Genomic DNA, 1,153,433 nt, shown 5'->3' with positions numbered 1-1,153,433 from the left:
CATAGACATTGAGGCAGTTCAAGTATCCAGTAAACGTATTGTGGTCATAGGACTGAACGCGCAGGGGTGCGAGTGGAGGACTGTGTTATGCATAGACCCAGATGTAATGCTACGACACATTACAGATGAGGAATTGTTCACCGATGGTGAGGATGATGGAGAAATAATAATGGAAATAAGCATACCATGTGATATTATGGTCCAATACAGAGAGGTACACAACCCATTGATGGCTAACGTTAAAGCGCCACTGACTATATTTGAGGAAGACATGACAAAGGTAGCACCTGAAATTTGGACTACTGGGCCCCACGATGTAGGGCTGCTGCATGAGGTGACACCAATAAAAATAAAACTCAAACCAGGTGCAATGCTGCCGAGAGTAAAACAATATCCCATATCAAAGGAAGCGGAGGAGGGAATTAAACGATAAATGCACTCCTGAAACAAGGCATTATAGTGCCATCAAACTCCCCATGCAATACAGCGATTTTTCCGATCAAAAAAGCAAAGGGAGGGGCGTGGAGGATGATCCAGGATCCCCGCCCACTCAATGACGTCATTCAATAAGAGTTCCCTCTAACTCAAAGCACCAGAAGAGTTCAACCACCTTCAGAAGAAACAAGACTTAGAGGGGGCACATAAATCCACTTGTAGTAAGAAAACTTTTATAAAATTACAGGAGGCTAGGAAACAACTGGCGTCTCTACAATTTAACCGCACAGAATTTCTCTTTCGCAGGTCGGGGACTAGATTTTACAAAAAGGCAAACAAACCATCTAAACTCCTGGCGTATCAATTAAAAGTGAGCCAAAACAATAAAAGAATAGAAAGAGGTTAGGGGTTGCAAACTACATAGAGAATCGGATATTCTGCAGCTATTTCAGGATTTTTATGAAAGTCTCGAAACCAGTGAGATAAGCAGAGGGGGAAGCAGTAAACTTTCCAAGGCTGCCCACTCTTTCGGTAGAGGAAAGGGAGGAGCTGGAGGGACACATCATGAAGGAAGAAGTACTGAAGGAAGTTGGGGCACAAAAGCTAGGGAAATACACTGGCCCTGATGACTTTACCCTGCTTTTCTATAAAAAGTTCCAGAAACTACTGCTTCAACCTCTGGTTGAACATATATGATCTAGGAAAAGGTGTCAACCACGATGGGTGAGGCAACAATCTGAGCACTGATGCCATTTATTTTATTTTTCTCCTTTTTTCATGTGGGACAAACCATACCTCCAACCCCTGAACTCTGGTATGATGCCTATTTCATATTATTTCACCATTCTATACAAGATACCATGTAACTTTTGATTTGCTTTCTTTTTTCATGTTGCATTTGGATTCTATGTAATTTGATGTATATATAATTTTGGTGCAATGTGCATTTTCTGACTATGTTTTTTACCCTTGTATGTTTCTAATGCTATTTTATTTTTAATTTGGTCTTCTGTGAATTGTACAGTCTTGAGAACGACCCAGGAGTTCGAAACATGTGTCAGCTGTTTCTTTGTGTTTCATTTTGGAAAATTAGAATTAAAGACTCTATATATATTATCTGATTCAAGACCACCTTTGATACTACTGATTTATCAATAACCACAATCATGAAGGATTGCGTGCTGGACTTTCCTTTCAATTACACTGTTCAGTTTATGTTTCTGGTACCACTAGGGGGGTCCTAATGAAAGTGAACCGGCGCAGCAGTCCTACCATTACTTTAATAATTGGTGTGACTTTTGAGATACCTTACATTTACTAACGGTATTATTTAGCGCACAGTCCATATAACGATCCCTAGAATTATGTCGAACGTTGAACTTGTGAAAAGGGGCATCTGAGCCGGTATAAGTAAAACATTGCGAATATTGAATGTCAAACTTGATAATAGGAGCTACTGAACATGAAAAAGTAAAACTTGCATCTATTGAATACTGAATTGTTCTAAAGAATTTTTTTTTGAGCTCCCACAACGTAAAGCTACATCTTGAATATTGAATAAGAGGAAAGCATGGTTAAGAGAAAAACCAATGAATGCTGAAATATTGGAAATATTAAGTGACAAGAAAGTTGCTACTTGAACAAGACTACAAAGTGTTAACAACTATAAGAACTTAGGGGCGTGGCTACGAGGGCCATGTAGGAGGACGTGTTCTGGAGGAGCTCCAGTGATCCTGCAACGATCCTGACAGATAGTGCATTAATAGATGCCTATGAACGTAAGAAATCTACATGTTGGTGTATGAACTGTGTGAGAGGAGCCGAGACAGAGTTCTCAATATCACGGAATTGTGAGAGCCGGGAAGAAGGAGGAGGTAAAATGGCCGACTGATGGCCAGAACAAAGGAATCAGCCGGCTGTGGGATGGCGAGGCAGCTGCAGCGGAGGGAAAGCAAAGCAAAGTCGCAGGGCGCAACGAACAGGGCCGCCCGTGACGAGCTGCAAGCCTAGAGGTGCCTGAATGCCCGAAGTGCGGTGGATGGCGAGCTGTGGGGAGCCCGGCACATCTGCAGGAGATCCCCCAGCACATCGCAGCAGAGGCTCTCGGGCTGCTGGGACGGCTGCAAACTACAACGGTAACATCTGTGACCTCACGGGCTAGATGGTGGCGGGGGCGGCCTGGGAGCATGACCGCTGCTTTACAACTTGTGGTGTGCTGGGAGGATAACAATGTTTCCAGTGGGCACATAGCCTAAGGAGACGAAACAAGATAGCGGAGACCCTGATCGTGAGGATAAGGGACAGAAGCAGTGACCCAAATTGAAGAAGCGAAGCGGAACCACGGTTAAGGACGGCAGACCGCGGAACAAGAACGACCGCCAGCTGGGACGAAAGAGACCTGGACAGTCACGCAACGGCAGCGCAGGGTGAGAGCGCGAGGCAGCAAGCCGGAGAATCGTGCCCAGAGGGAGTACATCCTGTAACATAAAGTATAGGCACAATAAGGAACACGGGGCGCACGAACGTACAAGCTGCACAAGACACGTAGGACAACCCAGATGAAGGGAGGCCCGCAGCCCTGGATCTGAGGGGAAGCGCATCGGCTCCGCAGTCAGCTGATGTGGATGTTCGGCGGCGGCCCCCAGGCGAGTAGTGAAGCGCCCGGGCCGTGCCACAATATAAAAAAGCAATGGAATATTGTGAATAGAATGCTGTACGTGGGAACCTAACAGCATTCTGCCCCGCATCACATACCTCCTGGCACAATCACAGCACATCCAATGGCGCAAATGCTACGGCCAGATGTATGACCATCACTAGGACCCTGGCACTGCCCTAACAGCAGAGAAGGAGGGAAAGAGCAGTCCGACAGGCCACTGCAGGCCACCCAAGACAGGTTGAGGGGGAGGCTGGATGAGCCTTTGTGGTGCTGGTGCCCTCGTGCCTGGGTAGCGCTGGCGACATTGGGACTAAGTGTGGGTCCCCCCACCCCGAGGTGAAGCAGAAGCACGTTGGCCGGCTTGCATGTCCAGTGAATGGTAGATCCAGGATGTAAACGGATACTGTAAGGACCAGGGGTATGGCCTGACATCCGGAACCGGGTGCCTTCAATTGCAGCAGTCTCCTGCTGGTGAACAAGACATGAAATATAGGGCATCCCATGGGATGCACAGCGGAGTTGAAGAGGGGATTCATACGGCTACGTGGGAGAGCACAACCCATTTCTGCGAACAACAGCTAGGTGTGAGACACTCCTAAGGTGGCCCCCTTGAGCGCGGGCGACTACAGCGGGTTGCTCCTGCTGGAACTGCAGACTACAAGTGGGAGACTGACCTACGACCTATAACTGCGATGCCATGTCCAACAAACCTCCAAGACTGAAGGGCAAGCAGCCTACGCTGGATGAATACACCAGGACGCCGCACGGAGGGTGCCAGGAGCAAGGACAGGCCTCCTGCTGGGAGCATGGCTGTCATGGGCACGAACCAGGAGGTCCTAGCTGCGATTGCAGATCTGAAGGCGGCTTGGGAGGCCAAGCCTGAACTGGCTGTGACTGAACTGAAAACAGCGCTGGACCTCAAGGTCGGAGAGGTGCAGGAGGAAGTGAATCTTCTCCGGCAGGATGTCAGGTCGCTGGGGGAGCGCACTAAGAACCTCGAGAAAGAGGTGAGCCCGAACACAGCGTACTGTGCTTCACACAAGTCGGAACTACATGCCCTGGTGCAGCGGGTGGGCAATTTGGAGAATAGGGCGGAGGAAGCGGAAGGACGCGCCCGGAGGAATAATATCCGCATTGTTGGCTAGCCGGAGGGAGCAGGAGGCCACAACCCCACGGAGTTTATTGAATCCATGTTGTTGCAGGAGATACCCGGAGGAGTTCTGTCCCAGGGATTCACGGTGGAGAGGGCGCATAGGGCTCTTACGAGGAAGCCGCCACCGGGCAATCAACCTAGGCCTGTGATCGCCAAGACCCTTAACTACCAGGATCGAGAAAGGATCTCGGAACACTTCCGTAAAGGCGGAACAATTCAAAGAGGGACGGCAAACATAACGGCCTACCCGGACTATACCCTGATGGTGCAGCGGAGCCGAATTAACTTTGGGGCTGTCAAGAGGAGGTTACGGGAAGCGGGCCATAAGTACATGTTGAAAGTTTTCCACAAGAACAGAACTTTGTTTTTTGAAACTCCGGCAGATGCTATGGGATGGCTCGACACGCAAGGCTGCCCCCAGGAGTCGGACATCCAGATGAGAGGGGGAGAAGGAGAAGATAAGTAATGCGCAGCGGGGGCACCTGAAGGTGGTACAGCTTAAGACTATGGGACTTGATTATAGTAATTGATGCTGCTCGTGGGCCGGTAGGATCAGATTGGATAAGTAAATGATCCGCGAGCACTGTGACTATCGCTTCTTTAAGGAGCCTTGCAGAACTAGTCTTTGTACCCCCATCTAGAGTTTAGTTAGGTCACCAATAGTGTGGTGACACCCTGCTGGGGTCTTGGCCTGGGGTTCCAGGGTAGGTCCAAACGCGGGGGAGCCTGAGATCCAGGGATGGAGCTGGGCATTTGTTGGGGTAGGGTGAGAAGGGGGAGGGAGGGGATTGTGTGCAGTGGTTTGTTGTAGTTGAGAAAGGGGAAGCGGGAGGGAGAGGGTTAGGGGTGTTTGGAGTGGTTGTAGTTATAGGAAGTTTGAATTGGGGAATGAGCCTAGGTAGACTGAGACGGAAGTGGGATCTGAACTGTACCGGTGGGAGGGGAAAGGGAATTCTTATGGACCATGGGGGATCTTAAAATAATTACGTGGAATGTCAGGGGACTTAATAGTTATCTGAAAAGGAACAAGGTTATATTGTACCTGCGCAGGCAAAAGATAGATATTGCACTGTTGCAGGAGACTCACCTGACACGGGGGAAGATGGAGATGATTGCGAAGAAATGGAGTTCTGTCCCAGGGATTCACGGTGGAGAGGGCGCATAGGGCTCTTACGAGGAAGCCGCCACCGGGCAATCAACCTAGGCCTGTGATCGCCAAGACCCTTAACTACCAGGATCGAGAAAGGATCCCGGAACACTTCCGTAAAGGCGGAACAATTCAAAGAGGGACGGCAAACATAACGGCCTACCCGGACTATACCCTGATGGTGCAGCAGAGCCGAATTAACTTTGGGGCTGTCAAGAGGAGGTTACGGGAAGCGGGCCATAAGTACATGTTGAAAGTTTTCCACAAGAACAGAACTTTGTTTTTTGAAACTCCGGCAGATGCTATGGGATGGCTCGACACGCAAGGCTGCCCCCAGGAGTCGGACATCCAGATGAGAGGGGGAGAAGGAGAAGATAAGTAATGCGCAGCGGGGGCACCTGAAGGTGGTACAGCTTAAGACTATGGGACTTGATTATAGTAATTGATGCTGCTCGTGGGCCGGTAGGATCAGATTGGATAAGTAAATGATCCGCGAGCACTGTGACTATCGCTTCTTTAAGGAGCCTTGCAGAACTAGTCTTTGTACCCCCATCTAGAGTTTAGTTAGGTCACCAATAGTGTGGTGACACCCTGCTGGGGTCTTGGCCTGGGGTTCCAGGGTAGGTCCAAACGCGGGGGAGCCTGAGATCCAGGGATGGAGCTGGGCATTTGTTGGGGTAGGGTGAGAAGGGGGAGGGAGGGGATTGTGTGCAGTGGTTTGTTGTAGTTGAGAAAGGGGAAGCGGGAGGGAGAGGGTTAGGGGTGTTTGGAGTGGTTGTAGTTATAGGAAGTTTGAATTGGGGAATGAGCCTAGGTAGACTGAGACGGAAGTGGGATCTGAACTGTACCGGTGGGAGGGGAAAGGGAATTCTTATGGACCATGGGGGATCTTAAAATAATTACGTGGAATGTCAGGGGACTTAATAGTTATCTGAAAAGGAACAAGGTTATATTGTACCTGCGCAGGCAAAAGATAGATATTGCACTGTTGCAGGAGACTCACCTGACACGGGGGAAGATGGAGATGATTGCGAAGAAATGGAAAGGGGCTGTGGGGGGGCTCAACATACTCTGCTTACACTAGAGGGGTACTCATCTGGGTGGCACCACACATCCCATTTCAATTGTTGCAGGAAGTGGTGGAAACGGATGGGAGGATGGTCATATTGCGGGGATTATTGGAGAATAAGGAGATAAGCATTGTAAATACATATGCCCCAATCCGAATACGGGAGCGTATTTCAGAACTCTGTGCAGCAATCTTAGCATGTGCATGGGTAGTGCGGTGATTTGGGGTGGGGTCTTTAACTGTGTATTAAACCCCAGGGTAGATAGATCTGATGGCAAGTTTGATAGACTTGCCCCAGCGGCAAAAGCACTGCAGACACTGCTAGGCGACTTTGGTCTGGCAGATGTGTGGAGAACGAAACACCCCCAGGAAATGCAATACTCACACTACTCCGCCCCGCAGCAGTTACACACGAGGCTGGACTATGTCTTTGCCACGCCGGAGGTATTAACAGAGATTACTCAGGCAGAATATAAAGCGAGTGTCCTCTCGGACCACTCGCCCGTGGTTCTCGGGTGGCAATATTGCCCCCCGAGGGCAAGGATTCTGACATGCCGACTCCAGGGAGAAGCGCTTAGGGATCCCGTTTTTAGGGAGGATATAAGGGAGGAGATTACAAATTACTTTGAGATGAACACGGGTAGCGTTGACTCGGCAAGCACATTATGGGAAGCTTTCAAAATAGTAATGCGAGGGGTAGCCATAGCTAAAACAAAAGGCCTGCAAGGGGGGATTGTGGCTGACCTACAAGAAACAGAAAGGGAGCTAGAAAAGGTATTAAATAGCGGAGGCGAAGACATGGAGCTGATACTCAAACGGCAACAGAAATGTGCAGAACAATGGGAAAGACTGTGCAACCTCAACTATAAAAAGTATATAGAGAGACAGCATGCGGGAGGGGATAAAACAGGAAGGCTTTTGGCATGGTTATACAAGAGCGAAATTCCCAGACCAACGATCAGAACCATAACTAGAGAAGATGGTAGTGTAGTGGACACCCAAGAGGGTGTCAACCAGGAGTTTGCAGATTATTATAAATTGCTATATGGGGATGAGCAGGGAAGTTGTCATGGGGAAATTACGGAAACACCGGAAGACATAGGACTGCCTATGATAAGTGTTGAGGAAAGAAAAGAGCTGGATGCACCGAATATCTTAGAGGAGTTAGAAGAAGTGGTGAGGCAGCTGCCTACTAGTAAGACTCCGGGGGCGGACGGGTTCCCAAGTGAATTTTATAAAGTACACAGGGTGGAAGCGCTCCCCCCAATGTTGAACATGTTAAATGAGGCGTTTGAGGTGGGACGGTTGCCGGAATCACTCAGAGAAGCGATTATAATACCGCTCCCCAAAGCTAACAAGCCCGGGCATAGCTGTGGCTCTTACAGACCGTTGTCGATGTTGAACCAGGACAGCAAGATATTGACGGCTATCTTAGCAAACAGACTGAGGAAAGTTATTGACAAACTCATACACCCCGATCAGACAGGCTATGTCCCGAACAGAAATATAACTCATAACCATAGACGACTCCAACGGGTTGTCGAATGGGGAAGTAAGAACGAGGGCGAAATGGCTATTGTGTCCTTGGATGCGGTAAAGGCTTTCGATTCGGTCAAGAGGCCATGGCTGCTGGCAGCCCTGGCGGGCTATGGAATGGGACCTGGACACATAAGGTGGGCGAAGATGCTATATAGTGAACCGCTGGCTAGAGTTCAAACAGGATCAGTGATATTCGAAAGATGGCAACTCAGTAGAGGTACCAGACAGGGGTGCCCATGGTCCCCAATGCTCTATATACTTGCCCTAGAGCCCCTAGCAATATTCCTTAAACAGTAATACGACACGATAGGTATTGAGGTGGGAAGGGAACAACACTTGATCTCCTTATATGCAGATGACTTGTTGCTGTACTTGTGGCACCCGGAGGAAAATCTCCAGTATATCCTGGAGGTAATGGGCAGATATGCGGGGCTGTCTGGGATAGCGGTGAATCCTCAAAAGTCTAGTATTTTCCCGTTAGGCAGTTATAAGGGAAGCCCTGTGGAGCGGTTACCGGTGCTACAAATACCGTGGGCGGTTAGTACCTTTCGGTACCTTGGAATAGATGTGTACCATACGGTCGAGGAGGAACATTAGCACAATACCGAGGTAGACATGGTGAAAATCGAGAAGTGTATGAAATTCTGGGTGAAGTTGCCTTTAGCAATGATGGGACGAGGGGCTATGCTGAAGATGGTGGTCCTACCTAGGCTCTTGCATTATTTTGGGAATATTCCATACTTGATACCTAAGAAGTTTTTCACTAAACTGAACAGCATGTGTAGGGATTTCCTGTGGCATGTTACCCGCAACAGGGTGGCGCTATGGAAGCTGCAGAACTTTTATGAAAAAGGGGGGATAAAATTGCCTAATTACGAGGTTTATTATGTAGCGAGCCAGCTGCAATATATTGCCAAATGGCTCTCGGATGAAGGGACCCCCGAATCTAGGCTGTTTGGACATGATTGTGCCCCATTTTATTTAAGAGAAGTGAACTGGCTGCCCAAGACAGAAATGGAAGAGCGCCCTAAAATGATGATGCTTGGGTGGAAGATGTGGCGCCAGGCATGCCGAATGATGGAAAACCCATTCCCATGCTCCCCGCAGATACCGTTAGCTACATTGGCAGGGGGAGATACTCAGTTAAGGATGATAATTAGGAACCACTGGGAATCGGTGGGGGTGGTAACGATGAGAGATATCTGGCGAGAAGGGACTATTATAGATTTTGAAGTGCTAAGGGAGGAGACGGGGTTACATACGGGCCAGTATATTACATATCACAGAATGGTGCAGAGAATTAGGAAAACATGGCCAGAAACAGTACTGGAAGAAGAACCAGATGCTATCATAGATGTAATATATGATATAACGGAAGGGGGACATGAAATTTCTAGACTGTATGAGATGGTGATGTCTAAGGTCGGGAAAGAATTAACACAATTGAGACTAGACTGGGAAGCGGAAGTAGGGGCCTCGATAGATGATGGGATGTGGGAGCATGCCCTGGGATAACACAAGAAGGTGTCAAGGAATGCCAGACTAAAACAGATACAACTGTATATTACGCATAGGGCATATATGACACCTCAGAAAATATCTAGGTTTGATAACGCTGGATGACAGACATGCCCCAAATGTGACGTAGAAAATGCTGACATGGTACACATGTTTTGGTCATGCCCAGTGATTGAGCGTATCTGGGGTGAAGTAGCACAGAAACTAGCGGAAAAGGGGGTCACGATCATCATAGATACAGCCTGGGCCTGCTTGCTGGGGGGGGTTCCCCAGAACACAGAAACTTAAGCACGTTAGTAAACTGAAGGATTAAGCATATGTGCTTGCAAAAAGGAGGATAGCCATGGGATGGAAGACATGTCATAGGCCACGGGTGGAAGCGTGGTGGAAAGAGTTGCAGAAATGGGCGGAGGCAGAGACCATGGTTTGGCAAGAGGCAAGTAATGTAGGGGGAGAGGAAGAGGCCGGAACCCTGATGGCATGGAGATCATTAATAGCGGAACTGTTTGGAACAACACAAGATCTGACTGAATCCATGGAAAGTGAGACCCCACCACGGGAGGCAGATATAGTGTGTGTGGAATAAATAGGCTCGTAAGGGGGGATGGGATATGGGGAGCAGTGACCGGAATTAAACGATGAACAATCGACCTGTTATTATATGCACTGCGTGTTTGGTTTGTATTGTTGTTGGTTTGAATAAAGTAATTTAAAAAAACATTTTTTTTTAAACTATAAGAACAAACTGGGGAAGTCAAGTGTCCCATGGTTAGAAAACACTTTGGAAAACATATGAAAGTCCTACAATGAAGTGAAAACCTTGTCTTGTGAGCTATTGAGCATCACTTTGGGAAACGTATGGTTGCGTGACCTGTGATGGGTGGACCATGCCGTCTGACATCTGCGCCTAGACCAGAAAGTTTCCTAGTATCAACATTTCCAACATCAAGACTCAAAGCACATGTGGTTGCTGGTTGCATGACCTATGATGGGTGGACCGTGTGGTCTGACAACTGCGTCTAGATCAAAAACCCCTAAAGTTTGGAAAGCAGCAAAGAGGTGAATCATTGATGAAGTTAACCAAAGAAAGGGTCAAGTAGATCCTATGATCTTTTGCAAACTAGTAAGCCGAAGAAACAAATGAACTGTTTAGCGTACATCTTGGGGAAGGCGATCCTGAGAACAAAACTTGGAGAATATTCATCTTGGGGAAGGAAATCCCAAGATCACAGTGTTGTGTGAACTTTGTTACCTTTGGAACTTGGGGAAGGGAGTCTTGAGACCGGCAAGTGATGTGAATTGTCATATTTGTGAATCTGCGGAAGGTAACATCAGAACTTGATCAGTCCTTAGTGGCTCAAGACTACATTGGAACTCTATTGGGTCTTGAGACAGAGAACTTTAGAAAAACTTAAATTGCCAATCATTGAACATTTACTTTGGAACACTTATATTTGGTTGAGAACATTGCCCCACTAGTTTTGTTGTAGTTGTGAGAACAAGCATAGGTTTTTGACACTTTTGTTTTTGTTTACTTATAAACACAGACTGTCCTTAGTTTTCTTTAGGCAGGGAAATCCTGCCATAGCATAGGGTTAGTTAGGTGTTATACCATCCTGATTATTAATAAAGCTTTGTTTAAATATACCTCTGTTGTCTGTGTCATCTCTCTTGATACCATGCCTGTCTCAGAGTAGCCATTCAGTTGGTGATGGTGGAGGGTGTAGAGTTGTGACGGGGATGAAATTTGCAAGTATATTTGAGTGTCATCTGCATATTGGTGGAAATGTATGTTGCGTTTGCCCAAGGGTCTGTCCAAGGGATCAACATATAGGTTGAAGGATACTGGATATAGGAAGGGGCCATGCGGGACCGCATACTTGACAGAGATGGGGTCTGATCGATAAGGGGGCATGGTGTCCAAGTGTTTCCTCTATATGAATAACGAGTCGGGTACATTTTCTGAGAGATTCATCCTGTGGGCTAGGATATCTAGTAGAATAGTGTGGTCCATGGTGTCAAAGGCTGCAGAGAGGTTGAGGAGTACGAGCAGTGCTGTGGGTCCTTTGTCTGTAATGCTCTGAAGGTCACATGATGTCCAAGCATGTTTCAAAGTTAAAAATGTATATTGTTTACATTACGGGGGAAAGATCTGTTGAATTGGAAACCCAATAATAAGATTCTATACAAAAAAAGAATGACAACTAACAGCGTATAACAGTTCTTGGTTCACATTTGCTTGTCAGCGCACCTGCACTCAGTCTTTGGGGGGCTAACACCACAACTCCCAACGTGCAACAGTTCTTCACTGTTCATTCATGGCATTTTCCACATTCTCTTCACTTACATTATCATCATCCTTCCCAGTCTTTTTCAACCACCTCACACCCCTTTCGGTACTTTTCGCTGCACCAGCACCTGCAACTTATCTTTTGATTTTATTTCGTTTGGAGCGCAAGGGTTGGTCAACCTCCTGATGACAGAGGTATTTTGGAGCAGGTTTTCCTCTCCTGTTTGCATCAGCTGGATGGGCGTCTGCTCTCTGTAACTTTGTTTCTAGTACCTGCTCGCTTGTCGGCAACTTTGAGTTTTAGGAAGATTTTCCTTTGGCACTGTTTGGGAAGCTGATGTAAATTCACCTCACTTGATTTACAGGGTTACCTTTTGAGTTAACAAGGCTCTCAAAGGGGTAGGATTGCAGAGTAGAAGAGGTGTAACTCTCAGAAGGTGAGTATTGTGGTCAAAAGGTAGGGCAAATACTTTGATTGACACACAATAAAAGATTCTCCCTCAATATAGTCTTAGAAAAATATTATATTTGTATAGATAAGGAAAAAGGAAAAAACCACGAATGTTTCAGGGAAGTAAAACTTTGTAAGTTACACGTGTGAACCAAACACACAACAGGTTAAAGTCTCTCAAAGTTCTTGGTAGTACTGAAAAGTCTTTTTCAGAGGATGGAGGGAACTTTTAAGAGGTAAGTAAAGATGTTCCTATCTTCTCAGTAAGAGAGGGCAAAGACTGTTCAGTGGAAGTCAATGGGCAATAGACTTGGGGGAAAGCTGTGCTCTTTGCGGAAAAGGTCTATCCCTTGCAGAAAGTACAAACAGTTGCAGTCCAAATTTTCTGGTTGGATTTGAATAATGGCAGACTCTTGGATCCGAGGGGACCAGCAACTGCGGGTCAAGATGAAGAGATACTCCAGCAGAAAGATGAATGGCAGATTCCAGGAGCTTGTCCCAGTGCAGGTTCGGTATGCAGTACCAGGGGTGGTTCAGATGGAAGGCACTCTAGAGAGCCCCAAAGGCATCAGCACTGGTGCACCCACGCAGAGAGGAGCAGTAGATCCCTGGGAGGAGGGATTACTCAAGATTCTCCTCCAACTCAACCATGAGTCCGAGCCAGCAGTACAGGAAGTAAGAATCAGGTTTTCTGAGCTGCGGTTGGTTCGCACCAGAGATGCTTGATTCTTAACACATCCATAGGGTAAGAAGCAGGATTTCAATGCTGGGATCGCTATTAGGAGACCTCAGGGGTGAAGGATTATTGACCATTCTTCCTCAGAATCATCCCAGAGAGGAGCCAGTGACCTCAGAATCTTTGGGTTGCAAGTTCTGCAATGCGGTTGGGAAACAATGGGCAGCCCGAGACACCGGGGCCTTGTTGATGGGGAGATGAAGCCAAGGCGTTTGCCATGTATTCACAGATGAAGAAAATCAGGTCCAGCAGTCTCAAAAGAATGCTGGGTTGTCTACAACAAATAGGCTCCCAATTATAAAACAGGCGATGAAGGTACATCAAGGAAATAGAGGGAAACTGAGCCTTTGAGCAGGCTAGATTCTCCAGCTGTCCTTGATGGGTCAGAGAGAAGAAGCGCCATATTCAGTTCTTGGTCCCTGGAGAGGCAGTGCTTCGCTGCCGGACTCCATGGAGTGCTTGAGATGCTGGTTCAAAACTTCGACCCACTTCTTTGAGCAGCAGAATATCGAGATGTGCAGATTTGTGTTCCAGTAGCAAGACAAGGTGAGTCGGTGGGGGTCTTCTTTTAGCCCCAAATGGGGGGCTGGGGTTGACCCTAGTCTCCTATCAAACACTAAGCTACATTCAAACAATTGGCAACCAGCCCATTGTTGTCCGTCAACTCAGGAATCTTCAAGCATTTATTCTCTCCAGACAGGCATATGCATATATCATTCAGAATTGGTTCAGGCTGCTACAGTCCAAAGTTTAGGAAGAAAGGCATTCTGTGGCCATATATGGACACTTCTCCCATCTCAAATACATAAAGGGACAAGGTATGGTTATGTGACCACTGAGGATTTGGAAGAGGACTAAGACCGCCTCCATTTTAGATAGCTAGTAGAGAGGGTAAAAAAGAACCCAGTTAGACAAAATGGTTTCACCAGGTGGGGGCCATTTCTCACAAAGGAATGTTGCTACCAGCTCAACTTGACTAACATGGAGTATACGGGAACCCTGCAACACTATGGGGCTCCTTTGGCGTAGCCCAGCTTTAGGAGACTTTAGGAACCCTAGAGCAGATCAAATAAAGCACAGAGCTACTCTCACAGAAGGGCTTTAGATTAAGCCTGGCTGGGAGGAAATGTGAGAGTTATAAACCAAACAGTCCAGCAAAACCTGGATGGGGCCACCATATCAGGTTAAAAAAAGGACTTTCCACCTAACATCGCGTTTTGAGTAGTGTTGCAAAATCTTCTTTCTGCTCCCCTCCATGAACGTAGTTGGACAGTCTGTCAGCTCCTTTCCTACCTTTACCATCAGACTTTACTATGCATGCTCTTCTCCGCGCCTGTCAGTTCTGCCCAGCTCTCTTGTTGTCATGGCTTCATGTGGCTCCCTCAGCCATTTACTTCTGATAGGCTACACAACTATCTCCCCTCTCAGGTTGTCTTCCATTTGCATTCCAAGCGGCTCCCTGGTTCATCATGTCATCTTTGAATAATGCCTGTCAATAATCTTTTTCGCTCCCAGGTTCTTTATTCCCTTTTCACCGATACATCCTGGAGATACATTTTAGTAGGGATGCCATTCATTGGGTAATACTATCTGCAGTGCCCTTGTGACCACTGGTTCAGGAATCATGAGAGCTGCAATGTAAAACAAAATTTGCTCTAATGATACCCTTGCCCCTTTTCCTAGTTCCTCAGTAGCTTCCTAATGTGTGCTGGAGGGGATGGATGATAATTGGAATGGGAAGTGCTCTTGAGCACCACACTAGCCAGTTTCTGGCATGGTGTGTGCAGGCAGATGAACAACCCCAGAAGAGGAAGGTGCTGTGCAGTTTGTGGGTCCGGGGAGAAAGGAAACTGGTGGGTGGCAGAAAATAAGATGAAGCAGAAAGTTCCCTGTCCTTGGAGCAGAGCTGCAGGTAGCTGGAGTTTCACAGGTGCTGTCAGAGAGAAGCCGAAATAATAAGCTGTAGTTAGGATCCAGGGAAATGTCAGCGCAGGAACAGGGCAATGTAAAGCTGCACACATTCTGATTCAGCTGCCTCATCCTTGGTGCTTTGCGGGTTGGTATTGTATTTGGAATTATTCCAAGAACACATATGTCCATTTCAATTCAGAAATGAGTTGAAATGACACATTTACAGATAGTAAATGCATTCCCCCGAAGGGTGCGTGTACAATAGCACAAGGACGAGAACAAGTGGTGAGACATTTTATGAGTGTGCACAAAGTGGGACATAGACCAGAGACTAAACAAAAAAAAACAAATAAGACAGGTGACTTACAACAGTAATATTAACCTAGTGGAGCAACTGCTGCAAACTAAAGAAGAGCAGAGTACAAATATACATAATTGCATGATTACTCCTGTGAGAATCCTGAAGGTGTCTCACCCTCTAGTCCCCAGGGATCTGTCATCCAGGTGGTCAGGACACAGCTGCCACTTTTGGATCGAGTACCTGGGAGTGGACCGGTGCAGGAGGATCACCTGGATGAGGGGTCTTCAGGGAGTGGAAGTGGGACACCGGATGGTGACACTTGCCTGTAACACCTTTTCCCCATCCTACCAGGTAGGATACCTAGGAACTCAACCCCCCACCCTTTCCCAACACGAACACATTCTCACGGACATCTTACCATGATCGACAACGGACTAACACCAGAGCCATATACCTGCCATGTCCCGATACCGTGGTTAGGCAAGGTAAGGCAATTGCTGATGATTACACACACCTGACTTCCATCACACTTCGCCACACAGATAAAAGGCATAGCACGAAAGCACACTCTGAGCGAGGAAAAGCACACGCGGAAACAGCAGTTCCAAGATGGCAGTTTAATACAAGGAGAAAGACGGCGAGACCATAGAGGGTTGCAAGGAGGGAAGTGCCCTTGACCTTTAAAGACTGTGGGCCTCATTACGAGTCCAGCGGTAACCTGCCGGTTTTTCCGGCTCGGTTACCATCGGACTCGTCTTACCATTCTGCCTCTGTGATTCCCGGAATTACCGGGGCATTACGACCCCGGTGTCCTGGGAATTCCGGATGCAGAATTTGGTAAATCCCCATTCTCATTGAGTCCCATAAGACTCAATGGGAATGGGGAAGTGGAAACACCGGCATCATCTCGTGATGGTGCCGGTGTTTCCATGTCCGCCTGCAGGCGGGCGGTGTTAAACCCGCCAGGTCAGACCTGGCGGGAACGCCACCTCCCGCCTGCAGGACTCGAGATCGGGCGGTCTGGAATTAACAGTGGCGGCGGGTTTACCGCCACTGTTATTTCTGGACCACCCGACCCGTAATGAGGCCCTGTTACTTTTGAGAACCTTGGAAAGTAAGAAACCTAAGACCGGGAACTAAAGCTGAACAAACCTACACTGTGCATCAAAGGTACCAGGGGCTCTCCTGCATCGATAACCAATGCAGGAAGGAGTGATTGCTGCTGTGGTACTGTCCTTGGCTCCTACAACAAATCAGCGCCAGTAAAGACAGCAGAGCTGGTGAGTCTGAGAGACTGATACCAAACCACTTGTGTTTGAACCAAGGTTGCAAGCAGCAACATTGTATGAAGAAATCCAAAGAAGACAGTGTGTGAAACGCATGTGATGAGTGACGCAAATATAATTGTAAACCAAAGAAGTGAATGAACATTGGGAGGCCAAGTGAAATACTGTCTAGCTGTTTTTTATATAGCCTTAAGAACCCATGGATATTAAGGCACTGGATTGAGTAAAACAAGTCAGAAAGAGACATGATATATTCATAGGTATTGATTGAGCTTCTTGTTCGTCGTGGTTCCCCATATCCTAGCCCTGTGCCTGGGCAAGTCTGCACAGAGATCTCTGCATCGTTAATGCCTCCCACGCCCATATCCAGGGCCTGCCAGGAGTAAAAAGGAAATTATATTTAATGGATTTAATTTGCAATTGATTGAAGCGTGTTCGTTTTTTTCTTCCGGTTTCTTAGCGTTTCATCCTGGATCTTATTGTCCTTAGGTTGCCTGCCACAGCAATCACCATCATCCACCTGAAGCAATGTCCTAATCGGTAATGCGTGGGAAGGCCATTCATTTTAATACTGATGTAAAACTTCTAAAATCCAGGTAAATACGGCTGCGTCTGCTGGCACATATGCAAATTAGCATTCAACAGAAAACAAGCGTTGGTAAAGCCAACTATTGTGGCTGTTGTATAGCAAGCGATTGGATAGGCATTTTCCGTGCTACTACATGGCCAAAAGATTTCAACAGTTGGCAAGTGGTGTCAGTTCCTGGGACTACTATGGCAGTGTCCGGCAAATGCCTGTAGAATGGATAAAACTGTTGGCTTTGAGGTTTCGAGTTTCTCCAGTTGTATGTCAAATCTGGTTTCTTTCAGGGCCTGATCGATGTTGGGGAGAGATTGACGTATTATGATAAAAGTGCAACTTGGGAGAAAATGGTGAAAGGGTTGATGAGGTTGTCCCCAAGTGGGAAGAACAGTGGGGATTAGACACAGGTGCTATTTTCAGTACACACATCTCCATCCGGTGTGTGTCCTGCTGCACGTTAGCATCCTGGCACCTCGCCGGCAGAATGTGTTTCTGACAGGACTGGGCCTGTGGGTCCAGTCATCAGCTGGTAATGCTCATGAATGATTCAAGTGCCCTGACACCAATCCACAAACCTCAAGTAGGAATCCTGAAATCAACTCCATTCCGGAATCCGGTTCCACATTTTACAGCGCTGGCATGGCCCTTAGTGATCCGTGGCTTTGTGAAATCTTGGAACATCTGAATGTGCAAAGGCTGTGCTTGATTCTTGATTCATTCTGTCATGCTCCTTGCACTTCATAGACCTCCTGATATTTCTCAGCATACCTACCTGATAAATTATAGACAAAACCTCAGTCCATAATCCGTTTGAGCCGTTGCAGCCCTGCCTTTCATCAAACCAGGCATAGATCACGGTCAGGAAGTGGAGTTCTTAGTGGCTGTAGCTGGGCCCATGGCAACTAACTGTTGCTTTTAACTGTGAACTATATACCTTTAAAAGCCCTCACATTTTTCGGTTCATTTGTTCCAGCAGCTGCCGTTCTTCCGGGAATTATGACACACTGAACCAGAGGCTGACTCTGCGGGTTTGCGGGTTCTACTTTGTTTTCCGAATAGGAGGGCCAGCTGCGCTCCTCTCATCAAGCTTGAATGCTACTTTCCAAACTCCCTGTTTTGCAGCATGATGTCTGGATTGCAAGCTCCCTATTTCCAGAGTGAAGGCTGGCATGGCCAGTGATGGCTCATCTATAATGGGCAAGGGGGTGCCAACCCGCCCATTATGGAGGAGCCGCAATTTGAGCTAACAGTTTCTGTCCCCCAGTGCACATGTCCAATAGACCATGCAAGGCTTCCCCTGCCTTGCATGGCCCATTGGGAATGCAGGCTGGCGAACTGCATCTCTGAAAGTGCGAGGGGCGTTCCTGCACCTCCAGAGACGTCTTTATGGGAGGGCAAAGGGGGCACTTGTCCCAGGCCCCCACCTTGTAGGGAGCCCCCACAAGGCTGGCTGAGATAAAGAAGTCAGTTTCCATTGTTCACCAAACTTAAATAGCTCACTACAGGATATTGTATGGCCTGCTGCTGAGGCTCTAAACCTATTACCTGTCTTGTTGACAAGCACATTTTGCTTTGATCAATTCATCCTGTAATGCTTTCTGCGTTCACTGTGGGGTACATAGTTTGTGCATTCACTACGTCTCATGATTGCTGCGAGGTAGCATATGAAGCTATGGGTTGTGATCGTGATGAGTGGGGCGCAACCAGGTATTCTGGATCCATTTATGAATTTGGTTCAGTGGAGGGGGCCCCAAAGAGGTCTGTTCCCCGGGCCCCAAAAGTGCTTAAAATGGCCCTGTGCACCTCCCTACACATCCAGACTTAACAGCACACTGCCAAAGTGGTGCTCTGGTTCATGCGCGCATGTACACGGACCAGGAAGGGCTCTGGGATGCTTCTTGGTTCCTGTTCTTGTGCGTTGAAGCTGAAGGGCCCTTATTACAAGAGGTGGCATCGGAACGGATCAGGATCTGGTCCCCGGTTGAGGTAAGTGTAAAACGTAATTTTGCATGTGTATGCTGTTATGTGTGCGTGTATTTATGTGTGTGGGAATGAGCGAGTATATGATGTATGGGTGGTTGGGTGCATGCCAGTGTGAATGAACAAATGAATGCTGTGTGAAAGAGTAAGTGAATGCTCGGTGAATTTGTTTTTGAATGAGCAAGTGATCGTTTTTGAAATTAATGCTGTGGGAATGAGCCAGTAAATGTAAATGTGTTTGAATGGGCAAGTGAATGCTGTGTGAAGGCTTTTTAAATGAATGCTGTCTATGTGAATACAGCATGAACGTGTGTTTGACTGAGCGAGTAAATGCGCCTGTGCTTGTGTTGTGTTTGTGCCGGTCCAGGAGGCTGATTTGGGCAGGGGGGTGAGGGAGAGTTTTATCACTGGGCATCTATAAAACTGTATCGTAGATGCCCCGTAAAAAATGTCATGCCACAGTAGGAAATGTTGAGCTGGCTACATCATAGGGAAGTCTAGCCAAGTAATAAAACTTGTCTGGACCTTTCCGCAACCTATGTGACTCTCTCTCCCTCTCTATTCTATCCTCTGGCTCCACTCATACCGCGGGACACAGATTGGATGCTCTCATCTCCACTGACATCCCACTCCCTATCCCTCTCACTACCTCTCTCTCTTGGACTGACCATTCTCTTCTATCAACTCACCTGAAGCTCAACTCTCCTCTGACAGCAACTCACCCGGCACAGCCACTGAGCTTGAAGATCACCAGACCCATGAAAGAAGCGACAGTGGCTGCCATTGCCTCCTCCTACTCTCCACCTCCCTTTTCCCGTGGCTGACTCCCACCCTGACACAGCCCTCACTTCCCTTAATCTCTCTATCTCCAACACTCTTGACATTCTTGCCCCTGTCATAAGGGTCCGACTGAAGCCTTCCAAAAAGTGCAACTCTTGGTATGACTGCTACCTGGCTGCCCTTAAACGCAAGTGCAGGGCAGCTGAGCAGAAATGGAATTTGTCTGGTAGACCATCTGACAAACTGGCCTGCAGCATCCTTCAAAGGCAATATCGACTCTGCATCCGCTCCAAAAAAAGAGTCTTTACTCAAGCCTGCATCTCTGCGGCATCAAGCAACACTACCAAACTTTTCAAAGTCTGCAAGGAACTGGCCCATCCTGCAGCAGTCTCCTCCTCTGTCACTCCCACCCAGGACCTCTGCTCAGCCCTGGCAGCACACTTCACCACAAAAACCCAAGACATCCTCTCCTCCCTTCCCCCTACACCACAGTACACACCAGCATCTGTGGCTCCCTTGGCCCCACCTACACTTCCACTCTCCTCTCTCTCTCTCTCTCTCTCTCTCCCGTCACACCTGATGAAGGCCTCATCCAAGTAAGTTGACCCCTGCCCCTCTAAAACCATCAAGGATAACATGGACTCCCTCGCACCAGCCTTGGCTGACCTTTGCAACATCTCCTTTTCAACTGGAGTTTTCCCAACTACTCTCAAGCACTCCCTTGTGCTCCCTTTTCTCAAGAAACCCTCTGCTGACCCTTCCATTCTGTCAAACTACCGCCCGATCTCCATCACTCCTTTCCTGGGCAAACTCCTGGAGAAGATGGCTATCTCTCTGCTGAACCTCGACACAGAATCAATCAGTTGTTTCCACGACCATCGGTCTGGCTTTAGAGCATCCAATGGCACTGCTCTTCTGAACACCTGTGAAAACCGGCTCTCAAATCTTGACACTACTACTACCTCTGTCCTCATTCTCCTTGATCTCTCCTCTGCGTTTTACACTGTTAACCACAACATCCTGATCTCACGGCTTCGGGATACCTTGGGAATCACAGGTCAGGCTCTGGTTTGGTTAACCTCTTTTCTCTGTGACCGCCCATCCCAGGTTGAACTTGGTGCCTTTCTCTCAACTATCACCCTCTCAACCTGCAGCACTCCCCAGGGCTCCAACCTATCTCCCTGGTTCTTCAACGTCTATATGGCTGACCTGGCACGTGTGATTGCCACTTTCACCTCTAATTTCTAGTGTTATGCGGATGTCACACAGCTATCCTTTAGGCTACCCTCAGCCACCTCCTCCTCCTCACACATACCTGACTGTCCAGTCATGGTGTTCTGCAAACGACCTTTGTCTCAATGCCAGTAAAACTGAGATTGTTTGCATTGGGACACCTGATACCGCTTTCCCACTCTCACTCTGGCCGGCCTCCCTTGGCCCTGTGCCTACACGCACCTGTGAGGCCACAAACATTGGGTTCTTCTTCGACTCCACTCTTTCCTTCTCCTCTCACATTTCTGACATTTCAAAAAAACCTATCAACTACACCTCCTTAGAGGCACTCTACCTTTTCTCACTTTCCCTCAGCGGCTCACTTTCTCCAGAGCCCTAGTACTCTCCAGGCTGGACTATTGCAACAGCCTCTTCCTCAACCTCCCTGCTACCGCCCTGCACTCTCTGCAACTCATCCAGAATAGAACCGCAAGACTTATCCTTGGCCTCAAACCCAGGGACCACATATTACTGGCGCTAAAAACCCTTCACTGGCTCCCTGTGGCTGCAAGGATCAAATTCAAGACCCTCTGCATTGTCCACAAGGCCTTCTGGGGCCTGGGACCTACTTACCTTCAATGTTGCCTTCCTAAATACTGTCCCACTCAAGTCCTCCGCTCTTCTATCTCCAACCTTCTGCGTGTGAGCCGGTATTCCAAGCAGAGATTTGGAGGGAAGATCCCTTTCCTCAGCAGGTGCCTAACTCTGGAACAGCCTCCCTGTCAACCTCCGCCTTGAGCCTGAAATTCTCAAGTTCCAGAAACTCCTCAAGACCTTCGTCTTCTCCTCTTCATTCTCTCTCCCCCTACCCTGCTAACCTAGTTCTCTGCTCTTCCTTCTTCACTTCCTCCACTCAGCTTATTGACTGGCCGCCTGATGTACCTCAGAGTCCCACAGGTCCCAGGCACCCATGCTAGTCTTTCTGCACTTGCCGAAAGGCCCCACACCCCACTGCACTTGTAAGAAAACCTAGAGAGCTTCTCTCTCCACACTTCACCAGTCTCTACTGACTGGGGACACTTGGTCCCCTGCCTCTCCCTTACCCTCCCGCACTCGCACAATCTGTATACAGCCCTCCCTGTAGGCCGTTCTGTCTGTTCTCCCTTGTCTTCACCCCTTAATGTGCACTTGTAAAAAACTACAGACTCACCGGCAGGCCTATTTTCTGTATCTAAACTGTTAAATGTATATCATTCTCTTAATCTGCCTGTGCAGACCATTACCATCTCAGAAATTCAAGAAGCGACTGTTATTTTTTCTCCCTTGTTCCTTGCCTCCATGAGTGCTTTGAAACACTTGCCTGTGTGTAGGTGCTATATAAATAAACATTACCATACCATACCATACCATGGTTTCAGCAAGCATGATCCGTGTTATTACGTGGCTAGACTGGCATTTTGATGTAGCCAGTGTCGCCATTTCTTACTGTGGCATTCCATTTTTTACTGGCCATCTATGATAAAGCAAGCATGATGATTGTTGTTACGTGACTATACTGGCATTTTAACATAGGCAGTCTTGTCATTTCTCACTGTGGCATGGCATGTTTTACTAGGCATCTATGATACTGTATCCCCAGAGTGCTTTCTGGTTCTTGCATAACAGTGCAGGGGCTGGAGTGCCACTTTGCCAGTGCCCTGTAGAATCTGGATATACGTTGAGGTGCAGAGGCACCTCTCCTCAAATATTCAGGCATGCAGTTCTAGCATGACATTTTCGGCAGTTTTAGCATGTTATCTTTTACTGGGCATCTATGATACAGTTTCATATTGTGGCATAACATTTCTGGGCATACAGTATCATAGATGCCCAGTAAATAATGTCATGCCACAATAAGAAAGGGCCAGTCTGTTTGCACCAAAATGCCAGTCTAGCTACATAATAACACATTTGGATGTAGCTAGTCTATGAATATGTACTGTTCCATGGCATTTATTACTTGGCATCTATGATAAAGCAAGCATGATAACTGTTATTACGTGGCTAGACTGTAATTTTGGTGTAGCCAGTCTAGCCAGTTCTTACCATAGCATGGCATTTCTTACTGGCCATCTATGGCAAAGCAAGCATAATAAGTGTTATTATGTGGCTAGACTGGCATTTTGGTACAGGCAGTATACCTATAATATCATACTGTGGCATGGACGCTTTTACTGGGCATCTATGATGAAGCAAACATGATAATTGTTATTACATGTCTAGACTGTCCTGCATTGGAGCAGCCAGTTTGAACATGTTTTCTTATTGGGGCATGACATTTTTAATGCCAAAGCCAACAGGCTTATGTTCTTGCGTGCTGGTACTTGCATATATTGGCAGAGTCAGCTTGGACATGTCTTATTATATTAGCATTACTGGGATTATGTGCAAAGCAAACATGAGTATGTTTGTATATGGGAAAACTGGCATATATAGGTGTAGCCAGCATGGAAACGGAGGGGCACATGCAGTGTGAACATGTTTTTTATACTGGCATATATTGTGTTGCAAGGCATTATGAAAATATGTTGGGAAAGGCTCCTGTGCACTGTTGGTGAACTTCTTCTTTGGTTTAATGCGTGAATTAACCTACAAAACCGGTTGCAAACTGGCTGGCCTTTTACCCAATTTTTCACAGAAAGTGAGCTGTATAATGCACCATTTCAACCCATTATTCAAAAACATTTCTCGGGGGGAGAACCCGTCTGAACCACCCTTGCTTGTTTCAGAATACCTCGCTATGCTTGGTCGCTCTCATATATTTGTGCCAAAAAACACCCCTCCAAAAGAATTCACCAGCTGTCACTAGGCATGCAAGGTACCTACTTGCAGACTGAAGTCTGGCGTGCAGGCGCATCTTTCGAGCTTGAAGCCTGGGTTGCAAGCTCGCTCATTTTACTTGTGGATTCCCTATGCACTGCTGACGGCTGTGCGATCATGAATCTCCCATTCAGCACAGCTTTCATGGTTCCAGATTTTAGGTATTAGAACAGATTTATTTTCCCTGTTGCCGTTAGGAATATCCAAGCTGCAGCTTCCAAGCATTGTGATAGCCCTGCTGTCTAAACTTGTTTACTGCTTGATGTTTTCTTTCCTTATAATGCCTTTATCTTCCCTTGTGTTGTATTTCCAGCATCTGACTTAGGTTCCACTGTGCCTACTCCAAGATCCAGTAGAGCTTTTTCTTAGAACTCTGTCTTAGATCCCCTATCAGACTTCCCCTCTCTCATGAGACATTTCCGATCAGTGTTCTCTTGTGATTTGTATAGATTTCAAAGCACTACCTATCTTTGACCAGGAGTACTAGTGAGTAGGCGCATTGTAGTGCCGTGCACACATATACACAACCTTAGCTCTCTTTCCCCATAGAGTTGCTGGATCACTGTGGAAAAGCAGTGGCTGCAATATGATTTGTTGCTCTCTCTAGAAGTTCAAGGTGGTCAAATTACAATTTCTTCCTGGTCGTTTGTCTTGTGTGCACTTCATTATGCTCCATTGTCTTCTTCCTATGCTCTAACAATTGTATGCGTGTCTCTTCTTCCCGAGCAGAGGCGCCTCAATACAGTCCCATCCACTATTGGGTGGTGCAGTTATTGTCTCAGTCCAGTACGCTGGTATTTTCCATCCCACCCACTGCCTTATTGCTCTGCTATTAGTGACTTTAATTTGGTATGAGGTAACCTATCGCTCCTTATGAATTCCTTTGTTAAAGCTATGGCGGGGGCAGCCTCTCCTACCCTGTTTCTCCTCTTGGGTCCTAAAAAGCATGAGTTTTGATTGGGTCTTTTCACTGGTTGCCTGAGATGCAGGACACCGAGGTTTGCTGAAATAAATATTGTAGCTGCATTGTCCTTATGTACGAGTCAAAGATAAAAAAATTGCAAAATGGCAAAATGTTTGATGCTCTATCAAGAGGTTAGCAACCGCATTCGCCCATTTTGGTGGATGTAAGCAACTTAATTGCAGTGACTCACAATGGTTACGAACAATAAAATCAGAAGGTGGGACAGAATTGTGGACAGTGATGATCTACTCAGTATGAAATTATACAGAAATAGGTCTCTCTGAAATATTACCTCACCCGAAATCAAATTATATTTAATGAAATTTCCCTCCGAATTATTTGTAGCTTATGTAAGGAAGGCATGGCATCAAAGTAAGACAGACGCGCGTGATCACAGTTTAAGGGTGTTTATTAAACTGCAAAAGGGGTGAGATAAACGCCTAAACCAAACCTAATTCTAAGATGGCAGCAAGCTACGACCATCAAATAATAATAGTACTGTCCAAGTGGAGTCTAGTCAAATAAAAAGGGCCTATACTAAGAAATCTATTGCCAATCCTTACCACTATGTTAAAACATTGTGTGGGATAATGTTCATAAGAAAAGAAAGAAGTGTACACAAAAATGATAAGTCATGATGTTATAGCCGGGGTCTCCCTTCCCCACGTTTTTAGCGCGGTACAAGGAGGGACTCTCGAGCACCGCACCCTCCACGGCTTCTCCAGCCCGAGGTTACACTTCCTCTTCCAGTAGCAAGGCATTCTGTGTTTAAGTCTCTTCTCAAGCAAAGTCTCTTGCTTCAGAAGGCCTGATAGGCCAAAAGAACAAAACAAATGTTCCTTCGGTTAATATTTACGTGGGGTGAATACCTGTCACCCTTGTATCCCCCTCAACCGGGTTCAGATTCCTTCGCTCAATCGTTTGTCTCCCTCAGTCGGGCTCAGACCAACCAGAGCGCTTGCCATTTCAAACAGAGACTTCAGATGGGCGATCTCGTCTTGCTGGGTCACTTCTTTAGCCGACTGCAAGTGCAGGCTTTTTACCATCACAATTCGCACAGCATTCCCCTCAGCCGGGCGCAAACGTCAACCTGTAACAACAAAAACCTCTGCAATGTGTCAAGGACTTTCTATTTTACAAAGGATTTGACTTGACCTTTGTATGAGCACCTTAACACGTTATAGCACAGCCTTCCCTATGGCCGCTTAGTATTCGTAGTTTCCTTTATCTTTAATATTCAACATAGTCTCTTTGTTTAGGAGAGGGGTACCAGCCAGAGATCTTCGACTGAGCGCCTGCGTGAGACTGGACCACTCTGACTCTGGTACCCAGTTTGTTTGTTCACAAATGACCTTTGTTTCTTTATCTTCTTACGGCTGCTACTGCAACCTTGAGTCTAACACAAGCCGGTCTACTATCAGGTGCTTCTGACTCACATGCTGTGTTGAACTTGCTCTGTTCTTCTTTCCGCTGGTACCTGGATGGCCACCACGCCTCTCTGCCCTGGCAATCAGTGCGGAAGGGGGCCATGTACTGCTAAGATCCGTTACACCACCTGTCAGCTGCGATTCCCGGTCTTACGTATCTTTCATCAGAGGTTTTGCGTATCTGGGTTGGAAAGGGCCATGGCAACTCCCACCTTGACGTCCTTTCAGGTCTCGCCACTTCTCCTCTGTTTGAAGTGCCGGCCTGGAATGGCTGCTTCCTCGTGCATTCGGCCTTGCTCGGAGTGTGCTTGCGTGCACTGCCTTTTATCCCAATGGGAAAGGGAAAGGGTAGTCAGGTGTGTGCAGTTGTCGGTAATTGCCTCACTCTGCCTAATGCTCCTGTTGGGACATATCAGGTAAACAGCTCGGGTATTGGTCCATTGTCGTTCACACCGTGAGAAAGTGTTCATGTCGGAAAAGGAGGGGTAGAGTTTCTGCATATCGTACCAGGCAGGATGGGGAAACTGTGTCATAAGGAAGGGGAAACCGCATCTCACCCTTCGGTGTCCCACTTCCTCTCCCCGGGGACCCCTCATCCAGGTGACCCTCCCCCACTGGTCTACCCCCAGGAACTGGATCCAATAGCGATGGCCATATCCTGGCCACCCGGATGACAGATTCTCTGGGAGCTAGCGGGTGAGACACCTTCAGGTTTCTCACACTTGGCACATAAGATTCCAATTGAATTGTCTTCTGACTTTGAAGGTTATTGTTCCAAAACTGAAAATTGCCAGAGAATTAAGATCTTGAAGACTCTGCAAAGCCATTTGTGTAGAGACTTTGTTTCATGTAGTTATGGAATGCCCGTCATTAGTAATTATTAGCAGCAGTTATTGCATCAAATCTGTGTAACAAGTTAATGAATGGAGTACAAGTGCCCTTAATACTTGCTTTGGTAAGATTTGTAATGGTTATTTTTACCAGATTAAAACGGGTTGTAAAACAAATACATGAACACTTACAGCAAATTTGTGGAACAGACTTATGAACGATATTTAAATGTCCCTTATTTTTTAATATTTTGATTGATCATATTTTATGTTTATGTTTAAGGAATTAGAAATTCATTATGTTAACATGAAATGATATTATGATGTGTTAGATAATCAATTGTTGTATTAGAATGAATGAGAGGATTTTATTCAGAGAAGTATTTTTTTGTAATGTGATTTTATGATTGTTTTTTGTGATTACATTTGTGTAAGGTATGATGAGTACCAACAACTGAATACAAAAACCAAAATAATCTTTTATTTATTTTAATTTGTTCTTATCGGTAAAGTAATGGGAGTCCTGATGGATTCACCTCACAGATATTGTGGTGTATCACCCATTCCTAGTTGCAGTCTGCCCATGGGTCTGGTACAATCTGATTTGTTGGGACCCACATGCCCTTAATTGGACCCTTTGCTTGAAAGGTGCACACCATTAATATGCATTTCCAGCTGCTGTACTTCCATAATACTTCCATGTACTTCCATAATCTTCTCTATCGCCAAGTTCTGCTGGTACTCCAGAGTTACTGCCAAGCTCATGCGGCCACACATCATCATGGATGCTCACCAACTGATCATTCAGGAAGCATTGGAATATGGCTCAGGCAAAGTCCCACTGAAATTCGACATTGTGATGTTCACAATTAGTGTGGTTAATATGTCCTTGATAGTAGAGCTGAGGGCAGAAATTGTGTTGAGTTTGCCAATACTGGCATGAGTGTACTTTAGCTGTGACCTTGCGATAAGCTTGTGACTCACTTGAGCCACCCTAGATGGTCACTGAGTGACTGGCCCCTATACACACTCCACGCTGCAAGGACGCTGTTAGCTCCATCCCACACCTTGTCCTCCACATCTTCCTTACTCATTGTTCACAACAGAACCTGCCATTGCTGAGCCAGATGGATAGCTGATCCCCTTGAGCAATTGGGACACTGAGGGGGTTACCTGGAAAGCAGATAAAGGTAAAGCAGTGAAAACATTATAGTACCTAAGGATGCATTGATAATTGTGAGCCTCTTTACACTTGATGTAATTATTGTTATTGCCATGGTGTTCAGTGCAATTACGACCAAGTTATGTGTACACATGCATGCACACTATCCATCAGCAGTAATGGCAATTACTTTCAGTGGAATTAGCACCAAAAGCCAACACTGATCATTAATTCCTCCAATTGTTGGAAGAATTAGCATTACCGCTGGAATTAGCACCAAGTGGAAACAGCGCTGTAGAGGAGCAGACATGCATGTGACTGATAGACCTCAGCCCCTCACCCCCGACCTATTGGATGAATAACAAGGAATCAATGTGGTTGACACCAGGTATCATCCCAGTTCCGCATCGAGTGTATGAGAGACGTTAGGCACTATCACAACCCTACCAAAAGTACCCTTGCACTGAAGTGGTAGCAGGAGAGTTGCAACCACCATATCGATGAGCTGTAAAGAGAATCTGACACCTGTTTTTTCTGAGGGCATTTGTTAGATCGTTGGACTTGTGAATGGTGGCTAGACCAGACCGTGCCTCCCATACTGTGATTGAGACCTTTTAATAAGACTCGGAGTCACCCTCAAGTAAGTGGGCATGCATGATGACCTTCCTGAGAATAGTAGACAAATGCATAGTCTTATGTGAAGCTACTAATCAAGTGGCTTGACGGCATTTGACCTTTATGTCTCCAGTTACTTAGATTGTGTCCGATATGAACTAAACATACATAGATCGGTTCCTTCTCCACACAAGAGCACCCAGTTAATCTGATGTTTGAGGTATCCTAGGTAAGACACTGGTGGCATTTTGAGTTTTAAATAATATCAAAGGTCAGTATAGGCTCGGGAGGATAGCTTAGCAGCAACATGCTTGCCTTGGCAGCAAGACAACATGGAGCATACCATTATTCAGTTTGGGCTATGTTATTCATTTTATTTAGGTCAGAAAGAGGAAGTAGACTGACATTCCTATACGAAGGAAACCAGCCATAGCAACAAGTAAAGGTTGCCCGGAGGCACTGGCAATAAACCCCCAGTTGCCGTTAAGGTATTTATAAAGTACTCCTAAGCGATCAGGGACTTTACGTATCTAATTAGAAGATCATATTTTAAAAGTGTATTTTATTCAACAGGGTTTGACAGAGAGACTAAGAAGAAATAGTTGAACACATCGCCGAGCCTTATAAACAGCACACACAAGTGGAAATGTTGCCCCTGATGAATGTCCAGCATTGAAGTGCATGGTTAGGACAGAAACTTGTACAAGTTGGCCTCTAAAAGCATAAAGACTAATTGCATGAACAATAAACTGCAGTGAGACGAATCCAGTGTAAAGCGTGTACACAGATTTCTTGCTGTAATTTTGAGAAATTGTTTACATGTTTGTATGCACTTGTGGTTTGATATAACTTTGAGATTGTGTGTTTTGTGACTAATAAGATTGCACTTTTAAAAATAAATAATACAAGGTTGGGAGTTAGCCAAAGGATGTTTAGGTCTCCCTGTCTCTCATGAGTGATGACACTTACAGGCCGATTCATGGAATTAATGTGCACTGAAAATTCCCGAGCAAGCGTGCGAAAGCGTGCGAATCGCAGCACAAGTGCGAAAATCGCAGCGAAACCCGCACACAGCGATTCATGGAAGTCCGTGCGTGTGTAAATCCATGGATGTGCGCTAAAATCCTGCGTGGCGCACGCTGGCGCACATGTCTTCAAACAGCGTGAGCTAGGTGCTACGCGCACAGCTAAAGCGCACATAGCGAAGCACACACAACAAAAGTAGGTGTAACACGGGGCGTAACACACAGAATGGGGAACAACGTACGAAAATGTGGGCGTCACGGGGGAAGTAGAGGAGGCAAATGCGCGGAACGCCCACACGCACGCCTACAACACGTATTCATGGAATCGAACAGGGCTAACGCGTGTGCCAAAAAAGACGCGCTAATCCGGAAACACGTACGCCAGCAGGAAGCAGGCGTACGTGGACCCGCGCAGCATAAAAGTGCGCGCAAACAAGCTCAGACGCCAAGATTAATATACCGTTCCTCGCAGCAATGGTCGTGGGATACCGCAGGAGGAGGAGGAGGATAGTTAGAGCCAGAATGTTTACACCCAGAACCAGCCTTTTTCGGATGCCTGATGACCAGGTGTATGGGAGGTACAGGTTTCCACCTCACATAACACTCGACCTGGTGAGTGAGTGGGAGGATGACCTCACATCACCCACCCTGTGCTCCCAAGCACTGAGTCCCTTGGAAAAGGTGCTCAATGTACTGCACTTCTTGGCCACTGGTTCATTTCAGCGGACAAGTGCCATAGTGGGGGGGGTGTCACAGGCCACGCAGTCACGCTGCCTGCACCAGGTGTTGGCCATCATGACTGCACGCCATTCAGTCCGCAGGCACATATACCTGCCCGGAACACCTGCAGAAAGGCAGGCTGTCGTCCAGGATTTTTACTGGGTGGCACACTTCCCCAAAGTGCTAGGTGCCATTGACTGCACCCATGTGGCTCTACGTCCTCCCAGGGCAACTGAGCACATCTACAGAAACCGCAAGCACTGGCATTCCATCAACGTGCAGGTAGTATGTGATGCCAAGGGAATCATCACCTCAGTATATGCCAACTATCCAGGGTCCACCCATGACAGTTTCATTTACAGAATGTCCACCCTAAACCGGGACGTAGAAGCTGGGCGGCATGGTGATACATGGCTGCTTGGTGAGTATAAATGCCCCTGCACATGTATGCATGTCAAATACTGAGTAATGCCACAACCCCACTAATGTTACCCATCATCACCTCCCCAGGGGACAGTGCCTACCCTCTGAGCACCCACATGATGACGCCAATTCGGAACCCCACCACACCACCCGAGGTAAGATACAACACGGCCCATATTGCAACCTGGGGCATAGTGGAGCGCACGTTCGGAGTGCTCAAGTCACGCTTTCGCTCCCTTGACCGCTCTGGTGGGCAGCTGCTATATGCGCCCTCAGTAGTGTGCAGGATCATAGTGGCAGCATGTGTCCTGCACAACGTTGCAACACGCCGGGGCCTACCGGTGGACATGGTGGTGCCCCCACATCCCCAACCACAAGCACAGCCGCTGCGCATGGGAGGGGAAAGGACACGTGGTGAGGCAGCCCGTACGCACCTGGTGGCTAATTACTTCACCTAAAATCACACCCCTGTGGAGTGCACACAGCCCTGGCACATACCAGCTGACAATCAATGATGATGACATAAGGGACAGTCAACTGTCGCAACCATACCAGCCTGAGATTGGTCACCTGGAAGTGTTACATTGTGTGCATCCCTACCTACCGAAAGACAACCAATGCTGTGTCACAAAAAGACACACATTTATGCAGCATGAATTACTACCCCGTTGCAAAATACAACATGAAAATAGCGCCATGTTACCCAACCCCTCCCCATCTCCGCCACCCAACACACCATGGGATGTCCTGCAAAGTGAAAGCAAACAAAGCAATGCACAACACATGACACAAGTGTCACAAAGTGCACTGTCCCCAATGAAAACTGCCCACAGACAATATGCTCCCAGTAATCAATGACAAACAGCACACATGACCAAATACTTACCAGCAACACAATACAGCAACACAGCATGAAACATCGCCAAAATTTGACAGTACAAACTCAAAGTAATGTAAGTCATACAGCCTCAATAAACCAGCACATCGACCCCTTCCAACTCGAGAGTGTTGCTGCCACACAAATGTGTCAGTGTACTGCATAGAACATGAACTCCATCTGCAAAGGAAACGGCCTTGTGAAGACATGAGGAAGGAACCTGCAAATTAGGATGAAGACATGGATGCACAAGCACATATCAATACACCATGCAGTGTACAATACAACAACAATACCCACTAGGGATGTCCACACAGTATTGACTACAGACTGCCCACACAGCTCATGGGAGCCCAGTGTCACTGTGTAAGTCACTGTCACTTGGTCATACCCTTTGCAAGCCCATGGAAACGGGAAGCAGGAGGGGTGTGTGTGTCACAAACCCAAGCAACTAACCCAAACTCAGGACAAGCCTGCATGTACCCACCCGGAAAATACAGTGGATGCCCACGGGAGCCACACAAAGCAACACACTGTAAAAAAAAAAAAAAATGCCCATGTGACCCAGGAGGTTCGAGGACAGGGTGCACACCAACACACACCTGCGTGGATGTTGCAGAAAAAAAATACCTCCATGGGCTCATGGCCTGCACAGCTATGCCATTGTGGGAGAACTGCTGTCACTCTCTTCACCCTCTGCTGTTGCCTCAGGAGGTGGTGGCACTATGGGAGGTAGCCCACGGAAAGCCCTGGTATGGTCCTCCATGGCAGCAAGCATGCAGGTCTGGAAGGTCTGATTCTTGAGGATTAAAGTGTGGAGATCCCCATGCAGCACCTCACGGGTTGCCTGCAGCTTGCACTTCTGCACGCATGGCCTCGTGTGATGCCCGGATCTCCTCACGTGTTGCCTGCAGCTCAGCTGAGAGAGAACGTGTGAGCTGCTCCAGCTGCTGTTCTGCCCTAACATTTCGGGAAGCCTCAAGTTCAAGCAGACTCTGCCTGAGGTTATGGAGTTCTACCCTCAGGGCTTCCCTGTGGCCCTGTGACTCTATTGATATGGATTTGCACAGAGTCTCCAGTGCCGCCCGTCAGTCCCTGTTGGACACCAACATGTCTTCCCTGTGTGATTGGCAAATGAAGTCTATTGCCTGCTGTTGTTGCTCCATCTGCCTTTCAGGGTGGATAAAGGAAGTGGCCACCCTCTCCATTGCCTGAGCCATCATTTCTACTGATGCTGCCTGTTGGCTTGCCATACCGTACATGGGGTTTTCCCATACAGTATTGCCCGGTGGCACACGGCCACCGCGTCAGCGGGCACCACACCTGTTTGGGGCAAGGCGATCTGCACCTTGCTGTGCTGGCACTGCCTGAGGCTGCAGGACTGCATTCCCCCTCTGATCTGCTGGCCCAGGAACAGGATCAGATGCTGTGGAGTGTGATCCTGCATCCGTAACCGCCAAAGGCGGACCTACCAACACTGACATCCCCATAGAGGGTTCTACCCCTGATGCAGCTGGGTTGGACAGAACAGAATCCCTGCCAGAAGCACTCACCTGTGACAGCACATAAGTCTCATCATCCGACTCAGCACCTGAATAGAGGTCTGGGGAGTTGCACGCAGAGGCACCCCTCGACAGTATGGTCTGCAGTACCAAAGTGTTTTCACCCACCACCACACCACGTCCCCCACTGTCATGATGCCTACCCCCAGAGCACCAGGCCAGGCCCAGCACCCCCGGAAGCAGGCATCATGCCCTCGGGTAAAAGCCCAGCGGCCCCTTATAGGGGCTCTTTGGACTCAGTCCTGGCGCCTTTGGCGCCAGGCTCATATTGGACATCAGTCCTGGCGCCATAGGCGCCAGGCTCATAAAGGGAGGTGTTTTGTGCACTCACCTGATGCAGACCATGCTGCACGCTTCAGGCCTCCCTGAGACCTGAAAAGGACTATTTTTTCATAGGGACTATTTTTTTCACTTGGGCGTGGTCAGGGAAGGATACATACCTAGTTGGGGAAGGATACATACCTGGGACTTCTTTGGAGGCTATTTAAGCCACGCCCAGACAGCAGCTCATGCTTCGCGTTGTTCTGCTTCCTGCAGCTTAACGCTTACCTTGTCTGCTCCTGCTCCTGGACTCCAGCCACGCCCGCCTCGAACCTGGAAGACCTGCAAGGAAGGAAGAGAAGAGAAAGGTGAAAACCAAGGACTATTTCAAACTTCTTACCTGCATCCGGAATCTTCTCGCCAGCATCCCTGAAGAAAGACTTCCATTTAAAAGCATTGCGTTGCTCGCTGCAGCGCCACGCTTCACTCACCTGTCCTCGAGACATCTCCCGGCTCCATCGCGGCTGTCAGCATCGGACGCCACATCTCTGCACCTAGGGGAGAGAGGAAGAAACAAAAGGTGAGCAGAAGGAACACAGAAGGAAAGCCTGATTAACAGCCATAATACTTACCGGCTTTCTTCCACATTTCGGGTCGGCGCCGCCCCGTTGGCAGGTACCGTACCCCGGCCCCTATGGGGAAAGGACAAGAGACATTTCTGGGGAATGATAAGGACATTTAGAGGGATCGCCCTCATCACTACTCACCTCGGCAGTTTAACCCCTTGACGCATCGCCTTCATTCTGCACCTGAAATAAAGGACAGATCACAGGTTAGAAAGACAACATAAAGGGGGCCTCACTTGAACTTTGAACTTTCATACTTACGGCGCATCGCTCAGGAAAGTCAAGTGGATTTTGCCAGCGCCATTCTGAAAACCAGTGAAGTAACTGGACGAACACGCGCCCCTGCACCACAAGCAGGATGGAGAGTTCATCCTTCCAAACCATAAGGTGAGCTTAAACCGAGGTTTGGAGGAAGTTAGAGAGGAACGAAGGGGGAAGGGGGAAAGGGGGGAGCTAGCACACTATTCTGCAGACTGTTAATCCCCTTTCTCATCTGCAGAAGGATATTCCTACGAGCCAGGCAAGCACGATTTGGAGGTCCTGTCCAATCGGTGTTCCGGGTCCTGCGCATCATGCTAGAAGAGGCCACAGCAATCCAGACTAGACCAGCGCCCCCGTGGGAACCAGGTGAGCGTTACAGAACGCGAAGCCTTCCTACAAATTCCCACCCAGGCGCTATGAAAACTTCCGAAACTGATCAGTTGGCCCAATTACTGGGGGAATTACGGGCCGCAGTACACGCCGCTCATCAAGAGACTAGTGCCCTCAGGAGGGAAGTGATTGTAATAAAGGATAGAGCTGATGACCTGGCTAGACAGCTTTTGCAAGGTCAAGCTGGACAAACTCCTTTACCTGGTTCCGGGGGAACCCCGCTCCTGTGGTTTCCAGTAACCCGGTGCAGATTAATCTACCTGGAAAAATGCCGCTGGCCCCACCTGAACGCTTTGCTGGGGACCCCAAACGATTCGCCGTATTCATGAATAAGTGTCGTTTGCACTTCCTATGCAGACCTGGGGCCTTCCCTAATGATCAGACCAAGGTAGCCTTTGTGTTGTCATATCTCAGCGGCTGTGCTGCCGATTGGTCAGTCCCACTGGTAACTCAAGATGACCCGATTCTTCGTGATTTTCAAGGATTTCAAACAAGTATGGAAAGGTTATTTGCTCAACACTCCCAGGGACAGGCTCTGGATGATGAACTTCTATCTCTGCGACAGGGCAATCAAGACCTTCTATCCTACATTGCAACCTTCTATAGACTAATTGTGGAAACTGGTTGGCCAGAGGATAAAAGAATCACGTTATTCTATCGAGGTCTACGCGGAGAACTTAAAGATGTCCTGGCACAAGTTGTAAATCCGCCCCAAGAATGCACTGAATATATAGACTTAGTGGTCCAATTGGATCACAGGCTGCAAAACAGAAAAGCAGATCGGTTCAAGTCTAAAACCCGGGTGTTGGCCAAGACCCACGCTAACCCCAAGGGGGCTGATGCCTCGGAGCCTATGCAAATCGGAGGTGTTAAAGGACCCCTAACTCAAAAAGAACAGGAAAGAAGACGACAGATGCAATTATGCCTTTATTGTGGGTCCTCTGGACACTTTCTACGAGATTGCCCGGTTAAGCCGCCCAAGAAGGTAGTAGGAGCCGCTGATAAAATCCATGGAAACTCTGTATCGGGAAACGACCACGCCCGGCAAGCGTAGGGGTCCGCTTGCCGAGCTTGAAAACTAACTCTCAGACCTCACATTTCATTGTGCCAATGGTCCTCGTAGATCCGGAACAGCCTAAACGGTTGCATGCTATAAAGGCATACATCGATAGCGGGGCGATAGGAAACTATGTGGATGGAGAATTGGTCTCTAGGATAAACCTCCCTCTGCGTCCTAAAACCAACAAAGATGTCATCACCACAGTAGATGGAACCGAAATTGCCTCTGGACCGGTAACACATTCCACAGCTGAGGTGACACTTGTAGGTCCGGATGGCCATCGGGAGGCAGTTGTGTTTGATGTAATCAAGGCTCCACAGTTTCATCTTATTCGCGGAATACCTTGGTTAGAGACACATAATCCTCGAATTGATTGGCGAGCGAAGAGAATAACCTTCCCGGATTGTGCACAAACCTGCTACCCAGAAAATCCAAAGATTAATCTAGCATCAGTAACCTCTGTCCCCGTGCAACTACCTCCAGAGTACCAAGACTTTCAGGACGTCTTTCAAAAGGAACAGGCCAACACGTTACCTCCCCACAGATCGTACGATTGCCAAATCGATCTGGTGCCCGGTGCACAACCCCCTTGTAGCAGGATTTACGCCCTTACTGAACCAGAGAATCTGCATTTGAGACAATATTTAGATCAATACCTCGCCAATGGTTTCATTCGCCCATCAAAGTCCCCGGCATCCTCAGCTTTGTTCTTCGTGCCTAAAAAAGAAGGCGACCTTAGAACTTGTATCGATTACCGCGCATTGAACCAGATAACTGTTAAAAATCGTTACCCTCTGCCTCTGATCCCTGAACTCCTTGACCAGGTGAAGGACGCTTGCGTATACACCAAGTTAGATCTCCGGGGGGCTTATCATCCGGTACGAGTAAAAGAAGGCGACGAATGGAAAACGGCCTTCCGTACAAAATATGGACTATTCGAATACCAGGTGATGCCTTTAGGGTTGTGCAACGCGCCTGCAGCCTTCCAATTCTTCATGAACGATATCCTTCGGGAACTCATCGATGTCTGTGTTGTCGTGTATATCGATGACATTCTTGTGTACTCCTCTTCGGAATCTGATCACAGAAAGCATGTCAGGGCCGTCCTAGAGAAACTGCGCCAGCACAAACTGTTTGCCAAGCTAGAAAAATGTGTTTTCCATACCACCGAGGTTGAGTTTCTCGGATTCATCCTGACACCTAAAGGGGTCCGAATGGATTCACGGAAAGTGAATGCCATCCTCAAATGGCCATCACCTAGTTCGGTGAAAGGTGTCCAAAGCATGCTTGGTTTTGCCAACTTTTATCGCAGGTTTATCCCGGAGTTTTAACGTGTGGTGCAACCCATCACTGCACTCTTGCGAAAAAATAAACGTTTTGAATGGACCGAGGAAGCCGAACAGGCCTTTCAGGAGTTGAAAGCTAAGTTCACGTCCGCACCTATTTTGAAGCACCCGCGTCCCGATCTCCCATATATAGTCGAAACCGACGCGTCCAGCTTAGCCATGGGAGCTGTCCTGTCTCAGAGAGACCCTGAAACCAACCAACTGCACCCCGTAGCATTTTGGTCCAGAAAGTGTGCAATCACCGATAAGGAACTATTAGCCATTAAGTCCGCCTTCAAGGCTTGGCGGCATTATCTCCTCGGCGCCCGGCATACCATCACCGTGATCACTGATCACCGAAATTTACAAAATTTAAAAACTGCCAAGGCTCAATCGTCTCGACAGCTCCGATGAGCTTTGTTTTTAGCTGAGTTTGATTTTGTAATCACCTACCGCCCCGGCTATAAGAATGGTAAGGCGGGCGCACTATCCCAAATTGGAATGGAAGAAATAGACACAAACTCAGAACCTGTGCCGATAATTCCCGAACAAAGAATTTTGGGGATAACCACTTTACAAACCCTTGAAGACATTCAAGCACGAGTGAAAGAATTCCTGGACTCTTCAGCCTTGCAGGATTGGATCGAAAGGGGGTCTAACATTTCAGTCAAGGATGGCTTACCTTACTTCCAAGGACGCTCATTTTTGCCAGAAAAGGAATTGCAAGAACTGGTTATTTCCCGTCATCATGATACCCTGATGGAAGGACATCCTGGCATTGCCAAAACAGAGGAAAAGGTTAAACGACAATTCTGGTGGCCTTCCTGGCGAAAGGATATTAAATCTTTCGTGATGTCCTGTGAAGTTTGTGCCCAAAACAAAGGTCAAAAGACAAGACCCGCCGGTCTTCTTCAGCCCTTAGACATTCCACCAGCACCTTGGCACACCCTGTCACTAGATTTTATCACGGACCTGCCCTCTTGTAATGGTTACAATACTATTCTGGTCGTGGTGGATTTATTTTCCAAAATGGCCCACTTTATTCCGTTGAAAGGATTACCTTCAGCCTTTGTTCTTGCCAAAGAATTCCTCGAAAATATCATCCATTTGCATGGATTCCCGTCCATACTAGTCTCCGATCGGGGAAGCCAGTTTATTTCTCATTTTTGGAAAAAGTGTTGTCAACTGGCACAAATCGACGTAAGACTCTCTACCAGCCACCACCCACAGACCGATGGTCAGACTGAGATAACGAACCAGACCCTTGAACAATAACTACGATGTATGTTGCACCAATCGGAGGGTAATTGGAAGGACATTTTATGGGTGGCAGAATATGCATACAATAACTCGATACACTCTGGAACTGGTCAAAGCCCCTTTTATACCCTATATGGACATCACCCTCGTACTTCAGACTTGGACTCACCTCTGAGCCTTGAAATGCCCGCAGTGGACCATTTGCATTCTACGATTACTCAAGCCTTCAAGGATGCAACTGCACATTTGCAACATGCGAAAGGGAAATACAAAAAGAATGCGGATCTGCATCGAAGAGAGGCGCCTCCATACCAAATAGGGGATCAAGTATGGTTGGCTACCAAACACCTATCACTCAAGGGGCCTCGAACATTTAATCCAAGGTATTTAGGCCCTTACTCGATCAAAGCTATAATGAACCCAGTGGCAGTCAAGCTCGATCTACCAGCTAACATGCGGATTCACACCATTTTTCATGTGTCACTTTTGAAACCAGTGCACCCAGGAACTAAATTAACAAAGCCACCAGAACCGATTCAGATAGATGGGGAGCCTGAGTTCGAGGTGAAGAACATTTTGGATTCTAAGATCTCAAAATCAAAATTTTTCTATCTAATTGATTGGAAAGGGTACGGGCCTCAGGAAAGGTCTTGGGAACCCAGTGATCACGTACATGCATCTCGGCTGGTAAAAAGGTTCCATCGGAATTTCCCAAACAAACCGAAACCTCCAGAAGGAACGACCTTGGGAGGGGCCTTGGGGGGGAGTGCTGTCATGATGCCTACCCCCGGAGCACCAGGCCAGGCCCAGCACCCCCGGAAGCAGGCATCATGCCCTCGGGTAAAAGCCCAGCGGCCCCTTATAGGGGCTCCTTGGACTCAGTCCTGGCGCCTTTGGCGCCAGGCTCATGTTGAACATCAGTCCTGGCGCCATAGGCGCCAGGCTCATAAAGGGAGGTGTTTTGTGCACTTACCTGATGCAGACCATGCTGCACGCTTCAGGCCTCCCTGAGACCTGAAAGGGACTATATTTTCATAGGGACTATTTTTTCACTTGGGCGTGGCCAGGGAAGGATACATACCTAGTTGGGGAAGGATACATACCTGGGACTTCTTTGGAGGCTATTTAAACCACGCCCAGACAGCAGCTCATGCTTCGCGTTGTTCTGCTTCCTGCAGCTTAACGCTCACCGTGTCTGCTCCTGCTCCTGGACTCCAGCCACGCCCGCCTCGAACCTGGAAAACCTGCAAGGAAGGAAGAGAAGAGAAAGGTGAAAACCAAGGACTATTTCAAACTTCTTACCTGCATCCGGAATCTTCTCGCCAGCATCCCTGAAGAAAGACTTCCATTTAAAAGCATTGCGTTGCTCGCTGCAGCGCCACGCTTCACTCACCTGTCCTCGAGACATCTCCCGGCTCCATCGCGGCTGTCAGCATCGGACGCCACATCTCTGCACCTAGGGGAGAGAGGAAGAAACAAAAGGTGAGCAGAAGGAACACAGAAGGAAAGCCTGATTAACAGCCATAACACTTACCAGCTTTTCTTCCACATTTCGGGTCGGCGCCGCCCCGTTGGCAGGTACCGTACCCCGGCCCCTATGGGGAAAGGACAAGAGACATTTCTGGGGAATGGTAAGGACATTTAGAGGGATCGCCCTCACCACTACTCACCTCGGCAGTTTAACCCCTTGACGCATCGCCTTCATTCTGCACCTGAAATAAAGGACAAATCACAGGTTGGAAAGACAACATAAAGGGGGCCTCACTTGAACTTTGAACTTTCATACTTACGGCGCATCGCTCAGGAAAGTCAAGTGGATTTTGCCAGCGCCATTCTGAAAACCAGTGATGTAACTGGACGAACACGCGCCCCTGCACCACAAGCAGGATGGCGAGTTCATCCTTCCAAACCATAAGGTGAGCTTAAACCGGGGTTTGGAGGAAGTTAGAGAGGAACGAAGGGGGAAGGGGGAAAGGGGGGAGCTAGCACACTATTCTGCAGACTGGAATCCCCTTTCTCATCTGCAGAAGGATATTCCTACAGGCCAGGCAAGCACGATTTGGAGGTCCTGTCCAATCGGTGTTCCGGGTCCTGCGCATCATGCTAGAAGAGGCCACAGCAACCCAGACTAGACCAGCGCCCCCGTGGGAACCAGGTGAGCGTTACACCCACTGGTGCTTGGTCGTGGCTGAGAATCCTCCTGGGTCTGCACCATATCCTGAACCTCACCAGCATCAAGTGCGTCGTCACCTGCAAAAACATGAAATACAACAAATGGAAACGGGAATGAACACCATAGCACACACATAGGCCTGACAAGACAGGGATCCTGTACATGATCAACACATGTCCCTCATGACTATAACCCTGGCATGCATGCACTGTCAATGAGTTTGAAGGGGAGTCAAAAAGGCAGACGAGGACACCAAGATGGAAAAGCAACACATTTGCAGCATGTTGTGTAGCACTGGCATCACACATCAGCCTGTGAGTGGCATGTCCAATACACATACATGACACATGCCAGCACATAGATGTCATGTAGCATAGCCATGGTAAATTAGACAACTACAGCGATATGTCAGTGAATGAGTACTGTCACACATCCATGTCACATGGACATGATGAGACGATTAATGCAGAATAGTGTTGCAAAATATGCATGTGCCTCACACTGCAACGCATCCCGTGTACAATAATACAGTGATTGTAGGCAGATGCACACATCAATGGTTGCTCACTTCAACATGACAGGAAACAACTATCATGTTGCACATGCAAACAGGCCCTAAAAGTAAATGTCAGCAGGCCAATACTCTCTCACCCTGAGTGGTCTAATCATTCACATAAGCAGGTAACAAATGTGGCACAATGTGGGGTGTAAACAATGACAGAAGCATGTCACATATGTGGCATTAGTGATGATAAAAGCACATGAAAAATGGGATGATCTAAACAATCAGCCTGAATGAACACAGAAAAAATCAGAACAATATTGTTGCAAGATGATAGTTCAAGGGCAACAGCAGTAATGTGGGGCTAATTGGCTACTGTGGGCAGAAGGGATACTGTCATACCCAAATCAAAGGCACGTGAATGTATCGGAGGAAGCACATGGGTGACCCATAACACTCAGGAGTACACACCCTCACCTGGCACTCAATCAGAACCCGTCACCCAAACAACATACACATGGATTACACACACATGCATGGGCACTCACCGGACAATGCGTCGTAATCAGGTAGGTCTCCCACGCCTTGGATCTGTTCCTCTGTGACGAAGGACCCAGCAACAGACTCATGTTCAGTGAGTTCGTTGTCCTCTGGTGGAGACCCACCGCCAGTCACCAGAGTAGCGGCATGATTTGAGGCCAGCTTGTTCTTTGCTCTGCGTTTCAGGTCATTCCACCGCTTGTAGCAATCATCAGTTGTGCGCCTCACAAATCCAAGGGCACTTATGCGGTCCGCGATGGTCTGCCAGTGTGCCCTACGTTGACCAGGTGTGGTCTTGCACCCTGCAGTCACCACCATTTCGCGGCTATGTGCCGACACATAGGCCACAAGTGCTTCAAGTTCAGCGTCATTAAAGCTAGGCTTCCTTGACATGCTGGAGTGTGTAGCCGTGTCTGGGGTCTCTGCCTGTAGTGCCAGAGCACCATTCTTCCTCTTTTTCAAAGGTGGAGACGAGCCTGAGTGGCTTACGCCGCTCTGGTCAGTAGGGGCAGAAGCGCCGGTGGACTGGGTACTAGGAGTGTGCAAAGGCACAATGACCATAGGTCTTGGTGTAGGCATTGGCTGAACTGTGATGTTGGCAGGGGCAACGTCGGTTTGATGGACCTGGACCGACACTGTCCCGGCTGGGAGACTCAGAGCTGGGGTGGATAGAGCTGCAGCTGCCCCTGCAGCCTCCCCACCCTGCCTACTTGGGGCAGCAGATGGCATTGCTGCCCCATATCCATGTGGCCTGGTGACACCAACTTGCACCACCACACGTGGCTTAGACCTGCTGACCTGGAAGTCAGCCTGGGAGTCATCCTGTGCCGGTTCAGGTGTCACAATTGGCTGGTCCAACAAGGGCTGAGCTGGGATGGTGTCAGCTATGTTTCCCACAACCATGGGGGGGGCATGGGTGTCCCTGATTGGTCCTCCACACATGGGGGTCTAGGGGCACCCTGCAAATCCTGGCCACATCCCCTACCGCGCCCACCACAGCCACCTTTTTGAGGTCAGCCACCTTTGCCTCCCTTACCGCTTGGTCACTTCCCAACCATGGCACTGATGTTATTGTGCGTATGGGATTAGCAGTAAACTATTGTCCTGGGCGATTGGGGGTGAAAGGGGTAGGGTACTAGATGGAATTCGTACCCTAGTGCTCTAGCAAGGCTGTCTGTGACCCCTGGGGGACGATGACGGGTCACGCAATGCACAGGCACCCCGAAAACAAAAAATAACGTGCATGCAACCCCTCGTAGACCACGTGCGTGGAAAAATTAACCCGCACTACGCTGTGGCACCCAGGAACACTAAAATAAGCGTATGCGTGTTACACGCAGCCTACAATGACCTCTGAAGGGGTACGCGACACACGGGGCAAGCACAGTTGGTAAATGCGTGCGTGTCTCACCGTCTGCCTGGAAAAAGAACGTGAAAAAAAGGCACATGTGCGCGTTGGCAACATCCCCGCCAAAAGAAGAATTGTACGCTGTCTGAGGAGACAGGACAAAAGAAGAAGTGAACGCTGTTTGAGGAAACAGGCCCAACAAAAAAAATGAACGCTGTCAGAGGTAACAGGGAGTACGAACTTGAAACGCTGTGAAGTAATCGCGTGTGAACCGACAATAAGTACAGAATTCACCCACTCGCTCTCCACGAAAAGCACATACAAGGAAATGGGGTCCTACACGTACCTTTTAAAGTGGCCCACACGTACAACGTCACTTATGCGTGTGCGCGCTAAGGCCCTTTCCTCGAATTACACAAGCTGACACCCGTACGTGCAGTTTTTGGACGTGTACGATGAACATGCACCCGTGTTGATGGAAACGCCTGCGCGTGTCACGTCACAGACGCGTAGGCCCTTTCCTCGGATTACACGCATTCACATGCGGACGTGCAGTTTTTTCACGCGCCATGGCCACGTCACGAGGGAAACGCCCGCGCGCGTCATGTCACAGAAGCGCTTACGCACTAAGGGCCTTTGGTCCAATGAAACCATGTACGTGTGCTGCCACGCTTACGTGCTAAGAGTCTTTCCTCGAATTACACGCTGACGTGCAAGATTTTCACTTGCCAAATCACTCCGTATCAAGCTGGCCACGCAACAACACACAGAAGACCACACTCCTGCCCAGAAGGCCGAATTACTGCCCCCCAGGGCCCCGAGCACGTTCCCACCTGCCATCTGCTGCTGCCTGCCTGCCTGCGGCCCACGTGCCCTGCTATTTGCTGCCTGCACATCATCCATCTGCAGGGGTGCAGTTGTTGTGACCACCCCTGCTGGAACTGAAGACTCCCGACTGGGATTCCATCGCTCCACAGCCCAGCCCCAGGACCCAGTTGCCCACCCACACCTGCCTCTGGGGTTGCCATGTCGGGCACACCACCATCTGGCACCACTGGCAACCCCCAGCCAGAGAGGCAGAGGGCCACCAGCTTCAGTGCCAAGGAAGTTGGTGTCCTGGTGGTGAAAGTCCTGTGGCAGTATGATGCCCTCTTTGGAAGTTCTCGCGCCGACTATGAAGGCCGGACCAGGATCTGGATGGACATTGTGACTGCCATCAATGAGGAGGGGGTGGCAGTCTGCAACATCAAACATGTCAAGAAGTGCTGGGAGGTCTTCAGGTCCAGGACCATCAACAAGGCCCGGCGCCTCTTGAAGGCAGCGGATGCTAAGGGGAGCCGGGGCCACCTGTCCGACCACCAAATCAGGGTCCTGGAACGCATATGCCCAGCGCTCCACGTCCAGGTCCTTGAGAGGCAGACTCGCCTGGAGTCGAGCAGTAAGTGTACATGCATAATGATTGGACGCTGTGCGTGTCATGGTGTGCCAGTAGTGTGCAGGCTGCACATGTGTTTTTGTAGGGCCATGTATGGATGTGTATGTACAGGGGCGTGAGGCTGACACATGCGAGTTCATCTTGCTTATGGCGTGAATTTTCCCATATCCTGATCTGACATGTTGGCACTATATGGTATGGTTTCTCGAATTTTCTCTTTCTTTTTTATGATATATTTTATGAATGTAATGATTTATGCAGCCTTGATAACGACCAAAGGTCGAAACACGTGTCGGCTGTTCTACACTTTGAAAGTCAAAATTAAATAATATATTTGACAACTGTTATGCAACTTGAGGAATTTTTTGTACCTATTCAGAAGAATTGTAGCACTAGTGATAATAGGGTTTACAAGAAGTTGTTGGTGTGAGCGCGAGATATCCTCCCGAACTCTGAATTTTTTTGTCTACTTTGTACAAACTTTGTGGGAAGTTTGAGGGAGTGATATCACTTGCTGCCGACCCCTCCGTATTTTTATTATATATATTTTGTTTGAAATTTGAGAGTGGAAAAGAGCGCACACAACTTGTTAGCGATCCCACAAATTTTTTGTATTTCTGTTACGATTCGCTCTGTGTGCCTGCTGGAATCCACTACTGATTATGGCAGATTACATGTGTAATAGGGATGAAGACCGAGCAGCTCTTTTTGCACCAAGGGGAAGCATGTCGAACCCTTTTAAGAATAGCTACACTACAGCAGAAACTCTCAAACAGAAATTTATTAGATTGGAACGTTTGTCGAAAAAAGAAATTAATAAGTATTGGGAACATGCGTCTTTGACGAATTATTTAGAAAACAGTATTATCCCTCGAGGTTTGAGAGTTTTGATTTTTCCTAATTTTGACAATGATGAGGATGCTGATCTGGCAGAAGATTGGGAGAAGAATCTAAATCAGAGTTCTAAAACTATGTTAGAATTACTAATAACCCATGCTACAAGAGAGCACAAAAGAGTCATAATATCAATTAATAAACTTAAGGAAGAAATAAAAACTATGCCTAATGCAGAAACTACTAAAATAAAAAACTATGAGAAAATGAATGAAATTTTGCGAGAATATCAAGACGACATTAAATTGAGGAAATTTAGAAAATACTTCAGAGATGACAAGGATTACAGACAGCAATGTGTATATACTTTTCAAGCTAAATATGATAACATAATACCACAAACTAGACCTAGGTCTTCCAATACTACACCTGCCAGCTCAGATCCTGATTCAGAGGAAGAAGTTAGAGAAGGTGAAGCTAATAATCAAGAAGATATAGAATCCACACGCAGTGGAGGTCAAAGTTTTTTAGAACAAATTCGCAGACACAAAAAGGGAAACATACGATTTATAAATTCAAAACAAGTCAGATTTACAATACCACCAATAGGCACTACACCAATACCAGGTGCCACACAAGGGGCAGGAGAGGGGGCAAGCGGAAGCGGGAGTGGAAGCTCCGACGAAGATCAGGGTCGGCCAGGAATTCTGACCAGATCGAGCAGCAAGAAACGTCAGATGAACTAGTAAATTGTGACTTGGTCATTAATTTATCAGATAAATGTCTTTCGGAGGCTGAACATGCTGTGTTGAATAAAGGATTTTCTTTTGCACCAGGCGTCAGAACAGATTTTGTGAATTTTCAGATAGATATTTTCAAATTTATCAGGAAATTAAAACTGAAAAAAATTTTTGCAACACAGGTACAAACATTTCAACCTAAGACCACTCTGAGCCCACTTAGTTCATATACCATTTCAGACATTCATAATATTACCACCTTGACTGCATTAGCTGAAGAAAGGACAGTGGATTTTGAATCTATTTGTTCATCACTTGGTGTTAACACTAGACACCTTAATCTCAAAGAATTGAAGCTTAAGTCTAAATTCACACCTAATTTAGGAACAGAAAATGTAATTGAAACCTTTCACAAGGCAATCATTAAGGATATATACAAGCATATGGATAGCAGATCCAAGAAAATCAAGCGACTTAAAACTAATTTGAGTCAAGAGGAATTGGTAGCTTTAGAAGCTTTAATGAATGACAAGAGCATAACTATTAAAGAAGCGGATAAGGGGGGCAACATTGTGGTGATGAATACGCAGGATTATATAACTATTGCAATGTCCCATTTGAACACTCCACAATGCTATACCCCTCTAAAATCTAATCCAACGAAGAGAATTGTTTCTGAACATTTGGAATTAATTCAGTTATGGTATGACAGTGGCTTTCTAACAGAGGATGAAAAGAGTTTTTTGACTAATACAGAACCCACCATGCCCACTATGTATTTTTTACCTAAAATACATAAGAGTTATGAAACTTTACCAACAGTCAGACCTATAATGAGTGGGATAGGGTGGGTCACGGAGGGTATGTCCCAATATTTGGATGAAGCCTTAAAACCCCATGTTCTCAAAATGAAATCTTATGTTAGAGACAGTGCACATGTTTTGAAATTTTTCAAATCCTTTAAATGGGAATCAGACTATCTTTTGGCTACTCTTGATGTTTCAGCGCTTTATACTAGCATAGATCATGATCTAGCAGTTCAAACAATTGACTACACCTTTGGGAATTCTTCTGCTTCTTATATGCAGCATATACAAATGCTTAAAAGTTTTCTTAAATTTACTTTGCAAAATAATGTATTCATTTTCAATGGACAGTATTATGCACAGGCCAAAGGAGTGGCCATGGGAGCTAAATTTGCGCCATCTTTGGCGAATTTGTTTATGGCCCAATTTGAAGAAACACATATTTACAATCAGGAGATCTTTCAAACGAATCTAATAGCATGGAGAAGATATATAGATGATATTTTAATTGTATGGAAAGGGTCTCCTGATTTATATGACACCTTTGTGCTACACACTAACCATAACAAATTTGGTATTAGGTTTACAGGTCTAGTGAGCCCACAAAGCATTGACTTTTTAGATTTGCACATTTTTGTGAATAATGGGCAAATTGAAACACATACATATCGTAAACCAACAGAAGTCAATTCAATATTGTATGCAAGAAGTAGTCATCAGAGATCAACAATCGATAATATCCCGGCTGGGGAATTTTATCGGGCCAGGCGGAATTGCAGTTTGGATTTGGATTATCAGAGGGAGTCTGATCTGCTCACGCAAAGATTCCAAAAGAGAGGATATAACCTGAAATGTATTAAGAAAGCGGTAGACAAGTACAAAGAGTGTAGTCAATTGGAGCTTTTATGTGACCGTGTGAAAGAGAAACCTGAGAGTGATTGTATCTCTATAATAACTCAATTTTCGCAAGACTCATCCTTACTGTATAAAATGGTGTCTAGACATTGGGATATTTTGAGACTTGACAAGGATTTGTTACCTTTTCTGACTGAGAAACCCAAATTTATTTTCACGAGAGCACACAGTATTAAACAGAAATTGAGTCCCTCCTTTTTGGATGTTCAGACAGATAGTACTGATGGTACTTGGCTTAAAGGCAAGAAGGGATTTTATAAATGTGGTAATTGCAACCAATGCAAATATGCGCATGCTAATTGTGACTCCTTTACAGATGATAATGCAATGACAATTAAGATTAAGCAGTTTATTAACTGTAAAACGAGCTTTGTTGTTTATGCCATTATATGTACATGTGGTAAGCTTTATATTGGTAGTACTATTCGGCAACTGAGAATACGAGTAAGGGAACATTTGGCTAGTTTGAAGAGTAGTGTCCCTATGACACCAATGTCCATTCATTGGCAGCTGCAACATCAGTTGGATAGCCAGGAGGATATAAGATTCATTGGTCTCATGCAAGTGAAGATGGGTAAACGGGGTGGAAATCTTAGGCTCAAACTCAGGCAACAAGAGAGCAAACTAATTTGTTATTTCAGGAGTACTATAGTCGGTCTTAATCAGGACCATGAAATGCATGTTTTCTTATAAAGTAATATGATTGACAATCTTTCTCCTTTTTGATTTACAAATGAATGTAATCAGCATTATCGGTAATGTCACCAATTGTAATTATCACAACCTGTGATGCTGTTCCTGCCTTACCAGAGCTTTGAAAATATGGGATCTGAAATTATAGGATCTCATGTACTCATTAGTGAAAGTATAGATCATTTAAGTAATTTCAGGGATGTAATGAAATTTATGTGTTTGGTGGACGTATACACATCATGAGGATGTAAGTGCAGAATTAGGTATGGTTCTATTGTATTATTTTTTATTAACCAATACGGCTAGTTAAATTCGAGTGGAAGTAGCAGCCAAGGAATAAGATTTAAATGCTCGTATCAGAAGATAGGATCCCATGTATTCATTAGTGAAAATGTAGATTATACAAATAATTTAAGGGTTGTAATGAAATTCATATGTCTCATGGACGCATATACATCATGAGGATGTAACTGTAGAACTAATTGTGGTTTTATTGTCTCATTTTGTATTAACCAATACAGCAAGTTAAATTCGAGTTAGAGTAGCCTTATCACTATTAAGACATTGGATATCCACAATTGATCGATTTAGTTAATGAACAAGAATTATTTATTTTTTCGTATCACGCTAATTGTGCGTATATGAGGCGTCGTCACGCGGACGTGCGCGTGACGTCATCGCGCGATTATGCGCGTGACGTCATCGCGCTTGCGTGACGTCATCACGCGTGCGTGCGCGTGACGTCATCACGTTGCGGCCCGCGACCTCGCGAGTGGCAATACATTTAAATGGAAGGACAACCTCGTGGGACCACCTTAGTATATTGAAGTTCGGGGATCCAGCCCATGTATAGGTAAACCTATGGAGATTCATAAACAAGATATAATGAACTTTCCTTTTGGTATGTTTGGGGGAGGTCCTTTAAGTAACTCATGATGTGTGTAAGGGAACTAAACACAATAAAATATAATTTTGCTCAAACAATATATTTGAAATGACAGCACATGGGGGATCTATAGTTAACCCTATGAAGCACAATTACCATAATACATTTAATTTTTTGTAGGAGAAAGCCAATATTGGATAAAAAAAATTTTTGGAATGTTAAAACCATTGGAACATATGGCATGTTAGCAACATAGACTTTCAGGTTGGTGAATATTTTATTTTTTAATTTATGTTCCAATATAGGATAAAATGCTTATGTAATTCATATTACTCAATTTTAACCTAAAGGGTCTACTATACAAAGACAGAAGATACAATCTATTGATATAGAGAGGGTAAGTTGCAACTTTATTGTTCAATGATGTATTTGGAATATTCACATACTCTCTAGTCATGTTGGAATGGCGTCACAGGGTGATAACCAGTAATTTGTGTAAACTAATATATTGGGGTTGAGTATTATTATACAATCAGATGATAATTGGGTACCATGTTGAACACAGAATTAATGTATTTATTTACCTATTTTTATTTTTTTCTATGTGGAAAAACTAAACTATTGCCTTTTGTTTATTTTTCTTTGAATTTTCATTTTACATCTTGCTTATGGCGTGAATTTTCCCATATCCTGATCTGACATGTTGGCACTATATGGTATGGTTTCTCGAATTTTCTCTTTCTTTTTTATGATATATTTTATGAATGTAATGATTTATGCAGCCTTGATAACGACCAAAGGTCGAAACACGTGTCGGCTGTTCTACACTTTGAAAGTCAAAATTAAATAATATATTTGACAACTGTTATGCAACTTGAGGAATTTTTTGTACCTATTCAGAAGAATTGTAGCACTAGTGATAATAGGGTTTACAAGAAGTTGTTGGTGTGAGCGCGAGATATCCTCCCGAACTCTGAATTTTTTTGTCTACTTTGTACAAACTTTGTGGGAAGTTTGAGGGAGTGATATCACTTGCTGCCGACCCCTCCGTATTTTTATTATATATATTTTGTTTGAAATTTGAGAGTGGAAAAGAGCGCACACAACTTGTTAGCGATCCCACAAATTTTCTGTATTTCTGACCCCAGCAAAGAGTTCCTTGTGGTAGCTGACGAAGTTCAGGTAAGGATTTGGCTTATCCTATACAGTTCAATAAAATAAGGCCAGAATGTAACCTGTTGCTTGCTCCCTTATTCAGATGTGGAGAGAAAATATGAAGTTTGGGAATAATGCCTCCGGCGGTAAAATTAGGTAAGTCTATTGTGGTGAGAAGAGCTCCCCTTGTTTGTCCTTTTGTCTCACCTTGTTGTCCATTTGTTCCCCTTAGGGGCCGGGGTACAGCGAGGATGCAATGGAGACTGCGCCGACCCGTGAAGAGGAAGAGTACCCCCGGCGGTAATCAGGTGAGTCTATGGGGGTAGTTACTATTGCCTTTGTTTATTCCCTTGGCTCACCTTTGCTGTTCTTGTGTTCCCCTTAGGGGCCAGAGTGCGGCGGGAACGTGCAGAAGGATGCGGTGGATCGTGAGGATGCTGCGAAGGCCGGTGAGTTCAGCGCGGCGCTGCAGCAGGCGAGGCGGCACCCGTAAAATGCTTCTTTCTTCCAGCTCGAAGGCGCAGTGGATACGGAATTCAGGTAAGGATCGAAGGCTTTGCTCTTATTCTAACCTCTTCTCCTTCTGTTCCTTCCTTTTTCTAGGAGCTGCAGACCCGAGGCGGGAGTGGCAGAAGACTGGATGCAGGCTTGCAGACACGGTGAGCGTTACACTGCTGGATGCAGAATAACGCGAAGTGTGTGCAGCTCTTCGGGCGTGGTTTAAATAGCCTCCAAAGTAGTCCCAGGTCAGTATTCCTCCCCAGCCCCACCCAAGTAAAAAATAGTCCCTAGGTAAAATAGTCCCTTCCAAGCCTCATTTGGCTTGGAACTCTGCAGCATGGTCTGCATCAGGTAAGTTCTACTCTATGAGCCTGGCGCCTATGGCGCCAGGACTGACTCTCCATATGAGCGGCACCAGGGCCGCACCCAAACAGCCCCTAGGAGGGGTTTTTGGGATTTCTCAAAATAACTTGATGCCTGCTTCCGGGGTTGCTGGACCTGGTCTGGTTCCCCGGGGGTAGGCATCATGACAGCACTCCCCCACAAGGCCCCTCCTAAAGTCGTTCTTTCCCGTGGTTTTGGTTTGTCTGGGAAATTTCGGTGGAATATTTTCACCAATCGAGGTGCATGCACGTGGTCACTAGGTTCCCAAGACCTTTCCTGTGGCCCGTAACCTTTCCAGTCGATTAAATAAAAAAGTTTCACTTCACCATCTTGGAGTCCAGGATGTTCTTAACTTCAAATTTGGGTTCCCCGTCTATAAGGATGGAGTCTGGTGGCTTGGTTAGTCTTGTCCCTGGTTGCACTGGCTTCAAAAGTGACACATGAAAGACGGGGTGAATTCTCATTTTAGCAGGTAAGTCCAACTTGACGGCCACCGGGTTGATAATGGCCTTAATAGAGTAAGGTCCCAAATATCTAGGGTTAAAGGTCCGCGTTCCCTTGAGAGATATGTGTTTAGTGGCCAACCATACTTGGTCCCCTATCTGGTAATGTGGAGTATCACTTCTATGCCGATCAGCATCTTTCTTATATTTCTCCTTCGCCTGTTTTAAATGTGCAGTTGCCTCCTTAAAGGCTTGTGTAATCGTAGCGTGTAGATGGTCCACTGCAGGCATTTCTAAGTGTTGGGGTGAGTCAAGGTCTGAGGTTCGAGGGTGGTGGCCATATAGGGTATAAAAGGGGCTTTGTCCAGTTCCAGAATGTACTGAATTATTGTATGCATATTCGGCGATCCAAAGAATATCCTTCCAATTACTCTCAGTCTGATGTAACATACAACGCCGGTATTGTTCAAGAGTCTGGTTGGTCCTCTCCGTTTGACCATCGGTCTGGGGGTGGTGACTGCTTGATAATTTCACGTCGATTTGTGCCAATTGACAACATTTCTTCCAAAAATGTGAAATGAATTGACTGCCCCGGTCAGAGACCAACACGGATGGAAATCCATGTATGCAAACAATGTTTTCGAGGAATTCTTTGGCCAGGTTTGAGGCTGAAGGTAGTCCTTTTAAAGGAATAAAGTGGGCCATCTTGGAAAAAAGATCCACAATAACTAGAATGGTGTTAAACCCATTACAAGGAGGTAGATCGGTAATAAAGTCTAACGATAAGGTGTGCCATGGTGTAGGCGGAATGCCTAAAGGTTGTAAGAGTCCAGCTGGTTTTTTCTTTTGACTTTTGTTTTGGGCGCAAATGCCACAAGACATCACAAATGGTTTAATATCCTTTCGCCAGATGGGACCCCAGAATTGTCTTTTAATTTTAGCTTCAGTTTTTGCAATACCTGGGCGCCCCTCCATTAGGGTATCATGATAACGGGAAATGACTAGCTCTTGTAGTTCCTTGTGTGGCAGAAATAGCCGCCCTTGGTAATAAGGCAGATCATTGGTGACAGAGTCGTCCGGGCCTTTCTTTACCCAGTCCTGCAGGGCAGTAGGATCAAAGAGTTGCTGGATCTTTACCTGAATGTCCTCTAGTGTCTGTAGAGTAGTCATGCCAAGAATCCTTTGTTCGGAAACTATAGGTACTGGTTCTGGGTTCACTTCTGCCTCTCCCATCCCTATTCGGGATAAGGTGTCTGCTTTACCATTCTTACAACCTGGTCGATAGGTTATCACGAAATCGAACTCGGCAAAGAACAATGCCCATCGGAGTTGACGTGACGATTGGGCCTTGGCTGTTTTTAAATACTGTAAGTTCCGGTGATCAGTGATCACAGTAATGGTATGCCTGGCACCGAGAAGATAGTGCCGCCAAGCCTTGAAGGCGAATTTAATGGCTAATAACTCCTTGTCGGTAACCGCATAGTTTAACTCGGGTGCCGAGAACTTTCTGGACCAAAATGCTACTGGTTGAAGCTGGCCAGTGTCAGGGTCCTTTTGAGACAGGACAGCTCCCATGGCTAGACTGGATGCATCAGTTTCCACTATGTATGGAAGTTCAAGGCACGGGTGCTTTAACACAGGTGCAGGCGTGAATTTCGCTTTCAGCTCTTGGAAGGCTTTTTCAGCTTCTTCAGTCCACATAAAGCGTTTATTTTTTCGCAAGAGTGCTGTGATGGGATGTACGACATGTGAAAAATCTGGGATGAATCTGCGGTAGAAATTAGCAAAGCTGAGCATGCATTGTACTCCTTTAACTGAACTTGTTGATGGCCACTTAAGGATTGCACCCACCTTTCGTGAGTCCATTCGGACTCCCTTTGGGGTCAGGATAAACCCAAGGAATTCAACTTCTGTGGCATGAAAAACGCATTTTTCTAGTTTTGCATATAGTTTGTGCTGGCGCAATTTCTCAAGGACTGCTCGGACGTGCTTCACATGGTCACATTCTGAAGAGGAGTATACTAGAATATCATCGATATACACGACAACACAAACGTCAATGAGTTCACGAAGGACATCGTTCATGAAGTATTGGAAGGCTGCTGGTGCATTGCACAACCCCAAAGGCATCACCTGGTATTCGAATAACCCATACTTAGTGCGGAAAGCAGTCTTCCATTCGTCACCCTCTTTTACACATACCAGATGGTATGCCCCCCGGAGATCTAATTTAGTGTATATACAAGCGTCCTTCACTTGGTCTAGTAGTTCAGGGATCAGAGGCAATGGGTATCGGTTCTTAACAGTTATCTGGTTCAATGCGCGGTAGTCTATGCACGTTCTGAGGTTACCTTCCTTTTTGGGCACAAAGAACAAAGCTGAAGATGCAGGGGACTTGGATGGGCGAATAAAGCCATTGGCAATGTACTGGTCTAAGTATTGTCGTAGGTGAAGGTTCTCAGGTTCCGTAAGGGCATAGATCCTGCTACAAGGGGGTTGTGCACCGGGTATGAGATCGATTTGACAATTGTACGATCTGTGAGGAGATAAGGCGTTTGCCTGTTCCTTTTGGAAGACATCCTGGAATTCTTGGTATTCTGGAGGTAGTCGCATGACTGCTGTGGTTACTGTGGCCAGGCCTGCGTTCTGATTTTTCTTTGGGTAACAGGTTTGTGCACAATCCGGGAAGGTTATTCTCTTCTCTCGCCAATCAATACAAGGATTATGTGTTTCCAACCAAGGTATCCCCACTATTATTTGGAAATGAGGGGCTTTGATTAGATCAAACACAATAGTCTCTCGATGTCCATCCTGACCCAATAGTGTCATCGCTGCGGTGGAATGAGTTACAGGCCCAGAGGCAATTTCAGTTCCATCGACTGTGGTGATGACACCTGAGGTGGTTTTTCGGCAGAGAGGTAGATTCATCCTGGAAGCCAATTCATAGTCCACATAGTTTCCTATGGCCCCACTATCAATGTATGCCCTTACTGCGTGCATACGTGATGGCTGCCCTGGATCTACGAGGACCATTGGTATGATGAAATGCGAGGTCTGAGTATCCTTCTCCAAGCTTGGCAAGCGGGCCTCTACGCTTGTCGGGCGTGGTCGTTTCCCGAGTCTGACTCCATATGGCTTTTATCAGCAGCTCCTACCACCTTCTTCGGTGGTTTTACAGGGCAATCCCGTAGAAAATGCCCAGAAGTTCCACAATATAGACACAATTGCATTTGCCGTCTCCTTTCTCTTTCCTTCTGGGTTAAGGGTCCTTTAACCCCTCCGATTTGCATGGGTTCTGAAGCATCTGCTCCTTTGGGGTTAGCGTGGGTTTTGACCAACACCCGATTCTGAAACTCGGCTCAATCAGCCTTTCTGTTCTGAAGTCTGTGATCTAACTGGACCACTAAGTTTATATATTCAGCGCAGTCTTGAGGTGGGTTCGCGACTTCAGCCAAGGCATCCTTGAGTTCTCCTCGAAGCCCTCGATGAAATAACGTGATTCGTTTCACCTCAGGCCATCCAGTTTCCACTATCAACCTATTAAAGGTTGCGATGTAGGATAGAAGGTCCTGGTTGCCCTGTTGTAGGGACAAATGTTGGTTATCTAGGCCCTGTCCTTGGGAGTGCAGGGCAAATAGTTTTTCCATGCTAGTTTGAAAGCCCTGAAAATCCTGAAGAATTGGGTCATCCTGAGTAACTAGTGGAATTGAGCAATCAGCTGCACTGCCGCTGAGATATGACAATACAAAGGCTACCTTGGCTTGATCGTTTGGGGAGGCTCCAGGTCTGCATAAAAAGTGCAAGCAGCATTGGTTCATAAACACGGCAAACCTTTTAGGATCTCCGGCAAATCGTTCGGGTGGAGCTAATGGAATATTTTCTGGTAGGTTTATTTGCACAGGGTTACTCAATAACACAGGAGCTGGATTTCCCCCAGAACCAGGTAGGGGTGCTTGTCCAGCCTGGCTTTGCAATAGTTGCCTAGCAAGGTCATCAGTTTGCTCCTTTGACAAAATCAGTTCTCTACTAGGAGCGTTGGTTTCTTGACGGGCGGAATGCATTTCAGCCCTCAGTTCCCCTAGTAATTGGGCCAATTGGTCAGTCTCTGAGGTATCCATAACGCCCGGGTGGGATTTTGTGGGTAGGCTTCGCGTTCTGTTACGCTCACCTGGCTCCCACAGAGGCGTCGATCTGAACTGGACAGCTGCGGTCTCCACCAATGTGACGCGTAGGGCCGAGATGACGGACTGGACTGGCCCACCTAGATTTGTTTGCTTGGCCCGTAGGAATATTCTTCTGCAAATGGAGAAAGGGGATTAACCACCCGTCGAGTTGAGCGTAAATCCCCCCACCCCCGCTGTTCTCCCCACAGATCACCTTTGAAGTCCCCTCTTATAGTCTCACCTGAAGGTTTGAAAAGATGAGCTCTCCATCCTGCATTGAGCACAGGGGCGCGTTGATAGCAAGTTGCTTCACTGCTCGAAGGAATTGGTGAGTTCCAGAACAATACTGACTCCGAAAAGTATGTAGATCGTAAGAGTTCACATGTCTGACTTTCACTCTCGTCGGATTCCTTGCAGTTTGCAGCTTGCCCCCAGCGAAGAGTTCCTTGTGGTAGCTGACGAAGTTCAGGTAAGGATTTGGCTTATCCTATACAGTTCAATAAAATAAGGCCAGAATGTAACCTGTTGCTTGCTCCCTTATTCAGATGTGGAGAGAAAATATGAAGTTCGGGGAATAATGCCTCCGGCGGTAAAATTAGGTAAGTCTATTGTGGTGAGAAGAGTTCCCCTTGTTTGTCCCTTTGTCTCACCTTGTTGTCCTTTTGTTCCTCTTAGGGGCCGGGGTACGGCGAGGATGCAATGGAGACTGCGCCGACCCGTGAAAAGGAATAGTACCCCCGTGGTTAATCAGGTAAGTCTATGGGGGTAGTTACTATTGCCTCTGTTTATTCCCTTGGCTCACCTTTGCTGTTCTTGTGTTCCCCTTAGGTGCCAGAGTGCGGCGGGAATGTGCAGAAGGATGCGGTGGATCGTGAGGATGCTGCGAAGGCCGGTGGGTTCAGCGCGGCGCTGCAGCAGGCGAGGCGGCGCACGTAAAATGCTTCTTTCTTCCAGCTCGAATGCGCGGTGGATCTGGAATTCAGGTAAGGATCGAAGGTTTCGCTCTTATTCTAACCTCTTCTCCTTCTGTTCCTTGCTTTTTCTAGGAGCTGCAGACTCGAGGCAGGTGTGGCAGAAGACTGGATGCAGGCTTGCAGACACAGTGAGCGTTACGCCGCTGGATGCAGAATAACGCAAAGCGTGTGCAGCTCTTCGGGCGTGGTTTAAATAGCCTCCAAAGTAGTCCCAGGTAAGTATTGCTCCCCAGCCCCACCCGAGTAAAAAATAGTCCCTAGGTAAACTAGTCCCTTCCAAGCCTCATTTGGCTTGGAGCTCTGCAGCATGGTCTGCATCAGGTAAGTTCTACTCTATGAGCCTGGCACCTATGGCGCCAGGACTGACTCTCCATATGAGCCGCACCGAAACAGCCCCTAGCAGGGGTTTTTGGGCTTGCTCAAAATAACTTGATGCCTGCTTCCGGGGTTGCTGGGGGGTGGGGGTGCTGGGGGACATGAGTGGGATATGGGTGGGGGCCTGCTGGCAGGTGCCCCTCACTGCTGGGGGGTGTGGGGGGCTGGGGGACATGAGTGGGACATGAGTGGGGGCCTGCTGGCAGGTGTCCCTCACTGCTGGGGGGTGGGGGTGCTGGGGGACATGAGTGGCGGCCTTCTGGCAGGTGCCCCTCACTGCTGGGGGTGGGGGTGCTGGGGGACATGAGTGGGGGCCTGCTGGCAGGTGCCCCTCACTGCTGGGGGGTGGGGTGCTGGGGGACATGAATGGGACATGGGTGGGGGCCTGCTGGCAGGTGCCCCTCACTGCTGGGGGGTAGGGTGCTGGGGGACATGAGTGGGGGCCTGCTGGCAGGTGCCCCTCACTGCTGGGTGGTGGGGGTGCTGGGGGACATGAGTGGGGGCCTGCTGGCAGGTGCCCCTCACTGCTGGGGGGTGGGGGTGCAGGGGGACATGAGTGGGGGCCTGCTGGCAGGTGCACCTCACTGCCGGGGGGTGGGGGTGCTGGGGGACATGAGTGGGCCATGAGTGGGGCCTGCTGGCAGGTGCCCCTCACTGCTAGGGGGTGGGGGTGCTGGGGTGCTGGGGGGGACATGAGTGGGGGCCTGCTGGCAGGTGCCCCTCACTGCTGGGGGGTGGGGGTGCAGGGGGACATGAGTGGGGGCCTGCTGGCAGGTGCCCCTCACTGCTGGGGGGTGGGGGTGCTGGGGGACATGAGTGGGACATGAGTGGGGGCCTGCTGGCAGGTGCCTCTCACTGCTGAGGGGTGGGGGTGCTGGGGGACATGAGTGGGACATGAGTGGAGGCCTGCTGGCAGGTGCCCCTCACTGCTGGGGGGTGGGGGTACAGGGGGACATGAGTGGGGGACTGCTGGCAGGTGCCCCTCACTGCTGGGGGGTTGGGGTGCTGGGGGACATGAGTGGGACATTAGTGGGGGCCTGCTGGCAGGTGCCCCTCACTGCTGGGGGATGGGGGTGCTGGGGGACATGAGTGGGACATGATTGGGGGCCTGCTTGAAGGTGCCCCTCACTGCTGGGGGGTGGGGGTGCAGGGGGACATGAGTGGGGCCCTGCTGGCAGGTGCCCCTCACTGCTGGGGGGTGGGGGTGCTGGGGGACATGAGTGGGGGCCTGCTGGCAGGTGCCCCTCACTGCTAGGGGGTAGGGGTGCTGGGGGACATGAGTGGGACATTAGTGGGGGCCTGCTGGCAGGTGCCCCTCACTGCTGGGGGGTGGGGGTGCTGGGGGACATGAGTGGGGGCCTGCTGGCAGGTGCACCTCACTGCTGGGGGGTAGGGTGCTGGGGGACATGAGTGGGGGCCTGCTGGCAGGTGCCCCTCACTGCTGGGGGGTGGGGGTGCAGGGGGACATGAGTGGGGGCCTGCTGGCAGGTGCACCTCACTGCCGGGGGGTGGGGGTGCTGGGGGACATGAGTGGGCCATGAGTGGGGCCTGCTGGCAGGTGCCCCTCACTGCTAGGGGGTGGGGGTGCTGGGGTGCTGGGGGGGACATGAGTGGGGGCCTGCTGGCAGGTGCCCCTCACTGCTGGGGGGTGGGGGTGCAGGGGGACATGAGTGGGGGCCTGCTGGCAGGTGCCCCTCACTGCTGGGGGGTGGGGGTGCTGGGGGACATGAGTGGGACATGAGTGGGGGCCTGCTGGCAGGTGCCTCTCACTGCTGAGGGGTGGGGGTGCTGGGGGACATGAGTGGGACATGAGTGGAGGCCTGCTGGCAGGTGCCCCTCACTGCTGGGGGGTGGGGGTACAGGGGGACATGAGTGGGGGACTGCTGGCAGGTGCCCCTCACTGCTGGGGGGTTGGGGTGCTGGGGGACATGAGTGGGACATTAGTGGGGGCCTGCTGGCAGGTGCCCCTCACTGCTGGGGGATGGGGGTGCTGGGGGACATGAGTGGGACATGATTGGGGGCCTGCTTGAAGGTGCCCCTCACTGCTGGGGGGTGGGGGTGCAGGGGGACATGAGTGGGGCCCTGCTGGCAGGTGCCCCTCACTGCTGGGGGGTGGGGGTGCTGGGGGACATGAGTGGGGGCCTGCTGGCAGGTGCCCCTCACTGCTAGGGGGTAGGGGTGCTGGGGGACATGAGTGGGACATTAGTGGGGGCCTGCTGGCAGGTGCCCCTCACTGCTGGGGGGTGGGGGTGCTGGGGGACATGAGTGGGACATGATTGGGGGCCTGCTTGAAGGTGCCCCTCACTGCTGGGGGGTGGAGGTGCAGGGGGACATGAGTGGGGCCCTGCTGGCAGGTGCCCCTCACTGCTGGGGGTGGGGGTGCTGGGGGACATGAGTGGGGGCCTGCTGGCAGGTGCCCCTCACTGCTAGGGGGTAGGGGTGCTGGGGGAAATGAGTGGGGGCCTGCTGGCAGGTGCCCCTCGCTGTTGGGGGGTGAGGGTGCAGGGGAACAGGATTGGGGGCCTGCTGGCAGGTGCCCCTCACTGCTGGGGGGGTGGGGGTACTGGGGGACATGAGTGGGGGCCTGCTGGCAGGTGGCCCTCACTTCTGGGGAGTGGGGGTGCTGGGGGACATGAGTGGGGCATGTGTGGGGGCATGCTGGCAGGTGCCCCTCACTGCTGGGGGTGGGGGTGCAGGGGGACATGAGTGGGGGCCTGCTGGCACGTACCCCTCACTGCTGGGGGGTGGGGGTCATGGGGGACATGAGTATGACATGAGTGGGGGCCTGCTGGCAGGTGCCCCTCACTGCTGGGGGGTGGGGGTGCTGGGAGACATGAGTGGGACATGAGTGGGGGCCTGCTGGCAGGTGCCCCTCACTGCTGGGGGTGGGGGTGCTGGGGTCATGAGTGTGACATGAGTGGGGGCCTGCTGGCAGGTGCCCCTCACTGCTAGGTGGTGGGGGTGCAGGGGGACATGAGTGGGGGCCTGCTGGCAGGTGCCCCTCACTGCTGGGGGGTAGGGGTGCTGGAGGACATGAGTGGGACATGCGTGGGGACCTGCTGGCAGGTGCCCCTCACTGCTGGGGGTGGGGGTGCTGGGGTCATGAGTGTGACATGAGTGGGGGCCTGCTGGCAGGTGCCCCTCACTGCTGGGGGGTGGGGGTGCTGGGGGAGATGAGTGGGGGCCTGCTGGCAGGTGCCCCTCACTGTTGGGGGGTGGGGGTGTTGGGGGACATGAGTGGGGACCTGCTGGCAGGTGCCCCTCACTGCTGGGGGTGGGGGTGCTGGGGTCATGAGTGTGACATGAGTGGGGGCCTGCTGGCAGGTGCCCCTCACTGCTGGGGGGTGGGGGTGCTGGGGGAGATGAGTGGGGGCCTGCTGGCAGGTGCCCCTCACTGTTGGGGGGTGGGGGTGTTGGGGGACATGAGTGGGGACCTGCTGGCAGGTGCCCCTCACTGCTGGGGGGTGGGGGTGCTGGGGGACATCAGTGGGACATGAGTGGGGACCTGCTGGCAGGTGCCCCTCACTGCTGGGGGTGGGGGTGCTGGGGTCATGAGTGTGACATGAGTGGGGGCCTGCTGGCAGGTGCCCCTCACTGCTGGGGGGTGGGGGTGCTGGGGGAGATGAGTGGGGGCCTGCTGGCAGGTGCCCCTCACTGTTGGGGGGTGGGGGTGTTGGGGGACATGAGTGGGGACCTGCTGGCAGGTGCCCCTCACTGCTGGGGGGTGGGGGTGCTGGGGGACATCAGTGGGATATGAGTGGGGGCCTGCTGGTAGGTGCCCCTCACTGCTGGGGGGTGGGGGTGCTGGGGGACATGAGTGGGACATGGGTGGGGTCTGCTGGAAGGTGCCCCTCACTGCTGGGGGTGGGGGTGCTGGGGGACATGAGTGGGACATGAGTGGGGTCCTGCTGGCAGGTGACCCTCACTGCTGGGGGGTGGGGTGCTGGGGGACATGAGTGGGACATGGGTGGGGGCCTGCTGGCAGGTGCCCTCACTGCTGGGGGGTGGGGTGCTGGAGAACATGAGTGGGGCATGAGTGGGGGCCTGCTGGCAGGTGCCCCTCACTGCTGGGGGGTAGGGTTGCAGGGGGATATGAGTGTGGGCCTGCTGGCAGGTGCCCCTCACTGCTGGGGGGTGGGGGTGCTGGGGGACATGAGTGGGACATGAGTGGGGGCCTGCTGGCTGGCTCCCCTCACTGCTAGGGGGTGGGAGTTCTGGGGGACATGAGTGGGACATGAGTGGGGGCCTGCTGGCAGGTGCCCCTCACTGCTGGGGGGTGGGAGTGTTGGGAGACATGAGTGGGGGCCTGCTGGCAGGTGCACCTCACTGCTGGGGGGTGGGGTCCAGGGGGACATGAGTGGGGGCCTGCTGGCAGGTGCCCCTCACTGCTGGGGGTCGGGGTGCTGGGGTCATGAGTGGGACATGAGTGGGGGCCTGCTGGCAGGTGCCCCTCACTGCTAGGTGGTGGGGGTGCAGGGGGACATGAGTGCGGGTCTGCTGGCAGGTGCCCCTCACTGCTGCGGGGTAGGGGTGCTGGAGGACATGAGTGGGACATGAGTGGGGACCTGCTGGCAGGTACCCCTCACTGCTGGGGGGTGGGGGTGCTGGGGGAGATGAGTGGGGGCCTGCTGGCAGGTGCCCCTCACTGCTGGGGGGTGGGGGTGCTGGGGGACATGAGTGGGGACCTGCTGGCAGGTGCCCCTCACTGCTGGGGGGTGGGGGTGCTGGGGGACATCAGTGGGACATGGGTGGGGGCCTGCTGGTAGGTGCCCCTCACTGCTGGGGGGTGCGGGTGCTGGGGGACATGAGTGGGACATGGGTGGGGTCTGCTGGAAGGTGCCCCTCACTGCTGGGGGTGGGGGTGCTGGGGGACATGAGTGGGACATGAGTGGGGGCCTGCTGACAGGTGCCCCTCACTGCTGGGGGGTGGGGTTGCATGGGGATATGAGTGTGGGCCTGCTGGCAGGTGCCCCTCACTGCTGGGGGGTGGGGGTGCTGGGGGACATGAGTGGGACATGAGTGGGGGCCTGCTGGCTGGCTCCCCTCACTGCTGGGGGGTGGGAGTTCTGGGGGACATGAGTGGGACATGAGTGGGGGCCTGCTGGCAGGTGCCCCTCGCTGCTGGGGGTTGGGGGTGCTGGGGGACATGAGTGGGACATGAGTGGGGGCCTGCTGGCAGGTGCCCCTCACTGCTGGGGAGTGGGGGTGCTGGGGGACATGAGTGGGGGCCTGCTGGCAGGTGCTGGGGGACATGAGTGGGGGCCTGCCGGCAGGTGCCATTCACTGCTGGGGTTGGGGGTACAGGGGGACATCAGTGGGACATGAGTGGGGGCCTGCTGGCAGGTGCCCCTCACTGCTGGGGGTGGGGGTGCTGGGGGACATGAGTGGGGGCCTGCTGGCAGATGCCCCTCACTGCTGGGGGGTGGGGGTGCTGGCGGACATGAGTGGGGGCCTGCTGGCAGGTGCCCCTCACTGCTGGGGGGTGGGGGTGCAGGGGGACATGAGTGGGGACCTGCTGGCAGGTGCCCCTCACTGCTGGGGGGTGGGGTGCTGGTGGACATGAGTGGGGGCCTGCTGGCAGGTGCCCCTCACTGCTGGGGTGTGGGGGTGCTAGGGGACATGAGTGGGGGCCTGCTGGCAGGTGCCCCTCACTGCTGGGGGGTGGGGTGCTGGAGAACATGAGTGGGACATGAGTGGGGGCCTGCTGACAGGTGCCCCTCACTGCTGGGGGGTGGGGTTGCATGGGGATATGAGTGTGGGCCTGCTGGCAGGTGCCCCTCACTGCTGGGGGGTGGGGGTGCTGGGGGACATGAGTGGGACATGACTGGGGGCCTGCTGGCTGGCTCCCCTCACTGCTGGGGGGTGGGAGTTCTGGGGGACATGAGTGGGGGCCTGCTGGCAGGTGCTCCTCGCTGCTGGCGGGTGGGGGTGCTGGGGGACATGAGTGGGACATGAGTGGGGGCCTGCTGGCAGGTGCCCCTCACTGCTGGGGGGTGGGGGTGCTGGGGGACATGAGTGGGGGCCTGCTGGCAGGTGCTGGGGGACATGAGTGGGGGCCTGTCGGCAGGTGCCATTCACTGCTGGGGTTGGGGGTACAGGGAGACATCAGTGGGACATGAGTGGGGGCCTGCTGGTAGGTGCCCCTCACTGCTGGGGGGTGGGGGTGCTGGAGGACATGAGTGGGACATGGGTGGGGTCTGCTGGAAGGTGCCCCTCACTGCTTGGGTGGGGATGCTGGGGGACATGAGTGGGGTCCTGCTGGCAGGTGCCCCTCACTGCTAGGGGGTAGGGGTGCTGGGGGACATGAGTGGGACATTAGTGGGGGCCTGCTGGCAGGTGCCCCTCACTGCTGGGGGGTGGGGGTGCTGGGGGACATGAGTGGGACATGATTGGGGGCCTGCTTGAAGGTGCCCCTCACTGCTGGGGGGTGGAGGTGCAGGGGGACATGAGTGGGGCCCTGCTGGCAGGTGCCCCTCACTGCTGGGGGTGGGGGTGCTGGGGGACATGAGTGGGGGCCTGCTGGCAGGTGCCCCTCACTGCTAGGGGGTAGGGGTGCTGGGGGAAATGAGTGGGGGCCTGCTGGCAGGTGCCCCTCGCTGTTGGGGGGTGAGGGTGCAGGGGAACAGGATTGGGGGCCTGCTGGCAGGTGCCCCTCACTGCTGGGGGGGTGGGGGTACTGGGGGACATGAGTGGGGGCCTGCTGGCAGGTGGCCCTCACTTCTGGGGAGTGGGGGTGCTGGGGGACATGAGTGGGGCATGTGTGGGGGCATGCTGGCAGGTGCCCCTCACTGCTGGGGGTGGGGGTGCAGGGGGACATGAGTGGGGGCCTGCTGGCACGTACCCCTCACTGCTGGGGGGTGGGGGTCATGGGGGACATGAGTATGACATGAGTGGGGGCCTGCTGGCAGGTGCCCCTCACTGCTGGGGGGTGGGGGTGCTGGGAGACATGAGTGGGACATGAGTGGGGGCCTGCTGGCAGGTGCCCCTCACTGCTGGGGGTGGGGGTGCTGGGGTCATGAGTGTGACATGAGTGGGGGCCTGCTGGCAGGTGCCCCTCACTGCTAGGTGGTGGGGGTGCAGGGGGACATGAGTGGGGGCCTGCTGGCAGGTGCCCCTCACTGCTGGGGGGTAGGGGTGCTGGAGGACATGAGTGGGACATGAGTGGGGACCTGCTGGCAGGTGCCCCTCACTGCTGGGGGTGGGGGTGCTGGGGTCATGAGTGTGACATGAGTGGGGGCCTGCTGGCAGGTGCCCCTCACTGCTGGGGGGTGGGGGTGCTGGGGGAGATGAGTGGGGGCCTGCTGGCAGGTGCCCCTCACTGTTGGGGGGTGGGGGTGTTGGGGGACATGAGTGGGGACCTGCTGGCAGGTGCCCCTCACTGCTGGGGGTGGGGGTGCTGGGGTCATGAGTGTGACATGAGTGGGGGCCTGCTGGCAGGTGCCCCTCACTGCTGGGGGGTGGGGGTGCTGGGGGAGATGAGTGGGGGCCTGCTGGCAGGTGCCCCTCACTGTTGGGGGGTGGGGGTGTTGGGGGACATGAGTGGGGACCTGCTGGCAGGTGCCCCTCACTGCTGGGGGGTGGGGGTGCTGGGGGACATCAGTGGGACATGAGTGGGGACCTGCTGGCAGGTGCCCCTCACTGCTGGGGGTGGGGGTGCTGGGGTCATGAGTGTGACATGAGTGGGGGCCTGCTGGCAGGTGCCCCTCACTGCTGGGGGGTGGGGGTGCTGGGGGAGATGAGTGGGGGCCTGCTGGCAGGTGCCCCTCACTGTTGGGGGGTGGGGGTGTTGGGGGACATGAGTGGGGACCTGCTGGCAGGTGCCCCTCACTGCTGGGGGGTGGGGGTGCTGGGGGACATCAGTGGGATATGAGTGGGGGCCTGCTGGTAGGTGCCCCTCACTGCTGGGGGGTGGGGGTGCTGGGGGACATGAGTGGGACATGGGTGGGGTCTGCTGGAAGGTGCCCCTCACTGCTGGGGGTGGGGGTGCTGGGGGACATGAGTGGGACATGAGTGGGGTCCTGCTGGCAGGTGACCCTCACTGCTGGGGGGTGGGGTGCTGGGGGACATGAGTGGGACATGGGTGGGGGCCTGCTGGCAGGTGCCCTCACTGCTGGGGGGTGGGGTGCTGGAGAACATGAGTGGGGCATGAGTGGGGGCCTGCTGGCAGGTGCCCCTCACTGCTGGGGGGTAGGGTTGCAGGGGGATATGAGTGTGGGCCTGCTGGCAGGTGCCCCTCACTGCTGGGGGGTGGGGGTGCTGGGGGACATGAGTGGGACATGAGTGGGGGCCTGCTGGCTGGCTCCCCTCACTGCTAGGGGGTGGGAGTTCTGGGGGACATGAGTGGGACATGAGTGGGGGCCTGCTGGCAGGTGCCCCTCACTGCTGGGGGGTGGGAGTGTTGGGAGACATGAGTGGGGGCCTGCTGGCAGGTGCACCTCACTGCTGGGGGGTGGGGTCCAGGGGGACATGAGTGGGGGCCTGCTGGCAGGTGCCCCTCACTGCTGGGGGTCGGGGTGCTGGGGTCATGAGTGGGACATGAGTGGGGGCCTGCTGGCAGGTGCCCCTCACTGCTAGGTGGTGGGGGTGCAGGGGGACATGAGTGCGGGTCTGCTGGCAGGTGCCCCTCACTGCTGCGGGGTAGGGGTGCTGGAGGACATGAGTGGGACATGAGTGGGGACCTGCTGGCAGGTACCCCTCACTGCTGGGGGGTGGGGGTGCTGGGGGAGATGAGTGGGGGCCTGCTGGCAGGTGCCCCTCACTGCTGGGGGGTGGGGGTGCTGGGGGACATGAGTGGGGACCTGCTGGCAGGTGCCCCTCACTGCTGGGGGGTGGGGGTGCTGGGGGACATCAGTGGGACATGGGTGGGGGCCTGCTGGTAGGTGCCCCTCACTGCTGGGGGGTGCGGGTGCTGGGGGACATGAGTGGGACATGGGTGGGATCTGCTGGAAGGTGCCCCTCACTGCTGGGGGTGGGGGTGCTGGGGGACATGAGTGGGACATGAGTGGGGGCCTGCTGACAGGTGCCCCTCACTGCTGGGGGGTGGGGTTGCATGGGGATATGAGTGTGGGCCTGCTGGCAGGTGCCCCTCACTGCTGGGGGGTGGGGGTGCTGGGGGACATGAGTGGGACATGAGTGGGGGCCTGCTGGCTGGCTCCCCTCACTGCTGGGGGGTGGGAGTTCTGGGGGACATGAGTGGGACATGAGTGGGGGCCTGCTGGCAGGTGCCCCTCGCTGCTGGGGGTTGGGGGTGCTGGGGGACATGAGTGGGACATGAGTGGGGGCCTGCTGGCAGGTGCCCCTCACTGCTGGGGAGTGGGGGTGCTGGGGGACATGAGTGGGGGCCTGCTGGCAGGTGCTGGGGGACATGAGTGGGGGCCTGCCGGCAGGTGCCATTCACTGCTGGGGTTGGGGGTACAGGGGGACATCAGTGGGACATGAGTGGGGGCCTGCTGGTAGGTGCCCCTCACTGCTGGGGGGTGGGGGTGCTGGAGGACATGAGTGGGACATGGGTGGGGTCTGCTGGAAGGTGCCCCTCACTGCTGGGGTGGGGATGCTGGGGGACATGAGTGGGACATGAGTGGGGTCCTGCTGGCAGGTGCCCCTCACTGGTGAGGGGTGGGGGTGCTGGGGGACATGAGTGGGGGCCTGCTGGCAGGTGCCCCTCACTGCTGGGGGTGGGGGTGCTGGGGGACATGAGTGGGGGCCTGCTGGCAGGTGCCCCTCACTGCTGGGGGTGGGGGTGCTGGGGGACATGAGTGGGGGCCTGCTGGCAGATGCCCCTCACTGCTGGGGGGTGGGGGTGCTGGCGGACATGAGTGGGGGCCTGCTGGCAGGTGCCCCTCACTGCTGGGGGGTGGGGGTGCAGGGGGACATGAGTGGGGACCTGCTGGCAGGTGCCCCTCACTGCTGGGGGGTGGGGTGCTGGTGGACATGAGTGGGGGCCTGCTGGCAGGTGCCCCTCACTGCTGGGGTGTGGGGGTGCTAGGGGACATGAGTGGGGGCCTGCTGGCAGGTGCCCCTCACTGCTGGGGGGTGGGGTGCTGGAGAACATGAGTGGGACATGAGTGGGGGCCTGCTGACAGGTGCCCCTCACTGCTGGGGGGTGGGGTTGCATGGGGATATGAGTGTGGGCCTGCTGGCAGGTGCCCCTCACTGCTGGGGGGTGGGGGTGCTGGGGGACATGAGTGGGACATGACTGGGGGCCTGCTGGCTGGCTCCCCTCACTGCTGGGGGGTGGGAGTTCTGGGGGACATGAGTGGGGGCCTGCTGGCAGGTGCTCCTCGCTGCTGGCGGGTGGGGGTGCTGGGGGACATGAGTGGGACATGAGTGGGGGCCTGCTGGCAGGTGCCCCTCACTGCTGGGGGGTGGGGGTGCTGGGGGACATGAGTGGGGGCCTGCTGGCAGGTGCTGGGGGACATGAGTGGGGGCCTGTCGGCAGGTGCCATTCACTGCTGGGGTTGGGGGTACAGGGAGACATCAGTGGGACATGAGTGGGGGCCTGCTGGTAGGTGCCCCTCACTGCTGGGGGGTGGGGGTGCTGGAGGACATGAGTGGGACATGGGTGGGGTCTGCTGGAAGGTGCCCCTCACTGCTTGGGTGGGGATGCTGGGGGACATGAGTGGGGTCCTGCTGGCAGGTGCCCCTCACTGCTGAGGGGTGGGGGTGCTGGGGGACATGAGTGGGGGCCTGCTGGCAGGTGCCCCTCACTGCTGGGGGGTGGGGGTGCTGGGGGACATGAGTGGGGGCCTGCTGGCAGGTGCCCCTCACTGCTGGGGGTGGGGGTGCTGGGGGACATGAGTGGGGGCCTGCTGGCAGATGCCCCTCACTGCTGGGGGTGGGGGTGCAGGGGGACATGAGTGGGGACCTGCTGGCAGGTGCCCCTCACTGCTGGGGGTGGGGGTGCTGGGGGACATGAGTGGGACATGAGTGGGGGCCTGCTGGCAGGTGCCCCTCACTGCTGGGGGTGGGGGTGCTGGGGGACATGAGTGGGACATGAGTGGGGGCCTGCTGGCAGGTGCCCCTCACTGCTGGGGGTGGGGGTGCAGGGGGACATGAGTGGGGACCTGCTGGCAGGTGCCCCTCACTGCTGGGGGGTGGGGTGCTGGTGGACATGAGTGGGGGCCTGCTGGCAGGTGCCCCTCACTGCTGGGGTGTGGGGGTGCTAGGGGACATGAGTGGGGACCTGCTGGCAGGTGCCCCTCACTGCTGGGGGGTGGGGGTGCTGGGGGACATGGGTGGGGGCCTGCTGGTAGGTGCCCCTCACTGCTGGGGGGTGGGGGTGCTGGAGGACATGAGTGGGACATGGGTGGGGTCTGCTGGAAGGTGCCCCTCACTGCTGGGGTGGGGATGCTGGGGGACATGAGTGGGACATGAGTGGGGTCCTGCTGGCAGGTGCCCCTCACTGCTGAGGGGTGGGGGTGCTGGGGGACATGAGTGGGGGCCTGCTGGCAGGTGCCCCTCACTGCTGGGGGTGGGGGTGCTGGGGGACATGAGTGGGGGCCTGCTGGCAGGTGCCCCTCACTGCTGGGGGTGGGGGTGCTGGGGGACATGAGTGGGACATGAGTGGGGGCCTGCTGGCAGATGCCCCTCACTGCTGGGGGGTGGGGGTGCTGGCGGACATGAGTGGGGGCCTGCTGGCAGGTGCCCCTCACTGCTGGGGGGTGGGGGTGCAGGGGGACATGAGTGGGGACCTGCTGGCAGGTGCCCCTCACTGCTGGGGGGTGGGGTGCTGGTGGACATGAGTGGGGGCCTGCTGGCAGGTGCCCCTCACTGCTGGGGTGTGGGGGTGCTAGGGGACATGAGTGGGGGCCTGCTGGCAGGTGCCCCTCACTGCTGGGGGGTGGGGTGCTGGAGAACATGAGTGGGACATGAGTGGGGGCCTGCTGACAGGTGCCCCTCACTGCTGGGGGGTGGGGTTGCATGGGGATATGAGTGTGGGCCTGCTGGCAGGTGCCCCTCACGGCTGGGGAGTGGGGGTGCTGGGGGAAATGAGTGGGACATGAGTGGGGGCCTGCTGGCTGGCTCCCCTCACTGCTGGGGGGTGGGAGTTCTGGGGGACATGAGTGGGGGCCTGCTGGCAGGTGCTCCTCGGTGCTGGCGGGTGGGGGTGCTGGGGGACATGAGTGGGACATGAGTGGGGGCCTGCTGGCAGGTGCCCCTCACTGCTGGGGGGTGCGGGTGCTGGGGGACATGAGTGGGGGCCTGCTGGCAGGTGCTGGGGGACATGAGTGGGGGCCTGTCGGCAGGTGCCATTCACTGCTGGGGTTGGGGGTGCAGGGAGACATCAGTGGGACATGAGTGGGGGCCTGCTGGTAGGTGCCCCTCACTGCTGGGGGGTGGGGGTGCTGGAGGACATGAGTGGGACATGGGTGGGGTCTGCTGGAAGGTGCCCCTCACTGCTTGGGTGGGGATGCTGGGGGACATGAGTGGGACATGAGTGGGGTCCTGCTGGCAGGTGCCCCTCACTGCTGAGGGGTGGGGGTGCTGGGGGACATGAGTGGGGGCCTGCTGGCAGGTGCCCCTCACTGCTGGGGGGTGGGGGTGCTGGGGGACATGAGTGGGGGCCTGCTGGCAGGTGCCCCTCACTGCTGGGGGTGGGGGTGCTGGGGGACATGAGTGGGACATGAGTGGGGGCCTGCTGGCAGATGCCCCTCACTGCTGGTGGGTGGGGGTGCTGGGGGACATGAGTGGGGGCCTGCTGGCAGGTGCCCCTCACTGCTGGGGGTGGGGGTGCAGGGGGACATGAGTGGGGACCTGCTGGCAGGTGCCCCTCACTGCTGGGGGGTGGGGTGCTGGTGGACATGAGTGGGGGCCTGCTGGCAGGTGCCCCTCACTGCTGGGGTGTGGGGGTGCTAGGGGACATGAGTGGGGACCTGCTGGCAGGTGCCCCTCACTGCTGGGGGGTGGGGGTGCTGGGGGACATGAGTGGGACATGGGTGGGGGCCTGCTGGCAGGTGTCCCTCACTGCTGGGGGTGGGGTTCTGGGGGACATGAGTGGGGGCCTGCTGGCAGGTGCACCTCACTGCTAGGGGGTGGGGTTGCTGGGGGACATGAGTGGGGGCCTGCTGGCAGGTGCCCCTCACTGCTGGGGGGTGGGGGTGCTGGGGGACATGAGTGAGACATGAGTGGGGGCCTGCTTCCAGGTGCTCCTCACTGCTGGGGGGTGCGGGTGCTGGGGGGGCATGAGTGGGGGCCTGCTGGCAGGTGCCCCTCACTGCTGGGGGGTGGGGGTGCTGGGGGACATGAGTGGGGGCCTGCTGGCAGGTGTCCCTCACTGCTGGGGGGTGGGGGTGCAGGGGGACATCAGTGGGGGCCTGCTGGCAGGTGCCCCTCACTGCTGGGGGGTGGGGGTGCTGGGGGACATGAGTGGGACATGAGTGGGGGTCTGCTGGCAGGTGCCCCTCACTGCTGGGGGGTGGGGGTGCTGGGGGACATGAGTGGGACATGAGTGGGGGCCTGCTGCCAGGTGCTCCTCACTGCTGGGGGGTGCGGGTGCTGGGGGGGCATGAGTGGGGGCCTGCTGGCAGGTGCCCCTCACTGCTGGGGGGTGGGGGTGCTGGGGGACATGAGTGGGGGCCTGCTGGCAGGTGTCCCTCACTGCTGGTGGGTGGGGGTGCAGGGGGACATCAGTGGGGGCCTGCTGGCAGGTGCCCCTCACTGCTGGGGGGTGGGGGTGCTGGGGGACATGAGTGGGACATGAGTGGGGGCCTGCTGGCAGGTGCCCCTCACTGCTTGGGGGTGGGGGTGCTGGGGGACATGAGTGGGACATGAGTGGAGGCCTGCTGGCAGGTGCCCCTCACTGCTGGGGGGTGCGGGTGCAGGGGGACATGAATGGGGAGCTGCTGGCAGGTGCCCCTCACTGCTGGGGGGTTGGGGTGCTGGGGGATATGAGTGGGGGCCTGCTGGCAGGTGCCCCTCACTGCTGGGGGGTGGAGGTGCAGGGGGACATGAGTGGGGCCCTGCTGGCAGGTGCCCCTCACTGCTGGTGGGGTGTCTGGGGGACATGAGTGGGGGCCTGCTGGCAGGTGCCCCTCACTGCTAGGGGGTGGGGGTGCTGGGGGAGATGAGTGGCGGCCTGCTGGCAGGTGCCCCTCACTGCTGGGTGGGTGAGGGTGCAGGGAGACATGAGTGGGAGCCTGCTGGCAGGTGCCCCTCACTGGTGGGGGTGCTGGTGGACATGAGTGGGGGCCTGCTGGCAGGTGGCCCTCACTGCTGGGGGGTGGGGGTGCTGGGGGACATGAGTGGGACATGTGTGGGGGCCTGCTGGCAAGTGCCCCTCACTGCTGGGGGTGGGGGTGCAGGGGCACATGAGTGGGGGCCTGCTGGCAGGTGTCCCTCACTGCTGGCGGGTGGGGGTGCTGGGGGACATGAGTGGGACATGAGTGGGGGCCTGCTGGCAGGTGCCCCTCACTGCTGGGGGGTGGGGGTGCTGGGGGACATGAGTGGGGGCCTGCTGGCAGGTGCCCCTCACTGCTAGTGGGTGGGGGTGCTGGGGGACATGAGTGGGGGACTGCTGGCAGGTGCCCCTCACTGCTGGGGGTGAGGGTGCAGGGAGACATGATTGGGGCCTGTTGGCAGGTGCCCCTCACTGCTGGGGGGGGTGCTGGGGGACATGAGTGGGGGACTGCTGGCAGGTGCCCCTCACTGCTGGGGGGTGAGGGTGCAGGGAGACATGATTGGGGCCTGTTGGCAGGTGCCCCTCACTGCTGGGGGGTGGGGGTGCTGGGGGACATGAGTGAGACATGTGGGGGGGCTTGCTGGCAGGTGCCCCTCACTGCTGGGGGGTGGGGGTGTAGGGGACATGACTGGGGGCCTGCTGGCAGGTGCCCCTCACTGCTGGGAGTGGGGGTGCTGGGGGACATGAGTAGGTCATGAGTGGGGGCCTGCTGGCAGGTGCCCCTCACTGCTGGGGGGTGGGGGTGCTGGGGACATGAATGGGACATGAGTGGGGGCCTGCTGGCAGGTGCACTTCACTGCTGGGGGCTGGGGGTGCAGGGGGACATGAGTGGGGGCCTGCTGGCAGGTGCCCCTCCCTGCTGGGGGGTGGGGTGCTGGGGGACATGAGTGGGACATAAGTGGGGGCCTGCTGGCAGGTGCCCCTCACTGCTGGGTGGTGGGGGTGCAGGGGGACATGAGTGTGGGCCTGCTGGCAGGTGCCCCTCACTGCTGGGGGGTGGGGGTGCTGGGGGATATGAGTCGGGGCCTGCTGGCAGGTGCCCCTCACTGCTGGGGGGTGGGGGTGCTGGGGGACATGAGTGGGGGCCTGCTGGCAGGTGCCCCTCACTGCTGGGTGGTGGGTGTGGTGGGGGACATGAGTGGGACATGGGTGGGGGCCTGCTGGAAGGTGCCCCTCACTGCTGGGGGTGGGGGTGCTGGGGACATGAGTGGGATATGAGTGGGGTCTTGCTTGCAGGTGCCCCTCACTGCTGAGGGGTTGGGGTGCTGGGGGACATGAGTGGGACATTAGTGAGGGCCTGCAGGCAGGTGCCCCTCACTGCTGGGGGTGGGGTTGCAGGGGGATATGAGTGTGGGCCTGCTGGCAGGTGCCCCTCACTGCTGGGGGCTGGGGGCCTGCTGGCAGGCTCCCCTCACTTCTGGGGGGTGGGGGTGCTGGGGGATATGAGTGGGACATGAGTGGGGGCCGGCTGGCAGGTGCCCCTCACTGCTGGGTGGTGGGGGGGCAGGGGGACATGAGTGGGGGCGTGCTGGCAGGTGCCCCTCACTGCTGGGGGGTGGGGGTGCTGGGGACATGAGTGGGACATGAGTCGGGGCCTGCTGGCAGGTGCACCTCACTGCTGGGGGGTGGGGGTGCTGGGGGACATGAGTGGGGGCCTGCTGGCAGGTGCCCCTCACTGCTGGGGGGTGGGGGCCTGCTGGCAGGCTCCCCTCACTGCTGGGGGGTGGGGGTGCTGGGGGATATGAGTGGGACATGAGTGGGGGCCGGCTGGCAGGTGCCCCTCACTGCTGGGTGGTGGGGGGGCAGGGGGACATGAGTGGGGGCCTGCTGGCAGGTGCCCCTCACTGCTGGGGGGTGGGGGTGCTGGGGACATGAGTGGGACATGAGTGGGGGCCTGGCTGGCAGGTGCACCTCACTGCTGGGGGGTGGGGGTGCTGGGGGACATGAGTGGGGGCCTGCTGGCAGGTGCCCCTCACTGCTGGGGGTGGGGGTGCTGGGGGATATGAGTGGGGGCTTGCTGGCGGGTGCCCCTCACTGCTGGGGGGTGGGGGCGCAGGGGGACATGAGTGGGGGCCTGCTGGCAGGTGCCCCTCACTGCTGCGGGGTGGGGTGCTGGTGGACATGAGTGGGGGCCTGCTGGCAGGTGCCCCTCACTGCTGGGGGGTGGGGGTGCTGGGGGACATGAGTGGGACATGAGTGTGGGGCTGCTGGTAGGTGCCTCTCACTGCTGGGGGGTGGGGGTGCTGGGGGACATGACTTGGACATGGGTGGGGGCCTGCTGGCAGGTGCCCCTCACTGCTGGGGGTAGGGGTGCTGGGGGACATGAGTGGGACATGAGTGGGGTCCTGCTGGCAGGTGCCCCTCACTGCTGAGGGATGGGTGTGCTGGGGGACATGCGTGGGACATGAGTGGGGGCCTGCTGGCAGGTGCCCCTCACTGCTGGGGTGGGGGTGCAGGGTGACATGAGTGTTGGCCTGCTGGCAGGTGTCCCTCACTGCTGGCGGGTGGGGGTGCTGGGGGACATGAGTGGGACATGAGTGGGGGCCTGCTGGCAGGTGCCCCTCACTGCTGGGGGGTGGGGGTGCTGGGGGACATGAGTGGGACATGGTTGGGGGCCTGCTGGCAGGTGCCCCTCACTGCTGGGGGGTGGGGGTGCTGGGGGACATGAGTGGGGGCCTGCTGGCAGGTGCCCCTCACTGCTGGGGGGTGGGGGTGCTGGGGGACATGAGTGGGGGCCTGCTGGCAGGTGCCCCTCACTGCTGGGGCGTGGGGGTGCTGGGGGACATGTGTAAGGGCCTGCTGGCATGTGCCCCTCACTGCTGGGGGGTGGGGGTGGTGGGGGACATGAGTGGGACATGGGTGGGGGCCTGCTGGATGATGCCCCTCACTGCTGGGGGTGGGGGTGCTGGGGGACATGAGTGGTACATGAGTGGGGTCCTGCTGGCAGGTGTCCCTCACTGCTGAGGGGTGTGGGTGCTAGGGGACATGAGTGGGACATGAGTGGGGGCCTGCTGGCAGGTGCCCCTCACTGCTGGGGGGTGGGGTTGCAGGGTGATATGAGTGTGGGCCTGCTGGCAGGTGCCCCTCACTGCTGGGGGGTGGGGGTGCTGGGGGACATGAGTGGAACATGAATGGGGGCCTGCTGGATGGCTCCCCTCACTGCTGGGGGGTGGGGGTGCTGGGGGACATAGGTGGGGCATGAGTGGGGGCCAGCTGGAAGGTGCCCCTCACTGCTGGGTGGTGGGGTTAGGGGGACATGAGTGGGGGCCTGCTGGCAGGTACCCCTCACTGCTGGGGGGTGGGGGTGCTAGGGGACATGAGTGGGACATGAGTGGGGGCCTGCTGGCAGGTGCCCCTCACTGCTAGGGGGTGGGGGTGCTGGGGGACATGAGTGGGGGCCTGCTGGCAGGTGCCCCTCACTGCTGGGGGGTGGGGGGCAGGGGGACATGAGTGGGGGTCTGCTGGCAGGTGCCCCTCACTGCTGGGGGGTGGGGTGCTGGTGGACATGAGTGGGGGCCTGCTGGCAGGTGCCCCTCACTGCTGGAAGGTGGGGGTGCTGGGGGACATGAGTGGGACATGAGTGGGGGGCTGCTGGCAGGTGCCCCTCACTGCAGGGGGTGAGGGTGCTGGGGGACATGAGTGGGACATGGATGGGGGCCTGCTGGCAGGTGCCCCTCACTGCTGGGGGTGGGGATGCTGGGGGACATGAGTGGGGGCCTGCTGGCAGGTGCCCCTCACTGCTGGAAGGTGGGGGTGCTGGGGGACATGAGTGGGGGCTGCTGGCAGGTGCCCCTCACTGCAGGGGGTGAGGGTGCTGGGGGACATGAGTGGGACATGGATGGGGGCCTGCTGGCAGGTGCCCCTCACTGCTGGGGGTGGGGGTGCTGGGGGACATGAGTGGGACATGAGTGGGGTCCTGCTGGCAGGTGCCCCTCACTGCTGAGGGGTGGGTGTGCTGGGGGACATGCGTGGGACATGAGTGGGGGCCTGCTGGCAGGTGCCCTCACTGGTGGGGGTGGGGGTCCAGGGGGACATGAGTGTTGGCGTGCTGGCAGGTGTCCCTCACTGCTGGCGGGTGGGGGTGCTTGGGGACATGAGTGGGACATGAGTGGGGGCCTGCTGGCAGGTGCACCTCAATGCTGGGGGGTGGGGGTGCAGGTGGACATGAGTGGGGGCCTGCTGGCAGGTGCCCCTCACTGCTGTGGGGTGGGGGTGCAGGGGGACATGAGTGGGGGCCTGCTGGCAGGTGCCCCCTCACTGCTGGGGCGTGGGGGTGCTGGGGGACATGAGTGGGGGCCTGCTGGCAGGTGCCCCTCACTGCTGGGGGGTGGGGGTGCTGGGGGACATGAGTGGGGGCCTGCTGGCAGGTGCCCCTCACTGCTGGGTGGTGGGGGTGCAGGGGGACATGAGTGGGGGCCTGCTGGCAGGTGCCCCTCACTGCTGGGGCGTGGGGGTGCTGGGGGACATGAGTGGGGGCCTGTTGGCAGGTGCCCCTCACTGCTGGGGGGTGGGGGTGCTGGGGGACATGAGTGGGGGCCTGCTGGCAGGTGCCCCTCACTGCTGGGGGGTGGGGGTGCTGGGGGACATGAGTGGGGGCCTGCTGGCAGGTGCCCCTCACTGCTGGGGGGTGGGGGTGCAGGGGGACATGAGTGGGGGCCTGCTGACAGGTGCCCCTCACTGCTGGGCGGTAGGGGTGCTGGGGGTACCCTTCACTGCTGGGGGGTGGGGGTGCTGGGGGACATGAGTGGGACATGAGTGGGGGCCTGCTGGCAGGTGCCCCTCACTGCTGGGGGATGGGGGTGCTGGGTGACATGTGTGGGACATGAGTGGGGACCTGCTGGCAGGTGCCCCTCACTGCTGGGGGGTGGGGGTGCAGGGGGACATGAGTGGGGGCCTGCTGGCAGGTGCCCCTCACTGCTGGGGGTTGGGGTGCTGGGGGACATGAGTGTTGGCCTGCTGGCAGGTGCCCCTCACTGCTGGGGGGTGGGGGTGCAGGGGGACATGAGTGGGTCCTGCTGGCAGGTGCCCCTCACTGCTGGGGGGGTGGGGGTACAGGGGGACATGAGTGGGGGCCTACTGGCAGGTGCCCCTCACTGCTGGGGGGTGGGGGTGCTGGGGGACATAAGTGGGACATGAGTGGGGGCCTGCTGGCAGGTGCCCCTCACTGCTGGGGGGTGGGGGTGCTGGGGGACATGAGTGTGGGCCTGCTGACAGGTGCCCCTCACTGCTGGGGGGTGGGGGTGCTGGAGGACATGAGTTGGTGATCATATTGCAAGGTGACATGTGGCTTGGCTGGGGGGCATACCATGGTGGATGGGCTGCCTGCGGGACATGACCAGGGGTGCAGGGTAGTCCCCTGTGGTGTGGGCTGCCTGCAGGGGCCGTGGAGGGGGTCGAGGGGACACCTGGGAGGACCCACACTGCCAATTCACGTGTAGGACTCCCCGCGCACCCCACTGGATACACGTACCCCGCTCTGACAGCAAAATCGCTTGTGAAACTTCACGGGCACCTCCGAAATGCACGTACCCCACTCTGACAGCAAAATCGCATGTGAAACTTCACACGCACCAAAGAAATACAGGTACCCCACTCTGACAGCAAAATCACATGTGAAACTTCACGTGCACCCCAGAAATACATGTACCCCGCTCGCAATGGGCCAATCGCGTGTGACTCTTCCCGCAAACCCCAGAAATACACGTACCCTGCTCGCACGGGGCCAATCACGCGTGACACTTCCCGCGAACCCCAGTAATACACGTACCCCGCTCGCACAGGGCCAACGTGTGAAACTTCCCACGAACCCCAGTAATACACGTACCCCGCTCGCACAGGGCCAATCGCGTGTGAAACTTCCCACGAACCCCGGTAATACACGTCCCCCCTCGCACAGGACCAATCGTGTGTGAAACTTCCCGCGAACCCCAGTAATACACGTACCCCGCTCGCACAGGGCCAATCGCGTGTGAAACTTCCCGCGAACCCCAGTAATACATGTACCCCGCTCGCACAGGGCCAATCGCGTGTGAAACTTCCCGTGAACCCCATTAATACACGTACCCCGCTCGCACAGGCCCAATCGCGTGTGAAACTTCCCACGAACCCCAGTAATACACATACCCCGCTCGCACTGGGCCAATCGCGTGTGAGACCACCCGCGCAGCAGGGTACGTGTATTCGGAGGGGTGCGCGGGGAGTTTTACAGGCGTTTTCGAGGTTGTGAGCCTGTGCGCCATGTATGGGATTTGTGCGTTGTACATGGCTCACGGGAAGGGGTTCGGGGCGTAACTGGCTCTGCTGCAGGGTCGATGTGCCACTCTGCGCCACGGCTGGTTTTGGATGTTAAAATACATGAATACGCTGTATGCGGAAATAGATTTTAGCGCACGCGGCTGGCACAGAAAGTCGTATGCGCCACATGTGCGCTGAATTCTATGAATTACCCCCTTAATTACCTTCCTTTTGTATATTTAATGTGAATACCTGCGAAGTAGGAAGGTTGTGTTTGCCTTACATGGAGCAAGCCGTTCTGAGGTCAGTGCAGTAGGAAATATAACATGGATGAAGTGGTGAGTATTGCTAACTGGGAAGACCCCGGGATAAGATGGGCTACCAATTGAATTTTACTAAGAATTAATGAGAGAGGTGGCACCCCCAATGCTTGCCATATTAAACGAAGTGCTGGAAACGGGCATGTTATCAATGTCGATAAGAGAATCCATCATTGACCCACTACTGAAACCCAACAAGCCGGTCATAGAATGTGGGTCCTATAGATCCCTGTCTCTGCGTAACCAGGATGGGAAAATACTGACCGCTCTAATGGCCAATAGGCTCAGACCAGTGATATCGCAGCTGATACATGTGGACCAATCGGGATACGTCCCAGATAGAAGTATAGCATGCAATTTGAGGAGGTACATCATATTATAGATTCTACCCAGAATAGTTCGGCTCTTTATGCAATGGCCTCGCTTGATGCGGTCAAAGCATTTGATTTGGTCAGATGTCTATGGTTGCTGGCGGTACTAGAGAGGTTTGGATTTGGGCCCACATATTTAATGTTGGTAAAGCTGTTAGATAGCCGCCCAATTGCGAGGGTTAAGACAGGTACCCACATCTCTGTTCGATGGGAGATCAACAAAGTCACAAGGCACGGCTGCCCATGGTCTCCCATGTTGTTCATACTGGCCTTGGAGCCATTAGAGGTATATTTGAGAAAGGAATAAAAAGATGCAGGCATAGCTATAGAGGGAATGGACAATCTAATTTTGTTATATGTGCATGATATGCTACTGTACATGCAGCATCCAGAAACCAACCTCCAGTATATTATAGATGTGCTTGAACCTTAAGCACAATTGTCAGGCATCACGATTAATGCACAGAAATCATGCCTGTTTCCTTTAGCTGGGTATAGAGGTAGATCCCAGAATGCTTTGCCAGTGCTACGAATTAAGTGGGAAGTAGAGACATTTAGATACTTAGGAGTGGATATCTTCCATGAGCCCAAGATAGAAGACTTACAGAACACACTCAAGGCTATAACCAAAATAAAGCAATCCATGATTTTTTGGGTCAAACTACTGCTCGCAGTGATGGAGGAGCGGCGCTGTTAAAGATGGCGGTGCTTCTGAGGTTGCTGCACATTTTCACGAATGTACCATACAACATCCCTAAGTTTAAAAGACTAGATACAATTTGTCGACGGTTCCTATGGCATAACTCGAGGTGTCAGATGGCGCTATAGAAACTGCAAAGGCTGTATGAGCAGGGAGGTATTTAAGTGCCCAACTTCGAGACATATTTTGTAGCGTGTCAGTTGCAGTTTGTCACGCAGTGGTGGTCCGACGAGCAGACCCAGGAAATGCAATTGCTGCAGTCAGCATGCACCCCGTTATTCCTGAGAGAGGCGATATGGACCCTGGAAAAGGCACTGCCAAACTCCCCTATGCTTTTGAGGTTAGGCAGGAGGATGTGGCATAGGGCCTGCCGATTTCTGAAAATAGAGTCACTCTATTCCCCCTAGATCCCATTGGTGACATTTAAAGAGGAAGACCCACAACTCAGATTAAATGTATGGAAATATTGGGAACCTATGAGGGTGGCAACTGTGGGAGATATACTGCAGGTGGGTAAGCTGCTGGATTTCAGGGCACTCATATCAGAGATGGGTAAACACGTAGGACAGTATTTAATACATGCTTCATTATTTGCCAGGCTACAACAGCTAGGCACAGGCGTAGATGGGATATTACATAAAGAAGTCAGAATAGAAACATTATGTTATATTTCGGAAGGGGGACATGCAGAATTTATGAGGTTTTGATGTCAAGACAGGGGGAGTTGTTGGCATAGACGAGGCGCAAGCTGGGAGGGGGATTTGCAGGAGGAATTAACAGAAACAATGTGGAATAGAATAGTTATGTATCACAAGAAAGTGTCCAGAAATGCAAGGCTCCAGCTTATTCAGCTATACGTAACACATAGGGCATACTTGACTCCGGAGAAGATAGCCAAATTTAGTAATGTAACAGAACAGTGCTGCCCTAAATGCGGATGGGTGAATGTAGACCTGGTGCATATGCTTTGGGTGTGTAGCAAGATACGACAATATTGGGCAGAGTTAGCACTGGTTCTGACTAAGGCAGGCATAATGTTAGACACAGGATCTCCCATTGCCTGTTTGCTAGGTATTTTTGCACGCCCGCAGCAGGCAAGGCATGTTAGCAAATTGAAGGATCTGGCATACATTTTAGCAAAACAGAGGATAGCAATGGGCTGGAAGGCAAATAAAGGCCTAGATGTACACTATTGGTGGAGAGACCTCCAGAAATGGACGCAGGCAGAAACCTCAGTGCGGCAAGAAGCGGCCCGTAGGGGCGAGGAGGAACAAAATGTGAACTTAGATGAGTGGAAGCAGCTGGTACAAGAATTGATGGCTTCGGCGCACATTGATGTTTGTAGAGAGATGAATGCCCCGACGTAAGGGGAGAAGTGACAGCAATGTACACAGGTAATACAGTCAATTGTATAAGAATGGAACAGTGTGGGAGGTAGGCTGGGGGAGGGTGGTGGATGTTTGGGAGGTGGTTAACAGACATGCAGACAGAATTGGTCGTACAGTGATAAGTCAAAGTACAAAAGAGTCTGTAAGTTATTTTGTGTGAATAAAACAATAAAAACAGTTTTAAAACAAAACATGGATGAAGCGGCCATGTTGAAAAGATGGACGCTGGCTCTCAATGATAATAAGCGAAGAGCTCAAACGAGCGAGGCCAGTGCTGCAAAGCTGACAGAGGAAGAAAATACAAATGTGTGTATGAACAAAGAATAGCTGTTGGCCAGTGATCAAGGATGCCACAGCGTGAATCTAATGAAAGGGTACAAGGGGAGTTAACACGGTTAAGCAATGTACGCAGGACATATTTTTCTTAGTTACAGTAAATTAGCGAACATTTGTGAATGTCAAGTATTGACACTTGAAGATGCAGAAAAGCATTTGTGAGACGGAACAACCAAGTCTCCAAAGGCCAAAGAGGTTAATGACACCCAGGATAATTGAATCAATTAGCATTAAATAAAAGGCGAAATTGACAAAATCGTGGTCTCTTCACACGTGATGTAAGCCCAGAAAACAAGGCCTATTCATAAGCCCTGGCCAAGGATAACGATGTACCTTAACTCCCTTAAAGTTCCAGCAAAGTGAAGTACAAAAGAAAAGCTTTGGCTGAAGGCTTGGCTTATGAGAGAGCGTAGACTAATTGGGCAAGGGGGCAGAAGTCTGACGTTCTCTGCAGCAGAGTTTCAATTTGCCATATTCTTTGAGTCTGTCTGGTCATTTGGGTCCAAGCCTGTTTATTATGGTAATCTAGACATACCCAAAAAGTGCTACTGCACATTTGGTAGCGGTGCGGATAGTTCTGATCCAGACCCTCAGATTCTCAATATCTTCTACCATTAGCTAGAAGACTGCAGAGCTTCCTGCAAAAATTGGTGCTATAAAACGTGTCACCAGAGACAGTTTCAGGTGCCCCTTTGAAGAAATTCCTGTCCGGTCCCCGTAGGCACCCCGTGGACTGAAGACAAACTGGTCAATTGGGGAAGAGTTGATACCAAAGTCCTCGACCTGAATAACGGATGTAAATAGAAACATCGAAAGTGGCAAATAAAAGGGCTGGGGCTGTATTACATATATATATATATATATATATATATATATATATATATATAAAATGGGAGAATGTAACAGGATTTGTTAGGGAAAAGGAGAAACCTTGCTATCTCGATACCTGTCCTCAAGGAGGGAGAAGAGGCTGAACTAAAAACTCTGGATAAGAGTATTATTTAAGGGATTCCTGCGGATGCAGCCAAGGAGGAGTGTGCGATACACTGCAAAATGGAGTAAAATAGAGATGAGATACGTCTATAAGGAAGATAGGACAAGATGATCATAGAAAAAAAGGGCTCACGTATTTTGGGGGATTTTTGAAAAAATAATCGGTGTAAAAAATATATTGACCTGTTTTGTAATAGTAATGATAAAATAAGTTGAAAGCTCAAAAATTATAAGAACTATAGCAATAAAATTAGACAAATTATCAGGCCCTAAAAAGTAAGAGATTGGTGCAAATCAAACCTAGGAGGGATAACATCTGAGAAAAAATAAGATAAAATAAGATTTTTAAACTATCAACAATAATAACATGATAGTATGAATTGATAACAACTATAAACGAAGAGATGGGATATCATTGTATAAATTTGAAAATTGTTTGGAGAAATTGGTTTGTTGGAGATGGGCAGCGATTGATGGTACTAGCCAAAGTGATTGTTGAAGTTTGATTCGTTAATTAAATAATAAATGAGGGGAATAAAAAAACCTGGTCCGTATTGACAGTTCAATGCAGCTTGTCATTATGGGGGACCCTCTCCTTTTACATCTATGCAGGACATTACCAAGATATACACCTAAGATCGGAATAATACAAAAACGTTGCCCCGAAAATTGCGACATGTTAATTATTGCATCTTTGCGCGGTAATAACATGCCGACCCCCACTACACCGACTAATGGGAGCAAGGGTTGCGGGAGTGACCCCTGCTTACATTAGATGGTAGCTGGGGACAGTAAAGAAAAAAAAGTAAAAAGAAAAAAGGACCCTGCGACGCCAGTTCAGATCCACGTTAGTGGGCGAAAACTGAGCCTGCCGGGTCGGAGGAGAGACAGTGGTGCACTTCACGGTGTTCCACCGAAAAAGGTAAGTGGGTAGGGGTGAGATGGCTATGGGGATGCATGGCACATTGATCTATGTGATCACTGTGCCGCGCCATAATGTTAGTCGTCAATTTAATAGCTGACATTATGGGCGGTGCAGTGATCACATAGATTCCTAAGATCAGGAAGTACCACGCTGAGTGGGTAAAAGGCACAAATAATAAACACTTATGCCGTGGCCTCTAGAAGGCTCATTATCAAAGGTAGTGCTGTGACACATGACATCACACTTGGATGCTACGTACAAGGGGAAGAAGCTACAGAAAATGTTAGCTGTTTTAGAACTCTAGAAGATGTATCAAAATGAGATAGAAGACCCACCAGAGAAGGAGTGATTGCTTAATCAGTATTAAGATGAGGATGTAATGCCCTCCGCTCCTCTTTCTCCTCCTAAAGATAATAGCACGATAGAAGACAAACAGAGTATCTATCCTCTAAAAGAACTTAAAGCATCGATGGGTATGTTAATCCAACACCTGCTTATAATAGCGAAGACAGTATGGAAGAAAGTAAGGAATGCAAATCTATGTTCACACGCGACAGACATAAAGAGCGTGATGAGAGAAAGGACAGACCAATAGAAATAGAAAATGAAGCAAGAAAAAAAGAGAGAAAGACAAAGCAAGTGGAATGACAATAGTACAAAACATGTCGATGGGAGGACAGATATTACTTAAATTAGACAGAAAGGGTATTGACGATGTTAAAGAAAGAGAGGAAAGATAAAAGATGGAAAAGGGCATTTAAGTAAGAGAAGGAAAAGGAAAGGAAATGAAAGGAAGAAAGGAGAAGGTATGAAGAACAGAAAGAAAGAATAGAAGAGAAGAAACATGAGGAAATAGAAGCCCAAAGATTGAAAGCATGTAGGATTCAAAGAAGGCAAGAGGAAGAAGAGAACAGGGAGATGAGATGGGAAGAAGAAATACAAAGGAGTAGGGCACAAAGAGATGATGAATTGGATCATATTATTAATAAAAGTATGATACCTATTGAAGCACGAGAGCAATGGGAAGAAGAGAGAGGTTCACAACAGCCCCGCAGGGAACTGCAAGAAATACCGAGAACACAAACATGGGCCAACGAGCATGAGGCAGAAGGCACAGGGAAAAGGATTGGGGATTAGACAGATGAGAGAAGGGTGGTTACGAGGCTATGTATGGTGCAGAGTCAGTGCATGCACTTATTTAAGAGTGCTCCCCTTGGTTCTTGCTGATTGGAGGCCAATCTGGATACCCCATGAAGAAATACTATGTCCCACCTTGGCCCTCCATAGTCTTGGCAGCTGATCATTCTTTTCCTAAAACAAGAAATGTGTACTCCAGTTTCCACCTTTCTGGGGCCAAGGGTTCCCATTTTGTTTAAGTCTCTGTCCTCCCATGCATTATACACAATCTTCGAAATCGGGGCCTTAATGGCTTCCCTAGATATATTCCTCTCAGGGCGGATTGCTCATTTTTGGTTAGTGTCACATGAGTGTATGCTTTAGACTCACAATGGGTAGTGACTTGGGGATGTCTCACAACGTCAGGTTTGCGGCAATCGGCCTTCTCTTCAGTGGTCGATTGACTGTGTGTATCTAAATTTATGGGGCTTTCCGGGGGGAATTGCAACACCCCTTTGCATCCTGTGGGTCACTGTGTTGATCTCTCATAGTTCCCCTTCCTCCCCTCCCGTGAGCTTCAATCAAGACCGATAGCAAATTTGTAATGTCTGCAAGTTCAGAAAGGACTTGTTTGCAGTTGCATCCCTGAATAATGTGATCCTCCTTGGCAAATTAATCTGGGTTAAATCGAAAGCCTTGGCTGGTTGCCTTGGAAACCCTAAGTGGGGTTAAACAGAGGAAAGAACTGTTCCCTGAGCACATGTTCTTCATGTTCTCACTCCATGCGCTACTAGTGAGGTTAAGAGAGGGCTTATTTTCAGGCGCATCATCAATCTCCAGGTCCATCCGAGCCATTATGTCCAGGGGGCCAACTTTCTCTGTAGATGTAAATCGAGAGTTAACCACCTGCGTTCAACCAGGCACAGGCAAGGGTTCGGGGGGTGGGGTTTGAGCATTTTCTTTTCAAAATGGACTTAAGTGGCTGATCCCCCACCCCTGAGCCCATGAGGGATAATAGCTTGCACGGGAAACTGGTCTGGCATTTTCCACTACTGGTACTAATCCTAGCTCCGACCCATGGCTGGTCGGTTCTGATGAGTGTGAGGAATAGTCACAGTGGGAGCTACGAAAGGTTTATGAAGCAGAGAAATCTCAGCCAGAGTTGCTTGCAGAGAACCAATTCCACTTTTCCATGGTTCAAACAGTCTCAATGTCTTCAATGCCTTGCGGTTCCCTTCCCCCAAGTGTTAGTCCTTCCAAGTTCAAAATATAACCAAAAAAAAACACAGTTCTTCTTTAAGCATATCGGGGTTCCTTTCCCCACACTTCAATTCCTTCAGTAACACCAAATAATCAAGATTCCACTTTGATAGGCCTCTTAGGGTTCAGTTCCCCAAGCCCAGGCCTCTTTCAAGTTCAAACACAAGTTCAGCTCTTAGGCTTCTCAGGGTTCCCTTCGCCAAGATTAGGCCTTTTTTGAGTTTCAGAACACAAGTTCAGCTTGTCAGGATGTAACTTTCTTTCACATATAATTATTTCAAGGGATAGCATCAGAGTCTTTCGAAAACACCAGGTTCTTTGCTCCCCCTAAGCGTGACCACTCTCTTTAATTTCTTGCTCTTCCTTCTTTTAAACGTTTGCCTTCAGGGGCTTTCTGCACCTCTTTCTTGCTCTCCTCTATTTTCTTTCCTTCTTTCTCATGCCCACTGGCACCTTCTTTATCTTCCACTGTGCACACTTCCACTCCCTTTACCTTTCCGTGCCCAACTGGCACCTTTATCAGCTTTCCCGGGAACAAGCAATGTTCTGACCACCAGTAGCGGCCTGCAGGGTGCTCCAGCTCCCTGGAGACACGGCTCCCTAGCCACGCTGCAGCCCCTCACCAACCCCAGGCCAGTGTCTCGGCATGCCGTTCTACTCTGGGTTGTAGATCCTGCTGCGCTCTACTCCTTAACTTCTCTGGTCCAGACAACGTCCGCAGCTAGCTATGCTTTACTGTCAAAATCTGGCTTGAGACTGAGAAGGTATCCCCTTCTGGAATCAACCACGGTGCACTGTTTAATACCTCCTCTTTTATTCACTTGTGGCCTGTTAAAGGGCTTGAGGTGTGAGGCCTCTCTTGTCTTAACTTCATGGGTCCAATTACTGGGACATGCCTGGCCCTTAGGGCCCCTTGTCAATCTTGAAGTGCTGTTTAATAGAGTGCAGGTGTGCAGGAAATCTGTCAAGTGCCTGACCTCGCCTGACTCTATTAACGGTACAGCCTTATGGTGGATTGTAGTAGGCCTCTCCCTGCACAGTGTTGTTCCTATGGGTAATCCTTATAACTACCCACGCCTCTTACTTGTCTCAGTACATGTTGGAAATGGGGAGGGGGAAACCGGATGAGATTGAAGGGAGAGTGTGATGATCTATTACTGGGAAGGGGGAAAAGCTGTGTATCTGTACCAGTAGATGTTACATGTGGGAAAATGAGGGAAGATGTTTTACCGTAATCTAAAGAGGTCACGGGAGGGGTAAGGGTAGATTTACAGTACATAGGAAAAGGGGAATACCGCGTCACACCCATGGTTACCCCACTCGCAATCACCAATGACCATCCACCCAGGTGATCCTCCCTCGCTTGTCCACCCCCAGCTCTGGATCCAACAGCGATGGCCGTTCCCTGGCCACCTGAGCAGAGGATCCAGGGGGAGAAGGGGTGAGAATGCCCTCAGGTTTCTCACAGTATCCACAGGGTTAGGTTATTTTAACAAGGTTTATTTCTGCACTGTTACTAACTCTCTTGCCTCCCAACCTCAACGGTTGGTTTACAAGTTCCATTGAGTGTTTTGAATCACCTTTCAGTTTGGAGTCCTTTACAAAAGCTTCAAATAGCCTTGTGGCCATCCTGTGATGCAGTGAAAGTCCCAGCTGCAAATCTCTCTCTTGACCACCCTCACGTAGCTTATGGTACCATGCCAAGTGTCTTTATAGGCTGGCTTTCCTGGTCCACAGAGTCTTTCCCAGCTCTTGGGATGGCATCAAGACACAGACTTCATCACAGTGTACATTTTCTCCCTGTTATACGTCTTCTGGCCAGAAACAAATTACTCAACTGTGTATTTTATGGGGTGCAACTAAGCTGCTTAGTTTAGGAGGGTTTTCATGTTTTTTTCCTGAATGGTATGAGATTGGGGCTGGTTCAGTGTAGGTGAGTATGAGGTTCCACACACAGTCTGGTGGCATAGACAATATAAGCTAGTTTCTTAAGTCTTTCTTTTTGTAGTTTCTCTTTATGTAGTCTGGCCAGGACCTGGCTTCTGGCGATGTGCTGTTTGTCAGAGATGGTGACCTGGTCTACCAGGTTCATGGGAGCATGCATGCTGACAGATTTGTGTAGTATGCTGCTGACTTTGAGGGTGATGCATGCTGGCAAGGCTAGCCAGTGAGGTTCGATCAGTGTGAACCTTATGTGGTCATTTTTGGGATGCCTCTGATGAGATGGAGCCTCTGATGAAGAGTGCTTCTCGTAGGTGCTAGGGTGCTGAGGGAAAGGCTGTGGAGTTAGGGCATTTCCTCCAACAGAGTGAGATATTACTAGGGACTGCTCCATGGGTCTGTAGGAGGTGTCTGAAAGGAAGTGCTTGATTTGTCTAGAGGTGAGATAGATGATACAACACTATCTGAGCATTCTTCTCTATTTGTGTTTTTAAGGTGGGGTGGTTGTTTATGTGGCAACCAATAATCTTGGTACAAGGTGTCAACTGTGGCATAAAGCCATTGCGGTTCATAGTTGACAAACAGGTCTGGCTGTGGGGGTTTTTGGTGTTGCTGGTGGGGAGCAGAATTTCATTTTGGAGATCAATATTAATCCAAATAAGATAACATATAGCACTGTAGCACCTTGAGACCATGACAAGGGCAGTGGTGTGTGGTATACATCACAATAACATAACACTATACATGATCAAGATTTAGATAGAAAAGCTACTCCTCTAAACTGCTCATACTTCACCATACATGAGCTGGCTGACTTTAGACAGCAGAAGTATCACCTAAATTACATCTACTTCCCCTTACATGGGCAGGCTTTAGACAGCAGAGCTATCCCCCTAAATTGCACATATTGCACCATTCCTGGTCAGGCTTTTGACAGCAGATCTGTCCTCCTAAACCACACACACTGCACCACACATGATCAGTCTTCAGACAGCGAGCTAACCCCTCAAATTGCACATATTGCACTTTACATGGTCAGGCTTTAGACAACAGAGCTAGCCCCCTAAATCACACATACTGAACCTTACAGAGTCAGGTTTAGATTGCATATACTGCATGTTTTATGGTCAGGCTTTAGAGGCAGAGCTAACTCCTTATGTCATAAGGTTACTAGGCTGACTTTGTCAAGAGGGGATGGGGGCCGCTCTCAGCTTTACATGGGAGGCCTACCAGTGTGGAGCCAGAGCTATTCCTACCCTGTGGGAGAAGGTGGCAGTTGGGAGGGCCCCAGTTTCTGTCCCCAGCCTAGTGCCAATATGTGCTTTGGCAGTACCACTCTTAATCACCCCATACCTATACATGAAGATGCTGGTCAATCCCTTATCATTTCAGGCAACTGCAGATACCAGAATTTCCTGCGGATCGCGCACAACCAAAAACTCACCAGAGCTTCCCGTTAAACATCTCCTGTCAAGAGAGACCCACCAGCAGCATGGAGAGAGTGAACAGCCATGCCACACAGCAGAAATCGTACATGGCAGCGAGAAGCCCTACTCGCTGCCAGTAGATCCAAGTGTACGCAGCGATAGAGCGGCCGTAGTTTGGCTCCCTGAAATTAACTTTACCATACCACTTACTAGGAATTCAGCTGCTGAGCAGCTCCCGGACATTAATTGGAGAAGGACTCAACAACTAACCTGTAATCTTGCCATGGTGGGCTCCCTGATACGAACTGGAACATTACTCAATGTGGGCTGCCATTGACCAGGTTTGGTGGATCTGTGAGGCAGAAATGGGCAGGGCTTAGCACCCGTTTTATCTGTTCTCCTTTCTGTAACACCTCCCAGGTGGAAACGGAAAAGGGCAGGCAGGCTTGGCGCAGCGACCCAGTGGGAGAAGACCAATGGGAGAAGGAGGGGGAGGATAAAGCTGGGACAAGAAACAGAAAGTTATGGGTTGTTTGGGTGAGGTCAGTGGAGGACCAGGTGGCAGACCAAGAGACCAGAAGGAGGAAGGATGGTGGAAGGTAATTATCTGAAAAGGTGAGGGGTTGGTTGGTGAGAGAAAGTGGTACTGTGTTGCAAATGTGCTTGCATGGTGGGTGCTTGATAATGTTATTGAAAGAGTGGAGCGTGAGAGCAAGATGACTGAGGGAGTCAAAGGAGGGTGACTGAGAAGAAGGTGGGGTGAGGTGGAGCAGTAGTGGTGTGGAATGTAGTAGTGTTGTGGAGAGGGGAGAGTAATAGTGGAGTTCAGAGGGGAGAGTGGCAGTGGTACAGAGATGGAAGAGTAGTATTGGTGAAGAGAAGGGGGAGTAGTAGTGTTGTGAAGAGGGGCGAATACTCATGTTGTGGCGAGGGGAGAGGAGTAGTGGTAGTGAAAGTAGAAAGAGAGAGTACGGTTGGAGAGTGGAAGTAGATTGTGGAGTGAGGGAAAGATATATGAGGGACAGAGGAGAAAGACGCATTGAGATAGAGCAGAGGAGGAGGGTGGAATAGAGAGAGGCGAGTAAGTGTAGGAAACGAGAGTGACACAAAGACACAGGGAAAAGAACATCAGGGTGCAAAAGGAAGAAGATAGAGTGGAGCTTGAGTGTCTGGAAGGCGTCCCCACAAACCCTAGAACTAACCTGGGAGTAAAGTAGGTCAAATCTAGAAAGTTCCAGAAGGAGCTACCTAGATACGGCACTTGCCTTTAGGACCTCATGAACAGCCAGTTAGAACATAGATGATAGACCCCTATATAAACAGTAGCGACTAACCTGGGCAGTAGGGACGCCTGGTTTAGGGAGGGTATTGCTGCTTTTAGATGAGGGTGAGAGGAACGGGCCATAGAGCCCCATTTAAGAAAAAAAAATCATTGGACTGTCTTTGGAAATTGGTGTCTTATTAAGGCCTCTTGTGACATCAAATATGCAAATACTGCACCATAAGTGGTCAGCAGAACTATTCCCATAAAGTGCACATTCTGCATCATACGTGGTCATGCTTTAAACAGCAGACCTATCCCCCCATATCACACATACTGCACCGGTCATGGTCAGTCTTAATATAGAAGAGCTACACTCATAAATTGCCAAGAGTGAATATCAGTAACATACATATCACCTGCCAACAAAGACCATTGTGCAATGGACTCACCTGGGTGTAACCCACACAACTGGTAAGGAATTGACCAGATTCCACCACAAATTTCTAACATACCGTCCTAAGAATGTTCCCAGAGAACACCTATTACATTAAAACACGCAGGGTTCGAAATTGTGGGGAGCTAGGAGCTATTTCGCTCCTGCCTATAGCCTAGAAGAGCCTGGTTAAAACCAAATGTTAGCAGGAGCTACTTTTGGCTCCCCTGGCCTACCGATGCTGAACAAACACAACAATGTGAATTTAACTCTGCATTTGGGACAATCTATAAACATTAGGACACAGCTATAAGACATTTAAAGCATATGGGGTCATAAATAATGGATACAATTACATATTTGCATTTTATGTGGAAGTAAGATTGGCATAACGCTATGTACTAGCTCTTCAGTCCCCAGCGGTAGCTCCTGCTGACCCGTTACTGCTGGTTACCTAGGAGCTGCTTGTAGCTCCTGCTTATCCAATCTTCATTTCAAACCCTGCAACCGGATGGTGGCCAACACTTCTTTCACCCTTCCCTTGTACCCTTTGTTTGTCTACTACTCTCTTCCTCTTCTCGCCGACTAACTTACTCACTGCTAAAATATCTCACTACCTTACACTACACACACAATGCACCCGCCTTAGGCCTAGACATTACTGCATGAACATTAATCAAGCTTTGACTAATCTCTGCTCTGTAGCCCTAATACACTCCTCTACATGGGCTGCTAACTAAAGTGTGTAGTCCATCAGCTCTTTGGCTCTCTCCTTAGGATAACATATTCCCAAGTGACTCCACCAATGTAATAGAAGCAGAACAGCACTATGGTCACGCATACTACCGACCTGCAGTCATCAACACCACTGGTTTCACTTCTACCCCTCCCACAATCACACTAACAACCACCCACCTTTCTTACACACACAGTGAGGCCAACACACATATCAGAAGGGCCCTACATAGCATCACTTTAAATGACATTACATTACAGATTTGAATGCTTCTGAGGTGGTCATATCTTCCGCTACCGTAGAAGTGACTGAATCCAAAACTTTCATATTGTTTTTTTTATTGTTTTACCCCAAAAAACGTTCTTTATAAAATATGTCAGGTGGGGTAAGGGATATGAATAAAGGTAGGGGAAAGGAGGGGGAATAGCAGGGGGTCTCCCCCACAAATAAAATAAAAACCCAATTCGGTCACTTCACTCTTTCAAAAACATGAATTCGGTCAAATCACCTACATCCCATATCTTCGCGGGTAGGACTTGGCAGACCTTTCCCTCCTGTTGGCCCCACTGTTAGGGTTTATCAATAGGATGCAAAGACACCTTGCAGTAGATGGGGTCCCACACCTGCTGTAGAAAATAACCTATGGCCATGGATGTAGCACAGACGTGTTTGGGGCTCGCTCCTTTTAGAGGAAAAGGTCCATGCTCCTATGCAAGGTGTCAAGCCCTTGCCAACAGACTGGGGTATGGTGGGTAAGGCCATGGGATCCTCCTCACAGCCCTCCTCAACCCAGCCTCAGCACCATATAGTAGGTGGCAGCACCCGGCTCTTGAAACCATCCCACCTTCTACCTCAAGAGTAACGTAGGGGACATCATTGCAGTACATTACACATTTCCAGTCTATGGCTTTCCGCATTTAGAAGTTACATTGTGTGGAAGATCCAGGATTTTGAGACACTCCATGTATCAGACAGTGACATTTAATGGTGTTTTGGGATGCGGCCGGCTGCTCGATGGCACTGCAGATTACATGATATAACATGAACATGTTTTGTTAACTACATTGACAACATTACGTCTTCCAAACTATCCTGGTTGTCAGAGTTTCGTCTGCATTTGGGGCTTTGTTAAAATTCCTGCAGTTTTGGCTGCACTAGTTATAAATTGCCATTACTGCCGTGGGTATCCATGGCGGTACTGCCAAATTATGGGTTTGAACTCATATTTGATTGTAGTAGCACCAAACAACCAGCTATACATCTCATAGTGAGCTCATCAGGGTCTACTTGATTTCATAGCACCGCATCTGCAGCTCCTATTCCATCCAGAGCAGCCATGCACAGGATGCTAGAGGCCTTCTCCTCCCAGGGCTGGAGGTTTAGTGGCTCCACAGTGCCACCTGCAGCGCTCACAGTCTCCTGGTGGTGGTTGGACAGGAGCCTGGAGACCTCGATCTTGAGAGAATTCAACTTTTCTGTAGTCTTCAACATAACGTGGCATGAGCCCCACAGCCACCACCCAGTTCCCGACCTCACTCCAGATCTGTCTTCATTTGAAGCTGGGTTTTGTGCTGCTGGCCCCCAATACGTTCTTCAGCATGGCCCACCACCTCATCTGCAAGAACTTGCTGCTCTTCTTCTGTAACCAACCTGCAAACCTGGGACCTTGAACCCATTCTTGTCGCTCAGCATGATTGTACCACTTTCATCCTTGGATGGCTGCAAAAAAGGGTGACCTTGTCTCGATTGTTGTGATGAAATTGTAATTTATTTTTTTATTTACATAATATGTGTATAGCTAGATTTAGCTTTGCATTTGACAACATACATACATCATTACAAAATAAAAATAACAAATCATAGTTAAAAACAATCTACCATAAAATCATATATACGCACATTAAAATATCCAGAGGGATAAGTTGATTAACATTTCCATACATAAAACAAAGAATTTCATCATATGGAACATCAAATTAACGCCATTACCTTCCAGAAATCGATGCCAGTTAATTATTACATTTTCCTCCCATTTCAGATTACAATATGCGTTCATATGCTCATTTCTGAGGTTATTTAGACTATTGCACTGAGTGATAATGTGTTCAGCGGTTTCTATTTCTATCTCGACGCATATTCGAGATATGCCAAGCTTTGCACCCTTGATAGCTAATATACTTCAGAGGCATTGCATTTAAGAATAAGGCTTAAGAATAAAGTATGCTCTGATAGTGGCACTTTGTGGAAAGGCACTAATGTACCTAGGAATCTCGGTTCGTGCACAGACTGTTTGAATGAATTCACCACTATTAGAGTGGGTAGACAGGTGCATGATAGCACATTCAATACTATGCCTATTAATCTTTGTTTTTAACCATAATTTTTTGTGACATGGCAGATATAGGAGAATTGGCGGTTACAGATCCCTGCATCCACCTTTGCTGGATTGTCTGTAAATAACTTATTCTGCCAAAGGTTACACCGTCAAAGTTTTTATAGGCGGACATCACCTCTTCCATTATGGTCTGGTTGTCTAAAGGTATTAAGGTCTCAACAATTGTATTTGCAATTGGTTATTGATAACATGCTTACTACCAAGAGGTTTCTAAGCGAGGACCCGGGATCGAACCTGTGTTGCTCTGCGTCGTCTTGCTTCCAAGGTGAGCATGTTGCCTCTGAGCTATCCTCCCGGCACTACTGACTACTGCTTTGCAGGAGTACAGGGATGAATAGTGGCTAATCTGCTGACTCAGCTCCACAATACTTCTAAACCCGCAGTCATCCTAATCATAAAGGTGAAAGAGACAGCATCTGAAGTATGTACATCTTTTGCCTTTTGTGGTAACCTCGGGCAAGGGTAGACTACACTCTCAGGTGGGGTGGAAATAATAACAGTGCAACCCAGATATCAAACAAGGTTCTATACAAATATATATACTTTCAATAAACAATCTAAAATGCAAATCACTAAATGAAAACACCAACAAAACCCCACCCCAGTGGAAAGCCACAGAAAATGCAGAACTGGTATGGAATAGCACACTGGCTACTTGAGCAAGGGTGCCTAGGCAAGTAATTGCAGCAATGCCACTGTTCAACAAATATGTCTTTCAAGAAAAGGATTGAAAAGGCGACTTATAAGTCCCGAAAGTGGACCAGGAAGACAGGGTCTCTTAACAGTACCTTGTTCTTGATCTTGGGTGGTTGACAACCTTGAACTACGCTTCACTGCGCTTTCCTTGTGGTCGAACCAGGTTTTAGATGCAGCAAGTTTGTATTGTATTTATTTTGTTTATATAGCGCTTTACACCAAACCGCTGAACATTTAATAACTTGATACATATAACATTATAACAGTAGAAGCAAATTACAATTATGAATCAGTCCAACAAAACAGTAAGAAGAGCAATTAAACTGAAGGGAAGAAGGAGAGTAGTGCAGTAGGACTGAGAGGGAGAGGGAGGGGTGAGGAGGAGAAGGAGGAGGGAAACGGAGGGGAAAAGGGTGAGAGTGGGGTGGTAGGGGAAGGGAGGGAGATGATCAAGGGGAAAAAGATAAAGGAAGGAGTGGGAGCAAGAAGGGGGAAGGGGTTTCATGACGGGAAATAGAGAAGGAGAGATTTAAGGGAAGTGTGGAATGAGGAGAAGGTAGGAATAGAGCCGATTGAGAGAGGTAAGGAGTTCCAGTGAGAAGGCGTCAAGCATGGCTGAAGCAGTGTGAATGCAGCTTAAAGCGACAAAACAGGAATCCAGGTTGCTTTGGACTTCTTAGCGTTACTGTGAATCCCAATTCAGTGGCTCTTGGACAAAATGAGTTCTTCTGATGTACTCCAACTCCTGAGAATTTGATTGGCACCTACAGGGGTTCCCTCCCTCCAGTGACATGATCTGGTTGCAGTGGAGCCAGCAGTGAGGCCTTGGGACAGCAGTCCACCCCAAATATGCCCTCGAGAAAGTTAGGGATCAGAGCTTTCCTGTGTCTGTCAAGATCACATCTTAACTTAGATCTTGGTAATGATGTCTGTTGATGAGAGTGGTATCCAGTCCCTGAGGCAGCCATGGCGACCCAGGAGAGGGTACTTGTTCTTAGCTCTGCCCAGGGGACGCAGAGTCAATAAAGTGGGAAAAACCCTTTTCAGGGAAAATAAAACACTGGATGTTGAGGCCAAGGATCTTCAGAAGTATTGGCCAATCAGAAGGTAGATTAAACTTCAGAGTAGCAGGCTCCGGACAATGGGGAAACACAATGGGGAAACACAGACAGAGCAGACTCAGAGTGAAGGGAACACACTGATGTTGCTGGTTCAGATTGCAAAAAAGACACAAGTCCAAGGAGGAAAGTCAGGCACAGAGAAGCACCATAGACATGAAGGACAGGAGCCGGTCCACAAGCAGGGAACAGCAGGAGCGAGAGTAAGCAACAAGGAAGGCTGAAGGTAGGAGAAAGAGGGTATGCGAGGTTGAATGGAAGAAAACAAGCATTCTGCAACGAAGAAACTATTGCAAGGCATAGCTCCCCTGGGTCCTGACATTGAAATAGACTGATAACTTCCTTTTTGCCCGGGCAGGTCACGTAATGACACTGCGTAAAATGCTTCCAGGATGCAATCCCCCATGTTGGAATGGGAAGTGGCAGCGAATCATGACAGTGTCTTGGATAGCACCTGTATTCATGTCTATGGATGAGGACTTCAGAATGAACTGCACATCCAGAGATATATTCTTCTTGGTGTCCAAGAAGGAATCAAGGAAGTAGTGGTAGACCAAATCCTTATTTTCACTGGGCATTGCACAGAAAGCAAGCCTGCAATAAGGGGTTCAATATGTTGCTGTAACAAGTGGGCTTTGCCTTCTTGCATCATACCCAGAGTGCAGGAAAGTGAGGGGAGAGGAAGGACACTAAGATGATGGAACTTCTTCTCAGCTCCACCTTGCCCTCTCTGGTTACTCTAACCACACCCCTTCCCAATCCTGCTGGATTCAAAGGTCATTTGATGTGCAACCCTCCTGGTATGAGGCTGGCCTTTGTTATGTGAGTTCCCCTTTGAAGCAGGGTCCCCAGATCCTGGGAGATATCCTGGATAGAGCTCCTGTTCCTGAGGGAAGGTGTTAACCTTCCTCCTTGGGAATCAAAGGAAGGCAGCATCCTGTCTATTGCCCCACTGGGACTAGTGGAGACTACCAGCCTAGTCGTGAACATACATCTTCTTGGCATCACTGACCTGGGCTCACATGGGCGACACTTGTATGATATGAAATTGTTGTGGCTTTAATAATTGTATGCTCTTATCAGTCACCATACCATTAAACATGTAAATGTGTTTTTTGTATATTGTGCTTCATGCCAGACTCCAAGCTCAAAGCCTGCGACCAGGTGCTGCTAAGCGCCATCTTGCCTCCAAGACAATGGGGTTGCCCCTGAGCTATCCTCCAAGTCTTGGAGGAAATAATCAAGTATGGCTTACTTTTAGGGATTACTCTTCCACAAGACAGATAAGACAGAAATGATGATATTTGGAATCAGAGGTGTGCAAGTTAAAATGCCACTGCTGGCTGCAGTGACTTTGGGTCACTGCAGCTGTCTGGAATACACATGTGACCTTTGAACGTGCCCTCTGCCACTGAAGAGCAGGTGCTGCACTTGTCAGGTGACTACTGCATCAAGGGCACAGGTAAGCACTATGCTTTTGGCTTGGAGCTTTTCATGAAAGTGGAGGTCTGTTTAGCAGGCCTCCCTTTCAGAAAGAGGGTTACTGCATCATATTGGATAAAAATCAAAAAAGCAAGGACTTTCCCGTCCTCGGCAGATGGCATCCCGTCTAAGTATTTTCAAAGATGGCTGCCTTTCAGCCTCCAGTATCCGGATTGATGATGTTCCTGCCAGGGACTCAGTTTGTTACTTTTTTGGGAATATTTGCTGGTTCAGTAATGCCTCCAAAATCCTGTCAGTAACAGTAAATCCTCTAAAATAAGTGCACTATTAGGGTTTCAGCATGCATTCTGGTGTTAATGCTGACACACAGAATTACTGTTATTGATTGCGCTAATTTCGTACACCAATAGGTTCCTAAAGAAGCAGTAAGCCCTCCAACCTCTATTGCAGTACCAGTATTTCTGCCCTGCGTATTTACCACCATTTTCAATGCGGAACTCATAATGAGGATGCAAGTCTTTTGATGCATCTGGTTACATCATTAAGTTGTGCGGCAAATAAGCGGTTTACTGGACACAGAGTTGAAGGTTTTTAAATGCTCAGTTGTGATTGTGTGCACATAAAATATGTTCAATATTTTTGATTAATAAAACGAGAAAAGAATGTCCCGCCCACCACAAACACGTGGGCCGCAGCCCACCAACATAACAATGGAAATAGGACGGTATAAATGAGTCGCAGCTGGCGACCATAGTAATCGAAACAGGACATTACACACTCTGCTTACACATTTTTCATTGGTGCCTTAAGGCTCATCTTCTACTTCTATTTTCCTCTTCTGGAACTATTTCTGGCCACATGACTTTATAATTTTGCCGTTCTTGTTACTCTGTAAAGCGCCTTGTCGAAAGAATGCTATAAATGCTAATAAAATATCAATACAAATAAAATAGTCCTGCCACCAATAATAAAGTAGTCCACAATCTCAAATGGAAATGGGTTACTTTTTGTTACAAATTGTTGAGTACTACGAAGCATGCGTTTTTGGCCACATTTGTTGCAAATTGTGTGTTTTAAAGCACAGCTGGTCAAACCTTTTCAAAACGACCAGCTGCAAAGTGCAGTAACTCATCTAGTTAACTTGGCCCAAACAAGGAACCATTTGGGGAGGACCCTTGAGCATTGCCCTGTAGTCCACTCGAAGCCTGGTTACATCTGCTAACATTTGTAATGGCCATATTCCTGCGGTCTAAGGAGGATGCACTCATTTTCCGGTTCTGCCTGCTGATAAAAAAAAGTGTCCTATCCCTTGAGCCTCGTGTTCTGGCAATAGTGCCAAGAATGTTAACTACTTTAGGTAAAAAAAAATATATATAATTTTGAGTACTTTGTGTCAACTCGGATTGTTAGAAACGTTACGGTTTGTGAACGTGGGAAAACAAGGAATAAGGGGTGTAATCTGCAGCTGCCAGAAATGCATAGCTGCTTACCAGTAAGGAATTTTTCTTTCATGGTGTCCTGCTGGGCAGAGTCCCCCCTGCCCCCCCCCCACCAAACCCCCTCCGTGCACAGCTGGAATGCTGACCCGGGATGCAGAAGATTGTACCCTTTGCATGGGAGTAGGGCCTTCAACCGTAAGTGGAACAATAAAGCGAACTGCAAAGATGCGCAGTCGTTGTGTGTCTGACTGCCCTCTTCTACAAACCATTGACGGTATGGGGGGGTTGAGGAGCAAACAGTTCCGAATGTCTCCGGGGTCAGTATAAACTAAATTTTTTTTTTTAAGTGTCCATTCCAGATGAAAACATCTGGTAACCCTTCTTAAACTTCCGTTTTAGATTCTGGAAGGCAGAAAGCCAATGGAAATAAGTTTTACGAGTTTCCACTCCACCCTCGCAGTTGTGCGAACATGCTACTTCAAGTTAAATGCTTAACTGGTCATTGTAATTACAGCTGTTGGCAGGAGGATGTTATCTTTTTTTTAACTGTAGACGGGGAGGAAAAGCCCAGAGGCAGACGATTGCTGGCCTTGGTTCTTGCTTATTGCACTTTTTTCTGACCAATATCTCTGATTGGCTATACATAAGGCTTTTATTCCTGGAGGCCTATACTGCAACCATGTGTACTAGCTATAGTTACTTAAGACTCACCCACCATCGTGTTAAAATCAACATAGAAGGCTCTTCTGGAAGGGACATATTTGCTATAGTGACCGGAGGAGGCACATGGTCTGAAGTACAATGAACATTGTACACCGTTAGCTTTTGCTGCATGCATATAACATTAACGGGGACACACGGCAGAGGCAGTGTAACTCGGACCTTTACTTTATTTCTAACTGCCTCCTCCTCCCTGAGGTTCCTCCTCTTCCTCCTCTTAGAGCCTGCCTCTTAAGGGCACAGTCACATTCCCTCACAACACCTCACACATCTCCTTATGTCCCAGTCATGTTTCTTCAATGAGCCGGCGGGGTCTCTTGACGACTCGTCGGGGGAGGCCCTCTGGCTCATTGCCTTCTCTCCTTTCTGGCGGCTCGTGTTGCTCGCTCCCGTCTTCTCTCCCTTCCGCGTCATGAATCCTCTGTTTCTGGACTGGGTTGTTGTCTACCACGGGGTCTCCATCAGGAATGAGGTGCCAAAATCCACCCAAAGACAATTTTTTGAATTGGCTCTCCAGTATGCGGTCACTTTGAAGCTCTATTAGTTCCTCCTGGAGTTGTATTGAGAGTTGGGCCCCTATGTCTGCTAGGAAAGGCTGAACCACCCAGTCATTCAGGTTACAATTGTCCTCTGGAAAGTACTTTTTGAGACTGGTTCTGAGAGCATTAAAATGGTTTCCTATTAGTTCAGCAACACATGAAAGATCATACTCCGTCTCCTCAAGAGCATCTGCTAATAATGGAAAAGCATTGGTAATGCCGACATCAACCCTCCTCCTCCAAAGCTCCAGCTTCTTCTTGAATGCTGATACTTTTGTATTCATAGCAAATTATGTGGTTTCTGTGCATTGCAGGGAGAGGTTTAGAAAATGTAGCTTTTAGTAGATGTCGCCAACGTAAGCTAGTACTACAAGCCAGCATGAATCACACAGAGGGGTCTGCTTTCGTCTGGTCTAAACCCAGGAGAAAGTGTCTCACTTCGTTTCTGAGTTCATGAATGCGATTTAAAACCTTGCCCCTGGATAGCAACCGGACCTCCGTGTGAAACAACAAAGCATCATGGTCAGCTCCCATTTCTGCAGATAATGTGGCAAACAGACGGGCTTTTGTGGGGTGCATCTTAATAAAATGTACCATCTTTACAACACAAATCAGCACCTGTGTGAATTCATGCCCCATATTGCGCGCAGCCAAAGCTTCCCGCTGTATCATGCAGTGTATCCACTCAATATGTGGAGCTGCTGCCAACACTTTTGCGTTTTACCCAGCTCACACACACGCCGCCCAATTTAGGCAGTGGGAATTTAGGAACTTGTTAACAAATTCAAAGAGTTCAGGTGCAGTTGCTCTGCAAGGAATTGGCTTACAAAATAAGAAATCCTCAATATTTCTTTTCCATGGCAGTACCTGACATAAGCAATCAAATAACCTTCTTTTGAAATGTCAGTGGCCTCATCCAACTGTAGGGCGAACTGGCTGTGTTTCAAGCACAAAATCAATTCTGTACTGATATCAAAGGACAGGTCAGCAATGCAGCGGCAAATTGTTGTGTCTGACATAGGGATACTTTTGCATCTCTCTGCTACACAGTCAACAAGCATCACCCGGTCGACAGCGAGAATTGTTGGCAGAATCACTTTCTCAGCATCTGTAAAATGCTTTTTGTTTTTGCCCAGAAAGTATGCAGTGTGCTAAAACGCTTTCAAAGCATTTGCAGGTACTGAGGCCACATCTTTAACAGCGTCATTTTGTTTTTTTATGGCTTGCAACTGCCATACAAAGAAATCCCTGGTCTTTTTTGCTAAATTAGCATGTTTTGTTTCCAAATGTCGTCTTAATTTTGTTGGCTTCAGGCTGTCATTTGCTAATGTAGCACCACAAATTACACACTGCAGCTTTACTTCCCCAACAACTGCGATCTATGTGAACCCAAAGTCCAAATAAGAGTCATCATAATGACGTGTTTTTGCATTTCTTTTGTCTGTTTCCACCTCTCCTTCTGCTTTTCGCTTGAGATCCCTACCATATTTGGGCACTAGGAAACGATCCATCTAAAAAAGGACCCCAAATCTGTCAAAACATTGCAAACTGTTTTGAAAAATTAAAAATGCATCCCAAAAAAGAGTTAAAATGGCAAACACCACATGCAAACAGTTAAAATGAACCATGTGAAAGGGATGGGATAGGCGGGAAACACCCTATCCAAAAACGGGTCAGAAATACTGGGTGGGAAAAAAAGTCCAAGAGATTTTAAAAATAGCAAACATTCAAAAGTAACTGTCTGAAAAACGTGGGGAGGGAAGACCCATCCAAAAATGGGTCAGAAACACTGGTTGGATTAAAAAAAAAACATTGATACAAGTCTCAGAAGACTTCCTATTCAGATCATGCAGTCTTAGCTCGAATTTCTTATTGAAGTGTGGTCCCGGACTAGGTTTCAGGCAGAAACCACACCTGGATGCACATTGCACATGGTTGATATAAACCTTCAGCACATCTACTCATCCAATGACACAGGGAAAATTAATCCTTACCTGCGTTACTGGGGCAATTGCTTCAGTGGATTTTTCTTGCTGGGATACAGGTGGTTAGGTTGATAGACTGAAACTTGGAGCAATGCTGCTGCAATAAAAAACAATTAGTCTAGGATACATGGGTCTACCTGAGACTTCAAAATTAAGATTAGATGAGCAGGAGTTAAAACCAGTTCTTGGGTGATAGGCATCAGAGAAAGGCATCAGAGAAAGTAACAGCCCCAGAAATAGGTTTGAAATCCCTGATTCACACCCCTCGGCCTCATGGCACTGACACCCCTGTCCCCAGGAGGCCCTTCCCACCCACTCTTGATTGGCACTGGCACTCACCTGGGAAATACGAAGATTGGATGAGGGGCTGAAAAAGACCCGTCAAAGTACAGGAAGGCAAAGGTCTTCTGGTGCACGTTCTGCAGTAGGGTGGAGGAGTCTGGGCGGGGGAGAAGAAAGGCGTTAGAGCAGAGGTGGGGAAGCCATCACTGTTAAAAGCTGGGTTTGTACATACTGAGCACACTATTGTTCCCAAAATGTGCATTTTACAATTTCATCGAGAAAAAAAAGTCATTTCCAACTCAAAAATGCTTTTTAAACTTGCATTCACTAGTTTGCCTTGAAATGCGTTTCTTTTTTTGTCAGACTACCACACAAATCCCTGTAATTTCTGTGCTCCATCCTTTGTGTTTTATCACATGTTATATTTATAAAGATGTTAAATGCTTGTCAAACTACTTTATCACAAATAAATGCTCCTGTTATGCTGACAGCAGTTATTAGGAAATGAAACACTGGGATCACGGGTGACAACTTTTGATTTTCAATACAGGGGCAGAAATACCCCCACATCCACCCTGAATATAAGCAAGTGACCAGCCCAACACATCCCCTGGTGAAACACATTTTATAGCACTTATTTTTTTTACAAGGAATTTAAAAAAGTCATACGATTAACAACCAGCAACATGTGCCGGGCTCTGTAAACTGTGCAGCAGACACCTTCTCTCATTCACAGTTGTCGAACTTACATTTGTTGACTCCAGGTACATGGGGTGACGAGGCAGAGGGGCAGCCAAAGCAGGGAGACTGGTTCTGTATGTTATCCAGCTCCCCCACAATAGATTGCTGGATCCTAGCAACCTGCCGTGGGGGAGCCGCGTTATGAATACAACACCGGCAATTTGAGTTTTGGTCCTTCTCGCCTCCTCTCCCCTGTACCCACCAATGTGGGGGCGCAGAGGGTGAGGGGTGCCGGGGGACCTGTGTTGTATAATACCCAGCTCCCCCACAGCAGATTGCTGGAGCCTAGCAATCTGCCGTGGGGGAGCCACGTTGTGAAAACAACCCCGGCAATTTGAGTTTTGGTCCCCGCTTGTCTCCTCTCCCCTGTGCCCCCCAATGTGGGGGCGCAGAGGGAGTGGGGTGCAGGGGGACCGTGATCACTTACCTCTGTGAAGCAGAGGAGGGCAGAAGCAGCAGAAAACTACATTGCAGCCTGGACATGCAATCCAAATGCAGGGAAGTACACGTCCAGGCTGCATTTATTTCCTGTTTCGTGGCCACGCGCCCATCACGTTGCAATGACTGAGCATGTGCATGGGGGCCAGTGGCTCCCCATTGCACATGCTCAGTTCAGTGCAGGAGAAAAAAAATAACATCTCTTTTTTGCCGTCCTCCATCACGCGCCCCCCCCAGGCATGTGGCCTCGCCCCCTAAGGGGGACACTTCCCACAGATTGAAGACCTCTGCTCTAGAATGTCCCTCTCTTTTGATTGATCCCTAGATTTTTCCACCCCCTGGGGGGAGTCGTGTTCTGGCTTGGTATGCTCCCATCAGGTCGCCGGGCGGTACTCCTGTCACTGAATCTGGTGTGTTCCTTTAGTGGAATAGCATATAGCACAGGGCCAGCTGGATTGGCATGTCCTCGATTGTGGCCTTCTGAATGGTCCTCTTTAAGGACGACATGAGTCGCTCTGCCATGTCATTAGCCTGGGGCCATAGTGGTGTTATCCTCTGATGTACGAACACCATGTGCTTCACAAATCTGCGAAAGTCCTGGCTGTTAAATGGCAGTCCATTGTCTGTCTTTACTGCCGTGGGAATGCCCCACTCGCTAAAGACCTCATCTATGACTTCTACCACCTGGGTGAATGCCATGGATGATGTCTGCTTGACAAATTAAAATTCTCGAGAATTTGTCCACTATTACTAGATTACTAGATGGTGGTCCCCTGAAGTCCATCGCGACTCCTTGCCACACCTTTTCAGGAATCCGTGTTGGCTGTATCAGCAGTGGCAGGTCGCTTCTGGCTGCACATTGGCATGGGAGCAGTTTCTTGGTTGCTTCCACACTTTGGTGTCCTTCGTGTGCGAGCTTCACCACCCCCTGTGCAAGGATGATGGCATGACAATACAGCATCCTCTCAGCAGTATTCCCTGTTCCGACACAGCGAGTTATGTGCTTACTTTAGCCAGACATTCCAGCTCCTATATGTTTGCTTCGTCATGCCGGTGCAGTAGCCTCTTATAGTCTCTCCACCTGTTGGAGGCTGATAGTTCTTTGGCCCAGCTGATGGATGGGTAAGCATGTGTTGCTGGTGCTAGGTTCTCAATGGTAAGGGCTGGCGGTGTGGCCTGTTCGGTGACATAGCATCGGTATTCAGGGTCTTCTTCCCTTGGTGGCTGTGCTTTCTTGGTCACGTGTCATGAAATATATAAAAAGAAAAGAAACCATGACGTACATCAAGATTTTCCCTAACAAAGCACTCAGAGGAACTTTTATGAGAGCCAGGTTAAACCTCCTTTAGACCAGGGAAATCCTGAACATTTGCTTACAATCGAACCCAAACGAATGTAGGCTCTGCCCGGGCAGCAGTCAAGTAGATACTACAAAACACCTGATGATGTCCTGTCCTGCTACCATAGAGGCCCGAAAACTCTACTTGCTGCCTCTCTTTTCGGACAGCGATCTTCGAGACATAGAATCCTGGTGGTCCCGACTCATCTCCGGGGAAATAACAGATGGACTATTGCTGCGACTAAGATCCTGGAGTATGCTTTGAGCAAATTGAAATTGACCAACATGGACCTTAACCAGGAATGAAAACACAAGCAAAACATAAGAAAACAGCAACTGGCTCTCGTTGCTTCTACTATTTTTTTCTGTCTGAGACTTTTCGCCTACATGCTTCTTTGTAAAAGCCTAAATTGGCTAAACACAAATAAAAAGAAAAAAAAAGTATGTATTTATACCCTCATGATCTCCCCCAGCAGCCCTCTTAAATTGGATAATTTGTTTGTAAATATCAGAGAAAATATCACTCGTGCTTTTGTTAGGGATAAAAATGGATGTCTCATTGCTCAACACTTCATCTGCATTATTGATCATTATTTGACAAAATGTCATAATAATAAGGAAGAAAAGACAAATCATTGTACAGAATGCGGTTACCAAAGGTATTCCAAATAAACCTATCAATCTTCTTGCTGGCAGTGTGTCTCTTATTACTTGGAAAATTCACATTCTTTTTTATCATTGTGTAATTTTTAGCACTTTTATAAACCACACTTTTTTATAATAGGAATTGTAAAATGATCGCAATAATGATCCTGAAAATAATAAAACTGTTTTTAGGATTTCCCAAAAATGTGACAATATGAATGTGTCATCTCACCAAAGCTGGGTAAGAGCAAAATATGTAAGTAAAAACAGCCTACAGAAATGTGTGCAACGTTATTGTTATAGGCAACATAAAGTGTCATGTGCAATCTTTGTGTTTTATCTGCAACACATTGGTCCTCATTAGGACCCAGGCAGTGACCATGGCGCTACTAGCGCCATGGTTGCCGCCGGAACCTTACCGATTCCGCCATGGTGAATGGAGCAATTACCGCCCCATTCCAAGGTTGGCGGGGGCGGTAATTCCCCATTCACCATGGCCTTTCCCCATTCCCATTTTTGCCCCCATGGGGCTCAATGGGAATGGGGAAGGCGGTAATAACGGTACCACAAATTGCGGTACTGTTATTACCTCCAAAGTCCCTTTGCGGGTCCTGTCCTTAACGCCTGGTAAAACCAGTCGTTAAGGGAGGACCCGCAAAGGGACCTCGGAATAGGGCGGTAAGGGATTACCAGCACCAGTGCCGTTACCGGTACCGGTAATCCCTTACCGCCCGGGTCGTATTGAGGCCCATTGTCTCTTTAGCCTAACTGGAATTGTTCAGTTGATACTTTGCAAGGTTCATTCATTTTCCACATTAGACTTGGGAATTTTTGAAAGTTCAAATGGTCTTTATTTAGATAAGTCATTGTTTTGGCTCTTGAGAGCCGATTTCGTCATCATTCGTGGAACTTCTTCTCTTGCTTCACTGTCAAGGGGTGCAGGAGGGGGTCAGAGTCTCTCCTTTGTAGAGTTTTACATCATTCAAGTGTAACCAAGTGCTTCTTCCTTTGATTTTCTCTGCAGTGGGAGTAACCCCCTCTACTAGGTATGGTCCTTCAAAACTGGACTTATTCGAAGTGCGGACAAAGCTCCTAACAAGCGTTTGGTCCATTGGGTGCAAACTAGGTTGCTTTAGTAAGTCAATAGAATCAACCGTTTGGCTATCTTCATCAATCTTCTTTGACTCTTACCTCTGATTTTTGATCTGTTTGGAAATAAAAGATATACTAGCAGCCATATTTGTTAAATAATCATGCATCTCATTCCCCATTTGTTTTTGTATACACTGTTGGCATCAGTTTCTATTTGAGTGGGAGGAGCATGGGATATTCTCATACGGCGTCCAGTCACCAACCCATGAGGAGTTAAATGGTGATCTGAGCCAGGCTGATTTCTCTGGGCAAACAGCAAGGGGTAGGCAATGTAGCCATCCCTTTTTCAGGATTATTTTAATATTGGCTATCCTCCCTTAAGTCTGTTTAATCTCTCACAAATACCATTCACCTGTGGGTGATAGGCAAATGAAAACTTGTGATTTATGCCTAGTAAAAGATTTACCGGCTCAAACATCTCTTTTACATGATGCAGCCCATTATCAGACCGCAGGACTTCGCACACACCCCATCTAGGAAACACCTCACATACGGGAAACTTGGCAGCACATGTGGCATTGGGGTGCGTAAATGGACCTGCCTCAATCCATCTGAAAAAGGGACATACTACCACTAACATGTATCTGTAACCATTGCATGTTTGCAACATATCCACATAATCTATATGTAGATGCTGAAAAGGACCATTGGGTCTAGGGATTGCTCCTTTCACTGTTCGTAAAGGGTGTCCTGCTGTGAACTGGCATACAATGCAATTCACAATAAACTGTGACACATGTTCTAACAAATGTATTAAACAACATATTAGACAACATATTAAAACCTTCCTACACCATCATACATCGCCCTGACATTTGCTTAACACTTTCTACTTCAAATTCAGAAATATTTTGGAAATATGCTGCCCTTTTCGCTTCAACATCTGCAGCTTTGTTACTATGAGAAATCATATCTGCCTTTTAGTATGAGCTGCCCATTTCACCATGGTGATAAACAATGGGAGCATTAGTACCTTAATGACTTTATACAATAGAGACACATGTTGCACTGGTGTGCCGTCTACGTGGAGGAAACCCTTCCTTTTCCAGCGTGACAATCCTGCGTGTACGTTTGACATCACATAGGCACAGTCAGAGTACACTCGCACTTCCTCATTCTCATGTCTCTGGAGTGTGCCAATAAGCGCCACTAATTCTGCAGCCTGTGCTGAGTAATGTGAAGGCAGTCTTGCACTTGTCACTTCTTCAAATCACCATTCTTTTTTAACTTCACTACTGCTGATCCCATATGTTTTTCTCCTGTCGTTTGGGCAAATTTTGAAGAACCGTCAATAAATAGAATTTCCCCCTTCTAGAGCATATTCTCTAACATGGGGAATATCATCAAAGAACTCAATATACGTTGTCAGCCATGTACATAATCCTCCTTCCTTATTGATTTATCTATGAATGTTGCTGGATTCACTATTCTACATCTAACAATTTTCACTGCTGGGTTTGAAATAATTACCTCATATCCTGATGCTCTTTGTTTAATAAATGTACTTTTGGGTTTCTCTTAAATGGCAAATCTTGAATGCTCGACGGATAACGTCATTGAGCACCCCATTGTAACACTTGCAGCTTTTTCAATCTCGAAAGCAGCAGCAGCTAATGATTGTTCACAAGGATAATGCCCATTCATTACTGGGTGTAAAGTCCCACTAAAGTAGGCTCATTGTTTATTTCCATGTCCTAATGTCGTCTTCTGCATGAGGACTGCTGTCATTACCTCTCAATTTAAATGTGAGAATAAGTAAAACATTAATTATAATGTGGAATCCCTAACACAGGGGCTGTACAAATCACCCTTTTTAATTCTTCAAAGCCTTTAGTCAGCTGATCTGTCCATGTTATTTCACTTTTACCTATCTGTAATTCCTTGAGTCCTTTTCAGAAGTGGTTGTATATATGTACTGTAATAAAAACCCAGGCCTGCAATAATTACATAGGCCTACTAATTGTTACATTACTCTCACTGTCTCAGGTTTTGGAATCTCCATGATTGCTTCTGCCCTCTCAGGTGTATGTATTTGTATTGTATTTTGTCCCTTCTCTCCCTTCTTGAGAGATCATCTGTCCTATGTAAAGGACCTCATCCTGGCAGTACTGGAATTTCGCTTTGTCCACTTTATATGCATTCTCTGCTAGTATGACCATTAGTTGAACTGAAACTTTTCTACACTTTTCTTCTGTCTCGCTACACAGTAGTATATTATCTACGTACTGAATTATTGTACTCTGAAGTTGTACGTTACCTAGGTCCATCTGAAGGACCCTGTTAAAGATTGGGGGGACTCACAGTACCCCTGAGGTAATCTTGTGTGTTAGCAGCACTGGTTTCTAAACAAAAACGAGGTCAAATCTTGTGAGTCCTCCTGAAGGAGGCATTTTTTAAAATCTATTACTGTAAAATATTTGGCTCTGGCTGGGATGTTGCATTATATCGTAACTTGATTTGGAACCAGAGGAAACTCTGCTTCACAAATATTGTTTAGGTGACGTAGAACCTGAATACTTTTCCTTGACCCCCTTGTTGATTTCTTCACTGGGTACACAGCCATGTTACATGGGGATTCTGATGACACCAATATTCCTGCTGTACTAAAGCAGAATTTATTTTTAAATATACCTTTGTCTGCTTCTCTGGACATGGGAAACTGCTTTGCTCGTGGCAAAATTGCTCTTGGCTCGAGCTTAAGTTTAACTGCTCCTTCTCCACTCAATAGACCCACGTCATATGGACTAGTAGTCCATAAGATACTTGGCACCTTTTCTAAATCTTCCTGAAAAAATGACGGTTTCTTTTTACCAATGTCATTCTCTCTGGTATCTCTCTATTCTCAACTTTAATACAATAAGTGAGACTTATGAAAAATATTAATTCGTCATCTGAATAATCATCTCTGAAAAATTCTTCATCTGGCAAGTCTGTTAGTCTGTATCCTTCACCAAGAGCTATTACTGCTCTCCATCCTCTTCCCTCAACATCTGTCCCATGAACAACCACCCTTTCCTCTCTTTCTACTGCTGCTTCTAGTTCTAAAGGAATAACCTGCCCTTCTTCATCATCCATAGGTATTTCAGGCCTAAACAAAAGTTTGTCAGGTATTCTCATCAATTTACCAACCAGTCTAGAAAGCCATGTTAACAAATATTTACTCAATACAAAAACTCTTCTGGGTCTAAAGGGACACCTCATAATGCGTTTTGGCCTGTAAATGCTAATATGAATTCTCTTACATTCATCTAATGTATCCCTGGAGTTGAACACACTATCTCTTTGTCAGTGAAAGATATCATCATGTTTAGTTTTGTCATCAAGTCACGTCCTAATATGTTGACTGGTGTCTGCCGAGAATACAATAGCGGCATAGACATGTCATGTTATCTTATAGAGATCGGTAATTCGTACGATAGTCAACTGTATTTCTGGCCATAGCTTCGCTTCCATTCCTACCTGTTTCTTTATCTGCCATTGCACTGGCTCGGGCAGTCACTGACATAGAATATGATAGACTAATGCTACTGTTTTATCCCACGGTTCCCTCATCTGAAGATGCCAATGATCTTGAATCTCCGGAATAAAAGCAACAGGATCTTTGTCCTGACCCATTTTGCTTGTTATAATTGCACCCATGTCTGGTGTGTCAGGATATTGTACTCTACGCGCCCTCCATAGGTCTGCTTTACAATTGTTAAATGGCTCTCCATCGTGTATTGTGCTGTCACACTCGCATATCCTGCTCGTCTCCAGATGATATGATATGATATGATAGTTTATTTATATAGTGCCTATACACAACGTGTTTCAAAGCACTTAATTTATCAGCTTAAAATGTCATCAGCTCTCACCTCTAGGATAGCTGCTAGCAGGCCTTTTATGTCAGCCACTGCTAACGTCATTGTTGCAGTCATTGTTTCTAACTCATAAACCCATGTTCCCCCACCTGCAGTCAAACTCAGTCATTTAAATTTCTAATTATCTTTATCCATTTGTGGCCATAGTATATATTGTGGTCGTCCTCCTCCTTCTGTAATGATGGGAATTGTGTAAATCCTGATCCACAATCCCACCCACCTACACCTCTTGTCTTCCATGTGGCGCTAGTTTCATCCTTTTGTCGTATCCTGGCAATTACCTTAATCTATTTACATAAGGTGGGGATATATCCCCTGCGCTGCCCAATCATATTTGTGGTCATTCGGGATAGGGTCTCGGTTCTGGTGTTTTTTCTTTTGGGTCTTCAAAATCTGACCACTTTACCTCTTTTTCTATACTTGCATCTGTCGAAAAACTGCATAAGCCTTCTCTTTATGCTCTTTCATTTTCTTGCTTTTCTTCGTCTGACATCATTATACCTCAGCTTTTATGGCTGTCATCCCTTTCCTCGTCATCAAGGTGCAGTGTACTTAAGGACAGTGTTTGATGCTCGCCCATCATTATGTTATCCAATCTTTCTCCTGTTTCCTTTGGTGGAGATCTTTCAATGCTCCCTTTGGTTTTATAACCATCTTTCTCCCTCATTTGCCTATATAAGTCCCTTCTGCCACATGTTCATCAGCCCATGTCTGTATTCTCGCTATCCCTTTCAGCTGCCTTCGGGGCTGCTCTGACCCTCTCTCTTCTTCCCATCGTTCTCACGCTTCGATTGGTATTATACATCTATTAATGATGTGATATATTTTGTTATCCCTTTGTCTCCTACTCCTTCTTATTTCTTCTTCCATTCTTCTCATCTCCCTTTTCTCTACTTCCTCCCACCTTCTTTGCAACCTATGTTCTTTCAATGTCTGTATATTCTATTTCATCATGTTTCTTGTCTTCTATTCTCTCTTTCTCTTTCTTTTGTTCTTTATACCTTTTTCATTTTTCCTTTTGTTTCCTCGTTTTCCTTCTCCTCTTTGTTTGCCCTTTCTTGTTCCTTTTCCTTCTTTCCTGTTCCTCTCTTTCTTCTCATTCTCTAACAATGTTGATACCCTTTCCGTCTAATTTGAGTAGTATATGTTCTCCCATCCACTTGTTCTGCACTATTGTCACTTCCTTAGCTTTGTCCTTCTTTTTGTCTCTTAGCTTCTTCTTTTACCTCTATCTCTCTCTGTCCCTTCTCTTATCACGCTCTTTATATTCATTGTGTGGTAACACATATTTACGTTCTTTAATCTTGTTCTCTTCCATGTTGTCCTCTCTATTATAAGTGGGGGGGCGCATATGTCCGATTAACATACCCCACTACTGCTTTTAACTCCTTTAAAGGATAAAATCCCTGTTTCTCAGTGCCTGGAATCTTGTTTTCAGAAGAAAAAAGAGGAGCTGAGGACATTGTGTCTTTCCCTTTATGCTAATTAAGCATACACGCCTTTTCAGGCGGGTTTTCTTCCTTGCCTAATACATTTTCCATAGTTCTAAAATGGCGAATCATGTCTGTAACTTCTTCAATGTATAAGCGCAATGGAACTGTTGAGCTATTCTAGAACTTTGCACACTTCTTTAAAGACTTGACCAGTAAAATGAGTGCCTTGATCACTGTCTATATTAAGGAGCAGTCCAAGTCTGGTATAAATTCTGTCAACCGTTTTTTTTCCACTGTAATGGCATCTGCCTTTCCACCTGGGTAGGCCTCAACCCACCCACAGAATACATCTACCATCACTAAATAACAAGAGAAGATCATGCATGTGGTGCACTGCATGAAGTCTGTCTGTAGGACAGGAAGACACCCTCCATTACTGGACACGCAGACAGCCTCGTGAGTACCACTCTCCCAACATTCTGTGTTAAACGTGCAACACAGTTCTCATAATAACCTTCAGCCATAGAGGCTAAACCGGGGCCATCATCCAATCTCAATTCAATAGGGTAATGATAGCATTTTTACCTGAATGGGCTAAGCTATGAGGTTCACGGACCAGATAGAGAAGGAGTACCCTGGGTGCCACCAGGCGGCCTTCTGGGGAACACCACAGTGAGTCTACTCCCAATTTACAGTAACATTGGTTGGCAGTCACCTTTTTGGCTTCAGGGACTTGGTGAATGACTGGCAGGGATCATGTCCTTTACATTTAACAAAAGCTACAGCTGCGGGAAGTAACAATGCATTCAATAAAGCTGACACATATTTTCCATTCAATATTGGGGTGCCCGTGGATGTTAAATACCCATGTTGCTTCCAAAGGACAACAAAATTGTGCATAACCCTGTGAGCATACCTGCAGTCGGTATGGATCATCGCCGATCTATCCTGATCCAAGGCACAGGCATGGGTGAGAGCCATGAGTTCAGCGACCTCTGCAGATTTGGCAATGGGCAATTGATATGCATCTAGGCTGGCATGGGCGACACATACAGAATAACCGGAGACCATTTCCACAGTTTCTGGGACATGTATACAAGAGCCATCCATGAAGAGGATCAGATCTAAGTTCAACAGGAGCACATCTGATAAACCAGCACAGGGGCACATAAACGTCTGTACGACTGTGTGACAGTCATGAGGTTCCCGTCCTGTGGGGTTGGCAGCAAAGACGTAGGATAGGATTCAAGATAGAACATCAATTAATTCAAGGTTACATTAGCGGCATAAATGAGCAGCTTTTCATATCGGGTGGGATGGGAGTTAGACACAGGCTGTGTTTTCCCTTTCAGCAATAATGACAATACGAAATGGGGAACTTTAATCGTGACAGTATGGCCTTGTACTAGTGAGTCAGTCTTTACTATCTACAAAGCAGCAGCGACGGCTCACAGACAAGCTGGGAGCCCCACAGCTACTGGATCTAAGGCTACACTGTGGTAGGATACGGGCCAATGCTTGTCACTGTGTAACTGGGTCAACACACCCTGAACTCATCGCAGTACAGCACAAAGTGCTTAATATAATCCGGCAAACCTAAAGTCAGAGCCATTATGAGTGCCTGCATAATGATGACAAAGGCATCTTCTGCTTTGTGAGGCCATGGTAGGGGCTCAGGGATTGAAACGTGTATGAGGATTTGAAGGGGCTCAACTACGATTGCATATCCTGGGACCCACTGTCTGCAGTAACTAATTCATCTGTTTGCTAGTCTGGTTCTAGGGGACGTTTTAGATTGCTGCCATCTGATCTTGGGATATATGTCTTTCCCCAGCTCAAATCTCATGGCCTAGGTATTGCACACGGGGCAGGCACAACTGTAACTTGTCGTTAAATGCCTTGTGACTCTTTTCAGCAAGCACTGTCAACAGAACGAGAGAGTCCTCCTCTCATGCTTCCAGGGAGGTGGAGGCCAGGAGCAGATCATCTACATCAGAAGTCTCCAACCTTTAAATTGGCTTGAGCTACTTTCAGTGGACGGCCAACAGTGGAGAGCTACTTGCGGGCCATATTGGAGATGGGGGATGTTCATAAACAATGGAACGTGTTCTCATTTTTTTAGCTGTTACTTTTCCCTTCATAAATAGAGGGAATAAAATATGCCTTCACAATTATGTTAATACATTCAAAAACCTCTTTATCACATTCATTTTTATTTAAGCTCTCTCATGAAAAGACTTTCACAATGTAGGTAACCGATTGGGACATTCATTGTAAAGGTTGACACTGCATGCCATCCATCAGTGCTCTGTAGTCTGGTGTATAACTTGATACAGCAACTTGGATGGAGTCGCTGAAATGCTCATCGGTCAGGTGGGTTTGAAATTTCAATTTTTCAGGAAGTTCACATCTGAAAATGCAGATTCACAGAGATAGGTGGAACCAAACAGAGAAGTCACTTTTAATGCTGCTGTGCAAACGTTACTGTACACCTTGTAATCAACAAGGCTCCAGAAAATGGTGTGAGATTGTCTCCTTTTCAACTGAATGTCCCCTTGCAGGCTGTCAATCTCCATTTCCATAGCAAAACTGTTCAGGTTAAACAGCTCACTCGTTTCTTCAGTAAGTTCACAGACATTGATTTCCATGAAGGGGTTTGCAATTAACATCACACACAGTTCAATCCTTTAGAAATCCCTGAACCAGTGTCAACTTCAGCACTCTGTTTGTCTGGTACGCTCCCTTTTCCCTCCTCCTCCTCCTCACCTGGTAAATCGGCGTCCGTGGCGACTGTTGATAGTGATCTTCTTGCCCGGTAGTCTTTCTTGTTTCTAGCCTGATGACAGAGTCTCCCTCAAAGATAAGCCACAATGAAGGTTTGTCCGAGAGCCCACCTTGTGACTCCTTCCTGAGAGGGACAAGAATTGGGCAAAAAGCCAGGAGTGGCGTAAAAAACCCCAACGGAATTTGCAAAGAGGATCCTTGATGGAAGATGGGCTCTGCCGGTAATTCCAATGTAGCAACAATGCAGGAAGCGGGAGACGGGAAACTCGGACCAGAACAAGCAGGAAGAAAGTAAACAGGGAGGATCCTGAGGAGCAGACCCTAGCCAGCGGGACTTGACGTAAGAGGAACGAGAGAAAGCAAGGTAAAGTACGAATGAACAGACAAGGGGAGAAAAGGGTAGAGACGCAGCAACGCTGAAGGCAGCTAAGCCGTTTAGCAGCACAAAAGCACAGAAAAATAGAAAAGACGTTCCTATGAGGAAGACAGAAACAGAGAAAAACAAACAGCACAGAGAGTTGAAGCAACAAGCGGCAGCACGGAAGAGAACAGCTGACCGTAAGAGGTTGCAACACACTGTGGGAAAGACAGGGCGTGGCTAATAAGCTCCGGGTGAATAACGGAAGAGAAAAACAACTAGACCGCTGCTGAACACAATGACGTACTGCATTAACAACAGCCTCCTAGATGGATGCGAGACCAAATGCGCCAGGATATGCGGGACATGTCAACAGGTCACTGAACTGACACTGCTGTATTTGTCAATGTTCAGGAGTTCAGAACTAGCTCTATTCTCTGTCAGCATTTGGATTACAGAAGGGAAATGATACATTTTCCTTTTCACCACTTGTTCACTGAAAAGGTTAAGTGTTATGCTCTGTCTTCCCCTTTAAGCAATAGTGACAATACGGCATGGGGAACTGCAATCGTGACAGTATGGTCTTGTACCAGTGAGTCAGTCTTTTCTATCAACAAAGCAGCAGCAGCGATGGCTCACAGACAAGCTGGGAGCCCCGCGGCTACTGGATGTAAGGCTACACTGTGGTATGATATGAGCCAATGCTTGTCACTCTGTAACTGGGTCAACACACCCTGAACTCATCGCAGTACAGCACAAAGGGCTTACTATAATCCGGCAAACCTAAAGTCGGAGCCATTATGAGAGCCTGCATAATGGTGACAAAGGCATCTTCTGCTTTGTGAGGCCATGCTAGGGGCTCAGGGATTAAATCGTGTGTGAAAATTTGAAGGGGCTCAACTACGATTACATATCCTGGGGCCCACTGTCTGCAGTAACTAATTAATCTGCTTTCTAGTCTGGTTCTTGGGGACTTTCTAGATTGCTGTAATCTGATCTTGGGATAGATGTCTTTCCCCAGCTGAAATCTCATGGCCCAGGTATTGCACACGGGGCAGGCACAAATATAACTTCTCTTTGAATGCCTTGTGACTCTTTTCAGAAAGCACTGTCAACAGAATGAGCGAGTCCTCCTCTCATGCTTCCAGGGAGGGGGAGGCTAGGAGCAGATCGTCTTCATGAGGAGTCTCCAAACTTTACATTGGCTTGAGCTACTTTCAGTGGACAGCCAACAGTGGAGAGCTACTTGCGGGCTATATTGTGAGTGTGGGATGTTCATAAACTTTGGAACTTGTTCTCATTTGTTTTAGCTGTTAATTTTCTCTTTATAAATAGAGGGAATAACACATGCCTTCAAGATTATGTTAATACATTCAAAAACCTCTTTATTGCATTCTTTTTTATTAGAAGCTGTCTCATATAAAGATTTTCACAATATAGGTAAACGATTGGGGCATTCATTGTGAAGGTTGACGCTGCATGCCATCCACCAGTGCTCTGTAGTCTGGTGTATAACTTGATACAGCAATTCGGATGGAGTCAATCAAATGCTCATCGGTCAGGCGGGTTTGAAATTTCGATTTCAGGAAGCTCATATCTGAAAATGCAGATTCACAGAGATAGGTGGAACCAAACAGAGAAGTCACTTTTAATGCTGCTGTGTAAAAGTTACTGTATTCCTTGTAATCAACAAGGCTCTAGAAATTGGTTTCAGATTGTCTACTTTTCAACTGAATGTCCCCTTGCAGGCTGACAATCGCCATTTCCATAGCAAAACTGGTTAAACAGCTCACTCATTTGTTCTGTAAGTTCACAAACATTTACTTCCATGAAGGGGTTTGCAATGAACATCACACACGGTTCAATCCTTTCAAAATCCCTGAACTGGTCACTGAACTCTTCCTTAAGCCTGCTCAGGAGACTGCTGTATTTGTCAATGTTCAGGAGTTCAGGACTAGCTGTATTCTCTGTCAGCATTTGGATTACAGAAGGGAAATTATGCATTTTCCTTTTCACCACTTGTTCACTGAAAAGGTTAAGTTTGGGCTTAAATGTCTTTACTGCTCTTATCATGTCAGCAATGGTTTTACCTTTACCTTGCATTTCACAGTTTAGGGTATTTAATTTTTCAGTAACATCTGCCAGAAATGCTAAATCAAGTAGCCGAGAAATGCTACATAATTGGCCGATGTCTTCATTTCTTGACCCCATGAAGTCTTTGACTTCTGGCAAAAGTGAAAGAAAACGACGTAGCATTTTCCCCCTGCTAAGCCATCTGATTTCCATCTGTAGCAATAGATCACCAGGGGCGGCAGATAGTTCTTCCAGGAATATTTTGAACATTCTGTGCTGTTGGGCGTTTGCACGAATCGAATTGCTAATTCACACAACAGGGGCCATTACATGATTGCATGATCAAACCCCATCACTTTGGCACAAATTGCCTGCTGGTGGATGATACAGTGGTAGTGCAATAATGGAGGGAAATCAGGGTCTGCTTTACAACATGCAACAAAACCAGAATGACGCCCAGTCATTGCTGGTGCACCATCAGTTGTTATTGTCACCAACTTGTTCAATGGAATTTTTGTTTTGACAAAATAATTCTTGACCTCATTGCAGATATCAACACCTCTGGTTGTGGATTTCAGAGGCAACAAGGTCAAGAATTCATCTTTGATGGTGAAGTCTTCAAACACCATTCGAGCAAACAGTGCTAGCTGGGCAGTATCACTTGCATCAAGTGATTCACCCCACTGAATGGAAAAGAAATTGCATATGCTAAAATCTTTTTCTAACTGCCCCATCACATTGGCTGATAGTGCAGACACCCTCCTTGCCATTGTATTTGCACCTGACTGCACATCTGAAATGACAGTTTTGCTACCAACGTGCTCACCTGCAGCACCCCTGTTTAACACCTGCCATACTGCCTATGCTTTACCTGCTACGCTCCCTCATTGCGCCTGCCTCAGACTAATGTGCGCGATTCTTGAGTTAGTCTGCCTACCTCCTGCATTATCCAAACCTGCTGCGCACATATTCTGATCTGCTCTTCATGTATGCTAGATCGCTCTTCTGCCTGATAATGCTTGAGGTGCAATGCCTGCTTGACGTGCTACACTTTTGAATGGTGCCTTGTGTACTCTGCACTGCTCCTTACTTGATGTAAGTGTAGTGTACTTGCATAATCTAACCTGCTGTGCCTCACTACTGATTGGTGCCCCATGTATGTTGCATTGCTCTTTGCCTGATATGCCCACATTTGCTGCAAGCCTGGTATCTGCTTTGCCTTTTGTACCTCTGCTATGAATGTGCCCACTCATTCACCCAGTACTGCCTAGACTGCCGCATTGCTACAACTGTACCCTGTGACCTTTTTGAGACCCTTTTGGTTGCCTACCATTGCACCCTGTGACCTATCCGAGACCCTTTTGGTCGCCTACCATTGCACCCTGTGACCTATCCGAGAACCTTTTGGTCGCCTACCATTGCACCCTGTGACCTATCCGAGACCCCTTGGTAGCTTGCCACTGCATCCTGTTACCTATTTAAGACCCTTGGGTCGCCTGCCTTGCACGTTGCTAACTTCTCTAAGTCATGCATTTTAGTTCATATTTTGATTCTTGAATATCATGATCCATATCACTAGATGAACCCCTGGCTATAACTAGCCACCCGCAATCTATATTGCGACACCCTAGCCAGACATCCTAGCGAAGTAAGGGAAGTAACTTGAACCATTTAACTACTCTAACTACCATGTGTAGAAACCTGACCTCCCTGACCCTCCTAACTACAATCATGGCCTTTTCTACCTACAGAACTAGCCCCCCCACAGACAGAAACTTGAGACTTAGGGCAAGACTACCTTGCATTTATGAACCCAAAAGAAATACCGCAAACAATACTGTCAGATCCCCAACTATACAGACGCACTTGGATAAGCAAATTCAAGCCACGAAACCCACAACTCCGACCCCGAATCCCACTCACTTTCATAAAAAGAAACACCCAAGTCGAAACAAGCACACAGATAAATCTGAAAGCTATCCTATTCCTAAGAATACTTTATCACTTACTGGATCCCTTATCAACGCCAGATCCATGGTAGCCCATACAACTGAAATTGCTGACATACTAAACAACAGCAGCATCGACCTCCTTGCCGTAACAGAAACTTGGCTCCACGAGGCAGCAGGACCCTCCCTGATGCTAGCTGCACCTGACAATTACCAGACCCACAGAGTAGATAGACCCAACGCTAAAGGCGGTGGACAAGCTATCATCGCTAAAACTAATTTGCCTATCAGACTCACCACCTCACCTCCCTGCGCTTCCTGCGAAGTACTCTCAGCAAAATTGCAACTCTCTAATAACCGCACGCTAACTATTCACTTGATCTATAGGCTCCCAGGTCCCTTGGGAACCTTCGAAGATGACCTTATCACCCTCATAGCTAACAATACCCAAAATCACTCGCAAATGCTGTTGCTGGGCGACTTTAACATTGGCTTCAATGAGCCAGATAATAAAAATGCCCTCTCTATAACAGCTATCCTAAACAACCACGCCCTTACCCAAAAAGTCCTCAGCCCCACACATGTTAAAGGTAGAACCCTTGACTGGGTATCTGAACTTAACTGCAACATAGTCATTACTGACATCCTTCAACCATGGACCGACCCTATCTAATAAATTTCACTGCCACACTTGACCTCCTCAGCCCTAAAATTATCAAAATGATACCACCACTCCCCACCAGAAGTAAAAAAGACATTACTACAGAAAAACTCATCCCCCTCCTCCTGCCTACCATCAATGGCCTGGAGAACAATACTAACCCAGACACCCTAGTAGACACCTTTAATAAAGCTATGCCTCATGCACTAGATACTATTGCACCACCCAAACTATGCAAAGCTAAACAAGAAGCCCACCTTAATGCTTGGTGCACACCCCAACTTAAGGACCTTAGAAAGCAGAAACGAAAACTCCAAACTATCTGCCGCAATTTCGCCTACTGACGACAACAAAGTTAACTTAACCCAATTCACCAAATATTACAAGACAGAAATTATCAATACAAAAAAAATGATTCAATGACAGAATTACTAATGCCAAATCTAATACCAAGGAACTTTTTGCCATCCTCCGGGAAATGGAATCCCCCATCCAACCAATTGACACGGTCCCCAAGGACAAGATATGGTGCACTAACATACAGAACGCCCTATCAAATAAAATGTCCACCCTCCAGCTTAAAATAACTAATAAAAAGGACGCCCTCTCTCATACTGATCAACAAGCACCTCTAGTGACTGAACCTAATACTATCCCCCCTTTTAGCTTCAAACCTATCTCCATCATCGACACTGAAAAGGTTATCCTCTCACTGAAGCCCTCCAACTGTAAGGGCGACAGTTGCCCAGCTCAAATAATAAAGGCCGCAGCCAGAGATTTAGCCCTGTTTATCTCGAAGCTCATTAACTCCTCTTTCAAATCTAACACAGTGCCAGCTAACCTAAAAGAATCCTGGGTCCTCCCCCTTCTTAAGAAACAAACCCTTGATCCATCCATCCCACCTAATTATAGGCCTATCACCACTGTACCTTTCCTACTAAAAATCATTGATAGAGTAGCCTATCTCCAAATTCAAGATTACTTAGAAGCTAACCATCTACTAGGCTCGCGCCAATCGGGCTTCCGCCTTCTCCATGGCACTGAAACAGCCTTGATAGATCTTAAAACTAAAATTGAGGAATTCAAGGATAGTGGGAAAACAGCGCTGTTACTCCTACTGGACTTGTCAGCAGCTTTTGATTTGGTGGATCATGCAGTTTTATGCAACCACCTCAAGCTCGCTGCCAATTTCACAGGGGAAGCTATAGCATGGGTCCAATCCTTTCTAGCCAACTGGACCATGAGAGTCTTTTCCACCTCTACCTGTGCCGATCCCATCCAAATTACATGTGGAGTCCCACAGGGCTCCTGTGTCTCACCCACTATGTACAACTTTTTCACCAAGCCATTGTTCAACAAGTTGGACAGACTGGGTGTCACCTACACAAATTATGCAGATGACACCCAGATCCTCATACCCCTTTCGGGCAACTATGAAGTGGACCTGACTTTGGTGAATAAAATATACATCCTCATTCAGGCATGGATGGCCACCCATGGCCTCTGCCTGAACGACGATAAAACTGAAATCCTGCTCCTCGGATCAGACCATAACCTAACTAAACTCACCCCGGACTATGCCTCATTTAACATCAACAATAATACTATTAAGGTTATTCGAGAGGTTAAAACTCTAGGTTTTTACCTCGACTCAGCTCTCACCCTTAAAAAGCAAGTGAACTCCCTCGCCTCTACAACCACTTACACGTGTAAACTCATCCGTGCTGCCAGACCATTCCTATCCAGTGCCAGCTGCCTCACCTTGGCCAATGCAATTGTCATGTCCAGACTGGACTATTGCAACGCCCTATACTCAGGTGCAAATAAGTCGGTCATTGACAAACTCCAGAGATTACAAAATAATGCCCTAAGAGCAGCTTTGAATATCCCACGTAGAGAGCATATCTCCAAACACCGGACTGAGGCCCACTGGCTAAAGATAAAGGACAGAATCTTCCTTAAAACTATTTATCTCACATCCAAATGCCTCAACAATCAAGCACCCCTATACCTAGCTGAATGAATCAACTGGAGACCCTCAAACCGACTGACGAGATCTGCCAACACCTTCTTACTTGAAGTCCCGAGATTCAAACTTACCACAGCGGGTGGATCTAGCTTCCCTGTTAGAGCTGCACAATCATGGAACATACTCCCACCTGACTCAAACGCCCATTACCCTACACTAGATTTAGATGTAACGCTCTCAAATGGCCGCACAACAATGATATGTAACGATATTCACCCTTATCTAGCTGATCATGCTATACATATGTTACGACGGTATTCTTCTACGCTTACCCATCTTGATCCTATATGTACTGTATCACTTGTATCATTTGTTGTAAGTTACCTCTGTTTTGTAATAGCCTATGTCAGGCACTGTAACTAAGTTTTGAGTCTACTTGTATTGTTGCGCCCAGCTGCCCAAGGGCTTGGAGCGCATTATCAAATAAATAAACAAACAAACAAACAGACATAATTTCAGGGCAGTTTTTAAAACTGACTCAGCCACGAGTGCCCTCGCACCTTTCACAACTGCACCATCTGTAAAAGTACATTTGTGTTTTGCCAACGTGCCATAGTGTGTTTAAACGGCACTCATCGACAAGTTGGCACCCTAAGTTTCCTATTACTGACAACACCCTAGGTTGATTGTGCAACACTCCTATATATTGTGGTAACTTTGATTGTGGTGGTAGCACTCCTGCACATATTAGCAATTGATTTGTATTTCATTAACTATCACAGGAACAATATGGCCACTATTTCCTGCAGTGTGGTTTTTAACATGAAAATAAGCATATCACCTGGCACTATATATTAAACGTGCAGAAGTATATTGCATAAGGTGTCTATATCTAGCACATAACCTTCTGATGCGCACATACATGGCACTAGCATGTTTCTGTTTGCTATTTGCCACCTGGCACCCAAATTATTGGAATAGCTTCCCGTGATGCAGTCCATCTCACCTATTTTTTGCACGCATTCCCTCCCCACCTATGGGAAAGATTCCTAGCTGCCGCTGAAATTTCAATTAACGTGGGAGCTATAGCTCTTGTGGCAGATAATGGCAGATAATGAGATAGGGCAGATAATAAGCCCAGGGCGAAACAGAGGAATTTTTGCTATCATGCTGAATGTCTCCGCTTCACCCTGGGATCATGTTCAGGTAAAGGAAGAACATTAAGAATGGCGGGGCTATGTGAGCAGGCCCTGCTCATTTCCTAAGTGTGGCAAGCTAAAACAGTGTCCGTATGACAATCTTTCACACGGGCACCTTTTTAGCCTGCCACACTTGGGAAAGGAGCAGGCATGCTCGGACTGGCCTATAGGGCAATAGGTCCATGGCTGAACCAAAAACAAAACATGCTGGTGTGGCCCAGTTTTTTTGGGTCAAAGTGGGCCACTTTTTTGGCCAATTTGGGCCAGATTGATGAGTTAATTAACTCTGTGGCTCGTAGTTTTGCCAGTATTGCTGAATAAATATTCTTTATAATGCATAATTTGCATTACACTTTATCAAAACACTCCCCTTTGGTTAATATTCAGTGTCACAAAAGGAATGATTTGCCATTTGCTACTGTGGGCCCCTTTTTCATTGATGCTCCGAGACAATAGTATGGCGCAGTCCGACCCTGGGAGTTGGGCTTGCTCCCAGAGCCCTGCCGTTTCCAAATTTAGCTTCTGTAACTGAAAATTAGCCCAGGACAAAGTGGAGACATTAAGCGTAATAGCTAAATGCCTTTGTTTCGCCCAGGGCTAATTTTCAGTTACAGGAGCAACATTTGGAAACGACAGGGCTCTGGGTGCAAGCCCTGCTCATTTCCTAAGTGTGACAAGCTGAAACTGTGTCCGCATGACAGTCTTTCACACAGACACCGTTTTAGATTGCCACACTTGGAAACAGCAGGGATCCGGCGAGAAAGTCCCGAGAATGCTTGCTTGCCAGAGCCCTGTCATCTAAAAGTAAGCTTACACGATTTCAAATGAGCCCAGGGTGCGCGGAGACATTAAGCATGATAGCTAAATGCCTCTGTTTAACCCAGGGCTCCTTTCTGCCGAGCTGCCTGCCCCTCCTCCGACAGCACAAACAGCTGTGCGCACATGAAAGGAGGAGGAGCAGCAGTGGCTCAGCAGTTAGCACACCGACCCCCCCCGACCCAACCTCACTTACCTTACCTGTATGCAGCTTGTCAGCCTCCGTCCTCCGATTTAAGCCCCAATCTCCAAGATACAAAACCTGTGCGCTGCTCCCTGGTGCTTTTAACAGAAAAAAGCCTGGGCAAACTCACCTTAGCACAAAGGGAAACCACTGTGGCCAATGGGAGCACAGTTTACAGCAAGGAACTTGCGCTGGCCAATCACAGGGCGCATTCTATATGCTATAGACATTTGCAGGCCTGTGATTAGTCAGAGCACTTCCTTGCATCATTGCTTTTCCCTTTTTTTATTTTTCTGAAAGTCGAACGAGAGCAACTTCAAAGGCTCAGGCGAGCTACAGGCCGCTCGTAATTGACTGTTTGGCGACCCCTGGTCTACATAATGCATCAGCGTCGACCCTCCTGGGAACTGAACTGAGTCAAGCTCTCTCTTTAAGATTTGTTAGAATAGGGTAGGGCTCTCTATGTATCCCATTGGAAGATGAGTGAATGTATACTGTGTGGATTTATGGGTAAATGACAACAGATACTGGCTGTCAGGATGTATTGGATGGAGAAAAATACAGAACACAGATCTACAACATTGAAATACTTGGCTGTGTAGGGAATGCATGACAGGATGGTAGCTGGGTTAGGTACAATGGAAATGCTGGAAGCATGGCTGCATTAACTGCATGTAGGTCCTGAATAGAACGATAAACATCTTTACCAGGTTTCTTTGTGGCAAAACCAGAGTATTGCAGGGACTACGAGTTGGTACAGTAATACCTTGTTGGAGAAGGGATTCTATTACAGGGTGAATACCTTCTTTAGCCTTTCGGGAAATAAGATACTGAGGTACAATTTTGACTGGCTCAGCATTGATTGTATAACCAGCGTCATTTGCGTGGGTTGACCATAATTTAACTGGTAATTGGTCCAGCAGTCCCAGTTGTGAGCAAGGAATGTCAGCCTGGTCTTCAGGGTTCAAATGGGTACTTTCCTTGTAATACTGCAAATACTGCATGCTCTCTGTGAGCTGGGATATCAAGGTACACACCATTGGGGTGGGGGGTACAGTAAATGTAGAAACTTAGCTTACACAACAAATCTAATCCAAACAAATTCACAGGAGAACAGGGACTCAGAAAGAATACATGTTGATCAGAAATTGGCCTATCGTTGCCATAAGCAGGGTAAACACCGTATGGGATATTCGTGTACCGTCCATACCTACAGCATTAACAATTTCATCAGAATGCATCATTTGTGGTAACTCAGACACTTTTAGTGTGGCGCGTGATCCTCCTTCATCAACCAAACATGAAATCTTTTGATCAGCAATATCACAATCAACGTATGAGGCAGTAGAATCAATCGGTATGAGTGGTACAACACGTTTGGACACCCCTTGGCAATCCTAACCATTGGTCTGCAATGGTGTCGGTGGAGGCTGGGACCTAGTCATTCCACCTGGCGCGGTTGGTGGTTAGCCCCAACCATCCTACTGAGGCTGATGTGGACACTTGGCTTTCCAGTGTCCAAACTCTTTACAGTAATTACACTGATCACTGTACATGTTCATGTAATATCTCTCAGCAGTTTGCCTTAGTTCATGTGATTGGGGTGCTCCTCTCCCTCTTCCCCATCGTTGCCCTCCTAGCATGGGGCAGAACCCTCCCCTTCCCTGGGAAGGTTGTAAACTATGGATCTGCAATGCCATAAGTTTGGCTTCAGTAGTTTCTTGCTGTCTTTTGACCTTTTCATGGAAGTGCTGTGCAGCCAATAAAACCTCTACCAAAACCTTTCCTTCTCACCCTATTAGCGCTGCCATAATTCCCTTCAATACCTTAGGTTTCAAACTCATAACAAACTGATCTACCATGGCTTGGGGCGCTATATTGGCTGTGTTAATGGTCCCAGAGTATTGTTAAAAAACTATTTGAAATGTTCAGGATATTCAGCAGAACTTTCACCCGTAACGTGTATTTGTAGAGCACACGTTCATCCCCCAAGGGGCATCTTGGTGCTATTAACAGATAACAGATGTGTATTATTACCCAATTAATGGTACTCATTTTATCGACCTCAGAAAGATGAAGGGTTGAATTAACCTTCTGGGATTGGAACCTGTGGCAATGAGGTCAAACACAGGCCTCCGTAGTGGATGCATTAGTCCACTGAGCCACAGACCCTTAGCTTGCTTGCACACATTTAATTTAGACCAATCTGTCTTTCGGGGGAAGATTTCAAGAATAGTTTACAGCAGTCCATCAGTAAATGTTTTCAGATCCCTAGGGGTGGCAGGTTCTTCAGCTGGCCAGATGGTGTGTCCTTCAAAGGAGGGTAAACGTGTCCGTGGGCAGCACGGCTCGCAATAATTGACTTAAATCAACACACTTGGGGTGATAACAGTCTATTATAACCTGACTCTCTTAACAGGACCTTCCAGTATCTTTGAGACTCTCTGAACGAGATTCAACATATCAGTAGTGCTCCAGAGGCCATGTGCAGTGAATAAGGAATAGCCTCCTCCAGGGAGCTGTCTGAGCAGGAATTCACCAGTACCGGTGGTGGCAGTCAAATTCGGGAACTCTTCAAATGTGGCTGAGGAAGGTAAAAGGTGTGAACAGGCCGACCGTAGGACTGATGATAGGTTGGCGGTTGGTTGATGGTCGGGTGCAACATTATAAAATGGCAGGGTTGTAAGTGTTGAGAAACGAATTTCCTTTGGTGGGGAATCTCCTTGGATTACGGGATATATATGTTTGTACGCGGCTTTGTGGACCAGTACCAACTGGTTAGATTATTTGGTTTTCAGTGATTTGACTTGGTCCTGGAGCTTTTCTTGGGTGCCTTTCAATGCCGGGTCTTGTACTCAGTCTGTTTCGTAGTAGCTTTGGTATACTAGACTAGATAGAGGTCCCATATCTGTTGGTATACACATGCACCTTTCTTTTCTAATGCCTAATGCCTTATGTAGGTTAATTATCTTTGTCAAGCAAAATGTGCTTTCCTGGTGGAAGTGTCTAGTTGACTCACTCAGTGTATATTCATGTCATTTATCCAGGTACTTCCATGATTTAGGAGAGTAGCGAGTAAACATGAAGTGTGCTGGACTTCTTTTAGGAGGAAGTGGCACTTGTCTAGACTGAGCTGAACTCATTCTCACAGTGGTAAAACAAGGTATGGCCTATTACGGATTTCGGTCCATTTCTAATGGTGTCTGCATCGGGACACTATCGTGTCCCATGGCTGGCGGAGTTGGTACGGCTCATAGCTGACCACTGTGCCACATCTATCGGTGGCTCAGTTATCACCACCCGACATCCGTTATTCCCCTGTACAGAAATTTCAGTGACACTGCAGGTGTTTGTCAGGTTCAGATGAACGATGGTTCACAGCCTATATCCCCTGTTACGCTACCCACAATGCATAGCAGCATTTCAGCTTGTTTCAGAGATTTGGGTAGGTAAGAGTCAAAGGCAAGACACATACTCAGTAGAAACAAGGCCTGATACAGCTTCCATTCTTGGATAGAGGCGAGTGTGAAATATACAGAAGGGGTGCAACTGAGTTGCACAGTTAGGGTTTCAAGTGTCAAAGTACGGGTTTAGACAGGACAACTATTGGGCTCTCATCCATAATATGTTCTTCACATTAATACAGAAAACATTCATCCTAGTTCCTGATACATATTACAGTACTCTGACCGGTGCTCAGTAGGTAGCATCGATGCGCTGCTTTTTACTTTTTATTCTAAGCGGCAGTGGCGAACAGCTTTTACTTTTTCCTATTCAGATAAACCGTTCTGTAGGCAGCGAACCTTCCCTCCTATATCCTTGAATATTCACAACAGTTTTGAGACTTCAGATTTCAGAATTCTTTATCCAGAAACAAACATTTACCCCAAGCCGTTTCAAAGCAATACTTATACAAAACATGACAATGCACCGATGCAATTACCTGCATTCACTAACCCAAGATTTTCAGCTCTTCTTCCACATCTGCTCTGGCCACCTACCCGAGACTCTGGGCGCTCCAGCTAGCTCTCCCGCCCAACAAAATCATCTCTCCTGGACCCACGGGGATCACTGGAAGGTGCACCCATCGACACTTGGTCTTGGCCACAGGACAGCGGGAATCACAGGCACCAACCTTGTCATGGAATAAAATGGAATAAATGGAATAAAATGGCCACTGACTATGCTGGTGTAATGGTGAACAATTTATTAGTAAAAAGCAAGCGACCGGACAGCAACAAACCAACAACAGTACGAGACATCGACACAAGTTAGAACCCCCCTCCCTCAAAGCACCATTCTCTTGTACCCGAAGGAACATGTGCATTTCAATGGAAGTGGCGTGTCGGACAGGGCAGGGAATTATACTGAAACATTGTTACAAGCAGGGAACAAAGCTCCAGCATACAGGTCTTTGATACCAGCTAAAATCTCACGTGGAGAAAGTGTTATCAGGAAGGACCGCAAAGGTGATACATTTAGATGAGCTGAATATACTCCTCAAAGATTTCACACAGTCTGAGACAAGCAAGTACACTTGAAGTATGACTTCCGCCTGCTAAAGTCTCTTTAACTAAGCGGGAGCCTAAAACACCCTTACACATGCCAAAAGGGAAACACATCAAAAGCAAGAGATGTGGAGGCGAGCATAATTACATACTAGGTGAAGAGCCTTCATTGAAAGGACATGCGCACTAAAGCCTAAAGCCTCACCTCTTATGGGCAAGAAACTGTGTTTAAACATGACAGTTTGCAGTACCTAATGTGACGAATCTTGCAGAGTCCTCACAAAAACCCTACCTAAAGTCTCCTCCCAGGTGGCCAGGGGAAGGCAGCCACCACCTGATCCTGACTCTGGTGGTGGTGTTAGCCGGGAGGATGAATTGGTAGGAGAAGGGCCCCAGGGGAACAGGACGAGTGAGTTGGGTGAGACGCGGTATTTATCTTCATCAGAGGAAGAGATGTGTCAGTGATGCCAGAATATGTAATCGCTTGTTGTCACAGTGAGATTTCTTGTCTCAAAGCTACTCATCATGGGGGTTGCAGAAACTATCATAATCAATCATTTATTATGTATAAAGCTCCCCATCATAAAGGTGCTAGGGAGAACTATTGTATCCAAGAGAATGCTAAACACCAGTACGTTGCCATCTTAAGTTCTGTTAAGGCTGGCTCTCCTTTGAGTCCAAAAAATCATTGGGGGTCATTAGGACCTTGGCGGTAAGGGGTTAACGGCGCCGGTAAAGGGGCCAGTGCCGTTAACCCCTTACCGCTGCATTACAAGTTCCTTTAGCGGGTCCCGCTAAAGGCGCCCTTAGTGGGAGCCGCTAAAGGACCAGCATGCTAATAACGGGCCCGTTATTAGCATGGTCCCCATTCCCATTGAGCCCTAAGGGGGCTCGAATGGGAATGGGGAAGTACCGGGTCCGGTTTCCCTGAATGGGGAAATGCTGGGTCCTCCAAGGTTGGAATGGCCTGGTAATTCCCCATTCAGGGAACCCGGCCCCAGTGGGCCTCATTACACGTAGGTGGTGGACCAAGGTGCTATTAGCACCTTGGTCCATGCCGGTAAATTACCGGCACCGCCTTAGAGAAAAGGGGAATTACCGCCCTATTCCAAGGTTGGCAGGGCGGTAATTCCCCCTTCCTCCATTGCCCTTCCCCATTCCCATTTTTGCCCCATAGGGCATAATGGGAATGGGGAAGGTGCTAATTACGGTACCGCAAATTGCGGTACCGTAATTAGCACTCGGGTCCCGCAAAGGGACCTCGTAGTAAGGCGGTAAGGGTTAACGGTCACCGGTACCATTACCGGTGACCGTTAACCCTTACCGCCTTCAGTGTAATGAGGCCCAGTATGCGGTATGGGGGTAGCCATGGCGCTAATAGCACCATGGCTACCTCCAACCTCGTAATGACCCCCATTGACTCCTTTTAAATTTCCTCCTGAAAACATTGTCAATAATGGAAGTGAAGTACGAACATGTAAAAACAATGTTCAGCAAGAAACAGTTAATTTGAACATTGTGGACTTCAAGTCCCACAATGCCCAAAGAACTGTGCTGAGAAAGAGGGATTTGGAGGCACTGGACTGCAAGATGCAGTCTCGTGATTGCAATGACCCACACCTCAGAGGGTTTAGTGAGTATAAAGGACACCCTCAGTGGCAGGCCATTAGGAGTAGCAGAAGTAGCAGCAGGAGAAGAAGCAGAAGGGGGAGTAATGGTTGAGACTCCACATTGCAGTGGCAGCTGAAGTTGAAGGGAAGCCGAGACGCTGGAGCCGACGCTAGTTTTGAAACGAATGCCGGCTTCGTGAGGGTCTCTACCCTTAATGACCTTGTATGCAGATGTTGCTCGGCAGGAAGCCTTGCTCTAGAAAACCTTCGCCTTCAGGTGCGCTTATGCAGAGGTTGCGTGGCGGGATGCATGAATCCAAGAAGTTTTCCCCGCTGTAACTTGTACTGACTGCAGTGGCAGGCGAGCATCGGAGTGCTTGTGGAGTGAGGAACGCTCCTCTCCTGACTGGTGTGGGCCATGGGAAGCAAAGAGAAGCAGCTTTTAGCAGGCGTTAAAATCCATGGCGCTAAACCGCCTTGGTGCTAATTACGGCACCGTAATTTATGGTGCCGTAATTAGCGCCTTCCCCACTCCCATTATGCCCTATGGGGCAAAAATGGGAATGGGGAAGGGTAAATGGGGAATGGGGATTTACCGCCCCACTCACCTTGGAATGGGGCGGTAAATCCGCCATCCACCTGGTAAAGTTGGTGTACTTACCGCCTGGGTCGTAATGACCCCAATAGTGTTGTACGGCAAAAGACTCTGTTGTGGCAGGAGAGCAAACATCCTGATAGAAAGCATTCAGGAGGAGAGGAGCATAACCTGCATTGCCTGTGTCATAAACAGTTCCAAGCGGTTGCATGTCTTTTACAGACGAAGTAGCCTGATATTGTTGAAAGCAAAAGGCTTTGTTGTGGCAGGAGAGCAGCTCACCTTATAAAAAAACATTCAGGAGGAGAGGAGCAAAAACTGCATTGCCTGTGGCATAAACAGCACCAATGTGTTCATGTCTTTTCAGAAGTTAGAAGCTTTTTGACTTGGCAGGCGAGTGTCCCAGGGCAAGGGAATTTGTAGTAGTAGACCTGGCGGGTGAGTGAATCAAGTGTTGTTGAATTAATGTGTTGTGGTTAAAGACTGAGAAGAAGAAGAAGAAGTGGCAAAGACCACTACCTTATTTTGTGAAATCACCCTGACAAAACGTTGCTAATGCTAAATTTGAACTGTGGAAGTGATTTTGTTTCCAAAGAAGAAGTTGTGTTGAACTCTTTGCTACAAGTGGAGAGACAAAGAGTTATTTCTTTGAACTGTTGAAAAATCCAAGAGAGAGACTTTTGGAGTAAGAAGAATTGTATCATCAGAACTTGTTGCATAATGTAACATTTCTAATCTGGAACTGTCACTTCGAATTCCTGCTGTGATCTGCGGAAGGGAACATTACCCAGGTTACAAGGGGAAACAGCTATTGAGTGTATGTTGGACATACCTGTAATATTAGTTATCTTTGAAATACCATATATTTCCTTCACATGTAGGTTTTATGTATGAGTCTGAGGGACAGATTCCATTTGTTAAGAGTGTTTCCTTTAGTTTATTTTGATAGGCAGGGAATCTGCTTTAGGGTAGGGTAAAACCCTTTTAAGTTAATAAAAAGGCATTTTATGAAAAATCTTCAGAAAGTTGTCTGCCTGTCATTTCTGACCCCTCACACTACTCAATGTTATAATGCAGTCGTGTGCTAGGGGAGTACATATCATTTTCAATTCCAAACCTTTCTCCCACAATGATCAAATGCTTTCAGAGAAAAACACTGTAAAACCCTTGAAAGACCCAATGCCTTTGGACGGTTTGTTAGGGCCTTTTTCTAAACCTTGAACATAAGTTACATTTTGTGGGTGTACATTAACTAGATGCAAACCTTTTATTGTCTTAAACCTACTCTAAACATGGCATATCAACTTTTTGATAAATACAAACAGCTGGGTAAAATATATGTTCCTTCCTTTCTGCCCCTTAAATAATAATTTCTGGCGACACCACTGGTCATGGCCCAAAACTTGCGTATGCGTTGGCTCCCAACACACTGGTCGGATCACTGGATAAAGCTCTCCTTCCATGTCGGCGCGCATTGGTTGTTATAGGTCACTGTCATTTGCTATTTTCATTGAAATCCTTGCTTCAGGGGTAGAAACATAAGAAAATAGATAACAGATTTTGATGATTTGTATCAGTGTTTCTCTCTGGGTCTGTGGAATGCAGACAGCGGACTCCAAAGAGCAGACCCAGAGGAAATAGCAATAGGGTGAGCCACAAGGACAGGGAAATCCCAGAGTGTTTCCCTTCATCTATCAGGGATGCATTTTGGAATGGTCTCACACATCCAGGGCACAACTCCCAACTGAGCTTTCTGAAAATGACAGGTATCTGCCACCCCAAAAGCATTAGCAGCAGATTCATTTTTGTGAAAAGGGTCTCTTCCTTGAGATCATGGCATTACTCAAAGCATTTGCTTAGAATGAATGACATGGGCGCTCTTTTAAAATCTGCATAGCCACAGGCCATGATTGCGACTTGATTTTCGTGTCCATCCCCCTTGTACATGGCCAAAGGTAGTAGATAAATGACTGGAAAGGTTTCTGCTCTACTGCACATAAGAGGTATTTTCCCCCATTCTTGGTTTTGCCACATCTGGTGGGGAAAAGTTCCACCATATGGCCAAAAACAGGGTTACAGGCATGAGATAGAAGGGGAAGTGTGTTGGTAAGCAGAATATCTGGTTGGCATAGCAACTGACAATGCACATGTAATGTATTGCTCGGACCACATATTTCTTTTGTTGTTTTCCAACATATACACCAATGAGGGCTTGTTTTAGACATGTTTGTGCAATCAGGAGTTCCAACAGAGGTGCCAGGGCTTTCTCATTCGGGCATGCACAGCCATTGCTCTTTAATTTGTCTTCACTCTGGCAGTGTCACTGCCTGACCCTGCAATGGCATCCGAACACACCTTGATGAGGTAAGCAGCAGCATGACACAACCTGCTAATCCACAGCTCCTTCAGCACTTGAGTACCACTTGTGACCACTTATGCCCCCACTGATGCCGATCCCCCCCACCCCCCAACTTTCCCCGGATTGATATGGCCGCTGGAGATCAGCACTCATAACCAGGCTGCAGCCCACTATGATAACTTGGATCCATTGGAGGTCACACAACACCCCGGGAGGCTGATTTGGTTGGGGTGAGGAGAGGGGTGGGGTGGAGATGGGAAGAGGAAGAGAGATTTTCTATTGGGCATCAAAGATAATGTTTCATAGATGCCCAGTAGAAATTGTCATGCTTGCTTTAAAAGCATGATAAAGCAAGCATAACAAGTTTTATAACGTGGCTAGTATGCATTTTGATGCAATCAGTCTAGCCATTTCTTACTGTGCATGACATGTGTTACTGGGCATAGATGGTCTGAGTGTTTTGTTCCACTCTCTTCGTGACAGTAGCTACACCTGAGCTCACTTCAGGCTTCGTGAGTGTGTGCAACATATTAACTGGCATCTATATAATGGATACATGTAAACCTCTGCTGTCCACACGCAGAAGACATACCAGCAACTGGAATATACACAGAACACATTGCAGATTCTAAAAGGACATGTTGCTTCAAATGTGCACGTACACAAACTTGGTAGCAACTTCTCATGTTATGAGGGTTTTAGAGCCCAAATCCCCCCACACAAAAGCAGGCAGAAAAGCGAGTTTTGTTTACGACACCTGTGGTTAACCAGAGTGGTAAAGCACCCAGTATTCTTCAATATCCGATGCTTTACCACCACAGCTAACCTTGTAATCAAGCCCGCAGATAAGATCACTGCCACCAATTTGATTGCTATGGCATGCTTTGCTCTGCCCTCACAGTGACTCCCCTGAGAGCTGAGACCTCTGGGAATTGCTGCCAGAGAGACTGGATTCTAGCATAAGGCATGGAAACCATTAATAAGATCTATAAATGGGGTCGGATTTCTGTCGGTTTTGCTGAAATGTAAAGGTTCTGTTCCATTGGGCTGAAGACGGCTGAATCAAAGAAGGACAGAGACCCTTCCACAATGTCCCTGGGACACAGCAGGGTCACTGCTGGAAGAGCTTTGGAGCCTAAGTGCACTAAGGAACATTTGACCTGGACACTAGGGTAACCAGTGTGGCTACCTGTAGGTTACTCGTCATAATTCCCACGGCGTGCTAGTGCAAAAGAGAATCACAGCTCTGTGGGGTTCCCTTTACAGAATCCCAGCACATGGTCTGGCACTGCTACAGCGCAGCATTTCATCTGTGGACTTTAAGTGTGTTTTGGACCGTCGTGCTGCCTTCGAATCCGTGAGCCGTTGCATGCAATTGAGGCATCCTAATTTGAAGGCATCCCCACTGATCGAGTCTCTTAGAGATGACTCGACACCTTGGGATGCCTGGTCAGAATTGCCTGCTCCTACTTTCAAATCCATTGAGATAGGCAACTTTAACCACCGCCTGCAGAACTCAATCGCCGTCGAGCCATTCCCATTGCTTGAAACATGTGTTAGTATTCGCATCTCGTCGGACCTGCTTCCTGCATTCGAAAGGTGGCACACACTGACAATAAAAGCCCATAGAAGACGTCATTGCCGCAGACAAGCCTTTTAGAAAATACTAAGCTAGTGAACTGGTGGACAAGGTGCACTTTCTATGCCATCCTCTGTATCCTTGTCTTTCACGTTAGACCCTAGAAACTGGCTTCTTATCGTAACTTTCCCAAGTTAGGACAACGAGACAGCTCGAATTTACTGTCCATTTCATTACAGGGGTGGGCTTTATAGAGTAATTGATTACCGTATGTGTTTGAATACACACACACACACCAGCAGCTAATCAGCTTGTCTGTCTCACTCCCACGCACGTTAATCCTCTTTTCAGACTGCCATCTTTTCCTTCTGACCATTCGCTTTGGAACACTGTTTCCCTCTTTGCAGCAATGTATTTTCTGACTTTTTTAGCCAGTCAAGTCTTCACAGACACTTGGATGGCAGGTGGCAAGGTGTGCACCACGTGTGGTCTCAGCCGCCTGACTCCTTGCAGGTTGCTGCGCTCACAGGTGGTGAGGAGTAGGGGCAAGTGGTGTGGGCCGAGTGGGGCAGGGACCAGGTTGCTGCTTGTGTGTGGTCTTGGCGGCGGACAGAGCAGTGACTGGCAGTGATGGAGACTGAGAGTGTGTGTGTTAACAGACCATTTGGGCCTTGGGGCCATCACCGCAATGCTGCATATATATGGCTTCAGCCAGGCTGTAAGGTTGCTTGGACGTTTGAGGGCCTTTTCCCCCAGGAACTGGCCTTTACACCCTGGTTTTTGGGGCTTCTGGATCCGTGTCCTGACTCATTGCTTCTGCGTGCTGTGCAGGATGTTTTTCTCAGGGTGGCTGGCTGGTTGTGCCTCCATCTTGGGAGGTAGGACCGTCATTTTGGGGAAGATCGAGACAGACATGACAGATTGTTTATTTGTCATCATCATTTTAATAGTACAAGGTGTGTTTTTGGTTACTGTTGGGTAGTGACTAGTTAAGAGTGATTGGAGGCTCAGCAAGGCATACATGGAAAGCTGGTTGGAGAACTTATAATGTTGTGGTGACAGAATAGGGATCTTTGAAGGCGATATAGCATGAATTGCTTTTATTTCCTTTCTCCATAAAAAGGTGTGGGAGGTTCTGTTTCTGAAGGTCTCTTTTGGTTCTCCTCGACCTGTCAGCCATGCTCTTCTTCTTTGCTCACTTTACTCTCTTGGTTTTAGGGATTCTGTCTTGACATGGTTTCATTCCAATCTCACCAACCGTTCTTATTCTGTTTCATGAACTGGTCAAACGTATCCAGTTTTTCCTCTCCAATATGCTGTCCACCAGGGTTTCGTCCGTGGCCCTTTGCTATTTTGTCTCTACACAACACACAGCTCTTTCTTTCTTTCTCTTCCTTTTGAAGAGGGAGTCAGGATCCTGCCACCACGCCCACCCCTCCGACAAAGTTCATGACAAGCTGAAAGGACTGAAAATACTGAAACCATCCATTCTATTTCGGACGAATTCCTAATGGAACAATGATTTATAAATATACAGAGAGGTGCCCACTCAGCCATCCATACAGGCCAAGGGACATACAAATCTATCCATGCATGGGAGAAGAGCCTGAGACAATAATTAAGGAATCTTATATGGACAGCCTCGACTGAACAATGAAGAGTGACTGTGCTGACATCGCTAGAGACAACGCCATGATGTAGCAGCGTTGGACATGCAGCACACGTGCAATCTGCACAGCGCAACACCAACACACACTCGAATACATGAAGAACACAAGCGCACAATTCTATAGTTAGTGAACAGATACATATGCATACTGCCATTTATTATTTTGTCATTAGCCAAATGCAGCAATGCAGAAACCACAATACACAGGAGATCCTGAGCAAAGCTTGCAGTTCCTTAACGCAAATAACTCAATGGAACTGCAGGAGAACCTATAGGTAGGACCTGACAGAGCCAAGTGTGACTAACCTATGGAGAATATAGTATAACGTGGACAATGTAGAAAACCGCATTATAAGGTTAAGGAAAATTACAGAAGGCCTCAAATCATTAAGCAGGAGACGAGCTGAGCCGATTCAGGCTGGACAGGGAGCAAGACATGTGAGACGGCACCTGCATGCCCAGGTTAAGAGATACAAAGACATTCCAATCCCCAGATGACAAAGGGTCCAGCTGCAGAAGAAAGGAATACATCCTCATAATACGGCGTTGTAGAGCTCAATTTCGTGGTTTCCAGACATTTGATGCAGCTGAAGCAGACAATGGACAGTGATTGGTGGTAGGAAAGGGATGCCGATCCCAGTCCACCAGTTACAGGCTGCAACAAATGTGCAGCGAAGTGTTGCGACGAGTGGGACATGGTCACAGAGGCAAAGGTGGTGTACACAAGTTACAATACAGACACATAATTGTTTGCATCACCTTGAAAAGTTGCACAGTTAGCAGAGAACCGTTCGGATCCCAGGCGTGGGGACGTCAGTTGTAGCCAATCAGAGAGTAGTACCCTATGGGTAGGTAGCAAAGGGCAAGAGCCCCTACATTGTTTCAGAGTAGTGCTCTGCAACAATGTAGTAAGTTAGATTTTGAGGAAGAGCAGGCCATTCACCTGACATGCGAGAGCCAGTAGAATAATACATATAGGTACCTATATAGGTTATTATGCTCCTGACGGCCAATCCTGAGTAGAACTAGGTTTTTGGAGAGCAGCCCAAGTAATGACGGAGTAATGACGCATTTGCTGAACAAAAGTGGCCTGCGTGCCATTTACTGTGTGACATGCTGAAATCTTTCAGAGTTCTTGTATCGATCCCTATTGCTTTTGCCTGTAATACACTGCAATTTGAACTTGCTGTTGACTGAGTCCTTTGTGTATACTGGCGGAGGGAGTGGGGCCTGCTAAAACCGCGAACTTCCAGTATCGCTATGGCATACCTGGGGGTTCTCTGTCTACTTGCTATCAAGTCTTGGATGGCGGATCATTATCTTCATCTTAACCTTTCCGAAAATGCATCCATGATGCAAGCCTGAAACATCTATTTAACACCACTGCACATTCACCACTTTAAGAAACATACGGAAAGAGGTTTCATAATAATCTCTGTTAGGTATGGGGATTATCATAAACTTCCAGCTCGCTTTCATGAGGATGTTAACACTATTTCACTATGGATATAAAGCCAACTTTGTTTGTAAGTCAAGCTAGTAGACATCATGGATCTAAACAGATTTTTAAAAAGGAGCGTTATAATATTAATCACTTTAACCTATTTTGAAGTGGACACAGATGTGCTAGGTAATTGGTGCTGTTGCAGGTCTTTCAACTGTAATTGTCTAATCACACATGAGAAAGGCGCTTCTGATAACAAAATAATTGTGTTTGGGAGGTCGTTATGGTGCTGGCTGCAGAGCCATAGACACAGTGGGCCTCATTACGTCTGTGGCGGTAAGTCAACAACAACGCCGGCATGCAACCGGCACCATTGTTACCATGCCGCCACATTACGAGTTCTGCTTGCGGTTGCCGCTCTGCACGCCTGGTCAGACCACCCGCGAGCAGAACAGGATGGTAGCGATGGTACCATTATGAACGGTATCGCTGCTACCATCGTCCCCATTCCCATTGAGCCCTATAGGGGCTCAAATGGGAATGGGGACATACCGGCTCGTGAAAGGGAAAGAATGGCCCAGTAATTCCACTTTCGCTGGACCCAGAGCCGGACCCGAGTTTGGGGGTCATGGCTACCTCCAACCTCGTAATGGGTGTTTCTCAGTCTGAGCGTGATGTGGGAGATGGGTAGCGCTTACTCGTTGGAGCCCAGCTCATTTTTAAGGCTCTTGTGAAAGAAAATGCATCCACAATGCTGCAGCTCCTCCTCTCACTGTGCAAACAGCTGTGGCCATTTACTTTGCATTGAGAAGCAGGGGTAGAGGAGCATCTGTGTTCATGGTCAGGGGAGGGGAGGGTCTGCAGCCCTGGGACTGACACCTGGAAAGCCTCAGGTGAGTTACCAGTGGCTCTAGATAAATGTCTTGGAGACCCTGGATCTACACCCTCTGGCCTCTCCTCCTCCTCGTTTTCCCTCCCTCTCTGTCCTCTTTCTCTCTTACTCTCTCCCTCTTCCAATCTAAACTCTCTTTCCTCCCACCGCTTTCCTCCTCTGCCCCTCTGATCTTCTCACAATCTACTCCCTATTATCTCTGCCATTTGCCTTCTTCACCTACCACTCTCTCTGCTCTTCTACATCTCCTGCCTCTCGCTTCCCCTCTACCAGTCACCTCTCTTTCTATACCACTCACCTCTCACTTCCACCACACTCTCTGTAAGCTCTACTTCACCCTCTACATTCCTCATGCACCCCAATCTACTACCACTCTCTGTCACATACTCCTGCCACTCACAGCTTCACTTTCCCCAATGGGTAGTACTCTCTCTCTCAAACAATACCGCACCTTCAATCCTTTCCAACTTCTTCACAGACTCTTTTGCATTCTGCTTCACCTTTCCGTCCTTCTCTTGATCTCTCGTTCCACCTCCGCACCTCCTTACCTCACCCAAATACCCCTCACTCTGCATTGATCTCATGGCTCTTTTATGCCCATGACTTTCTGCCTTTAACCTCCCCTCTCCCTCCCATTCCACATGTCTTGGGCCCAATCTACTGCTGTCTTTTCTATCAGAACGGGCCACTGTAGTGTGTGGCTACATAAACCCGTCTTAGCTCCGCACCCTTTTTGCATGTGGCAATTGGAACCATGTTGGTGCATTTCTCCTGTGGATGTCGGGTCAGTGTTCTGCTTCATCTACGTTGCAGTGAGTGATGCTTCCTTCTGATGACAGGCAGCAGAATGTCAGGATCGGTATGAGTGCTATTACCCTCTCTCGCAGTCTGCTGGGCTCACTTGGTAGTTGGTGTGTGCTGGTCTTGGAAGTTCTGAAAGACAATAATGAGAAATTGGGCTATAATGGAGGCTACATGTCATACTCAGAGGGCTCAGGGTCTGGAGACCTACCAACTCACTCACCCTAGCTGTGGAGTAGGACTGGCTCTGGCATACACCATGGTAGACCCCCTACCCCAGGCCTGGCATGATCTCTGTTATGCCCTGACAAGGGCAAGCCCCTGACCCTGTCAAATACCCCTATGACATACAGAGGTGTCCCAGGCCATTCTCTTTGACCTGGGGTGGCCCATTGAATGCTGGAGAAGGTGCCTGTGAGCTGGACTGCAGTACCCAGCAACCGCCATGCATGGGTAGGCTAGGGTTCTCTAGCCTACCCATGTGTCCTCAATCGGCAGCTGTCTTGCAGGGATTTGGGGGTTGGGGGGTTATTGCTTTTTATAGTATACAACAGAATAGCTCAGTGTGTTGCAGTGCTTTCTTCTTTATATGCAGTGGGCCTCTGGAATCTTGACCATGGGACATCTGGGTTATCTTGTAAGTTGCTTGTTTGACTCTGTTGGTCTTTGATCTTTGCAAAGTTTCCGAATTGCTGTTGGATCTTTCCGTGTTTGGGTGGGGACACTCTACTTCCCCCTTGTTTTCTTCTCTCCACCATAGGGCCCCAGGTATTTCTTATCGTGAACATTTCATCCTCTGTGTGCCTTTGGGTCCATGGACTTTGTTACTCTCATTATTTCAGTATATGTGTGTCATTTGGTCCGTAGACTTTAGTCTTCTCTTCTGTCCCCCAATTCCACAAACTGATTGACTGACTCTTTGACACTCGCCTTGCTGGCCACAATACCTCGGCCCTTCTGTTTCCACCCATTGCTAAGGATTCCCAAAAGAAGCCGGAACAAGCCCCAGAGTAGGTCCCAAAAGGGAACTGAGGACTTCAAGAAACTGCATTGAGAGTATCTTTTTAACTTATTGGTACCTTGGCTTCTTTTCTACAGCCTTGGTATGATTGTTGACTGAGTCTATAACTCCAGTCCACCGTTCACTATGACCGCCTCGGTCTTCTACCATTTTAGGAGTCTCAGGAAGAGTGAGGAGTGGTGATTGCACGGGTCCCGAGCAGAACTGTGGCACCAGCCATGGTAACTGTAAAACTCATTTGGGGCTGGAGAAATAGTCATCTTATGGAAAGAGCACGGAGCACTGGAGGAAGCGCTTAGTCAGCCGCTGGCACAGCACCGTGGTCATCCATGAGCCACAGAATACCTCTAGGGAAGCCTGTTTTTTAAGAGGAAAATGTTCACCGGCAATACCTGCAAAGTGAACCGCAGACCCTGCTGCTGGGGTCCTGCACATAGCCAGACCTGAAATGTTGAATGAGAGACAGAGTAGAGCAGACTGATGAACAGTGTCACAAAGTAGCAATGCCCCATGTGTATCCGGAGTGCCGTCTGGCTGAGAGTAAGATTGACAAGGCCTTAACACTAGAGCCAATCAGACTTCCTGCACATATGACCATAATAAACATTGGATCGATGATCCAATCAATTCAAAAGGTTTGCATTAGAGAATGGTAGGAGAACAACAACTTCAAAACGGATGCTAAGAGTCACAGCCATTGTGCCTTGGTTTATTGCTGAGGAGAGGAGTTTGCTGAGGAAGCTGGAGAGCTCTGGAGAGGGGGAAGCACCTTGATGTCCAAGAGAGTAGTTGTCCACCAGTGAGGGAGGAGCCCCTTGATCTCCAGAAGAGGGTGTGTGCAGCAGAGAGGGGAGAGACCCTTAGTCCGTAGAACATGAGGTGACCACGAAATATGAGGGACAACCTTTTGATCCATTGGAGAGGGGGTGAGCACCAGAGAGGGGAAAGAACCAGAGAAGGGAGAAAGCCCTCTGATCCCCAGAAGATGGGAAGGGAAGCTGAGTGGAGGAGAGGCTCTTGATCCCCATAAGAGGTGGTTAGCACCAAGGAACTGGGAATGTCTCTTGCTCAAGAGTAGAAGGGGTGAGCACTAGAGAAAGGGGAAAGCCCTTTGTGTTCAGAGGAAGAAAGGGTGTGCCATATAAGGAACTGTAGCACCAGGGAAGGGAAGTGCCCTCAACCTCAGAAGAGTGGAAAAATGTTTGGACATTGTATTGAAGCGAAGAATTCCTAAATCTAGCGAGTGGCACAGAAGCCGTGTGGTCCCCAGCAGAAGAGGAGAGAACTAAGCACCCAAACGAGGTAGGCAGGAAATCTGCCTCCCTGGAACCTTTTTTGTGCGCTATATTGTCCCTTTTTCTCCAACCCTTGGTCATGTGGACAGCATACTCCAAAGACTCTAAAGTGACAGCCATTCTGAACTAATTCTCATGCATCATTCTTATGGTTAGAAAGGGGTTAAGATGAAGGAAGCAAATGTTTTGCAGTGACAGAAGAGCTGCTTCAAAGTCTGCAAGTGCATTGCTGAGCGTGCAGCATGCTGGAGCCCAAGGTTCCAAGCATAGGTGGGGATTGACTTTGTAGTAAAAGGCACCCTTTCACAAAGTAATAACTGTGTGTCTTAAGGCCTTGGTGGCACAGTAACCTTTATACATAACCCCTGGTTGGCTTTACAGGGTTGCTACTAAGATTACACAGTTATAGACCCACAAGCAATTTGATGTCATAATTGTCAACCTGATGATCAGTGATCGTCCAGAGCAGTGCTTTGTGGATTCAGGTTGTCTGGCCTGTGTCCCACCTAGGCACCACTTTGGTGGATGCCAGGAAGCTTTTCCTTCGCTGCCCCTGAGAATGGATGCCTCCTGCCCAGTACTGGGAATCCTCCCTCCAGGGAGGTGGGCAGTAAACAGGCGTTCAAAGACATGGCTGTCAGGGTACAATACGGAGTCCTCACCAGAGTGCTGATTACTGGAGTCCTTTTGAAGTAGGCAAACGGAGGAAGGGGCGCAGATGAAGTAGCCTGGGGCAGTGGTACAATACACTGAGGGGTTCCACTATCTTGATTCCTGATGTGGCTTCTGAAACGTCCTGCCCCCTTCCCATTTCCTACAGACAATAACAGGGCAAATGATATTTGTCAGAGCATCCCTGATTGGAGCCCTTATAGAAGGATTCAAGGCAAGCACACAACAAAGGCATTTAGCCTATATAAGGGGGGGACTCGCTCCTTATGGATTCATCTTTAGACTACTAAGGAGGAAGGATTCACCTTGGGTCACCTGGAACTTGCTTGGTAGTACAGTCCACTCCAAAGTCCTCTACCAGATAGATGAAGACCAGGGTCTCCCATCTCCCCAACCAACCCTGGAGCATTTTTGGGGGAAGCTCTTGTTTGGACCAAAGCCGTATCTGCTTCATGAACACTGTAACCAGGATCCTGCTCACTGGAAGTACCAGTTCCTGCAGGCACTCTCTGGTAACCCTCCTGTCATGGAAATGCAGAATAAGGGCTACCCTTCCCTCTGAAGACCCTACCCTGGACAGGAGCTCCCGCCAACCCAGAAGTCAAGGAACTGCTCTGGGCCCTGATTCCTGCATTGTACCACTTGTGAGCTATAGCGACCGGGACATTGCATGCCCGTCGCAGACTTCTTGATGCCACATGCAGTTGCTGCTTTTGAACCGCACTGTGTGTTGGGTCCAGTCACCCAGAGGACCAACCCGACACCGAATTATGACCTCAGAAAGCACCTTGAAGCCTGTCTTAATGCTATTGAGCTGTAAGAACAGGATTAAAAGGCATTTGCATTGGCCCTGTCCCCCTGTCCCGCCATGGAGGGCTCTATTGACTTGTAAGACCACACTCTACCTTTTTCCAAAGAGATATTCTTCATTCAAATATTGCTGCTGGACTGATTGCCTGTCTAGACCTGTCTTCAAGACCCACAGTGCCCTTTCATCTCCGCAACAGTGATGAGGTGCTAGTCTTTTTATTATTGTGTGCATGTTTAGTTTAATTAAAGGTCCAATGTTGTAGGATTTGATTGGACATTCTTTTATTTTTGATTGATAGTTCTAATGATGATTGGATTGTTACTGTCACCAGCTCACACCCCCTTCAGAAAAGTTTTGCTTGTTACCAGTTTACACTACCCTAAGAGGCGAAGGAGTTATACCGCTCCGGTTGTGCCTTGTTCACCTTTATGTTAGGGATCACAGGTGGGTTGGTACAATGTGTTAAGTGGGCGTTTTGCCACTACTCATCCCTTTACTCCTGCAGAGCGACAGTTATTTCTTCACAGTTGTTCCTGTTCTTATTCTGGCGTGTTGTTGCTGAGTGGGAGTGCTGGGAAGTCAGGCTCCACAGGGCCTTTTCAGGAATTTTTCCGAATGGATTTGATGGTTGCTGCTATGAGCAGCACACTGCTTAGAGTCAAGATACTTTTGAATTTGGACTTTGTTCATGGCTTTGGTTGAAGATTTGTGGGGGTGAGCGGGAGGTTGGCATAGGATTGGGATTCTTAGGTCGGCTGTTTTTGGATTGTGGGGTGAAGGGGGTGTCTGCAGCGGTGTACAATTCACTGCTTATGCTGTTATGATAAGAAATAACAGCATGCACTATCTATCTAATGTGGGATTCTAGGAGGGGCCGGTGGGACATGAAGCTGGAGTGGGCTGGATTTCAATTCATTGGGGAGTAATGGGCAGATCGCAGCTGTTTCAGGGGCCGCCCTCTTCTGTTGAACCTGGATCTTCCTTCTCTTGGTCTTGTGTTCTCAACTGTGTGCTTGGCCTTCGTCTGAGGGAAAGGTAAGGGGGCTTGGTGATGTGATTTGGCACAGGAGCTAAAATGGCGAATTTTGAGTCCTCATGGATGGCTTTGGAGGGTTTGGGGAGAGGCGGAGACAGAGCTTTGAAGGGGAGAGAAGCAGTTGGAGGGGTGGTTGTGGCAGTCTGGGGTCTTAGCAGGCGGTTTCTGGAGGAGGTGTGTCTACTCTGGGAAGGATGAGCCAGGATAATGTGGGGAGTCGGGAGAGTGGCATGTCTGCAGTTGGGACAGGCTTCACTGAGGAACTGGCTCTCGCCTTTGGCTCTTAGCATGTTGGAGGACCTTGCCCTTAACCCTGTCTTTGCCCCAGTCCATGACCTCTCCCCTGCAACTCCTTTGCTACACCCACCACCCTTGCATCAGCGGGAGTGATGGGGGGCAATAGGGATGAGAGGTTCCTGTCTTGATGGATGCCACTTTGCTCAGCTGGGCCTCTGCTCAGGAGCATGAGCTTTCTTGGGGTGGATTTGGCATCATAAATCGAGAGCGATCATGGCCCTGGGCAGCTGCCTGGCAGGGGAGTGTGGAGCCCTGGTTAATTGTGACTATAAGGTGGGGCTTTAGCGCCACCTATAAGCCAAAACTACAGCTAGGCGAGATGGCTTATGGGGAGGGGCACAATGCTTGTAGGTGCTGTTTGGTTATTTAGCCACCCATTGTGTGCCCATGGCCATGTTAATCCCTGTGGCCATTCCCAAACACTTCCAGCCCCTCGCCGCCCAAAGCACACCATCTGGGGTTCTCATTGAGCTAACTTTATCAAGCATTAAAATCAAACTTTGCAATCTTTGCAATCTCAGGCCCTGATTCATGGAATTCTTTGCGTGTGAAACAGGGATTTGCTGGCAGAATGACACGCAAAACCCCGTATCACACGCAAAGAATTCTATGACTCAGGGCCATGGTGCCTGCCACGGTTTTTTTAAAGCAGTCTTCTGAGAGCTAATAGTTTAATTGGCACTCTTGTAATAAAAATGTCTTAACCGGGTCTGCCTTTAGCCACTTGATTTATGCAGGATGCATGTCCTTCACATTCATCTTGTTAAAGGCAAGCATTAGCAAAGCCAACAGTTTCAGCTTGTGTATAGTTATTATACCCAATTACGTGCAACATTTTCAAGCTGCTACCATTAATGGCAAAACGCCTAGAGACCACTGTATTACCGTGTAGTGCCTTATGGTCGCCTAGAGACCACTGTATTACTGCGTAGTGCCTTATAGTCGCCTAGAGACCACTGTATTACTGCGTAGTGCCTTATAGTCGCCTAGAGACCACTGTATTACTGCGTAGTGCCTTATAGTCGCCTAGAGACCACTGTATTACTGCGTAGTGCCTTATAGTCGCCTAGAGACCACTGTATTACTGCGTAGTGCCTCATAGTCGCCTAGAGACCACTGTATTACTGCGTAGTGCCTTATAGTCGCCTAGAGACCACTGTATTACTGCGTAGTGCCTTATAGTCGCCTAGAGACCACTGTATTACTGTGTAGTGCCTTATGGTCGCCCAGAGACCATTGTAATATTGTGTAGTGCCTTATGGTAGCCCAGAGACCACTGTGATACTGTGTAGTGCCTTATGGTCGCCCAGAGACCACTGTGATACTGTGTAGTGCCTTATGGTCGCCCAGAGACTATTGTGTTGTAAACCACCTACCCACCAATCCAAGTACTAGCTACGCACAATGTCCAGCCTACTAAGCTTCTACTGCATCATGGCTATTGCTACACTTCCTGCTACTAGCAAGCTGGGCAGCTACACAGAGACCCCACTACACTTACTTGCACCTCTATTACATATATCACCAGATATTATGACTAACACGCATGCATATACTGACTCCAAACACCAAGCTCTGCCAGAACCTCTAGCTTACACTTCCAAGCCTAGCTCCACCCGCGATAGAAATAGCAAACTACGCGCTAGACTTAACAAACTCCATGATACACCTAGACGACTCCTCCTTCTTACAAATTCTGATATGAAACACCAAATTGGCAATACAGGCTACGCCTCCAACCGCACCCGAGCTTCAACGCTCACCCAAATACCTGTGCCCAAGACTAAATCCAGTGCTAAAAACACTCCTAATCCTACACTTACCAAAGAGGAAACTAAGGACCATTCCTATAAAGGAGCACTTCTCAATGCCAGGTCACTAGTTGCACATGCCCTTGAGATAGCTGATTTAATCACTGAGAATAACCTGGACTTCATTGCTATAACTGAAACCTGGCTACACCAGGCAGCAGGCCCATCACTTATGTTAGCCATACCTGACGGCTACACTATATGCAGACAAGACCGAGAGGGCACCCGCGGAGGCGGAATTGCCATTATCTCTAAATCAAGCCTCTCACTAAGACTAGCCCCTGCACCAACGCTACAATCCTGTGAAGCCCTCACTGCTAAACTCCTTATAAATAATAATCAATCCCTAACTATTCACCTAATCTATAGACCTCCAGGCCCGCTTGGGACCTTCGAAGAGGATCTACACAAGTTACTAACCCTCAATACTAAAACCACCTCTCAATTGCTGGTATTAGGGGATTTTAACTTAGGATTTAACGACAAAACAGATGTGCATGCCGCGACCATCGCCCAAGCTATTAATTCCCTAGGCTTCTCCCAAAAAGTCAACAACCCTACCCATACGAAAGGTAGAATATTAGACTGGATCGCTGACTCTAACTGTACTACAGTCATCTCCTCTATCTCGCCTTTATCATGGTCTGACCACTCATTAGTGTCCTTTGACCTCCTAACCTCCCAACCATCCTCTACAGTCGTCCCCATGGCACCTTCATGCCCCACAAGAAATAAAAAGATTATGACAATACATAATGTCATACCCGCTATTCTTCCAACCTTAAACGCCTTGCCTGACAATCTAGACCCCGGCACCTTAGCTCACGAGTATAACAAAATTATGACTGATACCTTGGACAAAATTGCCCCACTTAAAATGCGCACAAGTAAACCCAAAGCCCACCTAAATAAATGGTTCACGCCCGAACTCAAGGCCTTACGCCTCACCAAGAGAAAATATGAATCCAACTGGAAAATATGTGCAACTGCTGAGAACAAGGCTAACCTAATATCTATCTCCCGTCAATACAAAAACGCAGTCTGTCTGGCTAAGAAAAACTCATACAACGATCGTATCGCCAATTCTAAATCAAGCATGAAGGAACTCTTCTCCATCCTAAAGGAACTTGAGTCACCTATTGCCATACCAGACACTTGCACTAAAGATCAGACCTGGTGTTCTGACATCCAATATGCTCTATCTAATAAAATCACTACCCTCCAAAACAAAATTCAACTGAAAAAAGACTCGCTTAAACTCCCCACACTGTCACCACCTAAGGCGATCCACATGCCTCAACATACCAAATTTTCCTTCACCAAAACTTCCACACTTGAGATTGAAAAAATTATCCTCACCCTCAAACCATCTAACTGCAAAGGTGACATCTGCCCAGCACAGCTAATAAAAGACGCTGCCAGAGACCTATCACCATTTATTTCCAAACTGGTCAATGCATCCTTCTCTACAGGCATCATCCCAGCTAATCTAAAACAATCCTGGGTGCTCCCGTTGCTTAAAAAGCAAACTCTAGATCCTCTTATCCCCACCAATTACCGCCCAATCACTACAGTTCCGTTTCTGCTAAAGATCCTGGACAAAGTGGCCTATATACAGATTCAGAACTACCTTGAACTGCACAAACTACTAGGAACTAGACAATCTGGCTTCCGCCCACTACACGGAACGGAAACAGCCCTGATTGACTTAAAGGCCCAAATAGACGAACTGAGAGATCAGGGCAAGACAGCCCTCCTCCTCCTACTAGATCTCTCAGCTGCGTTTGATCTTGTGGACCACAAAGTCCTCTGCAAACACCTGGACGTTGCCGCTCACTTCTCCACCCAAGCCATCAGTTGGATAGAATCCTTTCTAAGTGAGAGAACTATGAGAGTCTTTTCCCCTTCGGCAGCAGCTGACCCTATACCTATTACTTGTGGAGTCCCTCAGGGATCCTGCGTCTCTCCGACCCTCTACAATATATTCACCAAACCTCTGTTCGACGATCTGGACAATCTCGGTATCACCTACACTAACTATGCAGATGATACACAGATTCTCTTCCCACTTTCTGGGGATCACAGCAGGGATGGGGAGTTGGTGAATAGAGTGTATCTCATCATTCAGGCATGGATGGCCACTCACGGTCTTTGCCTGAATGATGATAAGACAGAGTTGATCATTCTGGGCACACAAGCTAATATTAACAAATTGGGCCCGGATTACTCAGCCTTCAGCATAGACGGAAATGCCATTAAAGTCTCGAGGGAAGTAAAAACACTTGGTTTCTATCTCGACTCTACCCTGTCCTTCACTAAACAGGTAAACTCCCTAGCCTCCACTACTGCCTACACTTGTAAATTGATCAGAGCAGGCAAGCCCTTCCTGTCCAATACCAGCTGCCTAATCCTGGCTAGAGCCTTAATTCTTTCCCGACTAGACTACTGTAATGCCCTATACAGTAGCGCCAATAAAGCCACCACCCTAAGACTTCAAATTCTACAAAATAATGCTCTCAGAGCTGCATTAGGAATAAAAAAGAGGGAGCATATCTCCTCGACTAGACGGCAACATAAATGGCTCTCTACGGAGAATAAAATCCAGCTAAAAATGATCTCATTAACCCATAAGGCCTTAAATAATGCAGCTCCCAGCTACTTAATGGACAAAATAAAAAGAAAAACTTCTAATAGACCCATGAGAGTCGCCAATTCCAATTGTTTGGCAGTACCTAGATTCAGACTCGCCAAAATTGGTGGCGCCTGCTTCCCTGTGAAAGCTGCTAACCTGTGGAACGCCCTGCCACCTAACCTAAGAGCTGACCAACCCTTCCCCCATTTCAGAAGGAACCTTATCAAACACATTATCGCCAACAACGACTTAACACCCGAACACTCACAAGTGTAGTTCGACCCAATGCACCCTGACGTGACATCAACCTTTATGCTTATTACCGCAAATCCTGTATATTGCTAACTGTACATTCATGTAAATACGGCAAATCTTTATCTGTACATTCTTGTAATTTGTGCAATATGGTGTAATATTGTAAATTCATTTATATAACATTGTAACATTGTAAGCTTCGCATATACTTGTTGCTGCGCCCGGTAACCTAAGGGTCTGGTGCGCAATATAAATAAATAAACAAACAAACAAACAAACAAAAACTGTTGGCAATGTCAATGCTTGTTTTTAGCCTTATGGGCATCCCATTCTTCGTCATGCTGGGCAGCTTTGTTCGCTGATGTGTGTCCCCGCTCGGAACTTTGGGAACTGATCATTAGACCCTTTCAGCCATCCCGCACAAAGCGCTGTCATGCTGTGCTTGCCTCCTGTTCTCTATTTCCTATCCAACTCTCACCATCACCCTGCAGTTTACATGTCTGTTTACCACACCGCGATAACGCGGATGCTGTAGTTCAATTCTCTTGTATGTGATGTGCAGGGGCATGGGAAGGAGATGGAGATGGGGCAAATGCCCCTCACAGTCCAGAGTGGACTGCCCCCCTAGAGGTTTACCCCCTACGCGGATACACGTTTCTGAGCTAGCAGGGCTCAAACCGTCCAAAGGACCCTCACCTGGCTTTTCTAATATGAATTATTTTTCAAACCATAAATAACACTTCATGATACTGTATAATAGTGTGCTGCCCTGCTGCCTGACTGTTGTTTAGATCTGTAAAATATATTCTAGAACCGTTTAGGGTCCACAGTCTTACAAACAGTTTGTGTCTTTGCTACAGCAAAACTCCTCTATTGTTTATACTTTTCTTTGCGAAATATGCAGATCATTTGCTATATCCAAAATTGAAATGCATATCGATATGGTTTTGGTGCCAGAAAAGGTTAAGAAGATCGCGCAGTGTGTCAATCACCTGTTGCGACATCTATGTGATCACTGCACCGCCGTAACTGCACCGACGAAAATGTTGACGCCAAATACGGCGGGCGCAGTGATCAAATAGATCACTTTACCCACATCCCCCGTCGCGCATTTCCTTACCCAACCCCCCACCCCACTTACCTTTATGGCGGCACACTTCTGTGTGCGCCGCCGACTCCCCACTCTCCCTGCAGCGTCGGTTCGACCCACTCTCATGGAGCTTTTCCTTTTACTTTTTTTTTACTTTCTTGTCCCCTGCAGCCCCACGACTCCCGTTACTCTGCCCAAGGAGAGCAGGGGACACCCCACATCCCCGCTCTGCTTGAGTGCAGTAATGGGAGTCAGTATTTTGTGCACCCCCAAAGTCGAAGTAACTGCAGGGGCGCACTACTGAGGGTGACATTTGTGTATATTTCCCTCGTTGCAGGGATCTACAGTCACATGGCCGATCGCCGTACTAGGTTTCTTCTTTCTGAGGTAGATAAACTTGACTATATGAACTTTGGTGATGATAACACAGTGGGCCTCATTAAGCACATGGTCGTACCTCACAGGAAATATCACCATACTCGTTTGCTGTTTCCATCACTCTCATCAGCAGCAAACCCACCAAATGACAAATGGTGGGTTGGCAGTGGTAGCTGTCTTTCGTGGAGTTCCATAGGACTGCATTGGCGATTGGGAGTGTTTACAGTGGGCGGTTATTGCAGATAGCGGCAGGTTTCTCCTCCACATCATTCACAGCTCAGAATAGGTTAATGCCGTAAAAATAGCGATAACTCCATTACTGACACTTTTCTTTACTGCACGACCATACTCGCAATGAGGCCCAAAGAACCTACACCAGAAAGAAATAGTTATAAACAATAAGATAACAACAGTATGGTGCTGGGCTAGAGTTCGTCCCTCCAAACCGGAATCAAACAATCTGGGCAGCCATTAGCTGATAGAGGTGATTTGGTAGCCAAATCCGAGACAGGGCAGCCATAGTGTCGAGACTCAGATCACGACGTCTTACTCCGTAATGAATAACAACCCACAAAGTACTGTCGAAAAATGACTATAAGCAGAGCACCTTATTGCACATTTTCTTTTGCTCAGTGTATTTAAATCTTTGAAATTCAGTAGTAAAACCAAGATTAGATTTCTTTAGGCTCACATCAATTAGGATTCTGGTACTTCAGGACTTCCATTTATGATGGCAAAAATAAAGCTACAACCATGCTCCTGTTGCACAACATATTTTTTTAAATGTTCATGTTGATGTTGATATATCCTGTGATTTGTGTACAGTTTTACAAAACTGGATATCATTTTAGATGTTGAAAGTCCAACATTCAGAAATAAAAGCTCCTTGCTGTCAATAAATGGAAAAGAATGTGGTTACGTGTCAAAATCACAGACTGGGCTTAAATCCCAGAAATACCACTTAACCATAGTATGTGATCCCGGCAACTTGTTTACTCTCATAGTGAATAAACAGTTAGCATTCCCAGTCCATAAATATTTCAAAACTGTCATTCCCTAAGAGGCATGTCGTTCTCATGGTATCATCTTCGAGAAAGGCCCACACATAGTTTAACTGGGTTTGTGTTGCTTCATAAATATTAAGTGACCATTGTAACAGCAGACGGGATCAACAACAGAATGGAAGACCACACTGACATTTTATAGGTGATTTATTCTTATTACCAGGGGGGTCAGGATTGGATAAAAACGGATGGGGTAGGAGCACGTGTGGTGGTAAATTCTCTGGTATTCTTTTTTTTTTCACAACATTTTATTGGATTTTACAATTCTGTACAACATACACAACAATGAATTAAATTGTTCATTGCAACACTGTATAGGGTCTATCGCGGTGTTTGGTGGGTGAGGGGACTGTCGGTGCTCTTGCGTCCATTATCTACGGTTTGTTCCATTGGTGAGTGGAAACGGGTTCTGTTCCTGAGGTGATTTGCCTGGGGGTTGTTGTCTAATAGAGTGGGGTGCATTGAAGCCATCTGGTGAGTGGAGGTCTCTTGGTAATGGTTGGGAATTTGGCTGCGTAGTCCATGAATGGGTCCTATATGTTCATGGTTCTATTTAGGGAACCCGTTCTTATTGCAGTGATTTTTTCAGCCACTGCTATGTCCCAGCATTTAGACCACCATAGAGCCACGGAGGGACCACTTTCGTGTTTCCATAGTCAGGCCATTGCTATTTTTGCTGCCAGAAGAAGGTGTGTGCATAGACGGGGGATTTGACCGGAGATTGGAAATGCGCCGTCTCCTGTTTCGGCCAGCAAAATTATTCCTCGGTCCTAAGGTATCGAGAGACCAGAGATTTCTTTGATGTGTTTTAATATTTCTCTCCAATATGTCTTAGCCTTTGGGCATGTCCAAACCCTATGGAAAAATGAGCCAGGGACCAGGCATCCTCGCCAGCAGGTTCCAGGGATCTTCGGGTTGGCTTTATGGATTTGGGCTGGGGTGACATAGTACCTATAGCAAAGTTTATATTCCCCTTCCCTATTTGAAATGCATTGAGAGCTTTTGTGTAATCTTGCCCATATTTTTGCCCATTCCTCCATCTCAATCTCCTGCCCCAGATCCTTTTACCACTCCAGCATATATCTTTCTTTTTTCCCGGGGTCTGCCCTATCTAGTAGGCGATAGATGGTTGAGATCCTACCTCTCTTGGTTGGTGTTGTCAGTGAGAGCTCCAGCGCTGTTAGCTCTCTGGAGCATTTCTCTCGGGTTACCTTGTGGGAGATCCAGTGCCTGATTTGGGTATAGCGGAATCTCTCACGCTCCCCTGCCCCAAATTTTGTTTTACATCTCTCAAACGAGATGGGGGCTCCTTCTTCTAGAAACTCGCTAGTTTTACCCAGCCCACCCTCTATCCAGGCCTGAAAGAAAGACGGGGACATTCCTGGTGAGAAGTCGGGATTATTCCAGATGGGGGTCAGGGGACCAAGAGAACCCCGGAGGCCCCATTTACAGGCTGCTGTTTCCCAGCATCGGACTGTTGCTAACGTAGATAGGAGGGGGCCGCTGTGTGTCTGTGGCTTTATGTTTGGTAAGTGTGGTAGGTTAGAGGGTGTAGTCAGGGACCAGGCCTCATCGATTTGTGTCCATTTCAGGGGATCTTCCACTTGTGCACAGGAGAATGCGTGAGATAGTTGGGCGGCTAGTGTGTATCTGGCTGGATCGGGTACTCCTAACCCTACCTGTGCATTCCCCCTCAGCATAATGCGCTTGCCGATTCAGGGTTTCCCCCCCACCAGGTAAATTCTTGTATTTTCTTTTGTAGGGCCTTTAGAGCCGGACCTGGGATATGGATTGGTAATGCTGTGCAGTGGTACAGCCATCTGGGAATTATATTCATTTTAATGGCGGTTATTCGCCGGAACCATGAGATTTCTTGCTGTTTCCACCTTTTAAGGTTGTTTCGAAGGTCGCTGATTAGTTGCAGGATGTTGCTTGAGTACAAGCGCAATGGGTCTTTTGTAATGTGCACCCGAGGTATTCAATTGCTCCTGGCGCCCATGGAATTGGTGTTAGGGGGGCTAGAGACTCTTTTTCCCGTGTGGAGATGTTAATGGCTAAGGCCGCAGACTTGGCCAGGTTTACCTTAAACCCTGTTAGAATGCCAAAAGCTTTAATTTCTTCCCATAGTGCTTCTAGGGATGTTCCCAGATTTGATGCTGTAATTAAAACATCATCTGCATATAGTGCAATTTTATATTCTTGGTCTCCCACGGTTAGCCCTGTTATTCTATTGTTTTGCCTAATCCTAGTAGCAAAAGGCTCCATAGACAGGGCAAAAATGAGAGGTGAGAGTGGGCATCCCTGCCTAGTGCCCCTGGATATATGTATATTGCCCGACCTAATGCCATTGACCCGCAGTTGTGTTTTGGGAGCTTGATAATTAGCCATTACCCATGTGGTAAAGTTAGGGTCAAAGCCGAAGTGCTCAAGAACTGCTCGAATGTATCCCCAGTCAACCCGATCAAAGGCTTTGTGGGCGTCTAGTGAGATAACGGCCATTCCCACCCCCATTTTATGGGCGCTTTCAATTATGATTATTGTCCTCCTGATGTTGTCGTGAGTCCCTCTTCACGGTATGAAGCCTGTTTGATCTCTGTCGATTAGAGATGGGAGAACCGCCCCTAGTCTCCCGGCTAGAACTTTGGCGAAGATTTTGCCGTCATTGTTCAAGAGTGAAATTGGGCAGTAAGAGTCAGGTGACTCGGGGTCCTTCCCGGGCTTATGAAGCAGGATTGTAAGTGACTCAGCCATTGATTCAGTGACCGATCTTGCAGATAAGAAGGAATTGAATAAGGCTGCCCTTTGGGGTGCTAGGATTCTGGCATATTTTTTATAGAAGTTTGCAGAGAAGCCACCTGGCACAGGCTGCGTCGACTTGAGAGATTTAATGGCTTTGATGACTTCTTCAGTATTGATGGGGGCTTCCAGGGCTTCTAGCTGAGTTGAGTTTTGGGGGGGTATAGCCCTCAGGTATTCTGGCAAGTCGTCTAGAACCATAGGGTCCCCGGACATTACAGATTTATGGTGTCTAACCAATTAATTAATTTTGTCTGTCTCAGAGTAGTGTAGTTTCCCATCTTCTCCGCGTAGCTTAAGAATATTGTTTCGGCTGTGAATCTTTTTCAGCTTCTGTGCTAAGACTTTATTTGCTTTATTCCCTTTACTCTAGTAGAATTGTCTTGTGTATGCTAACGATTTGGCTGTTCGGTCGGCAAAGTGCATTTCTAAAGCTATTTTGGCCTTCCTCAGGGATCTTTCTGTTTTCCTGGTATGGCGCACTTTCAGTTCATTTTCTAGTTGATACACTTCCGATTCCAGTTTGGTTGTTGCAATGTTCGCAATCCTTTTCTGTTCCGCCCCTGCACCAATCAGAGTGCCTCTGACTACAGTTTTCATTGCGCCCCAGATGATACTAATGGGGGAGTTCTCTGTGATATTTTCTTTGAAATAGTTAGATATTGCGGTTTCCACTTCTTATCTGATACATTCGTCTATTAGTAGGGAGCCATTCAATTTCCAATACCTCTGTGTCGGGTTTTTTGGCCCGATATGGCTACATTTGCGGAAACTGGGGCGTGATCCGATATCATGCAGGTATGGATATCTACAGAATTTAGGCATGGTACAGCACTCCAGATATTAGGACCAGGTCTATTTGTGAATATCCCTTCTGCACATTGGAATAGTGAGTATAGTCTTGTGAAGTGCCATTGAATAGTCTCCAGGTGTCGACAGTCTCGGTTTCTCTAAACAGTTTGGCTAAGGATAAGGCTTGTGTATAGTCTGCATTCGTGGGGGGAAGAGTCTTGTCCAGTTGAGGATTTGGTATGGAGTTAAAATCCCTGCCAATGATAAGGTGCCCTTTGCGAAAAGCCAGCATTGTCGTGATTAAGTTCGAGATGAAGCTAGATTGGGATGTGTTGGGCCCATAGACAGTGACGAGTTTGATGGGGAGTTCTTCGAACAGGTAAGAGAAAGCGACCTTCATTTTCTCTTTTAATTGTGATCTTTGATAAGGGTACTCTGTCGCTTAATAATATGGCTACTGCTCTTTTCTTCTTCCCTGCTGTGGCAAAATAGGCTTTTTTATATGTTAAATTTTATTCGGTGCTCATCTTCTTGTAGTAAGTGGGTTTCTTGGAGTAGTACAATGTCCCCGGCCAATTGGCCCAATCTGTGTTCCACGGACCAACGCTTTCTTGGCGAGTTAATACCTTGGACGTTCCAGGAGAGGATTCGTAGCTCATTTATGTCAGCCATCACCTGATACTTTTGCATTGGATCTGCATCGTATTTTGACCCTCAACAGGGGGAGTGAGCTTGTTAGGCGTGTTGTGTAGCTATGTCGGTGTTGAATATGCCTCGCTGTTGCTGTTGTATGTTGTAGCGTTGGTCGATAAGACGAAGCTTGAGATGGTTGAAGTCCCAAGCTTTTGATCAGTCCATTCGAAACCCACTTCCCCCTCCCCCTATGCCCCCTCCCTGTAAAGAACTGGTAGGAGAAACGTCACCCTACTGCCACTGGGAAAACTGGTGGCTCCAATGCACTTGCTGTTGGCCAACCGGGCTGCCGAAATGAGATATGATGATGCTTAAGCATTGCTCCCGCTTTGGTAAAGTAGTTGTATGTAATTTACCCTGAGAGATTGCCTCAATATCGTTCAGGAGGAATAATTGCCTGTGGCCGGAGAGTCTGTAATCACTGGCAGTCCTGGAATCTCCTCATCCCGCGTTGGTATCTTTCTTAGTGGGACCCCGGGGTCTGCGTTGTCCGCTGTCTCTTGACCATTCGCTGCCCGAGGGCTTGCCCGGGGAGGGTTGATTTGGATTTTCGGGTTCAGAATCCTCCTCTGTTCTCCTACGGCCCATACATTTGTATGCCTCTTTCAATGACTGAATTTGCTTCTGGGATCCCTCCCATATGAATCTTACTGAAGTTGGGAATCCCCATTGGTATGGGATCTTCCTTTCGCGTAACCATTCTGTTAGTGGACGCATAACTTTCTGTTTTTGAAGAGTTGAGTTCGCCATGTCCTGGTATAGCGATATTGTGTCTCCTTGGAAGGTGATTTGGTGCATCTGTCCCGCTTCACGCATGATTTCCTCCTTTATTTGGAAAAAGTGTACCCTTGCTAGGACATCAGGGGGGAACTTGGATGTCCTCCTCAGAATTGTTCTGTGCACACGGTCCAACTCCAGAGGTAAGTCATCTGGGAGAGTGATTATGAACCGGAGAAGATCCAAGACATAGGATTTCAGGTCTGGGATAGATGATGGAATACCTCGTACGCGGATGTTGTTCCTTCGCGATCGGTTTGCTGCGTCTTCTTGTTTTGCTTCCAGGATGGTGCATCTCGCCTCTAGGGCTGATATTCTATCCCTGTCATGTTCAGTTTCAAATCTTTGATCACAGACCTCGGATTCCAGCTCGGAGGTTCGGCGTTCTACTTCCACTACTCTTTTGTCCCGAGAGTTGATTTTCTTTGTTACTTCCTCTGTGCTTTTTTGGATCTCCCTGGTTAATGCCGTTAAAAGGTCTTGAAGATCGGCTTCGTGGCTGCTTGTGATGGGCTCTGGTCAGGCGCAACTGAGGAGGACGTAGTGTTTTTAGTGGAGTCTTCTGGCGGGTCCATCTTTCTGGATTTTTCAGTGGATGAGTTGGCCATAAGGGTGGCAATACCTGTTTGTTTTGCCGATTTCCCGCTTCTTGACATTTTGCCACTGGGGGACCTGTGTAGCCGCCCTTCTTGCTTGATGGAACTGCTTATTTTTCATGCAATAGGGTCTTGCGCTGACTCCCCATGCACCCGATCCTCACCGGGTCGACACCACTGGGAAGTGGGGAAGATTGGTGCCAACACCTAGAGCTTTAGTTCCTGCTAGGTAGTCTGGAGGCCAGTGCGCTGCTTGACGGGCTCTGGACTGGCTGTCAGGAGGTTGATTAGGAGGAGACGATGTTGGCAGGGCTCTGGGCCGGGCGGGATTAAGTGTCAATTGTCTCTTGGTGCCGGGGGGAGGCTGCTTACAGGTAGCAGTATCAGGCCCCCATGGGGCAATGGTGATCCCCAGACCCTCACTACTCCTCACCTTATATAATGAGAGCAGGTGTGGATTCCGGCAGATGCAGAGCCACTCTCCGCCCCAGGAGGCTTCCTCCATCCAATATCGGTCCTAGTGGGCCAGGCTTGCCGTAGTGCCCACCTCGTGGGTGGATAGTTGCAGGGGGAGGGGCCCATCGCGCCCGACAGCCTCGCTGATGGTTTGGCTTGTTCCCGCTCGTGTACCGGGCGGCGATCCCCTCCGTGGGCAGGACCCTCCGGTGCCAACACAGGCGATCCCGAGGAGGAGATCCAGCTCCAGGTTCTGGGGCGGTCTCTCCGGCGAAGTTACACAGTGCCCCGCCGATCGAAGTGAGGGGCCGCTGTCAGGCGTGAGCAGTGGGACACCGGTTGGTGTCACTCGTGTGCAATTCCCATGGCGGGAGCCCCGCCAAGCACGGTCCAGGGCATGGGCAAGCAGCTAACGGTGAGGAGCCCCGGGGCCACGGACTGAGGTGACTCCATGGGACCGCGCTGCAGAGTCTGTATCCCGCTACGACTCAGGAAGGCAGCCCGATGATCCGTCGATATCGGGAAGGGATGGTGCAGTCTTGCGTTGCTAGGAATTCGAGACTGGTGTGGTCATAGCCATGTAGGAGAGTGTGCTAAAGGCATTCGGCGGCCGAGGACATGTTTAAATCATTTGCCGTTCACCCTTGTTGCAGAAGCTTTGCGTTAAGGTGCGCAGCGACCATCTTGGTCTCGATCAGGTCCGATTAGAAATAGAGCCGATACCATGCTAAATCAGCCACGGGACGGGGATCCATTCCAACGATACCCTCAGGGAAGCTTCCAACGCGATCTGTATAAATTGTGACTCTTAACGGGGTCTAGAAGCGGAGATATTATGTGTGGCGCATTGGGCCAGACAGGAGGTCCTCGGAAGCCATGCCGTACGCAGCAGCTCTGAGCCACTCCCCTAATTCTCTGGTATTCTACCAGATCTTTCACTTCCTTCAGGACTGCAGTTCTAAGTCCTTCCTGCTATCCAATGATTCAGGTTTGCATCTCTGGGAAAGTTAAAAAGTCACTTACACTCTCTTGGAGTTTATACTCTCCCGAAAACGTTTTTCTTGACTCTGTATCTTTCTTGTCTGTTGTAGTGGTTGACTCTGTCGCGTGTTAATCCTCCTGGACTCTTTAACCGGTACACTGGTACCTTAGGTCATCCGATGGGGGTCCTCCATCAGAAACTGCTCAGACAATTGGATGACAGGGTACTGTAAGATTTTCCCTCCTGTTTGGTCTTGAAAGCACGCTAGTTAAATTTAGGGCTGGATAATCAGTCACCTCCACTACAGCCTTATTTCAATGTATCCTCGGCCCCTCCTCAACTGATAAGGAGCACCTTCCTAGCTCCCGCCCTGACAAATTATTATCTCAACAGAGTCCTCCCATGGTGACGAAGATTATCGTGGAGCACGGACTTCGCCTTCTCATAGAAGAACTGAGGATGCAGACCACCTGTCAAGACATACCCAAGTTCGTCGGAATAGGAATCCCCATATGTGTAGACGATCAGATAGGTCTCCAGACCGGAAAGCTTTTGAATCAAGGCCGGCAGAAAATCATCGAGTAGTAAGCCCTAGGAAAGGAATATGGGCATGGCTGCCGAAATCATTCTATCCCACAAGATAGAGATAGCAGCTACAGCCTCTTCGAAAAAATGTCGACAGACCAAAGGACCAACTAAAACAGACTAGACTAAATTTGGGATCGGGGAACACGAGAGGGCACCAGCATCTAACAAAACCGGGAGGAATTGACTTAGGTGCATTTAATATGCTATGCCTCCAAAAACTTGGTTGGAAGGGACCCCACTCCTTGACAGCTTCACGGTGATCACTTCTCCCGCCAGTAGAGGCCCTCTTGGTAGACCCTCATCTGGCTTACTTCTGGCTGTTCGCAACGGCTCTGAGATTACCCTTATTGATAAAACATCAGAATCCTACAGCCATTTAGCTGCACTCTTAACTTGGGACACCTGTGACAACCTGAAATTGGCACCTAAGAAAATAAAATTGGGGATAATCACGGTTTATTGGAACCCCCAGAGAACTACAACCAAAGTTTTCTGTGCAACTATAGGAGAAGTGATTGATGCCTTTTTGGCCGATCACCAATTGTCCAATATTCTCATATGCGGCCACCTGAATGCCACCTGTTCCAACTTGAGCGCCAGACCAACATCAAAATTTCCAAGATCAGCTGCGGTCGAAGGAGGCTTTGAATGGCAGGTGCCCATGACTTCAAGATCCTTCCATAACGCCTCGTCTATTGTCCGAGCAGACCAACTGATTCCTACTTGGGAACGAGCGCCATCATTCGCAACCTTAGACTACATATTTGTCTCTACAACCCTATTGGAAAAACTCGACTTGTTCGAAGTACTGAGGTTCGAAGAAAGTGATCACAACCTTCTGTCTATAAGTTGGTTTGCCAGTTGTATTCAAAAGCCTTCATGAAACACCATTATTGAACCAAACCGGCAACAAACGAGGCTCAAGCTATCATCGGCAAACATCATTGAACTGGCAAAAAAATACAAGTGCCAGTTGGAAGTTAATACAGACGAGGGAAAAGACCCTATAGTGGACTACCAACGTCTCCTTTTGAAACATCGTTTACGGAATAAACCCAGCCAAGAATAAGGTCCCCACATCTATAATGCAACCCTTGTTGAACGCCGTCGTAAGCTAAGGCAGGTTAAAAGACTTAATCTCAAACTAAACACTACAGAAGCATGGTCCCATCTTTTGACCAAGCGTAAGAATTACAGTAGTTGGCTCAGATCCCATAAGATCATCCTATACCAACAAAATGGTGAACGAATGCTCCAGGTTGTTGCCCAAAAAAAACAAAGGAATTTTGGACGCTGGTCGGGCCCTCGGCCCCTCAATTCAACGAGACACTAGTGAACTCTGTAAGCGAAGATAATTGGATACTTCACTTTAAGAACCTCTTCGCCCGAACTGTTGAGGATTTGACATGGTCCAAAGACCCCATTTTGGTTCCTTGGGTGGACATTACAGACAAGGAGGATATCCTTGGAAAGATCCAGAATCTAAAAGTTTCTAGAGCACTGGGGCTCTTGATTAGCCAAATATTTTCATGCTGCAATGAATATAAAACCATTCCTTCATCTTGAACTACAATGGTGGTGGTCCCCATTTTTAAAAAGGGCCCTAGAGAGGACCCGTCCAATTATCGGCCAATAGCGCTCTTGGACATCATCGGCAAGATTTCTGCCTTGCTATTACTCGAAAAATTTCAACATTAGGCTAAATCCTCGCCCTGTGCAGACCTGCTCCAAACCGGCTTTTTGAAAAATGCTAATACATCTGCCAACCTGATGATTCTCAACATTCTAAAAAGTAGAGTTCACGCTGGAGCTCCTAGAGTGTACCTTGCCTTTGTGGATTTAACAGAAGCATACAACCGGGTCGATCGAAACAAGCTGTGGGCAAAATTAGCGGCCTGGAATTGCCCTTCTTCCATCTTGGCACCTATTAGAGCTCCGCACACGGGATCCTCTATGCGAGTCCGTTTAAGTCAAAACGGCTTGCTGTCTGCAGAGATTCCATCGTTCAGGGGGATCAAACAGGGTTGCCCCCTGACGCCTGCACTTTTCATTGCCTTTCTTGGGGTCTATCAAGACTCAGTACTTCAAGTTCGAGCCTTTCCACCAAAAATTAGTTCTTCAGTGATACCGTACCTATTGTAGGCAGACGACACGATCCTGATCGATCAAACTCCGATCGGTCTCCAGCGAAAGCTTGACCATCTGGCGCACTACCTATCTCTTAACAACCTGGAGATTAACAAGAACAAAACTAAAATCTTAACTATTGAAAAAGTGCCGTCAACAAAAGCAAAACTATTATGGTTCCTGGAAGGATCAAAATTGGAGTCAGTCGACCACTTTAAATATCTGGGTGTTACCTTCGGCTGCTCAAAATCCGAAACCCAAATGCAGCGAGTGCTTTGGTCCAAGATTCGCAACCTCGCTGCACAAACAAGATTGCTCGACAAAAAGTATGGAAGGTTTTCTCTCTTGCCGGCCATCCAATTTTATAAAACCAAAGTCATCGCGTCAATGGTATACGGCATGGACGCTTCCCTTACAATGCCACACACTATGTGGCCAAAATTGGAGGGCTTTTTTTGGCGCTCAGTTCTGCTAATCCCCAAGTCAACATCTATCACAGTGATCAGACGTGAACTGGGCCTGCTTTCCTTAATGGCGGCAATAAACAACAGCAGGATCCAACTATTTCTATCTATCTACGCTAAGATCAAAGAGGAAGTGATCAAAGGGACATGTGCTCAACTCTCTGATTGGTGCGAAAGGAATACTACCCTGTTAGACTCAATAGCCTCCACAGAAGAGGAGCTGATAACCAACCCGCTGAGGATAAAAACCAAGATGGAGGATCTAGATTGGATTAAAACTCTAGATCAGGCATCATCAACCAGATTTCTGTCCCATCTTCCTCAAATAGTGCGTAAACGAAAAGAGGTAGCGGAGTATATAAAAAGAATTCTGAACAAGTCCTTGAGAGCAACATTCCTCAGAGCACTATTTAACCTGTTACCCACTGGGGAAATCTTGAAAATTCGATCTCAAGCAGCAACGAATGTATGCAGACTCTGTCAGAACATCGACCAGCCGGAAACCATTGACCATCTAATGATGAGATGTCCCGCAACCCAAATCCTCAGAAAGACCTACCTCACCCCTCTGTTTTTGGATAGCGATCTCCGGGAGGAGGGCATTTGGTGGACACGTCTGCTGTCCGGCGACAATACTAAATGGACGATCGCAGCTTCAAAAATTCTAAAACTGGCGCTGGATAAAACAGCAAATCTTTGAACTTCTATCTCCCAACGTAAACTAGACATACATACCTTCTCCATCTGATTCACAGATTTTTCAGACTGCTTATTATATACGGTTTTAACTAACCAACACTGAATATTAAATTCTAAAGTTCTTCCTTCTACACTTCGTTCTTGTAAAAGCCTTAATTTGGCTATAAACAAGTAAATAAAAAAAATAAAAAATACAAATTATTCACTTCTCTTCTTCCTTCAGTACTGACTCCCCTTTTCTGCTGCTTCTACACTTTATCTCTTAAATGTTTGTCCTCCTTCTTTCTTTCCACTGTGTTGTTGTTCCTCTTTTTTTCCTCCCTCTCACTCCGAATGTTCGGCTAGTGCCTCCTCTCCTACCTCTATTTGCTCCTCCACATTCCTTTCTCCTTACCTTTTTCTCTTTCACTTCCTCCTATTCCTCATTCCATTTATGTCTCCTCCTTCTGTTCTTTTTCTATACCTCACTCCAACCCCTACCTCCTCTGTCTCCGCATTGAACAGCTATCTCCTAACTCCCACACTTCCCTCTTGGGTTCCATGTCATTTCGCCAACATGAAACCCAACAGTTACTTCAAGATAATTTACTTCGAAATAATTACTTTGAAATGTTACTTTGATTGTTTTTTTTTAATTGGGGGTTCCCCTTGCCCCCCTTCCCATTTATTACTAGCCCTCACCACCCAAACCTCTCCCCACGCCTTTTTACTCCTTAACCTACAAATAACTATATTGTTTTGAAGTCATTTTGAAGTAATTACTTCCAAGTAAATTACCTCGAAGTAATTACTGTTGTTGAAACCAATGGATACGTCCTCTTGTTTATCCTTGTTTGTATATTCCGTATGCAACTGTAATTGAGCTAATGAGCAGGAATCACAAAACAGGTATGAACTGATCGAGGGCAGACTTTCTGATTGGCAGAGACTGTGACAAAATACAATTTCTCCATGCGTTGCTGCTTGAGTCGCAGCGCATATCATGGCCCCCCAAATCAAGGACATATAAGGGTGGTCTGCCATCTTGCAGGCAGCCGGCCGATCAACCATGGCTGCCCCTGTCTCAATATGGGGCTGAGTCACGGAACCCACCACCAACTACGGTCAGGCTTCACGAACCTAAAATTTGTTTAACTAGGTTGTTCGCAGTGCCCTGTGCCGGTTATAGGTCAAAGTTTCGACTCAAAAGGATAGAATGACAAAAGGGTCAAGTCAATTCAACCTAAAAAAAGAAACACCTTTTTTTACCTATACTAAAGCAAAAAAATATATATATATTTTTTTAAAAAATTCTATCCTTTTGTTTTCGGTCGAATTGACTCGACCCTTTTGTCATTCGACCCTTTTGAGTGGAAACTTTGACCGGACACCCCCTGTGCCCACAGTCTTCCAACAACTCTCCTTTCAAACTGCTGGGGATACCTCAGTGGTCGTTGGGCCTGCCTGGTGGAATAACATATTAGACAAGGAATGGGATTGAAGCCCTGGGGGTTACCCTTTATACTGCCTCAGGAGACCAGCAAAGAGAGCAAGCAATCGTCCCAAGCCTCATCCCCTAGCCTCTCAGCATTGACTTTGTCAAACCATTTATATATTGCATATCACAAAGTCATTTGTTTCTTGGCTCAACTAAGACGGGCCTACTACTTGAAAACCTTAGCCCTCTTTTAACCTGTCTATGGTTGTATATGTGCACCTTCCTGATAAATTCGAATACATATCATACTATATAATAAAGGGGCAGATGTATATTTGTCCAATGCCATCCTGCCTGCTTCGCCTGTTCTCACCACCTTATGCATTCAACAATAAGACTTCAATTTCATCTTCCAGGTGAACAAAATGTGTATTTCAACCCAAGACAGGGATATCACTTTGACAGCATATTTCAAGTTGCATACACTAAGAAGATAAAGACATTTAAAAAAAACATATAAACAGACATTCTTTTGATTAAGCACTAGTTCTCTAACAAAATACATAACTTTTTTAAATGTACTTATGTTGTATGTAATTATTCATTGTAATATTTCTTGTTATGTATTATTACATCAATAATATTCTTCAAGTACGTTTTAAACTTTATTTGACTTCAATTTACTTTATTTTATGATCTCATGTCTACTTCAAATCATGCTGAACGTGAATTTATTTTTGTTTTTGATTAGAAAATGTTATAGTTTACAAAGAAACTTTTCATTTTATAAATCTTTACTTTTCACCTTTTTACATATACACATTTATAAATTAAAGTCAGCAGTTTTCTTATTTAGAGAATCCTCATTTCTCATGATTTTATTCCAGAAATGGATGATGGTATAAATCAGGTTTTTTTCATAGCCTAAGACAATCTGGGTCCATCTTGTTTCAGCATCTGTTCCTGTCTTGTTAATTTTAAAATAATGTTTGCATAGTGCTCTCTCTTGTTGTAACTCAGGGCATTCCATGATTAGATGAAAGATTGTCTGAATCTTTTCTTCATTTTTACAGAATCTGCAAAATTGCAATCCAGCATCCAGCTGTTTTATTCGTACCAGTCTGGATCTTGTGGGAAGAATATTCAGCCTTAGTTTCATAAATAGAGTTCTGATTGCTTTATCTGGAAAAATCCTCAGGTAATAGGGAAGTTGGTTCAGAGCTCTGACATCAAAGTCACATGTTAGATTCTCTTGATAGTTTGCTTTTGCCTTCAAGGTTTTCATCCAATCATTATGCATAATCTTCCGCTTTGCATCTTGAGGACGATGTATTAGCATTTCAACTGTGATCTCGTCTTTTTCTAAAGTTGCCATCATCTGCTCCTTCCATTACATCAATGCTGTAATGCATATAGCATTGGGCTTTGGCGTCAAGATCTCGATCGTTGGAATCAAATTTTCACTCACTATTTTGCGGTAGAGATCGAATTTCTTCCAGACTACAACTGAGGCTAGAGATTGTGTCGTAATCTCAAATCGAATTCTTGAGACAGGAAAGGGGGCGGGTAACATCATGAGTTTTCTCCAGAACACAGCTTACATTTTTGACCATATGGTGGGTGCAAGATTTATCAATGTTTCACTTCCATAGGATACGCATGGAACCACTTTGTTTCTATAGAATGTGACAATAGGTTTAAATGAAAATGTCCCATATTTTCCATTTAAGATACACCATTGCCGTGCAAGTGATTGTATTTATCTTTGCAATTCTGCTGCCCATTCTTTTTCATCGTTCGTTCGATTGATTAATCAGTATGCCTAGATATTTAAAAGTCGATACTACATTTAGTGATGTGCTTTTTATCTGTAGAAACAGAATCTTTGCTTTTAAGGTTAGCTTTGTCACTGACAAGATTTTTGTTTTAGCAATATTGACTTTTAATTAGTTCCAGTCCATATAGGCTGCCATCATGTCCAGACTATGTTGAAGGCCTCTAGGTGTTTTGTCAAGGAGGACAATATCGTCCGCATACATCATTACTGGAAGAGGTGTAAAATATTATCTTGGAGGATTTAAAATGGACGACATCATCTCCTCTTCAAACTCTGCTGTAAAAAGATAGAAAAGGGTTGCCGCGAGCGGACAGCCCTGTTTAAGGCAATTCCAAGTTTCTATGTAGGCAGTTTGGACTCCTTCTTTGGTTAGTCTAACCCGAATCTTTGTGCTCAAATATAATAGTTTGATAGGTTCGAGTATGTGAGATGGACAATTACATTTTTAAAATTTTGCCCATAACAATTGGCGGTTCACTAGGTCAAAAGCCAGATGCAAATCAACAAAGGCTGCCCAAACTGCTTTTTTTTTTCGATAGCTTCACGTTTAATGAAGTTTAGCAGGATCAGATTCATGTTTGTCCCTATTTTCCGGACAAAGCCTGTTTGTCTTATGGCAAACCGATTTATGGTAATAGAAAAAAAAATTGAAAGGATCTTGCTCCTTTTACGTGTAGTAGTAACCTCAAACAAAATCGCACTGAATCCGTTGAAAGTTCAACATAATGCATACCGCCAATTGTTGTATCTGCTCCTCATTATCTTGGATTTCACTTATGGGTTTTAGATTCAAATATATAATGTTGACGGGTGTGAGAGTAATACAATTCACGTGCAGTGGAGTCCGGACGCTGAGAATTTGGGTCTGTGTTACCTGTGCCTACCTACTTTGCCTGTGGAGTCCTGAGCAGTCCTCTTTCCATAAATTATGTTAAAATACACCACATAATATATTTACACTCAGAAAATGTATTCCTCTACGGACATTAGCCCATGTACACGGGCGTTTCCACTAGTTCTCTATATTCTGCGATGTGTACCTCCCTTGTTGCTTCCCATCTGTCTTCTTTATCTATGCTTGAGCACTTGATCATTCTGTGAGGCTGCTAATCTGAGCTGTGTATCAATGTGTCCGGCTTCTTCGGTTCTGTCTTCCTCTGATATTTACATTTTTTACTTCCTAAATCTCCCTGCTACTTTCAGCATTCCCCTCTGCTCCCTCTACACTTGTACCTTCCCCTGAACCCTTCTTTTCCATTCAGACTCAGTTCCAGCACCCTTGCCATCTCCTACTTTTTCTTCCTTTGTAACTCTTTTTGTCCCTGACACTGCTTCCATTAATGCACGTGCCCACTTTCCTGCTTCGCCCTTGACTTAATCCCATCTACTTTTATCCCCTGGATATATCCTTCTCTGATTCCCTACTTGACCTCCAACTTAAATATTTCCTTGTCTACCTCTACCTTTCCTGAATCCTTTGAACATGCTACAATCATTTCTATACTAAAAAATAACCTGCCATTGACCCTCCTCTGCTCTCTAACCGACAACCTGTTCCTCTTCTCCCTTTTCCTTCTAAGCTACTTGAAAGAGCCATCCATACACAAATCTCCCAATATCTGAATTTACACTCAATTCTCCCTCCAGCCTAGTCTGGCTTTCGTCCTGCCCACTCAAATGAATCTGCTCCTCTACATATCACGTGTTCAATTCTCACAGCCTGGCACAACAAATCTCCCTCTATTCTTATTCTTCTGGATCTTTCTGGGGCCTTTGATACTGTTAATCACCCCCACACTGCTTTCTGCTCTCACAGCACAGCCCTGGGATTTTCTTTTCTTTTCTTTTTTTTTAACTCTTTATTTCTCAGATTCCAACAAGATATCAAAGTACAACAATAAACATGAAGCAGGTCATTGAATAATTAAAAAAATCCAAAATCATGAAACAGGGTCAAAGAAAGCACTTTACAGTTTAACCATAACTCATCTGCTGACCCAGACCTAGCTTCAGACACAAACAAGAGCAAAAACCTAAACTATACACTCAACAAAGACACTACAAGACAATAGACAATAGACAATAGACAGAACAAATACAACGCCCATTCAAAACCCCAATATATCGTGATCACAATCCTACTTCCTGTTTCAATCCAGTTTCACCCATAGAATTCATTAAAAGGCCCCCACAGTTCATCATACGCTTTTTCCTTGTTTTGTTTACAAAACATCGTTTTTTCATACTTAGAAAGAATTTGTATATCAAAGAGCCATCCCTTGACCATTGGTTTCTTCCTTGTTTTCCAGACTTTTAAAATCTGTTTAGTCGCCACCAGCAAGGCCCTACTAATCCAACAGGATGTTTCCCAGTCATTATCAGTCATCCCCAAAGCACACATACGCACAGGGGTCTCATAAACCCTATCCAGCACCCTTTGATGAATGTAACGTAAGTGCAAGTCTATTTTAGCAAGGAGGACTTTCCAGAGCTTTTCCCAGTCCTCCACCGGCAAATCCCTACCCAACTCCTCCGACCAGGTCAGCCTTAACTTTTCCCATGAAGGCAACCAACTCTCCTCTAATGGCATAAATTTAAAAAAACAGGACACCTTCTGCAATCCAGAGGCAAACAATTTACAAACCTCTGTTTTTTACAAGAATGAAGCATCCATCATCTGTCGCCTCTCAGATATCAAAGCTTTCAAGACATTATACCTTCTCAACTCCCTTCTGCGCAGACTACAATTCTCCATTAGGCTCCCGAAAGACACCACTCCTCCATCACTTCAAACTTCACCCATCGTTAAAATGCCCTTATTAATCCAACTTCTCCAATGCAGCATTCTATTATTAACCAGTAATCCCGGGTTATACCAAAGCGACGCCTCCTCATATATGAACAGGCACGCATTGGTTTCACTCTTATCTCTCTGGCTGCGCCTACTCAGTTTCTCGTGCAGGGTACTCATCCGCCCCGCCCTCTCTCCTTCAGTGTCCCAAAATGTTTGTTACTAGTACCCTTGCTCTTCTCTATTTACACTATTCCTCTCGTTTCCCTCATTGACTCCTTCAAGCTCTCCTCTCATTTCTACGCAGGTGATTCACAGATCTTTTTCTCCCTTTTTTCCTTCTCAGACACACTTCATTACTTCCCCCTTCTTTGATACCTTTTTCATTTTCCAATCGTAACCTGGGTGTCATCTTTGAATACTCACTTTCCTTCTCTTCTCATATTTCACAAATTTCCCATATCTACCGCTTCCACCTGCACAACATCTGCCATTTTCTGTCTCTCCGTACTGGAAAACTTCGCATTACGTCCTCTATTGTCTCCTATATGTCCCATAGTCTCAGGAGGATAGCTCAGGGGCAACACGCACTCTGGAAACAAGACGACACGGAGAAACACAGGTTTGATCCACGGGTCCGTGCTTAGAAACCTCTGGGTATTAAGTGCTTTATAAATGACATATTATATATATATATATAGATATATTTTCGATCATCTTGATTACTGTCCTGCTCTCCTCGTAGGATTACCCTCTTCTTACCTCACCCCACTATGCTCAGTCTTTAATTCTGCTATTAGCCTTTATTTTCTACTTCCACGCAATCTTCTATCACTTCCTCTCTTTGCTCTCTTATTTCTTCCCCACGATTCGCGCCTCTTTTTCCATTGCCACTGCATCATCTTTAAATCCTATCCTGGCCTGGCCCCCACTTATCTTTCTACTCTGATGTCTTCTTATTCCCCTGATCGACCCCGGGGCTCACAGCATCCGTTTCTCTTAACCTCACAGAAATCCCTTTTTTCTCCTTGCATCTAAGCTTTGGAACTCCCTTCCACCTAATGTTCGTTCCTCCTCTTCTCTCAGCGTCTTTCGTCTCCTCCTAGAAAGCCAATTTTCTTTCCACCCTTTCCTAACCTTTTGCATTTTTCTGTCTGCTGATTAATGTCTTTTAAAAAAACAAAAAACAAATCCTGAATGTGTACCGTTTTGTATAAATCTGTGCAGTGTTTTCAGTGAAATTGCTACATAAATATCAATAAGATACAAACACAAAAAGTGACAGTACCTTTTTCATACCGCTTCTGGTCTGTATGCGATGCTCTATACTATGACCTGTATACCTTCCTCTTGGCTGCTGTTGTTAAATTGTGTCCTGTCCTGCACCTATGATGGAACATACGTACCCTAATTTCAGATGGCTAATGTTGCCATTTACATTTTTATTATTCTGAATCCAGCATGGATGAAGGGAGACAGGAGACCTCAAGGTAGTTCCCCTGCTTGTTTTGATTGTTGCCTCAGAAGCCTATAAAAGTATAAAGCTATGGGTTTTGCCTGGGATGAATATGTGGGGGTGGGGGAATAGAGATCCTGCAATCCTTTCACTTCTTTTGTTGGGGGGGTCAAATGTGCTGTACAAAGGGCTCTGTTGTCAATGGCGTAGCCAGGACCCTTGCAACCCCAGCAGTGCTTGGGCACCAGCACACCATGCTCTGGGGGGAGGGGGGAGCTTGGGTCAAGTTTCAGGAAGAAAATATGTATTTCCAGTACATGCACTAAAACTTCAGGAAGAAATTGTGGTGCAGGATGGAGGTGTTCCGGCTCCACTGTGCATGACAGGAACCAGGAAGCTCTCCCTACTTCCTGTTGGTGTGGTGGAAGCTGGAAGCGTCCTTCCCCTGGATAGAAGTCCCTCTAGGAAGATGGATTCAGGAAACAGCAGGTAAGAAAATAAAAGGTTTTTGTAAGTGTGTGGCCTGCAAGGGTGTTGCATGTTTATGATGAATTGGGGTGTGTTTTGTATTATGTAATGTGTGTGACTGAGTGAGTGTTTGATCTATGGGCTGCTGGGTGCGCGTGTGAATGAGTGAGTGATTGGACTGAGTAAATGAGTGAATTAATGTTATGTGAGTACGTATGCACCTGCGTTTGTGCCGGACTGGCCACCGATTTTGGTGGGTGGAAGGGCTGGGGGTCGGGTGCACTTAATGAGCATCCATCCATTAGAAAGCAAGCATGATAAGTGTTGTTATGTGACCTGACTGGCATTTTGTTGCAGCCAGTCTACCCATTTCTTACTGTGGCATGACATTTTTAATGGGCATCCATCCATTATAAAACGAGTATGATGTGGCTAGACTGACATTTTGGTGCAACCAGTCTAGCCACTTCTTACTGTTGAATGGCATTTTTTACTGTCCATCTATGATAAAGCAAGTATGATAAGTGTTATTATGGGGGTAGACTGGCATTTTGGTGCAGCTAGTCTAGCCATTTCTTATTGTGACATGGTATATTTTTTATTGGGCATCTACAATAATGCAAGCACGATATGTGTTATTATGAGGCTAGACAGGCATTTGAATGCAGCCAGTCTAGCTATTTATTACTGTGGAATGGAATTATATTCTGGGCATCTATATTAAAGTAAGCATACATGTTATTATTACATGGCTAGACTGGAATTTTGGTGCAGCCATTTTAGACATGTTTTATTATCGTGGTATGGCTTTTTTAATGGCAAAGCCAAGAGGAGCATGTGCTTATGTGGGGATACTGCCACATATTGGCAGAGTCAGCCTGGACATGTTTTCTTACAGTATCATTACTGGCATTAGGAGCAAAGCAAACATGAGTATGTTCTTATATTTGAATACTGGCCTATATAAGTGCAGCCATCATGGACATGTATTGGTACAGCCAGTGTGAAAACCTTTTTATACTGGTATATATTGTAGGCAAAGAGATAATGAATAAAGGACCCAGGTAAAGGCATTGAAGCATGCATGTTTTCTTCCATGTTTTACTGGTATTTTTTTTTTCTCGCAAAGGTAACTTCATGAATGTTTCTATTCTATAAAATGAATAAACATGATTATTAAAAGATACATTTAACAGTCATCTGTTCGAAATCGTACTCTCACCTATCCACATTCCTTATCTTCCAAAAGAAAACAACAAAAGAAACTCTGGGGCTCTTCTTCTTCTCACTACCCATGCTGGGGAGTTCTCAGACTCTCCCCACTCTGGGGCTCCTCTTACTCTCATTCCCACTCTGGGTTTCTTCTTACTCTCACTCCCACTCTGGGGTTCTTCTTACTCTCACTTCCCACTCTGGGGTTCTTCTCATTCTCATTCCCCATTCGGGGGCTCTTCTTCATCTTTCCTCAATTTAGGATTTTCCTGCTCTTTCTCTCTTATTTGCCCGACTTCCGGTCCACTGGAGCCACTGTGTACTTGAGTGTCTCAAGCTGTGTTACTCAGGGGGGCCGTTCAGTCTTGCCGGTTCTTCAGTCGGTGGGGAGCCAGTTACGCATCTCTTCTGTCTGGCTCTGCATCAGTCTCCCGGGGTACAACTCTCTCATCTTAGCAACTCAGTCAGCATGGACTCTCATATGCAACTTTTCTTCTGGGCTCTGTATGGGTATTCAGAGATTCTAACTTCTTGTTTCCACAGCTCAATTCATGTAGAGTCTCCTATGCAACTTTCAGCTGAGCTACGCGTTGACCCTGCAATCCTTCTCGTTCTTGCTCTCATAGCTCAGTCAGTGCAGAGTTGCATAGTGACTTCCCGGCTGGGACTCTTTCTTGTTCTTGATCCAGAGGGATCCCCCTTACCCAATCCCATAGGGGGTATTAAGCACAGGGGGGGCTCACCTTTCTAGTCCGAAAGGAGGTGGCTCCCCCTTGGGGAGAGGTGACGATCTCCCTGGAACCATCACACATTGTTTACTTACATAAGGAGCAGGGCCAATATGATACATGGGTAGGGTGGGGGTACTTATGCAGTGAGCAAGTAAATGTTGTCTTACTGTGGCATTGAATGTTTTACTGGTGTTGAGGGCAAAGTCAAAACAATTAGTATTTTGTATGGTGGGTGGAGGCATTTGTGCGTGCAGCCAAACAAGGAAATGGTTCCTTACTGTAGCATGGTGTTGAGGGCAAAGTCAACTTGAAGAGTATTCTTACATGGTGGTACTGTGGTTGGGCAAGCCTTTGTGCAGAAGCAATAACATGTTTGTTTTCCTGTGGTTTCCTGTGGCAGGAGATTTGTACTCCCATTAAGGACAAAACCAGCAAACAAATGTTTGTACATTTGTCCCCCACCCCTGCATAGTCAATCTGACTAAGCTGAACTGACCAATAACCTACCAGCACACGATTTGACACATGCTTCAGAATACCACCTTCCTAAGTCTACACCACTCACAACTAACCATATCCATCCCATAACCTGCTTATATAATAACCTGACCTGCTTTGATGAGAGTAGAAGGCAGCCTTGAATAATTTTGGGTTCTCTTAAAGATCAGTTTCTAGTGTCATTGGACCATCACGATTTAGAAACTACTCTCAACCTGTCTTTCCCTACTCCCTATCTATCTAGCAGCTCTGTGTCCCCTCAGAGCCCAAAGTGCTGCATAGCCCTCTTCAACCTGTGTGTCCCAGGGGCCCCTCAATCAGTGACAAGGGCTGAACTCAACCACAAACCTATATCTCTTCCGAACCCTATTCCTATTTCACCACCTCTATCCATGGCTCTTCAACATCTACCCCCCCCGCCCGACATGATCTTCTCCTTCTCTCTTCATTTCCAGTGTATGCTGACGACACTCAGCTTTCCTTTAAACTTCCTTCCTCTACCTCCTCCCCTTCCTCTCTCATTCCTGACTGCCTGACTGCTATTCAGGCGTGGTGCTCTGCTAACTATCTCTGCCTTAATACCAGTAAGTCAGTGATCCTTCTCAATGGGACACCTGCTCTCTGTTGCCCCCCCCCACTCTCTTTCCCACCTCCCCTCACCCTCTTGTGGGGCTATAAACCTTGGGGTCATATTTGACTCCTCTCTCGTTCTCCCCCCGCACATTACGGACCTTGCCAAGAAGTCCAACTTTCAGCTCCACCTCCTCAGAGGCATTCTCCCTTTCCTTACCTTCCTCCAAAAGCTCAATGCCTCCAGGTCTCTCTAGGCTGGACTACTGCAACAGCCTCTTCCTCAATCTGCCTCTTTCTTCCCTTCACCCTATTCAACTAATCCAGGATAGGGCTGCAAGACTTATCCTTGGCCTCAAGCTCAGGGACCGTTTCTCTCCTGCCCTAAAATCTCTCCACTGGCTCGAGGTGACCACAAGGATAAAATTCAAGACCCTTTGCATCATCCGCAAGGCTGTCTGGGGCCTGGGACTTCTCTACATTCAGCTTTTTCTCCCTAAATATCTGCCTGTTAGTGTTCTTCAGTCCACTAGCTCTACCTCCCTGCAGGTCAGACGCTTCTCCAAGCAGAGAGTGAGAGGCAGAGCCCTTTCTTTGGCAGGAGCCTCCCTCTGGAATGGCCTCCCTGTCCCTCTCCGACTTGAGCCGGATCTCCTTAAGTTCCAGAAACTTTTATCCTCCTCCTTCCCCCGCCCCCCTCCTGTGCTAATGTTCCCTCTGCCACTGTGACTGGTGCCTGGTCCCTTATGAGTCTTACAGGGACTAGGCCCACCTTGACCAGTCCCCCCCCTGCATCCATACCAGCACTTGCCCTCTGGCACCCCTCCCAGGCTAGCCTAATCCTGGACCACCCCTCCTTCGCACTTCTCCCTTTTTCACTTCCCTACACTTGCCCTTTCTGGCTCCCCTCAGCACTTGCTCTGCCCCCTGGGAACCCCTTTCCTGGACTACACCCCACCCCTCTACCCCCGCCCCCTCCCCAACCCTACCCCCCACTTCCTACTTCCCTTGATCTTTTTGTCTGTGCGCTTGCACAGTAAGAATGGTACAAGCCCTAGTATGGCTGTTACTGTTGGTTCTTCTTTCCCTATGTCCCCCTCCCCTTTTTGTCTTGTGGCACCTGGAAACACTTGGGTATAGATCCCATACAATTGTCCAATAAATAAAATAAATAAATACTGGTAGTAGAAAAAGCATGAAGCACCAAGAGCTAATACCTATGGTATACTCACTCTATTTAGCCTGGTGTCATACTGTCAATCCAAGGGCCACCCCCAGACAAGAAATAGGCTCATCCTTCAATAAGGCAGTCCAGACCAGACAATCATCCACCTACTAATATGTTCACACATCTTAACACTAAAATGTGTAACTTTGCCCTTACCTTGAGCCACAACTCACTCGAATGTCACATACTGAAGCGAGCCAGCAACTAATTCCTAGATGGGATCAATAATACATCGCCTCATTCAAGACAGTCACATGCAGCAACAGTAAAGACCTTGTACAAGAAATCCAGACTGAGGAATGAGCAATCATATTGTACCATTGGACTTCTGTGGCACTAACATTGTTCCACTCAGCGACAGCACTACCGCATTGACTGAACTCTCAAGAAAATCCTGAGCCAACAGCCAGTTTGAGTCTTCCCTCTGCTGCCATCTCAACGAACCCTTCTAAGGGCCATCTTTGACTGAGACAGTATATCACACTGACAAGGTAAGACTATGGGCATCATTACGAGTTTGGAGGTAGCCATGGTGCTTTTAGCGCCATGGCTGCCTCCAAACCGGGCTCGATTACCGGGTTCCTGCAATGGGGACTTACCGGGTCATTCCCACATAGGAGGACCTGGTAATTCCTCCTTGCAGGAACCATTCCCCATTGTTTTACCAGATGTCTGATCCAGGTCCCGCAAAGGTAACATCGTAATCGGCGCTCCCGTAATGAAGGGGGCCGGTCCCGTACCGGCCCCCTTCATTACGGGAGCGCCAGGGTCGTAATGAGGCCCTATGTCATTTACCCCTTCTGCTTTGATGTATCAATGTTACAAGCGGTTTATGTGGCCCTCTTGCGCTCAGGATTCCATGTGTCCTAGATTTAAACTTCAGTATGGATGGAATTCATCACACACCAATATTAAAATTGAATTGGATATCTTAGAAGCCTCTAAATCCCGGTTGCAAGATATACTGTGAATCACCTAGAGCGATAACCCATTCCTGTGACCCACTGAGCCATCCTTGCAGGAGACTGACCTTCATCTCATGCTCCCAACACCTTGAACTACCCCTTAAACCACTCTGCGATCCAACATCTATCGCAGTTGGAAAATTCCTCCACCCAATCGAACTCAACCGGTATATTCTTCTGACCCATATTTGGACTCATTCCTTGACAATTTCACCCTTTCATTCTTGGAAATTCTGAACACTTGCATACAGTTATAGAAATGATTACTTGCTTCCAACCACCTACCACTCAATGCGATTACGTATCAGAAATAATTGCATAAAGAACCCTAAAAGTGTAACAAATTGCTTGTGGGGCCGATCTAGCGACCTATTCTAGCTCTTTCCACAGCGCTACATCGCACAAAATACAGCTGAGTCCCACGAAAATATGTGGTCCAGCTGTCACATAGTCATTGATACCTCCTCTTTATTTTTATTCTCACCCCCACCTCAGTCTACTACTTGCTTTTACACTATTCACTATTCAGTGTAAACTATATCAACCGCCTGTATGCAATATGATTGTCGAATGTTTCACATCTGTTCAGGCTATGGTCTGGCCAAGGTCCCGGTTCCATAGTAATGAGCCCAACAACTAGACGGCTCATGTTTCTTCGTCCAGCCTTTCCTCTGTTTCAATGGTGACCTCTTCGTCTCAGTACCTAAGTGGTGTGCATTGGGAGTCGGTTGTTCAGAAAAATAGGGAAGGAATTGATAATACCCTACAAAGACCTGGGGAATATTAGGCTCATTGGAAAAGAGAAATGGGGAATACCATGTCTCACACAAGGGTGCCTCATCCCCACTCCCCAAGTCTCCTCCACCCAAGTGATCCTCACTCGCATATCCCCTCCCATGGCCAGGATCCGAAAGTGACAGCCTTACCCAGGCCACCTGGGGGGAGGATATGTTGGGGAAAGAAGTGCATACGTCCTCAGATTCCTCATAACACACACTTACATATTTCACCTAGTGCATTGAGTGACATACCCCTGCAGAGGAATGATCATCATGCGCATTAGCATGCGTGGTGGTCCAGGAAGGCATGGATTGTAACGCAGCCTGTGCTTTGTTGCTGAGCTTGGACCAAGCCATATTTGCATGTTTGCATTGTCCACAAGGCCTTCTCGGACCTGGGACCAACATTTCTCCAGCTTTCTTCAGAAGTATCTTCCCACTCAAGCTCTTCACTTCTCCACCTCCAACGCATTGAGGGTCAGTCGCTTTTTGAAGCAACGAGTTAAGGGCAGATCTCTCTCTTCGACTGGCACCTCCTTGGAACAGCCTCCCTGCCTCTCTTAAACTTGAGCAGAACCATCTCTGGTTCAGGAAGCAGCTCTAAACTTTCCTCTTTGCTTCGCCTTCTCTCTTCCTCTCCCTGTGCTGATCTCCTGTCTGATACTGCACTAGTTACCTGGCTACCCTATGAACCACGGGCCCAGGTCCCTGCCCCACCAGTTACTCACCTGCACTGCCTCCTGGCAACCCTGCACTTGGGGCCATATCTGCAACCCTACAGCCCCCTACCTAGACTTTCTAACACTTATTGTCCGCACTTAACCCCTGAACTGTCACCTGCTGGCTGCACTTCTTGTTTTTTGATGTCTTGATCCTATGTCTAGCACTTGCTCCTCCTTCCCTTCCCCTGGTACTTTTTCCCTTCCCTCTCCCCTGCACTTGTGCGATCTCAATTTCACTTGGCCTAGTAAGATCATTGTCCTGTCCTCCCTTGCCTCTGCGCGCCTTGAAACACGTGTGTATAGGCGCGCTATAAACATCATATCATATCATATCATATAGTCTTTCAACTTTTGTAATGGCTTGGCAGGCAAAGGTCGATGGTCTGGACGGGGGCACTGAGCATTGCCAGAGGTTAAGATTAATTCTAAATCTTCCAGCCATCGCCTCTTTTATTTTGTTGTAGTCACCCCGAGTGAGATGGGTATGCCCAGACGTGCGTCCCATGCCTGCTGGGCCTAGAGACCCAAGCTACTCCTCACTGATGAGCCCCAACAAGGGCGAAACATATTTGTGGATGCTTGTGGTCTCATGTAGAAGGGATGTGACCATGCAGTTTGGGCTGGACTGCCCCTTTGGGCTGGGGCCCAGCTGTATTTGCTATGGTCTTTCCCGTTTCTGTAATGGCTTGGCAGGCGAAGAACGATGGTCTGGAGGGTTGTCCAGAGCAATGCCAGAGGTTAAGATTACTTCTAAACCTTCCAGCCATCACCTCTTTTGTTTTGCAGGGGTGCCTCCACGGGATGGTTCGCAGGTGTGTTCTGCCACTGCCTGTCAGTGCTTCATCCCGTCAGGTCTGGGGAACTCCATAGAGAGGGTTCCTGACAAGCATCGCTCTGATGGAATTTCAGCCTTTTGTTTTGAAATGCACCCCACAGCCTTGAATGCTATTAATTTTCAGGAGATCAGGCACTGGCTCTGGTGAAACACAAAGTCCCGCTATGGTAAATACAAAAGTAAACGTTAAAATAAAACTGCAGTCAGTTTATTTTGAAAATACAAAACCCGGCAATAGATCTGTGTAGTGAGACGAAACTGGGCTACGCATTGCTGCATTCCGCTGCCTAAATTAGCTGATCCTTTGGCATGTGTTTGTCAATCATAAATTTTCCCTTGCCACACAGGGTCCTGAACTTTACGTCACTAGCCAGAGCTGCGCCACCACGGAAACAGAAGTCAGGTCATCGATCAAGTGTGTGACTCGAGTTACACTCACACACACACTGCTGGAGAGATATCCTCTCTGATTTAAATCGGAGCCCCTGGAACCAGAAGTGTGTGTGTGTGGACATCCCCAGCTTGTGTGACACACATGTCAGTCTTTTGCTTTCCGGGCTGCCCGGTTAGCTGCAGGTATCATGGATCTTACCACCCAGCCCTTGTCCTCTGTCAGGTAAATAAATAATATGGGGCCTTGCTATTTCTCTTGGAGTGTGATTGTGCACTATATACCCAACACGAATACACACAACGACTAGACCAACTACTGCACTATAGGACGATAAGAGTTCATGCATTTAGCGCTCAGGCAAATGGGTGAATGTTCTTGTATATTGCACACGTTGAGCTAAATTGAATTTTGGCGCTCCTTGGATTTGGCGCCGTAAAATGACCGGATGGGAGAGGCAGGACTGCGGACTCAAGTGTGAGATTCTAACAGTTAAGTTGTTGGGGGCATGTTCTTGGTAGGGAAAGCGTTTCCATGGCAAATATTGTACATAGATCAACAAGCGCCACACGAGGCCCTGAAGTAAGATGGTTGGGATCTAGGAAGGTGGACAGGAAATATGGATTATGTAACAGAGGAGACCAGAAAATATCAATAGACCTATCCTGACAATGAGGCCTTTCTCCTGAGACTGACAACGGGGATCAATGCTGCGCCAATTATGGCAGTGTTCTGTGGCAAAATGATTTGGATACGGACACATAGGGCAAGATGGTAAAAAAAGCAGCGCCAAGGAGAAGCGCTCATTTTATGGCGCTGCTTTTAAAAATGCTTAGTTCACCTTCTTCAGAAAGGTGGCATGAGCATTTCTGGAGGGGGGGGGGGGGCGGGCGGGACTTTAGCGCAAAGATGCGCTGTCCAGCCCGCTTGCATACATTAATGTCAAGAGAGCTCTATGAAATCTAATGTATAACGGACTCCCAGCAACCACGAGGTTGCTAGCGGTGCTATTTCACCGAGACAGGCCGTGAAAGCGCTGTCTCTGTGAAACGCCTGAAAAAAAGAAAAGCATTTCCTTCACAGTTTTGGGGGTGGAAATTGTCGCGCGACCGCCGCAGTTTAACCCACGGCTGTCACACTTAAAAGAAAAATCATGACATGGTCACTGCCATGATTTACGTCTTGCCCTGCGCCTGTTTAAAAAAGACGGAGGGGGATGACATGACCCTCGTTTCAGGGCATTTAAAAGCGCTTCCTATTTGTGAATTCAGGACGCACTTTTAAATGCCCTGAAACTCCCCCGCCCGCAGTATTTGTCCACATGCGCAAAGGGGGAAAAGGGCATCTGGATGAGCGCACCTCAGATGTGCTCATTCAAATGCCCAACATGAATTGCGCTTCTCCTTTTGTGGCACAAGTGAGGAGAAGCGCCAGTGCGTCTCCGCACCTGCGCCAAAAATGATTTGAGAGTCTGGCCCATACTCTCTTTACACGTGATGGTGGTCCCAGCCGCATTCAAGCCATCCCAGTGGGACAGAACCCAGTTTACCCGATAATGCAAATTAGAGCAGTTTGATTGGACAAGAATGGCAAGCTAAAAGCACGTCTCCACACAGCTCCTGTCCAAGAAAGACAAAGTACATACGTGTATGGCTTCCCAATCCAAAATCAGGGTTCCCAGAAGGGGAAATAAGTTTGGATGTTCCCCAAAACACTGAAATGTTTTCTTTAGTCAAGAAATACCCTGAGAAAACGTGTTGTGCAATTTCCCCAGACCAGGCTGTGCCTTGGCCCCTCCAGAAGGCCAGTGTCCCCTACCCTCATCTTTAATTGTCAATTTCCTACTTCCTTGCCCCATGGTTGCAGATTGCAGCTACAGCTCTAACTGTGGGTCAGGCATAACTCTCAACTCACCTGCTTTTGTGGGTGTCACCCACCTTGCAATCACCTGACTTACCCCCCAAGCCTCATGTACGTCCATTCACTTCCATGGGCTCTCACACGTCAAAAAATAGTCGGGTGTTTTCACCCGCCTTAATGACACAAAGGTTGAGAGCGACGGTTAGGTGGTGGGGGATGGGGAGGGTTGAATGGGGGAGACCTTAAGCATGGAGCATGGAACTAGAGAACAGTGGCGGGTCATATTGAAGATTTCTGTGGGGCGGAGTTGGGATTTAGAGCAACCTCCAGAATCACTGTTGTGTTTGGTTTCTTGTGTGAGAGGGTGTGCTAGAGGTGGTGACAGAGAGGTGTTTTGATGTCTGAGATGGAGTGGGGAAAGAAGGTAGGAGCAGATGAAGCTGGCTACGGGGCCTGAAGTGCACATTAAGACTGTAAACAAATGGGAGATGATGAGAGCTTATGGGACACAGGGGTCGAGGTGGACTGTGTGACCCGCTCCACTGGATGTGCCCGGGGCCACTTGCTATTGGGAGAGGTCAGAAGAGGCCACGGGCTGCCCTTCAACGCAGGCTGGTGGGAATTACGTAGCAACTTTAACAAATTCCCTCTTGGGAGGGTTCTTGTGGGATACATTTTCTTTACTCTACCACCAGTAGCAATCTCACCTGCAAACAATGGGCTTGCTGGGGATGATGGGATGGGCTCCTTTAGGACTGTGACTTTTTTAACTGTTTTTTCTGGGCTGTGTCTGGGTGAGGGATGTGTTGCTGCCCATTGGGTGGCTGTCCTATATAAGACGTGGAATGATCGAACAGTCCTGGCTTTTGGCACAGCTTTGTGTTGCATTTTGGTACTTGTAGTCCTGCACTGGCCAGCTCTGCATGAATGTAGGATGACATGCGCGTGCAATTCTGACTCATGCACAGCCTGAGTTCTGTTTCAGCAGGTTTAGGTGGAACAGGAGTGTGGAGCAGGTAGGGTGGTGAGAATGCTAGTCTGGCTGGCGGACGGAGGAGCAGGGGCTAGGTGGTGAATGGAGAGTAAGAGAAAGAAAAAGGTGAGGGTGAGGGGGAGGTCTGTGGGTGGGCAGGCAAACTAGAAGGGTTGTGCCTATGCGAGTGAAATGGCTGTAACATGTACCCTTATGCCAGCGCGTGCACCTTGAATAAAGACTTCATGGTCGATTCCTCTACTATAGATGGGTTCACAGTTCTACTTTTGTATGATCTACTCCCAATTACTGCCACTTTACATCACGTGGGGGTTCCGAAAAGTTTCTTATTCTATCCCCCATTGCAGCCCTCTCATCACTGGAGGCAAGGAGAACGTCTCCCCAAGCAGTAACTCTGGCAAAGGATACTCGCCTATCTTTGCAGCATTGAATAATTGTATGGGCTCATGGAGAACCCTTGTAGAGATGCATCCAGGGAGGACTCGTCATGTGACACAGTAACTGGACGTGTATATCGAGGAAGGACTACACGTGAATGAAAGCATGTATTGTACTAGTGAGGAAGGACTAAACGTGAATGAAAGGTCTGAATATCCGGTCCGATAGCACCGCGAGTAGCGTGCTCGCGCTTGCTTTGACATCTATGCAGAGCCTGCTGACGCAGGTTCGAATCCCAGCAGCTCCAAACTCAGCATTTCATCCTTCTGAGGTCGATAAATGAGCACCACACACCGTGGGTATTAATAAGCAGCGCTCAGATGCCTGAGGGTTTGTAGCGCTATATAAATGCTAAATTATTATTATTATTATTAAAGCATGTATTGTGCTAGTAGGAGGTGGAATAGTTCTGCCGGAGGGACTACTGATGATTTCCAGAAAGTTGTTAGGTTTCGTATCTATCAAGTGACCAGTGATCTATAAAGGCGAGGTGCCTGGAGAAAGCGTTAGGTTAGAGTGGTCAGTTTCTGCTGGATTCAGGATACTAGTTTTATTTGTCTTGCAAGACATTTATACAGCTGTCTTTGTCATCACCAAAAATTGATGTGCGAGTCTCCTTTCTCTGACAACTATCACACAGTCTATCCTGGCCTTGGCCACGCCTAGCCACTTGGCAGGCGCAGTAATACTATACTGATGTTTGGCTCCGAGAATAATTGCATTCTCTGACAACAAAAGCTCCCACACTTAAAGGGGTTGTTTGAGCACATCCCAAATCCTTATAATATTCTAATGTTCTTCAGCAGTCCAATCATGATGCCTATGTAAATTCCAATCTGGTTTTCGTAAAGGCATGAGCACTAACCTAAACAGTATGATCTTGAATATCTTGCAACACGTGGCAGCTAGGCCCAATACACCAACTATTTTTTTTTGGTTTCATTGATTGAATGTTGTGTTTCTTATTGTTTAATGGAGTTTTACTTACCTTTTCCTTTGTGGGTCCAGCACACACACCCCCTATGTGGAGTGTTGGGGGTGACATAGTAACTCCGTCATCCCACTTCTCATGTAACATTCTGTTACACTAACTAACTTGAATGACTGGTGGCAGTGGTTTCTTTTTTACTACCTTGTGCCATGTGTCTGCAAGCTGATTCCTCAGCTGCAGTACAGCACCCAAGGGTGGCCATTTTCCCGAAATGGCCCATGTCTTCTTTTTTCGCCAATTCTTGCCAGTTCGTTCCTTCTGGGCTTTTAATCCGTTGTTTGAATCGGGTTTGAGTCCTTTGGGCATGCAGCCCACCCAGGCTCCAGTGTGTCTGGATAAGGCAGGAAGTGAGAGAGAGTTCCGAAACGTCCCTGTCCTTTGTCTCTAGGTATGCCTGAGTGAAACCAGTTCTGATTGGCCAGCCACTCTGCTGGGTGATTGACAGCCTAGGGCTGTGAATGAATGGGAACTTGCTTAAAAGGCAAGGTTTTTGGGACTAAAGGCAGAGTCGACCACTGGAGGACAACATCCGATGAAGACGACGTGAAGAGACGCCAGCAGCACCTTCCTGGTGAAGCCCTGCAGCTGTGCAGGCCCCATTTTAGTTTTGACTGAGAAGACCCGTATTTCCTCCCTTGGGCTGCTGGAACCAACTAGCCTTGAGACAAGCTTCACTTTGACACAACTCCCGACTTGCTGTGACTTTCCAAGGCTGCAGAATCCCAATGCCGGGGACCCCTGACCATCTGTGAGTGCATTGTCTTCCGAAGTGCGAATCCGGCCAAAACTTTGTGGGCATCCAGAGGACCCTACAGAAGCAGGAAACGTCATCCAGAGTCCCCTCACCAGAGTCTAGGACTTATGGATCCAGTAACTTCTAACCAGAGATGTTTGTTCTTCTTTGGTGCTGAGAAAAAGGTGCCAAAACCACAAAAGGCCGCTGAATCAAGGAGAACCCATTGCTGCGGAGCCCCTCTCTTCAGTGCTGTCGCAGAAGCATGCCAGACGTCCTCCCTTTTGTCACCACAACCAAGGACCAGGAACATGGGTCTGCTACACTGTAAGAGGAAAGCATCCAGCTGGAACACATTCTTCAGTTCACAGGTACTGTGGGGTTTGGGGTACATCTACCGTTTGCCAATTGTGGTGCTTCCTAGCTTATGGAGTACTATTTTACCCTCTTTTGAGTTGACCTCAACTTACTTGCACTGGCCCTGCAGCTTGTGCTTCTTCAAGGTGGCTTCTCTTGAGCTTCTGGGATTTTCTATTTGAACTACTGACTTTTCAGAAACATTTTCTAAGAAGAGTGCATCCAAACGTTAAACTAGCCCATTGACTTTGGCTGTCCTGGCTCCCTAAAGGCCCCTTCTGAACCTATTGGCTTTGGCTGTGCGGGTTCCCTTACAGGTTTTAATTGTTGAACACTATTATTGCTGGGATAAAAGACTGCCTACATCCCTCTGGGAGAATCTGTTTTTCAAAGTACAAAGTATGTTCTGATCTAACTATAACTTTTCCCTCCTTATAACTTGATATTGCAATGGTGATCACAATTAAGTGTTATTACTGACCTCAAATGACATCACTCAATGTGCTGCAATATGTAGAATATATGCAAAGTAACTCACCTGCTTTATTGCTCTTGTTGAATTGAATCCTAACTTTGGGATTAATGTTAGTAGTTGCTGCTTTTTAAAGATTGTCTAATTATCCTTGTGTATATATAAATAAATATATATGCTATAACTCTAAGTGTGTGTTTACTTGGATACCCATGTTTACTGATTTCATTTTACAAGTCTACAGCTCAGATTACTCTTCTCAAGATATGCCTGGCTCCCCAGTCACACTACCAACTTGTGTAGTACAGGCCTATATTAAAAGGTGGTTGACCTAATACCAAGAGGCAAGTCTTGTAAAGTCCCACACCAGTTGGACCACAACCATTACCTAACCATGTGATAATGGTTAAAGGTGAGGTTGTCAGATATACTATACTGCAAGTTTGACCTTTACTGCACTGCTCTTAATGGAGCTCATAGTGTATACTTTTAAGGAACCCTGCCTGGACAGTACCTTTTATTTTGGTACTTATTGCACACTTGTATTTGGTAACTTCTGCTGCTCACGTCCATTCCTGCAGAGTATAGCCTGAAAACACCTCTGAGCAGAGTTATGGTAAAATTGTAGGCACAGTACACTGAAGCTTTGCTCTCCCTTGTACTACTTCTGACCAGAATAGGATTATGACATACTGCGCTTCTTTCCAAATGTAAAAGTGTGAAAAAGAGGTGTGGGGGGGGGTGTGGACACTGTGAGGTGCGATCAATGGAATAGGGTGGAAAAGCACGCGTTGTGTGGTTATTAGGATATTAATTATGGTTACATGCAGAATTCTCTTCAGCAATAAGCTAAGTCATACGACCTTGGATAGATTCTCCATTGCTTTAGTAATAAAAAAACAGCAGTTTTCCAAGTGACATTTTGAAATTGACATCCTTTCTAGAGAGGATAACACGTTTCTGGCTAACCGGGCTATGGTTTTTACTTAATGAAAGTGGCTACGTGTAGTACGTGTTGTGGGTATGACGACATTTTACCAACAAAAAAAAAGAGTGCCAAGTTAGCAAGAGTCCAAAGTTAACTTGAAATTGCCCTACGTTGCCAGGCGGGCCGCTACTTGTTTGGGGGCAGCAAGTGGTATCACTGGCGTGTTTGGAGCAGTGGGCGGCGCCGCCTCTCCCCTGGCCCTCCACTCTTCCGGGCTCGGGGCCAGTGACGGAAGGAGACGGTGATCCCCGAGCGCCCAGACCCTCACTTCCGACACATTCCCGGCGTGCACCGCAGCTCTCCCAGCCCAACCCTAGTCACACAGAGAGGGCAGCCCGGCGGCGCAGAGCGGAACTTTACGCAGGAAAGTTCGGGCTGCGAGAGGGTGGCCGAACCGCCGCCTCAGGGAAGGACGACGAGGAGGGCGACACCATCAGCCCCGCAGCCCTAGGCCTTCTAGAAGGCTAAAGCTCGCCACCCGTGGCCTCAAAGTTAGTCAAGAGCTCGCTCGAAAGAAGTGAAGAGGAGGGGCGCTAGACATTCCACCTCCGCCCCAGAGATTCGTGCGCTTGAGCCCATCCTGTAGGGGAGCGCGCGGCGGCTACGAAACCTCGGTGCAGGGGCGAGCCCGTCACCCGTAACCTCGCGGAGTTGTGGGAGTTGGCGCCGCAGCACAGGGGAGAGGTAGGGGCGCAAGTCCGGCCACGGGAGCGCGCGCCTCCTGGAGCACCCGAGCCCCGCTGCTTGTGCTCCGTGTGGGGGCTTTTCCTTCGGTGGGAGCAGGATGCGGCAGCCGCTGCTGCTACTACTCCTCTGCCTGGGGCTGCAATGGACTCCCGGCCGGAGCGCTATGGACGAGTGCACGGCCGACGACGGGCGGCCACAGCGCTGCATGCCGGAGTTCGTCAACGCAGCTTTCAATGTGACAGTAGAGGCCACCAACACGTGCGGCACCCCGCCCGAGGAATACTGCGTGCAGACCGGGGTCACCGGCGTCACCAAGAGCTGCCATACGTGCGACGCCCGCTCCCCCGCTCTGCGGCACGGCGCCGAGTACCTGACCGACTACAACAACCCGCAGGACACCACCTGGTGGCAGAGCCAGAGCATGCTGGCAGGAGTGCAGTATCCTGGGAGCATCAACCTCACCCTGCACCTGGGTAAGTACTAGGGGTACCTCTCCAGACGCTGTAAAGCGGCCAATTGGCAACATGGCGGAGTACTCGCTTTCCTTCGTGTCATGCGATAGTCAAACGCAAAGAATGCCACACGCATCCCATGGTATTTACGTATCCTAAACCTGCATGCCCATCGGTGCCAAAGAGAGTGCAGGGGGCTTTAAAATCACAGCACGCATGGCCATGCACACGAAACCCACGCTCATCATGGTTGAGAGACGCCCCCGGCACTAGATGGCATCCCATCCACAAGCTGGCAGCATTGGGGACCTTTCGCTGATATTCCAAATGTATAGATGACTCCCAAATCCACTTCTTTTGACGTCGGGGTCTGTGTGCTAATCCCAGCGTGAGATCAGCATGCCTTACACTTCTTTGTGCAACACCTGTGTGTATTTCACTCCTGGGACACGCCAACCCCCAGTAATTGGCTTCTCACGTTTGCCTTCTCCATGCGTCAAGACCCCACTATGGGGGACTAATCGAATAACTGAGCCATATTACAGCTCCTCGCCTCGAAAATCTAGTCAGAACAGTAGTTTCAAATGGGACGACTTCCGTGGTCTCTGTGCATGCGCTGAATGTTTAGCGGCTTTTGTGCGCTGTGGGTGACGGAGGAAAGTTCCTCGTGTGTGATACGGGGACTTTAGAAAGTAAACCGATTAAAGATGTGTATGGACAACTCCTGGATTGCGGCAGGCAATCTTGCAACCAAAAAGTTCTTAAATTTAAAGCCAGTGTAGATGTAGCACTTAGTCAATCGGTGCTAGGGATCGTGGCACACAGGGTAGGTGGTTCGTTACCGGAAACATAAAAGTGGCACATTTATATTAAGGACAGTTCATGGGTAGAGCATTATTTTGCATCCTGAAAGGAGACCCTGATCAAATGCCAGTATGTTAGATCATTTTAACGCATCCTTAGGTCTCGGAATTACAAGTCCCAAAACAGTATTGGCACAGTCCACGTGTTTATTTTAGTTGTTTGTACCCCTCTACTTTTTCGTAAGCCATAACTTTTGCATTCGAATACGGATAGGGAGAAACGGTATATGAGATGGGATACCCAACTTGTATATGTTGTTTGGTTGTGTTTTCCCCATCCCTTTTGGACTACCCCATGCCATGCTTATCCCTATGGCCTTCTCACCCAGTTCCTGCCACCCCATGTCCAAAACACCTCCTCATAGGAACTCTTTGAGCTCACTTTAAGCCAGGTCATCAAACTTTTCACTCAAGTGCCTCCTAGTGTTTTTTTTAAAGCAGTGGCTCTGGAAACTCGCTACTAGTGTGATACAAATGTCTTAACCAGGTCTGTCTTCAGCTGCTGGATTTTATAAGCACTATGCCTTTCCTTCCCTGAAGTCCTGCTACAATCACTGAAGAAGGCAACCGTTTTGGCTTGTCTAGAAGTATTAGGCATTTGCCAGGCACTTACTATTAGATGCCCATGTACTCGCACCATTTTGCACCTGCTACCACCATCAATGGCCAGTTAATACCACTATGGTAGTGCCTGGCAAGTACCTTTCCCATGCCTACACAAATACACAAACTGTTGCAATTGTCAGTGCTTGTTTCTAGTTGCCTTTTGCGTGTGCAAAAAACGAAATAATAATTCTGAACCAACTCATCAGGTTCAGGAAAGAGCATTATAGCTACCAGTCAGACTGGAAAGAATCCGGCCACACAAAACCAAGCTCCCTGTATCATCCTGATTCGCAGTGCAGCAGCTAATCTCCTTCAAAATTCCTTTCCTGATTCACACAAGCCTTCTGGGGCTCATGCCCAGGGCAGGTATCCTCGTATTCCCAGTGTCGTGCAGAGAAAATGGAACGTAGCACAGGGATTGGGCTATATTTGAAGATGTATGCATTTGCTGCAGATACCCTACTCTTGGCTGATCACCCCCTGGTTCAGACGGTTGGAGTGTAGCAAATAACCTACCCCACCCCCCTACCCGAGTCTGTACATGCATCAAATGGATAAGAAAGGCATGGCTCAAGGCCGGGGCGGAAGCTGGCAAATACTGCGAGCCTTCACACCACCACATCGGTTGTTTGGTGACTCTTGGCAGGCATCGCTCAGCTCAACCATCGCGTAGATGTTGCAAATTTTTCACTATATAAATCGGATATGAATTTAATTTAACACTGGTTTCATGTGTTTTGGTTGTTTTCAGAAGGAGTTTGCATTAGACTATTTGGGAGGACCCTTGAAGTTAGCCCTATATTTGTGGCACATATGCCGACTATTTGTTTGCTCTTTGGGGGAGCCCTCGCTCATTCGCTGTCTTTGAAAAAGTGCAGTTTACGGTTAGATGTGGGGTTTTGTAGTAACCTACACTTTCTGAACTGTTACAAGGCACAGCATAGTTTCCCGTTTAACCAGAAGTACTGCTCAATTCTGGGGAGTCTAATATCCAAAACGAGAATGATTTGAGGGTCCCAGAGCAATGCTGCCAATGTAGTGAAAGCTTTTAAAATTAACCTTTCAATGCGCATTGATTTTTGGTGCAGATATGTTCAGTTTTCTAGTTTCCACTCTTTCTTTCAAAGGATGTTTGACAGCTTACGTTTTGGTAAACTAGTTTCCCTCTGCACTTTTGTTCAGAAGAGAATTGCCTAGAGAAGGGTATTTGACCCATGTTCGTTCTCAGTAGATGGGCTTCCACACTGCTATTTAATTAAGAAAAACTTGGGGTTTCACCGGAAGGGTAATCCAGACGTGGACCCCTTGCCCACTGTGCCTTAGAGAGGCTCAGCTTCACCTCACTGAGGAGGCCAAACAAGGCTGAAACACATCTGGGTTTCTAATGGTACTCTTGTTCAGAGGAGAATTGTCTAGCATTTTGGTGCTGGACTGCCCTTCTGGGTAGGACAAATAGGTATTTCTCTGCTGTGAATGGAGCAGTGAGCTAAAACGTGGTTGGAGACCCTTTAGCAGTGGAAGAAATTCCACAGAACAGGGTATTTGACCCATGTTCGTTCTCTGTAGAGGGGCTCCCACACTCCTTTTTAGTTTCAGCACTTGGCATTTCTTGCAGAAACTAACTTAGAAGTGGTGCAGGTAAGTAGCCTATGCTCGGAGGAGTCATCCATGCCATGTCATGTTGCATTGCAATGTGACTTTGCAAACGTAAAGACTTTGGGTGTGGCGCTCGAGTAGCGTACATCACTTTTGTTTCACTGTTTGGGGTATGTGCGTACACCCCCTTTTCACGACTTGGTGTAGCTGAAAAAACGCTGAGTTTACAATTTCTCGAATGCTGAAAAGCTATCTTCTTAAGTAAGAAATACAGCTTGCGTTACTAAGTGCTGTTTTTATATGCGGTGGTGAGATGTTAAGACTGGTTAGGTATGATTGTTAAAGCAAGCTCATGGATAAGACTCTTTGCTCTGCACGTGCTTTCAGCTCCTCCATGTAGATGTTTGGTTGCGTTCATTTTGAATCTTTCATAATTTTCTTTAGAGCAGCTTCTTGAGGTGGCCTTTCCTACTTCTTCGCACGCAGCACTAGATTGTTCCGACCCCCAAAGAAACTTCCAAAGCTTCGTTTCCCTTCCCTTGCTCCAGCTTGGGAAAATCGAGCCCACTTCCTGTCGCTGGGAAAGTCAAGAATGGCTGGGGAGAGAGCCGATTGAAAGCTGCGAAGACAGGCACTTTTGTTTGGGAGGAGGGGTTTGACATAGTTGTGCTCTGCGTTTAGCCGCTCCGTGTATAGCTTAATTGTGACTACACCATCGGGGGTGGGGGCCCCTCTCGAGGGTACTAAATCGCTGCTTTGTGACGTCCCAACTTAATTAAGGCCACAAAGCTTGAGCAGTATTAATCCATGGCACGCAGACAAAGGCAATGTGTCTGGACGAAGGCAGTCACAAATAGCTGAAGCGCATTTCTCTTGCGACTTGAAGAATGTGCTTTGTGATCTTATGGCCCCTAAGCCTTTTTCCAAGTTGTGAATTAAGGTTTGCGGCTTTTCGATGTGCCCTCTAGACTTCCTCTCACCTCGTAGGGCAGAGAACTATACACACGTTGGAGTAGTACCTGCTTGTTCGTCTTTGTCATACTTTGGTGCAGGTGTGATGCCTGCTCTAAATGGAACTTCTGTATCCTTTGTTGGTAAATGTAATATAAAAAAAAGCTCGTAATCTTTTATGGTGATGAACATTGGTGTAGATTCTATAAAGATTAGAGTATAGCTATGCTGACGGTATACTGTTCACCTCCACCCTCTTATGGAACAGGTCTAGGATCTTTTTTGGGGGGTGGTCTGTGCCTCATATGGAGCTAGCAGGGGTTCTGTGATGGTGGTAAATGTAGTATACCTGTAACACTGGCTTTCCGTTGTTGGTATTATTTCTGGCGACCTGTGCTTGCCCCTTATGTTTATTTCTGATGTTTGGGCTCTTAGACGTCATGTGCGGAACAAGCTTAAACCAATAACAAATTGTGTGCATTAAAGACCTAGCCAATTGATCACGTTTTTCATCTTTCCTGCTCCTCCTTCAAACTACCTCCTTCTATTTCGTTCGACCGCAGTCTGGTTTTTCCCTGCAGTGGTCCAAATGCGCCACTGTGCGGACAATGCTCAGCGCTATGAGGCCACTGTTGTGGTGAGGTGTATGCAAAAACATATCCCGGTTTTGTGTTGGGTCCCACACAGTTCAGTATTATCACCCACTCTTTTTAATCTTCATGTTGAACACCATGGTCATATTATTTAATTTTTCCATTCATCAGTGTGCTGATGACACTGCTGTCTTCGCTTGATATCATCTGCAATCTCAAACTTTGTCTACTATAGCGAAATGGAGGACTTTAGCAAATCTTAAATTTACTTCTAACAAAACTGAATGCCTCCTTTGTTAAGAAGCTAGTATTTACTCTTATCTCTCTCCTCTGTAGCAATGGCATTGGCAGTATAAATATGCCCTAACCCAAAAAATCGTATATCTCAACAGGCGCTCTAAATGCCCATGCCACAGCTCTGGTATTCCTTGTTTTCTCCATTTTGCTGCTTCCCTGTTTCATAAGGAAATGGATCAAGACTCCACTGTTTCCAACTTAATTCTCAGATTTATTGACCTTCATTTCTCCTCAACTGAATTCTTTTTATACGTTTGAGGTGGACAACTTTGTGAAGGTTTCTCACAAATGCCATTTTATTATGTTAAAAGGTTGAACGCCTCACTAGCCCTACTCCGACAAGGATTTCCCTGCCTAAAATAAACTAAAGGAAACACTTGAACAAAGGATCTCTGTCCCTCACGCTTATACATACAATAAATCAACAAGGAAATGTATGGCAGTTCAAAACAATAGTGATTGAATTCGTAATGTAACTAGTCTCTCTTTTTAACCTGGGCGAATTCCCTTTGCCCAGGTTTAAACGGGATTCTTCTTCACAATTAAAGAAAATAAGGGAGTCATTGTTTGCAACAAAGTTCCAACACAGTTCTTGTGCAAGTTCAAACTTTCAACAGAAAGTTCCAACACAGAAACTAGAAGGCTCTAGCAATAATGTGTGTCTTAGTCAGGATGGTTTGCCACAACAAAGACATTCTCAAGAAATATAACTTCTTTGTAACAGCTTTATACAGCTCTTCCTTTAGCACCACAAACATTAATCATCCTGTCAGGGCCACTTTGTTGCACTTCTTTAATTTCCTCCTCGTTTACTTCCATGCCAATCCTACTCCTCCAAAGGTTTGTCATCCGGGTGTACTCCCCTGCCCGAACAGTGTTTCACAAGTGCTTTTGTGGTTCAGATCAACAGACAAGAGGTCCACAGTATTCAACAGTTTGCAGCTTCAAAACTAACTCTTCAGGGAAAACAAGATTCACATTGGTGCTTTTTAATATTCTTTTGTATATAATGCTCCTCTCCTTCTGGATTTCCTTATCCAGAAGGGCAGCCTTTTTGCCACTATTGTTTCTCTGCTACACAATTAACCAAAGACTGATGGGTATAGGGTCTTTTCCTGCTTCTCCCTTCGCTTTGGCAATGCAAGTTTATATCAGCTTTTACTGCATGTTGTACAAAGTATGGGCAACACTTCACAGCTTGGGGAACTTTGATTAACTCCCTTCTGCTGTTTGCAATAACTTCTGGATTGTCTTTTGCCTTGGTTTTAGTCTCTTGGCTTGGGCAATGTTTGTGGGTTTCAATTCTTAACAATGTCGCCCCATGGGTTGTTGGGTTTTCCACAGACTTGCACTTGTAAAGTTAGTCATTTGGCTTTATTTCAATAACTCTTTGCCGCTTTTCACAAGTTCGGTATTCAAGATTGGTTTCACTCATACACAAGTGCTGCTGTTCAATAGTTTGGGATACAAAATTGACTCTGTACTACTTTCACTTATACGCAACAGTTGCTACTTCTACAATGTTGCGGTGTGAGGGCCTTACCATTGGTTCTTGCCCACTGCTATCATCCCGTAGGATACTAGACTGTGATTGGTTAGAGTTGACGTCCCCCAGGCCTGAGATCTGAAATGGTTCTCAGCTCTCGGTGTACCTTCTCAAGGTAATACTAAAAATTGTGTCTGCATTGTAACTTGTGTGTACCAGCATAGACTACGAGAGTGCCCGTCCACATCATGCAACACTGGTCTCCATTGTAACAACTTTGTTGCAAGCTTCTTTGTCTGGCAGCCTGAGAGCGCTCATCTTACCAGCGCCGGTTTTGGTTTGTCATGACAGCAGGCTGAACCACGTGTTCAGTGTGTGTGTTTTGGGCTTCTGCAGCTCTGAATTATGAAGAATTATTAATCTTTATTGCCTTTGGTGTTGCTGCCATTCAGGGAATGGAATGTCACTTGTATCTGGTGGCCTTAGCCGCGGGCTCTGTCCCACACATTTGCTTCTCCTGTTCAGCCTGAATTCAACTTGGCTGGGCTCTTACTGAGTCTGTGGTCTATAGTAATTGTCCTGAGCCATAACATGGCTCCTACACGTTTGTACTATACTACACTTCCCATATGTTAGTCATACTGGCTCTGTCAGGTCCCATAGCTGCTCCTGCAGCCCAATATGCTTAATTGCGTGTAAGCATCTGTAAGCTTTATTCTGGGTCTCTTGCTTCTTGCGGTTTCCGCGTCTGCTGCGTTAAGCTAATGACAAAATAGTTAAAGCCATGACTATGTATATCGAACCGTCCTCTTAACTTTACTGTTACGCATGTGTTCTTCGTGTAATCGGGCGCCTGTTTGTGTCCTGATGTGCGGATGGCACGTGTGCTTCCTAACGCATCTGTCATGATGTCTCTGAAAATGTCAGTGGCTTTTGCTTCTTGGCGCTTTAGACGATGCTGTCAATTGAAGTCTCCTTGATTGCATCACGAGGCTCTTCATCCACCCTGGGTAGTGTTTGTACCGCACCTGGGCTATATGGTTGATAGAGTGGTTATTTCTCAACATACTTATCAATGAGTGGAGCAGTAGGAATTGGTCCGAAATATGGGTGTCACGGTATCTTCGGCTTCCTTCGTGCCATGTACCTTAAGAATAGAGGGAGAATTCGGCCATCCCCCTTCACCACTACCCAGCCTCTGCACTTCAGGTTTCGAGAGACACAGGCCCTCTCCGGACAGGCAGATGATATCTGCCAAACAATGGTCCCGGCGTCTTCTCTGTCCTCCAGCTTCTGCCTGGGATGCCTGCACGAACCACTCTGCTTCTGCTTCTTGCTTCCTCTGCTCTCCTTCTCATTAATGGCCTGCACCTGAGGGGGCCTTTTTAAACCTCTGTCTCCCTCAGGTGTGGGTCATTTAGGTGTGGGTCATTTGAGTTGACCACTCCTGCAACATTGTACCCTTTTTAGCCCTCTTCTTCGTCCCACTACTTGGGGGGGATTATTGAAGTCCCAAATAGCAAAGTTAGATTTTGTAATTACTGTTGTTTTGCTTGTAAACCCAAGTTTGTTCCTTATTAAAAAAGGAACACCATAAAATGTAGTCCCCAGACATGATTGAAAAGACATGGGCAGTTCTTTTAAGCCATTATTATTTGCACTTTTCCTTTCACTTTAGACCTCTCAAGTCGCCAGACTTTTGGAATGTTTTTTTTTTTTTCTTGCAATTTCTGGTAGTTTGTTTTCAACCCTATTTACATTGGTTTCTTGTGGAACAGCAAGATGTTTATTACAAAAGCCGTTACATACTTTGGCATTGCGAAGCCATCCTTCCTAGAGGAAGACAAATGCACGTCTTTCATTTCCCTGGGCCTTTTCTCCACCCATGTGATCCTCCTGCAGAACGCCACCCCTAAGGTCATGCCCAGAAAGCGTCTGCCTTTCCCTGGCCACCCCGGAGGAGATTTTAGGCAGGGAATTAGTGAGGGTCATAGGATTCATCACAGTAGTAGTAACTGACCAAATTAACCCTTAACAGTGGCCGATGAAGATTGCTTGTGTGCATTTTTAGAAAGGTCCAACAATTTGACACTCGCCTGCCTTCTCTCTTCGATTACAGGCGTAGCCCAGCTGCGCATTTTCCCTGTGAAAACTGTGCCGACTGAGTGCACCATGGTATAAATGAATGCCCAAAGAGGAGAGGATGACATTTGGATAGAAGGACGTAATTGAGGAACTCCCTATGAAAATCTAAGATGTTTAGGTGAAGCGAGAACCCAAATGAGGAAAGATTAGTCCAAGTGGAACAATTGCGTTTAAATTCTCCCAGCTTTCGTAGGCCAAACAATGCCGTAAGCTATTTGTAGAAGGTAGTCACATTCCTTCCTGGCATGTCTGATAGAAAGAGAACTCCGAAATGGTGTTTGCTTCAGGCAGACAGATTGGGATCTAGTAAAAAAAAGTGCAGTGCGTCTCTCATCAGAGTTTTTGAAAATGGTGTATTCTTTTGCGTGGTAGCCGCTAGGCAAACGTATTGAGTGTGCCGCAAGTCCAGTTTAACTGAGGTGATTTTCTTTATTTTGATTTTTTTACATTTTCTGGGGTGATTATTTTATTTTTTTATTTTTTTTTTACTTATGGCGGTCTTCCACCTGGGACCGATTTTTGTGACTTTAATAGACCATAACTGCATTAAAAAAGTATTTATTTGGGCCGTATCCCACATACATTATACGGAAACAGTAGCATGTTGGTCGTTTCTCCTTTGTCGGAAAAAGAAAGGATACCTACTAGTAAAAGTATACTGTTGTGTTTTTGCCATTTGTGATGCAAGACCTCCCTTGCTTTCTGTGTACAGTCTGAGTTGTAAGTTCGACGTTAATACTACCTGTATCACTGTTTGATGGTGTGAGGTGCTAGTATATTGTATGCTACAATAATATGTTTATATAGCGCTTTTATCCACACTGCTTTACATTGAACATTTTTATATACCATTTTTATTGACCTACCGAAATTGGTACTCATTGTATTGCCCGCGGCAGGATGAAAGGCTGAGTCTGCCTTGCCAGGATTCAAACCCGCAACTTACAGACTGCAGCAGCGAACGCTTGGCCCACTGAGCTATCTTACCCAGCTTATTCACCCATAGCGCCAGTTGCTACCAATATATGTTAGATGTTGCCACCATGGCGGGGACCATGGAAGACTGCGCACATGTTTTGGAGCATTGTAAATAATATGACATGCTGTGGCAGTATGTAGATATTTAATGGCACTGCCTGGTCCGTGACTTGTCAGTACACGAATTTAGGAGGGCACACCGGGTCTTTGCTGGACATGACACATCAGCTAGGCACGTGCAGGGGCACATATCTCCATCCTCTGCTTATCCGTTTTACTTGTTTTTACCCTCCTTCGTCTTTCTCGATAGCCTAAAGCAATTTTCCATTAGGAAATGGCTATGCCACATATTTGCGGAGTATTGGTGCACTCGTGGGGTTTGCATTACTTTGTGTGCGCTCGATGTTGTGCTCTGCTGTTGTCAGTACAGCGCTTTCGCATTTGTGTACTTATACAGGTTTTTATCCCTCGGGACTCTCCCAAGTTCCCTGGCTACAGTGCAAAAAGTGCACTGGCCGGGCTGTAATGGAGGATAGAACGTTTATTTTGAAGCGCGTTGTGCCAAAGGAACACATTGTATGACGCTTTTATGAGCCCGATTTATCAAAAAAATGGGCACAAGTGAGGAGATGTGCATTTAAACGCGCATCCCGATTTCCCACCCGGAGGCGCTTTTAAATGCGCAGAAAATGACGGCAACCCCAAGCACTTGCTTGGAATAGGTGCATGGGATGGCGCATTGACTCTGTCATAGTATTCATTTTTTGTGTGCTTCTGCTCTCGTTTGCATTTCTATTCCCCGGTCACCTATACCACCTATATTAAGTGGAATTTATGGACCATACTCGAACAGATCTGGCAACTTTACATTTAACTGCACAGTGAAAGGTTGTGGCCCTAGAGCGGTGACCTTTGTAAACCATTCCATCAAATCCACAGGTGTTATGAATGATTGGTGTTGGTGGGCAAATACGCTCTCAGAAAAAGTTTCTCTTTGAATTCCAAGGTTTAGCCTGCTAGTTTACATTTCTTGGAATTCACTGGGTCATGCAAGCTTTCTTTGTACCCACGATGATAAGTTGCCAACTTTCCAAATATTCCTTTTTGCAAGTTTGGGCGCTTGAAGCTCCTTGCATAAACGGCTATTCAGTATGTTTGACAAAAGCTAACAAGGGCCCGGTAGGAAGACCATACGTGGGCCTTTCAACTGACATCAGTAACTCCCTTTGTCAACACATGTGGGAATGTTAGACAAAGACTCACCTTATGGCAGTGATATGCTGCTATTGATAAATGTCTATTTCGACCCTAATAGCGAGAATGGTTTTCTTTTTTCAAGCACTTCATGAAATCCTGGATGAGTGGTTTTTACCAACAAGGTCTCATCTCATCTTAATAGCTGGAGATCTTAACTTAGTGTTTTTACATGGGCACAGTGAAATAACTGTAGAAACAGATTATGGGGGGGTGTAAGTGGTACTAGAGGTCTTTGTTGGGCTATGAATTAAGTGGCAATAGACTGGGAGATGGCCCAAGTGAACCATCTTGGTGCAAAGATGCTACGCATCCATGTATAGACTATACATTGCGCACATTCATTGCTGTGCTATGACCTTTTTTTAATCAGTATTCTTGAAATCGACAGAAGTGACCACAATTGTTTGGTCCAACAAAATCAATAGCTATATCATCATCGATGGAGGCTGGCTTTATTGGCCTGTCAGTAACTCTTCTTTTTCTCGAATTTGGCGAGCTGGATCTTTGATACAAAGAATGGATACTCCTTTTATTTGAATTATTCTTAATTGCTTCACAAGAATGGAGTACTATTTTCCAACCAATCTACAAAATTGATTGAAAGAATACATGACTGACTAGTCTGTATCTTCTCCACCAAATTTCATCAAAACTCCGATATATGAAAACAATGGAACTGTTGCAGCGTCAGACTGGTTGACAAAGCTTAAGTCCTAACACGTTGCAGACAAGACATACATTAGTTTTAAAAAAAAATTGATTAGCAGAGTTTGCTAACTAAAATGTTCTTGATTACCAAACAAACCTGTTTGATTAGCAATGATGTACTAATATGTTTAATGTCACCAGAAGTTATTTATCCTCGGGACCTAAAATGAGCAACAATACATCCTTTGTATGTACTGTTGAAGTAAGACACAAGTGAGATGATCCAGGCCTTGCAAAATCTTTGAAAATCGACTATACCTGCAGGTTGAGTATCTTATTTTACCTAATTAACCTAAGATAAATGAACTTGATCAATGGCAACGGATGACAACCCATTTAGATGTGCTGGTTCGTGTCACCACAAACCTACTTTGTTTGACAAACTGTTGCCATCCATGCACAGTGACTTTTCCTGAAGACTAAATGTGAAATTAGTTTAAAACCTCTGATGCTACTGGTACACACCCTTAATAAAATCTACTCGACTATGCAAGTGGGCGAAACACTTGTGATCCTTGGATGTGTAAACTGTGAAAGGTTAGCTGCATGAATTGACATAAATAAATATAAGGCTTTGAAAACTGTTTGGACATTTTTCTCCCACAGGTGCTAATATATAATGCAATCATTATCATAAAGCAATGCAAGCTCTAGCGGCTGTATGGTAGTGCAGTAGATCTGTAGATATACAGACGGGGCGGAACTATCGATCACTACTTTGCATAAGCATCTAGTTAGCTTTGTGTGTTCATTATGTAAGACTAAAGAAAAGAGACGAAGCAAAGTGGATGTCGTAGCCGGTAGAGGACTGGGCAAACTAGCTGCAATATTGTAGTTTGTGGCCATCTCGCTTTCAGGGGAGCTGGTATAAAGCAACCCGGTGATAAGATATAATGTCAAGGTGTATGGAATCCTCTCATGGATTGAGCACCAGTTTCAATATGTATGCAATTAGCAGGTTACAGAACTAGGTTTGCCATCCAAATAATTTGGCCGTATGATCTACATTTTCAAAAGTGTTCACTCGTCCGATGATGCATCTTCCCCAACAAAATAAAATCTAGTTGACCCTGAGATTTAGGAACACTAACCTACAATGCCATACAATTTTAAGAATCGAATTGCATGACTGTCTTAACATGCTGGTCTTTGCCAGACAGGATCTTAATACAAATATCAGCCTGATTACTTCTAGTTTGCAATTATTTAAAAAAGAAAAACATCTGCCTAGCTCTCCCACACAGGTCTTTAGTGTGGAGAAGATGATTACTGCTGCACTCTTTCTCCATTAGCCCCTTTGAACATGCAGTAAAGAGAGAAATGAGGGTGGGAAGAGCCCTGAAGGAAAGGGAGGAATGCTGTGTGAGGTGTGCTTTTATTGAATCAAAATACTGACTCCCATTACTGCCCGCAAGCAGTGCGGGGGTGTACCCTGCTCTCCTTGGGCGCAGTAGCGGGAGTTGGTGGTTTGCGGGGTGTCCCCCGCTTACGATTGTGGTAAGCTGGGAACAAGAAAGTTAAAAAGTAAAGAAAGGCACCCTGCGGCGTCGGCTCCGACCCACGTTAGCTGGAGGAACTGACGATGCAGGGATAGCAGGGTGTAAGCGGTGCACACAAGTGTGCCGCCGTAGCGGTAAGTTGAGCGGGGTGGTGGGGGGGCTGGTATAGGGAATGCAGGCCGGCGGATGCTGGCAAAGCGGATCACTGCGCTGAGCCGTATTGGCATTGACATTTTCATCGGCGCAGTTACGGGCCGCGCAGAGATCAGCTTTAATAAACAAGTGCCACTTTAATTAGCATACCTACAGAATTGTATAGCAAATTGCTATGCGATGCTTATGCCTTTCCAGAGTAGGAAAAGGAAGATAAATCAGAAATATAACTACTGGATACAACTGTATAGGTTAAATCTAATTACATATATTTTGATTGCCATGATTGAGTAAACAAATATAGTACAAGCTCATATCTCCCGCGTTTTTTGGAAAGTTCTAAATGGTGGAATCTCCACACCTGACAACAGTATGGTGACAAATGTGATAGTGCAATAGCCATACGGCCTTGGCAACGTGAAGACATTTGGAACAGCCTTGGGCAGCGTGCTCCTCTTTGAGCCAAGCTCATTGCCTAAATGGGAAGGTCCCTTTCCCAGATGGGATATAAGAGCAAAGATAATTAAATAAAATCGATATCACTGGGCCCAGATGGCCTCCCGAATTTGGTCCTCAAAGAAAAGCCTCGATTGTGGCCGGAGATCGTATTTGTATTATTTCAGGAGTTGGCACGTGTTGGTACAAGTTCCCTTCCATGGCGTATGAGCTACGTCGTCTTCCCTTTTTTAAAAAAGGGAATCTTGCCAACCTGAACAATTGTCACCGCATCACCTTGTTGAACTCTTACCTCCAATATATTTGCTTCCTTGCTTTTAGATGATTTGAATTGGGAGACCTACTAAATTTCAAACAGGTTTCAGACCCAATGCTGGGACGAATCTAAACGGCTTCATTCTTAAATTTCTCCAGCAAAAGGCTTGGATCACAGGAAATCCACCCCTACACTTGGCTTGTGGTGTTCTCTCAACAGCATTTGATTGTGTAAATAGAAACCAACTATATGGTCCCGGAGTATCCCAGAGGGCCTATTGAAGTTAATTATTGATCTTGACATTTGAGTCGCAATGCAGATGAGGCCAAATTCTAGGGGTGACCGAAGTAAAACCTTGTTTACAACGATCATCCTAAAACAGAGATGATTTAAATCCTCTTTCGCCCCCAAGATTGGATTCGCGGATGACATTTTGTTTAATGCTACCCAAATGGGGCTTCAGCATGCCCTATTGTCTGGGAAAGTTCATGTCATCTAATGATTGTTTCTTGCCAAAACTGGTACTAACATCTCACCTAATTCATCTAGAACATCTCACTTAATTCATCTAGGTTTCCCAATCAACGACAACCCCAATCCATCTGGTCATATATTAAGGTTGAAATCTAAATTGTACCCTTTATATACACAAATAAGGAAAATAAAGGCAAAATAGTGCAGGTACTCTTATAGACCTAATTGAGTACTATGAAGTCTTGCCCGTACTACTTTATGGGTGATGACCTATCCGAAATGGGATACTCTGTCCACTTTGTAAAAGAATCTTGAATCGGCCATTGTCCTGGCCAGAGGCACAAATCATTTTTTTCGGTGGAAATTATTAATTGAATGCATAAACTAAAAATGTGTTCATATTTTTGTTCCACCGAAGAATTTGCTGAGGATTTAAATTTGGCACTACGAAGCAATCTCTGCAAATGGTTTGTGAAACAATGTGACTTCATATTGTCAACAATAGATTGAAATGGGCAATCCCTTTTGCGAAAAATCCTATAAAAGTGGGGGAAAAAAGATGTTGCGAGTGTCGCAACCGAATAGCTCAAATAGCATGATATAAATCTTTTAATGAATATGTTTCTGTGCTGTTCCCCCTTTAATTTCTTGCCAGTATATGTATCTAAATTTCCTGACGAGTACGCCAGAAACCTCTACATGACATTCTGTTTCAAAATGCTAGGTACTCTTGGCCAGCGTGGCTCCTATCGAGATCAGCGTGGCTCCTATCGAGATATCGTCATGGCAGAAACATTCTGCCCACTATTGGGGATCAGGGGGAATTTGAGACTCTCAAGCATTTGTTAATGAACTGTACTGCACCAGAGCAATTTGAGTATTTCCAAAAGATTTGTTCGTGATCTATCCCTTTTACTGTCTTCTTTTGGGGGCACTTGATGAAAGGTCGGCAGGTTGGGTGGCTTCTGGCTTTGGTAAAATGCTTATTCGTCATACACAAATCACTAAATGAGTAATTTATTTTTTGTTGAATTTTTTTTTTTAGGCATGCTCGTTTACACATAATACAAACAAGGTTACTTTGTAACGTTTTAGGGATGTATGTGTTATTTTAAATGTAATTTAACAGTATGAATGTAAAATTGCATTTGAATTTTGTGAAATGGTTTAATATACCAACCACAGAAAAGAAATGTGATAAAGAAAATGTTTTACAGTGACCGGCCCTTCCAAGTGCCTGCCACGCTGAAATGTGCTTCCAGCACCAATGTGGGTGCTTGGAGTCTGTAGAACATTACTGTTGGGAGAGCGCTCCTGGCACTAATGTATTCATGGCGGCTATTAATTTGCGCTACAGTTCGTACATCTGGAAATGTGCATGTCACCTTTGATAATTAAGGTGACCTGCTCATTCCCAAAAATGGGGCATCTAAAAACAGCATATCCTCTAGATGCCCCATTATTTGAGGATCTGTCCCAAAAGCTACATTTAAAAAAGAAGGAAAAAAATGTAAGTAGTCGCAGTATGAGAGGGAAAGGAGACGGTGGCAGAGCAATGGGGAGTGACGGGCAGAAAAGCAGAGGGGAGAGCAGCGGGCCAGAAAGCAGAGGTAGCAGCTGGCTAGAAGGGAAGCGATGGGCCACAAAACAGTTGGCCGGAAAGAGGCAGGGAGCTGCAGATTGGGAGAAAGGATGTGCGAAGCGTGTGATAGGATGTGAGAAAGCATGAAAGATTTATAAGGAGCGAGAATGAAGGACTATATACTGCAGAAGGAACTGGGGAGCGTAAGGTGCTAGTAGGAGTGTGGCTGGAATGAAGGAGTGCGAGTTGTGACTTGGCAATGTAAATGGGCATGTGACTGCAGGACTGGCAGAGAGAGGTTTGGGGAGTGTAAGTTGTGATGGGGAATTTGTGAGTATGTTATAGCCTCTTTCACCATTGGTATGGTAACACGCTGTTGGTTGAACGCCCTCGGGAACCGCAGTCTAGATAACTGTAAATGGTCAGAGAAATAAAGTGCGTGTGTGCACTATGTATGCAGGTAAGCTGAATTTATCGTGGAGGGATAGCTGCATTCTAATGGTTGTTGTGATGTGCAAGGTGGTAACAGATTGTGTGCAGCTAGACCAAATTGATCATGGGGGGGATGGCTGCATACTAGTATTCGAGGTAATTCTATCTAAATGTGACGCACAATGGCTAACTATCTGACAAAGCACCATTCAACACAGTGGCTAGCTATAGGGCGCAGCACTGTTCAGTACAAACTAGCTATGGGGTGGAACACAATGGCTAACAGCACAGTTGTATTTTAGCGCAGCAGCAGAATATAACTAGCCTAAACTAACTTCGTATGTGAAGTGTCGCTACACTACACTACTAGGCCAAATGCAGAATATGGCTACCTTACACAGTTAGGCTATATTATAATGGGTACAATGAGGCAACACTATTCATCACCAGTTACACGCCTTCCCAACACACAGGATGTAGAATGACTACTCCCAGGTAATAATAACTATCACCCTACTGTGTATTACCATGGATTGGGTATCAAACAACTATGGAATACGACATATATTATAACGGGTAATAAGATTGGTGGGGTTTTAATGGAGTACAGTAATGGCTGTACTTCCCGCCCACACCACACTTATCCGTCGCTGTTGGTTGTCTGCCTCAGGCAACCCAGGTGAACAGTGGCCAACACAGAGTGGAGCTGCTTAGTGAGACACTGCCCTTTCCCTTGTGGCCCTTTGGTTTGTGGTCCAGGCAAGGCTGCCCCTGGAGCCTTCAGTGAAGAGGGCCCCTTCCTTCTGAGCCATCCAATCGTGGGTGCGGGAGGGTACAGAGGAAGGCGTGGGGGAGGAAATAGTGTGTGGCGCAGGTAAACGGAAGGAAAAAAAAAGGCGGGAGCTGGGGCATACAATAAATATAAATAACGTGGAAAAGGCCACAAAACGAATAGACGGGAAACAGTGCAAAAGAAAGTACATGAGGGGAGGGGGGAGGGTGGGTGTTTATTCGCCTCGCAGCACGAGGAGTGTTGATGAGTGGTATGTGTGGGTTGCTTGGGGGGGATTGAAAAACATAGAGGAATATTTCATCATTACAACTTATGATCAACAAAGTAAATATTAGTTGCATTAATCGAAAGTAGCGAAACCTGAACACCGTTCTGTCAAGCCTGGGACTCTTCCTGTTAAAATGATACTAAGGTGCAAATAATGACAACCTGGCTCTCTTGTAGTCTCACACACTGCCTGTCTTGCAACCAGCCAACCGTACACCCTCCAGTATACAACAAATGTGCTGCTGCAATGAATACATTTTTTGTGTTGCAAAACTTTTTTTAATGCTGCAAAATCCTAGATGGTCTGATTTCCATCTCCCAAAAGGGATGGAATTTTTATTTTTTGTATAACCCTGAAGCATTTTACTAAAATGGGCCGGGCCCTCTAGCAGCCTCTAGCAGTCTGTCTGTGACACCTGCATACGCTGCCAGCAACCACGTGGTTATGCAAGGGCGCTGGACAGCAGATCTTTGTACCACTGTCCAGCGTCTCCTGAAATTCGCAGGTCGCCTTTGAGAATGAGCTGAGCTGCGTGTTTCAGCAATGACCACAAGCGCTTCTTCAGTGCTTTTTTAATTTGCGCTCGACAATCGGGACCCGTATGTTTGACCCCATATGTTAATGACCATATCTAAATATTCCTTAAAGTAATCTCACTTATCTGCGAGTCGTAATGGTGCTGTCCGTTATTTTGTCCCACTGCCACCATACCAGATAAGGGTAATTTTAATGCCACTGCTTTTAATGTAAGGCACCCTGCAAAGGGATAGCTGGCTGGGTAGGACCTTCTGTACTGAACTCCGTGTCTAAGCTCTCCTTACTACTAACAAGTAAATACAAATACAGTATCCGCAGAGGTACCACAAATGTATATTGTCAATGCATCAGAAGAGCATGCAGAGCTTAAACATTACTAAAGTGGTTTTGAAGCTGTATGTTGCTTTTGTGATCTTCCCTCCTATGTTTGTGATCTGTTTCGCGGGTTCTGGGCACAGTTATTCTTTTTGTCCTGAGCACTGGCTTTAGTGCAGTGGGCCATTGTAGCTAAACAACTCTGCTTAGCGTTTGTTGAAGATGGGCTGTTTACGGCCATTGGCATCGCATGCAGGAAGCGGCATGTACATTGTTGCAGCACCTACGTGTGATAGGTATGCCCTGCCCCTTTTCCAATCGCCACATTTTAATTGTATACAAAAGTACGCCCCTTAATTAAGCACAGTCGTCTCCTGTTTTCCTTACCAGCTCGCCCCACCGCTATTCCTAGATCGGCATTCTCTCACCCAGTTTCCTTCTTCCCACCCGCAAAATAAAGAGTTCTGCTTTGCAATTAAATGGGCCACACGTTTTGTTGGTTCGGAAGAGAAACGCATCAATATTGGCCGACTCTTTAAATTCCAATGTTTCTCAAACAATTTGTCTTGTTTTCTGTGTTCAAGATGCATTTCTAACAAAAATGTCCAGCGGTGACTTGGACACAGGGACCTTTTTAACGAAACGCATGTATGTTTTTTTTTTTTTTTTTTTAGCAAGGCTAAGCACAAACTGGGATTATTGATTTTTCTGTAACTTCAAACTCCTTTTGTGCAATCCGATACCAGACGGAATACCACATAGTCCGTTTTGCTAGGCACTTTAACATATTTTGTATTATTTTGTGCAGTCTGCCGTTCCCAGCCAGTCCAAAGACTTTGCTAGTTTACACCCAACCCTCATAAAAGGTTAATTTTAGAAAGAAACCTGAGTTTTTCCTGAAGTTTTATGGCAGATTGGAATGTAGTGATGACATTGCAATGCCCCCTCTTGGAAGATTCCATCTCTAACAGCCAGAGGTAGATTGTACTTGAATTTTATTTATTTTAACTGAGCAAGAATATCCTAGCTTTCCATTTTACCTGTGTTTCTACTTTTTAAGAAGTATTGTGTTGCATGGTTTCATAAGCAGGCATAGCAAATTCTTCAAAATGCCACTTGACCTGCAGGGCGAGAGCCATTGTTTACATACTCGACCCTACCGTGATAGGTGACAAAATATTTACCAATGCTTTCTGTAAAATGGTGCTATAAACGTACTTCATATTTGGTGCAATGCTGCCAGCCATGTACACTTTTATTTGTCATTTACTGGAAACTTAGTTTGTTTGAAAAATTCATTCGCCATTTAATGCAAGTATCCCCATACTCTCCAGCAAGGTCTAGTACCATACCAATGGTACTCGCCCTTCATAAAATCTCCTCGCCAATGCAAGTGGGCTAGTAGATTTTCTGAGACTGTGATTCTAAATGACTCCTAATTTGGAATTTTAAAGCAGTCATGGCTGCTTATTATATTGCTGTCCTCCAATATTTCTTTAATTTACCACCACACGTTGCATGTAATGGCTTCACATACTGTCCATTGCTCCAAAAAAGATTTGAAAATGGAAACGGCATGTCGAGAGAAATAAATATGTAGTATTAACAACCACTGCCTATTTTTAGACACGTGGCATAACACTTTTATCGTTCAAGCGTCCCATTTCTCTAAATACATTTCATATTGAGAATATTTGCACCACTGTATTTCTCAATTGAATCTACTTGGTTACCTGTCACTTATTTGTTCCATGCTCCCCATTCTCTGGATGAACACCTCTAACCTGCACTCCACGGTCACCCATCACTGTCTCCGGTTTTTGCATGCAAGGCTTCCATAAATTGGCACAAACCTTGTTCCAGCTCCTGTCCTTTAATCACAAATGCCTAGAAGTCTCTGCACCGTACTACCATTTTAAAAGATGGCCAACCATTGGATAATTCCCAAAACAAGAAGGGGTACACGATTCCTTGTAACTGCTCCCAGCCTCTGGCATAACCTCCAGAGGACATAACATTCCAGCAACCTTACTGCTGGGTAGAGGTCAGAGTCCAGAGTACCGGGAACAGCTTACAAATCGGGACAAGCTAAGAAGACATCTGGACACCTGTGATAAGCCAGAACTGGAATGTATCAAAAGCACCAGTAAACAATTGGGTTAGGCATTGACCTCTTTACCCAAAATAATACGCAAATTTCCCCTTGGGGAACACCTTTTTATATTTTAGTATTCACAGACACCATGTGCACCCTTCTTCCACAAACTACGGTCTGGTTACCCCAGGTAGGGGCCGAAAAGACCACTATTGTGGTGATTGGCGCAACTCCCAGCATGGAGTGGGTGTCTGTGTAGTAAACGCTCTGACTAATTTGGGACATGCTACCGTTGCAACGTTATGCTAGCTTATATTACTATTTGATATGCTACCATGTTGCAAGTTTTTTGCTATGTTATGGCTCTATGCTACCTTATATATGTTCGCTTGCTCTTTTAGGTTTAGTATGCTACTGTTTTCTGTTATTGTATGTTAAAATTGCGAGGGCATATTGTGTGTACATTGTTGGACTGTCAGTAAGTGTTCGGTTCCCAAATGGATTTTTGCCAGAAAGGTGCACTTGAATTTGTGCTTTTGGTGTACACCCTCATTTTATGAGGGTGCTCTTCTCCCCAAACCTGTACACCGCTGTTTGGACTTGCATTTCGTCCATCATTGCTTTTAAACCTAACCAAGTTCCACCCCCAAACTGAACACATTTGCCCTTTTAATGTTTATATTGTCCTATGTTGCTGATATCAGTTGACTTGCTCAATTGTGAAAGGACCACCAGGAACTGGTCGTTTTTGGGGCTTACCCTGAATGGCAGAATGCATGCCTAACTTTTGATTAGACACAATTCATATATACAAGTATGGAGAATAACCCAATAGCAGAGGATAGGCAGCCCCTTTTTTCCCTGCATTGTTTTGCTTTGGCTGACTCGCCTCTTGCTGATCCTAAATCGCAATACTGAATAATGAAGGCCCCCTCTGCCCCCCAACACTCATGCCAGAAAAAATACAACCCGCTAGGGAAAAAATGCCAACAGTCTTGCAAGGATAAACCAGTTTTAATTGCAGAAAAAATAGGTAGGCCAGCAAAGAACTCTGCTGCTCGAGAACGTTATACCGAAAAATAGTACAAGCAGAATGTTGTAAGGAAAGACATTGTCACTAATGACGTCACATATACAGTAGAAAGCCTGTGTGGCTGGTTGGTGAGACCATATACATGGGCGTCCTGTTCCATAGGGGCTACCAGGCTATTGGTCCCAGCCCTGTCCATCTTCATTGCATGGGAGCAGCTGAGCTCATCTCCAGGGAACCAAGGTTGAGTTCGCCATTTAGTTGCTATGTAAGACAATGTTGTTCTATCATTTTGGTGTGCACCTGGGAAACTCTGCGACTGGCACAGGGGGAGGCTTAAGATCATGCTGACGCACACATTCTTCACTCAGTTCATATAGCACTCTCCGCACCCAAGGCTTCCACCCTCGCCTTTTATGACCTCTGGGTTTATGGTTGGTGGTCTGAGGTCACCTACTATCGTGGAATTCCAGGGTTTTGGACAGGGCCAGTTGTGGGTTTCATAACTCATGGTGGGCTGGGTGGGGGTTGGAGGTCTGCTTTTGGCGTGGCTGTGATAAACGTACATTGCAAGGTGCCTGGTACTGCCTTGTGGCCTTGCAGGGCGCATTGCTTCTTGGGAGAACGGGTATTAGCAACAGTTACAGAACAAAGGAGAGATTCCATGGGAGCTAGCAGCGTGGGTCTCCCTATCATCAGCGCTTGGGCCTGTTCAAGATTCTTCATTGGGTCTGCGTTTTACGGCGCAGCCACCCAGGGCTGAATGTTTCTACCATAGCTACAAAAATGGCGCTTACTTATATGTGCGCAGTAAGTCTACGCATTTATAATATTGTGTTTGTGCAGGGTTTCTTAGCACGCAAGTGTAGTTACGGGATTCACCTTACTTATAAAGCGCATAGGCCAGTGGGAGAGGTTAATTTACTTCCCAACAAGATCATTAACTCTGTCTCAATAATCTGGCAGTATCTGTTGAACATTAGTTAATATGTTTACTTGCCGATTATTAGAGGCTGCTGGCAGGTAATAGTATGTTTAAAATGCATAGGTCCTTTGAATCAGTCAAGATATTTAGGGCATAGGGCTGGCCGCTATATCGAGTTTGGAGATAAATCGATATAAGATGAGACACTATCGTTAACATCGAGATATAATAAAAAACACCTTCCCTCCATCCTCTCGAGCCCAAAAACTACCGCCCATCTCAAACGCAAGGTTCCTTGCCAAACTCATCAACCAAACCACCTACTCCGAGCTAAATGCCTTTGTCGAAGCCAACAATCTTCTAGACCCCGCTCAAACAGGTTTTCAGACCCCGACACGGAACTGAAACCACCCTAACCTCAAACTGGGATTACCTTAAAAACACTGCAAACTCTGCGGTATGCACCCCATTAATCATTCTTGACCTATCCGCCGCCTTCGACACAATTAACCACTCAATCCTCTTTGACTGCCTCCACTCCCTAGGAATTCGAGGAACCACCCTCAAATGCATAGCATCCTTCCTCAAAAATAGGAACCATATAACCCTACTCTCCACTTATTCCTCCCACGTCCGACCAGTCGACACAGGAGTTCCACAAGGAGCATGCCTATCAGCCCTCCTGTTCAATCTCTCTACATGGCCACCCTCCCACGAATAATTTGTTCATACAACATCCTGTGCTTCAGCTACACTGACACTCAACTAATTCTAAAACTTCTGAACGCAAAACCCAACTGCCGACCTGACCTTGCTTCCTGCCTCCTCGACATAGAGCTCTGGATGACCACAAACCACGTCTTGCTAAACCCCTCCAGAACCGAAATCATGGTATGTGGTAACGCCAAACTTCTTCCACACCCACTACCCTGGCCATTTGCAACGGGCAACTCACTGACCCCATCTAATTCAGTAAAAAACATTGGTTGCAACCTAGTCTCAGACCTAACACTCTTGCGACAAGTCAACGTCTCAAAGTCCTGCCACTACCACCTTAAAGCTCTTGGGCGCATTTTCCCATACCTCTCCTTTCCCAACAGACTCTCCGTGGTCCAATCAATTGTTATATCAAGACTGGACTACGCTAACCCCCTCTACTTCGGAGTCCACACATACCAACTGACTAAACTACAAAGTGCACAAAATGCTGCAGCCAAACTGCTACTATCGCTTGGCCCGAGGGACCACATCTCCCCAGCCCTCAAAACTCTGCACTGGCTTCTGGTTGCCTGAAGAGTGACTTTCAAAACCATATGCATTTCTCACTGAGCACTGCATAATACCGGACCTAAATATCTTCAAGACAAACTAAAACCCTATCACCCTGCACGTACTCTAAGATCAAGCTCAGCCGGCCTCCTAGTCATACCAAAAACAAACTGTCAGGTTAGGCGGCTCATCTTTCTCAGCCTTGGCCCCCACGCTGTGGAACGCACTACCACCCCACATCCGACTCACTGAAGACCTCATGTCTTTCTGAAAATTACTGAAAACTTGGCTCTTCCCCTAAAACCGACCCTAAAAACTCAAACTAACTCAAACTGGATGCCAGCATTGCAATGACTTTGCCAAATGCTTGATAATAAATAGCAATGCAGCATCATGATCCGATCAAAAAATCGAAAACTAATAACCTCTATTGTGAACTAAAAAGGACAAACAGAATAGAATAAATAAAGTAGATCAAAGCAGTGAAGTGGATAAAAGAATAAGTTGTACAAAAGCAGTTGAAATAAATGAAATGGTTGAAATGATTGCAATGGACGAAAGGAACAAAAATGGATGAAAAGAATAAAGTGAAGAGGATGGAAAGACGAATACAGGAGACGGATGAGTGCACAGACAGATGGCATGGAATGTATGAGTGCATGGTATAAATGGAAAGTACAGAATAGACGATTCCAGTACATGTGACAGGGGTAGTGCATGGGACAGATGGAGAGCACGGAACGGATAGAGTGTGTGCGACAAGTGACATAGGCTGAACCGATAATGCAGGATGAATGAACGAAGTGAGTGGAGGGGATGGAGTGCACAGTGGGGACATAGGTTGTGGTGCGGATGTAGGGTGTGAGTGGATAATGGAATGGAGCGGATCTAGGGTACTGAGCAGATGTAGGACGTGATGGTGTTGAGTTGATGTAGGGTATGGTGCAGGTGCGGAGCGGGTGTAGAATGCAGAGCGGGGAGCGGGTGTAGAATGCGGAGAGTGTGGAGCAAACGGGTGATGTATGACGATGGAACGGGTGAAGTGGTTGGAGCGAATGGGTGAAGTAAGGCAAAGAAACGGGTGAAGCGGGTGGTAGGAACGGAGGATGGATCTGAAAGAATGGGTGATGTATATGGACAAGGCGAGTAAAGTATGAGGAAGGAACCGGTGAAGTATTTGGACAAAATGGGTCAAATATATTGAATAGAAGGATTGAAGTATGTGGATGGAACGGGTGTAGTGGACGGATCAAATTAAAATGTGGTTGGAACGGAGGAAGTATGAGGTTGGAATAGGCGAATTATGTGAGTGAACTGGGTGTAACGGATGAACGGAACGGGTGAACTGGGTGGAACGGAACGGGTGAACTGGGTGGAACGGAACGGGTGAACTGGGTGGAACGGAACGGGTGAACAATTTGGATGGAACGGGTGAACTGATGAAGAGTGGGTGGATGAACGGGTGATGTGCTCGGAACCGGTGAAGTGGGTGAAACCAGTGAAGTGGATGGAACGTGTGAAGATGACGTATGTGGATGGATGATGCATGGAAAAAGGATAACGTGGCTAGAACGAATGAAAGGAGCAGTGCTTGGAACGGGTTGGAGTGCTTGGAACGGGTTGGAGTGCTTGGAACGGGTTGGAGTGCTTGGAACAGCGCGACTTACACGGAATGGTTTGGAGAGCATGGAACGTTTGAAAGAGCATTGAAAGGAACGGTTTTGACTGCTTGAAATGGTCGGAGTACTTGGAACAGTCGGAATACTTGGAACAGTCGGAATACTTGGAACAGTCGGAATACTTGGAACGGATGGAGTACATGGAACTAATGAGTGGGCTCAATCTCAAGCACCTAATGTAAACCACCATATTCACATCTCCACGATTACCCTCTTCTTTACACCACCACTCAAATAGAACACAAAGATACTATGACACCATTTGGTATAGCTGTTCTCATACCATCATTTGCCACATACTCCCCATCACCCTAACTAAACACTGCTGGTTACACACCCACCAGCCTAGGCGTTTCTCCTCTGGCGTAACGCAGCCAAAATCGGTCTGGATAACAAACTGCCAGAACGAACACATACTCTTGATCTTTCAACCTCCACACCTACCGCTAAGAAGCAGATATCGCACAAATGCCACACCAGCTGCACACATACCCGGTGCTCATACGCACCTTTTGACTTTCTATTCTCTCTACTGACCTGAACTTCTGTTCCCGAGGGCGTTCAACCTACCAGCACCTTGAGACCATACCAATGGTACATAAGGCGCTATATAAATACAAAGTAACATAACATATACATTATTACATATACTTTTTTTAAATGTACATTTTGATATTTCCACAGCTTTGTGTATTCTCAAACAGGAGGGAGCACCCTGTATTTGCACTTTATATTGATCAATGTCTTATAAATAAATGTGTTTGTGACATTTCACATTTAGTTGGCGGCTTGGAACTCGGCATTTAACCCACAAAACTATATCGAGATATATATTGTATATTGCTATTCAGCTAAAAAATATTGACAGATGACTTTTGGTCCATATCGCCCAGCACTAGTAGGGCATGTGTGTTTTTGATTGACAGGGAGCCCAAAACTTTACAGCTTGAGTGCAGTCCTTTTTTACAGTTTAATGCAGGGAGGAACATTGAAGTCTTTGTAGTGGCTCTTTGTAACAACCTGAAATTGAAACCAGTCTCATTTCTCTATGGCCACCTGGTCTGAATTTTATTTGATCGCATAGATTATTTGAATGCCATTTACGCAGTTTTATATAATAGTAATCCAATTTTCAAATGTCAAACCACCATATATGTATTTACTCTTCTAATGGTATTGTAATAAAAAATGGCAGTGACAGTAGACACTAGTGGTGTACGTTTATGCATTTCGAAGAGGTGCCCACTCCTTTTTGCAAAATATATTTCTGCTGATTTCCAGACTCTCCAGTTCGTAGTGTCAGAGCATAAGAATTTACCATTCCTAACCCACCGTGATTCAGTTTTTTCCATGTGAAACCTCGCTTTAAATTGGGTTTAAGTATTCCTTCCCTTGCTGTTCAGAAAGAGTGGTTGTATAGCAGTGCTCCTCTGCCTAACACAGGTTGCGAGAGCACGCTGTATGCCGGTTTATGCTTTTTCATACAAGTTGGGTGTTCTGGTGCCTTTTTGGATTAAATCCTAGGAAATCCTAGGATAAATAGTATTTTCTTCCTCGCAATTAAAACCTTAGCGTTTTCCTGAAGAACACAGACGAAGAATTAAATGCTGTAACTAGGATTGGGCCCACCCAGAGCATCCTGTTGTATGACACAATCCTCCGAACTTAGTGCAGGGATGGAGCTCCTTTTATATTTTTTTCAGGAATTTGCTCTGGTTTGCGTGGCTGATGATCTGGCTTCCTCAAGAACAGTAACATGCCGTGAACTCTAAGCAAAACTATGCTAAAAGATAGTCTGACTGTATTCTGGAACCAGCATTGTTAATAATTAATTTGAGTAGTTTTGCAGATCTTACCACAGTGTCACAGATGCCAACTGTAAGCCTTGCTGTTTGGTCACGCATTGTGGCGTCCATGTTTTGGTGCCTTGCTCCAAGACTTGTTGAACAGGGGACCAGCTGACCTAGGTTTTCATTGCTTATTCATTGTGCTCAATGTGTTGGTTTGAAATATGATTCAACAGTGCACATTCAAGTGGCATTTCAGAATGCTGCCCGATTAAGTAAAACTTTCGGCAGATTTCTTAAAGTATTTTGCACTGCTCTGCCCAACTAAAGAGTTTTTGTTTAGTGAGGTTGTGTTTAAAGATGAAAACATGCTAACACTGGAGGGAGCTGGCAGAGGGGGCATCCAGGAAGCAGGATGGAGCTTGGTGGAGGGGCATTGCTATGAAGGCGAAGACTTTGTGGAGAATCTCACTGGTGGTTTGTTTTTAAATTGTTTTTTTCTTGGCAGAAGATCCTTGTGTACCATCTGTGGGTCCTTTCTGCAAAACAAAGCACACAGAGCATACAACACCCAGGTCCCAGCCTGGAAGCCACCTGGGGCACTGTGATTGGCTCCTAGAGGGTCATGTGACATGTTGTCATGTGACATGTTGCCTCCCTTGTTCAGTCTTCCCCTTGGCATCTGCAGCGAAGTATAAAAAGCAGCCAAGGGCAAGTCTCTGTTTGGGCCTCTTAGGGATTGGCAGGGCCTAGGGACAGAAACCCTGCTCAAGCCAGGACTTAACCAAGCTTACCCTTTACCTGACACCTGCTTCCGTGCATAGGGATCCTTCCACCCATTGACTATCCAGTCACTGGAGCTTCTGTTACCTCACAAGACTAAGAAACCTTCCTACTTTGGGCCCGTTTTGTGTCTTTTTCTTTATTTACCTACAGCCCCATTCTAGCCCGAATCGGAACTTAAACTGGATTCTTTTCAGCCAACCATCCACACCTTCCCTTTCCACTCACCCAACTACCCCCTCTCCCTTGGTCTGTGCCCTTTCTTCCTTGTCTTCACTTGCCTATTTCTTCTACCCCTGCATCATGCACCTTAGCTTCACTTCATTCCTCCTTCTAATTACTCTTCTCCTACCCTTCAGCCTCGACTCTAACTTCCTCTCTCCAGCTTTCCCCCCTCTCCTTCCTTTCCCCAGGCCCCTTCAAACAAACCTTTCTTTTCACGCCACTTAACTTCTGATCACTTCCCTGATCTTCTCACAGATTATTGTTCTGCCCTCTTATTTTATTTCCCTGCCTCTCACTTGCCCCCTCGCTTTGTCTTTAATTCATTGATCCGTCGTCTCTTTTCTCTCCCTCCTTGTTCTTCTATCTCTGATTCTCTGCTCTCCATGTCGCCGCTTCCCTTGGAAGAAAAAGTAAGATTCAATTTCTTCTACATTGTTTTCAGATGTATCTATCCATGGTCTCACCTTTTTCCTCACTGATATCACTTTACCCTCCCAGTCGCGAGTTGTGTTCTTAATTTGTTTCTTCTTTGTTCCTAAATCCCCTTGAACCTCCTCTCATTTCTGTTACTTTGCCCTTCTTGCCACCAAGCACTGCAACTCTCTTCCTCCTTATGCATTTTCCAAACCAACCTCAGATTTTGGGTCTGATTCATGCAACGTTTTCCTATGGCATTGCGCCATTATAAAACACTTCCATGAATCAGGTCCTTTATCGCCGATCTACTCTAACAATTGATTACTTTCTTTCCCTCTGTCTGTCCATTGCCTGAATGTACTGCCTCCTTTTTATTGTATTTTATTTTTATTTTTTTTAACTGTTCAGCGCTTTGGTAAAAGCGCTATAAAAATGAAATAAAATATAAAAACGACACCTCCTTTCTGCCAGGATCTCCAACCTCATTTATCCCCCTCACCCCCTGTCACTCCTTTCACTTTGCCACCTGAATGCACAATCCCTCTGCAAAGTGCATAATTCAGCTGACCCTATAGCAGTTCCCATAGGAGTTCCCCAGGGATCATGCCTCTCCCTCACCCTCTACAACGCATATACCAAACTCCTATTCTCAGCTCTAGATGATATGGGTGTCCTCTACACATTTTGCAGATGACACCCAGATCCTCATCCCCATTACGGGGGACTACACCCAAGATACCCAAACCATCAATAAAGTCTATGCCATCATTCAAAATTGAATGGCCCTACACAGCTTTTGTCTCAACGATGAGAAAACTGAGGTTCTCATTGTGGGCTCACAAAAAAAGAATAAGCACACTCCACCCCGACTACTCACACATAAACGTAGACGGCACCCGGATTCCAGTACTCAAGCAAGTCAAAACTCTTGAGGTGTGTATATATAGACACCAACCTCACTATGCATAAACAAATATCAGCCCTCTCCTCCTGAACAGCATATACAGCTAAACTCATCGCAATCAGCTGCCAATTCCTTACTCCTACAAACTGTATCACTCTGGCTAGAGCGCTGATTTTAACGAAACTGGACTATTGCAACATCCTTCTTTTAGGAACATCAAAAACAAATATCAATAAGATGCAACTATTGCAGAACAAAGCTCTTAGAGCAGCTCTAGGTATAAAGAAATCCGAACACATATCCAACATTAGGCGAGAAAATCACTGGCTGCCTATTGAAGCCAGAATCATTTTCAAAACACTTTGTGGTGTTCATAAATGCATCACAAACAAAGCCCCTCGCTACCTCAACACTATCAAGAAAAAAACTTCCTGTTGGACCCTTGGATCCAATAAATTGGCTCTCTTGGAAATACTGCAATACAAATACAACAGAGCAGGAGGAAGTAGCTTCAAAGTCCTAGCCCCAACTCATTGGAATGCTTTAACACTTAGTGTTAAAAATGAGGACACGTTATTAGGGTTCAAAAAAGTACTGAAATCTTGGTTGTTCAACAAATACTAAATTCAGCTACTCCCAATCAACCATAGCACCAGAATGTCCCTGACTTACCTAATTGCAATATCAAATACTGGTCCTATGGCCTATATGTATGCCAGTGGCCTAACATGTCCGTAACAGCAGTTTTAAAATGAACTGCTATTCACCGTTTGATGGATTGTAACATTGTATAAGAAATTTGATAAGCTGCCTGTAATTTCGCCGTGATACCTTCGGGTCTGGGCGAGTAACAATTTGTAATAAAATAAATAAAGTCTAAATGCACCACTGACCACCTTATCACCCTCAACTTTCACTTCTACGTTAGCAGCTCTCCACACTGACTCTGCTACAATCTCCCACTCTCCCCGACATGGGAAGGGTGGCGGTTTCTCGACGCTGCCAACCTCTTTCTCATTTGAATAACGCTATTCAACTTTTCCCTCTTGCTGCTCTCACTGTTCTGGTTTTCTATTTAACTCTTTCCCCCTCCTTTCAACTCCTTCCCTGATCTGAGGCTTTTCCTTGAGTCACTTCCTGCCAATGTACCTATTCTCATGCTGGGGGATTTTTAATATGCCCCATCCCTCTTCAGCCACCTGCCTTGAACTGCTCTCCTATCTGACCACTGCCTATTCAACCAGCCTGTCCACTCTGGTGGGAACTCTCTTGATCTTCTCTTCTCTAATACTCCTCTGATGCCTCCATTTATGCCTCTCGCTCTGGTCACTGTTCATTTTACACTATATTCCTTCTCCCCTCTTTAATGACTGAGGGGAAAATCATGCGGCACTCTTGTCACTTAACTTTGATGTATGAGGACCTCTCTCATGTCTCTCCTTTACTCCTGCCACTTCCATTGACTGTACTTTTTCTGACTTTCACTGTGCACTTATGACTCCTTTTGAGCAACACTATCCTGCTAAAAATGTCACAACTTCCCGCCTTGGATCGTCCTTTCAAATGAAGACCCTAAAAAAAAATGGCACGTCACACGACGACACTGGCTTAAATTACGGACCCTTACCCTACTCCTAGCTTACAAAAATTCATATTCTGCACTGACTCTGCCAAATCGATCTACTTCACAAAACTCATCTCCCTTTGCAAATCCCCCCCTGAAAATTCCTACCCTGCAAGCTTTGCTCACACTTCCTAAGCTAACACCAATCTCCTACTCCCTTTCTGCTTATGCCTTTGGTCACTATTCAAATATGTGACACTCGCAGCCCTTCTCTCTCCCTCCCCATCCTTCCTTCTGTCCACCACCTCTGCACCTACCTCTTCTACTATAGACTAATTCTTTTCTACCTCCTATTAAATTGGCACCCTTCCTTTGCAGCACCATCCCATCTTGCGCACCTATTGACCCGTTTGCTCTGCAAATGGTCAGACATTTTCTCGATCACCTGCCTTTCTCTCTCTGGACTCTACCTCTGGACTCTTCCCTGCCTCCTTAAAATCTGCAACTGTTTGACCATAATCGAAGAAACTCTCTGCTGACCCGAACGTCCTAGCAAACTATCGCTCAATTTCCCTCCTTCACCATTATTCAGCGATCATTACGTGAGTTGCCTTCAACCAAATCACGAAGGGCCTTGGAGATCCACTTCAATCTGGCTTCCATAGTAAACACACCACCAATACTTCTCCTGTGCATGTCGCAATATTTCTCTATGATGCTCCCCACTCCTAACTTTCTTCTCTGCTGCTTTTGACACGGTCGACCACTCCCCTATACTCCTCATTCTCTGGGACCATCGTTTTTGCATTTCTGCTCTCTCCTGGATCACCTCCTACCTGAAAGACTGATTCTTTAAAATCTCCTGGAACTTGCAAGACTTTGACCCCTCCCCTCTGCCCTTAGACTTCTCATCATTTGGCTTTTACCATCTGATCGAAATTGATATCCCTTTTATTCTTCAAACAAATACAAATGTAGATTTTGAAAGACATGAATCTGTCTCATCTGAGAAGCATTACAAAACCCAAGTAATTATAATACAACGGGCTTATTTTTGTCACTACTATATATTGCAACGAGACGTCCTCCTGAATATACTTACTTAGCAACCCATGTCTGCAATTTTGATTGATGTTGCCCATGAGTTTTAACTCTGCACTAAAAACTTAGGTCACGTTTTTCTATCCAGATTGTAAATTGATGTATGATCTCAACTGTAAATGCTGCCTGCAATGTTTGTGCATTGAAGATGGCAGTAACATGATTCCCTAAGAAAGCAGTTAAGTGATTCCCCAAGCAAACCACTGCCGGTGCAAAAACCAGGCAGCTTTTCACACAGAATAATGCCTCTACGCCTGTATTGAAATCCATGTGAGGGGAGATGCATGTGCATTTTCTGCACTGTGCAGCTGTAGCAAGTTGCGAGCTGTATGCACCTCCTGTACAGAAGCTGCAGGAAGATTGCTTACATCATAATTTACTGGTGGAGGTATTAACGATCAGTGCAGGGATTCAAATTACCCCATAGTTACATGTGCACTCTTGGTTTCGTCCCAAATGTTGGTCTTTATTGTGGCGTGATGATCCCATTTTTAAATCTATGTACAAGAATGAATGTGTATTCCAGGTACGTTGTAACCAAGTGTTTAGGTACGGCAAAGTAGCCGACTTTTATTGGAGGCAGGTCCATCGGTATCATTCCTTTAGTCTTGCCAAAATATCTGGAAGGGTGGGGGCTTGCAGCAATTGTCCTTTATGTCCCCTCCTCCCAATCCTCCTCAAAACACCCCACCGCTCCTGACCCTGGGAACGGCTCCAATGCTGCAGCAGATTCTCCTTCACAACTCCTGGTATTTTGCAGTGCCCCGGGCTACTCTATTTTAGCAAGTCTCACAAAGGGCTTGATTTACACGTTTGCAGGTTGCAACACGATTTGCTTGGGAGGGAATTCTTTTTTAAATAGCCAGTAGTTGTTCAGAGCTCTAGCTGATGACTAAATCTACAATAAAGCCTCCTCGACCCTTTCATTTATGCTTTTTAACTTCAGACTGGAATTACCCTCCCCTGTCTACAGTACCCTCCTCCACTCACTAACTCGGTCTCCTCTGTCCGTGGTTGAACTCCGGCAAGAATATCGCATACTGCCGCAGCTAAGCATTTATTTTGGGGATTGGGATCGCATGGCGGTCTACTGCAAATCATGGCTATTTGCAGTTCGCTGGGTGGTGCCCGAGGTGGGGAAATCGAAGACCTTTTTACCAGTTGAGACAACATTTTAATAGGGGCGCGCAGGAGGGAGGGCACCGCTTTCCGGTTCTGTCACCACACTAAAGGTAGATTTAAACTGAAGATAACTTTGCATTTTCTCTTTATTTTAACTCTTTGGTTTTTCCTAGTTGCCAGACTAGAGAAGTGTCTGGCCTCTGAGTGCCACGGTGAGCCGAGGAGCTAGCTATAAACCGTGCTTACCATAGTGCCACACTGCACTGAGAGATCGACGCTCTGGGGTGACCGGTTGCAGTTGTTTAATGCAGTTGCGCATCTGTCCTTCCTTGTTTGGCAATGACTTGAGACGGAAACACGGAGGAACCTGATCGCACGCTGGGAGGGCAGCCAGCTTGTTAGTGGCAGGGTACAGACCCCTGCCCTTACTTGCCAAACCGTTCTCTGTTTATACAAGCATTGGGGGCAAAGGACAATTTAGAGCAAGAGTAGCTTTTGTGCCAGGAGAAAATGGTGGCTGGCAGAAGTGTCCAGACTTTTACATTTTCCAAAACGGAAAGGTACACAACTTTGAAAACTTTTAACATTACCCTGAAGGCTCATTCTTTCTCTCCTAAACCCCATTTTCATTTATAGTAAAGCAGATCCGTTTGTTTGTATATATTTTGAAGTGTGTTAAGCCATAAATCAAGGCTCTACAAATGTTGGGAATGCCAACGTTAGGGTTGCTACACGTGTAGTATGCGATTTCCCACCTATAAATGTGCATCGCACTACAAATCAAACGTGATCTCTCACTACTTAACAAGGCTTTCACAAACTACTACATTGATGTAAGTTAACTTCCCTTTTGTAACTGTGGTTGAAGTATGTAGTGAGTTAAGATTTGACTTATATGTACAATGGACTTGTATATTTGGGGAAATATGGTTTGCAGTAACCATATGATGTACATAATTTTTTGTTTTTGTAACTCTGGCTGTAAAAAGGTATTCTGAGAGAGAGTGCACGAGTAAGATTGATAGATTTTTCTCTACTTTTGTTTAGTCTGCACTCGGTCTGATTTGCAACTTTTCCACATATTGAAGTCTTCTGTTATTTTGTGAATGGGAAGCCATTTGACTGAAGCGGACTGATTCGTAGTATCCCATGAGTTTTTGTCTCTTTGATCTGATCTACTAACAGTGGGGTGACTGAGACTGGTGAGACAGATTAGTCTTCACTTGATTACAGTGATGGCAGACAGCAAGACCAATAAGATCTTACACGCATGCGTATATGATGGACGTTTTTTTGGTTTTGGCGCAAGCGCTGGGGAGTAGCAGCCCGATCACACGGCCTGTGTTGCCCTGCGCATGCGCAATGAATAGTGGCTGCATTATAACCACAACATCCGGCCGAGAGTCATTACTTGGACGCAAGGAGTTTTCGTATACCGGATTTATCTCCCACAAAGAGGTAAGAGCAGCGTACGTATTGCGCCACAGGGGCCGCACTAACCCTGCGGCCTGTGCACCTAAAATAAGAAGAGCAGCTATAGCTGCAGTGGTCTAGTGACTAAGGTGTCACAAGCTCATAGGCATGTAGACCACGCAAGGGATGACTTGATCTCAGAGACTTATGTATGAGATACTACCATTCAGGGTTGTTTTAACCACAGGCATGTACTCATTAGACATCACCACGTAGGGGAATGCATAAGGTTTGTTTAATGGCTTGACCCAGTATACACGTGCTATTTATCCATGATGGACGGTTAACTAAAAGACTTTGGTCCCCCACAGATATAACTAATAAACTAGATACACATTGTATAGGGGCGCCTTTAGGTGCCTAGAATCTCCCTAACATGGCAACTAATCCATACCTTTCTCTGCCTTGTCTTTAGAAATTTGTTTCTGAGGGGGCCTGTGTGAGGTGGAATCTAATGCACATAGTGGTGCACATGCATAGCCACGTCCTGTTACAAGGGTGTGCCTTAAGACTGGAAGTAGAGATCCCATCAATTTGAATATGAGGTGGGTCATGTGCAATTATCCAACCTTTAATAGTTGTAGTTGAGTTTGAAAGTAGTATTAATAGTTGGAATTGTTCTGCATTTTCACCTTGGGGATTGAAGGTGCGGATATATCTACATTTGGGGACCAATAGTATCACTTGCCCTGAGGATGGACCTTTGTAGGGTCCGAAACGGGTTGGCAACACAGTAAAAGAATTGGTGCTATTTGGGATTGGTGACGTTTAACCAAGAAGAACTTTTGTTTGTGTTTTGGTATTTACAACGACCAAAAGGGGACAATGTGAACATTTGTTAAGAAAAACACAGTTTTATGTTATGTTTTGAGAGAATTATCCTGTTTACCTCACAATTGAATTTCTGTAATGGAAATTGCATGACGCTAATGTACTTCCTTTTTGTTTGAAAACACACACAATAGCTCGGTGTTTCAATTGATTAAAAACGATCCATAGAGGACCTTATTTTTTTTCTTGAAAAAAAGTTTGTGTGACTGAACTGCTTCTTTAAAAACATTGTGTGTAAATGTGTTGAACAGAGAAACCCTAAAGTTTTGAATTTAAAAATGGCTTATATAGGTTAACTTGCAGTGAAACTAATGCCAAGTCTAGGATTGGACATTTTCTCTTTCACAAACTGAAGTACATTAACCATAAAGTAATCTAATGATCAGAACAAAACACTGATTGAATATAGCTAGTTGTAGGGTCTATCTTATACTCCGCCAACCGGCTACACTAATATAATTGGGAGTCTTCTCCCCTTGGAGTGCACTGGGGGCTGGCGTGTAGCAATACGTCTTTTCTTCTACCGATTCTTCTGTGCACATCTTCTCAGCCCAAGCTGTGAAATCGCATGCTTTCAGGTCCTATTTCAGCAGCAAACCTATGTTTGCAAATGCTGCACTCGCGCTCAATACATTACACAATGTTAACGCATGTTTACACAAACCACTTTATGCTTCAAATGCACATACTGTTTGCAGTAATCCCTGTTCGACCTTCTGGGTCCGATTAACTGGATGGGTGAATTTTTAGCTCAAAAGTACATTTAGCCTTGAAATTTCTTGGAATTGCTTTTGTGGGGCAAAGAAAGAAATAGCCTACAATTTCATAGTGCCAATTCAAGTTGGGAGTAGGGTCTGTTGTGTCTTGTTTTAAAAAGTGTTGGCTTTTTACATTTCATGGCTGTAAGAATAAGTTGATCGTGTGTGCACAAATGGCATCATGGGGGCTGTTATCTGCGTGCACGTGTATCTGGCCCAAAAAAATGAGGATTTTTATAAATGTAAGTCATGCAGTCCAAAATCACACCATTTCATTCCATCAGCGTCTAACCTTTTTGAAAATAGCAAATGGAAAATGTTGTGTATTCTTTAAGGATCGCAACAGATCTCTCCTACAAAACAGCAATATAAAGAGTATCATTCATATACGGGCTAGGAGAATGGTAGCCTTAGAAAAGATCAAAACTAAAGAGGGACCTTAACCCATCTTGGTGTCACCAGAAAGGCTTCCAATGTATATTTGCCATTAAAGCACAGACAGGCGTACTTTATTGAAGATGTACTATTGTAAAGTGACTGAGTCGGAACTTGAACATACAAGTTCAAAGTGTTGCAACCACTAGACCACAGGAATGAAAACTGTTGTTCGTTGCCTCCACAGCTGTAGCTTTTTTTTAACCAGACAAGAGGGTATGTGAAAGGCTGGCTAAGAAATAATCGGTTTAGCGGAAATAGGGGAGCAGCTATGCATCATGTGGGGCAAACAAATATTCCCTCCCAAGCAGGCGATTCAATATTAATTCAAATCTTGGGTCTAGTGAGAATAAAAGGTATCTTGATGGTATGGGAGAAGGCATGTCTTTCTGGAAGCTAGCATCCAGCTTTTTAATAAATCCAATGGCCCACCGGCCCCCTTCTTAAAATGTATGGATGTAACTTCATTGATTATTCTACGTCAAGTTGGAAATCCCATGTTACTTTTAACGACACACTTCTGTGCTCTGACTTTTAAGGCACTGCATATGCATTTAACGGGTGATGTAGGACAGAGAACTGGCAGTGCCATATGCTCCCCCAACAGTGTAATTTTAGCCAAAGCTCTTGTCCCTCCGATTACCTACTACTGTGGTTGGGACACTCTGTTAGAAGCTGTGTTGGGTTGGGCTTGTTGGGAGTCATGCTTACCTGGGTCTGATCACTGAGGGGGGGTGGGGGGGGATAGTGCCGCAGAAAAGTTACTTCATCAGGAAAGTAGAGAATGTGACGATGTTGGGCTTAATACAAAGCATGTTTGGACTCCCCAATTGTAAAGTCTTGTTTTCAAATCAACATTTCGCACTCATACCCTACTGTACTGTATGAAATTAATTGTATGACACTACTTCAGATATGTTTCCATAGCAAGAAGTTTACTGTGATGAGGTACAGCTTGTTGGCGAGAAGATAAGTCTATGGTAGACTTGCAGATAAAATGTTGCTGTTTTTCTGCTTTTGAAAATAAGTTTAAATCTTGTTGTGTGATATACCAAAATATTACTTTAATTACACCAAAACCAGATTTCCCATTCATGTTTGACCACTTTCACAAATATGTTAACATTTTGAGAAACAAAAATGACTTTAATGACCATTGATTTGTCGGCATTACAGCCTGACCTGAATCAACCCTTCCACCTGGCCTCTGAGCAGAAGAGCTCTTATCACTTTTTCTGCTTAAGTTTAATTGAATCCTACTCTTCTGTTACCGATTAGTATGATGGAGATTTTAGATTTGCACCCAAGGAAGGGCGCTCAGCCAATCAGGTGGCTGGAAATGCCATAGAGAACAGTGCGCACCGGCCCTTCCCCAGACGCAGCCATCATCATTGTGGGAAGGCAACAGAGAGCTTTGCTCTGGCCTACCTACAATCGAGAGGGTGGCCTGTTACCAGCCCTGTACGATCCCCTAAACGGGGTGATTGATACAATCATAGTTTGCTTTACAGCCCAGTGAGCTTCCACACGAGGGCTCCATGTTGATAGTGACTTTGCAATTTCCTGCGTTTACTTACTCTCCTATTTGCTAAATTGTGCCAGTTTGGTTTATTGTCCAAAAATTGTGATTGACTGCTTTAAACTGATTCAGTTGATCTTCCAAGTTTTTCTACAAAGCATACTGATAATACAGTGCTGCCCTTTTTGTAGTTGAATTGTCTGATCCTTTGTGACTAAATTAGACAGTACTTTATACAATCCTACTTCAATTGTACAAGCTACTATGCTTGTGGTACTGTTAATGTATTAAATCTTACATAATTATGGTAACTTTGGCATGACTGCTTACTTGGTGAGCCTTGGCAATTTACATCACCCTTCTGTGTCGGCTTTTGTGTGATAATTGGCATTCCAACTCTTTTACACAGACTCATTGTTTTAAACAATGGGGGCTGGACATCCTTCTTTCTGTAATGGATGACCTCTCTTGAGAGACTGGCAGTGCTCCAGATGTTTGAGGTGGGAGTATTTTACTCTCTATTTTTAAACGTTGTGTAAAAGTGATTTCAAGAGTGCAAATGACATGTCTCTCTCCTTTGCAAGAGAGTAAAATGTATGTGACATCCATTCGATGTGTGCAAAAACTGCATGGAAATCATTACCATGCGGCTGCTTTCTGCATTGTGACAGACTACACCTTTCATTATTTCTCCAAGGTCTGGCCATTTGATCTCTCATGTATATACTTAAATGTTGAACCACAACATACTAGCCAATTACATAGTAAAGAAACCATGAATTGTATTGTGTTTTGAGGTTCGATAGCAGAATTGTCTTTTGACGTTTAATGAAAGTGCTCATTTCCTGTAGCTATTACTACCTAATGTTATGATACAATGCATAGAAGCAAGGACTCCATGCTAAATGATATACCTAATCTTGTGGTCAAGTTATTTGTATAGCGCTTTTGGCAAAGTGCTGTACATGGAACATATTTATCACGATTGTCACCAAACTGAAGTTTGTACTCCTTTATCGACCTCGAAGGGATGAGTGGCTGAGCTGACCTTGCTGGTATTTGAACCTCCAACCTACAGATGAGCGCACAGATTGCAACAAGCTGCACTCAACCGGCTGAGCTATTTTATTGGCTAACATCCTTGAGAGGTCGGTAAACGGTATCGACTGAGGTTTAATAATCGCAGTGCCTCGATGTTGGACGAACCATGTATGAAGCGCTACAACAAATTAAATGCCGATCTGGTTTATCATAGGGACAGGTGTTGCTGAGTTTGTATGTGTTTGTTTTTGAACAGCACTTGCACTTCCCGTAGAGTCAGGTTTTGGATGTTTTAATTGCAGTCTTGAAGATTTGAGAGGCTCTAACACGAGTGATTGGTATAATAACAATCCCTCACCCTTGAGCAGACTTTGCTGCCATTCACCATTTATAGTAATGTACAACATTGACTTGCAAGGTTGAATGGATGTAAACTAGACTGTGCATACTCGCCATTTTACACACTGTTTTATAATCGGAGTGTAAATTAAATTATAAGTGTAAAAATGATCTGCCTCTGCATGATTATGCACAGGAACTCTGAAAAATACAATTTTGCAATACTTATTTGCTTTCACTGGGGGGGAAAGCATAATTTGTTACAAACGATTGCAACTTAGTTTTCCATTTTTATTAATATTTTCCTAAATTGCTAGGAAAATGAATATGCACAGTACTTCTGTTTGCTCCATGAGCATATACACACAACACAGCAGAAGCTGTATGGAAAGAAACCATTCCTTTTCTCACCGTGTGCAGTTTCTTTTTTGAAAGGATTTAGAGAAATACTTTGTTACAGAGGCTTTTCTCCGTGGCTTGCAATTACATCCATGTAGATAAAAATCAAAATAAGCCTTCTGGTTTATGTCTAGTAACCTGACCTTTGCACTGCCCTCTGCTCTAAACTTCTGTGTAAATGTATGCAGGAAAACAATAAAACTGTCGTGTTTACAAGATTTTCATGTGTAAAAAGGCCTGGTACGACCTTTATCTGGAGGCCGGTACCAGTGGATCTGAAATCCATGGAACATGCATTATACCTCTTAAAACTAGCTAGATTTCTTCCATAGCTTTATCCAATTATACGTTTTTCTTTTTCATGTTGGTGATGTATGTATTTTCTCTTTCTGTAGCACAGAATTGATAGAGAATCGACTGAGCACTGGAGTGGGAGTGTTGCACAGCGAGTACCAGATACGGCCATTAAACGCCATAAAAAAGCTTTTTCTTTTTTGAGAATGGTCTAAATCGTTTGGGTGGGGTATTGGAGGGGGAGGAGTTGGAAGGGGGAATTCAATCTGAAAAATAAACGTATTTCTGACACTTTAAACCATACTGCTGGTAAACCTAGTTCGTTAAAGGGGCGTCAAGTTCATGTGTATATACCAGATTAGTTTCCGGGCTTTGTCTAATTGTGTGCTCTTACTGCAGCTCGGAATACCTATTTGCGTTCTCAGCAGGAATGTCTTGATGCAGCTTTTCCTCTTCTGTTGATTATCCTGGCTACTGTACCCGAGTCGCGCTTCGCGCCTCATTCTCGCCAGTGTTGCGGAACCTCAGTGTATGTTTAATATCATTGTCGGTTTGCATGCGTGCGCATAGGGGCGGCAGGAAGTATGTTGCTCTGCATAATGCTCTGTGGTTGAACATTTTTCCTGGTCAGCGGCAGCAAGGGAATGGTGGTGGCAAGGGCACTTGGTTAGAGCAGGTTCAACAAAAGGTAAATGGTGGGTGGTGGATGGAGGGACTGTAGAGATCATGGGGGAGGGTTGGATGTTGTGTAGGGGAGAAAAAAGGCATGCAGTGAGGGGGCGGGATGAAAAGTACCAATCAGTTGGAGTGCCTCCAGCACCTGAAAGAGTGGACTGCATATAACCAGCAGCTAGTGGGAGCGGCATGAGGTGTGCAGCTTTATGCCACCGGGATTGGGGGACATTAGCAGTTTCACATGCATCAAGTGGTGTGGCTCGATGGATTTTAAACATTCGGAAAGCACTTTGGAAACTGTGACAAAGGTATGTGTAGTGGCTAAACCACCCAGTTACTAAACCAGCAGTGATTCCAACCCTAAAGGTAAAACAGTAGAACCCGATGGGTATACAACCTTTTTGTTTATTTTGGTATGGTTGGCTAAGGGCAGGCTATACTGTGCAGGAGGGGTGTGAACTTTTTTAGATACAACACAAACAATAATAGTATGGTGGTACCAAATAAAAGCATGTTCCATCAAGGTTCTGTAAAAATAGGAACTTTTAACAAAAACTAGTCATGCATGCAACTAGTTAAAACACTAAGGATCCTGCCGCTGTAAAAAGTAAACAGAGAATTTCGACTTTGGAATAAAGGGGCACTCTGGATGAAGACTGGGGAGGGGGGTGCAGGCAATTTAAGCAGCAAATGTAAATGTTTATAGAAGTGTTTTTTTTTTCCCTTTTAAAATTGAACTTTATTGTCATTTCAGATAGTACAATATAATCCCCCTCAACCCAAACTGACCCGCCAACCCCCCCCCCCCAACCATGACCTCCCACCCTTTCCCTCTCTTGCAGTAGATGCTAATCCACTCCAATTTCTCTGACCCCTTCCGGGTTAGACCCTCCCATGCCCACCCACACCCCGCCCCCTCTCCCCATCCAGCTCTCAAATCCTAAGGATAACTTTACAGCTGACGCCCATTGGGTCGCCCATCTTTACCGCAATTTTTACTGCCCATAGTTCTTGGAAAAAGGGCCCCCACTGGCCTTCGATATTGGACCGGGATTGGTCGAGAAGTGTAAGGAACTGCATATCTGATATGGCGTGCACGTTCGCCACCCATTCATTTTCCACAGGCATGTTTTAACTTTTCCACTGCTGCGCTAGGCAACATCTAGCTGCCACCAACATAACCTGCACCATATGCCCATCCTCCACCCTTTCTCCTCTAGCTGCACCCCAAAAAGGTTAAACCACGGTGAGAACCCACTGTGTATCCCAACGACCCCCTTAATCTATGACCGAACTTCTCTGCAGTAGGCTTGCACTCTGACAGCCCTGCCACTAGGACTTTAGTCCCCCTTCACCTGATTAAACTTCCAGCAACGTGAGTCCTGCCCCACCTATCTTGGCCAGCACCGCCAGTGGATAGTGCCACCTGTGCAGCAATTTCAGGGCCTGATATCTATACTGCAGGGAAGCTGCTGCGCAGGAGATGTGTGCACATCCCTGCCTATAAGGGAGGGGGTGCACTGCCACGTGGATGGCCACCTATTGTCCCCATACTTTCCAAAGGGACCACAGGACTTAAAGGACTGGCTGATGCTCTCGGGATGCGGGACCCTGGCACCCATAGCCATTCCCCCTAGGGAGACTGGGGCCAGGATCGCATTGTCCATCAGCACCAACTTTTTGTCGGTTTGTGGGTCCAGATGGTCCACCACTACCCGAAGTTGGGCAGCCCTGTAATATGTCGAGAGATCTGGAAACCCCACCCTTCTTCTTTCTGCAGGATCAGTGTCTTGTATGCAATCCTATGCTTGGTCCCGGCCCAAAGCAATCTTATCAGGGCTGCCTTGATGTCTTCAAAAAAGGACCGCATGACCATCACCGGGAGCATTTGGAATAGAAATGTGGGCAGCACCACCATTTTGATACAGTTTAGGTCCGCCATCCACATAAGATTCAACCTTGCCCACCTCTCGATCTGTCCGCACCATTGACCGTAACGGCAAGTCCTTCTTGGAGAAAAGGTCTTGGTACTGTCTGGAAACCTGCACCCCTAGGTATGGAAAGGAGGAGTCCTGTACCTGAGAAGGCAACCCACTTATATATTCCCTCTCTGCTCCAACAACCCTCCTGCAGCATAGGCCATCGATTTCACCCATATTAACTCTAAAGCCAGATAGCTCCCCCCTGGCCATCGGTTCAGAGTATAGAGCTGCGATTCACCCCCCACGCCCACAATCTCTATGGTTGAGAGAACCTCCTCTTCTCCCCCCTTCCCCCCGAAGGCCCAACTCGCCCTGTCTAAAGCCTTTTCAGCATCTAGGGCCCTCTCCTTTTGCCTCCCCTGGCACGTTTTCGGATGTGCAGTGTCTTGCAGAGATTATCAGCACCTTGCCTACGCATGATGAAGCCTGTCTGGTCTGCGTATATCAGTTGCAGGAGGCATAACTCCAGGTGCAACGCGAGCACCCTGGCAAAGATTTTAGTGTCCATGTTTAGTAGGGTGATGGGTCGGTATTAAGTACAGTTGGTTAGCTTCTTCCCTGGTTTAAGGATTACTGCTATTGGGGCCCGGAGGAACATCAGCGGTATGGTACCCCCCCCCCACAATTGAATTGAACAGCTTGGCCAAGGGTGCTGCCAAGAGCGATTTGATACGGTTTGTAGAAGTCTGAGGCGAACCTGTCCTCTCCCCAGGGCCTTGACCACTTTTAGATTTTGTATCGCCCATAACTCCTCTGCCCGCGAGATCTCCTCTTCGTGCGCTTCCTTTTCGGCCACTGTTCGCACCCTCTAGATAACTACGCATCTCTTCCCTCATTGCCTCCTCCGGCCTGGCATAGAAGTCTTGATAGTATTCTGCTAACTGGCCCGGGATATCTTCGCGCCTCTACCATGACCCCATCAGCCTCATGTATCTTATCCACTCTCCTCTCCGCCCTGCACCCCCACCCTGTTTGCCAGTAATGTGCCGTGCGACTGCTTCTCCTTTTTCATGGAACTTTTGTCGTGCAAACCTCATCCTCTTCACCAACTCCCCTATTGATACTGCATCTTCTCCCTCATCTCTCCCAGGAGCCTCTCCCTATCAGCGTCCTTCTGGATCAGCAGGGCTCATAAAGCTTTCAAGTCCCCTCTGAGCCTAGCCTCAATCAACCCCTTTTCCCTTTTCTTCCTCGCCCCTTCTGCAATGAGCAGTCCCTGAATGTGGCCATACCTACCTCCCCGTTATCATTGGTTTCAAAATGCCCCCTATCTTCTCCAGGAATTCACGGTTCGCCTGGTCTCACCAGCATGTCATTCCACCTCCAGCGTGGTTGTCGCTGGGTGATTTCACCAACCTCCAGTCCACAGGAAGATGTCTTTTTAAAATGGGGATCCTTTAAGGCTAACCTGCGTTATATGGCCTCTTCAAATGCCTTCTAATCTTGCTTTTGGGGCTCAGCGGTGTCTGAGCCCCAGTGTCTGGGAGTCTGGGCACTTTCACCTCTTGCCAGTGTCGAGTCGGGGAGTGGCGGTGCCAAGTCCAGCTTTTCAGCATGGTTGGGCGTCGGTTTGCTATTCAAAGATGCTGGGGACAGCAAGTGATGCTGGGTCGGAGGTGCTGTAAGACGGTGTTCGTAATTGCACAGAATGGCCTTTACCGGTGAGCGCCTCACCATGCCATTTGGGTATTGCAGCAGCAATAGCTTGAAGCTGGTGACAAGGTGGCGGTGTAGAGTTCGAGATGTTGGGAGAATCAGCAGGTCCAAGATGTGAAGACTAGCTTTGGTGAAACTCTGAGAAGCTGAGGTGGATGACTCCAGCAGTTCCTGTGGTGCAGCTTGGATGGCGTTTAAGAGGCCTGAACTGGCATCAAGGGGGGTGAAGCTGCAGGGAGAGCCAGGGGTTACTTCCTTGGTTCTGTGGTTTCTGGGATTTGGGGTCTTTGGGTCAAGGAAAGTCCTTTTATGCACTTCCCCAGCCAGGAGGGGCTGTAGAGCACACGTGCCATGGTTCTACCACCTCAAGTAAGCTGATTCCTGGGTGCTAGAGACTCGGCTGTAGAGGGCTTGTACACAGCACTGGCATCCCAAATGTGCATTTGGGGTCGGTCGGGAGAATAGTTCCTCTTCCTTGGAGCCTTCAGTCACCTTTATGGCAGAGGACTTTGGAACGGACTGTATCCCCAACAGAGTACCAGTTGAATCATTTTTGACTTGAAGTCCAAAGATGAACCTATTCTGGGCAGGGTTCCTCCTCCTTAAAAAGGCAAAATGCTTCAGCGGATTGAGCCAAAGTAACCCTGTTGCCAGGGGGTCAAATCTGGGCTGCTGTTTCATTTGCCTTTTGATTTCGTATCCAGATTGATTTGTCTTCAGGAACGGGTCGGGAAGCGTAGGGAGCCCAAGCAGAATCCAAGGTGGTGGAACCCATCTCTTGGCCTTAACTTGCCTCTACTTTGGCTACTCTAAATCCATTCCCTTAATACTTCTGCCTGCTTCAAAAGGGCTTGAGTGATCAGCACTCTGTTGTGAGTGTCTTTATGTCAAGACTGTCTTGGATGCTTTCTTTCCAAATGGACCATCAACGGGGAAATTCCTATGGTCTGAAGGAAGGTGCTGGTTGGTGGGCGTGGTGATCAAAGAGCAGCTTCCTAGGGTAGGGCCCCACATAGTTATGGAGCTACCCAGGCCAGAGAACAAATAGACCAGCCCCATCATGACTAGAGCACTGCTCATCAAGCTAACTGACATCCCCGTGTTGCAGCTTTGTAATTGTGTGACCTCCCTCCTACCACCCAGTAGTCGCCATGCCATTGCTTATATCTGCAGTGTAACATGCTACCAAGAGAGTCATTATGGTTTGAATCAGGGATGCACATGATTAAAAAGCTACCTCTGCCTCTTGGAACTTTGTGTTTCAGCAACTATTAGGAATGCGCATGCAACCTTTGAGCCTACCCTGCTTCCACTGCCGGGCAATTTCTGGAGATGTCGTGAGACTTCCACAGCAAAAGGCAATGAGTGCACTATGCTAATTTCTTTTCTGTCTGTGGTTTAACATTTTAATATCATATATCCCATTAGACGTTTTATACAAACACATCAGTAATTGTTTTGCACAAATGTCTTTATGGTTCTCCAGCATGGGGTCTGGCATGGATTCACATGCTCATGAATATTCCCCGTCGTCAGGCTGGGAATCCTCGGTAAAGAAAAAACCAGTATCAGTTTCGTTTCTGATCTGTCTTTCGTAGTAATAACCAATCACTGGTCTCTGCGTCATACTGACCACAGCCAATGACTGCCCTCTACCTAAGCACCGCCTCTGGCAGCCATCTTCAGATTTTTACCGCACGTTCATGTGTTGGGATCCTCGTGCTATTGCTCTCGAGCGTTAGTGCTATTTTTCGCGCTTTTTCACAAAAAACTTCGATTCTTTCGGTCAAAAGAGCCTCAAGCTCCACCGATCCTACATCCGATCAACGGGGACCCGTGTCGGATTCATCTGTGCCCCTCAAGGGTGAAGATTTCGTCGAGCTACGCTTCGGAGGACTCCAGAAGCTTCTCAGGCCCGGTCTCGGAGATGGCCCAGGAGAAGGGAAGCTCGACGCCCGGAAAGCTGTTCAGGGTCTGCCCTGGATGCCAGCTGCAGAACGTCTTCAAGGAGGACGAACACTCTTTCTGCCTTTACTGCCTTCATGAGGACAAGACGCACGTGGAGAAGGACTGTGCGTTTTGCGGCAACATGTCGGAACGGACCATGAAGGACCGCCATCAACGTCTCGCCAACTGGCTGGAGGGTAAGAGCCCGTCTGGCGAGAAGAAGAAATCCGAGCGGTCTTCTAAGACCTTTGAGGGCGCCCCGGCGACGGGGGCCCAACATAAGGCCAAGCACCGCGAGTCCGCTGGCACCGGGAGCGCCGAACGGTCGGGCTCTACGGGCGCCAGGCAGGGCGCACCCTCCCCGGCACCATCAACCACGAGCCAAGGCTCTGGGTCGGGTAAGAGGAAGGCCGAGCACCCGGCGAAGCTCCTGGAGAGGCCCCGGTCGAGCTCTAAGGCAGAGGAGGAGCGTGGCAGTGCCCCCTCCCTCAAGGATAAGGCGGTGAGCGCACCTAAGGTGGTGAAGGCCTTGATCCATCCGACCAAGCCCTCTATCGAAACGGTCGCGGCGGCCCTGGCTCAGCCTGTGGTGGCTACACCAGTGGTGGCGACCTCAGGGCCCAGAATCTCCCTGCCTCCGCGGAGGGAGTCTTCCTTTGTGCCCATCGATAGGACCCCCGTGAAACCCTCCGTGGGGAAGAAGGGGGGGGCAGGGCGTCGTCGTAGATTCGGCCTCAACCTCAGAAGAGGAGCTGATCGAGGTCTTAAGCCACGGCCTAGGCGTGGAAGAAGGCCAGCCCGTCGGAATGGACCCCGACGCAGGTGACGACGACGACATCGTCGAGGATACCGACTGGGCCCCTGCTCGCCCGTCGGATTCCCCTCTGCCAGCGCCGCAAGACAACTCGGCGGCCATTTTGTTGGCCATACAGTCCTTATGCTCCGAGATAAGGACGAGGCTACCGTTACCGACGGAGGAACCTCTCCCGTCGGGGGATCCAGAACCTGGACCTTCTGGTGTTCCCCCCCACCAAGAAAAGAAGGATCCATCCACCACCTCCTTTTCAACCGTCGCGCCCCGTCCAGCCCTCCTCCCCGTCCACCCGAGGGGATGATACGGGGACTGACACGGCAGCGACGGGTACGGACGACGAGGCATACGACGAGGATTTTCCGTCGTCGCCTCCCACCAGGGCTTCTCCGCCCGACGAGATCGGATCTTTCCACTCCATGATCTCCAGGGCTTCCGAGCTTTTCCAACTCTGCCCTGAGGAGAAGAAAAAGGAAGGCTTCCTTTATCAGCGGCGCGAGGCCAAGAGGAAGACGGTCCTCGCAGTGCCTCTGTTGGACGACATTTGGGATGAGGGCCTTTCCCTCCTCAAGAACCCTTCCACGACGCCAGCTAGAAGAGACCGGTACGAGAAAAAGTACCGGGTCCCGGACACGGCCCCCCTATGCCTCCGGGCGCAGCCTACCCCGGACTCCGTCGTCTCCGCGGCAGCCAGGAAGAAAGCGGGGGGGGGGTGCGGCCTCCACATCAACTTCCCCGCCGGACGGCGAGGGAAAGAAATTGGATGCTATGGGACGTAGAGTCATCTCGTCGGCAGCGACGACGATTAAAGCGGCCAACGCCTTGGCTATCGTGGCCCGCTCCGACAGGGAGCTCTGGTACAAGATAGCTCCCCTGCTGGATTTTCTGCCGGACGACAAGAGGGCGGAGGCCCTTTAGATCCTGCAGGAAGGTGAGGTGGCGTCGGACCACGCCATCACCGTGGCGACGGACATCGCCGACACTGGGTTCCGCCAGCTGGGCAACGGCGTTTGCCTTAGACGTCGTGGATGGCTCAAAGCTACAGACTTTCGGCAGGACGTCCAGACCAGAGTCCTGGACATGCCCTTCGACGGGAACAACCTGTTTGGGAAGACAGTGGACGATTCCCTTCAGGCCATCAAGGCGGATACTGAGACGGCCAGGGCCCTTGGAGTCCTGCAGCAACGACGAACGCCCTTTCGGAGCGGCGGAGGCAAGGGCGCCTCCAAAGGTTCCGGCGGCGGTTTCGCTTCCTACCGTCAAGCGGCCCGCTCGTCGTCGCAAGAGGCCTACAGAGGACGAGGCAAGTCTAGCGGACCCCGCCGTCGTCGCCAAGGAGGTCAAGGTGGCAAGGCCGCGTCCAAGCAGGATTGAACCGGCCGTGGGGTCGGGCCCCCACCGAAGCACCCCGGTGGGAGGCCGGCTGGCGGGCTTCGTCAGCGTGTGGGAGTCCATCTCCACCGACCGTTGGGTGCTGGACGCCCTGGCCCGGGGCCACGCGCTCGAGTTTCAAAGAAGGTGCCCGCGCGTCCCCCCCGTGGCCAGGAAAGAACTTCACGTCCCTCAACTTCTCCTGGAGGTAAAGGCGATGCTCAGAAAGGGCGCCATCGAACTCGTCCCAAAGAGGCTTCGGGGCTCCGGAGTCTACTCGCGATACTTCCTCGTGAAGAAGAAGACGGGAGGATGGCGCCCCATCCTAGACCTGCGACGTCTGAACAAGTTCATCAAGGCGCAGAAGTTCCGGATGGTCACCCTCCAGCACGTCCTGGGTCAGCTGGAGGAAGGAGACTTCCTATCGTCGTTGGATTTGGAGGAGGCCTACTTCCACATTCCCATCCTAAAGGGGCACCGAAAATTCCTCAGATTCGTGGTCCAAGGGCGTCATTACCAGTTCAAAGCCCTCCCCTTCGGACTACGGTCGGCACCCAGGGTATTCACCAAGTGCCTCGCACCGGTGGCGGCGCAGCTGCGCCGCGAGGGGATTCACGTCTACCCCTACCTGGACGACTGGCTCATCCGCGCCAAGACGAGGGAGCTCGCCGTGGTCCACACGGCAAGGACCGTCCAACTCCTCACGGACCTGGGATTCTCCGTGAACTACGCCAAATCCCACCTGGTGCCCGCGCAAGTCGCACTGTTTCTGGGAGCGAGGCTCGACACAGTGTCCCTTCTGGCCTCCCCGTCGGAGGAGAGGACCAGGACCATCTTGGGCAAGGTGCAACGGATGTTGGTGGCCGACGCGGCCAAGGTGAGGTCCATCAAGTCCCTCCTCGGGATGATGTCTTCCTGCATCTACCTCATTCCCATGTGCAGGCTCCGGATGCGCCCGTTGCAAGAATTCCTGGATGCGCGCTGGATCCAGACGACGGGCAGCTTCGAGGAAAGGATCAAGCTCGACGAGAGTTTCCGACGAGCGATACGGTGGTGGGGCACCCGCGCGCATCGACTTCCAGACCCCAGCCCACCAGGAGACTGTGACCACGGATGCCTCCCTGGAAGGGTGGGGAGCGCACACCGAAAATCTGCACGCAAGGGGACTCTGGCTCCCGACGGAGAAGTCCCTGCATATCAACGTCCTGGAGCTCCGTGCAGTGTTTTGGGCCCTCGGGTCCTTCCTTCCGTCCCTCAAGGGCAAGGTGGTGAGGATCTTCACCGACAACACCACCACCATGTTTTACATCAGGAAACAGGGCGGAACCAGGTCCCCAGCGCTGTCCAAGGAGGCGCAGGACCTGTGGCATTGGGCCGTCGCCCAATGGATTTTTCTGGTACCGTTTCATCTGGCAGGGATAAAAAACACCATCGCCGACTCACTCAGCAGGGAGCTGCGCTCGTGCCACGAGTGGGAACTACGGCAGGATCTGGTGGATCGCCTCTTCCGACGGTGGGGCACACCCCAGATCGACCTGTTCGCGACGGCAACGAACACCAAGTGCCGGAGGTTCGCCAGCAGGTTTCCCCAGACGAGGAGCATGGGCGATGCTTTCTCGTTCCCCTGGGAGGGCCTGTTCCTCTACGCGTTCCCTCCCTTGCCTCTGCTAATCCGGCTCGTCAACCAGCTCAAGAGGTCACGGTGCAGGATGATCCTCGTCGCACCTGCGTGGCCGAGGCAGATATGGTTCCCGGACCTTCTGGACTTGTCAGCGTCCCCGCCGATCAAGCTGCCGGCGGACGCGGATCTACTCTCCAGGGAAGGAGGCGCCATCCTCCACCACGACCCGAAGTCGCTGAACTTGCAGGCCTGGCTCCTGCAGCGCTAGAGTTTGGAGGATACGACATACCGGCCGATTGCAGAGAGGTTCTTGCAAAGGCCAGGGCGTCCTCGACTCTTAAATGCTACGGACACAAATGGAAGAGGTTCTCTGTCTGGTGCCACGCACAGAAGATTAACCCTCTACGGATTACGGCTCCCCAAGTACTGCCGTACCTGCTGACGCTGGCCAAAGCTGGTCTGGCACACGCGTCCATCAAGATTCATCTTGCTGCGATCTCCCGATACACCAGAACCACGGGGCGGACGTCCTTGTGGTCTCATCGTCTGGTGAAAGAGTTCATGAAGGGACTGTTCAGATCGTTCCCGCCGGTGAAGGCTCCGGCCCCGGCGTGGGAGCTCAACGTGGTGCTGACCAAGCTCATGGGACCTCCGTTCGAGCCTCTGCACTCGGCCCCGTTGAAGTTTCTATCGTGGAAAACAGCTTTTCTTGTGGCCATCACCTCCGCACGACGAGTGGGAGAGATCCAGGCCCTTTCCTGCAAGGCCCCGTACTTGACTTTCCACGACACAAGGGTAGTGCTCAGGACGCACCCCTCCTTCATGCCCAAGGTGCCGTCGGACTTCCATCTCAACGAACCCTTGGTGTTGCCTGTGTTCTTCCCGTCGCCTTCGTCGCCGGCTGAGAGGACTTTGCACTCGCTGGATGTGGCTAGAGCGCTGAAGTTCTACGTAGACCGCACGAAGTGTTTTCGGAAGACGTCACAACTCTTTGTGAACTTTGGACCTGTCAATCAGGGGAAGGCTCTCTCGAAGGCTTCCATTTCCAGATGGCTCTCCGGCTGTATCATGTACTGTCATCGGTTGGCAAACCGACCGCTGCCTGGCCGTCCGAGAGCCCATTCCACCAGAGCGATCGCAGCTACCACGGCGTTCCTATCTGGTGTGCCCCTGCTGGACATATGCAGGGCTGCTACGTGGAGGTCGACGCACACCTTCACGAAATTCTACTGCGTCGACCGGGATTCCAGGGAGGAGTCCAGGGTCGGCCAAGCAGTGCTGCGCAACCTGTTCGCCTGAGGTGAGCCTGGTGAGGAGGTAAGATGCTTAATGTTGAGTTTATGTGATGCTTAATGTTGAGCCTTTGCCACCTCCCGTGGTTGTGCATGTGTGTACTGCTATGTATTCTTTATTCATGAGCATGTGAATCCATGCCAGACCCCATGCTGGAGAAGGAACAAGTTACTTACCTGTAACTGTTGTTCTCCAGCATGGGTCTGGCATGGATTCACATGCGAACCCTCCCGCCTACCCCTCTGCGGCTCTTCACTTGGTCATACTGCCACTTCACGTGCTTCCAAATCTGAAGATGGCTGCCAGAGGCGGTGCTTAGGTAGAGGGCAGTCATTGGCTGTGGTCAGTATGACGCAGAGACCAGTGATTGGTTATTACTACGAAAGACAGATCAGAAACGAAACTGATACTGGTTTTTTCTTTACCGAGGATTCCCAGCCTGACGACGGGGAATATTCATGAGCATGTGAATCCATGCCAGACCCATGCTGGAGAACAACAGTTACAGGTAAGTAACTTGTTCCTCCTGTGCGTCGAGCTTGTGAAAAACATTATCCTTAATCCAACTCTGATGCAAGAGTACAGCGAATAGTGTAAAACAAAAACAATTACAAAACGCCCACACTACTGCTAATACAGCAGTGATCTCATTCATAAAGTGAAACTGGCACAGCACGACTAGTATATTTCTTTCGCCTCTTTTGGTAACGTGAGCCAAGGATAGACTGTACCCTTCAGGAGGGTTGTACGCTGGTACGTGAGTTGGTGTGGATGCAACCCAAACAATAATATAGTGGTACCAAAAACAATGTCCAAAAATGCCAAAGACCTACCCCTGAAAAGGAAACGCAGAGAATGCAGATTGAGGGCAATGGGGGGCGGGGGGGTACTTTGAGTGGAGGAGGGGGGGTGCAGGCAATTGATTTGAGAATTCCATGTTCAAGGATATGACTTTCAAAAGGTAAAAATGGGGCTTAAGTCACTGGGGTCCGATTTTGAGGTCGACCTAGTGCCTCTTCAAATCTTATCTTGCTAGTTGGGACTCGACTGCATTGAGTCAGGTTTATCTGAGTCGAACTGGTAGTCTGGTTGCTTTTGGTGACGGCCTGGGTCAATCCCAGGACCAGCAGTGACTGTATCCATTGCTGTTCGACAGCAGCTTGTGAATCATAGACTCTGGGGTTGTTGGTTGACTTTGAATCGGGTGCACAACCTTTACAGCCCCTGGTGCTGAGAAGCAGAGTCGCACGTGCCAAGTGAGCTCAACAGTGTCTGCATACTGCAGCAGTGGTAGCTTGCAGATCAAAGAAGCTGGTAACCAGGCAGGCGGTATCAAGTTGGGGGACCTAGAACACGCTGTGCACCTTGGATCCTGAGAGCTTCTGAGTCGAGCAAACTTGGATGCAGTGGCGGCTGAGCGTCTAGGTCGCAAATGACTCCGGTAGTCCCCATTCAGCAGCCTGGATGGCATCTAAGGTGCCCACACCGGTGTCAAGGTAGTTTGGAATTGCAGGGCAAGCCAGTGGTTGACCTCCTTGCCTCTGTGGTTGTCCCTGTCGGAGGTCTCTGGGACAAGATGAGTCCTTTCTTCTGCCCTTGCCAACCAGGAAGGTGTGTAGAGGGCACTTGTATGGAGTTTGTCACCTCTGGTGGCAGGGTCCTGGGTACTAGTGCCTCAGTTTCTTTCAGGTGGCTTTGTCCACGCTACTTCACCCACCCTAAATGTGCCCTTGAGGTGAGCAGGGAGAAGCGCTTTCCTTTCTTGGAGCCTTCTGTCTTCACTTCTGTGGCAGAGTACTTTGAACCCCACAGAGTTCCATTTTAACTCCTTCTTGACTGCAAGTCCAAAGTTAAATTAAGGGTTGGGTTCACCCCCCATAACCCTCATTATAAAAAGCAAAATGCTACAGCAGAAAGTTTGGCCAGACTTGGCAGAATCCAAGATGATGGGACTTCTCTTTTGGGCTGACCCTCTCCTCTGAGCTACTCTAACTCTATCCTCTTTCCCAGTCTGCCTACTTAAAAAGGACTCGCGCGATCAGCACACTGGTGTGAAAAGGCCATTGACATGTTGGGGCTGTCTTTGAAGTACTGGTTCTCAGGAGACCTCCCAGTGTGGGTCCTTCAGCCCTGTAGAAAGTTGTCTGCCCTCTTCAGGGTAATCAAAGGGGCAGCTTCCTGGTTAGTGTCAATTGTTTTGGGTACACCCACGCCAGACAGCTAACACACCCAGTCCTGTCATGACTATCGCCTCACCAAGTTGACAGTTCTTTGACATCTAAATGGTGTGGCTGTATAATTGTGTATCCTGCGCAGCCACCATGTCCTAACTAGACATGGCTTATATTAACAGTATGCCATGCTACCAGGATGCTGGGGTACGTAATTGTTTTGAGCCGGAGGTGCAGATTTTTTTTAAAAGCAACCTCCGTCAGTACTTTGTGTTCCAAAAGCTTTCAGGAATGCACATGCGACCCTGCCCTGCGGCCGTTGCAGGGCAGTTGCAGCAGATGTCAGACTCGCAGAAAAGGCACATGAGTGCACTATAATTTGGCATTGGAGCATTATGAAAAGGGGTGGGGATACCGATTCACTGGCCTCCCCTTCAGGAACAGAATTCTCCACATAATTTAATTTTTAAACATTAAAGATAAAGCTCTTACATCCTCGCAGATGATATTCCATAGCACCAACCCAGTCTTGACTGTGTGTGGGGAACAAACTCACCTGCTGCACTTAAATTCTTTGTGCATTATCTCCAAGGTTATGGAGTCGAGAGCATGCCTGTTCTCTGGTATGTCGGTCTGAAATATCTTGGTGACTGCCAGGAGAGAGTGAGTCATGCTGCACAGCTGTTGCTGCCAACATTTCAGTTAACACCAATTGTCTGCACCTTATGGCGGCTATTCAGTCTCCTCCACCTTTCTGCTGTCCCAAACCAACCCCTGCAAGCTCGCTTAAATGGCAACATTTTAAAGGCTGCAGTGTTTGACTTCATTTTATGAGCTGTACCAGTGATGCCACTCCCTTGGCAGTGCTGCAAGCCTTATTTTTTATAGAATCACAAAGGTACTATAAACTACCATCACTTTTTCCGTTTTTCATGATCTGCTTTCCATTTGATCTACCATTACACATGCACCCCTTCTTATAAAACCACATACCATATACTGTGCAACCCCATCATATCTTCCTCGTTTTAGATTTGTGCGACCCCTTCCCTATTTCCAGGGGATATTGTCCTCCGGCGTATTCCATATCTATGACAGTAATCGCCTCAGCTGTGCCGCTTCGGAAAATCTTTGTCTTGCGTCGATATGCCGCCCTTGAGGACGACCTCCGATGGCTGACGTCACTGGATGTTATAAGTAGGACGCACAATGCCCGTAGCCTCAGTTCCGTTTTTTCCGTGAACGTGTTCGCTTCGGAGATCTCGGCGCGCCTCGAGTTTCTGTTCTTTTGGTTCTTCGAACCTGTTCGTTTGTGAAGTTGAAGTCCTTCGTGATGTCTCCCTCTTCCACCCTGCGTCCGGGCTTCAAGAAGTGCGGGGACTGCGTGTCCAAGATGTCAGTGACTGACTCGCACGACGCCTGCCTCTGGTGCCTCGGGGAGGCCCATGACACAGATAATTGTGTGGACTGCCAGTTGCTTACGTCCAAAGCCTTGCGGGAGCGCAAGAAGAAACGGTCTGTAAGGTGTCCAAGCCCTGGAAGTCGAGGTCCGCAGGGCTTTGGACGGACGATTCGAGTGGCGACTCTCCGCATCGTCGTCGGAAGTCCAGTGGGTCTCGGTCCCGGAGTGGGTCCCGCCACTCCTCTGCCTCTTCGAGGCACTCCCGGAAGCGCCATCATCGGTCGCCTTCCCCGTCCTCATCCGAGCACCAAGCATGCGACGCCGGAGGAATGGGCTTCCTTCGGTAAGAAAATGCTAGCGATTCTTGAATCGCAGGGCACTGGTCCGTCCGCGCCTCCGAGTGGGGTCGGTCGTGATCGGACTAGAGAGACCGCTCGTACGCCTTCGGGCTCGGGTAGTCTGCAAGATTCGCGGGAGTGGTCCCGCTCGGACAAGGGGAATGGTTCTAGTCACGCCTGTTCCCAGTCCCGGTGCTTGACGCGCTTGAGATCGTGTGAGCCTGTGATGTCTTTGAGGAAGACGTCGACGCCTGTGGCGCCGAGGTCGTCAAGGGACTCTCGAGGCTCCGCCTCCGAAGAAGTCGACACCATCGGCGCCAAGGATGTTGAGGGACATGCTCGGGGCTCCGCCCTCGAGGCCTGTCGATGATGTCGGCGCCGCGTTCGGCATCAACGCCGATTCACTCAATGCCTTTTTGAGGCGGTTTCGTCGGGGGTACCCCGGGGCACGGTGGAACCCCCTAGAAAGGCTCTGGCCAAGGTCAAGCATGGGTTTGTTCCCCATTCTGTGCCCTCTTTCCGCCATCTTGAGTACATTTCGGAGGTGGATGAGCGCTCTGATGGCATGGTTCCTGATACAGTGCCAGATGAGATTCTCTCGGGCCATAGCCAGATCGAGGACCTGCGTCAGTCCCTGCATGACGCCAGTGGCCTGGACACCCTCCGGAGGTGGAGTTTAGTAGGCCTGAGGCTGGCACCCATGACGACTCCTCGTACCGGCACCTTATGCCTAGGGTCAGCGAGTACTTGGGGTGGTCTGCTCCCGCAGGGGATTTTCTTCAGGATGACCTCACGGATATCCTCGACCCAAGGTCCACCAACTGACCCGGTACTGCCGTTCCATATGGCTCTACAGAAGAGGGTGGCGGCGGCTTGGACTGCTCCGGAGAGTCTCCCGGCAGTGGGCAGGTCTTTGCCATGAAAATACCGCCCAGCCAGTAGTGACCCCTGGTACTTGACCAATCACCCCACTCAGCAGAGTGTGGTGATGCAGGCGGCTACGGCCCCAGCAAAGCAGGCGTCGTATCCTACCATCCCTCCTGATGGGGATGACAAGCGTTTTGATGGTTGTGCGAAGAAAGTGTTTTCTTCAGGGGGTATGGCTCTTCAGGCGGCCAACTCCGTATGTGCCTTGTCACGTTTCACGCACACTCTGTGGAACTGTTTCCTTAGCGGCTGAACATATCCCGAAGGGGACGACTGCGATGGTTTTCTTGCTATGGTCCAGGATGGCATGGACGCCATGTGTGAGGCCGTTCAGTCGGGTTTGGACATGGCAGATTGCGTCAGCTGGTCCATGGCGGCGAGCACCGTAATACGCAGGTTTGCGTGGTTGCGGAAGTCGGGGTTTGCTCCTGATGTGCAGGCCCGACTCCTCAACATGCCCTTTGACGGTGATCTTTTTGGCAGCAAGGCTGACGAGAGCCTTGAGAGATTGCAGACCCCCAAAGCTGCAGCAAAGTCGTTGGGTGCTGCAGTTCGCCAACCTCCGTCTTTTCGTCCTAGGGGACAACCATGGAGGGGAGGTTCCTTTCATTATTACTCATCCTTTGGTAAAGCGAGAGGAGGTGCCAGTCGAAGGGGCCACCGTAGGAGTGCCAGAGGTGGAAAGCAGGGTACTCGAGGTGCCAAGGCCACTCGGGCAGTTGCCTCTTTGCCCTCAGGCAACTCCGCTTCAGCTGAGTCATGAGGCCATGTCCCATGGTTCGCCGGTTGGGGGAAGGATGGCGCAGCATCTTGTCGATTGTCGTGCCATTACTTCAGATGTGTGGGTTCTGGAGATCCTAGCCCACGGCTACTGTCTGCCTTTTCGGCAGAGGCCTCACAACAATCCACTGGGGAATCTCTCGTTGCAGAGTCCGGATTGCAGAGTCCGGATCCGCTCCTTGTGCAGGAGGTTCAAGCCCTGCTGGAGAAAGGCGCCATAGAATTGGTGCCTGTAGCGGAGAGGAACAAGGATGGTATTCCCCTTATTTTTTGATTTCCAAGAAAGACTGAGGATTGAGACCCATCGTGGACTTGCGCGGTTTGAACAAACTCCTCAGGAAGGAAAAGTTCAAGATGGTTTCTCTTTCGCAAGTCCTTCAGGACTGGTTGGTGTCTCTTGACCTCAAAGACGCTTATTTTCATGTGCCGATCCATCCAAAGCACAGGTACCTGAGGTTCGCGGTTGGCAACTCACACTTTCAGTTTCGGGTCCTGCCGTTCAGATTGACCTCCGCCCCGAGGGTCTTCACCAAGCTCATGGTAGTGGTGGCAGCGCATCTCGGGAAAGGGGATTCCCGTCTACCCCTACCTGGACGATTGGTTGATCAGGGCGCGCTCTCCCGAGCAAGTCCTGGATCATCTGTCAGTCACCTGCCACTCCCTCCACAAGCTGGGCTTCTCCGTCAACTTAAAGAAGTCCCACTTGACGCCAACTCGGAGGCTCCACTACATCGGAGCAGTGCTCGACACGCCCCTGGGGCAATGTTTTCCTCCACAGGTGAGGGCTCATCACATTCAGCAGATGGTGCACAAGTTTCAGCATGCCCAGAGTCTCCCAGCGTTTGAGTTCTTGAGATTGCTCGGCCTCATGGCATCCTGCATTCTTCTGGTGCCAGAGGCCAGGTTGCGGATGAGATCTTTGCAATGGGCACTCAAGCTCCAGTAGTCTCAGTCCTCCGGCAGGGTGTCGGACCCTGTTCAAGTGCTGTCCTCTGTTGCCCAGGACCTTCTGTGGTGGGCCGTTGAAGGCAATCTGATGAGGGGGGGCTCCATTTTGGCTACCCTGGCCGGAGGTGACAATCGTGACGGACGGATCCCTCATGGGATGCGGAGCTCATGCCAACGGGTTGACAGTCAGCGGTCGTTGGTCTCCGTCGGAGTCCAGACTCCAAATCAATCTGTTGGAGCTGAGGGCCATCAGGCTTGCCCTGAAGGCTTTTCTGCCGACTGTGCGAGGAAAGAATGTCCTGATCCTGACAGACAACACAGTGGCCATGCACTGCCTCAACAAAAGGGAGGCGATGCAGCTCTGGTTCTGGGCAATCCAGCAGGAAGTTTCGATCTCGGCAGTTCATCTGGCCGGAGACGAAAACAAGACGGCGGATGCTCTGAGCAGGCAGAGCGCGATCTCTCACGAGTGGGAGTTGGCTCAGGAGATTCTCCTGGAGATCTTCGCCCTTTGGGGGACCCCTCAAGTGGATCTCTTTGCCTCCAGTTTCAACCGGAAGTGCGAAAGGTTCTGCTCGCAGGAATTTCCTCCAAGAGGAGCCTTAGACGCATTTGTGGTGGAGTGGTCATTCCCACTGCTGTACGCGTTTCCTCCAGTCCCCGTCATTCCACAAGTGCTGCGGAGGTTCGGTTCCCAGATGATCCTCATTGCTCTGGCATGGGCCCGGAGGACGTGGTACCCGGACCTTCTCGACTTGTCTATCTGCCCTCCACGTCGTCTTCCCTACCGAGACGATCTGCTCTCACGGGAGGGGGGGGGTCAGATCCCTCATCCAGAGGTCAGATCCCTCAACCTTCACGCTTGGTTTCTGAAGGGTTGAGGTATAAGGATTGGGACCTCCCTGAAGACGTGATGGAGGTGTTGCTTTCGGCCAGAAGGCCCGCAACAAAGTCCCTGTGCCGTTGGAGAAAGTTCTGCGACTGGTGCAGGGTTCAGAATGTGGATCCTTTTTCACGTGACATTCCTATGGTTCTGTCTTTTTTGCTTGCTTTGGCCCACAGGGGCCTGCAAGTGGGTACCATCAAAGGTTACCTGGCGGCGCTGTCTATATTTAAGCGCTCGTCTGAGGAGTGTTCTTATTTTAAAATCCCTTTTAATTTATCAGTTTTTCAAAGGGCTCACTAATGTGTTCTCTCCGTCCCCTTTCCAGATGCCCGGTTGGGATCTGAACCTTGTTCTCAAGTTTCTAATGGGTGCTCCCTTTGAGCCTTTGCATTCTTGTCCTTTGAGACTGTTAAGCCTTAAAACTGTGTTTTTAGTTGTGATCACTTCCGCTCGCAGAGTGAGTGAGTTACAGGCACTTTCAGTTAAGCCACCCTTCACTGTGTTTCATAAGGACAGGTTTGTTCTTAGTGTCCGTCCTTCCTTTCTTCCGAAGGTGGTGTCGGAATTTCATTTAGGCCAGAAGGTTATTCTTCTGGCATTTTATCCTCCTCCGCATCCTGGTAAGGAAGAGGGGAGACTCCATAGGCTTGATCCTAGGAGAGCTTTACATTTTTATATTTCACGCATGTCCCGGGTCAGAGTGGACGATCAACTCTTCATTGGTTACGCTGGAAAGTGTTTGGGACAAGCGGTGACTAAGCAGACTTTGTCTCGCTGGATTATTCAGGCAATTTCTGAATGTTACGGCTTGGCGGGTAAGGACCCACCGGTCGGCTTACGGGCCCATTCTAACAGGGGTATGGCTACCTCTACTGCCCTACAGAGGGGTGTTCCTATTCGTAACATCTGTGATGCAGCCACCTGGCCTTCGGTCCATACTTTTGTATGTCACTTCTACCTCGATTCCATCCGTGGGCAGGATCTGGCCTTTGGCAAGGCGGTCCTTTGCTCCACAATTTGATTGGGCATTCTAAATTCTTTTCCCACCTCCTTGCATTGGTACTGCTTTGGGAGTCTGTCATAGATATGGAATACGTTGGAGGACCCAATCCCCTCGAAGAACAAGTTACTCTCTTACCTGGTAACGTTCTTTCGATGGGATGGTCCGATGACTTATTCCATATCGCTGCCTCCCTGCCTTACCCGCTACAGAATTTCTTATGCGATTGCAGACTGGTGCCACACGTTCTGGGGGAAAAAACAACTGAGGCTACAGGCGAGGCTACAGGCGTCGTGCGTCCTACTTATAGCATCCAGTGACGTTGGCTGTCGGAGGAGGTCCTCGAGGGTGGCTTATCGACGCAGGACGCCGAAAGATTTTCCGAAGCAGCACAGCTGTGGTGATTACTGTCATAGATATGGAATACATCGTCGGACCATCCCATCGAAAGAACGTTACCAGGTAAGTGAGTAACTTGTTCTTTCTGTTTCATTTTTCTCCATAGCCCTGGCTTTTGCCCTTTCCTTTTTCCTTTATATAGCATGGTTACCCTTGGGTCAGGGCACAATATGCCAATGACGTGGACAAGGTACCAGGGCTGTAAGACCACTCTGGTGGTGAGGGGCACAGTATAAAAAAATATTGGCATGTAATTATTGACACATGCATGCCATTTTTGGTATGTTATCTTCCTGCAATAGTTAAGCAAATTGTTGCTTTTTTAAAATGTGTTATGATGAAGAGGTCGATGCGTTCTGTATGAAGTGGATGGTTGAACAAATAGGATTTTTTTTTGTAATTACAAATGCATCTTTTATTTTTCCTGTTCTTTGATTTTGAATCCTGACCCCACTCCCATGGTCCCTTGAATTTGTACCCGCAAGAATGGTCTTGAATTTGACATTGTGTTCTACTGGTAGCCAATGGAACGCCTTTAAAACAGAAAGTAGTCCAATTTCTTCAGGTTGATACCATGTTGCTGCCTGGTTTTGTTGTGTTTTAATTATTTCTCGTGTGCCTTGATGTAACCTTGTAATATTCCAGTCAGGTTTGTGCCAGATCCCTTTGTTTATGGGTCTTTAGCAACCAAACCCTATTTCAGCCTTCGTTGTTAACTGTAAGGGAGGCATGGTATTGCAAGTGGAGACACACAAGAGATGCAATGTTCAAGGGTGTTTATTGAACACAAGGGTTGGATAAACTCCTATCTGGCCCTAACTCTAAGGATGGGAGCACGTTCTACGATCAAATATTCTACCATCAAATAATTGAAAAAACAGTCCTAGTAGCGTTTGTCAAAATAAAATGGCCTGTTCTTAAGAAACCTATTGCACTAAAACAACAGAGTGCACGGGAAAATGCAAATGTAAAGGAAAACAGTGTCCAAAATGAAAAGTCAATGTGGTTGCGCTACCTAACTCCCTTCCCGGACCCTCCAGAAAATTGAAGCATGAAATGGAAAATTTTGCGACACAAAAAAGAAAAAAATTGCGGCACACAACTGCGTTTTTTTGCGGCATTTTCTAACGTTGAAAAATATATCATTTAACATCTTTTTTTAGCCTAAAACCAAGTAATTGCAAGGCTTTTGTCAGTGAGGAACAAAATCTGTTCTGTCTGGCCACGCTCTATAGGACAGCCAGGTCGAGTCACCACAGCCTAACATTTTGGATTGTGGTGGGGGAGGGGGGGATATTGCCTGATCAGCTCCATGGAAATGGTGCTGCGCCACTACTTCCAGCAGACAAGTGGAAAGCAAAATAAACAGGCTTGAATTCAAAAGTGTAACCCTGGTTGAAGCCCATAGGTTTGCTTTTCGCTTGTCCTATGACCCCAGGAGAGAGGGGGACCAACTCTACACTTCTCCATGGAAGGAATCCATGAGGCCCAAGGCACAGGGGCAATGCAGTGGCAGTAACTGCAAGCCCATAATACTTAGCCAAACAATGAACTCTGTTGGGGTGGTAATCATTCCTTGGTTATGCCACCCACACATGGTGACTTAACACACCCACAAATGAAACATCACAACACTACCAGGGGTCAAGTCCTACAAATTAAAGTGGGGGGGACTCATCAACAAATGCAATGGCATGTGATTTCATCAGAAACTAGCATATCAAGGTGTAATATGCATATATCATTAAATTGGCTTTGCATAACCACCAAAATTGCACAGGACGAATGGCATTTGCCTTTCATAAATTTAAACACCCAATTTTGCACGTAATTGGTGTCATACAGCCCAGCCTTGATTGAAGGCTGGGCTGCATGATACAAGCGCTCGTAGGTGTATTCGTTTTCAAATTGCTTTACAATTTGAAATTAATACAGCTACGAGAGTCTTCAATTGGTATCGTGCAGCCCAGCATGATGCCAATTGTAGACGAGCGTCAGAAAGCATTAAGTTTATGCTTTCTTTTCCGGCACTCCACAGGAAAGTAATTTACTTTCCTGTCGAGCGCCAGTAATGAAAACAGTCCAGTGGCCTCTTTGGGTGCTCTGAGTTGGGGGCAGATGAGCGGACAGGCCAGTGCTTACCTGGCTACGCTTCACCAACTGTCAGCTCGGCAGGGCGGGCACTCAAAGAGCCTTGGAGGTGCCTGGGGTCACAGCCAAATGCTGTGCATCTCCCAGGCCTGCGTGACCCTCCCCAATCCTGGGCCTGCAACGCAGAGCCGGAGGTGTTAACCCTCAAGCTGCTGCAATCAGCAGTCAGCTGTGTTAGCTCGAAATCATTAAATGAGTGCGAAAAAAGACACACTAAGCTAACATGTCTTTTTCACGCTCATTTAAAGATTTATAGCGGCAATTGCGGGAAATGGCAAATTTTGTGATTTTATTTAAAAAAAATTTTTTTTTTTTTTTGCAAATCGCAAAATCGCCATAAGGTGGGTGGTCTGCCTTCCCTAAGTTTCTAGCACGGGACAAGGTGGCACACTCTAGCTTTAAAACCCACTCTGGCTTTTAGGCAAGAGGATGCAACTCAGAACATGTGCCGGGGCCTTCCACAAAAAGTCTCTTGTTCGCATCAAGTCTCTTGTTCATAGGATGCCATGGGTGTGCTCAACAAAACAAAGTTCCTTTTAAAAGTTCAATGTAATCCCATTCCTTCAGGATTTCGCAGTTCATCACTTCCAGGGTTACACAATTCACACTGTCTCCCTTGGCCAGGCTCGGACCTTCTGCTAACAATTCTCTCATAGTTTACATTTTCCAAAATTCACAATTTATAACTTAAGGTTTCATGTGGGTCTCCCTCCGTCTGGCTCGGACCTCCTCAAAGCAACAAGTTCACGTAGGTCTCTGTCGGGCTCGGACATTTCAAACGCAGGACTTGCAGGGGTTCCTTTCCCCACGTCGGGTTCAGACCTTTTCCTGATGTCGAAGACTTTCAAATGGGCATGGCTCTTACTATAGACCTCCTTAGGACCACTTTGACTTTTCCCTTCAACTTGCACTCTTGTGTTATTTGCCCCAATGTCACTTGGTCGGGGTAGTTTGTCATAAGCACAAAAGTTCCACATTCACCTTTTTACCCCGACCCCTTTTTTCCCAGGGTTCCTTTATTCACTTCACTTCTTATAGTTCATTCACTTTATCACATTATATCCAAAACCTTTCACTGAGACTTTCGAATGGGTTACTTCCCTTCGCCGGACCACTCCGTTACTCATTATCGCTGGTTTCACAGCTATCCGTAATTGAATTTTCACCACAGGTCTGCCTTTCGTGTCTCATCCACACGCATACAGCCTTCAATTGTGCGATTACTGTTGCAACTTAAATCTTTGCTTAACACCCACCGTGTCGCTCGCCAACTCACCAGCTGTCTGCATTCCTTTCTGGTCTTTTCAATTTTTCTTCACGTGTCCAGGTTAATGCCATAGGCTTGACCTCACCTCACCAACTCTGCAATTAACCCGGGAGGGTCGCTGGCATCCTTGAAATACAATGCTGTCAGCTTGTCTGCGATACGGCCTTTGTGTCATTCACTGCTTTTTGGAGGCAGCAACCTCTTGCAGAGAACTCCTGGAGTCTTCTACCCTTTGCTCTCTCCAAACTCCCCCCCACCCCCCCCCCCTCTGTCCATCGCTCTGCTCCAGTAGGTTGTTTTGCCCCAGAGGTTCTGCTCTTGCTCGTGTTCCAACTTGCTCAGAGTGTCTCTCTATGTTCTGCCTTTTATCCGTGTGATGAGAGCTAATTGTTATCAGATGTATGCACTTAAGCCAAGTGCCTGACCCGATTGGGTTAGCTTCTCCACTCTGTCGCCGTCTTGCTCGTGCCAGTGTTTGTGTGTGTAAAGGGTGGGGGTGGAGTAGGGACATTGGAGAATCCTGTAAATAGGATGGGTCATGTGTACAGGAAAGAGGTAAAATACCACTTCTCACCATCGGCTGCCTCACCCCCACTTCTTGAAGACCGCTCACCCAGGTGGTCCTCACGCACTGGTCCACCCCCAGGAACTGGATCCAAAAGCGATGCCTGTGTCCTGGCCTCCTGGATGACAGGTCCCTGAAGACTAGCGGGTGAGACACCCTTTGGTTGCTCACATAACACAGAGCTTCCTGAAATCAAATTAACCAGGAATATGGAAAATGGAGAATCTCATATTTCACATAGAGTATGCCTGCTGCCATTGCCTAAAACTGATGCTCGCAAGTTCTCGCTACTTCTCAAGTGTAGAGTGGCACCAGTTGACACAAAGGCTGTTCCCAATGTATAAACCACTTTTAGTTTTGGATAGTTTTTGCTTATAGTTTGCGTGTTAGCACTTACGGGTAAGGCAAAACCATTGCATTCAATTGAAGATGGGATGTTTGCTGTAATGACAAAAAAAAGTCTTAAGTGTGCCATCAGCCACTTGATTTATAAGCAGTGTCCTTGCATCTGTTCATTGCACTGTTGTCCTGTTAAAAACGAGCATTGGACAAAGCCAACGGTTTTGTCTCCTCGGCATTAGGCATTTTCCACGAAATGACACATGCCCAGTACCCACACAGTTTTACAGCTGTTCCACCTTATGGTTGAGTAGTACCCTTATGACAGTACTTATTTCATGGCTAAATGGTGATGGAGCAATGCATATTAGCGTTGCCAGATGGCGTAGAGTGAACATTGGAAAATAAACTTTTACTGGTCAGTGTATTAAAGATAAAAGAGCAGTTTATCTAGTATGAGGTCTGGCATGGATTCACATGCTCATGAATATTCCCCGTCGTCAGGCTGGGAATCCTCGGTAAAGGAAAAAAAGTTTCACATCTGGCTTGCTTCACGCCCTGCGACCATGACCGAGGAGGAGGGAAGGTCCCTCTTTACGCCCTGCACCAAATGCGGGCAACGGAATGTGTTTGTGGAGGACAAGCACCTGCAATGCCTTTACTGCCTGCACCTGGACCACAAGGAAGTGGAGTGCCAGATATGCCTCAGGTTCTACTAAGGGCAGGCACAGTAGACTGGCGGCGTGGATTTACGCCAAGGCCTCTGACCCGTGCTTCCAGCAAGATCATGCCTCACCCAGGACAGCTGGTCTGAGGAGCAGTCTTCTAAGTCCTTTGAGGGTGCCTCATCCGTGGGGCCCCAAGATGAGGCCAAGAGCCGCAAGTCCGGGTCCACTGGGTTCGCCTCGGAAGCGGGTCCCAAGGTGGATAGGGCGCGATCAACCTCACCTTCTGCCTCGATTGCCAGCTGGCAATCGAGCTCCTCTTCGAAGAGCAAGTCTTCTACCCCGGCTAAACTACATGAGACATTCGATAAAACCGCAGACGGCGGAGAAAAAGGAAGAACAGCCCAAGCAGGCTCAACTGGCACAGGTTAAGACCATAGCGACGGTGGCTGCTACTGCCATGACGGCTAAGGGCGTCGATTCTGCAAAGATGGCTCCCGCAGCTCAGGTGTCCCTACCCCCAAGGTGCAACACCGCTGACGTGGCTTTGGCAAAGTCTGCTGGCACGCCTAAAGGGGGGGGGGGGGGAACTGGCTCAGGCTCTGGTTCAAGACCCTCAGAGGGGGAAAGAAAGGAGTGAGGGGGACCCGAAGCAGCCCCCCAGACCGGCGCCCAAGCCCTGGAGGTCTCGTCCACGGATGACGAAGACCAGTAGTCCTTCCACACTGTCCACAAGGACGTTGAAGAGGGTGATGATGGTGAAGACGGTGCAGGGCCTAGTTTTCCTATTTCAACTTCTCAGCGAGGGACATTTCCTTGGATATTCTGTCGACCCTGCATACCTTGGTGTCAGAGATCCAGATAAGGATGCCTCTGGCTCAGGCACTTGGGGTCCCCCATGTCCCTGATCAGCCCACGGTGAAGAAGGGGAAACGTCATTAGACGGCCGCATTTCAACCTCCGCCACCGCGTTGGGTCCCTTCTTCCCCAGCAGACATGGGGACTCATACGGCCATGACGACGACGAGGATGTAGTCGATCGAACAGCGAATCTCCACATTTGGATGCGCCACATAGGGTATCCCCACCAGATGAGGTTGGATCGTTACACTCCATGATCTCCAGAGCCTCCGAGCTATTCCAGCTAGTACCCGAGGAAATCAAGGAGGGCCTCTTCTACCAGAGGCACGAGGCCAAGAGAAAGACGGTCCTGGCGGTGCTCCTTCTGGACGACAATTGGGATGAGGGCCTTGCCCTCATGAAGAACCCTTGCCCGACTCCAACCAAACAGGATAGGCTGGAGAAGAAATATCGGGTGCCGGACTTGAAGTCTCAGCCATCGCCGATTTCGGTGGTTTCGGCATCCGCAAGGTTGGCCAACCCGTGCCTGTTGTCTTCGGTCCCTCCGGACAGCGAGGGGAAGAGGATGGATGCCATGGGAAATGAGGCGATTTACACTGCAGCGTCCACTATCAAGGCGGCCAAGGCATTGGTGATCCTAGCCAGGTACGACGGGGAGTTGTGGTACAAGCTGGGGCCTATTCTGGAGTTCCTCCCCACAATAAGAAGATGGAGGCAATCGCTCTCTTCCAGGAAGAGGCGGTAGCGTCTGATCACGCCATCACTGTGGCATTGGACGTCGACGACACAGGGTTCTGGCAAATGGGGGGGGGGGGGAACAGTGTCTGCCTTAGTCGCCAAAGCTGGAGGAAGGCCACATATTTCCGCCAGGAGGTCCAAGCGAAGGTGCTAGATATGCCATTCGACGGAGAGCACCTATTTGGGAAAGTTGTTGATCAGGCTATCAAAGCGGATACAGGATGGCACGTTCCCTGGACACCCTCCAGCAGTGTACCGCTCTCCTTTTCGCTTCTTCAGGGGAAAGTCGAGCAGGTCTTCAAAAGGCTTCTCCCAGTCGTACCGTCAGCCTTACAGATCCACAACTCAAGAAGCATACAGAGGCCGTTCCCAGGCCTACGGTAGCAGAGGACCGCGTCGCTGTTGCCCGCAGGGGATAAAGCAATCCTGAACTGGCCGGGACCCCACTCGTGTTCCCCAGTGGGAGGCAGGCTGACGAGGTTCGCTAGCGAGTGGAGAAAGATCAACAGATAGGTGCTAGATGCTCTCGCCCAAGAACACACCCTGGAGTTTCACCGCAGGTGTCTGCGGATCCCTCTGGTTACCCGTCAGGAGCAGCACATCCCTCGGCCCCTGGAAGCCATGCTGCGAAAAGGGGCGATAGAGCTAGTTCCCCAGCGACTCCGGAGCCTATTCCAAATACTTTCTGGTCAGAAAGAAGACAGGGGGTGCTGGATACCCATCCTAAACCTACAACATCTGAACAAAAAGTCACAAAAATTCAGCATGGTCATGTTGCAACACGTGCTCGGCCAACTGGAAAGAGGAGACTTCTTGACATCGTTGGACATGGAGAACGCCCACTTCTACGTCCCCATTCACAAGGAACCTTGAAAATGTCTACGTTTCGTGGTGCAGGGACAACAATACCAGTTCAAGGTCCTACCTTTCGGTTTGAGGTTGGGCCCCATAGTGTTCACGAAATAGCTGGCACCAGTGGAAGCCCATCTACATCTACAAGGCATACCCATATACCCATACCCGGACCACTGCGGATCAATGGCGGACGCAAACATCTTCGGTACTAGGCGATTTTAAGATCACCGCTGTGGGAAGGACACGCGGCTAGCCGTGGAAACTGGATACTATTCGTGTTGATGTTCAGGATAGAGCTGTAGGCTTTAGTAGAGTACCTCTGTGGCTCTATAGCACAGAGGTGTAGCCAACTAAATCTGCGCTCTCTAACCCATGCTAACCGGCCATTTTTGAACGCTAGAAAACAATTGGCACCCAAGGCAAATTGATACTATCCAAAGTACCAGTGTGGAAGATATATATTTAGTTTCTGTGGGAAAGAAGGATATCCAGCTTCTGAATCAGAATTTGCTGGAGCTTAAGCTTCTAGGCGAACCAAATGTGGTTTGCAGAAGTATCTGTTAAATGTTCATCCAATCCTGATGAAGACATCCAAATCGGCCAAGTCGAAACTATTTACCATCTGGGGAGCTTTTTCGAAAAAAGAACTATCTGATAAAGCACCAATAGTCGATATTTCTTCTGGAATGAACTTTGATTAACTATTAGGTTTATAATGAAATGTACCAATGAAATGAATAATTCTTTTTTATGGCATTTTATTACATTTATATAACTTTTAGATGTGCAAATTACTTGAATGAATGTGTGCGAATGAATGAGCAGTAAAATGAATTAAATGTTTTCTAAGTATTATGTATTATATAATTCAAAATTCAAAATAAAATGAAAATGATAAATTAAAATTTGCATCCACTCGCCCTCCTTTTAGAGTTTCCTCATCTCCTGGTACCAACTTTTGTATATTATTATATGTTTCTACCTCAAGGTACCAGTGATTGCAGAGGCTCCCACTTTATCTGGGTTTTGTATACCCATATACCCATACCTGGACGACTGGCTGATAGGCGCCTGCTCGCGGGAGTTGGCCGAAGGGGACACGGAGGCGACTGTCCGGCTGCTAACCGATCTGGGATTCTTTGTCAATTATCCAAAGTCCTGCTTAACGCCATCAAAGACTGCGCTGTTCCTAGGCGCCAGACTAAATACGGTGTCTTGCCTGGCATCGCCCCCGTAGGAGAGGATAGCAGCCATTCTGGGGAAGGTGCAACAGCTGTCGACTAAGACGGTGCGGGCCATCAAGTCGTTACTGGGCATGTTGTCCTGCATCTACCTCAATCTGGCTCTGCAGGTTGAAAATGTGACCCCCCTTCAGGAATTCCTGGACGCCCGCTGGGTACGGGTGTCTGGAAGCTTCACACGAAGATACCTCTCGACAATGAGTTCAGTCAGGTGATACTATGGTGGGGCGTTCGCTCCAACATCACCCAAGGCACAGAATTTCAGAGCCCACCCTGCCAGGAGATGGCCACCACAGACGCCTCCCTAGGGCGATGTCTGCATGCCAGAGGCCTGTGGCTGCTGGAGGAGAAGGATCTTCATATCAACATCCTGGAGCTACCGGCAGTGTTCTGAGCGCTGAAGTCGTTCCTCCCGTCTCTGAAAGGCAGGGTGGTGAGGATCTTCACAGACAACACCACCATCCTGTTTTACATCAGGAAACGGGGGGGGTGCTCTCCAAGGAAGCGCAGGACTTTTGGTTGGCGCTGGGCCAACTGGCTGGAGTCAAGAACACCATCGCAGACTTCCTCAGCAGGGAACTGCGTTCCTGTGAAGAGTGGGAGCTTCGTCTGGTTCAGGACTGCCTGTTCGCCGAGTGGGGCAGGCCCCTGATAGATCCTTAGGTGCACAACATGCATTTATGGTCGTTCAAGTAGTATGAATTTAATGAAGTGTTGCTTGGCCTAAAGTCAGTCACCAAGTCAGTCGTATCGGGTGTGTGAAGCCTCTGTGGTCCAGTTTTTGGCTTGGTATCATCAAACAGTAGGCAGTTTTTAAAGTGCTAGGTATGTCTTGCATTAAAAAGATAATTAAATGACCGCTTAAAAACAATGTTTTTTTAAAACTCGAATTTGCAAACTGTTGCCCCTACCACCTGCACATTCGCATCGATAGTTCAGCCACCTCCATGGGACTTGTGTGGTACATCCGGTACAATCCTGCCTTACACTAAATACAGTGACTAGAACCACCACAGTGCACACATGCATGGACTGAGGTGGATGATAAAATATGGCCTGCTTGAAGATGAGTAGCTTAAAACCATACAAGAACAACGTGCTCAAATGCACCACAGCAGATATACACTTGAAGCACAATGTGTGTATTCACCTTCAGTTACACCCAGGCCATGTTTTAACTAGTCAACATCGCAAAGCGTACCATCAGACAGCCTTTGCATCAAGACAAAAGCAAAGTTATCCTGCCATTCTCCTCTGTTCTATTAACCATTCCAAATTCTTGCACCTAGAGCTCTACGAGACCAGAGCTTAATCAGTGGCATCTGGAATCCTCAGCATTTTCATAGTTTGTTTGCAGTGTCCTTTCGTTCGAAAACCAATATTTTGAGACATCCCAAGTATGCCGTTTTGCTGCCGGTGGATGGGCTTCTGTGCTGACAATTTGGTAATAAAATTAATCATCTGCTGGCTGGAGTGCCAGTGCCAGTGTCAGTTTTGGTGCCCTTTTTGGAAACCATCATCAGAAACCTGCAGCGTGTTTTGCCTTTCTTTCGGTGCCTGAGATCGGCTGGTGCGAAGAAATAAAAAACGTTTTTCAGGGGTAGGCTTTCCTCTTTCGTGCATTCTTTCAACAGAATTGTGAGTCTGATTTGCCTCTTATTTCGAGAGAGAATCTTTTGGCAGCAATACAGTCGTTTTGGTGCAGTGTATGGGACGAATTGTCTGATCTGCAAGAATGAGTAGAATGAGTAGAAGCAAAAACGCGTGCTCGGGCCTCACACTTCCGCAAATCAAGAGCCAGTGCAATCATAAACACAAAACAGGCGCAGTTAAGAGATCTCCTTTGCCTTTTCTGGTAACGTGGGCCTAGGGAAGGCTATATTCTTAAGTGGTGTGGATGTGCTGCAATAGGGACCAAAACGCAGTAATGCAGTCCAAAATAAAGATGCTGTCCAATGAAGGTTCTATAAACACACCATCTTCAATAGAATTATCGAGAAAGTGTACAAAACCCACCACTGTGGAAAAAACAGAAAAGATACAACAAACAGAACAATTTATGACTCTTGGGTATGAGTACAGGGTTGACGGGCAAATTAACCACAAAAAGGTATTTTTAGGTGCAAAAGAGACCGAAGCAGTGTCTCTATGAACCAAGGGGGCAGTTACTGGCCAGTAGTACCTTGTTTCAGTTCTTGGGCTTCGAGCAGTGGTGTGAGCGGGTCCAGCTCAGTTTGGGTATGGCAGATCGTGGCCATCCCAGTGGAAAGCAGGTGTTGAAACGCGGTAGCTCTGTACGGCTCAAATGTGGCTTTCGATGCTGCAGGTATGGATACTCACCAGGATCTCTTGGCAGCCGAGCTGGGTCTGGTTGTAACCACCCAGAAGGGTCAATGAGTGACATGCCAGCTGATCGATTCAGCGGTTGTCAAAATGGTGATCCTGTTGCTGTGATGTGCGGTTCGCCGAAACGGCAGTTTCAGGGCGAGCTGGCTGGAGTCGCAGTGCAACTCCTGGTTAGAGGCAGCAAATGACTCTCCAGGTCCCAGTGTTGAGAAGTTGATATGAGCCTAGCAGTTGACTGGCTCAGCGAGGGCAGGATGCAGCGTCAAGCGGCTCAGTGTGCAAGCAATTGTTTGAAGGTTTGCAGCAGTGCTCTAGAACCTGGCAGTGGCATGTTCCCTCTGCATCTAGTTCGCTTTGATGGCTGTCTGACCAGTTTCGGGGCAGTACAACAGGGAACCTTAGCAGATCTGGTGCTCCTTGTTCGGTGTGCCCCAATTCAGGGGCAGTTCAGGGGCTCTCCTAGCCCTGGGAGTTGTGGACCAGTATCTGCCATTCTGCACCATAAAGTGCTCAGACAACTAGCCCCTCCCACTCCCTCCGCCTTCTCCCTCTGCCATGTGCCCTGGAAGTGTGTAAGGGGGAGAGCTGTCATCTGCCTTTGACTGCTATTTCACTCCAGAGTTTGAGGGTTTTGGAAAGTACAACTCTCCCAAAAGTGGCCCAGTGAATCCTTCTCGGGTGTTGTTGCAGAGTGTATAAAAGTGGCGAGAGACCCCTTCTTTTAAAGGTAAATGTCCATACGTGATTGGAATAAAGCTAGCCTATCTTAGTGGTCCAAACCCTGCTCTTGAAAGGAGTGAACTTTGCCCTTATGACCTCGCACCCAAAGTGCTTTGTGCTACAGTAACTGGATAGAACAGGAAAGAGAGGGCGAGATAGAGAGAAACAAGATGGCAGAATCTTCCCCAAACTGTACAGGTCTCTCCCTGGCCACTAACCCTGCCCCCTTCCCTTTCCAATAGAATCCAAGACCTTTAGAAATGCAGCCCCCTGGTCTGACGCCTAGCCCTTTGTGAATGTGTGCCCTTTGATTCCTGTTCCCAGGCCAGCCTCCTGTGCCTGTCACTGGGGGAAAGGGGCTTACTTTCCCTAACCAAGAGGCAATCCCCCAAGCCTACAGTCCTGCCAGTGTGAAGGGGAACTTTTTCTGGAATGAATACACACCACTGCATTTTCTTCACACAGTGCTCCCTAGGTTGGCCTTGTTTGCACTTGTGAATCACGTTATTGTTGTGTTCCATCACTTTGCATCTTCTTCCCACAGCGCTTCCTGGGCTGGCTTTCCATTTTTGAGTCTTGCTACTGTTGTGGTCAACCACATTGCACGTCGGTGCTTCCTAGATTGGTTTGTTTGCAACTTTGAATTTATCCACTATTTGTACTTTGCCACACTTGCATTATAGGGCTGGGCTCCCCAGCTGGATTGCTCCTCAGAATCCCTCCACTAGGTGTGGGTCCCACAATTGAATGCTGTTATTCTGCACTGCCATACTTGCATTTTTCTCCCTTCTGGGGTGCGGGTCTCAAAGGTGATTGCTGTTCTGTGTTGCTGTACTTGCTTAGCCTCCCTTTAGAGTCGAGGGTGTGGGTTTCTCACCATGCCTAGAAGCTCCAAAATTGGAGGCGCCACCCGGTGCACCAGAAACTCCTCCACTCCCCCAATCAGACCCCATCCTTACATGCCACTTCCACCAACCCAACCTAGCACTGAAAAGAGGACACAACCTACCACCCGTCCAGCCTAGGACCCCCCCCCCTTCTTCCTGCATCACCCATTCGATCATCCCCCTCTAAATCAGGTTGCCATCCTCCTGCAGACCGTTCCCTCTCTGGACCCCTCTACCACCACCCCCACACGCTCTTCAACATCGCTATCACATCAATCTGATCCCAGCTTTGCGTCTCAACACTATATGTGCAATATTTGCTACCACCCCCTGTTTGGCTGCCCCTCCAACCCTTAAACGCACACATCCTGCTCCCCCTAAACTAATAAAGAACCTGCCTTCTGTGCATTTTCTATCAAACATACCTCCTCCCAGCTCCAGACCCAAGACATCACCCCCCCTCCCCACCCACCTACACCCTCTCTCTCTCTCTCCCAAGCCACCAAACCCAGTGAAATCGCTCATCTACCTGCTAAATACCCTGCCAGGCACACCCATCAGGCAACAATCCCCTTGCACCTACCTTCCCCAGACTCTCTTAGCAACTCATCGCCAGACCCCCAAACCTCCTTCCCAACTGGAAACAAGATTGGAAATCCTATTCAAAGCCCTGCATACCCTGTCAACCCCTATTTGCCACAGAATCCGCATTCCCCTTAGCACTTCAAATGAGGGTCTCCACTCCTCAACCCCCACTACACACTCCTGCCTTGCGAGCACTCTTCACACATCAACAATGCACAAGGTCACCAACTCCTCTCCCTCCACCGGAAACCCATGGCCTCCCCCGAGAGACATCTCGCCTTCAAATGCATCTCTTACCCAACTGCTCCCTCTGACATTACCACACTACATAAGTCATTCACCGGAATTCCCCTAGCAGACTCTCCCCACCCCCTTCTCTACAGCCATAGCCACATCAGCTTTCACCCTTCCAACATCTATATCATCCCATTCGTCTGGAAGCTCCCACTGCCCCCCACCCCATCCTGCCAATCTGCAGGCTAAAGAGCATTCTGATCAATACCAGATCCGATGCTGAAAATAGTCACAACATTTGCTACCTCATTTCATCTAAAGGCCCCAATGTTCTCTACATCACCAAAACCTGGCTCTCAAAAGACTTCTGGCCCTTTCATTGCACATGAAGCCTTCTCTGCAGGCTACAATCGTATTGTGCATAACAGAAGCAGCAGGGCAGGTGGCATGGCCATCCTGTAGAAATCCTACCTCTCCATTTCACACTGAGGAACAAGCCTGCAACTCCGACTACAAATCCCTCCTGGTAAAATCTCTGCTCGCCCCCTCGCACACTCACAGCTTCCTGCTCATTTATAGACCCTCTGGGTACAATAGATTTTTTGCAGAATCCCTTCTTTAGCAGTCATCTTGATCTCTCATTTCCTTCTCACAATATTAGGGGACTTCAATATCTGGTTCGACAACCCACACAACCTCATGACATAATCGCTACTGGACAACCTGAAACCCTACATCTAACATAACTAGTCCCTACCCACACTGCAGGCCACACCCTTGATGCAATCAATCAGTGCACCGGACCTCATCACCACACTGCCACCTCTCCTCACTCGTCTGGATGGACCACTTAGCCATCCTCTTCACTCTTTTGACTGTAGCCCCCCCACCTCAATCGTCCTGGCAGCCCAGGGACCACCTACCAACTCCCGCATTTGGAAGAAAGTAAGTAACCCCTGACCTGGCAGACTCCTTACTTGCCTCCCTGACCACTTCACCACTCCATTCAGGCCAGATCTCCATACAACACTTTGATCTCTGGCTTTCGGAAGCACTCGGCCCACTCACTCCAGTCAGATCCTTCTCTAACAGACATGGCCTCTCCCCGAGATGGTTCTCCTCCGCCCTCAAAACTCTCAAATTCCAGAACCACATCCCACAACACAGATGTGGACCCATTGCTGTCCACAGAATGGCCCACACCTACCAGCTCTAAGCGTACCTGGCAGAAATACTCCAGGCCAAAAAAAATCCTATTGCTGGAATTGAATCACCATTTCTCGAAATCCCTCTAGGCAACCCCACAAGCTTATCTCTCAATTCAATACCCCAGCATGCACCGCCTCTTTCACACCCAAATACTCGGACTCCCTCCCACAACATAACACTAAAAAGAGCAACATCGACATAGTTGCTAGAAAACCTGTGCTCGCCCCTCCCTTCACTGCAACCTCGACATCTAAACCCCTCTTCTCCCCTCTCTTCCCCCTAATTCAAGACCACCTATATGAAGCCCCTACTCAAAAGGCCCCCTCTCCACACCCTTGTCCTAGCCAGTTACAGACCCATCCCAAACAACTGATTCATGGGTAAACTAATCAGTCCGAACCGCCTACTCAACTATGCCATTTCACAGAATCCAACCAAATCCTTGACCCCTGCCTGGCATCAGACCCTTACGAGGAACTGAATCGTGCCTTGTCTCTATCTGGGATGATCTTAAAAGACATAAAGACTCGGAAGGTTGCGCCACCCTCATTTTACTCGATCCCTCCGCAGCCTTTGACACCATTGACCCACCCCACCCTCACGGATTGACTCCACTCTCTCGGATCAGGGATGCAGCTCAGAAATGAATATCCTCCTTCCTCTCCAACAGATCCCAAATAATATACATGCTTCCTTTCTCCTTGATTCCCTCCCCAGTTGCCCACAGAGTGCCCCTCTCTCTCCCTCGGCTCTTTAACCTCTACCTGAGCCACCTCACCAAACTCATTTGATCCTATGGCCTTTTCTGCTATAACTACGCAGAAGTCGCCCAAATCATCTTCAAAATTCCAAGGGGCCCCTCCTCCACCCCCCGCCCTACAATCGTGCACCATGTCTCTCAGAGGTTGAACACTGGATAACTGCCAACCACCTCCTTCTCACCGAAAACCGAGATCCTGCTCTACAGGAAGACCACCCTCTTCCCCAACCCACCCCGTGGCTGCTCCCTCTAGGCACCCCCCTCCCCCACCACCTTCAACACAGTAAAAAATCTTTGCATTATGGACACGGACCTGGCCCCATCGCATCACATAATTTCCATGACCAAAATCTGCTACCAACACATGGCATTCTCTGCTGCATATTTCCCTACCTGACCTTCCCACACAGTCTCTGCAATTGTTGCTATCATACCTTCAAACTTAGACTATGTTGATGCATCACAACTAAGAAAACTCCCAACGGGTACAAAACACTGTTGCAAGGCTACTACTTGCTCTAGGCCTCAGAACAAATCGCACCCGCCCTCTGTGTCCTTCACTGGCTGCCAATCGGGCGAGGATCCACCTTAGAGGCAGTGTGCATCACCCACTGAGCTCTCCACAATACAGGACCAGAATATTTGCAACATAAACGTACATGCTACAGACCTACCAAAAACCTCAGATCAGACGCAGAACTCCTAGTCAATCCAATGGCAAATTCACCAAGAATAGGGGGTTCCTCTTTCTCAGTCCAAGCACCCACCATCTGGAACTCCATCCCATCTGACGCATAAAGTATCACCTTGCCTTCAGGAACTCTCAACCAGGCTTTTCCATTCAGCATCCTTAGACTTGGGCCATCTACTCAGTGAACTATTTCCCACCCCTGACAGGAATGCTGGGGAGCCTGATGAGTTGAAAAGCTGGGACCTAGGCCTCCATGGAATGCATCTCAGTCAGGCCTTATGATGAGCTCTGCAAGACCTCATCCAACTAGATGCTGGCCTTGCTTCACTGTAACATCAAGCACTCCATCACAACATATAGCTGTATCCTGCCTGGGCACGGCCCACCCACCTCCATACATCTGCAATAACCACTGCTCGACTTCACCCACCAAGCACATCACCACCTCAATAGAATACAGCCGAGTCCCACGAAAAAAATTCGGTCCAGCTGTTCACATAATCGGCTCTCCTCCCCTGACATTGTCATGGCACCCATCCTCTCGTCTATCTATGGGTTGCTATTAGGGATTTAGCCACTCCCGCCTAACTTCGTGCTGGCTAAAAATGCACACACACATTTTAGAAATTCTTCCTCCACATCTTACTTTTCAAACTACAGTCCTTGGAAGGGCGTTCATCCCCACAGTTCTTCGAGGACATACCAATGGCAATAGGCTCTATACAAATGCCATGTAACAGAACCCTTCCACAGCTGAACTGTCCCACAAGCTGATACACTTGTGATGTCAAATTGAATGTGACTGCAATGATCATAAGTAATACCATGCTTTAACTCGTGATACCTTTTTTTATTTTTTATTTTTTTTTTTTTCGAGTTTATCCTGCCACCATCATGAGCTTCTTATCAGGGTTTTGGTTGCAGGGGCGCATATTTTTAATCCACCCCTGCACTGCAGAGAAAATGGGCAACTGTGACCTCTGAACCTGCTGTGCCACTAGTAATAAAGCAGGCGCTACAATTCAGGATACTGATGCAGCAGGACTCGGATATATACTATGCTTTTAGCATGCAGTTTATGAAAGGGGAATCTGGTCAGGTGATTATCCTTTCAGAGATGGAATTACCTGCATCATTTTATTAAAAATAAAAAGGGCTTCCGTCTACACCCTTGCCAAATGGCAGTCACAATTTTCACCAATATGCATGTGGTAGGGAAGGCTTGTTTATTATGGGGTCATGGAGTGATGCCAGTAGACCACTCTGATGCTCCTTAATCGAAAAGGGGATGCTTTGGCCGTGCATTCTTGCAGCCAAATTGTAAGAATAACCTTAATGCCAAGGGACAGGGAGATTTTCTCATGAGGCACACCTAGGTTGTAGGAGCTAAAGGGAGAGGTAGCACAGGGAGGACTCCAACAGAGATGACAAGACCTTGAGATTTCGGTGTACATCTGAGATGGGGTTAGCCACTAAAGGGGGCTGGTGTCCTGGGAGCTGGCCCATGGATGGATTTGTAGACTAGAAGGAATGTAATTGAGGTATTGTGCTTGGGCAGCCACCTTGTGGAGGTAGTGTGCCTAGATGGGTGATGGAGGGAGGTTGAAGGGTGTGGGTAGGAGGGAGGTTGAAGGGTGTGGGTAGTAAACGGAGGTCCTTGGCTGGTAGGGTAATGGGGTTGGGGAAAGAGTAGCATGACCTGGCTCTAACTGTAATCCAGTTTATGGGTGATGGCGGTGAAGTTTTTGCCAAGTTGAAGGTAAGATTTGTCCAGATGTGCTGGGGTTGAACACGATGCAGGTGTGATGCATTGTCTTGGTTTTTGCTGGTTCAGGATCTTGGCGAGTTTACTGATGGTTGATCATGTTACGTATTTCTGCAGCTTCCAATTCCATTCCCATTTGCCTGATATTGTTTACAAAGTTAAACTTATGGTAATAATTAAGCATCTTCCGTAAGGCACCGGCCAGCGAGAAAAATGACCGAGGCATGGAGCCGTTTTTTTCTTCCATGCTCAGTTGCTAATTAACAGCGCGAGTCATAGCAGGTCGACCGTGGTGTGGTCATCCTACATCCATCATGTGTTGGAAGGCGAAGCGGCTCTCACGAGTCTGGCATAGACTGTCTGGGTTTGTGCAATGGATTTGCTTTATTTGTTCAAGTCTCCCATTTCTGTCTCTTCATTGGCGCCAGTGGCTTGTGCGTCCAAAAGGCATCTCGGGGTAACAGCACAGGCAGTTTAACTGAGTCGATCAGGGTACTAAACTGTACTCTAAAGCAGTGGTATTGAAATGTTTTTTATGCCCAGTCCCCCTTGAATAAAAATATTGCTGCTGAGCCACTCTAGATGTCATTTCTGCTTACATTTTGTATTAACATCAGTCCCCGTACTCCCTTTGGAAGAGACTCGCCCCCCTGGCGCCTCTTCGGCCCCTGGTGCGAGCGAGCGAGGGGGGGTGAGTATTATAGACCACTGCTCTACAGTGTTTTATGTACGTCGTCAATGTATTTTGCCGTCAGTCTCGGTTCTCTGTTTACTATGTGGTAGCTTCCTGGGAGATGGCTGATGTCCAAAATCATTGTTCGTAGTTGCTGATCCAGGAAGAATACATGTAATGAGAGGGCCCGATATCCATTAGACTATATTCACGGCAACACGTCCGACAGGTAGGATCGGTTGCACGGGGTCGACTGAGCCAAATTTGTTATTTGAGGTTATTTTAACGCCGCTTTTAATGGGCGTAGATGCCTGGTTGCTATACATGTTAACAGCCTGGATGTTAAACTGTGTGCAGAAGTTATTGGATTGACTCTACTGTGAGGGCGCGGTGATTAAGTAGCAGGCATAGGCATATGTTTGTTTTTCCAAGAACGATGGAAGAGCCATACCGAAGTTGCTGTAGCCTAAAACTTTAACAAAATCAGTATACTTTTAACGTTATTTTATTTTACCTAGCAGGCTAGCTTGAGTACTGTGCACAGTGACCTGCATGTAAGTGCGTTTGCCAGGCCTAAAAACCTCCTAGTGGTTGTCCCAGGGCAGTGCTATAACTGAGCCCTGAAAACATTGTGAACCCGAATGTGTGCATGGAGCCTAGGCTGGTTGCCTATAGTAGTCTTGTCTTGGCCAAGACGGGTGGAGTGTATGTGGATTAAATACTGGCTAGTGATGCGACCGAATCATTTAACATGTGGTTATATGGATGGCACTATCCTGGTTTGAGCCTTGACCTCGAGATGAACTGCTGTCCAATGATGTTTCCGAATGTTAATCTTCTGTCTCCCTGAATCACCAGCACCCGGTCTTCACCGCTTCCTTGCTTTTTTTTTTGTTGAGCTGACCCAGTGACCTCCTATAAACCCCATTTCCCAGACTGGACACACTGGATACATTCCGAAGGTTAGAAAAAACAGCTCGGGGAAGAAAACGATCCCTACAGCCCAACACTGGCACCGGACCCAGGAGCTGCATCGCAGCGGGCACAGTATGATATGATATGGCATTTGTAACGCGCCTATACACAAGTGTTTCAAGGCGCGACGAGGCAGGTGGGGGGGAACAAGGGGAAGACAGACAACGATCCTACTAGGCCAGGTATCATTCAGACCGCGCAAGTGCAGGGGTAGGGGAAGGGAAAAGTGCAAGGGGAAGGGGGAAGTGCAGTACAAGTAAGTAGAATACAAATAAATAAATAGGGCCAGCTGGTGGCAAGTGCAAGGTAAGTGCAGGCAAGTGCTGGGAAGGGGGGGCTGTAGGGATACAGAGACAGTCCCGCAGTGCAGGGGATGCGATGCCAGGGAGGCAGTGCAAGTGGAGAGTGGCTGGGCCCAGGACCGAGGTCGGTGAGAGTGGCCTAGTTGCAGATTCAGTGCAATTTCAGTGTAGAATTTAGCAGGGGAGAGGGACAGAGAAGGCAGAGGCAAAGAGGAAGGTTTTGAGGCACAGTAACTTGAAGCACTTCTCTAGCACACATACCATTTAATGGGTCGATTCGGGGGTGGAAGAATATGCAACTCTTTTTGTTTAAGATAATAAAGCTCACCTGCGATTCGCTTTAAAAAGTAATCAATCTAAAATTAACCGCTAATGCCAAATAAGGTCAAGAATAATTTTCTTTAATTGCTTGTTCATTGGTCATTGTCTTCCATGGGAGAGATTTCAGTGCCAAAAAACGAGGCCATATAGAAACTGGGTAGTCTGCACAGGATTAAACCTGCACTATGCAGTTCCTAGTGTTGAGACAAAATATTTTTTGCGTGCACTTTTGGTCGTCATGAAAACGACTTTTCTTTTTTTAAATGGGTTTGGGTGAAGTCTTCCCTTCCCCACCCTCGACCACCCCTCCCCCACATACACATGTATATGTAATTGGTTGATTTTGACCAAAAGTACATGGAAAACTGTAGACTTTTAAATAGTCTACGAACACTACAAGTTATATGCATGCACAAAAAAAAGATGCTCGGCTGTTGGAACGTTTGGTAGATATACAGTGCAGCTCAAAAAAAAGGCTCCTGGCTAAACATCTGGGTGAGTGAAAACACATACTTTCATAGTTGTACCCGTACGTGCAAGAAAACATTTCTCAATTGTGAGGGTCGAGAAAGTTTTTGCCCCAAGCTTTTAATGCACATTTGTTTGTCACAATACAACAACAAGGACACTTCGAGGGGATTGGGTCCACCAACGTATTCCATATCTGACAGTAATCACCACAGCTGCGCTGCTTCGGAAAATCTTCCTACGTCGATACGCTGTCCTCGAGGGCCTCCGTCGAGCCGACGTCACCGGATGTTATAAGTAGGACACACGACACCCGTAGCCTCAGTTCCGTTTTTTTTCTGCGAACGTGTTCACTTCGGAGATCTCGGCGTGCCTCGGTTCTACTGAATCCTGTTCTTTCGGTTCTTCGAACCTGTTAGTTTGTGTATTGAAATTATATCTTCGGCTTCTTCCCCTCCGCGGTCAGGTTTTAAGAAGTGTCGGGTGTGCGGGTCCGAGATGTCGTTGAAAGACACGCACAGCGCTTGCCACTGGTGCCACGGGGAGGACCACGATACGGATGACTGTCGACTGCCATTCGGTTACTTCGAAGGCCTTGCGGGAGCGTAAGAAGATGATGTTGGTGGGTAAGGTGGCCAAACTCCGGAAGTCACGATCCAACTGGACTTTCGACGGACGATTCGAGGGGTGACTCACTGCATCGTCGTCGTGACTCCGGGGGGGTGGTCTCGGTCCAGGAGTCGATCTCACTATGCCTCTGCCTCTTCGAGGCACTCGCGGAAGCGCCGTCACAGGTCGCCTTCCCCGTCCTCATCCGAGGACTCCGCCCGTCGGCGGGTTGCTTGCCCCAATTCAGCATTCCACTCCTGAGGAATGGGATTCCTTCCGAAAGGAGATGATGGCGATTTTTCAATCGCAGGGCTCCGGACCGTCCGCGCCGTCGAAGGACGTCTGCCGTGACCATGCTAGAGACACTGCTCGTACGCCTTCGGGCTTGAGCGGTCGTCACGACCACCAGACGCCTTTTGCGGTCGGACAAGGATGGTCGCTCTAGACATGCCCGTTCGTTCCAGGTCCTAGCCCCCCCCCCCCCCCCCCCTCGAGATCGCGTGAGTCTGTGAAGTCTTCGAGGAAGTCGCCGACGCCATTGGCGCCCAGGCTGTCGAAGGACACGCTGGGGGCTCTGCCCTCGAGGCCTGTGTCGACACTGTCGAAGTTGTGTACGCCGATTCCGTCGAGGCTGCTTTGTCGGAGGTACCCTGTGGCACGGTGGAACCCCCCAGAAAGGCTCTGGCCAAGGCTAAGAATGTCTTTGTGCCTTTTTCTGTGCCCTCTTTCCGACCTCTGGATTTTATTTCTGAGGGGGTTGAGGGATCTGAGGAAGGTTTGGTTCCTGAGGAGGTGCCTGGCGAGATTTTGTCTGGTCACAGCCAGATTGAAAACCTGCGTCAGTCACTGCACGACGCCAGTGGTCTTGCCACCTCTCCGGAGGTGGAGTTCTGTCGGCCTGAGCCTGGCACCCATGCCGAGTCCTTGTACCGGCGCCTTATGTCGAGGGTCACGGAATACTTGAGGTGGTCTGTGCCACCTGTGGATTTTCTGCAGGATGACCTGACGGACATCCTCGACCAAGGTCCTCCAACTGACCCGGTACTGCCATTCCATATGGCTTTGCAAAGAAGGGTGGCTGCAGCTTGGACTTCTCCGGAGAGTCTCTCGGCAGTGAGCAAGTCTTTGCAGCGAAAATACCGTCCAGCCAGTAGTGACCCCCAGCTACTTGACCATGCACCCCACTCCGGAGAGTTTGGTGGTGCAGGCGGCCACGGCCCCAACAAAGCAGGCGTCGTACCCTACCATCCCTCTTGATAGGGACGACAAGTGTTTTGATGGCTGGGCGAAGAAAGTTTTCTTCAGGGGGTATGGCTTTACAGGCAGCCAACTCCGTGTGTGCCTCGTCACGTTTCACGCACACTCTGTGGAACTGTATTTCCTTGGCGGCTGAACATATTCCCGAAGGGGAGGAACGGGATGGTTTTCTTGCTATTGTACAGGATGGCAAGGATGCCATGTGTGAGGCCGTTCAGTCGGGTTTGGACATGGCAGATTGTGTCAGCCGTCCATGGCGGCGAGCACCTTAATACACAGGTTTGCGTGGTTGCAGAAGTCAGGCTTTGCACCTGATGTACAGGCCCGGCTCCTCAACATTCCCTTTGATGGTGAACCTCTTTTTGGCAGCAAAGCTGACGAGAGCCTTGAGAGGTTGCAGACCTCCAAAGCTGCAGCGAAGTCGTTGAGTGCCGCAGTTCGCCAACCTCCGCCTTTTTCATCCCACGGGACAGCAATGGAGGGGAGTTTCCTTTCGATATTACTCATCCTTCAGGTGAGGCCTCCTCACATTCAGCAGATGGTGCACAAGTTTCAACACACCCAGAGTCTCCTGGCGTTCGAGTTCTTGAGGTTGCTCAGCCTCATGGCATCCTGCATTCTTCTGGTGCTGGAGGCCAGTTTGCGGATGAGATCTCTGCAGTGGGCCCTCAAGATGCAGTGGTCGCAGTCCTCCGGCAGGATGTTGGACCCCGTTCAGGTGCCGCCCTTGGTCGCCCAGGACCTTCTGTGGTGGTCCGTCGAAGGCAATCTTATGAAGGGGTCTCCGTTTTGGCTACCCTGGCCGGAGATGACGATCGTGAAGGACGCATCACTCATGGGATGGGGAGCTCATGCCAACGGGTTGAGTCAGCGGTCGAGTCCAGACTCAGTATCAATCTGTTGGAGCTGCGGGCCGTCAGGCTTGCCCTGAAGCCTTTTCTGCCGACTGTGCGAGGAAGGAATGTCCCGATTCTGACGGACAACACGGTGGCCATGCACTACCTCAACAAAAAGTGGGGGGGCAGGGTCCCTTCCTCTGTGCAGGGAGGCTATGCAGCTCTGGTTCTTGGCCATCCAGCAGGAAGTTTTGATCTCGGCAGTTCATCTGGCCGGAGACGAAAACGAGACGGTGGACACTCTGAGCAGGCAAAGCGCGATCTCTCACGAGTGGGAGCTGGCTCAGGAGATTCTCCTGGAGATCTTCGCCATTTGGGGGACCCCTCGGGTGGATCTCTTTGCTTCCATTGTCAACCGGAAGTGCAAAAGGTCTGTTCGCGGGAATTTCCTCCAAAAGGAGCCTTAGACGCGTTCGTGTTGGAGTGGTCCTTCCCACTGCTCTAAGAGTTTCCTCCAGTCCCCGTCATCCCACAAGTGCTGCGGAGGTTACGGAGGTTCGGTTCCCGGATGATCCTCATTGCTCCGGCTTGGGCTCGGAGGACGTGGTACCTGGAACTTCTCGACTTGTCCATCTGCCCTCCAAGTCGTCTTCCCTACCGAGACAACCTGCTCTCCCGGGAGGGGATGAGGGGGGGGGTCAGGTTCTCCATCCAGAGGTCAGATTCCCCAACCTTCACGCTTGGCTTCTGAACGATTGAGGTATAAGGATTGGGACCTCCCTGCAGACATGATGGAGGTGTTGCTTTCGGCCAGACGGCCGGCAACAAAGTCCCTGTACCGTTGCCGTTGGAGAAAGTTCTGCGACTGGTGCAGGGTTAAGAATGTGGATCCTTTTTCATGTGACATTCCTGTAGTTCTCTTTTTTGCTTTTGTTGGCCCATAGGGGCCTGCAAGTGGGTACTGTTAAAGGTTACCTGGCAGCGCTGGCTATATTTAAGCGCTCGTCTGAGTGTTCTTATTTTAAAATTCCTTTTTAATTTCTCAGTTTCTCAAAGGACTCACTAATGTGTTTCCGCCGGCACCTTTCCAGGTGCCTGGTTGGGATTTGAAACTTGTTCTGAAATTCCTTATGGGTGCTCCGTTTGAGCCTTTACATTCTTGTCCTTTGAGGCTGTTAACCCTTAAAACTGTTTTTAGTTGCGGTCCCTTCCGCTCGCAGAGTGAGTGAGTTGCAGGCACTTTCAGTTAAGCCACCCTTCACTGTGTTTCATAAGGACAGGGTTGTCCTTAAAGTTCGTCCTTCCTTCCTTTCTTCCGAACGTGGTGTCGGAATTTCATTTAAGCCAGAAGGTTATTCTTCCGGCATTTTATCCTCCTCCACATCCTGGTAAGGAAGAGGAGAGAGGCTCTATAGGTTGGATTCTAGGAGAGCTTTAAGTTTCTACATTTCACACATGTCCCGGGTCAGAGTGGACGATCAGCTCTTTATTGGTTACGCTGGAAGGCATTTGGACAAGCTGTTACTAGCAGACTTTGTCTAGATGGATTATCTTGGCAATTTTGAATGTTACCGCCTGGCAGATAAGGACCCTTCGGTAGGCTTACGGGCCCATTCTACTAGGGGTATGGCTGCCTCTACTGCCCTGCAGAGGGATGTTCCTATTCGTAACATCTGTGAAGCAGGCACATGGGCTTTGTTCCATACTTTTGTGCGACACTACTCCCTAAATTCTATCCATGGGCAGGATCTGGCCTTTGGCAAAGCGGTCCTTTACTCTGCAATTTGATTGGGCATTCTAAATTTCTAAATTTTTTTCCCCTCTCCATACGTTGGTACTGCTTTGGGAGTCTGTCATAGATGTGGAATACTTCGGTGGACCCAATCCCCTTGTTACTCTCTTACCTGGTAACGTTCTTTCGATGGGATGATCCGAAGACGTATTCCATATCGCTCCCTCCCTACCTGCCCCGCTACAGAATTTCTTATGCGATTGCATTCCTTTCCTCAACCTTTTCCACCGTCCTGATGAAGGCCAATCACATGCAAACTTTATTAAACAGCTTCCCCTCTTTGGCCGAAACACTGTAGTGTCGACAACCCTCCTTGCATCAGTGTCCATCACTAACACTTATTTTGTGCACTGTGGACCTGAAAAATGGGTGCCAGTTAGTTTACAATAAGCTGACATAATATATTGAGTATGCCGGTAATCCCTTACCTCCCTACTACGAGTTCCCTTTGCGGGTCCTCCCTTAACGCCTGGTTTTTGCAGGAGTTAAGGACGGGACCCGAAAAGGGACTCTAGAGCTAATAACGGTACCGCAATTTGCAGTACCGTTATTAGCGCCTTCCCCATTCCCATTGAGCCCTATAGGGGCCCTATAGGGGCTCAATGGGAATGGGGAATGGCCCTGGTGAATGGGGAATTACCGGTCCCTCCGACCTCGGAATGGACCAGTAATTGCTCCATTCACCAGGGCGGAGTCGAAGGGTTTTGAAGGCAGCCATGGAGCTAATGGCTCCATGGCTGCCTCCAACCTCGTAATGAGGCCCATGGTGTTTTATTCTTGAGGCAGGCTGTTGATGGTTGCAGGCCTGCACCACCTTACCTTGGCTGTGTGCACGACAAAGTTCATGGACAAATTAAGAATAAAACCCCAAAAGCAGACGGATGAAACCAACTCAGCAGACCTTCAGCAGACCTATCTCAAAGGCTAAAGGAAAGAGCGACTAGATGGAACTTGACATGAAGAGTGTGAGGACCACAAACTTGAGGGATTTTGTTGAAGGTGAAAGGACATGGTCTTCTGATACCTACACAATCGCAGGGGTGGGGGGAGGGGATGTCAGCCAAATAGACACCTAATGTCATTCGTGTATTGTGGTTGCATTTGTTAGGCCCTCCTATCTCCGATCAAAGAGAAAGGAATGCAGGTTAGTGTGCTTGAAAAGTCAGCATTGTGATCAACTGTGCTAAAAGCCAATGGGCGATCAAGTAGGATGAAAATACTACATTCCCTTCCCCATCCAGTATGCGCCTGACAGCTGTAGGATGTTTTAATTGGTAGATATTTAACTCTGGGGAATTTTCCACACAGCCCAAATCGGGGGCACACCATTTTTATTTGATTCGTTTTTTATGAACCTGGATCTCCCAATTTAACAATATTACCTACAAGCCTGCCCCTCCCCCCTCCCCCTCCTCCCCTTTTCGGACAAATACAGCTTTGCCCAGAAGGTCTATTTATTAAGAAAATAGAAATAAATTAATTTAATTATCAGCCAATTATGCATCTATGAACGTCCAAGGTCCAATGGTAACTGCAATGAAAATCAATACACTCTGGGGTCGAAATTCGAAATGGTTGACCAGGAGCTAAAAAGCAACTCCTGGGTATCGGGCATCAACATTTAGGCAGGAGCTATGTCTGGGGAACCAGGTGCTAGTACATAATGCTCTAACGTTTTATCCATTATATATTATACAATATGCTTTAAATGTCTTAGTTGTGCCATTTATTCTCTTTTATGCACATTCCCAAACCTACAACGTTAATATTACGTAGCTATGTTTTCATGGCACCACTTCCCTGGGGAGTTAAAAGTAGCTTCTGGTAGCTCTTGGTTTCAAGCTAACCAGGCTTCCCTTGGCTATAACCATGAGTTAAATAGCTCCCAGCTCCTGTCATTGTTGAACCCATAAACTTGTCATCACTTTTCTGTGCTACATTTGCTTGATTGTGGATGTTTAAAACACCCAGATCACCATATGCCCATTTGATTTATCCACCATGCATTGCATGTTATTGCATTTCATTACTACTGCATGTGTGAGTTGAGGACCACGCTGTGTGCTTGATTGTTTTAGAATTCTTTAAGCCTGCTGCATTTACGCTGTTATTGAAATTCCTAATTTTACTTTAGACACAATGTGGTGTATTCCACTGCGCTCTTAGGGTGTATTTGTTTTTTAGAGTTAAGGAAGTTTGTGATTTCTCTGTGCACCTTGGGGATTCGCTCACAGCCATAGAACTACAATCCCCAGCAAGCTTGTAGTCAAAAGGACTACATATTCGCAAACCAGGCGCGAAAGTGCCAACGCGAGTAAAGTCGTGCCGGTCTGTGTTGGGACGTGCTATTGCTGCATGTCACACTGTTACTTTTCCTTTATAATGGGAATTGCTGAAGTACTTGACGAAATCAATGCAGCTAAAAGTAAGTTGAGCTCTAACTACCGTAGTATGTCATGCCGAGACAGGGCAGATATTGGAGGGGGTGGGTGATAAACACGCAACTGCTGCTTTAAGTACACAAACTGGGGCTACAGTTATTACCGGCCCTCCCACAACTTCTAACTGCCGTTGGGGCTCCCCCATACCTCGAGGTCACTATCCAGGCCCGCTGAGAGGAAAGCCTGTTAATGCAGACGATAGAGGTGGCCCACCATGGGTGAAAACGGATCAAGCATTCCACCGCAGATATCGCATAGTGATGATGTGCCCGGCTTATTTCTGGTTACTGTGAGGCTGCTTAGAAGGCCTATGAGGGGGAAAGCTCACGAAACCGGGCTGAGGGCAGGCACAAGAATCATTAAGGCAGACCAATTTAACTGTAGGTCAGTACGATTTACACTCCCAAACGAATTTGCGTGATCCTATCAAAGCTACTCCCATGAGGGAGAAAAGTGTGTCCCAAGTGAATAAATCACTTATGGAGCTGCCCCCTATTAAATCCCTGAATCTCGCCTTGCTTAACACTAGGTCATTGGTGAAACATACTTTGGATGTCCACGTCTTGATTTTGGAGAAAGACGTGGACATAATGTACATTACAGAGACATGGCTCTCCGATGCACATGGCCCTGTTATAGAACAAGTGATACACCCCCCTCCCCCCTGGCTGTCTTTTTTGGGAAAAATCGTGCCGTAGGTCAGGGAAGTGGAGTTGCTAGTATATGTAAAAAGAAAACAATCTTTGGATATATGAGATCAAGGTGGAATGTGAAGGGTGTTCTATACTTCACACTAAGATAATTCCCAATCACAATTTTAGCATCTACTTTGTAGCACTTTATAGGCCCCCAGGAGAGTCCCCCAGGTTCAATGAAGATCTTACTAATTAGTTATCTTCTATGCAAAAAAAACAACACTGCTGTAATTTTTCTGGGGGCTTTGCCCCTATTAAGTCAAGAAGTGTAAGGGATTCACCCAGTCACCAAAAATGGGTTTCCCCAGAATTGGCTCAGTTAAAAGATAGGCAGAGGATGCCTGGTTCAAAGACAAAAATCCCAAAAACAAAGCAGTATGGAAACGTAGGGACGGACAAGGAGTATAAAGACAAGATTATAGAAGCAAAATGTAATCCCTACAATAATCAAATAAGCAGGGCAGGAAACAAAACGTGTAAGGGTCCAAAGGGCCTTCTCAGATAAACTTCTGCTCGCTCAGACTAAGATCAGTGAAGAGCAGGATAGGCTGAAGCTTGTAACAGTGGTGGGCAACACTGGAAATGGGCTACTAGATAAGGTGACCGACTTTACACCACCAGATCCCGGGGAGCAAAACCAGGGGGCTTCCTCCACTCTGTTTAGCTTTTCATCTATAACAACCGCAGGAACTAAATCTATTAAGCTGTCTACTAGCTGTCCAGGGGATCTATTGCCATCTAAGGTCATCCTGGAACACTACGATATTTTGCTCCATATTTGTGCAGATTTGTTCATTATTGCACTATACCGCAATCCATGAAAGATGTGGCAGTGACCCCACTTCTGAAGAAACAGGGTCTGGACCTTAATGTCGCAGTAAACTTGCGACCTATAGCTAACACCTTGTTCTTTCTAAAGCTGGTCGATAAGGTGGCTACCATGCAGCTCCAATTCTATATGGAAGCTACTGGTGCACTACATAAGAAGCAAACCGGTTTTCAATGCTCCCATGGCACAGAAAGTGCATTGATTTGACCTACAAACACAGATGTTGACTGTACTGGAAAGGAGTGGATCAGGGCTGCTGATTCTGCTAGATTTGTCAGCAGCGTTCGATCTACTGGACCATAGAATTTTGCTGGAGAGATTGGTGGTTAAAGGGGGTTTCTCGGGTGAGGTGGTCAGATGGATGAGAACTTTCCTGGAGGATTGCAGGTCTAGGGTGTACTGAGGAGATGCCTCGTCAGAGGCAGAACTCGTTACTTGTGGAGTTCCGCAGGGGGCATGTCTGTCCCCCTTTTATCTTTATTATATACATCCAACCATTGTGCGTGGAGTTTGGGCTTCTTCTTTACTAATTATGCTGATGACTTTCAGCTATCAATGGAGATTAGTGGAAATTACTCTGAGGATCAGGAGAAGTTAAATAATATCTAACTATTTATAAAAAAACTGGATATCTACGAATTGGTTGTGTTCGAACGCCGGGAAAACCATGTTGATGTATGGGTCCAAACAAGCTAGGGAAGATCTAGAACGGGCTTTCTCCAGCTTCCTGATCGAGGGCAGACCGATCTTATTAGCCACTAAGGTGAAGACTCTGGGTACATACATGGAGGCTAACCTGAACGCGGACGCTCATTTGGATTACATTGTAAGGAACTCTAATTCTCTTCTTAGCAGACCGAAAATCCAGAGTCATGTTAGGTAAGTTATCAGCAGATCCGATTCCAGTACCTATCGTATATAATGCCTATATTAAGCTCCTCTTAGCTGCCATGGATGTCATCTATACATATTTTGCTGATGACACCCAGAACCTGATACCCATCTCAGGGAATCATCAGCAAGACACAATCTTGGTAAATAAAATCTGCGCCATAATACAGAATTGAATGGCAGAAAACAGTCTTTGCCTCAAGGACGAAAAGACGGAGATCCTCATTGTTGGCGCTCCCTCTAAAATCAACGCACTCCATTCTGACTACTCCACTATCACCATTTGATTGCACTCCCATCCCCATCCTCAACCAGACTAAAACTCTGGGGATGTACCTTGATTCAAACATAACTATGACAAAGCACATAAACTCACTCTCCTCAACTACTGCATACACCGACAAGCTAATATCACTTAGCAATTGCAGACCCCTCAATTATATCACTCTCGCCCGTGCATTAATACTGTCCAAACTGGATTATTGCAATGCGCTACTCTTATGGGGGGGCCAAATCCAACCTTGACAAATTACAACTTCTACAAAAGAAAGCCCTAAGAGAAGCCCTTGGCATCAAAAAGCACGACCACATTTCAAAGACCAGAAAGGAAGCGCACAGGCTGCCTATGTCAAGAATCCCCTTAAAAACGCTGTGCATTACGCATAAATGCCTGATGCAGACAGCCCCCATCTACCTCACTAACACAGTGACGACCAAGAATTCGACAAGAACATTACGTTCTAACTACAGTTCCCAACTTCAGGTCCCACGTTACAAACTCTTGAAAGTGGGAGGGACAAGTATTTAGATCTTAGCACCTAAAACTTGGAACTCCCTCCCAATGACTCTGAGAGGTGAACCTACGCAGTCAAGATTAAAAAAAATCGCTAAAGACCTGGTTCTTCAACAGAGAATAGGGTAGAACCGCTCCCCATACCAGAAACCTTTGCACAGACAACCTGTTGTAATTATTATCTTGTGAGAGTCCAAAAAGAACCGTCTTCTCAGAACAGCGCTTTTGACTATTGTCTGTGTGACCCAGCTTCCACTGTAACTTGAATTGTATATTCAGATTTGTGCTGCTTGCCTCTAATTGTGTAACATTGCCTCCATTGCAACCAGAAATGTAAATCCTTCTGTAACCTACGCGGTGATACCCAAGGGTTTGGGCGTATAACAAATGCTATAAATAAATAACTACTATCTCGAAGTACTGAAATTGGTGAGCCCATTGGTTACTAAAGATAACCGTGCAAAACTGTTGTGGGCTATTGTACTACCTCGCCTGGTTTTTTATTTTTTCATTTGTTACACGCCCAGACCCTCGGGTAGCACGGCGTGGTTACAAGACAGCTTAGAGATTGGTCATACATTGTAGAGTATAAATTACAACACGGATAGCGAGCTGGCACATCAAGATGGGCAATATTTACAGTTTACATATTTCACTGGCATGTTACACTTTCACAGTGGAGTGTCCCTTAGTGCTAATATTGGTTAAATAACCAGGTTTTTAGCAATTTCTTGTAGCGGAGGAAGGAAGAGTCTTTTTTGATGTTAATGGGGAGGGTGTTCCAGTAGAACAGGGAAGCTGCTGCCCCCCGCTCTAGTAGTTTTGTAGCGAGGGGGTGCCAATAGGAGGTTGTCATTGGATCTTAGTGATCTTTTGTATTCTTTTGGGTAAAGAGGATTAAGGTAAATTGGGCCTTTTTTGGTCAGACATTTATGTGCAATGCAAAGAGTTTTAAAGATAATTTTTGCTTTGATGGGAAGCCAGTGAGTGTCCGTCCTTGTTTTGGAAATGTGGTCCGATTATTTGTATTTTATTTAAATTCTTTTTATTCCTAAGGCTGCTCTTAGGACTTTATTTTGCAGGAGTTGCAATTTGGAGAGGTTGGTATTGGATGTGTCTAGTAGTAATACATTGCGGTAATCCAATTTCGATAGTACTAAGGCCCTCGCCAAGGTAAGGCAGTTTGCTGGAGTCAGAAATTGTCGACAGAGAAATAAGTTTGGAAGTGTAGGCCATGAAGGAGGCTAGCGCGTTGATATGTTTAGTCATAGTAAGACTGGCGTCGAGGTACACTCCTAATGTTTTGACTTGCTTCAGCACTGAAATACAGGTGCCATCGATATTAATAGCCGAGTAATCTAGGAGGAGAGCCAGATTTCTGTCTTCTCATTGAGACGGAGACTATTTAGTGCCATCCAGTTTTGGATGATGACGTAAATTTAGTTGATGGTTGCGGTGTCCTGGTCATAGTTACCTGTGAGTGGTTTGAGGATCTGGGTGTCATCCGTAAAAGTGGTGTAGATGACACCCATGCCGTCTAATGCTGAGAAAAGGAGTTTGGTGTACGCCTTGTACAGAGTGGGGGAGAGGCGCAATCCTTGGGGCACTCCTATGGGGACTGGGATGGGGTTGGCTGCTTCTTTGCCTATGGACACTGTGGATGTGCGATCGGTTAAGGATTTCACCCATGCAGTGGCTTCGCTGCAAAAAGTTGAAGTCCCAAGTGAGGTGCATAGTTCATTATGGGCCACCAGATCAAATGCTGCAGAGAGGTCCAGCAGCAGGAGTATACAGAGTTTCCCTGTATCTCTAATGGCATCCATCTGGATTTTAAGGTCAAAGTGCTGTTTCTGTACTATGGTTCGGCCTAAAGCCTCATTGTCTAGTGCCGAGGAGCTGATGCGATTCCAGGTGAGTTTGGATTTGATTATAAGCTAGTTTGTCAATGATTTTGAGTAGGAAAGGGACCGTGGTTATGGGGCGATAATTAGTCGGAATGGTGGGGTCTAGATTTGTTTTTTTTTTTTTTAGAAGCGGGGTAACCCAGGCTTTTTTAATGCAAGCTGGAACTGTGTTGGAATTGAAGGAAGAGTTGACAAATTTGGTAATGCTAGGAGTCAAGGTGGAGGCACATGCTTTGATTAGTTTGGCAGGGACGGAGTTTCCTTTGCAATTAGAGGCTTTTAGTTTGGAGATAGTGTGAAATACAAGTTCTTGGTTGACAGGTGTGAAATGGAATAAGGGATTGGGGTTATCGCTGGTGGTGGGGAGGGGGTTAGGGATGGTGGAGTTTTTATCTGCTAGTCTTTTGGTGATGATTTTGTTCTGGAGCACAGCAATTTTGGAGGCAAGTGCATCTTGTATGGTGGTACACCATTCTTTGCTGGCGTTGGTGGGCGTTTCGGCTGGTACTCTTTAGAGTCAGATGCTGTATTCCTAATGCGGGCGTTGTGGGAATTAGCTTTGTGGGAGATGATGGCTGTTTTGTAGGCTTTGTTGGTATCCTTGAAAGCTTTGGCTGAGTCAGGGGTGAGGAGTTTACTGTGGGCGTGTTCAAGAGAACGTTTCTTCCTTCTTAAGGTGACTAGTTCTTCGTTGAACCAGGTGTTAGTTTTTCTATTGACACGTTGCGTTTTAGTTGTGATAGGAGCTACTACATCAATAGCAATGGCGAGGCATGTGTGGTAATACTCGGCAATGGAAGTGGGATTGTTACTGAAGATTGAGTGGGTTTCTAGTGTTTTGTTCAGGGTGGGGCCTAGGTGATCTATAGTGAGCTTCCTGGGATTTCTGCTTTCAATGGTGTCCATTATTTTGGCCTTAGGAGGGCAGGGGTCATCACTCATGAGTGAATTCTGCGCAGAAATGATCTGTCCAGCTAAGTGGAATAATTGAGCCCAAGGTGATTTTGGTGTTGAGGGTGAGGATCCAATCAAGGGTTCTACCCTTTATATGGGTGAGAGCATTAACGAGTTGGCTGAAGTTCATGTCTTTGAGTGCAAGGTGAAGGGCGGCTGCTTTAAGGTCTTGGTCATCATTGAATCCAAGATTCAAGTCCCCAATGATTATGCATTTAATGTTAGGTTTTAAGATGGGTGCAAGTAATAGCGGGATGTCTGTTTCTGGGTGGCTATTCGTGCTTGGGGTTTTGCAGACTACCACAATATTGATTGTAGTATTTGCATTCATGGCGAGTTTGGCGAGTAGTAGTTCATATCCTGTGATGGTTTCAATAGAGCTTGATCTGATTTGGATGGCATTTTTCGCTATGATGGCAACACCTCCTCCTGTGGAGATGGTTCGGTCAGTTCTGAGAATGGTGTAGTCTGGTGGGATAGCTAGTGCTAGCAGTGGTCCAGAAGCTTGGTGTAGCCAGGTTTCTGTGATTACTAGCAAGTCCACATTTTGTTCGATGATTAGGTCATGTATTTCAATAGCATCGGCTCCTAGGGATCGGGCGTTTGAGGGCATTTTAGAGGCTGATGGGAAGTTTGGGGTCCTTTATGGGAGCATGATTGGTTGTTTGAGCGGTGGGAGTATTAGGATTTCTGTTGGTGTTTATTGCTATACATGGCGCTAACCTTTTTTATTTTTATTCTTCCCGTAGTCCATGGGTTTGAGTGGTCCGGAGGGCAGGGTAGTGGGAGTAGAGCTGTGGCAGAGTACTTTAGTACGTGCTCTTCGGCGGGGCGTCCTATCGTTCCCTAAAATGGGATGTTTTGGCGTTGGCTATGAGATTGGGGAGTGATAACAGGTCATCTGTGTGAGTTGATGGAGGAGACTCTACCTCACCTATTGTGTTATGATCATTGAAGCATATGGCTAGAGGTGGGAGGAAATGGAGGAGTGAGTGAGTGGGAGGAATGGAGTTGGACATGGGATTGGGTAATGTCTCGGGCATGCCAATCTTGCGAGACTGTTTCTGAGAGTGAGGAAGTGATTGCCTGTGCAGGGTGTGTCGACTTGGACAAGGCAGAATGGGAACATGATGAACAATATCCAGTCTATAATAGCTGTATCTGGTATAGTATGGTAGGGAGGGACTAGGTTGGCTTATCCAAACGCAATTGGGCCGTGGGTTGAATCAGGCATAGGGTGGGCGGAGGGCAAGTTCAGGCACAGTGTGGGCATAGAGCTAGTACAGTCTAGAATAGGCGCAGGCCCATGGTAGGCATAGAATTAGTCGGGTACAAAATGGGTATGGATCTGGTCTAGGCTAGTAAATGCACGGGCACAGAATTCGGTATAGAGCTAGCATAAACACAAACAAACATGCCGTTTAAGACAGTTGTGTTATAGCTAGTGGCTGGATATGCAGGTTCAGGGTGGGCCTGCAAAGTATGGGCAGGGCACACATAGGCTAAATGCCCCTAGCAAAGGTAGGGCACACATAGGTTGAGTGCAACTCTCAAAAGGCAGGGCACATATAGGTTAAATGCAACTATCACAAGGCAGGGCACACATAGGCTAAATGCAACTATCACCAAGGCACAGAAACGGGCAGTGTGTAACCAAACACGAAGGTAAACAATCAGGGCGCTGCTAAGTAATGACTACAAGGCCCTGGTCTCTGTTAGTGTACATAATAGGCAGTTACAAGATGAATAAGGCAGGCAGTAGTCCAGTAAGACAATGCTAGGCACGGCGCTGGTGAGCAGCGTGGATGAGGGAAGACTTGGTGGGCATATGGTGCATAGATGACAAAACCTGATATATACATATGGAGTCGTGAAGAGCAAATCGTGCAAAGCATACAGAAGGTTCCGTGTACGTTCTGACATTACCTAAAAAGCAGATTCCTAGTAAGCCCCCATCGCTACCATATAACGTCAATCACAGTATAAGGGTAGTAAAGGATGCTAAAATGTAATTAGGTAGATGGGATATACTAATCAATGTGCCATCGCCGCGGCTTGTTATACGAGTGAGCGTGAGTCAAGGATCCGACTACAGCGAGTCCTGATGTAATGAGTGAAACAGTAGTCCTGTGCAGTTCTCATTTGCAGGCCTAATCATAAGAATAGCTAGCATAAAGAAGCGTAGCAGTACGTAGTGGTAGCAGTTATCTTGTTATTGTCTCAATCGCCAGGCACTGTTGTGCGCGCAGAGGGGTGTGGTGCAGAACACACCAAATCAAGCTGGACAGAGCAGATTAAGGCACAAGAAGGTGGTTCCTGATGAACAGTCTTGATCGCAAGTGGGTTGGAATGTCGTAGAAGCGCTTACCAGAAGTGTGAGTGGGCATGAAGACGTGAAAGCGACGAGTTTAGGCAGCGTGGCGGGAGGAATGGGCAGAGTTTCCGGTCTTGGCCTTTGGAAACTCTGGACAGGCTCGGGACAGGCAAGAGCCTCCGAGGAGGTGGGCCAGCTTACGACTGCCAGCCAGGGATTGGTGCTAATGTGTTAGGACACAGCCAATCCAGGGTCGGGCAGCAGGCAACGGTGAGCTGCAGCGATATCAGCATTTCAGAGCGGCCATCTTAGGCTGGCCCCAATCTCGTGGTGCACAATGGACGTCGTGTGCACATTGGAAGTTAGCAAGTTGGATTTTAAAAAAATTCAGATATTCAGGCATGACGCACTTTGTGGCGTGAAGGGAAGTAAATGCGCAATCAATCCACGCAGCAAGATAACTAAAGCAGCCGATTCTACTTTTGTAGAAAGGTAGCACACTGGCTTACCTAAGAGAGTGGAGTCCATCAGCAAGCAAGAAGGCACTGCTCCGGCAGTGAAGTGGAGCTTCTGCTCCTCCGGGTGCTGTACTCGAATACAGGCTCGTGACAGGCAAGAGCCTTGGAGGCGTGGGCCTTTGAGGAGGTGGGCCGGCTTACGCCAGCCAGCCAGGGATTGGTGCTAATGTGTTAGGACACAGCCAATCCAGGGTCGGGCACAGCCAATCCACGGTTGGGCAGCAGGCAACGATGAGATGCGGCGATATCAGCATTTCGGAGCGGCCATTTTAGGCTGGCCGCAATCACAATGGACGTCGTGTGTACATTGGAAGTTAGCAAGTTGGATTTAAAAAAGAAATCTGATATTCAGGCATGACGCACTTTGTGGCGTGAAGGGAAGTAAATCAATCCGCGCAGCAAGATGTCTAAAGCAGCTGATTCTACTTTTGTATTTGTTTTGTTTGTATTACTGCAACTCCCTTTTCGGAGGTGCCAGCAAGGATGCTATTAAAAAAACTGCAGAAAATACAAAACAAGGCGAGAGAACCAGTGTCCGCTGCCCGGAGAGAGCTGCATTGGCTACCAGTATCAGCTAGGGTTCTCTTCAAGTTATTAACCTTAGGCCACAAGTGCATCTTTGGGACTGCCCCCCAGTATCTCAAAGAGAAGGTAGCAATCTATCAACTTACCAGGGACCTTTTGCTCTATCAAGGCATGCCTCCTCAGAGTAGATCGCTTCGAACGAGCCCTGGGAAATGGCCTCTTTCCCCATTCTGGTGGCACGGGCCTGGAACAAGTTACCAGAATCACTTTGGAACGAAGGAAACCTATCTTGCCTTCAGAAAATCACTAAATACTAGGTTGTTTATGTAAAGAAACTTGAGACGCTGGATGTTTCCGCCTCGTAACTCTGTCCCTCTGGTCAGCGCCTGGACGCCCTAGTGCTTTGGCGCTTTATAAGTAAAATAACATAACATTAAATGGTGTATGAGCACTGGGGATAAAATTGTTCTTTTTATAGGAAAGGAAATTCAGTCAGAACATCCCAGCCTATTTAATTCACTACCTTACTCATTGCAAGTAACCACCCCCACCCCACCCAATGGATGTCAGAATTTCAAACCGCGTTTTGGAAAACTTGATTGTAAGACAAGCTACTTAACATTCCTGCATGTGAATCCCTCGCCAAAAGATGATCTATGTTGGCTAGATTTCCTTCATTGGTGTTTCTGTTACAAAACTACTTTTCTCATTTTCAATGGGCAACTTAAAGGCGGGGAACTGGGTAGCAGTCAACACTTTTTCTTTTTAATCTTGAGCGGTTCAGCACTTTTAACAGGAAATCCCTTAAATTTACCTTCATTTTCTAGGTACGCACACAGAGCGATATCCCTTTAACTCTGAGTGCTTCTTCTGTGTTTGATTACTACCTTGAGGAGTCGGAGATCTCCCAGTATAGACACATACTCTTAGGTCCCATCCCCTTTCCTCCATACTGCATGGGCGTCCCTTCCAAAGGACGGGAGATGGAACCTTTTTCACCAGAAAAACCTTCTCCTTTAAATGTAGAGGCGCGTGGGGGGTGCGGCCCTGGGAGCCTTTGCTGCCCTGACTCGGCCGCCACACCCCGTCCCCTTTTCCATGTTGCCGGGAACGGACTGAATTCGCCAGTGCTCCTGGGTTTGGCTTTGTCCATGTAATTCCACGCGCAGATACTTATTCTGCCGGTGTCGCACTCCCCGGCGCATGTCTACTTCCACAGGGTTCAGCCGGTGTCCCTCCTGCGACAGGCTCTTTCCAACTTCTGACCCCCACGCCCTCTGCCTACGTTGCCTTGGCCCAGACCATGGTTGGCAAACTTGTACCGCTTGCAATGCCCTTGTGTCAAGGTCTCTGAAGAACAGACTAGCCAGGTGGAAGGGGCTCTTCCAGAGATCGCCTCCAGAGGACCTGAAGGACTTCGTCTACCATCGATCCAGGCCCAAGGTAGGGCCTCTCTTCTCTATCGCACCCCGTAAGGTAGACCCTTTCCCAAGGATTCGCCCGCACCCGAGGGACCACTCAGGTTCTCATACCTGCATTTACACTGAGGCTACATTTGCTACAGGCCGAGTGATCAATGGATCCTCCCGGTGACAGTGTTGAGGGACTGGAAGGTTCTGTTACCGGGTATTCACCTGAGGGGCCACGCCCTAGTACCGGCAATATGTCAGAGGGGGCGCCTAAAAGCAGCTTTCCCGGCCGAGGGTGTAACGCCTACCAGGCCTCGGCCGGAGGAGCAGGGTAGGCCTCATGATCCACACTCAAGAGTCCTGGGCGAGGCTGGGCCCAGTGAGCCATGCAACACGGCGCAGGCATGTTGAAGGCAGCTCGGCAAGATGGCTGCAGCACCAGATATCCTCACCAGTCTGACGTTGCACCAGGAAAGGGAGCAGGTCGAGGAACGAGTGTCAAGGTGGGACTGGTGTCAACCAGGTACGTGGCCTACAACCTATCCCATTTGCGCATGGTAGCTTCCTGCTGCGTCCATATGGGCAGGGTATTCAGCGGCGCCAGCAACCTCCCGCTACCCTTTCAATATCACCTACCACTCCTCCATCCTGTGAGGACAGGCTCTTTGAAAGGTTCCTCGGGCTCATCTGCTCAGATGGGGGTCAAGCTCAGGGATGCCATCCGGGACGTGCTCCCTCCAATGCTTCAGGCTCCTCCACTGGTGCCTATGGCCCCAGCGCAGCCTCTTCCACCTGCTACGGGCGGTTCCGTACCAGCCTCTGGCTCCCATCACTCCTCCACCGGTACCGGAACTTCCTGACCCCCAGGTGGACAAGGATGAGGACGACGACCCTGGCGCACACCATCGTCGGCCAAGGCCTTCCACGAACGTCTTGCAGGGCTGGCAGAGTACCTGGGCCTTCCTCAACCTGCGGTTGAGCATCCAGCAGAGGGGGTCCCTGCAGAAGTCCTCGCGCGATGCCCCTCTGCTAAAACAGGAATCCCAATGCAGACTGACGTAGTCACCTTGGCCAAGGAGGTTTGGCTCAGGCCCCACTAGGTCCAGCCGGTCAATCGACGCCTGGACGCCAACTACAGGCAGATTGAGGGGGATACACTCTTGGCCATCGGGCCATCCTCAGCCACACTTCTCGGTGATCGCTGCAGCGTCCGTATACTCCAAGCCTCAGTCGTCCTCAGCCGCCGCCTCCTCTGCAGTGCTGCTAGGCAAGGAGGCGATCTTGGAGGCGTACGGGAAGAAACTTTATTCCAATGCATCCTTGCATCTTCATCAGGCCAACGCCGATGCCATGCTGGCAGCCGATAACCAGAGGTTATGGCAGGAAATTGCATATTTCCTCCCAGAGCATCCTATGCAGAGCCAATCACGTTTCAAGGCGGGACTGGCTGAGGCCAAGATGGTGGCGCAGGACATCATGGAGTCCACCGTGGCCCACATTGACACCTCTGGCCGGGCCATCTGCATCATCACGGACATGAGAACAGCCTGGCTCCATGCGACTAAATTCAATCTGGACGTCCAGGTACGCATATTCGACCTGCTGTTCGGGGGGAGGGGAAGGAAGGTTTGACCTCTTCCATGCCACCACGGACGAGGAGCTGGACAAAATGAAAAACGACTCAGACACACGTCTTTATCCACGCCCAAATCGTACACCCAGTCATAGCAGCGCTTTGACAAGGGGCGTACATATGGAGGGCTCCACAGCTTCCAAGAAGGGAGTTCCAGGCAGCCGGACCGCTCGCCGACTCGACATTGGCGCAAGCAACAAAAAAGGGAGGGTAAGGGCTTTTTCCAATCCCCCTCCTCCGCAGCAGCCTCAGAGGGAAAGCAGGCATGACATGCCCCTCCAGGTCCATGTGTCTCCAGTGGGGGGCAGGCTTGCTCTCCATGCACATTTCTGGCGCCAGAAGTTCACGGACCCCTGGATCCTCTCTGGAGTATCCACGGGGTACTGCCTACCCATCCCAGCCTATCCTCCTCCCCCCCCCCCCCCCCCCTGCAAGTTTGGACAGCAACTCTTTTGGTGGAGATCCGGTTGCTCGACGAGAGCCAGGCAGTGAGGGAAGTTGCAGCCTCCCAGCGAGGCTTGGGCGTTTAATCCAGGATTTTCGCCATTCAGAAAAAGAACCAGGCGGGCCTGATAATTGTGCTGGACCTTTGCACCCTCAACCTCTCCCTACTTCTACAGAAATTCAAGATGGTTAGGCCAGCTTTTATAGCGGAGACATTGTGAAAGGGAGGCTGGATGTGCTCCCTGGATCTGAAGGACGTGTACCTACACGTCCCGATTTGGCAGCCCCATCGTTCCTTTACGATTCAGGATCATGGGCTACCATTTCCAATACAAGGTGCTTCCTTTTGGCCTCATCTCAGCCCCCCGGGTGTTCACCAGACTCATGAATACATTGGCTGCCCTCCTCAGAGCTCAGGGCCTCCACCTCTACCCATACCTCGACGACTGGCTCATCAGGGCTACATCTCCGGAAGCAGTGCACCACACTTCCCATGCAGACTCTGACCTTCTTGTTACTCATATGGGACATGTGCTCAGAGAAGGTTTTTCCATCGGAGGACGAGATCACCGCCATCAAGAGGGCCACTATTCGCTTCCTCAGCCGAGACGTGACCTCAGGCTGGTGGTACCAGCACCCCCTGGGTCTCGTGGCAGCGGTCCTCTTAGCCGCCCCCCACACGAAACTCAAGATGAGCATCGTGGAGCGGGGCTCTCAATCAGAGATGATCAACGTTCCTCATATCTCCACCCGAACCTCACATGGTGGTCCATGGACTGCAACCTATGATTGGGCAAGACCTTCCGACCTCCCACCCCGCAGGTCACCATCACCACGGGCTCCTCTCTCTCGAGGGATAGGGAGCCACCCTGGACATCACTCTGTCCATGGCACCTGGACCCGGCAGGAGTACCACATCAACTGGTTAGAACTGAATGCCATCTGGCTAGCACTCAGGGTGTTCCATCCACTGATCGAAGGCAAGGTTGTCCTCATCCAGACAGACAACTCTACCAGCATGTACTATGTCAACAAGCGGGGAGGCACCAGTTATGTGCCCCCCCCCCCCACCGGCCTGCTGTGCCGATTGGCAATAAGCATGTGGGAATGGTCCCTGGACAACATTATCTCACAGCAGTCCACCTTCTGGGGGAATCCAACCTGGAGGCGGACAGGCTCAGCAGGTTGGGAGCGGACAATTATGAGTGGCAGCTAAACGACCTCGCTCTTCAGGAGATCTTCAGCAGATAGGGTCTTCCCCAGGTGGACCATTTTGCCACCTGGCACAACAAGAAGTGCCCTCAGTTTGCCTCCTGGCAGGGACAGGGCCCTGGCTCCCTGGGCGATGCATTTCGGATTCAGTGGAAAGGCATGACGGCGTACGCCTTACCACCCACTCAGCTGATTCAGAGTGATTTGCAAGATCAAGGAGTCTCGCCACCTCAACGTCATTCTAATGGCTCTATGGTGGCCAGCCAGACCATGGTTCTCGTAGCTGCTCAGCCTCTCGGAGATGCCATCGATTCACCATCCGGCGGGCCCAGCACATCTTCTGGCGCAGCGGGGGGGGGCAGGGCCGTCCACCCCACGCCACAGAAACTAGCCCTCACAGCTTGGTTCCTGAGCAGGTAACGCTAAGGCACCTCAGCCTCTCCCAGGCTAATCTGGAGATCATACAGGGCGCAAGGAGCAAGGCTACCTGGGTGCAGTAAATGACCAGGTTCTGCCACTGGGCAGACTCCAGGAAATCGACCACCCCCCCCTGGCATGCACTTTGGACGACGTGCTCACCTTCTCGGCGCACCTCGCCCACTCAGGCGTGCACGGGGACACCTGCTGCACTTACTTGGCAGCCATCGGGGCTTACAGGAACTCTGACAATCGGTTTGGAGGGGTAGAAGACACCCTCCTCAAACATTTGACGAGACTCGCAAGGCTCTACCCACCCATCAAGAGACCACACCCCGTGTGGTAGCTGAACATGGTCTTGGGTGCCCTGGGGCACAGACCATTTGAGCCAATGCTGTCAGCGGACATCAGACTGGTCAGACTGGTCGCCATTAAGCTGCCCTTACCAGTCGGCCTCACCTCGGCTTGCAGAGTCTGCGAAATCCAGGCGCTGTTTGCCTCAGAACCATATACTACCTTTCACATGGACAAAGTAGTCCTGCAAAATTCCCTTTTTTTTCGAATCCACAACCTTTAATCTTTTAGTCCTGCAAACACACCCAGCATTTCTGCCTAAGGCCTCCATATCCCGCTGGAAAAGAAGTATAAGAGGGGCAGCACATGCCTCTTCCGGCAAACATGCACGCCCACAGTGTCTGGGCCAAGGCAACAGCCATCGCATTCCAGTGCCATTTCCCTTGGCAAGTCATAAGCTAGGCGGCAACATGGGCCACTCCCTCAGGTTTCTGCTAGCATTACTGTTTGGATGCCGGCTCTAGATCTGATGCGGCTTTCGGACAGGTGGTTCTCAGGAACTTATATGCTTAAGGGGGTTCTCCTCTCCAACTTGGGGCTACATTCAGTTGTAATCGCTCATGCAGTATGGAGGAAAGGAGTTGGGTACAGATTTGCGGTAGTACCCTTAGGGTGCACTACAACAAGCTGAGCCTCCTGGCAATAGGACCCAACGTTTGGTAGAAACTTGGAACTACACAGGTTGGTAGTGTGGCTGAGCAGCCAGGCCTATCTCAAGAGGGTTGAATGTGAGCTGTAGACTGGTTACACAAAGATTCACAGTGACAAGTATTCAAACAAACACTTAAACTCAGGGTTTCTTGATACATTTTTTTATTTATTTACCGGTCATTTGATTAAGCCTTCTTTAGAAGGGAGCAATATAATAGAAACACACAAATACCTTCAAAAATACACTCTTATTTCCTAAATCAGCAATCGCCTATTTGGCATGCTATACAGACACTTCCTACACCCTCAGGTGACATCAATAGTTGGGATACTGTGGACATTGATATGTTACTGTTGGCATTTAGGATGGCACTGAGATGTGTTAAAGAAAAGGTTATTAAGAACAGGCAAGAGATCACAAATCTTCTTTAGCAGGCAAATACTTTTTGAACCCTCCCCAGTGTTGGAGGAGAGGAGTCCTTCAGTGAAACAGGTAAAGCCAAAGTCAATGGGCAAAGGTCTATGTAGCTGAAGCACTTCTTGCACGTAAGTGAGAAAAGTCTTTGCACAATGTTTTAGAAGTCTTTAGTGAAGAAGACTAATAAATGTAGGGCCACAAGCTGTTAGGCTTGTTAAGAGTAGAAGCACATCTACAACAAGAGGTAAAATCTTAGATTTTACAGTACCTTTATTTAGAAGAAAATGTTCCTGTTAAGCTCTGCAGATCCTGGTGTTCCTGTGCATCAGTCGTGGGGACAAGAGGGAGGACTTCTGGGGACTCCCGCCCTGCAATGTGACGGTAACCGACCGCAACCGGCAATCTTCAAACTAGTGGCAATTCGGTGTTTCAGCTCCTCGCGTCTATCGCAAACAGCACCACCGCGGTTCCCATCTGTCAAGATGGGCTTTCCTTGCATTTGGGGTCCAGCACTCTGTTGAGGTGGTTCAGGCTCGGTCTGTCCTGCTTCCTGAGAGTCGGGAGGATCTTCCTGGAGCTCCAGTCCAACTTAAGTTATGCACCCAATCTGGTGTTCCTCTCCCTGGCACTTCGGTTCCAGCAACAGCAGCAGTGGTGGTAGTGCAGCCAGCTCAGAGAGGATGCCCAGACGAGTTCACTTTAGGGTTGATTGGTCCCCCCAACCCAAGTGTAGAAGTCCTTGCAGGGCTTCTTGAGTCGAGGCGAATTCGGAGCTTCAGCACAGCAGCAGGGCTTTACCGGGCAAACCAACGGTCCAGGAGTTGCAGCAGGCGTCCTCTTCAATGGACGAAGGAATCCGAAGACGACCTTGGTCGACTCTGCCTTCCAAGCCAAAAAGCCTTGCCTTTTTATGCAGGTTTCTCCCATTCATTCCAGCCTGGCTGTCAATTACCCAGCAGGGTGGCTGTCCTTGCCGGACAGCAAGCTGGCCAATCACCTAGGAGTGCATTCCTGTCTCCTAGGAGACTAAGCACAGGGAGTTTCCCCTCCCTCACTTCCTGCCCCCACCAGACACGCTGGAGCCAGAGGCAGGCTTCACTCGTGAAACACGTGAGTAGTAGCTTGTCTGAATCCAACGTGTCTGTCGTTGTACAATCCTACTTCTCGGATGCATCACAGAGCCAACTTGAAAGTTGCCCTTCTTTGACTATGGATTTCGGGCTGTGTTTCGCATGGCCATAAGCTACCGGGACAGAAGGAGGATGGCTGGGTGTTCTAGTCCAAGAGTTTAAGGAAATGTCACTATTTGGTGAATGTAAAGCTTTGTCACAGCCAACTGGGTTCTGTTTGTTCTTTGCCTGTGGTGTTCAGGGGAGGCCCAGCACTAGTTGAAACCAACCAAAGAGATATAAGAACTGTCACTGTTGGGTGTTTTCAAAACCGGAATGTTCAAAACGGAAGTACGTTTTTTTAGTCTTCATACAGGCAGACGTTTTTCGGACTGGGAGGTCCATATTTGAATGGGAGTCTGTCTCCGAGAAGGGATTCACTCCCAGAGCATTTCCACTTGTCCAGACCCGTAGGAAGGGTCTTCCCGGACAGGCTTGCCTCCATAGCCTCAAAGGGCGGTTGCTCCCCCTGGGGAGAGTGGTCAAATACCCCGGATTGGTCCGAATACCCAGGAGCTGCTTTTAGCTGCTGCTTAGCCAATTTTATTTTCAAGTCCTGCTGAAATGCCTCTTCCCATCAATTGCTTGAGTGCATGCTGTGAAACGAAGTGACAGTAAAAGCATGTGCTGCAATGGTGATTCTGTCCTAAACTTCTGAGGCAAATGGTGAGAGGATCCCGAGACACATAATACCACCCTTACAAAGATCCCATCCCAAAACTCTTAGTAAAAAATAAAGAGGCTGCGAAAACAGGACAGGAAAATGAACAAAATGATGCTGAAAAAGCCACAGATGCTACTTATGTTGGATCCCGACCACGCATATGCTGGCCCTCATGTGAAGGACAAGAATTTTTCAGTGCTACAAAAAAGCACTACGGTTTCGTATGACAGAATATCGGTATGGAGTAAAGTGGGTGGGAGGAGTTTCATCTCTTCCCAGACACTGAATTGGTTACTCAACACCCAGAACTAGGCACAGTCAAACTGTGCTGACTGCTTGTTGAATATTCTCAAGTTAATGGGTTGTGAGGCAGTTATACCACACAGTGCCTTTGTTTATTAGACACTGAATTTGACTAGACGTTTCTTACTATGGTTTCCAGGGAGTTGTTATATGTGGCATTCCCTTCAAGAATGGCCTTCTGGCTCTTCTTTTCATTAGTTATTGTAAGTTTGACGAGCAAAACCATAAGTAAAATCATTAGTTATTAATATTTGATACCCAACCAAACCATGAGTTAGTCTCCTCTTGGATCCAAGCCACATCACAACATGAAACCTTGCATACCATGAAAGATGCAATATGTACGTGGGGTGTACTAGACAGCATTTTGAGATGTACTAGACCAGTATTTTCAGATCAAGTTGGGGCTATGTCGAGGAATTACATGGTGTACCACAACAGCCACCCAGCCCCCCGCTGAAGCCCTGAGTAAATGATATTCCATAAGGTATTTAAATATACACCCCATTTACGTTCCTGTGGCTGCCTCCCATAATCATGCCCCCCCTGCCTTCCTCGCACTGATCTACCTGCATTGTACTGCGGAAGGCTGAAGAATTCTTAAGTTTTTTTTTTTTTAAAATTTGATTTTGAGTTTTTAACAGAACAGGTTAAACCTTGTACAGGTATAAGTTGGTGCACAACTTTCCAACAAAAACCTGACCCCTCCTACCCACCCTCCCATAGACCATAACACCCTTTCTCAAAACTGACTTCTCACTCGCCCTTCCCCTCCCACCCCGCACGCCTGCCCCCTACACCCCCTCACGGAACATTGCGTTTTCCATGATGCCTCCTCTTAGAAATGTGGCTTTACCTGTGACCTACTGGTCATATTCGGAATTGGGCTTCTTACAATGTTGTGGGTTATTTAACAAAGGTGCTCTCAGGAGTACGTGCTTGTCTTCAATAAGTGAGCAATTCTCAGCAGAGTACATTATTCTCCATTGCGTGCCCCTGTGTGCTATGAGTTTCCTATTTCAAGATTCCAAGCTTTGCAATTGTTTAGGTATTGGTTACATATTTGTTTACACGGTTGCTCCATAATGTCTCGTATTGTGGGGATTTCCCATGTAGGGCCGCAGTGATTCTTTCCATTACACAAATGTTGGTGGCCACATTCGTCCAATCTTTCTTGCTCAGGGCCATGACTGTCTTCCAGTGCAACACAATACATGCTTGCGCCGCCAAGAGCAGAGGCACGACTATCCCAGACACCCCTTCTAAGGTTGTCACTTTTTTCCAAACCATACAAGAAAGGGTGTAACTTCACAATGGATTCCATCCAAATCTCTAATCCATCCGACGTCCTCATCCCAATACACTCTAATCCGGGGGCATCCCCACCACATGTGCCAGTAGTCCGCCCTTTCGCCAGCATAGGGGATTCATTGATTGGAACATTTTAGATAACCTTTGGGGGGCCATATTGCCATCTATGGAGGAGCTTGGTGGCATGTAGTGTGTACTGACAGGCGATCGATACCAATGAGGCCCCCTTAAACATTTTTGTCCACAACTCAGGATCTGTTTCTAGGTTCATATCTTTCTCCCACCTATTCTTAAATTTAACAGTGGACCCTTTCCCGGCATTTATCAATGTTTTTTTACATAATTGAGATGAGCCCTTTTGGTTTCTGTATTGGAGTGTTTCAAGGGGAGTAAGGTCTCTCTGCATCTTCTCCTTCCATGGTTCCCTCATTAGTGTACCTTTTTTAAGTTTAGGAAAGGGAAGACTGTGAGGGGTCCTATGCACCATGCGCTTTCAAGTTCTATAATCGTGAGGAAGTTACCCTCCTTCCAAAGTTGTCCCACCCTCTCGCGGCCACCCATCCTCAAACCAGGATTGAAATCTACTATGATCAGGGATCTCGTCTCGAATCCCTGGCGCCCAGATATGGCTCAAAGGCGATGGCCACGTTGTGATGCCCCGTATATGTGCACACTCCCTCCAGACCTCCCAAATAGTGCCTAGAATAGGATGGTGTTGGATCCTACGAGTTAGCTTGTCCCTCGGTACCTAGAACCACTCCAATAAGGTGGCCGGAGGTAAACTGTAATTATCAAGGTTTATCCACTGCAAGTTTGTCTGGTTTCTCAAGTGGAGTACTAGGATCCTTAATTGTACTGCTAAGTAATATTTTTGAGGTCAGGTAGACCCTCCTCCCCCCCCCCCCTTTTTTTTCCTTGGGTAGAGTGAAGACCTCATATGCTATTCTAGATTTTTTCTCTTGCCACAGAAATCTCAGGATGGCCCTCTTCACCTCCCCAAAAAACAGTTTTGGTATCTTAATTGGGAGCATCTGAAATGGATATAGAAACCTTAGAAGACACACCATCTTGACTGCATTTTGCCTTCCCCGTCAACAAGATCGTGAGCTGCTGCCACTTTGCTAAATCGGCATGAAACTTGGCGAGCAGAAGGGGGGGGGGGGGGGGAGTTGGCTTCATATAGAGCATCTAGGTTTCGTGTGTGATTTATCCCTAAATATCGCAATGTGGGTTCTCCAAGGGTGCGGCCTAGTGCAGAATAGCTATCGGTGTCTTGCTGAGTAGGTTCATTCAAAGGGAACAGAATTGACTTAACTTCTTAATTTTAAAACCAGAGAGTAGTCTGTGTGACTCTTGGTATAAATGCTAATGAATTAGTTGTGTGGTAAGTCATCGGCATACAAGGCCATCTTCTATTCCTTCCCGTTCACTCTCATTCCTTCGACTAGATGGTCCTATCTAATTACCTGTGCAAGAGGCTCTAGCAAAAGGGCAAACCGTATTGTGGACAGAGGGCAGCCTTGCCTTGTTCCCCTGCCCAGGGTGAACTATCTTGAGTAGTCAGAATTAACTGATACCGAGGCTTTGGGGGACGTGTAGACTGCCTTCACCGCCCCCCCCCCTTCTAAATCTCTTGCCCAGCCGTACCTTACTCAGGACTGCCTGCAGGAATCCCCATTCTACCTTGTCGAAGGCTTTCTCAGCGTCAACAGACATAAGCAGGTTCCTCTGTCATGATCTTTGATTCGTGTGACAAGTGTAATGTTTTGCGCATAGTATCTGCCCCCTGTCTCCCGGGAATAAATCCCACCTGGTCTGAGTGTATGTGTCGAGGCATATATTTCTCCAGCCTAGCCACCAGGATCCTTGTGTATATTTTTGCGCCGATATTGAGTAACGATATCGGGCGATGCGATCCGCAATATTTGGAATCACTCCCTTCTTTGGGGATAACAGTAATCAGTGCCTCTGAGAAGGAATCCAGCGCAATTCCCGTCTCCAATATGTCATTGAGGCTCAGGGTGTACAAGCATCCCGTCGTGTAAGATTACACAAGCCCAATCGGTTCAGTCCAGGATAGAGATACAAACTAACCAATACCACTAACAATTTCCTTCTCTGCATACACCTCTCAAACTCCAAACCAAACGCAACCACAAACCTCTAGCGCAGCAAACCGCACGAACTTCACTACACTGCAACAACAAAACAAAAAACACACATACTCGCACATCAGCACACGACGACTACCGGCCGCATACACCTCAGGCCCAGCCGACGGAACCACCGGGCTGAGGCTGCCAACAGCACATCACTGCAATCTTGCACTTTTCCAGCCTCCACCCCCCCCTCCCTCTTTCAGAGCCGCCAGAGCGCCAGGGGACCACTCCGGTGGTGATAGTGCGCGGTACAAATGACCTTTAACATTAACATTGAATAGTTCAACCAAAAATGGGAGGAGGGGCGACAGGAAGGTTTTTATAAAAGCCTGCCGTGTAGCTGTCATTCCAGGGGCCTTCCCAAGCGGTAACCTCTTCACTGCCTTCTCCACCTCTTCAGCTGTAATCTGGGCATCCATTGCGTCTGCCTCTACACTAGTGAGCTTCGGCATCTCCACACTTCCCAAGAACCCCTCTATTTTAGCTCTATCTTGGGCTGTTTCAGAATTATATAAATGCTCATAAAACCACGTGAACGCCTCTGGAATGTCTCCACCCTGTGGGCCCTGGGTATCCTCTCCCCCACTGTCTATGTTAATGGACATTTGTACCGCGCACTATCACCACCGGTCCCCATGCGCTCTGGCGGCTCTGAAAGAGGAGGGGGGGTTGGGTTAGTGGGAGGCAGCAGGAAAAGTGCAAGAGAGCAGTGATGTGCTGTTGGCGGCCTCAGCCCGGTGGGTCCGTTGGCTGGGCCTGGGGTGTTTCCGGCCGGTAGTCATTGTGTACTGTTGTGCAAGACTATTTATTATTTTGTTGTTGCGATGTAGTGAAGTTTGTGCGGTTTGTTGTGCTGTAGGTTTTGGTTGTTTGGTTTGGAATTTGAGAGGTGTATGCAGAAAGGGGAATTGTTAGTAGGGTTGGTTAGTTTGCGTCTCTAGCCTGAGTTGAGGCATTCGGCTTGCGTAGTCTCCCCCGATGTGGCTCTGTCCTGACCTGGGTCCGATTAGCATATACGGTTCCTTACTCCTCTGGCCCCCACCTCTAACATGCTCTCTCAAAGCTCCCCTTATCCTCCCTTCATACTCCTGTGGCCAGTGCACCTGCCAATGGCAACCTCTCAGCTAGTGTGGTGATTGCCAATATTTTGACAATTCCACATTACTGTGGTGCCTGGCGGTAACTAAGGGGCGGGCAGAAGTGTTGGCGGGATTGTCTGGGGTAGTTGACTCAGTTTCTGTGCGTGCCGCCCGTCCAGTCTATCCGGTGTCACTCGTCCAGGTGCCGTGGGGTTGCCCTCTTGGGTTGGGGATGTCCGTATCCTTTCCGGTTTTAGTCATCCTTTTTCCGTTTTTTTTTTTTTTTTTTTTTTTTTTTTGGTTTCTAGATTTAGTCTGTGGTGTTTAAGAACCATGTTTTTAGTGATTTCCTGAATTTTAGGTGATCTTCCGTGTTTATTTCTTTTGGGATGGTGTTCCAGGTTTTTGCGGCTAAGTGGTAGGAGGTGCCTCCAAGTTTTTTCTTAAGGTATGGTTTGTGTTCCAAGCGGATTTTGTTGCTTGATCGGAGGGGCCTCGTTGGTTTGTAGTCTTATTTTCTTTTGTTTTGTAGGAATTCTGCTCCTTGTCCGTTGATTGCCCTGTGTGTTATGCACATTGTTTTGAAGGTGATGCAGTGTTTTACTGGGAGCCAGTGTAGTTATTTTAGGGCTGGCGTGATGTGGTCTCTTCTGGATAGTTTGAGGAGTAGTTTTGCTGCTGCATTCTGGATCCGCTGCATTTTCTTCAGGAGGTATTCTGGTATTCCAAGGTAGAGGCTGTTTGCATAGTCGATTTTTGACATGATTAGGGCGACGATAGTGAGTGTTTTATGCGTGAAGGAGAGGAAAGGTAGAATTCTTCTTTGTGTGGAGGAGGAAAAAGCATTTCTTCACTGTTGCATATATTTGTGGTTCCAGGGTTAGGGTGTTGTCCATTAGGACTCCCAGATTGTTTACTACCTTCGATGGTGTTGGTGCATTTGCCATTTCCGTGGGCCATGGGATGGTGGTTTCGTTCTCTTGGTCTTTGGATACGATCATGATTTCTGTCTTTCCTGGGTTGATTTTCAGGTTGTTGTCATCCATCCAGTTGAAGACTTCTTTTAGACAGTCAGTTAGGGTTGAGTGGTCGGCATCGGTGTCTTTGATTTTGTAGATGATCTGAGTGTCATCTGCGTAGTTGTAACATGTGATGTTGTATTTTTTGAAGATTCTGATGACCGGAGAGAGATGTTGAAATATAGTGGAGATAGTGAGGATCCTTGTGGCGCTCCAGTCGTTAGCTCGTGGAGTAGATTTGAAAGATTTTATCCATACGGTTTCTGTTCTGTCCGCTAGGAATGATTTGGTCCAGCATAGTGCTGTCTGTTATGCCTATGTCTTCTAGTCTTTTGGTCAGGGTGTCGTGGCTAACTGTGTCAAAGGCTGCGGAGAGGTCGAGCAGAATAAGGGCTGAGGTAGTGTTTTGAGTCTGCGTTAGTTTTGAGGTCGTCCCAGATGGATAGTAGTGCTGTTTCCGTTCCTCTCGCTGGTCTGAAACCGATTTGAGCTTGGTCCAGCAGGTGGTGTTTTTCTATATGTTCTTGGGTTATTTTATTTACGTAGGTTTTTAGAAGTGTTGCTGGGTAGGGGATGTTAGAGATTGGCCTGTAGTTCGAAAGGTCATATACGTCACCACTTGTGTTTTTCAGGAGTGGCTTGATGTATGCTGATTTGAAGATCTTCGGTACAGTCCCTGTTGATAGTGATAGATTTAGGAGGTTTCTGTAGTGCTGGCGATCCTTGCGCGAGGATTGATTTGTAGATGTGTGGGGTCAATGGATGATCCTGCTTTCTTGCTTCGTTTAACCAGCATTGCGAATGCCTCTGCTGATATTTCAGGAAAGCTTTGGAGTTTGTGCTGTGGTTCCATGTAAGGTTCGTTGGGTTGTGTTGTGGTTGGTCGCTTTTGTATGGTTTGTCGGATGTCATTGATTTTTTTTTTTCTTGAAGTGGTCTGCCAGGTCGTTTCATAGTTTTTCTGAGGGGGTTGGGGTGTTATCGCAGCCTGGTGGGTTTCTCATTTCTTCAATGATGCTGAACATTTCTTTGTGTGTTGATGGCATTGTTGATTCTGTCATTGTAATGTCTTCTCTTTGCCTTTTGAACTTCCTTCTTGTATGCGCGGATTTGTTTCTGGTACAGTGTTTTTTCCATGGGCTGTATTCTTTCCTCCATTCCAATTCCATCTATTTGTTTTCCTTTTTCATGTCGTTTAATAGTGGAGTGAACCATTTTGCCACTGCTTTTTTTTTCTTTTTATTTTTTTTTTTGGATGGGGTGAACGGTTTTTCTGGGGCGATCTTGTCTATTGTATCAGCGATCCATTTGTGCAGTATCTCTGCTTTCCCGTCTAGGTCCGCTACCTCCAGTTCTGTAGTTGAGGGTTTTGTTAATTCCAGTTGTTCGATTAGGTTGCTTTCTTTGACGTGTTTCCAGTTTCTTTTGGTGGTAGTTGAGTTTCGGGTGTTGGGTGTAGGCTTGGGAAGGCAGAGTGATCACAAATGGGATGAGGTGGCCGCTCCACAGTATTTGTTTTGGAGGTGCCGTGGTGATGAGTTTTTTTGGCAAAAATTGCGTCTAGGGTGTCTCCTGCTGTGTGCGTTGCTCCTTTGACTTAGGTGTCGTAGTTTCATGGTGCGAAGTTGTTAAATTAGTGAGTTTTGGGAGTTGGCTTGGCTGTCTTCAAACCAGATGTTGAAGTCCCCCCAGGATGATTAGGTGTTCGTGGTTGATGGCTACATTGGTGATAGCTTCTATGAAGTTATCGACGAATGTTGCATCATATCTTGGCGGTCTGTGTACCAGGATGAATGTGATGTTGGTTTTTGGGCTTGCTGTTAGGTGTATTACCATGGTTTCGCAGTTGAGGATGTGGAGGGGTGCGTCAGTTTTTTTTTTTTCAGGTGTTCTTTGAATGCTATAGCGATGCCGCCTCCTTTTTGTTTTTTCTGTTTATTTATAGGCATTTGAAGTCGGTTGGAAGGCAGCTTTGGAGTGTGATTTTGTAGTTGTCGTCCAGCCATGTTTCTGTGATGAACAGGATGTCAATGCCGTTGTCGTCGAGTAGATCGAAGATCTCTGAGTGTTTTGACATGGATCATGCGTTTATTAGATTGCAGTGTAGTTTGGAGGTGTTGTTTTGGTTTGGGCTTTGTCGAGGTAGTCTTCTGTTCGGTGTTGGTTTCCTTCCTGGTCGGTCACTTGTTGGGCTGTGGGATTCGGGGTGTCAGCGTCTTCAAAGAGTTCTTCTAGGTTTTGTCTTGGGTTTTTTGGTTTCATCGCGTTCGTCTTCCGGGAGTTGTGGTTGTTGATTGTACGTTCCTCTTGCTTTGGTGATGTAAGGGGTTACTTCGTCGGTCGTCTGTTTGTTGTTTGTGTTGGTCATCCTTCTATTTGCTTGTTAGGTTGTTGATGTTGCTGCTTCTTACGTGGGGATTGGATTGCTGTGGTGGCCAGTTGTCTGCGAGGTATGGAGTTAGGTAGAGGGATTTTTCTCTTCTCTCAGGGTTGCCTCGGTTTGGGTCCAGTCTGCGGTGGTTGTTCTAAGTTGCTGTTCTGGAGTGTTTGTTCTTTCATCTCTTCGTCTTTTCCTTGGAATGGGTCGTTTGCGCTGCATTGTAAAATTGAGAGTTTAGTCTGTTTGGTTATGTCCAGTTAGTCCTGCTTTGGTCTGGTTGTCTTGTGGTGTAGTGGCGGGTGAGGGGGTGTCCGCTACTGGTTTGGGCTCTGGCTGTAGGTGGTATTGCGGCTGGAGTTAGCGACTCATTCAGACGCTGTCCTAGGAGGGGAGGAGGGGGGTTTGTAAGGGTTAAGTTGGGTGTTATCGGTGTCTCTCTTTACTGCCCGTCTCCCTGAGCGCGGTTCACTGTGGTGAGCAGGCTGTGAGGGTTGGGAACGGTATCTGCTGGTTGGAGATGGCTTGGACGGGCGCAGCTTGGACTTTCGTCTTGTGATGCGAGAGTCCCTAGTACGAGTGACCCACCCCCCCCACCATAATTCACTGGTGACTCGAGGGTTCGCTAAATTTGCGGGTGAGATAGATTAGAGAAAACTATATAGTGGGGGAGAGGCCTATCAGTGCAGTTTGGAGATCAGACAATGCAATTTGGCCACAGAGGCCCTGATATCAGTGCAGTTTGGAGTTCACACAATGCAATTTGGGCATAGAGACCCTGCTAATTTTGAGACACCTTTATAGTGGGGGAGATGCCTATCAATGCAGTTTGGAGATCACACAATGCAACTTGGGCACAGAGGCCCTGCTAAGTTTGAGACACCTCTGTAGTGGGAGAGAGGCCTATCGATGCAGTTTGGAGAGCAGACAATGAAATTTGAGCACAGAGGCCCTGCTATCAATGCAGTTTGGGGATCACACAATGCAGTTTGGGCACAGAGGCCCTGCTATCAATGCAGTTTGGGGCGACGGGGTGATCAAATTGATAAGGATTGGTTTAGTCTAGTGGCCAGGTATCTAGGGTAGAGCTGTACCTCTCCCCAACCCAAGCCACCCTACCTTACTGGTCCTTGTAGTTGCTGGTTGACGGCTGGCCACTGGCTTGGCTTCACCTGCTGACACTTCCTGGAGCCACCTCTGTTGGAGCCGCCTTTGGCCTTGGGGCCCGTAGCCACAGGGCTGCACGGGCAGATGGCTGCCCTGGGAGGACCAGTGATGAAGTGTGGGTGGACCAATGAAAGCGGGCCTGGGCATGTTGGGAGGCGGGAGGGAAGGGAAAACGGGAAAGGGTGCGCGCTGGGAGCGGGCTGCTGGGGGACACAAAAGGGCCTTGAAAATGTGAAAATACAAGCTGCTCCTGGAGGGGCTTTGCTATATATATATCTCCTTGAAGCTAGAACTCCATTTCGCGGAGGTAAGTCTCATAGGACAAGCCAAGGATCCCCAAGTTCCAAGTCACAACTCGGAACGGCGACAGCATGGTAGCCCAAACTCTGAGCTGGTCAGCCACAGGACGGTCGCGGGAAACCTCCGAAGTCTGTTCTTTGCAGGGTACCAAACAGACATCAGGAATGGATGTTCTCTCCACTAAAGGGATCGCAGCTCCTTTGCAGGACAGCTGAAGATCATGATAGGGCTCCACCAGAAAAGCAGTAGATGTTTCTCACCAGGCCTCCTTCAGACAGGTCTCTGGTGACTTCACGGGTCTCACAGCTGGACAGGAGTCTTGGCTCCTTCAGATTACTTCGAGATCTCTAGAATGGGTAGGGGTTTTCTCATCCAAAAAGCCAAGTAAGAGCCGAAACTACCACTAGCCAAAAGCAGGACTAGCCACACCCCAGAAGTGGTCCAATCAAGACCACTGGTGGGAACATATCATGCATGACACTCGGACACAAACTAGTTTGTGGATTGGGACCAGACAGTCCCAGCCCACATCCTGGCAGCAAAAACACAGCCCTCCAAAAGATTCTGCTTTCCCAGGCACTGGAAGTAAATTAGCCTTATTCCTGGCCTATGCGGCCAGGAAAATGTTTAAGAACAAGTGAAAAACAATGTGTTTGGACATTAGCCACAGTTATTTGCCAAACACAGTAAGGGTAAAACCTAAGCACCCGGGATTTTTTTTTAAAAAAAAGTTTAAAAGTCACTGCTGCCACCAGCTTGTACATTTAGCACACCTAGAGTAACAAAATTAGTGTTGGTCTACAGCAAAACAAAAAGTGGACCCCTTTGTACTGCATTATCACAAGATTAAGGGAAACAATGGTTCCCAGTAGTGACCGTTTGAAGAACATGTTAGTTTCCCCATAACAGATGAGCAAAAGACAGTGTAGTGAAGCTTCAGGCTTCACTGCACTATAAAAAGTACAGGTCAGGATAAAAAATAAAATGTTTGGAGGTCCATTAACATGAAAGGAAAGGTGCAATAAAGGGAAGCAGAATGACGGCATCAGGAAACGCTAAACAATATATGTCACAAACGATATCAAGACAGAATAGTAAGCCAGGACTAATGTATCCGAGAATCTTAAGAAGAAAGCCTTGTGAATAAACACTGTACAATTTATCAATGCTGAACGCTTGTGGATGTATATACGTGTTAATCATACTCGGCATATTGTAATATCTTCAGGAGGAGCGCGAATTGTGGGTCATCGCCCATAATTAGTATACTCTATACTGGGTAGTGATAGGTATGCCCAGTTGATTGACCGCAGCACGACCTCCAATTGATAACATTTGAGACGTGCGGAGCACACACCACAGGACCTTATGCCTACCATTTTCTTAGGTGTGCTAATTAAATTGACACTTGCGTAGCAAAGCTAGCTACTAAAGTTACCAGTTTTAAATGAGACAGCATTTACCATCTCCTCCACTCTTCATACCAAAGACCCGTGTTGCAGAGCTAGACCATAATTTTTTTTAAAAATAATTGCAAACTAGAAGTAATATGGGTGATACTTTTATTAAGCGAACTATAGCCTGTCTGACACAGAACAGTATGTGTTACTTCAGCGATAAAAAAAAAGTTCTGTATTGTTGCTCATTTCATGTCTTGGGCACAAAGAACTTCTGGTAACATAAAAAATACTAGTACATTAGTACAACACTGCTAATCAAATGGGTTTGCTAATCGAGAATATTGTAATTAGCAAACTCTGCTAATCAATTTTTGAAAACTAACTTATGCCTTGTAGTACAGACTGATACTAAGGGTTGGAGATCTACAAACCAGTGGGATAGCTTCCTAAAAAGTTTCACTACCAAGTAGGAGTTAAGGAAAATGCCCCCAACACTCCCCCACCCCTCCAAGCGTGTTGCCTCTGCACGACCAGTCATGCAGGCCCACAGTCTGGAGAAAAGGGCCCAAGACACTTCCACCCGGTCTCCCCTCGCCCAATATTCGTTTCCAGCAACACACGTACTGCAAAGGCAGAAATTTAAGTTAGTGGCTGCAGCAGACCTGACCAGCAATGAAGGGATGGCCCTTTGCTCTCAAAAGGTTCACCTCTGAGTATTATGGCTGATTATTTAGTGTGCAAATGAAGCCTACCTGTGTCAAACAAGGACTACAAACAGATTAAATAATCTTCTGGAGGAGTTAAACTCATGGCTATGTTTGAGATACAAATTCCCGATTTCAATTGTGAAATGCAGTTCCTGGATTTTAGGTAAAACAATGTTTTGCGTGTAGGAGTTTACATAGGTGTGTGGGCCGGGGACCACTATGCCGTTTCAGCGCACCAAGAGATGAGACGGCACAGGTATATATTTGGGAGACTGTAGACTTTCATTTGGGTACTAGCAACATGGAAGGGGAGCAGCGCAGGCTTCGGAAACTGGACGCATGCATCTTCATGTTGAAACCGCTTTCGTTGATTAAAGAATTACAGACCTTGCATTCGGATTTAGAAAAAAACTGATTTAAAAAGCGGGCCAATGCTGGCAAATATTGTTTATGCAGGGCTTGTAGTTTCTTTTGCAGGATAGCCAGAATTAAGACTTGTTGGAAAATGCTCCCGTGTACTTTTGGTGACCTGGTATCCATTGAAGTGTTTCATGCTTTTCACTGCAAATGCAAGTGCAAATTATATGTATTGTTACACAATACGTTCCAGAAATTTATGTCGCAAAGTGCATGTTTTCAAGCCATTATTTAAAAAAGTTCTAAGGGGAAGAGCTGCCTAAAACCTTACTGGATTAAAGCTTGCTTTCCCCAAACCCTCCACTTTTCAAATTCACTAGCTGCAACTAATCTAGACTTCTATAGCTGGAGAGGGGTAGGGAAACCCAAGAAGATGGATAGTTGGTTCCCACTACCTTCTTTGGCTCTACATTGGAAGAAGCAGATTCCACATAAAAATAAAAAAACAGGACTTTAATTTGCCATATCGCCCCTGCATGGGTACTCCGTACTGAGCAAAACGTTAATATCTTTGCAATGGCGGCTGCTTCAGTTGGTCGAAAGAAAGATTTAGATATATATGTCCAGTCCTATCCTGCTCTAACAGACTGTTGCCAAATCACTATCACAAGTGTTCTTGAAATGGACATTTCAGAACACTGGGTGATTAACAAGTCGTGTAGAGATTGCTAGGTATATAGTGAGTTACTCTCAGTGAGTATACCAATGTTAGACAGAGGAGGGATAAGTGAAGTAATACGAATATTGGGGGTTGGCGGGTCCTCCATGTGGGATGGGGGGCAAGAGGGAAAGGGGATCAAAATTAGCACCAAAAATCAAGCTTTAACTTAAGTCATGCATGAGGGGCTCCGTCCAACAGTTGAATCGTTCACAGCCAACATTTTCATATACACCTCTCCCCTCCTCCAACCCCCCCCTCCGCCGCCCAAACACCTCCTCGCCTGCAGGAAAGCAACTTGAAAGTACCAGGCGTCCTAAAATTAAACAGGTAAAAAGAAACCCAACATGCCAGTGTGAGACCACAAAACGAGGGTGGCCACTCGATGCAAACCGGCGGGTGTTACTCATAGGATTGACTTGCAGTAAACCGACACTCCTAACTATTTCAGACTGATGGTAGTTAAAAAGCAACATCGGACAGGGGAGGAGGAAGGGCAGCGGAATCCAAGGTCATTGCAGAGATAAAATGGCACAGCACCTGTGCTCAATTACCCCCTGTAAACAGCTTCCGATTCACTTTGGGAGAGGAAGTACCATGACAGAGGATTCAGGCTTTAATGAAGTTAATTAACTCCACTCATGTTACTCAGTCAAATTAACAAAAGGTAAGTCTGATTTAGCTTAAGTAGAGTGCAAGCTCTAATCTTTGCGGCACCCCTACAAACCACCACTCCACACCACTGTTCATCACTGGGCTCTGAGAAAAAAACACTACACCACATTGGGTTGAAAACAGTTCTGGAAAATACAACACATTAAAGAAAGGCCTAGCACCACTGTCACTGACACATGGAGGGACCAGGCCTATTATTGAACTCGAGCAGTTTGGGTAAACACAGTAGGTTTCTTTGTGATAGGAAAGAAAATGGTTTAATGACATTACGAGGTTATTTTTTAAATCGTTACAGCCTGAGCCTTAAAGTCCACCCCAGGACTCAGTTTGCCCACTCTAAAGCTAGATAGCATTGCAGTGTTAAGTTCAAATGTGCCCATTATCTTTTCTCGGAGGTAGCTCGAGACATTCAAAATTTTTACAGAAAGACCAGTGCTTTTCCCTAAGAAAAGTCGCATTTATCTAGGGTCTCTCAGATAAATGGAAATGCAGACATTTCTTAAATCAACTTTTTACAAACTTTCAGATTTCTTGCTGAATTTGTGACACAATGTAGAAACCAACACCTGGAAAACAAGCCAGAGTTACAACTAAGAAAGTACTTTTTATTTTTCTACAAGTCTAACTTCACAGCAGAAATAGGGTGTAAAAACCCAGGTTGGCGAAGGACTCGCCAGAACAGTTCAGCCTTAAAATGTAAAAGGTATTTATACCACGCACCATCACCACTGGAGTGGCAAAGTAACACACATGGAAAGATCACTCAATTGCCTTTGACATTCTTCTACATAATCTAAATTAAGTAATATCACAGCATATGCGAACAGCTTTAGGTACAAATTAAAGCAAGATTCGATTTTACATAAAATCACACTTAGCACAAATACATAAAGCACTGGGGTGTGGAAACGGCAGTTTATGTCCCATTTAAATTGCAATCTAGTACATTACTTAATTCCCCCGCCCTCGTATTCAATGTATTGCACAACTTCATTTTCCAAAGTGTTGGGTAACTTATTATCCCCAAATCTATTTTCCTGTGTCCTCTGCAATGTGTGTAGGGCAGGGTTGTGGTCCCAAGCCATGATCACTCAAGAACCAGTTCTACCTGTTGCTCAGTTGCAGCCTGGAACCCCTTTGAACTCTTCCTCCGACTCGCCCCAACCTATAAGTAATCTCCTCTTTGTCTTGGCATGAACCCTGCAAAACGAGTTCCACTTGTTATGTCGATCATGGGGCGCGGGGGTCCTCTGGAATGACACTTCTACCACACCCTCTAATTATCCAACCCTCTGCAAGTCACCAAGCTAGCACCTGACCCCTTGCACCCTTTGTGGGAACCTCCTCCATTTCCCAGTCCAGCAATTAATCTTCCCTTGGGGGCCCCCCAAATGGTCCTGCACTAATTTCAACTCCCCTGACCTGGGAATCACACAGACTACCTGAAAATGTGTGTTCAGCCCTGTATCCCATCTAAAAATCGGCAGAGCCCAGGAGGCCCCTTCCACAGGTAGCCTCGTCTTCCCTCTGCATCCTTCTCCTCCTTTCCTCTTCAACCTGCTCTATTTTTCCACCAGTAGGGCTCCTGGCCTGTCTGCCTCCTCTCAATCAATGACGCACAGTCAATTTACACTAACAATTCACAGTCCCTGGTGTTTTTTTTTTTTGGGATGTTTCAAGTTAATTTTAACAAATTGGTTACTAACCTTTGTCGTAACCAACTGCTCATAACAATCTATTGCATTGCCCACGTTTCCCAACAAGCACACTACGCAGTTTGCAATACAGTACGTTTTTAAGGGTCAATTGTACTAGAGAAACAGAGGACATGTCCCAGACATGGTTATTATGAAGTGGATCTATTGTCTGCTAAAACAGAGGTTGCTTTTAAAGCGAGAAATATTTAACACTGTTCTAACAAGAAAACAACCCTCTCTAGTGTACATTTCAAAATGGTCTACTCAGCTACTAACTAAAGAAAATTATAACCAAACATTACTCTATTCTTCAACATCACAATTGTGTACCTTGTTTAATACCTACCCGATTTTTGCATGTACCAGGAGCAAACAGTTGAAGGCTATGCTGGTGCACCCCAATATATTTGAACCCACCAATTGCCAAGAGAAAAAGGGAACCTTTAAATGTTTGCAGTGTTTCAACTCGGGGCTCGCAAAATCTATTTGGCCACTTGCAATGGCGAGGAGATTTGCAAGGTACTCGACCTTGCTGGAGAATATGGGGATGTTTGCATTAAAAAAAGAATAAGCGTTTCAAACAGTTTCTAGTAAATTACAAATAAAAGTCTCACTGTGTGCATCACTGGCCCTAGGAGGTGCGTTTATGGGGGCACACACCATTTTAAAGAAAGAACTGCAAGTCACCCATCACCATGGGCATTTTTCTCAAGCAGAGTATGTAAACTAAGGGACTCACCATGCAGGTCAAATAGACAGATTGGACTTGTTCTGCTTAATTGGATGAATGTAACCTACATTTTCTCTAAGAATGTTTTGATTCTATTTGCTCTTTGTATTTTACCTAACAGATCTCGAATCAATTTCCCAATTGTAAACGCACACATTTGATCAGCACTTAACGTCATGGAAAACAATGTTGCATGTTCACCGTTCTGCCAACTCAGGTTTTATGGTGCACCGAAATGCTATTGTTTTTGGTTTGTGGAAATGGCAGTTTATGTCACTTAATTTGCAATGTAGTACGACTTAATTTCCCCACTGTAGTCAATGTATTGCGCAACTTCATTTTCCAAAGAATTGGGTGACATTTTTCCCAAATGTATTTTCATCTGTGTCCGCTGCACTGTGTGTGGAGGGAGTGGAGGGGGGAGAGGGAGAGAGAACAGCTCTTCTTTTTTTGGCTGCTGATGGTGTGTACCAACAGCGGGGGTTGAGGGCAGAGAGGCCCATCTAAGGTATCCTTGTCCCCAGTCTACTCTTCATTTTCTCCCTCTACCTAAACAGTTCTATTTCTCCTCTGTCCTGCTTCCCCCAGTCTTGGGTCTGTGTGTTCACCTGCCGCTCTCTCCCCCCCCCCCTCACCATCTCTACCAGCCGTCATCACCAACTCCCTCTCCAACACGCCCCCCCTCCCCCCCCCCCCCCCCCATGTCCCTTCCCTTCCCCCCCTTGCCATCCAGACGTACTCCCCAGGCACCAGGTTCCATGCCAGTGGGTGTGCCTAGCTAGTCCAGTGTGTATAATTTATCCTGCTGAAAATGCATTTTCTACTCTTCCTGTAATAAATCATTTCCTGGTTTCTATAAAGACTTTGCCTTCATTGAGTTGCCACTTTTCAGTGCAACGTGTCTGTTATTGCCAGAGGAGGGACCCAGTCCGCCTGCATACACAATGCACCCCCACCAGTCTGACTCCCCGGTCCAAAATGGTGCCTCCCCTGCCTCCCAACGGGCTCACCCATTTTGGCCTGCCTCCCACTGTTTGTGCATTAGTCGCAGTGCGTCATTCACGTAATGGAACTGCACTAATGTAGCTATGTTACATGCCGCCATCTATGATAATTAGATGCACTAGTACAAAGTCACATTTCAGCTACTAACTAACGTATCAGGTGCTTAAATTGAGAATTTGAGGGTGCACTAATACAAATCAAGTTGGTGAGTAAAGAACGTGCATCACACATTTTGTAACTGCAGACCTATCTTTAGGTGTTGTTCTTCAGACCAGAAGCCTTTATATATTTTCATGGTGGTTAGCAGTGAAATCACAAATAATGTTTTTCAGAGATACGAGTTAATCACATTGCATCTTTACCATTAACTTTATTTTTTTTATTTTGTATTGTGTAGGAACTTGATCATTACTTTTTTTATTTTAATTTTACAGTCACTTCTTTGGAAACACAGTAGAGGCAGGTATGTGTCTCACTTGTTTGTAGGATTTTGATATATTGTCGTGGTACACCATTATCCTACATTGTATTGTAACAGTGTTATTGTTTTTATATGTTGTCCGGGATGAAGGATACCATTCTGAAATGTATTGGATTTGCCTGTGTCTGAGATTAAAGGATAGGTTTGAACTGAAACGAGGGTTTTCCATTTACTAATTGAAACAATCATTACTTGTCCATTGTTCTATGGGACATAATTTAGAGATTTCTTTGCAGTAATTATACTGTGGGATTACCACAAGTTAGTACCCGGTTGGAGGGTGGGGGGGGATGTCATCGGTCCAGCCTCCCTTCCGGTGAGGCTCAGAACGGGTGCTTTCCACATGGCAAAGACATGCGTCTAACTCCTGAGTTGGAGGCTGCCATCTGACCCCACCGTGTTTCGGGCAAGTTCTCCCCTACACCCCATCACACCACCTCTCCTTTTCCACATGTTTAGCCCGCACCCCTGCCCCACTTACCTGCCGTTGGCATGTCCCTCGCCTGCACCAAGAACATTAGTGTTCCTGGCGCGAAACTGAAAAACGAGTGGCCGCTATGGAAAGGGACAATGTATAGTTCGCGTCTCTCCAGCCCTCCAGATAAGTTGCGTATTAGGCCTTTTTTACGCACAGAAATCTTATCAATACGGCCCTTTTTAGATCTTCCTTGAGTACAGCTTACAAAGGCTATTTATACCAGCACCCCATACAACTTGGAGGTCACCGGAGACAGGCTGGCCAGCAGCAACTTGCAAACCCACCATTTACTTTAGCAAGTGACACAGTTCCTTGAAAGAAGCAACTGGGGTGAGTCCTGGTCTATTTTTTGTAACACACAATTAATAATTGTTACAAGATAATACTTCGAGTAATGTAGAAGGGAATTTGTGTTTTTGCTCACTTTATTCAACTGCCTGCATTTTGTTGGTTAGTGTTATTGAAGCATTTTGAGTCGTGATCATGCTTTTCACATTGCTTTAGAACACATGTAGTATTGTGTAAAATGAAAATTGTCTTACTAGCACTGCATTTCTGCTCAATTTGCCTCTGCTTTGATCAGCTTTAATCGAGGTAGTGCAGTTGCAGCATCATGGGCATTATATACTTTGTTCTCCTTTCATCACAGAAGCACATCAATTGTGTTTGATGTTGAAGTTTTAGAAGAGCCTCGCAGAAAGCAGTAGTTTGGCATTTGTGAGAAGGAAAAGCTTCTGGTGTTCTATATGAAGATGTGTTTTATTTAGTTAAGATTGTATGTGTCCATGCGCATGCATGAAAGGGCACAGTACATAGTCGTCTTGGAGAGCAAGAAATAGCTTGCTATGTAGTCTGAACTTTACTTGACTCCCTTTATGACCATCCGCCCACCACAAGTGGTTATAATGGATGCAGGTTGAAGCAGTGCTGTATATATTTTCAGTGGCAAAGATTGTACAGGTATCTTTGAACAGGACTGCTATATATTCAGGCAAAGTAGCCTAATTTATAAGCGGCGCTGCTATACGCATGTCATGGCACATTGCCAATTATTCACAGCAATGCTGATTCCATCATGCCTACATTTCTTAGCAGGACTGCTATGTTTTGGGACTGTACTTGAATTTCTTAAGAGCTGCTGTAATGACAATGCACTAACATGTGTTGGCATTTTCTGCAGCGAGCAAAATTTCTGACCAAGAACATTGTCTGAGCTCTTCCCCACCGGTTTCACTACATTTCCAAATACCATTACTGTAATGTAGAAAACCTTGCATGGAAAACAAAAAATGTCCCCCAAAGAATAGATGGGTTGGGGTATTTAATGAAGTGGGTGGGTGTGGAGGGGGTGTGCTGCGAGCAGTCTCCCCCTGCTTTAAAAGTACAGAACTTGTGTTTTACATGCAGGATCTGGACCTTGCAGTAATAAATGTGGTATTTTCACATAAATCCTTCCCACCACCCTCCTGAGCTAGTGTGATGCACTGTGAGAAGATGGCAATGCTGTCATACTTCAATCCCTCCTACTATGCCTTGCGCTTTTCAAAACTTCTGCTTCTCCCATGTCACATTACTGAGTCCCACGACGAAAGATCTAGCAATTTTCAAAGCCTCATGAATCTATCGACTCATGTCGGATAGTTCAAACACGCCGAGACATTTTGACACGCCAATTACGTAAGGCAAGCTTCACATGCAACTGCCAGTGCCCTAACCCTATGTGCCTTTCCAAGTCGGCAGCCTGTTGGCTGCCGACTTGGAAGTCAGTAGCTTGAGTCGACTTGACTCAAGTTAGTAAACTTGAGTCAGTAACTCAGTTGGTCAATCCTGCTGCAGAGATCATTGTGTAACCTGTTAGTTCAAATCCTATTGATAGGTCAGGATCATTACATTACTGTGCCTTTTTTACAGCGACCACTGAACTGAAATTGTTTATTTTGAATATATATATTATATATATATATATATATTATATATAAATTTGCATTTTTGGTGGTCACAGTAAAAACCGCAGTGATCACATATATTCCCTCTCATCAGGCCTGCTATACCTCAGAACGCACATTTCATCTGAGCTCTTATACTTGTAATGGCATACAGTGCTGGTAAAGCACCTGCATTCAAGCAAGTATTGCATCTGGTTAGAGACACCTCGAACTCTAGAATTCCCAACCTCGAACTCTAGAATTCCCAGCCAATGACCAAAAGGTTTGCACAAATCTAAAAAAAAAAAAGCACCCAATGGTAAAGCTGCACTGGGTTTGTAAATGGAAAAGGCATTTTCTGCTTTCTAAATATTTATTAGTGCTATGTCAAATGACAAACAGAAGAGAAAGAAAGAGCAACTCTGAATCTAAGCAATACAGGAGAGCAAAGTGAGGGGTGGGGGGAGAGGCCACGAGAACAAAACTTATTTGACAATCCAAAACAGGAATTCAAGCAAAAGGAAGAGTGCGACCAATGAGCTACATAAGAGGTCAACAAAGAAAGTTTGAAGAAAAACCGAGGTAAATGGGACACACGCCCACATCCACAATAGGAGTGAGTGATAAAAGCAGAGCAAAAGAGACCTATAGAGACAGTAAAATAAGAAATGGATCAACAGCAGATGGGGCGATCTGGAAATAGAACATCTAGATTAGAGAAAAGCAGGCCAAAAACATAAGAGGTAGTGCAAGAAAGATAATCAAAGGGAGTAGCAACCACAACAGAGAAAGTTACAAAACAGATATAGCTAGTGTAATGACATGCGAGAGGAAGAGGAGTTCCATCAACAGATACAGAACAATCTAGGAGGGAAACAGCAATAATAGAATGCAGAGATGGGAGAGGAAGAGTTAGAGCAACAGACCTCAAAACGTGGCATAGCAAGAGAGAGGCAGAACATCAGAAAGTGAGAGACTGGGGAAACCGTAGCAAAGGGAAGGAGAGGTGGAGCAAAAACATGGGAGTGGTTGTCAAGCAGGCATTGACAGGCAGCAACAGTAGGCCAGAGATGCAAAGAAGTGATGCTGGTAGAGTAAGGGACTTGTTATGATGTAAATAGCTGCCATCTGTAGTAGTTCTTAACAGAGTTTGTGTCCAAGTATAATGAAGAAGCTGCATAGTGCGCATCAACAAGTTCTTTGTCACTAATGTTTTCAAACAGTTTTAATTTTACACACAAATTGGATAGTTGGACACTTTTTTACTCTCTTGCGAAGGAAGAAACTCATTTTTACTCTTAAAATTGGATTTACTCTCCAATTCTAAAAACTGGGAGTAAAATACGCATGCCAAAATCCTATCTGGACCACTGCTTCCCTCCAATCCATGGTGGCCCTCTTTTTTCTTGTATTTTTTTGTTCGTTTTTAAGTTAAGCGGCAAACGCATTGTTTCTCAACTTAAAAAAAAAGACACTATTCGTATCCCTGTACATTGTGCTGGGATGCTAATAGCAATATAGCCCTCACGGAGGGGAGGGAACTACTAGGGCAGGTAATGCCCTCGTTTTACTCTGGCTTCTAAATAGCACGAGGCATTACCTGGCCCGGGTACTGCTCCCGCCACCCCTGCTTGGGTTAGATTGCTTAAGTATTGAACTGGTTTCTGATAGATTCAATCATATTGCATGTTAATATTGGACCATGCTCCGCTGCAAGGGAATTCCAGTGTGGACTATATCAGATTACCTTTGTAAGAAAACATGGATACCAGAGGTTTGTACTCATACCACACACACTAATCCTTCCCAAGATATTACTTGGAGAGCTGTGGCTTTAACTTGTGAGAAGCGGTATTCATAATAATTTCCACATTAAACTCTGATCCTTTACAACATGATAGGATTGTGTATAGACGCTATATAAATAAACTGTACTTAAAAGCGCTTCAGGGCAAGAGAGGGAACAAGGGAAAAACAATGACATTCTTACAGGCCTTGAACAACAAGAATGTGACATTAACTATCGTACTCGGCCTGGCCAGATAGTGTAAAAGCGAAGACACAAGATAGGAAGGAAATGGGGAAACACACCGACTACCGAACTAGGCCTGACAACATTTCAGACAGTGCTGGGGCGGAGGGGAACAAGTATGGGATGGGGAGGGTCAAACATTTGTTGCCATCATACTAGGCCCAGGGACAATTCTGATAGAGTAAGTGTGTAGAGAAAGTAAGGGAGGGAGGGAGAAGGGAGAGGGGGAGAAACAGAGAATAACAGAGAATAACAGTGAAAAGAGCAGAGAAGCAGAGGAGAGAGCAAATACAGTTGCAGAAGTCGGTAAAACAATGTTGCACGGAACAGAAATGTAGGCCAGGAATCGTACTCTGGGTCAAGGCCACCCAGAGTACGAGATCCAGGGAGGTCCAGCATGAGAGTTGAGAAGGTAAAGCACCAAAGTCAATGTGTCCATAAAGTCAAAACCAAGCATTGGCAACAGGTTGATGGTGGCGACAACCATAGTGAATCACAACAACTCCTGCAGTGAGGAGGTATGAGCGGGGGGTGCAAGTAAGAGGGGGCATCAAAATAAGGGAATCAGGCATACAGGCACAGACATATAAAAAATACAGGGGAATAGAGGGAGCTGGAAGAGGGGGATTAGGGTGAAGGAGAAGGGGCAGGTCCAAGATAAGTTGAGTGGAAGGTGATCTGACATCATGGAGGGCTCAAAGAAATAGTGAGACACCAGATTAATGCTGGCAGCCGATGGAGACCCTGAAGTGGGTTGTGCACGGAGCACAGCAATGCGGGCCTCAAAGTTCGAAAGTTAGGTGCAGCATCCATTTAAAAGATATCACAGTGAACTCCGATGGGTGTCATGAGGTACTCGAGAGTGGGCCACATTCAAATTGCGTCAATGGGGAAATGTACTGATTTGGGGGATCCGGGAGGACGGGCTCAATGATTAGTTGAATGTTTTGTGATGGGACCGTGGCAAATCCGGTTCTCACTGGTGGTCCGACCCCAGCCGGGTAATGTAAAATGAGCTGGATCGGACGCCGCTACGGATCGGGGGTTGGGGGATATGTGGGAAAGGGAGGGGGCGGGCAGGAACAAATCGTTTTTTGAGTACAAACTATGTGGTCTAGGATGTTACATAGGGAAGCCGGATTTGTTAGGGTCTGTTACATGAGCACTACACGCAATGGATAGGAAATGGCAGTAAAATTTAATTCAATGAAAGGTAAGCTTTTTAGAGTCAGTACACTCAACGTCAAGGGGCTAAAACTCCCCTACAAAACGTTCTCTTGTGTGCAGGGAATTTCAGAGGTCCGGGATAGATGTGCTCTTTCTACAGGAGACCATATACACACGTGGGGATGAACGTAGGATCCTGCAACCTAGGGTGGGGATGGGTCAGGTCCTCTTAAGAAAGTTAGAGTGGGGATACTCATCAGAAAGGGGTTGAATCTAAAGGTCTCCAAGGTGTGGACAGATGTGGAAGGTAGATCACGCATAGTACCCACCACCATAAGTGTCCTAACAGTCACGCTAGCGATACTGTATGCCCCTAATGCGGGACAAGCCAGGTTCCTACAGCGAACGGTATCAAAGATAATGTTAGAAGCCGATGGGCACGTGATACTTGGGGGAGACTTTAATCTGTGGGCGAACACTAGAATGGACAGACAGGCTGCTAACCCCAACCTGTCCAAACCGAGTGATGCTGGCCGAACGGCAGTAGTGGAGATGATGGCGACATAGGTTACGAGATATATGGCGGAAATCGAGTGAAACAGGCTGCACCTTCTTCTCAGCACCCCATGGCACTTACACTAGAATTGATTATGTATACATCTCATAGTCACTGCCAACAAACTTGGGTGCCCTTCCACGCAAAGGGTCAAAGTGGTGATGCAATGAGACTCTGTGGAAAGACCCAGTCTTCCGAACAGAAATGGACACCAAGATAAAGGAACACCTCAAGGTGAATAACACAGGGGAGATATCAAAGCGAACTGTATGGGAAGCAGGGAAAGCAACATGGCGGGGGATATTGATCAGGGAGGGTGCCAAGAAGAAAAGAGTAAGGGCTCTGATAGAAAGCAGACTAAGGGATGAGATCACACCTAGATTGGGCCCCACAGACTGCCACGGAGGGCAGGGCAGAAACGATTGCTTAAGTCAGACAGAAGCAGGAAGAACTTGGGCGAGTCGTCCGTAAACTACAACTCCTTGAACAAAAGCATTACGAGATGGGAGATCAGGCAGATGCTCTCCTGGCGGCTAGACTAAGATACCAGAGAGAAGACAGATAGGTGACAGCCTCCGTCGGCTTGACGGAGGCCCTCGGGGACGGCGTATAGACGCGGGACGCAGATGCCGAAAATGTTCTGAAGCAGCACAGCTGTGGTGATTGCATGTCATGGATGAGGAGTACGTCGTCGGAACATCCCATCGAAAGAACATTACCAGGTAAGAAAATAACTTGTTCTTCTCATGGCCATCACCTCTGCATGACAAGTGGGGAGATCCAGGCCCTCTCTTGTAAACCACCTTACTTGACTTTCCACGAGACAAGGGTGGTGCTGCGGATGCATCCCTCCTTCATTCCCAAGGTGCCGTTGGACTTTCATCTAAACAAGGTCTTTGAGTTACTGGTCCTTTCAAACCCCCGCCCCTGCCCCGGCTTTGTTGCCGGCTGTAAGAACTTTGTAATCGCTGGATGTGGCTAGTGCGCTGATGTTTGATGTGGCACGCACAAAGGTTTCTGGAAAACCTCTCGGTGCCTTCAACTTTGGTCCTGTGAACCATGGAAGGCCCTGTCCAAGGCTTCCATTTACAGGTGGCTCTCCGGCTGTATCACCCACTGCCACCGTTTGGCAAACCAACCGATGCATGGCCATCCGAGAGACCACTCTACCAGAGCGATCGCTGCTACAACGGCGTTCCTGTCTCTTGTGCCCCTGCTGGACATCTGCAGGGCTGTGACATGGAGGTCAACGCACACCTTCACGAAATTCTACTGCGTCGACAGGGATTCCAGGGAGAGTTCAGAGTCAGCCAAGTAGTGCTGCGCAACCTGTTCGCTTGAAGGTGAGCCTGGTGAGGAGCTAAGAGATGCTTATGTTAAGCCTTTGCCACCTCCCGTGGTTGTGCATGTGTGTACTGCTATGTATTCTTTTATTCATGAGCATGTGAATCCATGCCAGACCCCATGCTGGAGAAGGAACAAGTTACTTACCTGTAACTGTTGTTCTCCAGCATGGGTCTGGCATGGATTCACATGCGAACCCTCCCACCTACCCCTCTGCGGCTCTTCACTTGGTCATACTGGCACTTTGCGTGCTACCAAATCTGAGGATGGCTGCCAGAGGCGGGGCTTAGGGAGAGGGCAGCCATTGGCTGGGGGCAGTATGACCCAAAGATCAGTGATTGGTTACTACTAAGAAAGACAGATCAGAAACAAAACGGATACTGATTTTTTTCTTTACTGAGGATTCCCAGCCTGACGACTGGGAATATTCATGAACATGTGAATCCATGCCAGACCCATGCTGGAGAACAACAGTTGCAGGTAAGTAACTTGTTCCTTAGTAACTGAAGAGCCGCCTCCTCTTTCCTGTCAACCAAGCTAGGGAGCTAGATAACGAAGTGTCTGCATGGATAACCTAGTCTTAAGAAAATCTTTCTGAACCTGGCTGTTTGCTAGTCTGCAGCAAACAAATTAGCATGAACATCTCCAACGACCGGACCAAGCAGAGCTTCCAACCTTTAGGGACCCGGTGATGGTCCTCTAACTCCTGAGGGATGGATTATTCAAATTTTAACTTGTTGATCCAAATTTGGGTACAGGCCAATCGGAGCACAAACCTCGCAAGCCAGGATGAAATGGAGATTGACGCAATCTGGTCCGCTTCCCTTACATGTGCAATACTGCCTGTGCACAGCACAAATTAAGAACACCTTGGAAATTGAACCCATTCTGGTAAGTCTCCCCAACCTTTTCTCCCCATCAGACATGTAAGACACTAGCACCACCCCGCAATAATCATTAAATGGAATCCAGAACAATACCGCAATTTGATGAATAACCACAGTTCTTACTGTATCACTTTAGTCTAGCTTTAACATTCTAATTGTGACTCTTTAGGAGACCCAAACAATCTACTCTTTTCAGTTTACTAGCACCCTTAAACTACACACAAGAACCCCACAACACACCCAGCAGACGTATGCCTGTAGATCTGTCCCAACCACAGGAACATTGGGGGAGCAGTTCAGAGCTCATTCGCTTGATCACATGCTGTGCTCCAATAGATGTTGGGGGCAGTCCTCTAATAAATGTTGAGGGCAGCACGCATTTCAGAGATGCGTTTTTTAAGACCACTTTACATTACCATTATATTAAGTAGTAATAGCTTTAAGTAAAGCACTTAAACAATGGAGCTATCAGCCATGAAGCAGTAGATAAAAATGTGACCTGTTAAACCTGAAATCTTGACGGGTTAGCTGGAACATTTTTATGGGTTATCCGTTTAAAGCACAGAGTAGTTACTTCTAGGAAGACCTTTGTTGAACTGTCATTTTGGAGTTGTAATACTTTTGGGGAACCATTCAGGGTTCTGTGAGTTGGCCCGAAGACGCCTGATGAAGGGGACAAGTGGGCGGTGATTGCAGATTTCCTTTATTTTCTTATGCATTCATGTTTTTTTAAAACTACGGGAACGGATGAGAAAATGTGCTCAATAAAAACACAGTGGAACACTTTAAAACCGAACAACTATCAACGTTTTTTGAAATCCTTGATGCAATCATTATAAAGTTGACCTTTTAGGGTGTAGGTTAACGTGATGTAAACCTTTTTTTTTGGTCTGAACTTGCTTAATGTTACTACTTGCCTATAAACCGCTTGGTAAATGTTTACTTATACCAATTTGGCCTCCTCCATCCCTATTTGTTTGCGTCCCCTAGTAACCTTGATTTGTAGTGTTGCCTTTCTAAACATTCTCTGGTGCAAAGCCTTTTGTTTGCTTTATCAATGTGAAAGGGAAAGTGAGGGGTTTTAACGATTTACAGCCGAACAGTATTCCTAGATGAATGAAGTTAGTTGCGTGGAAAAGGTCCTAGTTTTGCGGATGTGCAAGTCATGAGGGCAGCTATCTGGCGAACAATTGATACATTACTTAATGGCGAATGCGTTAGGACCCCCCACGCCCAAAGAACCAACCTATTCCTAAAGTGCTAGAAACACGCTGCGGTGCATTCATGCCCCTTGGAAATAACTAGATTTTGCCTGGAAACCCTCCTCTATAGTAACTCTACCTTCTCTGCTGCCTCTTGCAGCCCTTCTTTCCCACTGTGGTTGCAGTGACTTCCTCTGGGGCACCATTCTCTTTTCTCCCTACTTTCCATTAATGCCCACATTCTAGACTTCCACTTTCTCAGTCCTTGGTTTTTCCTTTTTTGTGCGTTCTCCTTTCGGGTGATTGGGCATCTTGGGTTTGGGCACTTGCCTTGCCAGACTGGTCTGCTCCTGTTTATGGTTTTGTTTCCGAGTCCCAATACAGTGTGTCTTCCACTGCAACGCTGAGACTTAAACGCACATGTTATCTGGAGGACGCGAAGGGAATGGGTCGTCCTCAAAACCAGTGTTTGTTCACCTTTCTAGTTAATGTTTAGATTCCCGGGCCCCGAAGGTTAACTGAAAGGCGCAGTGCATGTCCTGATTTGTGATCACTGGAATGTTAAAAGTGCTGAATACTAAAGCAAGAAGTATACACGACCATTAACAAAGCTTAGGTGTGCATGTAAAAAAGAGTGAAAGGTTTTATGGAGGATGTATGGATGTTCTCGTGTGGATGGGTGTGAATTGGTTTATGCATTGGGTGTATTGGTGGTGGATGTGTGGATGGATGGGTGAGTATTGCGAGGAACTCATGAACAGGTGCTATTGGATGGGTCAAACCTCCCTTTATCAAAACAGATAACCCCGTTCCAGGTTCCGAGGGTAGGTGGGGAAGGGGTGGAGACACAAGTGGCATAATGCATTTAATGAAAATAATCCGAGATGCAACTTGGGTTTTTATTGTGATTCATTGAAGCGTAGACTTGGGGCTAAGAACAGATAATGAATAGAGGTAGGATAGGCATAAGGGTTTTTGCAGTTTGGGGAGGGAGAGAAAGGTAGAGGTAGAACTGGAAGAATCAGAGGGGTTGATCTAGAGATGCAGGAAGCCAAACTGACGCCAAACTGCCCTTAAGCTGCAATGCTGGAATCCTTACACGTGAGGCACTCCACTTGGCTCTCAAATTAAAAACCAAAATGTTGCCTTGAAAAGTTGAAATTATCCCTCATTGGGGGCAAGCCCCCCTTCAGAACTCCCTCCCAATGTGTGTTGCGTCGCCATATTTTTCCTAGACATGTAAGGGAGACACTAAATTAATTGGCAGAAAGTCATTCACCCCACTCAATTCTCCAACTGCTCGCATAGCATACCGGTTCTTTCCCTGCCGATTATCACTGACAAATGGCTAGCGTCGAGTGCAAATTTTGAGGCCTAAAATAGACATTGGATTATTTGCCTCTAACGAAAAAGGAAACGCATTATAATGTAGATAATATATTGTTTGCATCATAGTCTTGCTATTAGACCTAATTATTAACATTGATGCATATGAATCATGGATTACTTTCAAAAGGTTTGCAACATGCATTGACCTTTTTTGAATTTCATTTCGAATTTCTACTTGACTATCTTTTATTTTGGTAAATTGTTTTGACTGCACATTTCTATTAAACATTTAAAAAATATATATTTTACTCCCTTTCCTTCCAGGCACAAAAACGGGATCATATCTGCGGGCCACTCTATCAATTGCACCTGAATCACATCTTTTAAAGGTTCATTAAGCTGCTTGGATTCACCAAACCTTTCTTGAGCCCAGTCCCCCAAATATTGTTTTGCGATACCTGCTCTTTCCACTGCTATCCCACTTTAAAGCACTGCCTACAGCACATAAGACATCCATTGCCCACAACTATCCTCAAACGTCTCTCCCATGACGAGTGAAGCAAGGAAGATAACCAACTTGCTCTACTGCCCAGTCTTGACCTATCCCCAGCTCTAAAGCTCCTTTTTCCTCATCTTTTCTGTGCCGTGCGTTGTTGCTTACTAGTTTGTGTTATGTTAACTCTATAATAAACGTGCACATAGCAAGAATAAACAAGCATTGACAAAGCACATTTTTTGGACTGCTCTATAATCATTGGTATAATGTCTGGGGGTACTCTTTCCCTTTCGTCAGTTTATTGCCATCATACACACTCGTTCTCGTGTGCCAGGAATTTCTATAATATACCAGGTAATGCCATAAAAGGCCTAATTATTCATACCATTTAAATGTTTTGTTAATAATGATCCCAAGGTCTTCCATTGCTGTTATATTTCCAGGTACGGAAACCAGTGCCAAGTTACACTGTTTAGTTGCCATTGCAGCGCCAGATTCTTAAATCCAGCTGGCAGGCCTCAAAACTTGCACTTGCCTCTTGCCATTGGCTAGTGATGATTGACCCTTAGCGAGTAGGAAATGGTGTGCTACGTTTATGTAGAGAATTGAGGGGGGGCGAGTGGCTTTTTATGCAATCTAGTAGATTGCAATTTTTTAGCCCCTGCAGTTGGCTAATGGCGGCCAGGATCCTCTGTGCCCAGTTAGGATAGCGCAACCAGATTCCATTCTTCCCAGTTACTATATAGACGGCATGTTCTATTTTCCCCACTTACCTCAGGAAATTTGATCCCCAGTGAGTACAGTAAGGCCACATTCCAATATTGATATCACTGTAAAGCCAGTTCTCATGCCCAGGAAGGCTAGTAATCTTAGATTCCAGTATGCCCACTTAGCACTTTAGGGCCACATTCAATCAGTGGGGAGAGGTGTGTGTCTCCGTCTCTCTGCCTACTCAGCCCCACACTACTTACTACTAAACCAGCAGTGAATCCCAGTCATAACGCTAAAGCGGACACAGCCCAACAGGTATACCTCCTTTGCCTTTTGTGGCAACGTGGGCCTACAGCAGGCTATACTCTCAGGAGGGGTGTGAAGTGATCACAGTAGCAACTCAGACATCAATCGTACAAGACTCCAAAATAAAAATGAGTTATATAAAAATATATAATTTACCCAGGGTACAAATTTCAAGTCGCAAGCGAGGAGCAGGGCACAAAATCACCCACCCCTCAATTTTGAACATGTACACAGCACCCCATTTTTTACTCGCCAAGAGTTGATCATGCACCAGTTGCGAGTGCACATTTTGAGGGCTGCTTTAAACAATGCAAATAACTAGAATATGGAAGTGACAATCCACCCCTATGCAAAGATAGAATCATATAGAATAGCATTCTGGGTACTTGAGCAGGGCTGATCAGGCGAGCAATTGTAGCAATTCTCTGTATAAAGGACATGAGTTATATAAAATCCTTTTCTTGAAAGGCAGTTGTACCGGGGACAGGGCCTCTTGACAGTACTTTATTCTTGGTGTTGAATGGATCAACCGTATCAAACTGGGCTTCTCTGTACTTTCCTTACGGTTGAATTGGGATTCGAGATGAGTAGTGTTGATCCAGGGGTGAGTCAGTGTGAGTCTGATTTGAGTTTGTGCTCTGCATTTTGTCTCCATGCGAGTGATTCAAGCAGTCCAACCGGTTCAGATCAACCGTCGAATTGGTTCGAGCCCATGTTACTGCTGTGTAGTAAGTGTGTAGCACAGTGGCTTCCAGTGGTTCGAGTCAGTGTTTATGTGGTCAACGCAAGCTCCTTTTAGTTTGATGCAGTGCTCTAAGGCTTCAGCAGTGAGCTGGTGTTGGAGTCGAAGTGGCAAAGAGGGCTACTGGTGCGAAGCAGCATAAAGTAGGTTAGACGATTTAGAGTGAGCAGTACTGTGGGGTTCTGCCCACTCAAAGGTGGTTGAATGCGGTTCAACGCTGTTTAAACAGGATTCCCGCTTTTGTGCTTTCTAGCTCCTGGGATTCCCAATCCTGGGGCTCAGGAAAAGGCGAGGAGTCCTTGCTTTCCCAGGCAAGGATTTAGTCTGGCAACTGCAGGGGTTTGTTCACCTTCAGTGGTGAGCTTGATTCCATTACAGCTGGCAAAGGGGCATGCCCTGGTTCACCTTGCCTCCACTATTTGCTATTTTTAGGGGACAGAGCTCTCCTGTGTCCTTTATCTTCTGTCTGCATCTCAGTGTAGGAGGACTTTGGAATGGACAGCGATCCCAATAGAGGTCCAATTCTTCTAGTCGTCTTGAAAGTACACAATTAATCTAGGATGTAATCGGAGACCCATTCTTTATAAATGCAAATTGTCTCTGCCCATTGGGAAAAAGCAAGTGTGCTATGAAGGGGTCCAATCCCTGTTACTGTAACAAGTGACTCTTGCGTTTTTAACTCATACCTAGAGTGCCTCCTCCTGCACGAAACTTGAGGGGATAAGAAGGGAAAGAAACAGAATAGCAAGATGGTGGAACCCCTTCTCCAGTTTACATTTCCTTCTCTTTAACATACCTGCGGACTTCAAAAGCCTTCTGTAGTGCAGCAACCTGGTGCATAGCTGGTCTTGTTATTTTGAAGCAGTGCTACCAGGAGATCTCCTGGTGAGGGCTCATGTGCTTGAAGGGCGATGAGACCCTCCCTCCCGGGGAATCAAAGGAAGGTGGCATCCTGACTAATGCCACACTGGTAGCAGTACAGATAGCCAGGCTATTCATTAATATACATCAGCTTAATATCCCTGATCTGGGCTGACAGGATTGGCATTTGTATGATCTCAGTAGTTGTGACTTTAATAATTGAATGCTCTTTTCAGTCCCCATACCGTAAGCTGGTAAGTCTTATTAGAGATCACCCTGTCACCAGTCTGATAAGCCACAGTTGCATTTTAGATCAGAGGTGCAGAAGTTAAAATGCCAACTCTGGCTGCAGTGAAGTTTGGTCACAGCTGCTGTCAGGAATGAACTTGTGACTTTTGAATCTTCCATGTGCCACTGAAGAACATGTGCTGCAATTGTCAGGAGACTGGTTCAGCAAGGACACATATATGTACTGTTTTTGGCCTGTTCGTTTTTATGAAAGTGGGGTGTCTGGATTACCCGTATCAATTTCTCACAGCTGCAACTGCACTTTTTTAGGTTGCGAAACAAAACATTTTGAGAATTATTTTCATGTCCGAAGTTAAAAGCTCACATTGGGTAAGGCTGACAGTTTTATTTCGAACTTTAATAGCCTTTTTGCTATAGCCACACAGTTGCATTGTGTATCCCTTCTCGTATCCATCTCCCATCCAGTGACGCTCTAAAGCCAATGGTTTTCACTCTCTCATTGTAATGGCTACGGGCCAAACGGATACATCCCGCAGACACAGCTTTTTATTAAATCGGTGGAAAATCCTCTCCCTCGCAAGAGGACCTTGGCGAGGGTGCAATAATGCGTTAAAAAAATACATGAATTCGGTAAGTACAGTACGTGTACCAGGGTAATGGCAAAGAGGGTTGTGAGAGGTTTCAGAAAGGCATGGCAGTACTATGCCAAAATGATCACATAAGTTGATGTTACTTTGTTATTAACTGAAAATGGAGATTATAACATTTTTCACATGCAACTGGTGTAACGCTGTACCTGCGCACGTTTGTTCTTTTTTTTTTCTCCAAAAGAAATGGTCAGCAGGCTTGTCTGTGTTACAAGGATGCATTGGCAGCTCATTGCATGCTCCGAGTGGATGTTGTCATTTTTCCCGAACTCGCCCAACACTCAATACTCTGGAGGGTCTCTATGTAAATAGCAAGAAGTGACCGACTCCAGGAAACAAATGCGTGAGATGCAAAGAATTGGGAAGGAGCCAGACCGTGCCTCTAGTGAATAAATATCTTGCAGGCAAGTAGCGCCTCAGCCATGGCGTCGTACTTTTGTTATTCAGAGCTGTGACGAAGGTGGTCGCTGGCCTAGCACTTGCCACCTTGGCCACAATAATCCCGGCGCCTATAAGCACCTTGTGCAGCCTCCTTTCATATGATTGATTGGTTATTTATAACGCGCTTAATACCCAGAGGTTTCTAAGCGTGGACCTGGGATCGAACCTGTGTTGCTCCGCGTTGTCCTGCTTCCAAGCGGTGCGTTGCCCCTGAGCTATCCTCCCGAGACACAATGGGGTCTGAGACCACTCGCTGAGGGAAAAGGTGAGATGGCGAAAGAAAGCAATGGTCTGTGGCGTATGCAGCAGCATCCGGCTCAGTCTTGGAGCCATCCTGTGCGCCCTGCTTGCTCAGTTCATACACTCCCTTTTATTATGGGAGTCCATGATGGTTTAACTACAGAGATTGTATTACAAGACTCACCAATCGACTAAACGAAGCAAAATGCAATTTAGATTATAAACACTGAAAATAAAAGGTAATGTAGTGTAAAAATGGAAAATACATAATAAACTAAGAAGCATTGAAACAAGACACTCTTACAATGAACACTTCAAAACATCCCCACATGTACCATACTGCCTACAAAACGATCGACATCTACATTTTAACTACAATGTATACTTTCAGGCATCAGCTGAATGACTCCATGATTCTTATATGTACTCCACCATGTGCTCTGTTGGAGAGCTAACGCTTTTTTGCCATACTGAAGAGCATACATCTGATTACTGTTAATCCTCTTTAGCAATAATAGTTTTTCTTAAAATCGCCTGTTGCTCGCTATGCCCACCTCAGTGCACTGTTGTACGACCACCCAGGCGTTTTTTTTCAGTTGGGCCGGGAATCTGCAACCTGTGCTTCTCCAGGTTTTTAGGTACTAAGGCTCCATGAGCTCTCACCATTGACTGCTGGCCAGGTGTGATGAGTTATAGCCCAAAACATCTGACAAGCCAAAGGTTGCAGACTTCGGATAGTGAGCCTATGTTTTATGTTCGTGAAACTGATTTTATGCATAAAATATTGTTTGCTCTTTAGTTTTTTAATCTTCACACATTATTTTGCATCAAATTGTTTTGAGATGCTGAGCAACGAATTAGATAACAATGACATTTCTATTACGTCTGTTGGAATTGTGTGCTTATAGAAGATGCTTCTCTTTGTACACCATGCTAGTGTGAAAGATTTGCAACATCTGCAAGTGCACGTTAATTTATTTCTTCTCATTGGCTTACTAGAAATCAAACTAAATTGAGACCTGCTTACCCAATAGCAATCATCCTTGAAGTGTTAGTACTGTCAATCCATACTCTTGAATGTTTTGCCTGTTGCCATAACCCAGGAATTCTTACAAAAACGTATAAAATCCAAATATCCACATCATGCTACATGGTTTCTCCTCTCCTCCCCCTTGTGCTCAACTATTCACCGTAGTCCAGTTTGGGGCCGGGGGAACAAGTGCCCTTCAATGAAGATTGGCCATGTTGAGAGCGCTGGACAGTCTTGATTCCTTTTAAAGACAAGGAGGCAAACATTATGCTTTTCTTTCTTTATTACTCCATACTGAGCAATTTCAAATCTAAACATTTTAACACCTTTCAAACGGATTAAACATTTTGTTTTTCCTTAAATGCAGGGGCGCCCCAAGGGGTTGGGCAAGGGGGGCCATGGCCACCCTTATAAAAATGCTGTCCCACCCCCCCCCCATTGGCCACCCTGCAAAAAAGCTAACAAAATACTTTTTTTTCCGCGCTGAACTGTCCATGGACAAATAACATGCACAGTTCGGTGCGAAAAGAATTTTTTTTTGTTGCTTTTTTGCCATAGCCCGGGGTTAGAGAGGCACGTATGATTGTGCCCCCCCCCCCTATTGCTGGCTGATCTCACATGCTCAGTCAGTGAACCCCGAGTGAGGGCCTGAGGTGGAGAAGTAGAAAGGCATCATGTGTGAGAGAGGACACAAAAGATGAGCGGGAGGAATCAAGAGCAGGTGGACTGGGGATTCAGCGACTACAGAGGGCGGGGGGGAGAGAAAGCATGAGCAGGGAAAGTGACTGTCCCCACTCCGTCCAAGTCACGGCTTAAATTAGTTACATTTTCCTTTCGAGTTGGGTCTGAACAAACAAGCAAAAAACTTGCTCAGATTTGAATTTATGCTGTTGTCCTTCCAGAACACCCTCTTTCTCTCAGCCCACTACATAGAGATGTATGAACATGAAACCCTTCACTCCACGCTATACATTGTTAGTACTGAGTGCACACGAGAATAAGCACTGGAGCTGTGGCAGTGAACGTTTTTGTTGTTGCTCTGGGCGAAAGGCCATTTTGCCATCCCATCCAGACACAGGCCCTTGCATGCCGCAAGCACCACGGCCACGTGGACTATTTCCCCCTCTCAGGTTTTAAAACATACCAGGAAAGATTATGAAATGACTATAGCAGGAAAGATTAAAAGTGAAGACCCCCATGCACCTCTGCCCCCAAACACTCACGCACACGCATTGAGCAGGTCGTCAGTGCTTCAGCTGTGCAAACTTTTAGCCCATTGAACAGGGGAGGCGCCATTAGTCACAAGCACTGAAAACTGCAATCTACCCTGCCAAACGGGACCATAAAGATTCTTCAGCACGAATACTACAACTCAACATGTAGTGAAGGCCCCTGTACACCTACCTATCTACAAAATGTATAGCATAGCTGAATTCATGATACCCTTGGGAAAATAAAAAGATCCCTGGGTGACTGAGGGGAGCATGTGTTACCAGGGTATCTTTATAATTATTCTTTTATAACTCGCTTTACACCAGAGAGGTATTCTAAGTGCAAGACCAGGATTCAAATCTGTGTTGCTATGTACGTTGTCAAGTTGCCCCTGAGCTATCCACCCGGCCTATGTAAATGATAGCATTGATGTCTCCTATTTGTACCTTTACTCAACAAAGGGCTGCTAAATTGATGTACGAACAGGGAGGCCAGAGTTCTAATGCCAGCTCCACAGAAGCAATTTGTTCGATTCTTGGCAAATCACCTTATATCGCTTGTCCTAAATCCCCTCATTTGGCACAATTGGGAGCATTCAAAATAACCTAAACCCTGTATCAAGCATTACATGAAAACTAAAAAGTAAATTTTACTATCCCCCAAACAATATAGATATGCAGTACCTGTCCATCATGAAGGATAATGGATATTTAACTGGATGGGTAGGGAACCCAAGTGAAAGCAATTCAGAACTGGAACCAAAGAGAGATGCTGAGAGCACTATAAGAACAGGTTTATTACCACGCTGCGTCTGCACTGCACGTACTAGGGAAAGTGCATGTATGTTTGATGCATAATTATAAGCAAGAACTGACCCAAACGCAGGTTAAGATGTATAAGGGGGATAAAGCAATTCAATTAAATTCCATTTAAAAATTGGAACATCTGTACAGTATATCTCAAAATTGGGAATTTGCACTTCCACCCACAGATGGCTGCAGGAAACGAGCTTTGCGTTCACTGCAGACATGGCTGTGCATGCAATGCCTACACATGACAGCCACTATCCTGCAATGCTTCCAAATACGTATCTGAATAAGCACACTGTGCATACCTAGATCCTCAGAACATGAGGCCACTGTGACACTAAACAAAGCCGAAAGGTGAGAACACTTGAACGGGCACTCATCTTGCAGAAACGCAGACAAACAGACTGCAGGCCTAAATAAAATGGCATACGCACCCGGAAATACACATCCTGAGCCTGTGCTCATTTCTGCATTGGCTCATGGTTCCAGCCAGGCTGTGTTTATTTCCGAGTTTCCATCCTCGACTAGACTGCATGTAGGTTATTGTGCGCAAAATGCTTTTAGGAACAATTGTGCAGGGTCTGGCCATTGGTTTACGTCTTCGGTTCACCATCGTCAAAGGTAGAGGTTTTATTTTGTTGTTGAATTGAAAATAGTGTTTCTGTAACGACAATATGCATTTTACTTAATACAAACATGAGTACAGTTCTTTCCATTTCAGCAGAGCTGTCATGATGTGGATATCTTTTGGTGTGGTTGCAAGTGCTTGCTTATGGCACCTTATTCTAAAGGCACTTCCATGGTGCCTCCAAGTAGCAAAGACTGATATTCCTTGAAATTTCCATTTCTGTCCATTTCTATTGGTGCAATCCTTATGCACATTTGGAGGTTTGCATGTATTTTGCCCCAGAGAGCCTGAACAGAGCTCTAATAGATGAGTCCCTGCATCTGTAATGATTCTGCAATTTTCTTTTTTTTTGTTGTGTTAAAATGCCATCTTCTACTAATGTTACCAAAAAAGTAGATTGGGGCAGGTGTGGGTGGATTGGGGGTGCAAATGAGACCGTACGGAATTGCGCGCACTGCATTTGGGGGGGAAAGTAGCAGGACTTTTTCAGTGGCTCACACCCCCACTCTTGCAATGCTGGATACTCCCCTGACCATCGCCATATAATATTCTCTTGCCTCATCCATGTTCACTCGAGCTTTCTGTCCGGGTTTCTTCCTCCCTGAATAATATGATCGTGACACTTTAGCAAACTGTCCTCTCCTGCTATATTTCCAGCACACCCCTTTTATTGCTGAACAATCTGAGTCCGACACCATGTGACCTATGAATTCATACCCGAAACAAGCACATTTGACGCTTGTTCCCACTAATGGACTTCCTCGAGCACTTGGAGCTTTGTTCTTCTTAGCCACCACTGCTTTTATACCGTGCGCTGCTGGAAGTGGATCTAAGGTATTCTTAATAAGGCTTACTTACTGCCTCTTTGCCCGAGCAGTTCATTAATGTGGTATGTTTGGGTCCATCCGAAAATGTGTTGCCACCCATTGCTAGTAAATAAAACTTGAACAAGTCTTCCCACTCTGTAATGGGTTCTCAAGGGCTGTCCAACAAGTTGGCTGGAGGTGTTATCCCTAGATTTGCCATTCTTTGTCCTTTTCTGCAACTGTCCCTCTCCACAAAACAGGATAGTTCAGCTGTTCTCTTCCACGATCTTTACTCCACGTGGAACATTCTCTGCTAGCTGGGTCTTTAGTGGCTCCACACTTAATTTGTACACTAAGTACATCTACTTGAGTAGCCACTCCGATTTGGCTGGTCTATTCCTGGTGTGGTAGCAACATGTAACATCTGTATGTTTTTGCGTTATGTTTAGTGAATTCAAGTTGACTAGTTGCACATATGGCATATCATATTTCTTTGCACTTTGGATGGGCTGTGCATGAATACAAGAGGAGAAACTATGTGGATTCCCTATTAGTGGTAGCAAGCGTTGTTATAATTTAGTTTATTTTTTGGTCTATGTGTGGAGTGTTCTGATTGTAGCATAAGGATTTTTAGAGTTTGGTGTCTCGTGGGCTGTATTTTGGGATTGTGTGCATGCTTGAATGTGGTACTGGTATTAGTCTATGCTCATCAGATACATTAATTAGTTAACTGTTAAATAATGCATGGAACTATATCAATGTGCAATTCGTTCTCTCATATACATAGTTTTCAACTGGACTATATACTACATCACCATAAGAGATTTCCTGAAATTCAGTTATGTGTTTGTTTTGGTGTGCCAACCCAAGATTTCATGTGGCCTCATCAGGCCACCCCTATGAAAAATGGCTGGGGGCGCCACTGCTTAAATGAAACACCCTTTTTTAGTTCCATGTCCATCTTAAAATGTTTCTTTTAAGGACTACCAACCCCCATAAGTCTGTTTTCTTGTAGTTCTGACTAGTCCTCAGTGTCCAATCAGGCTCTGCTCCCTACTATATTTAGTCCTCTCTTCTACCATTCCTCCTCTTTCTTTGGCAGCTAATGTTCATGTAACTTTCAACCAACTGAACCGGAACTTCTTAGCTGGATTCCGATCCCCAACAATCCTACGAAACTCTAGAACTGCACTCCTGTCGATGTGCTCATCTAAGGTTTGTTTTTGGTCTTCTCCTGCAACCAATAGAAAAATTATCATAAGGGCGGGTTCTCCTTAAAATATGCAACGTACACTGTCACAAAGCATATTTTATATTTCATATTACGTATTCAAATTGCGTATCCCTGGTAGGGATATAATGCTCGCCTCCTTGTCTTTAATAGAATCAAGACTGTCCACCGCTCTCAGCATGGGCAATCTTCATTCTGTGTCGAGACGGGAGGCGAGCATTATGTTCAAAGCTGTCGATCACTGTATCCGCTATCTGGGAGATAGGTTTGAAATAAAAGGTTTTGAATGTGGATTAATTCGACCAATCGGCAGCTTTCATAATATCCTGCAATGGTACGCCTGCTGAAAACTCCCTAGAAGCCATCGCGCCTCTTACAGAATGAGCTCCAAACTGTGATAAATCAATGCCAGCCCAGTTCATTACTTCTCAAACCCGTCTGGCGATCATGGCTGTCGCTACTGCGTGAAATGGTTTCCTACACGCAATCAAAAGCTGGGTAACCCCTCTGTGCCTAACCTGGGCTATTGCCACTTTGTAGTCTTTAATGCATTGTGCCATGCATAACTTGCGGTTATCAGGGAAAATATGGGTAAGATATTGTCAAATCTGACTTCGTTCTATGTGCCACATTAAATGCCACCCCTTCCGGGTCAAATCTTTCTGTCCACTTCTAAGGCTTTCACGTCTGAAACTCTCCTGCAAGCTATGAGGCATAGCTAGTTTCCCCAAAAGTTGTGATCGGGAAAGATTCTTCTTCTGCGGCCACAATAGGAACAGCTTAAAAACTGCCTGAACGTCCCAAAGCGCTGAATACTTGGGTTCTGGCAGTTTACACATATTAATACCTTTCAGGAGCCGAAAAATAGTCAGGTGTTCTCCTACAGGTCTGCCTTCTACTTCATGTACCGGTGAAATAGCGGACCTGTACACGCCTATTGTCCTGTATGCGGCTCCTTCAGCAAATCGCTGTGCTAGGAAGTTCAGTATCTGGGCCGAAACGGGATCAGTATTAACTCCTGCGCATAATGCGCTCCACCGCTTCCACGTGGCACCATAGTTCCTGATGGTAGACGGCACCCATGAGTCTCTGATGCACTTGGCAGCGAGCTGTGAAATTCCTGGCAGCTGTCATCCCTGCCCGAAACCCTGCATGCCATCAGGCACAGTGTCTCCCAGTACTAGTGGAAGGAGTTGCCCGTTCGAGCCCCGAAAGGATGTCGGCCCTGTGAGGAATCGCTCTCGGGAAACCCTTAGAAAGTTCCATCACTACTGGAAACCACGGCTGCGACTTGCATAGCGGGACTACTAACACTAACCCCGCTTGCTCCCTGCGAACTCTCGTTACCATTCCGAACGGGGGAAACGCGTAGTGGACCGCTCCCTTCTACTACTGCAAAAACACGTCCATCCCTGCTGCCACTGGGTCTATCCTCCAGCTGAAAAACGTGGGTATCTTTGCATTCAGCCTGAATGCAAACAGGTCAGTATATAGGGGGCCCACATTAGTCCTGAAACAGTTGTAAGACGTCTGGCGGGAGGCTCCAGTCGCTGGAGTCTACCAAATACTGCAAATTCCAGTCTGCTATTTTATTCTGAACCCCTGGCAAATCTTCTGCTGACACTGATATTAGTTGCCTCAGACAATCGTGCCAAAAATCTTTCGCTCGTTCGGCCAATATCTTGGAGGAGGTCCCTCCTAGTTTGTTGATATATCGGACCGCCGAAATATTGTCAATTTTGAGAAGTACGCAGCATTTGGCCCAGTCCTTGGTGAATGCCTGCACCGCAAAAGAGCCTGCTAGAAGCACTAAACAGTTTATGTGAAGAGACCGCTCCTCAGACCATTTCCCCCCCTGTTTCCAAGGAGGCGCATTGTGCTCCCCACCCGGCCCTGCTCACGTCTGACTCTTATCACGACGTTCGGGTTGTCTCCGAAAATGGCCCTGCCGTTCCAGCTTCTGTTTTGTAACCACCAGTGGAGCTCAGTGAATGCTTCAGGCTCTAGCGTTACCAAATGATGATAACCTAGACCTCCTGTGAGGTCTCTTATTTTCAGCCTCTGAAGAGCTCTGTAGTGCAGAGGGCCAGGAAAAATGGCTTGTATGGAGGCTGCTAGTAGCACGACTATCCGAGCTAGACCGCAAAGCGACACGACTTTCTTCGCTACTATCGCTCTCAGCTCCTTCTGTATGGCTTTTATCCTTGCTGCTGGGAGCTCTAACGAAGCCTTCCTGGTGTCCACCACGAAGCCTAGAAACTCCATCCTCTGAGATAGGTGTAGATCGGATTTTCCTTCGTTCATGACAAAGCCGAGGGAAGATAGGAGCTCGCCCACTCAAGTTGCCTGTTCTCGTAGGCTTGTGGCGCTCTGCCCTAGGATGAGGATGTCGTTTAGGTACAGGATAATCTTGATCTCTCGTCCCCCTCTCAAATGACTGCTGCCACTGGATGCTTGATTTTGGTGAACGCCCATGGCGCGGATGCTAGCACGAACGGAAGGCATGTGAACCTCCAAATGTCCATCCCCCATCTGAACCGAAGATACCTCCGATGATGTATTGCTATCAGGTTGGTACGATAAGCGTCCTTGAGAGCCAATCTGACCAGCCAGTCTCCTGTCCTGAGCAGGTATTGTAGAAGGTGTATACCTTCCATTTTGAAATGTCTGTATTCCACCCACTTGTTCAAGCTCTTTAAGTTGATGACTGGTCTGATCTTTTCTCTACTGTGTACCAAAAACATGTTGCGGTGGAGCCCCTCGTCCTCTGTCCTCTCTCTATCGCCCCCTTGTCTGCTAGGCTGCGCAGTTCGCTGTACAGCAGCTGTTGCTCTTCTAAGGGCATATACATCTTCACTGGCTCTCGCGCTTGCAAGAGGGTGCCTACAAATTCTAACTGCCTGAAACTGCTTGCAATACCCATGCATCGCTGGACAATCCTCGCCATGCACTCAAGAACCAACGCGTTCTGCCTCCCACATCGGAAGAGCAGCTGGCTTGGCACTCACTGCTTGGTGTGTTCGCCTGTCTGTAGGCGCCTCTCCCTCTGCGGTTCCTGGGGAAACGGGCTCTGGTCGGGAAAACATTATTGTTGGCGATTCTCCTAGTATTGGGGCCTGTGTCCTTGAGGTCTTCTGTACTGGCCGAAACAACCGGACGCCCGACCTTTGCTGTCCGGTCCCTGCAAAATCTTGCCCCGATAAAATTCGTCGGATGAAGCTTTGCGCTTTTTTCAAGTGCCGAATATGTCCCAACAAACTGGGACATTTTATTTTGCAAAGGTGTCCCCAAATAACAGACCCTTTGCCTCTCCTCCTGCCTCCTAAGAGACCAGATTGCTCAATTTACCATCGATCTTGAGCAATACCCCTTGTCTCCTCGCAGCTGAGAGGGCGCAGTTAGCATTGCCCAATAGGCACACCGTCTTTTGGGCCCAATTTCCCAGGACCACTACGTCCACTGGTTCGCCAGTGTCTGAGGCTTTTTTTGCCAGGTCCATTATCTTGGTGAGCGGGCCTGCCAGGTCCAGGAGTCTGTCTTGACATCCTCGCCACGCTCTATCTACTCCTTTTCCTATGGCTTTTGTCGCCTTCATGGCGAATGTCACCATTTTCGGGTCCAACTTTGGAGTATCCGTGACCTTTCCTGACAGCAGCGGTCTCAGGCATTCTGTTCTCATTTTGGCTCCGATTTCCCTGTCTAGCCGCTTTTGTAGGTACGGTGCCATATATTATGCCACTCTGGGCAATGGCGCATCCGAGATCCTCAGAGTGGGTGCCATCACCTCGGGTTCAAACCTATCCAGAAGCCCTTCCTCCTTGCGAGGCTCCTTTGTCTTGAGACATAACAATATCCTCCTCGCCCTAATCTGGCGAGTATCCTGCATCCTCCTCCCCATCATTGTACAACCCTGGGGGTAGGGTGTCTAGAGTCCGGCACAGCCCCCATCAATATAAAGGCTTTCTTTAGCCTACTTACTGGGTCAGCTGACTCTTGGAGTGTCGAGCCCACCACTTCTGTGGTGCTCGGGGGTGTCAAAGAGGCAGTCCTCTACCAAGCTTTTTTACAGCCCTAGTCCACCCCTGCATCGGGTTGTCTCGCTGATGTCCCCTCCCCTGGGCTCAATGCCCTTTTTCTTTCGGGTACTTCACTGTCCGCCTTTTGCTTATAAAGCATGGCCTCCAGGTGGTCTAGCCTTTGGGCTAGGGGCATCATGTCATGCCCTCAGTAACTGTCTGTGACGAGGAGTTTCCCAGAACCCTCTTGAAGCTGAGGGAGAGATCCTCCTCCTCTGCGGTAGGGTGCTCTCCCCATTCTTCAGCACTCCATTCTGGGGACATGCTCTGAGAGGCGGTGTGGCTTTTATATTGTGCCATTGTAATCAATATGCTGCTGTGAGCTGTTGAAGGGAACTTCAGCTGTTGAGCCACACGGAACAGTGTTTTTTTTTTCAAAATAAATTATGCTTGCCGCGTTGGATTACTTTGGGAAGTTAGCCGAGTAAACGCGCAAACAAAATCTGAGGAGACTCATTGTGCTAGGCAGGGCGGGAGGGAAAACCACCTTGTCCGCCAGTGCCTGTGTGGTCCTAGAGACCACTGTGCACCAATCCCTAAACTCTGAAGGAGGAGGTGGGGCCGGCTGCCTAACAAGGGTGCGTTCGTCCGATACTCCGGCCTCAGCCTCCGAACGTGCAGTGAAAACTCGTATAATTGAGGGAAAACGGTAACCTTGCTCGCGCCGTGTATAAATCGCTTAATACCCACTGTAATTGTTACTCTGAACACTTGCGTGTCATCTCAACAACCAAACTCACGCTTTAACCATCTGTATGCACTCATGCGCCTTAACCAGTTATGACAAAAAGGTACTTATCTCTCATTCAGCAACAAAGAAAGAGGAATGGTAGAAGAGAGGACTAGATATAGTAGGGAGTAGAGTCTGATTGCACACGGAGGACTAGTCAGAACTACAAGAAAGAAGACATATGGGGTTTGGTAGTCCTTGAAGAAACATTTTAAGATGGACATAATCTAACAACCCTTTTTTAGTTCCAAGGAAAACCAAACGAACACATTTTTAATCAGTTTGAAAGGTGTTAAAATGTTTAGATTTGAAATTGCGGAGTATGCAGTAATAAAGAAAGAAAAGCATAATGCTTGCCCCCTGTCTCAACATAGAATTGGGGATTTCTTGATAATTGAACTCTGTTTTCTGAATGATCCGCACTCTTGAGTAAGATACCCAACAATATTTAATGGAGCTAAACAAATTAGCTTGGATGCACCATCAAAGGTTCTATATTTGCTCAAGGGGTGAGTGTGCAGCAAGTCTTGACTGCCCTACTAAAGGCAGGTTTATCTTGAATCACGATGTGACATATCAAGTTGTAAGTCAGTCGCCTGATTTTGTGAATGACACAATCTCATGCACCAAAACCACAGCAATCATGTACATTTATAGGCCTAACATCAATCACGACTAAATACACAAATCTATTTAGGTGTCAAATTTTGTCTAAATGGAACACAATTTTGCTAGGCGAAGTACATTGTGCATTACAGCTCACCTGTATAATGTGCATTTCTCAACCCTGTTCACACAAATGACACAACCTATAAAGCATGCGTTGTGTAATATCAACAATGTGCATCATTATAGAAATTGTCCTTAAGCAAAATATTTAAGTCAAGTTTTGCCTGTTTTTAAAGGGGCAAGAAATCCAACCTTGTACTTTAAAAAGCTTTGTACATATTAAGCTAACTCATATTACAGATGGCTAAACACAAGGAAAAATGTACTAGTGCCTGTTTCTGTGTTTGCTCATCATGTGACAAATGTTCCAATGTAATGAAAACCCGTCCAGTATTGCAAAGTAGTTCTAGTTACCATGCATCTGCTATCGTCAGGAGTAAGGCCTACCATAATGAATCGGTAAATAATCCATTGAGCTATAAAGGACACACAAAGGGGTCGTTCGGAACTTATGCCTATATTTAAACAACAAAAAATACAGTGACGTAAACGATTACAATTCAAAATCTTGGTTTCCATGGTCTCGCCCTATTTTATGGCTGACAGCTGGTCACATTCAGAGGCCTGGATTTTCGAAAATGGAATGCAGTGGGATAGGTTCCAGGCAGATTTCGATCTTTTGACATGTAGCTTGATAATGTGTTGGCTTCTTGGTTTGAAGTCTTACCCAGCCTTCCAAGTTAATAGTTGAGCTAGGATGAGACTCCAGTTGCACAGAAAGGGAAATACAAATTGCAAATGGCCCATTTAGACTTTGACCAATGCTTTGTTTTAGAAACCAATAACAGATTTGCACTCGGCAGGATTCCTCATAGTTTAAATTTAAACACATGTTAATGAATATCAATGTATACATTTAAGTATTTTAAGAAAATTCGCATGCTATTGGTATAGCTTTCATGCCTGCAGGTGCAGGATTATCGTGCTATTTTAAAAATCTATATCTCAATGGGATATGTTTCTAACAGAAATGAGAAAAATTGATTGGCCTCCAAATTGACCCAATACTCTACAAGAGAAGGGGATGAACCTTCTGTTGTCACATGGTAAAATACATTGGACCAAGTATAACGAAGGGAATTGGGAGTGTTGTTCCATAAAGAGAGCCCATGATGACCCTTAGAAATGGTTGCATCAAATAATGCTGTATGGGCGTAATGTATCAGCTATTTAAGCCCAGACACACACAAAATGGTGCCTGCAGACTGGGGAACCCTGTCAGACTGGAGTAGTACTGATGTGGGATTATACCTTGGAAATAGTTGGAGGATTCCCCTTAAGATGGCCTTTCGTCCAGAGGGGCCTGAATGCAGAAACCTTTCACAAAAACAACCAGCTTCCTTAGAAGGCTTTGAAAGCGGAGGACAGAGTGCCTAGCTGAAGGGTGAAGTTGTTGGGCACTGCATATGTTCTGGGCCTATAATAGACACATTAAAAGTAAGTATGACAATCCCGGTGAACTGGAAATATGTTCCCAGTACTCATTTACCAGCCAGGCCACTAAATGGGGACTCTGCTCTAACGGAAAAATTGGGGAAGTGGGTATACAAATAGAATGCCATCGAATTTGGAACACGAAATGCAAATATATTGATCTCCTGGCAGTAGGCAAATTAATTACCACGTTTTGACAGGTATATTGTAAGACGATCTGTGAAATGATGTACAGCATATTCAGATAAGCATCTGATTACTCAGTTTATTGATCCGTGGAAACCATAATACATGGAGACCTCCTTGGTGAGGCTACTGCCAAGTTACAAACTAGTCACTCTGTTTTTCACTTAAATCGGGACATTTTTCTTAGCACTTTATTGGTGAATCCAACTACAGATCAGACTGATTTTGCCCTAATCGGGATGTTGGTAGAGCCCTCAAGTTCTGCCTTGACTTGACCAAGGGCATGGGATATAGCCAGGTAAAAACTCTGCCCCTAGTACCTGTTGCTCTGATAGCGAGGCTAGCGTTTTTGTCATGAACCGGAGAATCGTAGACTGCTGGGCCAGCAGAAGGAGAAATACCTCGCTCTATTCCTTACCCTAGCCAATTGTATTCTTTCACTAGAAATTTAGGTGTGTGGGCTTCATGTAGGTTTCCCACTCGTACAGCAGTTCTAAGATTGTGCAGCCATAATCTTAGAACTTGGCGATTTACTCACAGGGTGAAGCAATCAGTCAGTCAACACTTTGACGTCTCCCAATGCACAGTGGAAATGGAGGCAGGCAAAGAACAAAACAATGCAATGCTTCTGATAAGCTATCCAATAATACACTGGACGTGCAATCAGTGTACCAGAGACGAGAACAACCAATGTCCATGTACAAAAATGAGCATTTTATTTACAATGATCACAAAGTCCCTCGTATTGTCTCACTAGCATGTACGAGATCCAGGAGTTCCAACAATCAACATTGAAGCATCACAATGACCACAAATTAAATCTTTACATTAGATGAGTCTCAAATTGCATCACTTTAGAAAAACACTTGGTATCATCAATAGTACCACATTAAAATAAGAACTTTACTTTCTAAATACTAGAGCTGTTTTTCCTACTGTCCTACTGTTCTATTAGGAATGGCATTTACCTCTAAAGGTTCTCAAACCATTGCTATTAACTTCTAAATCAAATCCAAGATGCATAATTCAGTGAAGCAAAATGAGTGTCTGAATCGTGAAGCAAAGCACAATGCAACAGGACCACAAAAGGACACTATTCAGTCAGCCAAATTTAATATCCACATTTAAAAAGTAATCATTAATTTTTGGTTAAGCCTTGGAGCTTACGCTCCTCCCTCCGCCCCCAGTCTCTGCATTATGGCATCATCCTGTTTCTGTGGGCTGAAGCATATTTATAGGATGCACACTTGGAAATCCCCTTTCTTGCCTAAAAGCCCCTTCCGTCGTCCTGTGCAGGATACATCCCCTCAGCTTCTGACTTGAGGGTTCTGAGTACCTCACATATTCTTCAGGAATGTTATGTTATGTTAAAGGTAATTGTATAGCGCACCTTCACCAACGGAATTGGTCCCCAGGCGCTTTGGTGGCTCTGTAAACAGGAAGGACAGGTAGGGTTAGTCGGGACAAGGGGACAAGGAGAGTGGGAGAAGTGGTGTGCTGTTGGCAGCTTCAGCTTGGTATATACAGAGTGCTGGGCTTTGGTGGTAGTAACGGATCAGGCGCGACCTTGAGTGCTGTAGGTGATGTTTGTGTTGTTGATGCAGTGTGGTAAAGTGCGTGCGGATTGCTGGGAGAGAGATGGTTGTGTGGGTTAAGTATGCAGAAGATTGAGGGTTGGGTTAGTGGGGTCGGAATCCTGATTCAGGTACTTTGGTTCTGTTGGCTGTATACCTGTGGGTTGGGTTATTGCTGGTTCCTCGTGGGCCAACTCGCTTTGGTGGTGCTGCGCTGGTCCAGCTGTATCATAGTGAGTATTGTTTGGATTGATAAGTGCATCTGAACCTTTTCTTCGGGTGTGGGACTGGGTAGGTAATATCTATTCTCTGGTTATCTAGTGTGACACTGGTCTGTTGAGAATTTGAATGGTTCAGGGTCGGAGTGGCGTCCTAGTGCATCCGTCTTGGTGAGCCTGTGTATTCAGTCGTTCGTTTCCTTCTGTCACGACTGTCTTTCCGTCGGTTCTTTGGTTTCCTTGGGGTGAACATCCTTGGGGCTATTGTTTAGTTGTATTTTTTGTGTGATTGGGCATTGTGCTTCCCGCTGTGTATTGGTGGACAGTGTGTAATTCTGAAACATTCTGTTTCTCACCCACTGGATTGGGGCTCGTGATTCAGTGCTTCCTTTCCCTCTCTGTTGTCATTAGGTCTGTTGGGGATGGTTATAGTTTAAGGACATGGTCCTCTTGATTCGTCAGTGTTTGTCTTTGTCTTGCTATGTTTACGGTCTTTGGTCGTATTGCGGCTGTCTCCCGGTTAGTCGTTTAGTATGTCATGGGATATTTTCCTTGGGGGTTTTTCCCATCGATTGCTTGGTGTGGCCGGTCTTTCTAGTTATGACGTGAAGAGCTAGGTTTTGAGTCATTTCCTGAATAGTTGGTGGTTTCTTGTGTTACATATGTACTTTGGAAGTTTGTTCCATGTTTTCGGGGTTTGGTGAGAGGAGGAGGATCCTCCAAGTTTTCTTTTGTTGTAGGGTTTCGGTTCCAGGCGGATGTCAATGCTTGATCTGAGTGTTCTTGTTGGTTGATGTAGACGCAGTTTGTCTCTCAGGAACTCAGCGCCTTTGTTGTGTACTGCTCTGTGCGCACATTGTTTTGAATTTTATTCATTTTTATTGGTAGTCAATATAGTGTATTCAGCGCTGGTGTGGAGTGTTCTCTTCGGGGTATTTTCAGAAGTAGTCTGGCTGCCGCGTTTTGAATGCATTGTAGTTTTTTAAAGTCGTTCGGGCATGCCTCAGTATAGGCTATTGGCGTCTACTCTGGACATGACAAGGGTGATGATGATGGTGGTTGTTTTGGTGGCAAACGATAGGAACGGTAAGATCCTCTTTGCCGTTCGCAGGAGGAAGAAGCATTTCTTGAGGAGAGCATCTACTTGTGGCTCTAGCATGAGATTGTCTATCAGAACCCCCAGGTTTTTTACAATCGGCGAGGGTGCTGAGGTTGTCCCGGGTTCCATTGGCTGAGGGATGAAATGGTTTTCTCCTCCATTTCTTCTGACAATCCTATTTTCTGTTTTGCCTGGGTTGATTTTCAGGCAGTTGGAGTTCATCCAGAAGAATACGTGTCAGAGGCAGTTTTCTAGCATTGTTTATTTCCGTGTTGTCTTGTATTTTGAAGATTTGTGTATCTTCTGCGTGGTTGTAGCAGGTGAGGCCGTGGCTTTTGATGATTCTGACAAGTAGGTACAGGTAGATGTTGAATAGTAGCGGGGAGAAGGATGATTCTTGTGGTACTCGACAGGTGGAATCTCTTGTGCTGGATTTGAAGGGTTTCATCCATACGGTTTCCGTTTTTTTTGTTAGGAAAGATTTGATCCATAGTAGGGCGGTGTCTGTTATTCCAAGTCCTTCTAATACAGTTTGGCTGTATATGGGTTGTTGGAGTTGGGTCTGTAGTTGGAGAGGTCCTCTACGTTTCCCGCTGTATCTTTGAGTAGTGGCCTGATGTATGCAGTTTTGAAGTCTTGTGGCACTTTCCCAGTTGCGATGGAAAGGTTGAGGACGTTCCTATGATATTCCATGGGCTTTCCTTGTTTAAGAATCTATTTGTATATGTCTGATGGGTACAGGTCTTCGGGAGACCCTGAGTTATTGCTTTCATTCACCAGTTTGACGAATGTTTCCACTGATATTTTTGGAAAGCTTCGTAGTTTGTTTGGGTGCTTCTCCTGGGTGTAGGTGGGGATTGTGGTCAGATAAAACGGTCTGTTTTGTATGGTTTGTTGGATGTTGGTAATTTTGTTTTTGAAGTGGCCTGCAAGGTCATTGCAAAGTTTCGTGGACAGAGTTGGTGTTACATCCCGCAGGGTTTTAGATTTTGTTTGATTTTGAAGAGTTCTTTTTGGGTGTTTGGTGCTTCGAAGATTCGGTTGTCGCAGTGTTTCCTCTTCGCTTTTTGTATTTCCTCTTTGTATGCCTGGTTGTGTTGTAGGAATTTCAGTTTGTTCGCAGCGTCGTTTTATTTTCTCCAATCAAGTTCTAGTCTTTGGTTTTTCTTTTTCATGGTGCGAAGTAGTGGGGTGAACCATTTTGCCATTGCCCATTTATGAGAAGTGGTGAAGGATTTTTCTTTGGCGATGTTGTCTATAGTAGTTACAATCCAAGAATGCAGCAGAGTTACTTTTTTGTCCAGGTCATCTTCTTACATGAATGTTGGGTGTGGTTTGCTTATATCCAGCAGTTCAATCAGGTTGGAGTTTTTTTATGGTTCTCCAATTTCTTTTCATGATGTTCGTAGTTTTGTCCGGTTGACTGTTTGTTTGGGGTTGTCATTTTGATTACGAAGGGGATGGTGAGATGGTCGCTCCAGGGTATTTGAATTGGGGGTGCCGTGGTAAGGAGTAGTTTGTTTGCGAAGATTGTGTCAAGTGTATGCCCTGCCGAGTGGGTTGCTCCTTTGACTAGTTGTTGTAGATTCATTGCGGCTAGTTGGCTGGTTAGTGATTTTTGTATGGTCGTGGTTTCTTGTCTGAACCAGATGTTGAAATCCCTGAGAGCTATCAGGTGATTGTGTTTGGTGGCTAGGACGGTGATTGCTTTTGTGAAGGCGTCTACAAAGGTTGCATCGTAGGTTGGTGGTCTATATATTAGTATGAATTTCAGGTTTGTTTTGGGGCTTACTGCTAGACGTATGATTAGGGATTCACATTTATCGATGTTTAGTGGGTCCTCCAATTTGATATCCAGGTGTTCCTTGTGAAGGATTGCCAGTCCTCCCCCCTCTTTTGGTCTTTGTTTGCTTGGATGCATTTGAAGTATTCAGGCAGGCAGTTGTTGAGGGTGATCTTGTAGTTGTCTAGCCATGTTTGTTACAAACAAGATGTTGATCCCTCCGTCGCAGAGCAGATCGTATATCTCGGTGGCATGTTTGGACATTGACCTTGCATTGATGAGGTTGCGGTGGATCTTTTTGGTGTGGTTTTGCTTGTTGTTCGTTGTTATGGTTTGTGGTTGTATGGTTACGGTGCATCGTTATTGGCGTTGATTGGGTGTGGATGAGGATCAGCAAAGGCTGTATCTTCATTTTAGGTGGCGGATGAGGATCAGCGAAGGCTGCATCTTCATTGAAGCGGTCTGCTAGATTGACAGCTTGGCTGTTCAATAGCGGTGCTTCTCTGTTTATGCCAGTTAGGTGAAGGTCCGCAAAGGCGTCTTCTTCGTTGAATTGGTCAGTTAGGTTGATGTTTGGGTTGTTCGATCGTCGTCGTTCTGTCCGGTGTGGCATGGGTGTTGAGGGTGTCCTTCTGTTCTTGTGATGTATGGGGCGATGGGGTCAGACTCTATCCACACTCTTCTTGGGTGCGCCCGTCTTTTTCCTGGTTGTCTCGGGCTGTTTGTGTGTCTTGATGTCTGTCGTTCGGGTATCCTGGTCCAGGGGTTGTTGTGAGATATAAGGATTTTTCCCTTTGGAAGTTTGTTCTGTTCGTTTTGTTTTTTGGCGGCGTTTCCTCTTTTTGTGGTTGTTGCTTCGGAGGTAGGTTGGATTTGTGCGACTGTGTGCAGTGCCGCCTTGTCTTGTGCCCTTTCTCGGCGTCCCTTCCTGGTCCGGGGCCTTTTGGTGCTCCAGTGCGGAGGTACCGGTTGAGTGGTTGGCTGCTGTGTCTTGAGATGGGAGTGCTGGTGTTTGTTCTTGTGTTGGTAGGCTTGGTTGCTTTTTTTGTGCTGTCTGTTCTTCAGGTGGGTTAGTTTGTGTATCCTCTAACCGCTGTCCAGTGGGGTTGTGGTGCTGGGCGTACAGTTGTCGGGGGTGTAGTTCAAAGTTCAGTTCTGTCTATGTAGGTCACTCAGAAAAGGTGAGGGCTGTGGAAACTATACTCTCAAGGTCTGGTCCTCACTAGGAGTATTTTAAGGTGGTTAAGGCTAAGTTTGTGCTTGAGACTAAGTCTAACTATGTTCTAGAGTGCCGTATGGTAGGAAGGACTCTAAGGAGTATTGTAATACTTGGGAGGAGAACCCCTGCTCAATGCAATACGAATGTCATAATACACAATTTGGGAACAGAGCCCCTGCTAGATTTGAGAGACCTGCATAGTGGGAGAGAGGCCTATCGATGCAATCTGAATATCATGCAATGCAATTTGGGAACAGAACCCCTGCTAAATTTGAGAGACCTGTACAGTGGGAGGTCGGTCCACGGCCAACAGGTCAGATGAGTACCGTGTTTCTTCAGGGTGTGGGAGAGAGTCAATGGGAACCAATCACACTGTTTTATATCGGTTTAAGCGACTAGGATTCTAGGGTAGAGTGGTTGCTCTAATCCTAACCCAGGCCACTCCTACCTTACTGGTCCTTGTAGTTGATGGTTGACGGCTGACCACTGGCTTCCCCTGCAGACATATGGTAAACCATATTGGTTGGTACCACCAATGCACCCATGGCACATATTTCAGTAGAGGCCCCAGGTGAATGTATCTGTCTCCCAACAAGCTACGAGAATATGGTGCCTACTGGAGTTTCAATGTGTCCTTCTCCAAGGCATTAGTGTCACCAGGTACCCTATTCTCGTACAAGTTAACTGCTGTATTTCTTGCTATTTTAAAATTGAGAGAAACGTGCTTCCATAGGCCTAATTAATAATGGCTTGAAGTACACACAGGGATGATTGAACTACACTGCTTATTCCAGCTACCTAATGGATGTGTGAATGGATGTTAGTCAAGTTGCTTAGTGCCTTGCTATGCTATATGGTTATACAAGTGAATAAATGAATGGTTAGGACCCGGTTGCTAATCAATCGGGTTGCACAGATCGTGGGCTGAATCCCATGATCCAAGCCAGTGTTCCAAGCAAGCGGATAGCTGCTTCCCCTACCCCACCATCTTCCCCCGCCTTCAATTCCCCTCTGGTCCGCTTCAACCCCCACTTACCTAATTTCTTTTGGCTGCGTTGCACAACCACCACCACCCGCTGCTTCAGACGTCTTTGCCGCCATGGAAATGGAAGAGTGGCTCTGTATGGAGCCCCGCCTTCCAGAGCCATGGCACCCAAGCATTTTGTTTCAATGAACAAGATGCTGCGAGGCATCCCGTTCATTGAAACAAAATGCATTGCTTTTAGCACCCCAGGTTTCTGGATTTAAAACCTGTGGTGCTAATAACAATACCACCCGATCCGGCCTGTCAGGTTGGGTGGTAATGGCACCGGAGCCCATCAGTAAGGCTCTTCCTGTGCTCAGGACTATACCTTGCGCCCTGAGCTGTTACCACTTGATCGTGCCGGATTGGGTGTTAAGGTTTAAATGCTAACTCAGAAACCTGCATTTCATACTGTCTGAGAGCACTACTGTTTAAACTGACAGTAGGCAGGTATCTCACTACTACCTACACTTAAACGTATTACATAGCCCCACAGGATATATAATATAGGACATTAGTTGCTTATCCCATTCAGGTTGCTACATTCTAACTGGCCTCTAGTCAATGGTAATATTGGTCTTCTATTATGAGCAAACCTGATTCTATTATGAGCAAACCTGATGAATGATTTAGTGTCTTCTATAGCTTTCAATGACTGCCTAACTGAATGCCATTCTGCAGAATGTACTCTCCCTAAATGTTGCATGCTCAGAGTACCATGCTCTACAGTGGTATTTCAGAGGCACATTCCTTGGAACGTGATCACTAGGGCTACCACTTTGACCTTGCATTCTGTTTAACACTAATTTGGATGTCCACCAGTTTGGTCAAGCTGTTAAAACCTTTTTGGCTGACCAGCATCGACTAAACCTCCTTCTGGACTTCTGCCTGGCTATCTCCCACAAATATGTAGGAAAGGGCTGTGGACTAGGAATTGCCATAGCCACTCTGGTGTATTTTGCATCATTTGTAAAATGTCGAAGTACATATTTGATTGCATTGGTTTACAATGCAAGGGACAATCGCCAGATTTGACACTAAGGCGGCAAGAGGTAGGTTTGGTTTTTTAATGAAGATTTTAGATTTCAAGTGCATTTCGAAAGGTCAAAATGCTGCCACACTGCAGATCTCTAAAGGAACGGAGTTCCAATTGAGGGCTTTTTGGTTAGAAAAACATCAGCATATACTTGTATAACTAAGCAGAGAAGGTTTTGCAATGGTGGTAGCAGGTTCTATTAAAGAGTTATTACTGTTTTGTGACTATTTCACTGAGCAAAACGCATCTGTGTGAATAGATCGCCCTGAATTGAGTGAGTTGACTAAAGGGTAGAGGAAGAAAGAGAGCTGATGGGTTTGACACAAAATTCTATGCTATGTGGCCTGAGGAATGACACTCCAGAATCTTTGCTTAACCAATACAATGCAGTTTGCTCCAATCCCCATCCATATGGAAAAACCAAAACGGCCATCCATGTCGGCCCAAAAGGGGAAGCTCCAGCCTAGAGGGGTGCTAGAGTGGGGGTCAGAGGGGATTCTTACTCTTTCCTCCAGGTTCTCAACTCCTGGAGAGTAGTTGATGGCAACAGGGTGGGAGTCATTAAACTTGGGACGTTTGTCCACCACCATTTTTGTACATAATCTCATTCACGGACACGCATGGTGCGTAATTGCATAGTCCTACTTAGTAAAAATCTTACAACATTTACTTTGGAACAGCTAGGGTTTTGGCGAAAGGTGCGAGTGTTCCTTTAAATGAGGCTAGTATTTACAATCACGCTTTCATGTAGTGCTTGATGCTGCATTTCTACTTCTAAATAGTATTATGTGATAATGGTTCAATGTTCTCATCCTTTTGAAGTAATCCATAGTTGATCTATGTATTCCAACCTGTGACCTAGGTTGTGCAAAGAAACAGACGAGTGCTTAACTTTATCTTCAGGATAATTTTTGTGCGAAACGTATTCAAACTTGAAAAATGTGTTATAATTGGGCCAATGCTGCCTGCTTATTTGCGGTTTCCTGCTTTCTTCCTAAACTTCCCACTCCTGTGTTCCAGATAAAGGCTTATGCTGGCTGTAATTATGAGGGGCTGTGATGAAGACCAAGCAATGAAAATTGAACAGGGCTTACTTTTGTTCTACCTGGAATTTCAAAGAAACATGAATGAAAGACTTGGTGGGGGTGGAGAGATCGTTGCACGCCCAAGGCAGGGCCTCTCCTGGGAATGAGCCACTTCTCTTTGAACTCCCAGCCTGTGTAGTTGCATGCTGTTTCCTCTGTAATGGGGGGATGGATTCACTCAATAGTGTTATTTGGTGTGCTTTGAACACAGATTGCCAATTGTTGCAGGCAATTTGTTCACGGCTCATCGGCACATTGTTGATTGTATGCTAGCTCAACTGACCTGCATGAAAATCTTTGCATCTTTTTGGAGTATTTATTTTTAAATTGATTTAACGGTACCATGCCTTTTTTGTTCTTTGCTGCCTCCTACCACTCTGGATTTGTTGGGATGAGGGAGGAGAATGTATGATTACTCCTTTGTCCACACTGCTGTGCCTCTTCTTACTCTAGTTACTTGTGCACCCCCCTTTGTAAATGTAGATGTACAGTGTTTAACTGAAGGGTGTCCACCAGTGACCCTGCTCTCTTTTCTTTTTCCTTTCTTTTTTTACCTTGCACCAAATGCCCTATCTACTGCTGTGTCCCATGCGTTTTCGTGGTCACTAACCAGGTTAGACCAGTCTTTCAAAAGCATATATTTTTAAAAAACCCTAATCATTTAAAATAAATCATTATGGCAATTCAACACTGTGATGCTGAGTGATTTTGTCGTTTACAAATTCATGCTCCAGTTTTTATTTTAGTCATTAAAATATCTTCATGACTTACTTTAGCTCACATTGAGCAGTCAGGCTTAAGCAGGTGGATTAATGGCCAAGAGTTGTTGAAATATAATCTCCCTGTTAACACTAGGGCAAACGGCATTAATACTTACTTGGGGGCTCCAGCCTGGCTTGCAGACGGTTACGCTCTTCCTTTCTCCTGTAGTACAGTGACAACTTCCCCTAGGGTACGTCTCATTGGTCGAATGTGGGTGACTGATGTGGAATTATTACCTCGATAAATGGCAGTGCAGAACCTTATGGCATGTGGTGATATGGATAAGTGTAAACTGACATACCTATGCAAATGCATTGATTTCACAGTTGAATCTGTCTGTGCTGTGTTCCGAGATGAGGGAAGAGAACCATACGCGAAGGTGTTCATGGTAAAGGGTCCTACAACGCTGTACCGGCACTAGGAATTAACATTTTTAAACTAGTCTTCCCCCTCCAATTAGCCGTTGGATGGAGAGCCCCAAACGTACAAATGCAAAACCTTTTAACACTGCAATTCTTTAACTCGCGATTTGTTCTGTTGCCCCGTAGAGTTTCTGCTGTAGGCAGAACACCGCCCCTAGTGAATGTTTTGGCACTGAGAATCTGATGTGGACTGACTTCTCAGTGGCTGACTGCAGAATAGGCATAAGTGCGGTAAAGGTAAAATGTCAGTTTTAATATGGGGTGTTTCCGTGCACCACTCCTATTTTTATATAACCTGAAACAATCATTTCGGCCGGGTGTATGACTTCCACTGGTTAGTGTAAAGCTTGAGTTCTCTAATGATGTACTAGTAATTTCTTTTACTCCTACGTCCGTCCCCTTTCCTCCATACTTATGGGACATCTCTCTGTCATGTGGGACGGGACCGGAGCACTTTGTCAAAGCATCCCACCATTTTTTTTTCCAAAAATGTGTCCTTCCTCTTTCTTGCACGGGGCCCGGCACGCGGCCGTAACCCCACCCACCTTGGCTTCGCCCTGCGCATCGCCCATCAGTCCTTTTCTCCGCATCATTCGGGACTGGACGCACTTGCATCCGCAGAAGACCATTTTTTTTTCTCTCTCTGGCTCTCGCTAGAGATCGTGTACTAGTCTGTCGTTCAAACTAGACCTTCCAGATTGTTCGTGTCACTGACGCTTCGAGAGGGCGGATCACCATCCTCTTTGTTTAGAGTGTTTGGGTCCGGATCACCGTTGGGACTCCTGTTTCGAGGGAATTGGGTCCTCCGACGTATTCCATATCTATGACATGTAATCACGAATCAGCTGTGCTGCTTCGGAAACTTTTTTCGGCGTCTGCATCCTCCGTCGATGACGTCGCTGCGCCGTCGTCGAGGACCTCCTCCGACGTCATCCGATGTGATAAGTAGGACGCACGACGCCCGTAGCCTCAGTTCCGTTTTTTCCGCGAACGTGTTGCTTCGTGTTTCTCGGTTAAACGCCTCGACTCTGGAGTTCTGTTCTTCTCGGTTCTTCGAACCTGTTCGTTTTGTGTAGATCCTTCGTGTGAAGATGTCTTCTACTTCGTCTTCGACCCCGCGTCCGGGTTTCAAGAAGTGCGGGGAGTGTGGGTCCAAGATGTCGGTGATGGACTCGCACGACGCCTGCCTCTGGTGCCTCGGGGAGGCCCACGACACGGATGACTGTATCGACTGCCAGTCACTCACGTCCAAAGCCTTACGCGAACGTAAGAAGAAATTGTCGGTAGGTCGGGTGTCCAAGCCCCGGAAGTCGAAGTCTGCGGGGCTTTCGACGGATGATTCGAGGGGTGACTCTCCGCGTCATCGTCGGAAGTCTCGTGGGTCTCCTTCTAGGAGTCGGTCTCGCCACTCCTCAGCCTCTTCGAGGCATTCTCGGAAGCGCCGACACCGGTCGTCCTCCAGGTCCTCTTCGGAGGGCTCTGCCCGGCACGTCGCTTACCCCACCAGCCGTGCGACCCCGGAGGAATGGGCTTCCTTCGGGAAGAAGATGCTGGCGATTCTTGAGTCGCAGGGTACTCAGCCGTCCGCGCCCCCGAGTGGGGTCGGTCGTGAGGTCGAGAGACACCGCTCGCAAGAGTGGTCGTCACGGGAGAGGTCCCGTTCGGACAAGGGGACTCGTTCTCGACGTACCCGTTCCAGGTCCCGGTCCTCGACGCGTTCGAGACCGTGTGCACCTGTGAGGTCTTCGAAGAAGGCATCGACGTCTGAGGCGTCGACAGGCTTTCTCGAGGCTCCGACTCCGAGGAAGTCGTCGATGCCGTCGACGCTCAGGTCGTCGAGAGACACGCTCGGGGCTCCGGCCTCGAGGGCTGTGTCGACGCCGCCGATTCTGGAGGCGCTGCATCTGACGTCGACGCCGATCCCCTCGACGTCGACGCCGATCCTCTCGGAGGTACCCCGTGGCACGGGTGAACCCCCTAGGAAGGCTCTGGTTAAGAGCAAGCACTCTAGGGTGCCTTCTTTTCGCCACCTGGACTATATTTCAGAGGCGGATGAGGATTCTGATGGCCTGGTTCCTAGTCAGGTTCCAGATGAAATTGTCTCGGGCCATAGTCAGTTTGACGAGTTGATACAGTCACTGCATGATGCCAGTGGACTGGACACCTCTCCGGAGGTGGAGTTTTGTAGGCCTGAGCCTGGCTCTCATGCCGATTCCTCGGACCGGCGCCTTATGGCTAGCGTTTCTGAGTACTTGGGATGGTCTGCTCCCTCAAGGGAGTTTGTGCAGGATGATCTGACGGACATCCTTGATGTTGGCCCCCCAACTGACCCGGTACTGCCGTTCCATATGGCTTTACAGAGAAGGGTGGCGGCAGCTTGGACTGCTCCGGAGAGTCTCCCGGCGGTGGGCAGATCCTTGTCGCGAAAATACCGTCCAGCCAGTAGCGACCCCTGCTACTTGACCAGACACCCCACTCCGGAGAGTTTGGTGGTGCAGGCGGCCACGGCCCCGGCAAAGCAGGCGTCGTACCCTACCATCCCTCCTGATGGGGACGACAAACGTTTTGATGGCTGGGTGAAGAAAGTGTTTTCTTCTGGTGGTATGGCGCTTCAGGCGGCCAACTCAGTTTGTGCCTTGTCTCGTTTCACGCACACTCTGTGGAACTGTGTTGCGTTAGCGGCTGAACATATTCCCGAAGGGGACGAACGGGATGGTTTCGTTGCTATGGTCCAGGATGGTAAGGATGCCATGTGTGAGTCCGTTCAGTCGGGTTTGGACTTAGCTGAATGCGTCAGTAGGTCCATGGAGGCGAGCACCGTGATACGCAGGTTTGCGTGGTTGCGGAAGTCGGGGTTTGCTCCCGATGTGCAGTCCCGGCTCCTCAACATGCCCTTTGACGGTGAACACCTTTTTGGCAGTAAGGCTGACGAGAGCCTTGAGAGGTTGCAGACCTCAAAGGCTGCAGCGAAGTCGTTGGGCGCTGCAGTTCGCCAACCTCCGCCTTTTCGTCCTAGGGGACAGCAGTGGAGGGGTGGTTCCTTTCGCTATTACTCGTCCTTCAGTAAAGCGAGAGGAGCTGGCAGTCAAAGAGGCCAGCGCAGGGGTACCAGAGGTGGACGACCGGGTACCCGTGGTGCCAAGGCCGCTCGGGCAGTTGCCTCTTTGCCCTCAGGTAACGCCGCAGCCGCTCCCACTCAGTCATGAGGCCATGTCCCATGGTTCGCCGGTTGGGGGAAGGCTGGCGCAGCATCTTGTAGAGTGGCAAGCCATTACTTCAGATGTGTGGGTTCTGGAGATCATAACCCACGGCTACTGTCTTCCCTTTCAGCACAGGCCTCACGACAATCCACCGGGGAACCTCTCTTTGCGGTGTCCGGATGCGCAGGAAATTCAAGCCCTGCTGGAGAAAGGCGCCATAGAACTGCTGCCTGTAGCGGAGAGGAACAAGAGATGGTATTCCCCTTATTTTTTGATTTCCAAGAAAGACGGGGGATTGAGACCCATCATGGACTTGCGCGGTTTGAACAAACTCCTCAGGAAGGACAAGTTCAAGATGGTTACGCTCTCTCAAGTCCTCCAGGCCCTTCAGCTTCAGGACTGGTTGGTGTCACTCGACCTCAAGGATGCTTACTTCCATGTGCCGATATATCCCAAGCACAAGAAGTACCCGAGGTTCACGGTTGGCGACTCGCACTTTCAGTTTCGGGTCCTGCCGTTCGGTTTGACCTCCGCCCCAAGGGTTTTCACCAAGCTCATGGTGGTGGTGGCAGCGCATCTCAGGCAAGGGGGGATTCACGTCTACCCCTACCTGGACGATTGGTTGATCAGGGGGAGCTCTCCCGAGCAAGTCCTGGATCATCTATCCGTCACCTGTCACTCCCTTCACAGGCTGGGCTTCTCCCTCAATTTAAAGAAGTCCCATTTGACGCCAAAACACAGCGGCTCCAGTACATCGGAGCAGTGCTCGACACTTCCCTGGGGCAGTGTTTTCCTCCCCAGGTGAGGGCTCTTCACATTCAGCAGATGGTGCACAAGTTTCAGCATGCCCAGACGCTCCCAGCGTTCGAGTTCTTGAGGTTGCTCTGCCTCATGGCATCCTGCATTCTTCTGGTGCCAGAGGCTTGCCTGCGGATGAGATCTTTACAGTGGGCACTCAAGACGCAATGGTCGCAGTCCTCCGGCAGGATGTCGGACTCGATTCAGGTGCCGTCCTCGGTCGCCCGGGACCTTCTGTGGTGGGCCGTCGAAGGCAACTTGATGAAGGGGGCTCCATTTTGGCTTCCCTGGCCAGAGGTGACGATCGTGACGGATGCATCCCTCACGGGATGGGGAGCTCATGCCAACGGGCTGACAGTCAGCGGTCGTTGGTCTCCGTCGGAGTCCAGACTCCATATCAATCTGTTGGAGCTGAGGGCCGTCAGGCTAGCCCTGAAGGCTTTTCTGCCGACTGTGCGAGGGAAGAATGTCCTGATCCTGACGGACAACACAGTGGCCATGCACTACCTCAACAAAAAGGGGGGGGCAGGGTCACTTCCTCTGTGCAGGGAGGCGATGCAGCTCAAGTTCTGGGCCATCCAGCAGGAAGTTTCGATCTCGGCAGTTCATCTGGCCGGAGACGAAAACGTGACGGCGGACGCTCTGAGCAGGCAGAGCGCGATCTCTCACGAGTGGGAGTTGGCTCAGGAGATTCTCCTGGAGATCTTCGCCCTTTGGGGGACCCCTCAGGTGGATCTCTTCGCCTCCAGTGTCAACCGGAAGTGCGAAAGGTTATGCTCGCGGGAATTTCCTCCAAGAGGAGCCTTAGGAGACGCGTTCGTGGTGGAGTGGTCTTTCCCGCTGCTGTACGCGTTTCCTCCGGTCCCCGTCATCCCGCAAGTGCTGCGGAGGTTACGGAAGTTCGGTTCCCGAATGATCCTCATTGCTCCGGCGTGGGCTCGGAGGACGTGGTACCCGGACCTTCTCGACTTGTCCATCTGCCCTCCACGTCGTCTTCCCTACCGAGACGATCTGCTCTCACGGGAGGGGGGTCAGGTTCTCCATCCAGAGGTCAGATCCCTCAACCTTCACGCTTGGCTTCTGAGAGGTTGAGGTATAAGGATTGGGACCTCCCTGAAGACGTGATGGAGGTGTTGCTTTCGGCCCGAAGGCCGGCAACAAAGTCTCTGTACCGTTGGCGTAAGTTCTGTAACTGGTGCAGAGTTCAGAATGTGGATCCTTTTGCATGTGCCATCCCCATGATTCTGTCCTTTTTACTTTCTTTGGCCCACAGGGGCTTGCAAGTGGGTACCATTAAAGGTTACCTGGCGGCGCTGTCCATCTTTAAGCGCTCGTCTGAAGAGTGTTCTTACTTTAAAATTCCTTTAATTTCAGTTTCTGAAAGGGCTCACTAATGTGTTCCCTCCGTCACCTTTCCTGGTGCCCGGTTGGGATTTAAACCTTGTTATTAGGTTTCTTATGGGTGCTCCGTTTGAGCCTTTACATTCTTGCCCTTTGAGGCTGTTAACTCTGAAAACTGTTATTTTAGTTGCGGTTACTTCCGCTCGCAGAGTGAGTGAGTTACAGGCACTTTCAGTTAAGCCACCCTTCACTGTATTTCACAAGGACAGGGTTGTCCTTCGAGTTCGTCCTCCTTTTCTTCTGAAGGTAGTGACGGAATTTCATTTGGCCCAGAAGGTTGTTCTTCCGGCATTCTATCCTCCTCCGCATCCTGGTAAGGAAGAGGAGAGGCTCCATAGGCTTGATCCTAGGAGAGCTTTAAGCTTTTATGTTTCACGCATGTCCCGGGTCAGAGTGGACGATCAACTCTTTATTGGTTACGCTGGGAAGCGTTTGTGGCAAGCTGTGACGAAACCGACTTTGTCTCGCTGGATTATTTTAGCCATCTCGGAGTGTTACCGCTTGGCGGGAAGGGACCCACCGGCTGGCTTGCGGGCCCATTCTACCAGGGGTGTGGCTGCATCTACTGCCCTGCAGAGGGGTATTCCTATTCGCAACATCTGTGATGCAGCCACCTGGGCTTCAGTACATACATTTGTACGTCACTATTCCCTCGATTCCATCCGAGGGCAGGATCTGGCCTTTGGCAAGGCGGTCCTTTGCTCTGCTATTTGATTGGCTATTCTAAATTTTGATTCCAAATTCTTTCCCTCCTCCCTGCTCTGGTACTGCTTTGGGAGTCTGTCATAGATATGGAATATGTCGGAGGACCCAATCCGCTCGAAGAACAAGTTACTTCTTACCTGGTAACGTTCTTTCGATGGGATGGTCCGACGACGTATTACATATCGCTCCCGCCCTGCCTTCCCCGCTGCAGAATTTCTTTTGCGATTGCAGCTTACGTTCCGCAAGGCTTTGTGTCTGACTGGCAGTTGACTTATGTCACACGTTCTGGGGGAAAAAACTACAACTGAGGCTACGGGCGTCGTGCTTCCTACTTATCACATCGGATGACGTCGGAGGAGGTCCTCGACGACGGCGCATCGACGTCATCGACGCAGGACGCCGAAAAAAGTTTCCGAAGCAGCACAGCTGTGGTGATTACATGTCATAGATATGGAATACGTTGTCGGACCATCCCATCGAAAGAACGTTACCAGGTAAGAAGTAACTTGTTCTTTTATGTGATTCCCTTTCGGTCCGGGCTCTTCAGTGTCATTTGGAGCGGTGGGAGGAGGTGTTCCGACGAACTCCTCCTTCGCATTTTCAAGCATTCATCGACGAAGAGAAGAGACGTCCGGTAAGTTCTTTACTTTTCAGAGCATCCCGGCCGGGAGACACCTTTCCGGGTTCCTCCCAGGCCGGGAGGAGCATTGATCGCTCTGTCACCGGGGTTTGCCCTGAGGTGCCCGTTGGGCCTAATAATTCTACCAGAGTGTTCTCCGAGGGTCTCCGTAAGGGGCCTGTGGATACCGGAGTACATTCCGAGGCCCCTCGTGTGGGGGCTGCTTGTAGACCCAGTTCTACTGAGTCGTGTGGTACTGGAGCTTGCTCGGAGGCCCCTCTGTCGGCTTCCCTCAAAAATAAGACCGGGGTTTACCCCTAGGCCTCGGCGGGGCTTGGTGTTACTGAACGGATGTTCGAGGCCTGCGCCAGTAAGGCTGTTACCGTTCCTGGGTCTGAGGTCCCTTGCACAGAGGCTAAAGTTACCAACATTTCTGAGGGGCCTGGCAAGGCCTTATCGGTGAAGGTTGTTTCTCACCGTTCCTGCTCTTGTGGCGACGCCAGATCTGTTGTGGGGGCAAAGAAGGAAAGTTCTTCTTTTACCGGCAGTGCCAAGGTCCTTCCTGGGAAGGCTAATTTGGCGATTGGTATGTCAGTCATTCCAGGCCACATAGTACCGGCTCTGCCGAGGTTCCCTGTGTTAAGGCTAAAGTTAAGACCCCTGATCCATCGACGGGGACCCCTGCCTCACTTCCTGACGTGCCGCAGTTCCCCTCAGGTGATGACAAAATGGTGCCTGTTCCGTGGTGGCCATTTTGGGTGCTAGCCCTACAACTACGCCATCGGCCTCAGGGGTAGGGCTTGGTTCCGTGGGTGATCATAGGGTTCCTTGTGCGCATCCTTATCGGCCAGTTTATGATTGGAACGCTCAGATGTCCCTTCCGCACAATGTTTCGTTGCCTGCGGGGTCGGCACCTTTTGATTTATGTGGATATGTCGGTGGAGGGACCGGTGTGGTACCCTTCCCTGTTACATCCCTGGAATTGTCGTCCTCATGAGGCCTCTTCTGGTTCCAAAACAGTCCCCGGAGGACTCCTTTTTCGGCAAATTTCAGATGCTCATCCGTACCGACCCCATGAGGGAATATTTGAAAGGGCTTTTTAGGGAGATATGTCAGCCTGCGCCTCCAGCCCCACCTGTTCCTCTGGTGGTTCCGCCCGCACCTCCCTTGCCTACGGTGCCTTCCCTGACTCTTCCGCCTTTGCCCCTATTGACCCCTGTGGACAAGGCAGCGGCCTACACGTTTCAGCAGGATCCTGACCTGTCGGATGACGCGCAAGGCGATCAGGACAATGAGGACCCGCCCCGCTCTATCAGAGCTTTTCATGACCGGGTACTGGACATGATATACTACTTGTATGTTCCGGTGCCTGAGGCACCCGCTCCGCAGGAGGGCATGCTTTCTGGGGCGTTCACCCTGTCTCCTTTGAAGCGTACCGGCCTGTTCTTGCAGAAGGACGTTCTGGCTGAGGTCCGCAGGTTCTCGGAAAAGCCGCACTCTGGACTTTTCGTCAATAAGAAAATTGACGCACGATACAGGCTACATTAGTCGGAAGAGGTGGCCCTGTCTTGTCCGCCCCCCTCCTCCACAGTGGTGGCTGCGGCCACTTTGCAGTCCAGGCCTGCAGCATCCTCTTCCACAATGGCTACTCAGGTTCTGGGAAAGGAGGATAAGCTCCTTGACTCCCTTGGGAGAAAGATTTTCGCCAACTCGGCCTTGCAGCTCAGGCAGGCCAATGCCGAACTGGTGTTAGCGGGGGCTAATATGCGGATGTGGAAAGGTATGAGTTTGAGGAGTTCATTCCGGTTGAGAAGCTGGAAGACTTCAAAGCAGGATTATCCGACGCCAGGGTCTTGGCCCAGGATCTCCTTGAGGCTGTGGCTCATCACGTAGACACCTCGGCTCGGGGCCTTACGCTGGGGGTTGATACCTCACGGCAGGTGTGGCTGCATGCTACTAAATTCTTGAAAGAAGTGCAGGACAAGGTGTTACACCTTCCGTTTGATGGTAAGGAGCTCTTTCATTCTACAACAGATGTAGAGCTGACCAAGGCGAAGGATAGCACTCAGACAGCTAAATCCTTGTGGTTCCTTGTTAAAGCCCCTTTCAAAACCCAGAGACCGTTGTCGCAAAGCCGACCCTCCTCTGGCTTTAGGGGCTTCCTAGACCGGAAATCTCGCAGAGTGGATACCCCTTTGGGGAATAACCGCCGGAGGCAACGACGCACTCGGTTTTCCTCTCGCTCCTCAGCCTCCTCTGGCAACACTACCGAGAAACCTACAAAATGAGGGTTCTCTGCGCTCGCACAAGGACCAGGTGGGAGGAAGCATTGCGTCTCATTGGGAGGCGTGGCAGACCATCACCGAAGACAGATGGGTCTTATCAGTCGCTCGGGCTTCCGCTTACCCCTGCCCCCTACCGCACCATTCAACCCTCCTTTTCAGCTGTCTGGCTCGCCCTCCCTCAAAGCCGAGGTTCAGAAACTTCTGGACCTCAGAGCTGTAGAACCCGTTCCTCTTGGGGGAGGGAGGGTTTCTACTCCCGGCTGTTTACGGTGCCCCAACCAGGCTGGCCTGCGCACCATCCTAGACCTTTCCCAGTTCAATCCTTTCCTACCCCAAGAGAAATTCAAGATGATCGCGCCCGTCCAGAGACGGTCCTCCTTGCAGATGGGCGATTGGCTCAGCGTGTTGGATCTTCAGGATGCGTACATGCATATTCTGATTTGGAATCCACACAGGAGATGCCTCCGTTTCTCTTCCAGTTTCGAGTGCTTCCTTTCTGCCTCAGCTCTGCGCCGCGTGTCTTCACGAAGATGTCGGTGATTGCGACCTATCTTCGTCTGCAGGGTATCCATGTGTATCCGTATTTGGACGACTGGCTCTTGCGCAGTCCTTGCCCGCTGAAAGCAGTAGGCAATCTTCAGTCTCTCCTTCAGCTCCTGTTCCATCGTGGGCTGTCAGTGAACTGGCGGAAATCTTCCATGACGGTCTCGCAGGACTTGATTTTCCTGGGTTTTCGCTGGAACATGATCGACTGCAGAGTGTACCTGACCGGGGACAGAATGGCGGATCTGTTAGCCACGTGTCAGATGTTTGCGCAGTCAGAGAGCATGTTGGCCTCGTGGTTCCAGAGGCTTCTGGGCCTCATGGCCTCGTGCGTCTTGGCTCTTCCTCTTGCTCGTCTCAAGATGAGGCGGACTCAGATGGCTCTTCGGAGTTCTTGGGGTCAGGCTGTGGACCCGGATTCCAAGCTGATAATTACGGCTTCCATGAGAGTGGACCTGGAATGGTGGTCATCTCTCAGCAACCTGTCGGTGGGTGAAGGGTTTTAGGACCCTGCCCCTACGGTTACGATCACGACGGACTCCTCCCTCCTGGGATGGGGTGCGACGTTGGATCCTCTTCAGGTCTCGGATCTCTGGTCGCCTCAGGACAAGCTCCTCCACATAAATCATTTAGAGCTTCTGGCGATCTTCCTAGCGCTCAGGGTGTTCAGACCGATCATAGCCAACAAGGTGGTCCGCATACGCACGGGCAATGCAGTGTCGATGTATTACATCAACAAGCAAGGGGGAACAAAGTCTCCCCCTCTCGTGGACCTGTCCATCCAGATTTGGGAGTGGGCTGTGCTTCATGGTGTTTGGCTGCTTGCAGTGCACATCCTGGGCCAGCTGAATGTCACAGCGGATGCCCTCAGCCGGTGGACAGTGGTCAGCTACGAGTGGGAGTTGAAGGCGGAGGTCCTCTCATGGATTTTCTTGCATTGGGACACACCAAGGGTGGACCTCTTCGCTACGGCGGTGAACAAGAAGCTTCCTCAGTATGCTTTCAGAGGGGGGCTGGGAGCCTTCCCTCTGGGGTATGCTCCCGAGGTTCCATGGCACAACATGAGAGCTTACGCCTTCCCGCCTCTGCCCTTTGCCTCTAGTTCATCGAGCAATTTGGAAGCTGAAGAACTCTGTGAACTGTTCCCTTCTACTTATAGCCCTGTGGTGGCCGGCCAGGTTTTGGTTCTCGGAACTTCAACACCTATCGGTGTATCTGCTGATCGGGGGTCACTGGTAACCTGATCTTCATCAGGGGGAACAGCAGATGTGGCACCCCTCCCCACAATCGCTCAGCTTGGCGGCATGGTGCCCGAGTTCAAGTCTTTAGACCATAACTTTTCTGCGGATAACATGCGTATTATCCAGGCAGCCAGAAAACCCTTGAGTAGGTCCCAGTACAGAAGCAAATGGCTCAGGTTCTGTCATTGGTGTTTAAACAGTCAGTTGGACCCAAGGGGGGGGGCTACAGTTGACACGGTTGTGTCCTTTGTATCCTTCTTAGCAGTGTCGGGTGTCCTTCTGTCATGCAGAACTTACCTTTCAGCGGTTTCTGCTTGCCTTACTACGGACCAATGCTCTTACTCCCCGAGTAACCCAGTGGTTAAGAGGCATTTTGCAGGCTTGACACGCCTCTATCCTCCAATTCGTAGTCCGCACCCGTCTTGGGATCTAAATGTAGTCCTGATGGCGTTGTCATAAGCCTTTCGAGCCAATGACCACGGTGGACCTCAAGTACCTGTCCTGGAAAGGGTCCTTTTTGGTCACCGTTACGTCAGCAAGGCGGGTGAGTGAGCTCCAGGCCTTGTTGGAGCATCCCTTTTTGGTCTTTCACAAGGATAAGGTAGTCCTACGGACGAATCCTGCTTTCCTGCCGAAGGTGGTAACTGAATTCCATCTGAATCAGTCGAGCTCCCTGCCGATCTTTTTCCGAACCCTGCCTCAGAGGCATAAAGGGTTCTGCATTGCCTCGATGTCAGAAGGGCTCTTAAGATCTATCTGGACAGAACTTCCACGCTTAAGTTCTTCTCAACTGTTTGTGACTTTTGGCAACCCTCAGGGTAAGCAGGCGGTCTAAGGCGAGTATTTCTCGGTGGATCGCCGCCTGCATTACGGAGCCTTTCACCGTCCAAGGGCTGAAACCTCCTAAGGGTATTCATGCTTGCCTGGTGCAGGGCAAGGCAGCTGCGGGTGCTTTTCAGAAATGTCCCCTGGGAGTCCATCGCTAGGGCAGCTACTTGGGCCTCCCCATCTGCTTTTTGTAAGCATTGTCTTGACATGACCTCAAGAGCTGATGCTCGGTTTGGTCAGGCTGTGCTGAAGAACCTTTTTCAGTAAGGGGTATACTCCTATGTCCCGTCCCCTTTCCTCCATACTTATGGGACATCTCTCCGTCCTGTGGGACGGGACCGGAGCACTTTGTAAAAAGCATCCAAATTTTTTCCAAAAATGTGTCCCTCTTTCCTGCGCGGGGCCCGGCACGCGGCCGTAACCCCGCCCACCTTGGCTCTGCCCCGCGCATCGCCCATCAGTCCTTTTCTCCGCTCAATCGGGGCCGGACGCACTTGCATCCTCTGAAGATTTTCTTCCCTGTTTTCCTCTCTGGCTCTCGCTAGCGTTCGTCTTCTAGTCTGTCTTTTCAATTAGACTTTACAGACTGTTCTTCGTGTCATCGTCGCTTCGCGAGGGTGGATCCCCATCCTCTTTGTTTAGAGTGTTTGGGTCCGGAACACCGTTGGGACTCCTGTTTTTACTGTGACTCCCTTTCGGTCTGGGCTCTTCAACGTCGGTTGGAACGGTGGGAGGTGTTGTTCCAACGCACTCCATCTCATTTTCAGGCGTTCATCGACGAGAAGAAGAAACGCCTGGTAAGTTTTTTTTTTTTTTTTTTTTTTTTTTTTTTTTCAGAGCACCCCGGCCGGGGGATACCTTCCCGGGTTCCTCTCGAGCCGGGAGGGGCGTTGTTCGCTCTGTCACCGGGGTTCGCCCTGAGGTGCCTGTCGGCCTAATAATTCTACAGGAGTCTTCTCCGAGGGTCTCCGTAAGGGGCCTGTGTACACCGGAGAAACTTCTGAGGCCCCTCCAGTGGGGGCTGTGTGTAGACCCAGTTCTGCTGAGTCACAGGGTACCGGAGCTTGCTCTGAGGCCTCTTTCGGCTTTCCTTAAAAACAAGACCGGGGTGCGCCCCGAGGCCTTGGCTGGGCTTGTGTTTACCGAACGGATGTTCGAGGCCCGTGCCGATAAGGCTATTACCAGGCCCGAGGTCCCTCGTACAGAGGCTAAGGCTACCAGCAGTTCTGAGGGGCCAGGCAGGGCCCTGTCGGTGAAAGCGGTTTCTCACCGTTCCCGCTCTTGTGGTGATACCAGATCTGTTGAGGGGCAAAGAAGCAAGGTTCTTCTTTTACCGGCAGTGCCGAGGTCCTTCCTTCGAAGGCTCAGTTGGCGGTTGGTATGTCGCAGAAACATTCCAGGCCTCATAGTACCGGCTCTGCCGAGGTTCCTTATGTTAAGGCTAAAATCAAGACCCCTGATCCATCGACTGGGACCCCTGCCTCACCTTCTCACGTGCCGCAGTTCCCCTCAGATGAAGACAAAATGGCGGCCGTTCCCGCCACGACCACGGCGGCCCTTTTAGGTACTACCCCCTACAACTACGCCATCGGCCTCTGGTGTAGGGTTCGGTCCCTTGGGTGAACCTAAGGTCACTTGTGCGTATCCTTACCGGCCCGTTTATGATTGGAACGCCCGGATGCCTCTTCCGCACAATGTTTCGTTGCCTGCAGGGGCGGCCCCTTTGATTTATGTGGATACGTCAGCGGAGGGCCTGGCGTGGCACCCTTCTCGGTTACGTCCCTGGATTTGTCCACCTCATGAGGCCGCCTCAGGTTCCGAAGCAATCTCCTAAGGACGCTTTTTTCAGTAAATTTCAAGCACTTATGCACACCGACCATATGAGGGAGTATTTCAAAGGGCTTTTTAAGGAAATTTGATCACCAGTGCCTCCGCCTCCACCCGTTCCTCTGGTGGTTCCGCCGGTGCCTCCTTTGCCCGTGGTGCCTGCCCCTGCTCTTCCGCCTTTCCCACTGTTGTCCCCAGTGGACAAGGCAGTGCCTGACACTGTTCAGCAGGATCCTGACCTGTCAGATGACCCTCAAGGCGAGCAGGACAACGAGGACCTTCCCCGCTCTGTTAGAGCTTTTCATGACCGGGTACTGGACATGATGAATTTCTTAGATGTTCTGATTCCCGAGGCACCTGCTCCACAGGAGGGCGTGCTTTCTGGGGCGTTCACCCTGTCTCCTTTGGAGCGCACCGGCCTTTTCCTGCAGAAGGGTGTTTTGGCTGAGGTCCGAAGAGTCTGGGAGAAGCCACACTCAGGACTTTTTGTCAATAAAAAGATTGACGCGAGGTACAGGCTGCACTCTTCGGGGGAAGTGGCCTTGTCGTCTTGTCCGCCTCCCTCCTCCACAGTGGTGGCTGCGGCCACGTTGCAGTCCAGACCTGCAGCATCCTTCCGCGACGGCTACTCGGGTCTTGGGAAAGGAGGACAAGCTCCTGGACTCCCTAGGGAGGAAAATCTTTGGCAATTAGGCCTTGCAGCACAGGCATGCCAATGCCGAATTGATTTTGGCGGGAGCTAACATGCGCATGTGGAAAGGTCTGTTGGAGTTTTCGGAGCACATTCTGGTCGAGAAGTTGGAAGATTTCAGAGGTGGCCTTTCCGATGCCAGGATCTTGGCCCAGGATCTCCTGGAGGCTGCGGCTCATGTAGACACCTCGGCTCGGGGCATGATGCTCGGGGTTGATACCTCGAGGCAAGTGTGGTTGCATGCCACTAAGTTTTCGAAGGAAGTGCAAGACAAAGTATTGGACCTTCCATTCGATGGTAAGGAGCTGTTTCAATCTTCTACTGATGTAGAGCTCACCAAAACCAAAGATAGCACTCAGACGGCTAAATCATTCTGTTCTGGTTAAAGCTCCCTTCAAGACTCAAAGGCCGTTGTCGCAAGGTCGACCTTCCTCTGGTTTTTGGGGCTTCCTCGACCGCAAATCTCGCAGAGTGGATACTCCTGCGGGGAATAACCGCCGTAGACAACAGTGTACGCGGGTTTTCTCCCGCTCCTCAGTCTCATCAGGTTCAGGTGGCACCGCCACCGATAAGCCTGCCAAATGAGGGTTTTCCGCGCTCTCACGAGACCCCGGTGGGAGGACGCATTGCGTCTCATTGGGAGGCGTGGCAGGCCGTCACAGAAGACAGATGGGTCTTGTCAGTCGCTCGAGCAGGTTTCCGTTTACCTTTACCCCCTACCCCACCCCTCAACCCTACTTTTCAGCTGTCGGGCTCACCCTCCCTCAAGGCCGAGGTTCAGAAACTTCTGCACCTCAGAGCTGTGGAACCCGTTCCCCTTGGGGAGCGAGGGGAGGACTTCTACTCCCGGCTGTTTACGGTGCCCAAACCCAACCAGGCTGGCCTGCGCACCATCCTAGACCTTTCCCAGTTCAATCTTTTCCTACCCCAAGAGAATTCAAGACGATCACGCCCAGCCAGATACGCTCCTCCTTGCAGATGGGCGATTGGCTCAGCGTTGTGGATCTTCAGGACGCGTACATGCATATCCTGATTTGGAACCCACAAAGGAGATATCTCTGCTTCTCTTTGGGAGAGGAGCACTTCCAGTTTCGAGTGCTTCTTTTTGGCTCAGCTCGGCGCCGCGTGTCTTCATGAAGATGTCGGTGATTGCGGTCTAACTTCGTCTCCAGGGTATCCATGAGTATCCGTATTTGGACGACTGGCTCTTATGCCGGGGTGCGCCCCGAGGCCTTGGTGGGGCTTGGTGCTACCGAACGGATGTTCGAGGCCCGCGCGAGTAAGGCCGTTACCGGACCTGGGTCTGAGGTCCCTCGTACAGAGGCTAAAGCTACCAACATTTCTGAGGGTCTTGCAAGGCCTTATCGGTGAAGGTTGTTTCTCACTGTTCCTGCTCCTGCGGCGACACCAGATCTGTTGAGGGGGGAAAGAAGGGAAATTCTTCTTTTACTGGCAGCGCCAAGGTCCTTCCTGAGAAGGCAAATTTGGCGGTTGGTATGTCGCAGGAACATTCCAGGCCTCATAGTACCGGCTCTGCCGAGGTTCCTTATGTTGAGGCTAAAGTTAAGACCCCTGATCCATCGACGGGGACCCGTGCCGCAGTTCCCCTTAGGTGATGACAAAATGGCGCCCGTTCCCGCCACGACCGCGGTGGCCATTTTGAACGCTACCCCTACAGCTGCGCCATCGGCCTCAGGTGTAGGGCTGGTTTCTCGACCTTGTGCGCATCCTTATCGGTCAGTTTATGACCGGAATGCTCGGATACCCCTTCCGCACAATTTTTTGTTGCCTGCGGGGTGGGCACCTTTGGTTGATCTGTCCATCCAGATATAGGAGTGGGCCATGCTTCATGGCGTCTGGCTGCTTGCGGTGCACATCTCGGGCCAGCTGAATGTCACAGCGGATGCCCTCAGCCGGCAGACAGTGGTCAGTTACGGGTGGGAGTTTAAGGCGGAGATCCTCATGGATTTTCTTGCGTTGGGGTCCACCGGAGGAGGACCTCTTCGCTACGGTGGTAAACAAGAAGCTTCCTCGGTATGCCTCCAGAGGGGGGCTGAGAGCCTCCTCTCTGGGGGATGCTCTCGAGATTCCATGGCACAACAGTACAGTTTATGCCTTCCCGCCTCTGCCTCTAGTTCATTGAGCAATTGGGAAGCTGAAGAACTCTGTGAACTGTTCCCTTCTGCTAATGGCCCCGTGGTGGCCGGCCAGTTTTTGGTTCTCAGAACTTCAACACCTGTCAGTGTTTCTGCTGATCAGGTTACCAGTAACCCCAGATCTTCTTCACCAAGGGGAACAGCAGATGTGGCACCCCTCCCCACAATCGCTCAGCTTGGCGGCATGGTGCCTGAGTTCAAGTCTTAGAGCGTTTTAACTTGTCTACGGATAACATGCGTATTATCCAGGCAGCCAGGGAACCCTCGACTAGATCCCAATACAGGAGTAAATGGCTCAGGTTCTGTCGTTGGTGTTTGGAAAAGCAGTTGGATCCAAGGGTGGCTACGATTTACAAGGTGCTGTCCTTTGTGTCCTCCCTAGCAGAGTCGGATGTTTACGTTCTGTCATGCAGAACTTGCCTTTCAGCAGTTTCCGCTTATCTTGCTATAGACCAATGCTCTTATTCTGAGTAACCCAGTGGTTAAGAGGCATTTTGCAGGCTTGACACTCCTCTACCCTCCGGTTCGTAGTCCGCACACGCCTTGGGACATAAATGTAGTCCTGACGGCGCTGTGCCATAAACCCTTTGAGCCAATGGCTACGGTTGACCTCAAGTACGTGTCCTGGGAAGTGTCCTTTCTGGTAGCCGTTACGTCAGCGAGGAGAGTGAGTGAGCTCCAGGCATCGTCGGTGGAGCACCCTTTCTTGGTCTTTCACAAGGACAAGGTAGTCCTTCGGGCGAACCCTGCTTTCCTACCAAAGGGAGTGACCGAATTACATCTGAATCAGATGTTTTTCCCTTCCGGCCTTTTTTCCGAACCCTGCCTCGGAGGTGGAAAGGGTTCTACACTGCCTGGATGTCCGAAGAGCTCTTAGGTTCTACTTGGACAGGACTTCCGAGCTTCGGAGCGCTTCCCAAACTTTTGTGACCTTCGGTAAGCCTCAGGGCAGGCCGGCATCTAAGGCATCTATTTCCAGATCGATTACCACCTGTATTACGGAATATTTCACCGTCCAAAAGCTGAATCCTCCTAAAGCTATCCATGCACACCAGGTGCGAGGCAAGGCAGCCGCGGTTGCCTTTCAGAAGTATGTTCCCTGTGAGTCCATCGCTAAAGCGGCTACTTGGGCCTTCCCATCTGCTTTCTGTAAGCATTACTGCCTCGCTATGAGCTCTAGAGCTGACGCTCAGTTCGGCTAGGCTGTGCTGAAGAACCTGTTTCAGTAAGGGGTATTTCCATCCACCCATAGTTCCTGTAAGGAGTGCTTGGGAATCTCCCATAAGTATGGAGGAAAGGGGACGGGACGTAGGAGTATTACCAGGTTACTCACCGTAGTGACCCCCTTACTCCTGGTCCATAGTCCCCTTTCCTCCATACACCCGCCCGCCGTCCCCTCTAATAAGGTTCCTCTGTTATTGCTAATGGGTCTTTGAACCTGCGATAGAAAAGGACTGATGGGCGATGCGTGGGGTGGAGCCAAAGTGGGCGAGGTTACGGCCGCGTGCCGGGCCCCGCGGAGGAAAGAGAGGAGGGACACATTTTTGGAAAAAATGTGGATGCTTTTTACAAAGTGCTCCGGTCCCGTCCCACAGGACGGAGAGATGTCCCATAAGTATGGAGGAAAGGGGACTATGGACTAGGAGTAAGGTGGTCACTACGGTGAGTAACCTGGTTAAATTAAGTTCTTGTAAATTTTATTAAGTACATCAGGTCGGGTACAATCAAGCTTAAGATAACATGCACCGGCATCCTCTCACATCTCCAACCGACTCTCACAGAACACATTCATACATCAACATTCTCTCAGGCTGCATTCCCTGTCACTCACTCCAACATTCCAAGCATTCAGGTCAGGATCCAGGGGAAGCTAAATCACTACATATAGTCCCCCCCTTAATAATAACAAATAACACCTTCCAACAAAAGATACTCACAAACGCACACCATCCAAAGCAAAAATCATTGGTGTGGAAATATTTCCCAAATCCTGTTCATCTCCATTTACTGTAACACTACCAGTCTACACTGACTATAGTTTTTTAAGTCCATCTGTGGAAAGATAACATTAAACATACTATCAAAATAATTGCACTAAACTACCCATTCCCCAAGTACATCAAGATAACCTTTTATATTCACTTACAGTATTAACAATTAAATCCATTGCTATGCATTCCTAATAAAGGCCACGACTCCCAAACTCATCCAATGCATACCCAATCACTTGCACAACTCATCACACCAATACAGAATCCAACAGTAAATTTACAGGCCTCACATCACTACCATTACAACCTAATAGCAGAACTACAACAACATAAATTAACTTTATCTGCCACTCCTCCTGCCAGCTCCACTTGAAACAAAAGTACCTTTGGGGACATGGCCCCACACCAGCTGGTCGCTCGACCAATTCTCAGTCTCACGAACACCTCTGTAATTCCCCTGATTGCCGCATCTACTTGACGGGATAACTTTCCCCACCAAAGATGCTATAGCTGTGCGCAGCCTCCTCTGTTTTGCTGGTGCCCTTAACCCACCTTCAATAGCTGCCGTACGCTTCCTCTACTTGCTGGTGACCTTAACACGCCTTCAATAGCTGCCGGCATGCCCTTCATTGCCACAGCTTCCTCTACAAATCACAGCGACACTTAAATCTTACTGCCGCCACCCCCCTCCTTTCACACCGCACCTTCCTGGTAGAGAAAAACGTTAGTGTTGCGACGTTGAGCACGTTGCAGGGTTCTCTTCTCTCACCACAAAGTTCCATCAAAACAACGCCTCCTATGCTGAAGAACATACACTACGTTCGATGCGACTCGTGAATCGCTGACTCCCTCAGCACTCCATGTGACGTCACCATTCCTGGTGGGAAGCCTGAAGGTGCTGAACTCTGTAGACCTATCAGCAGGATCCTGTCTCTCCTGCCATGCGCCTCCACACCTTCTCCTGTGCAATCACCGCACCATTAACGCAACAGAGCCCTCTCCTAAGCATCGGTTGCTGACAGGCACCCACCAGTTCTCCATCACACAGCACCCCAGAGCATCCTCTTGGTTGCAGACTGAAACATCTGCCTTCTCCACAACAGGTGAGAATTTCCTCAGTGTCCCACAATGCCTTAACTTCTTTGCACAATGAGCTTCCACACTCCTTCAAAACTGTTTTTCCAATTGGGCCCTTAACCCTTCAAATGCAACCAAAATGAAACACCAAACACTTTTCTACTGGTCTCCAGTGCACAACCATGGGCTCCAGCCCCTACTGGTGCTGCAATGGGCTCCAATCCCCTCCAGGTGCTACTGCTGTGGCCCCAAGGCCCTTCACATGCTGCATTGGGCTCCAAGCCCCTTCATTTCTGTCAATGGGTCCTTAGCCCCGCCAAAGTTCCTTTGCCAGGCTCCAAGCCCTCATTGTCCTTTGCCTGCCGCCTGCTGGCAGGCGAACTGGCCCCAGGACCTGGCGCTGCTCTCTACTTCCTGCGCCTCTGCATCCATCGCTGGGCCCCTCTGCGCCCTCTGTCAATCAGCGCTGCCCCTACCTAAGAGGATCTTCTTCCTTGCTTGGGGGGCAGTGCATGTCCCTTCCTTCGTGCTGTCCCCCCAGCAGAGCTAGCCTCCTTGTCACCATTGTATAGCTTCAGTTCTCTAATGATGACTCTGACATCCTGGGATGTACTAGTAACTTCTTTAAGTTCTTGTACATTTTATTAAGTTAATCAAGTCAGGTACAATCAAGCTTAGGGAAACCTGCACCGGCATCCTCTCACTCAGGGGTCTACATCTCCAACTGACTCACAGAACACATTCATACATCAACATTCTCTCAGGCTGCATTCTGTCACTCACTCCAACATTCCAAGCATTCAGCTCAGGATCCAGGGGAAGCTAAATCACTAGTTAGCCTATGCTGCGACATTCTGCCAAACAAATCCCAAACCTAGTGTTTAGATTTAAGCTGTCTGGGTTGTATCCCTGATGGTTTTGACTAAAAGGGCATCTTTCCTGGTTCTTTGGTAGACCTCGTAGGGCCAGGCAGTCGAATGTTTAATACCTAATCGTTCTTCAGTTCTGTCTGTTGCATGGCCAGGAGGATAGAAGGTCTACTGAAATGTGAGTGTCCTAAGAAGGGCATCCTTGTGTAACTGAGTAGTACCGTTTTTTTATTTTCAATGAACTCGTTTTCTTGACTTAAGCCATGTGTTTTTCTTTTTATTTAAGTGCAACATAGTTAAAATGACTCTACACAACTTTTTCTTATCACACTTCATCAGAATATAAAAGGAAAACCAAAATACATTTCCATATAGCATAGGAAGGAGAAGGTTAATTATTCATAAAATTATACATCTCATGGTCTCCATGCATTATCTAGTTATACAATCAGATTTCCTCCAAGTGCAGAAGTGCTAGGGTCCATGCTATAGAGCGGACAGAGTAGCAAAAGCCCCAAAATTGATCTGTATTGTACCACTGCCGAGTTGACGGAGCAATTTCTCATAATTACAACACATCTCAAGTAGGCCTCGACATTCAGTTAAGATGCCTTATGCTTTCTTGCCCCCGTAATCAAGAGGGCTGGGAGAAGATTACATCTTAATAGCATTAGGAATCTGCCTACTTTAAGTGAAGGACACATCTGTAGATACTTTTGGGTCTTGGGAGTGAGAACGTCTGTGAGGCAAATTCAGGAAACCTCTTGGTTTTAGATTGATGGTCAATATGTTTAGACTAGTACCACCAACTTCTCTAGGTGATTTTATTCTTTAAAATATACTGTTTGTTTTAGTTGATTTTTACAACTTTTTCAATATTTAAACATTTCATCAGATTGCAATTCCATTAAAATACTTGCTACATAGACATGTCTTAAAAGATAATGGTTAATAATAAATATTTCCTCGTTTCATATAGTTAAAATTAATATATCCTTCATTCTATTATATAAATTAATTACAATCTTCCTATAACATAGAGATTAAACAATCATTATTTATAGAATTTCAAAAATTAGCAAAAGAACCAGTCTATCACCTCCATTTTTTAATCGGTCAATAAATTCAGCTTCATTAAAAATTGTATACTGGATATATTCAGTGACTCGAGAGGCATTACATTTCTCTATCAACATAATATCACGTGTTAAAAAGATATTATTTTTAAAAAACCTTTGAAAATGATATATTCTTTCTGATAATAGACCTGGACATTCGGTAATAATATGCTTCAAAGTTTCATTACATCCATCTTGACAGTAGCGACAAATAGTATCTTGATTGGGAGTAGATAAGTAAGATGCTATTTTCACTTTTGTAAGACATAGATTGAATCTCATTCTCATAATCTTATCAGCATAGTCTCTACTAGGAAATTTCTTTAGTCAGGGTGCTCGTAAACGGACTTTATCAGAAAGGCACCATTTTTGTAAGCAGAATATTTCATGCATTCTTCTCTCATGGTTATCCAATCCCAAGCATAAAGTTTTACCTTCGCTCTTACAGGGTTGTCAAATAACAATTACATTGAAATGTCAGCTTGATTCATTATCACTAGACCGGTTTGTTTCCAGAGCTCCAAGGGACCAGAATCAGGAGTTAGCAATAACATATTTAAAACAGGAAATAGATTGTTTGCTTCTGGTGAAGCTAGTTTACATTTCCTAAAGGTAGCTAGTAAACGCCATGCTGCTAAAGCTTTGAGTGATATAAATCCGAATCAATATGTTATCATCTGGATTGGAGTGGATTGCGGTAATGGTAACACTGATTTCCAAAAAATACCCTCTAAGAGTTCCCATTTCAGAGATTCAGTAAGTGCTTTGGATTCACTGCCATATATTATCTTTGGTATCACTTTTTGGTTGTAAAACAAAATAACTGGCTTAAGTGAAAATCTCACATATTTTTTTTGGAGACATTTGCCTTGGATAGCTAATAGTTTCATCTTATTGATTATCTCTACTTTGTATGGATAGTCAGATCGACTATTATTTATACCTAGATAGGTGTAATGGGAACTCTGACGAGAGAGGGAAGACCAATTGAATCGATATCCATTATCTGGAAGACTGTGATGGAAAATTAGAATACTCGATTTATTAGCATTAATTCTTAAATTGTTAGCATTAGTACCTAATGCTGACCGTTTCCTCTGTAAACCTTGGAGTCCTATCTAGTAATATTAAATGGTCCACAGAGATCAAATATGGCACTGGGGTGTTTTGTAGTTTTGGGGGGAAAGGGCGAGTATTCATTAAATCTACAAAAATGTCAGCCATATAAAAAATAAAAAGAAATGAAGCAAAAGGGCAGTCTTGTTTCAGGCCAATGTTGACTGGAATAGGATCTGTTAAGACAATCTGTAGTTTAACGCTGATTAAATTATTGGTGTAAAATTGTTGAATTAAATATATAAGATATGGAGGGCATGAGGAAGATGGCAGTTTTGACCATAGAATATCTCTCGAGACCGAGTCAAAAGCTTGTTTAAAATCAATTAATGCAAAAAAAAAGTTTCTTTTAAAATCGCTTGTGTTTTAATCGCTGCTAAAATCATTAAATTTAAAATGGTCCAATTCCTGGAAGGAAGCCTGATTGATATTTATCACCAATTGGCTTTTCCACTGTCCATTTTCTAAAGTCTCGAAGTATTAGTTTTGCCATAATTTTTCCCGGGGCATCTAATACGGCAATAGGCCTGTAATTACTAGGTTCTTGTCTGTCGCCTTTTTTTATAAATTGGAATTATTATGGCTTTCTGCCATGAGGGGGGGTATTTTTTTTAGTCTATAATTTGCTTGAATAGTGTTTAAAAGTTGCGCCCACTCTTCTGGGTGGGTTTTAACAGTTGCATTAGCTAAATTGTCAGGGCCGGGCGCTCTTGAGTTACTACGTTTTTTAATAATCAACTCAATATCTAATTTGTCAAAGGTGTTTAAATCAGGTGGTTTATTTCAAATGGTTTGTGGATATGGTGTAGAACATTTTAGTAATTCAGAGAAATGGATGGTCCATTTTGCCCCATCAATTGTGTTTAGATCAGAAGACTTGTAAGCTTCATTCGGAGATTCATTAATCAAAAGCCACATTTCTCGATTTTGTCAAGACTGCTTTCAGTATTATTTCAGCATTCTCTTGGCTCTCTTTATATTTTGTCTTAAGGTTTATTCTTTCATCATTATTTTTGAGAGCTTACGTATTTTTTTCCGATACTACTTTTTTAATTCTGCAATTTCATTGTAAAAATTTAATTTTACACTGTTCTAGTAGATGGAGAAATCGTTTGTGATTGAGCTATTAAACGCATATAATCGGAATAATGTTCTCCTTTGGCCAAAGTAGCTAAATGTGTTTTTTTAATTATCATATTTTCTAGATTTTTTATTCTTGAAGGAAACCATTTGAGTCTATTCATATTTTTATTTGATTCAACTTTATGGAGATAGCAAGATTGTTTTAGCTGATGAGGTATCCATCTGGTTACTAACTGATTGTGATCACTATTTTCGGAAGGAAGAACTTCAAAACTTGCTATTCTTTTATTAGCATCTTCCGATATAGAAATATAGTCGATCACTGACTTTGAGGTACCTCTCAAACATGTTGGAGCCGGAGGGGAGTCCAGGACTGAAGAACCATTAAGCATCTTCATTCCACGAGTCTCCATTAGCGACCGCCACATCAACGCTCTACACTTAAGATTTTTATTTTGTTGTAATTAGACAATTCATATTTAGATCACCAGCAATTATTGTTGTTTTTATCAAGGTGTGTAAAGCTATAGAATCAAGTATTGCTTCTACTTTAGACAGTCTTAATTTGAAGCTAAAGGATTCCAATATATGTTGATAAACGGACTCATGGTATAAAGGGTGAGAACAGTTTTTAGTCATGATTCTAACTGCTTGTATTTCTGGGTCCGGATATAACCAAGGAATTAGATTAAGTTGAGCATCAGTTCGAATAGCTACTAGCAGGCCAGCCATAGGTCGGCCTTTAGTTGGTTTATTTGCTAGGATAGATGAATTGGTCTACCCATATCGGGTTCGAGGTAAGCCATACTTCTTGGAATAGAGCTTTGTCTGCCTTATGAACTACGGTGGGTAGTTTGCCAAGCAGATGGCTAAATCCTCTAGTATTCCAGCAAATTAGCAAACACGAGTGAGTTGGTTCTGCAGTTAGATGCTATTTCTCTCCCTGATCAAGAGTCTCGTGCTTTTGAAACCCATGACCATCTCGATTTCGGGTTGTTTGATTTAGACTCTTATCTGAAGAGAGGTGTTATTCTATTTACAACAACAGTGTGAGTTTTTCTCATTTGACCCACTAGCAGGAAGGCAAGTTGTCATTTTGTGATCTTGAGGCAGTGGAATTGGTTTGGCTTCTGGCTTAAGTCCTATTCTATATAGAGCAAATCTCTCAAGCCATATTAGATTTTTTACCATCTTGGACGGGGATTATAATTTCAACTATATCCTGATTCGAGGGAATTGGTTATTTTATCCGATCTATATCAGTTGATTGAATCATCTGAAGAGAAGATATGGAATGCAATATGGTTAGAATTGTGTTCCTATTTGGGAATGGGTCTTCATAGACTCCATCAATCATTGTTGCAATTAGGATTTCATCATCTAAGCTAGGGGGCGCAGTATCCAGTTTCTCTAATTCTTTAGTTCTTACTGCCTCAATTCCAAGTGTCTGGATTTCAATATCCATCTGTGGAGATATTAGGTAATATTCTTTCTTCAGGACATCCAATTATTTTCTCCACTCGACTGTCCCTTCATGTTCATGTAGATGTTATTACAGTGCTTGGAAGGTTTTTAGGGTGGTACAACTATTAGCACGCAATGCAGGGAATCCTCATTTGTGGTGTAAATGCGCATATATTTTTTTTAATTGTTTTATTTTTTATTTGTTGGTTTTACAAAACGACATAAAAATACAACATAACAAAGCAACATTAAACATCACTATAACACCAGCAGCATATCAATATTTGTGGTCGGTTTCCTAAAGGAAAAATAAATGTTAAAAAAAAGTACTGGGAACAATCCTAGTTTGAGGTTTATAGTTGCTAGATATGTTGTCTTTCAGTTCTTCACTCTAAAAGTCATATTTTTATAAGTCAATAATCAAAGTAAATTTAAAAATCTAATGGATAAATCTGCATTGTTTTAACAATTCAACTCCAGAAAATGTCAAAAGGGCTTCATGACCGGAGCTGATTCTATTCCAGAATAGATCCGAAATCAACCCTTCACCTCTTGATAAATAGCAAACACTTGCGCAGTTCCACCGCGTCAGACATGAGTCCTAGCTCCAAACTGATGCATTGGATAGAGAGACAGTATGGTAGGCCTAACCGGGGTTTCCAATACTGTCTTTACAGCCTATCCAACCAAACCTGCATTTTGAGAATTAAAACTAGTTTGCAGGCCGTTAATTGCTAATGTCATAATTTGTTGTTTACATACTTTTATCATGCCTTCTACACAAAATCCCAGATTTTGCATTGGGAATTTTGTGTTCCCAGCTGATGGCATCCTAACCTTAGAAGTCGTGGTCTGTTTAGTATGTTTACCCTTTGCAGGCATCCACAAATGCTACTTTGCGGATTCTGCGTCTTTTCGATTTCCGGATCAGCATTTGTAGGCTAAATATATTGATGGTTGTGGACAGTCCTTTCCGAAATCCAGTTTGATAAGGGGCCAAAAATCCCAGATTCTTTGGACCAATTTGTTCAGTTCTTCTAGACCTCACAGCTCAAGACCTCAAGAGCTGACATGGGCAGCAAGCAATCATTGGAGGGGTTCAATCTATCCCCTTCTGTGTACTGGTACCAGCATCGACTCGCTCTCACTTACTTCAGGGACACTTATTATAACTCTGGAGCAGAGACCATCTGACCCCGGCGCACTAGACGGGTTCATTTTCTTGATTGTTCACATCCTCTACATCCCACTTGTATTTGGGGGGGGCTGGGTGGGGGGGCTTTTCCTTGGCCTGTGATTATATTATCCAAAGAGGAGGAACAGTCCATAGTATCACCCCTTTCTTTCAGGAATTTGGACCATATCTTTTCTGCTATCCAAATCAGCACGGTATTAAATGACCCATTTCTGAATTTAACCATGTGCCAGAATTTCTTGTTGTCCCCTGTTATAATTCCTAGAAAAAGTCGCCATCTATCTGTCATAGTAGTAGTTGTATACTGCTTCAGCTAGTTATCGTAATTCTTGACTTTCCTTATCCATATTTTCCCCTCTTCTGTGAATGTGCTCTGTATATTTTCATCCAGTATTTTACTGCTTGTTTTTCAACCTTTCGTTCAGCTATCTTGGCATCATATACTACTTTACTGTTATCTCCAGAAGTTCTCCCCACCAGACTGTTCCCTGTGCTTCTGTATTCCATAGACTGGCATTTAATCCATGTCACGAAATAATCAGGGGTGATGTTGCTTTAATCTATAGCGTACTCCACTTCCATGTTGATATTGCATGTCTGGATATTTCCGACATACCATAGTATCCTGTTGCCAGATACTTTCTAAGTGGCCTTTCGTATTAATTCTGCTCCCTCTACCCACACAGTTGCATTTCATAGCGAACATAGCATTGCACATACTGGGAGATGCAAAGAAATAGTCTATTGTGCTACCTTTCCCTGCTGTGACCCATGTGACATTTCATAGGATATCTTCATTTGTACAGCCATTTAACATCAAGTCCAACATCAAATCTAGCCCTTTTGGTCCGTGTGGATTTGAATTAACGACCTTAAAAAGGATGGAGCTGGAACACCCATGTTCCAAAATCTGGCTGCATTAAAATCCCCCCCACCTTATGATTATGGTAGGGGAATTTATATCATGTGTCCAACTGCTTACCATTTCCACCAATTATTGCCGGATTCTGGTGGGTGTGGGTTCCTCCTGGTCAATCATAGATGTTCACTAATCACCATCTCCATACTTTTCCCCACTTAACTTGTCTGCCAGAATGAGGGCAGTTTATATGATTCATCCATTCTATTAGGGCTGTGTTGCTTCTTTCTGCTTCGATGATTAAGCCACCTGAAGGCCTACCTCCAAGCTTTCTTCCTCGTGGATTTACACGTTATGTTTTATACTGCGCACCGCTGCCACCTAGGGGCAGCCTCCAGGCGCTTGCTTGGCTCTGCAAGGAAGGGGATTGGGGAGGTTAGTGAGGATAGGGTGAGAGGATGGGTTCAGAACCAGGAGGAACTGGTGTCTGTGTGTTTGCATGTCTGGCTTCGTGCCAGAGGCCTTGTGTGTTGTAACTGTCTGGGAAGGATTCAGTGCCTCGGGTGTGTGGTAGTGTTTTGTGTTGGTTTTAGTGTGTGTGGGGTTGTGTTGGGTTTGGTTGTGCACCCTTGTTAGTGTCCATAAGGTATCCAGAGGCACGGGTGACCCTAGCTGTAGGAGCATCCAGTGTTTTGGTGTGTAATTGCGTTATTGATGGATTTATGGACTGTGGTTCTAGGTGTGCTAGACGCTGGGTGTGAACATGACGTATTCTTGGTTTTTTTTTTAATGTGAAGTGTGGTGTCAGTTATGTTTTAGGAGCAGGAAATGGGTTAGTGAGTCGGTCGGTTTGTTGGAGCCTCTGGCCCGGCTCTTTGGTTGCCGCTTGACGTATCTAGCCAGGTTCTTGTTTGTTTTTTTTTTATTACATTTGTTACACGCCCAGACCCTCGGGTATCACAGCGAGATTGCAGTAGTACAGTTAAGGATTACAAACAATATTGACATAGTTACACAGTGGGATTGAGTTACATCTTTTGGCAGTCAGTCAAGCAAAATGGCTATCGGAGTCTAAATACAATTATATACAAGCGGAGACAAATTATAATTACATACTCTAAGGGTTATTGCCCTTCATGTTGTTGGATTTTCATTTATTTATTTTTTTGAAGCCTGCAAAGGATCCCTCTTCTTTGATGCTATTAGGAAGGGCATGCCAATGTTTTGGGGGCTAAGTATTTGAAGCTAGTGCAGTACTTTTTTGCAGTACTTTGTTGAGGTATTTGGGAGCTGAGCCCTGTTGGCATTTGTAGGATATGCATAGGGTTTTGAAGATATCCTATCTGCAACTGGTAGCCAGTGGTGATCTCTTCTAATCTTGGAAATATGGTCAGATTTCCTTATGCCGAGGGCTGCTCTGAGGGCTTTATTCTGTAGGAGTTGTAGTTTTTTTAGATTGGTTTTAGAGGTGCCTAATAGTAAAACATTACAGTAGTCCAGTCGTGACAGTATTGGGGCTTTGGCCAGTGTGACGCAATTTGCTGGGGTCAGAAATTGTCTACTTAAAGCGATTAGTTTTGCTGTGTAGGATGTGGTTGATGAAAGGTTACTAATGTGTTTATTCATGAATAAATTAGCTAAAGTTTTTACTTGGTTCAATACCGGTATCATGGTACCATCGATGTTGATTGAGTCGTAGTCAGAGTGGAGTGCGCTGATTTTAGGCTGCAAGCCCACTATGAGAATTTCAGTCTTCTCATCGTTGAGGCAAAGACTATTTAGGGCCATCCAGTTTTGGATGATCGCATGCATTCTGTTGATGAGTAAGGTATCTTGGGTGTAGTTTCCTGAGAGAGGGATGAAGATCTGGGTGTCGTCCGCAAAGTTGGTGTAGATGACACCCATATCATCTAGCGCTGCGTAGAGGAGCTTGGTGTAGGCATTGTATAGTGTAGGAGAGACGAGAGCCTTGGGGAACTCCTATGGGAACAGGGATGGGGTCAGCAGCTTCCTTGCCTATAGAGACTCTAGAGGTCCTGTCAGCTAGAAGGGATTTGATCCACAAGGTGGCATCCCTAGAAAGGTGGTCTTTAGTGAGCGTGTTGCAGAGTTTGTCATGGTCCACGAGGTCGAACGCTGCCGAGAGATCTAACAAGAGGAGGATACATAATTTGCCTGAATCTCTTATGGTATCCATTTGGATTTTGAGATATAATAGGGCTGTTTCGGTGCTATGGTTTGGCCTGAAACCAGATTGTCTTGAGCCAAGAAGTTGGTATTTTTCTAGATGAGATTGGACTTGGTTGTAGGCTATTTTATCAATGATATTAAGTAGAAAGGGAACTGTCGTTATTGAACGTTAATTAGTTGGTACAGTTGGGTCTAGAGTATTAGTCCCTTTTTTTTAATTTTTTTTAAGCAGAGGGGTGACCCATGCTGCTTTAATGCTGGCTGGGGCCAAGTTGGCGTTGAAGGAGGCATTCACGAAATTTGTAACGATAGGTGTGAGAGTGTGGGTGCAGGATTTAACAATTTGAGCTGGGACTGTCTCCTTTGCAGTTGGATGCTTTAAGTCAAAGACAACGTCTTGGGAGACTGGAGTGAAGGCAAAAGGCGGGATGGTGGTTCTAGCGGTATTGAGAGGATGTTTGTCATTGGGGGATTTGCTTGCTACTACATCCTTTTTGTGGTAATTTTAGATTGTAGCAGATTGATTTTGGTAGCTAGAGTTTTGAATGGTGGTACACCAAAATTTGCTCCGTTTGATAGGGTTGGTGTTTGGGATGGGTTTTTCCAATTCTCTCAAGATGGAGACTAGTTTTTTTGAGTCGTATGCATCGGTGCTGATCCGTGTATTATAGGCATTCGCTTTGGTTGAGATTGTGGCTGATTTGTAGCTTTTATTTGCTAATAGGCAATTTAAGTTCCTGGTGTGGGTTTTTTTTCCTAAAGGCATGTTCTAGTGCGCGTTTCCTTCTAAGGGTAACCAGGTCCTCATTAAACCGAAAGCATGACCGTTTGTCGTACATTTTGTTTTAGTGATTAATGGTGCTACTGCATTGATTGTGGAGGTGGGACAGTTTTTGTAAATGTCTGCTAGGAGACCAGGGTTATCACTGGTAATGGTCATAGTGTCTAGAGCTTTATTAAGCAGCGGATTGATGGTGTCGGGCGTGAGTTTACGAAGGTTTCTAACTTCATCGGTGAATGAGTTTTTGTTCCATGTGGGCTGGGGGGGTTCAGCAGTGGTAATGGTGAACTGGAAGATAAAATGGTCCGTCCAGCTAAGTGGTGGGATAGTGAATAGTCGAGTTATGAGTAAGGGTCCAATCTAGGATTCTACCCTTGATGTTTGTAGGGGCATTGACGAGTTGTTTGAAATTCATGTCCTTGAGAGCTACGTGGAGGGTTTCAGCTTTAGTATCATTACTATCGTTGAAGCCTAGATTTCTCCAGCATTGGATCTTTCATGGATTCACATGCTTAGAATATTCCCCGTCGTCAGGCTGGGAATCCTCAGTAAGTTATATAGACCTTTTCCATAGGAAAACTTCCGACACTTTTGTGTCCTATCTACGTCGTTTTGGGCAGCGTATGGCAGCGCCACTAGGACGTAGAGGTATAAATAGCCCCGCCCCCGTGGCTCCCTCAGATTTCAACCGTCTTCCAAAGTAGTGGGATTACCTCGAGTATCTACTATTTTATTAGGTTGTACATTCTTCTGCTGCTTCGACTGTTTCTTTAAGAAGAATGTCTGGAAAGGCGTTATTTCGTCCGTGTGCTACATGCGGTCTTAAGAAGGTGTATGAAGGAGACGGGCATATGGACTGTATCTTCTGTCTTCACCCTCTTCATACGGCGGACACGTGTGAGCTCTGTCAGGGCTTCTCACAAAAGACCCTAAAAGACTGCAACAGACGCCTGGTTACTTGGCTCAATGACAGAGCGGGTGCGTACCCGGCATCGGGGGTAGGCTCTACAGCATCGAGATCTAAGTCTCCTGTTCCCCCTCGTTGCTCAGTGTCGGCGGAGCCTCCGGCGAAGAAATCGCGCTCATCTGAAAAACGCCCTGCGAGGTCCTCCTCTTCGCATAAGGCTCTGTCGTCTTCCTCCTCATCTAAAAAGGAGAGAAGACTCATCGAAATCCTCCTCAGGAGACCGTCCTAAGTCTACCTCGAGTCGAGAGTCCTCGTCCCACAAGTAGAGGTCAAAAACTGCGGGAACGCCTCAAGGCCCTGCGCCACAGACTTCATCGACGACGATCCGGTCGTCGACGCCTGCTTTGTCTTCGGCAACGGCTCTTCCTACGGCTATTTCATCAGGTCAAACAGCACCTATGGAAAAGATGTCATCGTCAACGGTGGCCCCGTCGGTGGGATGGCAACCGGAGGTTTTTGATCCGATCCCGCCTGAGGCCTTGCTGCAACCAGAAGCGGCTTTCTCCTGCTCATAGGCGGAGGATGACCGTGAGCCGGTCGTACATCCAACCGATCTGGGATTACAACCAACTGGTTCGGGGGTCGCTCTTGAGTGGAAGTGCCATTCCAGTTACCCCTTCCTTACTGAATCCCCAGACTGTTCTGTCCCTGGAGGTGTTGAACACATTACAGAAGCTGTTGGAGCGGTTGGATACTCGGTTACCTCAGCTTGTCCCTACAGTTTTACAGGCTTCGCCAGTCGTCGACGAGCCGGGCCCGGCTCTTCGCCCTCCATCCAGAATTCCTACTGCTTACCCGGTTGAGGAAGTTTGTTCTCGTCCACAGGAAGGAGAACTGTCAGTCGGAACGTGAAGGGTCGGGTTCAGACATCTCGTTATCCCCCTCAAGGGACCCTACATGGGACTCTGAAGCGGAGATGGAAACTCCAAAGAGTCCGGCGTAGCCATCACCACCTGATGACGCGGGTGCTTTCCATGCCATGAATGTGTAAGGCATGTGAGGAGTTTGACCTAGTCCCAGAAGAAGAGAAAAAAGATTTTCTGTTCGATCATATGGGCAAGAGAAGAAAGGCGATATTTGCTATCTCCATTTTAGACCATGTCTGGCAGGAGGGACTAAAAACCATGCGTCACCCTTTTTCAGAACCGGCAGTAAAAGGTCTATTGGAAAAGAAATTCAAGGCTCCGGAATCGACTCCCAAGTGCCTGACGTCTCAACCTTTGCCGGAATCAGTGGTATCTGCTGCGGCGGCCAGAAAGGCAAGGTCGCAACACAAATGCACGACCCCGCCAGACAACGAAGCCAGGAGACGAGATGCTTTTGGGAAGAAAGTGCTATCGGTTGGAGCTACTACAGTTAAAGCAGCCAACTCCCTGGCTATTATGGCCCGGTATGATGGGGAGATGTGGCATCGGCTGGCTCCTATCTTGGACCATCTCCCGGAGGAACACAGGAAATCTGCCATGCTGCTCGTACGTGAGGGAGAAGAGGCTTCCAATCATTCCATTAACATTGCTGTCGACCTGGCGGAATCAGGCTTTAAGCAAATCAACAATGGCGTAGTGTTACGAAGGCAAGCCTGGCTTAAGTGCCCGACGTTCAGACCAGAGGTACAATATAAGGTAATGGATATGCCGTGTGAAGGAGAACATCTTTTCGGGGAGAAAGTGGATGAAGCCTTGAAGGGCATGAAAGAAGATTCTGACACGGCTTGTTCCCTTGGAGCCCTCCAGAGTGGTAGGAATTTTCGTTCCTTTCGTCCCTTCAGAGGAGCATCAGGCAACTCCCGGTTTGGATCATCTAGAGACCGAGGTTTCAGCAGACCCTCCTACTCTTCCCAAGGCTACAGACGTGCAGCCCAAGCTACTCGTAAAGGCAGAGATTACCAAACCTCCAGACGACAAGGCGCCTACTCCTCGTAAAAGGATACAGGCCAAAAGCCAGCAATGACAAGTTACAGAACGTCCTGGGGGCCTGAGTGTCTCGTCACGTCGACGAGTGGGCGCGCATGACAGACCAATGGGTTTTGGACACGATACATCTGGGTCATTCTCTACAGTTCAAGGGCAAGCCACCACGTATTCCACCGGTGGTCTCGACGCAGCCCCACCTTCAAATACTAATGCAAGAGGTGGCGCTTATGCTGCAGAAAGGGGCTATAGAACTGGTCCCGGTGGCAGAAAGAGGACAGGGAGTGTATTCCCGTTACTTTGTCATCAGGAAACCCAATGGAAAATGGCGTCCCATTCTAGATCTACGAGCTCTCAACAAACCGCTCAAGAATCTAAAATTCAAGATGCTCACACTCCAAGAAGTGATCCGTTCGATACAACTGGTCGATTGTTTGTCGTCGCTGGACCTTCACGACGCATACTTCCATATCCCGATGCGTCGACGACACAAACGATTTCTACGGTTAGTCATCGGACGAACCCACTACCAGTTCAAGGTCCTCCCGTTCGGACTGAAATCGTCTCCCAGGATGTTCACGAAATGTCTGGCTCCAGTAGCAGCCTGGTTAAGGAAAGAAGGTCATCATGTGTACCCTTATCTGGACGATTGGTTGGTGAGGGGATTGTCTCCGGAAAGGGCACAGGAAAGTCTGAATGCCACCATGGGCCTCCTACAACATTTGGGCTTTGGGATAAACTTTGAAAAGTCCTCCTTATCGCCATCAAGGACCTTGGTCTTTCTGGGGGGCGGTGTTCCAGACGCAGTCAGGACTGGTAAAGCCATCCGTCGAAAGGGTTCTGAAACTGCAGCAAAAAGCATCAGATTGGAAAGTCAACACCAGAGTGTCAGTGCAAAGGTACATGTCCCTACTGGGGACCATGTCGTCCTGCATACCCTTAATCAACAATTGTCTCTTCATGAGACCGATTCAGGAATTCTTGGCGGATCGATGGGCACAGTCAAGGGCGTTGGTCGGACAAATTGACCATCAACAGCAAACTCGTCCAGGCGCTTCAATGGTGGAGAATTTCCATAAATCTGACAAAGGGAATGCCCTTGCTGGAACCGGTGTTCCAGATGACGGTGGTGACGGATGCTTCCCTAACTGGATGCAGAGCTCATCTGGATTCCCTACAGGTTCAGGGTCGTTGGTCATCGGAGGAGTCCGGCCTTCATATCAATGTGCTGGAATTAAGGGTGGTGCGTTGGGCCCTGAAATCCTTTCTTCCACGGATAAAGGGATCAGTTGTACGGATTATGACAGACAACACAACAACAATGTTTTATCTAAGGAAACAGGGAGGAACTCGCTCCAGAACTGTCGACCGGAGCCCAGGAGATCTGGCATTGGGCCCTTCAGCAGAAGATATATCTATTGGCGTTCCACTTGCCAGGAGTCAAAAACGTGCAAGCAGACTCTCTCAGCAGGGAGATGAATCGACTACATGAATGGGAACTGAACGACCAACAACTGCACCGTGTCTTCGAGAAATGGGTCGTCCGGCCCTCGATCTCTTTGCGACGAGAGACAAGAAATGCCCACAATACGCGAGCAGGTGGCCACAGCAAGACTCACTAGGGGAAGCGTTCTCCTTCCCGTGGACGGACAAGTTTCTGTATGCCTTTCCCCCGTTTCCGCTCATACGTCGGACGCTGCAATGGATCCACAGATATCCATGTCGGGTGATCCTGGTGGCCCCGTACTGGGCCAGACAAGTGTGGTTCTCCGATCTACTCCATCTGTCAGCGGCAGAACAAATGAGGTTCCAGAAAATACCGAACCTTCTGTCTCAGGAGAAAGGGGTTGTTTGGCATCACGACCCCGACAGCCTCAGTCTGACAGCCTGGCTCCTGATTTCTCCAAGTTTGGTACGTTAGAGATTCCAGCGGACTGTCGTCGCATTTTGCAAGCGGCGAGGGCGCCCTCCACTAACGCTTCATATTCATACAAATGGAAGAGATTCTGCATATGGTGCGCAGGTCAACCAGGTTTGGTCCCGCTTAATATCACACCGGAACAGCTTCTACCATACTTGCTACTCCTAGCTCAAAGGCTTGTCTGTTTCATCCATAAAAGTGCATCTGGCTGCCATTTCGAGATTTACTCGGAAGAGACATTCAACTCCGTTATTTAGTGACCGGCTGATTAAACATTTCCTTAAAGGATTGTTCCGAACCTTTCCTCCCACGAAAAAGTTTCCTCCAAGCTGGAGTCTTAACCTGGTTCTGGCAGCGCTGATGAAGCCCCCTTTTGAGCCAATGTCATCGTCATTGAAATTTTTGTCGTGGAAATTGGCTTTTCTGGTGGCTATTACTTCGGCTCGACGACTGTGATCGATCCACCATACTTGAGTTTTTTCAATAATAGTCATCTTGGCTACTAATCCTCATTTCATTCCTAAAGTGCCTACCATGTTCCATAAGCACTCTTCTATAGTGCTGCCGACGTTTTTTCCTACACCTTCCTCGGTTGCGGAGAAGACTCTCCATACATTGGACGTGAAAAGAGCTTTAAAATTTTACCTCATCGCACTCAAAGCTTCAGAGACACGAGACAACTATTTGTGGCTTATAGCCCTTCGGCTAAAGGTAAACCGATCTCAAAACAAGGACTAGCCCGATGGGTGTCGTCTGCTATTTCCTTTTGTCACTCAAAAGCCGGAAAACCGCTGGAGAAGCGTCCAAGGGCCCATTCGACGAGATCCACTTCTTCGTCGATGGCATTGTGGTCCAGAATTCCGCTGGGAGATATGTCAGGCGGCTTCCTGGTCGGTACCACACACGTTTACCCGGCATTATTGCCATGAACAGCAACATGCTGAGGATACACAGATGGGTCGTGCAGTCCTACGGCACCTGTTTCAATAAGGTAAGCCCCAATTAAGGGGTCACATCCTTCGGCTAATGTACTTTTTAGTGTGGTGTTTTCACTGTTAACATACTATAATGTGATGTTTTACCATGATAAATATGCATTATGGTTATTGTGATATTGGTTTGCATACACACCTCCAATGTTGGTGGATACTGCTATACAATCTATTCTAAGCATGTGAATCCATGAAAGATCCAATGCTGGAGAAGGGAATAGTTTCTTACATGTAACTCCATTTCTCCAGCATTATCTTTCATGGATTCACATGCGCCCACCAGCCTCCCCTACGCATGCAAACCAGAGATCCCCCCCCCCATACTACTTTGGGGGTCGAAATCTGAGGGAGCCGCGGGGGCGGGGCTATTTATACCTCTACGTCCTAGTGGCGCTGCTGTACGCGGCCCAAAACGACGTAGATGGGACACAAGTGCCGGATGTTTTCCCATGGAAAAGGTCTATATAACTTACCCAGGATTCCCAGCCTGACGGGGAATATTCTAAGCATGTGAATCCATGAAAGATGCCAATGCTGGAGAAATGGAGTTACAGGTAAACTATTCCCTAATGTCTCCCAGGATGACACATTTGGTGTTAGGTTTGATGAGTGGGGCGAGTACAAGGGGATGTCTAATTCAGGCTGGCTGTTTGGGTTAGGCGCTCTGTAGATAACTAAAGTTAATGGTGGTTTTGTCATTGATAGCTAGTTTGGTCTGAAGGATTTCATAGCCACCAAGACTGCCGATAGGGCAAGCTCTCAAGTGGAGGTTTGTCCTAGCAATGATGGTGACACCGCCTCCCTGAGAATGAGTCCTATCTACTCTGAGTATAGTGTATTCAGGAGGGATGGCAACCGAGAGAAGAGGGCGTGAGGCTTGGTGCAGCCAGGATTTGGTGACGACTAGAAAATCTAATTGCGAATCTAGTATGAAGTCATGAATTTCAGTGGCGTGGACTCCTAGGGAGCGGGCATTAATGAGTGCACCTTTAAGGTTAGAGATAGAATTTTGCTTAGTGGTAGTTAATGTGTTGGAATGCTTGTGATGGGACTTGATGCAGGTTTGTTTGGGAGTGCTGTAGAGAGGACGTGGATAGCAATCACTCTGAGTTTTGGAAGGTTTATGAGCAGTAGTTAGTTGAAATTCGATGATCTTTCCATTGAGTGTGGGACCTAAGACGTTGACATCTGGTCACCCCCAGAATCTGAATGGAAGGGTGGTTGCTAATCTTGGGTTGGATTTGAGGATGCTTTGTAGTGTGTGGTGTGAGCCGAGGAGTGATTGAATATGTGGTGTCAGGAGGGCTAGTGGTTCTAGTATGGGTGGTAGTTGTTGGAAATGGGGGTGTGGTAGGAAGGAATGGAGTGGGGCATGTGATGCAGAAGTGACGGGGACAGGCCGGTTTAGATGTGCCATTCTTGAATAACTAGGTTTCTGCGGGAAAGAGCATGCCTGTCCCTCCTTCGCTTAGGTCATAGATCCATGGCAAAACACTCAATAGAAATCCAACGTTGAGAAGGCAGCAGTGTAGTTTCTTAGGTTTTCCTTTTGGGTTATTTGTGTTGTTGGTTCAGTATGTTGTCGGTTGGGGTCCATTGCAGGTGGTTTTTTTCCTGGTTGAACCTGTTGCGCTGTGTGGTTCTTTGGTGATCAGTCTCTTCGAGTAGAGTGATGAGGTTTATGGTGAGGTTGGTTGGTTTCGGTTCGTTCCGGTTGGTGAATTGTACCAGTCCGTTCTAGTCTTTGGTGATGTAGGGCGTTAAGAGGGTAATGGATTCCAGTTTGTTCCTGATTCCGGTTGGGATTTTGTCCACGCTGTAGACCGGGTTGGGATGGTTTATTAATTGTCCTCGCATTTGGTGTCCTGGTGGGCTCTGTATTAGTAATGCTTATTGCCTGTTGCTTTTTTGTTGCTGGTCCGTCTTTGCTTACCATACGGTCGTATGTGGAGAGGTAGCGATCAATGTAGGCTCTTTGCTCTGTTTGTATGCCTCCTCGGGCTGTCTGGGCTGTTTTTTTTTTTTACTAATTTTTTGGGGTTATGGGATCATGCTGGTCGGCATCTTCCAGAGCAGTTTGAGTTTTCTTATTTCTGTTGTCCGTTCTGGCTTAGTCTTTCCTGTTGTGAGGCATGGTTTTAAGGTTGTGGGTTGTATTCCTTGGGGTTGGTGTCCTCTTTGAATAAGTGGGTTTCCTGGTCCTTGGGGTTTAGTCTTTGCCATTAGTAGTTTGTAGTTGGTGAGGTTGTGGGTTGTTGAAACATTGGTTAAGGAACTTTTTTGGTTGATTTTGTTTATTGCTATTTCCTTTCAGGCTCCTTTGTGGTTTTTGTTATTTATTTTAGGGGTCCTTCGGTTTTGATTGTGGAACCAGGGGTAGTAAACCCTTGCTGTTCATTCGGTCGTTTAGTGGTGTCTTCCTGGCTCTGATGTGCAACCCTGCAATGGGTGGTAGTGTCTATGTTGGAGACACAGCGATTGCTTAGAGGGCACCTGTACCTTTGCTACAAGGGACTGCTGGCACCTGAACTTCAGCTACCAGGGATTGTGTGGTGGCCAACTGTCGATGCAGTAACACCTAGACTCTGGATACCTGGACAGAGGGGCCTAAAGATGGGCACAACAGTCAATGCAGTATCGACTAGACTTGGGACTCATGGATAGAGGGAGAAGGGGCTGAAGAGGCGGTACAACAGTCCATGCAATAACCTTTTGATTTGGGACACCTGGATAGAGGGCCACACCAGTAAATGCAGCAACCGTAGACCTGTGGCACATACCACTTTAAAATTCTTGAACTGCATGGGGTGTTTTAATTCACTCAAACTGGGAATGTTACTGCATCGTATAATATCAAAACCCATCTTCAGTATAGCCGCATGATGAGCCATTATCAAGGGAACAATCATACTTGATCCACAGTGAAAGCGACTGGCATTAACATTAGGTCTGTCTAGCAACTCTACATATGCCAAGTCTTTTGAGTCAAGCACACCTAACAAGGGAATTGTGTGTTGTATAAGGGCTAGTGCAAACGGCAGCTATCCTTGGAGAAGAATAGCTCTGTGATAACAAGTGATTTATTAGTGCTTTCATCCTTGTGTCCAACACTGTGGGCATAGGTACATGGTTCCAGGTGTTTTCTTTCATGGGTGCACTCACTTGCAGTTTGGGGCATTATCCAGCTCCATTCATAGCACCATCTTTATCATTTGGGGTCTCCAATGATCTAATTGGTTTGGTGTCTTCACTTAACATAGAACATGCGTTCAGATCTTCGTAGACACTTAAATCCTCCAAGGGAACCTGCTATTGAACCTGATGTTCTTGTTCCGCTGGACTAGGTTTATTTAGCTAGTTTCTTTGATATTTTATTACTTTTTATTTGTTGGGTTTAGTTGTCGGTTTTTGTTTAAGGAAGAATTGTTTCTCTGTTCCTCTAAAGGTCGAGTTCCCATCCGCTTCTTTGATTTCTTCTGTTTCTTGCCTTTTTTTGATTTTATTTTTTTAGGGGCTGGCTCATCCACTTCTACTTTTATCAGACTTTTTGATTGATCCCATGTTTAAATGACAGACGTGTGATATGATATGATAGTTTATTTGTATAGCGCCTATACACAAGTGTTTTAAAGCGCTTCAAGGCAGGGGAGGGAGCAAGAGTAAAATACAATAACATTCTTGCAATGCCTAGGGACATTAAGAATGGATAAATTAACTATCATACTAGGCCTGACGACATTTCTGATAGTGCAAGCGTATTGACAATAAATGAGGGAAAGAAGGGGGGGGGGAGGCGAGGGACAAACCACCATCGTACTAGGCCTGGCAACATTTCTGATAGTGCAAGAGCGCTGACCATAAATAAGAGGAAGGGGGGGGGGTGAGGCTCTTTCTGTGGTGAAGTTAATATGGCCCATTACAGATGGTGTATCGTCATCCAAGTTATTGTCAGGTGTTAATGTGATAAAAGAAGCATTTGCCACAGTTGTGTCATTGTTCATATTGGTCATGGATTTTAGATGTGCTGCTATCCAGTCTAGACTTTTGATGTTTTTTTTGGTTTTGGTCTGTCAACATCTCATTAACAGAATGCAGCAAACTATCCACCCTGGGGTCTGTGATACATTGGGGTGATGTCAACTCAGACTCGGTTAAAAGTGTGGAACTTAGTAACTCCCTACTGGGGCTGGATGGGCTGGCAAACTTCCAGATCAGGTGGAAGGGACAAAACTGTCCCTTGACGTCTGGGCCTTTGCTGCTGTCAGATCAGATGGTGCACTGTCTCCGTTGTCGCACTCTATAGCATATTCACAGCAACAGTCTCGCTGGAGGCTATAATAAAGGTTAAGGAGGGAGTTATCGATTTTGGGATTTCGTCGCTTAAATCTTGCTCACAGCCAATCTGCCTCTGCTGCTTTGGGCTCTGACAGCGCGGCACCCACGGTTGTGAATGCCCCTTCCGGGTCCAAGAATATAATTCTTGGAAGTGTGGGTAATTGTCGGCAACTGGGGAAGGGTGTCTTGGAGGAGACTTGAGTATCTGAGATCCTTCAATGGCTGGGTGATCCAAATGTTCCCGTTACCAATTCTGTAATATTGGTTGCACAGTTTGCTCCAGTAGGACAAATAGTCTAATGACTTAGCCGTTCGACAGGAGGAGGGGTTAGACCATATACAGAATAACTAAACACCTGGAGTTTGTTCTACTGACCCCTGTGGCTGGCCAGAAAATTACTGACTTCTTTCCCTGGTCTGGCTCCAGCATGAAAGTTGGATTTCTTAAACCCTGTTGTGTGCAAGCAATGGTGAATTGCTTAAATATCAATGATAAAAGTATGATGGAGCTGGCGCAGAACCTTTCACTACCAGTGGATGTTGATCAGCTGGGATGCAGAGAAGGTTTTGTTAAGCTCATGGTAGCACCGGTGTCTGCTATTCAAGTGGACTCGCCTATCCATGTGGACTCCTGCCCATGAAATCTTACATCGTCAAGATGAAAAAACTGAAATGGAAATCTCCTAGAAAGTTTTTCTCGCAATAGGACTGTGGGCCTTCAGCTTTGTATGTAACCAATCTATGCCCTAAAAAAAGCATTAGTTGAGTAACGAAAACCTGTCCTAAACGCTGACTTGAAAACCTCAGATCCGTGCCGAGTTTGGTGCATCACAGTATGTGGACTACAGAAATGTTTTAGAACGTATTGTAGCGATATTATTTAATACTACATTGTATTCTTGCTAAATTTTCGTGCACCACTGTTGTATTTTTCTAGTTATCGGTCATCTGGTACCAGATCCTGTTATTAAATAAAAGTTCAGATACTACAATTAACGCAATCAATTATTTTCACGTGGCTCCTAACCGGTTCTGAGTAAGTGCATTTATTACTAGAGTTTGTACTTCAATCACCTGCAACCTCGTAAAATAGTTGCAGGTGGAGGTGCTATTGTTGGCTCTTTGTATTCCTCTTCAACTGTTTTGTCACTTAGTGAAAAATCGACGCTTATTGAAGTATCTTCGTGGCACAGCTCTTGTTATGCACGTCTGCGCTGTGAAGCACCTTATGCCTTAAAGGGAGCTTTGATCTTCATACTACGTCTCTGGGACTGTCGTGGTGGGAGGGGAGGTGGAGTTCCATAAACGCCTTCCTTCTGTTCTCCCATCCTAAATGCCTCGCATGTCTGAGTGAGTCAATGTTTTATGAAGCGCACGTTGCAAACTGAATTGCCTCTTGGTGCTGGCCTCCTCAGACTTGTGGACCAATGAACCAGGATAACTACTGAAGAGATGGGGTTTTAGAAGTGCCCTAAAACTTGGCATCAGGCTTGGAAGGAAGCTGTAAAGGGCATGTGCCATTGCTTCCAACTCTCAGGCTTCAATGTGTCAGTCCCCTTGAGAGACAGTTGAACCTGTGTTAAGAGCCTGATGATCCAAGGTGGGTGAAGGTATAGGGAATCCTTTTGTTACAGAGACTTTCCATCTTGAGGGATTTCTTTCAGGCACAAGATTTTTAAGAGTAGGCTATCTTTAATCCGTGCATTGAGTCTAAAGCATTCAAAATGTGGTGTCTTAATGAAACGAAAGTCCCTTGTAGATTGTGGATTTCACTAGCTGACAGAAAGACGAGTGAGTTTTTATCCGTCGGAAATAAGGTGCCTCTACCATGGTGGGTCATAGTGTTGAGGAATTTGTTTATTTGGATGGAAAAAGTACACCTTTTTTAAGGTGTGTTTTTTGTTTTTTGTTTTTTATTCTGCTGATTGATCAGAACACAAATGCATGTGCAAGTAGTACATTACAAGGCAGTAACATGATGCCCAGACAGAGTAAGAGCAGTAAAGAATTAAACAAGGACACACTAGTAATTCTGCACATACACAAAGTGCAACTTTTCTTACTTGCTAAGAGTGAATTACTAGCCAATGACTAGTGATAGGTACACATTTTGAGGCGTTTTCTAGATACATTAAGTAACCCAGATTAACCAGATGAGGGACAGCCCACAAACTGTAAGGGTCCAAGCAGCGCGAAGAATGGGACCTACACTGCATTCTCACATCTAGAAGAGTCTGTTGGTAGACGGGCATCATTTGCTCACCGTAATACAAAGGAACTGAAGTGTCTTTAATGTTCGATAAATAGAGACCAAAACTGTGCTAATATCTCAAGGGCGCTAATGCACTGGCACAGGACTGTAATTGATTTGTCTTTTCACACTCGTTGCACAAGCTACGTGCTGTTTAGAGATGGAGACCCATTCTTATATCTCGTATATCGTATTCTTCCAGGACAGGTGAGTGCACATCTTGGCTAGAACCAATGCGATGGATAACAAAGCATATAGATTGTCAATTTTCCGGAGTATAGCAGACTGAAAACAAAAACATGTGAAAAGGAGAAGCGTGCCTTTGCGTTCTTATACCTCGGTGGAGATGGGGGATGAGCATCCCTCCAATTTGAAGGATTTCATCCTAGACAGGCTGATATATGCCGTATTAAGAAGCTTACGCTGCAATTGTTTTGAGTTAAGGTAGATGGCACCGGATGCATTGATCCATCCCCATGGCACATCAGTGAACTGCCAGATTCCTCTCCCACTCCATCCAAATGCAGGTGTTCAATGTTCAGAGGCATCTTGCGCTATCCGTTATATAGTGTAGAACATTCGCCTGCAGCCTGTGGCGTTTGATATACTTAATGAGATGAGTATTGAGAGGCTTAAGTGAAGCATTCCAATGTCAATCCCAACCAAAGTGGAGAACTTTGCATGAGAGCCTGGAACCCTCTGGGAACATATTTGGAAGGGGTTGGATACAGTGATTGGAGTAACTTCCTGATAGTGTCAAAAGTAGATGGAGTTCTTTAATGCAGACTGATTACAGGGACACATGGAGTAGTAACGTGCAGTCACCTGTATAGCTAGTCCAAGCCAGCAAAGTTCATATAACTGGGTCATAGCTGAAGTCCTCCTTCAGTTTGCCAACGGGAGGGCAGGTGGAAGTGAGGGGGCAGGACAGTCGCGCTCGATGGATGTATGTAGGAAAGAATAAGGAGAGCCCCAGGAACTGAAAACAGAGCCTGCACATCCAGAAAATACAGCGATCCAATTACTGCCACTCTCCTTGTCCAGCCTCGCCAACCCATTCAACCAGAATGAGACCCATTCTGGATAGCCCCGCTGGTCCAGGGCACATAACAATGCCAATGTATTCTTAAAGATTGTATGCTACAGAAGGTATTGCTCATGGGTCACAATGGAATATTTTGAGGATAGTATGGAACTCTGGAATGTACAATTTTAGCTACAGATCTATTACCAGGATCTGAAAGAGGTAAGCATGCCCACTGTTCAATCGTTAGGCCGATTTAGGGTAGTTAGCATTGTGGTTAAGTTAAAGGAGTGCTGCCTTGCTCGAAATTCCTTGCAGCCATGTGTTGTGGGCTCCTCTATAAACCCTGATCTATCTGGGCATAGTTGGAATCTGTCCGAGTGCAGATCAGACTTGGACCATTTTCCATTTTTGGGGGTTATGCTATATAACATTTTAGTGTGACTCTCAAACCTTTCGGTATATCCTGTTAGTTTTCTTGGCTTTTTGGCCTTATTTGTGTGGTCAGAGGGACTTCAATTTCAAGTGTCCCTTCCACTGCAACCCTTTTGATGTGCTTTTCTCTGGTAGCCCTACACCGCCTAGAACAGGAAAATGTTGGCCTAGGGGGATGATATCCGACACTATTGTAGAATAAGCCGATGCAATTTAGTTTTGTCTTCAGTAGAGGTGCATTTGGTTTTACTGCACGTGTAGCCCAGTGTACCAGTATGGTAGTCATTGGTTAACAAATTCCTACCCTCATCCCTTGTCTCTGGCCATCCGCTTTCTGTGGGGATCATGAGGCAGGCCTAAAATGGCTAATGTGCAAACCTGGGCTGGCCTAGCAGTGCACCCTGTAGAATGGTGTTAGACTAGCCTAAGCTGGTTCCCTGCCACAGACGAGCCCCAGTGGACATACAGTGTGGGTGGACCTGTATGGTGGTTTTTAGGGCCTGCCTGATTGGTTGCAAAGCCTTTGTCTGCCTAGTGGATATACAGCACACCATTCCTTACTCACTGTCAATTATCACTAGCTAATGGAAAGTGCACATTTTGAGCCCTGATCTAGGGCGACTTTGCATTCCTTAGATGAGTGGATTCTTACCGGACTTGCTGGAGAATCGGGTTTGACCATATTGGATCTTTTGCCTTGGCACCATTTTCTTTTGTCCTCTGGATACCCTTCCTGGGATGCTCCTCATCTGGATGGGGGTCCTTTGCTTGTGGGATTGTTTCTGGGCTGTCCTCTTGTTTGGGCCCAGTCTTCTCTTCCTTGACCTATAGCCTTTGAGGTAGGGTGTCTCAGCAGTCCTGGAGAGTGGTGGATCATCTCTTCTCCACCTGTGCTCCTTCCTGGGCTGTTCTGGGTCACTCCCATCATTCTCTGGTGTGGCACTAATTCCTGATGGCTGGCTCATTGTTGCAACTTCTGCCTGGTTGTGCGTTGTCTTAGGGAGGTGGATTTTTCAATTAGGTTGTCGTGATTCCATGTGTTAAAATCGCAGCAAAAATGGCTGTTTACACACAAAATCGCTGCAAAAAGACCCTGGTTTTGCCGCCACCATCCATGAAAAGGATGCGGGGAACACCCCTGCAAACCCCAGACCATTATACCATTTAAGGGGAGCAGGGGACACCCCCGCAACCCACGCTCCCCTTAAATGGTATAATGGTATAATGGGCTACACCTTTACCAGGTCAAACCACAGCATTTTTGCCAGTTTTTTGTAACCGTGACATTTTTTGCCGTGATTTTATTACTGCATACCGTTGTCGTTGGGCTGCAGTGCATGCCGCTTGCTACATATGGCAGAAACGTACTCACTAGGTTGTTTTGCCCTTCCTGAGTCAAGTCCTTATCTGCGCATCCCCCGCCCCTCGAATACTTTCCATTGGGGGGTCCTGATATATTCGTCAGATTTCTTGTCCGGAGCTCCTTGGGTTCCTGGGGTGGTGGGGCCTTTGCGGCCCTCCTCCACTGCAGTTTATTGTTATTGGCGTCCACTGACCTGAATCCTGCTCTGCTTCCTTCTAAACTCAAACCTGGTCTTGGGACCCTAAGGGGCTCTCTGGTGTCCTCTGGGGTTGTTTGCCCTTTTGAGTGCACCTCTGGGGTAGAGCAGGTACTTGCTTGCTGTTATCCTTTAACCATGTCTCCACATATGAACTCTGCCCTGTTAGTTCAGATTTGGAAACATTATAAACTCCAAATAATTTAAATCGGGTAAGCTAGGCACTTCCTCGATTGAGCATGGACCCATGTCTTTTTCAACCAAGTCTACAATGATGTGGCTTCGGATAATTTTAATTTTTTTGGTGGGTTTTAATATAATCATTGCAGGTCACTTCTGCCATTGACTAGCAATGTGTTTCAACATGTTTGGTATGGTTACACTGTTTGTAGTAGTGGACTTAAGCCTAAATATGTCTGTATACTAGATCTTATCTTGGCCTGGTTTGTAATTGTTTAACGACTTCTCTCCCTCATCACACTAATGTATGGATCATCCTGTAGGCAATTATCTGTAATGCTGAGTGTGTGGCGAATCGATGACAAATCAATGTGACATTTGTGGGGTCCGATGCTGACTTGTATTTTAGTGTCTGGGTCCCCTTTTTCTCCCTGCCCCTTAGCCTTTCTAAATAATTAGTTTATCAACAGGTATAGGTCCTGTGTTTAGTTTAGCAGTGGAAAGTCTGTCTAGGGCCTTTAATGTTTTATACAGCCATGTTCTACTGTGAAGCCTAACTCAAAGTACTTATTTGGACTGATAGTTACTGTATGTGAAATCTTAAATAGTGTATATTTTTCATTATTACTTTGAAGGGGGGTCTGGAGAAGACCAAGGCAGCCCATTCACAAGTTTAGTTTTCTGTGGATAGGAAGCAAGGGGGTAGGGGAGAGAATGTCGTCGGATGGGGGGATTATAGTAAACCTAAAAATGTTTTCAAAGCGAAGATTAATGTTATAATGATGCGATATTACACAAGCCTGCTGGCCACACCTCTCGGTAACGGCCCGCCGCCCGATAAATGGAAGTGATTTACAAGTGACAACATTCTCAAGTTAATAATCTAATTGGAGGCTGTCTGAGCGTTTTGAAAGTTTGTTTTCAAAGCTTAGTAAAATGCCTGAAGTTTTATATTTGTAAGAATGTTTGTTTGCGTTTCGGTTAAAATTGCAGCTCGGAAAGAATGTTGGGTTGTGAATGACGTGTTTAACTCAAATTGACAAGGGACAGGTGTCGAGGTTTTGGTTATTTTTCGTTATATATTAAACAGCGAGGTTTATGTTGTACAGATTAAATGACTTTGTGGGTAATTTGAAGCGGTGGGGACGATCTGTTCAAATTTGGGACTGCGTTGTACAAACTCGAACGCTTACTGGTTCTTCAGTTTAAGAAAGACGCAGTCTGGCAAAAGTGACTAGGATGTTTTGAAGCTAACTATGTTACATTGTTTAGTTGTCGGGGACTGCAAAAGTAAAAATTATTTTCTTGATGGGGAAATCGGCAAATGAAAGGATCGCCCGCTATCGTGTAACGCATATAGCACGAGAGACGAATGAAATACTTGCTGGGAGGATTTCAGAGCCAGCGAGTCGGAATTAGAAACTCATCATGGAAGAATGTCTGCCTGGCGTCAATGGGTCTTTTGACTGGCATCATTTTGAGGTTTCGGATTGTGAATGGATGGTATGTTACCAGTATTTGTCTCCAGCATCTCTAAACGCGTGTGTGCTCGCGCCTGCAAGCAGAGGATGTTTGCTGAAAGGCAAGAATGCTTATTGTTGGACAGTTTGTCCTTGGCAAATACAAATAGAAAGACCCTCGACTACCTCTTTCCCGCCACTCTACCACTGGTAAATACCGCCTCTTCTGCTTGGAAGCATGTACCTTCAGTTTTACCCACGTGGCTCAAAATCCCAAGTGAAACCATCTTGCCTCACGCTTTCCCGTGCGAGTACTTTGCAAGTTACCAACCTCTCATCTCCTTTCCCCGGGATTGGGTGGGCCCCAGTAAACTACTCACTGGCCAAACAGCTCTATACCCTGTTATTCCGAGGTTAAAGGAGTACTTTATTTCTCTACTTCAACTACATAGCCTTTAGCTTGCCAAAACACAGAAGTAGCTAGAAGTGCTAAGGGCGAGTATATTCGTCCTATTTGAATAGAAATGCATAATAGCATCGCAGTTGTTTAACTTCATGACTTTGTGCGTGTTCTTGTGCAGTTCTCGAGCACCACCTTGAGTTGTCACTTTATGCTTTTTCTTTTTCTGATGTCGGAGGTTTGGTATATGCCTCTTAAGTTTAGGTCTAAGAAGGACGTCTTGCTTTTCGGTCATAGCCCTTGCAGCTGTATGTCGAGGGGACTTGGTGACAATGTGCTGTGATGCATAAATAGCGCACCATAGTGAAAGCTGTGTAGTTTTGCCCATTTTTCTCGAGGCTAGTGTGGCTTTGTAAGCTGAGTTATTGAATGTTGATTCTGAGAGCTTTTAGTTACATGCTGCATGCTAGTTTGTTTTTCCTTTTGCCGAACATTACAGCGTGGCTAATAAATATACAACTGTAACCTATGAGTCTAAATTCGACATGTAATATTTAAACCGCATTTATTTGGATTTTGTTCAGCTCGGTGTGTACAATGTATTTAAATGGGCACCTCCACCAGATTCTACTGCTTTGACAGGGATTCCCTGGAAGAGTCCTGTCGGCCAGGCAGTGCTTCACACCCTCTTTTCTTGAGATGAATGTGCTCCAGGGGCAAGTCTTATTGCTTCTGTGGAGGCTTGCCACATCCTGTGGTTGTGAATATGTACTGCTGTGTAATCCTCTTTATGAGCATGTGAATCCATGAAGGATCCAATGCTGGCGAAGGAACAAGTTACTTGTAACTCCTGTTCGCCACCATTGGTATCTTTCATGGATTCACATGCGACCCTCCCTCTTACCCCTCTGTGGCTCTTCTTAGTTCCTACTGCCACAATTCTGTGGTTTCCAAATCTGAAGTTGGCCACCAGGGGTGGAGCTAAGGAGGACTAATGTCATTGGCTGGGGCAGTATGACCCAAAATGACAGCAATTGGCTATATAAGTGACTAGCAGTGTTAAGCCTTAAAGCTAAACTGCTTTAGTATTAGAGGATTCCCAACCCGACTACAGGGAATATTCGTAAGCATGTGAATCCATGAAAGATACCAATGCTGGAGAACAGGAGTTGTAAGTAACTTGTTTCTGTTTTTACTTTCTTGCAATAGATCTGGGCAAATATTCGTTTTTAACATTGAATTTATACTAAGCACTTTAAATGACCTAGTTTGAAGTTATATAAATACATTCCAAGTCCAGTTAAACAGAACACTAAGCAGTTGCAGCTCGGGGACCTAGTTTAGCATTGCTTTCTCTAGAGATACTTGAAGGACTTCTGTTAAGCTGTTGCACTTAAAACATGTAAATCTGTGTATTTTTCCATACACCCATGGCCTAACCTGTATAAGGAACAGGTTGTTCTTGGGTGAACATGTTAAAGCGCTTGGCTTCTGTTTTTGATCTGTTGGCTGTTGTCATTGTTGGAACAGTTAGAATCCTGGCTCTGTCCCTGAGTTTCTGCTCCAGGTTCTTTAGAACAGTGGCATTCTCCCATTTCTCTGTGTGCCCAAGAGCGTGAGTGTTTATTTTGCATTGAAGGTCCCAGTTCTTGACTGGAGAAAGGAAAACTGTGAGACTCATGAAGCATAAAAAAAAGAATCTCCATATCGCAAAGATGTTGAGAAGTGCAGGTATAAGTAACCCCATTCTTTATCTGAACTCGTGTTACCAGGAAAGTGTGTTGAAGTAATCTATTGAAAGTAGCTAAAAGAAAGGTGTGGTTAGATTGTTTTTAAGTGTTTCTTCTACCTTTAAAGTAGCAATGTATATCTGCCTGTATCCCTAGATAGAAACATCATCAATGATAGCCTTAGATCCTCCTCCTTTTTTTCTTCTTTCATTTTCTTCTATATCCAGGAATGCTTCATAGGAGACAGATTTTTCTTGACATTGCTCTCATGTACTGTTTTGCTTTTCTCTTTAAGATCTTCCATGGAAGCACATGGCAAAACAAAATCTAATAAAGTGATTTGATTGTTCTCTGTGCAGGTAAATCTTTTGACATCACATATGTGCGTCTGAAGTTTCATACTAGCCGCCCTGAAAGCTTTGCTATCTACAAGCGGACACGAGAGGATGGACCATGGGTGCCTTACCAGTACTACAGTGGCTCCTGCGAGAATACCTACAAAAAGCTGAACAGGGGTTTCATACGCACAAGTGAGGATGAACAGCAAGCCCTATGCACAGATGAGTTCAGTGACATCTCCCCACTCACCGGGGGTAATGTGGCATTCTCCACCCTTGAAGGACGGCCAAGTGCATACAATTTCGACAACAGTCATGTTCTACAGGTAACTGCTTGAGAATGTATCCCCTCAAACTGTGGGAGGGACATGGTGTCTTAACAGTGATATTGTGCAAATATCAGTTCAGTATGTTGGAAAAACATTGTTTTGCTTGTTGAATCTTTATCATATTGCCTCTGCGGTTCATGACTTGTCTAGCCAGCACGTTCTCTGGAAATCAACCAGCCCTTTGCAGTAGGGTTTTGTGTGCCATTTCTTAACACGTTGCTTCCGCCTATAAAGGAAAAGCAAGAGAAGGCCAGGGATTCAAATGCTAAAAATGATGGCTCTTGGAGGGTGCCTTGAGAAGGTTGTGGAGCCATGCCATTGTTTGGGCCAACCTTGAATAACCTTTTAACCACGTTATGGGTCCTGCTCCCAGAAGCCTTGCCCCTGCATTTGGCACACCTTGTTCAGCTGGTGATTTGATGTGCCAAGGTCAGAGGTCAATAGCCAGTGGGGTTTGATAATGTGGAAGGTAAAAGCCCCAGTTGTAATTCATGAAAGCTCAACTGTGTTTAATTTACAAAACTGCCTTCCGGTGGACAGAGGTCAAAGTAGGCAGGAACTAAAGGGTACGAAGTTCCCTTACTTTTTGGGGCAACCGTCATCATTCCCTTACTTTATGCGGCCCACCACAATACCGTTCCAGGACAGCAACTTTTTATAATACTTTAATTTCATACCTATTGGGGAATCGAACCTGTGCCCTGCTGATATCAAGTTAGTGCACCATTGCACTGCGCCATCTCGCATGTGCTGGAAGAACATTATTATTTCAATAGACTGCTTGGGATACAAAAACCCATTCCCAAGCCGCTAAAACACTGTAGTTGATAGTAATCTGCACATGTATGGCTGTAGGCTCAGACTTGTTTGCAGGCAATGGGAGGGGTGTGCCTGTGGCTGGCCATGTTCTTTAAGGGGTGCAAATGGTGGGTGGTGAAGAGGAGGCTGTATGAAGGTGCATGCTGAGTGGGACAATGACACACTAATGGTGATAATTTAAATCCATTTTCTTTCATTTTGTTTTCTTCAGTCTTGCTAGAACTGTTGTAAAACACAATGTTGCAGGGTGGAGTGGAGGAAAGGAAGGACCCATGTATGGGGTTTGAATGGAGAGGGTGACTGTGAGAATGGGGGGGGGGTGAGTGGGCGGCGGTGAGAATGGGGGGCGGGGCCGAGGGAACATCACACTTTTTTTTTGTTTAACACTTCTACCACTGCCAGTGCAGTGGTGCGTTACATGCCCCACTGATTCTGAAATCTTAAATTTGCGGTTGTCCAGTGGTGAAGCCCGAGAACACTTTCAAATCGAGGGATGTGTGACTGGCCTCTAAAAGCATCTGCTCCTACATCCATATAATGGGCTAATCCCGTTACCAGTGGAGTAACTTTGCTGAAAATGTTGGGGGTAGGTGGATTCATGACATCTAAATGAAAGGGGGCCATCCCCATTACCACCCCAAAATCATTTTCTTCTCTGCATCGGAAGAAAGACCTCGAAGAACCTTTATACTTAAAAGTTCTCTCATTTTGCTGCTGGTTTAAACTTGGTTATTCTTCATTCCGGTTTGATTGCACGTGATCCTCGTTTCAGCACCCCATTCAGCCATTTGTTTTCAAGGTTAGTAGGCTAATAAGTCTAGGCTTCAAATCAATTATCACACATTTTCCGTGGTTACTCTATCCCAACAATTGATCTACTATCTGAAATGAAGGCAAGGATGATTTTGCTGGTCAATGTATATGGACCCCACTGAAAGGAGTTATTTAGCAATTTATTTAACTCTGGATCCTGAAGCCATAGTACCCTGATTCAGATTCTCATGTTTAGTGCAGTTTTATAGTTCACAAGACAACCCTGCAGAGGCTGAACTATAGTGGCCCAGGTATTGATGGTTTAGTGTCTGCTTCATTTGTGCAATTGGAGCACTGCAATGTTCCCTTTGCCCAATTATCTTTCCAGTGCTCCAGTTGATGGTAGGCAAGTCTCGTCTTTTAAAAAATGTTTTAATAACTTTCTTTATCAGCATTTCGCTTAACAGTTAGCAACAATCAACATACCCCACCCTACCCGGTACACTCATACAGATGCCAAGCTGTTCCATGAAAAGACGATCAACGGGTAAATTACAAGTGTAATATAGCAAACGTCAATATGGGGCCATATGTAATATGGGCGACAAGTCCAAGGATTCGCAGACAACACTCCCAGAGAATTTGAGTCTTGATATAGCATCGGTATAGTTCCCGGTGTTCCTATGTCGATTGACCACATTCCCTGAGCATTAGCGAGTGTTACGCTCACCTGATATCCACGGGGACGCCACCCAACCCTGGTTGGATGATTTGCACACTCGAACCCTCTCCCGGTCCCTTGGTAAGGCCTCTGGTTAAAGATGGGTCTGCAATATAGGAGAGCTGGATTCAATACCAGATTGTCTTTGTTTTCCCACCTCCCTTGGCCTCAACTCCTTCCTCCCCCTCGGGCCCTATCCTCACCTTAATATTGTAAAAGGTGGATTCTCAGTCCTGCTCCTCGTGGCAGGGACGCGTAGGTGTGGGAGGCGAGCAGCGACCAAGTTACTTCACTGGTGCAAGGCCCCCTGTGGGAATCCAGGCCTGCTGCGACTCCGTAGGTTTGCTGCTTTACAGTCTTTATATGCAGTTCTTATGTTCCTCTTAGTTCGAATAATAATGTCTTGCTTCTTTCCTTTTAGGTATGGAAAGGTATTTTGGTGTTGTCATGCAGTTTGAAGATGAGCATGGGCCGGTAGGCGAAAGTGCGGTGTGCGCAATGCTGTCTGGTGAGTAATGCACGATGCGTGGCGCTGTTTCGTCTTTTATATTGCTGACCTGTGTCTTTTCTCTCCTTGCAGGTTGCGATGTTCCTTGCCGAGCGCCGTAATGTTCCAGCGATGCTACTGACCAGGAGATGACTACCCAGGTAAGAATTGCGTGGCTTTCTTCATTCGGGAGGAAATATGAGTAAATGCTTACTAATGCTGTCTGTCTTTCTCCTCTTTCCAGGTTATGGTATTCCAGGATGCATGCGGTGCCGGATGATGGAGTTTGTACCTTCAGGTGAGTTGAACTGAAGTCTGCAATGGATTGAAGACAGGATACTGTTCTACTTAAGTTTCGTAGTGTTATTTCTCTCTCTGCAGGTCCTTGGTTTCAGGTAAGCTGGCATCAAATAACTGGACACAGTGAGCGTTAGGCTGCCCACAGCAGAATAACGCAAAGCATGTTCTGCTGTTTGGGTGCGGTTTAAATAGTCTCAGGTAAAGTAGTCCCAGGCAAAATAGTCCCAGGCCTGCCACACACAAAAGACGAGACCGCATAGCTCAGTTCCTTGTAAGTGAGCTATGTGTGTGCCTCCATGTTGGCTGAACCCCCCCCCCCCAAGTTAAATAATCCCAAGTAAATAGTCCCATTCTAATGTTGGTCTTGATGATGGTTATGAGCCTGGCGCCACAGGCGCCAGGACTAACTCCGAGAGTCTTGGATGAGGTTTTAAGGCCTTTGACCTGGCCCTAACTGGAAGGCTGGCTTGCCGGTGAATGCCAGGAGCGCAAGGGTCATGACAGCAAGAGCATCGCACGTATTGCCTCAACAGATAAACTGAAGGAACGGTCGAAGGAAGCGATGAGGCACAAACAGCCTATAGACGTGCCCAAAGACACGCCATAGTGCCCAGAACCTTGCAATGACTACGCTGAGAGTCCTGTGCCTTTGTCAGGCACATTAGGGGACAAATCTCAACGTCAAATGGAAGATGGCTCCTTTCCTCCCCTGGACTCCTCTGGGTCATCCTCGTGGACCAGGGAGAAATTTGAGGGTTGTATGGACAGATTAGAAAAATGTCTTTTTCTGAGAAGCTTGCCCCCAAGAGACCTCGAAGACTTTCCTTCTACACCAGTATCCAAGTTTCAAAGGACCCGGGAAGATCCACATGAGGAGTATACCTGTGCCCTCACAGATGAGGATGTCATGGACACATATGATTAGGATGAGGATGCACCTTTCTGAAAAACTACAATGTGGATGACCAGGCAGATCTTGTGGACAATTGGGAAGGCAGCCGTCAGGTGGATGCTCCACCTTTGACATCTCCTACTCACATCCAGGACCCCGATGCCCTGTGCATCGATTCTCACCCCTCCACTCCGGTTCGCCAAGCCTCCTCAGTGGATGATCAAATGGCGTTCAACGCCAACTTGAAGAAGGCGGCTGACCATTTTCAGAACGCCACTCAAAAAGCTTTACCAGATACTGATTTTATGTTTGATATACTCAAAGAAAAACCTCCGGCCAGCCATGCCATCTCTTTGTTGAACTCTATCAAGAGAAGGTTGGCATCTTCCTTCTTGATGCCAGCACACACAAGGGCGGTGAACCCCTAGGGTGTAGAAGTTGTTTCTTCCTTCTCCAACCGACCCTCCCTATATCAAGGGACATGCCACTCCAGACTTTAGTGGTTACCGCTACTAGAAAACGGGCTGGTGTTCCCCTGTCTACAGCAGAAGCACCACCCGATAGAGTCCAAGAGATTATGTGCACTGGGAAAGAGGGTCACAACAGCTGCTGCGTCTTCCACCAGAATAGCCAATAACACTACGCTATTGGCTAGCTATCCAGACGTCCAGTGGAACCTTCTGCAAGAAGGCCTTCAGGAAGTGCCGGAACCTACATGGGCTAAGTTGCTCACCATCCTTTCAGAAGGCAGGCAAGTCAACCAGAATGTGCTCAAGAACACTCTGGATGCTGCTGAGATGGCAGGAAGAACCCTTGCTCAAGGCACCTTGCTTAAGCGACATGATTGGCTAAGGAACTCCGGTTTAAAGCCAGAGACCCAAGCTGCCCTGATAAACCCATTGAGGAGACCAACCTGTTTGGCAGGGAAGTGGACGATGCACTGGAAACAGCCAAGAAGGAACATGAAACACTCAAGTCCCTTCAACAGATTACCCAGAAACCCTCTCCTCAGAGGAAGCAGCTCTCGCCGGTCTTTTCGTGGGCAATCTCGTTTTCCCCAGAACCAATATATAATACAGGAAACCTCTGGAATTCAGGTCCGTCTAATACCTCCACCACCTACCCACCCAGAGGATAGCAGCGTGGGAAAGGTAGAGGATGAGGTTCCAACCCCAGAGACGCCCCAGCCTATGGTCAGAAAGGACCTTTGGAGCCAGGTCCCCTCCCATGCCACCCCGGTCGGGGGGCGTATAACATCTTTCATTTCTGCATGGGAGGGGATAACAGACCAGTTGGTACTCAAGACTGTCGCCCATGGGTACTGCATAGAATCTGCCAGACCACCCCAATTCAGACCACAAAGATCCAGACGCCGGACCACCTGCAAATCCTACTGCAAGAAGTGGAGACCCTTCTAGGAAAGGACGCAATAGAAGCCATCCCTACTCTACAGGTAAACAAGGGTATTTATAAAGTGTACTTCCTTGTACCCAAAAAAGGATCTCGCCATGCGCTCTGTGCTAGACTTGCACCCAGCGAACAAATTTGTCAAACCTCAAATTTCGCATGGTCATTCTACAAGAAGTAATCCCACTGTTGAAACGGGGGATTACATGGCAACGTTGGACATGAAAGATGCATACTTTCATATTTCAATATTGCCAGCGCACAGGAAATACCGAAGGTTCATGATGGAGGACAAGCACCATCAGTTCAAAGTACTCTGCCACAGCGCCAAGGCTGTTTACGAAGGTACTGGCAGTGGCAGCAGGAGCAGCGCACCTGCGCAGACTATCCGTCCCGGTTTACCCTTACCTCGATGACTGGCTCATACCAGTCCTAAGAAACAAGCCTATTGAACACTCAGAAGACAATACACCTCTCATTCAGTCTGGGATTCTCCATCAACGAGAAGAAACCCAGTTTAGACCCCAGTCAAGTCAAAAAGTTTCTAGGGACTCTAATTCGGATGAAAGACGGCCTCGTCTTCCCCTCCATCGAGATGGTTCTGAACATTCTGTGTGAGATCCCTCAGTATGTAGCCAGTCGGGAAGTGACGGTACGCAAAGCCATGCGGCTGCTAGGAATGATGGCGTCCTGCATTTACTTCGTTCCTCACGCGCGTCTGCGTCCCATGCATGAGTGGCTCAACAGCCAGTGGTGTCAGGCCAGTGGACAATGGGAAGATCCGGTAGTTGTCTCGCCAGCCCTCGTTCTCTCTCTGCAGTGGTGGCCGAGGGAAAACATCTTGGAAGGGGAAAACCTTCACCACCCCCACAGTAGAAGCCATGCTCACGACAGACCCATCTCACAGGGTAGTGGGCTCACCTGCTTCAGCAGACGGCGCATGGCATGTGGTCCTCGCAACTAGAGTCTAACCACATAAATCTGTTACAGCTATTAGCTGTATTCAAGGCACTGAAAGCTTTTCAGACACAGCTACAGGGGAAGAAAGTCTGATCCTAACAGACAGCACCACAGCCATGTATTATCTGAACAAACAAGGGGGCACACACTATACAGGGCTATCCAAACTGTCCCAAAACATTGCCAGGAGAACTGAATCTTCTAGCAGATGTGCTCAGCAGAGATTTCCCACTGCCCGTAGAGTACGAATGGCGACTACACGAAGACATAGTCTCCAACTTTTTCTCAGAATGGGACTTCCCAGAGATTGACTTGTGTGAAACTCTCGAACGTCCAATGCCAAGACTACACCTCCAGGTACCCCCAGAACAGCTCCAAGGGGAACGGTCTCTGGATAGCATGGTCAGGGAAATTTGTTTACGCCTTTCTCCCTTACTCAACAAGATTGTGCACAAGATGCACCAGGAGCCAGTCACCAGAATATTGGTGGCCCCCATGTGGGCCCGCCAACCCTGGTTCTTATCTGTTGGAGATGTCCCTCTCCCTTCCTATGACACTGCCCTGCCTGTACAACATGTTTTCTCAGGACAGAGGAGAAACACTGCACCCATGCCCGCAAACTCTGAAATTAACGGCTTGGCTCCTGAGGTCATAGAGTTCGGACACCTTCAACTCCCTCAGATGCATGGACATACTTGGGGAAGCTAGGAAACCGAACACCCGATATTGCTATTACAGTAAATGGAAACGCTTTATCTTGTGTAATGCCAAGGGCGTCAATCCCATTGACTGCTCTCCTACCCACATTGTATTGTACCTGACTCACTTGATAGACTCAGGATTGGTTTTTAATTCCCTAAAGGTTCACGTAGCTGCTCTCACAGCCTACACTATGTCACAACAGGTGTTGTGGTGGAAAATATCAGTTATTAAGACTTTCATGGAAGGTGTTAAAATAATTCATCTCCCCATTTCTAATCCAGCTCCTGGATGGGACCTAAATGTGGTATTGACCAGACTTATGGGGTCTCCCTTTGAACCTATTCATAAGGCAACTGCCTTTCTAGTGGCTATCACTTCTATAAGAAGGGTTAGTGAACTACAGGCCCTACAGTCCACAGGGATAAGGTGGTTCTGCACACTCATCCTCGATTTGCGCCTAAATTCAAAGTTCCATGTGAACCAATCAATTATACTACCTACCTTCTTCCAGAAACCCACTAATGTGGCTGAAAGAAGCCTACACACACTAGATGTGCACAGGGCAGTCATGTTTTACCTGGAAAGAACTAAAACACTGAGAAAGACAAACCAATTTTTCGTTTCAGTGGCAGCTGTTAGAGAAGGGGATCCTCTCTCTAAATCGGCAATCTCAAGGTGGATTTTCAAATGCATAACACTCTTGCTAAGGGAGAACTACCCTTCAAGCCTAGAGCGCACACTACTCTAGGCACTGGGGCTTCCATAGCATTCATTGCAAACGTTCCACTAGAGTCCATATGCAAAGCGACAACCTGGAGTTCTATACACACCTTTACAAAACACTATTGCCTAGACACACATTCTAGATATGATTCTCAGGTGGGACAAGCAGTATTAAGACATCTTTTCACTACTGTTCCTTCTCACAACCCACCTCCAACTCTGGGTATTGCTTGCTAGTCTATGCACAGCATGTCATTCTAAGCAGATTAACAAGTATCAGGAGACATGCATTACTTACCATAATAACATTTCTCATGATTGTATCTGCTTAGATTCACATGCGCCCACCCTTCCTCCCCGCTCAGGTGGAAGCAACATAGACGTCTTACTACTTTCTCTTTTATGTACTCGCTCACAATAGCCTTGGGCTCCCTCATGGCAGAAAAAATACAATCGGAGGAACCTCGGCGCGTGAGGGATTTTGGGTACAATACACGTCAAGTTAGGGATAGTGTTACAGACACGCCTATGCTGATGTCCCCTTTCGATCCTCGAAAGACAAGCTGCAATACTCTGCGGTTACCACTGGATGTCGGACCATATGCACAGCATGTGAATCTAAGCAGTTACAATCTTCAGAAATGCTATTACGGTAAGTAATGCATGTCATTCACTTCGTCTTGGGTTTCTCTTAATCTTCACTCATATGTACAGCCTAGATTGGTTGTCGTGCGTTCTCACTTTTATACAACCAAGCGAGCAATCTGCCTGGTTTATCCCCTTCTGCATGTTGGCATGCTATATATTTTTTATAACTTAATTTACCCAGTCTATCCACAGTTGACTGCATTCCAGTTGGATGCAGGACACTTCATCCGCTTCTTCTACTGTCCCGTTACCAGCTCTCATTATGGTCTCTAATTTGTTCTCTGCTTTCCTCAAGTCTCGTAATATCACCTCCTGTAGTCCTTTTGTATTTGGCCATTGCCGCTCCCCTCACCACCACCACCACCACCACCACCTTAAAGGCCTCCCACAATGTGCCCGCCGAGTCTACACTGGCAGTGTTTTCAAAATATTCCTGCACTTCTGTTCTTATATGTTCACGGAACCACGTATCTTTCAGGGCTTCTACCCTGAGTCTCCAGGTTGGAATCTGAGCCCGAGGTCGGGGGGGAGGGGTAATAATTGCCATGTAATAACCATGGGGGCATGGTCGGACAGCACTCTTGCTTTATATTAGGCTTGCGTGTGAACTCATGTACCAGCTCTTCCCCTACAAACGGGTATTCTAATCTGGTTTATCGGTGCTGTGGTGGAGAGTAGTGTACTATCCTCGTTCCTGCCAAAACATCACTCTCCATACATTCACCAGTCTCAGTGTGCGCAGTACCGTATTCAGCCCTTTGGCAGCTGGGGTTGGCAATAACATTTTCTATCTGATCTATTTTTTGTTGGGTCTAGTGTACAATTGAAATCCCCACCCCCATATCAATGCTCTGTTTTCGTATGGACTGATTTTAGGATATAACGTTTTGAAGTAAGCAGTGGTGTCTTGGTTCGCGGTATATGTTGTTTCAGTGTGGTGACTTCATTGGTGGTAGTAGTACAACTTGTTGCGTTCGCGTTACTTTCTTTTTCCAGTCCACTTGTGCGTTCAGCCAGCACCCTGCCATCTTGCCTTAGGAGGTTGACGTCCACACTGACGTATCTATCTTACATTCAGGGATGTTTTCAATTCCGCAATGGCGGTATTCATCTTGGACTCCCATGATGACTCAACTCCGCAATGGCTGCCAGGATCCTGTGGTCATGCCACTGTGGAGTAGTTTCTCCTTGTGTGCCGTGCTCTGCAGTCTTTGCCGCCTCTCCTGCTTGTGTTGGTTTTGTAGATATGCCCATCGATGCTTGCTTCCCTTTGAGTTTGCCTGGTTTTGATGCCAACAGTTCTGTCGTGTCTCAGAGGGGGCCCTCACTGCAGCGGCAACCACCTTACACTTTTGTTTCACACCTCCCTGGTGTATGATTTCCTTCTTGCCTCTCTTGGAACCTGGCTTACAGTAGGATGCCAGTGGCTGCTTCCATGCTAGGACCAGCACTTATTCAAGAAGGGGGAGGAGGGGTTGTACAGTCTCGAACAATTTATAGCAGTAGTTATGTTGCCTTGTGATGCCTCCTCCTATTTTCGTGGTAGAGCATGTGTAATCTTGTTACTGCCACAATCTGTGGTATCGCTCGCAGTTCGGTATCGCCTTAGCACCCGTCGTGTTCTGCTGCAGCGTCACTCCCTCTTCCTTTTTGGAGTGTCTGGCGCTTGTGCACCACAGTTGTATTGCAATCCGGGGTGCTTCACTGTTGTCCTTAACATTCCGGTTCACATGCCGTTTTCACTGCCAGTCTTTCACCCCTATGTAACCGTCTCACCCACCCCCCCTTTTCCACTTCCTACCAGTTGTAGTGTTAGGAGCACTACTGGGGCTGTCTCGCTCTCGTAGGCTCCTGTTCAGGGGATTGCACTGTTATTATATTCAGGCACTTCTTTCATGTCTTACAGGATCCCCAATGCAGAGTTCTTTCCCTGGGGATGCTACCTATGCATTTAATATTGCTGTTTCGGTGTGCCTTTTTGCAGTATAGCGTTCAAGTCTCTTCTCATACACGTTCATATATTGGCAGGCTTCATTAGATACCTGCTTCCAGTCGGATTCAGCCGTCAACCACGTCTTCCGGTTAATGTGAGCCAGCAGATTCTTTGTAGCAAGTGCGTCCTATAGTGATCCTCATGTCGTCCGTTTCGTTAGATGTTTCGTATAAGCAGTGCATTCGTACACTGGTTACTGGTGCAGTTCGGCTGGGCCTTTGATGTCTTCCAGAGTTTGCCGAATGTGAAGTGCGTGTCGCTTACATTACAGCTCTCGAGCATTCCACAGCACCGTATCTGATTTTACGGCTGTTTTTTTGTCCATGTCAGCCCGGACTAGCAGGGATCGCTTTTCCGGTCAGTAACCCACATCTCAATACTTGATCACGTTAGACTGTCTTTTCCTCGGATCTGTGCCAGTCCGTGCCTCACTCACACTTCTTGCCCATATATGTCTCGCCGGTATGTTCATCGCGAGCATCCGCTGGTCTCGAAACGTTATGATGCTTATGGAGTGGTGAGTCTATTGAGGCATTCTATGTGCCTCGTCGCTCGGGCACCATACAATTCGTTGCTTCCCCCCCAGCATGGCAGTCTTCACAACAGTCGGTGCGGGCTTGTGGATCCTCCGCTTTCCAGGTGTATGCAGCGGAATACTTGGGCATTGCTCTTAACCTTCCATAATGCGTTGCAGCTTCATTCTGTCAGCCGCTTCGTCTGCAGTCCATTCCTTTGTTATAGGGTAGATGCCATTTTCCTTTTCTGCCGCTGTGGGTTTCACCTGTATCATGGAACTTTATAACTGCGTTTCCACACTGTTTATCTTCGTGAAACCACGGTCCTCTCGCTCCCTTTATGTTCATTAGCTTCAGTTATGTCACAAATACGTTGATATTAGTCTCTGTACCCAACGGGATCTTACAGGATCAGCAGGATCCTATTCCATGGCTACTTAGGCACACCCCCCCAGCCCTCAAATGGTCCAATATTCTTGGCATCTTTGGACATGACATCTGCGTTTGACTGTCATTAGATCAATTCTATGGCAAAAGCTACTGAGAAATGGCATCCCTGCAAATTTGTTTCAATTGGGTTCATTATTGCACTGAAAAACGTAATACAGAATACGTATTAATCAGGAAGGATCCTTAACTCGATCAATCCGGACACACAGGCGTCAAACAGGGGTGCAACATGGCTTCTATTTTGTTCAATCTTTATCTGTGTGATATGTATGAAATCTGGGTCCAAAATACCTTCAGCTATTTCTCTGTAAATACCTCCCCTCTCGAGCTCTTCGCTCCTCTACCTCTAACTCCTTCAGGGTCAGTCGTTTTTCAAAGAAACAAGCTGGGGGTAGACCTCGGTCTTCGGCTGGGGCCTCCCTCTGGAACAGCCTCCCTGCCACTCTAAAACTTGAGGAGAACCATCTCCGGTTCCGGAAGCGCTTCAAGACCTTACTCTTTTCTTCTGCCTTTGCTCCCCCTCTGCCCTGCTGATCTGTTCTCTCTTGGCACTGTGTACCTGGCCACTCTAAGTCCTCCAGTCCCAGGTACCTGCGCCCCCTGCCATCCCCCGCCCTGCACTGCCTCTGGGCCATCCCTTGCACTAGGTCTGTATCTGTACCCCAGCCCTCCCCCCCTTTTCTTCCTGCACTTATCAGACCTACCCGGTCTGCTGCCTTAAACCTAGCAATTGCTGGCTGCATTACCACTGTTTGTCGCCTTTATTTATTATTTCTGTTTCTCCTTTGCTTCGCACTTTCCACTTCTCCCCCTCTCCCATGCACTTGCGTGTTCTCAATGTCACTGGACCTAGTAAGATTGTTGTTTTGGTCTCCCCTGTACCCCTCCCTTGCCGCGCTCTGAAACAATTGTGTACGAGCACGATAGAAATAAAATATCTATCAAAAATATGGAAAGGTCTAAGAATCACTCCTTTGAGACTAGTAATCTGAGATTTCATTGGTTAGCTTTTGCTGATTTGATCTTTTTTGATAGGACTCCTATTGGGCTACAAACCAAACTTTATCTTTTTATGCAAAATGCTATTGCCCATAACCTACAGGCAAATGTTAGGTTATTTGGCATTTATATAGCGCTCTATATATCATTGCTATGACCTCAAAGCAATGGTAGGTTGAATGCCCTTGGGGACCGTAGTCCTGGTCAGTAGAGCGAGTACGGTGTTGTATGGTGCTTGGGTACACCGGTTATGTTTGCAGCTGTTGTATTTGCCTGATGGTAGCTGCATCCTAGCATTAGGTGTGGTGGTATTGATGTCGGTTGAATGTGTGCAGTCTTGCGGGTGCACACCAAGATTAGGTTCTGGCTGCGTTAGGCTTATACAACTTATGTGTGCAGCTAGGCCGGTTTGTCATGGGGTATAGCTGCGTTTTATTAGTGTGATGAGGTGTTCATGGGGTAGTGTTCATATGTGAGCAGCTAGGCCGAATTGATCGAGGGGTATAGCTGTATTCTAATTGTGTGATGGTGTAGAGTAGAGAGTAAGCATAGTGATATGGGATGGCAGTGTTTGGGTGGGTTTATGAATTGATGTTAGATGTGAAACATGCTAACGGGAAATGGAGCGAAACAGGCAACAGGAGAAATATCGAAGTATGGGATGAGCAGAAACATAGCAATATCTCAGTAGAAGCAGAAAAGACTAGCAGGAGCTAGTCTTTTCTTTCAACACCAAGGGCTCACTCCACAAGAAGTGCATGAGCAACCCTTGCTTTCCTAGCAAATGTACCCCTGAAAGCCATTTGTAGAGCGTCCACTTGGGAGCTCAGCTTCACAAAACACAACAGCCTAGATAAACAATCAACACCAAGGGCTCGAAGTTTGAGGGACAGGCAGAATACATCAGATGTATCAAGGGTGGCATTGGCTAAATTCACAATCCTGGCTAGAGGTGACGCAGGCTAATTTTCACAATTCAATCTCAGTGAGGCATTTGCTAGCTAATATTCACAATTCTTCTGGAAACGACGTAAGCCACCATTCACACTCCTGTCTAGATGTGACGCAGGCTCATATTCACATTCCTGTCTAGATGTGATGCGAGCTAATGTTCACAATTCTGTCTAAATGTGGCAATGGTTAACATGCACAATATCATCTAGATGGTATGAGCTAATAATCACTACTATTCTATTGTGGTGCTTTCTAGATGTGATTCAAGTCGTGGAAATCTCTTGGGGTGTGGCAGAGATTCCAGAGTAGTGATTGCTCTACTCCCCACCCTAGCCAATGCTCACGGATCTAAAACTGTGGCGGTCTCAGGATCCAGAAAAATAAACTATGATTTTAGCCTTATGCTCAGAACAAATCGAAAGGGTTCCGGAGCTATGATATCTTGGTTATAATCTTAGTAATTCCTCTTCCATCATTATGTGGAAGGAGTCTCTAATTAGCAAATTGTGACCTCTGGTGTCCCAGATGAAATGCCTCTTCAGCAAGCTTTGTAAAGTCTCTTTGTTGCCAGTAATCAAATATTATATCTCTAAGGTTGAACCAATTCTACTTTACGGTTTGGATATGTCCTCCTTGACTTGGGTGACTTCTTGAATAGTATTCACGGACGCGTATGGAAGGAAATCCTTGGGTTTTCTAGTTCTCTACCCAATGCAATAATTAGGCATGAATTGGGGCTCGTATCCTTATCGTCAAGATTTCTCTGGAGGTTGCTACTCAATTATTCTAAGCTTTTACATCCACCTCATAACTCCTATGAGGATTTGAATAGAATGTTGAAGGAAAGCCCTCCTAAATCTGTACTAAAACATGGGTCAAGAATGCAATTGCTGTTTGATGTAGGAGCTTATGAACATCTTTTTGTCGACCAGAGTGTCATAAAGAAGCTACACATGCACACACCCCTCCCCCACATAGGTAACGATAAATAACAAGTTGCACTCTATTCTAAAGGGTATTTTCAAAGAAATCTACTTTGTGTCAATGGTGTAATAATTCAGAACTGTTCAAAGCTGTATGTAATGAAGATTTTGTTGCTTTGTCTCTGACAAGTTTTTTTGGTTTCTTCTTATGTATTTAATGCATTAATGTCTATATATTGCTTTGTAAAGGTTTAAAATAAACCAAATACAATTAAAGTGGGATTACTTTTGTAAACTGCTCCCATGTGACCTGAGACGTGTACTCTCCTCTTATCCTGAGCATTTATCTTTTCTTGAAAACAGGAATGGGTGACTGCCACGGACATTCGAGTGACGCTGAACAGGCTGAACACCTTTGGCGATGAGGTGTTTAATGATCCTAAAGTTTTGAAGTCCTACTACTATGCAATATCTGACTTTGCTGTTGGTGGCAGGTAGGTGTCCCAATAGCACATTGCTTATTGAAAGCCTTGGTTATAACCCTTACACCCAATGGCAGTTTCTTTTTGGCGATCCACACCAATCATGCCTTGATCCTAGCCTTTAGCCTAAGGCATATCTTGTACATTTCCTGTCATGCTTTTCTTAATTGGCATTGTATTCTGCTCAAGAGTCTTGTCTGGCTGCGTTCTGATGTAGTTGTTTTTTACTCCCGTTGAAAAGTTGACAAGTTTTGTCTTACTTGGACACTTCTAAACTGTAAGTCACTGTTTACAGCAGTATTTCAAGCAGACCACAGCCTGCATACCATGTATTTATAACACCTGGGTAATTTAGTTTCTGGAGCTGGTAAATCTGCTTGGATTCACATGCTTTGCATATGCTGTCATCTAGTGGTTGGTGCAGTGTGTTTTTGGATTCGAAAAAAGGGGCGTTGACAGGGGCGTACCCTAACTCATCCTGCCCTGTGTATTTGATGCTAAACACGTAGACTCCTTCGAACAAGCAACTGGTGAGGCCTATCACGACAGCATCCACATCTCAAAACAGAGACGAGAGTGGTGGGGCAGCGGAAGAACTCGGAAAGGCGCGAAATGTCGAAAAGCCAGTGCAGTAGGGAGAGTGGGGCGGGTTAACATTGCTCGTATTTTTCTGTAAAATGAGATAATGCCTTCAACCCCCATTGCAAACCTATGTATTTTGGCTCACTCATTTCAATTCTACTAAATGTTGCCCACGCTGTAATATGAAGTTCCCTTGGAAGGGGACACACGGCATATGTAACATTTTCCTTCCAAAGTACCATGATAACTCTCGGTGTAAGTCCTGCAGGCTCTTTAAGCTGAAAACATTAAAGGAATGTCAAACCAAATGGTGTGGGCGTCCTACGCAATGCAGGCAGAAAAGAAATTGGGTGAGTTGACAATTAACAAGGAAGACCTTGAAACGGAGGAAATGGGCAGCGGCTTCCTTAGTGAAGCAGAGGAGCAAGAAATGGAGGAATCTTCTAAAGATTCCTTGCAGCCGACCTCCGGCTCTGTGGGGCCGACAGCCAGTCTTGCTGTGAAGACTACCCCATGCATCCATAGGGCTGACCAAAAACACAAGGCCAAAAAAATCAGATGTGCATTTGTCCGATGTCCCCTCTGCAACACCAAAGACTTAGACGGTGGAAAGTGGAGCGATGTTCAAGCAAGGCCAGCAAGCAGACACATACAAACATAAGGGTCCAGGGATTTCGATGGGTTAGTCGAAACGAAGACCTAAAATGGCAGAAGCGGAAATTCTGGGGTCTACAGGAGGGAAACTAAAAAGGTCCAGCCCAAGAAATACAGAAGACTGACGCCACACAGACTTTTATATTTATAGCGCGCCAAAAGCCTGCAGGCATCGGGGCGCACACAAACGCACAAGACCAAAATATTGAAAAAAAGACCAGGCAGGCTAACTGTAGTTAAGAAGACGCATAGCTGTTGAAGGAAAGGGTACCTTATGTCATGCAGAAAAGGGTACCACAGGGGTAATATACTTTAAAAGAGGGAGTGGAGCACACCTAAGAGGACAACTCTCACAGGAACCTCAATGGGCTGAGGACAGATGTTCTACTCTCATGGGGAAAATTGAATCCTTTCAGGATTTCTGTTGGCCTTCCCACAAAAAGGAAGGGGATCCCCTTTTTGATATAACCAAGCAAAGGGCTACAATACTACCTTAACCTACTCAAGAGGATCAATATGAGGAAGATACTGTAGAGAAGGAGGAAATCTACTCCGAGGAGGACATTGAAGAGGATAAGAGATTGACCCAGAGGACTACCATGTCATCCTAAGAAATAACCTCCTACCTCATCCTCTCCAACAGTGGACCAAGAACTATATGCTGACTCAGTAAAGAGAGCGGCAAACAGATTTAACATACAGATTGAAGAACCACAAGAAGAGACTGATTTCATTGAGGACGTCCTCGAGCAAAGAAAGTCTGCCTGACTGGATATTCCTATAATAAAGTGTAGTCAGGAGAATTTCCCCGTATTTAGCTAATCCAGCGCAAACAAAACACATTAAACCCAGAATTGAAAAGAAATCCAGATGGGCACCTACTGACGCACTATATATTAGGGGCCAGCACAAGGTTTTCCTTAGTAGCAACTACTGCTAGAATAAGGGGAGTATCTACAAGCAAATTCCCATCAGATAAGAAAAGCAAAAAGATATGCTTTTGGGAGGAGAATAGCATCTTCGGCCTCTCATGAGGTGAAAATTGCTCCTGGCAAGATACAATGGGGACCAATGGGATAAAATGGAGCAACCTAAAGAGCAGGTAGTAGAACCAACTAAGCGTTAAAAATAACAGAGGGGAAAAATGCATCCAACGCATCACATGGCAACAATACTAAAGATACGCTCGGCTTGGAGGGTCTGGCTTTAAACCCGAGACACAGGCCAACCTCCTGGACAAACAAGTCGAGGATGATTTCCTATTCAGGACCGTGGTGGACGAAGCTTTGAAAAAGCTAGAGAAGAACATGACACCCTTAAAAGTTTTAAACCAGATTTCAGGGAAGTCCTTCCTTCAGAGAGGACATTTTCAGATGTAGGCCGCACTTTCCGAGCAAATCCTACACAACACCTAGCCAACAACACTCTCATCAGGGTAGCCCCAACTTTAAAAGCAGCCACAGTCATGCAACAAGTGGTTTCTCACCCATGCACCATGTATGTGGTGTAAGAATGCGCGTCCAAGGACAGGCTACTAGAGGCACAGCCCCTGCCATCAAATGACTACCCAATAGCAGCCCCTTCCTACTCCTATGTCCTTTCCCCTTTCCTCCATAGTGTGTGGGCGTCCCTTGATAGGGACGAGAACGGAATGGAGGAAAAGGGACTATGGACTGGAATGTGTTGGTCACTACGGTGAGTAACTTACAATATAACCCTGGCAGGGGTTGGCATAAAAATATATGCCCACATATGGGAAGGTATAACCTCAGACAAGTGGGTCTTAAGTACTGTAAAAAATGTACTTCATTGAGCTTTTACAAAGAATGTGCAATCATCTACCAAAAAGGAGAAACATCCTCCCAGAATATCTAAAGTTACTGCTGGAGGAGTTGCAAGATCTACTACAAAAGGGAGCAATAGAATTAGTACCAGTAGACCAGGTAAACACAGGAATATATTCAGTTTACTTCCTACTCCAAAAAGATCAATAAATGAGACCAGTCAACGATCTAAGACCAGCAAACAGATAAGTCAAACCCAAAAATTCAGCATGACCACATTGCAGGAAGTCATACCCTTACTAAGGGAGGGAAACTTCATGGCGACATTGGCTCCGAAAGATGTATACTTTCATATTTCAATGTTCCAAGGTCACAGAAAATACCCCTGGTTCAAAGTACTGAACAAACCGTACCGATTCAAGGTACTCCCTTGTGGAATTGCCACGGCACCAAGTGTATTCACCAAAGTGCTCATGGCACATTTACGATGCTAGCCAATACCCAGTATATTTCCTTACCTAGACGATTGGGTTATAATCGGAAGGGATGCACAAGAGTGCCTAGCGCACACTGCAAACCGTATAATTGTTACACCGCCTATGTTTCTCAATCATCGAGAAAGTCCAGCCTAACACTAATTAGAAAGGTGGTCTGGGGACACTAAACGCAAACTGCCACTGCGTACCTAACCAGGGAGTACAGGCCTTGCATCGTCCCCCTTTCAAACCAGGCCAAATGTTATCAGTCAGGAATGTTATGAGACTCCTAGGCCTGATGGCGTCTTGCATATTCATTATACCACATGCAAGACTAAGAATGCACATAACACAACAGTGGCTATCGGATCAATGTTCACAAAAAACAGGCCATTGGGAAGATCTAGTGGTAGTCTCGCAAGAGTGCACCAAAGTCTCATGTGGTGGTCACCAAACAAGAACGTAGGAAAACTTTCGTATAGATGCAGTCTAACAATAACAGACTCGTCACTGGCAGGATGGCGGTGGGGGGAGAACATTCCCTTCACCTCACTGCCCAGGAGAATGGACAGCAACACAAATGTACCACATAAACTGGCTAGAGGTCCTAGCAATAAGAATGGTGCTACTTTACTTCACAAATGTCAGAAGGAAACAAATCCTCATACAGACCGACCACACAAACGCAATGTTCCATATAACTAGCATGGTGGAACTCATTCAAAACCATTATTCACCCTAGAAAATATTTGGTGCTGGTACATACAGAGGCACATATTCATACAGGCACATCACGTCCCGGGGGTCCAACTCTCTGGCAGACTCAGTCAGCAGAGACTGAATATCGAACACGAGTGGCAACCCCACACCAATACACTTCAATAGATTTTTGTGATATGGGGGGTCACCCAAAAATAGACCGATTTACAAAAAAGAAAACCTAAACCAATCAGACTACGCATCCAGTTTCCCCCAAACCAGGTCCCTAGGCAACGCACTATGGATGAACTGGTCAGGGATATTTGCATACGCCTCCCCCTCCACGCCACTCACTTGCAAACTAATACACAAGATGCACCAAGAGAGCCTAACAATAATTGACATTGCTCCAATGTGGGCCAGACAGCCAGCCGTGATACTCAACCTAATGCACATATCCCTATGCCCAACAGTCATCTACATCCAATACAAAGCCTGCTCAGGCAGAAAAACACTTTTTTAACACACCCTACACCTCCGACAACTAGCTTAGCAGGCTGGCTTCCGAGGTCATAGTTTGGACATCTCCAACTCCCCCCAAAGTGGATAGATATCATTCGAGAAGCAAGAAAACCCAACATAAGACATTGCTACTTCAACAAGTTGGAATTATTTGTGTTCTGGTGCAAAATAAACAAATCTAACTCCATAGATTGCTCAGCTTCTGGTGTAGATGATCATCTCAAGTACTTGCTAGACTTTGGCTTAGTATATAACTCAGTGAAGCTGCGTTTGGCAGCATACACCAAATCCAAAACCATCATGGTGCTGAGTAGTAGTGAAAGCTTATATGAGCAGCATTACACGCATATGCCCACCAGTGACGCACTTTCCCCCCCCTACATGTCCCCCCCCCCCAGGATGGGATTTAAACATCGTACTCACCCAGCTCATGGGATAAACCTTTGAACCCATACACAAAGCCTCTCTTAAAGACCCCTATTCGAAGAATTAGTCAACTACAAGCACCGTTGGCCTCTTAACTGTTTGTTACCATACATAAAAACAAGGTGGTTTTGAGAACACCTCCTAGCTTCTCCCCGAAATTAATTTCTAAATTCTATGTTACCCATTCAATTGAATTGCCAGCTTTCTTCCAAAACCCACAAAGTAAAACGCAAGATCTCTTCATACCCTAGATGTGCAAAGAGCAGTAATGTACTATCTTGACAAAACAAAGGGCATACCGAAAACACAATTCTTCCATCGCAGTAGGAAGAGGACAGGCAGTCGCCAAAGCAACTGTTGCACAGTGGATTATTTGCATAAAGGTTTACTCTTTTGCTAAGAAAACATTACTTTCAACACCAAGGGCTCACTCCACAAGAAGTGCATGAGCAACCCTTGCTTTCCTAGCAAATGTACCCCTGAAAGCCATTTGTAGAGCGTCCACTTGGGAGCTCAGCTTCACAAAACACAACAGCCTAGATAAACAATCAAAAGCAGACCCACAAGTGCGGCAGACGTTATGAAGGCAATTATTCAATAAGTCCTTCAGCTCGCCCACCTCCTTCAACAAATCCTGCTTGCTAATCTATGCAAAGCATGTGAATCTAAGCAAATGCACAAGCTCAAAAAGACTTATCACTTAGCAGTCATCTTTCTGAAGCTTGTATCTGCTTAGAATCACATGCTCCCACCTATCCTCCCCACGTAGGAGCAGAAAAAGGAGACATGCTAGAAAACAATATGAGGATGCAGACGTTTGAGGGATCATAGGTACTGTGGCGAGCCAGAAGAAGTTGGATGCACGTAGGATATTTAAAATGGTTCTTCATTAAATACAATTAGAAAATGCCTATCCATCTCCATCGCTAAGGGAATTGTCCCTGCCTAAGAAACTAAATTTCGAGGGGATTGGGTCCATATCTATGACAGTAATCACCACAGCTGTGCTGCTTTGGAAAATCTTTCTGCGTCGATACGCTGTCCTCGAGGGCCTCTGTCGAGCCGACGTCACCGGATGTTATGAGTAGGACGCACAACGCCTGTAGCCTCAGTTCCGTTTTTCCGCGAACGTGTTCACTTCGGAGATCTCGGCGCACCTCGATTCTACTGAATCCTGTTCTTTTGGTTCTTCGAACCTGTTTCTTCATTGAATATTGTATGATGTCTTCAGCTTCTTCCACCCCGCGGTCCGGGTTTAAGTAGTGTCGGGTGTGCATGTCCAAGATGTCGCTGAAGGACACGCACGACGCTTGCCTCTGGTGCCACGGGGAGGACCATGATACGGATGACTGTCGACTGCCAATCGGGAGCGTAAGAAGCGGTCGGTCGGTAAGGTGGCCAAGCCCCGGAAGTCGCGTTCCACTGGTCTTTCGAGGGATGATTCGAGGGGGGACTCTCCGCATCGTCGTGAGTCCGGGGGTTCTCGGTCTGGGAGTCGGTCCCGCCATTCCTCTGCCTTTTCGAGGCACTCCAGGAAGCACCGTCACAGGTCGCCTTCCCCGTCCGAGGACTCCGCCCGTCGGCGGGTTGCTTGTCCCAACAAGCGTTCCACTCCTGAGGAATGGGATTCCTTCTGAAAGGAGATGTTGGTGATTTTTCAATCGCAGGGCTCCGGTCCGTCTGCGCCGTCTGAGGACGCCGGCCGTGGCCGTACTAGAGACACCGCTCGTCCGCCTTTGGGCTTGAGCAGTCGTCGCGACCACTGGGCGCCTTAGAGGTCCCGGTCGGACAAGGATGGTTGCTCTAGACATGCCCGTTCCCGGTCCTCGACGCCCTCGAGACCGCAAGAACCTGTGATGTCTTCGAAGAAGACCTCGATGCCGGCGGCACCGAGGTAGTCGACGGACTCTCTCGAGGCTCTGTCTCTGAGGAAGTCGTCGGCGCCCAGGCTGTCGAGAGACGCACTCAGGGCTCCGCCCTCGAGGCCTGTGTCGCCCTCTAAGTTGTTGGCGCTGCGCTCGACGCCTATTCCCTCTATGCTTTTTCAGACGTACCCCTTGGCACGGTGGAACCCCCCAGAAAGGCTCTGGCCAAGGCTAAACATGTCTTTGTTCCTTTTTCTGTACCCTCTTTCAAGCCTTTGGATTGTATTTGAGGTGGATGAGGGGTCTGAGGAAGGTGAGGTTCCTGCAGAGGTTCCTGATGGCCTCCTTTCGGGTCATAGCCAGCTTGAGGACCTGCGCCAGTCGTTGCACGACACCAGTGGGCTGGACACCTCTCCGGAGGTGAAGTTTGGTAGGCCTGAGCCTGGCACGCATGCCGACTCCTCTTACCGGCGCCTGATGTCGAGGGTCACGGATTACCTGGGGTGGTGTGCCCCCCCTGGGGATTTTCAGCAGGATGATCTGACTGATATCCTCGACCAAGGTCCACCAACTGACCCATTACTGCCATTCCATATGGCCTTGCAGAGAAGGGTGGCTGCGGCTTGGACTTCTCCAGAGAGTCACCCGGCAATGAGCAAGTCCTTGCCGAAGAAATATCGCCCAGCCAGTGGCGACCCCTGCTACTTGACTACGCACCCCACTCCGGAGAGTTTGGTGGTGCAGGCGGTTACGGCTCCTGCAAAGCAGGCGTCGTACCCTACCATCCCTCCTGATGGGGATGACAAACGTTTTGACGGCTGGGCGAGGGTGGTGTTTTCTTCTGGGGGGGTATGGGGCTTCAAGCTGCCAACTCCGTTTTGTGCCTGATCTCGTTTCACGCACACTCTGTGGAACTGTATCTCCTTAGCGGCTGATAATATTCCCGAAGGGGAGGAACGGGATGGTTTTCTTGCTATCGTTCAGGATGACAAGGACGCCATGTGTGAGTCCGTTCAGTCGGGTCTGGACATGGTTCATTGCGTCAGCCGGTCCATGGCGGCGAGCACCGTAATACGCAGGTTTGCGTGGTTGCACAAGTCGGGGTTTGCTCCTGATGTGCAAACTCGACTCCTCAACATGCCCTTTGATGGTGAACATCTTTTTGGCAGCAAGGCTGACGAGAGCCTTGAGAGGTTGCAGACCTCTAAAGCTGCAACTAAGTCGTTAGGCGCTGCAATTCGCCAGCCTCTGCCTTTTTGTCCTAGGGGACAACAATGGAGGGGAGGTTCATTTCGATATTACTCGTCCTTTAGTAAATCGAGAGGAGCTGCTAGTCAAAGGGTCCACCGTAGGAGTGCCAGAGGTGGAAAATGGGGTACTTGAGGTGCCAAGGCCGCTCGGGCAGTTGCCTCTTTGCCCTCAGGCACTGCCGCAGCCGCTTCAGCTTAGTCATGAGGCCATGTCCCATGGTTCGCCGGTTGGGGGAAGGCTGGCGCAGCATCTTGTAGAGTGGCGTGCCATTACTTCAGATGTGTGGGTTCTGGAGATCATAGCCCACGGCTACTCTTCCTTTCCGGCAGAGGCCTCAAGACAGTCGACCAGGGAATCTCTTTGAAGAGTCTGGACCCACTCCTTGCGCAGGAAATTCAATCCCTTCTGGAAAAAGGCACCATAGAACTGGTGCCTGTAGCAGAGAGGAACAAGGGATAGTATTCCCCTTATTTTTTGATTTCGAAGAAAGACTGGGGATTGAGACCCTTCATGGACTTGCGCGGCTTGAACAAACTCCTCAGGAAGGACAAGTTCAAGATGGTTACTCTTTCTCAAGTCCTCCAGGCCCTTCAACTTCAGGACTGGTTGGTGTCTCTCGACCTCAGACGCTTATTTTCATGTGCCGATCCATCCAAAGCACAAGAAATACCTGAGCTTCGCGGTTGGTGACTCGCACTTTCAGTTTCGGGTCCTGCCGTTCGGATAGACCTCCGCTCCGAGGGTCTTCACCAAGCTCGTGGTGGTGGCAGCGTATCTCAGGAAAGGGGATTCGCGTCTACCCCTACCTGGACGATTGGCTGATCAGGGCGCGCTCATCCGAGCAGGTCCTGGATCATCTGTCCGTCACCTGCCACTCCCTTCACAAGCTGGGCTTCTCCCTCAATTTAAAGAAGTCCCACTTGACGCCAACACAGCGGCTCAGTACATCGGAGCAGTGCTCGACAAATCACTGGGGCAAGGTTTCCCTCCCCAGGTGAGGGCTCTTCACATTCAGCAGATGCTGCACAAGTTTCAACTTGCACATACGCTCCCGGCGTTCGAGTTCTTGAGGTTGCTTGGCCTCATGGCATCCTGCCTTCTTCTGGTGCCAGAGGCCAGGTTGCGGATGAGCTCTCTGCAATGGGCCCTCAAGCTCCATTGGTCGGTCCTCTGGCAGGATGTCGGACCCCGTTCAGGTGCCGCCCTCGGTCACCCAGGACCTTCTGTGGTGGGCCGTCGAAGGCAATCTGAGGGGGGGGGCTCCATTTTGACTGCCCTGGCCGGAGGTGACTATCATGACGGACGCATCCCTCATGGGATGGGGAGCTCATGCCAACGAGTTGACAGTCAGCGGTCGTTGGTCTCCATCAGAGTCCAGACTCCATATCAATCTGTTGGAGCTACGGGCCGTCAGGCTTGCCCTGAAGGCTTTTCTGCCAACTGTGCGAGGGAAGAATGTCCTGATTCTGACAGACAACACAGTGGCCATGCACTACCTCATCTAAAAAGGGGGGGGAGGCAGCGTCACTTCCTCTGTGCAGGGAGGCAATGCAGCTCTGGTTCTGGGCCATCCAGCAGGATGTTTCGATCTCAGCAGTTCATCTGGCCGGAGACGAAAATGAGACGGCGGATGCTCTGAGTGGATCTCTTCACCTCCAGTGTCCACCAGAAGTGCGAAAGGTTCTGCTCGTAGGAATTTCCTCCAAAAGGAGCCTTAGGAGACGCGTTCGTGGTGGAGTGGTTCTTCACACTGCTGCACGAGTTTCCTCCAGTCCCCGTCATCCCGCAAGTGCTGCGAAGGCTACGGAGGTTCGTTTCCCGGATGATCCTCATTGCTCTGCATGGGCCCGGAGGACGTGGTACCCGGACCTTCTCGACTTGTCCATCTGCCCTCCACGTCGTCTTCCCTACCGAGACGATCTGCTCACACGGGAGTGGGGGTGGGGTCAGGTTCTCCATCCAGAGATCAGGTCCCTCAACCTTCACGCTTGGCTTCTGAAAGGTTGAGTTACAAGGATTGGGAACTCCCATAAGACGTTATGGAGGTGTTGCTTTCGGCCAGACAGCTGGCGACTAAGTCCCTGTACCGTTGCCGTTGGAGAAAGTTCTGCGACTGGTGCAGGGTTCAGAATGTGGATCCTTTTTCATGTGACATTCCTGTGGTTCTGTCTTTGTTTTCGTTGGCCCCAGGGGCCTGCAAGTGGGTACTGTTAAAGGTTACCTGGCGGCGCTGTCTATATTTAAGCGCTCGTCTGAGGAGTTTTCCTATTTCAAAATTCCTTTTTCTCAGTTTCTCAAAGGACTCACTAATGTGTTTCCGCCGTCACCTTTCCAGGTGCCTGGTTGGGATTTGAACCTTTTTCTGAAGTTCCTTATGGGTGCTCAGTTTGAGCCTTTACATTCTTGTCCTTTGATGCTGTTAACCCTTAAAACTGTTTTTATTTGCGGTCACTTCCGCTCGCAGAGTGAGTGAGTTGCAGGTACTGTCTGTTAAGCCACCCTTCACTGTGTTTCATAAGTCCTCAGAGCTCGTCCTTCCTTTCTTCTGAAGGTGGTGTCAGAATTTCATTTAAGCCAGAAGGAGGTTCTTCCGCATTTTATCCTTCTCCACATCCTGTTATGGAAGAGGAGAGGCTCCATAGGTTGGATCCTAGGAGAGCTTTAAGTTTCTACATTTCACGCATGTTCCCGGGTCAGAGTGGATGATCAGCTCTTCATTGGTTACGGTGGAAGGCGTTTGGGACAAGCTGTGTGTTAGACAGAAACCTGTGCAGTTCCCTTAGGGACCACTGCAAAAGATTTAAGACTACAGGTGTTTGGCAGTAAACCCACTTGGTAGCAGTCTGTACCACACAGATTCACTAGGTAGCTGTGGCTGAGCAGTCGGACTTCCCTCAAGAAGAGTTAGGCAGTATTGTTACGCTCACCTGGTTCCCACAGGGGCGTTGATCGGACCCGGACAGCTGTGGGCTCCACCAACGTGATGCGTAGTGAAGAGATGACAGTCTGGACTGGCCCGCCTAATCTTGTCTGCTGGACTCATAGAAGTATTCTCCTGCAAGTGGAAAAAGGGATTTAGCCACCCGTGGACTTAAGTGATGGCCCCCCCCCCCACTGTTCTCGTGCTCCCCACTAATCACCTCTGATATCCCCTCTTGGTAACCTCACGTTATGTTTTTAAATGATGAGCTCTCCATCCTGCATGGCATGCAGGGGCGCGTAGATACCAGTTACTTCACTGGTTTGAAGGTACTGGAGGAGTTCCGGAGGAATATTGACTCCAGTGTCTACAAAGTTCTAAGAGTTCAATATGTCCGATGTTCACTCTTGTTCCATTCCCTCGTTAGGTTGCAGCTGGGTCCAAAAGAATATTGCCTGGAGGCAGCTGATGGCATTCAGGTAAGAGTCTGTATTACCAAACACTGTCCGGTAAAAGTTGCATGAGTTTAACTTGCTGTTTTCTCTCCCTTTATAGGTGCGGCATAGAAGGATGCGGCGAATTAAAGGGTAATACCTCCGATGGCAAAGCAGGTAAGCCTATGGTGGCCAAGAGATTGTCTTTGTCGGTTTTCTCGGCTCACCTTCCTTTTTGTTTTCACCCCAGGTGCTGGCTTTCGATGAAGGAAATGGATGCAGCGCCGAGTTTAAAGATGCGGTGGACTGGTGAGTATAACGCGGCGCTGCTGCTGGCGAAGCGACGCATGCTGAAATAATGTCCTTTCCAGGCTCGGAGATGTGCTGGGTCCGGAATCGGGTAAGGAATCAAATAATGTCCGTGATCTAACCTCTTCTCCTTTCTTTTCCTTTTTTCTAGGAGCTCCGGATTCGAGGCGGGCGTGGCAGAAGACTGGATGCTGACTTGCAGACACGGTGAGCGTTACGCTGCTGGATGCAGAATAACACGAAGCATGAGCTGCTGTTCGGGCGTGGTTTAAATAGCCTGCAAAGTAGTCCCAGGTAAGATGTTCCCCAGAATCACACCCGAGTAAAAAATAGTCCCTGTAATAAAATAGTCCCATCCAGGCCTCACGTTGGCTTGGACTCATTTGCAGCATGGTCTGCATAAGGTAAGTAAAGTCTGAGAGCCTGGCGCCTATGGCACCAGGACTGAATCCAAACAGCCCCCAGCCGGGGCTGATGGACTCGACCCGGATGCCCGGGGGTAGGCATCATGACAAGTATGCAGAGTATACACAATAGGTACAGAGACACAGTAGCACAAACAAACGCTGACCAGAGCGTTGGTGTAAAAGTATATAATTATTTATTTAAGAACAAACTTGTGATTTACACTAGCAAAAACGAGGTAGTAAATTCAGCACAGTCACTATCATATATACAACCCTATTCACTTATTAGACAAGTCTTGGTGAGAAACGCCACTTATTTTCAGACAGAGATGAGCGCTTAACATAAGATGACACTAATAAGTTGTAAAGAAAGGGAGGGGAAAAAGGCAGCGTTAAGGAAGCACACAAATTTCAATACTTTTACAAAGAACCACAGTAAGGCAGGATAGGCAGAGTTCTACTGGAGAGCAAGGAAGTCAATTGCAAGGCCCACTTTTGGAGAGAGCAAGCAGAAGGGGTCCAGGTTCACACAGTGGGGTTATGCCCAAAGAGTCTTGTAGATAGTTCGCACAAAAAGGATGAAATTAAAGTCAGGAAAAGTTAGCTAGGTTGTACCAGGCCAGCCCAGGTTAGAAAGTTGAGGCTTTACTGTCACCCCGAACGTTCTGTCGCAAGGGAAGGCAGGCGGGACACAGTACCTTAAGTGTGAAGGAAGCTCCAGCGGGGGCAGTTGTTCCTGGCAGCAGGTGCAAGTCGGCGTTTCATTCAGAGGAAGAGGTCTCACCGTGGAGGAAAGATGAAGGTCGTTGCATTGCCAGGGAAGAAACCAGCCGCAGAGTTCTCCGGTTAAAAGGTACTACCCTTCTCTTCGCGGTAGTGGTAAACCGTGGTATTCCGGTTGCCGGGGTGCTTGGCACGGGCAAGGTGGTCACGAGATGCTCCAGGAAGGAGAAAAGGCAAAACTGGTTATCCCCACCAGTCAAAGGAAGAAGACTCTCCGGACTGGATCTCCTCTGTCGTCGGGGGGGAAAAGTGGTGAGCCGGTTCAGCAGGGCTCCACCGGTGGTGTCGTCGTTGCAGGTCGGCTCAGCTTCTCCCTCCTCAGATTCTTGGGTCCTGTGGCGACTTCTGAAGTGCCAGTCCCCAAAGCCCTGCTTTAATGCAGCACACCCCATTCACTCAGCCTAGCTGTCAATCAACCATGCTAAGTGGTGAGCCGGTCGGCTCACCACTTGGGCCAATCACACAAGAGTGCGACTTGAGTTGCCAAGGTAATTCAGTCCAGGGTGCCTAAACCCCCTCCCACACCCCCTGTGGTACCCAGACAGAGTGGCACCACTTTTGGAGGCTTCTGTGGAGAAGCCCGCCAAAAAAGTGGAACAAAAGGCTCGACTTGGGTCGGAGTCACAGAAGAGAACACAAACGCCATTTTAGAATAGAGTCCTGGCAAAAAATACCAACCGGTGAATTAATATTAAATAAACCGGCGGTATGTTCGAGGCTATAAGAATTAAATAAAGTTAGTAGCCTCGAACAATGGGAAAATCCCATAGAGATATATTCGCGGTCGAATATAAAAAGTAGTATCCACTGCCCCCAGCCAAAACTCTATCAGGGGGGGACGTAGACGTGCCCCCTCGAACAACAGACCCTGGGGCAATCGAATTGCCCGACCAGTACGTCCACAATATGATTTGTACTGGTTTCTGGTCATAATTTGGGACTAGTAAAGCCAATGGTGACTTTACATGCCCTGGGAGACAGTAGTCCATCCCAGGGTATGGCGTCTATGTTGGGGGGTCGCTACGATACCCCTGGGTTACGGCACAGAGGGTGCTGTGTAACCCACATCAAAAACACATGAGACCCTATGGAGTAAAAGACCCCATAGCCCATAAAACACATTGAAAGATAAAGGAACACCTCAAATCATGTCCAAGAGTGGGAGTAAAAGAATCTCACTCTTAGCAGGAGAGAAAAAAATAAACCCCAAAAATCCAGCAAAGCTGCTGGGGGACTCACTAGGTTTGGGAAATTAGCCTTACAGAGAATTCTCCCTAACACTGTGACTAAGCAGACTTTGTCTAGATGGATTATCTTGGCAATTTCTGAATGTTACCGCCTGGCTGGTAAGGACCCTCCTGTAGGCTTATGGGCCCATTCTACTAGGGGTATGGCTGCCTCTACTGCCCTGCAGAGGGGTGTTCCTATTCGTAACATCTGTGAAGCAGCCACATGGGTTTTGGTCCATACTTTTGTACGACACTACTTCCTAGATCCTATCCATGGGCAGGATCTGGCCTTTGGCAAGGCGGTTCTTTACGCTGCAATTTGATTGGGCATTCTAAATTTCTATATTCTAAATAATTTTTCCCTCCTCCATACGTTGGTGGTACTTTGGGAGTCTGTCATAGATGTGGAATACGTCGGAGGACCCAATCCCCTCGAAGAACAAGTTACTCTCTTACCTGGTAACGTTCTTTCGATGGGATGGTCCGACATATTCCATATCGCTCCCTCCCTACCTGCCCCGCTACAGAATTTCTTATGCGATTGCAGCTTAAGTTTCTGCAAGGCTTTCTGTGGTCATACTGGCAGTGGTTTGGTGCCACACGTTCTGGGGAAAAAACTGCAACTGAGGCTACGGGCGTCGTGCGTCCTACTTATAACATCCAGTGACGTCTGTTTGACGGAGGCCCTCGAGGACAGCGCATCGACGTCGGATGCGGACGCCGAAAGATTTTCCGAAGCGGCACAGCTGTGGTGATTTCTGTCATAGATATGGAATACATCGTCGGACCATCCCATCAAAAGAACGTTACCAGGCAAGAGTAACTTGTTCTACTTGTGTAAAAGTGCTAGTCGGTCCAAAAATCAAAAGTATGTCCTGTGTTAAAGTACAAAAATTAAAAATGTTAATCAAGCCCTACCATTATAGAAAAAGAAGCTGGAGACCAGAGCACTGCGATTCTGGCTAAGACTTCCTTTGGCCGAACACGTGGGCTTCTTCTCAGGGTGGTGCTGTTCGTTCCAATGAAAAAAGGCTTTTATATAAAGTTGCTTTATGCTTATTGCGATTCTGTAACTCATGGCATACATTTTAAGTTTTAACCTCTTTACACATAGGGATCCTTCTCGTGTCCTTTCTCCAATTCCTGGTATGCTTTTCTTGTGGTTTCTTCTTTTAATCGGTTGAACCCTCACAGGTCCTTTCTACTGGTTTTTACAGTTCCTCTAAAGGGGTTTTCAATAGGGATCCTTATATCCTTCCCCCAGCCTCTTTTGTCCTTCTTTTGGTTGATCCTTTACCAGACGGGACACTTCTGCATCCCTTCTATTGGTTGCTTTTACAGTCTTTGGGGTTCTTCATGTGGATCCTGCTTGTATTCCCCCTGCCATTTATATTCTTTTTGTCCTTTATCACTTATAACTTGAACGTTCGGATTCTCTTCTATTTATTTTTGCAGTGCCTCTTATAAGGCCCTCCAGGCCTCGATGATTCCTTATAGTGCACAACACTCGCGACTCTCGCCAGTGTTCCCACTTCGGGTTTATCGGGCTCCCGTAACGCACATTAAAAGTTACTTCAATTGTTTCCCATTTCCTCCTCCCTCCCTATACCACCTTACTACCTTCTGCAGCATTGGACTTGTTCTCGGCTTATTGAGTTTCGTGCAGTCTGCCCCTGGTTTTTCTCTCCATTCTGTCCTCGCAGCATCTGGTTCAGAACTTGCTTACCTCTGCAGTCTCCACATACAGCGGTGGTGGAGGACTTGTGCATCCAAATGCGTCTTGTATTGGCTTTTGTACGTCTGCTCCAAGCCCACCACGGGAAGCCTGTGGTCAAGCCACCGAGCGGGACGGCCTTCTCGACCCTGCTCCTAGAGCAGTTTCTCCACTGCTTTGTCCACCTTCTGGCGCTCGCACGCATCTCTGCTCCTTCGATTCTCTCGTGCTGTCGCTGGCTTTGCGTCCCAGAGGTTCGTTAAGTGAAATCCAGCATTGCCTAAAGGCAAGGAGATGGGAATCTCATTACTGGTTGAAGGCGATTCAGCAGTTAGTGCAGGCATATTAATGGTCATACAAGCAGATAGTGTTTCTCTTATAGGGAGTTCCTCTTGGGAATGAGTCCTTGTCCCTAAGAGGGGAGTCGCTCCCAGTGAAGTTCCAATTGCCTAGACCCCTAGGGAGGGGGTCATGCTCAAGAGGCTCACCTCCTTAGCCTCAAAGGGGTTGGCTCCACTGTGGGGAGATTAGATGTATACCCTGGATTTGTCATAGTACCCGTACAACAGTGATAGTGTTACAGGTACGCCCCTTTTTTGTATCTGGAAACAATATGTAATGATCCACTCCAGCCACTAGATGGCATCCTATGCAAAGCATGTCATTCTTGGCAGCTACAATTTTCAGAGACTGTTACTGATGAGAAATATTTATGTTCTCATAAGCAGATGTTGTGCATAGTATGTGGGTGTTGTGTTAGTAACTAATGTGGAGTAAAATGGTCCTGAAACCGGATAGGGGTTGGAAGCCCGTGACTGAAAAATTCGAGGGAGAAAAGAGTCATTTTTCCGAAAACCTTTGGTCTTTTATTCCCTGAACATTGTAGCCACTGGCTTCCACACCCACCCCCACTCCCTTACTTACCTTGCGGCGGCACACAGCGATGTGTGCCGCCGACACACTGTATCCCTGCAATGCCTGTTCCCTTTCACTTCCATGACCGGGAACAGACGCTGCAGGGTCCTTTCCTTTATTTACTTTTTACGGGATCGGCTGCGGTGGACACCCCTGCTCACAGTATAGTGCACAAGGGTGCGGGGGGACTCTCCGGCAGCCCTGGCCACCGAATGGAAGATTTGGCGGAATTTCGGTCGTTTGGTTTTTTCGGAGCTTTTTGGATGATTCCCTTAAACCCAGTGTTTATGGGATGCAGTAGGAAGCTAGTTCAAGTGTACTTGGTTATCTCATATAGTTTGCATTTTCATGCTATGCTTTTTAACTGGATGTTGACCTTAACATGACACTACATTGGAGCATTACATGGGTTTTAGGTTGGAGTGTGCAGGTTCATTGGTATGAAGTCAAACCCATATGTATGTATGTATGGGTTTGGTGTACGTAGGAATTATTATTCTCTTTGGATTTGTGAGGTTTTCATGGTTGGAAATGCTGTTTCAAAAATTGTTTTAACGTAATGCATTTATTTAGTACTTTAATGAAGTTATTGATCTTCTTGATGCTTAATTAATTGGGCTCTCGTCCTGATTTGGTCCACTTATTTTTAATCATGTAGCCTTTCCTTTGCACTGACCCAATGTTACGTGGCACATTAATCCACTGAGAGATCCTACCTTTCTGGATGCTTGCAAGAGACCATCCGTGGGCAGGATTTGGTTGTTACTATTTTCAGTGTGGCATGTCTTTCCCAGCACAATATCCTGATTAAATGTTTTAGCCGTTTCTAGCAATTGAACCAGGGATCAAGGCATCTGTCTAAAAACATTAATGTCAGAGTTCTGGGGTTGTAACTGAAAAGCTCTGGAGTCTACCATTAACCGATGCATTTTGTTCTGGACCCTCTTTATATGAGATGTCCTTCAATGCATGTGACTGTATGGTAGCCAAACAGTTTCTTTAAAGCTGCCCCATCTATCCTCTTCCAATTTATAGGTGTAAGTGCAACGGGCATGCCAGTGAGTGCGGCAAGAACGAGATAGGCAAGCTGGCCTGCTTGTGCAGCCACAACACGGATGGTGCAGACTGTGAGAAGTGTCTTCCATTTTACAATGACCGTCCTTGGAGGAGGGCAACCGCCGACAGTCCCAACGAATGCTTAGGTATGTGGATATTATTCTCCAATTATCAGCCCCCTGACGTTCTCTTACTTTGCAGTGGAGTCAGTGTGTCTTTGCTCTATGTGCAGCGCTTTCAGTGGAGTGGGGAGGACTTTGTCAGCATGGTACTTTAGTAAAGTGTAATGGGTCAGGGTTGCCATTTCACTGAAATGCCAGAGATCGTGCCATCACCCACCAATAACGTAACATACCCCTTGACAATGGTGAAATCAAATTAAGTAATAAACCAGCCTCATTTTTTTTTTATTAGACTTTTGTTTTTCCAGCAGATATATATCCCGCACTTAGAATTGTGAAGGATAGCATGTGCCACACTTCGATTGAATTGTAAATGATAGCATGTGCCTCATCTAGATTTATGATTGGTAGCATATCCCTCACTTAGTTGGAATTGTGAATGATCGCATTTACCACACTTAGATATGTGAATGATATCATGTCCCTCAATTAGATGGAATTGCAAATGGTAGTATGTGCCACACTTAGATGAAATTGTGAATGATGGCACGAACCACACTTAGATTGAATTGTAAATTATAGCATGTTCCTCATCTAGACAGAATTAGGACTGGTAGCATATAGCTCACTTAGTTGGAATTGTAAATGATATCATGTCCCACACTTCAATGGAATTGCGAATGGTAGCATGCGCCACACTTAGATTGAATTGTAAATGATAGCATGTACCTCATCCAGACAGAACTATGATTGGTAGCATATCCCTCACTTTGTTGGTACTGTAAATGATAGAATTGCAAACGATAGCATATGCCACACCTGAAAGGAATTGTGAATGATAGCATGAACCACAATTAGATGAAATTGCAAATGATAGCATGTGCCTCATCTAGATAGAATTATCATTGTAGCATATCCCTCACTTAGTTGTAATTGTGAATGATATCTTGTATCACACTTATTGTTGAACTTAGAAATTGTACCTAATGTACGCCCCCCTGTCTGCTCTCGTGCTTGATCGCAGGCGCTTTACTGATGACCACCATATCACACTACTATGCTTACTCTCCCTTATACACCATCATTCAACTAGAACACAACTGTACTATGACACATTCGGTCTAGCTGTTCTCATAATGACATGACCCCACAAACTCCACATCATCCTAATAAAACACAGCTAGCTGAGGACTTTACGGCTAGCTTAAGCGTCTTCTCTGGCCTAACGCAGCCAGAACTCAGTCTGGGTGTCCACCCTCCATACTGAACACATCCAACTGATTTCCTCAGCACCACACCTACCGCTAAGAAGCAGCTATCATGCAACAACCACACCAGCTGCACACATCTGGTGCACCCACGCACCATACCACTCTCTACTGACTGAACTGCGGTTCCAGAGGGCGTTCAACCTACCAGCGTTTTGAGATCATACCAATGATACATAAGGTGCTATATAAATGCCAAATAACAGAACATAACAATGATAATGCACACTCATGCGACAGCATGGACCTCTTAAAGAAACAATAGTTATGCCTGTCATTTATCAACTTTATTGTGTGGAGTGAAACAAAAATTATAATATCTCCTGTGGCAATGAAGCAATATTGAAAACTCAGTTACATATTGGAAGCTAACAAAGGAATAAACCCCCTGCCCCCCCCCAACCAAATCCTCTCCCTAAACTTTAGTGTCACAGGGATATGGTTACTGCTCCGAAACGGGGGCTTGTGGTGCTGATAAGTAAACAATTTAAGGAAAATTGGCAAATAAGGTGTCACATTTCACTTAAAGGGTCTTTGTGGTGTTTCCTCACTATTGTACCTCATTATAGGCGGCAGTAATGTGATTAGAGGTTGTGTATAGTAATGAATGTGCAGAGTTAACTTTGTGTTTGTTGCTGTGATCATCTTGTAGCTTGTGACTGGTCACTGCCTAGTTTCTCTTTCCTATAAAATTCCATGAAGTGGAGCCATATGTGTGCGTTTCCATGAGGGTTGCCGTGAGGCTCTCCATCTCGTAACTGTCAAATGCTTGGTTGAGCCAGTCCACTTTAGACGGAAGGGTGTTCCTTTTCCATTGTTGCACTAAGCATGCTCTTGCTGCCAGAAAAATATTTCGAGGCAAATTGGGTAGCAAATAATAGTCCTCGTCTCTCCTTTAAACCCAGAATAGCAACAATAGAGGAGCATACGCTCCATCTTTTGCATTGCATGAACCCAACCCCTCCTTCCAATAAGTCTGTGCTTTTAGGCAACTCCACCATTGATGCCAATAATCTGAGACCTGTGTGCATCCCCTCCCAGCAAATCGGGCTGACCGCTGCATACATTTTTGAGAGCTTGAGCGGGGTCAGGTGCCAACGAAACAGGAGCCTACAATTCAACATTTTAGACTGCATTGCAACTGTTGACCAAACCGCCCTCTACAAGGTGGGCAATATCTCTCTTCCTTCCTGCAGTTCCAAGTCTCTTTCCCAGCTAGTCAGAGTGCAGGGGGTGGATAGATGACCTCTTGTTAGCAATGCTGTGTATATTTGTGACATTAACCCCTTTGGGCCAGTGTGTGAATAAAGAATAAGGGGTTTTGGGCCTCTTCAATTGGTCTTTCCAACAATGGTCGGATAGAACCCCTCTAAGCTGTAGATAGACGAGTGGGGGGGGGGATGTTTTGTATCTGCAGCACTTGTTCTAGGACAGTCCTGGACATGAACACACCTTTGTTTCACATTTGGCCAGCTCTGGTCAGTCCCGCTTTACAACATTCTTGGAAGTCTACCACTGGGTCTCTTATTGGGGGTACCCATATGCAGCTCAGTGGGGCAGGCCATGTAGTGATACCTTTCTTGTTTGCTCCTGGCCGTCATACTGCCCAGAAAACAGCCAATACGGGCTGAGACTTTATCTTTTTGGTAAGTCTGCTCTGGGGGACCCACATGCATTCTGCCATTGTGACCGGGGCGAAAGTGTTTTTAAGAGTGACCCATTGTTTCTCTTCGTTTTTCCCTCAAGTTGGGCCACCATTATCCTGAGCTGGGCTGTCTTATAGTACTCTTATGTCCGGGTAGCTCATTCCGTCTTCTTTCTTCGGAAGAACAAGAGTTTTGTATGCAATTTGTGTTTTCTGTCCTGCCCAGAGAAAAGAGAAGTTCCTTTTTCATCTTTAGTAAAACCTCCCCGGGAACCACTATGGGGGGGAAGGGCTTGAAAGAGAAACCGCAATCTAGGGAGCACATTAATGTTTGATGTAAAGCACGCGGCCCATGGTAGTCATTCTTGACCATATATTCAGATCTCTGGTGAAGGCGGCCCACAGTGGTGGATAGTTGGTCTCATATACATCGCCAAATCTGTCTTTTGAGAGTTATACCCAAGTACCTGATGCTAGTTATGCTAATTTGTAATGTCTGATAACAAGGGTAGCGCTGCTGTTTTTATGAATGTTGAATCAAAAAACCCTGAGTGCAGGCCATAATTTACGATCCTCAAGTCCGGGACTGAGACCTCGGGGGATGTAATGTATGCAAGGTTATAGTCCGCAAACATGGCACGTTTGTATTCATAATCACTCCTCTGAAAACCTCACACTAGTGTTGTGGTGGATTTCCTGGGCCAGTGGCTGTTACGCTCACCTGGTATCCACGGGGACGCCACCCAGCCCTGGTTGGATGATTTGCACTCTCGAACCCTCTCCCGGTCCCTTGGTAAGCCCTCTGGTTAAAGATGGGTCTTAATATTGTAAAAGGTGGATTCTCCGTCCTGCTCCTCGTGGCGGGGGCGCGTAGATGTGGGGGGCGAGCAGCGACCAAGTTACTTCACTGGTGCAAGCCCCCCTCTGGGAATCCAGGCCTGCTTCGACTCGTAGGTTTGTTGCTTTAGTCTTTATATGCAGTTCTTATGTTCCTCTTAGTTCGAATAATGTCTTGCTGCTTTCCTTTTAGGTATGGAAAGGTGTTTTGGTGTTGTCATGCAGTTTGAAGATGAGCATGGGCGGTAGGCGAAAGCGTGGTGTAAGCGATTCTGTCCAGTGAGTATTGCGCGATGTGTGGCACAGTTTCGCCTTTTATATTGCTAACCTGTGTCTTTTCTCTCCAGGTTGCGATGTTCCTTGCCGAGCGCCGTAATGTTCCAGCGATGATATTGACCAGGAGATGAATACCCAGGTAAGAATTGTGTGGCTTTCTTCATTCGGGAGGAAACGTGAGTAAACGCTTACTAATGCTGTCTTTCTTTCTCCTCTTTCCAGGTTATGGTATTCCACGGTGCATGCGGTGCCAGATGATGGAGTTTGTACCTTCAGGTGAGTGGAACTGAAGTCGGCGATGGAGTGACGACAGGATACTGTGGCAGGTAAGTTTCGTAGTGGTGGTTCTCTCTGCAGGTCCTTGGTTTCAGGTAAGCTGGCATCAAAGAACTGGACACAGTGAGCGTTACGCTGCCCACAGCAGAATAACGCGAAGCATGTTCTGCTGTTTGGGTGCGGTTTAAATAGTCTCAGGTAAAGTAGTCCAGGTAAAATAGTCCCAGGCCTGCTACACCCAAAGTAGTCCACATAAAGTAGTCCCAGGCCTGCCACACCCAAAAGACTAGACCGCATAGCTCAGTTCCTTGTAACTGAGCTATGCGTGTGCCTCCATGTTGGCTGAACCCCCCCCCCCCCTCAAGTTATATAGTCCCAAGTAAATCGTCCCATTCTAATGTTGGTCTTCATGATGGTTGAGCCTGCGCCAGGACTGACTCCAAGAGTTTTGAATGAGGTTTTAAGGCCTTTGACCTGGCCCTAACTGGAAGGCTGACTTGCCAGTGAGGGCCAGTGGTAAGGGTCATGACAGCGGCTCGATCACAAGGACGTATAACAGTGGGGACAAGGGGCTCCCTGCAGGGTCACTCTGCTTAGTTGAAAATTCTCTGATGCTACACCATTTACTACTACCAAGTCGATGTGTTTCTGTATAATGCTAATGCTCCTATGATCCATTGCTCTCCCAGGCCTGCCTTTCTAAGAACTGCGCCCAAGAATTTCCATTTGACCCTATCTAATGCCTATTTGCCATCTATTGAGATGAGGCATTGGTCTGTCTTCCTCGCTCAAGTTAGCTATTAGGTCTAATGTTTTGCGGATATTATCCAAGCACAGTCTTCCCTTGACATACCCTGTCTGATCGTTTGTATAAGCTTCAGCAGAATGCTGCCCAAGCAGTTTGCTAGGATACTCGCGTATACGTTCACATCCACGTTGATTAAAGAGATTGGGTGGCATGAGGCACACTCCTTTTTGTCTTTACATTTGAATGGATTGTGTCCTCCCAACGTATTCCACAGCTGTGCTACTTCGGAAATATTTAGGCAGAGGGCGTCCTGCGACGTCACTGAATGTTATAGGACGCACCACACCCGTAGCCTCAGTTCCGCTTTTTCTGCAAACGTGTTTGCTTCGAGAACTCAGCGCGCCTGGTGTATTCCTCGTGAATGTCTTCTTCTACCCCTCCGACTCCGCGGTCTGGCTTTAAGACTTTCCGGGACTGTAAGTCTAAGATGTCGATTACGGACCTGCACCACATTTGTTTGTGGTGTCTGGGCGAGAATCATGACACTGTCATGATCCCAGCACAGAAATGCAGATCCCATTCAGAAATACACGAGAGGCAGAGAACATAATTGGCTTCAAGCCTGGCGCAAGAGGCATTTGCCTCACTCTTAGCATTGTACCCATAGGCTCATTACACTTGCCTTATGGAATTAGCGACGGCCATGTTGAAGATTGGGAAGATAATGTAACTCGGTGCATTCTACACATGTAGCAGAGGGAGCTACTTAAGCTCCACCACCGCCGAAGCTCTCGCTTCGCGTATTCTCCACTGACAGCGGGGTAACGCTTCCAGCGATCTCCTGACAGAACCTGTCAACAGAAGAAAACAAGTCAAAGATATTAGTTCCATAGCAAAATTAACAGAATAGCAGAAAAACTGTAAAGACTCACCAAATCAAAGGTTTCCAGGAATTTTCTGCAGTCCTATTTGAAGTCTCTGCATCTCCTGTCAGAATCTCCGTCGCAGCATTTTGTCTCAGCAGCCTTTGCCCGCGATCTCAGCGTATTTGTCAAAGTTTCCACACCAGTTCTCTGCATCGTCCGAAGGCATTTTCTTCCACAGTTCCTCCGAAGACCTGCAAAATAAAGGTATTCAATGAATGAATGAACTTCTTAAAAGAAAGGTTTCATATGTGCTTACCTGAAGTCTCAGCAAGGCTTATTTTTACCACACTCGTTTCTGAAGGCAGTTATTACTCCGTTTCTTTTGACGAACTGACGTAATTTAATTGTCCTTAAAGAACGAGTATAGCTGCAACCTTACCACAGCCTAAACCCTTGTCGGGGAACCACGAACCTGCAAAGGATAAAAGGAAATTTTAGCAAGAGTTCTCTCGTAGGGACCATTTCAAATTTGATGAACTATAAACAATTATTATTCTTACCAAGAGACTTTCCCTTGATACTTTAAAAGAAGCTTTGGACCCTATACTGATAAAAGGCTTTCAACACCATTACCCCCTCAGAATAAGTCACCTACCCAACGTGCCCCTGTAGAATACAGGATGGAGAGCTCCACAAAACAAAAGCACAGGTGAGAAGGGAGGATTATTTTCAAAGTACCCAATCAGTTATCAGTTTGTGAATGGGGATTACAATAGTGTTATAATTGTTGTTGTTTCCACAGAACTAGTGCCCAGACCACAGGTCCTCATCTGAAAAGGCATTATGCTCCCGCAGAGACTTAAGGTAAGCGTTATAGACACCGATGACTGTTCGAAATGCCAGTCGCAGACTGCTAAGGCCTTGCGGGAGCGTAAGGGGAAGTTGTAGGTAGGGGTTCTAAACCCAGTAAATCCCGTAAATCTGCAAAGAGGATGTCCACTGACAATTCAAGGGACTCTCCTCGTTGGAAGGAGTCCCAGGGATCTCTGTCCCGGAGTGGGTCCCTCCATTTCTCGTCTCGGCATTCCCAGAAGCGCTGTCACTGGTCGCCTTCCCCGTCCTCGTCGTAGGATGGCGCCGCAAGGAAAGTGGCTTGTCCCACTAAGACCTCAACTCTGGAGGAATGGGCAGCCTTCAGGGAGCAGATGCTGGTGATGTTTCAATCCCAGCACACAGTTCCATCCGCGCCTTCGGAAGAAGCCAGCAGGGAATGGTCTTGGTCCGAGGCTTGCGCGCCTTCGGGGCCGGGTCCTTGGCACGATACTCATCGGCAACCATCGAGGTCCCGTTAGGACAAGGTTCGGGTTGATCTCCAGAGAGGTGCTAGATCCAGGTCTCCGTCTTCGTCCCCGGTGAAACCGCAGAAATCTGCTAAGGGCTTGAGGTCTGCGCCGTGTCCGTTGGATACGAATGTTGAGGCTTTACCTTCACACAAGCCCTTGGCCCCATTGTCGATGCCGAAACCGTCAGGGGGGCCTTCTGGCCGTAATTTGCCAATGGAGGACCCTGGTACTGTGAATCCTCCAAGGAAGGCTTACTTCCAAGTCTGTGAGGCCTGTTAAGGATTCCAGACCTGCCTAGGGACAGAAGTGGGAGTTCTTTCTTCCTCTGGATAATATCTGAGGATGAGGAGAGGTCAGATTTGGAATTTGACCCTGTTGAGCCTGATGTGGCTCTTGTCTTTTCCAGGGACAGTCAGTTGGAAGAGTTACATCAATCACTCCATGATGCCAGTGGCTTGGAGAAAAGGGTGGCGACTGCTTGGCAGACCCCGGAATCTCTTCTGGCGGTTAACAAGTCGTTAACTTAAAAATTCCACCTTTCCAGTAACTACCCCAGCTACCTTTCCTCTCACCCCACTCCCGAGAGTTTGGTGGTTCAGGCAGTTACAGCCACCTCGAGGCAGGCAGCGTACACTACCATCCCTCCTAATGGGGATGGCAAACGCTTCGATGGTTGGGCCCGCAAGGTATTTTCTGCGAGGAGTATAGCGCTGAAGTCGGCCAACTCCACTTGTGCCTTAGCAAGATTTTCAGTATGTGGAATTGTTTCTCTAGCGGCTGAGCGTATTCCCGAGGGGGAAGAAAGGGATGGGTTCCTTGCTCTCGTGCAAGATGGCAAGGATGCCATTTGTGAATACCTTCAGTCGGGATTGGACACAGCTGACCGCGTTAGCCGGCCAATGGCTGCGAGCACCGTTATATGCAGGTTTGCGTGGTTGCAGAAGTTGGGTTTCGCTCCGGATGTACAAAGCCATCTTCTGAACTTGGCCTTTGACGGCGCGCATTTGTTTGGCAGCAAAGCTGACGAGAGCCTTTGCAGACCTCAAAAGCTGCAGCTAAATCTTTGAGCGCAGCTGTGCGTCAACCTCCGCCTTTCCGTCCTAGGGGACAGCAGTGGAGGAGAGGTTCCGTTGGTTACTACTTTTGGTAGGATGTGAGGAGCTGCCAGTCAAAGGGGGCAATGTAAAAGTACCTGTGGTAGTCTGGGAAATAGGGGTGCCAAAGCCACTCAGGCAGTTGCCTCTTTGCCTTCAGGCGGTGTCGCAGCCACTCCAAAACAACTCAGGCCATGTTCCATTGTTCGCTGGTTGGCGGCAGACTGTCTCAGCATCTCGAAGAATGGCAAGCTATTACTTTGGATGCGTGGGTTCTGGATACAATAGCCTCACTACAATCCACCGGTACTGTCTCTTTGAAGCTTCCGGATCCACACCTTGTGCAGGAAATCTTGACCCTGCTGGAGAAAAGCACTATAGAACTGGTGCCTGTAGCGGAGAGGAACAAGGGATGATATTCCCCATATTTTTTGATTCCAAAGAAAGACTGGGGATTGAGACCCATCTTGGACTTGCGTTGGTTGAACAAACTACTCAGGAAGGACAAGTTCAAGATGGTCACTTTCTCAGGTCCTCCAGGCCCTTCGACATCAGGATTGGTTGGTGTTGCTGGACCTAGAGGATGCTTACTTTCATGTGCTGATTCATCCAAAGCGCAGAAAGTACCTGAGGTTTGCGGCTGGCAGCTCGCACTTTCACTTTCAGTTTCAGGTCCTGCCATTAGTATTGACCTCCGCCTGAGGGTCTTCACCAAGCTAATGTTGGTGGTGGCAGCGTATCTCGGGCGAGGCAGGGGGATTCACGTCTACCCCTACTGGCAGATCTTTGCGCATTCTCCCAAGCAAGTGATAGATCTGTCTCACCTGCCGCTCCCTTCACAAGCTGGGCTTCTCCCTAAATTCCAAGAAGTTGCAGCTGACACCTTCCCAACAGCTCCAGAACATCGGGCTGTGTTCGACACATCCTGGAGAATTGCTCGCCTCCCAAGGTGAGGGCTCATCACATTGTGCAGATGATGGACAAATTTCAACATCCCCAGAGGCTTCCGGCTTTTGAATTCTTAAGGTTGCTCGGCCTCATAGCATCCTGCATTTTTCTGTTGCCAGAGGCCAGGCTGAGGATGAGAGCCCTGCAAAGGGTCCTCAAGTTGCAGTGCTCTCAATTCAGGCAAGATGTCGGATCCTGTTCAGATTCCATTCTCGGTCTCGCAGGATCTTCTGTGGTGGGCCAACGATGGGAATACGATGAAGGGGAAGCCGTTTTGGCAACCGTGGCCGGAGATGACAGTAGTGACGGACACTTCCCTCAGGATGGGGAGGCTCATGCAGACGATCTGATCGCCAGCGGTCGTTGGAGTCCAAACTCAACATCAACCTGTTAGAGCGGAGGGCCATCAGGCTGGCCCTGAAGGCTTTTCTGCCGTCTGTGCTGGGGAAGAGTGTCCTGAGCATGATGGACAACACAGTGGCCATGTATTACCTCAACAAAAAAAGTGGGGGGTGGGGTCACTTCTGATATGCAGAGAGGCGATGCAGCTCTGGTTCTGGGCAATCCAGCAAGGAATATCCCTCTCTGCAGTACATCTGGCCGGAGAGGAGAATGCGGAGGCGGACGCTCTTAGCAGACAGAACACGGTCGCTCACGAGTGGGAGTTGGCTCAGGAAGTCCTTCTGGAGATCATTGCCCTTTGGGGAACCCCACAAGTGGATCTCTTTGTGAACAGTGCCAACCGGAAGTGCAAGAGAATCTGCTCAAGGGAATTTCCTCCGAGGAGCCTTTGGAGACGCATTTGTCGTGGATTGGTCATTCCCACTTCTGTACGAGTTTCCTCTGGTCCCCGTCATTCTTCAGGTGTTTAAGAGGTTCGGATCCCACATGATCCTCATTGCTCCGGATTGGGCCAGGAGAGCGTGGTATCTGGACCATCTAGAATTGTCCATCTGCCCACCACGCCGTCTTCCCTACCGAGAGTATCTTCTCTCTCACACATGCGCGCGGGGGGGGGGCGGAGGGGGTCGGCGTAGGTGAAGGGCAGGGGGGGGGGTCAGGGGTTCTCCATCCAGAGCTCAAAACTCTCAACCTTCACACTTGGTATCTGAAAGGTGGAGATAGGATTGGGACCTCCCGGATGACTTGATGGAGGTGCTGCTGTCGGCTAGGCGGCCGGCGAGCAAATCCCTGTACCATTGGCGTAATTTTCGCGACTGGTGCAGAGGACACGATGTAGATCCTTTTCAGTGTTCCATTCCCATGGTTCTGTCTCTCTTGCTTCCTGTGGCCAAAAGGGGACTTCAAGTAGGTACCATCAAAGGTTTCCTGGCGGCGCTGTCTACCTTCAAGCGCTAGTCTGAAGAATTATCTTATTTTAATATTCCTTTGATTTCCCAATTTCTAAGGGGACTCACTAATGTGTTCCTGCCGCCCCTGTTTCAGGTGCCGGTTTGGGATCTGAATTTGGTCTTGAAATTCCGGATGGGTGCTCCATTTGAACCTTTGCACTCTTGTCCTTTGAGACTGTCTTTCAAGACGGTTTTCTTGGTTGCGGTTACATCCGCTCGCAGAGTGAGTGAATTGCAGGGACTTTCATCTAAGCCACCCTTTATGGTGTTCCACAAGGATAGGGTTGTTCTGAAGGTATGTCCTGCCTTTCTACTTAAAGTAGTGTCAGTTTCATTTAAGCCAGAAAGTGGTACTTCCTGCATTCTACCCCCCCCTCTCAACCTGGTAAGGAAGAGGAGTGACTCCATATGTTGGCCCCTACGAGAGCTTTGCACTTTTATATTTCTAGGTTTTCCAGGGTCACAGTGGACAACCAGCTTTTTGTGGGGTACACTGGACACCGATTGGGCCAGGCTGTTACCAAACAGACCTTGTCCAGGTGGATTATCCTCACCATACGCAATGTGCCCAATTGGTGGGCAAGGACCCTCCTGAAGGGTTGCGAGCTCACTCCTCTAGGGGCGTGGCTACTTCCACAGCCCTGCAGCAGTGAGTTCATTAGGAATATTTGTGATGCAGAGACCTGGGCTTCTATCTACACCTTTTGTCAAACATTACTCCCTGGATATGCTCCATGGTCAAGATATGGCCTTTGGTAAAGCGGTTCTGTATGCTGCCATCTGATTGGGTATTCTAAATTCTTCTCCTCCCTCTATTGTCTGGTACTGCTTTGGGAGTCTGCCAAAGATGTGCAATACGTTGGGGGACACAATCCATTAGAAGAACAAGTTACTTACCAACTGGTAACATTCTTTCGACTGGATGTTCCTCCAACATATTCCACACCGCCCTCTGGAAAATTTCCCATGCTATTGCAGCTTGCGTTCCCTCAGGGCTATGTGCAGCCAAGCAGGCATTGTGTACGAGCAGGTCACACGCTATGGAGGAAAAAACATAAACTGTGGCTACGGGCACTGTGCGTCCTATTTATAACATCCGGGGATGTCACCCTCGACAGGCCTTCGAGGGATAGCAACCAGGCACCATTGATGCAGGACGCCCTCTGCCGAAAAATGTCCAAAGTAGTACAGCTGTGGGCATTACATGTTAAATATGTGGAATACGTTGGAGGAACATCCAGTCGAAAGAACGTTACCAGTTGGTAAGTAACTTGTTCTTCTTTAGGTATTGCTATAATTCTGGCTTGAGTAAAGGACGTTGGTGCTCCTCCAGTTGCTAATGTTATATAGCTCAGCCAAAAATGGGACCGAAGATTGGCCAAACATTTTATAAAAGGTTGGGATATAGCTGTCTTGGCCGGGTGCTGACCCACTTTTGATCTTAGAAATTGCTTGCAGAAGTTCGATCTTATTAATTTGGACATTTAATGCCTCACGGTCCTCCGGGGAGATCGACGACAGTGAGCAACTGTAATATCCCATGTAACTAAGTGCCCCACAAGTAACAGCCCTGCGATGCCGAAGGGCTGCTCGTGCGCTATACAAATGTAAAAAATAAATATATTCGCTAAATATTGGTGTGTGCATTTGGAGTCCTCTTGACTTTCCGATATGTATAGTGCGGCATAGAATTGCACGAAGCGCTGGGTAATTTCTAGAGGGGAGATTATGGTAGTTCCTGTTGAGCTCTTGAACTTCAGCACCGCTCTGTTCGCTCTTTGCTCCCTCGGTTTAGCTGCTAAAATAGTGGCCTTGATCTCCCTTTTCGTAGAATCTTTGCTTCAGATGACGAAGGTGTCAAGACTTTCCCTTTCCCTAGTTCACCTAGTTCTTTCTTAAGCTGTTCCATTTCTCTGACCTGCTCCTCGGATGAATCTAATTGTGTAGCAGGACCTCTGTGCTCATAATTTCCTGCTTTTTAGTGTGTACTCCTGTAACGTGCAGATCCTTTTTCACCGTCCCTTCTGCTATTAACACTCCTCTAAAGGTTGCTTTGGCTGCTTCCCAGACTGTTTATTGTTGTTTCCCCCAGTGTCGTCGTTCTTGAAATACCCACTTGTTTGTTTTCGCAGCTGTGTGCGAAGGAGCGGGCCTTGGCTGAGGGTATCGTTCCATACCCATCTATGGGACAATGGCATGATTAGTCCCAAGTCTAATGTGAGTACTACCATATCATGGTCCGACATCCCACAATCTGTCCGTGGATTTGATTTTGTATGCGTGTATTGCTTCCATGAGGACGTAGTCTATGCAGGAATATGTCTTATGCAGTGGTCAGATAAGTGTGTACATTCTGTCTGTAGGACAGAAGTATCACCATGCATTTAGGTGTGCATCTTCTAATGGGTCTTTCAAGCCACCTTTGTGGGGGATATGTGGCGGCTCAGCGTCTGGGCGCTCCGACCACCAATCCGCTGAGGGATCTGTTATGTTGATATCCCCTCCACATATTAGTGTCCTCCCTACCCACATTCCTCTAGGAAATTTAAGAATTATCTGCAGAAGGAAAATTGTTGTTGGTTAGGTGCATATACTGAAATGACTGTGACTGTGGTGTGGCCAATGGAACCCTTTACTGCCTTCCTCGTGCATAAAGGTGTTGGAAATGGTCAGTCCCAAGGGGGCCTTCTACAAAATGCCTACTCCACCTTTCTTAACTGTTATAGGCCCATACAACTATTCCCAATGACTATAAGTCAGATTGGTTTGCTGCTTCGGGAGGCAGTTATGTCGGGTATCCTTTTTGTTCAGAGCAGTGTTCCTGATCTAGACCACTTTTTTCCTTTGCTTTCTATGGGGGTCTAGCCGCTATGGTTGTACCTTGGTCACTTCTGTGCAGGACACTAACTTGCTGATTTGTCAGGCTCTCTTGGGACGGTATTTGTTTCTCTATCATGTGTCGTGCAGCTTTTCTCCGGGATCTCTATGGTTGGTTCTCTTCGCGTTCAGTGTCATTTTGCAGACCCCTGCCTATTCAGGCTCATAGGCTCCCTAGTGTGGCAGGGTGGGTGTGGTTCGTTACAGGAGGGGGACCGCTCACCCAGACTTCACTGGTTATGTGCATAATCTTTAGATTTACCAGGGTGCACCATACTTCTCACACCGAGCTGCACTGCTTAAGTGGCTGCACTGCTTATGTGGCTGCGTCACATGTTTATGCACTGTTACAGGTTATTTCACCGGGCTCTCATCATCGCGCTTTGATGTGTTAGCAGTGGGTGGGGGGGGGGGTGCGCAGGGGCACCAATTACCTTTTTTGTTGCGTATACAATTGTTCGCTGCCAGGTCGGGTTCCCAGTTGTGTTGTCGGGGGCAGTTCTGTTCTCTTCTCACTTTTCCTTCTTTGTATGCCGTATAGCCACTGTGGGCCGCATGACAGGGCAGCCCCCAGCACGGTCGTCGGCTCTCCCTGGCGGGGCTCCTCCTCCAGAGGACACTGCGCTTGCAAATCGCTCCAGGGTCGCAAGCCTCACTCTCCTCTCCAAGTTGCTCCAGCTGCTTCCCTCAACTGCACTTTTTTGGATACAATGATGCCTTAGGCTTCACCTACACTCTAGTGCCCCGAGGCGCAGCTTTCTGTTAATCTTGCTGCAACTGTTTCCTGGATGGCAAGGGAGGATTGCATCAGGCAGCCATCTTGCCTGCGCCACCTAGCAGTCTCCCAAAACCAGCTTTATTTTAATAAAATACCTAGTTGTTAAAGCAGAAGAGTAACATTCAGTTGAAAATAACTAGGGTGCTCCCTTGATAAATGCCATTGGGTCGGTTCATGATATAACTGCCAATAAGTTCTAGACCAATGGTAAAGACTTCGTAGGCCAGTATTGCATCAAATAGTCGGCCATTGCCATCATATTGCAATGATAAGCTTAAACGCCAGTTAGTCATTCTATAAAGATTACAGCCCCACATTCCCAGGTGCAGTCTTAATATACCAAGTGTGGGCTCCTCTATGGAGATGCCACCATCTTATGACGTCTTAAGCCCTGTATTGAGTTTAATCCTTATATGAAAGGTACAGCCTGACATATCTACGTGCTGCCATCCCTGGTCAAGATAAGACTCCCGTTCCCCAGAAATGCCAACTATTCTAGCATGTGCTTGGTATTGCTACCATATGTAATATACAGCTTCCAGTGTTCAGTTGCTGCCATTCTTCGCAGTCATTTTGGGGGCAATTAACTCCTTGCTTGACACTACCAATTATAATCTTTTATTCATTGTGTAGTCCCCACATGTTCAGGTGCTGCTAGAATATCCCAGGTTCAACCTCAAATGCCCATAACACCATATAATAGTTTGTGCTTTGATTGCATTATAGTCCCCACATTTAAGTCACACTCGCATGTGTTTTTGCTGCCATCCAGTTTGTAAGATGCTCCCCTCAACCGTCGGCCAGCATATATATTGAAACTAAACATGCAGTGAAGCATGAGAACAGTAAACCTAGGCCCACAATGTGTATCCAAATACAAAAGCAGGGGTGTCATTAACTGGCAGTGACTGGGTGCCTTGCCTAACAGGAAGGAAAGGAACGTATGTGGTTAAGTTGATGACTTACCAAAAGGGGAGGGATATGATTTAGTGGCTAAACTGTAGAGTTTTGAACCTGAAGCTATGGATACCAATCCTTGCCTGCCCCCCTAACCATTCTGTTGTTGTTGGGCACATTACGTGGCCTTTATGTACCGCAGTTTGTTCCGGAGGAGTACACCATTTGGCTGATAGTGAAACTGAAAATCAGTATAATTATGTCCAACATCCAGTGATAACCGCGGAGTATTGCACCTTGATTTTGAGAATCGAAAGGGGACGGCGACATTGGCGTGCCTGTAACACTATCCCTACATGACGTGTAGTGAACCCAAGATCCCTCACGCGTCGAGGTCCCTCAAATTGTTTTTTTTCTGCCCAGCATACTGGTAACCTTATGCGGAGCTCGTCAAAGACATTGCTTATTGTCCCTCGACCTTTGGTCAAATAGTTATTTAAAATAATTCAGATCACCCTATCCGTCCCTTATTTCGACGGCTGTTCCAGATCTCTGGCGAAGACATTCAGAACTTCGACAGACGGTGATCCAGTCGGCGCTGCCGACCACGTGGCAGAGTGGGGTTGGGGTGGACATTTCTGTACAATCTGAGAATGCCTTTCCCTTTTGGTCTTCGTCACTCTATCCATCCTCAGCTATGGAGAGGACTCAATTTAGGTTTTGCCCTAATTGTAAGTTCAAATTTCCTTGGCAAGATAAGCAGACGGTGTAACCGGTGCTTGCCCCTCGATCACAAGGAAGGACGATGCGTGGCTTGTAAGCTCCTCCGTCCTAAGATATTAATGGAGCTTAGAGTCAAGCGGTGGGCGGCCTACGGTATGTCGAAGGCTGAGTTTTCTCCCGCTGCCACCGAATGTGACGACGGCGAGTGTGACGATCAGACCTCTGAACCAGAGGTTGTTGACCTTTCGACGGAACGCTCGCGTTCTGCATTCTGTCCCCAGCCCCGCTAGGCACGGCTTAGGCACTGCTATGGGGAAGTCACACCCCGGCGAGAAAGACAAACATGCACACAGCAATAAACACACAACCCCAAGTCAATCTTCGGCCAAGTCGAAGAAGACCTCAGTGCCATTGGGTACACCGGAAGTTCCGGCGGCACCCGCCGACCGTCCGGATCGGCAGCCCTCCCCGCAGCCACATATGCGCCTAGCGACCGGCCATTGAAAACAAAGGGCACTACCCCTAATATACCAGGTTCCGTCGAGACGCATCACAAGAAGGTGTCTGACGGTAGGTTTCTGGTTCTGCCTTAGACGGCACCACCGAAAAAGGCTGCCGTCGAAGACAAGGCCCCGGCTCTGCCGAAAGACTCCCTCACAATCGCAGGCTGAAGCTACACACCTCCCATCTGCAGAGGATATTGCTGACAGCTTAGCTAGGATTGTTTCCGCCGATTCTCAGAAACGGCAGTCAAGGGATTCTTGAAGGTCTACGGAAAAGGCCAAGGATCCACAGAGGTCCAAGGATGGCCTGATGGGAGTACCAGAACCCATCCATAAGCCGAAATAGGCACAGGGATGTCCCGCCTCTGTCGGTCCCTCAGGAGGAGTTCTCTGAGGGCGAGGAAGGACTGTCTTCGGCGTTGAGACAAAAATCTCAATGGCTTACAACACAAGAGCGTGTTCAGGACCCTTTTTCACCTCTAGACGGTTTGGACTAGAGAAAAATTTGAAAACTGTATGGAAAGGCTGGACAGGTTTGTTTTCCATTCAGAACAACCCACACTGAGAAGGCCCACGGGATGAGAGCCCTGTGGACCCCAAAGCAAAATTCCCAAAGCTTTTCAACCCCTCTTTGGAAGAGGATATATACAACTACGACCTAACTAAATGAGACATTCCTGCAGATACTCAGGATGAGGAATTCATCAACCCTGAGGACATGCATGATCACATAGAGGGCTGGGAGGTGAACTCCGATGTGGGTCACCCTCAACCATGGCAGTCTCAAGATACACAAGATCCTGATGCCCTGTCTCTGGATTCTCCCCAGTCAACCCCCACTAGACAACCCTCGCCAGTGGATGATCAATTGACGTTCAACGTCAGTTACGTAAAGCAGCTGATCACTTCAAAATTGCCACAGATGAAGCTGTCCCTGAAGCTGACTTTGTGGAGTACATCCTCAAGGAGAAGCCGCCGGCCAGCCAGTCTATTCCTCTCCTTAATTCAATTAAGAAACGTCTGGCTCCCTCCTTATCAACACCTGCTCTCACAAGAGGTGTTAACCCAAGAATAGAGAAACTCTTTCGTACTTCTCACTCAAACCCTATGTATATCAGAGGTCACTCCATCCCAGACTCTCTGGTGGTGACTACAAGAAAGAGGCCAGGGGTCCCTTTGTCAACCGGCGAGGCACCTCCCGATAAGGAAGGTAAACGGCTCTATGCCCTTGCGAAGAGGGTCACGGACGCAGCAACGTTTTCAACACGTATTGCCAACAACACAACCTTGTTGGCCAGCTGCGCCGATGCTCAGTGGGCCTTCCTACAGGAAGGCATACAGGAGGTTCCCGAACCACTACGTACTTGTCTCCTCACCACTGTCACTGAGGGCAGACAAGTGAACCAAAGCATACTTAAGAACACTTTGGATTCTGCCGAACCAGCTTGTCGATCCCTGGCTCAGGGCACACTCCTGAAGAGCCATGCGTGGCTATGGAACTCTGGATTCAAGCCAGAGACGCAAGCATCAATTTTAAATAAACCTGTGGAAGAATCCATGCTGTTTGGGAAGGCGGTCGATGAGGCTCTCTAGACCGCAAAAAAGGAGCATGACCCCCTGAAAAAACTGGACCATTACAAAAGACCCTCTACAAGACGAGGATCTGGGTCCAAACGTCTTTTTCGTGGAAACCATTGGAACTCTCCACAGGGAAACCATTGGAACTCTCCACAGGGAAACCGGATATAACACCCTGTATACCCAAAGGGGTCAGCGTCATGGGAAAGGAAAGGGCGGGGTCTCTACCCATAGAGGCTCCCCAGCCTCAGGTTCAAAATGACCCAAAGATTCAGGTCCCCTTCATGCCACCCCAGTCTGGGGCCCGCTAACCTCATTCCTTCGGACATGGGAGGGGATAACTACAGACCAGTGGGTCCTAAAGACTGTGGCCCAAGGGTACTGTATAGAGTTCAACCGGTCCCCAACATTCAGACCTCCACGAGCAAGACTACTGACACCAGACCATCTTTGCATACTTCTTCAGGAAGTCGAGACACTACAAGAGAAAGGAGCCATTGAAATCATACCTGTGTCACAGGTAAAAAGCTATTTATTCAGTGTACTTCCTTGTACCCAAGAAGGATCTTACCATGCGCCCTGTTTTAGATCTGCGGCCAGCAAACAAATTTGTAAAGCCACAAGTTGTGCATGGTCACTCTGCAGGAAGTAATTCCACTGATATCACAGGGGGATTAATATGGCAACACTGGACATGAAAGATGCATACTTTCATATTTGAATGTTGCCAGCACACAGAAAATGCCTCAGATTTATGATACAAGACGAGCATTATCAGTTCGTGGTACTACCCTTCGGCATAGCATCTGCACCAAGGGTATTTACAAGGGTACTAGCGGTGGCAGCAGCTCATCTGCGCAGGCAATCCATCCTGGTCTATTCTTACCTTGACTGGCTCATAACCGGGGACTCTTACGAAACATGTCGGTCAAATACCCAAAAGACGATAGAGAATCCCAGACTGAATGAAAGATCTATCAAGGAAAAATCCAGCCTAGACCCCAGTCAGGTCAAACGGTTCAGAGGGGCTCGAATTCGGCCTCGTCTTCCCCTCCGAGAGGGTTCAAAACATGTTTCAAATCCCTCGGTATGTAGCCAGTCGAGACGTGACGGTACGCAAAGCTATGCGACTGCTAGGAATGATGGCGTCATGTATCTACTTGGTTCCTCACGCGCGCTTGCGCCCAATGCTAGAGTGGCTCAACAGCCAGTGGTGTCAGGCCAGCGGACAGTGGGACGATCTAGTGGTTCTCGCCGGCCCTCGTTCTCTCGCTGCAGTGGGGGTCGAGGGACAACCTCTTGAAGGGGAAATCCTTCACCACCCCTGCAGTGGAAGCCATTCTAACTACAGACGCGTCTCATACAGGGTGGGAAGCTCACCTGTTTTCAATAGACAGCGCAGAGAGTTTGGTCGTCAGACATAGCATCCAACCACATAAACCTGTTGGAACTGTTGGCAGTGTTAAAGGCACTAAAAGATTTCCAGACACAACTGCAGGGGAAGACAATCCTGACCATCAGATAGCACCACGGCAATGTACTATCTGAACAAACAAGGGGGCACTCTCTCTCCAGGGCTGTCCAAACTGTCCCAGAACATTTGAAAGTGGGCTCTCAGAATCAATATGTTCCTCTTATCACATGTTCCAGGGGAACTCTTCTGTCAGACATACTCAGCAGAGACTTCCCGTTGCCCATGGAGTATGAATGGCGATAATGTTGGAGACGTTTATTCACAGAATGGGGCTTCCCAGAGATGGATTTGTTTGGAACTCTGGAGAACGCTCACTGCCAAGATTACACCTCCAGGTACCCCCAGAACCGTTCAAGGGGAACAGACTCTGGATAACCTGGTCAGGGAAATTTGTCTACGCTTCCACCAGGAGACAGTTGTGATGATACTGGTGGCCCTCCATGTGGGCCCGCCAACCCTGGTTCGCTCATCTGATCTGATGGAGATGGCCCCATCTCCTCCAGTCAAACTGCCTTGCCCGTACAACAAGTTGTCGCAAGACAGAGGGAAGACGCTTCACCCATGCCCGGAGACATTAAATTTAACGTCCAGGCTGCTTAGGTCATAGTCTGGGCACCTGCAGCTCCTTCAGAGATGTATGGACATTCTCAGGGAGGCAAGAAAACCGAAGACCAGGTATTGCTATTCCAGTAAATAGAAACGGTTTGTCTGGTGCAACTCGAAGAGCATTAACCCGATTAACTGCTCTCCCACACACATTGCTTTGTACCAAACTCATTTACTTGACTCGGGCCTGGTCTTTAATCCATAAAGGTGGATTTAGCTGCGCTTTCAGCCTACACTACATCACAACAGAAAGTGTCATGGTGGAAGATACCAGTTATTAAAGCTTTCATGGAGGGAGTGAAGAGAATTCACCCTCCCATTTCTAACCCGGATGCCGGATGGGACCTAAACGTGGTGTTGACAAGGCTTATGGGGGCTCCTTTCGGGCTCATGCACAAAGCAAGTCTTAAAGATCTCGCCTAGAAGACTGTGAACTATCAACTTTCTTTCAAAATCCTTCAAGCCTGGGAGAAAGAACCCTGCACACACTGGATGTACGCACAGCTGTCATGTTCGACATGGAAAGAACTCGACCACTAAGAAAGACTAATCAGTTTTTTGTTTCAGTGGTGGCAGGAAGAGAAGACGACAGTCTCCAAATCCGCTATCTCTAGGTGGATTGTCAAATGCATCACACTCTGCTACAGTCTTGCTAAGAGAGAGCTGCCCTTCAAGCCTAGAGCACATTCTACTCTAGGCACTGGGGCGTCCATAGCATTCATTACAAATGTTCCCCTTGAGTTCATTTGGAAAACAGCAACCTGTAGTTCTGTACACACCTTTACAAAACATTATTGCCTAGACACACATTCTAGATCTGATTCTCGGGTGGGACAGGACATCTTTTCACTACTGTTCTTTCTCACAACCCACCTCCAACTCCGTGAACTGCTCGCTAGTCTATGCACAGCATGTGATTCTAAGCAGATTAACAAACATCAGAAGATATGCATTACTTACAACCATCAGAAATGCTTTTACGGTATCTGCTTAGATTCACATGCGCCCACCCTTCCTCCCCGCTCGGATGGAAGGAACATAGACGTCTTATCACTTTCTCGCTTTTCTGTACTCATGATAGTCATAAGGCTCCCTCTCAGCAGAAAAAATACAATCGGAGGGACCTCGACGCGTGAGGGATCTTGGATACACTACATGTCACGTAGGGATAGTGTTACATGCACGCCCATGTCATCGTCCCCTTTTGATTCTCGGAAGACAAGATGCAATACTCTGCGGTTACAACTGGATGTCGGACCATATGCACAGCATGTGACTCTAAGCAGATGCAACCATCAGAAATGCTTTTACGGTAAGTAATGCATATCTTAGGGGACAGATGAAACTTAGTGGCAGAACACCAAAGGTCTAAACTAGGCTTTCCCATTTGACCAAAACTGTTTGAATTTGGGCAAGACACTGAAAACCAAAATGTCCAATAGTACACCAAAAAGACTGGTGAGGAGATGCATTGATGCACCTGTGTCCCATCTCCTTACATTTAGGATGTCGTCCCTACGGAGATACTCTATAGCACTATGCAAAGCAGATAGTTGAAAGATGCTGAGGTTGGATTTGTGGGAAGCTGTATGCGCTCGACCCCTCCCATGCATGCTCTTCTGCTCCTAATCACCAGTCCCATCTCTGTGCGCTCAGGGAAGGAAACCGACGCATCAAAATCTTTTTATTCTCCAGGATGGGGTCTTGCATGGATTCACATGCTCATGAATATTCCCCATAGTCAGGCTGGGAAGCCTCAGTAAATTAAAAAATCAGTTTTGTTTCTGAACTCTCTTTCTACTAGTAACCAATCACTGGTCTCTGGGCCATACTGCCCCCAGCCAATGTTGTGAAGGCCCTGATTCACTCAGCGAAGGGCTTGATTGAAGGAGTCGTGGCAGCCCTTGCAAAGCCTGCAGAGGCTACCCTAGTGGGGACGACTTCCGGGCCTAGAGTTTCCCTGCCACCCCAGAGGGAAACATCTTTTCAGCCTATCGAGAAGGCCCTGTGAAACCCTGGGACAAGAAAGGGGGGGGGGCACGGTAGCCCTAACTGACACAGATGCCACCTCTGAGGCTGAGCTGGATATCGTCAAAGCTATCTTGGACAAGAAGTTCGAGGAGGTCAGGACCTACGGGAAGGATCCCGACGAGGCGGACGTAGAAAGCCACGGTGGAGCCGATGGGGAGCCACGGGCCGTGGTGGAAAAGGAGGACCCCGCGCCCCAGCCATCGCTCCCGTTGCAACCAATGCCTACGCCACAGGACAGTTCAGGAGCAATCTTAATGGCTTTGCAGACCCTGTGTATGGAGATAAGGATGAGGTTGCTCTTAACCCCAGCGGACGATCCAGCGGCAGCTGGACCGTCTGGGAGCCCACCGAGCAAGCGGCGGCGAGTCCATACTCCCCGTTCCTTATAGCCTTCACCACCATCCCCTCCTCCGAGGGACGAGACTGCGACGACGGGGGACTGACGACGGTGGTGACGACTGTATGGCACTCGAGTCGCCCCACCCCCCCAGATGAAATTTGCTCCTTTCACACCATGATCGCCAGGGCTTCGGAGTTTTTCCAGCTATGCCCCGAGGAACAAAATAAAGGGGGATTGCTTTACCAACGACGGGAAGAAAAGAGGAAAACCGTACTCTGTTCCGCTGTTGGACGACATATGGGATGGGGGTCTGTCCCTTCTGAAGAACCCCCCACGGTCCCTGCGAAGAGAGACCGGTACGAGAAGTAGTACTGGGTCCCGGATTCTGCTCCTATGTGCCTCAGGGTGCAACTGACCCCGGATTCCGTCTTCTCTGCGGCAGCCAAGAAGAAAGCGGCAGGGGCGCGAAGGCGTCATCCTCCACTTCATTGCCGGACAGCGAGGGAAAGAAGCTAGACGCCATGGGACGTCGAGTCATCTCGTCGGCAGCGACTACCATTAAGGCGGCCAACGCCCTCGCGATCGTGGCCCACTGATATAGAGCTGTGGTTCAAGATCGGCCCTATCTTGGACTTCCTCCCGGACGACAAGAGGGCGTAGGCCCTGGAAATCCTGCAAGAAGGCGAGGTGGCATCGGATCACGCCATGGCTGTAGCTACGGACATCGCCGATACCGGTTTTCAGATGGGCAACAGCTTTGGCTCAGGGCCGCCGACTTCCGTCGGGATGTGCAGACCAGGATACTGGACATGCCCTTCGAAGGAAACAACCTGTTCGGTAAGGCGGTGGACGAGTCGCTACAGGCCATCAAAGCGGACACCAAGACGGCCCGTGCCCTAGGCACTCTTCATTGACGGCCGTCCTTGTCGGACCTCAGTAGGCAAATCTCAAGGTGCCTCCAAAGGATTCGGCGGCAGTTCGTCGTACCACCAAGCTGCCCGTTCCTCGTCGCAGGAAGCCTACAGAGGTCGCAGCAAGGCCGGTGGATACCGTCATCGCCAAGGAGCCCAGGGTGGCAAGGCCTTGGCGAAACAGGACTGAACCGGCCGTGAAGTTGGGGCCCCCCACCTAAGCACCCCGGTGGGTGGCCGGCGGGCAAACTTTCTCGGCGTGTGGGAGTCCATCTCCGACCGTTGGGTGCTGGATGCCCTGGCCCATGAGCACACTATGGAGTTCCAAAGAAGGTGCCCCCATTTCCCAACTGTGGCCAGGAAAGAAAATCACGCTCCACAGCTGCTTGTGGAGGTACGAGCCATGCTGAGAAAGGGCACAATAGAACTCGTCCCAAAGAGGCTCCGAGGCTCTAGAGTATACTCGCGGTACTTCCTCGTCCGAAAGAAGACCAGCGGCTGGCGGACCATCCTGGACCTTCGGCGCCTCAGCAAATGCATCAAAGCCCAGAAGATCTGGATGGTTACCCTTCAGCACGTGCTGGGACAGTTGGAGGAAGGCGACTTCCTATTGTCGCTGGACTTGGAGGATGCTTACTTTCACATCCCCATAGACAAAGGACATCAAAAGTTCCTACGTTTCGTGGTACAAGGGCGGCACTACTGTCATGATGCCTGCCCCCGGATATCAGGATCAAGTCCATCTGCCCAGGAAACAGGCATCCAAGCACCCACTGGGATTCCCACAATCCCAGTTAGGGGCTATATGGGTGCGGTTCTGGTGCCATAGGCGCCAGGCTCATATTGTTAAACTTACCTCATGCAGACGATGCTGCAAGGAACTGAAGCAGAGTCCATTGTGAGGCCTGGAAGGTATTACTTTTCTTAAGGGACAATTTTTGGCTTGGGTGTGGTTTTGGGACTTCTTACCTGGGACTACTTCGAAGGCTATTTAAACCACGCCCGATGAACAGCACACGCTTTGCGTTATTCTGCCTTCTGCAGCGTAACGCTCACCGTGTGCCTCCAAGCCCAGATCCTGTCTTCAGCCACGCCCGCCTCGACTCGGACCAGATCCTAGAAAGAAGGGAAAGAAGAAGGAAAAGTTAAAACAAGGACATTACCTTTTGATCATCAGCAGTTCTCAGAGCTGCCGCACCATCGAATAGAGAAAAAGACTTAAAATTCAAACGCGCCGCATCGCCAGCTGCAGCGCCGCGCCATACTCACCAGTCTTCACAGCATCTCCACGACCCGGCGCAGCCTCCATCGCCTCATCGCCGAAATCCTGGCATCTGAAAAGACAAAACAAATAACAAGGTGAGCCGAATGCCAACAAGGACAATCTTCTTTCATCACAAGATACTTACTTGAGTTCATCGCCCGAGGCATTCTTCTGCACACCATTTCTTCTTACGCCGCACCTGTAGGGAGACAGAAGGTAGTCGGTTAAATACATTTGGACCATTATTTTTCACCGGACAGTTTGGGTAATAGACTCTTACCTAAGCGCTTCTGCTTCCAATGAGGTGATCATTCCTCGGCTCAAGCTGCAAGAAAAAAGAGGGGCAAGAGTGAATAACCATTTTGAACTCTAACCTCGGAGTCATCAGTTGTCTGGAACTCGCCCAACTCCTTCAGACCAGTGAAGTAACTGGTTTTCGAAGGGATTGTGTCCTTCGACGTATTCCTTATCTTTGATAATACGTTTCCAGCTTGCTGGCCTCGGAAACTTTTTCTGTAGAGGCCGCTGCGCATCGACATCCGCCGAGTCGATGTCCCTCGACGGCCTCCATATCGGCGCCGACGTCATCATGGCCATAAATAGCCATGCGCTGCATCCGTTGCTCAGTTCCGTTTTTCCGCGCTTCGTGGGGCCTTGGAACGTCGTTGCTCAGTTCAGTCAGGATAACTAACTATATCTACTCGAATATACCTTCTCGTTCTCGATGGCTTCATCGGAACCGACGACGCTGTGATCCGGCTTCAAGAAATGTCGAGACTGCGGTAAAAAAATTTCGATAACTGATCCACACAGGATCTGCTTGTGGTGCTTGGGATCCGAGCACCATTGTTCGGAGTGTGAGGACTGCATGTCCATGACGGCGAAAGCCTTGAAGGAGCGCAAGGGGAAGCTCGAGAGAGGTAAGTCAGAACCTCCTCGAGTTTCTTCGGCTGAATCGAGACATTCGTCTCCTCGCCGTCAAACATTCCCATTGTAGATCTTGAAGTAGCTCCCACCATTCGCCGAGATCAAGACTCAAAAAAGAGACATCTAAGGTCCCCTTCCTCGTCTTCTGTGTCCCCAGAAAGGGTTCCTGTCCCACTAAACACAGTTCTCAAGCTGAGTGGGAGGAATTCAGAAAGAAAATGTTAAGCGTCTTCGAGAACGCTGCCTCGACCCCCTCGAAGACAGCTGAGGGTGATACCCCGGGTGAAAAACCCAAAAAATCAAAACGCCGCGAGTTGCAGCACCCGGCGAAACATTCCACCCGAGAGCGCCATGAGCCATCGGGTAAGAAGGCACCATCTTCGCCGTCGTTGAAGATTCCTTCGCACGGATCGGCGCCATCAACGCCGTTGTCGAAGGGTTCCTCAACGCATCGGTCGATCGACTCGACGCCATCGTCGACGCCGATGAAAGAGGACCAAGGCCACTCCACAGCCAACAGTGATTCCAAGGGCCTCCGGCATGGCGCCAAGACCATCGTCGATGCCCTCGAGTAGGATCCCGATCCTCTCGAGTTCTTCGAGACCCCTTCCAGTTTTTTCGAAGCCTGTTACATCGGTGTCAACGACATTGACGTTTTCTCGCCCAATAATGACGAGTTTGGCTCCTTCTGCCTTAGAGATGGGTTTTACACCATTTCAGAGGTCAGAGTACCCTGGGCTATCTTCAATTTATGAATAGGGGGAAGATTCTGACCAGGAAACATTTGGGTTACAGAGAACCACACTGCCTATTTCAGAGGATTTCACCTCTGAGGAAAGAAGGCTGAAGGACCTACAGGAGTCACTACATGAGGCAAGTGGGCTGGACACTTCCCCAGAAGTGGAATTTGTTAAGCCAGACCCAGGGGAACATGCCGAAACACCCTATAGAACCCTGATGGCAAGAATTATTGAATTTATGGGTTGGTCTGCGCCTTCACCTGTTTTTCAACAGGATGACCTAACAGACATATTAGACAAAGGCCCACAGGAGGGCCCGGTGGTCCCCTTCCATGCAGCCTTACAAAGGAAAATTGCATCTAATTGGGAAACTCCTGAAGTTATCCCTGCGGTCAATAAAAGATTTTCAGCCAAGTATAGGGTAGCGGCTGCTGTCCCTGAATACTTATCAAAACACCCGACCCCAGAGAGCCTGGTGGTTCAAGCAGCAACTTCATCTAGCAGTAGGACCGCTTGCCCTACTGTCCCACAGGATAGAGAGGTACGATTCTATGGCGAAGAAAGTCTTCTCTGCCTGTAGTATGGCGTTGAAGTCCATCAACGCCACCTGTACACTCGTCAGGTTCAGTCACACACTATGGGAGTGTGCTTCATGAGCGGCTGACTGCATACCCGAAGGAGAGGAAAAGGAAGCCTTCCTTAACATTATTAAAGATGGCAAAGATGCCATGTGCAAATCACATCAAACTGGCATCGATTCCGCTGATAGTATCAGCAGGGCCATGGCGGCAAGTACAACAATCCGCAGGCATGCATGGTTGCGAAAGTCGGGCTTTGCTCCAGATGTACAGGCCAGGCTTTTGAATATGCCCTTTGTACGGCTCTTCATTATTCGGGAAAAAGGCCGATGACAGTCTGGAAAAGTTACAGACTTCTAAAGCAGCAACAAAATCCTTAGGATCTGCTATCCGCCAAACTCCTTTTCGCCCCACAGGAACCTCTGGAAGAGGAAAGTCCTTTCGCTATTATTCCGCATTCGGGAAAGGCAGAGGACAGCCGGCTCAAAGTGGCCAAAGGAGATCCACCCGAGGTGGACGGGTCAAAAGTACTAAGACCGCAGCAGGTGCCTCTTTACCCTCGGCATCTGCATCAGCCGCCCCCAAACCACTCTGAGGCCTTCCCACACAATACACCTGTAGGGGGCAGGTTAACTCACCATCTGACAGAATGGCAGGCTATAACGTCAGATGCTTGGGCATTGGAGACAGTTGCCCAGGGTTACTGCCTCCCTTTCTACACATCCCTCAGTCATCCACCGGGGAACAGCTCTCTAAAAGTTCCAGATCCGCTCCTCTTGCAGGAAATTATAGACCTGCTAGAGAAAGGTGCCATAGAACCGGTACCTGTAGCGGACAGGAACAAGGGCTGGTACTCCCCCCTACTTCCTCATACCAAAGAAGGACGGAGGACTGAGACCCATCCTGGAATTACGAGAATTGAACAAGTTCCTCAGGAAGGACAAGTTCAAGATGGTAACTCTCTCTCTCTCAGATCCTTCAGGCCCTCCAGCTCCAGGACTGGCTGGTATCTCTGGACCTTCAGGATGCTTATTATTTCCATGTGCCAATCCATCTCAAACACAGGAAATATCTGAGGTTCGCAATTGGCGACTCATCAATTTCGAGTTCTGCCATTTGGGCTGACCCCCGCCCCGAGGGTCTTCACCAAGCTAATGTCGGTAGTGGCTGCGAGTCTAAGGAGGGAAGGGATCCACGTCTACCCCTACCTGGACAATTGGCTGATCAGGGCTGTATCTTCGAAACAAGCTCAGACCCAGCTAGATTATGTCTGCCACTTCCTTCACAAACTGGGCTTCTCCCTCAATTTAAAGAAGTCACAGATGATACCATCACAGAGACTCCAGTTCTTTGGAGCGGTCCTGAACACTTCCCTGGGAAAAGCCTTGCCACCCGAGGTGAGGGCTCAAGATATTCTGCAGATGGTCAACAAGTTTCAAAATGCCCAACGTCTCCCAGCCTTCGACTTTGAGGTTGCTAGGCCTCATGGCATCCTGCATCTTCCTTGTGCCAGAGGCTCGCCTGAGAATGAGATCTCTTCAGTGGGCACTGAGAAGTCAGTGGTCGCAATTCTCAGGGAGAATGACAGATCTCCTCCGGATTCCGGACAAGGTAGCCCGCGACCTTCAATGGTGGGCCTATCCAGGGATCATCTTGATAGGAGAACTGTTTTGGCAGCCATGGCCGGAGATGACAGTAGTCATAGACACCTCACTCACGGGGTGGGGAGCCCATGCCAACGACTTGACCATCAGCGGTCGTTGGTCTCCATCGGAGTCCAGACTACACATCAACCTATTAGAGCTGAGAGCGATCAGACTAGCGCTGAAAGCTTTCCTGCCAGTACAGGGGAGAAATGTCCTGATAATGACGGACAACACGGTGGCCATGCACTACCTCCACAAAAGAGGAGGCGTAGGATCACTGCCATTGTGCAGAGCGGCGATGCAGCTCTGGTTTTGGGCAATCCAAGAAGGAATCTCTCTATCGGCAGTCCACCTAGCCGGAGAGGACGACTTGACAGCGGACGCTCTGAGCAGGCAGAGCAGAGTCTCCCACGAGTGGGAGCTAGCTCAGGAAGTTCTTCAAGAGATCTTCGCCCTTTGGGGAACCCCTCAGGTGGATCTGTTCGCCACAAGCACCAACAGGAAGTGCGATCTGTTCTGTTCAAGGGAATTTCCCCCGAGAGGAGCTCTAGGAGATGCGTTCGTAGTGGACTGGGAGTTTCCACTCCTTTACGCGTTCCCACCAGTCCTTGTTATTCCTCAAATGATCAGGAGGTTGAGAAGATTCCGGAGAACCATGATCCTAATTGCCCCAGATTGGGCCAGGAGAACGTGGTACCCGGACCTTCTAGATATGTCCATCTGTCCTCCAATCCATCTTCCACTCAAAGAGAATCTTCTCTCGCAGAAGGGAGGTCAGGTTCTCTATCCAGACACCAGAACCCTCAACCTTCACGCTTGGCTTCTGAAAGGGTGAGGTACAAGGATTGGGATCTCCCTGATGACGTCACGGAAGTGTTGCTTTCGGTCAGAAGACCGGCAACAAAGTCTTTATACCGCTGCCGTTGGAACAAATTTTGCAGCTGGTGTAGGGAAGAGAATATCAACCCTTTTTCATGTGGTACACCAACGGTGTTATCGTTTCTACTCTACTTGGCAAACTCAGGCCTTCAAGTTGGCACTGTAAAAGGCTATCTCGCAGCGCTTTCTATCTTCAAGCGCACTGCGGAGGAACCATCGTATTTCAAACTTCTTCTAGTGGTACAATTTCTCAAGGGACTAACTAATGTTTACCCTCCAAAACCATTCCAGGTTCCCTTATGGGACTTAAATTTAGTCTTAAACTTCCTAATGGGCACTCCATTCGAACCACTTCACTCTTGCGCGCTGATATCTCACGCTTAAAACTATCCTATTGGTAGCACTAACATCTGCTAGGAGGGTGAGCGAGATACAAGCTCTCTCCTGTAAACCCCCACATACAATCTTCCACAAGGACAAAGTTGTCCTACAGGTGAAGCCTAATTTCCTCCCAAAGGTGGTTTCTGAATTTCATATTACTCAGAAAATTACCTTACCTTCGTTCTATCCTCCTCCCCATCCGGGGAAAGAGGAGGAAAGGCTACATAGGCTGGACCCAAGGCAAGCTCTCAGCTTTTACATCAGCAGAATGGCTAGGATCAGGCAAGCAGACCAACTGTTTGTAGGATACTCAGGTTACAAGTTGGGACTACCCATAACAAAACAAACCATCTCCAGGTGGATTATTTTGGCCATCCTGGAATTTTACAAACTGGCAGGGAAAGAGCCACCCCAAAATCTCAGGGCTCATTCAACCAGGTGTATCGCAGCCTCTTCGGCTCTCCAAAGAGGGGTACCGGTCCGAGACATATGTGCGGCTGCCACATGGTCGTCCGCACATACATTCACAATTTTACAATCTGGATTCCTCCACTGCTCAAGAGACCAGATTTGGCAAGGCCGTATTACATTTGGTCCATCCCTAAAGGGATACATAACATTCTCACTCCCACCTCCAATTACGTGCCACTGCTATGGGAGTCTATCAAAGATAAGGAATACGTTGGAGGACACCATCCCTTCGAAGAACAAGTTACTTCTTACCTGGTAACATTCTTTCGACGGGATGTTACTCCGACGTATTCCTTATCGCCCCTCCCAACCATCCCCGCAGTGATACTTCCCTTGTGGTTGCAGTTTACGCTCCTTCAAGGTCAATAACCAATTCAGGCTTGACTTTTCTTATGCTACAAAACGGAACTGAGCAACGGACGCAGCGCGTGGCTATTTATGGGCATGATGACGTCAGTGCCGATACGGTGGCCGTCGAGGGACATCGACTCGGGGGACGTCGGCGCGCATCGCCCTCTACAGAAAAAATTTCTGAGGCCAGCAAGCTGGAAACGTATTATCAAAGATAAGGAATACGTCAGAGGAACATCCCGTCGAAAGAACGTTACCAGGTAAGAAGTAGCTTGTTCTTCTACACGCCCCTGCCTTCCACGCAGGATGGAGAGCTCATCTTTTCAAATAAGGTGAGACCAGTGAAAGGGAATACGCCACGGGTGGCTAATTCCTTTTTCCTACCTTTAGGAGATTATTCTTACGGGTCAAGCAGACGAAACTAGGAGGGCCAGTCCAGTCAGCCATCACCGCACTAAGAGTCACGTTGGTGGAGTCCGTAACAGTCCAGTTCCGTTCGACGCCCCTGTGGGGTCCAGTTGAGCGTAACTACTAGTTCAAGGCCCTGCCGTTCGGGTTGAAGTCAGCTCCAAGGGTCTTTACCAAGTGCTTGGCACCTTTGGCGGCGCGTCTGCAGGGGATCCACCTATACCCCTACCTGGACGATTGGCTCATCCGAGCAAAGTGAAGAGAACTCGCCGTCGACCACACTGCAAAGACCGTCCGCCTGCTCACAGAACTGGGATTCTCGATAAACTTTGCAAAGTTCTACTTGGTATTGTCGCAGGACCTCTGTTCCTGGTAGCCAGACTCGACACAGTGGCGCAGTTGTCCTCACCGTCGGAGGAGGGCCATCCTGGGCAAGGTACAACGGCTGTTGACCATGGAAGTGGCCAGGGTGAGGGCCATCAAGTCCCTGTTCGGCATGATGTCATCGTGCATCTACCTCGTGCGTCCGTGCAGGTTGCGGATGCGTCCACTGCAGGAGTTCCTCAACGCCCGTTGGCTGCAAGCGGTGGGAAGCTTTGAAGACAAGATCCCACTCAACAAGACTTTCCAGCATGCGATCCGGTGGTGGGGCACCCGTGCACATCTTGCGGCAGGCATGGCCTTCCAGACCCCAGCGCACCATGAAACTGTGACGACTGATGCCTCCCTGGAGTGCACACCGGAGATCTCCACGCAAGAGGCCTTTGGCTCCCGGAGGAGAGGTCCCTGTACATCGTCCTGCAGCTCCAGTCCGTGTTCTGGGCCCTCCGGTCTTTCCTTCCGTCCCTCAAGGGCAAAGTTGTGCAGATCTTCACCGACAACAACACCACAATGTTCTACATCTGAAAGCAGGGGGCACCAGATCCCCAGCCCTATCCAACGAAGCGCAGGATCTGTGGCACTGGGCTTTCGCCCGGGGATGTTCCTGGTACCCTTCCACCTGGCAGAAGTAAAGAACACTGTCAGACTCACTCAGCAGGGAGCTGCGCTCGTGCCGCGAGTGGGAACTCCGGCAGGATCAAGTGGATCGACTATTCCAACAATGGGGCAATCCCCAGATAGATCTCTTCGCGACAGCGATGAACACCAAGTGCCGGAGGTTCGCCTGCAGGTTTCCCCAGCCGGGGAGCATGGGTGATGCATTCTCCTTCCCCTTGGTAGGCATGTTCCTGTATGCGTTTCCACCATTGCTTCTGCGACTCATCAGTCAACTCAGATGGTCCCAGTGCAGAGTGATCCTCTTCGCACCAGCGTGGCCGAGGCAGATATGGTTCGCGGACCTTCTGCTTCTGGACTTGTCAGCGTAACCCTCCCCCATCCCCTCTAACCCCCCTCCCCCCAGTCAAACTGCCGACAGACGTGGATCTTCTCGCCAGGGAAGGAGGTGCCATCCTAAATCACGACCCAGGATCGCTGAACCTGTAGGCCTGGCTCCTGCTGCAACACTAGAGTTCGGAGGCTACGATATCCTGGCAGACTGCAAGGAGGTCCTTGCAAAGGCCAGGGCGTCCTCGACTCTTAAGTGCTATGGACATAAATGGAAGAGGTTCTCTGTCTGGTGCCGTGCACAGAAGTTCAACCCTCTACGGATTACGGCTCCTTAAATGCTTCCATACTTGCTGTCGTTGGCCAAGGCGGGGCTGGCACATGCCTCCAAGATCCATCTGGCAGCTATCTCCCGCTACACCAGAAATCTGGGGCGGTCGTCGCTGTGGTCGCACTGCCTGGTGAATGAGTTCATGAAAGGACTGTTCTGCTCGTTCCTGCCGGTGAAGGCCCCCATTCAAGCCCTTGCATTTGGCACGGCTGAAGTTCCTATCGTGGAAGACGGCGTTTCTTGTGGCAGTCACCTCCGCACGACGAGTGGGAGAGATCCAGGCCCTCTCCTGTAAACCTCCATACCTGACATTCCACAAGACGAGGGTAGTGCTGAGGGCGCACCCCTCCTTCATGCCCAAGGTGCCGTCAGGCTTCCATCTCAACAGGCCCTTGGTGCTACCTGTTTTCTTCCCGTCGCCGGCTGAGAGGACTTTGCACTTGCTGTAGGTAGCTAGAGCGCCGAAGTTCTATGTGGACCGCACAAAGAGTTTTCGGAAGACATCACATCTGTTTGTGAACTTTGGCACTGTGAACCAAGGGAAGGCCCTCTCTAAGGCTTCCATTTCCAGATGGCTCTCCAGCTGCATCATGCACTGTCACTGGTTGGCAAACTGACCGTTGCACAGCCATCCGAGAGCCCATTCAAGCAGAGCGATCGCTACTACTATGGCGTTCCTGTCTGGTGTGCCCCTGCTGGACTCCTGCAGAGCTGCTACATGGAGTTTGACTCGCACCTTCACGGGATTCTACTGCATCGACCGGGATTCCAGGGAGGAGTCCAGAGTCGGCCAGGCAGTGCTGCGCAACCTGTTCGCCTAAGGTGAGCCTGGTGAGGAGGTAAGAGATGCTTAATGTTGAGCCTTGCCACCTCCCGTGGTTGTGCATGTGTGTACTGCTATGTATTCTTGCATTCATGAGCATGTGAATCCATGCCAGACCCCCAAGCTGGAGAAGGAACAAGTTACTTACCTGTAACTGTTGTTCTCCAGCATGGGTCTGGCATGGATTCACATGGGAACCCTCCCTCTGCGGCTCTTCTTTTGGTCTTACTGCCACTTTACGTGCTACCAAATCTGAAGATGGCTGCCAGAGGGACGGGCTTAGGTAGAGGGCGGTCATTGGCTGGGGGCAGTATTACCCAGAGACCAGTGATTGGTTACTAGTAGAAAGACAGTTCTGACACTGATTTTCTCTTTACCGAGGATTCCCAGCCTGACGGGGAATATTCATGAGCATGTGAATCCATATCAGACCCATGCTGGAGAACAGTTACAGGTAAGTAACTTGTTCCTTCTCTGGGTGACCACCAAGTTCGGTGGTTTCATTTTTGATGGCCCTCTAGCCCGATATTGCAGCCGCATTTGCTGTCACTTTTGTGGCAAGGAATTTTCTATGTGGATCCTCACTGCTTATGCTATCTAGGCCCAGACAACGAGTGGCTGCTTTGCATGCATTGTGATATGCTTCCCTTTGGGTGATTGTGTCAAGGTTACTGTGCCGGGGGGGAGCTTTTTCTGTGCACTTTCTGTCTGCGTTTCCAAAACCTTGTTAGATGTAGTCATAGCAGAATTCAATTGGGCTTCCCGCAAGGGTGACAAGTTCTCTGTGGCCCATCCCAGCCCTGTCTGCATCGCCTGAACCTACCGAGGCTCAACCGGAGGTGCTGCTTAAGTGAACTACTGGCCATGCAAGGTATCTACTAGAGTTACGCTGGCTGGGTTGGAACCTGAGGCCCTAGATTTGCCTACAACCCCCCCCCCTATCCCCCAGGTCTAGCATAGTCTGTTCCCAAGGGACAATGTTCTTGCCATGCCCATCTGAGTCCTTAGCAGTCATTTTCGCTGGGCCCACAAATCAGAAGTTAAAGCTACCCCAACCACACTCAACTCCTGCACATCGGGGCCCCCAAGATGGCACACCGGCTGTCGAGAGATGAGCGCTCAGTGCGGCAGAAACCTTGAGCAGTCCTAGGGAGGGGAGCCAAGCTCCCTGAACATGGGGACTGTGCGCTTGTCAGTAGGGATCCCTCAGGAGAGACCAGTTTCTTTGGAGGCTTCAACATCGAGCCCTGGAGCTGATGTTGATGGAGTGGGCTTAGCCAGGTTCCATGTAACGGATAGGCTGTTCCTGTTGGTGTTGGGCCAGTAGTCATCTCTGGCTATACCTCAGATGTGGTTTTATCCAACAGTCCTGATGCCCATGTTATTTAGGTTGCCTAAGGCCATCTGGGCCCCCCTGATGTCATCCCTAACTCGCAGGCAATTGCTGTGGCGAAACAGGTTGCTTCCTCGACAGTCCTCCCTTTTCCTCGACTAAACTTGTATAGACCACAGCTACTCCAACCATGAAGGCATATAGTCAAGTACACAATCCCACAAGACGCACCACCATTTCTTTCCTCTGTATCACTTGCATGGATTACATATTGGCTCGCTGAGGTAATACTTTGCCTTCCCCGACCTGGAATTCCAGGTACTTACAGAGGTCCTATTGAGGCGACATTTGCTGGGATTAGCTGTTGGATCTTTTCTATGCCGGTGCCAAACTACAGGGAGTTGTAGGTGGTTCTTCCAACTGGCATTATATATTTTAATATGGGCTAGATATGCACCAGCATAGGAGCTCCTGGGGACCAGGACGAGGTCTTCAAACCAGGAGATTTAATTCTGCCAGCAGAAGTCAATACAGAATCTCCAGGTCTCATCCGGCATCAGGACGAGGACCACAGGGACGAACATTCACTATGGGAGCTTCCTATTAGCCGCAGCTTGTGCATTTTCTAGGGTTCTTCATGAATGAACTTCTTCCGATAATGTTTTAATTGGACCGCCCTTCCCAGTGGGATATTAATGTTTTGGACAATCCCCTTTACTTGTCCCGTCTTTGGGGAGAACTCCTCTACATACTGTTGAATCAGTTTGGCGAGTTCCTGATCGGTAATGCTTAACCCATTTGGAATGGACAATCAGAGTATTTCTGTCTGCAACAGTGTCGGTCTTGTATTTTTAGTATACAACACCAGCAGTGTAGGTTGCTATTCTCCTGCCAGGTATCAAGTTTGTTGATGCGGTGCAACTGGGATTGCTTGGGTTTGTATGTTAGGGTGCACACTTGGTGACGGTGTAAGGGCCATGCCACCGAGCCAGTAACTTTTTGTGGGTGCTGGGCAAGAATATCATTACTTGGTCTTTCACTTGGAAAGTATATAATTGGGCCCATCTGTTGTATGCCTTTTTCCTGGCAGGATTGGGCTTCTTGGAGATTGGTCCAGCTGCTGGACTTTTTCCATGTACTCTCTGGTGTTGTAGATCATTGCATGGCTGCTGGTCTGGTGGATTTTGGGACATTCCCCCTCTTTCTGGAGGCTGTCTAGTATGTCTGAGATTTCTTCCATACACCAGCTCAAATGGGGAATATCGGGTTTAGAGCTGTGGCATCTTCTGTACAGGGAATGGGGCGAAGGGAACCAGATTGTTCAAATTAGTCATGTTCCGAGACCAGTTTCCTTAGGACAAGGGTCTGCAACCTTTTGGCTCTTCAGATGTTTTGGAACACAACCCCCATGATCCCTGACCCATCAGTGGTGAGTGATTGTTAGGCAAGATTGTATGTAGTACCCTTTGGGAGAGTACACCAACCTTGTCCTCCTGGCAATAGGTAACCCAACCTTTGGTATACGTCTGTACTACACAGGTTGGTAGTGTGGGTGAGCAGCCAGGCATATCTCAAGAGGGATCAATGTGAGCTGTAGGGTTTTTACAGAGCGTCACAGTGACAAGCATCCAAAAAAACACTTTCACTCAAGGGTTCTTGATTAAAAAATTATTTATTTTTTTAACAGTTGGTTGAATAAGCCTTCTTTAGAAGGGAGCAAATATATATAACACAAAAATATACTTCAAAATACACACTCTGTCTCAGTATATCAGTAGATACCCATTGGGGATTGCACACAGACACTTCGTATACCCTCGGGTGACTTCAATAACCAGGACACTGCGGACATTGATATTTCACTAGCACATTTGGATCAATACAGAGTTTGGTGTCAAAGAAAAGGTTTTAGGGAATAAAAAAAAGGTTAACAAATATTCTTAAACAGATAAGTACTTTTGAACCCCCCAAGTGCAAAGTAAATGAACCCTTTCCTGGGGGAATGGTAAAGCACAAAGTCAGAGGTAAGAGTCTGTCGGGGAGCCAGGACAGCCAATGTTAATTAAGCAAAAGTCTAGGTGAGCTGAAGCACTTCTTGCAGGTAAGTAAAAAGTATTGCACAATGTTTTTAGAAGTCTTTGTAGAAAATGAAATCACTGTAGGGCCACAAGCTGGGAGGCTTGTCAGGGGCAAAGCTGCAAGCAACTCTGCAAAAGCAACCACGACCAGTCTCAACTGAAAGCTAGTAAGGCTACACAAGAGGTACTGTAAAACTAAGGGGACTTACCTTTGGTTTGAAGAAATTGGTTCCAGCTGGCTTCTGTTTCTGTGTAGGTCTGCAGATCCTGGTGTTCCTGGGCCTCAGTCGTGGAGAGGACGTCTGGGGACTCCTGTACTACTAATGGAAGGTCGGTGGCAGCAATGGGCAAACTTCAGATCAGCAGCACTTCGCAGTTTCAGTTTCTCGCAACCCTCGCAAATGGCACCGCTGCGTTTCACGGATACCACTATGGACTTTCCTCGCATCTGGGGTCCAGCACTCTGTTGAGGTAGCTCATGCTTGGTCAGGCCTGCTTCATGGGAGTCTGGAGGATCTTCCTGGAGCTTGGGTTCGACGTAAAGACACTCACTCGATTCTGGTGTTCCTCTCCCTGGCAATCAGTCCCTGCAGCAGCAATGGAAGTACAGCCAGCTCCGAGAGGATTTCCAGATGAGCTTGTCTTGGGGTCGATTGGTCCCACCAACCCAAGCAGAGAAGTCGTCCTTTGCAGAGATTCTCTAGTCAAGGCAAATTCAGAGCTTCGGCTGGGCTTCACCGGCAAACCAACGGTCCAGGAGTTGCAGCAGGTGTCTCTTCCAAGTTATTCTTCGGATTCATTTGTCCAGTCCAGTGGTCGACTGTGCCTTCCAAGCAAAAAGCCTCACCTTTTTATGCAGGTTTCTCCCATTCATCTGCAGCCTAGCTGTCAATCACACAGCAGGGTGGCTGTCCTCCAAGGACAGCCAGCCAATAACCTTTGGGTGCATTCCTGTAACCAAGGGGATTTAGCACAGGGAGTTTCGGGCACCTACCTCACTTCCTGCCCCGCCAGACACGCTGGATCCAGAGGCGGGCTTCACCAGTGAATCCTGCCAAAGACCAAACGAACAAAGGGACCAAACTTGGTTTGGCGCGCAGAGTAAATCTCAAGAAGGACCTTTCTAACAAGAAATGGTGAAAAAAGAAGACAAGGGCAATTTTGACAAAATGCGCATCCATTGTTGCCTTACTGCAGCTGTGAATGCAGCCCGCAGTAAAAACAGACAATGGTAGGAAAAAGTAAACCACTGCCACCAGCCATTAATTAATGTTACATGAGAAACTAGACAAAGCACCCTATTGTAAGATAGTGTATGCTGGGTCTAGAAAGTTACAAATGTACATAGTCAATTTCACTTTACTGCTCTTGGAAATAGTGGTTATCCAAGAGAAGGAATTTAAAACGTTATCAAATCTAAGACTTAACCTGTGTCCATGCACTGAAGGTGCTCTGTGCCACAATGATGCCTATGGAGATTTCCAGACCCCTCAACCAAAAGAAACAGAGCCCAAATCACAGAAAAATACATAAGTACGAAAAAGGTCTCACTCTCTCCAGTTTAGAAATTAAAGACCTAAAGTCCAGCAAAAGAGCTGGGGGGTCTCTAAGGTAGAAGGGGAATTAGCACATTGCTGAGAATTCCCCCTAACTGTGATCCTGGGATGAATATTCCAATACCTCTTCAAAGCAACAGGTTTCATACTCCTGCCTTAGGAAGTGTTTCAGAGTCTTGTTAAAACATTCTCCTAATCAATTTGTCTGAGGATGATCAAGGTTCTTAAGGTTTGGATTTTCATCAGCTCCTTAAATTCGGTCAGAAGTTTTGGACCGAAAGTTACTTCCTTTATCCGTCAGGATTTTGGCTGCGAGCCCCCCACTCTTTGATGATTTTTCAAAATACGCCCTTTTATTACATCATAAATGTTATCAAACGCCTCACTATCCCTGCTCTGACGAGAATGTCCCTGGCCTATCAAAACTAAAGGAACACTCGCACAGAATACCTGACCCTCACACTTAAACATCAAATATAAAGAAATATATGATGGTTCATAGTAACATCAATAATAATATCCAGTCTTCTCTGGATAACCTGAGTGAATTCCCCTTCCATAGGTTTCAAGGTAAATTCAGCTGCAATGTTCAACAAAAGAAAACTAGGAAATCTGAGTTGTTAATGGTTTCAATTCAGTTCTTCAATGTAAGTTTGGGCAACCAAAGTTCCAACAGAAAAGCTTCTCTTCTTGGTGAAATAAAGACTTTCAACTTCATCAAAATAGCATCAATGTCATTCCCAGCCACAGTTCTTTGTTAGGTTGAAGTACAACTTCTGCAAATGTTAGTGAAACACAGTTCTTGGTTAACATTTAGTACGTCTTTCTCTATAAGATAAGGAATCACGGTAGGTACTTGGCACTTTGCTTAACAGTACCAACAATCAACATACCCCCCCAACCCGGTATACACACAGGTGCTGAACTGTTCCATGACAAGATGATCAACAGATGAATTACAAGCATAGTGTAGCAAACATTAATATAGGGCCATTTGTAATATGAGTGACGAGTCCAAGGATTTGCAGATAACACTCCCAGAGAGCTGGAGATTTGATATGACATCTGCACAGTTCCCAGTGTCCCCATGTCCCCCAGGGTCTCATGTCCTTGTTTACAATAAACCTTGGATGGGGCACCAGATAGTAGGTGGGCACCCCTCTGTGGGGAGGGTTGATGCAAGGACTCCAACGGGGAGCGGGGCTCGGAGTCCCCTCCACTTGGTTGCTTGAGAAGATATAGCGTATATGCGTCCCACATCTGTCGGTCACCCCAGCCATTCCTTTGCATTGCGCCCCATCTGGTCTCCATATCGTTACAATACAAAATGTCCTCGTACCATTGGGCAACCGATGGGCCAAGTTTCTTACCCCACCCCATAACCACTCTCCGTTTTGCCAGAATTAAAAGGCCTATCAGCTTCTGAGTCCCTTTAGATACCTGTTTGGTATACCCCAGTAGGGCCATTATAGGGTCTGGTGTAAGCCGCTGTCCTGCAATGTCTGCAATCACATCAAACGCATGCATCCAAAAAGGCCTAAGTTCCTCGTGCTCTCAAGCCACATGGAGAAATCCTGCAGCACCTCGGCCATATCTGATGCAGGCCTCCGACCTTTGGGGCGGGGGGAGGGGGGGGACTCCTTCAGTCGAGCCAGGGAGTAGTAGTATTGATGTAAAAACTTAAAATGAATCAGTTTAAAATTGGTAGTGATCACACCCTTCCTGATCATCTCACAGCAATAGTCCTACGTGGCCTCTGGTATTTCCCTGCTCAATGTCTTCTCCCACACCTCCCGTGGTGACGTTGCGACTGCTGGCCTGTTTTTCAGAGCCATTGCGTTCAACTCAGACTACCCTCCGCCCTAGACTCCCCCCGAACACCTTATCAAGTATATCAGCTGCCTGGGGTTGCTCAGGAAAGGAAGGGAGTAGCCGTTGCTGCGCCACCCGCAGCCTATAGTACAGAAACACATCCAGCGCAGAGAGCTCCCTTTTCAATCAGTTGAATGTTGGAGATTAACTTCCCTCCTGGGAACAAGTCTCCAAATTGAGTTACTTCTAACTGCTTTGTCAATGCCACGTAGTTTTTTGCCTCACTAGTTAGGGGAACATCCGGAATAAATCTAATCGGGTCTTCTGGCGAGTAAAGTATGCCACCCCTAGGTTTACGTTCCAAAAGGGACCAAGCTCCACAAGTCAACTCGACCAGATTTCGGGACACCTGTGGACGGTCCGGAGCAGTTAGGATGACCGACCTCAACAGCGCTGGAGATGCAATCGACCTCTCCATTTCCACATCCCTACTCTCAGCCGCCATCGCTTACCAATACCGGAGGAAACTTGTTTCCGCCACAGTATAATATAGTTCAAAATCTGGTAGGGCCAGACGCCCCCCTCCCGAACAGGTGCAATAAGTTTATCCCAAGAGACCCGTGCCTGCTTTTATAGGTGGAAGTACTTCTAGGGCACTTTTATAGGTGCATTGAGAAACACAAAGAAATATGGGAAAAATAGACATCTTAATTACAAAGATCCCGCCGAACAGGTTAAGTGGGAGTGAGCCCCACCTCTGCATCGCAAATTTGGCCAATTCGAGTTCCTCCCCATAGTTACGATATACCACCCACTCCTCCCTGGCTATTGTGATTCCCAGGTAGCAGGTGCTGAGCAGGTCCCACTGAAAACCGCAGATGTCTTGAAATTAACCCAACCCATCTGTCAACGGGAATATAACGGACTTACTAGTATTCACCTTAAGCCCCGACAGTTCCCCAAATTGTTGAACGTTTAGCATGATCGGGTCCAGGCTGAACCCAGGCTGACGAATGAACAGGACCATATCGTCCACATATAGCGAAATCACTACCTTGTGGGTATGCAGTTGAACTCCCCGATGTATATGTAGCTCTCCGACCCTCTAGGCCCACAGTGCTCTCGCTAGGGTGAATAACAGGGGAGACGCGGGGGGGTGGTGTAGGGGTAAACGACCCTGGCATGTCCCCCTCTCAAGTGGAATTAGTTCGGTTGTCTGCCCATTCACCCTTACTCTAGCTACTGGGTTTTTATATAATAGTGACACCAAGGAGATGAAGAGCCCTCCCAAGCCCAATCTGTGCAGAACCGTAAACGGGAACGGCCACTCGACTGAGTCAAATGCCTTAGTGGCATCCACTAGAACTGCTGCTGCTGGGTCATCCCTCGGCAAAGCCGCCATTCAAGCCCAAACATCCTCCTCAATCCAAATGATGTCGACCGACCAGGAATAAATCCCACCTGATCAGCCCTGACCAAAGTTGGCATCAGCGGCGCCAATCTTGCTGCCAGAATCTTATTATCAAGGTTGATAAGCGATATCGGGCGATATGAGGAGCAATCCCCCCAGGCTTCCCTGGCTTTAACAGTATGACCAACACTGCTTCTCCAAGAGTCCGGTAACCGACCCTCAGAATCCCCGCCCCTCCCAAACACCCCCCTCCCTGCCAAGGACTTAATGGCCCCTACCACTACCACTACCTCCAATGTCATCTGTCTGTTCAACCACTCCCGTTGCTCCTCCGAGCACCAGTACAGTCCCACCTGGTTGAGATAAGCATCTAGGTCTGCCTGAGCAGCTTGCGATTGGGAAGAGTACAGGTGACTATTGAATTTTTGAAACTCGTGGACTATTGCTGCATCCTCGGTGATCTATCCCCCCCTCATCCGTGATCACCGTCACTCTGTTCCCCTGACTGCACATCTGGCTAGTGACCGTCCCGGGGCCTGACCTTTGCCATATTCCGAGGGCCGATCTATCCCACCCATACCTCACCTCCCGCTGGACCAGAGCGTGAAACTCTTGAAGGTTCCGCATTATGTCCCCCTGCTGGGTCTTAGATGGGAGCCGCCTCCTGCATGGCGCGTACTTCCTTCTACTGGTCGGCCAGATCCCTTTGTATCCCCTTTAAGATCCCCGATTCCTTGGCTATGCACTCCCCACTTATCACACATTTAAAACCTTCCCACAGGGTGCCCACCGAGGACACCAACCCCCTCATTAATCTCAAAGTATTTGTTTATGGCGCTCGACAGCTCCTCCCTGAAGACTACATCTGTGAGTTAATTGCTCCTGAATCTCCACGGGGCTTCATCCCCGCCCGACCTCTCAGGCGGATAGTTAACAGGACGAGAGCATGATCTGAAAGGGTGCGGGCCCAAATCTCCAACCCCGTGGTCTGACCCATGATATCGTGGGACACCAGAAAATAGTCCAGCCGCGCGGCTGAATCATGTGGGGCAGAGTAATGTGTAAGCTGGTTTATCAGCGGGTTTCTCACCCTCCATATGTCCTCAATTCCCCTCACCGTAAGCATGGCCTGGATTCGGACAGAACTTCTATTCGTGCGTGGTGCATTCCCCACCCGATCTCAGGCCGGGTCTAGCACAGAGTTAAATCCCCTGCCCATAAGATTTCTCCTGCCTCTCAACCCACTCCAAGGATTCCATCGTGTCTTGGTTGGGGCTATAGTAACAGATCAATGTGTACAGATTCTCTTGAATAATCCCCTGCACTACCAGTCCTCTGCCCTCCTGATCCCTCAGGACCTTGGTCTGCTGGAACCCCATGAGCAGTGCACCAAAGTACACACCCCTGGAATATGAAGAATAGGAGAAGTACCTATGGCACCCCAACTCTTAACAAATTTAGACTTTGAATCTGCTGTCAGATGGGTCTCCTGGAGGAAGGCCACCCCACTTGATGTCTCGGGTATTGTAAAACTTTGCGACACTTAAGTGGGCTGTTAAGACCTCTTGCATTCCAGGTCATAAGTTTAAGTGCCGCCATTAGTAGATAACACAGTACATGCCTTCATTTGCCTCTTGTCACCTCATATATCCGCAACATCTGTACCACTGAGTCCCCACCCCCCTACCAACCACCCCCCAACCTGTCGGTGTATTACCCACCACCACTACCCTCCCACATCCCAACTCGCCCCCTGCTGGGTACCCCAACTGTCCGGCTCCCAACGCTCCCATGGCATACTTACAACTAGCTTTCCCACCGGGGGCGGCTGCAAGCCCGACCCTCCAGCACACTGCTCCGAGTAAAAGGACTCCTGCTCAGACGATTAGTTTTCAGGCAAGGTCTATTACCGCACTCTGTTCTAAACACCTTCAGGCCCCAAGTCGGGGATTATTTCCCTGCTGCTCGAGGGGGCCCCAGGCAACATGTCCAAGAAGGATGCAGCCTCCTCCGGGGACTGGAAAAAGAATCACTGACCATTGTGTTGAGCTCGAAGCTTTGCCGGGAACAGCATTGTGTATTTTATGTTCATGTCACGCATCTGTTTTTTTCACATCTAAAAATGTTTTCCTGGTCCCTTGCACTTTATCCTAGAAGTCAGGGGAAAAACTTGATAGCTTCCCCCTTGTAGGTGATGGTCCCTTTTTCTCTCTTCTTCTGGAGCGCTGTTTCCCTATCCCGATAATTCAATAGACTGGCTATTAGCGGTCTGGGCGGCGCTCCCGGGATCGGTTTCCTCCCAATTGGAATTCTATGCGCCCTCTCCACGATGCATATTGGGGAGAACCATTCAGGCCCCAGCGCCTCCCACAATATTCCTTGAACCAGAGTTTCCATATCCCTCTGGCCAGCTAATTCAGCCAGGCCCACTATCCTTATGTTATTTCTTCTTGACCTGGAATCGAGGACCTCCTGCTTCTCCTTAAGTTCTTTCAGGGCCTTCCTTACCCCAGACATTTCTCCCGAGTCCGACACATCTTCCCCTCCGGATAGCCGTCCTCTGCCTCATCCAGTCTCTCCCCATGCTTATCTAGACGGACCTGCATGTGGTCTACCTTACAGGTCAGTGTATCGAGTTTCCCATCCAGAGACTATCCCCGACTGCAACTGCGTAAACATGGCTTTAATATCCTGAAAAGCAGAAGCAGAGTCTGGATCCAACCCTGGTGTGCGCGGCGCAGACAAATCTTCCAACGCTGCACTGTTTTTAGCCTGGGTGGACGTTTCGAAGTGCAGCTTCAACTGTTGCTTGCCCCCCTTGCCAGATTTTGACTTGCCGCGTGGGTGGGGCAGACAACGGGGCAGACGCTGGTTCAGTACACTTTGTTTATAGATCCTTATTCCCGTTGTTCCCAGGGAGCCTCTCCCCGCTCCGCTCCAAACCGGGGTTCTGCTCCACCAAAGTACGCCAGATCATGCATATGACTGTAGGTGAGAGAAGCTCCGGAGTGCTGGTGTGCCTGTCTCGCCACTCTGTCAGTCTGCAAGGCTAAAACCTCCGCCTGAGCACCGGACCCGTGTGCAAGCAGACCAGAGTATAGCCGTTATTACACTACCCCCTCAGGGCGGGCCATCCTGATCTCAGTCGGCTCCTCTGGCCTCCTACACCCGTGCTCCATCCAGACAGATGTCTCCACCTGGGGGCTCCACTGGGCTTCCACAGTCTTAATGATGCTTGGGCCGATCGAAGTATGCCAGGCCACTCCTGGGGTCTCACTTTCCCCTCCAGCTCAGACTGGCAGAGTCCATGCACCCCGAGTGAGCCACCGGCCCCCTTACCGGCCCGCTCACACTCCAACCTTCAGTTCCATGTGGGGGCACAGCAGTCCTTATCACTTCCCCTGGTGTTCGCCTTTTGCCTCTGGCACTCCGCTGGCCGACACCTAACAGTGCCTAAGGCCCAGCGGAGGTGTGCAGAAGACTGATGCTGCTCAATCGCTGCCCAGGGTGCCTCCAGGAGAGCCCAGTCCGCAGCGCACCACGCTCTCCGGCCCGCGACTCCTCCCTGACCAGGCGCCCCGAAGGGAGCAGCGCGGTCTTTGATGATGAACCTCGATTCAGCAGCTGTCTGCCAGGGCTCCCTCCGTCCCGTATGATGCACACCAGCCCCGCTTTGCCTGTTTACCCCACTGACTCTCCGAAAGGCAGGCAGCAGCCGTCCCGGACTGACTAGGCAGCGCTCTTGGTGTCTTTTCCGCTGGCCGCCCAGGGCCGCGCCACCGGCCCCTGGCCCTGTGGCTTTCGGGACGGGTCCATCACTGCAGGACACAATGCGATCTTGGATAGCGGTTTGTTCCACGCTGCTCCCCGTCACCGCAGGGCCAGGGTATGCGTGCCCCCGTTTCTGCCTGGGCTCTTACCATCCCTCCGCTCCTCCGTTCCTGTGCAGGGGACGGCTGCAGATGTCTCGCCGCTATCCGCTCTCAGTGGGGCCGCCCCTCCTGCATGCCGCCGACACTGCCTACAATTGCAGTGCAATCTCAGCCATTATAGCACCGTTTTACACCGGATTTCCTTCTATGGGGGCCCGATGCTATCGAACACCAATATATACTGCAAGAGTGTATATTTAAGACAGGAGTCTGCTGGATATGATCGGGTGCTGGAGAGCTTCACGGACCCACGGCCATCTTGGTCGGGCTCTCTAGCGCCCCCCCAACTTTCAACTCTGAGCAACTTCTACAAAAGTTCACCATGGGGTTTACTCCTTTGCCTCATAGTATTTCAACTTCAATTGTGCTACTGAAGTCTCAGATCTGACAGCCAAATACACCACCACAGCTTCAGTTCTTTGTGATTTTAAACCGTGTTCAGATATGACCAGATTCACTCTCTGGTACTTCTACGCCTTCAAGTAAGCAAAGCACCCTTCCTCTGAATATTCGTTCTCCAGGGGGCCTCTGTCTCTCGTCAGTCTGCCAAGACCACCAAAAATTGCCTTTAGGACACACTCCTCTCTTCTTCGTATTGGCAATGTAGTTTGGATCAACTTGAAAAGAACAATCGCAAGTAGCAAGCTTCCCTTCCCCAACCTTGACTTTATCCCTCTGCCTGTTGTTAGCCAAAATAATTACCCAGAAGCGTTGTCCCAACTCTTAGCTACAGGTAATGCTTGCACACTCTTATCTTAGGCAATGCTGGTGTTCTATTTGGCTCACAATACCCTTCAGACTGTTCTTTGGCTCTGGGAAAGGCTGGTTTCAGTTTTAATTGGGGAAATACCTTGTTTGCTTATGGCTTGGGCAATGCTTGCTCTTTCCGACTTGTTACAACTATGTTAAAACACTTGGCTTCTCCTGGTATAAATTAACTGCTTTAATAAAGATGAAGAGGTGTCTTCCTCTTAGAATCTTTTATTAGGCACACACACAACCACTTATTTATGTACTTTGCATGGTTTTAAGTGCAACAATGCAGTTTCACTACGTTTTCTCTTCATGCGAATGAAAGTGAGAATGACTGGTCACAAGCGATTGCTACAATTCAAGTGTTCCATTGTCAAACACCTGCATTGTCCACAAGGCTTTGTGGGGCCTAAATACATTCAACTCCATCTTCCTAAATATCTTCCTTCTCTAACTCTTCGCTCATCCGTCTCCAACTCCCTCAGGGTCAGTCGCTTCTCCAAGCAAAGAGTTGGAGGTAGATCTCTCTCTTTGGCCGGGGTCTCCCTCTGGAACAGCATCCCTGCCTCCCTGAAACTTGAGGAGAACCATCTCCAGTTCAGGAAGCACCTCAAAACCTTTCTCTTTGCTTCTGCTTTCTCTCCTCCTCTCAGCTGCTGAATTTCCTGACTGAAACTGCACTGGTTACCTGGCCACCCTCTGACCTCGGGGCCCAGTCCCCTCCCCTGCCAGTTGCACACCTGCACTGCCTCCTGGCAAACCCCCGCACTTGGGGACTGTTTTCTGTATCCCTACAGTCCCACTACCAGCACTTGATACCTGATGTCTGCACTTACCATCAGCTGGCCGTACTTTTACTTATTATTCATTCTATTATCCCATGTACTGCACTGTCCACTCACCTCTATTCCCTTTCCCTTGCCTCGTCGCACCTTGAAACACTTGTGCATAGGCTCGTTATAAATGCCATATCATAGATCATATATCATATACTTAACGATCAACTTTGCATCACTTCTACTCGTGTAAGTGATAAATTTAGCTTTTACTGGCTTCTGTGTTCCTTTTTCCACGGGCTGCACAACTTCTATGAGTTCTGGCTTCACCTTGGACCCACGCCTATCCTCGCTGAAGGAGTCTCCTTTCTGGCCACTTAATTGAGGAGCCCCTCTTGCTCCTGAGACTCGCGGCTTCACAGCAACTTCTCGCCACTGTCTGCAACGCACTTCCTGTTGAGCAATTTTTACAATTAGGCTTGCATGGTTAAAGGCAGTCTTCCTGCACACCTTCTGCTGCTCAGCATCAGCACTGAGTTTGGGGGAACAGCACCCTCACCGGACAAGCAGACGAAATCTGCTGCTTCAGAGTCCCGGCGTCGCTTTGATTCTCCCACTGCTGCCTTGATTACCAACACTGTGCCTTCTTCCTGCTGCTGATACTGCATACACTCCAGCCACAGTTCAGCTCCTTCCAATTGCCTGCACCTGTGGGGGCCTTTTAAGCCTCCCAGCTTCCTTTAGGTGTGGGCCATCAGGCTTAATTGCCCGACTACTACTGCAACATGCCTCTTCAGCCCTCTTCCTCGTCCCAGTACTTTAGGATTATGGGACTTGTAGTCTCGATCAGAATTTTTTTTTAAATCAACTTTTTTTAAGGGTAGATTTATTTCCCTTAAAGGTGTTTAGGGATGCACCATCAGAATTCATTCTTAAGGAGGAAGACAGTTTATTTAAGGCAAGATTTTTAAATTCCCTTCCATTATACCTTTGGGAGTAAAGAGGATTTTTTTTCCTTAAGTGGTTTGAATGGTCTTTCTGTTCTTAGGGTTGGTTCAGATTTTATGTCACTTTTGCCCATAGCCACATATTTTATGTGGTTCATATATATATCCGACAATAGGTAACGACATGCTTTGCCAACTTTAAAAGGCTCTCACTTTTAAAGGACAAATACTGCATCTAATCCCACAAGATCTCCTCACCACCCGGGGCCTTTTCTCCTTCCAGGTGATCCTCCTGTAGTACACCACCCACATTGTCAGGATCAGGAAGCGTCTGCCTTTTGCCTGGCCACCGGGATGGAGACTGTAGGCAGGGTTTTAGTCAGGGATCCATAGGATTCATTACAGTACCCTTAAGATTGCCTTAGTGCTGTTGCTCCGAATCGGCAAGGCTTCTGTGTAGCTTGTCGTGTATACGACGATAACTATGATGCTTTTGTTGACAGATATAGATGTTCTAAGGGTCCGACTACGTCCATAATCATCTATTCGGTAAAAGAGTACCACCTATGAAGGGTAATGGTTGGAGAGGTGCCCCCAGGTAAGTCAACCAGGGAAGTCTTCTGGCAGTTGGGAGAACAAGCACAGAATTGTTTGCCTGTTCTACTGGCCCGAGTACATGTTGAGAGCAAAGTAGTGCCTTCTGTGTCTCTTCCAACCCCAGGTTGTCCCATCTGTCCGATTTTTAGTGTGCACCAATTCTAACAATGCCGCCTCTGAAGGATTTAGGTACCCGCAGTTAATAATTGAGGCCATCCACCCTGGGATTAACACTAACTCGATAAAAGAAGGCCTCTCATTTCACTGAAGTGGGGAGTCTTTATAGTTCTCTGAAACCAAAGGGGCTTCTGGTCTTGATAAATTATAGGATCCCTTCTTTGTGCTGTGGTGGGTCTGAAGGAGTCGGAAGGACACTTTGAGGACATTTTGTACTCTCATTATTAAACTTACAGAATAAGGCCCATCTGTCCCTATGGCTAAAGGGAATACCATATCTAAAAAAACTACTAAAGGGGCTTGTCAGATGTCGGGAAGTCCAAAGTAAATGTTCTCCGTCCAAACTAACCCCGTCTGACCCTACAACCAAATATAACAGTAAATGGGCCAAGAGAATGGCTCTTCTTTCCTTGGCCTTGTCTTCGCTTTGGATAGTCCCTTTATATCCAGGTTTCATTTTGGATTATATACTTATCTCAATCTCATTTTGATAGTCTTTCTCATCAACTGTTGTAGTTCAAGATAACTCTTGCATCTTGTGCTTTCTGTGCTCCTCTTTGTAGTACTTTTCCTTTACAATAGTTCCGCACACTCCTATCACCACATATAAGCTCTTCAGTCTATTTACTTAGCATTTACCAAATTAAATGTCCTTTCATTTCCTTTTAGGCTTTCATTGCCAATAATACTCTCTCTGAGGCTCACTGATCTTTTATCTTGTTCAGTTGCGATCCTTCTCTTTCTCGTTATGTTTCAAGTTTACACTTTCTCCACGCTTCAACTTTGAATGTATAGGGTTCTTGCCCTTCCTCCAAGGGGTTCCCTTCCCAGTCTCTTGGCTCCCCCCGTGGGTTGTTTAAATCTCCCTCTTATATCTTGTTCACTTCCTTTGTTAACTTGAGTCTTCAATAACCCTTTGTCTTCAGCACTGGGACGACTTTCTCTACTCCTGTACCTTCCCTTCTTTCCCTACCGTGTTATTTGTTCCGTTAGATTTTTGCAGTTCCAGTCATTCGACTTTCTGGTTATTCTTTGGTCTTTAGGACTGGGATGAGCTCCTTCATGTTGATAATTCCCCGGCGGGCTTTCTTTCCCAAATATCTCATGCTGGGAAAGTTTGCAGGGCTATGTACTTGTTCTGGTACTGCTCTCTTCACGGTTTGGTTTCCTTTTCTTAGTTCCTCTTCTGATGTCTGCAGACTCTAGCGCTCGGAAGGTGTTCAGATTTCCCCTCGGGGTAGTCAACACTGTTCTGCGTGTGTGGAAGCACTATTACCAGGTACCACTTTCTTTTCCTCCTGTTCGTGCCGCTTCTTTTGCGGTCCTGCCCACCAGGTCTATGGCGTTTCACACTCTGTGGCTGTGGCTCTTCAAAACTCCCGGGCTCCTCGATCTGCCTGGACACCTCCACAAAGCATGGGGTCAAGGGGCTTCCCCTGCACATAGCACTCTCCTTCTCTCCATCTGCTCGGGCTCATTGCCGTTCAACATCTGTTGAAAGAGAAATTTTCCTTATTTTCTCCACATGGATTTCTTTTTGTATTTATTATTTGTAATTAACGCTACAAGCCAATGGGCTTCAGTGTCAACAAAAAAAAGAAAGATAAGAAAATCATAGAAAAGCAAGCGACATCTCAAAAGGCATGGAAGAGAGGGGAATATGTACTAGGAGTGCAATAATCACTAAGGTGGGTAATTTAAACTTTATGGAACTAGATCTGTATTATTTATAGTCCACTGCACCATTTCCTTATTGCGGTTAATATGCCTACGTTGCTGATTGCAACCACTATGAACCGTTTTACAGCCCCTGAAAGAACCAATCTGATTACTTATCTGTTATGTCTGCATGCCCTTTAGCTTTTTTGAGTTTAATGCTAGTGCTGATGCCAATTATCAAATCACTGTTGACGAACACGATGCAGTCTCATGTTTCCAATAAATAGCATTCACCGGTTCATCATTAAAATAATTTGGTGCCCCTTACTATATCGGTAAGCAGTAAGTTGTGATGTCTTCCGTGTGTTATGATTTTGTTTTTAATGATAGACTTCAAATAGATTTTTATTTTTATCTGATAATGTCGAAGTATATGGAGAAGAAATTAAAGATGCAGGGCACTTGGGTACCAGGATGCTGACTTTGGACCAAAAAGAACAAAATCCTAATCTTGGCTTCCCCTCTTTGAATTGCGTCGTCTTGGGGAACAATTTTATACTCTCTCCTTGGTTTAGTACCCTTATTGACCAATGTTTTTGTTTTTGCAATGTACAAATGTTCTGTCCCATGGTGCTTGTTCATATTTGCGAGAAAATACTTGTGTTGGGAGCTAGCCTGCCTTCCTGGTCTGGAATTATCAAGGAGGAGGGGCAGACACTTGCATTGTGAGCTCAGTCAATGTAAATGGTGCTTATTATTGATATTGATATTTTATTTCTGTCGTGCTCACACACACAAGTGTTTCAGGCTGCCTCTAATTTATTTGCTTCAACTCGTAATGTGTGAATACTTTCCTTTATTTAGAAAGTACTTCACATCTGTATAAAAAATACAAAGATTTTTGGCAGACAATGTATTTGCTGGAACTCCTTAGAAGTTCCGTAGTTTGGTTTCTCTGACACAGAATATCTTAGTCTGGGCCAATTAACTTCTGGGAAAATGATTAGCCCTTTGTTAGGATATCTTTCAGATTTAGCAGGTTTGGACTGGAAAAAATTACTTTCTGGTACCTTTTGAGGGGGTGGCTTTGAAGGGCCTTAACTCTGGTTGCTGAGAGCTTTTAATACAGAATTATGCGTATATATGTCATGAGAATGATCATTTGAGTTGAGGGAGAAGACGACAGAAAATAACATGAAGGTTTAACTTTGTTTTGAGCAGGAATATGCTCAATTGGTTTTATGTCATTAACTCTCCTGTTGTATGCTGCTCTGAAAAAAAGAATACCTTTTTTTCTTTTTTTAGCAGCCTTGGAGCAGCCTCCAATAGGTTGGATTGTCATGGCATTGAGAGGTTTCACCCCTGAACCCTCTTGTCTTCCCCTGAGTGCTCTATCTACTCTTCACCTGAAGCCTTAGCGGAGGCCAGAATGCTGCTTATGCTCCATAGAAACTTGTAAGTACATTAGGGTATCTCCAAATACACTCCGTTCCTGTTGGTCTCATCTCGAACAGCCTTCTGTAAGGGTTTCATTGGTTGGTTATAGGCTTTGTTTGATGCTAGTGTAGCACAGCCTCCTATAGCCCATGTATTCCTTATAGGCAACCACTGTAAATCCAATAGTTCCAATAGTCGGACCTAGCTGCTATTGGAGAGTTAATGGGATATGGTTAGTGTTGGGTAGATTTTCATATTTTATGCACAATCTCCTCTACATGCGAGTCCCCCAGAACATTTTGCTGGACTTACTGATTTTTGGTCTGTTCCGCTGAGTGAATGGGATCCTGTTTTCCACACTCACTCATTCTTTTACCCTACTTTTTGGGATACTTTGTATTACTTTTTGTAACTTTCTTTCAGAAATACTTTCCTCCAAATTCCATGGCACCTGTTATTGACTTTTGCTACACCTAGCACTCGCTGGGCAGTGTGGCGTGAGACCCTTTTGCTTCCCGTTTTTTTCTTTAATTTTTCTTGTGAGAACTAATGTTCCTAAGGGCAGGGGGATATTTAGTATCCTTCCTAAATTTCATATTGTGAGATCAGAAAACTGCACGTTTTGTGGTGGGCTGGACGGGCTACATACCTATCCCCTTTGTCAGTGCTTTAACTTTTTGGTTAGTGGCAGGCTAACCTGAATGGCTGGTGGCAGTGGTGTTATCCTACCTACTTTAGTGTAAGGTCTACATTAAGGCTGTAGTGACAACTGCAGTAGTGCACAGAAAGGTCACCATTGACCCAAAATGGCCACTGTATTCTTTTTTCGCCTTTTTTGTTTGCTTGTCCCTCCTTGGTTCTTCTGCCATGCTGGGTGGAGGAGGTCCTGGTTTGACTTTTCTTCGGCGGGAATCCTTTGTTAAGCCCGTCAACGCTCCACTATGTCTGTGAGGACAGGAAACAAGGAGGACTCTGAAGCTCTGCTGTTCATGGTCTACTGGTGTGCCATTCCTGGAACCACTTCCAACTGGGGCACTGGCTGTTCTGAAAGAACAGCCTCCATCCAGAGTTTGAATGGTGCATGGGTGCTGATTGGCTTGGTTCCTGCATCAAAGGCATGGATCCTGAGGCTAAAGACAAGCTGACCCCTGGAACAGAAGAACCACTGAGGAAGAAGAGCAGATGTCCGCAGCCACTTCAGATGACCGGAAAAGCCCTCTGAGCAACCGCTGCTGTCTGACCCCCCCCCCCTTTCTTCCAAGCATCGGGAGAACTCCTAAGAGTACAACTCTCCCCTTTAAATTGGTGGGCCCAATCTGCCTTGAGACAACCTGCATTTTGAGCTGCAACCTTCCTGGCCTGGAAACCGTCCATACACTGGGACCTGTGACCATTGTGCAGTGCATAGTCTTCTGAAGATTGAATCCTCCAGAAACTTTGGAAGTCCCCTCACCAGAGTGCTGGCCGGTGAAAGCAAGGCAAATCGATCGGGGTGACAGCCGTTCATCTGGTGTCCTGAAAAGGGCAGCAAAACCAAAGAGCCACAAGAAGATGCAAAGAATCCTTTTCCCTTGACTGCTGCTGCAAGATCCACTCCAGTGTCACTCCTTTCTTCTGCCTGACCATGGAACTGGTGACTGGGTATGATGCTGCTTCATTATGCTGCAACTCCTTCACTCCGAAGGTACTGTGAGACCTTTTGGTAGAACTTGTCTAGAAGTCGCTGCGGTGTTGCTGGAGTGCTGATTCGTGTGTTTGGGAGTTTGGCCATACCCATATACGTACTCTCCTGTCCCCTTTCCTCCATACTGTATGGGCGTCCCTTGCGAGGGACAACCTTTTTCACCAGGAAAAACCTTGTTCCCCCTTCAAATTTAAAGGCACGCAGGGGCGTGGGTCTGGGGGCATGGGCTCCCCTGCCTCCGCTCACCGGTGCCACTCCTCAGTCCCCTTTTCCACGTCTACGGGAACGGGCCGAATTCACCAGTGCTCCCGGGTTTGGCTTCAGCCATGTTATTCCACGGGCGAATGCTTCTCTTCTGCCTTTTTGTCCTTTTACCATTCAGGTACTCGGTCCTCGGGTGTCCCGTTCCTCCCCAGCGCATGTCGACTTCTACAGGCTTCAGCAGGTGTCCATAATGCAACGGGCTCTTTCCAACTTCCGACCTCCACGCCCTCTGCCTACGTTGCCTTGGCCCGGAGCACAGATGGCAAGCTTGAACTGCGTGCGACGTGCTATCCTCGAAGGTCTCTGAAGAACGGACTGTCCAGGTGGAGGGAGCTCTTCCAGATCGCCTCCAGAGGACCTGAAGGGCTTCGTCAATCATCGATCCAGGCCCAAGGTAGTGCCACACTTTTCCAGCGCACCCGGGAAGGGAGACTCCTTCCAGGGACTCGCTCACGTGGGAGGAACCGCTCAGGTTCTCATACCAGCACGAGTACCAAGGCTAAGTCAGCTACCGACCGCAAGGCCGAGGGGGGGGGGGGGGTGTGTCAGTGGATCCTTATGGTGACGGTGCTGAGGGTTCTTTTACTGGGTCTTCACCGGAGGGGCTATGCCCTTGTACCAGACCGAGGTCCGAGGGGGGGGGCGCCTGTACGCACCACGTACCATGCAGAAGTCTCCCTCCCCAGGACACGTAGGAGTGGGAGGGACCGTTCAGGTCCTCGTACCAGGGCTGGTACCAAAGCCTCTGCAGCTACCACTCGCCAGGCTTAAGTGTTGGGTAACGCTAACGGGCAATAACCGGGTCTACACCTGAGGGGTGACGCCCTAGTACCGGACAGATGTCGGAGGGTGCGTCTGCATGCGCCATGCACTCCACAAAGTTGTCTCTGTCCAGGTGGCACAAGCACGGGAGGGACCCTCCAGGTTCTGATACCAGTGCAGGTTGCGAGGCTGCTACTACAGCTACCGGCCTTCGGGCCGAGGGGTCACTAGATTCTACTGCGGAGTGGCCACAAGGCTCCATTTCTGGGATTAGTCCTGATGGACTACGCCCTAGTACCGAACGGATGTCTGAGGGGGCGCCTGTATGCAGAACTACCGGCGACCTTGCCGAGGGCAATGTGCCTACCAGTCCTGAAGTGCAGGCTAGGCCTCAACTGCCACGTATCTTGGAAGAGGCAGGGCCCAACACGGCAAGCACCCTGACACAGGCACGCGGTATGCTGCCTGACAAAATGGCTGCCGAGCCAGATAAAATGGTGGCTCGTCCGACACCATCCCCCTTTGGAGAACGAGTTTACATGTGGGACTGGTCTTTACTAAGTACGGAGCACACGGCATACCCTTCGTCGCAGGGCTGATACACCCTGCAGACAAATGGTAGAGTGGGTTCAGGCTGCAGCACCCTCAAAGCCCCGTGCCTCCAAGTGCTCCACTGGCCTGTGAAGACAGGTTTTCTTGAGAAGCCATGACCCTCAGGAGGTCTCTGCAGATGGGTATTATCCTCAAGGAGGTGGTCAGGGGCATACTCCCTCCGGTTCTGTCGCTAGCGCCCATGGCCACTCCGCCCATAGTTCCAGCGCCTCCAGCTCCTGTGCAGCCCCGCTGCCCATGCCTGTACCCATTACACTGGCTCCTATGTCTCCAATGGCCTTGGTAGCCCCACAGTTTCCTTCTCAGTAGATGGCTCGGGTCAGCACAGCTTAAACCCCATTCGGCGCAGCCTACCAGCAGGTGCCTCCAAGTTTAGGCAGCTGGAGAGGCCCCCCTTTTGCTGTCAGCACTCACAGCTACACCCCTCGGCCACTTCCAGTGCAGCGCCAGGGACGCTCCAAGGTAGGGCTGGTGGAGGCCAAAATTATTTGCAGGACATGATGGCGTCCACTCTGGCGCACATTGACACCTCAGGCCGTGCCGTTTGCACTGCTACTGGCAGGAAGACTGCCGGGTTATGGGCAGCCAATTTCAACCCGGATTCCCAGGAACGCATACTGGACCTTCCCTTTGTGGGATCGGGGGGGAGGGAAGGAGAAAAGGGGGGGTGCGACCTGTTCCGTTCCACTACGGATTAGGAACTTGATAGGAGGAACCCTGACTGCTGAATCCTTATGCATCCTCAGTAAGGCACCCCTAAGGCATATAGCCAGACACACGCCCATGCTGACCCACAAGGTTTGTGGACCCTCGAACCCTTCCCGCAGTGTCCTTGGGCTACCGCCTACCGATCCTCCTGCCTCTCTCCTCCCCTCCCACAGTTTGGGACAATTACTCTGAGGGCGGACAGTCGCTTGCACGAAGAGGCTGGCAGTGGAGGAAGTCCAAGCCTCTCAGCGTGGTCTGGGCTCCTATTCATGGATTTTTGCCATACTTGTTTACCCCAGCACGTACTGCAGAGACGATGTGCTCCCTGGATCTGAAGGAGTCTTACCTTCATGTAACCATCTGCAGCCCCATCGGTCCTTTTGTAAGGGCAGGATCATGGGACTTCCATTTCCTATACAAAGTCTACCCTGTGTCCTCAATTCGTACCCCAAGGCCTGTACAGGTTGGATGAATGTGTGGCAGCTCTACTGGCCCAGGGTCACCACACCTATCCATGCCTAGACTGGTTATCAAGATGAGGTCTACGGAGGCAGTCCACCCCCCCCAACCCCACACACCGCCTCCACACTTAAGCTTCCACTACACGAGTTGGGATTTTCCATCAATCTCAAGAAGTCACAGCTGGAGCCCAGGCAGACTCTAACGCTCCTGGGCCTCATCTGGGATACAAGCTTTGAGAAAACTTCCCCTCAAAGGTCAAGATCACAGCCATCACAGGCCCATGGGGCATTTTCTCAACAGAGCAGTGACCTCGGCATGGTGGTACCAAATGCCTAAATTGTAGTTGCACTGCACAGCCTCCTGGAGTCAGGATCAGGGCTCCCAGGCAGAGCCGGGCAGCATTCTGCCACATATGTCACAACCTAGTCGCATAGAGCACGGACAGCAACCTACGGATAGGCAGGCCCTTTCGTCAGCCAGCTCGGCAGGTTACCATCACCATGGACTCATCCCTAGCAGGATGGGAAGCTACCTTGGACAGCCACAGGGTCCACGGTCAGGGTACGGTCAGGAGCAGGCGGCCCACGTCGACTCTCTCGAGTCGACGGCCATCTGGCTCCCCCTCGAAGCCTTTATGGTGGCCGTCGGGGCCTCCCAGAGGTCATAGGTTTTCTCATCTGCCAATCCGGTGGGTAAAAGATATTTGGCGTGCCTCAACAGGCTTTACCCACCCAGCAATAGGCCACACCTTGTGTGGGACCCCAACATAGTATTGGGCGCCTTGGCGCATAAACCCTCTGGGCCAATGGCATCTGCGGACCTCAGGCTAGTTACCATTAGGTCAGCCCTCTTGGTGAGTCTTACGTCTGCATGCTGTGTCAGCAAAATCCAATCTCTGAGGACATCCGAGTCATACACTACCTTTCACAGGGACGGGTGGTCCTCGTAACGCTCCTGGGTACTTGCCTGAGGTAGTCTCTGCGTTCCATCTAAATGAGGAGATAGTACTCCCTACTTGCTTCACAGACCATATGAGCCCTGCTCAGAGGGTTCTTCACTGTCTTCATTTTAGACGAGTGCAAAAGTTCTATCTGGGCAGGACCAAGAGCTTCAGCAAGTTTGAGGCTCTATCACCTTTGGCGCTTCAGGGCCAGGATATCGGGCCCCGAAGGCCTCTATAGCAAGGTGGATGGTGGCCTCCTCAGGGAGGCCTAGCAGGGGCAACACAAACCACTTCAGGTAGACATGTAGGCCTTCGCAGTCAGTCAAGGCCACTAAGGTCGCCTTCCACAGACACGTACCGTGGCAGGTCATCAGCAGGGTGGCCACTTTGGCCTCTCCCTCTGCTTTCTGCAAGCACTACTGTTGGGATGCCAGCTCCAGCTGACACAGCATTCGGGCAGGTAGTATGAAGGAACTTGTTTGCTTAAAGAGGGTCACCTCTACACCCTGGGGCTACATTCAGTTGTAATCGCCCGTACAGTATGGAGGAAAGGGGACCAGACGTTACAGTATTTATAAGTTACTCACTGTAGTGACTAACATACTAAGTCCATAGTCCCATTTCCTCCATACGTCCCACCATTCTCTCCTCTAATTAAACTGGTCACTTAGGCAATTGTAATATTCTCGACGCCTGAATGGGAACTGAGGAGTGGCGCTGGTGGGTGGAGTCAGCGGAGCCCATGCTCCCAGGGCCGTGCCACTGCGTGCCTCTAAATTTAAAGGGGAATGTTTTTTTTCTGGTGAAAAAGGTTCCGTCTCCCGTCCCTCGCAAGGAATGCCCATACAGTATGGAGGAAAGGGGACTATGGACTAAGAGTACGTTAGTCACTACAGTGAGTAACTTGTAATTTCTCCCAGGCCTAATGTCTCTGAGCCTACAGGTAGAATTCTCTGATGTCCCCGACCCTTTTCCTAACCAGAATGGTTGCTTGCAGCTAAAGACTTCCTCTGGAACTTTCTACAGCTGTGCCTTTTTTTGCCCTCCAAACTGACATGGAGACCCTCCACTAGTTAGGGGTGGACCTCTAAAGTGTTAGGCCTCTGCAGTATTTACCTACCTTGTGTTGGTTTTGTTTCATCTACTTTGACCTGAAAAGGATATTCTGAAAAGTTATTACAAAAGTTTACTTACTTTTGAATTGTATACTGCCATTCTAAGTATTAACAAAGTGGTTTACTTACTGTGAATAATGCATTAGTTTTCCTAAAGTTACTTGTGTTAAAGTGCTTACCTTTTACCTTGGTGTATAGATAAAATAAACTATTTTTATATAATTTTTAGTGTTTCTGCGCCCTACATGTATACTCTTGGGTTCTTTGTCCCACCTACAGCCCCGTTCTCACTCTTAAGATAAGCCTGGCTGCTCAGGCAGTGATACCAACATACTTGTGTGGCTCAGGTATACTAAGAGTTGGAGCCCTGTATCCCAAGTGAGTCTTCTAAAGTCTTACCTAAAGTGGACAGTTACCAGAGCTTTGACTGATTTCATTTTTTTTCTGGACACCATACTTTCACTGACCAGAGAGGATCTGCGATTCTTTACCGCACCTTGCGAGCCCGGCCAAGACTCAAGCTCTGAAGTATTTCCTGCTCCCATGAAGCCTCCCTGCCCAGTCCCTTCACTGACGAGATATGAAGGTATGGAAACACCTGATGCTAAGCTTGCTGGCATCCGACAGAGCCAGATGCCCGTGGTTGGCATCTGAAGTGAAGAAAGTGCTACAACTCATTGTAACAGTGCTCAGAGTAGTCTTTCCTATCTGGACTGCCTCTTCTAGACTGTTTGAAATTGCAGATCTGGTACCAGCAAAGTACCACACAGCTACACTGCTCCCAGGAGTTCCCCTTCTGTTTGGCATTACAGCATCACCAGGGGTCCAACGGCTCTCATTCTTGCTTGAAGATCCTCATCACTGGAACACTGCTTCTGGAAATCGTGGCACAGGAACTGCAATGGTTGATGAGGCAGGATTCCTTTTATCCAGCATGGGGTCTGTCATGGATTCACATGCACATGAATATTCCCTGTCAGGCTGGGAATCCTCAGTAAAAGAAAAAACAGTTTGTTTCTGAACTGCCTTTCTCTTATAAACCAATCGCTGAGCTCTGGGTCATACTGCCCCAGCCAATGACTGCCCTATACCTAAGCCCCTCCCCAGGCATCCATCTTCAGATTTTTACCGCACGTTGAAGTGTTGGGAGTCCTTGTGTTTCGCTCTTCAAGCTTTTTGGAGTTTTTTCACTTATTTTATAGGAAAACTCTATTTTCGGTCCAATCGTGCACGTGTGCTCCATCAGTTATCCTTCCGATTAACGGGGACCCGTTATTTGGCATCTTTCTCGCCTGTCAAGGGCTGAATTCGTCCAGTGTTCTTGGAAGCTTCTAGAAGTTCTTCAGGCAACTGCGCAGATCATGTCGGATGAGGATGACAGCGGTTCCCTCTTCAAGCTTTGCTCTGGCTGCGGTGTGCAGAATGTGTTAACGGAGGACGAGCATTCACAGTGCCTGTATTGCCTACACCCGACGCATAAAGAAGATTGTGAGATTTGCTGTGACTTCACCAATCGTCATGATGAAGGATCGACACCGCCGGTTGGCGACGTGGCTCAAGGCCAGGGACTCTACCCCAGGTGGTTCCCAGGGGCATACCTCTTCCGGATCCAGCCAACCTGAGCGGGCTTCTAAGTCCCGGAGGAGAAGGAAGGCTTCTTGTATCGGCGCCGCGAGGCGAAGAGGAAGACCATCTCGTTCCCGCTCCTGGAGGACGTTTGGGATGAGGGGGTGGCACTGCTGAGGTGCCGGACTCTGCAACCAAGTGCCTGTGATCTCAACCGTCTCCGGACTTCGTCTCGGCAGCCGCCAGGAAGAAATCGTGGAGTGCTGCATCTTCATCCCCACCCCCGAACAACGAGGGGAAGAAATTGGATTCCATGGGATGAAAGATAATCTACTCGGTGACAATGAAGGTCAAGGCTGCCTACGTCTTAGCGATCATGGCCAGATACGACCGGGAGCTCCCCTCCTGGGCTTCCTCGCCGATGACAAGCAGGTCAAGGACTTGATCCTTTAGGAAGGCGAGGTGGCATTTGACTATGCCATCACAATGCCTCTGGACCTTGCGGACATGGGGTTCCGCCAGATGGGAAACAGGGTTTGTCTTAGCTGTTGTGGCTGGCTCGGGGCCACCAACTTCAGACTGGTGGTCCAGATGAGCGTCCTGGACATGCGGTTCGGAGACAACCTGTTCGGGAGGGCCGTTGATGAATCCCTCCAGGCCATCAAGACGGACACAGAGACGTCCCGTGCCCTCGGCACTCTGCAGCAACGACAGACGTCATTTTGTCCCTCGGGGAGGGAAGTCCAACAGGTCTTCAAAGCCACGTCCCCATACACGTAAAGCATCCTGCGCTTCGTCGTACAAGGGAAACGCTTCCAGTTCAAGACTCTCCCCTTCGGACTGAAGTCGGCGCCCAGAGTCTTCAAGTGTCTGGCTCCGGTGGCAGCCCATCTGCGACTATAAGGGATTCACGTGTACCCTTACCAGGACCACTGGCTCATCTGAGCCAAGTCAAGGGACATTGCCGCCGACCACATGGCGAGTACCGTCCGGCTGCTGACGGACCTGGGGTTCTCAGTGAATTATGCAAAGTCCTGCTTGACTCCGTCGCAAGACGTTCAGTTTCTGGGATCCTAGCTCAACACGGTGGCCTGCCTAGCAGCTCTGTCGGAGGAGAGGATAGCGCCCATCTTGGGCAAGGTGCAACGACTGTTAGCACTGAGGATCGTCACGGTGAGGACCATCAAGTTGCTGCTTGGCATGATGTCATGCATACCTCATTCGGCTCTGCATGAGTTACTCAACGTCCATTGGGTCCAGGTGTCCGGAGGCTTTCAGGGCAGGATCGCGCTCGACTAGGAGTTCCGCCGAGCGATAAGTTGGTGGGGTGTGCGCTCCAACATCGCCGGAGGAACTGACTTTTGGAGCCCCCCCCCCCCGTACCAGGAGACAATCATGATGGACGTTTCTCTGGAAGGATGGGGAGCCCACACCGGACGTCTTCATGCCAGAGGCCTGTGGCGGCCGGAAGAGAAGGCGCTGCATATCAACTTTCTGGAACTATGAGCAGTGTATTGGGCCCTTGGGTCATTTCTGCCGTGCCTGAATGGCAAGGTGGGGAGGGTCTTAACAGACCATAACACCCCATTGTTTTACATCCGGAAACAGGGGGGCACCAGATCCCAAGCGTTCGCCAAGGAGATGTTCCTCATTCCATTTCACCTGGAGTAAAGAACAGTCGCCGACTCTCTCAGCAGGGAGCTGTGCTCTTGCCACAAGTGGGAGCTTCGGCAGGATCAAGTGGACAACCTTTTCCTCAAATGGGGCAGTCCTCAGATCGATCGGTTTGCAACGGCGAAGAACACCAGGTGCCGGAGGTTCGCCCGCAGGTTCCCCCAGCCTGGGAGCATAGGGGACACATTCTCCTTCCCTTGGGAAGGCCTGATTCTGTACGAGTTTCCTCCTTTGCCACTACTACTTCGGGGGTCATCAGTCAACTAGACAGTACCGGTGCAGGATGATCCTCTTCGCGCCAGCGTGGCCTAGGCATATCTGGTACCCGGACCTTCTCAGCATGTCTCCAGTCAAGCTGCTAGTGGTCCCGGACCTACTCGCCAGGGAAGGAGGCACAATTCTGCTTCACGATCTGGGATTGCTGAACCTGAAAGCTTGGCTCCTGCAGCATTAGCGTTTTGTGGTTACGACCTTCCGGTGGACTGCAGGTATGTGCTTGCCAAGGCCAGGGTATCGTCGACTCTGAAGTGCTACGGACACAAATGAAAACGCTTTGCGACCTGGTGCCAGTCGCAGAATATCAACCCTCTGAGGCTCACAGCCCTTCAGGTTCTTCCATGTTTACTGTCCTTGGCTAAATCGGAACTGGTGCATGCCCCCATCAAGGTGCATCTGGCGGCGATCTCCCGCTACGCCATATCTCTGGGACGGTCTTCCTTGTGGTTGCAGAGTCTAGTCAAGGAATTAATCAAGGGACTATTCTGCTTGTTCCCTACAGTGAAGGCTCCTGCCCCGACGTGGGAGCTCAACATGGTGCTGACTAGGCTCATGGGTGCCCCATTCATACGTATGCATTCAGCTATGCTCCATTTTCTGTCGCGGAAGACGGCTTTTCTTGTGGCCATCATCTCTGCAAGAAGAGTAGATAAGATCCAGGCCCTGTCCTGCAAGCCACCTTACTTGACTTTCCATGTGACTAGAGTGGTGCTGCGGACGCACCCCTCCTTCATACCCAAGGTTCTGTTGGAATTTCAGCTCAATGAGCCCTTGGTGTTACCTGTGTTTTTTCCGATGCCTTAGTCGCCGGCTGATAGGACTTTGCACTCACTGGATGTGGCTCGAGCGCTGAAGTTTTATGTGGCCTGCACAAAGAGTTTCCGGAAGACATCTCAGCTTTTTGTGAACTTTGGTCCTGTGAACCATGGGAAGGACCTGTCCAAGGCTTCCATTTCCAGGTAGCTCTCCGGCTGCATCACTCATTGACACCGGTTGGCAAACCGACCGTTGACTGGCTGTCAGAGAGCCCATTCTACCAGAAAGTTCGCTGCTACAATGGCTTTCCGTCTGATGTGCCCCTGCTGGACATTTGCAGGGCTACTACATGGAGGTTGACGCACACCTTTGCAAAATTTTACTGCACCGACAGGGATTCCAGGGTGGAGTCCAGAGACGGCCAAGCAGTGCTGCGCAACCTTTTCACTTGCAGGTGAGCCTGCTGAGGCGTTAAGAGTAACTGCTTCTGTTGAGCCTTGCCACCTAACGTGGTTGTGCATGTGTGTACTGCTATGTATTCCTTTTTCATGAGCATGTGAATCCATGCCAGACCCCATGCTGGCGAGGGAACAAGTTACTTGTAACTATTGTTCCCCAGCATGGATTCACATGTTAACCCTCCCATCAACCCCTGCCGCTATTCTCTTGGTCTTACTTCCACTTTAAGTGCTATCATATCTGAAGATGGCTGCCTGGGGAGGGGCTTAGGTAGAGGGCAGTCATTGGCTGGGGTAGTATGACACATAGCACAGTGATTGGTTTATAGGAGAAAGCCGTTTATTTCTTTTACTGAGGATTCCCAGCCTGACGACTGGGAATATTCATGAGCATGTGAATCCATGCCAGACCCATTCTGGAGAACAGTTACAGGTAAGTAACTTGTTCCTTTTGGGGACTCTGCTGTATTGTTTTGAGACCACAAAACAGTGTTTCTACCTTGGTGGTTTTCGTATGATCTGACTTAGTTTTGTGATGTGGGACAGCTACTGAAGTCACCCTGTCGTTGCAAACCGTCATTTTAGTATGGTAGCCCAAGTGGCTCCTAGGACTGACGGGGGCGGGGGTGTTTTTCAAGCCCCCCCTTTTCTGCCCTACGGTGATCATACCACCCTATTATGGCTTTGTTGGTGGCAGCTTGTGGCACCTGTAATTTGTATTTCTTTAAGCTCTAGCCTACCATTTTTTGTTTTTTGACAATCCTTTGTTTTGAAAACGTCTGTTTTGCAAACATGGGCTAAACTCATTTTGTACCCAGCTTTGCGAACTTTGTAGTGGTTTGAACTTTAGACTGGTCCCGCACTAGACAGACCAATGATCGAGATTAGGGTTTGCAGATTTTAGTGCCAGCTTGATTGGCCTCCAAAACCTTTGTATGTCTGCCTTGTTTGATTAGGGGTGAATGGGTATGTCAAGGGCGAGACCCTGTCACTTCCTTAAATCTGCTTGGGTTTTGCAGATATATGTACCAGAATTTCTGGAGGATTTTGGCACAAAGCCATGCTGCCATTTTATGATCAGGTTTGGCCATGCTGGCTGGCTCTTTATACTATCCCTTAGCTTAAATTTCCTTTTGCCTTCTTGATGGTACTTCCTCGGCTGTCCTTTACTATCCTCTGTTCCTCCTCGTTCGATAGACTGGATGTCCTGTACCAGGACGGTTTCTCCAAGTCTTTCCACCCTGGTCGTAGCTCCTTGTGGTGGCAGGAAGCCTATCCAGAAGTCTGGTAGGACTACACTACACCCCCACTTTTGTGGTGCTAATTTGGGTTTCCTCCAATGTTGCCCTTATTTGGGACCGTGGTCTGCTGGCTGCACTGTATTGTCCTCCCAAGCCATACCGATCTGGTTCCTACGCGATCTGAGTGCCATCTGTTTTGCAGTCTGAGCCAGTCTGGTATGCAACCCTCCTACCAATGCCAATTCTCCTTTTGGGTCATCTCGGTTGCCCTTGTTCTGAGGTTTAAGTTCTGGATTACCAGATTTCAGAACTTGCTCTGTAAAAGATGTACCTGAGCCAAGTTCTCTGTAGTTGGTGCTGTGCATACTAGTTTCTGGATCCTAAGCTGGCGTTTTTCAAATGTACCCTCGGGGGGCGCATGGTCGTGGATTTCTGAAGATCCCCTTTTACCCTTTGCTGCCGGCCTTCCTTGGGGGTTCAGGGTTTCAGGCCTTGGACTGGAACTTTTTGAGAGGATCACCTATGGTGTTTGCCTGGTTTTGGTTGCTGCCATTTCTGCACCTGTGGGGTAGAACTGAGACTTGTGACTTTTCCCCTTAACCGTAGTTTTACCTATTGGATTTGTCCCGTTTGTCTTGAGTTTTAGATCAAGAGATTGGAATTTTAGCTGGCGCTGTTTATTTATTACACATTGCACTCTTGTTTACTGAAATGTGCTGATCGCTATTGATTACCTTTTATCTAATATTTTGGATTGTACTAAAACCCTTCTGATCTGATACTACGAGACTACACTAATCCTGACCTTTGGTCCTATGGGCACTGTTTGAAAAGTTGATGCCTTTTCCTACCTTCCACGTTCAATAGATAATGTAAATTTCTTTGGATTTGTAGAGGACACTGTTGCCATTTGTATGGTCTCCAGGCGCTCTGGTAGAGCTGGAAGAGAGTGGGTTGGTTTGGTTAGCTGGCAGCGAAGGGAATGATTGTAGTGCTTTTCTGTTGAGTTTGTGGATCAGAAGTAACCTGGGCTCTGTGTGCTTTTAATCTCTCTAGGTGTGAAGAGTAGGAGGCATTGACTACTTTCTACACAGGGGTGGCCTTGTGCCTGTAGTGTGGGCATGTGTTGGCAAGGGGCTGAATGGCTGTTGTAGTTATAGGTGCACATTTGTGATGTTTGAATTGTGGGGAAGAGGGTATTTTTTTGTTTCATTTAAATGTGTGTGCAAGTGGCTGCTTTGCATTTGTGTGTGGTGAGTAAGGTGAAGTAAAATTGTTAGTCAAAGCGTTGTGTGTTCTCTTTGGGTTTCTGTAGGACTTTAAAATTATGGGTCTTGCTGTCAATTTCATTATGGTGAGGTGGTTGGCTTCAATGGTTGATGACTGAAGATGTCCTTTGTTGAGGCTTAGGTATTCTAGAATACAAGGAAGGTGTTCTCTTTGGGTTTTTGCAGTGCCTTAATCTGATGTCTTCCCGTCATTTTAGTTTCCTGAATGCCATGCAATGTGTTCAGGGCAGGCCTGGGGCAAGTGTGGCGTTTATTTAGTTTGTCTGTGCATGTCAAACTATGGAAAAGTGGTGTTTACGATGCTTAATGGATGTAGGTTACACTTTCTGTTAAGAATTTAAGAGCCCGGTTTTTAGACTTTTCCTGAATTGTAGGTGGTCCTTCAGGGTGTGGATTTTCCTTGGTAGCTTGTTTGTGTTTGACCACTATCGTGAAAAAGGCTGAGTCTGTGTCTTGACAAAATCTTCTGGTTTCTTAAAGTATGCCGTTTCTCTAACTTTGGTCTCTGGCTTGTTGGTAGAGTGAGATTCTGTTTTGGAGGAATTCTGCCGTTTGATCTTCAAGTGCTTGGTTGGTGATGCAGAGGGCCTTTAAACTGGATCCTTTATTTCTTTAATTGGTAGCCAGTGGAGTGCTCCGAGAGGCAGTGTTGTGTCCCTCCTGTTGAATCTGAGTAGCAGTCAGGCTGCTATGTTTTGGATAGTTTTAAGGTTTTTTGTTGTGATTTAGTCTGGCATCCTAAGCAAATGCTGTTTGCAAAGTTGATTCTTGAAAGAATCGTGGAGATGATGGCCAGCCTCCTTAGTCTGAAGGAAAGGTTGGGCAAAATAGAGTGGAGATGGTATAAGCACTTTTTGACATTTACGTTTACTGCAGTTCCAAGATTAGTTTGTTGTCCATCAACCAGCCCAGGTTCTTCATCACTTCAGACAGTTTAGTGCAGTTAACCATTTCCAAAGAACATGGTGGAAGAGTTTGAAGTGTGGCATGAGGTGAGATTCTCATTTCTGTTTTGTCTGGGTTGAGTGAAGTAGTTGGCAGTCACTCAATTATTTTCTTGATGCAGTTGCTGAGGGTGGAGTTTCTGTTGGTCATTTTGATTTGCGTGTCATCTGCATAGTTGTAACAGATTAGCTCGTAAGATTTTATGATCCTCGTCAAACGGGTCAGATAGATTTTGAAGAGTAGCAACGAGAGGATTGATACCTGAGGGACGCCACAGGTAATGGATCATGGGTTTGAATAGAAGGGGGGGAGGCCAGTGATTTCTGTTCTGTCCATTAGGACTGATCTTATCCATTGAAGAGTAGCGTTACCGAGTCGGGTTTCTTCAAGCCTTCTGATTAGTCTACTGTGGTTAACTGCGCCAACGGCTACAGAGATGTCTGCGTACAAGTGCTGAATTGATGGTTTGCTGTGATTTTTTTGATCCCAAATGTAAACTAATGCTGATTCACACTAAGGGGTGAAAGCCACTTTACTGCCTTGATAGCCCAATGCACCTTTTTGGTACCCACTGGTGTACCAGTGGCTGGAGTACCAATGGCTTTTTTAAATCCTGCTCTCGGCCATTTTGTGTTTCAGGACTTTCCTTTTGTCTAGATGACCATGAGGTGATATGATTGGTTATTTATAACGTGCTTAATACCCAGAGGTTTCTAAGCGCGGACCCGGGGATCGAACCTGTGTTCCGTGTCGTTTTGCTTCCAAGCAGAGCATGTTGCCCTGGAGCTATCCTGAAACTGGCAGTTCTGACCACATAGGCTTGTTGCGAGCCCACAGTGGCAGCCTCCATTTTGGTCCCTGGACTGTCCCTGTCTCTGGAAGTTCCAGCATGCATGGCTAAGGATAAGTGGCAGTCCTACCAATATGGTTGGTCATCTGACCCTTTGCCACTTAGCCTCTATTAATGATTGGCTGTCCCTTTGTGCCAGGGATTTAGGCTTCTTTCTGCCCCTGTTGCTCTCACTTGGTGTCCTGTTCTGCAATGAGGAGGAAGCAGGTTTGCGGACTTGCTTGTGGAGATTTTTCCCTTGATTCCTGAAATTTTTGCCATTTTCAGCCCTGTCTTGGCCATACTGGTGTTGTACATTGGCTGAGGCATATCCTGGTTTGTGCCTCTGGAAGTGCAGTCTGGGCCCCTGAAGTCTTGCACGGCCTCCCCTCTTCTCCAGCATGGGGTCTGGCATGGATTCACATGCTCATGAATATTCCCAGTCAGGCTGGGAATCCTCGGTGAAGAAAAAAATCAGTATCAGTTTTGTTTCTGATCTATCTTTCTTAGTAGTAACCAATCACTGATCTCTGGGTCATACTGCCCCCAGCCAATGACTGCCCTCTCCCTAAGCCCCGCCTCTGGCAGCCATCCTCAGATTTTTACCGCACGCTCAAGTGTTGGGAGTCCTCGTGCTTTAGCTCTCGAGTTTTGCTGCGTTTTCGTGCTTTTTTCAGGAGATTTTCTCTTTTTTCGGTTTAATCGAGCCTCAAGCTCCGTTTCTACTTCCGATAACTGGGACCCGTTTCGGAATTCTTCTACGCCCCTCAAGGGTTAAGTTTTCGTCGAGTTTACGCTTCTTGGAGGATTCCGGAAGATCGGCGGCCTACCTCAACGGACATGGCCCAGGACAAGGGAAGCTCGACGCCCGGATCCAAGCTGTTCAGGTGCTGCCCTGGATGCGGATTACAAAACGTTTTCAAGGAGGACGAACATTCGCAATGTCTCTACTGCCTTCATGAGGACAAGACGCATGTGGAGAAGGACTGTGCGTTCTGCAAGAACCTTTCGGAACGGACCAAACAAGATCGTGCCCGCCTTGCCGCCTGGCTGGAGAAGGGCACAGCAGGTGTGAAGGCGAAGAAAGTCTGAGCGGGCTTCTAAGTCCTGTGAGGGCGCCCTGGCGACGGGTGCCTAACAGAAGGCCAAGCACCGCGAGTCCGCGGGCACCGGGAGCGCCGAAAGGTGCTCTTCGGCTGCCAGGCAGGGCGCGACTTCCCCGGCACGTTCAACCATGAGCCAGCACTCCGGTTCGGGGAAGAGGAAGTCCGAGAACCCGGGTAAGCTGCTGGAGCGGCCCCGGTCGATCTCGAAAGGGGAGCAAGGCGCTGACCCTCCCCCCCAAGGCGAAGGCCCAGGACACACCTAAGGTGGTGAGGGCTTTGATCCAGATGGCAAAGGCCTCTATCGAAGTTGTCGCTGCGACCCTGGCGAAGCCGGCTGAGACTACACCAGTGGAAACGGCCTCTGAGCCCAGAGTATCCCTGCCACTGCGGAGGGAATCCTCTTTCCAGCCCATCGTTAAGACCCCCGTGAATTCCCTGGTGGAAAAAGAGGGGGGGGGGGGGGGCGGTGGCCATTACAGGCTCGGAATCGGCCTCTGAGGAGGAGCGGGTGGAAACCGAGAAGGGCCTCAACGAGAGGTTCATAAGCCTCAAGGAGAGGTTCGATCCCAGGGGACGGTCCCCGCTGACTTGATCGTAGATAGCGACAATGGCGATGCAGAGGGCCCAGTGGAGCGGCCATCCCATCCGTCGCAGCCATTACCCGAGCCCCAGGATAGCTCGGCGGCCATTTTGTTGGCGATCCAATCCTTAAGTACCGAGATAAGGACGAGATTACCACGGACCCCGACGGAGAATCCAGAACCAGGCCCGTCGGGAAACCCTCCGAGCAAGCGGAGGAGAGTCCACCCCTCTCTGCCCTTCGTGCCCGTGAGGCCTGTGGACCCCTAATCCCCCTCGCCAGACCCTAGAGAGGATACGGCGACGGATACAGCGATGGGGACGGACGACGATGACACAGCGGACATCCCGTCATCACCCCCCCCTCCCGCGGGCTTCTCCAGCCGACGAAATTGGCTCCTTCCACGCCATGATAACCAGGGCATCCGAGCTCTTCCAGCTCTGCCCTGAACAAAAAAGGAAGGGTTTCTTTACCAATGATGAGAGGCCAAGAGGAAGACAGTCCTCGCGGTGCCTTTGCTCGACGACATCTGGGACGAGGAGCTTGCTGTCCTCCAGAACCCTTCCACGACACCCGCCAAGAGGGACAGGTACGAGAAGTACCGAGTCCCCGATGCCGCCCCCCCTTGTGCCTCAGGGCCCAGCCCACGCCGGACTCTTGTCGTCTCGGCAGCGGCTAAGAAGAAAGCAGCGGGTGCGGCAACTTCCACTTCCCCGCCGGACAGCCAGGGCAAGAAGTTGGACTCCATGGGACGACGAGTCATGTCGGCGGCGACGACGATTAAGGCGGCCAATGCCTTAGCGATCGTGGCCCGCTACGACAGGGAGCACTGGTTCAAGATGGCTCCCCTGCTAGATTTCCTACCTGACAAGAGGGCTGAGGCCCTAGAAATTCTGCAGGAAGGCGAGGTGGCGTCGGATCACGCCATAACTGTGGCAACGGACATTGCCGATACTGGATTTCGCCAACTGTGCAACGGAGTTTGCCTCCGACGACGAGGATGGCTCAAGGCGACAGACTTTCGCCAGGACGTCCAGACCAGAGTGTTGGACATGCCGTTCGACGGCAACAAAATTTTTGGTAAGGCGGTGGACGAGTCTCTACAGGCCATCAAGACCGACTCGGAGACGGCCCGGGCCCTAGGGGTACTTCAACAGCGATGGCCCTTTCAGAGCTCCAGAGGCAGACAGGGTGCCTCCTAAGGATCCAGCGGTGGCTCCCCCACTTACCGCCAGGCGGCCCGCTCCTCTTCCCAGGAGGCCTACAGAGGTTGCGGCAAGCAAGGGGGATCCCGCCGTCGTCGCCAAGGAGGCCAAGGTGGCAAGGCCGCCTCCATGCAAGACTGACCCGGCAGTGTCATCGGGCCCCCACCGAAGCACCCCGGTGGGAGGCTGGCTGACGAAATTCGTCAGCGTGTGGGGAGTCCATCTCCACCGACCGTTGGGTGTTGGACACCCTGGCCAATGGGCACTCGCTGGAATTCCTAAAGAAGTGCCCTTGCATTCCTCCTGTGGCCAGGAAGGAGAATCGCGTCCCTCAACTGCTGTTGGAGGTAAGGGCGATGCTCAAGAAAGGTGCCATCGAGCTCGTCCCCAGGAGGCTCCGGGCTCCAGAGTGTACTCAAGGTACTTCCTCGTCAGAAAGAAGACAGGCGGTTGGCGCCCCATCCTGGACCTGCGTCGGTTAAACAAATACATCAAGGCGCAGAAAATCAGGATGGCCAACCTCCAGCACGTGCTGGGACAGCTGGAGGGGGGCGACTTCCTATCGTCGTTGGACCTGGAGGATGCTTACTTCCACATCCCCATTCTAAAAGGGCACAGGAAGTTTCTCAGGTTCGTGGTTCAGGGACGCCACTACCAATTCAGAGCCCTACCGTTCGGATTAAAGTCGGCACCCAGGGTATTCACCAAGTGCCTGGCACCAGTGGCGGCGCGGCTGCGCCTGCATGGGATCCACGTCTACCCCTACCTGGACGACTGGCTAATCCGGGCAAGGACAAGGGAACTCGCCGTCGAACACACAGCGAGGACCGTCCGGTTGCTCACGGAACTGGGGTTTGCCATCAACTACCCCAAATCCCACCTGGTTCCATCGCAAGTAGCACTGTTTCTGGGAGCGAAGCTCGATACAGTGGGGCAATTGGCCTCCCCGTCAGAGGAGAGGACCAAGATCATCCTGGGCAAGGTGTGGCGCCTGCTAGCCACAGACGTGGCCAGGGTGAGGTTCATCAAGTCCCTTCTCGGGATGATGTCCTCATGCATCTATCTTGTACCCCTTTGCAGACTTCGGATGCGTCCGCTACAGGAGTTCCTCGACGCCCGCTGGTTTCAGGCGACGGGCTGCTTCGAGGACAGGATCCCCCTCAACGAGGAGTTCTGTCGGGCGATCCTATGGTGGGGTACCCGTGCTCACCTCACTACAGGCACAGACTTTCAAACCCCAGCATTTCAGGAGACGGTGACGACGGACGCCTCTCTGGAGGGTTGGGGGGGGGGGGGCCCACACCGGAGATCTTAACGCAAGAGGCCTTTGGCTCCCGGAGAAGAGGTCTCTTCACATCAACATTCTGGCGCTCTGAGCAGTGTTCTGGGCGCTCAAGTCATTCCTTCCGTCCCTCAAGGACAAAGTGGTGAGGATCTTCACTGACATCACCACCACGATGTTCTACATACGGAAGCAGGGGGGCACCGGATCCCCAGCCCTATCCAAGGAGGCCCAGGATCTGTGGCACTGGGCCATCGCCCAGGGGATGTACCTGGTTCTCTTCCACTTGGCAGGAATAAAAAACACCATTGCCGACTCACTCAGCAGGGAGCTGCGCTTGTGCCACGAGAGGGAAGTGCGTCAGGACCAGGTGGATCGGCTCTTTCGACGATGGGGCAAACCCCGGATCGACCTTTTCGCGACTGCGACAAACTCCAAGTGCCAGAGGTTCGCCAGCAGGTTCCCGCAGCCAAGGAGCATGGGCGATGCTTTCTCGTTCCCCTGGGACGACCCGTTTCTATACGCGTTCCTTCCGTTGCCGTTATCAACCAGCTCAAGAAGTCCAGGTGCAGAATGATGCTCGTCGCACCGGCGTGGCCGAGGCAGATCTGGTTCCCGGACCTTCTGGACTTGTCAACGTCCCCACCAGTCAAGCTGCCAGCAGACGCCAATCTTTTCTCCAGAGAAGGGGGCGCCATTCTCCATCACGACCCACAGTTGCTGAACTTGCAGGCCTGGCTCCTGCAGCACTAGAGTTTGGAGGGTATGATATCCCGGCTGACTGCAGAGAGGTTCTTGCAAAAGCCAGGGTGTCCTCAACTCTTGTTACGGTCATAAGTGGAAGAGGTTCTCTGTCTGGTGCCGTGCACAGAAGATTAACCGTCTGCGGATTACGGCCCCTTAAGTACTGCCGTACCTACTGTCGCTGGCCAAAGCTGGACTGGCTCACACCTCCATCAAAATACATCTGGCTGCCATCTCCCGATATACCAGGACTACGGGACGGGCGTCCTTGTGGTCTCATCGCCTGGTGAAGGAATTTATGAAGGGACTATTCCGATCGTTCCCGCCGGTGAAGGCTCCTGCCCCGGCGTGGGAGCTTAATGTGGTGCTGACCAGGCTCATGGGCGGGCCCCATTCGAGCCTATGCATTTGGCGCCCCTGAAGTTCCTGTCATGGAAGACAGCGTTCCTCATGGCCATCACTTATGAACGACGAGTGGGAGAGATCCAGGCCCTATCTTGCAAGCCTCCATTCTTGACTTTTCATGACACGAGGGTGGTGCTGAGGACGCATCCCTCCTTCATGCCCAAGGTGCCATCGGACTTCCACCTCAACGAACCCTTGGTGTTACCAGTTTTCTTCCCGTTGCCTTCGACGCCAGCCAAGAGGACTTTGCACTCGCTGGATGTAGCTAGAGCGCTGAAGTTCTACGTGGACCGCACGAAGAGTTTTCGGAAGACGTCACAACTGTTGGTGAACTTTGGGACTGTGAATCAAGGCAATGCTCTCTTGAAGTCTTCCATTTCCAGATGGCTCTCTGGCTGCATCATGCATTGTCACCGGTTGGCAAATCGACCGCTGCCCGGCCGTCCGAGAGCCCATTCGACCAGAGCGATCGCTGCTACTATGGCGTTCCTGTCTGGTGTACCCCTGCTGGACATCTGCAGGGCTGCTACGTGGAGGTCTACACACACCTTCACAAGATTCTACTGTGTCGATCGGGACTCCAGGGAGGAATCCAGGGTCGGCCAAGCAGTGCTGCGCAACCTGTTCGCCTAAGGTGAGCCTGGTGAGGAGGTAAGAATTGCTTAATGTTGAGTTTTGGATGTAATGCTTAATGTTGAGCCTTTGCCACCTCCTGTGGTTGTGCATGTGTATACTCCTATGTATTCTTTTATTCATGAGCATGTGAATCCATGCCAGACCCCATGCTGGAGAAGAAACAAGTTACTTACCTGTAACTGTTCTCCAGCATGGGTATGGCATGGATTCACATGTGAACCCTCCCGCCTACCCCTCTGCGGCTCTTCACTTGGTCATACTGCCACTTTGCGTGCTACCAAATCTGAGGATGGCTGCCAGAGGCGGGGCTTAGGGAGAGGGCAGTCATTGGCTGGGGGCAGTATGACCCAGAGATCAGTGATTGGTTACTACTAAGAAAGACAGATCAGAAACAAAACTGATACTTTTTTTTTATTTACCGAGGATTCTCAGCCTGACGGGGAACATTCATGAGCATGTGAATCCATGCCAGACCCATGCTGGAGAACAACAGTTACAGGTAAGTAACTTGCTCCATCTGCTTGGGAAGACAGTGGGAGACTAGGTCGAGCCTTCCTCGTCAGGACAAGCTGTTTAACACTGCAATCTGCTGTTTACTGCCAGAGTATTCAGATTGACTGTGGGTCACTGCTGATGTCCAGATGGTGGTTGATGCCTCAACTGCCTGCCAGATCTTCACGGAAGTCTTAAGGATCCACCAGCCATGGTCACTGTCCTGGGACCATTTGCTGCTGGACTGCTGCCAGCTTTTGTGCCTTAGGCTGCTGCGAGTAGTCTTATCAGGTGCCCTCTTCCTGAAGTCTTCCTTGCTGGATTTTTCATCCTGTCTTGAATATAGAGGTCCTGTGAAGAGCTTTTGTTCCCTTTCTTGGGTGCTGGGAGCTTTGTTTACTCCAGGTGCAGGTCCAGAGAACCAAATCCTGAAAATCACACCTGTGGAGAAGAGCAGTTTACTTACCTGGCTGTGGGAGCAGTTTTCGTCAAAGGTTTTTGCCGAAGCGACTGATGTGCATTTTTACCTTGGGTGTCATGATCTCTGCTTCCAAAAGGTCAGGGTTTTCCCAACTCCCTTGGAAGCAGATCCATAACCCAGGTTCCGAGTGCCAACAAGTCCCAATTGGGACCTTTTGGACCCAGTCCTGGCGCCAGTGGCACCAGGCTCATAAATATGCCCAGTCCCAGCGCTGGAAGCGCCGGGCTCATAATGCTTGGGTGGACTTACCTTCAGCAGACCATGCTGCTTACTTGCCTGCCAGTTGAGCCTCTGATCCTCTTCTGTTTGGAACTACTTTTCCTGTTGGGTGGGGCTGGAGCCACTCCCTAGATTCAGAACACTGGAACTCTTCTGGAAGGCAGGAACTCTTTTCTTACCAGGAACTCTTTACTTACTTAGGCGTGGCTGTGGAAGGAGACACCTAAGCACTACAGGAGGCTATTTAAACCACACCCGATGGATGAATCTTGCTTTGCGTTATTCTGCAACCTCTGCAGCAGAACGCTCATCGTGTCTTCTGCATCCGGTCCTGGGCCTAAGGAAAAAGGCTTACCATCCTAAATCCAGTCTTCAGCAACACCTATAAAGACAAGAAAGAACAGGTTAGCATTCCGGCATCTGAAAGGCAAAGGCTTACCATCCTGAATCCAGTCTTCAGCAACACCTATAAAGACAAGAAAGAACAGGTTAGCATTCCGGCATCTGAAAGACAAAAGTTTACCAACTCTTCGCACGCTCCGGAGGCCTTCGGCGCTGCATCCCGCATCTGAAAGACAAAACAAGGTGCGTTTAAAGACATTGGGGAACTTTAATACTCACGTGCCATTACTCCTTTCCACATCTAATCCAGTGGGTATTCCGGCACCCTGCAGCCGCTCCGAACTCGTACCTGCAAAATAAAAGACAGTTAGAGCGCATAGTGAAGCAGGCAACAATCGCTTACTTACGTGCTTCCAGGCGCTTCTATTCATCACACGGGCTCCATCTTCAACTCACTTCAGCCCGTCATCCGCCATCGCCGGAACCCTGCAAAACAAGAGACATCATTACTAAAGACTTTAAAGACATTTGAATTACTCGAAACTTACCGTTCATGCAGTAAACGACGGACAGCAGTCCTCTGAAGTCAAGAGGCCTGCGCTACCTATCCAGTGAAGAAACTGGTTACAGCACCCTGCCCCGAGGCAGATGGAGAGCTCGGCATTCACTTACCTAAGACATCTTACTCTACACGTCAGGCATACAGTGCACAGAGGTCCAGCCCAAAGAGCCAACCGGGTGCTACACATCACCTTTGAAGATACGGTAGTCGCCCAGTCAAGACCGGCGCCTCTGCGAGAATCAGGTGAGCGTTACATTGGGGCCCTCCTTCTGGTGTTCCACTGGTAGTAATTCCTTGGAGGCAAGTCTTTTACTGCATTTCCCTTAGACATCTATTGGGGATCCTCTTGTTTTACTACTTCTTGCTCTGGGCTTTTGAGTCCAACTTCCGACCTCTGGAACTCCCCTTTGCAGGGGGGGAGGGGGTTTCCTGTGCCCTTCCCTGGGGTTGATCGTTGCAGCATCCGCATCTGCCTGCCGGAAGATCAGGCTTGCCTCAAAGCACATGACCCTTTAACTGTTCCCATTAATTCCTGTAGAACTGAAGTTTCCTTGAACTCTTCTGAAACTAATTCCGGAGGTTCTTAACGGCCCTTGGACATTTTACCCAGATACTCTGTGGGTTCACTTAGTGTTTGAACAAGTTGAATAATTTCTGCACTTTCCTGAGATTTTATATAAATTTTTTAAAGTCATAACCTGCATTCCTCTCATGATAAATGTACTTGCAACATGGACTATTTCTGGCAACACTATCTATACTTTGCCCTGAAATATTTGAAGAAGTTAACTGTTGCTAAAATGTTGTATGCCTTGGGGAGTTTAAGTTTTCTTGTTGGTGAAACTGTTTTTGCCTTTTTTTTGTTTCATGTTAGTTAGGTGCTGACCATCTGGTCTAGGACCTTCCACACAAATTAGGGCTAGGGTGCCTTAAAACACTAAACTTATTTGTGCATGCCAATTGGGATCCTGCATGCTTTAGGTTTTATTGTTCCCTGGTTCTGCCCAACTTTCTGTATTTTTTGTTGGGTGCTTCTGTCTGGGAAACAGCCCATCAATAGTCATTGGGGTTAGTGGAGTCTTTGTATTTTCATTACTGTTTTTATAATGAGCTGGCTTCTTTTTAATACTGTGTATGAATACCCCAAGTATTTATCTGAACTAATAGTTTAATGTTAAACTAAAAAAGATATCCTTTAATAAAGTATCAGTGTGGTACATTTTCTAGAGATGTTTGTAAACTAATTGTACCTCTGTTTCGACCTACTACCCCAACCTGAGAGTTTGTCGTGACCACGTTAGTTTTATGAAGTGGCTTGGCTTGCCTTTCTTGTCAGATGTGTAATCTTTCCTTCGATGGGATTGGGTCCTGCGACGTATTACATATCTATGACAGTAATCACCACAGCTGTGCTGCAGTGATTACTGTCATAGATATGGAATACGTCGTCGGACCATCCCATCGAAAGAAAGTTACCAGGTAAGAGAGTAACTTGTTCATCTAGGGTTAGTGGTTGTAGCATCCGCAACAGAGGGTGGTACAAAAATTGCCTTAACACCTACTATTATCATCTTCTACCCTCTCTGTCCTGGTGGTCTTAGCTAGGTCGTTGTCCCCAAGTCATCTACGATTCCTGCAGGGATTTGTATTGACAATATACATCTGATAGGATCAGGATTAGGTGCTCTAAGAGCACTGCCATAGTGATTGGTGTGGTAGAAATGCAATTTAACATAACCTTCACTTCACCCGCTCAATTCCTCCATCACCCTCCCTCATATTTCACCAAATGTAAATTCAAACCCGACTCCTTTTCATTTATCACTACCCTGTCCAGGCCTCCACCCCCTCCTGCATTCTATAGCATGGTTTTCCCCAGCAGTCCAGTTGCTGAGAAAATGTGTTGCTGCTTAAGCTGTTGGCACAAAGATGGACCCCCCACTCCACTGCCAACAAGTACTTTAAACTATCCATGACCACAGCTTATGATGTGCCAAATCCTCCTCCTACAAATCTTGTATCCTCTCTACATTTGCACCCTCTCAAACTATCCATGACGTGCAAAGTCTGTGCCCACCTCTGCCTTCCACCCAGAATTGCTTCTTTTTCCTCCTTTCCGGCCACCAATGACTTTGCCACCTACTCAGTGGACGCCTTGTCCAACCTTATATCGCTCTCATTCCACCCTGATCCCATCTTGCCCCCACTTTCTAATTCACTTCTCCATTACCTCCCGTATTGAGCATCATTTGCCTACCATTCCTGTGTGCCAATGGACCTCTTGGCACCTCTTGGCACCTCAGCAACCTGCACGTCACCACTGCTCACATTTTCGCCTTATCTACCGATCGCTCTCAATTTGCATCTCACCAGCCAGTTACAATTCAGCCAGTCATACCTTCCCTAAAGAAATCAACTGATAACCCAAACAAACCCTTCATTCTAAAGACTAATCTCTAATCAACGAATCCAAAATGCTAGTGGGCGAATTTTCTTCAGAAGCCTAGGCACTATCATGAGGAATAAATTATTGGGTATTCCCTAATTTTTGTTGACGGGGGGGGGGGAGGGGTCAAATCTGTTGAGTCTAAAGGAGAAAAAGTACATTAGATTGACTACCCCTCTAGAGGTCCTGTATGTCACATAGGTTCGGGTGGAGAGCCCCGTTTAGATAGTTGACAGGGTAAACACCTTAATGGGGGCACTTATTGAAGCTGTTTGCAATTTTGCAAAACATAAATCTCTTTAATAATTTGTTGTAAAAACATTAAAAAAACATTATAAACATTTTCCTCTAATGATCATAAATCATACCATTCAACCAACATGATCCTATTACAAAAACGGGGTTCTATAACTTAAATTTTCTTCCAGCATAACAGGTATTATGAATATGCATACATGACATAGGAAAAATGGAAAAATAATTTAGTTTTCCTTTATCGGTCGACATGTTTCGGCCCTTACAGGTGTACCACCTATGTCAGCGGTGGTCAGTAAGATATGTATTGGGCCATCTTCAGGACAGTGGTTACTTCTAGAAGATCAGTTTGGTTCCCCATTAACATTGATTGACAAATCTGTGGTCCATAAACTATGATCTGGATTTCTGAGCTTAGACTACTGGCTGTAGCAGTGATTTGGCTTCCAGTGTCACGGCTTCGACAGAGCCACGTATATAGTAGTGTCTCCTAGTTCAGTCTTAGTCCTCTCGAGGTGGGCATTCGTCCATTGGCTGAGATATGTCTTAACTGCTGAGAATTGCAGTAGAAAGTTCTCCAGTTTGGAATGTTCTACGGAAAGAGCACTTGTATAGTTGTCTTTTCTACGCCGGTCACACTCTAATTGGGATTAAAGATCAATAAGTGCCCTCATTAATGTGTCCACTATCTAAACAGGGCTCTCCACCTGAACCTGTGTGACATACAGGACCTCTAGAGAGGGGTAGTCGATCTGTAATGTACTTTTTCTCCTCCACTATCATGAGGTACACTCACTTGTTGACACAATTTAATCTGGATTCTGGTCCAAACACTCAACCAAGACTGCTCGTCCAGGTCATCAATTCTTCTACCACAGCTCACCACTCACCTCTTCTCCATTCTTTTATTTCTAGACACCTTTCAGCTGCCTTTGTCACTGTGGATTATCCCTTCTTTAAATCCCCATCTCACTCAACCCTTGGCACAGTACTCTACAGGGTGTAATCCTATCTACCTGACCACTCCTTCGCCTTCTCGTGGAACAAATCCTCGATAGAAAAATTTCGATGGAAAGGCATGTAACCTTTCTTTACTCTTGTGCTCTGCAAAAAAGACTACTGAACAAAACCTACTTCTTGGTCTACCCCTCTTCTGTTTTGTTCACCTCAAAGTCCCCCACTTGGCAACATGCATCCTTTTCAATCTACCCAGAGCTCCACCCCGCCCACAACCTCTGCCAACAGTCACCACACTGGATGACTCCATGTAATATTGCTCTTTAAATTCCTGCTACTAGTGTATGAATCCATCCGTGGTCTTTCCCCCACTACCTCCCTATCAATCGCCACTGTGCTCGTACTCTCTCGAGCCTCTTGGAGGCTCTTGAGAACGTATTAGTCCTCCACACACCCCCATGTGCCGCCTCCCGCTCCTTTTCCCTGCCTGCTTATCCATGCCCCCTGACCCACCAAGCCAGCTTTTCAGTGGCACTCTTCAGAAGGCTGTTCAACTGCCTGCTAACAATGGGACCCCCGCAGACCCCTCACACCCAGATAAACCAACCGCACAACCCACCTCTCCTGCATTCTGCCCTCAGGACTACTGTTATTTGTAAATCTGGGCCTCCGGCCCTCAATATTACAAATATAATGCCCAATGTACATTATTCAATTCAACATCACTCTAATGTAAAGGCATGTTACCATAGGAATACCTCTGCTCTCATATTGCTTACCTTGCAAGTCCTTTATGTTGGAAAAGACACCCTGCCAATAAATGCAAATGTTCCTTCCCATAGCTCTCCCGTTGCAGCATCTTGCTGTTTTATTGGAACAAATCAAAGTTTATTTATGTACACTCACAATTTCTCGCTGATCAAATGCATCTGGACATTTGGGAAGTGAGAGGTAGCTCACAATAAATTGGCACTTATTTGTCAAGAAGAGCAGGGTGTGTCGGTCTTTGGTCTCACCTCACCACTGCTCTTATCTTCTATTAACATATGTTATCTGTACAAATTGTTTGGTGTGGTACAGAAAAATGTTTCGCTGAGTGTCCTAGCCCCACTGTTCTGCAGTGTTTCCTAACTTTCTTTTTTTAAACTTTCTTTATTGGCATTTTTAAATTTTAAACTGAACCTAAACGTTCAAAGATGCAAACACTCCTAAAATGTCCCCTCCCACCCCACATCCCCATCAAGACAGCATAGATCATTGGATCGAGTCCCATATCAATGATAAGTACTTACCGATCAGGGTATTGGTCTAGGAACTTAATGTTCAACATGGGTAACCTGGCTAATATCTTGCTGTATACCGTACTAACCTCTTCCTGTTAGGCTAACTCTGGACCACCTTGAAGCCGAGGCAGCTGGGAGCATAACGGCCCTTCCGTTCCACAGTAGTTATTAGGAAGTGTGTTGGATCTAGATTACAACGGCTGGGTGGAGGAGCAAGGAGGGTCTTCCACGTTATTAGGCTTACTATCTCTAAAGGGACCCCTGTAATCCAGTAGTCTAATATGGTTTCGAAGGGACTGTGCATACTGGGTTTCTTTTTTCACACAGGATCATGCTGTTTAGCCATTCCTGAAAACGGGGAGCCATACGTCTCCCCCATGCCGTGGCTATTAAGGATCTTGCAACCACTGATGCCATCCCCACCAATTTTCTTTCTCGCCTCGAGACCCATCTTCTACCAGGGCTAGCAACCACAGTCCTTGGGGTGGGTGATGCATTTGGACACACAGCATCTGGGAAAAGGCCACCTCTGTTACTCCAGAAAGATGTATCTGAGGGTAATGCCAGGAGGTGTGAAAAAAATCAGCTGAGTCATCTCTGCATCTTTTACAATCTGTGCAGGCATGCTGGAGAAAAATACACTTGGTGCGCTCATTTTAACGATCTTTCAAGGATGGCTTACAGGTTTGTCTACAGATCTTTTTCCATTGTACGATTGTCAGGGTCTTCCCCAGAGCCGTTTTCCACTTAATTTTGATACATATATGGGTGTTTCTGTGTGACTGAATGATTTTATATATGGAGGATGCCAGCTTCTTAGTGGTTGGTGAAGCTGTGACCTACTGTAGTGTTGGGAGAGTTGCAGGTGCATTTGGGAAGTTAGACCATTTGGACCGGAGCACTTTGCAGAACCGGAAGTACAGCAGCATGATTATTGACGTCCACTCTCCCCTATCTTTTATGGCCTCCCATGTAATGAACCTCCAGTTTGGAATAAGACCCCCCCAAAATGTCTCAATGTCCTCATGGGTAAGTGGTATTGTGGGGAGTACCATTCCCCTTGCCAGACCAAACGCCCTAATTGACCCCATGCTCTTCACGTAATCGCCACTGGTTGTATCTCTTTTCTTCCCTGCTTCTCCAAGGAGCCCCATAATAGCCCTCTTACATTATTTGGGTGTGAGTTCACTTTTTTAAGGTGGGTGTGTGGAAGTTCAGGTGACGGGGACCACCACCACCACCAGACTAAGTACTGTTTCTGCGCTGCAAGGAAATAAGTGTATAGATACAGGTATTCGAGTCCCCCCCTGCTCATATGGTAGAATTAACATATTGTACGATATCCTCGCTTGTCCACCTGCCCAGACCAGTCGGACCATCAATCTCCTAAGCCGAGACCAAAAGCCTGATGGGGGGGGGGGGGAGGGTCAGGTCGGCACATTGTTGAAAATACATATAAGTTTCGAGCGGATCACCATTTTTGCCAGTGAAATCCGGGCTGCTTGGGAAATGGGCCAGGGGATCCATGCATCCTTGTGTTCCAGCTTCTCAAGCGTTATCTCATAGTTTTCCTTGTACAATACTAATGGGGACGGTGACAAAAGGATACCCAAATAGTGAATTCCCTGCAGACACCATACGAAGGATTCGCCTATGTCGAGACGGTCGACACTAGCAGTCAACGGGGAGAAAACTCTGATTTAGCCCAGTTAATTTTTAAACCAGAGAGATCTCCTCCACAAGTGGTTGTAAGTTTGGTTTGGGGTGTTTTTACATATAGCAGCATATTGTCTGCAGTGTTTCCTAACTTTAAAGGTACTTTAATTGACGCCAGTTTATCTTTTGATGGTCAGACTGAAAGAAATATAGTCCCTCAATTCCACCCATTTGGGGTAGATATAGCATTGCAAAGGTCTTAAAGGAGGGGTGGACGGCAGGGTTTACTGCCTTCCTCGGAAGCTTGGAAGGTGTTTCCTACATGATCTTTGATGCTTTTCTCAGATGTGAATATATGCTAAGAGAAGCTTTCTGCTCAATAATAGATTTCATTTCCATGTTTTATCTTCAGCTTGTGACTGTAACGGCCGCTCAAGGGAATGCTATTTTGACTCTGAACTTTACCGGGCCACGGGACATGGTGGCCATTGCACTGGCTGCATTGACAATACAGATGGCTCCAACTGCGAGAGGTGCCGGGAGAACCACTATCGCCAAGCTAGCGAAGAGCCCTGCCTTCCATGCTCTTGCAACCCGATAGGTAAGCGAATACCACATTGAGGATATTCAGAATTCCATCTACGATTTATATTGGGGTGCCCAAAATACATAGAAAATGAATCTGCTTTACATTTTGCTTTTGTCTTGGTGATAAACCATTTCTTATGACCTGTTGGTTGCTGTATTTGTGAAATATATTTTCTTAACTTAACAGAGTTGTTTTTAAACCGCGTTTGGTTTTGAAAAACGTATTTTTCTTTATCAACGCCTTCAATAACTTTGATCACATTTCAAAGTTCGATACCGATTTGTATTGTCTCCCGTTTAAAAAGGCAAGGCTTTTGAGATTTTTAAATTGTATTGTAATTTGTATTGCCAGTAGTGCAGTGTATGTCAATAAATAGATTTGCTTTTATTCCTCAATAAGCGCCAGGAATGATTCCTGTGTAAAGTTGCAAGCCGCTAGCCAGCAAAAATCACTTGCCACCTCAATTCTATACAGACGCACAGTGCCGCTTTCTTACTCGCCAAAAGTCAAATATCACTAATGGCTGAAGCAAATCTTGCACCCTGATTAGATATTTAGTGCTGTTTTTAGCTAGGAGTCTTAATTTATTGCTAGTGCATGAGTCCCAAGTGGGAACAGTGACCCTTAAAGCGGCTACTTATGTCACCTCAATCCAGAGGTTCAACAGCAGGAGCAATTCAGTCGTGACATGCTTATCTTGGTGTCTTCAGTAAAAGTTTTTAGGGCATTTTTCAGATACAAGTGTCGTCATCATATTCCAAATTAAAAAGATCATGATGCTGTCAGATCCAGAAACCATTGTAAGCAATATTTCAAAGTTTAAGCCGCTACTTGATCCTTTTTTAATCATCCAAATAGTGACAACTGCTTTATTGTAGGAATCATGGGTACAGTGGACGTCACACTAGGGATAGTATTACCGGCACGCCCTGTGTTGACGCCCATCGGGTTTTGAAAAACAAACTGTAATACTCTGCAGCTTCCACTAGATGTCGGCCTATGCACAGCATGTGAATCTAAGCAGATACAAGCATCAGACATACGTAAGTAGTGTGTGTTTATCTATATCTATATTATCTAGATCTAGATATAGATCTACATACACTTTCATCAGACATAAGGCCATACTGCACAAAAACATTTTGATTCCCAAGACAAGGCAGACTTTCTTCCAGAAATAATACTGGATTACAGTGCTTAAAAGCCAGCCCAAGTAATCTGCCATAAAGTTCCATATGAGTAAAGTTATATGCGGGAATTCTGATATTATGAATCTTTTTGATGGCTTTCAAATGGTTTTACATGTTGATCGAGGGTTGTGGCATGGCTTCTGTTAGGTACGATTTTCATCTTTGAATCTTTCTGACCTGTCAACCCCAGAACTTTTCGTTTGGGCTTGATCATTATTTTACTTTGCCCCTATGTGAGTGGGAACCCGTTGCCCCTATCACCTAGTCTTTCACTCTTTTTATGGGTGACCGGTTTGTGTCTCCATTGTGTGTGATTGGAGTTAGTTCTTATAACTTTGGACTGACTAATGTACTATGACAGCACACATAATTTTAAATGCAGTGGTTTCCTTTTTATTCTCATTTCTTAGGTGAACTACTGTTCCCAAGAAGTAAAGTGGGATTTACATCACCTTTACATTGATTTAAGTAGGCCAGCACACCCCAACCTATTAACATTTATAAAGCGTGCAACAGCCCGAAGGCATTGTGGTGCTGTTACAAGAAGGCATACTTGGTTACATGTGGATGACAAAAAACAAACGGGAAGGATAAGAGGAGGGAGTAAAAAAAAGAACGTGGGCATGAGGGTGGTAAAAAGAAAACAGACAATGGTATACACAGACTAGACTAATGTAGACTACACCTAAAACAATTAGGTGAAACGGTGTGGGGAGGGACTACGGGGCAGGTCTTAGTTGAAGAGCCTAGTTTTCAGCATTTTCCATAATACGTTAAGGGAGGTCTCGGCTGGCATTCCATGTTTTAGAGGCGATGAACGGGAAGCCTATGCCACCTGTTTCAGCTCTCTTAATCGTGGGGATGAGCAGTTGGTTTGCATGGCAAGCTCATTTGGGGCGCGAGGTGGCCTCTGACACATTTTTCTGATGGGTATTATGTGTAGTTCTGGGGGATTCAATGCATCCCATTTCTTAATTACCTTTGTTACAATTGCAAGTTTACTTGAATAACTGGTGGCAATGGTTTTACCTTGGCGACTTTTTAGTCTCATTCCTCGCAGGCTTTTAAACCAGCCTTGCTAATGCACAGATGGGCCACCATTCTGCTAGAATGGTGGGCTCCTTTTTTTCCCTGCCATTTCTCGTCTGCTTGTTGTTTGAGGTCCTCCCCTACCATTCTAGGCAGGAACGAACTCCGTGGAAGTTTTGTCTTCCGTGGGACTACTTTTTATTACACACATAGGCTCTAAAGTGTCTGAAAAGGCAGGAAGCGAGGGAAGAGTCCAAAACTCAGCAGGCCTTTTTCTTTAACGTTGCCTGAAAGGAACCAAGTCCCAATGGGGGGGGCTGACTGTCCTGATTCGACAGCCAGGCCGCTAAACAGCAGGGGGACTTTGCAAAAGTTGTGCTGTAGTTCCTGATAATTTCTCTGATCCTGGAAGCTGCAGACAAGTTGACCATTGGGGCTGAATCAGAAGAGATGTGTGCCAATAAATTGTCTGTAATGTAATAACCAAAGATGCATGAGCTGTAATGACTAATATGTTGTAGCAATCATAATGTGCCAACTACAAGTAACAGCGCCGCAATGCCCCTGGGCTGTCTGCGCGCTATATAAATATAAATAAATAAAATAAATCTCTGGCAATTTCAAGCGACCAGAGAGCCTGTTGTGTAACCAGAGCCAGATGCAACCCTTCTTTCCAATCGACCTGGTGGTCCCGAATGGGACTTTTCCTACCCATAGGCTGGTGAGATCTACTATTCTCAAGAAGACCTGCATTTTGAGCCATCCCACAGCGTGCTGTGACCTTGCTGGGCTGCTAACCGGCAATAACCTGGGCCCTCGAGCCGGAGTGCAGTACATGGTCGTCCGATTCCGTCCGAAACTTTGGACTCCTGCTGAATCTCCAGAGACTATTCCAATCCCTGAAGTCCCCTCACCAGATGGCGGGACCGAGAGAGTGAAGAGAATCAGACCAGCGATGTTAATTCATCTGTCTCCTGTGAAAGGGTGCCAAATCCACAGAGCCACGAGAATCCGTGAAGAAACCTTTACTGGAAGCCTCCTCTGACTGCAGCTGCAAGTTCCCATCCAGTGTCCAGTTCTTTCGTCTCCAGACCAAGACACCAGGTCCTGTTCTGCTGCATCCTGAAGGAATCCACCCAGAAGCTCTTTTCTCCCAAGGTACTGTTCTGGCTTGAGTAATACTTACCTTCAGTCTTATGTGAATTCTGTGAGGCTGAGGGGGTGATTTGTGCGGATGGGAGTTTTCTCCTACCACTTGCCCAGGCCTACTGCTGGAACGCATATAGGGAGCCTTCTTTGAAGTCTCTGAACACTTTTAACTAACTCTTAAGCCAATACTTACTTGTTAAAGAAGATTCCATCTGGGACTCCGATATTCCTGCAACTGAACCCTGTCCTGACTTGCCTACAGCTGGCGCCTAGTGTCCCTTTTCTTCCTCTGAGAAAACACATGCTATAGACTAGGGAAAGACTTTGATGATGAGGATTCGGTCTGGAAATTGTAACACGTTTTCCTCTAACAATTGTGAGAGTGAGCCACTACTATTTAAGCAGTCAGATGTAAAAGTATACAAGTTGCTTTACTTGTTTTGAATTGTGTTCCACATTCTAAAAAGTAAGTATTGGTACTGTTTTTATTATTCTTAACTGAATGAGTTTAAAAGCTTACCAATAGGGTTGACCTGCCACGAATAACATATTGTCATTCTTAAAGTGGAACAAAGGGTTTGCTTTTCCTGATCTGCTTCATACAGATCTAAAACACTTTGAGTTAATACTTGTATTTGAGTTGCTGGTAGCCCCCCATATAGGTCTTACTCACCTTGAATAGCTGCTGTTCTTCTAAACTTGTCACACTGGGTTGTGCTTCCCTGAATTGCTTTGGTGCTATTTAGTTTCATAAAGGTCTTACTTATCTTAGAACCTGCATTGGCACCTTGGCGGAGGAGACAGTCAATCAGGTGGCTAGGAACGCAGGCTCGAACCGCTGGTGAAAGCCTGTGTTCCTTCCTACCTGATGGCTGGTTCTCCCTTCCCAGGACCCTCCTCCCCCAATCTGACCCTCTGTCCTGTTTTTTGTCCCATCTCAACCCCCACTTACCTTATTTCTGCAGCGCTACCGCTGCTCCTTCCTCTCCGCTTTGGTAGCCCAGGGTTTAATGACATTAAGACACAAGGGTCTTTAAAAAATAAATGGTTTATTTAAATACAAGTAGGCCCGGATAAATCTTGGGAAAATAAGTGCTATAGTATATAAACGGTATCCGGTAATAAAATTGCGGCAAGCGTTGCTGGTAAATGGTATAATGGGGTACAACTTTACCGGGTCAAATCACAGCATTTTTGCCGCATTTTATTTTTAAGGGGAGCAGGGGTTGCTGGGGTGACCCCCGCTCCACTTAAATGGTACAATGGGTCCGGGGGTTGCGGGGTGTCCCCCGCATCCTTTACATGATTGTGGTGGCAAAACAGCATTTTTGCCGCAATATTTTGTATACACGGCCATTTTTGCCACAATTTTAAGACGTGGAACCATATAAACACCATTATAAAAACCAACTCGCTCGGGTTAACTTGGGCTACCAGGCCGTTACCCTGTCGTTCCAGCCCTTGGAACGACGGTTTAATGCCACATTATACACTTTTAAAAAGTATACAGAGTATAACTAGCTATTGGGTAATGGATAGTTATGTACCAATAGGTCAATTACTTACCTTGAAATACATTGTATGTTAAAGGTCATTTGTACCGGAGTGGTCCCCTGGCGCTCTGGCGGCTCTGAAAGAGGGGGGGAGGGTGGGTTAGTGGGTGGAGGCTGGAAAAGTGCAAGATTGCAGTGATGTGCTGTTGGCAGCCTCAGCCCGGTGGTTCCGTCGGCTGGGCCTGGGGTGTATGCGGCCGGTAGTCGTCGTGTGCTGATGTGCGAGTCTGTTTTTTTGTTTTGTTGTTGCAGTGTAGTGAAGTTCGTGCGGTTTGCTGCGCTAGAGGTTTGTGGTTGTGTTTGGTTTGGAGTTTGAGAGGTGTATGCAGAGAAGGAAATTGTTAATGGTATTCGTTAGTCATCTCTATCCTGGACTGAACCGGTTGGGCTCGTGTAATCTTACCCGACGGGATGCTTGTACACCCTGAGCCTCAGGAGGTACGTGCCCGTTTTTCCATTCGAGGCCGTTTAGGATCTAGCTGTCCCCTCCGCCCGCTCCCTTAATAACCTTGCATGCTCCTCACCCCCTCCACATGACTAGCGCCGCTGCTAGTGTCCATACACCCGGTTGTGTGGTGATTGGTGGTATCTTGTTCGTTCCACAGCCTCGTGGAACCTAGTTGTGGCTGTACGGGCGGTGGGGGATGGTAAGGGTTGGCTGGAGTAGTTGTATCCATTTCTCTGGGTCTCACGGGTGGACCCCTGTGTCCAGCGTCGGCCCTACTGGTGCCCAGGGTACTTCTGTCGGTTCTAAGGGTTTGTCAATGTCCTTTTTTGATGAGTCGTTTGTCTTATTGTTTCGGTTTTAGTCTCCGGTGTTGAAGTTTAGCTTTCCATGAATTACTTGGTGCATTCTAAAATAGTTATTCAGTGTTCATACACATCATTGAGTAGCTTAAGAGTTACTTTACTAGTTCTGAACAGACTTCTAAAAAGTAATGTTGCAAGGTGCTTTATTGTGTGATTTCTGTAACTGAGTGTCACTGCATGACTGACCGGGTCTATTATCCCTGAATTACTGATGGTATTCTAACAGTAATCTCTAACCTTGTTTTTACTCCCCAAGAATAGCTGACTGCCATTCCGAATGTGTTGTAGGTTTGACTCACTTTGACTACTGATTGCATTCTCAATAAGGTTATACTTTGGGTTGTATCCCATTAGTATTGAGTTGGTTTTTATAATTGTTTGATATGCTATAGCACTTATTTCCCCAAGATTTATCTGGGTTTACTTGTATTTAAATAACCCCCTTATTTTTACAATACATAGTGTTTGTGTTTCTTTGGGCCATTTGTATGCTGCAATTTCTTTGTACCAAGCTATAGCCCTCTTCCCCTCCTAAAATGAGCCTGGCTGCTCTGTCCATGCTACCCAGATTATCAGGTGGTACAGCCTTATACTAAGTTTGTGTACTGCCTCAGATATGTTTTTTTATGACGTCTTGGTAGGACTTTAGAAAAACTGTTCTAATAGCTTCATGGCAGTGCTTTCATTCCTTAGTAACATGGAACAGAACAAGGCTCTGATTGTTTGTTCAGATTAGAGCATTTCTTGTGCAACAGGAATTTATTCCAGTCCTCCTTCAGAGATGCCCATAGGGTGCGGTAGAGGTTCACGTCTCATCCTTGCTGCTGCTCAGATAAGTGACTGATATTGACATTTTCACCTGCTTAGCCTGTCCTGGATTTTCACAGGTTTTCTGCTCACATCTGTATGATCGTATACTTTGGACTTCTGTGCAAGTCGTCGACTGACATTTTATTCTCTGCTTGATTGGTCATCTCTTCTGGACATGGTTTCAAATACTGTGTAACAGGCCTATGGTAAGGGAAGAAGGCGTTGGATTCTGTAATTTTTATAGGGAATTTGTTAGGTGCCCATACAGCAGAATTGTGTGTCCAGGCGCCACAAGGCAAAGAGGGGAGGGAACACGGGGAATGAATAACATTGGCAAAACAATAAATATACAATTGTGGTGCTACTAGGCCTTGTGACCTTCGGACATGCAAGTGCAGTGAAGAGAAGTGCAGAAGAGATGGGTGGTGGGGCAAGGCCAAGTGCTTGTGGGGGCTCAGGAGGGAAGTGCCAAGGGGAGAGGTCTCAGGTGAAATGCTAGGCCGGGAGAATCCCAAGGGTGGGAATGCCCAGCTGCCAGGCAAGGGGCCCACAGGGGTCATTGCAGTGGGTGGACGGACGGTGCAGGTGTTGACTGGGCAGAGGTCCTGGTATTCTGTGAGATTCGTGAGGTCCAGGCCACCGGTCTCAGCAGCAGTGGGGTGATTAACTAGGAAGGGAATGTGGCAAAGAGATGGAGCAAAGTTTTGTGAAGTTTCCTGAACTTTAGGACGTCCGGCTCAAGTCTGACAAGGGCAGGGAGGCTGTTCCAAAGGGAGGCACCAGCTGAAGAGACCTGCCCCCCACTCTCAGCTTGGGGAAGCGACAGTTGCATTTTGACTATTTTTGCAATACTTTTCATTAGCCCCTACCGTGTTTGTCTACTAACTGTGGCTAGTGTCTTAACATGGCTGTGGCGTGAGGTTTATGCTAGTTCTTTTGGCTATCTTGTGCTGTGGCCTTTTTCCTGCCCTGCCTGTTCAGGACATTCCTTTTATGGTCCTGCATTGCCCAGGAAAGCATTGGTTTATGCGAGCTAGTGCAAGGGCGGGGGGGTGGTAGGTGAGGGGGGTGTGTCCCAGTGTGTCCTCACAGGAAGTGGGCTGGGGACTATCTGATTCCCAATCCACATACTGGGTTCTGTATGTGTAGAGTATGCACGAGTTTCACCATCAGTGGTCCCACTGCTGGGGGATTGTGTGGGGTAGATCTTTAGTTGGGGTTAGAGCAATTCTGCAAGGAGCAAAGTATTGTGCCCAGCTGTGAAGACCGTGGACCGGTCCTAGGAAAGCCTGGTGACCAGGTTATAGTCCTGGTGATATTTAGATGTCCCTCGACACTGGGAGTGGAGGGTACATCCATTCCAGACGTTTGCTTGGTCTCCTGTGAACCAGAGCCTTCAGAGCTGTCCCTGAGCCAATCAGTGGCTGACCATCTCAGACTTTAGGATACCGCACTGCAGACGTTGCTGTTCCGGGTTTCAGCTCGAAACTTAGGTAACCACCGGCTTGCCCAACAGGAGTCTGTGAAATTTCAGCATTGAAGAAGCCAAGGGACATGAGATACAAGGTTGACTTTGACAACTGTGTCCCCCTGCTGTTGCCGTGCAACGGTGACACTCGCCAGAAACTGCTTTCCCCATCCAGTTGTGTGCTGAGGAGGCCTGCACCTGAGAGAAGTGCATTCTTCAACTGGAACATGTTGCACCAGCATCTGTAGCCGACCGGGGATTCACTTGAACCTACAACTCCTGGGAAACGAGGTTTGAAATACTGCTAGTGTGACCTCTGAAGAACTGCCAAGTCCCAAGAGAAACGAGAGGGTGAGTTACTGTGGTACTTCTCCAGCATGGGGTCTGGCATGGATTCACATGCTCATGAATATTCCCCGTCGTCAGGCTGGGAATCCTCGGTAAAGAAAAAACCAGTATCAGTTTCGTTTCTGATCTCTTTCGTAGTAATAACCAATCACTGGTCTCTGCGTCATACTGACCACAGCCAATGACTGCCCTCTACCTAAGCTTCGCCTCTGTCAGCCATCTTCAGAATTTTACCGCACGTTCATGTGTTGGGATCCTCCTGCTATTGCTCTCGAGCGTTAGTGCTATTTTTTTCACGTTTTTTCTCAAAAACTTTGTTTTTTTCGGTCAAAAGAGTCTCAAGCTCCTCCGACTCTCCATCCGATCAACGGGGACCCGTGTCGGATTCGTCTACGCCCCTCAAGGGTGAAGATTTCGTCGAGCTACGCTTTTGGAGGACTCCAGAAGTTTTCTCAGGCCCGTCCCGGACATGGCCCAGGAGAAGCAGCTCGACGCCCGGAAAGCTGTTCAGGGTCTGCCCTGGATGCCAGCTGCAGAACGTCTTTAAGGAGGACGAACACTCCTTTGGTCTTTACTGCTTACATGAGGACAAGACGCACGTGGAGAAGGACTGTGCGTTTTGCGGCAACATGTCGGAGCGGACCATGAAGGACCGCCATCAACGTCTCGCCAACTGGCTGGAAGGGAAGAGCCCGTCCGGCGTGAAGAAGAGGAAGAAATCCGAGCGGTCTTCTAAGACCTTTGAGGACGCCCCGGCGACGGGGGTCCAACACAAGGCAAAGCACCGCGAGTCCGCTGGCACCGGGAGCGCCGAACGGTCGGGCTCTACGGGCGCCAGGCAGGGCGCACCCTCCCCGGTGAAGAGAAAATAGAAGAGGACCCAAAAAGTGGGGCCCTCCCGTCCCCTGCACACTGTTTACTGATGCCACATAGGGCCTTCAAATATATGGATATAGATATATAACAGCAGTTTGTTAGTTGAGCATATAACAATTTATTTGGCAAAGAGGAAAACAAAATTTGCCAAAAGGCACATTCTGTTGTACAAAGTAATTCGTGACGTTTAACATATTAAAACAAATTGCGAAGAAGCAATAAATGATGGAGAGGTGATGCTGTCCAATTGTGGAGTGGCCGACGCGTTTCGAGGGTAACCTCTTCTTCATAAGGGCCCAATTGAACTGTTGACAACATTTCAAGGAGACAAAAAGTAAAATCTTTTATTTTATTTCCATAACAGTCAAGGACTGACTGACAAGCTGTACATAACTCGGGATGCTAGCGAGATGGTGAAGAGCAGAATACTGGAGATCTAGTATGGTGAAAAGAGTGAACTAACAGATCAAAGAGAAACACTCTATACCGTTTCTCTTTGATCTGTTAGTTCACTCTTTTCACCATACTAGATCTCCAGTATTCTGCTCTTCACCATCTCGCTAGCATCCCGAGTTATGTACAGCTTGTCAGTCAGTCCTTGACTGTTATGGAAATAAAATAAAAGATTTTACTTTTTGTCTCCTTGAAATGTTGTCAACAGTTCAATTGGGCCCTTATGAAGAAGAGGTTACCCTCGAAACGCGTCGGCCACTCCACAATTGGACAGCATCACCTCTCCATCATTTATTGCTTCTTCGCAATTTGTTTTAATATGTTAAACGTCACGAATTACTTTGTACAACAGAATGTGCCTTTTGGCAAATTTTGTTTTCCTCTTTGCCAAATAAATTGTTATATGCTCAACTAACAAACTGCTGTTATATATCTATATCCATATATTTGAAGGCCCTATGTGGCATCAGTAAACAGTGTGCAGGGGACGGGAGGGCCCCACTTTTTGGGTCCTCTTCTATTTTCTCTTTTCTGATTTAGGCTTTGTGCCAAGGCCTTTTTTCCTCCCCCGCACCTTTAAATTCTTAAACCAGCTCTTCTGTACATATAATGATGATTTGAATTTCTATATCAATTGTTACCAGGTGTGCACCACTGTCAGCATTTTTGTGTTCGCACCCTCCCCGGTACCATCAACCACGAGCCAACGCTCTGGGTCGGGTAAGAGGAAGGCCAAGCACCCGGCGAAGCTCCTGGAGAGGCCCCGGTCGAGCTCGAAGGCCCCATCGGAGGGGGAGCGAGGCAGTGTCCCCCCCTCAAGGATAAGGCGGTGAGCGCACCTAAGGTGGGGAAGGCCTTAATCCATCCGGCCAAGGCCTGTATCGACACTGTCGCGGCGGCCCTGGCTCAGACTGTGGAGGCTACGCCAGTGGTGGCGACCTCAGGGCTCAGAGTCTCCCTGCCACCTCGGAGGGAGTCCTCTTTTATGCCCATCGATAGGACCCCCGTGAAATCTCTGGCGGAGAAGAAAAAGGGGGGGGCAGGGTGTTGTCGTAGACTCGGCTTCAACCTCGGAGGGAGAGCTGATCGAGGTCTTAAGCCACGGCCTTGGCGTGGAAGAAGACCGGCCCGTCGGGATGGATCCCGACGCGGGTGACAATGACATCGTCGAGGGCGCCGACGGGGCCCCTGATCGCCCGTCGGATTCCCCTCTGCCAGCGCCGCAAGACAACTCGGCGGCCATTTTGTTGGCTATACAGTCCTTATGCACAGAGATAAGGACGAGACTACCGTTGCCAGCGGAGGAACCACTCCCGTCGGGGGACCCAGAACCGGGACCTTCTGGCGTTCCTCCTCCCAAGAAAAGGAGGATTCACCCTCCACCTCCTTTTCAGCCGTCGCGCCCCGTCCAGCCCTCCTCCCCGTCCACGACTCGAGGGGATGATACGGGGACTGACACGGCCGCGAGGGGTACGGACGATGAGGTCTACGACGAGGATCTTCCGTCGTCACCTCCCACCAGGGCTTCTCCGCCCGACGAGATTGGATCGTTCCACTCCATGATCGCCAGGGCTTCCGATCTTTTCCAACTCTGCCCTGAGGAGAAGAAAAAGTAAGGATTCCTTTATCAACGGCGCGAGGCCAAGAGGAAGACGGTCCTCGCGGTGCCTCTACTGGACGACATTTGGGATGAGGGCCTCGCCCTCCTCAAGAACCCTTCCACGACGCCAGCGAGAAGAGACCGGTACGAAAAGAAGTACCGGGTCCCGGACGCGGCCCCCCTGTGCCTCCGGGCGCAGCCTACCCCGGACTCCGTCGTCTCTGCGGCGGCCAGGAAGAAAGCGGGGGGGGTGCGGCCTCCACATCGACTTCCCCGCCGAACGGCGAGGGAAAGAAATTGGACTCTATGGGACGCAGGGTCATCTCGTCTGCAGCGACGACGATTAAGGTGGGCAACGCCTTGGCTATCGTGGCCCGCTACGACAGGGAGCTATGGTACAAACTGCCTCCCCTGCTGGACTTCCTACCGGACAACAAGAGGGCGGATGCCCTGGAGATCCTACAGGAAGGTGAGGTGGTGTCGGACCACGCCATCACTATTGCGACGGACATCGCTGATACGGGATTTCGCCAGTTGGGCAACGGCGTGTGCCTTAGGCGGCGTGGATGGCTCAAGGCTACGGACTTCCGTCAAGACGTACAGACCAGAGTCCTGGACATGCTGTTCGATGGGAACAACCTGTTTGGGAAAACAGTGGACGATTCCCTTCAGGCCATTAAAGCGGACACGGAGACGGCCCGGGCCCTTGGGGTTCTGCAACAACGACGGCCGCCCTTTCGGAGCAGCGGAGGCAAGGGCGCCTCCAAAGGTTCCGGCGGCGGTTTCTCCACCTACCGTCAAGCGGCCCGCTCGTCGTCTCAGGAGGCCTATAGGGGACGAGGCAAGTCGGGCGGACCCCGCCGTCGTCGCCAAGGAGGCCAAGGCGGCAAAGCCTCGTCGAAACAGGATTGAACCGGCCGTGGGGTCGGGCCCCCACCGAAGCACCCCGGTGGGAGGCCGGCTGGCGAGCTTCGTCAGCGTGTGGGAGTCCATCTCCACCGACCGTTGGGTGTTGAACGCCTTAGCCCGGGGCCACGCGCTCGAGTTTCAAAGAAGGTGCCCGCGCGTCCCCCCCGTAGCCAGGAAAGAGCTTCACGTCCCGCAGCTTCTCCTGGAGGTAAAGGCGATGCTCAGGAAGGGTGCCATCGAACTCGTCCCAAAGAGGCTTCGGGCCTCCGGAGTTTACTCGAGATACTTCCTCATGAAGAAGAAGACGGGAGGATGGCGCCCCATCCTAGACCTGCGACGTCTGAACAAGTTCATCAAGGCTCAGAAGTTCCGGATGGTCACCCTCCAGCACGTCCTGGGTCAGCTGGAGGAAGGAGACTTCCTGTCGTCGTTTGATTTGGAGGATGCCTACTTCCATATTCCCATCCTAAGGGGGCACCGAAAATTTCTCAGGTTTGTGGTCCAAGGGCGTCACTACCAGTTCAAAGCCCTCCCCTTCGGACTACGGTCGGCACCCAGGGTTTTCACCAAGTGCCTTGCACTGGTGGCGGCGCAACTGCGCCGAGAGGGGATCCACGTCTACCCCTACCTGGACGACTAGCTCATCCGAGCTAAGACGAGGGAGCTCGCCATGGACCACACGGCAAGGACCGTCCAGCTTCTCACGGACCTGGGATTCTCCGTGAACTACGCCAAATCCCACCTGGTACCCGCGCAAGACGCACTGTTTCTGGGAGCGAGGCTCGACACAGTGTCCCTTCTGGCCTCCCCGTCGGAGGAGAGGACCAGGGCCATCCTGGGCAAGGTACAACGGATGTTGGTGGCCGACGCGGCCAAGGTGAGGTCCATCAAGTCCCTCCTCGGAATGATGTCTTCCTGCATCTACCTCATTCCCCTGTGCAGGCTCCGGATGCACCCGTTGCAGGAGTTCCTGGACCCGCGCTGGATCCAAACGACGGGCAGCTTCGAGGAAAGGATCACACTCGACGAGAGTTTCCGACGAGCGATCCGGTGGTGGGGCACCCGCGCGCATCTGACGGCGGGCATGGACGTCCAGACCCCAGCCCACCAGGAGACAGTGACCACGGATGCCTCCCTGGAAGGGTGGGGAGCGCACACCGAAAATCTGCACGCAAGAGGCCTTTGGCTCCCGACGGAGAAATCACTACATATCAACGTCCTGGAGCTCCGTGCAGTGTTTTGGGCCCTCAGGTCCTTCCTTCCGTCCCTCAAGGGCAAGGTGGTGAGGATCTTCACCGACAACACCACCACCATGTTTTACATCAGGAAACAGGGCGGAACCAGGTCCCCAGCACTGTCCAAGGAGGCGCAGGACCTGTGGCATTGGGCCGTCGCCCAAAGGATATTTCTGGTGCCGTTTCATCTGGCAGGGATAAAAAACACCATCGCCGACTCACTCAGCAGGGAGCTGCGCTCGTGCCACGAGTGGGAACTATGGCAGGATCTAGTGGATCGCCTCTTCCGACGGTGGGGCACACCCCAGATCGACCTGTTCGCGACGGCGACGAACTCCAAGTGCTGGAGGTTCGCCAGCAGGTTTCCCCAGGCGAGGAAAATGGGTGATGCTTTCTCGTTCCCCTGGGAGGGCCTGTTCCTTTACGCGTTCCCTCCATTGCCACTGCTGATCCGGCTCATCAACCAGCTCAAGAGGTAACGGTGCAGGATGATCCTCGTCGCACCTGCGTGGCCGAGGCAGATATGGTTCCCGGACCTTCTGGACTTGTCAGCGTCCCCGTCAATCAAGCTGCCGGTGGACGCGGATCTTCTCTCCAGGGAAGGAGGCGCCATCCTCCACCACGAGCCGAAATCGCTGAACTTGCAGGCCTGGCTCCTGCAGCGCTAGAGTTTGGAGGATACGACATACCGGCCGACTGCAGAGAGGTTCTTGCAAAGGCCAGGGCGTCCTCGACTCTGAAATGCTACGGACACAAATGGAAGAGGTTCTCTGTCTGGTGCCACGCACAGAAGATTAACCCTCTACGGATTACGGCTCCCCAAGTACTGCCGTACCTGCTGACGCTGGCCAAAGCTGGACTGGCACACGCGTCCATCAAGATTCATCTTGCTGCGATCTCCCGATACACCAGAACCACGGGGCGGACGTCCTTGTGGTCTCGTCTGGTGAAAGAGTTCATGAAGGGACTGTTCAGATCGTTCCCGCCGGTGAAGGCCCCGGCCCCGGCGTGGGAGCTCAACGTGGTGCTGACCAAGCTCATGGGACCTCCGTTCGAGCCTCTGCACTCGGCGCCGTTGAAGTTTCTGTCGTGGAAAACAGCGTTTCTTGTGGCCATCACCTCCGCACGACGAGTGGGAGAGATCCAGGCCCTTTCCTGCAAGGCCCCGTACTTGACTTTTCACGACACAAGGGTAGTGCTCAGGACTCACCCCTCCTTCATGCCCAAGGTGCCGTCGGACTTCCACCTCAACGAACCCTTGGTGTTGCCTGTGTTCTTCCCGTCGCCTTCGTCGCCGGCTGAGAGGACTTTGCACTCGCTGGATGTGGCTAGAGCGCTAAAGTTCTACGTGGACCGCACGAAGTGTTTTCGGAAGACGTCACAACTCTCTGTGAATTTTGGACCTGTCAATCAGGGGAAGGCACTCTCGAAGGCTTCCATTTCCAGATGGCTCTCCGGCTGTATCATGTACTGTCATCGGTTGGCAAACCGACCGCTGCCTGGCCGTCCGAGAGCCCATTCCACCAGAGCGATCGCAGCTACCACGGCGTTCCTTTCTGGTGTGCCCATGCTGGACATATGCAGGGCTGCTACGTGGAGGTCGACGCACACCTTCACGAAATTCTACTTCGTCGATCGGGATTCCAGGGAGGAGTCCAGGGTCGGCCAAGCAGTGCTGCGCAACCTGTTCGCCTGAGGTGAGCCTGGTGAGGAGGTAAGATGCTTAATGTTGAGTTTGATGTAATGCTTAATGTTGAGCCTTTGCCACCTCCCGTGGTTGTGCATGTGTGTACTGCTATGTATTCTTTATTCATGAGCATGTGAATCCATGCCAGACCCCATGCTGGAGAAGGAACAAGTTACTTACCTGTAACTGTTGTTCTCCAGCATGGGTCTGGCATGGATTCACATTCGAACCCTCCCGCCTACCCCTCTGCGGCTCTTCACTTGGTCATACTGCCACTTCACGTGCTTCCAAATCTGAAGATGGCTGCCAGAGGCGGTGCTTAGGTAGAGGGCAGTCATTGGCTGTGGTCAGTATGACGCAGAGACCAGTGATTGGTTATTACTACGAAAGACAGATCAGAAACGAAACTGATACTGGTTTTTTCTTTACCGAGGATTCCCAGCCTGACGACGGGGAATATTCATGAGCATGTGAATCCATGCCAGACCCATGCTGGAGAACAACAGTTACAGGTAAGTAAGTTGTTCCTTACCTGACCCCCTATCTTCCCTTTTAAATGATGTACTAACTTTTAAAAGATTTACAATGGTTTGGCTTTGCCATTGCGTGTTCGCGCAAGCACACTGAAAGCTGGGGACAGTTTTATTCACTAGGGTAGATCTTTACCTGACTTTTGGAACCTTTCCTCATCCACTTCACCTGACTTTTTCCCAGCTGCCAAAACTACTTGGAACTTTGTGTTCTTTCAGGGGACAAGGCCCCAGTCAACTTAGGGTTGGACTTCTAAAGTTAGGGTTGAATTCTTGTGGACTGCCATTGCTGATACTGTGGTTTGATTGTGCTGGCTACAGTGGCTTTATATATGTATTTTTTATTAGTTTGTGTGATAGTATTTCTTGCTTCTAGTCATTTTTATAGTGTTTTGCTTGCCCATAAATAACTTAATTTTAAAACTACTTGTGTAAGTGTAATCCTTGATTACTTACCTTGTGGACCCTTGACCAGTCTTACCCCTTCCTGAGACTTGGCCTTGACCCACTCTTCATGCTACTTTGATTGGTTTGGCTGCAGTTCCCAGAGTTATCCCTATTCACTAACTAGGCTGGCCTCCTATACATCTGTCCAGGAGGCCAGAGTATAGAAATCCAGTCATAACACATAGTAGCAATCCCTTCTCCGAGGTGGTATCTCAATAAATTTCTACAATGACTCATGGAAGCTGCTTTTGAACCCATGCATAACTTTTTTAAAAGACCTCACATATAAAGTTGCCATTCTAATAGCAGTTACATCAATTAGAGGAGTAAGTGAATTATGCTTTTGGTTACAGTATGTTTTTGTATCCATTCATAAGCACAAAGTGGTCTCACAAACACATCCTTTATTTTCACCAAAATAGTTCTCAAAATGTCATTCCAATCAAACCTTTGAATTACCTTGCTTCTTTCCTAATTCTAAGAATAGAGTGGCCCGGGTGTTACATAAACTAGATGTACATAGTGTTAATATTTTATCTTAACTAAACCTATAAGGAAAACATACCTATTCTTGGTGCCGTAGGCAGAGGGTGCTCCTGTAACTAAAGCCACTTTTTCAAGATGGATTGTCAAATGCATCCATTTGTGCTCTTCTTTGGCACATAAGACATCACGATTTACTTATAATATATATAAATTTACAGCAAGTGCTCATCCACACGAAGCACTGGGGCATCTTTAACTGTTATTGCTAATGTTTCTCTAGAGGAGAAATACAAGGCCGCAACCTGGAGTTCAGTCCCTACATTCACACAATATTGTGTGCACACACGGCAGGAGCAGATTGACAGGTGGGCCAAGCAATTCTTAGACATTTATTTTAATCTGCTTCTCAAAGATCGCCTGCTTCATGCACTGCTTGCTAATCTATACATATGTGCCACAGAAGACCAATATTACTCAGTAATAGTCATTCTATGGCATGTATCTGCTTAAAATCACATGTGCCCACCAAACCTCCCTGCAAGGGATTAGCAGAACAGTATGAAACCTTCATACTCCTACGTCCCGGCCCCTTTCCTCCATACTTATGCGACATTCCTCTGTCCTGTGGGACGGGACCGGAGCACTTTGTAAAAAGCATCCAAACATTTTGCAAAAATGTTGTCCTTCCTCTCTTTATTGCGCGGGGCCTGGCACACGGCCATAACCCTGCCCATCTCAGCTCCACCACGGGCATTGTCCATCAGTCCTTTTCTCTGCTCGTTCGGGACTTGGTGCGCTTGCATCCGCGGAAGATTTTCTTCCCTTTTTTCCTCTCTGGCTCTCGCTAGCGATCGTGTACTAGTCTGTCGTTCAAACGCGACTTTCCAGATTGTTTGTGTCACCAACGCTTCGCGAGGGCGGACCCCCATCCTCTTTGTCTCGAGTGTTTGGATCCGGATCACCGTTGGGACTCCTGTTTTTACTGTGATTCCCTTTCGGTCCGGGCACTTCAACGTCGGTTGGAGCGGTGGGAGGATGCTTTTCTACGGACTCCTACGCATTTTCAAGCGTTTATAGAGGTTAAAACTCTAGGTTTTTACCTCGTCTCAGCTCTCACCCTTAAAAAGCAAGTGAACTCCCTCGCCTCTACAACCACTTACACATGTAAACTCATCCGTGCTGCCAGACCATTCCTGTCCAGTACCAGCTGCCTCACCTTAGCCAATGCCCTTGTCATGTCCAGACTGGACTATTGCAACGCCCTATACTCTGGTGCAAATAAGTCGGTCATTGACAAACTCCAGAGATTACAAAATAATGCCCTATAATGCCCTAAGAGCAGCTTTGAATATCCCACGTAGAGAGCATATCTCCAAACACCGGACTGAGGCCCACTGGCTAAAGATCATAATCCTCCTTAAACCTATTTCTCTCATATCCAAATGCCTCAACAATCAAGCACCCCCCTACCTAGCTGAAAGAATCAACTGGAGACCCTCAAACCGACTGACGAGATCTGCCAACACCTTCTTACTTGAAGTCCCGAGATTCAAACTTACCACAGCGGGTGGATCTAGCTTCCCTGTTAGAGCTGCACAATCATGGAACATACTCCCGCCTGACCTCAGACGCCCATTACCCTACACTAGATTTAGATGGAACGCTCTCAAATGGCTGCACAACAATATGTAACGATATTCACCCTTATCTAGCTGATCATGCTATACATAAGTTAAGACGGTATTCTTCTAGGCTTACCCATCTTGATCCTATATGTACTGTATCACTTGTATCATTTGTTGTAAGTTACCTCTGTTTTGTAATAGCCTGTGTCAGGCACTGTAAGTTTCGAGTCTATTTGTATTGTTGCGCCCAGCTGCCCAAGGGCTTGGAGCGCATTATCAAATAAACAAACGAAAAGAATAAACGCCCGGTGAGTTATTTACTTTTCAGAGCACCCCGGCTGGGAGGCAACTTCCCGAGCTGGGAGGAGCGTTAATCGCTCTATCACCAGGGATTGCCCCGAGGTGCCTTCTGGGCCTAATTGTACCAGAGTTTTCTCTGAGGGTCTCCTTAAGGGGCCTGTGGATACCAGAGTACACACCAAGGTCCCTACTGTTGGGGCTGCTTGTAGACCCAGTTCTACTGAGTCGTGGGGTACCAGAGCTTGCTCTGAGGCCCCTTTATCGGCTTCCCTCAAAAATAAAACCGGGGTACGCCCCAAGGCCTTGGTTGGGCTTGGTGTTACCGCACAGTTGTTTGAGGCCTGCGCTAGTAAGGCTGTTACCGGTCCTGGGTCCGAGTTCCCTCGTACAGAGGCTAAGGTTACCAACATTTCTGAGAGGCCTGGCAAGGCCTTATCGGTGAAAGTCATTTCTCACCGTTCCCACTCTTGTGGCGACGCCTGAACTGTTGAGGGGGGGCAGAGAAGGAATGTTCTTCCTTTACCAGCAGCGCCGAGGTCCTTCCTGGGAAGGCTAATTTGGCTATTGGTATGTCGCAGAAACATTCCAGGCCTCATAGTACCGGCTCAGCCGAGGTTCCTTATGTTAAGGCTAAAATTAAGGCCCCTGATCCATCGACGGGGATCCCTGCCTCACTTCCTCACGTCCCGCAGTTCCCCCTCAGGTGATGACAAAATGGCGGCCGTTCCTGCCACGGCGGCCATTTTGGTTGCTACCCCTACAACTACACCATCGGCCTCAGGTGTAGGGCTTGGTTCTGTGGGTGAACATAGAATTCCTTGTGCGCATCCTTTTCGTCCAGTTTACGACGGGTACGCTCGGATGCCCCTTCCGCACAATGTTACGTTGCCTGTGAGGTCGGCACCTTTGATTTTTGTCGATCCATCGGGAGATGGGCCTGCGTGGCAACCCTCCCCGTTGCGTCCCTGGAATTATCCTCCTCATGAGAGGCCTCCTCTCGTACCAAAACCTTCCCAGGAGGACGCCTTCTTTGGCAAATTTCAGACGCTCATGCGTTCCGACCCCATGAGGGAATATTTGAAAGGGCTTTTTAAGGAGATATGTCCACCCGCGCCTCTGGCTCCACCTGCTCCTCCAGTGGTTCCGCCGGCGCTGCCCTTGCCTACAGTTCCTTCCCCGACCCTTCCGCCATTGTCCCCATTGTTGCCTGTGGACAAGGCAGTTCCCGACACGGTTCAGCAGGATCCTGACCTGTCGGATGAGGCGCAGGGCGATCAGGACAACGAGGATCTGCCCCGCTCTATTAGCTTTTCATGACCGGGTACTGGACATGATGTGCTTCTTTGATCCGGTGCCCGAGGCACCTGCTCTGCAGGAGGGTGTGCTTTCTGGGGCTTTCACCCAGTCTCCTTTGGAGCGTACCGGCCTGTTCTTGCAAAAGGAAGTTCTGGCCGAGGTCCGTAGGGTCTGGGAAAAGCCACACTCTGGGCTTTTCGTCAATAAGAAATTTGACTAACGATGCAGGCTGCATTCTTTGGAAGAGGCGGCCCTGTCTTGTCCGCCCCACCCCCTCGTCCACAGTGGTGGCTGCGGCTACTTTACAGTCCAGACCTGCAGCATCCTCTTCTACGACAGCTGCTCAGGTTCTGGGTAAAGAGGACAAGCTCCTCGACTCCCTTGGGAGGAAGATCTTTGCTAACTCGGTCTTGCAGCTCCGGCAGGCCAATGCCGAACTAGTGTTAGCGGGGGCGAATGAGGATGTGGAAAGCTCTGTCACGAGTAGTTCCTGTCGGGCTCGGAATCTTCGGTAAAAGAAGTTTTACTTTCACTTAAACTGTGTTTCTCCTCTAAACCAATTGCTGTCCTTTGTGCCATACTGGCCCCGTCCAATGAATCCTCTCCATAAGCCCCTCCTATGGCAGCAATCTTCAGATTTTTACTGCACGCCTCAGTGTTGGCATTGCACGAGTTTGCTCTCCAAGCTATTTGTACGTTTTTTTGTTTTCGGTGGAAAAGTTTCATTTTTGTTCCAAAGAAGAGTGTGCTCTTTTCTTCATCTGCCGACAGCGGGAACCAGTTGTTGAAGTTCCGCGCCCCTCAAGGGCGAAGATCATCGAAAATTCTACAAGGCCTTTTGGGCCTACTTCGTGCCCTTCGACCATGATGGAGGAGAAGGAGGGAAGATCTCTCTTCAGGCTCTGCACCAAATGCGGGCTACATAATGTGTTTTTGGAGATCAAATCCCTGCAATGCCAGTACCTGCACCCGGACCACAAGGAGGTAGAGTGCTAGATATGCCTCGGTTTCTCCAAGAAAACAACAAAGGACCAGCGTAGTAGGCTGGCGGCATTGCTTGGTATGGTAATTGTTATTTGTAAAACGCCTATACACAAGGCAAGTGTTTCAAAGCGCTCCAGGAGGGAGGGAACAGGGAAAAAAACTGTCATTCAGAGCCTTTGAATTTCTGAACAATAACAGTCTGTTCAGGTAGAGTAAGTGCATATAATAGAGTTAATCGTGTAGATAACCGCAAATGGGTCGGACAACGATTCTGCAGTTTTTCCAAGTGCATTTAGGCACCACCATACATGGGGGTAGACTGGGAAGATAGACTTTCTTCAGAGGTATGGCACGTTCAGACCGTGCAAGTGCACTGCACAGACGGTACAGGAGAGGGAGGGGGGATAAACAAAGGGGGGGGGTAAATGATGGGGCGAAGGTGGGGCAGTCCAAGTGTGCTCGGTGAGTAAGAAACTGGGCTAAGTGCTGAGAGATGCCACTCTCATGGATCATTGACCAAGTGTAGTAGTGATGAGGCAAGTGCAGGCCTGGAGGCGAGTGTGGGAGGACTGGCGAGGGTGCTGGAGACCTTTGAGACTGAGCTACACCCGGTGGCCAGTCAGCAAGCTGTGTGGAAAAAGGAGGGGGGTTGGGGGAGGGATAGAGTGGAGAGCGAGGGAAGCAGGGTAGAGGGGGAGAGAGAACAAAGAGGAGAAAAGGCATGTCTTGAGGAGTTTCCGGAACTTAAGGAGATCAGGCTCAAGATGGAGGGGGGCAGGGAGAATGTTCCAGAGGTAGGCCCCTGCTGATGATAAAGATCTCCCTCCAAATCTCTGCTTGTAGAACCGGCTCACTCGCAGAAGGTTGGAGGTAGATGAGCAGAGGGCTCGGGAGGGGCAGTATTTAGGTAGGCAACGTTGCAGATAGGATACTTTACTGGATTGTGAGCTTGGAGGAAAGGCAGACCCCCTGCACTATGTTAGGTTTTCATTGATATTTTATGCATATCGTGCTCGTACACAGGTGTTTCAGGGCGCGATTGGAGGGTTGATTTGATCCTGCTGCCTTGTACAGGGCTTGCTTGGGGGCAAGCTCACTGATTCCATAAGGGTCTAGGTACGAGAGTAGGTAGGAAAACCCTGTTTGTATTAGCGCTGGATTTCATCGTTACAGATGGGTAAGTCCCAGGCCCCAGAAAGCCTTGTGGACAAATCGGAGGATCTTGAACACAGGGAGCCAGTGGAGGGATTTCGATGCCAGGGAGATGCGGTCCCTGGGCTTGAGGCCAAGGATAAGTCTTGCGGTTCTGGATGAGTTGCAAAGGGCAAAAAGCAGAGGCAGGGAGGTTGAGAAAGAGGCTGTTGCAGTAGTCCAGCCTTGAGAGAACCAGAGGTCTGGGGATGAGCCACTGGGGGAAGATGAGAAAAGGAAGAGTACCCCTGAAGAGTTGCAGCTGGTAGTTGGACTTTTTGGAAATGTGAATGGAGAAGGAGTGGAATTGAAGATCCCTATGGTTTTTTGCCTTGCAGATGGGAGGGGTGCGGGCGAAGGGCCAAGGGAGGCTGACCAGAGTGAGTGTGTCACAGCAGGTGCAGGAGTACCAATGCAAACAATCTCAGTCTTACTGGTGTTGCAGAGGTCATTTGCAGCACACAATGACAGACATGAGCAAGGTAGAGGATGTGGATGAGGGTAGCCTGAAGGAGAGTTCCGTGTCATCCGTATAACAGTCAGTTGGAGGAGATAGGTTCGATCCCTGGGGGACACCACAGGTTGAAAGTGTGATAGTAGAGAGGAAAGACACAAGTTCCAACTGGGCTGGGCGGTCGGAAAGGAAGGAGGTTAACCATGCCAGAGCCTCACCTGTGATTCCCAGGGTGTCGCAGAGACGTGCAATCGGGATGTTGTGGTTTACTGTGTCTAAGGCGGAGGATAGGTCAAGAGGAATGAGGACAGAGGGAGTGTTACTGTCAAGATTTGAGAGCAGGTCTTCACGGGTGGTCAGAAGAGCAGTTTCAGTGTGTCTGGATGCTCTAAGGCCAGACTGATGTTCATGGAGGCAACCAGCAGATTCAGTGTGGAGGGAGAGCGGGGAGACAGCCAGCTTCTCCAGGAGTTTGCTTAACGTCAAGTCCTCTTATCCGTACTCCGAGCAGGGATCATGCTTCACTGGAGACAGGCCGGTCCGAGGAGCTGTCTTCCAATTCCTTTGAGTGCGCCTCATCTGTGGGGGCCCAAGATGAGGCCAAAAGCCACAAGGACGAGTCCACCGGGTTCGCAGCGGAAGCTGGTCCCTGAGGGGATAGGGTGCAATCAGCATCACCTTCCGCCTCCATTGCCAGCCAACTATCAAGCTCCTCTTCAAAGAGGAAGTCATCTACCCCGGCTAAACTATGTGAGCAATCTGAGAAGCCGCGGACGGAGGATGAAGGCCAAACAGCCCAAGCAGGCTCAATCAAAATATCTGAACCACATTATAATCAGTAATCGACCCCACAAAAGTTAATTTATGTAAAGCAATCAGTGACATAGGTGCGTATGAAACGTTTGTAACCACCATCACCAGTAGAACACCATTAGGTACAAATGAGGGGATCATTTGACACAAATGTTCCAATCATCAGAAAGCGCACACATTTTCAAAAAGTTAGTTCATCACACAATAAAGGATTAACATTCACAATGCAAAAGTATTGGTACATATTAAAAATAAGGAACAAAGAGCTAACGAAAGAAGACAAACATTTGAAAAAGAAGAGGCAGTTAGGATCTTAAGCATCACTATACCGTCTATGCTTTTTCCCTACAGATCAGTATACCCAGTACCACGCTACAATGGGGTCTATCAAGATACCTCACCTCTCTAAACATTGCTGTATCTAAAGGGTCAGATATCGATATCACTGGCCGCCTTATGCTAACAAACTCACCCACTTGTGCAAAACACCACTTAAATAACTGATACAGTACTAGGTTTGGCTGTAGAAACTGACCAGCGTGCATCAGTGTAACGCACTTCTGAGTCACAATGGTATCCAAGGATACACGTTCAAAAAAGTGCGGCCAATTGAAGTTCCAACAACTCTAAAAAATAAACACTGTACTCTTACGTCCCGTCCCCTTTCTGCCATACTGTATGGGCGTCCCTTCCAAGGGATGGGAGACGGAACCTTTTTCACCAGAAAACAACCTTCTTCCCCTTTAAATTTAGAGGTGCGGCCTAGGGAACATGCGCTGCCCTGACTCGTCCATCCTGCAACGGGCTCTTCCCAACCTCTGACCCCCACGCCCTCTGCCTAAGTTGCCGTGGCTCAGACCACGGTTGGCAATCATGTTCGGCATGTGACTCGCTGTCCTCGAAGGCGCTGAAGAACAGACTAGCCAGGTGGAGGGAGCTCTTCCAGAGGATTTCAAACTTTGTGAAGCATCGAACCAGGCCTAATGTAGGGCCGATATTTTCCAGCGCACCCCGCAAGGGAGACTCCTTCCCAGGGACTCTCCGGCAAGCGAGGGACCGGCTAAGCACTTCTACCGGCACATGCACCGAGGCTGCTAAAGCTACTGGCCTTTGCGTCGAGGGATCCTTGGATCCTCCCAGGCGCAGTGTTGAGGGGACCGGAAGGTTATTTTACCGGGTCTACACCCGAGGGGCTCCGCCCTTTTACCGGCACCATGTCTGAGGGTCTCTGCCCTTTTACCAGCAATACGTCCGAGGGGGCACCTAAACGCAGCTCTACCGACCCCTGGGTCGAGGGTGTCCCACCTACCGGGCTGAGGGCCCAGGCCCGAGGAGCAGGGTAGGCCTCGTGATCCACACGCAAGAGACTTGGACGAGGCCGGATCCAGCGGGTCAAGCCCCACGTGGCAGGCACGTGGCAGGCAGCCCGACATAATGGCCACTGTGCCAGAAAGGGGCACCCGTCCCATGCTATTCCAGGAATTAAGCGAAGAACGAGTGTCAAGGTGGGACTGGCATCAACCAGGTACGTGGTCTAAGGTCTACCCTTCATTTGCGCAGGGCAGCTTTCCTTTACGTCCATATGGACAGGGTATGCAGTGGCTCCAGCAGCCCCCGCCACCCTGTCGGCACCCCCTGCAACCTCTTTGGCCAGTGAGGAGGTGCTCTTCGAGAAGGTCCTTGGCCTCATGAGATCTTCTCAGATGGGGGTTATCATCAGACGCCATCCGGGAAGTCATCCCCGCCATGCTAGCGGCACCAGACTCCTCCATCGGGCCCCCAGGCCCTGGTGCAGCTGCCTCCTCCAGCTCCACAGCCAACTCTGCAACCTCCGGCAGCGGTTCCTGTAGCCCAGCCTCCGGCACAATCTACTCCACCTCCACAGGATTCTCCAGATCCGCAGGATACGGACGAGGAGGAGGATCTGGACACACCATCCTCAGCCAGGGCCTTCCACAAACGTCTTGCTGGCCCAGCGGAGTACCTGGGCCTCCCCCAACGAGTGGTCGAACAGCCGGCAGAGGGGGTTCTGGCTGAAGTCCTCACGCGATGCCCCTCTGCCAACACAGGGTTTCCACTGCAAACCGATGTAGTCTCCCTGGCCAAGAAGGGATGGCTCAAGCCCCACTCGGCCCAGCCGGTCAATCTATGCCTGGACGCCAAGTATAGGCAGATGGAGGGGGATACACTCTTGCTCTCGACCCATGCTCAGCCACAGTCCTCTCTGATAGCTGCCGCATCACTATACTCCAAGCCTCAGTCATCCTCCGCCTCCTCTGCGCCGCTGCTAGGCAAGGAGAAGATCTTGGAGGCGTACAGCAAGTAAATTACACCAACGCATCCTTGCACCTTCGTCAGGCCATCGCAGACGCCATGCTGGCTGCCGCCAACCAAAGGTTATGATGAGAAATTGCGGACTTCCTCCTGGAACTCTCCACCCAGTGTCAATCACGATTTAAAGCGGGGTTAGCTGAAGCCAAGCTGATGGCACATGACCTTATGGAAACCGCAGGCTTTGCCATCTGCATTGCCATGGACATGAGAAGAACAGCCTGGCTCCGGGCAACGAAATTCAACCCAGATGTCCAGGAGCGCATTCTAGATCTACTGTTCAAGTGGGGGAGGGGGAGAACCTCTTCTATGGACGAATAGCTGGACAAAAAGAAAAACAGCTCACAAACAGCAGTCTATCCATTCTTGCAAAGACAATGCCCAAATCGTACATCAAAACTCAGCAGCGCTCAGAAAAGGGTCATACATATGGAGGGTTCTGCGGCTTCAGGAACGCAGATCCAGGCAGCTGGACCACTCGCCACCTCAAACTGGGCAAACAACAAAAAGGGGGCGGGGGAGTGAGGGCTTTTTCCAGTCCCTCTCCTCAGCGTCCGCCTTCGAGGGAAAGAAGGCATGACATGCCCCTTACAGTCCACGTGTCTCCCGTAAGGTGGCAGGCTTGCTCTCCATGCACATTTCTCCATAGTATCCACGGGGTACCGCCTTCCAATCCCATCCTCTCCTCCGTCGTCCTCTCCTCTCCCACAGGTTGGGACAGCAACTCCTTTGGTGGAGATCCGGTCACCCATAGAGAGCCAGGCAGTGGAGGAAGTTCCTTTGGTGGAGATCCGGTCACCCATAGAGAGCCAGGCAGTGGAGGAAGTTCCAGCCTCCCAGCGAGGCTTTGGCTTTTACTTCAGGATTTTCTCCATTCAGGAGAACCAGGTGGGCCTGAGAGTTGTGCTGGACCTTTCCACCCTCAACCTCTCCCTACCCCTGCAAAAGTTTAAGATAGTTACATCAGCTTTTATAGCGGAGACATTGGACAAGGGAGACTGGATGTGCTCACTGGACCTGAAGGACGCGTACCTACACGTCCCGATTTGCCAGCCCCGTCGTTCTTTCCTACGGTTCAGGATCATGGGCTACCATTTTCAATACAAAGTCCTTCCATTTGGCCTTAACTCGGACCCCAGGGTCTTTAGCAGACTAACGAACGCCATGGCGGCCCGCTTCAGAGCGCAGGGCCTCCACATCTACTCATACTTCGACTGTCTCGTCAGGCTACATCTCTGGAAGCGGTTTGCCACTCTTCCCTTGCCCTTATGAACACACTGCACGGTCTGGGTTTCTCGCTCAACCTCAAGAAGTCACCACTGTAGCTTACGCAGACTGACATTCCTCGTACTCATTTGGGACACGTGCTCCGAGAAAGCCTTCCTGTCGGAGGACATCATCTCGGCCATCAAGAGGGCCACCACCCACTTCCTCAGCAGAGCGGTGACCTCAGTATGGTGTTGCCAACATCTCCTGGGTTTACTTGCAGTGGTCTTATTAGCCGTGCTGCACACGAAACTGAGGATGAGAAGGATTCAGCTGCACTTTGCAGCCTCATGGAATCAGGAGCGGGGCTCAAAATCCGAGATCAACGTTCCTCCATCTCTCCACTCGGACCTAACATGGTGGTCCATGGACTGAAACCTACGGACGGGCAAGCCCTTTCGGCCGCCCTTTCGGCCGCCCTCTCTGCAGGCCACCATCACCAGAGACTCCTCGCTCGAGGGCTGGGGAGCCACCCTGGACGATCTCTCGGTCCATGGCACCTGGACTCGACAGGAACCAGAATACCACATCAATTGGTTGGAGCTGAACGCCATCTGGCTAGCGCTCAGAGCATTCCTACCATTTCTCAAGGGCAGGTCGTCCTCATCCAGACAGCCAACTCGGCCAGGATGTACTACGTCAACAAGCAGGGAGGCACCAGATCCCCTCTTCTGTTGCAGACTGGCGATCAGCATGTGGGAATGGGCCCTGGAAAACATTTACCCCTCGGCAGTCCACCTCCCCGGGGAGTCAAACCTGGAAACGGACAAGCTGGGAGCGTACAATTAGGAGTGGCAGCTAAACAACCCCGTTATTAAGGAGATCTTCAACAGGTGGGGTCACCCCCACGTGGATTTCTTTGCCACCTGGCACAACAAGAAGGGTCCCCAGTTCACATCCTGGCAAGGTCAGGACCCCGGCTCTCTGGGCGACGCATTTCACCTCCAGTGGACCAGCATGAAGCCTATGCCTTCCGCCCACTCCTCTCATCCACAGGGTAGTTTGCAAGATCGAGTCTCGCCGACTCCTCATCTGATGGCCCCATGGTGGCCGGCCAGTCCATGGTTTTCGGAGCTATTTGGCCTCTCTGAGGTGCCCCGGATACACCTTCTGACGGGCCCAGCACATCTTCTGGCGCAGCAGGGGGGCAGAGTCATCCACCCCGCACCATGGAAATTAGCCCTCACAGCGTGGTACCTGAGCAGGTAACGTTTCGGCACCTTGGCCTCTCACAGGCCAATCTGGAGATCATACATGGCGCCAGGAGCAAAGCCACCAGGGCCCAGTTCAAAAGCAAATGGACCAGATTCTGCCACTGGGCTGACTCCAAGGGAATTGACCCCTTGGCTTGCACTTTGGACGACGTACTCTCATTTTCGGTGCACCTCTCTCATTTAGGCATACAGGTGGACACCTGCCGCACATACCTTCCAGCCATTGGGGATTAAAGGAACTCTGAGGAAGGCATTTTTTTCCTCTTCCAACCCCATCGTCAAAAAAACATCTGACGGGTCGTGCTAGGTTCTACCCGCCCGTCAAGAGACAGCATCCGGTGTGGGACCTCAACATAGTCTTGGGCGCACTGGCACACAAACCGTTGGAGCCAATGGCGTCCTTGGACATCCGGATGGTCCCCATCAAGACGGCCTTACTAGTCGGCCTTGCCTCGGCTCGTAGAGTCAGCGAGATCCAGGCGCTGGTCGCCTCTCAGCCATATACCACCTTTCACAAGGCCAAGCTAGTCATGCGGATGCACAGGGCATTTCTGCCCAAGGTTCTGTCTGCTTTCCACCTTAACGAGGAACTAGTCCGTCCTACGTTTTTTCCCGATCCTAAGGACGAAGCACAGAGTGCTGCACTGCCCAGATGTCAGGCGTGCTCTGAAATTCTACTTAGACAGGACCAAGGGCTGCCGCAAGTCCGACACCCTGTTTGTCACTTTTGGTGGCTCAAGACCAGGCTATCAGGCATCTAAGGCCTCCATTTCCCGCTGGATGGTCTCTGCCATCAAAGAAGCGTACGAGGGCCAGCACAAGCCGCTTCCGGCCAACATGCATGCCCACGCTGTCAGGGCCAAGGCAACGGCCTTCGCATTCCAGCGCCATGTCCCTTGGCAAGTCATAAGCAGGGCGGCCACTTGGTCCTCTCCCTCGGCTTTCTGCAAGCATTACGGTTTGGATGCCGGCTCTAGATCTGGCGCGGCTTTAGGACAGGCGGTTCTCGGGTACCTATTTGCTATGGAGGGCCTCCTCTCCACCTTGGGGCTACAATCAGTTGTAATCGCCCATACACTATTGAGGAAAGGGGACGGGACGTAAGAGTAATTATAAGTTACTCATCGTAGTGACTAACGTACTTGGTCCCCTTTCCTCCATACGTCCCACCAACCTCCCCCCTAATAATACTGGTGTAATTGGGCAATGTTAAATCTATTGTCGACTCGTCAATGGGGACTGAGGTGTGGCGCCGGAGGGCCGAGTCAGGGCAGTGCATGCTTCCTGGGCCATGCCCCCACATGCCTCTAAATTTAAAGGGAAGGTTTTTTCTGGTGAAAAAGGTTCTGTGTCTCGTCCCTTGGAAAGGACGCCCATACAGTATGGAGGAAAGGACTATGGACTAAGAGTAAGTTAGTCACTACGGTGAGTAACTTATAATTATTACTACGTCCCGTCCACTTTCCTCCATACTTTTTCCATCCGGACTAGGCTGGAGCACTTTTAAAGCATCACAAAATTAACTTTGTTGTCCTTTTATTTTTATGCTGGACCACCGCAGGTGACAGCAGCCCTGCCTTCCTGAGCTCTGCCCGTGCATCGCCCTTCAGTCCTTTTCTCCACGCGTTCACGGTCAGACGCACTTGCATCTTGGGAAATATTTTTCTTTTTGTTACCTTGTCCTTCATTTTCCTGCTCCGTTTCCACAGTCTGTCTTCCGTCTATGCCGGAGCGTCTGTGATTCGTGTCATGTTCATGCGAATGTCATTTCGCGAGGGCAGGTCCCCACTCTCTCTGCCTGGAGTGCTTGGGCCCGGAACACCAGTGGGACTCGTGCTTCTATTGCGACTCCCTCTCCGTCCGGGCACTCCAGCATCGGCTTGTTAGATGGGAGAATTGTTCTCCAGCATGGGGTCTGGCATGGATTCACATGCTCATGAATATTCCCCGTCGTCAGGCTGGGAATCCTCGGTAAAGAAAAAACCAGTATCAGTTTCGTTTCTGATCTGTCTTTCGTAGTAATAACCAATCACTGGTCTCTGCGTCATACTGACCACAGCCAATGACTGCCCTCTACCTAAGCACCGCCTCTGGCAGCCATCTTCAGATTTTTACCGCACGTTCATGTGTTGGGATCCTCGTGCTATTGCTCTCGAGCGTTAGTGCTATTTTTTCACGTTTTTTCTCAAAAACTTTGTTTTTTCGGTCAAAAGAGCCTCAAGTTCCACCGACTCTCCATCCGATCAACGGGGACCCGTGTCGGATTCGTCTGCGCCCCTCAAGGGTGAAGATTTCGTCGAGCTACGCTTTTGGAGGACTCCAGAAGTTTCTCAGGCCCGGACATGGCCCAGGAGAAGGGAAGCTCGACGCCCGGAAAGCTGTTCAGGATCTGCCCTGGATGCCAGCTCCAGAACGTCTTTAAGGAGGACGAACACTCCTTTTGTCTCTACTGCTCACATGAGGGCAAGACGCACGTGGAGAAGGACTGTGCGTTTTGCGGCAACATGTCGGAGCGGACCATGAAGGACCGCCATCAACGTCTCGCCAACTGGCTGGAAGGGAAGAGCCCGTCAGGCGAGAAGAAGAGGAAGAAATCCGAGCGGGCTTCTAAGACCTTTTGAGGACGCCCCGGCGACGGGGGTCCAACACAAGGCCAAGCACTGCGAGTCCGCTGGCACCGGGAGCGCCGAACGGTCGGGCTCTACGGGCGCCAGGCAGGGCGCACCCTCCCCGGCACCTTCAGCCACGAGCCAACGCTTTGGGTCGGGTAAGTGGAAGGACGAGCCCCCGGCGAAGCTCCTGGAGAGGCCCCGGTCGAGCTCGAAGGCCCCATCGGAGGGGGAGCGAGGCAGTGTTCCCCCCCCCCCCCCTCAAGGATAAGGCGGTGAGCGCACCTAAGGTGGTGAAGGCCTTAATCCATCCGGCCAAGCCCTCTATCGATACTGTCGCGGCGGCCCTGGCTCAGCCTGTGGAGGCTACACCAGTGGTGGCGACCTCGGGGCTCAGAGTCTCCCTGCCACCTCGGAGGGAGTGCTCTTTTGTGCCCATCGATAGGACCCCCGTGAAACCCCCGGCGGGGAAGAAAAAGGGGGGCAGGGCGCCGTCGTAGATTCGGCCTCAACCTCAGAGGAAGAGCTGATTGAGGTCTTAAGCCACGGCCTTGGCGTGGAAGAAGACCGGCCCGTCGGGATGGATCTCGACGCAGGCGACGACGACATTGTCGAGGGTACCGACGGGGCCCCTGATCGCCCGTCGGATTCCCCTCTGCCAGTGCCGCAAGACAACTCGGCGACCATTTTGTTGGCTATACAGTCCTTATGTTCAGAGATAAGGACGAGACTACCGTTGCCGACGGAGGAACCTCTCCCGTCGGGGGATCCTGAACCGGGACCTTCAGGTGCTCCCCCGCCCAAGAAAAGAAGGGTTCAGCCTCCACCTCCTTTTCAGCCGTCACGCCCCGTCCAGCCCTCCTCCCCGTCCACCCGAGGGGATGATACAGGGACTGACACGGCAGCGACGGGTACGGACGACGAGGTGTACGACGAGGATCTACCGTCGTCACCTCCCACCAGGGCTTCTCCGCCCGACGAGATTGGATCTTTCCACTCCATGATCCCCAGGGCATCCAAGCTTTTCCAACTCTGCCCGGAGGAGAAGAAAAAGTAAGGATTCCTTTATCAACGGCGCGAGGCCAAGAGGAAGACGGTCCTCGCGGTGCCTCTACTGGACGACATTTGGGATGAGGGCCTCGCCCTCAAGAACCCTTCCACGACGCCAGCTAGAAGAGACCGGTACGAGAAGAAGTACCGGGTCCCGGACGCGGCCCCCCTGTGCCTCCGGGCGCAGCCTACCCCGGACTCCGTCGTCTCCGCGGCGGCCAGGAAGAAAGCGGGGGGGGGGTGCGGCCTCCACATCGACTTCCCCACCGGACGGCGAGGGAAAGAAATTGGACGCTATGGGACGCAGGGTCATCTCGTCGGCAGCGACGACGATTAAAGCGGCCAACGCCTTGGCTATCGTGGCCCGCTATGACAGGGAGTTATGGTACAAACTGGCTCCCCTGCTGGTCTTCCTACCGGACGACAAGAGGGCGGATGCCCTGGAGATCCTACAGGAAGGCGAGGTGGCGTCGGACCACGCCATCACTATTGCGACGGACATCGCCGACACTGGGTTTCGCCAGTTGGGCAACGGCGTGTGCCTTAGGCGGCGTGGATGGCTCAAGGTTACGGACTTCCGTCAAGACGTACAGACCAGAGTCCTGGACATGCCGTTCGATGGGAACAACCTGTTTGGGAAAACAGTGGACGATTCCCTCCAGGCCATTAAAGCGGACACTGAGACGGCCCGGGCCCTTGGGGTTCTGCAACGACGGACGCCCTTTCGGAGCAGCGGAGGCAAGGGCGCCTCCAAAGGTTCCGGCGGCGGTTTCTCCACCTACCGTCAAGCGGCCCGCTCGTCGTCTCAGGAGGCCTACAGAGGACGAGGCAAGTCTGGCGGACCCCGCCGTCGTCGCCAAGGAGGTCAAGGCGGCAAAGCCTCGTCGAAACAGGATTGAACCGGCCGTGGGGTCGGGCCCCCACCGAAGCACCCCGGTGGGAGGCCGGCTGGCGCGCTTCGTCAGCGTGTGGGAGTCCATCTCCACCGACCGTTGGGTGCTGGACGCCTTAGCCCGGGGCCACGCGCTCGAGTTTCAATGAAGGTGCCCGCGCGTCCCCCCCGTGGCCAGGAAAGAGCTTCACGTCCCTCAGCTTCTCCTGGAGGTAAAGGCGATGCTCAGGAAGGGTGTCATCGAACTCGTCCCAAAGAGGCTTCGGGGCTCCGGAGTTTACTCGAGATACTTCCTCGTGAAGAAGAAGACGGGAGGATGGCGCCCCATCCTAGACCTGCGACGTCTGAACAAGTTCATCAAGGCGCAGAAGTTCCGGATGGTCACCCTCCAGCACGTCCTGGGGCAGCTGGAGGAAGGAGACTTCCTGTCATCGTTGGATTTGGAGGATGCCTACTTCCACATTCCCATCCTAAAGGGGCACCGAAAATTCCTCAGGTTTGTGGTCCAAGGGCGTCCCTACCAGTTCAAAGCCCTCCCCTTCGGACTACGGTCGGCACCCAGGGTATTTACCAAGTGCCTTGCACCGGTGGTGGCGCAACTGCGCCGCAAGGGGATCCACGTCTACCCCTACCTGGACGACTGGCTCATCCGAGCCAAGACGAGGGAGCTCGCCGTGGAGCACACGGCAAGGACCGTCCAACTTCTCACGGACCTGGGATTCTCCGTGAACTACGCCAAGTCCCACCTGGTACCCGCGCAAAACGCACTGTTTCTGGGAGCGAAGCTCGACACAGTGTCCCTTCTGGCCTCCCCGTCGGAGGAAAGGACCAGGTCCATCCTGGGCAAGGTACAGCGGATGTTGGTTTCTGACGCGGCCAAGGTGAGGTCCATCAAGTCCCTCCTCGGAATGATGTCTTCTTGCATCTACCTCATTCCCAATTGCAGGCTCCGGATGCGCCCGTTGCAGGAGTTCCTGGACGCGCGCTGGAGCCAAACGACGGGCGGCTTCGAGGAGAGGATCACACTCGACGAGAGTTTCCGCCGAGCGGTCCGGTGGTGGGGCACCCGCGCGCATCTGACGGCGGGCATGGACTTCCAGACCACCAGGAGACAGTGACCACGGATGCCTCTCTGGAAGGGTGGGAGCGCACACCGAAAATCTGCACGCGAGAGGCCTCTGGCTCCCGACAGAGAAGGCCCTCCATATCAACGTCCTGGAGCTCCGTGCAGTGTTCTGGGCCCTCAGGTCCTTCCTTCCGTCCCTCAAGGGCAAGGTGGTGAGGATCTTCACCGACAACACCACCACCATGTTTTACATCAGGAAACCGGGCGGAACCAGGTCCCCAGCACTGTCCAAGGAGGCGCAGGACCTGTGGCATTGGGCAGTCGCCCAAAGGATGTTTCTGGTGCCGTTTCATCTGGCAGGGATAAAAAACACCATCGCCGACTCACTCAGCAGGGAGCTGCGCTCGTGCCACGAGTGGGAACTACGGCAGGATCTAGTGGATCGCCTCTTCCGACGGTGGGGCACACCCCAGATCGACCTGTTCGCGACGGCGACAAACTCCAAGTGCCGGAGGTTCGCCAGCAGGTTTCCCCAGGCGAGGAGCATGGGCGATGCTTTCTCGTTCCCCTGGGAGGGCCTGTTCCTCTACGTGTTCCCTCCTTTGCCACTGCTAATCCGGCTCGTCAACCAGCTCAAGAGGTCACGGTGCAGGATGATCCTCGTCGCACCTGCGTGGCCGAGGCAGATATGGTTCCCGGACCTTCTGGACTTGTCAGCGTCCCCGCCAATCAAGCTGCCGGTGGACGCGGATCTACTCTCCAGGGAATGAGGCGCCATCCCCCACCACGACCCGATATCGCTGAACTTGCAGGCCTGGCTCCTGCAGCGCTAGAGTTTGGAGGATACGACATACCGGCCGACTGCAGAGAGGTTCTTGCAAAGGCCAGGGCGTCCTCGACTCTTAAATGCTACGGACACAAATGGAAGAGGTTCTCTGTCTGGTGCCACGCACAGAAGATTAACCCTCTACGGATTACGGCTCCCCAGGTACTGCCGTACCTGTTGACGCTGGCCAAAGCTGGACTGGCACACGCGTCCATCAAGATTCATCTTGCTGCGATCTCCCGATACACCAGAACCACGGGCCGGACGTCCCTGCGGTCTCATCGTCTGGTGAAAGAGTTCATGAAGGGACTGTTCAGATCGTTCCCGCTGGTGAAGGCGCCGGCCCCGGCGTGGGAGCGCAACGTGGTGCTGACCAAGCTCATGGGACCTCCGTTCGAGCCTCTGCACTCGGCCCCGTTGAAGTTTCTGTCGTGGAAAACAGCGTTTCTTGTGGCCATCACCTCCGCACGACAGGTGGGAGAGATCCAGGCCCTTTCCTGCAAGGCCCCGTACTTGACTTTTCACGACACAAGGGTAGTGCTCAGGACGCACCCCTCCTTCATGCCCAAGGTACCGTCGGACTTCCATCTCAACGAACCCTTGGTGTTGCCTGTGTTCTTCCCGTCGCCTTCGACGCCGGCTGAGAGGACTTTGCACTCGCTGGATGTGGCTAGAGCGCTGAAGTTCTACGTGGACCGCACGAAGTGTTTTCGGAAGACGTCACAACTCTTTGTGAACTTTGGACCTGTCAATCAGGGGAAGGCTCTCTCGAAGGCTTCCATTTCCAGATGGCTCTCCGGCTGTATCATGTACTGTCATCGGTTGGCAAACCGACCGCTGCCTGGCTGTCCGAGAGCCCATTCCACCAGAGCGATCGCAGCTACCACGGCGTTCCTTTCTGGTGTGCCCCTGTTGGACATATGCAGGGCTGCTACGTGGAGGTCGACGCACACCTTCACGAAATTCTACTGCGTCGATCGGGATTCCAGGGAGGAGTCCAGGGTCGGCCAAGCAGTGCTGCGCAACCTGTTCGCCTGAGGTGAGCCTGGTGAGGAGGTAAGATGCTTAATGTTGAGTTTGATGTAATGCTTAATGTTGAGCCTTTGCCACCTCCCGTGGTTGTGCATGTGTGTACTGCTAGGTATTCTTTATTCATGAGCATGTGAATCCATGCCAGACCCCATGCTGGAGAAGGAACAAGTTACTTACCTGTAACTGTTGTTCTCCAGCATGGGTCTGGCATGGATTCACATGCGAACCCTCCCGCCTACCCCTCTGCGGCTCTTCACTTGGTCATACTGCCACTTCACGTGCTTCCAAATCTGAAGATGGCTGCCAGAGGCGGTGCTTAGGTAGAGGGCAGTCATTGGCTGTGGTCAGTATGACGCAGAGACCAGTGATTGGTTATTACTACGAAAGACAGATCAGAAACGAAACTGATACTGGTTTTTTTCTTTACCGAGGATTCCCAGCCTGACGACGGGGAATATTCATGAGCATGTGAATCCATGCCAGACCCATGCTGGAGAACAACAGTTACAGGTAAGTAACTTGTTCCTTCCACCGCGTTCCTCCTCTACATTTACAGCAGTTCATTGAAGAAAAAGGAAACGGCCGGTAAGTTCGTTCCTTTTTAGGGCACCCCGGGAAGGGGGCGCTTTCCTGGGGTCGGGGAGGGGCCCAAGTGGCTCTGTTACCAGGGATCTCTGTTCCCTGCAAAGGGGCTGCCAGGACCGGATCTTCATCCGAGGTTCCCCTTTTGGGGGCTAAAGTTAAGCCCAGTACTTAGTCTCGTCTCTATGTCCCTGTTATGGTGACTAAATGTACCAGGGTTAGCCTGAGGATCCCAGTCTCGTGCCTACATCTAAGACCACCAATATTTAGGGGCCCCCATCGAGGCCTCTGATGTCAGGGGGTGACTCTAAACCTTTCCACACTCATGCCTGTGGTCGAACCGATCCTGCTGAGGTAGCAAAGGAGGAGCACCTTAAGTCTTCGAGTACTGGCTCTGCGGAGGTTCCCTCAATGCGGGCTAATTCTTCAGTTTCTAAGGGGTCGCAGAAACACTCTAGATATGCTAGCACCGGCTCTGCTGAGGTTCCTTGTCACAAGGCTAAAATGGAACATGAGTCCACTGATTCCCCTGTGGTGACCACAGCCTCACTGACACCTGTGATACAGTTCACCTCAGGTGTTAACAAAATGGATATCCAACCTCTGCGGTCTACGGTGGCCATTTTGTTTACCTCACACATCGACGTTCACACCGGCTGGTACTGAGGACGCCTGTTTTCAGGGCTGAGCAGCCTTTTCCACGTTTTGTGGATAAGAACCTGTTCCGCCCGCCAATGGATTGGTGTGCATGGTCTCTGCTGCTACACACAGTCTCACTCTTTTCTATGTCTGCTCCCTTGGTTTACGTGGATCCAGTTGGTGGAGGACCATCCTGGCAACCATCCTCTTTGCAATCCTGGTGGCATGCCCCTTCAGAGTGGCCTCTCCAGTGCCTAGGCCGCCTTCTCAGGATGCGTTTTTTGGCAAGTTTTGGACGCTTATGCACTCTGAAGGTGTACTTTAAGGATTTATTTAAGGAAATGTATCCTAAACCACCTGAACTGCCCCCTCCGGCAATCCCTCTGCAGGTCCCGGTAGTGCCACCTCCTCCACCACCCACTTCCAGTGGGGCCGCCCCCTCCACTTTCATGTGGACTAAAGACTCCCGTTGCACAGTCAACACTGCCCTCGGAGCCTGAGGTGCCACGTGCGGCAAATAAGGATTCTGCTCCTGCCGCACTGGATGAGGATGAAGTGGACCAGGACAGTGATGACCCGACCCGCCCTCTCCATTAGAGCCGTTCACGACCGGGTTGTGGATATGATGGCTTTACTAGACCTCCCAATACCCGAGCTTCCGGCTCCACAAGAAGGGGTACTTTCTGGAGCTTTCAGCCTGTCGACACACAAGCTCATTGGCCTGTTCCTTCAATTGAATGTCATGGCCGAAGCCCGCAAGGTTTGGTAAAGGTTAGGGCAACACCTAAACAAGAAAGTTGATGCTCGCTACAAGCTTCACACGTCTGAAGAAATGTTCCTGTCTGCATGCCCACTCCCCTCATTGACAGTGGTGGCAGCAGCTACGCTCCAGTCTAAGCCGTCCACTACATCCTACACTGCAGCGTCTCAGATCCTTTCCAAGGAGGACCAGCTTCTTGACACCCTTTGGGGGGATGGGTGGGATAGAGAGGGGAGAGAGTATTTTCGAATTCTGCTCTTCAGCTGCATCAGGCTAATACCAAGCTTATCCTGGCGGCTGCTTATGTCAAGCTATGGAAGGAGCTTGCCAAGTTTCAGGAATGTATTCCTCCTGATAAAAGGGCGGCATATGCAATTCCAGAGTTCTAGCTCAGGATCTGATCTGCTGGAGGCTGCGCCCCATCATGTTGACACTTCAGCTCTGGGCCTTATGGTTGGAGTAGACCGCTCCTGACAAGCGTGGCTGCATGCTATGAAGTTCTCAAAGGAAGTTCAGGACAAAGTACTTGATCTTTCCTTCAAAGGGAAGGAATTATTGCACTCCTCCACTCATGAGGAACTCGCCAAAAGTCATTGTCTGTCCTTGCCAAAACCCAGGCTAAGGCACCTAATACTCAGAGGTCAGGTCTGAAATCAGGTCCCTCTCTGGTTTCAGAGGTTTTCAGGACCGCCGTGCGCACCGGGTAGATGTTCACACTTGTGGCGCTTGCCGCAAGCAGCAGAGGCAAGGTGTCCGGTTTTTCTCGGTCAACAGCCTCCTCCTCAGCAACAGGTGGTCTCCCCGCCGATAAACCATGTAAATTATGTTTATCGGTCACACAAGACTTCAGTCAGAGGACGTTGGCAGACCATCACAGAAGACTGAGTTTTGTCTGTCCCCCCCACCCCCCCTTAACCCATCCTCTTCAGTAGACTGGTCGCCCTCCCTCAGAGCCCAGGTTCAGAAACTTCTAGACCTTGGAGCAGTGGAACTTGTTACCTTGCGGGAGCAAGTGGAGGGCTATTACTCCCGACGGTTTACAGTGCCCAAACCCAACCAGGCTGGCCTGTGCACTATCCTTGACCTCTCAAATTCAAATCTTTCTACCCCAAGACAAATTCAAGATGATTACGCCCAGCCAGATAAAGTCCTCCCTCTTTCTGGAAGGGGGATTGGCTCAGCGTGGTAGACCTTCAGGCTGCCTACATGCATATCCTGATCTGGATCCTGCATCGAAAATATCTGCAGTTCTCTGTGGGAACGGAACACTTCCAGTATCGAGTGCTACCGTTTGGTCTCAGCTCGGCACTGTGTGTCTTTACGAAGATGATGGCGGTCATCGCAGCATTCCCCAGACTTTAGTGAGTGCATGTGTATCCATTCTTAGACGATTGTCTCTGGGGAAGTCCTTGCCCACAAGCAGCTACAGCCAATCTTCAGTCTCTCCTTCAGCTCCAGTTCCATCTTGGGCTGTCGGTGAACTGGCAGAAATCATTGACGGTCGCTCAAGACCTGATCTTTCTGGGTTTCCGTTGGATACTGTTCGTAGCAGTGTTCCTGACTGAGGCCAGAATTGCAGACCTTTCAACCGTGTGCCAGCTCTTCCTGCAGTTCTCCCATATGTCGGCCTGGTGGTTCCAGAGACTCCTGTGCCGCATGGCCTCTTGCGTGTTAGCTCTACCTCTTGCACGCTTGAAAATGTGGCGCATTCTGCTTGCTATTCGGGGCTGCTGGTCGCAGGCTACGGATCCGGATTCCAAGATGATTCCAGTTCCATCTTGCATGATGGCAGATATTCAATGGTGGTCATCCACCAGCAACGTTTCAGTGGGGACCTCCTTCCAGGCGCCCTGCCCACAAGTAAGTTACTACAGACTCCTCCCTTCTGGGGTGGGGAGCGACACTGTCACCTCGGTGTACGATTTGTGGACGCCCCAAGAAAGGCGGTCCCATATCTATTACCTAGAGTTCTTGGTGTTTTTTTCTGGGGCTCGAGGCTTTTCAACCCTCTATCACCAACATTGTAGTTCGAATTTTCACAGACAATTCCGTAGCAATGTTCTACATCAACAAACAAGGGGGCACCAAGTCTCCTCTGGTTTACTTAGCTATCCAAATTTGGAATTGGGCTATCCAACACAATGTCTGGCTTAAAGCTGTGCACACTCCAGGTCACATCAATGTGGCCGCAGACTCCCTCAGTCACCAATCTGTGGCGAGTTACGAGTGTTCGATGAACACTGATTTTCTCAACAAGGTCTTCCAGCAATGGAGTTCTCTAGCGGTGGACCGCTTTGTGAACTCAACAGTAAACTTCCTCTTTATGCTTCTACGGACGGGCTAGGAGTGTCCTCCTTGGGGGCCGCTCTCGAGATCCCTTGGGACAACATGAAAGCTTACGGTTTTCCTCCTTTGCCGCTAAATCTTTGGTTGCTCTGGAAACTCAGGAGTGCCTCCAACTGGACTCTCCTCCTTGGTGGCCAGCCAGTTTCTGGTATTTGGTTTTTGGAACTGCTGCACCTGTCAGTGTGCTCCCCGGTCAGTTTGCTGCAGATTACCAACCTTCTTCACCAGAGCAATCACCAGTTGTTGCACCCCTCCCCACAATCTTTCAGCTTGGCGGCCTGGTGCCTGAGTTCCGATCATTAGCGCAGTTCAATCTCTCGGAGGATAACGTGTATAGTTCAAGCGGCAGGCAAGCCCTCAGAGCTCAATACAGGAGCAAGTGACTCAGATTTTGTCATTGGTGTTTAGCTAAAAGGCTTGATCCCAGACGGGCTTCTATTGACTGTCTTGTCTTTTGTATCTGCCCGTACAGCCTCTGGCATCCATGTCTTAGGACATACTTATACACCATTGCAGCTTCTGTCCAGACAGCTGCTCTTTTTCACTGGCAAACCCAGTCATCAGACATTTTGCAGGTCTTCATTTTCTTTTTCGCCGGTTCGGGCCTCTAATCCCAAATGGAATCTGATTGTGCTCCTCACCGCCCTACGTCATAAGCCTTTTGAACCTATGGCCACTACCAAGCTCAAGTAATTTACTCTTACGTTGGGACACAGAACATTTTATACCAGAACAATCTTCTTCCCCTTTAAATTTAGAGGCATGGCCTTGTGAGCATGCGCTCACCTGACTCCACCCACCAGCGCCACTTCCCAGTCTCCTATTCCGTGTTGACTGGGAACGGGACGATTTCACCAGCGCTCCTGGGTTTGGCTTCGGCCATGTAATTCCATGCGCTCTTCCCTGGATATTCTTCAATCTTGTCTTTTTCTTTCTTTAGATACTTGGTCCTCCCCGGCGCATGTCAACTTCAGCAGGCTTCAGATGGTGTCCAGCCTGCGAGGAGCTCTTCCTTACGTCTGACCCCCACGCCCTTTGCCTCAGCTGCCTTAGCCCTGACCACAGCTGGGAAGATTGTTCTGTGTGCGACGCCCTGACTCCATGGGCACTGAAGAACAGGCTAGCTAGGTGGAGGGAGCTCTTCAAGAAGTCACCACCGGAGGACCTGAAGGACTTCGTCAATCATCGCTCAAGGCAAGGCCTCTATTCACCATTGCACCCCGTAAGGGCGACCCCTTTCCGAGGAAGCTCTTGCCGGAGGAACCTGTCGGGTTCTACCACCAGCACACGTAATGAGGTTAGTCCAGCTACCGGCCTTATGGCTGAGGGGTCTCCGGATCCTTCTGATACCAGTGCTGAAGGGCCGGACGGTTCTTCTACCAGGGTTACTCCCGAGTGGCAACACCCTAATACCGGCATCATGTCTGAGGGTGCGCCTTTACGCAGAACTACCAGCAATTCTGCCAAAGGCATAGCCCTTCCAGGTACCGGCCTGAGGTGAGGGATAGACCTTATGTTCCAACACCAGGCGTCTTGGATGGGGCTGGTTCCAGAGAGCCAGGCACCACGACTTTGGCACGCAGCTCGACAAAATGTCCACTGTGCCAGACAAGATGGCCACTCGCCCAATAACTCCTCTAGCAGAGCGGGTGGAGGAACAAGTCACAAGGTGGGACTGGTGTCAACCAGGTATATGGCCTACAGTTGATCCATCAGCAGCGCAGGGCAGGCTTCCCCTGCACCCCAGACAGTGCGCCTCTACCCCAGCAGCCTCTGGCTACTCCGTCAATATCCCCTGCCATCCCTTCAGCCTCTGAGGACATGATGTTTGAAAGGTTCCTATCGCTAATGAGAACCCCGCAGATCGGGGCCATCCTCTGGGATGCTATCGAGGACATGCTCCCTCTGGACACTCTACCGACACCCATAGTCATCCCCCCTATGGCTCTGGTGCCTCAGGCCCCAGCGCAGCCCGCGCTCCCTTAGCGGATTCTGGCCCCTGGCAGTACAGGCCGTTCCACACCAGCCGCCACAACAACCTCCGGCCTCCACACCACAGCCCACGACGCCCAGTACCCCTACGCCATTTCTGGAGCTTCGACCACTCGAGTGGATACAGACGAGGACGAGGACCCTGACATGCGATCTTCAGCGAAGGCCTTCCACGAACTCCTTGCAGCCCTGGCAGAATACCTGGGCCTTCCTCAGCCTGAGGTCGCACAGCCCGAGGAGGGGGGTCTTGACAGAAGTCCTCACCCTAAGGCCCCCCTCCAAGACTGGGATCCCGATGCAGAAGGACATTGCTGCCCTTGCCAAGAAGAGGTGGCTCAAGCTGCACTGGGTCCAGCCTGTCAATCAGCGCCGCAATGGCAAGTACAGGCAGTTGGAGGGGGATACACTCTTGCTTTCGGCTCATCCTCAGCCGCACTCCTCTGTGATCGCTGCAACGTCACTCTATTCTAAGCCTCAGTCGTCCTTGGCCACCTCGTCTTCGGCACTGCTAGGCAAGAAGGAGAATATCTTGGTGTATAGGAAAAAGCTGTACTCCGCCTCCTTGCGTCAAGCCAATGCCCATGTCATGCTGGCAGTCGTTAACCAAAGGCTCTGGTGGGAAATTGCAGAATTCCTCCCAGAACTTCCGCCCAAAGCCAGGCTCGCTTCAAGGTGGGGATTAAGAGAAGCCAGGCTGGTAGCGCAGGACATCATGGAGTCCACAGTGGCCCATATTGATACGGATGAGGAATTGGATACAAAGAACAGCTCACAAACAGCTATGTCTTTTTCTATTCTTACGAAGGCCATGCCCAAGGCGTACACCCAGTCACATCAACGCTCTGACAAGCGGCGGGTGTCTGGGGGGTTCTGAGGCTTCCAAGAATGGAGGTCCAGACGACCTGACCGTTCCCGGAGTCCGCATCGGAGGAAACAACAAAAGGAGGGGGGGGGGCAAGGGATTTTTCCAATCCCACTACTCTACAACAGCCTCGGAGGGAAAGAAGACATGACATGCCCTTCCGGGTCCACGTGTCTCCAGTAGGGGGTGGGGCGGGGTGGGCTTGCCTTCCACGTGCAATTTTGGCGCCAACATTTTTCAGACCCCAGGATCCTCGTGCTACTCTCCACGGGGTACTGCCTACCGGTCCCTTCCTCTCCTTCCGCCTCCCCTCCTCTCACACAGATTGGGACAGCAACTCTGTTGGCAGAGATCCGGTCGCTCCTTGAGAGCCAGGCAGTGGAAGAAGTCCCAGCCTCCCAGGGAGGATTGGGAGTCTATTCCAGGATTTTCGCAATACAGAAGAAACACCAGGCTAGCCTGAGAGTTGTGTTGGACGTTTCCACCCTCAACCTCTCACTTCCGCTACAAAAATTTAAGATGGTTACGCCAGCTCTCATTGTGGAGACACTGAACCGGGGACACTGGATGTGCTCCCTTGATCTGAAGGATGCATACTTGCACATCCCTATTTGGCATCCGCATCGATCTTTTCTGCGGTTCAGGATCATAGGCTGCCACTTCCAATACATGGTCCTACCCTTCAGCCTCAATTCAGCCTCCAGGGAATTTACCAGATTGATGAACGCGGTGGCTGCTCTCCTCAGGGCAACCACGTCTACCCATACCTGAACGACTGGGCCTCCTCTCCGGAGGTGGTTCTCCACACCTCCTCCGCACTTATGAACACTCCATGACCTGGGGTTTACTATTAATCTCAGGAAGTCTCTGCTGCAACCCACACAGACCCTAACCTTCCTGGGCCTCCTCTGGGACACCGGCTCAGAGAGGGTTTTCCCTTTGAGGACAAGGTCACGGCCATCACAAGAGAGCCACTACTCGTTTCCTCTTCAGGACTGTGACCTCGGCCTGGTGGTACCAACACCTACTGGGTATTATGAGGGCGGTCCTTTTAGCAGTACCCCACACAAGACTCTGATGAGGAGACTGCAGCTGCACTTTGCAGCCTCATGGAATTGGGAGAGGGGCTCACAATCAGAACCAGTGGACATTGCTACATCTCTCCACCCGGACCTCTCCTGGTGGTCTGCAGACTTCAACCTACGGCGGGGCAAGCCCTTCGGCAATCTGTCCCTCAGGTCACTGTTATGACAGACTCCTCTCCAGAGGGCTGGGGAGCCACTCTGGACAACCACAGCATCCATGGAGTCTGGACCCGGCAGGAGTCCCACATAAACTGGCTAGAGTTGAAGGCCATATGGCTGGCCCTCAAAGCCTTCCTCTAATAGAGGGCAAGACGGTGCTTATCGAGACGGATAACTCCACCAGCAAGGGGGGGGGTAGGGGGGTTACCAGATCCCCTCCACTATGTAACCTCACGATCAGCATGTGGGAATGGGCTCTGAAGAAGATCTACCTCATCGCCATTCACCCCCCCCGGGGGATTCCAACCTGGAGGCTAACAGGCTCAGCAGACTGGGGGCGTACAATTACGAGTGGCAATTGAACGACCTGGTACTGAAGGAGATCTTCCTCAGGGGGGGGGGCACCCCTAAGTGGATCTGTTTGCCTCCCACGACAACAGGAAATGCCAGCAGTTCGCCTCCTGGCAGGGCCCAGGCTCAGGCTCCCTGGGCGATGCATTTCAGATACAATGGAACTACATGAGGGCTTACGCCTTCCGGCCCACACCTAGTCCACAGGGTGATCTGCAGGATAAAGCAATCGTGTCACCTCAGCATCGTTCTGATAGCTCCTTGGTGGCCGGCGAGACTGTGGTTCTCCGAGCTATCAGCCTATCTGACAGGCCTTCCATTCACCTACCGCTGGGCCCAGCTCCACTCCTGACCCAGCAGGGGGGCAGGGTACTCCACCCTGCCCCTCACAAAACTAGCCCTTGCAGCATGGTTCCTTAGCAGATCACTCTGAAACACTTGAACCTATCGCAGGCTAATCTGGAGATCATCCAGGGCGCCATAAGCAAAGCTTACCAGGAGCCAGTATAAGAGCCAAATGGTCTAGATTCTGTCATTGGGCCAACTCTAAGGAGATTGACCCCCTTAAGTGCTCATTGGATTACGTTCTCTTCTCGGCACCACTCGCCGTGGAGGTCGACACATGCCGCACTTACCTGGCAGCCATAGGTGCCTACAGTAATTCGGAGGAGAGTTTTTTTTTTTCCTCCTCCAACCCGGTGGTCAAACAACATCTGGCGGGCTTCCACAGACTCTACCCGCCTATAAAGAAGCCACACCCTGTGTGGGCCCTCAATGTAGTGCTGGGCGCCTTTGCGCACAAACCATTCGAGCCAATGGCATCTGGGTACATCAGGCTGTCACCCTAAAAATTGTTCTTCTCGTGGGTCTCACCTCAGCTCGCAGTGTCTGTGAGATCCAGGCTCTCGTGGCCTCAGAACCCTACACCACTACCCAAGGTCTCATCTGCCTTTCACCTGATGGAAGAGATGGACTTACCTACCTTTTTCGCTGATCCCAAGGATGAGCCTCAGAGGGTTTTGCATCGTCTGGCTGTCAGACGAGCTCTGAAGTACTACCTGGATAAGGCCAAGGAATTCCGCAAGTCTGCCCTTTTTCTTACCTTCGGTGGCTCAAGGCCAGGTTATCATGCTTCCAAGGCCTCCATCTCAAGGTGGATGGTCGCAGCTCGTTGTCACTGGAGGATAGCTCAGGGGCAACGTGCTTGCCTTGGAATCAAGACAAGGCGACACAGAGCAACACGGATTTGATCCCCGGGTCTGCGCTTAGAAATCACTGGGTATTAAGTGCGTTATAAATAACCTATATCATATCAAGGAGGCCTATGGGGGGGCAGCACGGGCCAGTTCTGGCTAATTTGCATGCCCACTAGTGTCAGTAGGCATTGTTGTATATTGTCGACGCATCAATGGAGACTGAGTACTGGTACCAGTGGGCGGAGTCAGGTGAGCACACACTCCCAGGCTGCGCCCCTGCACGCCTCTAAATTTAAAGAGGAAGATGATTTTTCTGGTGAAAAAGGTTCTGTCTCCCATCCCTTGCAAGGGACGCCCATACATTATGGAGGAAATTGGACTATGGACTAAGAGTACGTTAGTCTCTACTGTGAGTAACTATTTCTTGGAAGATGGCCTTTTTAATTGTGATAACATTTGCAAGACGAATAAGTGAGCTTCAAGCCCTGTCGAACCGTTCCTAACTTTCCACAAGGATAGGGTTGGGCTTCGCACTCGCCCTTTTTTTTTTTCTTCCCAAGGTGGTTTCTGAATTCCATTTAAACCAGTCAATATCTTAACCAGTTTTCTTCCTGAACCCAGTCTCCGATGCCGATTGGCTTTTACACAACCCAGACGTCGGACGTGCTCTGAAGTTTTACCTCTCCAGAACGAGCGAACTAGAAGTTCTTCACAACTTTGTTACGTTTGGTGATCCCAAAAACATTGTTGCATAGCTTTATGTATTTCCGAGGCCTACAAAACTCGAGGCCTTCAGCCTCCAACGTGCATTCATGCACATCTGGTCTGTGGCAAACCGTTGCTGTCGCCTTCCAAACATACGTCCCTTAGGAGTCCATAGCAGAGGCTGCTACGTGAGCTTCCCCTTAGGCGTTCTGCAGACATTGTCATGAGCACCAGGGCTGATGCCCAATTCGGCCAAGTAGTTCTTAAGAATTTGTTTCAATAAGGAAAATTTCCTTTGGTCAGTTCTTGGGAATCTCCCACAAGTATGGAGGAAAGGGGACGGGGACGTAAGTTACTCACAGTAGTGACTACTGTACTCCTTGTCCATAGTCCCCTTTCCTCCATATGCCCATCGTCCCCCCTAATATCCTCTATGGTTGCTAAATGGTCATAGACCTGGCGATAGAAAAAAGACTGAAGAGCGAAGCGCGGGGCGGAGCTCAGGAAGGCGGGTGTCGGAGAGTTCTCAGAAATGTGTGAATTCCCTTCTACCTTAGAGACCCCCAGCACTTTTGCTGGACTTTAGGACTTAACATTTTTATCCTGGAGAGAGTGTGACCCTTTTTCCCACTCTCTCATGTATTTTTTCTGTGATTTGTACTGTTTCTTTTAGCTGTAGAGTCTGAGAAACTCCATATGCATCATCTTTTTTACATCATGGCACACAGCAAGTGCAGTGGCACAGTGAAGTCTTTCAGATTTCCCAAAGGTTTAAATACCTTCTCTTGGATAACTATTGTTTCCAAGAGCATTGAAGTGAAATTCACTTTCTCCAGCATGGGGTCTGGCATGGATTCACATGCTCATGAATATTCCCCGTCAGGTTGGGAATCCTCGGTAAAGAAAAATCAGTATCAGTTTCGTTTCTGATCTGTCTTTCGTAGTAGTAACCAATCACTGATCTCTGCGTCATACTGACCACAGCCAATGACTGCCATCTCCCTAAGCCCCGCCTCTGGCAGCCATCTTGAGATTTTTACCACACGTTCAAGTGTTGGGATCCTCGTGCTATTGCTCTCGAGCTTTAGTGCTTTTCTCGCGCTTTTTTCATAGGAAAATGTTCTCCTTTTACGGTCAAAAGAGCCTCAAGCTCCACCGTTTCTTCATCCGATCAACGGGGACCCGTGTCGGATTCTTCTACGCCCCTCAAGGGTGAAGATTTCGTCGAGCCACGCTTTTGGAGGACTCCAGAAGTTTCTCAGGCCCATCTCAGACATGGCCCAGGAGAAGGGAAGCTCGACGCCCGGAAAGCTGTTCAGGGTCTGCCCTGGATGCTAGCTTCAGAATGTCTTTAAGGAGGATGAACACTCCCTTTGCCTCTACTGCCTGCATGAGGACAAGACTCACGTGGAGAAGGACTGTGCGTTTTGCGGCAATATGTCGGAGCGGACCATGAAGGACCGCCATCTGCGTCTCGCCAACTGGCTGGAAGGGAAGAGCCCGTCAGGCGAGAAAAAGAAGTTGTCCGAGTGGTCTTCTAAGACCTTTGAGGTTGCCCCGGCGACGGGAGCCCAACAGAAGGCCAAGCACCACGAGTCCGCTGGCACCGGGAGCGCCGAACGGTCGGGCTCTACAGGTGCCAGGCAGGGCACATCCTCCCCGGCGCCATCAACCACGAGCCAACGCTCTGGCTCGGGTAAGAGGAAGGCCGAGCACCCGGCGAAGCTCCTGGAGAGACCCCGGTCGAGCTCGAAGGCCCCATCAGAGGGGGAGCGAGGCGGTGACCCCCCCCCAGGAGAAGGCGGTGAGCGCACCTAAGGTGGTGAAAACCTTGATCCACCCGGCCAAGGCCTCTATCGAGACAGTCGCGGTGGCCCTGGCTCAGCCTGTGGAGGCTACACCAGTGGTGGCGACCTCGGGGCCCAGAGTCTCCCTGCCACCGCGGAGGGAGTCCTTTCATGCCCATCGACAGGACCCCCGTGAAACCTCCGACGGAGAAGAAAAAGGGGGGGGGCAGGAGGTCGTCGTGGATTCGGGCTCAACCTCTGAAGAGGAGCTGATCGACGTCTTAAGCCACGGTGTTGGCGTGGAAGAAGACCAGCCCGTCGGGAGGGACCCCGACGTCGGAGACGACGATAACGTCGAGGGTGCCGACGGGGCTCCTGACCGCCCGTCGGAATCCCCTCAACCAGTGCCGCAAGACAACTCGGCGGCCATTCTGTTGGCTATACAGTCCTTATGCTTGGAGATAAGGATGAGATTGCCGTTACCACCAACGGAGGAACCGCTCCCGACGGGGGACCCGGAGCCAGGCCCTTCTGGGAGCCCTCCTCCTAAGAGAAGGATTCATCCTCCACCTCCTTTTCAACCAACGCGCCCTGCTCAGCCCTCCTCCCCATCCACGATCCGTGGGGATGATACTGTAACGCTCACCTGATTCCCGTAGAGGCGCCGGTCTTGACTGGGCGTATACCGTATCTTCAAAGGTGATGTGTAACACACGGCTGGCTCTTTGGGCTGGACCTCTGTGCACTGTATGTCTGACTCGAAGGGTAAGATGTCTGCAGATAGAAAATATGGGATTAATGAACTGGGTTATTGAAAGTCTCTCTCTTCTCCTGTAGAACCCCAAAGGTTAACACTCTCACCTTAGGTAAGTGAACGCCGTGCTCTCCATCTGCCTCGGGGCAGGGTGCTGTAACCAGTTTCTTCACTTGATAAGGGGAGCAGGCCGCTTGACTTCAGAGGACTGCTGTCCGTCGTTTACTGCACGAACGGTGAGTTTCGAGTAATTCTAATGTCTTTAAAAGTCTTTAGTAATGATGTCTCTTGTTTTGCAGGGTTCCGGCGATGGCGGATGACGGGCTGAAGTGAGTTGAAGATGGAGCCCGTGTGATGAATAGAAGCGCCTGGAAGCACGTAAGTAAGCGCTTGTTGCCTGCTTCACGATGCGCTCTAACTGTCTTTTTATTTTGCAGGTACAAGTTCGGAGCGGCTGCAGGGTGCCGGAATACCCACTGGGTTAGATGTGGAAAGGAGTAATGGCACGTGAGTATTAAAGTTCCCCAATGTCTTTAAACGCACCTTGTTTTGTCTTTCAGATGCGGGATGCAGCGCCGAAGGCGTTGGTGACAGCCGATGGACCAGGTAAGTGAAGCGCTGTCACTGAAGACCGTAATGCTAACCTGTTCTTTCTTGTCTTTATAGGTGTTGCTGAAGGTAAGCCTTTTTCCTTAGGCCCAGGATCAGATGCAGAAGACACGATGAGCGTTCTGCTGCAGAGGATGCAGAATAACGCAAAGCAAGATTCATCCATCGGGTGTGGTTTAAATAGCCTCCTGTAGTGCTTAGGTGTCTCCTTCCACAGCCACGCCTAGGTAAGAAAAGAGTTCCTGCTTTCCAGAAGAGTTCCAGTGTTCTGAATCTAGGGAGTGGCTCCTGCCCCACCCAACAGGAAAAGTAGTTCCAAACAGAAGAAGATCAGAGGCTCAACTGGCAGGCAAGTAAGCAGCATGGTCTGCTGCAGGTAAGTCCACCCAAGCATTATGAGCCCGGCGCTTCCAGCGCTGGGACTGGGCATATTTATGAGCCTGGTGCCACTGGCGCCAGGACTGGGTCCAAAAGGTCCCAATTGGGACTGGATGGCACTCGGAACCTGGGTTATGGATCTGCTTCCAAGGGAGTTGGGAAAACCCTGACCTTTTGGAAGCAGAGATCATGACAGATACGGGGACGGACACGGCCGCGACGGGTACAGACGACTAGGTTTACGACGAGGATCTCCCGTCGTCTCCTCCCCGTGCTTCCCCGCCCGACAAGATTGGATCGTTTCATGCCATGATCGCCAGGGCATCCAAGCTTTTCCAGCTCTGCCCGGAAGAGAAGAAGGAAGGTTTCCTTTATCAACGGCGCGAGAACAAGAGGAAGACGGTCCTCGCTGTACCTCTACTGGACGATATCTGGGATGAGGGTCTCGCCCTCCTCAAGAACCCCATCCACAACGCCTGCGAGAAGGGATCGGTACGAGAAGAAGTACCGGGTCCCGGACGCAGCCCCCTTGTGCCTTCGGGCACAGCCGACCCCGGACTCGGTCGTCTCTGCGGCGGCCAGGAAGAAAGCGGGGGGGGGGGGGGGTGGGGGTTAGGGGGGGTGGGGCCTCGGCCTCTACGTCAACCTCCCTGCCGGACGGCGAGGGAAAGAAATTGGACACGATGGGACGCCGAGTCATCTCATCGGCAGCGACGACGATTAAGGCTGCCAACGCCTTGGCTATCTTAGCCCGCTACGACAGGGAGTTGTGGTACAAAATCGCCCCCCTGCTGGACTTCCTACCAGACGACAAGAGGGCGGAGGCCCTAGTGATCTTGCAGGAAGGAGAAGTGGCGTCGGACCACGCCATTACTATAGCGACGGACATCGCTGGCACTGGATTTCGCCAGTTGGGCAACGGCGTGCGCCTTACACGGCGTGGATGGCTCAAGGCAACGGACTTCCGGCAGGACGTGAAGACCAGTCTTGGACATGCCGTTCGACGGGAGCAACCTGTTTGGGAAAACAGTGGACGATTCCCTACAAGCCATCAAGACGGACACGGAGACGGCCCGGGCTCTTGGTGTTCTCCAGCAACGACGGCCGCCCTTTCGGAGCGGCAGAGGCAAGCAGGATGCCTCCAAAGGCTCCGGTGGCGGATATTCCACTTATCGTCAAGCGGACCGTTCGTCGTCACAGGAAGCCTACAGGGGACGAGGCAAGTCGGGCGGACCCCGCCGTCGTCGCCAGGGAGGACAAGGCGGCAAAGCTTCGTCGAAGCAGGACTAAACCGGCCGTGGGCTCGGGCCCCCACCGAAGCACCCCGGTGGGAGGCCGGCTGGCGAGCTTCGTCAGCGTGTGGGAGTCCATCTCCACTGACCGATGGGTGCTGGACGCCCTGGCCCAGGGTCACGCGCTCGAGTTTCTAAAGTGCCCGCGCGTCCCCCCCCCCCCCCCGTGGCCGGGAAGGAACATCACGTCCCTCAACTTCTCTTGGAGGTAAAGGCGATGCTCCAGAAAGGCGCCAACGAGCTCGTCCCAAAGAGGCTTCGGGGAGTTTACTCAAGATACTTCCTCGTGAAGAAGACGGGAGGATGGCGTCCCATCCTGGACCTACGACGACTGAACAAATTCATCAAGGCACAGAAGTTCCAGATGGTCACCCTCCAGCACGTCCTGGGTCAGCTGGAGGAGGGCGATTTCCTGTCGTCGTTGGATTTGGAGGATGCTTACTTCCATATCCCCATCATAAAGGGACACCGAAAGTTTCTCAGATTTGTGGTCCAAGGGCGTCACTACCAGTTCAGAGCCCTTCCCTTCGGATTGAGGTCGGCACCCAGGGTGTTCACCAAGTGCCTCGCACCGGTGGCGGCGCGGCTGCGCCTGGAGGGGATCCACGTCTACCCCTACCTGGACTGGCTCATCCGAGCAAAGACAAGGGAACTCGCCGCGGAGCACACGGCGAGGACCGTCCAACTGCTCACGGAACTTGGATTCTCCATAAACTACGCCAAGTCCCACCTGGTGCCCGCGCAAAACCCGCTGTTTCTGGGAGCGAAACTCGACACAGAGGCGCTTCTGGCCTCTCCGTCAGAGGAAAGGACGAGGGCCATCTTGGGCAAGGTGCAGCAGATGCTGGTTGCGGACGCGGCCAGGGTGAGGTCCATCAAATCCCTCCTCGGAATTATGTCTTCTTGCACTTATCTCCTCCGCCTGTGCCGGCTTCGGATGCGCCTGTTACAGGAGTTCCTGGATGCTCGCTGGATTCAGACGGGCAGCTTCGAGGACACGATCACACTCGACGAGAGCTTCCGACGAGCGATCCGGTGGTGGGGCACCTGCGCGCATCTGACGGCAGGCATGGACTTCAGACCCCGGGCCACCAGAAGACAGTGACCACGGATGCCTCCCTGGAAGGGTGGGGAGCGCACACCGAAAATCTGCACGCGAGAGGCCTTTGGCTCCCGACGGAGAAGTCCCTCCATATCAACGTCCTGGAGCTCCGGGCAGTGTTTTGGGCCCTCAGGTCCTTTCTTCCATCCCTCAAGGGCAAGGTGGTGAGGATCTTCACCGACACCACCACCATGGTATCATCAGGAAGCAGGGCGGTACCAGATCCCCAGCCCTGTCCAAGGAGGCGCAGGATCTGTGGCATTGGGCCGTCGCCCAAGGGATGTTTCTGGTGCCGTTTCATCTGGCAGGAATAAAAAACACCATCGCCGACTCGCTCATCAGAGCGCTGCACTCGTGCCACGAGTGGGATCTACGACAGGATCTAGTGGATCGCTTCTTCCGACGGTGGGGCACTCCCCAGATCGATCTGTTCGCGACGAACTCCAAGTGCCGGAGGTTCGCCAGCAGGTTTCCCCAGCAGAGGAGCATGGGCGATGCTTTCACGTTCCCCTGGGAGGGCCTGTTCCTTTACGAGTTCCCTCCATTGCTGTTGCTGATCCGGCTCATCAACCAGCTCAAGAGGTCACGGTGCAGGATGATTCTTGTTGCACCTGCGTGGCTGAGGCAGATATGGTTCCCGGACCTTCTGGACTTGTCAGCGTCCCCGTCAATCAAGCTGCCAGTGGACGCAGTTCTTCTCTCCAGGGAAGGTGGCGCCATCCTCCATCACGACCCGAAGTCGCTGAACTTGCAGGCCTGGCTCCTGCAGCGTTAGAGTATGGAGGCTACGACATACCGGCAGACTGCAGAGAGGTTCTTGCAAAGGCCAGGGCGTCCTCAACTCTTAAATGCTACGTACACAAATGGAAGAGGTTCTCTGTCTGGTGCCACGCACAGAAGATTAACCCTCTACGGATTACGGCTCCTCGTACTGCCGTACCTGCTGACGCTGGCCAAGGCTGGACTGGCGCACGTTTCCATCAAGATTCATCTTGCTGCGATCTCCCAATACACCAGATCCACGGGACGGACATCTTTGTGGTCTCATCGTCTGGTGAAAGAATTCATGAAGGGACTGTTCAGATCGTTCCCGCCGGTGAAGGCTCCGGCCCCGGCGTGGGAGCTCAACGTGGTGCTGACCAAGCTCATGGGACCTCCATTCGAGCCTCTGCACTCAGCTCCGTTGAAGTTCTTGTTGTGGAAAACAGCGTTTCTTGTGGCCATCACCTCCGCACGACGGGTGGGAGAGATCCAGGCCCTTTCCTGCAAGCCCCCGTACTTGACTTTTCACGACACGAGGGTAGTGCTCAGGACGCACCCCTCCTTCATGCCCAAGGTGCCGTCGGACTTCCACCTCATCGAACCCTTGGTGTTGCCTGTTTTCTTCCCGTCGCCTTCGTCGCCGGCTGAAAGGACTTTGCGCTCGCTGGATGTGGCTAGAGCGCTGAAGTTCTACGTGGACCGCACGAAGGGTTTTCGGAAGAAGTCACAACTTTTTGTGAACTTTGGACCTGTCAATCGGGGGAAGGCTCTCTCAAAGGCTTCCATTTCCAGATGGCTCTCCGGCTGTATCATGTACTGTCATCGGTTGGCAAACAGACCGCTGCCCGGCCGTCCGAGAGCCCATTCCACCAGAGCGATCCCAGCTACCACGGCGTTCCTATCTGGTGTGTCCCTGCTGGACATCTGCAGGGCTGCTGCGTGGAGGTCGACGCACACCTTCACGAAATTCTACTGCGTCGACCGGGATTCCAGGGAGGAGTCCAGGGTCGGCCAAGCAGTGCTGCGCAACCTGTTCGCCTAGGGTGAGCCTGGTGAGAAGGTAAGAGATGCTTAATGTTGAGTTGTTCTATTGCTTAATGTTGAGCCTGTTGCCACCTCCCGTGGTTGTGCATGTGTGTACTGCTATGTATTTTTATTCATGAGCATGTGAATCCATGCCAGACCCCATGCTGGAGAAGGAACAAGTTACTTACCTGTAACTGTTGTTCTCCAGCATGGGTCTGGCATGGACTCGCATGCGAACCCTCCCGCCTACCCCTCTGCGGCTCTTCACTTGGTCATACTGCCACTTCACGTGCTACCAAATCTGGAGATGGCTGCCAGAGGCGGGGCTTAGGGAGATGGCAGTCATTGGCTGTGGTCAGTATGACGCAGCGATCAGTGATTGGTTACTACTACGAAAGACAGATCAGAAACGAAACTGATGCTGATTTTTCTTTACTGAGGATTCCCAGCCTGACAACGGGGAATATTCATGAGCATGTGAATCCATGCCAGACCCATGCTGGAGAACAGTTACAGGTAAGTAACTTGTGCCTTACTTACATTTTGTAACTTTCTAGACCCAGCATACCATATCTTATAATAGGGTCCTGGAGTGGGTTACTTGGTATCCCCTTTGTCTAGTTTCTCTTGTAACATTTTTGTTACCATTTCTACAATTAATAGCTGGTGGTAGTCGTTTACTTTTAACTACCGTAGTGTGTTTTTATTGTGGGCTGCGTTCGCAGCTGCAGTAAGGCACCCATTGGTGCCCATTTTGTCAAAATGGCCCGGTCGTCTTTTTTCACCATTTCTTGCTGGAAAGGTCCTTCTTGAGATTTACTCTGCGCGTCAAACCATGTTTGGTCCCTTTGTTCGTTTTGTCTTTGATGGGATTCACGAGCTGTCTGGCGGGGGCAGGAAGTGAGTCAAGTTATGTTATTTTGCACTTATATAGCACCTTATATACCATTGGTATGGTCTGAAGGCGCTGGTAGGTTGAACGCCCTTGGGAACCGAAGTTCATATCAGTAGAGAGAGAAGAGTCAAAAGGTGCGTGTGAGCACCGGGTATGTGTACAGCTCGTGCGGTATTGGTGTAATAGCTGTTTTCTAGCGGTAGGTGTGGTGGTTGAGAGGTCAGGAGTATGTGTTCGTTCTAGTTGGATTTATCCAGATCGGATGTGGCTGCGTTAGGCCTGAGGAGAATGCCTTGCTGGGGGGTGCGTAACCAGCAGTGATTACTTAGAATGATGTGGGGTGAGCGGCGAATGTTGATATGAGAACAGTTATACCGAATGGTGTCATAGTATCTCTGTGTTCTATTTGAGTGGTGATGTAAGGAGAGAGTAAGCGTGTTGGTGAGATATGATGGGTTACATGCCCTTTCAGAGACTTCTAAATTCACAGAAGTTATTGGGCACACTTCTAAATTCACAGAGGTTATTGTGTACACTTCTATATTCAACTTTCCACAGAGAGGCTATTGGGCATACGTCTTAATTCACAGAGCGGCTACTGGGCACACTTCTAAATTCAGCGGGGCTGTTGGGCACATTTCTAGAATCACAGAGAGGCTATTGTGCACATTTCTAAATCAGCTTCTAAATGCACACTTCTAGAATCATGGAGAGGCTATTGGGTGCATGCCTGAAACTCCCTGTGCTTAATCCCAGTGGTTACAGGAATGCACCCAAAGGTGATTGGCTGGCTGTCCGGCAAGGACAGCCACCCTGCTGTGTGATTGACAGGCTGGAATGAATGGGAGAAACCTGCATAAAAGGCAAGGCTTTTTGGCTTGGAAGGCAGTTGACCACTGGACGAAGGAATCCGAAGAACTACTTGGAAGAGACGCCTGCTGTAACTCCTGGACCGTTGGTTTGCCTGGTGAAGCCCTGCTGCTGTGCTAAAGTTCTGAATTTGCCTCGACTAGAGAAGCCCCGCAAGGACGACTTCTAGGGTTGGTGGGACCAATCAACCCCAAAGAGAATTCGTCTGGGCATCTCTCGGAGCTGGCTGTACTACCACCACCATCACTGCTGCTGTCGCTAGAACTGAAGTGCCAGGGGGAGGAACACCAGATTGGGTGCATCACTTTCAAGTCAGACCGGAGCTCCAGGAAGATCCTCCGGACTCCCAGGAAGCAGGACTGACCCAAGCCTGAGCCACCTCAACAGGGTGCTGGACCCCAGATGCAAGGAAAGTCCATAGTGGTAGCCGTGAACTGCAGTGGTGCTATTTGCTGAGGCGAGGAGCTGAAATCGCGAAGTGCCGCTGAAGTGAAGTTTGCGCTTTGCTGCTGCTGACCGTCCCATTGCAGTGCAGGAGTCCCCAGAAGTCCTCAATCTTGTCCCCACGACTGAGGCCCAGGAACAACAGGATCTGCAGAGCTGTACAGGAACAGAAGCCAGCTGGAACCAAATCTTCTAACCAAAGGTACTGTAAAACTAAGGGGACTTGCCTCTGGTTGTGTAGCCTTACTTGATCTCAGTTGAGACTTTTCTTTGTTGCTTTTGCAGGGTTGCTAGTAGCTTTTGCACCCCACAAGCCTACCAGCTTGTGTCCCTATATTGATTCTACTTTTTCTACAAAGACTTCTAAAACATTGTGAAAGACTTCTGCTTGCCTAAAAGAAGTACTTCAGCTCACCCAGACTTTTGCTAACTTAACATTGGCTGGCTTGGCTCCCTGAAAGACTCTTCTTACCGCCGACTTTGTGCTTTCCCTTTCCTCCAGGAAAAGGTTCATTTAATTTGCATTGGGGGGTTAAAAAGTACTTGCCTGCTTTAGAATATTTGTGTAACTATTGTTTTATTCCTGAACCCTTTTCTTTGACCCTTTTCTCTGACCCTTTTCTCAGTATTGTTCTAAATGCGCCAGTGATATATTTAATGTCCACAGTGTCCTAGTTATTTAAGTCACCTGAGGGTGTAGGAAGTGTCTGTGTGCCATCCCCAATGGGTATTTGCTGATTTGGATAAATTAAGTGTGTATTTTGGAGCGTATTTGTATGTTACTGTTATATTGCTCCCTTCTGAAAAGGCTTATTGAACTGACTGTTAAATAAATTAATAATTGTTTAATCAAGAAACCTTGTGTAAGAGTTTATTTGAATACTTGTCACTGTGAATCTCTGTGTAAAAACCCTACTGCTCACATTGACCCCTCTTGAGATAAGCCTGGCTGTTCAGCCACACTGCCAACCTGTGTAGTACAGATGTTTACCAAAGGTTGGTTTCCTATTGCTAGGAGGTCAAGGTTGCTCTAGTGCACCCAAAGGGTACTGCACATAATCTTGCCCAACAGCGGGGCTTCGGTCATGTGCGGTTGCCCTGCATAAAAATAAAAGGACAAAGTACATTTTCTGATGATTTAAAAGTGCTCCTGTCCCGATTGATGGGATGTCTCGCAGGTATGGAGGAAAGGGCACTATGGACAAGGAAGTAAGGTAGTCACTGCAGTGAGTAGCTTTGTCAGTGTAAGCCTTGCGGCTCTGCCTATGCTACAGTTTGGTAAGACCAAGTGCGAAAAGAAAGAAAATTGCATAACCACTAGGTTGGCTTCTCAGAATGCAGATTCTGAGCCCCTCAGTTTTCATAAAGTGTCAGTTGCTGTTTTCTTCAGGCTTATCTTTCTTCATTCATTTGCATTTACAAAGCACACAAAGCAGCCCATGGGCATCGTGGCGCTGTTACAAGAAGGCTTACTTGGTTGCACATCATGACAGCCTGTCTGTGGCCCGTGGTTATAGGGAACCTAATATCAGACAGGTAGCGGTTAACAATCAGATTTACATAGGGTAGTGGGCTCTATGGTTCAGTGGGTTACAGGTGAACCACCTGCAAGTAACATTAAGGAAAAAATGGTACAGACGGGTAATCCTAAATTGGGCTAGTTGAAGAGCCTCATTTTGAGGGCTTTGCGGAAGGTAAGGTGCAAGGTCTCATTCCTTAAGGTAGGTGGAAGCATGTTCCATTGTCTTGGAGCTATGAAGGGAAAGCTGTTGCTTCCGGCTTTGGCCCTTTTGATGGTGGGGGATATTCAACTGTTTGGAGTAGTGTGATCGTTTATATCTGGAGGAGCTGGCTCTGATTACGTTCTGAGAGATGAGATGGGCCTGTGAGGGAGAGGCATTTGTGGGTTATGCCTGGGGTCTTGAAGATGATGCGTTCTTTGACTGGGAGCCAGTGTGCTTCGCGCATAGCATTGGAGATATGCTCCCTCTTGTGGATGTTGAAGGTTGCTTGGAGCACATTATTCTGAATAGTTAGTAGTTTGCGCAGTTTTTTTGCAGAGGTACCAGCAAAGAGCACATTGCAGTAGTCCAGTTTTGCGCCTAGGGTGGCTCTTACTAAAGACCGTTCTGGGTCGAAAGGTGTAAGGTTTGACTGCATTGATATGCTTAGTGGTGAAGGAAGCAGATGCGGCAATCGCGCTGACTTGGCATGTCATGGATAGTGTGGAGTCGAGGTACACCCCAAAGGTCTTTACCGAGGGCGAGACTAGGATTTGTGTGTCTATTGTGAAAGAGCTGTATTGTTTGTCAAGTTTCTTAAGGGTTTCCCTAGGCATAGTACGTTGGCACCCGTCCAGGCTTGGATGGTGGCATAGGTAGTGTGGATAGTTCTGGCATCACTTTCATTAGAGCCAGTAAGTGGGAGGAGGACCTGAGTATCAGCATAGTTGGTGTAGGCTATGCCAAGATTCCAGTGTGTCCGAGAGGCTTACCACATAATATAATGTGGGCAAGGTTATTTCAGATGAGGACAGCGCTTCCCTCTTCAAGCTGTTCTCCAGCTGCGGTTTGCGGAATGTGTTCACGGACAAGCATTCCCAATGCCTGTATTGCCTACACACAACTCATAAAAAAGATTGTGGGATCTGCAGTGACTTCACCAAGCACATAATGAAGGATCAACACGTCCGGTTGGCGATGTGGCTCAAGGCCAGGTCCCCACCCCGGGTGATTCACAGGGGCATGCTTCTTCCGGATCTAGCCAACGTGAGCGGACTTCTAAGTTCTTTCAGGGCGCTTCATCCGCGGGGCCCAACACAAGCCCAAGCACTGAAAGTCTGCTTCCATCGGGGTCGCTGCGGCTGCGCGTCCCACGATGGTTGGGGCTTTTTCATCTCCTTCGGCATCAATCTCCAGCCACTGCTGCAGGCCAAACAAGACAAGGCGTCCGCCCTGACCTTGAAGGAAAAGGCCAAGCAGGACAAGGGATCCGGCCTACCCGTTAAGGCCCAGGTGCACCAGGCCAAATCGTCGCCCTCCATCGCCAACGAGGGGAAGAAACAGGATTCCATGGGTAGAAAGGTCATCTACTCGGCGACAACGGTCAAGGCTGCCAACGCCTTAGAGATCGTGGCAAGGTACGACTGGGATCTTTGAAAGACTGCTCCCCTCCTGGACGACTTCCCCGATGACAAGCGGGTCGAGGCCTTGGAGATCCTTCAGGAAGACAAGGTGGCGTCGGACTATGCCATCAGTGTGGCCCTGTACATTGCGAACACATGATTCTTTCAGATAGTTTTCCTTCGCCGTCGTGGCTAGTTCAAGGCCACCAACTTCAGACATGCGGTCCAGACGAGGTTCCTGGACATGCTGTTTCGGAGACAACCTGTTCGGGAAGGCTGTCGATGAATCCCTCCAGGCCATCAATACGGACATGGAGCGGCCCATGCCCTCAGCACTCTAGAGCAACGATGGCCGTCTTTTCATCCCTCAGGAGGGAAGTCTAACAGGTCTTCGAAGGTGTTAACAGGGGTCGCTCCAAGATCTTCAGAGGGGGCTGCTGCCGTCGTCGTCATGGACCACAAGGCAGTGCATCAGCCTCCATGCAAGATTGAACAGGCCAGGACGTCTGGCACCCACCACACACCCCAGTGTGTGGCCGGCTGGCTAAAGTAGTCAGCGTGTGGGAGACCATCTCCACTGATTGATTGATGGGTGCTGGACGCTCTCGCCCACGGACACACCTTTTCAACGAAAGTGTCTGCGAATACCACCGGTGGCCAGACAGGAACACCACATCTCAGCTGCTACTTGAGTTCCGGGCCATGTTAAGAAAAGGGACGATGGAGCTGGTCACAAAGTGACTCTGGGGCTCTGGAGTTTACTCAAGATACTTTCTCGTAAGAAAGACAGCGGCTGAAGGCCCATTCTTGACCTACGACCACTCCACAAGTACATAAAGTCCCAAAAGTTTAGGATGGTCACACTGCAGCACGTTCTCGGCCAGCTGGAGCTTTGAGACTGTCGTTGTTGGATCTAGAGGACACGTACTTCCATGTCCCCATACAGGCAAAGCATCGCAAGTTCCTGCACTTCGTCATCCAGCTGAAGCATTAGCAGTGCAAGGCTCTTCCCTTCAGACTGAAGTCGGCCCCCAGACTCTTCCCAAGTGTCTGGCTCCGGTGGCAGCCCATCTATGACTAACAGTGGATTCACGTGTACCCTTACCTGGACAACTGGCTCATCCGGGCCAAGTCAAAGGACATTGCCATCAATCACACTGCAAGGACCGTCTGGCTGCTGGCGGACTTGGGGTTCTCAGTGAATTATGCAGTCTTGCTCGACTCATCGCAGGACGCTTTGTCCTGGGATCCAGGCTAAACAGTGGCCTGGAGGAGAGGATAGCGTCCATGTTGGGCAAGGTGCAACGGCTGTTAGCACTGAAGATCGCCACGGTGAGGACCATCAAGTAGCTGCTCGGCACGATGTCGTCGTGCATATACCTGGTTCAGCTCTGCATATTGCGGATGCGTCCATGTTAGGGAGAATTATCATAAATGTGCTAATTCCCTTCACCTTGGAGACCCCCAGCAACTTTGCTGGATTTTGAGGACTTGATTTTTTTACCTTTCCCACTCATGTATTTTGATGCGTGTTTTACTCTTGTGTTCTTTGATTATGGAGTTTTAGACCACTCATGGGCATCTTGTCGGGTGTGTCACAAAACATCCTCCGTGCAGTGACACAAGGAAGCCTTTTAGGATGTCAGAAGGTTTAAATACCTTCTCTGGGATAAACTACTGTTTCCCAGAGAAAGTAAAGTTAAATTCACTTTACTAGTCTTTTACAATTCCTAGACCCAGCACACCCTATCTTAAGATAGAGTGCTGGAGGGGTTATCTAGTATCCCCTATGTCTAGGAACTCATGTACCAGTCAAATGCTACCCTTTCCTCTCAAAATGGCTGGTGGCAGTGGTTTTACAATGAACTAACATGATTTTCCCCACCACGAACACCAGTAGCGTTAAATCACGGGAGCCATGTTTTACAAGATGGCGTCTGAGCCCCCTTTGTTTAAACAGGTCCCGGTTGTCTTTTTTAGCCACTTCTTTTCGGAAAGGTCCTTCTAGAGTTCGTCTCTGCACACCAAACTAGGTTTGGTCCCTTTGTTCCTACGCCTTTGGCGGGCTTCAGGACTGAAGACCACCTCTGGCACCTGAGTGTTTGGGGTGGGCAGGAAGTGAGTGAGGTGCCCAAAGCTCCCTGTGCTTAGTCTCCTAGAAGACCCAAATGCACTCTGGTGTGATTGGCTGGCTGACTGTCGGGCAAGGACAGCCACCCTGCTGGGTGAGTGGCAAGTAGGCTGTAATGAATGGGACAAAACTGTTTAAAAGCTGAGTCTCTTGGCTTGGAAGACAGTCGACCACTGGAACGAAAGAGCCAAAGACGAGCTGGAAGAAGACGGCTGCTGCAACTCTTAGAACATTGGTTTTCCTGGTGAAGCCCTGCTGCAGGTCCGAATTGCCAAGTTCATCTCGACAGAGAAGCCCTTCAAGGATGACTTCTTCCTTTGAGTTGGTGCGACCAATCAACTCCTCAGCCACCTGGATACCATTCTCGGAGCTGGTTGTATTTTCCTCAGTGCTGCAGGAAACAGAATAGCAAGGGAGAAGGACACCAGTTTGTGTGCTTCACGTTTGCTAGCTTTGTGACCAGTACCCGTGCAGTGCAGGAGTACTCTCGAAGTCCTCCCTCTTTTCCCCACGACTGAGGTTCAGGAACAGCGAGATCTGCAGGAACTGCCAGGAACAGAAGTCTTCAGCTGCATCTTTTCCTTCAATATAAGGTACTGTGAAAACCGGACCGAGAGAACTCCACTCGCACCGCAAAAGTGCGTGAAAATTTGGCAACTTGCAGGCCTAGTCAGCTTGTGACCAGACATATGAATCTTTCGTCTATGAACTACTTATGAACCGTTTTTACTGATACAAGACTCTAGCCCATTGACTTTGTTCTACATATTGCATTGGGGCAACTCCTCTGGTGAACTCAAACTATTTGCACTGTTTTAGAATAACTCTATTATTCGTTTTATTAACTTATGCCTTTTTGCTCCTACTTCAAATGCTCTGAATGCCATTTTGCTCCTTCAAAGTAGTTTAAATGCCTCAGAACCGGATAGTGTGAAGTACTGAAGAATATCTTTGTGTGATATTGATTGCCTCCTTTTAGTGAATCTTTTCTTACTGACTGTAATAAATGAATGTGTTTTACCAAGAAACCTTGAGTATAAGAGTTTCTTTGAATAATTATTATTGTAGACCTTTGTGTAACCCCCTTACAAGCTCACATTCCCTCTTGAGATGAGCTTGGCTGCTCAGCTCGCTACCAAACTGTGTGGTACATACTTATACCAAAGGTTGGTTTTACTTACACCTGTAGTCATAGTTGTGTGTAGTGGTCCGTGAGGGGCATACAAACTTTGCCCAACAGTCCACTTCAGGAGTTTCTCGACAGCCGTTGGGTCCAGGTATCTGGAGGCTTCCAGGACAGGATTGCGCTCGACGAGGAGTTCCGTTGAGCGATAAGGTGATGGGGCGTGTGGTCCTACCTCTCTGGAGGCACAGACTTAAAGGAGACGGTCATGATGGACACTTCTCTGGAAGGATGGGGAGCCCACACCGGACATCTCCATGCCAGAGACCTGTGGCAGCCCAAAGAGAAGACTGCATATCAATGTACTGGAACTACGAGCAGTGTTCTGGGCCCTCAAGTCATTCCTTCTGTCCCTCAAGGGCAAGGTAGTGAGGGTCTTCACGGACAGTACCACCACAATGTTCTACATTAGGAAGCAGTGGGGCACCAGATCCCCAGCTGTCTGCAGGGAGGTGCAGGACTTGGGGCACTGGGGTGTCGACCAGGGGATGTTCCTTATTCCGTTTCACCTGGCAGGAGTAAAGAACACTGTTGCAGACTCTCAGCAGGGAGCTGCGGTCTTGCCATGAGTGGGAGCTTTGACAGTCCCCAGATCGATATGTTTATGACTGTGATGAACACCAAGGTCCGGAGGTTCGCTAGCAGGTTCCCCCAGCCTGGGTGCATGGGGGACACATTCTCCCCTTGGGAGGGACTGTTTCTGTACGCGCGCCCTCCGTTGACACTACTACTTCGAGTCATAAGTCAACTCAGATGGCTCCGGTGCAGGATGATCCTCATCGCACCAGCGTGGCCGAGGCAGATCTGGTACCCAGACCTTCTCAGCATGTCAATGTCCCCTCCAGTCAAGCTACCAGTGGTCGCGGATCTGCTTGCCAGGGAAGTAGGCGCAATTCTGCACCACAATTCGGGATCGCGGAACCTGAAGGCCTGGCTCCTGCAGCATTAGAGTTCGGTGGTTACGAGATTCCGGCGGACTGCAGGGAGGTACTTGCCAAGGGCAGGACGTCATCGACCTTGAAGTGCTACGTACACAAATGGAAGTGCTTTGCGACCTGGTGCCGGTCGCAGATCAACCCTCTGAGGGTCACAGCCCCTCAGGTACTTCTTTATTTTCTGTCATTGGCTAAGTCAGGAATGGTGCACGCCTCCATCAAGGTGCATCTGGCGGCTATCTCCCGCTACACCAGATCTCCAGGACGGCCCGCCTTGTGGCCACACCATCTAGTCAAGCAATTCATTAAGGGACTGTTCTGCTCGTTCCCACAGGGGAAGGCTGCCGCCCCGGCGTGGTAACTCAATGTGGTACTGACTAGGATTATGGGGGGCCCCATTCGAACCTATTAATTCAGCTCTGCACAGGTTTCTGTCATGGAGGACTGCTTTCCTCATGGCCATCACCTCTGCAAGAAGAGTAGGTGAGATCCAGGCCCTGTCCTGCAAGCCACCTTACTTGACTTTCCAAGAGACAAGGGTGGTGCTGTGGACGCACCCCTCCTTCATGCCCAGGGTTCAGTCGGAATTTCATCTCAACGAGCCCTTGGTGTTACCTGTGTTTTTTCCAATGCCTTCGTCGCTGGCTGAAGGGACTTTGCACTAGCTGGATGTGGCTCGAGCGGTGAAGTTGTGGCATGCACAAAGAGTTTCCGGAAAACTTCTCAGCTTTTTCTGAACTTTGTTCCTGTGAACCGTGGGAAGGCCCTGTCCAAGGCTTCCATTTCCAGGTGGCTCTCTGGCTGCATCACTCATTGTCATCGGTTGGCAAACGGACCATTGCCTGGCCGACATTCACGCAATTCTATTGTGTCGACTGGGATTCCAGGGAGGAGTCCAGAGTCGGTCTTGCAGTGCTGCACGACCTGTTCACTTGCAGGTGATCCTGGTGAGGAGGTAAGAGATTGCTTCTGTTGTGCCTTGCCACCTCCCATGGTTGTGCATGTGTGTACAGCTATATATTCTTTATTCATGAGCATGTGAATCCATGCCAGACCCCATGCTGGAGAAGGAATAAGTTACTTACATGTAACTGTTGTTGTCCAGCATGGGTCTGGCATGGATTCACATGCAAACCTTCCCACCTACCCCACTGTGGCTCTTCTCTTGGCCTTACTGCCACTTTACGTGCTACCAAATCTGAAGATGGCTGCCTGGGAGGGGCTTAAGTAGAGGGCAGTCATTGGCTGGGGGCAGTATGACCCAGAGCTCAGTGATTGATTTATAGGAGAAGGACTGAAACTGGTTTTTCTTTTACTGAGGATTCCCAGCCTGACGGCAGAATATTCATGAGCATGTGAATCCATGCCAGACCCATGCTGGGGAACAGTTACAGGTAAGTAACTTGTTCCATCGTTCACGTGCAGTTGCAAAACAACTGAAAGTGGTTATAAACCACTTGTGATATCCAGGTTACCTTTTCTTATTAAAGATCCCTCTTTGTGCTTTGCAGTAAAAAGAATAATGTAGTAGTGCATATACTTCTGGCAAACAAAACACTAATTCATCTCTGATACCTACACAGGCTCTCTCAGCACACAATGTGATAACCATGGACGATGTAGTTGTAAACCAGGAGTGATGGGTGAGAAATGCGACCGGTGCCAGCCTGGGTTCCACTCTCTTACAGAGGCTGGGTGCAGGTAATTCAATTCCTTTAATGGTTTTTATTGCATTGTGTTCAGCTGCTGGACGTCTAATAAGGTAATTGGAGTTTACTTGCACTGCATTTCTAGTCCTAGACCTGCATAGTGTAGCATGAGGTGATGCAAGGTTTTCAGCTTTTGCATTTTCACTGTCTCAATGCTCGTTGCCTGCTTTTGAGAGACTCCTTTCATTGTCTTCCATTTCTAGTCCAATCCTGTTTTTCATCTAGCATTGAATCTTTCATAAAGTAATTTCCGAGTTGTGAATTTGCTTACGTGCATAGTCCACCATCTAGCGGCTTGCTCTGACATTTTAATTGTATTATGTATTTTTCAAATTCAAAAACAGGGCGACGACTGGGCGCTGTTCACACTATCCCTATCCTACTTGTACCGGGACCCACAATCCTTAATGCGTTAACGTCCAGATTGTTTTATTTTTCTGCCATTGGTTTGGGAGCAACTTCACAACGGAGATTACCTTTTTGAAGCAAGAATGCAGTTTTCAGTGCGCAGGTCTATTATCGACATCAGTTAAAAGCATCAGGAATGAGGTGCACATTTGGGATATTCGGGGGCATTAATTTAAAATTCCTAGCATGCTTAGACAATGCCTTTTAACCCTGCCCCATCGCTTTATTAAAACTGCATTGAAACCAAGAGGCCCTGATGTAAAATAGTTTAAATTTTTTTGGCTCCAACGGCTCATCAGACAAACTAGTTATGGAGCAGTCACCTGGCAATCGAGAGGCTGCTAAACTCAAGCAGAAACACATTGACCGAGTCCGAGAAAAGCATAGTGGTCGCGCTCAACCCATAAATGCAAATGAACAGCTTGACCTGCATCGAGCACATAAGCATACTGAAAAGGGGTTTTTTAAACCGGTTTCTACTTCAGCTCTACATGTTAAACCAGTTTAGGATGGTTTCACAGAAGGGAGAAAAACACTTTCTGCGACCATGCAGCAGAAAGCTTTAGTTGATCCTACGTCCTGTCCCCTTTCCTCCATACTTATGGGACATCTCTCCGTCCTGTGGGACGGGACCGGAGCACTTTGTAAAAAGCATCCCAAAAAGAAATCTTTTCAAAAATGTGTCCTTCCTCTCTTCCTGCGTGGGGCTCGGCACGCGGCCGTAACCCCGCCCACCTTGGCTCTGCCCCGCTCATCAGTCCTTTTCTCGGCTCGTTCGGGACTGGACGCACTTGCATGCTCGGAAGGTTTTCTTCCCTTATTCCTCTCTGGCTCTCGCTAGCGATCGTGTACAAGTCTGTCGTTCAAACTTGACTTCCCAGACTGTTCGTGTCACCGTTGTTTCACGAGGGCGGATCCCCATCCTCTTTGCTTAGAGTGCTTGGGTCTGGATCACAGTTGGGATTCCTGTTTTTACTGCGACTCCCTTTCGGTCCGGGCACTTCAACGTCGGTTGGAGCGGTGGGAGGAGGTGTTCCGACGAACTCCTCCTTCACATTTTCTGGCGTTCATCGACGAGAAGAAAAAACGCCCAGTAAGTTCTTTACTTTTCAGAGCACCCCAGCCGGGGGGATACCTTTCCAGGTTCCTCTCGGGCCAGGAGGGGCGTTGATCGCTCTGTCACCGGGGCTCACCCTGAGGTGCCAGTTGGGCCTAATAATTATACCAGAGTTTTCTCCAAGGGTCTCCGCAAGGAGCCTGTGGATACCGGAGCATGCTCCGAGGCCCCTCCTGTGGGGGCCGTTTGTGGACCCAGTTCTACTGAGTCGTGGGGTACCGGAGCTAGCTCTGAGGCCTCTATCGGCTTCCCTCAAAAATAAGACCGGGGTGCGCCCCGAGGCCTTGGGTGGGCTTGCTGTCACTGAGCGGTGGTTCGAGGCCCGCGCAGATGAGGCTGTTACCGGACCTGGGTCCGAGGTCCCTCGTCCAGAGGCTAAAGCTACCAACAGTTGTGAGAGGCCTGGTAAGGCCTTGTCGGTGAAAGTTGTTTCTCACCGTTCTCGCTCTTGCGGCGACACCAGATTTGTTGAGGGGGGGAAAGAAGCAAAGTTCTTCTTTTACCGGCAGTGCTGAGGTCCTTCCTTCGAAGGCTAATTTGGCGGTTGGTATGTCACAAAAACATTCCAGGCCTCACAGTACCGGCTCTGCCGGGGTCCCTTATGCTAAGGCTAAAGTTAAGACACCTGATCCATCGACGGGGACCCCTGCCTCACTTCCTCACATGCCGCAGTTCCCCTCAGATGAGGACAAAATGGCGCCAGTTCCCGCCACGACCGCGGCGGCCATTTTGGGTGCTACCCCTACAACTACACCACCGGCCTCCGGTGTAGGGCTTGGTCCCTTGGGTGAACAGAGTCCCTTGTGGGCATCCTTATCGGCCAGTTTATGACTGGAACGCTCGGATGCCTCTTCCGCACAATGTTTCGTTGCCTGCAGGGTCGGCACCTTTGATTTATGTGGATACGTCGGTGGAGAGGCCAATGTGGCACCCTTCCCTGTTACGTCCCTGGATTTGTCCACCTCATGAGAGGCCGCCTCAGGTTCCGAAACCGTCCCCGAAGGATGCTTATTTCGGTAAATTTAAGACGCTCATGCGTACCGACCCCATGAGGGAGTATTTCAAAGGGCTTTTTAGTGAGTTATGTCCGCCTGTGCCTCCGGCCCCACCCATTCCTCCGGTGATTCTGCCCGCGCCTCCCTTGCCTACGGTGCCTTCCCCGACTCTTCCACCTTTGCCTCCATTGTCCCCTGTGGACAAGGCAGCGCCTGACACGGCTCAGCAGGATCCTGACCTGTCGGATGACGCGCAAGGCGATCAGGAAAGCGAGGACCTTCCCCGCTCTATCAGAGCTTTTCATGACCGGGTACTGGACATGATGAACTTCTTAGATGTTCCAGTGCCCGAAGCACCCGCTCTGCAGGAGGGCGTACTTTCTGGGGCGTTCACCCTGTCTCCCTTGGAGTGTACCAGCCTGTTCTTGCAGAAGGACGTTCTGGCCGAGGTCCGCAGAGTTTGGGAAAAGCCGCACTCTGGACTTTTTGTCAATAAGAAAATTGACGTGAGATACAGGCTGCATTCTTCGGATGAGGTGGCCCTGTCTTGTCCGCCCCCCTCCTCCACAATAGTGGCTGAGGCCACTTTGCAGTCCAGGCCTGCAACATCCTCTTCCACGACGGCTACTCAGGTTCTGGGAAAGGAGGACAAGCTCCTCGACTCCCTCGGGAGGAAAATCCTCACCAACTGGACCTTGCAGCTCAGGCAGGCCAATGCTGAATTGATATTAGCGGGAGCTAACATGCGGATGTGGAAAGGTCTGTCGGAGTTTGAGGAGTTTATCCCGGTCGAGAAGCTGGAAGATTTTAAAGGAAGCCTATCTGACGCCAGGGTCTTGGCCCAGGATCTCCTGGAGGCTACGGCTCATCACGTAGACACCTCGGCTCGGGGCCTTATGCTGGGGGTTGATACCTCCCGGCAGGCGTGGCTGCATGCAACTAAATTCTCAAAAGAAGTGCAGGACAAGGTGTTGGACCTTTCGTTCGATGGGAAGGAGCTCTTTCATTCCACAACAGATGTAGAGCACACCAAGACGAAGGATAGCACTCAGATGGCTAAGTCCTTGTCTGTCCTGGTTAAGGCTCCTTTCAAAACTCAGAGACCGTTGGCACAAAGTCGACCTTCCTCTGGCTTTAGGGGCTTCCGCGACCGAAAATCTCGCAGAGTAGATACCCCTGTGGGGAACAACCGCCGTAGGCAACAACGGACGCGGTTTTTCTCCCGATCCTCAGCCTCCTCCTCAGGTTCAGGTGGCACCGCCACCGATAAGCCTGCCAAATGAGGGTTTTCTGCGCTCGCACGAGACCCCGGTGGGAGGACGCATTGCGTCTCATTGGGAGGCATGGCAGACCATCACAGAAGACAGATGTGTCTTGTCCGTTGCTCGGGCGGGCTTCCGCTTACCTCTACCCCCTACACCACCGCTTAACCCTCCTTTTCAGCTGTAGGGCTCGCCCTCCCTCAAAGCCGAGGTTCAGAAACTTCTGCACCTCAGAACTGTGGAACCCGTTCCCCTTGGGGAGCGAGGGGAGGGCTTCTACTCCCGGCTGTTTAGGGTGCCCAAACCCAACCAGGCTGGTCTGCGCACCATCCTAGACCTTTCCCAGTTCAATCGTTTCCTACCCCAATAGAAATTCAAGATGATCACGCCTAGCCAGATACGCTCCTCCTTGCAGATGGGTGATCGGCTCAGCATGGTGGATCTTCAGGATGCGTACATGCATATCCTGATTTGGAACCCACACAGGAGATATCTCTGCTTCTCTTTGGGAGTGGAGCACTTCCAGTTTCGAGTGCTTCCTTTTGGCCTCAGCTCGGCGCTGCGTGTCCTCATAAAGATGTTGGTGATTGCGGCCCATCTTCGTCTCCTAGGTCTTCATGTGTATCCATATTTGGACGACTGGCTCTTATGCAGCCCCTGTCCGCTGGCAGCAGCGGGCAATCTCCAGTCTCTCCTTCAGCTGCTGTTCAATCTTGGGCTGTCGGTGAACTGGCGGAAATATTCCATGATGGTCTCTCGGGACCTGATTTTCCTGGGTTTCCGCTGGAACACGATCGACTGCAGAGTGTACCTGACCGGGGACAGAATGGCGGATCTGTTAGCCACGTGTCAGATGTTTGCGCAGTCGGAGAGCATTTCGGCCTGGTGGTTCCAGAGGCTTCTGGGCCTCATGGCCTCGTGTGTGCTGGCTCTTCCTCTTGCTCGTCTCAAGATGAGACGGACCCAGATGGCTCTTCGGAGTTCCTGGCATCAGGCGGTGGACCCGGACTCCAAGCTGATGATTCCGGATTCCATGAGAGTGGACCTGGAATGGTGGTCATCTCTCAGCAACCTGTCTGTGGGTGCAGGTTTTCAGGACCCTGCTCCTATGGTGACTGCACATAAATCATTTGAAGCTTCTGGCGATTTTTCTTGCGCTCAAGGCGTTCAGACCGGTCATTGCCAACAAGGTGGTCTGCATATGCACGGACAATGTGGTGTCAATGTATTACATCAACAAGCAAGGGGGAACGAAGTCTCCCCCACTCGTGCAACTGTCCATCCAGATTTGGGAGTGGGCGGTGCTTCATGGTGTCTGGCTGCTTGCAGTACATATTCCGGGCCAGCTGAATGTCACAGCGGATGCCCTCAGCCGGCAGACAGTGGTCAGCTACGAGTGGGAGTTGAAGGCAGAGGTCCTCTCATGGATCTTCTCGCGTTGGGGCAGACCGGAGGTGGATCTCTTCGCTATGGCGGTGAACAGGAAGCTTCCTCGGTATGCTTACAGAGGGGGGCTGGGAGTCTCCTCTCTAGGGGATGCTCTTGAGATTCCATGGCACAACATGAGAGCTTATGCCTTCCCGCCGCTGCCTCTAGTCCATCGAGCAATTTGGAAGCTGAAGAACTTGGTGAACTGCTCCCTTCTACAAATAGCCCCCTGGTGCCCGGCCAGGTTCTGGTTCTCAGAACTTCATCACCTGTCGGTGTATCTGCCGATCAGGCTACCAGTGACCCCCGATCTTCATCAGGGGGAGCAGCGGATATGGCACCCCTCCCCACAATCGCTCAGCTTGGCGGCATGGTGCTGGAGTTCAGATCTTTAGAGCATCTTAACTTGTCTACGGATAACATGCGTATTATCCAGGCAGCCAGGAAACCCTCAACGAGATCCCAATACAGGAGTAAATTTCTCAGGTTCTGTCATTGATGTTTGGAAAAGCAGTTGGACACGAGGGTGGCTACGATTGACACTGTGCTGTCCTTCGTGTCCTCCCTAGCAGAGTCTGGTGTTCACCTTCTGTCCAGCAGAACCTACCTTTCAGCGGTCTCCGCTTATCTTTCTACAGACCAATGTTCCTACTCTGAGTAACTCAGTCGTCAGGCATTTTGCAGGCTTGACATGCCTCTACCCTCCGGTTCGTAGTCCGCACCCGCCATGGGACCTAAATGTAGTCCTGACGGCGCTGTGCCATAAGGCTTTTGAACCCATGGCCACGGTGGACCTCAAGTACCTATCATGGAAAGTATCCTTTCTGGTTGCCATTACCTCAGCAAGGCGAGTGAGCTCCAGGCCTTGTCAGTGGAGCATCCCCTCTTGGTTTTCCACAAGGAAAAGGTGGTCCTACGGGCAAACTCTGCCTTTCTACCGAAGGTGGTAACTGAATTCCATCTGAATCAGTCGATCTTCCTGCCTGTCTTTTTTCCAAACCCTACCTCAGAGGCGGAAAGGGTTCTGCACTGTCTTGATGTCAGAAGGGCTCTTAAGTTCTACCTTGACAGGACTTCCGATCTTAGAAGTTCTTCTCAGCTTTTTGTGACTTTCGGTAACCCTCAGGGTAAGCAGGCGTCTAAGGCGACTATTTCTCGGTGGATCGCCGCCTGCATTACGGAGTCTTTCACCGTCCAAGGGCTGAAACCTCCCAAGGGTATTCATGTACACCTGGTGTGGGGCAAGGCAGCTGCGGTTGCTTTTCAGAAGTATGTCCCCTGGGAGTCCATCGCTAGGGCAGCTACTTGGGCCTCCCCATCTGCCTTTTGTAAGCATTATTGTCTTGACATGAGCTCGAGGGTGTCTAGTCAAATGGTCGACAGACAAATGGTCGACAGTCAGTCAAAAGGTCGACACAATTTGGTCGACAGGTCAAATGATTGAATTTTTTTTTAAAGTTATATATATTTTTTTAGGTTTTCGTTTAGGGAAAAAAGTGGTTTTAAGCAAAAAAAGAAGGGGGCTTGGGGGGACTCACGACCCCCCCCCCCCCCGCCTCCCCTGCCCCACCCTAAAAAAAAAATGTGAAAAACAAAAAAATTCAACCATTTGACCTGTTGACCTTTTGGTGTCGACAATTTGTCCTGTCGACCATTTAGATTTGATCATTTGTCCTATAACCGAGCTCGAGAGCCGATGCTCAGTTTGGTCAGGCTGTGCTGAAGAACCTTTTTCAATAAGGGGTATTTCCATCCACCCGTAGTTCCAGTTAGGAGTGCTTTGGAATCTCTAAGTATGGAGGAAAGGGGACGGGACGTAGGAGTATAACCAGGTTACTCACCGTAGTGACCACCTTACCTAGTCCATCGTCCCCTTTCCTCCATAAGCCCGCCCGCAGTCCCCTCTAATAAGGTTCCTCTGTTAATGCTAATAGGTCACTGACCTGGCGATAGAAAAGGACTGATGGGCGATGAGCTGGGCGGAGCCAAGGTGGGCGGGGTTACAGCCGCGTGCCGGGCCCCGCGCAGAAAGAGAGGAAGGATATTTTTGGAATTTAATTTTTTTTGATGCTTTTACAAAGTGCTCCGGTCCCGTCCCACAGGACGGAGAGATGTCCCATAAGTATGGAGGAAAGGAGACTATGGACTAGGAGTAAGGTGGTCACTAGGGTGAGTAACCTGGTTAATCGCACTCCGAAGATAATTGCGAAAATGAAGTCATACCAGCATTTAGTTTTTTGATGCAGAGATATTGACGCTCCATTTCGTTTTCAACAGTAACGTTCTGAGGATACTCCTCGACACCATAAATAGTGGTATGAGTGATTTTAAGGAAACTGTGTCTAAGAGGATCTCATTGTGGAACAAAAGAAATCCAGCTGGAAGCAAGCTGAGCTATCGCACGGAGAGACGCCTAAAAAAAGTCAGGCATGAGGAACAGCATACCATTCAGAATGACTCCTAATCAGTTTGAGTATCATGATACAGGTGGTAGACTTCCAAGATTACCAGGATTACATGGATCCTGACTATTGTCATGGTATCCCCAAATGAAGTCCCCACCCATTCTCATTTTACCGAGGAGCATTTTGAGTTTACAGATTTGCTTTGTAGGGCGGGCCAATGTTTTTGGGATTCTCACTGAGGATCCCGATGAAGACCTTGATTTCATAGGACATTTTAGAGGAAAAGAAGCAAATATCTGATTGCATTTCTCTACTGGCTTCAATTAAAAAGTGAATAGCCTCCTCTTTAATTAAAGCTATCACTACAAACCCATTGAACCAGAGGGTAGAAAAAAAGTTTCTAGAGCTTGTGGATCTGCTTAGATAACATTCTCTGCACAGTCTGACATCTAGTGGAAGTCGTGGAGTATTACAAGATTTGTTTTCGAAACTCAGATGTCGACGGGGCATGTTTAGTAATACTATCACTAGGGCAACGTGTACTGTACCCATGGTCCTTCACGCGTCGAGGTCCCTCAGTTTGTTTTTTCCCACCATCGAAGCCTGTCGTAAATGCAAAGTTCTCTTCCAGGCTGATGCCTTTAACTAAAGTTGTACTTGTATACTTTCTTCTTTTCCTTTGTTCGCTTTGCTGCATGACTGCTCAACCACTCAACGGCTCCTGACAAACGCCCACATCGTGTCTGACTGATTGATCGGTGACCAGACATGGCCTTTAAAGGCCTCTTTGGCCCCTTACAGTAGGGAGGGGGGGGTACTTTATGCTGACCTCTTTTAGAGAATGTATATTCCATCATCCCCTTTCTTTTGTCACTCCTGCCACCGTAAATCCTGTGGAATGACACGCACCAAGTGGGCAATCAGTCTCCCGAGGGAACCCGTCGAAAAGCATTGTAAATCCTGTCTGCTTTTCTGTAGGGATCGGTGGACGAAACTTTGGGCCGCTCACTTCATGCAGACCCAAGCCTTCATAGACGTGACGGAAGACTCAAGCAAGGTTAGTCTCTGGGTCATAAGTGATGCCGAGGGCAAACTGGGTCCGTCGGAACCCCAAGTGCGGGCCCACCGACTCCGAGAAGTAGGCCGGCAGTCCTGTGATGGAGAAGAAACATGGCAGCCAGGGCACGCGCAAACACAAAAGACATTCCCCATTGTCAACTCTCTGCGACACCGTTGAGGCCCATGCAGTGACCAGGGATAAAGCCTCAGGTTCCTCACTGTCCTCTGGGAAATCGTGCTCGCATTTGTCGCATGGCAGTTTCCAAAAAGGGAAGGTTGGTTCGGACAACACATATAAAAAGGCCCTCCTTTCGTGCGCCGAAGAACAGGCGGTGAAAGGCTTTTCGGCGTCCCCAAAGAAAACACTGAAAATACAAGCTATAATTAAACACGTCAGTGCTTCACTACTTAAAGCGAGGTAGATGAAAAAACGAAGTTTCAACACCATTAACCCCCAAAGGACACCCAGACAGTTATTTAATCCCATAGGCTCCCTCTCTGGGGCTATGGGCCATAAACGTATCACTCCCTTCCAGGCCCCTGTCATTTTGGCTTTCCCACCCTCATGCCATTTTACACCAGAACAATTTAATAAGATTTTAGGCAGAATGTCCTGTTTTGTGGACTTCATGGACAGACACCCCGACTAGTTGACAGTTCTAAGAGACGCTTCACAACCAGGGGCATTAGCAGTGTCACCCCCTGCCAAAAATTCTCGCCTTCAGCCACTGCCAAGCACCTCTGCTCCAGGCACTCCGGCCTTGACATTCCAAGACACCTCTGAATACCAAGACCCCCTCTCAGGACTCCTATTATGTTAATGTTGAAGGTATTTGTACTGCACACCGTCACCAACAGAGTTGGTCCCCAGGAGTTCTGGTGGATCTGTAAATGATAAGGCTGGGTAGGTTAGTAAGGTGAAGAGGGGGGTAGACTAGTGAGTGAAGTGGTGTCCTGTTGGCAGCTTCAGTTCGGTATACACTGTTGCGCTGAGCTTTGGTGCAAGTATCGGATCGAAGGCAGTCCTTGTGTGCTGTTGGTGTGGTTTGTGTTTGTTGCGGTGTGGTGGTGCATGCTGCTTGCTTTGCGAGAGGTGGTTGTGTGGGTATGCAGACATTTTGAGCTTTTTGGTTAGTGGGTATTTTTGCCTAACATCTGATTTTCACAGTTTGGCTAAGTGCCTAGATTTGAGGATTCTGTATGGTGGGGGAGAGGGCCCGGACCCATGGTACATTACGTTTCACCATACAGTAGATACATATGTAGGTCACACCTAGATTTGAGTCCTGCAAAGTGGTGCAGAGGCTCAGGCTTCACGATACATTACTTCTCCAGCATTGGATCTTTCATGGATTCACATGCTTAGAATATTCCCCGTAGTCAGACTGGGACCCCTCGGTACACATATATAGCCTTTTCCAATAGGAAAACTTCTGACACTTTTGTGTCCCATCTACGTCCTTTTAGGACCCGCCTACGCATGCTCCGTAGGCCGTCCCCGTATAAGAGACCCGCCCCCGCGGTTCCCCTTCAGATTTCAACCGTCTCCAAAGTAATGGGATCTCCTCGCGTTGTCTTACTATTTTGTACAAGGTTGCATTACTGGAAGTTGAGTACAGAAAATGTCCTCCGTGTCAGGAAAAGCGCTGTTCCGCCCATGCGCGACGTGCGGCTTGAAAAAAGTTTACGAGGGGGACGGACATATGGATTGTATATATTGGCTCCACCCTCATCATTCGGCGGATAACCGACATATTCAAAGGGTTTTCTCAAAAAACCCTCAAAGACCGCAGTCGACGATTGTTGGCATGGCTGAATGATGGAGCGGGGGCATACCCCCCTTCGGAGGTAGGCTCCACACAATCGGCGAAAACATCACGCCGCGCTACCTCGTCGGAACCACCGGCGAAGAAATCTCGACCGACGGAAAAAGTCGTCTGGAAGACACTCAACTAGAGACTCCTCGTCAAAGAAATCATCTTCATCAAAAAAGCATAAAAAGGAGAGGAAATCCTCCTCGGGCGATCATCATAGATCGACCACAAGTCGAGTAAAAGCAAGCCAAGTGTGGAAAAGGCGGGACTGCCAAAACCCCCTGCTAAGTCACCGTCGTCGACGGCGGTCCAGTCAGGACGACGTCGACGATGGCCTCGTCGACGGGGGTTCTACAGGAGGCCTGGAGGCCTGAAGTTTTTGATCCGATCCCCCCGGATACTTTACTACAAGAACAGGCTGTGTTGCTGTCCTCGGAGGACGAGAATGAGAGACTAGCTGGCCCAGCAGACCTAGGGCTACGAGTGGCTGACACGAGGGGATCCGTTATACCGCTATCTGCCCCTCTTCTCAATCCTCAATCTGTTTTGTCGTTGGAAATTCTGTCCACGCTTCAGTCGTTGTTAGTCGTTGGACCAGAGACTACCTCAGGCAAACCTGCCACAGTCACCCGTCGACGAGCCGGGCCCGTCCCGTCAACCGACGCACCTACGCACGCCAATCTCAGCACTGGCACAAGAGGGAAGGTGAGCTGCCAGATTCGGAGTCTGACAGGGGAGCCATGTCGGATATCTCATCATCCCCCTCCAGGGATCCAACCTGGGAGTCAGAGGTGGAGTTGGAGACCCCTAGAAGCCCAGCTCACCCGTCCCCTCCGGACGACATTGCGTCATTCAATTCTATGATGGAGAAGGCATGCAAAGAATTTGGTTTGTCCCAGGAAGAACAGAAAAAGGACTGTTTTTTGTTCGACCACATGGGTAAGAGAAGGTCTGTGTTCTCGATACCAATACTAGACCATGTGTGGAAGGAGGGGTTGCAGACAATGCGTCACCCGTTTTCAGAGCCGGCAGTGAAAGGACGCCTGGAAAAAAAGTTTAAGGCTCCAGAGTCTACTCCCAAGTGTTTATCCTCCCAACCAACGCCAGACTCGGTGGTGTCGGCGGCAGCGGCGAGGAAGGCGAAGGCCCAGCACAAGTGCACGACGACTCCTGAGAACGAAGCGAGACGCCAAGATGCCTTTGGCAAAAAAGTGCTATCCGTGGGAGCGACCACAGTAAAGGCCGCAAACTCTCTGGCAATTGTTGCCAGATACGATAGGGAGATGTGGCACAGGCTAGCTCCGTTGCTTGATCATCTTCCGGAGGAGCATAGGAAGGCAGCGATGTTACTCGTCCGAGAAGGTGAGGAAGCCTCAAATCACGCAATAAACATTGCGGTGGACCTCGCTGAGTCAGGCTTCAAGCAAGTCAATAATGGGGTCGTATTACGTCGACAGTCATGGCTTAAGTGTACCTACTTCAGGCCAGAAGTACAATACAAAGTTTTAGATATGCCCTTTGAGGGAGACCTTCTTTTCGGGGAGAAGGTGGACGAAGCCCTAAAGGGAATGAAAGAGGACTCGGACACGGCACGTTCATTGGGTGCCCTCCAGAGTGGCCGAAACTACAAGTCTTTTCGTCCCTTTAGAGGGGCTTCAGGTAATTCAAGATTCTCTGCGTCTGGAGACAGATCCTTTGGCAGATCAGCTTACCCCTCCCAGGGATATAGACGTGCCTCCCAAACGGCGAACCGTCGCCGGAACTTCCAGGAAAAGACCATCATATCCGTCGTCGAGAGACAAGCAAAATAAAGATCAGCAGTGACATACAACACACCGTTCTGGGGGGAAGAGTTTCAGCATATGTCGACGAATGGGAACGAATAACGACGGATCAATGGGTGCTGGATACTATAAGAAACGGACACTCTCTACAATTCAAACACAGCCCTCCGCAAATTCCACCTGCGTTCACCGCTCATTCCCATCTGAAGATACTGCAACAAGAGGGAACACTCATGTTAGCAAAGGGCGTGATAGAATTAGTTCCAACATCACACAGAGGTCAAGGAGTCTACTAAAGATATTTCGTCGTCAAAAAGCCGAACGGCAAATGGCGTCCCATTTTAGACTTACGCGATCTCAACAAGTCTCTAAAGAGCCTAAAATTCAAGATGCTCACTCTGCAGCAAGTGATCCGCGCCGTTCAAGAGGGGGATTTTCTAGCGTCCCTGGATTTACAGGACTCGTATTTCCATATTCCAATGTGTCGGAAACACAGGAAATTCCTAAGATTTGTAATAGGGCGGACTCACTACCAATTCACGGTTCTTCCTTTTGGGCTCAAGACCTCCCCCAGAACGTTCACGAAATGCCTGGCTCCAGTAGCGGCCTGGCTAAGGAAGCAAGGCCACCATGTATACCCATACCTCGACGACTGGCTGGTAAGGGGATCCTCCCCAGCGCCGACCAACACAAGTTTACAAGCCACCATGCAGCTTCTACAACAGCTGGGATTCGCCATAAACTTCGAAAAATCCTCTCTGCAGCCATCGAGATCGCTGGTATTCCTGGGGGCACAGTTCGAGACCCAGTTAGGGCTAGTGAAACCTTCTCTCGACAGAACCTCAAGACTCAATCAACAAGCATGCCGACTACGGCGAAACTCCAAGATCTCAGTGAGAAAATACGTTTCGGTCCTAGGGGCCATGGCATCCTGCATCCATCTGGTGGAAAACTGTCGCCTATTCATGAGGCCAGTCCAGGAATTCCTCGCGGACCGTTGGACGCAGGCTCAAGGATCGTGGTCAGACAAGATAACCATCGTCGACGACAAGCTGCTTCGGACTGTTCAGTGGTGGCAGACTTTCCACAATCTGAACAACGGCGTACCCCTACAGGAGCCGGAGTTTCAGCAAACCATAGTCACGGATGCGTCCCTAACCGGATGGGGAGCTCACATGGGGGCTCTCCAAACGCAAGGTCGCTGGTCTCCAACGGAGTCACTCCTACACATAAACGTGTTAGAGCTCAGAGCAGTACGATGGGCCTTGAAGGCATTCCTACCACACATCAAGGGTTCGCGAGTACGAATACTGACCGACAATACAACGGCCATGTTTTATCTGAGGAAACAAGGAGGGACGCGATCAAGAACTCTTTCCATAGAAGCCCAAAAAACATGGCATTGGGCATTAAAACACGAAATTTCCATCGTGGCTCATCACCTTCCAGGAGTGAGGAACTCCTCAGCAGAAGCATGGCCCAGATACACGAGTGGGAAATGGACACAGTTCACCTGATGAAAGTGTTCGAGAAATGGGGTCACCCCCTCTGGACGCCTTCGCGACCAAAGACAACAAGAAATGCGAGCAATTCGCAAGCAAATTGCCTCAAGAGGGCTCCAGGGGGGAGGCATTCTCCTTCCCATGGACGGACATGTTCCTCTATGCTTTTCCCCCGTTTCCCCTCATACGAAGGACAATACAGTGGATACGCAGATACAATTGCCGGGTAATTCTAGTGACGCCATACTGGCCAAGGCAACCGTGGTTCTCCGACCTGCTTCACCTGTCGCTGGAACATCCCATAGGGTTTCCGAAAGTCCCGAACCTACTATCCCGGGACAAAGGCACGGTGTGGCATCACGACCAGGACAGTCTCAACCTTACAGCCTGGCTCCTGACTTTTCGGAGTTCGGTGCTTTAGACGTTTCGGAGGATTGTCAAAAGAATTCTGCAGGCGGCTAGAGCCCCTTCTACAAACAAATCCTACTCCTATAAGTGGCGGAGGTTCTGTGAATGGTGTAGGGGACAACAGGGACTACAACCGTTGTCGGTGACACCGGAACAAGTTCAACCTTACCTGCTCCTCTTGGCGGAGAGGGGATTATCCTTCACATCGATAAAGGTGCACCTGGCGGCCATCTCGAGGTTCACAAGGAAAAGGCAGTCGTCTCCTCTATTTAGCGGCAGACTTGTAAAACACTTCATGAGGGGTTTATTTCGAGCTTTTCCCCCGGAAAAACGTTTCCCCCCGACTTGGAGTCTCAACACAGTGTTGGCAGGCTTAATGAAACCGCCTTTTGATCCTATGGCCACGTCCGACATAAAATTCATTTCGTGGAAGTTGGCATTCTTGATTGCTATCACATCAGCTAGAAGAATCTCGGAACTGCAAGCGCTGGTCGTAGACCCGCCATACCGAAGATTATTTAAGGACAAAGTAATCCTGGCAACTAATCCTATGTTCGTCCCAAAAGTTCCGACAGTGTATCACAAACACTTGTCCATTGTTCTCCCTACTTTCTTCGCCACACCATCATCTGCAGCAGAAAAAGCTCTTCATACCCTGGACGTTAAGAGGGCTCTAGAATTTTACCTACACCGTACACAGGAAATCGGGTCTACTAGACAACTGTTCGTCGCATATGGTCCGTCGACGAGAGGAAAAGCAATCCCTAAACAAGGATTGGCTCGATGGGTCTCATCGACGATTGCGTTTTGTCACTCGAAGGCCGGAAAGCCACTGCAAGGACATCCTAGAGCCCATTCTACAAGATCGATGTCCTCCTCAACAGCTTTATGGGCAGGAATTCCGTTGACGGACATATGCCAAGCTGCGGCATGGTCAGTGCCCCACACGTTTACCCGCCACTACTGCCTTGCCAGGCAGCATGCGGACGAGGTGCAGATGGGAAGAGCTGTCCTGCGCCATCTTTTTCAGTAAGGTAAGCTCCACGCTGTGGAGAATCTGTTGTCTACCTTCTTAATGACAGTTTATTTTATGTGGGTAAGGTTATATGAGGTAACTTATTCCTACTGTACATATGCATTGTGTAGTATGTTGAGGGTATATTACATTACATTCTCACCGTCGTCTCAAGTGTTACTGCTATACAATCTATACTAAGCATGTGAATCCATGAAAGATCCAATGCTGGAGAAGGGAATAGTTTCTTACCTGTAACTCGATTTCTCCAGCATTGGTATCTTTCATGGATTCACATGCGCCCGCCAACCTCCCAGGAATGTAATGTATTTGATGGATAAGTTTAACCCTTCCTACTTTGGAGGGGCCGAAATTTGAAGGGGAACCGCGGGGGCGGGCCTCTTATACAGGGACAGCCTACGGAGCATGCGTAGGCGGGTCCTAAAAGGACGTAGATGGGACACAAAAGTGTCGGAAGTTTTCCTATTGGAAAAGGCTATATATGTGTACCGAGGGGTCCCAGTCTGACGACGGGGAATATTCTAAGCATGTGAATCCATGAAAGATACCAATGCTGGAGAAATGGAGTTACAGGTAAGAAACTATTCCCATCTCGCCGTACAGTAGATAAAGGTGGAGGCTATCCCTACACTTAAGTCCTGTACAGCGGGAGAAAGCAGAGGTTCCACAATAAGTGGGTTTCAACACAAAGTCAGATATGGATGCTACACTTAGACCTGGGAGTCCGGCAGGTGGGGGAGAGGCCCAGGCTTCACAGTACACTACATTTTACCATACAATAGACAAAGGTGGAGGCTACACCCAGACTTGAGTCTTGCAAAGTGGATGTGGGATGTGAATGTTTGCATTTGCGAACATTCACGATTCCATCCAAGTGTGGCATTGCCAACATTCACAATTCTGTCTGGATGTGACGCAGGCTAGTGGTTTGTGGTATATTAACCATATATAAAGATGGAGGCTACGCCCAGCTTCGAGAGTCCTGTATAGTTGGAATGAGGCCCAGGTCTTCTATTACGGCAGGCCTCAGAATATAATACAGTGGGTTTAGTTTATAGTGGACCCAGATGGTAAATTTATAATCGGGAATTGCTTGTGTTGAGTATTCCCTAGGAGAGTGATGCAGGTGACATTTGCCTGGCAAGCTAAGTTCTGAGGTGAGATCTAGTAGAGTGGCAGGGCATTCTGGAATAGTGATTGCTCTACTCCCCACCCATGCCACACTTACTTTTTTCATTGCTGCTGGTTGACGGCTGTCTTCACTGGCTTCCCCTGCAGACACCTCTGGAGCAGCTTCTGTTGGAGCCGCCCTTTGCCTTGGGTCCCTTAGCCGAAGGGGCTCTATGGGCAGAGGGCTGCCCTGGGCTGTCCTTGATGACGATGTGGCGGACCAATCAGGTAGGGAGGGCAGGCAGGATCGATCTTCACAACCAGAAAGCAGGCACAGGGAGAGGGGGACCCAGGCGTATGCCGCGCTCCACATCTTTTTAAAGCACAACATGCTACTTGTTTTGTAATTGGCTATGGGGTTGGCCCTGGGAACACTCGCCTTGCCATGGGTGGAAGCGGAAAACCAAGCAGACCTGTGTCTCCGGTGGGGTTGGGGGTTGGGTCCGACACATTTATGGCCATGACCAGTTTTACGACAGTAATGAGGACATGTACATAGTACAGTTGCCAGACCATCGGGTAGCAGTTGCGCCGGTTTACCAAACTGCGGCGCAACATTTCAATATCGACATTCGGGGCAGGGGGTGGGGTGGGATAGAGGGGGAAATGGGGTACAGGTCGACAAGGACTTTGTGGAAGATATCCTGGGGGAGAAGAAGTCCGCCACCCAGTTTATACCTCTCCTGCAGTCAGCCCAGAGACGTATCCAGCCATCCCTACTAACGCCTAATCTTACAAGGGTGGTCAACCCAAGGATAGAGAAGCTATTCAGACCCGTGCCCACTGACCCCCTTTATATTAGGGTACAGCTCAGACCAGATTCCCTAGTGGTCACTACCACCAGAAAAAGGGCAGGCACTCCCCTGGTGTCGGCAGAAGCCCTGCCAGACAAGGAGAGCAAGAAAATATATGTTTGGGAGAAAGATCGCCTCCTCTGCAGCATAACAGACAAGAATCGCTAACACTACATTGTTGGCTAGTTACGGCTGCCACAAATGGGATGAGCTGGAGTGACAAATGGAAACCGTCCCAGAACTAGTAAAGGCTCAACTGCTTCAAACTAGCTCAGAGGGCAAACAAATCTCGAACTGCATCCTGAAGCACAATCTTGATGCAGCGGATAACGCAGGACTCATAGCGGAGGGTACGCTAATTAAGCTGCATGCCTGGCTTGGGCAGTCGGGGTTTAAGCTAGAGACTAAACCAACCCTCTTAAACGTGCCAATAGAGCCAAATGTATTATTTGGGAAGGTCGTAGAGGACGCGCTAAAGAGTGCCAAGGACGAGTACAACACTCAAATCCCTTGGGCAGTTAACTAACGGACCTTATTCCCAACAGGGTTACCCACGAGATTTCGGGGCCAGGGTACGCAATGCTACTCAGGCTACTCGGGGAGGACAGTCCTCATCCTGGTGCCAGTCACAAGGCCCATGGTTCCTCATACAACTTTCAAAGAGGCAATAAAAGGGGCAGAGGTAGAACCTCACCTGGGAGAGAGGCCCAGCCCCTCCCAAAACAATGACACACCGTTTGAAGTGAGCAGAAGTGAAGTTTGCTGTTGGGCTGTGGACTCTGGCCTGGACTCTTTGCTGGTGCCCAAAATCTGCTGTTGAAACCTGTATGGAGGAGAGGAAGAGGGGACTGTGCTTGTGAGGCGAAACGCCTTGAGGACTTTGTTTATTGCTGTGGACTACTCTACCCAAAGTAAATATACTGTGCATCTGGGGCTATTCCTCCTTTGCTGTATTGTATTGGGAGAGTGTGGGTTGGGCTTTGTCCACAGTGGGTTGGGCTTCAGTGCCCAGTGGGTTCAGCCCTTTCAAAAAGTGGCCGTCAAGGTACGCGCTTAATTAGGTCATTTTTTTTGTTTGTTTTAGCTTCTGTGCGCGCCCTTGCCACGCCCTTGACTGCCTCCTTTCACTACATAGGCAGCTGGTTACGCGCATGAAGTCAACAGAAGTGAAGTTGGCTGTTGGGATGTTCGGGGTGGCGGCATCTAGGCGCAGTGATTCTTGTTTTATTCTATACCAGATGTAAAACCTGAAATCTTGAATAGGATAGTGTCCATTTGTCTATCCAGCAAATGTTATGAGTTCAAGGGTGGTGGCAACTTGATAAGTTCAAGATAGTGTTGGTCCCTACGTTGCTATTACCTTGATTACCGTGGCGGTAATTTACTTAATTGTGTCTTCAGTTTAAAATCTTATTTTGAATATGGTAGGGAGCCTGCGAAGTGGTAAATGTCTAAATGACAAATGTGGTAATTCAAGTTTAAATTTGTCGGCCTCGATCCAGTTTCATGCTTCCTATGACAGTGTGTCTAACGATGTTAGCTATTTGCCAATGACTGAACCTGTGATCCTTGCCATGCGTGAAATGGATCTGGAAACCGTTCCCTATGCACAACAATCACTAGCAGTGATTGCACAGTGGACCCGGATTTGCACAATTTGATCATTTGCCGTTAAGTAATCATTCAACTGTGCAGCTGGCTGACCCTCTTGAGCATATAACCCCTATTACAAGCGGCGTTAATCATAAATCGGGGTCGCTATTGAGCCAAACTGCTCAAGGTTATCACCAGCTTAAAGCCCTGGGTTTATGCAACTCGGATTTCTCCATTCTTACTCCTGTTGTGGAGGCAGAGTGGAGCAAGCGCTACCGTGTTCCTTTGACTCGCTCTTCTCCTATGACGGCGGTCTCGTCTGAAGAAGAAATGTGTGTGCATTCATTGCAGGGTCAGGACCATGTATTCAATTCTGTGACATATGAACCCGATTCGAAACAGCCCCAGTATCTTTTGACAAGTTCACCGAATTGTCCTCAAGCCCTGTTTCCAGGGAGTATGGTTAGTCAGAATGAGGGGTTGCACTCATCTGCTTCACGGTCCCTTCCTAATGTACAAAATAGTTTTGATGAAGATGTGAGCAAAATGTCAGTACCGCAAATAGGCAGTGGTGAATTAAGTGAATTTCCTGTAATGTCAAGTGTGTTAAACCTTCTCGATAAAATGCATGAGAGGAAGCATGGCGCAATTGATTACATTATGCAACTTATTGTAGAACAAAATGCAAATATGTGCAAATTGAGGGTTATATGTTGGCCCTTACGAGCTGTGATGAAAAAAAATCATATCACGGCTAAAGTTCCCATTCCATCTAATCGCACTGTGATAAATGCAGCGACGCAGACCCTAGAGACAGGTCTAATATTGAATACTGCATTGGGAACATATGCTCAAGCCGTGACAATGGATGCTGCAGATATTTGCATGAATAAATAAAGTGATGTGCCATCAGCTATCTAAATTGGAGCTAAACTCTGTAAAATTAGATGATATTTTTAGATTCCTTATGATAGCACTAAGACCAACTTACAAAATAGTTGAGACAATGCCTCCTTAAACAGGGTCACCTCAATTAGCTCAATCCCAGTCTACTGAAAATCCGAGCAGTCCGCCACGACTCCTTGAAGTTATGAAGAGATTAACAAAGCTGAAGCTTGCTCGATAGCTAGCAAGAGTGCAGTTGAGCATACTTCAGTTAAGGAGCCTGATCTAAGACTGTATTCTCACAAACTTAAACGACAGCATGAAAGAGCATCAAAAAGAGCTAACTTGGTCAATGACACACCGTTTCAGGTCCCCTCCCGTGCCACTCCAGTAGGAGGCCAAATCACCAATTCACCCACGCATGGAAAGGGATAACATCGGACAAGTGGGTGTTGTCCACCGTGGCAGGCAGCTATTGTATGAAGCTGCTACAAAGACCACCCTACTGCCCATTGAGACAGAAGAACATGACAGCGGAAGAACAAATAATACCGCTGAAGGAAATAAAGGCACTGCTTAAGGACACCATATAGATCGTCCCGGCAAACGAGGTAAACAAGGGTATTTGTTCAACGCAGTTCCTTGTGCCAAAGAAAGACCTTACCATGCGCCCAGTACTAGATCTGCGCCCTGCAAACAAATCTCAAACCACAAGTTTCGCATGATCACGCTCTAGGAAGTGATTCCACTCCTGAAATGGGGAGACAACATGGCGACTTTCAACATGAAAGATGCATACTTTCATATTTCAATGCACCCTGCGCACAGAAAACACCTGCGTTTCAGGATGGCGGGAGTACACTACCAGTTCAAAGTACTCCCATTACGCATCACCTCAGCACCAAGAGTATTCACCAAGGTGCTCGCAGTAGTGGCGACACACCTGCACAGAAGGTCCATCCCCGTATACCCTTATCTGGATGACTGGCTAATCACTGGGGAATCTCCTCGGATTTCCAAATTTAAATACACAAAAGACAAATCTCTTATATGTGGGTTTCTCCATCAACGAGAACGAGACAAGTCCCCAGCCAAATAAAACCATTTCTAGGGGCTATTCTAAATACACAGGAGGAGCTGGCATTCCCCTCAAACGAGAGAGCGCAAAATATGCTGTTGCAGGTACCTCAATACAAGGTGGGTCGCCAGATAACTGTAGGCAAAGGAATGCGTTTGCTCGGGATGATGGCCTCTTGCAATTATTTAGTTTCTCATGCGTGCATGCGTCCAATGCAGGAATGGTCAGCGAAACAGTGGTCTCAGGCAAGCCGACAGTGGGACTATCTAGTGGTTGTTTTGCTAGCCCTGTTTCAGGCTCTTTGCTGGTGGTCCAAGGACAACCTTTTAAAAGAAAAACCTTTTTGCACTCAAGCAAGCCTAACTCTTGGCAGTCCTCAAGGCTAGTCAGGCCTGTCAACAACCCCTCCGGGGTCAAACGGTGCAGGTCCTCGCAGACAGCACCATGGCCATGTTTTATCTGAACAAACAGGGAGGCACACACTCTCTAAGTCTCTCCAAGCTTTCCCCGAAAATATGTAAGTGGGCACTCAAGCGGAACATGTTCCTAACACCTCAACATGTTCCAGGGGAACTCTTTTGCCAGAAACGCTAAGCAGGCACCCTTTACCAGAAGAACACGAGTGGCAACTCGACAGACATCCTAGCCAGAATATTCTCCTATGGGGTCACCCCCACTAGACTTGTTTGCCACAAGGCTAAACGCACAATGCCCAGACTCTGTGTCAAGGTTTCCCCAGCCAGGGTCCAAGGGATACACACTGGATGAACTGGTCATGGAAATTTGCTTACGCCCGACAACACAAACCCCCCAAAACCACTCCTGAGCAGAATAGTGCACAAGATGCACCAGGAACAAGCAACCATAATCCTGGTTGCTCCTATGTAGGTGAGACGGCCTTGGATCCACATCTGCTCAAGCTGGCAATGTGACCCAATCAAGCTCCCATGCCCATACAACATGTTGACACAACACAAAGGGGCATCCCTCCACCCACAATCGATGAACTTGGCAGCTTGGCTCCTGAAGTCAGTTTGGCCATTTAAACCTTCCACAAAGGTGTATGGATATCCTCATGGAGGCACGAAAACCCAACGCCAGACACTGCTATTTGAATACGTGGAAAGATTTGTGATATGGTGCACATCACAATCACTGAGCCCTTTTGAATGTTTTCCGATTAACATTCCACACTACATGCTTTACTAACTAAGACTCCAGGCTAGTATTTAATTCCCTAACTGTGCATCTAGCAGCCCTATCGGCTTACACCACTTCACAGAACAAGGTGTCCTGGCGGAAAGGCCCTGGCATTAAAGCGTTCATGGAAGGGGGTTAAGAGGCTATACAACCCCCCTCCCACCTCCAATTTCCAACCCTCACCCAAGTTGGGATCTCAATGTTGTGCTCTCCAAGCTCATGGGGCCACCCTTTGAGCCTATGCACAAGCCCAGCCTAAAGCATCTTGCCTATAAAACTACATTGCTGGTAGCTATCACCTCCTTAAGACGAGACAGTGAGCTACAGGCTTGATCTGTACAAGACCCCTTTTTTCATTAAACACAAGGTTGTCATACGGACACATCCTAGGCTCTCACTGCGGTTTATTTCAAAGTTCCATGTAAACCAATCCATAGAACTTCTCACCTTCTTTCAAGATCCATCAAACTCAGCAGAAAGAAGCTTCCCTACACTTTATGTACGGAGGGTGGTCTTGTACTATGTGCTCAAAACAAAACCCCTAAGGAAAACAGACCAGCTCTTTGTTTCTATAGCGCCTGGTAGAGAAGGTGATCCCATATCAAAAAGCGCCATCTCCAGATGGATAGTCAAATGCATACAACTCTGCTATTCCCTATCCAAGAAAGTTCTTCCTTTCACACCTAGAGCACTCTCTACCAGAGGCACAGGAGGTACCTTGGCTTTCATTGCAAACATCCCTCTGGATGACATCTGCAAGGCTGCTACATGGAGCTCAGTCCATACAGCATTATTGCATTGACAAACGCACACACACTCTAAAACAGATTCTCAGATGGGACATGCAGTCCTAAAACATCTTTGCCGCTGTACCTTCTAACTTCCCACCTCCTACTCTAAATATGAGGTTCCTCGGCGTGTCAAGGACCATGGGTACAGTACATGTCACACTAGGGATAGTATTACTAAACACTGCATGTCGACGTCCGTTTTCACGTTTCAAAAACAAATCAAGTCTTGTAATACTCTGCGACTTTTACTAGATGTGGGACTATGCAGAGCATGCAAATCTAAGCAGATATAAGCACCAGAAATAAGATTATGGTGTGTCATGTATCCCGTATACTATCTATTGCTGAACCAGTTTACATCAGGGGCCAGTTAGCGCTCGACTCTCAACTGGTGGCTAGTTCATGTAAGGAATAAGTTACTTACCAGTAACTCCGGTTCTCCAGCATTGGTATCGTTCATAGATTCACATGCTGTGAATATTCCCAGTCATCTGGCTGTGAATCCTCGTTAACATAGAGCAGTTTGAACTGAAGTCAATTTTGTGCTCTAGTACGGTCATTTTGGGTCATATTGTCCACAGCCAATAGGAACATCTCCCTTAACTCCTTTGCTGTCGGCCATCTTCACATTTGGCAAGCGCACGTCAGTGGCAGTAAGAGCCAAAAGAATGAGCCATGTCGGGTAGGAAGGGAGGGTTGCATGTGAATCTATGAAAAATACAAATGCTGGAGAAACTGAGTTACAGGAAAGTAACGTATTCCCTGGGTGTTTCATAGATGCACATGCTGTGAAAAGATTACAAAGCCCTATTTATACACAATATATTCGGGCGGAGGCAAGCTCCGAGCACAACTTACCACTGGAGACTTATTAACCTCACGCAAAAAGGTTCCTCAGAACCGACTGGCCAACTTCTTCAGCTGAATCCGTCGACACAGTAGAACTTGATTAATGTATGCACCAAGGTAGCTGTACGGCAGATGTCGGGCAACGGGATCCTGGAAAGGAAGGCAGTGTAGCAGCCACAGCTCTGGTGGAGTGAGCCCAGGGCCTTCCCCGAATGGGCCTGCCGGCCTGTTGATGGCAAAAGGAAATGCAGGCTGTAATCCATCTTGAAATGGAAGACTTCGACAAAGCCTTCCCCAGTCCAGTAGGGCCAATAGACACAAACAATTGATCAGTAGAACGGAATTACTTGGTACGTGCCACATAGTACTTGAGGTTGCGCACCACATCCAGTGTGTGCAATGCTCGCTCCGCTGGAGATTTTGATTGCCGAAAAACACTGGCAAAACCACTGGTTGATTCAGATGGGAGTACAGCACCATGGACATAAACATCGGGTTAGTACGAAGGATAGCCTTCTTGTGGAATGTCAAATAAGGCAGTTTGCAAGAAAATGTCTGGATTTCACCCACCTGTCTGGCCGATCTTATTGCCACCCAGAAGGTGGTCTTCCAGGAAAGCTGCTTGATGGATGCCTGGTGCATAGGCTCAAAAGGCGGTTTCATGAGCTTTGAGAGCAGCACATTCAGTTCCCACGCTGGAGCAGGTTGAACAGGCCACGTAAGAATTGGACCACAGTGATGGTACGCCCGAGGAATGGTTGTACCTGGAAATTGCAGCTAGGTGCACTTTGATAGAAGAATGTGTCAAGCTCGACCGAGCCAAGGATAACAAATAAGGCAAAAGGTCTTGTGGCCGGACTGCATCAGGCTGCAACTGCTGGCTCCTGCACCACACCTGGAAGCGTTTCCACTTGCTCTTAAGGCACTTCAAAGTAGACAGAGCTCTCACCCGGGCCAGGACTTCTTGGCAGTCTTGTGGGAGGGACAAGGATCCGAACAGAAAGGAAATCCACGCTACTCAAGCTAACAGCTACAACTGCAGAATCATAAATGCCAATTTCAACTCCCAGGAACTTTTTACAATACTCCAGGAGCTAGAGACTCCCTCCCCAGCCAGACATGACAGCAGACAGCACTTGGTGCGATAGAATCCAAAATGCCCTAATTGGGAAAGTCAACTCCCTCAAAGAATAAACCTACGCCAAACAACTTGTCAGACTAACCAAACCACCCACAGCACCCAGCCCCTTACTGACCCACACCTGCACCCTGTTCTACTTCCAACCAGTCTCAGCCATGAACGTCTCCAAAATCCTCACAAATCTCAAACCATTGAGGTGCAAAGGTGAGACTTGCCCAGCCCCAGTCATCAAAGACTGCACAGAGTAACTTACACCCCTTTTCACAGCCATCAATGCCTCCTTCTCCACCAATTCGGTTCCAACTTCCATGCTTCCTTCAGGGATCATTCCACTCCTCAAAAAACTCTCCCTTATCCCTTCCATACCCACTTACTATTGACCCATCACTACGGTACCCTACCTCCTGAAGTTTCTGGATTGTGTTGCATACATCAAAGTTCAACAATATCTTGCAGAGAACAATATCCTGGGCATTTGCCAATCAGGCTTCCGTCCCTAACACAGAGTCGAAACAGCACTACTCGACGACGTCATTAAGAACACAGGCAAACCCTCCATACTGATGTTAGACCTATCCGCAGCATTAGATCTGGTTGACCACCATATCCTCTGCTCTCAACTCACTGAAACGTTTGTTTCTGATCTCTCTTCTTCCCCCCACGCAGTCTAGCTTTCGCCACCGCCACTCCACTGAGACAGCCTTGACCTGTGTGCATAACTCCCTTCTCACAGCTATTCTAGACACACTTCTGTTCTTATTCTTCTTGACTTATCTGCAGCTTTTGACATGGTGGATCACCCCCTGCGTCTTCACTCCCTTTCCTCCTTTGGTCTTCGGGGTTCTGTTTTATCGTGGTTTTCTTCTTATTTATCTAATTGAACTTTCTGTTTCTTGGTGTAGCAACACTTCTGCACTGCACCTCTGTCCCTTGATCAAGGTGTACTGGGTCCTTTTCTAGTCTCTTCATATACTTACCTATTTGCTCCAATAACTTCCTCTTTGGACGATTGCATCACTTCTATGCTGATGATACTCTGCTCTTCCTTGCTTTCTCTGCCTTTACTCCCGATATCCATCACACATGTCTTTCTGCCATCAAATCTTGAATGGCCTCTCATTTTCTTACTTTAAATGCAGGATAGACTGAGATCTTATTCATTCCTGCTAACTCTCCCTCCACTTCCCCCTCCTTTTGTCCATTTATTTTCCTCCCTCTACTCCTATCTATTTCTTTCACTGCACACAATCTTGGTCTTGCGATTCTAATCTTTCTTTTTCCTAACTTATTTCTCACATCTCGCTCTTGTCGCTTTCACCTTTATAATATTTGCAGAGTCGTCCCTTTCTCACGTTTCATGCTACAAAACCTCTTGTCTCGTCACTAATTTGTTCTCGCTTACTTTACTGTTCTGTCATGCTCTTTGACCTTCCCTGCTCACGTCTAACTCAACTTTAAATCTATCACTCTTCTATTTGCTTACTTTGTCTTCTTTCCTATCGGGACTCAATCTCTCCTTCTCTTGCGTCTCTTGGTTGGCAACTTAAATTTCACTTTCTTTTCTTAGTTTTTAAATCTCTATTGGCTCGCCCCCGACTACCTTGCTTCTCTTCTTTCTTTCTATAATCCCTCTCGTACTCTTCCTTCTTCCTGTCTTTTTAGGTTGAATGCTCATCGCACCCACTGCGCTCAATCCTGCTTTTGTTCTTTTCAATTCCTTTCTCCTTCATTGGAACATCCTCCCCTTTTATCTCCGTTCTATTACTTCTTACTCTGTTCGTTCTCTGAAAACTCACCTGCTCCACTCTCCTTGATTGCCTGTTATCGGAAGTGTCTGAATGCTGATATGCATTACTGATTCTTATGTCCCGTTGTTTTCTTTTATGTAAAGTGCTTTGGACAAAGGCGCTATATAAAGCACAGTAAAAATACAAATGCAAAATACTGAAACAGCTGACTTCTCAATCAGCCACCAATTGGATTTGCTCTTTTCTAGCTGACAGATCCTCACGAGTTTTACGTTTGTTTAATATTTGTAAAGCGCACCAGGTACCCAAGGGCTTACGGGCGCGGACTCACATACATTAAACTGACCAACAGAGAAACATCCAGGGGAGGTACACGCTCCCAGTGGCAGAGAAAAACGTCTGGCTTGATGGTCTTTAAGAAAAAAGCTAAGTCTTAAGCTTTTTCTTTAAAACCTCTGTAGAGGATATGCTTCTTAACGTGGGCATTCCAGGCCAAGGGGGCCGCTATACTTTTTTCTTGCCTCACATACGTGGACTCTCCTCTGAAGGCATTAACAACTCTGACCACCCCATTTTGGATTACCTGGAGTCGATAGTTGGATTGAGGGATGCCCACCAGCAGGCTATGATAGTCCAATTTGGATCCTATTATGGTCCTTGCTAGAGTCGCCAAATTTTTTTTCAGATATAAGGGGTCACAGATAGACAAAGTTTGAAATAGGAAGAAGAGGAAATCAAACTATTCACCTGGGCCTTCATATTCAGATTTTTGTCTAGATAGATACCCAGGGTCTTCACCTTACTCATAACCTCAATAATACTGTTGTCTATATTAAAGTTATTGTACATTGTGCCCAATTTCTCTAGTTTGGATTATGATCCAATGAGCAAGAGTTTGGTTTTTGAACTGTTGATTGCCAGGCAGTTTGCCACCATCCAGTTTCGTATCCTTTGGTACACTTTATTAATATAGATTGCATCCTCGCGGTGCGAGCCAGAGATGGGGATGACGCATTGCGTGTCATCCGTGTAATTTGCAAATATGATCCCTTCCTGTTCAAGCATTTGAAAGAAGGGGATCATAAAAATATTATAGACGCACAGGGAAACGCATGCTCCCTGTGGAACCCCGTATGAGAGGGTGGTGGGGATTCGCTTCTGCAAGGTCACTTGCAACTCTACCTTTCCTAACCTTCAAAAAGGATGAGATCCATTGGTTTGCCTCAATGAAGAAATTTGCATTGTCCCTTAACCTAGTGGACAGAATGGCATGGTCCACCAGGTCGAAGGCTGCCAAAAGGTCAAGGATCATGAGTAGGGAAATTTGCCCTTTGTCCATGCCTTGTAGAAGATGTGGTTTTAAGGCTAGGAAAGCTGTCTCAGTTTCGTGATTAATTCGAAAGCCTGATTGGTAGTTATGGAGAATTTGGTTTTGCTCAAGAAATATTGGGATTTGATTATAAGCAACTCGGTCCAAAGTTTTTAACAGAAACGTGGTGTTAGTAATAGGTCTGTAGGTGGACGATGTTAGGGAACAGAGGTTAGGTTTCTTCAAGAGTGGGGTAATCCAAGCATTTATTAGGTTATCTGGAACACTGTTTTTTGCAAAAGAGGCATTAACAAATTTTGTGAGTGCCGGGATCAAGATTGTGGAGCACTCCTTAATCATAATAGAGGAGCAGGGGTCTCCTTTAAAGCTCATACTTTTAAATTGAGCAATGGTTTTAGCTAGTTCTTCTTCAGAGATGGGCATGAAGTGGAAAGTAGGCTGCTCCTTATCCTTAGTGGCAGGAGTATAAACATTGTCTTCCATGTCTTGTTTACTCTGTGTTTTTTCTCCTCTGTTACCTCTGTAATTTTTTCTGGTTTGTTGAACAGGGCCTGCTGAATTTCTGTGCACAAAGACTAGATTAAGATTTAAGTTCCTTAAGATCATTGCTAAACCAGGTGTTTCTCTGCACTATCAATTGAGTTTTTATCTTGACTGGGGCGAACTTCTCATCGAGGACTTCTCCACAGAACCTACCCCTGTCACTTGTGGAGTTCCCCAAGGATCCTGCCTCTCCCCTATCCTTTACAACATTTATATGAAACCCCTCTTCGACCACCTTGACCGACTCGACATCTCGTACACTGACACACAGCTACTTATCCCCCTTACCAGCTCCTACCCCCAAAACTCAGCCACCATAAACTGTGTATATAAAGTCATTCAAAACTGGATGGCTTCCCACCTCCTCTGCCTCAAAGATAAAAACAAAAATCCTCATTGTCGGCTCTATGACAATGTGCTGGGTTTTTCATGCCTCTACATGTCTGTACAGTTGGGAAGCATTATTATACCCTGAATATGTATGCAGGAAGTAAATCCTGTATGGACTTTCCTCTAATGAGATCTGTATTTTTGGTATCCTAGGAAACGAGGGCTGGCGTGGAGGTGGTGGAACCCAACAGTTACAGCTGGGCGTATTGAGAGACAGCTGCTAAAGTACAAGAGTCTGTTGGACTAAGTCTATGCCGTTGCACAGACTTCAGTTGTTAAGGTTTTATTTTGTTTTTTTGTTAAAGAAATGACGGCTGAAGCCGTTGATTAAAAACGTTTTAACAGAGTGTGAGGAAGATAAAGCGACAGTTGACGCTCGTTATCCAGCAGAGATAGAGGCGCGGCCGTGACGCGTCGGCAGTGAGGAGAGGTGAGACCTGGAGGAGGGGACCGAAGACGGCAACCCGAACTGAGGAGGAGGGCAAGCGCCGCTGGAGTCTGAGAGAACTCGGCGAGGCAGAGCCATCGGCAGGCGTCTGTGTTGTGAAGAGGTCGAGCCTTGAGCAGCCCGAAAAACTGTAATGTGCATGCGCCCTGAATGAAAGGAGGAGAGACGTTTTATGAAGCTCAATACCGGAGGCGATTGAGAGCAGGTTGATTGAACTCCGATCGAAAGGAGTGTGTGAGTGAATGATCACACTGAAGTAATGTACGTTTTGACTGAAGAGGCGGTGCCACATATGAAGAGGGGAACGGCTGCTCGCAACTGAACGCAGAGCTGGAAGACTAACAGAGTGAGAGGGGAGTTTCCAGGAACGGGAGCAATGCAATATGAGGTGTCATATACACCAAACCAGCTGAGTGAAGATAACCGCAGAGGTGTTCATAAGCCAATGGTGTCAACGAAAGCGGCCTACCTCAATTGAACTCGAATTGTATCATAAGAGAGGGGGGGGGGGGGCGAACTTCCTTAACAAGGGAGCTTAAGACATGGAGAGTACGAAACAAATTCAAAGGCAGCTGAGAACCGAAAAGCCCAAATGAATGACTGATATAAGAAGAACCAGAGAGAGAACAGAGAGTGGAATAAAGAAAGTACAGGGAATGTAATAATCAAATGAACATTTTTACCCGAAAGAACTTACCTGTTTGTTTTTTTTTTTCTTCTTCGCTGATCCAAACTCTGTCCTGAAGCCTGGGAGTGGTGAAGAAGACGTATCCTTTTCTAGTTTACCTAAAGAAAGAGAAAAGAGAATTGATCAATAAAAGAATTGGGCTCTCTTTTAGTCCAAACAAACTACTTATTGGCGGAGATCTCATTTTTATTAAAGTACTACATCTTTGAAGTATCACAGGCTCACACTCCAGACTGCGCAATATAGACCCAGCCTTTAAGAGTTTAGCATCGGCAACCGAATCACCACCTCTGCTGCTGCCAAAACCCTTTGCGTTTACCTTGACCTCTCGCAACATGTGAACTGAATTGCCTCATCTGCAGCTTACACTTCCAAACTTCTGCATGCCATTTCTCTCCATTCACAACCGCCTTTCCGTTGCAAGAGCTCTCACAGGAGCAAAGCTTGACTAATTCAACGCCCTGTTCACTGGCACTTCTAAACGCAATCTTAAACTCAAGACGATTCAGAACAATTCTCTTCGAGCTGCCATTGGTCTTTCCCACTGATCATATATATCGAGAGCTAGAAGGGAGGCGCACTGATTGCCCATCCGGGAAAGGATTACTTTTAAAACAGTATCCCTTATCCATCGCTGTCTCTCCAATTCTGCCCCTTAGCTCTCACGCTGCGTGGAGAAATACACCTGCCTGCCCTCTCAGATCCTCAAACTCACACCTCCTGAAGATCCTGAACTTCAATTGCCTCTCAGTGGGAGGTAAGAGTTTCCCAGTCGTGGCTGCTAGATTATGGAACAACCTCCCTCCCACTCGGAGAGAAGAACAGGCCTACTGGACCTTCTGCAGAAACCTAAAGACCTGGCTGTTCAAATGCATGTTTTCCATATAAGACTCTTCACACCCCCTTCTTCACAATTTTCTTCAATGTAACTAGCGCCTAGATAACCGAGGGTTTTGTGTGCTGTGATAAATGCAATAATAAACACAGGAGCCAGGCCGTCGGATTGTGTGAGCCTGGGTCATGGTGTAATACGTTTATAGGTTAGTTTCGACTCAAAAGGGTCGAATGACAAAAGGGTCAAGTCAATTTGACCGAAAAAGATGTTTTTTTATTTTGGGCGGGGATCCCCCCAAACCCCTGTTGGTGTAAAAACACCTTTTTTTTTACCTATACTAAATAAAAAAAATATACATTTAAAAAAAAAATTCGATCCTTTTGTTTTCGGTCAAATGTACTCACCTTTGGCATTCGATCCTTTTGATTTCGTAACTTTAACTGGACACCGTGTAATACAGCCCCTTGGTTCCTGGACAGGAGAGCCTGGTGTGTTGTCTACTTGAGAGAAGCAGCTGACGCGAGGGCGAGGAGGTTGCAGTACCAAAACTGCCTCAGCCACGCAGGGGCCACTAATATCAGTTTGCACCAATAGTCTGAAAGATGTGGATGACGCAAGGCACCAGTGTAATCAGAGTAAATGCATTCAGGAACTTGCTCTCACATGGAAATGTAAAGGTGTCCCCCAAGCTCTCTGGGTGGGGGAAGTCGGCTGGCAAAAATCTAGCACCGACTGTTGTCGTAGGTGGCAAAAAGGTCGTCTCCGGTGTGCCCCAAGTCTGGAACAGGTGAAGTTAATCCTTGTTCAGCTTCCACTCGTGACAAGAGCGCAACTCCCTGCTGAGTGAGTCCGCTAGGGTATTCTGAATCCCCGGCAGATGGAGGGGAATGAGAAACTTTTGGTGCTGCAATGCCCGGTGCTAGAGGGCCTGAACCTCCTTTGATAGCTGTGGGGACCTGGTTCCCCCTTGCTTGCGGACATAAAACATTGATGTATTGTTGGTGTGGACTCGTACTACCTTCCCTGCTAGTAGGGGGAGGACGGACTTCAGGGCCCAAAAAATTGCCCGCAACTCCAGCAGGTTGCTGTGCAGGCATTCCTCTTCGCAATAGAGGCCTCTTGTGTGTTGGTCCTGATAGTGGGGGCTCCAAACTTGCAGGGAGGCATCCGTCGTGACGGTGACCTGTGGTTCTGGCAGCCTGAATGGGCCCTCTTCACCAGATGATTCCTCACTGACCACCAGTGAAGGCAAAATGATGCGATCGTCCTAGGACCCTGATGCCTGTATCCATCGGCCGTCAAGGAATTCATGCACCGGCTGCGTGCGCAGCCTGCAGTGAGTGATCAAAGGGATGCACAATGACATCATCCCCAGCAATTGCTTGTAATTGCGGACTGGGTCATCTGGGCACTGCTGAGGCAGTGTACCTTTGTTAGAAGCGCTGGCACCCTCTTGTCGGAGGGCCTGGCGGTGAAGATTTGAGTGTCTAGTTTCGCTCTGAGGTAGAGCTGTCTTGATGGCATTCAGCGTGACTTTAGGGAGTTTATGGAGAATCCAAGCTGTTGCAGAGACTGGATAGTAGACGCTGTGCTGACTTCCGCCAGTTGATATGAGGGGGCTCTCTCAAAGCAGTCGTCTAAGTACAGGTATACGTGGATGCCCCTTTGTTGTAGGTGTGCCACTACTGGGGTGAGGCACTGGTAAACATTTGTGCAGCTGAAAGCAGGCCGAAGGGTAGTGCCTTGAATTGATGGTGCACTCCTGCCACTACAAAGCATAGGTATCACTGATGTGAGAGGCAAATAGGAATGTGAAAATAAGCGTCCTCGAGGTCGAGGGACACCAAGAAATCTCCTTGTTGCAGCTGGGACAGGACCTGTTGCAATGTCACCATACGGAACGTTTGCACCTTTAGGAATTTGTGGAGTACCCTGGGATCTAATATGGGTCTCCAACCCCCTGATTTGTTGTGCAGGGCCTTTTTACATACCAGGAAGTAGCAGGAGTAGACTCCTGTAGCAAGTTCTTCCTTTGGCGCTTTCTCCTGTGCCCCTTTTACTAGTAGTGCATACACTTCTTGTAGCAGGAGGTGCCACATTTGCTCCGGCTTGTGTACTGGTGAAATGTCCGGTGAAAAGTGTTTGAACTCCAGCGAGTAGCCCTGCTAGAGTAGGGATATCACCCATTTGTTGGATGAATGTTTCTCCATTTGACGAATCGTGACAGTTGTCCTCCCACGAGGGTGCGGAAGCTTCGAGGACTGGACGCTGGGCTGGTCATGGTTGCTTGCCGAACTCTCCTTAATTGGGAGGAGCCACAGGGCGCTGAGCACCTCTGTAGGACTGGGACTTCTTCCCGTATTGGAGGAGTGTGATGACTTGTACGAGGCAGATGACTGTTATGTGGAGCGGTTGTCCCACGAAGTTCCACTGTAACCACCTTTCCCGGAGCGAAAGGAAGGCACCTTTGCTGCAGCGTGCCCAGGGAGCGAGCGGTCTGTCTGTTGTGATAGATTGCAATGCCTTGTCCACCCCCTTTCCGACTAGGTCTTTGCCAGTGAAAGGCATGTCCACGACTCTGGATTGGGCATCGGCTGAAAAATCTGTGGCCTTGAGCCACCCTTGTCTGTGAAGGACTGCCCCATTACCAAGTTGGCGAAATCAAGTGTCTGTGATATCCACTGATACTGTGATGCCATGGTCTGATGCCAATTCGCCCTCGTGTAAAATGTTTGTCGGGAAAAAATTCTACGATGGGGCCCAGTTTATGCCATAACTCGTGATCATATCTTGCTAGAATGACCATTGTGTTAGCAGCCCTGACAGTCGTGGCTGCGTTGGTAATGATTTTCTTGCCAAATGCATCCAGGGGCTTTTCGTCCTTGTCCAGAGGAACGGAACAGGAAGCTGACTGGTTGACCTCTTCCTGACGCCAGCGGAGACAGTCCAGTGTAGGTTGAGTGCGGTGGTAGGCGGAGCGTTTTCCGGGTTCCTGTATTCTTTTCTCAACTGTTCTTTTTTGCAGGAGCCCTTCCAGGATGTGCCAAGGTGATTAGACCATTCTCCCAGACACCCTCCAAGTGCTCCTCCGGGGTGAGGCTGACCATGTTGGCCGCTCTTTGCCAGGAGTGCGCGGAAAGCACCCACTTCATCCAGAAGATGGGGGGTCTCTAATCAGCAACTCATCAGGTTCCCCATCGGCTGTGATAAAATCTAAGTAGTCAGTGTGCGACATATGCGTTGACTTCACATCGTCCAGGTGGTCTGGCTCTGTGTCTGTCCTTGTTTCTGACAGTTGCTGGGGCCTTGACTGGCTTTCAACCCTTTAAGCGGGTCCTGGAGCATAATCCTCCCTTGATGGACCAGGGATGTCTGCGAGAGGCCGTTGAGGCGGAACTGGGGTTGGTGCCGGTGTCTGAAGCCTTTGTTGCAATGTAGCCACCAGAGTAGTCATCGTGGATAAAAAGTCCAGTGACCCCGTCCATCTGTGGAGGCAGTGTCGGGGATGGCTGCTCAGAGGCAATTCGTCCCCTGCAAGTGATTGTTGCAAGGGGGGCAGTACTGTTAGCCTTATGAGGTGGCGTCCTGCATTGCGGGGAAGAGTGAGGTGACATCACAGCCTCCACATCCCCGGCTTATACATCTCCAGAGGAGGAAAGGCTTGGCTCGACTATGATAGTCACCTCTGAGATAACCCCCACTCCCAGGTTTGGGTATGATGGACGCGGTAGTGCAGCTATTCTGACAGCGTTGTTGGGAGTGGCAGAAATTGGTTGTCACAATAAATGGTGCGGTGGTCGTAATCATGCGAGAAGATGGTTTTTGCCGATGACCGGTACGTTGATGGGGTACCACAGTCGTTGACATAGTAGCATTCGACAAAGTCTTCGGGGTAGCCTGCTTGCTCGTTGACGGTTTCATCAGCAGAGCACTCCTGAACGGTGTCAATGGCTTTGGCGTGGACAATCTGGAGGAAGACTTGGGCATTGATAAGGACTTACTTGGCGCCGACTTCAAAGACGTTGATTGGCTAGATCTGACAATGCAGGACAAGTTGCCACTTGACTTCCAAGTGGATTTGCTTGACGGGCTTGCCTGTGTCGGGTGAGGCGACCGGTCCTTGTGTGACAATCTCGGCTGGACTAGCCGCCTTTGTGTTTCTTCATGCCAGCAGCAGGGACTTCATGCAGCCTAGACCTCTTACTGCAGGTGGATCGCTGGGCCGTCCTGCCCTGCCGTGGAGAGGCATGGCTCAGTACAGAAGCAGTCAGATGCAACGCCGGCCTCCTTGAGCCATGCGATGAGACGCCTGCGACGATCACGCAGAATTTTGTTGAAGGGCTGGCAGATCTTGCAGTCCTGTATTATGTGATGCGGTGAAGACAGTAGAGACAGACATGATGGTCTTCAATGTCAATATTTTTCAACCCACAGCGGGCACAAGTCTTATACAGGCTCTCATCATGGATTCAGCCTTGAGGTAGGCCAAACTGCACAGACGAATGTCAAAGGTTACCGGCGGTGGCAAGGGTCTACGGACTCTGCAGCGTCGCCGTCACCCCAGTTGTCGATAAGTCGTCGAAAAAGATGAATTTTCATTGAAATTGTAATGAAAGTATATTTTTAAGAAGGATTACTTGAAGAGGGAATATTTGAGGCCTCCCAACACGAATGTGTGATAAATAATCTGAAGATGGCCGACAGGGGAGGAGTTAAGTGAGATGTTCCTATTGGCTATAGGCAGCATGTCCCAAAATTACTGTACTAGAGCACAAAAGTGACTGAAAGTTTCAGTTCGAGTTTAAACTGCTCTCTCAGAGTATTTTCAGCCTGGCGTGGAATATTCACAGCATGTGAACCTATGAAAGATCAATGCAGGAGACAAGCTAATTTACCCATGGCAAACACTGAGTACCCACCAGACAAAGAAAGCAGGCTCCTAAAAAACTGTCAGGAAGGCAGCAACCTCTGCAGCATATAGCGCAAGAATTGCTAATGGATCATCTCTCATGGGCTGACACAGCAGGTCACAATGGGATGGCATGGAGGAATTTTGTAAACAAATTGAAATGAGCTTCAGGGGGCCTTATATAAAATATTAAAGGAGGGAGAAACTAACAGCCAACTCCATAATTTAAATAGTTTGGAGGCAGCAGAGACTGCAGGGCACCAAAGAGCAGGGGCAACAGTAAAGAGTTGTGCATAGGTAAGAGGCACTGGGTTCAAGGTAGAAACTCAGGCCACACTTTTAGGTAAACCAGTGGAAGATTCAGTTATTTTTCAAGAAAGCTAATGCTGTAAAGAGAGCCAGAAAGATCATGAGACACTAAAATCTCTGTGGCAAATATCAAGCATATGTTTTCAAACAAGTTTCTTCTCAGCAAACAGGCGGTGCTTTCAGGCCACATTGTATGCACATCCAGCAGGCTCAGGCAGGGTCCAGGTGGTACTCTGGGTCACAGCCTCGGCAATTCACCTACTCTGCTTCCACAAGACACATGCGTAGGAAAAGCAAGAGGAAACTGACAAATCCCATAAGGGGCATCATTCTCAAAACAATGACTCCCAAATACAGGGCCCCTCCCATGCATCTCCAGTAAGGTCCATAACTTTCACCCATGCCTGGGGGAGGTATAACCTCAGATCAGTGGGTGTTGAACACGGTACAACACCCTTTCATCGGCTGCCTGTTCATCCCCAGGCTTTTTAAGGTGCACATTCCATCGAATTTGCTCATCGAATTTTTTAGGGGGAGGGTGGGAAAGGGCAGATAAGAGTTTGGGCGGGTGGGCAATAGCAAAAAATAAGTGGGGGGGGGGGTTGGGGAGTACACCCAAAAACAAAAAATGATGGAATGTGCATGTTAAAAAGCCTGGGGACGAACAGGCAGACGATGAAATGACATGGAACCGTTAAGCACAGTAACCTAGGGTTACTGAATGGTTAATTCAAACACCATACGAGGGGAAAACCACTGAGAGAACTCAAAACTGCCAGAAAAGGTAGTTGAGGCTCTTTGCCTAAAGAACACCATCAAACAAGTTCCTCAGTTCTAAGTAAACAAGGGCATCTACTTAATGTATTTTGTTGTACACAAAGACAAAACCGAAACCAATGTTAAATCCAGCAAACCAATATCTAAAACGGCATACTGTTTATTTTTATTTATAGCCTTTTTGTACTGCCCAAACCCAGGGGTATCACAGCGTTTGTACTGAAGATGCATAAAAGTTTATAAGAGCAACAGGAACATGAAGAGGCAGTTAAAAAGAAAACTTAGTAGTGGTGGTGGTGGTCAAGTAGAACAGTCATTATTTGCATTTATTGAATAGGCATGTTTTGACCAGCTTCTTTAAGGTAACTTAGGAGTGCTCGTCTCTGAGTGGAGGTAGAGTGTTCCAGGTAGTGGCAGTGAAACTGACACCACCAGATCTGGATTTTTTGAAGCGTGGTAGGTAGCTAGTGTAGGTAGGTAGGTATTGTTTGTTTATTTGGTGTTGTGTAAAATACTGCTGGCAGAGCGCAGTGACCTGGAGTAGTGTTTCTGGGAAATACAATTGATCAGGTAGAAGGGTGCATCATTGTAGATGGTATTGTGCCAAGGTCAATGTTTAAAAGTCAGTACGTGCTTTAATGGGTAACCATTGGACATATCATCTAGCGGCCTAAATATGGTCAGAGCGGCGCATGCCAAGTGGGCCTTATTTTGGGAGAGTTTAAGCTTAGCCAGGTTGGTAGCTGAGGTACCCATAAAGAGTGTTGGGCAAGATTGTATGCAGTAACCCTGTTGGAAACTACACCAGTCTTGTCCTCTTGGTATTAGGTAACCCACCTATTGGTATTGGTCTGTACTACTCAAGTTGGTAGATTGACTGAGCATCTAATCTCATCTCAAGAGGGGTTAATGTGAGGTTAGAACTGTAGCATCGAAATCCACAAATACAAATATCAAAATAACACTTGCACTCAAGGTTTTCTAGTAAAATAATTATTTATTGAAGGGTCAGTTTTAAATAAGCATTCTTTAAAAAGGGCAATGTGCAACAATAAAAATACTTCATAACACTTCCTCCGAATCAAGATAAGCAAGTAGATACTCTTTAGAGATGCTTCATACACACTTCCTACACCCTGAGGTGACTTCAATTACTAGGACAGTATTGGCATTTATATATCACTTTTGTACTTGGTAAATTCTGAGGTTGTGGAAAAGGTTGGGTAAGGAGAAATGTTAACAGGTTCTCAGAGCATGTGAGCCATTTTCAATCTCCCAATGAAGTCTAGATAAAACCTTTCACAGAAATACTTGGTTAAACCAAGGTACCACCTATGAGGGACAGTTAGAGTCGGCAGGGAGCCAGGATAGCCAAAGTCAATTTGAACAATGTCTATGGAACTGAGGCTCTTCTTAGATAGCACAACGTCTTGCACAAGGTTTAGAGATTGTAAAAATATCACTGTTGGGCCACAAGCTGGCAGGCTTGTGAGGGGTAGAGCTGAGATCAGCTCTGCAATAAGTAGCTACTGCATGTCTCAAGTGAGATAATGCAAGCTACAGGCAGGAGTTGCGAGTACCCCTTAGTCTGCACAGTACCTTAGGTTAGAAGATGATGATCCAGCTTCTGTTCTGGTTGCAAATCCTGGGTTCCTGGGCCTTGGGTATGGAAACAAGAGGGAGGACGTCGGGAGGGCTCCTGCACTGCAGTTCGAAGGTCGGCGGCAGTTACGGGTTCTTTTCAGTTTCGCAGCGCTTTGCGGTTTCAGCTACCGGCAAATAGCACCAGAGGTGATCTTGTGTACTTCAAGGGCTTCCTTCACTCCTTGAGTCCAGCACTCTGTTGAGGTGACTCGAGCTTGGGGGTTGTCCTGCTTCGGGAGGGTCCTCAGGATCTTCCTGGAGCTTTGGTCCAGTTTAAAGATGATGCACTCGACCACAGATTTCTCGACCCCTGGCACTCTGTTCCAGCAGCAGCAAAGAAGTGCAGCTAGTTGGGGAAGGTCCTCCAGCAAAGAATGTCTTGGTTAGTTGGTCCCACAAACCTAAGGGAAGAAGTCCGTTCCGGGCTTCTCTAGTCGATTTGGAATTGGAGCTTCAGCACAGCAGCAGGGCTTCAGCGGGCGGTTCAGCTGTCGAGGAGGATGCAGCAAGCTTCTCTTCACAATTCCTTCGTTGGATGTTTCGTCCCGTGGTTGACTCTGCCTTCAGTTCAAGGAACCTCACCTTTCATGCAGGTTTCTCATACTCATGCACAGCTTAACTGTCACCCACACAGCAGGGTGGCTGTCCTGCAAGGACAACCAGCCAGCCAATCATCACTGGGTGCATTCAGGTCACCAAGGAGACTAAGGACAGGGAGTTTGGGGCACCTTCCTCGTTTCCTGCCCTGTCAGACACACTGGAGGCAGAGGCAGGTTTCAGTACTGAAGCCCGCCAAAGGCAAAACAAACAAAAGGTTTAAACCTTGTTTGATGCGCAGAGTAAAACACAAGAAAGACGTCATTAACAAATGGTGAAAAAAAACGACCGGGCCCATTTTGACACAATGGTCACCCATGCGTGATGTACTGCAGCTTAGGATTCAACCTGCTTTAAAAATGCACAGTGATGGGAACATTTTACCACTACCACCAGCCATTAATAGTAGTGAGGGTAACGTGAAAAATGTTACATGAGTAAGTAGGAAAGGGGGCTATTAACCCACCAGCATTCCACATAAGATTGGGTGTGCTGGACCTACTTAGGAAAAAGATAAGTAAAGTCCATTTCACTTTACTACTCTTGGGAACAGTAGTTTACCCAAGAGAAGGTATTTAAACCTTTTGAGAAATCCAAAGGACTTCTCTGTGATACTGCACTGAAGGTGCTGCGTGTCACAATACAAAAGGTAGATGCTTATGGAGTTTTTCATAGTCCAAAAACAAGAGTCCAAATCAGATCAAAAATACATGAATGAGAAAAAGGGCTCCTTCACTCCAGGATAAATAATGAAAAGTCCTAAAGTCCAGCAAACCATGTGGGGGGTCTCTAAGCTTGAAGGGAGTTAGCACAGAAATTAGAATTCTCCCTAACAAGGAGCACATCACAATAGTCAGGTTTGCTGATAATGGCTCTAGCAAGCGTGAGGCAGTTAGCAGGAGATAAAAATTGTCTGCTCAGAGATAAAAATTGTCTGCTCAAGGTGATGCATTTAGCTGTGTAGGCTGTAGAAGACTTGGGGGCATTGATATGCTTGGTCATGGACAGCTCAGCATCCAGCTGAACCCCCAGGGTTTTAACTTTTCTGAGAATCTGGATGATGGAGCAGTCTATGGTAAAAAAGGAGTACACAGCGTCAAGTTTGAGATGAAGGGAGGGGTCGGGGGGAATCCAACTATGAATAACTGTTTTGTCGTTCAAACAAATTGTGGTTGGCCATCCAGTTTTATATGACGCAGTAAATCTTATTGATTATGAAATCCTCTGTGTGGCTGCCAGTGAGGGGCATGAGAATTTGCAAATCAGCAAAGTTGGTGTGAGGGATATCGATCAAGTCAAGAATGTCAAATAGAGGCTTAGTGTAGGTGACAAACAGGAGCCTTGGGGGACACCCAGTGGGACTGAGATCGGGTCGGCAGCAGAATTACTGATGAAGATTCTAGAGGTACGTTGTCCAAGAAAATATATAACCCAGGGGAGGGCCTCAGCAGAGAATAGGAAGTGAGAGCCGAGGTGTTGGCAGAGGGTATCATGGTCGACTAGGTCAAACGCAGCTGATCAGTCAAGCAGGAGGACGAGGATGGGAAGATTGCCAGAGTCCCTGATGTGGTCTAGCTAAATTTTAAGGTGGAGCAGGGTAGTTTCGGTACTGTTTGGGTTGAAGGCCTGACTGCCTGGATTCTAGGAGATGGTGGGATTCAAGGGAATGTTGGATTTGGGCATTGCGGTTGCTGATTTTTAAGTAGGAAGGGGACAGTGTTAATGGGCTGGCACTTGGTGGGTAATGCAGGATCCAGAGAAGGTTTCTTAAGCAGGGTAGAGATCCATGCAGCTTTAATACGGTTAGGTATGCCACTAGTCTGAAAAGGGGCATTAACAATCTCTGTAATACTTGGCGTCAATGTGGGAGCACACAGCTTAACAATGTGGGCCCGGCAGGAATCAGTAAGGCATGTATGACTTTTTGGAGGGATAGTTAAACAGTCAGAAGGTAAGAGTCGTCGTCAGGGAGCCAGGACAGCCAATGTCAATTGAGCAAAGTCTAGGGGAGCTGACGGACTTCTTGAAGATAACACAAAAGTTTTGCACAATGTTAGTTTTGTCAAAAATAATCAATGTTGGCCACAAGCTGGGAGGCTTGTGAGAAGCAAAGGTGCAAACAACTCTGCAAAGGGCAGCCACTGCAAGTCTCCAGTGAGAGCAAGCAAGCTACACACAACAAGAGTAAAGTACCCCTAGTTTACAGTACCTTGAGTCTGAAGATGAAGGTTTCAGCTGGCTTCTGTTCCTGGTGTAGTTCCTGCAGTTCTCCAGCATGGGGTCTGGCATGGATTCACATGCTCATGAATATTCCCCAATATTGCCCAGGCTGGGCATCCTCAGTAACAGAAAAAATCAGTTTAATTTCTGAACTGTATTTCTCCTAACAACCAATCACTGAGCTTTGGGTCATACTGCCCCTAGCCAATGACTGCCCTCTACCTAAGCCCTTCCTCTGGCAGCCCCTGTACTCCATCGGTCAACCTTCCCATGTTTTGGATTCTTCAATGCCCCTCAAGGGCGAATTTCATAGTTTCTTCGTGGAGGCTTCCAGAAGATTATTCACGGCCTACCCTGTGTGGATCATGACGGACGAGAAGGATTTCTTTCCCCCCCCCCTCTCTTCAAATCTATTGCGACTGCGTTCTGCGGAATGGTTATATTTACGATAAACATTTCCAGTGCCTTTACTGCCTGTACCCGACGCAAAAGGAGGAGGATTGTGCTTTTTGCCACAAGTTTATGGCTCGCATAGGCGACTGAAAGAGTGGCTACAGCCCAAGGCCGCTGCACTGGGTGGGTCCCAGGTGCATGCCTCTCCAGGTTCCAAAAAGGCTAAGTGGGTTTGTATGTCCTTTGAGGGCATCCCTCCCGCAGGGGTCCAACAAAAGTCAAAGCACTGTGAGTCCACTGCCACCGGGAGTGCCATTGTGGCAGGCTCCTCAGCAGACAGAGCGCGTCCGACGTCTCCAGCAACCTCAGGCACCAGTCACCACTCAGGATCTTCGTCCAAGAAGAAGTTGGACCACCCAGACAAACCCAAGGCAGTCCCGGAGACAGCCAAAGAGAAGTCCAAATCCAGCCCGGCTTTGCCTGAGAAGGCCAAAGGGGACAGAGGTGCTGACCCTCCCCCTAAGGAGAAGGCCAGGCAGGACAGGGCGTCCGGAGCAGCTGCCAAGGCCAAGCAGGACCAGTGATGGTGGTGTCCCTTTCGAAGGCTGCGGGGGCGGACCCGCAGGGCGCACTTCCGAAGGCAAGAGTGTCCCTTCCCCACAGGAGGGGAGACTACATTCCAGCCCATCCTGAAGACCCCAGAGAAGATGCCGGTCATCTCCCTGAGACTGTCCACTCTAGACGTCAAGGGGGTGCGGGGGTAGACCCAGAGGTTCTCCAGGGCACGGCTATCTTGTCGGAGGAGCTCCCCTACCTTCAGACCATCCAGGAGGGCATTGACAACAAGGGAAACGTCTGAGTCTTGCCCTACGATGAGGACGCAGACGATGGAGAGCCTCAGGATGATGGAGGCCTTGGCCCTCTCCCTACGCCCCAGCCTCCTACATGTCGTCCTCCCCCCCTCCTCAGCAGCCCCCCAGGGACTTCTCAGCAGACATTCTCTCTACGCTACACACTCTGGTATCCAAGATTCAGAAGAGGATGCCAGTTACGGACGACGGTGGGATGGAGGACCTCATGTCTCCGCCACCCATATCGTCCCCTCCGGACGAGATTGGACCTTTCCATGCTATGTTCTCCAGAGCATTGGCGTTTTTCCAACTCGCACCAGAGGAGGGGTTCTTATACCAACGACGTGAAGCGAAGAGGAAGACCATCTTCTCAGTTTCCCCTCTTGGATGACATTTGGGACGAAGGACTGGCGCTCATGAAGAATCCTTCTACTGTGGCAGCGAAAAGGGACCACCTGGAGAAGTACAGGGTGCCGGACTCTGCACCCAAGTGCTTGCAGGCCCAACCATCGCGGACTCAGTGGTCTCTGCAGCGGCCAGGAAGAAGTCTTCAGGCTCTGCATCTTCTGCTGCGGCCACCCCTCCGGACAATGAGAGGAAGAAGTTGGATTCGATAGGATGGCGCATGATCTACTCTGCTGCGAAGACCATCAAGGCCTCGAGCGCCATCGTAGCGTGTTACGACCGAGAGCGGTGATTCAAGCTCACCCCGCTTCTGAAATTACTCCCCGACGATAAAAGGGCAGAGACATTGGAGATTATTCAGGAAGGTGAAGTGGCTTCTGGACCACGCCATCACGGTGGCCACGGACATTGCGGATGCGGGGTTCTGCCAGATGTGCCAACAGCATTTGCCTTTGCTGCCGTGGTTGGTTCAAGGCCTCCAAATTCAGTCAGGAGGTCCAGACCATGGTTTTGGACATGACCTTTGACGGGGATAACCTTTTCGGGAAAGCTGTATGCAAGTATCTACAGGCCATCAAAGCGGACTTGGAGACAGACCGTGCCCTGGGCACGCTATAGCAACAGCGCTTTTCATTTCGGTCTTTGGGAAGCAAGTCTACCCACTCCTCAGAGTTTCAGCGGAGGATCCTCTGCGTACTGTCAACCTTCCCGTTCCTTGGCCCAAGGGAACAGGGGCCACTCCAAGAATGTACTTGCAAGATGGCCAGTCGACCTCTAAACGGGGATGAACTATCTGAGACCCCACTTCGTCAGCGCGTGGAAGTCCATATCCACCGACGGATGGGTGCTGGATGCTCTCGCCCACGGGGACACACTAGAATTCCATCAGAAGTGTCCACGTATACCACCGGTCAACTGCTACTGGAGGTACAGGCCATGTTAAATAAAAGGGCGATAGAGTTGGTCCCAAAGCGGCTCTGGGGCTCTGAGTGTACTCGAGGTACTTCCTCGTATGGAAGACCGGAGGCTGGAGGCCCATTCTCGATCTACAATGGCTAAACAAGTTCATAAAGTCCCAGAAGTTCCGCATGGTCACTCTTCAACACTTGCTCGGACAGCTGGAAGAGGGAGACTTTGTCGTTGTTGGACCTGGAGGATGCCTACTTCCACATCCCCATTCACAAGGGACACCGCAAGTTTCTGCGGATCGTCGTGCAGGGGAATCCCTACCAATTCAAGGCCCCTCCTTTCGGGCTGAAGTCTGTGCCCAGAGTCTTCAAGTGCCTGGCGCTGGTGGCGGCCCATCTGCGACTGCAAGGGATCCACGCCTACCCTTACTTGGACTGGCTTATCCGGGCTGAATCAAGAGAAGTTGCCGTCGACCACACGGCAAGGACGTTCGCCTTCTGACGGATCTGTGGTTCTCAGTGAACTATGCAAAGTCCTGTTTGACTATTGCAGGACGCTCTGTTTCTGGGGTCCCGTCTCATACGGTGTCGTGTCTGGTCTCACAGTCGGAGGAGAGGATAGCAGCCATTCTGGGCAAGATGCAGCGGCTGCTGGCACTGAAGATCACCACGGTGAGCACCATCAAGTCTCTGCTCGGCATGTCATTGTGCATCTATCTCGTCTGACTCTGCAGGTTACGTATGCACCCACTACAGGAGTTCCTCTATGCCCCTTAGATCCAAGTGTCAAGAAGCTTCCTGGACAAGATTGCGCTCGATGAGAGCTTCCGTAGAGCGATAAGGTGGTGGGGTGTGCGCTCTCATCTGTCCGGAGGCATGGAGTTCCAGAGACCACCACACCGAGAGATGGTCACGATGGAAACCTCGCTGGAAGGATGGGGAGCTCAGACCGGACGTCTTCACGCCAGCGGACTGTGGCTACCGGAGGAGAAGACGTTGCATATCAACGTTGTTGTGGGCAGTTTTTTTGGGCCCTCAATCGTTCCTTCTGTCCCTCAAGGGCAAGGTGGTAAGTGTCTTCACGGACAATACCACCATGATGATCTACACCCAGAAGCAAGGGGACACCAGATCCCCAGCCCTCTCCAAAGAGACGCAGGATCTTTGGCTCTGGACTGTAGCCCAGCAGATGTTTCCCGTTGCTTTTCTTCTGGCAGGAGTAAAGAACACTGTCGCCGACTCTCTCAGCAGGGAGCTACGCTCTTGCCACCAGTGGGAGCTTTGGCAGGACCAAGTCGACCACCTGTTCTGCAGATGGGGCAATCCCCAAATCGATCTATTTGCGACGGTGACGAACACCAAGTGCTGGAGGTTCGCCAGCAGGTTTCCCCAGCCGGGGAGCATGGATGACGCATTCTCATTCCCCTGGGACGGCCTGTTTCTGTAGGCGTTCCATCCGTTGCTGTTGCTTCTTTGACTCATCAACTAGGTCCCGGTGCAGGATGATCCTCGTCGCACCAGCGTGGCCGAGGCAGATCTGGTACCTGGACCTTCTCTGCATGTTTGCATCCCCTCCAGTCAAGTTTCTGGTGGTGGCAGATCTTTGCGCCAGGGAAGGAGGCGCAATGCTGCACCACGACCCAGGATCGCTGAACCTGAATGCCTGGCTCCTGCAGCGTTAGAGTTCGGTGGTTAACAGACTGCAAGGAGGTGCTTGCCAAGGCCAGGGCATAGTCTACTCTAAAATGCTACAGACATAAAGGGAAGAGGTTTGCCGTTTGGTGCCGAGCACAGAAAATCGACCGTCTAAAAGTTACGGCTCTGCAGGTCCTACCATATTTGCTGTCATTGGCCAAGGCGGGACTGGCTCAGGCCTCCATCGTTCATCTAGCGGCTATCTCCCGCTACACCAGTTTCCCGGGATGGTCGTCGTCGTGGTCAAACCGTCTGGTTAAGGAGTTTGTCAAAGGACTGTTCTGTTCGTTCCTGCCAGTGAAGCTCCAGCCCTGGTGTGGGAGCTCAATGTGGTACTGACTAGGCTCATGGGCCCTCCATTTGAGCCTTTGCAGACAGTTCCACGAATTTCTTGTTGTGGAAGACATCGTTCCTCATGTCCATGACCTCTGTACGACGGGTGGATGAGATTCAGGCCCTGTCCTGTAAGCCACCTTACTTGACTTTTAACGAGGCGAGGGTGGTGATGCGGACGCATCACTACTTCATGCCCCAGGTGCAGTCAGGCTTTCATCTAAACAAGCCCTTGGTGTTACCCATGTTTTTTCTGACGCCTTCGTCGCCGGCTGAAAGAACTTTGCACTCGCTGTATGTGGCCAGAGCGCTGAAGTTCTATGTGGACCGCACAAAGTTTCCGGAAGACATCTCGGCTCTTTGTGAACTTTGGCGCTGTGAACCATGGGAAGGCCCTGTCCAAGGCTTCCAGTTCCAGGTGGCTCTCTGGCTGCATCACACATTGTCATCGGTTGGCAAACCGACCGTTGCCTGGCCGTCCGAGAGGCAATTCTACTAGAGCTATCGCTGCCACAACGGTATTCTTATCTGGTGTGCCCCTGCTGGACATCTGCAGGGCTGCTAGATGGAGGTCGGCACACATCTTCACGAGATTCTATTGCATCGACAGAGATTCCAGGGAGGAGTCCAGAGTTGGCCAAGCAGTGCTGTGCAACCTGTTTGCTTGATCCTGGTGAAGAGGTAAGAGATGCTTCTGTTGAGCCTTGCCACCTCACGTGGTTGTGGATGCGTGTACTGCTATGTATTTATTCATGAGCATGTGAATCCATGCCAGACCCCATGCTCGAAGGAACAAGTTACTTACCTGTAACTGATGTTCTCCAGCATGGGTCTGGCATGGATTCACATGCAAATCCTCCCACAAACCCCTCTGCGGCTCTTCTCTTGGTCCTACTGCCACTTTACGTGCTACCAATTTTGAAGATGGCTGCCAGAGGAGGGGTTTAATTAGAGAGCAGTCATTGGCTAGGGGCACTATGGCCCAGAGCTCAGTGATTGGTTGTTAGGAGAAATACAGTTCAGAAATTAAAACTGCAACTGATTTTTTTCTGTTACCGCGGATTCGCAGCCTGACGACTGGGAATATTCATGAGCATGTGAATCCATGCCAGACCCATGCTGGAGAACAACCGTTACAGGTAAGTAACTTGTTTCATCCTCTTGTTCCTAGTCCTCAGTTGTGGGGACAAGAGGAAGGATGTCTGGGGACTCCTGCACTACGATTTGAAGGTTGGCGGGAGCAATGGGCACACTTCAGATCAGCGGCACTTTGCGGTTTCAGTTGCTTGCAAATAGCACCACTGCGATTCTTGAACACCTTGCGGACGTTCCTTGCTTCTGGGATAACCCCTCCAACACACTATTGCAAGATGGTGTGTGCTGGGTCTATAAAGAGAAAATGTAAGTAAAATCTATTTCACATTATTCCTCTTGGAGATGATAGTAGCAGAAATCCAAAGGACCTCTGACACTGCACTGAGGATGCTGTTAGTCACAATATAAAAAGATGATGCCTATGAGTTTCAGACTCCAAAACCAAAAGAAATGGTGTCCAAATCAAATAAAAATTGAGTGGGAAAAAGCTCTCACTCCAGGATAAAAATAAAAACTCCTGCAAAAGAGCTCGGGGTCTCTAAGGTAGAAGGGAATTAACACATTTCTGAGAATTCTCCCTAATAAAGAGTAAGGGGGTTACAAACATTGGTTACAGAGCCGTTCTTAGCAAACATACAGTAGTAAGAAGAAAACATCACATTTCTCACCCAAATATGTCAAAATTCCATGTCAACCAATCCATTGAACTACCTTGTTTCTTACTAAACCCTCAGAGTAAGAAGAAAGGTTATTACACACACTTGATGTGCACAGAGTACTAATGTTCTATCTTAACAAGACAAAACAAATAAGAAACAAGCCAGTTTGGTTTATTTGCAACAGGCTGAGAGGGGAATTGGCTTACGAGGGCCTCCATTTCAAGCTGGATTGTCAAATGTATCCAACTGTGCTGCACATAAAACACTATCGTTCACACCAAGAGCTCATAACAAATGCAGCAATTGGGCAACCTTTGCCTTCATTCCTAATGTCCCTTTATAAGCGATGTGTAAGGCTGCAACTTGGAGTTTGGTACAGACATTTACACAACACTATTGTGTAGACAAATGGGCAAGAGCGGATTCATAAATTGGACAGCAATTCTTAAACCCCTATTTTCTTCCATATCTACTTATCACCCACCACCTGCTTCAGGTACTGCTTGCTAATATATGCATAGCATGTGACCTCGGCAGATTCACAAGCTACAAAAACTATTACTGGGTATCTGCTTGTCGCATGCTTCATATTCAAACAGAAAAATACCCATGTTTTTTGGCAAATATCACTCTTGCCATCAAGTTCAATGATTTTCAAAAGGAAAGAAAAGTGCTTCAAGAGTCACATGGAAACCAAAGAGGGCAGTCTGTAGAGTGCAAGCTAAATTTAATATAAAGTAGGGAAAAAAGGGTGGTGTTTGTTTAAATACTTTGAAATTACAAATCTTTTTTTAACATAAATCTGATAACCATATTGCGAAAAGAAAAAACATAACAATTAAGTCAGTGTATATACATGAATCATAAAAGAACAGAAATCCACCATCCTTGTAAAACAATTGAAATGGTTTTAGCCAAATTGGTTTGATAAGTCTGCAGGAGACAAATTGCTACTGCAGTTAAAAGACCAGGGTGTAAAAATTACCCTTGTTGGTTAGTAATGGGTATCAAGCATAATTGATCTACAGGCTGATTCATGGAATTAATGTGCGACGAAAATCGCAGCGCAAGCGTGCGAAAGCCACGCACATCGATTCATGGAAGTCTGTGCACGTGTAAATCCTGGGATGTGCGCTAAAATCGTGCGTGGCGTACACGGGCGCACATGTCGTGAAATGCTGTGCGCTACGCGCGCAGCGAAAGCGCACATAGCGCGGCGCACACAATAAAAGTGGGCGGAACGCCGGTGTAACACGCGGAATGGGGAACAACGTGTGAAAATGTGGGTGTTACTGGGGGGGGGAAGTACAGGAGGTAAATGCGCAGAACGCCCACACACAACACGTATTCATGGAATCAAACAGGGGAAACGCGTGCGCCAAAAAAGACGCTCTAATCCGGAAACACGTACGCCAGCAGGAAGCAGGCGTATGTGGCCCCGCGCATCATAAAAGTGCGCGCAAACAACAAACAAGCTCAGACGCTACGATGAATATACCGTTCCTCGCAGCAGTGGTCGTGGGACACCGCAGGAGGAGGATACCCAGGCCCAGAATTTTTACACCCAGGACCAGCCTTTTTGGGATGCCTGATGACCAGGTGTATGGGAGGTACAGGTTTCCACCACACATAATACTCGACCTGGTGAGTGAGAGGGAGGACGATCTCACATCACCCACTCTGTGCTCCCAAGCACTGAGCCCCTTGGAAAAGATGCTCAATGTACTGCACTTCTTGATAACTGGTTCATTTCAGCGGACAAGTGCCATAGTGGGGGGGTGTCGCAGGCCACGCAGTCACGCTGCCTACACCATGTGTTGGCCATCATGACTGCATGCCCCTCAGTCCGCAGGCACATATACATGCCCAGAACACCTGCAGAATGGCAGGCTGCCGTCCAGGACTTTTACGGGGTGGCACACTTCCCCAAAGTACTAGGTGCCATTGATTGCACCCATGTGGCTCTACGTCCACCCAGGGCAACTGAGCACATCCATAGAAACCGCAAGCACTGGCATTCCATCAACGTGCAGGTAGTATGTGATGCCAAGGGAATCATCACCTCAGTATATGCCAACTATCCAGGGTCCACCCATGATAGTTTCATTTTCAGAATGTCACCCCTAAACTGGGACCTAGAAGCTGGGCGGCATGAAGATACATGGCTGCTTGGTGAGTATAAATGCCTCTGCACATGCATGCATGTCAGATACTGAGTAATGTCACAACCCCACTAATGATACCCAGCATCACCTCCCCAGGGGATAGTGCCTACCCTCTGAGCACCCACATGACGACAATTCGGAACCCCACCACACCACCTGAGGTAAGATACAACACAGCCCATATTGTAACCCGTGGCATAGTGGAGCGCACATTCGGAGTGCTCAAGTCACACTTTCGGTCCCTTGACCGCTCTGGTGGGCAGCTGCTATACGCGCCCCCAGTAGTGTGCAGGATAATAGTGGCAGCATGTGTCCTGTACAACGTTGCAACCCGCCGGGGCCTACCAGTGGACATAGTGGTGCCCCCACATCCCCAACCACATGCACGGCTGCTGCGCATGGGAGGTGAAAGGGCACGTGGTGAGGCAGCCTGTTCCCAGCTGGTGGCTAATTACTTCACCTAAAATCCTACCCCTTTGGAGTGCACACAGCCCTGGCACATACCAGCTGACAATCAATGATGACATAAGGGACAGTCAACTGTCACAACCATACCAGCCTGAGATTGGTCACCTGGAAGTGTTACATTGTGTGCATCCCTACCTACTTAAAGACAAACAATGCTGTGTGAAAAAAACACATTCATGCTGCATGAATGACTACCCCCTTGAAAAATACTACATGAAAATATTGCCATGTCACCCAACCCCTCCCCATCTCAGCTACCCAACACACCATGGCATGTCATGCAATGTGAAACCAACAAAATGAATGCACAACACATGACACCAGTGTCACAAAGTGCACTGTTCCAAATGTAAACAGGCCACAGACAATAGGCCCAGTAATCAATAAGAAACAGCACACATGAACAAATACTTACCAGCAACACAGAACAGCAACACAGGATGACAGTGTCAAAATACAACAGTACAAAATCAAAGTAGTGCAAGTCTCACAACCTGACTAAGGCAGCACATCGACCCCTTCCAACTGCAGAGTGTTGCTGTCAGGCAAATGTCAGTGTACTGCATACAACATGAACTGCATCTGCAAAGGAGACGGCCTTGTGAAGACATGAAGAAGGTACACGTGAATAAGGAGAAAGTCATGGATGCACAAACACATATCAGTACACCATGCAGTGTTCAATCCATCAACAATCCCCACTAGGGATGTCCACACAGTTTTGACTACAGACTGCCCACACAGCTCATGGGAGCCCAATTTCACTGTGTAAGTTACTGTCACTTGGTCACACCCTTTGCAAGCTCATGGAAAGGGGAAGCAGGAGGTGTGTGTGTGTGTGTCAGGAACTCAAGCATCCAGCCCAAAGACAGGACAAGCCTGCATGTGCCCAGCTGGAATACACAGTGGATGCCCATGGGAGCCACACAAGGCAACACACTGTGTAAAAAATAAAAAAATGCCCATGTGTGGACCGGGGGGTGGGGGGAGGCCACCCCAAGAGGCTCGAGGACAGGGTGCACACCAACACCCACATGCATGGATGTTGTGAGAAAAAAAACCTCCATGGGCTCATGGCCTGCACCGCTACGCTATTGTGGGAGAACTGCTGTCGCTTTCTTCACCCTCTGCTGCTACATCAGGAGGTGGCTGTGCTATGGGAGGCTGCCCACGTAAAGCCCTGGTATGGTCCTCCATGGCAGCAAGCATGCGGGTGTGGAAGGTTTCGTTCTGGACGATGATGGTGCGGATATCCCAATGCAGCACCTCATGGGTAGCCTGCATTTCTACCCGCATGGCCTCGCGTGATGCCCGGCTCTCTGCACATGTTGCCTAGAGCTCTGCTGAGAGTGAACGTGTGAACTGCTCCAGCTGCTGTTGTGACCTAAAATTTCGGAAAGCCTCAAGTTCACCCAGTCTCTCCCTGAGGAAATGGAGTTCTAACCTCAGGGCTTCCCTGTGACTCTACAGATATGGCTTGGCACAGTCTCCAGTGCCGCTCGTCGGTCCCTTTTGGACACCAACATGTCTTCCCTGTGTGATTGGCAAATGGAGTCTGTTGCCTGCTGTTGTTGCTCCATCTGCCTTTCAGGGGGGAGAATGGAAGTGGCCACCCTCTCCATTGCCTGAGCCATCATTTCAACCGATGCTCCCTGTTGTGCTGCTATACTGTACATGGAGTTTTTCCCCATACAATATTGCCTGGTGGCGTACGGCCACAGCGTCGGTGGGCACCACACCTGTTTGGGGCAAGGCGATCTGCACCTTGCTGTGCTGGCACTGCCTGAGGCTGCAGGACTGCATTCCCCCTCTGATCTGCTGGCCCAGGAACATGATCAGATGTCGAGTGTGACCCTGCATCCATAACCGCCAAAGGCGGAGTTATATACACTGACATCCCGTAGAGGGGTCTCCCCCTGGTGCAGGTGGGTTGGTCAGAACAGCTTCCCTCCCAGTAACTCGCCTGCGACGCCACATATGCCTCACTCTCCGATTCAGCACCTGAATCATAGAGGTCTGGGGAGGTGCACCCAGAGACACCCGTGGACAGCATGGTTTGCAGGAGGATTGGGTTTTCACCCACCACCCCACGTCCTCCACTGGTGCCCGGTTGTGGCTGAGATTCCTCCTGGGTCTGCACCATCTCCTCCACCTAAACAGCATCAAGTGCGTCATCACCTGCAAAAACATGAAAGACAACAAATGGAAAAGGGCATGAGCACCATAGCACACACATAGGCCTGACAAGCCAGAGATCCAGTACATGAATTACACATGTCCCACATGACTATAACCCTGGCATGCATGCACTGTCCATGAGTTGGAAGGGGAGGCAAAAAGCAGACACTGAGGACTCAAAGATGGAAAAGCAACACATGTGCTGCGTGCTGGATAGCACTGGCATCGCACATTAGCCTGTGAGTGGCATGGCCAATCCACATACATGACACATGCCAGCACACAGATGGCACATAGTATAGCCATGGTACATTTGACAAGTACAGCCATATGTTAGTGCATGAGTACTGTCACCCATCCAAGTGAGATGGACATGAGATGAAAAATTCCAAATAGTGTGACAAAATACGCTTGTGCGCCACACTGCAACACATCCAGTGTACAATTATACAGTGATGGCAGGCAGATGGATACATCAATGGTTGGTCACTTCAACGTGACGGGAAACGACAATCATGTTCCACATTCAAACAGGCCACAAAAATTGTGAGCAGGCCTTTACTCAGCTTGAATGGTCAAATCATTCCCATAACAAGGTAATAAATGTCGGCCATTGTGGGGTGTAATATATGACAGAAGCATGTCACATATGTGGCATTAGGGCTGAAAAATGAGTTGCAAAAATGGGAGGATTGAAACAATCAGGCTGAATGAACACTGAAAATTCTGAACAGTGTTGTTGCAAGATGGCAGTTCAAGGGCAATTGCACTAATGTGCTGCTAATTGGCTACTGTGGTCAGAAGGGATACTGTCATACCCAAATCCAAGGGCAGTGAATGGTTTGGAGGAAGCACATGGGTGAGCCATACCACTCAGGACTACACACCCTCACCTGGCACTCAATCAGAACACGTCACCCAAGCAACATACACATGGATTACACACACATGCATGGGCACTCACTGGACAATGCTTTGTAATCTGGTAGGTCTCCCAGCCTTGGATCTGTTCCTCTGGGACGAAGGTTCCAGCAACAGACTCGTGTTCAGTGAGTTGGTCGTCCTCTGGTGGAGACCCACCGCCAGCTTACGCGCTAAGGGCCTATCCTTGGATTTCACGCTGACGTGCACTTTTTTCACGTGCCAAATCACTCTGTATCAAGCTGGCCACGCGAAAACACATTGAAGACCACATTCCCGCCCAAAGGGCCATTTTCCTGCCCCCAAGAGCCCAGAGCACACTCCCATCTGCTGCTGCCTGCCTACTGCCCACGTGCCCAGCTATTTGGTGCCTGCACGTCAGCCATCTGCAGGGGTCCAGTTGCTGTGTCCACCCCTGCTGGAACAGAAGACTCCCGATTGGGATACCATCGCTCCACAGCCCAGCCCCAGTTGCCCACCACTCCTGCCTCGGGGGTCGCCATGACGGGACAAACGCCATCCGAGACCACTGGCGACCCCCAGCCAGAGAGGCAGAGGGCCACCAGCTTCAGTGAGAAGGAAGTTGGTGTCCTGGTGGAGCATGTCCTGGGGTATTTTGATGCCCTCTTCACACCATTGCGCGTCGACAAGGAAGGGCAGAGGAGGATCTGGATGGACATCGTGGGTGCCATCAACGCGGAGGGGGTGGTACCCCGAGACATGAGACATGTCCAGAAGCGCTCGGAGGACTACAAGTCCAGGACCCTCAGGAAGGCCCGGCGCCTCTTATAGGCAGAGGATGCAGCGGGGCGCCGGGCCAGCTTACCAACCAGCAGATGAGGGTCCTGGAGCGCATTCGCCCAGTGCTTCACCACCAGATCTTCAGTCGTCTGGAGTCGAGCGGTAAGTGGCCATGCATTGTTGTGTGAAACAGGGCATGTTGCAGTGTGCTGGTAGTCAGCTACTTGCCTGTATGTGTAACATGGACCATATATGGATGTGTGAGAGCCGGGACATCATGGTAGTGCATGTGAGACCAGTAATGCGTGAACCACATGGATGGTGCATGTGTTCCAATGAGACATGGAGAGCTGCATGCGGAATGCACACATGAATGCATGCCAGTCCCTGGACATGGGTGGTGGGTGAGATGGGTGCTGCTCTCATGTACATGTATGGTGTGCATGTCTGTGTGACTGAGAAGCATGTGTGACTTTGAAACGACATGGATGCATGACACATGTCTGTGACGATGTGTAGATTCACTCATGCAGGTCTGGTCACCGTTGTATCCACTGTCTGTGGTGTACGAGCCATGATGCATGAGCCTCCGGTGATGTGTGTGTATAGGGTCAGTGTGAGCCATGATGCATGTGTGTTTGAAGGCAACATTTATGTCCATGGAGGGCCTTGTACATGGATGCTGATTGCATGCGTCGTGCCTGTTTCTGCATGTGTGTTGCGTCCTTGCCCCGTGTGTTCTGGAGGGACAGGATGGAAGTGACATTTGACAGTGCCACTCGTGTGTTCTTGCATCCTGTCTAGGGGAGTATTGTACAGTGCCCTGATGCTTGTGTTCTATGTCTCCCTCTAGGCAGCGTTGAGTGTAGAAGAGGGCGGAGACGGCACTGTGGAGCCAAGCGGCGGGGATGCCTCCACCAGGTGGCGACGCAAGGCCCAGCCACCCTCCCAGGAATTGCCATCATCCGGGAGCGAGCGGATTGGTGCCGTGTCTGCCACTACGGCTGTAGAGGAAGGGCCAGGTGAGCACCCACAGGGGCTTGCAATGGCGGAAGATGGTGCAGAGACATCCAGGTTGGTGGTCTCCACAGAGGAGGAGGAGCCCGCTACTGAGCCGCACATGGGGCCTGGTGGGGGTAGTACCACTGGTGCAAGTGGTGCAGGCCAGGGCCAGGAGGCAGCACAGGTCACAGCGGAGGGGCCTGTACATGTCGCTGTCCTTGACCCTGACTGCACCACCATGCACCAGCCGGGATGCCCCGTCCCAGGCCCGTCCGTAGGTAGGGGGGAGGCCCACGTCATCTGCCTCTCCACTACCTGAGGACGAGGGGTCCCATAACTGTATGGGCTCCGTCATGATTGGTGTCGCGTTGCGCACGTGTGACATTCGTGATGACGTGTGTGCTTCCTGGGGGGAGCACGCACACCATCACGAAGAGCAGTGTTGCGACACTGTTGGGAGGGGCCCTGGGCGGTGGGTTCCTACATGTGTCGCACACTCTGGTGGACCTCTCTGCGCCAGTCATTCTCCCTGCCGTCCTCCGGCCCAGATTCCACCAGGGCCCCCTGTGGACCTGGCCTGACCAACACAGCTAGCCTGGTGGATATCCCATCCCTGCCACAGTCAGGAGTTGGCGGTCCAGCCGGGGTGGACACCACAACAACTGGAGACCAGCAGATGGAGGATGTGCAGGCATCATCGGACAGGGCACGTGGACAGCAGCAGCAACAGCAGGCTCTAGGTGGGAGCAATGATGGCTCTGAGCCATCGACATCAGAGGGGCAGGCATCAGCCAGAGGGCAGGGGGACCCTGGAATGGGTGTGTCTTCCGTGTGGCTGCAGTTGGGCCGGCGTATAGATGCGGAGCGGCGGCGGAAAGAAGAGGCACGGCTCACAATGGTCAGGGCGGATAACTCCATGCGGAGGGCACTGAGGCGGGCCGAGTGCCTCGAGACTATTCGCAGGGAGTTGGAGTTCAACATGGCATCGTCCCTCGGGGCCATGGAAGAGGACCGCCTCCAGGACATTGACCAGGAGTTCGATGATGCCCTGCCTCGGGACATCGGAAAGTGAGCCGTCGGACTAGCCTGCCGCCATTGTAAATAGTTTTTAGTGTTAGGTTTCCGTTTCGTTTTCATTACTTTTGGGGTGATTGGACTATGCCCCACACTTTTGTATATAGTTCTTTTCTTAGGTAGTTTTTTAGATAGGTTTAATTTCTTTCATTAGGCTCATGGACCCCTTCAAAATTGATTGTACATAGTTGGACTTTGGATTTGTGTGCATTTTCTTTGAATTTCACCACGGTGCAAAGGATTTTCATTTTTACGTTTCCTTTGGATTTGTTTTGGTGGACAATGATTTTGGACCATTTTTCTTCTGGATTTATTTGGATTGCATCTACATTTAATTTTTCATATTTTTGGACATGCATTTCATTTTTGTATTTTTTTGACTCATTTCATTACATTGATTTTGTTAATACATTTTGATATTTTAATTCCATGTGTGGGATTCGCTCAGTGGGTTCATGCATGTCAAATTTTGGTTTTGCACAATCTATGGCAAACGTTGTGTATGTGTGTGACCGACATGTGTTGATGTACATGGTTGACTTTTGATTTGTCGTGACCTAGGCATGTCAGTGTGTGGTGAATTGGTGAAATCATTGCATGTCAAGAGTGAGGAGGCGTGCTGTGGAATTGTGGTGCACATGAGGGCTATGATTGTGCAGCTTCCTTTCGTGTTGCAGGGGGACATGAGTCGGGGCCTGCTGGCAGGTGCCCCTCAATGCTGGGTGGATGGGGTGCTGGGGGATATAAGTCAGTGCTCACTTGTGCATGGTGACATGTGGGCTGGCTGGGGGGCTTCAGCAGGGTGGATGGGCTGCCTGTGGGGCATGGCCAGGGGTGCAGTGTGTACCCCTGTGTTGGGGTCTGACTGCAGGCCCTGGGGAGGGGGGAGAGGGCACACCTGGGAGGGGACACACTGCCAATTCGTTGGGGCACCCCCGAAATGCATGTATCCTGCTTGCACAGGGCCAATCATGTATGAAACTTACCGCGCACCCCTGAAATACACGTACCCCGCTCGCACAGGCACAATCGTGTGTGAAACTTCCAGCGCACCCCCGAAATACACGTACCCCGCTCGCGGAGGGCCAATCGCGTGTGAAACTTCCAGCGCACCCCCGAAATACACGTACCCCGCTCGCGGAGGGCCAATCGCGTGTAAAACCTCCCACGCAGCACAGTACACGTATTTGGAGGGGTGCGCAGGGATTTTTACAGACTTTTTTCGTGGTTGGGGGGGCGGCTGTATGTTGGTCCACTGGCCTGTGCGCCATGTACAGGATTTGTGCGCTGTTCATGGCGCATGGGGAGGGGTTGGGGGCGTAACTGGCGCTGCTGCAGGGTCGCTGCGCCACGGCTGGTTTTTTGGTGTTAAAATCCATGAATACGCTGTGCGCGCAAATTGATTTTGGCGCACGGGGCTCGCGCAGACTGCCGAACGCGCACACTGTGCGCCAGCCTCATGCACAACTTGTGCGCTGAATTCTATGAATTACCCCCTTAATATGCATGATTTTTGTTATCTGCCTACGTGTAAGAGTATTCAGAACACAGTTAACAATACTGATCCTAGACAAAAGGGAACCATGCATAGAAACACGTTTAGGAGGGCCGGTATTCGTGGCATCTGTGGTAGAGCCTTCCTCAGGGCAGGTGTAGTGGGTCACCCTATAGGGGGCTTAAAATAGAACAATATTGAACTAAAAGCGCACTCTGCTAGGCATGTTCTCAGGTTAAAAAATATGAATCATGCTGCTGATCCAAATTAGGGTCTGCGGACTACTCACCCTGTATAGGTATCAGGGACAGGAGGAGTCTGTGGTGCTTTTCCAGAAAAATTTGGGATCTCTACACTATTCAGGCTGACATCAGTTATATTGAATCACCAAAGAGTCATGGACTGGGCTCTGACTCACTAGGGAGCGGAGTTCACCAGGAGGCAGGGACAAAGGACACAGAGGAAAGAAGATGGAGGGGAGAAATAAAGAAAACTGTTGTAAAGTAAAATTTCTGCTGACCTATGGTAGACAAAACCACTGTATTGATCTAGTATAAGTCAAACAGGATGCAAACTATAATACCTGTAGTAGGGACAAAATAGCGAGGTAGTTGCAGATTCACCAAATGAAGGTGGTAGTTCTCAAAAGTTTGTTCAGAGAACTGAGCAAGTCGGAAAATGTCACCGGTTCACTTGGCAGCTGGACATTACCTATGTTCAGGGCTGTGAATAGAGGAATACCAGAGAACTAGGTTACTTCCTGAGGAGGAAGTTTGTTACTTGTGCACAACCAGGAGAAGCAAGGCAGCACTTACCTATTTAAGCATGTATTCGATGGGTGCATATTCGGGCTGGTGAAAAACATGAAGGAGATCTTTAGGATTACGTGGAGCGAGCCTCGTGGTGCGCTGCCGGATCTATGAGGGGTAGTAATGCACCCAGGCATTCTCACATGGTACGTACCCAGGTATGTGAGGGCAGCTGAAAAAGTCTAAAAGGTCGGAGACTGCTGTGTCAGCGCTGGAAAACACTCGGCACTGGAGCAGTGTTGGTGGTGTGTAGTTGCGGGCTGTGGAGCGAAGGTAGTATCCCTGGTAACAGCAACACTAACTGCGTGCCGTGGGTGTGTCACTTAAGACAGACAAGCTTGCTTCCTGATTGGTGCACACCCCGGGGGTGTGTATGGTTTGGAAAAAGGGAAATTGTTTGTAGCAACAGGGAACAATGAATAGCATTTCCTAGACACCGCATCGGGACTAAGCTGGTCTGGATGGCAGCGCTTGTTCAAAGGATATGTTGTCAGCGACAGAAATGTGCTGAAATATAATACTGCTAGCTGAATCATAGCAGGGCTCATGCTGTGCTAAAATGAGCCGAGTGCTTGAGAAATAAGGTGGGGGGGTAAAGGGAGGGGTAAGGGAAAGGCCAGAGTGTGCTGTAATTGGTGCTCAGGGGAACAGTCTCTCGGGTGAGGAAATGCTGGAAAATCATAGTTAACTACTGTTGTGAGGTGTGCCCGAGGAGTTAATGTGTTAAATACCCTATAGTCAAGGCATGGCCATATATTTCTACAGGGCAAAGGCAGGGGTGATGGGACACAGCCACTTGCTGGGGGAGGGGTCTCATGGGGTGTCTTAAGTCAAAGCTGGTTTTCAAGGGACCAGAAACAGGGCCAACAGGCAGCAGCCCCTGTATGTCACATAAAAAATGGTAAATGACAGCTTTCAAGGGCAAGCATAGGCGGGTTTCACGGGTGGTATAAATTCTTCATTAAGGACATTCTGAAAGGAATCCAGCCTATGTATCCTTCTGGCTTCTTTGGATAAGAGGCTCATGGAAACATTTGAGGAGTTTTGGACAATGTCCACAATCCACCAGGTCAGGTCATCCACTGAGTGCTGAAACTCTACATAGTGGTTGACGAGGGGTGTACTCAAAGTTTAGCATCTAATTGTAGATCTATGTTCGCAGATCCTTATGTGGACTGCTCGCATTGTCTGTCCCAAATATCTGAGGCCGCATGGCACTCTATGTATATCACTTGTTTACTCTTGCAGTTGGTTAGGCTCCAGAGGGTCCATGGTCTGACATTTACCTCAGTCTTTTATCTTTTTCGTGAACCTACAGGCCGTGCAGTTACAGGGGAAGTGTCCGAACATGCTTCTTAAATTCCAGAGACCTAGTCTCGGAGCTGGTCAAATCTTGAGCGGACAAGGTGGTCTTTCAAATTCTTGGCGCGTCTATAAGCAAATCTGGGTAATGGTTCATCTTGTAGGCATAGGCGAGTCAGGGCCCAGTATTTGGATATGAGTTATGTACTTTGAGAGAATGAGCACCATATGTAATGACACAGGTAGTTCTGGTGTGTGGTGGCTCCCACCCTGCCTCCCTTAAAGAGTGAAGTGGAGCAGTGGTTTTAAAAAAAACTTTTGTCACATTACAAATAATATACTGAGGGCAGGAAAAACAATCTGACGATGTGTGAAGGATTGTGGGGATCCCTCAACATGTAGGATAGGGATAGTATTACAGGAACACCCCTGTCGACGCCCAGGTCGAACTCGATAGATGGGATACTCCGAGCCAACCACTAGATGGTAGGCTATGCGTACAATTTTACTTTAGCAACAATTACTGGGTAACTTCACAGTAGGGATAGTATTACAAACACACCCTGTCAATGTCCAATTTCGAAAACTAGTCATGTAATACTCTACAAACCACTGGATGTCGCCCTATGCAAAGCATGTGAATCTAAGCAGATACAAGCATCAGACTATTACAGCCATGTAATATTTGTTATATATTTCTGAAGCTTGTTGATCTGCTTAGAATTGCGTGCTTTGCATAGGCCAACAGCCTAGTGGTCGGTGCCGAGTATTCCAAGATTTGTTTTCGATTTTTGAAAAGTGATATCGAATTGGCGTGTTTGTAATACTATCCCTATCTGGGCGTGTACTGTAACCATGATCCTTCATGCTTCTAGGTCCTCAGATTTGTTTCTTCTGCCATCCTGTTTGTCGCACTTTGTGGAGTTCCTTATGATTACTGTATTGCTTGCGTTTTGAGCGTTATTATATTTAGAGTTGAAACTTTATCCTATCGATCGAATTGCATTCAGCGCTTACCATTCGACAACCAACCGTCAGTTCAACAGCGGCAGACATTGGCGCTTGACAGCCTACAGCTACGGGCTTCAGCCTTCACATTAGGGAGAGTGCGTGCAAAATACTTACATGTTTGTCGGTTAGGAGAATGTCTTGCATGTTCCCTATGATTGTCATTATCCTGCTGTTCCCCCAGCGTTGGTCATGGAAAACACGCTTCAATTTCTGTCCCAGGTGTAGCAGGATGTTTCTGTGGAAAGACTACCATAAGGTGTGTAATTTCCTTCCTTGCGACCTCCGGGAAGAGCAATGGCGATGGGGTAGCCTTCTTGGTGCTTACATCAGCCTTATTAGGTTTCACCAACTCATACCAGGAACTACTTTTGACTCCCCAGACCAACCTGTATGAAGGATATGTACCTGTGTGTCGAGCTCTGGCTTTTGGAATTTGTACAAATCTGCTCTAGGAAACCTATAGAAGACATTTAATGCTTTATGGACCTTATTTTATATTGATTTTAAACAGGTGCTAACATGAATCTCTAGGAATAGTGGGCAGGGTTGGTTAGTGAGCGATAGGATATAATTTGAACTGTTCTGTTGCTGCGTACAGAACCAGGAGGAACTGGCATCTGTGCGATTTCTGGGTGTGCTCTATGTGCACTGGGTTTGTTGTTTCTTAGTTGTTTGCAGGTATTGGGTTTGTAGTTTGAATAGAGGAGTGTGTGGTTTGTGTGTTTTTGGTGACACGTGAGGGTGTGTGCATGTGGGGCCGGGGGGGGGCGGGGAGGGCGTCAGTTTCAGCTGATCTCTGGGTGTTAGTAGTTCTATTGTTGAGTCTTCATTCTGTATTGTCCCATGTTTGCTTTGGTCTTTGTGTATGGTTTGAAGAGTGGCACGAAGCTAAATCTAAACAAATAAATCAGTACAGTTGTGTGGCTAAATTCGAAAGCAGCAGGTTGCAATCTTAGTGTTGCTGAATTCAAAAGCAGTGTTAACTGAACAATTCTAGTGTGGTAAATTCAAATGTAGCGTGAACCAAATTGGTCTGAATTGTGATGTCCCATACCTTTTCTGTAGTCCTCTGGGTTGGGTGGGAGGAGGGGGGGCTACAGGGCACCATGCCTACAGAAATCACCCTGATCTGGTGCCTGGGCAAGGCTGCCCTGAGAGGGTCCAATAAGAGTGCTAGTTGGGCCATGTGACCCCCCCAGCAGCAGCAATCGCGGGAGGAAGGGTGGGGGGTCGGAGTGCTTCTTTTTTTAAAAAACTTTTTTACTTTTTCTTTTTAATTTAAGGGTTATGGGATAAGGGTTAATTTATTAAAATTAAGGGTAGGGGTCGGATTTGATTAAAATTAATGGGAGGGTTCAGATTTATTGAATTAAAATTAAGGTTTCCGATTTAATTTAAGGACGGGGGTCAGGATAAAGTTACTACAATTAAGGGCATTCAATGTAAGAGCAGAGGGGTCAGGATTAAATTAAAATTAAGGGCAGGCGGTCAGATTTAATTAAATTAAGGACAAATCGAAAACAAGATGTAATTTGCATCTCATGTGGAATCGACTTGCAACACGCAATTTACTAGATGGGTACTGATCACTGGGCGATTCCTGCTAACCCAGTGATTTGCTTAACCAACTCAATATTTGAACCCCAGCAGTGTGCTATATAAAGTGTTTTTCTGTCGTCCTGGGTCTGCTTCGAGGCTATTAAGAAAGCTTTTCTCATTTGCAACTTTCCTCTCCATTGATTTAATTGGAACATTGTTCTTTTTGCTGATTTTCTTTAATGTTTTTACCTGCTGTGGCTTTTTGAGGACAATTAAAGCCTTCAGCTTCACTTCCCTTCTGCTCATTGTTATGGGGAAACTGACTAGTCCTTCAGACTGTTAATGCCGAGAAACTTTCTTTTCCTGCATTTTAGTAATTGCACTCAGCACTGTACAGTGGAGATGCTTAGTATCCTCCTAACTTTTGATCTTTTGGGTTTTTGATCACTTTTTAAGACGAGCTGTTGGCCTCCGTAACATTTTTACTTGTGCACTTACTGCAGATGGCTACCAAAAGTAGCTGGCACCCTAAGATGTCTGTGCCACAAGGGGTTTCTCTTATCCTTTGCCCTCACAAGTAAGGAAATCCCATTTAAAGTCATGCTCTTGCCGTGGAACGCTGCTGCTTTCATTGGCTAGTGAGTCTTTGTGTGTGTGAGCACATGGGATGGACCTGGACTGTGTGGCCCCAGTCCACATCCCTTGCTGTCAGAAAGCCTGCTGCTGGGCGGATGTGAACCAGTGGCTGTCCCTGATTGTGCAATTACTGTTTTGAATGTGGCAGAACCTTTCCATTGGTGGACTTGGACTTGCTTGACGACCTGAATCTGGATAAGAGGACAACTCGTGCAGACATTTAGGAGATCCACATTGGAGCCAAGAATCCTTTGACAAAGAGCAGCCCACTGACCCAAGGATGAATTCTGGAGTGGATCAGCAGCCTCTCCAGTCACTGGCCTGGTGAACCCTGCTCCTTTGCAAGATCTCAGAAGACCTTTGTTGGTGCTTCAGCGATTGGGGTAGTGGGACCAACTAGTCTCGACACCTACACAAGGCTGCATGGCCCAAGAGCCTTCGTAAGTGTCCCTGGACTGACCAGCTCCCTTGTGGGCTACCTTGCCAGAGATATTGGGGTTACCAGACATTTCGTCAAAAAAAAATGGTCGACAGGACATTAGGTCGAAAACCAAATGGTCGAATACCAAATGGTCGAATTTTTTTAATTTTCAGCTTAAGTCATAACCCGCCTTCTACCAAATGTTCAGGTTCCCATCAAGGGAACCTGTCCTGGAGCTGCTTCTTTGACCATGACTTGAAGATCATCCGTGCGTCGCCTGCAAAGGGTGACCATCGCTGAATCTCTCCTTCCTTCGCCCTGTGACGTGTCCTGAAGGTGTCTGCATCGTGAAAGTCTGCATTTCTTCATCCTCTGGCGTTGCATCTTGAAGTTGGACCCGATCGGAAGAAGCATTCGAACCTACAACCCCATGGGCACCCCGAACAAAGGGCAAAAGACTCCCCAGCACACCTGCCCCACACTAACTGTGGAAAACCGTCAAGGTGCTGAGTAAACTCAACAGTTCCTGTCCCCTTAGCACTCCCTGTCCTAGAATAACATTGGGTGCAAAGCCCTGTATCTCCTAACTCCCTCTTTACTTTTGGTCCTCAAACCTGGTCAAGTATCCTAGCCTGTGATTAAAAGAGAAGAACTTGCCTGTCTTGGGGCAAATAGTTCTTCCACTTTTAAATGGTTTTGAACCGTTTGATATCACCACAACAAGCCCATTGCATCCTTTTAGAGAATACCTTCCCTGGAGAAACCTGTGTTAGAACCAGTGACTTTTGGGCACCAGGCCCCGTACATCTTAAGGCTGGACTTTTTAAGTAAAGGGGAATTGTACTTGCCTGGTTAGTTCTAATAATTGTACCTGCAGTTGAATTACTCACCTGGTTAAATTACTCACTGATCCAACGTACAGGTGAATGTATTTATTTGTGATCTATGGTTTTATGTGATAGTACCCGCTAGTTTAATTTCTTTGTGTTTTCAAAGGCCTAATAAATAACTGTTTTTATGTATAGTGTCTAAACTAAATTGTTATTCTGTGTGAACTCATTGGGGACCTAGCCATTCTCACTCAATCCTAAAACGAAGGCTTGACTGCTCTCCCACGATACCTTGATTGGGCGTTGGCTAAACACGTAGAATCCCTGTTGACCATGACTACGGTTGCTGCCTATAAAATGCCCCCCGCGCCCCAAGTTGATTGTAGACATCCATTTGAGATCTGGAAATTAAACTGGGACCGATTGCCATCTGATAAGGGTGTTAAAGCCTTGGCTTTTTTGATTAATTGATAAAATGTGGGTAATTCTATCTCTCCAAGAGTAATCTGCTGACTGGATTCCCCTTTCATAAACTCCATGCCAAAAGCATACAGAGCAAGTTCAGAGGTCAGTTACCTGTTTCACAGGTGCAGTAACCGCCAAATCTCTGTAGTGCAGGTGCTGCATTTAAGATATGCCCCACCTGTACCAAAACTCTGATGGTCATAAGCAGCCATGATGGTGGCAGGGTGAACTCTAAAATAGAGCTATACCACTTTAAGGCCTGGTGCATGGCTATATGCATAATTATTGGAGCAACATCTAATTTATCATAGGTCCGCTCCTGCGAATCAGCTCAGCTGTGGAAGGTGATGTGTATTCTGGCCAGACAGGCTGAGCCTGCCAAATGACAGGACCTGAATGGCCATGCCTTTTCTTTGATTTCTTTGTGAGGGCAGGTAACAACCTCTACCAGAGACAGCTGCACAACAAGCAACTGTCCTGGGACCAGGCATAAAATGAACACACCCATTCAAAGTGAGTAGCCTCACACCAGCTTGCTGCATTTCTAAAGACTTTTGATCCTAGTGAGAGTAGCAGGGTTAGAGTAATCAGGAGGGCTCTGCACAGTGTAGGGTTACTTCCATCTAGTTTCTTTCTGCTTCTCTTTCCTGTCCCCTCTACTTCCTCTAGAGCAAAGCACTTTGGGTGTCATGTCAGAAGGGCCAACTCCACTTCTTTCAAGAACAGGGATTGGACATCTAAGGCTGGCTACCTTTACACCAATCACCTGCAGGCGTTTCTCTTTAAAAAAAAAATAGGTCTGTCACCACTTGGTATCCACATTTTAGATTCCACCCTTTCAAAAAGCTTTCATTGGAACTCTGTTGGGAGAGTTGATCTTTCCAAAGTCCTCCGACAGAGGTAAAGACTGACTGTCCTCTGACATCCCCTGAAACCAATGGGGCTGACTGCTGTTGGCACAAGCACCTGCCTCTGCAGTACCCAGGATCTCCCTGTATTGAAGGACCCCTCCAGTTGTGTGCCAGCTTCCCCCATGTTTGGGAGCAGGAGAAAAGGACTCCTCTTGCCGCTTAGCCCCCCAGATTGGGACTCTACGCACCCTGAGAGCTGAGCCAGCTGTGATAACAATAATTTGCCATTGAACTGCTTGGAGCAGTGTTTTCAAGAACCGTTCAACACTTTCGACCATCCAGGACCCTCCGGTGCTGCCTTTTGCACTCTCCCTATCCTCAAATGGCTCACGCAACAAATTCTGGTTCGGCTATGCCGAACCACCAAGAACTGCTAAAAGGTACTGTTGTCTATGAACCGCCACCTTGGTCCAGTTCTGGGCCCTCTAGACTGGATAGGGCACACATTCCTTTTGTGCATCCAAGAAACATATCCTTTTTGAAGAAAATTGTGTTTGTTTCCTGCCTTTAGTTGCCCATATTAACTAAAGAGTGCTGCATTCTGCTATGCTTCCATATTCTGTTCTTTCCTCATGGGTGGGTATTGTGCAGTGCTTTTGTATTTAGTTATTTAGCCAATGGTGTGTTTTTATTAAGGTATCAAATTTTTATAGTAAATTGATTTGACATTCCCTTTATTTTGGACTGTTATGCTTTGCTGTTTGGGTCGCTTCTGAATCCCATTCACACCCCTCCTAAAAGCATAGCCTTCCCTCGGCCCACGTTTTCACAAAAGGTGAAGGAGGTTTATCTCTTAACTTTGCCTGTTTTACCTTTATGATTGTGTTGGTTCTTGGTTTGTATAAATGTGAGGGTTGAGTGGGCATTTTCGCCACTACTCATCCTTGTACTCTTGCAGAGCAGTCTACAATTAGTAACAGAACCCTTAGAGCAATTTTCAGCTTTGTTAATGGATGCAACACTTTTCAATGCACTGTCCTATCGAAGTAAACAGTCTTGCCTGTGTTAACTTGGTTTGTCCAAACCAAAGACTGCTTGATTTCACCACGTTAATCTTGTTGGCTGTTTCAGTTTTCCTCCTTGGAACACAACCTAAACTAGCGCTTAGTTTTTTACGTTCCTCATTGTCTTATCTTCCTTTTTCTGTAGGATGTGCTCCTGTAATCCAGCTGGCAGTACTGATGAATGCAATGTGGATACTGGGCGCTGCAACTGTAAGGATAACGTGGAGGGCTTCAGCTGTGAGAGGTCAGTATTCTTCTGGCGTATTTGTATGTTTTTGACGGAGTGCCCCTTTTATTGGCAGCAATCGGACTTTGGTCTGGTGCCTATCAATACATAACAGTCCTTATTCATCATTTGCTCCAATTTAATGGAGATCTGGTTCAAAATGTACTGTGTTCTTGGAGAGTGAAGAAAAGTGTGGCCCATTGTAGTCACCTCAATATCCATTCCACTAGTAGGCCAGGCACCATGTGCTCACTTTTTAAAGTATCTGTCAACGTCTGACATTTCAGTCCTTCAGAAGATTAGCCTATGTATTTTATCACAATAAGTTTGAGCCCCTTCAGTAGTCCTAACACTGTATTTAGGGTCGCAACCAATATTTGGAGGCCATGACACCACTAGCAAACCACTTTTTTAATTGCATTTTGCTTTTACAAATTGCCCAAAGTTTTCCGTCATGAGGTCTGGCATGGATTCGCATCCTCATGAACATTCCCCGTCAGGCCGGGTATCCTCTGTAAAAGAAAGTTTCACTTTCACTTACAAACTGTATTTCTCCTCTCCCCTGCTGATCTCCTGGCTGAATCTGAAACTGCACTGGTTACCTGGCTACCCTCTGATCTCTGGCCCAGGCCCAGGCCCCCTCCCTGCCAGTAGCACACCTGCACTGCCCCCTGGCAACCCTTGCACTTGGGGACTGTTTCTGCATCTCTACAGCCCCTACTAGCACTTGACCCCTGATGTCTGCTCTTACCCTTGCCACCAGCTGTCCACACTTTTATTGTCTTTATTTATTTTACTGTTCTCCTATGTACTGCACTGCCCCCTCCCCCCTGCAGTTTCCCCCTTACCCTCCCCCCTGCACTTGCACAATCTCAATGTCACCTGGCCTAATAGGATCGCTGTCTATCTTCCCACCGTTTCTCCTCCCTTGCCTCGTCGCGCCTTAAAACACTTGTGTATAGGCGCGTTTTATATGCCATATATCGCTCTTTAAGTAGCATGAACATAGTGCTAAGGCTGCAGTAAGGAGAAGGGGTGTACTGTTTAGTGCAGGTAACAGAAATGGTGAATGAAATGACATACAAAGTTAAATACAAAAATACTTCCAATTTATTATAGTACTAGACTAAAGCACACTTTATTCCAAGGTATGTAAACATAGCAGCATACATAATTAGCTCAATATATATATGTATATATGTGTATATATGTGTGTGTATATGTGTACATATGTATATATGTATATATATATCCGACAGTTGGGTAACCCAATGTGGGTTACACACTAAGTATCAAACATTTATTGAAGCATACAATGCATGGACAAAAGTAGAGTGGAACGGTCTTATACCTTTATGCACAGCCTTGCAGATAAAAGGCATTTCTATGCTTTTTGCGTATGTAAATCTTCACCACAGTAAATGTTTTCATGTGCATGGTTTGTGCGGATGGGCCATAGGTGGTCATGTAGCATCTTCGTCGTAATGCCTGCATGTGGTCCTGCAGCATCATTGACAGCTACTAGTCACGCAATCTGCACAGCAACAGACATTCAGGCACCATGATGTGGGCGGAGACCAAACAGTCCCAGCCCCCACGTCTGGCCGCACACACAGACCACCCCTTTGCCTGCGAAAGCAGCTGCTTTTCCCAGGAAAGGTCTTTACATCTGAGGCAGTTCTGGCCTTGAGAGGACAGGAAGAAGGACAAAGAACAATATGGGCAAACGACAGGCAAAAACATTGTAGTACGGCCATCTTCGAGTGCTAGCCTCTCTTAGTAGCCATTTGCGGTAATTGCAAAAGGGAATAAGTAACAAGTTCAAAACAAAGTAGGAAAATATCTGCTGCCACCAGTACATCCTGGACTCCATGTATTTGTAACCAAAATGTTACAAAAGAAAAAGATATCTGGATACATACAAAGTATCCTAAGCACACTTCAGTTTATAGTGATTTCTGCAGTTGTAAAAAATAAAGTCCAAAAAGAGACAGTGTTTCAGCACTGATAGTTTTATGGGCTGATCAGATCACAAAGCAAGTGAAGTAAAGCAGAAATAAAGATTTACTTAACTCCAAAAGTCAGGTCAGGAGTCAAACAAAGCACAAAGAAAGGGTGTCCTATGGAAGTCTATGCAGCAACAGAAATTCTTCCTTAACAGTTTACTACCTTAGGACCAACCCAGAGGTAAGTACTCAGAGTAGAAGTTTGGGCAAAAATAGCTGCAGTGTGGAGAAGTAATTCTGATAAGTAAAGGCTTCTTTCCCAATAGAAGTTTACTTGCTCCAGTGCCGAGGCGCTAACGTTGAGCCAACAACAACATCCGGGGACCAAGGAAAAGAACAAATGACCTTCCCTCGACTTTTAGGCAAGTCAAGAAGAATCTGTCAAGGAAGGTTCTGGCAACACTGATTAACTCCTGAAGGCTGATCCTGGCGGCTCGTGGAAATAATGGGTGGCAGCCCAGCCGAAACTGATACCAGCAGGGTTAACAGCTGGGTATACCCAGGGATGATCCAAGGAGCATATCAGGTGGAGTGTTGTACCCCCCTTCCAGGTGGCGGCAGCTTCCTGCACCAAGGCGTCAGACGCTGGCGTTAAAAGTCCAGAAAAGTGCGGTACAATGCCCAAAAAATGGTTCCATCATGAAAGGCTCAACACAGTGCATGAGCGTGTTGGGTAAGAATTGTTGCTGTCACACTTTGAGACTACACAACCCTTGTCCACTTGTTATTGGGTAAACCACCTTTTGGTATAGGTCTGTACTACCTACACAAGTTGGTAGTGTGACTGAGCAGCCAGCCCTATCTCAAGAGGGGTAAATGTGAGCTGTACAGCTGTACAAATGAAATCCGTAAAATTCAAGTAACACTTACACTCAAGGTTTGTTATAAATAATTTAATTAATATCCAGTTTTAAATAAGCATTCTTTAAAAAGGCAATACGTGTAAATAACAATGTAATTATACTTTAAAAGCACTTTTCAGAATTAAGTTAGTGGATAATCTATGGATAAGTTTCTTACACAGTTCCTACACCCTGAGGTGACTTCAATCACAAGGACAGTAATGGCATTTATATATAACACTAATATACTTTGCAGATTCTGAGGTTGCGCAAAAGAAAGGTTGGGGAAGGAAAAGGGTTAGACAGTTTCTCAGCATATGTGAGGAGAACCAAATCTTCCAATTAAATCTAGATGCACCTTTCCCAGCAGTGACCGTATTCAACAAGCTATTACCTATGAGGGACAAACAGTTTCAACGTCAATGAAATAGAAAAGTCTTCAGGGAGCTAGTACAGCCAAAGTCATTTGGGACAGAGTCTATGGATCTGATGCACTCCTTATATCATAGTCTTGCACAAAGAGAGTTTGTTAGAAAAAAATCACTTTTAGGGTCACAAACTGTTATGCCTGTGAAAAGAGTTGAAATCAACTCGTGAAAAGTAAGCCAATGCAATTCCCAACTGAGAAGAGCGCGGCTAAAATGCAATAAGGTAAGTACCCCAAGCCTGAACAGTACCTCTGGTTTGAAGAAGAGTGGTCCAGCTGGATTCTGACTTGCTACAGCGATGTAGACCCTTGTTCCTGAGCCTCAGTCGTGGGGACAAGAGGGAGGACGTTTGGAGGGCTCCTGCAGTGTTACGTGGGAGGTCGTCAGCAGCTGAGGGCTCTTTTCGGTTCAGACACACTTTGTGGTTTCAGCGCTCCCCAAACAGCACCGTTGCGAATCTTGGACACCGGTTGGACTCTCTACACTCCCTCGGTCCTGCACTCTGGTGAGGGGACTCTGGATCTGGAGGTCCTGCTTCTGGAGGGTCCTTGGGAGACTCCCGGGGCTTCTAGCCGGATTCCTTCCGCAGCAGACGTTGCACTCTACTACGGACACTTGATCCCTGACATTAGGCTTCCGATGCAGTGGAGAGGCACAGCAAGTCGGGGATGGTGGTCCAGTGGAGTTCGTCTCTGGGTTAGGTGGGCCCACTAACCCAAGGGGAGAAGTTGTCTGTCCGGAGCTTCTCTGTCAAGCTGAAAAAGGAGTTCACCACAGCAGCAGGGCTTCACCGGGCAATTCAAAGGTCCAGGAGGTTAAGCTTTGTTCACGGTTTCTTTGTCTGATGTTTCTCCCAGTGGTCGACTCTGCTTGTACTCCCAAGTCCCTCGCATTTTAAGCAGATTTCTTTCATTCATGCACAGCCTAGGCTATCAAATCACACAGCAGATTGGCTGTCCTAAAAGGACAGCCAGCCAGCCAATCGGAACTAGTTGCATTCAGGCATTCCTAGAGACAAAGGACAGGGGAGTTTCGGGACCCTCTCTCACATCCTGTCCTTCCAGACACACTGGAGCCAGAGGCTGGCTTCAGGGCTGAAGCCCGCCAAAGGCAAGACAAACAAAGGTCTCAAACCTGTTGATGCACAGAGTAAAACCCAAGGAAGAGCTCACAAACAGAAAATGGTGAATAAAAGAAGACTGTGGACGTTTTGACATGGTAAGGAAGCACAATGGTAGGAAAAAGTAAACCACTGCCACAAGCCATTTAAAGTAGTGAGGGTAACATAAAAACATTACATTAGAATGTAGGATAAGGGGCCACTAGGTAATCCCCTGGCACTCCACATACGATGAGGTGTGCTGGACCTACAAAGAGAAAAGGTAAGTAAAGTCATTTTCTCTTTACTATTCTTGGGAACTGTAGCTCACACAAGAAAAGCTACTTAAACCTTATGAGAAATGTGCAGCATTTCAGTGACACCATTCAAAAAGCAGATGCCTATGCAGTTTCAGACTCTAAAAACAGTGAAAACACAAAAATCCAAATCGGGTAAAATAACAATGTGAGAAAAAGGTTTCACTCCGGGGTTAAAATTAAAAAGTCCAGCAAAAGAGCTGGGCTCTGTAAGGTTAAAGGGAATTGGCACAGAAAGGAGAATTCTCCCTAACGGAGGGAGGAAACAAGAGAATTCAGGAAGCCTGGACTGGCCTACTAGGACCAGAAAACTCAAACAAAATGCCCAAACTACTACTACCATGCAACTATAGCTAAGTGGTGAGACAATTGGTAGCAATCTGCAGGAAAACTCCTTCAGCAGATCTAGAGACTTGCTTCCTCAAGTTCCAGCACACAGCAGAAAAGAGGCAGGGACTATGCAGAACCTTCAGTGCTATCTCAAAAAGGGACTAGTTGGTCAGTAGGACTGCCACTTGGCCTAGACCACCCCCACAGCAAGTGAGAGCCCAATTACCTATACTGGTCCAATCTATACTAGTTAGAACCAATATGAAGGCTCCCATGGTGGCTCACCTTTGCACATGTTTTAAAGTTGAGAAATGATGAAAGTAAAGTTTTTGGGGAAACCCTCTCCCAATCCAACCACCTTGGGGGGAAGCCCAGGAGAGGATCTTTGACCAAAATCCACTGATCACCGTCAGGCATGGGATAGACTTTGTTAAATCCTATGGAAGTGGTGGGAATAAAGGAACAGGCTTGTTTACTCGCCCCCGCCCCATACTCCGATTCACTCAGGTACCACTTTAAAAGCTCCTGAAGTCTCTGTGCCTCATACTGTGTCTTGGTCCCTTTGGAGTTGTAGGGGCACTGGTGCAGAGGCCACCTTTCACCATTCGGCTGCAAGTCTGCCTAGTCATCTGTGCCACGCTCTGGTGAGAAGGTTCCTGGCACTGGAAGACCCTGGAAATGATTTAGAATGGGTTACCACGTTGTCAACTTCCTCAAAGGATCCCCGGATATGGTGCAGGCAGAGATCAGTGTTGACCATTGCAAAGAAATTGCAGAAGTCAATCCTTGTGGCAGAAACAAAGAAGCTGGTCCCACCAAGCCCCTCTTCATGTTTGCAGAACTGCAACTGCACTGGGATTTCTCTTAAGTTACAAGTCAGTCTGTAGAGTCCAAATCAGAACTCTGGATGGCAGCTGATGCAGCAAGGTAGCCCAAAAGCATGCTGCCCAGGCCACAGGAGGCTTCTCGGACAATACCCAAGCCTTCCGTGGGCAGGATTCTCAAGTAGGGGTCGAGAGTATTTGTTGCCATTGATCCACCTGTAGCAGGCATGTGAGAGCGGGTCATGCTACTACCATCCCTGGGCCTACTTTCAGGCGAGTGCTCTCCCTGACCCTCCATGGTAGTTTTTCTCTTCCGTCTTTGCTCTTTTCTTTCACATTTTTCATCTTTTCCCCACCTTTCTATCTTCTTGTCCCCCTTTTCCTCTAGTTTTTCATCCCTCCTTTCAATTAGTTTCCCCTGAACCTGATGTTGCTCCCTCCCAGACCCATCCCTGTAGTGCTCCTGCCCACCGCCCCCCTCCCCTATAGTGCTATGGCCCTCAACCCCTGCGCGTCATTGGCCCTGCAGTGTTGCTGGCTCCCTCATTTCAGAGGGGTCCCGGGCAGCCCTCGGCGAAGGGCCAGAGGCAAAGGGCAGCTCCATACTGAGTGTTTCTGCTCCAGTTACCTGGTCCGTAGGGCCCATGACAGTCTTTCAACCTGTAGCCGGCCCATGAGGGTGGGTCCTGCTGCTTCCGGCGCCTGCTTGCAGGGGAATGCTTTCACCGACCCTCCATAGTGTCCCTCCCTCTCTCCGTCTTTGCTCTTTTCTTCCACCTTTTTCATCTCCTTACCCTTCTTTTCCACTTGCTTGCGCCGACCTGCTGCTGCTCCCTCCCTCCCAGTGCCCCAACCCTCCGCCTTCCTCCCTTGTAGTGCTCCCACCCTCAACCCCTGCCCGTGATTGGCCATGCAGTGTTGCAGGCTGCTCATTTCACAGAGGGACCCTGGGCAGCCCTCAGCGAAGGGCCAGATGCAAAGGGCAGCTCCATACTTAGCAGCTCCACTCCATATTTGCCTGTGACGACCAACGCAGACACCCTGCAGCGACTAATAAGGAAAGTGTTGTGTGGGTGGGGGGAGTACAGTCATTACAGCACTCCAGTAAAACCCAAGCACTCATTACCTAATCCCATATACATACATGCATTTAGCCTAATTGTGTAAGTTATCTTTACCTTGTTTTTAGCCCAACTGTTAGTCTGACATATTTTGCATTTACACAATTGTGTAAGGTAGCCATATTCTTGCACAGCTAACCCATTTTCTCCCCTTGCACACTGCACGTTTGTAACTTCGAGGAAGGCACAGACTCATTCCACACGCCCTGCACTCTCATTAGAATGAAGCTACCTTTAACGTCACAAATTCAAACTTTAGCTTCACACACAATTCTCAATCTCCTTAAACAAAACCCACCCCTGTCTAGTTCATAGTTTACCTCCACTGTGCCTATCCACAAACCATTACGACATGGGTGGTAAGCAGGATCTTGACCACTCTCACATAACTTTAATGGCTGAAATGCACACACGCATAATAGCAGCTCCAAAATTTGGACTCCGGTCCCTCAGAGGGCCTTCAACCAACAGCACAGTGGGACCACAATTATGGTGAAAGGCACTATACAAATGACAAAATAAATGAATGGATGGTCCAGGGGTTGACGCACTGATTAAGGCGTTCTGGAGATATGCAAAGGAACAGGGCTTCGCCAGGATGGTTGAAGACTGTTTGACTGCTACAAAAAGTCCCTGGTCCTCTGCAAGATGCTCTTCTAGGTAGGACTGTTTGCTCCAATGATGATCTGATATATGGCTGGAAACGTCCACCTTGTATCCACAATTCTAGTTGGAGAACCACCCCCCAAGACCACCAATGGTAAGCCTGTGCACCATTCAAACTGGCAGGGACTGTCCAATCATGGATGGCCTCCGACCACAACTTCTGCTGCAGCAACCGACACTCTTTGGCATGGATGTGGATTGAGAATAGACTGCCCCAGCCCCCACATGCGTCACTAAACGCACACTGCTGCTTTGCTCGGGAAAAGGCCTGCCATATATGGCAAAGACGGCCCTGAAAAAAGATGGCCAAAGGATGGGTTAACATCTGGGGGCGCAGTCGTTTTGGAGTCTAAAGGAATTAATCAGTAAAATTCACAAGTGCAAAAGTAACTCGGTAGAAGAATATCCACTGCCACCAGCCTGTCTTGGGCACAGCATGCAAGTAACCACAAAATGACAGTTCTAGGGACACACTATATCCCTACTGCACCTCACGGCAGGGTGAAAGTATAAAACTGAATTTTGCAATGGAGAACATAGTTCTCTTGAACCAATAGCAATAGGGACTGATCATTTCCCCTAAAGCCGATGAACCCGTTATGGTAAGTGGAAGTAAAAAGGCTTTAATTGCCTGCAAAAGTCAGGAACGGTACAAAACAGCGAACAGTTGTGGGATTCCTTACATGTGTATGGAGGTAAAGCATCAAAATAAATCTTTCTAATAGATACCCACAGTAAAAAATAAAACTGATGTTGGAACTGTTTTTCTATACTCTGTCCTGGTGGAAAGAAGTATAGAAGGCCAACCTATATTGTGACGGGGACAACTCTGGGAGCTGTAGCCAAACCAGTTCAAGGTAGCAGTGATGAGAGTTCTAGGCTAAGACTCAAGAGGTGGGGAGCTTGTAACGGGTCCACAATGAGTACACACAATGGGAATCACAAATGACACTTAGACAGTGTGTATAAAAATAGTTATTTATGGCCAAACACTATGAAAAATGACTACTAACTGGTAGAAGTATCCCACAACACGCATACTAAATTACATGTATACTGTCACCAGAGTAGGACATAATACAAATCAAACCCCTGTAAAAGAAAGTACAGATTAGGTTATGCACTACAGGTCCACAGAGCATTAAACCTATCTGCCAAAGTCCTTCCCCCAAGTTGTCTGGGGCCTTATGCCCAAAAGTTCAGGAAAAGTTCTGACAGTTTGTTATGCAGGAAAAAATGAAGGTAGTCTCTCTGGGGTCCAGTGAACAGTTGCAAGGGTTAGAGGACAATTTATTCTAACTAACAAAAGTGTCCCCAACTTTCGGAAGCCTTGCACGAGTAAGCAATTTCAACGCCAAAGTATAGTAAGCTTTATGAAAGTTATTCAAACTTTTAAAGGGAGTTTAGGGGCAGGTAAGAACCACTGCGATTCTTCGCAGGACTTGGCAGGTCAATGGAAGAAGGTCAGAGGTTGCTTTTCCCTCCGTCTGCCTCAGTCCTTGATTCACAGGGGTTGCAGGTTTGAGTAGATCTCCGGTTGGTGTCTTTAGCTGGTGCAAGTACTCTCAGATGAAGAATGCCGAAAAACACAATGCAGGACCCATTCAGGATTTCAGGACTGGACTCAATTCGGGAAAGCTGTTTCGTACCGTGGTCAGCACAGCAGAGTTGCAAAGGGACTCCCTTGTCGCGGTCAGACTTTCCCTCCTATCTCTGTTCCCCTTGATGCAAGAACTCCAAAATTTGCTGAGTTAAGTCTTCTAGGACAAGCTGAGGATCCCGCCCCCTTCCAGGCCTCCACGCGGAACAGCAAGGTCGTTAGCACGGTAGCCCACACTCAGAGCTGGTCAGCCACAGGATGGTCGTGGGACACTTCTGACGGCTCTTCTTCGCAGGGTAACGAGCAGATGTCTGGAATGGATGTTCCCTCCACTCCACAGTTCGTAGCTCCCTCGCAGGACTGCTGAAGATTAATAGCAAGACAGGGCTCCTCCAAGACAGCAGTAGAAGTTTGTCGCCATGCCTCCTTCATACGGGTCTCTGGTCTCTTCACAGGTCTCACAGCTGGATAGGAGTCTTGGCTCCTTCAGGTTACTCCAGGATATCTCTAGGGTGGGTGCAGGGGTCCTCTTCCTATCCCAAAAGCCAGGTATGAGCTGTCCCACTAGCAGAACTGGCCCCACACACACCCACCCCCCTCCAGTGGTCCAGGAACACTCCTGCATAACACTCAGACACACAGAAACCAGTTTGTGGATTGGGACTAGACAGTTCTGGCTCACATTCTGGCAGCAAACACACATAGCCCTCCAGTAGCCTGCCAAAAGCCTCAGATTTCCTGGGCACTGGAAGTCCATATAAGGATTTTCCTGGCCTCGCAGGCTGGGAACAAGCCTAAATAAAAGATGGCCAAAGGACAAGCGAAAGACCTTGTGGCATGGCCATGTTTGGTCACTAGCCACAGTTGGTATCCAAACACGGTAAAAGTGGTAAGGCCAAAACGAAAAGCACCAACAAATGTTAAGTCCCTGCTGTCACCAGCTTGTCCATTTAGCACATGTAGAGTAGCCAAAAATCCTTTGAGCGTTGGTTTAGGGCAAAAACAAGTGTACTGCATTGAAAGATGCATTGTACAATGATAAAAGTTACAAGTAGTAACCTAAGTAACAAGACTAAAGGGAACAATCTTTCTCAGAACTGACAGCCTGAAGGACATTTCAGTTTCCCCATAACTGATGGGCAAAAGGCTTCACTGCACTGTAAAAAGTACAGTTCAGGATCAAAAATAAAAGCAAAAAGAATTGGGTCTGAGTTAGGAGGATTTTTTTTTTAGAAATGTGCTAATTCTTCTCTACCTTAGAGACCCCCAGCCCTTTTGTTGGACTCTGGGACTTTTCATTTTTACCTGGATAGTGCAAGACCCTTTTTCACACTCTCATGTACTTTTATGTAATTTGAACTGTTTTTTTTGGTTTTTGGTATATATATATAGAATATCCAGGGAAGAGTGCGTGGAATTACATGGCCGAAGCCAAACCCAGGAGCGCTGGTGAAATCGGCCTGTTCCCGTCAACACGGAAAAGGGGACTGAGGAGTGGTGCCGGTGGGCGGAGTGAGGCGAGCGCATGCTCCCAGAGCCACGCCCCACATGCCTATAAAATTTAAATGGGAAGAAGATTTTTCTTGTGAAGGGCAAAGCTGTAAGCAACTCTGCAAAGGGCAGCCAATGCAAGTCTCCAGGGACAGAAAGCAAGCTACACACAATAGGAAAGTACCCCTAGTTACACATTACCTTGAGTCTGAAGAAAAGGTTCTAGCTGGATTCTTCTGTTCCTGTTGTCCTGCAGATCCTGTATATATATTCGCCGACTCCAAGGATGAGCCTCAGAGGGTTCTGCATCGTATGGATGTCGGATGCGCTCTTAAGTACTAGCTGAACAGGACCAAGGAATTCTGCAGATAGGATGCCCTTTTTGTCACCTTTGGTGGTTCAAGACCAGGTTATCAGACTTCCAAGGCCTCCATCTCAAGATTGATTGTTGCGGCCATCAAAGAGGCCTATGAGGGGCAGCGCAGGCCAGTTCTTCCGGTCTTCGCAAGGGACGCCCATACAGTATAGAAGAAAGGGGACTATGAGTATGTTGGTCACTACAGTGAGTAACTATTTACCATTGTGCAAGACTTTTGCCCTATATTCAGGAAATGCCTCAGCTCCCCTAGACTTTGCTCAATTGACATTGGCTTTCCTGGCTCCTTGCAGACTCTTCTTACCCACTGACTTTGTGTTCATCTGTCCCTCCAAAAATGCATACATGCCTTACTTGTATAGCTGGGAAAGGGATAACCTATATTTCATTGGGGGATTGAAAAGTGCTTACCTGTCTTGAGAAACTTGTTAACCTTTGTTCTCCAGCATGGGGTCTGGCTTGGATTCACATGCTCATGAATATTCCTCGTCAGGCTGGGAATCCTCGGTAAAGAAAAAATCAGTTTGTTTCGTTTCTGAACGGTCTTTCTATTAGTAACCAATCACTGGTCGCTGGGTCATACTGCCCCCAGCCAATGACTGCCCTCTACCTAAGCCCCTCCTCTGGCAGCCATCTTCTGATTTTTATCGCACGTTCAAGTGTTGGGAGTCCTTGTGCTATAGCTCTCGGGCTTTTACTGCGTTTTGAGATTTTTCAGAGTTTAATCTCATTTTTTCGGTCAGTCGATCCTCAAGCTCTACCGTTTCTACTTCTGATCAATGGGGACCCGTTTTGGAATTTTCTACACCCCTCAAGGGTGAAGCTTTCGTCGAGTTACGCTTCTTGGAGGATTCCAGAAGACCTTGAGGCCTACCCCGTGGACATGGTCCAGGACAAAGGAAGCTCGGTGCCCGGATCCAAGCTGTTCAGTAACTGCCCTGGATGCGGATTGCAGAATGCGTTCAAGGAGGACGAGCATTCTAGATGCCTCTACTGCCATCAACCATGAGCCAATGCTCTGGGAAGAGAAAATTGGAGAACCCGTGTAAGCTTCTGGAGAAGCCCGGTCGATGCCGACACACAGCTGAGGGGGAGCGAAGTGGTGACCCCCCCCCCCCCCCCAAAGTGAGGGCCTCAAGCGCGCCTAAAGTTGTGTAGGCCTTGATTCACCTGGGTAATGCCTCTATTGAGGGAGTCGTGGCGGCCCTGGCAAAAGCCTGTGGAGGCTCCCCCAGTGGAGGCGACCTCAGGGCCCAGAGTTTCCCTGCCACAGCGGAGGGAATCCTCTTTTCAGGCTATCGATAAGACCCCCCCCCCCCCCCCCCCCCCCCCCCCGAGAACACCGGTGGAAAAAGAGGGGGGGGGGCGGTGGCCATCATGGACACAGCTGGAGTCGTGAAGATCCTCAACAAGAAGTTCGAGGAGGTCTGGTCCCACGGGAGGGATCCCGACGAGGCGGACGAAGAGAGCGACGGTAGTGCCAACGAGGTTCCCATGGAGGTGGAGGATTCCACTCCCCAACAGTCGCGCCCGTCTTCGCCGGTACCCGAGTCACGGGACAACTCGGGAGCCATCTTAATGGCGATCCAGGCCTTATGTACGGAGAGGAGGACGCGGTTGCCCTTACCCCCAACGGATGATCCAGCGGAGCCTGGCTCATCGGGGAGCCCTCCAAACAAGCGGAGGAGAGTTCACCGCCCCGCTCTTCCAGCCTTTGCGGCCCTCACAGCCTTAATCTCCTTCCCCTGATCCTATGGAGGACACGGGTACAGAGACGGCCACGACGGGGATGAATGACGACTCTGGTAACGACGGGATGGGCCTTCCATCACCACCCCCTTGGGCCTTCACGTCCGACAAAATTGTCTCCTTTCACGCCATGATTGCCAGGGCATCCGAGCTCTTCGAGCTCCGCCCCGAAGAACAGAAGAAGGAAGGTTTCCTCTGTCAACGGCGTGAGGTTGTCTCGCCGGCGGCCAAGAAGGCGACGGGGGCTACATGTTAGACTTAAACCTCCCCCCGGACAGCGAGGGGAAGAAACTGGACACCATGGGGCGACAGGGTCATCTCGTCAGCGGCGACAACGATTAAAGTGGCCAACGCCCTAGCGATTGTGTCCCGCTACGACAGTGAGCTTTGGTTTAAGATGGCTCCTCTGCTGGACTTCCTCCCGGACGACAAGAGGGCGGAGGCCCTGGAGATCCTGCAGGAAGGCGAGGTGGTGTCTGACCACACCATAACGGTGGCCACGGACATTGCCGACACCGGTTTCTGTCAGGCAACAGTGTTTGTCTTCAACGGGTGTGGTTGTCTCAAGGCGACCGCTTTCCGCCAGGACGTGCAAACCAGAGTTTTGGACATGCCCTTCGACGGGAATAACCTGTTTGGCAAGACAGTGGACGAATCACTGCAGGCCATCAAGGCCGACACGGAGACGGCCCGGGCCTTGGGGATTTTGCAACAACGGCCGCCCTTTCGGAACGCCAGAGGCAAGCAAGGCGCCTCCAAAGGATTCGGCGGCAGCTCCTCGACGTACCGCCAGGCGGCCCTCTCCTCTTTGTAGGAGGCCTACAGAGGACGCGGCAAGTCCGGAGGATCTCGTCGTCGCACAGGAGACCAAGGCCAAGCAGGACTGAACCGGCCGTAGCGTCGAGCTCTCATCTGAGCACCCTGGTGGGAGGCCGGCTGGCGAAGTTCGTCAGCGTGTGGGAGTCAATCTCCACCGACCAGTGGGTGCTAGATGCCCTGGACCACGGGCACACAAGTTTTTTAAAGAAGTGCCCCCGCATTCCACCCGTGGCCAGGAAGGAAAACCATGTCCCACAACTGCTGCTGGAAGTAGGGGCGATGCTGAAGAAAGGAGCCATCGAGCTCGTCCAGAGTGTACTCTCGATACTCCCTTGTAAGGAAGAAGACCGGCGGTTGGCGATCCATCCTGGACCTTCGTCGTTTAAACAAGTACATCAAGGCCCAGAAGTTCTGGATGGTCACCCTCCAGCATGTGCTGGGGCAGCTGGAGGAAGGCGACTTCCCATCGTCGCTGGACTTGGAGGACGCCTACTTTCACATCCCCATTCTAAAAGTACATCGAAAGTTTCTCAGATTCGTAGTCCAAGGACGGCATTACCAATTCAAGGCCCTTCCTTGCCGACTGAAGTCGGCGCCCAGGGTATTCACCAAGTGCCTAGCACCAGTGGCAGTGCGGCTGCGCCTGCAGAGGATCCACGTCTACCCCTACCTGGACGATTGGCTCATCCGAGCAAAGACAAGAGATCTCGCCGTCGGGCACACAGCGAAGACCGTCCAACTGCTCACGGATCTGGGATTCTGTCAACTTCGCCAAGTCCCACCTGGTTCCGTTGCAGGTCGCACTGTTTCTGGGAGCCAAGCTTGACACGGTAGCGTGACTGGCCTTGCCGTCGGGAGGAAAGGACAAAGGCCATCATGGGAAAGGTGCAGCGGCTGTTGACCATGGACGTGGCCAGGGTGAGGTCCATCAAGTCCCTTCTCGGCATGATGTCCTTGTGCATCTTTCTAGTGCGCCTGTGCAGACTGTGGATGCGGCCACTGCAAGAGTTCCTCGACGCCCGTTGGATGCAAGCGGCGGGCAGCTTCGAAGACGGGATCTCGCTCAACGAGACCTTCCGCCAAGTGATCCGGTGGTGGGGCACCCGCGCGAATCTGGTGGCGGGTATGGACTTCCAGACCCCGGCACATCAGGAGATGGTAGCGATGGACGCCTCCCTGGAGGGATGGGGAGCGCACACCAGAGATCTCCACGCAAGAGGCCTTTGGCTCCCGGAGGAGAGGTCACTCCACATCAACGTACTGGAGCTCCGGGCCGTGTTCTGGGCCCTCAGGTCGTTCCTTCCGTCCCTCAAGGGCAAGGTGGTAAGGATATTCACCGACAACACCACCACAATGTTCTACATCCGGAAGCAGGGAGGTACCAGATCCCCAGCCCTATCCAAGGAGGTGCAGGTTCTGTGGCACTGGGCCGTCGCCCTAGGGATGTTTCAGCTACCCTTCCCCCCCCCCCGGTAGTAATAAAGAAAACCATTGCCGACTCATTCAGCAGGGAGCTGCGCTCGTGCCACGAGTGGGAACTACGACAGGATCAAGTGGATCTGCTATTGCAACGATGGGGCAATCCCCAGATCGATCTATTCGCGACGTCGACGAACACAAAGTGTCGGAGGTTCGCCAGCAGGTTTCCCCAGCCGGGGAGCATGGGTGATGCCCTTCTCATTCCCCTGGGACGGCCTGTTCCTTTATGCGTTCCCACCGTTGCCGTTGCGACTCATCAACCAACTCAGACGGTCCCGGTGCAGGATGATCCTCGTCGCACTGGCGTGGCCGAAACAGATCTGGTTCCCGGACCTTCTGGACATGTCGGCGCCTCCCCCAGTCGGACTGACGTGGATCTCTTCGCCAGAGAAGGAGGCGCCATCCTCCACCACGACCCGGGGTCGCTGAACTTGCAGGCCTGGAGTTTGGAGGGTACGATATCCCGGCAGACTGCAAGGAGGTGCTTGCAAAGGCCAGGGTGTCCTCGACACTCGCGTATTATGGACAGAAGTGGAAGAGGTTCTCTGTCTGGTGCCGTGCACAGAAGATTAACCCTCTGTGGATTACGGCCCCCCAGGTGCTGCCGTACCTACTGTCACTGGCCAAAGCGGGGCTAGCACACGCCTCCATCAAGATACATCTAGCGGCGATCTCCTGCTACACCAGAACTCAAGGACGATCATCTCTGTGGTCCCATCGTCTGGTGAAGGAGTTTATGAAAGGATTGTTCCGATCATTCCCGCCAGTGAAGCCCCAGCGTGGGAGCTCAACGTGGTGCTGAGCAGGCTCATGGGGCCGCCATTCGAGCCTCTGCATTCCGCACCGTTGAAGTTCCTCTCGTGGAAGATGGCGTTTCTTGTGGCCATCACCTCTGCACAACGAGTGGGAGAGATCCAGGCCCTCTCCTGTAAACCTCCATACCTGACTTTCCACGTGACTAGGGTGGTGCTGAGGACGCACCCCACCTTCATGCCCAAGGTGCCATTGGACTTCCATCTCAACGAGCCCTTGGTGTTAGCTGTTTTCTTCCCGTCGCCTTCGTTGCCGCTGAGAGGACTTTGCACTCGCTGGATGTAGCTAGAGCGCTGAAGTTCTAAGTGGAACCCACGAAGAGCCTTCGGAAGACATCACAACTGTTTGTGAACTTTGGACCTCTCGAAGGCTTACATTTCCAGATGGCTCTCTGGCTGCATCATGCGCTGTCAACGGTTGGCAAACAGACTGTTGCTTAGCCGTCCGAGATCCCACTCGACCAGAGCGATCGCTGCTACCACAGCGTTTTTCTCTGGGGTACCCCTTCTGGACATTGCAGGGCTGCTACGTGGAGGTCTACGCACACCTTCACGAGATTCTACTGCGTCGACCGAGATTCCAGGGAGGAGTCCAGGGTCGGCCAGGCAGTGCTGCGCAACCTGTTCACCTGAAGGTGGGCCTGGTGAGGAGGTAAGAGTTGCTTAATGTTGAGTTGATGAAATGCTTAATGTTGATCCTTGCCACCTCCCGTGGTTGTGCATGTGTGTACTGCTATGTATTCTTATATTCATGAGCATGTGACTCCATGCCAGACCCCATGCTGGAGAAGGAACAAGTTACTTCCCTGTAAGTGTTCTCCAGCATGGGTCTGGCATGGATTCACATGCAAAACCTCCCGCCAATCCCTCTGCGGCTCTTCTCTTGGTCCTACTGCCACTTTACGTGCTACCAAATCTGAAAATGGCTGCCAGAGGAGAGGCTTAGGTAGAGGGCAGTCAGTGGCTGGGAGCAGTATTACCCAGAGACCAGTGATTGGTTACTAGTAGAAAGACAGAACTGAAACTGATTTTTTTTTTTTTTTACCGAGGATTCCCAGCCTGACTGGGAATATTCATGAGCATGTGTATCCATGCCAGACCCATGCTGGAGAACAACAGTTACAGGTAAGTAACTTGTTCCTTTCCTTCCCTAACCTTTTCCTTTTTGCCATAATTTCAGTAGTGCATTTAAGAGTAAAAAGTGATATTAATTTCCGCAGTGTCCTAGCAATTGAAGTGACCTCAGCGTGGAGGAAGTGTCTGTCTGCCATCCCAAAAGGTTATCTACTTACTTAACTGAACTGAAGGAGTTTTAAGTGTTGCATATTGCTCCTGTCTTTTTTTTAAATTTTTTTTATTGAAACTACAGTTTAAACACAAGGCAAAAACTTTTGTTTCAAAAAGACAGAAAAGAAATCCTTACACCATCTAAAAAAGATGATAAAGTCCAAAATATACAAGATACAGATGAAAAGAAAAGAGAGAAATGAGACGAAGAAAAAACAGTTATTAACATTTGCTTTCAAGTATCATAACATGATGTGCCGCATCCCGCTCTGTTCATACATATCGCAGTCTTTCAATCCAGCGAAAAATAGAATTTGATTAGGCATCTACTTTTAAAATCATGTCCATGAAGTTTACAGTTGCATAGACAAGTTTTATATTATTCCCCGAGATGCACCTGGCTCACCACACGTTCATGTCATCATCTAATGGAGCAAACATTCAAAGATGCAGTGATAGTTGGTTTACAGTCTGTTCGCACTCAATTAACAAGTGTTTTGATGTTTCAATAGCCATTCCACAAAAACGACAAAGATTACCTTTTATTGACTTGTCCTTTCTTTTCCAGAGCATTTCTTTTGTTTTTAAGTTATTTGTCCTGAGCCTCAGAAATTGTTCTCGATGGTGACGAGAAGGACATTGAAGTAAATATCGTGGGTATATATTTAGTTTTTTATAATCCTGTCCCAAGGATTGGATTGAATCCATCTTGTCTAGCTTCTTGATTAATAATCCATGCCCACTTTTCAAATCTCTTCTTAGCGTGTTGCGGGCGGTTTAATAGCTCTTGGTTATTGATATCAGCTGCCTTCAAGAAAGACTTTAGTCGGCGGAACCAGAGACGAAGTAGGTTTTTGCTGTTTGGATCGTACTCATTTCCAAATATTTGATATGCTAGCGATGGAAACTCCAGAGACATCTTTCGCATTGCCGAAAATAGAGTTCCATATTACTCTTGTATGTAGCGAATTGATTGACAATTCATGTCTCAGTGCCGTCATAGAAGTCATTGTGGCAGTCTTAAAACATACCGCCAGAACCGCCCTTCCAACAAATGCCAGATTTGCTCATTGACATTCCACCCCGCTTCGGCACCAAAGCTTATGATTGGCATTACTTTTTGCAGATAAAATCTGAGGACCGGTTCCAATGAAAACTTTCCGTAGCTTCTATTGATTTTTGCTCCTTGCAAGGCAAGCATCTGCATTTTTGATTTCAGCTCTTGCACCCAATGTTATTCGCAGACCGAGTTGTTAGGATTCCCAGATATCTGATGGAATCTACAGAGGCGATACAATCTCCAGCAAACGTCCACTTAAACGATTTGTCTGTCTTATTTTTTACTTTCCCAATTGACACAATTTTTGTTTTTGACCTATTGATCGTTAGCTCATTGCTAGCCATATACTCCTGTAGGGATGCAAGTAGTCGCTGGAGTCCTATTTGAGTTCTATCCAACAATACCAGATCTGCATATATAATGCATCTGATCGGGATACGATTGACCATTGGTGGAAAACAATGAACTTGTGCAAGATGGTTCGGCAGGTCGGCCAAGAAGAGCTTGAAAACCTTTGCCGCAAGAGGGCACTCTTGTTTGACTCCCTTTTGCGTTGCAATCGTATCTGATAGGGCCCCACAATTATTTAACCTTACTTTCATAGAAGAGTATGAAGTGCCATAATTGGTTCAAGAAGGTTTGCCGGACATTGCCATTTTGCCAATTTTGCCCAGAGTAGACCGCGATTTACACTGTCAAACGCCTGTTTCATATCTACAAATGCAATATGAATTTTGCCATTTGCCTTTTGCGTTTCCAATTTCAAGATGGTGAGGATTAACAGGTTGACATCAACCCCGACACCTTTCGTGAATCCAGTTTGGCGGAGGTCTATAATCTGAGATTCCTCAGCCTATTTCGCAAGTTGTTTACGTAGGTTCGATCCAAAAATTTTCCCAATCGTATCGAGGAGGGCAATTGGACCCTTCTAAAGGAGGCTTATTTTAAAACTGACTTAAATGAATAAATAATTATTTTATCAAGCCTTGAGTAAAAGTGTTATACCCGTCACTGTGAATCTCGGTTACAACCCTACAGCTCACATTGACCCCTCTTGAGATAAGCCTGGCTGCTCGGTCACTCTACCAACCTGTGCAGTACAGGCCGAAGGTTGGGTTACTTATTGCCAAGAGGACAAGACTGGTGTAGTCTCCCACAGGGTTACTACACACAATCTTGCCTAACACACTGACCCAGACTCAACACACGCACACACTGCTACTCACCACACACCTTCCAACTCGCACACAAGAGCAGCTCTCGGGCATTCTGAAATATACCACACCCGCCCTATACCGCTCACCCTTGAACTTAGAAGCACACTCACCCCGAATGACTCGCATACACTGCCTCCCACCTTGCACCTCTCTACTCACATACACAAGGAGCTCTCAAACATTCCGGAATACACCCATCTGCCCTACATCCTTCACCCTTGCACCGTCATTCCTGAATCCACCTTTCACGCTGCAAAAGCTTTTCATCTCCAACCCCTCCACAAAACCTAACGCCACCACCACACACTAATCACCCACTAACTCAGACCAGAGCAGTTCTCTGGTCCACCATGATTCACACACTGCCTGCCCCACTCCCTCTTCTAACCCTCCCTTCATTTCCAAACCATCTTTCCCACCCACCCTCCCAGAGAACTTGCAGCCTCCCACAACCTCTCAGCGTCCACCCTCCAAGTTGATGGGCACTCTGGCACACCCAGAAACAAGTGAATCTTGCACTGCTCTCAGCAACCCCTGCCCACCCTCTCCCACCTCGCTTTCCCAGGTGGAAGGCCTTCACCCACCGCCCAACTCTGACGGGGGGCGCCCTCTGGTGCACAAACACTGTCATCTCAACCCTTGCGCATAGTCTATTCTATTCAATTTAATTTTTATAAAGTGCTAAATCACCTGCAGGCCTCAGAGAGCTCATAGCTTCTGGAACACTCCCTGCACCCCTAGCCCCCCTCAGCTACAACCCCAGGGACCACTGCACATCACACTCAGTCTATCTCTCATGCGAAAAGAGCCCCCTCGACCCAAATGCCCCACCTCTCCGCCTGCTCCCTCCATCCACACACCCTCTCTCACATACTTTCGACCAGTCCCACACCCTTTCCAAAAGAAACTCAGAGGAATCCCAGGGGTGCTGCAAAAGCCAACACCCAACCACTCCCCTAGCCTACCCCCACTGACAACTCTGGCGCTACTTTCACCTCCCTTGCCCCAACCACACATCCCTTGACGAGCTTTGTCACCAACCTTCCATCCTCTCCAAAACACTGACCACTACCAGAAGGCCACCCCCTTCACTTCTGTCAGCTTGGCACGGCTTGCCCTTTCACGAACCATCACCTCAAACACCACCTTCCTTGCAGACCCCCCCATCCCCTCACACTCCTTCAGCACCCAAACGCACAGAACTCCAAATTAGACACTGCCTCTCGTGCTCAAATCTGCATGCCTCGCTAGCCCTGCATCACTTGACCCACCTCACTTTTCCAGTCCATACTACCACGTTCCCCGTCGCCCTTGCCTCTCCCCCTTCCTTCTCCTTCAACAGTCATCGCCACTCTCCTATCCTCCGTAACTGCACCAAGCCTGACGCCGCAGAATGACCCAGCTCCTCTCACTGCCATGCCTCAATCCTCCAAGCCATTTGCTACCTACCGAACCGCCCATCCCACGCCCACCAATTTGTCGAAGACCTGTGTTAGGCAAGATTGTATGTAGTAACCCTGTGGGAGACTACACCAGCCTTGTCCTCTTGGCAATAGGTAACCCAACATTTGGTATCGGCCTGTACTACACAAATTGGTTGAGCGACTGAACAGCCAGGCTTATCTCAAAAGGAGTCAATGTGAGCTGTAACATAGAGATTCACAGTGACAGGTATTGAAATAACACTTATACTGAAGGTTTCTTGATAACATAATTTTCTGATGCTTGTTAATCTGCTTAGAATCACATGCTTTGCATATGGTCTAATATCCAGTGGTAACCGCGGAGTATTGCATCTTGTCTTTCGGGGACCGAAAGGGGACGTTTGCATAGGTGTGTCTAAAACACTATTCCTATGGTGACGTGTAGTACCCAAAATCCCTTACGCGCCGAGGTCCCTCAGATTGTTTTTTTTCGCCCAGATAACTGGTCGCCTTATAGTAGAGCTCTTCATGAAACAATGGTTTTTTACCGAATTGTTGGTTTAATCCCCGTTAAATCACTTCGCCCATCAAGAACATCTTCGACGACTACGGGGGAATAGTCTACGGCTGTGGGTTCCAGCGCCTAAGATCCGGCGTTCGGACTTCCACGTGGTCAGGCCTTCTGGCCGGCCTACACAGTAGGGAGAGTGGGCTTGGGGTTTGCCATACTGTTAAAAATTGTCTTTCCTCTTTTCCACTGCTGTCCTTTTTGGTCTGGTCACCCTTCCCTTCTGCTATGGAAAGGACTCCATTTAGATTCTGCCCTGTGTGTAGGGTCAGATATCCGTGGAAAGACGAGCACACGTCGTGTAATGCTTGTCTTCCCATAGAGCACGATGAAAAGCGGTGTTCGGCGTGTAAACTCCTTAAACCTAAAACCCTTAAGGAGCTCCGGTTGAATCGGTGGGCCACGTACAGAATGTCACGCGTGGATCCTCCCTCCCCTGCCGCGACACCAGCCGAGTGACAGGGGTACATCGGATGACCAAACGTCCAAAGCGGATGTTATAGTCCTTAAGGCGGACTATTCTAGGGCCGCCACGCCCGTCCCCGACCCTTCCAGGCTCGACTCCGGTCTTGCTACAGGGACCACACCCGGTGACAGGGGCGTACAATCGCACTGCACAAAGCACACAACCCAAGCGCCCTCCTCGACGACTTCGTCGAAGAAGGCGAATGTGCAACGGGTCCGCAGCAAACTTCGGCGGCGCCCACGGATCGGTCTGATCCGAAGCCTTCCCCGCATCTGCAGCAGCGCACAACGACTGGGCATAACAAGGGCGCTACTCCCCAAACTACACGCGCCGAAGTTTCAGAACAAGAAACTTCGACGGATTCCAAGGCCCGTACAGGCCTGAAAACTTCGAGTAGGCCTCTACCCGAGAAGCCATCCGCTGGCCCTTCTGGAGCCGCGGAAGACATTTTCACTGCCAACACATCATCGGAGGCGTTGTCTCCCGAAGATTCGATGACTATCCGTAAGATCATCAATAGGATTGCTACGGCGGTGGGCCTAGTACCGGTTCCGCCCACAGTTATGGGCCAATCTGCTGAAAAGTTTTCCACGGATTTGGAAGACGATCCCGAAGACTCTTACGAAGAAAGCCAGGTACCCCTCTCAAGCACCCTGAGGAGATCCTCTCAACACCTTAGGGCGGAGAACACGGTTCCTACTCAACTAGGTCCATTTGGGTCATCCAAGTGGACCACGGAGCAATTTGAGGGGTGTATGGATCGGCTGGAGCAGTTTTTCAGGGTTTCTGATCAACCTCTGCCGAAAAAAGCTCGGGTAGACCCTAACCCTCAAACACAAGATGTCCAACAGCTAGATGTCCAACACCAAGTTGACTATCAAGAAGATGTCCAGATGGACACGTATAGAGACATCTATACAGAAGAAGAGTCTTCTTCTTTTATGGACAACTATGGGGAAGATCAAGGAGCAACGGACAACTGGGAGGACACCCAGCAGGACGATCACAACTCTATCGTCTGCCTCGACTCGCCCCCATCTACCCCGATTCGACAAGCTTCCCCGGTGGATGATCAAATGGCTTTCAACATGTTGAAAAAAGCAGCGGAATTCTTTAAAATTGCCACGCTTGAAGCTTTGCCCAAACAAGATTTTGCGGAGGACATTATTAATGGAAAGCCTCCGGCAAGCCAGTTTATCCCTCTCTTGAGCTCCGTAAAGAGACTCATGGCCCCTTCCTTACTCACACCCGCTCAGACTAGGGCTGTGAACCCAAGGGTCAAAACTTTTCTGACCCTCCCCCACCGACCCGCTTTATATCAAAGGACACGCAATCCCAGACTCGCTAGTGGTGATCAACACTCGCAAGAGAGCAGGTGTTCCCCTTGCCACAGGAGAGTCACCCCCGGACAAGGAGTCCAAAAGGTTGTATGCCTTAGGCAAACGGGTTACGTCGGCGGCGGCCTATACCGTCCGGATTGCCAATAACGCAACGTTACTGGCCAGCTACGTCGACGCCCAATGGAACCTACTCCAGGAAGGCCTTAAAGAGGTTCCGGAACCAACCAGAGCCAAGCTTCTCGCCATTGTCTCGGAGGGCAAACTTGCCAATCAGAATGTGGTAAAGAATACCCTGGACACCGCAGAGACAGCAGGCAGGTCTCTCGCACAGGGTACTCTCCTAAAGAGGCATGCGTGGCTGCGCACGTCGGGCTTCAGGCCTGAGACCCAGGCATCCATTATCAACAAACCCATCGAAGAGGCCAACCTCTTTGGGAAGGCGGTAGACGATGCGTTTGAGACAGCCAAGAAGGAGCACCAGACTATTAAGTCGCTGCACCAAATTTCCCAGAAACCCTCTTCACAGAGGGGCAGTAATTCTCAGCGGTCCTTTCGAGGACAAGCCCGCGCCGCTCAAAACAATTTCGGCACGGGCAACTTCAACTCAAGTCAACCTGCTGCAAGCCCCACTTACTACCCCCAGAGGGATCAGAAGCGCGGAAAGAATGGAGGCAGAGGCTCCAATTCCAGAGGAGCGTCAACTTCGGGTCAGAAATGACCACCAAGTCCAGGTCCCTTCCCATGTCTCCCCGGCCGGGGGGCGATTAACATCTTTCCTCAAAGCATGGGAGGGGATAACTTAAGACCAGTAGGTCTTAAAGACGGTCGCCAACGGTTACTGCATGGAATTCGCCCAACCTCCACAGTTCAGACCGCCGAAACATCGACGCCTTTCACCGGAACATCTGCAGATCCAAGAGGTGGAAGCGCTGCTGGGAAAGGACGCCATAGAAGCCGTCCCAATTCTTCAGGTAAACCAGGGTATCTATTCAGTGCACTTCCTTGTACCCAAAAAGGATCTCACCATGCATCCTGTTCTAGACCTGCGCCCAGCAAACAAGTTCATAAAGCCCCAGAAGTTTTGCATGGTAACACTGCAAGAGGTGATCCCATTGCTAAAACAGGGGGACTTCATGACAACAAACACTACCAGTTCAAGGTACTCCCCTTCGGCATAGCCTCGGCGCCAAGGGTGTTTACCAAGGTCCTGGCAGTGGCAGCGGCACACCTGCGCAGACTTTCAGTTCCAGTTTACCCTTACCTCGATGATTGGCTCATCACGGGGGACTCGTTCGTTTGTTTTTCGAACACCCAAAAAACAGTAGACCTACTGTTCAGCCTGGGATTTTCTATCAACGAAAAGAAATCCAGCTTAGTCCTCAGCCAAGTAAAACAGTTCCTGGGGGCTCTAATTCGTACGGAAGACGGTCTAGTCTTCCCTTCCAGCAAGAGGGTTCAGAACATGCTTTCTCAGGTTCCTCAGTATGTAGCCAGTCGAGAGGTGACGGTACGTAAAGCTATGCGTTTGCTAGGGATGATGGCGTCATGCATATACTTGGTCACCCACATATGGCTGCGCATGCGTCCCATGCAAGAGTGGCTCAACAGCCAGTGGTGTCAGGCCAGCGGACAATGGGAAGATCTGTTAATTGTCTCGCTAGGCCTCGTTCTCTCTCTACAGTGGTGGTTGAGGGAGAACCTCTTGAAGGGGGAAAACCTTCACCACCCCTGCAGTGGAAGCCACTCTCACGACAGACGCATCTCACAGGGTGGGTGGGGGGGGGGACTCACCTGCTTCAACAGACAGCGCACGGAGTGTGGTCCCCTCAGGTAGCGTCCAACCATATTAACCTACTGGAGCTACTAGCAGTGTTCAAAGCATTGAAAGCCTTTCAGGAGCAACTGCAAGGGAAGACGGTGCTAGTCCTAACTGACAGCTCAACAGCAATGTATTACCTGAACAAACAGGGGGGGGGGCACTCACTCTCCAGGGCTATCCAAGCTGTCCCAAAACATCTGGATATGGGCTCTCAAACACAAGATGTTCCTGATATCCCAACATGTTCCAGGGGAACTCAATCTTCTGGCAGACGTACTCAGCAGAGATTTTCCTCTGCCAGAAGAGTACGAATGGCGACTGCACGAAGACATTGCATCCAACGTCTTCGCAGAATGGGGGTTTCCAGAGATCGACCTGTTCGCTACTCAGGAGAACGCCCAATGCCAAGATTACGCCTCCAGGTACCTCCAGAACTGATCCAAGGGGCACAGTCTCTGGATAACTTGGTCGGGGAAATTTGTCTACGCTCCCCCAATCCCCCCCCTCCAACTCCCCTTCTGAACAAGATAGTACACAAGATGCACCAGGAACCAGTCACCATGATTCTGGTGGCTCCCATGTAGGCCCGCCAACCTTGGTTCGCGCACCTGATGGAAATGTCCCTCTCCCCACCAGTCAAGCTGCCCTGCCTGTACAACATGTTGTCTCAGGACAGGGGGGAGACTCTGCACCCATGCCCACAAACTCTGAACTTAGCAGCCTGGCCCCTGAGGTCATATAGTTTGGACTTCTGCAACTCCCTCAAAGATGCATGGACATACTGAGGGAGGCAAGAAAGCCTAACACACGTTATTGCTATGCCAGCAAATGGAAACGTTTTGTCATCTGGTGCATTTCCAAAGGCGTCAATCCCACCGTTTGCTCGCCTTCACACATTGTGTTATATCTAACCCATCTGTTGGACTCTGGGTTAGTCTTCAATTCCTTAAAGGTTCACCTAGCGGCGTTGTCAGCCTACACCACGTCACAGCAGAAGGTGTCGTGGTGGAAAATACCTGTGATTAAAGCCTTTATGGAAGGGGTTAAAAGAATGTATCCCCCATCACTTGCCCAGCCCCTGGGTGGGATCTAAATGTGGTTTTAACTAGGCTCATGGGACCCCCCTTTTGAGCCTATGCATAAAGCTAGTCTGAAATACCTGATTTATAAGACAGCCTTTCTAGTAGCTATCACTTCTATCAGAAGAGTTGGCGAACTACAGGCCCTCTCGGTTTTGGACCCCTTTGTTACAGTCCACAAAGATAAGGTAGTTCTGCACACACATCCCTGATTTGCGCCGAAATTTATTTCGAAGTTACATGTGAACCAGTCAATCGAACTACCCACGTTCTTCCAGAGACCTACTAACATGGCCGAAAGAAGCCTTCACACACTAGATGTGCGCAGGGCAGTCATGTTCTACATGGATAGAACTAAACCACTGAGGAAAACTAAACAATTCTTGGTTTCAGTGGCAGCTGGTAGAGAAGAGGCTCCTGTCTCTAAATCGGCAATATCAAGGTGGATTGTCGAATGCATCACACTATGTTTCTCTCTTGCAAAGAGAACTGCCCTTCAAGCCTAGAGCACATTCTACTCGAGGCACTGGGGCATCCATTGCATTCATTGCAAATGTTCCCCTAGAGTCCATTTGCAAAGCAGCAACCTGGAGTTCTGTACACACCTTTACAAAACACTATTGCCTAGTCACTCATTCTAGGTCTGATTCTCGTTTGGGACGAGCAGTACTAAGACATCTTTTTTCTACTGTTCCTTCTCACAACCCACCGCCAACTCCGGGTACTGCTCGCTAGTCTATGCACAGCAGTGATTCTAAGCAGATTAACAAGCATCAGATGACATGCATTACCGTAAAAGCATTTCTGATGATTGTATCTGCTTAGATTCACATGCGCCCTCCCTGTCTCCCCGCTCGGGGTGGAAGGAACATATACTTCTTACTACTTTCTCTCTTCATGCACTTACTATAGCCTTGGGCTCCCTCATGGCAGAAAAAATACAATCGGAGGAACTTCGGCACGTGAGGGATTTTGGGTACTACACACATCACGATAGGGATAGTGTTTCAGACACGCCTATGCCGACGTCTCCTTTCGATCCCCGAAAGACAAGATGCAATACTCCGCGGTTACCACTGGATGTCGGACCATATGCACAGCATGTGAATCTAAGCAGGTACAATCATCAGAAATGCTTTTACGGTAAGTAATGCATGTCATTAAACAGTTTTAAAATGAGCCTTCTTCAGAAAGGGCAAAATGCAACAATACAATATACTTCGCAAATACACTTGTTTAGTTTCAGTTAAGCAAGTAGATACCCTTTTGGGATGGCACACACACTTCCTACACCCTCAGGTGTCTTCAATAACTAGGATCCTGTGGACATTGATATATCACTTTGACACTTAAATGCAATACTGGAGTTTATGGAAAAGGGAAATGGTTATGGAAGGAATCAAAGGTTAACCAGTTTCTCAAAACAGGCGAGCACTTTTCAACCCGCCCAATGAAATAAAGGTTAACCCTTTCCTAGCTATACAAGTAAAGTATGTTTGACTTTTTGGAGGGACAGGTCAACACAAAGTCACAGGGTAAGAAGAGTCTGCAGGGAGCCAGGACAGTCCATGTCAATTGAGCAAAGCCTAGGGGAGCTGAGGCGCTTCTTGAAGGTGGCACAAAAGCCTTGCACAATGTTAGAAAGTTTTGTTGTAAAATAAATCACTGTTGGGCCACAGGCTGGGAGGCTTGTGAAGAGCAAACCTGCAAGCAACTCTGCAAAGGGCAGCCAATGCGAGTCTCCAGTGAGCAAGCAAGCTACACAAAACAAGAGCCAAGTAGCCCTAGTTACACAGTATCTTGAGTGTGAAGAAAAGGTTCCAGCTGGCTTCTGTTCCTGTTGCAGTCCTGCAGATCCTGTTGTTCCTGGGCCTCAGTCATGGGGATAATAGGGAGGACGTCTGGGGACTCCTGCACTACGGTTTGAAGGTCTGCGGCAGCAATGGGCACACTTCAGATCAGCTGCACTTCGCAGTTTCAGCTACTCACAAATAGCACCACTGTGGTTCCTGGACACCTTTTGGACTTTCCTTGCTTCTGGGGTCCAGCACTCTGTGGTGGCTCAGGCTTGGTTACTCCTGCTTCGAGGGAGTCCAGAGGATCTTCCTGGAGTTCGGGACCGGCTTAAAGGCGATGCACTCGTCCTGGTGTTCCTGACCCCTCGCACTCGGTTCCTGCAGCATCAAAGAAGTAAAGCCAGCAGAGAGAGGGGTTCCAGGCAAGTTAGTCTTGGGGTCGATTGGTCCCACCAGCCCAAGGGGAGAAGTCGTCGTCCTTTCCGGGCTTTAGTCGATTAGAAATTCGGAGCTTCGGCATTGCAGCAGGGTTTCACCTGGCAAACCAACGGTCCAGGAGGGTGCAGCAAGCTTATCTTCAAGTTTTTACTTCGGTACCTTTGTCCTGTGGTCTATTCTCCCTTCCTTGCAAAAGACCTCACCTTTTATGCAATTCTCAAACATTCATTCACAGCCTATCTGTCACACACACAACAGGGTGGCTGTCCTCCAAGGCCAGCCAGCCATTCACCTTTGGGTGCATTCCTGTAACCAAGGAGACTAATCAGAGTTTCAGGAACCTCCCTAGCTTCCTGCCGTGCCAGACATGCTGGAGCCAGAGGTGGGCTTCACCAGTGAATCGCGCCAAAGACAAAACGAACAAAGGAACCAAACCGGGATTGGCGCGCAGAGTAAATCTCAAAAAGGACCTTTCCAACAAGAAATGGCGAAAAAAGACGACCAGGGCCTTTTTGACATAATGGGCACCCATGGGTGCAATACTGCAGCTGAGGATTCAGCCTGCGGTAAAAACGCACAATGGTAGGAAAAAGTAAACCACTGCCACCAGCCATTAATTATAGAAAGCATATCATAAACATGTTACATGAGAAGATGGACAAAGGGGATACTAAGTAACCCCTGCAGCACTCTATGTAAGCTAGTGTGTGCTGGGTCTACAAAGAGAAAAAGGTAAGTAAAGTCAATTTCACTTTACAACTCAAGGAAACAGTTTATCCAAGAAAAGGTATTTAAACCTTGGGGAAATCCAAAGGACTTCTCTGTGATACTGCACTGAGGCTGCTGTGTGTGTCGATACAAAAAGATGCCTATGGAGTTTGTCAACCTACAAAACCAAAATAAACACAGGCTTCAAATCAAAGAAAAAATACATGACTAGGGAAAAGGTCTCACTCTCTCCAGGATAAAGATTATTCTTTAGATGCCTATGGAGTTTCAGACTCCAAAAACAGTAGGAACACACAATTCAAATCAGGTCAAAACACATGAGCAAGTGAGAAAACGGCCTCATTCGCTCCAGGTTTAAAATAAGTCCTGCAAAAGAGCTGGGGGGTCTCTAAGGTAGAAGGGAATTAACACAGAAATGAGAATTCTCCCCAACAACCTGCGACCACCTGCCCTCTCTTCCTGGACCTGAACCACCCACAACCTTCTACGCACCCACCAACAGTATTCCTCCCTGTGATCACTTTAATCTATCCCATTACACTGTCCGACCCAATCGACGACTCCACCACCCTATCGGCGTCTCAGACAATCCTAGCCTCATCAACCCCAGATGCCCAGAAAAACACAGCCCCCACTACTTCCCACAAAGTTACCTGCTTCCTTTTCAGTGCCTGCTCCGTGGTCAAAAACCGACACAGCATCTATGATCTTGTAACTTCAGACAACTACGATCTTATCTTCATCACAAAAACCTGGTTCTCGGATGACCTCAAGTCCATCGCTCACAAAGCATTCCCACCAACTACTCGCTAGTCACCGACAACAAACCTTCCAGAGGCAGCAGATTAGCCTTCCTCCACAAACCACGCATCCCTATCGCCTCCACTGAAACGCAACCCAGCACAGCTAATTACGAATTCCTTCTAGTCAAACTCTCTCCTGCCTACTATCTCACAGAGCATCCTACTAGTCTACAGGCCCCCCCGAATACAACAGACACTTCACCACCAGCCTATGCAACTCACTAGCAGCCACTTTAACCACCCTGCACTCGCCCTACTGGAAAACTTTAGTAGTGGGTTTGACGTGCCCAACAACTCCATGACTTTACACCTAGTCGACAGCTTAGAGGCATTCAATCTCACCCAGTATATCACAGGACCCACGCACACTGCTGGCCACACCCTCAATGCCATTTCAGCTCCTCCGACCTCACCTCCACCCCTAAACTCCTCATCTGGACATTCCACTCATATCTTTCTCTCCCTCCTCACACCGCTGCCACCCACAAGCCCTCCTCTACCCTTACATCTCTGTTCCAGTGCTTGAACAAGGTCAAGGTACTACCGGACCTGGCTGAGGCGCTGCGATGCGCCCTCCCCTCACTCACGACCACAGATAGAACCTTACCCATAGAGCTCTTTGACTCCAGGCTAAAGGACTCTCATTACCCTAACCTCCAAGTCTGCTCCCTCCCGCAAAGCACCTTCCCCCATATGGTTCACCCCCCACCTGAAGACTCTAAAAACCTATAGCCGCTCCCTTGAGTGCAAATGGCGAGCCTCCGGAACCCCGCAAAGCAAATCGGTATTCGGCCACCACAAATTAAATTACAATTCAGAGATCTGAGAGGCTAAAAAAGCCTATTAAAGGATCCTCAACTGCCGTAGCGGCAGCAAAGAACTCCACAGGATAATCGCAGAATTCCTGAACCCGTCCTGCACTGCCGCAGCCCCAACTGCCTCATCAAAAATGCTCTGCAACTCCCTCTCCGATTTCTGATTTCCACAAAACAGCCCTAGACAGGACAGCCACCTTCAATGCCAAACTCTCCAAACTATCTGCCCGCCCAACACCCGCTTTACAAGAATCATCACTCCTCCCCCCAAGAAACCTTAATTCTGCTCTTTCAACCCTATCTCGAGTGAGGAGTTTGTCAAACTAATATCCATTAGTAGTCCCTCCGCGTCCCCCCTTGGCACCCCCCCTTCGACCCTTGTCCTGCCTCTCTTCAAAGAAATCTTCACCTCCACTGTGCAGGAGAACTGGCGAGGTCCATTCTTAATGACTCCCTGTTGAGAATGTTCATTTCTGTGCTAAAGTCCTCCTACCTTAGAGACCCCCAGCTCTTTTGGTTGACTTAAGGACCTTTAATTTTAACCCTGGGTTGAGTGTGACATTTTTCTCACTCATGTGTTTTTACCTGATTTGGATTGTGTGTTCCCACTGTTTTTGGAGTCTGACTAACTCCATAGGCATCTACTTTTTGTATGGTGACACAGCACCTTCAGTGCAGTGTCAGAGAAATCCTTTAGATTTCTCTTAAGGTTTGAATACCTTTTCTTGTATGAACTACAGTTCCCAAGAATAGTAAAGTGAAATTGACTTTTCTTAGCTTTTCTCTTTTGTAGGTCCCAGGACACATTCTCATGTAACATTTTTTTTTATGTTACCCTTGCTACTTTTGTTGGCTGGTGGCAGTGGTTAAGTGTTCCTACCATTGTGCTTTTCTAACACAGGCTGTACCCTCAGCTGCAGTATAGCACCCATGGGGTGACCATTTTGTCAAAATGGCCCCAGTTGTCTTTTTTCGCCATTTTCCGTTTGTGAGGTCTTTGTTGGGATTTACTCTGTGCCTTGAGCCAGGTTTGAGACCTTTGTTCGTTTTGCCTTTGGCGGGCTTCATCCCTGAAGCCCGTCTCTGACCTCAGTGTGTCCGGAAAGGCAGGATGTGAGGGAGGTTCCCGAACCTCCACTGTCCTTTGTCTCTAGGAATGTTGGTGTTAATGTTAAAGGTATTTGTACTGCGCACAGTCACCATCAGAATTGGTCCCCAGCCGCTCAGGCGGATCTGCAAACAAGGTGGGTTGGGGGTGGTTAGTCGGGTGGAGAGGGAGTAGGAAAGTGAGAGAGTGATGTCCTGTTGGCAGCCTCAGTTCGGTTTTCACCATGCGCCGAGCTTGGGAGCGAATTTCTGATCGATGCAAGACCTCGTGTGCTGTAGGTGTGACTTATGTGTTCATTGTTGTGTGGTGAAGTGCGTGTGTTTGCTGTGCGAGAGGGTGGTTGTGTGGATTTCTGGGTGAGATAAGTATGCAGTAGATTGAGCTGTTGGTTTAGTGGGTTAATTACAGTCCCGGCACACTCCTGTCTATTCCTTGTCAGTGATCCATTGCTGCCTGCGTTTACTTTGCAGGCTAAGATATTATTTACATAGCCTTCCCCTTCCATCCTGATTTGTCCCTGATCGTTATTGATACAATTCTCGCTTTCTATTCTTTCTATCTATCCGTTGCTAGGATATGCCGTACATTAGTCAACCCTTACTTTAGTAGATGGCCAGTAGATTAGGGGAATGGGGGAGGGTGGGAAATCTGCATCGTTTCAGCTGTGTGAGTGTCCCCTAGGCACGCTTTCTAATTACGGGGATAAGAGACAAGATTTGAGTAATTTTCGGAATAGGAAGTGATTTCTTGTGTTGCGTATGCTCTCTGGTATATAGTTCCAGGTTTTTGGGGTGAGTCGGGGAAAAGGAGGATCCTCCGAATGTTCTTTTGTTGTAAGGTTTTGGTGCCAAACGGATGTCGCTGCTGGATCTGAGTAGCCTTGTTTGGCGGTGTACATTTAATTTTTCTCTTAGGAACTCTGCAGCTTGGCCGTGGATTGCTCTGTGTGTTAAGCACATCACTGTTTTATTGGTAGCCAGTGTAGCATTTTCAGTGCTGGTGTGATGTGTTCTCCAAGGTAATTGGAGGAGCAGTCTAGCTGCCGCATTTTGTATGTGTTGGAGTTTTTTTTTAGGAGTTGTTCGGGTATGCCCAGATATAGGCTATTGGCGTAGTCTACTCTGAACATGACGAGAGCGGTGAGTGTTTTGTTAGCAAATGACGGGAATTGTAGGATCCTTTTTACTGCTTGCAGGAGAAAGAAGCATTTCTTGATTAGAGCGTTTACATGTGGCTGTAGGTTAAGTTTGTTGCCCATCAGGACTCCCAGTTTATTTTTTTTTTTTTTTGCCTGAATGCAACCAGTCCCGATTGGCTGTCTGTCCTTTCCGGACAGCCACCCTGATACGTGATTGACAGCCTAGGCTGTGCGTGAATGGGAGAAACCTGCTTAAAAGGTGAGGGTTTTGGGACTAGAAGCAGAGTCGACCACTGGGAGAAGCACCCGATGAAGAAACTGTGAACGAAGCTTCCTGCATCCTCCTGCACCTTTGTATTGCCCGGTGAAGCCCTGCTGCTGTGCTGAAACTCGTTTTTCTTATAGACAAGAGAAGCTCGAGAAGGGACGACTTCTTCCCTTGGGTTGCTGGGACCAGCTTACCCAGAGACTAACTCCACTGGACCATCTTCCCTGATTGACTGTCCTACTTCGCTGCTGCAAGAACCTAGTGCTGGGGTTTGACAGATCCATAGTAGAGTGCAACGTCTGAAATCCGGCCAGGAGTCTAAGGACTGTGCAGAAGTAGGACAACCGGAGTCCAGAGTGCAGGACCAAGGCGTCAAGGAAGCGCAACCGGTATCGGAAATCCGCAACAGTGTTGTTTACCGGGCACTGAAACCGGGAAGAGCCGCTGAATCGAAAAGAGTCTGTAGCTGCCGACGACCTCCAAATTGCCGCCGCATGAGCCCTCCAGACGTTCTCCCTCTTGTCCCCATGATCAAGGCTCAGGAACCCAGGGTCTGCATCGCTGCAACAGGACAGAATTCAGCTGGACTACTCTTCTTCAAATCAGAGGTACTGTGTAGACTTGGGGTACTTACCTCATCCTTTGAACTGTGCTTTTCTCATTTGAGATTTGCTGTGGCTTACCTTTTAGAGTTGATTCTAACTCTGCTTTCCACAGGCTTAACAGCTTATGACCCTACAAGTGAGTTTTCTACAAATTCTCTAACTTTGTGCAAGACATTTGTATCTAAGTGCCTCAGCTCCATAGACTTCTCCAATTGACTTTGGCTCTCCAGGCTCCCTGGATACTCTTCTAACCCATTGACTTCGTTATTGTTTGTCCCTCATAAGTGGTAACTTGTTTTAGACTGTTATTGCTGGGAAAGGCTTGTCTAGATTTCATTGGAAGATTAAATTATCCTCACACATACTGAGAACCTGTTTAACCTTTTTCCTTCCTTAAAATTTTCTTTTGTGCAACCTCGATCTTCAAAGCGTATCCAAAGATATACTTGGTTACTTGTACTTACGAATTTCATTGCTACTGTTCTACAGCTCACATTTACTGCTCTTGAGATAGGCCTGGCTGCTCAGTCACACAACCAACGTGTGTAGTACAGACCTATATCAAAAGGTGGGTTACCTAATGCCAAACAGATAAGTGTTGTGTAGTCTTACAGTGTTACTAAATAATTCTTACCTAACACGCCCTCACCTCCTGCAACTTCCCAGAACCCTTGAAAACAGCACATGTAAAACATTTTCTCAAAGATAAGATGCTGATGAGGCAATAGTACTGACGTGTTTGTGGAGGGATATGGAGGCATCTAGGTGTACACCTAGGGTTTTTACTGCACCTGAGATGGGGATCTGTATACTGTCTATCAGGAAGTAAGTGAATTGTGGGCTGAGTTTCTTGAGCCCTGCCGGGGAGCCTACCAATAGAATGTCTGTCTTGTCGCTTAAGCATAAGTAGTTAGTTGCCATTCATGACTGTATTGTAGAGTAAACTCTGTTGAGCATAAGTGAGTCTGTGTTTGTCAGGGGAAGGAGTATTTGGGTATCGTCAGCGTAATTTGTTTAAGATATGCCGAGGTCATCCAGAAGATCAAATAAGGGTTTGGTGAAAATGTTGTATAGGGATGGCAATACACAGGACCCTTGGGGGACACCACAAGGGATGGGTATCGGTGGGGTGATGTCGGTGTCTGAGAAGACTCTCGTGGACCTTGATTCCAGGAAGGAGGCAATCCATAGTGAGGCTTCCTTGGAGAAATGCGGCCAATAAGTCTAGTAGGAGGAGTAGTGCTGGTTTGCCCTCATCCCTAAGTCAATTTTCATCTTCTGCCATGGCCCGGGCGTAACCCTGATTGCTGCAGCCCTACGATGTGTTGGATCTGGTTGTAGGCTGCTCGGTCTAGGATCTTTAGCAAGAAGGGTACAGTGGTAATAGGGTGGTAGTTATTGGGCAATGAGGGATCCAATGTAGTTTTTAATATTTTTTAATTTATTTTATTTAGCAGTGGGGACCAGGAACAGTGTTAGTGGCAAATGAGGTATTAATGAATTTTGTAATAAAGGGGACTAGGGCTGCTGAGCAATAATTTCCTGATTGCTGCTGGGCATATGTTTTATTTGCATTTGGTTGGTTTTTGGTTTTTGAGGATATTGGCTGTTTCCAGCTCTGTTTTTTTATAAAGAGGAAGGAGGGGTGCAGTGTGTGACGTAGTGGTGGTGGTGGGGGATTGATCTGGTTGGTCTTGACTCGTTTGTCTTGGATTTCTTTCTGAAGTAGGCTGATTTTTAGAGCGCATAGTGCTGTATGTTGGTGCACCATGTTTCCTCTTTGATTGGCGAGGGTTGTGATGCTGGGTTCGCAAGTTCTTGATGTATTCTAAATAGTTATTGAGAGTTTGAGTTTTCTTTGGCTATTCTGGTATTGTAGATCGATGCTTTAGCTGCAGTGATGGCTTACTTATATTCTTTTGAAGGCCAGTTTGCAGTGTTCTGTTTTTTTCTTTTTTATTCTCCAGATCGCTCCCAGAAAAGACAAGCCGAAGCTAAGTTCTTGGAGATCAGAGGTGAACCAAGGGTCGCAGTGATCTGTGGGTTTGGTTTTTCTGGGAAGGAGTGGGGCTACTGAGTCTATGGCTTTGGTTAAGGTGCTTGTGTAGGTCTCAGCTAGGTTATGGGGGTCGTTTGAGGCTACGTTTCCCAGAGCCAGGGACTTTAGGACGGGGGAGAACAATTCTTGGGAGATTTCTTTTGAGCTTCGGCACCATGTGGGTGTCGTGTTGAGGGGGGGTGGAGGATTGTTTGAAAGCAGGGAAGGTAAATGCCAGGATGTGATGGTCTGACTACAGGCAGGGATTGTTGGAGGTGATGGTGATCTGGCGGTCCAGGTCTGCCATTCAGTCCACAGTTTTATCTTTGTGTGGGGCATATGACAGTGTGGGGGATATGACAGTGTTTGAAGCCTACGTCTGAGAGGGCGATAGCAACGCTTGTCGCTGTGTGGTCTGATGGGTCATGGAGGCCTAGGTTGAGATCTCCCACTAGTGACACTCTAGATGTGGGTTTCATGTTTCCCCAATGGGGTGGGTGAGGTTTTCTTCAAATGCGGGAGAAGAGGCGGTATAGGATATGAATGGTAATGCACTCAGTGGGTGCAGTGACTAGTTTAACTGCGAGGCGTTCGCAGTGGCCTTCTGTTGAGGAGCTGAAAAGTCTTATCTGGAGGGAGTCCTTGTGGATGAGTGCTACCCCTACCCCTCGAAAGTCTGTTCTATCACATCTGAGGATAGTGAGCACTTCTGGAAGTGCAAAGGACAGCGCAGGGACAGAAGCTTGGTGGAGCCAAGTTTCAGTAATAGCCAGAAGGTCTAGGTTCAAGGTTGTGATTGTTGTCCAGTGTTTGTGCAGACAGGGACCTGGCATTGATGAGTGCTCAGTTTAGTGTGAGGCACTGTTGAGGGTCTGGGGTGCGTGTGGGTGGTGTCTTAGGGCTGGGCGTTTTGGTGTTTAACCCTTGGTGTTTGCCAGTGATGATGCTGCTGGCAGTCTCTTTATTGATTGTGTTCAGAAGAGAAGTGGTCTGGAGTGGAGCAAATTATTTGGTCTTGGACTTTTGCTTAAACTTTTCCTCCAACCCCATTGCTACAAAAGGTAATCAATGCTAATCCCAATTGCACCAATGTGGGGCAGACCAGCAATGCACCCTCACCTCTTGATGATGGAGGCAGCCCCCATTCAAAATAAACCCAACCTCCTCACCCAACAATAGGGCAAGCTGACCCATCCTACTCCAACCATTGAACTTGGCAGCATGGCTTCTGAGATAATAGAATACAGTCATTTCCAATAACAACCTTGGTGTATGGCAATAAGAAGGAAGGAAGAAAGAAAACCAAACCCGAAACACTGCTATTATGACAAGTGGCAATGTTTCGTGATATGTTGCAGGAGGGGACAACATTAACCCCATTGAATGCACAGCTCCATACATTATAACGTATTTACTTTACTTGCTTATAATTCATTAAAGGTACACTTAGCAGCACTAGCAGCTTATACCAGCTTATTCCAGCTCACAAAGGATGTCCTGGTGGAAAGTACAAGTGCCAAGGTAGGACCTAAACATTGTACTGCAGAGACTCATGGGGTGCAACTTTGCGAACCTATGCATAAAGCCACACAAGATCTCTTACAAGGTGGCCTTTCAATACAAAGCAGTACTTGATGTATTTTGAAGGGGAAACTATTCAGCTTCGAGTGGTAATTTAAGTATTCGGCTCAAGCCGAATATATCTCATTTTCAGCTGGAATTCGGCCCAATACTTAGTGGAAGCCCAATTTTGGTACACTTCTACATATTACCCACCCTAGTAGTTCCTGGCATTAAGGCAGCGTCAAAACCTTGAATGCCTTCTGGTGAACACATTTATGTTTTGCCCGTGGTGCAATTCGAAATTCTCCTGGCATATACACACACACAAGGTCTGTAACAATTGTTTACTTCGAGACCACAGCAGAGACCGCGGCCAGGAGTGCTGAAAACATGTAGAGTGTAGATAAAAATGTTTAGATATATACAATGCACACAGTCGGCACAGGGTGAGACCACAACAGATCGTTCAATACTTAATGTCGAGGTTTCTCACGCGAGGGACGAAACTGAACCCCAACGGCTGCACAAAGGGGCACTGTCTGGAAAAGCCATGCAGCTGATTCCACCCCCCCCCCCCCTGTCACACTCAGACGGCGCATTAAAACGAGTTGGAAGTCCCCTGGCGATCGAGAGACTGCAAATCATCAACAGAAACACAAACATGACTCTGGTCGAGAAAAGAGCACAGCGGGGTTCACTACCACACGAAAAACAAGCAACATTAGCCACACTTGGAGTACACCAACACACAAAACCGAAAAAGGTAAACACACATACAAGGTCAGAGACCTCTCCAAAACGTTGGCACCCTCCACACAAATGCAGACCTACTCGGAGGTGACGGGCCCCATTTCAGGATTGATGGAAAAACAAAGTTATTGACATCTCGATTCGGAGGAGGACTGTGATGAAGAGGAAGTGATGGGTCTGAAGTTGGACTCGCAGGCGATGCCACTCCAGAGCCAAGAGACATCATTCTGGGTAGAAAAGAGTGGTTCATGAAGAGATTTAGGGAAACTGTGGCACAAATGGTTTCCTTTGTACAGATCTATGAATGCCCTAAATAGAGGGCCTCACTACCCACACCAGAGGAGAAGACTGGGAACAAAAAGAAAAGGATTCAGGAGCATCCATGCCTGCAGGAGGATCTGTACCCTCGTCATGAGTCACAGTACCTCGCAGAAGACTTTGACTTGCATCTGAACCCTCAAAAGGACATAAATCCTGATGATTTAGAAACTGGGGTAAATTGGTGCACACCAATTATGGAAATGAATTCTTTCAAGTGATCACATAATTATATTTAGAAAAATTAGAAGGTGCAGGGGAGGAACTAAGGTCCTGGCACAGAACCAATACTATAAACAAAAGATGAAGATTCAAAATGTGAATCATCCCGTCCCCTGCGTACTGTAGAATACTGTCCAAGACAGTTAGTTTCAATTCAAACGTTTGTAATACAAATTGTAATCAGTAGGTCTAACAAAATACACTCAGACAAGTCTTATAGAAAAAACATATATATTTAGCAATTTAACAATGAAAAATATTTGTTAGCTATCCATTTGTCCGTAATATCCGGCTGATGTGTTTCGAGGACAGTCCCTCTTCTTCTTGAGCCTAATTGGACTGTGGAAAAATATCCCACAAAAAGATACTATGAGTGCATTATACTATTCATTGCTCACACAATAACCTTAGATCCAGTATTATATTCAGTTATATCTGTTGATATCTTCACAATTTCTAATCTGTCAGTTGCACTTCATTAAAGTAAAGCCCATATAACAAACCATGTCAGCATACATTCCTATTCTCATCTGGGTGCTTGACCGATTGGATATGAACTAGACAATCATGTGACATGGTCATAAGAGTACCCCTAGGGGTATGTGGCTTACCACAGTGAGACTTAAATTGCTACTTGTTGATGTGGACAATATTCATGGGGAGATAGTTCAAAGTATGGTCCAATGGTAGGTGTACATTAGGTCATAAAACATAAGTAGATACCTCTCCTGATGGGTGAGGTTTTCCTCTCGTAATTCAGGGTTGCTATGCTTTTCATCAAAGTTCAGCAAAAACCGTTACCACGGACCACCATCTAAAGATCGAAAAAGAACCTTCAGTCGATCCATGCCAAATTCCTGAGCTGATTATTATCAAGCCATCAGATCATAGTATGGTATGTTCACGCTATGCGGTACGGGTAACTAAGCAAAACAATTATCAGTTATCATAATGATGTGTCTGATGTTTAATATGCTTGGAATCACATGCCGTGCATATGGTCCGACATCCAGTGGTAACTGCTGAGTATTGCATCTGGTCTTTTTGGGGACCGAAAGGGGACGTCGGCATAGGCGTGTCTGTAACACTAGCCCTATCGTGATGTGTAGTGTACCCAAAATTGCTCACGCGCAGAGGTCCGTCAGATTGTTTTTTCCGGCCCAGATAACTGGTCGCCACATTGCGTAGCTCTTCTATCCTTGTTTACCGACTTTGTCGGTTTATTTCCCTAAAGTCACTTTGCGGTGATTGAAGATACTACGACAAAGACTGCGGGAACTTTCAATGGCGGTGGACCTAGATGCCTAAGATCCGGCGGCAGTATGTGGCCGGGCCCTCTGGCCGGCCTACACAGTAGGGAGAGTGGGGTCGGGGTGGTCCCATATTTCGCTGCGTCTCTCCTCTTTCCCCTCTAGGTCTGGTCATCTTTTTTATTACCTTTTTGCTATGGATAAGACACCATTTCAGGTTTTGCCCCTCTTGCAGGGTCAGATACCCATGGAAGGACGAGCACGATAAGTGCAATAATTATCTACCCCTTAACCACGATGAAGCGCAGTGCGCGGTTTGTAGACTTTTTCGACCCAAAACTCTTAAGGAGCGCCACGTTAAGCGGTGGGTCGCCTATGGCATGTCGCAGGCTGGATCTTATTCCCCCACCGCCGCACCCGCCGAAAGTGACAGGGGCACCAGTGATGACCAAGCATCCGTACCGGATGCCATTGACCTTACGACGGACCCTCCTAGGTCCGCCACGCCCGTCGCCGACTCTTCAGGCCTAAACCAAGTCACGCAACAGGGGCGTACATAAAACACTCACTAAACGCACAACCCCTCCCCAATTTTAGTCGGGTTTATCTGATCTTGCAGATCAACAGCCTTCCCCGCATCTGCAGCAGCATATTGCGACTGGGCTTTTGAAAATTAAGGACGCTATTTCAAAATCACATTTGGCCGGCGAAGCGCCATCATCCGACGCTTCGAAGCCCCCTAAGGCCCCGGTAATACAAAAATTTACTGCTTGTCTAGAAGTCCTATCGGTAGGTGAAAAACCAACTGCTAGGCCTCCTTCTACCAATACGCCTACGGCACGCCCCGATTCGCCAGACATCGGCGAAAGTATTGCGAGGATCACTTCGGCAGTGGCGTTGATGCCTAGGGAAACGTCGAAACGCAAGGAGCATGCTGTGGACACGTCTAAAGACGCGCCACAGCACCCCGATGCTCACGAAGACTAGGAGGATAGTCAGGAGCCTTTAGCGCTATTGCTGTACATTTCGGCACCAAAGGCAGAAAAATTGATGGACCAGGGAAAAATGTGAAGGGTGCATGGACCGCCTGGAAAGGATTGTCACTCTCAGAGCACCCTATACCAAAGAGACCTCGTGAGCATCCTCTTTCTATGTCAACCTTAAGATTTCCTGTAAATTTGGAATCTTCTCGGGACCATTTCATTTCTACTCACAATCAGGACACAGATGTCCTTTGTGTGGACTCCCCTCCTTCCACCTCGGCCCGGCAAGCGTCACCAATAGACGATCAGATGGCCTTTAATGCAATCTTAATGAAGGCAGCCGATCACTTTCAGATTGCCACCCAAGAAGCCATACCTGAAGATTTTGTGGAGGAAATTCATAAAGAAAACGCGCCCCCTCCAGTCAATCCAACCCTCTCCTTAATTCCATTAAGAGGAGACTGGTTTTCTCTTGTCACACCAGCCCAGACCAGGGCAGTCCATCCAAGGGTGGAGACATGATTTCAGCCATCACCTACGGACCCTCAATATATTAAAGGCCACGCCACCCCCGATTCCCTAGTGGTCACCACCACATGGATACGGGTGCGAGTACCCATTGCTACGGGAGAAGCACCTCCCGATAAGGAGTCTAAAAGGTTATATGCCTTGGGTAAACACGTTATCACTGCATCTGCCTTTACCACACACATAGCAAACACCACTTTCCTTGACAGTTATGCTGATGCGCAATGGAACCTTATACAAGGTCTCCAGGAGGTGCCTGAACCCGCAAGATCCGAATTACTGGCCATCGTGGCTGAGGGTAGGCAAGTAAATCAAAATGTTTTAAAGAACACTCTGGATACTGCAGAGACGCCAGGAAGATCCATGGCGCAGGGCATTCTGCTTAAACGGCATGCTTGGCTCTGAAACTCGGTCTTCAAGCCGGAAACCCAGGCTGCTATTCTAAACAAACCTATCGAAGAATCGAATCTCTTTGGTAAAGCAGTCGACTATGCTTTGGAAAATGACAAAAAGGAACATGAGACTCTTAAATCCCTGTAACAGATCACACAAAAACCTTCCCCCCCCAGAGGGGAAGTGGTTCCCGCCGGTCCTTTTGAGGCCAATCCCGTTCCGTCCAAAACATCTACAACACTGGAAACCACTGGACCTCAAACCAAGCATCCAGCACCCCGACAATTATCCACGTAGGGGTCAGCGATGAGGCAGAGGCCTCAATTCCAGGGGTACTGCAGCCTCTGGTCAGAAATGACCTGCGGATCAAGGTCCCCTCCCCTGTCACCCCGGTCAGGGGGTGTTTAACATCTTTCCTTTTGGTATGGGAGGGGATTACTTCAGACGAGAGTTCTAAAGACTGTCACCCACGGTTACTGCGTGGAATTAGCCTGATCTCCACAGTTCAGACCGCCCAAGACAAGACGCCTGACCTCAGATCTAAGATTCCTGAAGCAAGAGGTGGAAGCACTTCTGGAAAAGGACGCCATAGAAGCCCTATTCTTCAGGGAGAGCAGGGTATTTACTCAGTGTACTTCCTTGTACCCAAAAAGGACTTCATCATGCGCCCTGTACTAGATTTGCGCCCAGCGAACAAATTTGTCAAGTCTCAAAAGTTTTGTATGGTAACTTTGCAGGAAGTAATTCCACTGTTGAAACAGGGGATTACATGACAACATTGGACATGAAAGATGCATACTTTCATATTTCAATGTTGCCGGCGCACAGAAAATACTTAAGGTTCATGATAGAGGACAAACACTATCAGTTCAAAGTACTCCCTTTTGGCATTGCTTCGGCACCAAGGGTGTTTACGAAAGTCCGGGCAGTGGCAGCAGCACACCTGCGCAGACTATCCGTCCCTGTCTAACCTCAACTCAACCACTGGCTCATAACAGGGGACTTTTACGAGACATGCCTAAGAAATACACAGAAGACAACAGACCTCCTTCAGTCTAGGATTCTCCATCAACGAGAAGAAATCCAGCTTAGACCCCAGTCAAGCCAAACAATTCCTAGGTGCTCTGATTCAGACAAAGGAGGGTCTCGTCTTCCCCTCCGAGAGGATTCAGAACATGCTTTCTCAGATCACTCAATATGTAGTCAGTTGTGAAGTGACGCTACGCAAGACAATGCGCTTGCGAGGACTGATGGCGTCATGCATTTATTTCGTTCCCCACGCGCGGCGGTGCATGCATCCCATGCAAGAGTGGCTCAACAGCCAGTGGTGTCAGGCCAGCGGACAATGGGAAGATCTGATAGTTGTCTCGCCAGCCCTCGTTCTCTCTGCAGTGGTGGTCGAGGGAAAACCTCTTGAAGGGGAAGACCTTCACCACCCCGCAATGGAAGCCACTCTCACGACAGACTCATCTCTCACGGGATGGGGGGGCTCGCCTGCTTCAGCACACAGTGCATGGAGTGTGGTCCCCTCAAGTAGCATCCAATCATATAAATCTATTGGAGCTGCTAGCGGTGTTGAAAGCACTAAAAGCCTTTCAAACACAACTACTGGAGAAGACAGTCCTGGTGCTGACACAGCACCACAGCCATGTAGTACCTAAACAAGCAGGTGGGCAACTCTCCAGGGCTATCCAAGCTGTCCCAGAACATTTGGATGTGGGCTCTCAAACACAAGATGTTCCTACTGTCCCAACACGTTCCAGGAGAACTCGGGCTTCTAGCGGACGTGCTCAGCAGAGATTTCCCACTGCCCGTAGAATACGAATGGCGTCTACACGAAGACATCATTTCCAATGTCTTCGCAGAATGGGTCTTCCCAGAGATCGACCTGTTTGCATCTCAGGAGAACGCCCAGTGCCAAGACTATGCCTCCAGGTACCCCCAGAATCGCTCCAAGGGGAACGGACTCTGGATAACATGATCAGGGAAATTTGTGTACGGTTCCCCCCACCCACCACAAACTCCCCTTCTTAACAGGGTAATGCACAAGATGCACCAGGAACCAGTTACCATGATACTGGTGGCCCCCATGTGGGGCCGCCAACCCTGGCTCGCTCATCTAATGGAGATGCCCCCTTCCCCCAGTGAAACTACCATGCCCATACAACATGTTGTCTCAGGACGGGCGGAGACCCTACACCCATGCCCACACACTCTGAACTTAGCAGCCTGGCTCCTGAGGTCATAGAGTTTGGACACCTTCAGCACCCTCGGAGATGCATGGACATACTCAGGGAAGCCAGGAAACCTAACACGCGCTATTGCTATTCCAGTGAATGGAAACGCTTTGTCATCCGGTGTAATACCAAGGGTGTCAATCCCATCGATTGCTCACCCACACACATTGTGTTGTACCTAACCCATTTGTTAGACTCCGGACTGGTCTTCAATTCTCAAAAGGTCCATCTAGCTGCTCTCTCAGCCTACATTACGTCACAACAGAAAGTTTTGTGGTGGAAAATACCAGTTAAGGCTTTTATGGAAGGGGTTAAGAGAATCCATCCCCCCCATTTTTCACCCAGCTCCTGGATGGGATCTAAATGTGGTTTTAACCAGACTCGTGGGATCTCCTTTTGAGCCAATGCATAAAGCAAGTCTAAAAGACCTTACTTGCAAGACGGCCTTCCTGGCGGCTATCACTTCTGTTAGAAGGGTTAGCAAACTACACTCCCTTTCTGTCCTAGACCCTTTTGTTGCAGTCCACAGGGATAGGGTGGTTCTGGGCACTCATCCCAGATTTGCGCCTAAATTCATCTCAAAGTTCCATGTGAACTAATCCATCAAACTATCCACTTTCTTCCAGAACCCCACTAGCATGGCCGAAAGAAGCCTACACACACTAGATGTGCGCAGTGCAGTCATGTTTTACCTGGAAAGAACAAAACCACTGAGGAAGACAAACCAGTTTTTCTCTTCAGTGGCAGCTGGTAGAGAAGGGGATCCTGTCTCTAAATCGGTTATCTCAAGGTGAATTGTCAAATGCAGCACCATGTTATACTCTTGCTAAGAGAACTGCCCTTCAAGCCTAGAGCACACACTACTCGGGGCACAGGGGCTTCCATAGCATTCATTGCAAATGTTCCGCTCGAGCCCATTTGCAAAGCGGCAACCTGGAGTTCTGTACACAATTTCCAAAATACTTGCCTAGACACTCGTTCTATATCTGATTTTCAGGTGGGACAAGCAGTATTAGAGATCTTTTCTCTACTGTTCCTTCTCATAACCCACCTCCAACTATGGGTAATGCTTGCTAGTCTATGCACTGCATGTAATTCTAAGCAGATTAAGCAACATCCGAAGACATGCATTACTCACCGTAATAGCATTTCTGATGGTTGTATCTGCTTAGATTCACATGCGCCCTCCCTACCTCCCCGATTGGTGTGGAAGGTACATAGACGTCTTACTATTTCCTCTCTTCATGTAATCACACACAATAGCCTGGGGCTCCCTCATGGCAGGAAAAAAAACAATCAGAGGGACCTTGGCGTGTGAGGGATTTTGGGTACACTACACGTCTCGATAGGGATAGTGTTACAGACACGCCTATGCTGACTTCCCCTTTCGGTCCCCGAAAGACCAGATGCAATACTCTGCGGTTACCACCGGATGTTCCACAGCATGTGAATCTAAGCAGATGCAGCCATCAGAAATGCTATTACAGTGAGTAATGCATGTCTTATCACATATTTGTTGTAGTTTGATCCTAGACAGAATGTATGTTGTGATACTGCCACGAACACGGAAAGAATTCTTGCCGACTCCGGCTTTGGCATCATTAAGGCAATCAATCTTGAACTGTAGTAATACACACGTGGGGGTGAGTGACAAGTTTCAAATGATGATTAAACGTTTTTTTACACTTTGTGTCCTGGACCATGGATAAAGAAAACTGCTACACCCTGATTCATGGAATGATTTGCGCGTAGAACGTAGATTTGCGTGCCATTCAGCCCTGAAAATCCCTGTTTGAGGTCTGGGGATTTTCGGGCAGAATGGCACGCAAATCTGCATTTTACGCGCAAATGATTCCATGAATCGGGGCTCTAGACTTTTGTTTTGCTTAGTTACCCGTACCGCATACCGTGAACATACTATAGTATGATCTGATGGCTTGGTACTAATCAGCTCAGGAATTTAGACTACTACAGGCTTCACAAGTTGATGGTGACACTGCATTGGCAGCAAGTCTCTTGTTACTTTTACTTCAGCATGCAATGAATTGAGGACATAACATAACGAGTAATATATGGTTATAGATGAGAGTACATGCATTAGACTTGCCATGGATCGACTGAAGGTTCTTTTTCCATCTTTAGATGGTGGTCAGTGTGTTAGGGAGAATTCTCAAAAATGTGCTAATTCCCTTCACCTTAGAGACCCCCAGCAACTTTGCTAGGTTTTGAGGACTTGATTTTTTTGCCTGGAAAGAGTGCAAGCCTTTTTCCCACTCTGTAATGTATTTTGATGTGTGTTTTACTCTTGTGTTCTTTTATTATGGAGTTTTAAGGTATCTCCATAGGCATCTTTTCATGTGTGTCACACATCACCGTCAGTGCAGTGACACAGGGATGTCTTTTTAGACTTCCCAAAGGTTTAAATGCCTTCTCTGGGATAAACCGTTTCCCAGAGAATGTAAGGTTAAATTGACTTCACTAGTCCTTTTAAATTCCTAGACCCAGCACACACTGTCTTCCTATAGAGTGCTGGAGGGGTTACCTAGTATCCCCTATGTCTAGAAACTCATATAGCAGTCAAATGCTAGCCTTTTCTATCGGAATGGCTGGTGGCAGTGATTTTACAACAAACTACCATGTTTCCTGACCGTGTACACCGGTAGGTAAAAATCGCGCGAGCCATCGTTTTCAAGATGGCGCCTTAAGCCCCTTTGTTCCCCCCATTTCTTTTTGGAAAGCTCCTTCTAGTGTGTGTCTCTGCGCGCCAAACCAGGTTTGTTCCCTTTGTTTCTATGCCTTTGGCGGGCTTCAGGATAGAAGACCGCTTCTGGCGCAAGAGTATCTGGGGTGGGCAAGAAGTGAGGGAGGTGCCCGAAACTCCCTGTGCTTAGTCTCCTAGGAGACCCAAATGCACTCTAGCGTGATTGGCTGGCTGACTGTCCGGCAAGGACAGCCACCCTGCTGGCGTGAGTGGCAGCTAGGCTGGAATGAAAGGGAGAAAACTGTTTAAAAGGCGAGTCTCTTGGACTTGAAAGCAGAGTTGACCACTGGAACGAAAGAACTGAAGACGAGCTGGAATAGGACGGCTGCTGCAACTCCTGGACCGTTGGTTTGCCCGGTGAAGCCCTGCTGCAGGTCCGAATTGCCAAGTTCATCTTGACTGAGAAGCCGCTTCAAGGACAACGACTTTTTCCTTTGAGTTGGTGGGACCAATCCACTCGTAAGCCACCTGGATACCGTTCTCAGAGCTGGTTAGGATTAACCAGGGGGAAGGACACCAGCTTGTGTGCTTGAATTACAGCTACATGAACTGAAGTGATTCATTTTGTCCGCGTTTTTCGACGATCCTGTGCAGTGCAGGAGTCCCCAGACGTCCTCCCTCTTGTCCCCACGACTGAGGCTCAGAAACAGAGATCTGCAGGAACTGCCAGGAACCAACATCTTCTGCTGCATCCTGTTGTTCATATTAAGGTAATGTGCCAACCCGATTGAGATAACTTGCCTCTCGCAGTGAAAGTTCATGGAACTTTCCCAACTTGCAGGCCTAATCAGCTTGTGACCCAACATATAAACCTTTTTCGTACAAACTACTTCTGAGAACTTTGGCAAATACTTTACCGTTTACTTCAAGAACTGCTCTTTCCTATCCAAGAAACTGGTCCATTGACTTTGGCCTAGGCCTATTGAACTGAATAGAGTCCTCTAGTGAACTATGACTATTTGCACTGCCTAAAAGTATTTGTGATCTATTCTGCTAACTTGTGCTTTTTTACTCGCATTGAAAGTAGCTGAAATGCCATTTTGCTCCTATTTCATGGGGGCCTAATTTGTTCAGAAACTTATTGGTTTGATATTGAGTGTGTATAATTTGCCTCCTTCGAGTGAATGTTTTCTAAATGATTGTATAATAAATTAATAAGTGTTCTACCAAGAAACCTTGAGTGTGTCTACTTGAACCACTGTGATTATAAAACCTCTGTGTAACATACTTGTACTGCTCACATTCCCTCTTGAGATAAGCCTGGATGCTCAGCTCGCTACCACAAACTGTGTAGTACAGACTTCTACCAAAGGTTGGTTTTGCTGACACCTGTAGTCCTAATTGTATGTGGTGGTCCCTGAGGGTACTGCATGCAATTCTGCTTAACACTTTGGTAACGGTTTTCTGAACTTTGATGAAAAACATTGCAACCCTGAATTACGAGAGGAAAACCTCAACCATCAGTAGAGGTATCTACTTATGTTTTATGACCTAATGTACACCTAGCAACGGACCGTACTTTGAACTACTATCTCCCCGTGAATATCGTCCACATCAACAAGTAGCAATTTAAGTCTCACTGTGGTGAGCCGCGTACCCCTTGGGGGTACTCCTATGACCATGTCACATGATTGCCTAGTTCATATCCAATCGGTTCAGCACACAGATGAGAATGGGAATGTATGCTTGACATGATGGTTTGTTATATGGGCTTTACTTTAGTGCAACTGACAGATTAGAAATTGTGAAGATATCAACAGATGTAACTGAATACAATACTGGATCTAAGGTTATTGGCACGAGTAATGAATAGTATAATACTCATAGTATCTTTTTATGGGATATTTTTCCACAGTCCAGTTAGGCTCAAGAAGAAGAGGGACCGTCCTCTAAAGGCGTCAGCCGGATATATTGGACGAATGGATAGCTTAGCAAAAAAATATTTTTCATTGTTAAATTGCTACATTTGTTTTTTTTCTATAAGACTTGTCTGAGTGTATTTTGGTAGGCCTATTGATTACAATTTGTACTACACACTTTTGAATTGAATCCTTAATTGTCTTGGACAGTATTCTACAGTGTGCAGGGGACGGGAGGATTCGAATTTTGAATCTTCATCCTTTCTCTGTTTATAGATCCTGATGATTACACTATGCCCTCACTAGATGAAGAACCACAAAGTCACTTTCCTATACTCAGACTTGGTCACAAGGGCTGCTGTAAAATGTAATATGGCACAAGAACCTACTCAAGAATTAGACTGCATAGAGGATGTATTAGAGGAGAAGAACCTGGTCCCTCCCTGCGAACCACTATTAGATGCCATAAAGAAAAGGATTAGCCCCCACTCTATTAAAACCTGCTTTCCCCAGGCCAGTGAACACTATGGTGGAGAAAAAATATAAACGCTTGCCTGCTTGACCCCAACCCCATTTATATAGGGGGCCAACTTACCCCCTGATTCATTAGTAGTAACTGCAGCTCAGAAGAGGGTAACGCTTCCATCAGCAGTCAGAGTTGTCCGCAATCTAAAGAAACCAGGTGCATATTTACTCTGGGGGGGGGGAGAGGGTGGCTGTGGCATGCAATGCTAGAATTGCACACACTATGTTGCTATTGGCTAGGTACAACAGATCCCAATGGGATGAAATGGAGAGCCTAGCCAGACACATCTGAGGAAATGTAGGGAAGATTTAAAAGGATATTAGTACATTAAAATATTCCATAAATGCTATTCTCAAAAACAGTCTAGATGCGGCAGAAACAGCTGCCCGACAAATAGTAGCAGCCATCATTAAAAGGCATCTGTGGCTGAGGAATACGGGTTTCAAGCACAAACTCTGGTTACTCTCATAGACTAACCTGGGGAAGTGGCATACCTTTTTGGCACACAGGTAGATGAAGCCCTGGAATGGACTAAAAAAGATCATGACTCACTCAAAATACTAGGACAGATTTCTGGTAGATGTGAACTCTGTTTTGAACTCATATAGGCAGCCCTTCCCGACACATCGCCTTAGACACATCCAAGTACACCCCAGACCAAGACAGGCTCAAATTGGTTCAGTCACAACAACCCACGTACACCGCACCCTCACGAAATATGTGAAGAGCGAAGACTAGGGGGTAGAATACAACCTGCTAGAGTGCCCCACTCAACCATTCAGGGCCCCTCCCGTGCATCCCCAGTAGAGGTACACATACAATCATCCACCCACGCATGTGAGGCATAATGACCGTCAGTGTTGGGCACAGAGACCCAGGGGCACTGCATCTAGCTTCTGAAGCCTCACCACAATCTACCACTGCAGGAAAGGAAAACGACAGTAGAACACAAAGACCTTCTACAGATGGAGGTTGAGGCACTACTACAAAAGGACGCCATTTAACCAGTACCACTGCAATAGGTAGATCATGGTATTCTTTATTTTCTAGTCCCCAAAAAGGGCAAAACAAAGAGACAAATACTAGACTTATGCCCAGCAGTACGTAAAACCACAAACGTTAGGGATGAACACCCTGCAGGAGGTCATCCTATTACTAAGGAAATAAAAATGCATGACCACACTAAACCTAGATACTACTTTTTGGAATAGCATCAGAACCACGTGTGTTTACGAAAGGTCTTGCAGTAGTAGTAGCAGCACACTTGCGCAGGGAGAACAAACCAGTCTATCCCCATATAGATGATTGGCTCATAACAGGCGCGACCCTGTAGTCATGCCTAGAAAACACACAAAGCAATAAGCCCATTCTACACTCTAGGTTTCACCATCAATTAAACAAAATAAAGTCAGGTGCCATCACAAAAGTAACGGTTCTTGGGTGCCATAACAGACTGAGTGAGCCCAGGCTTACCCATCGGAGGAAAGGGTGCAGGCGATCATAACACTTATCACCAAATGGCACATAGGAGAAAACTTAACAGTACAGTAAGTAATGCAACTGTTAGGCATGATGGCATTATGCAGATACATTGTCCACATGCATGGTGAGACATGCGTACACTGCAGCAGTGGCTCTCAAGCCAGTGGTCTCGGACTGAAGGAGATTGGGACAATCTAGTGGTTATAAGAAAGGCAGTCAAAAACTCTCTGCAATGGTGGATAAGGGAAAACCTATTAAAAGGAAGAGCATTAAAACAACTGCCAATCCTGATAACACTGACCCACAGATGCCCAGCACAGGGAGCATGGTCACAAAAGGAAAAGGAGTACTAAATAAACACACAAACTCCTAGCCATAAGAATGGCTCTGCTAGCCTTTCAAACAAGGTTAATCAACAATAGTGTGTCGGTCAACACAGACAACACCATCCGTTATACATAAACGGGGGGAACACACTTCATAGCGCTGTCCAAATTAGCACAGGAAATATAGAATTGGTGCATCAAGAGGCATTTATATCCAAGTACATGTTCGTGGGGAGAACTGCCCAACAGACAACCTAAGCAAGGTGTTTCAAAAAAACCACGAGTGGGATTTAAACACAAAGTACACGCAGGCAAATCTTCAGGAAAAAGGATGTTCGTAACAGCTCAGTAGAAGTGTGCCACCTTTGCATCTTGGTACCCAGAGAAAGGGTCACTAGGGAATGCACTATGAATGAATTGGTCAGGGACATTTGCTTACGCCTCACCCCTACTACGCAAGGTAGTACACAAACGTCTACACAAACATCTCTGATTTCTAATCGCACCAATGTGGGCATAACCAACCTGGTACCCATATATCCTGAGGATGGCCATACATCCAGCTATAAAGTTGCAGAGCTAACACAACTTGCTAACATAACGTCAAGGACATTTAACACACCCTTGACTGCAGACTCAGTATTTAGCAGCTTGGTTCCTGAAGTCATAGTTTGGACACTTGCATCTCCCAAGCAGATGCATGGAGATTCCAATAGAGGAAGGAAAACACAAGACTTTGCAATAAATGGGAGTGTTTTCATTTGCTGTTAAACAAAGCAAATCTACTCTATCAACTGCACACCATCCGATATAGGAATCGATCCATTACATTTGCTGTGCAAGTGCACAACTACCTGCAAGCTGCACTGGCACATATTCAAATTCATGACACAAGATCCTGCTGGAAGGTACCAGTGGTTTTAACATCCATGGAGGAGGTTAAACGTGTACTCCCACCAATGGCTCACCTAACACAAGGGTGGGACCTGAATACAGTACTTTAGACTCATGGGAACCCCCTTTGAACCCATGCGCAAGGCCTCACTGAGAGATCCAATTTATAAGGTAGCTTTCCTAATAGCAATGACATCTATTAAAAGAATAAGTTTGCTCCAAGCACTATCTGTTACAGAAACTTTCATAACCATACATAAGCACAACGTTTTAAGAACACATCCCCGATTCACACCAAAATATATATCCAAATTACACTTAATTCAATGAACTTCCTTGTCTTTTTCTCAACCCTCAGAGTAGAGCAGAAAAATAATTAAACACCCAGATGTGCGCAGGGCAGTTATGTTCTTTTTGGACAAATAAGGAAGCCAAGCCAGTTAGTCTCTTTTGCAACCAGCCAAGAGGGGGATCCCCTTTCTAATCCACCATCTCCTGATGGATTGTAAAATGCATCCAGCTTTGCTACAAACTGGATCCTAAAACACTCCCATTTACACTAAGAACTCACTCCACTTGCAGCACAGGAGGAACCTTAGCCTTCATTGCGAACTGACCTTCACAAAAAATGTGCAGAGGGGCTACATGAAGCTCAACACATACACAGAGCACTATTGTGTAGACACACATGTTAGAGTGGATTCACAAGTGGGGACAAGCAATTTTAAAACATTTTCTGCTTTTGCTACTTCTCACACTCCACCTTCTTCAGGTGCTGCTTGCTAATCTTGATTTTTTGCATTTGTAAAGCGCACCAAACGAAATAAACCGTATATCGGCGCAAATTACACAACTAAAGGTAGAAGCAAAGTTCAAGAAGAATCCCAGATGAAATGGGGACAACTACCTAAAAAGGAAAGTCTTCAGTGCTTGACGAAATTGAAGAAGTGAGCTCATGGTTCTTAGAGAAAGTGGCAACGAATTCCAAAACCTGGGACCATAGACGGAAAATCTTCTGTCACCTCTGGTTCTGGAAGCCGAGTGAGGAATGGTTAAAAGGTGTCTATCACAAGATCGCAATTGTCTCGTGGGTTGATATGGCTGTATTAGCTCTTGTAAATACAAGGGAGCCATGCCATTAACACATTTATAGACAATACATGCTGTCTTAAATTTGATGGGATCATCGACTGATAGCCAGTGCAACTTTCGGCGAAAAGGTGAAACATGATCAGTTTGCTTCAGTCTAAATATCAATCTGATGGCCGCATTTTGCGCCCTCTGAAGCCGCTGAAGCTGTTTGATAGGAATACCCAACAATTGACTTTTGCAATAGTCTAAGTGGGCACTAGTAAGAGCTCCTACCACAGATGCATGATCTTTAGTTGGTATGTAGGGAAGTGCTTGACGTAGCATTCGGACGACGAAGTGTACTGCTTTGGTCTTAGCTCCCACCTGGGTTTCACAGCCCAGGTCTTCTTGCCACATGCAGCCCACATTTTCTACTTTAGATACAAATTTTAAACTCATGCCCAGAAGTGATGGAATAGGCAGCTTCTTGGCTGCTAACAACTGATTTTTTTGGTCCAAATCAATTCAGTTTTAGCAGCATTAAGTTGAAAGTAATTCTTGGACATCCAGCTGCCTATTTCCTCCAGGCAGAGCCCCAATTTGTTAAAAGCTTCCTGAAAATTGCCAATTCGTATGAAGATCTGGGTGTCCTCAGCATATGAGTGAAAATTCAACCCATAGCGTCTCAGAATCTCAAGTAGTGGCCGAATATACAGATTAAACAGTGGCGACAGGGAGGATCCCTGCGGGACCCCACAGCTCAAGCAAATAAGGTCCGATAGGAACTCCCCCACTCTCACCCGCTGCTGACGGTTGGTCAAAAAAGACCTAAACCACCTCTGTGCTAAATCAGATACTCTTCCAACCTCCTGCAGGCGGTCCAGAAGAATTTGATGATTCACTGTATCAAAGGCCGCGGACAGATCCAACATGACCAGGAGGGTAAGCTCCCCTTGGTCCGCAGCCTTTAACAGTTCGTCCTGTACTACCAACAAGGCAGTCTCAGTTCCATATTTTGGACGAAAACCAGACTGAAATTTGTCCAACAATAATTCATGTTCGACAAATTTCTGAAGCTGGTTGGTAACCTTTTCAAGTACCTTAGCTGGCCATGGTAAGCCTGCAATAGGACGATAGTTTTGCAGCACCTCAACATCCAATGAAGGTTTCTTCAGTAAAGGTGAGACAATTGATAATTTCAGGCTCTCTGGAACGATCCCTTCCTGTAATGACTTATTAACAAAGGTGGTAATGAATGGCGTAAGATCATATGCCAGCTTCTTTGCTACATAAACTGGCAAAGGAGAGAGAGAATCAATTGTAGGTTTAAGGGCGCTAATAAGTGGGAAAATGTCTTCTTCGGTGACTGGGTGAAAATCAAAAACAGATGGTGAAATCAGATTTGGTAAGATGTTTACTTCTGTCACTTGTAGTGCTGATAAATTTGCAGGAGCTGTTTGTTCGATTTCTAACCTTATTCGCTCGATCTTATCTATAAAGAAAGAGTTAAAGAGATTAGCTCGTGCTGCAGAGGAACAGACACTGCATTTTTGCAAATAGGATTACAAAAATTAGATATAATGGAGAATAGTTCTCTCGATTGGTTATTAGCAGATTGTAGTTTTTTTTTTTCCCAGGAAGTCTTTCTTGGCAAAAAAGATGGCCAGCTTATATCCTGACAAGGCATTTTTGGCCAGAATTTTGTTCTCCGGAGTTGGCCTCTTGAGCCAGATCTGGTTTGACCTGCATAGCAATGTGAATCTATGCATAGCATGTGAATTTAAGCTGATTCGCAATCTCCAGAAGACAAATCTTACTTACCCTCTAATCGTCTTTCTGTAGCTTGTATCTGCTTGGTCACGTGCCCACCCTAGCTCCCCTCAAGAAAGAAGGGGAACACTGGGTGCAAAAATATCACCAAGTTGCAGTAAAAATAACCTACGCGGGGGAGGGAGGTAGGGAATCAAAGGACGTTGACGCATGTAGGATTGTGGGTCCATATACATCTAGGATATGGATAGTGTTACAGGAATTGCCCCAACTGATGTCTAGTTTTTCGATTTGGAAAAAGATGTTATTTTATCTTATACCGTGCCAAAGCCCGTAGGCATCCAGGCGCCGAGAGACAGAATATGCAGGCTACCTCTAGAGAGAGAGAAATACTAATGGAAGAGATAGGTCTTCAACTGTTTCCTAAAGGAGAATAGATCCTCGGTCTTACGCAATGTAGCCGGTAACGCATTCCAGGCCTTAGCGCCTTGGATATGAAATGCTCTGCCAAGCCCGCGGGATCGTTTCACACGATGTTGGACTAGTAAGAGATCTTCCGCTGATCTGAGTCTTCTTGAGGGTTGGTAAACACTTATAACATCCTTCAAATAGATTGGTACAGTCCCAAAGACGCATTTGTGACAGATGGTAAGTAGCTTAAACCGAATTCAGGCCTCAACCGGAAGCCAGTGCAGTTTTTCCCTAGCAGCAGTAATTGGTTCTGAATATTTCATCTGGTAGATGATGCGAATAGCTTTATTTTGTACCTTTTGGGAGTTCAAGGATGTTGGCTTTACTTGCCCCACATAGGAGAGCATTACAAAAATCCATGCGTGGTAGAATAACAGCTCTCACCAGTTTAGTACTGTTTTCAATGGAAACGAGTGGGGCAACCTGTCTGAGCACTTTAAGATGGTAGTTAGTGCTCTTTGAGATGGCAGCGACGTGAGCTTCACAGTCTAAGCTACTCTTCATGAAGGTACCTAACGTTTTAACTTTCTGTACAACTTTTATATCACTACCATCAATCCTGAAACCTGAGTACGCCTGGTCCAGTTTAGTTAGTCGCTGACGGGGTCCGAATAGCATGAGCTCAGTCTTTGAGGCATTAAGGCAGAGCCAGTTTGTAGACATCCACTTTTTTATCAGTTGATACACCATATCTACCAAATTTTGGTCTGTCATGATTACCAGTGATGTCAAGGACCAATTGGAAGTCATCCGCATAATTACAAAAGAAAATCTGAAAGAATTCCAATTCATTACAGAGAGGGAGGATGTAAATGTTAAACAATAAATGGGAGAGACAGGCCCCCTGTGGAACTCCACAGGTCAACAGTTGAGGTTCCGAGGCACAGTCCCCCCAGTATACCTGCCATCGACGACCCTCTAGAAATGATCTTAGCCAGTCTATGGCATTTGCAGAGAGGCCCCCGACTGACTGCATTCTATCAAGAAGTATGTTATGGTCAAGCAGGTCGAATGCTGCCGATGGGTCCAACAGCATCAGCAGCTCCGACCTGCTTTCTTCTAGCTTAGAAGCATGAAAGTCTGCAGATCCAGGAGGGCAGTCTCAGTGCCATGGTGGCTTCTAAAGCCTGACTGTTTAGTATGAAGTATATCAGCCATCAATACATAGTCCTGCAATTGGATGGTTGCAACCTTGTCTATAGGTTTAAGTAGAAACAGGGTATTCGTAATTGGCCTTAAATTGGCTGCATCAGAGGGATCCAGTCCAGCTTTTTTTAGTAGAGGTGAAACTGCAACATTTTTCAGTGGCTGAGGGATTTTGCCTGACCGAAAAGAGGCATTTGTGAATCTACAAAGGAAAAGGTGCGAATTGCTCTTTGTTCTCCAAGATGATTTTGGATGGAAGAAGTTCACCTGGGCAGTTGGTAGGCCACATAGATTTCATAATATTAATCATTTCTACTACAGTGGTTTCCTTAAAGGTGAAACAAACTGCGGATTCAGTTTTAGTGACAGTATTGGGCATAGAATTTTGTTTAGTATCAATTAGTTTAGCATCAGATTGTGATATCTTACTGGACAGCAATATAGTCTTAGCTGTAGGCAATGGGAGAGTCAGAGTTTCCTGCTTAATTTTATCTTGGGCTTTGCGTAATTTATCTGCAAAAGCTTTCTGCACACGATTGCAGTCCTCAATAGTGGGTTTAATAGTGGAACCACAAGCGGTGGGTTTTTCCCAAGATCTGAAGAGGCGAAAAAATTCTTTAGTCTGATCACCTGCAGAATTAATTTGATTATAATAAGTTTTCTTGGCCTCGAATTGCTAATTTGTACTGCTTCTCTTTTAGCTTCCAGTCCGACAAGTTGGCCATGGAACCATCTTTACGCCAAATATGTTCAGCCTGCCTTTTACTTGCTCTGAGATCAACCAGAGAAGGAGAGAACCATTTCTGGCGATTGGGTAAATCCCTGACCAACTTATCTTTCATCGGAGCGAATTGATCAAGCATATCAGAGGTCAGTTTATTATAATCTATTAATGACTCAGGATCATCGGTATCCTTAGTTAAGGTCATCAAAGAATGTAGGTAATCAGCTAGGACAGGTGTGGTTGGTTATATTTTTTAAATTTCGGACTCTAACTGGATGCATGGGGACATGCACTCTGCGTGCAAGGGCTGGAAGCCGTAAAGCACAGGTGACGAAGAAATGATCGGACCAAATACATGGTGTGGTCAAATTATCTTCGACAAATATGTTACTGCTACCAACCCAGTCCAAGATGTGGCCCTTATTGTGAGTAGGGTCAACATTATGGATTGTGATGTGGTAGTTAGCCAGCATTTTTCTCTAATGACAAGGCTTCCTTGTCTCTCCTGTCACCTTTCCAGCGGTTGAAATCACCCAAGATGACCAGGCCAGTATTGGAGGTTAGAATAGGCGAGATGAGATATAACTAAATCTTAATTAAATCTAACAGAAACCTCAGGAGGTCTATGAAGAACCAAATTTAAGGTACAATTGGGGTTGGATGTCATCTTAATGTGTATCATGTCACCTAGATGTAGTTTAGTTTTATTTGTAGTGCGCAGCCGAACCTTCGGGTAACTGGGCGCATTAACTTAGGAGCAGCAATGTTACAGATAGTTGCACCTACAGTCAAGGTCATAGGGTGAAACAAATACAATCTGAGTGAGTGACCTAGTTACGCAGTGGGCAACAGTCGGACATATGAAGGGTGCAGGATACATATGTCTAAGAATTGTAAGCGTAAGTATAATGTTCGGACACATGATTTAGCTAATACTCAAATCAACCATTAGATGGCGGATTAGGCATAGCATGTGACTCTAAGCTGATGCAAAGTACAGAAAGACAGTTACTGGGTAATAGTTTTCAGACTTTGCATTAGCCCCTTATTCTGTAGCATCAGCAGAACAAGTGTAATATGTATTCAGCATGGCTTTAAATGGTACTAATATTCTATTTCTTGGTCTATAACAATGTCTTGGGGCAGGTACTTTCCCCCAAACCTACTTCTATAATGTTTGACAATAAGTGGAACAAAGATAGTAGGCAGTCCTGGTTCCTGGGCAAAATGCAGTTAAGTCCCAGTTCTATACTACATTTACGGATTTGGCTCCATGCAGGCCCATGCAAAACCAGAGGAGACTCCAAGGAATTCTTTCAAAGGTGGGTTTGAGAACCAGAAACCCCAGAAGAAGTTTCAGCACAGGAAGATACCCAATGTTATCTAGAAATGCAGTAGAGACTCACTTCAAGAAAGTCTGGACTCAGGGCCAGGAGGACCTCTGAGTAACGAGACTAGCCCACCACCCAGGACCAAGAACATCTGTTTCCAGCATGTCAGTTCCAAGAAAATGAAAGTGAGTTCTGGATTTACCTAGGTGCGTGGTGTAGATTATCTGGTTCCCAGGTACTTTACCTGGGCCCACAATTGCCTCCACGACATGAAAGAATGACCATCCCACGAGGGAGCCCTCAAGCTTGAAGCAAACATGTTGCTGAGGAAGACACAAGTATGGTGATGGAATCTAGCAATGTCAATTCCAGTAGCTCAGTGGGTAAATGGAAACAGCAATCCTGCAGAAGACAATCTCAGCACTGAGCTGGACATCTAGCAGCAGAAAAAACAAACTGGTGATGAGCCTAGGACACAGCAGCCTGCCAGTATGGCCGTATGTGGTCCTAAAATTGCAGCAATGGCGGGAAATCCTCTTAACAGGTAAGTAAATCGCTCCTTCTGAAATGTTCAACAAAACTAGCGGTAAGGTACAGGAATTGCCGTTAATTACCACCACTTGGAGGTACTGGCCAAAGCCAGCCCACAAATTCTATTGCGGGTTTGTGGTGGAGGAGAGTGGTGTGGGACAACCTGGGCAGGTGGCCAATCTATTTGGTTGGCCCTAGAACTGCCACTCAACCCGGACAACATCCCGAGTGTCTAATGGGAAAGCGCATAGACCAATACTGGTCTAAAGAAGTAAAGATCAATATGGAGGCTACCATGTGGGCTCACAGTAAACCCATGTGTACAAAACGACCATTTTAGGCCTTTATCATGGATCCCTAGAATAAGAAACCCCCAGAAACAAAATGGCTGTTCAAAGAACTAAAAAAAATATTTCTATTCCAATTTCTACAAAAAAGGTACATGGGGCCAACTAAATTGCAGCGATCGCCAGCCTACTTCCTAACACTAATATAGGGTGGAATAATTAAGCTGAGGCTAAAATGGGGGTGCTTATAGGACTGAACCTTGAGCCAAATACGGTTGCAATGACGGAGGGACTTCAGCAGAAGCCCCACTCACTACAAAAACTTGTTGGTGAACTAAGAATAAAAATAGGAAAAAAAAGAAAGGGTTAGGGGCCCTAAAACGTGGGTATAGAATCCCAAAAATGGAAATTGTCTTAACACTGGTCATAATTTTGACACTTGATGTGACCTGCAGTATCTGGTATATTCATTTGCACCAATGAGCCTTGCTGTTGCTTCTTGAAAATGTTGTATTAAATTGTGATTTTTATTTTTGTTTCTGTGATTAATTGAAACAAAGGTCAATTTGCAGGTTTCTGGGATTAGTTGTTTGAAATGGGGCACGCGCTACAGTATTCTTCTGCTGTTAGTTAAATCCCTGCACTTCTCCTTCATGCACAGGTGTAAACCTGGGTTCTTTAATCTGGACTCCACAAACACTCGTGGTTGCACTCCCTGTTTCTGCTTTGGACACTCCTCTGTATGCACCAATGCAGAAGGATTCAGCCTTCACACCATCTCCTCAACTTTTCAGATTGGTAAGCAACTATAACAATATTATTGATTTGGTTTGTGTTTCTTCTACATCTCATTGTAAACGTTCCATATGTAACTTTCATATGATTTTCCTCATGTTTGACTGTGAATCCTCTGAGATTTTTTATTTTTACCCTCTGTTTACAGGCCCTCTCAAGCCCCTGCTCTGCCACCATCCCAGTGTGTCCATCCAGAGGGTCACTGGCATTGTAACGGAGTGTGTCCCCTGGCAGACTTTTCGGTCAGAGTGCCCTAAAGACGAACCCTGTAATCTGTTTCCCCATGCAAGCCCCCATGCATGGCTCCTTGTGCAACTCACTGGCTGATGACACGGCTACTTTGTGTTTACAAGGCAGCCTGTTGCAGCAGCCATGTTCTGGTCAGAAACAAAGGCTTGTCTGCAGGTTGTACTAGCTTTTTCCTTGCAGGTCTTCGTTAAAATGCCCACTTGGGTTTAAAAATTCTTTGGCCTTCTGTTAGGAAGGATTTCTCTTTTAGGCAACTTTCCCTCCATATTCTATGGACCCCCAAAAATATGGCTTTTGTTTTATACCTTGTCCTGACTTTTTGCAGTGAAGTGAAGTCTTCAGCCTTACTTCACTGGCCTTTTCCTCATTTATTATGGGGGACTGTCTAGTCCTTCAGACTGTTGGTACTGGGAAACTAGGTTTCCCTTTTTGTTTTTCCACTTATCTGTTTGGGTAGCTTTTTTTATATTGCACAAAGCATCTTTCAATGCAGTGCAATGGGGATACTTTTGTATCACCCTAGACTTACACCCAATTATTTGTGGTTATTTTTAAATGTGGCTAAAGACATTTGGTGGCAGCAGTTACATTTGTATCATTTTTGCTGTATTTTTAGTTGTCTGACTCGTGTTTACCGCATTTTGGCTACCAACTTTGGTTTGTGCCTTAAAATGGCCATGCCATGAGGTTTTTCGCTTGTTCCTTGGCCATTTTGTTCCTTGGTCATCTCAGGTCAGGAATTCCCTTTTATGGTCCTGCAGTTGCCCGGAAAAGCTTCTGTTTTCGTGGGCTAGTGCATGCCCTTTGTGTGTGGACAAAGGAAGTGGGCTGGAACTGTCTGGTCCCAGTCCACTGGTGCGGGTGTGTCTAGTGTCCATGCATTAGTCAGCTCCACAGTAGTCTCCGATTGGACCACTGCTGGTGTGCATGTGTGGGGCAGATCATCCAATTGGAGGGCTAGGCTTGATCACTCACCTGAATTTGAAATAAGAAGGGAAGTCCTGCAGCCATTCCAACAGATGCGAAGAAGAGCCAAGGATCCTGTGCAGCTGACGGAAGACCAACAGACGAATACTGAAGAGGTCTGGCAACCATTTTTTCTGCTGTCCTGGTGAACCCCTGCTGGACTACGTGATCTCAAAAGACCCTTGTTGGTGCTGCAACCCCTTCTCACCCCCTGGACCACCCGGTGCACTGACCAGCTCGGTTTTGGGCTACTGTGCTAAGTGGTGCCGTTGAACGGTTTAACCCACTTAGGTTGTCTCCAGCTAGTCTTACAAGTCACCTTCCTGACCAATTTTAGCATCCCAGCATTGATGGTCCTGTTCTGGAAGGCTTCCTTCAATTGTGACTACTGAGATGTCTGCTGTCGTCCGTGTTCGGTGACTGTTGCTGGAACTGGCCATCCTCCATCTGTTAGTGTCCTGAAGAATCCTGCATCTGTGCCTGCTGCTTTTCGCCCTTGGAAAGGGTTGCGCTCAGCTCCTGGAACCGACCTGAACATTGCTTGCACTTGCAGCTCTTGGGCATCTTCCACTGGAACCAACAATGGGGAAACCTACCTCCAGCAACCCCCATTCGACCTTCCAGCTACTTTGGGAAAATAAGAGTAAGGGCAGTGAGTAGTCTCAACACTTACCGGTGCCCCCATCTGCTCAATTATGACATTTGTGAAAAACTTTGAATTATATTCCATTCTATGGATTTTCAAACGTCTTTTGAGAAAAGTGCTCTAGAAGCTAGCAAAAGTAATTTACTTTGAAAGTCTTCTGCAACAATGTTCACACCCACAGGAACAACTTTATCGCAACGTCTTAAGGTACTTGTTAGGCAAGATTGTATGTAGTAAACATGTGAGAGACTACACCAGCCTTGTCCTCTTGGCAATAGGTAACCCAACCTTTGGTATAGGCCTGTACTACCCAAGTTGGTAGAGTGAGCAGACGGGCTTATCTCAAGAGGGGTCAATGTGAGCTGTAGGGTTGTAACATAGAGATTCACAGTGACATGTATTCAAATAACACTTATATTCAAGTTGTCTAGATTAAATAATTATTTATTAATGTATCAGTCAGTTTTAAAATAAGTCTTCTTTAGAAGGGAGCAATATCCAACACTTAAAATACACTTCAGAATACACTCCTTCAGGTCAATAAAGTAGATGCCCTTTTGGGATGGCACACAAAATTTCCTATATCCTGAATTGACTTCAATAGTTCGGACACTGTGGACATTGATATCACCTTTCACACTTAAAAGGTAATACTGAAGTTATGGCAAAAAGGCAAAGGTTAGGGAAGGAAACCGGTTCGCGGTAGTGGTGAAAACGTGGTATCCCGGTTGCCGGGGTGCTTGGCACAGGCAAGGCGGCCACGCGATGCTCCAGGAAGGCGAAAAGAAGGTAGACTGGTTATCCCCACCAGTCGAAGGAAGAAGACTCTCCGGACTGGAGATCTCCTCTGTCGTCGGGAAAAGTGGTGAGACGGTTCAGCAGGGCTCCACCGGTGGTGTCGTCGTTGCAGGTCAGCTCAGCTTCTCCCTCCTCGGATTCTTAGGTCCTGTGGCGACTTCTGAAGTTCCAGTCCCTAAAGCCCTGCTTTTATGCAGCAAACCCCCATTCATTCAGCCTAGCTGTCAATCAAACATGCTAAGTGGTGAGCCGGGCGGCTCACCACTTGGGCCAATCACACAAGAGTGCGACTTGAGTTGTCAAGGCAACTCAGTCCAGGGTGCCTAAACCCCCTTCCACACCACCTGTGGTACCACTTTTGGAGGCTTCTGTGGAGAAGCCCGCCAAAAAGTAGAACAAAGGGCTAGACTTGGGTTGGAGTCACAGAAGAGAACACAAACGCCATTTTAGAATAGAGTTCTTGCAAAAAATACCAACTGGTGAATTAATATTAAATAAACCGGCGGTATGTTCGAGGCTATAACAATTAAATAATTAAAGTTGGTAGCCTCGAACAATGGGAAAATCCCATAGAGATATATTTGCGGTCGAATATAAAAAGTAGTATCCACTGCCACAACTCGATCGGGGGGTGGAGGGGGGTTGGAGACGTGCCCCCTCGAACAGACCCCGGGGCAATCGAATTGCCCCGACCAGTACGTCCACAATAGGATGGTTTGTGCTGGTTTCTGTTCATAATTTGGGACTAGCAAAGCCAATGGTGACTTTACATGCCCTGGGAGACAGTAGTCAGTCCCAGGGTATGCAGTCTATGTTGGGGGATCTCTACGACACCCCTGGGTTACGGCACGTAGGGTGCTGTGTAACCCACATCAAAAAAACATGAGACCCTATGGAGTAAAAGACCCCATAGCCCATAAAACACATGGAAGGTTAAAGGAACACCTCAAATCATGTCTAAGAGTGGGAACAAAAGAATCTCACTCTTAGCAGGAGAGAAAAAAATAAACCCCAAAAATCCAGCAAAGCTGCTGGGGGACTCACTAGGTTTTGGGAAATTAGCCTTACAGAGAATTCTCCTTAACACCCAGCACTCCACCTAAGATGGTGTGTGCTGGACCTACAAAGAAAAGGCAAGTAAAGTCAATTCCACTTTACTAGTCTTGGGAACAGCAGTTCACACAAAAGGTATTTAAACCTTATGAGAAATCTAAAGGATTTCTCTGTGACACTGCACAACAAAGGAACCTTTTTTATATTACCCTCACTACTTTAAATGGCTGGTGGCAGTGGTTTAATTTTCCTTCCATTGTTCGTTTTTAACGCAGGCTGAATCCTCAGCTGCAGTAATGCACCCATGGGTGCCCATTTTGTCAAAATGGCCCCAGTCATCTTTTTTCACCATTTCTTACTTGTTAGGTATTTCTTGGGTTTTGCCCTTTTTGTTCTTTTTGCCTTTGGAGGGCTTCAGTGCTGAAATCCGCCTCTAGCTCCAGTGTGTCTGGCAGGGCAGGAAGCGAGGGAGTTGTCCGAAACTCCCTGTGCTTAGTCGCCTTGGTTACCTGAATACACCTAATGCTGATTGGCTGGCTGTCCGTCCTTGCAGGACAGCCACCCTGCAGTGAGTGACAGCTAGGCTGTGCATGAATGGGAGAAACCTGCATAAAAGGCGAGGTCTCTTGAACAGAAGGCAGTCTACCACTGGAAGAAGCATCCGATGAAAGAACTTGGTAGAGAAGCTTGCTGTACCCTCCTGGACCGTTGAACTGCCCGGTGAAGCACAGCTGTAGTGCTGAAGCTCCAATTTCGTATCGACTAGAGAAGCCCGGAACGGATGACTTCTTCCCTTGAGATGGTGGGACCAACTGACCCCAAGACTAACTTGCCTGGAAGCCCTCTACCTGCTGGCTGTACTTCCAAGTACTAGGGGTCAGGAAAACCAGAATCGAGTGCATTGTCTTTAAGGCGGACCCGAGCTCCAGGAAGATCCCGAGGGCCCTCCCGAAGCAGGACGACCCAAGCATGAGCCACCTCAACAGAGTGCTGGACCCCAGAGGCAAGGGGAACCCATAAGTGTCAAAGAACTGCGGTGGTGCTATTGACCGTGAGCTGAAACCGCAAAGTGCAGCTGATTTGGAAAGAACACATAGCTGCTGATGACTTTCAAACTGCAGTGCAGGAGTCCTCCCGATGTCCTCCCTCTTGTCCCCACGACTGAGGCCCAGGATCTGCAAGGCTGCAACCAGAACAAAAGCCAGCTGGATCCTCTTCAAACATCCGGTACTGCCTTGATTAAGGGGTACTTACGTCTTGTGTCTGTAGTTTGCTTGTTCTCACTGGGGACTTGCAGTAGCTGCTTTTTGCAGAGTTGTTTTCAGTTCTGCCCTTCTCAAGCCTTACAGCTTGTGGCCCAACAGTTATTATTTTTGCTACAAACTCTCTATTAACATTGTGCACGACTTTTGTGGTATCTTAAGAAGTGCCTCAGCTCCCTATACATAGTTCAAATTGACTTTGGCTGTCCTGGCTCCCTGCAGACTCTTCTGACCCATTGACGTTGGTTTTAACTGTCCCTCATAGGTAGTGCATACGTTTAACTTGTATTGCTGGGAAAGGTCTAACCTAGACTTTGTTGGGGGTGTTCAAAAACATGCACATGCTTTGAGAAGCTGTCAACCCTTTTCCTTCCCTAACATTTTCCTTTTCCACAACCCCAGTATTGCATTAAGTATAAAAAAGTGATATATCAATGTCCAGTGTCCTAGTAATTGAAGTCACTTCAGGGTGTAGGAAGGGTGTGTGAAGCATCCGAAAAGGGTATCTACTTTCTTATCTTAAATCCGAGAAAGTGTTGTGAAGTGTATTTTCATTGTTACATGTTGCCCTTTCTAAAGAAGGCTTATTTAAAACTGACAAACAAATACTTATTTTACTAGAAAACCTCGAGTATAAGTCTGTCTTGACTACTTGTATTTGTGAAACTGTGTCAGCTCACATTTACCCCTCTTGAGACACGTCTGGCTGCTCAGCCACTCTACCAACTTGTGTAGTACAGACCTATAACAATAGGTGGGTTACCTAATACCAAGAGGACAAGGGTTGTGTAGTCTTCCCCCCCCAGGGTTACTACATCAGTTCTTGCCTAACAGTCCTAAAGTCCAGCAAAAGAGGTGGGGTCTCTAAGGTTGAAGGGAATTAGCACAGAAAGGAGAATTCTCCCTAACACTAATCAATTTAACTGCTTCTGAATTACTTGCCTTGGAAATTACTGAATGATGCATTGTATGTGAACCTACTTGTCAATGTATAGATTTGTGATGTGATTTTTGAGATGCTACCTGCCGATTTCATTTATTAGTGTGGTCTCAAAGGCCTAAAGAAGTATTTTTCTGAGGCTTGTGGAATCTTCTTAGATCACATGCTCTGCATAGGCTGACTTCTAGTAGAAGCTGCAGAGTATTACAGTGGTTGTTTTTGAAACTCGAAAAGGGGCTTTGACAGGGCGTGCCAGTAATACTATCCCTAGTGTGACGTCCCCTGTACCCATGATCCCTCACACATCGAGGTCCCTCAAATTGTTTTTTCCGCCATTCTAGACAGACTCGGATAGCGCAGTTCCTCTTTCGGTGATTTGCCTTTATTCATATTCAGGTAACGATAGATTATTCTTTCTGTCCTTTATAACACCGCACGTCGAAACATCAACGTTGGTGAAGACGACCGAATCAACCATCGGAAGACTTCCAAAACCGGCCCTTCGACCTTGGAAGGCCGCTCCGGGCTTCGGCCCTCACAGTAGGTAGAGAGGTGGGCAAGGGGCAGGGGTCATTTTAGGATGTATATTCCCCTTTTCTTGAACTCATTCCCCAAGCTGCCCTATTTAACCGTTATGGACAGGACCCCATTAAAATTTTGTCCGAAATGCAGATGTAAATTCCCGTGGGTTGATAAGCACCTAGTCTGTAACTTGTGTCTCGACGGAGACCACGTTGAGGCAACTTGTCGACCGTGCAGGCTCTTCAAGCCCAAGACCTTGAAGGACTGATCCACCAAGCGCTGTGCCCACTACGCCAGGCAACTCGAGACCATGGAGGTAGAAGGTGCCTTCAGTAACAGCAGCAACGCTGCCATTTCAGATGGCGACAGGGCAGCCTCGGCTACCCACGTGCAGGCCCTAGACCCCGGAAGACAGGCCAGCTGCCCTGTTATGGGGACTACACCCGGCGGCGGAAGCACTTCAATTCCACCCACCACTAAACACATACCCATAGCCGAGACTCAGCACATGGCCCGAGCGGACGGCATATTCCCATGGTGTCAAGGGAACGGTCCGTTGAGTCTGTCCTCTGGGCACTCTCGTTCGAGATCGCTGCACGACAGATCTCCAACTGTCGAAGGACTGCACGGGCACCACACGCAAAACTCCTGTCAGGAGCCGATCGTCCGCAGACGAGGCCCTGGCTCTACGAACTCCCGAAACTTGACGCTCTGCGTCTAGCCAAGCCTTATGCCCGAAACTTCCTGAAAAACGCATTTTGGCGGGCCAAAGTAGGGAAAGGGAATCAAAAAAGAAATCCTCGAAGTCCCCTCATAGGGAGAAGTCCCCGGACTCTGGGCCCACCCCTCTTAGGGACAAACCAGTGAAGGCTAGGCCCAATAAATCTGGGTTGATTGCCCCTACAGATTAGGATCTAGGACTCTTCTCCCTCCCCCACCCACCCAGTAGTCATTCCAAGTTATGCACAGCGATCTGCAGAAGAGCTAGATCGGGTCATGAGAAGATTGTCATTCATGGCCAACTACTACGAAAAGAACCCTGCTTATTTTGAGAGTTTTAATGCCACTCCCCCACCACTGCACTCTCTGGCTCTCGGGTCCCTGTTTAATCTGCTCAACCCCCATCTAAACGGTCTCGCTCAGATTCCGGTGCGTAGCACATGCATAGAACTCTATGACCCAGACTCTGAAAACCAGGACATTATAGAGGTAGACCCTGAGGATGAGGCAGAAGTCCTCTATTATGGGGATGACGAGAACCCTGTTGAGGATCCCGACACTAAAATGTTCTCTTATCGACTCTCTTGTCAACAAAGCACCCGCAGTCACAGATTCACCTGTGGATAACCAACCTCTCCTTAATGAGGTGTTGGTAGCGGCAACACCCAGCAAGGTGGCATGCCACCACAAAAGCAGTGACATTCTGCTCCAGGTACCCTCCCATCCCTCTCCAGTAGGAGGGCGCATTTCCAGCTTCACCCATGCGTGGGAGAGAATCACCTCAGACAGATGGGTGCTGTCCAGAGTATCAGGCGGATACTGCATAGAACTCCAACGACATCACGACCACACCACTCGACAAAAAATGCACTCAAAGGAACACCAACGGATCCTCCTTGAAGAGATGGCCACGCTTCTGCTAAAATACGCAATAGAAGTCGTCCCAGCCAACCAGGTAATAAGGGGTATTTATTCAATTTACTTCCTTGTGCCAAAGAAAGTTCTCACAATGCGCCCAGTATTTGGATCTGCGCTCTGCAAACAAGTATTTCAACCCACAAAATTCTGCATGACGAGACAAGAGGTAATCACTCTACTAAAGCAGGGGGATTACATGGCAACATTGAAAGATGCTTATTTTCATATATCAATGTTCCCAGCGCACAGAAGATTCTTGTGTTTCAAGATAGCGAGCCAGCACTACCAATTCAAACTGCTGCCCTTCGGAATAGCATCTGCTCCAAGGGTGTTCACAAAGGTACTGGCGGTGGTGGCACCGCACCTGCGCAGCGAGGCAATCCCAGTGTACCCTTACCTGGACGGCTGGCTCATTACAGGAGAGACCCCCCCCCTGATTTGCAGGATAAGCATTTAAAAACTATCAACCTTCTTTCAATTGGGCTTCTCCAACAATGAGAAAGTCAAGCCTGGTGCCAAGCACCTCAAACAGTTCCGAGGGGCTGTCCTAAACACACAAGAGGTGTTGGTCTTTCTGTCAGAGGAAAGAGCCCAAAATATGCTTCTGCAAATACCGTATTATCAGGCCGGCCGCCAGATAAGGGTGCGCAAAGTTATGAGTTTGCTAGGCATGATGGCATCTTGCATTTACCTGGTTCCTCATGCGTGCCTGCGACCTATGCAGGAGTGGTTGGCGAAACCGTGGTCTCGGGCAAGTGGTCAGTTGGACGATCTAGTGATCGTTTTGCCAACACTGGTACAAAATCTTCACTGGTGGACAAGTGAAAATCTAATGAAGGGGAAACCCTTCTACGATCCAGAGATGCAAGCCACTGTCACAACAGAGGCCTCCCTAGTGGGGTGGGGGCCCCCCCCCACTACTTTCACCACATAGCTCAGGGTCTGTGGTCTCGCGCGGCAGCTCAGAACCACATCAATCTGCTAGAGCTTCTAGCGGTATTCAAGGCCCTTCAGGTGTTCGAATCCCTGTTAACGAACCTATCCGTGCAAATCCTGACAGACGGCACTATAGCTATGTTTTATACAAACAAACGGGGGGGGAGGGGGCACACGTTCTCTAAATTTGTCCGGGCTTGCGCAACAAATTTGGGAATGGGCACTCAAACGGAAGATATTCTTATCGTCACAGCATGTTCCAGGGGAACTCGGCTCTATCGCAGGCTCATTGAGCAGAGATCCCCTACCAGAAGAACACAAGTGGAAACTACACACACAGGTCGTAGAACACCTCGTCTCTCAATGGGGTTTCCCCACAATAGACTTGTACGCTACAAACGAAAACAAACAATGCCCAAACTTCGCGCCAGGTTCCCCCAACCAGGCTCCCAGAGGTATGCCTTATGGATGAACTGGTCAGGGAAATGTGCTTATGCTTTTCCCCTTAACTCCTCTCATGGGAAATGTGGTGAACAAGATCCACAAGGAACACTTGACGCTCATCCTAGTTGCTCCTATGTGGGCAAGACCACCCTGGTTTCCACATCTGCGCCAGCTAGCGATGTGCAATCCAATTAAACTCTGTGCCCATACAATCTGCTCACTCAGCACAGGGGACCCTCAACCTTAGTCAATGAACTTGGCAGCATGGCTCCTGAAGTCATAGAGTTCAGACTTCTTAATTTGCCTCAGATGTATGGATATCCTGAAAGAGGCAAGAAAGCCTAACACTAGGCACTGTTACTTTGACAAGTGGAGATTTGTAATTTGGTGCCAGTCAAAGCAGATTAACCACATAGAATGTTCTCCTACCCACATTCTAATTTATATGCTCCACTTGCTAGATTCAGGGTTGGTATTCAACTCCTTAAAGATCCACCTGGTGGCCTTATCAGCCGACACCACTTCCCACAGTAAAGCCTTCTGGTGGAAGGTACCTGTCATTAAAGCATTCATGAAAGGCGTAAAGAGACTCCACCCTCCAATTTCAAACCCTCCGCCAGGTTGTGATCTCAATGTTGTACTCGCCAAGCTCATGAGACCTTCTTTCGAGCCGATGCACAGTCTCAAACACCTGACTTACACGACTGCCTTCTTAGTGGCTATTACTTCCATAAGACGAGTTAGTGAAATACAAGCATTACCAGTGCAGGACCCGTTCTTTGTTGTACACAAGGACAAATTGGTTTTACGTACTCACCCTAGGTGCTCCCCTGAATTCATCTCCATATTTTATGTGTACCAGTCAATTGAGCTACCGACTTTCTTCCAGGAACCCACTAGCTCAGCTGACGTAAAACTCCACACACTAGATGTAAGGAGAGCAGTGCTCTACTATGTAGACAAGACTCAGCCGCTAAGAAAGACAGATCAACTGTTTGTCTCTGTAGCACCAGGCAGAGAAGGTGACCGAATTTCAAAGAATGCCATCTCTAGGTGGATGGTCAAATGTATACAATTCCCTATCAAACATGACACTGCCTTTTACGCCCAGGGCTCACTCCACAAGAGGAACAGGAGCCACCCTGGCTTTCATTGCAAATGTCCATCTAGACAGTATTTGCAAAGCAGCTACATGGAGCTCAGAACATGCTTTCACTCGGCACTACTGCATTGGCACTCATTCCAAGACAGATACACAAGTGGGACAAGCGGTTCTAAGACATCTGTTTGCTCATGAGCCTGCTCACATCCGTCCTCCTACTAACACTGCTCGCTAATGCATGCACAACATGTGGTCTAAGCAGATTCCACAAGCCTCAAAAGGGATACATTACTGACCGTAATAGTATTTCTGATGCTTTTATCTGCTAGGATTCACATGCGCCCACCCTTCCTCCCCTCGGGGAGAAGGCGCATGGATGCTTACTGAGCTTATCTGATATGTATCTGCTTGGATACAACTGTACTCGCGCTACACCTCCTGCTACCTCATGTCAGGAAAAACAATCTGAGGTACCTCGACGTGTGAGGGATCATGGGTACAGGGGACGTCACACTAGGGATAGCATTACTGGCACACCCTGTCAACGCCCCTTTTCGAGTTTCGAAAGAAACTGGTATACTCCACAGCTTCCACTAGATGTCGGCCTATGCACAGCATGTGAATCTAAGCAGATACAAGCATCAGAAATACGATTACGGTGAGTAATGTATCCCTTACACATACTGTCTAAGATGAATGATTGTGTTATGTATGGACTCATTGGGGCCCTAGAGCACACTAGCTCCTAATATCAAGCCTTGACGGCTCTCCCACAATACCTTCATCGGGTTTTGGCTAAACTTCGACCTCCTTAAATCTCTGCGACAACCCGCCGCTGCTCCCACCCCTGGGTTGATTTTTAGAAATCCATCCCAGCATTCACATAACCAATGTAGGGTGATGAAATACCCCAGGGCACAACCTGGGGTGCTCAAAAAGAATACCTTCTCTTAGGATCCATATGGGCTGCCATAGGGCCATATAATAAGAGGGTTGCCATGGGTCCTCATATTTCTTAACTTATGCTTTCAGATTTGTAAAATTCCCTTTTCATAGTGATCTGTAAGGAACTGCTGTCCAGGCATTCTGGCCGTTTAATAACTAATGGAAAGTGCTCAATTTAGGAGTTGGCACAATTTGCAATCACAGCTTTAAATCTCTTTCTAGAAATAATTTTTCCTGCATTCCATCTTGGCTCTTTCTTAATTATACACTTCCTTTTATCAAAGTCAAACGCTGTGATGTCTCATTGTTGCAATCAAAAGCATTATGATACCACTTCAGCAACCTGTATGGTTTTGGTGGAATGTACAAGACCCTTTTCAGAGGTAATGGTGGAGTACATTTTAAAAAGACCATTTTAACTTTACCTGTGAAACTGATTTTTCAGTTAGTTCTTTCATATGCTTTGGACTCGTTTATAGAGTTCTATAATCTCTATGAAGGTAATTTGTCGATTTTCTTTTCTGGTAGATGAGGAAGACTGGCGTGCCGAGCAGAGAGATGGCTCTGAGATATTATTGCGGTGGTCCTCTGAGAACTTGGATATCTCTGTGATCTCAGATAGCTACTTTCCCATCTACTTTATTGCACCAGGTGAGTGATCATATAGAGTAATGTGAATGGCATATGTTTAGTGCCATTGCATTTAAGATGGCATGGTCAGGAAAGGCTAATGGATCTGCAGGTTCTGCATACTGGAAATCTGCCACAAATGTTGGTGGCATTCTTGAAAAACTCCTTGTTGTAATGAAATTCTCAAAAATCTTGTTATCCTTGTGTAAACGCTACTGGATACATGTACTGACAATTGTTTTGCATGTCTTCCTTAGTAATGGGAAATGAGGCTTGGGTTTTAAGTTTAGGTTGCAGTCATTTTTGCAGGTTATGAATGTTTTTATTTGCATGCTACGCATAGTCTGACATCTGGTGGCTGGTTCTGAGAATTGCATCTTATCTGAACTGACGTACTGTGACAATCTATTACATGTGCCCACTACGCACAATGCTGCCTCCAGCCGACCTTCTCCAGATTTTTCTTGTTGACTTTGTTTTGGTTACTGAGTGGAGATCGGAGAAGAGAGACAGTCCTGGGGCCTTCGACACATGAATCACACATGATCTGAAGTTTTTTCAGTGATGTCGACACCTTTTTTTTAAAACCTTTTTTTTTAGATATTTGTAACATTTCGTCTTACAGCATGGTAAACAGTATCCAACATACCACCTTTGTTCATCTGCACAGTTTCATGTCACATTTTATTACCCCTGTACCCCAACTCTCCCCTCCTTCCGGCCTACAGTATCTCTCACATAGCCATTACATTCCGATCTAAGAGTCCATGTTTGTTTTGCTCCCATTACAACTTGTGCAACTCAGGTGCTGCATCCGTCGTCAATATTGTGGCCACCAAGTGTTTCCAGGCCGCAAGTGTTAAGCCTCTTCCTCCCCTCCGCCGCCTTCTGCCATACTTCCGTTTCCACCACTACCCATCTCTGCAAGTCCTTCTGCCATATTTGAGCTGACTGTTTTATGCGCGCCTTCTAGTTCATCGCTGTTCTGCGTTTGGCCAATATATACGCCGGGTCTTTGAGCTTGCTTACATGTTTTGCTTTGTGCAGCCTCGAAGTCCCCCAAGAAGACATCCCCAGGGGTTCTCTGTCTAGGTTAATTTCCCATCTTGCCTTGTGTCGGGCCCTCTCCCTCCAAAACCGCTTAATTTCAGGGCATGACCAGAACATGTCATTCCTGCGTTCACCTCCCCACATTTCAGGTAAGTCTGTATACCTGCTTGTTGGAATTTGGCCACCTTCTGGGGCATCATGTATGCTCTGTGGGTTATGTACAGCTAGATCTGTTGCAATCTGGCGTTCCTAGACAGCTTCTTGTGGTATGCTTGCGCTCTTATCCACATCCCATCCTCCATTTGTGTCCCCACCTCCTCCTCCCAGTCTGTTCTCGTTTGAATGATCTCCTTTCCTATCTTGGACATCAACAGCTCATAAAGGCGAGATACTTTGTGCCCTCCCCCCGACACATCATACAAGGTTTCTATCACCGCATCTTCTTGCCGGGTTTGCTCTTTGTTGGGCCACGCACGCTTAATGCTGTGTATTATTCTAGAATATACTAAGTGCTGGCCCTTGTGTAGTTCCACTGCCGCCACCAGCCCCTCGAATTCCTTGGGCTGGCCCTCTGACCAAACATCTCCAATCGACGCTATGCCTAGTGGTTCCCATTTCCACCTGAAACTCTTCCGCGTTTGTTCATCTGTCCCCTGTAGCGCCACTAGCGGTATTTGTGGGGACAATGGGGTTAGGTTATTCATTAACTGGCAAGCTCTCTGCCATACCATCCCTCCCAGGCTCAACAGGTCCCCCCTTACCTTGTTTTACCAACCATATACTCTCGTTTAGGAAGTACGGGGCGTCCGCCTCTCTTAGTAATTTGGATTCCGATGTTTGTATTCCAGAGAGCCACCTGGTTACGAATTGCAACTGGCTAGCTAGGTAAGACACCTCGAAATTTGGTAGTCTGATGCCTCCTTGTTCGTATGTGTTTTAGTTTCCACAGCGCTACCCTGTTCCTGGTATTGTGCCATATGAATCTCCTGCATATGCTGTGTAGTGGAACAAAAAATCGCCTGGGTATTTCATACACAACATTTGTGAACCCATGCAGTAACCTCAGTAATGCCACCATTTTTAATAGCGCCGCCCTCCCCATCATAGATAGTGGTAGTTTGGCCCAAAATGTCATGCTCCGATCTTTGCTGGACACCATCCTTTCTATGTTCTGTTAGTGTTCCTCTGCTACATAATGATACCTCTATGCCTAGGTATTGAAAGTGCTCAGTCTCCCACGCTATTGGTAATATCGGGTGCTCCTGTGTTGGTATTCCTACATATATGTCCCCAGGGGGAATATGGTTGACTGGTGTGGATTTGTTATGCCCGATAGGATTGAGTATCGTGCCATCACCTCTAGAATATATTGCAAGTTCTCCTCAGGGTATTGCAAATACAGCAACATGTCATCCGCATACAGTGATATCAAGTGCTGCACCCCTGTGACTAAAATTCCCACTTCCCTGTATTGTTGACGTAAATATGCTGCTAGGGGTTCTAGCACCATGATAAACCGCACCAGGGACCACGGGCGCCCTTGCCTGGTCCCCCTGCTTAGCTGCCATCTTTCTGAGCGGTTTTGACTCGTGCCATCGGCTCACTGTACAGTAGACGAACCCACCTCAAATATGTGTCCCAATCCGTACTCCTTCAGGACCGCCAGCAGCCAGGGCCACTTAAGAGTCAAGCGCTTTGACCGCGTCCAACGAGACTATTGCTACCTCCTTTGTACTCGCTCGGGTGTGATCTATTACATGGTGGAGCCTCGCAAGTTTTCAGTAATGTTCCTGTGTGGTACATACCCAGTCTGGTCCTCATGTATTAGTTTGTGTATCATAGGTTTTAATCTATTCACCAGTACCGTCGTCTGGATCTTGCTATCCTGGTTGAGTAATGATAGGGGCCTGTATGACCCGCATTCTGTTTCTGGATCGTTAGGTTTATGGAGCAGTTTCATAATTGCCTCCCGAAGTGATTCGGGTAGTTTCCCTTTGTCTAGTACCTCATTGAGCATAGTCGGCATGGTGGGGGGGTAGCTAATTTTTGTACTTTTTCTTTTTTTTTTTTTATAAAATTCTCTTGGAAGCCCGTCTGACCCCGGAGCTTTGCTTGTGGGCAGTTGCCTTACCACTAGGTCCATTTCCTCTACTGTTATAGGGGGCTTCAAGGCTCTCCCTATTCGCTTCTTCAAGCCTGGGGGGTGTGATTTCCTCAAGGGCCCCTGGTATATCTATCTCTAACTCCTCCGTGGGATCTGCATATACATTTTTATAATAATCCAGAAAGCATTTGTTCACTCCCTCCTTTGTATCTAGTATCCGCCCATCCCCACCTTTGACCGCTCTGATGGGTTGCCTAGGGATTTCCCTTTTGTAGAGCCAGGCCAGTAGTCTGCTGGGTTTGTCTTATTCCGCATGCTGTCTTTCCAAATACTTCCTATAGCTCAGATTGCTCAATCTCTCCCAGTGGTCTTTGCATTCTTTTTGTAGTGCGGTTCTACTCTGATCCCTCTTCCTTTCCGGCTCCTTCCCGCATTATCCTTTCTTACTTCTGTAGGTCTCTCGTTATAGCGTCTCACAACCCTTTAGATTTCGCCATTGCTGCTCCCCTGGCCACCACCTTCAAAGCTTCCCATACTGTTCCCGCTGAGTCCACACTGCCTATGTTAATATCGAAATATTCCTGAATTTCATCCGTCGGGCTTTCCCTGAACCCAGCATCTTTCAAGGCTTCATCATTCTCCAAGTGGGGATCATCACTCTTGAAGGTCTAACCTGCCATGTAACTAGCAGAGGTGCATGATCCGATAAAACTATCGCTTTGTAGTCTTTGTGTCCCCTCTTGTGTTGTATCCGCCCACATAAAAATTTAAACCAGCCTAGTGTGTAGGTTGTGCGGGGCCGGGAAATGCGAATATCCTCTCTCCTGAGGGTGCCGCTCTCTCCATACATCTGCCAGATTGAAAGTTTTGTATCAGGGAGTTTAGGGCTTTGGCCGCTGGGGTTGGGTGTGAGTTTCGTGTCAGACCTGTCCAGGAGTGGATTCAGTGTGCAATTAAAATCTGCTCCCCATACCACCGTGCTATCCATACAATGACTTATCTTGGTGTACAGGGATCTGAGGTAAGCAGTGGTGTCCTAGCTCGGTGCATATGTGTTAATGATGCATATTTCTATATTTTCCAGCCACCCTCTAATCCACACCAGTATCCCGCCCTTGTCCACTTCTGATCTGAACAGCTTAAACAGAACATGGGGTGTGCTATCCACATAATAACCCCCCTGGTGTATGCTGTAGATGTCGCTCCTATGGTTGTCCCTTTCCATTTGCCGGTCACAACCTCTAGTTTCGAGGGGATTGGGTCCTCCGACGTATTCCATATCTATGACAGGTAATGTCCACAGCTGTGCTGCTTCGGAAAATCTTTGGCGTCTGCGTCGATGACGTCGATGCGCTGTCCCCGAGGACCTCGGCCGACGTCACCCGATGTGATAAGTAGGACGCACGACGCCCATAGCCTCCGTTCCGTTTTTTCCACGAACGTGTTCGCTTCGTGAATCTCGGTACGCCTCGACTCGTTGGAGTTGCTGTTTTCTATTCTCGGTTCGTTGAACCTGTTCGGTTGGTTGTGAAGACCTGTTCGTGGCGATGTCTTTCTCCTTTTCTTCAAGAACTGCGGGGACTGTGGGTCCAAGATGTCGGTCACGGACTCGCACAACACCTGCCTCTGGTGCCTTGGGGAGGCCCACGATACGGACGACTGTCGACTGCCAGTCGCTCACTGCAAAGGCCTTGCGGGAACACCAGAAGAAGCTGTCGGTAGGCCGGGTGTCTAAGCCCCGGAAGTCGAGGTCTGCGGGGCTTTCGACCGATGACTCGAGGGGTGACTCTCCGCGTCGTCGGAAGTCCGGTGGGTCTCCTTCCAGGAGTCGGTCGCGCCACTCCTCCGCCTCTTCTAGGCATTCCAGGAAGCGCCGGCATAGGTCGCTGTTAAGACGGATTTCTGAACTCTGTCCTGGTGGCGCAGAAGTTCAGAAGGCCAACCTAATTACTTGGAACAGGGTAACCTCTGGACGAGCCAGACCAATCAAGGTAGCGATCGCGGCGGTCAAGACTAGGTCTCAAGAGGGGTTGAGGGTGACTGAAAGCCCGCAATGAGCACACAAAGCAAGATCACTTACAAACTACTCCAAACAGTTGTTATATAAAAAATATATACACATTTATTTTAAGGCCTTTAAAACAATGACCGTAGCGAGAAAATCACAATATTAAACCAACACATACCATATCAACACAATATATATACAAATACGACAGTCACAAGCGTTATATGCACGAAATGTGTAGTCCACCTAAAAGGGAAGGAAAACAGGCAGTGCGAAATAATGCTTAGACCCAGTTCGCCTTCAGCGGCACCTAACTAGATGGAAGTCCGAGCCCTGCGAAGAGTGGAGCCTTGTGCTCAAAGTACCTGCACGCGCTGGTGCCAACGGGCAAAAGGAGAAGCTCTTCGAGGGAAATCAGGCAGTTCAGTTTAGTGCGCAAAAGAAGAACAAGTTCTGCGACTCAAGCGCAGCCTCCACAGTGGGCAGAAGCAGAGCGCGAGTACGGACACGGGTGCTGTTTTACACAGCGGGGAAAAGCAATGGGCTCCTGCAGGAGGGCGACCAGATCCTAGCTATGCTACTCACCGGTCCCCGATGCAAGCAGACCCAGGCTTCTCCGCGTCCGTTTCAGCAGCTGGCAGGTTCAGAAGAGCAGGGAACGCCTCGTCGTCGTGTTGAGTAAAAAGACGTCCCAATCGAAGAAACCCGCACAGTTTGTTACCACAGCAGGGCAATGGAGCGGCCGTGTGTATTTGAGCCAAATGTACACTACTCACTTCAGACTTGGGAACGCCAAGTGTACGAAGCATGTGAGAGTGACAAGGACTCGAAATACTACACAACCTGGCGGCGGTTACAGAGCAAGACTCCCGTGTAAGCTGGTCAGTCAGCTGGATGGCCCAGAGACGCTTCCGAAGGCTTACTGGCAGGAGATGGTGAAGATGTCGAGAATAGCTGTTCCCGCTATTCCAAGGGTCGAAGTACCAGCACAGGCATTCTGGTTCGATCAAAGGTGAAAAGGGTTTCACAAGGCGACAACAGTGCAGAGGAGGAGTCCTTCAGCGGGTCACCAGCGATTCCTCGGTCCAGCCTCTTGGTTGCAGGATACTTGGCTCCTGTATTCCTTCGTTCGTGAGAACTCAGGAGATCGACATGGTAGTGGTGTTTCCAGCCCCCTCTTATCCACGGTTCCCTTCGCGCCAAAACAGAGGGGACCCAATGGGAGATCCGCTCATCAACACTCACACCATTCGTGGACCAATCACGGACCAGGGTGGTCCCAGGCATTCACACCACCCTAGACTCTCTGGCACCCAGGATGTGTATTGGGACCAGACATCCCAGCCCACATCCTGGAGGCACACACAAGACATGTAGAAGCCCGCGAAAGCATCCGTGTTTCGCGGGAAAGTACATGCCCAAATAAGGAAGGCCCCGGGTCGGCTCGACCTGGGGAAGGTGAAGGGAGCAAGACGGACAGGACAAAGGAGCCTCGTGGTCTGGCCATTTTGGGAGCCAGGCCACCATTTTGGGTTAAGCGCGGAAAACGCGCTTAGAACGCCAAAAGGAGCTCAAAATACAAAGATACGATCGCTGCCACCATTCCCGTCCCTGAATTACTTGCACCGATCAGATACAATCCTAAACGAGTATCTAGGGCCTGTAGAAGGCTAGAGACCCAAGAGAGCTGTAACTTAGCTTACAGTGCCCTCTTGTGTCATGTTGCACGAAAGCCGCAACATGATAAAAGAAACTACGGGAAACAGCGTTCCCCGGTACTGACTGTCTTAAGGGCATGTCAGTTTCCCCGTCAGAAAGGAGCGAAAGCCCAGAGGAGTGCGGCAGAAGGCTGCACTTCTCTGGCAAAGTCAAGAACAAGGTGAAAAACAACAGCAAAAAGTTTAGGGGTTACCACATGGAAGGAAAATTACCTAGAATTACGAAATCTTTCCTAACAGTCGCCTTCCCTGTCCTCTTCCGAGGACTCCGCCCGTCGGCGGGCCGCTTATCCCTCCATGCAAGCGACACCGGAGGAATGGACTTCCTTCGGGAAGCAGATGCTAGCGATTCTAGAATTGCAGGGCACCGGTCCGTCCGCGCCTGCGAGTGGGCTCGGTTGGCACCGGTCGAGAGACACCACCCGTACGCATTCGGGCTCGGGTGGTCGGCACGGCTCGCGGGAGAGGTCCTGCTCGGACAAGGGTAGCCGTTCTCGCCATGCCCGTTCCAGGTCCCGGTCCTCGACGCGCTCGAGACCGCGTGATCCTGTGTCGTCTTCAAAGAAGACGTCGATGCCTGTGGCGCCGGGGTCGTCAACGATTTCTCTCGAGGTTCCGTCTTCGAGGGGGTCGTCTATGCCGTCAGCGCCCAGGTTGTCGAGAGACATGCTCGGAGCTCCGGCTTCGAGGACTGTGTCGACGCTGCAGCTGCTGGAGGCGTTGCAGCCGACGTCGACGCCTTTTCTGTCGGCGCCGACTCGTTGGGCGCCCTCGACGCCTTTCGAGGCGGTGGTGTCGGAGGTGCCCCGTGGCACGGGGTTTGCCCCTAAAAAGGCTGTGGCTAAGGTCCGGCACTGCTTTGGTCTGCAGAGGTCTTCCTCTCCCCACCTGGAGTACATTTCAGAGGGTGATGAAGGCTCTGATGGCGGCCTGGTTCAGGTTGCGGTTCCAGATGACCTTATCTCGGGCCATAGCCAGTTTGATGACCTGAGGCAGTCACTGCATGATGCCAGTGGACTGGACACCTCTCCGGAGGTGGAGTTTTAACGGCCGGAGCCTGGCACTCATGCCGATTCGTCTTATCAGCGCCTTATGTCTCGGGTTACCGAGTACTTGGGTTGGTCAGCTCCCCCAGGGGAGTTCGTTCAGGATGATCTCACGGACATCCTTGATCTCGGTCCACTCACTGACCCGGTTTTGCCTTTTCATATGGCTCTGCAGAGAAGGGTGGCGGTGGCTTGGACTGCTCCGGAGAGTCTCCCGGCAAAGGGCAAGTCTTTGTCGCAAAATTACTGTCCAGCCAGTAGCGACCCCTGCTACTTGTCTAGGCACCCCACCCCGGAGAGTTTGGTGGTGCAGGCGGCTACGGCCCCGGCAAAGCAGGCGTCGTATCCTACCATCCCTCCGGATAGGGACGACAAACGTTTTGACGGCTGGGCGAAGAAAGTGTTTTCTTCTGGGGGTATGGCGCTTCAGGCGGCCAACTCCATATGTGCCTTGTCTCGTTTCACGCACACTCTGTGGAACTGTGTTGCATTAGCGGCTGATCATATTCCCGAAGAGGACGAACGGGATGGTTTCGTTGCTATGGTTCAGGATGGCAAGGATGCCATGTGTGAGGCCGTTCAGTCGGGTTTGGACTTGGCGGATTGTGTCAGCCGGTCCATGGTGGCGAGCACCGTAATGTGCAGGTTTGCCTGGTTGCGGAAGTCTTGGTTCGCTCCTGATGTGCAGTCCCGGCTCCTCAACATGCCCTTTGACGGTGAACACTTTTTTGGCAGCAAGGCTGAAGAGAGCCTTGAGCGGTTGCAGACCTCGAAAGCTGCAGCGAAGTCGTTGGGCGTTGCAGTTTGCCATCCTCCGCCTTTTCGTCGTAGGGGACAGCAATGGAAGGGAGGTTCCTTTCGCTATTACTCGTCCTTCAGTAAAGCGAGAGGAGCTAGCAGTCAAAGAGGCCATCGCAAGAGTGCCAGACGTGGAAACAAAGGTACTCGAGGTGCCAAGGCCGCTCGGGCAGTTGCCTCTTTGCCCTCAGGCAACGCCAAGGCCGCTACCACTCAGTCATGAGGCCGGGTCCCATGGTTCGCCGGTTGGGGGAAGGCTGGCGCAGCATCTTGTAGAGTGGCAAACCATTACTTCGGGTGTGTGGGTTCTGGAGATCATAACTCACGGCTACGGTCTTCCTTTTCGGCAGAGGCCTCGCGACAATCAACCAGGGAACCTCTTTGAAGAGTCCGGATCCGCTCCTTGAGCAGGAAATTCAAGCCCTGCTGGAGAAAGACGCCATAGAACTGGTGCCTGTAGCGGTACAAAGGATGGTATTCCCCTTTTTTATGATTTCAAAGAAAGAAGGGGGATTGAGACCCATCATGGACTTGCGCGGTTTGAACAAACTCCTCAGGAAGGACAAGTTCAAGATGGTGACTCTTTCTCAAGTCCTCCAGGCCCTTCAACTTCAGGACTGGTTGGTATCTCTCAACCTCAAGGATGCTTACTTCCATGTGCCGATCCATCCCAAGCATAAGAAGTACCTGAGGTTCACGGTTGGCGACTCGCACTTTTAGTTTCGGGTCCTGCCGTTCGGATTGACCTCCGCCCTCGAGGGTTTTCACCAAGCTCATGGTGGTGTGGCAGCGCATCTCAGGAAAGGGGGATTCACGTCTACCCCTACGTGGATGATTGGTTGATCAGGGGGAGCTCTCCCGAGCAAGTCCTGGATCATCTGTCCGTCACCTGTCACTCGCTTCACAGGCTGGGCTTCTCCCTCAATTTAAAGAAGTCCCACTTGACGCCAGTGCTCGACACGTCCCTGGGACAGTGTTTTCCTCCTCAGGTGAGGGCTCTTCACATTCAGCAGATGGTGCACAAGTTTCAGTTTGCCCAGAATCTCCCAGCGTCCGAATTCTTGGGACTGCTCGGCCTCATGGCATCCTGCATTCTTCTGGTGCCAGAGGCTCGTCTGCGGATGAGATCTTGGCAGTGGGCACTCAAGCTCCAGTGGTCGCAGTCCTCCGGCAGGTTGTCGGACCCTGTTCAGGTGCTGCCCTCGGTTGCCCGGGACCTTCTGTGGTGGGCCGTCGAGGGCAATCTGATGAAAGGGGCCCCATTTTGGCTGCCCTGGCCGGAGGTGACGATCGTGACGGACGCATCCCTCACGGGATGGGGAGCTCATGCCAACGAGTTGACAGTCGGTGGTCGTTGGTCTCCGTCGGAGTCCAGACTCCATATCAATCTGTTGGAGCTGAGGGCCGTCAGGCTAGCCCTGAAAGCTTTTCTGCCGACTGTGCGTGGAAAGAGTGTCCTGATTCTAACGGACAACACGGTGGCCATGCACTACCTCAACAAAAAGGGGGGGGGCAGGGTCTCTTCCGCTGTGCAGGGAGGCGATGCAGCTCGAATTCTGGGCCATCCAGCTGGAAGTTTCGATCTCGGCTGTTCATCTGGCCGGAGACGACGGCGGAAGCTCTGAGCAGGCAGAGTTCGATCTCTCATGAGTGGGAGCTGGCTCAGGAGATTCTCCTGGAGATCTTAGCCCTTTGGGGGACCCCTCAAGTGGATCTCTTCGCCTCCAGTGTCAACCGGAAGTGCGAAAGGTTTTGCTCGCAGGAATTTCCTCCAAAAAGGAGCCTTAGGAGACGTGCTCGTGGTGGAGTGGTCCTTCCCACTGCTGTACGCGTTTCCTCCAGTCACCGTCATCCCGCAAGTGCTGCGGAGGTTCGGTTCCCGGATGATCCTCATTGCTCCGGCGTGGGCCCGGAGGACGTGGTACCTGGACCTTCTCGACTTGTCCATCTGCCCTCCACCTCGTCTTCCCTACCGAGACAATCTGCTCTCACGGAAGGGGGGGGGTCAGGTTGTCCATCCAGAGGTCAGATCCCTCAATCTTCACGCTTGGGCTTCTGAAAGGTTGAGGTATAAGGATTGCGACCTCCCTGAAGACGTGATGGAGGTGTTGTCCTCGGCCAGGCGGCCGGCAACTAAGTCTCTGTGCCGTTGGAGAAAGTTCTGCGACTGGTGCAGAGTTCAGAATGTGGATCCTTTTGAATGTGACATTACCATGGTTCTGTATTTTTTGCTTTCTTTGGCCCACAGGGGCTTGCAAGTGGGGACCATTAAAGGTTACCTGGCGGCGCTGTCCATATTTAAGCGCTCGTCTGAAGAGTGTTCCTATTTTAAAATTCCTTTAATTTCGCAGTTTTTGAAAGGGCTCACTAATGTGTTCCCTCCGTCACCTTTTCTGGTGCCAGGTTGGGATTTGAACCTTGTTCTAAGTTTCTTATGGGTGCTCCGTTTGAGCCTTTGCATTCTTGCTCTTTGAGGCTGTTAACTCTGAAAACTGTGTTTTTAGTTGCGGTTACTTCCTCTCGCAGAGTGAGCGAGTTACAGGCACTTTCAGTTAAGCCACCCTTCACTGTGTTTCACAAGGACAGGGTTGTCCTTAGAGTTCGTCCTTCTTTACTTCCGAAGGTGGTTTCAGAATTTCATTTGAGCCAGAAGGTTGTTCTTCCTGCGTTCTATCGTCCTCCACATCCTGGTAAGGAAGAGGAGAGGCTTGATCCTAGGAGAGCGTTGAGCTTTTATATCGAGCGCATGTCCCGGGTCAGAGTGGACGATCAACTTTTCATTGGTTACGCTGGAAAGTGTTTGGGACAAGCTGTGACGAAACAAATTGTCTCGTTGGATTATTTTAGCTATCTCAGAGTGTTACCGCTTGGCGGGTAAGGACCCTCCGGCTGGCCTGCGGGCCCATTCTACCAGAGGAGTGGCTGTGTCTACTGCCCTGCAGAGGGGAGTTCCTATTCGTCACATCTGTGATGTACGTCACTATTCCCTTGATTCCATCAGAGGGCAAGATCTGGCCTTTGGCAAGGCAGTTCTCTATTCCGCAATTTGATTGGGCATGCTAAATTTGTATTCTAAATTCTTTCCCACCTCCTTGCTTGGTACTGCTTCGGGAGTCTGTCATAGATATGGAATACGTCGGAGGACCCAATCCCCTCGAAGAACATGTTACTTTCTTACCTGGTAACCTTCTTTCGATGGGATGGTCTGACGACGTATTCCATATCGCTGCCTTCCCCGCTGCAGAATTTTTTTTGCGATTGCAGCTTGCGTTCCGCAAGGCCTTTTGTGTCTGACTGGCAGAAAACTGGTGGCACACGTTCTGGGGAAAAAACTATAACTGAGGCTATGGGCGTCGTGCGTCCTACTTATCACATCGGGTGACGTCGGCCGTCGGAGGAGGTCCTCGGGGACGGCGCATCAATGTCATTGACGCAGACGCCAAAGATTTTCCGAAGCAGCACAGCTGTGGACATTACCTGTCATAGATATGGAATACGTTGTCGGACCATCCCATCGAAAGAACGTTACCAGGTAAGAAAGTAACTTGTTCTTCTCTTTGACTCCACCCTTTCCTTCTCCGCCCACATCTGTCTCTAAAAACTTCCTATTGCACCTCCTCAGAGGTACTCTGCCTTTCCTCTCCTTCCCCCAGAAGCTCATGGTATCCCAAGCTCTGGTTCTCTCTAGGTTGGACTATTGTAACAGCTTCTTTCTAAATCTACCTGCCTCTACTCTCCGCAACTAATCCAGAACAGGACTGGGAGACTTTTCCTTGGCCTCAAGCCCTGGGATCGTATCTCTCCAGCTCTGAAATCTCTCAATTGGCTCCCAGTGGATGCAAGGATTACATTCAAAACCCTCTGCATTGTCCACAAGGCTTTCTGGGGCCTGGGTCCATAATAACTTCAGCTATCCCTCCGCAAATACCCCCCCCCCCCCTCTCGAGCTTTTCGCTCCTCTACCTCGAACTCCCTCAGGGTCAGTCGTTTTTCAAAGAAACGAGCTGGGGGTATATCTGTCTTCGGCTGGGGCCTTTTTCTGGAACAGCCTCTCTGCCACTCTAAAACTTGAGGAGAACCATCTCTGGTTCCGGAAGCACCTCAAGACCTTCCTCTTTTCTTCTGCCTTTGCTCCCCCTCGCCCCTGCTGATCTGTTCTCTTGACACCATGCACCTGGCCACTCTCTGCCTTCCGGGCCCAGGTACCTGCTCACCCTGCCACCCTCCCGCACTGCCTCCAGGCTAACCCTTGCACTGGGCTCTGTATCTGTACCCATACAGCCCCCCCTTTTCTTCTTGCACTTATCAGACCTACCCTGTTTGCTGCCTTAAACCTAGCACTTGCAAATTGCTGGCTGCACTACGCCTGTTTGTTGCCTTTATTATTTATCTGTTTCTCCTCTGCTTAGCACTTTCCACTTCTCCCCCTTCATGCACTTCCCCCTCCCCCTTTCACTTGCGCATCTCAGTGTAACTGGGCCTAGTAAGAACACTGTTTTTTTTCTCCTTTGTTCCCCTCCCTTGCCTTGTCGCGCTCTGAAACACTTGTGTCCGAGCGCGATAGAAATAAAATATCAATCAATAATTGCATTGCGTCAATCTTGTGTTCTAGTGACGCCTTGAGGTCTGCTAATGTCCCCAGAATTTGTTGATCATGCGCGGTGGTGTTTCCTCTCCGTCTTTTTTTTTACTGTTTTGGTGCCCTCCATCGCTTGTGCTGGTCTGGTGAAAGTATCCAGGGACGTCTGTTTAGCTTTGGTATTGTTTCCTTTCTGCAACATTGCTTTTGCCGTGTTTCTAGCACTCCTATTTCTTCCTGTCATCCGTGAGTGCGAGCTCATGTGGTGTCGTATTCTACATGTGGGGGTACTGGACAGCTCTTCCTGTGCACCTTCTCTATGCACCCCCATCTCTTGCTCCTGCTCTCCTATCTGGTGCTCTCACTCTACTGCCCGGAGCCCGGGAGGCTATACTGTAACAGTTCCTAAGCTATCATTTGCTGTGGCTCCTCGGGCCTGCGTGCACCGGCCGGCTTAGGCACACGTTATATCTTGCTGCTTGCCTGGATCATGCCACCCCAGTGGTCCCCCCCCCTTTGCATCTCCTTGCCACTGCTTGGGTGTCCGACTTCTGCTCTTCCTCGTTCCTGCTCCCTCTCCTTTCCCTTGGCACCCCCTGGGTGTTCCTGCGGACCTTTACTTGCTTGCCTGCGCTGTAGTTGCATTGATAGTAGTGCGTCCTCGTCCGCTGCCCTTGTGCACTCATGCCGGATGGACCACGCCAATTTGCCTGCACTCCTGTATAGTGCCAGGTCCGGTGGCCCCCTAGTCCAGTGTCCCACTGCTCAATGTCTGCTTGCTGCAGGCTTTGCAGCGCTCCATTTTATGCCCTGGGGCGCCCTTTTTATGCAAGCGCCTGTCTTCAGAGCCCTACATGACTCAATGCTCATGGGGTTGTTGTGCCCTGCAATCGTGTACACACGGGCTGGGCACCGTACTCCTCACTCTGCCTGCTCGGGGCACTTGAGGTTGCTTCGCAACTTGTATTTCCACCTCGCTCAGCTTGACATCCGCCTAGGGCGCCGATTGAACATGCCTGCATTTCTTGTGCCTGCCACGGTCCACATGCGCCCCCTTAGTCTTATTTCGGCTCACTTAGTTTTGGGGCTCTAAGTGTAGTGCGGTGCCCGGTTCTTCCCAGATCCCTGGTTCCATTACTGGCTGGGCGGCATCTTGAATCCGCTGTGCGTTGTCGGACCGTGGCTTATTTGTCCTTTTGGTGCAGTTATGAACTCCTCTTGGGAGTATTTATTATTTTAACCTTCCTCCTGCCTTGTGTCCCGCTGCACCTCCTTACTGCACTTGCCTCCGCCCTCGTGCTCCTCTTTCGTTACTCTCCGGGCTGCGTGACAATGTGCTCTTTTGTTCTTCACAATGTATCTTCGTCCGTTCCGCTCGATCTACTCTTACGAGCTCCACAGTGTTCTTGCTGCAATGTCGCGGGCTGCGGTCCTTTAACCTGCGTCTGTTCCGCCGCGTCTGACTTCTTATTCGTTCCCCGCTGCATTCTCGCTCGCAGGAGCCCGCCCGCCGCTCTGAGCCTTCGCCCTTTCTCTGTGCCGTTGCCATCTTCACTTTTCGTTCGCATTGGCCTCCCGCTTTCATTTGTGTAATAATGCCTCCAGGAAGCTTTATTTTCTTGCGCACTTCGCACGTCGTGTGCTCTGCATATTCACCAGTCCGTGGCTTCGAGACAACTTGGTGAAGCCTCCTATTTCATCCTAGGTTTGTACGGATCAATGTCAGATCACAGGAGCTCGCGGGATCTGAGACCTAGCTCATGGCCCTTTAGCCACGCCCCCGCCGTTGTTGCAAATCTTGTCATGAAAATGGCATATTTGAAATGTGTGTTTTGGCCCAATAGAAAATAACTTTACATTTTGTTCCCTGTGCAGCCAGCGATTTACATGGATTGATATGCCAAAGGTGTATAATTGATGCCCACTGAACGGCCGTGAAGAGAGTGCCTGTCTGGCCAAAAATGCCAAAAGAAAAATATGTAGCTTCTTCTGATGGGACAGAATTCTATTTTTGGGGATACCTAAACATTTTGTTTTTTCCAATGGGTTTTCCTAGAGCTTTGACTTTATTTTTGTAACCAGATGTCACTATTTCTGAAGTGCCCCTGACACTGCACCCCTTTTTCCTTTTGCAGCTAGGTGGTCTTTGTGTGAGAGAGCCAGAGCAGATGGCTGGGACTGTCTGCATCCTCTGGTGCCCAAAGGTCTGTCGCTGGACGGATGTGATGGCTAGTGCGTGTCTAGGATTGGACAACCCTGGGCTTTTAGACTGTTGCAGATCCTTACCATTGGTGGGATTGTCCTAGCTCCCAGCCTGAATCTAAAAGGTAGGCTCCTGCAGCTATTCGACATATTGTTTGAGCCAAGGCTTCTACAAGGAAGAGCAGCCCACTCACGACCCAAGGAAGACCAATGCAGCTGATCGATTCCAGTGATTGGCCCTATGAAGTTCTGCTCCTCTGCCTGATCTCAGGAGACTGTTGTTCGTGCTTCTACTCTTGCACCGGATCCACACCTTGGAAGCCTTTGGAAGTGTCGCTGGAGTACCCGGTGGACTGAGCAGCTCCCTTTTGGGCTACTGCGCTGCAGCTGTAGCTGTTCCGCGCAAAGCTTTGGGACTCGCAGTATCTTCAGCTTATGCCCTGATTCACCTGTCTTTGCAATTTCATTCGTCTCATGACAAGGGAAGCTGGGCTTCGGCTTCTTCTGTGTTTGCTGATGGAAGATCGGCTGTTGCCGGCAGACCATGGTTTTCCTCCTCTGGAACCGTCCTTCTGCAGTCCCGTGCAGTGTCCTGAAGCATCTGCACTGCAGAGCTCTGCATCTTTTCTTTGTTTGGGGGTCTTCAAGAAGTTGCATGTAACCATCTGATGAGACCCGCAACTAGCTCCTGACACGCAGTGACGCTAATTCTGTAGGACCTACAGTGTCACCTGGAAGAAACTTAATCAAGGGGATTGGGGGGTAGTCGGGAGGGGCAGAATGTTTGACTGGATTTCTGCATTCTGGCATGGTACACACTGCCTAGGAGGCCAACCTAGTTGGTGTTGGGTGAGTTTTCCTAAAGTCCCACTTGGAGGTAAGACTTTAGTAAGCTATCCCAGTGGTTTGTGGATTCCCCAACTCTTAGTATCAGTCTGTACTACTCAGGACCTTGGTAGAGTGACAGTGCAGTCAGGCTCATCTTAATAGGAAGATGTGAGCTGTAGGTAAGTACACTGAACCCAGTTAGAAATGCACTCCAAATAAACACTTACAAACATTTATATTAAAATATAGATTTATTAGATTTACAGAAGTCACTTTTAAATACTTGGAACAATAAACCAACACTCAAAACTTTCAAAGTTTCACTTCTTATTTGGTAGTTGCTGAAGGCTTACAATTGTTAATGGAGTTTGACAGTACTATCGGTAATAACGTGCACCTACAAAGTAATACAGTAATTGCATTTAGTCAGCATACTCGTATAATAGTGATTTTTGGGAAGGAAAACAGTTGGTGTTATCCTAGCAGCGCTTCACGTTCTAGGGGCAGTTTCGCGGCACAGCACGTTTTTTTAAAGTCCAAAAAGTAAAACTAACTAACTCATTTCGGAGAGGCTTTAAGTCTTGAAAAGCAGCAGAAGTCAAAAGTTCCTGTAGATACGTCCTAGTCTCGAAGAAAGAAGATACAAGAAGACTTAACCAACAGTGGCGACCTTGAGAAAGGACCTACTAAACGAGCACAAGCAGCGGCTTCAGTCAGAGGTAAGAGCGGGTTGCCCTGGACACCTCTATGTGCACTCCCAACGCTCTGGAGCGATTTTCTGTAATAAGGTGAGCAATACTCCCCGTGATGTGGCAGCTCTGGATACGACCTACGGATTCCTTGGTCTGCTGACAAAAGGCAGGACAATGGATGGGATCTCTCAGCAGCAGTCTCGAGGGAGGACCTCTGGCACGGCTTTCATGAATTTCTTTGGTCACACTGTGGTTTTGGCGCCTTTTCTGCAGCACCAACAAAGGACACAATGTGCCTAGTCAATGTTCTCCACCTCCTGCAGTCCCACACTCTGATGGGGGGGGGGGGTGTCAGGGAGCATTGGATTGGGTTTCTGGAGTGTCCGAGAGGTCTCAGCAAAGACTTGGACGGATTCAGCCTTTCTACGATGATGCACTCGAAATGGGCAGCAGGTCTTCTGGTATTGGGTTTCCGCAGCTCTGGAAACTCGCAAGACCTCGGGAGATGGCTCAAATCAAAGTTCGTCTTGGGACTGGTTATTCCCACCAGTCAAGGGTAGGAGTTCTCTTCGTAGCTCCTCTGTTGCACAGAAAACTGGGTCAGGGCAGCAGTAGTCGCTTCACGCTGTTACAAAGGGCCTGCAGGCGTACTGGTCATCTTCGGTTACTTCAGCTTCCAGTGGTAGACTTGCTTTTCACTCCAGGATCCTCACCTTTTATACAGTTTGTTGGGTAAAGATTTGGGATAGTACCCTTTGGGTGCACTACAACAACCATAGCCTCCTGGTAATAGAAACCCAACCTTTTGGTATAAGTCTGTACTATACAGGTTGGTAGTGTGGTTGAGCAGCCAGCCTTATCTCAAGAGGGGTCAATTTGAGCAGTAGGGTAGTTGCACAAAGCTTCAGTGACAAGTATCCAAATAAACGCTTGCACTCATGGTTTCTTGACTAAACAATTATTAATGTATTTAACAGTCAGTTTGAATAAGCCATCTTTAGAAGGGGCAATATTACAGCAACACACACATACCTCCAAAATACACACTTTGTTTCTAAATCAGCAAATACTCATTGGAGATGGCACACACACTTCCTACACCCTCAGGGGACTTAAATAGCTAGGACACTGTGGACATTAATATATATATATATATATATATATATTACTGTTGGCATTTAGAATAGTACTGAGATGAGTGTCAAAGAAAAGGTTATCGGAATAAAACACACAAATATTCTGAAGCAGGCAAGTACTTTTTTGAGAACCCCCCCCCCCCCCACCCCCACTGCAGAGTAAGTTTTGCCTTTCCTGGAAGGAAGGCAAAACACAGAGTGGAAGTGTCATTCAGGGAGCCAGGACAATGTCAATTGGGCAAAAGTCTAGGTGAGGTGAAGCACTTCTTGCAGGTGAGTAACGTCTTGCACAATGTTTTAGAAGTCTTTGTTGAAAAAGAAGAATCAATGTAGGGCCACAAGCTGTTAGGATTGTGAGTAGTAGAAGATGCAAGCAACTCTGCAGAGCAACCAAGACAAGTCTCAACAGAGAACAAGCAAGGCTACGAGACGAGAGTTAAGTTCTTAGACTGTACAGTACCTTAGGTTAGAAGAAAAAGGTGGAAGCTGATTTCTGATCCTGTGCAGCGCTGCACATCCTGGTCTTCCTGGGCCTCAGTTCTGTGGACAAGAGGGAGGACTTCTGGGGACTCCTGCACTGCAACGGGACAGTCACTGACTGCAACCGGCAATCTTCAAACAAGTAGTTCTTGTGTTTCAGCTCCTCGCATCTACCGCAATTAGCACCACTGCAGTTTCTAGCTGTCGAGATGGACTTTCCTTGCATCTCGGCTTCAGCACTCTGAGGTGGCTCTGGCTCGGTCTGTCCTGCTTCCTTGGAGTCAGGAGGATCTTCTTGGAGTTCTTGGCCAGCTTAAAAGTGATGCACTCTGAATCTGGTGTTCCTCTCCCTGGTACTTTGGTTCCTGTAGCAGCATGGAAGTACAGCCATCTCAGATAGGATGTCCAGACGAGTTCACTTTGGAGTTGGTTGGTCCCACCAACTTAAGGGGAGAAGTTGTCCTTGCTGGGCTTCTCTAGTGGACACGAATTTGGAGCTTCAGCACAGCAGCAGGGCTTCACCGGGCAAACCAACGGTCCAGTAGTTGCAGCAGGCGTTTCTTCCAAGTTCTTCTTCCGATTCCTTCGTCCAGTGGTCGACTCTGCCTTCCAAGCCAAAAGCCTCGCCTTTTATGCAGGTTTCTACCATTCATTCCAGCCTAGCTGCCAGTCAAACAGCAGGGTGGCTGTCCTTGCTGGATAGCCAGCCGGCCAATCACATTTGGGTGCATTCTTGTAACCAAGGGGATTAAGCACAGGGAGTATCTGGCACCTCCCTCACTTCCTGCCCCTGCCAGACACTCTGGTGTCAGAGGCGGGCTTCATTTGTGAATCCAGCCAAAGACAAAACAAACAAAGGGACCAAACCTAGTTTGGCGCGCAGAGTAAATCTAAAAAAAGACCGTTCCACAGAAAAATGGTGAAAAAAGACCGGGGCCATTTTGACAAAAATGGCACCCAAGGGTGCTTTGCTGCAGCTGCGAACGCAGCACGCTGTAAAAACACACAGATAGTAAAAAGTAAACCACTGCCACCAGCCGTTAATCGCAGAAAGGATCAGATAAAAATATTACATGAGAAGCTAGACAAAGGGATACTAAGTAACCCCACCAGCACCCTATGGTAAGATAGTGTGTGCTGTGTCTAGAAAGTTACAAATATAAGTAAAGTCAATTTCACTTTACTGCTCTTGGAAACAGAAGTTTATCCAAGAGAAGGTATTTAAACCTTTAGGAAATCTGAAAGACTTCAGTGTGCCACTGCACTGAAGGTGCGTGTGTCACAATGTAAAATGATGCCTATGGAGTTTGTCAGACTCCAAAAACCAAAAGAAAGAGTTCAAATCACATAAAATACATGAGTGTGGGGAAAAAGGGTTTAACTCTCTCCAGGTGAAAAAGTCCTAGAGTCCAGCAAAAGTGCTGGGGGTCTCTAAGGTAGAGAGGAGTTAACACATTTCCTAGAATTCTCCCTAACAGTTCCAGCACACACTCCTCTGCAATCTCTCAGCCTTTTACAGAAAGGGGCGTTTGGCTGTCCAACCAGGACAGCCAGACCCCCAGTGGGAGCTGGTTCTACTCAGGCACTCTGGCAGACAAAGGACAGGGGGGTGGAAATATCCCCCCCCCCCCCCCACAACCTTCCTGCCCAGACACACTGGAGCCTAGGCAGGGACACCCAAGGGTTCCTGCCAAAGGCAAAACGCACACCCACACAGGCCCCCCCCTCCCAGAATGGTAGAAGGGCTAACCAAGAACAACCACGCTAGTAATGATGAAAAAAGAAGTGAGGCCCCAAGTTGCACAACCAAGGCTATGGACATAGTCTGCGGTAGAATACGTACACAATAGTTGGTAGAGCGCGTTGGCTGCCACCAGCCATAACTAGGAGTTTGTCTGTGACTAAAAAGTCACAGGAGCAGAGAGAGCAGGGGGATACTAGGTAGCCCTTTGGGGGCTTTGGCATATCACATAAGGTGGTGTGTGCCAATCTCTCCTATAATGTTTTAGGAGATACCAAGTATCCCCTGAAGAACTGTAGTTAATCTAGGATAAAGAAAATTTCAAACGAGTTCCCCCAGCAACACTGACCATAACGAGCTGCGTGCTGCAATAGTAAAATACAGATGCCTTTGAGAGTTTATGGAGTAATATAGGCCGAATGAATGAGTGGGGAAAAAACTCCACTGATTCAGGATTAAAGAAAAAGGTCCAGAAGTCCACCAAAAAGTGCTCTGGGTCTCACTAGGAGAGGGGAAGAAGCATACAAATGATATCCCTAACAGTTTGTGAACCGGGACACTGTGGGACCTGTAGCTAAACCAATAAACATAGCATGGAGAGTGGTCAAGGCTAGGTCTCAGAAAGGGGTGCGCCTGGTGAAGGGTCCACGAGGTAAGTAATCGATGATTACACTTGGACAAGAAATTATAAAAATGCTGTATTTATTTATGGCCAGCAAGCACTATGAAATGGACTATAAGCAAGTAATAATGCCACACAGCACTCATAATAAAATGCATATTTCTGAGGCTTGTGAAATCTGCGTAGATCACATGCTGTGCATAGGCCGACATCTGGTGGAAGCTGTGGAGTATTGCAGTTGTTGTCGAAACTCGAAAAGGGACTTCGACAGGGCGTGCCAGTGATATTATCCCTAGTGACCTCCACTGTACCCATGATCCCTCACGCGTGTAGATCCCTCAGATTGTTTTTTTCCATCATACTAGTTTGACGCATGTGTGCGCAGTTCCTTTCGGCGTTATGCCTTTATCTACTTTCAATTACGTTAGATTTCTTCCTATCCTTTGTCCACCGAACGACGCCGGTGAGGATCGGAGAGACTTCCGTCGGAGACTGGCGCAACGGACCCTTGGCCTTTGAAGGCCACGCCGGGCATCGGCCCAGTAAATGGGGAGAGGTCATATACATTATATTCCCCTTTTCCTACATATTATTCGCCCCGCTGCCATACCTTGACCATATGGAGAGTACTCCATTTAAATTCTGCCCCAAATGTAACAAAGTTCCCGTGGGTAGATAAACATTTAACTTGAAATCTGTGTCTCCCTCGAGACCATATCGAGGCATCTTGTCGGGCCTGTAGGCTCTTTAAGCCTAAAACCCTAAAGGACCACCCCACAAAGCGCTGGGCCCACTACGCCAGGCAGCTCGAAGCCATCGATGTAGCGGGCGCTTTCAGCGATGGCAGCAACACAGCCGAATCGGAGGGTGACTGGGCGGCTTTGGCTACCTACGCGCAGGCCCCCGTCCCGGTAGGACAGGCCGCCGGCCATGTTGTAGGGACCACACCCGGCAGCAAGAGCGCAACACGTACACCCACCAGCAAACACATTAGCCCCGGCCGGAACTAGACACTCGTGTCGAGTGATCAGCAACGGTAGACACCTAGGGAGCCGTCCACCGAATCCCTGTCCTCTGGGCGTACCCGCTTGCCTCACGACAGGGCCCAGCCGTCCCCGGACAGAAAAGGTGTCGCCTATAAAACTACCGCCGAGACCTGGTCGTCTGGCGACTATGCCGTGTCCCGAGCCACTTCCGAGACTAGACGCTTTGCGTCTAATCCCACATCTGATATTCAATGCTTTGCGTCGGATCCTGCCTCCAAAAGTAGACGCGCTGCGTCGGACCAGGCGAAACGCCCTGAAAAATTTACAAAGATCACCTCTGGACATGGGGGAGGGGGTAAACACACAAAGTCCTCTAAAGATCCCCACACTCCTAAGGAGAAGCATGGGGATGACAAGGCTGCAAATAAATCTAAAGAACCTCAGCCTTGCCCCTAAGACCAAGGTTACACCTCCCATAGATGAGGACATGGGCCTCACCCCTCAATCTTTTACAATACCAAGCTCCAAGCAATGGTGCTCTGGAGATCTAGACTGAGTAATGAAGAGGTTGACCTTTATGGCCAACATTTATGAAAAAGATCCAAATTATTTTCAATGTTATAGGAACACCACTCCCACCTCAACCCCCTCTTAAGAGGTCTTGCACTGAGACCCCCTTTCAGAGCTTAGTCATGGACCCCTTTGTTGTGAGCCTTATGACCCAGTTTCTTACCATGAAGACCCTGACCCTCAATTCGATGAGTACCAGGATGCAAACCCTTATTATGGGGATGAGGAACAGGAGGCTGACGTTTACGCCTTAGACTCCCCAATCACCCTCCCTGTAAATGATTCTCCAGTCGATCCTTAATAAGGTGTTGGCTAAGGCTGCTGAACACTTCCAAATCGATACTCAGGAAGTTCAAGAGGGCAAGGATTTTGCAGAGCAAATCCTGGGGGACAAGAAGGCGGTAACTCAATCCATCCCGCTACTAAAATCAATTCAGTGCAGGATTCAGCCATCTATACAAACCCCTAACCTCACACGTGCAGTAAATCCGTGCATCGAGAAGTTATTTCATGCCGCTCCCTCTGACCCTTTATATATATTAGGGGACAACTAAAACCAGATTCCCTAGTTGTCAGCACAACGAGGAAGAGAGCAGGCACCCTACTTGCTTCCTCAGAGGCTCCCCCGGATAAAGAAAGCAAGAGGATTTATGGCCTAGATAGGAAAGTCGCCTCCTCGGCGGCTTATCAAGCTAGGATAGCCAACAGTGCCACCCTTTTGGCGAGTTATAATTGCCACAAGTGGGAGGAAGTTTCTGCTTTACTCTCCTCTGCACCAGAACCTTTAAACACCCAGTTAACACAATTGGCAGTTGAGGGGAGGGCAGTGTCTGGCTGCCTCCTTAAGACTAACTTCGACGCAGCTGATAATGCTGGTAGAATAATCGCTGAGGGTACGATCATGGCTGAGACAATCAGGATTCAAGCCTGAAACGCAGGCAACACTAATAGACATGCCGGTCGAGCCGAACGTATTATTCGGCAAGGCTGTCGAAGATGCCCTCAGAATGGTGAAAGAGGACTATGACACTTTAAAATCCCTTGGTAAATTCACTAACGCTCTGGACAGAGGGGAAGCAGTCATTTTCGCCGCTTTCAAGGTCAAAATTCCCAAAGAGGGTCTAGTTCTAGCCAGAACCAGAGCTCATTGTGGGGGAATAATGCGTCTTCCCAGGGCTACCCGAGAGGGCAATGCAGGGGTCATGGGCGGGGAAGGGGCAGCCCCGCTAGAGGGGGTACGCTAACTTCCAAACAGTGATGTTGCGCTTCAAGTCCCCTCACATGTTTCCCCAGTAGGGGCGGATTACCAACTTCACCCACGCATGGGAAGGGATCACCTCGGACAGATGGGTGCTGTCCACAGTATCCAGCGCCTATTGCATCGAATTACTCAAGTGCCCCCACAACCACCCTCCACGGCAAAAAGTACACTCTCAGGAACACCAGCGGATCCTCCTCGAGGAGATTGCCACTCTGCTGTTAAAGGACGCCATAGAGGTCGTCACGGACAACCAGGTAAAAAGGGGTATTTATTCAACCTACTTCCTTGTGCCAAATAAAGATCTCGCAATGCGCCCAGTATTAGATTTGGGCCCTGCAAACAAGTATGTCAAGCCACAAAAGTTCTGCATGACTATGCAACACGAGGTAATCTCCCTACTAAGAAGGGGGGGGCATTTAATGGCAACACTGGATATGAAAGATGCCTATTTTCATATTTCAATGTTCCCAGCGCACAGAAGATTCTTGCGTTTCAAGATGGTGAACCAGCACTACCAATTCAAGGTGCTGCCCTTCGGAATAGCCTCAGCTCCAAGGGTATTCACCAAGGTACTGGTGGTGGTGGCAGCCCACCTGCGCAGGGAGCCTATCCCGGTGTACCCTTACATGGATGACTGACTCATTACAGGGGAGTCCCCCCTAATTTGCAGACACTGTTAGGCTCACCTGATCTCCACAGGGGCGCCGAACGGAGCTGGATGATCTGGTGGTGAGTGGTGTCTTGTGCTCCCTTCGATACGAAACCTTTGAGTTACGAATAACGGGCTCTCCATCGTGCCACTGTTCGCAGGGGTGCGTCGTAGTTCTAGGATCTAGTTACTTCACTGATCCTATTGAAAGTTCCAGACAAATGTGACTCTACGGTAAGTCTTATTCCAAAGATATGGATAGCTAAGAGTTCAAGTTGCAAAAGTTCACTCTGTACCTTTCTTTACAGATTCCTTCTTCGTGCATACGATGGAGCAAGGTTCTTGGTAGCTGGCTTCCCAAGGTAAGATTTTGTCATGATCACTGCTTCCAAGGAGCCAGGACCAGCCCAACGTCCTTGGAAGCAGGCCCCTAACCCTAATCCTAGGCACCAGCTGGTCCCCACGGCGACCTTTTGGACCTTGTCCTGGCGCCGGTGGCACCAGGCTCATCAGAATCATCGGTCCCGGCACTGGAAGCGCCGGGCTCATAATATGTGTGCAGATGTTTGGGTGGACTTACCTGCAGCAGACCATGCTGCTTACTTACCAGCCACTTAGAAGTCCTCTGTAAACAGGAACTACTTTCTTACCTGGGTGGGGCAGCTCCATTCCCTGGATTCAGCATGGGGAAAGCTTCTGGAACTGGAACTCTTTTCTTACCTAGGCGGGGCCGTGGAGGAAGACGCCTCATCACTTTAAGGCTATTTAAACCACACCCGATGGATGAAACTTGCTTCGCGTTATTCTGCATCTGCAGCAGAATGCTCACCGAGTCTGTTCCAGCCTTTCTTCCTCAATCTGCAAGAATCATACTCACCATTCCTATATCCAGTCGACAGCAGCATCTGCAGAGACAAGAAACAGCAGGTTAGCAAGGCAGTCTTAACTCGCAGTGCTTACTCACCTGATCCATCGGCTGCGGTCATTTCGGCACGCTGTACTTTCGCCTGTGAAGACAAAAGCATTGTCATTACTTACCGGCACTCCGTGAACTCTGGAATTCTTCACGCTGCATCGCCCTGCGGAGATAAAAGCATTGTATTTACTTACGGGCCTTCCGCGGACTCTGGCGCTGCAAACAAGCTTCTGAAAGACAAAAGAAGAGACATTAGACAGGTATTTACTTACGCCCATCGCGCTCTTCACAATAGAACGCCTGCAAATACTCCGGTGCCTCTTCAGCACGAACTACGCTGCAAGGGAAAACAGCTAGAGTGCTTGCATTTACTCACGCATTTCCAGGCGCTTTATTTCATCTTCCTCACGAGTCCTGCAAGCAAAAGGGGAGAAAAGCATCATACGAAGTCCTGTTCAATGTTAACGTGCCTTGCACCTAAAGACTCTAAAGACTATAAAGACTAAAAAGGTGTCTGGAAACTCACCGCTCGTGCGATTAACGACGGTAAAGGTCCTCTGAGTCCAAGAGGCCTATGTTTCACCAGTGAAAGAACTGGCAACAGCGCCCTGCATCAGACGCAGATGGAGAGTCCAGCATTCACCTATCTAAGGTGAGCACGTTGACCTGGGGGCTCTACAGAGAAGCTTGGGAGAGAGAGGAAGAGAGACATTAAACAACCCAGACCATTAACCCCTATATTCTTTCATCTGCAGAAACCTCACCCTACGAGTCCGTCACACAGTGCGAAGAGGTTCGACCCCAGAAGCCCATCGAGTCCTGCACATCACCTTTCGAGTCAGACACCTTCCTGCCACGACCTGCGCCTCCGTGGGAATCAGGTGAGCGTTACAGATTTGCGCCAGTGCTATGCAAAAGTCTTTCCACCCGATGTGGTTTTTCTGCACAACTAACCTGCTGCTTTTATATTCTGCAGGAGCGGAATCTCCTGAACAAAGGCTGCATGATGAAGAATTGTGAACCCGTGAGGATTGCTGCCTTCAGGTGAGAGCTGCCTCATGCAGGATTATAAATCAGAATGAGGCCTTGCCACTGCTCTGCTAACCTGATGTTGTCTTTGTTTTACAGATGCGGCAGTCCCGGAGCGGTGATCGGGAGATGAAGCAGAGATCGAGTGATGACGTTCCGATGGTTCGCTGGTAAGTATTAGTGCGGCGCTGAACTGCGATGAAGAGCATGTGGTCTGCAAGGCTAATCTGATGTTTCTTTTTCAGTTCTGAAGAAGCGTGGACTCCCGAGCGGCCGCGATGAAGACTGGTAAGTATCTTGTTCTGCTCTTTCTCACTCTTCTTTGCAGGTAACTCGAGACAACTGGACGGGGGGCGTGGCTGATGGCTGGCCTGGAGCTGCAGACACGGTGAGCGTTACGCTGCAGGAGTGCAGAATAACGCGAAGCGTGTTCTGTATGAAGAGTGTGGTTTATATAGTCTTCTGAAAGTAGTTCTCAGGTAAAGTAGTTCCAGCAACCACACCCAAGCAAATAGTCACCCGGCAAAGAATCCCTTCACCCTGTCTCATATTGGTTCGCACGTGCCTCTCTGGGTCTGAAACGTGCCATGTTGGTGATGGCAGAATGAGCCTGGCGCCAAGACAGTCCAGGAAGTCCCTGCAAGTTTCCTTGGGGCCTTCAAGGCCCCCATGGGACCCAACGCCTTGGGCAGGGTGGTCTGTACCTGATGGTTGGGGGTATGGACCGTGACAGACACAACATCCAAAGAACAATCAACCTCCTCTTTCAATTGGGTTTCTCCATCAATGTGAAAGTCAAGCCTGGTGCCAAGCACCTCAAAACAGTTCCTAGGAGCTGTCCTAAATACTCCACAGGGGTTGGCCTTTCCGTCGGAGGAAAGAATTCAAAATGTGTTGCTGCAAATTCCTCAATATCAGGCCGGTCGCCAAATAAGGGTGCGCAAAGCAATTCGTTTGATAGGCATGATGGCGTCTTGCATTTACCTGGTTCTCCACGAGCACCTGTGCATGCGACCTATGCAGGAGTGGTTGGTGAAACAGTGGTCTCAGGCAAGTGGTCAGTGGGACGATCTAGTGGTCGTTTCGCCAACACTAGTACAGAATCTTTGCTGGTGGACGAGAGAATCTAACGAAAGGGAAACCCTTCTACGACCCTGAGGTTCAGGCGGTCGTCGCAACAGACACCTCCTTAACAGGGTGGGGAGCTCACCATCTTCACCACACAGCTCAGGGTCTCTGGTCTCACATGGTTGCTCAGAACCACATCAATCTGCTGGAACTTCTAGCAGTATGCAGAGCGCTTCGGGCATTCGAACCCCTCTTATCGAACCAGTCAGTGCAGGTCCTTAAAGACAGCACAACTGCGATGTTTTATATAAACAAACGGGGGCACTCGGTTTCAAAATCTGTCCAGGCTTGCCCAACAAATTTGGAAATGGGCACTCAAACGAAAGATTTACCTGTCATCCCAACATGTTCCGGGGGAACTCAACTCGCTAGCAGACTGATCCTCTTCTAGAGGAACATGAATGGCGACTACACGAAGACGTCGTACAACACCTCTTCTCTCAGTGGGGTTTCCCTACAATAGACCTATTCGCCATAAGCGAAAACAGTCAATTCCCAGACTTCACATCCAGGTTCCCCCAGCCAGTCTACAAGGGGAACACCCTATGGATGAACTCGTCTGGGATATTTGTGTATGCTTTTCCACCAACCCCTCTCATTAGGAAAGTGGTGAACAAGATACACAAGGAACCGATGACGCTTATCCTAGTTGCTGCTATGTGGGCAAGACCACCTTTTTTTTTTTTTTTTTTTTTTTTTTTTTTTTTTAAAGCAAGCGCTCACACAGACCGAGGGCATTGAGGCGTTGTTACAGGAATAGTTTTAGTTGCATAACAGTTTTTTTTTGTCTTAGTTGCATATTTATAACGTGCTTAAATACCCAGAGGTTTCGAAGCGCGGACCCAGGGATCTAACCTGTGTTGCTTCGTGTTGTCTTGCTTCCAAGGCGAACACATTGCCGCTGAGCTCTCCTCCTGGAACACCATGGTATCCACATCTGCACAAACTGGCGATGTGCGATCCCATCAAACTCATGTGCCAGTACAACCTACTCACCCAGCACGAGGGACTAACCGTGCACCCGCAGCCACACACAATGAACTTGGCAGCATGGCTCCTGAGGTCATAGAATTCGGACATCTCAACCTGCCACTGAGATGCATGGATATCTTGAAGGAATCGAGAAAACCAAACACTAGGCACTGTTAATTTGACAAATGGAGAAAATTAGTAATTTGGTTCCAGACTAAACAAATCAACCCCATAGAATGCACTCCATCCCACATTTTAACTTACATGCTCAATTTGCTAGATGCAGGCTTAGTATTTAACTCCCTAAAGGTCCACCTGGCGGCTTTGTCAGCCTTCACAACCTCTCATAATAAGGTCTCATGGTTGAGAGAACCTGTCATCAAAGCATTTATGGAAGGAGTAAAGCTACTCCACCCTCAAATCTCTAAACTGCCTCCAGGGTGGGACCTCCATGTGGTACTCTCTAAGCTAATGGATCCCCTTTCAAGCCTATATGCAAGTCTAGTCTCTAACACCTGACTTTTTAAACTGCCTTGTTAGTGGCTATCACTTCCATAAGAAGGGTCAGTGAAATACAAGCATTGTCAGTGCAGGATCCTTTCTTTGTTGTACACAAGGACAAGCTGGTTTTACGTACTCACCCTAGGTTCTCACCTAAATTAATCTCCAAATTTCATGTAAACCAGTCAATTGAGCTACCGACTTTCTTCCAGGAACCCAACAGCTCAGCTGAGATAAAACTCCACACACTAGATGTGAGGAAAGCAGTCGTCCTTCTACGTAGACAAGACCAGACTGCTAAGAAAAACAGATCAATTGTTTCTCTCCATAGCGCCAAGCAGAGAAGGTGACCGCATTTCTAAGAATGCCATCTCTAGGTGGTTAGTCAAATGTATCCAACTGTGCTATTCCCTATCAGATAAAACACTGCCTTTTACGCCCAAGGCTCACTCCAGAAGAGGTACAGGAGCCACTCAGGCTTTCCTTTCAAATGTCCCCTTGGACAGGATTTGCAAGGCAGCTACATGGAGCTCTGTACATACTTTCACTCAGCACTACTGCATTGGCACTCATTCCAAGACAGATGCACAAGTGGGACAAGCGGTTCTAAGACATTTATTCGCTCATGAACCTACTCGCATCCCTCCTCTTTCTTCCACTGCTCGATAGTCTATGCACAGCATGTGATCTAAGATTCCACAAGCCTCAGAAGGGAAACATTACTCGTCGTAATCATATTTCTGATGTTTATATCTGCTTAGATTCACATGCGACCCATCCTTCCTCCCCTCGGAAAGAAGGCGCATGGATGCCTATGAGCTTGTCTAATAAGTATCTGCTTGGATACAACTATACCAGTGCTACTCCTCGTGCTACCTCAAGTCAGTAAAATACAATCTGAGGGACCTACATGCATGAGGGATCATGGGTACAGTGGATGTCACATTAGGGATAGTATTACTGGCACGCCCTGTCGACGTCCCTTTTTGAGTTTCGAAAACAATTGTAATACTCCGCAGCTTCCACTAGATGTCGGCCTATGCACAGCATGTGAATCTAAGCAGATACGAGCATCAGAAATAAGATTACGGTGAGTAATGTATCCCATACAGCCTCTGTAGCCAGTGCAACAAAACCACAATCCCCCTGTTGGGCAAAGTTTGAATGCAGTACCCTCTGGGAACACTACACAGAACTATGACTACAGGTGTAAGCAAAACTAACCTTTGGTAGAAGTCTGTACCACTCAGTTTTTGGTAGCGAGCTGAGCAGCCAGGCTCATCTCAAGAGGAAATGTGAGCTGTAAGGGTGTTCCACAGAGGTCTATAATTACAATTATTCAAAGAGACTTTTGTGCTAAAGGTTTCTTGCTAAAACACTAATTTATTACAGTCAGAAAACATTCACTTAAAGGAGGCAATCCATATCACGCAAAAATATTCTACGGTACTTCACACTATCCGGTTCTGAGGCATTTAAACTACTTAGGAGGAGCACAATGGCATTCAGAGCATTTGGAGTAGGAGCAAAAAGGCATAAGTAAATAAAACGAATAATAGAGTTATTATAAAATAGTGCAAATAGTTTGAGTTCACCAGAGGAGTTGGTCCAATGCAATAGGTAGGCCAAAGTCAATGAGCTGGAGTCTTGTATCAGTAAAAACGGTTCTGGTAATTAAACGGAAAAGTCTTGGCCACGTTTCTCAGAAGTAGTTCATAGAAGAAAGCTTTATATGTCGGGTCACAAGCTGACTAGGCCTGCAAGTTGCCAAAGTTTCATGCACTTTCGCAGTGAGAGGTAAGTTCTCACGGTCGAGTTTTCACAGTACCTTATGTTGAAGAAAAAGATGCAGCTGAGCACTTTTCTTCTTTGCAGTTCCTGCCAATCTCGCTGTTCTTGAGCCTCAGTCGTGGGGACAAGAGGTAGGATGTCGGACTCCTGCACTGCACGGGGACTGGTCACAAATCTGGCAAATCTTCGATTCCGGTAGCTGTCGTCAAGCACACAAACTGGTGTCCTTCTCCCTAGCTATTCGGTTTCCTGCAGCACTCTTGAGGAAAATGCAACTAGCTCCGAGAATGGTATCCAGGTGGCTTATGAGTTGATTTGTCCCACCAACTCAAAGACAGAAGTAGTCCTTCTCTGTCGAGATTAACTTGGCAATTCGGACCTGCAGCATGGCTTCACCAGGCAAACCAACGGTCCAGGAGTTGCAGCAGCCGTCCTCTTCCAGCTCGTCTTTGGTTCTTTTGTTCCAGTTGTCGACTCTGCTTTCCAGTCCAAGAGACTCGCCTTTTAAACAGTTTCCTCCCTTTCATTCCAGCCTAGCTGCCCCTCACCCAGGGTGGCTGTCCTTGCCGGACAGTCAGCCAACCAATCACGCCAGAGTGCATTTGCGTCTCCTAGGAGACTAAGCACAGAGTTTCGGGCACCTCCCTCACTTCCTGCCCACCCCATACACTCCAACACCAGAGGCGGTCTTCAGTCCTGAAGCCTGCCAAAGGAATAGAAAAAGGGACAAAACCTAGTTTGGCGCGCAGAGACAAACTCTAGAAGGACCTTTCCAAAAAGAAATTGTGAAAAAAGACCACCGGGACCTGTTTAAACAAAGGGGCTTAAGGCCCCATCCTGAAAAACATGGCTCCCGCGATTTTTAGCTACCGGTGTTCCCGGTCGGGGAAAAATCGTAGTTGGTTGTAAAACCACTGCCACCAGCCATTTCGATAGAAAAGGCTAGCATTTGACTGCTACATGTGTTTCTAGACACAGGGTATCCTAGGTAACACCTTCAGCACTCTAGTGTGTGCTCGGTCTAGAAATTTAAAAAGACTAGTAAAGTCAATGTAACCTTACATTCTCTGAGAAACAGTAGTTCATCCCAGAGAAGGTATTTAAACCTTTGGGGAGTCTAAAAAGACATCCCCGTGTCACTGCACTGAGGGTGCTGTGTAACACACATGAAAAAATGCCTATAGAGTTATCTTAAAACTCCATAATCAAAGAACACAAGAGTAAAACACACGAGTGGGGAAAAAAGCTCACACACTTTCCAGGTCCTCAAAATCCAGCAAAGTTGCTGGGGGGGGCTCTCTAAGGTGAAGGGAATAGCACATTTTTGAGAATTCTCCCGGACACCCCCTACCCCACAGTACTGAAAGGAAAGGTAATGGTTACATTTGCAATGGCAGTCCAAAAGACTACAACCCTAACTTTAGAAGGCCAACCTTATGTTGACTGGGGCCCTGTGCACTAAAAGTTTATTTCTTGTGTTTTACTCTGCATGCCAAACCACGTTTGAGCCCTTTGTTCGTTTTGCATTTTCTGTACTGAAACCCGCCTATGGCTCCAATGTGTCTGCAAGGGTAGGAAGTGAGGGAGGTGCCCGAAACGCCCCTGTCCTTAGTCTCCAGGGTAACCTGAATGCACCCAGTTCTGATTGGCTGGCTGTCCTTGCAGGACAGACAACCCTGCTGTGTGATTGATAGCTCGACATGAATGGGAGAAACCTACATAAAAGGCGAGGCTTTTTGGACTGAAGAGTCAACCATTGGGGAACAACACCCTGACGAAGAAACTGTGAACGAAGATTGCTGCATCCTCTTGGGCCAGTGAATTGTCTTGTGAATCCCTGCTGCAGTTCTGAAACTTCTTTTTTTGATCCACAATAGAAGCTCGGGATGGAACGACTTCTTCCCTTGGGTTAGTGGGACCAAATAACCCTGGGACGAACTTTGCTGGAAGACCTTCCCCAACTGGCTGTACTTTGCTGCTGCAGGAACCGAGTGCCGGGGGTGGAGAAATTCATAGTCTAGTGCAACGTTTGTAAGCCGGCCAAAAGCTCCAGGACTCTCTTGAGGACCCTCCCGAAGCAGGACAACCCCAGCTCGAGTCGCCTCACCAGAGTGCTGGACTCGAGGAGTGAACGAAGCCCAACCGGTGTCCAAGATCTGCAGTGGTTCTGTTTATCGAGCGCTGAAACTGCGAAGTGTCGCTGATCCGAAGAACGCCCTCAACTGCCACTGACCTTTGAATTGCTGTGCAGGAGTCCTCCAGACATCCTCCCTCTTGTCCCCATGACTGAGGCCCAGGAACAGAAGATCTGCATCATTGCAACCAGATGGAAGCAAGCTGGATCCTCTTCTAACCAAAGGTAATGTTCTGACTTTGGGGTACTTGCATCTTTGTCTGTAGTTCTGCTCTTCTCAGTGGAGACTTGCAGTAGCTGCTTTACTAGTTGATTCCAGCTCCTTCTGGCCCAATAGTGATTTTCTACAATAAACTCTAACTTTGTACGAGACGTTTTGCTATCTGAGAAGTGGCTCAGCTCGATGGACTTGACTCCAATTGAATTTGGCTGTCCTGGCTCCCGGCAGATTCTTCCAGTCCATTGACTTTGATTCTTACTGTCCCTCATAGGTGATGCATTTGTTTTTAGCTAATATTGCTGCGAAAGGTTTTTATCTATACTTCATTGGGAGATTTAAAAGTGCTCACATGCTCTGAGAACCTGTTTAACACTTTTCCTTCCTTTAACCTTTTCCTTTCTACCAACCTCAGAATTTACCAAGTGCAAAAGTGATATATAAATGCCTATACTGTCCTAGTTAAAGTCACCAAAGAGTATCTGCTTGCTTGCCTTGATTATGAGAAGTATTTTGAAGTGTATTTTTATTGTTGCACACTGCCCTTTTTAAAGAATGCTTATTAAACAGATTGTTAAATATTTTACTTGAAAACCTGCAGTGTACATGTTATTTGATAGTTTTATTGGTGGATTTCAATGCTACAGCTCACATTTACCCCTCTTTAGATGTCTGGCTGCTCAGTTCCACTACCAACTTGTATAGTACAGACCTATACCAATAGGTGGGTTACCTAATACCAAGAGGACAAGGGTTGTGTAGTCTCCCCCAGGGTTACTACATCAATGCTTGCTTAACAAAGGTCGCTGGAGGTTTTTTCCTGCCGTTGGTTCTGGTCACCACAGCCCAGGGGGTCACAGGTTCAAGCGATGTCCCGGGTTGGAGACAGAAGCTGGGACAACCTGTTATTATTGATGAATGCAACTCACACCGATGCAGCACTCCTCTAGGCAGTGACCAGATGCGGGGAAGCTGGTATTGGCGATTGTCACCCATGCACTGGGACACAGCTGTCTGTGTCGTAGTCCTATCTCTGGTCCTGTTGACGCTTGAACACTGACATTTCGCAGGTGGGACTCTTGTAGCACAGGCTGTGGGGTCCCCAAAGTTCAGAGCGGGGCAACAGTGCTTCTACTGCAGTAGCCCAAACTGCAGTAGGTCAGTCCACAGGATGGTTACAGGAACGCTTCCGAAGACTCCAGATAGCTGTGCCCCACGCAGACGTTGGGAATGGTTGGTCCCACCACGCCAAGGGTTGAAGTACCACTGGTGCCTTCTGATGATCACCAGCCAGACAGGGCTTCACCGGGACTGCAGCAAAAGGTCGTTAGGCCACCTTAGGATTGGTCCACGGGTCTTCCACAGTCTTCACAGCTTGGCAGGATACTTTGCTCCTGGCAGGATTTCTCTAGGATCTCTGAGGCATGGCTGCAGGCAGTGGTCGAAGCGGTTGGGAGCGGTGCTCCTATGCTTTTTTTAAATTACGTTTAACTGTTCATATACTTTTATTTTAAAAAGAAACTCTTCTGGAATGGTTTCATTTTAAAATGAAACTATAGGAAGCAGTTGATGCGTGCCCTTCAGTGCAATGCACTGAACGTTCCCTCAAACAGCAGGCGAGTTTGTTTGGGGGGTTATTTTGTGTGTGGGAGGGGGTGTGGCAATGAGGTTTGTGGGAAGCGGGTAAGGCCAGTGGGGGACACTAGCCCACAGTTGGTAGCCAAACGTGGGAAACGCAGTAAGGGTAACGTAAGGTATTGCAAAAATAGTCAAAATGCAACTGCTGCCAAAAGCTTGTCTTTAGGCACATCTAAGGGAACCAAAAATCCCTTTGAGTGTAGTCTATGGTCATACAAAAGAAACCCCATTGCGCTGGCTTCTCAAAAAAAATAGATAACCGTTATAAAAAAAAGGAAACTTGGTTTTTTAGCCTTAAGGACCAGTCAGTTTCCCCCTAACGATGAGCAAAAGTGCAGTGCAGTGGAGTGAAGCTGAAGGCTTCACTTCACTGGAAAAAGTCAGGACTGAATACAAAAGCAAAAGGTTTGGGTGTCCATAGAAATAGAGGGCAAGTTGCAAAAAAAACTTTCTGTACAACAGTGAGCATACCTGTTTATCACCCGGCTTCCCATATGGGTTAACATTGGGTGAAGAGCCCTAGTCCCTAAAACTCACTGTTATGAGGGTTATTCAAAGTAATTATCTGCGATAGGACTTCGAAAAGGCAACCTTTGTTAAGCAAGGTTTATTACAACCCTAGTTGAGCAAAGCCACTCTCTTAATTAGTTGTCATTCAGCAGCAAGGCTGAACTAAGGAGGAAGGGGCACTGTTGTTTAACACAAGTTAGTAATGGTCCCAGATGACAGTAAGTCGATGGGGGAAGCAAGGTTCACTGTCGATGTGCAGGGTCGTCTGGTCACAGGTTCTGGTCTTTTTTTAAATCCTGTGGAGAGCTCCAATTGTAGAGAAAACAAACAGACTCGGTTCTACCATGGAGGAGGGACCCTCGTGGAGAGCTTCACGGAGGCATGTCTTGGATTGATCCTGGACAGGGTCAGTAAGTAACTCAGCGGTTGAACTTCAGTTGTCCTACAGGCGTGTCTCCTGGTGGAGGGCAGCACAGCAGGTTACCAGAGTCCCAGCAGAGCCTTGAAGATGCCCATGATGACTTTGAGCCGCCTGACCAGCTGAAAGTTCTTGCAAAGGTTTCGTGTCTTGGAAAGCAAATGCAGCTGTGCACAATCCAGCAATGAAAATCATGTGACAAACCTAGAGCAGGACAGGTGACTGGTTGGTCCCACCAGTCTTGGTGAGGAAGACACCTTGCCGAGGTCTTCCCATTAGAGTAGAAGGTCGAGGTGGGCGACATGTTGGTTCTTACTGGGCCAGTTCTGGTCACTGCAGCATTCTGCCAGTGTCCCTTTGTCTTATTTGGATCTCTTCAGTTAAAGTGGTCAACTTTGTTCCTGGGTCCAGCTTGTCTCATCTAGCAGTGCGCGTGGGTTAGTGTTAGACATGATTTGGGGCTTTTTAAGACCTTGCCTGGTCATCTGTGATTTTGACTGGTTTTCAGTGCTTCTGAGCGCCATCCGACACACTCGCTTCAGCGATGCATCTGCTTCCTGGCTTCGCCTTCTGGGCCCTCCCTCCAGCACTCCCACCACCTGTGATTGGTTAGGTTCCTCCTTTTAAGATGCCTTCCTAGAGCAGCCCACTGACCATGCAGCTAAGGACCCAGAGTCATAGGACAGCACCTGCAAAACGGCTTCAGATCGTTTTTGCCAGTGGTGCCTGCAGTCATCAAACTGCAGTGACTCACATGGTAAGCAGTGTGGGCAGAGAGTACCCCCATTAAACAGTCCCACCAATCTTATTTCCTTGTAACCTGTAGTCTGATGCATGTATCCCACAGTTGTATGGTAACCATATCCTACATTTAGATGCATTGTTTGTCATCCAGATCACGCATCTAGGTAGACTTTATTAGTCCGCCAAATCTCACATTCAGTCAGATTGGGTCAGGTAGCATTATCTCGCATTTGGGCAATTCTTTTTAGTTGACTGTTATCAGCAATTAAGACAGTTATCTTCTATCTAATGTTGTAGCCCCATTTAGGCATTTCTCCCTCTATCCAGGAGTCCCAAATCTAGGTACTACTGCACTTACTGTCTGTTAGGAAAGATTCCACTTTACTGGACCTGTCCTTGCATTTTTTTTAATCAACTTTATTTGTTTTTAGAGCATTATAGACAAATATGTATTGACAATCGAGGATTAATAAACATAAACATACATTATTTTCTTTCGCCAGTTCAATCGACCCCAAACCTGGGGTTTCAGCGCAGTTCAAGTCTATTGCTCATGTTAAAGGAAAAACCGTACATAGTAACCGTTAAACTAGCCCCCCACCAGCCCCCAAACACATCCCAATTTATGGGTGACAAAGAGTTCTGCTTTATTTTAAAAGTTCAGCTGGTTGGATCCTTCTCCTGGTTTAAAGTTCATAATTGTCAAATAACAGATATTGCACGAAGCAATCTAGGCTTGAAGAACATCTGCTCTTTATCGTCCGTGAATTCATGTAGTGGTAGCCAAGTGTGCAAATATTTTGAGTATGAACCAAGGGCTATTGCGGTCACCTTCTCCATAGCCATTACACCCCACAGGCTCACCCACCACATGGCTATTGGTCCTTGCTTAGTTTTCCATGCTTGTGCGACCGTGATTCTGGCCGCGCTCAACATATGAGTGATAAGTGTAGCCGTGGGCCCTGAGTTCCCCAAGAGAACCAACAATGGGTCGAATGGAAGCTGCACGCCAGTTATTTCTTTAATGAGACTCAAAATTTCCTTCGGCTAGTGGGCAAGACCACCACATATGAACAAAATCCCCTGGAAGGCCACAGTTTCTCCAGCATGTTGCAAGGTAATCTGAATTCATAGTGTATGCGAACAGGTGTCATATACCAGCAGAGGCATAGTTTATATGCTGCTTCCTTAATTGAGGTACACTTAGAACTCTCGGCAGTTCTGTGCCTGATGCAGCCCCAGGTATCCCCAGAAATTGTTCTCCCTAGGTCTGTATCCCACTTTTGCATGTAAGTAAGGTTCTCTTTGGGATCTGTTCCCCCAATTAGGCGATATAGTCTGGTTATACCATTGTCTGGCTGGCCGCCTTGTATTGTTGTTCCACCCCAGTTGGAGTTCTAGTTGCTTCCTTTTTCACTCTTGTGTTTGAGACCCAATGCCTAAACTGGACATAATGAAATCGTTCTCTTTCTGGTATGCCAAACCTAGCATTGTAGCCTTCAAACTGCAGGGGTGACCCGTCTAAGTAAAGGTCTTGTAGGAACATGCTACTTTCCTTGCCCCCTCGCGCCCCCCGACCCCCTCCATGCGTCCAGAAGTTCGCCTGCATTCCTGGGGTAAAGTCTGGGTTTCCAGCAATCGTTGTAAGTGGACCCCCCACTTTGATCTTCTTATTTCTCGGTACCCTATCCCAATACCACAAAGTGGCTTTAGTAGATTCTAATAGCTGACCACCCTTTTCTCTGTCGTATGGGAAGGAAGCCCAGGTTCTTGAGGGGTCTCTTGGTCACTGTTTTTTCTAGTGAGACCCATTGATTTCGATCTTCTTCGGCTGTCCATTGCACCATTGGGGTTATCTGTGCTACCCATAGGTATCTTCGTAATTCTGGGACTCCCACACCCCCCAAAGCTTGTGGCCTGTAAAGTACTTTTTTGGGAATTCTCGGTCCCCGACGCCCCACCCCCCCCACCCACACCCCCGACCCAGATAAGGTTCATTACTTCTCTGTAGAGTTTGGATAGCTGGGCCCGGGATTCTGATTGGGAGGGCTCCTACTACATATAGAAACTTGGGGAGTACAGTCATTCTAATCGCAGTAATGCGCACCAGCCAGGATTATTCCTGCATCTGCCAGCGTTTTAAATCCCCAGTTAGTGTTTTCAGGAGGTCTGGGATATTGGCTCTGTATAGTCTATTGTAACAGGCGGTCAATTGTATCCCCAAGTATTTAACTGTTTTACGTTCCCATTTCAGGGGAAAACGATTCTCCCATCCCAGGACTTGTTCTGGGCTTTCGGTGATATTAAGAGCTTTGGATTTAGGGTAGTTTATATTGAATCCTGAAACCCTCGCAAAATCCCCCAACAATTGTATGACTGTCGGCAAGGAGTGTTTGGTGTCCTTTAGAAATAGGAGGATGTCATCTGGGTAAAGTGCTATTTGTTGTGCTCCAGCAGCGCCTACCTCCACCCCCTGAATTCCCAGATGGGCGCAAACCCTGCATGCAAACGGTTCCATAGCCATGGCAAAGATCAGAGGTGACAATGGACACCCCTGTCATGTGCCTTTCTGAATGGGGATACTCAGTTTTCCATTGACCAGTAATCTTGTTGACGGGGCTATAAAATTGGCCATTACCATGCGAGTGAAGATTGGTCCGCAGCCGAATTTCTCCAGAATTAGCCACAGGAATCTCCAGACCAGTCCAGACTATCAAAAGCCCTGGAGGCGTCCACAGCCGCCACAGAAAATTTCTGACCAGTCCTACATCCCCAATCAATCGTATCTATTGCCCTACGAATATTGTCATAAGTTTGCCGCCCTTTCACAAAGCCCGCTTGATCGGAGTGTATTATCCCCGGGAGTATCATTGCTAATCTCCAGGCTAGAATCATGGAGTAAATGTTTGCGTCCCCGTTCAACAGATAGGGCGGTAGCTTGCACAGTCCGCTAGGTCTCTATCCAGTTTCAATAGGAGTATCATGGTTGCTGGACACATGTCCTGGGAAGCAACCCCTTTGTCCCTAATGAAGTTAAATAATTGTGTTAGAGGGCCTATTAGAGTGGTCTTAAAAGTTTTGTAGTATGCATTACTTAACCCATCTGGACCACCCAGAGTTTTATAGCCCTTCAAAGCCCCTATTGCTTCCCCTATTTCTTCTTCTGTTATAGGGCATTCCAGCTGTTGCCTGTCTGCCTCATTGATTTTTGGTAACTCCACCTGGTTTAGAAATGAGACCTGCTCCTCTTCTTTAAAGTGTTCTTTTTTAGGATTGTTGGTATAATACGAGAGCATTACTTCTCCTATCTCCTTCTCCCCTCTCACCACATCCCCACTCCTGTCACGAAGTTGAGTTATTCTGTTCTGAAGTTTTTTATGTCGCAGATTGGCAGCAAGGAAAATGTTAGCTTTGTCCCCACGTATATAGTAAAATTGTTGTTTGCATCAGGACGTGTGCTGCGTCGTCTGCTAAATGTGTTTCTAGGGTTGCTCTGGCTTTCTTTAATTCCCGCCATGCTTTCTGTGAGCCCCTATCCCTATATTCCACCTCAGCCTGATGTATATTGGCTTCCATATTGCGTCTCACCTTTTCTCGGCTCTTAATATAGTTTGATGTTTGTGCAATGAATTCCCCCCAGATTACAGCTTTGCTGGCATCCCAGATGGTCAGCCAGTCCATCCCAGGTGTTTTCTCGAAAGTAGTTCTGCAGGTTTTGTTCTAAACCTCTTCGGACCATTAAAGCCTTCAGTAACACTTCATTTAATCACCAGGATTTGTAGGGCCGTTGTTGTGGGTGGTCTGGCTCCATTTTAAGTAATACCGGTGCGTGGTCTGATGGGCACAGCACTCCTATTTCCAGATCCGTGACCTGTGGGATCGACGTCTCGGAAATAACAATCATATCAATAGTGAGTGTATGATCTGTCTTGTGGGTTAAAAAATCACCATGACTCCAGGAGATGCAATTCCCTCAGAAATCTGGCCAAGGCTTGTGTAAATGTGTGATCATTAGAAGTGACTGGTAGGGTTTTGTCCAGTGTTGTCCATCACCCAATTAAAATCGCCTCCAATTAAAAAAAATTCCAATTACCCATTGTGCAATTTTGGGTAGTAGGTTCAGTAAGAAGTGGTCTTGTTTCGTATTGGGAGCATATATTGAGATCAGTGTAACTAATTGGCCCATAAGTTTCCTGCCCAGCATCAAGTAGCGGCCTTCCGGGTCTTTTTTTTATAAAACATTTCTCAAAGTTGATACCTTTTGCCAATAGACTAACTACTCCCCGCTTTTTGGACCCACTGGAGGCTAGATATTGTATGGGGAAGGCTCTATGTCTCAGCCTTTGCTCGTCCCCTGGTAGTAAATGCGTCTCTTCTAGCCATACCACTGAAGCATGCATGTCCCTCAGCCTAGTTAATATAGATTTCCGCATGATCAGGGAGTTAAGCCCCTGAACATTTAGTGAAACAAATGTCAACTCAGACAGCATTATAATTCAACCATTGGTCCCTTTTTTTGTGATCCTACATACAGCTTTCTTTCGCATTATGTGTCCATTTTGTATTTTATCACCCAAAACCATCCAAACACAAAATGTTCCCCCCTTCCCAACTTGTAAAGTAAAACTTCTCAAAAATGTCTCCAACATAATGTATTCAGAGTATATCACCGGGTTTTATACTCACCCGGGAAGTTTGGGTTCCGGATTCCCGTTTCGCCTCCCCCCTCTTACCCCCCCAATTTAACTCTTGGTATGCTTGTTTCTTGTGCATCTTAGTTAGCTTAGAGTTATGGTCCAGGTGCAAGTCTCACCCTTTTCCATATTGGCATCTCCAGTACCGCGTTTGAAGGAGTCTTCTCCACATTCCTGGCTTTTGGCATTTGTTCAAGTGGGTTCCGAGGGCCTAGACGCCTTATTACGCCCTTGTGGTCGGGGACGCCCTTGCTTCCACTGACCTCTTCCGCGTTCTTCTGTTTCACCACTCTGGGATGAAGATCCTTCTTCGTCAGCCGGGGTGCCGTCTTCATCGTCTTGCATAAGTTCTGCCATGTCTTCCTCCTTGGAGACAGAGTCTCTGGCCTTTCCATTCAAAGCATAGGCATGTTGGATATCATTATCTTATCAGCGACATTGTATTATTTACTGTTATCCGACAATAGTTTCCAATCCAACAGGATTCTCATGTTCTTCTGCCAACTGTATTTTCTCGTGGTCAGCATTTCTCGGATCCTACTAACCACCCTTATCTGGTCCATACTTCTCCCCAATACTTGGATCTCTCACTAATTGTGCCATCCCAGATTATGATAACCCCTTACCAGTTACTTTGCATGGACCCCCTTGCCCAATCTCTCACTTCGCTATCATTATACTGCTCCAACTTAGATGCTCGTGCACTTACTTGCCTTCACTGGTTTCGCAGTTGCTTTAATTACCTCACTATGTTAGCTTCACTCTCTTTTCTGTCCCTTGCATTCTCAGCTTTTTCCTTTGTCTTGCCCTTTTCAATTCCTCTTCTTGTGGCTGGTGCGCAAACTGCATGGGGGATTACAGTTCTGTGTGAGGCACATTGATTATTCGTTACACATTTTTTTATGTACAGTCACACATTACAATGTTCATGATTATTCATTTTATTTTGTCTTTTCTGCTATGTTCCTTCACTGTTCCGCAATTGCTGTTTTTGCCTCCCTACCTGACATGGTATGCTTAATATTTTTTCTTTTCCAACACCTTATTCATTTTCTCATTCATTGACATCTTGCTAATATACTCCAATGACTAATGTCATAACTCAACTTGCTATGCTGGATAAATGTCGGTTATTTTTCATTTTTTAGACATTTGTTATTTGGTTTTGTCAACTCTTATTTGTGATTCATGTCATTGTATATTTCTATTTATTTCCTTATCATTTTGTAACTGACTTTGGTCTAATTACCCAGCCTTGAAGACGACCTGAGTGTTGAAACACGTGTCCGATATATTGGGTTTAAGCCATTACGGCATTCTCATTCCGAATGTGAATACGACTCTTCCTGGTACCATCCAGCTGATTTCTACATGGATTCTCATGTTCTGCTGCCAACTGTATTTTCTCGTGCCTTGAAGACGACCTGAGTGTCGAAACACCCGTCGGCTGTGTTCTACTTCATTAAAATACTATATTTTGATTGAAGTAGTTGATTTTCTATGGTGTAAACGCGCAATTCCACCCCTCATTTCACTCCAATGTTGGATATCCCCATCGGTATCGAATGCCCCTAGTTCTTAACCAGTCAGTAACCACCCTCAATTTTTTCCTCCTGGCAAGTGTCGCTTGGGATAGGTCTTGAAATAATTGGATTGAGGTGGAGCAGAACCTGATGGGTTCTTTTTTTACGGGCAGCTCGCATGATGTCTTTCAGCTGAAACGTATGTATCCGAGTTAGGACGTCGGGAGTCAAGTTCTTGTTGAGTTGGTATGTAGAGTAGACCCTGTGCGTCCGATCTAACACAATCTCCTTGGTCTCTTCTACATTCAGAATATGTTGGAACAGGTCTATAACGTATTGTTGCAGGTCAGAGTCCGTTATAGATTTCGGGACCCCGCGGATGTTTCGCCAGGATCTATTTTCGGCGGCGTCCTGTTTGTTTTGCACCCATTCCATTTGTTGTTCCAACTCAAGAACTTTGTTTGCCAAGATGTCATGCTCATGACCTTGTTCCGTTACCACTATTTTGACTTCATCAATCCTTTTTTCAATTGCCGCAACCCCTTTATTGAGATCAGAGATGGATTTAGCCAGGTTATTTGCGCTTTCTTTGATATCCTTTTTAAGTTCTAGCAGCATTTCAAGCAGATCCGATTTTCGAATAGGTGGATGTTCAGAATTCTCTGCCCCCTCCAGAGGTGGGGAATGCACTTGGGCTTGTACCTGGGTGCGTTTGAGGGTCTGCTGTCTGCAAAGTAGCTTTAATGTCTCTAAAAAGCCCTGGTTTTTAGATTTTGTAATTTGTTTAGACATCTTGATCAGATAGTGGTGAGCTTGTTTGACGTTCTAGATTGGGTCTGGTTTGTTGGGGTCCAAGTTGTCTGTTGTCGCTGCCCCTCGGTATGTTTTGTCCCTTGGAGGGGAGAAGCACTTCTGTATATCACGTTTGTTTATACACAGTCAATTATGACTTCCAAGTTGTTGAGTATCGATTGTGGAGCTTGGTACCAATCAACTCAAAGTAGTAGATCATATTAAGTCCACAACCTGTGCTGCATAAGATGGGTGAGAGTTGTTTCAGTGCTCTGTGAAATCACCTAGGTGCTATTGTGTTGTGTAGTTTCCCCTCACCACTTTTCACCATAGTGGGCTACGCTCCTGCTCGTTCTGACTGGGTTGCATGTCATAATGTCCCCTTCATCAAGCACTTGTTTTCCATTTTAGGCTGCAGGAATGACTGCAGAGACTTCTATCATCACCCCTTTAAGGGCGCCGTGTGTCATCAGAGCCCCAGGTCACCCAACTTAATGCTGTCTTATCATTGGCCTTTCTTCCTGTTTTCATGTACAATTCCTTTAGATCTATTATGTGGCTCAGGAGTTATATGGGCATAATGGCGTTCGCGGGGAGTCGCTTCCCTCGTAGCCTTCCAGGGTGTCTAAGGCAGTGATAATATGCGGGGTACCGCCGCTCGAATCCGCTAACCGCTGTTATGGGCGTCCGTTCCGGCATCCATCAGCCCCCAGAAGCCCTCGACGTGATATTATACGAGGTCTCAGTGGGGGGTGGGAGAGAAGAGGGCCCTGGGCCACCCGCCACTGCCTCCATGGGTGCTCTGCTCTACGGGTAGCTCCCGTTTCAGCCGTTGTTTTCCCCCCTGCTGGGCTGCTCACCTCGGGGCTCGAGCCTGTAGATCTTTCTAGTAGGAGCTGTACGCCGTCCGCCTCCGTCCTTCGGGCACCTCCGCCAGCTGCAACTTCTTGGCGGACCCACACCTCAAACAGTGGGGTACGCCCTCCCCGTCTTGTCCGTCAGATTAGCCGTCCACAGTTCGCATTTCGGATGCCACACTCCTGGAGAGGGAGCGCACATGCGTTCTTGTCTCCGCTCCGCCGGCAGACAGCTACCACATCGGTGAGCGGAGGCGGGGGGGTCCTCTGGGCTGCAGACCGTTTCTCGGCCATAGTTATGCCCTTTCAGGGATCCGTGGCTGCTCTTCCCGCTCAGCGCCCGCCATCTTGGAAGGGGGTTGGTACGCGGGCGTCTACTATTTTTGCTTCTAATTATCGTTGAATTGCTGGATGTCGGCCGATTCTCTGCTCCATTGATGCCTACCGCCTTCACAACTGTCTAGGAAGAGTCATTGTAGCTTTCGGGCTATTTTGGGGGGGGGGGGGGTTAGGGGCTGCTTAACTGGGTGGAATCACAGAGCCACCGTGCGGGTCCTCGGCTGGCCACGGCCCTCCCTGTCCTTGCACTTTAATGGACCCCCAAACTTTTTACTTTTATTTTTGATCGTGACCTGTACTCTATACAGTGCAGTGAAACCTTGAGCTTAAACCTTTGCTCATATATTGTGGGGAAACTGACATGTCCTTCAGGCTGTCGGTACTGGGAGACATTGTTTCCCTTAGTCTAGTTACTTAGTTGCTACTTTTGATAACTTATCGCCTGTAACTTTTGTACAATGCATTTTAGCAGTACAATGGAGTATACCTTTGTTTTTGCTCTAGACTAACACTCAGGATTGTAGGTTACTCCAGGTGTGCTAAATGGACAAGCTGGTGGTAGCAGTTACTTTTTACAATTGTTTTGGTGCTATTCGATTTTAGCCTAACTGCGTTTGCCTACTAACTGTGGCTAGTGACCAAACATGGCCATTCCACAAGGTTTTTGCTTGTCGTTTGGCCATCTTGTCTTTTAGCCTTCTTCCTGGCCTGTGAGGCCAGAAAAACCCTTATATGGACTTCCACTGCCTGAGACTTTCGGCAGGCTACTGGAGGGCTATGTGTTTGCTGGCAGGATGTGGGCTGGGACTGTCTGGCCCATAAGGCCCCAGAAAACTTTGGGAAGGACTGTGGAAGCTAGGGCTAATTCTCTGTGAACCTGTAGCGCATAAACTAATCTACCCTTTCCTTTGTAGGGGTTTAATCTGTACTATGCCCTACTCTAGTGACTGTAAATATGTATTCTATTAGTGTTGTGTGATACTTCTACCTGTTAGTAGGCATTTCTTAAAGTGTTGCCTGGCCATAAATAAATAACTCTATTTGTATACATACTGTCTAAGTGTAATTTGTGACTCCCATTGTGTGTACTCATCGTGGACCCTTTACTAGCTCACCACCTCTTGAGGCTTAACCTAGACCACTCGTCACTGCTACCTTGAACTAGGAACACCATTTCACCAAAATGCCTGGGGTAGCGGAAGTGACATCACACAACCCTTGACCTCTGATGACATCACAAGAAGTGATGTCATTTGACCCTACACTGAAGTGACATGACAGGAAGCGATGGAACATGACCTTTCACCCCTTGACTGTCATGATGGCTGCTCCCGGGGAGCCAGGCCAGGCCCAGCGTCCCCGGAAGCAGACCGATCACCCACATCACCGGATCCAGCAGACCGCTACTGGGGCCCTTTGGACCACGTCCTGGCGCCTTTGGCGCCAGGCTCATAAAAGGCTTCAGTCCTGGCGCCATAGGCGCCAGGCTCATTTGGTCAAAACATGTCATAATGCTTGGGTGGACTTACCTGAGGCAGACCATGCTGCTTACTCACCCAGAGCAATCCAGTCTGGCTGAGGTCTCCAGCCATTTAGGCTGGGAGGAACTATTTTTCCTCTTCAGGAACTCTTTTTCTTACCTGGGAGGGGCCGGAGGAAGGATACTCACCTGAAGCACTCCTCTGCTATTTAAACCACGCCCGAAGGAATTCACGTGTTTCGCGTTATTCTGCATCAGCAGCAGGACGCTCACCGAGTCGGCTCCTGCATCCTGGCTCCTGACACGCCCGCAGCTCCTGGAACACCTGAAAGACAAAAGGAGAGAAAAGACAAGCATCCAAAGCTTTACTCACCGGAATCCTGCACTCGGGAAACCATCTTCCGACAATCCTGCAAAAGAAAAGCACAAGGTTAGCAGCGCACCACAACGCTCGCCGCAGCGCCGCTTTTTCTTACCTTATCGTGGCCGCGCCACGTGCAGAAACGGCTACAAAGCTTGACACCTCGGCACCTGCAAAAAGGGGAAAGAGACGATTAGAAGCGCTCCGCTTCACCCGGTGCCACACCTATTCCACTCACCTTTTACGAGGCCTTACCACAAACAATAGTGGTTTCGACGCCGGCAGCGAATCGGCTCCTGCAAAAGGGGAGAAGGTGAGCATCGGACTTGATACATGAGGGAATACACACCTAAGGACTTACCAGATTTTGGTTGAACTCAATCCTCCAATCGGGTCAGAAGGGCCTTTCTGCCTTTTCTAGACCCCGGCCCCGAAGGGGAAAAGACATTTAATATAATCTAAAGACTACATACTTACGGCAATCCCGAAGTGGGATCGAACAGCCAGAGGAATCGCGCCCACTAAACACCCCAGTGAAGTAACTGGAATCAACGCGCCCCTGCACCAGAAGCAGGAAGGAGGGCTCATCCTTACAGAAAAATAAGGTGAGAGCCCACAAACTGAACTAGCAACAAGGGGATTTAGAAGGGGGAGATAGGGGGGAGCAGATTCTCTTTCCAGCAGACATTAACTCCCTCTTTCCCACCTACAGAAAAATTATCCTACGAGCCAGACAGACGAGATTCAGGGGAGGGACAGTCCAGTCCATCTTCCGGGCCCTGCGCTTTGTAGAAGAATTGGTAGCAGTCCAGAACGGGTCAGCGCCTCTGTGGGAATCAGGTGAGCGTTACATTGACAAAATAGGAAGTAGCATTGCGTAGCATTGCATAGCATTGTTCCAAAGTATGCTACTAAAAATATGGTTATATCACTAATGTGATTTCTGATGCTTGTGAATCTGCTTAGAATCACATGCACATAGTCCGACATCTAGTGGTAATCGCGGAGTATTGCATCTTGTCTTTCAATGATCGAAAGGGGACGTCACGTCGAGGTCCCTCAGATTGTTTTTTTCCGCCCAGCTAGCTGGTCGTTTTATGCGGAGCTCTTAGAAATTGCTAATTAAATCTTTCTCCAGCATTGGATCTTTCATGGATTCACATGCTTTGAATATTCCCCGTCGTCAGGCTGGGAATCCCCGGTACATTATATAGACCCTTTCCCGTAGGAAAACTTTTTCGACGCTTATGCGTCCTATCCACCTCGTTTTGTATCATGCGTGCCCGTGCCGTCAGGACGTCATGATATAAATACAGGCCCCGCCCCCGCGCTCCCTCAGATTTCAACCGTCTTTCAAAGTAGTGGGATCCTCGTGTTTACTACTAGTGAAAACTAGGTTGTTTTTTATTTTTTGTCTGTTTCGCGTAAGCGAAGTTCAAATTCTGGAGAATTATGTCTGGAAAGGCGTTATTTCGCCCATGTGCAACTTGTGGCCTCAAAAAGGTTTATGAAGGAGACGGCCACATGGACTGTATCTACTGTCTCCACCCGCACCACACGGCGGATACATGTGAGATATGCCAGGGTTTCTTCCAAAAAAACCCTTAAGGACCGTAAAAGAAGGCTGGTCGACTGGCTTAATGACGGAGCGGGTGCCTACCCGGCTTCGGAAGTTGGCTCCACGGCCTCCAGGAGCAAGTCGGAGCCTCCATCGAAGAAGGTGCGGCCAGCAGAAATTCGCGCTGAGGACAAGCATAAGGGGAAACAGGCTGGATCCTCCTCATCACATAAAAAGCCCTCCTCCTCCTCATCATCTAAGACGGAGAGGCTAGCGCTGTCTAAATCCTCCTCAGGGGACCGTCCCAGGTCTTCCGTGAGTCGGGAAGCTTCAGCCGGGAAGTCGGCATCGAAATCGACGACGAAGTCTAAGGGCTCGACGACGACGACTTGCTCGTCGACCTCTGTGTCATTGACGATGCCGATTACCGTTCAAGCAGCAGCGGTTGGGATTCCTTCGTCGACGGAGACTCAGTCTATGGCTTGGCTGCCTGAGGTCTATGACCCGATCCCCCCTGAGGTCTTACTGCAGCCAGACACGGCCTGCTCGGCGGAAGGGGAAGGTGACATGGTTCTGCAGCCATCGGATTTAGGCTTAAGGCCTTCCACGTCGACGACGGCGACGAGTGCGAGCGGGGGTATGGTACCTATATCATCCACGTTACTGACCCCCCAGACGGTTTTGTCTCTGGATGTGCTTAATACTCTTCAGAAGCTACTACAGCGGCTGGATACGCAGTTCCCTCAACCTGGGACGTCATCGTCACTTTTGTCTGTACCTTCCGTCGACGAGCAAACTTGTACTGCTCGCTCGTCGACGAAACACCCATCGGCTCCCCAGGCGGTGAAAGATCGTCCTCGAGCTCAGGAGGAGGGTGAGTTGTCGGAGTCCGACTCTATACGTGATGACTCGGGGTCAGACATCTCCCTGTCACCGTCGAGGGACCCGACATGGAATTCGGATGTAGAATTGGAGTCTACGAGGAGCCAGACACAGCCATCTCCCCCTGATGATGTGGGAGCCTTCCATGCAATGATGGGGAAAGCGTGTTCCGAATTCGGCTTGATTCCTGAGGAGCAGAGGAAAGACTGTTTCCTTTTTGACCATATGGGTCAAAGGAGAAAATCGGTATTTGCCATCCCAATCCTTGACCACGTGTGGCAAGAAGGTCTCAAGACGATGCGCCATCCGTTCTCGGAACCAGCCATAAAGGGACGGATCGAGAAAAAGTTTATAGCTCCGGAGTCCACTCCAAAATGTCTAACATCACAGCCTCTGTCTGACTCGGTGGTGTCGGCGGCAGCGGCTAGGAAGGCCAGGGTCCAGCAAAAATGTTCAACGCCACCGGAAAGCGAGGCTAGGAGGCAGGACGCATTTGGAAAGAAGGTGCTCTCGGTCGGAGCGACGACAGTAAGAGCAGCCAATTCCTTAGCGGTCGTGTCACGATATGATAGGGAAATGTGGCACAAATTAGCCCCTATCCTAGAACACCTGCCAGACGAACACCGGAAAGCAGCTATGTTACTGGTGCGGGACGGCGAAGAGGCCTCGAACCACGCTATTAATATCGCAGTTGACCTAGCAGAGTCTGGTTTCAAACAAATCAACCATGGAGTAGTGCTTCGTCGACAAGCGTGGCTCAAATGTACTACTTTCCGTCCTGAAGTACAGTACAAAGTCCTGGACATGCCTTGCGAAGGGGAGCACCTGTTTGGCGAAAAGGTTGATGAAGCGCTGAAAGGGATGAAAGAAGACACGGATACTGCTAGGTCCCTCGGCGCCCTTCAAACGGGTAGAAATTTTCGCTCTTTTCGCCCCTTCAGAGGTGCTTCTGGAAACTCCCGCTTTGGTGCCTCGAGGGACCGTGGATTTAACAGGCCCTCGTACTCTTCACAAGGGTTCAGACGAGCGTCCCAGTCGGCACGTGGAAGCAGGGACTATCAAGCCTCCAGGCGGCGAGGCTCAGGTCCGTCGTCAACGAAGAACAAGCAAACCAGCAACCAATGACGGCTTTCGGAACGTCCTGGGGGGTCGAGTCTCATCACTTCGACCGATGGAAATGCATCACCAAAGATCGATGGGTCCTAGACACGATTCGCATGGGTCATGCGCTACAATTCAAAGACAAGCCTCCGCGTCTTCCTCCTTTATTCTCGACACAGCCCCACCTCCAAATCCTACGACAAGAGGCGGCGCTTATGTTGCGAAAAGGGGCGGTAGAGAGAGTTCCTGTGGCACAGGAAGGCCAAGGAGTTTACTCCAGGTTCTTTGTGGTCAAAAAGCCAAACGGCAAATGGAGGCCCATTCTCGACCTGAGGGTACTCAACAAGTGGCTAAAGAGCCAAAAATTCAAAATGCTAAAACTCCAAGAGGTTATCAGATCGGTGCAACCCATGGACTATCTATCATCACTAGACCTTCAGGATGCTTATTTTCACATCCCAATACGCCCACGACACAGGAGATATTTAAGATTCGTCGTCGGGAGAAAGCATTTTCAGTTCAAGGTCCTCCCGTTCGGGCTCAAGTCCTCCCCCAGGACGTTCACCAAGTGCTTGGCCCCTATAGCGGCCCATTTAAGGAAGGATGGTCATCATGTCTATCCATATCTAGACGACTGGCTAGTCAGAGGGTCATCCAAGGAACAAACACGAGACAGTCTACGAGCCACAATGTCCATCTTACAGGAACTGGGCTTCGCAATAAACTTCAACAAGTCCTCAGTAGAGCCTTCGAGGACCTTGGTCTTTCTAGGAGCGGAGTTTCATACACACACAAGCCTGGTGAAACCATCCAGCGAAAGAATTCAGAAACTTCAAAACAAGGCGTTGGAATGGAGAGGCGGTACCAAGGTCTCTGTGCGCAAGTACATGTCCCTGCTAGGGACCATGTCGTCCTGCATTCCGTTAATAAACAACTGCCGTCTGTTTATGAGGCCTTGCCAGGAATTTCTAGCGGACCGTTGGGCGCAGAGCAGAGGTCGCTGGTCCGACAGACTGGTCGTCGACGAACAACTAGTTCAAGCACTCGGCTGGTGGAAAGTGTCTACTCATCTAACGAAAGGGATGCCTCTACTGGAACCAGAGTTCCAAAAGACGGTGGTAACGGATGCATCGCTGAGCGGATGGGGAGCTCATCTGGATATGTTACAGGTACAAGGCCAGTGGTCTTTGCAGGAGTCCTCCCTGCATATCAACCTGCTAGAACTGAGAGCAGTGCGATGGGCTCTGAAGTTTTTTCTTCCGCAACTGAGAGACTCGGTGGTGCGTGTCATGACGGACAACACCACTACGATGTTCTACTTGAGGAAACAAGGAGGGACACGTTCCAGGTCCCTATCGACGGAGGCACAGAAAATCTGGCATTGGGCCCTGCAACACAACATGCAAATCTTAGCGTTTCACCTACCAGGAGTGAAAAACGTGGAAGCCGATGCCCTCAGCAGAGAAATGAACGAAGTTCACGAATGGGTGCTGAACGACCAACAACTTCAACAAGTATTCAAGGAATGGGGACACCCTTCCATAGACCTGTTTGCAACGAAGAACAACAAGAAATGCCATCAGTACGCAAGCAGATGGCCTCAGCAGGGCTCACTGGGGGATGCGTTCTCATTCCCATGGACGAACAAATTCCTGTACGCATTCCCTCCTTTTCCCCTTGTCCGGAGGACGTTGCAATGGATCCTCAGGTACCCATGTCGGGTAATTCTGGTGGCCCCATACTGGGCCAGACAGGTGTGGTTTTCAGACCTACTACACTTAGCAGCGGCGGAACCGATAAGATTCCAGAAGACCCCCGACCTTCTGTCTCGACAGGAGGGTGTCGTTTGGCATCACGACCCGGACAGCCTCAAGTTGACGGCCTGGCTCCTGACTTCGCCGAATTTGGTCGGCTAACGATTCCGGAGGACTGTCGACGTATCCTGCAAGCGGCAAGAGCACCTTCCACAAACGCCTCATACGCGTACAAATGGAAAAGGTTCTGTCAATGGTGTGAGGATCAACCAGGTTTGGCCCCGCAATCGATTAGGCCGGAACAGCTCCTTCCATACTTGCTGTTATTAGCTCAAAAGGGCCTGTCGGTGTCGTCAATAAAAGTACACCTAGCAGCCATTTCCAGGTTTACTCGTCGACGGCACTTGGCACCATTGTTCAGCGACCGCCTGATTAAACACTTCCTTAAAGGCCTCTTTCGGAGTTTCCCTCCAGAGAAGAAATTTCCACCGGAGTGGAGCCTCAATCTGGTCTTAACGTCTCTTATGAAACCTCCGTTTGAGCCAATGTCATCATCGTCTCTAAAGTTTCTGTCGTGGAAATTGGCCTTCCTGGTGGCCATCACTTCAGCCCGACGTATTTCAGAAGTTCAGGCTCTAATGGTGGACCCACCATACTTACGATTTTTCAAGACCAAGGTAGTCCTAGCCACTAACCCACAGTTCATACCAAAAGCTCCTTCGGTGTTTCATAAACACTCTTCTATCGTGTTGCCTACGTTTTTTCCGGATCCATGCTCGGGAGCGGAGCGCATGCTACACACATTGGATGTAAAAAGGGCTCTCAAGTTTTATCTTCATCGTACGCAACCGTTCAGAGAAACGAGACAGCTGTTTGTGGCCTATGGGTTGGGTGCTAGAGGAAAAGCCATTTCAAAGCAAGGACTATCAAGATGGGTGTCATCTACCATTTCGTACTGCCATTCCAGAGCAGGGAAGCCTCTTCTACGACGGCCAAGAGCTCATTCAACTAGAGCAGCGGCATCGTCGACGGCACTGTGGGCCGGAGTCCCTCTAGGGGACATCTGCATGGCGGCTACCTGGGCGACTACACACACCTTTACCCGCCATTACTGCCTGTCGCAGCAACATGCCGAAGACACCCGGATGGGACAGGCGGTGCTTCGACACCTATTCCAGTAAGGTAAGCCCCGGCTGCGGGGTTGCATCCTGTGGAATTTATGACTGTATGTGGTCCGTTTTTTCCTATGTAAACTATTACTGATGTATACATGATCATAGGGAACGGCCTTTTGCGAAGAAAGTATATGGGTTTGCATGCACACCTCCTCTTGGGGGTAGTACTGCTATGTAATCTATTCAAAGCATGTGAATCCATGAAAGATCCAATGCTGGAGAAGGGAATAGTTTCTTACCTGTAACTCCATTTCTCCAGCATTGGTATCTTTCATGGATTCACATGCGCCCACCTGCCTCCCCTGATCATGCAAACCGGTTCCCCCACTACTTTGGGGGCCGAAATCTGAGGGAGCGCGGGGGCGGGGCCTGTATTTATATCATGACGTCCTGACGGCACGGGCACGCATGATACAAAACGAGGTGGATAGGACGCATAAGCGTCGAAAAAGTTTTCCTACGGGAAAGGGTCTATATAATGTACCGGGGATTCCCAGCCTGACGACGGGGAATATTCAAAGCATGTGAATCCATGAAAGATACCAATGCTGGAGAAATGGAGTTACAGGTAAGAAACTATTCCCTTACCCACGGCCTCTGGTTGTTTATATATATTCGTCCCCTTCATCGACTACTTATCTGCCACCGCGGAAGAAAACCCCACGCTTCGACGTCTGGTGCTCCGGTTGACCACGTGGCCGCGCCTTCTGGCCTGCCTATACAGTAGGGAGAGTGGGGTCCGGGGCTCTTTCTTTTCAAGAATGTATTTCCTTCTCCCCTCTCTTTGCCCCTCTTGGTTTGCTGTTGCTCTAAAACTTGAGCTATGGACAGGATACCTTTTACATTTTGCCCTTTTAAGGGCAAGTATCCTTGGAGAGACACATACCGGAGGTGCAATAAGTGTCTCCCTCGGGATCACCACGAGGCATCCTGTCGGTCTTGTCAGCTCTTGTGTCCTTAGATGATTAAACCGTGTCTAGTTAAATGGTGGGCGACCTACGCCATGATGCAGGCCGAGCGTAGCTTCCCCTGTCGCTGCAGACGCTGAGAGTGACTAGGAACTGAGCGACAGCCGTGACTCCGACACGGATGTCATAGACCTTTCCTCTGAGCGGCCACGCTCCGAGTCGTCCGGCCCTGGCAGGCAGATCGACAGTGTACATCCAGGCAACAGGGACACACCCACCACTCACAAAGGTAAACACACAACCCCTCCCGTACCGCCCCGAACTCGTCAGGACAATTCATGACGCCAGCGGGGACCCTGACTTCGTCAACAGAGCCCGCCAATCCATAGGGTCGGCAGCCCTTCACACAACCGCGTAAGCAGCATGTGTCCCGGCACTCAACTGACCAGGGCGTCGGCACTGAAATTCATAAGGCTGTCGAGACGCCTTTTAAGAGTGCGCCGACGCAGAAGGTTCCGGCAATGTCAAAAGCTACGGCGAAGCCGCAAGAACGACCGGAACCCCTCCCATAGACGCCAAACATCTGCAAGAGTCTCGCAAAGATTGTTTCAGGGACTGGTACGCCCAAAGACGGGTCTAAGGACACGTCCACACGCCAAGAAAGGCAGGAAGACTATTCTGAGGGCCCCCAGCTACTAGCTAACACTCTCTCAGATAAATCCAGAAGGTCTAAGCATGTAGGTCCGCAAGAGGAGCCCTTCTCCCCTCCCCCCCCACCCCCCCCCCCCCCTCTAGACCCTTCTGGCTCCTCCTTATGGACCAGAGATGGGTTTGAGGGCTGTATGGATAGGCTTTCAAAATTCGTGGACTTTTCAGAAAGGTTTACCACACCTAAAAGGCCTAGTGAGGAGGACCTTTACCCCACTGAAACAAGCCCTTGGTGTTACCTGTTTTTTTTCCCGAAGCCTTAGTCGCCGACTGAGAGGACTTAGCGCTCGCTGGATGTGGCTAGAGTGCTGAAGTTTTATGTGGACCGCACAGTTTCCGGAAGACGTCGCAACCTTTTGTGAACTTTGGCCATGTGAACCCTGGGAAAGCCCTCTCCAAGGCTTCCATTTCCAGGTGGCTCTCCAGCTGCATCACCCATTGTCACAGTTGGTAAACGGACCGTTGCCTGGCAGTCGGAGAGCCCATTTAACCAGAGTGATCGCTGCAACTAAGGCGTTCCTGTCTGGTGTGCCCCTTCTGGACATCTGCAGGGCTGCTACGTGGAGGTCAACGTACACCATCACGAGATTCTACTGCGTCGACAGGGATTCTAGAGAGGAGTCCAGAGTCGGCCCAGCAGTGCTGCGCAACCTGTTTGCTTGATGGTGAGCCTGGTGAAGAGCTAAGAGATGCTTAATGTTGAGATGCTTAATGTTGAGCCTTGCCTCCTCCCATGGTTGTGCACGTGTACTGCTATGTATTCTTTATTCATGAGCATGTGAATCCATGCCATACCCCATGCTGGAGAAGGATCAAGTTACTTACCTGTAACTGTTGTTCTCCAGCATGCGTCTGGAATGGATTCACATGCGAACCCTCCCGCCTGCTCCTCTGTGGCTCTTCTCTTGGTCCTACTGCCACTTTACGTGCTACCAAATCTGAAGATGGCTGCCAGAGGAGGAGCTTAGGTAGAGGGCAGTCATTGGCTGGGGGCAGTATGACCCAGAGCTCAGTGATTGTTTCATTTCTGAACTTTTTCCTAACAACCAAACTGATTTTTTTCTTTACTGAGGATTCCCGGCCTGATGATGGGGAATATTCATGAGCATGTGAACCCATGCCAGACCCATGCTTTTTTTAGGGGTTCCCAGGAGAAGCGGCTGGGAAAAGGTCAGTTGGGGAGCCGATGGGAAGAACAGTGTTTTATTGGTTGTGGGTGACTTTTTTTTTTATTGGTGATGTACATGATGCTTCATGCCAAACTTGTCCAGCTTTTAAGCGCTTACCCGGGGAAAACCCATGCTTCAGTAGTCTTGTTCCTAAGGCAAGCGCGTTGCTCTAAAGTATCCTACCGGTCTCATCAAGTACATAAGAGCGAGTAAATAAAGACTGCTTGGTTTTTCATGCATTTGTTATTTCTGGTGACTGGTACATTAAAACCCCATCTCTCAATTTTGTTTTAGGCAAGTTCTTGGGCAATCAAGTGTTAAGTTATGGCCAAAACTTAACTTTCAGCTTCCGAGTGGACAGAAGGGACACCAGGCTGTCGGCAGAGGACCTAGTCCTGGAAGGAGCAGGTCTACGAGTATCTGTGCCTCTCATTGCTCAAGGGAATTCATATCCCAGCGAGAACATGCTGAAATATGTCTTCAGGTCAGTTTTATTGTGGCTAGTAAAACAAGATGACTGTTCACAATAGTTGGAGGAATGTAGTGCAATTTTAAAGGTTTTCTTTTGTGCAAGGTTGTCAAATCAGTAATTGTACTGCCACAATAGGCCACCTAGGCTAAATAAATCTAAGGATTTTCACATTGATGATGGAAGAGAACAGGTGCATGTAATGGCAACAGGTGCAAGGTGTCTTGTGGATGGTGTTTCAGAAGTCAAATGTGGCCAACAGGGATATTGAGGTACTTTCATGCTCTCTACATAGTACATACAAGGACTTGTTGAACACCTGTAGGATGGTAAACATGGCAGTCTTGACACTACAGGATCACACCAGATTGTAAATATATTATGAAAATACTCTGTGCTTTTAGAATGATTAACGTCTACCTTGTGCATAGAAAGTAGTGCGAGTGCACACCTTCTCTATGGGAAGAATTCCCAAAATAGTCGAAATATAAAATTAATTTGGGTGCAGATGATGTAACATTGACTTGAGGTTGGAAATACAATTGCAGTAGAAAAGTATCCAAAAGTATCAGATACTTGTGTCCTTTGCACACCTCTAGTGCTGAGAAAATCTGCTAGTTGAGTAAATAATTATACAGTTTCTTGAAAGAAATGGTAAATCATCCAGAGGTTTCTCTATAGAGTAACAATAATTGAATTCAACGATAATCCAGTAGGTAAAATGTTCCTTATGGTTGATGTCATCGGCACAGTGCGTTTCAGGATTCAAATTCCCTTCATCAGGTGCTAATTCAAAATTCTACAATATGTGACAATCGTCAATATAGCGTATAGCTGTGTTTTTAAATTATACAGAAACAAAATATCTAGTTACATTTTTCTAAAGAAGTTTCTGATGCTTGTGAATCTACTTAGAATCACATGCTGTGCATATAGTCCGACATCTAGTGGTCTTGTACATATTGATTTATGTGTGAAATGGTATTTTTTCGAGATCCAGAGATATAGCCACTCCCAGTTTAAAGGACAAATATGTGTATATACAAGATTATGGTCCATAATAAGATCAATAGTCAGGATGATCTGCCAAGTGTGCAGCATTAGCAGCTTTAGAAGTGTAGCATGCATTAATGAAGTAGGTGAGTGTAAAATGTATGTGTTCCCAGATGTTGGGTAAAGATTTGTGGTAGTACCCTTTGGGTGCACTACAACAACCTTAGCCTCCTGGTAATGTACTACAAAGGTTGGTAGTGTGGTTGAGCAGCCAGGCTCATCTCAAGAGGGGTCAATGTGAGAAGTAGGGTAGTTGCACAAAGATTCACAGTGGCAAGTATCCAAATAAACACTTACACTCAATGTTTCTCGATTAAACAATTATTAATTTAACAGTCAGTTTGAATAAGCCGCCTTCAGAAGGGAGCAATATATAGCAACACAAAAATACACTTCAAAATACACTTTCTCTAAATCAACAAATACCCATTGGGGATGGCACACAGACACTTCCTACACCCTCAGGTGATTTAAATAGTTAGGACACTGTGGACATACATTACTGTTGCATTTGGAGCGATACTGAGAAGAGTGTCTTAGAAAAGGTTATAAGAATAAAACGAGAGATCACACAAATATTCTCAAGCAGGTAAGTACTTTTTGAAACCCCCACTGCACAGTAAGTTAACCCTTTCCTGGAAGGAAGGCAAAACACACAATCGGAGGAGTCATTCAGGGAGCCAGCCTAGGCCAGTGTCAATTGGGCAAAAGTCTAGGTGAGCTGAACCACTTCTTGCAGGTGAATAAAAAGTCTTGCACAATGTTTTATATGTCTTTGCAGAAAAAGAAGAATCCATGTAGGGCCACAAGCTTGTTAGGCTTGTGAGTAGTAGAAGATGCTCGCAACTCTACAGAGCAACCAAGACAAGTTTCGACAGCAAGGCTACACAACAAGAGGCAAGTTCTCTTAGATTGTACAGTACCTTTTGGTTTGGAGAAAAAGGTGGCAGATGACTTCTGTTCCTTTGCAGCTCTACAGATCTGGTTGTTCTGGGCCTCAGTCGTGGGGACAAGAGGGAGGACTTCTAGGGACTCCTGCACTGCAATGGGCCGGTCACCGACACCAACCGGAAAATCTTCAAACAAGTGGCACTTCAGTGTTTCAGCACCTCTTGTCTACCGCAAATAGCACCACCGCGGTTTCTGGCTGTTGAGATGGGTATTCCTTGCATCTGGGGTCCAGCACTCCGAGGTGTCTCAGGCTCAGTCAGTCCTGCTTCCTGGGAGTCAGGAGGATCTTCCTGGAACTCTTGGCCAGTTTAAAAGTGATGCACTCCGAATCTAGTGTTCCTCTCCCTGGCACTTCGGTTCCTGCAGCAGCAAGGAAGTACAGCCAGCTCAGAGAGGATGTCCAGACAAGTTCACTTTGGAGTTGATTGGTCCCACCAACTCAAGGGGAGAAGTCGTCTCTGCAGGGCTTTTCTAGTCGAGGCGAATTTGGAGCTTCAGCACAGCAGCAGGGCTTCACCGGGCAAACCAACGGTCCAGGAGTTGAAGCAGGTGTCTCTTCTAAGTTCTTCAGATTAATTTGTCCAGTGGTCGACTCTGCCTTCCAAGCCAAAAAGCCTCACCTTTTATGCAGGTTTCTCCCATTCATTCCAGCCTAGCTGCAAGTCAAACAGCAGGGTGTCTGTCCTTGCCGGACAGCCAGCCGGCCAATCAACTTTGGGTGCATTCCTGTAACCAAGGGGATTAAGCACAGGGAGTTTCGGGTACCTCCCTCCCTCCCTCCCTCCCTCACTACCTGCCCCTGCCAGACACTCTGGAGCCAGAGGCAGGCTTCACTCGTGAATCCCACCAAAGACAAAACGAACAAAGGGACCAAACCTGGTTTGGCGCGCAGGGTTAATCTCAAGAAGGACCTTTCCACTGAGAAATGGTGAAAAAAGACGACCATGGCCATTTTGACAAATAGCACACAAGGGTGCTTTGCTGTAGCTGCAAACTCAGCCCGTGGTAAAAACGCACAACAGTAGTAAAAAGTATACTGCCACCAGACACTTATCGCAGAAAGGGTAACATAAAAATGATACATGAGAAGCTAGACAAAGGGTATACTAAGTAAACCCTCCGGCAGCCTATTGTAAGATAGTGTGTGCGGGGTCTAGAAAGTTAAAAAGGTAAGTAAAGTCGATTTCACTTTACTGCTCTTGTAAACAGTAGTTTATCCAAGAGAAGGTATTTAAACCTTGGGAAAATCTGAACGACTTCCCTGTACCACTGCACTGAAGGTGCTGTGTGTCACTATATTAAAAATATGCCTATGGAGTTTGTCAGACTCCAAAAACCAAAAGAAACAGAGTTCAAATCACATAAAAATGCATGAGAGAGTGGGGAAAAAGGGTCTCCCTCTCTCTAGGTAAAAATGAAAAAGTCCTAGAGTCCAGCAAAAGTGCTGGGGGTCTCTAAGGTAGAGGGGAATTAGCAGATTTCTGAGATGTCTCCCTAACGCCAGAGTTAAGAGTGATAAATAGTGAAGAAAAGACTTCATCCTCTGACTTACCTTTTAGTGAACATTGCTACTATTCATGTAAGGTATCTTTTTTAGTTTTTCTTTTCTTCTCTATTTTTGTCACTTTCTTTTAACTCTAGCAACACGTAATGTTTACACTTACCCTGAATTGCTTAGTGTTGGGGAAGATTTCCTACATTCCACTTGAGGTAAGACTTCATAAAACTGTCCCAATGGTATACTGGTAACAAACTTAGTATCAGTCTGTACTACTCATGGAACCTTAGAGTGGCAGAGCAGCCAGGCTTATAAGAGTAAGATGTGTGCTAGTTAAGTACACTACACCCAGTTAGTAAAGCAGATCAAAAACACTTACGCTTATAGATGTATATTAAAATATAGATGTATTCTAGTTATACAAGGAATGTTGTTAACATTTTTAGTTAATTAAACCAACACACACTGAATTACTTTCAGATACTTTTCAAAGGTCACTGCTTAATTTGTTATTGCTTGCGGTTACAATTGTTTGACACCAATGGCAGTTCTACCATATCATCGGTAATAATGTGCATTCGTGCACACACCAAGATATAGGGTAATTGTATTTAGTTGGCAAAACCACGTAAGATAAGGTCTTCTGGGAAGGGGAACAGTTGGTTAGTCAAGTAGTAGCAGAGCTTAAGGTTCTAGTAAAAGTCTGATCCCTAACTATAGGCAAAAGTCAGTTTGGAGACAGCGCAGTCTCACAAAGCAGTAGAAGAGCAAATGTTCCTGTGGCTACTTTGTCTCTTGGTAAGGATACTAGAAGAATAACAATGGTGGAGACCCTGTAAAAGGAAGCGCAAAGGAGGCACAAGCTGGCAGCATGGGTCAGAGGTAAGAGTGGACACCTCTATGTGCACTCCAATGCTCTGGAGCGACTTTGTGGATTAAGGTAAGCAATAGATTTTATCCCTGCAGTACCTTATGTTAGAAGAAATGTTCGTAGCTGCATTTTTCACTGGATAGCATCTATCCAGTCTCTGGATTCCTTGGTCTGGTGACGAAAGGCTGGACTTTGGTCAGGATTTCTCCGCAGAAGTCTTGAGAAAGGACCTCTAGCACAGATTTCTTTAGCTTCTCTGGTCAGTCTACAGTTTTGGTACCTTTTCTGCAGCACCAACAAAGGACACAATTCGCCTGGTTAATCTTCTTCGATTCCTGCACTCTGGTGAGGGGACTTGAATGAGTCGGATTGTGTCTCTGGAGGTTCACCTGGAGCTCAGCAAAGACTTGGATGCATTCGGTCTTGGCAAGACCATGCACTATGATTGGGTCAGAGGTCTCCTGGTATTCGCGGTTTGCAGCTCTGGAATGCCACTGCCTCTTAGGAGTCCCTCTGTCGCATAGAAAACGGAGTCAGGACCGCCGTAGTTGTTTCAGTGTTGCAAAGGGTCTGCAGGCATCTCTGGTCATCTTCAGTTTCCAGTGGTCGACTTTCCTTTCACTTCAGTGACCTCCCCTTTTTCATTTTCAGCATACTCCTCTGCAATCTGTCAGCAGTTTACAGAAGGGGGCAGGTGGATGTCCAATCAGGACAGACCCCCCAGTTGGAGCTTTTTCCATTCAGACACTCTGGCAGATCAAGGGCAGGGGAGTGAAAAATTCTCCCACTTCCTGCTTGAACACACTGGAGCCTACGCAGGGACACCCAAGGGAATCCCGCCAAAGGCAAAACACGCACACACCTTCCCCTCCCAGAATGGTAGAAGAAGGGCTAACCAAGAACCATGCTAGAAATGGCAAAAAAAGAAACCAGCCACAAAGTTAGTATGTGGAGACCCTATTGTGCACAACAGACTGTGAATACAGTCTGCGGTAAAAAATAGCAGAATAGTTGGTAGAACATGTGTCCTGGCACCAGACATAACCAGAAGGTTGTCTGTGACTAAAAGGTCACTTGAGTAGAGAGAATACTAAGTATCCCTTTGGCACGCCACGTGGGTGTGCCAGTCTCTCAGAATATAAAGTTTTAATACAGTAGTAAGGATAAGGAAAGAATCTCAAAGGAGAACCCAAAGGGTTCACAGCAACAATTCCCATATGGAATTGTGTGCTGCAATAGCAAGATACAGATGCCTTAAAAGGGATATGGAGGAAAGTAGACTCCACAGAAAAGGTAAAACACAGAGAACAGAGTTCCCAAAAGACAGTCCATGAAAATGAATGAGTGGAAAAAGGCTCCACTCTCATTCAGGATTTCAATAAAAAGGTCCAGAAGTCTAGCAAAAAGTGCTGGGGGTCTCACTGGGAGACGGGGATCAAGCATACAAATGACACATCTCCCTAGCACTGCATTCTAAAATAGTAATTGAGTGTTCATACTTATCATTAAGTAGCTTAAGGTGGATACTTGTAACTGGGTTGGTTTATTAAGGGATTTCTGAGAGTGCCACTGCCTGACTGATGAGGTGTACTACCAGTGAATTATTGATTGTATTCTAAAAGTATACACAACTTTGTTTTACTCCCTAATAATAGCTGACTGCAATTCTGAATGTGTTGTAGGTTTTTACGCAACTTGACTGCTTGTAATATAAATAAGGTTATATTTTGGGTTGTAGCCCATGAGTATTGAGTTGGTTTTTAGAATTGTGTATGAGATGTTAGTGCTTACTTTCCCAAGATTTATTTTAGCCTACTTGTATTTAAATAAACCGTTTATTGTTACAATACATAGTATTTGTGTTTCCTTGGACCATATGTATGCTACAATTTCTTTGTACCAAGCTACAGCCTGCTCTCCCATCTAAGATAAGCCTGGCTTCTGTCTACCCTACCAAATGTTTTCAGGTGGTACAGCCTTATACTAAAAGTGGATTTATGTACTGCCTCAGATGTATGGTGTTATGAATCCCTTAGTTAGACTTTAGAAAAACGGTCCTAACAGTTGTCAGTAGCCAGCAAAAGGGTCAGGCTTCCTCTGACCCCTCTCCTTTAAACCAGATTGTGTCCCCCTCTCTAAAGCTAGAGATCTCGAAACTCCTGGAAATAAAGGCCATAGAGGAGCTGCCAAGCCCCTAGGTTGGACTGGGTTTCTACTTGTCTATGCACAGTGCCAAAGTCAAACCAGGCAGGCCTGCACACCATCCTGCAGTTAGTGGATTTCAATCTCCTCCTTCCCTTTCAGAAGTTCAAGATGATTGTTGGGAATCATTTTCTATACTCTGGCCTGATGGACAGATTTATAGAAGGCCAACCAATTTTAGTGACGGGGAAAACTCTGGAAGCTGTAGCCAAACCAGTTCAAGGTAGCAAGGTGAGTGGTCAAGGCTAAGTCTCAAGATGTGGTGAGCCTGTAATGGGTCCTCAATGAGTACACACAGTGAAATTCCAAACACCCTTATAAAAATACTTATTTATGTCATAACATTATGAAAATAACTACTAGCATCTAGAATTATCAAACAAGACTAAATAAGATACATATATACATCAGAAAGGTAGAACTTTGGACTGGCTCGCTGCCTACAACTGTAACATTATCTGCAAGGACCCACAACCACTTATATGGACCGACCACTTCCTACTTTCATTTGACATCAGCACTAAAAACCCACACCTTAGTGCCCACCAGCACCAGCATGTCTGACGAGAAAGATGCGGAACATCACCGCTGAAGCCCTCATCCCACTTGTTCTACCTACTCTAAATATGGTCTCCAACTCATCGGACCTTAACCTACTAGTAGACACCTACAATAGCGCCATGACCAAAGCTATTGATCTTGTTGACCCTCTAAAACTAAGTAAAGGTAAACCTAAAGCACATCCAACTCATGGTACACACCAGAACTTAAAATTCTAAGAAATAAAAAGTCCAAAATGGAAACCCTTTGGAAAATGAACCCATCAGAGGAACATAAAATTAACCTCACTAATGCTTCCTCCCTATATAAAAAAGAAATAATTCGCACGAAGAAGGATGCCTATAAATACAAGAATAAGCAATGCTAGTTCCAGTACCAAAGAATTATTCACCATCTTGAAGGAGCTAGAAAACCCCAGTCCACCTTCAGACTTGTCCGTGAAAGACCAACTCTGGTGCACTAGTATCCAAGATGCCCCTGCGAACAAAATCACTGGCCTACAAACAAAAATTGAAAATAAAAGATACAACTTTCCAAAAGTAGCCCCACCACTAGCCCCCCCTTCCCTAGCCTACCCACCACCCCTAACACTAACTATGGCTTCACCTTCAAAAAAGTAACCGCTCTAGAAGTGCAAAAAATTAGAACTTCACTCAAGCCGTCAAACTGTAAAGGGGACAGTTGCCCTGCACATTTTATAAAAGATGCAGCAAGAGACCTCGCCCCTTTCATTTCTAACCTCATAAATGTGTCATTCTCTACCAATTCGGTACCCAATAATTTGAAAGTCATGGGTCCTCCCGCTACTAAAAAAACAGACCCTGGACCCAGCCCTCCCTACTAATTACAGGCCTATCGCTACCATTCCCTTCCTGTTAAAAATCCTTGACGGAGTTGCTTACTTGCAAATTCAGCACTACCTAGAGGCCAACCAATTACTAGGTTTGCGTCAGTCTGGCTTCCGACCTCAACATGGAACAGAAACTGCCCTTGTTGATCTTAAAAGTCAGATTGACGAAATTAAAGATAAGGGCAAGGCTGCCATCCTACTCCTTAGTCCTTTCAGCAGCCTTCGACCTGGTTGACCACAAGATATTCTGTAACCACCTCTCCCTTTGCCGCCCGCTTTCCCCCCTCTGCTGTCTCGTGTAAACAGTCCTTCCTGGCCAATAGAACCATGAGTCTTCTCTCCGGTGGCTGCAGCAGACCCCATCCCTCTCACCTGCGGTGTCCCACAAGGCTCTTGTGTTACACCGACCCTATACAATATCTTTACAAAGCCCCTCTTTGATAAACTGGACCATCTGGGTGTCACCTACACAAACTATGCGGATGACACCCAGATACTCCTCACCATCGCGGGCAACTACAATACTGATGTAGCCAGGATCAATGAAATTTTCTGTCATTCAGGCATGGATGGCCACACATGGCCTCTGCCTGAATGACGAGAAGACCGAACTGCTCATTGTTGGTTCACCGAACATCTTACAAAAACTAAGTCCCAACTATTCCAACATCATAATTGATGGCAATACCATCCCGGTCGCCAAAAATGTGAAAACACTTGGCTTCTATCTCGATGCCAATATTAACCTCATTAAACAAGTCAACTCAACTGCTTCAGCCACCGCCTATAAAGGTAAAGTAATTAGAGCTTGTAGACCATTTCTTTCTCCTAACAGTTGCCTCACGTTAGCTAGAGCTCTTATACAATCTAAGTTAGACTACTGCAACAGCCTCTACTTAGGTGCCAACCAAGCGATAATAAGTAATCTCCAAGTCCTCCAAAATAATGCGTTACGGGCAGCGCTAAACATTCCTAGGCGTGAGCACATCTCTGCCACTAGATCTACATGCAAATGGCTTATCATCCAACATAAAATTGATCTCAAAACCCTCTGCCTTACTTACAAAGCTCTCAACCATCTAGCCCCCCCCCCCCACCTTACAGATAAATTCACCATGAAATCTTCCATCAGAACCACGAGATCGTCCAATACCTTATGTCTTACTGTACCTAGATTTACCTCTAAAAGAGCCGGAGGCTCGAGCTTCACTGTCCTCGCCTCCCAACTCTGGAACTCCCTGCCATTGAATATTAAGTCCTCCAAATCCTTAGTCGTTCAGGAAACTTGCCATTGGGTGGCTTCTGACAAAAAGTCAACCGTTAATTTAGACTTAGCTATAAATTGTACATATTGCATAGGTCTCATTTTGTCTTTATCTGGTTGCTATGACCTCTGTCTGTAATTTCTGTATATATCTGCTGCCCTACTGTTATTGTTACCATGTACAAAAAGAAAAAAATGATTATTTTGCCCTGATCCCTGGGCACTGCTTTATTTCCATTGGTGGGTTAGCCACAATACCAGTGAGCCCCACCCCCTCTACATTGGCTGACAGGCAGCCCCAATGCACTCGTTGTTTGGTGCTTGCAACTTCACTCACCCGCAGGGTGATTACCTGACTCATGCTGCTCCATCGGCCACTGCCTTGGTCTCGCTGCGGAGGGACACACCCCCACAGCCGTGTCTGGTAGACAGCCTAAGTCTGCCTATCACGTTGGACCTCCTCTGCATTCATCAGAGAAGGTGCAACGGGACGTGAATCAGCCAATCACATTCTTGATTCACGAGCCACACCCGCGGCAGCCACGGCGGCATTACATGCTCGTCAGTTGTGACTCAGCATCCGCCCAGCTGAGTCAGTCTGCGAAGTTCCCATTCGTAGCGGAAAGGAGAGCACTTCACCGCTTTGTTTAATCACGCCACTACTCTACTCCAGGTAAAAGAAAGGACCGCAAAGAAAGGACCGCTTTCCATTCCTTTTGCACTCTCTCAAATGGGGTTTTCGGTCACTAAACCGCATTAAGCCTATGCTTGGGAGTTTTGCAATCGTATACCAAAAAATAGCCTTTTTTATCGTCTCACGGACTCCGCTTTCCCTGTTTTTTTTGTATTTTGGGTTGCTTTAGGCGGAGCACCACCATCACAGCATCTGATTTACTCGTTCTACACGTGAAGCAAGAGTTTTTCAAACGCGTGTTTTACTGGAAAGAGGTATGTTTCAAACCATTCCACTCACCTTTGCTTAGAAATCGCTTTCTGGCATTTACAAGTTGCCAGACAGACCAACCCATTGGTTTTTGTCTTTTTTCCTTACTGCCACAGGCAACCACCAAAACACAACAGCGGATGGTTGCGCCCTGGAGACATTGCATTCCAATCTGTGTCCTTTTTTTTCATGTGGAAGACCGCAGTCCCAACCCTAGTGGTTTTTTGTGATTTGGTCATGCCTACAATCAGGGTAAGGACCCCAGTCCCTGCTAGGGCTTTTAATCTTTGTTGGAAAATTATAAAGTAAATAATTTTCTCTGGATTTGGACTGAAGCCACTACAGATGAAAACATTCCTTCAATTTCAAACCTTGTTTTGTGACACCTCGCTTTTTCTCTGTCTGCCTTCATACAGGGACAAGTTTGATTTCCCCCATTTCTTCATATTCTCGCCCTGAGGAAGGCTCTATTTTCAAATGCACATGCCCAGCAGGGGGCAGATCCGAAACGTGAATATGGATGTTTGATCTTTTTTCTATCAATTGGAAAACTTTGTCTCGGGACTTAACTTACAGCTGTACCCTGAACTGATGTTGAAAGATTTCTGATGCACGAAGTTCCCTGTGCCACCGTCTATGTTTGCCATGTTACCAAACGCTGACACGTCGGCAGACCTGCTTTTTTGTTTACTTATCAAACAGTGGTACCTGTTTATTGTTAAAGGGGCTGTTTAGAGTTACCCTCTAGATAAAGTACCTTTGGCCTCTTAATGTTTGCTCTGCCAGTTGAGGCAGACCAACATCAATTTATGTACTTAAGAAGCGGTACTTGCATACTAAAATTTGGGCCGTTGAATTAGGCCTCATTTTCTTTGTTTGCCTTGTTATTATATATGTTTTTACAGATGCTTCATTTAATGTTTGCATTCATTTACCTGTAAAGTGTACGAATTTGTCTTTTTTTGGTAGATTGCCTTCTAATCCCAAGGCTCCTTTCTTTAACTACCTTTTCTCCAGCATGGGGTCTGGCATGGATTCACATGCTCATGAATATTCCCCGTCGTCAGGCTGGGAATCCTCGGTAAAGAAAAAACCAGTATCAGTTTTGTTTCTGATCTGTCTTTCGTAGTAGTAACCAATCACTGATCTCTGCGTCATACTGACCACAGCCAATGACTGCCCTCTACCTAAGCCCCGCCTCTGGCAGTCATCTTCAGATTTTTACCGCACATTCAAGTGTTGGGATCTTCGTGCTATTGCTCTCGAGCGTTAGTGCTATTTTTCACGTTTTTTCTCAAAAACTTCGATTTTTCGGTCAAAAAGAGCCTCAAGCTCCACCGTTTCTTCATCCGGTCAACGGGGACCCGTGTCAGATTCATCTACGCCCCTCAAGGGTGAAGATTTCGTCGAGCCACGCTTTTGGAGGACTCCAGAAGTTTCTCAGGCCCATCTCGGACATGGCCCAGGAGAAGGGAAGCTCGACGCCCGGAAAGCTGTTCAGGGTCTGCCCTGGATGCCAGCTTCAGAATGTCTTTAAGGAGGACGAACACTCCTTTTGTCTTTACTGCCTACATGAGGACAAGACGCATGTGGAGAAGGACTGTGCGTTTTGCGGCAATATGTCGGAGCGGACCATGAAGGACCGCCATCAACGTCTCGCCAACTGGCTGGAAGGGAAGAGCCCGTCAGACGAGAAGAAGAAGAAATCCGAGCGGTCGTCTAAGACCTTTGAGGACGCCCTGGCGACGGGGGTCCAACAGAAGGCCAAGCACCGCGAGTCCGCTGGCACCGGAAGCGCCGAACGGTCAGGCTCTACGGGCGCCAGGCAGGGCGCATCCTCCCCGGCACCATCAACCACGAGCCAACGCTCTGGTTCGGGTAAGAAGAAGGCCGAGCACCCGGCGAAGCTCCTGGAGAGGCCCCGGTCGAGCTCGAAGGCCCCATCGGAGGGAGAGCGAGGCAGAGTCCCTCCCCCCAAGGAGAAGGCGGTGAGCGCACCTAAGGTGGTGAAAGCCTTAATCCATCCGGCCAAGGCCTCTATCGAGACAGTCGCGGCGGCCCTGGCTCAGCCTGTGGAGGCTACATCAGTGGTGGCGACCTCGGGGCTCAGTCTCCCTGCCACCGCGGAGAGAGTCCTCTTTTATGCCCATCGACGGGACCCAAGTGAAACCTCCGACGGAGAAGAAAAAGGGGGGGCAGGAGGTCGTCGTGGTTGCGGCCTCAACCTCTGAGGAAGAGCTGATCGAAGTCTTAAGCCACGGCGTTGGCGTGGAAGAAGACCAGCCCGTCGGGAGGGATCCCAATGTAGGAGACGACGATAATGTCGAGGGTGCCGACGGGGCCCCTGACCGCCCGTCGGACTCCCCTCAACCAGGGCCGCAAGACAACTCGGCGGCCATTTTGTTGGCTATACAGTCCTTATGCTCGGAGATAAGGACGAGACTGCCGTTACCACCAGCGGAGGAACCGCTCCCGACGGGGGACCCGGAGCCAGGCCCTTCTGGGAGCCCTCCCCCTAAGAGAAGAAGGATTCATCCTCCACCTCCTTTTCAGCCATCGCGCCCTGTTCAGCCCTCCTCCCCGTCCACGACTCGTGGGGATGATACGGGGACTGACACGGCCGCGACGGGTACGGACGACTAGGTTTACGACGAGGATCTGCCGTCGTCTCCTCCCACCCGGGCTTCCCCGCCCGACGAGATTGGATCGTTTCACTCCATGATCGCCAGGGCATCCGAGCTCTTCCAGCTCTGCCCGGAAGAGAAGAAGGAAGGTTTCCTTTATCAACGGCGCGAGGCCAAGAGAAAGACGGTCCTCTCCGTGGCTCTTCTGGACGATATTTGGGATGAGGGCCTCGCCCTCCTCAAGAACCCATCCACGACGCCGGCTAGAAGGGATCGGTACAAGAAGAGGTACCGGGTCCCGGACGCGGCCCCCTTGTGCCTCCGGGCACAGCCGACCCCAGACTCCGTCGTCTCCGCGGCGGCCAGGAAGAAAGCGGGGGGGGGTGGGGGGGCCTCTACGTCGACTTCCCCGCCGGACGGCGAGGGAAAGAAATTGGATACGATGGGACACGCAGGGTCATATCGTCTGCAGCGACGACGATTAAGGCGGCCAACGCCTTGGCTATCGTAGCCCGCTACGACAGGGAGCTGTGGTACAAACTGGCCCCCCTGCTGGACTTCCTACCGGACGACAAGAGGGCGGAAGCCCTAGAGATCTTGCAGGAAGGAGAGGTGGCGTCGGACCACGCCATTACGATTGCGACGGACATCGCTGACACTGGATTTCGCCAGTTGGGCAACGGCGTGTGCCTTAGGCGGCGTGGATGGCTCAAGGCTACTGACTTCCGTCAAGACGTGCAGACCAGAGTCTTGGACATGCCGTTCGATGGAAACAACCTGTTTGGGAAAACAGTGGATGATTCCCTTCAAGCCATCAAGGCAGACACAGAGACGGCCCAGGCTGTTGGGGTTCTCCAGCAGCGGCGGCCGCCCTTTCGGAGCAGCGGAGGGAAACAGGGTGCCTCCAAAGGTTCCGGCGGCGGATTTTCCACCTACCGTCAAGCGGCCCGTTCATCGTCGCAGGAAGTATACAGGGTACGAGGCAAGTCATGCGGACCCCGCCGTCGTCGTCAAGGCGGCAAAGCCTCGTCGAAGCAGGACTGAACCGGCCGTGGGGTCGGGCCCCCACCGAAGCACCCCGGTGGGAGGCCGGCTGCCAAGCTTCGTCAGCGTGTGGGAGTCCATCTCCACCGACCGTTGGGTGCTGGATGCCCTAGCCCAGGGTCACGCACTCGAGTTTCAAAAAAGGTGCCCGCGTGTCCCCCCTGTGGCCAGGAAAGAACATCACGTCCCTCAACTTCTCTTGGAGGTAAAGGCGATGCTCAGGAAGGGCGCCATCAAGCTCGTCCCAAAGAGGCTTTGGGGCTCCGGAGTTTACTCAAGATACTTCCTCGTGAAGAAGACGACGAGAGGATGGTGTCCCATCCTGGACCTACGACAACTGAACAAATTCATCAAGGCACAGAAGTTCCGGATGGTCACCCTCCAACACGTCCTGGGTACGCTGGAGGAGGGCGATTTCCTGTCGTAGTTGGATTTGGAGGATGCCTACTTCCATATTCCCATCCTAAAGGGACACCGAAAGTTTCTCAGGTTCGTGGTCCAAGGGCGTCACCATCAGTTCAGAGCCCTTCCCTTCGGACTAAGGTCGGCACCCAGGGTGTTCACCAAGTGCCTCGCACCGGTGGCGGCGCAGCTGCGCCGAGAGGGGATCCACGTCTACCCCTACCTGGACAACTGGCTCATCCGAGCCAAGACGAAGGAGCTCGCCGTGGAGCACACGGCAAGGACGGTCCAACTTCTCACGGACCTGGGATTCTCCATAAACTAAGCCAAGTCCCACCTGGTGCCCGCGCAAGACGCACTGTTTCTGGGAGCGAAGCTCGACAGTGTCGCTTCTGGCCTCTCCTTCGGAGGAAAGGACGAGGGCCATTTTGGGCAAGGTGCAGCGGATGCTGGTTGCGGACGCGGCCAGAGTGAGGTCCATCAAGTCCCTCCTCGGAATGATGTCTTCTTGCATTTACCTCATCCCCCTGTGCAGGCTCCGGATGCGCCCGTTGCAGGAGTTCCTGGATGCGCGCTGGATCCAGACGACGGGCAGCTTCGAGGAGAGGATCACACTCGACGAGAGTTTCCGACGAGCGATCCGGTGGTGGGGCACCCGCGCGCATCTGACGGCGGGAATGGACTTCCAGACCCCCGGCCACCAGGAGACAGCGACCACGGATGCCTCCCTGGAAGGGTGGGGAGGGCACACCGAAAATCTGCACGCGAGAGGCCTTTGGCTCCCGACGGAGAAGTCCCTCCATATCAACGTCCTGGAGCTCCGTGCAGTGTTTTGGGCCCTCGGGTCCTTCCTTCCGTCCCTCAAGGGCAAGGTGGCGAGGATCTTCACCGACACCACCACCACCATGTTCTACATCAGGAAACAGGGCGGAACCAGGTCCCCAGCCCTGTCCAGGGAGGCGCAGGATCTGTGGCATTGGGCCGTCGCCCAAAGGATGTTTCTGGTGCCGTTTTATCTGGCAGGGATAAAAAACACCATTGCCGACTCACTCAGCAGGGAGCTGCGCTCGTGCCACGAGTGGGAACTACGACAGGATCTAGTGGACCGCCTCTTCCGACGGTGGGGCACACCCCAGATCGATCTGTTCGCGACGACGACAAACTCCAAGTGCCGGAGGTTCGCTAGCAGGTTTCCCCAGCCGAGGAGCATGGGCGATGCTTTCTCGTTCCCCTGGGAGGGCCTGTTTCTATACGCGTTCCCTCCATTGCCATTGCTGATCCGGCTCATCAACCAGCTCAAGAGGTCACGGTGCAGGATGATCCTCGTCGCACCTGCGTGGCCGAGGCAGATATGGTTCCCGGACCTTCTGGACTTGTCAGCGTCCCCGTCAAGCTGCCAGTGGACGCGGATCTTCTCTCCAGGGAAGGAGGCGCCATCCTCCATCACGACCCGAAGTCGCTGAACTTGCAGGCCTGGCTCCTGCAGCGTTGGAGTTTGGAGGATACGACATACCGGCCGACTGCAGAGAGGTTCTTGCAAAGGCCAGGGCGTCCTCAACTCTTAAATGCTACGGACACAAATGGAAGAGGTTCTCTGCCTGGTGCCACGCACAGAAGATTAACCCTCTGCGGATTACGGCTCCCCAAGTACTGCCGTACCTACTGACGCTGGCCAAGGCTGGACTGGTGCACGCGTCCATCAAGATTCATCTTGCTGCGATCTCCCGATACACCAGAACCACGGGGCGGACGTCTTTGTGGTCTCATCGTCTGGTGAAAGAGTTCATGAAGGGACTGTTCAGATCGTTCCCGCCGGTGAAGGCTCCGGCCCCGGCGTGGGAGCTCAACGTGGTGCTGACCAAGCTCATGGGACCTCCGTTCGAGCCTCTGCACTCGGCTCCGTTGAAGTTCTTGTCGTGGAAAACAGCGTTTCTTGTGGCCATCACCTCCGCACGACGGGTGGGAGAGATCCAGGCCCTTTCCTGCAAGGGCCCGTACTTAACTTTTCACGACACGAGGGTAGTGCTCAGGACGCACCCTTCCTTCATGCCCAAGGTGCCGTCTGACTTCCACCTCAGCAAACCCTTGGTGTTGCCTGTTTTCTTCTCGTCGCCTTCGTCGCCGGCTGAAAGGACTTTGCACTCGCTGGATGTGGCTAGAGCGCTGAAGTTCTACGTGGACCACACAAAGTGTTTTCGGAAGACGTCACAACTCTTTGTGAACTTTGGACCTGTCAATCAGGGGAAGGCTCTCTCGAAGGCTTCCATTTCCAGATGGCTCTCCGGCTGTATCATGTACTGTCATCGGTTGGCAAACCGACCGCTGCCTGGCCGTCCGAGAGCCCATTCCACCAGAGCGATCGCAGCTACCACGGCGTTCCTATCTGGTGTGCCCTTGCTGGACATCTGCAGGGCTGCTACGTGGAGGTTGACGCACACCTTCACGAAATTCTACTGCGTCGATCGGGATTCCAGGGAGGAGTCCAGGGTCGGCCAAGCAGTGCTGCGCAACCTGTTCGCCTAAGGTGAGCCTGGTGAGGAGGTAAGATTTGCTTAATGTTGAGTTTGATGTAATGCTTAATGTTTTGCCTTTGCCACCTCCCATGGTTGTGCATGTGTGTACTGCTATGTATTCTTTATTCATGAGCATGTGAATCCATGCCAGAACCCATGCTGGAGAAGGAACAAGTTACTTACCTGTAACTGTTGTTCTCCAGCATGGGTCTGGCATGGATTCACATGCGAACCCTCCCGCCTACCCTTCTGCGGCTCTTCACTTGGTCATACTGCCACTTCACGTGCTACCAAATCTGAAGATGGCTGCCAGAGGCGGGGCTTAGGTAGAGGGCAGTCATTGGCTGTGGTCAGTATGACGCAGAGATCAGTGATTGGTTACTACTACGAAAGTCAGATCAGAAACGAAACTGATACTGGTTTTTTCTTTACCGAGGATTCCCAGTCTGATGACGGGGAATATTCATGGGCATGTGAATCCATGCCAGACCCATGCTGGAGAACAACAGTTACAGGTAAGTAACTTGTTCCTTCTGTCACTTCAATCTGCACTTTCAATTTGTTGTATTCACAAACCTACCCATTTTTAAAATATAAAATAAACTATTTTGTCCAACCAAGGAATATTTTCAGAGTACAAATACTGTGGCAAAATAACTTCTGTGATCCCCTTGCTTGAGGTCACACCACTAAGCAGTGTTTAAACCAACAATAAATTGTTTTTAAAAATTAACTTTTTTTCAATTCCAGCTTTGGTTTATAGATATTTCTCATATTAGTCCCAATCCACTCGTTGCTATAAGGGACGACCTCGATTTTTTTGTATGAGGGTTACCATGTACTGTGCCTTGTAACCTGTACTAAGCGCCCTTTTACTCCCGGGTCCGGAGCGCTATAGAAATAAAATAAACAAACCAACAAACCACTGGAGTAGGGCAAAATACATAACAAACCCATCAAAAGGAAGGTACACATTTAGTATGCAGCACTACAATTCCACAGAGATACAACACAAACTTTAGAAGTCCATCCGCTGTAAAACCAGCAAAAGAGATGTAATCTTCCCCGATCCAATGGCCTACTGTCGGAACCGGAGTGTGGTTACTTACTGCATTTGGTTGCCGCCCGTCCCGTGAATCAGCCCTGCTTTCTCGTGTTAAATCCTGGCTGGGCGAGACCTGTGCAGCGGACTGCGCTGGCTGAGGCGCTCCCCGATGTGGCCAATCCTTTGGACCTAGCGGTGGGTGCCGAGGTGACCCGGGGACAGGCGTGCTGACCGGAGCAGAGAGGCCTGCAATACTGCTGTGTGCTGCTTCCCAGGAGAGCTAAATAGCTGAGCCGGGGGAAGAGTTTGACTGAAGCTGCTCTTGCTGCTCGCAGCTGTCAGCTTTTGAATCGCGTGCGGTACAGCACTGCACAACACTCTTAAGTTGCTTGTTCCTATCCTACTGACCTGCGCTGCACTGGAATCTGAAGCTTCACTGGCATGCTAGGAGTACTCACTCTGTCCACCACGCTACCTGGCTGGCTGGCTCTGACTCGCCTTGTGACACCAAGATTGAGGTGCTGCTGCACCACTATCGCTGGGGGGGGGGGGGGGGGGATTTGGGACATGAGAAATACCTGGGAAACGTGTGGTGTGGCGCACAGAGCTGCTGGGGGTGTGCATTGCCAACTACCACCTGTGGGTCAGTGTCTACTGATGGCTGCTGGCTACAGGCTGCCCTTTCACCGCTCATGTAGGTGCGATCCTGGGATAGTTTGTTGAATGCCTAGCTAGCCTCTTGTGCACTTCCCCCATACAGTGCAACATTTTGGCTGAATCCTGCTCAGGGGCTAGGAGAATTGCTACAGTGATGGACCGAGACATGATGAAAGGTGCGGGCAGAAAGCAAATTCCCCAAATGTTTCTGATGCTTGTGAATCTGCCTAGCATCACAGGCTGTGCACATAGTCCGACATCTAGCGGTAATCGCTGAGTATTCTTTCTTTCGAAGATCGAAAGGGGACATCGACATGGGCGTAACTGTAACTCTATCCCTAACGTGACGTGCAGTGTACCCAAAATCCCTTGCGTGTCGAGGTCCCTCAGATTGTTTTTTCCGCCCAACTAGTTGGTCACCTTATGCAGAGCTTGCAAGAGTTAATATTGCTTACTTTGTCCCACGACCTACGGTCGTCTAGTCTCCTGACTCTTTCCGACTGCCTCGTGGGCTTCCAGCTGCCGAAGACATCCACAGCTGCTCAGCGACTGTTGAACTGCATGACTGTCGACCGCGTGGCCTTGGCCCTCCGGCCAGGCCCTTACAGTAGGGAGAGTCGGCCCCTGGGTTTATTCTTCTTCAAGAATGCATTTCCTTTTCCCTTCTCTTTCTCTATTTGGTCTGGCTGCTGTCACCCTCTGCTATGGAGAGGGCGCCCTTTAAATTTTGCCCGTATAACAGCAAGTTTCTGTGGAAGGGCACCCATCGCCGTTGCAATCGGTGTCTACCACGAGACCACGACAAGCACTCATGCAAATCCTGCAAGCTTTCGACCCAAAACGACCCAAAACGCTGAAGGACAGGCGGACTAAATGGTGGGTGGCCTACGCAATCCAGGCCGAAAGCCATTCCCCTGTTGGTGCCCTCGCTTCTGACAACGAGGAATCCATCTGCAGCCATGCTCCGAATTGGAAGCAATCAACCTTTTGCCGAACCGTCAGGCTCCCTGTTGGGTAAGATTTTCAGAGAACTGGTAAATCTTCCCCACCTGGTTCAACCCCAGAACATTTTGCTTTACTAGTGGGATATTATTCCTTAATACCTCAGTGGGTGGGAGCCTTTTTCCACACTCACATAATCTTTAACTCTTTATATGGGTGTCAGACTCTCCATAGTGTGTTTTTAAAGTTATACTCTTTAACAACTTATTGGCAATAAGTGCCTGTTGTTGCTGGGTTGCCCTAGGGGCTCTCCTTTTAATTTTCTTTGGTTGACCTTGAGAGAACTACAGTTCCCAAGGGTAGAAAGGATCTTTGGATCCCTTTTACATTTTATTTATTTGCATTTGTTAAGCGCACATCAGACCGAAGGCATTGTGGCGCTGGTTACAGTGTTTCTTAAACTTAGTTACATACAGTTCTGCCCTTTTTAAGTGAAACCAGCACACCCCACCTTATGTGGAGTGCTGGGAAGATGCACTGTATCCCCTTTCACATTAAAACTGTAACAATTCTGTTAAGTGACACGCTTACCGCTTTTCAATGGCTGGTGGCTGACACACCTTGTATTCATTTGGTGCACCTTTACCACGGGCTCAGATCACAGCTGCAGTAAAGGCACCTAAGGGTGCTAATTTTACCAAAGTAGACCCAGTCTTCTCTTTTCGCCATTTTAGTGTTTCTTTTAGTTTCTTGTTCGTTCCCCCGACATCGAGGCCGGGAAATTCCTTTGTGTGATTTTTATCTTCGGCGTGAGTCCCCTGGTCCCCGCCCAGGCCCCAGTCTGTCTGTGAGAGCAGGAAGTGAGGGAGGAGTCCAAAACTCCCCAGCCCTTTGTCTTACGCCTTGCTTGAATGGGGACAAATCCCAGTGGAGGGCTGGCTGTCCTGATTGGACAACCAGACTGCCCCTTCTGGTAAAATGCAGGGAGAGAATGCAGAAGTTGTTGTAATTCCTGATAAATACTGCAAAACTTGAAGCTGAAGAGTAGTCGACCACTGGTACTTAAACCAACGAGGATGACGAAGGAAAAGCGGCAGAGACGATTTCCAGCGACCAGAGATCCTTCTGTGTAACCCAAGCCTGCTGCAGCCTTTCCTTCCAATCGACCTGGGGACCCCGAAAATAAAGACCCCGACCCAGAGCCTGCTTAGACCCACTAGACTCAAGAAGACCTGCATTTTGAGCCATCCCACGCGTTGCTTCGACCTTGCATAATTGCAATACCCCAATACCCTGGGACCTCAAGCCATTGTGTGGTGCATGTTCTTCTGAATTACGAATCTCAATGAAACTTGGTGGGCATCCTGGTGGATCTCCAGAGACACAAATGGAGTCCGAAAAGTCCCCTCAACAGAGTGCTCGACCTTTGTAACTACGAGAATTCAACCGCAATTTTCTGTCTTCTGTGCTCCTAGAAAAGGGGCCAAATCTGCAGAACCGCATTCAGCCACGAGGGAAACCTTGTCTAGAACCTTCTACATCGAACCCCGCTGCAAAGTTCCTTCTGATGTCTTGTTTTCAGTCACCACGAAAAGGAATCGACTGACCGGGTATTTGGCTGCAGATCCTGAAATCCTCCTGCTGCAATATCTTCCTGAATGCTGAGGTACTGTGTTGGCTTGGGTATGTACTTAAGTTCAGCCTGTTAGGATTTCTGTGTAGCTGTGTGGTGGTTTCTGTGATGGGGAGGCCTCTCATCCAGTCCCCCTGCTAGAATCCTGGTAGGGTGTCTTCTGTGAAGCCCCTGGATCATCTTCTAACTCTAAAGTAAAGTACTTACCTGTTTGGCCTGTTTTCCTAAGGAACTCGGACTTTTTCTACTAAAGAACCTATTCTGACACTGCCTGTTGGGATTGGGACTTTTGCTTAGAAAAGAAAATAAGTGTTTGAAAGTTACTTACTTGTAAAGAGTTGGTTGGTAACTGTAATTCTAAAAGTGAAGAGTTGCAAAAGTTCTTACTTACCCTGGATGTGTTATGCACTAGTCTTAAAAGTATGGTTAACATCTTTTCTTCCTAAGCAATTGTTTTGCCAGTCTAATAGAAAGTAGATGTGAAGGTATTTTACTCTCCTGTGATTAGGTTGTGCCTCTTCCCGAAAGTAAAGTGTTGGTTTCACCAGATTAGTCCTTTGAGGATAATTGTAGGAGTGTCCCCCAACTGGGTCTTGCTTACCCTGACTTTCTGCTAGCCTGTCCAGAATAAGTCTACATTAGGTTGTTGTCTAACTAGAATAGCTGAGTCATTCAGTAAAGAGTAACATTGGGTTTTACTTTCCCCTTCATTGTGAAGTTAAAGTCTGTGTGTTTTACTTACCTTGTGTTAGCTGTGTGTCATCCTAAAATAAGTTACTGCTGATCTCTATCTGGGGTTCCCTGATTTCAAAACCACCTGTAATTGTACATTACATACTTAGGTTTTACTCCCCTAGTATAACTCTGTGTTATCACAAAAGTAGTTATAGGTTTTTCTGCACCTAGAATAAGTGTTCCACTATTCACCAAAAGTATATTGTCCAGTTGAATGATGACCTGATTTGTGCTGAGAATCATGATACAACTGGAAGGGTCTACTGCCCTTGCATTACTGAATCTTATTGTAAAAATTAACCATTGGTTTTTACTCCCAAAGAATAGGCTTGACCTATACTGAATGTGTATGAAAAGGTTTTGACTTCCCTAGAACTACTGTTGGGTATTTCAAATAAAGTTGATACTTGGGTCTGTGTACTTTCAAGTATAGTGTTGTTTTTTATACTGTGGTTTCGTATAATGTGTTAGTGCTTACTTACCCCTAGATTTATCTGGGCCTACTTGTCTTTAAATAAATCCTTTATTTCTTATATAAATAGTGTTTCAGTGTTTGTTTGGACCATTTGTATTACAATTTAATTTGTACTGGGTCTACTGCCCTCTCTCCCTTCTAAGGTGAGCCTGGCTGCTCTGCCTACACTGCCATGTACTCAAGTGGTACAGCCTTATACTAAGAGTGTAGTCTTGTACTGCCTCAGTTGAATGGTTTTTCTAAGCCCTTAGTTGGACTTCAGTAAAACTGACCTAACACTCCCAAATGCCTGTTCCCCGGCCCGACAGACAGGCTGCCGGCTCTGTTATGTGGAGTTCACACCCCGGCAACAGGGGCACACACACCACAAATTCCTAAGTACACAACACCTAAAACCGCAATGACTGATATGTCAAGCGCGCAACGCCAAGATATCCGCCGAAGTCTTCGGCGCCTGGTGAACCTCAGTTCGGCGCCCTCCACGCAACCCGTCTTCGCGGTGTGCGACTGGACACTCCACTAGTAAGGGCGTTCATCCAAAAAAAATACAACTGCCGACACAACGTCCAAAGGCGCGCAAGCAGCTAGGGCTTCAGTGGAATCGACCACCACGACGGTGCCTTCAGACGTGTCGAGACCTTCCATTCAGCTGTCGAAAAGCCGCGAAAGTCTTGTGGCTATTATTTTGGTAGCCACAGAACATAAGGGTGCCCCCTCTCGTTGAGTATTCTGAAGCCTCCTAGCCTCTCTCAAAGGCCTTATTAGAACGATCGCCCCCTTCTGGGCAGTCATTTCCACCTCCAGACCCTTCTGCATCTTCCCGATGGAGCAGGGAGAGATTTGAAAACCCTATGGATGCAATGGCCTAATTTCTTGACTTTTCAGATAAATATATCACTCCCAAGAGACCTAGGGAAGAGGACTTCTACCCCATGCCACACAAATTGCTGAGATTTCCAATCTCTGAACAAGGCCATCAAGAGGATATCTTGGATGTCTCTGAGCAGGAGGATAACTATGAGGACATTAATCTATTTGCTCAGGACACAGCTGACCAAGACTGGGATCGGGATCAGTCAGGGGATCAGAGCCCTTGGCTATCACCAACGCACACCCCTGGCGTCATTTATCTAGATCCCCCTTCTTCACCACCACTAACGGATTCGTCACCTGTGGATGGCCAAATGGTATTCAGCGCCATTTTAAAGAGAGTGTGCGATCATTTTGCTATCGCAACACATGAGTCAGCCCCTGACAGAATTTGTTGAGGAAATTCTTAAGACTCCCAACTAGTCAGGCCATCCCCTTACTCAATTCCATAAAGAAGCGCCAAGCTCCTTCATTGTCACCATCCCTTAAACGGGCGGTCAACCGCCGGGTTGAACCATTTTTCCCTGACCCACTATTTATACAGGGTCATGCCACACCGGAATCCCTGGTGGTTACAACCACTAGGAAGAGGGCGGGGGTTCCACTGTCCACGGAAGAAGCCCCTCCGGATAAAGACTGTAAGAAACATAAGGCCGTCGGAAAATCACTTCCTCTGCGGCTTATTCAACTAGTATCGCTAACAATACAACTCTCCAAACAAGCTCCAGCAACGTCAAAGGGGCCTGCTCCAAGATGGCCTTCAAGAGGTCCCGGAGCCCACCCAAACACGCCTGCTGGCGGTCGTGGGTGAGGGCAGAGAGGTTAACAACAATATACTAAAAGATACTCTGGACTCTGCTGAGACTGCTGGATGCACTCTAGCCCAGGGGACTTTACTCAAAAGAAACGCCTGGCTGAAAAACTCTGGTTTCGAACCAGAAACTCGGGCCTCTCTGATCAATAAACATGTTGAAGACTCCAACCTTTTTGGGAAAGCTGTCGATGATGCCCTGGAGACTGCCAAGAAGGAACATGAAATGCTGAAATCTCTCAGCCTGATCACAGCAAAGCCGTTTCACCAACGTGGAGGCTCTTAACTCCTGCCGTTCCTTTCGTGGACAATCCTTTTCCTGGTCTCCCCATGGGCAATATGGCTCAGGAAGTACCACCTGGTCCTCGGGCCATGACTCCTCCGGTAACAGCCAGTTTCAAGAGAGGTCCTCGTAGAGGCAGGAACTCCTAGAGGCTCCCTGGCCTCCACCTCAGTGACTCGCCAGTTCGGGTCCCCTCCCAAAACCTCCCCGGTCGGGTGACGCTTATTCATTCACGCCTGGGATCACATCAGACCAGTGGGTGTTAAAGACAGTCACCCATGGCTAGTGCATCGAGTTTAAACACCCACCTCAATACCACCCACCGAAGAGCAGACCGCTGTCACCAGAACACCTGCGCATCCTGCTGCAAGAGGTTCAGATCCTTCTGGAAAAGGGCACCATAGAAGTCGTCCCCATTTACCAGGTAAACAAGGGTATTTATTCAGTGTACTTCCTTGTATCCAAAAAGGGTCTCAACATGCACCCTGTGTTAGACCTGCACCCAGTGAAGTATGTCAAACCTCAAATTCAGAATGACAACGCTGCAGGAAGTAATCCCACTGCTGCTGAAGGGGGAATTACATGACCACTTTGGATATGAAAGATGCATACTTTCATATTTCAATTTTGCCAGCTGTCAGGCTCACCTGGTCTCTGCGGAGGCGTTGGGGTATGGTTGCAGCCCTCCTGGGGGTGAGGTCGCTCGGCTCTGACTTTGCTCTCTGCGCTTATGTGGTGACTGGTGGTAATAGGTGATGCTGCTCGGACTGCTCCTGCATGGAGAATAGGGGGTGAGAGTATGCCAGCTTGTGCGCCTGTTTCCCCCTTCCAGAGCCCTTCTCCCAAACCGTGGTACCAATGGGATGTGCTGTCCCTGGAAAGATCACCTGTTGATTAGTTTTGGCGAGCACTTTGTCCTGCTGCTTCTGGCAGGGGCGCTTGTATGATCTGGACCGAGTTCCTTCACTGGTCCCTTGCACGTGGTAGTCCAGTCCTGCTGCGACTAAGCCACTATACTTCAGGTAAGTGTTCCAGTTTGCCTTTCTTTCCTTGTCTGTTTTTGGTGTATTGTAATGTTTGTTGTCTTGTATTGCTGTCCATTCCATTTTTGATGTTTGCTCTTCTTTCTTCCTTTGCAGATGATGTTGCCGGCCCGGCAGAAGCTGCAGAGCTCTAGGCGGCAGCCGGAGGGAATGAGGAAAGAAGCTGCAGCGGTACAGTAGCTGGTAAATTGTTAACTAGGGGGCGCGCAGGGTTCAAATGCCGCGTGGACCTAGAATGGATGTTCTAACCTTGTCTGTCTTCTTCACAGGGTCCGAGTTTGTGGATGTGGAGTGCTTTCCTGCGGATCGGGATCAAGATCACGATGTCCGGAGATGAGTCTGCAGATGAAGCGATGAAGCACCAGTTTCCTGGAGCGGAGTATGCAGGAGAACGCCTGGTTTCAAAGGTAAGTAAACTGGGCCAAGCGGCAGTGAGCGTCGCGTTGCACGCAAGTGCACAGTAACGCGAAGTACCAGCCTTGAGGATGGAGCAGCTTATATAGCTGAGCTTCTGAAGCCATGCCCACCAGGTTCAGCCTGCCTGCCACACCTGATGAATCGGCACATGAAGACCAGGCCTAGGGAGCCACACCCAATGAGTCAGCACATGAGGATGTTCTCTCGAATAAAGGCTTTCAGCTCCTGGAAAGTTCATGTAAAATAAAAGCATTCCTGCACTGAAATAAAGTGTTCCTGCTCACATCTCTATATGAGCCTGGCGACAAAGGCGCCAGGACTGAGTCCAACCAGGTCCCCTGTGTTTATGGGTCCCAAAGAAACATAAGTGAGTCAAGTGACCCATTGCCCCCTTCGCTAGATGGTGTGGTTTTTGTGTTCTGGGGCATGTGACAATGACAGCAGCGAACAAGTTACTTATCCCATCTGGTAACGTTCTTTCGATGGGATGTTCCTCCGACGTATTCCACATCTATGACGGGTAATGACCACAGCTGTGCTGCTTCGGAAATGTTTTCGGCGTAGGCGTCCTGCGTCGATGACGTCGACATGTTGTCCCTCAAGGGCCTCAGGCGAGGGTCAACGTCACCGGATGTTATATATTGGACGCACGGTGCCAATAGCCTCAGTTGTAGTTTTTTCCAGAACGTGTGGCACCAATCTCCCGCCAGTATGACTGCAGAAAGCCTTGCGGAAACGTAAGCTGCAATCGCATAAGAAATTCTGTAGAGGGGCTGGCTGGGAGGGTACGATGTGGAATACGTCGGAGGAACATCCCATCGAAAGAATGTTACCAGATAAGGTAAGTCACTCGTTCTTCGAGGGGATTGTGTCATCAGACATATTCCACATCTATAACAGACTCCGAAAGCAGTACCAATGTATGGAGGTGGGAAAAGAATTTACAAATTTAGAATATTAGAATGCCCAATCAAATTACAGAATAGAGGACTGCCGTACCAATGGCCAAATCCTGCTCATGGATGGAGTCCAAGGAATAGTATCTCACAAAAGTATGGACAGAGGCCCATGTGGCTGTTTCGCAAATATTGCAAATCGGAATTCCCCTCTGTAGAGCAGTGGAGGAAGCCACAGCCCTAGTAGAGTGAGCTCCTAAGCCTACTGGAGGGTACTTTCCCGCCAAACAGTAACACTCAGATCGTCAAAATGATCCATCTGGACAAGGTCTGCTTGGAAACAGCCTGACCTAAATGCCTTCCAGCATAACCAACAAAGGGCTGATAGTCCACTCTGACCCGGGACATCCGTGAGAGATAGAAACTCAAAGCTTTCCTAGGATCCAACCTATGGAGCTTCTCTTCCTTACCAGGATGTGGAGGATGATAAAACGCCGGAAGAATTACCTTATGGCCCAAATGTAATTCCCACACAACCTTCGGAAGAAAAGAAGTCTGCACCCTAAGGACAACCCTGTCCTTATGGAACACAGTGAAGGGCAACTTGGTGGAGAGTGCCTGCAACTCACTCGCTCTGTGTGCGGAAGTAACCGCAACTAAAAATACAGTTTTAAAGGATAACAGTCGCAACGGACAAGAATTTAAGGGCTCTAATGGAGCTCCCATCAGGAACTTTAAAACCAAATTCAAATCCCATCCCGGCACCTGGAAAGGCGACAGTTAGCCCTTTTAGAAACTGTGAAATCAAAGGAATCGTAAAATAAGAACATTCCTCAGACTAGCGCTTAAATATAGACAGCGCCGCCAGGTAACCCTTAATGGTACCCACTTGCAGGCCCTTGTGGGCTAAGGAAAGCAAAAAAGACAAAACCAAAGAAATTGAACATTTGAAAGGATCCACATTCTGTACCCTGCACCAGTCGCAGAACTTTGTCCAATGGCAACGGTACAGGGATTTTGTTGCGGGCCGTCTGGCCGATAGCAACACCTCCATCACGTCTTCGGGATGTCCCAATCCTTATACCTCAACCTTTCAGATACCAAGCATGAAGGCTGTGAGACTTGACCTCTGGATGGAGAATCCGACGCCCCTCCCGTGAGAGCAGATCGTCTCGGTAGGAAAGACGGCAGGGAGGGCATATGGACATGTCTAGAAGGTCCCGATACCACGCTCTCCTGGCCCATGCCGGAGCAATGAGGATCATTCGGGAACCGAACCTCTGTAATCTCCTCAACACTTGCGGAATGACGGGGACTGGAGGGAACGCGTACAGCAGTGGGAAGGACTCCTCCACTATGAACGCGTCCCCTAGGGCACCTCTTGGAGGAAATTCCTGCGAGCAGAATCTTTCGCATTTCCGGTTGACACTGGTGGCGAAGAGATCCACTTGTGGGGTTCTCCAAAGGCGAAGATCTCCAACAGAACCTCCTGAGCCAGCTCCCACTCGTGAGAGACCATGCTCTGCCTGCTCAGAGCGTCCGTCGCCGCGTTTTTGTCTCCGGCCAGATGAACTGCTGAGATTCAAATTTCCTGCTGGATGGCCCACAACCAGAGCTGCATTGCCTCCCTGCACAATGGGAGTGACCCTGCCCCTTTTTTTGAGGTAGTGCATGTCCACTGTATTGTCCGTCATAATCAGGACATTCTTCCCCCCCCCCCGCGCCCGCACAGATGGCAGAAAACCCTTCAGGGATAGCCTGACAGCCCACAGCTCTAACAGATTGATGTTGAGTCTGGACTCTGACGGAGACCAACGGCTGCTGGCTGTCAACTCATTGGTATGATCTCCCCAACACGTGAGGGATGCGTCCATCATGATCGTCACCTCCGGCCACGGTTACCAAAATGGAGCTCCCTTCATCAGATTGCCTTCGACGGTCCACCACAGAAGATCCTGGGCGACCAAGGGTGGAATCCGAACGGGATCCGACATCCATTCTGCGAACTGCGACCACTGCATCTTGAGAGCCCACTGCAGAGATATTATCCGCAGCCTGGCCTCGATGGAGGCTCTCGAGGGACAACGTGTCGATGTCATCTACGCAGGATGCCTACGCCGAAAATATTTCGACGCACCACAGGTGTGGTCATTACCCGTCATAGATGTGGAATACGTCGGAGGACACAATCCCCTCGAAGCACAGAGTACCTCAGGTCCATGATAGGAAACACCCACTATCAGTTCAAGGTTCTGTCCTTCGGCATTGCCTTGGCTCCATGGGTGTTCAACTGCGCACACAGTCCATCCCAGGCTATCCTTACCTTGACGGCTGGCTCATAACAAGGGATTTGTACGGAACATGCCAAACAAATACCCAGAAGACTGTAGATCTCCTCTTCAACCTAGGGTTTTCGAGCAATGAGAAAAAGTCCAGTCTAAACCTCTGGGGGCTCTAATTCAGACCATAGACTGCCTCGCCTTTCCCTCCAATGAGAGGGTTCAAAACATGCTGTTCCAGATCCCTCACTATGTAGTCAATCACAAGGTGACCGTACGCAAAACCATGCGACTGTTGGGGATGATGGCCTCCTGCATCTAACAAGTTCCACACTCTTGCCTGCGCATGCGCCGCATGCAAGATTGGCTCTTGAGCCAATGGTGTTAGGCCAGCGGCCAGTGGGACGATCTAGTGGTTGTCTTGGCAGCCCTCGTTCAGTCTCTGCCAGGGAAAAAACGTCTGCTGGGGAAAACCTTCACCGCCCCTGCATTAGAAGCCACTCTCGCCACAGACTAATCTCTAATGGGGTGGGGGGCTTACCTCCTTCATCAAACGGTGCACAGCATGTGGCCCCCAGCGGTAGCATCCATTCACATAAACTTGTTGGAACTGCTCGCAGTGTTCAAGACCCTGAAGGCCTTCCAAACATACCTTCAGGGAAAGACGGTCCTAGTCCTCACAGACAGTATTACGGCCATGTATTACTTAAACAAGGGGGCACTCGCTCTCTAGGACTCTCCAAACTGTCCCAGAACATATGGAAGTGGGCTCTCAAACACAAGATGTTCCTCCTGTCACATGTTCCATGGGATCTCAATCTTCTGACGGACCTACTCGGCGGAGACTTCCCTCTTTCCGTAGAACACGAGTGGTGACTACAGTAGAACATTGTACTCCACGTCTTTGCAGACTGGGGCTTCCCAGAAGTCGACTTGTTTGCCACCCTGGAGAACACCCAATGCCCAGAATACACCTGCAGGTACACTCAGAACTGCTCCAAGGGGAACGGTCTCTGGATAACATGGTCAGGGAAATTTGTCTCCGCTTTTCCCCCTGTTCCCCTGCTCAACAGAATAGTGCATAAGATGCACCAAGAGCCAGTCAGGATGATTCTGGCGGCACCAATGTGGGCCCGCCAGTCTTGGATCTACCATCTCATGGCAATGTCTCCCCTCCCAGGAAGCTGCCATGCCCATACAGCATGCTGTCTCAAGACCAGAGGGAACCATGCCTTCAAACTCTCAACTTAGCAGCTTGGCTCCTGAGGTCATAGTTTGGGCAACTCCCTCAGATCTATGGACATACTCTGAGAAGCACGGAAACCTAGCACATTGCTACTCTAGCAAATGGAAACGCTTTGCCATCTGGTGTTATGGTAAGGGCATCAATCCTATTGAATGCACACCTAAACATATTGTCCTGTACCTAACCCACCAGTTAGATTCAGGTGTGGTTTTCAATTCTATGAAGGCTTACTTAGCAGCGCTTTCGGTGTACACCACGTCCCAAAGCAAAGTTTTGTGGTGGATAATTCCAGTAATTAAAGCAATTATGGAAGGGATGAAGAGGTTTCATCCCCTTATTTCCAACCCATCTCCCGGGTGGGACCTGAATGTTCTTGAAAGACTAATGGGGGGCCCCCTTTGAACCAATGCACAAGGCTAGCCTTAAAGCACTCGCCTACGAGATCGCCTTCCTGGTGGCGATCACCTCTATAAGGAGAGTTAGTGACCTACAGGCCCTTTCACTTCAGGACCCATTATCACGATACACAAGGATAAGGTGGTTTTGCGCACACACCCACGCTTTGCGCTTAAATTTATCTCAGTTCCATGTAAACCAATCTATAGAACTACCCACCTTTTTCCAGAACCCCACTAACTTGACGGAAAGAAGCCTCCACGCACACTGAATGTGAGGAGAGCGGTTATATACTTACTCTTGCATCCCGTTCCCTTTCCACCATACTGTATGGGCGACCCTTGCGTTCCTCTTTAAATATAGAGGCGCGTGGCCCTGGGAGCTTGCGCTTGCCCGACACGCCACTCCTCAGTCCTCTTTTCCACGTCAACAGGAATGGGCCGATTTCACCAGCGCTCCTGGGTTTCGCTTCGGCCATGTAATTCCACACGCTCTTCCCCGGATATTCTTCTATCTTGTCTTTTTCTTTATCTTTTCCCCGGTGAATGTCAACTTCAGCGGGCTTCAGCAGGTGTCAAGCCCCCACACCCTTTGCCTCTGCTACCTTGGCCCCGACCACAGCTGGGAAGGCTGTTCTTCATGCGACGCCCTGACCCCACGTGCACTGAACAGGCTGGCCAGGTGGAGAGCGCTCTTCCAGAAGGCACCACTGGAGGACCCGAAGGACATTGTCAAACATTGCTCGAGGCCAAAGGCAAGACCTCTATTCACCATCGCACCCTGTAAGGGCGACTCCTTTCAGAGGAAGCGCCCAACCGGGAGGAACCCATCTGGTTCTAGCACTAGCACACATACCAAGGCTAGACCAGCTACCGGCCTCACAGCCGAGGGGTCTCTGGATCCTTCTAATACCAGTGCTGAGGGACCGCAAGGTTCTTGTACCAGGGTTACTCCCGAGGGGCAATGCCCTAATACCGGTATCATGTCCGAGGGGGCGCCTTTACGCAGCACTACTAGCAAATCTGCCGAGGGCAGTACGCCTTCCAGGCCACAACCTGGGGTGCGGGATAGGCCTTATGTTCCAACACCAGGCGTCTTGGACGGGGCTGGTTCCACCCAGGCACCTGGCACGCTGCTCGACAAAATGGCCGCCACGCCTGACAAAATGACCGCTCATCCAATACCTCCTCTAGCCAAGCGGGTGGAGGAACTAGTCACAAGGTGGGACCTGGTGTGAACCAGGTACGTGGCCTACAGTTTATCCATTGGCAGCGCAGTCCAGGTTCCCCCTGGACCCCAGGCAGAGTGTGCCCCGGCCCCAGCTGCCGTTGGCCACTCTATCACCTGCCACCCCTTCAGCCTCCGAGGACAGGTTCTTCGAAAGGTTCCTATCGATGAGAACCCCGCAGATTGGGACCATCCTCCGATATGCTATCGGGGACATGCTCCCTCGGGTTACTCCACCTGCACCCATAGTCATTACTCTGATGGCTCTGGTGCCTCAGGCCCCAGTGCATCCCATGCTCCCTTTGCCAATTTCGGCCCCACTGCCCCTGGCAGTGCAGGCAGCTCCACACCAGCCTCCGCAACAGACTTTGGCTCTGGTTTCCATACCGCAGCCCACATCGCCCAGTACCCCTCCACCCCGAGCACTCAGGTGCACACAGACGAGGATGACCCCAACACGCCATCTTCAGCTAAGGCCGTCCACAAACGCCTTGCAGCCCTGGCAGAATACCTGGGGCTTTCTCAGCCCGAGGACGAACAGCCCGAGGAGGGAGTCTTGGTCCTCACCCTAAGGCCCCCCTCCAAGACAGCGATCCCGATGCAGAAGGACGTGGTTGCCCTGGCCAAAAAGGGGTGGCTCAAGCCGCACTCAGCCCGTCAATCGATTCCAAATAGTCAGCTGCAATGGGATACACTCTTGCTTTCAGCTCATACTCAGCCACACTCCTCGGTGATCGCTGCAGCATCACTCTATTCTAAGCCTCGGTCGTCCTCGGACATCTCTTCCTCGGCGCTGCTAGGCAAGGAGGAGAAGATCTTGGAGGCGTACTGGAAAAAGCTGTACTCCAACTCCTCCCTGCGTCAAGCCAGCACTGATGCCATGCTCACAGCCGCTAACCAAAGGCTCTGGCGAGAAATTTCAGACTTCCTCCCAGAACTCCAGCCCTAAAGCCAGGCTTGCTTCAAAGCGGGACTAGGAGAAGCCAGGCCAGTAGCATCCGACATCATGGAGTCCACAGTGACCCATATCGATATCTCTGGCTGGGCCATCTGCATCGCCACGGACATGAGAAGAATGGCCTGGCTCCGGGCTACGAAGTTTAACCTGGACGTCCAGGAACGCATATTGGACCTTCCATTCGAGGGTTGTGACCTCTTCCACTCCTCCACGGATGAAGAATTAGATACAAAGAAACGCTCAGACCGCTAAGTCTTTATTCTTACGAAGGCCATGCCCAATGCGTACACCCAGTCCAATCTACGCTCCGACAAAGGGGCGGGCGTCTGGAGGTTTCTGAGGCTTCCAACAGCGGAGGTCCAGACAAGAGTCTGCATCGGAGGAAACAACAAAAGTGGGTGGTGGGGGCGGTTTCCAATCCCCCTCCTCAACATCCTCAGAGGGGAAAAAGCATGATGCGCCCTTCTGGGTCCACGTGTCTCCGGTGGGGGGCATGCTTGCCTCCCAGAGAGTATTGGGCTTCTATTCCAGGATTATCGCCATACAGAAGAAGAACCAGGCTGGCCTGTGAGTTGTGTTGGAGCTTTCCACCCTCAACCTCTCCCTTCCGCTACATAAAATTCGAGATGGTTATGCCAGCACTCATTGCAGAGACACTGAGCAAGGGGGACTGGTTGCTCCCTGCATCTGGAGGACGCGTATCTACACATCCCGATTTGGCAGACTCATCGGATTTTTTTTTATTTTTATTTTTTTTCTGCACTTCAGGATCATGGGCTGCCATTTCCAGTACAAGGTGCTACCCTTCGGCCTCAATTCAGCCCCCAGGGTATTCACCAGATTGATGAACGCAGTGGCTGCTTTCCTCAGGGCCCAGGGCAACCACATCTACCCATACCTGGATGACTGGCTCATCCGGGCCTCATCCCTGAGGTGGTTATCCACACCTCCTCTGCGCTTATGAACACACTCCACGACCTGGGGTTTGCTATCAATCTCAAGAAGTCTCAGCTACCACCCACGCAGAAGCTGACCTTCCCGGGCCTCATCTGGGACACTGGCTCTGAGAGGGTTTTACCTTCGGAGGACAAGTTCACAGCCATCAGGAGAGCCACTGCTCACTTACTTTCCAGGACTGTGACCTCGGCCTGGTGGTACCAACACCTACTGGGCATTGTGACGGTGGTCTTTTTTAGCCGTACCACACACAAGACTCAGGATGAGGAGACTGCAGCTGCACTTTGCAGCCTCATGGAATCGGGAGAGGGGCTCACAATCGGTGCAGGTGGACATTCCTACTTCTCCCCACACAATTTAAAGTCAAGTCAATGTTTTGTCCTTTGCAAACAATTCTAAGAAAAAAGGGTATTCTTGTTTACTCCACAAACTTTTTTTTTTATTGTCAGTACGCACTTGCGCTGTAGTAAGTTCTCTGTTTCAAATGACAGTTGCTCAAATTAGTTGTTGTTGTACCAAATTGCATGCTACGTCGCACGTTTAAATTGTAACAGTAAATGTGTTCAAGGTTATAGTGTTAGACATATTCTTTCAAGATTCTAATAGCAGGAATTATTTTTTGTGCCCTTAATGTCACTTCACATATATTATTAGAAATTGCTGTTAAATCCTTTTGGTGCCCATCTCAAGGTGGATGGTCGCGGCCATCAAGGAGGCCTATGAGGCCAGTTACTGCTTATTTGCATGCCCAATGCATTAGGGCCAAGAGCACGGCCAGTGCGTTCCAATGTCATGTACCTTGGCAAGTCATCAGCAGGGCTGCCACCTGGGCCACCCCCTCAGCTTTTTGCATGCACTACTGTCTGGATGTCGCCTCTAGGTCAGACGTGGCATTCGGGCAGGCGGTTCAGAGAAACCAGTTTGCTTAAGGAGGGTCTCCTCTCCACCCTAGGGCTACGTTCAGTTGTAATCGCCCATACAGTATGAAGGAAAGGGGATGGGACGCAAGAGTAATTAATAGTTACTCACCGTAGTGACTAACATACTCTTAGTCCCCTTTCCTACATACGTCCCACCATCCTCCCACCTTATAATACTGGTGTCATTAGGCAATGTTGTATATTGTCGACGCATCAGTGGGGACTGAGGGATGGCGCCAGTGGGCGGAGTCGGGTGAATGCATACTCCCAGGGCCGCGCCCCTCTTAATTTAAAGGGGAAGATGATTTTTCTGGTGAAAAGTTCTGTCTCCCGTCCCTCGCAAGGGATGCCCATAAAGTATGGAGGAAAGGACTATGAATTAAGAGTACGTTAGTCACTACGGTGCGTAACTATATCTGGAGAAGACGAAGCCACTAAGGAAAACAAACCAGTTCTTTGTTTCAGTGGCAGCTGTTTGAGAAGGGGGACCCTGTCTCTAAATCGGCTATCTTAACGTGGACCATAAACTGCATCACACTGTTACACTCTTGCCAAGAGAGATCTACCCTTCACGCCTAGAGCACACACTACTAGGGACACAGGGATTACCATAGCATTAATTTCAAATATTCCTCTTGAGTCCATTTGCAAAGTAGCAACCTGGAGTTCTGTACACACCACTACTGCCAAGATACACACTCTAGGTCTGATTCTCAGGTGGGACAAGCAGTGCCAAGACATCTTTGCTACTGTTCCTTCACACTTCCCACCATCATCTCTGGGTACTGCTCGCTAGTCTGTGCACCACCCCCATCTCTAGGTATTGCTCTCTAGTCTATGCACAGCATGTGATTCTAAGCTGATTTACAAACATCAGAAGACATGCATTGCTCACGGCAGTAGCATTTCTGATGATTGTATCTGCTTAGATTCACATGCGCCCAACCTTTCTCCTCTCGTGGAGTAGGAGGAACATAGTCCTCTTACACCTTCTCTCCTCTCATGCTGACTAAAAGGAGGGATTTTGGATGCACTGCACATCACGTTGGGGATAGTGTTAGTCATGCCCAGGTCGCGTAGTCCCCTTTCGAGCTTCGAAAGAAAGATGCAATACTCCGAGATTGCCACTATATGTCAGACTATATGCACAGCATGTGAATCTAAGCAGATACAATAATCAGAAATGCTATTACGGTGAGGAATGCATGTCTTGCTAAGGCCACCTCCAAACATACTGAGAATGCTGCGGGTGAAATGGAGCAGGCAGAACCTAGCGAACTACACCGCATGATGGAATGCAGGAGAGAGGGCTTCACCGCTAGTCATACCAAGCTGTATGACATGAGCAGCTCCATCAAATCCTGCATGGAGAAAACAGATCTCTGCATTACTGAAGCGGAAATGAGGGTGGGTGTTAGGCAAGAACTATGTAGTAACCCTGTGGGAGACTACACAACAATTGTCCTCTTGGTATTAGGTAACCCACCTTTTGGTATAGGCCTGTACTACACAAGTTGTTAGTGTGACTGAGCATCCAGGCTTATCTCAAGAGGGGTAAATGTGAGCTGTAGAGCTGTAGCAATGAAATCCACAAATACAAGTAGCCAAGTAACACTTACACTCAAGGTTTTTGTTATAAATATATTATTTATTTAACAATTTTTAAATAAACATTCTTTAAAAAAGACAATATAGGTAACAATCAAATATACATTTCCATAATCAACACAAAGCTAGTAGATGCTTTTTAGAGATGCTTTTTCCACAATTCCTCCACCCTGAGATGACGTCACTAACTAGGACAGTAATGGCATTTATATATCTAGTACACTACTACAAAGGTTAAGGGAAGGAGAAAATGTTAACCAGGTTCTGGGAATATGTGAGCCCTTAAATCTTCCAATGAAGTCTAGATAAAAACCTTTCCCAGCAATAATAGTCAAAAATCAAGTTATCACCTTTGAGGGACAGTAAGTATCAAAGTCAAATAATGCTGGTAAGATAGCTCAGCGGGTTGAGAGCTCGCTGCTGCGATCTGAGCATGATCTGCAGCTCACAGGTTCGTATCCCAGCAAGGCCAACTCAGCCTTTCATCCTTCGGTTGGGTGATATTGTATGTAAATATGCGCTTTGTAAAGCGCTTTGGATAAAGTCGCTATATAAATAACACATCATTAACATTATTAAATAACTTATCATTATTATCAAATGGACTAGTAGAGTCTGCAGGAGCCAGAACAGTCAGTCAATTGGAGCACAGTCTATGGAGTTGAGACACTTTAGATAACAAAGTCTTGCACAAAGTTAGAGTTTGTTGAAGAAAAGCCACTCTAGGGTCACACGTTGGTACATTTGTGAAGGGTCGATCTGAAATCAACTCTAGCAAGTTAGCTACTGCAAGTCTCAACTGAGAAGAGCAAAGGTAAAGACTCTGAGGTAAGTACCCCAGTACCTTTAGTTATAAGAAGAGTGGTCCAGCTGACTTCTGTCTGGTTGCAGTGATGCAGATCCTGGTTCCTGGGCCTCAGTCGTGGGGACAAGAGGGAGGACATCTGGAGGCCTCCTGCGGCAGCAATTCAGAGGTCGGCGGCAGCTACGGACTCTTTTCGGAACAGCAGCACTTTGCTGTTTTGGCACTCTGTAAACAGCACCACCGTGGATCTTGGACACTGGTTAGGCTTCCTTCACTCCTTGAGTCCTGCACTCTAGTGAGGGGACTCGAGCTCTGGTTGTCCTGCTTTTGGAGGGTCCTGGGGAGACTCCTGTAGCTTCTGGCCAGATTGCAGACGTTGCACTAGAGTACGGATTTCTCGACCCCCTGGCACTCGGTTCCTGCAGTAGCAAAGAAGTACAGCCAGTCGGTGAAGATGGTACAGTGGCATTCGTCTCAGAGTTATTTGGTCCCACTAACCCAAGGGAAGAAGTCGGCCCTTCTGAAGCTTCTCTCGTCGATTAGAAAAAGGAAATACAGCACATCAGCAGGACTTACCAGGCAATTCAAAGGTCCAGGAGGATGCAGCAAGCTTCTCTTCACGATTCCTTCATGGGATGGTTCTTCCAGTCAGTGGTCGACTGTCTTCAGTCCAAGAAGCCTCGCCTTTTATGCAGGTTCCTCCCATTCATGCACAGCCTAGCTGTCACTCGCTCAGCTAGCAAATCCCGACTGGGTGCATTCAGGTAACCAAGGAGACAAAGGACAGGGGAGTTTTGGGCACCTCCCTCACTTTCTGCCCTTCCAGAAACACTGGAGCCAGGGGCGGGTTCAGACTCCTCTGGCCCCTCCATCGTGCAAGCTCTCCGGCTAACTATAGTTTTGTTCATGTTGACCAACCCTCTACACATCCGGGTGGCGGTTTGGGAATTATGTACAAAGATTCCTTTAAAGTTTCCCATCTAGTACCAGTGCAATCACTGAAGATGGAGTGTCTTATTGCCATCATAGCCATATCGGCAATGACACTTACTGTTCTGCTGGTATACCATGCCCCCCCCCCCCAGGGTTGACGCTACAGTTCACACTGATTTCCCTGACCTGGTATTGGCCCCCAAGTTAACCATCCTAACCTATGGGTGCTAGGAGATTTCAATTTGCCTGCTAACCCCACTTCTGCTAGACCGGTTGAACACGTTCTCTCTTTAATGATGGATCTTAATCTCAACTAATCCACGAGCCCACTCATCAGTTGGGCAATACACTTGACTTTATCTCTGCACCCAAGTCACTCATTGCTTCTATCTTTTCCCTCCCTGTACTCTGGTCTGATGACTTTTTGATTTATTTCACTGTTCTTCCAGGCCCCACCTGGCGTTCCCTCATGCTGCCCACTTTGAAAAGGAACTGGCGTAAGGTGGATCCCTCCACATTATCCGCCGCTCTTCTTTCCCACTGCGCCCTCCCGAATTCTTGTACACAGCACACTTTGAGTATGTCCTTCCTAGCCATAGCTGACCAACTAGAGCCAGCTAAGCTCGATAAGGGATGAGCCCATGTGTCAACACCCTGATTCTTGGATGAGCTCAGAACATTAAAACTAAGCTGTCGTCAGGCTGAACGTAAGTGGAGGGCCAGCTACACGAACGACACTAGAGCAGTTTTTTGCTGCGCTCAAAACAACTTTCCAAAAAGCAATTTTAGCCGCAAAAAAATCTACTTTGGCGGTAAGATTGAGGATGCTGTCAATAAGCCTAAGGCGCCTTTGAGTTAGTGCAGTCTCTCTCTATTCCGACCAAGTCAGGCCCTTCTATCGAGCCCTCACAAGCTCTGTGTGAATCTTTCTCCTTTTCCATTCCAAAATTAAAGCTATATGCAAGGACATCAAGGCTAACTCGGATGTCATTGCTAATAAGCAATCCTTCCCTGATCTTCCTATCTCTAGTGTCATGGGCCTCTTTTCCTGATATCTCTGAGCAGGATATTTCGAAAGCTATCCATGGCCTCAAGTGTAGATGCCATCCCCCTAGATGTGCTCAAAATTATCTCTGCTGATATCATTACTGAGATTACAGCGGCAATTAATGTATCTTTTCAAGAAGGGCTAATACCAAGGTCCCTGAAACACGCTCGTGTGCTCCCCCTTCTGAAGAAGCCCTCTTTGGACCCTGCTGTTCTGGCTAACTTTCGACCCATCTCCCTTCTTCCATCTCTGATAACTCTTGAGGCGCTGGTCTCTCCCCTATTGTCGTCTTTCATGGAATCTTCTGGTTACTTTGACACATTCCAGTCTGGATTCCGCCCCGGGAGAGGCACCGAATCAGTTCTTAATTCTGTATTCGATGGCCTTACCCGCCTATTTGATGGGGGCGGTGTGGGAGCCTTGCTCTTACTGGACCTCTCAGCCGCGTTAGACACGATTGATCATTCTACGCTGATATCCTGTCTGTCGGGCGCTGGCCTGTGGGGGCCCGGTGTTGAGCTGGTTTGCAGATTTCTTGACCGAGAAATCCCCATCTGTTTTCTTACCTCCTTTCTGTTCGTAGTCTGTCACTCTGTTCTGCGGAGTGCTGCAATGGTCTGCTCTATCTCCTATTCTTTTTCAAATCTATATCCATCCTCCTCTTCTCATCCTATATCACGTTGTTCGGTTCTTTTCATATGCAGATGACACCCAGATCTTGGTACGTCTGGATCTCACTCGTCCTGACACTGCGGCCCGGCTCAGGAACTGCCTTGAGGACCTGGGTGCCTGGATGGCAACCAACTCTGTCAAACTTAATGGCAGTAAAACAGAGGTCCTGGTGGTCGGGACGAACAGCCCCCTTAACTACTGGACCCCGGACTTCAGGCCTACCTCTCTTGGCCCGTTCCCCTTAACTTCTCCCACTGTGAGAAATTTGGGGTTGAAGTTCTCATCTTCACTGATGACTGAGCAGGTGGGTGCAGTTTGAAAAGCCGGCCACTTCAAACTGCGGACTCTGAGGAAGGTTCTTCCCTTTATGCCTGGTCATCTTCATGCCCCGGTGGAAGGAGCGCTGGTTCTTAGTACAGTAGATTATTGTAACTCACTGTACTTCAGTCAACCACACTATCTTCTTGTATCCAAATGCTACAAAATGCAGCAGTTCGAGCAATATTGCGCCCTCTGGCAAGCACTCATATGGCCCCCACTCCTGAAACAACTGCACTGGCTCCCTATTGAACAACAGATTCTATTTCAATCCATGTCTGGTTCACTGTGCCTTTTATAAAGTGGGAGCAGAGTATCTGCAGGAGAAATTAGTTCACTATGTCCCTGCTCGCTCCCTGCACTCACAGACTACGCTGCTACTTCAGGTTCGCTGCTTTAAACATGCCCGAATTGGCGGTCGCGCCTTTTCTGTGGCAGCACCAAAAGCATGGAACCAACTTCCTTTGGCTCTTCGGGCTAATACCAACCACCTGGCTTTCAGGCGCACCTTAAAGAATCTTCTTTTCTTATTCCATCTGCCTCACACTTGTACCCTCCAGCGCCAAGATGCCTTCGGACGTATGCTGCGCTTTATAAGTCTATATAACATAACAGTACTGAAGCCCACAAATGCAAAACGAGCAAGGGTCTCAAACCTGGTTTGGCGCACAGAGTAAAACCCAAGAAAGACCTCACAATCAGAAAATAGCGAAAAAAGACCAGGGCCGTTTTGACGAAGTGGTCACCCATGGGTACTATACTTCAGCTGAGGATTCAGCCTGCAGTAGAAAAGCACAATGGTAGGAAAATTAAACCGCTGCGACCAGCTGTCACGACCACGGGTCCTAGCACCATGGGCCATGTTTCCTGCCCCAGTGCACCAGTAGTAGGGGTGACACAATCTGAGGGCTCAAATACTACCGGGGGCCCTGGGCCAGGTTCCAAGTGGGAAGGAGGAAAAGCTGGGTTCAAGCATGGCGTGATTGGCGCCATGTAGCATTCATGGGTTAATGGGATGCTTTTGTGGTCATTCAATGGCAGCCATCTCCTGCCACCATTTCCTGTCCCTCCAACATAGAGGTGTTCTAAGCTGCATACCTTGCTGCAGGCCAGCCTTTTGGGCGTGGCTGGGTGTGGCTGACTAAAGCCCCACCCAAACTAAGATCCTCGCTTTGCGTCTTTCTGCTGATGCAGCGTGACGCTCCCGGCATCGCTCCTGGAAAGAACAAGAACAGCTGATTAGAAGCAACACGTACCACAGACTCGACCCTTCGATCCCCAGCAGCATTCACCTGACCGTCTCGTGCAGAATCCTCCGCTTCAACGAACAGCCGCTTTCAGGAATTTCCACGCCCTGCTCCTCTGCTTCAACGGACAGTAGCTCTCCAGTTTCTTGCTGTCGCCACCTGAAAGGAAAGAAAAACAAGGTGGTTAGTGACACAAGTAAGCGGGCACAAGTAACATAAACGCTGTAAGGACACCGTGCCTAATAACAAGTGGCATAACAGCGCCATTCAAAGCCACTACAAGGCGCAATCAATCTTGGTAATATTAGGAACTGAAAGCAACACCAAGCACTACGTCGCAGTAGCGCTTCAGGACATCAACTGCTGCAAAATAAGAGTGGCAAATTGCCAGGAAAACGAACTATAAATCTCACAAACACAAGAAGGCAACGACACGTGTGTCACTGCCCACAATGCGCATACAAGAACACTATTCATGTCACAGCAGGACTGGGCGTAACTCTCCACAGCCAGTGACGTAACTGGCTTCATGCAAAACTGCGCCCCTGTTAAGGATATAACGGGTTGGATAGCTTCACTTCTCACTAAAGCAGGTGAGCATAGATCCCGGAGGTTGGGGAGTACAGGGTGGGTGGAGGATTCTACCCAACACCATCTCTTACACCTTCTTGTGCATTCTTCCTAGAACTACGAGGTCCAGTTCCTCCAGTGAACCCAAGCAGAGATTGCCAACAGACGAGGTTTTCCAGGTGCCCCTGCAGAGCTAAGGTGAGCGTTACACAAGCCATTTAAAGTTTTGAGGGTAACATAAAAAATGTTACATGAGTAAGTAGGAAAGGGGGCTACTAAGTAACCCCCCCAGCACTCCACATAAGATGGTGTGTGCTGGATCTACAAAGCGAAAAGGTAAGTAAAGTCAATTTCACTTTACTATTCTTGAGTGTGAGAAAAGGGGCTCACTCACTCCAGGGTAAAAATGAAAGTCTTAAAGTCCAGCAAAAGAGCTGGTGGTCTCTAAGGTGGGAGTAATTGAACACTAAAATGAGAATTCTCCCTAATATGTTGCGAGCCGTCGATTGTGCTGGCTCCCTTTATTATTGAAGTGACCCACCAGACCAGTGTGGGGTGGTGTGGCAATCGATACCACCATACACGGGGCTGTGATTGCAAATAAAGTTGATCAGTTCAGACACGTTCAGTTACTATAAAGAACGTTTAGTTTGTATATGCATGAACAATGTATGCGAGGGACTGGTAAAATTGGTACATTGGATACTTAATTGTAAAAATTGGACACAATGCCATTGGCAAGAAAGTCTGCGCTCCACTTGTGATGCCCACTGGAGCACCCATTAGGGATACATTGTGAGTCGCTGGATATTACAAGGGTAAGGCATAAGAAAAAAGGGGGTGTAGGAATCTGGATGGACACCCGTGTGTTTGGCACGTGTGGCATGTACAGTAGAAAAGTGATTTGCTAACACAGGTTCTCGGAATGACACAATTTCACGCATTTGAGACGACAAGTAGTGCCATGTAAGATAATTCCATATCACGCTGTCTTACTGTGGAGTTCAGCATAGTGATAAAGTAGATTGGACAAAGGATGTCCGGAAACGCCCACAATTGTGGGGCGGGGCACTGAGCTGTATTATCAGGCCCCAAAGAAATTATTCCACTAGACCGTGAGGTTTAAACCATTGTTCAGTGTCAACACGATGTAGCCATCTTTGTTTAAGTTTGGTCAGTTGTTAATGTCTCATCCGCTTTTTTGCGGGGAGATCATTTGTAAGCTAAACCATTTTAATACTGAATTTGGTATGTTTCTTGATGGTGTAATGTTTGTTAGGGAGAATTCTCTGTAAAGGCTAATTTCCCAAACCTAGTGAGTCCCCCAGCAGCTTTGCTGGATTTTTGGGGTTTATTTTTTTCTCCTGCTAAGAGTTACTCTTACTCCCACTCTTGGACATGATTTGAGGTGTTCCTTTGTCTTTCCATGTGTTTTATGGGCAATGGGGTCTTTTACTCCATAGGGTTTCATGTGTTTTTGATGTGGGTTACACAGCACCCTCCGTGCCGTAACCCAGGGGTGTCGTAGCGACCCCCAAACATAGACGCCATACCCTGGGACTGACTACTGTCTCCCAGGGTATGTAAAGTCACCATTGGCTTTACTAGTCCCAAATTATGAACAGAAACCAGTACAAACCATCATATTGTGGACGTACTGGCCGGGGCAATTCGATTGCCCTGGGGTCTTTTGTTCGAGGGGGCACGTCTCCGTCCCCCCTGATCGAGTTTTGGCTGGTGGCAGTGGATACTATTTATATTCGACCGCAAATATATCTCTATGGGATTTTCCCATTGTTCGAGGCTACCAACTTTAATTATTTAATTCCTATAGCCTCGAACATACCGCTGGTTTATTTATTTAATATCAATTCACCGGTTGGTATTTTTTGCCAGAACTCTATTCTAAAATGGCGTTTGTGTTCTCTTCTATGACTCCAACACAAGTCGAGCCCTTTGTTCTACTTTTTGGCAGGCTTCTCCACAGAAGCCTCCAAAAGTGGTGCCACTCTGTCTGGGTACCACAGGGGGGGTGGGAGGGGGTTTAGGCACCCTGGACTGAGTTGCCTTGACAACTCAAGTCGCACTCTTGTGTGATTGGCCCAAGTGGTGAGCCGGCCGGCTCACCACTTAGCATGTTTGATTGACAGCTAGGCTGAATGAATGGGGGTTTGCTGCATAAAAGCAGGGCTTTGGGGACTGGAACTTCAGAAGTCGCCACAGGACCTAGGAAACCAAGGAGGGAGAAGCTGAGCCGACCTGCAACGACGACACCACCGGTGGAGCCCTGCTGAACTGTCTCACCACTTTTCTGACGACAGAGGACATCTCCAGTCCGGAGAGTCTTCTTCCTTTGACTGGTGGGGAAAACCAGTTTTGCCTTCTTTTCGCCTTCCTGGAGCATCTCGTGGCCGCCTTGCCCGTGCCAAGCACCGCGGCAACCGGAATACCACGGTTTACCACTACCGCGAATAGACTAGACTGGTAGTACCTTTTTAACCGAAGAACTCCACGGCTGGTTTCTTCCCTGGCAGTGCAACGACCTTCATCTTTCCTCCACGTCGAGACCTCCTCTTCCTCTGGACGAAACACCGACTTGCACCCCCTGTCAGGAACAACTACCCCCACTGGAGCTTCCTTCCCACCTAAGGTACTGTGTCCCGCCTGGCTTCCCTTGCGACAGATCGTTCGGGGTGACAGTAAAGCCTCGACTTTCTAACCTGGGCTGGCCTGGTACAACCTAGCTAACTTTTCCTGACTTTAATTTCATTCTTTGTGTGCGAACTATCACAAGACTCTTTGGGCATAACCTCACTGTGTGAACCTGGACCCCTTCTGCTTGCTCTCTCCAAGAGTGGGCCTTGCAATTGACTTCCTTGCTCTCCAGTAGAACTCTGCCTATCCTGCCTTACTGTGGTTCTTTTAAAAGTATTGAAATTGGTGTGCTTCCATAACTCTGCCTTTTTCCCTCCCTTTTTAATAACTTATTAGAGTGCCATCTTATGTTAAGCGCTCACCTCTGTCTGAAAATAAGTGGTGTTTCTCATTAAGACTTTTCTAATAAATAATTAGGGTTGTATATATTTAATAGTGACTGTGTGCTGAATTTACTTCTCTTTGTGCTAGTGTAATCTACAAGTGTGTCTTTAAATAAATAACTATATACTTTTACACCAAAGCTCTGGTCAGTGTTTGCTTGTGCTACTGTATCTCTGTACCTATTGTGTATACTCTATATACTGCCTAACTCTTCTTGTGGGAAGCCTGACTGCTCAGCCACAGCTACCAAGTGAAGCTGTGTGGTACAGACTGCTACCAAGTGGGTTTACTACCAAACACCTGTAGTCTTAAATCTTTTGCAGTGGTCCCTAAGGGAACTGCACAGGTTTCTGCCTAACAATGTTCAACCAAGGGTTTTTCTGTTACTTGATTCCTGATGCAGGAGCGGTCCCACCAACCCAAGGGAAGAAGTTGTCCTTTCCGGGCTTCTCTAGTTGATTCGAAATTGCAGCTTTAGCACTGCAGCAGGGCTTCACCGGGCCAACCAACGGTCCAGGAGGGTGCAACAAGCTTCTCTTCCAGTTTCTTCTTTGGTTCGTTTGTCAAGTGTTCCACTCTGCCTTCCTTGCAAAATACCTCGCCTTTTATACAAGTTTCTCCCCTTCATTCGCAGTCTTGCTGTCACTCACACAGCAGGGTGGCTGTCCTCCAAGCACAGCCAGCCAATCACCTTTGGGTGCATTCCTATAACCAAGGAGACTAAGCACAGGGAGATTTGCGAACCTCCTTTGCTTCCTGCCCTGCCAGACACGCTGGAGCCAGAGGCAGGCTTCACCAGTGAATCCCTCCAAAGACAAAACGAACAAAGGGGTCAAACCTGAGTAAATCTCAAGAAGGACCTTACAAACAAGAAATGGTGAAAAGAATGGGCCATTTTGACAAAATGGCCACCCATGGGTGCAGTACTGCAGCTGAGTATTCAGTCTGCGGTAAAAAGGTACAATGGTAGGAAAACTAAACCACAGCCACCAGCCATAAATGGTAGTAGGGATAACATAAATGTTACATGAGAAGGTAGACAAAGGGGATACTAAGTAATCCCCCTCAGCACTCCAAATAAGATGGTGTGCTGGGTCTACAAAGAGAAAAAAGGTAAGTAAAGTCAATTTCACTTTACTACTCTTGGAAACAGTAGTTTATTCAAGAGGAGGTATTTCAACCTTGATAGAAATACAAAGGACTTCTCTGTGATGCTGCACTGAGGAAGCTGTGTGTTACAATACAAAAAGGTGATGCCTATGGAGTTTGTCAGACTCCAAACCCAAAAGAAACAGAGTCCAAATCAGAGAAAAACACATGAACGAGTGGGAAATGGGTCTTGCTCTCTTAGGATAAAAATGAAGTCCTTAATTTCAGCAAAGGAGCTGGGGGTCTCTAAGGTAGAAGGGAATGAACACAGAAATGAGAATTCTCCCTAACAAGCTGTAGCGATATCCAGCGACCGGAGAGCCTGCTGTGTAGCTGGAGCCTGCTGTTACCTTTCCCTCCAATCGACCTGGGGTTCCTGAAGGTGACGACTCATACCTAAAGGCTGGTGGTATCCCCTTGTCGCAAGAAGACCTGCAGTTTGAGCCATCCCACAGAGTGCTGGGACCTTGCTGGTCTGCAATACCCTGGGATCTCGATCCATTGTACGGGCATGGTCTTATGAATCTCACTGGAACTTTGGTGGCACCATGCTGGACCCGATAAGTGACAAGAATCCGACCAGCGATATTCAGTCTTCTCCTGGCTCCTGAAAAAAGGTGCCAAAACCACAAAGCTGTGACCAGCCTTGAAGAGACTCTTGCCTGAAGTCTTCCCCTTTCATCCCTTAGGGAAGGATTTACAAGGTCAGGCCTTTACCTTGAACTGTTTCGGGTGTTGAAAGTATTTTACTGATGAATGAGTTGTATTGGTAACTGTCCATCTGACATAAGAGCTGTTAACAAAAGTTCTTACTTGCCTTAGAATGTGTTCTGCTATTCCTAAAAGTATATAAGGTTACTTTACTTGCCTGTAATTTGAATCCTCCTCTTCTCAAAATTAATACTGTTGGCTTCACTTTCTTTCAGAGAGTAAGTGTATACGTTCACTGTTAGGGAGAATTCTCATAAATGTGCAATGTGCTAATTCCTCCCTACCTTAGAGACCCCCAGCACCTTTGCTGGATTTTGAGGACTTTAATTTACCTGGAGAGTGTGAGACCCTTTCTTCCCACTCATGTATTGTCTCTGTGATTTGAACTCTGTTTATTTTGGTTGTAGAGTCTGACAAACCCCATGGGCATCATTCTGTCACACAGCACCTTCAGTGCATTGCCACAGGGTAATCTTTTCAGATTTCCCAAAGGTTTAATTACCTTCTCTTGGATAAACTACTGTTTCCAAGAACAGTGAAGTGAAATTGACTTTACTTACATTTGTAACTTTCTAGACCCAGCACACACTATCTTACAATATGGTGCTATGGGGTTACTTGGTATCCCTTTTGTCTAGCTTCTGATGTAACATTTCTGTTACCTTTCCTATGATTAATGGCTGGTGGCAGTGGTTTACTTGTAACTACCGTGGTGTGTTTTTCCCCGGGCTGCGTTCGCAGCTGCAGTAAAGCACCCAATGATGCAATTTTTGTCAAAATGGTCCCAGTCTTCTTTTTACGTAATTTCTTTGTGGGAAGGTCCTTTTTGAGATTTACTCTGCGCGCCAAACCATGTTTGGTTCCATTGTTTCTTTTGTCTTTGGCGTGATTGACGAGTGAAGCCTGCCTCTGGCTCCAGAGTGTCTGGCAGGGGCAGGAAGTGAGGGAGGTGCCCGAAACTCCCTGTGCTTAATCCCCTTGGTTACAGGAATGCACACAAAGGTGATTGGACGGCTGGCTGTCTGGCAAGGACAGCCACCCTGCTGTTTGACTGGCAGCTAGGCTGGAATGAACCAGAGACACCTGCATAAAAGGCAAGGCTTTTTGGCTTGGAAGGCAGAGTCGACCACTGGATGAAGGAATCCAAAGAAGAATTTGGAAGAGACCCCTGCCAACTGCTGGACCGTTGGTTTTCCCAGGGAAGCTCTGCTGCTCTGCTGAAGCTCCAAATTCGCCTCGACTAGAGAAGGCCTGGAAGGACGACTTCTCCCCTTGAGATGGTGAACTTGTCTGGTCATCCTCTCGGAGCTGGCTGTACTTCCTTGCTGCTGCAGGAACCGAAGTGCCAGTGAGAGGAACACCAGATTCGGGGTGCATCACTTTTAAGTTGGCCAAGAGCTCCAGGAAGATCCTCTGGTCTCACAGGAAGCAGGACTCAATGAGCCTGAGCCACCTCAACAGAGTGCTGGACCCCAGATGCAAGGAAAGCCCATCTCAACAGCCAAGAAACGCTGTGGTGCTATTTGCTTTAGACGCGAGGAGCTGACACCGCAAAGGGCCACTGATTTGAAAATTGCTGGTTGCTGTCACTGACTGCCCCTTTGCAGTGCAGGAGTCCCCAGAAGTCCTCCCTCTTGGCCTCACGACTGAGGCCCAGGAACAGCAGGATCTACAGAGCTGCACAGGAACAGAAGCCAGCTGGAACCATTTCTTCTAACCAAAGGTACTGTACCTCTTGTTTAGCCTTGCTTGTTCTCAGTTGAGACTTGCCTTGGTTGCTCCTGTAGAGTTGCTTGCATCTTCTACACCTCACAAGCCTAACAGCTTGTGGCCCTACATTGATTCTTCTTTTCTACAAAGACTTCTAAAACATTGTGCAAGACTTTTACTTACCTGCAAGAAGTGCTTCAGCTCACCTAGACTTTTGCCCAATTGACATTGACTGGCCTGGCCTCCGGAATGACTCTTCTTACCTCTGAAATTGTGCTTTACCTTTCCTTCCAGGAAGGGGTTAACTTACTTTGCATTGGGGGTTTCAAAAAATTGGTGTGATCTCTTGTTTTATTCTAATAACCCTTTTCTTTGACACTCATAACTGTATTGCTCTAAATGCACCAGTAATATATTAATGTCCAAAGTGTCTTGGCTATTTAAGTCACCTGAGGGTGTAAGAAGTCTGTGTGCCATCCCAATGGGTATTTGCTAATTTAGAGAAACTGATGGTGTATTTTGGAATGTATGTGTGATACTGTTATAATGCCCCTTCTGAAGGCTTATTCAAACTGACTGTTATTTTAATAACTGTTTACCTTGTGTATAAGAGTTTAATTGAACACTGATCACTGTGTGTGAATCTGTGTAACTACCCTACTAGTCATATTGACCCCTCCTGAGATGCGCCTGGCTGCTCAACCACACTACCAACCTGTGCAGTACAGACTTATACCAAAGGTTGGGTTCCTATTGCCAGGGGGTCAAGGTTGTTCTAGTGCACCCAAAGGGTACTGCATCAAATCTTGCCTTACACTAACCAACTGGGTTTTGCTTTCCATGACTTGCTGTGCAGACTGTCTAGAATAAGTCTGCCTTGCGTTTTACCTACCCTGAATAGCTGTGTGCCATTCTGAATAAGTGTACTGTGGGTTTTTCTGACCTTGGTCTGCTTTAAGCAATCCTACAATAGTGTAAATAGTTATTGCTTACCTTAATCTGTGTTTCACTGATCTGAAAATTAACTGTAATAATTTCTTACATTAGGTCTTACTCACCTGGTATAACTGAAAGTTAGCCTAAATGTAGTTGTAGATTCATACTGGTCCATGAATTTGTGTTCCACTATTCAGAAAAGTATACCTGTAACAGGGTTGGTTTGGTATGTGATTTCAGAGTGTCACTGCAGGACTGACGGGGTCAACTGCCCTTGAATCACTGATTGGGTTTCTAAAAGCGTATATAACCTGGTTTTTACTCCCCATGATTAGCTGACTGAAATTCTAAATGTGCCATAGGTTTGACTCGTATTCTTAATAAGTTTATACTTTGGGTTGTATCCCTTAAGTATTGAGTTGGTTTTTATAATTGTGTTTATATATAATGTGATGGTACTTATTTACCCAAGAATTGTCTTGGCCTACTTGTACTTAAATGTTTATTTTTTTATTTTTTTAAATACATATTGTTTCAGTGTTTCTTTGGACCATATGTATACTATTCCTTTGTACTGATGCTATGCCTTCTCTCCTTCCTAAAATAAGCCTTGCTGCTCTGCCCATACTACCTCATTCACAGGTGGTACAGCCTTATACTAAGAGTGGAGCTTATGTACTGCCTCAGATGTATGGTTTTATGAACCCCTTAGTTGGACTTAGGAAAAAACTGTCCTAACAGTGTGCAGTAGTAAAACGCTACCCAAACAGATAAGTCAAAGTATTAAGGGAAACAGTTTCCCAGTATGGGTAGTCTGAAGGACTAGTCAGTTTCCCCATAAGTGAGCAAAAGGCCAGTGGAGTAAAGCTGCAGGCTTCACTTCACTGCAAAAAATCAGGACAAATTGCAAAAATGAAAGCCAACAGTTATGGGTGGGGGCAGGGGGTTAGGCAAAGTTTGTATGCAGTACCCTCTGGGAACACTACAAACAACTGACTACAGGTATAGGCAACCCAACCTTTGGTATAAGCTTATACTACACAGTTTTGGTATCGTGTTGAGCAGCCAGGTTTAGCTCAAGAGGGGAAAATGTGAGCTGTAGTGGAGTTACACAAAGATTCACAGTTGCAGGTATTCAAATAAACTCTTAAACTCAAGGTTTCTTGCATAAACAATTATTAATTTATCACTCAGTTATAAAGCCTTCTTCTCCAGCATGGGGTCTGGCATGGATTCACATGCTCATGAATATTCCCCGTCAGGCTGGGAATTCTCGGTAAAGAAAAATATCAGTTTCACTTCTGAACTGTCTTTCTCCTAACAACCAATCACTGGTCTCTGGGTCATACTGCCCCCAGCCAATGACTGCCCTCTACCTAAGCCCCTCATCTGGCAGCCATCTTCAGATTTTTACTGCACGTTCATGTGTTGGGAGTCCTTGGGAGCTCTCGAGCTTTTACTGCGTTTTGCGATTTTTCTAAGAGTTCTACTTTATTTTTCCGGTCAGTTGAGCCTCAGGCTCCATCGATCCATCTTCCGATTAACGGAGACCTGTTTTCGGATTCTTCAGCTCCCATCAAGGGTAATTTTTCGTTGAGCTTCTTCTTGGATGATTCCAGAAGCTTCTTCAAGGCCTACCCCGCGGGGAGATTGCAGAGAATGAAGACTCGAGGCCTATGTTCAGGATTTGTTCAGGATGCCGCCTACGGAACATCTACTTGGACGATGGGCATTCCGTGTGCCTCTATTGCCTGCATTCAGACCACGTGGAGGATGACTGTGCGTTTTGCTAGGAGATGGTCCCTCGCACCATAAAGGACAGGCGCAGGCCCCTGCTACTGGTGAGTGCTGGCAGCATACCTCCCTTAGCCACAAGAAGAAAACTGAGCAGTCTTCTAAGACCTTTGAGGGACGGGCCAGTCAGAGGAGGCCAAGGGGGGGAGCGGGGCACTGACCATCCCCCCCAAGGTGAAGGCCCCTAGCTCGACCAAGGTCGTGCAGGCCCAGATTCACCCGGCAAAGCTTTCCATCGAAGGTGTGGTGTGGTCCCTAGCGAATGCCGCGGATGCGGGTTCGCGTGGTACAGTCCCCAAGGCGAGAGTTTCCCTGCCTGCCAGGAGGGTATCATCGTTTCAGCCCATAGAGGACAGTCTCCCCTCGTCGAAAAGAGGGAGAGGGGCAGGGCACGGTAGTCCTGCAGCGCAGAGACCTCCCTGAGGAGGAGCTCTCTACTCCAGACCATTTTGGAGAAGAAATGAGTCTAGGCCAAGGCCTACGGGAAGGGCCCCCGATGAGGGAGATGTCGAGAGTGGCGACGAGACCGACGAGGAGGAGCATGGCATTGAGGACTTGGAGAACTCTCCACCGCTGCCTCTGTCGCTTACACCTCCGCCACCTCAGCAACCACCTCAACCACCAGCGTACATCTTGGTGGACGTTCTCCAGGCACTTCACACCTTGTGCTCAAAGATTTGGACGAGGATGCCTCTTCCGCCGGCGCAAGACCCTGCAGCACCGGAGGATCCCGCGGCACCGGGGCCATCAGGGTCGTGCCCCCCGTCAAGAAGAGAGTTTATTCTCCACCGCCTTGTCACCCTTCGCCCCCCTCCCCACCACCGAGGGAGGATACTGACCCGGACATGGCGACGACGGGCACATACAACGATGGTGGGTTAGGGGACCTCCCGTCTCCACCACCCAGAGCCTCACCGCCCAACGAGATAGGCTTATCCCATGCCATGATCTCGAGGGCCTCTGACCTCTTTCAGCTGTCTCCAAAGGAAAAGAAGAAACAGGGTTTCCTGTACCAACGCCGCAAGGCAGAGAGGAAGACTGTGCTGTCAATCCCTCTGTTGGTCGAAATCTGGGACAAGGGACTGTCCCTTATGAAGAACCCGTCCTTGGCCCCGGCGAAGTGACCGGTACGAAAAGTAGTACAGGGTGCCGGACTCTGCACCCAAGTGCTTGAGGTCCCAGCCTTCCCTGGATTTGGTGGTCTCGGCAGTGACTAGGAAGAAATCTGCTGGTTCTACCGCATCAACGACCTCTGCCCCCTTTCACCCCCACACTCACCCCCCCCGCCCTGGACAGCGAGGGGAAGAAGCTAGACGCCATGGGACGACGGGGTCATCACGTCAGCAGTGACGACCATCAAGGCGGGCAATGCCCTTTCCATCGTGGCGCGCTACGACGGGGAGCTCTGGTTTAAGATTGCTCCACTCCTGGACTTCCTTCCCGATGACAAGAGAGCAGATGCGTTGGAGATCCTGCCGGAGGGTGAGGTGGCATTGGACCTTGCCATTACAGTGGCCACGGACATGGCCGACACAAGATTCCACCAAATGGGCAACAGCGTTTGCATTTGTCGGCGAGGATGGTTGAAGACCACAAACTTTTTCCAGGAGGTACAGTCGAGGGTATTGGGCATGCCCGTCGGGGATAATTTGTTTGGAAAATCCGTGGACGAGTCCATTCAGGCCATCAAGGCGGATACAGAGACGGCTCGTGCGTTGGGCACACTTCAAAAGCGTTGGCCATCCGTTCGGAATTCCGGAGGCAAATCCCAAGTTTCCTTCAAGGGCTTTGGCAGAAGCTCATCCTACCGTCAACGTCCCGCTCTTCGGCCCAGGAGGCCTAAAGGGGCCGCAGCAAGTCCAGAGGATGTCGCCAAGGTCCTGAAGGTGGCGTCTGTGCGGCGAAGCAAGATTGAACCGGCTGTGATGTCGGGCCCACACCTGTGCACCCCGGTGGGAGGCCGGCTGGCGAACTTCATCAGCGTGTGGAAGTCCATCTCCACCGACCGATGGAGGCTCTGGCCCACGGACACACTCTGGAATTCCAACTAAAGTGTCCTTGCATACCTCCCGTGGCCAGACAGGAAAACCACGGCCCTCAGCTTCGGCTGGAGGTACGGGCCATGCTGAATAAGGGTGCAATGGAGCTCCTTTCAAAGAGGCTTAGGGGGTCCGGAGTTTACTCAGTACTTCCTCGTCGAGAAGAAGGCTGGCGGTTGAAGGCCCATCCTAGACCTCAATCTTCTGAACAAGTACATCAAATCCCAGAAGTTTTGGATGGTCACCCTTCAGCACGTGCCAGGACAGCTGGAAGAAGGGGATTTTCTATCGTTGCTGGACTTGGAGGATGCTTATTTTCACATCCCCATCCACAAGTTTCTGTGCTTCGTCGTTCAAGGGCAGCATTACCAGTTCAAGGCCCTTCCCTTCGGATTGACGTCTGCGCCAATGATTTTCACCAAGTGCCTGGCCCCGGTGGCGATGCGGCTACGTCTGAGGCATCCATGTATACCCCTACCTGGACGACTGGCTCATCCAAGCAAAATTGAGGGAGATCGCCGTCGAATACATGGCGAAGACCGTCAAGCTTCTCACAGAGCTGGGGTTCTTGGTGAACTATGCGAAGTGCTGCTTGGTACCATCGTAAAACGCACTGTTTCTGGGGTCGCGGCTCAAAAGTGTCGTGCCTGACGTCCCCGTCGGAGGAGAGGATAGCGGCTATCCTGGGCAAAGTACAGCTGTTGACCCTGAAGATTGCGAGGGTGAGGTCCATCAAGTCCCTCCTTGGCATTAGGTCGTCAAGCATATACCTCATTCAGCTGTGCAGGCTGCAGATGCAACAAGAGTTCCTCGACGCCTGTTGGATTCAGATATCGGGAAGCTTAGAGGGCATGTTTCTCGATGAGAATTTCCGTCAAGCAATACTGTGGTGGGGAGTCCGCACGCAACTGTTGGCAAGCACAGACTTAAACCCCATCTCATCAGGAGACTGTCACGGCGGACGCCTCCCTGGAAGGATGGGGGGCACACACCGTAAGTCTCCACACAAGAGGCCAGTGGCTACCGGAGGAGAAGTCGGTGCATATCAACGTACTGGAGCTACGGGCAGTGTTTTGGGCCCTCAAGTCTTTCCTTCCATCCCTCAAGGGCAAGGTGATACAGGTCTTCACGGACAACATCACCACGATGTTCTAGATCCGGAAGCAAGGGGGCACCAGATCCCCAGCGCTGTCTGAGAGGCTCAGGACCTATGGCAGTGGGCCATTGCCAAGGGGATGTTTCTCGTCCCGTTTCATCTGGCAGGAGTGAAGAACACCATCGCTGATTCCCTCAGCAGAGAGCTGTGCTCTTGCCACAAGTGGGAGCTTCGGCAGGACCAAGTGGATCTTCTGTTACGACGATGGGACAATCCCCACATCGATCTGTTAGCGACGAACACCAAGTGCCGGAGGTTCGCCAGCAGGATTCCCCAGCCGGGTGCATGGGGGACGTATTCTCATTCCCCTGAGGCAGCCTGTTTCTGTATGCGTTCCCTCTGTTGCTTCTACAACTAGTAAATCAACTTGGATGCAGGATGATCCTTGTCGCACCGGCGTGGCTGAGACAGATATGATACCTGGATCTTCTGGACTTGTCAGCGTCCCCTCCAGTCAAACTTCCGGCAGTCGCAGATCTTCTCGCCGGGGAAGGAGGTGCGATCCTGCATCAGGACCCAGGGTCGCTGAACTTGGAGGATACGATATCCCGGCGGACTGCAAGGAGGTGCTTGCCAAGGCCAGGGCTTCGTCTACACTGAAATGCTATGGACATAAGTGGAAGAGGTTCGCGGTCTGGTGCCGTGCATAGAAGATCAACCCTCTACGGATTATGGCTCCGCAGGTGGTGCTGTATTTGCTGTGGCTGGCCAAAGCAGGGCTGGCTCATGCCTCCATCAAGGTTCATCTAGCGGCTGTCTCCCGCTACAACAGGACTCCGGGATGGTCGTCGTTATGGTCACACCGCCTGGTTAAGGAGTTCATCAAAGGACTTTACGTTCGTTCCCGCCGGTGAAGGCTCCTGCCCCGGCGTGGGAGCTCAATGTGGTGCTGACTAGGCTCATGGGTCCAATGTTCGAGCCTATGCATTCTGTGCCATTGAAATTCTTGTAGTGGAAAACGTTTCTTGTGGCCATCACCGCCGCATGACGAGTGAGAGATCCAGGCCCTCTCTTGTAAACTGCCTTACTTGACATTACACAAGACGAAGGTAGTGCTACAGACGCACCCCTCCTTTATGCCCAAGATGCTGTCAGACTTGCATCTCAACAAGCCCTTGGTATTACCTGTATTCTTCCCGACGCCTTTGTCGCCAGCTGAGAGGACTTTGCACTCGCTGGATGTGGCTAGAGCGCTGAAGTTCTACGTGGACCGCACGAAAACGTCGCAACTGTTGGTGAACTTTGGCCCTGTGAACCAAGGGAAGGCCCTCTCCAAGGCTTCCATTTCCAGATGGCTCTCCGGCTGCATCACCCATTGTCACTGGTTGGCAAACCGGCTGTTGCCTGGCCGTCCGAGAGCCCATTCGACCAGAGCGATTGCTGCAACTACGGCGTTCCTGTCTGGTGTGCCCCTGCTGGACATCTGCAGGGCTGCTATGTAGAGGTCGACGCACACCTTCATGAGATTCTACTGCGTCAACCAGGATTCCAGTGAGGAGTCCAGAGTCGGCCAAGCTGCGCAACCTGTTCGCTTGAATGTGAGTCTGGTCAGGAGATAAGAGATGCTTAATGTTGAGCCTTGCCACATCCCGTGGTTGTGCATGTGTGTACTGCTATGTATTCTTTATTCATGAGCATGTGAATCCATGCCAGACCCCATGCTGGAGAAGGAACAAGATGGTTACCTGTAACTGGTGTTCGAAGGGATTGTGTCCTCCGACGTATTCCTTATCTTTGATAATACGTTTCCAGCTTGCTTGCCTCGGAAATCTTTTCTGTAGAGGGCGCTGCACGTCGACGTCCGCCGAGTCGATGTCCCTTGACGGCCACCATATCGGCGCCGACGTCACCATGCCCATAAATAGACACGCGCGGCGTCCGTTGCTCAGTTCCGTTTTTCCGCGCTTCGTGGGGCCTCGCAACATCGTTGCTCAGTTCAGTCAGATAACCTAATCTACATCTACTCAAATATACCAACTCGTTCTCGATGGCATCTTCATCGGAACCGACAACGCCGCGATCCGGCTTAAAAAAATGTCGAGACTGCGGTAAAAAAAATGTCGATAACGGATCCACACAGGATCTGCTTGTGGTGCTTGGGAGCAGAGCACCATTGTTCGGAGTGTGAGGACTGCATGTCCATGACGGCGAAAGCCTTGAAGGAGCGCAAGGGGAAGCTCGAGAGAGGTTAGTCCGTCAAAACCTCCTCGAAAGTTTCTTCGGCTGAGTCGAGGCATTCGTCTCCTCGCCGTCAAACATTCCCATTCTAGATCTCGAAGTAGCTCCCACCATACGTCGAGATCAAGACACTCAAAGAGACGTCGAATATCCCCTTCCTCGTCTTCTGTTTCCCCAGAAAGGGTCTCCTGCCCCAGAAAAGAGCCTCAGCTCTCAGGCTGAGTGGGAGGAATTCAGGAAGAAAATGTTAAGTGTCGTCGAGAAAAAGGCCTCGACCCCCTCGAAGACAGCTGAGGGTGATACCCCAGGTGAAAAACCCAAAAAATCAAAACGCCGCGAGTCGCAGCACTCGGCGAAACATTACACCCGAGAGTGCCACGGGCCATCGGGTAAGAAGGCACCATCTTCGCCGTCGTCGATCCCTTCGACGCATGGATCGGCGTCATCAACGCCGTTGTCGAAGGGTTCTTCGACGCATCGGTCGATCGACTCGACGCCATCGTCGACGCCGATGAAAGAGAAGACCACGACTACTCCGCAGCCAACGGTGATTCCAAGAGCCTCCGGCACGACGCCGAGACCGTCGTCGATATCCTCGAGTAGGATCCCGATCCTCTCGAGTTCTTCGAGGCCTCTTCCAGTTTTCTCGGCGCCTTCGAAGCCTGTCACATCGGCGTCCACTACATCGACGTTTTCTCGCCCAATAATTACGAGTTTGGCTCCTTCTGCCTTAGAAATGGGTTTTATACCATTTCAGAGGTCAGATTACCCTGGATTATCTTCAATTTATGAAGAAGGGGAATATTCTGACCAGGAAACCTTCGGGTTGCAGAGGACCACACTACCTGTTTCAGAGGATTTCACCTCCTGAGGAAAGAAGGTTGAAAGACCTACAGGAGTCATTACATGAGGCAAGTGGGCTGGACACTTCCCCTGAAGTGGATTTGGTTAAGCCAGACCCAGGGGAACATGCCGAAACACCCTATAGAACCCTGATGGCAAGAATTATTGAATTCATGGGTTGGTCTGCACCTTCGCCTGTTTTTCAACAGGATGACCTGACGGACATATTAGAGAAAGGTCCACAGGAGGATCCTGTGGTCCCCTTCCATACAGCCTTACAAAGAAAGATTGCATCTAACTGGGAAACTCCTGAAGTTATCCCTGCTGTCAATAAAAGATTATCAGCCAAGTATAGGGTAGCTGCAGCTGACCCTGAATACTTATCGAAACACCCGACTCCAGAGAGCCTGGTGGTCCAAGCGGCAACTTCATCAAGCAGCAGGACCGCTTACCCTACTGTCCCACAGGATAGAGATGACAAGAGGTACGATTCTATGGCAAAGAAAGTCCTCTCTGCTTGTAGTATGGCGTTGAAGTCCATCAACGCCACCTGCATGCTCGCCAGGTTCAGTCACACACTGTGGGAGTGTGCTTCATCAGCGGCTGACTGCATTCCCGAAGGAGAGGAAAAGGAAGCCTTCCTTAACATTATTAAAGATGGCAAAGATGCCATGTGCAAATCACTTCAAACTGGCATCGATTCCGCTGACAGTATCAGCAGGGCCATGGCGGCAAGTACAACAATCCGCAGGCATGCGTGGTTGCGAAAGTCTGGCTTTGCTCCAGATGTACAGGCCAGACTTTTGAATATGCCCTTTGACGGCTCTTCATTATTCGGAAAAAAGGCTGTTGACAGTTTGGAAAAGTTGCAGACATCTAAAGCAGCAGCAAAATCTTTAGGAGCTGCTATCCGTCAAACTCTTTTTCGCCCCTCCGGAACCACTGGGAGAGGAAAGTCCTTTCGCTATTATTCTGCATTCGGGAAAGGCAGAGGACAGCCGGCTCAAAGAGGCCAAAGGAGATCCACCCAAGGTGGACGGGTCAAAAGTACTAAGGCCGCAGCAGGTGCATATTTATCCTGGGCATCTGCATCAGCCGCCCCCAAACCACTCAGAGGTCTTTCCACACAAAACACCTGTAGGGGGCAGGTTAACACACCATCTGACGGAATTGCAGGCTATTACGTCAGATGCTTGGGCATTGGAGACAGTTGCCCAGGGTTACTGCCTACCCTTTCTACACATCCCTCAGTCATCCACCGGGGAACAGCTCTCTAAAAGTTCCAGATCCGCTCCTCTTGCAGGAAATTATAGACCTGCTAGAGAAAGGTGCCATAGAACCGGTACCTGTAGCGGACAGGAACAAGGGCTGGTACTCCCACCCCTACTTTCTCATACCAAAGAGGGGCGGAGGACTGAGACCCATCCTGGAATTACGAGAATTGAACAAGTTCCTCAGGAAGGACAAGTTCAAGATGGTAACTCTCTCGCAGATCCTTCAGGCTCTCCAGCTCCAGGACTGGCTGGTATCTCTGGACCTTCAGGATGCTTATTATTTCCATGTGCCAATCCATCTCAAACACAGGAAATATCTGAGGTTCGCAATTGGCGACTCATTAATTTCGAGTTCTGCCATTTGGGCTGACCTCCGCCCCGAGGGTCTTCACCAAGCTAATGACTGTAGTGGCTGCGAGTCTAAGGAGGGAAGGGATCCACGTCTACCCCTACCTGGACAATTGGCTGATCAGGGCTGTATCTTCGGAACAAGCTCAGACCCAGCTAGATTATGTCTGCCACTTCCTTCACAAACTGGGCTTCGCCCTCAATTTAAAGAAGTCACAGATGATACCATCACAGAGACTCCAGTTCTTTGGAGTGGTCCTGAACACTTCCCTGGGAAAAGCCTTGCCACCCGAGGTGAGGGCTCAAGATATTCTGCAGATGGTCAACAAGTTTCAAAATGCCCAACGTCTCCCAGCCTTCGACTTTGAGGTTGCTAGGCCTCATGGCATCCTGCATCTTCCTTGTGCCAGAGGCTCGCCTGAGAATGAGATCTCTTCAGTGGGCACTGAGAAGTCAGTGGTCGCAATTCTTAGGGAGAATGACAGATCTCCTCCGGATTCTGCACAAGGTAGCCCGCGACCTTCAATGGTGGGCCTATCCAGAGAACATCTTGAAAGGAGAACTGTTTTGGCAACCATGGCCGAAGATAACAGTAGTCACAGACGCCTCACTCACGGGGTGGGGAGCCCATGCCAACGACTTGACCATCAGCGGTCGTTGGTCTCCATCGGAGTCCATACTACACATCAACCTATTGGAGCTGAGAGCGATCAGACAAGCGCTGAAAGCTTTCCTGCCATCAGTACAAGGGAGAAATGTCCTATTGATGGACAACACGGTGGCCATGCACTACCTCAACAAAAGAGGAGGCGTAGGGTCACTGCCACTGTGCAGAGAGGCAATGCAGCTCTGGTTTTGGGCAATTCAGGACGGAATCTCTCTATCGTCAGTACACCTAGCCGGAGAGAAGAACTTGACAGCGGACGCTCTGAGCAGGCAGAGCAGTCTCGAAGTGGGAGCTAGCTCAGGAAGTCCTTCAAGAGATCTTCGCCCTTTGGGGAACCCCTCAGGTGAATCTGTTCGCCACAAGCACCAACAGGAAGTGCGATCTGTTCCATTCAAGGGAATTTCCCCCGAGAGGAGCTCTAGGAGACACGTTTGTAGTGGACTGGGAGTTTCCACTCCTTTACGCATTTCCACCAGTCCCTGTTATTCCTCAAATGATCAGGAAGTTGAGAAGATTCCAGGAGAACGTGGTACCCGGACCTTCTAGATATGTCCATTTGCCCTCCAATCCGTCTTCCACTCAAAGAGAATCTTCTCTCGCAGAAGGGAGGTCAGGATCTCCATCCAGACATCAGAACCCTCAACCTTCACGCTTGGCTTCTGAAAGGGTGAGGTACAAGGATTGGGATCTCCCTGATGACGTCATGGAGGTGTTGCTTTCGGCCAGAAGGCCAGCAACAAAGTCTTTATACCGCTGCCGTTGGAACACATTTTGCAGTTGGTGTAGAGAAGGGAATATCAACCCTTTTTCATGTGGTACACCAACGGTGTTATCGTTTCTACTCTACTTGGCAAACTCAGGCCTTCATGTTGGCACTGTAAAAGGCTATCTCGCAGCGCTTTCAATCTTCAAGCGCACTGCGGAGGAACCATTGTATTTCAAACTACCTCTAGTGATACAATTTCTCAAGGGATTAACTAATGTTTATCCTCAAACGATTCCAAGTTCCCTTATGGGACTTAAATTTAGTCTTAAACTTCCTAATGGGCACCTCATTCGAACCACTTCACTCTTGTTCGCTGAGATTTCTCACGCTTAAAACTGTCCTATTGGTAGCACTAACATCTGCTAGGAGGGTGAGCGAGCTACAAGTTCTCTCCTGTAAACCCCCACATACAATTTTCCACAAAGTTGTCCTACAGTTGAAGTCTAATTTCCTCCCAAAGGTGGTTTCTGAATTTCATATTACTCAGAAAATTACCTTACCTTCGTTCTACCTTCCTCCCCATCCGGGGAAAGAGGAAGAAAGGCTACATAGGCTGGACCCAAGGCGAGCTCTAAGCTGTTACATCAGCAGAATGGCTAGGATCAGGCAAGCAGACCAACTGTTTGTAGGATACTCGGGTCACAAGTTGGGATTACCCATAACAAACCATTTCCAGGTGGATTATTTTGGCCATTCTGGAATGTTACAAACTGGCAGGGAAAGAGCCACCCCAAAATCTTAGGGCTCATTCAACCAGGGGTATCGCAGCCTCTTTGGCCTTCCAAAGAGGGGTACCGGTCAGAGACATATGTGCGGCTGCCACATGGTCGTCCGCACATACGTTAACAACATTTTACAACCTGGATTCCTCCACTAGGCAAGAGACCAGATTTGGCAAAGCCGTATTACATTTGGTCCATCCCTAAAGGGATACATGACATTCTTACTCCCACCTCCAATTACATGCCACTGCTATGGGAGTCCATCAAAGATGAGGAATACGTCGGAGGACACAGTCCCTTCGAAGAACAAGTTACTTCTTACCTTGTAACATTCTTTCGATGGTATGTTCCTCCGACGTATTCCTTATCGCCCCTCCCATCCATCCCCGCAGTAATACTTCCCTTGTGGTTGCAGCTTACGCTCCTTCAAGGTCAATAACCAATTCAGGCATGACTTTTCTTATGCTACAAAACGGAACTGAGCACCGGACGCCGCGCATGGCTATTTATGGGCATGGTGACGTCGGCGCCGATACGGTAGCCGTCGGGGGACTTCGACTCGGCGGAGGTCGACGCGCAGCGCCCTCTATAGAAAAAATTTCCGAGGCCAGCAAGCTGGAAACGTATTATCAAAGATAAGGAATACGTCGGAGGAACATCCCATTGAAAGAATGTTACAAGGTAAGAAGTAACTTGTTCTTCTCCAGCATGGATTCACATGCGAACCCTCCTGCCTACCCCTCTGAGGCTCTTCTCTTGGCCCTACTGCCACTTTGCGTGCTACCAAATCTAAAGATGGCTGTCAGAGGAGGAGCTTAGGTAGAGGGCAGTCATTGGTTGGGGGCAGTATGACCCAGAGACCAGGGATTGGTTGTTAGGAGAAAGACAGTTCAGAAATGAAACTGATTTTTTTCTTTACCGAGGATTCCCAGCCCGACGGGGAATATTCATGAGCATGTGAATCCATGCCAGACCCATGCTCGAGAACAACAGTTACAGGTAAGTAACTCGTTCCTTCCGAAGGGAGCAGTAGAATAGTAACTCACAAATACACTTTAATACTGTACACTCTAGTTTCTAAATCAGTAAAGACCCTTTTGGGATGGCCCACAGACACAGCCTACACCCACAGGTGACTTCAATAACTAGGGTGCTGGGGATATTAATATCTTACTGTTTGCTTTCAGAATATTCTTAAAAGTTGGTAAAGGGCAAAGGTTATTAGAACAAGAGATCACAAATATTCTTAAGTAGGCAAGTACTTTTAGATTTTCCAAGGAGAGTCATTCAGTTCAATAGGCTAAGCCAAAGTCAATGGGCAAAAGTCTTGTATAGGACTTCTGGTAAGTAAATGGAAAAGTCTTTGAACAAGTTCTTGGGAGTCTTTGATGAAAAGAAGAATCAAATGTAGGGCCACACGCTGATTAGACTTGTGAGTTGCAGAAGTGGCAAGCACGCTACAGTAAAAGGTAAGTTCTCTCAGACTTTTTACAGTACCATAGAAGTTGAAGAAAAGATGCAGCAGATGACTTCTGTTCCTGTGCAGCTCTGCAGGTCTCACTGTTCCTGGACCTCAGTCGTGGGGACAAGAGGGGGGATGTCGGGGAACTCCTGCAATGCACTGGGACGGTCAAAACTTGCAACCAGTGTGTCAGCTCCTCGCGTCTACCGCAAATAGCAATACTGCGGTTCCTGGCTGTCGAGATGGATTTTCCTTGCTTCTGGGGTCCTGCACTCTGTTGAGGGGGCTCAGGCTTGGTCAGTCCTGCTTCTTGAGAGTCTGGAGGATCTTTCAAAAGCTGTAGGCCAGCTTAAAAGCAATGCACACAATCTGGTGTTCCTCTCCCTGGCTATACGATTTCCAGCATGAAATTCAACCAGCTCCGAGATGGATGTCCAAGTGGCTTACTTTGGAGTTGATTGGTCCCACCAACTCAAGGGGAGAATTCGTCCTTGCAGGGACTTCTCTGTCGATGCGTATTTGGCGTTTCGGCACTGCAGCAGGGCTTCACCGGGTAAACCAACGGCCCGGAAGTTGCAGCTGGCGTCCTTTTCAATTTTTTCTTCTGTTCCTTCGTCCAGTGGTCGACTCTGCCTTCCAAGCGAAAAGACTCGCCTTTTATTCAGTTCTCGCCCATTCATTCCAGCCTAGCTGTCACTCACCCAGCAGGGTGGCTGTCCTTGCCGGACAGTCAGCCGGCCAAACACCACAGAGTACATTTGGGTCTCCTAGGAGACTAAGTACAGGGAGTTTTGGGCACCTCCCTCACTTCCTGCCTACCCCAGACACTCTTGAACCCTGCTAAAGACGAAATGAACAAAGAAAGCAAACCTGGTTTGGCGCGCAGAGCAAATCTCAAGAAGGAACTTTGCACAAAGAAATGGCGAAAAAAGACCAGGCGCCATTTTGACAAAGAAGGCTCCCTTGTGCGCTTTACTGTAGCTGCTAACTATGGTAGTTGAAACGAAACCACTGCCACCAGCCATTCAGTGCGAAAAGGGTAACATGAAAAAATGTTACATGAGAAACTAGACAAAGGGGATACTAGGTAACCCCTCCAGCACTCATTGTAAAATAGGTTGTGCTGGGTCTATAAAGTTACAATGGTAAGTAAAGTCAATTTCACTTTACTGCTCTTGGAAACAGTAGTTTATCCTAAAGAAGGTATTTTAAACCTTTGGGAAATCTGAAAGACTTCCCCGTGTCACTGCACTGAAGCTGCTGTGTGACACAATGTAAAAGATGATGCCTATGGAGTTTGTCAGACTCCACAACCAAAAGAAAGTGTTCAAAATCACAGTGGGGAAAAAGGGTCACTCTCTCCAGGTTAAAAAAAAAAAAGTTGTTCTCAAAATCCAGCAAAGTTGCTTTGGGGTGGGGGGGGGGTCTCCAAGGTGGTGGGAATTGGCACATTTCTGAGAATTCTCCTGAACAGGTGGGCATAAAATATGTCGGAAAGGTTGCTCCAAGAGACCTTTTTCCTAACAAGAGGTAACTGCAAGATTGACGAACTGAAGGGAAGGTATGTCAAAGAAATAAAAGGAAACCCAATTTAAAGAGAATGTGAAAAGGGAAGACCTGTATAGCAACATGGCAAGAGACCGAGGATTAAAAAAAAACAGTAATAGATGGCAAGACATGGCAACAAAGCAATGACCCGGGTGCTATTAAAGTCCAGCCTCATGAATGCTCAGAGGAACATCCTTACACCAAGGAGCTACTTCCAGCTCATATGAATTCCAATTTAGACTCCTGCACCTTAACTGAACCAAAGAAATGAAGGGGACCCTTTGACGAAAGCCACCATCTCTTAATGGATTGTGTGTTCAACTGTTCCACACTGGCAAATGTATCACTTCCATTTACCCCAGGAGTTAATTCCACTTGTAGGAAAGGGGCAACATTAGCATTGAAGTCTAATGTACTATTAGAGGAGATCTCTCTCGCTGTAACTTGATCATGTCCCAATTTCACCGAACATTGTGTAAAGGCACAAGCAAGAGCTTATTCATAGGTGGGACAATTGTTTATAAAGCATTTATTTGCAGCTGTACCCGTAGGTCACCTGACACCTACTTCTGTGGATTGTATCTGCTTTGAATCACATGCTCCATCCTGCCTCCCCTCTCGGAAGCAACAGGACTGTATAAATTAAACTAAATTCTCTCAGTACATGCATGTGTGCCGTTGGAAAATAATGTGAGTGCTTAGACTAGTGAAGGATCAGGCGTCCTGTTCACACAGGATAGGGTTAGTATGATAGGAGCATACCTGTCGATGCCTTATTTTCAACATTGAAATGCAAGATGCAAGCCAACCACTAGAATGCGGCATATGCAAAGCATGTGATTCTAAGCAGATATAAAGTGATGGAAGGTTTTGGTGAGGTGTTTAAGAGTGAGGATGTGCTTTTAGAGTGGCCTCGTGTGAGACGTTTGGTATTGGAGACCTGCCTAGGGTTGTCTTGATAGATGGGGTCACCCAATGGCTCTGTCTTCTAGCCCCACAGATAGGTGGGTGGCAGAGGAGAGGAAAGAGGGGACTGTTCATTCCGTTCGCCCTGGGAGACCCTGCATGATTCCTTTGAGGCAGGGGTGGTGCTGAAGGAGCATGATCCCGGAAGGAGGATTACACCATGGTTGGGAACATTAGCAAGGTGATGTGTAGACTTCTAAATCGAGATGAATGTTAACATTTATTGTTGCTGTTGATTAAAGCAAAGGTTCCTATTGGGACTTAAAGAAATCCACCCTGTTTTCTGGTGCCAGTTATGGAAGATGGGGGAGGGTGGGGTAACATAGCAGAGCATCTAGGAACACTGGTAGTAGCCCAGCTCCTGTTGAATTGTAACATTTGTTTGCTGGTTTGCTTGATACGCCATTTGCAGCTGAACTATGGAGAGAATTGTGTGGAGTGGTCCCACCCTGACCTAGTGGCGATGCTAGCCCAGTTCCCAAATAAAACCAGTGCTACGCAAGAGTCTGGGCTGGTAGTTGGCTACACAAATTATACTTTTTGTAATGTCCCTGCATACTTCTTGATTCCTTTTATTGGTACTGCCATTTTACGCTTTACATATGTAAAAGTATATTGTGAGCTGGAACGCTTGTCATTTCAAAATGCCTTGCGCCTGGCGTTAGAAACCCACTATATAAGATTGTTTTTTCATTTGAGCTTTTGTTTATAAAAAATTTCTTTTCTCACTGTCTATTCTCGAGTACTCAAAGCCTTTATTTGTCCTTTGTTTGATCTCACCCGTCGAATAGAATTTCACTTCATACAGGCTATTCTTTTCTTATTTCATTCAATGAAATGTGTCAGCATTTTTTTTGTTTTTTCTCCAAAGGCTACACGAGGCAACAGACTATCCCTGGAGGCCAACTTTGACCCCTTTTGAGTTCCAAAAAATGCTGTACAATCTAACTTCTATCAAGATACGTGGGACCTACAGCGAGAGAAGTAATTTACCCTGTTTGGTTGGTTTTCTTGTGGGCACATACAGATGCCTTAATCCGCCCCTCCAACTCCTCTCCCCCCCTCTTAAATCTGCAACTCTACTCTGCCCTATAATCTTATTTGAGTGATTTGTCCACTGTAATCACCCCTCCTAGGCTAATTCTATTCGTATAACGGAAGTAGGCGTTAGGGATGCATGAAGGTTCCTTGCAACATTCCTTGTGCTTTGCATTTTCAGGTGCTGGATATCTAGATGATGTCACTGTTGTGACTGCTCGTGCTGGGCCCGGGGAGCCTGCATTTTGGGTGGAGAGCTGCACCTGTCCGCAAGGATACCTTGGGCAATTCTGTGAAAGTTGTGCCCCAGGATATCGGAGGGAGACCGCAACCCTTGGGTCTTACAGTCCCTGTGTTGTCTGTACCTGCAATGGGCACAGTGAGAGCTGCAATCCTGAAACTGGTAAGTTAGATTTTGTGTGTGCATAGGATCACTAGTAAACTATTTAGCAACCCACCTTCCTCACAACGACATGGTGGTATCAGAGTTCTGTTGTCCCATCCTTGGGTGAGAATGTTTCTTCAGTAAACTCGGCATCTCTAGCCTTCCTGCATCCATTTAAAACATAAAGAAATGTGACATTCATCACCCTAAAGAAAGGGATGCCAAGACATTTCCAGGTGCTGTTCATCAGGAATCAATGGGGACGCCGGGTCACAAAGGGCAAGTAAACTGCAATTGTCATCGATATCGAATGAGACTTTTAGCACCTCTTTCTAGCAATGAGAATGCTGCACATCTGTACTTCTGTAACACCCGGGAGGGAAATGTCACATTTTTTCTAGATGCAAAATAAGTCTGTACCCCTAACAGCGTATTATTTCAGTGTAAGCTTGTAACATGTTGCTTCAATTCCTGAATGCAAGATAAACATAACACATTTTAGCCTGCTGTGTTTATTTGCTTGCCTTTTGTAGAAGTTAGGCGTGTCTTCAGATCTACTTACCTACTTTACATTCTTAACAGGTGTTTGTGACTGCAGGGACAACACTGCAGGGCCCCACTGTGAGCGCTGTAGTGACGGATATTATGGGGATTCGACAGCAGGCACCTTCTCAGATTGCCAGCCTTGTCCATGTCCCGGGGGCTCCAGTTGTGCTGTTGTTCCCAGAACAAAGGAAGTTGTCTGCACCAACTGCCCAGCTGGCACAACTGGTAAGATTTGAACATTAATCTATCGCATGTGATTGTAATAAGCCCCTTCTAATTCCATTAAAATGTTTTGAACTGCCAGTTCCAGGCCCCTTGTTGGTAGGCAGGACCTACATTCGAATAAATGTAATGGTGGTCTAGGGATACCCATTTTTCAAGACTACGTTATAGGAGCCAACGTCTCACATGTTATTGCTTGGGCTGACTCTGATAGGGCCTTCTGGGTGGATGTTGAGAAATTGGCCACTATGCATCCCATTTCAGCGCTCCTGTGCTTTAGTTGAGTTTATAGATGTTGCAGGGCATTTTCCTGGTGTATTGAGACAAAGCACTTAAATTATGGAAGGTCCCTTCATCTATCGCAGTTTTTGGAAACCCTTGGTTCTCTTCTGCAGGGAGGAAACTGGCGTCTTCGAGGTGAAACGTTTCAGATATTGTCAAATTTGACATTGGATTGCCAATCTCAAAACCCTAGAGGCTGGGGTCCCGCTTGCTCACCACGTTGGAACTTTGCGGTCACAGGCACTAGGTTGTACAGATGTTAGGAAAGATGTCTTTTTAGCAACGTTCCCTTCATTTCTATGGACCCCCAAACCTTTTACTTTTTTGTTGTACTCGCCCCTGACTTTTTCCAGTGAAGTGAATATTTCATCTTCACTCCACATTTGCTCATTGTTATGGGGAAACTGGCCAGTCCTTCAGACTGTCACTACTGGTGAAACTGTTTCCCTTTTCTTGTAATGTTCTCTATTTTTGGGTAAGTTTTTCATTGCACAATGCTTCTTTCCATGCAGTGTGATGGGGGTTTCTTTTGTATGACCCTAGACAACACTCAAAGGGAATGTTTTGGTTACGTTAGATGTGCCCAACGACAAACGGGTAGCAGCAGTTCATTTTTAGATAATTTTTACTGTACTTTTTGTTAGCCTTACTGTGTTTACCGCATTTGGCTACTAACGGTGGCCAGTTTCCTAACATGGCCGTGCCACAATGTTTTTCTTTTGTTCCTTGGCCATCTTGTCCTGTTAACCTCTTCCTGCCTTGACAGGTCAGGAAATTCCTTTCCTGGTCATGCACTTCCCGGGAAAGCCATGTGTGTGTGTTTACAGGAAATGGGTTGGGACTGTCTGGTTCCAATCCCCGAACGTATTTCTGTATGTCTAAAGAGTATGCATAAGCATCACCACCAGTGGTCCTTATTGGACCACTGCCGCAGTTTCTGCCTGGCCGCAGTTTCTGCCTGGCCGGAGTTTCTGCCGAAACCTGTGCAGTTCCCTCTGGGACCACTGCAAAAGATTTAGGACTACAGGTGTTTGGCAGTAAACCCACTTGGTAGCAGTCTGTACCACACATATTGAATTGGTAGCTGTGGCTGAGCAGTCAGACTTCCCTCAAGAAGAGTTGGGCAGTATACAGAGTATTCACGATAGGTCAAGAGAACACAGTAGAACAAGTAAACACTGACCAGGGTTTGGTGTAAAAAAAGATATAATTATTTATTTAAAACCACATCCAGAAAAACACACAGGCACTAATAGTAAGCAATTCAAAAACACTGTCACTAAAAGATATACACTCCCTTAAAAAGAATATTAGACAAGTCTTAAGTAAAGCTCCACTTATTTTCAGACAGCGGTGAGCGCTTAACGTAGATGGCACTCTAATAGTTCGTTTTAAAAAGGGAGAGAAAAGCAGAGAATAAGTTGAACAGATACCAACACTTTTATCAGAACATAACAAGAGAGGAAGGCAAAGTAAAACCGTGAAGTTCGAGTTCAAGAGGCCGGATCCACCTACAGAGGATCCGAACGAAATTTGTCCAAGGTCACACAGTTGCAGTGCACAAAAGTCTTGTAGAGGTTCAAAAAGGAGTTGGACCAAAGAAAGGGACCAGTTAGAGGGTCAAGGCGGCCAGCCCAGAAGGTTAAGGGGTTATTATTACCTTGTAGCAATCTTTAGAAAGGGAGGCCTGGCGGACACAGTACCTTAAAGTGGTGAGAACGCTCCAGCGGGGGCAGTTGTTCCTGGCAGCGGGTGCAAGTCGGTGCTTCGTCCGGGGGAAGAGAGGATCTCGTCGTGGAGGAAGACAGGAGTCTGTTGCACTGCCAGGGAAGAAACCAGCCGCGGAGTTTCTCAGGTACAAGGAGCGGTCCGGTGATTCGCGGTTCAGTGGTGAGTGGCTATCCGGCTGCCGGGGTGCTTGGCACGGGCAGTTCGACCACAAACCGGGCTGGGGTGCGAAGAAAGAAAGATAAACTGGTTGTGCCCACCAGTCAGGGGAAGAAGCCTCTCCAGCCGGGAGATCTTCTCTGTCGTCGGGAAGTGGTGAGTCGGTTCTGCAGGGCTCCACCGGTGGTGTCGTCGTGGTAGGTCGGCTCATCTTCTCCCTCGTCGGATTCTCAGGTCCTGTGGCGACTTCTGAAGTTCCAGTCCCCAAAGCCCTGCTTTTATGCAGAAAACCCCCATTCACTCAGCCTAGCTTTCACTCAAACATGCGAAGTGGTGAGCCGGCCGGCTCACCACTTGGGCCAATCACACAAGAGTGCGACTTGAGTTACTAAGGTAACTCAGTCCAGGGTGCCTAAACCCCCTCCCACATCCCCTCTGGTACCCAGACAGAGTGGCACCACTTTTGGAGGCTTCTGTGGAGAAGCCCACCAAAACGTGGAACAAAGGGCTCAACTTGGGTTGGAGTCACAGAAGTGAACACAAACGCCATTTTAGAATCGAGTCTTGGCAAAAAATACCAACCGGAGAATTAATAATTAAATAAACCAGTGGTATGTTCGAGGCTATGAGAATTAAATAATTAAAGTTGGTAGCCTCGAACAATGGGAAAATCCCATAGGAAAATATTTGCGGTCGAATATAAAAAGTAGTTTCCACTGCCACCAGCCAAAACTCTATCAGGGGGGTTGGAGACGTGCCCCCTCGACTAACAGACCCCGGGGCAATCGAATTGCCCCAACCAGTACGTCCACAATATAATGGTTTGTACTGGTTTCTGTTAATAATTTGGGACTAGTAAAGCCAATGGTGACTTTACATGCCTTGGGAGACAGTAGTCAGTCCCAGGGTATGGAGTCTATGGTGGGGTGTCACTATGACACCCCTGTGTTACTGCACGGAGGGTGCTGTGTAACACACATAGGAAAAACACATGAGACCCTATGGAGTAAAGGACCCCATAGCCCATAAAGCACATTACCAATCAAAGGAATACCATTAATCATGTCCAAGAGTGGGAGAAAGAGTCTCGCTCTTGGCAGGAGGAAAAAAAACAAACTCCACAAATCCAGCAAAGCTGCTGGGGGACTCACTAGGTTAGGAAATTCAGCCTAAAGAGAGAATTCTCCCTAACAGCCGGAGTTTCTGCCGTGACCTTTTCCCACTTTTGGGGAGCTTACGTTTTAGCCTTACTGTGTTTACCGCATTTGGCTACGAACTGTGGCTACTGGCAAACATGACTCTGCCTACGAGACTTGTCGCTTGTCCTTTTGCCATCTTGTTCATTAGCCTTCTTCCTTGCCTGAGAGGCCAGGAAAATCCTTACAAGGACTCCAGTACCCAGGAAAGCAGAAGCTTTTGTCGGGCTAGTGGAGGTCTGTGTGTATTTGCTCGCGGGATGGTGGGCTGGCACTGTCTGGGCCCAATCCACAAACTGGTTTCAGTGCATCTGTGGTATGCATGAATGTTCCACTAGTGGTCCTGATTGGACCGCTGCTGGGCTGTGTGCGTGGGGGCTAGTCCTGCTATTAGCTAGTGAGGGCAGCTGCCGGGCCTAGCTTTTAGGATAAGAGGAGGACCGCTGCACGCGTTCTTAAGAGATCCTGGAGAAACCTGAAGGAGCCAAGAATCATATCCAGCTGCGAGACCCGCCAAGAAACCAGAGACCTGACTAAAGGAGGCCTGGCGACCAACTTCTGCTGCTGTCGTGGAGGAACCCTGTCTTGTTCATGATCTTTAGGAGTCCTACAAAGGAGCTGCGACCCTTTGAGTGGCAAGACCATCCATTCTGCTCTGTGCCCTGCCAACGGAAGCCTTCGGAAGTCCCTTGGAACTGTCCTGTGGCAGACCAGCTTCGACTTTGGGCTAACGTGCTGCCGGCGTCTGCTGAGTCCCTTTGCGTCGCTGTGCTGCGGTGACCACCATCAGAAATGTCTTACCTGACCCGATTCCAGCCCTGAGAGGGGTCCTGCATCGTATTTTGCTGCAATCTTCCGTCGAGAGTCCTTGCAACGGTGAAAGACACCAACCGGAGATCAGCTAGAACCTGCAATCCCTGTGGATTGAGGACTGCAACTTTCGGCAGGAAAAGCAACCTCGGACCTTCTTCCTTTGTCCTTCCAAGTCTGGGAAAGAATCGGAGTATGGGCGGGAAGTTACATAGCTTCTTACCCACGCCTATACTCCCGTTATAAGTCAGTGGGCTTATAATAAACCTTTATTCTAACACTTTTGGTGTTGCCATTGCTTGCTTGCGGTAGACCTCTGAAAGTTGGGGCTACATTTGGTAGTAAGTTTAACTCGTACCCTAAGGACCCTTCACTGGACTCCAGAGACCCTTCCTGCTTCAGATTCTGTGGAACTTTAACCTGAACTATTGGTCAATGTTAGGGAGAATTCTCAAAAATGTGCTAATTCCCTCTACCTGTGAGACCCCCAGCAACTTTGCTGGATTTTGAGAACTTCTTTTTTTTTACCTGGAGAGAGCGAGACCCTTTTTTCCTCCCCACTCTCGTATTTTGATGTGAGTTATACAATGTTACTTTTTGGTTATGGAGTCTAACCAACTCCATAGGCATCATCTTTTACAATTGTCACACTGCACCTTCAGTGCAGTGGCATAGGGAATTCTTTCAGATTTCACAAGGTTTAAATACCTTCTCTGGGATCAACTACTGTTGCCCAGATCAGTGGAGTGAAATTGACTTCACTTAGTCCTGTAAAATTCTAGACTAGCACACCCTAACTTACAATAGAGTGCTGGAGAGGTTACTTAGTTATCCCCTGTGTCTAGTTACTCATGTAGCATTCACATGTTACCGTTTCCTCTCAGAATGGCTGGTGGCGGTGGTCTTGCAATGAACTACCATGATTTACCCCGACCGTGAAATGTTCGCAGCTCCGGTAATGTTAAATCGTAGGAGCCATGATTTTCAAAATGGTGCTGAGCCTCCCTTGTTAAGAGTGCCCGGTCTTTTTTTCGCCATTTCTTTGTGGAAAGGTCCTTCTCGAGTTTTTCCCTGTGCGCCAAACCAGGTTTGGTCTTTGTTCATTCGCCTTTGGCGGGCTTCAGGAGTGAAACCCGCCTCTGGCTCTTAGTGTCTTGGGTAGGTAAGCAGGAAGTGAGGGAGGTGCCCGAAACTCGATGTGCTTAGTCTCCTGGGAGACCCACATGCACTCTGTGACAATTGGCTGATTGTCCGGCAAGGACAGCCACCCTGCTGGGTGAGTGGCAGCTAGGCTGGAATGATTGGGAGAGAACTGAATAAAAGAGGAGTGTCTTGGTTTGGAAGGCAGAGTCGACCACTGGACGAAGGAACCGAAGAGCTTGAAGAGGACGGCTACTGCAACTCCTGGACCGTTGGCTTGCTTGGTGAAGCCCTGCTGCAGTTCCGAATCGCCAAGTTCGCATCGACGGAGAACGCCCTCCAAGGACGACTTCTCCCTTTGAGTTGGTAGGACCAATCAACTGCCAAGTAAGCCACCTGGACACCCATCTCGGAGCTGGTTGAATTTCCTCAGTTGCTGCAGGAAACCGTAGAGCCAGGGAGCGGGACACCAGATAGTGTGTTGCTTGTAAGCTGGCCTAAAGCTTCTGGAAGATCCTCCGGACTCCCACAAAGCAGGACAGACCAGGCCTGCCCCCCCCTCCCCCCTCATTTCAGTGCGGAACCTCAGATGTGAGGAAAGTTCACCTTGACAGCCAGGAACCACGCTTATTGCGATTTGCTGTACCGCAAGGAGCTGAAATGAAAAGTAAAGTTTGCCGGTTGCCAGCTTTGACAGTCCTAGTACAGGAGTCCCCTGAAGTCCTCCCTCTTATCCCCACGACTGAGGCCCAGGAACAGTGAGATCTGCAGAGCTGCACAGGAACAGAAGTCTTCAGCTGCATCTTTTTCTTCTTTACCAAGGTACTGTAAAACCAGTCTAAGAGAACTTGACTCTTACTGTGGAAGTGCTTATAACTTCTGCAACTCATAAGCCTAATCAGCTTGTGGCCCTACATTTGGTTCTTCTTTTTATCAGAGACTTTTAAGAACTTGTGCAAAGACTTTTCCATTTAAATACCTGAAGTGCTGTGTCCTATACAAAGACTTTGGCCTATTGACTTTGGCTTCGCCTATTGAATGATCCTTCTAAGTGCTATCTGAAAGTATTTGCCCTGCATATGACTATTTGTAATTTCTTGTGTTCTAATAACCTTTGCCTTTTACTCCTCTTGAAAAGTATTCTGAATGGCAACTTTAAGATATTAATGTCCCCAGTACCCTTGTACCTGAAGTCACCTGTGGGTGTAGGTTGTGTCGGTAGGCCATCCCAAAAGGGTCTTGTCTGATTCAGCACCTCAGAGTTTACAGTATTGAAGTATATTTGCGTTACTATTCTATTGCTCCCTTCTGAAGAAGGCTTTATAACTGACTGGTAAATAATTGTTTATGCAAGAAACCTTGAGTGTAAGTTTATTTGAATACCTGTAACTGTGCATCCTTGTGTAACTCAACTACAGCTCACATTTCCCCTCTTGAGTTGAGCCTGGCTGCTCAACACGCTACCAAAACTGTGTAGTACAAGCTTATACCAAAGGTTGGGTTTCCTCTATCTGTCGTCCAAGTTGTTTGTAGTGTTCCCAGAGAGTTCTGCGTTCAAACTTTGCCCAACACAGTTATACAAGTAAGGTATACTTGTGACTTATAAGGTATAAGGTGACTTTTTGGAGTGACAGTTAAACACGTCAGAGGTTAAGAGTCTGCAGGGAGCGAGGACAGCTGTTGGGCAAGATTTGATGCAGTACCCTTTGGGTGCACTACAACAACCTTGACCGCCTGGCAATAGGAACCCAACCTTTGGTAGAAGTCTGTACTACACATGTTGGTAGTGTGGCTGAGAATCCAGGCTTATCCCAAGAGGGGTCAATGTGAGCAGTAGGGTTTTTACACAGAGATTCAGTGACAAGTATCCAAATAAACACTTGCACTCAAGGTTTCTTGATTAAACAATTATTAATTTAACAGTCAGTTTGAATAAGCCTTCTTCAGAATGGGCAATATAACTAACACACAAATACACTCCAAAATCCACACTCTTAGTTTCTCTAAATCAGCAAGTACCCATTTGGGATGGCACACAGAAACTTCCTACACCCTCGGGTGACTTAAATAGCTACGACGCTGTGGACATTAATATATCACTGGTACATTTAGAGCAATACTGAGAAGAGTGTCAAAGAAAAGGGTTATTAGAATAAAACAAGAGATCACACAAATACTCTGAAGCAGGTAAGTACTTTTGAACCCCCTCCCCCCCAAATGCAAACTCATTCCTGGAAGGAAAGGTAAAGCACAATGTCAGAGGTAAGAGTCATTCAGGTCAGGTCAGGCCAGGCCAGTCAATGTCAATTGGGCAAAAGTCTAGGTGAGCTGAAGCACTTCTTGCAGATAAGTAAGTCTTGCACAATGTTTTAGAAGTGTTTGTAGAAAAAAAAGAATCAATGTAGAGCCGCAAGCTGTTAGGCTTGTGGGGGGTAGAAGATGCAAGCAGCTCTACAGAAGCAACAAAGACCAGTCTCAACTGAGAACAAACAAGGCTACACAACAAGAGGTAAATCCCCATAGTTTACTGTACCTTTGGTTAGAAGAAATGGTTCTAGCTGGCTTCTGTTCCTGTGCTGGTCTGCAGATTTTGTTGCTCTGTCATGAGGACAAACAGGGGGGACTTCTGAAAACTCCTGCACTGCAATGTGGCGGTCAGCAGCAGCAAAGGGCCAACTGCAATTCAGCAGCACTTTGCGGTTTCAGCACCTCTGCACTCAGCAAATAGCACCACTGCGGTTCTCGGCTACCATTTTGGACCTTTCTCACATCTGGGGTCCAGCACTCAGTTGAGGTGGCTCAAGCTTGGTCAGTCCCGATTCCTAGGAGTCCGGAGGATCTTCCTGGAGCTTGGGTCCGACTTAAAAGTAATGCACCCAATCTGGTGGTCCTCTCCCGGGCACTTCGGTTCCAGCATCAGCAGTGGAAGTACAGCCAGCCTTGAGAGGATGTCCAGTGGAGTTCAATTTGGAGTGGATTGGTCCCACCGACTCGAGGGGAGAAGTTGTCCTTGCAGGGCTTCTCTAGTCGAGGCGAATTTGGAGTCTTCAGCACAGCAGCAGGGCTTCACGCGCAAACTAACGGTCCAGGAGTTGCAGCAGGCGTCTCTTCCAAGTTCTTCTTCTGATGGCAATAAGCACGTTTCCTGGCTGTCAAGGTGGACTATTCTTGCATCTGAGGTCCCACACTCAACTGAGGGGGGGGTCAGGCTTGGTCAGTCCTTGATGCAAACTTGGCGATTCGGTCCTGCAGCAGGGCTTCACCAGGCAAACCAACGGTCCCGGAGTTGCAGCAGCTGTCCTCTTCAAGCTCTTCTTCGGTTCCTACGTCCAGTGGTCGACTCTGCCTGCCAAGCCAAGAGACTTGCCTTTTATTCAGTTCTCTTCCATTCATTCCAGCCTTGCTGCCACTCAACCAGCAGGGTGGCTGTCCTTGCCGGACTGTCAGCTAGCCTATCACCACAGAGTGCATTTGGGTCTCCTAGGAGACTAAGCACAGGGAGTTTCGGGCACCTCCCTCACTTCTTGCCTACCCCAGACACACTGGAGCCCGAGGCGGGTTTCACTCCTGAAGCCCGCCAAAGGCAAATGAACAAAGAGACCAAACCTGGTTTGGCACACAGAAAGAAAAACTCGAAGGACCTTTCCACAAAGAAATGGCGAAAAAAGACGAACGTGGACCATTTTCTCAAAGATGGCTCTGCGCCCTTTTGAAAAAGATGGCTCCCACGGTTGCTTTACCAGTGCCGCAAACGCAACCCGCGGTAACTGCAAACCATGGTAGTTCAAACAAAACCACTTCCACCAGCCATTCAGTGAGGAAAGGGTAACATAAAAATGTTACATGAGGATCTAGACACAGGGGATGCTAAGTAACCCCTCCAGCAGTCTATTGTAAGATGGTGTGTGCTGGGTCTAGAAGGTTGCAATGGTAAGTAAAGTCAATTTCACTTTACTGCTCTGGGAAACAGTAGTTTATCCCAGAGAAGGTATTTAAACCTTGGGGAAATCTGAAGGACTTCCCTGTGCCACTGTGACACAATGTAAAAGATGATGCTTGTGGAGTCTGACTCCATAACCAAAAGAAACACGGAGGTAAAATTCACCTTAAAATACTTGAAAGTGAGAAAAAGGGTCACTCTCCAGGTTAAAAAAAAAAAAAATCAAGTCCTCAAAATACAGCAACGTTTCTGGGGGTCTCTAAGGTAGAGGGAAATAGCACATTTCTGAGAATTCACCCTAACAAGCTGGGAAAGTGTTAACCTACATTGCATTGGGGGGACTCTAAAGTGCTTACCCGCTTGTGAAACTTGTTACCCATTGTTTCCTTCCCTAACCTTTTCATTTTTGCCACAACTTCAGTCGTACAGTTAAAGGTTAATAAAAGATATAACGATGTCTACAGTGTCCTGGCTATTGAAGTCACCTGAGGGTGTAGGAAGTGTCTGTGTGCCATCCCAAAAGGGTATCTACTTATTTTATTGAACTGAAGGAGTGTATTTTGAAGTGTATTGTAAGTGTTGCATATTGCTCCCTTCTAAAGAAGGCTTTTTTTTTAAAAAACTTACATTAATAATTATTTAATCAAGAAACCTTGTGTATAAGTGTTATTTGAATACTTGTCACTGTGAGACTCTATGTTGCAACCCTACAGCTCACATTGACCCCTCTTGATGAGCCTGGCTGCTCAGCTACTATTGGATGTATCAGATGTTATAGACCTTGAGGCAGACGCTTCTAGGTCCGCCATGCCCGTCCCTGACCCTTCAAAGCCTGACGCAAGTCTCGCTTCAGGGACAACACCCGGCGACACACCCCCACTACCGATTTCGATGGTTTCGTCAAACATTTCTGTGGATTCCTCTGTTCGGGTAGATCAGCAGCCTTCCCCGCAGCAGCGTCTTGCGACTGGGCACTCCAAAAACAAGGGCGCTGCCCCTATATCGGGTTTACATGTCGAAGCCCGGTCATGCGAAGCTCCGACGGTCCCTAAAGGCCCGGTAGGCCCAAAACCTACTACTAGGCCTCCAAGCGAAAAATCTATCGCGAGGCCCTCTAACGCTGCGGTTGGCGGTAAATCTTACGATAAGCCTTCGAACCTGTTAATTCACGCCGATTCGGTGGAGATTGAAGACAGTATTGCGAGAATGACTTCGGCAGTTGGGTTGGTACATACACCATCGAAACGCATGGGGCAGGCCGCTGTAACGCTCACCTGACTCCCACGGAGGCGCTGGCCTGGTTCACGCTGCTGTGACCTCTTCTAAGGTGATGCGCAGGGTTCGGAAGACGGACTGGACCGGGCCCCCAAATCTGGTTTGTCTGGCTCGCAGAAGATCCTTCTGTAGGCAAAAATAGGGGATTAACTGTCTGCGGGGTAATGCAATCAGCCTCCCACTTCCCCTCTCACCCTCCTCGAAACCCTTCTGTGATTCCTCGTAGCGTCTCACCTTAGGGTCTGGAAGGACGAGCTCTCCATCCTGCTTCTGATGCAGGGGCGCGTTGGTATCCAGTTACTTCACTGGATTTTTTGGATTGGTGAGAACCAAACTTGCTTGGCTTCCAGGTAAGTTTTTTGATAAGAGGTTCCCCTTGTGTCCATGCATTAATGTACTAATGCTAGTGTCTTTTTTCCCCATAGGGGCCGGGGTACGGAATGTCGGGGAACAGGCACCGACCCGAGATGAGAGGTGAAATCCTTGTAGAAATCAGGTAAGTCTTTAATGAGTGTTTTTTGGTAATGTCTTTTAATTCGCTCATTAACGCTGATGTCTCTTTTTCCCCCTAGGGGCCGGGGTCCGGAAATGCCAGGATGCGGCGCGGACCCGAAATGAAAAGGGAATGAATCAACAGGTAAGTCTTAACATGGAGATTTAGCTTTCCTTATTCCCTTCTCTCTCTCTCACCTTTTGTTCTGGTCTTTTTCTCCCTAGGCGCTGGGGCGTGACTGCGAATCCGGATGATCGCTGCTGAACATGGAGGCGCCCTGTAAAGGTGAGTGGAATGCGGCGCTGCAGCGATCGACGCGATGAGCTTTTAAATAAGTCTTCCTTTTCAGGATTGTCGGAGAGATGTCTCCGGGATGCGGATTTAGCAGGTAAGGACTTTTCCTTCTTCTGTTCTCTTCTTCTCTTCCTTTGCAGGTGATCCAGGATGCTGGTAGGCGTGGCAGAAGTCAGGATGCAGGAGCAGACACGGTGAGCGTCCAGCTGCTAGATGCAGAACAACGCGAAGCACGTGTGGCTGTTCGGGTGGGGTTTAAATAGCCTTGGAAGATGTTCCAGGTATGTATCCTTCCCCGACCACGCCCGGATGGTAAATTAGTCCCACAGGTAAAGTAGTCCCTTTCAGGCCTCAAGGAGGCCGGGATCCTGCAGCATGGTCTGCATCAGGTAAGTGCACCCAAGCACTTCCGTAATGAGCCTGGCGCCATAGGCGCCAGGACACTGTCCAAAGGGCCCCTATATGGGGTTGCTGGGTCCTTCCTTGGGGACTGGATGTCCGCTTTCCGGGACGCAGGGCTTGAACCGGCTCCCCGGGAGCGGGCATCATGACAGCTGCAGACCAGTCTAAAGACACGCCATGGTGCCCCGATACTCGTGAAACCTACGAGGACGGTTAGGAGCCTCTGTCCAACACCCTTGGAGACAAATTTCGATGCCAAAGGGTGGAAAATGAAGTTATTCCACCTTTAGGCCCTTCTGGTTCCTCTAAGTGGACAAGGGAGAAATTTGAAGGGTGCATGGATCGTCTTGAAAAAATTCTCACTTTCTAAGTGGCCTTCCCCTAAGAGTTATCGTGGGGAACCTATTTTAAGATCGGCTTTGCGTTTGCAAGAAAATCTTGACTCTCAGCCCTCGGGTTCTGTCAACCATGAAAATGTGGCCCAGATGGCCACTTACCAGGACATCTACAGTGAAGAAGACCCTTCCTTCCTGCAGGACTACACTGTGAGGACCAGGCGGATTCCATGGACAACTGGGAGGAAACCCAGCAAGTGGAATGGGAGGCATGGACGCTCCACGCGCAAGATCAGGATACTGATGTTCTATGCCTGGATTCTCCTCCATCCACCCCAGCTCGCCCGGCTTCGCCTGTAGACTACAAAATGGCCTTCAATGCCATCTTAAGGAAGGCAGCAGATCACTTTCAGATCACTACACAGGAGGCGGTACCCAAACAAGACTTTGTGGAGGACATTCTCAAGGAGAAACCCCCCTCAGGCCAAGCCATTCCCCTCCGAAATTTGGTTAAAAGATTGGCCCCCTCCCTGGTCACGCCAGCTCAGACCCAGGTAGTGAACCCAAGAGTGGAAAAACTATTTCGACCAGCTCCTTTGGACCCTCAGTATAGTAAAGGCCATGCCACCCTGACTCCTTGGTAGTCACTACCACCCGGAAACTGGCAGGAGAACCCCTTGCTACGGGGGAGGCACCTCCGGATAAGGAATCCAAGAGGTTGTACGCCCTAGGTAAGCGTGTTACCTCGGCAGCTGCGTACACCACATGCACAGCGAATAACACCACGCTGCTGGGCAGTTATGCAGATGCACAATGGAACCTTGTACAAGAAGGTCTCAAGGAGGTTCCTGAACCCGTTAGGTCCAGGCTTCTCACCATTGTGGCCGAGGGCAGGCAGGTACATCGGAATATAACGAAGAACACTCTGGACACTGCTGAGACCGCAGGCAGGTCTCTGGCCCAGGGCACTCTACTCGAGCGGCACACTTCGCAACTCGGGGTTCAAGCCTGAAACACAAGCCGCTCATATCAACAAACCCATAGAAGAGACCAATCTCTTCGGAAAAGCGATCGACGATGCCCTGGAGACGGCCAAGAAAGAGCATAAGACTCTTGTCCATGCAACAAATAACTGAGAAACCTTCCCCCCCAAAGGGGAGGTGGGTCTCATTGGTCCTTTCGAGGGCAGTCCCTTGCAAGTCAGAACTACAACAACTCTGGACAAACATCAGGAAGCCCCGCCTACTACCCACCTAGGGGTCAGCGATGCGGCAAAGGCAGAGGCCCCAACCCAGAGGAGCCGCAGCCTCTGGTCAGAAATGACCAACAGATCCAGGTCCCCTCCCATGTCACCCCGGTCGGGGGACGTTTAACATCTTTCCTCACGGCATGGGAGGGGATAACTTCAGACCAGTGGGGTTATAAAGACGGTCACCCACGGGTACTGCATGGAATTTGCCCAACCACCAGAGTTCAGACCGCCATGCTCACAGCACCTCTCATCGGACCATCTTCAGATCCTGAATCAAGAGATGGAAGCGCTGCTGGGAAAGGACGCCATAGAAGCCGTCCCTATTCTTCAGGTAAACAAGTGTATTTATTCACTGTACTTCCTTGTACCCAAAAAGGACCTCACCATGCGCCTTGTTCTAGACCTGCGCCCAGCGAACACATTTATAAAACCTCAAAAGGTTTGTATGGTAACGCTACAGGACGTGATCCCACTGTTGAAACGGGGACCACATGGCAAAATTGGACATGAAAGATGCATACTTTCATATTTCAATGTTGCCAGCGCACAGGAAATATCTAAGGTTCGTGATAGAGGACAGGCATTACCAATTCAAAGTGCTCCCCTTCGGCATCGCCTCGGCGCCAAGGGTGTTTACAAAAGTCCTGGCAGTAGCAGCAGCACACCTACGCAGACTGTCCGTCCCGGTTTACCCTTACCTCGACGACTGGCTCAAAACAGGGGACTTACGGCACATGCTTTTTAAACACCTAAAAGACCGTAGACCTTCTGTTCAGTCTGGGATTCTCCATCAACGAGAAAAAATCGTCTAAGCCCCAGTCAAGTAAAACAATTTCTGGGGGCTCTAATCCAGATGAAGGACGGCCTCACCTTTCCCTCCGATGGGGTTCAGAACATGCTTTTTCAGATCCCTCGATATGTAGCCAGTCGAGAGGCGACGGTACGCAAAGCCATGCGCTTGCTAGGTATGATGGCGTCATGCATATACTTAGTTCCCACGCGCGGCTGCGCATGCGTCCCATGCAGGAGTGGCTCAACAGCCAGTGGTGTCAAGCCAGCGGACAATGGGAAGATCTGATGGTTGTCTCGCCAGCCCTCGTTCTCTCTCTGCAGTGGTGGTCGAGGGAAAACGACTTGAAGGGGAAAACCTTCACCACCCCTGCAGTGGAAGCCACTCTCACGACAGACGCATCTCTCGCGGGGTAGGGCTCACCTGCTTCAGCAGACAGCGCATGGAGTGTGGGCCCCACAAATAGCATCCAACCATTATAAATATACTAGAGCTATTAGCGGTGTTCAAAGCACTGACAGCTTTTCAAATACAGCTACAGGGGAAGACGGTCCTTGTCCTGACAGACAGCACCACAGCCATGTATTACCTGAACAAACAAGTGGGCACACACTCTCCAGGGCTATCCAAGCTGTCCCAAAACATTTGGATGTGGGCTCACACAAGATGTTTGTTGTCCCAACATGTTCAAGGGGAACTCCAACTTCTGGCAGACGTGCTCAGCAGAGATTTCCCACTGCCCACAGAATATGAATGGCATCTGCACAAAGACATTGTGTCCAACATCTTTGCAGAATGGGGCTTCCCAGAGATCAACCTGTTCAACTCAGGAGAACGCCCAATGCCAAGACTACACCTCCAGGTACCCCCAGATCAGCTCCAAGGGAAACGGTCTCTGGATAACATGGTCAGGGAAATTTGATTACGCTTCACCTCCTGCCCCCCCCACACCCCCAACTCCCCTTATCAACAAGATGCACAAGGAACCAGTCACCATGCTATTGGTAGCCCCCATGTGGGCCCACCAACCCTGGTTCGCTCATCTAATGGAAATGTCCCTCTCCCCACCAGTAAAACTACCCTGCCCGTACAAAATGTTGTCTCAGGACAGGGGGAAGACCCTATACCCATGCCCACAAGCTATGAACTTAGCACCCTGGCTCCTGAGGTCAGTTTGGACACCTTCAGCTCCCTCAGAGATGCATGGACATTCTCAGGGAAGCTAGGAAACCTAACATGCGCTATTGCTATTCCAGTGAATGGAAATACTGTCAGGTGTAATACCAAGGGCGTCAATCCCATAGATTGCTCACCCACACACATTGTGCTGTACCTAACCCATTTGTTAGACTCAGGGTTGGTCTTCAATTCCCTAAAGGTTCATCTTGCTGCTCTTTTGGCCTACACCATGTCACAACAGAAGGTGTTATGGTGGAAAATACCGGTGATTAAAGCTTTTATGGAAGGGGTTAAGAGGATTCATCCTCCTATTTCTCACCCAGCTCCTGGATGGGATCTAAATGTGGTTTTAACCAGACACATGGGACCTCCCTCTGAGCCAATGCATAAAGCAAGTCTAAAAGACATTACTTACAAGACGGCCTTCCTAGTGGCTATCACTTCTATTAGAAGGGTTAGCGAGCTACAGGCCCGTTCCGTTCTAGACCCTTTTGTTACAGGGTCTAGAACGGTAGTTCTGCGCACTCATCCCAGATTTGCGCCTAAATTCATCTCAAAGTTCCATGTGAACCAATCGATCGAAAGACCTACCTTTTTCCAGAATCCCACTAGCATGGCCGAAAGAAGCCTACACACCAGACGTGCGCAGGGCATTCATGTTTTACCTGGAAAGAACAAAACCACTGAGAAAAACAAACCAATATTTTCGTTTCAGTGGCAGCTGGTAGAGAAGGGGATCCTGTCTCTAAATCGGCTATCTCAAAGTAGATTGTCAAATGCATCACACTGTTACGCTCTTGCGAAGAGAGAACTGCCCTTCAAGCCTAGAGCACACTATACTCTGGGCACTGTGGCTTCCATAGCATTCATTGCAAATGTTCCCCTAGAGTCCATTTACAAAGCAGCAACCTGGAGTTCTGTACACACCTTTTAATAAAACACTATTGCCTAGACACTCATTCTAGGTCCTATTCTCAGGTGGGACAAGCAGTACTAAAACCTCTTTTCTCTACTGTTCCTTCTCACAACGACCTCCAACTCCAGGTACTGCTCGCTAGTCTATGCACAGCATGTGATTCTAAGCAGATTAACAAGCATCAGAAGACATGCATTACTCAATGTAATAGCATTTCGAGGGGATTGGGTCCTCCGACGTATTCCATATCTGACAGTAATCACCACAGCTGTGCTGCTTCGGAAAATCTTCGGCGTCCTGCGTCGATACGCCGCCCTTAGGACCTCCTCCGACGCCCGTAGCCTCAGTTCCGGTTTTTCCGTGAACGTGTTCGCTTCGGAGATCTCGGCGCACCTCGACTCTTTGGAGTTCCTGTTCTTTCTTCGAACCTGTTTGTATTGTGAAGTCTTTCTTCGTGAAGATGTCTACCTCGTCTTCCACACTGCGTCCGGGCTTTAAGAAGTGCGGGGACTGTGGGTCCAAGATGTCGGTAACGGACTTGCACGACGCCTGCCTCTGGTGCCTCGGGGAGGCCCATGACACGGATGACTGTTTCGACTGCCAGTCGCTCACGTCCAAAGCCTTGCGGGAGCGCAAGAAGTTATCGGTAGCTAAGGTGTCCAAGCCACGGAAGTCGAGGTCTGCAGGGCTTTCGACGGACGATTCGAAGGGGCGACACTCTGCGTCATCGTCAGAAGTCCATTGGATCTCGGTCCCGCCACTCCTCTGCCTCTTCGAGGCACTCCCGGAAGCGCCGTTATTGGGTGCCTTCCCCGTCGGCGGGTCGCTTACCCCACCAAGCATGCGACACCGGAGGAATGGGTTTCCTTCGGGAAGAAACTTTTGGCGATTCTCGCATCGCGGGGCACTGGTCCGTCCGCGCCTCCGAGTGGGATCGGTCGAGACACCGCTCGCACGCCTCTGGGCTTGGTGGTCGGCACGATTCGCGGGAGAGGTCCCGCTCGGACAAGGGGAATCGTTCTCGTCATGCCCGTTCCAGGTCCCGGTCCTCAACACGCTCGAGACAGTGTGCACCTGTGGTGTCTTCAAGGAAGACGTCGACGCCGGTGGCACCAAGGTCGTCGACTGACTCTTTCGAGGCCCCGCCGCCGAATAAGTAAACGCCATCGGCGCCCAGGCTGTCGAGGGACACACTCGGGGCTCCGGCCTCAAGGACTGTCGACGCCATCGATGCTGTTGGCGCAGCGTTCGGCATCAACGCCTTTCGTGGCTGTTTCGACAGTGGTTCCCTGGGGCTCGTTGGAACCACCTAGAAAGGCTCTGGCAAAGGTCAAGCATGGCTTTGTTCCACATTCTGTGCCTTCTTACCGCCAGCTTGAATTTATTTCTGAGGTGGATGAGGGCTCTGATGATGGCATGGTTCCGGATACGGTGCCGGACGAGATTCTCTCGGGCCATAGCCAAATTGAGGACCTGCGGCAGTCCCTGCACAATGCCAGTGGGCTGGACACCTCTCCGGAGGTGGAGTTTTGTAGACCTGAGCCTGGCACTCATGCCGACTCCTCGTACCGGCGCCTATGTCCAGGGTCACCGAGTACTTGGGATGGTCTGCTCCCCCAGGGGATTTTCTTCAGGATGACTTTATGGATATCCTCGACCAAGGCCCACCAACTGACCTGGTACTGCCGTTCCATATGGCTCTACAGAGGAGGGTGGCGGCGGCTTGGACTGTTCCGGAGAGTCTCCCGCCAGTGGGAAAGTCTTTGCTGCGAAAATACCGCCCAGCCAGTAGCGACCCCTGCTACTTGACCAAGCACCCCACTCCGGAGAGTTTGGTGGTGCAGGCGGCTACGGCCCCGGCAACGCAGGCGTCGTATCCTACCATCCCTCCTGATAGGGACGACAAGCATTTTGATGGCTGGGCGAAGGTGTTTTCTTCAGGGGGTATGGCGCTTCAGGCGGCCAACTCCGTTTGTGCCTTGTCACGTTTCACTCACACTCTGTGGAACTGTTTCCTTAGCGGCTGAACATATTACCGAAGGGAACGAACGGGATGGTTTCCTTGCCATGGTTCAGGATGGCAAGGATGCCATGTGTGTGGCCGTAGTCGGGTTTGGACATGGCAGATTGCGTCAGCCAGTCCATGGCGGCGAGCACCGTGAGCAGGTTTGCTTGGTTGCGGAAGTCTGGGTTTGCTCCTGATGTGCAGGCCCGGCTCCTCATATCCTTTGACGGGGAACATCTTTTTGGCAGCAAGGCTGACGAGAGCCTTGAGAGGTTGCAGACCTCCAAAGCTGCAGCAAAGTTGTTGGGCGCTGCAGTTCGCCAACCTGTGCCTTTTCGTCCTAGGGGACAGCAATGGAGGGGAGGTTCCTTTCGTTATTACTCAACCTTTGGTAAAGCGAGAGGAGCTGCCAGTCAAAGGGGCCACCGTAGGAGTGCCAGAGGTGGAAAACAAGGTACTCGAGGTGCCAAGGCCGCTCGGGCTGTTGCCTCTTTGCCCTCAGGCAATGCCGCAACTGCTTCAGCTCAGTTATGAGGCCATGTCCCATAGTTCGCCGGTTGGGGGGAAGGCTGGCGCAGCATCTTGCAGAGTGGCGCGCTATTACTTCAGATGTGTGGGTTCTGGAGATCATAACCCAGGGCTACTGTCTTCCTTTCCGGCAGAGGCCTCAAGACAATCCACTGGGGAATCTCTTTGAAGAGTTTGGATCCGCTGCTTGCACAGGAAATTCTACCCCTGCTGGAGAAGGGCGCCATAGAACTGGTGCCTGTAGCGGAGAGGAACAAGGGATGGTATTCCCCTTATTTTTTGATTTCCAAGAAAGACGGGGGATTGAGACCCATCATGGACTTGCGCGGTTTGAACAAACTCCTCGGGAAGGACAAGTTCAAGGTGGTTACTCTCTCACAAGTCCTCCAGGCCCTTCAACTTCAGGACTGGTTGGTGTCTCGACCTCCAGGACGCTTATTTTCATGTGCCGATACATCCAAAGCACAAGAAGTACCTGAGGTTCGCGGTTGGCGACTCGCACTTTGTTTCGGGTCCTGCCGTTCGGATTGACCTCCGCCCCGAGGGTCTTCACCAAGCTCATGGTAGTGGTGGCAGCACACCTCAGGAAAGGGGGGGATTCATGTCTACCCCTACCTGGACGATTGGTTGATCAGGGCGCGCTCTCCCGAGCAAGTCCTGGATCATCTGTCAGTCACCTGCCACTCACTCCACAATCTGGGCTTCTCCCTCAACTTAAAGAAGTCCCATTTGACACCAACTCAGAGGCTCCAGTACATCGGAACAGTGCTTGACACATCCCTGGGGCAGTGTTTTCCTCCGTAGGTGAGGGCTCATAACATTCAGCAGATGGTGCACAAGTTTCAGCTTGCCCAGAGTCTCCCAGCATTCGAGTTCTTGAGATTGCTCGGCCTCATGGCATCCTGCATTGTTCTGGTGCCAGAGGCCAGGTTGTGCATGAGATCTTGGCAATGGGCACTCAAGCTCCAGTGGTCTGTCCTCCGGCAGGATGTCGGACCCTGTTCAGATACCGTCCTCGGTCGCCCAGGACCTTCTGTGGTTGGCTGTCGAAGACAATCTGATGAAGGGGGCTCCATTTTGGCTACCCTGGCCGGAGGTGACGATCGTGATGGGCGCATCCCTCGCGGGATGGGGAGCTCATGCCAACGAGTTAACAGTCAGCGGTCGTTGGTCTCCGGCGGAGTCCATACTCCATATCAATCTGTTGGAGCTGAGGGCCGTCAGGCTAGCCCTTAAGGCTTTTCTGCCGACTGTGCGAGGGAAGAATGTCCTGATCCTGACGGACAACATGGTGGCCATGCGCTAACTCAACAAAAAGGGGGGGGGGGCAGGGTCACTTCCTCTGTGCAGGGAGGCGATGCAGCTCTGGTTCTGGGCAATCCAGCAGGAAGTTTTGATCTCGGCAGTTCATCTGGCCAGAGACGAAAACGAGACGGCGGATGCTCTGAGCAGGCAGAGCGCGATCTTGCACGAGTGGGAGTTGGCTCAGGAGATTCTCCTGGAGATCTTTGCCATTTGGGGGACCCCTCAATTGGATCTCTTCGCCTCCAGTGTCAACCGGAAGTGCGAGAGGTTCTGCTCGCGGGAATTTCCTCCAAAAGGAGCCTCAGGAGATGCGTTTGTGGTGGAGTGGTCATTCCCACTGCTGTACGCGTTTCCTCCAGTCCCCGCCGTCCCGCAATTACTGCAGATGTTACGGAGGTTCGGTTCCCGGATGATCCTCAATGCTCCGGCGTAGGCCTGGAGGACGTGGTACCCGGACCTTCTCGACTTGTCTATCTGCCCTCCAAGTCGTCTTCTCTACCTAGACGATCTGCTCTCACGGGAGGGGGGGGGTCAGGTTCTCCATCCAGAGGACAGATCCCTCAACCTTCACGCTTGGTTTCTGACAGGTTGAGGTATAAGGATTGGGACCTCCCTGAAGATGTGATGGAGGTGTTGCTCTCAGCCAGACTGCCAGCAACGAAGTCCCTGTACCGTTGGCGTAAATTCTGCGACTGGTGCAGGGTTAAAAATGTGGATCCTTTTGCATGTGACATTCCCATGGTTCTGTCTTTTTTGCTTTCTTTGGCCCACAGGGGCTTGCAAGTGGGTACCGTTAAAGATTACCTGGCAGTGCTGTCCATATTTAAGCGCTCGTCTGAAGTCTTCCTATTTTTAAATTCCTTTAATTTCTCAGTTTCTGAAAGGGCTCACTAATGTGTTCCCTCCTTCTCCTTTCCAGGTGCCCAGTTGGGATTTGATCCTTGTTCTCAAGTTTCTGATGGGTGCTCCGTTTGAGCCTTTGCATTCATGCCCTTTGAGACTGTTAACTCTTAAAACTGTATTTTTGGTTGCGGTCACTTCCGCTCGCAGAGTGAGTGAGTTACAGGCACTTTCAGTTAAGCCACCCTTCACTGTGTTTCATAAGGACAGGGTTGTCCTTAGAGTTTGTCCTTCCTTTCTTCCGAAGGTGGTGTCGGAATTTCATTTAGGCCAGAAGGTTGTTCTTCCGGCGTTTTATCCTCCTCCACATCCTGGTAAGGAAGAGGAGAGGCTCCATAGGCTTGATCCTAGGAGAGCGTTAAGCTTTTATATTTCACGCATGTCCCGGGTCAGAGTGGACAATCAACTCTTCGTTGGTTACGCTGGAAAGCGTTTGGGACAAGCTGTGACGAAACAGACTTTGTCTTGCTGGATTATTTTGGTTATCTCTGAGTGTTACTGCTTGGCGGGTAAGGACCCAGCGGTCTGTTTACGGGCCCATTCTATCAGGGGTATGGCTGCCTCTTCTGCCCTACAGAGGGGTGTTCCTATTCGTAACATCTGTGATGCAGCCACCTGGGTATCGGTACATACTTTTGTACGTCACTACTCCCTCGATTCCATCCGGGGGCAGGATCTGGCCTTTTGCAAGGCGGTCTTTTACTCTGCAATTTTATTGGGCATTCTAAATTTCTGTTTTCTAAATTCTTTTCCTTGCTCCTTGCATTGGTACTGCTTTGGGAGTCTCTCATAGATATGCAATACGTCGGAGGACCCAATCCCCTCGAAGAACAAGTTACTCTTACCTGGTAACATTCTTTCGATGGGATGGTCCGACGACGTATTCCATATCGCTCCCTCCCTGCCTTCCCAGCTACAGAATTTCTTATGCGATTGCAGCTTATGTTTCCGCATGGCTTTGTGTGTCAGACTGGCAGAAGACTGGTGCCACACGTTCTGGGGAAAAAACTACAACTGAGGCTACGGGCGTCGTGCGTCCTATTTATAACATAGTGACTTTGGCCGTCGGAGGAGGTCCTCGAGGGCGGCATATCGATGTCATCGACACAGGACGCAGACGCCGAAGATTTTCCGAAGCAGCACAGCTGTGGTGATTACTGTCATAGATATGGAATACGTCGTCGGACCATCCCATCGAAAGAACGTTGCCAGTTAAGAGAGTAACTTGTTCTTCTGATGATTGTATGTGCATAGATTCACATGCACCCTCCCTACCTCCCCGCTCAGGGTGGAAGGAACATAGACGTCATACTATTTTCTCTCCATGTACTCACTCACTATAACCTTGGGCTCCCTCATGGCAGAAAAAATACAATTGAAGGGACCTCGGCGCGTGAGGGATTTTGGGTACACTACACGTCACGATAGGGATAGTGTTAGACATGCCTATGCCGACGTCCCCTTTCTGTCCCCGAAAGACCAGATGCAATACTCTGCAGTTACCACTGGATGTCGGACCATATGCACAGCATGTTAATCTAACCAGATACATTAATCAGAAATGCTATTACGGTGAGTAATGCATGTCATATCAAAAGTAGTCCTATGGTAGTATGCGACCAACCCATCCATACTGTACACCCACGCTTTTATCAAATTAAGAAAAGTTTCATTCCGTGACCCACCGCTCGATGATGGGGATATGTAAAGCATCTGACAATAGAACAGATCTGAGGCTATAAAACTGTTGGTTTACTTGAAATTAAAGTATGAAGTAATCAAGGACTAACACTTTATAAAAGCACTGAAATGAATACGCAAAATACATCTGCAAGTGCGTTGCTGTTGGTCTTATGTAAGCACTTAAAAAATAAACACATTATAGAAACCGAAGCAACTGCTCCATGCTGCTTAGACTACTATTCTGCTGCATACATAAACACATTTAGAATTTTAATTGATAAAACTTGTACATGGTTTCTAAGTGTGATCAGTTCTACTTCAACAGAACTTGAGAGTTGCTATTTTCTTCTCCTTCTAGGTAAAAGATGCGAGCTGTGTGACGATGGCTTCTTCGGAGATCCGCTTGGTGAAAGTGGTCCAGCCAGAGTGTGCCGGATGTGCAATTGCAATGAAAATATAGACACCAACGCTGTTGGAAACTGTGACCGTCTCACTGGCGAATGCCTGAAATGCATCTACAATACTGCTGGTTTTTATTGTGACCGTTGTCGCGATGGCTTTTTCGGAAACCCTCTAGCTGCTAGCCCGCAGGACAAGTGCAAAGGTGATGGCAATTAACATGGTTTAATTTGCAGTTTTAATCTCATTGCATGGTTTTGATATTTAAGGATTTGCAGAAAAAAGGGTTGTTTATAGTAATTCATACTTTATAAGAATGACCGACTTGAATACAGTATACATAATTTCATTGTTAAGGCAATTTTTGTACTAAATTGTGAGAATGCTCCAACTAACCAACCCTAGTAGGAAAACAAAAACACCTGACAAAGGGAATCCCAGATTCACATAAACGTGCATAGTGTGGGCAGACCAGCAAGGCTCAACTCATGTAGAGGTAATGCAGAGAGGTACAATTAGTCCACACACAGATCAAGAAAATGCACAATACAGATGTACTGAAAAATATATACTTTAATAAAGTAACGCACAGAAAAATGTCAAATGAAGTAAGTACTTTGCTCACAATATTTATTTATTGGTCATTTATACAGTGCCTATACACTTGAACAAGTGGTTCAAAGTGTTCCAGCGCAGGGAGGAAGCTAGACCAGGATTAACTTTCTTAGTAAGCATTGGGATATTCAGAATGGTCACCATAGTACAGGAGGAGTACAGAACTTGTTACAACAGATGACAGGCACTATTGCACGTGCCCGACAGTTGTTACAAAATGCAAGTGCAAAACATGATGGAGAGAGGGGAGAGGGGATGTAGGGTAAGAAGCACAAGAAAATAGAAACAATAAAGTGCAAGAGACAAAAAGGAGAGCGGGTAAGAGGTGGAGGGGTGGCACACTCTACACAACCCGTAAAATGCCTAACTTCGATTATCAGGCTGGGCACACTAGCACACATGGCTCAACAGTGGTTGCAGATACAAAGTCATGGTGAAGCGAAAAAATACACAGTATTAAAAAAAATATATATCAAGTGTGTTTTAAAAACAGTAATGCCTATACAAGTACTCTCCTAACCTCAATGTCTGTGGGTTCCTTTGCCAAAGGCAATACCCAATAAAATAACAGGAGGCTGGGGAGAACCAGGATACCCTACAAACGCTGTTTTCCACGACAGAAATTTCAACGGAGCTGAGTGCAGAGGCTCGAACGGAGGTCCCATGAGCTTGGTCAGCACCACGTTGAGCTCCCACGCCGGGGCCGGAGCCTTCACCGGCGGAAACGATCTGAACAGTCCCTTCATGAACTCTTTCACCAGACGATGAGACCACAAGGACGTTCGCCCCGTGGTTCTGGTGTATCGGGAGATCGCAGCAAGATGGAGGCAGTAAAGACAAAAAAAGTGTTCGTCCTCCTTGAAGACGTTCTGCAGCTGGCATCCAGGGCAGACCCTGAACAGCTTTCCGGGCGTCGAGCTTCCCTTCTCTTGGGCCATGACCGGGCCTGAGAAACTTCTGGAATCCTCCAAAAGCGTAGCTCGACGAAATCTTCACCCTTGAGGGGCGCAGACGAATCCGACACGGGTCCCCGTTGATCGGATGGAGAGTCGGTGGAGCTTGAGGCTCTTTTGACCGAAAAAAAACTAAGTTTTTGAGAAAAAACATGAAAAAATAGCACTAACGCTCGAGAGCAATAGCACGAGGATCCCAACACATGAACGTGCGGTAAAAATCTGAAGATGGCTGACAGAGGCGGTGCTTAGGTAGAGGGCAGTCATTGGCTGTGGTCAGTATGACGCAGAGATCAGTGATTGGTTATTACTACGAAAGACAGATCAGAAACGAAACTGATACTGGTTTTTTCTTTACCGAGGATTCCCAGCCTGACGACGGGGAATATTCATGAGCATGTGAATCCATGCCAGACCCATGCTGGAGAACAACAGTTACAGGTAAGTAACTTGTTCCAACCCCTATCTCTGCTTATTTTATGGGAAACTACAGCTCCCATAATTCCTCCCCACTTCATTGACATCACTACTGAGCCGAGGAAGATGAGGAATGAGGCCAGGAAGATTACCTCTAACATGTAATAGCTTCTTCCCTTTAATGAGACCAGGCAGAGTAAGGTACGTAATCCTAACTGTGCACACCTGGCACTTGTTAGCACTCCTTATCGCAGCTTTTATTGCAGAGACACTGCAAGGGAGATTGGATGTTCTCCCTGGATCTGAATGATGCGTATCTACACGTCCCGATTTGGCAGCCCCCTCATTCTTTCCTCTGGTTCAGGATCATGGGCTACCATTTCCAATACAAGGTCCTTCCTTTTGGCCTCAACTCGGCCCCCAGGGTCTTTACCAGGCTCATAAATATAGTGGCTGCCCTCTTCCGTGCTCATGGCCTCCACATTTATCCATACCTCGATGACTGGCTCGTCAGGGCTACATCTCCGGAAGCGGTTCACCACTCTTCCCAGGCTCTTATGAACACACTACACGATCTGGACTTTACGCTCAATCTTAAAAAGTCTCAGCTGCAGCCCACACAGACTCTGACCTTCTTGGGCCTCATCTAGGACACATGCTCAGAGAAGGTGTGTCCCTCGGAGGACAAGATCACAGCCATCAAGAAGGCCACTGCTCACTACCTCAGAAGAGAGGTGACCTCGGACTGATGGTAAAATATGGAATTGGGAAAAGCTTACTCAAATGCGCCAACCTTTTTGGTAAATTGTTCAGGTGAGTCAGAGTCGTGAAATATATTTTTCAATTCTTCTTTATTTTCCAACTTTGATTCAAGATTTTTAGCAAATCATATTGAATTGACTTCATACCTCATATATATTCTTCAATTCAAATAAAGGACAAATCATATTCAGCCAGTGTTAGCTTCACACCTTGTTAAATAAATCCTTGTTGTACTTAAGTTGCAGTATAATTCTTGTTTACTTTTGTTGGCTGTAATTTGTCTTGATTCGGCCTGATGGTACCAGCATTTCCTGGGTCTCTTGGCAGCGGTTCTACTAGCCATCCCCCACATGAGACTCCGGATGAGAAAGATACAGCTGCACTTGTGGCAAACCAACCCACTTGTGGCATCATGGAACCAGGAGCATGGGCTCTCAATCCGAGATGATCAAAGTTCCCCCATATCTCCACCTGGACCTCTCATGGTGGTCCAGGGACTGCAACCTGCGGACGGGCAAGCCCTTCTGGCCTCCCACCCCCGCAGGTCACCATCACCACAGACTCCTCGCTAGAGGGCTGAGGAGCCACCCTGGATGATCTCTTGGTCCACGGCACCTGGACCTGACAGGAACAGGAGTACCACATCAATTGGCTGGAGCTGAACGCCATCTGTCTAGCGCTCAGAGCATTCCTTCCACTGCTCAGGGGCAGGTTGTCCTCATCTAGACAGACAACTCGACCAGCATGTGTTCTATGTCAACAAGCAGGGAGGCACCAGATCCCCTCCACTGTGCAGATTGGCAATCAGCATGTGGGAATGGGCCCTTGAAAACATCTACCTCGCGGCAATCCACCTTCCGGGGGAATCCAACCTGGAGGCGGACAGGCTCAGCAGGTTGGGAGCAGACAACTACGAGTGGCAGCTAAATTACCTTGATATTCGGGAGATATTCAACAGATGTGGTCTCCCACAGGTGGATCTCTGCCACCTGGCACAACAAGAAGTGTCCTCAGTTCACCTCCTGGCAGGGACCGGGTCCCGGCTCCCTGGACAACGCACTTCAGATTCAGTGGAACTGCATGACAGCGTACGCCTTCCCGCCCACCCTGCTGATTCAGAGTGATTTGCAAAGTCAGAGTCTCGCCGGCTCAACATCATTCTAATAGCTCCATGGTGGCCGGCCAAGCCATGGTTTTCGGAGCCAATCAGCCTCTCAGAGATGCCTTAGGTTCACCTTCCAACGATCCCGCCACACCTGCTAGCGCAACTGGGTGGGGCGGAAGTATCATCCACCCCGCACCACAAACTAGCCCTCACAGCGTGGTTCCTGAGCAGGTAACGCTAAGGCAACCTCTCCCAGGCAAATCTGGAGATCATACAGGGCGCAAGGGGCAAGGCTACCATGGCCCGGTATAAATGTAAATGGACCAGGTTCTTCCACTGGGCAGACTCCAAGAAAATCGACACCCTCGCCCACTCAAGCATGCAGGTTGACACCTGCCACACTTACCTTGCAGCCATCGGGGCTTACAGGAACTCGAATTAGGGTGTTCTCCTCCAATCCGATTGTTAAGAAGCATTTGACAGGGCTCGCTAGGCTCTACCCACCCATCAAGAGGCCACACCCCATGTGGGACCCAAACAGTCTTGGGCGCCCTGGAGCACAAACTATTTGAGCCACTGGCGTCCGCGGACATCAGGCTGGTCACCATTAAGATGGCCTTACTAGACCGCCTCACACTTTAAGAACGACAATCTGTTATTCCAGGTAGGTAACCCTATTGTAAGATTTCACCCTCATTCAGTTAAGAAAAATAAGACCGTACCAACATACATTTTAAAGGAGACTGCTTGGATAGTAGCAGCTCGTGCCCACAATTGTTACAGCAAAACGATAGTAATGGCTTGCACTAGCAATTGTTAGTTACAACACTAACTTATAAGTAAGTACTTTTATACTTGTTACAATTTCCACACAGAATCCAATAATTAAAGTCCTTTTCTAGTCTAGAGCATGCGTTTTCTCAGAGGCAGAAGAGGGACCCAGTGGTCTAGGAGTCCGCTGTAGGTAGGTCAGGATAGGTTTCAGTTGCAGGAAAGGCAGAGCCCAAACTGGTAGCAGACAGGCCTCCACACACAGTACTACACCACAAGACAACTAGAACCAACTGGACATCCTCAAACAAAGACCGAACAATTCTCAATCTTACAATGCAGCGCAAACGACCCATTCCGAGGGAAAGAAAAAGAGAAGAAAGAACAAACACTCCGGAACAGCAACAAAGAACCACAACTACAGAACGCACCCCTACAGACAGGAACAAAAATGGAACCAACACTGAGAGAAGCGACAAATCCCTGTACTTATACCTCGTTAACAACTGATCACCAGAGCAAACCAACCCAACGCCAGAAACAGCAACATCAAACAACCTAACACAAGCACGCAGCAGAAGGATGAACAACACTAGAAACAACAAACACACGACTGATGCGATAACACCTTACATCACCAAAGCAAGAGGAACTTCCAATCGACAACCACAACTCCTGGAAGACGAACCCGATGAAAACAAAAACCCAAGACAGAACTTAGAAGAACTCTTCAAAGACGCTGACATCCCGAAAACCTACACCTCAACAAGAGATCGACCAGGAAGGAAACCTCTACACCGATCAGAAGACGACCTCAACTAGAAAGTCCAAACCAAACAACAGTTCCAAACTCCACTGCAATCTAATAAACGCAAGATCCATGTCAAAACCCTCAACCGAAATCTTCGACCTACTCGATGACAACGCATTGACATCCTGTTCATCACAGAAACATGGCTGGACGACAACTACAAAATCGCACTCCAAAGCTGCCTTCCAAACAACTTCAAATGCCTTCAAATAAACAGGAAAAACAAAAAAGGAGGCAGCATCGCAATAGCATTCAAAGAACACCTGAAAATAAAAACAGACTAACCGCTCAACATCCCCAACTGCGAAACCATGGTAATACACCCAATAGCGAGCACGAAAACTAACCTCATGTTCACCCTGGTGTACAGACCACTGAAATATGATGCAACCTTGGTCGACAACTTCATAGAAGCCATCACCAACTTAGCCATCAACCACGAACACCTAATCATCCTGGTGGACTTTTACATCTGGTTTGAAGACAGTCACGCCAACTCCCAAAACTCACTGATTGACCAACTCACTACCATGAAACTATGACTAGTAGTCAAAGGAGCAACACTCGGCAGGACCCACCCTCAACGCAATTTTTTTCCGCCAAGGAAAAACTCATCACCACGGCACCGCCAATACAAATACTATGGAGTGACCACCTCATCATCCCATTCGGGATCACTCTGCCTACTCAAGTCTGCATCCAATCTCCTAAACCAACAACCACCACACAGAAACTGGAAACGTGCCAAAGAAAGCAACCCATTTGAACAACTAGAGTTACCCAAACCCTCAACTAGAGAACTGAAGCTAGTTCACCTAGATGGGAAAGCAGAGCTACTACACAAATGGATTGCAGATACAATTGACAAGATTGCCCCAGACAAACCATTCACCCCATCAAAAAAGAGCAATGGCAAAATGGTTCACCCCACTATTAAGCACCATGAAAAAGGAAAACAAAAAGATGGAACTAGAATGGAAGAAAGAATACAACCCAGACAAAAAAACACTATTCCAGAAACAAATACGTGCATACAAGAAGGAAATTCAAAAGGCAAAGAAGGCATTATGATGACGATCACGAATGCCACTGACACACAAAAAGATGTTTAGCATCATTAAAGAGATGAGAAACCCACCAGGCTGCGATAAAACCCCAACGCCGTCAGAGAAACTATGCAACGACCTGGCAGACCACTTCAATAAAAAAATCATGACATCCGACAAACCATACAAAAGAGACCAACCAACTTGCAACCAAACGAACCTAACAGAACCACAGCACAAACTCAAAAACGTTCCTGAAATATCAGCAGAGGCATTCGCAATGCTGGTAAAACACAGCAAGAAAGCTGGATCACCCATGGATCCCTGCCCCCCAGACATCTACAAATCGATCCTCGCACAAGCAACGCCAGAAAAATATTACAGAAACCTTCTAAATCTATCACTAGCAACAGGAAATGTACCGAGGACCTTCAATCAGCATATATCAAACCACTTCTGAAAAACACAAGTGGCGACGTAGAAGACCTCCAACTACAGGCCGATCTCCAACATTCCCTACCTGGCAAAACTCCTGGAAACCTACGTATATAAACTAACCCAAGTACACGTAGATAAACACAACCTGCTAGACCAAGCTCAAGTCTGTTTCAGACCCACAAGAGGAACGCAAACAGCACTATCCATCCATCTGGGACGACCTAAAAATGAACGCAGACTCAACCTCAGCCCTTATTCTGCTTTACCTCTCCGCAGCGTTCGACAGTTAACCATGACACCCTAACCAAAAGACTAGAAAATATAGGCATAACAGACACAGCACTACTCATGACTAAATCATTCCTAGCAGACAGAACAGAAATCATATGGATTAAACCCTTCAAATCCACTCCATGAGTTAACGTCTGTGGAATGCCACAAGGATCCTCACTATCACCACTTCATCTACCATTCTCCAGTCATCAGAATCTTCAAAAAACACAACATTACATGCTACAACTACGCAGAATATACTCGAATCGTCTACAAAATCAAAGACACCAAAGCCGATCATTCAACCCTAACCGACTGTCTAAAAGAAGTCTTCAACTGGATGAATGCCAACAACCTGAAAATCAACCCAGGAAAGACAAATCATGATCATAGCCAAAGACCAAGAGAACGAAACCGCCATCCCGTGGCCAACGGAAATTGGAACCGCACCAACACCATATAAGGTAGTAAAAAATCTGGGAGTCCTGATGGACAACAGCCTAACCTTAGAACCACAAATAAATGCAACAATCAAGAAATGCTTTTTCCTCCTCCACACAGCAAGAAGAATCCTACCTTTCCTCTCCTTCACGCACAAAACACTCGCTATCGTCACCCTCATGTCAAGAATCGACTATGCAAACAGCCTCTACCTCAGAATACCTCCTGAAGAAACTACAACGAATCCAAAATGCTGCAGCCAGACTACTCCTCAAACTACCAAGAAGAGACCACATCACTCCTGCCCTAAAAACACTACACTGGCTCCCAGTAAAACATTGCATCACCTTCAAAACAATGTGCATAACGCACAGGGCAATCAGTGGACAAGGAGCAGAGTTCCTACAAAGAAAATAACAATCTACAAGCCAAGGAGACTCCTCAGGTCAAGCAACGAAATCCACCTGGAACTAAAACCATACCTTAAGAAAAACCTTCGAGGCACCTCCTTCTAACACTTGGCCGCAAAAACCTGAAACATCCCAAAAGTAATAAGAAATGCCAAAGAGCACCTAAAATTCAGGAAATTTCTAAAAACCTGGCTCTTCAACACCACAGACTCAAACTGAAAACCGAAACAACAGAAAGGAAAAAGGATGACTAAACTGGAGAGGACACTGACAGCTCCCAGAACCAACAGGGAAGCTCACAAGACACCTGAACAGGTGACGCCGGGTAGAGTGGAACACAGGCGACACCTATGGAGACGGAGTCGACAACCCCAGCCAAACCCACCCAACATCCTCACTCGCCCCTAAGTTGCTACCAGGTACGACAGTATTGTGGAACTGTGGGGATATTGGCAATCGCCACACTAGCTGAGTTGTGGACATTAGCAGGTGCACTGGCCAAATGAGTAGGAAGGGAAGCCAGGCGGGGCTGTGAGGGAGGCTGGTGGAGAGATCCTGGACAGATCCAGATCAGGACACAGGCGCAGGGGTACTCCCGCACCCCATCTGAGGAGATTACGCAAGCCCAGCGCCTCAATTCAGGATAGAGATGTCAACTAACGAATTCCACTAACAATCTCCCCCTCTGCATACACCTCTCAAACTCCAAACCAAACACAACCACAAATCTACAACACAACAAACCGCACAAACTTCACTACATTGCAACAACAAAACAAACAAAAAAAAACTCTCAACAGTACACGACGACTACCAGCCGCAAACACCCCAGGCCTAGCCAGTGGACCCACCGGGCTGAGGCCGCCAACAGCACATCACTGCTCTCTTGCACTTTTCCAGCTTCCTCCCACTAACTCCCCCTCCCTTCCTCTTTCAGAGTGCCAGGGGACCACTCTGGTGGTGATAGTGCGCGGTGCAAATGTCCTTTAACATTAACAGGATGCACACCAGAGTTAAGGTAAGTATTGCCCAAGCCCACACAGTACATTTGGAGAAAAGTATAGCTTTTGAATGGATGCCATCAGGATGCAGCAGCACTGGGTCCAGTCCCTGAATTCTTCGTCTGGAGACGAAAGAACTGAACACTGAATGGGAACATGCAGCTGCAGTTGCCGAAGGAGGCTTCCAGCAAAGGTTTCTTCATGGATTCTTGCAGCTGTGTGGATTTAGCGCCCTTTTACAAGAGCCAGATGAACTAATATCGCCGGTCGGATTCTCTTCACTCTTGGTCCTGCACTCCGGTGAGGGGACTTCAGGGATTCGAATAGTGTCTCTGGAGATCCAGCAGAAGTCCACCAAAGTTTCAGCGAGGTTCAGACTTCGGAAGACCATGCACTGCACTCGGGCTCGAGGTCCCAGGGTATTGTTTGTTTGCAGCCCAGCAAGGTCGCAGCATGTTGTGGGATGGCTCAAGGGAGGATAGCTCAGCGGCAGCGTGCTCGCGTTGGAAACAAGACACGAAGCCCCACAGGTCCGATCCCCGGTTCCGCTCTTAGAAACCTCTGGTTAATAAGCGTGTTATAAATATGCAACTAAGACATATTCCTGTAACAGCGCCTCGATGTCCCCGGGCTGTGTGAGCGCTTTAAAAAATGTTTTAAAAAATGCAGGTCTTCTTGAGACCAGTGGATCTCACAGGCCACTGTAGGAGTCGTCTCATTCGGATTCCCAGGTGGTTTGGAAGGAAGGGTTCTATCAGGCTCCGGTTACACAGGCTCTACGGTCGCTGGAAATCGCTACATATGTCTCTTCTTAATCATCCTCTTCGGGTTCAGCTCCAGTGGTTGACTTGTCAGCAGCTTCCAGGTTTGGAGTATTTATCAGGAACTACAGCACAACTTCTCCAAACTCTCCTTGCAGTTTATAGAAAGGGGTGGTCTGGCTATGCAATCAGGACAGCCAGCCCCCCTATTGGGAACTGGTTCCTTTCGGGCAAGGTGAAAGACAAAGACTGCAGAGTTTTGGACTCCTCCATTGCTTCCTGCCCTCTCCGACATGCTGGAGCCTGACCGGGGAATATAAAGGATTCCAGCCAAGGACAAAAGATTCTACTGAGGTCGTTCATGCCTGGAATGGCTGGGGAAGACCTCGGACAACAAGCAAGAGAGAAATGGAGAATGAAGGAACCCACCATTCTGGCAGAATGGTGGCCCTTCTATGCATTACCAAGTCTGGTTTAAGCCTGCGAGGAGTGATACTAAACAGTAACTAAGGAAAAACCACTGCCACCAGCCATTCAAGTAAACTTACAATTGTAACAAAAATGTTACTCTATCCCCCTTCTCACTTACCTGTATCTCCCCAGCACTCGACTGGTGGGGGTGTGCTGGCTCAGTAAAAGGTGATGAAAATCCCTCTTTACCCCCTGGGAACAGTAGATCACCCATGTACATGAATGAGAAAATAAAAGGGAAGCCCAAAAGGGCAACACAGCCTAAGCCCAAAAGTTATAGGGAACTCCCAAAACACCTTGAGTTGACAGAGGTCAGGAAGATTTATCATGAATATGAAAATGTTACCTAAAGGGCGATTTTGGCAGAAACTGCTCCAGTGAACCAACGCAACCTTGTGAGTGAATGGTGTTTTCATAGACGTGATTTTCAGGATCTGGTCCCCAGTGCCTTGCACCATGAGCCAACAATGATTCCAGCGATGCAGGCGAACAAAGGGGTTTCCTAGGACATTTACCTTCAAGCCAGGAGTGACAGGTCCTGTGAAGAAGGCTCCAGAAAGAAGGGAGAACCCAAACACTCTGCAGCCCCCCCGCACCCCCCCCTGACCTCAGCATCCAGGTGAACAAAGGAACGCAGCAGCAAACAGTCCCAGGATTGGGACAACGGCTGGTGAACCCCACAGACATCCCAAACTGAAGCTCTTGTGGAGTTATGAATCCTCTGCACCATTCTGGACTCCTGCAGCAGCCCATCACTAATCGGAAGATCCTGGCGGTAAACTCTAGATGCAGCGTTAAAATGGTGTAGAAACCGTTCCAAATCATAGAACTTGATCCGGCAGATATGGGGAGCCATTGTTATCCCAGACTGGACTTCTAGCAATAAAGAAATCCCAAACTAGGTGTGTCCAAACCACTGTACCTAGTCAGTGGGGCCAGGTAAGGGTTAAAAACATAAATGTGGGAATTGTGGCCAAAATCTCCTTCAGCAGACCTGCAACCTCTAGGTTATAGGAACCAGAAAGCAAGAGAGTTGTGGCAGGGCAGAATTAAATGCCTCTTAAGTGGGCTTGACAGTAGGCCAGCCAATCGCACGAACGGGCTGGGGCAGAGGGTGAGATGACAAACGATACAGGTTGGTCACCGGGACTGCCACTCGCCAAAAGCCACCCCCATAGGAAGTGTGAGGGTTAGTCCAGGGACATAAACTAGCCTAAACCAGTTGGGACAAATATGGAGGCTGGCATGATGGGCTCTTTGGGAGCGCGTGTTAGGCAAGATTGTATGCAGTACCCTGTGGGAGACTGCACCAGCCTTGTCCTCCTGGGTAATAGTTAACCCAACCTTTAATATAAGCATGTATTACACACGTTGGTAGAATGACTGAGCAGCCAGGTGTTAAGCTCACCTGGCTCCCACAGAGGCGTCGATCTGAACTGGACAGCTGCGGTGACCACCAATGTGACGCGTAGGGCCGAGATGACGGACTGGGCTGGCCCACCTAGCTTCGTTTGCTTGGCCCGTAGGAATATTCTTCTGCAAATGGAGAAAGGGAATTAACCACCGTGGAGTTGAGCGTAAATTCCACCCACCCCCGCTGTTCTCCCCACAGATCACCTTTGATGTCCCCTCTTATAGTCTCACCTGATGGTTTGAAAAAATTAGCTCTCCATCCTGCGTTGAGCGCAGGGGCGCGTTGATAACCAGTTGCTTCACTGGCTCGAAGGAATTGGTGAGTTCCAGAACAATATTAACTCCGAAAAATATGTAGTTCGTAAGAGTTCCCATGTCTGACTTTCACTCTTGTCCGATTCCTTGCAGTTTGCAGCTTGACCCCAGCGAAGAGTTCCTCGTGGTAGCTGACTAAGTTCAGGTAAGGATTTGGCTTATCCTACACAGTTCAATATAAGGTCAGAATGTAAGCTGCTTGTTCCCTTATTCAGGTGTGGCGAGAAAATATGAAGTTCGGGGAATGATGCCTCCAGCGGTAAAATTAGGTAAGTCTATTGCGGTGAGAAGAGTTCCCCTTATTTGTCCCGTTGTCTCACCTTGTCGTCCTTTTGTTTCTCTTGGGGGCAGTGGTGCGGCGAGGATGCAATGGAGACTGCGCCGACCCGTGAAGAGGAATGGTACCCCCGGCGGTAATCGGGTAAGCCTATGGGGGTAGTTACTATTGCCTCCGTTTATTTCCTTGGCTCACCTTTGCTGTTTTTGTGTTCCCCTTAGGTGCCAGAATGCAGCGGGAACGTGCAGAAGGATGCAGTGGATCGTGAGGATGCTGCGAAGGCCGGTGAGTTCAGAGCGACGCTGCAGCAGGCGAGGCGGCGCGCGTAAATGCTTCTTTCTTCCAGCTCGAAGGTGCGGTGGATCTGGAATTCAGGTAAGGATCGAAGGTTTGCTCTTATTCTAACCTTTTCTCCTTCTGGTCCTCCCTTTTTCTAGGAGCTGCAGACTCGAGGCGGGCGTGGCAGAAGACTGGATGCAGGCTTGCAGACACAATGAGCGTTACACTGCTGGATGCAGAATAACGCGAAGCGTGTGCTGCTCTTCGGCCGTGGTTTAAATAGCCTCCAAAGTAGTCCCAGGCAAGTATTCTTCCCCAGCCCCACCCGAGTAAAAAAAATAGTCCCTAGGTAAAATAGTCCCTTCCAAGCCTCATTTGGCTTGGAGCTCTGCAGCATGGTCTGCACCAGGTAAGCTCTACTCTGAGCCTGGCGCTTATGGCGCCAGGACTGACTCTCAATATGAGCCTGGCGCCTTGGGCGCCAGGACCGCACCCAAACAGCCCCTAGCAGGGGCTTTTGGGCTTGCTCAAAACAACTTGATGCCTGCTTCCGGGGTTGCTGGACCTGGTCTGGTTACCCTGAGGTAGGCATCATGACACAAGGGTTATCTCAAGAGAGGTCAGTGTGAGCTGTAGGGTTGAACATAGTTTCACAGTGACAAGTATCCAAATAAATCTTATAACTCAAGGTTTCGTGATTAAACAATCTATTTAACAGTCAGTTTGAATAAGCCTCCTTTAAAGGGAGCAAATATGTAACACTTAAAATAAACTTCAAAAATACACACTCAGTTTCAGTAAGTCAGTAGCTACCCATTGGGGATGGCGCACACACTTCCTACACCCTGAGGTGACTTAAATAACTAGGACACTGTGGACATGGATATATCACTGGTATCTTTAGAGCAATACTGAGCTTGGTGTTAAAAGGAAGAGGTTAGACGGAGAAAACATTGGTTAACAAGTTTCTCGAACAGTGAAGTACTTTTGAACCGCCCCCCAACCCCCCAGATGTAATTCAGATTAACCCTTTCACAGCTACACAAGTTAATGTGACTTTTTGGAGGGACAGATCAAAACGCAAAGTCCTCTGCACCAGTCTATCAGGGAGCCAGGACAGCCAATGTCAATTGAGCAAAGTCTAGGGGAGCTGAAGTTCTTCTTGAAGGTAAGTAAAAAGTCTTGCACAAAGTTATAGAGTTTTTGTTGCAATGGAAATCCCTGTTGGGCCACAAGCTGGGATTTGATGGACAAAGCTGTAAGCAACTCTGCAAAAGGTAACAACGGCTAGTCTCAACTTGGAGCTTGTAAGTTACGCAACAAGTTTACAGTACCTTAGGTCTGAAGAAATAGGTTCCAGCTGGCTTCTGTTCCTGTTGTAGTATGGCAGATCCTTGTGTTCCTGGGCCTCAGTCGTGGGGACAAGACGGAGGGTGTCTGGGGACTCCTGCACTACGGTTTGAAGGTCGGCGGCAGCAATGGTCAAACTTCAGATCAGCAGCACTTCACTGTTTCAGCTTCTTGCGAGTACCACCACCACGGTTCTCAGACACTTGGTGGACTTTCCATGCTTCTGGGGTCCAGCACTCTGTTGAGGTGGCTCAGGCTTGGTTAGTCCTTCATGCGAGTCCAGGATCTTCCTGGAGCTTGTGTCCGACTTAAAAAACGATGCACTCAATTCTGATCTTCCTCTCCCTGGCAATCGGTTCCTGCAGCAGCAATGGAAGTGCAGCCAGTTTCTAGAGGATTTCCATAGGAGTTCGTCTTGGGGACGATTGGTCCCACCAACCCAACGGGAGAAGTCGTCCTTGCAGGGCTTCTCTAGTAGAGGCAAATTTGGAGCTTCTGCACTGCAGCAGGGCTTCACCGGGCAAACCAAAGGTCCAGTAGTTGCAACAAGAGTCTCTTCCAAGTTCTTCAGATTCCTTCGTCCAGTGGTAGACTCTGTATTCCAAGCAAAAGACCTCACCTTTTATGCAGGTTTCTCCCATTCTGTCGCAGACTAGCGGTCAATCACACAGCAGGGTGGTTGTCCTCAGCCAGCCAGCCAATCACCTTTGGGTTCATTCCTGTAACCAAGGAGATGAAGCAGAGGGAGTTTTGTGAACCTCCCTTGCTTCCTGCCCTGCCCTACCAGACACGCTGGAACCAGGGATTCCCGCCAAAGACAAAACGAACAAAGGGACTAAACCTGGTTTGGCGCGCAGAATAAATATCAAGAAGGACCTTTCCAACAAGAAATGGCGAAAAAAGACCAGGTCCATTTTGACAAAATGGACACCATGGGTTCAATACTGCAGCTGTGAATGCAACCCACGGTAAAAACACTCAAAGGTAGTAAAAAGTAAACCACTGCCACCAGCCATTTATTGTAGAAAGGGTAACATATGTTACATGATGATAAACGAGACAAAGGGGATCCGAAGTAACCCCTCCAGCACCCTATGGTAAGATAGTGTGTGCTGGGTCTAGAAAGTTACAAAATGTAAGTAAAGTCAATTTCACTTCACTGCTTTTGGAAACAGTATTCTATCCAAGAGAAGGTATTTAAACCTTTTGGAAATCTAAGACTTCCCTGTGCTACTGCAATGAAGGTGCTGTGTGTCACAACGTAAAAAGATGATGCCTATGGAGTTTCAGACTCCAAAACCAAAAGAAGCACATAGTTCAAATCACAGAAAAATACATGAGTGGGGAAGAAGATCTCACTCTCTCCAGGATAAAAATGAAGTCCTAAAGTCCAGCAGCAGTGCTGGGGGTCTCTAAGGTAGAAGGGAATTAGTACATTTCTGAGAATTATCCCTAACAGCCCACGTGATGAGAACATCCATTTTGAGCTTACCTCTTGTCACCTAGTCAAAGGGAGGCCACACAAAACAAAAATGGCTGGGAGCAGGATTTTAAAAAACCCATTGGTACGGCAATGGCTTCCAAAAAGGTGCATTGGGCTCCCTATGAGGTAAAAGGGCTTGCACACCTGGTGAAACCAAAATTAAAGCGCAGCTACCACCAATTTATTCCCTAAAACCAATTCACAGGTACTTAATCACACTAGTGTAGAAATGGGGTGCTTGAAGCACCCATAGTACTGCGCACCTATGGGGCGATGCAATACCATATACCTAATATAAGATCTAAAGGGACTTAATGGCAGGTGAACTTCACCATGGCCACCAAAAGAGATCAAGTAACCAAAAAAGACAGGGGGGTGAGGGGGGGTTCAAAAAGTTGAGGAGCCCCATAAAATGGCTGTAGAATCCCCCAAATGGGAATTCTGGCTACAATATTGATAAGAGAACTTCATATGGAAGTTACATCCCAACACATAGTTAACTAAAGCATTCCATATGAATGAAAACCTATCAAATTAAACTTTTTATGACATACCGTCACATTTAAACACCCACCAATCTGGCTTTAGATCCCAACACGGAACAGATGGCTCTATAGGACCTTAAATCCAATATCGTGGGAGTCAGAGAGGGGCCATCCAGCCCTACTCCTCTTACTAGATCTTTCGGCAGCGTTTGATCTTATTGACCATAACCTTTTACGTGAAAGACTGATAACCATTGACAACTGTTCAGAAAATGATGCCCAATAGATCGCATCCTTTCTGTGTCCTAGAATATCTGGAGTGGCCGTTGAAAGGGCTCAGGCACCCCCCATTCTTCTGACATGTGTAGTACCACAGGATTCCCGTTTATCCCCTTTGCTGTTTAATATCTATATCAAGCCATTTCTTGATCTTCTCGATGGCTGGGTGTCCAATATGCAAATTATGCAGATGACACCGAGGTCCTATTTGAACTATCCGGAAACTACACCAAGGATGCTGCCACAGCGAATAGTTTATAGTGAAATTCAGGCCTGGATGGCGCACAATTCACTAGCACGTAATAAAACAGACTGAGCTTCTCATTATGGCCTCTGGCCCACGACTGAAGAAGCTCAGTGCTCAGTTTGCCCATTCTTGATTTCCGGAAGCTTAACTGCTGTCAGTAAAAACGTGGGGGCAAGGGGACGGGTCGTTGTTGATGCTGATCTATCTATGAAGCAACATTTATCAGATTATTAAACTGCTCCACCAGATCAGGCCTTACCTATCTATAAAGAATAGATCACTCCTGGCATCCTCACTAGTGAATTCACATCTAGATTATTGTAACAGCATACTTACGGGTGCCTCTCAGGGAAATCTTTGTCTTCAGATCACTCGGAATGGAGCTGTGAGGGCCATGTTTGGACTTTGTAGGCGCAAACACATCACAGCATTTAGGAAGACATTGCATTGGCTGCCAGTCAAGCAAAGGATCAAGCACAATATCCTGTCCCTTACCTATGAATGTCAGAACCTGATTGCCCCAAAATACCTTGAGAGGCTCTCAATGAAACAATCAGGTTGTATGCTGCACTCCACTGAAAATGTTCATCTAAATCAACTCTGCTTCTGCTTAAAATGATTTGGCGATACAAGAGTTGAATTACATGTACCACCGGAATGGAATGCCCGGTCCCCTCATCAGATCATCTCAATCTCTGACAATGTTTAAAGAGAAGTATTACAACTTTACCCTTTAATTCGGCTGACTAATTAACTTACTGCTCTCGCTTGGTCCTCTGGTTACTCCCCTGGTTTCTTTCTCTTTACAGTCTGTGTGCTCTGAGGCCCATGGACATGCATTGCCTTATTAGGAATTAAAATAAATAAATACATTTTTGAATGTGTTTAGTTTCCTCCTAAATTAATCCTAGCTGATTTCTAAACTGTTTAAAACATTGCAAGATTTCAAACTGTGTAAACGCCATCTTACACTCTAGCATTCTTCTCCTGATGCTACTGGCCATTGCTGAATCCTAGAATAGAAATGTGCAGTTAAACATTGGCCCACACACTAGCCTAAAAATATGTAATTATATCAAGGAGAGTTGGATCGAGGAAAGCAGGGAACGTCTATTTTGGGATATAATTGTGATGAAAATTAGAATAACTGGTCATTTCTTAATGCTGTATGGTTTACTATGCTTACTGTCTTTTGCATTTGTCCTCTGTCCCTAATAGCCTGCACCTGCAATCCTTATGGCACTGTTAACCAACAGACCAGCTGTAACCAGGTCACAGGACAGTGCGAGTGCCTTCCACATGTCACAGAAAGGGACTGTGGCGCATGTGAGCCAGGATTCTTTAACCTCCAAAGTACACTTGGCTGTGACAGGTTAGACTTTCTTTTGCATGTACACGTAGTTTGCTTTTTTTGGCCCCCACAGGGCTCATCATTTATTTTATTGCAATTGACTGTAATAGTAGCAGAATGTTGGCATTACTTCATAAACATTTAATTACCTTTTTCTTTTGCCAGATTTGATCAGGCAGAGGTTTGTAGGAGGCGTTATTGTAGATGCATTGAGAACAGACCTCTACTTATAGTTTTATCTTTTACCACAGGTGTGAATGCCATTCTTTAGGTTCAACAAATGGACAGTGTGATATTCAATCGGGACAGTGTGAATGTCAGCCTGGCATTACTGGTCGACGTTGTGAGCGTTGTGAGGTCAACCACTTTGGATTTGGGCCCGATGGATGCAAACGTAAGTGGAGTTGGCACCTACCCATTGTGGAGCCAACTGGTCATTTGTAACATTGGTATGCTGTCCTCTTTCCAAATTTGACGTGTAGCCTATCTTATCAAATTGAAAGCTCTAATTTTCTAATATTCTCGGACCCCATTGGAAAAGCCCTCTTCCCATTACTGTTCGATTAATTGATCTACCAACTTTACAAACTAATTTGTATTAAGGGTTCTGATGTTTGTTAATCTGCTTAGAATCACATGCTGTGCATAGGTCCGACATCCAGTGGTCACTGCGGAGTATTGCATTTTGTTTTTCGTAGTCGAAAAAGGGACGTCGACAAGGCGTGTCTGAAACACTATCCCTATAGTGACGTGCGTTGTACCCACAATCCCTCACGCGTCGAGGTCCCTCAGATTGTTTTTTTCCGCCCAGCTACTGGTCGCCTTTACGCGGAGCTCCTCGAGAGACATTGCAGATTTCATCTCCTCGACCTTTGGTCGTTTTTCCTATTTAATATAGAACATATCGATCCCTCCCTCGACGCTGTTGTGAAGCTGTCACCGCCGAGCAAGATCTTCGACGGAGGGGACGAGCGGAGGAGATCCTTCGGCGTTGCCGAACACGTGGCCTGGCCTCGCAGGCCATTTACAGTAGGGAGAGTGGGGGTCGTGGGACATCTCTGGTTCTTTTCTGAGAATGCCTTTCCTTTTCCCCTTCCTTTCCCTTGGGGTGGTTATCACGATTTATTGCCTCGGCTATGAAGAGGACACCCTTTAGGTTTTGCCCGCTTTGCAAGGGCAAGTTTACTTGGAAGGACAAGCATTCACGGTGTAACCGCTGCTTGCCCCTCGATCACAAAGAGGAGGGTTGCACGGCTTGTCGGCTTCTTAAGCCAAAGACTCTAAAAGACCGTAGGGTCAAGAGGTGGGCGGCCTACGCTATGTCGAAGGCCGATGCTTCACCCACCGTTGCTACCACCGACAGTGACGAGGAACGTGATAACACGACCTCCGCTACGGAAGTCGAAAACCCCCCTAAAGAGCGCTCACGCGCTTCGTCGTCTGTCCCCGGCCCCGACGCGCTCGGCTTACGCCCTGCTTATGGGGATGAACACCCCGGCGACATTGACGCACATAAGCACACAACCCATGGCTCTTCTAAGGCGAAGAGAGCATCAGCGCCCACGGAGACGCAGGTTCCACCGGCGGCCTCCTCGGACCGTTCGGGTTCGAAGCCCCTCTCGCAGCCGCGACCAGCGACTGGGCTTTCGGCAAATAAGGGCGCCGCCCCCAAATCATCGGCCGGCGCGCATCAGCAGAAAGCGCATGCCACCGTAGAGCGGTCGACACCCGTAACGTCGAAACCACAGCCCTCCGCTGACAAACGAGTCGCTGAGAGCTTGGCGAGGATCGTGGTAGCCAACGCCCACAAGCGTACGCCGAAAGACACGTCGAGCGCTACGCAGAGGTCGAAAGACACGCCAAAAAAACCCAAAGAAAGGCAGGGACCCCCAACACACCTGAAGGCTTTTCGGAGGGCGACGGGACACTTTCCTCGACGTTGTGGGAGAGGTCGAGCCGTTTTCAGCTACAGGACACTATTTTTCCCCCGCTAGACCGCTCAGGGGTACCCCATGAAACCATGGAAAGGCTCCATCTCTGCATGGAAAGAATGGAGAGGTTTATGAATACCCAGAACCCTCCCACTCCCAAGAGAACAAGAGAAGGGCCTCAGGAGGACCCCAGGGCCAAAATTCAGAGACTAGTCAATCCCCACCAAGACACAGCCTCAGACTTCCATAGTGTGTATGACCTCACTGGGGAGGAACATTACTTTGAGGAGGAGGAAGATTTTATGGACGATGAAGGACGGAACCAGGAGGAAGGTCTGGAAGACAGCCCAGACTTGGTAGGAGAAGGCTTCGGAGAAAATCCAGAAGAAGGACCTTCTCACCCCTGGCAATCCCCATCAGTATATTCCGACACTGATGTCCTGAACCTAAATCCTCCTGACAATTCACCTGTTAGAAACACGTCTCCCATTGACGATCAGCCCACATTCAATGCCCTGTTGCGCAGAGCAGCAGCACATTTCGAACTGGACACTGGGGAGCTCTCTCCTGAATTAGACTTTGTGGAAAGAGTAATTAAGGAGAAACCCCTGGTCAGTCAGACCATTCCCCTCCTCGCTTCGGTGAAGAGAAGAATCATCCCTTCGCTGTCCACACCCGCCCTAATCGGAGGGGTTAATCCTAGAATTGAAAAACTTTTCACTCCTTCACCCTCAGACCCGTTGTACATCAGGGGACATTCCATTCCGGATTCCCTGGTAGTAACCAATACAAGAAAGAGGGCAGGGGTACCACTTTCCACCAATGAGGCACCACCTGACAAGGAGGGCAAGAGGTTATATGCCCTTGCAAAAAGAGTTACATCCTCGGCTGCCTTTTCGGCAAGAATTGCGAACAACAATTCTTTGCTCGCTAGCTATGCGGACGCGCAGTGGGCCAAACTGCGCAAAGACGCCGAAGCAGCGCCGGAACCATTACGTACACGCCTGCTAACAACTATTGGCGAAGGAACCCAGGTCAACCAGAGTATTGTAAAGAACTCTCTGGATGCTGCAGAAACAGCGGGACGTTCCCTGGTTCAGGGAATACTCCTAAAACGCCACGTATGGCTGCGCAACTCAGGGTTCAAACCGGAGACACTGGCGTCTTTAATAAATAAACCTGTTGAAGACTCAAACCTCTTCGGGAAAGCGGTGGATGAGGCTCTGGAGATGGCTAAAAAAGAGTTCGATACTATCAAAACTCTTGACCAAATCTCTAAGCCCTCTACTAGACGCGGCTATGGCAACAAACGCTTTTTTCGTGGCCAACGCCAACAACAAAACCAGCAGCAACAGTACCCTGCCACCAATTTCCAGACCAATAGTGGGCAGTACAGCCAAAGAGGCCAGCGCCGGGGCAAAGGAAGAGGTCGGGGGTCCACCCCCAGAGGCTCCCAAGCCCCCAACACCACCAAGTGACGCGAAGATTTGCGTCTCCTCCCATGCAACACCGGTCGGGGGCCGGATAACATCCTTTCTTCCAGCATGGGAGGGTATAACGTCAGACCGCTGGGTACTTTCCACCGTAGCCCACGATTACTGCATCGAATTCAACAGTTCCCCAACATACAAACCCCCGAGGGGAAGACGCATGACACCGGAACATCTTGCCATCCTTCTCCAAGAAGTACAACAACTGCTGGAAAAAGGAGCCATAGAGGTCGTGCCTCTATCTCAGGTAACGGAAGGTATTTATTCAGTGTACTTCCTTGTACCCAAAAAGGATCTAACCATGCGCCCTGTATTAGATCTGCGCCCAGCGAACATGTTTATCAAACCCCAAAAGTTTCGTATGGTGACCTTACAGGAAGTGGTCCCACTGCTATCACAGGGAGATTACATGACAACATTGGACATGAAGGATCCGTACTTTCATATTTTAATGTTGCCAGCGCACAGAAAATACCTCAGGTTCATGATGGAGGGCAAACACTACCAGTTCAGAGTGCTACCCTTCGGCATAGCATCAGCACCAAGGGTATTCACGAAGGTGCTGGCAGTGGCCCACCTGCGCAGGTTGTCCATCCCAGTTTACCCTTACCTCGACGACTGGCTCATAACAGGGGATTCTTACGAAACATGCTTCTCCAATACCCAAAAGACTGTAGACCTTTTGTTCCAGTTGGGCTTCTCCATCAAGGAAAAGAAGTCCAGCCTAGACCCCAGCCAAATCAAACAATTCCTAGGGGCTCTAATTCAAACAAAGGACGGCCTCGTCTTCCCCTCCAAAGAGAGGGTCCAAAACATGCTGTTTCAGGTCCCTCAATATGTGACCGGTCGAGAGGTGACGGTACGCAAAGCAATGCGCTTGCTAGGCATGATGGCGTCGTGTATTTATTTGGTACCTCACGCGCGCCTGCGCATGCGCCCAATGCAAGAGTGGCTCAACAGCCAGTGGTGTCAGGCCAGCGGACTATGGGACGATCTAGTGGTGGTCTTGCAGGCCTTGGTTCTCTCGCTACGGTGGTGGACAAAGGAAAACCTAGGAAAAGGGAAACCCTTTGCCACACCCGCGGCGGAAGCCACTCTAACCACAGACTCATCCCTCACAGGATGGGGGGGCTCACCTATCCCATCAGACTGCTCACGGAGTGTGGACTCCGAACGTAGCATCCAAACACAACAATCTACTGGAGCTGCTAGCGGTGTTCAAGGCGCTAAGAGCCTTCCAGGAACACCTACAAGGCAGGACAGTGATGGTCCTTACAGACAGCACCACAGCCATGTATTACATCAATAAGCAGGGGGGAACCCACTCTCCAGGACTGTCCAAACTGGCCCAAAATATATGGAAGTGGGCTCTCAAACAAGACATGTTCCTACTGTCACAACATGTACCAGGGGAACTCAATCTGCTGGCAGACAAACTCAGCAGAGATTTCCCCCTGCCCGAAGAGTACGAATGGCGACTGCACGAAGACATCGTCTTCGATGTCTTCACACAAAGGGGATTCCCAGAAATAGACCTGTTCGCAACCCTGGAGAACTCACAATGCCTAAGTTACGCCTCCAGGTACCCCCAGAACCAATCCAAGGGGAACGGTCTGTCGATAAAATGGTCAGGGAAATTTGTTTACGCTTTTCCCCAGACTCCCCTTCTCAACAAGGTGGTGCACAAGATGCACCAGGAACAAGTAACCATGATACTGGTGGCCCCAATGTGGGCCCGACAGCCATGGTTCGCTCACTTGATGGAGATGTCTCTATCTCCCCCAGTGAAACTCCCCTGCCCGTACAACATGCTGTCACAAGACAAGGGCAGGACCCTGCATCCATGCCCCCAGAACATTAACTTAGCAGCTTGGCTCCTGAGATCATAGAATTCGGACATCTACAGCTCCCGCAGAGATGCATGGACATCCTCAAAGAAGCCAGAAAACCTAACACTCGCCACTGCTATTCTAGCAAATGGAAGAGGTTTGTCATCTGGTGCAGGGGTAAGAGCATCAACCCGATTGACTGCTCTCCCACACATATTGTTCTATACCTGACCCACCTATTGGATTCAGGTCTAGTGTTGAATTCCATTAAAGTCCACCTAGCGGCACTTTCTGCATACACCACTTCCCAACTCAAGGTGTCGTGGTAGAAGATCCCTGTTATAAAGGCCTTCATGGAGGGAGTAAAGAGAATACACCCCCCCGATAGCTGACCCAGCTCCCGGATGGGACCTTAATGTGGTACTTACCAGACTCATGGGCTCACCATTCGAACCCATGCACAAAGCATCTCTTAAACACCTCACTATTAAGACTGCTTTTTTAATAGCTATCACCTCCATCAGGAGAGTAAGTGAACTTCCGGCTCTTTCTGTTCTAGACCCCTTCGTTACAGTTCAGAGATAAGGTGGTTCTACGCACTCACCCAAGGTTTGCTCCGAAATTCATCTCAAAATTCCACGTAAACCAGTCTATAGAACTACCAGCGTTCTTTCAAAATCCTTCCAACTTGGGAGAAAGGACTCTGCACACACTAGATGTGCGCAGAGCGGTCATGTTCTACATGGAAAGAACCAGACCACTGAGGAAGACTAATCAGTTCTTCGTCTCGGTGGCAGTAGGAAGAGAAGGGGATGCAGTTTCAAAGTCCACTATTTCTAGATGATTGTTCAATGCATCACTCTCTGCTATACTCTTGCTAAGAGAGAACTGCCCTTTAGGCCAAGAGCACATTCTACTCGAGGCACGGGGGCGTCCATAGCATTCATTGCAAATGTTCCCCTTGAGTCCATCTGCAAAGCGGCTACCTGGAGTTCTGTGCACACCTTTACAAAACACTACTGTCTAGATGCACACTCTAGATCTGACTCCCAGGTGGGACAGGCAGTATTAAGACATCTTTTCTCTACTGTTCCTTCTCATAACCCACCGCCAACTCCGGGTACTGCGCGCTAGTCTATGCACAGCATGTGATTCTAAGCAGATTAACAAACATCAGAAGACAATGCATTACTTACCGTAAAAGCATTTCTGATGGTTGTATCTGCTTAGATTCACATGCGCCCACCCTTCCTCCCCGCTCGGATGGAAGGAACATAGACTTCCTTTTATATCTCTTTTCTGTACTCACTCACGTCTAGAAGGCTCCCTCAGGGCAGAAAAATACAAACAGAGGGACCTCGACGCGTGAGGGATTGTGGGTACAACGCACGTCACTATAGGGATAGTGTTTCAGACACGCCTTGTCGACGTCCCTTTTTCGACTACGAAAAACAAAATGCAATACTCCGCAGTGACCACTGGATGTCGGACCTATGCACAGCATGTGAATCTAAGCAGATACAACCATCAGAAATGCTTTTACGGTAAGTAATGCATTGTCTTATGCTTAATTCCCGAGCATTTGGATTGAAATTGGCAAACATACAGCAGTTTCAGTTTTGCAAACAATCCTCACGTTCAAATGGATGTATTCCTCCTCTATGAACCTAATATCAGACGTAGCTTGTATTCAGATGGATTTCTCGAATCTGGCATTGTGGACAGATTTTAGGAGACCTAGACCTAGTTTTATGAACAGGGGAACTCCGAGTTTAGCCAAAACCCACTCAAGGTGGCAACTGAGAGTAGTCGAGGCTATTCTCAGGAGTGTGAGTGGGTCAGGGGTTCACAATGGGTCCACACAGTGAAGCACACAATAACTAAATGTAGATAGGAATTGTTAGGCAAAGTTTAAATGCAGTATCCTTTGGGAACACTGCAAACAACTATGACTACAGGTATAGGCAACCCAACCTTTGGTATAAGATTGTAAAACAGTTTTTGTAGCGTGTTGAGCAGCCAGGCATATCTCAAGAGGGGAACTGTGAGCTGTAGTAGAGTTACACAAAGATTCACAGTTACAGGTATTCAAATACACTCTTACACCCAAGGTTTCTTGCGTAAACAATTATAAATTTGTCAGTCAGTTATAAAGCCATCTTCAGAAGGGAGCAATAGAATAGTAACACACAAATATACTTCAATACTGTACACTCTGAGGTTCCGAATCAGACAAGACCCTTTTGGGATGGCCCACAGACAACCTACACCCGCAGGTGACTTCAGTAACAAGGGTGCTGAGGACATTAATATCTTACTGTTGGCATTCAGAATACTTTTAGAAGTTGGTAAAAGGCAAAGGTTATTAAAACAAGAGACCACAAATATTCCTAAGCAGGTAAGTACTTTAGGATATTCTTAGAAGTCATTCATTTTAATAGGCTAAGCCAAAGTCAATGGGCAAAAGTCTTGGATATGATGAAGCACTTCTGGTAAGTGAATGGAGAAGTATTTGCACAAGTTCTTGGGAGTCTTTGATGAAAAGAAGAATCAAATGTAGGGCCACAAGCCAATTTGACTTGTGGAAGTTACAAGCACTTCTACAGTAAGCGTTAAGTTCTCTTAGACTTATTTTACAGTACCTTGGTAAAGAAGAAAAGATGCAGCTGATGTCTTCCGTTCCTCTGCAGCTCTGCAGAACTCAATGTTCCTGGGCCTCAGTCGTGGGAACAAGAGGGAGGGCGTCAGGACTCCTGCACTGGGACTGTCAAAACCCGCAAACTTCACTTTCAGTGGCTGTTTCGCGATTCAGCTACCGCAAATAGCAACAACGTGGTTCCTGGCTGTCAAGGTGAACTGTCGTTGCCTCTGGGGTCCCGCACTCTGCTGAGGGGGCTCAGGCTTGGTCAGTCCTGCTTTGTGGGAGTCCGGAGGATCTTCCAAAAGTTTTAGGCCCGCTTAAAAGTAACGCACACAATCTGGTGTCCCTCTCCCTGGCTAAACGGTTTCCTGTAGCAACTCTGAAGAAATTCAACCAGCTCCGAAAAGGGTGTCCAGGTGGCTTACTTTGGAGTTGATTGGTCCCACCAACTCAAAGGGAGAAGTTGTCGTTGCAGGGGCTTCGCTGGTGATGCGAAATTCGTGTTTCGGCACTGCAGCAGGGCTTCACCGGGCAAACCAACGGTCTAGGAGTTGCAGCAGGCGTCCTCTTCAAGCTCTTCTTTGGTTCCTTTGTCCAGTGGTCGACTCTGCCTTCCAAGCCAAAAGACTTGCCTTTTATTCAGTTCTCTCCCATTCATTCCAGCCTAGCTGTCACTCACCCAGCAGGGTGGCTGTCAGCCAGCCAATCACCACAGAGTGCATTTGGGTTTCCCAGGAGACTAAGCACGGAGTTTCGGGCGCCTCCCTCACTTCCTGCCTACCCCAGACACTCTGGCTGGGTTTCTGGAGTGAAACCCACCTCTGGCTCCAAAAAATTAAGAGACCAAACCTGGTTTGGCGCACAGAAGAATTTCGAAGGACCTTTCCACAAGGACATAGCGAAAAAAGGCAGCCAGGGACCATATCGTCAAAGATGGCTCTGCGCCATTTTGAATTAGATGACTCCCGCGGTTAGCTTTACCGGAGCTGCGAACATCCGCAGTAAATGCAAACCTTGGTAGTTCAAAACTAAACCACTGCCACCAGCCATTCAGTGAAGAACGGGTAACATAAAAATGTTACATGAACATCTAGACACTGGATACTAAGTAACCCCTCCAGCACTCTATTGTAAGATAGTGTGTTCTGGGTCTGGAAAGTTACAATGCTAAGTAAAGTCAATTTCACTTTACTGCTCTGGGAAACAGTAGTTTATCCCAGAGAAGGTATTTAAACCTTGGGAAGATGATGCCAATAGAGTTTGTCAGACTCCATAACCAAAAGAAACGGAGGTAAAATTCACATTCGCTCTTGCCCACGGACACACCCTAGAGTTCAACAGAAGTGTCCAAAGATACCACCAGTGGCCCGTCAGGAAAACCATGTCCCTCAGCTGCTGCTGCAGGTACGGGCCATGTTAAAGTGGGCGATCGCGCTCGTCCCGAAGAATCTCCGGCGTGTACTCTCATTACTTCATCTGAAAGAAGACAGGCGGTTGGAAGCCCATTCTGTACCTCCTCCGTCTGAACAAGTACATCAAGTCCCAAAAGTTTCAGACGGTGACCCTTCAGCACGTACTAGGACAGCTGGAAGAAGGGTATTTTCTATTGTAGCTGGACTTGGAAGATGCCCATTTACACATCCCCATACACTAGGGACACTGCAGGTGCCAGGATTCCATGGTACATTTCTAGAGTTTCAAGGGTTCATAACCTTAAAAGACATACCATTACAATTTCAAGGTAAATTAAATAGACGTACACATTTACATTACGTAATTAAGAATTCATCATTAGCACCAACAAACCTTTTGAATGTAGTTTACTTAAAAGTGTGATGTTTGGGTTATGTTTGGATTGACAATTGAACTAGTATAAATATTCCTTAATGTACATTCAGAAATCACTTGACTCCCCAAAGCAAGATGGAGAGTTTTTTTCTGCAGCACTGATTGGTGTAAATAGTTATGAGGTCATTTGGAATGTTGCTCCGAGTTTTCAACTGCCTTTCATTTTAGTATCCTTTGAGACAGGTCGCAGTTTAGTTAGCTCTAGCAAAAAATATATTTAAGTATATTTAATACTTAGTATTTCAAGAAGATTTTAGAATTTCCATTTACTACTAATTCTAAGCTGAAGTGAAGTTTATCCAAGAAGCTGAAGAAGTCGTACAGATGAAGCAAGCTAAATTTACTTAATCTACAAAGTCTAATGTCAAGGAGTGGAATCAAATGCTAATATTTATTTTTAATTGAGGAAAATAAGGTTCAGTGTTACTTTTTGAACTTCTATTGTTGCGCTTCAATTCTGCTTCTGAAAGTGTTTTTTCTGAATAATTGCACTTTTAATATTTACTAACCAGGCACGCGTAACTCTTCGTGTACTACTCGCATGTTTGTTTTTCTCGCTCGCAGTTCTTGCATGAGCGTTATTTTTCGGTTCGAGTATTACGCCACGCGCAGCACTGAAGTTAGAAGAAGGAACCCTAGGAACGTTAAACGCGCGTGTAAGCGTTGTGACGTCGTTTCAGGAAGTGCTCGTTTTGCAGGGCTATTATATTGAAAACGTTAAGCGTCGTGACACCTTTTTTTCTGAAAGCATCGTTTCGAAGGACAATTGAGTAGAGAAGCGTCGTGTCGGCTGACGTTCGTTTTTCAGGAAGTAAACGACTAGTGGAACTCTTTACAGCAATGCCGATCTTTAAAGGAGTTTACATTTTTTTTGACATCGTAATTTACTGCAAGTGTTATCAACTCTAATTCAAGTAACAGACTTTCCTTATGCAATAAATACGAGAATGTATTTTAAGAAGTTCATTTATGAAAAATATATTTTGTGAATTGAGTAGTTGGAAAAAGCTTATTAGTCAACAAAAGACCTAACAAAGACATTTCTTAAAGAAAATATTACCACAGTAGAAGAAGGAAACATTGAGTTCAGATTACTAGACTTCAGCTACTAACTGAATAAGCCTATCGGCAATAAAGCATAGGCTACAGATCTCACAGACACTGAGGTGTATTTCCAGCTCCAAAGAACTACAGTGCCAGCCAGTGAAGATCTGCCTTTTTTATTTTCTCCTCTATTCCCCTTTCCCCTTGGGTTTGCCAGCTTGGTAGTTTTCAGTTGAAGGACTGTTGGGCAGGCAGACTTAGGGGGTCTGGTGGGCCCAGCATCACTCCTGCAGGAAGATTCAAGTGTGGACCTGACAGCAGGTACCTACGCTGCTTGGTTCAAGGACAACATTACCAGTTCAAGGCCCTTCCCTTCGGGTTGAAGTCGGCGCCACAAGTGTTCACCAAGTGCCTGGCTCCGGTGGTGGCGCAACTACGTCTACGAGGGATCCATATGTGTACCTGGACGACTGGCTCATCCGGACATACTCCAATGACATCGCCATCGACCACATGACGACCCCAATTCGACTCCTGTCGGAACTGGGGTTCTCGATAAACTTTGCAAAGTCCTGCTTGACTCCATCGCTGGACGCACTTTTTCTGGGAGCCCGACTCAACAGTGTTGTGCCTGGCGTCTCCGTCGGAGGAGAGGAGCGAGGACCCATGTTTGCTTGTAGACTTTCCTTGTGAAAGTGATGGGGTGGCTGCTGCTCCTCATAACTCACAGGAACACAATTTAACTGTGCATCAAGTGTAAAGCATATTTAAGTGTTATTACTTTGTTAGACTAGTTCATGTTGTAGGCCAGTGTAGCCACAAGGTAACGCTTATGTTTGCTTTACCCTTGATGGCAAGTTTCACTTTTGATGCTTTATTAAAGTATATGCAGTCTGGCAATACTAGCGTCGGTCTGCATATACTTAATGTGGCATGGCATTTTTTTTTTATTGTTTTACTAGGCATCAAGGGTAAAGAAACTAGTTACGTGGCTGGCTCCAGTCTGCCCATATATTCTTAGTGAATCATGGCATTTTTGTACTTTGAATCAAAAGTGAAGAAAAACTGAGCTTTGATTATGTGATACACTGGCCTAAGTAGTCCTGATAGAGTGGATGGAACGGATGGACGCTATATAAATTTAGCCCTGTATATGTCTGTATCCCTGTATATACCTGTATCGACCCCCTGTATCGATCTATATGTATGTCGCTATTTATGCCCATCCCCCGTCCTGTCCACGTGCCTTACCTCAGGCGCCTCTACAGATAACCACCATATCACACTGCTACGCTTACTCTCTATTATACACCATCACTCAACTAGAACACCGCTATACCGTTGATAATTTGGCTTAGCTGTTCACATACGAATATCACCCCATGAACACCTCATCACCCTAATAAAACGCAGCTAGCTGAGCACATTCCAGCGTAGCTGTTCACATAGGCGTTCCTCAGGCCTAATGCAGCGAGAACCCAGTTTGTGTCCACCCACCTGACTGCACACATCCAACTGATATCTTCAGCACCAAACTTATCACTAGAAAACACCTTTCCTCCAACAGCTACACCTGCTTCACACATATCCGGTGCAGCCATACACCATACGACACAATCTCTCTCTACTGACTTGAACTACAGTTCCCAAGGGCGTTCAACCTACTAGCACTTTGAGGTCATACCAATGATGTATAAGACGCTATATAAATGCCAAGTAACATTAAAATACATGAGTGGGTAAAAAGGGTCACACTTTCTCCAGGTTAAAAAAAATCAAGTCCTCAAAATCCAACAAAGTTGCTGGGGGTCTAAGGTTAAGGGAATTAGCACATTTTTGAGAATTCTCCCTAACATGAATGTATAAAAATACAGTATTCTAGGCTTTAAACGCACAAGTCATGCAATACTCCACACAAACCACTAGATGTCAGCCTCTGCAAAGCATGTAAAGCAGATACAAGCATCAGAAAGACGATTACAGGTATGTAATATTTGTCATACACAGTCACCATAGGTTCTTAGAATGCATTCAATGACTTAATACGAGTCAAGTGATGCAGTAAGATGAAACCAAGTCACAAGTGATATTCCCTAAGTTCAGCAGTCCAAACACGAAGAAGTGGGGCCTTGTGCCTAAAAGTCGCAATGCTTCTCCAGAGAATGTATCTGATGCAGGTAAAGTACATTTTGTGTTGGTGATTGTTCAAATGAAGAGATGTAACAAAGTTTCTCCAGCATGGGGTCTGGCATGGATTCACATGCTCATGAAGATTCCCCGTCAGGCTGGGAATCCTCGGTAAAGAAAAAATCAGTATCGGTTTCGTTTCTGATCTGTCTTTCGTAGTAGTAACCAATCACTGATCTCTGCGTCATACTGACCACAGCCAATGACTGCCCTCTACCTAAGCCCCGCCTCTGGCAGCCATCTTCAGATTTTTACCGCACGTTCAAGTGTTGGGATCCTCGTGCTATTGCTCTCGAGCATTCGTGCTTTTTTCACATTTTTTCTCCAAAAAATTTGTTTTTTCGGTCAAAAGAGCCTCAAGCTCCACCGTTTCTTCATCCGATTAACGGGGACCCGTGTCGGATTCGTCTACGCCCCTCAAGGGTGAAGATTTCATCGAGCCACGCTTTTGGAGGACTCCAGAAGTTTCTCAGGCCCATCTCGGACATGGCCCAGGAGAAGGGAAGCTCGACGCCCGGAAAGCTGTTCAGGGTCTGCCCTGGATGCCAGCTTCAGAATGTCTTTAAGGAGGACGAACACTCCCTTTGCCTTTACTTCCTACATGAGGACAAGACGCACGTGGAGAAGGACTGTGCGTTTTGCGGCAATATGTCGAAGCGGACCATGAAGGACCGCCATCAACGTCTCGCCAACTGGCTGGAAGGAAAGAGCCCGTCAGGCGAGAAGAAGAAGTCCGAGCGGTCTTCTAAGATCTTTGAGGGCGCCCCGGCGACGGGGGTCCAACAGAAGGCCAAGCACCGCGAGTCCGCTGGCACCCGGAGCGCCGAACGGTCGGGCTCTACGGGCGCCAGGCAGGGCGCATCCTCCCCGGCGCCATCAACCACGAGCCAATGCTCTGGCTCGGGTAAGAGAAAGGCAGAGCACCCAGCGAAGCTCCTGGAGAGACCCCGGTCGAGCTCAAAGGCCCCATCGGAGGCGGAGCGAGGCGGTGACCCTCCCCCCAAGGAGAAGGCTGTGAGCGCACCTAAGGTGGTGAAAGCCTTAATCCACCCGGCCAAGGCCTTTATCGAGACAGTCGCGGCGGCCCTGGCTCAGCCTGTGGAGGCTACACCAGTGGTGGCGACCTCGGGGCCCAGAGTCTCCCTCCCACCGCGGAGGGAGTCATGCCCATCGACAGGACCCCCGTGAAACCTCCGACGGAGAAGAAAAAGGGGAGGCAGGAGGTCGTCGTGGATTCGGCCTCAATCTCTGAGGAGGAGCTGATCGAAGTCTTAAGCCACGGCGTTGGCGTGGAAGAAGACCAGCCCGTCGAGAGGGACCCCGACGTAGGAGACGAGAACGTCGAGGGTGCCGACGGGGCTCCTGACCGCCCGTCGGACTCCCCTCAACCAGTGCCGCAAGACAACTCGGCGGCCATTTTGTTGGCTATACAGTCCTTATGCTCGGAGAAAAGGACGAGACTGCCGTTACCACCAACGGAGGAACCGCTCCCGACGGGGGACCCGGAGCCAGGCCCTTCTGGGAGCCCTCCCCCTAAGAGAAGAAGGATTCATCCTCCACCTCCTTTTCAGCCATCGCGCCCTGTTCAGCCCTCCTCCCTGTCCACGACACGTGGGGATGATACGGGGACTGACACGGCCGCGACGGGTACAGACGAGGATCTCCCGTCGTCGCCTCCTACCCGGGCTTCCCCGCCCGACGAGATTGGATCGTTTCACTCCATGATCGCCAGGGCATCTGAGCTTTTCCAGCTCTGCCCGGAAGAGAGGAAGGAAGGTTTCCTTTATCAACGGCGCGAGACCAAGAGGAAGACGGTCCTCGCTGTACCTCTACTAGATGATATTTGGGATGAGGGCCTCGCCCTCCTCAAGAACCCATCCACCACGCCGGCTAGAAGGGATCGGTACGAGAAGAAGTACCGGGTCCCGGACGCGGCCCCCTTGTGCCTTCGGGCACAGCCGACCCCGGACTCGGTCGTCTCCGCGGCGGCCAGGAAGAAAGCGGGGGGCGGGCGCAGCCTCTACGTCGACCTCCCCGCCGGACGGCGAGGGAAAGAAATTAGACCCGATGGGACGCAGAGTCATCTCCTCGGCAGCGACGACGATTAAGGTGGCCAACGCCTTGGCTATCGTAGCCCGTTACGACAGGGAGTTGTGGTACAAACTGGCCCCCCTGCTGGACTTCCTACCAGATGACAAGAGGGCGGAAGCCCTAGAGATCTTGCAGGAAGGAGAGGTGGCGTCGGACCACGCCATTACGATTGCGACGGACATCGCTGACACTGGATTTTGCCAGTTGGGCAACGGCGTGTGCCTTAGGCGGCGTGGATGGCTCAAGGCTACTGATCTCCGTCAGGACGTGCAGACCAGAGTCTTGGACATGCCGTTCGACGGAAACAACCTGTTTGGGAAAACAGTGGACGATTCCCTTCAAGCCATCAAGGCGGACACGGAGACGGCCCGGGCTCTTGGGGTTCTCCAGCAACGGCGGCCGCCCTTTCGGAGCGGCGGAGGCAAACAGGGTGCCTCCAAAGGTTCCAGCGGCGGATTTTCCACCTACCGTCAAGCGGCCCGTTCGTCGTCGCAGGAAGCTTACAGGGGACGAGGCAAGTCAGGCGGACCCCGCCGTCGTCGCCAAGGAGGACAAGGCGGCAAAGCCTCGTCGAAGCAGGACTGAACCGGCCGTGGGGTCGGGCCCCCACCGAAGCACCCCGGTGGGAGGCCGGCTGGCGAGCTTCGTTAGCGTGTGGGAGTCCACCTCCACCGACCGTTGGGTGCTGGACGCCCTAGCTCAGGGTCACGCGCTCGAGTTTCTAAAGAGGTGCCCGCGCGTCCCCCCTGTGGCCAGGAAAGAACATCACGTCCCTCAACTTCTCTTGGAGGTAAAGGCGATGCTCAAGAAGGGCGCCATCGAGCTCTTCCCAAAGAGGCTTCGGGGCTCCGGAGTTTACTCAAGATACTTCGTTGTGAAGAAGACGACAGGAGGATGGCGTCCCATCCTGGACCTACGACGACTGAACAAATACATCAAGGCACAGAAGTTCCTGATGGTCACCCTCCAACACGTCCTGGGTCAACTGGAGGAGGGCGATTTCCTGTCGTCGTTGGATTTGGAGGATGCCTACTTCCATATTCCCATCCTAAAGGGACACCGAAAGTTTCTCAGGTTCGTGGTCCAAGGGCGTCACTACCAGTTCAAAGCCCTTCCCTTCGGATTGAGGTCGGCACCCAGGGTGTTCACCAAGTGCCTCGCACCGGTGGCGGCGCAGCTGCGCAGAGGGGGGGATCCACGTCTACCCCTACCTGGACGACTGGCTCATCCGAGCAAAGACGAAGGAGCTCGCCGTGGAGCACACGGCAAGGACTGTCCAACTACTCACGGACCTGGGATTCTCCATAAACTGCGCCAAGTCCCACCTGGTGCCCGCACAAGACGCACTGTTTCTGGGAGCGAAGCTCGACACAGTGTCGCTTCTGGCCTCTCCGTCGGAGGAAAGGACGAGGGCCATCTTGGGCAAGGTGCAGCGGATGCTGGCTGCGGATGCGGCCAGGGTGAGGTCCATCAAGTCCCTCCTCGGAATGATGTCTTGCATTTATCTCATCCGCCTGTGCAGGCTCCGGATGCGCCCGTTGCAGGAGTTCCTGGACGCGCGTTGGATCCAGACGACGGGCAGCTTAGAGGAGAGGATCACACTCGACAAGAGTTTCCGACGAGCGATCCGGTGGTGGGGCACCCGCGCGCATCTGACGGCGGGCATGGACTTCCAGACCCCCGGCCACCAGGAGACAGTGACCACGGATGCCTCCCTGGAAGGGTGGGGAGCGCACACCGAAAATCTGCACGCGAGAGGCCTTTGGCTTCCGACGGAGAAGTCCCTCCATATCAACATCCTGGAGCTCTGTGCAGTGTTTTGGGCCCTCAGGTCCTTTCTTCCGTCCCTCAAGGGCAAGGTGGTGAGGATCTTCACCGACAACACCACCACCATGTTCTACATCAGGAAGCAGGGCGGTACCAGATCCCCAGCCCTGTCCAAGGAGGTGCAGGATCTGTGGCATTGGGCCGTCGCCCAAGGGATGTTTCTGGTGCCGTTTCATCTGGCAGGGATAAAAAACACCATCGCCACTCGCTCAGCAGAGAGCTGCTCTCGTGCCACGAGTGGGAACTACGACAGGATCTAGTGGACCGCCTCTTCCGACGGTGGGGCACACCCCAGATCGATCTGTTCGCGACGGCGACAAACTCCAAGTGCCGGAGGTTCGCCAGCAGGTTTCCCCAGCCGAGGAGCATGGGCGATGCTTTCTCGTTCCCCTGGGAGGGCCTGTTTCTATACGCGTTCCCTCCATTGCCATTGCTGATCCGGCTCATCAACCAGCTCAAGAGGTCACGGTGCAGGATGATCCTCGTCGCACCTGCGTGGCCGAGGCAGATATGGTTCCCGGACCTTCTGGACTTGTCAGCGTCCCCGTCAATCAAGCTGCCAGTGGACGCGGATCTTCTCTCCAGGGAAGGAGGCGCCATCCTCCATCACGACCCGAAGTCGATTAACTTGCAGGCCTGGCTCCTACAGTGTTAGAGTATGGAGGATACGACATACCGGCCGACTGCAGAGAGGTTCTTGCAAAGGCCAGGGCGTCCTCAACTCCTAAATGCTATGGACACAAATGGAAGAGGTTCTGTCTGGTGCCACGCACAGAAGATTAACCCTCTACGGATTTCGGCTCCCCAGGTACTGCCGTACCTTCTGACGCTGGCCAAGGCTGGACTGGCACACGCGTCCATCAAGATTCATCTTGCTGCGATCTCCCGATACACCAGAACCACGGGGCGGACGTCTTTGTGGTCTCATCGTCTGGTGAAAGAATTCATGAAGGGACTGTTCAGATCGTTCCCGCCGGTGAAGGCTCCGGCCCCGGCGTGGGAGCTCAATGTGGTGCTGACCAAGCTCATGGGACCTCCGTTCGAGCCTCTGCACTCGGCTCCGTTGAAGTTCTTGTCGTGGAAAACAGCGTTTCTTGTGGCCATCGCCTCCGCACGACGGGTGGGACGAGTGGGAGAGATCCAGGCCCTTTCCTGCAAGCCCCCGTACTTGACTTTTCACCACACGAGGGTAGTGCTCAGGACGCACCCCTCCTTCATGCCCAAGGTGCCGTCGGACTTCCACCTCAACGAACCCTTGGTGTTGCCTGTTTTCTTCCCGTCGCCTTCTTCGCCGGCCGAAAGGACTTTGCACTCGCTGGATGTGGCTAGAGCGCTGAAGTTTTACGTGGACCGCACGAAGTGTTTTCGGAAGACGTCACAACTTTTTGTGAACTTTGGACCTGTCAATCAGGGGAAGGCTCTCTCAAAGGCCTCCATTTCCAGATGGCTCTCCGGCTGTATCATGTACTGTCATCGGTTGGCAAACCGACCGCTGCCTGGCAGTCCGAGAGCCCATTCCACCAGAGCGATCGCAGCTACCACGGCGTTCCTATCTGGTGTGCCCTTGCTGGATATCTGCAGGGCTGCTACGTGGAGGTCGACGCACACCTTCACGAAATTCTACTGCGTCGATCGGGATTCAAGGGAGGAGTCCAGGGTCGGCCAAGCAGTGCTGCGCAATCTGTTCACCTAAGGTGAGCCGGGTGAGGAGGTAAGAATTGCTTAATGTTGAGTTTGATGTAATGCTTAATGTTGAGCCTTTGCCACCTCCCGTGGTTGTGCATGTGTGTACTGCTATGTATTCTTAATTCATGAGCATGTGAATCCATGCCAGACCCCATGCTGGAGAAGGAACCAGTTACTTAACTGTAACTGTTGTTCTCCAGCATGGGTCTGGCATGGATTCACATGCGAACCCTCCCGCCTACCCCTCTGCGGCTCTTCACTTGGTCATACTGCCACTTCACGTGCTACCAAATCTGAAGATGGCTGCCAGAGGCGGGGCTTAGGTAGAGGGCAGTCATTGGCTGTGGTCAGGATGACGCAGAGATCAGTGATTGGTTACTACTACGAAAGACAGATCAGAAACGAAACTGATACTGATTTTTTCTTTACCGAGGATTCCCAGCCTGACGGGGAATATTCATGAGTATGTGAATCCATGCCAGACCCATGCTGGAGAACAACAGTTACAGGTAAGTAACTTGTTCCTTACTCACTGTAGTGACTAACGCACTCTTAGTCCATAGTCCCCTTTCCTCCATACGTCCCACCATCCTCCCCCCTAATAATATTGGTGTCATTAGGCAATGTTAAATCTATTGTCGATGCGTCAATGGGGACTGAGGTGTGGTGCCGGAGGGCGGAGTCAGGTCAGCGCATTCTCCCAGGGCTGCACCCCTCTAAATTTAAAGCAGAAGAAGGTTATTATGGTGAAAAAGGTTCTGTCTCCTGTCTTTTGCAAGGAACGCCCATGCAGTATGGAGGAAAGGGGACTATGGACTAAGAGTACGTTAGTCACTACAGTGAGTAACGTATAATTTCGGACCGAGCTCCCGGAAGATCCTTCGGACTCTGATTAAGCAGGACTGACCAAGCCTGAGCCACCTCAACAGTGTGCTGGACCCCAGATTCGAGGGAAGTCCATAGTGTTATCCGAGAACTGCAGTGGTGCTATTTGCAAGGGTCGCAAGAAGCTGAAACCACGAAGTGCTGCTGATCTGAAGTTGGCCCATTGTTGCAGCCAGTCTTCCATTCGTAGTGCTGGAGTCCCCAGACATCCTCCCTCTTGTCCCCACGACTGAGGCCCAGGAACAACAGGATCTACAGACCTACACATGAACAGAAGCCAGCTTGGAACCAATTTCTTCAAACCAAAGGTTCTGTAAAACTAAGGGGACTTGCCTCTTGTTGTGTAGCCTTGCTGGCTCTCAGTTGAGAATGGTCTTGGTTGCTTTTGCAGAGTTGCTTGCAGCTTTGCCCCTCACAAGCCTCCCAGCTTGTGGCCCTACAGTGATTTTATTTTCTACAAAGACTTCTAAAAACATTGTGCAAGACATTTTACTTACCTGCAAGAAGTACTTCAGCTCCCCCAGACCTTTGCTTAATTAGCTTTGGCTGTCCTAGCTCCCTGAAATACTCTTCTTATCTCTGACTTTGTGCTTTACTTTTCCCCCAGGAAAGGGTTAATTTACTTTGCATTGGAGGGTTCAAAAAGTACTTCCCTGCTTAAGAATATTTGTTAACCTTTGTTTTATTCCCTAAAACCTTTTCTTTGACACCAAATTTAGTATTGCTCTAAATGAACCAGTGATATATCAATGTCCACAGTGTTCTAGTGTAAGTCAACGGAGGGTGTAGGAAGTGTCTGTGTGCCATCCCAATGGGTATCTACTGATTTACTGAAAACTGTATTTTGTAGTATATTTTTGTTACATATATTTGCTCCTTTCTAAAGAAGGCTTATTCAATTGACTTAAAATTAATAAATAATTGTTTAATCAAGAAACCTTGAGTGGAAGTGTTTATTTGGATACTTGTGAATCTCTGTGTGAAACCCCTACAGCTCACATTGACCCCTCTTGAGATAAGCCTGGCTGCTCAACCACACTACCAAACTGTGTAGTACAGACTTATACCAAAGGTTGGGTTACCTATTGCCAGGAGGACCAGGTTGGTGTAGTCTCCCAAAGGGTACTGCATACAATCTTGCCTAACAGGCTGCTTCCTGGAGGTCCATGCACACCTTCACAAGATTCTACTGCATCGACCTGGACTCCAGAGACGAGTCCAAGGTCGGCCAAGCAATGCTACGCAACCTGTTTGTTTGAAGGTGAGCCTGTTCTGGAGGTAAGAGTGTTGTAATGTTGTACTGCTATGTATTCTTGATTCACGAGCTTGTGAATCCATGCCAGATCCCATGCTGGAGAAGGAATAAGTTACTTACCTGTAACTATTGTTCTCCGGCATGAATTCACATGCAAACCCTCTGCCCCTCTGCAGCTCTTCTTGGTCATACTGCCACTTACGTGCTACCAAATCTGAAGATGGCTGCCAGAGGAGGGGCTTAGGGAGAGGGCAGTCTTTGGCTGGGGGCAGTATGACCCAGAGCTCAGTGATTGGTTTATAGAATAAAGACAGTGTGAAAGTTTTTTTCTATACTGTGGATTCCCTGCCTGGCGACGGGGAATATTCATGAGCATGTGAATCCATGCCAAACCCATGCTGGAGAACAATAGTTACAGGTAAGTATCTTGTTCCTTCTCCGGCATTGATATCGTTCATAGATTAACATGCGACCCTTCCGCCTACCCCTCTAGTTATTTGACCTTTTTTGGCTCCTACCACCACTTTAAGTGTACTTGCCAAAATCAGAAGATGACTACCAGGGGTGGGGCTAAGGGAGCCTCTCCTATTGGAATTGGGCAGTATAACCCAAAATGACTGACTATGATAGAGCACTAAAGTGAAATAAGTTTTCAGTTTAAACAATAAACTGCTTTGTTGCTGAGGATTCCTAGCCAGACGATGGGAATCTATTGAATATTCCAATGCTGGAGAACAGGAGTTACAATTAAGTCACTTATTCCTTTCTTAATGTGCTATTTTTCCAAGAGTGAATTATTTTTCAAAATGGGCTTCTTGGTCTGGCCCGTAAGCGGGGTGTGTACACGCTCACAAATTCCTGCAGTTTTAAAGGAATATCATTACAGGAAAGTATGATTTTGCTTGTTTTGGTTAAATCATCCTACCTTTTAGATTATGTATTGGCATATCAACTCGATTTGTATGTCCTGTGTGCAATTTAATGTCCATCTCCCACTTGGCTACTGCATGACGTTTTAATATTTCTAAGCTGTTGTCCTTCTTAGCCTTGACCTATTGATCTTGTTCCCCATACAGCATGCGACTGTGACCCAGAGGGCTCCCGATCCCTTCAGTGCAAAGCTGATGATGGTCGATGCGAGTGTAAAGAAGGTTTTGTGGGCAATCTTTGTGATCAGTGTGAAGAGAATTACTTCTACAATCGAACGTGGCCAGGCTGTCAGGAATGTCCAGCCTGCTACAGATTGGTGAAGGACAAGGTCAGATTCTATTGTGACATTTGTTTATAGAGTAAGAAACTAAATTGTTTCTAGGTATTTAATTTCTTTGCATACGCACATAAAAATGTCTTATTTACTGTTTCCGATTGACTTTATTAGATGTTCCCTTTTATTTTACTAAGCCCATTCTAATGAGTCCCATCTTTTTTTTATTAGTAATGTGTGCTACTGTCAAGAAGATTTTCCTTTTTGAGTGAAATGCTACCCACCGTGAGAGTCCCCCAGGCTTTTTGCTGAACTATTGGAATTTTTGGAATGATTCTCCTGTTCTCCTGAGTGAGTGGGAAACTTTTTCCACACTCGTTCTTTTACTTCTTTTCTAGCATCTTCGTTTTATTATTGCTGCACACAGTTCTTTCTGTACAGTGTTGCTGAGGAGCTACTTGAGCTTCCCTTTAGATTTTACCTGTGTTAACACGTTACCAGGGCAGAGGGACACTTTTTGTCACACCATTATTTAATTTTGCAAGACCAGCACACACCCCACCTTGAGTGGAGTGCTGATGGGAAACATTGTCTCCCTTGTCTTGCTTTACTCCTACGTCCCGTCCCCTTTCATCCATACTGCATTGGCGTCCCTCTCTAGGGACCGGAGACAGAACCTTTTTCACCCGAAAAAAACCTTCTTTGGCTGTCCCGGACTCTGCCTGGATCTTGATACGGAATTGCTTCTGTTTGTGCTGTTCATGCTGTGGACTTCAGCAACCAAGGTGCCCTCTTGGCCCGCCCATTGCTCACGCGACTTCCACTATAATATGAGAACGCCTGTGCGCAGCGCGCACGCTCGTGGATGCACTGTATAAGCACCCGCTTCGCCGCAAGCTACTTTGCTGTCCCGGACTCTGCCTGGATCTTGCTACGGACTTGCATCTGTTTGTGCGGTTTCTGTTGTGGACTTCAGCAACCAAGGTAACTTTGCCCTGCTGACTTTATCCATTGCCAGCCAGCCTGCCTTGCAAGCCCCTTTTACAAGCCCTCTCCTCTTTTTCATTGTATTGCAGGTGCCTTGTTGGCACTCCCATTGCTCACGCGGCGGATTCGACTTCCACTATAATACGAGTAAGCCCGTGCACAGCGCACGCGCGCTCTCGTGGAAGCACTGCATAAGCAACCGCTTCGCCGAGAAGCCAAAAGGCAGCAAGAGCTTTCTCTGCATTACCATCTGGGCATTCACGCCCAAATAGGAGTGTTCAGGTTAGTGACCCCCTTTTTTGGCACTCCATCCCCAGTCATCCACGGGAGATAGCTTTCACCGCTTATTCACTAAAAACTGACATGCCTGCCATGCAACCACCAGTTCTCAATGGCCCGGCAGCAACCTCACAAGAAATATCAGTCTGCTATTACCATCACCCCTGTTTTCTCTATGCATTTACACAATAAAACTGGCAGCACGAAACCGGCAACTTCCTCACAAGCGTCTATGGCTAACAACGCCCCTCTGAGGTTGCCTCTACCGGACTCGACGAATATCCCCAGGACACCTAGCATGCATAGGCCCAAACCATCATGTAAACGGTCTGTGACTTCTTGTGAGCGGCAACATCCTCTACCACTATCGGATAATACAATCCTGGATTCGGTCAAGGGACTTGGCACACCTCCCATATCAGGTGGCCAATTATCACCCATATCATTCCCAGTATTGAGCCGAGAATCTACTGGCATTTCCATTTATGCCAGCCAATGTGAATCCCCAATTCCTATCATGGATAAAAGGGACGCAATTGAATTCCACTGTGGCGGAAGTCCATTCTATGCTGCATTCCTTTGCACATCCGACCCCAAGAGCTCGCAGACCAGTCTCTAATGTGGAACATTCAAACAACATATCTGTTACAACCTGCTTTAGTAGCAATCAACACCACAATCATGAGTCTAGTCAAATTGTTCTGGACGCAAGGTTAACTAAACAAACTCGCCAATTTGATGATTTAGTTAAATGGCTAAAAGATAATTGTCCATTGTCAGAGCTACAAAGAACATGACGCACCACAGTTTAAAGAACTTGAATACTCAGTTATAGCAGTGGGACAATACATCACACAAGAGAATATGGGGGAGGGGGAGGCTCTGCCGGCACCGTCAATCAGACCAGTTTCTCAACTGCCGGCTATTGCTGGGATAATTCGACCCATCGCGACTCCCCCCAATGCAAGAATCAAACCAACGACTGACTACTCTTGGATCTCCTCAGTCTCATCCCCCCATCCCCCACCCCCCCCCTCAACACCCCAGCCATGTGTGAAAGAGTTGCACCATTGGCCCAGGGGCCCATGACAGCGGGCTCGGCAAATGCCACGATTAAACACATGAAGCCTTCGATTAAAGGGCCACACATGTTTCCAAAAAAATCCAAAAACATGGCCAGCACCAAGATAGCGAAGACCACCCTAAGTGCCTTTTTTCAGGTACTTGGAAACACCACAAAACCCAAACTTGTGCCAGAACCAAAGGTCCGACAAAATGCAATCGCACCAACCACAAATTGTGCCGATCTGCACCCTCGATCCACCAGTCCGCAGAGGAGAATTGATCCAATTACACCTGTCATTTCCCATTTCCGCTTATGAAAACACCACACCATATAGATCAACAAGCAATGAGATGGGACTCTTGCAAGCCATGCACGTAATCTTTATTAAAACCAGCAGACCCAGCAAACTCATCTTATCACACTCTAATTTTGAAATGCTGTGAAGGTGGTTTTCCAAAACACGATCTCAATAGGCGCAGCATTTTGAACATCTTTAGTGATGTGGTGGCACTCGAGGACGTCTCTTCAAGAGACATTTATCAAATTGAATTCATATCTGAAGAAACACGGTCCATAGTTAAGCTGTGGATCCCATCAGGGATGGTCCTGAATACAATCTGGCAATCAAAGATGCAGTTTTTTGAATTGGGATTTTTGCTCGCACAAGACCCAGCTCGACTGACTGAGAGATCACAATGCGACAATCAAAGGCCTAATATATATCTGCGGTCACATGAAACAATTGGTAGTGGTACAAGGGGCCTGGTCTACCCCACTAATTAACCACCAATCCAGCAGGTAATATTTCCTCTGAAAATTGCGAGTTGGAATACTGAAGGGCATTCACATTTGCAGCTTTCCATCAAACAATTGTCCTCCACCCATCATATCATAGCATTATAGGAAACCTAGCTGGTCACCCCACCTGTTTGGGATGGCTATGACTGTGTTCTGCTGTCTGCACTACCAAGCAAGGGTCGAGCCTAATGAGGCCTCCTAGTGGGTGTCAATAAGAGAATGGGCTTATCTATCGTCCCGTGGGACTCTGAAAGTGCCTATATTCAGTTGGTTAAGATATCTACCAAAGACCATACATTAGCACTGCTCAACCTATACAGAAACATAGCAGGCATGTCTGAGGAAGCCTTCTATGGTGGCTTAGCAAGACTCCTTGATCTGATACACCTGAATGATCAGATCACTAACACTATGATACTGGGTGACATAAATTTGGATAGTTGGAATATCAACCTTGCAACAAAACAAGTGCGTAGATGGGTTGCCTTCATGAAAGCTCGCCATTTTTATATGGCAAATGGATCAGTGACGGGAGATATTGCAGCCCAGCACACCTGGCAAAGGGGCATCTCCACCAGCATAATCGATTATATTTGTCGATGCGCCCCTGTTTCATAAGGTAGTCAAAATGATCGTCAATAACCATGAACAAAGCGATCGTAGGATGCCATCTATGGACATCGCCTGGGATACTGTCCACATAGAGAGGCCCCTACTCATTCAAAAGTTAATCATTAATACCTCCAGGATTAGATTACGGTGGAATACAGTGACATTGGCTGCCTACAATCGATCCCTAGAAAGCAATAACCTGACCACTTGCCCAGCACAATATACTGATTTACTATACCCATTTGTCGACACTATTATAACCCAGCCTAAAAATATTAGACACAAGCATTCATTTGATCCAGAGATCAAACTTAAATGTGCTGATTAAAGACATAGAAAAAGAGAAATTCTAGAGATGAACTCAGACCTGTTGGCAAGACCTAAAAACTGCCAAATGCCAATACATACATTGTCTACGCAGTAGGAAATCTTTAATGTTCCAACATGACAGTGAAATGATGGAACGGGCCATGACAAATAAAAACTCTGCTGAAATGTGGCAACTGTTGTCCAATCATTCCTATAACACACAAGCACACGCCTAAATTAATGGCGTCCAGGAACACCAATGGATAAAACATGTTTCCGATTTATATGCTGATAATTGTTTTGTCAACTCAAACTATGTACAAAAGTCAGAAGGCCCATGGAGTGTTAACTATACAATTACAATCCTCCCGAGAGTTCATAATGAAAGCTAGTTCCTCACGGGCAGCAGGCCCAGATGGCCTAAATAATCTGATGCTCAATGCAAATCTACATGAATGGGCATTGATCTTGGATAAGATATATTGCCAAGTTTTAACATGTATGGTTCCATTATCGTGGAAGACTTCTATTATAATTCCCATCTTTAAAAAAGGCGATCGTAGTCTTCCCCGAATCCATCGCCCCATAGCAGTACTGGATGCTCCAGGAAAAATCTTTACAAAATTGATCTTACGAGACTTTAATGCCTGGACACAGAAACATCAGCTGCGTGATCATCAACAGACGGGTTTTGTCGCTGGCATGGGCACCAACATTAATCTACTCTGCCTTAATGCGATCGAAGCACAATGGCAGTCGACAAAACAGCCAGTCTTTTTGCATTCATAGTCCTTCACGCAGTCTTCGATTCCATCTCCCGTGTTATTTTGATGGCGAAACTAGCCCCGAGATCAATGCCCTACAACCTTGAGTGGCATCATTTATCTCTTACATTCTAATACCTCTGTCAGAATAAGACTGACTCTCGATGGTGTTTTATCAGAACCCATTCAAACTGCTAGGGGACTTAAGCAGGGGTGTCTGCTAGCATCCGCTCTATTCAACTACTTTATTCATGATGCCTGGGCAACTTTAACAAAGTAATATCAGATTCTCCCAAGTTTAATGATTGTCAGATAAAAACAGTAATATATGCGGATGATCTGGTGTTGATCTCAAAGACCCAGGTGGGCTTGCAAAATCTACTATCGGCCTTTGAAGTTTACACCACTCAAAATGAACTCAAAGTTAACACCACCAAAACCCAAGTAGTGATGTACTAGCCGAGAAGACTTGGAAACAAAACATTTGTCTGGTTCATTAACCATATTTCTTTGTCGGTGGTTCCTCAGTACCTATATTTAGGTATAGCCTTTGAAGGAAACGTACACGCCAAAGGCCAGATTGAGCGAGTTGAAGCCAAATTAGCCACTGCTATTTCGCAAGCAAACATTATGTACAAATATGGTAAATTCTCAATTAAACCGGTGTGGCATTTCTGGAACATGAAGTTGGTACCAACCCTACTATATGGTCTCGAAACCTTACCAGTAAACCTGCCTTTCGAATTTCACAAATGGGAGGCCATATTTTGGAGACAGATTTTGCATTTACCACAAAGCACCCGTGCAGCCTGGTTTCCCTTCAAGCACTATCACTGGCGCATTACTGCACTATTTAGGAAATGTTTAATGTCCACAGAGTCTTTGGTTATTTTAAAAACTCTAACTCATTACATATTTTCTGTAAAGCATACTTTTGTGACTGCTTGGACACAAAGTTTATCAAATACTGGCTAATGCGCAAGTTTCCATTGAACTACTGATTATCAACCCAGATAAGGCAAAAACCAAGATATTTGAGAGGGACTAGATGAGTACAAGAGAATTGTCTCTCCAGTATAGAGATGCCGACGTGTGTAGGTTTCTTTAAAAAAAAAGTCTGCACTCTACCACCATATCTGGTGAGAACACCAGCACCAAAATATCGTGCAGGCATATTACACCTACGCTTTAATGTGTGGATCACTAAAGATTTACAAGCTAAACGTAAACCGCTTCCATCAGCACTCAATTTTCGTCACTTTTGTCTGAAAAATGATATACCTGACACTTGATTACAGAGTGTGATGCATTGATAGATCTTAGAGTAATTCATTTTTCTAGACATTGCAAATTATTAGGGCAATTGGAGGTCGACCAATTCTAGTCAGCTATTTTGAGTTCCATATATATATGCCGATACAAATGGCAACAATCAACTTTTTGCTAAGCTTGAAACTAGACACGTTGGTGGACACTTGAAGCCCATGATGAGCAACTAATGAATTGTGAAATCATCTTAAATGAAAAAATTTGTTTTCTTCCTGCTTATCTTTTGCTTTTTTCTTTTATTGTTGAGCTATTCAATTTTATATATTTATAATATATTAGTACTGTTATTTTTATGTATACATTTTGAAAGGTTGATTTAATTCAGCTGAATCAAATAAAACAAAAACGTCTTCTCCTTTAAATTCAGTGGCGCGCGGGGGCGCAGCCCTGGCAGTATGTGCTCCCCTGGCTCTACCCACCGGTGCCGCTCCTTAATCCCCTTTTCCTCGTCGACTGGAACTGGCCGATAGTAGCGCTCCTGGGTTTGGCTTTGGCCTTGTAATTCCATGCGCTCTTCCCTGGATACTGTCTTCTGTCTTCTCTTCTTTTTATCAATCAGGTACTCGGTCCTCTGGCACTGTTAGGTGAAGATTTGGGCTAGTACCCTTTGGGTGTACTACAACCATAGCCCCCTGGTAATAGGAACCCAACCTTTGGTATAAGTCTGTACTACACAGGTTGGTAGTGTGGTTGAGCAGCCAGGTGCATCTCAAGAGGGGTCAGTCTGAGCTGTAGGGTGGTTACACAAAGATTCACAGTGACTGGTATCCAAATAAACACTTATACTCAAGGTTTTCCTGATTAAACTATTATTTATCAGTCATTTGAATAAGCAATATAATAGCAACACACAAATACCTTCAAAATACAGTGTCTAAATCAGCAAAGACCCATTGGGGAGGACACATGCACACACTTTCCTACACCCTCAGGTGACTTAAATAACTAGGACTTAGAACAAACAAGAGATCACAGATCACAAATATTCTTAAATGGGTAAATACTTTAGAACCCTCCCCCCGACCCCCAATATGCAGAGTAAATCAACCCTTTCCTGGACGGATAGGTGCAACACGCTGTCAAAGGAGAAGAGTCCTTCAGTGAACCAGGCTAGCCAATGTCAATTGGGCAAAAGTCTGTGAGCTGAAGCACTTCTCGCAGGTAAGTAAAACGTCTTTGCACAAGGTTTTAGAAGTCTTTGAAGGGACGAATCAATGTAGGGCCACAAGCTGGTAGACTTGTGAGTAGTAGAAGATGCAAGCAACTCTACAAGAAGAGTTAAGTTCTTACAGTACCTTTTAATTAGAAGAAAAATGAACTTTTGTTCCTGTCTCTGCAAATCCTGGTGTTCCTGGGCCTCAGTCGTGGGGACAAGAGGGAGGACTTCTGGGGACTCCTATACTACAATTGGACGGTCACCGACAGCAACCGGCAATCTTCAAACAAGTGGCACTTCGGTGTTTCAGCTCCTCGCTTCAATCCGAATATAGCACCACCGCGGTTCCTAGCTGTTGAGATGGGCTTTCCTTACATCTGGGGTCCAGCACTCTCCCACTATAAAGGTCTCTCAAATCTAGTTGGGTTTTGTGTCCAGATCACATTGCATGATACTCGGATTGCATTGAGAGGCCTGTCTCTTAAATCTAGCAGAACTTCAGTGGCCAGATTGCATTAAGGGAGTAAGTCCTAGCTGCGCCCTCAAACTCACTCCTCAACTAGTACATGTCCTCCTTGAACCTACATGGCTAGCTCACAGAGGTGAACTGCGTCCAGGGAGACGTCCACTGTGCAGGACTCCCAGATCCAGCATTTGGTATTGTACTCCACTGCTTCAACTGACCCTCAGATCTAGCTGTGTTTAGTCTGATACCCTGTTGCACTCCTGGGCGTGGGCCTCTCTCCCACGGTGCAGGACTCTCGAGTCTATCTGTGCTTGGTATCGTGCTCCACAGTTTCGGTTGACCCTCAAACCTAGCTGTTTGGTATCAGACAGTACTGTTTCAACTGACCCTCAAATCGATCTGTGTTTGGTCCAGTACTCAGTCGCCTTCTTAGGCGTAGGCCTTCTCCCAATATACAGGGCCCTAATCTAACTGTGTTTAGTTTGGTACTCTATTAATCCCAGAAACCCATCACTACCTAGCTTAACTGAGTCCTATACCACCAGACCATTTAACGCCCATAACCCTCCCCGACAGTGCACCCTTGGGAAACACACCGTACCTCCAACAGGAATGACAGACTGAGCCAGAGAGCACCCTAGCGTATCCAGAGAAGGAAAAACAAAGATCACTGTGCCTGCACAAAACAGCATAGAGGACCAACTACCCTACTACGCCTGCACCTTGAACTGAAAATGGCCAGAAAAGGACACAGAAAGAGCAAGATCATGCAACAAGGGACGCGAACACCCACCACCAACAGAACCCAGAAGAAGCAGCCTCATTGGAAGGAAACAAACCTAACGCAGTCATAACCGGAACAAGCTATGTAAGAGAAAAATCCTTATACCTCACACCTTACCTCGCGACAACCACGGAACACCGACGCCTCAACACGGAAACAGTGAGACATGCAAAGAACTTCCCGAAACACCCGAAAAAGACAGGGGCACTCAAGAGAATGGGATGACTCCAACCCCATTACCCCTTATATCACAAGAACAGAGGGGCACCATCGATTTCTACAACATCCCACACAATACGACGAAGCCCCGACAACCAACAATGCTACCTCCAACCTAACAATCGGACTCCATGAAGAAGCCATCGCTGATCTTCAACCAAGCATCATCACAGCAGAAGCACCACGATTTATCAGCCCTGCTATCAACCTACTGGACCGCTTCAATGAAGAAGCAGCTGTCGCCGTTCTTCATCCTACCAAAATCAATGCGGAAACACCACGACCGGACAACTACAAACCTGAACAACGAATAACCACAAAACACATTCACACACGAGAGAATCCACTGCAACTTAATAAACGTATGGTCAATGTCCAAACATTCAACCAAAATATACAACCTATCAGGAGGCATAGACATCCTATTTGTAACCGAAACATAGCTAGACGACAACTAGATCACCCTCAACTGCCTGCCTGAAAACTTAAAATGCATCCAAGCAAACATGAAATCCAAAAGAGGGCGGTGGGGAGGGGCTAGCGATCATCCACAAGGAGCAACTGGCCACCAAAATGGAAGACTTACTAAACATTGATAAATGCGAATCCTTAATACTACGGCTATCAGTAAACCCCAAAACAAACATCAAATTCATACTGATATATAGACCACCAACCTACGATGCGACTTTCATAGACGCCTTCACGGAAGCAATCGCCATCCTTGCCATCAAGTACAATCATCTGATCATCCTCAGAGATTTCAACATCTGGTTCAACAAAGAAACCACAACCACAAAAAATCCTTAACCGCCCAACTAGCAGCCATGAACCTACAACAACTAGTCAAAGGAGCAACACACTCAGCCGGGCACACACTTGATGCAATCTTCGCCAACAAGGACCTAATCACCATGGCACCCCCAATTCAAATACTCTGGAGCGACCACCTCATCATTCCATTCATGATCACAATGGCTGCTCCAACAAAGAAGCAACGAGAAAAATCTCTGATCATGATGAAAAGAAATTGGAGAATCATAAACTCCAACCTAACCGAGCTCCTGGAACTCAGCAAACCACAAGCAACAACCATGGAAGAAGTTTACCTAGACAAAAAAGTTGCCCTGCTCCATACCTGGATCTCAACAACTCTAGATGACCTTGCCAAAGAAAATCCCTTCACCCCATCACGTAAGAAAACAGCGAAATGGTTCACCCCAGTACTCAACGCCGTGAAAAGACAAAAACTAGAATCTAAATGGAGGACCAACAACACCACTGCGAACAAATTGAAATTCCTGCAACAGATCCGCTCATTTAAAAAGGAAATACAAAAAGCAAAGAGGAAACACTATGACAACAAACTCTTGAGAGCACCAAACGCCCAAAAAGAACTCTTCAAAATCATAAACGAAATAAAAAACCTACCGGGCTGCAACATGCCAATTCCATCGATGAAACTATGCGATGACCTAGGAGACCACTTCAAAAACAAAATAACTTCCATCCAACACACCGTACAAAACAGACCAAGCGATCAAACCTCAAACCCCATCGACTACGACGAGGGATATCCAAACAAGCTACGAAGCGTCCCAGAAATATCAGTGGAGACATTAGTCAAACTGGTAAACCAAAGCAACATATCGGGCTCGTCAGAAGACCCCTGCCCCCCCCCCCCACCTCCACCCCCCCAGACATATACAAAACAATTCTCAAACAAAGAACCCCCAAGGAATACCACAGTAATCTCAACCTCTCAATCTCAACAGGTAAAGTACCACAGGCCTTCAAATCGGCTTACATCAAGCCGCTACTCGAAGACGCAACAGGAAACGTAGTGGACTTATCCAACTATAGACCGATTTCCAACATACCCTGCATAGCCAAACTGCTAGAAACGTACGTCTACAAAATAACCCAAGAATTCATAGAAGAGCACTGCCTACTAGACCAGGCACAAGTTGGTTTCAGACCAATGAGAGGAACATAATCGGCTCTCCTCTCAATATGGGACGACCTAAAAACGAACGCAGACTCGGACAGCAGTAACGCCCTGATTCTCCTTGATCTATCCGCAGCTTTCAACACTGTCAACCACGACATCCTCATAAAGAGACGAGGAGGACTAGGAATAACAGACACTGCACTACTATGGATCAAATCTTTCCTAACAAACGGAACCGAAACCTTATGGTTGAAACATTTTTTAAGTCCAAACCTAGAGACTCCACGTGCAGAGTACCACAAGGATCATCTTTCTACCCGCTCCTATTCAACATCTACATGTACCTATTAATCAAACTCATCAGAAAACACGGCCTCACAAGCTACAACTACGCCGACGATACTCCAATAATCTTCAACATACAAGACACCCGAGAAGAAAACGCTACACTACAGAATTGCCTTTGTGATATATTCAACTGGATGAACCTCAACCACCTCAAAATCTACCCAGGCAAAACAGAGATAATGAATGTTTCAAAAAAGGGAGGAGACATCAGCTGCATCCCCTGGCCAAGAGATCGGCACCACACCATCAACTATTAAAAAAAAAAAAAAAAACCTAGGGGTCCTGATGGATAACAACCTCACTCTAGAGCCACAAGTAAACGCTCTACTGAAATGTTTCTTCCTCCTGTGAGCAGCAAAAAGGATCCTACCGTTCCTGTCGTTCGCCAACAAAACACTTGCCCTCATCGCTCTGATCATGTCCAGAGTAGATTACGCCAGTAGCCTATACCTGGGCATGCGCGAACTAATTCTTAAAAAAAAAAAAAAAAAAAATACAACGCATACAAAATGCGGCAGCCACACTCCTCCTCAAGCTACCCAGAAGAGAACACAACACACCTGCGCTAAAAATACTACACTGGCTACCTTTAAAACAACGAATAAAGTTCAAGTCCATGTGCATTACACACAGAGCAATAAACAAACAAGGCGCAGAATTCCTAAGCGATAAACTACGCCTACATCAACCGACAAGAATACTGAGATCAAGCACCAACATCCGCTTGGAACCAAAACCCTATAACGGAAGAAAACTCTGAGGATCCTCTTTCTCTCACCAGGCACCGAAAACCTGGAATGACCTACCTAAGAATATACGAAACACAACAAACCACCTAGCTTTCAGGAAACTCCTCAAATCATGGCTCTTCACAGAGTAACTACACCAGCCACGCACTAGAATGCCCACCCCGTTAAACAACGATGAAAATAACACCAACCTCAGTCACTCCCAAAATGAACATACATAGAACCCAAGGAACGGACCCCACGAGAGACTATAAGATATTATGGGAATTAGCTACAAAGGAGGTCACCATAGACTGATCACATACTCAGACTGAAATGAAAGCCCCTAAATGACTCATCCACTGCCATCTGGCCATACTGTATCCAAACCCCCAGCAGACACATTTAGATAGAAAGTTTGTAAGAGGAGACCACAACACCTGCTCCAAGGAGGAGAATAGACACCCAACCCACATTAATCAGTTAATCGGCATTAGAACACCTACAGAGCTCGCTAGAATAGCGAGCGCATCGCACCTACTAAAACCCAACCCACAACACTCACTCCATCAGAATTAGAACACTTACAGAGCGCGTTAGAACAGCACGGGGAGCGCCTCACACAAACCTAAAACCCTGCCAGGTGTAACCCCCTCACCCATCCTGATGAGATTGGGAGGATTGGCGAGCGCCACACTCGGACAGAGTTCTGAATGTTAGCATGTTAAACTTCATATAACCCACTTAACAAAAAACTCAGCATTTCTGCAGACTTATCTCACTCAATCTCACACCCCCATCTCTCGCACAACAACCCGCATGTACTTCACAGCACTGCAACAACACATAAACCACACCAAAAGCACACGAGGCCTGACATCTATCCGATACTCGCACCAAAGCTCAGCACCCGGTGTACACTGAGTTGAAGCTGCCAACAGAACACCACTCCTCTCACTATCCTACTCCCGCTTCACCTTCTATCCCATCCCACCTTCTCGTTTGCAGATCCGCCAGAGCGCCTGGGGACCAACTCCGTTGGTGACGGTGCGCGGTACAAATACCTTTAACATTCAACATCCCCAATGGGTGTTTGCTGATTTAGAAACTAAGAGTGTGTATTCTGAAGGTATTTGTGTGCTGCTATTATATCCCCTTCTAAAGAAGGCTTATTCAAATAACCAGTAAATAAATAATGGTTTAATCAAGAAACCTTGAGTATAAGTGTCTATTTGGATACTTGTCACTGTGAATCTTTGTGTAACCACCCTACTGCTCACATTGACCCCTCTCGAGATAAACCTGGCTGCTCAGCCACACTACCAACCTGTGTAGTTCAGACTTATATCCAGGGTTGGGTCCTATTGCCAGGAGGCCAAGGTTGTTGTTGTGCACCCAAAGGGTACTACCCCAATTATTTTCTTAACACTGGTGGCAAGCGGTGAGGATATATTGTAGAGGTGTTACACTGGGAATTGCTTTGCTTTTGTTAAACTAAAAAAGCTCCACTAGAACAGCAATTGTAACATGCCAAATATGGATAACTTCAGTCAGGAAGCCCTAATCATTTTGACAGTCGAACTGAAAGAAATGTGTAAAATCAGGAATCTCCCTGTTAAAGGAAAGAAAAATGAATTGATTGCTAGGTTGTTGAATAAACATCTGGGTAGTAGGCCTGTCAAACCTACTAATCCAGGAAATGTAAAAACTGATAATGAGGATGTTGAATCAGAGTCTAACTCTAATGTCTTAAAAGAGTCCGAGGAGGGAGAGGAGTCTCAGGAAGAGAGCCCCTCTTTACCTCAACAGGCTTTTTGCCTCAACCTGTATCCACTGGGACCCCACAAAGTCCATCACTGAGTCCAGAATTTGTCTCTTGAAAAAATGACTTGAATTAGAGTTCAAAAGATTACAAATCCAAGCTGAAACCAAACATCAGGACATCAAACTCGGGGAGTTAGAAATGAAGCATGCTCTTTAAATAAAGAAATCGTCTCTTGAAAACATTTCCCTCCAAGAGTCCCCTAGGTCTTCCAGTCCAAAGAGGCCTCGCCTGCCCAAAGAAGCAGCGAGTATGTATGATGTGAAACTTGATATTTTGGATTGGTTGGGTGCTTTTGAATATAATCATGGGATTCCCACAAGTATTTTCAAGGAGTCCTCGGAAACATTGGTTCCATGGATTACCAAACTGGTAAATCTTTCCTTTGACGAGGGTCTGGTGCCGGACCAGCTAAAAATCAGCCTGGATTACACCTTTATTAAAAAAGGAAAACCTTGATCCAACCAACGACGACAACTACAGACCCATAACAAACATGCCGGTTATCCTCAAGATACTGGATAAACTTGCCTACCTGCAGTTACAGGCCCATGTTGAAAAACCTAACATTTTGGGAACCCGTCAGTCAGGTTATAGAGCTCGTCATGGGACTGAGACAGCTATGCTAGATCTTAAATTCACCCTAGCTAGCATAGCTGACAAAAATCAAGCCACATTGCTCATGCTATTGGACCTCTCCGCAGCCGTTGATCACAGCTTACTGGTGTCAAGGCTTGGAGAGGTCGCCAATTGCTCCGTAATAGCATCTAGATGGATAGCCTCCTTTCTGGGTCCCAGAATGGTTAGGGTCTGTGCAGGCAACAATCAATCCTCCCCCATCTCTGACATGCGGTGTTCCCCAGGGCTCCTGCTTGTCGCCTTTGCTTTTTAATCTATACATCCGTCCCCTTCTAGACCTCCTAAGCAAATTAGGAGTGCAATACACAAACTACGCTGACGATACTCGGGTAGTCCTACAGCTGAGTGGCTCTTATAGCTATGACGTTGAAACCATCAAAATATACAAAGCCATACAGGACTGGATGGCCTGCAACTCCCTTGCTCTCAATGACAAACCGAACTCCTTATTGTGTCATCTAAAAATATTCGGACCAAACTTGATTCCAACTACGCCTGCTTCCCTATTGCAGATGATAATATCACCGTCCAAAAGAAAGTAAAGACCCTAGGAGGAGTTTTAGACGAACTTTCCATGAAGTCCCACGTTTCCAGCATGAAGTCCAGCTGCAGTCTCATAAATAAGCGAATAGGATACATTCGCCCATTCATCTCGGAAGAGAACTGTGCCCTCTTGTCCACGGCACTGATTAATTCTAGATTAGACTATTGTAATATTCTCCTAGCTGGTACTACAGCCTCCAACATTCAATCACTACAAGTGGCTCAGAATAATGCTGTACGCAATATCTTCAACCAATGTCGTTGTACACACATCTCCACATTTAGGAAGAAACTTCACTGGCTTCCGGTCAAACATCGTATAACACACAAGGTGCTTACTACGACCCACAAATGCCTTAGTCTCAGCAGTCCGACATACATGTCAGCCCGCATTAGTACCAAGCCTAATGAGAGAAATCTTCGCTCATCCACTGCAGTTGTCCTCAAACACCCCAAATTTAGGACAGCCAAATTTGGAGGCACCACTCTCGATGCTCAGGGCCCCCTTCTATGGAATGCACTACCAGCCCGGATACTGCAGATCCAGAGATATACTGTATTCAAACGCACCATAAAAACTCACTTTTTCAACCTGGAATAACTCATTGACTCTGCCCTCCTCTTCTGCCTTATGTGCCTGTTTGTCCTGTTCTTGTCTTTGTGTGCGCCCTGAGGCCCACGGGCATGTTGGCGCGTTACAAAAATTAAAATAGATAAATAAATTCAGGGTCTCACAGGGAATCAGTTGCTTTTTGGGCTTTTGTCTAGGCTCCCCCAGGTTGCAACTGATGCTGTAATGGAGGTGGGGGAACTTGAAAGATTGGAGTATGAGATTGTGAGGCTAGCTTTAATAGCTAGATTTGTGAAAACTCCTTCCCAGTACCTTAGGTTTAGGACCCTGAAAAAGACTGATGGTACCCCTTGGGCTACCTGGGTGTGTGAATGTTTGAAAAACTTAGATGGCTGGATTAAGGGTTACAGGGTGAACTACTTTGAAGGAATGAGAAATCTTTTTTGTTGGAATCTATTTTTGATGCCTGCTCTCCTGAGCTGAGACAGCACTTGGCTGACTATAAAGAGATTGATCCCAAGAAGTTAGGAAAGGATGCTGACTTTTGGGTTGCCAACAGGGCCACTCACAAGGATTCTGGGGCCACTCACAAAAAGGATGAGGTGAAGCAGCACAAGAAAGATAACAAAAGAGAATTCTAAAACCTCCCCTCCAAAAGAGGGCCTCATACTTACCCAAAGGGTAAGCCATATGGGAAACCAGGTCAGTCTAGTGAAACCTCTGGTGCTAAACCAGAGGGAGGTCAGTGGAAGCCCCCATTTGTCAAAACGTTTGGAAAATGTTAAGCTTGTGGGTCAACTGACCATACGAAAGGGGATCCCAGATGCAAGGGTAAACCTTCAAGGGTCCACACTGCCTCCTTAGCCTTCACCCAAGAGGGAGAAGTTCATATGGCAAGTGTAATCTACTGGCTGAAGGACCCCATTGGAGTCTCTGCCATTGTTTGTTTAGTATCCCTGGGTCTGTGAGAGAAGCAGAATTTAGATGTGTATAACTCTACTCCCGATAATACCAAAGAATATTTAAAGGACAGTGTACTTGTAAATGGTCAGGAAATCCCTGTCATTAGAGACAATGGGGCCAGCATTACAGTAGTGGATGAAACCTTTTTCACACCGGAGTATGTTGCTAAGGCCCCACTAAGCTTGCTGGAGGCCCTATCCAGATGGTTCCGATACTACCAGCTCTCACCAAATGCAACAACATGACTGTAAGAATACCTGCCGGTGTACAAAATGAGGTGCCTGAGAGTCCTGCTGGGCAATTACTTAAAAGCTCTTGGAGTTGTATCAAGCACCCCCAGGCCTCCCAGTAAAAGGAAGCAGGAGCATACTAGGAAGGCCAGAGAGCTCACTTTGAATGACTCTCAATGGGAAGTTAGAGAGACACCTATAACTCCCAGTCCACAGGACAAACAACCTTCTGGCTCCAGGAAGGAGACGACAAAGGGGAAACCGAAGGTCTCTGGACAGAAGAAAAGTAGCACTCCTGTGCACAAAACAGGATATCCCCGAGAGGACAGTCCCAAGTCACACCTGTGACTCCTACACCAGCGAGGCTGAGTGTGAGGTTCAACCAGAGGATGGTGAATCAGCTACTGATGAGTAAGAGCTGGAAGAAGCCCTCCCCTCCCTCCCCCCCCCGTTGGGGATCTGGATCCTAAAGACCATCCTGAGCTGCTGACTTTGCTTGCAAAAGGTGACCCGTGTAGGGCAGACTTCAGCAGGGGTCAAAGAAAGATTCTTACTCTGAAGGACTTCCCCCAACAGGCGCTTTCCGAGCTGGAAAGGCAGGAGACAGGGAAGCACAGGCTGTACTTGGAGAATGGCCTCCTTTACAGTGAGCTTATAGAGCCTACCCCAGTGGACTACAGAAGACTTGTAGTGGATCAGCGGGTGAGACCCCAGTTTCTACAGATGGCCCATGAGATTCCTTTAGCTGGTCACTTACGTTTTAAGAAGGCCAAGGAAAGGATTTATCTATTTCTACTGGCCCAAGATGGGGTCCGATGTAGAGAAGTACTGTAGAAGCTATCTCCCTTGGTGCCCCTCCCAGTGGTGGGAGTCCCTTTTGAGGGGGTAGGGATTGACATTGTTGGTCCCTTAGACGCTCCCACATCTTCAGGCAACTGATATGTATTGGTTGTGGTAGCCCATGCTACCAGATATTCTGAAGCCATACCTATGAGGACAGTTGGTGCTCAGGCAGTGGCTAAGGCACTCCTTGCTATTTTTACCAGGGTTAGGTTTCCTAAGGAGGTTATCTCAGACAGGGAGACCAATTTTATGTCCCACTACATGCAAGCCATGTGGCACAACTGTGGAGTGACCTACAAGTTCTCAACAGCCTACCATCCCCAGACCAATGGGTTGGTGGAGAGGCTTAACATAACTATGAAGAGCATGATGGGTGCCTTAGAAGAACACCTTAGAAGAAAGCGGGACCTTCTACTGCCATGCCTTCTCTTTGCTTATAGAGAAGTCCCTCAGGAAGGGTTTGGCTTCAGCCCCTTTGAGCTTCTCTATGGTCATCTGGTTAGAGGTCCATTGGCCCTCATCAAGGAAGGGTTGGAGAGTGCTCCTTCCCTCAAGCCAGTGAGAGTCACTGACTGTGGGTTGGGTCTCCGAAGGAGAATGGCACACATGAGGACAGAAGCGTCTGATAACTTGAAAGCATGTCAGGCTCTGTTGAAAAATTGGTATGGCCAGAAAACCAACATGGTTGAGTTGACTCAAGACCAGCTAGTTCTAGTTATGGTACCTACAAGGCAGAGGGCCTTACAGGACAAATGCATTGGACCCTTCAAGGTTGTGGGTAAACTTTGAGAGGTCAATTATTTGGTGGACTTCCCAAGGAGGCCCCCAGGGTCTTTCACACCAACCGCCTAAAGACCTATGTCTCTAGACCAGGACTGAGAGCTTTGCTTCTAGCTTCTGCTCAGGAGGAGGAGGAGGAGAGTGAACCTCTACCTTACCTCCTCCGTGGACAACCTTTAGATGGAAAGATCGGAGTTAATCTCTCTACTGATCTGACTTGAACAACGGAGGAGTGCAAAATTCGGTTAAATCAGTTTGCCCCTCTGTTTTCATGATCACCAGGCTTGACCCCTGGGGCCAGCATGAGATACTCACTGGTGACTGTCTCTCTGTCAAAAGCAGGGATTACATAATGTCAGACCATTTAAAACCCCACGTAAAGGAAGAGGTCAACAAGATGCTTCATCTTGAGGTTATAGAGCCATTTACAAGTCCATGGTCTAGTCCAGACATACTCTTACGTCCCGTCCCCTTTCCTCCATACTGTACGGGTGTCCCTTCCAAGTGAAGGAAGACGGAACCTTTTTCTCCAGAAAGAAACCTACTTCCCCTTTAAATTTAAAGGCGCGCAGGGGCGTGGGCCTGGGAGCATGCGCTGCCCTGCCTCTGCCCTCCGGCACCACACCTCAGTTTCCTTTTCCACGTCGACGGGAACGGGGCCGAATTCACCAACGCTCCTGGGTTTGGCTTCGGCCATGTAATTCCACGCGTGGATGCTTGTCTTTTTTGTCTTACCTATCATTCAGATACTCGGTCCTCAGGCGTCACGCTCCTCCCCGGCGCATATCGACTTCTACAGGGTTCAGCAGGTGTCCATCCTGCAATGTGCTCTTCCCAACTTCAGACCCCCACGCCATCTGACTACGTTGCCTTGGCTCAGACCACGGTTGGCAATTATGTTCGGCGTGTGACTCGCTGTCCTCCAAGGTGCTGAAGAACAGACTAGCCAGGTGGAGGGATCTCTTCCAGAGGTCGCCTCCAGAGGATCTCAAGAACTTCGTGAAGCATCGAACCAGGCCGAAGGTGGGGCCAATATTTTCTGGCGCACCCCGTAAGGGAGACTCCTTCCCAGGGACTCTCTCGGGTGCAATGTTGAGGGACTGGAAAGGTTCTTTTACTGGGTCTACACCCGAGGGGCTCCGCCCTTTTACCGGCACCATGGCTGAGGGGCTTCACCCTAATACCGGAAATAAGTCGGAGGGGGCGCCTATACGCAGCTCTACCGATCCCCAGGTCGAGGGTGTCACCCCTACCTGCCCGAGGAGCAGGGTAGGCCTCGTGCGCCACAAGCAAGAGTCTTGGGCGAGGCCGGGCCCAGCGGGCCAAGCACCACGTCGCAGGCACGTGGCAGGTAGTTCGACAAAATGGCCACCGTGCCAGAACGAGGCACCCATCATTTTCGGAATTCGGCGAAGAACGAGTGTCAAGGTGGGACTTGCCTCAACCAGGTACGTGGCCTACAGTCTATCCCTCATTTGCACCGGGCAGCTTTCCTTTGCGTCCATATGGACAGGGTATGCAGTGGCTCCAGCAGCCCCCTGCTACCCTGTTGGCACCCCCTGCCACCTCTTTGGACAGTGAGGAGGTGCTCTTTGAGAAGTTCCTCGGCCTTATGAGGTCTCCTCAGATGGGGGGTTATCATCAAAGACTCCATCAGGGAAGTCATCCCTGCCATGCTAGCGGCACCACAAACGCCTCCATTGGGCCCCCAGGCCCCGGTGCAGCCGCCTAATCTGGCTCCAAGGCCAACTCTGCAACCTCTGCTGCCTCCGACTGTGGTCCCTGTACCCCAGTCTCCGGCACCATCTACTCCTCTTACACAGGATCCTCCAGGTCCGTAGGTTACGGACGAGGAGGATCTGGACACGCCATCCTCAGGCAGGGCCTTCCATGGACGTCTTGCTGGCCTGGCGGAGTACCTGGGCCTCCCCCAACCCGAGGTCTAACAGCCGGCAGAGGGGGTTCTGGCTGAAGTACTGAGGCGACCCCCCCCCCCCTCTGCCAACATGGGGATTCCACTGCAAACCGATGTAGTCTCCCTGGCCAAGAAGGGTTGGCTCAAGCCCCACTTGTCCCAGCCGGCCAATTGATGCCAAGTACAGGCAGATGGAGAAGGATACACACTTGCTCTCGACCCATCCTCAGCCACACTCCTCTGTGATCGCTACGGCATCACTATACTCCAAACCTCAGTCGTCCTCAGCCGCCTCCTCTGCGGATCTACTAGGCATGAAGAAGATCTTGGAGGCATACGGCAAGAAAATCTACTCCAACGCATCCTTGCACCTTTGTCAGGCCAACGCAGACGTCCTGCTGGCTGCCGCCAACCAAAGGTTATGGCGGGAAATTGCGGACTTCCTCCTGGAACTCCCCACCCAGTGCCAATCGAGCTTTAAGGCGGGGCTAGCTGAAGCCAAGGTGGTGGCGGCGCATGGCCTCAGGGAATCCACAGTGGCTCATATCGACACCTCCGGCCGTGCCATCTGCACTGCCATGGACATCTATCTGAGTTCTTCTATTGCGCCACTAACCCAAAGGTCTCAGGGCACACACAAAAGAGAAGAAAAAAAAAACACATGAACAAACCAAAAACAAGGAAAATGGAGGAGCAGATAGACATAGTAGACCAAGATAGGACAGCCAACAGAGCCTACACAAAATATTAGTGGATGTTATGAGAGCCAGAGTATTAGCCATGGCTTGCATCAGAGGTACGTTCTTAACTGACAGTGAGTTGCTTTCAGCCAGATATCCAGAAATAGAATTCTACAGGGCAGGAGCCCACAGATTGAAACTAGCACTCCCAATTTTCTTCAATGAAGACAGAGGTTGAATCAAAGAGAAGTCACAATTGGATCGTAGTATACGTCCAATGGGCTTTTTTATCCTAGCTTTAAGATAGGATGGGGCATCACCCCGCAGGCATTTAAATACGATAGACAAGCCCTTATGCTGCAGCTGCTGTTGAACTGTTGAGGCCAAACACTGCATGCACTGCGTTGTTCTGAACCACCTGCAAAGATTTAAGATTGGCCTGCGATGTGCCAAAAAAGATGATTACAATAGTTTAACTTGCAGTTCACAATCGATGCTGCAATTAAGGCAAGATTTTCTTTCGACAAATAAGGCCGTATTTACCAGAGAAGCTGAATATACAAATGGCAGGAAGATTTCAAATAACTGATCTGCCGATTGAAAGACAATTGGGGAACAAAAAAGACTCAGTGTTTTAACAGTTTTTGAGACTTGGATGGTATTTTGGCCAATTAGAAAATTCTCATAGTCTCTATCCTTTCTTACAAAGACTACGCCTAAATCGTACACCCAATCTCTGCAGCGCTCGGAAAAGGGTCGTACGTATGGAGGGTTCCGCAGTTTCCACGAACGCAGATCCAGGCAGCCGGGACTGCTCGCCGTCTCAACCGGTGCAAACAACAAAAAAGGGGGTGTGGGGGGAGTGTAAGGGCTTTTTCCAGTCCCACTCCTCAGTCTCCGAGGGAAAGAAGGCATGACACGCCCCTTCGGGTCCACGTGTCTCCGGTGGGGGGCAGGCTTGCTCTCCATGCACTTTTCTGGTGCCAGCATTTCGCTGACCCATGGATCCTCTCCATAGTATCACGGGGTACCGCATTCCTACCCCAGCCTCTCCTCCCTCCTCCCCTCCACTCCCACAGGTTGGGACAGCAACTCTTTTGGCAGAGGTCCAGTCGCTCGTAGGGAAGCCAGGCAGTGGAGGAAGTTCCAGCCTCCCAGCGAGGCTTTGGCTTTTACTCCAGGATTTTCGCAGGTCAGAAGAACAACCAGGCGGACCTGAGAGTTGTGCTGGACCTTTCCACCCTCAACAACCTTGCCCTACCCCTGCAAAAATTCAAGTTGGTTACGCCAGCTTTTATAGCAGAGACATTGGACAAGGGAGACTGGATGTGCTCCCTGGACCTGAACGACTCGTACCTCCACGTCCCGATTTGGCAGCCCCATCATTATTTCCTATGGTTCAGGATCACGCGCTACCATTTTCAATACAAAGTTCTTCCATTTGGCCTTGTCTCGGCCCCCAGGGTCTTTACCAGACTCATGAACACCGTGGCGGCCCTCCTCGGAGAGCAGGGCCTCCACATCTACCCATACCTCGATGACTGCCTCGTCAGGGCTGCATCTCCAGAAGTGGTTTGCCACTCTTCCCATGCCCTTATGAACACACTGCACGATCTGGGCTTCCTGCTCAACCTCAAGAAGTCACAGCTTCAGCCTACGTAGACTGACATCCCTGGGACTCATTTGGGACATGTGCTCCGAGAAGTTCTTCCTGTCGGAGGAAAAAATCTCAGCCATCAAGAGGGCCACCACCCACTTCCTCAGTAGAGAGGTGACATCGGCATGATGGTACCAACATCTCCTGGCAGCGGTCCTATTAGCTGTGCCGCACACAAGACTGAGGATGAGAAGGATTCAGCTGCACTTTACGTCCTCATGGAATCGGGAGCGGGGCTAGCAATCCGAGATCAACGTTCCTCCATCTCTCCACCTGGATCTAACATGGTGGTCCATGGACTGCAACATGCGGACAGGCAAGCCCTTTCGGCTGCCCTTTCAGCCACCCTCTCCGCAGGCCACCATCACCACAGACGCCTCACTCAAGGGTTGGGGAGCCACCCTGGATGATCCCTCGGTCCACGGCACCTGGACTCGACAGGAATACCACATCAATTGGTTGGAGCAGAACGCCATCTGGCTAGCGCTCAGTCATTCCTACCACTTCTCAAGGGCAAGGTTGTCCTCATCCAGACAGACAACTTGACCAGCATGTACTATGTCAACAAGCAGGGAGGCACCAGATTCCCTCCTCTGTGCAGACTGGCGATCAGCATGTGGGAATGGGCCCTGCAAAAACGACATTTACCTCTCAGCAGTCCACCTCCCGGGGGAATCCAACCTGGAAGCGGACTGGCTCAGCAGGCTTGGAGCGGACAATTACGAGTGGCAGCTAAACAACCTTGTTATTCAGGAGATCTTCAACAGGTGGGATCACCCCCATGTGGATCTCTTTGTCACCTGGCACAACAAGAAGTGTTCCCAGTCGCATTCTGGCAAGGTCAGGCCCTGGTTTTCTGTGCGACGCAGTTCACCTCCTATGGACCGGCATGAAAGCCTACACCTTTCCGCCCACTCCTGATCCACAGGGTAATTTGCAAGATCAAGGAGTATTGCCGATGACGACTCATTCTGATAGCTCCATGGTGGCCAGCCAGGCCATGGTCTTCGGAGCTACTCGGTCTCTGAGGTGCCCCCGATTCACCTTCAGCCGGGCCCAGCACATCTTCTGGCGTAGCAGAGGGGGCAGAGTCATCCACCCTGCGCCAGGGAAATTAGCCCCCACAGCATGGTACCTGAGCAGGTAACGCTTCGGCACCTTAGCCTCTCACAGGCCAATCTGGAGATCATACAAGGCGCCAAGAGGAAAGCCAGCCGGGCCCAGTACAAAAGCAAATGGACCAGAGTCTGCCAGTGGCAGACTCCAAGGGAATTGACCCCTTGGCTTGCACTTTGGACAATGTGCTCTCATTTTCGGCGCACATCGCTCATTCAGGCATACAGGTGGACACCTGCCGCACATACCTTCCAGCCATTGGGGATTAAAGGAAATCTGAGGAAGGCATTTTTTCCTCTTTCAACCCCATCGTCAAACATCTGATGGGTCTCGCTATGTTCTACCCGCCCGTCAAGGGACGGCACCCGGTGTGGGACCTCAACATAGTCTTGGGCACACTGGCACACAAACCGTTCGAGGCAGTGAACTCCGTGGACATCAGGATGGTCAACATCAAGACAGCCTTACTAGTCAGCCTTACCGCGGCTCGTAGAGTCAGCGAGATCCAGGCACCTGTTGCCTCTGAGCCATATACCACCTTTCAAAAGGACAAGGTAGTCATGCGGACGCACCGAGCATTTCTGCCCATGGTTCCGTCTGCTTTCGACCTTGACAAGGAAATAGTTCTTCCTGCTTTTTTTCCCGATCCTAAGGATGAAGCACAGAGAGTGCTGCACTGCCTGGATGTCGGGCGTTCTCTGAAATTCTACTTGGACAGGACCAAGGGCTTCCGCAAGTCGGACGCCCTGTTTGTCACTTTTGGAGGCTACCAGGCCTCTAAGGCCTCCATATCCAGCCGGATGGTCTCTGCCATCAAAGAAGCGTATGAGGGCCAGCACAAGCCGCTTCCGGCCAACATGCATGCCCATGCAGTCAGGGCCAAGGCAACGGCCATTGCATTCCAACACCATGTCCCTTGGCAAGTCATAAGCAGCGCGTCCCCTTGGGCCTCTCCCTCTGCTTTCTGCAAGCATTACTGTTTGGATGCCGGCTCTAGATCTGATGTGGCTTCAGGACATGCGGTGCTCAGGAACCTATTTGCTTAAGGAGGGTCTCCTCTCCACCCTAGGGCTACAATCAGTTGTAATCGCCCATACAGTATGGAGGAAAGGGGACAGGACGTAAGAGTAATTATAAGATTCTCACCGTAGTGACTAACGTACGGTTAGTCTATAGTCCCCTTTCAACTTCCCTCCCCCCTAATAATACTGGTGTCATTAGGCAATGTTAAATCTATTGTCGATGTGTCAATGGGGACTGAGGTGTGGCGCCGGAGGGCCGAGTCAGGGCAGCGCATGCTCCCTGGGCCGCACGCCTCTAAATTGAAAGGGAAAGTAGGTTTTTTCTGGTGAAAAGGGTTCTGTCTCCCGTCCCTTTGAAGGAACGCCCATACAGTAATGAGGAAAGGGGACTATGGACTAAGAGTACATTAGTCACTACGGTGAGTAGCTTATTACTAGTGCCAAATGCAGGATCCAAGGAATTGAGATTGTGTGGACTATAGAGCTCTGAATGTAGTCACCACAACTGATGCCCATCCTTTACCCAGGACAGATGAGCTGGTGGATAAACCAGCTGGTTAAAGGTTCAACCAAGTTCCTCACTACATTTGACCTAACCTCAGGCTATTGGCAAATAACTCTGACTGACCATACCAAGGAGGAAACTGCATTCTCCACCCCTGGAGGCCTCTACCAGTTTAGGGTTATGCCTTTTGGACTAAAAAATGCACCTGCTACATTCCAAAGAATGATAAATCATGTTTTGAATGGGATGGAGGACTTCTGCATGGCATACTTGGATGACATTAGCTAATCGGTCTAATCCGCTTGTGGCCCTACATTTGATTCTTTTCATCAGACTTATAAGACCTTCTGCAAAGACTTTTCCATTTACTTACCAGAAGTGCTTCATCCTATGCAAGACTTTTTTCCCACTGACTTTGGCTTAGCTTATTGAATTGTATGACTCTTCCTGGAAGATCAGAAAGTTTTTGCCTGCTTAAGAATACTTGTGGTCTCTTGTTCTAATAACCTTTGCTCTTTGCCAACTTCTAGGAGTATTCTAAATGCCAACAATAATATATTAATTTCCCCAGCACCCTAGTTATTGAAGTCACCTGTGGATGTAGGTTGTGTCTGTGGGCCATCCCAAAAGGGTCTTTACTGATTTAGAAACTAAGTGGCTACAGTATTGAAGTGTATTTGTGTTACTATTATATTGCTCCCTTCTGAAGAAGGTTTATTCTAACTGACTGATACATTAATACTTGTTTATACAAGAAACCTTGAGTGAGAGTTTATTTGAATACCTGTAACTGTAAATCTCTAACTCCACTACAGCTCACATTGACTCCTCTTGAGATAAGCCTGGCTGCTAGGCCACACTACCAAACTCTGTAGGTCAGACTTATACCAAAGGTCAGGTCCCTATTGCCAGAAGGCTGAGGTTGTTGTAGTGCACCTTGAGGGTACTACCCCAAATCTTTGCTTAACAGTCAGTTTTTCCACATGGCTTGAATGTAGTGGGACATAAAATTGGTCCCCCTCTGAGATAACCTCCTTAGGAAATCCAACCTTTGTAAGAATACCAAGTAGGGCCTTAGCCACTGCTTGAGCAATAACAGTCCTCATAGTTATGGCTTCAGGATACCTGGTAGCATGGTCTACCACAACCAATATAAATCGGTTGCCTGAAGATGTGGGAGGGTCTAAGGGACCAACATTGTCAGTCCCTCTCAAAAGGGACTCTCACCACTGGGAGAGGCACCAAGGGTGCCGCAATCTTGGCTCCACTCTTGCTAGAAGTCTAACAAGTGTGATAGCTTCAACAGTACTTATCTACATCAGACCCCATCTTGGGCCAGTAGGAATGTAGAGAAATCCTTTCCGTGGTCTTCTAAAAATTAAAGTGACCATCTAAAGGAATCTCATGGGCTATCTTTAGAAACTGGGGTCTCACCTTCTGAGGCACTACATATCGTCTGTAGTCCTCTGGGGTAGACTCTATAGGCTCACTGTAAAGGAGGCCATCCTCCCAGTACAGCCTGTGCTTCCCTGGCTCTTGCCCTTCCAGCTGGGAAGCTGCCTTTTGGTGAAGTCCTTCATGAGTAGGACACTCTTTCATCTCTGCTGAAGTCTGCCCTACAGGGGCCACCTTCTGCAAGCAAATTCTGCAGCTCAGGATGGTCTTTAGGATCCAGATCGCCAACAAGGGGAAGGGCTTCTTCCAGCTCTGAGTCATCAGTAGCTGATTCACCATCCTCTGGTTGGACCTCAACCTCAGCTGGTGGAGGGGGTCACAGGTGTGACCTTGGAGTGTCCTCTCTGGGATGTCCTGGTTTTGTGCACAGGAGTGCTACTTTTCTTCTGTCCTGAGACCTTCGGTTTCCCCTATGTCTCTTTATTCCAGGAATCGGAAGCTTGTTCTTGTGGACTGGGAGCTATAGGTGTCTCTTTTAAAGTCATTTAGAGTCATTTAAAGTGAGCTCCCTGGCCTTCCTAGTCTGCTTGCTTTTGCTGGGAGGCCTGGGGGTGCTTGATACAACTCCAAGAGCTTTTAAGTCATTCACCAACAGGACTCTCCCAGGCACCTAATTCTGAACACTGACAGGTATTCTTAATCATATTGTTGCACTGGATGAGAGCTGGTAGTATTGGAACCATCTGGATAGGGCCTCCAGCAAGCTTAGTGGGGCCTTTGGCTTTGGCCTTAGCAACATCCTCAGGTTTGAAAAAGGTTTCATCCACCACTGTAATGCTGGCCCCAGTGTCTCTAATGGCAGGGGTTTCCTGACCATTCACAAGTACATTGTCCGTGTAATATGCTTTGGTATTATCCGGAATAGTTGTACACATCTACATTCTGAGTGTTCCCAAAGAGCCGAGGATATGATATATATTTGTAACGCACCTATAGGCAAGTGTTTCAAGGCGCGACAAGGCAAGGGAGGGGAACAGAGGGAAAGCATACAACGATCCTACTGGGCCAGGTGTCATTCAGATCGTGCAAGTGAATGGGATACTAAAACACTGGCAGAGACTCCATTGGGGTCTTCAACCAGTAGTTGAAAGTTTCCACTTGCCATATGAACGTTTCCCTCAGGGATGAAGTTTAAGGAGGCAGTGTGGACCCCTGAAGGTTTACCCTTGCAGCTGGGATCCCCTTTCACATGGTCATTTAATCCACAAGCATAACATTTTCCAAATGTTTTGACAAATGGCTTCTGCTGACTTACCTCTGGTTTAGCACCAGAGGTTTCACTAGACTGACCTGGTTTCCCATACGGCTTACCCTTCTTATGTTTGTGTCCCTCTTTTGGATGGGAGGTTTTAGAACTCACTTTGTCACCTTTCTTGTGCTGCTTCCCCTCCTTTTTGTGTGGGGCCCCAGAATCCTTGAGTGGCCCTGTTGACAACCCACAAGTTGGCAGCCTTTGCGAACTTCTTGGGCTTAATCTCTTTAGAGTCAGCCAAGGGCTCTCTCAGCTCAGGAGAGCAGACATCAAACATAGATTCCAACAAATAGATTTTTCATTCCTTCAAAGGAGTTCACTCTGTAACCCTTAATCCAACCATGTATATTTTTCACACATTCACACACCCAGATAGCCCAAGGGGTACCATTAGTCTTTTTGAGGGTCTTAAACCTCTTAAGATACTGGGAAGGAGTTTTCCCAAATCTAGCGATCAAAGCTAGCTTCACATTTTCATACTCCAATCTTTCAAGTTCCCCCACCTCCATTACAGCATCAATTGCAACCTGGGGGGAGCCTAGACAAAAGCCAAGGAATCAACTGATTACATTTGAGACCCTGAATCCCATGATGATATTCAAAAGCACCCAACCAATCCAAAATATCAAGTTTCACATCATACATACTCGCTGCTTCTTTGGGCAGGCGCGGCCTCTTAGGACTGGAAGACATAGAGGACTCTGGCAGGGGAAATGTTTTCAAGAGACAATTTCTTCATTTCAATAGCATGCTGCATTTCTAGCTCCCTGAGTTTGATGTCCTGATGTTTGGTTTCAGCTTGGATTTGCAACCTTTTGAACTTTAACTCAAGTCTCATATTTTCAAGAGACATACATTCTGGACTCAGTGATGGATCTTGTGGGGTCCCAGTGGGTACAGGTTTAGGCAAAGGGGCCTGTTTAGGTAAAGAGGGGCTCTCTTCCTGAGACTCCTCTCCCTCCTCTGACTCTTCTAAGACATTAGTGTTAGACTCTGAATTAACATCCTCACTATAAATTTCCACATTTCCTGGGTTGGTAGATGTGACAGGACTAGTACCCAGACTTTGATGATTGAACAATCTTGCATTCAATTAATTCTTTCCTTTAACAGGGAGATTCCTGACCTTACCCATTTCTTTCAGTTGTTCTCCTGTTAAAAAGATCAGGGCTTCCTGACTTAAGTTATCCATATGTGGCATGTTATAATTGCTGTTCTAGTGGAAATTAGCCCTGTGAAGGTTTTAGTTGAATAAAAGCAAAGCAAATACTTAGTGTAACAACTCTACAATAGATCCTCACCGCTTGCCACCAGTGTTAAATAAAGATATGGGGTAGTATCCTTTGGGTGTACTACAACAACCTTAGCCTCCTGGTGATAGTAACCCAACCTTTGGTATAAGTCTGTACTACACAGGTTGGTAGTGTGGTTGAGCAGCCAGGCTTATCTCAAGATGGATCAATGTGAGCTGTAGGGTGGTTACACAAAGATTCACAGCGACGGGTATCCAAATAAACAGTTATACTCAAGGTTTCTTGATTTAACAATTGTTAATTTATCAGTCATTTGAATAAGCCTTCTTTAGAAGGGGGCAATATAATGGCAACACACACATACCTTCAAAATACACACTCAGTTTCTAAATCAGCAAAGACTCATTGGGGATGACCCACAGACACTTATACAACCTCAGGTGACTTAAAATACTAGGACACTGTGGACATTAATATATTACTGTTGGTATTTAGAATAGTACTGAGATGAATGTCCAAGAAAAGGTTATTATAACAAACAAGAGATCACAAATATTTTTAAGCAGGCAAATACTTTTGGATGCCCCCCCCCCCCCCCCCCCCCCCTATGGAGCGTAAGTTAATCCTTTCCTGGAAGGATAATTGCAACACAATGTCAAAGGAGAGAAGTCATTCAGTGAACCAGGCTGGGCCAATGTCAATTGGGCCAAAGTCTGTGAGCCGAAGCACTTCTTGCAGGTAAGTAAGAAAAGTCGTTGCACAAGGTTTTAGAAGTCTTTGAAGAAAAAGAATCAATGTAGGGCCACAAGCTGTTAGACTTGTGAGTAGTAGAAGATGCAAGCAACTCTACAACAATAGGTACATTCTCTTACTGTACAGTAACTTTAGTTAGAAAAAAAAAGCTGCAGATGACTTCTGTTTTGTGCAGCTCTGCAGTTTCTGATGTTCCTGGGCCTCATTCGTGGGGACAAGAGGGAGGACTTCTAGGGACTCCTGCACTAAAATGGGATGGTCACCGACAGCAATGGTAATCTTCAAACAAGGGGTTCTTTCGGTGTTTCAGCTCCTCGCGTCCACCGCAAATAGCACCACCGCGGTTCCTGCCTGTCGAGATGGGCTTTCCTTGCATCTGGGGTCAAGCACTCTGTTGTGGCTCAGGCTCGGTCAGTCCTGCTTCCTGGGAGCCCGGAGGATCTTCCTGGAGCTCTTAGTCAGCTTAAAAGCAACGCACACAAACTGGTGTTCCTCTCACTGGCTCTTCCGTTCCAGCAGCAAATGCAGTGGAATTGCAACTAGCTTCAAGAGGATGTATAGGTGGCTTACTTTGGAGTTGCTTGGTCCCACCAACTCAAGGGGAGAAGTCGTCCTTGCAGGGCTTCTCTAGTCAAAACGAACAGTGGAGTTACAGCACAGCAGCAGGGCTACACCGGGCAAACCAATGGTCCAGGAGTTGTAGCAGGCGTAGTCTTCAGGTTCTTCTTAGGATTCCTTCGTCCAGTGGTCGACTCTGCCTTCCAAACCCAAAAGCGCCTTTTTATGCAGGTTTCTCCCATGACTGACAGCTAGGCTGGAATGAAAAAAGCAGCACAGGGAGTTTCGAGCACCTCCCTCACTTCCTGCCCCTACCTGGAGCCAGTCTGGTTTCACTCGTGAAGTCCGCTCAAGACTAAACGAGCAAAGGGACTAATCCAGGTTTGGCGTGCAGAGTAAATCTCAAGGACCTTTCCACGAAGAAATTGTGAAAAAAGACGACCAGGGCCATACTCTTAAGTCCCGTCCCTTTTCCTCCATACTGTATAGGCGTCCGTTTGCGAGGGACGGGAGCCGGAACTTTTTTCACCAGAAAAAATCTTCCCCCTTTAAATCTAGAGGCGTTGTCCTGGGAACCTTGGCTCCCCTGACTCCGCCAACCTGCACCACTCCTCGGACCCCTTTTCCGCGTCGACTGGAACGGGCCCAATTCACCAGCACGTTTGGGTTTGGCTTCGGCTGTGTAATTCCACGCAGGAATACTTCTCTTCTTTCTTTTTGTCGTAGCTCTTCCAGATCCAGGCCCAAGGTAGGGCCACTCTTTTTCCAGCGCACACCGCAAGGGAGACTACTCCAGGGACTCGACCCCGCACGGGAGGAACCGCTCAGGTTCTCATACCAGCATGAGTACTGAGGCCAAGTCGGCTACTGGCCATAAGGCCGAGGGGTCAGTGGGTCCTCCTGGTGACGGTGCTGAGGGACCGGAAAGGTTCTTTTACCGGGTCTTCGCCCGAGGGGCTATGCCCTAGTACCGGACAGAGGTCCAAGTGGGCGCCTGTACGCACCATGTACCCCGCTGGGGCAACTCCTCCCTCAGGAGGCGCAAGAGCAGGAGGGACCTTTCAGGTCCTAATACCAGTGCAGGTACCAAGGCTGCTACAGCTACCGGCTGTCAGGCTGAGGGGTCACCAGATCCTACCGGACACTGCGCTGAGGGGCTGCACGGTTCTATTGCCGGGTCTTCACCCGAGGGGTTATGCCCTAGTACCGGACAGATGTTACAGGGGGTGCCTGAACGCACCATGTACCCTGCAAAAGCAACTCCTTCACCAGGAAGCGCAGGAGCGGGAGGGACCTTTCAGGTCCTGGTACCAGGGCTACTACAGCTACCAGCCGTCGGGCTGCAAGTTTCTATTGTCGGGTCTACGCCTGAGTGGCTGTGCCCCGATACCGGACAGTTGTCAGAGGGGGTGCCTGTACGCACCCCGCAAAGGCAAATCCTTCCCAAGGAAGCATAGGAGCGAGAGGGACCTTTCAGGTCCTAGTACCAGTGCAGGTACCGAGGCTGTTACAGTTAACGGCCGTCTGGCCCAAGGGTCCCCACATCCTGCTGGACACTGCGCTGAGAGGGCGCAAGGTTCTAATAGCGATCTTCACCAGATATGCTACGCAAAGTACCAGACCGATGTCAGAGGGGGTGCATGTATGCACCATGGACCCCACGAAAGCGTCTCCCTCCCCAGGAAACGTTGAAGCGGGAGGGGCCTTTCAGGTCCTGGTACTAGGGCTACTACAGCTACCAGCTGTCAGGCCTAGGGGGTCAGGTGATCCTAACGGGCAATTACCGGGTCTACACCTGAGGGGCAACTCCCTAGTACCGGACAGATGTCCGAGGGGGCGCCTGCACGCGCCACGCACTCTGCAAAGTTGTCTCCGTCCAGGAGGCACAAGCACGGGAGGGACCCTACAGGGACTTGTACCAGTGCAGGTTCCAAGGCTGCTACTACAGCTACAGGGATTTTGGTCAAGGGGTCGCTAGATTCTACCAGTGACTGAGTGGAGGGGCCACAAAATTCTATTACCGGGGATTAGCCCCGATGGACTACACCCTAGTACCAGACAGATGTCTGAGGGGGCGCCTTTACGCTGCACTACCGGCGACCTCGCCAAGGGCAATCTGCCTACCAGGCCCCGTCCTGAAGTGCAGTGTAGGCCTCAACCGCCACCGCCAGGAGTATTGGAAGTGGCGGGGCCCAACGCGGCAAGCACCCCCGACACAGGCACGGAGTATGCCGCCAGATAAAATGGCAGCTCGTTTAACACTTCGGAGAACAGGTAGGGGAACAAGTTTCCATGTGGGACTGGTCTTCACTAAGTCCGGAGCCCACGGCATACACTTTATTGTCGCAGGGCCGATACACCCCGCAGACAGATGGCAGAGCGGGTTCAGGCCGCATCACCCTCAAGGCCCCATGCCTCCAAGTGCTCCACCTGCCTGTGAAGACTGATTTTCTCGAAGACATGACCCTCGTGAGGTCCCCGCCGATGGATATCCTCAAGGAGGTGGTTAGGGACATATTCCCTCTGGTTCTGTCATGGCCACTCTGCCCTTGGTTCCAGCGCCTCCGGCTCCTGTGCAGCCCCACCTGCCCTGCCAGTACCCACTACTCCGGCTCCCATGCCTCCAACGACCTTGGCAGCCACAGTTTCCTTCTCAGCTGCCGGCTCGGGTCAGCACAGCTTAAACCCTATTCGGCGCAGCCTACCAGCAGGCACCTCCACACCAAGTTTAGGCAGCTGGAGTGACCCCCATTTGCTGTAGGCACTCTCACAGCTGCACTCCTCGGCCAATTCTGGTGCAGCGCCAGGCACGCTCCAAGGTAGGGCTGGCGGAGGACAAAAATAGTTGCGCAGGACGTAATGACGTCCACCGTGGCGCACATTGACACCTCAGGCTGTCTCGTTTGCACCGCCCACTGGCAGGAAGACTGCCGGGCTACAGGCGACCAATTCCAACCCGGACACCCAGGATCCCAAACTGGATCTCCTTGCTAAGGCACCCCTAAGTCATCTAGCCAGTCGCACGCCCATGCGGGCGCACAAGGTTTGCTGACCCTTGGATCCTCCCCAGTGTCCTTGGGCTACTGCCTACCAATCCCTCCCTCACCTCTCTTCCCCTCCCACAGTTTGGGACAATAACTCAGTGGGTGGACAGTTACTTGCAGGAAAGAGGCAGGCGGTGGAGGAAGTCCCAGCCACTCGGCGTGGTCTGGGCTCCAATTCATGGATTTTTGCCATACTTGGTTACCCCAGCACGTATTGCTGAGACATTGTGCACTGGAGTCTGGAGGTGCTCACTGGATCTGAAAGAGGCTTACCTTCATGTTCCTATCTGCAGCCCTGTCGGTCCTTTCGTAAGGTCAGTTTCATGGGACTTCCATTTCCTATACAAAGTCTACCCCGTGGCCTCAATTCGGACCCCAGGGTCTCTACAGGTGGGATGAATGTGTGGCAGCCCTACTGGGGGCCCAGGGTCACCACGCCTATCCATGCCTAGACTGGCTCATCAGGACATGGTCTCTGGAGGCACTCCCCCCACACTGCCTTCGCCCTTAGGCTTCCACTACACGAGTTGGGATTTTCCATCAATCGCAAGAAGTCACAGCTGGAGCCCAGGCAGACTCTAGCGCTCCTGGGCCTCATCTTGGATACGAGCTCTGAGAAAAATGTACCCTCAAGGGTCAATATCATAGCCATCAGTGGCCCATGGGGCATTTTCTCAGCAGAGCAGTGACCTTGGCACGGTGGTACCAACACCTAAATTGTAGTTCCACTTCGCAGCCTCCTGGAGTCAAGGGAAGGGATCCCAGCATTCCGCCACATCGCCATCACAACCTAGTCTGGTAGACCGCAGAGGGCATTTTACAGATAGGCAGGCCCTTTCGTCAGCCAGCTCTGCAGTGGATGAGAAGCTCCCTTGGACTGCAGTGTCCACGGTGAGGGTTCAGTCAGGAGCTGGCGGCCCTCGTCAACTGTCTCGTTGATGGCCATCTGGCTCGCCTGCAAAGCTGTTATGGCAGCCATCAGGCCTACCAGAACTCGTCGGAGGATGTTTTTTCTCATCCGCCAATCCGGTGGTTAAGATATTTGGCGGGCCTCACCAGGCCAGGCCAGGCTTTACCCGCCCAACAATAGGCCACACCTTGTGTGGGACCCCAACATGGTATTGAGCACCGGGGCACATAAACCCTCTGGGCCAATGGCATCTGCGGACATCAGGCTAGTTACCATTAGGTCAGCGCTCATGGTGGGTCTTTCGTCTGCATGCTCTCAGCGAAATCCAAGCTCGGAGGCCATCTGAGCCATACACTACCTTTCACAGGGACAGGGTGGTCCTCGTAACGCTCCTGCGTAATTACCTGAGGTAGTCTGTGTTCCAACTAAATGAAGAGATGGTTCTCCCTACTTGGTTCGCAGACCCTATGAACCCTGCTGAGGGTTCTGCACTGTCTGTATGTTAGGCAAGTGCCAAAGTTCTATCTGGGCAGGAACAGGAGCTTCTGCAAGTCTGAGGCTCTATTTATCACCTTTGGTGGGTCAGGGCCAGGATATCGGGCTTCCAAGGCCTCCATAGCAAGGTAGATGGTGGCCTCCTCAAGGAGGCTTAGGAGGGGCAGCACTAGCCACTTCAGGTGGACATGCAGGCCCTCGCAGTCAGAGTAAAGGCCACCAAGGTCGCCTTCCAGAGACTCGTACCGTGGCAGGTCATCAGCAAGGCGGCCACTTTGGCCACTCCCTCGGCTTTCTGCAAGCACTACTGTTGGGATGCCGGCTCTAGGTCAGACGCAGCATTTGGGCAGGCAGTATTAAGGAACTTGTTTTCTTAAAGAGGGTCACCTCTCCACCTTGGGGCTACATTCAGTTGTAATCGCCCGTACAGTATGGAGGAAAGGGGACGGGGATTAGGAGTAATTAAGTTACTCATTGTAGTGGCTAATGTACTCTTGGTCCATAGTACCCTTTCCTCCATACGTCCCACCATCCTCCCTCCTAATTAAACTGGTGTCAGTTAGCAATGGAAATATTGCCGATGCCTCAATGGGGACTGAAGAGTGGCGCCTGTGGGCGGAGTCAGGGGAGCCCATATTTCCAGGGTCGCGCCCCTCTAAATTTAAAGGGTACACAACATGGCCACTACGAAGATACTAGACACCAAGTACACGACATATACAAAACATTTCATATGGAGAGACCCGGAAGACGGCTCCATAAATGACAGCCACATTGACAGGCACCACCAGTAACAACCAATTGAACCAAAATGTACTAACTTCTCGCTATGGGCTAGGGCACAGGCATCTCTTTTGAGCGACCAATCAAGAGCTTGTAAACGCACAGATCATTTGTATTCAAGATTCTTGGTTGCATGAGCAACCGGTATGCAGTGGATACACAATACTAATGAATCCAGCAATAAAAAGAGCTAAAGGCTGCCCGTCAGTAGGCCTCCTGACCATGATTAAAACTGGCGAGAACATGGAAATAATAGAGTCCATAAACGTCCACTCATGGGCGCAATTGACCATACTTAAAAAGGCCCGGGCAAACTCTTGGCCCAAAACTGAGAAAACAAGCACTGGCGAGAATGGTATCTGTGGACTAATGAATGTTTACTGGAACCCTACTGCCATAGCAGCCGACCTCTTCATATATACAGTATTCACAGCAATAGATCTAGCAGCTGCGAACCACCCTAACGTAGACTGTCATCTGTGGCAACTTATATCTGTACCTATTCGACACCCACGGATGCATTCTTGATGCTAGTATGATCTCCTTCCGAGCAAGTCAGTGAAAGAAAGAAACTGCCAATAGAAACATAATCCGTTCAGACTGCTGGGATCCAAAAACTGGACGGGCAACCCCGACATGGGCTCACAGCTCGACAACCCCAATCATTGACTATATATTCATGTCCAAAAGAATCCATGATAATATCAAGACCAGCTACAACACGAGATCAGAGAACAGTGACCACCTCATTTTGACAAGATCCTGGCTAGGTTGTAATACAACTAATGAAAGACATTACCTTGCCTCCACTGAAAATCAACACTGGATTGAATAGACTGTGAATAAAGCAAAAGACAGTGGATAAACTGCCGGACATTTTTCAAAATACCCACCTTGAAGACCTCCAGAAATTGAACTAGGCTTGGCTATTGCACCTTTTTAAACAAACGATACACCTCAAACAAACTGCTCCCAGAAATCACATCTATGCCTATAACCTGAAAGTCGTTGAGAGAAAGAAAGCGCTCCGGAGTTCCTTAAGAGCGATAAAACTACAGAACCATATAGACAAATACAATCATCAAATTGGCAAAACGACGTTTTAAAAATTGGCTGATAAACCACAAAATGATCATACAACCGGAGGACGCCGGAAAAAATGCTATATGCAATGAAAAACAAACACAAGACGGCTGTGGTCCCTACTGACCTGCCAATCTTTGATAAGAGACCCATTGATCACTGATGTAACATAGGAGAGCTGGATTGGACACTTCACAAATCTCTACAAAGCAAGGCCCTTGCAAGTTGACGCTCCCCCTGTACAAAACAATCAAAAGTGGGAATTCGACTGGGAGGCAAGTGACATCCAGCATGTAATACAGAAGTTAAACTCCTCAAGGGCACCGGATCCTGACGTCCTTTCAAAAGAATTGCGGCAGCATCTTTGAATTAATCCAGAAGACGAATAACATTCCCACAACATGGCAATAAGCAATCATGATCCCAATGTACAAACGGGGGCCCACTAATGATCTGCAAAATTACCGCCCCATCGCTTTACTGGACCCCCTTGGGAAGATGTTTGCAAAAGTGCTCCTTGGCAACTTAAATAACTGGGCAGTCAAAAACGGTATGGGGTAAGACCAACTGGATTTGTTAAACACCTCGGAACGAATATCAATCTTTTCCTGCTGAATCTTTTAAAGCAGGGAAGCTATCCAATACAGAACACCAACTTTCGCTGCATTTGTAGACTTAAAATTAGCATTCGACCTGGTGTCCCATCGCCATACTTGAGCCAATCAAGCTGCTATATTCAAGCAGGTTGATCCAGATCAGAATGTCTAAGGAAGGCTCATTATCCGATCCGACCATTGGCAGCCACCCTGTTGACAGCGGATTATGAGGAATATATATCCATCCAAACGATAAACCCGCCTAAACTGAGCACCACTCCCATATCATGAATGATGTAGCTGATGACATTGTTCTGTTAGCTAAAACACCAAGACGGCTCTAAATTGCCCTGAATAAATCTGAAGAATACAGGACTAATAATCAAATGGAAATAAATGTGGAAAAAACAAGTCATGTCACACTCACGACAAACGAAGAGAAAGCCAATCACTACTTCCTTCTTTCTTGGGAACCAAAAATTACACCAAGTCAAAACGTTCAAATATCTGGGAGTCTGGCTCAGTCAATCGCCAGTCGAGAAAGAATGGACTCTGCATCTAAAAATAAAAGCACTAACACTAGCCCGACAACGCCGAATGTTGCATCATAAATTTGGGAAATTTTCTGACACCACTGATAAGCTTCTACAGACAAAGTGGTAGCCATATTGGCATACGGTGGTGAGGCCATGATCAATATGGACGATACAACATGGCAACAACTCGCGGGCATTTTTTGCCATCACCATCGTTCCCGGTGCCACGTATTCGGTTTGAACTGGCTCTCCAATCACTGTCGTCAATTGTTGCATGCAAACAACTTTATCTCTATCGGAAAATAGTCGCTGAACAAAATGTACCAGCACTCGACATCTTCCAGTACAAATCCAGCGGAAACACAGAACAAACATTGGCTATATGGAAAAAATGTGTAGATGGTAAAAGAGAAGCAGCTGAATTATCAATGGACACATTAATGAATCGGCCGCAAAAAGCGAAAAAGATAATTGCGGACAACGATTGGATCATAACAAATGACTTAAAAACCCAATATCAACATGATCTCCCATGTCGATTTGACCAGAGACCCCTGAACAAGCTACCAACATACTTGAAGTTATTTCCATTACACAGCATACTTGAAATCTTCATGAGAATACGGCTAAACATCATGCCGACACGTGGAATCCTGGCATCGAGGAAAATATTGTACGAACACAACCACTGTCACTTTTATAATGACAAAGATGCAATAGAATCCTTGCAACACATCATTGATATGCCCAGCACTGACGGAAAAAAGAAACCAATACAGAGAAATGTTCTTTTTGATGTTTGTCAATCTGCTTAGAATCACATGCTGTGCATAGTCCGACATCCAGTGGTAACCGCCGAGTATTGCATCTTGTCTTTCGAGAATCGAAAGAGGACATCGACATGGGCGTGTCTGTAACACTATCCCTACGTGACGTGTAGTGTACCCAAGAGCCCTCACGCGTCGAGGTCCCTCAGATTTTTTTTTCCACCCAGATAACTGGTCGCCCTTATGCAGAGTTCGTAAAGAACATTGCTATTGTCCAACGACCTTTGGTCGAATTATTCTATAAATATATTTAATATCACCCCTTCCGTCCCTTGTCTCGCTGGCTGTTCCAGTTTCTGCCGAAGACCTGTGAGATGCGACGGAAGGTGATCCTGTCGGCGTTGCCGACCACGTGGCCGGGCCTTCTGCCGGCCTATACAGTAGGGAGAGTGGGGTCGGGTGGACATTTCCTTTCAAACTAAAAATGCCTTTCCCTGTCTTCCCTCTTTCCCAGTTGGTCTTAGTCACTCAGTGTAACCTCAGCTATGGAGAGGACTCCATTTAGATTTTGCCAAATTTCTAAGAGCAAATTCCCATGGAAGGATAAGCACAGATGGTGTAACCGGTGCTTGCCGCTGAATCATGAAGAGGAAGAGGGTGCGGCCTGTATGCTCCTCCACCCCAAGACTTTGAAGGTGTGTAGAGTAAAACAGTGGGTGGCCTACGGTATGTCCAAGGCCGGGACTTCTCCCACTGCTGCTACCACCGAATGTGACGACTGCAAGAGTGACTATCAGGCCTCCGAACCGGAGGTTGTTGACCTTTTGACAGAACCCTCGCGTTCCGCATAGTCACTCCCTGGCCCCGATAGGCACGGCGTAAGCTCTGCTATGGGAAAGTCACACCCCGGCGACAAAGATTGACACGTGCATGACACTAAGCACACAACCCCTAGCCTTACGTAGACTACGTTGAAAAAGACTTTGGCGCCAACGAGTGCACCAGTAATTCCAGTGATACCCGCCGATGGACGAGATCGGCAGCCCTCACCGCAGCTGCATGCGCGCCTAGCGACTGGGCAATCCAAGACAAAGGGCGCTACCCCCAAAACACAGTTCTGTCGACACGCATCACAGGAAAGCGTACGGCGACGACAAACGAAGGACTCCAGACAAGGACTTAACACCGCCGAAAGTTACTGCGCTGCCGGTAAAGGTGGCCGATAGGGGCAAGGCCCCGATTCTGCCGAAACACTCACAACCGTCAGATGTACCTACGTGCCTCCCGACTGGTGAGGACGTCGAGGTCAGTCTGGCAATTGTGGCCGCTGATTCCCATAAACATCAGGCTAGGGACTCTCAAAGTCTCAAAGACCTAAAGACCTGCCGAGATCGAAGGATAGCGTTCAGAAGTCGAGGGAAGGGCACAGGGATACCCCACCTTCATCGGTCCCGCCAGAGGACTTCTCTGAGGGAGAGGAAGGACTTTCTTCGACGCTAAGGCACAGAGCTCTGTTTTTTGACGGAAGAGAGTGCTAGGGACACTTTTTCGACAGAAGACTGAGACACCTTACCACCCCTAGACCGTTCTAGATCGTCAGTCTGGACTAGGAAGAAGTTTGAGGACTGCATGGAAAGGCTGGACATGTTTGTTTCACGTGCAGAACAACCTATACCAAGAAAGCCAAGGGAGGAAAGCCCTACTATCCCTAGATCCAAAGTCCCAAGACTTTTTGACCCCTCTCTAGAAGAGGACATATATAATTATGACCTTGCTGAAGAAGACATTCTACCGGTTAAGGTACAGGAGAATACTTTATATAACGAGGAGGAACATGAGCCCATTGGAGATGAGTACATTGAAGATGAACCTATTGAAGGCTTGGGGGAGGACCCAGATGTGAGTGACCCTCAACCATGGCAGTCCCCAGAGCCACAAGACCCAGATATTCTGGCCTTGGGCTCTCCTCAGAACACCCCTACAAGAAATCCTTCTCTTGTTGATGATCAACTAACATTTAATGTAATGCTACGTAAAGCAGCTGATCACTTTAAAATTTCCACTGAAGAGGCAGCACCTGAAGCTGACTTTGTTGAGGATATACTCAGAGAAGCCGCCAACCAGCCAAGCCATCCATCCCTCTGCTCAATTCGATTAAAAATGCCTTGCTCCATCTTTGTCTACATCCCTCTTACGAGAGGTGCAAACCCAAGAATTGAAAAACTCTTCCGCCCCTCTTAATCAGACCCTCTATATATTTGAGGTCATTCCACCCCAGATTCTTTGGTAGTCACTACCACAAGGAAAAGAGCAGGGGTTCCTTTATCAACCAGTGAGGCTCCCCCTGACAAAGAAGGGAAAAGACTTTATGCCCTGGGTAAAAGGGTTACCACAGCGGCACCGTTCTCCACGCATATCGCCAGTAACACCACTCTGTTTGCCACTTACGCAGATGCGCAATGGGCTTTAATACAAGAAGGCCCACAAGAGGCTCCAGAACCTCTAAGGACCCGCCTACTTACCACAGTCTCTGAAGGTAGGCAAGTTAACCAAAGTATTTTAAAGAACACTTTGGATTCTGCCGAGGCAGCCAGCTGAGCCCTCGCTCAGGGCATTCTCCTCAAGACACGTGTGGCTTTGAAACCTGAAACGCAAGCGTCTCTTATAAACAAACCTGTAGAGGAATCCAGTTTGTTTGGAAAGGCGGTCGATGAGGCCTTGGAGACCGTGAAAAAAGAACATGAAACCGTAAGAGTTTGGACCAAATTACTCAGACCTTCCACAAGGCGAGGATTTAGAAACAGGTTTTTTCGTGGTCAACGCTCCACTCACCAACAATACCCTTCAGGAAACAACTGGAACTCTCCACAGGGAACCAATACTTACAATACCCCGTACCCCCAAAGGTGGCAGCAGCGTGGTAAGGGAAGAGGCAGTAACCCGACTTCTAGAGGTTCTCCTGCCTCAGGCTCCAAATGACTCGAAGATTTGGGTCCCCTCCCATGCCTCTCCAGTCGAGGGCCAGCTGACGACATTCCTGAAACCATGGGAGGGAATAACCAGGGGCCAGTGGGTGCTAAAAACCATAGCCCACGGGTACTTTGTAGAGTTCAACCAATCCCCAAAATACAGACCTCCAAGTCAACGAAGACTAACACCAGAACATCTTTGCATACTTCAAGAAGTCGAGATACTGGAACAAAAAGGAGCCATAGAGTTCGTACTTCCATCACAGGTAAAGGAGGGTATTTATTCAGTGTACTTCCTTGTACCCAAAAAGGATCTAACATGCGTCCTGTTCTAGATCTGCCCCCAGCTAACAAGTTTGTAAAACCACAGAAATTTTGCATGGTAACCCTGCAGGAAGTACTTCCTCTGCTCCATGTTGCCAGCCACAGAAAGTACCTCAGGTTTATGATGGAAAACAAACATTATCAGTTCAAGGTACTACCCTTCGGCCTAGCATCTGCGCCAAGGGTATTTACAAAGCTACTAGCAGTAGCAGCAGCACACCTGCGCAGGCAATCCATTCCAGTTTATCCTTACCTCAACGACTGGCTCATAACAGGGGACTCCTTCAAAACATGTCTGTCAAATACCCAAAAGACGATGGATCTTTTATTCAGCCTGGGTTTCTCCATCAACGAGAAAAAATCCAGCTTAGACCCCAGGCAAGTCAAACAATTCCTAGGGGCTATAATTCGAACAAAGGGCAGCCTAGTCTTCCCCTCCAACGAGAGGGTTCAAAACATGTTATTTCAAATCCCTCACTATGTAGCCAGTCGAGAGGTAACAGTACGCAAGGCTGTGCGTCTGTTAGGAATGATGGCGTCATGTATCTATTTAGTTCCTCACGCGCGCCTGCGCCAAATGCAAGAGTGGCTAAGCAACCAGTGGTGTCAGGCCAACGGACAGTGGGACGATTTAGTAGTGGTCTTGCCAGCCCTAGTTCTCTCTCTGCAGTGTTGGTCGAGGGAAAACCTCTTGAAAGGGAAATCCTTCGCCACCCCCGTAGTGGAAGCCACTCTAACTACGGATGCCTCCCTTACAGGGTGGGGAGCCCACCTGCTTCAGCAGACAGCAAGTGAAGTTTGGTCGCCAGACATATCCTCCAACCACATAAACCTGCTGGAACTGCTGGCAGTGTTCAAAGCACTGAAAGCGTTTGAAACACAACTACAGCGAAATACTTTCCTAATCCTCACAGACAGCACCACGGCCAGGTACTATCTGAACAAACAGGGAGGCACTCATTCTCCAGGGCTGTCCAAACTGTCTTAGAACATTTGGAAGTGGGCTCTCAAACACATGTTCCTGTTATCACAACATGTTCCGGGGGAACTCAACCTTCTGGCAGACCTACTCAGCAGAGACTTTCCGTTGGCCAGGGAGTACGAATGGCGATTACACTGAGACATCGTTGCCAACGTTTTCGCACAATGGGGTTTTCCAGAGATCGATCTGTTCGCGACTCTGGAAAACGGCCAATGCCAAGATTACGCCTCCAGGTACCCCCAGAACCGATCCAAGGGGAACGGACACTGGATAACATGGTCAGGGAACATGGAGTTCTGTACACACCTTTACAAAACACTATTGCCTAGACACTCATTCTAGGTCTGATTCTCAGGTGGGACAGGCAGTACTAAGACATCTTTTCACTACTGTTCCTTCTCACAACCCACCTCCAACTCCACGTACTGCTCACTAGTCTATGCACAGCATGTGATTCTAAGCAGATTGACAAACATCAGAAGACATGCATTACTTACTGTAAAAGCATTTCTGATGGTTGTATCTGCTTAGGTTCACATGCGCCCAACCTTCTGCCCCGCTCGGATGGAAGGAACATAAACGTCTTACTACATTTCCTTTTCTGTACTCACTCACGATGGTCATAAGGCTCCCTCTTGGCAGAAAAAATACAATCGGACGGACCTACAAGTCACGTAGGGTTAGTGTTACAGGCACGCCCATGTCGACGTCCCCTTTCGATTCTTGAAAGACAAGATGCAATACTCTGCAGTTACCACTGGACGTCGGACTATGCACAGCATGTGAATCTAAGCAGATGCAACCATCAGAAATGCTTTTACGGTAAGTAAAGCATGTCTTTAAAAATCAGAATCCTCTCTCCCCTGAAGACAGATGGGCCCAAAATGTGCAAATGAAAAAAAATTATCTACACAATCGTGAAATTTTGGAACGTCATGGACACTTCTGAAATTTGAAAGCGAAGGAAGCAAAGAAACACCCATCAGCGTTCTCCTTGTCAGGAGATAGACATCCCTGTCTAACTAAATATTTATTTTATTTATTTGCATAGCGCACTTACAGCCCAGAGGCATCGAGGCGCTGTTACATGAATTTTTGTAAGATTTTGAGGCGACCAAGGAGGTCTCTTGGTTACAGGTACATTGGTCATAGAATTATTGGATATAAAACGGGTGCATTCATAAGTTTTACAGTGCAGTAATTATTACATCAATAATTAATATGGACGTAGCTTGACTGGAACTGCAGTTTGAAATGTAATAATAATAATGAAAGATGAAAGGTTTGTCCATAAAACCATATCATTGTAATAAAAAAGGGAAGTTTTTTCCTGGTGAAAAAGGTTCTGTCTCCCGTCCCTCGCAAGGGACATCCATACAATATGGAGGAAAGGGGACTATGGACTAGTAAGTTAGTCACTACGGTGAGTAACTTGTAATTGTTGACAAAAATGACACCCAAGGGTGCTTTACTGCAGCTGCGAACGCAGCCCGCGGTAAAGACACACCACGGTAGTAAAAAGTAAATCACGGCCACCAGCCATTAATCGGGCAAAGGGTAACAAAATTGTTACATGAGAAGCTAGACAAAGGGGATACTAAGTAACCCCTCCAGCACCCTATTGTAAGATTGTGTGTGCTGGGTCTAGAAAGTTACAATTGTAAAGTCATTTTCACTTTACTGCTGCTGGAAACAGTAGTTATCTAAGGGAAAGGTATTTAAACCTTTGGGGAAATCTGAAAGACTTCCTTGTAGCACTACACTGAAGGTGCTGTGTGCTACAGTGTAAAAAGATGCCTATGGAGTTTGTCAGACTTCAAAAACCAAAAGAAACAGAGTTAAAATCACATGAAAATACAGGAGCGAGTTGGAAAAAGGTTCTCTCTCCCTCCAGGTAAAAAATGAAAAAGTCTTAGAATCCAGCAAAAGAGCTGGGGGTCTCTAAGGTAGAGAGGAATAAGCACATTTCTGGGAATTCTCCCTAACAATTACTGTAGTAGTGAAACTAGGGTTTCGGAGCAAAAAGAATGAATGAGTGAGGAAAAGTTCCACTCCGGATGACAGATCAACAAGTCCCAGCAGTCCAACAAAACTGCTGGGGGTATCAGGTTGAGGGGAATTGGTACAAGAAATTAAAATTCTCCCTAACAAAGAGCAGTCGTGAAGTAGGGACTGTAAGGTCGAGAAAGCAGTGTACATGGAGGAAGGATATGGATGGAAGGAAGAGCCACGGTTGAAGATTTGAGTGGAAGGGAGGAATAACCGAGGGTTTAAATGTTCTCTTGGAAATGGGAGTGGTTGGTGGAGAGGAAGGATGGTGGTCGATTCAAAGGAGCGGTCCGAAAGTGTTGGCGAGACAGTATTGTTGGTAGCTGAGGTCAGGTCAAGACAGCTGCCCGCAAAGTGAGTGATTAGGTAATGGTTAGAGTGCATAGCGTGTACATTGAGAAGATTGAAGGTCAGAATTTTGCGGACTGTTAGGAGAAGGAAGGTTAAGGACACCTAAGAGAATGAGGTGACTGGGAGAGAGAATCAAGGGGCTGCCAGAGTTCATTGAAGAATGGTTCAGTGGGGCCATAAAGGTGATAGAAATTAACTGAGAGTGAGGAAGAGCAATAATTGAATGTGAATTCAAAGGAGGTAGCATCGTACCTCCTTTGAATTTACATTTGAATTTGGATGTAGCATTGCCGGGGTGGGGTAAGATGTTAAGGTGGAAATGAAATGGGTGCCTGACACCACTGCCTTTGCCTGTCCGATGCGTAGAGTAAGAGCAGGAAAGGTTGGAGTCATGAAGGGCTGCCAGGGTAGCCGTGTCGGAGGGAGAGATCCAGGTGTCAGTGATGGTAAGGAAATGAAGGGGAGGAGAGCAGAGTGAAACTAATCAGTGATGAAGGAAGTCTTATGGCAAATCGAGAATACTAGAGTGCCGAGTTGATGTTGCATGGAGGAGTTTAGTTAGAGTTGGAGAGGTGGGTTGGCTAGGTGATGAGAGCAGATCTGTCTGTTGGCTCACGTGTTTTGTTAGTCTGGGTTTGGTATGGAGATGATGTGGGGAGTGAGTTTTGATGGGGATAGGAAAGTTAAGAGTTGTAGTGTGATCTGAGCGAGCATAAGGAGAGAATAGCAGGATGATGAGGGCGTGGGGGGGATCCCTGAAGGGCGCACACAGTATGTCTGAGACTTTGACATTGGGTAAGCCAGTTAAGAACCCACGAAATGACCAGGTCATCAAATCATATTGGTAAGATGGGGCTTTGTGTTTCCTTTCTTGATGCAGATTTTTCCTTTCTTGATGCAGATTTTTCCTTTCTTGATGCAGATTTTTCCTTTCTTGATGCAGATTTTTCCTTTCCTGATGCAGATTTTTCCTTTCCTGATGCAGATTTATTTTTCTCTCCCTCCATTGACTACTCAAGCTGTAACGCAATGACTAAAATCATATACAGGTGCTTGCGCTTATTAGACGCTGACAGTTCAGTTACTTGTTTATGCTTATATATATTTTTTCTTGTTCAGGCAATGGAGCAACGAGAAAAGCTTCAAGATTTGGAAAATCTAATTGCCAGTTTGGGTACAGGGGAAGAAACTGTGACTGATGAAGCCTTTGAGGATCGGTTGAAGGAGGCAGAAATGGCAATCATGGATCTCTTGCGGGATGCACAGGAAAGCAAAGGTACAGCTGCTCAACAGGTCACTAGGAAATGCAAAAATTAGTAGAAGCGTTATGTACGAAAAATAAGGCCCTGCAGGCAGGCCATGAACACATCAAGCATGACCAGCAAATGTTCCTTTTAATTCATGTGGAACACTTTTTTAAATGTACATGTTTAGCTCCTTCATTGCTTCTCCTTACCTTTTTAAATGTTGCATTGCAGAAGTACAAGAATGAGTAGAGGCTAAAATGCCCACTCAGCCCTCGCTGCTACAAGCCAACAAAATCCAACACAATCATAAAGGTAAAACAGGTACAGTTGAGAGCTATACCGCCTTTGCCTTTTGTCATTAAGTGGGCCAGGAGAAGGCTATGATCTTAAGAGGGGTGTGAAGGTGATTGCGTCGTGACCCAAAAAGCAAAGCCATAACAGTCCAAAATTAAGAGAATGTCCAATCACGGTTTTATGATAACACACCATCTCCAAAGTAACTAAATAGAAAGACTACTAAAAACTCACCCCAGAGGAAAGAAAAGAGTAAGCCACTATGGCACAATGCAGCACTCTGAGTAATGAATCAGGGGTGTAAGGCAAGTAAAAGCCACCATGTTCTTTAAAAATGATGCTTCTTGGATGCAAAAAGGGAATTGTTAACCTAACAAGTTCCTAGGGCCCAGAACTGGACCAGGCGGTGTTAGGCAACGTTTAAATAAAGTACCCTCTGGGAACATTACAAACAACTGACTACAGGTGTAGGCAACCCAACCTTTGGTATAAGCTTGTACTACACAGTTTTGGTAGCGTGTAGTACAGGCTTCTCAAGAGGGGAAATGTGAGCTGTAGTGGAATTGCACAAAGATTCACAGTTACAGGTATTCAAATAAACTCTTACATTTCTTGCATAAACAATTATTTATCAGTCAGTTATAAAGCCTTCTTCAGAAGGGAGCAATAGAATAGTAACGCACAAATATACTTCAATACTGTACACAGATAAAGCCCTTTTGGGATGGCCCACAGAGACAACCTACACCCACAGGTGACATCATTAACACGGGTGCTGGGGACATTAATACCTTACTTGTTAGCATTCAGAAGTAAGTTAAGTAAGTAAAAGGCAAAGGTTATTAGAACACAATTTACAAATATTCATAAGCAGAGCAAATACTTTCAGATAGCACTTAGAAGAGTCATTCAATTCAATAGGCTAAAGTCTTTGTGTAGGATGCAGCACTTCAGGTAAGTAAATGGAAAAGTCTTTGCACAAGTTCTTAGGAGTCTTTGATAAAATGATGAATGAAAAGTAGGGCCACAAGCTGATTAGTCTTGTGAGTTGCAGAAGTTACAAGCACTTGCACTGTAAGAGGTAAGTTCTCTTAGGCTAGTTTTACAGTACCTTAGTATAGAAGAAAAAGATGCAGCTGAAAACCTCTGTTCCTGTGCAGCTCTGCAGATCTGACTGTTCATGGGCCTCAGTCGTGGGGACAAGAGGGAAGATGTTGGAGGACTCCTGCACTGTACTGGCACCCGGCAAACTTTACTTTCAGTGGCTGTTTCGCGTTTCAGCTCCTTGCGGTACAGCAAATAGCAATAAGCGTGGTTCCTGGCTGTTAGGGAGAACTCATAAATGTGCAAATTCCCTTCACCTTAGAGACCCCCAGCAACTTTGCTGGAATTTGAGGACTTGATCTTTTTTTACCTGGAAAGTGTGTGAGCCTTTTTTCCCCACTCTTTCATATATTTTGCTGTGTTTTTTACTCTTGTGTTCTTTGATTATGGGGTTTTAGATAACTCTATAGGTATCATCTTTTCATTTGTCTCACACAGCACCCTTAGTGCAGTGGCACAGGGAAAGCTTTTCAGGCTTTCCCAAGGTTTAAATACCTTCTCTGGGATAAACTGTTTCCCAGAGTAAGTAAAGTGAAATTGACTTTACTTGTGTTTTTAAATTCCTAGGCCTAGCACACCCTGTCTTACAGTAGATTGTTGGAGGAGTTACTTAGTATCCCCTATGTCTAGATACTCGTGTAGCAGTCAAATGCTACCCTTTCCTCTCAGAATGGCTGGTGGCAGTGGTTTTACAATGAACAACCATGATTTTTCCCGACCGTGAACCATTTGTCGCTCCGGTAATGTTAACTCGCGGAAGCCACGTTTTTCAAGATGGCGTCTGAGACCCCTTTGTTTAAACGGGTCCTGATCTTCTTTTTTCGCCATTTCTTTTTGGAAAGGTCCTTCTAGAGTTTGTCTCTGCGCGCCAAACCTAGTTTGGTCTCTTTGTTCTCTTAGGATTGCCTAAAACCACCAAATAATTGACCGCTCCAAGTTTTCCCACAGCCTTGAAGGGTCCAATCCATTTGTCCTGCAAGGCCCCCTGGCTGGTCTTGAGTGAACTCAACCATGTTGGCCTTCTGGTCATCAAAAACAAGGTACACTGACCACTAGCTACCCACCTCTTACACACCAAAGGGGCTACTCATCAGCAATTTTCCTCATATTAGGAATTTCATCAAGGTCAAGGTGATATATTTAACATATTTTAATAGTTAATTACTCAAAAACATAACAATAAAAAGGCATAAAAAACCATTTCCAGCGTTCATCATTTTTTTTGAACCACAATAGAGAGAAAATACCACTTTGCATGTATGACTGTTCAAACCAATGTATTTTACAATGGGTAAGCATTCATTGGCAAATGTGATGTTAGTAAAAGCGTGCCTTAATCACATTACAATTATACATAAAGTAGTATAATAGCGTCTACAATCTAAGTGTGTTTCTGGGGCCAAAGACAGCACCGTTGCAATCTAAAGCTTATCGATAGTGTCATTGGACCCGTCTTCAGGACCCAGTTGGTTGGGAACCAGGTTACACTATCAACATGGCGCCTATATGTCGGTGTGGTAACCTAAAGGATAAGTAAAAATAAAATAAATGTAAAAGTTGCTCAATGTGTCTAAGAACCTTGTATCAATGTTGTGATGATTAAAAAGCAAAAAAGTAGCCAAATTGCTGACCACCTGGTTATTTCTGATGTGATGGGCGAGGCGATTGCAAAAGTCAATTTAATTTTGGCGGCAGACAAGTCCGTCTCAATGGTTCAAGCTGTAGATCAATACATATTTTTAATTAATAGATGTATGGCTTAGAAGCGGTTATTATCATAGTGATGGGTAATCAATATTTACCATTCCGTATAAACCTCAGTGTGGTTGGCAGATCCCACGTTACGTCTTAGTCGCAGACGTCGGTCATGTCAATGCTAGGGCACTACGTTTCCTACACGGCATCATAGAATCTATAGTGGGTAAGAATATATATTAATTCCCCACTGTTTCTACTTAGTAGTAAGTTAAATTCAAATCTGCATCACTTATACAGTGGTGATCCACAGGGATGCCTTGGTTAACGGGTGTCTCCTATTTCACTGCGAGATATCGACTCGCAGAATGCTTACTCCAGAGGATTATTCTATGTGAGGACAGGAAAGGACAAGTCATACTCTTGTTCATTGGTCAAATGACCGTATGTGCCCTCCAAGTTTTTAATGGAGGGATCATAGCGGGCTTACCGCTCAAGTCTCTCCCAACGATCGCAGGGTGTCGGTGTAAGACGCGGCTGCATTCACGCCGTGTTCATAGATGAAAAAAGTACACGTAAACATCGAGGAAGGACTCTACAATCTTATATAAGCGTCTTCCTGTTTAGAAATCAAAAAGGGGGAAGGACTAAGGACTCCCACAGTGTTATCACAGGGGCAGCCATTTTGGAACGGGTGAATGATTACAAACACTGGCTGGCTGTTGGAAGACCCTGGGATAGCATGGAGCTCATGTCCTTGCATGACTGCATCCATAAACATCGCGCTATGTTGTTTATATATGCTAATCTATAAAGATGATTATTCTGTGGCAAGTTATTTAACATCAGCCACTAATTTTGTAAATGATTTAAATGTGCTACGGGCTCATTCCTTGTACTCGACATTGAGAAAATAGGCACTTTAAGTGCTCACGCAATGCTAGATAAATTATACAGGTGGTCATTATCATACCATCATATAGGACCCACCATTATCGTAAGCAATAGTTTTGTGCACCAATGCTTCACACCCAATAGAATGTTTATATAGTGGATAAAAAGATTTCATTCCTGTTCGTGTTTTAAGGGACATATCCCTATTACCACCAAGTGGGTGAGCTTTAGTTGTTTGAATGACAAACAAAACATCTCCTCGCATGTATGTTTGGCCTTTGTATAGTGGGCTACAAGTGGTTTGTCCGGAGTGCCATTACGAATGGCTGAACGATGTTCGCCAATTCGCACTTTTACAGACCTGACAGTTTTACCTACATATATTAGGCCGCACGGGCATTTTATTCCGTAAATCACCCATTTGGTTAAACAATTTGAAAAGGATCTATATTTCCAAATCCGGCCATTAAGGTCAATTTGTTTCAGATTTTTTGTCAGATGGCAGACTGCGCATTGTCCACATGCGTAATGACCATTCACTGGCGGTAAACCCCACAGTGTAGATTGTGTTGGTATCTCATTATTAATTATTGGGTAGGTGTGTACTAGTTTGTCTCGGAGATTTGGCATCCGTTTGAAAGCGAATCTCGGGCAATTAGGTCTAAAATCTTCAGTGTGAATGATTTTCCAGTTCTTTAAAATGACCCTCCTTAGATCATTGCTCAGGGGTGAGAAAGATGAAACGCATGTAATTCTCTCATCCTGAGGGTTCTTGTGTTTTAGTAGAATGACCTCACGGTTAGCATTGCGTGCTCTTTTCTGGTCATGCCAATGCTTCACCAGTGCCTGACCTGCTTTCATGTTTTCGGACGCTTCTGTCATCATGTGTCTTTCTCCTTCGGAGACCTAACACCTAGTCAGTGACTCTCACTGGCTTGTAGGAAGGAGCACTCTCCAACCCCTCTTTGATTAGAGCCAATGGACCTCTAACTAGATGACCATAGAGAAGCTCAAAGGGACTGAATCCAACCCCTTCTTGAGGGACTTTCTCTATAAGCAAAGAGAAAGCATGGCAGTAGAAGGTCACACTTTCTTTTAAGGGGCTCTTCTAAAGCACCTATCATGCTCTTCATAGTTCGATTAAACCTCTCTACCAATCCATTCATCTGGGGATGGTAGACAGTTGAGGACTTGTAGGTCACCCCCACAGATTTTCCACATGGCCTGCATGTAGTGGGACATAACATGTGATCCCCTGTCAGAGATAACCTCCTTAGGAAAACCTACTCTGGTAAAAATACCAAGTAAGGGCTTAGCAACTGCCAGAGCATTAACAGTCCTCATAGGTATAGCTTCAGGATACCTGGTAGCATGGTCTACCACAACCAATATAAATCGGTTGCCTGAAGATGTGGGAGGGTCTAAGGGACCAACAATGTCGATTCCTACCCTCTCAAAAGGAACCCCCAACACTGGGAGGGGCACCAAAGGTGCCACATTCTTGGCTCCACTCTTGCCAGATGTCTGACAAGTGTGACAGCCCCTACAGAATGTATGTACATCAGACCCCAACTTAGGCCAGTAGAAATGAAGAACAATCCTTTCCTTGGTCTTCTTAAAGCTTAAGTGCCCAGCTATAGGAATCTCATGGGCTAACTGTAGGATCGGATGTCTCACCTCCTGGGGCACTACAAGTCTTCTATAGTCTCCTGGGGTAGACTCTGTAGGTTCACTTTAGAGAACGCCATCCTCCCAGTACAACCTGTGCTTCCCTGGCTCTTGCCATTACAGCTGGGAAGCTGCCTGTTGGCGAAGTCCTTCAAGAGTAGGACACTCTCTTTGACCTCTGCTGACATCTGGCCTACAGGGGCCACCTTCTGCCAGTAAAGACTGCAGCTCAGGATGGTCTTTAGGATCCAGATTTCCAACAGGGGGGGAAGGTCGTCTTCCAGCTATGAATCTTCAACAGCTAACTCAACCTCTCCTGGTTGGTTCTCACACTCAGCCTCAGCTGGTGGAGTAGTCACAGGTGTGACCTTGGACTCTCCTCCCGGGGATGTCCTTGTTAGATGCACAGGAGTGCTATCTTTCTTGTTCCTGAGACCTTGGGTTTCTCCTTTGTCTCTTTCTTCTTGGAAATAGAAGTTGGCTTCTCCTGTGGACTTGGTGTTATAGGTTCTTCTGTAACAACCCACTGAGAATCATTTAAAGTGAGCTCTCAGGCCTTCCTTGTCTGCTCTACTGGGAGGCCTGGGGGTGCCCAAGAGTTTTTAAGTCATTCCCCAACAGGACTCTCTCACGCACATCACTTTGTACACTAACAGTACTCTTACATCCCGTCCCCTTTTCTCCATACTGCATGGGCGGCCCTCGCGAGGGACGGGAGACGGAACCTTTTTCACCAGAAAAATCTTTGCCTCTAAATTTAGAGGCACGCTGAGGCGTGGCCCTGGGAGCATGCGCTGCCCTGACTCCCTCCGGCGCCATACCTCAGTCCCCTTTTCCGCGCTGACAGGTACGGGCCAAATTCACCAGCGCTCCTGGGTTTGGCTTCGGCCATGTAATTCCACGCGCAGATTCTTCCTCGTATTTTGTCGTTTTTCAATGAGTCCTCAGACGCCGCAGCTCCTCCCCGGCGCATTTCGACTTTGACAGGGTTCAGCAGGTGCCCATCCTGCAACTGGCCTTCTCCAACTTCAGACCCCCACACCCTCTGCCTACCTTACCCTGGCCCACACCACGGTTGGCAAGCCTGTTCGGCGGGCGGCTCGCTGTCCTCGAAAGCGCTGAAGAACATACTAGCCAGGTGGAGGGAGCTCTTTCAGCGGTCTCCTCCTGAGGACCTCAAGAGTTTCGTGAGACGTTCCAGGCCAGAGGTAGGGCCTATATTTTCATCCACACCTCGCAAGGGAGACTCCTTCCCGGGGACTCTCCCACGCGGGCGGGACCGGTCAGGTTCTTTTACCAACTCACGCACCGAGGCTGTCACGGCTATCGGGCTGAGGGGTCCGCGGATCCTCCCGGTGCCAGGGTTGAGGGGCCGCTAGGCTCTATTGCCGGGCTCGTCCCCGAGGGGCTCTGCCCTTGTACTGGCATCATGGCCGAGGGGCTGCGCCCTGTTACTGGCAGCATGCCCGAGGGGGCACATGAATGCAGCTCCAACGACCCCCAGGTCGAGGTGGTTACACCTACCGGGCAGGTGCCCAAGGAGCGGGGTAAGTCGCACGCTGCTCACATAAGAGACTTGGCAGAGGCTTGCATCAACGAGCCGAGCAACACGTCGCAGCCACGTGGTAGGCAGCTCAACAAAATGGCCGACGTGCCAGAAAAGGACACCCGTTCGATGCCTGTGCAAGACTTTGGCGAAGAACGAGTATCGCGGTGGAGCTGGCATCAACCAGGTACGTGGCCTACGGCCTACCCTTATGCACAAGACGGTTATCCCTTGCGTCCGTATGTACTGGGTCGGCAGCGGCCTCAGTTCCTCTAATAACTCCTTCAGTGCCATCCTCCTAATCGGCCAGCGAGGACTGGATCTTTGCGAGGTTCCTCGGCCTCATGAAGTCTCCAGATATGGGGGCTATCATCAAGGACGCAGTCAGGGAAGTCCTCCCGCTATGCTAGCGGCACCACAGCCGCCTCCGCCGACACCCCTGGCCCCGGGGGAAGCTGGCTCCTCAGCCTACTCTGCAGGCAGTTCCATACCAGCCTCTTCCTCAGCCGGTGCTTCCCGTGCACCAGCCTCTGGCTCTGGATACGCGCCACCTCCTCCGCACAATCCTCCAGACCCTCAGGATACTGATGAAGAAGAGGATCCTGACACGCCCTCATCGACCAGGGCCTTCCAGTAACGTATCTCGGGCCTGGCGGAATACCTGGGCCTCCCACAACCCCAGGTTGAACAGCAGGCAGAGGGCGTCCTTGCGAGGCGCCCGTCTGCCAGAACGGGAATTCCACTGCAAACTGATGTAGTCTCCCTCGCCAAGAAGGGTTGGCTCAAACCACACTGGGCCCAGCCACTCAACCGCCGCCTGGATGCCAAGTACAGGCATATGGAGGGGGATACACTCTTGCTCTCCTCCCATCCTCAGCCACACTTCTTGGTGATCGCTGGGGCATCACTGTACTCCAAGCCTCAGTCGTCCTCTTCATCAACGGCGCTGTTGGGCAAGGAGAAAACCTTGGAGCCATACAGTAAGAAGCTGTATTCCAACGCTTCCTTGCACCTGCGACAGGCCAACGCAGACGCCATGCTGGCAGCCGCTAACCAGAGATTATGGCGGAAAATTGCTGACTTCCTACCGGAACTCCCCTCCCACTGCCAATCCCGTTTCAAGGCAGGGCTAGCCGAGGCCAAGGTGGCGGCTCAGGATATCGTGGCCTCCACGCTAGCGCACATAGATACGTCTGGACTTGCCATCTGTATTGCCACGTGCATGAGAAGGATGGCCTTGCTCCGGGCAACCAAGTTCAACCCGGATGTCCAGGAACGTATTCTAGCCCTGCCCTTCGAGGGCAGTAACCTCTCCCACTCAGCATAGACGAAGAGCTAGACAAGAAAAAGAATAGCTCTCAGACGGCTAAGTCTTTATCCATTCTGACGAAGACCACTCCCAAAGCTTACTCCAAGTCTCAGCAACGCTCGGATAAGGGTCGCTCATCTGGAGGCTTCCAGGAACAGAGGTCTAGGCAGCCGGAACGCTTGCCGACCCCTAGTCGGCGCAAGCATAAAAAAGGGGGGGGTGAAGGGCTTTTTCCTGTCCCCCTCTGCTTCCGAAGGTAAGAAGTCGTGACAGACCCACTCGGGTCCACGTGTCGCCAGTGGGGGGCAGGGTTGCTCTTCAAGCACACTTTTGGCGACAGAACTTTGCGGACCCCTGGATCCTGTCAGTGGTATCCTCTGGGTATCTACCTATTCCTGCCTTTCCTCCCTCCTCTCCCCCTCTTCCGCAAGTTGGGACAGCAACTCTTTTGGTGGAAATTCGATCGCTTGTCCTGAGCCAGGCCGTGGAGGAAGTCCCAGCCTCCGAGCAGGGATCGGGCTTCTACTCCAGGATCTTTGTCACTCAGAAAAAGAATCAGGCTGGCCTGAGAGTTGTACTGGAGTTTTCCACCCTCAACCTCTCCAGAGGTTCAAGATGGTGATGCCAGCTTTTATTGTGGAGACATTATGCAAGGGAGACTGGATGATGCTCCATGGATCTGATGGACACCTATATGCACGTCCCAATCTGGCAACCCCATCAGTCTTTCCTCCGGTTCAGGGTCATGGGCTGCCATTTTCAGTACAATGTCCTCCCTTTTGGCCTCAACTCGGCCCCCAGGGTCTTTACCAGACTCATGCGGTGGCAGCCCTCCTCCAGGCTCAGGGCCTCCATATATACCCCTACCTAGACAACTTGCTTGTCAGGGCTACATCTCAGGAAGCACTTCACCACTCCTCCCATGCACTGATGAACACGCTACACGACCTGTGCTTTTCGCTCTCAAGAAGTCATAACTGCAACCCACACAGTCGTTGACCTTCCTGGGCCTCATCTGGGACACTCACTCCGAGAGGGTCTTCCCCCTCGGAGGACAAGATTGCGGCCATCAGGAGGGCAACGTCCCACTTAGCCGGGGCTCTACTTCGGCTTGGTGGTACCAGCATCTGCTGGGCCTTTTTGCAGCGATACTGTTGGCCGTCCCCCACACAAGATTCATGATGAGGAGGATTCGGCTACACTTCGCAGCATCGTGGAACCAGGAGAGGAGCTCTCAGGCCGAAATTATCGGGATCCCCATCTCTCTCTCCACCCAGACCTCACATGGTGGTCCAGGGACTACAACCTGCAGATGGGCCAGCCCTTCCGGCCCCCCGTCCCTCAGGTGACGATTACCACAGACTCCTCCCTAGAAGGCTGGGGAGCCACCCTGGAGGACCTCTCGACCAGTATGTACTACATAGACAAGCAAGGGGGGACCAGGGTCCCCTTCCCAGTGCAGACTGGTGATCAAGGGAATGGGTCTCGGAGAATGACATCTACTCCACAGCAGTGCACCTTCCATGGGAATCCAACCTGGAAGCGGACAGGCTCAGCAGGTTGGGAGTGGACAACTACAAGTGGCAGCTGAACGACCTTGCTGCACAGGAGATCTTCCACCGATGGGGCCTCCCCCCAGGTGGATCTCTTTGCCACCAGGCACAACAAGAAGTGCCCCCAATTCGCCTCCTGCCAGGGGCAGGGCCTAGGCTCCCTGGGCGACGCCTTGTGGATCCATTGGAACGGCATGTCCGCATAATACGCCTTCCCGCCCGCTCCACTGATTCACAGAGTACTTTGCAAGTTCAAGGAGACTGCCAGCTCAACCTCATTCAGATAGCTCCTTGGTGGCCAACCAGGCCATGGTTCTTGGAGCTGCTCAGCCTCTCGGCGGTCTCCCCAATCCACCTCCCGACGGGCCCAGCACACCTTCTGACACAGCAGGTGGGCAGGGTCGTCCACCCGCCCCCAAGAAGCTGACCCTCACATCGTGGTTCCTGAGCAGGTGATGCTCAGCCACCTCAACCCAACCTGGAAATCATACAGGGGGCTAGGAGCAAGGCTACCAGTGCCCAGTATAAGAGTAGGGTTCTGCCACTGGGCTCACTCCAAGGATATCGACTCGCTGGCTTGCTCATTGGACGACTTGCTGTCATCCTCGGCTCACCTCACCAACACTGGCGTGCAGGTACACACCTGCCGCACATACCTCTCAGCCATTGGGGCCTACAGGAACTCGGAAGGAGTCTTCTCCTCCTCCAACCCGATCATCAGGAGACATTTGGCCAGGCTCACTACACTCTACCCGCCCATCAGGAAGCCACACCCCGTGTGGGATCTGAATCTGCTCTTGGGTGCCCTCGCGCACAAGCCTTTTGGGCCTATGGCGACTGCGGACATCAGGCTGGTCACCATCAAGACGGCCCTGTTAGTCGGCCTCACATCGGCGTGCAAGGTCAGCGAGATCCAGACCCTAGTCGCCTTAGAGCCGTACACCACCTTTCACAAGGACAAGGTGGTCCTCCGGACCCATCTGGCATTTTTACCTACGGTACCATCAGCCTTTCACTTAAACAAGGAGATTGTCCTTCCTACATTCTTTGCGGACCCGAAGGACGAGCCTCCGAGTTCTGCATTGCCTGGATGTCGGGTGTGCCCTGAAATTCTACCTGGACAGGCCCAGGGGCTTCCACAAGTCAGATGCCCTATTCATCACCTTTTGAAGGTGCCAGGACAGGCATACCGGGGCTCCAAAGCCTACATCTCGCCCGCTGGATGGTCTCGGACATCACAGAAGCGTACGAGGGCCAGCATAGACCCCTTCCGGCGAACATGCATGCCCACGCGCTCAGGGCCAAGGCAACTGCCATCGCCTTTCAGCGCCATGTCCCCTGGCAGGTCATTAGCAGGGCGGCCGCATGGGCCACTCCCTCGGCTTTCTGCAAGCATTACTGTTTGGATGCTGGCTCCAGATCAGATTCAGATTTCGGACAGGCGGTTCTCCGGAACCTGTTTGCTTAAGGAGGGTCTCCTCTCCACTCTGGTGCTACATTCAGTTGTAATTGCCCATGCAGTATGGCGGAAAGGGGACGTAACGTAAGAGTAATTATAAATTTCTCACCGTAGTGACTAACGTACTCTTTGTCCATAGTCCCCTTTCCTCCATACGTCCCACCATCCTCCCTCCTCATAATCTGGTGTCATTAGACAATGGCAATTCTATTGTCAACGCGTTTTTGGGGACTGAGGTGCTGCACTGGAGGGCCGAGTCAGGGTAGCGCATGCTCCCAGGGCTGTGCCTCTAAATTTAGAGGGAAGGAAGATTTTTCTGGTGAAAAAGGTTCCCTCGCGAGTGACGCCCATGCAGTATGGAGGAAAGGGGACTATGGACTAAGAGTACGTTAGTCACTACGGTGAGTATCTTATAATTTATTCTTAGTCATGTTGTTGCACTAGATGAGAGCTGGTAGTATTGGAACCATCTGGATAGGGCCTCCAGCAAGCTTAGTTGGACCTTTGGGTGCCTTAGCAACATCCTCAGGTTTGAAGAAGTGCTCATCCACCACTGTGATGCTGGCCCCAGTGTCTCTAATGGCAGGGGGTCCCCTGACCATTTACAAGTACTGTCCTTGTAGTATTATTTTGTGTTATCTGGAATAGTTATACACATCTATATTCTGCTGTTCCCTCAGACCCAGGGACACTAAATAAATACTGGCAGAGATTCCAATGAGGTCTTCAGCCAATAGTTTCAACTTGCCATATGTACTTCTCCCTCAGGGATGAAGGTGAAGGAGGCAGTGTGGACCCCTGAAAATGTACCCTTGCATCTGGGATCCCCTTTTACATGGTCAATAGACCCACAAGCATAACATTTTCCAAATGTTTTGACAAATGGGGGTTTCGAATGGATTGTGTCCTCCCACGTAGTCCTCATTTTAGATAATCTTAAAGATTTTCGCCAGAGGGCGCTGTGCTGGAGGCCGCATAGCATTAGTCCCTCGAGAGCTGCCGTCAAGTGTCGACGTCATCCGTCGTATAAAGGGCTCGAGCCGCGCCCGTTCGTCTCCGTTCTGTTTTTCACGAGCTTCTGCTTTGTGTTTCGAAACGGTGCATCAGTTCTCTCATTAAAAATGTCTTCATCCTCTACTCCGACAACACCCAAGATGGGTTTTAAAAAGTGTCTGAAGTGCGGAAGGAAGATGTCCATTACGGATCCTTACTGCAACTGCCTTTGGTGCCTCGGGTCGACGAGTGCGGTTTGTGTCAGGCGATATTGAACAAGGCTCTTAAGGAACGCCAAGGTAAGATAGCAGTGGGAGAGGGAGTCTTTTAAGTCTGCAAAAAGACTCGGGAGACTTGAGTAGAAAATCTCGTCTCGAGGCGGTCGAGGTTGAAGAGTCGCTCGAGGAAATCTTCCTCCTCTTCATCTAAAAAAAATGAAGAAGTGACGTCACAAATCTTCCTCTTCTTCCTCCTTGCCTGACAGAAGGTTCATTTCATGTCCTTCTAAGCATGATTGCCCCAAAAAATGGGAGGCCTTTAGGGCTTCAATGCTGAAGATTTTTGAGAAGGCGGCCCGACCCCCTCAAAAGAGTCATGTGAAGAGCATGCCTTTGTCCAGTCCAAAAGTGACGGAGGGAAATCTAAAATTGTACACGCTAAATCAGACAGTCGAGGGCGTCCTCGAAGGATGATTCTCCAACGCCTCATGAAACAAAACAAAAACCTTTGGTGCACAAATCGAGGTTAACAGAGGACAAAATGGCGTCCTCATCATCAAAGTCGGGCATCGACTCGAGACGTCCTTCGACGACTACGCCGAAGCCAAAGATGGTATCGATACCTTCGGCCTCAGTGTCGTAGCCTTGCTCGATGACATTGAAGCTTTCCCCACTGACCTCGAGGATTCCTTCGAGAATATCGAAGCCATCGCCGATTCCATTGATGACTTCGACGCCTTTGTCGGGGAAATCTTTTATACCGATACCCAAAACCACAACTATGGCTAAACCTAGGTCAATGCCGCCACCTTTACCAGAAAAAAATCTTCCATCCTCTGCCCAGTCAGGAATTTTCTTAATCCATTCCTCTATTTTTGAAGAACAATCCTCTGATGAAGAAATTACATCAGCTGTCGTTGGATTTGGGACAAGAGAAGTTCCTGAGGAATTGATAGGTCCTAGTTCCAAGATGGCAGACCTTTGACTGCCTACAATCAGCCAGTGGCATAGATACCTCACCTGAGGTAGAATTTGATAAGGCCAGACCCTACTGAGCATGCAGAATCTGGGTATAGGAACCTCATGGGAAGAGTGACGGTTTTATGGGGTGGAAGACAGTGTCACAGAGTTATGACAAGGATGACATGACAGATATTATTGATGAAGGACCTCAGAAGGGCCCAAACCTTCCTTTCCACAAAGCTCTACAAAAGAGTGTTCTGGTAAATTGGGAAATCACAGAATCTTTACCAGCTATAAATAAAAAATGTGTGGGAAAGTGCAGACCTTCACCTTCAGATCCAGAGTATCTGTCTTAAGCATCCTTCACCTGAGAGCTTGGTGATTCAAGCTGCAACTGCAAATAAGCAATCGGCTTATCCCTCCATGCCCCCAGACAGGGACGATAAAAAGATTGATGCTTGGGCGAGGAAAGTGTTCACTTCAGTCAGCATGGCCTTTAAATCTACTAATGTGACTTGTACATTAGCTAGATTTACTTGCACCCTGTGGGACTGCCTGAATGCAGCGGCTGATCACATGCCGGAGGGTGAGGAACAGGATGGTTACCTGGCGATAGTAAGGGATGGAAAGGAGGCTATGGAGGAGTGCCTCAAGTCAGGACTGGACACTGCAGATAGTATAAGCAGGTCCATGGCATCTAGCGCGGTCTTGCGCAGATTCGCATGGCTAAGGATTTCTGGCTTTGCACCTGATGTGCAATCTAGATTTTTTAATATGCCTTTTGACGGCTTGAGGTTGTTTGGCAGCAAGGCGGACGAGAGCTTGGAGAAGCTGCAGACCTCAAAAGTGGCAGTAAAATCACTCAGCGCCGCTATAAGGCAACCTCAACAAAACTCTTACGCGGGCTCATCTTCCTGGAAGAGTCGCCCCTTTCGCTTCTATTCCTCTTCTGCAAAAGGGAGGGGGCAGGCCAGACAGAGGCCAACAGAGAAAACACTTTCGTGGTGGAAAAGGGAGAGGCGCTAGATCAGCCACAGCAGCGGCTACTACCTCCTCAGCCGCTGCAAAGCCACTTTGAGGTCTTAGCCCACAAAACCCCGGTGGGAGGCAGAATCATTCGGTATCTGGACGAATGGCGGGGCACTATGTCGGATGCCTGGGCGCTAGAGATAGTCACCCATGGTTACTGTCTTCCTTTTCATCAAAGACCCCAAGATCATCCACCGGGAGCTAATTCTGTAAAAATTCCAGACCCGCTCCTTGTGCAGGAGATTTTAACCCTGCTAGAGAAAGGTGTAATAGAACATGTACCTGTAGCAGAGCGGGACAAGGGTTGGTACTCTCATCCCCAAAAAAGACATAGGGTTGAGACCCATCTTGGACTTAAGAAACTTGAACAAGTACCTCAGGAAGGACAAGTTGAAGATGGTGACACTTTCTCAAATCCTTCAGACTCTTCAGCTTCAGGACTGGCTGGTTTCATTGGACCTTCAGGATGCTTACTTTCACGTGCCAATCCATCTCAAGCACAGATTACCTGAGGTATCTCACTATCCGTTTCGAGTTCTGCCATTTGGGCTGACCTCCGCCCTGAAGGTTTTCACCAAGCTGATGGCTGTAGTAGCAGCGAGTCTCGGGAGAGGAGAGATTCGTGTCTACCCTTACCTGGACAATTGGCTAATCAGGGTGAGTTCACCAGAACGAGCCCAGGAACAGTTGACCATGACCTGCCACTTGTTACACAGACTGGTCTTCTCCCTCAATTACAAGAAGTCGCAGATGATTCCAAGCCAAAGACTCCAGTTCATCAGAGCAGTCCTGGATACTACCTCAGGGAAAGCCTCGCCTCCCGAGGAGAGAGCTCAACACATTCTGCAGATGGTAACGAAGTTTCAAAATGCCCAACATCTACCGACATTCGACTTTCTAAGGTTGCTAGGCCTCATGGCATCCTGCATTTTTCTGGTGCCAGAGGCCAGATTGAGGATGAGATCCCTTCAATGGGCCCTCAGGACTCAATGGTCCCAATTTTCAGGAGAGATGGCAGATCTTCTGAAAGTCTTAACCGAGGTGGCTCAAGATCTTCTATGGTGGGCTGCAAGGAGAATATCCTCAAGGGGGAACTTTTTTGGCAACCATGGCCGGAGATAACGGTAGTGACGGACGCCTCACTCACGGGGTGGGGAGCCCACACCAACGATCTGACCATCAGTGGTTGTTGGTCTCCATCGGAGTCCAAACTACACATCAACCTTTTGGAGCTGAGGGCAATCGGACTAGCGCTGAAGGCCTTTCTGCCCTCTGTATGGGGAAAGAATGTCCTGATAATGACAGACAACACAGTGACCATGTACTACCTCAACGAGAGGAGGCGTAGGATCACTCCCACTGTGCAGAGAAGCAATGCAGCTCTGGTTCTGGGCAATGCAAGAAGGAATCTTTCTATCGGCAATTCATCTAGCCAGAGAGAAAAACACGACGGCAGATGCTCTGAGCAGGCAGAGCAGTCTCCCAGGAATAGGAACTAGCTCAGGAAGTCCTTCAAGAGATCTTCGCCCTTTGGGGATCCCCTCAAGTGGATCTTTTCCCGACTGGTACCAACTGAAAGTGTGAACTGTTCTGCTCAAGGGAATTTCCCCCGAGAGGAGCTCTAGGGGGACATGTTCGTAGTGGCCTAGATATTTCCACTCCTATACGCGTTCCCTCCAATCCCCGTGATTCTTCAAGTAATCAGGAGGTTGAGAAAGTTCAGGAAAACCATGATCCTAATTGCTCCGGATTGGGCCAGGAGAAGGTGGTACCTGGACCTTCTGGACATGTCCATCTGCCCTCCAATATGTCTTCCACAAAGAGAGGATCTCCTCTCGCAAAGGGAAGGTCAAGTTCTCCATCCAGAGGTCAAAGCTCTCAGCCTTCACGCTTGTCTTCCGAGAGGCTGAGATATAAGGATTGGGACCTTCCGGGCGACGTTATGGAAATTTTGCTTTCGGCTAGAAAGCCAGCAGCAAAATCCTTGTACCGGTGTCGGAAGAAATTCAGTAACTGGTGCAGGGATAAAAATGTGGATCCTTTTCAATGTAGCACTCCCATGGTGCTTTCCTTTCTTTTACATTTGGCCAACTCGAGGCTCCAAGTTGGTACTAATTAAAGGATATTTAGCAGCGCTATCTATCTTCAAGCGCTCCTCCAGAAGAACATTGTAAGTAGAAATAACTCTGTGACTCTGCGCCAATTAATTCTGCTGACTCAGTTGTATTTTATTAAGTCAAAACACACTGGATAACGCGTGTTTCGGCTCAGCAGAGCCTTTCTCAAATCTGGGCTACTTGAACAGACTTTTTGTTGAACAATCACATTATATCTCATTTCTGTAATATAGCCAAAATTCAAACAGTCAAAAAAATCCCCCATTTAGTGGTTCCCCCGCATATACCAATTGGTCAAACAAGTATATGCATTGTTCATTAATCAACATGAATTTGCATGTGTAAATTGGACAGAAATTATGGATGGGTAGTGGGGAGGATTGTATAGGTCATGAGAAAAAACATTGCAAATAAGATGTTCAAAACAAGTGGGAAAGGGAAGGTTGGTAAACAGGGAGTGAAACAAACGGGAACAGGGAAAAATAAATACACACAAAAAGAAACAAAAAACATGGAGAGATGAAAAAATACAACATTGTTAGCAATGATTGCCAAATACTGACTCAGTGAAGTAAGGCATATTTTCTCACTTGAGTGGAGGGTTACTTACCCAGAAATTCAAAATATGTTCATTGAATGTGTTGGTCGAGTTTATTTATATTGGGTTCAATCCCATACTTCTTTCCTGCCAATTGTATATTGAAAAATAGTTTATACCCTTTTCATGTAGAAAGAAAAAGATATATCTAACTTATACTGCGTTGGGCATCTACGATGGTTACCATGGTCACTAATTTGATTTGAATGATCGTGTACAAATACTTGTCATTCACGTTTGAAGTTTAGTAATGATTATCCACTACTTATGTACACGCATTAATATAAAAAAACTTTATATATTAATTGCCTAAATCCAGACAGCCTTAATAATGAAAGCTTACTTTTTAAATTGGCATCATTCTACTCAATTGGTTTTATGAAATTGACATGTTGCTTTAACAATCGGAATCCTCATTCGCAACTGACAAATTCTTCTTGTTGCGATCGCCCGGTCGTGTGTAACCTATTGAGCTAAATACCTCGGCTATTTCCCAAAACGTGCCTTGAAATGCTGACTACTCGTCTGGAATATAATCTTATTAACTCTATAGACAAAGCACGTTTGCTTACCTCATCGCTCCTGATTCACTCGCGTTGGCGTGGAGTACATTGTTGGGAACGCCGTCGCCATCTTGGAATACCTTGTTATAGAGGTTTCCATGACGACGCGGCGTCCTCTCCACCATTTTGTTAATTTTGTTATAAGCATTGCTATAGTAACCTTGCATTTTCTTTTTGTAAACCTGTCACTAAAACTAAAACGAGCGTATTAAGATAAATTGCTTTGTACATGATTTCAATTTGTAGCACCGGAGACCCAAAGTGAAAGCCACAGCAGGCAGAAACACACGCGGTTATGTTTACATGCCGCGTAGTGTTTCTACCTGCAGCTGATTTCCCATTTGGGGCTCTCGGGCTCCCCGTGGGGAGCCCGAGAACCCCAAATGGGAAAAGCTAAATGCTGCGTTGTCTGCCTAAATCTGCTTTCCCATTTGGGGCTCTCGGAGCCGAGAGCCCCAAATGGGAAAGCAGATTCAGGCAGACACAATGCGGTTGTGTTGGAAAACGCTGTGGTTTTAAAACCGCAGCGTTTTCCAACACAATAAAGTTGTATTTATGTTTGCGGTCGCTTCAAAAGCGACCGCAAACATAAATACAATGTTTTTAAAGCTGCGGTTTTATTTCTAAGTTTTCCGGGCTCCTCCAGCCCGGAAAACTTAGAAAAAAAAACGCAGCTGGTGCTTATTTTTTGTAAAAAAAATAAATAGCACTTACCGAGATTCAGCTGCAGCTTTCCTGCTCTGGTCTCCGGTCCGCGTCCCGGCACTAATGAAGGGAAAGCCACCCAGCGGTAGACTTTTACTACAGTTGGCTGGCTTTTCCTTCATTAGTGCCGCAAAAACCAGCACAGGAGGGCCTCCATTTCACAAAATGCCTTCGCCCCTGTGCTTGCTTTTTCGAATTTTGAGCTTGAATAGCTCAAAATTTTACATAGGAAGTTTTAAAACGCAGGATGCTAGTATTTTTTTTTATGTGGCCTATCTATTTTTGAAATAAAATTTTTTACTAGACCATCCCTTTAAGAGCCTGACATCATTCGATGCCTGGTACAACTGATGCAACCATTAACACCGAAAAAACAAAACTGAGACCAACGGGCGCAGCTCGAGCCCTTTATATGATGGATGACGTTGACACTCGACGACGGCTCTCGGGGACTAATGCTACGTGGCCTCGAGCACAGCGCCCTCTGGCGAAAAAAAAAATTCCGACGAAAGAAGCAGCAAACTGGCAGATTATCTTAGATGAGGAATACGTGGGAGGAACATCCAGTCAAAAGAATGTTACAGTTGGTAAGTAATTTGTTCTTCTGCTGACCTCCCTCTGGTTTGGCACCAGAGCTTTCACTAGACTGACCTGGTTTCCCATGTGGCCCTATGTGGCTTACCCTTCTGTTTGTGGCCCTATTTTGGATTGGAGGTTTTTGAATTCTTTTGTTTTGCTGCTTTCCCTAATCCTTTGTATGAGTGGACCCAGAATCCTTGAGAGTAGCCCTGTTGGCAACCCACAAGTCAGCAGCCTTTGCTAGTTTCTTGGGTCAATCTTGTTCGCATCAGCCAAATGCTGTCTTAGCTTCATTCCTTCAAAAGAGTTCACTCTGTAACCCTTAACCAAACATCTAAGTTTTTCAAACATTCACACACCCAGGTAGCCTAAGGGGTACCATAAGGCTTTCTGATGGTCCTGAACCTCTTAAGGTTCGGGAAGGAGTGTTCCCAAATCTAGCTATCAAAGCTAGCTTCACATTTTCATACTCCAATCTTTCAAGTTCCCCCACCACCATTACAGCATCATTTGCAACCTGGGGGAGCCTAGACAAAAGCCAATGAATCAACTGATTCCCTGTGAAACCCTGAATCCCACTGTTATATTCAAAAGCACCCAACCAATCCAAAATATAAAGTTTCACCTCATACATACTCACAGCTTCCTTAGGCATGTAAGGTCTCTTAGGACTGGAAGGCCTAGAAGATTCTGGGGTAGAAACTTTTTCAAGAGACAATTTCTTCATTTCAAGAGCATGTTGTAATTCCATTTCCCTTTGAGATCATGTTTCGCTTCAGCTTGGATTTCTAATCTTTTAAACTCCAACTCAAATCTCATTTTTTCAAGAGAGACAAATTATAGACTCAGTACTGGACCTGGTAGGGTCCCTGTGGCTAATGGTTGAGGCCTAAGGGCCTGTTGAGGTAAAGAGGGGCTCACATGCTGAGACTCCTCTAACTCTTCCAGAACATTCAGAGTTAGACTCTGAATCATTATTGTCCTCATCATTTTCCACATTTTCTGGTATAGTAGCTGTGACAGACCTACTACCCAGACATTGATTTTCTAACAATCTTGCAATAAGTTCATTTTTCTTTCCTTTAACAAGGAGATACCTGACTACGCATTTCTTTCAGTTGCTCTACTGTCAAAATGATCAGGGCTTCCTGTCTGAAGTTATCCATATCTGGCATGTTACAATTGCTTTTCTAGTGGAGCTTAGCCTTGTGAAGGTTACTATTTCAACAAAAGTAAAGCAAACGCTCAATGTAACAACTCTACAATATATCCCACCAGTGCCACCCGTGTTGGGCAAAGTTTGAATGCAGTACCCTCTGGGAACACTACAAACAACTATGACTATAGGTATAGGCAACCCAACCTTTGGTTTAAGCTTGTAGCACACATGTTTGGTAGCATGTTGAGCAGCCAGGCTCATTTCAAGAGGGGAAATGTGAGCTGTAGTGGAGTTACACAAAGATTCACAGTTACAGGTATTCAAATAAACTCTTACACTCAAGGTTTCTTGCATAAACAATTATTTATCAGTAAGCTATAAAGTCTACTTCAGAAGGGACCAATAGAATAGTAACACACAAATATACTTCAGTACTGTACACCGAGTTTCTGAATCCGACAAGGCCCTTTTGGGATGGCCCACAGACACAACCTACACCCACAGGTGACTTCAGTAACAAGGGTGCTGGGGACATTAATACCTTACTGTTAGCATTCAGAAGACTCTTTAAAAAGTAAGGAAAAGGCAAAGGTTATTAGAACACAAGAATTTACAAATATTCTTTAGCACGGCAAATACTTTCAGATAGCACTTAGAAGAGTCATTCAATTCAATACGCTAAGCCAAAGTCAATAGGCCAAATTCTTTGCATAGGATGCAGCACTTCAGGTAAGTAAATGGAAAAGTCTTTGCACAAGTTTTTAGGTGTCTTTGATAAAAAGAAGAATCAAATGTAGGGCCACAAGCTGATTAGACTTGTGAGTTGCAGAAGTTACAAGCACTTCCACTGTAAGAGTTAAGTTCTCTTAGGCTAGTTTCACAGTACCTTAGTAAAGAAGAAATAGATGCAGCTGAAAACCTCTGTTCCTGTGCAGCTCTGCAGATTTCACTGTTCCTGGGCCTCAGCCGTGGGGACAAGAGGGAGGACGTCGGGGTACTCCTGCACTGTACTGGCACCGTCAAAGCTGTCACCTGGCAAACTTTACTTTCAGTGGCTGTTTCGCATTTCTGCTCCTTGCGGTACAGCAAATGGCGATGAGCGCGGTTCCTGGGTGTCAAGGTGGACTTTCCTCACATCTGAGGTCCCGCACTTAACTGAGGGGGGGGTCAGGCTTGGTCAGTCCTCCTTCGTGGGAGTTCGGAGGATCTTCCGGAAGCTTTAGGCTGTTAGGCAAAGTTTGAATGCAGTACCCTCTGGAACCACTACAGACAACTATGACTACAGAGGTAAGCAAAACCAACCTTTGGCATAAGTTTGTACTACACAGTTTTGGTTGGGGGGCTGAATAGCCAGGCTTATCTCAAGGCAGAATGTGAGCTGCAATGATGTTACACAGAGGTCTACAATCACAGGTGTTCAAATAAACACTTACACAAAGTTTCTTGGTTAAAAATACTTTTGAATTTATTAACCATTCAATTATAAAACATTCAATAGTAGGAGACAATTATATCATACACAAAAATACACTTCAATACTAATTCAGAAATACTTTTCAAGACGAGTAAAAGGCAAAGATTATTAGAACATGAAAGGTTACAATATTCTTTAGACAGTGCAAATATTTAGAGTTCACCAGAAGATTCAATTCAATAGGCTAGGCCTGAATCAATGGGCTAAAGTCTTGGATAGGACAAAGCAGTTCTGGTGGTTAAACGGAAAGGTCTCTGCAAAGGTTCTTAGGAATAGTTTGTAGCAAGAAGAATCATAGGTTGGGGTCACAAGCCGATTAGGCCTGTGAGTTGGGAAAGTTTCAAGCACTTTCATCGCGAGAGGTAAGTGCTCTGTCTGGTTTTACAGTACCTTACAAATGAGGAAAAGAGGCAGCTGATGACTTCTGTTCCTGCCAATCTCACTGTTCCTTTGCCTCAGTCGTGAGGACAAGAGGGAGGATGTCGGGGGACTCCTGCACTGGGACTGGTCAAAAAAAGCTTGCAACTGGCAAATCTTCGATTCCGGCAGCTGTAAGTCAAGCACACAAACTGGTGTCCTTCTCCCTGGTTATTCAATTTCCTGCATCACTCTGACAAAAATACAACCAGCTCCGAGATAAGGTGTCCAGGTGGCTTATGGTAGAGGTTATTGGTCCCACCAACTCAAAGGGAGAAGTCGTCCTTTCAGGGCTTCTCTGTTGATGCCAACTTGGCGATTCAGACCTGCAGCAGGGCTTCACCGGGCAAACCAACGGTCCAGGAGTTGCAGCAGCTGTCCTCTTCAAGCTCTTCTTCAGTTCATTCGTCCAGCGGTCGACTCTCCTTCCAAGCCAAGAGACGCTCCGTTTATTCAGTTCTCTCCAATTAATTCCAGCATAGCAGCCACTCACCCAGCAGGGTGGCTTTACTTGCTGTGCATTTGGGTCTCCTAGGAGACTAAGCACGTGGAGATTCGGGCACCTCTCACTTCCTGCCTGTCCCACACGCTCTGGAGCCAGAGGCGGGGTTCACTCCTGATGCCCGCCAAAGGTGAATGAACAAAGAGACCAAACCTGGTTTGGCGCACGGAGAAAAACTTGAAGGACCTTTCCACAAAGAAATGCGAAAAGACAGCCAGGGACCATTTTAACAAAGGAGGCTCAGCACCATTTTGGAAAACATGGACTGCCGCGATTTAACGTTACCGGAGCTATAAACAGTTTGCAGCCACGGTAAATCATGGTAGTTCATTGTAAAACCACTGCCACCAGCCATTCTGAGAGGAAAGGGTAACAAATGAATGCTAAATGAGTGACTAGACATAGGGGATACTAAGTAACCCCTCCAGCACTCTATTGTAAGATAGGGTGTGCTGGGTCTAGAATTTTACAGGACTAAGTGAAGTCAATTTCACTCCACTGTTCTGGGAAACAGTAGTTGATCCCAGAGAAGGTATTTAAACCTTGGGAAATCTGAAAGACTTCCCTGTGCCACTTCGCTGAATGTGCTCTGTGACACAATTGTAAAAGATGATGCCTATGGAGTTGGTTAGACTCCATAACCAAAAAGAAATGCAGAGGTAAAATTCACACAAAAATACATGAGTGTTGGAAAAGGGTCTCACACTCTCCAATTAAAAGAAATCAAGTCCTCAAAATCCAGCAAAGTTGCTGCGGGTCTCTAAGGTAGAGGGAATTAGCACATTTTTGAGAATTCTCCCCAACATGCGCCAACAGATTATCTTCAGGGAATGAAAATGGGCATAAGTCCAGCACAGATTTACTTGGAGTGAGATGGCAAAAATGGAGGAAATGGGGACTTGTGGCACAAGCTGAAGATCTGCAAAGTTCCAAGATTTTCTTTGGAACAGCTGCAGCAAGGAATCCCAGGAGAGCTGGTCAGTCCACTGTTTTGTCCAGGGACTCAGAAGACAAGATCCTCAAAGGGGTCTCGAGACTGGTTGTTCCCACTGGTCCAGGGGTTGAAGTGCCAATGAAGGTCTTGTTGAAATCGGGACTGGGACACCACTGAAGCTGATGCTGATCAGCTGCAGGGGTTGTCGTCGGTGGTCTGCTCTTCTCTGTAGAAGTCTTGGTTTCAATGATCTGTCAAATAGCTGCACGATCCCTCATTTTATCCAAGTTTCAGCCTGGGAGTCAGCCCAAGACCACCAATGGTAAGGATCTGCAACATTCAAACAGCTCAGGGTTGTCCAATCATGGAACACCACTCGTCAACACACTCGCCCAGCAACAGATTTCGGGCGCCAGATCATGCGGACTGGGAACAGACAGTCCAGCCCCCTCCTGGCTCGCACACACAAAGCTCACTTACATGCAAAAGTAGCAGCTTTCGCCGGAAAATGGGTTACCGTATTTAGCGTTAGAGGAGTTTTCCTTATGTCCACTTGAGGTAAGACTTCATAAAACTATCCCTTGGCATACAGGTCCCCAACTCTTAGTATAAGTCTGTACTACCCAAAGGATCTTGGTAGATTGGCAGAGCAGCCAGTCTTATCATAGGAGGAAGATGTGAGCTATATGTAAGTACATTGAACTCAGCAAATACTATAGTCCAAATAAAATTACACAGTATGTTATATTAAAAGTATACATGTATTCTTATTCACACAAGGAAGGTAGATGCATACTTATTTCACTAACACCACACAGGAATTCTTAATACTTTTCAGAGGTCATTAATTCAATAGTAGTTTGCGCTTACAATTGTTAGTTTGAAACTAATGACAGTACTGCCATATTATCGGTGCTACCGCACACTCGCGTTACTTTACAGATAAACATTAATTGAATTTAGTTAGCAAAACCACATCAGATAAAATCTTTTGGGAGGAAAAATGTTGGTTATACAGACAGCAGCAACTCTTTACGTTCCAGAGAAACATTTTGGAGCTTCTAATGCTTTTAAAGTCCAATACCCAATTATACGAAAGTCAGTGTAGGAGTGGAGCCAAAGTCTTACGAAGCAGCAGAATAAGCAAAGCTCCTCAGGATACTTTCAGTCACTAAAATTAGATGCTCAATAATAGAACACAAGTTAGAGGGACCCTGCAAAAGGACTCCCTAAATGGACACAAGCTGACAAGCCTGGGTCAGCAGGAGGGTGGACACCTATTAACGCACTCCAGTCACACTGGAGTGACTCTTCGGCTCAGGTTAAGTTATACCTTTAGCCCCACAGTACCTTAGGTTAGAAGGATAGCTGTATTTTCCTTTGTGCAGCAGCAACTGTTGGGGAGAATTCTCATAAATGTGCTAATTCCCTTCACCTCAGAGACCCCCAGCAACTTTGCTGGATTTTTAAGGACTTGACTTTTTTACCTGGAGAGAGCGTGAGCCATTTTCCCCACTTTCATGTATTTTGATTTGTGTTTTACACTTGTGTTTTTTGATTATGGAGTTTTAGATAACTCCATAGGCATCAACTTTTCACGTGTGTTACACAGCACCCTCAGTGCAGTGACACTGGGATGTCTTTTAGACTTCTCAAATGTTTCCCAAAGGGATCACTACACACAATTGGGACTATAGGCCAAACCAACATTTGGTATAAGTCTGTACCACATAGTTTTTGGTAGCGAGCTGAGCAGCCAGGCTTATCCCAAGAGTGAATGTGAGCAGTACAAGTCATTACACAGAGGACTTTCAATCAGTGTTTCAAGTAGACACTTATACATGTTTTACCAAGATGCCTTGAGTATATCCATGTATTACACAATCATTTAGAAAAAGGAAACTTAACATTATATACTAATACACTTGAATACAAGATTTTGAGACAGTTTGAGCTCCCCTGAAATAGGAGCCAAATGGCAGTTCAGTTATTTAGAAGTAAGCAAAAGGGACAAGGTAAGTAGAATCGATCACATATACTTGTTAGGCAGTGCAAATGGTTTCAGTTCACCAGAAGAGTTCAATTCAAGTCAATAGGCCAGGCCAAAGTCAATGGGCTACTGTTCTGAATAGGAAAGTGCAGTTCTGGTATCAAACGGTAAAGTCTTCGCAAAAGTTCTCGGAAGTAGTTTACGCGAAAAAGAATAATTTGTTGGGTCACAAGCTGATTAGGCCTGCAATTTGGGAAAGTTTAATGAAATTTCACCTCAAGAGTGGCAAGCGTGGTGTTCTCTCAATCGGGTTGGCACAGTATCTTAATATGAAAAAACAAATGCAGCTGAAGTCGTTGGTTCCATGCAGTTCTTGCAGATCTCACTGTTCCTGAGGCTCAGCTGTGGGGACGAGAGGGAGGACGTCGGGGGACTCCGGCACTGCACGGGATCGTCGAAAAAGCAAACCAGATGGAGTCACTTCAGTTCCAGTAGCTGTAGCTTCAAGCACACAAGCTGGTATCCCTCTCCCTGGTTAATCCTAACTAGCCCTGAGAATGGTATCCAGGTGGCTTACGAGTTGATTGGTCCCACCAACTCAAAGGAAGAAGTCGTTCTTGAAGGGGCTTCTGTCGAGAAGAACTTGTCAATTTGGACCTGCAGTAGGGCTTAACCGGGCAAACCAATGGTCCAGGAGTTGCAGCAGCTGTCCTCTTCCAGCTCTTTTTCAGTTCTTTCGTTCCATTGGTCGACTCTGCTTTCCAGTCCAAGAGACTCGCCTTTTAAACAGTTCTCTCCCTTTCATTCCCGCCTAGCTGTCACTCGCCCAGTAGGGTGGCTTTCCTTGACGGACAGTCAGCCAGCCTATCACGCCAGAGGGCATTTGGGTCTCCTAGGAGACTAAGCACAGGGAGTTTCGGGCACCTCCCTCAGTTCCTGCCCACCCCAGACACTCTGCCGCCAGAGGCGGTCTTCAGTCCTGAAGCTCGCCACAGGCATCTGAACAAAGGGACCAAACCTGGTTTGGTGCGCAGAGACCAACACAAGAAAAATTTTTCCAAAAAGAAACAGCGAAAAAAGACCGGGACCTGTTTAAACAAAGGGGCTTAAGGCGCCATCTTCAAAAACATGGCTCCCGTGATTTTAGCTACCAGTGTTCGCAGTCGGGCAAAATCATGGTTGTTCGTTGTAAAACCACTGCCACCAGCCTTTTCAATAGGAAAGGGTAGGATTCGACTGCTACATGAGTATTTAGACAAAGGGGATACTATGTAACCCCTCCAGCACTCCATTGTAAGATGGTGTGTGCTGGGTCTAGGGATTTGGAAAGACTAGTAAAGTCAATTTCACTTTACATTCACTGGGAAACAGTAGTTCATCCCAGAGAAGGTATTTAAACCTTTAGGAAGTCTGAAAAGAAATCCCTGTGTCAAAGCACTGAAGGTGCTGTGTAACATACATGAAAAGATTATGCCTATGGAGTTTTCTCCATAATCAAAGAACACAAGTGTAAAACACACATCAAAATACATGAGTGGGAAAAAAGGCTCACACTCTTTCCACGTAAAAAAATCCAGCAATGTTGCTAGGGGTCTCTAAGGTGAAGGGAATTGGCACGTTTATGAGAATGTTCCCTAACACTGGGACCAACTAGTCTCAAGACAAACTGTATTTTGGCACAACCCCCGACTCGCTGCAACTTTCCAAGGCTGCAGAATCCCAATACCCGGGGTACCTCGACCATCTGTGAGTGCATTGTCTTCCGAAGTGCGAATCCAGACAGAACTTTGTGGGCATCCAGAGGACCCTACAAAAGCAGCATATCTGCGTCCAGAGATCTGTCACCGAGGTCCAGGAATGAGGGATCAAGGAACATCTAACCAGAGCTGTTGCCTCTTTGGTGCCACGAAAAGGGTGCCAAAACCGCAAAATGCTGCTGAATCCTGAGGAATCCCTTGCTGCCGAGTCCCTCTCTCTCGTGCTGCAGCATGAGCCGCCAGACGTCCTCCCTTTCATCACCATGACCAAGGACCAGGAACAAGGGTCTGCTGCACTGCAACCAGAAGGGACCCAGCTGGAACAACTTCAATTAAAAGGTACTGTGGGACTTGGGGTACATTATCCTTTTTCTATTTGGGGTGCTTCTTATCTTTGAGAGTGCTATTTAACCCTACTCTGAGTTGACCTCAACTCACTGTCATTTCAGCTTGTGCTTCTTGAAGGTGACTCCTTGAGTTGCTGTGATTTTCTATTTGAACTACTTACTTTCTCTAAGAAGAGAACATCAGATCCTTGAACTAGCCCATTGATTTTGGCTGTCCTGGCTCCCTAAATGCCCCCTTCTAAACCTATTGGTTATGGAAGTGCTTGTTCCTCTACAGGTTTTAATTGTTGAACAGTATTGCTGGGATAAAGATTGCCTACATCCCTTTGGGGGAATCTGTTTTTCCAAGTACAAAGTGGGTTCTGATCTAACTAGAACCTTTCCCTCATTATAACTCAATATTGCAATGTTGATCACAGATACGTGTTATTACTGACCTCAAATGATGACACTCGATGTGCTGGAAAATGTATAACATATGAAAAGTTGCTTGCCTGCCTTACTGCTTCTGTTACAATTGAAGCCTAACTTTGGGACTAATGTTACTATTAGTTGCTGCTTTTTAACGAATGCTTTAAATATCTTTGTGTATATATAAATAAGGATTTATAATAGAAGTGTTTACTTGGATACCTGTATTTACTGATTTCATTGTACAGCTCTACAACTCGCATTACCCCTCTTAAGATGAGCCTGGCTGCTCAGTCACAATACCAACTTGTGTAGTACAGGCCTATACTAAAAGGTGGGCTACCTAATACCAAGAGGTAAGTCTTGTGTAGTCCCACACCAGTTGGACTGCATCAATTCTTACTTAACAGGGTTTCCCTGCAGGACTGCTACCTAGAGGTCGGTGCACACTTTTATATTTACTGCGTCGACATGGATTCTGCAGCAGAGTCCAGAGTTGGCCAGGTGGTTCTATGTAACCGGTTTACTTCAGGCCAGTGTCTCCTATGGTGTTATTCTACAAGGAGCTTGCCCCCACCCGTTATGTGGAACTGCTTTATAATCTATTCACAGCATGTGAATCTATGAAAGATCCAACGCTGGATAAGGAATAAGTTACTTACCTGTAACTCCTGCTCTCCAACATTACCTTTCATAGATGCACATGCAATCCTCTCACTTACCCCTTTGGCTCGCCCAGACTCATACTGCCACTTTACCTGTGCTTTGCCAAAATCTGAAGATGGCCTCCCAGGGTGGAGCTAAGTGAGCCCTTTCTATTGGCTATGTGCAGTATGACCCAAAATGACTATACTAGAGCACTAAAGTGACTGCATTGTTTCAATTTCAATACAAATTGATCTATTACCAAGGATTCCCAGCCTGAAGACTGGAAATATTAACAGCCTGTGAATCTATGAAAGATACCAATGCTAGCGACCAGGAGTTAGTTAAGTAACGTATTCCTTCTGTGGACCACTTCTAACTTACATTTTTTATAAAGCAAAAGTAGTGTGAAATGTGCAAAGCAATGCTGAGTCTGCACTGTTGATCTGCGTGTGTCATTCCTAATATCTGCATTATGTAATTTGAGCTAGCCTTGCTCTCATGCAGTCTTTTTCTTTGTTACAGATGTAGATCAGAGCTTAATGGATCGTTTGGCTGAAATCAACAATACCTTGACAAGCCAACTTGGCCGACTGGAGAATATCCGGAAAACAGTTGGAGAGACAGAGGACATTGCGCAAGAGGCTCGTATCCGGGTGGAGGACACCGGGACTCTAATTGAGACTGCCCGTGAAGAGCTGGAGAGGGCAAAGGCAGCCATTGCAAATGTGGTGAGTGGGATAGAAATCGCCATAATCAAACATTTATTGATATTAATAGGAAAACTGCAGATTCTAGTAAGGGTTAATTGCCAGTGTGCTGACCATTATTTGGATTGAGTTGTTGGAGAGGATTGTATTCATTATTGTCCCAGTACACAGCAGCTGCCCGTCTGTGACAATGGATTCAGGTTTCTCTTGCCATGCTGTTCAGAAGTTAGTCACCTGGTGGAGAGTTTTGAGAACCCAACTTTAGTGGGCCTGCAAAAATGTACCACCAGTATAACCCAACTCAGTAACCAGGGTGAGCAGGAAGGCTTGAAGTAAGAGGGGCAGGGTGGGTTTAGGGCTTGGTGTAAAGTTCAGTTACCATACATGAGGAGTTTGTCGAGGATCGTCCATGCAGGTCTGTATGATATTGCTTATTTAATAATGCATGTGAACTAAAACGTGAATCAAGCAATCTCTACACGTATACAGCTTGTTTGTTTTTATTATTTATAATGCGCGAGCGTACCCGGGGGGTATCGGGGCGCAGCCTTTACAAGAATTTTCGAACTTGGTTACAGTACAAAGAATATACATAATACAAGAATAAAATACACCAATGTTATATACAAATCAGTAGTAGGCCTGCAGGCCATTATATACAGGTGAGCAGGAAGGCACACAAGCAGGAAGGCACTCGCGGTTACAGTTTGTGCGGGTGGCGCTGGGCACTTCATAGTCTTAGTGGGTCTCAAGTTTCAACCATGAGACTACCAGTGAGCGGAAATTCTGGTAGGGCATGTCAATTCTAAGGTTTGGAGGCAAGGAATTCCACAACAAAGCAGCTTTTACTGGGAAGCTATTGCCCCCCATGGTGGCCCGCTTGTAGTGGGGAACAGATAAACAGTTTTTGTATGCGGTTCTGGTGGGTCTTAATGAGGACTGTCGGTGGAATCTGTTGATCAGGTAAGTTGGGGCGGCATTGTTCAGAGACTTATGAGTGAGTGATGCTGTTTTTAACAGAATTTTATCTTTAGTGGCTAGCCAATTGTTCTGTTGGCTAAAATGTTTTATGTGTTCCCTTCTGGAAATGCCCAGAGCTGCTCTTAGAGCATTGTTCTGAAGGGTTTGCAGTTTACTGGTGGTAGCCTTAGTAGATCCCAGGTATAGGGCATTGCAGTAGTCAAGGCGAGACAGAATAAGAGCTCTGGCGAGTGTCAGGCAACTGGAATCCGACAGGAAGGGTTTAGCTGCGCGGATTAATTTGCATGTATAAGCCGTGGAGGATGCAAGGGAGCTCACTTGTCTTTTGAAGGAAAAATTGGAGTCTAGATAGAATCCCAATGTTTTGACCTCCTGTCCAACTTTGATGTTTCCGTCAATCATGAAGGAATTGTAGGCCGGGCCAAGTTTCTTTGTTGAGTGTGGTACCTAGGATGATGAGTTCTGTTTTATCATCATTCAGGCATAGTCCATGAGTGGCCATCCATGCCTGGATAATGTACACCCTATTTAACAAGGCCAAATCCTTTCCATAATCTCCAGAAAGCGGAAGGAGGATCTGAGTATCATCTGCATAATTAGTGTAGGTGATACCGAGATGATCCAAATAATCGAAAAGGGCTTGGTAAATATGTTGTATAGTGTGGGGAAGACACAGGAGCCCTGAGGAACACCGCAGGTGATGGGTATTTGGTCGGCTGCAGCCGTGGGAGAGAAGACCCTCATGGTCCTACCGTTAAGGAAGGATGTGATCCACGTGATGGCCTCCGTTGAGAAGTGAGCTGCAGTGTGGAGGTGTGAACATAGGACAGTGTGATCGACCAGATTGAAAGCTGCAGATAGGTCAAGGAGAAGGAGTAAGGCAGCTTGCCCATTGTCTCTGAGCGAATCGATCTGGGCTTTCAAGTCAATGAGAGCGGTTTCGGTCCCGTGTTGGGGCCGGAACCCAGACTGCCTAGATCCTAGGAGGTTGTGTTCTTCCAGGTGCTTATGTATATGTACATAAGCAACCTTGTCCAGAATTTTTAGGAGAAAGGGAACGGTGGTATATGGGTCTGTAGTTTGTGGGTATGGCAGGGTCGAGAGTGAGTTTTTTCAATAATGGGAGTACCCAGGATTGTTTTAAGTTAGTGGGGATGGATCCAGTGGCGAAGGAGGCATTGATCAATTTTGTGATGAAAGTTGAGGGGTCCCGGGCAGCATCTTTGATGAGCTGAGCAGGGCACAAGTCTCCCTAGCAATCGGACGGTTTCAGAGATAAGATGATTTTTTTCCACTTCCAGGATATTGACTTTGGCAAACTGGAAACGGGCTAGGTCGGTGGGCATGGGTTTGTCATGAATTTTTGAGTTGAGTGTTACTCAGGGAAGCTCTTTTGCCGGAGATTTTACTTTGAAGAGTCACAATCTTATTTGCTAGGGCATTTTGAATGTCTGAACACCAGCTTTTATCTTCGGTGCAAGTATCAGGGGGTCCTATAGGGGTTTCTATTTCTTTGAGGATTGAAAAAACTTTTCATGTTGGATTTGGCTTGGGATATACGAGAGTCAAAAGAAGTATGTTTGGACAGATAGATTTCTTTTTTGTACAGTGCAGCTTGTTTGGAGAGTTTGAGTTTGTTTGAGTCTGAAGGGGATTTTTCCAAATGGCCTTGCAGCTTTTTTTTGTTGCCTTAGGTTTTTGAGGAATGGTGTATACCATTTGTTGAGGTGCGTTTTTGGTTTGCTGGATCTGAGTTTGAGGGGGGGGCGATGCGGTCCAGCGAGGTGGCCATAATCTTGTTATATTCTTCGACCAGGGACTCGGGGTCCAGGTCGTCTGGCAATGTGTTGAGAGCGGGGAGTAGATTAGGGATAAGTCTTTCTACTGTCATGTTTTTCTTGTTTCTGGTAAGGGTGGGTGGGGCCTTAATAGTAGGCGGAGGTGGTGGTCTATCGGTAGAGAGCATGAATGATATCAAGTGGTGGTCAGTCCAGGCTAAAGGTGAGATATTTGTAATATTCGCTAGGTAGTTGTGGTCGGCCACCCAGTCGAGTGTTCTGCCTTTCGAGTGTGTTGGTAGCGTGCATCTTTGCGCAAAGCCTAATTCAGTGAGAGTGTTGGCTATAATGCTGGCAGGATGGTCTTCCGGGTCATTGTAACCCAAGTTGAGGTCTCCCAGGGTGAGTGCTTGAGTGGAACTTTTTAAGGTTGCTGGATAGAATAGAGTTGAGGTCTTCATCGAAGGTACCAATGGGACCTGGTGGGCGGTAGATCAAATAGATGTTGAGAGTTTGGGTGTTAGTGAGAAGTATTTTGACTGCTAATATTTCACAGGAGAGGGTATCTATGGAGGTGTCTACTCTCATGGTAAGACTGCACTTATGGATAATGGCGACACCACCTCCCCTCGAGTTGGGTCGGTCTTGTCTCAGGATAGTGTAGTTGTCTGGGATTGCCATCATGAGCATAGGGCCTGCTGCTGGGTGTAACCAGGTTTCGGTAATGGCGATGAAGTCAAGGTCTTCTGTCAGTATGAAGTCTGCGATTTCTATAGCATGGGCTACCAACGATCTGGCGTTGATCAAAGCTCCCTTGATCTTAGGACTAACTGTGTTTTTGGGAGTGGAGTCTCTTTTCTGAAGTAGTAGTATGGCGCTTGTCCTGTGAGTTCAGGAGTGCCCAAGTTGAGGGAGTTATGAAAAGGTGTGGAGTAGGGTTTTTGTAATGGGTTACTGATTTGTGTGGCGGGATTAGGTCGGAGTGGTTGCGTTCTACGGTTTTGTGTTAGGCAGTGAGCGGGCCAGGGGCTCGTGGATTTTGGCTAGCCTGGCTCGAAGTCCAAGGTTCCTTTCTATAGTGATGCGAGGGTGACTGGAGGGTGGCAGTACCTGAGGGTCATTTAAATCTAATGTACTTGGTTAATAAATCTAGGTAAAGCTGGCATGTTGGGTAGTTGCGGAGCCATCTTAGTAGGTGGTGCAATATTGAGGCTGATCAGGATATAGGCCAGCAGGTAGGTAGTGAATAGACACATACTAGATAATAGCATCAAGCTATGGTAGTTAATCTCAATTGCAGGAGCAAGCAACTACAGTCAGGATGAGGCAATGTGGCTAAAATGCATAGAACACCTAAAAATGAGATGAGGCAGTTTGGCAGAAATGTGAGATAGATGCCTAGCATCAGGATTAGGCGGTTTGGCAGGAATGCATGGATAAACACCTAGATTTGAAATGAGGCAGATTGGCAAGAATGCATAGTCACCTAGATTCGAAATGAGGCAGATTGGCAAGGATGCATAGATAAGCACCTAGATTCGAATAGTTAGGTGCCCAAATTGGTGGGACACCACCCTTCAGAATGTACAGTTCATTACTGTTAGTGACCTAATGTGAGGAGTTTGTGTCCTGTGTCCACCCCAGAAAGTTTTACTTGGACTTAGTTATTGTTTTACCTTGTCCCTAGGTGAGTGGCAATCTTTTCCCCCTCTCATCTAGTCGTTTCCTCTTTATGGGTGGCCTTTTTATGTCTCACCGTAGTGCATGGTTGGAGTTAGTTTACTATAACTTTGGACTACCTGTAATGTACTATGGCAGCACACAGCATTTCAACTTTTTATTCTTATTTCTTGGGTGAACTATTATTCCCAAGAAGTAAAGTGGGATTCACATCCCCTTTACATTGATTTAAATGCGCCAGCAGACCCCACCTTATGTGGAGTGCTGGGGGATACAATATATCCCCTTTCTAACTTACCTGCTAACACTTTTGTTAAAATTGCAGTGGTTTTAACTTGGTGACTTTTTAGTCTTATTACTCGCAGGCTGTTGAATCAGCCTCAGTAATGCACAGAAGGGCCACCATTCTGCTAGAATGGTGGGCTCCTTCTTTTTTTTGCCATTTCTAGTATGCTTGTTTCTGAGGTCTTCCCCTGCCGTTCTAGGCGGGAACGACCTCGGTGGAATTTGTCTTCGGCGGGAATCATTTGTATTCCACACATAGGCTCCAGAATGTCTGAGAAGGCAGGAAGCAAGGGAGGAGTCCAAAGCTCCGCAGCCCTTTCTTTCACCTTGCTTGAAAGGAAACACGTTCCAATAGGGGCTGGCTGGCCTGATTGGACAGCCAGACTGCCCCTTTCTGTAAACTGCAAAGAGAGTTTGCAGAAGTTGTGCTATAGTTCCTTATAAATACTCAGATCCTGGAAGCTGCTGACAAGCCGACCACTAGCGCTAAATCCAAAGAGGAAGAAAAACATCTGTAGCGGTTTCCAGCGATAGGAGAGCCTGCTGTGTAACCGGAACCTAATGCAACCCTTCCTTCCAATCGACCTGATGGTGCCGAATGCGACTACTCCCAGAGGCTGGTGAGATTCACTACTCTCAATAAGTCGTCCAGCATTTTGAGCCATCCCACGACGTGCTGCGACCTTGCTGGGCTGCAAACCGCCAATACCCTGGGACCTCAAGCCAGTTTGCAGTGTATCCTCTTCCGAACTCTGAATCCGTCTGAAACTTTGGTGGACTTGTTGGGGAGAATTCCCATTTCTGTGCTAATTCCCTTCAACCTTGGAGACCCCAGCTCTTTTGCTGGACTGTAGGACTTTTAATTTCTACCCTGGAGAGAGGGAGCTTTTTTTCTCACTCCCTAGTGTATTTTTGATCTGATTTGGACTCTGTTTTTGGAGTCTGACAAACTCCATAGGCATTACTTTTTGTATGGTGATGCACGGCACCTTCAGTGCAGTGTCACAGAGAAATTCATTAGATTTTGCAAGGTTTAAATACCTTTTCTTGGGTGAACTACAGTTCCCAAGAATAGTAAAGTGAAATTGACTGTTCTTACCTTTTCTCTCTGTAGACCAGCACACCCCATATGTGGAGTGCTGGGGGGTTACTTACTAACCCCTTTTTCTGCTTACTCATGTAAACATTTTTATGTTACCCTCACTACTTTAAATGGCTGGTGGCAATGGTTTAATTTTCCTGCCATTGTGCTTTTCCACCGCAGTCTGAATCCTCGGCTGCAGTATAGCACCCATGGGTGACCATTTTGTAAAAATGGCCCTAGTCTTCTTTTTTCGTCATTTCTTGTTTGTGAGGTATTTCTTGGGTTTTACTCTGAGTGCCAAACCAGTTTGAACCCTTCTGTTCATTTTTTCCTTTGGCAGGCTTCAGTACTGAATCAGCTAGGCTGTGCATGAATGGGAGAAACCTGCATGAAAGGCAAAGGCTTCTTGGACTGAGGACAGTCGACCGCTGTAAGAAATATCTGACAAAGGAATCGAGAAGAGAAGTTTGCTGCATCCTCCTGGACCATTGAACTGCCCGATGTAGCCCTGCTGCTTTGCTGAAACTACTTTTCCGAATCGACAAGAGAAGCTCCGTAGAGGACGACTTCTCTCCTTGGGTTAGTGGGACCAACTAACCCAAAAACGAACTTTGCAGGAAGACCTTCCCCACTGGCTGTACTTTGCTGCTGCTGCTAGAACCGAGTTCCAGGGGTCGAGAAATCCGTAGTCAAGTGCAACGTCTTTAACCTAAACTCCAGGAAGATCCCGAGGACCCTCCTGAAGCAGGACATCCCAAGCTCAAGTCACCTCACCAGAGTGCTAGACTCAAGGAATGAAGGAAGCCCATCCAGTGTCAAGATCTGCAGTGGTGCAGTTTGCTGGTAGCTGAAACTGCGAAGTGCCGCCGCCCTTCGAATTGCTGTGAAGGAGTCCTCCAGACGTCCTCCCTCTTTGCCGCACGACTGAGGCCCAGGAACACTGCCGCTGCAACACTGCAACCAAGACAGAAGCCAGCTGGATCCTCTTCTTCTAACCTAAGGTATTGTTCTGACTAAGGGGTACTTGCCTCTTTTTCTGTTGCTTGCTTTTCTCAGTTGAGACTTGCAGTAGCTGCTTTTCTAGAGTTGGTTCCAGCTCTAACTTTTCACAAGTGTAACAGTGATTTTCTACAACAAACTCTATAACTCTGTGCAAGACTTTTTTGCTATATAAGAAGTACCCCAGCTCCATAGACTGTGCTCCAATTGACTTTGGCTGTCCTGGCTCCCTGCAGAATCTTCTAGTCCATTGACTTTGTTTCTTACTCTCCCTCATAGGTAATAGATTGGTTTTTAACTCATATTTGCTGGGAAAGGTTTTTATCTAGACTTCATTGGAAGATTTGAAAAGTGCTCACATGCTCTGAGAACCTGTTAAAACTTTTCCTTCCCTTAACCTTTTCTCTTTACAAACCTAAGAATTACAAAAGTGATATATAAAGCCCAATACTGTCCTAGTTGGTGAAGTCGCCTCCGGGTGTAGGAAGTGGTATGAAGCATCTCTAAAGAGTGTGTACTTGCTTTGCCTTGATTCTGAGAAAGTATTTCGAAGTGTATTTTTATTGTTGCACATTGCCCTTTTTTTAAAGAATGTTTATTTAAATCTGACCAATAAATACATTATTTTACTAGAAAACCTTGAGTGTAAGTGTTATTTGGATACTTGTATTTTTGGATTTCGATGCTATAGCTCTTCAGCTCACATTTGCCCCTCTTGAGATGTCTGGCTTCTCAGTCACAATACCAAATTGTGTAGTATAGACCTATACCAATAGGTGGGTTACCTAATACCAAGAGGACACGACTGGTGTAGTCTCCCACAGGGTTACTGCATCAATTCTTGACTAACAATTACTTTCTGTAATACATGGGTAGTAGACCCTAGCAGTTGTACCGTGACGCTCAGCAAAGAAATCACATAGTAAACCAACCTGCAAGTATAACTTTCTGAACAGTGGAACACTCATTCAAGGAACAGTAGGAACCTCTAACTAAATTTATAACAGCCCGTTATACTAGGTGAGTAAGACGTTTTGGTGTAATATACAATTAGTTGCTTTTCAGCTCAGTGGAACAGTCTTAGATGAGCAATAACTTATTACACTATTTTGGGATGCCCTACAGCTAACTCTCAAGGTAAGTAAAACCTATATACTTTTTTAAAAGGAGCTATCGGTAATTTAAAGGTAAGCATAACCTAAGGCAGACTTATTCTAGACAGGATAACAGCAAGTCAGGGAAAGCAAGACACAATTGGGGACACTCATGCATTTATATCCTAACAGGAATACTAAAGTGAAGCCAACAGCATTACTTTTAGGAAGAGGGGGACCCCAGTCACAGATGAGTAAATTAACCTTGCATCTACTTTCTATTAGAATGACAAAACAGTAACGTAAGACTTTACATATACTTTCAGAATGGCAGGACATTTCCAAGGTAAGTAATATAACCTTACATATACTTTTACAGCATCTAGACACAGGGGATACGAAGTATCCCCTCCAGCACTCTACTGTAAGATAGTGTGTGCTGGGTCTAGAAAGATACAACGGTAAGTAAAGTCAATTTCACTTTAGTGCTCTGGGAAACAGTAGTTTATCCCAGAGAAGGTATTTAAAGCTTGGGAAATCTGAAAGACTTCCCTGTGCCACTGCACAATGTGCTGTGTGACACAATGTAAAAGAAGATCCCTATGGAGTCTGACAAACTCCATAACCAAAAGAAACGAACACAGAAAACGCATAGAATTTTAAAAGTTCAAAGTTCCAAAGTTTGGCAAAAGAGCTGGAGGTCTCTAAGGTGGGAGAAATTTAGTACTACACTGAATATTCTACTGAACACTTATCTTACGGAGGGGGGGCTGTAGAGTAAGTGCAAATGAAATTGTAATACAAATGGTCCAAAGAAATACAGACACTATGTGCGTAAAAATAAATGATTTATTTAAATAAAAGTAGGCCCAGATAAATCGAGGGGTAAATAAGTACAAACCCATATGTAATCATAATTATAAAAGCACAACACTATACTTGAAGGTACACAGACCAAAGTATAAACCTTATTTGGAACACCTAACCTAGGGAAGTCAAAACCTTTTCATACACATTCAGTAAAAACCAGTGGTTACTTTCACAATTACATTCAGTAACGCAAGGGCAGTAGACCCTACCAGTTGTACAGTGAGACTCGGTACAAATCACATAATCACTCAACTGGACAATATACTTTGAGGGGATTGGGTCCTCAGACGTATTCCATATCTATGACAGTAATCACCACAGCTGTGCTGCTTCGGAAAATCTTTTGGCGCCTGCGTCGATGACGTAGATACGCTGTCCTCGAGTGCCTCCATCGAGCCGACGTCACCGGATGTTAGAAGTAGGACGCACAACGCCCGTAGCCTCAGTTCCGTTTTTTCCATAAACGTGTTCGCTTCGGAGATCTCGGCGCGCCTCGATTCTACTGAATCCTGTTCTTTCGGTTCTTTGAAGCTGTTTCTTCATTGCTATCGTATGATGTCTTCGGCTTCTTTCCACCCTGCGGTCCAGGATTAAGAAGTGTCGGGTGTGCGGGTCCAAGATGTCGCTGACGGATACGCACGCCGCTTGCCTCTGGTGCCTCGGGGAGGACCATGATACGGACTGCTATGTCGACTGCCAATCGCTCACATCGAAGGCCTTGCGGGAGCGTAAGAAGAAGCCATCGGTTGGTAAGGTGGCCAAGCCCTGGAAGTCGCGTTCCACTGGTCTTTCAACGGACGATTCGAGGGGCGACTCTCTGCATCGTCGTCGTGAGTCCGGGGGTTCTCGGTCTGGGAGTCGGTCCCGCCATTCCTCTGCCTCTTCGAGGCACTCCAGGAAGCGCTGTCACAGGTTGCCTTCCCGTCCTCTTCCGAGGACTCCGCCCGTCGGCGGGCTGCTTGTCCCAACAAGCATTCCACTCCTGAGGAATGGGATTGCTTCCAAAAGGAGATGTTGGCGATTTTTCAATCGCAGGGCTCCGGTCTGTCCGCGCCGTCTGAGGACTCTGGTCGTGTCCGTGCTAGAGACTCCGCTCGTACGCCTTCGGGCTCGAGCAGTCGTCGCGACCACCGGGCGACTTAGAGGTCCCGGTCGGACAACGATGGTCGCTCTCTAGACATGCCCCTTCCAGGTCCCGGTCCTCGACGCCTTTGAGACCGCGAGAACCTGTGAAGTCTGGAGGATGACATCGACGGCGCCGTGGACGGACTCTCTCGAGGCCCCGCCTCCGAGGAAGTTGTCAACACCATCGGCGCCCAGGCTGCTGACATGCTCGGGGCTCCGCCCTCGAGGCCTGTGTTGTCGCAGTCGGAGCTGTCAGCGCCACGCTCGACGTTGACACCGATTCCGTCTACGCCTTTCGAGGCGGCCTTGTCGGAGGTACCCCGTGGCACGGTGGCAACCCCCAGAAACGCGCTGGCCAAGGCTAAACATGTCTTTGTGCCTTTTTCTGTACCCTCCTTCCAGCCTATGGATTTTATTTCTGAGGTGGATGAGGGGTCTGAGGAAGGTGAGGTTCCTGATGACATTGTTTCTGGTCATAGTCAACTTGAGGACCTGCGTCAGTCGCTGCACGATGCCAGTGGTCTAGACACCTCTCCGGAGGTGGAGTTTGGTCGGCCGGAGCCTGGCACTCATGCTGAATCCTGGCACGCATGCTGAATCCTCATGCTGGCGTCTCATGTCGAGGGTCACGGATTACCTGGGGTGGTCTGCCCCCCCCACCCCCCCCTGGAGGATTTTCATCATGGTTTACCCGACTGATATCCTGGACCAAGGTCATCCAACTGACCTGGTGCTGCCATTCCATATGGCCTTGCAGAGAAGGGTGGCTGCGGCTTGGACTGCTCCGGAGAGTCTCCCGGCAGTGAGCAAGTCCTTGCCGAGGAAATATCGCCCAGCCAGTGGCGACCCCTGTTACTTGACCACGCACCCTACTCCGGAGAGTTTGGTGGTGCAGGGGGCTACGGCCCCGGCAAAGCATGTGTCGTACCCTACCATGCCTCCTGATAGGGACGACAAACGGTTTGACGGCTGGGCGAAGGTGTTTTCTTCTGGGGGTATGGCGCTTCAGGCTTCCAACTACGTTTGTGCCTTGTCTCGTTTCACGCACACTCTGTGGAACTGTATTTCCCTAACGGCTGATCATATTCCCGAAGGGGAGGAACGGGATGGTTTCCTTGCTATCGTGCAGGATGGCAAGGATGCAATGTGTGAATCTGTTCAGTCGGGTCTGGACATGGTTGATTGCGTCAGCCGGTCCATGGCGGCGAGCACCGTAATACTCATGTTTGCGTGGTTGCGGAAGTCGGGTTTTGCTCCTGATGTGCAAGCCCGGCTCCTCAACATGCCCTTTGGTGACCATCTTTTAGGCAGCAAGGCTGGCAAGAGTCTTGAGAGGTTGCAGACCTCCAAAGCTGCAGCGAAGCGGTTGGGAGCTGCAGTTCGCCAACCTCTGCCTTTTTGTCCTAGGGGACAGCAATGGAGGGGATGTTCCTTTTGATATTATTTGTCCTTTAGTAAATCGAGAGGAGCTGCATGTCAAAGGGGCAACCGTAGGAGTGCCAGAGGTGGAAAAAAGGGTACTCGAGGTGCCAAGGCCGTGCGAGCAGTTGCCTCTTCGCCCTCAGGCACAGCCGCTTCAGCTCAGTCATGAGGCCCATGCTTCTCCGGTTGGGGGAAGGCTGGCGCAGCATCTTGTAGAATGGCGTGCCATTACTTCAGTTGTGTGGTTTCTGGAGATCCTAGCCCACGGCTACGGTCCTCCTTTCCGGCAGAGGCCTCAAGACAATCCACCAGGAAACCTCTTTGAAGAGTTCGGATCTGCTCCTTGCGCAGGAAATACAATCCTTGCTGGAGAAAGGCGCCATAGAACTGGTGCCTGTAGCAGAAAGGAACAAAGGATGGTATTCCCCCTTATTTTTTGATTTCGAAGAAAGACTGAGGATTGAGACCCATCATGGACTTGCATGGTTTGAATAAGCTCCTCAGGGAGGACAAGTTCAAGATGGTTACTCTTTCTGAAGTCCTCCAGGCCCTTCAACTTCAGGACTGGTTGGTGTCTCTCGACCTCAAGGACGCTTATTTTCATGTGCCGATCCATCCAAAGCACAAGAAGTACCTGAGGTTCGCGACTCGCACTTTCAGTTTCGGGTCCTGCCGTTCGGATTGACATCCGCCCCGAGGGTCTTCACCAAGCTCATGATGGTTGTGGCAGCTCATCTCAGGAAAGGGGATTCACGTCTACCCCTACCTGGATGATTGGTTGATCAGGGCGCGCTCTCCCGAGCAAGTCCTGGATCATCTGTCCGTCACCTGCCACTCCCTTCACAAGCTGGGCTTCTCCCTCAATTTAAAGAAGTCCCACTTGACGCCAACACAGCAGCTCCAATATATTGGAGCGGTGCTCGACACATCCCTGGGGCACATTCAGCAGGTGGTACACAAGTTTCAACTTGCCCAGACGCTCCCGGCGTTCGAGTTCTTGAGGTTGCTCGGCCTCATGGCGTCCTGCATTCTTCTGGTGCCAGAGGCCAGGTTGCGGATGAGATCTCTGCAATGGGCCCTCAAGCTTCAATGGTCCCAGTCGTCCGGCAGGTTGTCGGACTCCGTTCAGGTGCCGCCCTCGGTCGCCCAGGACCTTCTGTGGTGGGCCGTCGAAGGCAATCTGATGAGGGGGGGCTCCATTTTGGGTGCCCTGGCCGGAGGTGACGATCGTGACGGATGCATCCCACACGGGATGGGGAGCTCATGCCAACGAGCTGACAGTCAGCGGTCGTTGGTCTCCGTCGGAGTCCAGACTCCATATCAATCTGTTGGAGCTGAGGGCCGTCACGCTAGCCCTGAAGGCTTTTCTGCCGACTGTGCGACGGAAGTATGTCCTGAATCTGACGGACAACACAGTGGCCTTGCACTACCTCAACAAAAGGGGGGGGCAGGGTCACTTCCTCTGTACAGGGAGGCGATGGAGCGCTGGTTCTGGGCCATGCAGCAGGAAATTTCAATCTCGGCAGTTCATCTGGCCAGAGACGAAAAAACGAGACGGACGCTCTGAGCAGGCAGAGCACGATCTCTCACAAGTGGGAGTTGGCTCAGGAGATTCTCCTGGAGATCTTCGCCCTTTGGGGGACCCTCTAGTGGATCTCTTCGCCTCCAGTGTCAACCGGAAGTGCGAAAGATTCTGCTCGCGGGAATTTCCTCCAAGAGTAGCCTTAGGAGACACGTTTGTAGTAGATTGGTCCTTCCCACTGCTGTACGCGTTTCCTCCAGTCCCCGTCATCCCACAAGTGCTGCGGAGGCTACGGAGGTTCGGTTCCCGGATGATCCTCATTGCTACGCCATGGGCCTGGAGGACGTGGTACCCGGACCTTCTAGACATGTCCATCTGCCCTCCACGTCGGCTTCCCTAACAAGACAATCTGCTCTCACGGGAGGGGGGGGGTCAGGTTCTCCATCCAGAGGTCGGATCCCTCAACCTTCACGCTTGGCTTCTGAAAGGTTGAGGTATAAGGATTGGGACCTCCCTGAAGACATGATGGAGGTGTTGCTTTTGGCCAGACGGCCGGACACAAAGTCCCTGTGCCGTTGGAGAAAGTTCTGCAACTGGTGCAGGGTTTAGAATGTGGATCCTTTTTCATGTAACATTCCCATGGTTCTGTCTTTTTTGCTTTCTTTAGCCCACAGGGGCTTGCAAGTGGGTACCATTAAAGGTTACCTGGCGGCGCTGTCCATATTTAAGCCCTCGTCTGAGTGTTCTTATTTTAAAATCCCTTTAATTTCTCAGTTTCTGAAAGGGCTCACTAATGTGTTCCCTCTGTCACCTTTCCAGGTGCCCGGGTGGGATTTGAACCTTGTTCTCAAGTTTCTAATGGGTGCTCCATTTGAGCCTTTACATTCTTGTCCTTTGAGACTGTTAACCCAGAAAACTGTTTTTAGTTGCGGTCACTTCCGCTCGCAGAGTGAGTGAGTTACAGGCACTTTCAGTTAAGCCACCCTTCACTGTGTTTCATAAGGACAGGGTTGTCCTTAGAGTTCGTCCTTCTTTTCTTCTGAAAGTTGTGTCAGATTTTCATTTGAGCCAGAAGGTCATTCTTCCGGCATTTTATCCTCCTCCGCATCCTGGTAAGGACGAGGAGAGGCTCCATAGGTTAGATCCTAGCAGGGCTTTAAGTTTCTACATTTCACGCATGTCCCGGGTCAGAGTGGAGGATCAGCTCTTTATTGGTTACGCTGGAAGGCGTTTGGGACAAGCTGTGACTAAGCAGACTTTGTCTAGATGGATTATCTTGGCAATTTCTGAATGTTACTGCCTGGCCGGTAAGGACCCTCCACTAGGCTTTCAGGCCCATTCAACTAGGGGTGTGGCTGCCTCTACTGCGCTGCAGAGGGGTATTCCTATTCGTAACATCTGTGAAGCACCCACTTGGGCTTCGGTCCATACATTTGTACGTCACTACTCCCTAGATTCTATCAATGGGCAGGATTCGGCCTTTGGCTAGGCGGTCCTTTACTCTGCAATTTGATTGGGCATTCTAAATTTGTATATTCTAAATTCTTTTCCCACCTCCTTACGTTGGTACTGCTTTGGGAGTCTGTCATAGATATGGAATACGTCAGAGGACCCAATCCCCTCAAAGAACAAGTTACTCTTACCTGGTAACGTTCTTTCGATGGGACGTATTCCATATCGCTCCCTCCCTGCCTTCCCCGCTACAGAATTTCTTATGTGATTGCAGCTTACGTTTCCGCAAGGCTTTCTGTGGTCATACTGGCAGAAGATTGGTGCCACACATTCTGGGGAAAAAACTAAAACTGAGGCTACGGGCGTCGTGCGTCCTACTTATAACATCCGGTGACGTCAGCTCGACGGAGGCCCTCGAGGACAGCGTATCGACCTCATCGACCTCGAGGACGCAGACGCCGAAAGATTTTCCGAAGCAGCACAGCTGTAGTGATTACTGTCATAGATATGGAATACGTCGTCGGACCATCCCATCGAAAGAACGTTACCAGGTAAGAGTAACTTGATCTTTTAGTGAATAGTGGAACACTTATTCCAGGTACAGTAAAAACATACACCTACTTTTGTGATAAGTTATACTAGGTGAGTAAAACATAAGGATGTTATATTCAATTACAGGTGCTTTTGAGATCAGTGAAACACAGATAGAGATAAGCAGTAACTCTTGTAACTTATTTTTGGATGGCACACAGCTACCTCAAGGTAAGTAAAACCCATATACTTTGTTGATCTCACAATGGAGTCCAGGTTAGATCTTTCCCAGTTATAGAAGGAACTTCCTTATGACATATAAGGGACAGTTAGAACCCACAGTCTCCTTGTCTGTCTACAACAGTACAGGGAAAGCAGACTCTAATGTTAAGCTTTACTGAATGACTCAGTTATTCTAGGTAGGCCACAACCTAATACAAACTTATTTTGGACAGGCTAGCAGCAAGTCAGGGAAGCAAGACCCAGTTGGAGGACACTCGTACAATTACCCTGCAGGAATAATCTGGTGAAACCAACACATTACTTTTGGGAAGAGGCACAACCTAATCACAGGAGAGTAATATACATTCACATCTACTTACTATTAGAATGGCAAAACAGGTTCTAAGGAAAAAAAAAAGATGTTAAACATACTTTTAAGAATAGTGCATCACACATCCAAGGTAAGTAAGAATATTTTGTGACTGTTCACTCTTAGATTTAGTTACCAACCAACTCTTTACAAGTAACTTTTAAACACATATTTCCTCTTCTAGGCAAAAGGCCCAATCCCTTCCAAAGTCTTTCCCTTATTCTTATAGCATGAGTGTTCAGTGGCAGAAGGGGGTTTACTAGGATCTAGTAACCAACAGTGTCAGAATAGGTTCTTAAGTACAAAAAGTCAGAGTTCCTTAGAAAGTCTGGGCAAACGGGTGAGTACTTTACTTCTAGGGTTAGAGGGTCCAGGGGCTTCGCAGAAGACACCCTAGCAGGATTCTAGCAGTGGGAGTGAGTGCACTGGATGAGAGGTCTCCCCATCACAGAAAACACCCCGCAGCTAAACAGAAATACTAACAGGCTTAAGGTAAGTACATACCCAAGCCAGCACAGTACCTCAGCATTGAAGATTTTGCAGCAGGACGACTTCAGGATCTGCAGCCAAATACCCGGTCAGTGGATTCTTTGTCGTGGTGACTCAAAACAAGACCTTGGTAAGAACTTTGCAGCAGGAATCGATGGAGAAGGCTCTAGGCAAGGTTTTCCTCGCGGCTGAATGCATTTCTGTGGATTTGGCACCATTTCAAGGAGCATAGAAGAAGACAAAACATCTTGGTTGAATTCTCGTTGTTACAAAGGTCCAGCACTCCTTTGAGGGGACTTTTCAGACTCTATTCGTGTCTCTGGAGAGCTAACAGGATGCCTACAAAGTTTTAGTGAGATTCGGATTTTGGAAGACCGTGCACCGCACAGTGGCTCGAGGTCCCAGGGTATTGGTGTATTGCAGCAACGCATGGTCGTAGCAACGCGTTGGATGGCTCAAAATGCAGGTCTTATTGAGTCTAGTGTGTCTTGCCAGTCTCTGGGTCAGGGTCATCGTTTTCGTAGTCCCCAGGTCGATTGGAAGGAAGGGCTACAGCAAACTCTGGTTACACAGCAGTCTCTCCGGTCGCTGGAAATAGTCTCCACTGCTTTTCCTTCATCCTCTTCGGTTTCAGTTTGTGGTCGACTTGTCCTCAGCTTCCAGGTTTGCAGTATTTATCAGGAACTACAGCACAACTTATGCATTCTCTCCCTGCATTTTACAACAAGGGGTCGTCTGGTTGTCCAATCAGGACAGCCAGCCCCCCACTGGGATTTGTCCCCATTCAAGAAAGGTGGAAGACAAAGGGCTGTGGAGTTTTGGACTCCTCCCTCGCTTCCTGGCCTCAGACTGGAGACTGGGCAGGCACTCCAGGGGACTCCCACCAAAGATACAAATCCCACAAAGGAATTTACTGCCCTATGTGTCAGGGGAAAAGGACAAAAAACACTAAAATGGCGAAAAAAGATCCTGGGGCCATTTTGGTAAAACAGGCTGTTGGGTAAAGATTTGGGGTAGTACCCTTAGGGTGCACTACAACAACCTCAGCCTCCTGGCAATAGGGACCCAACCTTTGGTATAAGTCTGAACTACACAGTTTGGTAGTGTGGCCTAACAGACAGGCTTATCTCAAGAGGGGTCAATGTGAGCAGTAGTGGAGTTACACAGTGATTCCCAATGACAAGTATTAAAACAAACACTGATCTCCAGGTTTCTTGATTAAAACAATGATTAATTTATTTACCAGTCATTTAAACAAGCCTTCGGAAGGGAGCAATATAAAGGCAACACTTGAGCACACTTCAGAAATACACACTCGTAGGTTTCTCAGAATTAGTAAAGACCCATTGGGGATGGCACACAGACACTTCCTACACCCTGAGATGACTTAAATAGCTAGGACACTGTGGACATTAATATATCACTCTTAATTTAGAGTAGGCTTTGAGAGTGTCAAAAGAGTTATTAGAACAAGCAAAAAATCATAGTCTTAAAGCAGGCAAATACTTTTGGACCCCCCTCCCAAGGTACAACAGAGGAGAGAAGTCATTCAGGGAACCAGGCTAAGCCAATGTCAATGGGCAAAAGTCTATGTAGCTGAAGCACTTCTTGCAGGTGAGAAAGTCTTTGCACAATGTTTTTAGTGAAAAAGATTCATCAAACTTAGGGCCACAAGCCGGGAGACTTGTGAAGTAGAAGCAGATCTACACAGAGGTATGTTCTCTCAGACTTTACAGTACCTTTAGTTAGAAGAAAAATGCAGCAGATGACTTTCCTGTGCAGCTATACAGATCCTGGTGTTCCTGGGCCTCAGTCGTGGTGACAAGAGGGAGGACTTCTGCGGATGCCTGCACTTCAATGGGACAGCTACCGACAGCAACCAGAAATCTTTAAACAAGTGGCAATTCGGTGTTTCAGCTCCTCGCATCTACTGCAAATAGCACCATCGCGGTTCCTGGCTGTTGAGGTGGGCTTTCCTTGCATCTAGGGTCCAGCCCTCTGTTGAGGTGGCTCAGGCCTGGGAGTCTGGAGGATCTTCCTGGAGCTCTTGGCCAGCTTAAAAGCAACCCTGGCTCTTCGGTTCCAGCAGCAACTGCAGTGGAAGTGCAACCAGCTTCAAGAGGATGTCCAGGTGGCTTACTTTGGAGTTGATTGGACCCACCAACTCAAGGGGAGAAGTCGTCCTTGCAGGGGCTTCTCTAGTCGAAACGAAAGTGGAGTTTCAGCACAGCAGCAGGGCTTCACCAGGCAAACCAACGGTCCAGGATTTGCAGCAGGCGTTTTCAAGTTCTTCTTCGGATTCCTTCGTCCAGTGGTCGACTCTGCCTTCCAAGCCAAAAAGCCTCACCTTTTATGCAGGTTTCTCCCATCAATTCCAGCCTGGCTGTCAGTCACCAAGCAGGGTGGCTGTCCTTGCTGGACAGCCAGCCAGCCAGCCGGCCAATCGCCTAAGAGTGCATTCATGTCTCCTAGGAGACTAAGCACATGGAGTTTCAGGCACCTCCCTCACTTCCTGCCCCCACCAGACACCCTGGAGCCAGAGGCGGTCTTCACTCATGAATCCCGCCTGGTTTGGCGCACAAGAGTAAATCTAAAGAAGGACCTAACAGCAAGAAATGGTGAAAAAATACTGAGGCCATTTTGACAGAAATGGCACCTAGGGTGCTTAACTGCAGCCGCGAACACAGCCCAGCCCGCGGTAAACGCACCTCGGTAGTAAAAAGTAAACCACTGCCACCAGCCATTAATCGTAGAAAGGGTAACATAAAAATGTTACATGAGAAACTATACAAAGGGGATAGTAAGGAACCCCTCCAGCACTCTATTGTAAGATAGTGTGTGCTGGGTCTAAAAAGTTACAAATGTAAGTGAAGTCAATTTCACTTTACTGCTCTTAGAAACAGTAGTTTATCCAAGAGAAGGTATTTAAACCTTTGGGAAATCTGAACGCTTTCCCTGTGCCACTGCACTGAAGGGGCTGTGTGCCACAATGTAAAAAGATGCCTATGGAGTTTTTCAGACTCCAAAAACCAAAAGTAACAAAGTTCAAATCACATTAAAATACATGAGTGGGGAAAAAGGGTCTTGCTCTCTCCGGGTAAAAATGAAAATGTCCAGCAAAAGAGCTGGGGGTCTCGAGGACTTAGCACATTTCTGAGAATTCTCCCTAACACTATATGGTTGGTGGCAGTGTTTTCCTTTTTTCTACCATTCTGCTTTTCTACCGCAGAACGAAGCTTGCTGCAACCTGCTGGATCTTTGAATTGCCTGGTGAAGCCCTGTTGCTGCGCTGACCTCCTTTTTCACCTCCACAGAGAAGCTCCGGACGGACCAACTAACCCAGAGACGAACTCCACTGGACCACTATCCCCAAATTGCTGTGCCTTTCCATTGCTTCAGAAGCCCAATGCCAGGGGCCGAGTGTCGGTAGTAGAGCGCAAAGTCTGCTGCGGAACAAATCCGGCTAGAAGCAACAGGAGACTCCTAAGGAACCTCCAGAAGCACCGGAGTGCGGGGGGACATTTTGACCAAATGGGCAACCATGGGTGCCATACTGCAGCTGAGGATTCAGCCTGCGGTACAAACGCACAATGTTAGTCAAATTAAACCACTGCCACCAGCCATTATTTGTAGGAAGGGTAACATAAAATTGTTACATGAGAAGGTAGACAAAATGGGATACTAAGTAACCCCTCAAGGACTCCACAGTAGATGGTGTCTGCTGGGTCTATAAACAGAAAAAGGTAAGCAAAGTCAATTTCACTTTACTACTCTTGGAAACAGTAGCTTATCCAAGAGAAGGTATTTAGTCCTTTGGATTTCTCAAAGGACTTATCTGTGACATTGCACTGAGGGTGCTGTGTCACAATACAAAAAAGGTGATGCCTATGGAGTTTGTCAGACTCCAAAACCAAAAGAAACAGAGTCCAAATCCGAGAAAAATGCACACGAGAGTTGGGAAAAGGTCTCTCTCTCCAGGATAAAAATGAAAAGTCCTAAAGTCCAGCAAAGGAGCTGGGGGTCTCTAAGGTACAAGGGAATTAACACAGAAATTAAAATTCTCCCTAACAGTCACTCAAACAGCAGGGTGGCTGTCCTGCAAGGACAGCCAGCCAATCAGGACTGGGTGCATTCAGGCATTCCTAAAGACAAAGGACAGGCGGGTTTCGGGAACCTCCCTCACTGCCTGCCCTTCCAGACACACTGGAGCCAGAGACCGGTTTTGGTACAGAAGCCCACCAAAGTCAAAACTAACAGAGGCTCGAACCTGGTTTGGTGCACAGAGTAAAACCCAAGAAAGACCTCGCAAACAAATGGTGAAGGAAGACTGGGCCATTTTGACATAAATGGTCACCCATTGGTGCTATACTGCAGCTGGGTATTCAGCCTGCTGTAGAAAAGCTCAATGGTAGGAAAATTAAACCACTGCCACCAGCCATTTAAAATAGTGAGTTTAACATACCATTTTTTAGAGTAGATATGGGGGGGGGGGGCTACTAAGTAACCCCTCAGCACTCCACATAAGATGGTGTGTGATGGACCTACAAAGAGAAAAGGTAAACTCAATTTCACTTTACTATTCTTGCGAACAAAAGTTCATAAAAGAAAAGGTATTTAAACCTTTTAAGAAATCTGAAGGAATTCTCTGTGACACTGCACTAAAGGTGCGGTGTGTCGCAATGTAAAAAGAAGATGCCTATGGAGTTTGTCAAACTCCAAAAACGAAGGAAACACAGAATCCAAATCAGGTCAAAACACGAGTGAGAAACGGGGCTCACTCACTCCAGGGTTAAAATTAAGAAGTCCTAAAGTCCAGCAAAAGAGCTGGGAGTCTCTAAGGTGGGAGGAATTAAGCACTAAAATGAAAATTCTCCCTAACACTGAGAAATTGTTGAACCTTTTTTTCCCTTCCCTAACTTTTCCTTTGCTTCAACCTAAGAATCTGCCATGTATAACTAGTGTGTTATATAAATGCAAGTACTGTCCTTGTGATTGAAGTCACCTTGGGTGTAGGATTTGTGTATAAGGCATATCCAAAGATTATCCACTAACTTATTCTGAAAAGTATATTTTTAAAGTATATTTTCTTCATTACACAAATTGCCTTTTTAAAGAATCTTATTTAAAATTGGTTAAATAACTATTTAGAACTGAAACCTTGAGTGCAAGTGTTACTTGTATTGGCGAATTTCATTGCTAAAGCTCACAATTACCCCTCTTGAGATAGGCCTGGCTGCTCAGTCACACTACCAACATGTGTAGTACAGACCTATACCAAAAGGTGGGTTACCGAATACCAAGCAGATCAGTGTTGTGTAGTCTCACACAATGTGACTGCACCAAGTCTTACCTGACGCCCCCACTTAAATTTCTCCAGTAGCAAATTGATACTGTCCTAACCACAGTCATTATTTGTTTTCTTTTTATGTTTTTGGTTTATATACAAAAACTTTACAGTTGCATCTTGGTAAATTGAGTTCAATATAGTTTACAGCGAATGTTTAAAAATGTTTATACAATCAAGTAAAACAATACAAAAAACATTAGAGAATAATAGATTTGAAAAAAAAACTAAAAACAAAGAATGAAAAACCATCCTATATTACAATTTTTTCAAATAATCACCACAAATTTTACCTACTAGCTTACCCCCTAAAATTAAATAAGCGAATCTAGCAAAATATAACACAAAGCAAGAAAAATAAGATTTGTGCATAAATAAAAGTATACTACACAAAACATTTGTCTAATTAAAACAGACCAAATTTAGACAAACTAAAAATCGGACAGAACAAAAAGATAGTACTTATACATGAAAGAAAATGTACTATACAAACAGTTTGCTACTAAAGCAAACCCAAAGTAGATCCAACTTTAAAAGGTATACCATTATTAACATAAGATACATCAATAACATTTTATTCTAAACCAGGTCTAATTTCAACTTTGAAAAGCATAGCTCGGGCATTATGCTCGAACATCAATTTAATCGTAACTGAGTAGATGCATTTTGGACACTCTTAAATTCAGGAAGCCTAAGCGAGTTTGATACACAAGTCATCTAGCATTATTACTGTACATATCATTTGTCAATTTAAGTGCATCATTGATGCACAATGATAGTTTAGTCAGAGCTAGAATTAGAGAGATGTTCTCACCCTCCATGAATCGAGACAATAAAATTTCCCCGGAAAATATCAACACACAAATTAAACCTTGCGACTATCTGCTTTCTCATAATCTCAAAGCTTGTACAGTCTAGAACCAGATTTTTTAAGGTTTCTATTTTACCGGTGAGATCACAGAACCGACAGACGGATGAGAACTTGCTCTCATTTTTTTCCAGTGTTGGTTTCTTTCAATCGTTGGGAAAAGATTAAATTTAAAGCGCATGAATAATGCTTGTTCAATATCACATGGAAACAGCAATAGTTATTTGACATAAGGTTTTGTTTTGTGAGCAAATAATGCATAATCAACGTGGGTCTTAAGTGTATTGATTGCTTCGATGGTTAACAGCCAATCGAATTCAAAATGCTTTTTTTAACGACATTAATAAGGACTTCACAGCATGTAGATATTGGGCTGTTAATTGTATGTTTTAAAGGGGCAACCTTTTGGGGGAGATCTGACAGGAGATGAGCTGCCCAAATCAAGAGTTTTGCTGGTTGGAGAGAAAGTCTAAGATTTTGAATGTTTTTTTGTTTTCAGTCCATCACCTCACCAGAATCCCCCAGTGACCCTAATAACATGACACAGTTGGCAGAGGAAGCAAGGAGATTGGCTGATCGGTAAGGTCAAATGGCTGGCATTTGGTAGTAATTATGTTAATGTAAGATGAGATTTTCAAATTCATGAATAAATGCGTGTTACAAATATGCTGTATATGGTCTCTCAGCCAGTTTGTGCAGCTGCTATTGGATAGCTGCTTTTGGCAAAGTCAGGCCGTCTGGTTCCTAAGCACTGTTAAGGTGCTGCTAGGTGACCTGATTTAGCATTTCTGTTAAAATGGTGATACCGATTTAGATTTGTAGTGCATTATTTCCAGAGATTGATTAAGCCATAGTTTTGTGGCAGAAGTCTAATAATGCTTTCATTCCTCTTGCAGGCACCGGCAAGAGGCGCGAGACATTGAGCGTGTTGCCAAAGAAGCCAATGACACATCTACAGAGGCATATAAACTGTTGCTGAAGGCACTTGCTGCTGAGAACCAGACATCTAATGAGATCGAAGAGCTCACCAAAAAGTGAGGCTGATGGCTATCTCAGGCCTACCTTAATGAGATTATCTTAAACCATTTTAAGTTTACCCTACATCATCCGTTTCAAGCAAAACATGTTTCCTACTGTTATGTTGTCTTATACCGCGCACTGTTACAATTTGGGCTCGTCTCCAGGCACTCAATCTGTTTTTTACGGCTTGCTCCAAATTCCTTTCCGTTACGGTTCTGTCAGATATTTTTATTTTCCTAATGTTTGAAATGGTATGTTCAGAGTCTGTGCCTCTGCTTTTATGGTCTGCAACCTCCACGGTTGATTTTGTGATTTGCCCCTCCTAAGAGAACAACCAAGTCTTTCTTGTATGGATTGATTCATGTAATCTTTGATGGTTTTGTTTGTTGAGGTTACCATTCTAGTAGCCAAATTGTTCTTTACCACAAGCAGCCGCTGATGGCATACTCTATGATTCTGTTTTTAGGTACAACCAGGCAAAAAATATTTCACGGGACTTAGAGAAGCAAGCCAATAAAGTACATGCAGAGGCAGAGGAAGCTGTGAACAAGGCACTACAGATTTATGCTAATTTGACTAGCCTTCCCGTTGTAGATACCAAAGCGTTAGAGGTAAGACGATCAAGTCCTTTTAACAGCACTAGTGGTAAGATTCTTTATCGTATTGCAGGAGTGACATCCTTGAGGATGTCATTAAAATAAACTTCCAATAACCCACATATGGTGGTGCAGAGCCTTTAATTTGCAAGTAAGTACCATGTACGTCGAAGACAAACATCTAAATGGCACTGGCCTAAGAAAATGAAAGGCCAGTTCACATTACATTTTTTGGGATGTAACCGCACCAGAAGATATTTAGTGCCATTATGGGAAATTGCGAGAGAATTTTCTTTATGCTGCATGGGACAGCCTTTGTTTGCTTTGACTCCTTAACCTGGCTTTTTGGAGGCCTACTTTACTTCCATTGTTCTCGTTTTAATGGGGAGACCGAACAGTCCATAAGACTGAGTGCTGAGACTATCTCTTAATGGATTTCTTGTATTTTAAAACTGCACACATCACCCTGAAGTGCAGTGCAGTTGGGATTCCTTGTAACCTTCTTTTTCTTTTGTAACTTTTTTTTTAGTTCGAAAAAACAAATGTTATACAAAAAAGCCAACCACTATATGGCAGTCTTTGCAGAGCATGTGATTCTAAGCAGACGGAAGCCTCAGCAAGAAGATTAGTAATGTCTTTTTTTGGGTTTTTTTTGTTTCTGGGGGTTAGAAATACAATGGGTCCAGGATGGGCTTGTGGCAGCAGATATTTTACTACCATATTTTGAACTTTTTACTCATGCAGTGTTGCAATTACCGCAAATGGCTACTAAGTGTGACTAGCATGGCCATGCCACGAGATCTTCACCTGTCCTTTGGCCATATTGTTTTGTGGCCTTCTTCCTGTCCTTTCCCAGCAGGACACCCGAACGAAGGAAAGATTAAGACTTCTGTGGGCAGACTACTTCAGAACACCTCCAGCGAATAAAGATAGATTGCATCGGGATTCACCAAAGTCATCAAGTGATGCTCAGTGGACAAAGGAGCAGGCCCAGCACAGCTTCTGTTGATGCAAGAAGACTGAAAATGTGGGAGCTGGTGTCTTGATATGCAAGATGGTCCTCTCAAGTTCCAAGGATGCACTCTGAACGGCCACCGTTGCAGCGATGTAGCCCAGGAGAGAGCTGGTCAGCACCCAGTTGACCAGGGACACTTCCGGAGGTGTGGAGCTTCGAACAGGGGATGAGGAAGTAAGGTAAATAAATGTTTTCTTGTATTCCAGACCCAAAGCTAACCCAGGGGCAGAATGCTCGACCCAGACTTCAGGACCAAAAGGCTAATGGATTAAGGAGACAAAGGGACTTTTCCATCAATATTATCTATCCTGTGAACGACAGTGAGGGGGGGACAGATACTGCATTTATTTGCCCCTCCCGACTCAGATATTCCCAGATGTGGATCGTCTAGGGGTTGCTGGTGCCTCGATCGCTCGCCGTTGGTGCTGGCGAGTGGTGCCGAGGAGTTGCGGGTTTGAGGATTCTTCTTGGTGCTTCTGCATGATGCAACCTGTGTCGATGAAGAAATGCAAAAAACACTGATGCAGGCCACTTCACTGGTAGGCGAAAGTAGAGTGCCAGCTACTGTCTGCTCACATAGGTGATGACAGGCGTTCTTCCTGCCAGTCACAGAAACTGCTCTAGGACAGGATCTCTTAATCCGGGGATGCTGAAATTCAGGAGAAAATTATTTGTGGCACAAACTAGCAACCACTGTACTTCCGGACTCGAACGCAGAATGCCAACTATTCTGACGCGGTTGACCACAAGGGAGATGGTCAGTCTACTGGGCAATCCAGGAAACCTTTCGAAGGCTCAGAAGGACAGACTACTTGGTCCCACTAGTCCAAGGGCTCTCTTAGGAAATCAGGTAGTCAAACAGGTTTTCACCGGGCTGGACACCGGAAGGGAAACTGGGTCGTCTTTGGATCTTCAGCAGGCTATTCTTTTTCAAGGGATTCTTGGCTCCAACGATCTAAGGAAATGGCTACAGAGGCCCTCTTCTTATCCAAAATCCAAGTTGGAAGCAAGTCCAAGCCCACCAACGGCAAGGATTTGCAGAATTCGTTAAGTTGACCTACTTGTATTTCAGTGTTCTAACAGCTAAAATAAATAGCTGTATGTTAATAACTGTCTAAATTTAATTGTCCTATTCAGCCTATGGTGACTGTATATATTTGTTTCATAGTGTTGTGTGATAAACTACCTGTTAGATTCGTTTTCCAGTGTGTTCAGAAGGCCTATAAGAAATGACTGTTCTCCAGCATGGGGTCTGGCATGGATTCACATGATCATAAATATTCCCCCGCCGTCGGGTCGGGGATCCTCGGTAAAAGAAAAAAGTTTTACTTTTGTTTACAAACTGTCTTTCTCCTATAAACCAATCACTGAGCTCTGGGTCATACTGCCCCCAGTCAATGACTGCCCTCTCCCTAAGCCCTGCCTCTGGCAGCCATCTTCAAATTACTCCTACCTCCCTTCACCTTTCCATACTGTATGGGCGTCTCTCGCTGGGGACGGGAGACAGAACCTTTTTCATCAGAAAAAATCTTCTTCCCTTTTAAATTTAGAGGCACGGCCCTGGGAGCATGCCCTCCCCTGACTCCTCGTTCCTCTTTTCCGCGTCAACGGGAACGGACCGCTTTCAGCAGCGCTCCTGGGTTTGTCTTCAGCCTTGTAAATCCACGCGCTCTTCCCCGGATTCTGTCTTTTGTATTTAATCAGGTACTCTGTCCTCTGGTGCACGCTCCTCCCCAGTGCATGTCAACGTCTTTGGGCTTCAGCAGGTATCCAGCCTGCGAAGGGCTCCTCCCTACGTCCGACCCCCACGCTCTTGGCCTCCGCTGCCTTGGCCCGATCGCAGCTGGGAGGGTTGTACTGCGTGCGACACGCTTACACCACATGCTCTGAAGAACAGGTTAGCTCGGTGGAGGGAGCTCTTCGAACGATGGCCTCTAAAGGACTTGATGGACTTCGTCAAGTCCGGTGCACAGTCAAGCACGCTTCAAGGTGGGGCTGGCAGAAGCAAAACTGTTGACTAAAGACATCATGGGCGTCCACAGTGGCACACATGGACACCTCAGGCCGTGCCATCTGCATAGCCACGGACATGAGGACTGCCTGGCTACGGACTACCAATTTCAAACCCGACGTCCAGGAACGCATATTGAACCTTTCATTTGAGGGTAGCAACCTCCTTCATTCCCCCACCGATGAGGAACTAAATAAGAACAGTAGTTCCCAGACTGCAAAATCCTCATGTATCATTATGAAGTCCACGCCCAAGGCGTACAGCCAGACGCACCAGCTGTTACGGAGAATTCTCAGTAATGTGCTAATTCCTGTATACTGTAGAGACCCCCAGCACCTTTGCTGGATTTTGGGTACTTTGATTTTTTTACCTGGAGAGAGAGAGACCCTTTTTCCCACTCCCATATGTAATTATCTGTGATTTGGACTGTTTCTTGTGGTTGTGGAGTCTGACAAACTCCACGGGCATCATCTGTTTACATTGCGGCACACAGCACCTTCAGTGCAGTAACACAGGGAAATCTTTTAGATTTCCCGAAGGTATTAAATACCATCGCTTGGATAAACTACTGTTTCTAAGAGCAGTGAAGTGTGTTGGGCAACGTTTGAATGCAGTACCCTCTGGGAACACTACACTAGTTATAGGCAACCCAACCTTTGGTATAAGCTTGTACTACAGATTTGGTAGCGTGTTGAGCAGCCTGGCTTATCTCAAGAGGGGAAATGTGAGCTGTAGTGGAGTTACACAAAGATTCAGTTACAGGTATTCAAATAAATTTACACTCGAGGTTTCTTGCATAAACAATTAATCATTTATTTATCAGTCAGTTATAAACCTTTCTTCAGAAGGGAGCAATACAATAGTAACACACACATATACTTCAATACTCTGCACTTGGAGATTCTGAATCAGACAAGGCCCTTTTGTGATGGCCCACAGACACAACCTACACCCACAGGTGACTTCAGTAACAAGGGTGCTGGAACATTAATACCTTACAGTTGGCATTCAGAATACTCTTAAAAAGTAAGTAAAATGCAAAGGTTATTAGAACACAAGAAATTACAAATGGTCATAAGCAGGGCAAATACTTTCAGATAGCACTTAGAAGAGTCATTCAAGTCAATAGGCTAAGCCAAAGTCAATAGGCCAATGTCTTTGTATAGGATGCAGAACTTGTAACTGGAAAAGTCTTTGCACAAGTTCTTAGGAGTCTTTGATCAAAAGAATAATCAAATGTAGGGCCACAAGCTGATTAGGCTTGTGAGTTGTGGAAGTTACAAGCCCTTCTACAGTAAGAGGTAAGTTCTCTTAGACTTATTTCACAGAACCTTGGTAAAGAAGAAAAGATGCAGCTGAAGACAGATCTCGCTGTTCCTGGCCCTCCATCGTGGGGACAAGAGGGAGGACGTCTGGGGACTCCTGCACTGTCAAAGCTGGCAACCGGGAAACTTTACTTTCAGTGGCTGCTTCGCGTTTAAGCTCCCTGTGGTACAGCAAATAGCAATAAGCAAAGTTCCTGGCTGTCAAGGTTGACTTTCCTCACATCTGAGGTCCTGCACTCGACTGAGGTGGGGTTGGGGGCGGGTTTTGGGGCAGGCTTGGTCAGTCCTGGTTCGTGGGAGTCCTGAGGATCTTCCAAAGGCTTTAGGCCAGCTTACAAGCAACGCAAACAATCTGGTGTCTCTCTCCCTGGCTTTACGTTTTCCTGCAGCAACTCTGAGGAAATTCAACCAGCTCAGAGATGGGTGCCCAGATGGCTTACTTGGGAGTTGATTGGTCCCAACAAGGGAGCAGTCGTCCTTGCAGGGCTTCTCTGTCGATGCAAACTTGGCGTTTCGGACCTGCAGCAGGGCTTCACCGGGCAAACCAACGGTCCAGGAGTTGAAGCAGCCGTCTTGGGGAAAGAGCAGGGTTTTGTTCCGAGGTATCTGACAAAGTTCCCAGATGTAAAAGGAAGGCAGAACTTCATGAGAGTACGTCTGAATTTGATCAAGATGGGCGCAGTATTGACCAAATGGGGTCTCACAGAAGGGACTCGGAGCTTATGTATGGAATGTTCGGATCCAAGCAAACAAACACTTGAGCACTTGAGATTTTGCAAAGGCACCTGGGACATAAGGGTTGAACATCTGGGTAACTCAGTTGGATCACTTGATCGGTTGTCAGCAAGTGCCTTTTGGGAAAGAATGATTGCCGGTCATGAAAGCAAATTGACTCTAAATGTAAGAGTACTGCAATATACAGGTTTTATGCCACAAAAATATTGGTAAATCAATTATCTCAATGGACAGGCGAAGTGCTTGTATGACTGCCTTACTCCTGATTGTCATTGTTTAATTTTAAATCACTACCTATTCTTTTTTTAATCATGTGAGAATTGTATGAATGTGACGAATATGCTGTAATGAAATCTGAGCTTTTTTTTTTTTTTTAATAAAGATGTATGTGTAAAAAAAAAAAAAATGCGGTTACATCACAATAAAAAAAAAGAAGCAGCCGTCCTCTTCAAGGTCTTCGGTTCCTTCATCCAGTGGTCGACTCTGCCTTCCAATTTAAAAGACTCCTTTTATTCAGTTCTCTCCCATTCATTCCAGTCTAGCCGTAACTGACCCAGCAGGGTGGCTGTCCTTGCCAGTCAACCAGTCACCACAGAACGCATTTGGGTCTCCTAGGAGACTAAGCACTGGGAGTTTCGGGCACCTCCCTCACTTCCCTGCCTATCCCAGACACTCTGGAGCCAGAGGCGGGTTTCACTCCTGAAGCCCGCCAAAGGCGAATGAACAAGGAGACCAAACATGGTTTGGCACGCATAGAAAAACTCTAGAAGGACCTTTCCACAAAGACATGGCGAAAAAAGACCAGGACCTGTTTTTAGCAACGATGGCTGGACGCCATTTTGAAAAAGATGGCTCCTGCGGTTAACGTTACCAGGTCTGCGAACGGTTGCAGTAAATGCAAACCTTGGTAGGTCAAAACAAAACCACTGCCACCAGTCATTTCAATGAGGAAAGGGTAACATAAAAAATGTTACATGAGCATTTAGACACAGGGGATACTAAGTAACCCCTCCAGAACTCTATTGTAAGATAGTGTGTGCTGGGTATAGGAATTTAAAGGAATAGTAAAGTCAATTTCACTTTACTTACTCTGGGAAACAGTAGTTTAACCCGAGAGAAGGTATTTAAACCTTGGGAAATCTAAGACTTCCCTGTGCCACTGCACTGAAGGTGTTGTGTGACACAATTGTAAAAGATGCCTATGGAATTGGTTAGACTCCATAACCAAAAAGATATTGTATAAAATCACATGAAAATACATGAGAGGGTGGGAAAAAGGGTCTCACTCTCTCCAGAAGTCCTCAAAATCTAGCAAATTTGCTGGGGGTCTCGAAGGTAGACGGAATTAGCATATTTTTGAGAATTCTCCCTAACAAAGTGAAGTTGACTTTACTTACATTTGTAACTTTCTAGACCAGCACACACTTTATTACAATAAGGTGCTGGAGGGGTTACTTAGTATGCCCTGTGTCTAGTTTCTCATATAACATTTTTGGTACCCTTTCTATGTTTAATGGCTGGTGGCAGTGGTTTACTTTAAACTAGTGTGGTGTTTACTGTGGGCTGCATTCACAGCTGCAGTAAAGCACCCTTGGGTGCCATTTTTGTCAAAATGACCCGGTCTTCTTTTTCGCCATTTCTTGCTGGAACTGTCCTCCTTTGGATTTACTCTGCAAGCCAAACCAGGTTTGGCCCCTTTGTTCGTTTTGTCTTTGGCGGGATTCACGAGTGAAGCCTGCCTCTGGCTCCAGAGTGTGTGGCAGGGGCAGGAAGTGAGGGATGTGCCCGTAACGCCCTGTGCTTAATCCCCTTGGTTACAGGAAAGCACCCAAAGGTGATTGGCTAGCTGTCCGGCAAGGACAGCCACCCTGCTGTGATGACAGCTAAGCTTGGATGAATCTGAGAAACCTATATAGAAGACAAGGCTTTTTGGCTTAGAAGGTAGAGTCGACCACTGGATGAAGGAATCCGAAGAAGAACTTGGAAGAGACGCCAGCTGTAACTCCTGGACCGTTGGTTTGCCCGGTGAAGCCCTGCTGCTGTGCTGAAGCTTCGAGTTCACCTTGAATAGAGAAGCCCTGCAAGGACGACTTCTTCCGCTGAGTTGGTGGGACCAATCAACTCCAAAGTGAACTCGTCTGGACATCCTCTCAGAGCTGGCTGTACTTCCTTGCTGCTGCAGGAACCAATGTGCCAGGGAGAGGAACACCAGATTGGAGTGCATCACTTTTAAGTCGGACCTGAGCTGCTGGAAGATCCTCCAGACTCCCAGGAAGCAGGCCTGAGCCACCTCAACAGAGTGCTTGTCCCCAGATGTGAGGAAAGTCCAAAGTGATAGCAGAGAACCTCTGTGGTGCTATTTGCTAAGACTCAAGGTGCTGAAACCGCAAAGTGCCACTGAATTGAAGTTTGCCCTTTGCTTTTGCTGACCGTCCCATTGCAGTGCAGCAGTCCCCAGAAGTCCTCCCTCTTGTCCCCACGACTGAGGCCCAGGAACAACAGGATCTGCAGAGCTGCACAGGAACAGAAGCCAGCTGGAACCATTTCTTCTAACCAAAGATACTGTACAGTCTAAGAGAACTTACCTCTTGTTGTGTAGCCTTACTTGTTCTCAGGTGAGACTTGTCTTGGTTGATTCTGTAGTTGCTTACAGCTTCTTTACTTAACAAGCCTAAATCTTGTGGCCCTACATGGATTCTTCTTTACTACAAAGACTTCTAAAACATTGTGTAAGTCTTTTACTTACCTGCAAGAAGTGCTTCCGCTCACCTAGACTTTTACCCAATTGACATTGACTGGCCTGGCTCCCTGAATGACTCTTCTTCCCTCTGTTTTGTCTTCCTTCCAGGAAGGGGTTAACTAACTTGGCATTGGGGGTTTCAAAAGTACTTACCTGCTTCAGAATATTTGTGTGATCTCTTGTTTGATTCTAATATCCCTTTTCTTTGACACCCATCTCAGTATTGCTATAAATGCGCCAGCGATATATTAAATGTCCTAGCTATTGAAGTCACCTGAGGGTGTAGGAAACATCTGTGTGCCATCCCAAATGGGTACTTGCTTATTTAGAGAAACTAAGAGTGTGTATTCTGGAGTTTGTGCGTGCGTTACTATTATATTGCCCCTTCTGAAGAAGGCTTATTCAAGCTGACGGTTAAATTAATAATTGTTTAATCAAGAAACCTTGTAGTGTTTATTTGGATACTTGTCACTGTGAATCTGTTTAAAAACCCTACTGCTCACATTGACCCCTCTTGAGATAAGCCTGGCTGCTCAGCCACACTACCAACCTGTGTAGTACAGACTAATACCCAAGGTTGGGTTCCTATTGCCAGGAGGTCAGGGTTGTTGTAGTGCACCCAAAGGTTACTGCACCAAATCTTGCACAACAAGCATTCCCAGTGCCTTTATTTCCTTCACCCAAGCGCACAAGGAAGAAGATTGCGATGTCTGTCGTGACTTTACCAAGCGCACTATGAAGGATCGGCACACCAGACTGGCAGCGTGGCTCAAAGCCAAGGCCCCTACCCCGGGTGGTTCACAGGGGCATGCCTCATTCTGATCCGGCCAGTCAGAGCGGGCTTCTAAGTCCTTTAAGGGTGCTCCACTGGTGGTGGCCCAAGACAAGGCCAGGCACTGTCGGTCCGTTTCCAGCTGGGTCACCGCGCAAGCGGGGTCCCATGGTGGCCAGGGCACAGTCATCTCCATCTGCCTCAGTCTCCAGCTATCGCTCCAGTTCTTCGTCGAAGAGCAAGTCAGCTACCCCAGGGAAGCTGCTGGAGAAACCGGAGAAGGCCAGACAGCAGACCTGCCCTTAAAGTCCCATGTGATACAAGCTAAATAGTCTTCATCTATCGAGTTGGTGGCCGCTGCCCTTTCGAAGGCGAAAGGGGCTGACCCGGTCCAGGTTACCCCTACGGCGGCCAGGTGTCTCTTCCTCCCAGGTGGGAGGCTTCGGGCAAGCCAGTGGAAAAGACCCCGGAAAAGAGGATGCCGTCCCTTAGCCCGAGACCGGCCCCTCAGGACCCAAACAGGGCATGGGGGGGTAGAAGAGCTCCAGGGCACGGATATTTCTTCTTAAAAGGGTCCTGTCCATACCATCCCGGAAGACGTTGGAGATGACGAAAGGAATGTCGAGGAGATAGTCTTTGTACCCCCCACACCCTCAAAGTAGGCGACGACTTCGGCGGGGATGACATAGGCACTGGGCCCAGCGACCCTACTCCCCAGGCATCTCCCAGAAATCTGTCTCAGGATATTCTCTCGACGGCACCTCCACCGGCGATGACCCCCTTATACTGGGGCCACCAGCGCTGAAGAAAGAGGCACCCTACGCCTCTGCTCCAGCCGCCGGTGCCCACCCGACCCCCCTAGGGATACGGAGACGGCCATGACGGACACTGACAACAACGGCGGTATCTCATCGCCTCCACAGCGCTTCTCCCTCGGACGAAGTGGGCTCCTTTCACTCCCAAGGTCGCCCACGCATCAGAACTCTTCCAGCTTGGGCCAGAGGAGACGAAGGAGGAGGGCTTCCTTTGTCAACGTAGAGAGGCAAAAAGGAAGACCATTCTAGCGGTGCCCCTCCTGGACGACGTCTGGTATAAGGGTCTGGTGCTGCTGAAGAACCCTGCCTCAGCCCCGGCGAAAAGAGACCAGCTAGAGAAATACCTGGTGCCTGTGTCTCCGATCGCAGCCATCGCTGAACTCGGTGGCCGCACGGAAGAAATCATCCAATCCTTCATCCTCAGCCTCCGTTCCCCCCAGACAGTGAGGGGAAGAAGTTGGACACCGTAGGTAGAAAGGTCATCTCATCAGCAACGACGATGGTCAAGGTGGCGAACGCTTTAGCTATCCTGGCGAAGTACAACCAGGAGTTATGGTACAAGATGGCCCAGATACTGGATTTCCTCCCAGAGTACAAGCTGGTCGAGGCGATGGAGATCCTCCAGGAGGGCGAGGTGGTTCACCGTGGCTCTGGACATTGCAGACACAGGGTTCCGCCAGATGGGAAACAGGGTTTGTCGTCGTGGCTGGCTGAAGGCCACCAACTTTAGGCAAGAGTTCAAACGAGGGTCCTGGACATGCCCATTCGATGGAGACAATCTCTTCGGAAAGGCCGTTGATGAATCTCTTCAGGCCATCAAGACCGACACAGTGACAGTCCGTGCCCTGGGCATGCAACAGCACAGTCCCTCATTTAGTTCCTCAGGGGGGAAGTCGGGCAGATCTTTGAAGGGTTTTGGCAGAAGATCGTCCTCTCACCGCCAGCCCTCCCGTTCCTCAACCCAAGAGGCCTACAGGGGCCGTTCCAAGGCCTTCGGAGGTGGCCGCTGTTGTCAAGGCGGCGCGCCAGCCTCCAAGCAGGACTGAACCGGCCAAGACATCAGGCCCCCACCTCTGCACCCCGGTGGGAGGACAGCTGGCAAACTTCATCAGCGTGTGGGAAAACATCTCCACCGATTGATGGGTGCTGGATGCTCTCGTCCACGGACACACTTTTGTTGAAACTCCAAAGTGTCCGCGGATACCACCAGTGGCCCGGCAGGAACAGCACATCCCTCAGCTGCGCCTGGGAGTTCAGGCCATGTTAAAAAAAAAAAAGAGGCGATAGAGCTAGTTCCGAAGCAACTCTGGGGCTCCGGAGTTTACTCCAGATACTTCTTAGTAAGAAAGATGATCGGGGGCTGGAGGCCCATCCTCGATGCATGACGACTCAACAAGTACATCAAGTCCTATAAATTCAGGATGGTCGCGTTGCAGCATGTGCTCTGCAAACTGGAGGAGGGAGACTTCCTGTCGTCGCTAGATCTATTGGACGCATACTTCCACGTCCCCATTCACGAAGAACATTGCAAGTTCCTGCGTTTCGTCGTACAAAGGAAACACTACCAGTTCAAGTCTCTCCCCTTCGGACTGAAGTCGGCCCCCAGAGTCTTTACCAAGTGCCTGGCTCTGATAACGGCCCATCTGCGCCTGCAGAGAATAGATGTGTACCCATACCTTGATGACTGGCGCATCTGGGCCAAGTCAAGGACATCGATGTCGATCACACGGAGAGGACCGTCTGGTTTCTGATGGATCTGGGGATCTTGGTGAACTATCCAAACTCCTGCTTGAATAAATTGCAGGACACGCTGGTCCTGGGGGCCAGACTCAACACAGGATCCTGCCTGGTGGCTCCCTCGGAAGAGAGGGTTGTGGCCATTTTGGGGTAAGTGCAACGGCTGTTAGCAATGAAGATCGCACAGTGAGGATCAAGTCGCTGCTCGGCATGGTCATGTATCTACCTGAACAGGCTCTGCAGGTTGCGGATGCCACCCCTCGAAGAATTCCTGGATGCCCGTTGGATGCAGGTGTCTGGGAACCTTCAAGGACACGATTGTGCTCGACAAGGAGTTCCGTCGAGCGATAAGGTGGTGGGGCGTGCACTCCACATCGCTGAAGGTGGACTTTGAGCCCCCCATACCAGGAAACGATCACGACGGACGCTTCCCTGGAGGGCTGAGGTGCCCACACAGGACGTCTCCACGCCAGAGGCCTGTGACTGCGTGTTAGGGAGAATTCTCAGAAATGTGCTAATTCCCTCCACCTTAGAGCCCCCCAGCAACTTTGCTGGATTTTGAGGACTTGATTCTTTAACCTGGAGAGAGTGTGACCCTTTTTCCCCCCTCTCTCGTATTTTAATGTGAATTTTACCTCTGTTTCTTTTGGTTATGGAGTCTGACTCACTCCATAGGCATCATTTTTTACATTGTGTCACACAGCACCTTCAGTGCAGTGGTACAGGGAAGTCTTTCTGATTTCCCCAAGGTTTAAATAACTTCCCTGTGATTAACTACTGTTTCCCAGAGCAGTAAAGTGAAATTGACTTTACTTACCGTTGTAACTTTCTATACCCAGCACACTATCTTACAATAGTACTCGAGGGGTTACTTAGTATCCCCTGTGTCTAAATCCTCATGTAACTTTTTTGATACCCTTTCCTCACTGAATGGCTGGTGGCAGTGGTCTCGTGTAACTACCATGGTTTGCAGTTACTGCGGGCAGCGTTCGCAGCTCCGGTAAAGCAACTGCGGGAGCCATCTTTTTCAAAATGGCACAGAGCCGTCTTTGACAAAATGGTCACTGGTCTTCTTTTTTCGCCATGTCTCTGTGGAAAGGTCCTTCTAGAGATATTCTGTGCGCGCCAAACCAGGTTTGGTCTTTGTTCATTTCGCCTTTGGCGGGATTCAGGAGTGAAGCCAGCCTCTGGCTCCAGAGTGTCTGGGGTAGGCAGCAAGTGAGGGAGGTGTCTGAAAACTCCTTGTGCTTAGTCTCCTAGGAGACCCAAATGCACTCTGTGGTGAATGGCTGGCTGACTGTCCGCCAAGGACAGGCACCCTGCTTTGTTGAGTGACAGCTAGGCTGAAATGAATGGGAGAGAACTGAATAAAGGGCGAGTCTTTTGGCTTGGAAGGCAGTCGACCACTGGACGAAGGAACCGAAGAAGAGCTTGAAGAGGATGCCTGCTGCAACTTCTGGACTGTTGGTTTGCCTGGTGAAGCCCTGCTGCAGTGCAGAAATGCCAAGTTCGCATCGACCGAGAAGCCCCTGCAAGGACGACTTCTCCCTTGAGTTGGTGGAACCAATCAACTCCAAAGTAAGCCACCTGGACATCCATCGTGGAGCTGGTAGAATTTCGACAGGATGTTGCTGGAAACCGTATAGCCAGGGAGAGAAACACCAGATTGTGTGCGTTGCTTTTAAGCTGGCCTAAAGCTTTTGGAATATCCTCTGGACTCACAGGAAGCAGGACTGACCAAGCCTGAGCCCCCTCAGCAGAGTGCAGGACCCCAGAAGCAAGGATAGTCCATCTTGACAGCCGGGAACTGCGTTGTTGCTATTTGCGGTAGCCGCATGAAGCTGAAACGCTAAACAGCCACTGAAAGTGAAGTTTGCCGGTTGCAAGTCTTGACAGTCCCAGTGCATTGCAGGAATCCCCCGACGTCCTCCCTCTTGTCCCCACAACTGAGGCCCAGGAACAGCAAGATCAGCAGAGCTGCACAGGAACAGAAGCCATCAGCTGTATCTTTTTCTTCTTTACTAAGGTACTGTAAAACAAGTCTAAGCGAACTAACTGTGGAAGTGCTTGTTACTACTGAAACTCACAAGTCTAATCAGCTTGTGGCCCTACATTTGTTTCTTCTTTTTATCAAAGACTCCTACGAACTTGTGCAAAGACTTTTCCATTTACTTACCAGAAGTGCTTCATCCTATACAAGAGTTTTACCTATTGACTTTGGCTTAGCCTATTGAATTGTCGGACTCTTCTAAGATGGTCTGAAAGTATTTGCCCTGCGTAAGAATATTGGTGATCTCTTGTGTTCTAATAAACTTTTGCCTTTTACCAACTTCTAAGAGTGTTCTGAATGCCAACAGTAAAAGATTAATGTCCCCAGCACCCTTGTTTTTGAAGTCAACTGCGGGTGTAGGTTGTCTGTGTGCCATCCCAAAAGGGTCTTTTCTGATTCAGAAACTCAGTGTACAGTATTGAAGTGTATCTGTGTTACTATTCTTTTGCTCCCTTCTAAAGAAGGCTTCGTAACTGACTGATAAATCAATAATTGTTTATGCAAGAAACCTCGAGTGTAAGAGTTTATTTGAATACCTCTAACTGTGAATATTTGTAACTCCACTACAGCTCACATTCCCCTCTTGAGATGAGCCTGGCTGCTCAACATGCTACCAAAACTGTGTAGTACAAGCTTATACCAAAGGTTGAGTTGCCGATACCTGTTATAGTTGTTTGTAGTGTTCCCAGAGTTCCCAGGGGAGAAGTTCATATGGCAAATGGAAGCTTTCATCTACTGGCTGAAGACCCCATTGGAGTCTATGCCAGTGTTTCTTTAGTATCCCTGGGATTGTGGGAACAGCAGAATTTAGATGTGTATAACTCTATTCCAGATAATACCAAAGAATATTACAAGGACAGTGTACTTTTGAATGGTCAGGAATCCCCCTGCCTTTGGAGACACTGGGGCAGCATTACACTAGTGGATGAAACCTTTTTCAAAACGGAGGATGTTGCTAAGGGTCACACCAAACAGCAGAACATGCTTTGTGTTATTCTGCCGTGGGCACCGTAACGCTCACCGTATCCAATTCTTTGATGCCAGCTTACCTGAAACCAAGCACCTGCAGAGAGAGCAAGAACACTACGAAACTTACCTGGAACAGTATCCTGTCTTCAGTCCATCAATGACTTCAGTTCCACTCACCTGAAGGTACAAACTCCATCATCCGGCACCGCATGCATCCTGGAATACCATAACTTGGAAAGAGGAGAAAGAAAGACCGCATTAGCAAGCGTTTACTCATGTTTCCTCCCGAATGAAGAAAGCCACACCATTCTTACCTGGGTAGTCATCTCCTGGTCCGTATCATTGCTGGAACATTACGGCGCTCGACGAGTTACATCGCAACCTGCAAGGAGAGAAGACACAGGTTAGCCATATAAAAGGCAAAACAGCGCATTGCGCATTATTCACCGGACAGCATTGCACAAACCGCGCTTTCGCCTACCGGCCCATGCTCATCTTCAAACTGCATGACAACACCAAAATACCTTTCCATACCTAAAAGGAAAGAAGCAAGACATTATTATTCGAACTAAGAACTGCATATAAAGACTGTAAAGCAGCAAACCTACGGAGTCGCAGCAGGCCTGGATTCCCACACGGGGGCTTGCACCAGTGAAGTAACTTGGTCGCTGCTCGCCCCCCACATCTACGCGCCCCTGCCACGAGGAGCAGGACGGAGAATCCACCGTTTACAATATTAAGGTGAGGTTGAGGCCAAGGGAGGTGGGAAAACATAAAGGCAATCTGGTATTGAATCCAGGTCTCCTATACTGCAGACCCGTCTTTAACCAGAGGCCTTAACAAGGGACCGGGAGAGGGTTAGAAAGTGCGAATCATCCAACCAGGGCTGGGTGGCGTCCCCGTGGATACCAGGTGATCGTAACAAAAGGTCCCACTAAGCTTGCTGGAGTCCATATCCAGATGGTTCCAATACTACCAGCTCTCATCAAATGCAACAATATGACTGCAAATTCCGGTCAGTGTACAGCTCTTGGAGTTGTATCAAGCACCCTCAGGCCTCCCAGTAAAAAGAAGCAGTAGCAAACTAGGAAGGCCGGAGAACTCACTTTGAATGACTCTCAATGGGGAAGTTACAGAGAAACCTATAGCTCCCAGTCCACAGGAAGAACGGCCTTCTGATTCCAGGAATAAAGAGACAAAGTGGAAACCCAAGGTCTCAGGACAGAAGAAAAGTAGCACTCCTGTGCACAAAACCTGGACATCCCTGAGAGGATAGTCCCAAGTTACACCTGTGACTCCTCCTATACCAGCTGAGGCTGAATGTGAGGTTCAACCAGAGGATGGTAAATCAGGACTCGGCGCTGGAAGAAGCCCTTACCCCTGTTGGAGATCTGGATCCTAAAGACCATAATGAGTTGCAGACTTTGCTTGCAGAAGGTGGCCCCTGTAGGGCAGACTACAGCAGAAGTCAAAGTGTCCTAATCTTGAAGGACTTCACCAGCAGGCAGCTTCCCAGCTGGAAGGGTAAGAGCCAGGGAAGTGCAGGCTGTACTGGGAGGATGGCCTCCTTTACACTGAGCCTATAGAGTCGTCCCCAGGGGACTACAGAAGACTTGTAGTGCCTTGGGAGGTGAGACCACATTTTCTACAGATAGCCCATGAGATTCCTTTGGCTGGTTTAAGTTTTAAGAAAACCAAGGAAAGGATGTCTCCATTTCTACTGGCCCAAGATGGGGTCTGATATAGATAAGTACTGAAGAAGCTGTCACACTTGTCAGACTTCTGGCAAGAGTGGAACCAAGAATGTGGCACCTTTTTAGTGCCTCTCCCAATGGTGGGAGTCCCTTTTGTTGGTCCCTTAGACCCTGCCACATCTTCAGGCAACCGATTTATATTGGTTGTGGTGGACCATGCCACCAGGTATCCTGAACCCATACCTATGAGATCTGTTACTGCTCAGGCAGTGGCTAAAGCCCTCCTTGGTATTTTTACCAGGGTTGGGTTTCCTACGGCGGTTCTCTGACAAGGGGACCAATTTTATGTCCCACTACATGCAAGCCATGTGGAAAAACTGTGGAGTTGCCTACAAGTTCTCAGCCTACTATCCCCAAACCAATGGGTTGGTAGAGAGGTTTAACAGAACGATGAAGAGCATGGTGCCTTAGAAGAGCCACTTTAAAAAAGTGGGACCTTCTACTGCCATGCCTTCTCTTTGCTTATAGAGAAGTCCCCCAGGAAGGGGGTGACTTCACCCCTTTGAGCTCCTCTATGGTCATCCGGTTAGCGGTCCATTGGCCTTAATCAAGGAAGAATTGGAGAGTGCTCCCTCAAGCCATTGAGAGTCACTGACTATGTGTTAGGTCTCAGAAGGAGAATGAGACACGATGACAGAAGCTTGATAACAGGCTCGGGTGAAGCATTGCCATGACCAGAAGGCAAACATGGTTGAATTTATTCAAGACCAGCTAGTTCTAGTTATGGTTATGGTACCTACAAGGTAAAGGGCCTTACAGGACAAATGGATTGGACCCTTAAAGGTTGTGGGCAAACTTGGAGCGGTCAGTTATTTGGTGGACTTAGGCAATCCTAAGGAGGCACCCAGGGTCTTTCACACCAACCGCCTAAAGGCCTATGTCTCTAGACCAGTACTGTGAGGTTTGCTTCTAGCCTCTGCTCAGGAGGAGAGTGAACCTCTACCTGACCTTGTTAGGGAGAATCCACAAAAATTAGCTAATTCCCTTCACCTTAGAGACCCCCAGCAACTTTGCTGGATTTTGAGGGCTTGATTTATTTATTTTTTTTTAACCTGGAAATAGTGTGAGCCTTTGTATGCACTTTTTCATGTATTTTGATGTATGTTTTACTCGTGTTCTTTGATTATGGAGTTTTAAGTTAACTCCATAGGCATCTTTTCATGTGTGTTACACAGCACTCTCAGTGCAGTGACAAAGGGATGTCTTTTTAGACTTCCCAAAGGTTTAAATACCTTCTCTGGGATAAACTGTTTCCCAGAGAATGTAAGGTTAAATTGACTTTACTAGTCTTTTTTTTTTTAATTCCTAGACCCAGCACACACTATCTTCCTATAGTATGCTGGAGGGGTTACTTAGTATCCCCTGTGTCTAGATACTCATGTGGCAGTCAAATACTACAATTTCCAATCAATATGGCTGGTGGCAGTGGTTTTACAACAAACTACCTTGATTTATCCTGACCGCAAACAACGGGAGCTAAAAATCGCGGGAGCCATGTTTTTCAAGATGGTGCTTTAAGCCCCTTGGTTTAAACGGGTCCCGTCTTCTTCTTTTTTTGCCATTTCTTTTTGGAAAGGTCCTAGTGTTTGTCTCTGCGCTCCAAACCAGGTTTGGTCCCTTTGTTTCTATGCCTTTGGCAGGCGGCGGGACTGAAGACCGAATCTCTGGGGTGTGCAGGAAGTGAGGGAGGTGCCCGAAACTCCCTATGCTTAGTCTCCTAGGAGACCCAAATGCACTCTGGCGTGATTGGCTGGCTGACTGTCCGGCAAGGACAGCCACCCTGCTGAGTGAGTAGCCGCTAGGCTGGAATGAAATTGAGAAAACTGTTAAAAGGCAAGTCTCTTGGACTGGAAAGCAGAGTCGACCACTGGAACGAAAGAACCGAAGACGAGCTGGAAGAGGACGGCTGCTGCAACTCCTGGACCATTGGTTTGCCCAGTGAAGCCCTACTGCAGGTCCGAATTGCCAAGTTCACCTTGACAGAGAAGCACCTTCAAGGACGACTTCTTCCTTTGAGTTGGCGGGACCAATCAACTCTTAAGCCACCTGGTTACCATTCCCAAAGCTGGTTAGGATTAACAAGGGGGAAGGACACCAGCTTGTGTGCTTGATGAACAACTACTCGAACTGAAGTGACTCCATTTTGTCATCGTTTTCCACGATCCCATGCAGTGCAGGAGTCCCCCGACGTCCTCCCTCTTGTCCCCACGACTGAGGCTCAGGAGCAGTGAGATCTGCAGGAACTGCCAGTAACGGACGTTTTTAGCTGCATCTTTTGCTTCATAATAAGGTACTGTGCCAAAGCGATTGAGAGAACGCTTTTCTCGCGGTGAAAGTTTGTGGAACTTTCCCAACTTGCAGACCTTATCAGCTTGTGACCCAACATATGATTCTTTTTCGTGCAAACTACTTCAGAGAACTTTGGCAAAGACTTTACCGTTTACTTCAAGAACTGCTCTTTCCTATCCAAGACACTAGTCCATTGACTGTGGCCTAAGTCTATTGAACTGAATTGAGTCCTCTAGTGAACTTTAACTATTTGCACTGCCTAAGAAAGTATTTATCTATTCTGCTAACTTGTGCCTTTTTACTCCCATTGAAAGTAACTGAAATGCCATTTTGTTCCTTTTTCAGGGAGCCTAATTTGTTCAGAAACGTATTGGTTTGCTATTGAAGTGTTTGTGTATAATATTAAGTTGCCTCCTTCTAGTGAATGTTTTCTAAATGATTGTAATGAATTCATTTTACCAAGAAACTTTGAGAGTAAGTGTCTACTTGAACCACTGTGATTGTAAGACCTTTGTGTAACCTCGTGTACTGCCACATTCCCTCTTGACCTAAGTCGGTTTGCTCAGCTCGCTATCACAAAACTGTGTAGTGTACAGACTTATACCAAAGATTGGTTTTGCTTACACCTGTAGTCCTAATTGTATGTGCTGGTCCCAGAGGGTACTGCATGCAATTCTGCCTAACAGACCTCCTCGGGTGACAACGTTTAGATGGAAAGATGGGAGTTAATCTCGCTTCTGATCTGACTTTGGAACAACGGGAGGAGTGCAAAATTCTTTTAAATCAGTTGGCCCCTCTGTTCTCACTGTCACCAGGCTTGACCCCTTGGGGCCAGCATGATATACCGGTGATTCTCTCCCTGTCAAACGCATGGGTTACAGGATGTCGGACCATGGAAGAACCCACATAAAGGAAGTGCTCAACAAGATGCCTGATCTTGGGTTTATTGATCCATCTACCAGTACATGGTCTAGTCCTGTTGTACTAGTACCAAAGGCAGGATCCAAGGAGTTGAGATTCTGGGTGGACTATAGAGCTCTTGATGAAGTCACCACGACTGATGCCAATCCTTTAGGATAAATCCCGGGAGGATAGATCAGCGGCAGCGTGCGCGTCTTGGAAGCAAGACGACACGAAGCAACAACAGGTTCGATCCCCGGGTCCGCGCTTAGAAACCTCTGGGTGTTTAAGCGCGTTATAAATACGCAACTAAGAAAAACAAAAAACTGTAACAGCGCCTCGATGCCTGCGGGCTGTGTGAGCGCTTTATAAATGTAAAATAAATAAAAAAAAATAAATTTACCTAGGACAGATGAGCTGCTGGACAAACTTGGTTCAGCCAAGTTCCTCCGTACATTTGGCCTAAACTCATGATATTAGCAAATGGCTCCGACTGACCATGGCAAGGAGAAAATTGCATCGTCAACTGCAGGAGGCCTCTGCCAGTTAAAGATTATGCCCTTTGGATTAAAGAATGCACCTGCTACGTTCCAAAGGATGGTAAATCATGTTCTGAATGGGATGGAGGACCTCTGCTTGTCATACTTGGATGATATTGCAGTGTTCAGCCCTACTTAAAAATAACATATTGACCACCTAGGATATGTTCTGCCGGCTCTTGAGCAGGCCGGTCTGACCATAAAGGCGAGTAAATGTCAAATTGGTCAGAGTAAAGTGGCCTACCTTGAACATGAGGTAGGAGGAGGTGAAATAAGGCCATCGCCTAGCGAAGTACAAGCTGTACAAGACTGGGCCGCCCCCACTAATCAAACGCAAGTGAGAGCCTTTTTAGGTCTTACAGATTACCATAGGACCTTCATAGAGAACTATGCGACCACATTTAAAGGAGAAGCTATGATCTTCTCACCCAAATTCCCCAAGAAGGTCAGGTGGAATTAGGAATGCACAGAGGCATTTGAAGGACATAAGAAAGCCATTTGTCAAGCTCCAGTCTTGAGAGCTCCCGACTACAACCAATCCTTTATTGTACAAACTGATGCTCTCAATACAGGTATAGATGCAGTTCTGGGTCAGCTGGATGAGAAAGGCAGGGAACACCCAATCTGCTTCATCAGTAGGAAACTGAAGGACCCTGAAACAAGGTGGGCAACTATAGAACAGAAATGTTATTGTGTGGTCTTTGAAGAAGTTTAGACCATACTTGTATGGATCTACTTTTATAATTCAAACAGGCCACCAACCCTTGAGATGGTTAATGCAGATGAAGGGGGAACATCCTAAATTGGTAAGATGGTCGATCATCCTTCAGGGGTTTGATTTTACCATAGAACACTGGTCAGGGTGTAATCACCAAAATGTTGATGGTCTCTCCAGAAAGTATGACCGACTGGAGTAAAGAGATTCATCCAGGGGTGGATTAAATCCTCCTGTCCCTTAATGTGGGGGAGATTAAAGGATTAGAGCACCTTCAGTGTAGTGCTACAGGGAAGTCTTTCAGATTTCCCCAAAGGCTTAAATCACCTTTCTCTTGGATAACTACTGTTTCCAAGAGCAGTAAAGTGAAATTAACTTGACTTTACAATTGTATCTTTCCTATACCCAACACACACTATCCTATAATAGGGTGGTGGAGGGGTTACATACTATCCCCTTTGTCTAGCTTCTCCTGTAACAATTGTTACCCTTTCCTCGATGAATGGCTGGTAGCAATGGTTTACTTTTAACTACTGTGGTGTCTTTTTACCGCAGGCTGCGTTCTTCTTTTTTCACCATTTCTTTGTGGAAAGGTCCTTTTTTTAAAAAAATTTTATTTTATTTTTTTTGGACCCTTTATTTACACACACTTCACACGAAGCACAATTTACTTCAGGGGAATGAAACGGGAAGAGTGAGTGGCACCAATACCTGGCCGACCATGCTTCACAGGCTTGTAAGTGATGGAAAATTCACCAAGGTAATGGCCAATCATCTCAGGCTTAATTTCCACCTGGTTGAAGGTCTTGTCATTGTACACTCCCACCATACTGCCCACCATCTCAGGAAGAATGATCATGTCACGCAGATGGGTGGTCACCTCCTCTGGTTTCTCCATGGGAGGAGCCTCCTTCTTGGCTTTGTGCAGATGTTTCAAGAGGGAGTGTTGCTTGCAGCGCAATCCTCTGTTCAATCGCCTACGCTGGTGAGCACAATACAGCAGCATGATCTTCTCATGGGACATGTCCAAAAGCTGGTCAAGATCCACGCCTAGGTAGGTTAACTTCCTGAAGGTTTGCTTTTTTTTTATTCAACTTCTGCCATTTTGTCAGGGGCTCCTCAAAAAAGGCTGGAAAGGTCCTTCTTGAGATTTACTCTGCGTGCCAAACCAGGTTTGGTATCTTTGTTTGTTTTGTCTTACGTGGGATTCACAAGTGAAGCCTGCCTCTGGCTCCAGGGTGTCTGGTGGGGGCAGGAAGTGAGGCAGGTGCCCGAAACTCCCTGTGCTTAGTCTCCTAGGAGACAGGAATGCACGCCTAGTTAATTGGCCGGCTGGCTTTCCGGCAAGGACAGCCACCCTGCTTGGTGATTGACAGCCAGGCTGGAATTAATGGGAGAAACTTGCTTAAAAGGCGAGCCTTTTTGTCTTGAAAGACTGAGTCGACCACTGGACGAAGGAATGTTCTGGACCTTGGGAGAGGGTAGGAGCACTTCTCCCCTCCCTCCATAAACTATGAGACACGCGCTGCTGGAGCAGCAGGAATCATCCCCATCTGGGTCCTCCATGCCGTACTGCCTACAGCGGCAGCCTGCCCTAAAATGGCCACCTCATTCTATTGTGTACATGTCGCCTAGCAACACATTCTATTTGAATTAGAAAGCATCCGCCGGCAGGCGGAAGCCGGCCCTCTCGCTGGGAAGGCCTGCGAGAGGTAAAGCCCTGTTCGCCACAGGTAGGCAGGAGCCCTTGCCCACACATTTGAGCCGAATCATTGACTGTCTGCTGCTTGGCATCGAGTCAACATACAGGTAATGCGCAACATATCAAACCCTGCTTACACTGACTGCTAATGCCAACACGTCCTGGGTCAGCTGGAGGAGGGTGATTTCCTGTCGTCGTTGGATTTGGAGGATGCTTACTTCCATATCCCCATCCTAAAGGGACACCGAAAGTTTCTCAGATTCGTGGTCCAAGGGCGTCACTACCAGTTCAGAGCCCTTCCCTTCGGATTGAGGTCGGCACCCAGGATGTTCACCAAGTGCCTCGCACCGGTGGCAGCGTGGCTGCGCCTGGAGGGGATCCACGTCTACCCCTACCTGGACGACTGGCTCATCCGAGCAAAGACAAGGGAGCTTGCCGCGGAGCACACGGCGAGGACCGTCCAACTACTCACGGACCTGGGATTCTCCATAAACTACGCCAAGTCCCACTTGGTGCCCGCGCAAGACGCACTGTTTCTGGGAGCGAAGCTCGACACAGTGGCGCTTCTGGCCTCTCCGTCGGAGGAAAGGACGAGGGCCATCTTGGGCAAGGTGCAGCGGATGCTGGTTGCGGACGCGGCCAGGGTGAGGTCCATCAAATCCCTCCTCGGAATGATGTCGTCTTGCATTTATCTCATCCGCCTGTGCAGGCTTCGGATGCGCCCGTTACAGGAGTTCCTGGACCCCCGCTGGATCCAGACGACGGGCAGCTTCGAGGACAGGATCACACTCGACGAGAGCTTCCGACGAGCGATCCGGTGGTGGGGCACCCGCGTGCATCTGACGGCGGGCATGGACTTCCAGACCCCGGGCCACCAGAAGACAGTGACCACGGATGCCTCCCTGGAAGGGTGGGGAGCGCACACCGAAAATCTGCACGCGAGAGGCCTTTGGCTTCCGACGGAGAAGTCCCTCCATATCAACGTCCTGGAGCTCCGTGCAGTGTTTTGGGCCCTCGGGTCCTTTCTTCCGTCCCTCAAGGGCAAGGTGGCGAGGATCTTCACCGACAACACCACCACCATGTTCTACATCAGGAAGCAGGGCGGTACCAGATCCCCAGCCCTGTCCAAGGAGGCGCAGGATCTGTGGCATTGGGCCGTCGCCCAAGGGATGTTTCTGGTGCCGTTTCATCTGGCAGGAATAAAAAAGCCATCGCCGACTCGCTCAGCAGAGAGCTGCGCTCGTGCCACGAGTGGGAACTACGACAGGATCTAGTGGACCGCCTCTTCCGACGGTGGGGCACACCCCAGATCGATCTGTTCGTGACGCCGACGAACTACAAGTGCCGGAGGTTCGCCAGCAGGTTTCCCCAGCCGAGGAGCATGGGCAATGCTTTCTCGTTCCCCTGGGAGGGCCTGTTTCTATTCGCGTTCCCTCCATTGCCGTTGCTGATCCGGCTCATCAACCAGCTCAAGAGGTCACGGTGCAGGATGATCCTCGTCGCACCTGCGTGGCTGAAGCAGATATGGTTCCCGGACCTTCTGGACTTGTCAGCGTCCCCATCAATCAAGCTGCCAGTGGACGCGGATCTTCTCTCCAGGGAAGGAGGCGCCATCCTCCATCACGACCCGAAGTTGCTGAACTTGCAGGCCTGGCTCCTGCAGCGTTAGAGTTTGGAGGTTACGACATACCGGCCGACTGCAGAGAGGTTCTTGCAAAGGCCAGGGCGTCCTCAACTCTTAAATGCTATAGACACAAATGGAAGAGGTTCTCTGTCTGGTGCCACGCACAGAAGATTAACCCTCTACGGATTACGGCTCCTCAAGTACTGCCGTACCTACTGTCGCTGGCCAAGGCTGGACTGGCGCACGCTTCCATCAAGATTCATCTTGCTGCGATCTCCCGATACACCAGAACCACGGGACGGACGTCTTTGTGGTCTCGTCTGGTGAAAGAATTCATGAAGGTACTGTTCAGGTCGTTCCCGCCGGTGAAGCCTCCGGCCCCGGCGTGGGAGCTCAACGTGGTGCTGACCAAGCTCATGGGACCTCTGTTCGAGCCTCTGCACTCAGCTCCGTTGAAGTTCTTGTCGTGGAAAACAGTTTCTTGTGGCCATCACCTCCGCACGACGGGTGGGAGAGATCCAGGCTCTTTCCTGCAAGCCCCCGTACTTGACTTTTCACGACACAAGGGTAGTGCTCAGGACGCACCCCTCCTTCATGCCCAAGGTGCCGTCGGACTTCCACCTCAACAAACCCTTGGTTTTGCCTGTTTTCTTCCCGTCGCCTTCGTCGCCGGCTGAAAGGACTTTGCACTCGCTGGATGTGGCTAGAGCGCTGAAGTTCTACGTGGACCGCACGAAGGGTTTTCGGAAGACGTCACAACTTTTTGTGAACTTTGGACCTGTCAATCAGGGGAAGGCTCTCCCAAAGGCTTCCATTTCCAGATGGCTCTCCGGCTGCATCATGTACTGTCATAGGTTGGCAAACCGACCTCTGCCCGGCCGTCCGAGAGCCCATTCCACCAGAGCGATCGCAGCTACCACGGCGTTCCTATCTGGTGTGCCCCTGCTGGACATCTGCAGGGCTGCTACGTGGAGGTCAACGCACACCTTCACGAAATTCTACTGCGTCGACCGGGATTCCAGGGAGGAGTCCAGGGTCGGCCAAGAAGTGGTGCGCAACCTGTTCGCCTATGGTGAGCCTGGTGTGAAGGTAAGAGATGCTTAATGTTGAGTTGTTCTATTGCTTAATGTTGAGCCTGTTGCCACCTCCCGTGGTTGTGCATGTGTGTACTGCTATGTATTCTTTTATTCACGAGCATGTGAATCCATGCCAGACCCCATGCTGGAGAAGGAACAATTTACTTACCTGTAACTGTTGTTCTCCAGCATGGGTCTGGCATGGATTCACATGCGAACCCTCCCGCCTACCCCTCTGCGGCTCTTCACTTGGTCATACTGCCACGTCACGTGCTACCAAATCTGAAGATGGCTGCCAGAGGCGGGGCTTAGGGAGATGGCAGTCATTGGCTGTGGTCAGTATGACGCAGAGATCAGTGATTGGTTACTACTACGAAAGACAGATCAGAAACGAAACTGATACTGATTTTTCTTTACCGAGGATTCCCAGCCTGACGGGGAATATTCATGAGCATGTGAATCCATGCCAGACCCATGCTGGAGAACAACAGTTACAGGTAAGTATGTATTTGCTTATACGCTCAAAACCCTGGGGTATCACGGCGTATGTTACAAGGATGTTTACAATCTTAAATGTTACAAGGATATTTAAATTCTTACGTTTTACAGGGAAAAAAACCTTTGAAAAACATCGTAGGGTGGAGAAAAAATTATACAAGCTGAAGACATGCTACAGGGATACTTGCGAGCAGGTGGTTGCTTGGCACTAGTGCGAGTCACATTGATTTAGTATTTAATAAAGAGCCCCGTCTTGACTCGTTTTTTTTTTTTTTAACTGTGAATGAGGGTTCGTTGCAGATATTGGTGATGCCTAGTGCTCAGGGTTCGTTGCAGATATTGGTGATGCCTAGTGCTCATCTCAGGCCTTCGTTCTGTAGGAGTTGCATTTTAAGATTTTTCTTTGAGGTGCCTAGTGAAAGGATGTTACAGTAATCAATCTTTGCCATTATGAGGGCCCTTGCGAGAGTGATGCAATTTTGAGGCGTGAGAAAGTTTTGGTTAGTGCAATGAGTTTGTCAGTGTATGAGGTGGATGATGCAAGGGCATCGACGACATGCTTGGCCATGGTGAGACTGGAGTCGAGGTAGACTTCTAGTGTTTTGACTTGATGTGAAATGGGGATAGGGGTGCCATCTATAATTATAGATGTGTAATTGGGAGGTAGTTTGCGAAGGCGGGCAGTGGCACCTACTATGAGGATCTCTTTTTTCACCATTGAGGCATAAGCTGTTGGTGGCCATCCAGTTCTGGATAAGGGAATAGATTTTATTGATACTAATGGTGTCTTTTTCGATATTACCTGTGATGGGGATGAGTATCTGCGTATCATCTGAGAAGTTGGTGTAGATTACCCCCATAGCATCGAGGGCCGCAAACAGTAACTTGGTGTAGGCTTTATATAGTGTGGGGAAAGGCATGAGCCTTGTGGTACACCCAGGGGTACTGAGATGGGATCAGTTGCTTTGTTGCCAATCGCTACTCTAGATGTACGGTCTGACAAAAATGATTTCCCTATCCAAATGAAACCAGCTGCCCTTTGCAGTATATTGCCGCCGTACTATCTGTTTTATATCACTGAGAACAGGTCATCTGTCTTGTGACTTGTTCTGAGAACAGGTCACTGTATATTAGAATCAGCCCTATTGTTAATAATTAAATTAGCCTACCACCAGGGATGTTGTCAAAACCAATATTGTACTGCGAAGTTAAATTAGCCTTTTTGCACCAACTGTTGAATCTTGCCCCATTCATTAGTATTACGAATATGTTTGTAATTTGTTCTAGCCTTTCATTACAGGTGTTACCAACTCCCATCATGCCTTACTGTTAGTATTTTTGAATATGCCTGCAACCTGACCTAGCATATCACTATAGTAGTGGCCTGAATGCATAACTCATAGTGAACTCAATTTAGCCTTTTTTGCACCAAAGGGTTTCCTGCCTACTTCCAGCAACTTGAATGTAGCCGCAATTTGATCTAGCCTGTATATTGCCTCACTCTCACTTGAAGTTGTCTGTATTCTGATTTAGCACATTATTGCAGTTGTTGCCTGAATGTATAACACGAGTACTAACTAGCCTATTTGCACCAAATAGCACCCTGCCTTATGTTCAACAATTTAATCTAGCGATCACTATAGTTCTACTGTAGAGCATACTGTGATACTAATATAGCCATAGTGTAATACCGCGCTACAATTGACCTTGGGGCACTATGTACGCTACTGTGTTAAACCTAGTCCCATTAGACACCCTACTAGCACTAGGTCCATTGCCTAGTCTCACGAGACCTACCCTACCTGCACCAGACTGTAAGATTACATTTAACATGGTAATTACCTTGGGTGATATATCCACTTTATCTCCACCTAGCAATTTGGACCACTCTTGGGGCTCAGCCAATTCTAATAGAACTTGCAGTACAGCCTCCAGAAACATTAGGCTCCGCTCAAGACTGTACAACCTATTTGAACCACTTGCTAGTTCAATTACCAATACAGACCAGAAGAGAAAAAGCCCACATAGCAGACAATCTACTATTATAGAAAAGCCAGCTTCTATTACCTTACTTAATCTCTCCCACAACACACAGCCCCTTCTACAAAAAAACCTCAACAGATTAAGCCCCATATCGCATCACAGGATGTTGGAGCTACTTATCGTAACTCGCCTTCCCCACTGTCAGATAGACTTGCACCAGACCTCAAGGGGGCATTACTAAATGCCAGATCCTTAGTCGAGCATGCCACAGAGATATCCAACCTTATTCTGGCAGAAAACTACGACTTTCTTGCCATCACTGAATCTTTGCTTCATGCAGCAGCAGGTCCTGCCCTTATGTTAGCAGTTCCTGACGACTACACCATTCTGAGAGCAGACAAATGTGAGGCACGAGGAGGAGGTATAGCTCTCATTGCTAAATCTAATCTATCCATGTGACTAGCCCCCTCCCCAGACATTAAATCCTGCGAATCCCTTCCAGCCAAATTACCTATCGCTAATTTCCAAACACTTACCATTCACCTCATATATAGGCCTCCAGGACCCATCGGCTCATTTGAGGAGGATATTTCCACCATTCTCTCTGGCAAACTAAAAAACACCTTGCAAGTATTACTGTTAGGGGATCTTAATTTGGGATTTAATGACCCTAAAGACCAACAAGCAACTATCATTGCTAATATCCTCTCAGAATTTGCCCTCACCCAAAGAGTGAATTTACCCACACACAACGGGAGAACACTCGACTGGGTGACTGATTAGAACTGCAGCGCCTCGATTACTGCCATAGCGCATCAGGTATGGACAGACCACCACCTTTTATCATTCACACTAGCAACCATAAGGCTTACCACCAAAAATACTCTACCCGCTCCTCCCACGTTAACAAGGAACAAAAAGAATATTACAGCTGATAAACTTCTACCCCTTATCCTACCTACCCTCAACTCCATTACCTGATAGCACGGATCCTAATATGCTAGTGTATGAATGTAACAAAATCATGACCGTAACACTAGAGTCCATTGCCCCTCTAAAAATGAGTAGAGAATCGGAGGGAGGATGAGGCGCGCACTCTAGTTCCCAGTGTTAAATACCTGCTGCATTTCAACTTGCTGTTCTGCTCAAAGTGCTTTCATGTCTCTAACAATCTCCGGGAGGCTGTCTTTTCAGGTGTTCGATTTGTCTCAATTGGTCTCAAGTAATTCTGGTAGCTGTAGTCTGTTTTTGGTAACCAAGAACTAACTTCCCCTCCAAAAGCACACATTTTTTCCTGGCAGGGGTGGGCGGGGGGGACCAATGATAGGGCTCTCCTGGGTAGGGCATGGTGACCCCGGTGTCGCTGCCTCTGACCGCTGCCTCTAAAGCCCGGGACTTCTGAACCAATATGTAGAGAAACCAGAATCCTTTGAGACTTTAATAGAAACTAACAAGCAACAACTGAAAAGGAAAACAGCCTCCCTGATTGTTTGAGACAAGAAAACGTTTGGAGGAGAAGACAAACTGAGTTGCAGGTAAACATGACTGGCAACCAGAGTGCGCGCCTCATCCTCTTTTTTTTTTTTTTTTCCCCCTATAAAAATGAGACAAAAAGTAAGCCAAATCCAACCTCAACTCTTGGTTCAAACCACACCTGAAAACTTTGAGAATGGAAAAAGAAAAATGTGAAGTTTCATGGAGGTTATCACCCTCTGCTGAAAATAGAAATAACCTCATTAATATATCATCTCGCTACAAGAAAGAAATACTTTTGGCTAAATAAGAAACATAAAATAATAGAATCCTGCAAGCTAACTCGAGTATCAAGGAATTATTTGTCATTTTAAAAGAACTAGAAACTCTGATCCCAGTGCAAGACAATTGTGTGAAGGACAAGACTTGGTGCTCCATTATTCAGCAAGCAGTAGCCAACATAGTCACCATTAGGGATGTTACGATATTGATTTTTGGACGGTATGATAACCTTCTTTCAAAATGATGGTATACCGCGGTTATTGCGGTATAGCCTGTACGTGTGTGGATAACCATTGTCTTAAATATTGTTTAAGAAGTTGCCTTAGTTCTTCTCAGACCCTCCAGGATATTGCGCCAGTGAATGTAAAATTTTGCAGCACAACGAAGCAAGGTTTGCGGTATACAACTGCATTTTGTGCTGGATTTATTGTGGCATTTTTAACTGCCTCTGCTGCCCATGGTGGTGGTGGTGTTGGATCACTGATGAGGCTGAGATCATGGCTGGTGGTGGCACTGCCGGTTAGGCCCTGGGTTATGGTTTATGGTGGTGATGATATGAACTCTGGCACAGGGGCCGTAGCTGGGGGGTGGGTGGCTAATGTTGCTACTGAGGCACGGTAGTGGTGCTACATGTTATGCGCTGGGGGGTGATTTTGGCTGCACTCCTAGCAAGAGTGGCAGTGGTTAAAATTCTGTCTCTGTATCCCAACTAGTGCTGTTAATGGGGCCAATAAAGGGGGAATGTGTGGCAGTGTTTGGTAGGAGTGATGCTTCCTCTGTGAGCCTAATTGGTGGTGATGGTGCTTTCTCTGCAGCCAACGTTGGTGGTGTTAATAGAGGCAATTGCTACTGAGGGCATGGTTGGCAACAATGGCACTGCTTCTGAAAGCATGATGGGCGCACATGGTGCTGTCTGTTGGGCCCTGCATTGTGGTGTTCGTTGCACTGGCCCATGGTGGTAATGAGACTAGCGCTGTTGCTGACATGTAGTCCTGGGTGGTTTAGGGTGTGACACTGCCCCCTACTGCCCTGGACAGTGGCGGTGTACCAGCAGTGCTGCTCAGGCTATGGGTGGTCATGGCAATGCCTTTTAGGCCTTGGGTTATGTTGTTGGTTGCACTCTCAAAATTATCTGAGATGGTGGTGTTGGTTGTGGGGCTGCCACTGCCTCTGCAGCCAGTGGTGGTGACTGAGAGCATGATTGGTGGGTTTGGTGGTGCCTGTTAGACCCTGGGTGATACTACTTGTACTAGGCCATGGGTGGTGATGGCAGCAGTTGAGCTGGTGCTGCTGTTGACGTGCTCGGGTGGTGGCAGCACGGTCTCTGCAGCCCTGGATGGTGGTATTGACAAGGCCTGTGCTGATACTGTGGCCCATGGTAAGTTGTGTGAGGGAGGGGCATGACAGTGTAAGCAGGAAAGAGTGCAAGAAAGCGTGCAAGAAAGCCTATGACTGTGTAAGGATGATGTGAGAGCAAGTGGGTGCACACTGCAGCATGCAAGAGAGGGAGAGTGTGCATGCGTGGCTACAAGAGTGTGTGCTACAGAGAATCAATCGAATGTGGGTGAATGGGATTGTGCGTGTGCAATGCTGGTGTGAAAGTATATGCACCTGAGGAGGAGGGAAGGTGGCGTCAGAATAGATGCAGGAGGAAGGAGGCAGATGGCGGCTCAGATTGCCGAACTGAGTGGGGGGGGGGGCACACATGAAACTGTGAAACATAAAAAGTGAAAGGGTTTTAAAAATTAAAGAGGAAGAGGGCACCAAGAGGAATGGCTGGGGGATGAAAAGAGAAATGGCAGCAGGCAAACAAAGCAGTGAAAAGAGCACCATTTGAAGGTAAAAGAAAAATTGCCACCAATGGGCTTGACGACACTGGGAAGGGGTTGCTCAACAAAGATGCTAATTCAGGGCCAGATTAACTTTTCAGGTCTGTCAGGTCGCTTCCCCTTACATGTCAAAGTGACAGATGGGGTCAGCAGGAGGAGGCTCAAAAGGTTACCAGACCACCTCTACAAGTTGCCCACCACACCAGAGACGGCAGTGCCAATATGGGAAAAAGTTTGTGAAGGGCCCAAATGCTACAAGCAGCGTGGCCGCTTTTTGTGTGCGCCATATTTCCCTTTCCACCCACCCTCACAGCAGACACACTGACAACAAGCAGCAGATCAAAGAAGTGTTCACATCTCAATTGAAGTCTGCATATCAAAAGAAGACGGGAGGGCAGTCATTAAGCATTCACTCCCCCAGCCTGGAGAAGGACGTTTAACATTTAGATTTTCGTGGCCATTAAGGCACATTAAGCAGGAATTTGACAGACTGTCGGGGCATGGTACCTAGTTGGTTTTTCTAGCAATGCTTGTTTGAAGGAGTCTCCTGCACTGTGGTCTTGGGGCCCTGTACCATGGATCACCAAACTGTAAACAGCTAAACCAATATTGCAAAGGCATTTCAAAGTGTCATTTTAAGCAGAATATAAAATGTACATTAGCTGAGATCAGAGACTTCCCCATCCGGAACAGCTTTGGATTTCCAGTATGGTGATGAAAATGTCACGAGGCCGAGCATAGTCTGCACTTGCAAACTGCTAGATGGGGCGGGGAACGGGACCCAAACAATACATGCTGTCCGCAGCACACTCCTTCTGCCAGCACTATACACCGGCCTCTGAAGGAGCATTGAATGCATGTCCTTGTCTAGCATATTACGCCCTACCGCAGGCATTGGCATCCGCCATCCACCATTTCTGTTAGGTTCAGGCAGAGTCTGAAGAGCAGTAACCGCTTCAGTGAGCATCGCAGCCCGAGAGCTGGATTAAATATGCCGATTACGATAACTGGAAGCCTGTGTGCCAACATTCTAGACCGTCGGGCAGCTTCATTATCCGCTACAGACAATATCACGACCTGGGGGTTTGCACGGCCGACTCAGAGCTAATACTGAGGAAACAGGTACAGCTCAGAACGACTTGTGGCAAAAGCAGGCCAGAGTGGCCTGGAGATGGGCAGAGCCCAGAGTATGAGAGTGAAAGGCTAAAAATGGCATTTCCTGGAAACAACCATTTTAGAACACATACAAATAATAGCAAAGCAAAGAGTCTGCCATTTAAAGGTGGGAGACGTAACGTGCATGCCCCATTATCCTCGGCGCAATCGGAGATACGTTCTTTTGCGACGCTTCATGGCAGATTCCTTCTGCTTCCAAGCGCTCGAAACAGGTGTCACCATTACTGAATTTAACGATTCTGTTTACAGTGGCAGAGCCAGGGGTGGGGCCGCCTACCCCGGCTCCCCTCTGGCGCCCAGTGCGCCCCCAAGCTGCTGCTCCATTTATCCCTCCTACCTCCTCCCTCCCCCCCCCCATATGCTCTGTTTATTTGGCTCAGGAGGACGAGGAAGCCTCAGGGACCCCTTTATTGTAACACTGCGCAGGCCGACCGTAAATCTTTCAGTTAAGAAAAAACATACCTTGCTTTTTGTGCTGTGCCTGATTGCGAATCCACAGGTTACGGGTCTGCCTGTCGCAGTGAGTGCAGGACTAAAGGAGCTGGGATTTTATTAATTAAATGAGGGATTTTATGGAGCCCGAACAGAGTGAGCACTGCCCAGTGAACTGTCTTACTTACTCAGTCACACGTGCTTCGGGAATGTTCCAAGCAACTTGGACCCGGGCAAACTCTGCCTCCTCCAGTCCCTCGCTGAACACAGAAGCCAGCCCAGCTTGCAATTGCATTCATTGCAAAGTGCACTACAAAAACATAAAAACGGAATTTCAATCGGTATACCGTTACAAACAAGGAAACGGTTATTTATTCATAATGAAATTGTTCAGTGTTTATACCGGTATACCGGCATACCGTTATACCGTTACAACCCTAGTCACCACTCTTCAGGACAAGATCGCAAAAAAAAGGCACCTTAACTAATACAACCTCGTCTAACAAAACCGCCGTACCCACTCATAAACCTCCACTCCGCTTTAGCTTTTCTAAAATTTCTATTCTCGAGGTTGAAAAAGTTGTCCTCTCCCTCAAACCTTCGAACTGCCAGGGCGATAAATGCCCAGACCAAATAATTAAGGATGCTGCGAGAGATTTAGCACCTTTCATATCGAGGTTAATCAATGCCTCATTCTCCTCAGGCACCATCCCAAGTAACCTAAAAGAGTCCTGACTACTCCCTCTCCTTAAAAAAGACATTAGATCCAACCATATCGACGAACTACAGGCCTATCGCAACAGTGCCATTTCTTCTCAAAATCTTAGACAAGGTGGCCTATCTCCAAATACAGAAGTACCTGGAGCTCAACGAGCTTCTAGGAGCCCGCCAATCAGGACTTCAGCCACAACATGGCACTGAAACAGCGTTAATTGATCTAAAGGCCCAAATCGACAAGCTTAGGGACACAGGGGAAATCAGCCTTACTTCTCCTTTTAGACCTCTCGGTTGCGTTTGACTTGGACCACCAGGTCTTATATTACCACCAGAACTCAGCAGCGCATTTCTTTCAGGAGGCCATAGTCTGGATACAATCCTTCCTGAACAAAAGGATGTTAGGGAGAATTCGCAAAAATGTGCTAACTCGCTTCACCTTAGAGACCCCCACTTTGCTGCACAGTCAGCCAGCCAGTCATGCCAGAGTGCATTTGGGTCTCCTAGGAGACTAAGCACAGGGAGTTTCGGGCACCTCCTCACTTCCTGCCCACCCCAGACTCAGGTGCCAGAGGCGGTCTTCAGTCCTGAAGCCCGACAAAGGCACACAAACAAAGGGACCAAACCTGGTTTGGCGTGCAGAGACCAACACTAGAAGGTCCTTTCCAAAAAGAAACTGCGAAAAAAGAAGACTGGGTCCTGTTTAAACAAAGGGGCTTAAGGCGCCATCTTGAAAAACATGGCTCCTGTGATTTATAGCTACCGGTGTGCGCGGTCGGGAAAAATCATGGTAGTTCATTGTAAAACCACTGCCACCAGCCTTTTCCATAGGAAAGGGTAGCATTTGACTGCTACATGAGTATTTAGACACGGGATACTATGTAACCCCTCCAGCACTCCATTGTAAGTTGGTGTGTGCTGGGTCTATGAATTTGGAAAGACTAGTAAAGTCAATTTCACTTTGCATTCTCTGGGAAACAGTACTTTATCCCAGAGCAGGTATTTAAACCTTTGGGGAAGTCTAAAAAGGCATCCCTGTGTTACTGCACTGAAGGTGCTGTGTAATACAAATGCAAAGATGCTTATGGAGTTATCTAAAACTCCATAATCAAAGAACAGAAATGTAAAACAGACATCAAAATACATGAGTGAGGAAATGCACCTCAGCATTTGAAAGATAAGTCTTAGAAGGTTCCTCGTGTCTTTTTTTGGCCTTAATTGACCTTTCACAAGCCTTCAACAAAGTCAACAGAGAAAAACTCTGGCAAAAGCTAACTAAATGGTACTGCCCGGGATCAATATTGGCTCTGATTAAAGAACTGTACACAGACACCTCTATGAGAGTACTTCTTAGTGGAGCAGGTCTCCTCTCGAAGAACATACATACACATAGAGGTGTAAAACAAGGCTGCCCACTTGCCCCCGCGCTATACCAGGCTTACATAGGGGACTTTCAAAACCACCAGAGATTTCCCACTAACAGTGGGTAGAGAAAAAATTAGCTGACTGCTGTATGCAGACGATATTATCTTGATTGACCAAACAGTGGTAGGTCTACAAAGGAAAATGGACAACCTACACGTGTATCTGCGACTGAACGACCTAGAGATCAACCCAAGCAAAACCAAAGTGATGATCCTAGAGAAAACAGCCAGGAAAAAGGAAAGAGCATCTTGGCTAGAGGAAAAGCGACTCAAAAAAGTCAAAGCTTTCAGATGCTTAAGGGTCACTATCAGCAACAACCCACACGAAATACTGATACAAGAAACTCCAACTCAAAATGAAAAGTCTGACAATCCAGACAAAGCTGTTGGACAAAAACTTTGGTTCTTTTTCTTTGAAAGCAGCACTGACCACCTATAAATCAAGTGGTCCCAGCAATAGTCTACGGAGCCGAAGCCATGCCGGCAATAACACCGGAGGTTTGGAACAAACTAGAAGGCTCATTTTGGAGGAAAATACTGTCTTCCCACCTCCACACAAGTGGCATCAATCAGAAGGGAACTAAGCCTTACATCATTGAAAGGCAAAGTGGACCTCAATTGACTAATGTTCAGAAAAATGCGATACTCGGATCAAAAAATCCACAAGCTCATTCATGAAGAAATGAACAAGGTAACAAACAAAATGAAAGCAACATGGGTTGGTAAAAACCTCAGGCTCCTTAAAGAAATGGGAAGCTCTGAGGAGGATCTAAAGAATAATCCAACAAAAGCGGCGAAAAAGTTCAATGAAACAGACTGGTGTAACACTCTGGAGCAGGCCGCTTGAAACAAGCTTACAACCCATTTACCACCCAACACCCAAAAATTGAACGAACCAATAAACTATCTGGTCAAGTTTCCAAACAAAAAGCTACGATCAATCTTCATGAGAGCCCGGCTAAACGCTCTGAAAACCAATAATCTTGGGAATAAGGGACAAAACCAAGAAAAATACATGTCAATTCTGCGACTAGACAAACGCAGTTGAATCTGAGACACCTTCTTTTTACGGGATTATCTTCTAACAGAAGGACTCACCTTGGGCATTTATTCACACTCTTCTATAGTCTGGACGAGGACTACTGGTGGACCTACTTAATGAATGGCGCAAACAGGAAACCAGTGATGGCAGTAGGAAACTACTTGGAGAGTCTTAACTTGGACTAGTAAACAACGAACAGGTCCAAGCACGCACAGATCAAGAGAAAACAAAATCAATCAGAACCAAATAACTAAATACAGACAAACAAAGAAATAAAGTGAGAAAACACAAAGACTGAAACAAAATAAAAGAAAGAGAAAGGACACAAATCAAGAGATTAGGAATGAAAGGATTAAAACCACCAATCTTGTAAAAACTGGTAAAACACTGTTAAATCAAGTATTTTTATATATATATATATCATTCAAAAGAACTGGCTGAACGTCAGTTATGCGAGGAGCACTCCATCATACCAGGCTTAAATAATCAGTCCGTGACCAGCAAATCTATAAAGGCTTCTTTATTCGTTAAAATACAGCATTGTAGCTTCCCAGAAAAGTCGATGTGTATCGCAGCGTTACTTGCCGCTTGCTCACAACACCCAAGTGCTACCACCATAGTGTTTAAATACATAAAACATGCCTGCAGACATAGAAATGGGACAAGGGGATCCAACGACCATGAACATAAAGGAGGGGACTTAATTGTGTTGGTACGGCTGGCGGACATCTCTGAACAGGGCTTAATCCCTACAAAGTTAAGCTACGTTAATCCATGATTGAGTAATCATTTAAGGATATACTTTTCACTCAATATAAATTGTCCAACCAACAAATCCATTACATTAGTTCCTTAAAGTCCCTCAACATGGTTCAATCTGCACAATCTCTTTAAAGTGCCTTGTGCCTTTGTACTTAAAGTGCATAGTGCATGAAAAAGTGCCTAGTGCTAGCAGCTTACTAAAGGGCCTAGTGCTTTAGTGCATATCAGCCTCCGATTATCATAAAGTGCTTCGTGCTTTCAACTTCAAATCAGTGTAGAAATCTATTTCTACTCTTACACTGAGTTACCTCCCCGGTTTTTCTTCAATGTCTCTAGTCTGCAGTAAAATCCATTCACAATAGCCAGAATAAAACATACACGGTGACTAATATAAAAAAAGTGCATAAAAAAAACCAAAATACACAACATATTAGCAAAAAAGTGCAGTTAAAAATACACAACAATAATGGATTTTCACTTTTAAAACCCATTTATGAAAACACTTTATATCAGTCAGTCCTTATTGGTATAAAGTGCCAGGTTGTTTTGTATATGATAATGCTTATACTAGTGCCCTAAGAAAGTGTATAGTTCTTAATCTATGTTATGGCCTTGCGGTTGTTTTGTTTCAAAGTCCAAGATGCAACGGGTTTCTTGTTGTCGGAGCTTTTTTTCTCGATCTCCCCCTCTCGGGCCATTTTCAATTGCATGGATACCAAAGAAAGCAAAACTGTCCGTATTGCTCTTATGGCATTCAGTGAAATGTTTTGCCATCGGATAGTTGGCATCTTTGTTTTGTATGGCTCTCACATGTTGTTGTACCCTTATTTTTAATTTGCATTTGGTACTGCCCACGTACCACTTTTTACATTTGCACATCAGAATATATACTACATATTCAGTATCACACATGATTTTTTCATTGATATATTCAGTTGATTTTGTTATTGGATGCTCAAAGGTGGTGCAGTTCTTTGCAAATTTACACATATTGCATCTTGTGCATTTGTTGAAACCTTTCTTCCGATTGGTCAACCAGGCACTCGTGTCCTTGGCTGCTACTTTATCCATGAAACTGTGGACCAATTTCTCCTTGATTGAAGTATTTCTTCTGTAACTGATGTCTGGATGTTTTTTCAGCAGGCCTCCAATGTCCTTATCGATTGTTAAAACTTTCCGATGTCTCTGTAACACACGTTTCACCTCTGTGGTTTGGCTATCATACGTGAGTATGAGTCGTACTTCCTCGTTCTCATTATTCATAGCTTTTTCTTTGTCTGCCAAGAAGATTTGTCTATCATGACTTCTGGCTTTTAAATACGCTCTTTCAATGACTTTTTTAGGGTAACACTGTTGTCGAAATCCTCTTGCTGTGATTTTGCTTTCTGCATCGTATGTTTCTAAAGTTGTGCTGTTTCTTCTTAACCTTATGAATTCACCATATGGTACACTCCAGATCAAACTCTTAGGATGCCCGCTTTTAGCGTGTAGTGGCAAATTTGATCCTGTGGGTTTTCTGTGTAATTCACACGTTAGAGTTTGCTCCACTATTCTTAAATTAACATCCAAGAAAGTTATGAACGAATAACTGTGTGTTTCTGTGAATCTTAAGTTGTTCACATTTTGGTTCAGATGTTTTACAAAATCATTCCAACCAACCTCTGTCCCTTTCCAAATTACAAATAAGTCATCTATATATCGAAGCCAGATAACCACATTTTTAGGAAACTCATGATTCTGTTCTGTCCAAACTTCTGTAGCTTCCCAGGCCCCCATAGTCAAATTGGCATAGGATGGGGCAAATGTTGTCCCCATAGCCGTGCCCTGTATTTGCCTGAAATATTCTTCATTGAAAACAAAGATGTTGTTAGTGAGGCAGAGATCAATCATAGCTACAATCATTTGTGTGTGTTCCAGATAGTTGAGGGACCTGGTGTTTAAATATCTTTCACAAGCTTTTTTGCCATAATTATGTTCAATTGACGTGTATAAGGACACCACGTCCATGGTTGCCATCATGAAGTTGGATTCCCAGGGTATATTAACTCGCAATAGAAAATCCTTTGTGTTTTTGAGATAAAAAGGTAATGAGGAGACGAAGGGCAGAAGAGTTTCATCTATGAATTTCGACATGTTCTCCAACACTGAACCCACTAGGGAAACGATCGGTCTTCCCGGTGGTTTTTTACTGTTATGTATTTTCGGAAGAAAATATATGGTTGGTGTGATGGAGTTGGTCGTTCGTAGAAATTTGCAATTTTCTTAAGTTAGTATGCCTTTCTGTTCCCAACCTACTGCAAATTTCATTACCTTCTCTTCCAATGCTTTTGTTTGATTTTTTTCCACAGCATTTTTGATCATTTAACTGTTTGTATGCCTCTTTAACGTAATTTTCACGAGTCATTAGGACAATGTTTCGTCCTTTATCTGAGGGCTTAATCACACAGTTTGTCAGGTTGCACTGTTCATTAAGGGCCATTCTGTCTTTCATGGTGAAATTGCTTCTCTCTTTGTATCTTTTGTTTCGTCTGAGCTTTTTTAAGTCCTCAATTACCAGTGTTTGGAACGCTTCTATGTTGTTGGCGGTGTTAGCCATTGGATTGAACTTTGATTTCTGTTTCAGTTTGCTTTTGACTGTCCAATCTGTTCTAATGTCCAACTCTTGAAAGTCGATTGATTCCATCTCTTGACCATCATTGACTGTTCCTTATCTCTCAGGAATTTCCTTTGTTTCCTCTGTTTTATTTCTTCTTCATAGTTGGCCATATTTTTCATCATGTTTTTTAGTTTTTTTGCCTCCTCACTTTCAGGTATCAGTTTCAGTTTATCCTCCACTTCCTGGATTTTGTCTAACAGTTTAACCCTGTCTATGCCGGCATATTTTATGCCGGCATAGACAGGGTATACCTTTTTTAATATCTTTAGAAAAGTTTTGGAGCGTGCATTTGTCGCTTCACTCCATTCATGGAGCATTTCCGGGTCCTGTTCTTCAAAGGAGGGAATGGTTAAAATTCTTAGACCTCATGGTATTCTTACGACATCAATATAATTTTTCAAGGAATGCTCCTCCCACCATTTACTGATTTCTATCTTCTGTAACTTTTCCAATTCTTTGAGTAAAGTAATTTCATTGTTGTCCTCGATTGCCGGTATGTTTGGGTTGTTTATGGCTGATATTCAGTGTTTAATTAAATAAATCTATATATATTATATATTTCCCCAGCACCCTAGCAATTGAAGTCCCCTGAGGGTGTAGGTGGTGTCTGTGGGCCATCCCAAAAAGGTATCTTATTATATTGCTCCCTTCTAAAGAAGGCTTATTCTGACTGATAAATTCATAATTGTTTATTCAAGAAACCTTGAGTGTAAGAGTTTATTTGAATAAATCTCTAACTCCACTACAGCTCAGATTGACCCCTCTTGAGATATAAGCCTGGCTGCTCAACACGATACCAAAACTGTTTAGAGTTGTTCGTAGTGTTCACAGAGCGTACTGCATAGAAACCCTGCCTAACGGGAACGTTTCCTAGTACTGACAGTCTAAAAGACTGATCAGTTTCAACATAAATGAGCAAACGACAAGGGAGTTGAAGCTGAAGGGCTTCCGTCCCTTCAAAAAGTCAATACCGGATCGAAAAGAATGGGGATCCATAGGTGAACGTTGCAAAAATAAAGTTTTCCTAATAGTCCCTGGAATGGAAATGTCAAGTTTATAAGATGCTGAGAATGTGCATAATATAGGTTTTGGATAGGTACTTGCATTTAATAATTCATGTAAGTTAACGTGATGTTTCTTTCCTCATTCTTCTTATGCAGAATGAAGCAAATAAAATCAAGAAGGAAGCAGAAGAGCTGGATCAGTTAATAAACAGGAAGCTTATGGATTATGAGGACCTGAGAGAAGATATGAAAGGCAAAGAGCTGGAAGTGAAAAACCTTCTAGAGAAAGGAAAGACTGAGCAACAGGTCAGTTATCTTGTGCTTTTTTGCCTTCACATTCTTGAGTCAATTAAGATACTTAACGGACTAATTTAATCTCAGGAATGCCTGTTAAGCACTGTTGGCTGCTATAGAGAAAAAATAGAAATATTGTAGTAACTGATGTAAAAATAATTGAGGATAATAGCTGGTTGCATCTAGTGACATACCTTGTGTTTTCTGCATCTTGTTTCAGACTGCTGACCAGCTTTTAGCTCGTGCTGATGCTGCGAAAGCGCTTGCCGAAGAAGCTGCCAAGAAGGGAAGACACACTTTACAAGAAGCCACGGACATTCTTAATAACTTGAGAGGTACGGAAGAAGGGAAATGAGATTGGCACTACAAACCTTGTGATGTACTTTCCTAGCAGGACGTGTGGCTACCAGGGCTTTTCAATTTGATCCATGTGTGTTAGGCAAGATTTTGTGCAGTACCCTTTGGGTGCACTACAACATCCTTGACCTCCTGGCAATAGGAACCCAACCTTTGGTATAGGTCTGTACTGCACAGGTTGGTAGTGTGGCTGAGCAGCCAGGCTTATCTCAAGAGGGGTCAATGTGAGCAGTAGGGTAGTTAGAGATTCTCAGTGACAAGTATCCAAATAAACACTTATACTCAAGGTTTCTTGATGAAACAATTATTAATTTAACAGTCAGTTTGAATAAGCCTTCTTCAGAAGGGGCAATATAACAGTAACACACAAATAGACTCCAAAATGCACACTTAGTTTCTCTAAATCAGCAAGTACCCATTTGGGATGGCACAAACACCCTCAGGTGACTTAAATAGCTAGGACACTGTGGACATTAATATATCACTGATACATTTAGAGCAATACTGTTACGAGTGTCAAAGAAAAGGGGTTATTAGAATAAAACCAGAGATCACACTAATACTCTGAAGCAGGTAAGTACTTTTGAACCCCCAATGCTAAGTAAGTTAATCCTTTCCTGGAAGGAAGGAAAAACACACAGTCAGAGGGAAGAAGTCATTCAGGGAGCCAGGCCAGGCCAAAGTCAATTGGGCAAAAGTCTGGGTGATCTGAAGCACTTCTTGCAAGTAAGTAAAAGTCTTGCACAATGTTTTAAAGTCTTTGTAGAAAAGAAGAATCAATGTAGACCCACAAGTTGTTAGGCTTGTGAGGAGTAGAAGATGCAAGCAACTCTACAGAAGCAACCAAGACAAGTCTCAACTGAGAACAAGTAAGGCTACACAACAAGTGGTAAGTTCTCTTAGACTGTACAGTACCATTGCTTAGAAGAAATAGTTCCAGCTGGCTTCTCTTCCTGTGCAGCTCTGCAGATCTTGTTGTTCCTGGGCCTCAGTTGTGGAGACAAGAGGAGGACTTCTGGGGACTCCTGCACTGCAATGGGACGGTCAGCAACAGCAAAGGACAAACTTCAAGTCAGTGGCACTTCGTGGTTTCAGCTGCTCGCGTCTCAGCAAATAGCACCACTGCGGTTCTCGGCTACCACTTTGGACTTTCCTCGCATCTGGGGTCCAACACTCTGTTGAGATGGCTCAGGCTTGGGCAGTCCTGCTTCCTGGGAGTCTGGAGGATCCTCCAGCAGCTCAGGTCCGACTTTAAATGATGCACTCCAATCTGGTGTTCTGCTCCCTGGCACTTCGGTTCCTGCAGCAGCAAGGAAGAACAGCCAGCTCTGAGAGGATGTCCAGACAAGTTCACTTTGGAGTTGATTGGTCCCACCAACTCAAGGGGAGAAGTCGTCCTTGCAGGGCTTCTCTAGTTGAGGCATGTTCAGAGCTTTAGCACAGCAGCAGGGCTTCACCGGGCAAACCAACTGTCCAGGAGTTGCAGCAGGCATCTCTTCCAGGTACTACTTCAGATTTTTTTGTCCAGTGATCGACTCTGCCTTCCAAGCTAAAAAGCCTTTCCCTTTATGCCGGTTTCTCCCATTCAATCCATCCTGGCTGTCAATCACATAGCAGGGTGTCTTTGCTTGCCAGACAGCCAGCTGGCCAATCACCTTTGGGTACATTCCTGTAACCAAGGGGATTAAGCAGAGGGATTTTCGGGCACCTCCCTCACTTCCTGCCCCTGCCAGACACCCTGGCACCAGAGGCGGGCTTCACTTGTGAATCCCGCCAAAGACAAAGCCAACAAAGGGACCAAACCTGGTTTGGCGCGCAGAGTAAATCTCAAGAAGGACCTTTCCAGCAAGAAATGGCGGAATAAGAGGACCAGGCCATTTTGACAAAAATGGCACCCATGGGTGCTTTACTGCAGCTGCAAACGCAGCCCGCAGTAATAACACACCACAGTAGTTCAAATTAAACCACTGCCACCAGCCATTAATTGTAGTAAAGGTAACATAAAAATGTTACATGAGAAACTAGACAAAGGGAATACTAAGTAACCCCTCCAGCACCCTATTGTATGATAGTGTGTGCTGGGTCTAGAAAGTTACAAATGTAAGTAAAGTCGAGTTCACTTCACTTCTCTTGGAAACAGTAGTTATCCAAGAGAAAGGTATTTAAACCTTTGGGAATTCTGAAAGACCTCCCTGTGCCACTGCACTGAAAGTGCTGTGTGCCACAATGTAAACGATGATGCCTATGGAGTTTCAGACTCCACAACCAAAAGAGTCCAAATCACAGAAAAGGGTCTCGCTCTCTCCAGGTAAAAAAAATAAAGTCCTAGAGTCCAGCAAAAGAGCTGGGGGCCCTAAGGAAGAGAGGAATTAGCACATTTCTGAGAATTCTCCCTAACGCTGTGCTTTCCCATCACTTTGCAAGTGTGTTCTAGAGTAGGTTGGTGGAAGCTATAATTTAGTTTTGTCTTCAAGGGTGCAGTCCATTTTTACCACAATAGAAGCTCCATGCACCAATGTGGAAGCCATTTGTTACCAATTAATATTTTAAAGTGCTACTCTCGGCCATTTTGTTTTGGACCATCCCTTTGCCTGTGTGGACCATTAGGCATGCCTAAAATGGCAGTTGTGCTGTAGTAGGCTCACTCTAGAGTTGTTTAAACTGTTACCCTAGTTCTGAGCACCAGACATGACCAATCCTGTGTGGGTGGAACAGTGATTCAGTGTTTTTTAGGGCAAAGCCTGATTGGCTGGCTGCCAAAAAAACCTTTGTGTGCTGCCCTGAGGCAGGGTTGGTTTGTGCACTTCTCCAGCATTGGAGCTTTCATAGATTCACATGTTTGAATATTCCCAGTCATGAGGCTGGGAATTTCTGGTAACCTTAAAGCAGTTTACGTTTCGATTTTATAACTGCTGTCACTTTATGGCTGGGAACAGGATTTTAAAAAAAAGCATTGGTACCCCCAATGGCAACAAAAAATGTGCATTGACTGCAAATGTAGTAAAATGTCTTGCAAGATCGGTGAAACCAAAGTTAAAGCACACCTTCAACCAACCTACTCCCTAAAAACAATTAAGTGACACAATCACTCTAGGAAATAATGGGCAACTTAGGGTGAGTGTTAGGTAAGAATTGATGCAGTTGCACTGTGAGAGACTACACAACACTTATCTGCTTGGTATTAGGTAACACACCTTTTGGTATACGTCTGTACTACACAAGTTGGTTGTGTGACTGAGCAGCCAGATCTCTCTCATGGGGTAAATGTGAACTGTAGCGCTGTACAAATTAAATCTGTAAATACAAATAGCCAAGTAACACTCGGTAATAAATAGTTATTTAACATCAGTTTTAAATAAGCATTCTTTAAAAATTTAAAAAGGCAATTGATTGTAACTATTCAAGTAAACTTTGAAATTACTTTTCAGAATTAGTCAAGCTAGTGGATAATCTTTGCGTTGGGTAAGATTTTCATAGAAATGGTAACTCTTCATGACCTGGGTCAACCCCAGAACTATTAGCTTTACTAGTGGGTTATTTTTCCTTAATACCTCTGAGTGGGAATCATTTTCCACACTCAAAGAATCTTTTACTCTTTTTACGGGTGTCATTTTTTTGACTCTCCATAGTGTCTTTTTAAAGTTCTACTCTTTAACATCTCTCTTTTTGGCAATAGGTGCCTGTTGTTGCTTGGTTGCCCTAGGGGCTCCCCTTTTACCTTTCTGTGGCTAGAGAACTACAGTTCCCAAGGGTAGAAAGGATCTTTGAATCCCTTTTACATTTTGTTAGGTGAAACCAGCACACCCCACCTTATGTGGAGTGCTGGGGAGATACAATGTAACCCCGTTTACACTAAAGCTGTAACAATTCTGTTACAGGGACAAGCTTACCTTCAATGGCTGGTGGCAGTGATGCCTGTATTAATTTGGTGCACCTTTTCCGTGGGCTGTGTTCACCAAAATGGCCCCTGTCATCTTTTTTCACCATTTTAGTGTTTGTTGTCCTTTCTTGTTCCTTCCCCTGACATCCAGGTTGGAAATGCCTTTGTGTGATTTTTATCTTTGGTGGGAGTGCCCTGGACTCCCTGCACAGGCTCCAGTCTGAGCAGTGGGCAAGCTTTCCAGTCTTTTCGGAGGAAATGTTTCTGTCGGCTATCAAGAAAATTAAGTCATGCTCCCTCTCAGATGCCATCCCTCTTCGGGGCATGAAGGAGTTTGCCCCTACTCTCTCATCTGAGATTACGAGAGCCATTAACGACTCCCTCAAGACAGGCTCTATCCCTTGTGAACGCCAGGGTGATCCCTCTCCTAAAGAAAACCTACCCTGGATCCTGCTGTTCTGTCTTATTTTTGTCCTATTTCTCTTCTTCCTTTCCTGGCTAAACTCCTAGAATCACTGGTGTCTCTCCTGCTATCTACTTTTCTTGAATCTACTAATCTTTTAGATCCTGTTCAATGTGGGTTTCGTCCTGCTCGAGGCACGGCGAGCGTGCTGGTCGCCGTTTTGGATGATATGACCAGGCTGGTGGATACTGGGGGAGTGGCAGCCCGGAGTCTGCTGGATCTTTCACCGGCTTTTGATACAGTCGACCACTCCATCCTGCTTTCCTGTCTTGCCCAATTTGGCATATCAGGGCAGGTGCTAGCCTGGTTTCAATCGTTCCTTGCGGATCGGACACAAACCCTCTATGCCTCCCCTTCTGTCCCCCCCATTGTCACCTCAGTTGTGAAGTGCCTCAAGGCTCCTCCTTGTCGCCGATTCTGTTTAACGTTTACATCTGGGCCCTTGTGTGTCTCATCCGCTCCTTCGGCGTCAGGTGCTACTCCTACGCAGACAACACTCCGATACTGATTTGTTTAGACCTGGATCGGTCTGAAGTGTCGTGCCTGCGGGGGTGCCTGGCTGCCGTTGGAGATTGGATGAACCACAATTGGCTCAAGCTGAACAGCGATAAGACTGTGGTGATGGTGGTGGGTTATCCTCCCGATCCCACTCTGTGTCCTCCTTTTGGCCTCCTTCTTTGGGACCACTGCCGCCTCCGGTAAAAAAGGTTATAAACCTGGGCGTCGTGCTGTCTGCTTCATTGTCCATGGATCAACAAGTCTCTGCTGTATGTCAGGCTGGTCATTTCCAGTTGAAAATACTGAGGAAGGTACTGCCTCCTATTCCGGCTCCACTGCACCCCCCAGTGGTAGCAGCTTCAGTACTTTCACGTATAGATTACTGCAACTCCCTATATCTGCCCCAACCCAAGAACCTGATTAAACGAATACAAAGGCTCCAAAATTTGCCTGCCTGGGTAGCCACTGATACTCCGTATGGTGCTCATATTTCTCCAGTTTTGAGGTCACTTCATTGGCTCCCGGTGGCTCAGCGGGTGGAATTTAAGGCCCTGTGTATCATTCTCCAGGCCCTTCATGGCCAAGGAGCAGAATATCTCCAACCCAAATTCTCCCGCTACCACCCCGTCCGTAGTCTTCGCTCAGCCACGATGGAGAAGCTCATAGTGCCTAAATATTAGCGACCGGGTGGGTGGACAGGCGTTTTCCATCACTGCTGCTGTTTTGCTCAATTGTCTTCCTGTTTGTTATCAAAAAAAGTCCAACTATTTGTAGTTTAGAAAGAAGGTAAAAACATACCTGTTGTGATTCTTCTGTGCTTCTGTTCTCACTCTCCTCTAGCGCCATGATGCCTTTGGGTGACCGTGTGCTCTACAAGACTTGGTAACATAACAGGCTATCTGTGAAGGAAGGAAGGAAGGAAGCGAGCAAGGGAGGAGTCCAAAACTCCACAGCCCTTTGTCTTACGCCTTGCCTGAATGGGGACCAATCCCAGTGGGGGGCTGGCTGTCCTGATTCGACAATCAAACTTCCCCTTGTAAAATGCAGGGAGAAAATGCAGAAGTTTTGCTGTAGTTCCTGTTAAATACTGCAAACCTGGAAGCTGAAGACAAGTCGACCACTGGAACTGAAACCGTAGAGGATGATGAAGGAAAAGCGGTGCAGACAATTTCCAGTGACCGGAGAGCCTGCCGAAAACGATGACCTAGAGCCTGGTGAGACCCACTAGACTCAAGAACACCTGCATTTTAGGCCATCCCACGCGTTGCTGCGATCTTGCAGGGCTGCCATACCCCAATATCCTGGGACCGCGAGCCATTGTGCGGTGCACAGTCTCCCGAATCTCGCTGAAACCTCGTGGGCATCCTGGTGTATCTCCAGACACACAAATCGAGTCCGAAAAGGCCCCTCAACATAGTGCTGGTCCTTTGTAACAATGAGAATTCAACCGCAATTTTCTGTCTTCTGTGCTACTTGAAAAGGCGCCAAATCCACAGAACCGTATTTAGCCAAGAGGAAAACCTTGCCTAGAGCCTTCTCCATCGATCCCTGCTGCCAAGTCCCTTCCCAAGGTCCTGTTTTCAGTCACCACGACAAGGAATCCACTGACAGGGTTTTTGGCTGTAGATCCTGAAGTCGTCCTGCTGCAAAATCCTCTTCAATGCTGGGGTACTGTGTTGGCTTGGGTATGTACTTACCTCAAGTCTCTTGGTACTTCTGTGTAGCTGTAGGGTGTTTTCTGTGATTTGGAGGTCTCTTGTCCAGTGCACCCAGTCCCACTGCTAGGATCCTGCTGGGATGTCTTTTGCAAAACCCCTGAACCCTCTTCTAACACTAGAAGTAAAGTACTCACCTATTTGCCCAGTCTTCCTAAGGAACTCTGACTTTTGCGACTTAAGAACCTATTCTGACGGTGTCTGTTGGTCACTAGTCGCCTCCCTTCTGCCATTGAACACTCCTGCTTCAAGAATAAGGGAAATACTTTTTTAGGGTTTGGGCCTCTTGCCTAGAAAAGAGTAAGTGTTTAAAAGTGACTTACTTATAGAGTTGGTTGGTAGCTAACTCTGAGTTAACAGTTAAAGTACTTGCTTAACTTGGATATGTGATGCACCATTCTCAAAGGTAAAGTATGGTTAACATCTTTCTTTCCTTAGAAACCGTTTTGAGATTCTAATAGAATCTCAGCTATGATGGTATATTACTCACCTGTGATTTGGTTGTGCCTCTTCCCGAAAGTAATGTGTTGGTTTTACCAGATTATTCCCGTTAGGATAATTGTAGGAGTGTCCCCCAACTGGGTCTTGCTTCTCCTGACTTGCTGTTACCCTGTCCCAGAATAAGTCTGCATTAGGTTGTTGCCTACCTCGAATAATAAGTAATTCAGTAAAGTGTAACATTGGGTTTTGCTTACCCTGAGCTAGCTAAGGAAGTGCCTTGTCTCCATAGACATTGTTCAAATTGACTTTGGCTGTCCTGGTTCTCTGCATTCTCTTCTAACACCTTGACTTTGGTTCTAGCTGTCCCTCATTGGGGGTACATAAGTTTAACATGTATTGCTGGGAAAGATCTAACCTAGACTTCATTGGGAGATGGAGAAAAGTATATGGGTTTTACTTACCTTGGGTTAGCTGGGAGCCATCCAAATATAAGTTACAAGGTTTGCTGCTTATCTCAATCTGTGTTTTACTGATCTCAAAAGCACCTGTAATTGAATATTACATCCTTAGGTTTTACTCTCCTAGTATAAATGTGTCTTATCTCAAAAGTAGTTGTAGGTTTTTACTGTACCTGGGATAGGTGTTCCACTATTCACAAAACGTATACTATCCAGTTAATTGATTTTGGGATTTGTTAGCGAGTGTCACTGTACAACTGGTAGGGTCTACTACCCTTGAATTACTGAACGTAATCTCAAAGTAACCATTAGTTTTTACTCTCCAAGAATAGGTGTGACCTATACTGAATGTGTATGAAAAGGTTTGACTTCCCTAGAAGTACTGTTAGGTGTTCCAAATAAGGTTTATGCTTTGGTCTGTGCATAGTGTTGTGTTTTTTTTAATTGTGATTACATATAATGTGTAATAGTACTTATGGACCCATAGATTTATCTGGACATACTTGTATTTAAACCATTTATTTTTACAATACATAGTGTTGGTGGTATTACATGTTCATTTGTACAGATTCTACACCCTCTTTCCCTCCCAAGATGAGCCTGGCTGCTCTGTCTACGATACTATGAACTCATGTGGTACAGCATTGTACTAAGAGTGGAGTCTGCTACTGTCTCAGTTGAATGGTTTTACTAAGCCCTTAGTTGGACTTCAGAAACACTGTCCTAACATGTACTCCTTGTGGACCTCCTCTCCCCACCCGCCTCTCCTGAAACTTATCCTTGACCACTCTCCATTCTACCTTGATTGGTTTGGCTAAACTCTGAGGGTTTCCCCTGTTCACTATAACTAGGATGACCTCCTAAACTATGGCCACCAGGCCAGAGTTTAGAAATCAATCTTACAGTTGCCCATTTGGAACTCTAGTAGTGGTGGTCTTAGGATGGATATTGAAATGCTCCCTTATTGCTGCTTTGTTGGCCTATATAATTTTGGCATTTGTAATCCTGTTTAAAAAAATAAATGAAAAGGGTTGACTTTGATATTACAGACTTTGATAAGCGAGTAAACGACAACAAGACTGCAGCAGAAGAAGCTTTAAAGAAGATACCAGCCATCAACCAGACCATTGCAGATGCCAATAACAAGACAAGACAGGCCGAGATAGCCTTGGGAAATGCTGCGGCTGATGCCAGAGAGGCTAAGAAGAGAGCAGAGGATGCAGAGAAGATAGCAAACTCCGTCCAAAAGGTAAATGCCTGGATGAGCAATTCATCTTCTCTGGTCTGCTTAGCTTGCAGCAGAGTGAGGAACAATTTTCTGATACCAGCCTGATTTAATGTACTTATGCATTCTACCTCCCTCCCAGCCACCCTAATATTGTATTCCTCCTGAAATATGTTGTATTGGAGCACCTTTACATGGCACCTCTGTCTCTTAGATACATATAGAAGATTGGTTGCATGCGCAAGCCATGTTTAGACCATCCTTAACAGGCCCACCAACTTCCAAAGCTTTATTTATTTTAAATTATTTAAATTTTTTTCCCCCTTGGGATGGGGTTGGTATTGGGGAGATTGTTTTGTGTGCAAATCTTTCCCTCTGTCCTGAGCCTGCCAGCACTACTGCTAGACTCTATGGGATATTTTTATAACTCCAGAGGATATTTTTGACTCCAGTGGTGAGTGAGCTTTTTGTCTCAACAACCTCCAGTATATATTTTGTTTTTGGGTTCACTGGATGTTAGCAAATATTCCTCTTTCTCCAGCATGGGGTCTGGCATGGATTCACATGCTCATGAGTATTCCCAGTCAGGCTGGGAATCCTCGGTAAAAGAAAAAAGTTTTGTTTCTGAACTGTCCTTTTCCTATAAACAAATCACTGAGCTCTGGGTCATACTGCCCCCAGCCAATGACTGCCCTCTACCTACGCCCCTCCCAAGGCAGCCATCTTCAAATTTTTACTGCACGTTCAAGTGTTGGGAATCCTCGTGCTTCGCTTTCCAAGCTTTTGCTGCATTTTTTGCTTTTTGTAGAGTTAAACTGTATTTGGAAGGGATTGGTTCCTTGTTTCTGAACTGTCCTTTTCCTATAAACAAATCACTGAGCTCTGGGTCATACTGCCCCCAGCCAATGACTGCCCTCTACCTACGCCCCTCCCAAGGCAGCCATCTTCAAATTTTTACTGCACGTTCAAGTGTTGGGAATCCTCGTGCTTCGCTTTCCAAGCTTTTGCTGCATTTTTCGCTTTTTGTAGAGTTAAACTGTATTTGGAAGGGATTGGTTCCTCCAACGTATTCTACATCTGACAGGTAATCACCACAGCTGTGCTGCTTCGGAAAATTTCCTACGTCGATACTCTGTGCTCGAGGGCCTCCGTCGAGCCGACGTAACTGGATGTTATAGGTAGGTCGCACGACGCCCGTAGCCTCGGTTCTGTTTTTTCCGCGAACGTGTTCGCTTCGGAGATCTCGGCGCGCCTCGGTTCTTCCAATTCTATTAGTTTTTCCAACTTGGTTTGTGAAGTTATGTCTTTTTCTTTTACCCCGTGGTCGGGATTCAAGAAGTGTCGGGACTGCGGTTCCAAGATGTCACTTACGGACCCGCGCAACGTCTGCCTCTGGTGCCTCGGCGAGGACCATGCCACTGATGACTGTGACGAATGCCAGTCTTTGACGTCGAAGGCCTTGCAGGAGCGAAAGAAGCAGCTGTCAGTGTGTAGGGTTTCCAAGCCCCGAAAGTCTAAATCCGCTGGGCTTTCGACCGACGATTCAAGGGGCGACTCTCCGCATCGTCGGTGTAAGGCCAGGGGGTCTCGGTCCGGAATGGTTCCAGCCATTCCTCTGCCTCTTCGAGGCACTCGCGGAAGCGCCACCACCGGTCCCCTTCCTCGTCTGAGGACTCTGCCAGACGGCGGGTAGCTTGTCCTACCGAGCATTCCTCTCTTGCGGAATGGGACACATTTCGTAAGGAAATTATGGCGATTTTCGAGTCTCAGGGCTCCGTTCCGTCCACGCCTTCGAGAGAAGCCGGCGAGGAACGCACAAGGGCCACCGTTCGCATGCCTTCGGGCTCGGGTGGTCGGCGCGATCACCGGGAACCTTCGAGGTCGCGGTCGGACAAGGTGGATCGCCCTAGCCATGCCCACTCGAGGTCCCGGTCCTAGACGCCCTTGAGACCAGTAGAGCATGTGAGGTCTTCTAAGAAGACGTTGACGCCATCAGCGCTATGTCAGTCGAGGGACTCTCTTGAGGCTCCGCCTCTGAGGAAGTAATCGGCGCCAAGGCCGTCGAAGGACACGTTCGGGGCACCGCCCTCGAGGCCTGTGTCGAAGCCACCGGCGCCACTCTCGATGCCGATTTTGTCGACTCCTTTTATGGAGGCTTTACCGGAGGTACCCCGTACATCGGTGGATATACTGAGGAAGGCCCTGTAGAAGTCAGTAAGGCCTGTATTTGAGCCTTTTTCTGTGCCCTCATCCACGGATTTATTCCAGCCTCTGGATTACATCTCTGAGGTGGCTGAAGGGTCTGAGGAAGGTTTGGTTCCTGATGACCTGTTATCTGGTCATAGCCAGTTGGAAGACCTGCGTCAGTCTTTGCACGACGCCAGTGGTCTTGATACCTCCCCTGAGGTTGAGCTTGGCAGGCATGAGCCTGGTACGCATGCTGAATCTTCATACAGACGACTCATGTCGAGGGTGAGTGAGTACTTGGGGTGGTCTGCGCCACCAGTGGATTTTCTGCAGGATGACCTGACGGATATCCTTGACCAAGGTCTGCCCACTGACCTGGTGCTGCCATTTCATATGGCTTTACAGAGAAGGGTGGCAGCGGCTTGGACTGCTCCGGAGAGTCTCCCGGCAGTGAGCAAGTCGTTGCCGAAAAAAATACCGTCCAGCCAGTAGCGACCCCTGCTACTTGACTACGCACCCCACTCCGGAGAGTTTGGTGGTGCAGGCGGCTACGGCCCCAGCAAAGCAGGCGGCGTACCCTACCATCCCTCCTGATAGGGACAACAAACGTTTTGATGGCTGGGCGAAGAAAGTGTTTTCTTCAGGGGGTATGGCTTTACAGACCGCCAACTCCATGTGTGCCTTAGCACGTTTCACTCACACTCTGTGGAATTGTGTGTCTTTGGCAGCTGAAAATATTCCCAAAGGGTAGGAACTGGATGGTTTTCTTGCCCTCGTTCAGGATGGCAAGGATGCCATGTGTGAATCCGTTCAGTCGGGTCTGGACATGGCAGACTGTCAGCTGGTCCATGGCAGCGAGCACCGTGATGCGCAGATTTGCGTGGTTGCAGAAGCCGGGGTTTGCTCCTGACGTACAAGCCTGACTTCTCAACATGCCCTTTGATGGTGAACATCTGTTAGGCAGCAAGGCTGACAAGAGCCTTGAGGTTGCAGACCTCCAAAGCTGCAGCGAAGTCGTTCCTTTCGATACTATTCTTCCTTTGGTAGATCGAGGGGAGCTGCAAGTCAAAAGGGCCACCGTAGGAGTACCAGAGGTGGAAAACGGAGTACTCGAGGTGTCAAAGTCCGCTCGGGCAGTTGCCTCTTTGCCCTCAGGTACTGCCGCAGCCGCTTCAGCTCAATCATGAGGCCATGTGCCATGGTTCGCCGGTTGGGGGAAGGCTGACGCAGCATCTTGTAGAATGGCATGCCATCACTTCAGATGTGTGGGTTCTGGAGATCATAGCCCGCGGCTACTGTCTTCCTTTCCAGCAGAGGCCTCACGACAATCCACCAGGGAGTCTCTTTGAAGAGTCTGGATCCGCTCCTTGCGCAGGAAATTCAATCCCTGCTGGAGAAAGGCGCCATAGAACTGGTGCCTGTAGCGGAGAGGGACAAGGGATGGTATTCCCATATTTTTTGATCCTGAAAAAAGACTGGGGGATTGAGACCCATCATGGACTTGCGTGGTTCGAACAATCTCCTCACGAAGGACAAGTTCAAGATGGTTACTCTCTCTCGTCCTCCAGACCCTTCAACTTCAGGACTGGTTGGTGTCTCTAGACCTCAAGGACACTTACTTTCATGTGCCGATTCATCCCAAGCACAGAAGTACTTGAGGTTCGCAGTTGGCGACTTGCTCTCCTGAGCAAGTCCTGGATCATCTGTCGGTCACCTGCCATTCCCTCCACAAGCTGGGCTTCTCACTCAACTTGAAGTCCCATTTGACACCTACCCAGCGGCTCAAGTACATCGGAGCAGTGCTCGACACATCCCTGGGGCAGTGTTCGCCTCCCCAGGTGAGGGCTCATCGCATTCTGCAGATGGTGCACAGGTTTTGACATGCCCAGACCCTCCCGGCGTTCGAGTTCTTGAGGTTGCTCGGCCTCATGGCATCCTGCATTCTTCTGGTGCCAGAGGCCAGGTTGCGGACGAGATCGCTGCAATGGGCTCTCAAGCTGCAGTGGTCACAGTCCTCCGGCAGGATGTTGGACCCCATTCAGGTGCCGCCCTCGGTCGCCCAGGATCTTCTGTGGTGGGCCGTCGAAGGCAATCTGATGGGGGGGGGGGGGCTCCATTTTGGCTACCTAGGCCGGAGGTGACTATCGTGACGGGCGCATCCCTCACGGGAGGGGGAGCTCATGCCAACGAGTTGACAGTCAGCAGTCGTTGGTCTCTGTCGGAGTCCAGACTCCATATCAATCTGTTGGAGCTGAGGGCAGTCAGGCTAGCCCTGAAGGCTTTTCTGCCGTCTGTGCGAGGGAAGAATGTCCTGATTCTGACGGACAGTACAGTGGCCATGCATTACCTCAACAAAAAAGGGGGGGGGGGGACAGGGTCTCTCCCTCTGTGCAGAGTCGATGCAGCTCTGGTTCTGGGCCATCCAGCAGGCAATTGCGATCTCGGCAGTTCATCTGGCCGGAGACGAAAATGTGGCGGCGGATGCTCTGAGCAGGCAGAGCACGGTCTCTCACGAGTTGGAGCTCGCTCAGGAGATTCTCCTGGCGATCTTCGCCCTTAGGGGGACCCCACAAGTGGATCTCTTCGCCACAAGTGTCAACCGGAAGTGCGAAAGATTCTGCTCGTGGGAATTTCCTCGAGGAAGAGCCTTGGGGGACGCGTTCGTAGTGGAGTGGTCCTTCCCACTGCTGTTCGCGTTTCCTCCAGTCCCCGTCATTCCGCAAGTGCTGCGGAAGTTTGGTTCCCGAATGATCCTCATTGCTCCGGCATGGGCCAGGAGAACGTGGTACCTGGACCTTCTCGACATGTCCATCTGCCCTCCACACCGTCTTCCCTACCAAGACTATCTTCCATGGGAGAGGGTCGGTCAGGTTCTCCATCCAGAGGTCACGTCCCTCAACCTTCATGCTTGGCTTCTGAAAGGTTGAGGTATAAGGATTGGGACCTCCCTGAAGACGTGATGGAAGTGTTGCTTTCGGCCAGAAGGCCCGCAACAAAGTCCCTGTACCGTTGCCTTTGGAGAACGTTCTGCGACTGGTGCAAGGTTAAGAATGTGGATCCTTTTTCATGTGCCATTCCTGTGGTTCTGTCTTTTTTGCTTTCATTAGCCCACAAGGGCCTGCAAGTGGGTACCATTAAAGGTTACCTGGCGGCGCTGTCCATATTTAAGCGCTTGTCGGAAGAGTGCTCTTATTTTAAGATTCCTTTGATTTCCCAGTTTCTCAAAGGGCTCACTAATGTGTTCCCACCGTCGCCTTTCCAGGTGCCCGGTTGGGATTTGAACCTGGTTCTAAAATTCCTCATAGGAGCTCCGTTTGAGCCTTTACATTCTTGCCCTTTGACACTGTTGACCTTTAAAACTGTATTTTTAGTTGCGGTTACTCACTCGCAGAGTTGCAGGCACTATCCACTAAGCCACCTTTCACGGTGTTCCATGTTCCACAGAGTTGTCCTTGGGGTACGTCCTTCTTTTCTTCCAAAGGTTGTGTCGGAAGAAGGTCACTCTTCCGGTGTTCTATCCTCCTCCGCAGCCTGGTAAGGAAGAGGAGAGGCTCCATAGGTTGGATCCTAGGAGAGTGTTAAGCTTCTACATCTCACGCATGTCCCGGGTCAGTGGACGATCAGCTCTTTGTAGGATACGCTGGAAGGCGTTTGGGTCAAGCTGTTACTAAGCAGACCTTGTCCAGATGGATTATCGTGACCATCTCGGAATGCTACCGTCTGGCTGGTAAGGACCCTCCGGTAGGCTTGAGGGCACATTCTACTAGGGGTGTGGCTGCCTCCACTGCTCTGCAGAGGGGTGTTCCCATTCGTAACATTTGTGAAGCAGCCACATGGGCCTCTGTCAATACTTTTGTCAAACACTACTCCCTGGATACTGTCCATGGGCAAGATGTGGCCTTTGCTAAGGCAGTCCTCTATTTTGCAATTTGATTGGGCATTCTAAAATTCTAAATTCTTTTTCCACCTCCATACGTTGGTACTGCTTTGGGAGTCTGTCATAGATGTGGAATACGTCGCAGGAACCAATCCCTTCGAAGAACAAGTTACTTTCTTACCTGGTAACGTTCTTTCGATGGGATATTCCGTATTCCACATCGCTCCCTCCCTACCTGCCCCTCTACAGAATTTCTTATGCGATTGCGACTTTCGTTTCCGCAAGGCATTCTGTAGTCCTTCTGGCAGAAGATTGGTGCCACACGTTCTGGGAAAAAACTACAACTGAGGCTACGGGTGTCGTGCGTCCTACTTAAACATCCGGTGACGTCGGCTCGACGGAGGCCCTCAAGGACAGCGTATTGACCCAGACGCTGAAAATTTTCCAAAGCAACACATCTGTGGTGATTACCTGCCATAGATGTGCAATACGTCGGCCAATCGAGCCAGTGTGCTCCATCAATCATCCTTCCTATTGGGAAGAATTCTCATAAATGTGCAATTCCTCCCACCTTGGAGCCCTCCCGCTGTTTTGCTAAACTTTGGGACTTTGAACTTTTAATTCTGTTTGTTTCCTGTTTGTATTTTCTTTGGTTATGGAGTTCTAGACAACTCCAATGGCATCATCTTTTCATGTGTCACACAGCACCCTCAGTGCAGTGGCACAGGGAAAACGTTTCAGGCTTTCCCAAGGTTTAAATACCTTCTCTGGGATCAACTACTGTTTCCCAGAGTAAGTAAAGTGAAATTGACTTCACCAGTCTTTTTAAATTCCTAGACCCAGCACACTCTATCCTACAATAGAGTGGTGGAGGGGTTACTTAGTATCCCCTGTGTCTAGATACTCATGGATCAGTCAAATGCTACCCTTTCCTCTCGAAATGGCTGGTGGCAGTGGTTTTACAACAAACTACCATGATTTTTCCCGACCGCGGGGTGTCTGGGGAGGGCAGGAAGTGAGGGAGGTGCCCGAAACCCCCTGTGCTTAGTCTCCTAGGAGGCCCAAATGCACTCTGGCGTGATTGGCTGGCTGACTGTCCGGCAAGGACAGCCACCCTGCTGGATGAGTGGCAGCTAGGCTGGAATGAATGGGAGAGAACTGAATAAAAGGCGAGTCTCTTGGCTTGAAAGGCAGTCTCGACCACTGGAACGAAAGAACCGAAGACTAACTTAAAGAGGACAGCTTCTGCAACTCCTGGACCGTTGGTTTGCCCGATGAAGCCCTGCTGCAGGTCCGAATCGCTAAATTCACCTCGACAGAGAAGCCCTGCAAGGACGACTTCTCCCGTTTGAGTTGGTGGGACCAATCAACTCGACACTAAGCCACCTGGATACTATTTTCATCAAGTATTCTTCTTGGAGGCTTCCAGAAGATTTTTCAGGCCTACACTGCCTGGATCATGTCGGATGAGAAGGACGGTGCTTCCCTCTTCAAGCTTTGCTTCGACTGCGGTTTGCGGAATGTGTACATGGATGACCAGCATTTCCAATGCCTGCATTGCCTGCACCCTATGCACAAGGAGGAAGATTGTGCGTTTTTTGCTGTGGCTTCCCAAAACACACGTTGAGGGATTGGCACCAACCGCTGGAGTCATGCTTGCAGTCCAAGTCTTCTGCCCTGGATGGCATCCGGGAGCATGCCACCGGATCCGGAAAACCTTAGCGGGCTTCTAAGTCCTTTGAGGGTGCCCAACACAAGGACAAGCACCGCAAGTCCACTTCCGTCGGGGTCGCCGCTGCTGCGGGTCCCGCGACGGTCAGGGCACCATCGACATCAATCTCCAGCCACCACTCTGGATAGTCTTCCTAGAGGAAGTCAGCTACCCCGGGGAAGCTGAGCGAGAATCCGGAGAAGACCCCAAAGGAGAAGGCCAAGCAGGACAAGGGGTTTGACACGACCAGGAAGGAAAAGGTACCCAGCCTTTCCGTGAAAGCCCAAGTGCACCAGGCAAAATCGTCTCCCTCCCTCGAGATGGTGGCGTCGCTTTCAAAGGCCGTAGGGGTGGACCCACAGAGTGCACTGGCAACAGCCAGAGTGTCTCTTGCAGCATACCTGTTGAAAAGAACCCGGAGAAGAGAATGCCGGACCTCAACCTGAGACCGAACCCGCTGGAACTGAAGAAAGGGGGGGGGGGGGGGCGTTGAAGGCCTTCAAGGAACTGACATTTATTTGGCTGATGAGGATGAGATAATTTCCGTCCACAAGGGAAACGCTGGGGACTCACCCCACAACGGGGTTGACGACGACGGGGTTACAGTCTATGGAGGTGACAATGAGGGGCCTCAGGACGCTGGCCCTGTACCTAGCGCTCCTCCCCAGATACCGCCTAGCGACCGTTTACTGGACATTCTCTTGACCCTTTACACACTGGTGTCTGAGATACAGAGGAGGATCCTGACTAACCCGCCGCCCGCGGCTCCAGTTCTGGCCACCCCGTTGACACCAGGCGGAACCGCCGGCCAAGAAGAGGAGGTGACACCCTATGCTCCATGCCACCCTTCTCCCCCGAGGGAGATGGACACAGCGACGATGGGCACAGACGACGGAATGGGGGACCTCCCATCGCTTCGGCCAAGAGCCTCTCAGCCAGACGAGGTGGGGGTCTTTCCATGCAACGATCACCTGTGCATCAGAGCTTTTTCAGCTCATGCCGGAAGAAAAGGAGGGCTTCTTGTACCAACACCGGGAGGTGAAGAGGAAGACCATCCTTTCGATCCCGCTCCTGGACGATGTTTGGGACGCGCTGGCTTTGAAGAAGAACCCCTCTACAGCCCCAACAAAGAGGAACCGGTTGGAAAAGTACAGGGTGCCGGACTCTGCACCCAAGTGCTTGCGGTCTCAACGGTCGCCAGACTCTGTGGTCTGAGCTGCTGCCATGAAGAAATTGTCGGGATCGGCGTCCTCTTCCAACTCCACCCCTCCGGACAACGAGGGAAAAAAGTTGGATACGATGGGTAGAAAGGTTATCTACTGAGCGGCTATGACGGTCAAGGCAGCCAACGCCCTCGCGATCGTGGCCAGATACGACCAGGGCTGACTCCTCTACTGGACTTCCTCCGCGATGAGCCGGTCGAGGCTTTGGAGATCCTTCAAGAAGGCGAGGTGTGGTCAGACCACGCCATCATAGTGGCCCTGGACATCGCGGACATGGGTTTCTGCCAGATGGGCAATGGAGTCTGTCTTTGCCGTCGTGGCTGGCTCAAGGCCACCAACTTTAGACCGGAGGTCCAGACAAGGGTTTTGGACATGCACTTTGACGGTGACAACCTGTTCGGGAAGGCTGTGGGTGAATCTCTCCAGGCCATCAAGACGGAGACGGCATGTGCCCTATGCACTCTACAGCAACGACAACCGTCCTTTCGTTCCTCAGGAGCGAAGTCTATCCGCTCCTCGAAAGACTTATGCAGGGGCCAGCCCTCCCATTCCTCGATCCAGGAGGCCAACCGGGGTCGCTCCAATGCCTTTTCAGGCGAATGCCATCGTAGTCGGGGACAAGGCATCCCCTCGACTTCCAAGCAGATTTGAACCGACCAGGATGTTGGGGGCGGGGGTCCCCCGTCCCGTGCACCCTTTGGGAGGCCGGCTGGTGAACTTCGTTGGCCTGTGGGAGACCATCTCCACCGACAGATAGATGGGTGCTGGACTCTCTTGCCCACAGACGCACCTTTGAGTTTCATCGAAGGAGGCCGTGAATACCACCGGTAGGCCGACAGGAAAACCCTGTCCGTCAGCTGCTGCTGGAAGTTCGGGCCATGTTAAAAAAATAAAAAGGGGGGGGCCCGATAGAGCTGGTTCCAAAGCGACTCTGGGGCTCCGGAGTATACTCAAGGTACTTCCTCGTACGAGAGACTGGGGGCTGGAGGCCCATTCTCAATCTGCGACTAAACAAGTACATAAAGTCCCAGAAGTTCCATATGGTCACTCTTCAACACGTGTTCGGACAGCTGGAAAAGGGAGACTGTCATTGGACCTGGAGGATGCATACTTCCACATCCCCATTTAAAAGGGACACCGCAAGTTTCTGCACTTCGTCGTTCAAGGGCAGCATTACCAATTCAAGGCCCTTCCCTTCGGACTGAAGTCGACACCCAGTCTTCACCAAGTGCCTGGTGCCGGCCCATCTGCGACTGCAGGGGATCCACGTCTGCCCTTACTTGGACGACTGGCTCATCTGGGCCAAATTAAGAGAAGTTGCTGTCAACCACACGGCAAGGACTGTTCGCCTTCTGACGGATCTCGGGTTCTCGGTGAACTATGCAAAGTCCTGCTTGACTCCATTGCAGGACGCTCTGTTTCTGGGATCCCGACTCGACACTGTGTCGTGCCTGGCGTCACCATCGGAGGAGAGGATAGCGGCCATCCTGGGCAAGGTGCAGCGGCTGCTAGCACTGAATATCGCCACGGTGAGGACCATCAAGTTTTTGCTAGTCAGGATGTCGTCATGCATCTACCTCATCTGACTCTGCAAGTTGCAGATGCTCCCACTGCAGGAGTTTCTCGACGCCCGTTGGATCGAAGTGTCAGGAGAGTTTCCGTCGAGTGATAAGGTCGTGGGCGTGTGCGCTCATCTTTCTGGAGGCACGTATTTCCAGACCCCACCCCACCAGGAGACGGTCACGACGGACACCTCCCTTGAAGGAAGGGCAGCTCACACCGAGAGTCTTCACGCCAGAGGACTGTGGTGTTAGGCAAAGTTTGTATGTAGTACCCTCTGGGACCACTACACACAGCTAGGACTACAGGTGTAAGCAAAACCAACCTTTGGTATAAGTCTGTGCCACACAGTGTTTGGTAGTGAGTTGAGCAGCCAGGTTTATCTCAAGAGGGAATGTGAGCTTGTAAGGGGGTTGCACAAAGGTCTACAATGACAAGTATTCAGATGGACACTATACTCAAGGTTTCTTGGTAAAACACTTCTTAATTTATTACACAATCATTTATAAAGCATTCACTAAATAGGGCAACCAATATCACAAATTATACTGTATACTAAGCAGTTGAGCTCCCTTGAAGTAGGAGCCAAATAGCATTGAAGTAGGAGCAAAAAGGCATAAGTTGATAAGAACGAATATTAGTTTACAACAGTCTAAATAATTTGAGTTCACCAGAAGAGTTGATTCAATGCAATAGTTAGGCCAAAGTCAATGGGCTAGTGTTTTGTATAAGTAAAAACGGTTCCGTTATTTAAAACGGAAGTCTTTGCCACGGTTCTTAAAAGTAGTTCACGGAAGAAAGGTCCGTATGTTGGGTCACAAGCTGACTAGGCCTGCAAGTTGCCAAAGTTCCACGAACTTTTGCGTTGAGAGGTAAATTCTCTCGTTTGGGTTTTCACAGTACCTTAAATTGAAGAAAAAGGTTGGTTTTGCTTACACCTGTAGTCTTAGTTGTGTGTAGTGGTCTCAATGGGTACTGCATACAAACTCTGCTTAACACAGGGGATCTCCAACAGATGGGGACACCCTCAGGTGGACCCTTTTGCTAGCTGGTCCAACAGGAGATGCCCTCAGTTCGCGTCCTGGCAGGGCTGGGGCTGTCTGACGACGCATTTCAGATGCAGTGGAACAACATGTATGCATATGCCTTCCCTCCCCCTCCCCCTGTACACAGGGTAATTTGCAAGATAAGGGGGTCCAGGCACCTACGCAACATTCGGATAGCTCCTTTATGGCCGGCGAGGCCATGGTTCTCCGAACTGCTCAGCCTGTCAGGTCAGCCCCGCCCCCAATGCACCTTCCGCTGACCCCAGTTTACCTACACTCTCAGCAGGGAGGCAGGGTCATCCACCCCGCCCCCAGAGGTTGGCCCTCGCAGCATGGTTCCTGTGCGGGTCCCATTAAAGCATCTGGGTCTGTCGCAGGCTAACAGACCTCATATAGGGTGCTAGGAGCGAGGCTGCTAGGAGCCAGTACAAGAGCAAGTGGACTAGGTTTTGTCACTCGCCGGAATCAAAGGAAATTGATCCGCTGACTTGCACGTTGGACGACGTGCTATCCTTCTCAGCACACCTCGCACACTCCGGGGTGCAGGTAGACACACGGCGCACCTATCTGGCGGCCATAGGAGCCTATGGGAACACGAGGAGGTCGTCTTTTTATCCTCCAACCCAATAGTTAAAAGGCATTTGGCAGGCCTCACGAGGCTCTACCCACCCATCAAGAAGACACACCTGATCTGGGACCTCAATGTAGTCTTGGGCGCCTTGGCGCATAAACCATTTGAGCCAATGGCGTCTGCGGACATCAGGCTAGTCACCATTAAGACAGCCCTCTTGGTGGGTCTTGAGTCTGCATGCAGGGTCAGTGAAATCCAGGCACTGGTGGCTTCAGAGCCCTATACTAGTTTTCATAAGGACAAGGTGGTGCTTAGAAAGCACCCTGCATTCTTACCCAAAGTAGTCTCCTTGTTTCACCTGAATGAGGAAATAGTGCTACCTACTGTTTTCGCGGACCCGAAAGACTAGGCCCAGAGGGTACTGCACTTTCTCGATGTCAGGCGTGCACTAAAATTCTACCTGGACAGAACCAAGAGCTTCCACAAATCAAAGGCTCTCTTTTTCACCTTTGGTGGGGTCAAGGCCAGGATATCAAGCTTCCAAGGCCTCCATAGCAAGATGGATGGTTGCAGCAATCAAGGAAACTTACGAGGGGCAGCACAAACCACTCCGGGCAAATATGCATGCCCATTCTCAGAGCCAATGCTACGGTTGTGGCTTTCCAGAGGCACGTTCCGTGGCAGGTCATCAGCAGTGTGGCTACATGGGCTACAACTTCGGCCTTCTCCAAACACTACTGCTTGGATGCCAGCTCCAGTTCGGATGCAGCATTTGGTCAGGTAGTATTAAGGAACACCTCTCCACCCTGGGTCTACATTCAGTTGTAATCGCCCATACAGTATAGAGGAAAGGGGATGGTACGTAGGAGTAATTATAAGTTACTCACTGTAGTGACTAACATACTCCTAGTTTATAGTCCCCTTTCCTCTATACGTCTCACCATCCTCCCACTTAATAAAACTGGTGTCATTAGGTAATGGTAATATCGTCGACATGTCAAAGGGGACTGAGGAGTGGCACTGGTGGGCGGAGTCAGGGGAACGCATGCTCCCAGGGCCGTGCCCCTGTGCGCCTCTAAATTTAAAGGGGAAGAAGATTCTTTCTGGTGAAAAAGGTTCAGTCTCCCGTCCCTAGCGAGGGACGCCCATACAGTATGGAGGAAAGGGGACTATGGACTAGGAGTATGTTAGTAACTATGGTGAGTAACTTATACTTTTTGATGAAATGGGTGCTGTACTGCAGCGGAGGGTTCAGCCTGCGGTAGAAAAGCACAATGGTAGGAAAATTAAACCACTGCCACCACCCATTTTAAGTAGTGAGGATAACATAAAAATGTTACATGGGAATGTAGGATAAGGGGCTACTAGGTAAGCCCCCAGCAATCCAGATAAGATGGTGTGTGCTGGACCTACAAAGAGAAAAGCAAGTAAAGTCAATTTCACTTTACTATTCTTGGGAACAGTAGTTCACACAATAAAGGGTATTTAAACCTTGTGAGAAATCTAAAGTATTTCTTTGTGACACTGCACTGAAGGTGCTGTGTGTCGCCATACAAAAAGTAGATGCCTATGGAGTTTGTCAGACTCCAAAAACAGTGGAAAACACATAATCCAAATCGGGTCAAAACCTATGAGAGGGAGAAAAAGGTCCCACTCCCTCCAGGGTTAAAATTCAAAAGTCCAGCAAAAGAGCTGGGGGTGTCTAAGGTTGAAGGGAATTGGCACAGAAATGAGCATTCTCCCCAACAATTATATAATATATGTATTTATACACAAAGATATATAAAGCACTCTTTAAAATACAGTAATTAGCTTTAACATTAATCCCAATTTAGGATTCAATTAGATAATGTAACCATAAAGCAGGCGAGTTAGTCTTTCATATGATACGCATGTTCCAGCACTCAGAGGTGACGTCATTTGTAGTCAGTATAACATGTATATAGCATCACCTTTGCAACATTGACTTTTTCAATGAAGGAAAGGTTGGGGTGAGATCAGAACCGATTTATAGGTTATAAGAACAGTTAGATTCTCCCAAAGGGATGCAGGCAGTCAATTATCCCAGCATTAAAGTGTTCATCATTTAAGACCTGCAAGGGAACAAGCACTGCCAACGCCAATAGGTTCTGAAGGAGGCATTTAGGGTGCCAGGACAGCCATAGTCAATGGGGGACAAAGTCAAAGTTCTGATGCTCTTCTTATAAATATGTTCAAAAGAGAAATCACAGCAACTCAAGAGGAGTCACCTTTAGAAAGCACAAGCTGTAAGGACAATGCAGGTAAGTTGAGGTCAACTTAGTGTAGGGTTAAAGCGCGCACTCAAAGGTTGAAGCACCACAAATGGCAACAGGATAAAAGGCCCCAAGCCCCACAGTACCTTGAAAATGAAGAAAGTGTTTCAGCTGGTTGCCTTCATGATGCAATGCAGTAGACCCTTGTTCCTGGTCCTTGGTCGTGGTGACAAAAGGGAGGACATCTGGCCGGCTCCTGCGGCAGCACTAGAGAGAGGGGGACTCGGCGGCAATGGATTTCCGTCGATTCAGCAGCTCTTTGTGGTTTTGGCGCCTTTTTCTCAGCGCCAATTAAGAACGAAAAGCTCTGGGTTGGGATTTCCTTGCTCCCTCTGTCCTGGACTCCGGTGAGGGGACTCTGGACGCAGATTTCTTGCTTCTGTAGTGTCCTCAAGATGCCCATGAAGATCTGGCCATTATCGGACTTTGGAACACAATGCACTCAAAAGTGGTCGAGGTACCCCGGGTATTGGGCTTCTGGAGCCTTGGAAAGTCGCAGCAAGTCGGGGTTGTGCCTAAATAGTTTGTCTCAAGGCTAGTTGGTCCCACCAGCCTAAGGGAGGAAGTTGTCCTTTATGGGTCTTCCCTGTCGATTTGAAAACTGGATCAGCACAGATGCAGGGCTTCACCGGGCAGTTCGTAGTCCGGGAGGGTGCTGCTGGGAATTGCCGCAGAAATTAAAATTCTCCCTAACAATGCCCACTTAGTACCATTTTAACGTCTATACTGTCCGCGCTGCTTACTGATGCTCACTCGTCCCCCCCAAATTATGCACATACTTCACAGTACCAGCAACCATGGAAGCTATGGTTTTATAGTATCATTATGGGCTTCTGGAATGTTCTGTTTCTTCTATTCATTGTTCAAGTGTACTTACGGAAAAAGGAATGGTTTCTTGTTCCCACAACCTGCTGTGTGGAGTTTGAGCTAATTGTGTTTTTAAACATTTATTTTACACCTACAACTTGGTCTGCTCGTGAAAGCACCAGAATGCCAGTCCTATTGTTAGTTAGACCTATTCTTAACGGCTAGAAAAATAATCTGATACTCCATATGCTGCTAATGTATCGATCATGTTGCTTTTCTGATTAACCCTATTCTCCATTCCAGAATGCTGCAAAAACCAAGTCTGATGCAAACCAGACCTTCTCTGAAGCAATTGAGCTGGACAAAGAAGTTGAAGACATGATCAAGCAGCTTGAGGGTGCAGAGAAAGAACTGAAGAAGAAGCAGGTGGAGGCAGACCAGGATATGATGATGGCAGGGATGGTACGTAAACATGCTCTCATAGAAGGGGTGGGTGGTGTAATGATAGCTATCAAAAGATGAATTCCGGGTAGTGATGTGTGGGGTTGGTATGGTTCAAAATAAAAGTTGATGGGCACAGGCTAAAATAAGCTCTTATGTACGAGTCATCACCCATTAAGCATGAGCTACATCTATAGAGCAAGGAGAAAGTAATATGTATAATGTGCAGTAAATTGAAAAACATGAGATTTGTTTAAAGGTTTTATTTTTTCAGTTTTCCTTCCATTGACCACAAAATTGCTGGATGTTCATTTGATAAGAGTTGAGCCCTGACCGACTTTGAAGGTAACACCCTTTTCATTCACCTACCTTGCTCAGCTCATCAATTTTAGGGGAACTGGTCAGCCCTTATGGATAACAGTGCAGTGGACTTGTTTCCTGCGTTTTTAATGAAGCCCCATCAACTTATAGTGAAGTTCTGCAGGGGTACTTTGTATACATTTTTCTTCTGATACCTCTTTACCTTTTTTAATGTGCCTAGTGTTGAGATTTTTCTGAAGGCCCTGTGGTCTGGATCCTCCAGTATGTACATCTTCCTGTGTCAAGTTCTGCCTAATTCAAAGAAAGATGCAGTGGGGTGGTTCACATGTACAGTGCATACTCGGTGTTACCAAATGAGCGAGGTTCCACACACCTATATTTGTATAAACATTTCTGAAGCTTGTGGATCTGCTTAGAATCGGATGCTTTGCATAAGTCGACATTTAGTGGCTGGTGCAGAGTATTATATAACCTTGTTTTCTAATTCAAAAACGGGGTGTCGACTGGGCGTTCCCGCAATGCTATACCCACTGTTGTGTGTAGTGTACCCGTGGTCCTTCACGCATCTAGGTCATCAGATCTTTTTTTTTTCTCCGCCATGGGTTTGGTTGAACATACATAGTTGCTTTGAAGTTATTGTTGCACTCAAGATCGAGCAAAATACTAGATTACCTCGACATGGAAGATAGCTAGACAAAGTCTTCATGCCCATCAAGTTTTCTCCACCAACGAGCTGCTTGATTTTGGAAGATCGTGGTCGACTGTTTGACGTGTCCAGGCCTTTTTAGGCAATAAACTAGGGAGAGTGATTCCACTATAGTAAAAATCTCTTCATATATTTTCACTTGATTTAAAATAATGTCCATTTCCTCCAGCATTGACAATGGCTAAAGCTCCATTTAAGTTTTGCCCCTCCTGTAGCCGTAGGTTTCCCTGGAAGAATACAGTGTGTAATTACTGCCTTCCATGAGATCGGGAGAAGTGTTGAGTCTGTAAGCTCCTTCAAACATAGACGCTCAAAGATTGACGGTCTGAGCGCTGGACGGCCTACACGATGCAGGCTGGGGCATTCGTTGAACTTTCCGCTCTAGTGGAAACCATTGAGGCCGGACAGTCTGTTGCAAAAGTGAAACCAAGCAGGAACCTGATGAGGATCCCGTGGATTCCCAGAATGCAGGCACCAGGCCCAGCTATGAAGACCATTCCTGGCAACAAAAAGGCTGTAAATATAAAACATAAGCATGAGGCCCGTATGACATGGGCACCAGTTATTGACGCAGAGTAAAGCTAAGTAGGTTACTTGTACAAAAACTCTACTCCCCTTCCGACGCATGCACCACTAAAATCTGAAAATGCCCCCCCTCGAGTGGCTCACTCTCTTCTCAGGGTCCAAAATCAGCTAAGGCCCTGAAACGGTCTGTTTCAGTGCTTATTAAAAAAGGCACACAGAAAATAGTACATCACTATGATTCTAGAAGTGCTGAGGGGGCGGCGGGGGGCTCTTTTTCAGAAGCTCTAAAGGAGGAAAAGCAGGCTGCTCAAGTCTCAGAATCTGAGGAAGGGGCGGGTGACATTGTTGTCCCACTTCACTCTCCCACCTTCTGGACCAAGGAGAGATTTGAAAAGAAAATGTCAAATTTCCTCTTATGGATTTCCTAGAGAAACACTCCATTAAGAGGACACACATTGTTACAGAAGACACTGTACCACCAAAAAAGGCTAAACAACCACCTATACTATTGATAGATGATGACCTAATTGAAGTGGAGGATTACACTAATAAAGAGAAGGGCACATTGACTGAAGATCCAAATATTGAACCCGCAGACTTACCCTATACCTTCGCCGGAAGTTATTGACCAATTTTGTCATCTATCTCCAACAGATGATCACATCTTATATAATCTTTTTTTTTTAAATGCTGCTGAGCATTTTAAAATCGAGGCACACGAGTCAGACTAGGACAAAAGTTTTATTGAACTCCTCAACGAAAAAAGAAGCTAATAGGACAGTATATCCCCTATTGCAGTCAGTAGAAAGGATAACTACCTGCACTGGTTACTCCAGCTATCACTAGGGTAGTTAACCCCCATATAGAGAAGCTTAAAACTGCACCAGTGGATCATCTTTACATGAAAGGCCACCTTACGCCAGACTTGCTGGTAGTGTCTGCGACTTGTAAACTGTGTGGGCCACCTTTTTAACATCTTCAGTGTCGCCACTCGATAAGGAGAGCAAAACAATCTATTCTCTGTAGAAGAAGATGGCAACCTCAACAGCATGCCAAACTCACATCGCTAATTCCACTGCCATGATAGCCAGCTATGACAGGGCACAGTTGAATCAAATGGACAATCTGGTTGGGGATATCCAATGCTAAAGTCGCAAATGCTCAAGGTTCTACAAGAGGGCAAGTAATCTGCAAACAGTTATAAAAAAATGCCCTCGATTTGGTTGACTGCAGGCAGAATTGGTGCAGAAGAAACTATACTCAAAAGACATGCTTGGATGCGAGAATCTGCTTTCAGACCAGCAACACAGGGCATTCTCCTCAACAAGCCAGCTGAGCATAATATTCCTTTTGGAAAGGCTGTGGATGAAGGCCAACAGAGGACGTGACATTATAAAGACCTTGGGCCAGATTGCAGGTAAACCCTTTCAAAAGAGGGGTTTTCCAGTAATCAAGTTTTCCTTGGACATCAACTCAGTCTGCTTATACACAAAGCACAAGTACTTGGTTTCCAAACCAGAGGCAACAATGCACAACACAATCCGGCTTCCAGAGGCAGTTTAGGCGACTGGGGGTATAAGCTGTTGAAGTCGGTCCTCAAGAGAAGCGGCCTATGCTGCAAAGCAATGACGCCCTGGTTCATGTTCCCTCCCATGTTACCCCGGTAGGGGAAGCCCCGGTAGGGGGTCGAATAACAACGTACACCCACACATGGATGGTGTTGGGGAGAATTCTCATTTCTGTTGTTAAATCCCTTCAACCTTGGAGACCCCCAGCTCTTTTGCTGGACGTAAGGACTTTGAATCTTTATCCTGGAGTGAGTGAGACCTTTTTCTCACTCCCTCATGTATTTATCTGATTTGGACTCTGTTTCTTTTGGTTTTGGAGTCTGACAAACTCCATAGGCATCACCTTTTTGTATTGACACGCACCGCCTTCAGTGCAGGTTCACAGAGAAGTCCTTTGGATTTCTCTTACGGTTTAAATACCTTCTCTTGGGTAAGCTACTGTTCCCAAGAGTAGTGAAGTGAAATTGACTTTACTTACATTTGTAACTTTCTAGACCCACCACACACTATCTTCCAATAGGCGCTGGAGGAGTTACTTAGTATCCTCTTTGTCTAACTTCTCATATAACAAGTTTGTTACCCTTTCTACAATTAATGGCTGCTTACAGTGGTTTACTTTTAACTACCGTTATGTGTTTTTACCGCGGACGGCGTTCACAGCTGTCAAAATGGCCCTGGTCGTCTTTTTTTGCCATTTCTCGCCGGAAAGGTCCTTGAGATTTACTCGGCGCGCCAAACCAGGTTTGGTCCCTTTGATCGTTTTGTTTTTGACAGGATTCACGAGTGAAGCCCACCTCTGGCTTCAGTGTGTCTGGCAGGGGCAGGAAGTGAGGGAGGTGCCTGAAACTCGGTGTGCTTAATCCCCTTGGTTACAGGAATGCACCCAAAGGTGATTGGCCGGCTGGCTGTACGGCAAGGAGAGCCACCCTGCTGGTTGATTGACTGCTAGGCTGGAATGAATGGGAGAAATATGCATAAAAGGTGAGGCTTTTTGGCTTGGAAGGCAAAGTCGACCACTGGACAAAGGAAACTGAAGAAGGACTTGGAAGAGATGCCTGGTGCAACTCCTGGACAGTTGGTTTACCCTGTGAAGCCCTGCTGCTGTGCTGAAGCTCTGAATTTGCCTAGACTAGAGAAGCCCTGCAAGGACGACTTCTCCCCTTGAGTTGGTGGGACCAATCATCTCCAAAGTGAACTCGATTGGACATCCTCTCAAGGCTGGCTGTACTTCAACTGCTGCTGCTGCTGGAACCGAAGTGCCAGGGAGAGGAGGACCAGATTGGGTGCATCGCTTTTAAGTCGGACCTGAGCCCCCGCAAGATCCTCTGCACTCACAGGAAGCAGAACTGGCCAAGCTTGAGACACCTCAACAGAGTGCTGGACGCCAGATGCGAGCAAAGTCCAAAGTGGTAGCCTAGTACCGCGGTGGTGCCATTTGCTGAGTGCAGAGGAGCTGAAACTGCGAAGTGCCGCTGAATTGAAGTTTGTCTGTTACTGACCGTCCCATTGCAGTGCAGGAGTCCCCAGAAGTCGTCCTTGTCCCCACGAATGAGGCCCAGGAACAACGGGATCTGCGGAGCTTCACAGGAACAGAAGCCAGCTGGAACCATATCTTCTAACGAAATGTACTGTAAACTAAGGGGACTTACCTCTTGTTGTGTAGCCTTACTTGTTCTCAGTTGAGACTTGTCTTGGTTGCTTCTGTAGAGTTGCTTGCATCGTCTACCCCTCACAAGCCTCCCAGCTTGTGGCCCTTCATTGATTCTACTTTTTCTACAAAGACTTCCAAAACATTGTGCAAGACTTTTACTTACCTGCAAGAAGTGCTTCAGCTCACCTAGACATTTTCCCAATTGATATTGGCTGGCCTGGCTCCCTGAATTACTCCTCTTCCCTTTGACTGTGTTTGTTTACCTTCCTTCCAGGAAAGGGTTAACTTACTTTGCATTGGGCGTTTCAAAAGTACTTGCCTGCTTCAGAATATTTCTGACCTTTGGTGTTATCCCTTTTCTTTGACACTAATCTCAGTATTGCTCTAAATGTGCCAGTGATATATTAATGTCCAGTGTCCTAACTATTGAAGTCACCCGAGGGTGTAGGAAGTGTCTGTGTGCCATCCCAAATGGGTACTTGCTGATTTAGAGAAATTAAGAGTGTATTTCGAAGTGTATTTGTGTGTTACTATTATATTGCCCCTTCTGAAGAAGGCTTATTCAAACTGACTGTTAAGTAAATTAATAGTAATATCACAGAGGGGCAGTAATTCTCGGCGGTCCTTTCGAGGACTAGCCTGCGTCGCTCAAAACAATTTCGGCACGGGCAACTTCAACTCAAGTGAACCTGCTGCAAGCCCCACTTCTCCAGCATTGGATCTTTCATGGATTCACATGCTTAAAATATTCCCCGTCGTCAGACTGGGACCCCTCGGTACACATATATAGCCTTTTCCTATAGGAAAACTTCTGACACTTTTGTGTCCTATCTACATCCTTTTAGGACCCGCCTACGCATGCTCCGTAGGCCGTCCCAGTATAAGAGGCCCGCCCCCGCGGCTCCCCTTCAGATTTCAACCGTCTCCAAAGTAGTGGGATCTCCTCGCATAGTCTTACTATTTTGTACAAGGTTGTGTACCTGGAGTTAGCGTTCGAGGAAATTTTTCCTCCATGTCAGGAAAAGCGCTGTTCCGTCCGTGTGCGACGTGCGGCTTGAAAAAAGTTTACGAGGGGGACGGACATATGGATTGTATATACTGTCTCCACCCTCATCATTCGGCTGATAACTGCGACATATGCAAAGGGTTTTCTCAAAAGACCCTCAAAGACCGAAATCGACGGCTGGTGGCATGGCTGAATGATGGAGCGGGGGCATACCCCCCTTCGGAGGTAGGCTCCACACAATCGGCGAAAACATCACACTGCACTGCCTCGTCGGAACCACCGGCGAAGAAATCTCGACCGACTGAAAAAGTCTCATCTGGGAGTCATTCAGCTAGAGAATCCTCGTCGAAAAAATCGTCATCTTCATCAAAAAAGCATGACAAGGAAAGGCCGAAATCCTCCTCGGGCGATCACCATAGATCGACCACGAGTTGAGAGTCGAGTAAAGGCAGGCCAAGTGTGGAAAAGGCGGGACCGCCTAAACCACCTGCTAAGTCACCGTCGTCGACGGCGGTCCAGTCATCGGCCTCCACCCTGCCACTGACGCATGTGGTATCCACCGTCCCACCGACTGCGACAGTGGCCTCGTCAACGGAAATTCTACAGGAAGCCTGGAGGCCTGAAGTTTTTGATCCGATCCCCCCGAATACTTTACTGCAAGAACAGGCTGTGTCGTTGTCCTCGGGGGAGGACGAGAGCGGGAGAATAGCTGGCCCGGCAGACCTCGGGCTACGAGTGGTTGACAAGTCGTCGACGAGGGGATCCGGTATTCCGGTATCTGCCCCTCTTCTCAATCCTCAATCTGTTTTGTCGTTGGAGATTTTGTCCACGCTTCAGTCTTTGGTACAGTCGTTGGACCAGAGACGACCTCAGGTAAACCTGCCACAGTCAACCGTCGAGGAGCCGGGCCCGTCCCGTCCACCGACGCACTTACGCACGCCAATCTCAGCACCACTGGCACCCCAAGAGGAAGGAGAGCTGACAGATTCGGAGTCTGACAGGGGAGCCATGTCGGATATCTCATCATCCCCCTCCAGGGATCCAACCTGGGAGTCAGAGGTGGAGTTAGAAACCCCAAGAAGCCCAGCTCACCCGTCCCCTCCGGACGACATTGCATCATTCCATTCTATGATGGAGAAGGCGTGTAAGGAATTTGGTTTGTCCCAGGAAGAATAGAAAAAGTACTGGTTTTTGTTCGACCACATGGGTAAGAGGAGGTGGTCTGTGTTCTCAATACCAATACTAGACCATGTGTGGAAGGAGGGGTTGCAGACAATGCGTCACCCCTTTTCGGAGCCGGCAGTGAAAGGACGGCTTGAGAAAAAGTTTAAGGCTCCAGAGTCTACCCCCAAGTGTTTATCCTCCCAACCAACGCCAGAATCGGTGGTGGCAGCGGCGAGGAAGGCGAAGGCCCAGCACAAGTGCACGACTCCGCCTGAAAACGAAGCAAGACGCCAGGATGCCTTTGGCAAAAAAGTGCTATCCGTGGGAGCAACCACAGTAAAGGCCGCAAACTCTCTGGCTTTTGTAGCCAGATACGACAGAGAAATGTGGCACAGGCTAGCGTCGTTGCTGGGCCATCTTCCGGAAGAGCATAGGAAGGCAGCGATGTTACTTGTCCGAGAGGGTGAGGAAGCCTCCAATCACGCAATAAACATTGCGGTTGACCTCGCTGAGTCCGGCTTCAAGCAAGTCAATAATGGGGTCGTATTACAAAGACAGTCATGGCTTAAGTGTACCTACTTCAGACCAGAGGTACAATACAAAGTATTAGATATGCCCTTTGAGGGAGACCTTCTATTCGGAGAGAAGGTAGACGAGGCCCTAAAGGGAAGAGGACTCGGACACGGCACGTTCATTGGGTGCCCTCCAGAGTGGCCGAAGCTACAAGTCTTTTCGTCCCTTTAGAGGGGCTTCAGGTAATTCAGATTCTCTGCGTCTGGAGACAGATCCTTTGGTAGGTCGGCTTACACCTCCCAGGGATACAGGCGTGCTTCCCAAACTGCAAACCGACGCCGGAACTTCCAGACATCCAGGAAGAGACCATCCTATCCGTCGTCGTCGAGAGACAAGCAAAATAAAGATCAGCAATGACGGACAACACACCGCTCTGGGGGGAAGAGTATCAGCATATGTCGACGAATGGGAACGAATAACGACGGATCAATGGGTGCTGGACACTATAAGGAACGGGCACTCTCTACAATTCAAGCACAGCCCTCCGCACATTCCACCTGCATTCACCGCTCATTCCCATCTGAGGATACTGCAACAAGAGGTAACACTCATGTTAGCAAAGGGCGTGATAGAATTAGTTCCAACATCACAGAAAGGTCAAGGAGTCTACTCAAGATACTTCGTCGTAAAAAAGCCGAAGGGCAAATGGCGTCCCATTTTAGACTTACGCGATCTCAACAAGTCTTTAAAGAGCCTGAAATGCAAAATGCTCACGCTGCAAGAAGTGATCCGCGCCGTCCAAGAAGGGGATTTTCTAGCGTCCCTTGATTTACAGGAAGCGTACTTCCATATTCCAATGTGTCGGAAACACAGGAAATTCCTGAGATTTGTAATAGGGCGGACTCACTACCAGTTCACGGTTCTTACCTTTGGGCTCAAGACCTCCCCCAGAACGTTCACGAAATGCCTGGCCCCAGTAGCGGCCTGGCTAAGGAAGCAAGGCCACCACGTATACCCATACCGCGACGACTGGCTGGTAAGGGGATCCTCCCCAGCGTCGACCAACACAAGTTTGCAAGCCACCATGCAGCTTCTACAACAGCTGGGATTTGCCATAAACTTCGAAAAATCCTCCCTGCGGCCATTGAGAACGTTGGTGTTCCTGGGGGCACAGTTCGAGACCCAGTTGGGGCTAGTGAGGCCTTCTCTCGACAGAACCTCAAAACTCAATCAGCTGGCGAGCCGACTACGACAAACCTCCAGGCTCTCAGTGAGGAAATACGTTTCGGTCCTAGGAGCCATGGCATCCTGCATCCATCTGGTGGCAAACTGTCACCTATTCATGAGGCCAGTCCAGGAATTCCTCGCGGACCGATGGACACAGGCCCAAGGATCGTGGTCAGACAAGCTGCTTCGGACCCTTCGGTGGTGGCAGAGTTTCCACAATCTGAACAACGGTGTACCCCTACAGGAACCGGAGTTTCAGCGAACCATAGTCACGGATGCGTCCCTAACCGGATGGGGAGCTCACATGGGTAATCTCCAAACGCAAGGTCGCTGGTCTCCAACGGAGTCACTCCTACACATAAACGTGTTAGAGCTCAGAGCAGTACGATGGGCCTTGAAGGCATTCCTCCCACACATCAAGAGATCGCGAGTACTAGTACTGACCGACAATACAACGGCCATGTTTTATTTGAGAAAACAAGGAGGGACGCGATCAAGAACTCTTTCCATAGAGGCCCAGAAAACATGGCATTGGGCATCAAAGCACGAGATTTCCATCGTGGCTCACCATCTCCCAGGAGTGAGGAATTCGCAAGCAGATTCCCTCAGCAGAAGGATGGCCCAGATACACGAATGGGAAATGGACACAGTTCAGCTGATGACAGTGTTCGAGAAATGGGGTCACCCCCCTCTGGACGCTTTCGCAACCAAGGACAACAAGAAATGCGAGCAATTCGCAAGCAGATGGCCTCAGGAGGGTTCCACGGGGGAGGCATTCTCCTTCCCATGGACGGACATGTTTCTTTATGCTTTTCCTCCGTTCCCCCTCATACTGAGGACAGTACAGTGGATACGCAGATACAGTTGCCGGGTAATTCTAGTGGCACTGTACTGGCCGCGGCAACCGTGGTTCTCCGACCTGCTTCACCTGTCGCTGGAACATCCAATACTGTTTCTGAGAGTCCCGAACCTACTATCCCGGGACAAAGGCACGGTGTGGCATCACGACCCGGACAGTCTCAACCTTGCAGCCTGGCTCCTGACTTTTCGGAGTTCGGTGCTTTAGACGTTTCGGAGGATTGTCAAAAAATTCTGCAGGCGGCTCGAGCCCCTTCTACCAACAAATCTTACACCTATAAGTGGCGGAGTTTCTGCGAATGGTGTCGAGGACAGCAAGGCCTACAACCGTTGACGGTGACGCCGGAACAAGTTCTACCTTACCTGCTTCTCTTGGCGGAGAGGGGTCTATCCTTCACATCGATAAAGGTGCACCTGGCGGCCATCTCAAGGTTCACGAGGAAGAGACAGTCGTCTCCTCTATTCAGCGACAGACTTGTGAAACACTTCATGAGGGGTTTATTTCGAACTTTTCCCCCGGTAAAACGTTTCCCTCCAACTTGAGTCTCAACACAGTGTTGGCAGGCTTAATTAAACCGCCCTTATCGTGGAAGTTGGCATTCTTAATTGCTATCACATCAGCTAGGAGAATCTCGGAACTGCAAGCGCTGGTCGTAGACCCGCCATACTTAAGATTCTTTAAGGACAAGGTGGTCCTGGCAACTAATCCTACGTTCGTCCCAAAAGTTCCGACAGTGTATCACAAACACTCGTCCATTGTTCTCCCTACTTTCTTCGCGACCCCATCATCGGCAGCAGAAAAAGCTCTTCATACCTTGGACGTTAAGAGGGCTCTGAAATTTTACCTACATCGTACACAGGAACTCAGGTCTACTCGACAACTGTTCATCGCATATGGTCTGTCGACGAGGGGAAAAGCAATCTCTAAACAAGGATTGGCTCGATGGGTCTCATCGACGATTGCGTTTTGCCACTCCAAGGCCGTAAGGCCGCTGCAAGGGCACCCTAGAGCCCATTCTACAAGATCAACGTCCTCCTCAGCAGCATTATGGGCAGGAATTCCGCTAACACATATGCCAGGCTGCGGCATGGGCACTGCCCCACACGTTTACCCGCCACTACTGCCTTGCCAGGCAGCATGCGGACGAGGTGCAGATGGGAAGAGCAGTCCTGCGCCATCTGTTTCAGTAAGGTAAGCTCCACACTGTGGAGAGTCTGTTTTTCTACCTTTTGATGACATTATACTTTGTGGGTAAGGTTATATGAGTGAACCTATTCCTGGTGTACATATGCATTGTGTATTATGGTGAGGGTATATTACATTACATTCTCACTGCCATTTTCAGGTGTTACTGCGATACAATCTATTCTAAGCATGTGAATCCATGAAAGATCCAATGCTGGAGAAGGGAATAGTTTCTTACCTGTAACTCCATTTCTCCAGCATTGGTATCTTTCATGGATTCACATGCGCCCGCCAGCCTCCCCGGAATGCCATGTATTTGCTTGATAAGTTTAACCCTTCCTACTTTGGAGGGGGCGAAATCTGAAGGGGAGCCGCGGGGGCGGCCCTCTTATTCTGGGACGGCCTACGGAGCATGCATAGGCGGGTCCTAAAAGGACGTAGATAGGACACAAGTGTCAGAAGTTTTCCTATAGGAAAAGGCTATATATGTGTACCGAGGGGTCCCAGTCTGACGACGGGAAATATTCTAAGCATGTGAATCCATGAAAGATACCAATGCTGGAGAAATGGAGTTACAGGTAAACTATTCCCTTACTACCCCCAGAGGGGTCAGAAGCGCGGAAAGAATAGAGGCAGAGGATCCAATTCCAGAGGAATGTCAACCTCTGGTCAGAAATGACCACTAAGTCCAGGTCCCCTCCCATGTCTCCCCAGTCGGGGGGCGATTAACATCTTTCCTCAAGGCATGGGAGGGGACAACTTCAGACCAGTGGGTCTTAAAGACGGTCGCCCATGGTTACTGCGTGGAATTCGCACGACCTCCACAGTTCAGACTGCCGAAACATTGACGCCTTTCACCGGAACATCTGCAGATCCTGATCCAAGAGGTGGAAGCGCTGCTTGGGGAAAGGACGCCATAGAAGACGTCCAGATTCTTCAGGTAAACGAGGGTATCTATTCAGTGTACTTCCTTGTACCCAAAAAGCATCTCACCATGCGTCCTGTTCTAGACCTGCGCCCAGCGAACAAGTTCCATAAAGCCCCAGAAGTTTCGCATGGTAACACTGCAAGAGGTGATCCCATTGCTAAAACAGGGGGACTTCATGACAACATTGGATATGAAAGATGCATACTTTCATATTTCAATGCTGCCAGCGCACAGAAAATTCCTAAGGTCCGTGATTCAGGACAAACACTACCAGTTCAAGGTACTCCCCTTCGCCATAGCCTCGGCGCCAAGGGTGTTTACCAAGGTCGTGGCAGCGGCACACCTGTGCAGACTTTCAGTTCCAGTTTAGCCTTACCTCGGCGATTGGCTCATCACGGGGGACTCCTTCGACGTTTGTTTTTCGAACACCCAAAAAACAGTAGACCTACTGTTCAGCCTGGGATTTTCTATCAACGGAAAGAAATCCAGCTTAGTCCCCAGCCAAGTAAAACAGTTCCTGGGGGCTCTAATTCGTATGGAAGACGGTCTAGTCTTCCCTTCCAGCGAAAGGTTCAGAACATGCTCTCTCAGGTTCCTCAGTATGTAGCCAGTTGAGAGGTGACGGTACGCAAAGCTATGCGTTTGCTAGGGATGATGGCCTCATGCATGTACTTGGTTCCCCACGCGCGGCTGCGCATGCGTCCCATGCAAGAGTGGCTCAACAGCCAGTGCTTTCAGGCCAGCGGACAATGGGAAGATCTGTTAGTTGTCTCGCCAGCCCTCGTTCTCTCTCTGCAGTGGTGGTCGAGGGAGAACCTCTTGAAGGGGAAAACCTTCACCACCCCTGCAGTGGAAGCCACTCTCACGACAGACTCATCTCTCACGGGGTTGGGGGCTCACCTGCTTCAACAGACAGCGCACGGAGTGTGGTCCCCTCAGGTAGCGTCCAACCATATAAACCTACTGGAGCTACTAGCAGTGTTCAAAGCATTGAACGCCTTTCAGGAGCAACTGCAAGGGAAGACAGTGCTGGTCCTAACTGACAGCTCAACAGCAATGTATTACCTGAACAAACGGGGGCACTCACACTCCAGGGCTATCAAAGCTGTCCCAAAGCATCTGGATATGGGCTCTCAAACGCAAGATGTTCCTGATATCCCAACATGTTGCAGGGGAACTCCATCTTCTGGCAGACGTACTCGGCAGAGATTTTCCTCTGCCAGGAGAGTACGAATGGCGACTGCACGAAGACATTGTATCCAACGTCTTCGCAGAATGGGGGTTTCCAGAGATCGACCTGTTAGCTACTCAGGAGAACGCCCAATGCCAAGATTATGCCTCCAGGTACCCCCAGAACCGATCCAAGGGGAACAGTCTCTGGATAACTTTGTCGGGGAAATTAGTCTACGCTTCCTCCCCTCCCTTGATGCCCCCTGCCCCACCCCCGACTCCACTTCTGAACAAGATAGTACACAAGATGCACCAGGAACCAGTCACCATGATTCTCGTGGCTCCCATGTGGGCCCGTCAACCTTGGTTTGCGCACCTGATGGAAATGTCCCTCTCCCCACCAGTCAAGCTGCCCTGCCCATACAACATGTCTCAGGACAGGGGGGAGACTCTGCACCCATGCCCACAAACTCTGAATTTAGCAGACTTGCTCCTGAGGTCATAGAGTTTGGACATCTGCAACTCCCTCAAAGATGCATGTACATACTGAGGGAGGCAAGAAAGCCTAACACACGTTATTGCTATGCCAGCAAATGGAAACATTTTGTCATCTGGTGCAGTTCCAAAGGCGTCAATCCCAACGATTGCTTGCCTTCACACATTGTGTCATATCTAACCCATCTGTTGGACTCTGGGTTGGTCTTCAATTCCTTAAAGGTTCACCTAGCGGCGTTGTCAGCCTACACCACGTCACAGCAGAAGGTGTCGTGGTGGAAAATACCTGTGATTAAAGCCTTTATGGAAGGGGTTAAAAGAATGTGCCCCCCCATCACTCACCCAGCCCCTGGGATCGGATCTAAATGTGGTTTTAACTAGGCTCATGGGACCCCCTTTTGAGCCTATGCATAAAGCTAGTCTGAAAAGACCTGGACCTGACTTACAAGACAGCCTTTCTAGGAACTATCACTTCTATCAGAAGAGTTAGCGAACTACAGGCCCTCTCGGTTTTGGACCCCTTTGTTACAGTCCACAAAGATAAGGTAGTTCTGGGCACACATCCCAGATTTGCGCCGAAATGTATTTGGAAGTTCCATGTGAACCAGTCAATCGAACTACCCCCATTCTTCCAGAGACCTACTAACATGGCCGAAAGAAGCCTTCACACACTAGATGTGCGCAGGGCAGTCATGTTCTACATGGATAGAACTAAACCACTGAGGAAAACTAAACAATTCTTTGTTTCAGTGGTAGCTGGTAGAGAAGGAGACCCTGTCTCTAAATCAGCAATATCAAGGTGGATTGTCAAATGCATCACACTGTTACGCTCTTGCAAAGAGTGAACTGCCCTTCAAGCCTAGAGCACATTCTACTCGAGGCAGTGGGGCAGCCATAGCATTCATTGCAAATGTTCCCCTAGAGTCCATTTACAAAGCGGCAACCTGGAGTTCTGTACACGCCTTTACAAAACACTATTGCCTAGACACTCATTCTAGGTCTGATTCTCAGGTGGGACAAGCAGTACTAAGACATCTTTTTTTCTACTGTTCTTTCTCACAACCCACCGCCAACTCCGGGTACTGCTCGCTAGTCTATGCACAGCATGGGATTCTAAGCAGATTAACACGCATCAGAAGACATGCATTACTTACCGTAAAAGCATTTCTGATGATTGTATCTGCTTAGATTCACATGCGCCCTCCCTGCCTCCCCGCTAGGGGTGGAAGGAACATAGACTTCTTACTACTTTCTCTCTTCATGTACTCACTCACTATAGCCTTGGGCTCCCTCGTGGAAGAAAAAATACAATCGGAGGGACCTCGGCGCGTGAGGGATTTTGGGTACTACACACGTCACGATAGGGATAGTGTTTCAGACACGCCTATGCCAACATCCCCTTTCGGTTCCCGAAAGACAAGATGCAATACTCCGCGGTTACCACTGGATGTCGGACCATATGCACAGCATGTGAATCTAAGCAGATACAATCATCAGAAATGCGTTTACGGTAAGTAATGCATGTCATTTGGATACTTGTCACTGTGAATCTCTGTGTAAAAACCCTACTGCTCACATTGACCCCTCTTGAGATAAGCCTGGCTGCTCAGCCACACTACCAACCTGTGTAGTACAGACTTATACCAAAGGTTGGGTTTCTATTGCCAGGAGGTCAAGGTTGTTGTAGTGCACCCAAACGGTACTGCACCAAATCTTGCCTAACAGCGCGTTTTTACCACAGGCTGAATCCTCGGCTGCAGTATTATTTTTTTCGCTATTTGTTTGTGAGGTCTTTCTTGGGTTTTACTCACCCACCAAACCTAGTTTGGTCCATTTTTTTTGTCTTTGGCGGACTTGAGTGCTGAAACCCGCCTCTGGCTCCAGCGTGTCTGGCAGGACAGGAAGCGAGGGAGGTTCCCGAAATCTCCTGTGCTTAGTCTCCTTGGTTACAGGAATGCACCCAAAGGTGATCCTCCCTGCTGTGAGTGACAGCTAGGCTGCGAATGAATGAGTGCAAGCTGCATTAAAGGCGAAGTCTCTTGGAGAGAAGGCAGAGTTGACCACTGGGCGAAGGAACCGAAGAAGAAACGAAGAAAAGCTTGCTGCACACTCCTGGACCATTGGTTTGCCAGGTGAAGCCCTGCTGAAGCTTCAATTTTCGTATCGACCAGAGAAGCCCGGAACGGACCATTTCTTCCCTTGGGTTGGTCGGACCAACTGTCCCCAAGACGGACTTGACTGGAACCCCTCTCCCTGCAGGCTGTACTTCTTTGCTGCGGCTGGAACCTAATGCCAGGGGACATGAACACCAGGAACGAGTGCTTTGTCTTTAAGCCGGACCCGAGCTCCATGAAGATCCTGAGGACCCTCCGGAAGCAGGGTGACTCATGCCTGAACCACCTCAACATAGTGCCGGACCCCAGAAGTTAGGGGAGCCCACAAGGTGTCCAAGAACCACAGTGGTGATATTTTCTGGCAGCTGAAACCGCAAAGTGCTGCTGACCTAGAGTAAGCACATTGCCGCCGCCGACCTTCGAACTGCAGTGCAGGAGTCCTAAAGAGTCCTCCCTCTTATCCCCACGACTGAGGCCCAGGAACTGCAGGACTGCAATCAAAACAGAAGCCAGCTGGATCCTTTTCTCCAGCCCGAAGGTACTGTCTAACTAAGGGTACTTACCTCTTGTTGCCTGTGGGTTGCTTGTTCTGACTGGAGGCTTACAGTAACTGCTTTTTGCAGAGTTGCTTGCAGCCCAACAGTGATTCTTTCCTGCAAACTCTCTATATAACATTGTGCAAGACTTTTGTGCTATCCTCAAGAAGTGCCTCAGCACCCCTAGATGTCCAATTGACATTGGCTGTCCTGGCTCCCTGCAGACGCTTCTGACCCTTTGACTATTGTGTTTCTGTCCCTCATAAGTCATATGTTACTTTTATTGCTGGGAAAAGGCTAACCTATACTTCATTGGGGGATTGTAAAGTACCCAACTGTTCAGAGAACGTGTTAATCTTTGTTTCCTTTCCTAACCTTTTTTCCTTTTTCCACCACCTCAGTATTGCATTAAGTGTTAAAATTACATATTAATGTCAACCGTGTCCTAGCTATTGAAGTCACCTCAGGGGGTGGGTGTGTGTGTGTGTGTGTGTGTGTGTGAGAGACACATCCCAAGAGGGATCTACTTACTTAAATGAAGGTGTGTGTATTTATTGTTGCATATTGCCCTTTCTAAAGAAGGCTTATTTTAAAAATGACTGTTAAATTAATAATTGTTTTAATAAGAAAACTTGAGTGTAAGTTATTTGAATACTTGTCCCTGTGAATCTCTGTTGCATCTCTACAGCTCACATTGACCCCTCTTGAGATAAGCCTGGCTGCTCAGTCACTCTACCAACTTGTGTAGCACAGGCCGATACCAAAGGTTGGGTTACCTATTTCCAAGAGGACAAGGCTGGTGTAGTCTCCCACAGGGTTACAACATACAGTCTTGCCTAACAGGAGGGATTGACGTCAGACAAGTGGGTCTTGTCCAGTGTGGAAAAGGGGTATTGTTTGGAATTAATCAGAAAACTGCGCAATTAGCCCCCAAGGAACAAAAGAATGATGCCAGTAGAACTACGGCTTCTACAATCGGAGAACCAAGCATTGCTCAAAAAAGGAGCAATATAGTAAGTCCCGCAGTTGCAGGTAAACTGGGGTATTCATTCTCTGTACTTCCTTGTTCCAAAGAAAGACAAAACAATGAAGCCAGTGCTTAATCTAAGACCAGCAAACAAATATGTAAAGCCACATAGGTTCGGAATTGCAACATTACAAGAAGTCATTCCCCTATCGCATTTGTGTAACGCCCAAGCCCGAATGTATCAGCGTTAGTACAGTAGAAGAATACGAGTGCAGAAATGGGCAATAGTCCTATATGTGGGAAAGGCATTAGTCATATTTGTTGAATAGCCAGGTTTTCACAAGGTTGGGTAGGAATGATCATTTCTGATGTTAGGGGGGTAGAGAGTTCCAAAGATAGGGTGCTGTGACACAAAAGCTTACACCACCTGCTCTGTTGCTTTTGTATTGTGGAGTGAGCAGGGTGAGACAGGTGGATAATCGCAGAGAGTGCACATGTTTCTGGGAAATGCTGTTATTTAGGTAGCGGGGGAGTTTCTTGATTCTAGTGGCTTGTGTACTTTTGTACCCTTGGTTGTGCCGCCTGCACGTTTCATTCCGCTTTAATTCTGACACATGTCTGTTATGCGTTTACTTTTTTTCTAGCCTCCGAGCTCTTTCCAATACGTCTATTTTCCTTTGTTGCCTCAGTCTCCTGGTTACCACGTCTGCCGCGATTACGTCAACGCGTATCACGGTACATTCTTCTAGAGGTCCATTGGCTTCACAAGTTTACCTTCACTTTTAGATTATTATACGTCGGAACGGTCTCTTGTCTTATTTGCAAGTAAGACCGTTCACTTACCCTGGTTCCTTTTTTCAAGCACTCACTCAGGCATTTTTCTTTTAGTCCCCTCGTATTTTCTTTCTACCCTTCTATCATTTTTCAGCATTCCCTGTGTGTTGGCACTCACTACAGTGGTTCACCTCTATTGTTGCGAGTTCTGATTTTTTGTTTTTTTTTTTTAACCAGAAGTTTTTTCTTGGGTTATTCACTATGGAACTCTTTGTAAGTAGAGTAACACTTATTACATGGCACCTTTGTTTAGTTAAGATATTCCAGATTGCCCAAGGTCTATTTGGAATGATAGAGGGGGAGAGTACATGAAGCAAAGATTCTGGCCAGTAAAGCATCCTGGACCTCTACTGTGTTTTCCAGCATAGTGCGATCTGCAATGTTCTGTTGTCCAAACTGTATACTTTATCTTGCATGTACTGTGTTCAATTATCGTGATATATCAAGTAGATTTGACTATTTGCTTCCTTATTTAGGCTTCACAGGCAGCCCAAGAAGCTGAAGACAATGCAAGAAAAGCCAAGAGCTCTGTTAACAGTGTTTTGACCATCATCGACGATCTTCTGAAGCAGCTAGGTATAAGAGTACATTGAGAATGTACATTGTTGAACCAACACTTCATTACAATCCATACCGTCTTCTATAGATTGTCATGTCAAGCTACAGGATTTTGGCACCTGTCATGAATACCTTTATTGCTTGCAAAGAGGTGTACCTGTTATAATATCATAACATGTACATACTATTAGGATATTTGAGATTTTATTTTACAACAATCCTACTTGCAGCCGTAGGTACAGTTGAGATGGATTTTCAGAATCGGCTTGCCAACAGATTCTGAGAGGCCACCCCATTCTGGTCAAAATGTAGGCTATTGCCAAACACTCTGGGTAGTGTGACTGATGTTAGGAAAGATCCCTCCTTACTGTACCTTTCCTTCCATTTCTATTTTTTGTTTCTGACCTGTTCTTTTTATAGTGCAGTGAATCCTTAAGCTTTATTCCATTGGCTTTTGCTCATCTGCTATGGGGAAACTGACATGTCCTTTAGGTTGTCAGTACTGTGAAACATTGTTTCCCTTAGTCTTGTTACTTTGTTACTACTTTTAGTAACTTGTTATCACTTGTAACTTTATCATTGTACAATTCATCTTAAACTGGGGTACACTTATTTTGCCCTACACTAGCACTCAGAGGATTTCTGGTTACTCTAGGTGTGCTAAATGGACAAGATGGTAGCAGCAGTGAATTAAAAAAAATGTTTTAAATGCTCTTTGTTTCAGCCTTACTGCGTTTGGCTACTAACTGTGGCTAGTGGTCCAACATCGCCATGGCACAAGATTTTTCGCTTGTCCTTTGGCCATCTTGTCTTTTAGCCTTCTTGCTGCCCTGTGAAGACAGGAAAATCCTTATATAGACTTCCAGTGCCCAGGAAAGCAGAGACTTTTGGCGGGCTACTGGAGGGCTCTGTGTTTGCTGCCAGGAAGTGGGCTGTGACTGTCTGGTCCCAATCTACATAGTGGTGCCAGTATGTCTGGGTGGAATTAATGAGTTTTGCCGCCAGTGGTCCTGATTGGACCACTGCTGGGGTGTGTGGGTGTGTGTGTGTGTGTGTATATATGGGGCAGATCTGTCATTGGCTAGTGGGGGGCTGCTGCTCTTACCTGGCTTTTGGATAAGAAGAGGACCTCTACACCCACTCTAGAGAAATCCTGGAAGAAACTGAAGGAGCCAAGACTCCTGTCCAGCTGCAAGACCTGTGAGGAAACAGGAGACCCGTTGGAAGAAGGCTTGGCGACCAACATCTGCTGTTGTCCTGGGGGAGAGCCCTGTCTTGAAGGTGTTCTCCAGCAGTCCTGCAAAGGAGCTGCAACCCTAAGAGTGGAGGGAACATCCATTGTCGACGTCCGCTCGCTGTCCTACGAAGAAGAGCCTTCGCGAAGTGCCCCAGGACCGCCCTTTGGCTGATCAGCTCAGAGTGTGGGCTACCTTGCTGCAGACGTTGGTGTTCCGATTTGCGGTCTGGAATTTGGGAGGGAAATCCTCAGCTTGTCCTACAAGACGTACCTCTGCGATATTCTGAGATCCTAGCATCAAGGGGACCCGAGATAGGAGGGAAAGTCTGACCGTGACAGGTTAGACCGTTTGCCTCGCCGTGCATCGGTGGCCGTTGTCCTAAGTGGCTTACCTGCATCCAGTCATGTCCTGAGAGAGGCTGCATAGTTTTTTGCTGCATTCCTCCACTGAGTCGGTGCACCAGCATCAGACACCGACCGGAGATCTGCTTGAACCTGCAACTTCTGGGGATCAAGAGCTGAGGCTGATGGTGGAAAAAGAGACCTCGGACCTTCAACCGACCTGCCAAGTCTCATGAAGAATCGGAGTACAGGGGGTGAGTTATAGCAATACTTACCTGCCCCTTTAAAAGTTTGTAACTTTTACAAAACTTTTTTTTAACACTTTGGCTTTGCCATTGCTTGTTCACACAAGCACTTCTAAAGTTGGGAACACGTTTATTAGTTAGATTAACTTGTCCTCTGACACTTGGAACTGTTCACTGGACCATACATACCCTACCTTCATTTTATCCAGCTTCAAAGAACTGTTTGAAAGTTTTCTGAACTTTTGGGCACTAAGCCCTATACATTTTAGGGATGGACTTGTCGAGTAAGGATTGATTCTCTGTGGACTTGTAGTGCAAATAGTTAAATGTACCTTTCTTTTCAGGGGTTTGATATGTATTTTGCCCCACACCAGTAATTGTGTATATGTACCTATTTTTAGTATTGTGATTATAGTACCTGTTTGTAGTAATTTTTCACTGTTGTGTTTTGGCCATAAGTAAAGTATTTTTATACCTGATTGTCTAAGTGTCATCTTTGACTGCTGCACGGTTTTCTCTTTGTGGACCCCATACAAGCTCACCACCTTTTGAGACTTAGCCTAGACCACTCACCTAGCTACCTTGAACTGGTTTGGCTACAGCTCCCCAGAGTTGTCTCCGTCACAGTATAGGTTGGCCTTCTATACATCAGTGCACCAGGCAAGAGTATAGAAAATCAGTCACAACAACTGAGCAGTAAGGCTTAGATTTAGGAGTGTGTGTGTGTGGGTGGTGAAGGGTACATGTTCAGCACAAGTGCACTATTAATAATTCAAGTTGGGCGGAATGTATATACATAGTTTTATTAGACCTTAAACCCTTATCAATTAAAATCACTGGTAAACAAACTACTAAACATACAGTAGCAACCTATGTACATTCAATTGCTTACATTCTCCCATAGATTCCTCATCTGGATAGATCACCTCGTGCTGTTCTCAGAAAATCTCAACAGAGGCCTTTGTGCAGCTCTGCAACACAGCCTTCCGCTCTTGTGCTCCTCGACCCTGGGCATGACATCGGCATCCATACATATACTATATGCTACACCCACTCCCTCGGTTCCTTTTTTCGATGTACTTGGCATACTGCATAGGAACTAGGAACTATCTTGAAAAATGATTTTGGCGAACACCACTATGCCCTGCCGCAAGCTATCTAAGATTAAATGGTGCCTAGACAGAAGCTCCAGGGTGTCCATCACAGATCTGCACAATGTGTGGAGGGTGGTCCATCACTTGGAGCAGTGTGACAGTGCCAGTCTGAGCCCAAAGGCCTTGAGGGAATGTGCAACAAAATTGACTTTGGGGGGGAAACCTTTAAAGTCACTGGGCCACCCGACCGCAAAGTCTTTGGAGGCCAATACTTAAGGGCAGAACCCTGAGGAGGACATGAGGGAAGGATCTGCGTGATACGACCGCGGCTGATTTTTACCGCGGCCGGAAAGTTCGCATGAGAAATGTGCGAACCACCAAAAGTTTGCACATTTACCATGCGAACACACGTTGAAACCCCTACAAATCCTCACCCACAACACGCCCACGCCACCAACATACACAAACCCTTCTTACCTTTCCCTGCAGCGCCAGTTCCCTTTCACTTCCGTGATCGGGAACTGATGCCGCAGGTTCCTTTTCATTTTTTTTTTTTTTCGTGAGCTGCAGGTTTGTCCCCCGCAGTCTTTTTTTTTTTGTTAATACTTACCTACAATGCTACCACCAAAGGTTCAAACTTTTGCTGTTCAAACCTTTGGTGGTAGCATTTTTAGGACTTTCTGTACATGCAACCGTTTGGATGCAGTCAAATCATACTATACCGAGAGAGAAGGCAGGCGCCATAAAAAATCAGAGATTCCCACTCCCACAGTGTGTCCCATCACTCCTCTTCTTTTTTCCCCCCCAAGAAAAAGAAAAGCACACCCAAGCAGGGCGATAGCGACTTGTTGACTGAGAGGGGTAGGTCTTACCCTTCCAAGGGCACGTCCAGAGAAGAGCGGGAGGAATTGAAACTGGAGATTCAACCTTTTCGCCATGACCGGTACGGCTTTGGCCTAGACTTTCTCTACGGCATTGCCAATTGGCATGCATGAGTAGGCAAGTAAAGTCATGTAGTCGGGACGCACACCCTTGATCTCGACCCCTTCAAAGTAGGGTAAAGTCAGTGCGTCAAGTACAAACGCTACTGGGTTGGCGCCAGTGTGTCTGTCGACTGCTGCTATGACATCTCACCACTCAGCAAGTCCTCTTACGTGCTGAGATCGAGGATGGAGGATTTCCAGTCAATGCGATCTATCCTCTACGATGGGGGATCCAATATCCTTCGGCTTGAAGATGCTCCACGAAACAGGGCTTGACCCTATACTGGAATTTTTGACAGGCCAAGCAGTGTCTATAGAACTAGGCCCGGAACCCCTTCACCTGAGCGGATTATATACATCCCTTATTGTTGAAATGCAGCAGGCGTCGCCATACACCTACCGTAACATGGAATTATGGAAAACTGTTGTGAAAGTTATGGTGGCCCTACACTTCTGCGCCCCATGAAGCCGTTGATACAGTAAGAATGGACAGACATCCTAGACAAGGTTTCCAGTTGGAAACTGCTCTCCCATGTAATGCAGCCTTCGCTGACTCGATTATGGCACTGTGGCAGTGACCTTGCTCAATGCCTGTAGTCAACAGGGAGTTTACCAAAAAATCGAAGCCTGCCTGTGGTGATCCGCCCTTCTTTTTTGTGCACCAGAGTCCCGAAGCTCTAGTGGTCCAGGTTGCAATGGACAACGTCTAAGGCAAAGAAAACCGCATGGTGGCAGGTGAACACTTCTTGTACCTTAGGTAAGTTCTCACACGTTCTGTGGGATGTCGTGTTGATGGCAGCAATGCAGTTTCTGGAGGGGGAGATCTGTCAGTCCCTCCCGGCTGGATTAGATGCAGCAGACTGCGTCAGGCAGTCCACAGTGGCGTTGACTGTTCTTTGTAGAGCCTCTTATCTTTTGATCATCTGGGTTTTCCCTGGAGATACAATCGAAACTCTCTCATGGATTTCGATGGGGAGCATCTTTGGGCCCAAAGCCTAAGAGTCTCTACAAAAGTTAAAGGCATCAAAGCTTAAAGTTATGTCTTAATGGTTGGCAGTTTAACATCCTATCCCGTCTTTCTCCTTTAACTTCGGGTTAAAGGGAACAAGTTTCACTGCTACACTCTGTGAGAAAGGCACCGTTACCTCAGGCTAAGAAAATGCAAATAGGGTGCTATGGTCCCGGAAGGTACGGGGAGCATCAAGCAGTTGCATGGCGTTTACTTCTGCACCAGCAACTGCCTTGAAACCACTTAGAGGTTCCCCTCACACTATTCCTGTTGGAGGAAGGGTCTCCGAACACTAGAGCAGGTAGCCCATGATCAATCACCTGTCGCTTGGTTGCTGCAGTTGGTCAATCTGCTCTGTCTTCCATTTCTTTGCAGACCTTCTACAAATCCTACCTCTGACCCGGAACGGCTGCCCGGGTCAAAGTGTTGGCCATGCTGTTGGAAAAGTGAACAGTAGAGAAGTTCCCTTTCTGGATAGCGGAAACGGTATGGTATTCTCATTAATCTTGACATGCAAGACTGGGGGAGGGTGGGGTGGATTTCTCCCTTCCTGCACCTCAGGGGGCTTGAACAAGTTCCTGAGGAAAAACAAATTCGGGATTGTGACATTGTGAGAAATCCTCCAGGCTCTGGAGTGCCAGGACTGTTTGGTGGTGTTGGACCTACAAGATACCTACTTCAATGTACCAATTAACCCAGAAGCACAAGGGTTGAAGCTCCTCTGAAGATCACCAGCCAGACAGGGCTCCACCTGGATTGCAGCAAAAGTTGGTCGCTAGGCCTTCTTAGGATGGGTCCACAGTTTTCACAGCTGGGCAGGATACTTTGCTCCTTGCAGGATTTCTCCTTGATCTCTGAGGCATAGTTGCAGGACTCTTCTTAACCATAAACTCAGGTGGGACAGAAACTCGCCTCACCCAATAGATCTGCCCCTCACACGCACGCCCAGCAGTGGTCAAATCGGGACCACCGATGGTGAAACTCATGCATACTCCCTTGACATACAGAAACAATTTTGTGGATTGGGATCAGTCAGTCCCAGCCCACTTCCTGGGAACACACACAAGGCCCTGCACTAGCCTGCGGAAGCCAAGGCTTTTCCGCCAATGCATGTCCATAAAAAGATTTTCCTGACCTGGCAGGGCAGGAAGAAGGCCACAGAACAAGATGGCCAAAAGAACAAGCAAAAACCTTGTTGCATGGCACGTTGGGACTCTAGCCACAGTTAGTAGCCAAATGCGGTAGGGCTAACGAAAAGTATTGCAAAAATAGTCAAAATACAACTGCTGCCACCAGCTTTCCTTAAGGCACAACCAAAGTAACCATGACAATCCCTTTAGAGTGTAGTCTAGGGTCATACAAAAGAAACCCATTGCACTGCATTGTAAGATGCATTGTGCAATGATAGTTACCCAAAAAATAGATAACCTAGTTTCCCAGTACTGACAGCCTTAAAATGTCCCCGGTCTTCTTTTTTCACCATTTCTAACTGGAAAGGTCCTTCTTGAGATTTACTCTACGTGCCAAACCAGGTGTGCTCCCTTTGTTCGTTTTGTCTTTGGCGGGATTCACAAGTGGAGCCCGCCTCTGGCTCCAGTGTGTCTTGTAGGGGCAGGAAGTGAGGCAGGTGCCCAAACCTCCCTGTGCTTAATCCCCTTGGTTACAGGAATGCACCCAAATGTGATTGGCCATCTGGCTGTCCGGCAAGGACAGCCACCCTGCTGTTTGACTGACAGCTAGGCTGGAATGAAATGGAGAAACCTGCATAAAAGGCAAGGCTTTTTGGCTTGGAAAGCGGTGTCGACCACTGGACGAAGGAATCCAAAGAAGAACTTTGAAGAGACATCTGCTGCAACTCCTGGACTGTTGGTGCTGCTGTGCTGAAGCTCCGAATCCACATCGACTAGAGAATCCCTGCAAGGACGACTTCTCCCCTTGAGTTGGTGGGACTAATCCACTCCAAAGTGAACTCGTCTGGACATCCTCTCGGAGCTGGCTGTACTTTCTTGCTGCTGCAGGAACCGAAGTGCCAGGGAGAGGAACACTACATTTGGAGTGCATCACTTTTAAGCTGCCCAAGAGCGCCAGGAAGATCCTCCGGACTCCCAGGAAGCAGGACTGACCGAGCCTGAGCCGCCTCAACAGAGTGCTGGACCCCAGATGCAAGGAAAGCCCATCTCGACAGCCAGAAACTGCGGTGGTGCTATTTGCGGTAGATGCGAGGAGCTGAAACACGAAAGTGCCACTTATTTGAAGATTGCCGGTTGGTGTCGTTGACCGTCCCATTGCAGTGCAGGAGTACCCAGAAGTCCTGCCTCTTGTCCCCATGACCGAGGCCCAGGAACAGGATCTGCAGAGCTGCACAGGAACAGAAGTCATCTGCCACACTTTTCTCCAAACCAAAGGTACTGTACAATCTAAGAACTTGCCTTGTGTTGTGTAGCCTTGCTTGTTCTCAGTTGAGACTTGTCTTGGTTGCTCTGTAGAGTTGCTTGCATCTTCTACTACTCACAAGCCTAACAGCTTGTGGCCCTATATTGATTCTTATTTTCTACAAAAACTTCTAAAACATTGTGCAAGACTTTTGCTTAGTGCAAGAAATGCATCAGTTCACCTAGACTTTTGCCCAATTGACTTTGGCCTAGCTTGGCTCCCTGAATGACTCTTCTCTCCTCTGACATTGCGTTGCACCTGTCCTTCCAGGAAAGGGTTAACTTACTTTGCATTGGGGGGGGTTCAAAAAGTACTTGCCTACTTCAGAATATTTGTGTGCTCTAAAAACCCCTTTCTTCGAGACACTAAGTAATGCTCTAAATGCCAACAGTAATATATTAATGTCCACAGTGTCCTAGCTGTTTGTCACCGGAGGGTGTAGGAAGTTTGTGTGCCATCCCCAGTGGGTATTTGATGATTTAGAGTAACTAAGAGTGTGTATTTTGGAGTGTATTTGTGTGTTACTGTTATATTGCCCCTTCTGAGGAAGGCTTATGCAAACTGACTGTTAAATACATTAATAATTGTTTAACCAAGAAAGAAACCTTGTGGAAGAGTTTAATTGAATACTGGCCACTGTGAATCTCTGTGTAACTACCCTACTGCCCACATTGACCCCTCTTGAGATGAGCCTCGCTGCTCAACCACACTACCAACCTGTGTAGTACAGACTTATACCGTAGGTTGGGTTCCTATTACCAGGAGGTCAAGGTTGTTGTAGTGCACCCTAAGGAAACTGCTCCAAATCCTGCCTAACAGCTACACAACAAGAGGTAAGTATCCCTTAGTTTACAGTACCTTAGGTCTGAAGAAATTGATTCCAGCTGCCTTCTGTTCCAGTTGTAGTATGGCAGCTCTTGTTGTTCCTGGGCCTCAGTCGTGGGGACAAGAGGGGGACGTCTGGGGACTCCTGCACTACGGTTTGAAGGTTGTGGCATCAATGGGCAAACTTCAGCTCAGCGGCACTAAGCGGTTTCAGCTTCTCGCGAATAGCACCACTGCAGTTTTTAGACACTTGGTGGACTTTCCTTGCTTCTGGGGTCCAGCACTCTGTTGAGGTGGCTCAGGCTTGGTCAGACCTGCTTCATGGGAGTCCAGAGGCTCTTGCTGGAGCTCAGGACCGACTTAAAGACGACACACTCGATTCTGGTGTTCCTCTCCCTGGCAATCGGTTCCTGTAGCAGCAATGGAAGTACAGCCATCTCAAAGAGGATTTCCAGATGAGTTAGTCTTGGGGTCGATTGGTCCAACCAACCCAAGGGGAGAAGTCGTCCTTTTCAGGGCTTCTCTAGTCGAGGTGAATTCGTAGCTTCAGCACTGCAGCAGGGATTCACTGGGCAAACCAACGTTCCAGGAGCTACAGCAGGGGTCTCTTCCAAGTTCTTCTTAGGATTCCTTCGTCCAGTGGTCGACTGTGCCTTCCAAGCAAAAGACCTAGCCTTTTATGCAGGTTTCTCCCATTCATTCGCAGCCTAGCTTTCAATCACACAGCAGGGTGGCTGTCCGCCAATGACAGCCAGCCAATCACCTTTGGGTGTATTCCTGTACCCATGGAGACTAAGCACAGGGAGTTTTGGGAACCTCCCTCGCTTCCTGTCCTGAAAGACACGCTGGAGCCAGAGGTGGGCTTCACCCATGAATCCCGCCAAAGACAAAACAAACAAACTGACCAAACCTAGTTTGGCACGCAGAGTGAATCTCGAAATGGCGAAAAAACACCACCGGGCCATTTTGACTAAATGGGCAACCATAGGTGCTTTACTGCAATTGCAGCCCACAGTAGAAACACTCAACAGTAGTAAAAAGTAAACCACTGCCACCAGCCATTAATTGTAGAAAGGGTAACATAAAAATGTTACATGAGAAACTAGATAAAGGGGATGCGGAGTAACCCCTCCAGCACCATATTGTAAGATAGTGTGTGCTGGGTCTAGAAAGTTACAAATGTAAGTAAAGTCAATTTCACTTCACTGATCTTGGAAACAGTAGTTTAACCAAGAGAAGGTATTTAAACCTTTGGGAAATCTGAAAGACTTCCCTGTGCCTAAGCACTGAAGGTGCTTTGTGTCACAATGTTAAAAGATGCCTGTTGGGGTTTGTCAGACTCCAAAACCAAAAGAAATTCAGAGTTCAAAGTAAACAAAAATGCATATGAGAGTGGAAAAAGGTCTTCCTCTCTACAGGGTAAAAATGTAATGTTCTAAAGTCCAGCAAAAAGAGCTGGGGGTCTCTAAGGTAGAATGGGGAATTAGCACATTTCTGAGAATTCTCCCTAACAGCAACAGACCAAGGGACAAGACCAGTGGGTCGAAAACCCCAAGAGTTCCCTACTGGAGGTTGCGTTTGACAGGTCGCGAAAGACATTTGGTGAAGGCCAGATCCTCCCCCACCCAAAGGCTGCATTGTGTTTAAAGGGTGCCAGCGACCCTCCCGGGTTAACGGCAGAGTTGGGGAGGCGAGACCAAGCCTGTGGTACTAACCTTGACTAGCGAATGGAAAATCGCAAAAACCAAGAAAGAAACGCACACAGCCGGTGAGTTGGCAAGCGACCCGAGAGACTGGTGTGCTAAAGTTTGAAGTGGCAACATTATATCGCAAGTGAAGGCTGCACGCATGTGGATGAGGTGCAAAGAAAGGGAGACCTATGAATGAACTTTGAAGTAAGGACAGCTGTGAAATCAGCGATACTGAGTAATGGAGTGGTCCCGTGAAAGGGAGTAGCCCCCTTGAAAGTCTCTGTGAAAAGTGCATTGTTTGCGCTTACAGTTCATTCACTTTCCTGTTATAAAGTAAGCTAAATTAACTCCTAGAGAAGGAGAGAGTGAAAGTTGAACCTGTGAGTCGAAGTGGTCCTGCGGAGGTCTGTAAAGAAACTACGCACATTCGAAAGTCTTCGACATCCAAAAGCATTCTGAGCCCGACTGAGGGAGGTCCGAAGTGGAATAAGCTTGGAATGGAGTCCCCTGGCAAGTTTTGTTGAACTTTGTTCTGAAGAGCTCTGAGCCTGGCAGGGGGAGACATACGTGAACTATTTGTTGAAACATTATATGCAAGTAGAAAGAAACTTTAACGTGGGCCTCAATCCACATTTTGGAACTGTTGTGTTAAAAACCCGAGCCAGAGAGTATCATCCTGCCTACAGGGACCCGCCTTACTATGTGTGGTCTAACGTGGGGAGGAGAGCTTATTCAACCACATTCATTCTTTTGAATACTGATTTTTTTCCTTTGCATACATTCCTCCTTTATACACGTTTTGTACAAGAGATGAAGCAGACATTAGGTTTTGGTAGCATAGGCCATTTTGATTTGACAGACTCCACTAGGGCTGTTTTTGTTTATAGTTTGGTGGTCAAGACTACTCCCATCTTAGTTATAGGGCAAAGTAGGAGTTTTTCTAACCCCAGAAACTTCAATAAAGGTTTTACAAACTGTACCTATTGTGTCGGTGTCATACGTCTGATACCATGCCTCTCCTACAGTAAGCAAAACCTCCTGTAAGACTATTTTAGAAATGCACTAAGCAGTTCAGGGTAAGCAGAACCCAATTATGCACTTTTAGAATGGCAATATGCTTTTCAAGTTGTGCATTGGTAAACTTTCACACTTACTCGGTTTCAGTAATAAAGTAAACTTTTCAGAAGAGTGAAACACAATTCACAGCCAAGTAAAATAACCTTAGATACTTTCTAGAATGGCAGTCAGCAATTCAAAGGTAAGTAAGAACTTGGTAACATCTTTGTAACTTATTCTGTTTCAGAGATAGTAACAAAACTAACAGCTTTAGCAGGTAACACTTGTCATCTTTTCATGACAGAGGCTTATACTTTTAAAGTCCTTCCCTATTCTAGGGCAGGAGTTATCTGAGACAGAAGAGGGGCCCTAGTGGTCTAGGAGCCAGCTGTAGGCAGGTCAGGATAGGGTTCAGATGCAAGAAAGTCTGAGTTCCAAAGGATATCTTGTCGAAGTAAGTATTGACTTCAGAAAAATGAGGGAAATTACCAATCGGTAGTGTAGCCTTTTGGAGAATATTACAGGGACAAGGTGGTGGTTCAAACGCATCCCCAGTTGAACTCCTACACAAACTTTTAGTCAATTGAACTACCAGTTTACTTCAAGGAACAGTAATCAAATGCAGAAAAGATCCTCGACATGGTGGATGTAAGGGGTGATTGTGTTCCAGGTGGACAGAAAAAAACATTGAGAGAAATGTAATCCTTTCAAAAGGATACCCTATTAGTAAACCAGGTATTGAAAGATGGATATTCAGTGCATCCAAAACGCAGTGAGCGAACTGAGAAACTACTTTCTAAACCAGGAGCCCCTTCAGCAAGGAAAACTGTAGCCAAATGTGTATTCCTCATTATTTCACCACTGGACACCATATGCAATGCTGCCAATTGGAGCTAGATGCGTACTACACTTGCATTGCTGCATAGATCAGCAGAGAAGCACGCACATGGGTGGTACTAAGCTGGTTCTAGGAAATGTATTGAATACTGTACTTACCACACACCCTCCACCATAGGGAGCTACTGCTCACTAATCTAAGCATATCCGCAACCAGGGAAGGGGTGCCTAACCAATCGGGTGGCTAGAAATGCATGGCAGGGAGCTGCCAGTGTCCACCACTGTTCCACCCAAAACCCTTTTCCCAGGTGTGGCCATGTTTGTGTCTCACCCCTGACCAACCCCCTCCCTCCCAGACTTACCTATGTCATTAACCCTACCCTCTTCCCCTTCTGAACCCCACCAACGTACCTGCTAGCCTGGGTCTCCCATCGCCAGCTGCGACTCCCTCCCTATTCACGTAGGGCTCACAATAGAAATGAAAAAGGCACTTGGCCCTTTTCTATTAAATCGCACAGTGCCGTTTTGGTTCTTTTTTTAACGGGTTATCATGTTGTGCATCACACACAGAGCCCTTCTCCCGTCATAAAAACAGAACGTTGACACTTATTGCATGCTGTAGTGTGAAAACCCTTCAACCTCTTGTCAGGTGGCCTACAGGGTAGCTAACAGCCCTGATACCTTGCAGAGGCCCTCAGACATACCTAGGCTGGTAGGCAGGTCGTTACCAGCCCTGTACACCCCCAGACACGGGTGATTGTGGTAATATGTGGATCGAAAACCGATTCACAAACCCCACATAATATAGCAATCTGAAAAAGTTGAACATGGCCTACCAGTACATCCTTTACAGCTTGTATCTATTTTAGAGTCCTGTGCACCTTACCCGTTCCCCTGCATTTGGAAGGAAAAGTAAAACAATCGGAAATGTCTATTTTTGTTTGTCACACATTTGCAGTGGAAAAGATGGTCAATGAAAGAAGGCTAAATAAACAATTGCATCGACTGAAAGGAGCATTTTAGTAATGTGTACATTTAATACACAGCTTCTATTGTAGGGACTTTCTTATCAATGCTTAACTTTTAGTAATCAAGTTGTAATACTTGGGTCAACCACAAGATGGCGGACTATGCATTGCATGTGACTCTACATACAACCAGTACAAGTTGAAAAAAGACTTTCCTTTTGCCAGCATGTTGAGTTGGGGCAGATGTTAAAACGTTTGTGTGATAATTGCAAATGGAATGCAGAGCCACTGTGATTCTGTTCAAGTATTCTCGTCTGCTTCTTACTTTATAGGCCAGTTGGATCCTGTGGACCTGAGCAAGCTTTCGGAGATTGAAGATACCCTGAAAGGTGCAAAAGACCAATTGAAGGATAGTGACCTGGACCGGAAAGTAGCAGAGCTTGAAGAGGCTGCCCGTCTTCAAAACGATTCCATCCTTTCATACCAAAGGGACATCAGTGACATAATAAAGGACATAAGCAATTTGGAGGACATTAAGAAAACACTGCCTTCTGGCTGCTTCAACACGCCAACCATAGAGAAACCTTAGATCAACTGACAGGCAGCCAACCAAGCAGACAAGACCCATAGCAACCAGCTCAGCAGTCGTTGAGTGGTTGTGGAGCATTATGCCAATGTCCTTTTCCAGCCTGGATACACTTGTTTCCTCACAATCTATTTTAAATAATACAATTATTGTTTTTTAAACCTGGAAAAGGGTTGCAAATTTTAAAGAAAGGCAAACTGCTGCGGGTCTGTGAATCAAAAGCTTTTTGGTTATTTGTTAATGAAATATGTCCTCTTGAACACTCCATGCTCCTTTACCTCCCCTCCCCCACATGCCACCCAGTTGTTTGCACAAGACTGTTCAATCCCCTGGATCTGGGTGCATTGGTGGGATTCTGATTGTGTGGCCTTCCAGTTTAATCCTCAAGATTGTGTTTATAACATGGTTACTTTCATAGTCCGATAGGCCCACCCTCTCTGCATCCATGTAATCCCAGAGGGTCTGTATATGAAGGAGAGCGACAGAATGGTAAAGGCCAGTACAATCTTTCTCAATCTTTCTCATTCTCGGACCCACTTACAATCTGTTGATTGATTCAATTTTGCATCGTCAAATTCATGGTAAAACCAGTTGCTTGGCAGTCCTCTTTCAGGCCTATTCATATGTTCTGCAATAGAGCCATTCAATACAAAAGGAGTATGTATAAGGGATGTAAACGTGCTGGCTCCCTAAGATGGAAGGTAGTCCTGACAAACCTCTCCCTCTACCACAGCAGCTCTAGAGAAGCCATTGCATGTCTTGCACAATTTAAATGGCTCATCTGGTTTGGAAATATGCACGAGTGAAAATGCAATAAATTGAGGGGTTTCTTTCTCCAGGATGCCATTACCTTTTCCTACCTGAGCTTGCTCTCTGGAACCCAGCACAGGTAAACTAACGTGCCATTGGAAGTAGCACTGCCCCAGAAGCAACACAGCAAGTTGTTGCCTGCAACACAATCTCATCCCATTTGTCCATCTTTGCCTCCTCATCGGAATTCCGGTTACCAAAGCTGGAAGCACACCAGAAGTCTGTAGTCCATATTTGTATGTAACTTTGCCGGCAAAACAACCACCATTCCCCCTACAGCGCTTCCATACATGAGTCTTGACGAGGCATAGAATTATTACAATTACCTCTCACTTGTGCATCCGCCTCCAATACGTTTGCACCACTGAATGGTGAGGTTGCAGTGCTGGCACCACACATCTAGTTAACATATGGATGCAACAGAGGCACTCATGGTAGTGACGATTATTCCTCATGCCAGACTGGTGCCTGGCTTGCTTGAATGGGGAAATTGATATTTGAAAGTGGGTTACTCCCGTTTGAGGGACGGGGGAGGAAAGACCATTTAGGAGCAAAGTGGAAACATTATCTGACACACTGGTGCTATACATTATTTCAAATTTATATTTTTGTGTGAATGTTTTTCTCTTTTTGTATCCTGATGTGCGGAGAAGTCAAGATTCTTTCTTTTCTGTGTAAATATATACGTTCCTTTCTGTACCGAATCCTCTACTGCTAACTCACCATCTCCAGCGCACCACTTTTTCTGATATTCCAACATAGGATATTATAAAGGCTTGTATGCTAGCTAGAATGTCCTATCTATTGAAAAGGATAATTGGAAATAAAGAATAATACTTTTTTATCCAATAAGCATCACTGGCGCTAAAATATAAACTACCCAAATATACCTCTTAGGAGTAGATCAAGCCCTGTTTCTGGCTACCATTGTATTTGTTCATTCTTTGTAGAGTGGCCTTTGGAGCAATCACCACAAGCCTTTAACATCTGTAAGACCTTTGTCAATATAGCAGTATCTTTTACCATTTACTTCATTTTCATATGCTCTGTTTACATGTCATTTTGGACAGCGCATCTATTTAAAATTACCACTCTTGGACGCTCTAGACTGCCAACCTAGACTTCCAACCAGTGTAAGAGGTTCCTGGTCACTAGAGACTGTTGAACTTGATCCCGTGTTGGGAATAAATAACTTTAGCAGATTTATCCAGGGAGGTTGCGTTTTGCAGTTTGTATTCGCAACTTTACTTACCAGAGTCTCTGTTGTTATTAAAGATCACTCGATATTTCAGTACTTAGATGCTGAAAATGTACTCCATATAGAAGCAGCTCCGTTTGCGAACCTACACCAAAAGGTTTCACTGTTAAGTTGAGAAAATACAGAAAAATAAAACCCTGAAGTGTTGTCTCGCAACACATTGGACCTTTCCAAAGTGTTTACACTGAATGGGTGTCTACTTTAATGTACTAGGAAGAGTAGACTGACTTGCTTCGTCCCAAGGGCACACTTTCTATCGGGCAAAGTTGACAAAATATAATTTCCCTCCTAATATGTGCTAAGCAGCTACTTGAAACTCACCGTGCACCTTTTTCAGACATTGCTGTTTGGGCACAGTCTTGAGTAAATTCGTGAAATGTTAATCTGCCATTTTAAATTGAGGAAAATTATTTAGGGTTTTCATGCCTTTCAAATAATGTCACTGCTTTATGCTTCCCTTCCTCCCCACCCCCATGCATGTTAAACTATATAAAAAGGCTATCCTGTAGAAGATATTTTTGTTGAATGACAATATTCAGCAGTTGACATTTTCTAGCTATGACCCTACTCTAGCCATGGGGACTTTGCACCTTCTTTTTTTTATGTAGCATCTAAACCCAACAGCTGTATCAAAATGTTACATATTTATTTTTTTATTTATTATAGTGCTCACAATAGCTTAATAATTCAGCACCGATTATAATAAAATCACAATCGCAAGATTACATTACAGCAAATATAAAATGTACAACCGTTCATTAGCCAACCTCTTAATTAGTTCCCAAATTGAAAAGTATTTAAGATCACATGTCGTATTACCACTTAGAACTCTAGTCTCAAAAATATTTTTATAAAGCTAAATTGTTATACCTTAGTGGGTGTTGTTGCTTCAGAAAGGATACTATAATATTTTTGAGTGTATGGTGTATTTTCCAATATATATTTCTTGCTCTGTGCAGCTGGCTTTCCCCCGATCTTCCACAAAGATGCTGGTAAGGTTCAAAACTATTATTCCAAGGAGTTCCTTTATCCTCTGCCTAATGCTAATAGGTACTCTACAAAGCATGCAAGCTCATAGAAAATATCCTTGTATGGAAAATCATTGTTACAGGCAAGGGACTGTTTTCTTCTTCCCTAGCACAGCCTTCGTTCGCTTTACCGAACTATTCAATCACCCCTTCTTTGTTTAAAATATCTAGATGTTATGCAATATTTTACGCAGCGTATGCTCAGTTCATTTGTTTGGATGCCCACTTTTAACCCCAGAGGATGTGAACATCCACACCATTGGCATTCTCTGTGGGATGCTAACCATGTGACAGTCCATTTCCTTGTCCCAGTCATAAACTAGCATTACAAAGGGATTTAGTCTAGCACTAAACTGGTTAAAACCCAGTGTGATGGGATATGAAATAATGTGTTGGGAATGCTCCAGGCTGTGTGAACCAGTACCTTTTCGGTCAGCATTGACCATGCATATGGGGAGTTTCCTGCAAAAGAAAAACCTGATGCCTGCTGGTCCCTTACAGATGCAAACAGAAGCCTCACTTCGGAACTGAAATGGTTTCACATTGAAAAAACCTAGTGACATTTGAACAGTGACATGAGAAGGACATTGCAGCTGCTTTGGGAGAAGCCAGGTGTGTCCATCCAGATTAGTAATCTGCTGCCTCCTTTTTTTCCTACGTGGTTCATTCATTTGATTACCAAGTGGCCTGCAGATGTTTAAGGTTCTGTTCTCATCTCCAGTGAATGCTGCTGCCCACTAATGTTTCAGTGTGTGTTGTCGGAATTCAAACTCCCTCCGATATGGTTGGAAAATGAATGCAGACAAAGGCAAGTTCGGAGAAACTGAGTTTAGCTTATAAATGTTGAAGGGACCCAATGTGTGCGCATTCCTCCTTTGAATTACCCCTTTTCTCATGCTAATATGCTCAGTTCTTGGTTGCTCTGCCTCTAGCAGTGCCAGGAATGGTCTCTTTTGGGTGACGTTTTGCATTTAGCGTCCTTTTGCTAGAAGTTAATTTTGATTGGGTAATACTGAAATGTTCGTCCCTTTGCCATATGTATACTCCAGGATGCATAGTTTCTTATGACTGACCATCCTCAAGCCTACCTCTTTTTCCTGTTGAACTTCCATCTGGTGGCTTATTGCCTGAAGCGATCAGTACAACAAACATTTGGCATCTTTATAAGTGATTACTCGGCACGGCAAAACTATCAACATTGCCTTTCTATGGCAGTGTGAGGATTTGCCACCCATTTGAGGGCCTCCTATATCCATCAAGGAACTCTCTTCTGCAACTGGTTACAAGAATCCAACACCTGCAGTGCCAGACAATCTTAACACCACAGTCGATTATCTATTTGTAGCTATGATAGTGCAGTATGTTCACTACATATCTGCACAAACGTGTCCTTCTTTAGAACCGGCTGTGCCAAAATTCCCCCACGCCCCCCCCCCCAGTTTTTGCCAGATCCTATAGGGCTTAAGGTGACCCTAGCTCCCTCGGAGCTCCTGTTCACGCAAGCAAGCCATACTGAAAAGTTCTGTTGATTTCGCATCTGGCAGATGTTGCATTGTAGTTCTTCTGGCTGTCTGAGGAAAAGCTGCTTTTCAGCATCTGTAGATTACTAAAACTCTGACCCAAAGCCCAGAACTATTGTGCTACTGAATGTAGGCATAGGTTTGCTTGGTTCTGGGGCACAGATATTCAGGACGAAGAGCTAGCTCTACCCTTTTGCCCAACTCGTTAATGCTATATCGGATGGGGGTAACTGCTAAATCTTGCAGTATTGTTTTCTTCTTTTCCCCATAAGCCTTATTTGCATAACGGTATGCAGGTAGGAACCATTGATTACCATACCAGTCAGTTGTTATAACCCAGCTCGCAGTCTACTCCCAGAAATAAGACTTCTAAACATAAACCTCCATCTTCTGTACAAGACTCCACAAAGTCTGCCTGATCCCTCTCCATTAGTTTACAAAGGGAGCACACAACCACTTGTAGTAATGGTGTCCTATTTATTTTCGAGCCAATAGTATTCAAGTAAACTACTCAATCACCCTACCTTTAATCCCTACTGGCAAAATCTCTGGTTATTTGAGAGCATTTCTGTTTAAATAATCGGAAAAATCAGGGGTTTTATAGTTCCTTAAAACCAGGCTGTGCATGGACCTTTTTAACCTAAAAGCATTCCTGTTTTTGGTTTTCCTGCCTCTTTAGTCAGCTATGGCACTTAAAGATATATGCATTTGGACTTCAAATCTCTACTCGCATCCCAATCACTCATCTGCACAGGATATTTCTACCCTTTTGTCATGGGGCCAAAGAGGTATTTGTTGAGTGTGGTTTTGTTTAAGTTATTTGACGGTTAATCTGATAACGGCAAAAATAATCAGGTCTACCTGAGATTTATCAGATAACTCCTTTGGGTGGATTTTGCTGCCCATTGCAGAATTCTTACTTTACAAATTACTTGATCCTTTCTAGAATCACCTGTAATAGCCTGGCAATTTGAGAGAGTATTTGTAATTTATGGCATCCTACAATTCTATAGTGCAGTTGGCCAGATTCTTGATGTTACTGCTTCTCTAGCATCTTTCTTTGAGTTTGATCCAGGCTCAATGTGCTTTATTCCTGACCTCTCAATTTGCTCCGTCTACTTAGGTCACTCTTCTAAAAGGTGATTCTTATTTCTCTGGTGTCTTCAATCTTTCCCCACTTATATTTTATGATTTCTATGGAGTGCTTGCATCAGTCTTCTACAGTTCTATACACTTTTCATAGCTCAGTCTATCCTACCCCTTATCCCAAGGCAAGGGGATGACTGGGAACTCACCTTTTACATGAACGAGAATTGCGTATCACTCTGGTCCTCTTCCTATATCTTCTAGTAATTCATATCTGGGTCTTTTGCCTTTTCTTATATAGAGAGGAAGGCAAGTTTAACAGTATATGCTCTGAGCAGTTCATGTTACACATGATGTACGTTTCCCTGGTCCGAAGACTGCCAAGGTAACCTTTGCCAAGTGGTGGGGTCAGGGGTATTTCGTTGTTTCTCATCCCAAATCCTCAGATTTCATGCCCTTTTTACCAAACCTAGTCTCATTAATGACCTTACATAGGCGTGTTCAAGTTTAAACTAGCAAAGCAGCTGCTTGGACCATTCCGGCTTTCCGAAAGTACTATACATGAAGATGCTTCTTTTGACGAGGAGGTTTTCCACAATCTTTGCTTGAATCCTGGTCTTGATATGCAGTTTCCCTATCACTATGCTTTATAGTCTGTTTTCCAACTATTTGGGAAGGTGGACTGAATGATGGGACACCCAACACATCACTTCATCTGTGCATGACATTTAAATATGTTGCATAAAATATAACTGGGTGAGGCATTTGGTAATGCACAAGTAGAACCGAGGTCCAAGATGTCTGGCGGGAAGCAAGCATAAACCACCCTCTTACAGTTCTTAAAGTGACAGCCTATGAGTGCTTTTTGTGACCTTTATTGAAGCTGCAGGAAGTTCCCACACTTTTGTAGGGGATGATCAAGGTCAAACTACTAGAACCATCATTAAAAATGTGTGTTGACTGCTAATCTTAATGGAGTAGCTATTGATTCAAATTCCATTTAAATAAGCCTCCTCATGTTCCACTGCCTTCCTTGTTGCCATTATCTTTGTTTACAGGAAGGATCCTCGTAAAGCATGATGGCAGAATCAAACTCTCACAGGCGAAGGTGATGTTCCACCCATTCTATGTGCCTTGACTAAATCCTCTATGCCTTAACTTGTGGTTGCTGACGTCAGTCAAGGGGGAGAAGGAAAACACAACACTTGCAGTTTTTTATGTATAAAAACAGTATTTCTTATTTATAATAAAGTGAATATTTGTAACCATAGTCTGTGCAAATTGCTATTTTATTCAAAATGAGTTGAAATGTCTTGAACCGAATGAGTAAGTTTAGTAAGCAATAGTTTTCATCACCCTTGTTTTTACACAGGCTCACAAATATTTCCAGCTATTTGACTGGGAATCCAAAGCTGTATTTTTTTTGTGGAACCCACCTTTTCTTTTTGGTATTTTTCCCATTAACCAATGACCCTATGAAAGTATGGTACCTTTTTCAAGGTTGCCATCTTCGATTCTTCCAGGGGACATCATGCAAGAAATCACTTGGTCAGATCTACTTCACTTTATTTTATGTATGCTTTTTTTTTTCTTCCCCCCCAGTGGAAACCCCCTTTTTGTAGCTTGTCGGCTGGATGTCTCTAGAGTTGCCAGCCTTCAATTTTGAGGCCTCCCGGTCTATCGAAAAGTTTAAGCAGGCATTCTCCAGAGTAGGTGGATGCTTTAATGCAGCTTGAGCATTTGTATTTGAAAGACAACTAGGCCTGATGGAATCGATGATGTTTTTATTATGTCTACTGTTGGGAAAGATGTTCTTTCTCCAGTGTTCCCTCTGTAGACATCTGTGGGACCCACTAACCTTTTGCTGACTTGAACTCTGTCCTAACTTATGCAAGTAGCTATAGTCATTTTGCTTTACCTTCCTTGCTCAGCTCACAGTGCCTTACATTGAATTGCTGCAGGATTCCTTTGTATACTTTTTTCTTTTCAACTCTGTCACATTTTTCGATTTGTCCAAGATGGGCTTGTGCCAAGCTGATCTTTTTCCAACAGGCATTTTTGTTTTTTACAGCATGCAATTTTATACCCATAGACTCAAAATGGATGTGCCGTGCATTTCGCCCCCCGTCCTTTGGCTTGTTTCCTGCCTTTTCAGGTCTGGAAATCCCGGACAAAGGGTACTTTTTCATGCAATGCCGGCATCCTGGCTGGATGTGAAGTTTGGGATTAACTTGCCCCATTTACATTCCAGTAAAAAGGATGTCTTCTGCTGGGTAGATGTGGGGCAAGAGGCTGTCCAAGGTTGGACAGCATTTGCCAGTTTTGAATGGTGCTGATTCTTACCATTGGTGGGCTGAGATCAAGAAGTCCTGCAGTTTTCTACAGATCATTGTTTGGAGCCAAAAACCCCTATTACGAGCAAAACATTCAAGCCCTGAAGACTATCAATAAAGACAAGCAGCATTGCCTCCAGCTTAATCCTAGGAAGCCCTACCTCTTTCCATTGATCTATCTTCAGAGGACCTTTGGTTCTTCGACCTTTGGTTCTTTGACCTTTGGGCTGGTGGGACCAACCAATCCAGACCCCTGCATGAAAGATTCTGCTGTCGGAATCAATCGGAAGTGTCACACGAACGTCCTGTGTGCTGGCCAACTTAATCCAAAGCATCTCTGGTGCACCGGTCCACATTCTAGAGTAACAACTTGGAACTATGCAGGCGGATAGTCAACCCGAGTTACCAATGGAGGAGAGGGTGGACCGATTGATGGCTATGGTCCAGAATGGCTTTCTGACGGTGAACACTAAATTGGACGACATTGGGGCAACAATTGGCTCCTTAAAGGCGAGGGTGGACAAGGAAAGCACACGCATTACTGAGGCCCAGGGCAGAATTGCTACCAATGAAGACTCGATAATACAACATGGCCGCGACATTGCCCAGCTGTAGGGGGATCTCCGGAAAACCCTTGACACATGCGAGGATTTGGAATCCCGCTCTAGGATGAATAACATCCGTCTGGTGGGGGTGGCTGAAACCTTTGGTAAGGGGTCCATGGAACGCCAAGTAGAAGCTCTTCTGAAAGAACTCCTGGGTCCAGATTCTTTCTCGGACCACTTCCTTGTGGAGCGAGCACACCGTACATCGGCACCTCCGCCCAGGCCTGGAGCACCACCTCGCACAATAATTGCCCGTCTCCTCAACTATAGGGACAGGGACGCTATCCTGCGGATATCCAGGGAAAAGGGCACTCTATTACACGAAAACAGGATACACATATATCCGGACTTCTCCACAAATGGCCAAACACTGAGAAGATCTTATGAACCCGTCAAGAGACAACTGAGACTCCGTCAAGTCTCTTGTCTTTCCAGCGAAAATGAGAATCCAGCATAGTGGCCGGGCTCATTTTTTTGAAAATCCGACCGAAGCCATGTTGTACGTTGAGGCCTCCATCCCTCTACCGGCCCGGGAACCAGAATCTGCCACCCCGGGGTGCGGCAGAACCCGACGACCCTGAGGGTTGATGCGTCTTCATTGATGCCACACTGCTATAATGCTTTACATTGAAGGCCGTTGAGCGGCCCTGATTGTTAATGTTTGTTGAAATGGAGCCATGTAGACTTCCTGGGTCAGCGGCCATGTGAATGCAGCTCATACCCCAGGAGTGTTCCCAGGTTATGGCTCTAGGGATACATCGTCCAGTTGGGGTTGATGATGCGGGTGGGGTTTGGGGGTGCAATAGGGGTACTGTTTTGCCGGACGATATGTCGGGCTTGTTGGGGGAACCCATGTTCCGAGTTGTTATAATGGTTAAATCAGAGAGCGGTTTTGCAGCAGGATATCCATTCCTCTTGCGACAGGGGCGGGAGTGTGGACATACACCTAGTTTAAGGTGCTACCATGACACAGGCTAGTAAGGGTTTGAATATTAAGCTCCTTTCTTAGAATATCCGGGGATTAAATAACCCGATTAAGACGAGGAAGATCACAGCATATATCACACATCACAACCCTCATATTCTTTTCATACAAGAGACACATGCGCTTGGGCAGGTCAATAATAAACTTCTACCGAGGTGGGGGCCCCACAGGTATTATACAGACTACTCGACACAATCCAGGGGAGTGCTGACTCTTGTACACCCCAGGTTGTGCTTTAAATACCAGTCCAGCAAAATAGACGATTAATACATACGGTCCCAATTTAGACGATCCTCAGTTCTATTGCACATTAATGGATATGTTAACTTCATCTGGGGAGGCACGAATACTCTGGGGTTGGCGATTTCAATATGATATTGGACCAATCCCTGGATCGCTCATCGACTGTCCCCAGAACCCCCTCCAAGGCCGCACTGGTTGTAAAACAATTAATGGAACAAATGGGCATGTTAGACGCATGGCGTGCATTGCACCCAAGTGAGAAGAAATGCACTTTTTATTCGTCGGTGCACGATTCTCATTCGCGCATTGACTATTGGATCATTAGTGAATCCCTAGCTGGGGCGGTCTCCCGATGCGATATACATCCCCGTACCCTTTCGGATCACTTGCCGGTGACGCTTGACATAAACTTGAGTGATGTCCCCCCCCCGGCGAGAAGATGGAGGATGCCCCCCGCAATCCTAAGAGATCCTAACATTTGTGAATCTACATACAGAGATTGCGGAATTTCTAGAACTAAACGAGGGTTCGGTTGCCACCTATGCTACTTTATGGGATGCATTTAAGGCCTGGGTCCGGGGAGCCATCCTGGGTAGGTCGACTGGTATGTTGAAATCGGTACGAGAGGAATTGGGTACCACCAAGGCTAAAATTGACTTGTTACAAACTGAATATGGCATCACACACGACAAGGGAACCCTGTCGCAAATTCATACTATGCTGAAAGAATTCCATAAGTTGGCCCACAGAGAAGTTCTTTACATGGCTGCACCAGCCAAAGCCTGACGATATGGGGAAAGCAATAAGGCCGGGAAATTCCTTGCCAACATGCTCAGAACTGACGGGCACCATAACCCGATCCTGAGTATACAGACTCCAACTGGAGCAACGGTGAATAGAGACCAGGACATTAATTCCGCATTCACTGAGTTCTACTCCTCTCTCTATTCCAACCACGATAAAAAGAACAGAGGACACTTTCCGATATTTAGATAATCTCGACCATCACACATTAACCGCTGAGGCCCGGAATGTACTAGACAAGCCAATCCCTATGGAGGAGATTGTAGAGGCCATAAAAGCTTTATCAAGCAGCTGTTACCCTGGCTCTGATGGCCTGCCTGCGGAATTATATAAAGAATTCTGTAGTGAACTGGCCCCGATACTGTTAAAAGTGTGGGAAGAGGCAATGAGCCTGCGGGTTCTTCAGGAATCGATGCGTGAAGCAATCATTACTGTCCTTTTGAAACCCCGCAGACCGGCACAAGACATGGCGTACTATAGACCCCTGTCCTTAATTAACACTGACGCAAAAAAATTCGCAAAGATACTGGCCACCAGACTCCTGCCATATATGCCGATCCTGGTCCATCCTGACCAGGCGGGCTTTATACCAGCCCGGTCCACGGCTCTCAACCTGAGACGTCTATTTAATGTTATGGCACAAATGGATCCAGATGCCAAGGCGGCCGTGGCCACATTAGATGCCGAAGGCTTTTGATTCCGTATCCTGGACATATCTTTTTCTGGTACTAGAGCGGTTTGGTCTCGGCCAGTACTATATTAATTGTGTGCGACTACTGTATACAAAGCCGACGGCTAAGGTTTTAACCAACACCACTCTCTCCCCGTCATTCCATCTACACAGGGGGACTAGGCAGGGATGTCCCTTCTCGCCCATACTATTTGCTCTCACCATTGAACCAATGGCGGAATTCATACGTCAAAACCACGCACATAGAGGGCTTAGGATGACCGGCCCCCCTCAGATACTATCGCTATACGCAGACAACACCCTGCTATATGTCCGGGATCCCATAGAGAATGTGCAACACATCATGTCAGACATACATGAATTTTCAGAATACTCGGGATATAGAATCAATGTACCAAAGTCCGAAATATTTCCCCTTACTGGCGGCACGGGAGACCTAACTGAGAGAGATGGATTTAGATCTGCCCCCACCAAGGTACGGTACCTAGGGATAATGGTTGCCAGAGATAAAAACCTGTTGTATACGCACAATCATGGGGAACTGTTGTCAACCTTTTTGACCAAATTTCAACTGTGAGCCAACCTTCCTCTATCCCTATATGGCAGAGTGGCGCTACTCAAGATGGTGGTCCTCCCCAAGCTCCTCTATTACTTCAATAACATCCCTGTTTGGCCCGGTAAGCCCTTATCGAAACTTAAATCACTCGCCTCCTCGTTTATCTGGAACGGGAAGACCGCAAGGATGGGTTGGGATAAGATGGTTGAGCCTTTTGCGCAGGGTGGCATCGCTGCACCAGACTTTGAGTTATATTACTTGTGTGCGCAAGCTCAATTTGCAAAGCATTGGTTTGACCCTGAGGACACGGCCCCCCACATATTGATTGAAAAACATTCTGTCCGCCGAAACGACATACGTTCAGTTCTTCTTAACCCAAGTTATGGGGACATATGCCCGTTCGATCTGGTATACACAACCACTCATGCGTGGACGAGAATCTACAAGAGGATAGGCCTGGAATCCCCCTATGATCCGGATGTCCCCTTATGGGACTTCTCTAGTATTTCCCCAACGTTTGATCGGGCCCTTCAGCAATCCTGGGACCCCAACAAGCTTTTCAGGCTGCGCGACATGTTCCGAGATGGGGAGTTCTGTGACCTCACGGACTTCACTGGAGCGGTGGGGAGGGGCCAGCTTAAATGCCTTCAATACTACAGGATGAGGGCCGCTTTTTCGGCGAAATAGCCAACATTCCCGCAAGAACCCCAGACCCATGAATGCATCAGGTTGATTGTGTCCACAAATAGCTACGGCAAAGGGGTCTCTATGCTATACACCCTAGTGCAAACCCATTCCCCGTCACGCAACATGATGAGAGAGGTCTGGGAGCGAGACACAGGCACTCAGATAGATGAGGTCCATTGGGCCCGGTATTGTCAACTTACTTGATCAGTGTCCATGAATTCTGGGCTCCGGCTAATCCAGTTTAAAGTTTTGAACCAACTACATTATTCCCCTGCTAGAGTGGCTAAATTTGTGGATAACTGCACAGGTGCCTGCCCTCAATGTGACGCCCCTGGTGCGTGGGGCCTTATCATATGTACTGGACATGTCCACTGATTGTGGAATTCTGGAGGGAAGTTGCGAAACTTCTCGAAGACATCAGGGCCATTCAGGCGACTCTTTCGCCCTTGACATACCTATTGGGCGATATAGGCAAAGTAAAGGAGACCACAAGGCGATTATTCAATATCTCATGCATTATTGCCAAACGCTGTATTCTTAAATGTTGGAAGTCCCCTACCGCCCGATCCAGAGCCACTTTCTTAAAGGACCTTTTGTTTGGTGAATGACGATGAGAAACTATTTGTACTGTTGGTCCCGTCACCCAGTTGCCCCAAAGATATTTAGACACTGTTGCGCCTTTACCTGTGACCTGGGCTCAGACGCAGATGTAACACCCGTGTCCTCGACTTGTAATGTTTGATTTTCTTGTACAGGTTGCTCTAATGCCCGAAACATTGATACCTTCATTTTTATTCTTTTTCCTTTCTTTGAATGCTGTAAGAGATTCAATCTATGCTTTGATGTGTGTATGTTTTTGTCGTGCTGCTGACCTGCTCTCTCAATAAAAATATGTTTAAAAAAAGAAATGTTCCTCATACTGAATATGAGCCTGGCGCCAAAGGCGCCAGGACAGACTCCAAGAGTCTTGGAAGATGGTGCAAGGCCTCTGAGGCCCTAATGGAACACCGAACCCTGACCTTACCTGGCATGTGGACATGCCAGTGGGGGGTTTTGGTTAAGGGTTGTGACAGATTACCGACCTGCATCGCATTTGTTTGTGGTGCTTGGGCGAGAGTCACAACACCGATGACTGTTCGAATGCCAGCCGCTGACTGCTAAGGCTTTGCGGGAGCGTAAGGGAAAGCTTCAGGTAGGTAGGGGTTCTAAACCCAGTAAGTCCCGTACATCGAAGTTCAAGGGTATGTCCACCAACAATTCGAGGGGCGACTCTCCACGTTGGAAGGAGTCCCGTGGGTCTCGGTCCCGGGGTCGTTTCCGCCATTCGTCGTCCTCGACTCGGCATTCTAGGAAGCGCCATCACCGGTCGCCTTATACGTCCTCCTTGGAGGATAGAGCCGCAAGGAAAGTGGCTTGTCCAACAAAGTCCTAGACTCCGGAGAAATGGGATGCCTTCATGGAGCAGATGTTGGCGATTTTCCAAGCGCACGGCACAGTTCCATTCGTGTCTTCTAACAAAGCTGGCAAGGAACGGTCTCGTTCTGTGGCTCATGCGCCTTCGGGCTCGGGTCCTCGGCGCGATCCTCATCGGGAACCTTCGAGGTACCGTTCGGGCAAGGCTCTGGATGGTCTCAAGAGGCGTGCTTCTAGGTCTCGGTCGTCGTCCCCAGCGAGACCACAGAAACCTGCTAAGAACTTGAGGCCGGCGTCGACTCTGTCGGCGACATGTCTGTCGGATGCGGATATCGAAGCTTTGCCTTCGTACAAGCCGTCGGCATCGTTGCCGAAGCCATCGGCGCCTTTGGGGCCTTTTGGCCGGGATTTGCCATCGGAGGTGTCATGATGCCCGCTCCCGGGGAGCCGGTTCAAGCCCTGCGTCCCCGAAAGTGGACATCCAGCCCCCAAGGAAGGACCCAGCAACCCCATATAGGGGCCCTTTGGACAGTGTCCTGGCGCCAGGCTCATAAAAGACATCAGTCCTGGCGCCATAGGCGCCAGGCTCATTATGGGAGTGCTTGGGTGCACTTACATGATGCAGACCATGCTGCAGGATCCCGGCCTCCTTGAGGCCTGAAATGAACTACTTTACCTGTGGGACTAATTTACCATCCGGGCGTGGTCGGGGAAGGATACATACCTGATTGGAGGAAGGATACATACCTGGAACTTCTTCCAAGGCTATTTAAACCCCACCCGAACAGCCACACGTGCTTCGCGTTGTTCTGCATTTAGCAGCTGGACGCTCACCGTGTCTGCTCCTGCATCCTGACTTCTGCCACGCCTGCCAGCATCCTGGATCACCTGCAAAGGAAGAGAAGAAGAGAACAGAAGAAGGAAAAGTCCTTACCTGCTAAATCCGCATCCCGGAGACATCTCGCCGACAATCCTGAAAAGGAAGACTTTAATTTAAAAGCTCATCGCGTCGATCGCTGCAGCGCCGCATTCCACTCACCTTCACAGGGCGCCTTCATGTTCAGCAGCGATCATCCGGATTCGCAGTCACGCCCCAGCGCCTAGGGAGAAAAAGACCAGAACAAAAGGTGAGAGAGAGAAGGAAAGCTAAATCTCCATGTTAAGACTTACCTGTTGATTCATTCCCTCTTCATTTCGGGTCCGCGCCGCATCCTGGCATTTCCGGACCCCGGCCCCTAAGGGGAAAAAGACATCAGCGTTAATGAGCGAATGAAAAGACATTACCAAAAAACGCTCATTAAAGACTTACCTGATTTCTACAAGGATTTCACCTCTCATCTCGGGTCGGTGCCTGTTCCCCGGCATTCCGTACCCCGGCCCCTATGGGTAAAAAGACACTAGCATTAGTACATTAATGCATGGACCCAAGCGGAACCTCTTATCAAAAAACTTACCTGGAAGCCAAGCAAGTTTGGTTCTCACCAATCCGAAAATCCAGGGAAGTAACTGGATACCAACGCGCCCCTGCATCAGCAGGATGGAGAGCTCGTCCTTCCAGACCCTAAGGTGAGACGCTACGAGAAATCACAGAAGGGTTTCGAGGAGGGTGAGAGGGGAAAAGTGGGAGGCCGATTGCATTACCCCGCAGACAGTTAATCCCCTATTTTCGCCTACAGAAGGATACTTCTACGAGCCAGGCAAGCCAGATCTGGGGGCCTGGTCCAGTCTGTCTTCCGAACCCTGCGCATCACCTTAGAAGAGGTCACAGCAGCGCGAACCAGGCCAGCGCCTCCGTGGGAGTCAGGTGAGCGTAACACGAGGTCCCTGGTATGGTGGATCCTCCAAGGAAGGCTGCTCCCAAGTCTGTGAGGCCTATTAAGGACTCCAGACCCTCGGCTGTCCCGAGACAGGACTTTTACCTCCCTGGATAACATCTATGAGGAGGAGAGGTCAGATTTAGATTTTGACCCTGTTGAGGCTCCTGTCTTTTTGGGGGGAATAGTCAATTGGAAGAGTAAAGTCAACCTCTTAATGATGCTAGTGGCCTAGACACTTCTCCTGAGGTGGAATTTGGCAGTCCTGACCCTGGGGCTCATGCTGAGTCGTCCTACAGGAGACTGATGGCTAGAGTCACGGAATATCTTGGTTGGTCAACTCCTGCTGAGGCTTTTGTTCAGGATGACTTGACAGATATTCTGGATCAAGGTCCGTCCTCTGACCCGGTGTTACCTTTTCATTTAACCTTGCAGAAAAGTATGGCGGCTGCTTGGCAGATCCCGGAATCTCTTCCGGCAGTTAACAAATCGTTAACTAAAAAATACCGTCCCTCTGGTAGTGACCTGTTAAGGATTTCAATCAGGCGACGCACACCTTGGTCTCAGCCTAGTATTCAGCGAACGATTGAAATGCTCATCTCTTTTATATTCTACAGATTCAATTTGAGATGGTACACAACTCGTATCACACCCCCTTTTCAAATACCCCAGGTCACAATGGACCATGAACCAGGCTGGTTGTTAAAATGCAATATTTATTTATTTTTCAAAATCATACAATTTTTAATATGGTGCAGCAATCACCAGTGGGGTGATAATTACAATGAGGATGTAAGCATACACTTGGTTTAACCTGCTAGTGGAACCTATACAAAACACCAGGGAATAGGAACACTTTTTTGATTTAGGAAAAATAGCACCCAAGTTAAGATTTCCCTCTGCAATGTTCCCTCAATTCACAAATAATTGGATTCTGAATGGATGGAAAGACAGGGCAGGTAATCAGGAATAAGAGGCAGAAAACGGAATCCAAATCCGACCTCTCACCAAATAAGAGTGGAAAACAGATTTTAAACCCCTTGCAATTGTTAAGTTCACCTGGTATCCACGGGGACGCCACCCAGCCCTGGTTGGATGATTTGCACTCTCGAACCCTCTCCCGGTCCCTTGGTAAGGCCTCTGGTTAAAGATGGGTCTTAATATTGTAACAGGTGGATTTTCAGTCCTCCTCGTGGCAGGGGCGCGTAGATGTGGGGGGCGAGCAGCACCCAAGTTACTTCAATGGTGGGAATCCAGGCCTGCTGCGACTCCGTAGGTTTGCTGCTTTACAGTCTTTATATGCAGTTCTTATGTTCCGTTGAGTTCGAATAATAATGTCTTGCTGCTTTCCTTTTAGGTATGGAAAGGTAGTTTGGTGTTGTCATGCAGTTTGAAGATGAGCATGGGCCGGTAGACGAAAGCGCGGTGTGCGCGATGCTGTCCGGTGAGTAATGCGCGATGCGCTGCGCTGTTTTGCCTTTTGTATTGCTAACCTGTCTTTTCTCTCCTTGCAGGTCGCGATGTTCCTCGCCGAGTGCCGTAATGTTCCAGCAATGATACTGACCAGGAGATGACAACCCAGGTAAGAATTGTGTGGCTTTCTTCGTTCGGGAGGAAACGTGAGTAAACCCTTACTAATGCTGTCTTTCTTTCTCCTCTTTCCAGGCTATGGTATTCCAGGATGCATGTGGTGCCGCATGGAGTTCGTACTTCTGGTGAGTGGAACTGAAGTCGGCGATGGATTGAAGACCGGATACTGTTCCAGGTAAGTTTCGTAGTGTTATTTCTCTCTCTGCAGGTCCTTGGTTTCAGGTAAGCTGGCATCAAAGAACTGGACACGGTGAGTGTTACGCTGCCCACAGCAGAATAACGCAAAGCATGTTCTGCTGTTTGGGTGCGGTTTAAATAGTCTCAGGTAAAGTAGTCCAGGTAAAATAGCCCCAGGACTGCCACAAACACAGTAGTCCAGGTAAAGTAGTCCCAGGCCTGCCACACCCAAAAGACTAAACCGCATAGCTCAGTTCCGTGTAACTGAGCTATGTGTGTGCCTTGTTGACTGAAACCCCCAAATTAAATAGTCCCAAGTAAATAGCCCCATTCTAATGTTGGTCTTCATGGTTCTGAGCCTGGTGCCAAAGGCGCCAGGACTGACTCCAAGAGAGTCTTGGATGAGGTTTTAAGGCCTTTGACCTGGCCCTAACTGGAAGGCTGACTTGCCAGTGAGGGCCAGCGGTAAGGGTCATGACAGCAATGTTATGAAATGACACTCGGAAATGGACAAATAATGAATGTGTGTTTAAAACTTTAAGGTATATACAATTTCTCTAAAGCAACAATGCCTAGCCACTAACAATCACATGCAATAGATTACCAAGAGCATATAATTCGAAAATGAATGGAAAATTTAAAACATGTTGCAGCGAAATGACACGTGTAAAAGTTGCATTTTCTTCCCGCTTTAAATTACCCAAATGGTTTTTAATAAAAACGGGTGAAATACTCTGATTTGGAGTGCGGTTTTTGGGTTGGGGTATAGATGTATATCTCTGGGACAATATAGAGTTGAAAATAGGTCTCTAGCTATGAAAACGGACGAGTTATACAAGATATAAAAAGGTGTGCTTTGAGTAAAATGAAGCTGTGAAATAGGAAAGGAAATCAGTTGACAAGAGTATTCAGGCTAGACCACCAAAGATGGACACAGTAAGATCCAGGGTTGATTCGCGATTTCAACCCTGTCACCCCAGTGCCCAACCCTGGCGTAAACCAGTCCAATCACTCGAAATAGGACTAATGGCTAAGGCTTACACAAGACAAAATTGAAAAGAAATGGCGCTAGCACTTTAGAAAGTCACGGGCAAGAACACAGAGAATTCTGACAGTTTTAACAAGTTACCAGGATAAGGATAGGATGGCTTGGAGAGTGGGATAAGGACAAATGCAAGACAAGTAGATGATAGATTTCTATGGGGTAGGGATTATACTTACAGTCCCCTTTTAGTTTGGGATTTTGGACTGTCAAGAGTTCTGGTCACTACACGGCAGCATGCCTGGCAGAGGACAGCTGTTATGTTAATGTTAAAGGACATTTGTACCGCGCACTATCACCACCGAAGTGGTCCCCGGGCGCTCTGGCAGCTCTGAAAAAGGGGAGGAGAAGGGGTGGGTTAGTGGGAATAAGCTGGAAAAGTGCAAGAGAGCAGCGATGTGCTGTTGGCAGCCTCAGCCCGGTGGGTCTGTTGGCTCGGCTTGGGGTGTTTTACAGTCGATAGTAGTGTGCTGTTGTGCAAGTCTGTGTGGTTTGTTTTGTTGCATTGTTGTGAAGTTTGTGCGGATTGCTGCGTTTAAGGTTTGTGGTTGTGTTTGGTCAGAGTTTGAGGTGTATGCAGAGGGATGATATTGTTGGTTGGTTAGTTGGCATTGCTGTCGTTGCAATTATGGGATTCCATCTAGGTGCAGTACATGCTGACATTCACATTTCTTTCTAGATGCAACGCAAGCTAGGGTTCAGAATTCCATAAGAGTGTGCCACATGCTAAGTCACATTTCTGTCTAGATGCGGTGCAAGCTAAAGTTAAGAATCCTGAGTGTGGCACATGCTAATAATCACATTTCTATCTAGATGCGGCGCGAGCTAGGGTTCAGAATTCCATACGAGTGTGGCACATGCTAACAGTCGCATTTCTATCTATATGCGACACAAGCTAAAGTTAAGAATCCTGAGTGTGGTCCGGTCACCGGATGGTAATTCTGGTCACTGGATGGCACGGGTACCTCTGTATGCAGTTAGTGGGCCAGCAGTTAGTGAGCAGCAAGCCAGGCTGGTTCTGGATGCTTCTCAAAATATACCACAGCCTTTTTTAATGGTAGATTAATGGGTTGATTCTGGATCAAGGGCCTTGCTGGGATAGGATCAGAACTGCTTGGGTTTTGCAGTGGGCCCTGGAGTAGGGTCAGCAATGCTTTGGCCTTGTAGTTGGGATCTGGACTCAGCATGGATCGAACAGGACACCGGCGCAGGAAAATCAGGAAGTGTGTGTCTTGCCAGGGAATCTTTATATAGAGCATGTCATGGCCACTTGTTCAAGGAGTGCCAGTGTGTGGCAAGCAGAACGGAACTAGCGGGCGTGGCCTTAAGAGCTCAGCTAAAAAAGCCAACCCAACCCCAAGGCGCACGCTTTGCTTTAATCTGTATTTGCATGCAGCGTAACACTCACCGCCGCCTGGGATAAAGCAGCACTTGCATTTGGAAATCCAGTCTCCTGACCATACACTTACCTCCTGGAGTCAGCATTCACCTGCATTCTTCACCGCTGAGCCTGGCATCCATTCTTCATCCTCCGGAACGCAGGACTTCAGCTCTGGGCACCGCAGCACGACCTCTTCTTCATCCTCCGGCACGCAGGACTTCAGCTCTGGGCACCGCAGCATGACATCTTCATCCACAAAGGCGGACCCTGTAAAAGGACAAAAGGCAAGGTCAGACATTACGAACTTTCCGTTTGAGGTTGCGCTTGCAAAATTCTTCGCGCTTATCCATAAATGTTCACTTACCTGCTGCCGGACCGCCGCGGGATCCTCCGCTCCTCATCTGGAGCCCCCTTGTGCTCTGTAGCTCTGCTGGGCCGCAATCACACCTCTTTGAGGGAAAGATAGACATTATTACAGAGCTGACAACATGCTGTGAGAAAAACTATACAAATACTTTAAGACCAAGAGAAAACTGAAAGACACTTACCAGAAAGACGTGGAATAGTCGCAGCTGGACTGGACACCACGTATGAAGGACCAGTGAAGGAACTCTGTCCTCATCCTAAAAGCGCCCCTGCCAGAAGTAGCAGGAGGGAGAGCTCACCATTAATAATCTACAGGTGAGCCTTAATGGGTTGATGCAAGCTCACAGAAACCATGCTATGGGAAGAAAGGTTTGAGAGGGAATTCACTCACAGGCCAGCAAACATATGTCCTCTCATATCTACGCAGGAGCAGTGTTCCAATTCATCGCAGCAACCCACAGCCTATTTGCAGCGGGAGAAAGCAGACAGGGGGGGGGGGGTTCTACTTCCTGGGAGGGCTGCAACCATGCCCCAACGTCCCTGCAGAGACCAGGTGAGCACACAGCATGGTGACATAGACTAGATTGCTGGGCCGGCTTACGTTGGCTGCCTCCCCTAAGATGTGACTCGGTTTAGGAGGTTGCATTTTATGGTGTAAAAAGACTTCCCACAGACCTTTTTGCCAAAAATCAGTCATGAAAGAATTTACACATTTGTACATTTGCAGCACCTTAATAAATTACATAATCGGGTTACATATTTTATGTAGTATATATACAGAACGGGGGCCACTCCGTGGCCACAATGGTCTGAACCGGGGGTTAACATACCAGAAGGTGGCGGAATCTATAATCTCAGCAAAACAAGGGTACTGGTATGTTTGGGGTTAGCCAGTAATGAATTAGAAATTTTCACCTGGTCTAGACCCACATAACGTAAATGGTTATCAATTTTGCATGCACATATGTGTACTGAAACACTTCTTGACAATAAACAGATATTCAGAAAGATTGGTGTTAAACCTTTATATCAAAAAATGGTACATATAATAAAATCCAACTTGGAAGGACATATACAATCAAAAACATAAATGTAGATCTTCCATTTGTAAATTTAGTATTGAAACTTTCAAACAATCAAAAGTGAGAATTAGTACATCAAAAAGCATACACAAACGAAAAAGACATAAAACAATTTTCAGAAAGCAAAAACACAGAGTGATGAGTACAACTGTACCTCTATTCAAAATAATAAGAAATAGAGCAAATAAGCAGTATTCTATAGTGATTAGAATCAATTCCCAAAGCTGAGGATGTTGTCGGGATAGCATAGCAGTCCAATCCTGCAATCGATGAGACATTGTTTGGTCCGTTTAATACTTTTTAGTAATTTTGAGTATGAGATTCGGCCTAAAATTCCATAACTTTAGATGATCATAAGGGCAACATGGATGCTTTTCTTGTAATCCGCAATACTATGCCATTTCTATTCCCAAGGTGTCAGTGAATTCTACCATGTCTTCGATGAAAGCCCATAAAATAAATTTAAACTAACATTTTTGCATTTTTACAAACTCTTACTGCAGTGATAAAAGTATTTAAAGTTTATTTATGAAATGGTCTTTGGAAGCAAATGGTAATCCTTTGTCTGTCACTGGACCATTTCTTTTCTCTTCAGCTGCCACAAACTGTCATTTCCTTCAGAGCAAGGTGGGGGTTACAGCTTGATTGAAGGTTTATTGCCCTTCCCCACGTATCACCGCCTTGTCCTGGGAGTTTCATTGTCCGTGGTTTCAGCCCAGACTAGATTCTTTCCGACCTAGTAATTATCATTGGGATGTTAGTGTCTGCTGAGAGTTTTTATGGTGGTTCCCTTCCTCTGGGGGAAGCCTTGGCTCTGCCAACTGGAATAACCGTTTTTTTTTTTTAAGAGCTTGCAACTCCAGCCCAGGTGGTTTAAAACCTTTATTTTCTTATTTTGGGTCCTGAATTAAATTAAAACAAACCTGTGGAATAAAATAGCCCATGTGTGTATTATCACCAGCAACAAAACCCCTTCACATTGCTAGATAAGGCAGGCTTTCATTCAGCAGTTTCCCTTTAACCCTTTAAGTGCCATGGGTATTTCCCCCCCAGTGCCAAGGCCTTTTTTGGTGATTTTGGTATGTGGCCATTCAATGCCTTGTAACTTTTGTTACATGAGATATCTCGGCCAAATGTGGCTCCTTTTTTTCCCCACATGTAGGTGGTCGTAAAGCCACCAAGGAATCATAGGTTGCTGTAGGGGGGTGAGAGAAAATACCAAAAAGGGTGAACATTGTGTATTTTTTCAAAAAATGCGAATAAAATGATGTACAAAGAAGCCTGTGTTTTTTTCCTTGTAAGAGCTAGGAACAAAATGGTTTGCTGTGCTGAATTCCCCAATTTCCTTGCTTTCAAGAACAGGTTGAGTGGAAACGAAAAAAGTATTTTGATGTGGTTATCAACTGTTTTGTGAGAGGTAGGCGATTTTGGCCAATTGGACATGCATGGACGGAATGGAAGAAAAGGGTAGGAAAGCCGAATTGGAGGACAAAAAGGCACATATTTCTGAAAAGTAGACAAAATTCCAAGTTTAGGAAGGGGTGATTTGCGTAGGCCAAGTGGTGGACATGGTTGGCTTGGTACGGCAATGGCTTTTATGAATTTTGAGAAAAGCAATGCTTTGCTACATTCCCCCGACTCTTGCAGTTAGGAAAGCACACATTTTTTGTAGTGTTTTACAAAACAAGCAATACCACAAGCCAAACACTGAGCCATGGTACACAGGAGTTTTATGCTTGCGGCTTGAACAGACGCACTTAGCATGTGTAAATGAGGAAAACCAATGTGGTGAGGAATGGCAAGCATACTTTTTTTGAAATGGCACAGGCAGACCTTTTCAAGGGTAGGTGACATTTGGGAAATGAAAGGGTTGTGTGACAGAGGGCACCAGCAAATGGGTCAAAACGTTATGAAAACCACATAAACACAACACATGTTATACCTTCCCGCGTTCCCACAGGTGTCCCGATGAAAGCTGTACCTCACATGTGTGGGTGAACATACCTGGGCGCCAAGGGGAAAGCCTAAAACATAGGTAACCCCAAGTCTTTTTTGACACCTGAATTTCACACTTTCTCCAGACGGGCACACCATACAGATATGGGCCTCAGGTGTCCAAGCCACCAAGGAAAACAGGGAACCAAATGCATTTCCAAAAAAAGGACACCTGTGGGAATCCGGAGAGGTATGATTTGCGCAAATCGGCACAGAATTTATTACCCAGACACCCCCGCAAAGTCCGAAATGTGGGGGAAAAAAATGCATTTTCCGCACATTTCACTCGGCACACCCATCAAAACACTCCCCCAACAACACATGACCTCCCGTCCCGCATTCCCACAGGTGTCCCGATGAAAACGGTACCTCACATGTGTGGGTTCACCTACCTGGGGGCAAAGGGGAAAGCCTAAAAATGCTGCTAACCCCAAGTCGTTTGGGACAGCAGAAAACATTGAGTTTCGCTCAAGCCGCCACCATACACGTTTGGGCCTAGGGTTTCCAAGCCACCAAGGAAAACTGGGAACCCCATGCATTTCCGAAAAGAGGACACACGTGGGAATCCGCAGAGGGCTGACTTGCGCAAATCGGCCCAGAATTTATTACCCAGAACCCCCGGCAAAGACCCACATGGGAAAAGGGTGGCCGAGGCCAGGGATATTACTGCCGATTTTGCTGGAGCCCAGGCTGCCCTGTTACTTTTTTAACATTTTTTTATTGGTTTTGGTTTTACATGAAAAACCTTTACAAAACCACAATAAAATATGAAACCGACAAATATATATGAATACATACAATAATAAAACAAGGAGAAATATTCCGAGAAGAAATCAGGGGTTGCAAAGGGAGACCAATCAAAGCTTTCTTATGCTCATTTAGGGGAGCAGTGTCTTAATAACTTGAAAGTATGGAACATGTTTCCAAAACTTTTACAATTGCAGCCGTGAGCATAATTTCTTGACCAGTGATCAATCTGTCCCAAAATAAATCATGTGATAGACTCTCTTCTTTGGCCACGAATCTCCCAAGTAGCAGCAATCTTGTTTCCCAGGTGCCTTCGCACTCCATTAACAAGTGTCTGAGAGATTGTTGGCTTGGTGAGTCACAATGTTTGCATAGCTTTTTTGCTTTGTCCCCCTGGTTTCTTCGGACCAAAATGTCCCCCGTATAAGCTATGTTCAGTCTTAGTCTGAGGAAATTATTTCTTATGCTTTTTTCAGGGAACTTTTAAAGATAGCGCGGAAGAGTGCCAAGCTTTCTGTCCACCTTTAAGAAGAAATTTGGTGATCCAATCTCTTATTTCTAGTAGTTTTTTGACTTTCATGGGATTTAGAGCGAGGGTTTCTGATGTCAAGTCAAGCCTAAGCAAGATACCTCCTACTTTCTTCTCCAAAACGAGAAATTGCTTAGATTTTGCTTTTATAAGATGTTCATTTACATCAAAGTAGAGTGGACTGGCTTGCTGTTATTATTTCGCGATATAAAGACAAAATTTTCCAGTCCGCTCGACAACCCAAAGAGGTAAATCCCAGTTCAAATCGCAGACTAAAAAGTGGGTTACACATTGGGAGATATAAGGATTTTTTCCACAGGAGACCCTCAATTTTATTCCAATAAAAGTTCCAAAGCAGTGGCTTCGCTTCCAGACCATAAAGGAGGACCGGGACTGCTTTGCCTATATAATTGATGAGTAGAAGTAATGAGAATTTGCAGAATTTTCCATTCAATTTCTTCATCTGCGAGATGATTTTGGTGGCTTTGTCAAAAATAGCTGGAGTCACTTTATTTTGGGCTGGAGAAGCTCGAATTTCATAGCCCAGGTAAGTGAGTTCATCGACACGGGGGACAACCTTTCCATCCAAAGTCCAGTTTCTAGAGCCCAAGTTCTTTTTGGGGTGTTTAAATACAAGAATCTTGGACTTCAGAGGGTTAATTATAAGCCTGTACAGTGTGGCATATTTGCCTAGATTAAACAAAAGCTGCTGTAAACCAATTGCTGAGCTGCCAACAGGACTAGATCGTATGCATAAACCAACCAATGTAATCTCCTCCCGTTAATCCTGGGACTGGCCAATGATGAGGAGGCCAGGAAGTCTCCAAAGTCTGACAGGAATAGGTTGAAAAATAGGGGGGCACCCAGACATCCCCGCCGAACTCCTTTGAAAACCTGTATTACGTCTGACAGATGACCCAAGTCGTCCAGCCTCAGTTTTATGGTGGTGTTCTTGTGGAACTCTATATGCATTGCCAAGAGGGAAGCAGGAATCCCCCATCTGTGGAGCTTCCGCCAAAGAAGGGATCTGTCCACTAGATTGAATGCTTTAGACAGATCGACCGAAGCGCCATAAATCGGGGTGCCCTCTTTCTCATTAGTTCTTTCACTGAGTAGGTTCAGAATAAGCCCATTAAGGCTGGTAGAGAGCCCTTTTCTGAAGCCCGTTTGGTGCTTAGAGAGGATCTGCCTAGAGTCCACCCAGAATGTGAGTTCTTTTAGCAACAGCCGCATAAAAAGTTTACTGTCCATGTCAAGGAGGGCGATAGTTTGCCGGATTTAACTGATCGCCCCCCCCCCTTGAAGAATGGAATGACTAGTGTATTCTTCCATGATGGAGGAAAAACCCTGTTCTTGAGGATTTCCTGGAACAGATGATTTAGCAGCTCTGCCCACAGTTTCGGGTGATTTATTTTAGCACCTGATAGGTAAGACCATTGGGGCCTGCCGCTTTTGTTGTAGAGGAAGATGATATAAGTTCTTCGATGTCCTGCTAATTGAAAGTGAGGGACCAACTGATGTTTTGCAAAATGAAGTCTCTGGACCCTGTTGGTTTAAAGTTTTTAGACAGATATGCCACCCATTGTTGCTCTGGGACCAGATTACATAAAGAGCTGTTGAAGCCGGTCTCAAGTTGGCTCAGCGCCGCCCAAGAATTTCTACAGTTATTTGCGTTAAGTAAATAGAGCATTCTCTCACCATCTTCTTGCAATTCTGGTGTTTGTGGTTCTTTATCCAGTTTCTATAGGTTTGTTTGACCATCCTTAGTTCTTGCTTGCAGGTGATGGTATCATCCACCTCTTTTTTTTATATAATGCAGTGTTTGTCGCAGGATTCTCTTTTTCTTGTGTTTCTTCATCAAAGAGATGAAGATGTTCTTGTTTACCTGTGACCTTTGTTTCGCTTGGAGGGTATACAGACCAAACAAAGTTCCCAAATTTCTCTGGGTGGAATTCGTCAGTCCAGATTGAGGATGGAACTGCTTCAAGAAGTTTATTCAACATTTTTCCCCTATATTTATATTTTACGACTCTCAGATTGCCCTGGACACCTTCAAGTTCCTGAGTCTTTTTCTGATCTCTGGGCTTCTGTATGTCGGGGGAACAAGAGTTCCAAACTTGCATGGTTGCTACCCCCCTCCCAGTTTAAGGAGACAGAAACTGGGACAGAGAACTGAGAGACCGGAAGAAACAAAAATGTAGTCTAGGGTGGACTGGAGGGACCCTTGACGCCAAGTTGCTCCCACCTTTCCCACTCCCTTGATCTTCTCATGTATCATTTCTAGGTCCCAGGATGACAGAAAATCCCTCCATTGTTTACCCTTTCGTAATGTGCTCAACTTTGGTTGCACAGACTTTCCACTCCCATGGTTTATGATCTGTATTTAAGTCCCCTGCTAATAAGATATGGGCTCCCTCATAGTCTATCTTCACCGCCGTTAGAACGGAATCCAAGGTTTCTAGGAAATACTGGAGTTTTGAGCTGGCAGGATTCCAGTAAATATTGACAAGTACCATAGTAAAACGAGGGACCTCAATTTTCAGTTCTACTTTACAGGCTTGTATTCCCACATCGTTATTATAAAGTGGTATGATCTCTTTAATGCTGGAGTTTTTAAGTGCAATTAATAGCCCACCTGCTGGTCTCCCTTTTAGTTTTTGCGAGGCCCAAAAGTTTAAGATTGTGAAGCCCTCTCTCTATGGGATTGACAAGCCACGTTTCCTGGAGTAACAAGATATCATTATGTCGGAAAAGATCCTCTTAATTTTTTCTTTTTCAGGAAGCTAGGACTTCTCGTGTTCCAGGAAACTAGTCTTAAGCCCCTTTGTCTAAAGGCTATTTTCCTCCACCCCAAGCTTTAGAATGATTTGTGATATAATCTCTGGGAGTTTTGCTATAAGAATCCCATTTATGTTTGACCCAGCGGCCATAATCCTATCTGACTCTCTTGATGTTCCAGTAGGTCCATCCTTTTTAACTATGTCCTCCATCCCCATCTGTCTTATACTAGAGGGATTCTCAAGGCTGCCTTCCTCCTCTGACTTATAGACCAACAGGCCATCTCTGGTGAGTTCATTTTTGTTGGTGAATAAGACCTGTTGGGCTTTTCTTGAGTTCAGTCCGATTTCCACAAAGAACTTGTCAACATTAGACAGGAATTTATCATACTCAATATCCTCCGAAGTAAAAAGAAACAGGTTATGGTTTTTTTTAATCTCCGTCAATAACACTGATCTACAAAAGTGATTTGTTCTTGTTTTGTTTAACAAGCCTAAGCCAAGCCTTCGGGATTGTGTAGTCAGTCGCATCAGGTTCCGCTTTTTTTGTAGCTTGAATGGAAGAGATTCCATATTGCCCCTCTCTTCCATCCCCCTGGGGAGTGGACACGAGGTTTCTAAATTTCCCAGAGCCATTCCAACAGTCATTCTCGCTTGGTATAGGCCTTGATGGCACCTCTTCTTGAGTATGAGAGGGATGATGGGGGACGCTAATGGCTGTTGAGGACACTGCTGTCAAGTTGGCACCTATCTTTTTGAAACCAGTGTCAAAACCAATGTTTGTGGTCTCTTTTGAGTTCTCCAAGCTCGCCTTATCTTTTTGCGCCTTTTGTGCATTATTTTTTAGAAATATTGGGGCAATCTTAATGTTAACTTGCCCCGATTTTTGGCTTTGATTATTCGGGGAGATTGCAGGATCTGTTTGCATGCCAGTACTTGATGTTTGCACCTTGAGACCCTTGGGGTCTGCGTTGTGATACGGGACAGCCTTTTTTTCACCTTTTTTCCCAGGGGCAGATTTGGTTGGAGTAGTTTGATTGGAGCTTAAACTCTGAGATGATTCGGGAGCTGGTGATACAGGAGCACTGGTTTCTGGCAATTTCTCGTCAGTTGGCAATACCAGGTTTTTCAGAAACGAATTTATTCCTGTGTTCTTTGCAACTATTTTTTCTGATTTTTTTGGACTTTTTCTGGGCTTTTTTCAACTGCGGATGTGGGGTAATAAACTTGGCACTGCGTCCCTTTTTCCGTTTTTGCTGCTTTCTTCCTTTAAAGTTTTGAGAGGCCACTGGATTCCAAATTACTTCACTGGGGGAAAGATCTTGAGAGATTTTAGCATTTGCTTTCAATGGACTATCAGTGATCTCTTTAACTTCATCAATGTCTACATTTGCCAGTCTCCTGAATTCTTCCAAAATAGATTCTGATAGCGGAGTATCATCGAAGATTGAACTATCCTTAAGACCCTCTTCACTAGTAAGCTGAGCATGGGTTTGGAGGTTTTGGATTTTCAATGGGAGGTCTTTTAGGAGCTCCTGTGTAATGACATTTCCCTTTGTCCCCTCCTTCAGTAAACTGAAGATTTGGGCAATGTCTAAACCTTGTTTCACTCCTTCTACTTGTGTTTCTTCTAGGGTAGGGATCAGAATGGCGTTCATGATGTTGCTTAGCGCTACCATTGCTGATTCATTCTTGGACATCTCATTAGACCGTTCCAACAGTAATCCTGCTCGAGTTTGCACCTCTGATTTTAAAAGTTCAAAAACAGAAACCAGAGTTTAGCACATAGCTTAAGGCTGGCAATGTGCTCTCGCTAGCAGGTGAAGAGCTGTCTAAAGGAGTGATGAGGGAACCTTCTTGGTGATCCTGATGTGGAGGCAATCTGGTCTCATTTTGCAAGTGTGCATCCAATGGCAATTGATTTTTCTGGAGTCGTTCTATAGGTGGTATCCTTTCTTCACCCTCTTGAGCACAGTCGAGGGGCTGCCATGTGGTATCAATTATGTCTGCTAGATTGTTTACGCTCATTTCTTTTCCTGGAGAAATGATCATTTATTCTGCTCTGAATCTTCTTTGTCGTAATTGTATATTCCAACCCTCGCTTCAATCCTTTCTGGATGAGGGCGGAAGGAGCAGTTTCCTCCGTTATTTGCTGTCCATCCATATGAATAAGCGCATGTATGGTAACAGGGGCTGCTTGAAATGGTATTGGAGCAGGAGTTTTGGGTGCAGCTGATCCTGCTTCCTCCCCTCCACCCAAGTATGAGCCTTCCTGATCAGACATGTCTTCTAAGAAGGGAGAACTGCGGAGTCTCATTTACTGGTCCAATGGAGAAGGAATAGTAAAATAGTGGGATAAACCGAGCTGAATGAGCTGGCGTAAAGTAAACTGTTTGGGTTTAATGAGGGCTTTGAATCCAAATTTTAACCTCACTTAAACCTCAGACTCCCACTTCTGTGTGGGGTCCTGGCTTGTGAATGAGACACCCCGCAATCCTATGACCAAAAAAGTACTTTGTATGTGCCCTATACAGATGGTCACGTTTGTGCAGGGAAAACGTCAAGCAGCTATCAACGCTAGATGGTATATCAAAGAACCGCCACGGAATTACCTTATAAGTACGCGCCTAACAGCCGCACAACAGTCAGCGCCCTTTACCCTGTCGGGCTTAACGCCGCAAGGGTGGTTGGGTCTGCGCTTTGTAGGTGGAAAGCGTCACATGATTGGTCACGTGACCGCGGGCAAGCTCCGCCTCCTCCAGGAAGCGAGCGGTGCTCGGCAAGAGCCCTTTGCAGCTCGCAGTGCTGAGATGATAGCAGCAGACAGAAACGTTTGTTATGGCACAAAAGCAGTTCTTCACAATTCACCAACACTCTTACAGCTTCTCCCCACCAAGGAGTCTCGGCAGTGTGCCAATACCTCCCCGAAGGGGAAAAGCTGTAATGCAGCCCAGCCGCAACTCCAGGACTGTTGGAGGTGATGTCCCTGGCTTTGGACTTCCATGCACCATGTGGGTGTACCATCCCCTAAGCACAGCAGCAGCTCCAGGGAGCCCCAGCCGGATCCCCATTCCTCCCTGGGGGTGACATCTGTAACGTAGCACAGCCAGAGGTGGAGCCTGGGCTTGCAGACGGACAACCCACATGGGAGGGATCCGCTCCCAGGGAAACACCAATATTCTGCTGGCATGGGGCGCAATTTGTGGCCTGCCCCTGCAATTGTGTCCCAACCCACCAACATATCTGCCCAGACGGCCCATTCCCACCCACACCACCAACAATCCAGCCCCAGTCTCACCCACCCCACTGACAGTGGGCCCCTAACCATAGATTAATAAAAAACAGTACTCGCATAACGTTGCAGCTGCTAGCGTAGAAAAAGCTGTAAACAAAACAAAAAACATGTTAACTACGGTCACACCACCAAAATGTAGCCCTCCCTGGGGGCAGATAAGGGGGGTGGCTGTCCTCCACTCCTCCCTGGGCTCAGGGGAGCAGATATCTGGTCCCAGGGAGGGCTGCATGACATGGCACCCACTCCATTGCGGGTGGGGGGGTCAACGCCCCATCCCATTAGAAAATTCCCCGTCCCTTTGGGGTGCCCCACAGCCCCCCCTAAAATGCATTCTACCATTTTCACTTTTTTTCTTTGGTAACCCAACTCCCCTTGGTTCAGAGGGGCACATTGGTGTGCCAATCTGGCCCCAGGGTGCCCAAATCTTACTGCCCCACCCACTGGGTGGCCTGTCCCACAATTTTTGGGCACCCCCTCGCCCCAATTGGAGGGGCGGCGCATCACATGTAGCACTCCCGGGGGGCTGATAATGGGGGGCTGTCCTGCATTCCTCCCTGGGCTCAGGCGTCTGTTCCTGGGAGCAGATATCTGGTCCCAGAGAAGGCTGCATGACATGGCACCCACTCCGTTGCAGGTCATCCATGCTTTGGGGCCACGATGGGGAGGAGGGCGCTTACCTAGGAAGCTGCCCCCCACCCCTCCTCTAACACATCCCTGGTGTCCAGTGGCCATTGCTACCCCTGGATCGAGTGCCCTGCGCCCAATCCAGCAGCAACAATGCTTACACACTGGGTGTCGCCGGAAAGAGGAGAACCTCCCCTTTCCAACGACACCTCTACCAAAACAATCCCTGGTGACTTAGTGGTTTTTTCCTAAAAAAAATGTTCTCCCCCCACCCCTGGGGGCAGATGGTCACCCATCTGCCCCCAGGGGTCTCATACATGTGGCCCCATGCTTTGGGGCCACGGGGGTAAAGGGGCCGCTTACCTAGTAAGCAGTCCCCCCCTCCACCCGTGTCACAAACAGATCTCTATTGATCCAGTGACATTGCTGGCCACGGATCGCGCGCCCTGCGCCCGATCCTTGAGCAGCAATGCCACACAAAGGGTATTGTTGGAAAGGGAGAATCTCCCCTTTCCAACGATACCTGCCTCGATCTCCGGCTTGAAATACAGCCAGAGATCGAGGCAGCAGGAGAAGGGCACTCACTTTCTCTCTTCACCGCAGCAGCCGAAAATGGCTGTTGCAGTGAATTTACTTTCAGTTTCATGCTGACGTGCATTACACATTACTACATTACTGCTTTGCAGGGATCGCTCAAAACATGCCAAAAAGGACGAGCTAGCTCGTCCTTGGCACTACGGAGGTAATGGCAAGGACGAGATATCTCGCCCTTGGCACTTAAGGGGTTAAACAGGCATTTTTCTCCTTTTTAGTTTGCAAAGCACATTTTTATACATGTGTGGTGAAAAGCAGGCATTTAATTTTAAATTCGGTTTTGCATCTCCATCAGATTCCCACACTGTCTTGCAGCCATAGTTATTTTCTTGAATGCAGGAGTTTTGTTTTGAAGCACAGATGCCTTGAAATTGACATGGCTCAGATAGTTGAAGTTTCTCTGAACTACTGAGCTTTGCTACTTTGTAAAGAAAATTTATGTGGTTTCCTGTACGGGTAAAAGTGAGTTCCTTGTTGATTTTTCTCAGAGTTGCTTTGACGGGGCCTGTCATTCAGGAATCATGCTTGGTTCTGCTGAAGCACAATGATATACTGGGCATGGCAGGGCCTTATTAATCACAGTGGTTTAAGAAAGGACAGATATGGAAGAGCATCAGAGCAGCATTTTTAAAGGTGAAAAAATTTCCTTTTTAATGGGGATTTTGTGCTCGGCAGCAAGGCAACGCTGCTTTTTCACTTTATTCCATTTGTATGTGTCGGAACACACTGGCAAGCTCCTTCAGTGTGCTGCCTTGTTTCATCCTGCCCAATATGTGCGTGGCAAGATGGCGCAAGCATCTTTTTTTTGCTGCAAAATGCAGTTTTAAGGCCATGGTGCTCGCAGGAGCCAGCACAACCATTTTGCTGTTTTTGTTCAAATGCCGCTTGGTTTTGGCGAAATTCTGTTCAGGGGCTCAATGAAGCCCACAGATTCCAGCTACCTTTCATCTCGCCCCACTCCCTCGAGGCTGGCGGCGTACCCTTCCATCCCTCAGGATAGGTATGACAAACGCTTCAATGGTTGGGCACGAAAGGTGTTTTCTGCGGGGAGTATGGCATTGAAATCGGCCAACTCCACTTGTTCCTTGGCAACATTTTCACACACTCTGTGGAATTGTTTCTATTGCCACTGAGCATATTCCCAAAGGGGAAGAAAGGGATGGGTTCCTTGATCTCGTGCAAGATGGCAAGGATACCATGTGTGCATCCCTTCAGTTGGCTTAGGACACGGCTGACAGTGTTAGCCGGTCCATGGCTGCGAGCACCGTTATACACAGGTTCGTGTGGTTGCGGAAGTGGGGTTTTGCTCCGGATGTGCAAATCCGTCTTTTGAACATGCCCTTTGATGCCGTGCTTTTGTTTGGCAGCAAGGATGAGAGCCTTGAGAGGTTGCAGACCTCAAAAGCTGCAGCGAAATCTTTAAGCGCAGCTGTGTCAACCTCTACCTTTTTGTCCTAGGGGACAGTAGTGGAGGGGAGGTTACTTTCGTTAGTACTCATCCTCCTTTGGTAGAATGAGATGAGCCACCAGTCAAAGGGGTCTGCGTAAAAGTACCTTTGGTGGTCCGGGAAATAGATGTGCCAAAGCTGCTCAGGCAGCTGCCTCTTTGCCTTCAGGTGCTGCCACAGCCTCTCAAACAGTCATCAGGCCATGTCCAATGGTTTGCCGGTTGCGGGCAGACTGACTCAGCATCTTGAAGAATGGTGAGCCATTACTTGGGATGCATGGGTTCTGGATACCATAGCTCATGGCTACTGCCTTCCCTTCCTACAGCGGCCTCACGACAATCTGCCAGGGAATCTCTCTTTGAAGCTTCCAGATCCGCTCCTTGTGCAGAAAATCTTGACCCTGCTAGAGAAAGGTGCCATAGAACTGGTGCCTGTAGCGGAAAGGAACAAGGGATGGTATTCCCCATATTTTTTTGATTCCAATGAAAGACCGGGGAATTGAGACCCATCCTGGATTTGAGTTGGTTGAACAACCTTCTCAGGAAGGACAAGTTCAAGATCGTCACTCTTTCTCAAGTCCTCCAGGCACTTCAACTTGAGGATTGGTTGACGTCTCTGGTCTCTGGACCTACAGGATGCTTACTTTCATGTGCCGATTCATCCCAAGCACAGAAAGTACCTGAGCTTTGCGGCTGGCAACTCATACTTTCAGTTTCGGGTCCTGCCATTCGGATTGACCTCCACCCCGAGGGTCTTCCCCAAGCTAATGTTGGTGGTGGCAGCGTATCTCAGGTGAGGGGAGGATTCACGTCTACCCCTACCTGGACGACTGGCTGATCCGTGCGCATTCTCCCGAGCAAGCATTGGATCACCTCGGTCTCACCTGCCGCTCTCTCCACAAGCTGGGCTTCTCCCTCAATTTCAAGAAGTCGCATCTGACACCTTAACATCTCCAGTACATCGGGGCTGTGTTGGACGCATCCTTGGGGAAGTGCTCGCCTCCCAAGGTGAGGGCTCATCACATTGTGCAGATGGTGGACAAGTTTCAACATGCCCAGAGTCTCCCGTCTTTCGAATTCTTAAGGTTGCTCGGCATCATGGCATCCTGCCTTTTTCTGGTGCCAGAGGCCAGGCTGAGGAAGAGATCCCTGCAATGGGTCCTCAAGCTGCAGTGGTCACAGTTCTCAGGCAAGATGTCGGATCCCATTCAGATTCCAATCTCGGTCTCCCAGGATCTTCTCTGGTGGGCCAACGAGGGGAACCTGATGAAGGGGGAGCCGTTTTGACAACCGTGGCCGGAAGTGACAGTAGTGACGGATGCTTCTCTCACAGGATGGGGAGCTCATGCCGAAGATTTGACCATCATCGGTCGTTGGTCTCCGTCGGAGTCCAAACTCCACATCAGCCTGTTAGAGCTGAGGGCCATCAGGCTGGCCCTGAAGACTTTTCTGCCGTCTGTGGGGGGGGGGGGATGTGTGTCCTGATTGTGACAGACAACACAGTGGTCATGCATTACCTCAACAAAAAAGGGGAGAGGGGTAGGGTGAATCCCGTTGTGCAGAGAGGCGATGCAGCTCTGGTTCTGGGCAATCCTGCAGGGAACATCACTCTCGGCAGTTCATCTGGCCAGAGAGGAGAATGCGGCGGCAGGCGCTCTGAGCAGGCAGAGCACAATCTCTCACGAGTGGGAGTTGGCTCAGGAAGTCCTTCTGGAGATCTTCACCCTTTAGGGAACCCCACAAGTGGATCTCTTCGCCACCACCAATGTCAACGGGAAGTGCGAGAGGTTCTGCTCAAGGGAATTTCCTCCGAGAGGAGTTTTAGGAGACACATTTGTAGTGGATTGGTCATTCCCACGGCTGTATGCGTTTCCTCCAGTCCCCGTCATTCCTCAAGTGTTAAGGAGGTTACAGAGGTTCGGATCCCACATGATCCTCATTGCTCCGGATTGGGCCAGGAGAGCATGGTACCCAGACCTTCTAGAAATGTCCATCTTTCTTCCACACAGTCTTCCCTGCCGAGAGGATTGCGCTCTCTTGCATGCGAGGGGGGTGGGGGAGAGGGAAAAGGGAGGGAGAGGGCATAGGGAGATCAGGTTCTCCATCCAGAGGTCAGGACTCTCAACCTTCATGCTTGGTATCTGAAAGGTTGAGGTATAAGGATTGGGACCTCCGGGATGATGTGATGGAGGTGTTGGTTTCAGCCAGGAGGCCAGCAACAAAATCCCTGTACCGTTGCCGTCGGCGTAAGTTTAGCGACTGGTGCAGAGGACAAAATGTTGACCCTTTTCAGTGTTCCATTCCTGTGGTTTTGTCTTTCTTGCTTTCTTTGGCCCACAGGAGCCTTCAAGTGGGTACCATTAAAGGTTACCTGGCGGCGCTGTCTATCTTCAAGCGATCGTCTGAAGAATGTTCTTACTTTAAGATTCCTTTGATTTCTCAATTTCTTAAAGGGCTCACTGTGTTCCCACCGCCCCCTTTCCAGGTGCTGGTTTGGGATCTGATTTTGGTTTTGACATTCCTGATGGGTGCTCCATTTGAACCTATGCACTCTTGCCCTTTGAGATTGTCTTTCAAGACAGTGTTCTTGGTTGCGGGTACATCTGCTTGCAGAGTCAGTGAATTGCAGGCACTTTCATCTAAGCCACCCTTTATTGTGTTTCACAAGGATAGGGTTGTTTTGAGGGTACGTCCATCCTTTCTACCTAAGGTAGTGTCTGAATTTCATTTAAGCCAGAAAGTGATTCTTCCGATCCTCCTGATGAGGAAGAGGAGCGACTCCATAGGTTGGACCTTACGAGACCTCTGAGCTTTTATATTTCTAGTATGTCCAGGGTCAGAGAGGATAATCCACTCTTTGTGGGACATGCTGGGCACTGATTGGGCCAGGCTGTTACCAAACAGACCTTGTCCAGGTGGATTATCCTCATCATTACTGAATGTTACTGATTGGCGGGTAAGGACCCTCCTGAAGGGTTGCAAGATCATTCCACTAGGGGCGTGGCTACTTCCACAGCCCTACAACAGGGAGTTCCTATTCGGAATATTTGTGATGCAGCCACATGGGCTTCTAACCACACCTATTTTAAACATTATTCCCTGGATATGATCCCTGGTCAAGATATGGCCTTTGGTAAGGCGGTTCTTTATTCCACAATCTGATTGGGTACTCTAAATTATTTTCCCTCCTCCATTTTCTGGTACTGCTTTGGGAGTCTGTCAAAGATGTGGAATACTTTGGAGGACACAATCCATTCGAAGAACAAGTTACTTAACAACTGGTAATGTTCTTTCGATTGGATGTTCCTCCAGCGTATTCCACATCGCCCTCCCAGCCTGCCCCTATGGAGTATTTCCTATGCGATTGCAGCTTACGTTTCCGCAAGGCTATGTGGAGTCAAGCAGGCATTGGATTGGTGTCACACGTTATGGAGGAAAAAAACTGAGGCTACGGGCGCTGTGCATCCTATTTATAACATTGGTGATGTTGCCCTCGATGGAGGCCTTCGAGGAACATCGACCTGACGCAGGACGCCCTCTGCCGAAAAAGTTTCCGAAGTACACAGCTGTGGACATTACATTTCAAAGATGTGGAATACTTCGGAGGAACATCCAATCAAAAGAACGTTACCAGTTGGTAGGTAGCTTATTCTTCTGGGGCTTGTGAATCTGCTCAGATTAAACTTGCATTGCATAAGCCACCATCCAGTGGTTGCCTCTATATTGCATATTTTTTCAAATTGGAAAACAAGGCATTGCCAGGGGTGTTCCTGTCACTCGGTGCTCGTCTCGGAAGGATAGCTCAGGGGCAATGTGCTTGGCTCGCCTTGGCAGCAAGACGACACGTAGCAACACAGGTTTGATCCCCGGGTCCGTGCTTGGAAACCTCTGGGTATTAAGTGTGTTATAAATAACCTATCATTTCATATCATACACTAAGTGTACAGGGATCTATAATCCTTCATGCGTCAATGTCCTCAGATTGGTATTTTTCTGCCATCAATTGGCAGCAACTTTGCAACGGACAAGATTTTCGATACGAGTGCCGTTTCTGGTGCTGAGCAAGAAACTACCACATTCGCTACAAGGCTTGCAGTAGGTAAGGTATTTGGCTCACCTCATACCCTACCTAGCCTTGGAGATGTCTATTCACCCTTCCTCTCTCTACCTTAAAGCTACATCTAATCGCTGAGACTGAAATGGAAAAAGCCCTTTCAATATTTGCCCACAGTATTCTTCCAAATTCCTCTGGCGGGGCATGCACAAGTTTTACAACAGCCTTCTCCCCTGCGATCGCTGCCGGGTGGCTCAAAAATGTTAGCCCAAAATACTCGGCACGCTGGACATTCTATACCATGCGGGCAGCATCGACACAAGGGAAGTCCAGTGCAAACACTTAAGAACTCGAACTCAGTCAAGGTTTTAGACACTGAGGTAGGTGCCTAGCCCCAACAGCCAATCAAAGAGGTACTGGCCGGTAAGGCCTTGCAGCCAATCCCCAACTGCACATCCACATACGAGTTATGTAGAAGTCTGCAGTTGATCGAGAGGCTTCAAAAACAGACGCAAACAACACCACCACTACGGAAGTCGAGACAAAGGGTCAAGGCCACTATTGCTAGATGTATTGTCAAATGCATTCAACTTTGCTTGTCACTAGCAACCAAAACATTACCATTCACCCAGGGACCCATACACTTGCGTCCCGTCCACTTTTCTCCATATTGTATGGGCGTCCCTTGTGAGGGACGGGAGACGGAACGTTTTTCACCAGAAAAACCTTCTTCCCCTTTAAATTTAGAGGTGTGCAGTGGTACGGCCAAGGTAGCATGCGCTGCCCTGACATCGCCCTCTGCCGCCACACCTCAGTCCCCTTTTCTGCGTCGATGGGAACGGGCCGAATTCACCAGCGATCCTGGGTTTGGCTTCGGCCATGTAATTCCATGCGCAGGTACTTCTTTTGTCTTTTTTCTTGATTAGATACTCGGTCCTCAGGCGTCACGCTCCTCCCCAGCACATGTCGACAGCTAACAGATTTAACAGGTGCCCAGCCTGTGACAGGCTCTTTCCAACTTCAGACCCCCACGCTCTCTGCCTACGTTGCTGTGGTCCTGACCACAGTTGGCAAGCTTGCTCAATGTGTGATGCACTGTCCTCCAAGTCGCTGAAGAACAGACTAGCCAGGTGGAGGGAGCTTTTCCAGAAGTCGCCTCCAGAAGACTTCGTTCATCATTAATCGAGGCCCAAGGTAGGGCCTTTATTTTCAGTTGCACCCCGCAAGGGAGACTCCTTCCCAGGGACTCGCCCGCACGGGAGGGACCGCTCAGGTTCTTGTGCCGACAAGCACACCAAGGCTGCTGCAGCTAGCGGCCTAATGGCTGAGGGATCCACGGATCGTCCCGGTGAAAGTATTGAGGGAGCGGAAGGTTCTGTTACCAGCTCTTCACCTGAGAGGCTCTGTCCTTTTACTGGCCTGTCTGAGGGGCCACGCCCTAATAGCCGTGCTTTGGCTGAGAGGGCGCCTAAACCCAGCTCTACTGACCCTCGGGCCGAGGGTTCCACACCTACCGGGTTTAGGCCTGAGGAGCAGGGTAGGCCTCGTGATCCACACGAGTCCTGGAGGAGGTTGGGCCCAGTGAGCCGATCAACACGACGCAGGCACGTGGAAGGCAGCTCAACAAGATGGCTGCCGAGCCAGATATCGACACCCGTCTGACGCCATTCCTCGAATTCGGCAAAGAACGATTGTCAAGGTGGGAATGGCATCAAGCGGGTACGTGGCCTACAGCCTACCCTTCATTTGCACAGGGCAGCTTTCCCATGCGTCCTTCTGGGCAGAGTCTGCCCCGGCAGCCTTCCGCGACTCAGTCTATCATCTACCACCTCTTCAGAGTCCAAGGACAGCTTCTTTTTGAAGTTCCTTGGGTTTGTGAAATCTCCCCAGATTGGGGGGGTCTCCTCAGGGACGCCGTCAGCGAAGTCCTCCTATGATGCTAGCAGCACCACAATGCCTCAGCCGATGCCCCTGGCCCCGGCGCAGCCTCCACCGCCAGCTCCGGCCCCTCAGCCCTTTGTCCCGGGGGCTCCACAGCCCCTGCCTCAGCCTCCGGTGCAGGACCCAGACACTCCCTCGTCGGCCAAGGCCTTGCACGAACATCTGGTGGAGTACCTAGGCCTGCCCCAACCTGAGGCAGAACAGCCAGCAGAGGGGGTCTTCGCGGAAGGACCCACGAGGCGCCCCTCTGCTAAAACGGGGATTCCACTGCAGACCGATGTCGTCTCCCTGGCGAAAAAGGGTTGGCTCAGGCCCCACTCTGTATAGCCGGTCAATCGATGCCTGGACGCGAAATACAGGCAGATGAAGGGGGATACTCTTGCTCTCTGACCATCCTCAGCCACACTCCTCGGTGATAGTCGCAGCGTCACTTTACTCCAAACTACAGTCTGCCTCATCTTCCTCATCTGCGGCGCTGCTAGGCAAGGCAGAGAAGACCTTGGAGGCGTACGGGAAGAACCTGTACTCCAACGCCTCCTTGCATCTTCGTCAGGCAAATGCAGATGCCATACTGGCGGCCGCTAACCAGAGATTATGGCAGGAGATTGCGCACTTCCTCCCAGAACTCACCATGTAGAGCCAAGCACATTTTAAGGCGGGGCTTGCTGAGGCCAAGCTGGTGGCTCAGGAAATCATGGAATCCACTGTGACCCATATTGATACCTCTGGCCGTGCCATCTGTATAGCCATGGACATGAGAAGAACTGCCTGGCTCCAGCCAACCAAGTTCAATCCGGATGTTCAGGAATGCATATTAGACCTGCCGTTCGAGGGGAGTGACCTCTTCCACTCCACCACGGACAAAGAGTTGGACAAAAAGAACAGCTCATAAACAGCCAAGTCTTTATCCATCTTGACAAAGACCGCGCCCAAATCGTACGCCCAGTCATAGCAGCACTCTGACGGGGGTTGCATGTACGGAGGGTTCCTCGGCTTCCAGGAACGGAGGTCCAGGCAGCTGGGACGCTCGCTGACTCCACATCGCGTAAAGAGCAAAAGGGGGGTGGGGTTTAGGGCTTTTTTCAGTCCCCCCTCCTCCACAACAGCCTCGGAGGGAAAAAGGGCATGATTCGCCCCTTCGGGTCATGTGTCTCTGGTGGGGGGCAGGCTTGATCGCCATGCATATTTTTGGTGCAGGACATTCGCGGACCCCTGGTTCCTCTCCGTAGTCTCCACAGGGTACCGTCGACCCATCCCTGCCTCTCCTCCCTCCTCCCCTCCACTCCCTCAAGTTGGGACAGCAACTCTTTTGGCAGAGATTTGGTTCCTCGTTCAGAATCAGGCAGTGGAGGAAGTCCCAGCCTCCCAGCGAGGCTTGGGCTTTTACTCCATGATTTTTGACATTCAGAAAAAGAAACAGGCGGGCCTGAGAGTTGTGCTGGACCTTTCCACCCTCAACCTCTCCTTACCCCTACAAAATTTCAAGATGGCTACGCCAGCTTTTTATTGCGGAGTCACTGTGCAGGGGAGACTGGATGTGCTCCCTGGATCAGAAGGATGCGCATCTACACGTCCCGATTTGGCAGCCCCATCGTTCTTTCCTCTGGTTCAGGATCATGATCATGGACTTCCATTTTCAGTAAAAGGTCCTTCCTTGTGGCCTCAATTTGGCCCCCAGGGTCTTTACCAGGCTCACGATTTCAGTGGCTGCCCTCCTCTGGGCTCAGGCACTCCACATCTGTCCATACCTAAATGACTGGCTCGTCGGGGCTACATTTCCGGAAGCAGTTCACCACTCTTCCCAGGAGCTTATGAACACACTGCACAATCTGGGCTTCTCGCTCAATCTCAAAAAGTCCCAGCTGCAGCCCATGCAGACTCTGACCTCCTAGGGCCTCATCTGGGACACATGCTCCGAGAAGGTATTTCCATTGAAGGACAAGGTCACAGCCATCAAGGGGGCCACTACTCACTTCCTCAGCAGACAGGTGACCTCGGCCTGGTGGTACCAACACCTCCTGGGTCTCTTGGCAGCAGCCCTACTTGCCGTCCCCCACACAAGACTAAGGATGAGGATAATACAGCTGCACTTGGTGGCATCATGGAACCAGGAGCGGGGCTCTCAATCAGAGATGATCAAAGTTCCTCCATCTCTCCACCTGGACCTCTCATGGTGGTCCAGGGACTGCAACCTGCAGACGGGCAAGCCCTTCCGGCCTCCCAGCCCGCAGGTCACCATTACCACGGACTCCTTGCTGCAGGGCTGGGGAGCCACCCTGGATGATCTCTCGGTCCATGGCACTTGGACCTGACAGCAGCAGGAGTACCACATCAATTGGCTGGAACTGAATGCCATTTGGCTAGTGCTCAGAGCCTTCCTTCCACTGGGGCAAGGTTGTCCTCATCCAGACAGACAACTCGACCAACATGTTCTACGTCAACAAGTAGGGAGGCACCAGATCCCCCTCCATTGTGCCGACTGGCCGCCAGCATGTGGGAGTGGGCCCTGAAGAACAGCATCTACCTCACGGTGGTCCACTTACCAGGAGAATCCAACCTGGAGGCGGACAGGTTCAGCAGGTTGGGAGCGGACAACTATGAGTGGCAGCTAAATGACTTCCTTATTCAGGAGATCTTCAACAGATGGGGTCTCCCCCAGATGGATCTTTGTCACCTGGCACAACAGGAAGTGTCCTCAGTTCGCCTCCTGGCAGGGTCAGGGCCCCGACTCCCTGGGCAACGCATTCCAGATTCAGTGGAACGATATGATAGCGCATGCCTTCCCGCCCACTCCACTGATTCATAGTGATCTGCAAGATCAAGGAGTCTCACCGGCTCATCATTCTGATAGCTCCATGGTGGCTGGCCAGGCCATGGTTCTCGGAGCTGATCAGCCTCTTGGAGATGCCTATAATTCACCTTCCGACGGGCCCAGCACATTTGCTGGTGCAGCAGGGGGGCAAGGTCATGCACCCGCCCCTCAGACGCTAGCCCTTACAGCGTGGTTCCTGAGCAGGTAACACTAGGGCATCACAAGAAAATCTGGAAATCATACAGGGTGCAAGGAGCAAGGCTACCAGGGCCCAGTAGAAGAGTAAATGGACCAGGTTCTGCCACCGGACAGACTCCAAGCAGATCAGCCCCCTGGCATGTACTTTAAATGACGTGCTCTCCTTCTCGGCGCACCATGCCCACTCAGGCCTGCAGGTGGACACCTGCCGCTGTTACCTCGCAGCCATCAGGCTTATGGGAACTCTGAGGAGGGAGTCTTCTCCTCCTCCAATCCGATTGTCAAGAGACATTTGACGGGGTTAGCGAGACTCTACCTTCCCATCAAGAGGCCACAACCCTTGTGGGACCTTAACATTGTCTTTGGCACCCTGGCACCCAAGGCATTTGAACCAATGGCGTCAGTGGACATCAGGCTGGTCACCATTAAGACGGCCTTACTAGTGGGCCTCACCTCGGCTCAGAGTCAGCTAGATCCAGGCCCTGGTCGCCTTGGAACCATATACTACCTTTCATAAGGACAAGGTGGTCCTTCAGACACACCCGACTTTTCTACCTAAGGTACCGTCAGCGTTCCACTTGAAGGAGGAAATACTACTTCCTATGTTTTTTGCTGATCCTAAGGACGAGGCACAGAGAGTTCTGCACAGCCTGGATGTCTGGCGTGCCCTGAAATTCTACCTGGACAGGACTACGAGCTTCCGCAAGTCAGGTGCCCTGTTTGTCACTTTTGGAGACCAAACCAGGCTATCGGGCCTCCAAAGCCTCCATATTCCGCTGGATGGTCTCAGCCATCAAGGAATCTTATGAGGGCCTGTACAAGCCGCTCCCGGCTAACATGCATGCCCATGCAGTCAGGGCCAAGGCAACGGCCATCACATTCCAGCGCCATGTCTCTTGGCAAGTCATTAGCAGGGCGGCCACGTGGGCCACTCCTTCGGCTTTCTGCAAGCATTACTGTTTGAATGACGGCTCCAGGTCAGATGCGGCTTTCGGACAGGCAGTTCTCCGGAACCTTTTTGCTTGAGGAGGGTCTCCTCTCTACCCTGGGGCTACATTCAGTTGCAATCGCCCATACAGTATGGAGGAAAGGGGACGGGACATAAGATTAATTATACATTACTCGCTGTAGTGACTAATGTACTCTTAGTCTATAGTCCTATAAGGGAGGAAGGGTTTCCCAGGCCCCACTTCATTACTATTTGAATGCACATGATATGCTAATTCTGTGGTTGACAACTCGCCTCTGGCCAAATGGTGCATGGAATACAAGCCACGAGACTCCATTTTGTTTAGTTACTGACTCCATTTTTCGTTATGCCACATTTGAACGTTAGAACCCAGCCTGCATCTCTCCCCTGCAGTGTCCACGCAGAGTCAGCACCCCAACCCCTGCCTTCTCTGCAGCTCTCCTGTTCTCACGGAAGCCTGGGTGCGAGAAGTTTCAAACTAAACTAGATCTCTCGCCTTCCCTTTTAAATCGCTGCCCTGTGAATGACCGGGCTGGAGCCTTGCCCTGGAAAAAAACATTAGTCTCCACAAACCTGCCTCTGCACCAACAGGCCCCCTTTAAAGAAATATAGACCACAAGCCCCCTCACCCCAACACCTTTTGATGTAACAGTTGAATGCCCCCCGTCAGTATGCCACCCCCAGTTCACCCCCATAGCACTAATCCCATTTGTGGCTATATATTTTCCTCGCACTAACAAACAATAAACCATCCTCTCATGAGATCCAAGGGGATATTTGATGAATGTGACATTGAAATATTGTGAATAGATTAGGCACCAAGACCCATGTACCCTCACTTTTATTGTCCAGGTCAAACGTCTAGTAATATAGTTATTGCATGTTGAAATGTATAAATGTTCAAGTTGTGTGGCCAAAAGGGCAAATGTCAGCCTACATCACTGCAACTTGGACATCGCCCGACCCTGCACCCCTCCCAGATGAGCCCAGCTGACCTGCGTGCTCCACGAAGCAACCAGTTCAACATCAACCAATCCGGGAGCACCAACCCTACAGCATGAATACCGTCCTTTCCACTTAGTCCAATGACCACAATTCCATGTATCCCCTATAGCACTGTCGTAGATGTGTTTTTGTAATATAACATGTATTTTTTTATGTTTGGGAAGAGCGATCTCGGAGTAGGCAGAGTCCTCTGCATGCCCTATTTTACTTTAGATAAAGACTTGTCTTTTACCTCACCTGCACTTGGTCCTGGTTTCATTCCCTACTGGGGTGTGTCCATTTGTGTCTTTTATTTGGTTATTTTATTATATTTGGGGGGAAGCGAGCTTTCATTTGGTGACCCCAACGCAATAGCGTTCTTTTGTCCGTTTTGGCACAAGCCGCGAGATCCATGGCTGCCCACCTACAGCAACTGGTACCCTTAGATGTGCGCACATTAGGCCAGAAGGTTCCACGGGTGCCGGCTTTGCAAATACCCATCTGTACCGCTCGCAGGAGCTGGGGGCAGCTGTTGTGTGGGGCAGCACCTTGACAGACCTGGTCCGGAGGCTCTCGGATCAAGACGTACACGTGACTATCAAGTGTGGGAGATCCTAAAAGAAGGTGGGAGAGAAAGACTGGAAAGGAGTGAGCTAGAGGGGTGTTGAGGATATAAAGTGGGGATAGAACTTGGAGACTTGTTTTCTCTGGCTTTGGTAGCAAGGGGCTTTTCTTGTTTTTTTTTCCACATATGGCCATTAGGAGTTTATAAAAGAGGATTAGAGGTGGATAGAGGTACGGGAACCTAGCTCCACGTAGTACTATCTCGACTAGTACAGGGATTAAGTGATGTCAAAGTAAACAAAGTAGGAGTCTTGTGTAAAGAGAAGAGTCAGAATCGTTTTTACAAACTCTTCCTTTTTTTACTTTTCCCTTCTCCATTTCTTATAGAGCGGTCCGCAAGTGGCCAGGATAGGGGCGAGGATCTGGGCAAACAGATACGGGAGATAGGGGCCTCGAGGAAGGCAGGGTCTGTTTTAATGTTTATGTATAACATTTTTGTTTTATGTTGAATGACATGTGGTGCGTCTGTCTGATTAAATGTGATGTCACGTGGCCAATTCCCTGTTTAAATTTGGTTGTGTAATGGAAAAGTGAAATAATTGAACTTTAAGAAAAGGTATTCTGGTGAACAGCATTGCAATCATTTTTGGTGAAAAAAGGTTATTGTGCTTTTTTAGCCTAGTTGGAATTTATATTAGATTGTCCATATTTGCATACATATACGAGAGGCACAAATTAAGGCATGATGGGGGCAGAAATGCCACTCATGCACATGTGTTAAAGTTTACCAGGGTATAGCGAAAAGATCAAGAAGTACCACGAACAGTGGTGCACAAAAATGAAAGGGGAAGGTATGCCCCAGATATGGCCTGAAGGTCGTTTGATAAATCAATGTTAGACATGGTAGCACCATATTTGATTATGAAGTATAAGGGCAAACGGCTCCAAAACAGAAGGGAAGTATTGGACTTGTGGAGATTGTTTGAAGAAGTACCCCTAAGTAAGAGTAAAGGCCAAGGTATGTCTCCCCAGGCAACATCTAATGACAAGGGGGAGGGTAAGGAAAAACCAATACAGCATGTGCGACTATACCCAATGTTAGAGAAGCCTGCAGAAGGATATAGCAATCATATGTATGTAGCAAAACCAGACACATACCCCCTGCGCCGCAAGCAAACGCCCTAGCCCCACCCCCATGTGACCCAAAAGGATCGTTTGGACAGACATGAACCCTTCTGATAGATATATGACATCTAACACAAGATTTGGAAACACGATTAAGCATGACTCAAACAGAATTAACACAACTCGGAGGTTTATGCGAACAAAATACACGTACACAAGGGGGTGAGCGAACACTGTTGCCCCTAACACCCGACACCTCAACAAATGCAGTAGGGAAAAAGGGGGAGATTCTATTCTGAATTAATAACATCCCCATCAGAATCATACATGCAGATGGGGAAGGGTTGCAGCTAAGTACATAGCAGCCTGAAAGGGAGGAAGAATATTGGAGTGATCTAGATGAAGAGGTGAAAGGAAACAAAGCAGGTGAGGCAGTAGGTGGGGTGTCGGGCGGGGGAGGGGGGTGGGAGCATCCCTGTTCATGGCCTCATCACCGGGCAAAGAAGGAATTGAGGAAGGGTGGCAGGATAGATTAAGGAACAGGACTGGAAAGGGGCCAGTAACGGGTGGGAAAAAAGCTGTAAAGGTGAGTATGGGAAGAGTAAGTTACAGATGCCCTTGATACACAAAGGGGCGGGAAGACCACATTATGTCCCGTGGGCGTGAATGAATAAGGCAAACTTACTGAAGACATTGCCTCCTCTTTCCGGGGGACGAGCAAGTGGATATATGCATTTGAGAAGAACACCGCCGGGGTCCCCTTAGCCATTGGTGATATTAAGAGTTTGTTGGTCTGTGCAGTAGGCGACCAAGCGAGTAGTGTGTGGGCGAAGGCGGGATTCCCTGGGGGTCACACTAGATGGTGACCGCCCTTATGGGGCCTCATTTAACACAGTAAGGGCCTGAGAATGGGACGCACTGAGGGACAGATTCCTTGATGCCCCTGATTTACTGTCAGTTATGCAGTGCACTATGGGGGGAGGACGAGGATGCTTCAGCTTACATTCTTCGGGTGCAGGACATGTGGAGAGCAGAGACTGGCACAGATTGGGACCAATCTACCTCCCTTTTCTACTTCAGAATCAAGAGAGGCCTCCCAAAGGAAGTACAGAAGGCACTTGATAAAATTGCTGGGATGGACGCCAAGGGCTGGCCCGAAATACAGAGCATCATAGTACACCATTGTAGGAGGATCAAAGAGAGAGAAAAGGAAATAGTGCAGAAAAGGTTGACGGACAAAGCCAAATTAGTACAATCAAAATTGGTGAAGGTCGCAGCAGTAGCTGCTGCCCTCCCTGCAGAGCGGCTGGTAGACTGGGAGGAGGGGCCGATAGCAATTCAGGCAAAAATGGCAGCAAATTGGGCCTCAAATGGGCATGAGCAATGGGCCGGCGAGGAGCAGTATGAAGGGCCCCAATGGCAGCGAAGAGGAGGAAGAGGTGGGTGCAAGGGGTCCAGAGGGGGTTACTGGGGGGCAGGGAACATGTTGGAACAGTGGGAGGTGGTGTCACTTTCCGAAAGAATGTCGTAGCTGCCCTATGGTACCCTACCAGAATGAACATCAGTATGGCCACCCCACCCTGGTAGCCCATATGGCTTGCCTATGGATGGATTTAGACGCGAAGACCAAACAGATCCCCGGTACCCATACGAACAAAGAGCACCCCCGCAAAGCGCACAGCAAAACCCACAATCACAGAATAATATGGCACATGCACGCATTAACCCATTTGCCACTACAGTGAACAGGGCGCCGGCACCCTTCAGAGGGACAGCAGTAGTGGGAGATAATGGTTTTCAACAGTCATGAAACACCCAGCATAGGCCAGCCCACAGAGAACACTTGCATGTCCAGTACTGTCAACGACCCTTCGCGCAGATGAGGAACCACTGGTGGGGGTGTAGATGGGAAACAAACAATTCATCTTTATGGTGGACTCGGGAGTGGAAAAATCATGTCTAACATAGTCAAAAAATGGAGACGCAGGGATTTTATGGGGTGGCGGTTGAGGTTCCATACACTGAAGATTTGGATGTAACGGTGGGAGGGGGGGTGACAGTGCGAGCACCCCTGCTGTACTATGAAGACTCGCCCATTAACTTGTTGGGGAGAAACCTCCTCAGCAAGCTTAATATGACGATATCCTTCCCAGAAAGAGGCATAGTGTGTTCAACACCAGGGATATGCACCATGAGGGCCATGTTGCTTATACACACAAATGTTAATGAACTGACAACACGCTGGGATACCTGTTGAACCAGACGTGTTTGTGCAAGGGATACAGGTGCTGGCAGTAGTAGTACCAGAGATAACACGCCAAGAATGGCGGGTACCATCAAATTTGTATTCCGCCCCGTGGACACCCCAGAGGTGGTGCCAGTGTCAATTGTGTCCATAAATCTGCACTGTGGGCAAGTATCTGCACAGAGAATTGTGGTAAGAGGAATGGACATGCATGCGTGTGAGTGGCGGACAGTGCTGTGTATAAGCCCCAATATAGCGCTGCGCAAAATATCAGACTAGGAACTGTTCACTAACAATGACACTGATGGAGAAATAATCATGGAGATTTCCATCCAATGTGAAGCAATGATCCAACATTGACAAGTGACAACACGCCACATGGCCATTGGCAGTGCACCGCCGGCTATTTTTGATGAAGACATGCAACAGATACCGTCCATATAGTGGACCACAGGGCCCCATGATGTGGGCCTATTGCAGGTAGTGAACCCTTTGAAGAGCAAGCTTAAACACGGTGCAATACTACCCCGTATAAAGCAATATCCACTATCTAGAGAGACAGAGGAAGATATAAAAGAAACAATACAAGCCCTATTAGAGCAAGGTATTATTGTACCATCAAATTCACCATGTAACAAAAAGCAAAGGGCGGGGCGTGGAGGATGATACAGGACTTAAGGCCATTTAATGACATCATACAAAAAGAATTTCCCCTTGTCCCATCTTGTGCAACATCCCAAAGACAGCGACATGTTTCACAGTGGTAGACTTGAAAAATGCTTTTTTTCTCAGTACCTGTTGACCCAGAGTCGCAATATTTAACAGCATTTACCCTGGGGGGAAAGAAGTATGAGCATTGCAGATTGCCCCAGGGATGTTGTGAAAGCCCAAGTATTTTCAACAGGATACTGCAGGAAGACCTCAGAAACAGTGACACAGAGAGAACCATTATTCAATATGTAGATGATTTGCTAATTTGTGGAGAGAATGAGGAAGAGTGCAGACACGATTCAATAAAATTGCCTACACGGCTAGCCCACAAAGGGTACAAAGTAGACAAACAAAAATTGCAATACTGCCTAACAGAAGTGTTGTATTTAGGACAGTTCATATCAAAAGATGGCAAACTAATAATACCAGACACAGCATCAGTGGTGAGCGCAGGAAGCAAACCAAACACAGTAAAGTAAATGCAAACATTTCTGGGCATGTGCAATTACTGCAGCGCCTTGCTTATTAGATTACGTGGCATACCCAAACCCCTTATTGCATGCACTCCAAGAGGCACAGAGAGAAAACACAACATTGGTTTGGACCACGGATATGAGCACAGTGTTTGACACATTGACAGAATTGATTTCAACAGCACCCGTTCTAGCGACCCCCTGATTATGACCGTGACTTCTACCTGTTCTCGCACTGTAATGGAACACTGATGACAGCGGTGTTGACACAAAAAACATCACTAGGGCACAAGCCTCTAGCATACTACAGCAGAACACTTGATGCTGTAATGCAAGGATACTTCGCATGCGAACAGGCTCTCGCAGCCACCGCGTTTTGCGATTGAGAAAAGCACCACAATTGTAATGGGATGCTCAGTAACACTGTTAGTTGAGCACTCGCTGTTTTCCATACTTGAAAGAGCAAAATCCACACTGACAACTTGGAGAGCGACAGCCTAGGAGATCATTCTGTCCAGTGCAAGCAAACATATAGTAAGGTGTAAGAGAGTAAACCCAGCCACGTTACAAACTGAAGACTGTACTGTAGAAGAGATGCAAAGTCATGACTGCGCCACATACAAAGGAGAGGAGGATGACATGCCCAAAGCAAATGAGAATGCCCTACAGGAAGGGGAGGTATACTTTGTGGATGGATCAGCATCAATAAACTCAGAGACAGGGGGAAAACACAAAGGGGCAGCAGTAATGAGAATGGAAGATGGGACAATAGTACAGAAGAGACTATCACCACACTTTACGGCACAAGCAGCAGAGCTGGTAGCCCTAATTGAGGCATTACACATAGCAATAGGATGTGCAGTTACCATTTATACAGACTCGGCTTACATGACCACTACAGTGCACAGATGATTGTCATGCTGGGGGAGGAGAGGGTTCAGGAGAGCAGACGGGACCCCAGTGCAACATGCTGAGCTTTTGAAAGATCTTATAGAAGCATTAACAGAGCCAACAATAGTGCCCCTAGCTAAGTGCCAAGCCCAGACACAACGATGACGTCATCTCTTTGGCAGCAGCATTCGCTGCTGCATTGCCCAAAGAGGCAGCCTACCTAGAAAGGGAAACACAATGAGAATTCATAATAAAAAGAAATGTAGAGGAAGAAAGAGAAGGGTACAACTCAATGTCAGTATCACAAATAATAGAATTGCAAAAAAAAAGGGCACCAGTGGAAGAACAAGAGTTATGGACAAAAAGAGGATGCACACAATCACCCACTGACGACCTCTGGCGACAAAATTGTCCGGGTAAATTAGTGATGCCAGTAGAATTATTGCAGGTAGCATTCCAACAATTGCACTTCCCCGCACATGCAGTAAAACAACACATAGCAGCAGACATCCAAGAAAATCGGTTCATGCCAGGTTTGCAGGAACACATGGCAAAGTTAGTAATAGAATGTACAACATGCCAAACATGTAACTCGGGAATTACCTTGAGAACATTGAGAGGAACATTACCCTACCCGATTGGACCATTCTGTGAACTGCATATTGACTATGCAGACATGGGAGAGCGATGTAATGGAGCACAACCTCTGATTCTGGTAGTCTGCCCCTTTTCACGTTGGGTGGAAGCTGAACCCTGCATCCACCCGGATGTGAAATGCCCGGTGACATTTTTAGTGAGAGGTTTTTCCCTGATGGGTGATCTGTGACGTCATACGGTCCGACAACTGAACGCACTTAGTCAACGACTTGTTTAAAGCAGTATCTGCAATGCTGGGGATCGCACACACATTGTGTTTGATTTATCACCTCGCAAGCAAATGGCGTTGTAGAAAAAATAAATGGCCTCCTTAAGAGCAGATTGTCTAAATTGTGCCACACCCTAAAGAAGAACTGGGTGTACTGCTTGCCGTTGGCACTATTTGAACTAAGAAACCAGCCTAGCAAAGAGCACCACTTGTCCCCCCACAATATAGTGACAGGGAGATGCATGCATATCCCACTGTCACCCCTAAGAAGGTCAGTTGCACATAGAACAGCCACAGTACTGGGTGAGGAGTTTCAAGAGTACCTAAGAAAACTGACCATAGCGGCCAGGATAATTGCAAAGCAAATAGCACCATCATTCACCTGGGAAAGTGAAAGTGACACAGTAACTCTGGCAAACGATAGCCCAAATGTCCAACTAATGCCTGGGGAGACAGTATATGTACATAGCTTTGTGAGATGATGGAATGCTACAAGATTTCATGCCCCCTACGAGGTTATATACTGTACACCCACAGCGATGAAGGTGAAGGGCTGAAACATTGGATTAATTTATCAGACGTGCGTAAAGCACATAATAGTCTTACAGCTGAGGAGGGAGAAAATGTTTAGGAAAGAACAACGCAAACCTAGCATCACAGATAATAAAAGGAGGATATATAATGTTACTGCAACAAGGAGATACAAATGATGAAAAAGAAACAGTGAGTTGTAAATACATGAGCTGAAAAAAGTGTACATAATGAAAGAGGATGAAATATATATATATAAAAATGAATAAGAGTGACATAAAATGTAAAATACAAATAGCAGCCATTGAATGATTTACATGTTTTTAAATTATCTCCCTCTTCTTTTATGTTCATTTCTTGTACCTTTTCTAGTATCTTTTTCTCTCTTTTCTGTTTGGTTCTCTTTTAGTTTCATTTCCTTCGGTCTATGCGATATAAATCATTAATGGAACAAATGCATTTGTGAAAAGAGATTGAAAACGGAAGTAAATGTGCATATGAACTTAACCCAATTGTATCTCACTCTGTAGGCACAGAAATGGCAGAAATGAGGGCCCTCGATGCCAGCGACTACTATAGATAGCAATAGGAAAACTATCAGTAGCACTAGAATGTACTCCTACAAGCGTGGGATTGGTTTTACTGCAATTTAGGGACTGATTCATGGAATTCGTGCGCCGAAAAACGGGGATTTGTGCGCCATTCTGCCCGCAAATCCCTGTTTAACAAATGGGGATTTGCGGGCAGAATGGCGCACAAATCCGCGTTTTTCGGTGCACAAATTCCATGAATCTGTAGGTCAGTTTTTATCATTGTTTGGCCTGGTAAAATACTGGGCAATTTCTTTCATATCTATAGATATAAAAGAGGGAGGAGGAGGAGGAGGAGGAGGAGGAGGAGGAGGAGGAGGAGGAGGAGGAGTAGTAAAACTGACACAAGAAGGTTCCCCCCGGATATGGGATGGTTTTAAGCTAATCTGGGCCCACAATGCCCCTACAAACCTCACCACCTTGTACAAGAATAAAACTGTGAGAGCCCCCACT

The 1,153,433-nt window shown here is 48.2% G+C and overlaps 1 protein-coding gene, 1 long non-coding RNA gene and 1 pseudogene across 2 annotated transcripts; 1 reads left to right on the top strand and 2 right to left on the bottom strand.

The window, feature by feature from the left end:
- Positions 1-101,534: 101,534 nt before the first annotated feature.
- Positions 101,535-127,525, bottom strand: LOC138521856 (uncharacterized). The gene is made up of 3 exons (XR_011283146.1): positions 127,404-127,525; positions 101,859-101,958; positions 101,535-101,616 (listed from the first exon to the last, which is right to left on the bottom strand). It is a non-coding gene; the product is annotated as an uncharacterized lncRNA (long non-coding RNA).
- Positions 127,526-185,177: 57,652 nt separating this feature from the next.
- On the top strand, positions 185,178-1,107,519 carry LAMC1 (laminin subunit gamma 1). Its single transcript, XM_069641408.1, has 28 exons — positions 185,178-186,084; positions 397,604-397,908; positions 412,521-412,651; positions 430,645-430,811; positions 513,399-513,587; positions 578,657-578,774; positions 645,396-645,494; positions 705,518-705,654; positions 717,681-717,803; positions 773,846-774,035; positions 839,967-840,079; positions 840,315-840,536; positions 841,101-841,289; positions 864,257-864,502; positions 881,919-882,072; positions 882,303-882,445; positions 903,842-904,023; positions 950,331-950,487; positions 979,907-980,112; positions 1,002,707-1,002,786; positions 1,003,104-1,003,241; positions 1,003,694-1,003,838; positions 1,044,023-1,044,172; positions 1,044,381-1,044,495; positions 1,053,022-1,053,221; positions 1,068,777-1,068,935; positions 1,087,160-1,087,259; positions 1,100,294-1,107,519. The coding sequence occupies exons 1-28, from the start codon at positions 185,709-185,711 to the stop codon at positions 1,100,548-1,100,550; spliced, it is 4,791 nt and encodes a 1,596-aa protein (XP_069497509.1). The 5' UTR covers positions 185,178-185,708; the 3' UTR covers positions 1,100,551-1,107,519.
- On the bottom strand, positions 1,024,827-1,025,293 carry LOC138536857 (small ribosomal subunit protein uS19 pseudogene; annotated as a pseudogene).
- Positions 1,107,520-1,153,433: the final 45,914 nt, after the last annotated feature.

This window comes from Ambystoma mexicanum, chromosome 1q (genome assembly GCF_040938575.1).
Source record: "Ambystoma mexicanum isolate Mex_15411 chromosome 1q, UKY_AmexF1_1, whole genome shotgun sequence".
Lineage (NCBI taxonomy): Eukaryota > Metazoa > Chordata > Amphibia > Caudata > Ambystomatidae > Ambystoma > Ambystoma mexicanum.
Note: the sequence above shows the minus strand (reverse complement) of the source record. Positions and strands in the feature narration are given on the sequence as shown.

Coding starts and splice junctions, on each gene's coding strand:
- LAMC1 (XM_069641408.1), top strand. CDS start 185,709: ATGCGGCAGCCGCTGCTGCTACTACTCCTCTGCCTGGGGCTGCAATGG. Junction 578,775..645,395: donor CTTACAGAGGCTGGGTGCAG/GTAATTCAATTC, acceptor CTTTTTCTGTAG/GATGTGCTCCTGTAATCCAG. Junction 882,073..882,302: donor AGTACACTTGGCTGTGACAG/GTTAGACTTTCT, acceptor CTTTTACCACAG/GTGTGAATGCCATTCTTTAG.